Source organism: Bacillus rossius, chromosome 3 (genome assembly GCF_032445375.1).
Source record: "Bacillus rossius redtenbacheri isolate Brsri chromosome 3, Brsri_v3, whole genome shotgun sequence".
Taxonomy (NCBI): Eukaryota; Metazoa; Arthropoda; class Insecta; order Phasmatodea; family Bacillidae; genus Bacillus; species Bacillus rossius.
In genome coordinates, this window is record NC_086332.1 from 101,493,334 (window position 1) to 102,646,766 (window position 1,153,433).

The 1,153,433-nt window shown below is 37.1% G+C and overlaps 3 protein-coding genes and 2 long non-coding RNA genes across 8 annotated transcripts; 3 read left to right on the forward strand and 2 right to left on the reverse strand.

Annotated features, from left to right (window-relative positions):
• Positions 1 to 8,319: 8,319 nt before the first annotated feature.
• LOC134531353 (agrin-like) lies at positions 8,320 to 954,378 on the forward strand. The gene is made up of 35 exons (XM_063367052.1): positions 8,320 to 8,965; positions 19,410 to 19,557; positions 23,422 to 23,430; positions 26,708 to 26,868; positions 32,632 to 32,667; positions 477,181 to 477,399; positions 673,414 to 673,650; positions 763,374 to 763,589; positions 770,537 to 770,752; positions 798,277 to 798,489; positions 801,590 to 801,684; positions 820,634 to 820,748; positions 831,859 to 832,089; positions 838,653 to 838,934; positions 839,486 to 839,638; positions 852,397 to 852,519; positions 854,808 to 854,945; positions 855,315 to 855,461; positions 866,756 to 866,889; positions 867,746 to 867,854; positions 875,104 to 875,325; positions 876,013 to 876,192; positions 876,918 to 877,079; positions 880,118 to 880,295; positions 882,701 to 882,928; positions 884,454 to 884,686; positions 888,533 to 888,667; positions 900,952 to 901,198; positions 909,281 to 909,445; positions 911,787 to 912,052; positions 923,236 to 923,317; positions 925,420 to 925,608; positions 928,663 to 928,852; positions 948,156 to 948,303; positions 949,857 to 954,378. Exons 1-35 carry the CDS (start codon positions 8,320 to 8,322, stop codon positions 950,015 to 950,017), a joined length of 6,414 nt encoding a protein of 2,137 aa, XP_063223122.1. The 3' UTR covers positions 950,018 to 954,378.
• Positions 954,379 to 961,757: 7,379 nt separating this feature from the next.
• LOC134531081 (uncharacterized) lies at positions 961,758 to 967,508 on the reverse strand. 3 transcript variants are annotated; one of them, XM_063366618.1, is made up of 3 exons: positions 967,104 to 967,508; positions 965,928 to 966,007; positions 961,758 to 962,828 (listed from the first exon to the last, which is right to left on the reverse strand). In XM_063366618.1, the coding sequence occupies exons 2-3, from the start codon at positions 965,928 to 965,930 to the stop codon at positions 961,758 to 961,760; spliced, it is 1,074 nt and encodes a 357-aa protein (XP_063222688.1). In that variant the 5' UTR covers positions 965,931 to 966,007; positions 967,104 to 967,508. The 3 variants fall into 3 exon arrangements, with proteins under 3 accessions (XP_063222688.1, XP_063222686.1, XP_063222687.1); XM_063366616.1 differs by having other exon boundaries at positions 966,960 to 967,508; XM_063366617.1 differs by lacking the exon at positions 967,104 to 967,508 and having other exon boundaries at positions 965,928 to 966,207.
• A 10,997-nt stretch (positions 967,509 to 978,505) lies between these two features.
• Positions 978,506 to 981,011, forward strand: LOC134531082 (uncharacterized). The gene is made up of 2 exons (XM_063366619.1): positions 978,506 to 978,943; positions 980,031 to 981,011. Exons 1-2 carry the CDS (start codon positions 978,769 to 978,771, stop codon positions 980,801 to 980,803), a joined length of 948 nt encoding a protein of 315 aa, XP_063222689.1. The 5' UTR covers positions 978,506 to 978,768; the 3' UTR covers positions 980,804 to 981,011.
• A 75,862-nt stretch (positions 981,012 to 1,056,873) lies between these two features.
• Positions 1,056,874 to 1,058,999, reverse strand: LOC134531085 (uncharacterized). The gene is made up of 2 exons (XR_010074931.1): positions 1,058,793 to 1,058,999; positions 1,056,874 to 1,056,999 (listed from the first exon to the last, which is right to left on the reverse strand). It is a non-coding gene; the product is annotated as an uncharacterized LOC134531085 (long non-coding RNA).
• A 1,199-nt stretch (positions 1,059,000 to 1,060,198) lies between these two features.
• LOC134531084 (uncharacterized) lies at positions 1,060,199 to 1,078,630 on the forward strand. Of its 2 annotated transcripts, XR_010074930.1 has the most exons (4): positions 1,060,203 to 1,060,309; positions 1,070,444 to 1,070,533; positions 1,070,619 to 1,071,401; positions 1,071,454 to 1,078,630. It is a non-coding gene; the product is annotated as an uncharacterized LOC134531084 (long non-coding RNA). The 2 variants fall into 2 exon arrangements; XR_010074929.1 differs by having other exon boundaries at positions 1,060,199 to 1,060,309; positions 1,070,619 to 1,078,630.
• Positions 1,078,631 to 1,153,433: the final 74,803 nt, after the last annotated feature.

A 1,153,433-nucleotide genomic window follows, 5' to 3' on the forward strand; every position in this document is an offset into this window, starting at 1 on the left:
CATAACCTCAAAAGCTAATCAATAATTCTAAATGAAATTGTGATTTACTGCATCCTTGTTCCATCCGATCTGTTTGTTTATAACCTTTCTTGTAAAGTATAAAATTTTCAAACATTACTAATTCAAAAAAAAATTAAATTCTGGTGTCCTTTGAGTTACAATTAACTTTACTATTTCTTAGCTTGAAATAATTTAAGTTTTCAGAACTATTTCATTGTCTAATTCACAACACTTAAAAATCAACTCAAAACAACAAATCATCAAAATCAATAAGATCATCTGACCTACCTATCAGTACTGTGAACTTGAACTGTTCGTACACATTTATAATAAGCTATTGTATTTAAATTCCAACCTAAATAAGGTTTAAAAAAAACTACTAATCCCTCTGTAAATTAAGAAAATTAACTTTAAAAATTAAACTTAAGGTATTAGTTCTTTTTGACAGCTACCACAACTCACTAGTTCCATTACATTACTATAACCTAAAAAGTTCTGTAAATAATGTTTATAACAAAAAAAAACTCCAGTTACTGTCTTCCATAAAAAAAAATAAAGCTTTACATGACCTTATTAATCTCCACTTGTAAGTCCATGGCTGCCAGCTTTCTCTTCTCTTGAATCTTCAGTCTTGGCTCTTGTTTCAGTGATCTTGTATCTTGTCTCTCGAACTCTTGTCATCTTGTAAACTGGACTGCTGCTCAGCTCATCTTAAGGAATCTGTAACAGTTTCAAAAATACATGTTAATTTAAATTACATAATTCCTGTTCTTTGGTCCTAAAAAAAATTGTATTATTAGTACACATTACCCTGAAACAACATTATTATTCATTGTTTATTACTTAAAAAAAATGCTTTACCATAAAATCCTTTTTTGTTCTTTTCATTAGGCCTATTTATTTTCCTTCTTCTTAATTAAATTCTGCTTCAAATGTTAATCCTAACTTAAGACCTACCATCTATTTATTATTCATTACCTACATTATTTATGTTACCCTAAAATTCCCATAAGTTTCTAATACTTCCTATCAAAGACATTCTCTCTAAAAAAAAATTTACTTGTGACTCTTAACTTAACAAACTTAAAAAAAAACTTTTACACTAGACTTAACTTATTATTCATTCTTAGTTACTAAATTTCTATATGTAAACTTTAGTACTTACAAACAAAAACTGCCTATTTCTCTCTACCTCTTAATCTCTTTCAATTATTACAATAATAATGTTACCTTGCATCTTTAAACTTTCTTCTTTTCAATTAAATTAGACATCTCATAACAATAAAAATTCTGCCTATACTCTTCTTATGGGTGTACAAACCAACAACAAAATTTCAAATTCTCAAGTTTCCTTATATTTAAATTATGCAATGCACATAACCTCTGTGGTGCCTGTACCCTTTTAGGCCTACCACCTTCTCCTCTCACATCATGACAACTCTTATTCCTCGGGGTCTGTATTCACTGTTACAAATCAAATATCTCAAAAAAATTAAAAACAAATTTATTATTTTAAGAAAACAAAAATTTACATTGAATTTACTATGGAGCCTGGAAATCTTAATGTCTCACAGCAGCTAACATGACTAAATCCCATGGAACCCCAGGTTTACATAACCTGTGCCCAAAAATTTAAGCATACCAGGCTTTCTCTGCACTGGTTTTACAGCATCACACACTATTTAGGGCCCCTGATCTGCCATCAGTCCCAAGGAGTTTTCCCACAACCCCTCTCTACACAAGCGCCTACCGCATTCCTCTCAATTGGCTATCGGTTTTACGGCATTCTTTTGGGATCCGACCATCAAGTTAGGGCTAATCGAACACTAAACCTCCATACTTCCAAACTAATGTAAATCAATTAAATTTTCTCTGTAAATTCTAAAAATCAAAAAAAATTATTCCAACATGCCAAAGAAACTTCCAAAAAAAATTCATAATCTTATCTTCAAACCATTAAAATAAAAATAAATAGATTACTCTGTTTTCTCCTTAATAACTGTAAACTGTCAACAAATATCATGTCGTAAATTTTAACTATGCTTACTGACTCTTAATCATAAAATCTCATTTGTCCTAATTAATAAACAACCGATTTCCTTAAAATCTCACTGTATCTCTCACACTCAAACTTCACTGGCTGAATATCTCAATAAATTCAAAAACAATTATCTAAACTCTTAAAGAAACTCCTCCCCAATTATTCAAATTACTTCACCTTATTTTATTTCATTACTTAAAACACCTTACTCAAAAAAAATTAATTAATTATCTAGCTATCTTCCATTATTATTTATTTACCGAACAAAACTTTCTCCTAAATTAATTTAGTAAAATTCAATTTCACATTAGGCAAGTACACTAACTCTCTACAGCAATGTTTCTCATTTCCCTCCTTCCTAACTGAATCCAATCTTACTTAACCTCCAGGGAATTTACCTCACAAAATAACCAAAAATTTCACTGTAGTGCCTATCTGCTATAGGCCCACTACACAGGGGGCTCTAACCCCACCAACAAACTTCATTGAAATGGTACCCTATCCCATACAGGATAGCCACTTCGGTACTACCATGGGGAACTCCTGCCCCAAACTACTCACAACTCTCAGGATTCTCCTGACCCTTAATTCCGTAGTCAGCCCATTTCCTATGGTCTGCGCTACAATTCCCTTTCTTCCCAGGGACACAACGCCTCACCTTAGGGTCCCTCGCCCTAATGAAAACATTAATTTTGTCTCTCTGTTCTTTTGGAGTAAATTCCCTCTACACACAAAATCTAGCCTTCCCAGTTTTCTCAATGCTTATCGATTTTATAGTGTACCTCCTTAATAATGTTTACAAATCCCAAAAAAATATTTTTAAAACCGAGGTAGAATTTAACTAACAAAAACATAAACAACTTACAACGAAACACTTCTAGCCTATACATCATACACTTCTTAAATTAAATTACTTACATACTGAAAGTTCCTCTTCTCCTAAAACACACTTAAATTTAAATTTATTTAACCAATAGTCTATTTTCTTATCGCTAAGTTACCGTACAGCTGATCAAAACAAGGTCACGGCCTGTCCACGTCTCCGTATGAGCCCGTGACGTCACCGAATTCCATCAGGTGCGCCAACCCTCGCTTGCGGTTCCTCCGTTCTCCGCTAGGTCTCAGCACCTCCCCGTCACGTGTTCACTCTGCCACGTCCACTGACGTGTCGTTCTGAAACAACTCTCAACATTTTTCTAATTAAAACAAAACATCACTATAAATTCTATAACTCTCTTTTACATAAACTCTCGTTTTCTCTTTAATTCCTTTCTAACGTTTATCCTTCCCTCGACTGATTTAATTCGTACGTCTCGTCTCCTACGCGCACGAAAACAAAACCAACTTCTCTTGAAAATAATTCCTATTTACGACAAAAAACTTTATTTTAAATTATAATTCTCTTAACCTACAATCTTAAAATGAACTTCAATTAAATTAAACCACTTGCATTATCTCTAATAAGCATTTAACTTATAACGTATTCTCCTCACGTAATAATCCCCGATATAAATCTACAATAAATTCAACGACTTAAAACAACTTATCACTATAAACTTTATCCTTACAAGTATCCTCAAATAAACATCTGTTACGTCAAAAAAAAAATCTCAAAGACTTCCTCCACTATAGACTAAAATTCCGTAATCCTCTCCTCAAGTAAACTCTTAATAACCTGCTATCAGAAGCTGAAACTAACTTAATAATAAACATAAAAATCTACCTCTCTCTCTCCAGAAATAGAACCTACCCGGCGCCTCCACCATTTCTGTCACGATCCACCTTCAGAGGGGGGGGCGAGAATCGTAGCTCTTTACATAGAAACAACTCGCTTGGCATCAACTAGTCTTAACTTCATAAAATACTTTACTGTACCTAGGATCATAGGTTCGTCATCCCGTACAGGATGTCTGGTGAGAGCTGAACTAAGGAGATTTTGCAAAATAACATAATACTTAATTAAAATTATTTTATTCTTAAAGTCAAATACTCAACATCATTTTAAAGAACATTTAAATAGCGGGATTACAATTTAAAACAATAATCTCTTTACTTCCTTAACGATTGAACGACCTTACAAGAGAGAGAATGAGAGAACTTCACTAAACACTTCCCTAGTCCTTCCGAATACCTCAAATCATAATTAATACTTAAAATTAAAACAAAGATAAGTCCATACTCACATTTTCCGAAAAGCCTTTCTTGATCGATTACTTTAAAAAAATAACGTAGGGGCCTCTCCTGCCCTTGAAATCCCGAACGAACATTACATTTTAAAAACTATGACGCGTGACCCCTGACGAGGGCCATAGCCTCCGCCCGAAAGCTTGACGACTACATTATGACCTAACTTAAATTAAACGACTCGTGGCCTCTGGCGTCGACCATAGCTTCCGCCCGAAAGCTTGAATTCCTACATCACGAACGAACTAACAACTCGTGACCACAGGTGAGACGCATAGCCTCCGCCTGAGTGAGCCCCGAGTCACCACTCACTTGCGCTTAAATTCGCGCGCCCTGCCGCGCCTACCATAACAAAAGCTCGTTATTGAAGTCAAATTTACTAAACAACTAACTAGAACATCTGGGAAGACTACCCCCCCTCTACCCCAATGTGCAGGCCACACCGCGCGGCTTGTTACGACAGCGCGCCCCAGTAACTGCGGCCCGTGGCTGCGCCAGCGCGCGGCCAAACAAACAAACAAAATTCTGCAAGCCCGCAGCGCGCCGCGCCGGCCCCGTGCCCCAATTACATGGTCACGCCACTTGCGCTGACGAGTGAACAGAGCAGCCAGCCCAGAGTCCCGTCAGTAAAGTCCCTAAATTTGATTTCAACAACCCTGCAAAATTTCAACCCGCGACAATATTACCAGTCATCTCCAGTCACGAGGCCAGACAATGTCTAATGTCAGGCATATAGACCAAGCGAATCCGAACCGCGAGGCTTACTTCATCGATACTTGTTATATATTTCAAACATCCCTTAGCATATTTCAAGCAGACAAGACAAATAGTCTCCAAACTTTCAGGTCTATTTTAATTTAATAACCTATTTCAAGAAAACAGCTCAAATAACTAAGCATTTTTTATGCTTAATAGGACCAAAGTAGTGTATAAAAGGGGCTTCGAGAACAGTCTTCTAGGCTGAGGATTGAGGATGGGTTCAATGATCAACCTCTCTGACGTCACGGCGGTCATATTGGATGACCTTGACCATGACCTTTTACCCTGACCTTTGACCCTGACCTTAACCTTTGACCTTGACATTTGACCCGGCAGCAATTTGGATCCGTCATCTTTAAATCGAACGCCCCAATCACTTATGCTGCCCTTTTCGTTACGTCCGCCATATTGGACATGTATGACGTCACCATTGCACTGGTAGTCACGGCCGCCATCTTTGATTTTAGAACTTTGTAATTTTCGTTACGGCCGCAGTCATGAATTCTAATAACATGTCTGCCATGTGTGTGTATATTGTCTTCATTCCATTCCCCGTGTGTACTGTGTGTTCATTCCGTTTCCTGTGTGTACTGTGTGTTCATTCCATTTCATTTGTGTATTGTGTATTCATTCCATTTTCCTGTGTGTACTGTGTGTTCATTCCGTTTCCTGTGTGTTGATTCCCTTTAATTTTGTGTACTGTGTGTTCATTATATATCCTGTGTGTACCTACTTAGAGTACTTTGTATTCATTACATTTCCTATATGTACATAAACCCTAGCGTATGAGCAACAAGTATGTAGTTACCACATATGCAGCTGCGTTGTTGCTCAGATAGGAACTTAACTAGTGTATATAAAATGTACTTAAATTTTCATAAGTTTTTTCTTGAGATTAGATATTCTGTGTGCTTTACCATGTGAAGGGGCGAACACCCTAAACGTATATTACCTTTTCACTGAGTCACATTCCTGGGTAAATTTTCTCCGTGCCATCCCCTTGTTAATTTTATATACGTAGCCACCATGCACCAGGTAACAGGTACCTGACTCTGTACATAATTTATAAGTATAGTTTGGCAGGAGAACGTAAACTTAATTCCAACTTGTTTACCGATGTCCCAGGTGCAGTTTATCGGCTCGAGACGTGTGTACGCGTGGCGAAGGATGTGATGTCTACTGCAGTAGGGGAGTGGAGAGATCGGTCCCCCGCCGACCATTCACCCCCCCCCCCCCCCCCTCCCGAACAACTCCCAAGGAACCGTACCCGCCTGCAGTGCCTCTCCACCCCTCCTATCCACTCGTGCTCTCCGAACCTTGGCACCGGAGTTTGAACAGCTCTTGATAGCCCCCCGCCAGCCACTTCAGAGAGCCTCCAAGTTGCGTAACACCGCATTTCGCCATCACTCGCGCGACACTCAACCCCCACGACCGCCGAGCCCCCCCGCTGATCCCGCCTGCCGCTCAAACCACCCTCGCTGCTTCTCAGCAGGAGCTCCATACAGCTGTGCTTCGTACATTGACAACACCATGTACACTTTCTATGACACAGAGTTGGCAACATGTCCATCATGTACATTTTACTCTCTTTATCGCGTTATAGTCCACTATGTTCATCCATACTAATAATATTATAAATGCGAATGTGTAATTGTCTTTTGTCTTTCTTTCACACAGTAATGGATTAACATGATTTTTCACATAACATTTATGGGCCAAAGAGTGATATAGATTAAATATAATTATAAAATTCCATCTCTAATGGAGTGAAAATGAGGTAAATTCAGTTATATAATTGAAAAGCATAGGCCATATGTCATAGGCACACAAACAGTGAATTTGTGTCATTCTATACATCTGCCACACAGTCATATACTAATAGTAAGGTCTAGCAGTTAGTTTCCTTCCTTCCACTTGGCGTAACCTATTCGCTTAGTGAAGCTCGCTGCTGCTGCTAGCAAACTACAGGTGCTAGTAACAGTTTAGTTTAGAACATCGTCAATAGATGGCGTTGCCTTGAATTTGAAATGCGCTATCGTTTGGTGCACCCATCCTGTCTTACCTAGAAGTTACCTGCCTTCCCACAATATGAAGCTTAAGATTGTCGTCCCAATTTTGCTGATATGTACTCTTGATGCACCGAGACTGTGCAATCAATGGGATTTTTAAAAAAATTCCCATTTTTAAGTTAATATCTTATGAACTTGAAACTTGGTAGTAATGTTCCTATAATTATGATTTGTTTAGCACGGATAACACTGGATACTTGAGCTAGATTACCATAAATAACGAAAATAATCATGTCCTGATTCTTTAAGAGATAAATCAATATGTGAACATGACTCGTAAACTTTATTTCCTGAAAAATTACAGTGTTGCAAAATAATGTCTCGTCCATCTCCTAGGAAAACAAATATGTATAGTTGAGAATAGCTTGTTGATAGAGTTGAATTTAGCTCCAAGCCAAGCATCAAGTATTGACGCATCGTTGCATCTGTCTATACAGTATCAAGAAGTTTTGTTACTCTAATACAGTCAGTGTAAATAATGAAGTTTGTGCTTTGTGTTGACAAAATGCATTTGCCCTAATTTGCTTGCAACTGAAATAAATCCATGTATTTGCCTACATCAAGTTATTGAGTGTTTTCACTAACGAAAGTTTATGTTTTTAGAAACCATTGAAAATGAAACATTTAGAAATATTATAATCTTTATTCCTCCGAAGAAATTATCTTCCGAGTTTTGCCGGTATATATAAAGACCTATCAAATTGTGTATTTATATATGTATATATCCAAATATTAAAAATTATATGCTCATTCACTGAAAGCTTCTTTGCAATAAAAACATTGTCATAAGTTGTAAAAATTAATTTAAATATTACAAAAATAATTTTTAAAAAATAGATTTAATTTTTTTTTCTTTTTTTGTTTCAGGTAAGAAAATTTTCAAGAACACATACTTCTCATACCAGTGGGACAGTAAGACACATCATTCACCTTTGGTATGTAGAAACATATTTTTTTACTTGTCAGGCCTTAACATTCTAATAAAAAATGAGCTACTGCCACAGAGAAGGCAACAAGAGTCGAAAATTCTGGGTGAGTGACAGAAGAATATCATACTCTTGGACATGCACCAAGAACTAGCAACACGCCAAACATGATTTTTGGAATTGCCGTGGATGTATTTTACGTTTTTGCAGTTAGGTTAAAACACGTACTAGATAGACGTTCGGAGTCCAAGCACAGGTAAGGATGGTCGAGACGATGCTAGGTCGGCGATCGCGGAGGCCGTAGGTCCCTGCCAGGCAACAGGCCCGAGTCCTCCCTAGTATGGTAATCGTGCTGAAGTCGACGATGGTGATGAACACGAGCCGGAACTCGTACAAGCTGGACTCGCCGACGGACGGCAAGCCGTACGGCTACGCGCAGTACGCGCAGTACGCGCAGTACGGACAGCAGCAGCAGCAGGCGCCACAGGAGCAGCACGCCTACAACAGCTGGTACACCGAGGCGCCCACGCTGCCCCGCTACGAGGAGACGCCCGCCGCGGGCAAGGCCTCGCCCTCGCCGGCCGGTTCCTGCCTGGCGGCGGCGTGCGTGTGCTGCCGCCGCGACGCCGCCTCCTCCACCGCCGCACGCGACCAGAACAGCGGCACGCTCTCCTCCACCGCCAACGTGCTGTCGTCCTACGACGACGACGACGGCTTCGCGCCGCCGCGCTACCGCTACCACCAGAGCGTGGTGGACGCGAGCGGCGGCACGACCGTGCTGCGGGGCGGCCCGCCCGAGGCGCCGTGCTGGGGCGGATCCTGCTGCTCGCGCGCACCCCCGACCCAGGACGGCTCCCTGTCCGCCCCGCCCGCCCAGGGCGAGGCCTGCTGCAGCAGCTGGTGCCGCCCCACCATCCTGCTGCTGCTGCTCGTGCTGCTGGTGGTCGTGTTCGTGCTCATCTCCGGCATCCTGCTCTGCTTCAACTGTACGTACCGCTCTCGGCACCAGTCCTCCTACCGTCTCCAACAACACCACATGCCTGATGAAACCAAAGCCTTTCATAAATAATAATTAAACTAAACACATTTAACTATTATTAAAAATAAATTTGTAATTAGATTAGGCTTTTACTGTCCTGGAATACCTTTTACATAAGTGTTCAATGGTTATTTGTGACAGAAGGGTAAATTTTGGATTACTCAATTATGCCTACATGAATATATTGTGAAAAACTTGTTTGTTTCGCATTATAACAAAGACATTGGCTCTTTATCTGTTCATTCAACATACTCAAGCGCATGCACTTTCAATCGTCTTCCACGTATAAAGTTTTGATTCTTATCTTGAGATTATCTTTGCAGACACATCCATCCTGCCATAAACAAACCCTTCTCCTGTTCTAGTATTTTATTATGTGATACTTCGATGGCATTCCTCAGTGCCAAATGTTGGATGTTCAGTCACTATGTATTGGTTGTAGTAGAACAAACATTATGTCATGGTCTTTGGGGCGAAAATTCTGACTTTTCTTTTCACCTTTTCATTTTCATATTTCCCAATATTTCATTGAATAACCATCATAACGTTCATTTATGTCCAATTAAAAACTTGAACAATCCTCGAGGATGCTAAAAAGTAATGAATTGCACAAAACCACTTATTACATGGCGAAGTCGAGCGACTCAAGTGTGCTACCAGAATAGATGCTCATTGAGACCACGTGTTCCACAGTTGTCTCGCTGCCGTAGCTGATATATCGTTAGTCCGGAAGAACAGTGACACAACTCAAAAAAGTAAGTTTTTCAGGAAACGAAATTGAAAATTTTACCTAATTTTGATATGTTTTCTCTCACAATTTTGGAACGGTAGGTTTTCTATAACAAGCCCTATTATGAATTTAATATCTTGTATTTATTTTACAGTCGGATTTTTTCAGAAGAATTGTTTATATACTTTTTAAAATAATATTTAAAAAAATTATTTTGACTTATGTCACTTTTCTTGCGATAGGTATTGTTAAGTTTTTGAGTTAATGTATGCAAAATAAAAAAAATGCCACAAAGAATGTTTTGATAGAAATTTAAACTTAAATTGCTTTATTAGGCTTTGAAATATTATGTACTGATTGCAGACATTATTATTATCATTATTATTATGTAACTACGCATTTTCAAACTACATAAGCTGACAGTTTTGAATTACAAAAATTAACAATTAACACTTACACATCTATAGTCAAAACTTTCAAGTAGCATACACAATGAATTATACTCTAATACATTTATTTTCCCTTCTAATTAAAGTAAAGGTATGCCAAGAACAGTTTTAGCTAGAAACTAAGAATTAAGTTTTAATAAAACACTTTCAGAAATTCCACACTATCAATTCAGACTGCAGACCAAAAAATATTACTGATTATTATTTTGTTATACAAATTGAGACTTTTCATTTACAAATTAGTATAAAATGTCGCATAGCAATTTGGAATACATTTTTTCCTCAACAGAGACAATATACAATCTTTTTTTCTTTTCGGAAATCCCTTGTTTTCTTTGGTACGCTTTCTGCAACTGAATGTTTGACACCTTGTTAAGTTTATTATCTCTTCTAAACTGCAAAACATCAACTTGTTTGAATTCACTTTCTTCATAGGAAGTCTTGTAGAAGAGTTTTCCAAACTGATCCTTCTTCACCCTGAGCACTTTAACTTCCGAAATCTTGAATTTTTCTCCATCAGTATTTTTTATTATCCGAAGGCCAAGTTCAGCTGATAAAGCTTTCATATCGTTTATGTCTTCATGGCAGTTTTCATGCACTCTGCAGGGCTTTCCGGTTTTCTTTGCGCATCGTATAAGGGACACGTACTGTTCAGGAACATAAATTGGCCCTGACTTTAGGGCTCGAGTGATGTGTCTCTCTATCACCGAATGAGCACCGTCCCCTTCATTTTGACTGTGTCCGGTTATGAGAAACATATGTGTTATACTTTGTATCCACGAAAACTCTCAGTAACAAAATAAAATGCATTATTAGGAAGCCTATTACTGTCCCCTTTGAGGTACTGATATTTCAGTTTTACCTCTGACATACTAGCCAACAGGAATTCACGTTGCCTTTTCAAGTCCTTGAAGCCCCAGTAATCATTGAAAATATTCCTACGCTGATCTTCAGTGAACTTACTAAAACATTTTAGTCTGCATTTTTCGTTGCATGGTGGTTGTAATTCTCTGCTTGCAACAAACTTTTGGCTGTTAGAAAATTATGTATAACTTTCACCAGCATTTCTCGCTCTTTTAGCTAGATTCTTTTGCCACTCGTCTGGATTAAGTAACCTTTTTTTCTACCCCTCTGCTTATTTTCGCTGGGTCTCAAAACACACCTTGATGTAGCTTTTCCACTTGTTGACGTACTGGGATCAGCATTTTCAGATCCCTTTATTTGTAGTGATTTAACATTCGATGCTTCGTCAGATGTAGAGACTGTAGGATCTAAGGCATTGCAGTCTGGATCAGCCACGCTGTCATTACTTGACAAGTCTGATACAGAATCACTGCTGGAAAGTTAATTGTGGCCAGAAGCATTTGCTGGAGGGTTACACACACTGTCCCTTCCAATATTGTCCGGGAAAAAATGCACAAATTTTTTTATTTTATTGATTATAAATGCTTGTCAATAATTATAGTTAAAAAAATTACAAAAAATAATTACGTACCTAAGTTTGTATTTTTGGCGTCATAAATTTTTTCAGGATGTTTATCAGTCGTATTAATATCGGACATGCTTTCTTGTATATCACCTTTTTTGTTTATAGCGATGTGCCACATACAAACACGGCCAGATGTAGCTCTTTCCTCTTATTTGTCATTATCACGCTCTTTGCAGAGTCTGAGTATTAAATAACAGCGACTGTTACTGGACATTCTTATCTGAAATAAACAATCAAATTTAGTGTCAAGCATATCATTGCGAGTCTACAGTATGCTAATTATGATAGAAATATCTTAACACAATCATGAAATGCCATTGTTACAATTGATGAACGAACATACAATCTAGGCTCACACTCATTGCCATAAAACAAAAATTACAATAGCTACGCATCATTGGGCACATAGCTTTTTTCCGAACATTTTAACTTTAATATCATATTTTAATATATTTCATTTAATAATTGGATGATATCAGTTTAGTAATGTTATAGGACTGACACAATTAAAAATGCAGGATTATAATTTGTTCTTAAGTAGGTTTTAATAAGCTTAACTCAACAGAGTCATTGCAATAATTCTAAATTATAAAATATGAAAGTGAGATTCGAACAAGATAGAAATTGAAAACGGCTCGCTAAAAACAATCTACACATATTAAAAAGTTCTTCCATCCATGATCTTTATTTAGAATTGAGTTTCTGTTTACAGAACCACTTTAAAACAGTGAGTGATTCCGGGAGACAAATAATCTAAAATTTTCAGGAACAGTGACAACTTCTTAATACATACAAATACCGTCTTAAAAGATGCAGAAACCGTAAGGAAATTCAATCACATAAACAGACACATCTCTAATTAAAAGTATACTTTATTTAAAATAGTGTAATATTTTTACTCACTTTCAACGACCAGTGACACAAATCATAAAGTGTCACTCTTCTTGAACAAATCACAACTCCTGCACAGCACCTTTTTGAGATAAGTCGTTCTTCCTGTTTAAAACACAGTCTTACTCTGTAAACGTCGTGACTCAAAACGAAATGTGACGTTCTTCTTGCCCCGCCTGAAACTCATCTGCTCAAAAGAAAGGTGACACTACTACCATCTGGTGAGCGGTTACTGCCTGTAGTTTTGTGACGTTTTTCTCGCGAAAAGTATGAATGATAAGGAATGTGTTTCAATGCATAACTCAAAATCCGGGTTTTTTGAGTTGTGTCACTGTTCTTCCGGACTAACGATATGTTCTCTTCCGTTCAGACGTTTTTGTATATGATAACATGCTACTATCATTTAAGTCTGTTATGAATTACGAGCTAGATTCACCATGAATCCTATCAGAAATGAGAAGGTGTTAATGTCATTAGATGGTACTATAGGCATCAGTGGCATTATACTAATACTTTACTTAAATTAATTGTTTTAAATTTCTTGGCATTTTTTTAAGAATAATATTACTGAACATCAAATATTATTTAATAACTTTCAATGCATGTGGACATTTGTATCCCAATGGCTATCAATGTTGGGTTTGTAAGTGAGATTCAGTGTAAGTATGTTCTTTCAAAAGCTTACATTGTACCATTATGCTGCTGTAATTTTAACTTCAGAATGAAAAATTATTTAAATCAAACTGTTCTCAATTTCCTAAGTACATTTTCTTGACTTATTATAGCCCATTTTTTTTTTTTAGTTTTAAATTTTGTGTGAAACTTAAAAAAAAGAAACAAAATACATATGTCGTATAACAATAATTATGCTGATAATATTTCTATATACGCAATATTTTGTGAAAAATATCAAGTTCTTTAAATATGATGCTGGGCATTAGTGAACACCTTATCCTTAAAATTTATATATTTATAAATTGAAAGTATTCAATTTATAAAATAAGTTAATTTATAAATTTTCATTCTTTTATGTGATTCAATGCTATACCCCCTTATGCTGAATCATGAAATGATTAAATACTGAGCTATGTTTATTATAATGTTTTTCCTTGTATCTGAAATTTTATTGCACAGAGGTTTATAAAATTAATGGGGCATGTATTGCAGTTTTCATGAAAGTATTGCACGTGAACTTCATATTTATGTATCAGTTAAGTGAATATTTTCCTAGTGACTTTTAACTGTATAATGTGTGATTTGTTACTGAAACATATCTCTTATTTTTATATAAGCTGCATGATTACACTTATAAACATAAAAATCATTCTGCATATTCTATGCATAAAAGTATGAGTAAACGATTATTCAAAAACAAAATCTTACAAATATTGAACTGATATATTATATTGTATTTATGCTTTGTTACAGTGTTTTAAGTCAATTAAAAAATTAAAAGCCACACTGTACATAAATATAAACTTATTTTACACACAAAAATAAACAACAAATTGATAATCTTTTATTATAAATATGTGTTAAATTTTGATGTGAATTTATGTTTATTTTATAAAGAATTTTGACGAATATACACATTCCATATTACATATTTTTATGGAACTTTGGGAAACCACTGGTATACAACATGAGGATGCATTCTGTACAAATATTAGAGTTTTTCATTTGCATATTCTGAATTGGCAACGCCTTCGCGCCTTCTTTCCTATGATGTTATCTGTTATGTCAAATTGAACATCCAGTGTGACTTTCTGTTTGGTTGTAGATGGAAAGCAGTACCACCTACCCTTAAAAGTATTTTTTCCATGGCCGAGTTTCAGATACTTGATGGCAATGTATCTACGAAAATCCTTTTCGAAGATAGAATTTGGCCTATGAATCAGCATATAAAGTTCAAAAGAATTTAAGACTGCTATAAATCACTCAAGTCACACGGCAAAAAAAAAAAACACTTTTTCCTTTAATGGCGATTCCATGCTTTTCCAAAAGTAAATTATTTATCAGGAAAGGTTGAGGAACTGGTACATCTCTTTTGCTCCATGGATCCAGATTGGTTTAGATGCAATTTGTTCTATGGTGTCAAATTTGGCAGCTAATGAAACACATTCGTTGTCATTCCTGCGGAGAACTAATATTTCATTACTGATATCAAAGCTGTATTCATACGAAACTCGGGATATTTTCTCTAGTTCCTGTGTAGATTATATTTTTATTTTTTTTTATTTTATCGTAACATTCCAGTAGCTCTGAACCTTTTCTCCTGCAATCATCTCAGAAGTAAATGACTGGTAAAACATTTGTCAAAGAATACATGACTGGCAGGGTCTTTGACAGTTGATAGCATTTTCATTACATCTTTTCTGCCAAGTAAACCAATAGATGGAGATTCAGAAGGTTCTTTTCCACAGTACAGGCTTACTATATAACCGTTTCGACATTTTTCACTCATAGCTTATAAATTAAGCCATACCTAACTGGTTTGGACTTATTAAACTGTTTGAGTAAATTTTGTCCATATCTAACTATAATCTTATCAATAGACAAATATTGTAGGAAATTTTTATTGAATTAATCTGAGAGTGGATTCTTCATGAAGGATTTATCATGCTTATATTCATCAGTCTTAGAATCAGCTTGTGAGTGAATTAGATATTCAAAAAGAAGTTATGATTTCTGCTGAAAACATTTCAGACAATGCTGAACCCGAAGTCTTCATCCTAGCGCCAGTAATTACGTTCACTGAGTAATTTGTGATATCCAGGCAAAATCAGAAACCCAATAAATTTGTTTTAATTTTTGATTATAAACTGAAATCATGTTTATAATTTGTGTAGGGCCATAAAGAACTGATTTCAAGACAAAAAAAATCAAAAATATCTGCTGTAAAAAAACTCTTAAAAAATTACAACAGGAATGGCTAATAATAAATTAGTCTTTATTGATCCAAAATTTCAGAGAACAAAATTTAAATATTCAAAACATATTGTATATTCTGTAACATTCTTCTTCTAAGTGTCATGAATTTTTCTTTCCTTTTATTTTGGCTTTTGGCGCATGGTATGTGCAAGCAGGAGATATATAGTTTTCAGTTTCTTCTACTTCAGAAATAATAATTTCTACATTACTTGCTGTGGCTTGACAAGAAGTGCTTCTATACTGTCATCATTTACCTCTTCGTCTGTCACTTCAACATCTGGTGAAAGAGCGGCACGATCTTCTCCTATTTGGTCGGAATATAAATACCTCACCGCTTCTTCATTAGTGTTAAATTGATGCCGACACATAACTTTAAGGCATGTCACTGAAAAAAATCAAAATATTTAGTAAAACTTCTATAATAACATAATTATAGACATTTTTGTGCTCATCGTCCTATTGATAGGACACTTCTATTTATGATTGTATCACTCCCAATTAAAAAGTTATTACTGTATTATTTTATCTCATGAAAGAGCAAAATAATTAATAATACATTAATATTGAAAAAGTAAACGATTCTGATCTACACTAAACTAATATACATAACAGAAATAGAGTGAAAATGATGAGAAATACAACGTACTTAAAATCCATGAAACAAATAATGTTAACTGGGCTTTGCCGATATCTTTATGAGAAAGCACGATCCATAACTTGTTACTAAAGTCATTCTATAAAGCAGTGATAAAGTGTCCTACAAACAGGACGCTGGACTCTAATAGGTTGATTGTTGAAATACATGCATATTTTACTTTACAATATGCAAGATGTGGAATTTTTAAGTTATAGCAGAAATGTCTTAGTGGCAAGATCGGTTACCAATTTTAAGTGTTTCGGTTTTGAAACAATGCTTATAAATATCACATTGAAAGCTTGGCTGGGAGCATCATGTACCTATACATGTGACGAATTTCTACTTCAGTATGCATATAATTCTATTGGCATAACATACTGTTCTGGTAGATAACCTATTTGAAGTGACATTCTTTATCATTGTCTCAAAACACACCACATTGTTCATCAATCTCTTCCTATCGAATCACTTGAAATATATCACTGCTTGCGTCCCACTGAGAATTTTTTAAGTATAACTCGTGTACGAGCATTTTTGTAAGAAGATTGATCCTACTAATATTATAAACGCGAAAGTTTGTAAGTATGGATGGATGGATGTTTGTTACTCAATCACGCCCGAACGGCTGAACGGATCTATATGAAATTTGGCCTACAGCGAGCTCATAACCTGGATTAAAACATAGACCGCATATTAATATGAAATTCTATCCTTAAGGGAGTGAAAAAGTGAAAATTTCATTTTATAACAGAAAAAATCATAGGTCTTAGACATACAAATAGTGAGTGAGTGTCATTTCTGTATGTCTGCCACACGATCATACACATAATAAGGTCTTGCAAATTCATATTTCTTTCCTTGGTGAGACCAGCCCGCTTAGTGGAGCTCGTAGCGGCTAGCAAAATAAAGGCGCTAATTACAGTTTGGTTCTTAACTTTGTCAATATATAGATTGCCTTGAATTTTAAACGCACCTTCGTTCGATGCGTTTGTCATGTCTTCAATTTTCGTTTGTTTGTGCCGTATGCGTTCCTATACCATTTATCCGATTGTGATTAAATTTTGGTGAGTTGTTACGCGGATGCCCGTGAAGGTTTCTTAGACGGTATAACTATTTTGCAGTAGTTGGAGCACAAATCGTTTCAAAAATTGTATTTATTTCATATTATATAGCGGCACTTCGTCTGTTTTTGTTGTCTAAGTGCGCACGCATGAGAAAATTTATTTAAATATAAAAGAGAGACAGAGATGGAGTGATATATATGCAGAGTTAGATTGAGAGGGACAGAGAGATAAGTAGAGATAGAGCGAGGTATAGAGAATAAAATGAGTTAGATAAAGAGATATATAGATGTATAGCGCTATACAGAGATTTATATATAGAAGAGATAGAGATAGTGGGAGGTATATATGTATATATGTAGATATAAAGAGATAAATAGAGATAGATAGATACATATATATGTTTATAGAGATAAATATATATTTAAAGATATGGATGGATGATTTGTATATGTGTAACTACTTAAAACATATTACCAAATAAAACTGATTGAGGCATTGCAATGCATGCTGAGCATTAGCTAGATAATGGAATCATTTCAGTATTAGTAATCTCTTATTTTTCAGCTTTTTCTGTAGTGCTTTATAAAGTCTAGATTACATACAGACCACCAATTTTTCGATTTATACAGGTAAATAACTTTTCACTAGCAGATCAACGTCTGTCGGGATCTGAAAGTGATATAAATTATTTTGCACACTTTACATTCAAATTAAGAAGACAATTACTAACTATATCTGATTTCGAAAAGGTCCCCTTCACCCTGTTTTCAGCCCGGGCAACGCCGGGTACTGCAGATAGTTAGAAATAAATTCACATCATGCCTTTGATCACACTGCCCTTCCTAAGGTAGGGAATCATTGCTCTCCGTTGGATGCCCTTAGACTTTGGTACAGTTTAAGAGATCTTAGCTCTGCTATTGGTGTTTAATGAGCTTAAGTGACATTGTAGTTGAAATAATTGACATTGCTGCAGAAGGTGGTTATCAGTTTGAAGCATTTACCAATTTCTTTATTGATAAAATTAACCGTATACATTATTCCAGCATTCTTGTTATATTTTTTAATGATTAAAATTCGAATAAATATTGTGCAGTAGGTATTAAAAATATAGCTTGAATATATGTCGCTTATAATTTTTCTAACATCAGTTGATGTGTTGTAAAAGCCTAATAATATTTATATGATTAAATTTCCTTGGCCCTTTCAAAATATTTGTGTCCCTTGTTGATACTGAATATATGTTGGATTGACACCTGACTTTACTAGATACCCTTTAGCTTGTCACCGGGGTTAGTTTATACCAGTTTATGGCTTCTGCGACTGGCTCGATAGTCAGGAACGACAGTTTGGGGTAGTTACAATATTTTACTAACTTTTACTGACATTTTCTTTAGAACTTATCGTCATGGTCAGTATTTTGCAGTTACAGATTAAATACAGCAAATGTTTCGGATGCTGCATCTACTACGTTCTGTTACATACTCATAACAACTGCGTGTCTATAACACGTGATATTTATGGCTAAATGCTGCGCCAACTAGTGTTTAAACTTTTTTTAAATGATTCATGGGGTACTCTTTTGTCATTTTAATCCTACTGTATTCATCAGCGTTTTCGTCGTTGTGTTGTCCATTATATCTGTTCATCTTCATCGTTGTATTCGTATATTTGCTGCATTGTCCATGTTTTGTTGTCTATCTACATTTACTGTTATTGTTTAAAAATTTGTCTTTGCTAGCCCACTGTGTTCGTCTGTGCTGTTATTATTATCATGACGATATTTCTTCTCAGAATTCTTGTGATGTCTGATTTTTAAGTTTGAATGTGTTTGTCTGTACTTCCATCATTGTGTTGTCCATAATACCTGTTTAGATTCATCGTTGGGTTTATCTGATTGAATCATTTGATTTAAAATGGTTAAATGTGGGTTTATGTTTTAATTTTTATTCATTATTTTTAATTTATGAATATTTCGCATGACATGCAGTGCAAAAGAAACACAAGTCGGATTACTGCCAATAAATACATAAAACACACATGTCAAGATTGTATGAAAGACATGCTCACACATGCTAACTTGCATGAAACACAGACTGCACTTGGAAACCAATTCCTCACAGTTCTGTTTACGAGGGATGCGACATGTTGCCCACTAAGCAACATGATATCTCTGCAGCCTTGTGTAGCTGAACTGCGGGAGCCCCGGACCTCCCGCCCCAGCTTCGGGCGGACTGTGGGCGCCTGGTGTGCCCCGGCGCTAGACCAGCACGCCGCCTCGCGCGCCGCGAGTGGTTCATTGTGGCTTCACTGCCCGGCCCTGTGTCCTCGGCCACCGGCTCGCCGTGCAAGTGCGTCGTTAAACAGCCGTGGCACGCGCTCGCCCCTATAAATATCTGACCAAGCCACGCTACAGGACGTCATGCTTTCTTAAGTTTTATAGGTGCTCAACCCAGATAATGCGACCTCATGTTTTTATGTTTGTGAAACTTCAGAAACATTGCAAAAAAAACTAAAATGTTTATTTTTAAAAAGATTTGCAAATAATTAAATTATCATGGATAATATTATTAGGATTTTAATCATTGGGTGAAGTGACTAGACCAAAGCATTTCATAAGAAAAAATGAACAAATTTTTTTGAAACAGCTCCTGGGATTTCAGTGAATATAAAAGTGAAGCACCTGCTTGGCCTAGAACTTGTTTATATTTTCCAAAGGATTAAGCATTGGCTTGTGAATGGCGTGAGTAAAGCCCAGTATGTTCTAGACCGAAGCACCGGCTTGCATATTTTGAATTCTGAGGTAGGATGAGCTACGTTTCAGAGTTAGCAAAGACAAGGCGATTAAAAAAAAGCGACCATAGAATTGAGTTGGTTTTGTGGAGATTTTAGGATCAAATTCACCCACCTTAGAAATATTTTAAACTTGTATAAATATTTAAAGGAGCAACCACAAGGATTAACATAAAACAATTTTTACAGTAGAAGTAGCCAGCACGAGAAAAATAAAACATTTAACTTTCCAGGACGGTAGCGCGCATCGCAGGCGACACTAGTCAACTAGTGACCCATCGGGCAGGAACGTCGATGAAAAATATGAATGTTACCGAAGATGGTCGACGAGGTCGTGATCATAGCGATCCAGCGACGGAAACGTAGGAACATGACCGATTCCTCACGATTGCCATGCCACCACATGAAGCTACACCATTAGCTCAAAATGGCGGAAGTTATTACTATTAAAATTTTATTATATACATGTTTTTATAAATTTCTAAATTTGTTTATCATTTTATAGCTAAAAATTACGTGTATTTCAAGATGGCAGCCATAACAAACATTGAAACAATGATGCCATAATTTTAAATGGCGGAAAACAAGATGTTGGAAAAACAATATTATGGATCCACAATGGCCGCTGAGATGAAGGTCAGGTTATCCCAGATGACCGCCATGACGTCATGGTGGTCGGTCGTTGACGAGATCCTCGCTCCTCGCCGTGCACCCTATAGCAGGATTGCTATTCCTCTATTACTACTTGTATCAAATAAAAAGGCGGTGCCTGTCAAGTACGCACACAATGTGCTAGAGCTGCTACAAATCAGGGACACGTGTCTCGCGGACAGAACCTGCTGACATGAAGCTTGTCTACTGAATATTGGAAAGAAAAGGGACGGGCGGCTCAATGAAAACACAGAGAGCCAGACCCTTACATACTAACGCCTCACCAGACCACGTTTGTATCTGCGAGTGAACAGTTGATAGAAAGAGAGAGACTTTGGAGGTGACCAGACGGAATTCTGGCTGAAGACAAACGGTGTCGAAGAGAATACGATGAGTTTCAACGAGTGAACAACGCACCAAGCACCAGTACGCTTACCACAGCTCGTAGGATAAACACTTCCCAGGTGACGGTCATGCGAATCTCACTGGAACATCTCATGCATCCATTAAACTTGCAGAGAGTACAAGCTATCGTTATCCCCGCTGGAAGTAGTTCGCAAGAATGTATATTGGACAACTAACAGCTCATCGAGAATTTGGTAAATTAATTATGTTTACCTATCGATGAAGCATCCTTCGACTGTGACCGTGGGCGTTGACCCCACGGGGGGGGGGGGAGTTAAAGGGGGCCCGGACCCTCCCTGGAATTAAGAAGCCCCTCACTGAGGAGGACTTGCGTGCACTTGCAAAAGCGTGACTGTGAAACAGGTTTGATGTCAAAACAAAGTCTTATTGAAAACTTTCTGAATATTTTAAAGTTTTCTGCTTGTTGCATGCATGTAGGCCAAAATATGGGCATTATACTAGTTACAAGCACCGCACGAGCCAAACTCTCAGGCAACCCCCACCCCCTTCGAAATTTCCGTGGGCCCCCCTTGCGAATCCTACAGATTTGCGCCTATGAGACCATACATGAAATTCCCGCAATAACAGCGTTTCGGCATTGGACAATCTGCATAATAACATTGTGGCATTTACTAACAGCGGGGAATCGTCAGGATGTTTCTGTTGGCCCTTACCTGCACTAGAAGCCTGTACTGTGTCTTCCTGCAGGTGCATGGCCTGAGAGTCTCGAATAAGTTCCACAGGAGAAAAGAGAGCGGGTATGGTTCCAACACTATGAGTCCCTGCCCATCGATCATGCACCGCAGGAGAACGTCTGGATCATGATATCCCTGGGCGATGGGTAGTACAAGGAGGTCCCATTGTCTGACCGCCACGGTCGTCCGATCTCCTGCGAGGATGCGCGCGAAGTCTGGTGTGGCCTTAAGGAGATCTCCTCGTACGTATAATTACAGCTGTTGTACATATTAGAGACATGCGCTGTGTTTTAAAGTTGTTTGGCAGTCATTGCTGCTCCTGAAATATTAGTGCCAGACTGTAGAGATAGTTGTTAAACATGTTTATAACCATAAAATCTTGATTTGTGCCACTCACAAAAAATGTATAAAACACATGTGTTTATACTCAGATGACCTCATGTCATGGTACCGCAATTAAAAAGGCGCCTCTTCTGTAGGCAGTTTTTTAAGAATCAGCAAGGATCAAAAACAAAAAAAAAATATTGTTTTGTAAATTTTAGTACTAAAATTATTCTAACAATTATTAACTTATGTATTTTAATGAATTTATGTGAGACAATTTTTTGTGTGTAGCAGCTGTAGGATACTAATTTTTTTGCATTTTTCATACAGTCAGGCCTTGTATTTCTTCATTTAAAATTTTATACCCGCAATTATAAACAAGGGTGGCGTTAGGGAAACAACAGATTTTGAAATTAATAATTAGTTGTGACATGCTCATTAATAATAAACAACTAAAAAAATCATTATTCTACGTCACAAAACATTTGTAGGAAAAAATGGTATGAACTCTACAATTTAAAATGACATTTTTATGACCGAGTTTATTTTAGTGTTGGTTGTAAAACTTTGTTTAATCTACATTATCATTACCTCTAGGTATTCCGTCTTAAAAAGTATATATTATTTGAACTAAACAACATTTTTTGGTTCCAACTTTAGAACAACGTAGGAAATACTTTAGACCATATTTAGTAAAACTGTTTTCAGTTTAATTTTTTACGTGATGAACTTGTAGCTGAAGTATGCCAGACTCATCCTGTAGTAATGTGTATAGTAGTAGCCAATACCAAGAAGATATCAAAGATAACTGGCGCTGGCAGTTGTGAGCTTCGAAGGCGACACAAACTCATTCTGGTCTACAGCCACTGAGATAAATGGGAGAATTGCGACTGTGGTCGCAGACCGTAAACTATAAAGGTCAACGAGCTCTATGTTTATGCATCGTTCGTAAGATTAACTTGAAAATTCACGAAAGTATTCACAGTTCAAGCCTAAACACTCAGGCATATAATTCGTAGGGCCTTAAAGAAACAACTTAAAACACAAATGTAGGGTAACATTTCTATATTATTTTGCTAAGTTGACCGAGAATGTGCTGAAAAAAACTGCGTTAGTGGGAAACATTTTGATGGACTGCTGGTTTCTATGTAGCACACGTGGTCTACAGCACTTAACTTGAAGTATACTAATTAAAATGGCTGACTTAACAACGGTGGAAAACCAAATTCATGTTTGTACCAATTTGTTCACAGGTTTGTGCCCTTTTAGGTGTTGGTCTGGCGGGCTTAAGGCTGCAGGTCACGTGAGGAACCAGGGTTAATTGAGCGAGGGCGGGTGTGCCCGCAGATTGCTGCGGTCCGTGGGCCCCTGGCGGCTTCCCCAGCCCCCCCCCCCCCCCCCAGCCCTCCTTGACAACTCACACCAGCCGCCGAGGATCCTGCTGGCTCTGACGTGACCCGTCCCGCCCCATTAGGCCGAACTTCCCCCAACCCCCTGCAACCCACCAATGAGAGCCGACAATGCCGAGAGCAAGGGGGTCATTGTCCACCCCCCCCCTCTTTTTGGCCCTCAAGTGAAGAGTAATGGTAACAATAAAATAATGCAAATACGCTCATCACTGACTCCCTGACTGACTCTGTAACGCTGTATGAATTCTGTTTTCATGCGCTTACAATGTGACATATTCACTGCTCTTTGCTTAACCTGTTCCTCCTGGCATTGCTGCCCAGTCCTTGGCGCAAAATTAATATATGTGGGGCCATAGCGTCACATGTTGACAAGGCTGATAGTTTCAGTGGTAAAGTAGTGAGCTGTGGCTTGGCTTGCCGCGTTTCAGGCCGCGCACGTCTGTTTAATTAATACATTCCAAAAATTGTTGGCCACCACTTGCAAATATGAATCAACCAACCAAGGTTGTGTCAGTTTTCCATCCCTAATGATAGAATTAAGATGATCGCGAATAGATTTTAAAGTACATTTTAACTGTAGCATGATATTGTTGTTCCGAACTCTATTCAATTGAGCACCTTCTTACGAATCGCACTGCCAATGTGGTTACCATTCTGGTGTACTTATATTGAAAGGAATTCACAAGCAGGAACAAGAGACAATTAACACGCAATGTAGTTTTCCAAGAAATACTCAATTAAAAACAATCTGTTTTCAGATTTTTAAGTTATTTTATATATACCTATTGATGAGAAATAATTACATTTTCACAATATAATAGAAATTTAATTTTAATACATATTTCGTGCATATTAAAGCGTTTCTTATATTATATTCAGATATTTTTTACGGGTGCCTAGGTGCTTTACAAATAACGAGTATTTAATAAAATACAGAACTGTTGCACACATTTAGAACAATTTAAGCAAATCCCAACGTAAATACTGATTGTTTACCTTTTTTTTAACATCGCCATAACATTAAATTAAGCACTGATATAAATAAGTGTATCATTTTTCTTATATCTTTGACACTAAGAAGCAAAAAAAAAATCTGTTGCTGTTTATAGTTCTCTATAACTTCACTGGTTTGAACAGAATTAAATAAAAATTCACGTTATACAAAACGAACATGCAATATTTTATAAGTTGTTTGTTACGCTATTGGTTTTTCTTTTACGTTCAAGCAATGATGTAATGGTAAGTTGTTCGACCAGAGGGGCTGCTGGGGCGACTCTGCCTTCCGCAGTGTCGTGGTGAAGGGAGGAGGGATGACACAACACCCTGTGACACTCCCGGAAAGGAAACTTTCCACAAGTCAATAATCACGCCCCAGTCGAGAACACATTGGCTCCCAAGTCAGAAGACGCAACGATTTTTTTATTTTCATTTTAAATGTCTGGTTTGTTAGGAATCAAATCTAGAATACCTAACGCAGATACTGATGGGTTTTCTAAGCTTATCAAGCAATAAGTAAGATATTATATACAATTAACTACCATAAAAAAATACACACAACCACCCACCAAAAAAATTGGCACTTTCGTTTAAAAAATACTGCAATGCACATTAAAAGTATAATTTTAATGACAAATGATGGGCACTATAAAGCTTCTTCAAAGAAAAAATGTATGTTGTAGGCGTGTGGGTATCAAGATCTTTAAATGTACATGTTTAAGATGTCGTTTTAATCAATTTAATGCTAAATTGTTCAATCCCAATTATTATATTTTCATAATTTAGTTGAGACCGGCTTTGACTTGATAAAGAGATTTAGCACCGTATTTATAATACACGCTCCTTCTACACGAGACAATACTAGCAAAAACACACGTCTCCAGACTCCTAATAACTAGAGACCTGCAAATTTCGCGGATTCATTCGGTGATATGCTAGAATTCAAACACATTTACCTCTTAGATAATTTTGCTATTGGCTTACTGTTCATCTGGACGAATCTCAACCAGTTATAAACCCTCAACCAAAGAAGGATCGAATCACAGACAAACCAGCTGAGACGACTTACAAGTCGGCAGCCAATGAACTTGCGTTATTTGCCCGAGTTTACAAGGGTATGTGAAGTCTATCCTGAAGGCCATCGAAACCGCGAATTTTGCAGGTCTCTACTAATAACCTATAAACTAAATAGTGAAATTAGGAATTTTCTTAGACCCATGAACCACACTGTTTTATCAGAGGTTGTCTATAATTTTAAGTAATTTACAATGAATATAACCAAGTTTGTTGTTCGAATCAGACTGACTTAAAATATCAGCAGGCAAACAAAAATTATAACAAATAATTTGTTATGTATAAGCGAATGATAATACAGAATAACTTTGCCATATGAAAGCTTCAAGCATGCTGTTAAATACATATCCTAATATACATTGAAAGATAAACATAATCGTTCCGATGCATCCCATGCAAACTTACAGGTAATTTATTCTTCATCAGAGTAAATGTGAAACCTCGCATATTCACTTGGAATAGTTAGCTGTGTCGGGCACCCGTGCTCTTAAGGCCCCCACACACTATCAGTCCAAACTATCAGTTCGGACCTATCAGGCGGAACTGAACAGTCGGAACCGCCGCGTGTGCTCAAGGACGGTGGACTGATCAATCGGAACTGAAGTACTGACCAACTGATGGCTTCTCATCAAATGGACTGTGGGCTCGAGAAAAGAGTCACGCCAGTCCAAACTGTCATTTCATATCAGCTGTGTCGGGGATGTCATCTTTGTTTATAAGTACTTTTTGGTTACTGTGCTGTTTTTTTTTCCTTTTTCCAATTAAAAGTGCAACTGCAATTACAACATCAAAAGTTTCATCCATATTCAACGATGAAATTATATATCTAACAGCCACAACAACCACAAGACCGATCGTGTGTGGGGGGAAGGCTTCAGTTCAGTCCTGTCAGTTGTAACTGTTCGGTCCGAACTGATCACCTGGACTGTCGTGTGTGCAGAGGACCTCATTTCAGACCAAACTGTCAGTTGGAACTGCTTGGTCCGAATGGATCACATGGACTTCATGTGTGCAGAGGGCTTCAGTTCAGTCCAAACTGTCAGTTGGGACTGAGCAGTCCGAACTGGGAGTTGCCTGATCGTGTGTGAGGGCCTCTAGAGTGTGTGGGTGAAAGGACCGTCACGCGATGCAGCCACAAGTCTGTTCGGGCGCAGCTGGCTGTTGGCCCGTGTGGAGCGGTTCTCTCGCAAGGAACCACTCTGCCGAGCGCGGGGCTGGATCAGCGCTTCCAGCGGCCAGTGTGATGGATCCCGCGCGAGCCCGCAGCATGTGGTGCGGCAAGGCGCTTTAGAAACCAGGTGTGATCGAGCGACAGGTTTGGTCTCGCGCGAGAAGGGACCCGGCTCCAAATAAAATAAAATAAATAAAATATACTTTTGTCTTTATTGCATAACCAGTACCATGGGTTGTTACAATTTTCGTAAAGAAAATACCTAATAGAAACCATCTAAGTACAGAAAATCCTTTTTGCTACAGCCTACAGGCGTAGGTAGATTTCGAAGAACCTATTTCTTATGGAAATGTTTTGGAAACTTCTATAAACTCATGTGACATTTTGAGAACATAATGTAAATAACATTCTACATGTTAGCCAATATTCAGAAAATATCGAACTTACATTTTCTCATATTCCATGCTGTGTAATTATTTAGAAAGTATTTAACTCAATGCATCCAGAATTTACTGTCTTAACAAGTTTCGTATTAAACCCGCTTAAGTAGTAGTTATGCAAATATTTGTGACCTTAAAACACTATTTTTCATCCCCAGCACATATACTGGGGCGTATAAAAATTTGATTTGGACAAGACTTAGGCTAATATTAACATGATTTAAAATAAATTCGAAATAATTTTATTTTAAGTATGTTTGATTTTTTTTCAATTACAGCTCCGCTAGTTTTTAATGCAATAGTTCGTCTAATCAAAAAATTTTTCAGCCAAAGCTTTGAGAAAATGTTTAGGACTTTTACAATAAATTATAATTGATTAGATAGTTTACCTAATAAAAATATGATATGAATTGTTTTTGTCTTTAATTCCCTTTCAGTCTTACCCCTTTCAGGGTCACTCCTGGCTTTAGACCAAATTTAGGAAGTTAATTCAAATGAGAACATATTAAATAGTGTACAAGGTAAGGAAGTATTATTTATATATAAAAATGAAACCCGTTTTCCTTGGTCACGGCATCACGCGTGAACGGCTGAACCGATTTCACTAATTTTTTTTTGTTGTGTTTGCTATGGTCAGGAGAAGGTTCTTATGAAAGAAAAAATTAAGAAAATTGTGCGGAAAATTAGAAAATTTAAGAATAATGAATTCCTATTTCCCTTGGTCACGCCATCACGCGTAAATGATTGAACCGATTTCACTAATTCTTTTTTTGTTGTGTTTGTTATTGTCACGAGAAGGTTCTTATGAAAGAAAAAATCTAACGGAAAATTAGAAAATTTAAGAATACTGAACCACCATATACAAAATTATTTCCAAACTAACCCAACACTTTGTACAATATAAATATTTTTAAAGTAACCTTATGACATTCAGCTTTAAGCGTTTACAGTTTCCAGTGCGGCTTGCATTTGCAATGTCAATAAATAAATCGCAAGGGCAGTCGCTAAGTGTATGTGGCATCAACCTAGAAAATCCATGTTTTTCACATGGCCAATTATATGTCGCCTGTTCCCGTGTCGGAAAACCATCAACATTATTTATTTACGCGCCAGAACATAAAACTAAAAATATAGTTTATCAAAAAGCATTAAAGTAGAGAGAAGCAGTGAGGGGTACAGAGACTATTAGTTGATTTATAGAGCGCGCGTGGTATTGAGCTCATTGTTTACTTAAAAATGCCAAGTTGTTCAATAGCAATTTGTAAAAACATTAGTGGAATTATTGAATCCTATGGAATAAACACTATTTTGACAATATATATTTTGTTTTTTATTTAATTAAATTAGTAAGGTCCTTTTCAGTTATAGTGATACCAGGGAATTGTGGATTAATTTTTATATGGAGGATATTATAGATTCCAGTTAAAATTGAATAGGTACTCATACCTAAGATAGGTCAGCTATACAAAATAAAGTAGTGCATCATTGCTACGCTAAGGCGGTACGAAGTTCGCCGTGTCAGCTAGTTATTTATAGTTTTATTCTGACCCCTGTTTGTTTCAACCTCTTGCAATCCCTTACTAAAAAATGTTTCAGACCAAGGGTTTATATAATTTTTATAAGTTTTACAATCAATTGCTATAGATTCTATAGTTTTCACAATAATGGAGTAAGGATATTTTTTCTCCTTTAAATACTTTTTATTCCACTCTTTGAAACAATACTTGGTTGTGTCAATAAGGTTTACAAACAATTTGAACGGAAAATATATTTTGTCCACCAAAGGGAGTTGTGATTCTTTTTGTCAAGTAACCCCTGTTTTTTTTACCCCTTTCAAGAATGGTTAGTCTTATAGTAATTACTTCAAACAAAAGTTTTAGATAATATTTTAAGGTTTCATAATAAATAAAAAAAACCTAATATACACAATAAATAAATTATATTTGTTTTATTTTTACCCCTTTATTTCCAACCTTATTACTTCTCGTGTTGAAATTATCCAAAAACTTTGTTTCCAGTATTTTTTTAACGCTGAAATCCATTATTTGTTAGGAAAATACATTTGTCTTATTTAAAAATTATTTCCTAAAAATGGTTTCGATTAAAATCATAATATTTTCAAACAATGTGAACGGATTTGATTGTGTGCTTACTAAGGGGGTTAAGAATTGTTTATATTTTGAACCTAGATTATTCCACCCTTTGCAGCAATGGTTGTACCAAAAAATGTTTTTAATTATTTTTTTAAGGTTTAAAATCTATTCTTATGGATTTAATAGCAAACCTACTAATGCAGATATGAATGTTTGTCATTTAACCCCTGTTCTTTACTATAATGGTTGGTGGTTAAAAATTTATTTCAAACGAAAGTTACAGATAATATTTTAAGTTGTTACAGTAAAAATGAACGAATTTAATAATGTACATAGTACGAAAATTATAATCTTTTAACATTCTATTCCTGTTTTTTCATACATTTGTAAAATAACCAGGTTATTTTACCTTAACTTGTTATAAATAGTCTAATTTAATTGTTGTTATAGACCACTGAAACTGGGATATTCCTTTATGGACATCCTGAATTATAAAAATCGAATTTATTTTTTTGTGTTCAGGCAACACGTGAAAAATTCTTGATGAATTTCGATGTGACCAACTTATTCAATGTATTCTTATATAAAATATAAACCTTGGTGAAGGTCATTACATTGGTTTGAAGTGTATTTTACACAATATTTTATTATTTACGAAGCACAAAAAATACGCGTTAGGCTACATGACATGTAGGTATAAAGCCAAGAAAAAGGTTCGTCCAATACAGGAACATAACTCTGTGTAAAATCACGCTAGAAAACAGTCCCATAAGTTTTCCAGTACATGTGGCTAGAGTTTTCAATAAAAAGCGTATATTTAATTAAGCGTGATGTTAATATAAATCTTAGGTTTTCCAATGCCAAATTGGTACTCACAATAGTCGTGAAATAAATTCTTACAGTATTATATTGCTATCTGCAGTAGTTATTTTTTTATATGATGATATTTGAAAAGGTTTTCATTTGAAATTTTGTAGATAACAATGTGTATGAAACTCATCCTAAAGTAGAGTTGTACGTGTCCGAAGCCATGCACAAACTAATGTCTGTTTTTTTAAGTCAGCAGTGTATTATGCGTTATGTTTGTATATTTTAGTCCAGAATAACATGGCACATGGACATAATACGCCTTCAAAAACCAGGAGCGTAACGGGAATTATTTCCATGCCGCTTTTATAACTATTTCGAATTTTAAGACAGCCTTATTCAAACATTTGTTGCCACAGATACATAATCAATTTATTTTAAATTCAATGTCTCTTGAAAATTAAATTAATGATTAATATTTGCTGTGTTATGGTTTTCAAAAATATCAGAAATTAAACCAATAGAACGTTCATGCAGCATATTTGACTTGCGGTTAAGCGGAAACTCAAAGTACGATATTTTTTTGACGTGATAACGTCTTATAAATCGATGAACGTCGGCTGCACGCACAAAAAAGCATGATTCATTGTCACGTTCCACCTGAGCCGAGCATGCAATAACCGGCCAACCACCATGCGAGAATATCTTCTATAATATCAAACAGGTTAAGGCGGGATTTTTAAAAGCAGCATTTGAAAAAGTTTGATATATTTTGTCCAATTTCGTCATTTAAAATTAACAATTTATTGCAAATGATTTGATTTCGTTTATTACTATAACTAATCGTTCGTGATTACATTTAAACAAATTATTTAATTTAAATTTGCAAAAACTGTAAATAATATTTGAAAATTAAAAACTATGCAATTTTTCATCAATGTTTTCTTATGACTTTATCACGTAAAATTATCGTCCATAACTCGACTTTACAGACAACCTCCTTTTTTTGGTTGGATAGTTAAAATATATACTCTCGGATAAATGTTTGGTCTTTTGCTATACATTTATTGTAACGTTATTTAAAACATTAAATCATTTGATCCAACTAATAAAAATTTCAAATTATTCCTAAAAAAAGTACTCTTCCAGGAAGACTAAACTCAGGGAAGATGTATAATAAATATGACTGATGAATGTTTTAGTCCCAAATGAATCAAATTATATTAAATATCTTCAAAGCGAAAAAACAAAAATAATTTGTAAAACTGTTTGCAAAATCTCACCAAATTGCAAAAAAGGCAATAAAATAAACAAGTTTGAAAGCTTTTGCGTTTTGAAGTGAATTATAAATAATAATATTAAGCCTTTACGCCAAATACTTATAGCTGGATACAATAGTTTTAGCTGTTATGGATATTTTTCGAAAGTCTTTTATTTTAAATAGATAAAAGTCTATGGATTTTTTTTGCTTGTTTGAAGGCTTGTAATGTATCTATAGAATTAGGCAAGTTCTTTCAACTCAAACAGTTTTTTATTTAAAATTAAGAATTTTTTGTATAAGCATGTCATCATGCCAATATCAACTTACGTATTTGTATGTACGGTAGCTTTTCACTTGTAAGTTATGTATTATTTATATTTAAATTTTTATTTTTTTTATTTTTTTATATGTAGGATTGACAAATCATTGGTGATCTATTCTTAAGACTTCTTTGTAATATAATACAAAAATTATTTGTTTGTTAATATTTATCGGTTTAAAAACAATTATTCAGTCGTGATTTGAAAAATAATTTACCTTTTCATAATAAAAATATGAAGACAATTTTTTTTTTCGCATACAATAATTTTTAAGTTTTATTTAAAAAAACTTTCTTTGCTTACCTAATACATAGCAATGAAGTGTTTTTTTTTTGTTGTTTTTTGACAACAAATAATAATTAAGGCCAAATTATGTGAAAACATTTCATGGTAATCTCAATCACATGCGTTTTTACTACGTAGTTCAGCAAACAGAGCAAAAAAAAAACAAAAAAACGAGAAAGGCGTAGTTTGGGTCCGCGCCATAGATTTTTCGTGAAAACGTCGGGATAAAACCATAACAAGTGTTTCGTATTAATATGTTATTAATCTCTTAAATTCAACATGCGTTTTCTATAATTCCGAGCATATTTTCGAGTCATATGAAATAACATCATGAATTATTTTGTAACAAACACACATGCCCCTACACTGGTGCGATGACGTCACAGGAAAATCAAAAATTGCGTGACAAACACGTATAGACGTGATATATCCGGTGCGGACTCAAACATTGTTAACGCATTATTTGTCTGGTAATAATTAGCGATTCAAATCTGACGGTATTTTGTCACACAAGAACGTTCGACCAACTATCGCTGTATTGAGATAATAGACGTTTTCGCGTCAAAACTAATCCTAACCGTTACAATAACATTACTGTATGTTCTGTTTGTAAGCTGTAGCTATAACACGTCTTAACTATATGTTGGAATCTTATGCTGACAAATGAGTTTACTAATTAGTTTCAACATTTTTTTTTCCAGATATAGTTTACAAGCCCAGGCCTCCTATCATCGAAGGTAAGTAAAATTTATATTTTTTTATTTAGTATGTTTGTAAATTTATTAATTTCAATGTGTTGTATTAAAAAATTTTAATTAATAAATGCGAAAACTTTTAGAATACAATATAAATAAATAGTATTTTACATTATATTAAAGTACATATACAATGGTAATTATTGTAAGTTACCTATATTATAAGCTATTTAAGGGATTTACAAGGAACTGTGTATGCATTTGAGGCTTCTTAGTTTGTAGCAAAAATATATGTGATATTTCGTCCTTAAAAGCCTAACTGATCACATATATTTCATCCTTATTCATTTATATTTAAAAAATTTAGTAAACAAAATACTGAAAATATTCAAACACAAGTTCCAAAGTTATCAACACATTTTTTTCTTCCCATTTATATAGACAAGTCGTTAGCCAAAAATGGACAAGTGCTTAGGAATTTGAAATTAGTTTGTGACATTGGGTGAATGGAGCAGTAGTGAAATATATACTTTTATATGTCTCTCAGATAAAATTATAACTCATGACTACCATTGCTAGTCATAAAGTCGTGCCAAAGATAACTAATAAGGGAAGTGGTAGTACACACACAGGGCAGTAAAAAAAAAAAAACTAATTTCTAGTATCTTCAAGTACGTTGTACTATCCGCTTTAAATGTTACTAGTGAATTTTATGGGTAGAATTTATAATTTACAAGAGTGTTTTTTTTGTTTAATATTACCCGTTACGATTCCAATTTATTTTAAAAACCTTAATTTTTGGTCGGAATAAAATATACATCACAAACGATTGCAATTTAACACCTAGAAATATATGTATTCTCTATTACGTATAAGTCAAATTTTTCATATATTTTGTGAGCAATATTTTATAAAGATAAAAAACTAATAAATGATGTTATGTGAAAACTTAAAATGTAATCCTGAGAATGGTATGATAGAAGCAAAGGGGTTTCTTACATTATTTTAAGTGCACAAAATAAACATTCTTTTTTGAATAAATACTAACCTTCACTTTTTTGAGATCCTTGGAAAACCAAACTTTTTCCTTAAATAAAGAGCTTGCTTTAAATTTTGAATATTTAAGACTAAAAAATGTGTAATAATATACCCTCATTCACAATTACATTTTTAAAATAAAATGTAAAAAACTTACGTAGTAAAAGTTATTAACCTTCTTCGTTAGCTTAAAACCAAACATCAATGTAATTAATCTTCTGACATGTTTTAATACAACTAGTGAAGTATCAAATCACCACGTAATTATGATTGTCATCAATTAGGTTCTTTAATAATTAATTTTTTAAAAATATTTTTAAGGATGGAAAAAATCATTAATCTTCAAATAGTTGACATGTTATGAAAGTATTTTTTTATTCATTAAAATTTATTACAATAAAAAGGAAGGCAAAACAATCTATTTACATTTCTAAAATAAACTTCGTTGAATATTTAAGCGTTTAGTGACTTAACCGGACTGAATAAAGTACCTAGCACAAACCTTAGTTAAATTTCTTTTTTCCCCCCTCCTATACTGTAGATGGGTCAGCAGGGATAAAGTACCGCGGAATAAAAGTTTTAATGCGCACCTGGGAAACGTGTTAAGGGCGGAATAAAGCGGGGCGCGGCACGCCGTCCAAACGGTATTTTTTACCAGATAAAGAAACTCTCGCACGGTAAGCCGCAAAATCTGTATTCGGGCCGCACATATTTTCGTCTTACGCTATTTCGGTCCATCGCGAGAGGTCGGATCTGGTAACCAGCATTAAAATTTCTCTTTCTGTTCTTTTTATTATAACTCGTGCCCTCAGGAGCTACAAACAGAAAGCTTTGTAAAAAAACAAGGCAAGCGCTCTCTTTTCACCCCCACCCCCGTACTTTTATCCAGCACGGAGCACTTTCCACTGCTGTTAAATATTGAACTTGTTCTTTCTGTTGGTCCATGCTTTATCCTCTCGTTCTCCGTCCCACCTGCCTCTCACCCTCTTTATCCCCTTGTTATTTTTAATAAAAAAACAATAAAGTTTCGCAGGTGGACCCGGGGAAAGTTTCGCAGGTTCCTGGTCGATGGATGGGGCGGCAGGGGGGTGTGTTGCGAGGGTGGGTGGGTGTGCCCCGCAGGGGTAGTTCCCCCCCCCCCCTCACCGAGTCGTGCTGCTGGGGGTGGGGGGTCCGAGCGCGGGCAAGAGGCGCACAATGCATTTTAAGTGATCTGCGGGCTCCCGTTTGGATCGTAAAACGTCGGCCGTAATAATATCTCGGGGCCTCGCAAACCTCCCTCCTCGCCCGAAATTCTTCCCTAGCCTCAGAGGGACAAGTGGTGCGGCTCCAGAGCCAACCCCTCGGGCCTGGCGTTCCCCCCTTCACCAGCGCCTCCATCTGCATTCTTCTGATTTACACCCAGGTGTGATCGCCGAATTATTCCCGCCGGCCCCCGGGCAACTCGCTTCCTCCAGGAGGTAACCCTCTCCCCGCCTTCCCCTCTCTCTGCTGTTCCTTCTTGCCCGCGTCTCTTGCATGACCGTGTCGATGAAGCGCTGTCTTTCTTGCGGGAAATGTGGTTCATGTAACAAGCTTCTTGTTATTTCCTGCACCTTGATCGTTTATTATTGTGTTTGCCCCACATTCGTAAGAAGATACACTAACATATTTTATAACTAAAAGTTTTATCGTTGTGACGTTTAACTACAGAGAAAAGGGAGACTCACAGTTGAATTAATAATAATTTAACAAATAAGTCATTAAAACTAAGACAATTTTTCGTAGCAGAAACAATAAATAAATAACTACGCACAAATGTTATAAGTAAAAGAAATACTTAAATATTAAAGATTGTGTCATCGAGAATATTCAAACCTTATAAAAAACAATAACAATGACGTATTACACTTTTTAAAATAATTTACATAACGTTCCTAGTACATCTAAACAGTTTTCTTGATTATTTATAACAAATATTATTTGGAGAAACTTACTGTGATTCATATCATTGAACTACACACGAAGACATCGTAGCCACACGGTATTTTTGTTCACAAAAGAAATATTGATTATGACGAAATCTGTGCATTCTGTTACATTGAGTCTAAACTTGTAGCTTTTCAGATACATTATTCTGTAGCTAAACAGGCTGTGAATGTATATTAGAACAACTTAATTACATAACTTTTTACGTCTAAACTTTTGTTTTTATTTTGTATAGGTTAACGTTGGTACAGTTTATAACTAAAAAAACTTTTAAAAAGGATTATATTTTTTAATTATTTACTTAAGAGACATATTGTTTGCGTACTATTTAACTAAGGTGAGCGCAAACTTGATTCAATATATTTGTAAAAATTTAAAAAATTTATTATTTTCTGTGAGGAATTAAAATATAAAGTGTTTAGTTTTCCGAAAAAGCTTTCCATACAGCCTAAAACTTAACCAATACTAGTGGTATTATAATATTTTACTGTGACCAAGAACCTTACATAGTGTAAGTGACACAGAAAAGTAGTTAAAATTGCTGGTGCGACTAGTCAATTTTAAACACAAAGTTTACGAAAATACAGGAGTTTTCAAAGTGTAATATAGAAAAACATGCGTTTTACTTTATTACTAAGAAAACATTTGCGACATGACATTAATTTCACTAATCTTAATACTAAAAGAAAACATAATAAATATATTTATACTTTAATAACTAAAGTTCAGTACTGCACTAGTAACTACTCATCACTGACCCCGCCAATTGCGGAAATAGTTTCTCCAGCCGATCAGAGCTGTGAAATGTTCAGATCTGTATAAGTTACGCGCATACAGGCCCTGAAATATAAACAAATCACCCCCCATTCATTAATAGCGGCTTGTATTTTTTATTAAAAACCTCGCCATTCACAGGCCGTTAATACACTGTCAAAACTGTCTGTGTTTTGAGGTTGGTTTAGTTCCTTTCAGACACACGTCTACTGTCAGCAGACGAATCATAGTAACCCCGTGCGGAAGACAAATGTGTCCTGAATGCTCTGACCAAATAAGGCAAAGGCTTCTCCTGCGGAAGGAAGACAATTACAAGGAATAAACCATTAGAAAAGGATATACTTTAAAGCAGTGTAATGGGTTTTCAGTTTTGTTTCAGCAAAAATTCCAGCACCTCTCCATAATGCGTTACTTCAAAATAAGAACGTTTGGGAATTTATTTGACTTCGGCAATTCAACACCTTTTTGATTGAACTTATTACAATATGAAATATTTTTGGAAATGTTCTAATCATCTGTGGTTATATATATATAAATATATATATAAATATATATATAAATATATAAATATATATAAATATATATATATATATAACCACGTAGTTTTACATATATCGTTAAGTGAGATTAATCTTTAAATTTTCTGGTTATAGTACCAACATTAATCACACTTTTTCGACCACTATATTGTAAAATAGGCCATTCAACGCATGGAGGCTAGAAGTTAGGGAGTGGACTATTTTTAATATAAAAATATGCAAGTATGTAAGTGAAAATATTTTCGAGTCCTTAAACTCCCTTCCGTCTGGATTTGAATATTTTTTTTCCGCACAGAAACGTTCGGCGCTACTTGTGAATGTTAATTTTTTTTAATTCGTTAATCTGCCTAAATAATATTCTTTTTAAGATAATTTCAAACTGTTTTTTTTTTTTTTCAAATATCAAATAAACTTTTAGTATTTGTCTTTGCCGAGCTATACTTGGTATTGGAAACCAGTAGCGAACGAGTGTGAGACAACAAATGTACAAGACATTCGCTGTGTAGCTCCGAGTATAAGAACTGCGCAGCTGGAGCGCATCTAGTCCGGGCGCTCGCAGTCGCGAGGTCACTGCGCATCCCGCGCGAGAGACGTGTGTCGACGGTCCAGAGGCTGCGCCCGCCGGCCGCCAGGGCGACTGCAGGCGGCCAACCTCTCTCTCGCGAGCCTGTGTCGTACTTGGCCTGTGCCGCCGCACAGTTCCTCGGGAGTCGTGGTCGCAAAGCAACGAATATAAACAGTCGCAACTCAAAGCTGTAACATAACGCTCTTATACCTGTGCGGTATTTGTATGCAACCCAACAACCTAAAAGTCATTAAATTTTCGAAAGAGAATTATGGCTTCTCGATTTCTTCTTGGTCGTTAATTGCTGGGAATATTCACAATAAATGTTTTAGATTATCTATTTTCCTGTACGGATCAACTAAAACACTATGTTAAAGTGCTTCATCTTTTGTTTCAAAACTTAAAACACTGCATAGCCGCAAAGCATGAGCGTCGGAAATCTAAAATTCCGTTTCAATGGCCAAAAATGCACACGTGCACACGTCTGCACATGTACTCGTGACAGCCATGCTTATTTCATCGCTGCGAAGATAATTATTTCACACCATCAAAAACATTTTCTGAAGTACAATAGTTTGCAATTATTCTCAATACACCATTCCATAAATTATAAACTAACAATTCTGTAAAATCACTTTGTCATTTTGTTAGGTTAATTTCTATATTTTCTTTATATTTAAAACTTAATTCTAGATGTTGACATTGCTCAACCACGCAGTGACACTGCGTTGAAACTCGCTGTTAAAATTTTACCTTAAATTTATGCAGAATGCTGGTTACAAATTTATCCACGGATCACCACAAATTTACAGATATATTAGTAGAAACCTTTACAGTGACTTCGCGCACGGACAACCATCATGGCAGTGTTGGTGACCTTGAAGCACGCGCGGGATTGCCTCGTCTGGAGCCAGGCAGTTGGACCTGGACGTGGCTTCTGCATGGACACAATTATCTGGAGCCTTCAGTTTATTAAGGAATGCCTGTCAGGGAAAACGTTAATTTTTAGATGGTTAATAAAACTTGCCATATTGCTTTGGTTATTTTTTTTTTATAAAAGGTTGTATTATTTATTTTTACGGGATGGTAAGAAGTATTAATTTTTGATTTAATAATAGCTTCTGTGCTTACACAAAACTCACTCATTTGCTTTTTCTGTAAATATATATATATATTTTTTCATGATTAATGGTAAAGTTTTTAATTCTCTAGGATGTTATGAAGTATTCAATTTTTAGTTTCACAATACCTTCTGCGCTTAAAAATAATTCATTTTAGTTGATTTTTTTTTCATTTTGACCTCTAAATTCTCGAAACAGTTTTTTTGCAACTAATGTTATTTTTTCCTAAAAACTATCAAAAACAGTATTCTGAAAGATCGTCAATTGTTTTATTTTAAATTTTGTTACATAATAAGTAGAACTAAAAAAATATGGATAACAAAATATTTTGTGTAAAATATTAAAAAATTAAAAAAATTTTCTATTAAATTTTAATTTGTGTTTCTACTTCAGTTGATTAACTTAAATTTTCTTATTAAATTGTAAAGTTTTACCAATCCTGTGGCTATAAAGTTACAAGAACATAAATCTGATTTATTTAACCTTTACAGCAAATAAGTTAAATGACCCTTAAGGTGAAATATTGGTTGATAGTCCGCATGTTTACTGTAATTTATAATTGTGCTGAGACTGCACAAGATTTGAGTCTTTAGTGCACTGCAGGGCAAACGCCACAATCCAGCGTTGATTTCATTGTTATGATATGAGTAAACTTAATGTAACCGGCCTTTACGAAACGTAGAGAATGATGCTGTAACCCGCCTTCCGTCCAACATGGAAGGGGATTGCGTCCCCGACACACACTGGGTAAATACAATTCAAAATATGAAATACCAAAAAAATTTAAAGAGCTCAAAAAATCCACCCCTTTATCCACCCAAATTGTCGAGCCAAAAATAGAAATGTTATCAAACAAATTATAGGCTAGTCTTTGGCTAATAGTAATAAAAATGCAGAGTACAAACATGCAGAGTTTTACTGAATCATACTTCATCATGATACTTCAGATGGTAATACAGTTATAAACATATGGCAGTTACTGGATTTTAGTATGAGCATAACCATAATTTACCCTTTTAATCGCCCGTATAAACAACCACACTGAAACATTATAAGTCAGCGCTTATTAATATAAAAATTAAATAATAACACCTAATGATATAAAAAGATAAATTATATAAAATCCTAAATATATATATAGTTTATGGGTCCTACTAGGGCTGGATTTAATCGTCGCCACACGCAAATACACGATTTCTCGCCTTCCTGGTATATGATGAACAGCTGTGTCCCTGACCTTCACCAAAATAACACTGTCCAGTCAAAAGCGCCGTGTGCCGCCACAGTATATGCAAGGGGGCCGAGACAAAAATATTCAGTTCCGTTGACAAACTTATTTCCAAAGACAAAGTTCAAATTTTAAAGATTCTTGACGTAAATTTAAACTTCGTGCGAAATTGCGGGACTGCTTAACTTTGCTCAACGTAATTGTGAATAGCATAGACACAGTTATGTATTTGTGCCAAATCCAAAAAAATTACTACGTGTCGCCTCTTTACCTTATCGAAGTATTCTGTTGCGAGGCACTTCCTTTTGTACCAGCTCAAGCTACGGCCCCATCCATGCCAATCCAGGCACGGACTGCCTGGCGCTGTGTCGAAGCATTATACACCTCTGCCCGCGGCGGTTCGTCGGTGGTGACCCGTAGTCCATCACTCCCCGAGGCTAACAGCTCACTCCTCCACCCGCACTATGGCGCTGGTGACGTCACACTTCAAAGCGACGATACCGCGCCCAGTATCCAACCATAAAACCAATATCGATATACAGTATTAAAGAAACTGAATCAAACCAAACAAATGAATAATAAATAAAAGAACTTTTCACAAAAATTAAATAATTAAAAATACTGCGACTGACTTTTAAATATTAAAACGGTAATGTAAAATAGAAATAATTCAGAAAAATCAGAATAGCCAAAAATAAAAAAGTGGCTTGGTGGCGACAATATACGGGACGGACGCTGTAAATTTTTATAACTTAAAAAAATTTAAAAGACTTAATTTAAATTTCATGTGAATAATATAAAGAGCAGCGGTTGCATTAAAACATCTTGATCTTGTTTGTTTACCGGGTGGAACATTTCCATGCGTCAAAGTATTTCAAAACTTTATCCATTTTTTTAATATTTTTTTAACATACGCCATTGTTGGTTACACTGTATGTCTCAAGAAACTTAATTAATGGAGAAAACATAAAAAAAATCAGCTAAAGTAAAAAAAAATCATCAACAGTATAGAATATTTCGTCGAAGGAATAGTTCAAAACATTATTAAACTACAGATGGACACAGTGGACTAAAATGACTAGCAACAAATAATGGCCTGTGACAACATAAAGTGAAACACATGAACCCACCTAGATACTCAACAAATAAATTTGATAACACAACGACAACACAGATACGTAAAGGTGAACTGAACGATGTGACAAAACAAATATTCGGGACACCACAACGATGACAGCACAGACAAATACAGTATGCTTCCTAAGACATTTGCGTCGTTTTGGGACGGGAAGGACAAATTCATCAAATTACATTTAGATTAAAAATTTTTTTCATACATTTCAGAAAAATTTTGTATATGCATGACCTAAAAGACTAAGATCTTGGAAATAAAATATGTCGTCACAATTTTTTTTGACAAAATAGTTATAGTCCGTCATCTTACTAAGATCTTTGTGATGAAAAAAAACCGACCAGTATGTTATCAGTCTGACGGGCGTGGAATAACAGATGATAAAGTAAAGGTGTAACAAATGTCGTTTTTCACATTTCCCAAGGTTTTTTTTCCCTCTGCCGGGAGAATTCGGTTCATCGCCCAAAATCAGTCACATAAATCAAGCCGACTTTGAAATTAGTCCATTCTTATTCGGATGAAATATTAAAATCCCGCTACCTAGTCCATTCGTTTCCACTTTTCCATAAGAGAGTTTTTTTTTTTTACTTGAAAATTCCGTTCCGAGAGAAAAGAAAACTAATATCCGACGGAACGTATTCTTTTTTTTATTTTATATTTTGATTCGGAGTTCTTGGGGTTCGTTCATTCCGCCGTTTCTCTTCACTTGAAGAACCATTTCAGGCTCGAGAGACATTCTTTCCGTAAAGTTTAGAATTTAATACATTTTGTCTTTGCTCGTGTTTTAGATTCGAAGGTGGCGTTTTACGAAAAAAATAAAAAAAAAATAAAAAATGCTTTCAAGCTTTCTCTTGGTGCAACTTTTTTGTTTCGTTTTTTTTTTTTTCAATAATCGCAATTTGGTTAAAATATTTCCCCACCTTTAAAGTACGCAGAATTTGAAAAAGCACGAAAAAATTCCACGCCATCCATCCCGAAACATCTCGATCACAATCTTGGTTATTGAATTAAGTGAGAATCAATAATTACTGTACCCAATGTGCTTGGTTGATTAAAATAATTATGGAACTGTTATTTAAGCTCCATATTATTTTGTTGGATTTAAAATAAGTGGTCATGATGCCGAAAAATTATCTGAGTTTTCCTGAAAGGTCCATAATTATGATTTTTAATTTTGGTCATTCTAAAAATGTTTTTTCTTTAGTTTCAGAGCCAAAATGTTATGGAAATAAATACGTTTTGCATCTGAAATATATAAACTATAACAAATAATAAAAATATAACTTTCGATCATGATTTCACCATAAGTTATTGGTGAAAATTTTATCCATAATTATTACAAACAAAAATTAAAGACTTACAGAATGCTACAAACTTTGCACGAGAGATTAAGAAATGAAAGAATATTGTTTGTTTCTATGCCTACATGTGAATTTGTACGGGCACGCTCTTGTATCGATAAAAAATATACATGTATGTTGGTTTACGAAGCATGAATGCATGATGTATCAAAAATAAAAATAAAAATTCTGGACATTTAAATGAAACAGAACTTTCAATGGATATAATGTTCGGAAAGTTTCAGTTGATCACTAAAGCCAATACCGTGTTCAAGGGGATACACTGGATCCCTGTTTTGTGTGTGTTACATCGGCAAGATACAGTAGGCCTACTGACAGTGTGTATTGTATGTTGTTCTGTGCACGCGATTGCTTTGCCTCGTTGCGAGTTTCTGGATCCGCCGCTGTGTGTAGTAATATGCAGGGAGGGTTTATGCGTTTGTTTCGCAAATATGGACGTGTATAATTTGGTTTATATCATCGTAAAAATATGCAGGTGTGTTTTTGCGCATGTATCTCTGTCTCTGTATAGCAAATTGTGACTTTACACTGAATCTATTTGCGTGTGTTGTTATAGGGAAATGTGTCAAACTTGTGTTAACGTTTTTGTTCACATATCGATTATCGGAATTTGTTGATGTTTATGCTACGTGGATTTTCATTAAAATCATTATTAAATAACAATTAAAATACATCATTAATATTAAAACAAGTTTTTCAGTGTTTTTTGTATCTTATTGACATTATATCAAACGTACGAGAACGACAAGGGCTTTAAATTGTTGTCCAGTTACAAATAAATCTCGTAATATGTTAGTAGTGTGAATGGGAGGAGTCTGGCGCAACGTCCAGAGTGAGGAGCGAAGAGCGGGTCAATGACCTGCCACCATCTTGGATTCTGACGTAAAAGCGGCCATATTGAATGATCTTGAGCTTTGACCTGGAACTGGACACCGGTGGCATTCTTAAATGACTTTGACCCCAGCTGCCGCATTCCGCATTTTGTTTTCTATAACCTCCCGCCATTTAGTTTTATAACATTCTGCTAGTTTTAATTATGATGTCACTTCTGCCATATTGAAAGTCCGTTTTTACTATCTCAATTAATCTAAAAAAATAAAATTTATTAAAAAAATTATTTAATTACAATTAGATCAAAATTTTTGTAAAAAGAAGGACTTAGGTAATGTAACTTGGAGTCCTTACTTTGAAACCGGTGAGGGCAAAAATAAAAATTCCTTCGCCCATGGGGACAGGCAGCATACTAACCCCCACACTTGCGGCTTTCCCCCCCCCCCCCCAACGCCCCCTCCCCCTCCAAAACTATCCACACCAAACTCCATTCCAACTATAATATTATTGGCTATAACCCCCTCAATTCTAATTTATTATTTGCTGCCGCCGTACCCACTTTATTAATTTCTTGAAGTCCCCCTACAACATTAATATTATTGGTTACACCTCTGTAGCTCCTTAATTATTTTACTGTCGTCTCACCTCTCACCGCCCTGCCAACATTTTACACCAAAATTACCGACTCGCGGGCTCGGGAAATTAAGTTTACACCAGTTCACCTGCGCGTTAGCAGAATGCAGATTTCGGTAACCCATTCATTTACACATTGTCAGTTCCGTGCCGCCCACTGTCGCTCTCGTGCGGGACACTTCTTGTCCGAGACGCAGCCGCGCCCCGTGCAACAGCGCAGCACATTACACACGGTGTCCGTTAAAGAAGGTCCCAGATTCAAAGCTATATTATAACAGTTTAATTTAGACTAGTCACAACCAATTAAATATCAAATTTAAGGTAAACTAACCTAGTTTTTCTTAAATATGTTCAATTTGTGAACCTTTAGTTATACGGCAAACATCCCACCTAAAGTCCAATTCTTCCTACACTTTGGTTAATACGTCCGGAGTAATTGAAGCAATGCCCTCGTCAATTCTGGGTCTCAACTCTGAAAAATCATTAGGTAGCGGCGTAACGTAGACACGATTTTTGATAAATCATCAAAGGCGTTATGCGTGGAAGCCACCGAAAAAGAGCTCTGTCGTCTAGACCATTACAACCCATCCAACGGTCAGGGGCTTCTTAGTTCAACCACTGTCGTTCAGAGAGATTACAATGGGGGAAGCATGTTGAACTGAAATTATAGATTCAGTCTTAGCAAATTACAGAACACAAAACGCTTACGCTCGGGAGTCGGAATTTTGCGTATGGGGCGCTGCAAGCGAGAAAAAAACAAAGCATTACTCGCGCCTGCGCTTGTCTTAAACTGTTTTAGTTACTCCTTAACTTTGACTTTGAACTAACACTCTACAATGCTTAAAGCTGATACTTTTGACATTTATACCTGGGACATTGTTTTTAGGAAATACGTAACTTAAGTAGCTATCTGCAAGTGGAACTCCTGTCTGCAGTGTTGCTTCACTGCGAGATGGTCAGCTGTGCCAGATTATTCCGACTTCGCGGCCGGCATCCTCACGTTCCCCTCCCACATGGGCGCCCTAATAGGGCCGGGTGGGAGTAACATTCCAGGTCTTTTATAGTACATTCCAGAGCTTTTTAAAAGAACAGAGCTGCTAGGGATCGCTCGGTCAGCTGTGCCAGTGAGAGCGTGCATCGAGTGTCGTCGGAGGGCGCCGTGTCTGCCGCTCTCGAAGGACCCGGAGCCCCGCGGACTGCACGCTGTGTGGGGGACGTGCGACGACCCAGGGCAACTGCTGTCCCCTTCACCCGCACACCTGCCGCGGGACTTACATGTCCGCTTCTATTCAGTCGCATGGCGGTATTGCTTAGTATACATGTATCCCCCCAGATAAGCAAGCAATTTCTGAAAAGTCTGTATCGTTGTAATTATTTTGTTTATTGTTTTATGGTGATTAACCGTTTGGGTACCATCAAAGCTTTACAGCCAAAAATAAATTAATATTTGAAAACTTAGACTGTGATTTCAAATCATGTAGTAGATTATTTAACTTTAGCTTAAATAATAATCACAGAAATGATAGAACATAATTGAAAACCTACTCCATTTTGAATATCACATACGAAAATTGTCATAAATTCACAAATAACATTAAACTTAAAAACAACTTGTTATTAAAATATTCCAAAACGTATTTGCGGAACAACTACGTAAGACACAAAACTAACAAGAAACTCGAATGGACAATTATGATCGGTTAGTTTAAATGATTATTACTAAAATCAAAATTATCTCAGGGTTTGATTAAAATTAAAAATTACATTTTAACTCCAACTATAACCTACTCAGAGTTCAACATAAATCATTACTTTAAAACTTCTTAGTTTTTGAGACCAGGACACGTGTATTTAAAATTTTCAGTAAGTTATGCAGTTATTGATAATTTTCTCAAACTTTATTTCAAGAATTAGCTTTGTTCACTGGCCTCAAAATGAACTACTTGTGAGATGGGATTTACAATATCTGTACCTCAAAATAGACGGGCTTCCTTATTGATATAAAGTTACGCACCAAATGGGTTTTCAAAGTGGCCTAAAACTCTCAAGCGAAAGAGTCTTAAACATAATCTATCTTTTGCAAAAACTTTAAGATTCTTAGTTTCTTCCAAAACTACAAAAAAATAAATCCGAACTTGTATTTTTCCGGGAAATGTTGAATAATAATTCAAGAAATAAACACTAGAAAAATGCCTTGTTTTCAGATATTATCAACCTAGCCAAAAAAAAAACAATGCCATTAAGAACTAAAAATGCTTTTCTAATTCAATTGTTATCCATCCAGAAATTCAAAAATTTTAAAAATATATTTTGCTACTGCAACTAGCCAATCAAAGCTACATGTTTTCAAATGACATATGCACATTAAAAAGGTAAATATAATTTTCAAATTATACCTATTAAAAATAATAATAATTTAAATATAAGATATATTTAATAAATTACAGAGTCTAAATTTTCAAATACCAAAATAAAATTTCAAATAAAAATTCTGTAAGTCCATGTAGGTGTCCAAGGAGCAAGGCTGAATTGATAATAAATACGGTTTTGAGAAAATGAAATGAAGAAATTAAAATTTGTGGCTTAAAATATATTAACTGATACATTTTACGCATAACTGTAAGTGTGCACTCATAAAGGGACTAATTTTTAAACTTAAAATATATTAATAACTATTCACACGCTAATGTTTCCATGGTTATAACAATCATGGCGAATTCATTATTTTGTATTTTCTAATTATGTATTTTTTCAGATACAAAACTAAATATAAACGTGTAGGTTTATAATTTTTGAGGTACCTACCTCATTTTTTTGGCTCCCGAGTCAACCAAAACTTACACAAACTTTCTTTAGTTTAATGTTGTAAGGTCTTTTTCAAATGTATTGCCAGTAATAGAGTCTAAAATGTTTAAATAAGTTTGAATGCACATTATGTTAGGACATGTCTAAAAGTGACAATGTGTGTACATTTATGTGCAGAATATTGTCTACATGTATACATACGTATATGTTGGCTTAAGAACTTAGTGATCTCTATGATTGTATACATTTAAATATACGCCTTGATATAAGAAAGCTCCCAGTGTGTGAAATGTTTTAGATTCTAAGCAACTTTGATGTCTCAGAAAAACATGACTGTATTGATTATCGATATTACAGTACATTTTCTCTGATGTCAAAAAAGTATAGAAAATTAATATACTGTTTTGAGAAAAAAAAACTATTTCTTCATTTCGAAACTTGCCAGTTGAAAAAACTTATTTGAAAACATTATGGCTAGTTATATCTTAACTAATTATAAATGAATACAACCAAAAATGTTTTTCAAAATACACATAAATGAAATAATTTCGTAGGGCTTTTGTAAAATACAAATTTTGTTAAAATATGGTCAGCATTTTCAGAAAAGTGCAAAGAGTAACCGAATGTGAATCCATGCGCAAACAGCGTCGGAAAAAGCCTATTTTGCTGAACTAATAAATTTTGCTCTTTAAATAAATCACAAGCATTTTTTTTAATAAAGGAAGACATCTTGAATGTTTATAATATAAATGCAATATAAATATTGGCACAAACTTTCCTGAATTTTTTTAAACTATAATGTTTCGTTTATGTTAAAGAATTATAACTGAACAAAACGGTGCAGTGAATAAAAACTTACCTACTAGGTAACAGCGGCATTCATATTCTGGTCACTGTAATAAATAAATTAGATATGTACCATAAAGGTTTACGAACTTAATAATCAATTGCTAATGGCAAATTTGTAACCCACAAATTCACTACAGCTTCCATAGTTGTTAAGGGAGAAAAATTTACATTTCAAAGGAAATTTACCTCAACGTTATGAAAAAATCTTTCCTGCAATGAATAAGGTTGATAATTATTATTATAACATATATATATACGTTTTATAATTGCATGTTTGTGAACACTTTTTTTAACTATTTAAATTTTTATTCTCAGTTAGCATGGTCCGTAGAGGACGATCCATACAGCCTCTGGTGAGAGGAAGAAAAAATTAGTAAAATAATTTTTTTACTGCATTTTTCTAGGGTGGGGGGAGCCACAGGGCGCCGTCTGGACGTCAGACGTTTATCTCTATTACTCGCGTTTGAAAAGTACTTGATGTTGTTAATTCTTGTATGAGCAGGAAAGTAATGACAAGTACAATTGACGTCGGTCTGGTGGATTTAAGTTGCCTTGTGGGGTAATTTACATTTTCTGATCCCATCAATATGACGAAAAAAAGGCTTTTTTCAACTTAATTTTTTGTTTGGTAAAAATCTTCAGAATTTAAGGGACTTGACAGTCAGACACACCATAGACATTACGGCATTTGAACAGGCATGTCACGGCTAAATATCCCCAGTGGCAACACGACATAAATGTGTGCATCGGTGAAACCGCGCGCCGTCTAGTGGTGCCCGGTGACGGCTGCCGGCTGCTTCCCTCTCACACGCCACAAGCGGGGAGGGAGGAGCGAAGTTACCATGACAGTTACGTCTCTTCTCGCGAGCACTCACATCTAGCTAAATGTGTACAACGGCACAGCACGAATAAACGCAGCGTAACTTTTATTACCTACCTGTGTTCGCGTAATGCGTTTATGCTGCTATATTTTACCTAATTTATTCAATAGCACGTCATCTGATATTAGAGTTATTATATTGAGTGTATTTAGAGGTAATGGATTCGGAGATATGTAATTCAATAAAAGAGCACAGATGATTGAATAAAGGTGTGACGCAATCTCACGGTAAGCCGTAAGAACAGACGGAGTAAATCAAGAAAGAAAGAAAATATTAGTAAATTATTTTTTTTACTGCATTTTTCTTTTGCGTTTAGTATGAGACCAAGTACTGAACACGTGACACTGCTCTCGGATAGTCTTTCTGTGCGTGCATGTACATAAATAAAGAAACTGTGTCCACACGCGTGTCTATGAAGGGATAGCACCAGAAAAATTAAATAAAATACATAAAGCTGTGTTTTCAATGTCCCGGCAGTCCGACCACGCCACGCCTACACCGATAAAATATTTTCAAGAGTCAATAAAATCCATCGAAATTATGACGTCATCACGTCTCCGAACGGCCGACAAGATTAGAATATACTGTATTAATATTTTTGTGAAACTAGGACTGACTGGTGCGATAAGCTGAAAAAATACAAGAAAAAATGCCGCTTGTAATTTACGAGTGTGGTAACTTTTAGTCTAAAAATGCCATTATAGAATATCCGTCAGTGGATTACTAACGGAATTTTTTCTTTAAGAAATATTAATAAGCAGAAGCCAGTTGTGACCGAAATATCTAATTAATACTCAGTGTTGTTAAAATTGTATTTTTGGTTATCAATGCTGACCGCCACACACACGGCCACGCAGTTGTATGAATGCTTGCGGGGTATCTGACTTCAGGGTAGAACCAAGGGAAATTGTAAACCCAGCATAACACAAATGCGAGATCGTTCAATCAACCCGTTTTGATAATTCAATGTCATACCATAATGTAAGTCATTGAAACTATGGAATTGTTGGCAGATATGTTTACTGGTCTGTTTTGATTGTCATATGAAAGTAGATTGATTTGTGTGTAGATCAGCTGTTTCGGTCCGAAGCACCTACTTATTATGGAAATGGTCTGGAAACTTCTCTAAAATTCTTGAATATTTTAATAACTTAATGTTTACAACATTCTAAATGTTCTCGAATATTCCAAAACTATCGATTAAACATTTCCTCATATTCCATAAGGGAAAAATTATTCGAATGTTTTTAACTTAATGCATCCAGCGTTGAATAGATTAGAGCAAATTTCATATTATATCTACTATGGTAACTATGGATTGTGTTGACCTTCAAAAACAAGTTTTTATATGTTGCACTAATACATGGTTTGTAAAAATGTTTTTTTTTTGTAAGGCTTAAGATAATTGTAAGATGGTTAACAATAATTCCAAACGAATTTAATATTACGTATTTATGAAATTTTTTATGTGTAAACGTCTTAACTCTTAGTATACGGCATTTGTTAGAAGTAATTTTGTGAAAATTTAACAGAATTCGATGAACGGAAATGTGGTAAAAAGATGGGGGCTGTGCCGAACGGTTTTTTTTTCCATAAAATAGTGTCACGTTCACCAGTAAAGTTTTCCATCCCTGGTTTTTAAGGTTCTTTGCCCATGATAATCTTAATATATATAAATCTCGTGTCACAATCTTTGTCCTCAATGGACTCCTAAACCACTTAACCGATTTCGATGAAAATTGGCATTTAGGTGTAATATTTTCCAACTTGAGAGATAGGATAGTTTTTATTTCGATTAATGGTCTTAATCTTATAATTTTAGAGTTTTCTAATGTGATGTATGTATGAGTTGGCAGAAAATCACCATGGCAACGGCTGTAGCATTGTTGATGCTTCATTCGTCTCCATGGCAACGACTATTTCATTGTTAGTGTAGTCCTCATCACTCATTAAATAAAATACAGACCACCAATTTTTAGATATATACAGGTAAATAACTATACACTGGTAGAACAAAGTCGGTCGGGATTTGAAAGTGATATAAATTATTCAAATTAAGAAGACAATTACTAACTACATCTGATTTCTAAAAAGGTCCCCTTCACCAAGTCAACTGATTTCGATGAAAATGGGCATTTATGTGTAATTTTTTCCATCTTTAGAGATAGGGTAGTTTTTATTTCGATCAATGGTCTTAAAAATTTATTATTAATAATAAACTGATCATAAATGTTGATTGGTGTTTAAGCCCGGGAAACAGTGGGTACTTCGTTTCCATGACAACGTTGCGTGCTCGAGAGTCGGGAAACCATCGGTGCTATTCGTTTTTTCTTCGGTACATTACAAAGCATTGTATTAAATTTTTGTCAAAATTAATTAATTTTCATTTTATTTAATTTATTATAACTGTAAATAAGAGATTTGGTCTCATTTCCCCCTCCCCCCCCCCCCCCAATTAATACAACCGTGCGAAGCCGGATCGGGCAGCTAGTAACTGTATAAAAAGTTTTCGGAAGTCGCACAATGGTAACGGCTACCATTGGTAGTCTTTCATTGAAAAATACCTCAAATTCTATCCAAACAACAAATCAAATTCTCACAAAAGTATAACAAAAAAAAAATTAACTACACTTATGACTTGCTGAATTTACAATACCCCGACAGCTGACAGTACTACTCCGACACCGCAACACCGACAAAATATTTTAAACAGATTGTAGAATCCAAGATACTCCTGAGAATCACGTTCTTGGCAATCCTTTCTTGTGAACACAAGGACTTCGTTAGTATAATTACAATGGATGCCAATAAAATTCCACACAGGAGTTGCATTACAAATAATATATCTATATTTTTTTTTAAATAACTGTAAATTTGACCTAGTAAATATTTAGAAAACGTGTAGATTTTCGCCTTTAGATAAGATAAAACTGGTTGTTTCCAAGGTACAATATTACACTTTATCAGAATATTAGTATACTCTTGTAACAACTGACTAAAATAATTTGTGATGCATTGTTCCGACTGTGATGTAAAGGCTTGTGTGTTTACTTCTAATGAGGATGAAACAGTTTAAACTTCCAAAAAGTGGAAAAAAGTAATCCGCAGGCTATAGTTCAGTCTTGAAGAAAAGTATTTACCTGTTAGGTATATTTTTATTTTGCTACTTGAAGATTTGATGATTATTGAATCCGTATTTTGTTTTACAGAGTTATCATTCAAAAAACATTTGGTTTAATTGGTTTCAGATGACATTTTTTAGTTTTTTAACGAGTTTAAAAAGTGTACACTATTTATTCAGTAACAAACATTAGTAAATTTGAATGTGAAATCACAATCATAACCCCATAATAATGTCATAGCTACTAGTAACAAATACATGGTCAATACATTATTTCTATTCCGACGAATTACTTCCGCCTGGACAGTTGCTTGCTTGCCACTGTTGTTCATCGGCTCGCGTGTGTCTGTGTGAACTGACGGTGCCAATGGTGCAGTGCTGCTGTTTATTTCATAACTATTGTAAAGTTTGAGAATATCAGTGATTTAAATTAAGTGAAATTTCAACAGTTTGACATTTAAAATATAAAACGTTTGTAAATTAAATTGACGACTGTACTGGTTGCATCATAGAGATGTTCCAGTAGTTTTGCAGATAAACCCGCAACTTAATAAAATAATTTTTTTTTAATGTACCATGTTTTTATAACGGACTAAAAAGTATAAAATTATTTCTCTTATCCTTATGAAGGATAAAACTATATTAAGATTTCTAACTTTTTCTAAATTTCCTGAAAATTCATACTTGGCAACGTTTGATAGCTATTAAAATACTTGTTATTTAAGATTGGAAACGAAAAATATGGGGTGCATGCAGCAGATAATTGATGCATTAATAGATCAACTAAAAATTTTATTGAACCGCAAATAATGTGAACCGATAGTTAAGATTTTTTATTGATAATTACTCTCTACACTCTTTATAGTTATGTATTGCATGTGCCCCATGTTTTTCGTTTCCAATCTTACAAGTATTTTAATATCTATCAAAAGTTGCCAAGTATGAATTTTCAGGATAATTTAGAAAAAGTTATAAATCTGTATATGATGTTATCCTTCACTAGGATAAGAGAATTTTTTTCCTACTTTTTAGTCCGTTATAAAACACGGTACATTAAATTTATTTTATTTTATTATTTTTTTCTGCTTTTTAGGGTTATGTAAATGAAATTTTGGAATTGATTTTAAATACTTTGATGACGTCATTACAGAGACATGAGATAAATTTTATATTTATTTCAGTCTTTTTTTATTCTGGTTAATCTGAAAGAGAAAAATGTCATATCTGCTTACTAATAATACATCAAACATTTCAATTATTATTTTAGAAATAAAAAAAGAATCAAGCGAAAATATTTTTTTGTAAATACTATTCAAATATTAAAAACAATCAATGTCAAATCCGTTTGTCAAAATTTTAAATATATGACTCTATTCATGATGCTTGAGGTCTTAATTGTCGCATATGTTCCATTTCCTTCATTGCATTTTCATTGCACGGTGTCTTGCCTATGAGTTTCAAGCAATAGAGCTCCACTATTCTCAATCCATCCAATGATCTGATATGGCTTAAGCGACATATGCCTATCATTTAGAAAATTGTACAGGTCATAGGTTTACAACAGCATGGTCCACTGTACATCCTTGCATTTTATGAACTGTGCAGGTCCAGCACGGTATTAGTGGCAGTTGTGTTCGCTCTATTGTTCCATAGTTTCGAAGTGCTGAAAAATGTATTGATTTTGGCTTTGATTAAATGAATTCCATCTATACCAAAGTCGATACGAACAGATGGAATGTCAGTTCGTAGATCTGATCACGGCGGTATAATGGCCAAACAAATCTAAAAAATAAACAAATCAATACAAAAGCGAGTCAGAACTACATTGTATCGGGTAAACATTTAAATCGTATAATGCACGTAATTCTTCTTCTTATTTTTTTTTATTTCTGCTGTTTTTTTTTTGCTTTCGTCTTTTTCGTTTTCTTCATCTTTATCTACTCCTTTTCGTTTTTCTTTTTCTTTTTCCACATTTTCATGCATTGACATCCACTTCTGAGCTATGGTCCAAATTTCAAGTATTTAGCTCAACGGGAAGTTAGTTTAAAATCAATTGCAAAATTCCACCCGGACAGACATACAATAAAGCGAGTTAATAAAAACATGGTAAAATGAGTCACACGAAATAAAAAGCCACCCATGTATAGGATTTTCCAGAGCTTATTTAAAAAATTTTCTATGAAATACGCCATTTCTGGTTTTACTTTATGTTTTACAAAAACTTCAAGAACAGACCACAAATGTGACCACACTAGCGCACAAACAACAAGAAAAATCAGCTGATGTAAAATGTAAAAAAGCAAAGTTAGCTCAGAGAATTCCGTGGAAGGAATTAGTGCATCGCTTTGTTGTAGTTGTGCTGTCCAGATTATCTGTTCAGTGTCAACGGTGGGTTTGCCCGAAAGTCGCTGTGTTGTCTAAGTATGTTGTTTGTCTGTATTTACTGTTCTTGTTTCAACAGTCTCATCGTTGTCAGCCCAATGTATTCCTCTGTGTTGCAATAATTTTTCTTAATATTTCACTACAACTGATTTTGGTTAGTTTTCTGTGTGTCTTTCCTTAAGTTTTCTCTATGCCACACGGTTTAAACCAGCAATGGCGTATGTCCACAATGTTTTAAATCAATCTTGACCATTGTAAGAATTATTAGAAGAATGTGTGTCTAGGCCCGTGTTTCTAAAACAATGTTTCGCACGCGGTCACTGTTTTCTGTGCAACTGATGCACAGTATCGCAACACCAGACGTGCTGTGTGTAATTGGCACGCCAACTGGGGTGAACCAAGTAGCAGCACTGCAGGCAGGCGGGAGAAGGGAGGGGTGTCATCTCACGGCAAGTAGCTGGGGCTAGCAGCAGTGTCGCCACCCAGCTCCGAGCAAGACAAGCTCTTCACGCCGCAGCCAGCCCGTAAGCGCGTGCCTATTTCGCGGCTCTAACCACCGTGCAGTGGACTGTGTGGCTGCACGGGAGAGGAAGCCTTCCCCCCTCCCCTTCTCTATCCACGCCGTCAAAACCAACCTGCCGCCCCCTTGGCCGGTCGTCCGAAATAATTACCTTATTCAATCAATCATGGCCTCCGTCGCGTGTCAGGGCTGGGGGGGGGGGCAGCTGTAGGTCACGTGACGCCTGTGAGGCCGACCTGTGAGGTAATTTGCTCCCTTGTGAAGCGCCATGGGGCGTGGAGCACCCCCCCCCCCTGCCCCCTCGCCCGGCCAGACCACGCGCAGCGACCCACCTCCAGGGCTGGAGCGCCGGCTACAGTTCTCGTGCGACCCACCACTTGGGCTCAGCCGGCGACAGTTCTAAGACATGCACCGCTGCAGGTTTGCGCTGTTTGTCGTAAATGCAAAATTAGAAATAGAAAATGAAAAACAGAAATTAATCCACAGGAACAAACCTACATAAACTGATGCCAAACAGGTGGGTCCAACGATTAACATAAACAGGTATTATGGGCAACACAACGACGGCAACAAGGACAAACACATTCGATCTTAAATATCAGAGAGCACATGAATTCCATGGAAGGAATTTGAGTTTTAATGTGTTCATCTGTGCTGCCATCGTTGTGTTGTCCGTAACACCTGTTTGTGTTCATGGTTGGGTCTATCTGTTGGATATCAGCTGATGTAGGCTTGTTTTTATATGTGTTTATATTTTTAGTTTTAATTTTATATTTATGAATTTTTCCCATTAAAAACAGTGCAAAAATTAAATGAAGCATGTCCAAAAAATTGCATTAAAAATATCCGTTGCATGAATCATTTAAAGAACGTAGCGATATTGCTTTGTGCACAAATACGGGTCCGTTGTTTTTTTTTAAATTAGCTTTTGTTTTGTAAAACGATAAAACCTTGCATTAGGACATTGAGGGCATCTGATACCTCGAAGCACGGCAACGCTGGCTTGGATGTGAGTTAGTATTTGTGTAAAAAGATACGTAACTTGTCTTTATTAGTTAACTAGCGAAAAAGACAATAAATTTTGTCCAACATTAATTTGTTTTCTTAATCATTTAAGAAAAATTAAAAAAAGGATAGAATATGGATTCGCAATCAAGAGAACTTCGATTCGAACTCTGATCACCATTCTGGGTTTTAAAAATAATATATCATACAGGAAATAACGGGGTGGTTCCTTTTTATTGGTTACGATTGATTCCGTTAGTTGCCGCCTTTGAGACGTAAGATTTGGTCTGCCACTTTCCTTTGTTTGGCTAATTTTGCCTCACAAAAGACACAACAGGGAAGCTCCGAGATCTAGGCTCAATGACACTCCATCCTTCATGTGTAGAGAAAAATATCAGATTAGATAAATGCACCGACTGACTAATCACTGGGCTCATACAACAGAGTACAAACTCAACAAGTTTTTATCAAATTAATATTAAATGAACACATTTAAAGTTTGTTTTAAAAAAACATACTTCAAAGGTCATGCCAGATTTTTTTATTAATTATAATATCTATATCATCATATAGGCCTACCTTGTTATCCGTAATGAGTATTTTATATTAGGTACATACTGACTATAATACAACTTCAATAATTTAGTTTGGGGCCCCGTAGAAACCTTTAATTACTATAGTAACGAAATTATTGATAAAACACAACCAGTTACACCATTGTGGCAATTATGCTTAACAAAGGGTAACACAAAATATGGAATGAATTTATTTGTTAAAAATTATTCTTACATCAAAATGTCTTTTCTTTAAGTAAAATAATGAAATTTTCTATGCGGTGATAGATGAGTAGAGGTCAAAAAAAAAGGAAATTTCATGTGTAAACATGCTTCATGCCGAAAATAACATTTATTGAAGAGACTTTCCTGACATTGCCGGTAGAAGCTTGAGGCCATAAGAGGAGGAGGATAAGATATTAACCTGTTCTTAAAATAATGGGAAATTAATCATCCATGGGCCTGGATGTCTCACGCCACACAAGTACCACCAGAAGTTATGCCAAAAAAAATATAAAAATATAAGACATCTGTTAAAATTAAATACTTAAAATTATTTCTGGGGAAATCAAGCACAAAACTCACCAAAAAGGCGGTATGGAGCAACAATATCACCACATAATCAAGTGGATTTGAAAAAAAAAAATACTGAACTACGTTGTTTACATGATGGATGGCCACCGGAGAAGGACAACACCAAGGTCACCTTCAAAAAAGAAAACCCATTAGATATATATTCACAAGATGTCGTAACTGGTAGTAAAAAATATCACAAACACAGGGTTTGTTTCCTAACCATAATTAAATTCTACAAAGTAAACGATTAAAATAGATTTAATTATTTCAATTTTAGTTTTAAATTGTTTACTTTCCATTTGTGTTTCTGTAAATCTTGAGGCACTTCACAATAATTATTTTCATTTAAGGTTAGCGACAAAATTTAAAAATTTGCATTAATTGATATTTACATACCTATTTAAACAATCTTAAGGCAAATGCACTTTACCTTAAATACGCATATTTGAATATAAACAAATGACTAATTAAATTAAAGCCTAAATGATTTCCAGTTTGCCAACAAAATAGAACACAAAGTTAAACATGTTGAGAATGTACCACACAAAAGCTATGTAATGAAAAATGGGTTTCTTAGTAAGTGTTGGAATTATAGGTCACAGCTCGCAACTCACGGAGGCGAATATGCGGTAAAACTCTCCGGTACTAAGTCCAAGTCCTGCTAACCTGGGCGCACCTTGCTTTGCAGAGCTTCAAGTGAACACATGCGATTTTTAAAATTGATTGTGATATCCGAGAATTGTATCGTCTCGGGAAAAAAAAAATGAGGATTATATTACGATCATATCGGTATTTCTGTTTTCGACTTTTCGTCAAAATTTATTTCTGTAGGGTAAAAATAGTTATAAACAGTTGATTTTTAATTTATTATTTTTTTAGCTATGAATCTCTAGTAAGATTTTGACAACACCAAAAGTATTAGATTATTTCTTTTCATTTCTGTGCCACCAAAGGCTAGGGTAATCTCTAAAAGTTTCGAAATTTCCCTTTACACTATTTCTGAGTCTTGAGCTTAGAGACGACCCCACACTAGAAGCACTAGAAAGGTTGGCATTTATCACTCCGCTTCACTGACAATAACACATCCCTGGTGGGGCGCGGGCCCCTAAAGGCTTGGCTCTACCCTTCATGTTAGGTTATTGAAGTTCCATACCATAAATTTGTTTCTTGGGAAATTCGTATTTACAAATACGTGCTACATTTTTTATATATTTAAACCTATATATATATATGATTTCCCAACTAAAACTTCTCTTTTTAATATCTTTGTGGCTACGTGTTCAAAGTTCATGTTATGTGTTTTTGTAGCTAATTTCAGTAAAAAATTAGAATTTCTTTTAATGTTTCAATTAGCACTAAAACTCAGTCTCAGAGCAAGTTTCATTTACCTGACTTTGATATGTTTTAAAGGATTTTCCTGTCAACTTATTGCAGGATCTATCTTGCAAGTTGTTGTTTGGCCAGAAATTTCCTCACGCGATATTTACCAAGGGTTGTCTTCCAGCTGTAATGGCTGAAGCAAGAGGTGGTGGTTATGGAAACTCGCAATGGAATGGGGTGCGGCGAGTAGTTGCGTGCAGAGGGGCGAGGTGCGAGGAAGACGCGGGCCGGCCATGCTTGTCGCCGTCAGGCAGCGCTCACGGCGCCACGAGGCCACGCGGCGGGAGTGACGCGGCTTTGCGCGCCTTACCCGCGCCGCTGTAACGTGTTTTGACAAATGGCCCTTCCCCTCGGCGTCGACAGGGTCGAGAATCGCGCGTCCTCTCTCCCGAGGTCGCGGAAGCCCAAAGCCCCGGCCTTATCTGCTGACAGGTGTTGCGCGCGCAAGAGGGGTGGACCGGTTGAATGGCTGGGTGGCCGCTGGGTGACCGGAGGGTGGCCGGAGGGTGGCCGGAGGGTGGCCTTCCAGCCCCGGACAACGCGCACGCTATGCGCGGCCTGCGGCAATTTGTTGCCTTTCAGAACAGCCGGTGATAGCGATCAGCACTGGAGCCCACCCCTCCCCCCTCCAACCCACACCATTTCAAGAGAATCATTCGGCACGGAAGGACCTGCCACGACTTCCCTTCTTCTTGACGTTTGTTCAGAGCATTTGTAATTCTGGAGTGCTCCGGTCGAGTAAGGTTTACATTGTGGTAATCCTTTTAACTTAGAACTGTGACAAGGGCGTAATAATTTGGGAAAATACTTCTCTAGGCGCGTTATGAAAAAATGACGAAAGTGAATTTTTACGATTTTGTGCGCCGCATGCAACGAAATTTTCACAGGGTGACAAAAAGGCTGCATATAAAAAACAAAACTATATATGTATTTTAAATCTTATACTTTAGGGGTTGATATTGAATATGGTACGTATAATTAAGAACATATGTTTGTTGTAAATAGTTGTGATATAAATTCTTTTTTAAATTCTTTTCTAGTGTATTTATATAAGTGAGTTTATGTTCCAGTATGGAAAATTTATTTGCAGTATAAATAAATGGCCATTGCATCATTATTAAATGATTAATAAAAATTAATAACTTAGAATAAGTATTCAGAATATTCATTGATTTTATTTATTAACATAAATTTATTTTTTATTATTTTACTAAATTAAGTAATGTGAATATTGAGAATGAAAGGTTTCTTGAAGCTCAACTATTGAAATATTTATACTTTAATAAAAAAACTTAATAAATTATTTTACAAAAATAAAACCATTAACACAAAGCAAATTAAAAACAATTTACGATTTTTATTTTAATTTATGTCGATATAGTTACTCAATTATAATGAAAATAACACTACACGTTCATAAAGACAACATTATGCGTCACTTTTTCTGGTTAAAAAAAAATCTTTCTTAACCTGTGTGAGAAGATGTTCTGTTTCAAAAAAAAAAACCTGCCGAAAGCAAATAATTCACTGGGTTCTCTGTCGCAAGTTTCTTCTGACTCTTCAATCTGTTTACCTGCGTGAGATGCTCGGGAAAGCAGTAACCCTCGACCCCTCCCCCCGGCCCCACTGTCTCACAAACAACATCACTCCAGCTATATCTCCTATTCGAGAACAGTTAAAACATTCGTTATGTCCCAGGTGCGATCAATCTTGCCACCCTTTGCGAGAATGTAGAGCGTGCCTTTAGGCGCCCTCTCTGGCGGGGGGCGATTCGTCTAGACTAGGCGAACTGTTTGTACCCAACAAAATAAATCAATTTCACTCCGGAGAAGACCATCACTCTTGCATCCCTTCCCCCCTCTTAAATCTTCCCCCCCTCTCCATCGACCCGGACACCTCGCCAACCAGACCTGCTGCGAACTTCCCTGTAGGATCCGCTTTCAGGCAACTTCGGGAGGGGAGAAAGGAAGCTCGGGCAGGAATAATTTCCAGGCAGGAAAAAAGAAAAAAAAAAGGACATTCAACGGCGAAAGGGTAAGAACTTTAAGTTTTTCATCCAATTCAATCCAAGGTTTTTTTTTCTAGATGGAACTGACAACGTACATATTATTTTCCTCCGACGTAACAATAAAATTGCGTAGTACTTGTTACGATCAGCATGGAAACAAATCTGCCTGCTAAAATACAGACGAAACAACCTCTAGATCTCTTAAACTGTAATAAATGTTTAAAATGTCCCTGGAGAAACTATGGCTGTGTAATTTAAGTTTCGCTCAATTTTACCCGTATCAGCGTTAGTTTAACGTGTATTGTTTTTGTACTAATTAAAATGCATGGTTACATTTTTATTCATATTACATTTAAACGCAACAAGAACTTTCAAAAACAGTTAATTTGAGTATAACTTTTATTAAGGATAAATGGGAATATGTAAACTCCCACATGGTGTATTACTTCTGATTTATTAAATATTTTTTATTGATTTTACACACAATTTTATACATCTTCAGTACCAATATTTATAGGAGTTTACCTACCCTCCTGTCCAAAAAAAAGCTTCTGAACAGAATATCTAATTATTATCTACTATTTCACCGATTAAATATACTTATTCAGTTAAGACTAGAAGCTAAAACTTTGTTCTTACTTAAGTTAATTTATATGGAATAAGGGATGTTCCCACACATTAAAGTATTAATATCTAAATATGTGGCGTTTAAGGTAGGACTTGTGCTTGTTATATGACCGTCAGATCAGTCACACTTTACATAATTATTGTAATTTTAGCATAAATAACTATATAAAATTACATATATTCGTAAATTTGTGCATCTACAAACAATATATATCACTACAAAATAAGTGTTCTCAATAATACTTGGTTCAGATTCTTACCCGGGTGTTAATGCTTTGTGTTGTCCCAGTACCTCCTATAATTATTAAAATTATTTGTAAACCTTTTCCTGAATAGCTTTCCAGTATTAACTGCGGACATTAATAATCATATTTAATCAAAATAGAGTCAAATTGTACTACGTTCAATTAGTTTTTCCATTTTTAAAAAAAATTATGATTGAATGAAACATTAGTTAAAATATAAAATTATGAGCAAATTTTCGTAAAAAAAATAATAATTGTCGGTATTACCTCGATAAATGTGTTTCATATAGATCCGTACTCATGTCCTGTACAAAGTACAATATTTTTATTTTAGTATTACAAAATATTTCTTAGCAACTAGTTTCCAAAGGAATCTTTTGTGGTATTACAGAATTTTTTTTTCTGTCCAGTAATAAGTTACGAAGGTAGATGAAGGAAGTATAATTAATGCTGGCTTTCGCGGCTATTGCCCAGTCGGCGTTAGGAGTCGAGTCGAATTGACGTGGTTAATTATGCCAACATGTCGCTCTGCATTGCAGCATGAATCTTGAGGGTTGAGGGAACAACTGAAGGCTAGAGGTTGCCTGAGGATGCCTGCTGGAATCCAGAGGAAGTTGTTGGTGCAGTCCACCACTTCAACCTCGAGCTAAGATAGTTCATGATGTGGATGGAAAAAGTTGCCTGAAGTTGCATGGGCAAACGCGAACGACCGCACGTCGAAGAAGAGGATTTGACGCCACCGGTATTCGAACCCAGATTGTATTTATCGTCAACAGGAACCCTGACAGCAGCGTCGACGACGGTGAAACAGATCCCGTTGGCATTGTCCACAACAACCACAAAGACCACGATTGAAGTTCTACCATCGACTGCGGAGATCTCGTCAGTTAGCATGCAGATCCCAATAGAATGTGTATCATCGTCACCAACAACAAAACTAGAAGAGACTTAATAGTCGTGGTTCCACCAGCAGAAGAGACTTTAATGCCGGTAGGGATGGCTGTACAGTAAACCTCGATGAACGCTGTTTCACCTTCGATGGAGTCTTCAATGGTTGGCGAATCGTCAACAACTAACGAACATCAATGTCGTTACTGCAACAAGTTTTCTCAAACATCAGCAATGCTTGACGACACGAGAAGAGAGAATGTGCTAAGAACCTTTATCGTAATATGTTTGGCTGTTAAAAGTGTCGCAATAAATTTACAAGAAATGCTAATTTGAAGCATCACTGGGAGACATGCAAAGGCCCTGCAGTGCGGCAGAAAGTAAAGGTTTCGGTGCAACAGCGAATGATCGATGTGCATAAGAGTATGCCTGAAAATGGTACAACTGCATATGCATCTATATCTGGTTCGGGTTCGTCTTCAACTAGGCATCCTTGTTGCTACTGCGATATGATGTTTGCATTTGCACATTATGTACGGAGACATGAGAGGAGTAAATGTACAAAAAATCCTTCTCGCATGAAGTTTATATGTGATGAGTGCCATAAATGGTTTACTCGAATTGATAATTTGTGACGACATGCGAAAACCTGTAAAGGTTAAGTCCGTGTGGCTACTGATGAAATACCTTTAGAAAGTTCGACTCCTCGGATTAGATTAGAGATTCGTGAGCGTACAAGCAAAAAAAAACAGATGTGTAGCAACCGATTTCTATGACGTCTGGACATGAAACTAAACCCAAGACTGTGTTCGGTGCATTACAGGTGAATAGTCATGGCTTCTACTTGGCACAGTCTTCATTTTGTGGAACATTGAAAGACTACTATTATCTTAATACGTTAAGTGAGTCGAAGGATATTTGTACTTTTCATGATATTAGACAGGACTTAATGATGATGATGTAGCAACAAACGGTCCATTAAAATATAACTTGTGGTTGTACTGTATATATGGAAAGCTATATCCGCTCGATGACAAAGTGAAGAAGTGTGCATTCAAGACAACGGCTGCAGTAATTTACAGTTCTAACGATGTGAAGCAAACTGTTAAACACGATGTACAGAAACTCTGTCAAGAAGAGGAGGACTATAACAGTAAAGGTTCTGGCTCGTCTCTGTCTAGTACAAACCCATTGGAGCTAAGAATTAGTCATTTCATGCCTATGCAGATCTTAATGTTTGTAAGATTTCTAACCTTCGCAGTAATTAATATTAAATTTGTAAAAGAGATTGTGGTGTTTTATTTCTCGAACATGTCACTATTGTGGTATTTTAAATGATTTTATATATATTCCAGGGATCGAACCACGTTTCGAGTCAAAATGTAAATTAATGAGTTATTTTTTGATAATTTTTTAACTTTTCCCGAATTTCTAGCTAAATAATTACACAATTCCAAGATGGCACCCAAATGACAAGATGGCTGGTGTCACAGTAATAATAAATTATTACTGCACTCTAGTGGGTAAGAATTAATCTAACATTACGTCAGAGCACTCTAGCAAAAGAAAATAAGATGTCGGCCTACAGCGGACAAAGACAAGATGGCTTACAGGATATCATACCAGCTGACGATATATATCTTGGTATTGGTTGTGGGATGTTAGTCTGCCTGCGGCTACCGTGGAGGAAAGATCTAACTATGATTTTTTTTTATTTTTGCTCCTACCAGGTTCGAACCGAGGACTGCAAGGTGTAAGTGCGTTTTAAAAATATTATTTTACTTATATTTTATTAATAAATTTTTATTCTTATTTTTGTAATTTTTTCCAAATTTATAGCATAAAAATTGCTGTTTTTCAATATGGTGGCCATAACAAAACGTGAAACATTCTAGAATCCAATATGGCATAAAGTGTATCGATGATTCCATAGTCCTCCAAAATGGCGGGCATAACGATACATGTCAAATATATAGATTTCAAGATGGTGGTTGTAATTATATCCCCAATGGTGTTATTTTAATTTTTTATTAAATATTAATTAATTAATTTTTTTATATATTTTAATTTTTTTTATTAAAATTGAATAATAATTACCGATTTTTAAGACGTCGTACATAACGTCATATTAGTTTCCGATATATATACCTTGGGATAAGTGGTAGGAGGTCATTCTGCCGGTGGCTTCCATGGAGGAAGGACCTGACGTCATTTTTTTTATTTTTGAGCTCGCGGGGTTCGAAGCAAGGACTCCGAGCTCCATGGCGTAAGTGTACTTTAAAATTATTTAAACAATTTTTTTATTAAATTTTTATTATTAAATTCTATTATTTTTTTATGAATTTTAAAGTTTTCCCGATTTTATAACATAAAAATTACGGATTCCCAAGATGGCGACCATAAAGAAAATTGCAACGATATTTTATAAATATTTTTTATTGAAATTTTAATAATTTCATTCATATAAATTTTAGAGTTCTTAAAATAAAAATCAGATAATAAATAAAGATTTTCAAGATGGCGACAGTAACGGAAATTGAAACGGAACATCATAATCCATGATGACGTCAGAGGCTTATCGCAGGCTGTAGACATGGATGCTTAAGCCTATTTATATGGACATTTCTAGCCGCTGGTATTTTTATGGACTAAAAACGGGAAATTTTCCTTCGAAACGGGAATTTTGAGTCGATTGTGGCAAATTTTGTCAATTTTTGAAGGTCGAAGTCAAAGTTGGGATCAAATTCATCATCCAAATGGCCGCCGTGACGTCACAATCCATGAAGGCGGACTGGCAGCCTTCACCTTACTCCGACTCTAGTCCCCGGAAATACCTTTTTATATAACTCAGGGGAAATGTATTTATCACTCGTAATTCCATTTTATCCATTTATTTAACCATAATTTAAATAGACCTAAACACAAAAAATAGTAATATAATTTTCTAAACAATATCTTATACTTGCTGTTTGTTAGCATCGAATGGGAAAAGAAATGGTGTAGTTATGTTAATTCCTCAAAGGTACTTAGTAACCAAAAACTGTAGTCTTAAATATATATTTTATTGCAGTTGTCTTTGTTGAGTGTTGAGATTGCAAACGCCCCCCCTCCCCCCCAAAACACTTCACTTAAGTGATCAGATTTTGGTCAAGTTTGTCTGATGCTACGATTCATAAACTTTGACTAAATCGCGCTGTTACTCAGATCGTCATCAGTTAAGGAACAGCGTTGTCATAAAAACAGCAGACACTATATTAACACTGCAAACAATATTTTAACTTTAATTTTATTGTAGTTACAACAGGACATTGAGATTTAAATTATCAATTTACTTGTGCTGTAATAAGTTAAGTGAAAATACATAATGTTTCACTTATTTTCTTTTATTTATAAAAAAATTTAGTTTAGCTGGTCACTTGGCACAGATGACCAAGGTCGAGAGGAATCTTAAAGTAACCTCAGTATTTACCTCTGAGTAAGTTACTACTGTACGTGTGGTTTCTCTAATGTTTCGGAGTGCTCCATAAATATTGGGCATGAACCAACGAGGATTGTGGTAAGGAATAAGCGCGGCGAGTACGGCGAGTCCTAGTACATCAAACGGCATGCAAGAATTTTCCCTTTGGAAGATCGGGCGCGCAAGTATGGAGTGTAGGGGTGCTTCTCTCCCCAACAGGGCTAGTTGGCAGCGCGGGTCCGCACCCCTCCCCGCTGACCGAAGTCTCTGGTTAAATAATTACATTTCGGCGGGAGCGGTATCAATCACTCGCGGGCATCAGGTCGTCGCTTCACCCGGCTCCCCGCGATGTGCGCCCGGCCTATACGGGGAGGTCACCCCACCCGGGTTCACTGGCCGGCTTCCATCGAGGCGTAGGCAGCAGGATTTATAATTGTTTTCCTTTTCTCGTCTCGTGGCTTGGCTCGTCATGAAATAAATTTAAAGTAAAATTGATTATTTCTTTGTGAAATGTTTCAACTATGTTACCAGTGATTTGAAAATGACATAAAGAAAATGGTGAATTAATTTTATGTATTATTTTAAATAAATCATCCATAACAATTATATATTTGATTTATTATTGGTTAAGGTACTTAAAAATTAAGGGTTTTACGACGAAGGCACATACATACCATTAATTCGAAACTTTGTACTACACGACTACATTGATTCAGTTAATGCTATGATTAAAAAATGAATATTTTTGAGGATCTCAAACCATTGGATTAGATATATTGGAATTTTTAGAACATTCTTTTAAATTTAACAAGAATTATGGTAAAAAATCAATTTAAATCCCGGGAAAATTTACTGATGTAATATTTATCTGAACAGTATTATGAGCTCATTTTCGATAAGACGTAAAGCCCAATTAAATATTTAACATTTCTGGCAATAATAACATAGTTGCACAGTTAATCTTTCATTACAACATATTTACGGTAACCACTAGTAAATATAATTTACAAATTTAAGGTATCATCAACCTAAGGAATATAATTTTTTTTTTCCAAATTAATTTAATAATTTTATAACAAAATATGATGGCCCTCGCATTCGTTAAAAAGTTTCCATCCTGCTTTATTTGGCGACATTGCTTTTAGATATATAGCCTACATCTGAACATAACAAACATTTGTTTAAAGCTTATGCTAATGGTGATTATTTGTATTTTTAATAGGAAGTTCGATCCCTGGACAGGCAGAAAATATTAATTTGAAATTTCTTTTACCATCAAATTGTTTTAAAAAAATATTTTTTAAACTGTAGGAAAATAATTATTCTGTATAATTTTCAGTGTACATTAAAGAATTTTGAAAAAGAAACAATTTTTCATAAATTTATTGGAAGTAATATTTTGGTCCAAGTTTTACTAAACATTGAAAGCAAATATATTTAGCAAACAATAACATTAAAATTAGCAATATATGTTAGGCTTTAAAAACTTTTCGAAATAATTTGGAGATTGGACCCTAATACATGTTGTACTTACGTTTAAATATTGAAAAATTGGTTTCATATATAGTAAGGAATTTAAATAAATAAATAAATAATAATTGAACTGAACATCAGATAACTGTCAAAAATTCTGGCAATTATTTTTCCTTTGATTTTAAAGAAATAATGGAATACTTACTAAGTAGCCCTCAAAATTATTTTTTTCTTTGCAAACTATAATTAATATCTTAGCTATCTGGGCAATCAACAGTTTCGAATGCAACACTTTTCCGGGCATAATAATATTTCAATTTTTGTATACAAATGATTACTAATTCTTTGGATGAAGTATTAACTCATATTTTTAATAACAGTTTATATAAATAGTATTTTTCCCTAGGAGTTGGAAATTATTTAATGTCATTACAATCAAAACATTAACGATTTAAAAAAAAATAAATGTGTGTATCTATTTCATAGTAAAACTATTTTTTAAGCCCAAAATAATAGCAAGATTCTTTTAGGGAAACTATATGTACGAGTATTTCTAAAATATTTGTGGGTGGTGTTTGTCCAGTTGCCATATGTCAGTTTGATTTTTTTTAGCTCTGTTCTTGTGATCATTTGCATGCTATTCTATGTATCTCAACCAAAACAAGAAAACCTGGACTTACGTGCTCACAAATTCTATAGCGAATGAATATAAGTGCTAACAGCAAAGTTGCGGAGCTTCCTTCAGTTTATAACAGTATGGAAACAAAGCTCGTTCCACTCTCAGTCACGCTTCGTCCTTGCTCATCCTCACTACGTGGTAGTCTACTCCGAGAAGCTGCCAACTCAACACTTTATTATTCGCTGTCATGTTTCGTCTCCAGTTTCCACGGCGTGATTAACAAGTGCTCTCAAGTCCGACCTATCTTCCTAAAGTTCTTCTTGGTGAATTGCTTTACTTCTCTTCTCGCCTACGAACTTGCATATCTCGCCTTGCTCGTGAGACACACTTTGTATGTACCGAGGATATGGTTTTACCTGCTTATGTGTTACATTCGCTACCTTTTATAAGTACCCAAAGAAGTCAGTAATTGATTTGGTAAAACTTGTACTTGGGTTTGTATTTTACTGGAAATAAACAATTCCTTCAGGCAAATAGAGGCGCAATTTCATTTAGCAGTACCATATTTCTTTTGGAACTCTCTGGAAACTTTTTAACCTTTACAAAACATTATAAACAGAAAATTCATTATGTTCCCTAGTATTTTAAAATGATCGATTAAAATTTTTTTTCATATTCAAGGCAGCGAAAATTTCTTTAATGTTTTATATTCTAAGCATTTAGCAAGGCCTTAAACTTGAATTTGGCTTGGCATAGGTAAGACGTTCTGTACTGTGCTGTTAGTGGAAAATTCTATGTATATTACATATATAAAATTTAGTAAAGATTATAATACCGTAGAAATAATTGCATACTATTTCTAATAAAGGAAACATGAATGTATGTTTGTCCTTCAGAAGTATATGATAGTTCCACCTGGCACAGGCTCCAGGCGGAGGTGCTGAGGTGCCGACCGCCATCTTGTATTTCTGACGTAACGGTGGCCATCTGGGATGACCTTGACCTTTAACCTTGACCATGACATTTTACCTGAAAAATTTGCCAAAATTTGCCCGAAATTCCACGAAATTCGCCAAAATTTCCAGTTTTAGGAAAAAAATTCAGCTAAAAAATATCAAAAAATTTAGAAAATAAATAAATCTCTTTTCGAGGGGAAAATTCCCGTTTCGAAGGAAAATTTCCGATTTTTAGTCCATAACAATACCAGCGGTTAGAAATGTCCATATTTAGGCTTAAGCATCCATGTCTACAGCCTCCGAGTAGCCTCTGACGTCATCATGGATTATAACGTCACCGTTGCAATTTTCGTTACGGCCACCATCTAGAAAATCTATATTTATTGTTATCCAATTTTAATGCAAAAATTCTCAAATTTATAAGAACATTCAATTAAATTTTAATAAAATATATATATAAAACAAATGTTGCCATTTCCGTTACGGCCGCCATCTTGAAAATCCGTAATCTTTATTTGAGTAAATCGGGAAAATTTTTCAAATTCTTAAGAAAATTAATTAATCGAATTTAAAATAAAAAATTGAATAAAAAATATATTAAAAAAATTATAAAAATTTATGTAAACTTACGTCATGGAACTCGGAGTCATCGATTCGAACCCGACGAGATCAATAACAAATGGCGACAGTTCCTTCCTCCAAGGAAGCTATCGGCAGACTGACCTCCCACCACTTATTTCAAGGTATAGCCTAAATATCGTCAAGTAGTATGACATCATGTCCGCCATCATGGAAATATTTTTTATCCGATTTTAATAAAAAAAATTTTAAAATTATAAAAAATAAATAAATAAATTTTTAATAGGAAATCTTTGCACATATCATTACGACCACCATCTTGAATTCTAGAAATTTGGCATGTTTCGTTATGCCCACATCTTGGAGTACTATGACATTATTGTGATCCTGTATATTACGTCCGCCATATTTAATTCTAGAATGTTGAACTTTTTATTACGGCCACCATCTTGAAAAACTGCAATTTTTATGCTAGAAATTTGGTAAAAATTTCAAAATTTCAAATAAAAATTTATTAATCAAATTAAAAAATATAATATTTAAAAATGCACTTACGCCTTGCATCCTAGGTTTGTACCTGGTAAGACAAAAATAAAAAATCGTTGACAGATCCTTCTTCCATGGTAGACGCAGGCAGTCTAACCTCCAACTACAAATACCAAGGTATATGTCGTCAACTGGTATGACGTCATATCCGCCATCTTGTCTTCGTCCGCTGGAGGCCACCGTCTTGTTTTCGTCTGCTAGAGTGCGCTGACGCCATGTTAGTTTAATTCTTACCCGCTAGATTGCAGTATTCATTTATTATTGCTGTGACACCTGCCATCTTGTCATTTAGGTGCCATCTAAGAATTGTGTAATTTTTTAGCTATAAATTCGTGAAAAATTCTAAAATTCACGAAAAAAATTTTCATTCTGTTAAAAAATTGATTCGATCAGTTTATGTCCTTGGTTTGATAATTGATCGAGGCAATTATGTTTAATTTTATTTTAAAAATATCAATTTCAATTAACAATGTTGTAATTAATGAAATATGCATAGTTTCTAAGCCAATCCCCATCATTTAAGCCATTGTGACCGACATCTTGGAAATTTGTCATAATTAACCTAGAAATTCGGGAAAAGGTTCAAAATTCATTAAAAAATAAATCATTAATTTACATTTTTACAGGATACTTAGTTAGATCTCTGGACGATATAATATTAATTTAATATAACATAAATTTAGCATAATAGTGACAGGTTCGAAAACATAACACCGCAATTTCTTTTAAAAATGTAATATTAATTACTTAATTTCTATTCTACTACAGGATCACCTGCGAAGGTTAGAAATCTTACAAACATTAAAGTCTGAATTGGCATGAAATGACTAATTCTTAGCTCTAATCGGTTTATACTAGACAGAGACGAGCCAGAACCTTTACTGACATAGTCCTCCTCTTCTTGACAGAGTTTCTGGACACCGTGTTTAACAGTTTGTTTCACATCGTTAGAACTGTAAATTACTGCAGCCGATGTCTTGAATGCACACTTCTTCACTTTGTCATTAAACGGATATGGCTTTCCATATGTACAGTCCAACCACAAGTTATATTTTAATGGACCGTTTGTTGCTACATCATCAGTAAGCTGATTGATTATGTCCTGTCTGATATCATGAAAAGTACAAGTGTCCTTCGACTCAATTAACGTATTTTGATAATAGTAGTCTTTTAATTTTCCACGAAATGAAGACTGTGCCAAGTAGAAGCCATTATTATTCACCTGTAATGCACCGAACACAGTATTGAGTTTAGTTTCATGTCCAGACGTCATAACAATCGGTTGCTGCACATCTGTTTTTTTTTTTTGTTTTGCTTGTACGCTCACGAATCTCCAATCTAAACCGAGGAGTAAAATTTTCTACAGGTAGTTTATCAGTAGGCGCACGGACATCACCTTTACAGGTTTTCGCATGTTGACGCAAATTATTAATTCGAGGAAACCATTTATGGCACTCATCACAGCGAAACTTAATGCGAGAAGGATTCTTCGTACATTTACTGCTCTCATATCTCCGTACATCATGTGCAAATGCAAACGTCATATTGCAGAAGCCACAAGGATGCTTAGTTGAAGACGAACCCGATCTAGAAAGATGCAACTGCAGTTGTATCATTCTAGGCATAATCGTATGCATATCAAGCATTCGCTGTTGCACCGAAACCTTTACTTTCTGCCGCACTGCAGGGCCTTTGCATGTCTCCAAGTGATGCTTCAAACTAGCATTTCTTGTCAATTGCTTGCGACACTTTATACAGCCAACCATTTTACGCTAAAGGTTCTTAGCACATTCTCTTTTCTCGTGTCGTCGAGCATTTCTGATTTTTAAGACAATTTTGTCGCAGTAACGACATCGATATTCGTTACTTTTTGACGATTCGCCAACCATTGAAGTCTCCATCGAGGGTGAAACAGCGTTCGTCGAGGTTTACTGTGCAACCAGCACTGCCGGCATTAAAGTCTCTTCTGCTGGTGGTACCACGACTGTTGAAGTCTCCTCCAGTGTTGACGTGGTCGTTGCCAATGGATCTTCTCCATCATCATCGTCGCTGACGGCAGGGTTCCTGTAGATGATGGTACAACCTCCAGCGAGTTCGCCGTTAAAGACGGTAAAGATGCCATCGAGTTCACGAGAATAGGTAATTTTGTGACTTATGCACCAGATGAAACAAACCAGTTGTTCCTTACACCGTCGACGTCAGTAACAAACTGAGTGACCTGCTGTTTAGGTCTTGCTTATATACATTCACCCGATGGAACAATATGATGGTCAACTCAAGAACCATTTACTAAGTATAATACACGACTCAAAACAGCATTAAAAATTGAAGCCCATATGATCGAAAAAATTCGATGCGGTGTGATACATTCTCGTCTCAGTATTTCTATCTCACCAATATACGCTAGGCTCCAAGAGCTCCAATTCGCACCATCAGATCCATCTACATTTAGCTCCAATGATCCAATTGCCCATCAGCTTCAAGTGCTCCAAGAGCTCCAAAGCTCCATTTACTCCAACAAGCAATGTTCACGCAATGTACGCGCAATACACGAAATGTACGCGCAATACTCGCAATGAACACACAGTACACCCAGGAAACGCAATGAACATATAGTACACAGAGGAAACGGAATAAACACACAGTACACACAGTAAACGGAACGAACACGTAATGTTCACCAATTGACGAGTAATACACGCAATGTACACGCAATGTACGCAAAGTACATACACAAACTGCACAAAGTTTAAGCAGTTCAAGCATTTAATTAAAAGGAAGCACAATCGGAAGCACAATCTCAAAAACGAAGCACATTTGGAAGCACAATCACAAAACGTAAGCACAATCGGAAGCACATTCAACAGAAAGGAAGCTCATCTAACGAAAAATACACACATTTTCGCGAACATTCAACTCAGTAGGTTGCGTTCGTTGATTTTACATTAGGATACAATGCCTCCAACAGTCATTTGCTCCAACTGTCTTTGACTCCAACAATCAATGCCAAAAAAAGTATTTGACTCCAAATAGTCTTAGGCCTAGCTCTTTTTTACTATGTGACCGTGTATGGTCACTAGACGTTAATTTAAGATTCTACACTAACATTTAAGGACATGAAGAAACTTACCTTTCATGTTAGCGGGTAGGAATAAACAAACATCTTGTGACATCACGACTCATAGATAGCCTACGGCTGTGTGCACTTTCAAAAAAACCATAGACAAAGTGGAGACTTCATTCCAACACAACATCGAATTCAGTGTTACCAACTCCGGATTTAGCAAGAAGAAGAATAAATCCCGGAAATTGGTTATTTGTCGATTATGTAAACTGGTATGAAGATCCTTCTAGAACATTAAACCAGAGAACTGAAGGGGAAATAGGAGGAAAGGGGGGGGAGAGAAAATGGGTATATAAGCCCGCGGTTTTGACCAGTTAGGCATGGAGCAGCAGGACCACCACCATCAACATCATGAGGATTAGAGAGAGAGAGAGATTGACAGCAGGAAATGTGTTTTGGAGAGCTAAGTATGAGTAGTGTGGTAATTATTTGTTATGAAATGGCCAGTAGAGTTTGAATTTTTGATGATGATAATAACTTTGAGATTTTTGTGTAGTATCTGTTGGACTTGTGTTTTTTGTGAATATGATGCACCTGTTTAAACTGTTTAGGTGCTCATAATGTGGATTGGCACGTGTTCCTTTTTCTGCACCTCCTGTGCATTTTGTTTGGTGGCCATATTACTTTCAACAACTTGAATTTAGCACTCCAAAGACCTTGCCTTATGAGTTGTTTAATAGTTTGTTTATATTGGTAAAGATATTAAGTATTTAAATGTACCTTATAAATGTTGGCTTTTCTAGCCTAGAGCTTGAACCAAAGCATTAAAATTTAGATATAGTTTTTATTGTTTGTAATTTATAAATTTTATTTGGACTAACTAGTCATCACAGATATAACTATTTTTGTACTAGAAGTGATTTGTGAGATATGTCAAGCCATAACAGATTTAACTATTTTTTCTACTGGAAGTTTTTTATGACATGTTAAAGATTAACAATAAATGTTGGAACTAATTTTATGTGTTGGTCAATGTTCTGCCACCTTACATTTTCAGCATAGGTTTTGTCCCTTTGATTTTTTTTAAATTTAATATGCAGTTTAGGCCCCATCTGGACAAGTGTTTACCTTGTGGAAGGTAACAAGATTTTATGTTTACAGTGGGAGTTGGGACTCTGATGGGGCGCGGCCTCAAATACAAGACTAGGAGGCTACGAATAAACAAGACTACGGTACTACATGTCTACATGAGTACTTGACTACGAAGCTACAAGTCTAAATAGCTCCAATTTCTGCATGGGTCTTCGGCTGAATATTCTATTTGGCTCCAACTGCTCCAGCAGTATTATGTTACAAGATTACAAGGCTGCTTGGTTACGTAGCTACAAGTATACGCGGCTCCAAGGCATCATGACTACGCAACTACGAACCATGAGGTTCCGAGACTTCGCGACTACGAGTCTACAAGGTTACGAGACTGCGATTCTACAGGACTACGAAGCTCCCAGAACACAAGGCTATGTGGCTACGAGACTACTTGGCTCTAACTGTCTTAGACTCCATTCAGCTGCGAGAGTTAATTTATCTCATGCAATGAAACTTGTTGTAAGTAGTCCCAACTCTTGTCAACAGATGAAGCCACGTGTTGCTTGTAGGTAAATATTATTTAGTTTTTTTTATGTGGGATGCAGGATGCTCACTAACGATCGCAAAAGAAGGATGGCTTCGCTAGACACAAAGGAGAAGGAAGTTCGTTATTCCTATTAGTGTTTCTCAGATATCTCAGAGTTTATTATTTGACTGAGTAATGGGTGTTTATTTTTTGAATTCCACCTGGTAAAAATATTGCAAGTGATGATTTAGTAGCAGAAATTCACTAATTAAATGAAAGCACTTGGCGAAACCACGGGAATAATCATGAGCACACGGATAAACCATCACAATATTGACATGAATAATCGGGAGCACACGGAGAAAACCATCATAATATTGACAAGAATAATCAGGAGCACACGGAGAAAACCATTACACATTTTCTTTGATGACAGAAAAATTACAGGAAAAAATATTAAAAATAATAAAATAAAATAATAATAGAAAAATATAAATAAAAAATTACAAAAACAGGTAGGTACCACAAACACCACGTCCAACCTCCAGCGCCAGAAAAGACATTCCTATTCTACTGGCTTCCATTAACGATACTAGCTCTCTCCACTTGAGTTAGTAAACAGAGAACATCAATGTTATATTACAGAACATCTGTGATTCACCTGAATGGAACCACACGAATTAAAAAAAAATAGTCTTTCCAGATATTTGTTTTTAGATACGCCATTTAATAATTATTTTTTGAAATAAAATTTAAAATAAATTACTAAATTTTAGAACATAAAATATTTTTTTTATTTACATGCTTTTGCGGTCCGGTTGTGTTACGAAATATTGACCCTGACGTCAGCAATCCCTGGCAGCAATGTCCCCAGTAACCTTTCGGAACACGTACAGTAAATGAAGTGCTTATTTGAACACTTGAACTGAACTTTTGAAGAACATCATCGCTCACGGGAACACAGTTTTTCTTCTACATCACCAGGTGTGTACATTTGCCAGTTGACTGGATATTAAATTAGTACATTAACTTATCATCAAAACATTTAAATGATAAAAGTAAAACACGAATAATTTTAAAGAGCTGGTTCATTACTTAACTTTTAACTTACTACAAAAGTAAGTTGTAGTTGGTATCCAGATGCTTAAGCCTTAACAAAACTAACAAACTATGAATGTCATGTTTACCATCAGGAGAAATAAAAATAATTACTTTTTTAAATCATTTCTTACTGTATATCAATATATTTATTTACAAAAATTCCTATGAGATATTTTATGACTTCAATAATATATATTTTTAAAGTGGATACAAGTAAAATAAACTAAATATAAATGCTTTGTAACGTTCAAAACGAAATAAAGGTCATATATTTTTCATGAAACTGTGTGTTTAGAAATGGTAACATTGACTGTGTCTCGTGATTTATTGTCTTTTCTTCTCAATTGTATTTTTATTGTCAGCACAGGAATCACTTCTATTATGAGCAAAATAAACACCGTCCTGAATGGCCTGGCCAAACAAGTCAATGACATTTATTGCCGACGGCCGCAGATTACAAGGAACTAGTCGCTCACCTGGGTATACATTATAGATATCTTCAGTTTTTTTCCGCAATAATCACCCGCCTGTAATAACGATTGCCGTAGTTAATTTAAGACAAATAGAAATAAAAGTTGCGTTTACTAATGTACGCGCGTTAGAAGTTATAGTTAGTTCGCGTAATAAAATACTTACATTAAATTTGCATACAAATAATTTATTTAAATAAAAAAAGAAGAAATTGTGTGACCTATATAATACGTTTGATAAAGTATAAATTCAAAAGAATTTAAAAAAAAATGAAATAAAACTCAGTATTCAATACAAATAAAAACACTTGCATAAAACTAATTATTTTATTTAGTAAACTAATCGTGATAAATTTTAATTAATATAGAATAAATATTAAAAAGCTGATTATATTCCAATTTATTAATTTACATATTTATTAAATAAAAGTGTAAATTTTTATAATGTAAATAAATTATACAAACAGGAAAATAACCTCACTTATATAAAAACCCTTGAAAAAGTTTATAAACGCAATTTAGATTACTAATATTCAGAATAAATAAAAGTCTTTAATTATCTCGACAAGTGTATTACTTTCAATCACCTAATTATATGATTTAAAAGCACAGGCATAATTTTTATTTATTTTCGTGGCATGGTGCGCGCACATCGTAAAAATTCACTCTCATTATTTTTTCTTAACGCGCCTAAAGACGTATAACGTCAGAAATGTTTCGTGACTGCTGTACTGACGATAAAGATCGAATAAAATATTTTGCGGTGTATCAAAACAATTTCACAATCAGAACGGAACCGAGAATGTGACACCACGAGAATGTGACAACACGAGAATGTGACACACAACGAGAATGTGACAACACGAGAATGTGACACACAACGAGAATGTGACAACACGAGAATGTGACACACAACGAGAATGGGACAACACCACTGGTGTGTCGCTTGCGGGACTCGAATGTTACCACTGCGGGAGGTCCTGCCGACGAGGCAGCGCGTGCGGGGAAACCGACGCGCCACATAAGAGTTTGTTTGTTTGCTTTAAAGTTTTTAATTGGACGTTTGCAGGCCGCGGCTTGGATCGGTGGTCGTAAACCGTAGGGCCCTGGGTGAAGGGGGAGGGGAGAGGTTATGGTTAGGCGGATGGCCCCAAGGGAGGGCGGGCAACGCTAGAGCAGTTTTATGTGCCTGGCGAAGCGAGTTGGGAAACAGATATTAACCGAGTTTACCGACTGTCCGTGAGGGACAGGACACTACGGCAGATGTGCAGGAGGGGAGGGGGTTGTATTTGATGGCCGCTTAAGCGTGGACAAGCGAGTGGGGAACCATGAGCGGTATTTGAGTGTAAACGTTTCATGCTGGTCGCCGGGAGCCAATCACAGGCCGGAATGGAATCCCTGGCCGGTGGACGCAGATCGGGGACGAATTAAAACTAAACATTCCCTCCGCCCACATTTACAGAGCGATTCAAGGCAGAAGACAAATCCTCGCTTGGTCGGCAATGAGGGTCGGTGTGTCAAATAGTCCGGTCGGAGATTTCGAACTGAAGAAAATTTTCTAAAAATTCTCTCAAAATATGGACTTTTTAGGAATTTTAAGGAATTTGAATCATTTTTGAGGAATTTTCAGGTAATTCTACACCGAGATGGCTGCCGTGACGTTAGAATCAATGATGGTGGAATCCAAGATGGCCACCGGATCAAGGTCAATGTCAAAGGTCATGGTCCCACAATATGGCTTCTGTGACGTCGCAATAAAAGATTGCCGACTCCTTCCACAATCCACATCCACGAACCAGTTTCAGGACCGCCATTCCTATACTAGTTATGTTTATTTATTTATCAGAATGTTTCAGAAGTTTCTATAATTTCAAGAACGTTCCAGAAAATATAGGTGCTCCGTAATTTACCTTTGGGCTGTCCCGAAGGTGGTTTTTTTTTTTTTTTTCATTCTTTCTCGCCTTACTGAAGCTAGAATATTCTGAATTTTATTCTTAACTGTTCAACTGGTTTTTCTATTTGCTTAGAAATTTCTCGCCATACATCTTTCCGCCATTTATTATAACGTTTCAAGTTTTGTGAATAAGAATCACACTTCTTTCATTGCGAAATTCTATGAAATTAACTGTGTATTCTAAAGTCATCGTCATTTAGCCAAATAAAATAAAAGTTGACTTGGAAGCGCTAAAGGAAGACCAGCCCGGCTAAAGCACGGAGTTCTCTCGTGGTTTCACACTGTGCGAGTGAGAGAGCAACAGAAGAACGGCACGCTTCCTGTCCACACTGATTTTTTCGTCGAGCTGTAATTTTCTTTGATAAGGCGAAATACCGACAAATGACGGATCGATCCCGTTGCGTATCTTCGTGTCAACTTTTGTTACGTACACACTTGCACATTTCGGTAACGCATCATATGGTTACGATTATTTCCAACATAGGGATACCCGTCTTTAAACGCATAGAAAGATTAATGAAGGAGTAACTGGAATATTCTAAGCACCATGCATAAAAGTTAAAACTTAAATAGAGATTGCTTGATTATAAATGCAACAAACACACAAGAAATGTTAAAGGGGTCTGCCCCTTAAAAAACGTTAACAAGGTAATTATTTACTTAAGGTGTGGAAACAAAAAATAAATATACAATTAGTGAACACAAATACTTCCCACTTCTGCGTTGCAGACAAAATGTACTATGAAAAAACCTTACACACTAAGGATCAGATTACTACGATTAGTAGTCGACTCAGTTATGAATCCGAGCAGACGTAACAATTCTGAGCCGCAACTTAAAACACGGGAGAGCGACTCGAGAGGCGTGTCCCGGCTGGCCATGGCAGAAAATAAACAGAAGGTAGTCACATCAATAGCCACGCCAGCACAAACAACACTGAGCCGAACTGAAATGTGGGATGTGGAAATGAAACAAAAATTTTGACAAGGAACTTATAAGAACGTTTTAGGAAATTCCAGGCTGCAAACTGAGTTCAATTTAAAGGCACTGCCGTGACTCACCTTAGTGCCACCTCAACCCACACAAGTCTAGATATCAACGATAAATGAAGGCAGAGCCGCCGCCGATCCATCATCCTGCCATCCGGGGCATTTGATGTGTGCGAGGCCAGAAATCGATGTTTCTGTAACTCGCTTAGTTCATTGCTATACAGGTGTACCTCGCACTTTTGCAGAATCACTTGGATAAACGGGTGGGGTGCGTGTTCTGTGGGATAAATTGGGCACAAAGGCCTGTGTGTGCGCTGGGTTGTAGTGTAATGCTAGAGTAAAGTGACGATTACGTGGCGTCGGCAGGGGAGGGAAGCTCCTCACCAGTTAGGTCGGCTAGCTGGCGTGATCTAGTGCCGCGATGTCTGAGATGTTATAGGCTTATTGGTGTGATTTAAACAAGTAATCTAGTTCTCGGATTTGGCGTGTATTGTAAAGCTGTGTGAGCCGCTCCAATGAAACCCTTAAGACACATGCATGGGTAACTAGCCCATATGGGCATGTCACAGGTGAACCAAGCTGACACTCACGCAGGCATATCATCGTGTGGTCGTATTGGTGAACGGTAAAGTAATTTACATGGCAGAGAAAGCCGTTACCAAATACGACTAGGACTCCTATATTCCGGTAAATTCACCAAATAAATTGTGTCAATCTTAGTTAAATTATGTAATCGAAAAGTACAGTTAGTCATGTGACACTTTTGCTTAAATGAGGTGATAAATGTATATATTGATTCTTGGCTGGAAACTATTAACTACTCTGTATCTGTGATTGTAGTCTATTGTGAGTTTGAGGACTAAAATAACAAGAGACTTAAGAGCGAAATCAACCTGTGCTTCCTACGTCTCATTTACTCTACGCACACTAGGAACTTAAATATTATGCAGTCAACACTACAAGACTACAGATGAAGATTACTTAGATCTGTTTATTCCCTTACAATATTACAATATGCCGCTTTAAGGACCGAACTGTTGCGTTCCAATAAAGGTTTTGGTCAAAGGTAGGCTAAGCCATTTGCTGCTTATAGAGCCCAAAGGGCAGTTGTCTTAATTTCCTGTAGCAAAAGAATCTGTTTCGTGAATTCAGAGCAATATATATATATATATACTTAACCTAACTGAAATTAAGTCTATTTGGGAGGGATCCATGTTAGGCAAGGGCCTAAGAGCGTTTCAGGTCTAAGTCTATTTTTCTTAATTATGCAGGGTCTCAGTCATGCAGAGTTTCAGCCGTGCACGAATGGTAGCATGCATTATGTGCTAGGAGGGGATTGGCCAGCCATGGCCGCAAATGGCGCCATGACTAACTCCCCTCACTGACTAGTCTAAACTGAAACTAGATTAGTTGACCTCAGGTAAAACCTGCATAGACACAGGGAAAGCCCTGGGAACTTTCATGCGGGATGCAAAATTCATGCATTTTGCAAGCGGGTCGGTTACGGGAAACAGTGGGAAGTTTCAGGAAGAACAGCTGGACAGAGTAGAAAGCAGCTACTAAGCAAAAGGGCGGGCACTTGGACATTGATGTCCACATTTGTTTTGGGCAGTACTGGTTTTAAGGAGGCGACTTTCGTCGTTTCTCGCCAAAATGCCAGCCAGCGCATGTACTTAATACTAGAAGGGGAGAAGTGTTAAAAATTAGAGCCCCACTGGGCCAAAACACGACTGCCATTCGTGTATCACTGCAGTGAATAGGAAGGGGGCCTGGGTAAGGGTTCTTAAAATTAAATTTAAATAAATTTAAGCTATCTTAAATTATTGTAAACTGCCAGCATACATGCGTTAAGTGCGGTGTTATTTTTTTTGTAACAGGATTGAGCGTACACTGCCCTTTTCTATGCTAAAGCATACGGCAGATTTCTTCCACTAGTCCGCAACGGCTGGATTGTGGACAGGCATGGACCCCGTGCATGGTAACACCCTTGGGCCCGTCGAGCGACTGAGCTGTCTCGGGTAGCCTAACTAGTATAGAGCGGAAAAATTCACGGATTCATTTCGAGATAGGCTACAATCCAAACTAGTTTACTTTCATGCTGCTTCAGTGATTGGACCACATTTTACCTCAAGGACTCTGAGCCAATGGAAGACCCTCAAAAAAGTATCTAATCACAAGCATCCCAGTTAAAGAGGTATTTCGAGTCAGTAACCAATGAGCAGGCGTAATTTGCCCGATAAAATAGAGGATCGTGGAGTCTATCCTAGAGGTCATTGAAACAACGAATTTTTCTAGTACCTACCAATTAGTTTGTGTTGTTCGGATATAGACGTCTTGAAAAGTTTCTGAATCAGTTTCACGATGCAATGCTTCCACTGGGAAGTGTTGGGACGTCTGTAGCTATTCGAATACTCGTGTTCTGAATTTTCTGCAGTTTCACTAAGTGTGTTTGGGCTGCAGTGTCCCAGACAGGAACTGCATACGTAATTATCGGACGTATGAGAGCTTTGTAGAGCAGTAAGCAGTTTTTTACTGTGCCACCACATAGACTGCTCATGAATGGGTATAGGGAGCTCATTCTGACCTGATCCTGTGATGGCTTGGTGACTCCATGATGACACCAGAGCAGTTTTCTGTCCATGTGGCCGCCTAGGTATTTCACTATGCCTTTGTGTGGGATATGTTCGTCAAACAAACGCAGTTGTGGCCTGTTATCGACATGCGGCAGATTTTTATGTGTAAACACCATAGCTTCTGACTTAGTTGTGTTTACTTTGATTCCCCAGTCGTACACCACTTTTCAAAGTCAGTTAGTGTAGCTTGTAGGGTGTTGGTGACTAGCTAAAGGTTATAGGATCTGCTATACAGTACTGTGTCGTCTGCGTTGCATCCTAGCTTTACAATGCGATGCGCGGGGCCCGGCATGTCACGTACATACATGTTGAAGAGAACAGGTCCTAAGGACGCGACTAGTTTAATGTAGTCGTCTGTAAATTTTGCTTGGTTGAGTTTGTAGATTAACTTTGCATGAAATATTGGAAGAAGGCTATTTCTACATTTAAAAATGCCGAAACAACATAATCATGCACGTTTAATGCACCGGTAATTTCTTCAGTGATACGTAAAAGCTAGTGTACTGTCGATTGAGTGCTGCTAAAGTCGAACAGTTCATTTAGCAGTAGGTTGTGTTCGTGTATGTGTCGGTTAATTCGGTGTAATATTATACACTCGGCGACTTTCAAAACAGCAATAAGAAGCTTATTGGCATGTAATTCTGGGGCAGTGTTTTGTCCTTGCCCGGCTTGTGTAAAACTATTACTTTAGCTTCCTTCCACTACGTGGGTTAGTCTGACCATTGCGTTTGTGCATTCAGCTAAATATTCTAAGGCCTTGTCTGGGTGCTGTTTTATAAGCACAGTCTGTATGCTGTCATTCCCAGAGGCTTTTGCGGCTTGATTTACCTTATAGCTAGGCCTAACACTGACGTTTATACGCAAAACACGACACTCAGTGCGCATGCGCTTAACCAGAAGAGGGGAAGGATAAAGACAGGTGGTGGGGGAGAGGGGAAATGCCAGCGAGGAAATTTTGCCTATCTTCGGCTCTTCGCGTTCGTTGCAGATTGCACGAAGTAACGCAAACGGAAGACAGGCATTTCTCATCCATGTGCTTAAGCATCAGCATGCGTGCCATTACAGGTGCTCAGTTCTGTGAATACGTAAGCGTCTACGTGTTCCGTGTCCGCTTGCGTGTCATTTAGAACGGGCAGCGGTTGGCATTGCGACACGTGACGGCAGGCATGCGTGACTCGCGGGACTTGTCGAGCTTCATCAGCAAACTGACACCTTCATCTGAAGATGTTCTGTCATCGAGGAAACATTTGAATTCGTCTTAATAAGTTTATTTACACACTGTACCATTTACTTGGATCGAAATGTTGTCAGTAACGGTATTTATAGTATATATTTATGAATTATTTAAATGTTTGTGGTAACCACTAAAAATACATTTCTTAAATAATGTAGTTCCATTTTTTGATAGTTATTGTGAACGACATGAGCTATTTTGTACTTTCGTGAGTCATTTAGCCAACTAATGTATAGGCCAAAAAATGGCGTGTAGAAAATTACTCTAAGTATCTAAATACCTACCTTATTTACAGTTTTCAACAACTCTAACAACCAACTGTTAAAGAAATATTATTTTTATTTTGTTTTCCAAGTAAATTGTTTTCATTCGTTTCAAAATTACTAAAAATAGAATGTTTTCAAGAAAGTTTTAATTAATGCAAATTTGGTCACGAAATATTGTAAGGGAATAGACAGATCTAAGTAATCTTCATCTGTAGTCTTGTAGTGGTGACTGCATAATATTTAAGTTCCTTGTGTGCGTAGAGATAATGAGACGTAGGAAGCACAGGTTGGTTTCGCTCTTAAGTCTCTTGTTATTTTAGTCCTCAAACTCACAATAGACTACAATCACATGTACAGAGTAGTTAATAGTTTCCAGCCAAGAATCAATTTATAAATTGATCACCTCATATAAGCAAAAGTGTCACGTGACTAACTGTACGTTTCGATAACATAATTTAACTAAGAATGACACAATTTATTTGGTGAATTTACCGGAACATAGGACTACTAGTCGTATTTGGTAACGGCTTTCTCTGCCAGTATCAGCCGAAGACAATGCGATATTTAGTAGTAAGATCACGTAAAATAACTGATTCATAGTGGCGTTTCCTCAAATTTATTAGTTTAAAATATTTGTTATTAGTACCATCTGCAAATGCAGCGTGAACTTGCAATTATTTTCAGTCGACAGTTTTCAGAATGAGTTAACAGTTTCACAATACATTCAAATGGCATTATGAGTACATATGCTGCTAACAGCCAGCGAATGTAACAAAATGTTTTTATTTTACACGACTGACAAAAGTTCCAGTCACTGACCAACACCTACTAAAATACTGTAATACTCGAAAAGATACTATTCAAAGTTTTTAAAAGCGTTTTGCTGCAGTGACAGGCCAGCTATTAAAATCTAGGCTTATATATTTATTCATTTAAATTGGGCTTTATGTTTCATCAACAACATGTTGAGTATAGACGGTAGCGTACAACAATGTATACCAGTGATATTGAATAATGAATAATACGTGGCCTTAAGCGAGGAATCATCCCAGAATATGCCAGAATATTTTGTGGGAAAAACTTGAAAAAGAATAATGTAAAAGCCCGATTTGGGCTTCGAAAAATAGTCCTTTCGGATGCGAGCTCCCTTCAGTGCCTTGCTCTTGTCTAAATTGAGGCTGGGATACAGGGTGACTTTAATTCAACATACAAACTAATACTAAAACTAGCGCGTGTTGGTATCAGCACTCGTTAACTTTCCGCGAGAAAAACGGAAAACTTTTCACTTGTGAAAGGTCAATAATTTAAGTACGTTTCGTGCTCCACTTTGCTAACGAGAGACAAGCTTCCTTTCATCCGGCCTGTCAGCAGCAATAAACTCGACTCAGTAATGACCTTTTGAACTTAAAATAAAATCTACTCGCAGACTGTCAAAAATTGTTTACATTCCCTTCGACGACTAACGGTTAATATTCCAAGGGCATAAAGCAGGCCGTGAAATAGTTGTGAAAACATGGACGCTTCATCACCTAGGGAATTTCTTTCTCTAATTTCAAACAACGTTAATCGCAGGAAAAGTCTTTTGTCGTAGCCAAGATTAAAGAGCATGTGTTTGTAGACGACGCACTCACGCAAAAAGAAATTTTAGAGTCCATAATTTAACGGCTTTTTTAAACTAAAACTCAAAAACAATCTATTGTGGCGGGTTGCTGTTATAAGTATCTAGTTTATTAATCCTTTGATACTTGAAATATCAAAGTAGGATTTAAGTAGGTAATCGTTGATTGGATAAAAAGGGCTTTCGTTAATTGTTACATCACGTTCAATGATAAAAATGAGCGTAAATTAGTTTGAATAAAAAATTTTCAACAACCAACCAACTGATTTCGAGGGTTTTGATAGCAGATCGTAAGGCAATGACGTTCTCATGCGCAAAAAAAATTTTTTTTCTGTATAATAACATACGTCTATGGTCATAACAAGAATCACACGATGGTTTGCAGTGTCGTAGGACACTATTCGTACAACTTAGACAAAATCCAATTATTTCGAATATGACTGCTGCGAGCATTAGTATAAAAATTGGACTCCTGACACGGGCTTAAATATGTAGTGTCAGGTTTCGGTCCATCATCTTGGATAGTGACGTCACGGCGGCCATCTTGAATGATCTAGACCTCGATATTTGACCTTAACCTTGACCCCAGTGGTCATCTTGGATCCACCATATTGTTAACCACAATTTTTGTTTTCTGCCATCTTAATTTCTAGAATACTGATTTTGAATTATGTGGCCAATGTTGCAATTTTCGTAACAGTTGCCATCTTGGATTCTAGAAAATTTGCACTTTTAGTTACGGTGGCCATTTTGAAAATCCGAAGTTTTGTTTTGCTAGAAATACAATAAAAATTTATAAATTATAAAAATGTAATAAACAAAATTTTAATAAAAAACTTCCTCCATTTTGAAATTTGTCCGCTATATTCAAAATTCGTAAATATTAACCGACTTTAAACAAATACATTTTAAAGTGCATAAAAAAATTTAATTACAAATTATTAATAAAAATGCCATGGAGTCCTCAGTCCGAACCCGGTGAGGGCAATAGATTAAAAATGGCGACGGATCCTTCCTCAATAGAAGCCACTGGCAGACTGACCTCCAACCACTAATTCCAAGGCAGATATTACGTCAGCTAGTTTGACGTCATGGCGGATATCTTGTTTTTCTGCTGGTGGCCGCCATCTTGGATCCGACATATTGTTTTTGTCTACTAGAGGATGTTACTCCCATTTTTGTTTAATTTTTACCCATTAGAGTGCAGGAATAATTTATTACCAGGGCGTTTGCCATACTGTCGACCACCTTGGCCATCATCTTGGAAATTAGTAATAATTTACCTACAAATTCGGAAAAAATTCAAAAAATCATCAAAAAATATCTTGGTATAGTAATGATTGAATCGATCGTTTTGATCCTTAAACAATAGAAATATAAACTAAAATTACCAAAAGAAATGACAGGTTCACGAAATAAAACAACAAAATAACAAATAAAAAATCATTACATAATGTCTACTTCGAGTACAAATCAAGTAAATTACTAGCATTTCTTGATATATACAGTCTTCTTTGAGTAAAATCAATTCCTTTAAATGTCTTGATATGTTTTTTTTTTTCAGTTTGCGAGGTCGACTAACTAGTACACCACATTTTCATACAGAGAAGAATATCCGATTTCATTAAAATGACAAAGTTATACTTTAAGACGTCTTTAACTTGTAATATTCGCTAATGCTTTGTCGCAGAATACTTATTCAGTTTTATTTTGATGAATTTTTATTTAATCAGTCCTTTGTTAAACCGCATGTGCTTTTTCAAGTTTCCGTAGCGTATAAACCGACTACAACACCTGTTGAACTTATATTTAACTAGCGTCCCACCCCGACTTCGCACGGGTACAATGCTGTTACTAAATGTACTACAGAATGTATTTATATACAACGTTCACAGCTTTTTTTTGTCATTAGACAATAAAAATATGTTTTCTTTAGATGTTACTCTTGAAAGAGTGACAGATAATTGGTCATGTGAAAAACACTCAACGTCAAATCTAAGCCTGCAACGTTTACGCGTCGCCGGCCCCCGGCCGGTACCGCTACAACCGCTACGTCCCTGCATTTTAAATCTGTAATATCTTCGATAATATTCATTTAAATTAAATGCTGTAAAGGGCCATATTGATCTTTATTAAATGCACAATGTTTTTAACGTACTTTAATGGATAATGATTAAGGCTGTATTGCTAAAAATTGCTTCGTAAATAAACCATTATTTCTCGTAAAAAGTAAAGGATAAAAAATGGTTATTGTGGGTTATCCCTAAGAGATAGACATATACCATTGCGGACTTTTCTGTGATGTCATTCTCGATGTACAAAATCGTTACAAGCTATCGTTTCGTAACGAGAGGGTATGAAGCTATCGAAACAAATAAATACATCGTTACTGTCAAAATGGGCGATGCGTGGAGGCGGTATTTGTTACATGTAGCTGTCGAAATAGACGAAGGCGTAGATATGCGCAAAGAAAGGAAACTTCTTCGGGATAAAACTAATACCTTTGAAATGAAAGAAAAGGATTTTATGGGGATGTTTCGCTTGAGTCATGATTTAGTGCAAAAGTTGTGTGTGAACTTACAAGGACTATGATTTGTCTAAAAGAAAACAGATTTTACTAGCTTACTAATTACATAATAAATTATTGATTACATAATGTAATATGATTTCAACTTCTATGGCCACACATTTTCTTAAGTTTTATTATGCTTTTACCAAATTTTAATGTTCAAATAAATTGTTTTATAGTATGTTAGTTTTTTTTCATGTGTGTGCGGGTGGGGAGCCCTAAATTACATTTGCATATATCTGTGATGCATCTTTTGTAGGTTAAGAAGTTAAGGTTTGTACATTATAGCATATAGTGAGCCATTTGCACTATTTTATAATTTCATGTAGCTAAGAACCTAACCAATTTCTCACAAAATTTTACAGTAATTTTAATGAAGCAAAGTTAATCCATTCTCCAGATTTTACCTTATTTTTGTGCATTAATATTAGCAAATTGTTAAAACTGCAAAATACCATAAATATATTTAAAAATTAGTAATTAGCACTTTTTTAAAAAACTACAAAAATGTCATTAAGTAAGATAATACATTTCTGGAGATATTTGTGTCTCTTTTTTCCCCCTAATGCACCTCTCTCATCTTTAAGTACCACAAACTTCTTAAACGTAGTTGAACAACATAACCACACTTTGTACATCGGTGGCTCTGTTACCACTTTACTAGGCTATCACTAGACTTTCATTTCAATAAAATACCAACCACAACACATATAAATGTATTCCAAAACTAAGCCTACCTAATTATTTAAATATACTTTTCATAAATACTTTTATCCACTTGTCTGTCTTTTTCTCACGTCCCAAACCTTTCGAATTCAGTAAACCACTAAGTTCGCCCTAGAGTTGGTTTTTCTTGGCTGTGGTGAAAAAAGGCGAAAATTTATTTCGTAGCAGCTCTGGATGAGATTCAAAAACTCCATAATGATTTGTTGCTGTCTTTCAGAAATAAGTCATTTACGTGAACTTACTTTATTTTTGGAATCCATTTCGCGTCAGTCGTGTAGCCGTGTAGGTTATAACAACACAACATATAAACACCTCCAACCCTGAATTGTCACCACACTTGCTAACTTAAATTATTTATCGCGATAGTTTTTGTAATACTGTGTTTATTACTACAATTTATCTTTTAACTAGAAAAAATTACACCCAACATAAAATATATCACTTCCGACGTAAATATTACATACTTTGTGAATCCCATGTATAATTTTATTAAAATTAGTTAAATCAAATATAAGTCTTTTTCAATCGTTTTGTTGCCACTTTGACGCCATGCCCACTCTTGTGTCAGTAAAGAAGGGCAGGGTATCTAAAACTCCGAACTTACCCGAGCGTCTGTGTCATCGTAACGATAGCATACTTAGAATACATTTTTCTTGCTCTCGATATTTTTTGTCGCTAGAAACCCTATTGAGTGAACTCGATGTCGAGATGACTCGATGGATGTAATGATGTACTTAGAATAAGCCCCCTGGTCGCAGTTCCCTGACTGAGTCCGGCTGAGTCGAGCATCCACGAGCCTTGCCTGACAACACTGCTGCTCTTCCAAGGGCAGCCTTCAGTATGCCAGGGACTCGCCTGCGTTCGTAAAAAAATGTAATAATAATAACAAATATTGCTACACGTAGGCCAAGAAATAAAGTGAAAACTCGTCCCAACAAAAAATTAAAAGGAAGGATTATTTTAATTCTTAACCATACATTATGTATAATACATCACCCGAAATAACAAGTATAATGTCAACAAAACCAGTTTTCGGCAAGTTATTTACTCTAGAAGCAACAGCAATAAAAATTTACACCATAATGCAATTGATATACACCGGTGTCTTTGTTTATAAACACCCATAAAATAGATTAAACGTAGCCCTTTATAATACTTTTATTTATAATCAAAGCAATGTGTGACTATAATATTTTACGATTTCTCCACTATAGCCAATGTTAAGGTTTCCAGCGTAGTCATTAAATATGAGTTACTTTATTGGAAAAAAATTCCAGTTATATTTTTTCTAGGTATGAAACTTATTGATTGTGCCTTACTGCCGGACTCTTTAGCTTTTTGTTGTTTCTGTTTTATTACTCAATACTATTAATACCATTAGAAAGGATGGTAATGAAATGGCCCGTCTCTTCGGATGATTTTTTTAAAATTAAATTAATTGAAATGGAAGCAAAATAAGTTCAAAGACTCATCGTTCTCACGGTAGAGGGAATAAAAGAAATGTTTAAAGTATCCTGAAGATTATCTCCGAACGAATTTATTTCATTAAAAAAGAAATCTTGCAAGTTGCAATGAAATAGGTTTTTTTTTTTTTCAATATTGGATGTTTAATCTAGATATATATATATTTTGTAATTTGCGATGGGTAAAAAAAAAAGTAAATTTTTGGTCTCACGTTTAGAGTTTTCACTTTACTATTTCTCGCCATAGAATTTTATTCACCTGAAACATTTTGATTATTTCAAAACGGTATTAGGTAATCAATTTTTTTTTTTAATTTTCAAAGCACACTTGCGTAAAAGCATAAAATATAAGTGTTTCTACGTTATTTAAGCTTTGTAACTTAAACGAGAATTTTTATATAATAATGTTGTATAAAACACCTGAATCAATACCATAACTTATCTCAGATATAAAATTTAATTAAAATCTTAGCTTCAATTAAAATAATAGGTATATAATGTAAAAATTGCTTGTTCGCTGGTAGGCGTAGCAATAGAAAATAAATAGATCATGTGGAAAATGTATAATTGATAAATAAATGCTTTTATGGACGATTTGCTTTTGTTAATCTCATTTATTGTTTTTTGGTAAAATAAGATGTAATCGGCAATGTATAATGGGAAGGAGTTATCCCAGCATTTTCCACGAGTGATTTCAGAAAGTGAACTGAAAAAAAGAAATTATACTTAAAATTCAAAAATCGGTTCTTGCAAATGCAAGTCATTTTTTTTATAATTTTGACACTTTTATCAAAAAATATTGTAAAACAAATTAATGATTTAACTATTAGAAATGTTAAAAATTATCTATTACAAAAATTAGTGAAAGTGTGATAGAACAATAATTATTTGGGATGTGGCCGTGAAACACAATGAGATAATTACATGACGATGTTAATTGTAATTACTTTAAAGTGCGCGGCCAACTACTTCATAAAGCTTTGCGACAACTTGCTGCCGTACACGCTGAAGACCCCAGGACTCACTCGAGTTGAATCCAAGGAAAAGATCGTGATTTCTATCGCCAACTTTCCAAACTAACACAAAATGTTATGAGACATTACGCTTTTTTTTTTCCTTAAGGGTAGGATCAGAAGCCAAACACACAAGACGAGCTCGTTGAAGCAGTGGCCACAGACTATGCTGACAATTATAGTGAGGGCAAGTGTCTTGCGACCCTTCAGCGCCAAATGGGAATAGCTTTGACGAGAAGTTTTTAAAGAGAATGTAGTCAAAGAATTCGAGAAATCTCTTTGGATGCACCATTTATCTTCGAGTGTCATACCCGTTTAGATTTTATTGACCCTATCTTTAATCTTTAAAACTATTTATTATTACTAAACAGTGTAAGGTAATTTACTACTGGTATATCAGTAAGCTAGTGTGCGGCTCGGGAGACAGTTGTCTGCCTGGCCAGCAGAGAGTCAGCTAGCCCGGCCTTCCGCCCAAGTCAGCTCCCATTGTGCAGAGACGCTGAATTGCTGACCGACCATAGGTCACTCACAGAAGAGGTTGGCTTATCGTAAAGCCTGGCGGTTGGTCATGTTCTAAAGAGAGCTATAGAAGTGGTAGTTGTATTGAGAAGCGCCTAAGATTGTATTGCACGGTGAGATTATAATTATCAACGAGCATAGCGGGTTGCCTATAGTCTCGGTACGCGCTGCACTTGGGGTCGCGCATGCTGGAGGTCTCCGGTTCGATGCTCGAGAGAGCAAGGGCATCCAGCGTAAAGGGAAAATCTGTGAATATATATTAAATACGTGTTTATTGAAATGAACAAGCGTGTTTTAGTGTTTGAGCATAACTCATGACTCCCATATTAAGCAGAATCCTTGAGAGACAAATGCAATGATCCAGATATCCGAATTCCGCTTTGATTGCTCACTTTTTCCAAACTACACAATCAATTTTTATGCGGTTTTCGCCATCATTTAGAGAATTTCTTCTTGAGGGTTCATGTGCATAACGCATTTGTATTAAATTTAAACGCACTGGAGAATTATCGTTGTTCTTATATATGACTTTTACATGACTGTTTCATCAAATAATTTACAACAGAAATGAAGCCTTAAAAAAGGCTACTGAAAAGACAGCGATAGCAAATGTCTATCTTCTTAAAATGACTCACAGTTCCCATATTTATATTTCAATATTAGTTAAAAATAATGAATTTTTTACGTAATTATTTGACCGACAAAAAAAATAATATTTATTCCATTTAATTATCAAGCCTTATCCAATTTAATGTGACAGTTAACTTTGCCATTTAATTTGGAGATAATGACATTCACACCATTTAATTAGTGTTCTTTCAAACCGTGTTTATAAGCACTGTAATATTTAATAGATAGCTAATTATTTTTTGTTGGTTTATCTGTTATACCGCCCTAATTAATAACGAGAATGAGGTATATACTTGGTACTTATGAGTAATTTCTTTGTTTATTATTAAATTTAAATGACGCTGAATTTGTAGATTGCATCTGTACGAAGCTGGGCTGGGTCGCTAGTAATGTATAAGGAGCAATACGTAAAAACATGTAAAGGCATCATTGCGAATAAAGAACAGCGTATGTGTAACTGGGCCTGCACTGTAGGCACTATCCACCTACTGTCTGGCTCTGCATTCCCATCGAACTATAGAGCCCAGCTTGCCAACATTTACATATTGTTATAATAAAGATAGTTACTAAGTATATGCCACCGGTGAAAATTTTATGTTCATTAAATAATTCAATGATAAAATATAAATTTATACTAAATAGCATGTACTAACACGTTTTTATATTTTACCCAACTTAAAATCATTTCAAATATTTGTTTTAATATTAATTATACGTTTATTTTAAATTATGTAATAATGAAATAGGTAAAGCATAAATAAAAGATGGCTCAAAAATGTCATACCTACTAATCTGTAAGGAACAAAGGAAATGGATTTTAACCGAAATATCCTGTATAGTCGCTGGGCTGGTGATGACCTTGAGGCTTTGCAGATTTAGTTATAAATACTTGTAATGCTGCTGAAAGGATTTCAAACTGACCAAATCTTTGTGACAGCAAAAACAATAATTTTGTACATGATTAGACGTATGCTTAAATGTGTTTAAATGTAACATCTACTAAGCCAGCAGAGTAAACTCTTTATTTTAGCTACAAAAAGAATTTAAAATTACGGGCTGCAATTTTAACGTTAGTTATCACCTAATGCGGCACCTAAAGAGCCACCGGGTTTACAATCCCGGCAGGTTTCCTCAAAGCTCTCGGCCATTTTGTTCAGTGAAAATTTTTTTTTTATTTTTATTGTGCGTCCGGGACTTGTTTGTTCATTCCTCCATGGGCACAGGCGCCCAGGAGTGGCTCGTGACACCAGCCGATCGCACTCGGAGTCGGGGTCGGCGGGCAAACACGGCAACACGGGCGCTGCCGTCGCCAGAGAGAATAACAATTCACCGGTCACGATCACAGAGCCGGCCTGTAATCACCCGAGCGGCCGGCGCGTGCGCGGTAAACACTCTGGCAGCGCGCCACACGGGCGGGGATAAAAGTATGTTTGTAGAGGATGTGTTTGGCAGAGCCGGGGAAAAAGGCCGTGCGGACAGAGGGATCGAGGCATCGTCCTGCAGGCAAGTATTGAAGTGGTCAGCGGACGCGCAATATCGGGACGGCGTGGTCAAACGGGGTCCATGTGGGGCATCGGGGGAACGGAATGTGCCACTTCAAAAGAAATTGGGGCTCGTGTCGAATTTTTTTACGGTAAGGCCTCGTTTGGAATTCCGGGGTTGATCATACAAACCGGCAGGGTTGCAAGCGAACCATAGAGACGATGGTATACACCGGAGACTCTCCGGGGATAATGCTCTGCAGGCCGACCAAGCCAATATGCTCTCTCACCCGCCCTTGTTTAGTGTTTAATATTTATTTCCTTATTTATTACCTTGTACAGCCAATAAAACAAGGAGTTTAGTATGCACTTATGTAAAATTGATGGAACATTACATTCTTTTTGTAAGGAATCAATACGTTTCTGAAATTTACCGTATATCTAGTCAGCTACATGGTTAAAGAAGCTGTCGATTACACGTATAATGTAAAACTAGAAATGCCCACGCTCGCATTAAGTATACTAACGAAGTCTGACATGTATTAAATTAAACTTCTTTAAAAGATTCATGAAAGGCGAATTTTTATTTAATTTTTAAAACAATTTTTGGGACATATGCCATTGCAGTTTTTCACTCTTGTCACGAGAAAAATTCAAAAATACAAATTAAGAAAAAAAAAATTAAAATCTATGCTCTCAGAAAACAAGCCTAAATCATGTGATATTAAACACATAAACCTAACGATGAAGTATGGACAAAAAAAGGACGACATCACATATTAACACATTCAAACTTAAATATCAGACGGCCAAGAGGTCCGGGGAAGGAATTTCGTCATAAAAATAATAACAGCACCGACGAACCCAGTGGTCTAAAAACGACGAGATATTTTACGATAACAGTAAATGAAGGCAGAAAACCAAACATAGACAACGCACCAACTATAAGAAATCAACGATGAAGATAAAAAGATATCATAGACAATACAACGACAGAAACACTGATGAACACAGTAGGTTTCCTAAGACAAAACAGGTGCGACGTTTCGGGAACTGGCATCTGTTCCCGTCATCAGGCACAAATACACACAGTGTAAAACTGCAATGGCGTATGTCCATGATAATTTGTATTAAATCAAAATTCACGGAGCTTTCCCCTGGCGTCGGCGACCCGCGGTTCGAAAAGCACCTCGCTGTTATTGAGCCTCTGGCGTCGGCGACCTGCAGTTCGTGATGCACCTCGCTGTTATTGAGCCCCTGGCATCGGTGATCCGCAGTTCGTGATGCACCTCGCTGTTATTGAGCCTCTGGCGTCGGCGACCTGCAGTTCGTGATGCACCTCGCTGTTATTGAGCCCCTGGCATCGGTGATCCGCAGTTCGTGATGCGCCTCGCTGTTATTGAGCCCCTGGCGTCGGCGACCTGCAGTTCGTGATGCACCTCGCTGTTATTGAGCCTCTGGCGTCGGCGACCTGCAGTTCGTGATGCACCTCGCTGTTATTGAGCCCCTGGCATCGGTGATCCGCAGTTCGTGATGCACCTCGCTGTTATTGAGCCTCTGGCGTCGGCGACCTGCAGTTCGTGATGCGCCTCGCTGTTATTGAGCCCCTGGCATCGGTGATCCGCAGTTCGTGATGCACCTCGCTGTTATTGAGCCCCTGGCATCGGTGATCCGCAGTTCGTGATGCGCCTCGCTGTTATTAAGCCTCGGGCTCAGACGGGGCATGCGCTGTGCTGTGTTCCCGCCACAGCGCTCGACTCCAAGTAATGAATATTAGTGAACTTACCTAAGTCATGTTAGTTTCAGCTGCATTCACACTATTCAATTAAAGTATTATTTTTTTAAAGGGCTTGTGTGAGGTCATTAATTAACATTGAAAAAGTAATTAAACTCGAAATGAAATATTTCAGCAACCAGGCCAAAATAATTTTTTATCTTTGGTCTTAAAATTTTTCAAATCTTTTAATTTTTAACCCTAAACCTTAATGGAGTTCTCATTATTATAAAATATTTTTAATTAAATATTATGTACAATGTCATATGAGGCAGTATTTATTAACCATAACATTAAGAACTACTTCAAAAGAAAAAGGTACAATCTACAACTTACAATAGCTTCTACTTCACATAGAAGATTAGGTGTAGCGTATACATTCATGACCTTAGTGTGATGGTTATCATATGGGTAAACATCCATATAGTATATATAAGTAACTGTTTCCCGCAAAGTAGAATTACAAAAGGAATATTTAAAAAAAACTTTTTGCTACGCTACTGGATTTATTTAGAAGCCTTTACACCACTCATAATTCTAGTCTTAAGCGATGGGCTTCTAAGCTTAAAAAAATTCACAGAAATCTGCGACAGTTCAATTATCCCAGTACATAAATTAATGTTATTTTGATTCATTAGTTAAATTCTATCGATTTACTTTTATCTACAAGGCATAGTTGAATACAGAATGGAACAAAAAACTTATCGGTACGCCTCTCATGCGCCTCTTGTGTTCTCTTGAAATACAGCAGTACTACCAGGCCAGCACAACCTATCCAGTACTTACATTATTGATGGAAAGTTTGTGTATCTCACCACTAGTTGTACATGATGTCCATATATTAATGTCCTAGTTTCATGGTATATTATAACACATCATACATCAAATTGAAGGTAAGCTAACCTAGTTTGTTTTACATATGTTCAATATGTGCACTTTAAATTATGCGCACAAATCCAACCTAAGATACAATTAATTCTCCCCACACTTTAGTTAAACGTCTAAAGTAATGGATGCAAAAGCCTCTTCAATGCTGTATCTTGACTCTGGGAAATCATTAGGATCGCGGCAAAACGTAGACACGATCTATTATAAATCCCGAAAAGAAAAAATAATTCTCATGGCGTAATGTCAAGTGAACGTGGAGGCCAGCGAAAAAAAGAGCTCTGTCGTCTCGACCATTACGACCATTACGACCAATCCAACGGTCAGGGACTTCGACGTTTAACCACTCTCCCGCAAAGAAGTTCTAATGGGGAATAATGGGGAATAGATTTTGAACTTAAATTACTCACTCACTCTTATCAAATGGCAGATAACTAAACGCTTTACGCTCAGGAGTCGCCATTTTGCGTAGTTGGCGCTGCAAGCGAGAAAACAACAAACAGTACTTGTGCATGTGCTTATCTAAAACTAAGTTACTCTTGATTGTGACCAACCAACACATTACAACGCTTAAAGTTGATACTATTAACATTTTTAGCCGGGCCATTATTTTATTGACATACAAAAATATTAAATGTTCAATAATCTTTATTAAATAAAAAATTAGCTATATCTAAACGTGTAACTAAAGTACATTACTAAAGTTTACTTTAAACATTAAATGACCGCTGTTGTGAATGTATAAAGCAAGAGTTCTGTTCTTGAAATCAAATTCCGAATGGTGCATAGGTTTTATTTTCGATTTTTTTATGACTTAAGAAAAGTATTTTCGAATAATAAAAAGCACAAAAATAAAAGAATCGAAATAAATGGGTCGCAAGAATGGGAATCTTGCATGTTACAAATACATCAGGGATTCTTACATATTCTTAAATATATATTTTTTTCTTTCTCGTGTTTAGATAAATAATTAATATAATTTGTTATTTTATTGTAAGATAAATCGCTGGGCTATAAAATAAGCATCAACTGTGGAAGTGCTAGTTCATGTTGTGCTGTGTTACTTCGCCTGACACACTGCTGTATTGCAAGAGAGCATGGCATCGTGAATGGGGATCGTATGTTTACTTTATACTCTCATTGAGCAAACAACTCTGCCGTTGAAAGATGAATAAAAGACATACATCAAAACATCAGTAACACAAGTCTTGAAAGTATTTATCAGTTACAGTTTTGGCGTAGTTTTAACCACCAAGCCCGCCCGTGAAGGATATATATAATAAAACGAAATCTTGTTTAGGCGTACATTCAGCGGCATGAAATTCGTTAAAAAAATCCAAACACTGTTCCTTGTTTTGCGAGAAATAGTAGCTGACAAACCATGAGCGATAGTATATATACTTATAATATGACCATATTTAAGTAACGTCGGTTATGTATTACCTCCTCATTATCTCTTAGGTATATATGATGCAGAGTATAACTGAATAAATAATAAGACCCTGGCTTTTGAAGCAATCTTTAATAGTATAGTTATCAAAAATTTAAATACGTACAGTTATTCATATATTTTTTTGTTAAATATACTTTTAGAGGAACAATAGTTATTCTTAATCGTACAATATCGTTTTCTCCGATAATAAATAAAAGTTGTGTAAAGGTTGGAAATCAAACTATAGAACTCTCTTTGAAAGAAGTAAGAATGCTTTGACTGACTAGTGTGAATGCAGCTGGCACCAACACGACAGTGGCGGCAGCACTGCACGGCGAGTGCTCCGGCACCGCGCGACGCCGACTCAGCCCGGGGCTCAATAACTGCGAGGCGCATCACGAACCGCGGGTCACCGACGCCAGGGGAAAGTATACCGAGGCAGGACTTGTTATTGCTTTCTCTGCCACTCCATTCTGCCTCCTTTAATGTCTGTTTTTATTGAGCTCCGCACCGTGTGTCGTTTTATTCCTTGCCCGTCAAAGGTTCCTCCGCCTTTCCTCTCCCCCCCCCCCCTCCCAACCCCACCGGGTCACTGGCTGGAGGGTCTTTGCTACCGGCTCCCGACTTCATGCAATTCAAAGCAAATTATACACCGCGGAGATATATACTGCCTCCGCGATTCGGCCGGGAGGGTGGTGTCTCATTCAGCGTGGAAATATATGTCTCTCCCACCGTCTGCTCTTCTCCGTTCGTTTATTATCCTTCCTCCCTTTACGCGTCTTGCGCAACACTCCCAACCGAACCTAACAAGAAGAGCGGAATATGTCTTTCTTTCTGTAAATCTTTCCTCTGCCGCACGCTCACGCGCGATTACGTAGTTCATGCTGAATTAATGTATGTATTCATTCATTCAAAACATTGCTTGAGAGATCAATCCTCGTCTCCGTCAGGAGTAGAATATCGCACCAGTACCTCCAAAGAAGCAAGACAGTAAATGCTGGTTTTGATACAATGTATTTTTTATAGGAATACGGATGTTTCACTTGTTATCTTGTCGGCTGGCCATGCGTAGGGATTCGGCCATGTTCGGGCGTATCCGTCTCTAGATTCCTAGGTTAGGGAGCTCCTCGACCATGATCGGCTACTTTCGTCTTCTATTCCGTATTCCTGCTCGATCACGCGTATATTAGGGATTTCATTCCTCATAAAATATATTGAGGTGCGACAGTACTCGATGTAGGCAGTGTGACATTAGAATACGCATTAATTAATTACAAATAAGAATTTACAATGAAATAATTCTATGGGAGGCGATAGTCTCCCAACTTCAGCTGCCAGATGGTAGCACCTAGAGTTTGACCAAGCGTTTTGTTTACTGGATAAATAAAATACCTCTACTGCAAACACACATCGTAGTCACATTTTAATCTTTAGAAAAGGTACAAGTCTTCGCGAATATCCTTGAATTAGCCTTTAAACCTAATCTCGAATTATTTGATCTGCTATTTGATGTGGGCTATGTAAATACCTTAGAAATTATCTTAATCTGGCTTTAACTTCAAAACCTTACTTAACTATATCACAGGAAGCTAAACAGGTTATCAAGTGTTGTGATTAAACTGTTATTTATTGAAGATATTGAAGATTATTAAATTAATAATATTATGACTTTAAACATTTGAGTATTAACATGACTCTTCAACCCAGATACACAGAAACTACCAACAGTTGATAGGGATAAAATAATAAATCGATGAACATAGATTAGGTTGACAGTAAATTATATGAGTTGAACACATCAATAATAAAAAAATTTACGGATATTTATTAATACAAAACTAGCCAATTACTGCATATTTAACAAAAATATCAAATGCCTTTCCTGATTACAGGAAAAAAACGAACAAACACGTATCGCACTAACTAGAGTTGCCTTTACGATGGTACAGTATTAAAAATTTCCTCAGAATTCTTAACATTAAAAGTGCATTCACGACTAAAGTATCTGAGGGAATCTTACTTTAAAATACTTCGGTTGGTACAGTAGGCTTTGCAAAAGGTTTCAGCTGAAAACCGCTGAACCTGTTATTAATTCCGATTTGTGTATGTATTTCATCTTGTAAAATAAGGAAACGTATTTTAACGTACGTAAATTTACTATTATAATATATTTTAAAGTGTTGTCATATGATGACAACTTTTTTAATGGGCTGTTTGCGATTTTAGGCCATTAAAACTTGATGGGGTCACTGGAATTTGTAGGCCTAGCCTTTGACGGTAAAAATGTTTGTTTGTAAGTATTAACAGGTTGATTTCAGTCGTTTTAGTAAAAACAATTATACAAGCATTCATATACTAAGTACAATAATATGTGTTTTGAAATGTTTCAGGTTAATATTTTAGTAATACCATAGCTTCTATCGTGTGCGGAAACTTTAAAGTATGATTTGTTTAGTGAATTTTCAAAATATGGATACTAGGTATATTAATAAAATTCCTTGTCAAAAATTTGGTCCAAAGCCAGGGCCTTACCGTAACCGTCTCTAATAGTGGTTCCTTGCTGCTATTAAAGATGAGTAGAATTTACAATAATTGGTATATATAACTGTTATAAAACAGTAACCGTTTCGTTACGTTGCTGGGTCTCTGGTAACAGGTTATCTAAAACAGAGAATCTTATTCTTATCTATGCTTTAGCGTCCGTCGCCCAATCCAACGAGTAAATAAAATACTGTAACTTCCACTCTGTGCTGCCACTACGAATCGCGTTATGTGTATTTAATAAATTAGTGAAAGATCATTTAGTTTTATCGATAGTATCAGTTCTCAAACAGCAACAACAATTTTCCGAGCTAAATTATCTATACCATGCATTCCCTTCACACAGCTCTCGGTTATAAAATAATGGTTGAAAAGTTACCTTTTTTGAGTTTTTAAACTAATCAAGCAGTTTTTAAGTTCTTTAAGTATTAAAAAATCTTCTAAGAAAAGTCTTATACCAGAGTTCTCCGCTCGCGACCGCTGTTAACAGTTCTGTGCTCGCAAACAACATCGACAGAAACAGTTCTCTGCTTGCGATGAACATAGCCGTTATCAACATAAACAGTTCTCTGCTCGTGATCGTTATAAACCGTCCCGTGCTCGCGATCAACCTTTTAACCAATTCTCAGTTTTTCGACACATATCAGGAAAAAACATTTATTAATTTTTTCCTTTAATTTTTGGTTTTAACAGATTAACAGTTAAAGGCTATTTTATGTGAGCGTCAATAGGCTATAGCATCTTAACTTTGAAGTTAAGCGGAATATGAGCTAATTTATATAAAATGTGTCATTAATTCAGTCAGTCAGTAGAAATTTCTTAGTATTTATGCAAATAAATTATGCGCTTAGATATAATTATATATAATAACATCTGCAACCGTGACTAAATATTCTTTCCTTTTGCATGAAAACAAGAAAAATTATAATGCCAGTATTCAAATAACGGCATATTTGTAATGGCTGTAATGACTATTTTTAGTCGCTCTTTTCAACATTAATAGTGAAAGAATGAAAAAGTACCTTCATGCCCAACAACGGATAACTTACACCATATAAATAACCAATTATTCAATCGGAACCTTAACTGCCATACCTAATATTAAAAAAATACCAATTTAGCTGTTTACATATCAAAAACAGCCTAAAACCGATTGAATTCCAATTGTTTCACGTCAGTTGATTGGATTTGTTTCAATGGTGTAAGTTTTTATTCTTTGTTTCATTCGTAATCACAAACTTCGTCGATGGCAGCACTAAATCGTTTAAGTGTAAGTTCTTTTATTAATGAAAAACTTATAATTAAAGAGGTCAAAACCTGTAAATTTATATACTAAAAAGTTTAGAACCAGAATTACATGCAACACAAAAATCATTCTAAAGATAGTTTGTCATCTTGTATTATGTTCTCCTTTCAGAGAAGATCCCATTGGTTCTGAACATGCTGAAATCCATTCACCGACTGTCACTACACTCAGAAACGATTTCGTTTCTTACATTTGGCAAAAAGAAAAATAATCCTGGGACTAGGATGACAAATGCTTTCCTTTGACTGAAAACCTTGCTGGTACCAGTTAGACGATTAATTTTATCCAGTTGACAAATTGTGCCGCTTGTGTACTTACCGACCTCTGAGCTGCACTTGGAGCGATGGTAATGACATGTTCTTTGGAAACACTCTACTTCGCATGAACATGAAACGATAATAATCAAATATCTCCCTGCAAAAATGTTAATGCACTTATTTCCTGCGCTTAAGACTGCCCTTACGTGATGAATCTAAACACTTTACATTTTTATCCATATAATAAATGAAATTACTAGGAAGTAAAACTTTTTCAAATGTTTATGGTTTACACTAAATTGTGTGCGTGTGTGTTTGTGGCGAAGACAAATTTAAGTTTATGTCGTTTTTTGTTTGTATTATATGTATCCAAATATATTCATTTAGTTTGGTACTTTTTTTTTTGTTATATCTTAGGTTCACTATAATTTTTTAAATAATATTTTATCACATTCATACACAAACATTCCGAGGCGTATGCTATTTCCACGTTTTTTTTTTTTTAAGTAACTAGATATCGTCGTGTGCAATATATTTTCGAAAGGCAAAATGTGATGTATGTGCATGTTGAGGAGGCGCTGTCGTTATGTTCGTGCTTGTTCCTCTGATCAACTTATTAAATAACCACTAAACCGTTGACGAACATAAACACTGTATTACCGAATTTATATAACTCAAAAATCACAAATTTATTTAAAATAAACATAGTTGTTCTTCATTAATATCTGGACTTGCTTACAATTTAATATACTTAAAAATAATTGTTATTTAACTCTTTAAGCTCTCCTAGTTTTTCCAGCTTTGCAAAACAACTTGTATTGTGTGTAAGATAATGTTTTGTGTACTTCCGATCCGCAAATGAGATGTAAAAATATAATTCGGCAAGAAAATTTACAGAACTCAATCTGTTAACATTATTTAGTTTACATTATTATCAGTTGTTCGCCTACGAGGATTTAACAACTATTGAGAAAACTAGAATTATATTTGACAAAGATATTTTATGAAATATAACAACAATGAATGCTCTTTACAATAAACACTTCAAAATAAAGTTACAAATAATAAAATATCAAAAACATCGTGATATAATTTGTTGCAAGAGCTGGGTCAAAAGAAAAATATCGTACATATTACGCATGAGGTAATTAACAATATCCTAAATCCATCAGAGCTACCGAAAATACTTATAGTGATGTCTATACTACATTTCAAATAATTATACGCAATGGCCACAATTTATGTATAAAATAGGTTGAACTTTATGTGCACGCTTTGTATTTGCGGATGTGTTATGTGGCTATATTTCTGCAGAACGTATTACGAGATATTAAGGCTTTATAATAATCAATGGGGTTTTCAAAAAAGAATGTCCTGGATCAATGGTTTTTTAAAAAAAAATTAATTAAGACTACTTGCAACAAATCAAACATCAAATCGATGGAAACTAACCTAATTTTTCTTACAAATGTCCTATATATGCACCTTTAGTTATACGACACACATCGAATCTAAAGTCCAATTCTTCCCAAACTTTGGTTAACCCGTCTGGAGTGATGGAAGCAATACCCTAGTAAATTCTGTGTATTAACTATGGCAAATCATTAGGTAGCAGCGAAACTTAGACACGATCTTTAATAAAGCCCGGAAGGAAAAAAAATTGCTTGACGTTATGCCAGGTGAACGTGGAGGCCAGCTAAACCGAGCTCTGTCGTCTCGACCATTATGACCAATCCAACGGTCAGGGACTTCGACGTTCAACCACTCGCGCACAAAGAGATTACAATGGGGAGAGTCTCCATCCTGTTGACAAATGAGATTACTGGTTCACCCTCTACTAATTAAGGAAAGAGCCATTTTTTCGCGTTGCAAGCAAGAAAAAAATCAGTATTCGCGCATGCGTTTAACTATAATTGTTTGAGTTACTTTTTAATTGTGAGATTAAATCAACACCTTCCATAGCTTACAGTTGATAACATTAAAATTTATAAATGGGAAAATATTTTACGAACACAGTGTATAAAATCGAGCAAATGTGCCAGATCGCTTGACGCGCCGTATATAAAAAAGTCCTATCCTTAGAACCGCTGTGTTTGCTTCACGTGGGCGAGATACTGCTCTGCTGAGTGCCTCCCTCGAGAGGGCTGGCGGGTCGGCCGGAGAGAGCTGGGGTGAAAGGACGTGCTTGTCAGAAAAGGGAAGAGTTCCTCGCAAATTAATTTCACCTCGCCGGAGAGGAGCGATGTCGCAGGACTCTCGGGTGGCCGTTCGAAAAGGAGCTTCGCCCGCCATATTACCCGCCAAGTCTGCGAAGATGTGTCCACAGGCGGTATCTCTGGCGCCAGATTGTCCCTCCTACCTCGCCCATATCTGGCCCTCCCCGCCCCCACACCGCCCGCGGCACTCGAGGAGATAAGGTAATTAATTGCAGCCTGGAAGGGTCAGGGAGGGTCTCCAGAGCTCCCGGCTCGGGAGATAAGAAGCGCGAATAATTGCAGGTGGTGCCTGGGCGCGCGTGATTCAGGCTCAGCGCCACGCGCAGTAACCCGCCCTGTTTCAGCTCGTCCAGTGGTGTTCCACCTCCTCCTCCAGTTGTGATGAGCGCTGTCCGGCTCTGAGCTACCATGTATCACTAGCTAGAGGATGTTTTTCATCTCACACAATTACAAGAAATGGCGTGATAAAGCATTTAATTATAAGTACTAGCTAATGCTCGGCATGCGTTGCTATGCCTCTTAAATTGATTGTAATTTTTTTTGAGTAGGTACACATATTCAAAGCATCTATCTCTCTTTGTCTATATAGCTTTATCTCCCTTTATATGTCCCTCTAAAAATCTTACACATTTCTCTATAAACAAAATTTCTATACCTCTATCTCTCTTTTTGTATATCCATATCTCTCCTAAACATTATATCTCTATGTATCTATGCTTCGATCTATATCTTAATCTCCCAATCAATATATTTGTACATCTCTCTCGCTCTTTCTTTCTATATCACTCTATATATCTGTTTACTTCCCTCTCTATCCCTTTATACGTGTCTATACCTTCTTTTATATCTCCATCTTATATTTCTATTTATTCCTATCTATATTTTTATTTTAAAAAAACACACGAACACAAAAAAAAATTTTTACCTGTCTATATTTTTATTTATCTTTTTGCCTGTACAGTTGTGACATATGTATATAAAATATTTGCAACGTTGTGTCAAAATTTAAAAGCAATTGGTGAAAAACTTTCGGAAATTCATGATTTTGAATGTACATTTACATGTTTTATTATATAGATTATAATTACCCAGAAGCACACTGTGTAAAACAATAATGATTTTCAGAACTAACATATTAGTTCAACAACCATGTGAGAGCCTTTCAATGTATAGAACACAATAATCTGGATTGGAGGTTACTTATTACTATTCTTGCAATACAATCAATTGTAGAAAACTATGATCTCGCAAGCTATGCACACCAATAATTCTGTCGCTAGTTCTTAATTTTTTAAATTCTTTACCTTTTAAACCTATTGCAGACATGTTTAGCTACTAATTTTTCTCACGGGATCCTTTGGTGATCACATGAAAAGTTCTTGTACTCAAAACGCATAGCGATAGTATGGGACATAAAACACATAATTATTGTTCTACCACGTGATCTATGTAGCAGGAAAGTATCGTAACTACGAGGTCATTTTTTCTTTACATTAACTGTCTACTCAAACTCAGTTTTACCCATTCAGAAATAAGTAAAATGTAATGTTAAGCTGATGTTGGCAAGTATAGTTCTGACTAAAACTTGTAAATTGGCGGGTTGGTAAGTAATAAGAGTTATTTAAACGCTGATGTGCACAAAGATGGTGCTTAAATTCGTGTATTTTATGTAACAAATGTATCTTGTGAGATTAAACTTCTTGTAATTAGTTTAGTTTCAATGTTTGTTTTTTTCTGGTGAATGTAAAAATATACCTTATATAGACTTATGGTGCTGACCGAAAGTAAGCAATTGTTACAGGTTAAAGTGCGTCTCAAGGTTTATGGTTTAAATACATAAATGATAAATAACATGTTTTTTTGTTCCCCTTTCAAAATAAAAGAAATACGTGTTCTTGAAAGCCAGACACTATTTGTTTTTCAGGCACTCGTAGTCACTTTGTGAGATAGAGAAATGGGGAGATTCGGAATTCTGTCTTCCCAGCGAGGATGTAAGGCTTGTCGCGCGCGCAGCGGTGGTGTTTGAGTGGCGCTTCCCTCTGCGCCCCCGAGGCGATCCACCGCGCGACCACTCGCCTGGCAGCCCGCGCGGAGCTGGCAGCAGCTGTCATCAGCCGGCAGAGCAGCTCCGGGACCTTCATCGAGACTCCCGCTCGCCTTGCCAGCGAGCGGCGACCCGGGGCTGAAAGGCGACTGCGTCCGTTCCGGCAAAACTTCCACCCCTACGTGCCGTTTTCCTTTCATGTCGGATTAAGCGTGCCGGCGTGTATTTGAACTGCTCGTTTTACAAACCACGCCTTTCACCCCGCGCGGGTGAAATATTGGTTACTTTATTTACGACTAGATAGCGACGCCATTAACACACAATTATAAAATTGAAATAAAATGTTGGAGAATTCGAAAAACTCTAAGGCACATTTCCAAACGCTATATATATATATATATATATATATATATATATATATATAAACGACTTGTTAGGGGCTTGCAAGTACCTTCGTACTTAAATAGGTCATTATTTGGTATTTACGTTAAATAATGTTAAATTTGTTAATATTTTAGGACACTTGCCACTCATCTTAGTCAAAAATAAATTATGTTTTTATATGGTTTGCCAACAGGTTCTTGACTCAATCACATTTTCAAAATTTTTGGGACTATCATATATGGAATGCTGAATTGATTAAGTAGAAAACCAAATTATTTATTTCCTAGCTGTTTGCTACTGAATGATGATGTGAATTTTAATATATTGATAAAGAAAAATATTTTCTAAACAGGGTTTATTTACAAAGAACTCATAGCTGGTCAAATTATTTTCTTACCAACAAGTGTGATTTTAAACCACAAAAATTACCAAACTAATAGCAAAAGTGCTAATTATTGCCAGGTTTGTGAGATGTTGTATGGAGTTTATGGATTTATGTTTATATCATCTTTATTACTTTCAGTAAGTCACGTTTTGTAGTGAAAAACCCATGATTTTTTTTAATATTTATCTTAAACCTTCATTGCCACTATATTTTATTGTAACATCGATACATTTAATATGCTCAAGAACTTTTTAAATCCGTACGTTTTGAGATGTCTATTTTTACTCTTTATTAATCAGGTAGATCTTTGTTTCTTACTTAATATTAGACACTTCTAGACATTGTTAAATAATTTACGTGTCACTAATACTTGTTAGTTAAACTTAAATTAGCAAGCTTAGTGTCAATACCACATGGGGGTAAAGTAGACGCAGTCATTTAACGAGAAAATTTATAAAAATTGATATATTTAAAAACGACGAGGTGCTTTCTGTATAAAATAATTGGTCTGAGTTTTTGCTGTAACGCGATAACTTGTTACAAAAACTTAGGGGGACTGGGTTATGAAGTCCTTGATTGTGAATGGCTCACTCTCGGACCGATAAGAACATATGAAGAAAAGTCAAATACTTTAGATTCAGTTTAATGTAATAAGTTAATCGTTCTCGTAAAATGTCAGATAAACAAACTTAATTAAATATTCCATTCAACGATAAACATTTCTGTACGTTCTACCCTGCAGGTAGACACAACTTAACTAATAATAAAATAATTTTGGTGGCTATTACTATATGTCTCTCAGATACATCCTAACTAACAATTCTGCGGCGCAGTAAAGAATGTAGTGTCAACGAACTGACTTAACAGTGGCAAAAACTCAATCATTTTGTGGAAACATTTCGTGGACAGCGTGACCAGTAATCACGGAAACACTCAACATCGCAGCTGAAGGAAACTGAAGAAGGAGGAGGGCAATACCAACATTAATGTGGCCTAAAAGCTAGGCCGTCAGATGGCGAGCAGAGCTCCACCGCTAAATATTTATTTAATATATCTGATTACGAACGGATCCTAAAATCTACTTCACTTGTCTATAAACGTTTCCTTACATCGTTTCTTTTTTGACATTTTTTTTTTGGTTAGCGGAAATGACTAAACATGTGTTCAATCGGACGACTGCGAGTAATTATTTTTTTCAAACAGCATTGTAAGTAGTGTAAAGTTATATAGAGACCATTAATATTTAATATTAGCTAATGCCCGACATGCGTTGCTAAGCCTCTTTCAGTTTTTTGTTATTTGTTTAAATTAGGTAAGTACACATACACAAAGCATCTCTTTATCTCTCTGTATCTCTATATAGACCCTCTATAAATATCAATAAATTTATATACATACAACTCTGTACATCATTCTATTTATTTATATATTAATCCAAATATCCATATCGCTTCATATCTCTTCACATCAATATTTCTCTATCTTTCTATGCATATATGATTCTATCTATATCTAGAAATATCTCCCTATGTATATCTCTCTAAATCTCTCTATATATACATATATTTCACTCTATATCTCTATATCTGTACATCTACCTCTCTCTGTCTCTCTGTACCTATTCTGTATCACTATCTCTCTAGGTCTGTATATTTCTATTTATTTCTTTATCTTAAAAAAACAGAAAACAAACACACAAACATTTACTTATATATATATTTATATATTTTTTTGCCTATCTATAAATTTATCTATCTTTATAACGGCCACAAGTTTGACATAAGTAAATAAAAACACGCGCGTTTTCTAATGCAACGTCGTATCAACATTTAAAATCAACCGGTGAAGAACTTAAGATATTTGAGATTTTGAAAGAACGATCATTTACATTTTTATATAGATTTGACTACAATATTGTCACGTATTAAAGCGCGTTAAGGACGCGAATTCTGCACGCCAGTTCGGCGCTTGGCGCATAGAGGTTGTGAGGCGAGTGGTACGCGGGCCAGTGTCACCCATAGCCACTGTAGTGCTGTTGGAGGCCGCTGTGCGAACCAGGGCATGTCTGTGGAGAGCCTCCGGCCTCTGGAACCAGGACCGCGATCCTGAGCGGGAGTGCATCGTCTGGCCACTGCGCCATCAGGTCCCGTTGGAGTGAGACCAACAGTTGGCTCTTTCAGTTACTTTGTTATGACAACCAAGTTCTATTGCAGGCACAAAAATGCATTATAGGGAGCATGTCTTTAAATAGGTACTGTTGTTGTGGCGGCTCAGAACTTATTTTTTTCTTCTTCTGTGAGAGAGTCTACTTCCGTCCCTAATAATCCACCGGCAAGGAAACTTCTACTAATAAAAATCATAAATTGACTTAGTATATCGATATTATACAAAAATTATTCGTTTCGGCTAGGATTACATGCGTAGGAAGATTTCGAAGTTTATATTTATTTTCTGATTTTCTAAAACATCTCAAGAATCGTCTGAAACATTCTGGAAAATTTATTTACTAACAAACTTTATGTTCACAATTTTTTTTAAAAATATTTTGCAAAATTTTTGTTTATTCTATGCCGCCAAAATATGTTGAATGTTTTTGTTCATATTATTCAGAATTTTTGCATATTATTCCATACAATTCTAGATACGAAACACATGACCATGATAATGTCATATTACCGGCATAATACGGTAGGTTATATGCATAAATGTCACTTTCTAACATAAAAATCACAGAACTACCTATAACATTAAAAAATACCTTACGAGCCGTCCAGCATCTCTGCACAATGTATACATTAGTTGACCTGATAATATGGTTGAAAGAAAGTTTATATAATGCCAGCCTACATTAATACTGGAAAAGGAAAACTGTCATACGAATAAAAATAAAATCATATTATGTTCTTTTAATTTCAAAATTGGAAAACATACATAATTGGGAGTGTACTTAATTTATAAGTCTGAAACCAGAAATACAAATGTTCTTCAAATGATCCACAAGTTAACACAAAAATTTAATGATAAAAAATTTACTGTAAAAATAATAATGTGAAAAATTATTTTTACAAAAACAAAATTGATAACAAAAACAATACTATTCTTAGCATATATAGCGTGATTTTTAAAAACATCGTGGTAGTCAAAGAATCGGTTCTTCCAGGATGATTCTTTAAGCTATACAAAAAGTAAAAATATTTTTCTGTAATTTTTATTTATATTTATTGTGAACCAGAATAATGAAATTTTAATACAGTTTATTTGCAGCTATAAAGTAATATAAATTCCACATAATTCAGAATGTTTGGATACAGTATAATGATGTGATATATGTAAGATTATCTTGTCATCGACTTATACAAGAAAGCCTAATAAAAATACTACCTTGGTCAGATGGTACGGTGGTCAAATGGTAATATCTTCGCATACCACCAAGGTGGTCTGATTCAATTCTTTGAGGGATCGGAGCCGGAGTTTTGGTAACTCGAAAGCGTTGCGGAATCTCATGGTGCATTCGTTCCCAAACCACGCATTACGTCAATTCTTCATTACTTTTCCACTCTGAAGGTCTCTAATGGCCCTGAAGTTGCCCACTTACGCATTAAATCAATCCTCCATTAATGTCTCATGTTCTCATTGTCTCTTGGCCATGAAGATCTACACCCACGCTTACATCAATTATCAATTAACTTCGCATACCCTCATGGTATCTTCTGACCCTGAGGGTCCCCACCCAATTTCAGGGCCCTTATTGTCTCTACTGGCACTGAAGTCTAGTAGACTTCAAGCCTCAATTCTCTCATTTCTTGCCATCTTCTTAAAAGGTCGAAGAATGAATAACCATACAGTCAATAATAACCAATATTTTTATCTTAATTTTTTGGCATCGTTTAACCTATCATTGATAGCAGTAGGTAATAATATAAAAATTAAATATATGTTATCACACATATAATTTCTGAACATTTTGTCAAACTGCAAGGTACCCATACCATCCAGGTTTACCACAAATGTTTTACAAATTTATTACAATATAAATATTTTTTTTAAATGTAGCCTTATAAAATTTAGGCAAGCATTTCAAAATTACGTGACTTCACCATCACAAAGACACAAAAGACGCGGGACAGAGTAATAACAACACTTCTAGCACTTTATAAATTGTCTTCCTAACGACGCTTTTACGCTTAGCTTTGGTACCTACCATCATATTTAGTGTCTGATGAGAGATCAAGGGTGAATTGAAATTTTATACAGATAAAAGTTACTTTTCGTAAGAGATTTCAGGCTACTGCTGATTACATTCCCAGATTTCTAATTGTCAGACGTTACCTATTAGCATTTCATAGCTAAGCTTTATATTGTCATGAAGCAAAGGTATGCGAAAATAATCACAGCTTAATATTCATTTCAAGCTCGTCATCTCAACTATTTATTTTATTTTTTGGCCTTAAAACTAGTAGTATATATAAATATAAGGTAATACCTTTAACTAAAGTCCTTGAACTAAATTGTTGACAAACCTGTAATGAACTAAATCATTGGCCTTCCAGACAAAAATCTTTTGCATTGTACCACCCATAGTTGCTACCTTGACATATTAACATTCCCTCGTTAAGGTTTTTTATGTTAAACTTAAGTCAACACTTACAGTAAAAATAGAGGTATTAATCAGCAAGATACACTTTACATTTTAAACTTTGAATATTTTTATATCTCTAATACTAGAAACAGGATAATTCACATTCGGTCAATACAAATTTTAGTTGGATAATCCTGAACACATCGCTTCTAATATTTGGCGGCCAGAAGTAATTTTTTTTTACTTTGAAAAATCTCATTTTATTTAAAAATTGTTTTTAACACACGCTTATAATTTTGCAGTTCACATAAACTAAAAAGGTTAAATTTACACTCAATATTTTAAGGTTTACTCCGAGTGGATTCAGATACCCATACAGGAGAATATATTACCTAAGAGACATAAATAACATAAGCTTTATACTCAGCGTACATTTTAACAACATGCTTTCCAACTGGTGAAGTTAAGGTGGTATACTTAAATCCATTGCTATTATGAATTCCTGCATTATGCCATGATTGTAAGAAAGTATAATATAATATAAATCATATGTAGTTTTAAAATGTAGTGCAATGTTATTTATCATTTGAAGAGTAGTTTAGTTTATAATTTTTAATACAGATTAAATTTAGAGTTATCAAAACCGTAAGGGGCAAGAATGGTGTTGTTTTAAGTGGTGTTAAATTTACGATAATTCGCTCCTATCTAAGCCCGATTTAGAAAGTTTTAAAATCGATCTGTTCCAAAAATAAACGAAAATGGTCACAGAAATTTGCATGAGAAAGGTAAATACATTACAGAACCAAAATAATCAAAGTTAATAAAGCTGAATGTATAGTAAAAACATATATGTTTTCAAAAAAGTTCAAGGAGTTGATTTCTGTATACAAACACTTTTGTTAACTAGTTTTAAAATAATTGCACAACATCTGTGCTTAATTTTTTTGGTTGGCATGTTTATGTCCGATTTAGAACAAGGGTCTATGTTTGAATGAGAATTGATTTATTTCTGTTTTCTATTATTGATATAATTTTGCTCTTGTCACTACGTGGTTACAACTAAATTGTTATATTTCAAAAACATTCTATAGGTTTTATTCCCCCTTCAAAATTTACTTACCAATAAAACTTTAACAACCTTGAAAAAATTTTCATTACATTATAAAGAAAATAATATTTGCCCTCACTGTTTTATGCAAACTAGATGGTGGACAGTAAGCCGTAATGATGAGGACAGAAGGCTTGCCTAGTTTCATCCGTGTTTGCCATTATGTCTAGATGCACCAAGAGGTTAAAATCTCTGTGAAGTTAAAAATTCGTGGTCATCTGCGATGCAAGTTAAAACCAATTGGACGCATACTCATGACACACAAACCCTGTTTATCCTTTGTAAAGGAATATGTCTGTTAATTTTTTCTATGGTACACAGAAACGTTTTCTTAAAGATTGATTTAATGCATGAATGGATACATAGACTTCATGTATTGTTGACTTCAGGTTCATTATAAACGATGAAAGAGAGTTAAGTAAAAATTATGCATGTATGAAAATAGCGGGTGATGGAAACGGGAGTAACCCAAGATAGTCAACCTGCTTAACTCAACGTCCGTCACGTTTCCAACTGATAAACAAATTCCTGGCTCGGATCCGCCGGGAATCGGACATATATCACATTTAATGAAGGCGAGAAATCTGACCACTCTAATACATCACCGTCCTTCGCTGCCATTTTCTTAAGGTGAGATATCTGACCACCCAAATCCATCACCCGCTGCCTAGCCTTTTGCCGAAGGCTGGATATATAACCACTCAATTTATATCACTTTGCTACCTCGCCATTTACTGAAGGCGAGATATCTGACCACCCACTTCCATCACCCTACTGCCTCGCCATTTACTGAAGGCGAGAGACCTTACGACTCAAATTACATTACCCCACTGCCTCGCCATTTACTGAAGGCGAGAGACCTTACGACTCAAATTACATCACCCCACTGCCTCGCCATTTACCAAAGGCAAGAGATTTAACTACTTAATTTACATCTCCTCGCTATCTCACCATTAACTAAAGGCGAGAGATCTTACCACTCAACTTACAATATCCCGCTGTCTTGCCGTTTACTAAAGGTGGGCAATGTGATCACTCAACTTATATCATCCCGCTGTCTCACTTTTACCATAGGCAAAAACCTGACCACTCAATTTACATCATCCCGCTGCCTTACCATTACTTAATGCGAGATATCTGATCACGCAACTTACATCAACCCGTTACCTTGCCATTTTCTTAAGGCGAGCAATCTGATAACTCAAATTACATCACCCTGCTACCTCGCTGTTTACTGAAGGCATTAGATCTGACCACTCAAGTGATATAACTCCACTGCCTAGCCATTTATTTTAAGAGAAACTCTTGAAGTGCTTTGCTTCCTGCTTAAATTTTATCACAGCAAAGCCTGAGATAATGCAATCACGATACACATTTTAATTTTATTTTATATTGTACGAGTAAAATACACATTTTGGCGTCATTTTACAGATATTTCATTTAAATAATGAATATAAATGTGTCATTAAACACAAAAAATAAGGTTTATAATTTTGGCAAATCGGAAATATTTTCAAGGTGGAAAAATTATTTAGATTAATAGGTGAATATTCTATCTACCTAAATACTGCTTGAGGCAATTTAAACACCCACATTTGTCTAAAACATTGTGTTTTATCCCCAATATTTTGTCTGTATTAATTAGAGAAATGATATTCCAATGCCGAATTAGTATCTAAATAAAGAAATACCCATTACACATATCATTTAAATTTTTCCTTTTTTAAAATTCACTTCAAAATTGTTAGTTGAATATTTTTCTATGAATGAAGAAAAAAAATAATAGTATTATTTGTTATTCATTTTAATTTTTATTGTTTACTGCGCAAAAACTAGTTGGACTTTATTTCATAACGGAAATAAAATTTTTAAAATAGTCCAACGGTATCGTAGATTTATGGTTTAAATTACGTTAATTAAATTTTTTAAAGTAATTAGAAGTACGCAAATCGCCATCAACAAGGAGTTTTTATGTTAACATTACCAAAATAGTGACCATCAAAAATTTTATGAACCCGGCATTATATATATTTTTCAAAACTAATTTCGTCTGCAGTAAAAAAAAAATGTCATAAGTGAAGAAACATAGATTTCTAAACCTATTGAAAATAGAGAAACACTAAAACTACAGCCATTTGATGTATCGTAGCATTTAGCTTTTAGTTCTTGTATGGGTAAGCTGTTAATTAAAACCAATTAATATTTCATTAAAACTTATTAATATAGCTACTGTTTTTTTTAGGTATTTTACCAACTTTACTAAAGGTATGGTGTCATCACAGTAAGGAATGATAATAAAACGTAAAACCACAAACAATTCCGTATAAAACGTTGTTTTTCTCGGTTCAAATGGGTTTTAATTCCCATCGTTATGCTGATGTTGTTAAATGGACTACGTGAAACATATTTCTATCCTGGCGTTGTAAAGGTATCACAGTGGGAAAACATTTCAATCACCGTTGTGACTGAAACGAGTTACATGCCCTTTCAGTTTAACCTGTGGCTGCACACGCCAGACTGGGCGTAGCACCCATGTTTGTTCAGTGTGCCAACTGTAGCGTTAGTTTGCGCGTAAATAATGAAATGGTGTCATATGTCACTCTATTTCTGGTAATGTCAGGATATCGGCTTAAATTTAAATGTTTTCTTTCATGTGACAGACCGAGCACAGTAGCTTCTGATCAAGTAGATGCTTAATGGCTTTGAGTCATGTCAGGGCTTTGGCTATGTTATTTACTGAGCCAGTCTACTGACTGCGTATAAAGAAGGCGCCCGGTTACCAAGGTTGCTACATATTCGCGCTTATGTATCGAGGGTCATGGGTTCCGATCCAAGCTCCTTAAAATGACTCGACTCTATGTGTGCTGATTCAGGTTACTTCAACGGATATGAGTATACTTTTTATTGGTCTCGTCTACTTAGACCTCTGTGCATAACTTTGTGACCTAAAATCTTATAAAATCTAACCTCATGGTGGTCTCTACAATATTCCAGTAAAACCAGTTTCTTTCAGCTCGGGAATAACTATACTTGAACCACCGAGTGAGTGGCGCAACATGCAGTACGTTCTGATTACAACGTTCAGATAACAACTAGCTGTGATCACTTTTGGTCCGAGTTGAGCCAATCGTACCTGAGCGACTGCGCGATAACCTTTGCCTACAAATGCCACCAAATGCCACCAGCACGCTGTTCCCGAAGATAAGGTCATCGAGCTCGTGGTGAGAGGAGCTTAGTGCCAAGTATTTCCCGGAGGAACAAGGGCCAGACTGCAGAGAACAACTGACTCGGGTAATGTTAAATATTGCGTTTCACGATTCACGTCTATGCACAGAAGCTTGAGGTGATGGAGCCGCTAAAATAATAGTTTCTTTGAACTGGTACTTCCAGATTGGAATATGCAGAGGACATTCGGATAAAATCAGGGTCGTTATATCATATAAGTGACGCTTCAACTTTAATGAACACAGAGAGCGCATAAATGAAACAGGGCTACACCGAGATTAATTTACAGTGAAGTTACTTCCTGAATTAGCCAGTATGACCAATTTGATTAATTCTGTAATTACTTAATGATCATACATTCTTGTTTCAAAATTTTAATTAAGGATTTTTTTTGTGTACATTTATACCAATGGCTCTCGTGTATTCGTTGCTATGTCATATTTTTTTATTGAATATTGACAAACGCAAGTTTATAAATGGTTAAAGGTTATCATAAAAATTAACACTAATGCGACGTTTTACCACTATTAGTAAGTGATTAGTAAATTCTTGTTGATCAAATTTTAAATGAAATAACATAGCAATTCAAACGAGATAACGTAATAAATTTACAGAACACCCTCCAATAATAGCAATGGCATGGAGAAGGGGAAGGATGAACTGTGGCATGAGCCCCACCAGAGCTGGAACCGGAGCGGCCGTGACAATAGGCCAGGCGCAGGCCGCAAGTCCCGCCGCGCTGCGCAGTCAGGAAATTGCCTATCCACGGCGTGGCAGGGGCACGTCGCGCGGGTTGCCTGCGCGCGGACGCTGCAGGCGTAACGGCGGAGCGCGGCCAGGTGCGCGCGCGCGGGCCTAAACAGGTCATCAGTATGCAAATTGGGAGCGGGTTTGCGGCGGTGTACATTTAGCCATTGTCGTGGTTAACGCGCCGCCCGGTGGGTGGAGGGGTGGGAGGGTTGGCTGTAGTCGGTCGCGACCCCGCGGGGTGACGTAGTGGCTCCCGCCTCCCTCCCTCGCAGCAGACACACGCCCTGGATCTCATTTCCAGGGAGGGAAGTGGGACAGAAGTCCTGGGGAAGGGTGATAGCCCCCTCATCAGGGGTTGCAGGAATCGCGACCACCTCCCCCTCCACACCCTTCCTGCCCCTGGACTGGACCCTAAGTGTTACTAACATGGCAGGACCTGGCCGCCGGGGAAACGGCAAATTGGCCCCCTGAAGTATTAGTGAAAGTTTCCGGCGAGCTGAAACTGGCTGGCCTCGAAGCCCAGACCAGCACTGACTGCCTGGAAAACATAATTAATACCGAATTTTTTGATAAATATATTATTCTTGGCCATGTCTATCATTTTATACGTCATAAAAAAAATTAAATTTAATGTGCATATTTTAAAATATTTAAAATATTTAACATAGCAAAAACTAATTAATTAGAATATTAATTATTGTAATAAGACATCAATACTTTTATTAAAACACATACCAGGACTTTATTATTTTTAATAATAATATGGAACATTTAATAATACTTATATATAACGATGTTGATTCAAATAAATTTAGGAAAGATTGAATTTAAATGTAAATATTTATTTTGGACTGCATTAAAATTTTAATGCATACATCACAACGACACCACAATGATACCAAGATTTCATTTTGTATGATAATATTGCGGAAATATATCGTGGCGTTGACTGAGCTCACGCCCCCTATTGTGGAATCTACTCGCTTTACAAGTCAGAAAATACAACTTCTACACCACACTGGGAGCATAACTTACATGTTTCGAAACTAAATCATGCTGTACAAAATTACAGGAAACCACACACGTAAATTTTACCTTGATCTTCCAATGACAGGATTACCCAAATGTATAGATGTTAAGGAAACAAATATTAAGTTGACAAAGTCCATAATAACGGTCAACAGCAAATACTTCTATCAATATTTATTTACTTTTATTAACCGAACTTTAAACTTTACATATACTATTTTATAAACGAAGAAACAAGTGAAAAATCTCTGTAACAATCTAATAATCCTACAACTATCTTATTTAACTAAAATTATTATAGACCATTAATAACTTGTGGAGTCCACAAAATGACTTATTTTAAATAAACAAAGAAATTACTAATAATAATATAAAAGCTAAATACACAGCTAATGATTTTCGATGCATCTCAAAGAAGAGCAAGTAAAACTAATATAAATATTTGTATATTATTTTTAAATAAAATTCCTAAGTTACATTTCTACGCTAAAGTACATCTTATGGATACTTCATTCTTTCACATGTAGCTAAAAAATTCAGTAAAACCAAATTATTGATGGGCCGCCATCTTGGAAACCATCATCTTTGTTTTTGGTTTTTGTTCCTAGACAAGCTTCGTCCTTTCTTTACATAAGGTCGATGTTCTATTACCTACCTGAGCGGTAATGGTCGTTATTAAATTGTTAAAATAATTTTTTATACAAAATACATTGGAAGCGCTCTGATTCGAGTCATCAGACTCTGACCTCTGGGTTGGAAAATTACCATATCGAGAATTAAAAATAACACACTTTTACATACTTGTAACTTTTTTAATTTGAAGAAATAATAAATATCATCACCTGTTCGAGACCGAGCCATCATATTTGTTTTCTTAAAACATGCTACTAGGAGCGCTAGTTAACACACATCACCTGCTGGAATGTGCTGCCACCATCTCGTTTTCAGGAATCGACACAAGAAACGCTAGTGTCATGTAATACACATTCCATCTGCTAGAGGATGCTGTCACCATATTAGTTTAATTTGTTTCCCGTTAGAGCGCAGTAGTATTTATTACAGTGGTGTACACCATCTTGTCAGCCATCTTGGCTGCCATCTTGAAATGCTTTACATTTTAAGCCAGAAATTCAGAAAAAAATTCAAAAAATCATTTTAAAAAAATTACTTGTTAAAATAATGATTGATTCCATCGATAACTGTCTTTTTTCGAACCTTGTTTGGTGCAAAAACAGATCATTTAATTAAAATTCCTAAAAAAATTACAGGTTCGCGAAAAAAATTATAAATAAAAAATTTATTACAGAAATTCTACAAAATTCAATAAAATACAAGCAAATTATAAATGTTTCTCGATGTATACTGTCTTCTTAGAAGTTGATGCGAGTCCTTTTAATGCCTTGTCATGTGTTTTCAGGGCATCTACACATGACATATGATTAACCAGCCACGTCCATTTGGTGGTTAGGTACATCCAATCGGTTTGTCAGGCTAACACGTCAAGTTGGTGCAAGGTGCGCCGAATTGGTGACCATGCACACCAGTCAGTTGGCCAAACACATAAATTCAGTGACCAGTAACGCATGTCCAGTAGGTGGACAGCCACATATAGTTGCAGATAATCTGGCCAGACATGCGCGTCCATCGGTTGGTCAGGCTAACACCTCAAGTCTATGGCAAGGTTGGCCCAGTCGTTGGCCAGCCACATCCAGTTGGTAGCCAGACGCATCCAGTAGGTGGTCAAAGAAATCGAGACAGTAGCCAAGATGCATTTTTCGTCTATATTTGGCAAACATTTTAAACAGTTCATTTACAACCTCATGCGCATAGGCCAAGCGTATCCGAACTACGAGTCAAGTTCGTGTAAAATATTACGTTTATGGGCTAAGCGTCTCCGAACCAAGAGGTATAATTCGTCGATACGCCACGAACATTTTAGTCATGTTATGTTCCATGTCAGGCGTATAGACCAGTCGTCTCATATAACCACGAGCGGAATAATGTCCTGAGTAAAAACTTAAGATACACATTGAAAAAAGGAAGCACATTAAAAAATGAAAGATCATTCGTCAAAACGAAAGCACATTTAGAAGCACATTTGACAAAAAGGAAGCACATTGAACGAAAAGAACGCAGCTTTGGAATACAATTTCATCTGATGGATACGGCACAGGAATACGATATCGCCACAAGGATACGATCTTACCACAGAGGTACGATCTCTTCAGTAGGATACGATAATACAGGTTTGACTACGCGCATTTAAAGACAAGGATGTACATTTTCACGAACATTTAACTCAGTAAGAAATGATCATCAATTTACGGTAGGCTACAATGCCTCCACCTGTATTTGGCACCAAATGTCTTGTCCCCAACTATCTTTGGTTCCAAAAGTTGATTTGCTCAAAGGTAATCGGCTCCAAAAGTCTTTGGCTCCAACAGTACTTGAATCCAAATGTAATTTTCTCAAAACATTTTGACAACAGTATTTGACTTAGAAAGTCCTTGGCATTAAAAGTCAGTGGTTTTAAAAGTCATCGGCAACAAAAGACTTTGACTACAACAGTCTTTGGCTCCAAATTGCATTTGCTTGAAAATGATTTGGCTCTAAATGTCTTTCACTCTTTGGCTCAAAAATTCATCTGCTCGGAAAGTCTTTGGCTCCAACAGTTTATGGCTCCAAAAGTCATTGGCTATAATAGTATTTGGCTCCAAAAGTCATTGGCTCTGAAAATCATTGGCTCAAAATGACTTTGGCCTAACTGCTCCAGCAACATTTGGCTAAAAGGCGACTTCACTACGAAGTTACAAAACTAGAAGACTACGAGGTTTTGTGGCAACAAAGGTTATTTGGCTACGAGGCTATAATAAGACTACACGGCTCTAACTGTCTTTGACTCCATTCAGCTGCGAGAGTTAATGTATCTCATGCAAAAGATCTTGTTGCAAGTATTCCCGATTTTTGCCAACAGATGTCATCACATGTTGAGTTGATTTTTTAAAAATATATATGTGGGATCCGGGATTCTCATCACGATCGAAAGCGAAGGAGGGCTTCGCTAGACATTAAGGAGAAAAAATTCGTCTTGCATGTTAGTGTTTCTCAGCTTATCAAGGCATAGTAATAGACTGAGAAATTAATATTTTTGTCCAAATTACACCTGATAAAAATATTGTTAGTGATTATTTGTATCACAAATTCACTACTTCAAAAGAATTTTGAATAAATTTGTTTTCTTAATTACGAAAAAATTACATGCATGGTTATTTTTCTCAGGAATAACCATAATTATTCGGATTATATAGCAGAAGTCTCGCCAGAAATAACCAGGAGCACACGGATAAATGCAACAAAATATTGACACGAATAATTACGAGCACAAGGAGGAAACCAACAAATGTCTCGTCAGGAATTATCAGAAGCACTTGCCGAAACCAACAAACTATTGACAGGAATAATCAGAAGCACACGGAGAAAGCTAACACATTTTCCTAGATCATGATCAGTTAATAAGAAAAAATTGGTTGTCTGTAAAGTCGGTTTACGGACGATAGTTTAACATGACAACGTCATAACACAACATTGGTGAAATGATTGATCCAGAAGAAAAGTAAATATCATATTCAGCCTGAGACTGAGCCGTAATAGGTTTTTGCAACCAAACCATTTAGGCATTAAAAATATTATATTCTTTGAGGAATAATTTTTTTAAAAATTGTCTTATCTTTTGTATGATAAAATATACCTCTGCGTACTTTTATGAAAAAAATTAAATAACTTTTATTGAATTATCACTATTTTGTATGGATACAAAGGAGTGAAATGAAATGTATAATTTAATTAATAAATTTACTTTTATTTGCATTCATTAATTCAAATATATTTATTACTTTTGAAATGTTGCGTGCGCCGTATTTATTTTTACAAGTACAAAAAAAAATTTCGGAGCTGCCGGGATTCGAAAAGACAATCTTTGGATTGGAAGTTAGCGATGCTGACCGCACAGCCACGAGGCCATATTTGAAAAATAAGAGTTTCAGATTTTATATACATATTTATAAAAATTTTGTTCACGGTAGGGGAATAATATTATTACGATTTTATAACAAATACGCATCCCAATTACACCAAACGTATTTATAATGTCTTACAATATTTTTTAAAACGTTGTGCAAAAGATCCCGGGTTTAATTTGTATTATTATATGTAACTGTAAAACACCATTGTTGGTTCAAAACGTATTTGAATATTCAACATTACTTTTTAATAACCGTACCGATTGTGCTGAAAATCGGTGGACGATCGTTAAATTACATAATATTTATCATTCAAACGACGAAAATATGATTCAAAAGTCAAATCGATGGTTGTTCCAATCGAGTGGATGAGAGATGCCACGCATGCGTACAATGAGCATGAAGAGATATGCCACGCATGCGTACTATGAGCAAACAGGACACATCCGTTGTGGGACATCCGTAGTGGGACACTTTTTCGTGCGTGCAGCCGGCGTTCATCGATTTATTAGACGTTGTCACGTCAAAAAAATTACAAACTCCGTCAAATTGTTCTATATATTGTTCAAGAGTTTTTAAGGCGCCTAAGGCACTTATTTAAAGATAATGGATGTAAAACAAACAATTTATTAAATATACACATCACTGTTACTAAAAGTTTAGTGTATTTTGATATTATACAATTGAAACTTTTAATTTGTAGGCTATATATAATTTTAACTATTTTTCGTTTAGAGTTAAACATTTTGAGATATAATAATTTTAGTATTTATAAGCATAGTTATTCGTAAGGCGCCTTTTAATTTAATAATTACGGCTTGTTTCAAATATGTAGCTGTATTAAACACATTGCTTCGTTGCTGCACTTCCAATTTATATTTATACCCATCTTTGTGCAGTAAGCTAATATTTGTTTTTCATAATACACTCATCTCTAAGGTATACTAACCCTTTGGCGTTACAGAATCAGTTAGTCAGTGGTGAGCGTAACGATATATACGATAGTATCAATTAATTGTACGAGGCTTATACATCTTATAAAATACTTTTAATCTGAAAGTCTGTTGCTTTCATGAAAATGGTAGGTTATTATCATAAATATGCTAACATATTAACAGCCAGGTGCATTGTGCACCGCAGTGCTTAAACACTGAAAATTCAGTACGGGTACCCGGGTGATAAACTCGCTCCAGAAAATCATTCCAGGTGATTTCTAGGACGGTTCTGGGTAGTTGTGTGTTACCTTTTTTTTTGTAGAGTTAAAATGTACGTTAAAGATATTCTGGAACAAGGGGGTTATGAAATGAGTCTGGAGAGAAGGTAGTTCGGGGATACGATGCCTTTGTTTTCCCAGATGGGTATTGGGTGTTCTTAGAGCTGGACGACTCCGAGCCACCGTGTAGTGACCCGCTCCGCTTGTTTGCGAGCGCCTGTTCTGGCGCGGCCGGGGTGGTGCGGCGAGGGGCGAGAAAGGACGAGTACTAGGGGCTTCAACGAGCCCCTGTGGACATTCCTCCCCTCCTCCACCAGGATTCACTGCCCCCCAGGCAGCAACTGCTCCTCGCGACCAGCGAGGACAAGGTCACGTCTCGCAGGGACATCTGGGGACGTGCAGACGCGACAACTCTTCCAGGGAGGTCGAGACTGCCCGAGTGTGAGTCTGGAACCCCATACCCCGCACATACACAAGTATTACCAAATCTATGGTCGAGACTGCCCGAGTGTGAGTCTGGACCTCCATACCCCGCACATACACAAGTATTTCCAAATCTATGGTCGAGACTGCCCGAGTGTGAGTCTGGACCTCCATACCCCGCACATACACAAGTATTTCCACATCTATGGTCGAGACTGCCCGAGTGTGAGTCTGGACCTCCATACTCCGCAAATACACAAGTATTTCAACCTCTATGGTCGAGACTGCCCGAGTGTGAGTCTGGACCTCCATACCCCGCACATACACAAGTATTTCAACCTCTATGGTCGAGACTGCCCGAGTGTGAGTCTGGACCTCCATACCCCGCACATACACAAGTATTTCAACCTCTATGGTCGAGACTGCCCGAGTGTGAGTCTGGACCTCCATACCCCGCACATACCCAAGTATTTCAACCTCTATGGTCGAGACTGCCCGAGTGTGAGTCTGGACCTCCATACCCCGCACATACACAAGTATTTCAACCTCTATGGTCGAGACTGCCCGAGTGTGAGTCTGGACCTCCATACCCCGCACATACACAAGTATTTCAACCTCTATGGTCGAGACTGCCCGAGTGTGAGTCTGGACCTCCATACCCCGCACATACACAAGTATTTCAACCTCTATGGTCGAGACTGCCCGAGTGTGAGTCTGGACCTCCATACCCCGCACATACCCAAGTATTTCAACCTCTATGGTCGAGACTGCCCGAGTGTGAGTCTGGAACTCCATACCCCGCACATACACAAGTATTTCAACCTCTATGGTCGAGACTGCCCGAGTGTGAGTCTGGACCTCCATACCCCGCACATACACAAGTATTACCAAATCTATGGTCGAGACTGCCCGAGTGTGAGTCTGGACCTCCATACCCCGCACATACACAAGTATTTCCAAATCTATGGTCGAGACTGCCCGAGTGTGAGTCTGGACCTCCATACCCCGCACATACACAAGTATTTCCACATCTATGGTCGAGACTGCCCGAGTGTGAGTCTGGACCTCCATACTCCGCAAATACACAAGTATTTCAACCTCTATGGTCGAGACTGCCCGAGTGTGAGTCTGGACCTCCATACCCCGCACATACACAAGTATTTCAACCTCTATGGTCGAGACTGCCCGAGTGTGAGTCTGGACCTCCATACCCCGCACATACACAAGTATTTCAACCTCTATGGTCGAGACTGCCCGAGTGTGAGTCTGGACCTCCATACCCCGCACATACCCAAGTATTTCAACCTCTATGGTCGAGACTGCCCGAGTGTGAGTCTGGACCTCCATACCCCGCACATACACAAGTATTTCAACCTCTATGGTCGAGACTGCCCGAGTGTGAGTCTGGACCTCCATACCCCGCACATACACAAGTATTTCAACCTCTATGGTCGAGACTGCCCGAGTGTGAGTCTGGACCTCCATACCCCGCACATACACAAGTATTTCAACCTCTATGGTCGAGACTGCCCGAGTGTGAGTCTGGACCTCCATACCCCGCACATACCCAAGTATTTCAACCTCTATGGTCGAGACTGCCCGAGTGTGAGTCTGGAACTCCATACCCCGCACATACACAAGTATTTCAACCTCTATGGTCGAGACTGCCTGAGTGTGAGTCTGGACCTCCATACCCCGCACATACACAAGTATTTCAACCTTGATGGTCAAAACTGCCCGAGTGTGAGTCTGGACCTCCATACCCCGCACATACACAAGTATTTCAACCTCTATGGTTGTGACTGCCCGAGTGTCAGTCTGGACCTCCATACCCCGCACATACACAAGTATTTCAACCTCTATGGTTGGGACTGCCCGAGTGTGAGTCTGGACCTCCATACCCCGCACATACACAAGTATTTCAACCTCTATGGTTGGGACTGCCTGAGTGTGAGTCTGGACCTCCATACCCCACACATACACAAGTATTTCAACCTCTATGGTCGAGACTGCACGAGTGTGAGTCTGGACCTCCATACCCCGCACATACCCAAGTATTTCAACCTCTATGGTCGAGACTGCCCAAGTGTGAGTCTGGACCTCCATACCCCGCACATACCCAAGTATTTCAACCTCTATGGTCGAGACTGCCCGAGTGTGAGTCTGGACCTCCATATCCCGCACATACACAAGTATTTCAACCTCTATGGTTGGGACTGCCTGAGTGTGAGTCTGGACCTCCATACCCCACACATACACAAGTATTTCAACCTCTATGGTTGGGACTGCCCGAGTGTGAGTCTGGACCTCCATACCCCGCACATACCCAAGTATTTCAACCTCTATGGTCGAGACTGCCCGAGTGTGAGTCTGGACCTCCATACCCCGCACATCCCCAAGTATTTCAACCTCTATGGTCGAGACTGCCCGAGTGTGAGTCTGGACCTCCATACCCCACACATACCCAAGTATTTCAACCTCTATGGTCGAGACTGCCCGAGTGTGAGTCTGGACCTCCATACCCCGCACATACCCAAGTATTTCAACCTCTATGGTCGAGACTGCCCGAGTGTGAGTCTGGACCTCCATACCCCGCACATACCCAAGTATTTCAACCTCTATGGTCGAGACTGCCCGAGTGTGAGTCTGGACCTCCATATCCCGCACATACACAAGTATTTCAACCTCTATGGTCGAGAGTGCCCGAGTGTGAGTCTGGACCTCCATACCCCGCACATACACAAGTATTTCAACCTCTATGGTCGAGAGTGCCCGAGTGTGAGTCTGGACCTCCATACCCCACACATACACAAGTATTTCAACCTCTATGGTTGGGACTGCCCGAGTGTGAGTCTGGACCTCCATACCCCGCACATACCCAAGTATTTCAACCTCTATGGTCGAGAGTGCCCGAGTGTGAGTCTGGACCTCCATACCCCGCACATACCCAAGTATTTCAACCTCTATGGTCGAGAGTGCCCGAGTGTGAGTCTGGACATCCATACCCCGCACATACACAAGTATTTCAACCTCTATGGTCGAGACTGCTCGAGTGTGAGTCTGGACCTCCATACCCCGCACATACCCAAGTATTTCAACCTCTATGGTCGAGACTGCCCGAGTGTGAGTCTGGACCTCCATACCCCACACATACCCAAGTATTTCAACCTCTATGGTCGAGAGTGCCCGAGTGTGAGTCTGGACCTTCATACCCCGCACATACCCAAGTATTTCAACCTCTATGGTCGTGACTGCCTGAGTGTGAGTCTGGACCTCCATACCCCGCACATACACAAGTATTTCAACCTCTATGGTCGAGACTGCCCGAGTGTGAGTCTGGACCTTCATACCCCGCACATATCCAAGTATTTCAACCTTTATGGTCGAGACTGCCCGAGTGTGAGTCTGGACCTCCATACCCCGCACATACACAAGTATTTCAACCTCTATGGTCGTGACTGCCCGAGTGTGAGTCTGGACCTCCATACCCCGCACATACACAAGTATTTCAACCTCTATGGTTGGGACTGCCCGAGTGTGAGTCTGGACCTCCATACCCCGCACATACCCAAGTATTTCAACCTCTATGGTCGTGACTGCCCGAGTGTGAGTCTGGACCTCCATATCCCGCACATACACAAGTATTTCAACCTGTATGGTTGAGACTGCCCGAGTGTGAGTCTGCAAAATCTCACTTTTCTTAACGCGCTTTGTTTTTAAGATGATATACGTTTTGAGTATTACCACATAGTTATTGTCAAGTGATCATTGAGCTATTCTAAAAAGTATACGAGAATGACAGCTCATTTCAATGCATTAGTCTATTACAGTATTTCTGACTCGAGACCTATGGATTAATTTAGTTAAGATTTAACTATGTATTTGTTATAAGTTTTAGATTAGTTTTATCATTCAAATTAATTATAAAAATAATTTAATACACCTTAATTAAGTATTCATCTAAATTTGAAAATATACATTGTTCCATATCATGCAATATGGTGAATAAATTTCAATTTATTTATTGTAAGCATTTAAAATATTCTAAAACTTAAACATTGTCACTTTAGTTTAGATTAGATCAATAATAATTTCAATTCATCACAACAATGATCCGTAAGAAAATGTTCATCACATTTCAAATTTGAAATAAAAAAAATAACATGGAGTGTGAACGTTAGAACTAACGCATTGATTTCTGCTTAAGCTGCCTAGCCTTATGGCTGCCATCACAACTAGTGTAGGTAAATAGCAGAGAGCTGTACAAGTGTACTTTTAAATTTATTTTTGACGGTGGATATTACAGGATCTTCTTTTATATAACTTAAAATTTATTATTATAGTTTAACCATATTTCAAAAGTATTTTTCACTAATTTTCTGAAGTATTCATTCTTATTAATCTCGTAAACTGTAAACAGCCAAATCTTGTTAAACTAAAGTATACATTGTTTTACATATTTAATTCCAAATTTCAGGAGCCAGTGTAGAAACAATTTATCCGATGTTTATGTTAGCAACGTTCCCAAGAGGGTGTAGGTATAGGCCTTCTGCTACCTTTCCTTGGATATAAAAGTGAATAAAATGAATTTTGTATCTTTAAATTGAAATCAATCAATGAACTGGTTTAAACAGAACCTTATTAATCGAGTTTTACTTAAATACAGAGTCGAAACGCATAACGACATATTGGTTGAATGTTTAATCAATCATAAAAACATGATTAATTTTTACATATCATGTCTCTCAAGTAAAAATACATCTGTAAATAAAAGCTTATTAGAAAAATCTAGTAAGGGCATATTTCAAATGTTTACAACGTAAGCAACTTGCTGTGCAGACGAATCCCAGCAACAGTCGTATTCACGTGAACATGAGTGTTTTTCATGGTCTTGCCATAGTAATCAAGATATTCCGTACTTTCCTGAAATCATTCCAGACAATTGCTGGAATTGTACTTCACCAAAACTATGGCTTATATTATGTTTAATTTCTCTTAATTGTGTTCGTGTTTATCTCTTCCCCTGATAAACTTACTGTCAACAAATTGTAAAACTAACTTCGTCCATTATTTCATAATGCATATATTTGTTATAACTGTTTGTTTATAGGTGGAGTTTTGAAAGAGCTTGTCTGTTATCTTAAAACGTATTTTCTGCTCTTATTAAGAGTGGTATGGGAGGGATGGCTGACTTGGTAAAAAGCATTGCCAGGAGGCCACACCTTTTGCAAACAGATGCTTTAATTAGCTCGCACACAAGGGCAGATAAATATAAAAGAGAGAAAAAGTTTTCGCAATAACTCAAACTCCACATTCATTACGCGTAGAACACAATGGTTATTTTTTCTTTCTTTTTCTTGTTTCGTGGAAAGTAAACTACAAGGTCTTATGGGTTTGCATGTGTTTTAAATAACTCGAGACAGTGTAATTCACCTTTAATCAAGATAGTTGTAAAAAATGTAAATTACTGGTCTCCTCGCGCGCCGCGCGCTGAGCAAACGCACCGTCGCGTGAATGCGGGATATCGCCGTGAAGCAACCGGCGTTTAATTCCCCGCGCGCGCCCGGCTGAGGCGCTCAGCCGAGCCGTTGCCCTTTTATCGCGCGACAGGCCTGCCGGCATTAAAACCCGCGACCGAATTAAACCTCGACGAGGAGTAATTATTTAAGGCAGGTTTATTGCATTTTTTTTCCTACGTCATCTGCGTTATCTTGATCGGGCCTGGCTATAATGGCGCGGTGTTGTGTTTGTGGGAAGAAAACTAAAAGTATAAAAGGGCAGGGGAGGAGGGTCATTGCAGGCTCCGTAAGGAACCGGAGAGGACGACCCAAGTGTCTCAATCTCGAGATCGTAGAAAGTTTGTCACTCTAATTAAACCTTTTAAAAATATATTTCAACTAAAATTATTAAAATTTAATTTTAATGCCTACAAAAATTTATTTCGTCGAATTAAGAAATACGGTTTATTGAAGTGAAACTACTTTAGGCGCGATGGGAGTAAAACTTTGAAGGCCGAATTTTAATGCAACGTTTTCGTGATTTCTGACCCTAAAATGTTGCGGACGGTGCAGAGAACTTGGCGAGCCGCCGGATCCACGTGGCGGCGTGTGGCTGAGGTGTAACCCTGTCATGCTGCAAAAATAAACGCATCATGGCGCAGTGGTAGGGACCCGCCTGCGCTTGACGCCACCCTACTTGCTGGAATCTAGTAAGGGAGAATTTGGGCAGAGGGCAACACAACAGACTTTGAGCTTATTGTTGTGCACGCAAGAAAATTGTATTTTATTCAAGTACGTATTATTTTAATTACTTGTGTGAATCAGTATTGTTATACTGTGTTATATGAGTTTTTTTTGCAGTGTAACTAAATATTTTTGCTGGTATAATGCTTTCCAAGTTTTAGTTTGACAGGGTCATTATTTGTCACAAAGTATTTTTTTATTAAATGAATCAGGCATTGTATTATAATTATGAGCCTTCAAGCGTGTGGATATGTTAATACCAAATAATAAAATACAAGTTTAAAAACTTTAAACAATCCCGTGCTGTAATATTAATTTTTTTTTATTTTAACTTTGTGGCATTCGGGTTATATAATGTAAAGAATTACTGTGAGAAAGGTCCGTGCCGTTTATTTTACGCGTCGCGAAGCGGCGGACATGTCATTGTGCATTCATTCGACGGCAGAACATTATCAATGCCTATGAATGAATTGCAGTATGTCTATGTAGCCTATTGGCCGAATCCGTATAACTATAACTCAGTGATAAGGTGATATTTGCAGAACTACGAAATCAGTATTTTAGCATTCTCGATCAAATCTAACCTATAAACAGTTAAAATTAAATTAAATCTAATTTACTGTAATCAATCCTATCTTTAATATTTAAATATTAACTAAACAAATTTTCACTATGGTGTGAGTAATGAAACATAAGTAATATATATTGTTAATTAATTGATATTGATTGATATCCTGAACTGTTTTTTGAAGTTAGTAATAATTTCGTTAGTTCATGTTTATTTATATTTAATGAAATTCCTAGTAAAATTTAAAAGTAAGGATTCTTAAAAACTATACAAGCAAGCAAAAATCCCTTGCTGTGTTATCTAGTTATTAAATTGTATAAATGTTTTTGCTGGGTAACACTAAGTAATATTGTAAATGCGGTGGACAATAAAACTTATCGACGTTTATTTACGTTTTAAAACGTCTATAAATTGTTAAGTAATAATTTTGTTAACTCGTGTTTATTGAGAAACTTGACTTTCTCTCTCTCAATGCGGATTTACCCATTACGATATACCCACGAGTCGAGGTTTGAATTGCCTAAGAAGTTGCACTTCTATCATGTGTACTGTGTGCTGTTTATTTTTTCTGACGAAAAAGTGTCCAGTTACGCACATTGTTCCGTTACCCTGTGTCCCGTTGCGCTCATTGTTCCGTTACGCTGTGTTCCGTTACGCTGTCGGCGAGTGCAGTAATAATAAGTTATGTTACAATTGACGAAAAAATTATGGTGATTCATATAATTGATGATAGATATTTGATTACAGTTTATTTATATGAAAACTTGTTCATAATTATATTTAAACTTTATAGCTAAACGCCAGTTTTTAAAATTAATTACAAGTCATCTACACGTGAACTCTTTCGTCGACTGTTTATAAAGTGAAATGAAAAGTTAATGTGGTTTTTATTACTTATTACAGCAACAATTTCGGCAATAAAGGTTAATAATTTTTGCATTTTAAAAATCTGATTACTAGTATAATTTCAAGTATTTATTCTTTTATTATTAAAATTAAAATGATTCAATTTTATTCATAAAATTATGCAATCATTCCATCAATGTTTTGTTATGACGTTGTCACGTTAAACTATCGTCCGTAGACCGACTTTACAGACAAACAATTTTTTTTTTAAATATAGTTTTAGGTACACCCAAACCTATCAAAAAAATAATTTTGACAACATTTTGTTTAATATTTAAATTAAGATAACGATTTTTCTAGGAAAAATAAATCTTGGTAATTTTGGTGCACTGTATAAATTAAAACAAGAAAAATTTAATTCCTCTAACTTTAAATTATTCCTTTGCTAAAAAAAATCCTAACCCAACGATTGTTTACATTTTATACCTCGTAATATATTTTTACCTAAACAAACGAAATTATGAATAAAGGTTAGCACTACTATAATGACTTTCAAAATTTTTCTACTCTTTCTGGCTTTTTTACTATACTTCTAGTCTTCATATAATCAGTGCATATTTTCATTGCGAAAGAAGATTGTATTTGTCGGGGCTTATTTCGACTAAAATAACTTCGTTTAGCTTCGGAAATGTGTCAACCTCTACTTCCGAAGCTACAAGAAATACGAACAAATATAGTATTTAATTATGCAGGGAGAAAATAGGAGTATAATTAAAGTAACCTTTAAATATTTGTTCATTTGTAAAATAAATTGTAAAGGTAACTAACTCTCGAACGTAAGAGCGATACCATGGATTAAGTGAATAAGAAAAAGTAAAATCTATTGTAATAACGACCATGAGACAAAATACCAAATTATATTTTACAGTGTACCACAATGTGGTACCAAAAACCATTTAAATTTACTTTCCCCCAGTCATCAAAGATTATTAGGAGGTGAAAACCACTCAAGGAAGGGGGTACATCGTACTCAACAGGGGCTACCCAATATGGCCCTGCGTGAGTGGATGTCCCTTGCTCGCCTCATCAACACCCACGCTCCGTGGATCCCGAACATCATCCCTGCTTGACCTGCTACTGGGTCTACGTGATCCCTCCCACTGGTACTCATCTGTTAGGAAAAGGAGCCAAGGAAAGACACCGTTCTCGTCACTTGAAACTCCCTTCTCCCTGGAACCTGAGCCTTATCCCTGCTTGACCTGCTAACTGGGAGTGCGTGATCCCTCCACCTGGCACTTATCTTTTCGGGAGAGAAGCAAGCGTGTCACCTCGCTGGACTCTTGATAACCCATGCCCCCTACAAACCGACCATTATTATGCTTGACCTGCTTACTTGGTCTCCGTGATCTCTTCCGCTGTTAGGAAGAGGATAAAGGGAAATTTACCTTAGTCTCCTCTTTAACAGTCTCGCTCCCTGGAATTCAATTCTATTCCTGGGTTGACCAGCTGACTGGGTCTCTTTGATCTCTCCCCCTGGTTCTCATCTGTTAGGAAGACGAGCAAAGTAAAGTTACCTTACTTGTCAATTCAACAAACCTGCTACCTGGAACCCGAGCCTTATCTCTGTTTGACCTGCCTACTGGGTCTTCTTGATTCCTCTACCTGGTTCTCATTTGTTCGGAAGAGGAACAAGGGAATGTCTCCTTGCACGCCTCTTCAACACCTATGTACTTTAGAGCCTATACCTTATCCCTGTATTTTAGACATATATTTTCACTATGACTTGCGTCCACATAATTTATCCCAATGTTTATATTAATATCTCTGTGTAGTAATTAACTAGAATTTTTTTTACAAACATAATCCCTATCTTAAGAAATGCTGTGGTTTTCTTTTTGTTTAAGTGCGAGCATTTTACCATTTGTTTTAGGTTTGTCAAAAGTCAAGAAAGAATCTGTGAAGTAAGTTTTTTACCTGTCTAATCCCGCAGTGGCATTTAACTGAAAGTTAGTTGGCTTGTATTGCGTAAAAAGTTTCTTCTATATTCCCATCATCAACTTCATATTATTTGATTTCAAGCCCTAACTCACCAACATTATTAACATTATATTGGCAGTGATACATTTAGTTGGTCAAGCCACACAAACTATGAAAAATAGCGGGCAATGAAAACAAGCCTATTAAGATGAGCAAAAACATTTTTAACTTTAAGAAGGAAGTTAAGTAACATATGTCATCGTAAGGATGTACATTGTGACAGCTCTTAAAAAAGTGGTTTCTTTATTTATTTTACTTTGATGATTCAGTGCCTTTCTACACGATTTAAATTGAAATTACAAAATTTTTATAGTTGATTATTTGTAATTTAAGTCAATATAATTTTTTAATATGTTTTAAATGTTTACTAAGTCTTAATATGTTTTACTTATATTTTAAATATAGCACAAAATTAAAGCAATATTTATGTGTTTTTTACAGTATAAAATTAACTAATTGTCATCTTTGTAGTGAAATAGTTAATTTTAAAAATGGCATTATTAATTCCAAACAATTATTTTACTAAAACCATAAACATTAATTTTAAGACTTTTAAGTATATCAATGATAGGTTTAACGATTAATGAAATGTTTTAAAGATATTTCTAGTTTGATATCACTGGTTATTTTTTAACGATTATTTGAAAATCTATAGTTATATCGCATAAATTCATGAATTCATTTTTAGTTAATGTAGGAAATCAATTTTATTTGGAATTGAAGGTTTAAAAAAAAAAACTAGCTACTATTATTGAAAAATTAACGAAATTATTTACCAACAATGTTAGTTGTCATCTGTTTGGGATTATTCTGTAGCTGGTATTGATTTTTTGTTATTTTTACCTTGTACACAAAGTGTTAAACAACTCTCTTATTGAATAAAAATCTAAAGAATAATATTTGAATTAAAATTTTAATTGTTGACAAATGTATCAGATGCAGTGCATAAAATCTGAATATGAAATATCTTAAAAGAAATGTGAACTTTACTGCAATTCATTGCAGCTTAAAGACAAAACGGAATGACGAGTATGTGCACATAGGAGACCCTTGCTTGAAGGAACAACTTGAGAAGAAGTCTGCCAACAAGAAGGTCGCTTTCACGTTGTATTATGATCTTACTTGCTGCAAGCCGACTTGTTATTCCCTCAACACACAGACAGAAAACAGGCCCTACCAGTGATACTATTGCTGTTTTCACTAAAACTAAAATTATTTCGAATAAAACAAATCCAACCCAACTGATAATCAAGGATAATTTTGGGTAATCATATTATCATTGCTATAGTTTAAGTTATAATTATATTGGCGCGTTTTGAAAAACTGATAATACTGAAATACCATGCAACCAAATTTTCACAGGATGAAAAAAAGTCTACATACAGAAAAATTGTTGCGTGTATTTGTGTACACGCGCTAGAATTTATACTTAATTGGCGTGATGAAACACTATCATTATTTTGCAAGCAAAGAATAAATATAAATGAAATAAGAAAATATCATATAGATGTTCAATATGTGCTGTTCAATTATATAATTTAATGAATAATATTGAATACTGGTTCATACAACTAAAAACATTAATTATTGTGAATATTAGTGACAAAAATACACACGTAAAGTTTATAAATGTTCTCGTATGTGCAACGTTGTCAGGTTGCTTGTAAGCTTCCATTGTTCCTGGCAAGGAGTGTCCTTGGAAGCTTTAGTGGTCGCCTTGTCGTTTTCATCGGAGTATTTTTGAGGCTTTGTTTCTGTGTGTATAATTTATTTGCATTATAATTTACTACTGTTTTATTAAATAAATTATAAAAATTGATCAGTTGGGATACCATTTTCAGAATATTTTTTTTTGATTATCTTTATTAATAAAATTTGTTTGGATTTTTACTAAGATAAAAATTTAATTTTAAACACGTGGTTATGTAAATATTAAATATTGAGATTCTATAATTATATATTTATTGTGATTGAATGTATGCTCTACAAAGTATATTTACAATATCACTACAAGTTTTTTATTATTTTATTTCTATTAATTTTTTGTATCCAAATTTAAATTATATTTTTTACATCCAACGTAAGTATAACGTCTAACACGTGTTCCTGCTTAAGTGTTATTTATATTTGTATTATGTGTACACTAATATTTTGTATCTGATACAATAGTTTAGCGCGTAATACAGAAATACAAATAATTACTATCGTCGTCATTGATAAATTTTTAGCACTATTTTAATGATATTGCTTATGTAATTTAACTCTAAATATTTAGTTTATAATTACATTTTATCTGAAACAATGTAAACGTTGCAGTAGCTCATTAAAAAAATAACTTTATGTGCCATCGCGGATTTATAGTGTGATAACAGCACTGTTGTCTTGACATTTGTGTAATGATATTTCTGGATGCAGGTAACTAGCATCTCGCTTGGTTCGCTGAGCGAGACCACTCGCATGATAGCTCAGCCATGTGGTATCGAGTTACCGCCCTCTCCATCAGTCTCTGCAGTTGATCGATTTCATTTCACACGGGTTGGTCTTGCACTAATTATAGCTATCTGTATCTAGTACCAGCAAAACTTTGTCCAACCACCATCGATGAAAAGTAGCGCAGTTCGCTCGTTGTAATTCGAGGTGGTCGTTCATCTACGTCCGGGCGGCGTTTACGTGACACGGCTCCGCAGCGAGGCAAACGAAACTTATCGATCTCTCGATGGTTTAAGTGCCCACGTTACGCGAATGTGTGCTGATCGTGTTCATTGAAATCCACACTCATCGGGAAGCGAATCCAGAAAAAGCGAGTAATGTACATCCCGAAGAAAAAAAAATCAGTCTTTAAAGGACACTATTTGACATTTTGGGTTACTTCATGCACATGCTAGCTAACCACACGTGGTTTTTCTGAAGAAAATCAGGACGTTGCTGAAATTGCTACACTGGTTTAAAAGTAACCGTTTTATTGGAAACCTTTTTACTTGGACAATAGACACAACAAACTTTCCTATGTATCCTATTATAAGTCTTCATTCATAAGAATTCGACACAGTTTTGGAATTTATGAAGATTTAATGCCTAAGCCCGTTTGTTTTGATAATATTTATTGTATTCGGGACTGCCTTTTCACTTCATGAGCGTAAGAATTTGGAATAATTGTGTAATACACGCCAATTACATTTTATCCTAGATACTGCTTTAATCTTAATTCTGATTTTTTATAATTTCTATGCAATAAGATTAATAAAAATCATCCCCATTTATCTCGTTAGAGGTAGGTTATTTAAAGATTAATGAAACAAACTCCGTTTATTTAAAATCACGATCTTATCTTACTAAAAGGAGAATAAAAAATTTATTCTTGAACATAAGAAAACAAATTTAACATGTGAGGTTTGAAATCAAATAATTATAGGAAACTTATCACAATTTTAAATTAGAAATTTTATATGTAAACTAGCTGACCCGGCAGACTTCGTACTGCCTAATTAAATTGCAATAAAGTCCTGTCAAAATGATTTGTAATGTGACATTTTTTTTCCTACATATTTTATAGTCGGGGCAAAAAATTCTCCTGAACAGAACTGTCACCCTGGTGATAGTGTGTTGTGAATAAGAAATATAATTTAATAAAACATATAAATAAAAAGATAAATAAAAAAATAAGTAATCTCTTTATTGTTAATCATGTGAAACATAATAATTTTTATTTTCATTGTTGTGCATGATTAGATCGGTAATTAGCTTGGTTTGTAGCATTTCGGGTTCTTCTACCTAAATTGATTCGTCTAATAGGAGGCATATCTATATTATAGATTATTTTGTCACATGCAATAATTAGCGATCATAGGTAAATAAACACTGCACAAATCACTATATAGGTAAGAATTTGTTTCGTGTATAAGTTGACAAAAGCAAACTAATTAGGGTAGGTAACCTAAAATCCAAGGGAAAAAAAAACACTGACATTGACATTTTGTTGTTGTTTCAACTTTTTTTAAATTTCATATGACTTGGAGTCAAATCCTTCAAGCCGTATTTAAAATAGGGAAAAGAAATAATAAAAACTTAAACTAATGAAATACTTTTGGTAACGCTGGTTTTGTTTGACTGATGTAATGACTTGAAAACTGATGCATTATAAAGTAAAACAAATGAAATAATATCGCGAAGCCGACCAAATTGAACTACTCGATTTCGGTTTATTTATTTTTTATTTATCTGTGCTACTACGCACACTGTTTTGATAGATATGATTGAACTTGTACAGAAGTAATAAAGTGCAAATTGACTCTTTGACATTAGGAACATACCTACATTGTTTAAACAACAATGAGTGCTCGTTTTAGTTAGAAAACGTTTGTATGGGAAAAAGAAAAGGGCTGGTTTTAGGGTTTTTCCGGCCATTATTCGAATTTTTCTCGCCGTAAAAACCATATTTGAACTTCAACGAACATTAAAAAAAAATGGCCAAATAGGTCCAGGCGTTGTTGAGTTATGCGCTTACCAACACATTTTGCGATTCATTTTTATATTATAGATTGATCATATAAAGGTTACGTGGATTTCAATAGAGTTCATATGTTTATGCTTCATAAAAAACATAACCAACGCCTCTTTCACTTCGTTAAAAATGAAAATTCAGAATGGAAAAATAAAGATTATATAAATGTTGTACTATAAATTTCAATTTTTAAACTACAACTTAAAAAACCCTGAGCTATGAATTTTCGTATAATATAAAATGAACATGTTTAGCATTATTTAGAGGTAGAATTTCATAATTTTTATACAACATAAAACATTATTCAGGATATTCATGTCAATGTTTTTACTTTCCAAATTATTGAAATTATTTTTTAATTAATTTAATTCAGGTATTCCATCTTGGTTTTAAATGACGTAAATTTAGAAAATATATGAAATAATTATCATTCTAAATAATACGTATTAAAATGAAAGTTATTTTCTCTTACAAAATTTCTTTTTTTTTGACACACAAACGATGGAAGTTCGAAACCTAAAAATTAATAATAAATACATTAAAAATTGATATCCTCCTTCGGTATGAAATTTCTAAAAAAAAAAGATAAGAAAGATGTTTATGGGTTTTTCAAATGTTCATTAATGATATCTAAAATCTTAACGTCTACATTAAAAATTTTGGTAGGATATTATTTTTGATATTAAGAATTATTTTTTAATATTATATAAATTATTGTACAATGTAAAATGACTACTATGTAAATTTTGTATTAAAATCATGCAAAATTGTTTCTTCTCACTTTGTTTGATGTGGGGTTATAAATTTTGTTCATGTAACCAAGATTGGCTCTTTTACATCTCAAGTTTGTGAAATTTCGCATACTATGACAATAAATTGGTGTTTTTTTAGACCTGCGTTTGTTATTTTTTTACAAAAAAACTTCTTTATCAGCTTTGGAGATATAATATTTTTATTACATTACCCAACTTCCTACTTTTTCATTTACATCTTTTTCCAGTGAGAACAAAAAACAAATATCACGCTACGAAACACAATTTGAACTATATTCATTCTCATTTTCTTACCTAACGCTTGATTTGTTTGTGAGAAATATATTTTTATAATACTAATATAAATTCCCTTCCACTCTCTAAAAATGTATACACTATTGAACAGGGTTTTTTAAGTGTTCAGATAAGCTTGGAACCATTTACTTGGTAATCGTATATTTGAATACGTAATCTTTTAAACCTTTGGAAATAACTACACTAATTAAAAAGTCTTTTTGAGTTAAGTTTTGAGATAAATAAATTAAATATAAATTTACTACGCATACAGTCCCCTTAATACTATTTCCCACTTACGGGTTTCGTAAACAAATTTACAAATCTACGAATAAGCAAATTGATAGGGCCAAATAGCTTCTGTTATGAATGACTAACTGTAGTACTGTATGAAGAAGAACGTTTAAGCTGCATTCACATGTGGATCGAATGATCACTTAGTGTACACATAAGAAAAGAAGGGAATGTAATTTTTTATTTTATATTCAACGGTTACTATTTTCTACCTGACAGTTCTGGTCCTAGAATATTAATATTGTAAACATTGAAAAACTTTGTAAAAAAATTATAATAGATTTTTATACCAGCAAAGCGGAATATATATAAGTGGAATGACGCACAATCAAAAACCATATTTATATTATTAAAAAGTCAAGCATGCATTGGGCTACTTAATTTTTGGACATTCATTAGTCATAAAACGATTGCAACAACCATTTTCGTAAGTTTCAATTTAAATTATAGCATGAAAAAACTACATTATGTTCAAATAAAATAATGTTGCAATTAAATGCTTTTGGAGATAATACATTTTTACAAAAAAAATTACGAAAAGAGACCTATTTATAAAAACTCTTGGCAGTTCTGATTATTTGGTACATTTCATTGCTCAAGAAATACTGAGCATGTAATTGGCTTCCAAATTTGCAAACATTTGTAGAGCCGTTTGTGACACAACCAATATTTTCATCCTGGCTGCTATAAGCTGGAAGATGATGATACCATATTGTATAACTACACATGAAAAATTAAAGGAATGTTTTATTCCCTTAAAAAAATAGTTAAACCCCTCAAAATAAATGCAAAAATAAAATTAACAATTTAGCGAAAGTCCTTTTATCAGTCGTGCCCAATTTTTGACTTCATAAGCCAGTTAAAGCTTTATTATTTTAGTTCCATAATAACAAGCCCATGCAAGTTCTAAAAAATTTAATTTGTTTTAAATAATGCTACATAATATTTGCCAACAAATTATCTGCTACAAGAAAAAGTTGAGAAATGTATTTTTAAAGAAAATTTTATATATTATGGGTGATGTTAGGCATTAAAAAGGTTGAACAAAGTATTTAAATTTATATAGCGAACTGAAGGGAGCCTTCAGCTTTAATATTTCAGGGTAAAAGTACAGTGTCACTGCTTGAAGTCCCATCGAGGCAAGTTACAACGATAAAACTGCACGCCACTTATTCGCCTGGCGTGTAGAGGCGAAGTGCCGTGTGGTGACAGAGGCCAGTGTCACCCTTAGGAACCACGTGCTTTTATAGCTCGTGCACCCCGCTAGGCGATTCTCTTAAAGATATCCTGCCATTACATTTACTTTATTTTAATTCATTCACCCTTATACGTTTGTGTGTTGCTTTCACGCAGTACGGTTCTGTGTTGCAGGTTGCGGACTGTAATCGCCTAGGCGTGACGGTTTGCATGTGACTGACGCATGCAAGAACGTTTTAAAACTTATCTATGGTAATTCTTATACATGGAAAAACTGTGAACCAAAGAATGATAGTTAATCATTTAAGGTATCCTAAACGCGTTTAATTAATATAGTGTGAAATAACTATAATTTCAAGTCAATTTTTCATTGACCATGTAAACGATTTATTATACACTTATACCAAAATATTGATTTAATTCTGAATCTACTTAAGTTTTAATTCATTTGCTGAATTATGAAAGAATTTTTTATAATAAATTTAAACACTGCGTTTGAATGATAGTTTGAAAATGGATAATATGTAAATAGAGATAACTGAAGCTTGTGCTTTGATGGTCATCAAACAATAATGAAACCGATTTTTACTTAGCTTTTGCTAATCGTTGACAGTGGAACGTAGCGAGACAGACACGCAGCGAATCAGGGGAAGCAATCGGCCCAGGCACTACAGCCAGTACTGCGCGCAGGGACGACGGGGGAACCAGGATGCGAACCAGAGACCCTTCCACTGGCGCAGAAGCCGAGACAGATAGGACGCGCGGTGGAAGGATTCATTAGAAGGAGCGAAGGGCGAGATAAGGGCAGCCGCCGGGGACGCCCTAACGAGCCGTGTGGGCCTTGCGACAAACCTAGGGGAGGATTGGGGGGCCGTAAGGGGGTGTAATCAGCCCTTACCGCGAGTCCACACGTGCCCGCGAGCTCCGTGGAGACAGGTCCTACTGCGTTATGTATGTGTACATGCAAATATATGTATGCATGTATAGTGTATATGCAAATATATGTATGCATGTATAGTGTATATGCACATATATGTGAATATGAACATATTTGTGTATATGCACATATATGTGAATATGAACATATTTGTGTATATGCACATATGTGTGTGGATATATGTGTAAATGTGTATATGCACATATATTTTTGATATGGCTATGTATGCGTATGTGTGTATATGCGTATATGCACATGTACGTATTCAAGAACCAGGTGGAGTGCACAGAGGAACATTTTGTCCCTATCTGTGACTGACTATTTCGGTAACAACTCACATATGCTGCGCAGCAAGAAATATTTGAGCATTTGGTTCAGAATTGGAGAGATGAATTTTCCAGTATAATGTTAATATGTTTCGTGGAGCACGCAAATGGTACTGCCGTTAGGATGTACAACCTTTATCAATTTGTGAATCCATGCACTTCGTACAAGGTAATTGAAAATATATACTTAGTGGGAAACTTTCAACCTTTATGATTTTAACAAAATATCCGTTCAGTTTAGGGCACCTTTCTATTGTTTCATTGCGTAATAAATCATGGTCTCATTGAAAAAAAAATTGTTTTCATTATTTTATGCGTTTAGATAAAATGATTTTTCAACGGAACTTTTTTTATTCAAAATGTTGACGTAGTATTTTACGTACTCTAAGTGCTTTCATATGTTCAAAATATGCTGTTTTATTGATAAGCTATTTTTGTACGTTAGAATGCATACATATGTTTACTTCTAGTTTGAACATCAATAGAAAGCGTTTAAACTCATATGGCCACAAAAAAGTTGATCGATGTATATACTTCCACCAAATAAAAACATAAAATGTATGACGTAATAAAATATCATTCAAAATATATTCTACGTTTTCAAACCCGTGAAGAATACTAATAGTGAATTTTTTTTTCCCGGCAGTAAAATGATTTTAAAATTGTCAACGTGCTGCAATGATGTCATATGTCTGCTCAGTACACTTGATTATAAATATGTTATATTTAAAATACTCAGTTTAGTATGTGTCCATGCATATGAAAGAACAGCTTATATGGTATCCCCGTGAATAACATGAAATACACTAGTAAATATTTGTCATTATTAAAGAAGTGAAAAAATATATTTCCCTGCGACATAAGGAAAGGAAAATTTCATTAATTAATTTTAAATTTCATAAATAATATTTAATAATAGAAGAACGTTAAAATCCAAAACGTTGGCTTTATTTACTTGGTTTACTTCGCCATGGAATAGCTAAACGTATGCAGTGAAGGGCGGGCTCGATGCAACGAACCCCAACGAGGAGAGACGTCAAGCCACGCCCAGCATCCAAAGAGCGCACTCGCGTTCTCTGTCGTCTGTCGTTCCAGTGCCTTTCCAACATAAAAGCACGCCGCCTGTCAAATGAGCGTACTTTTGTTTGTTTGTGTGTGTGTACGTATAACAACATAATTATTCTATTCCGGTAGCGAGATGCGTAGAGGGAGGACCCGGGTTTTAAAACCGGGATAACGAGTTTTGAAATGAAACTTCTTTAGGCGCGATGAGAGTAAAATTTCAAGTCCGAATTTTAATGCAATGTAATCGAGAAACATTGTTGTGAAATGTTTTTGACGTGAAAAGGGCAGAGAATTGGTACTTGGCCAAAGTTCTATAAAGAGAGCACTATGATATATATATATATATATATATATATATATATATATATATCTGGGCTCGTTTTCTTTCTCCTTTTTGTACAATGATTCGTCCCCAGCCAAAAAAAAAAATATTGGACCGAGAGAGATAGATGAACGGAAGAATAAGAAAGAGAGTGTGCGCAAACATTTGTTTCAGAATATAGCTATAGTTATCCTACACAGTTAGCTGTGGATGCCTTGTAAATTATATTTTCTCTCAGCGCGCTCGAGTTTCTCCTTGTTCAACCAGCAGCGTAGAGAGTGCTAAGACAGTCCCTGCATTTCCTGCATAGAAAGCGAACACTGTTATTGAATTTCATATTTCATTCAGAGATTTAGCATGTTCGAAATGGCAGAATTGTTTGGAGAAATAGTAACACAAACAGTTTTTATTTATGGTGCAGCATTTCAACAGTGTGTAGTATTTATTTAGAAAAAGGTTTTCTTTCTTTCTCGCAGTTTTACTCCTTACGACATACCTAAGAGTCGATGTTTGAATGGCCCAATAAGTTTCACTTCTATCGCGTGTATTGAGTTACACGCGCTCCTTTTTTTCTGGTTTTATGCTTACCCGAAATCGCCCACGGAAAATTCTTCTGGCTGGTTCCTCAGTGATTACTTCCCCGAATGGCTTTGACACGAGTCACTATGTGAAACCGTTTGTGATCAGATCGTTGTTCGTCAACGAGATGCTAAACCAATTTCTTTCAGGAATACAGAGCTATTTACAAAGTTTATTCTGTGATGACGTGTGACAGGTAACATAACTACATGGGACCAGTAAAACAAACTCTGTTAAATATACACAAGCTAAATTTCAACCCTCGTTTACCAAACATTAACGTCTTTCATTCCTTGTTTCTTGCCAAGGTGAGATATTTATTCAATTATAAACTCGGTAGATAAATGATTCTTAAGCGTTTGTCTATATAATGATGGCCAAATCTGGAATAAAATGGTTAGAAAATGTTCTGTTAAGGAAATTCTCAACGATTACCAGTATTCTTAGTAATAGCTTCAGGTACAGTAATTTTTGTTGCAGAAAAAAATCATTGTTTACTTTTTAAAAAAAAACATTTCACCCTAATTATGGTTTCTGTACAAGTATTTTGTCCACTTTAAAGCCAGATATCACAGTTAAATGCAATATTTTGAAAATAAATAAAACACAATGGTTTAAGAGTTTTATTCATTAAAAGAAATTGCAGATTATTGTTTGGTCTTTCAAACGAAGAGGTCTTAATAATACCAGTAACCTGTCTTATTTAAAGCATGTAACTAACTGTACTGAAAATAACGGCTTTCTAGCAGTGTTTTAAGTTGTGAACAATGACAGTAGGCGCGTTGAAGGAAAGATCGCTTTTGATGTAGATGTAACGAGTATTTTAAGGGTAGGTACCATTAATAATCCAAGAGTTTTTTTGGGAGTAAGTTTTGAAATTGAGCGGACTCCGTAACCGGGTATTACAGATGATTGCAGTGGATTCGTAAAGCATCCAGGATTATTTGCAACCAATATTTAAACATATTTTACAGAGTGCGAATTCAAAATCTCTTCCATTGCGTGGTTCTTAATCAGTTCGTGTTTGATATTTGCGGTCTGAGTGCGATTCCAGTCTGTAATCAGGGAGACGCCGTAGTTCACGATGGGCTGGAGCGTTGCGAACAAAGGCTTTACGTTGCCAACTGCGGCGGCCAATCCGCTCAGGCCGGGACATTCCCCGGGCAGGGGGAGGGGGGGGGGTACACAGGCGAGAAGCGACTCACCCCTCCCAGCACAATTCCTCCCCTTCTTCGAGTCGTGCGGTGAATGTCGCTGCAGAAGTTAGATTTACCGCGGGCGCTAACTCATACCCCCACTCCCCCCGCTGTGCGCCCTGCGCAGTAAACGTGTTCGTTATTCGTGACGTACGACCGCAAATACTTGGCGCGCGACTAGCAGCGGAGATGTGCGAGGGGGGTGGGGGGTCGGCGGAGACGGCCGAGTTGGCCCGAAGTTCCCCGGCGCCGCTGCGGCACTTCATCGTGGCACCTGCAGGTGGTGCCCGTGAAATATAGGCCTATCCCCGACCACCCTCTGCCTAGCTCCGATACCCAGCCACCGCTCGAAGGAAATACAACCTGGCATTTTCTTTCTTTCTTTGTTTTTTTGGTTCGCTGTCCGGGTAAAGGGTTGTGGAGCATCAGATTGGGGAGGGAAAGGCTGCACCCCCTCAGGAACCAATAAAACCTCCGCGACTTTGTTCTCCCTCGGCCAACAAATAACTTTTCCCTCTCCCCTTTCCCCAAATGCTGGTGGTCCATGTGCTTTGCCTGTGCAATTTTGTATCGGGCCGGCAGGTCTGAGCGGCGCGGCAGGCTCAGCTGCTCACGTGAATATAATTCCGAGACGAGATTGAGCTCGCTGGTTGCCTCCTCCCCCCCCCCCCTCTTCCAAACACCGAGCCACGAGGGGAGGGGGGATGGTCGCCAGGCACGCGGCCAACCAGCCTGCCACTGGCGTGGAAGGAGGTTCGCTGCACGGAAATTAGGACCAGCCTGAACCCCTTCCAATAGGGCGACCACCAACACAATGATGTAAAATTGTTTGGCAGGCTGTGCTTGCTTTTTGATTATGTTATTCTTTCATTCGATATGGTGGAGCGATAAAATAGGAAAAAGTTTTATTTTTTAGAATGGGGTTTAGTAGTTATTATCAACTTTCCGTAATTTCTTTTTCCAGGCCTTGATTCTATAACAGCTGAAGTACCTTTTTGTTTCCTTGGCTAGTTTTATATATCCTGATGAAATTAATTCTTTGAGATCTTTTTCACTATATCTTAAGCATTAAACCTTTTCGAAATTCTTCACAGCCAAGCATAAGGAAAAAATAAAAATTATAAATTTCAAGTATACTCGTAGGAGTGATATTTATCTAGTTAGGCCCAGTAAAATTTAAAAAATGGTTTGAAAGTTACAAATAAATAAGTTATCAGGCAGGAGATATCATCGCAGAACCTGTAGGACCTTTTTTCAGTTAGAATTAAGTGCTAATAAATTGAGTGGTTTAAACACAAACCTATCTGTATTTTATGGCATTAAATAAAATATTTTCTAGGCTAAAGCTCCCTGCTCTGTAATACTTGTGCGATTGTATTATTCCATGAACAAAGTCGTTTCATATGTATCTAATCATTATCATCATATTTCAATTAATATTCTGGATGCTCTGCGACCTGTTACGCTGACAAACATCCAAGATACTATTCTTAATAGTTTGTTGTGGAGGGAAAATTTAAAGGTATTTTAAAATAATTCCCTTCCATAGCAAAACAAAATTTTTTTACTTTAAATAAATTTTTTTGAAACCAGTTGCCAAGAAATAGTTTGTAGATGGTAATACTACAAGAAAGATATTGTAAGTTGGTACAACACATGGATATAAGTAGTTATATATGTTATATATGCTCATACTGCGCCTGGGTCCTGGGTCTGGTACCAATGCCAGAGTCCGGCATCTTGGATTGTGACATCCAGGTAACCATATTGGATAAATTGACCTCTGACATTAACCATTGACCTTGAAGTTGACATTTGACTTTAAACTTGAACTTAGCCACCAAATTGGATTCCGCCACATTTAGTTCCGCCATTTTATAATCGAGTACCCCTCTCATGATCGTTGCACTTTATCTTACGTTAGAACCTTCCGCCATTTTTGTATCTTACATCACAGCCGCCATATTGGATCTGACAACACAACCACATTTTTTCAATTCTGACATCAAGTCTGCCTACTTGTTTTCGTCTGATGGAGGTCGCCATATAGGAAAACGTCATCGCCACCATATTCTTTTTGTTCTGCTGGAGATCACCACGTTTTATTTTGTAATGTCCGCCATCTTGTTTTCGTCTGCTGGAGATCACCATCTTGGATGTCAGGATCGCCATATTTATTTTTGTTCTGATGGAGGTCGTCATCTTGGATGGCTTAATGTCCGTATTATTTTTTCCTAGACAGCACAGGCATCGCTCTGTCTTACACACATAAGGACGATGTTCCACTACCTACCAAAGTTTTATAACCTTTATCGACACATAAAAATATTTTGTTTTATTCAAAATACATTAGACGCGAAGGGATTCAAGTCATGACAGCTCAGACTTCTGGGTTGGAAGACGTACGCCTTTAAACACACGGACATCTAGACATCTACCAGACCGAGAATTAAATAATGTGTATACAAAAAATAGCACATATTCAGATTTGTAAATTTTTTAATTTGAAGTAATAATAGCATCACCTATTGGAGGCCAAGCCGTCATATTTATTTACAGCAATTGCTACTTGGAGCGCTAGTGAACACATCGTCTGTAGGAGAGCACTGCCGCAATATTTTTTTCAGCACTTGATACAAGAAGCACTAGTCTCACATAGTATACACATCCTCTGACAGAGTATGCTACCTTCATATTAGTTTGATTTGTAGCAGCTAGAGTGCAATATAAATTATTACCAGAAAATCAACTTCCGCCACGTCCACCATCTGATCGGCCATCCCGCCCGCCACAAAATTGTCTGTTATTATCAACCTAGAATTTAACAAAAAAATAAAAATCATCAATAATATCATATCCTAATGTAATTATATATTCAATCGATTTATGTCCTTAGTTCAGTCCTTGATCGATATAAAAATATAAGTTTGGTTTAAAATTACTTATTGAATTAAATAAGGTGAAAAATTCTTAAAGACGTTAAAAGTCCTATTTCACCAGCTACCAGTTAGCCGCTGATACTATATTGGTCACCATCTTCAAAATCGGTAATTATGAACATAGAAATTGGTAAAACAAATTATAAAAATCATAAAAAATTGTGTTTTATGTAATGAATATTCGTTTGGTTTACGTCCTTGGGTCAATAAATTATTGGTCGATGCAAAAAGTAGTTTATCCTCTAAAACATTTATTTAATCAACCATCTTCACTGTAAACAAGAACTACTGTCCGTCTTAATAAATAAATGTATATGTTTCTCGTTATAACTTATTTTTTAATCAATTGCATTCTTTTCAAACACGCCATGTCCAATTCCAGTCGTATAGACCAAGTTATCCGAACCACGAGACCTTTTTTGCGAATACCTGTTATAAATTTCACACAAATCTGACATACTTCAAGCAGACAAGACAAGAGTCACCAAACTGCTAGATCGCTCGTATGGATATATTATATTTATTGTATACTATAGATGAACGTTACTTCATCATCGCGGTCTCGGCCTGTACCCACTGGACGGAGAGTCAGGCTGAACTACGTCGCTTGACGGCGCGCCTCGGATAGGAAGCTAGACTGGAATGCGGGTGGCTCAACTTTCTCTACTGAAACATGACACAGTAGTAAAATAATAATACAACCCTATAGCCAAAGGTACACATTATTATGCCATCAAAACTACGATCCAATCCGGGTGTTTTACGCCTAACAAGTTTAATCAACCACCCTTCATCTACCAAATATGCACGTAATTGTTGGCTTTCTTGAAATATAAGTACGGTGTCAGAACACCAGTCTCTCGGTTGTTAATCGTTTTTGATGATAGTGGCAGCAAGGAACTCAAAAACATCGGGTGGCACTGCTTCAACCAAATACACTGGAGACTAACACAGGACAGCTCTATACTAACAGCAAATGCGTTACTGAGAAAAATAACCTAGTGCCAAGACGTGTGACTACAGAAATGTTTTATAAATAAATCGTTATATATTATACTATGACACTACGCAACATGATTTTCTATGATTCTCTGATCTTAGGTGTTCATAAAAGTATTTATTTGGTGCTGATTCCAGATCTCCAATCCGTTTATTTTTTTATTTAAACGTTAATTTTAAAAAAGGAATTTTAATTGCAAAGGGGAAATTTTATTTTGGTAAAAGGGAAAAGTTGGCAATACTTGTTACATCCAGCTGGCTTTAGGAGGGAAACATTTATTCATTGTTTATATGCTGTAGTGTGAGGTTATATTTGAGAAATGAGTTACCGTAAGTGTTTAAATAACCCAAAATTATTCTGTTATATTTGTAGTAGTTATGTAACTGCTAAGCAAAGAAAAGACATCAGTAGTTTTGTGAGAAATGTCTATTATGCTTACTTCACCATAAAGCTTGATGATCAAGACAGAAACTGGGCACTACACAAGGTATGTCGTACGTGTGTCGAGAGACTGGACTGTGAAAAAATGGTTCATAAAATCAATGCCCTTTGAATCTCCACTGGTTTGGAGAGAGCCACAAAATAATATTAACGACTTTTATTTCTGTATGATTAACGTTCAAGGTAATAACGCAAAAACAAAAAAGGACTTACAATATCCAAACATTCATTTGGCCATACGACCAGTTATATATTGTGAATCTCTTCCTATCCTAGTTCCATCTCCCGAAAATAAATGGTCAATGATGATAATTACAAGTCCGAAGAAAAATTTGCGCCAAAATTATTGACTCAAAATGAACTCAAAGATTTAACTCATGACTTAAACCTGACAAAAAATGTTGCTGTATAACTTGGATCAAGATTGAAAGCAAAAAAATCCTACTATCTGGAGTTTTGTTCTCTTGGTATAGGACTTGAGAGGAGGAATTAATAAAATTCTTTAAATAAGAAGACTCTCTGGTTAATTGTTATGATATTGAGGGTTTATTGAATATCTTTAACGTGACTAACAATCCAAATGTGTGCAGGTTATATATAGACTCGTCCAAAAGTAGTCTCAAAGGTGTAATTTTACATTATGTAAAATTCTTTGGTTCATTACCCATTGCGCATTCTGTGCATCTCAAGGAAACATATGAATATCTGATAGTTTTCCTAAAATGCGTGAACTACGAAAAAAATTCTTCAACAATTTTCGGTGATTTAAAAGTTGTTTGTATACTAGTTGGTCTACAATTTGGCTACACAAAAATGCCGTGTTTTATTTGTGAATGGTACAGCAGAGCCAAAGACAACCACTGGAAGGAGACAGACCGACCCACAAGAAAAACCCAACATCCCGGTTAACAGAGCATAATAAATGTACCACTTGTTCAAAAAAATCCAGTAACTGTTACCTCCTCTTCACATTACACTCGGATTAATGAGGCAGTTTATTGAAGCACTTCCAAAAGGTGACTGCTTCCAGTATTTGGTAACACAATTTCCGAAAATATCTTATGCGAAACTGAAAGAAGTAGTCTTTGTAGGCTCGCAGGTCAGAAAATTAATAAAAGACAGTATCTTCTAAAATACAATGAATCCTGTAGAAAAAAATGCCTAAGATTCTTTTAAAGAAGTTGTGGCAAAATGTTTAGGTAGCAAAAACATCCAGAAGACAAAAAAATGTTTAAAGAAATATTGGAGGATTTTATGAAATTGGGAACTTACGTAAGTGTGAAACTTTGCGTCTTACATCTACATATTGATGTTTTCCCTGTGAATCTCGGCGATATCAGTGAAGAACAAGGAGAACGTTTTCACCAGGACATATAGGACATGGAAAAGAGATACCCGGGAAGGTGGGATGTAAAGATGATGGCGGACTACTGCTTCATGCTTAAAAGAGATGGCACTGCTGAAGGAAGACAATCGAGGAAGAGAAGTTTCAACCCACTTCAGAGAGATCTAAAAGTGAAATCAGCGTAGACGATGAATTAAATTTTTAGATAACGTAGTTTTTTTTTTTTTCGTAACAGTCATATAATTTTAAAGTGAGTTTTATATATTGTAATTTTGTCCACTGTAATGCAAGCGCATTGCAATTTCATACTGGGTTATAGAATATACGACTTTTAAAAAAAAATTCAAATAAATTGTTCATGACCAAAAATGTCATTTACTTAAGGGTTTTTATATACCCCTGGTCGTAAAAAGCTTTTGGAATATTAAATCGCAAATAACTTCTTTAATTCTTCGTTTATAATAAAGATTGGAGCCAATCATTTAGATAATAAAGTAAATAAATTATTAAAAGTGATACCATTCAAAATTATAATGTTACAAGTGAGAAGATTGGTGAGAACCAACTTAATATTAAGTTTTCAGCAATTTTCTCTTTTTAAACGCAACATATTTTAAAAGTTTCAATTTTTATAATTCATTTTTATTATTATCTTAATTATGTGACACAATCGTCATTATAAACAAAGTATTAAAGAAGTTATGCGCAATTTAGCATCCGAAAACGCTTGTTCAGTCCAGGGTTGTCTTAATGCCCCTTAAAAAAACTTAAAATTGAATTGTATAAAAAAACTTACGTGATACAGGAAAAGTAAAATCATATTTGACATGAGCATAAAAAAATACTTCTAAACTCACCTTACAGTATCAAAACATCGTTCCAAAATTTTTTTAAAATGTCGCACAGTGTAATTTATGTTTTCAAGCAATTCACTTCGTTTTAATAAATTTTAAACACTGGATGTTTATTTCCCCTTCAATCTGAATAAATTTCACCTAGGTTTTTCTATGAGATACCAAAGTTATTTTCGTAGTCATAATGTTGATACCATATGTACCATATGTAAACAGCTACATTGTTCATACTGGGCATACTGTGTGCCATCTATCGTACTTACGTGAAAACAACTCCAGATTTTCACATAAAAAAAGTAGCTGTCCGGTATTAGTCTCTAGCGTATTTTCTTCAACCCAAAAGTATTGAACCCATTGAAATATTTAAATTAATGCATTTTGGTTTTTGAACTGTCAGCAATGGTTTATGTTAGTTTCCCACCATAACTATTTTTTTGTTTTATAAAAATGGCACTATTCAGTTTAGTTAGTGCACAGACCCTTTACTTAGTTCAGTGATTTAAACAAAACTTAATTTTGAAAACATTTTTCTCTGTGATCCCAGCTCAGAAAAAAACATTGAATGCCAAACTTCCCTTTTTTATACATTTTATGTTCATACACAGTTTAAAGACTCCTGTTTCAGAAAGTATTAATAACTCGAAATCCACAAAAAAATATTTCACAATATTTGCGCGTTAGAGCGTCATTTAAAATCATTTAAATTTTTATTTACAGTCTTCCTATTTTGATAATATTGTTACGATTTACTGCGGGTTCGTAAAGGATAGCCCAATTAAAGATTTTTATCACACACAGTTAAATTTATTGCCACTATTTACATTACTAGCTAATGATCTAAAAATGCTAATTAATCAATTGTACTTAAAAAATGTTGCTTCCTCCAGTCACTCTTTTCTAACAATCCACACACCTCGCTGGGCCGCACCTCTGACGCAACTCTCGCCGCAGCACCCCTCGTGGTCCTCCGTCGCAGGACTCCGTCGCCACACTGCACCGCCGCCGTCGCACTTCCCCTTCGCCGAGATACCACTCGACGCCTCGCTCGGAACTTCACTCGGGACTCCGCCACACCCGCGGCTCTATCACCCAGAAACTTCGCCGCGGGAAAACTCCCGACTCCCCTCACTCACTCACTCCCTGCCCTGGAACCTTCGTCCAAGGACTTCGCCACTCTGCCGCACCCGCGGCACTATCGCGCCGGAAGCTCCGGTGCGGGAAGGCTCCCACCTGAACTCTCTCTCTGAACTCCACTGACTCTCTCGAGGCCACCGTCCTCATTTTATCTATCAGCCGCAATTCCCAGAACTCGCGAGCGCGGCCGGGGCCAGTCGCGTCATTCCGCACCGACCCGATTGTAGAAATCTCTCAAAACACGTGTAAGTGGCTCGCGTAACTCCGCAGCTGTCTGGTTTCAGTTACGTGTCAAAGGCAAAGAGCCGCGCGGGGAGTTAGGGAAGGAGGGGGGGAAACCGACAATCCTTGTTATCTTCCAGGCGCGCGCTGCGCATATCATGTTGCGGCAGCCGCCAGCCAGCTCTGCACCTGCACGTGTCCCGGCCTTGTTCACGTTCGTAACAATATTATATATGCATTTATGTTAAGCGATATTAAAGCAAGAAATTTGTACTTTGTACACCTGAAGCGCCCGCCGCGCTTCTGTGACGTCATCTCCGTGCCGCAGCCTTCCTTTCCTTCTCCCCTCTTAACCCCTCTCCGCCTCAAGGTGCCAATTTCCCCTTCCCTTTCTTTCCCCCTAGCCTCTCCTCAATTGTAGCGACTGCAACGCCATCTAGCGAATAGTATAAATGAGCGCGTATAACTTTTAATTGTCTATTTCGTGGGTCTCTCTTGGTGGAAGCAGGTCGTCTCTGGCCCGGTCGAGGGGCAGCTCGTCTAGGTAAAATTCTTCAGGAGACGGAGTTAGTGTGTGCACACGATGGCCGTGCGAGTAACGTAAATATTAAATATGCTTGCCAGCCTTGATTTTCAGGTAGCCATCCCTTTTGACTTTGACCTTCACTTAATTTATTTTCTGTGTAATATTTTCTTTTGTTTCTTCTTTCTGCTGGAAGCATTTGCTTACTCCCTCCTGCATGTGGTTTTGATTTTAGTTGCTGCGCGACTTGCATTGTCGGCAGTGGACTCTTAACTTATTTCAACGGCATCCAGACCACGCTTTGATTGCTTTTGGTTTAGAAGTAAGCACGTTAAGTGCCCGATGCCGCCCTTGTATTTTTTTTTCATAAGAGCTTTCAGCTCCGTATGACGTAATTTTACGCATCGTTTTGCCTCGATTTTGCCCTCTTTCTTTTCCTCCCAGCTGTACCCCCGACCGGAGCCATTTGGTTAAGGCATACCCCCCGTGATCTAGCATATTTTGTTTGAGCACTTCTCTGTATTACGCTTACCTAGCCTTGGCAGTGAATGTCATCATGACGAGACCCACTGAAAATTGTAGCTGTAACAAACCATGTAACCGATCCCTCGCTTCTCTACTGGGCTTGCATTTCTGTCCGCGGGACTACGCTCTCTATGAGTAATAGATATTTAATATGTTTTTTTCGAGGAGTGCACAATTAACGTTATATTAGGTGTTGGTTTATTTTGTAGTCCATAATTCCTTGCCCCTACACGTGTTTGGACCGCTCGTATAGTCTGTATGTATATTGAGTCAGTTCCTAAAGTTGTTAACAGCAACGTACGTCTTGTGAATCACGTGTGTAATGACATAATGTTCACTATGATTTTGGTCTTCGCTCGCCTCCGGGCCGTAACGTAATGCGTACGCACGTATACTTGAATATTGGTTTCTCTCCTCTCTTATAGTGTGTGGTAACTGAGTAATAATTTCGCACAGAAATTGAGAAAATGTCTATCCCCATTGTCAGAGGCGACTGTTTTATACTGCATGATCCAGGGCATGCCTAGGAAATTCAACTTGTAACGGAGAGAGAGAAAGAATATTAACTTGTTGCTTGTTGCTTGTTGTTTCGTACGATTGTAAGAGATACGCAGTAGTAGTTAGTTTGTTGAATCAGAGTACATTGGGCACAAGGTTCACCCTAGTTTTTTCCATAAGTAAGGACTCAGTAAAGACATAAGGAGTGAAAATCATTGTGAAGGGAATAAACTTCATTAAATGTATGCTAATTTGAATTTGCTACGCACATGCCTCTAGCTGGCATCGAATCCGTTGACAGTGTATGTATATGTGTTAAGTTTGCGAAATTATAACGTTGTTGAGTGCGACTCATGTTCTTTATTTGTATTTATGATTTATCACTTTCTGCTTAACTGTCTTTTCTAGCAAAGACCCCACACACGATTTTCTTGTGCCCCCATACACTTCGCTTGCATGAGTAGGATAATCAGTAGGAGTGTTTGGTGGCGCATGGATGCACCCTGGTGGTATGCTTAACTGGATACCCCCACGCTGCAAAACTGCGCTACTCTGCTGTTTAGGCAGATTATAGTATTGTTTGTTTCGGTGCACCATGGCCGTCTCCGTGAGCTGGGTTTACCAGTTGCACAAGACCGATTTGGCGCTGCATCTCGAGGAAAATGGTCTGCCCTTGGCGGACACCGATACCGTCGCCGAGATGAGGGCGCGTTTGGTTGACTACCTGCGTAAATCCGCAGGAGCCGCATCTGAAGTCACGACCAGGCAGCCCCCAGCTGATGTGAGTCCTTCCTCGTCCTCATTTAACGTAAAACTTTTTTTTGCCGCCCTTAAAACCATCCCGTTCCTGGGTGGAAGTGATCCCAGGCAGATCTTAGATTTTGTGATTAAGGCTGAGAGCATGCATAAATTAAATTTAGTTCCACTTGAGGCTTTTCTGAAAGCACTCTTAAGTAAAGTTACGGACATCCATGTACCTCTGTTAAATGAGGCCATTGCTCAGGGTACGAGCTTTGATAAGTTTAAAAAATCACTGGTATGTTCAGTGTGTCCGCCTAGGGTTCTAGATGCCTGTAAGAGGGAGCTAGTGTGGCGCTTCCAAAACCCAGATGAAACCATTATGGAATATGTCACGTCGGTTACCGCGTACGCGGGAGCCTTAGAGCTGGGTACCCCGGAAGAGGAGTTTGTCCAACTTATTTTGGGTAATTTGGCCCCCGTGGTGTGGCAGAACTGCTCGATGCTCGCTCCTCCCACCTCGCTCGCAAGCCTACGGACTTGGGCGGGCGAAGTGGAAAGTCGCCTTGTTTCTCTTGCTAAGTATCAAGCTGAGTTCCCGGCAAAGCGCCCCAGCTCGGTGAAAAGTGACTCTCGTTTTGACGGACGTATTTTTACGTCGCAGTCCGCCCCCCCCGTTCTCACTCCCCGTAGCCCGAAACTCCGTGACGTGGCAGACACCTCCACGCCTCGTGTGTTTGACAGCCTGCCTCGCGGCGAGCGTTCTGCCCATTTCACGCCTGGGCCCGAGGCGCGGGCCGCAGCTCGCGCGGCCATGAGTTTACCGCCTGAGGTAACCGCGCCCGTGGGCTCGCGGTCCGCGACCTTGACCCAGTCACGGCAGCTAGTGACCTTGGACACCCGCCGCGGAGCCGGCAGGTGTGCCAATTGTAGCGCCTTTGGACACGTCACGTATGAGTGTACTGTTCCGCGGGTGGAAATAAATCAACGTAGATGTTTTCGGTGTAAGGCAGTGGGACATTATAGGAGCGACTGCACGGGAACTGAGAGACAGCCTCGTGCGGAAAACTAATCTGGACGGGACGGAAAAGAGGTCGTATCCGTCGGCTACTCAAAAAATCCTCTGAACCCACTCATTTACATTTCCTCCCAATTAAAATTCAGAAACATTTATTTCCAGCCTTAGTCGATACCGGTGCTACCCGGTCTGTTATTAGTGAAAAATGTTTCATCACATTAGTGCAGTTGTACCCTCAACTTTCACAACGAGTTGTATCGGATGATTCCGTAAGGAATATCGTTGTCGCTAACGGGCAAGGCATACGCACATGTAAATCTATTATAATTCATTTTAAAATCCATGGATTTTCCTGGAGTTGGCCGTTTGTCGTTGTCCCCGGGATTTTGCCGAATCTAATCCTTGGCTTAGATTTTTTGGGCAAATCACGCTGTCGACTCAGTCCCGCCAACCATGAATTGCAATTTGATTTCGCTCCTGCTGTAAAAATTCGTTTGCGTCATGAGGTCCGTGAACCCATAGTTATGAGTTGCAATGATTCCGATAACGCGATGCGCGATCAAGCCATCGCCGCTCTCGTGCGGGAGTTTCCTGACGTGATAACACGTAAGATCGGCAGATGTGACATCTTGCCTTTTCGTTTTCATGTTACCGACGAAGTGCCCGTTTTTGCCAAATATTTGAAGGTTTCTCCCCCTAAGCTGCAGGCCATGCGCGCCATTATCGACAGATTACTCGCTGCCGGCGTCGTTACCCCTTCGACATCCGAGTTTTGCACCCCTACTTTTTTGGTTGCTAAGAAGGGGGGCTCTGAGTGGCGCCTTGTGCATAACTTTAAACCTCTCAACAAGAAGGTAATTCATCCAGTTTGGCCAATACCGACGGTAAAGAGCGCCTTACAACACTTGGGTAAAGCCAAAATATTTTCCATCATCGACCTCAACGACAGTTACCATCAATGCTTGCTTGATCCCGCCTGTAGAAAATACACTGCCTTTTCAACCCCTTTTGGCCACTACGAATTCAACAGAATTCCGATGGGTGTAAGTTTCGGGAGCGAAGCCATGAGCCGTGTTCTGGACCATGTGCTAAGCGACCTTAAATACAAATTTGTTTTTAACTATATCGACGACATAATTGTATATAGTAATTCACTTTCAGAACATCTTGATCACCTTAAGCAAGTCTTGGCACGTCTGAGAAACGCGCATCTTACTGTTAATCCACATAAAATTTCCTTGGCACAAGACTCAGTAAAATTTTTAGGCTATGTAATTTCAGAAGGGAAACTTCACATGGATCCGGATAAGGTCGCCCCCGTGGCTACTTTTCCGCGTCCAAAGACTTTGAAGGGAATTCAAAAATTTCTCGGCATGCTGGGGTATTATGCGCGTTTTATCCCAGATTTTGCCACGATTTGCGCGCCGTTGAATCGGTTGCGAAAGAAAAACGCTGCTTTTGTTTGGGGTGAGGAACAGGAAACGGCCTTTCAATCTCTAAGAAAATGTTTGTGTTCCGCCCCCGTGTTAATTCTCCCCGACTTCAATAAACGTTTTGCCCTGCAGGTTGATGCTTCCTCAGTAGCCCTTGGAGCCGTCCTCGGACACATGGAGAACGGAAAATTGAGACCAATTGCTTTCGCAAGTCGAACCCTCTCAGAGTCAGAGCGCCGCTTGGGCACCTATGAGAAGGAGGCCCTTGCGTGCCTTTTCGGACTCGAAAAATTCGAGTGTTACTTGGATTGTAGAGAGTTCGACCTGTATACAGACAACCAGGCCTTAAGTTGGCTGTGCAATCATCCCTCGCAGCTCGGGAAGCTTGGGCGTTGGATACTGCGGTTGTCAAAATTCCGATTTGTAATCCATCACCTAAGAGGTGCGGAGAACGTTGTGGCCGACAGTTTATCTAGAATGTTCAACCCGGATGATTTTGAAATTGATAACCCTTCCCCCCCGGATGCGGTTGAGTTTATTTCGGTGTGCAAAATCTTCCCCGAATCCTTCATAAACCTGAAAGCCTGCCAGCAGGATGATCCTGCATGTATTCGAATCCGGAACGATTTGCAATGTGGAATGGCCTTACCCTTTGCCGAGAAGGATGGGTTGTTAGTGTATGCTGGCCCGTTAGGACGAGCTCAGAAAGTTGTCGTCCCTGAAAAACTTAAGGGTATGATTATCACATATTTCCATGCCTCACTTGTGGGTGGGCACATGGGAATAGATAAAACGTATCGTAAAATTGCCCAACATTTTTTCTGGCCAGAAATGCGTCAAGACGTGCGCGATTTTGTACGCGCCTGTATTGACTGTCAGCTATCAAAGCCCCCACACAATGCTAAAGTAGGGCTTTACTGTGCCGACGCTCCCGTCGCCCCTTGGCAGGTTCTGCATATTGATATTTTCGGACCGCTGACGCGATCAAAAAAGGGCAACGTATGCTTATTAGTAATTCTAGATATTTTTACTAAATTTGTTGTTTTAACCCCCCTTAAAAACATGAAGGCGTCGTCCATAGTAAAAGTTCTTAAGGAACAGGTGTTTAAAATCTTAGGCCCGCCGTGTATTGTAGTATCAGACAACGCTAAATACTTTCAGTCGAACTTATACAAAAATTTCTTGTTTGAATTTTCTGTAAAGCCGGTGTACAGTTCACCGTATTTTCCACAGGGAAATATGAGTGAGAGAACCAACAAGGTTCTCAAGGGAATTTTCACTTCGTTCTACCGCGCCGACCAGACTCTCTGGGACGCCGATCTTGAACTTTTAAATATTGGTTTGAACGCAGCTCATCACAGTTCTACAGGGCATCCCCCCTCCGTGCCTTTCCTGGGGAGGGAACTTACCTTACCCTTGCTCAACCAGTGGGGGTTGCCACCTGTCGACTCTAGTTTGTCAAGTGTAGAGTTAGATCGTGTCTTGGAAGACGTTACTAAGAATTTAGCTAAGGCTAGGGAAAACGTGGCACGAAATTATGATGCAAAAAGGGCAGCCCATTCATTCGCTGTTGGCGACGTTGTGCTCTGCCGCTCTTACGTTTTGCCCTCATTAGCGGCTAGCCTAAACGTCAAACTTTTGCCGCCCTATGACGGGCCGTTTTTGATTACTAAGTTTTTAGCAGCTAACACTGTTCAGTTACAGCTAATGAGCAATAAACGTAAGTGGCGTAAGGCACACGTAACACAGCTAAAGCGTTTCATTCAGTGATTTAATGCAACGTTTTGGCGGCTACTTAAGTTTTTTTTTTTTTTTTTTTTTTGGTGTGTGTATTACTACTTTAGGTATGTTTTCTAATTAGATTGTAGAATTGTTAGTAACAGGATACAGTGTTCAGTCGCAGTTCAGTTGATGATTACAGTTTCCTTCAAGCGCGCGCGCCTCCTTTCTACCCCTCCCTTGGGCTGTGCGCGGACAACTCTACGAGAAGCCTGCTACGTCTCTGCTTTGCCGCTGCCCCTCCGCCCCCTACGCCGCCAGCCCTTGACTGCTGCGGGGTGAGGAGACTGTTGGACGGCGTGGAGATCTGGTGACAGACTCTCCGCTGTTCGGACGCCACCGCCGCCGCGGTTCAGCTCTAGAGGTATTCTCGGCCCGCCAGAAGACGTCTGCGGGAAGGATGCTGCAGAGTTCCGATGTCCGCCACTTAGCGCTGAGTGGCTGAGACGAGGAAAAGCGCCGAGCGCTGCCTGAACCCCTTGCAACCTTGTACCGCCAGAATAGGTCTTACGGCGCTTATCGTTTCTCTCTTTCACTTCAGAAAAAATGGAGGGGGACCTGTCAGCGACACGTCGGACGCGAGTCGCCTGTATTCTACTTGTGCAGCACCAAGGAGATCGCGGTCCCCTGTTGGAGCTGCCACCCGTCGCACCGCTGAAACGAACACGTTGCTGCCCCCTCCAGCGGCACGATCCGGCTAGTTTCAAGTCATTTCTACATCGTCTGAATCAAGGCGTTCGCAAGATACAAGAAGTTGGCTCATGTCACAAACACTGAACTTCAACACGACTTTAAGCTCGGGCTCACAGGGCAGAAGACTTCGTAAGGGGTGGGGGTTGAAGCGCCCGCCGCGCTTCTGTGACGTCATCTCCGTGCCGCAGCCTTCCTTTCCTTCTCCCCTCTTAACCCCTCTCCGCCTCAAGGTGCCAATTTCCCCTTCCCTTTCTTTCCCCCTAGCCTCTCCTCAATTGTAGCGACTGCAACGCCATCTAGCGAATAGTATAAATGAGCGCGTATAACTTTTAATTGTCTATTTCGTGGGTCTCTCTTGGTGGAAGCAGGTCGTCTCTGGCCCGGTCGAGGGGCAGCTCGTCTAGGTAAAATTCTTCAGGAGACGGAGTTAGTGTGTGCACACGATGGCCGTGCGAGTAACGTAAATATTAAATATGCTTGCCAGCCTTGATTTTCAGGTAGCCATCCCTTTTGACTTTGACCTTCACTTAATTTATTTTCTGTGTAATATTTTCTTTTGTTTCTTCTTTCTGCTGGAAGCATTTGCTTACTCCCTCCTGCATGTGGTTTTGATTTTAGTTGCTGCGCGACTTGCATTGTCGGCAGTGGACTCTTAACTTATTTCAACGGCATCCAGACCACGCTTTGATTGCTTTTGGTTTAGAAGTAAGCACGTTAAGTGCCCGATGCCGCCCTTGTATTTTTTTTTCATAAGAGCTTTCAGCTCCGTATGACGTAATTTTACGCATCGTTTTGCCTCGATTTTGCCCTCTTTCTTTTCCTCCCAGCTGTACCCCGACCGGAGCCATTTGGTTAAGGCATACCCCCCGAGATCTAGCATATTTATTTTGAGCACTTCTCTGTATTACGCTTACCTAGCCTTGGCAGTGAATGTCATCATGACGAGACCCACTGAAAATTGTAGCTGTAACAAACCATGTAACCGATCCCTCGCTTCTCTACTGGGCTTGCATTTCTGTCCGCGGGACTACGCTCTCTATGAGTAATAGATATTTAATATGTTTTTTTCGAGGAGTGCACAATTAACGTTATATTAGGTGTTGGTTTATTTTGTAGTCCATAATTCCTTGCCCCTACACGTGTTTGGACCGCTCGTATAGTCTGTATGTATATTGAGTCAGTTCCTAAAGTTGTTAACAGCAACGTACGTCTTGTGAATCACGTGTGTAATGACATAATGTTCACTATGATTTTGGTCTTCGCTCGCCTCCGGGCCGTAACGTAATGCGTACGCACGTATACTTGAATATTGGTTTCTCTCCTCTCTTATAGTGTGTGGTAACTGAGTAATAATTTCGCACAGAAATTGAGAAAATGTCTATCCCCATTGTCAGAGGCGACTGTTTTATACTGCATGATCCAGGGCATGCCTAGGAAATTCAACTTGTAACGGAGAGAGAGAAAGAATATTAACTTGTTGCTTGTTGCTTGTTGTTTCGTACGATTGTAAGAGATACGCAGTAGTAGTTTGTTTGTTGAATCAGAGTACATTGTGCACAAGGTTCACCCTAGTTTTTTCCATAAGTAAGGACTCAGTAAAGACATAAGGAGTGAAAATCATTGTGAAGGGAATAAACTTCATTAAATGTATGCTAATTTGTATTTGCTACGCACATGCCTCTAGCTGGCATCGAATCCGTTGACAGTGTATGTATATGTGTTAAGTTTGCGAAATTATAACGTTGTTGAGTGCGACTCATGTTCTTTATTTGTATTTATGATTTATCACTTTCTGCTTAACTGTCTTTTCTAGCAAAGACCCCACACACGATTTTCTTGTGCCCCCATACACTTCGCTTGCATGAGTAGGATAATCAGTAGGAGTGTTTGGTGGCGCATGGATGCACCCTGGTGGTATGCTTAACTGGATACCCCCACGCTGCACACCTAAGAAAAACATATTATTCACGCCGTTAACCTGGATCAGTGGTGTCAATCAGTGAAAACTAACATATTAATACTCAAACTGTTCATAAAAAAGTTTATGTTATGTTTGTATGGAAAATTATTTTTTACTGGCTTCCGAAGATCAAAATATAGTTTCAGTTTAAATACTAATCATTTTTATGTACCAAAACCTATAAACATAAATTTATATCAACATGTTTATTAGGAACTTTTATTTTAATTGCACAAATGTTATTTTAGAAATGCTTCCTTTCACGCAGATTTAAACATGTACTCTTTCGCAACGTTTATTTTCCCTTTAAAGAGACGAGTGCGCCACTGGTTAGCCGCAACTCGCTCCCATCAAAGGGCATACATGTGTTCCCTTGGCGGTGGCCTTGCGCCACTGTTGCTCGCAGCCCTGTATTGATCATATCCGCCCCAGTTAGCACGAGCACTCTAAGCACAACCCCTCCCCCCTCTCTGTTCTTCGTCCTTCCCGACTCGTCCCCCGTATCACAAGAACAGCGCGATCATCATATTATAAAGCAATTAAGAGAAGATGAAAAATCAGATGTCAGGCAACGTGCTGTGTCGAGATTGAGTTCTTATAATCACTCGTCCGGGAGAGAAACGGCTGCTGGCTTTGACCCAGGGGGGAGAGGGGGTTTGCTGCGTGAGTGCTTCAAGTAGTATCTTTCTCTCTCTCTCTCTCTCTCTCTCTCTCTATATATATATATATATATATATATATATATATACACACACACTCACTGTGCTCTCGCTCGCCGACTACATCACCGCTCACGCTTTCAAGTGATTCAGATGCAGTTCAATCATTTGATGCGGTGAACGCTATTTTCCTTTAGAACGAAAACCGCTTCTCCGACACTCAGTTTTCTTATCTCATGCTGATGTCATAAAGGAAAAAAACGAAACATTGACTTCAGGATGGAATAACAAAGGTACATTTTGCTGTCTGCTGGTTGAAGATGATTGGTAAATATAGTTACACTTTAAACAAATTACTATGTAATTATTTTATTATATTTAATTATTATGTTTGATGAGCCAGTGAAAATTCGTGTCATAAAAACTATGGCATATCTGAGCCAACCGTATTTGAACATTTTTATAGCCTGAAACACCGAGATTAACCAGTTTAATCAATCTTGATAACCGTAGGTCATATGGTCAACTATATTCTATTGATGTAGTGGTTTCTTCAAGTTTGTTTTAAATATATGATTTTATATTTATTTTTTGTATGACTACAATAATACATTTCTTTCATATGTACCTAACAAATTAAAAAAATTAAAACAATCAAAAAATTATTAATAGCCACTTTACACAAAAAACTAAAGTATTTCTTTAATTGTTTGAAACAAAAAGAAAATGAGTAGTTGTTAGAAGATGTGATATTAAAAAAAAACAATGACCTGAGAAAGAAAATATTAAAAATTTATCAAATAAAATATTTACAACGTAATCAAAACTATTTTCACTATAGAATAAAACTCACATAGTCAAAAATGTAAATATATATAAAAAATCTTCGCTCGTGATAAAATTTAGAACACATAAGTAAAATCCAATATTTAGGTAAAGTCTTTGGTTTTATAAAAGCTTCATTAACAATGCAGGCTCAAAATGTCTGGCATAAGTTCCCTTGCAGGCCTAATGCAAACACTTGTCGCAAGAGGTGAATAAATTCTGACAGCTTGAAGCCACCAACTAGCTTCGTGCTTCACCGATCAAAGACGCCTCAGGACACCTCGCTTTCAGTCTGACACCAGAAGTATCGTCTTTAACGCACAAGTAAAATATAATTATTGAGTAAATAATACATGATTCTTCACCCACCCCACCGGCGAAATCGTGTTTCTGTTCAAAAATAAAAGGAATCCCAAAATATTATTAGTATTCAGAAGCATCCCAAAAATAGATATTTACTTCAGATTGTAATTTCTCAAGATTGTCATAAATTCTAAGCCTTGCAAAGCTAATGGCAATTACTTAAAAATTAATTTTTGAATCGCTGTAACACTTAAGTAATAAAGCTGACTTTTTTTTAATTTATAAAGGAATCAATACATATTTGTTCTAAACCCATCGTATTTTTTTGTTATTTAAAAATTGACTGAAATCAAATTGATTGTTTAAATGATAATAAGGTAATTCCTAAACTTTTAAAATGGTCTTTGTTTCCTAGTTAGTAATAAATTACCATAAGTATGTTCTTAACTCGTCACTGCGTTTCTTTTTTATGATTGGAACAACATACATTTGCAGTAGGATCTAGAAACCTCGGAGATCGCACTACTTACTCTCTGGCCGCTGTTAGAGTAACACGCAGACTGCTGCGTTATGAACCTTATCACGCCCTGCGTTTGTTACTAGTTATCGCAACCGATAATTCAGCAAAATTTTGGTATTAATAACATGTTTTTTTATTCGTTTGTAGACAAACCTTACATGGTTCCTTGCCTGAGTTTGAGTACATATTCCTGCTAAAATTTAAATATTTAGCTATAAATATTCAAATGTTGTTGTTAAAGTATTTTGTGTGGATCCTCAGCATCTGGGTTGTACCCATGTTAAATGCGTGGATTCCACCAAACCGTCGCACATGACGAACTGCGAAGCATCTGCGGCCCAGAAGACCAGAAGATGCAGACAGTGGCACGATAACCTGCAAACTTTATTAAAGTATTTTGTCTTTGTGTAAAATACAAGGTCATTTTAAAAGTTTTAAACTCAAATATTCTCCTTTACTAAAGACGTAGATTTGTATCAAATACTTTGATATATTTAAACTTTCACTACAACTTTATTTATGACATTGCAAGCAAATATTTAAATTGTAATATATTTCCACTATTATAAAACAAGAATGTTTTATTTTTGGACACCACACTGTAAAAAAAATTTCTATACACATAATATAATTTTAAAATTTTAAAATGACATTCATATTTACTAGTAACCAAAATAACTGTTTTATTTAAAGCGCTTGTTAACAATGATTTACTCAGAACAAGTATGGAAACTGTGTTGCTGTGATTCATGCTGCGGGCCGCAGTCGCAAGTACCCGCGCGCGTGCTGGGAGTGTATAAGCCAGGAGCGGCTCGCGCCTCCTCCAGTGCCTGTTGAGACTGGCAGCGGCGCGGAAGCCGCAGGCACCAGGAGGCAGTAGCCGGGTCCCCCGCGGGCTAGGGCGATGCTCCCGTCGAGCGAGGCAGAAGTGCCTCTCCAACTGCGACAGACAGACCTGGCGGCGAGAGGGGCGCCTATACGCTCTGGATAAACCCGTATTTTACTTCCAACTCTCGGCAGCTCCCGGGCACAGGTAGGAAATAAAATAGACAACAAGAGTGTATTATCGGTCTATCGTTGTATCGGCTTCCGATTTTATTACCTCCTTTTCTCCTTCCGTTCGTAAAGTAGGGGCTGTGTGAGAGGAAGTGGTTTGTGGGAGAATGACACTTGGCGAGGAGTTGGGTAGATCTTCAAAGACCCGCTGCAAGATACAAGCGCTGGTTTGTTGGTCCACGGAGAAGAAGGTGAGAACATACTAAATCCATCGCATCTCTGAAACATTATGTAGTCCTAGTTGCCATGTTTTCTTTGATTACCCAACTGTCTCATCTCTAAACGCCTCAATGAGCTCACAGGTACATGTTGTCGCCATGTTTAAATGTTGTAAAATGCGTACCGTTCTATCAATAGAAAAATTAACCTACAACTAAAAATTTAAAAACTAGTAACGAAAAGATAAAATGTGTGAGCAGCTTAGGCATGAAACATGACATAAGCAAACTTCTAATTGTCTTTGTCACAAGAAGCACTGTATGTTTTTTTTTGTGGAAAATTTGCCATAAAATTTTAAGGGAGTAAAATAATTCAACATAAAGTTAATTTTTATGGTATTTTCCTCTGTATATCATCATCTTCTTATAAAAATTTAAATTCATAGAGAAGTAACTTCGTTTGTTTCCTACATTCCTCATACTATATTGTGTAAATTAATAAATCCCATTACAAGTTAAATATCATATGTATTTATTTTAAATATTAGCTTTGAAGAGACTAGTTGTAGACCTTTTATATTATTACTGAATTTGTTGAATAAAGCTCATTGTTATTCCAAGTAAGAAGAAAGACTGAAATAGACAACCAGTTTTTAAAAGTCTTGAAATTTTGGTGAATTTTTTTCTAAGAGCCAAAAATTTAAATACGTGTTCTTTCACGTTACTTTCATCACTGGAACAAAAATACAAATAGTGTAGAATGTCTGATTAAAATAGTTATGATGTGAAAGAAGAAATACGGTCACCCATCTAATGTGAAATAATGAGTTTATGGCTGATTTCCTTAGCGCAGTTTATTGAATATAATATAATAAAGCTAGTTGTTTTAAAACCTGGAAAATGCATGCATGTATATATTGTTTTTTAATGTAATCTAAGGTTTAATTTGTTTTTAATCTGCCTCATGATCAGCCTAAAGGCATAAACGAAAAAGCATTACCAAGCTTATGTTATCCTTATGTTTAAACGAAGTGAAACTCTAGTATGGAAAAATGTGATAGAATAATCAAGTAAGGGAAAATGATAGCACTCCTTCAAACTTACCCCTGAATTGCAACATCTGTCTAATTTCCCAAAGTTAAAAAGAGTTTCTGCAACCAAATAATTACTTACAAATTTGTTATCAGTTGGAATTTAGACAAAACTAATATATTTTACACAGTCTATTACTATGCCTTGAGACAGCTGAGAGATACTGACATGAAAAACGAACTTCCTTCTCCTTGAAGTCTAGCGAAGTTTTCCTTCTCTTGCGATCGTGAGTGAGCACCCCGCATCCTACCAAAAAAAAAAATAATTATTTACCTCAACCCAACACGTGAAGAAATCTGTTGGCAAGAATCGAGACCGGGAATCGGTACCCGAGCAGGAATAAATCTGGTTTAGGGCTTTTAAAGATTCGTAGTCATCGACTAAACATCCCGGCCACTACTATGATTTGTCTTTCAAATTTTCTAATTATGAACAAAGAAATGAATGTATTAATTGTACGAAGAATCTTTCTCGTATGAAGTTTCGCTGTGGTACGTGCCATAATTTTATCAACTAGTATTGACTGTGTGAGCAGACATGCAAAATACAGCATAGGTTAAGTTCGTATACCTTTTGTAGAACTATCTGCGGACTTCATTTCACGTTGGAAAATAATATGCGTACAATCTAGTTGTATAGTAGATGTTGAAAAACCGATTTCGTTGATGTTTGGACATAAATTAAAATCTAATACTGTGCTTGGTGCTTTACAGGTAAATTATTATGGGTTACATTTGGTGGAATCTGCATTTTGTAGAAGGTTCAAAGAATAATATTATAAAAATGTATTTAGTGACTCAAATAAATTTTTACTTTTGTGAGTGATATGAAGCGGAACAAAATCCTTTAGCTTACAGATGAAGTAGCAGTTCACGAATCTGTAAAATGTAATTTGCGGTTGGAATGTGTACGTAAACGGTAAGCCACAACCTTCGAGAACCCACCAAAGACGTGATATTTCAAGATATTGTATACTGTTACTAGCTAAACCCGGCCACGCTTTGCTGTGGCACAGTTTAATATTAATTCATTGTTTAATTTAATATTTTACTGTGCATGGCTGTGGAATGTAATAGAAGAAATAAAAATGTGTTTAGCTTAAATATTTTTATTGTAAAGCTAATGGAAGGACTACATTCCTTGTTTTCCCATTTTTTGCATAAACATATAGATCAGATGGTTTACCGACTCTGGAGCACCCGACATATAACTGTCCATGAGAGAAGCATTCATTTTCTAAATTCAAACCGCACACTTGCAAAGATTGTCCTTGTGCTTTATTGATGGTCATAGCGAACGCAAGGCGTATTGGAAATTGAAGTCGTTTGAACTCGAACGCCATATCTGTCGGAATAAGTGGCATTCGTGGAAGTAATACGTCTTCACCTTTATGAAGTCCAATCAAAATTGTTGCTTCAATAAGATTATCCATTAATTTTTTAACTACTAATCGTGTACCATTACATAATTTAGGCTGACAGATATTTCGAAGCAATATAATTGGCACACCAATTTTCAAATTCAAAATATGTGGTGGTAATCCTGGAACATCGAGTGAATTGAGAAATTCCGTTGGAAAGTTCACTGCTTCATTTTGGTGCACTACTGAATCAATAGATTTGTATGTCATTGTTTCACCTTCGATTCTGTTTATAATACTATTGTTCATATCGTGTACGTCAACATTTTTAGCCGCTAGAATGGCTCTTTCGCTCAACCATGCATGATTTTTGAATTTTGTTTCGATGTTTTGGAATACCTTGTCTACTAATTCCTCTTTTGAATCTACGATGTTGCATAAATCAGATGATAAGCTGATTTTTCCTGTTTCTGGATTTGTAGTTCTATGAATTATTATTCCTATAGAATTATGTTACGTGAAAATGAAGAAAACCATATTCTGAAATGCCGTCTGCTCTTCCACCAGTACATCGTCGACATGTACGCGAAAATAGAGTCGGAACGACTACTATTCATTAGGCTCAATCAAACAAAGCTGAGATCAGAAGAATATGTACATTTGAGAGATGCTGTTATAAATGATGGTGATATAAGTAACATAGGCAAGATGACAATATTGCCTGCAACATATACTGGTAGTCCACGACATATGCACGAATATGCGCAGGACGCTCTTACATATGTGCGAAAATATGGTCGTCCTGATCTTTTCATTACATTTACATGTAATCCAGCATGGGATGAAATAAAAGAGTTACTTTTCCCTGGACAATATAAATTAACCATAACAATTATTTTATAACTCATTCATTAGATATTCATAATTTTTAACGCTAATAAATAAACTCTAATTTTTTGGCATTTCTTAAGTAAAAATATACAATTTTTATCCCATTTTTACGTTAATATTTTTAATATTGTAATTAAAATTAATATTTTTATGTACAAAATGAGGAGTGGACGTAGTTATAAAATAATATTAATGGATTTTATTTTTTAAATCTTAAATTTTTTCTTAATACAATGAAATATTAGTTCTGTAATTATTGTTCCGTTCATAATTGTTTACACAGAATGTATTGAAAAAAAATTAAGTCAATTTATATAAAACCTTCTATGAAAGTTATACTGACTGTTTCATTGATAAAATTACTAAGAAATATATAAAAAAAATATAAGTTTTAAAAGCGAATAAAAAGTTATAATTAACCAAAATAAACTCAAAATAAACAAATGTATACTTTTAAAACATGTAATTAAATTAATTAAAATGTGAAGTTTTTATTGTAAACAAATAAATATGAAAAACACATTTCCAGTGTCACATGCTGTGCGATGCCCAGAAACATAAAACTTCTGCAATATTTTATGAGAAAAAGCAGCTAATAATAGGGTAGCTCAACTCACAACGATAGAATGTGGTTAAGTGTCGAAAAACGTGTCTTAGTTAATATATATACTTTAAGAGGATTTTTCGGCCTTGACAATTTTCGCACAACACAGAAAACACGATTTTTCATACTTTGGCACCATAAGGTTTAATGATAGTAGCCTACATAATTCATATTTCCAGTGAAAAAATAAAGTTAAATTATTTCCAAGATAAAAAAACTATATGAATACAAAATTCTGAAAATAGTGTTTCATTAAATCACAATTTTTTTATAAAACATAAGTTTAATCACTTTACAGATGAAATCCAACCAATTCCATTCTTTAATTAAACATTTATAAATGATACCATACACATAAACTGGTCACAGTGACACATTTTGTGCTTAATCAATATTTGGCTTATTAAAAAACAAAACAAAAGTGTTAAAAGATTATTGTTGGAAAAATCAACAAACACATTTTGCTATGACAACAGGGTTGATATGACAACCGGTTGGATATATCAACAATTATCATAACAACGTACGTGATTATAACAAATTATAATAGCAATATATAAGATATAAGCTATAAGATAAGAATTATTTAATTTTCAAATGTATTGTACGAAATGTATTTTTTAATTTAAACGTATTTTTATCAATAGAGTCGAAAGAATATACTTTCAAATTAAATAAAGTTTTTTTATTCTTTCTTGAAATATATATATATCCATATTTGTGTACATTATAGTCGTCAAGGCACAATGGTCGAGTAGCCTGATGTGCTTGAACTTCGACAATATGGTTCAGCATCGTCGAGCGTGGTCACAACTAAGTTGGGTGACCATGATATTTAGTTATAGAAACTTTTTTTTCCGACTTTTCCGGTGGATTTTCCCAAACTTTTATTTCATATAAACACTCTTCTGTTAAGATGCAATGTTCTGTAAAAATTTCAATCCAAACCATCGTATACTTTCCGAGTTTTGCGGCCAAATACATACGGAAGCTAAATTTTTATATATATAGATTTGTAATTCTGATGAAGTGAACCGGTCTGTTAAGCACAGCCAGAGACTGTCGGGACAAACAAGACTGTATGGGCGAAGTATCTGTCTGACTGGACATTGTCTTCGGTAAACAGACGAGCTGAAAATAATTCAGTTCTACCTGTTACCAAAGTAGATTTATATTGAGTTGCTAACTATTGTAGAGATGTGTTATTTGTTATTTTAATTGTAAATTATTTATAATGTTTGTAAAATGTTTTTTTGTACCCGAACTTTAGACGTTTCTATAAGTATTGAAATTAATTATATCTGTACTACTTGGTATCGAGCCAATTAAAGGAATTGCTCGAGTCAAACTGTATGTTGATGGGTAAATTATTTATGAATTTTTGAAATTTCCCGAAATTTTTCAGTGGTAATTGCAGATTTTCAAGATGGCAGTCAAGATTTCTGACTAAATGGTGACGCTACAATAATTAAGTGTCTGATGATTTACACTACGACATCCTATCAGGTTTTTATTAAACCTTTATTGGAGTAGTGCACACTCTAGTAAACGAAAAGAAAATGCCAGATTCAATTTGGTTGCCATGACGTCATAATTTTGAAGCCCTTTATGCCTTGGTAATAGGTGCTAGGGGTCAGTTGTAGTGTATCATTCGATGAGTGAATAAAATTATGAACGAGTACACTACTTTAATTTCAATTTACATAAAATTTATTCAATAAAAAGATTGCTCTGTAATTAAAAAGTAGTGGTTATGAATGGTATTCAGCTTGTGGCACTGATAATATTTTATATTTATATACACAGAAAATTTATATCATTACTATCAACAACTTTAATATAAAATAATATTTATTTTTCATTTAATATTTTGATTCTTAAAATTAAATAATTCCTTAGCTATCAATAAGTTTACTTTTACAATCGTCACGAGGTTTTCCCCTTACAGTGATTTTTAATCATCCCTTATTTGTGACATAACATTATATTTCAATTGTATGGCAAAATATTTTTTTTATATTAGTGTTATTTTCATCCGTTGCTTAATACAATTTATACATAAATGCTTTATTTTACAGTATACTAGGGTATTTATATAATGTTTCCTCTCTCTCTCTCTCTCTCTCTCTCTCTCTCTGTTTAACTAATCGTGAATCTCTAATGGTTGTCGATGAAAAGTTTAAACTTATTTATTTATTTATTCATTCATTCATTCAGTCATTCATCTCACGCATTATTAATAGGATCGTTGAAACGTTAGGTGTCTCACGGAAAGGAGTCCTTTCAAAGGACACAACAATGAGTGTCATTCAACGACTTAGAGATGTATAGATGTATGACACGCGAGCTTTCAGCCTCATTGACGACAGACTGAGGAACTACTTCAAAGTAGAGAGGCAGACGTACATATCGTTTCACAGCTGCATGAGCAAAACATTTTCACGTGTTACTGTTTTGGAATTTAACAAGGTAAATAATTTTTTAAAGATTCTTGTCTAATGTTTGCCATGTAAATGATTCTTAATACTCCTTTACGTTGCATTTAAATTCTCTTAAATTAAAATTTAAATCATGCAATAGTTTAGTCTGTCATATATTACTTATGCCCTGAAAACCAGTTGGTAATCTTTTTTGCCGGGTGAGTATATATATGGCCGCAACAAACATTAAAAGGTATCAAATATGACATGGAAACAGAAGTATATATGTGTGTGTGTTATTGTTCATGTCAGCCGTTCCATCCATGCTAACGCTGTTACCAGACAAATGTGGGACACGAGTTTAAATCCCACTCACAATATTCCGATTTTTGTTTCTGGCCATTTTCCTGTAAGTAAGTCACGGAAAGTTCTGGAATGTCTCCACCCAACCGGTCATGTCCGTCCTTGATTTCCTTGCATTTAGTTCGTTGTATGCATGGTTTCAGGACTTGCCAGGAGACGGCATGCTATGCTTTGACGTGTTTTAAGTCACGTTAAACCTCGCTAATGCCACAGCCAAACACTCACAACATTGTAAAGTAATGATTGTGCACGCCTGATGACGTATGAAAAGAATAAATTAGAATTTCCAACGTTAAACACCTTCACCACCATGAAAATGTATTTCTTTAAAAAAAAATTCCACAATGCAAGCATCGCACTGAGCCCAAATGTTGAGGATGTACAGCGAAAACTGCGCAGACCATCAGATTGCCAACAAGCGCATTCAAGCTTTTCTTCTTCTAGTAACGCATGTAGAGACGTAACTGTAGACAAGACCTTCTTACAATATTTACATATATACAATGTACCTTTGTTTACTGCACAGACGTGCGTGGATGCGTGGGTGGAACGAGGACCGAGTGTAGAATGATGAGGCGAGGAGAGGTGTGTGCACGCGGGCTGCATTATCGCGTGGTAATCCCGGCTCTGCGGGGATCGTTACGCTCTGGCGGCGCGGGCGATGCAGTTTCACCGCTTATTGTCGGCGGATAGCCTAGAGGGAAGGGGGGACCACGCCTCGACTGGTCGCTCGAATGTTGCGGCCGCCATGAAATCAGCCGTGGGCTGCGGTGGTGGAGGGTGGAGGGGGAAGCTAGTTTTTCACAGAGACACAGTCCATAATTGCCCCAATGGCGAGCGGGAGGTCGCCGCGACAGAGCCGGGAATGTTGTGTGCAGTTTGGGGTGTGGGTTTAGTTGAGGGCTATGGGGGAGTGGAAGTCGGGAGAAGCAGGTTCCGTGTAGTTTTAATTTACAACTCGGGAGGGCTGGCACGACGGTGTCACCCCCTTCCCGAACCGGCCGGCTCCGAATCAATATCCAGGGATAACCTGTAAAAACCGATTGAATCCGCGCTCACGCAAATTTACTTTCGTATTTGGGCCCTAGCACCGGCCAGCGACGGTACGAAGAGGGCTTAAAATTTTAATTCGCTAAGAAGGGGGGTGGGGGCAGGGATATATCGCTCACGGTGGTAGTGCGGGGAAGGGGGAGGGTGCGATGGCAAATTGACCTCTGATGCAAATCACGCGCGGGTTTGAAAATCCAATATTTTTTTTTTTTACCAAGGGGAAGTGACTTGGTAAATTAGGGTTCATCGGTCCTGCAAGAGGCAAGTTATAACCATGGCCATATCACACGGTTTCCTGAAGCTTTAGAGTCCGGCATAAGGTTTACAATATGCCGGCCAACATACTGCATAGTTTCTTAACTACTCCAGGACCTAAACGGTGAACGTTTTACGATTAGTACTTATATTAAATGGTCGCAGCTGAAAAATAATTTTGTTCTTGGGTTTAATTTTAAATAAAAAATAATGTTTGCTTGATAATTTCTTAAACAGGCAGTTTCAGAATAATATTTTAGGTGTTAAAAGTTTTGTATCGGACTTTGGAAGCGTTATCATTTTAGTCTTCAAAAAATGAATAATTTGGTTGATTTGCAAAATTGTTAACATACAGTTAGCTTCATTACTAAACCTCTTTTTCATAAATTTATTTTATAATTTTATTATTATACACTTGTAAGTTAGAGCATGCCAAAAACATTACGCAAAAGCACTCACTGCGTTTTTGATTACAAATAATTTTCCTTGGAGCCTACATGATCCACGTTTACGTTGGGATCCAAAGTGACAACCTTCCCTATAAGTTTTAATAAAACATATTTTAGATGAATATACGTTATTTATTTGCATTAAATTTCTTTAATGTGTCACTACAATTTACGGATATAAATACTTTAGCATACAAACTGCTAGGTGGGTAGATTTGTTTTTTTTTTTGTGGGGGGGGGGGGGGAATAGTTAAATTGTTCAACATGTTTACTCGATATTATGATTCACGGGTAATTGTGTATTATAGGTGATCAAGAATAGTTAGTTGTTAAAATAAGTTATTTCACCTTTTTGGGTGAAATCAGCCCTAAATCAGTGGCATGAAAACTAAGGACTCTGAAACAAGTCACAAAAAACTAAACAATATCCTAGAGTTGTTTTACTCTTGACATTCTGTCTCTTTCTTGGCTTCTTCACTGAGATAACGAAACAAATATTTTCCCAAGTATTCACAATATTTTGCTGACCTGGCCAATTCCTATGAGCAACATAATTTAATTTGTACACATAAATGAAAGTACTATAATGCTGATAAATTATTATATTTGGTTGAAACATTTTTTCTGCTACCACAGAACATTTTGTTTGAATCAACTGCACGTTGTTATTTCGCTACGTATATAGATATTTTTTTCCAGGCAAACAGACCTCGTTCTGAGAGCATGAATCAGGGATGTTTCATCAGGCCTGTCAACCTCTGGCACAGCTCACAGAGGCGCGTCTCTGGAGACAACCTCCGGCCGAGCTCCAACTCTCGTGACGGCGTACTTCGGCGAGTTTTCACGACCTGTTGTGGCGTTCAACAGCGACGCCAGGTCCACGAGTTTATTCGCTTCAAACATTTCAAATTCCCGAAACGAAAATAAAGTTCGCTGAGCAAATCCCGTTCCTGTTTGGTGAGGGACGAGGAAAACTTCTGCCGCTGGGTCGTGTGTCCGCTTTATACTTTCGCCCCGACCTTCAGCATAAGGATGTGTGTATATATGTATGCGCGTTAGAAGTTATGCTTGCTTGCCATGATAACAAACTAACCTTATTATGCATGCAAATAATTAATAAGAATAACATTATAAAAGTACTGGAGTTATATTATAAATAAAGTTGGAAAAGTATAAATTCTATTAAATTAATAACTTAAATAAATACTAAGTTTTTATTTTTAATATAAACACATGTATAAAATTAAATTTTTAGTATAGTATAACAGTCGAGGTAAATTTTAATTAATAATTATTAAAATCTATAAATATGCCAAAATTCATAAAAAACTATGTATTTCTTACTAAATCAAAAATAATATATTATTTTAATCAAAAATTAAATTAGACATACAGAAACATAACCTCGCTTATATAAATACACTGAAAATAAACTTGAAAAATTTTATATACACGATTTTTATTACTAATATCTACAATGAATAAATGATTTATTTTTTATATGAACAAGTATCCACTATCAATCACTAAATAATAATATTTAAAAGAACATATATAAATGTTATTTGCCTTTTCTTTAATTCTGGGATAGTTTCGTTGCATTGTGCGCGCGCATCGTAAAAATCCACACTCATCATTTTTTCATAACGCGCTTAAAGAAGCAAAACTTCCAGATTCACTACTTTTTTTTTTGTTTTTGTTTTTTAATATTCCCTATTGACGATACAGTTAGGCAATTCGGGTTGGAAGATGTCGCGATGAAAATGTCCACACACTCATACGCGCCACCTGGGATTCGAGCCCAGAAGCACTCGCTTTAAGTTAAGAGTTACCTCAGTTTTATTTGCAAAATTATAATGATAGTGACTTCAGTGAAGACATTTTATTTAAAGATCTTCGATTGCCGAGACCGTTGAGTGTTCGTGCTCATTTGATAAGAGTGTAACCCCAAAACGCCTCTATGTCTGCGCATCGACAGAGGGTCCTAATGGTTTTGTAATCTGCTAAAGTTTTGGAAAATCTTTGGCTTCAAGCCTCTATACGTAGCCGTGAGTCAGAATTCTCAGGGTTTTATTTCAATTTAAAATATTCAACCGAAATTTACCGAAGGCAATCCAAGCTATGGTGCCTCCAAACCTGTAGTGCCCAGGACTCCTTCGGTGACAAATGATTGCTCATAGATTTATGTAAGGGGTGGTTTCACTTTATTAACCTACGCTAAATGAGCGTACTGCTCAGTTTTTTGTAAAGTGGTCTGAAAAAAAATTCCCTGTAGTTGAACCATAATAAAATTACGTTATACATGTTTTAAAGTTTTTTTTAAATAACAAATATGCATAAAATTATTTCAGGGAGAAAACGTTCCAGTTAAATTCTGGACAATTTGTTCTCCAAATACGTATTACAAATTATCTGTGAATGAAACATAAATAAATTAGTACAATTAAAAATGATGTGTGTTGATCAAGTAAAAAGCTACCTCCGGAATAATAACGCGACTCCAACAACAATGTCGGAGTTGCCACTAATGACGTCAGAGGTGAGAACAGCAACGAGCGTTGACGCACTCGTCTGCAGCTGACAATGTCTGTTAGCAGAGCGATGGCGAACAAAGGCTCACGTCACGGGATATTATTGCACACGTGGCGAAGGATGAAAGGGCGGACGATGATTAACGGGAGTGGGAGATTGGCATAGAAATGAGTGTTTTCAAATTGTATAGCAAAATTTAAAAAAAAAAAATACATGAAAAGATGAAGCAAATGAAAATTACAGCTACACAAAGATATCGGGATCTGTTTTACCAATAAGTCCTAATATATGGAAAATATAAATTACAAACTTTGCAAGTGAAAATACTTGTTTTAATTAATTGCAAAACAATATAAAGAATACCTACATATGTGTCAGATTTTAACCAACCTTAAAACCTTATAATCACTTTCGGCATAGCCTACACGTGTAGTAGCTTTCTAAATTACCTTTTTCTTCTGGAAATGTTTTGGAATTTCCTGTAAACTCATGGAACATATTAAGAGCTTATTGTAGGCTACAGAACATCCTTTATGTTAACCAATATTAAAAAAAATGGTTACACATTTTCTTATATTCCATTAAGCGAAAATATTTTGAATATTTTTAACTCAATGCATCCGGTATTGAATAGGTTACGCAATTTCTTATCATTCATACTAAAGTAATTATAAAATAATTTTTGACTTTCAAAAACTATTTTGCATTTCTTGCTCTTAAACATAGTTGTATAAAAATTTTCTTTCGACCAAGAATTAAGATAATATTAGGATTGTTTAAAAATAATTTTTGAGCGATTTTTGATACTAAGGAAGTTTAAAGTTTTTTTTTTTAAATCTCAACCCATATTTTTACTATAACAGTTCTTTTCATCAAAAACGGTTTCAGCCAAAGATTTACGATAAAGTTTATGTGTTTTACAATAAATTATAAGGGATTTCATAGTATATGTATACAATATTAATGCTCTTTTTAACTTTCTACCCTTGTTATTTCCAACCTTTGCATTGATGAATTCTTACATAAAAATTTATTTGAGGCCAAAGTTTTAAAAAATATTTTAAAAAAATTTAAAAAATGTGCGCATGGAGTCCATGCACGACATAAGTGAAATTTCTTGCTTTTAGGTGTGGATAGAAATTTTTTTTTTTTCATTTTCGATCAAACTGTCCCCATAAGAATGAATGATAATTATAAAATCAATTGCAAAATCAATAACTCTTTTGACACGAATAAATAAATTGTAAATTCTTTAAAATAAATTAAATGAATATGACAGCGTCAATCGTCAGCCGTTACGAAAACTGAAGAATAGAAAAACACAAGAAGCGTTACGAGAATTCCGTAGCATCACTGCTGCGTCATTTATACCTCTCCCCTGCCGAATACTCTTCTGGCAGTTACAACTAGCATACAGCGTGCTCCGCTACGTACACACACCCCCTTTTCTTCTCCCTATTCCCATTCGACCGCTAGAGCATTCGCTAGAATGGCGTCGTCACCAACGCACTCTTCTACTCTACCAGTACCCCCATTACGTACTTAATTAGTCCCCTTATGTGATCGGAAATTTCGTAACGCTCGCAAATTGTGCCCCCTGAGTAAAGAAATTTTACTTCTTAATAAACAACGATTCATTAGTGTACATGACAGGAAATTTTATTTATTTTCTTATTTCAACCCCAGGCTGTTTCAATGGGGCGACTGAATTGTTGCCCATTGGAAGGGCAGCCCAACAGGATTTTTCTGACAGTGGTTTATTTGTACAGAGACTGGAAGGGCAGCCCATCCTATTTCTGAAAACACGCTCCTTTAAGAGTTTAAATAATCCTGAAAACTTGCCCCTTGGATGGGCAGCCAATCAGGATTTTTCTAAAAGTAATTTTTTTGAAAGGTTCTCTGAATTATTGCCCCTTGGAAGGGCAGCCCATCAGGATTTTTCTGACAGTGGTGTTTTTGAAAGGTTGTCTGAATTGTTGCCCCTTGGAAGGGCAGCCCATCAGGATTTTTCTGACAGTGGTGTTTTTGAAAGCTTGTCTGAATTGTTGCCCCTTGGAAGGGTAGCCCATCAGGATTTTTCTGACAGTGGTGTTTTTGAAAGGTTGTCTGAATTGTTGCCCCTTGGATGGGCAGCCCTTCAGAATTTTTCTGACAGTGGTTAGTTTGTAAAGTGACCTAACCTAACCTGACCTAACCTAACCTAACCTAACCTAAACTAGCCTAACCTAAACTAACCTAACCTAAACTAACCTTACCTAAACTAACCTAACCTAAACTAACCTTACCTAAACTAACCTAACCTAACCTTAACCTACCACTGTCAGAAAAATCCTGAAGGGTTGCCCATACAAGGGGCAAAAATTCAGACAAGCTTTCAAAAACACCACTGTCTGAAAAATCCTGATGGGCTGCCCATCCAAGGGGCAACAATTCAGACAACCTTTCAGAAACACCACTGTCAGAAAAATCCTGATGGGCTGCCCTTCCAAGGGGAAACAATTCAGACAACCTTTTAAAAACACTATTGTAAGAAAAATCCTGATGAGCTGCCCGTCCAAGGGTCAAGTTTTCAGGATTATTTAAACACTTAAAGAAACATGTTTTCAGAAATTGGATGGGCTGCCCTTCCAGTCGCTGTACAAACAAACCATTGCCAGAAAAATCCTGAAGGGCTGCCCATCCAACGGGCAACAATTCAGCTCCCCCGTTTCAACCATTTTCAGTAATGGTTGGTCTTATAAAAAATATTACAGACAAAAATAGTAGAAAATAATTTAAGGTGTTACAATAAATTAGAACGGAATTAGCCGTTTCATGATACTGAAATAATTAATTTTTAAACCTTACCCCTTTATTACTTATACCCCCTTCAATAATGGCTCGACTTATAAAAATCTGTTTTTGACAAAAGTTTTAGATAAATATTGTAAGATTTACAAACATTGAAACGAATATGATAGTGTGTCTACTAAGGGAGTTATTAATATGTTTGTCATTCAACCCCTGATTATTCCACGCCTTACAGTAATGATTGGTCGTATAAAAAAGTATTTCAGACGAATTTTTGTAGGTAGTAGTTTAAGATTTTACATTGAATCAGAACGGATTTAATAGTACATGATACGGTAACTATGAGTATATTAACACTATTTCTTTATTATTTAATCCCTTTGTCAATAGTTCGTCGTATAAAAATTGTTCTATACCAAATTTTTAGATAAAAATTATAATATTTGTAAACAAAAAAATTTTCGCCCTCGGACCCTGGTAGTTATGGTACGTCCTATCAAAAATTTAATTTGGTAAAAGTTATTGGAATTACTCTTACGAATTATAATACATTCAACAGGATGTCTTATTAGTTATACTTTGGGCTTACAGCGATTTTTAAGTTTGTGAATAAACCATGCCCATTTCTGCCCCTTTGGTCGGATATTACCTATTAACGAAATCAACTGAGTTTTTTCACTACTGTCATTTATGTAACAGTTTGGAAGTGATTTAAGTAAAATTACTGAAGTTTTCCAATCCATAAAAATTTGATTTTTTTAAAATAAATATACACTTTTTTACGATGGTTTTGGGGTATATGAACCATTAAAATTAAAACTATATAAAAAATTTCCAGTAGTCGCGCCATGTTAACGGCTCCAATTTCTATTATTTGAAATCTACCTAGTTCGAAATGTATTCGCCACAATCAAGATTTTTTTTTCTAAACTAATAATTTCTTGCACGATATTAATTTTTAAATTTGGACAAAGCTTTATTAGAATGTACAATCTATTACAATTAAATGTTGGATATTTTTTAGAACTTTCATCGCTTATAGAAATAAAAAATTATTCTTTGTTACTATTTTTTTCATTTGGTGAAATTCCAAATTAAATCTTTATAGTGTTGAACAATTGTAGTTATTTTATCAGCACTACCATTTAAGTTGGACATTCTTTAGCTTAAATAAACGCTTTTTTTAAAGAAATTTTTGCTAGCTTTGATAATATGGCAACTTCACTTATTGGTTTAAAAATTGGTAAATCAGTATATAATGCTTAACATACATGTAGACATTTATTTATATGTATTTCAATTATTTGTTGCACTTTATTCAAAAACTCCGCTTGGTTTTAAATATTCATTTAAAATTCGTTCTATTAAGAACTGTTGCAACATTTTATTACAGATATATTTTAAATCGCTGATAACAATTAACATTTGAATTTACTTTCTCAAAGCATTCGTAATTATAATATCCAAATTTATGAGCATATCACATATAGGTGTATTAAGAATTGCACTTAGCTGTTACTATAACAAACAGAATAAGATTTAAAGTTCATAAAGAAAAATTAAAACGGTATTTATATTTTATATATTAAATAACAGAACATGAAAACAAACACATGGGTAGCTTCGTAAGGTTCGTATGAATGACTAACCTTATAAAAAATGTAATTATAAACTCATTTATCTTTCAGGTTTGATTTTAAATGAATCAGTTGTGATAATACGCCTTATCACAGAGGTTCTGACACGGACACGTGTGGTTTGTCTACCTTTTTCGTTTACCGTCGCCTGGCAACGAGACGTTTGCAATAACAATCTAAAGTGTTTGTTTACCTTTACTATAAAACCGTTTTATTTACCAAAGACATTTTATATTTATTTTGATGAATTTAGAACTGATTATTTTGCATAAAACCACTTTATGAACTTTTTCTTTCGGCCGTTTCTTTGAATTTTGTACGTTAGACGCAACGGAGGCCGGGGTTTGGCCCGAGGCCGGCGGCGCCTGGCTTGAAGGACCGGCGCTAGGCATGCCGGGGAAGAGAACGTTTGGACCCATGTTGGGAAGTGCGTTTGTTCTGACGACATCTCTGGTCGTCAGGCGTTTAGTGACCGCAAAAATCCGTGTGCGAGGCTTACAAACAGTGTTAGAATAACGGCGACGTTTCACTGCAGTCACCGATGACAAATTTCCGCCGATCCGCACAATATTGCGGATTATATGAATGATTAAATTGGACCCTACGCATCACCACGTAACCATTGTAAAAATGTGATATCTCCAGGTGACGCTTTTTCGATTAAGGCCGAAATAATAATCTGAGTGAAAAAGTGTGAGAGTAACATTGTTCATTATTTGGGAACAGCTACGTTTTGAGATATAAATCTTAAAGGCCAATTTTTATTTTTATTTGTTGACATTGAGATAACACACATGACTTTACGACCGCAGGTCCAGAAGTCTTGAATATATAATTTCGAGCCCTAACGACGTGATTTAGTCGGAAGACAATATAATTACCCTGAGATAAATTTAATTTGACATTTTTTCAAACATAATTTTAATATTGGAACTTTTGTTGTGCTGTGTCTGACGTATTGGAAGCGATCAGTTTGTTTATTCTTGGGCCTCCTTTCATACTCACTGTACAACGTGCTAGGGTGGTATAACTTATGTAAACAGTAATAATCAATTCAATGCCATCTTGGTTTTTCGTTGTAATATATGTTTGTTAATATTTTTTTAGATTCTCCATTCGTCAGTCACACAATTTTTTTTCTATTTCCAGTATTTGTTTACATAATTACTCTCTCCACCGAGTAAGCAAGGTACCTTACAGAGTCACATCTGTTGTCCCCTTATTAGATAGGTATATATTAGACAGTTATAAATATATTTTATTATTCAATAATTTGTAACTATATCATTGTGAGTTTTAATTATATAATTTTATTTAATTTATGACTTTGCTTACGTACTTTTCCCAACTTTACACATGGAATTTTGAAACGACTGAAAATTCTGTATTTATTTTTATTTAGTCTTTATCTTAACGAAAATTCACATTTAAGTTTTCAAATTATATCAGACTACTTCATTCATTAACAGGCAAAAATACTAAAGAAGTTAATCTACTATATAAAAATAAGTCGGGTTTTCCTTCCTGACGCTATAACTCCAGAACGCACGAACCGATTTCCACGGTTTTGCAGTCGTTGGAAAGGTCTCGGGCTCCGTGAGGTTTATAGCAAAGAAAATTCAGGAAAAATTCAGGACAAACCAACATTTTAAGTATATGGCGCCGGTGCGTGATACATTGTTTGACAGCTACTCATTGTTCTCTGCTCAGTTAATTTCATGTGACAAACCGGTATTGTGTTCACTGTGAAATTGTGAAAAAAAATAAAAAAAATAAGTTATTCGTTTCCTAACATTTCAATTGGAAACCATCAAATCAACTACTCATTGTTCTCTGCTCAGTTAATTTCATGTGACAAACCGGTATTGTGTTTACTGTGAAATTGTGAAAAAAAAGTAAAAAAAAAACATATAACGTATATTGTGCAAATTTTTATTCAATTTCAACAGCAGGCATTTGTCTTTAAGGTCGTTAGTTGAACTGTGTAAATTATGTGGATCGTGCATTTGAGGTTAAATTCACCACTCTGTCCATAGCCCAAAATGCCTAGAGGACGATGTGCCAACATCGGCCGCCGCACAAGACATGCAAGCCAGCAACAAGTGTATTCACAGAACTTAAGCGAAGAAAGACAAAATATAATAAGAGAAAATGCCCGATTGAGACAACGCGTGAGCACACGAAGATCATTGGCATCATACAATCGCTTGGCATTCCAATATGATCCCACTGCGAACTACAGTGATGATGAAAATTTAGATATTGGACCAATGACGACTATATGCCGATATTGCAATGCGTTAAAGTTCAAAAGAGAAACGGCTGGATTGTGCTGCGCAAGTGGAAAAGTCAAACTGGATCCATTACTTACACCACCACAGCCACTGAAACCATTGTTCGATGAAAGTGATCCCGATTCCAGCCATTTTCTTCAACACATCCTTGAATACAATAACTGCTTTCGCATGACTTCCTTTGGAGCTAATATCATTCGAGAAGGCGGCTTCATGCCGACTTGCAAGGTAAAGTAACACTCACACCAACACAATGAATTGCAATACATAACAACTACATATACACCACACACTACACCATCACACGATCAGAAGTTACACCGTATTCTTAAACAAATGATTGTTTGCAATTACAGATACAAGGACAAATATATCATTTGCATGGTTCAATGGTGCCAACACCAGATGAACCGCATCAATTTCTGCAAATATATTTCATTTCGTCGATGGTGGATCAGCTGAATGTGCGGTGCAATATACAGGGAACACAACAGTTAAAGAGACGAATTATTGAACAGTTGCAAGCATTTTTTCACGCTAATAATGCTATGGTTAATATGTCCAAAACAGCATTGGAACAAAAAATGCCATCGGATACGCACAAATTTGTCATAAGAGCGGATTGTTTCCCAACAGGTGAACATGTGCGAAGATTCAATGCACCCACCGTTAATGATGTTGCTGCAATTATTGTTGGCGATCCAACTAAATCGCGAGACATTGTCGTTCAGCGAAGAAGCAATATAATGCATCGTGTAAACGAGACACATCGTTTGTACGATGCGTTACAATATCCAATCATTTATTGGCAAGGGCAAGACGGATACGACATCACGTTGAAGATGGTCGATCCAATTACAGGTACAATATTCACACACTAATCATTGCTATTATTGCTATTATTGGTTTCCATTAATTATTGCTATTATTGTTATTATTGGTTTCCATTAACAATTCATTTAATTTTGCATTTTCAGGCGTATCAACGAATAAAAATCTAAGCGCAATGAATTACTATGCGTATCGTATGATGATTCGTACACATGAGGAGAATGTCATTCTGAAGTGCCGTCGGCTATTCCAGCAATTCGCTGTCGACATGTATGTCAAAGTCGAGACAGAACGTTTAGCGTTCATCCGATTCAATCAGGCAAAGCTACGATCTGAGGACTATATACACTTGCATGATGCTATTCATTCAGATGGTGATATTCAGAATATTGGACGTCTGACGATTCTCCCATCATCTTATATCGGAAGCCCACGCCACATGCACGAATACGCTCAAGACGCTATGACGTACGTGCGAAATTATGGAACTCCGGATTTATTTATTACGTTCACATGCAATCCGAAGTGGACGGAAATTGAACGTGAGTTGGAACCGGGCCAAAAACCGCAAGATCGCCATGACATAATCGCCAGAGTATTTCAGCAAAAACTCAAGGTTATGATGGATGTGCTTACTAAGTATCGAGTTTTTGGTGACACGCGTTGTTATATGTACTCGGTGGAATGGCAGAAGCGTGGACTACCGCATGCTCATATCCTAATTTGGTTGCTGAACAAATTACATTCAAATGAAGTGGATGACATCATATCAGCTGAAATTCCTGATCCAGTCACTGATCCCCATCTACACGACATTGTGACGACACAGATGGTGCATGGACCGTGCGGTGCATTAAATCCATTATCGCCTTGCATGGCAGATGGAAAGTGCACAAAACGATATCCGCGACCGTTAGTTGCTGAAACAGTCACAGGGAACGATGGATATCCAGTGTATCGTCGGCGTTCAAAAGAAGATAATGGTCGAACTATCAAAGTTAAAGTTCAAAATCAAGAGATTGAGATCGGAAATGAATTCATTGTACCATATTGCCCGCTGCTATCACGAATTTTCGAAACACATGCAAACGTTGAGAGTTGTCATTCGGCCAAATCAATCAAATATTTGTGCAAGTACGTCACAAAAGGCAGCGACATGGCTGTGTTTGGTATTGCGTCGTAAAATGCGAATGACGAAATCAGCAACTTCCAAATGGGCAGATACGTCAGTACTAATGAAGCACTGTGGCGATTATTGTCATTTAAAATTCATGAAAGATATCCCACAGTTGTACATTTAGCAGTGCATTTGGAAAATGGCCAAAGAGTTTACTTCACTGAGGCTAATGCGGCACAACGAGCTGAGAGACCACCATCGACAACATTGACTAGCTTCTTTGCAATGTGTGAAGCAGATCCATTCGCAGCGACGCTGATGTACCTTGAAATGCCCAAGTATTATACTTGGAATCAATCAACAAAGAAATTCCAACGTCGCAAACAAGGAACCCCAGTTCCAGATTGGCCACAGGTGTTTTCCACTGATGCACTAGGTCGCATGTATACTGTTCATCCTAGAAATGATGAATGTTTTTATTTGCGACTGCTGTTGGTAAATGTACGTGGACCAAAATAATTTGCGCATTTGAAAACTGTGAATGGCCACCAATGCCAAACATATCGAGAAGCATGTCAACTATTGGGTTTGCTGGAGAACGATTCTCATTGGGATTTAACACTTGCGGATTCAGTTGTTTCATCAAATGCTTACCAAATACAAACTCTGTTCGCAATTATCATCACCAAATGTTTTCCTTCACAACCAATTCAGTTATGGAACAAATACAAAGACGACATATGTGAAGATATCTTGCATCGCTTGCGCATTCAAACGAATAATCCTGACATCCAAATAACCGATGAAATCTACAATGAAGGATTGATTCTGATTGAGGATCAATGCTTGACTATTGCAAACAAGCTACTGATTGAAGTAGGAATGATTGCGCCAAATCGATCGATGCACGATGCATTCAACCAAGAATTAAATCGAGAGCTGCAATACAATGTTGATACATTGCAGGAATTCGTTCGAAATAATGTGCCGTTGCTGAATGTACAGCAAAAACAAGTATACGAAACATTAATGCAAGTGGTGGACAATAATACTGGTGGTCTATTCTTCCTGGACGCGCCTGGAGGAACAGGGAAAACATTTGTCATTTCATTGATTTTGGCCACTATTCGATCAAGATGTGACATAGCTTTGGCGTTAGCATCATCTGCAATTGCGGCGACTCTTCTATATGGCGGTCGTACTGCACATTCTGCGCTTAAGTTGCCACTCAATTTAAACACAATTAATACTCCAACATGCAATATTTCCCGATCCAGTGCAATGGGAAAATTGTTGATGCAATGCAAGCTCATTGTTTGGGATGAGTGCACAATGGCACATAAGAAATCACTTGAAGCACTTAACTTCACACTGAAGGATCTTCGGTGAAATAACATCTTTGGCGGCTTGATGATATTGTTGGAGGCGATTTCAGGCAGACGTTGCCAGTAATTCCCCGTGAAACGCCTGCAGATGAATTGAATGCTTGCCTTAAGGCATCACCTTTATGGAATAACGTAAAAACATTATCGCTAACCACTAATATGAGAGTTCAACTTCAAAATGATCAAAGTGCTGCACAATTTTCCAAACAATTGTTAGATGTTGGAAATGGAAAAGTCCCAGTTGATGCGACATCTGGATTAATTACTGTTACCAACGACTTTTGCCGATTTGTAGACTCTCAATTAGCTCTTATTGAAAATGTTTTCCCAAACATTAGTGAGAATTATCAGAATTATGCTTGGTTAAGTCAACGAGCAATTCTTGCCGCAAAGAATAATGATGTACACGCACTGAATTTCACCATTCAATCAAAAATTTCTGGCGATTTGGTGACATACAAATCCGTTGATTCCATAACAAATCCCGATGATGTAGTAAATTATCCAACGGAGTTTTTGAACTCTCTGGAGTTACCAGGATTTCCACCACATAACTTGCTACTCAAAGTTGGTACAGTTATTATGATATTGCGTAATTTGAATCCACCGCGACTTTGCAACGGTACTCGACTTTCGGTAAAAAGACTTACGCCGAATTTGATTGAGGCAACCATTATTATTATTATGTACCTACGTTGAAATTATATTTTTTAAAACAAATTTAATTATGTGTGTGTATATAAATATAATCACGATTCCTATCACGTTAGTGTTAAGAACTACTTTAAGGCACAACCTTGTTAAAAATGATTTATTGTATTTTAAACAAATATTTTTTAATCTAATTTGCATGCACATCACTTTGAAACTAACAATAAATATTGTTCAATATAATATTTAGTGATACTAACATTTCATATCATAAATGACTAGCAGGCTGGACTCACACCAGATATATGTTTTTTCTTGTGTTTCTGATTGGGCCACAGATTTACTGGCACGCCCCACGTGACTCTGACGCAATGAGAAACATTCAATATATGAGCTGCTGAATTCCACGTAGTCGACATTCTCAACATCTCCTTCCATTAGAGGAACGTAGAGCCAACTGTTAGGCAAGTTTGCGCCTGATCGTCAAATATACCGTAAAATGGAATGAGTTAAAAAAAATTAATAGCGAGTAATAATAAGTAATTTATTGTATAAGTAATTAGTAATCTTGTTTGTCACGTATGTCATTATTTTACCCTGTAGGCTTATTTGTTTTCTATTTGCAGTAGAAAACCATTGATGAACAATTTTAATTTATTTACTCATTAATAAAAAAAGGCGTTTCATTAAATAAAAATATTATTTTATAACATATCCAAGTAACATATCTTTTTACAATGTCCTTATTAATGTCCCAGCAAGTTCCACATTGTTGGTGAAATCCCATAAATTTGTTCGTGAGTGTATATATAAATAAATAAGAATGTTATTTCGTTTTGACATTCAGGTCATTTAAGAAATATAAGTGATGAAACGGTAAAATAAAACAGCTAAGGTATGCGTTCGTGGGGGAAACGAAAGAATCTCATCCAACAAAAGTACGGCTTTGACCTCGCCGGGAATCGTGACTCCGATAATTTTGGTTAGAGACGCGTGTACTTATTTACTTTTAATATTTGACTCGTCGGTAATTTTTAATCACCAACGAGCCTACCGTCCACCGTTTATTGAGACTTCTGTACACTCCATTTCTTTTTAATTTTAAGTTTCGTTGGCCTTGACAGTGACAAACTTTAGAGGATTAAACTGTAGTCCACACACTTGTCTGGGAGTCAAAACCAGTGACCTGTCTCGATGGTAAAGGCGGAAATTTAGCCCTGGTTGGTTTTTATAACATTTTTATTAATTTAATATCTGATTCCCGGCATGCGTTGAAATACCAATGTTTTTTTTTTTTGTAATTTGTTTGAAGTAAGAAAACATATACAAAGCATCTCTATATTTCTCTCTAGTTCTCTATTTCTCTATCTATCTCTATCTTTCAAAATAACTCTGTTTACACACATATGTATATATATATATATATATATATATATACACACACCTCTCTCTAACTAACTATATATAGGTATATATATCTGTGTATCCCTCTATATTTATCTTTATCTCTACTCGATATAAATATATCTATAGATCCTTATTTCTCTACATAATTCAATCTATAGCAATGATAATATTACAAATCTATATTTTTACCTATTTCTATTTTAATCTGTCTTTTACCTTTCACAGTGATAACATATATATATATATATATATATATAAACGCGCTCACATTCGAATGCAAAGTTGTGTCAAAATTGTAAAGCAATCGGTGTAGAACTTACAGAGTTTTAAGTATTTGAACGAGGAAAAATTTAAAGTTTTATAAGTATTTATAGATTTCGGCTTTCGAGCTTCAGACACGACGAAGTGGTAGATTATACCGACGTTTTGCTCTGCACTGCAGCATACATCTTAATGGTTTAGATAGTAAATGGCTACAAAAGCCTTCAGTCTACATTATTTTTATTGTTAAAAGATATGTACAGGTGTTAGTTTTTATACACGGGCAGGGGTCCATTGCGAGGAAAATATGTGTTGGTAACCCTACGCCCTCAAGAATGTAAGTCTCGTAATTCACCTGAAGTGTGCGGTGCCCGGTGGACCTTGTGAGTGATGATCACCTGGCAGTTGGCTATGTAATTGATTTATTATTTGAAATTTCATAATATTTAGCATTGAAGTTAAATTTTCATCCTGCATTAAGTCAGCTCGTTCAAAGTAAGCAAGTGAGTAATCAGTAGGGCGTATGTACAAACATCTAATGAGAGTGTTCAGTTGTTAACGATTAGAACAGTTTTAGTATATAGTTTAAAGTCGCAATTTGGGATATCCTGCTCGGGTTTTTAATTGTTTAATGGTCTTAACTTCTTATAGGATCACGGACATTTATTTATTTGAGAATGTGAAGTTCTTTTAATTTGGGTTTATGGTGAACCTAACAATTATTTAAGTTTTAAATTTTGAGTTGTGTTTAATGGTTGCTATTGTATTTACCTATGCAGCATCTTTTTCAAGGTGTTGCCGTTCATGTGCATGAGATTTTATGGTTTCTGCGCATGCGCTAAATGATTTTAGTTTACATAATTTATTTTAGCTTGGTGACTATTGCCAATTTCTATGATGGCATTGCATATTTGACTATTGTCACTCTGCTTAGCATTAAAAAAAAGTGTTGGTTGGAAGACGTGTAGTTACTATCAGCAGTTTAACTTTAATGTAAAGAAAGCTGTTTATTTTGATATTAAACTATAAATCTTTAAGATTTTTCTCCATTTCAAGAATATCATTTGCTGAAATGAGGTTCTGAAATTTGCAAAACGTTCCGTTTGAGATCTTGAAAAATAAATTCGTCCTTTTACGCTGCAACTTCTTAGCAGCATATCCTTACATAGAACAAGTAACGACGGGCAGGAAATTAGCTGATATTATTTGTGATAAGGAAAGTTAGAAAGTCAGAGTTTAAGTGGTATATCGACAGAAAGGAGAATATTGTCTACAGCAGGAACCTTGACTCGGAAAAGAAGAGGAAATGTTCACAAGGAAGACCCCTAGATGGTTGGCTTAGTGTTAAATGTCAAAAATATACCCTTTTGGTGATGTAAATTTTCATTCAATCATTTTTATGGATAAATCGTTACGTTGTTTACTGAATTATTTTTGTATTGTGTATTTTGATTCATATATTTGTCACTACATAATATTCAACAAACCCATTATTTGCTTGCTGTTACAAATTAGCATCACTCTGTCTCAGGCATGTAAGGTTGACGTTCCATTACCTGCCAATTTTATTGTGGTCCTTATCGACATATTGAACTAAATTTTTTATACAAAATACTAGGAACCGTGGTGATTCGAACCATAACAGCTCAGACATGTGGGTTGGAAAACATACACCTTTGACAGCATGGACATCGAGACATTAATCAGATCGAGAACAAATAAGGTATATAAAAATTCAACTCACATATTCAGATATCTATTTTGTTTACTTTGAAGGAATAATAGCACAACCCGAAAGAGGGTGCTGGAACCACGCAGTATTATTTATTATCTTGACATCTGCCTTCTTGACGGCCATCTTGACCACCAGCTTCAAATTCTGTAATAATTTAACTAGAAATTTATAAAAAAAACTCAAAACCATCATAAAATAAATTACCTGTTAAAATAATGATTGATTCGATTGCATATGGTGCTTAATTCGATCCTGAATCAATACAAAAACAAATAATTTAATTAAAAATACCATAAAAGTGACAGGTTTAGGAAATAACAACAAAATAGAAAATAAAATAAAACTATTACATAATTTGTACTACAAGAACAAAAACAAACAACTCACTAGCGATTCTCAGTTATTGCATCTGCTACCAACGAATTAAAGCGAAGTGTGGAACCCCACCACTTGATATAGGATCGTCAATTTTGTCGTTTAAGAATCTTCTCCACCAAGTACGTATCGGGATACATTTTAGGCTGAATCTCTTCGGCTCAGAAGCCGCAACGAATAGGCTTGTGGTCCAATTCTTCGAGGTATTAAGTTATAGTCTCCGATTCGCGAACATGGGTCACACAGAAAAGTTCCGAACTCCATAATTAAATGTGAAACCTTTCTCGAAAATGCCTTTCTGCTTGGAGATCTGCACGATGTCACCGACATTAGCTTTACGCTTCCGCGGATCTTTATTCTTCATGTGTGTAATTGTGTGTACACTTCGTGTCTTCTGTATGTATTGTGTGTCCATAGTGTGTCCAGTGTGTGTGTGGCGTGTCCATTTCATTTGTCGAATAATGTGCTTCCTTTTTTGAGTATGCCTCCTTTATTGAATGTTTTTTGACTCGTGTACTATGATAAATGTTTCTTGTTTTGACTAGCATATTAATCGATCAGTCGTGGGTACAAAAGGATGAAAAGACTTTTGGTTTTTTACTGGCTACGACGGTGTAACGATCGTTTAATTTTACTCATCTGATACATAGTTCACGTAATTACCTATTTTTGAGACCTTGATGCTATCTTACCATCTTTAACAGTGAACACGATTAAAGTTTTGTCATCGTCAACAGCAACCATTAATACAGTGGCGAAGACGGTCAAGCAGATACCGTTGGCATCGTCGACGACGATGAAGCAGATCCATTTGGCATCGTCGACGACAACCACGAAGACTTTTATGGAAGCTGTACCATCGACTGCGTTTATCTCGTCAGCGAGTATGCAAATCCCGATGGAATTGAGAAGAATTCAACTTGTGTGGTTTTACCAGCAGAAGAGACTTTAATTCCTGCAGTGCTGGCAGCAGAGGAAACCACAACCAACAAATTTTCGCCATTCAATGGAGACTTTCATGGCTGGTGATTCGTCAAGAACTATTGAGCATCGGTGACGTTACTGTGACAAGATAATATCGAATAACAGTAATGCTCGACGACACGAGAAGCGAGAATGTGCTAATAATCGTCCCCGCAAAATGATCGGCGGTGAGAAATGTCATAAGCAGTTTTCCAGAAAAGAAAATATGAAAACGCATTTGAAGACATGCAAAGATCGCATTGCACGGCCGTAACTAAAGGTATTTGCTGCAATCATGATACATCGATGTGCCTAAGAGTACACCGGGCATTGGTACAACTGCATTCAGCAAACCAATTGCGATATTGCCTGTAATGGCCCTAAACGCATGACTGTGCTTGGCACATTATAGGTAAATGATTATGTATTATACTTGGCAAAATCAGCTTTTCATGGAACACTACTATTATCTATATAAGTTTAGAGAGTCGAAAGACAATTGTACTTTCTGGTCGATATCAGGCAGAACATTATCAATTAACTTATTGATGAAGTAGCTACATACGGACCTTTAAAATATACTGTGGTTGGACCGTGCATATGGCAAACCATATCCGTTTGTTGACAAAGTGAAGAAGTGTGTATTCAAGACCGTGAATACTCCCACTTAAAAATCCGATGATGGAAGCCGTATCTTAAATACCGTATAGAGAAACTCTGATGAGAAGAAAAACACTATGTAAGCATAGGATCTGGCTGATGTCTGTCTCCAGTAAATTGATTGGAGGTAAGATTTAGTCAGTTCAAAGCAATGCAGAAATAATTGTTGGTCATTTTGCTTACTTTAGCAAGTGTTCTTATAGTAGAGTTGAAATTAATTATTAAAAATGTTTTTTATATTTTTTTTTGGAAAATGGAATTTCATTGGTAATTTCAACTAAATAAAATTTTGCACATTGACCAAGGATTAAAGCAACTAAGAGTATCAATGGATTCAATTAATAAATTTATAATTTTTTTATATGAATTTTGGAATTGTTATCGAATTTCTAGCAAAATAACTACTAATTTACAAGATGGCGCCCAAATTTCAAGATCGCAGGCATCACAGTAATAAACTATTACTGCAATCTAGCGGGTGAAAATTAAACCTTCATGGTGGTAGCGCACTCTAGCAGACAAAAACAAAATGACGGCCTCCAGCAGACGAAAACAAGATGCCGCCTCCAGCAGACGAAGTTACGATAGTGGACGTAACGTCGTACTAGCTGGCTATATATATATATATATATATATATATATATATATTTATTTATATATATGTGTGTGTGTGCCTTTGCATTAGTGGTGGGACATCAGCCTGTCAGTGGCTTCTGTGGAGGAAGCTTCTGTCGTCATTTTATTTTTATTTTGCTCGCTCCAGGTTCAAACCGAGTACTCCGTGCTCCATGATGTAAGTGGCTTTTTTAGTTACAATTTGATTAATTAAATTTGATTAAGTTTAAATTTTTCCTCATTTTATAGCTAAATAAGAATGATATTTTAAGATTGCAGACATTACATTGTAATTAATATGCCGGATTGTTTATTATTAAAATATTCTTAATAATTTCTTTTATTATTTTAAAATTTTCCCGTATTTATAGCATAAAAATACGAATTTTCAAAATGGCGGCTCATACGTCATGATCCAATAGGTCAGAATGATTATTTATTAAAATGTTTATTAATTAATTTTTATTAATATATCTAGTTTTTCCTGATTTTCTAGCATAAAAAACACGGGATATCAAGATGGCGCCCATAAACCAAATTTGAACAATTACATAACAATTCAAAATGGCCATGGCATCCTAATTTTAAAGGTCATGATTCAGTGGCCTATCGCGGCTTGCTTTTAGGACTCTTCAGCCGCTTTTAAGAATTTCCAAGCCGTTGATATTTTTGAGAACTAAAACAGGACATTTTCCTTCATGGCATGAAATTTTCGCTCGAAATAGGAAATGTTTTATTTTTCCAACGTTTTTGAGGTTTTTGTTCAAAACAACTGGATATTTTGGGTGGGTTTTGGTGAAATGTTGGCAAATTTTGAGGAATTTTTTTAGTCATTTTTAGCAACATTGAAGATCAAGGTCAATGGTTTAAGTCAAGGTCAGCCAAGATGGCCACCGTGACCTCACAATCTAAGAGGGCAGTCTGCACATCGGCGTCTGACTCAGAACCCAGTCCTTGGACATACCTTTACATACTGAGGCTTTAAACCACCCCACAGGGTGGGCCTCAACTTAAATATTGGGTGTAGACCAGCTGTAATCTCACAAAACATCGACCAATCAAACGCGCCGTCTACACCCATGCAAACAAGCAGAGTATAACAAACATTAGCGGAGAATATTATGAGAATAATTCGCGCAGCGGTAGGCCCTGCAGGGTGTACAAACAACTTACAATGACTTGTTCTTGGATTCCGATTGCGATACATTTATTCTCAAACAATAAGCCTGACTTCATAAAAGCAGCGGTTTTATACGCCTGATCTTGCACGTCTGAATACAAAAAACAACAATAACAGAAACAAAACAGATATTACAGTACGTTCTAAGATAAGAGTCCAAGTCCGTGGGTTACACTCGTACCAAGATTTTTTTACGGAAATGCAAAGTCTGAAAGGCCTTTGATTGTCTATTGCAAGTTTACTTGTTGGGTGATATAGCGTAGGGATTTCTCCACAGCGTTTCGCAGTTGGAAAGGTGCGCAGGTTACACGTAGTGACGTCACTAAGCGTGCACAGCAACCAGTGTTAAATGGGTTGAGCTCGTTATTATCAAAAAAAGCTGAAGTGGAGAAATTATTAAAACAACACTTCCAGTCTTTAGCATTATGAGTTCTCATAATTACGTTGTTCGTGAAAGCTAATCTTGCAGCTAATCAACTCCGCAATCGTTAAAGTCAATGTAGAAATATCACTAAATCATTTAAACGTTCAACGTTCGGGGACCAAATCTTTCAGAGGCGGCGCTCAATCAGCACAGACGAGTATATAAAAAAGGTTTTTTCAAAAATCTCGGCGACTCGTAATATTGCATGGGAATGCGTTAAAGACGAGTCGAGGGGTGGGCAAATGCCGACGACCTTACTTGAATGTATCGTAGTTTGCAGTTGTCGAAAAGCCCCAGCTCAGGCCCCGTTGGGTGTGCTTGCAGCCGTCTGGGTCGCGTGCGCCTCGCACACGACTTCTTCCGCTTCGTCCTCAGCGACCACACTCGCTGTCCGGTAACTCGCTCCCGTGCTGCCGGGCATTCACTCCCGTCGCGAATCGCGGCCACGTCTTTACTGCCGCGGGTCGGCCGACACACTCGTCTCGGTGTCAGTCATTGCCGTCACAGCCGCCAGCGGCGCACTAGCGCTACGCATCACACGACACTTGCTACCAACTCTTCCAATAAGGTACTGACCATTGCCAACTGTCACTTGAGCTGACTCAGGTACTGCAACCCAGCCAAAGTCTCTTACATGTGGTACTAGTGTAATAAGTGTTTGCCCACGTCTCTGTGCAAATTGGATTACACAAATGAATATGAACACAGTAAAATAAAAACAGACTAATCACAAACTACTGCTCAGTAGGCAATACAACTAAAGGGCAACTAGAGCTAAAGAAAGAAATACGTCCTAAATGACAGTAACAGAAATATATCAAAACAAAGTTAAACTCACGCGAGGCGGGGCACACGCCTCAATACTACTATTGCTGTTTCGCAGGGAACCGAAAGGCTATTCCTACGAATATTATCAAAACTACAAAAACATCTAAGTTATAAGTAACAAATGAGCATTTTTGAGATAATGATCCAGACAGTGGCAGATATAAAGAAGAAAATCATGAATAAATCGAGATTCTCGTCAATCTCTTCAGTTAACTAGCAGTACACGGTGGATAATTGCAACAGCTGGAAAGTGGTCAAAACTTTGACAATGTTTATTGGGACGACTGAAAGAATTCGTCGATCATCTGAGACTGCTTCTGGATTTTCTTAATGCAGAAAACTATATGCACATCAACGAAATAGTCTACATACTAAAAAAAAAAACTGAGGGAAGCTGGCTACATACAATGAGACGATCCATAATCGCTCGCTGACTTTACGCTCCTGCAAGACGAAATCCCTTGGGGCAGAAGGCCTGGCAGGAATGGCCGCGGAAGGCACTGTCGCGGGGCCGTCGCAGCAGCTTGGAAGGAAGGACTGGCGAGGACGGCGGCAGTGTGGAGCAGACGTTGGTCTGAGACGGAAAGAAGGGACGTAAGGCTACTGGCGGACATCAATACCGTCGCACGCTTCGTCCCGAAGACTCATAAATGGACCGCCGGCCGTAAACGAGCGGACGGACGGGGTGGCAACCCACCGTCGATAAATTCCTGTTCGGTCACACCCTACTCCCCCCCTTCGAAGGAGGGGATACGGCGCGGGTGCCAAGGGAACGATATGGTTAGCGTGGGCCACTCCAGGTGATCAACCCCTCTCCAGGACACAGTTACGCCGCATCCTTCGCGCGAGTCCTCGCGAGTTTACGACCTCCCGGGGGAAGAGGCCGCTGCACGGCTGGCGCGGCCGTGGTTGTGAGCTGAAGCACACCGGTGCGTCCACTTGCTCGCAGCAGCAGTCAATACACCACGTGTTCGCACGGAACATTTGGCCAGCAACCCCAAGAGTTTACACATCTATGAACATTACTTCCAAGTTACGGCACTTTATCAAATTGTACAAGCCGCTAGTACTTTTATTCAGGTGCGCAAATCTATTATTCAAAAACATTCAAATGTAAAACATTACGCATACCATACATTTTCTAGACAAATGTTTATCCTCCTATGAAGTTAAAATCCATGTTTGAAACAATAGAAGATTGATGATTATGTTTGAGTTGTTGAGGAGGGTGATTAAGTGCTCGCGCACAAGGCTATATAATATTTAAAGTATTCAGACTAAGCGGGCGTATTTATGAAATGTGCAAATGTATTCCAATTATTTTTTATTGTATTTCCTTCTTTTGTAACGTAGACATAAGACTCAATTGGGGGCTGGGGGATGTAACCTCAACGAACGAGCGCGAGTATGTTGTATACTGCCGTTATGTTGGCCTACATGCATGCAATAAACAGAAAACTTAAAAATTTTCAGAAAGTTTTCCGTATTACATAGTTTTAACTTTTACATTTAGCAAACACGTTTCACAGTAATGCTTTTGCAAGTGCAAGGGGGCCCCGTCAGTAAGGGGCTTCTTAGTTCCAGAGGGGCCCGAGCATTCCTGCTTCCCTTCCCCCCTCCCCCCCAGGACAACGCATTTACTTACATTATATAATACTTTGGGAGGTGTTAACGTAAAATATTTAGACGCAGAACAAATAATTATAACTTGATTTTAAACAGTTACATAAACCCACATAGTATTTAATACGATTCAATAATTAAACTTAACATTCTTTCTATTGCGTACGAATAATTACAGCAAATAGTTACAAATACGAAAGGTCAATGACCGTGTTGGCTCGTGCCACATTTATATTTCAATTCTTTAGATTACAAAGTTATTTCATTTACGTACAGCTATTAAAAACTATCAAAATTAAATTAAAGTTACAAACAGCAGGAATAATGAAGATTGTTCCTGAAACCAAATACCATGCATCGTTAAAATACTTAACAAGCGAGTCCTGAGAATTATGTGATTTAAAAAAAAATTCTACCTTTAATGAAAATCTTACGGATATGCCAAAAAATTGGTAGCTTTATACCTGTTCATTAGAACCTCAATGTTCATCGAGTGTCTGGTGATTCGCAAACGGCTTGTAAGATGTCACTTAAAGCATTCGTGTTACATTTTAAAATATCCCAAGTAAAATGATTTATATGTACGTTTTATTGACGATATCAATTTAATATCGTTATATACAAATGATACCGTAATGTTATTCTCGAAATTGTTTAAGGATATCCATAATTATCTCTATTACCTTATTGAAAGGCCTACCTAGCGTACCTAGACATCGCATACAATAAATGGAAAATATTTTAGTTATAATGTACTGTGTGGGCAAGGGATTACCAAACAAATCACTATCACGTTTTGAATAAAATATATACATAAATGTATTTTTATAGTTTCGCTAAATTAAATAAAGCACAATTTCATGAACAAATTAATGTAGGCAAATTAAATATTTGTTGTAAAACATACTTTAGAAAATGTACTATTTTCTTTCGTGTGTTCTTTAATAACAACGGCCTTACCTAACTAAAGAGTTCTTAATTGGGAGAAAAATTATAAGATATTTAAAACTATTTAACGAAAGTTACTGAAAAAACATCCACAAATTGTTCTTAATAAACGTAGTAATTTTTTTGCAAAATTAAAATACCCTGTGATTTTAAAATAACATGAATTAAGTATGATTACACAAATCCTACTTCAAACTCTTATACTTTAGTACTGGATATTGCTGTCTCAGGTTAACTATAATGCTATGAAATATGATCAAACACATTCCCGGCACGATCCTTTTCTAAGAGCCAAAACTATATTAAACAAGCGCATATTATGAAATTGTAATTATTAATTTTACGTTGAGGAAAAAACTTTATATAACTATGATTCTGTGCCGTTAGGTCCCCAGTGGTAGAATCCAAACGGTTTTGTTTCTAATAATAGTTTTATTATTTTTATTATTTCAATTTCTGACAGGAATAATTTTAAGAAATACTGAAAATGTCTATGTTCATACTGACTATGGCAACAAACCATCGGTTGTAAGCCATTTGTGCTAATCCCTCTAGCAGCAATTGAAAATTTCGTTCCAACAATGCATTATTTGTAGCATAATGTAATATTTGGAAATATTTTTCTTAATTTTTTAATACAGTGGTTTTGCAACATGTTGATGTTATTGTTTATGTTTAACAGTTTTTACAGCGAGCAGCCAGCTAATCACATTGCAGCATTTTGATATACTGTTAATTTGAACCTTTTAAAATTAAGAAATTTCTTCTGTAATTAGACGCCATGATGCAATGATTAGACTGCCGCAGAATCAGTGGTGTAACCTAATTTACTTTATCATCCGTCATACTAATTATGGATTAAAGATTTCAAAAAATATGTTTAATTAATGGGAATAGGTCAATTCCTAAAGAAGTGCAAATAGTTGTGCAACGTAAAAAAATAACGTACACAATTAGTCTCGGAAAGCTCCAATTCTTAATATCTTATTGTTGTATACTCAAGAGACGCCAAGGACTTACTGACCACATACTGAAACATACATGTTGCCTTGACACACAATACGTAGATTTGTTAAGTTTCTCAAGTATTAATTGACTACTCGCATAGTGAACAGTTTTAATAACTGAATCTTAACAAACTATTTCATTCAAGACCTCAGAGGTCCTAAATGTTTAGCCCTCATGTCAGTCGAATGAACTATCTAGACGGTCATAACGGAACACAAACGTAAGAAAATTTTTTGTGTAAATAACCTATGCATCCCGCAAAGTCAGTGACTATTTCCCACTGAATATATATTTTATGTTTTCAAATCAACTGCAAATATTTTGTATATGAATCGTGTCCTTACTAACTCCAGTGATTTATCTAGATTTATTTCAGTACAGTTTGGATTTAATATGTTAAGTACTTGCAAGTTACTTAAATCTGTGCAAAAGAATTTATGAGCAAAAGTAAACTAAACTGAAGGTTGTATATTTTATCATACTTGAGATTATTTTAAAACACATAACTACTTTTTGTTCTTCTGATTAAAATGTAAACATAGGTAACTATTTCTCTAAAATGCTGTTTAAGTATTCATTTTGCAATCCTCAGTAATTATTTATGTTACACATTGATCAATCTGATGCAGACGCATAATAATTTTAGTAACATATGTTTTCATAGATGACTAGCTAATGCCCGGCATGCGTTGCAATGTATTTGTAATTATTTCTTGTAATTTTTTGAAGTTTGTACACACATACACTGCATCTCTCTCAATTTATATATCTCTTCATATTTCTGTAACTCTCTCTCTCTCTCTCTCTCTCTCTATATATATATATATATATATATATATATATATATATATATATATATATATCTTAATATCTCTATGTCTCTTTGTAATCATCTCTCCATATCACTCCATCTCTCTAAATCTCTATCTATACACAATAATATCTCATTATATATACATCTCTCTGTATATCTATATACGTATCTTCATATCTCTATATTTCTATATATCGATTTATGTCCTTATAAAGCTGCATAATTCTCTATATCTCTAACCATTTATTTGTATCCCTCTCTATATCTATCTCCTCTTTGTATGTAGGTTTATCCATATTTCTCTTGATCTATGTATCTTTATATAAAACTCTCTGTATATATTTTTCCGCTATACTGTTTATTTATACATAGCTACATATATCTCCATCACATTATTTTTCTCTATACCTATCTCTATCCCTCTCTATCTCACTCCATCACTCTCTGTCACTCCATCTTTATATCTTGCTATCTCGATATATATTTATCTTTATCTTTCTATATCTCTCTCGACTCGCACGCCATAATTATTATTCGGGCCATAGAAAAAAAAATGATATAAAAACTTACTGGTAGCTATCCGATACTACTGGCCCACCACCTTAATTTTTTCTATAAGGGTTGGTTTTATCGAAATATCACCTAAAAGGTACCTTCCTCGTGTTTTAAACATGGAGATAAGAAGTAAGGTAGTTAGTGTTTACACTCTTTGCCAGGTTACTACTTCAATTCAACATGAGAACAACCTCTAACTCCGCTCCCTTTTTTTTTCCTTCTGAATATAAAACAAAATTGTTGTAACGAAGTTTAACGCTAATTTCTAGCAGATGTGTTATCTTTGTGTATCAATATTCATTACATGATGGCATCTTTACGATTCTTCGCTGTGAGTTATTTTCAAACTACATATTAATCAAATTTATAGTATTTTAGCATTTATATAGCTACGATTTGTTTTCCTCCCAAATTGCTTTATAACAGACATCCACTCCATATACTAATAACTCCATGATTTCAAAGGTCAAGAAATTTCCTTCACGGTAAAGTAAATGTATAAATATTTGGAGGAATTTTTTTTCAAATAAACTGTGAGGTTTCTAGGTAGTGTTGATGTTTTCCTAAACGATTAGGTATTCTTTTTAGTTGACATTGACATTTTTCAAGCATGCAAAATTTCATAGAGATCTGATGAACGATGATATATCAATGCAGTGGAAAAATGTTATCACGAATAATTAAATCCTGCTTTAAGGATTGGTTTTTCAGAATCTCACCTAGACAAGGACCTTCGCCATGTTTCGAGGGTCATGTGTGCAAAGTTTCAACTCAAGCGGATGGACGATGCCGTTGCGCGAGCGCATAGAAGACAAACACACACACACAAACAAACATACATTTTTACCACGCTTTTATTAGCTTGACCTGTATATATGATTGAATGGACTATGTAATAAAAAAATTCCATTCAATTTTTACCCACTTTTCGACGCCCGAATGTATTGAAATTTTGCATGCATATAAAGAACCTCTGATAAAACAATATTTTGATAACTTAAGACCTTAGTGTTATAGGGTCAAAAACCCTAATTTAGAGCTATGGGTAAAAACCATAATTTTTTTGTATCCATGAGGTCGGGGCATTGTGGAAATTTGCCCCGGGGTCAACCGTGCCCCTGTCGGGGGGGGGGGGGGGATTGTTATTGACAAAATATTTTGAAAATTAAAAAAAAAAATCAATCTGTTTTAGAATTTGGAGTGATTCCGATCCAAAAGGTCAGGTTATGGTGTAAAATTTTTCCCCGGAAGGGAGGGGTACAAAGGCCCTTAAATCTCGAAAATTTATAATATATTTTCTTTTCTATTTACAGTATTTCTGAGGTCGTGTTATAGTGTAAAATGTGCCTGGCGTTCGACTTTCTCCCCCTAAAAAAATAGGGAGGGATTAATGACCTTAAATTTCGAAAATTTTAAAAATATATGCTATTTGATTTGGAGAGTTTCTGATCCAATAGTTCGGATTATGGTTGTAAATGTTCCAGGGGATTTGTTAAAGCCCTAAAATCTTTAATGCTCCTGTAACCCGCCTTGGAGGCTGATTTTAGGAAAATCCCGTGCTCAGTTAATGTGTATGTAATATCAAGAAAATCCCTGCCGAGTTTCAAGCCTGTAGACATAAACTTGAAAGACGATCAATAGCTTACATTTTACCTAGGACTCACAAATTTAGATCAGTCTTCCTTTAAATTAGTTTTTCAAAATTATAAACGTTTGTTATTCAATTTCATAATAATATTTAACTCAGAAGCTAAAATCAATGTTTTCGTAATTTTTACAATTAAATGATGTCTGCTGTTCTGTGGTAGTGCTGTAGTGCTAATGTGCTGTGGTAAACAATGAAGTACAAAATTGATAATGACAACTGTATCCAACATGGCGACAGTTTATTTTGGGACTAAAAATAATAAAATAAACTTAGAGTTCAAAAACAAAACAAGAAACAGCTTTTATCTTTGAGAGTGAACTAAAAATTAAAAAAAAAATTAAATTTAAAATTAAGTTTTATGTCCAACAGCCGAATAATACACTACAACTCTGTATAAATAAAAGCGTGGTCTGCTTGATATCATTTGTCTTAAATTTACTATGACTATTTTAAGGATGCAGTCATTACGAAAATGAATAAAAAAACTTATAACAATATGAACTTAAAAATAGTAATGGGTGCTTAATATAAATTGTCATAAAAATTTTATCAGTACTAACAGAGTGATTAGTAATAGATTTTTATCCCTAATTTTAGGATAAAGTTATAACAAAAATAACTTAATAAACTAAATAACAATAATAAACTTATAATTAGTAATGGGGTGCTGGATATAATTTGTCTTCAATTTTCTATTACTAATTTTAGGAAATAGTCATTACGAAAATTACAGGATATGGTCATTAAGGAAATAAAAGAATAGCACCCCACGCTTTTATTTATACAGTGTTGTGGTGCATTATTCGGCTGTTGAACATAAAACTTCAATATATATTTTATTTTTTAATTTTTAGTTAATTTAAAGATAGAAGCGATCTTTTAGTTTTTAAACTATAAGTTTAAAATATATGAGAAGGAAGAAAGATAATATGTTTACAATTGTTATTTGGATCATAGATAAGAGGACCATCTATGAGTTAGATTTAGTGAGCACTAAATCAATGAGAATGATAGATAGATAATACGGCAAAGGGAGATGTTTTGTATTTCACCTTTTACGTAAATCAAATGAACGCAAGCTGCAGATTTGCTGCAACTCTAATATTATGTGTAAAAATATCATAAATATAGTGTATTTCTTATCACAATAGGTGATTAGACGTCAATACAGTGAAAAATACATCATTAATAAAACCATGTCCTTAAAATTTACATTCTGTAAATTCGTTAGGAATCGCACTTTTCTAAACATTGATCTATTCTCAGTATTTCAGTAGCCTTGTGGTATACTGAAATAGTACATTTGCTATGTTTTTTTAATCTTCAAATATGTGAGGATTGTGTAATTTTACTTTATTATTTGTCTTTTGTTAAGTATTCAAGTTAGATAAACAAAAATAGTTCATTTTCATTTGCAATATAGGTTTCTGCTATAGAGTTGACACTAGTAAATATTTTATAAGAGCAGCGAAGATCTACATTAAAGCAGGAACATTTGCTTAAGCAGCTCACTGTTTAATACTTGGTTGATGATATTTAAACAGATGTTGGTAAGGTAAAACAGTCCTTTTTTCTTCCGTAAACGCGTAACAAGACATGACTGTACTGCGAATTTGTTACGAGAAACTTTCTCTCCCCCGGGTCCTTTGGGAAGCAATTTCCCTGCTCGCAAGTTTCTTCCAACGGGGCTTTTAAAAGTGTCCCCTCCCCTCACTTCCCGCGCAAAGAGTGCCGCGAAGCAATTACTTCCGCCCAGAGACATTCTGCTTTCGCCCAAATTGATTTACTCTTTTTAACACCCCCTTCCCCCCTTCTTAAAGGGTCTACGTTCGCACCCCTGGCAGCAACTACCTCACACGCCCATTTCTTAAAATGAGATTTAGCAGCCTGCTGGAATATAGATGTAGATATAGTCCGGACTCATGCAACGATTAGAAAATATGTGGTTTTATAAACCTTAAAAAACGGTTGATAGCTATGTTTATGTGATTGTTTTTGGCACAACGAACAACTCCTCACCGTAGCACGTGTTAATATTATAAACTACGGTTTCTAATGTTCCGTGTACAGATAATTCCGTTACTAGCACTCATGTTGGGAAACTGCTACCTTATGAGCATGTTACAAAAATGATTTGTTGCACTTTGTCTGATAATTTTTTGCAGAAAAAAAAACTGTTCGGACAGATGTTTGGGGCACGTGCTTCAGCCAAAGGCCACTCGCGAGCAGCGCCTTTAGCCCGGGCCACTCGCCTCACTCCGACCAAACACCGCGCGGCTGTGCACTCAAGGAAGCGGCAGATAATTCTAGCCGCATTTGTTCGGTTCCTTGAAGTGTGGGTCGTCATTTCTTAAATGTGCTAGCAGTGACGGAAGACTGCTGTCCCAAACGAAAAAAAAAAAAAAAAAATTAACAATTTTTTAGCCACAAAAAATATTTCCTATAAAAATACAACACAAAAAAAATTCTGACAGCTAGAAATTATTTCAAGCGCGGTATAAGTAAAAGTAATGTCATACGCCACGCGATAAAGTGACGTGAATTTCAAATATGTGAGTGGTATTCGAAGACTTGGTACCGACCCGGTGTCCATGAACTATGTGAACCTGGGGGCTGGGTTCAAGCGTCGCCACCTCCAGGGATGGCTGCTGTCCTGAGGACCGCAAGGTTGCGGGTACGAGCACAGGAACAAGCCGTGGTTGTGGGTCGTTTGCCGGTACCTGAACGTTTAATGAAGCGTGTAAGGCACTCTCTTCGGTATTCCTCCGGTTTGAAGGCTCTTGTGTTAGGTTTTTGTATGACTGTTTTTTTAGGAGAATATATAAAACTGTTTCGCTCCATAATTTGTTTCGTTACCTATTTTGTTGCAAAAAAATTATGTTTAAAAGCTATCTGCTGTATTCCTTCGGTCAACTACACAATGGTTGCTCATTAGAAGTCCATATTCCGTTTTCCTTGTATTGTTATGCACGCAAAGTAGCTCCTTAAGTGTGTTTTTTAATGTATTCATATTTTAGTGTCACTTGTTAATAAACTTAAACCCAATGTGGTATGTGAGGACTCCTGGCTAGGCCATCAAGTGATAAACAACGCTAAACGTGTTGATGCTAAATTCTAAATTTACTCAAGATTGCGGAAAAGTACTGCTTCTCAATAGTAAATATTTGCAGTTTATAATTTAATTTGGTTTTTTAAGTGCAATTTGTTTAGCTACTAAAAGATCTTAAATACTCTTTCCACAAATATTTTAGGTATTAAAAATTTAGCATGCAACATTGTAAGTTGAAAAAGCGTAAGTAAGGTACTTCGTTCTGGACATCACGCTATATAATTACAATATAACTACTGATAGATCTCAGAGAAAAGTTGTCATGCCAAAACACACACTTGAGCTTCAAGATGAAGATTTGTCACCCCCGCACCACTCGCACATTTTTAACCAGTTGGACCTTTCATAGCCAAGACGATTATAAACTCGAATAAACACAAATATGAAAATCAACGGTTTGCCCACGGGGGTGTTGAATCCAAGTGTACATTTTAAATTGCTAGCAAGTTTCAGGGGCTCTTTAATGTCAAACTATAATTGAAATGTAAAATTAAAAAAAAATATTGGAAACTATGACAATAATTCATGTATGTAAAATATATGTCAACACTGAGGGCTGGTACTTGTGCAGGACATGTAGATAAAGCATATATATAACACGAGCGCACCGGGAAAAAAGCCCTTGACGCGTGCCAGGTACCTGCACGAGCCTTCCAGCGGTAGTCTGGCCTGACGGCCCCACATGGCCACTGACGTCACGCGCGCATACTTTTGGAGATTATGACGGCCCAAACTCGTCACACCCTGCTCCTGCTCCACCCTTACTCGGCGCTGTAATCTAGTCCTTAGTGGCCTGGGAACTATGCGGGCTTACAGAGGCTGCCGCGTGGATTGACGTCCTATTCATGCCACTGTTCTGGATGTTTCGAGCGTCCACTCGAGTCCATTCCAGAAGGACGGCCAACTGGTTTAAAAGCAGCGACGCCAGCCTCGGTGGGAGTTTCGAAAGTTATAGTTCAGCGAAGAGGGCGAGATATTCCTCCTCGGCGAGCGAAGGGACCGTGCGTGTGTGATCGAGTGGCGCGAGACTGTGTGTGGACAGACGCGTGGTAAGGGGCGGAACACTGTTGAACCTAGCTCCAGTGAGGAGTGTGAACTGTGGACGTGGCCGATATTTGGTGATGCATGAACAGACATTAAGTGTAGTGTTTTAATAAGTAATGTAAATATTAGTAATTAATAAAACTGTATTATATTAATTAGGTTATACTTACGAACCAACTTTACCCACTCCCAACAACATACAGGTAGACATAGGTAAAGAGTATTTAGAGTTGTTATGTACAAGTAGAAGCACAGAATCCCTTACATGTGGAATGTCATATCGACAATATACATAAATGAAGGCCCTTTCACATGAACAAATCTTGCTTCAATTCATATATATTTTTTTCTGAATTGATCCCTTGAATTTCATATAGCCACGGTTATATTATCGTTGAAGATATAATGAGATTAAATTTCTTCAAATATTTTCGTTTTGGACCTATTCTAAAATGTTTAAATGTTTTTTTTAAATTAATATTTTCAAATTATTTTGTGCTTTCATGGCAATTGTGTGTGTTCTTAAAGTCAAATTTGGTCAAATGAAAGTTAAGTGTTAATTTATTTTATTTTATTTTAATATTAGTTGTATGATCCTAGGGCTAGAAAGCTGGTCGAAATCTATCTCCCACATAAAAAATACAAATAATAGAATCAAATATTTTAAGAGAACTCACGTGGTTCTAAGATTAAAATTCAATTTACTGACTTCGAGAAACATTTCATCCCATGAAAAGGCCCTAAATGTTCGTGTGGGATTTTATATACTATGCAGGCGATCGTCGATATGGTATAATGCATAGCAGGGATTCAGTGTATCTCCTTTGTACACGGCCACGGCTCTAGTATTTCCGGATATATATTTACTGACATGTTTACCTTCTCCATGTGTCATGAATATCCACCAAAAACGTTTTTACGTATGCCAACCCGTGAATGTTGCACGCGTAGCTACGCTTGTATATTGCAGTTCCTAGTATTTATATGTTTTTTGTGATGACAAAATAAGCATCGTCAAAGTAAATCACAAACATGTTTGTGGATACAAAATGTAATAGGATGGGTAAAGAAAGAATTAAATTCAAATGCGACCTACGTCTATTAGATTCAACCTGAAGATTTATTGTGCACAGTAAGCAAAACAACAAAAACGAGGTAATGGGATACAAATTTTAACAACCAAGCTTTGTACTAATGTTTAGATGCTAATAATTTACCTAAATAAAAGCAATAAAATAATGAAGCAAAGTCATTTCTTCTTTTTTACGAATACGTTCTCTTAGAGTGAAGGATAGGCAATCAAAGCATGTTGTGAATAAAATTTATGTATCACTCATTTTAAAATATCCCACTATTTAATTATTGGGAAATATTAACTTATGAGGTTCTCTTACATTTTTTGACCAGTACTTTTAAAAAAAATGTTATGCAGTTTTTAATATTTTAGCTTAAATCGGGGTTATATTGTTTATCCTAAAAACTTTTAAATTTTTCACATTAGGTAACGAATAACACTGGTTACAAATTATCCAGAGATCTTGATTGTTAACGTATATATATTCATTAACTTACGATATTTACCGTTAAACATAAACGCTCAATAATTATATTTGAGCTTTAAAAAATATTTAATAACTGGTTAAGCAACTTCATTATTCTTACTTTCACATGCATTTTTTGGCCTGTTAACAACATAAATCTGAACTCATGAGTTTAAATTCATAGTAATTTCAACGAATATCCAATTATCTTAAAGTACGAAGAATACTTGGTCTATTAAAGATGAAATTTTGAAGAAAAAAGAAGTCTGTGAACTTACTGTAGTTTTCTAACAGGGTAAACTATAACCTTGAACAAATCAACACAATTCGACCAGTATGTGAAATGCTAGTTCTCCTGTTGAAAGTAATTCGGCGCTCCAGTTCGGCCGGGAGTGGAATGATTCATTCTGCGCACTGTGCACAGAGAAAAAGGTTTGTTTGAATCAAACAAATATTTGTTTATATATGGCGAAACAAATATTTACTTGGTGGAACTAAATATCTTGTTAGTTTAACCAAACTCGGTAAGTAACAAAAATAATTTGTTACACCTAACCAAATATACATTTCAGTTGACAAAATCATTTTGTTGGGCCAACAGAATCTTTCCTACTACAAAATATTTGTTTGAATTAAAAAATGTATATATTTCGCCATATGTAATCAAATATTTTGTTGAGGCAAACAAACCTTTCTCTCAGTGGCGCTGCCAAGTGCGCTCGCACACGGCAGGGAAGCTCGGCCCCCATTGGTCCGGAGAATCCAGCTGAAGGGCACCAGAGAGAGTCGCAGCTGTCTTGGCAGGGATGGCCTTATCGATAAGTCCTGCAGGAGAGCCTGCGCGCAGATGGAGGGATGATGTCAGGGAGGACTTGAGAAGATTAGGAGTCGAAGAGAGGCGAAGCGGAAAACAAGGGCTGATGGAAGGCTTTAAGGAGTAAGCCCGTAAGGACCAACCTCGGTTAAAATGCGCCAAATAGAGAATTTTAGCGAGCAGGAAGGGGGGGGGGGGGGGAAGGATTTTTATCTCAGAAGTATAGATAGATGGTAAACAAATATATTTTATACGATCATGAATTCGCATAGATACCAAGGAAAACATTGAAGAAAACCAAACACGATTAATTATGAATTGTTAGAAAACATTTTAAATTTAAATACCGAAATATAATTTATATTGTATAAAATGCAATACAAATTACAATTGAGTTTTAATCAACACTTTTCCCTAATTCAATATTAATTTTATTTTTATCATTGGTTTTATTCTTTTATGGGCGTAATGTGTCTACTGACGAACTTCTTCGCAGATCATTAGACTACAAAAATTTTAAAAATAAGAACATATTTGGGGATGTTGTATCTTACAAAATTGAACAGTAAAAATCTATAACGCAATTCGAATATTTAAAATTCACTACCAAAACAAATTTAAATATTTTCAAAACAACAGTTTGGAAGGGATTATGTTAACATATGTTTCAAAAATATACATTCCTTCAATTTATTTTTAGTACAGGCTATGTCAAAAAAATATGAAATTTAATTATTATCTTTATGTAATTGTTTTCAATATTCAACCTTGCCTCTACTAAGGAAATAATATACCTATGTATCCTATATTTTTTATGACTTTCATTACAATATATTAGTAACTTACGGGCACGAACACGAATTGTGTATTCGTTGTTCTCTAAAAAAAGAAAGTATCACTTCTTGTGAACGTATTTCAAGGACTCGAAGCTTCGCGGCGACCTAGCTAGTGGCGCAGATGGTTTTTATTTTTTATTTTGTTCTCTAAATGGTACAACTCGCGTACACAGTGATTATTCCGTCTGTCTTCTTTGTGCTTCTATTGCGACGGAATAAATAACAAGCTTATATTCTCATTGCACTAATGAACATCATTAAATTTTTCTTCCTTTCCCCTCTTTTTTCTCTCCTTTCCGCCTTACGCAGGAAGTTAATTAAAATACTGAACAAGGAACAAGCCTAGAAAATAAGTCCCTCCTTGTGTTCTCCTTTTACATTTCATTCTTCATCTCAAGGAATTTTCATTTGGATTGATGGGACTTGGTAATCAGAACATTTGTGCCATAAAGAGACTCGCAGGCCTCTCTTGTACGCTTTGTTTTGAAATACGGAATATTATTAAGACACTTCTCCCGCTATGTATCAAGCGTAAACATTATTCATTAAAACATCTCAACGCTCACTTCGGTTACAGTATTTGAGACTAGTACTAGTTAGATTCACCAGGCTGGAATTGTGGCGAGTGCATTGAGAGAAGTTCTAGTTAAAAAATAATAATATCGGTTTACGTTTTTTTTAATTAGTTTCCAAAATAATGTTTGACTACTTAAAAAAATCCCTTCAAACAAACCGTTAGTTTAGAATTATGTGTATTTTTCTTTTACAAAAATATGTTTATTTTTGTTAGATAATTGTTTTGTTAGCAAATCAAAATAATTTTTGCGATTAGATTGATATTTCTTTATCGAAATTTTGTTATGTGAAAATCAATTTGGCATTATTTGTACCAAACCTTAGTTAATTGAGACATTTACTTATCTCGGAGGTCTTGACTGCTTACACGTCAGGCTCTTGTGGCGACGGTCGCAGAGTTCAGCTTAGATCGCAGCGTCGCTCAAGTTTCTGCGCACTGCTCTGCTTGGAGCGCGTCATAATCTTGAACAGCCCAAAACTGTATTACAAAAAATACTTCATCTTTCTTGTTACCTTAATGCAATTTCATTAGATCTAGTTTAGTTAACAACAAGGCCTTTAATCCACGATATTAACGCTATGGCTTCAAATCCTGTTTTCTCCAAGGTATCGTAAATTTTTATAATATATATATATATTAAATTTTTAATATCAATTAGTACATAAAAGTTATAAAAATGAAATGCAATTTAATTTTTTTCCCCTATTAAATTATTCATTCCTTTAATGATAGCCCTACCCATATACTTCTTGTGTGGCATGCAGATGAAAGGCTACGATTGGCATACTTATGAACTTAATAGGTCAATAACTAAACCTGAACTAGTGGATCTTTAGTAAAAAAAAAGGGGTACGTTTCTATGTAAATTAAGTGGTGCTACTCTTTCAGTGAGATACAGTGGTGACTTAAAGCTTGACAGTTAATAATGGCATTAATAATAATTTTTTGACAAAAGCAAACCTCGTGTCAACGATTATTTTCGGTAGCTATAAGGTATGCTGATTGTCTTAAAGCGTGAGAAATTTACGTACTATGCCAACCTTAACTAAGTTGAATTTAAGATCTTTATAATTAAAGTATTCTGAACTAAGGAAATTTGGAACTTATAATAATATTAAATGATAATGACTTGTAGCCTTAATTGGTAGCAAGATGGCGGTAACATTCCAATGATCATGGTGTAGTGTCTTCATTCCTTTCTTTACACGGAAAAAGAATAAAATAATATTTTCATAGTAGTTGTTATTTGTGCACCATGACACACAGCTCATTAAATTTTTTTTTTTGGTGTTGTTGGAGGGGGGGGGGGGGGGTAACAGAAATAATTCTGTCAAAAATTGAAATATTTGTATGTAATTATAAATTTCTTATGACAAAAAAAAACGCGTATAACTTAGTACATGTGATATAAGTGAAACTTCTTTGACAATTTAAACCTCGACTCGTAAGGATATCGTAATGAATAAAACCGCAAACAGAGACAAAGAGAGAAAGAAGACAATTTTCTAAATAAACTTGATTTCACAAAATTATTACTCACTTCAAAATGACCGCTCAGGATATTAATAATAATTAATTAATCAATAATGATTAACTAACGATAAATATATACTCACTGTTTAAAGAATTACACCATAAAATATTATATTAAGATTATCAGGTCCCCTATCACTGCATGTAAACAATTTATAGAGGATTTAAAAGTAATTAAACTTCGATAAATTTTATTAACATCCACCTTTATAATATTACTTCGTACTACTCAGCAAAACTATTTAAACAATTAAATAACAATATAACACAGCGCGGGGTGGGCTCACGGGCCAATCAGAACTCGACTTTCCAAACTAACGAATTTACGAATACTAAATAAAAAGGTTCTAAAATGCATATTTAAGTGGCGTCTCGACAGTACGACGTGCCACTTATTTTGGTGAAATAACTGTAAACTAGGTAGAATTTGTCTCACTATAGACTTTTTGTCAATGATAAAGGTTCCAACTATCTAAATCAATAGTTGCAGAACTCTTACGTGCCATGATTAGCTGTTATTTTCGCCGAAGCAAAGCTGTAAGAAATCGCCATACCTTTGCTACAAAATTTCATTTGCATGACCAACGCCATTGACTTTAAAACATTCATAACGTATTATTCTTAAGTGTTTTGGTTAGTAGAAACTATTAACACATATTGCAAGACATCATATATACATATATAATTTACATGCAAACATATCATAATTTTATCATCACAAGTAAACACAGTGTTGTGAAATTCAAGCTGAACTTATAATATTACGTATTGATACAGAATACTACCTACCTCCAGTTAATTAACAAGTTTGGCAATGACACAAACAACTTAACGATTTTTCATTGAATATTTTATATTCATGTTTAAAGTTTTTTTTTTTTTACTGAGCTATCCCAACTATTTATTATTCGCTGCGAACAGTGAGTTCCAGCATACATGTTTACACTGTTTTTTTCTTTTCGTGAGATATTCAAATATAAATTAATTCAAAGTGTTTATGTACATTAATTTTCATTTTGTAGTGTCAGATATCTGTCCTAATAGCTGTGTTATAGTGTTTATCATTTGGTTGCTCTGTATATGAGTAGTATAGGAATGGGCATCCGGGGACACGGGTCCTGGGTGTGGAGCCTGTGGGCACGTCCGCCATCTTGGATTGTGACGTCACGGCGGCCATTTTGGAGGAGCGTAACGGGACACAGTGTAACGGGACAAGGTTGACCTTGACCTTTGACCCTCAAAATTCGCCAAAATTGGGCAAACATTGCCCAAAATTCCTCAAAATTCGCCAAAATTTACATTTCTGTGGAAAAAAATTCCGCCAAAAAATTTCAAAAAATTCCACAATTCAAAAATCAGGATTTCGAAAATCCTCAAAAGTCGTTTTGCCCTAGAAAGAACCCAAATTCCTAAAAGCGGCTTAAAACTCTTAAGAGCTAGCCGCTCTAAGCCGCCGAGGCCATGACCTTGAAAACTAGGATGCCATGGCAGCCATATTGGATGATGACGTCACCGTTGCAATTTTCGTTACGCCCGCCATCTTTAACTTTTTTATTTATTATCCGATTTTAACGATTTTTTTTTAAATTTAAACAAAAAATCCAATAATAAAATTTTAATAAATTATTAATAATAAATATACTTTTACGACATGGAGCTCGGAGTCCTCGGTTCGAACCCGACGAGTGCAAAAAAAATAGAAATGGCGACCGATCCTTCCTCAATGGTGACTGCAGGCAGACTGACTCCCACCACTTTTTTAAAGCATATATATCGTCACCTAGTATGACGTCATGTACGCCATCTTGAAATTTGGACGCCATCTTGAAAATCTTTATTTATTATGCGATTTTAATGAAAAAAATTCCAAAATTCATCAAAAAATTAACGTATTTGAATTCTGTTTGATTATATCGATGTACGTCCTTGGTTCGATTCCCGGCGAGAGTAAACGGTCGATCCTTCCTCCATGAAAGCTACCTAGACTGATCTACCAACAACAATACCAAGGTATATATCGTCAACTGGTATGACATCATGTCCGCCATCTTGTCTTCATCCGCTGGAGACAACCATCTTGTTTTCGTCTGCTAGAGTGTGCCGATAACATGTAGTATAATTATCTGGTCACCATACTTTTGTCCTCAACTGTTGACACTGAAATTTGACCTTGACCTTGAAATTTGACTTTGTCCTTGTCGACCATCACGGACCCGACATTTTACGTTCAGTAGATGCTACCAGGAGCTACCACCTGCTGGAGTATGCCATCTTGTGTGTGTACTCGGATTATAGAGTACATTTCCATCTGGATAATTTTATTCTAACCCGCTACAGTGCAGTTATCATTTATTACTGTGACACACGCCATCTTGAAATTTGGACGCCATCTTGAAAAACCGTAATTTTAATGCTAGAGATTCGGGAAAAAGTTCAAAATTCATTAAATAATTCACTCATTAAAGTAATGATTGATTAGATCGATTCCCGTCCTTGGTTCGACCCCTGACCGATACCAAACAACTTTAATTTTAAAAAATACCACAAAAGCGACAGGTTTGAGATAATAAAAACACAGCAAGTTCTTTTAAAAAATACTTTTATTACATACATACTACACTACTACAAGTACATAAAAAACACAGAAAAAGTACTAAAGTCTTGTGGATTCCTCGATTCAAACAGTCTTCTTATTGTACGGACTAAGCCTTTTACATGACTTTAAATGTCTATCCGATCCGTTCATCACCGCAGCCAGAGACGGACTGAAGTTCATATCACCAGGGTCCCACTTATATATTCTCATTTGCTGGTACAACACACGAGTCAAAACAATAACCATGTTCATTATACTTCTCGGAGCATTTTTTATAATGAAGATGTAAGCTATCAAGACGTGAAATTAGTTTTTTGCACTTATTGCACTGAAATTGTATTCTTTTAACATTATTAGAACAACTGCTTCTTTCATGTCTGCGAGCATTTGAGGTAATAGTAAATGATGCGTCACAGTATTTGCACCGACGCAATGTACGCTTTTCATTAGCGGAAGAATCCATTGCTGACGATGAAACTTCGGATGATGGTGGTATCACATCTGTTGAAATCTCCTCCAATGTTGACGTCGTCGTTGCCAACGGGATCTGCACCTTCTCCATAGTAGCTGTCGTCAAGGTCCCCGTAGACGATGGTACAACCTCCGAGTTCAACGTTAAAGACGGTAAAGATGCCATCGAGGTCTCAAGAACAGCTAATTGACACGACTTATGCACCAGAAGAAACAAACTAGGTGATCCTTACACCGCCGACGTCAGTAACAAACTGAGCGTCCTGCTGTCTAGGACTCGCTTATATACATGCACCGTATGGAATAATACGCAAGTCAAATCAAGAACCATTTACAATAATACTAGAGTCAAATCTACAAATTAAAAAAGAGGTTCATTTGATCGAAAAAAAAATTCGATCTCTCCAATATACGCCAGGCTCCAAGAGCTACAATTCACGTCATCAGATCCATCTACATTTTGCTCCTATGCTTCAATTGACCATTAGCTACAAGTGCTCCAACAGCTCCATCAGCTCCAACACGTAATGTACGCAATGTACGCACAATACATACAATTTACATGCAATAAATGTAATGATCACACAGTACACACAGGAAACGGAACGTACACACACACAGTACACACAGGAAACGGAACGTTCACACAGTACACACAGGAAACGAAACGTACACACAGTACACACACACACAGGAAACGAAACGTACACACAGTACACACAGAAAACGGAACGTATACACACAGGAAACGGAACGTACACACAGTACACACAGGAAAAGGAACGTACACACAGTACACACAGGAAACGGAACGTACACACAGTACACACACAGGAAATTGAACGTATACACACAGTACACACAGGAAACGGAACGTACACACAGTACACACAGGAAACAGAACGTACACACAGGAAACGAAACGTACACACAGTACACACAGGAAAGGAAACTTATACACACAGTACACACAGGAAACGGAATGATCACACATACATTAGCGGAAACACACAGGCTTAGTTGGAAATCAGAATACAAGAAATAAAAACATTAAATTTTTACTTTCTATATTTAATTACTTCTCAACATTACACAAATACAAGTAAAAGAAGCCATTATTGTATGTAGCCAGCTTTCCTCAGTTCTTTGAGTATGAATGATATTTCTTTGATGCACGAATAGTTTCCTGCACAAAGCGAGCCATGTAGAAGTCTTAGCCGGTCAACCAATATGTTTGGATCTTTCCATGATGTGTAATCAATCTCTTCTACCACCATCTTACTTGCTTGTTTATTATAAATACTGTTAATATCACAATCGTCCAAGTGATCATAATAAGCATTATCAGATTTATTTATTATTACACGAAGTTTCCATCGTTTCGGTCTCAGGACATCGCCACATTCTTCGATCTTGTCAGCTCTAGGTGCTTCATCACAGTCTATGCCTTTGTCAACAGCCTCAGAGTCACTGTAACAATCACTGTAGAAGACATCCTCTTCACCCAGATTACCGTATGAATTCGCTATCGATGATGTCGAAGTTTCTTCATCGTCTTCATGCTTCCTTTTTAGGAGTCCATCATTTTTACAAAGAATGGAGGATCTACTGAATATAGGCTTTAATGTATTCTCACTTTTCACGGTGTTGTTACTGCCATTAGTTTCAGTCTCCCCGAAGCCATTAGCATCATTCAATTTATGTTCTTCCTCACGATCGGGTGAGCTAATACCATCACGCTCAGGACAAGGAAAATTATTGTCGTAATGCAGATCACTCTTCTTTAGTCTAGTGGATCCATCGGTGTCCTCTATGCCGTAAGTAGTCTTGACTTTACATGTTCTACCATGTCTTTTTAAGCTGTCAATTCGTGTTAACAACCTGCTACAACGATTACAGCTTAACATGTTGCGTAGTGGGTTTCTAGCACAATCATTCTTCTCATGACGTCTAGCATTCCTCCTCATGGCAAAATCCTTGCCACAGTATCTACAGCGGCTTTCTTCCGATTCAGCTGCAGATAACAAACCACGATCCATGGTAGCTTCTGTGACTAATGTTAGATACAAACTGTCAGGTTTCTCCAATTGGAACCATTTCTTAAATAGAGTTTTTGAAATATTTCATCAGCGAGAGTTAAGTTATCTAATGCAAAGCAAATTGATGCAAGTAGTTCTGGCTGTCGTCAACAGATGTCGCCACGTGTTGCTTGCAGGTAAATAATATCTATTTCATTAATGTGGGATGCGGAACGCTCACTATCGATCGCAAAGGGAGGTTGGCTTTGATAGTATCCAAGGAGAAAAAAGTTCGTCCTTCCTGCTAGTGCTTCTCAGATTTCTCACGGTCCGCCATCTTGGATTGCGACGTCACGGCGACCATCTTGGATGGGTGTGACCTTGACCTTTGACCGTAACCGCAGGAATGATCGCAAGCACACGGATTAACCATCAAAATATTGATAAGAATAATCAGGAGCACACGGAGAAAACCATCATAATATGGGCAAGAATAATCAGGAGCACACGGAGAAAACCGCCACAAGTTTTCTTTGATATCATTAAAATACAAAAAAAATTAATAAAAAATTAAAAATAAAAACGAAAAAAAATTCAAACATTCTGGCTTGTACTAGAACTCTATCTTTGCTCAACAATGAGAAGTTCACAAGCTAGCAGCATCGATGGCATCTTTACCGTCTTTAACGTTGAACTCGGAGGTTGTACCATCGTCTACGGGGAACTTGACGACAGCTACTATGGAGAAGGTGCAGATCCCGTTGGCAACGACGACGTCAACATTGGAGGAGATTTCAACAGATGTGATACCACCATCATCCGAAGTTTCATCGTCAGCAATGGATTCTTCCGCTAATGAAAAGCGTACATTGCGTCGGTGCAAATACTTTGACGCATCATTTACTATTACCTCAAATGCTCGCAGACATGAAAGAAGCAGTTGTTCTAATAATGTTAAAAGAATACAATTTCAGTGCAATAAGTGAAAAAAACTAATTTCACGTCTTGATAGCTTACATCTTCATTATAAAAAATGCTCCGAGAAGTATAATGAACATGGTTATTGTTTTGACTCGTGTGTTGTACCAGCAAATGAGAATATATAAGTGGGACCCTGGTGATATGAACTTCAGTCCGTCTCTGGCTGCGGTGATGAACGGATCGGATAGACATTTAAAGTCATGTAAAAGGCTTAGTCCGTACAATAAGAAGACTGTTTGAATCGAGGAATCCACAAGACTTTAGTACTTTTTCTGTGTTTTTTATGTACTTGTAGTAGTGTAGTATGTATGTAACAAAAGTATTTTTTAAAAGAACTTGCTGTGTTTTTATTATCTCAAACCTGTCACTTTTGTGGTATTTTTTAAAATTAAAGTTGTTTGGTATCGGTCAGGGGTCGAACCAAGGACGGGAATCGATCTAATCAATCATTACACTAATGAGTGAATTATTTAATGAATTTTGAACTTTTTCCCGAATCTCTAGCATTAAAATTACGGTTTTTCAAGATGGCGTCCAAATTTCAAGATAACGTGTGTCACAGTTATAAATGATAACTGCACTGTAGCGGGTTAGAATAAAATTATCCAGATGGAAATGTACTCTATAATCCGAGTACACACACAAGATGGCATACTCCAGCAGGTGGTAGCTCCTGGTAGCATCTACTGAACGTAAAATGTCGGGTCCGTGATGGTCGACAAGGACAAAGTCAAATTTCAAGGTCAAGGTCAAATTTCAGTGTCAACAGTTGAGGACAAAAGTATGGTGACCAGATAATTATACTACATGTTATCGGCACACTCTAGCAGACGAAAACAAGATGGTTGTCTCCAGCGGATGAAGACAAGATGGCGGACATGATGTCATACCAGTTAACGATATATACCTTGGTATTGTTGGTGGTAGATCAGTCTAGGTAGCTTTCATGGAGGAAGGATCGACCGTTAACTCTCGCCGGGAATCGAACCAAGGACGTACATCGATATAATCAAACTGAATTTAAATACGTTAATTTTTTGATGAATTTTGGAATTTTTTTCATTAAAATCGGATAATAAATAAAGATTTTCAAGATGGCGTCCAAATTTCAAGATGGCGTACATGACGTCATACTAGGTGACGATATATATGCTTTAAAAAAGTGGTGGGAGTCAGTCTGCCTGCAGTCACCATTGAGGAAAGATCGGTCGCCATTTCTATTTTTTTTGCACTCGTCGGGTTCGAACCGAGGACTCCGAGCTCCATGTCGTAAAAGTATATTTTTTATTAATAATTTATTAAAATTTTATTATTGGATTTTTTTTTGAATTTTAAAAAAAAATTCGTTAAAATCGGATAATAAATAAAAAAGTTAACGATGGCGGGCGTAACGAAAATTGCAACGGTGATGTCATCATCCAATATGGCTGCATGGCATCCTTGTTTTCAAGGTCATGGCCTCGGCGGCTTAGAGCGGCTAGCTCTTAGGAGTTTTAAGCCGCTTTTAGGAATTTGGATTCTTTCTAGGGCAAAACGACCTTTGAGTATTTTCGGAATCCTGAATTTTGAATTGTGGAATTTTTTGAGATTTTTTGGCGGAATTTTTTTCCACAGAAATGTAAATTTTGGCGAATTTTGAGGAATTTTGGGCAATGTTTGCCCAATTTTGGCGAATTTTGAGGGTCAAAGGTCAAGGTCAACCTTGTCCCGTTACACTGTGTCCCGTTACGCTCCTCCAAGATTGCCGCCGTGACGTCACAATCCAAGATGGCGGACGTGCCCACAGGCTCCACACCCAGGACCCGTGTCCCCGGATGCCCATTCCTATACTACTTATATGCTTCACTAATATACGCTAATTTAAGATAAAATAATTTTTATTAGTTATCACAGAAACCGGGCATTATATAGCGAATACTAGTCCTACAAGTTTAATGTGCTCATTCCAACTGTTGTAATAATCCACGCTGGAGCATAATATACAAAAAGGAGCCTCAAATGAATAAACAAGAGGTGTAGTAGCAGAACATAGTTTTTCGTTTCTTCGTTGATAGACCCCAAAACCATCATCAACTCAGATGTTTGTGTGTGTGTGTGTGTGTGTGTGTGTATATATATATATATATATATATATATATATATATATATATATATCACTTCTGTTGGCACGATAACTGTCGCAATTCCAAACTGATACATAAAATCTAGTAGTGGAAAATCTTGGTCGAGTTTGTTAATGGGCAATATCCGACCAAAGGGGTAGCAATTGGGAAGGTTTTCTGAAATAACTGAAAGAACGCTGTAACTCCTATAGTATGGAAAGTATCACATCCGTTTTAACGTATTATAACCCGTAGGTGTATTAACAAATTTTTTTGTCTTAAAAAGGTTTTTGAAGTGAATGACCATAACTACAAGCTGTTGAAGAAATGAGGGTTGGAGAACAAAAATAATCATAACTCCCTTCGTAGGAGCAACAGCGAATTCGTATAATGTATATATTCATCTTATAATTTTTTTCTGAATAATGGATGGTCTGAAAGAATTTTAATTAGAATATAAGGGGTTAAAAAATAAGGGGTAGAATATTACAAAAATCATAACTCCATTAGTAGAAACATTATCATATCCGTGGGAATTGTTTGTGTATCTTAAAATTTTTATCTTAAACTTTTGTCTGAAACAATTTTTGAATAGAAGAACCATTGCTGCAATAGGTTGAAAAAATGGGTTTTAAAATAACAAATAATTAATAAAATCCGTATCATTTACATTTTATATCCATTTATTTTTATTATAAAACCTAAAAAAATTAAAAACTTTATTCAAAAATATTTTATATATGACCAAACATTACTGCAGGGATAGAAAGTAACAGGTGTTAAAAACAAAAAAAAAATCAAAAACTACCTTAGTAAGGACAAATACACTCAAGGCCCACAAGCCCATGCTCATCTAACTCTCTCGGTTCATAATCCCGCAAGGGCATACCCAAGTAGGAGATGGATGGATATTTTACATGTCCAAATTCGGGGAAAAAAATTTTGGGCATGGGTTCCGAGAACCGGAAACAGATATGCCATTTTCAATCGCGGCTTGATTCTGACAACTGAACAGTTATGTCGAAAGTTTGAGGAGACCCATCCTAACTTCGGTGCCGCCAAACCAGCTGCCATCCCACCGTATACACAAGGTTACCGACGGTGCCTGCCCCCACCGGAGTTCCAGGTAGTACCGACACGGGCCCACACCTATCACATCCCTGGGGCCCCTCACCCAGTTGCTCGTGATCCAGCCGAGGACAACTTCCTTTACTAGCTGTTCAGGCTAGTAACTGAGTAATAAGTGGCTCACCACTTCCACTCGTCAATGGAGCAGGGACTCCTCTGAATGTGCTCCAAGCTTACGATCTATCCCTGCCATCACGGAAACCTCAGAAAGGAATTTTCACAGCAAGGGATCAGTCCCATGGTACCCTTCATATTCAGGTAGGGTGCTGTCCCGGGCAGGTGCCGGCACGGGACAGCCCCGACATGACCATGGACGTCCTCGATTGCTAACCTCGGATTATCCGCCGCCCAAAGGTTACAGCCTTGTCAGAGCCTGTGTTGGCCAGGCCAGGACGACCCCACCCCAAGAAACCACCCTTCGCTATTCCATACGCATCATGGGTTCTTCACTGTAAACCCGATGTCTTGAGACACCACCCAGGGTTTCGGGATCCAAAACCCTCCGATAGGTTTTTGAATCGTCAATGGGTGAACCACCCGTCCATATCCTACTAACCTACTAGAATACTTGTTCCGACACACCGTGGAAGTCAGAGGAGAGAGCACCCCGGGCATTGCCCTATCGACAATATTAACACTGGCGCCACGAGACGGCTATAGGTTGCCGTAAGCGGGACAGGCTATATGTTCACATCACACGTACGTTATGGAGTCCTCGCGAGAGCATCTGGATACTAGAGCCGGCTACAGCTCCGACACATCACTGGTCAGCAATCATTTTTCCGCAATGACCCACGCTCCTTAGCCAGCCTTAGTAAGGACACAGTTATTCCAGTCTATGGCCAGCTACATTTCCCCTCCCATGTGTGCGCCCTTGTAGGGTAGGATGGGAACCAGGGATCACTACCACTTTTTGATAAGGAAGGTGTTTGAGCTTCGGTTATGACAAGAGCCCAGGGATACCCGTCCGAACATAGTCACCACTTCGGCCCCCTACCTCACTCAGCTAACCAGACAGTTGGCTGTTTACTTAGCCCTTATACCTCATCAGCACTGCTGACGCTTATCCCGATCTCCCACGTCTCACTGGGACCCCTCAAAACACCCACAGAATCTGTGATCTGGTGCAGGTCCTATCCAAAGATCTCCTAGCTTTCCAGGCTAGTACCGGAGCTGTGTCGTCACTCCCCACGTCGATTCCGCATAGGGCTAGGGAACCCTTGCAGTCTGTCCAAGCGATCGGAGCACCAGGCGAGAGTCTATAAAGGCAGGATAACTTTTTGTAAGAACCTCAGTAGGTAACTGCTCCCTGATGATGGCGACTGCAACGTCGACCTTAACGTATGTGAATTATTTGCTAAGCACACGGCTACAACGTAGAATCCAAGCTACTTTAGTATATTCTTAGTTGTAAATAACATATTTACACTTTCGTATGCTCATAATTATTATACTTTGTGTGTTTTAGTTCATTATATTATAATTGGTGACAAATAACTACACTGTCAAACTAAAGCGTGAAACCATTATACCAGCAAAAACTATTTAGCTACACAGCTAAAAAAATACTCATACAACACTGCTTAACAATACTGATCCACACAAATAATTAAAACAATACGTACTTGAAAGTACATCATTTTCTTGTGTGCACAACAATAAACTCAAAGCCCGTTGTGTTGCCCTCTGCCTAAATTCTACCGTACTAGATTCCAGCAAGTCGGGTGGCGTCAAGCGCAGGCGGCTCCCTACCACTGATGCGTCTATTCTTGCAGCATGACAGGGTTACACATCAGCCACACGCCGCCACGTGGAGCCCGCGAAGCGCCCAGTTCTCTGCACCGTCCGCAACATTTTAGGGTCAGAAATCGTTTCACAACAATGTTTCACGAAAACGTCGCATTAAAATTCGGCCGCTGCCAGGAGAAGCAAGTGTAGTCCCTAATAGCGCATCACGAGGTCTCGCTCCATACGTGAGGTCACGGTGTCTTGATGCCTGAACAAGTGGCTTCCTCCAACCCTCCGCGCGCCGGGCTGCGAACCTGCCTCCTCCGTGTCTGCTGGCCAATCAGGGCCTTCCGCTGGTGTTGTCATCGCCACATTTTTGAAGTGAAACTTCTTTGGGAGTAAAATTGCAAGGACGAATTTCAATCCAACATTTTCGTGGAACATTGTTTTGATAAGTTTCTGACCCCAAAGAGATATAAAGAAAGCATTTAAGATTCAAGGTTTGAATTTTCAAAGTAAGTTTCACTTCTATCCTGTGTAGTAAGTTAAACACTCTTTTTTATATTAATATTTTTCATACATTTCTCATTAATACTTTATGAAGGATAATAGGTTAATTTGTCTTTGCAAATAACATTTTCAATGAAAATTGTAAACAAAATATAAAACTTGATAAAATATAACATAACATGAAGTTTTTGTTACTTGAAAGTAGGTTCGAGTGGCCAAGGTGTGTCCCCAATGAAGGGTATCCTATTAGGGATGTCTGTTTGTGCCTGATGATGGGAACAGATGCCAGGTTCCGAAACGTCGCAACAATTTTGTCATAGAAAACATACTTTGTTCGTTGGTGTTGTCCATAATATCTGTTTAGGTTCATCGTTTGTTTATATCTTTTTGTCATCAGCTGATATAGGCTTCTTTGATGTGGTTTTATGTTTTCATTTTTAGTTCTTAATTTGCATGTATAATTTTTTCTCATGATTACAGTGTTAAATTGCAACAGCGTATGTCCAAGAAGTTGTATTTAAACCAAATTCCCCATTGCATGAATCATTTAAAGAACGTACGCAGGAGGCCTCTCCTGCCAGTCAAGCGGCGTGAAGCGACGAAGGGCGGTAGCAATCGCCCGCTATTTAAATCACTTTCGAGTGTTTGTAATCAGTTTGTAGGGTCGGGAGGGCCGAGGACAGGGTAGTTTTGATGGGTGCGGGTGGTATGCGTGGGTATGGATTGATGGCGGAGGTGGGGGGGGGGGAGCCCCTCCCTCCATGCGTGTTTTATTTGTAATTCAAATGCGCGAGCTGACCAAGGGTGTTGAAAGTGTGACGTCAAGCGGTGCTTTGTATGCGAGCGCAGCGGTCATCCCTGAGGACCAGGAGTGGCCATGGGTGCCGGGTTGGTTGGGGGGAGGGGGATGGTAGGAGGGTTGGAGTGGCCGCGGGGTGCGGCGGTATGCTAATGCGGCGTGGTGGCGCAGGAGGTATAGTCGGGCAGGCGGCACCCAGCTGCCCCGCGCGGGGCAGGCCTGTCCCGTTCCCCCCCCCCCCCCCTCCCGGAATGACCCGACTCGAGTCACGGCACTGCGGGGGTTTTATTTTCAAATTTCCGTAAAAAAAAAATAATAATAATTGCCGTCGCGTGACACCTGTGTGGCTGGTTGTTTCAACTTGTGTTTTCCCTCGACGAACTCCAACAGCCTCTTGTTGCAAATCATTTTTACGTACACTTTGTTCCGAACGTATAAGCAACGATCAAAGCCTATGTGTTATGACACCACAGAGGTATTCATGGCATCTCATTTTAGTAAAGTGTACCTACTGGGCTAAAAATGAGTTTGAGTCTATTTAAACGTTTGCTGTGATATCACGTAAAACTGGGATATTTTAGTGGATAATGTATCAATATTTTAGCATTTTTTTAAATGCCGAATTCGAATATGTCTTTTATGTACTTTATATTTTGCTTTTTCCGTTTTATATATAGCCTTTTTTGGGTTTAAGAGATGCAACATAATAATTAAAATTAAATAAATATTTAGTTAAATTCTTCAATAATTAAAAACAAAATAATTCTTCAACTCTTAAAATATCGGGATCGATTCAAAAACTTTACGTTGACTCCAAAACATCCAAAAGTTTATTTAATGAACCAGAATTATCTGAACATTTTGCGCTATACAGATAGTTTTGGGCGAAATTATTTCAGTTAGTATAGATTTCTTTTAATTTTCCGTATGTTAATTTTTGAAACTTTAAATTGATCGACATTTCCTAGTTGATCTGACAGGTCACACTCAACTTAACAAGAAAGAAATACCAAAATGATATTGTTCAAACAAAATTTGTGTCACGGGTTGCTTCAAATTATATTTTTTTATTACGCTTCAAAATTCACTACGGGATTTAAGAAAAAGTAAACAACAAGGAATCATAAAGTTTTAAATATGAAGATAGGTTAAAAGTGTTTTGAGAGAATTAACTAATTTTAATTATTCGTACAGTATGTTTAATGTTATAAGCTAAGGAACAGGCCAAATACCTTCAATCGCGAGATAAAAAAAATATTTAAACTAAACTTAAAAATCAATAAAAATTGAATAAACGGAAAAAAATCCTTTTATCAATATATGTTAATAACTGCAAGATGGAGTTGGTTTGGAAAAACGATAGTTTAAGTAATATGTGGTTTAATTTTCGTAATCAGCGAAAGTTTTAATTCAATATTGTTAATAAAGTGACGACAAAAAGTTATGTCGGTAAATTAAACATCCGTTAAATTCCTGACTAGTTAATTTTTTCTGCCCATGTTATAAATATTCATAAGTCTTGAAACTCAAACTTTCTCCCATACGTTCTTAACTTAAATATGTCGTATTACGGTATGTATAGTTGAATGTACACTGATAAAATAAGGACCTGTTTTATCAGCAGCCAGTTCTACAAACAGTTAAAAAAACTTTCAATAAAAATTTATATTAGCTCCTACTTTTCTTACCAAATTAGGAAATAAAAACTAAAACATACTTGCTAACATTTATCAAAAAAAGAATGTTTAGCTGGAACTGAATAAACAATAGCTACTTCGTCGTTGATTATGTTGATAATTTCTCAATACTTGTGTCAGAGCGCGGTTTGGAAATCGCGGCGAACCGGGGGATTCACGGCACGGAGATTCCACGATGGTTTCACAATGCCTGCCGCAGACCTGGCGGTGAAGTAGTAACACACGCCCAGTCCTGGAACCAGGAAGCCCAGTGAAAAATCCCCGACCTAGCTGAGGATGGAGCCCTGCAATATGGCTCACTCTCGTTTCTCATTTATTTATTTTAATTTGGGAATTAGATTTAATAATAGTATTTATTAAGTTTTTATATAAACTCAATTTTTTTAGAATGGTTTAATTAGACATTTTAAATCTGCGTGGGTATATGTTATAAAAAATCCCATAGTGTTAGCATATCAGAACGAACGTCATGCAAACCATAAAGTTCTAGTGAACGGTTTGCCTGTTCAGATTCTCACAAAACTGCCTCAAACCTAACTGCCTGGCTGCTCAGAGCTACCGGTCTCGACAGCGCAGGTTCTGGCCAAGACACTGTGGGTCTGAGGGCTGCGGTAAGCAACTACGGAGGAGGTTCTGCTTCCTCGACTCTTCAGGCCGGAATGCGCGCAACTCGGGCGGAGCCTGCTCCAGCCGTCATAACCAGCATTCCCGGCATGCCAAGCGTCGGAGGGGGTGGGGGGAACTCCTCGGTGGGCGATAGATATGGCCGATTATTTCCAATTTCCTCTCAGCGGCCTTAATCCCTCGGGCAAAGCCCGCCATCTTCGCCGATGCCTAATGAGATGGTGGATGCAGACAGCGTCTCTTCTCTCCTCTTCGCCACTTCCCGAACTCCCTCCTTCTTTCAAGTAATGCTATTTTGCCGTCTCTCGTCCCAGCTTCGTTACCCGCGAAGGAGTAATCGCGATCTGAGATGCGTCAAGAGGCCCCCGATGATGTCTGCGCGAGTGGAAACCAGCGAGGAGATGCAGCACGTGTCTGATCTCCACTCTCTCATTATCTCCGCACGTCGTTCGCGTATATGGCCAATTAAAACATACCGTAGGCCAAACGGCTCCATTAGATGCGCCACTATTCTTGGAGTAAATTGAAATGTCCACATGGCTTGACCTGCCAAACAGCCTACAATTCTCTGGGTTCGGCCTCCCCTTATTGAATTTTGGGTATATTATGGTTAAATGTCTTTAAATGCGCATGCTACCGTATAAAATCTTAGCGATTAATTTCTGAAACTTTTATTGCCAGATTACATTTGTTATTTGAACAGTTCAGGCAAGGTTGCATGTTTAACAATTTGGTAAATTCATGGTATCAAAGTTACTCACTTGAAGTTCAATTAATGTTTTTCCTTCATAGCTTATGTATATTATATGTATTTTTCATTTCCATTTTTATTATGTTTTTAGATATTTTCAGAGAAAATCAAACCTTAAAGTGTATTTTGAAAGCTCATCAGTATTTTATTGAAAATTTGTTATTAAGGGGTCTGGGGGTCAGACGTAGCTCATTGCTCTAACACAAAATATACGAGTAGAGCTGTTAGGTACTAACATCCTAGCAATCCAAAATCCCCATCATGTATTGGAAGACTGGATAGTGAAAAATAAAAACTCCCTGGTAAATCAACATTCACTTTTATTTGAACTTATGAGTTAAAAATAATATTAAGCTTTCATATATTTCAGTTTTCCATACAATTTTATTCCTATAACAGTACCAAAAATAATTAATACCTTTTATTTTTCATAAATATATAAATTATGATTTCTGTCATTACAACAAAAAAAGGTAATCTTTTTTTACGATTTACTTCACTTTAGTTTTAACCTTCATGTAACATTTACTTTAACCTGCACACTTCAAATTTCTATTTAACTTTATATTTATATTAATTATAATTTTTCAAGTTTTTTCTGTTTTATAGCTTTCAAATGTTTTAGTATTTTAACATCGTTTACGACCAAAAGTTATTTTTTCTACTTAATTTTACATATTAATTAGTAAAAAAATAACTAAAATGATGAACAAATAATTTAAAATAAATAATGTGTACCTCTAAGCTTTTAACAAATTTGTCAGTAAAAAAAAAGATTGCATGTCACATAAGATAGGTTTATAGTACCATACGTACACTGCTTTTTAATCATCTTCACTTCGCCAAGCATAACTGTGATAAAAATATTGTATTGAAAACATTCGCGATAGTTTCACCAAAAAAAAAAAAAAAAGTCCGTAAAAGCAACAACCTGCCACGTGTTGTTCGATCTCCCTCAATCATAGCGCCGACGCAGTACAACTACCGCAAGCAAGGTCAGTGTTGCCAGCCATAGCACACACAATAAATTTGGGTACACGCACCACCACATTCTGGTACTTTCGGGTACAAGAAGTTCTCAGTTCGGGTGTCATCCACGTGCATACACAATATTGCTGTCTTCATTAATATAAATACCATTTACAAGGTTTTTTTTAGATTTAATATTAGCATGCGTGACAACATAAAATATTATAGTTGAAATGCAGCATTGGTTATACTGCTAAGGCTGATGCGTAGGATTTTAAAATGCGTCTTTAGGGGTTGTTGTAAGGGGGATAATGTACATAAATATTCCTACGTTGAATACTACTATTCCAGCCACATGCGAAAAATAGTACTTTCAGATAAAAGGCTCGTGTAGCGACATTGTAAACATTACCTGTAATATAAATATGACAACTTAAATTTGTGTTGTGCTTTAATAGTGTAACCGAGACAGTTTTCAATGATCGATCCCTGAACCAGTTGTCGCCACGCTACTCTTTACTTGATACTAACTGGAACTTTATCATGTGGTTCTCCAAACATCCTTACGAGTTTAGCGTAGTTGGGGCTGTTTTCAAAACTACAGGGATGTTTAATATCGGTGCGTTACGGCCAGGGAAAAGACGGTTTAACCCCATATTGGTTTTCCGTTCCAACTGAATATTGCTCAATATTTTAGACTATTGTTTTTTTTTTCCTTGAATGCTAGTGCATTTGCAAACCCGAGCGGATATTCTAAGGTAAAAAGTACAGACTTAGTAATTTGGGTGCGTGTACCCGAATTCGGATAGGTCTGGCAACTCTGCGGCACGAAGACAGTCGCCTGCGCACCGCGGCCGCACGGACTAGCAAGCTCAGCTGTCCGGACAGGGAGGTCGGTGCACGGACTGCCCGTACAGTGCTGTCAGCCAGCCACGCCACGTGTCCCGGCAGACGCGCGGAGCACCGCCTCCTCCCCAGAGCAGCAGCACCACAGCCCAGCACCCACATTACCCAACCCACACCCGCGACAAACCAAGTACCACAGTGAAAAAAAATAAATAAATAAATAATTGAACCCCGAGTTGACACAGGCTGTCCATGAAAGAATGTCCCAATACAAAAAATTGATTTCGACTATTAACAACGAATTAAAAACCAAATTGAAGGTAAACTAACCTAATTTTTCTTACAAATGCTCAATATGAACTCTTAGTTACAATTCTTCCCACACTTAACATATCTGGAGTAATGAAAGCAATAGCTTCTTGAATTGCGTGTCTCAACTCTGGTAAATCATTAAGTAGCGGCGGAACGTAGACACTATCTTTTATAAAGACCCAAATGAAATAATCGTATGGCGTTATGTCAGGTGAACGTGGAGGCCAGTGAAAAAGAGCTCTGTCGTCTCGAATCATCTGTACCATCGGCAGATGTTTTTGCCATATAAGGGATCACAATTAATCTTTAAATGAAATGCACGTTGAACTGAAATTATAGATTTATTCTTAGAAAATTGTAGAACACAAAACGCTTTACACTCAGGAGTTTCCATTTTGAGTTGGTGGCGCTACAAGCGAGAAAACAACAAAGCCGTATTCGGGCATGTGCTTATCCAAACTGTTTGAGTTACTCTTTATTTGTGCCCCTGAACCAACATTCTAAACGCTTACAGTTAATACTATTACAATTTATTACTGAAATATATTTTTTTGGACAACTGTATAATAACAAAGAACTATTAGGAATTATAATTTTTTTTTAACTTTTTCAAAATTTAGTTTAACTTCATTAAAAATCCTTAAATGATTAAAACCGCTTTCTTTGGAAGACATTTCTCACACATTGTCAAGCGATACTAATGTTAATGTATGAGTCAGTAGGGATAATGGTAATACGTTTTATCAATACCATATCTTCGTTAGCTCCTCCGGTGATAATAGTGGCCTGCACAATATGCCTTTTTGGCTCTGTGATGCGTAACCTCCTAGTGCCATGACAATCTTGGTGCATCCAGGTTACGCATCAGTATGGCAGGCACACCGACCTTCAGATTCAAATTATTAGATGGCACCCCTGATAACTGTAATGAGTTTAAAGTCTCAACAGGGTATTTAGTAACGTTATCATTTGTCATCACTGTGGTACTTGATAAAAAAAATTGTTTTGATATATCCTCTGTACTATAAACTATATCCTTATTTATATTTATTGATATAAAAAAACTTCATGGTCTATGTTGTTACAGAGTTTAATGATAATACTATCCTGCGGGAACCTTATTTTTTTCCTAGCAGAAGGGAATTAATTAGTAAAAACTGGTTATTATGAGCCTCTACATCAAATGTTAGGCAGTCATGCTTAAATGACGTTTTAGTGACGTTGATCATTCCGCAGGAACAACCAATATTTTCGTGATAAAAAGTAGCCTATGAGTTAATAGAGTGTGAATAAGTAACAAACATACACACTCACTCACAAAATTTCGCACACTATAGTCAAGACGTGATGGTCGCACCAAACGGTAGCTTGTTTAAAATTCAAGGCAACGCCATCTATAGACGAGAAATAATCTGTTATTAGCGCCGTTATTTCGCTAGCTGCCGCGAGCTCTACTAAGCGGACGGGTCTCTCCAAGGATAAGAATAGGAATTTTTCTGAATCTTACTGTATGCATGATCGTGAGGAGGAAATAGAGTAATGGCACATACTCACTGTTTGTATGTATATGACCTATGATTTTCTGTTATAAAAATGAATTTACCCATTTTTTTTCTCTAACATAGATACAATTCATAGTAATATGTGGCCTATGTGTTAATCCAGGTTATGAGCTAGCGGTAAGCCAAATATAATCCAAGTCCGATTAGCGGTTCGGGCGTCAAGGAGTAACAAACATACACACAAACTTTCGCTTTTATAATATTAGTAGTATTCACGTATGAATTGAAAAATGTTTCACAGCTTTTCCTGTATTTTTACTCCTTGATATATAAATTTAAGAACGCAATGCATGTGTAAGTTTACCACTAATTTAAGACAACTTTACTGCAAAATAAAATGAATGTATACAAATTTTTTATTACAGTTTTAATATGTTTTTTTTTTAGAATATTGATGGGTACTTTTAGGCTATTTATAAAAATTTTCTCTAGATTTTTACCAAAAAAAAACACTTATTTTAAACGGAGTTACACTGGCAGGTATATTGATTGCAAGTGTAACATTGTTAATCTTTCTTTTTTATGTTTAGCTCGTATAGTTTCATCACTTACGAACAAAGATTTTTTTTTTACATTCGTTTGTATTAGTCTCAAGTTTAATTGATTATTGTATAAACGTGACCAATTGAGACGACACATTTACAATATTATCATATCCGGGACTTAACCCCATATCTCCTTACATTGAATACCGATATGTGTTTTACTGTACTACGGAGATCTGCATTAGGCTTGTCCACTGATAGTTAACCAAATAAAGGGAATGGCGCTAGATTAACGACGTATTTAACTAGAGCTGTATAAATATGAAGAAATCCTTTTTGTAAAGCCAATAATCCTTTTATATGCATTAGTGTTTTTGAATTTAATTGGTATTTGCAAATTTACTCCGACAAATATTGTGAACTTCACCGATGACGCCAGTACATCCAATAAAATAAATTGTTGTGATAAACAAATAACAACCACTTAATATATTTTTTCCACATGGACGATACTTACAGATGGGAAAATAATCACATAAATTATCATATATTGATATGCTTATATACTTAATACAATTTAGTTTTTTTATAAAATTCATTAAAAATTCTACGAACTATATTTGTTAGTAAAATTTACACAAGAAAAAAGTAAATTATTGAAGCACATGTAGTCATGTGTGTTATTGTACGCACTATTTTAATGTGATCCTTTTACACGCCATAGATTCATCCCCATATGGTGACACTGGATTTGTAATGCACACTTAATGAGTGTCACAACTCATGACGTGTTACAAGTACGTACTGTTTTGAAGCTGTATCAGTGATCTTCATAGTAGTGTTGGTGTTCTGATAAGAAAAAAAAAGTAAACTGTCAATAAAGTTTTACGATACGCCCACAGAAACTAATGAAGGAATATAACAGTAGAAAACAAAAATAAATACTTATAACACACCAAATAAAATTTATCAACTGTACCATAATATTTTGTCAAAACTAACCATCACGAATATTATTTTTGACACAAATTTTGTGATATAGACTACACCAAATGGCTTTATAGATAAAGTTGAATTTTGCCATCTCTTATAAATGTTTTAGTCACCGCAAGATATTTAGGTAGGATCTATATTTATAAATATTTTTTTTTGTAGCCGCAAGCCTTTTTTTACGATTTATTAAGCAGTAAAATTAACAACATTGAAAAAAATTAAACTCTATTGCAACTTTTCCATACAACAACTACATTTCATTTTAATCCAGCCCCTTTACACGCTTGTCGGAGCTTAGCAGTTTACATGATGGATCTTCACGCCTTCTCCTTTCTGTAACCAATATGGCAGTTTTTAATAAATTTACTTCTTCTAGATCAAGTCCGCTGAACAACTTGACACAAGAAACGATCTAAGCAACAGGCAATTCTAACGTAAAATAAGTTTTTTGGATTACTCACAGAAGAGATGTTTGGACAAAAAAAAAAGGATGTGCAATAATAGCGGACACCCTCATTTTACATATATCTTACTTCATAACAGAAACTGCATCTTGCTTCCTCGCCTTTTAACATTGCAATTCCAACATTGCTAGGCCCCTGCAATATTCGAATTACTAGTTGGAGAAAGACTGGAATGAATACCGTTATAAACTTCAACTGCGTTCTCATTGTACCTTAGGTGTACTGTAAAAATATTGTGTAAATTTACACAAACTCTATGTGACAGCAGAGTCTCCTCGGACGTTAGTGTAATTTTACACCTATATGTGTTGGTGTATTGTTACTCTTGTGTTCAAGTAAAAATACTATCAAAATGTTTAATAATACAGTTGCCATAGCCTGATTTCTAATAGTTTCTTAGACATATGTCACTGCAGTTTTGCACTGTTTGTCATGGGAAAATTTCATAAAAGAAAAAAAAGAAAAAGAAAAACATAAACCCACAGAAAACAAGCCTAAATAAGCTGATTCCAAAACAGATAAACTCAAAAATGAACCTAAACAGGTATTATGGACTACACAACGACGATAGCACAGAATAAAACATTCAAACTTAAATATCAGAGAGCACAAGAATTCCGTGGAAGGAATTATGTCATAAAAAATATAATAACAGCACAGACGAATACATTGGGATAACATCAAACGTAACAGTTTCAACAATAACAGTAAATGTAGACGGACACTAAAATCTGGACAAGGCAGCAAATATACGAGCACAGCGATGGGACACGTCTGTGAGACAGTTGCAACAAGGTCAATTAAATACAGACAACAGACGAACCTAACGACAATACCAAACAGATCATCTTGACAACACAACGACAACGCACAGCTAAGCAAAGACGAACCCATCATTGGCATGTGTCCAAAAAAAAAATAATTGTTTTTAAAACCTAACTTCCCTGTAGCAAGAATATGTTAATGTTTGTTTGTTTGTATATGGTTTAGTTCAGAAGCCGCTCCCCTTTCCAGTTTCTCCCTCGCGGGGTATCATTGCCGACAGCTGGCGCGCCGCTGACGGCACTGCGCGGTGCGTGTCGAGACGCGCGCAGGCGGGGAAGCCAATCAGTATCCCGGCGCGGGCAAGTTGGACATTTGTTCGTCTCCGCGGGGTCTGCGGCATGCTAGCGGTGTGGCCCCGCCTGGCTGCATGATGGATGGACGACGTCTCGCCTCTGCGGTGTGCGCATGCGCCGAGAGGCCTCCCTCCCCTCCCCTTCCACCCCGGACCCGCGCGAACAAACAGATGGATTTCTGTTCGTGAGAACCCGAGGGAATGGGCGCTGGAGGTTGGGGAAAAAAAAAATTCTCTCTGTCTTTTTTTTTTTTTTGGCGTGAACTGTTTGCGGGCGTAGCGGCGACGAAAACACACCAACTGGCGAGTTAGCCCACGAGAGACGTTGGGAGAAAAAAAAAAAAACTTTTTGTTACCGCTCTCTCTAGACAGTTCTTGGCGAAACTTATTCTTGCCTTTGTTCGCCGGTCTGACAGCTATGCGGACCGGGGTGTTATGGGGTGAAGAAGGTCTAAAATATGGCGTAAACCATTTTTTACTTTAGCTACAAACTCTTATTGGCGATGATAATTGTAAAAATATATTATAAATCATTACACGTATATATAGGTAAATTTATGTTTTTATAACTTTAAACATGAAACAAACATAATAATTACTCATTTGTATTTGGTAAGAAAGGTTTTTTTATTAAATATATACTTATTTCGTATAGTATTATTTATTCGTTAATAATAAGACCACCGTTGTCAAATACAATTGTACATATTGTGTTGGGTAAATATTTATTACTTGCTTCGCTAAGGTAGCCTTCCTGCAGAACACTATTGTGCTGATTATTATAATTGCCTCTTGGGTAGGCCATTTCCAAGCCTCGAACGAAAAGCAAAACTAAATTAAAATTGTATACCTTATTATTAAAACGGTCATATTTTTGTTGGGTGAGTGTGACAATTTTTTCTGACAACACCAGATCAACTACTGAAGAATGGGTTTGAGAGTGAGAGAGGGGGAATTTAGGTGAGGGAGGTGGTGGTGAGGTCAAGATCACATTAGGCGGGATTCTGTACCTTCGCTCTTATAGATTATTTGTGCGTTGTCAGGATAGTCGTGAGGTGAACTCAAATATTAGCCCATGCGTGTTGGTGCTACGCGAACTACGACTTACGACAGACAATATCTCTCTTTTATTAATGTAGGTTTCTTTAATTTGAAAGCCTGTATTTATACACTGGTTTTACTATCTGGAAGACATTAACTGCTTTCACTAAACTGATCGAAAGAAATTCAAGAATAATATTTTTTTCTCATAATTTAAAAGTATATGCCTTGTTTCTTAAGAGTCATAAAATTACTAATTATTTTATTGTCTTGGTTTTAATTTTTTTTTACCAAATACTTCTTTGGAGCCCAATTACTTTGAAACGCTGTTTTGTTTTTTTGTTTTATTGTAATGAAATAAGTCTTAAACAGAAGCAAGAAAGCACTTAGTGTGACAGTGAGTGTGCTAACGCACACATGTTAAATTCAGACGTGTGAAACAGTTGTACTTTAAAGTGTAGCTGTTGAATATTTTCTTCGAAATTGTAAAATATTCATAATGACTTAAAAATACTCATAATTTTTGTTTTGCTGCATTAAAGCAATTAATATTTTTATTGTTATTCCTAAGATGGTTGTTTTATAATTATTTAATGTTACATTTCCTAGCAAATTTTGTTACAATATATATATTATCACTAGCCAATAACTTCCAACTTCGCTAGGCTTAAGGGGCCCGCCTACCTGGGCACACAGACGGTGCGCATAGCTTCAGGAAAAACAACGCGATTTCAAAACTACTCAAGATATCCTAGTGGGGTATGTTTACGAAAAGCATTTAAGAGTTCGCCGAGGCCCGAAAAGTACTTTTAATTTTGGATCCTGTTTTCAAACTGTATTTCTAGAAGAGTTAAAATGGCTAAAACGCATGTTTCAGAGTAATTTTTAGGCGTAAAACAACCAGTACAGATTATAAAAAGCACTTGAGGGACTTGCATTACACCTTTATCTTCATTTATCGGCCATATAATGTTGCGGTCACCGCTCAAATTTCACAGTTATCCTGTGACGACGAGAAGACTGCGCACCAGTTCAAAGCCTTGCGATTAGAGGCGACACCGCGCTAGAAATACCATCGAGCGTCACACTTATCATCCCGCCTCATTAACACACATACACCCCTGACGAGGCGGGCCCCTTAAGGATAGGTTACCGTGTACAACCTCGACTATAAAAGATTCAATTTTATAACGTATTCTTAATATATATCTTCTTACGAAGTTTTAATAAAAGTATTAAGTAGGTCTTACAGGATGTCAAAAAAGGGTTTAATATTATGCTTATTTAATGACAAAATTTATTAGTTAATAACATAATGTCAAATATGAATTATGTTTTTTGGTTATGAATTTCATCATAATTTGTCAATTGTATAAAACAAATAGCTATCACGAAAATAAAACATAATTGCAAAACAAAACTAATTTGAAGAAACAAAAATCGCAAGATTGCTATAATGTTTATGTCTGTCATATAGTTATTAGAAACTGGAGTATTTCTATCTTTGATTGTGCAACAATTACCATGAGAGTATTAACTTTGAGTATGAGAAACTTTTGTGCCAAAGTTCAAGTGTGTAGGTATTTTGTTATATAAACAGTTGACAAACGGATGTTTATTCAAACTGTCGTTAAGAAACAAAGAAAACTGATGACAATTTAAAATCATATTTTGATGTTTCCAAATGATTTATTCACATGATATATAGTCTATCATTTGCGCAACCGCATTTTCTTACTGTATTCTTAATTATAGGATGATCGGTCAAGCCATTTTTGAGTTATAAGCATACATACACACATACAGACAGACACAATTAGTAAAATTTGCAGAATTGGGATCAGTGAGTAATAAAATGATTATTCCAAGCAAATCTGGTAAAATTAGACAGACAGAAGCTACCGATTTATATATTAGTACCTATAGATATGTCTGAAATAAGTCAGGCAAACATTCACTAGTACAACTTTTTACTTTACTTATTGCACCGCGATCACCCATTAAAGTTTATTTTCTATTTTTTTTAACTGTAAAAAGAAAATAAAACTATTTTCTTTGTTCAAATATTTCTCAATAAATATTTAATTAGCAATAAAAACATAAGTTCAAAATGACCTGTAAACGCGAGCCTTGCTTCTGTGTATTAGAAATTTAAAAAAATAAGTAGAAAATCTGTTCCCAGCATAATGAATGCTAATGTAGCCAATCAAACATATATTATCTGTTTATTATTTTGATATATTTTTGGCCGTTTATTTTACAGTTTCGTTTTTATTTATTTATATGTACTGAAATTTGAAAAGTAATTATTTTCCTCTACGTTAGACTATTTGTTAGCGAGATGTGAAAAAATGATAAAACAATAATTTTATCGTATACTTGTGTATTTTAATACTTTAAAGAAATATTATTAATTTTCAATTAAGTATTTGCGTAAAGGTAGCGTAAAGCAAATCAAAACTAATGAATGCCAGTGGTTCAGCTTTGGTAAACAAATACTTGTATTTATGCCTTGGAAAGCAAACATGTGAGAAACTCTGTTCCCAACGCGTTTGCTTCCTCTTAACGTTGACAAGCGTGCCTCGTTCTGAAGATACAATGGATCCAACCTGCTTAGTGCCTTTTTGAAAGACTATTTTTCTAAATATCAGTTCTGTTGTAACGCAAGTCTCGTTTAAATTGGGGATTCCCTAGGGTGTGAACTTCTGTGAGTCCCATACTCTGCTTAGTTTTGTGAAGAATGCCTTTACGATGCTTTTATAAAAATATGCTCTTCTGTTTGCAAAATCGTTTCCGAAGGCTAAAAAAATTAGGATTTTATGTCAATACAACACAGTCAACCAATCTAAGCTAAATATTTGTTTTCTTATGCCAATATTGTAAAAAATCAGGCACTTTGAATCCCACAGTAGGCCAATGAACATAGACACACATTTCAGTTAATATTTAAAATCAGTTTTTCCTTCACCTAAAAAATGTTAATCAATTTTTATGTAGCAATTTTTAGCATTTTCTCCTGATTTTAACATTTTTACGAAACAGTATAGTGTATTATGACAAATATCAAGCTCTTTGGCATTTATTTTACTTTTCTACCTTCTTTATTGCCTGTATCAGGAGCTCTTTGTTTCAGGTCTTGAAGGAGGGTACTAGAATCGGCTTTATTTTTTCTTAAAAGTACGCATGCTGCAATAGAACTCCCCTGTCGGCACTCCACCCATTCCGAAGTGACGACATAAATGACCATCCAGAATCTGCGAAGTCTCCACAACCCCACATCCAGCAGAGATATCGAGCTCTGATCGCCGGGTGTGCCACCGGCGAGACAAAGAACTGCGTGGGTTCGAGTAGTCGAATTATGTTCTTCTTGGAGGTTTTTGGTGACGGGAATGGCAAACTCCGATGGAAGCGACCTCCGACGACAACCGTCTCTCTGGGAGTTAGTTGCCTTCTGCTGCGAGACGAGGAGTATCTCTCTCTCTCTCTTTCCGCACTCACTGCTCGGGGGGAAAAAAAAGTCCCTTCCCATCGCGCCTTAATCCATTTCCATATACGGCGCGTCTCGCCCGGCGCCCGCGGGGACAGGGGCGGGCTGATTAACTTAGCGCCCGCTGATGACAGCCCGTCCGTCTGGGGACTCTGCCCCTCCTCCAACCCTCCCCTTCCACTCTCCACGTCGTGCTCCACCTGGCAACGAGGGGTGGGGTCGCCTCCACGACGTTATTTTACACCTGCGTCACATCAGTACCATTTTGCAGGCATTTTTCAAGTTAGGTCATTTTCATTATTTGGAAAATATTTAAATGATACAGCGTGATACGCTGTCGTGCCACGTTAGTCTGCAAACCACTGAGGGTACTTATTACTCTTATTGATACAAAAAAAAATTGTTACATCGCGTAGTTATTTTGCGGCTAATCATAAACCTTCTGTAATCCAGCACGTGATTTCTCATTGGCTGAGTCAAGTGCGGAATGAGCTTATTTCAATAATAACAGCCAATGATAGAAGACATGTAAAAAATAAAGACAAAGTGCGTCTGGGCCTACCAAACAGTAACATTTTATAGCGATGAATAATCATCTCTATTTATGGGGCAAAATTAAAAAAATATCTCACAATACTACCTTCAAACTGAACTAATCCTGATTTTGACGAAGAATACGGCAAAAATACTGTGCAACCTGGGTAACGTTTGTCTTATTAATTATTTTATAACTCGTAATGCTTAAAAAATATAATTTTACACAGACATAAAATATTTCTTCAAGAAATTAGTACTGAGCCATGTTGTATTGGGATTATACTACGGAGAAAAACTGCATGAATTACTTATCAAATGGAATACAGAACTTTTTCCTAAAGAAGAGCAACAAAGCAGTTAGTCAAACATAACAGTTTGATTCAAAATGAATGCCTGGCTTTTATACATCTCGATATATTAATGAACTGCATTTAATAATTCTCTGAGGGCCCATAAGAAGTTTGGTTTCCGGATTAAATCTTTAAACTGTATTTTTGTAAGAATTAAAATGACTAAAATGCGTGTTTTTGGCAGAAAACAACCAGTACAGATACTTGAAAGCACTTAATGGATTTGCCTTGCATCTTTATCTTCATTTCTCCGCCATATAACGTTACGGTAACTCTCAAATTTTGTAGTTTTCCTATGGACGACGAGAAGACTGCGTTAACATGATAACTAATGCCGTATTTATAGCAACAAACACATATTACATGCATTTTGTAGTACAACATCAATATTATTCACAATAGGAAAATATTTTCCCATTAAAATTCCATACTTCAATAAAAGCGTTGTGGTAGAAATACGTTACATTCAATAAAACAGTCCCGAGGCCAAAATACTTGATTTAAAATTATTAAGTCCAGAAAATTTTACTTCTTTAAAACTTATATTAAATAATGAAGTTGTAAACGGTTAGCTACTACAAAAATATTCATGGAGGGTCAATATCTATTTTGGTTGTACCAATAATGATTATTATAATGTATTCATTATCAGTATGCTGTCAGTTACTTTAACACCGCATCAGAAAATCTCTAAATATGATCTCCGCCTGATTAAGGTGAATTTTCAATAATCAACGATAAAGACGTTGTTACGGGCTGAAAACCAATGGTCCAGAAGTGAAATATACAGATTTATGTATCTTCCCCTTAGAGGAACATCGCACCATGGCACACCTGTCGTGAGAAGAGCTTCAGGAGTACCCACGCAGCAGGGCACACATACCGTTTGAAGTGCTTCAGAATTACGCACGCACCAGTGCACACATACCGTTTGAAGAGCTTCAGGAGTACGCACGCACCAGGGCACACATACCGTTTGAAGAGCTTCAGGAGTACCCACGCAGCAGGGCACACATACCGTTTGAAGTGCTTCAGAATTACGCACGCACCAGGGCACACATACCGTTTGAAGAGCTTCAGGAGTACGCACGCACCAGGGCACACATACCGTTTGAAGAGCTTCAGGAGTACGCACGCACCAATGCACACCTGTCGTGTGCTGAGCTTCAGGAGTACCCATTCGCCAGGACACACTCATGCAAATGATTCATGAACTCCTTTACATATTTAAGAGCCGTGTGTTTACGAAACGTTTTTAATAATATTCTTGGTACAGAATATCTGTTCCATTTACAAAATTCGTTGTTTCAAACAGTATTTTTTGACATTTACTAATGTATTTAAAAAAAATTTTTAGGTATAAAACTTTCGGAACTGTTTCTTAACATCATAGTGCCTTGCATGATACCTTCATCTTAATTTCAATACCATTAAAATTAAGGGCCATCCCTCGAAGTGTCAAAGTTGCCCAACGCTCGACGAATGACTGCGCAACAATTCAGAGCCATGCACTTTTAGAAATTATAGTAAATTAAATTTATTTTTAACGAAGAATTAACCCTTAATAATCGAAGTACTATCCGTTATCTCAAATAATCGGATCATCATATAAACTACGTGGTTTCCCGAATTTCACGTTGTGTGTAAGGTTGTAAGCACACGCTAGAGATAAATAAAAGGTTTTTACTGCCGCAAAAAGGTTTTGAATATATTGTTAATATTAAATTATTATTATTTCCGATTTATGTTCAAAGTGAGTAATCCGAAACCAATAACTTACGAAGATAACCGCACATTAACTTAGATACCCGGATAATTTGTAATCAGCGTTATTTGTAAACTTGAGGTGAAAATTTTTAACAGTGTGCGCTCGTAGGCGATACCAAACAGGACACTCCAGTGAAGGTTGCACTATCGCTCCGCCTCACTAACACTGATACACCCCTGGCTAGGCGAGTTAGTTAAAGTGTTGTATAGTGTTTAGTATAACTGTTGATTTACGCGACACTTAGCTACCAATAATTTTCTAGACTAAACAAAATTGAATGCTGCAACCATGCGTTATACGTTTTCGACGTGGTTGACGTGATACGTAATGGTTTTAATTTTTAATAATGGTTTATAGCATCGTATTTATAATATATATATTAAAAGTATACTAATATTATTATTGTGAAAAAAATTATTTCCTAACCATAGTGTTGTGTAATAGTTACTGTACGAAAAATCAAGAGTGATTATTTTTCACTCAAGGTAGAATTATAGTGACAACTTAAGTTTTGATCTCATATTTCAAATTATTTATTTAATTTCCTTGTCATTACTTCTAATTGAGTAACTATCAATCAACGAACTTTCCTGTCGCTTGATCGTCGTGCGATCAAAGACGTATGTTTTATAACCCAGATGTCCGAGCTGACATGGTTCGATTCACCGCGCTTCCAATGTTTTTGGTATAAAAACAAAAATGTAATATGTCGATAAGGACCACAACCACATTGGCAGATAATGGAACATCTACCTTACGTTTATGAGACACAGCGATGTTGGCGCTCACTAGGAAAAATTAGCAGAAACAAAGATGTCGTTATGCAAGATGGCGGTCTCCAGCAGACCACAACAAGTTGGCGGCTGTGTCGTCAGAATCGAAAAATATTCACACAGTCACAAATTTTATCACAGGTATTTTGAAGCTATTAAATGCCACCCGTATGTTTCTTACCATGGTCTTGAGAGACTTATTACCGAAAGGAGTGGACATTTAGTAAACATGTAACGAGGAAATTTGAGACGGAACACAAAAATACAAGAGAGCTACCGGAACGAGCTGCAGGAAAAGCCATGGAATAACGAGTGACCAGGAAATGGGACAGCCTCACCGGCGCGTTAGCCCCCGCCTCGCCATCAGACGCTGGCGCTGCTGTCGCCTCTGCTCTCACGCGTCGCCTCACACTTCAGCGAGCCCCTCCCCCCTCCACGACCCCCCAGGGAGAAGCCACGAGGCAAGTCCGCGAGATGAGGCCTCGCGCCTCCGGGTCTCGGCGAATCACGGGACACACGGAGAGAACTGATTTATTTTCCCTTCCTTCGGTGTTTCCCGCCGTCTCCTGCGCACATGCCTGGGTCCCGAGGGCCAGGAAGGGCCCCCTGTCATTCGACTTGTGCATGGACTTGTTTTATGCTCACACATTGTCCATGTAATTGGAGGCCCGTCTGCAAAGAAATGCCTTTGCCCTATTTGACCAGGACATTCGGGATGCGTTTGCTTCAGTACAGTATTCAAGCAATCCGCGTATTGTCAGAAGATATGTACCAGGAATAAAATAAACTAATAATGAAACACAATGTTGATGAACAGATGATTAGGATTAATGTTTTGGAGAAAAAAAAAACAGTCCTTATTAATAGCACTTAACAAATAATTTTCAACACTATTGAAACTAGATACGAAACTAAATAATATATTTTTATCACGAAATAATACTCATGAAAATTGAAACATGCTCAAACATTGTGACCGTGTGTATTTGTCACGAGACGTTTCATGTTAATTTTCAACATTAAAAATATTAATTTAAGGATACGAAAGAAATAAAACATTGCCTGTTTACCATGTGGAATCATCATATTGTGACATCACTAGTCATAGATAGGCTACTGTTGTAACAGTTGAAAATTATTTTGATATAATTCCGTGTTATTAATAACAAAATACGTAACTTCATTTGTACTTGAAAATATAAATGAGATAAGATTGATTATTTTTGTATTGTTTATGGAAAATTAGTTTTTTTTTCAAAATTTGTTTGATATTTACACTTTAATAAGCTTAATAAAATAACTAGTTTTGTCTTGTTAATGTTCTGCAATATTCAAAATTGTTTCAACATTTTGGTTATTTCCTCTGATTTTAAGTTAATATGCAGGTTAAGCCTCATCTGGGCAAGCAAGTATTTATCTTGTGATCTGGTAAAAGAGTTGGTGCTTGCAGTGAGTGTTTGGGACCAGATGGGAGTTGCCTCAACATAAAGAGATTCAAAAGAGTGGTGCGCAAAGAAGCTACCCTGATGGGCTTTATTATACTGGCTGGCGAGACGTGGCACGAACATTCGCATACAATTTAGGTTATATGAATGAATTGCAAATTATCTAAAATAACGATCTATGCAAATAACGTACAATTAATAAATGTCTCACAAAGATTAAAGTTCATTTAAAGAACATTTTATGTTACACAGCAATAAAAACAAGGTCGATTCTAGGAGAGAAAAAAACTAGTTCCAAACAAAGTATAAGGAAAAAAATAAAAGTTTCAAAAACTAAAAACACGCTTTATATAGAAAACCAAACTTACAAATTGAAAATAAATGTTAATAAATTTCAATTAAGAATAGTGTAAAATTTTTTTATAAATATAAATTAATAATAGTGTAAATAATAAAATAATGTATGTTATTTAAAAAAAAGCGTTTCATTTCATTTTTTTCATTTCATTTATTAGCGTCCTATATTTGACAGTACATATGTCCAGGTTTTGTCAGCAACAGCGTGGGGTGCTTTTAAAGATATTATCGAAATGGTTAACCTTCTACTCATATCTGTCAATAAAATATTTATAACTATTGACACCATGCACATTGTCATCGGTCCTCGATAAATCTACAAAGTTTGAATGAAAACTGGCCGTTTAAAGTGGGTCAAAATCGCACCCAAAGGAGTCGATTACAAACATACAAACAAACAAACATACAGGTGAAGCTAATATAAAGCGTGTAAAAAGCAAAGTAATTACAAGAGTCATCCTGTTGTACAAACACTTTGCAATAGAAACTTTAACCGGATAATAAAGCCAAATTTAGAATCTTTAGTCCTTACTATGTAATAGTCCTATAGTTTATTTATGAATATGAAATCCTCATTAAGGTTTAGTTCTCAATTAAATGAAACGCCTGATATTGGGCTCATCAAATACTTTACATTACGAAATCATTTGTGTTCAGATATAATTATTTTTTGAGGCTAATATACATTTTTATCAGTATAGCTCCAAATATCCCATTAAATTAATCTATTCCAGGCTAAATTCAAATTCCTTAAAGTGATTAATTGGTCGATAAAAATGTCACATTCTTTGGCGGATTACAGTGTTATAGACTCTTGTTTCTGTCTGAGAGTTGTCTATTTCATGTCAAGAGCACTGTAATCCAATCATTGCTCGTAGCTCTAGTTATAAATATTGACTCTTTCTTAGTTTGAAATAAATTTATGAGTGTGTACTTTCTGCAATAAGGAAGGTAATTATTCACTGAAATTCTATAAACAATTCTAGGCTGCAGAGGGAGAAAATTTATATAATTTAATGTTAAAATTTTATTCGTTTTTTTAAAGCGATAGGAAACCAATGTTAATTCCACAAAATGTTTAAAGCTGACCTATATTATTAAGACTATATAAGAAGATTCTTGGTATCATGATAAGCATGCGCTTCCTGTTAGCAGACGGTTAACTTTATCTCATTTTTGCCGTTGTGTGTCATATAATTTACTTATTTTCCTTAGCAGTCTGGAAAATATCTAAGCTTAGTTGTAGAATTTTTTTTTAACTTTAATCCCTTCCCCTGAGCCTGGTGGACGGGGATTGTATACTTGCTTCCCTGCGACACGCAGTCCCCGCCGGTGTCTGGCGATGGGCTCCGACACTTCTTCACAGCGCTCTCTGCGCTCGTGAGCCGCACCACGCCGCGGTGTTTGCCGGCGGCCGGGCCACGGCTCCCCCGGGTTCACACGCGCCACGGCAATTCCAAATTAATCAGCCCCAGAGCTCGCGCCCGCCCGTCCTCCCGCCGTGCGTGTGAACACAGCCGCGGCGCTCATTAGTGGTGTGGGCCGGCCAATGTCCTGCATTGACACGTGCGCGCAGGGTCGTCGCTAGAGAGTTATTTCAAACGGCAGAGAATATTATCGTTAGAGACCGGAAAAAAAATAGCGGATTCATTTTGCGAACAGCTAAAATAAAAAAATAAACCTGTAAGCTGCTTTTCCTATTGGCTGACAGTTCATCTGGACGATCAAGGGCCGATGAGAAATCATCAACCAAAGAACTATCGAATCCCAGAAAATCCAGTTGAGATGACACACAAGTCAGCAGCTACCTAATTAACTGGCGCTGTTTGCCCGCGTATGCACAGGTCTGTGTAGTCTATCCTGAAGGTCATCGAAACCGCAATTTTTTCAAGCCCTTAATTTTCGTGTGCATTTTAAATTACCAAACAATATCCATTTATAATTGTGAAGGTAATTTTATTATTTGTTTCAAAATATTTTCTTTATTGTTTACGCAAACAAATGTTCTCTTGGTTAATGAATATTTTTCATCTATGCAGAGATACTTTTTTAAGCTAAACTTTGCGTGTGGCATGTTGTGGGACTTAAAAGGTGCTGATTGTAAAACCTTTGCTCGCCCCCACGTCTATATACACCCTTTTGTAATTTTCATTCTCAATTCCAGCCTTATTTGTGTCTTCGCGCTTACAGAAGGCAATATTTCAGATAAATAAAAAAATAATTTAATTTCAAGCTTGTTGTACAGCTTCCTTTTTTTTTTTTAAAGTTGTAAAACTTTTTTTTTTTTGCTTAAGCGTTTATTGATTGGTCGAAGATACTATCAACACTAATGTGACGAATCAAAGATCATTTATTCGATCCCAAACCACAAACTTGACGGATGTTATCATTGTGAGCACCCTATACGGATATCAATTTAATCAAGGAAATTCCATCAATTATAGGGATAATTTAGTTAAAATTGGGAATTTAGATTTATGCTATAAATTTGGGAAAATATTTGCTATTGCAGAGCACATATAGAAATATACACACATAAATATGTTTATATAAAACACAACCTTATATTCATATATTTATATTTTGAGCCAGTAAATTAGGTATAGTATAGCGAGTTTTTTTAATGACTGTCGATAATATTATATCGTTACATATTCAACCCCAATGATTTATTTTTACCTATTATGGTGACCACTGGTTGTCAGTGAGAACTCACGAGCAGCTAAAGACGGTTTACTAACATAAAATAAATATATTTGTGAACCACGAACACAATCGTTCACTTCACGCACTCTTATTGTAGAACAATGTACCGTTGTGTAGCTTCGGCAAGCTTAGTGAATTTACAGAAACAAATAAAACCTACAACACGCAGAGACTCGCCGGCTAAAGATAAGCTAATAGCTAACACAGCTGAATAAACTTGCTGATTATAACACATAAATGATTATCATGTAAGTTTCTACATAATCTCCGTCAAGACAGTCCCTGGGTGTCGAGCCAACGAACAATATCTAGAGTGAGTCTGAGTTCGACCGACAAATTTCGACTCCTTCTTCATCACGACAAAATAATTTGAAAACATTAATATGAGTAGTATATAATAGGGCATCCGAGGACAGGCCTCAGGCGGTGGTGCCGGTGCCGGCGTCCGCCATCTTGGATTGTGACGTCACGGCGGCCATCTTGGATTCTGACGTCACGGTGGCCATCTTGGATTCTGACGTCACGGCGGCCATCTTGGATGAGCGTAACGGGACACAGCGTAACGGGACACAGTGTAACGGGACACAGTGTAACGGGACATAACATAACGGGACAAGTAGATCACGGAGGCCATCTTGGATACGCCATCTTGGATGACCTCATTCTGTTCTCGAAAATTCCGGCGATGTGTTTTCCGCCATTTTGAGTGATGACGTCACCGTTGCAATTTTCGTTACGGCCGCCATCTTTAACTTTACTATCCGATTTTAATGAAATTTTATTTAAAATTTATAAAAAAATTCAATTAATAAAATTTTAATAAATTATTAATAAAAAATATACTTTTACGACATGGAGCTCGGAGTCCTCGGTTCGAACCCGACGAGTGCAAAAAAATTAAAAAATGGCGACCGATCCTTCCCTCACAGTGGACGCTGGCAGACTGACTCCCACCACTTTTTTTCAAAGCATATATATCGTCACCTAGTATGACGTCATGTCCGCCATCTTGTCTTTGATGCTGGAGACCACCATCTTGTTTTCGTCGGCGAGAGTGCGCTGACACCATGTTAGTTTAGTTCTTATCCGCTAGAGTGCAGTAATCATTTATTATTACTGTGACACCCGCCATCTTGAAAATCCGTAATTATTTAGCTAGAAATTCGGGAAAAGTTCCAAAATTCATTAAATAAATCACTCATTAATTTACATATTGATTCGATCGATTCCCGTCCTCGGTTCGATACCCGATCGATGCAATAATGTTTAATTTTATGAAAAAATAATAATTTCAATAAACCATGTTAAACTTTCGTAAAGAGACTTTAAATCCTCTACTACCATCATCCTATCAGACGTCAAGACTACCATATTGGAAATTCGTAATTTTAATGCTAGAGATTCGGGAAAAAGTTTAAAATTCATTAAATAAATTTGTAATCTATATACTGATTGATTGGATCGACTAAGGTCCTTGACACGATCCTGGACGAAGCTAAAATAAATTTAATTAAAATACCAGAAAAGTGTAAGGTTCGAGGAATAAAACACCTAAAAGTCTTTTACAAACATAATATTTATTACACAATTTCTATCCTACTACAGAATCACTTGCAAAAGACAGCAATCTTATAAAAATTTAGCCCTGCATAGACGTACGACTACTTCTTAGCTCCAAATGGCTCCAAATGCTCCAAACGGCCTCCAAATGGCTCCAAAAGCTCCAACAGCCTCCAAATGCTTAACACAGTTCAAAATGACTCCAAATGCTCCAAACGGCCTCCAAATGCTTGACAGCTCCAAATTCTTCAAAAGGCTCCAAATGCTCCAAATGCTCCAAACGGCCTCCAAATGGCTCCAACAGCTCCAACAGCCTCCAAATGCTTGACAGCTCCAAATGTTTCAAGCAGCTCCAAATGCTCCAAATGGCTCCAACAGCCTCCAAATGCTTGACAGCTCCAAATGTTTCAAGCAGCTCCAAATGCTCCAAATGGCTCCAACAGCCTCCAAATGCTTAACACAGCTCTAAATGGCTCCAAATGCTCCAAACGGCCTCCAAATGCTTGACAGCTCCAAATGTCTCCAACAGCTCCAACAGCCTCCAAATGCTTGACAGCTCCAAATGTTTCGAGCAGCTCCAAATGCTCCAAATGCTCCAAATGGCTCCAACAGCCTCCAAATGCATAACACAGCTCCAAATGGCTCCAAATGCTCCAAACGGCCTCCAAATGCTTGACAGCTCCAAATGCTCCAAATGCTCCAAACGGCCTCCAAATGGCTCCAACAGCTCCAACAGCCTCCAAATGCTTGACAGCTCCAAATGTTTCGAGCAGCTCCAAATGCTCCAAATGGCTCCAACAGCCTCCAAATGCATAACACAGCTCCAAATGGCTCCAAATGCTCCAAACGGCCTCCAAATGCTTGACAGCTCCAAATGTCTCCAGCAACTCCAAATGCTCCAACAGCTCCAAAAAAAGGCTCCAAAAGCTCCAACAGCCTCCAAATGCTTAACACAGTTCCAAATGCTCCAACAGCTCCAAAAAAAGGCTCCAAATGCTCCAACAGCCTCCAAATGCTTAACACAACTCCAAATGGCTCCAAATGCATAACACAGCTCCAAATGGCTCCAAAAGCGCCAACAGCCTCCAAATGCTTAACACAGTTCCAAATGTCTCCAAATGCTCCAAACGGCCTCCAAATGCTTGACAGCTCCAAATGCTTCAAAAGGCACCAAATGCTCCAAATGCTCCAAATGCTCCAAACGGCCTCCAAATGGCTCCAACAGCCTCCAAATGCTTGACAGCTCCAAATGTTTCAAGCAGCTCCAAATGCTCCAAATGGCTCCAACAGCCTCCAAATGCTTAACACAGCTCTAAATGGCTCCAACAGCTCCAAAAGACTCCAAATGCTTCAAAAGGCTCCAATTGCTCCAAGAGCTCCATCTTCAATTGGTTCCAACTGATTCCTATTACTTTTATCGAACTTGGCATGATTACTAACATGTCTTTATCAGTATACATTTTGACTGGCAGTGGTAACGTTTTTTACACCTTTAAGTTATAAGTTTTATTTAGAAATCAGATTTCGATAAATGATAGCTTCCATCTGGAAAGAAAAATAATATATTAATTTATCTTCAAGTTTATACACATACATTTAATTTAATCCATTATTGTATGTAGCCAGCTTCCCTCAGTTCTTTGAGTATGAAGGATATTTCTTTAATGTTCGAATAGTTTCCTGCACAAAGCGATCCATGTAGTAGTCGTAGCTTGTTAACCAATATGTTAGGATCTTCCCATGAGGTATAATCAATCTCTTCTGCTGCCTTCATCATCCTTGCATGTTTATAATAAATATTATCTCTGGTGTCTATCGTTTTAACACCAACCACAAGGTCACTTTCGTCATCGTGCCAGTGATTATCACAAGCTTGATCAGGATAATTTATTTTATTACGTCGTTTCCATCGTTTTGGTCTCAAACCACCATCACAGTCTTCGCTCTTGCATGCTTTTGGTGCTTCAGTACAGTACTCAATCATGTCAGCCTCAGATGTGTCACCACAATCTTCAATCATGCCAGCTTCTGATGTGTCACCACAGTCTTCAATCATGTCAGCACCACAAACTTGATCAGGATAATTTATTTTATTACGTCGTTTCCATCGTTTTGGTCTCAGACTGTCATCACAGTCTTCGATCTTGCCTGCTTTAGGTGTTTCAGTACAGTACTAAATCATGTCAGCCTCAGATGTGTCACCACAATCTTCAATCATTCCAGCCTCAGATGATTCATCAAAGTCTTCGACCTTGTAAGCTTCAGGTGGTTCTCCATCTTTCACATTTTCATGGAGACGACTAGATATTGGAGTAAATATATTTTCATTTCTAATGTGGTTACAACTTCCTTCGTTTGTTTAAAATTTTAAATTATTATCTTGATCTAGATCAGTAATTTTAGCATTAGCTTTTTCGCCTTCGTTCCTCTTCCGCGATGTTGTAGCCCAGTCTTCGTTATCTTTATTCATCTTAATTGTACAGGTCTTGTAATGTCTATCCAAGTAATATCTTCTACCAAAGGATTTCTGACACTGACTGCAATGAAATGGTTTTTGACAAGGACCCAAATTACACTCGCTTCTCTCATGTCGTTTAGCATTCTTTCTCAAGGTAAACACCTTGCTACAGTATCTACAGTGATGACGTTTTGATACAGCAACAAATCCCGTTTCAGGATTCATATTAGTTATTGAGACTAATGCCAGATGCAAACTAAGAGTTTTAAATTAGATATATTACTTAAATAGAATTTTTTAATTATTTCATCAGCGAGAATTAATTTATCTCATTCAAAGGTACTTGTTGCAAGTAGTTCTGCTTTTCAACAACAGATGTCGCCACATGTTACTTGCAGGTAAATAATATTTAGTTCTTTTATGCGGGATGCGGGATGCTCACTAACGATCGCAAAAGAAGGATGGCTTCGCTAGACTCCAAGGAGAAGGAAGTTCGTCCATCCTGTTAGTGCTTCTTAGATTTCTCAGAGATTATTCGACTGAGTAATGATATTTTTTTTTTTAAATTTCCACCTGATAAAAATATTACAAGTGCTGATTTATTGGCAGAATTTCAATAATTAAATGCAACCTTGAATAAAAAATGACATGACTCATTAAGTAAAAAATTCTTCATGCAGAGATCAATTCCTCATCAGTAACCAGAAGCACTCGGAGAAAACCATCAGATGTCTAGTCAGGAATAATCAGAAGCACCCAGAGAAAACCATCAAAATATTGTCAAGAATAATCAGGAGCACACGGAGAAAACTACCATAATATTGTAAAGAATAAACGGGAGCACACGGAGAAATCCACCATAATATTGACAAGAATAATCAGGAGCACACGGAGAAAACCACCGCAAGTTTTCTTTGATATCATAAAATTTCAGGAAAAAAAAATAATACTAAAAATAAAAATAAATTATAAAAAATTAAAAAAAAATAAAATTAAAAAAATACATAAAATTCTGGCTTGTACTAGAACTCTATCTTTGTTTAACAATGAGAAGTTCACAAGCTAGCAGAATATATTTATGTATTTTTTTTATTTTATTTTAATTTTTTATTAATTTATTTTTATTTTTAGTATTTTTTTTTCCTGAAATTTTATGATATCAAAGAAAACTTGCGGTGGTTTTCTCCGTGTGGTTCTGATTATTCTTGTCAATATTATGGTGGATTTCTCCGTGTGCTCCCGTTTATTCTTTACAATATTATGGTAGTTTTCTCCGTGTGCTCCTGATTATTCTTGACAATATTTTGATGGTTTTCTCTGGGTGCTTCTGATTATTCCTGACTAGACATCTGATGGTTTTCTCCGAGTGCTTCTGGTTACTGATGAGGAATTGATCTCTGCATGAAGAATTTTTTACTTAATGAGTCATGTCATTTTTTATTCAAGGTTGCATTTAATTATTGAAATTCTGCCAATAAATCAGCACTTGTAATATTTTTATCAGGTGGAAATTTAAAAAAAAAATATCATTACTCAGTCGAATAATCTCTGAGAAATCTAAGAAGCACTAACAGGATGGACGAACTTCCTTCTCCTTGGAGTCTAGCGAAGCCATCCTTCTTTTGCGATCGTTAGTGAGCATCCCGCATCCCGCATAAAAGAACTAAATATTATTTACCTGCAAGTAACATGTGGCGACATCTGTTGTTGAAAAGCAGAACTACTTGCAACAAGTACCTTTGAATGAGATAAATTAATTCTCGCTGATGAAATAATTAAAAAATTCTATTTAAGTAATATATCTAATTTAAAACTCTTAGTTTGCATCTGGCATTAGTCTCAATAACTAATATGAATCCTGAAACGGGATTTGTTGCTGTATCAAAACGTCATCACTGTAGATACTGTAGCAAGGTGTTTACCTTGAGAAAGAATGCTAAACGACATGAGAGAAGCGAGTGTAATTTGGGTCCTTGTCAAAAACCATTTCATTGCAGTCAGTGTCAGAAATCCTTTGGTAGAAGATATTACTTGGATAGACATTACAAGACATGTACAATTAAGATGAATAAAGATAACGAAGACTGGGCTACAACATCGCGGAAGAGGAACGAAGGCGAAAAAGCTAATGCTAAAATTACTGATCTAGATCAAGATAATAATTTAAAATTTTAAACAAACGAAGGAAGTTGTAACCACATTAGAAATGAAAATATATTTACTCCAATATCTAGTCGTCTCCATGAAAATGTGAAAGATGGAGAACCACCTGAAGCTTACAAGGTCGAAGACTTTGATGAATCATCTGAGGCTGGAATGATTGAAGATTGTGGTGACACATCTGAGGCTGACATGATTGAGTACTGTACTGAAACACCTAAAGCAGGCAAGATCGAAGACTGTGATGACAGTCTGAGACCAAAACGATGGAAACGACGTAATAAAATAAATTATCCTGATCAAGTTTGTGGTGCTGACATGATTGAAGACTGTGGTGACACATCAGAAGCTGGCATGATTGAAGATTGTGGTGACACATCTGAGGCTGACATGATTGAGTACTGTACTGAAGCACCAAAAGCATGCAAGAGCGAAGACTGTGATGGTGGTTTGAGACCAAAACGATGGAAACGACGTAATAAAATAAATTATCCTGATCAAGCTTGTGATAATCACTGGCAAGATGACGAAAGTGACCTTGTGGTTGGTGTTAAAACGATAGACACCAGAGATAATATTTATTATAAACATGCAAGGATGATGAAGGCAGCAGAAGAGATTGATTATACCTCATGGGAAGATCCTAACATATTGGTTAACAAGCTACGACTACTACATGGATCGCTTTGTGCAGGAAACTATTCGAACATTAAAGAAATATCCTTCATACTCAAAGAACTGAGGGAAGCTGGCTACATACAATAATGGATTAAATTAAATGTATGTGTATAAACTTGAAGATAAATTAATATATTTTCTTTCCAGATGGAAGCTATCATTTATCGAAATCTGATTTCTAAATAAAACTTATAACTTAAAGGTGTAAAAAACGTTACCACTGCCAGTCAAAATGTATACTGATAAAGACATGTTAGTAATCATGCCAAGTTCGATAAAAGTAATAGGAATCAGTTGGAACCAATTGAAGATGGAGCTCTTGGAGCAATTGGAGCCTTTTGAAGCATTTGGAGTCTTTTGGAGCTGTTGGAGCCATTTAGAGCTGTGTTAAGCATTTGGAGGCTGTTGGAGCCATTTGGAGCATTTGGAGCTGCTGGAAACATTTGGAGCTGTCAAGCATTTGGAGGCTGTTGGAGCCATTAGGAGGCCGTTTGGAGCATTTGGAGCATTTGGAGCATTTGGAGCCTTTTGAAGCATTTGGAGCTGTCAAGCATTTGGAGGCCGTTTGGAGCATTTGGAGACATTTGGAACTGTGTTAAGCATTTGGAGGCTGTTGGCGCTTTTGGAGCCATTTGGAGCTGTGTTATGCATTTGGAGCCATTTGGAGTTGTGTTAAGCATTTGGAGGCTGTTGGAGCATTTGGAGCCTTTTTTTGGAGCTGTTGGAGCATTTGGAACTGTGTTAAGCATTTGGAGGCTGTTGGAGCTTTTGGAGCCTTTTTTTGAAGCTGTTGGAGCATTTGGAGCTGCTGGAGACATTTGGAGCTGTCAAGCATTTGGAGGCCGTTTGGAGCATTTGGAGCCATTTGGAGCTGTGTTATGCATTTGGAGGCTGTTGGAGCCATTTGGAGCATTTGGAGCTGCTCGAAACATTTGGAGCTGTCAAGCATTTGGAGGCTGTTGGAGCTGTTGGAGCCATTTGGAGGCCGTTTGGAGCATTTGGAGCATTTGGAGCTGTCAAGCATTTGGAGGCCGTTTGGAGCATTTGGAGCCATTTGGAGCTGTGTTATGCATTTGGAGGCTGTTGGAGCCATTTGGAGCATTTGGAGCATTTGGAGCTGCTCGAAACATTTGGAGCTGTCAAGCATTTGGAGGCTGTTGGAGCTGTTGGAGACATTTGGAGCTGTCAAGCATTTGGAGGCCGTTTGGAGCATTTGGAGCCATTTAGAGCTGTGTTAAGCATTTGGAGGCTGTTGGAGCCATTTGGAGCATTTGGAGCTGCCTGAAACATTTGGAGCTGTCAAGCATTTGGAGGCTGTTGGAACCATTTGGAGCATTTGGAGCTGCTTGAAACATTTGGAGCTGTCAAGCATTTGGAGGCTGTTGGAGCTGTTGGAGCCATTTGGAGGCCGTTTGGAGCATTTGGAGTCATTTTGAACTGTGTTAAGCATTTGGAGGCTGTTGGAGCTTTTGGAGCCATTTGGAGGCCGTTTGGAGCATTTGGAGCCATTTGGAGCTAAGAAGTAGTCGTACGTCTATGCAGGGCTAAATTTTTATAAGATTGCTGTCTTTCGCAAGTGATTCTGTAGTAGGATAGAAATTGTGTAATAAATATTATGTTTGTAAAAGACTTTTAGGTGTTTTATTCCTCGAACCTTACACTTTTCTGGTATTTTAATTAAATTTATTTTAGCTTCGTCCAGGATCGTGTCAAGGACCTTAGTCGATCCAATCAATCAGTATATAGATTACAAATTTATTTAATGAATTTTAAACTTTTTCCCGAATCTCTAGCATTAAAATTACGAATTTCCAATATGGTAGTCTTGACGTCTGAAAGGATGATGGTAGTAGAGGATTTAAAGTTTCTTTACGAAAGTTTAACATGGTTTATTGAAATTATTATTTTTTCATAAAATTAAGTATTATTGCATCGATCGGGTATCGAACCGAGGACGGGAATCGATCGAATCAATATGTAAATTAATGAGTGATTTATTTAATGAATTTTGGAACTTTTCCCGAATTTCTAGCTAAATAATTACGGATTTTCAAGATGGCGGCCAAATTTCAAGATGGCGGGTGTCACAGTAATAATAAATGATTACTGCACTCTAGCGGATAAGAACTAAACTAACATGGTGTCAGCGCACTCTCGCCGACGAAAACAAGATGGTGGTCTCCAGCATCAAAGACAAGATGGCGGACATGACGTCATACTAGGTGACGATATATATGCTTTGAAAAAAAGTGGTGGGAGTCAGTCTGCCAGCGTCCACTGTGAGGGAAGGATCGGTCGCCAATTTTTAATTTTTTTGCACTCGTCGGGTTCGAACCGAGGACTCCGAGCTCCATGTCGTAAAAGTATATTTTTTATTAATAATTTATTAAAATTTTATTAATTGAATTTTTTTATAAATTTTAAAAAAAATTTCATTAAAATCGGATAGTAAAGTTAAAGATGGCGGCCGTAACGAAAATTGCAACGGTGACGTCATCACTCAAAATGGCGGAAAACACATCGCCGGAATTTTCGAGAACACAATGACGTCATCCAAGATGGCGGATCCAAGATGGCCTCCGTGATCTACTTGTCCCGTTACGTTATGTCCCGTTACACTGTGTCCCGTTACACTGTGTCCCGTTACGCTGTGTCCCGTTACGCTCATCCAAGATGGCCGCCGTGACGTCAGAATCCAAGATGGCCACCGTGACGTCAGAATCCAAGATGGCCGCCGTGACGTCACAATCCAAGATGGCCGCCGTGACGTCACAATCCAAGATGGCCGCCGTGACGTCACAATCCAAGATGGCGGACGCCGGCACCGGCACCACCGCCTGAGGCCTGTCCTCGGATGCCCTATTATATACTACTAATATGAATTATTGTCTAAATTGTTTCTCTAAACTGGTACATGTCTTTAACGATGGAGCTGAACAACATTTTCATTGTAAATAACATAGAACGTATTTAAGAGGAAACAATAAGCGTCTGAATTATGCTTAATTGAATGAAATTCTACATTCACAGCGAATTTTGTCTCTGTCGAAAATTTACTTCATTGATATAATTGGGTGTAACACCATTATTTTCCACTACTTTTGAAAATCCAAAAACCCCCAATTATTTTAACGAATTGTTTTGCAATAGTGACAAAATTGTCTGTGGTTGTAGAACTTCATTAAATCAAACATAATTCAGGCGCTCAATGTTTATTTTTAAATACTTCCTGAAATGTTTAAAAATGGAAATGTTTTTAAGCTCCAACTTCAAAAAACGCTTGTCAGCCTTGGGATAAGTTGTACATATTTTTTTAACTTATTTTGTCGTGAAGAACCTGTAAACAAAGTAGGTCGGCCGAATTCAGACTCAATTCGTACACCACGGTCTCTCCTCCCCCTCCCCCGCGACACTTCTTGGCCACCGGCGACAAAGCAACGGCAGGACAGGAGCGGCTCCCAATGGTCACCTCTGGAGCGTCACAACATAACGAAGCAACGTATTACTGCTATATCCACGCAATGCACTTTGTTAAGTACTGTGTATTCCCCAAGTTAATTTCATTCTTAGGTGATAGTTCTTTTGCATGTATTTACAACTAAAATATTCAACAAGACTTTGTCTCTTTTTTTCAGGAAAGATTTACGTATACATTATGACCATAAAAGTTTGCCCCAATTATAAATTTTAATAGTATCTACTGTATGAGTTGTAGAGTGTTAGTTCAGGGTCACAATTAAAAAGTAACTCAAACAGTTTTAAATAAACACATGCGCCACATACTCAAAATGGCAACTCCTGAGCGTAAAGCGTATTGTGTTCTGCAATTTGCTAAGAATTAATCTATAAATTCAGTCCAACGTGCATTTCATTTAATTTTTAAGTGTGATACCCCATGTAGCAAAAACATCCGCTGATGGTACAGGCAATTCGAGACGACAGAGCTCCTTTTCGCTGGCCTCCACGTTCAACTGACATAACGCCATGTTTTGGATCTTTATAATGGATAGTGTCTACGTTCCATCGCTACTTAATGATTTGCCAGAGTTGAAACACAGGATTGAAGAGGCTGTTGCTTCCAATACTCCGGACTTGTTAGCGAAAGTGTGGGTAGAAATGAACTTTAGATTGTATGTGTGCTGTATAACTAAAGGTACTCATATTGAACATCTGTAAGAAAAAACTAGGTTAGTTTACCTTAAATTTAATGTAAATTGTCTAAATAAAAACTACTATGATAAACAGTAGTATATAATAGGGCATCCGAGATCAGGCCTCAGGCGGTGGAGCCGAGAGCCGACTCCGCCATCTTGGATTTGTGACGTCACGGCGGCAAAAATTCCTCAAAATTCCTCAAAAATGACTCAAAATGACTCAAAATTTCCCGTTTTAAGAAAAAATTTCCCGTTTTCGAGGGAAAAATTCCCGTTTCGAGGGAAAATTTCCCGATTTAGTCCTTAAAAATCCCAACGGCTAGAAATGTCCTGATAGAGGCTTAAGCATCCTTAACTCAAGCCTCAGTTAAGCCTCTATCAGGATGTGACCTTGAACTTTGACCTTGACCCCGACGGCCATCTTGGATCCACCATCTTGGATGACGTCATTTCGTTTTCTCGAACATTCCGGCATTGTGTTATCAGCCATTTTGAATTATGACGTCACCGTTGCAATTTCCGTTACGGCCGCCATCTTTAAATTTATTATTCGATTTTAATAAAAAAAATTTAAAAATTATAAAAAAAATTAAATAATAAAATTTTTAATAAAATATTTAAAAAACAAACATTTACAACACGGAGCTCGGAGTCCTCGGTTCAAACCCGACGAGTGCAAAAAAATAAAAATGGCGACCGATCCTTCCCCCGCGGTGGCTGCAGGCATACTGACTCCCTCCACTTTTTTATTCAAAGCATATATATATCGTCAGGTAGTATTACGTCATGTCCGCCATCTTGTCCTCGTCTGCTGGAAGCCATCATCAGTGTATCGTCGGCGAGAGTGCGCTGACGTCATGTTAGTTTAATTCTTATCCGCTAGAGTGCAGTAATCATTTATTATTGCTGTGACACCCGACATATTGTCATTTGGCCGCCATCTTGAAAATCCATAATTATTTAGCTAGAAATTCGGGAAAAATTCCAAAATTCATTAAATAAATTTGTAATCTATATACTGATCGATTAGGTCGACTAAGGTCCTTGGTACGATCTAGGACGATGCAAAAAAAATTAAATATAACATCAATTTAACATAATAGTAACAGGTTCGAGGAATTAAACACCACAAGTTCTTTTACAAACATAATATTTATTACATAATTTCTATTCTACTACAGGATCATTTGCGAAAGCCAGCAATCTTATAATCATTTAGTTCCGCAGCGGTGTGAAATGACTAATTCTTAGCTCCAATCGGTTTATACTAGACAGAGTCCAGCCAGAACCTTTACAGACATAGTCCACCTCTTCTTGACAGAGTTTCTGGATACCGTTTTTAACAGTTTGCTTCACATCGTTAGAACTGTAAATTTCTGCAGCCGATGTCTTGAATGCACACTTCTTCACTTTGTCATCGAACGGATATGGCTTTCCATATATACAGTCCAACCACAAGTTATATTTCAAAGGTCCGTTTGTTGCTACATCATCAGTAAGCTGATTGATTATGTCCTCTCTGATATCATCAAGAAAATTACAAATGTCTTTCGACTCACCTAACGTATTTAAATAATAGTAGTCCTTCAATGTTCCACGAAATGCAGACTGCGCCAAGTAGAAGCCATTATCGTTCACTTGTAATGCGCCGAACACAGTCTTAGATTTATTTTCCTGTTCAGACGTCATACCAATCGGTTGCTGCACATCGGTTTTCTTGCTTGTACGCTCACGAGCCTTCAACCTAAACCGAGGAGTCGAAATTTCTGCAGGTAGTTCAGCAGTAGGCACACGGACTTCACCTTTACAGTTTTTCGCATGTCGTCGCAAATTATCAATTCGAGTAAACCATTCATGACACTCATCACATCGAAACTTCATGCGAGATGGATTCTTCGTGCATTTGCTCCGCTCATGTCTTCGTGCATCATGAGCAAATGCGAACGACGTATCACAGTAGCTGCAAGGATACCGTGGTAATGAACACGAACCTTTCAGACCCGATCCAGATACTGACGTTGCCGCAGTTGCACCATTTCCAGGCATTCTCTTATGAACATCAATGCATCGTTGTTGCGCCGAAACCTTTACTTTCTGCCGGACAGCAGGACCTTTGCATGCCTTCATGTGCGTTTTCATATTATCTTTTCTGGCAAACTGCTTATGACATTTCTCACAAACAAACATTTTACGATATAGGTTCTTGGCACATTCGCTCCTCTCGTGCCGCCGAGCATTGCTGTTGTTTGAGAAAATCTTGTCGCAGTAACAGCACCGATGTTCGTTAGTTGTTGTCGATTCGGCATCCATTGAAGTCTTCATTGAGGTCGTATCGTCGATCGTCGTGGTTTCCTGCACATCCAGCTCAGTAGTCATTAAGCTATCTTCTGCTGGCGGTACCACGTCTGTTGAAGTCTCCTCCAGTGTTGACATCGACGTTGCCAACAGGATCTGCTCCACCATCGTCGACGCTGACGTCATGGTTCCCGTAGACGATGGTACAACCTCCATCGAGTTCGGCGTTAAAGTCGGTAAAGATGCCATCGAGTTCGCAAGAACAGGTAATTACGCGACTTATGCACCAGAAGAAACAAACTAGGCGATCCTTACAACACCGACGTCAGTAACAAACTAAGCATCCTGCTGTCTAGGACTCGCTTATATACATGCACTGTATGGAATAATACGATAGTCAAATCAAGATCAATTTACTAAAATACTAGAGTCAAAACAACATTAAAAAATAGAAGCACCATCAACAAAAAAAAGAAGCACCGACAACGAAAAGGAAGCACCTTCAAAAAAGGAAAAACAAAAGGAAGCACCGACAACGAAAAGGAAGCACCATCAACGAAAAGGAAGCACATTTGGAAGCACCGACAACGAAAAGGCAGCACCGGCATCGAAAAGGAAGCACATTTGGAAGCACCGACAACGAAAAGACAGCACCGGCATCGAAAAGGCAGCACATTTAGAAGCACCGACAACGAAAAGGCAGCACATTTGGAAGCACCGACAAAGAAAAGGCAGCACCGCCAACGAAAAGGCAGCACATTTGGAAGCACCGACAAAGAAAAGGCAGCACCGCCAACGAAAAGGAAGCACATTCGGAAGCACCGACAAAGAAAAGGCAGCACCGGCATCGAAAAGGAAGCACATTTGGAAGCACCGACAACGAAAAGGCAGCACATTTGGAAGTACCGACAACGAAAAGGCAGCACATTTGGAAGCACCGACAACGAAAAGGCAGCACCGGCATCGAAAAGGAAGCACATTTGGAAGCACCGACAACGAAAAGGCAGCAACGACAACGAAAAGGAAGCACATTTGGAAGCACCGACAACGAAAAGGCAGCACATTTGGAAGCACCGACAACGAAAAGGCAGCACATTTGGAAGTACCGACAACGAAAAGGCAGCACATTTGGAAGCACCGACAACGTAAAGGCAGCACATTTGGAAGCACCGACAACGTAAAGGCAGCACATTTGGAAGCACCGACAACGTAAAGGCAGCACATTTGGAAGCACCGACAATGAAAAGGCAGCACATTTGGAAGCACCGACAACGAAAAGGCAGAACATTTGGAAGCACCGACAACGAAAAGGCAGCACATTTGGAAGCACCGTCAACGTAAAGGCAACACATTTGGAAGCACCGTCAACGTAAAGGCAACACATTTGGAAGCACCGACAACGAAAAGGCAGCACATTTGGAAGCACCGACAACGAAAAGGCAGCACATTTGGAAGCACCGACAACGAAAAGGCAGCACATTTGGAAGCACCGCGAACGAAAAGGCAGCACATTTTGGATGCATCATCGAATAAGGAAGCACATTTGGAAGCTCCATCAACTAAAAAAGGCAAAAGGAAGCACAAGTTACGAGATCTAAGTCTTAGTAAGAAATCATAATACAAGAAATAAAAACATTACATTCTTATAATTTAAATTATTTATTTTATTGCTTTACATTATACAAATGCAAGTAAAACAAGTCATTATTGTATGTAGCCAGCATTCCTCAGTTCCTTGATTATGAAGGATATTTCTTTGATGCACGAATAGTTTCCTGCACAAAGCGAACCATGTAGAAGTCTTAGCCGGTCAACCAATATGTTTGGATCTTTCCATGATGTGTAATCATTCTCTTCTACAACCATCTTCCTTGCACCTTTATAATAAATATTATGATCTCTGGTGTCTTCCGTTTTACCACCAACCGCAGGGTAACTTTCATGTTTGAGACGGTGATCATCACGAGCTTGATCAGATTTATTTAATATATCACGTCGTTTCCATCGTTTCGGTCTCAGGACACCGCCACATTCTTCGATCTTGGAAGCTTTAGGTGCTTCATCATAGTCTATGTCTTTGTCAACAGCCTCAGAGTCACTGTTACAATCACCGTAGAAGGAATCGTCTTCACCCAATTTACCGTAATAATTCGATGTTGATGATGTTGAAGTGTCTTCATCGTCTTCATGCTTCCTTTTTAGGAGTCCATCATTTTTACAAAGTAGGAAAGATCTACTTGAATTCGGCTGGAATATATTCTCACTTTTCACGTTAAGGATTCTTCCATTGTCTTCATTCTTCCGTAAATCATCAACCTTCTTCAATTTAAGTTCTTTGTCGAGATCGGAAGAACCAAGAAAATTATTGTCGTAATGCAGATCACTCTTCCTTAGGCTAGTAGATTCATCGTTGTCCTCTAGCTTGTACGCAGGCTTGGCGCTACAAGTTCTGCCATGTCTTTTTAGGCTCTCTCCGCGTAAACGACTTGCTACATCGAACACAACTTTTCATATTACGCAGGGGATTTTTAACACAGTCATTCTTCCGTGTTGTCTTTTATTCTTTCTCAAGATAAACTCTTTACTGCAAAACTTACACCTATGTTCTTTCGATACAGCGTCAGATCCCAAATCGGAATTCATATTAGTTACTGAGACTAATACCAGATACCAATTGAGTGTTTTAAATTAGATTCAATACTTAAATAGAAATTTTTTCATATTTCATCAGCGAGAATTAATATATCTCATGCAAAAGTACTTTATGCATGTAGTTCTGCTTTTCAACAACAGATGTCGCCACATGTTGCTTGCAGGTAAATAATATTTAGTTCTTTTATGCGGGATGCGGGATGCTCACTAACGATCGCAAAAGAAGGATGGCTTCGCTAGACTCCAAGGAAAAGGAAGTTCGTCTTGCATGTTGGTGCTCCACAGATGTCTCATGGCGTAATATTAATTTGACTGAGTAATGATATTTGTTAATTCCACCTGATAAAAATATTGCAAGTTTTGATTTAGTAGCAGAAATTATCGAATTAAATGTAACTCCAAATAAAATGACATGTCTCATTAGACCAAAAAAAATCCATGCAGAGAGCGGTTTCCCAGAATAGTCATAAACACTTGAAGAAACCACAGGAATGATTGCAAGAACACGGAAAAAACCATCAAAATATTGTCAAGAATAATCAGGAGCACACTGAGAAAACCACCATAATATTAACAATAATAATCGGAAGCACACGGAGAAAACCATCATATTATTGACCAGATTAATCGGAAGCACACAGAGAAAACCACCACATGTTTTCTTTGATATCATAAAATTACAAGAAAAAATATTTAAAAATAAAAATAAATTAATAAAAAAATAAAAAAAATAAAAATGCATAAACAGTTTCTGCTAGCTTGTAAACTATTTATGCATTTTTATTTTTTTTATTTTTTTATTAATTTATTTTTATTTTTAAATATTTTTTCTTGTAATTTTATGATATCAAAGAAAACATGTGGTGGTTTTCTCTGTGTGCTTCCGATTAATCTGGTCAATATTATGATGGTTTTCTCCGTGTGCTTCCGATTATTATTGTTAATATTATGGTGGTTTTCTCAGTGTGCTCCTGATTATTCTTGACAATATTTTGATGGTTTTTCCCGTGTTCTTGCAATCATTCCTGTGGTTTCTTCAAGTGTTTCTGACTATTCTGGGAAACCGCTCTCTGCATGGATTTTTTTTGGTCTAATGAGACATGTCATTTTATTTGGAGTTACATTTAATTCGATAATTTCTGCTACTAAATCAAAACTTGCAATATTTTTATCAGGTGGAATTAACAAATATCATTACTCAGTCAAATTAATATTACGCCATGAGACATCTGTGGAGCACCAACATGCAAGACGAACTTCCTTTTCCTTGGAGTCTAGCGAAGCCATCCTTCTTTTGCGATCGTTAGTGAGCATCCCGCATCCCGCATAAAAGAACTAAATATTATTTACCTGCAAGCAACATGTGGCGACATCTGTTGTTGAAAAGCAGAACTACATGCATAAAGTACTTTTGCATGAGATATATTAATTCTCGCTGATGAAATATGAAAAAATTTCTATTTAAGTATTGAATCTAATTTAAAACACTCAATTGGTATCTGGTATTAGTCTCAGTAACTAATATGAATTCCGATTTGGGATCTGACGCTGTATCGAAAGAACATAGGTGTAAGTTTTGCAGTAAAGAGTTTATTTTGAGAAAGAATAAAAGACAACACGAGAAGAATGACTGTGTTAAAAATCCCCTGCGTAATATGATAAGTTGTGTTCGATGTAGCAAGTCGTTTACGCGGAGAGAGCCTAAAAAGACATGGCAGAACTTGTAGCGCCAAGCCTGCGTACAAGCTAGAGGACAACGATGAATCTACTAGCCTAAGGAAGAGTGATCTGCATTACGACAATAATTTTCTTGGTTCTTCCGATCTCGACAAAGAACTTAAATTGAAGAAGGTTGATGATTTACGGAAGAATGAAGACAATGGAAGAATCCTAACGTGAAAAGTGAGAATATATTCCAGCCGAATTCAAGTAGATCTTTCCTACTTTGTAAAAATGATGGACTCCTAAAAAGGAAGCATGAAGACGATGAAGACACTTCAACATCATCAACATCGAATTATTACGGTAAATTGGGTGAAGACGATTCCTTCTACGGTGATTGTAACAGTGACTCTGAGGCTGTTGACAAAGACATAGACTATGATGAAGCACCTAAAGCTGCCAAGATCGAAGAATGTGGCGGTGTCCTGAGACCGAAACGATGGAAACGACGTGATATATTAAATAAATCTGATCAAGCTCGTGATGATCACCGTCTCTAACATGAAAGTTACCCTGCGGTTGGTGGTAAAACGGAAGACACCAGAGATCATAATATTTATTATAAAGGTGCAAGGAAGATGGTTGTAGAAGAGAATGATTACACATCATGGAAAGATCCAAACATATTGGTTGACCGGCTAAGACTTCTACATGGTTCGCTTTGTGCAGGAAACTATTCGTGCATCAAAGAAATATCCTTCATAATCAAGGAACTGAGGAATGCTGGCTACATACAATAATGACTTGTTTTACTTGCATTTGTATAATGTAAAGCAATAAAATAAATAATTTAAATTATAAGAATGTAATGTTTTTATTTCTTGTATTATGATTTCTTACTAAGACTTAGATCTCGTAACTTGTGCTTCCTTTTTGCCTTTTTTAGTTGATGGAGCTTCCAAATGTGCTTCCTTATACGATGATGCATCCAAAATGTGCTGCCTTTTCGTTGGCGGTGCTTCCAAATGTGCTGCCTTTTCGTTGTCGGTGCTTCCAAATGTGCTGCCTTTTCGTTGTCGGTGCTTCCAAATGTGCTGCCTTTTCGTTGTCGGTGCTTCCAAATGTGTTGCCTTTACGTTGACGGTGCTTCCAAATGTGCTGCCTTTTCGTTGTCGGTGCTTCCAAATGTGCTGCCTTTTCGTTGTCGGTGCTTCCAAATGTGCTGCCTTTTCGTTGTCGGTACTTCCAAATGTGCTGCCTTTTCGTTGTCGGTGCTTCCAAATGTGCTGCCTTTTCGTTGTCGGTGCTTCCAAATGTGCTTCCTTTTCGTTGTCGTTGCTGCCTTTTCGTTGTCGGTGCTTCCAAATGTGCTTCCTTTTCGATGCCGGTGCTGCCTTTTCGTTGTCGGTGCTTCCAAATGTGCTGCCTTTTCGTTGTCGGTACTTCCAAATGTGCTGCCTTTTCGTTGTCGGTGCTTCCAAATGTGCTTCCTTTTCGATGCCGGTGCTGCCTTTTCTTTGTCGGTGCTTCCGAATGTGCTTCCTTTTCGTTGGCGGTGCTGCCTTTTCTTTGTCGGTGCTTCCAAATGTGCTGCCTTTTCGTTGGCGGTGCTGCCTTTTCTTTGTCGGTGCTTCCAAATGTGCTGCCTTTTCGTTGTCGGTGCTTCTAAATGTGCTGCCTTTTCGATGCCGGTGCTGTCTTTTCGTTGTCGGTGCTTCCAAATGTGCTTCCTTTTCGATGCCGGTGCTGCCTTTTCGTTGTCGGTGCTTCCAAATGTGCTTCCTTTTCGTTGATGGTGCTTCCTTTTCGTTGTCGGTGCTTCCTTTTGTTTTTCCTTTTTTGAAGGTGCTTCCTTTTCGTTGTCGGTGCTTCTTTTTTTTGTTGATGGTGCTTCTATTTTTTAATGTTGTTTTGACTCTAGTATTTTAGTAAATTGATCTTGATTTGACTATCGTATTATTCCATACGGTGCATGTATATAAGCGAGTCCTAGACAGCAGGATGCTTAGTTTGTTACTGACGTCGGTGTTGTAAGGATCGCCTAGTTTGTTTCTTCTGGTGCATAAGTCGCGTAATTACCTGTTCTTGCGAACTCGATGGCATCTTTACCGACTTTAACGCCGAACTCGATGGAGGTTGTACCATCGTCTACGGGAACCATGACGTCAGCGTCGACGATGGTGGAGCAGATCCTGTTGGCAACGTCGATGTCAACACTGGAGGAGACTTCAACAGACGTGGTACCGCCAGCAGAAGATAGCTTAATGACTACTGAGCTGGATGTGCAGGAAACCACGACGATCGACGATACGACCTCAATGAAGACTTCAATGGATGCCGAATCGACAACAACTAACGAACATCGGTGCTGTTACTGCGACAAGATTTTCTCAAACAACAGCAATGCTCGGCGGCACGAGAGGAGCGAATGTGCCAAGAACCTATATCGTAAAATGTTTGTTTGTGAGAAATGTCATAAGCAGTTTGCCAGAAAAGATAATATGAAAACGCACATGAAGGCATGCAAAGGTCCTGCTGTCCGGCAGAAAGTAAAGGTTTCGGCGCAACAACGATGCATTGATGTTCATAAGAGAATGCCTGGAAATGGTGCAACTGCGGCAACGTCAGTATCTGGATCGGGTCTGAAAGGTTCGTGTTCATTACCACGGTATCCTTGCAGCTACTGTGATACGTCGTTCGCATTTGCTCATGATGCACGAAGACATGAGCGGAGCAAATGCACGAAGAATCCATCTCGCATGAAGTTTCGATGTGATGAGTGTCATGAATGGTTTACTCGAATTGATAATTTGCGACGACATGCGAAAAACTGTAAAGGTGAAGTCCGTGTGCCTACTGCTGAAATACCTGCAGAAATTTCGACTCCTCGGTTTAGGTTGAAGGCTCGTGAGCGTACAAGCAAGAAAACCGATGTGCAGCAACCGATTGGTATGACGTCTGAACAGGAAAATAAACCTAAGACTGTGTTCGGCGCATTACAAGTGAACGATAATGGCTTCTACTTGGCGCAGTCTGCATTTCGTGGAACATTGAAGGACTACTATTATTTAAATACGTTAGGTGAGTCGAAAGACATTTGTAATTTTCTTGATGATATCAGAGAGGACATAATCAATCAGCTTACTGATGATGTAGCAACAAACGGACCTTTGAAATATAACTTGTGGTTGGACTGTATATATGGAAAGCCATATCCGTTCGATGACAAAGTGAAGAAGTGTGCATTCAAGACATCGGCTGCAGAAATTTACAGTTCTAACGATGTGAAGCAAACTGTTAAAAACGGTATCCAGAAACTCTGTCAAGAAGAGGTGGACTATGTCTGTAAAGGTTCTGGCTGGACTCTGTCTAGTATAAACCGATTGGAGCTAAGAATTAGTCATTTCACACCGCTGCGGAACTAAATGATTATAAGATTGCTGGCTTTCGCAAATGATCCTGTAGTAGAATAGAAATTATGTAATAAATATTATGTTTGTAAAAGAACTTGTGGTGTTTAATTCCTCGAACCTGTTACTATTATGTTAAATTGATGTTATATTTAATTTTTTTTTTACATCGTCCTAGATCGTACCAAGGACCTTAGTCGACCTAATCGATCAGTATATAGATTACAAATTTATTTAATGAATTTTGGAATTTTTCCCGAATTTCTAGCTAAATAATTATGGATTTTCAAGATGGCGGCCAAATGACAATATGTCGGGTGTCACAGCAATAATAAATGATTACTGCACTCTAGCGGATAAGAATTAAACTAACATGACGTCAGCGCACTCTCGCCGACGATACACTGATGATGGCTTCCAGCAGACGAGGACAAGATGGCGGACATGACGTCATACTACCTGACGATATATATATGCTTTGAATAAAAAAGTGGAGGGAGTCAGTATGCCTGCAGCCACCGCGGGGGAAGGATCGGTCGCCATTTTTATTTTTTTGCACTCGTCGGGTTTGAACCGAGGACTCCGAGCTCCGTGTTGTAAATGTTTGTTTTTTAAATATTTTATTAACAATTTTACTATTTAATTTTTTTTATAATTTATAAATTTTTTTCATTAAAATCGAATAATAAATTTAAAGATGGCGGCCGTAACGGAAATTGCAACGGTGACGTCATAATTCAAAATGGCTGATAACACAATGCCGGAATGTTCGAGAAAACGAAATGACGTCATCCAAGATGGTGGATCCAAGATGGCCGTCGGGGTCAAGGTCAAAGGTCAAGGTCACATCCTGATAGAGGCTTAACTGAGGCTTGAGTTAAGGATGCTTAAGCCTCTATCAGGACATTTTTAGCCGTTGGGATTTTTAAGGACTAAATCGGGAAATTTTCCCTCGAAACGGGAATTTTTCCCTCGAAAACGGGAAATTTTTTCTTAAAACGGGAAATTTTGAGTCATTTTGAGTCATTTTTGAGGAATTTTGAGGAATTTTTGCCGCCGTGACGTCACAAATCCAAGATGGCGGAGTCGGCTCTCGGCTCCACCGCCTGAGGCCTGATCTCGGATGCCCTATTATATACTACTATAAACCATTAAAACTGGAATATGGTTTTATCAACAGACTGTTAAACAGTGGGACGAATGTAGGTCCAGCCACATCAATCAGTGAAATGTTACTGGCGTTATCGTCGATCAGCCTATGAACTGGGTTGTTTCGCAATTCCACCACGACACGAGCACACAATGCATCACGACGACGTAAACTGCTGTTGGCGGGAGATTTACAGTCGGGACGGGTGGACCCACGTCACTGAGCTCGCTCGGTTTAGGAGGTGTACAGTGTAAGGTCAGGAAATATCTTGGGTGCAAACATGTACAGGTTAGAATTAATGGTTCCGTGTTTTCTCGAAGGACAGTCATTTTTTACAAGCTGCTGTGCTCGTGAGAAGGCATGTGATTATTGACGGATATGATTGTGGTTCACTATTCAAACGCTTTTCGTTTTTTTTTTTTTTTCGGTCTCTAAGGATGTGACGATTAAAATGAAGCAAAGATAGAAACGCACCGTGGAAGTGTTTAAATTATATTTTGTAGAGTAAATGATTTTTGACATTTGACAGTGTATTTTCCCAGCAAATGTAACAGTTTTCAAGACTTAAATGTATAGAGTTACTGCTTTGTGCAGCTTGCTTTATTATTGGCTGGTGTTTTTCTGCACTCGATTGAACCATCGAGAACATTATTACTTAAATACTGATAGTTGGTGAGTCACCTGGAAAAAAAGATGACATGTTAAACTAGCGCCATAACAGAGTAAAAATCTTTAGTGTTATGAGACATACCTACCTTGTCACAAGAACTACTTTTACGAAGACCGTGTGTTTTATATAGAGTGCTATAAAATTCGCGTTATTGTTTTGGTACAGGCTAAACTGTATACAATTGTACGCTTGACTGGTATTTTAATTGCTAGTGGGTTGTTCAAAACGCCCCGGACATGAAATAAATAATAAAATACACTGTTAAGTATCCTCACATGCATGATTCCGAAACAAAAAGCTGATACGTGGCAGTAGCCAATAAAAAAAAAAATTGACTGGTGAGTTTACAAACACGTGTGTCTAGTTTTAAGAACTGGTGGTGTGTTTCGGATGATAGTTCTGATGTTGGTAGTTTTCCCGTGGGCGGTTGAATATTATTTTGTTTTCCTGGAGCTGGACGCCGTGTTACCGGGGACGAACTCGCCCAGCGCCGCCGCCGCCGAGCCGCGCGGAGGGGCGACGCTAATAATTACTGGTAATCGAACCCAGCCCGGCCGGCTTTGTCGCGCGAGAAGCAGCGGTCTTCAGAGAGCACGGCGCTGCGTGTGGGACGGAGGGGGGGGGGGGGATTATGGCGGGCTCTGGCGCGCCAGGTAGCACCGGGCTGCCGCATTATTTGCCAGCGCCGGCAGGGGAGCTGCCTCCCGCCCCGCGACAAAGAGGCGGCCAGGCCCATCAATCAATCACGAGGCGGGATGCCGGTGGAGGGGGGAGTGCGGGGAAGAGAGAGAGAGAGAGAGAGGGAGAGAGGTATAAAGTACACACGCTGTAGTTAAGGGAGGGGGGAGGGGGTGAGAGCTCGGCCGCTCTCCACCACGAAATGAAATGTGTTAATTGTTATTTGGTGCGGTGTGCATTGTGCTGCCCCCCCACACGCCCTGCGGCGAGCTGCCGACTGCGCGAGCACACACGCCCCCTGGCGCTCGACGCTGTCGCTCGTTATTCCCGAACCCCAGCAGGAAAAAAATAATAAATGTTACTAATGATCAAGCTTTCGCGGCCATTGTCCGCAGTTGCTTAGCTTGTCTTTTGTAGCCGCGTCCGAGGCGAATATATCACTGACGTTTCGGTCGACACTGCAGTCGCCATCATCAGTAGGTAAATCTACCCAGATGATAACGACTGCAATGACGACCGAAACGTCGGTGATATATTCGCCTTGTACGCGGTTTCAACCTAGAAACCAAGCTATTTTATAAATGTTATTTTAGAGGCCAGTTACAACAATGTGTTGTGACGCTAAGAGTGCGTTACTGTTATAAATAACAACATTCTACATAGAAAAAAAAATTTTTCTGTAGTTTTACAAAATATTCCTTTGGAAACCAGTTGCCGAGAAATAGTTTGTAATACCACAAAAAAAATCATGTTTATTTGTACAACACATGGCTATGGTTATTTTTAACATACGTAATAAGTTTTTTCGAGACAAAATTGACTATTTCTTATGAAAATTGGCACATTATTCATTCAAGCCAGTTCTTTTTAAAACATCGAAATGATAATGGAATATTAAATATTAAATAATATATTTTAAACAATTTAACATTATTTGATTGTATCATGCTTATTATGTGCGTAGTTAATACGGGAAAGCCATTCACTGAATGGTTTAAAATAAATCTAAACTGTTGGAGTTACTCGGACAACATAAAGCATAATGCCTGAATAAGAATCTGAACCCATTATTATTGCTAACTCTATTTTATAGCGATATTTCATTTAAATGTTAAACTTTGCAAATATCTATAATTTTCATTAATATTTCTCTTCCATTTACAAAAGAAAAATAATAGTGGAGTCAATAAAATCGGGTATTCATTGTTAGGTTTTTTTTCACTGAGCTTATTAGGGGACAGATATTAACATTTAACACGCAATATGTGATTCAATCTATGTTTTTGGGGGGAAAAAATAACTTTTTTATTTAGTTTTTGTTAATTCACAGAAAAATGTTTGACTAAATATCTTAGTTTGAAATATTTGGCTACAACAAATATTTTCCCAAGTGCAATTACTGATATTCAGAATTTTTTTATAATGTCTTATTTGTAATAATATTATCATTTTTTCTCTTTAACAGTCTCAAAAAATCAATTGAAATTATATCCCTGCCTTAGCGAAGGCTGATAATTTCTAATAAAAACTAGGGGCCAGTATTTATTCGGAAAAATATCTCTGGTTAAGTTGTGTGTTACGTATTACAATTTTTGAAACACAACTAAAACTGTCTTATGAAGCACATTAAGGTAGATTTTTTTATTTGGTAAATCCAACAAAATATCACTTGAATAGTCGTAACAACTATGAGCATTTTTTTGTTATGAACCATTCCTGACTTGTTATAATAGGTTTCCTAAATTTTATTTTTTACTGCCTAATTGTTTTTTATATGGACAAAGTTATAACTTCTTAGATATTAAAGGGAATTTACTGTCATTTGTATTTTGCAATTAATATTTGTAAGCCATATTTTTTACTGATAAAGCAGCATGTGCTCTTTTGAATTTATGTACGAAGTCTGGGACCCAATATTAGCTTTGGCTGGTTGGAAAGTGATAAATGAATTTAATTAACACTTCGGTATCTCGAGCTCGACCAAAATTAAGAGATCACAACACATGTTTTGGTACAGACGTGTTCTCGCAGATTGTCGCAAGCCGGAAGCAGTTTCAGAGAGTCAAGCGATGGGCTTCATTGAATTAGAAATTAATTAATTAGTTATTTTTATTCCCACGTACATTTTAACTACATTTGGATTTCACAGTAAATATTTTTCGAACACATTTTTAAGATAATGTGAATGTAGAAAACATTGTTTGTATAATAAAACTATAACATCGATAGGTATCATTACTAATATTAATATACGTGGTAAAAGTAATGACTCATTAGAATATTTCCTTCCATAAGACAAAAATAAAGATATTATATCATAATAAACAAGTAGTCATCGTTTCATTAGAATTACAGATAATTCAAGTATGGTTGAGATTGTACTTTTAAGGGAGATATTTTTGTAGTTTATACATTATTGAATTTTCGTGCCCTTTTAAAACTACGTTCATTTTTTTTTTTGTTTTACCGAAAAATTTTATTTAATAATCATTCCACAGTTTTTCTCGTCTATAATTGGTGACGGATACAATTCCTCGCGGCGATTGGTGAACGTGATGTGGTTATAAGTGGTTTTAAGTGTTCTCGTGTTCATCTTGCTACTCTAGTCGTTCCTACCAAATCAGGAAGACCACAAAAGTCGGGGGTTAAAGATTTAAAAAATATATTTAGAACATTCTATAAAACATATATGTTTCTACTTGTTCGTGGAAATTTTTTCTTCATAAAGATTATAAGTTAGGGGGATAAAAATATTACCATAGGATTCAGGCTCAAAGCTACAGATTATAATTATTGTCCTACAAAATTTTTCCATTCATCCCCTTGGTACTCACGTCAAAGAACCCGGAATGTGTAGTAACTATGAAAAATGGTATTATGATAACGCATTTATTGATGACTACTTTTTACATAACAAACTCGTGTCAAATTTTAACTAAGAAAAACAGCATTTTCTGTGAGTAAGATTGCTTAGTATTAAATTTAATGGTGTGTTCAGTCAATTAATTGCATTGTCATAACAATAATATTATTCATATTTTAATTTGCTTATAAAAGCATCCATTTTCATGACAGCAGCTCAACTTTAAGTAATGTAACAACTGTAACTAAATAACCTTCAATGCGTTTCCGATACCCAAAACCAGAACTCCTCGCATCATAGATAGTGCACCAACTAAAACTAGTAGTCCAGGTAAGTATAAAACATATAAAGACAAATGATAAATAATAAAAGACAACTTAAATTATGTTTTTAGATAAAATTATTTTTATATAGAACTTACGACACATTTTATGTTTACCAAAAAATATTTTATTGTGTACGGGAAATGACTTATCAGTGAAAGAAAATATTTTCTATATCTACTGCAAAATACTCGGTAGGTTTTATACAGACGGAATAATATTTTGGTGGGCATATTTCCCAGTGGATCCAGCAAAACGTTGGCTCACAAATAAAACGTAAACGTAAAACAAGAGGAGCACTGTGCCACCTGGTTCGTGGACCAACACATGCGGTGTGATGTTTCACCTGCCTCATGGACAAGCATATGCTGTGTGATGGTCCACCTGCCTCTTGGACCAACACATGGTCCTCTCCCCTCACTCTTAGCCCCTTCACCCCCGCCACGCCCCCAAGAGGCGTGGCACAGAACATGCAAGAAGTAATTGTTAATTTACAACGAGGTAAAATTTATATTTCTTAATATTCTTTTTTAAATATTCGAGAATAATAATTAACTGACAGGGTAAAAATACAAATTAACGTAGAAATGAACTCATTGTCTATATTTAACTTTTGGATTAATTTATAATTATATTTCAAACACATTTACTATACGAAATTAAAGTACTGGCAATATAGTTTTGAGAAAACTATTTCATAAAAATTTATATTGGTTTTAAAACAAGGCATTATGAGTTTTGGTTGTTTGTCGTAGAGAAACCACAATATTTGGAATGACTACACAAACACACCTTAGTAATTTTTGGCTTGTTATTCTGCGTTTGTGTTATGACCGTTCTTGACATTTCTTGTGGTTTCTCGATGTTGTTCATCAAAAACCAGCAATGGCTTATGTCCATTAAAACGTTTTTTATTTACATTGATTTTCACTCCATGTAGTCAAGTGATGCGCAATATTGCGTGCCATGACTGCTCCGTATAGTTTGACGATGGTTAAAGAACAGTAGTCACGTTACGTCCCTCCACAATCTCTGCTCGCGGCGGACAGGTGCGCTCACGCGGTCGGCCGCACTTGGTCTTGCAGTCCCCTCCCTCGGCGGATTGATTCCCGATGACACTCGCCCCTCCCTCCTTCCACCGTCACACGACCCACCCCCCAACCCCTGCATCGGCAGTCGATACGTGATGCTTGCGAGCCCCCGCAGGCGGGAGTTCCGGCGCCGGAATCACGGCTCCGGACTCCGGGCAGCGAGGGGGAGGCTCCGGTGCGCACTGTCGGCCGCCGTGCTGCCGCCTGTTCGAGGTCAGAGCCGCGTGCGCACTCAGAGGTGATCAGAGCAGCTCTGAGTGGGCGCACGATGCTCGGTGCCATCAACATAATTGTACGCATACAGGACTAGCAGTGATATAAAGGGTGAGTGCGTTCACGCCAGAACTTTAGCGACTTGTTTGGGGTCAACAATCGGGAACAATTTTTAGGGACACAGATATTTTACCCCCAATTCAACAAAACTATAGCAATACAACGCTATTTGTATATTAATACTGCTTTAGAACGAATTTTATTTGGATGCACATTTCATGACCGGAAAATTTAATTACAAATTCTATAATAATAATAAAAAAATTGAAGAAACCAGGAAAATACTTTATTGAGATTACACCTCGGTTTTACGATAACACGTTCTTCCAGCACATCATATGCATATTAATATTCAATCTATGATACACAGCATTCTTAACAACATATCCTGTTGATTTAATTACAAATTCTATAATAATAAAAAAAAATTGAAGAAACCAGGAAAATACTTTATTGAGATTACACCTCGGTTTTACGATAATGCGTTCTTCCAGCACATCATATGCATATTAATATTCAATCTATGATACACAGCATTCTTAACAACATATCCTATTGTTACAAGATCAGGTTTATGGAAAAAAATATTCAACGCGTAGCTTTTGTTATATAAAAAATACGTTCGGGTTGTGTTTACCAAAACTTCATTACCCGACAGTGATGTCAGATGCATCAGGACAAGAGATCTCTGATTGCTTGCACCGCCTGCAGCCGGCAGTGTAGGCTACGTGGTGACCACTCCCGGAATGTGGGTAGCCTATACTTCAATAACTGCAGGGGTATATCTGGCAGAGTTATGATGCCAACTGTTCGCTTTTTGGTATTTTACAACGTAATGGCACAACGGTTTAATAATCCCACTATATTTAAGTTTGGTCATATTTACGAAGATTCAGGGACGTATCTCAACTAGTTTCCACACAAGGCAAGCTCTCATCGTGGCGTTTCTCCTGCCCTCCTTTTTTTCAAACCAACTATATCGAAACACATTATTCCATTTTATCCAACCAACACCACCTACTATTCCATTATTCCAAATAGTTTTGATTTAATGGTATATAAATAGTTTTATTTGCAGTCATTTCATTTTCAATACATCGCAAATTGGAAAGTACGCAATAAATGGCAGTTCTGAAATATTTGTTGTTACATATGTATGCACATTTTAATACAAATAATTCAGGTTATCTGTCCTCCAAGTTTTTTTGTATACTAGCACTACGAAATTAAAGTAAATACATTTAGTAAAATTACTCGAACAGTAAACGCCACCCACCTAACCCTCCCCCCCCCCTCCGCCTCCCTTCCCGTCAACCAACCTGCCACATGCCACATCAGCCCCCTCTACACCCAGCCCCTTGTTGTTACTTTTCTGCGAAGATAAGCTGGTTCTTTGTAAAACCGTTTCTATAGAGTACAAAGAGTATTGCTAGAATAGCGGCTCTGTAAATAAAATTGGGAAGACGAATATTAAATAATTGATTGTGAGGCTGCCACACGTGTTAAAAAAAAAATTGACGACTTATATACAAAAATGCATAAGTATGCGAGTGAGGAAAAATGCAAGTACGCAAATTCACAAATATAAATTTGTGCAACTTGTATTTATGCAAGTGTGCAAGTATTGCAGTTCGCAAATATGCAAGAGTGTTGTTAATTAAGCATGCCCACTCCTGAATCCCCTCCCTTTCTCTACCAAGGAATGTCCCAACCTTGATCGTTACAATTTTACTGCCCTCTGAGCGCTAACATTGTAAAGAAGTTTCACTTCAAAACTTTGAACACATAACTGGCAATAAATATCCCAGTGCCGCAACAGCTGGTTCCAGGTGCAGTGTGTCTACACACGGTGATGAAGTTACAAATGTTGGTGGATTTCTGCGTGGTTTTGCAGCACAAAACGCAAACGGTAACTTGGTAAGTGTCGAAAATACTTTATCATCAATTCAACTATTTTATAACAAAGTTACACTTACATATGTACAGAGTGGAAGTAAGTTGATGTTGGACCTGCATTACCACGTCTCTTAAAATAAAGTTTCACAATAAAATTGCTAGATAAATATAATCTTGCTTAACAACTATTCCATGTTTACAATATTATGTTTTTATTTCCGGAATCTTGAAGTACTAGAAAAGTCTCTATAGGATACATTTATTTATATTCGAATAAAACATTCTGTGTTTCTTTGTTTTATCATTGGAAAACGTGTAATAATTTTCCCTACATATTCATTATAAGGAGGAGGAGGGGTGTCATATGCAATCATTTTTAAGTTGGTTTTAGATATGGGATGTGAAATTATTTCTTTTAGGTGTTAAATAATTTAAATTAAATTTTTATGATTCAAAAGATAATAGCTAAAATATACAAAACTGGTTCTTAATGCTAATCGCAAAAGGACGTCATTCAGAAATTTGAGATGTTTTATAGCGGCTCAGAATCAACTAGGGTGTAGCACATGGTATTCTTTGGGAGCGCAAGGAGGCGAAAGTAGACGTCAGCCGTCACGTGACGTGACGTACCCGGGAGTTGCTTTGCTTGTTCCAAGTCTAAAAGCTTTCGCATTCGACTCCTTGTCGCCTTCACGTGCAGGACACTGAGCTAGCGCATTACTTCCGTCGACATGTTTCACCTGTAACACATTAAGACAAGCGCGTCACTGTGAAGTCTTCAATGTGAAATGTAAAAACTTTCGAGTGAAAATGTACGGGAAAACACGCCTACGTTATGACAGGTCGCAGTCTATAATGTTACGTTACCTAGCGACCCGCCCCGGCTTTGCACTTATGCGATCTACTAATGTGATATATTCTTAGTTATTAATTAAAATTAAATGGCATAAAGAACAATTTTAATCCAAAATTATTATCTGATGTAGCTAATATGATTAATTAGAAAATTATTAATACTGCATCAATCAAAATAGCTTAGCAAGTAACGTATCGTGTTTAAATAAATTATGAAAGATAATAATAGTTACTGTGGGTCGTCCTTAAAAAATAGACATATACTATCCCTGACTTTTCTACAGGCCTTTTTGATACATACTTTCTTCAGTACATAACTTTCCTGTATCAGTTATGTTTAAGTCAGCGTAAGCCATGCAAGCATCCTAAAAACGGCTCTATGGGTTAACAAATGTAACATTATTTTATTCAATATTTGTGAAACGATTTTTTCCTAATACGGTTGATTGGATTTGAGCTGTATCAAATTATTCATTTAAAATAGGCTGCCATGCCCTATTTCTCTGTATCTTAATACCAAGGTAGTGGTCGGGCCGACGTGCCCTGAGACAAAAGTTTTTACTATAATAATTTAGCAAAATGATTCCTGATAGTGACACATATGTGGTTTTAGTTTCCACAAAGTGGAATATTAGCCACTGAAAAATATCGGTGTGATTAATAAAAGGTCAGGTTAAAACAATGCAATTATATTCTTGTCACCCGACAATTTTTGGCAAGTTCCATTTGAACTAAATATTATTTTAGATACCACGAAAACTTTTTTTTTCCTCGCGCTTGGTGGTTGCCGGTTACCCAGGGCTGCTGCGGCTCGCCCGACTCCGGCGGCTCTGCCGAGCGAGATGGTCGTGCCGAGCGAGATGGCCGTGACGAGCAAGATGGCCGTGCCGAGCGAGATGGCCGTGCCGAGCGAGATGGCCGTGCCGAGCGGGATGACCGTGCCGAGCGAGATGGCCGTGCCGAGCGAGATGGCCGTGCCGAGCGGGATGACCGTGACGAGCAAGATGGCCATGCCGAGCGAGATGGCCGTGCCGAGCGAGATGGCCGTGCCGAGCGGGATGACCGTGACGAGCAAGATGGCCATGCCGAGCGAGATGGCCGTGCCGAGCGAGATGGCCGTGCCGAGCGAGATGGCCGTGCCGAGCGGGATGACCGTGACGAGCAAGATGGCCATGCCGAGCGAGATGGCCGTGCCGAGCGAGATGGCCGTGCCGAGCGAGATGGCCGTGCCGAGCGGGATGACCGTGACGAGCAAGATGACCATGCCGAGCGAGATGGCCGTGCCGAGCGAGATGGCCGTGCCGAGCGAGATGGCCGTGACGAGCAAGATGGCCATGCCGAGCGAGATGGCCGTGCCGAGCGAGATGGCCGTGCCGAGCGAGATGGCCGTGCCGAGCGAGATGGCCGTGCCGAGCGGGATGACCGTGACGAGCAAGATGGCCATGTTATCTTTAAAAGATTTGTGCAATGGGAGTGCATGACTTGATGTAAGTTTTTGGACATACGCCATTGCTAAGAACTTTTTCTGTTGAAGAAAAACTAATAAATAAAATAAATAAATAAAAATACTCAAAAAAAGACAAATAAAAACACAAAACTAAGCAAACAATTGCTGTTGTCAACAAGGATATGAACACCACAAATGATTCCGAAACAGAAATATGGTCAGCAAACAAAGAAAAACAAAGAAAAATGTACTAAGAGAACGAAAAAATCCCCACAAATGATGACAACACAAAAATATTGAAACCCAAAATAATTCAGCACAACAGTTGAAGCGAGACAAAAAACATGACAAAACGAAAAGACAAACAAATACAATAGTTTTACCTAAACAGAAACAAGCGACGTTTCGGGAACTGCTATCTGCTCCCGTCCTCAGGCAGAGACGCACATGGTACGGAAACACAGGTGCGACTGAGAAGGGGCTGGAAAATGAGGGTATTTATCAGAGAAAGGGCTACATCTTGCTCAGCCAATGACAGACTAGCTGTCTCCCCATTGGCTGTGCACCATGTAGTTAAAGCGGATTGGTTATGGTGGGTTAAGTATTGGCTATTGTTTTGTGCTGCAGGGATGTTTCTCTCTTTATCAAAGGGATCCACATATTTTTTAATTCAATGCTCTGCTGGCTGAAAATATTTTTATTGCTAATAATGAAGGCTGATTCTTTGATTTTCCTTTTTATTTTATCGGATTCCTGTATGAGTGGTGTGGAGTCTTCCCAGAAAATTTTGTGGCTATTTTCCCATGTATGTTCAGCAAGTCTGGATTTTAGGGTTTCACTCTTCTTGCAACAACTGCAAGAAGGGTGAAACCCTAAAATCCAGACTTGCTGAACATACATGGGAAGATAGCCACAAAATTCTCTGGGAAGACTCCACACCACTCATACAGGAATCCGATAAAATAAAAAGGAAAATCAAAGAATCAGCCTTCATTATTAGCAATAAAAATATTTTCAGCCAGCAGAGCATTGAATTAAAAAATATGTGGATCCCTTTGATAAAGAGAGAAACATCCCTGCAGCACAAAACAATAGCCAATACTTAACCCACCATAACCAATCCGCTTTAACTACATGGTGCACAGCCAATGGGGAGACAGCACGTCTGTCATTGGCTGAGCAAGATGTAGCCCTTTCTCTGATAAATACCCTCATTTTCCAGCCCCTTCTCAGTCGCACCTGTGTTTCCGTACCATGTGCGTCTCTGCCTGAGGACGGGAGCAGATAGCAGTTCCCGAAACGTCGCTTGTTTCTGTTTAGGTAAAACTATTGTATTTGTTTGTCTTTTCGTTTTGTCATGTTTTTTGTCTCGCTTCAACTGTTGTGCTGAATTATTTTGGGTTTCAATATTTTTGTGTTGTCATCATTTGTGGGGATTTTTTCGTTCTCTTAGTACATTTTTCTTTGTTTTTCTTTGTTTGCTGACCATATTTCTGTTTCGGAATATTTTGTGGTGTTCATATCCTTGTTGACAACAGCAATTGTTTGCTTAGTTTTGTGTTTTTTTTTGTCTTTTTTTGAGTATTTTTATTTATTTATTTTATTTATTAGTTTTTCTTCAATAGAACAAGATGGCCATGCCGAGTGAGATGGCCGTGCCGAGCGAGATGGCCGTGCCGAGCGAGATGGCCGTGCCGAGCGGGATGACCGTGACGAGCAAGATGGCCATGCCGAGCGAGATGGCCGTGCCGAGCGAGATGGCCGTGCCGAGCGAGATGGCCGTGCCGAGCGAGATGGCCGTGCCGAGCGAGATGGCCGTGCCGAGCGAGATGGCCGTGCCGAGCGAGATGGCCGTGCCGAGCGGGATGACCGTGACGAGCAAGATGGCCATGCCGAGCGAGATGGCCGTGCCGAGCGAGATGGCCGTGCCGAGCGAGATGGCCGTGCCGAGCGGGATGACCGTGACGAGCAAGATGGCCGTGCCGAGCAAGATGGCCGTGCCGAGCAAGATGGCCGTGCCGAGCGAGATGGCCGTGCCGAGCGAGATGGCCGTGCCGAGCGGGATGACCGTGACGAGCAAGATGACCATGCCGAGCGAGATGGCCGTGCCGAGCGAGATGGCCGTGCCGAGCGAGATGGCCGTGACGAGCAAGATGGCCGTGCCGAGCGAGATGGCCGTGCCGAGCGAGATGGCCGTGCCGAGCGGGATGACCGTGACGAGCAAGATGGCCATGCCGAGCGAGATGGCCGTGCCGAGCGAGATGGCCGTGCCGAGCGAGATGGCCGTGCCGAGCGAGATGGCCGTGCCGAGCGGGATGACCGTGACGAGCAAGATGGCCGTGCCGAGCAAGATGGCCGTGCCGAGCAAGATGGCCGTACCGAGCGAGATGGCCGTGCCGAGCGAGATGGCCGTGCTGAGCGGGATGACCGTGACGAGCAAGATGGCCGTGCTGAGCGAGATGGCCGTGCCGAGCGGGATGACCGTGACGAGCAAGATGGCCATGCCGAGTGAGATGGCCGTGACGAGCAAGATGGCCGTGCTGAGCGAGATGGCCGTGCCGAGCAAGATGGCCGTGCCGAGTGAGATGGCCGTGACGAGCAAGATGGCCGTGCTGAGTGAGATGGCCGTGCCGAGCGAGATGGCCGTGCCGAGTGAGATGGCCGTGACGAGCAAGATGGCCGTGCTGAGCGGGATGACCGTGACGAGCAAGATGGCCGTGCTGAGCGAGATGGCCGTGCCGAGTGAGATGGTTGTTGGCAACTGCGCGTTACGGACGTCTGCGCGCCTTTATGTCGTCTCCGTAGACGGCGTCGCGGTGCAGACCGGTAGCTTTTCCCGCAACACCTGCGAAGGGAACTCCAGCTTCAAGCATTGAGCAGGAGGGTGGAGCAAGTGTCGGCACTGCTTCCCGCGCGTGGCGCTGTGCTTGGAGCGACCACGACCGCAGAAAGACTATACCGGCAGTGTCTGTATATGACCGGCCAACTTCAGTTGCAGGGTCTTCACGAAATTTTATGAAAACATACAATTTTTCGATATTTTTCTTGTAGTATTACATACTATTTCTTGGCATTGGGTTACCAAAGAATTTTTTTTGTAAAAGTAGGCTACATAACATGTATTTCTATGTAATGTAATTCCCTAGCAGGTTCGCAGCCCACTATTAGCTTTCCTGCTCATGTCTATTTCAAGTTAGAACCTAACTTTCTCACATCATACCTGCGACAAATATGTCTCATGTGATACATAATGCTTCAAATTCTACTCTTCGACTAGGCTCGCAACATTCCACAGCTAAACTCTTAGCTTAACTCCCTCGTCTGTCAGGTAAACGAGATAAAATATGATACACACATTGACGATGTTGGGTTGATTGATCCTAAGGTAGATATAAGTACTAAGACGTTACCATGGGAAGATTGCCATGCCGTAACTATGCCGGGTGAGACTATACTGATATCAGCAGTACTGCTTACCGCAGTACGTAAGTGATGGGACAGTTGAACACCCAGTTGACCAAGCCTGGTATTGAGCCAAGGACTTCTGCTCACGAGCCAGCTCCAACTACTGAGACATCACAGCGGACTGCAAGTTTTGCACCCGCTACCGATACGAGTAGATAAATTGCAAGTGTCTGCATATGCGTTTAGAATTATTACATTAATTACTATTCCTGAAAGCACGTAATACCTATACCTGAACTAAGCGTAAAATTTAAAAAAATTTTCTGTCAGTGTATACGAAATGATTTAACCAAAAAACTTTAAATGCCTTCAAATTCAAATTCAATTAGTTTTAAATATATACTTCATTGATTCATATCTTAGTGTTACGGAGATAAACAAAAATTATTAAACGAATAAATAACATCTTTTTTGATTAAGTTAAAAAAATTGATTAGATAATAAACAGATAAATCGTATGGGATAACTAAAAAAATATTACAATTGGTCAGTAAGTTTGATAGGTAAATACCATACAAGTAATTAGTAGTTCTAAATTTTTAATTTTTAAAAACTAGTTTTTAGCAAGTTTTAATATAAGTTAAGGGTTGTCATCTTGGAAGTTAGTAGGTAACTTATCAGGTATACGTAGGATATTTTTGAATCAGTTATTTTCCCGCACTGATTGTAATTGCTCCTGAAAGTAAAATCAAATAAAAATACTCGTAGAGTACAGGAAACCTTTAATGTAGCTTTAACTTAATGGTATATATTAATAAACTATGATATTTCATTATTTTTTATCACATGAAAATAAAGGATTATTTTGTCCACGCAGTTGATTTGTGTGTACAGCTAGTGGTAAATATTGTCCATAATTAGGCGTTGCATTTGAATAGAGCCCACAGACAATCGTGCTATAACCCGACAAGATAGAGCTGAACCTTTTACTGCGCATGCGCGAGTTCCCGAGGACCGTCGAGGGGAAGTAGGGGAAGGGAGTGACTCGGCCCTTGTCCTTGTCCGTCGCGTCGGCCCGACTTACACGAACACGGTATCGTACCCACGCAGTTGGCCAGTAGCAAAGTAAACTATGTACGAAGAAATAACTCTTCGCCGCAGCTTTGCGCGGGCAACACTCAAGTATTTAATACCTTTTTTTTGTATGTATCTGAGCTCATCTCGCTCAGTCTAAGTTGTACGCCTATTGTTAAGAATGTAAAGAGTAAGGCTAAGTATATAAACAAAAAACCATAACGACAAAAGGATGGCAAGAAAAAAACTAAGTTATTTTTAATGTAATAACTATATTGAATGAGATTATTGGGAACTAGGATTTCGTCAGCTTTTTCCAATACGCCAATCGTCTACAAAGGAAACGTAAGTTATTTAACAAGTTATTTTACAAACACGAATAACAAACTTTACTGTCAATTAATACAAACAAAGCAGACGCCCACACACAAATAAAATTAACGCAGCGAAAAAGTAAACCCAGGGCCTGAGATACACATTTTGAGCATTTTACATTATCGGAAAGGATTTGTTATGAATTAAGAAGGCGGACACTCCAGACAAAAACGCTAGAAAGTTGAGAGTTTAAAAATCGCTATGTTGCGGTCTTGCGTCGTTCTTTGTTTAGGAACCATCACATCGTTCAACTGTTGTTTAATTTCTGGAAAACATGGTTACCATCAAGAACGCCAGAGTCGGGATTCGAACCCGTTGGCAATTAGTTTTACAAAGGAATTTTTGTAAAAGTACAAAAACATTTATAACTATGTATAACAGGGAAGTACGGTTAAAATTTATTTGAACGCGACTCACCTATTCCGAGCTCGAGTCTGAGTTCAGACATTCGGCCGTTTCTGTAGTGCTAGATCCTGTGTCACCCGAAGAACTTTCGCCACATGATGAGTCAAGATTCACTATTATCTTGTCGATTTCGATGTCCACTATTGCATCGTTCTTGAAATATTCGGCTTCAATGTTTTTAACGTGATCACAGCACTTTTTCCACTGTTCCACCGTATAGGAACAAAATAATTTCTCACACAGTTTTCGTTTATCGTCCAAAGATGTAGATATTTCCTCGCAAACTTTTGCTTTGAAATCTGCCCACACTAGTTCAATCGGATTCAAATCCGGGTGGTAAGGAGGCAAACGAATAGTGTCATGGCCACACTCCTCTATTATTTGATCCACTTTGAATCTTTTTGTGCTTTGGTGGGATTTTACCAAAAGTAGCAAATCGGCTTTGGTCATGTGTGTGGAGAATTGAATGTTGTTGGCTTTTAACCAGTCTTGGATGCCAGATTTCAGAGTAGTGGTCGTAGGCTTTTTATTTATTTGGACATTGTGGTAGCTGGCATTGTCTAGAACTATGACACTATTTTCAGGTAAATTTGGAAGTAGCTTCTGTCTTACCCAGGTAGAAAAATTTTGGTAGTTCATGTCATCATGATAATCACCAGACTTTTGTTTTGATTTGAAAATTAATAAAGCATTAGAAACGAAGCCTTCTTCTCCACCAGCATGCACGATTATCAAACGTGGCCCCTTGCCAATTGATTCTGTTACACCTACTTCAGTGCTCGACTGCCAGCAGGAATTAACGCAATGTGTTGCATGTAGGTATGTTTCGTCAACATACACGATATTTCTACCTGCATTTCGATATTTACGAATTGTTTGTAGATACCTCCCCCTCCAAGCAGAAATTTCCGGTTTTTCTACCAAAATCTTTCTTTTTGATTGGCATTTCTTCCACCTAAATCCTATACGTTTTAACAAATGCCGCAAGTACTCTCTACTGCAATTTAAAACTCCGTCCTCTCGTAATGCCCTGGTCAGTTTCTTTAATGTTGGAATTGTTTTTCTAACGGTGTAAAACTCGTGAATTTTCCGCCGTATAGCGCCGCACGTAAAGTCATCTACTTCGATTCTTTTTTTTCGCTCCTTATTCTTTCCCGTGGGAGAAGAAAAACTTAAACTATTTTTGCTTTTTACTTTACCTTCTGCCAAAATTCTTTTTACAGTTGAGTGAGAAACCCTTGTTGCAGCACTTGTTGCTTCGACAATGTTGTACTTCAAATTATGTAATCGCTTTTGCTCTTTCAAATGTGTTGCCACATTGTACACAATCTCCCGTGCCTGTCCCCGCAACGGCGTGCCGCTTAAAATCCGTGACTTATGACCCGACGTTGATGCCATGGATAGCGTTGGATCGTGTAACTAGGACCGCGAGCTGACGACACCGGACCACTGTTTCCCGGAAGCGAGCGACAGCTCAACTGGCCCCCACCCCCGCCAGAAGCTTCGGTCACGTGACTGCCACCTCCCTCCCCAGCTCATCCAAGGTTCTTTTGTAACTTGTCTGATTATACTGTGGAAACTTGCTACTATACACTCCCCCAACTCAAAATGTAGCTTCAGTATGCTTCTGCATATGTCCACTATGTTAAGTGTCGTGGTAATGACATTTCGTGCCGACTGGGAGTTTGCCGGATCACGTGATAAGGTCGTCGCATGGTTGCGGCCAATGAGGGAGCAATAACAACGCTTTACTGATTGCCTCCGGTTCGTAGGAATAACGGAAATTACTTCATAGTATTTTCTGTCGCAATCATGGAACCCGATTCGTTCTGAATTGCAGCCCGCAAACGAAGCGTGAATATTTACTTTTATCGACACTATATTAGGTTTTTTTTTTAATTGTATGTGATTTTTAAAATATTTAATGTTTGTTGTATTTACCTCAATAGACGTCTAGTTTGCAGCAATAAATACGTTGACTTCAACAGAATGGCGAAAACTTGCCTATTTCAATCATCATAAGCACTAAGTATGTTTAACCTTTCGGTGGAATATAAAATTCTGTGAAACTATAACGTTGAATAAAATTTAAACAATAACACTTCGTAGGTAAACGCAAGCTTAGAATGTTTAGGTCTATAATAATACCTTTACACATATATGATCATTATTTTAAGAATAAGCAATATACAATACAATTGACTTGTTTAGGGAAAAATTCCTAATTTTACATCGGTCATAGAAAAAAAATACTGACAAAGCAATATACGTGACAATGTGTTTTTACCAGTTTCTTGGGTGTCTTGACACACTGTAACGTTTTATGTATAATTGTAAGAATTACGGAGTTTTCTGTATCATATACTACTGTAAGTGACCCGTGTCCCGAGAACGAAGACCCATGTCTCGCGAACGAAGACCCGAGGCCTGTAACCCAGTTGTTCAGCGCGAGACCCGAGTCGAATAGACTGGAAGGGACACGGTTCAGTGAAGCGTGAACTGTGACCCGTGATCCGTGTCACCCTAACTACGTGACTCCCGTCTACCTCAAGGCACATGCCAAGACCCGGTCCCGGGATCCGAATCCAATGACCTGTGATTCGGGTCAGCAAGTGGCGTGGCCGAGATCATCGGGAAAAAAGCACAGAAGGAAACCAGATCACTGAACGGTGATTCGAAAACATGAACCGGATCTTTTAGCGGCTCTTTTCGTGCTTATAAGGGGCCCGTTGGTGCCATAGATATCGTCATTCCTGAACAAGACGTTATGGGATCGCCACTGAGGCCTAGCTACAACTATGGCCCCGAGCCAGCCACCGCCCACCTATGACGTCACGCTGCTCGAGGAAGCAGCCATGCCAGGAGGGACTCCTGTAAATGCAGCGCTAAGGCACTGCGCGCCCACACTTGAAATACTTCGTCACGCGGTAAACAGTGAGAAGTACTGGCGACTGGTTTTTGTGGGGAGAATAATTGTTGATGATTATTACCGCTAGTAGTTATTGAGAGGCGTGGTGTAAGTGGCATCCTGGCGTCGCGTCGGTGACCGGCACACGATAAACGACGACGGCATACCGAAGCACAGCCGAAGTAAGTTATAAAGCCTTTTGTAAGAACCCATCCCAGGTTACGGGGAGAGCACTAGCGAATAGCTCGTTTTGGTCATATGGGAGTAAGAACCTGAGTGCTCCAGAGTGCACCACCTTGTTCAGTGGTACATTATCAGAGATTACTGTACATTTACGGAATTTATTAACGAATAATGCTGCTCAAACTAGCAAAAGGTCTTCATGGTTCCAGATAACTGGATCATTGTAGAAACTGCAGATGCCCCGACTCCTAGTCCTCCAGGCCCACCGGCGCACGGAGGGCTGTGGTGTGTTTGCTGTTGACCTAACAAGCTCCTGAGGCTGACTTGGTTATTTTGGCGAGTCCATGCTGTGTGCTAGTAAACTCAGTGCGCGTAAACTAACGAAGAGCTCCTCGCAAACTGGCTGTGTCTGTGCATCCATCTTGACGTGCAGCCAGGAGAAGGGAAGGGGCAAGACCGCGGAGCGCGTGACCTGACCGAGGGCCAGTGGCGTGCGGCGCTCATCTTCGCCGGGCGGGGAGGGGCCCAGGTGCGGCCAACTGCTAGCCCCGCGGCGCGCGTAGCGATGCGAGGCACGCCCGACCCCGCTAACTCTTCCTCGCGCGACCTCCCTCCCCCGGCTAAATGAAACCAGGCCCTTTACGAATGCTCGGCACAAGACGTGCATGCGTGATCGTCGGCAGCCGTTACACGCGCGAATCGTCGTCCGCCTGTCTGGGTGCGGGTGCAGGGGGTGGGGGGAGGACGCCCCGGGATGAAGCTCGTCCGAGGCTTAAGTTATTCCGGCCTCGTTTTAATTCCCTCTTGACGAGCCGTGCAGCGCGTCTGGGGTCGAGGAGTCTGCCGCTGGAAAAGAGAGAGAGAGAGAGTGCGTTGCTGGATATGCGAACCTTCTGTCTCAGGGAGACTGTGCTTACTTCGACCCGTCAACGCAGCAATACACTCCGTAGTAGTTTAGTCCACGAATGAACATACAGAGAATTACTTTTGTATATCATATGATAGGTTTTTATTGGGAAATAGAATCACTTGGGTAACGACCCGGTGCTCATAAGCTTGAGTCATGCCGAAGAGTCGACACACTGGTGACCATCGCCACATGATCGAGATGCTCTTAGCCATCACGGACTCAGGGGACTCACTGGGTCGCAAGTGCTGGCTTACTCAGCAAACATATCGGACCAGCGGCCAGACACCGGCCAGACCTGAGGACCCGCGTTAGTATCCCGGTATCCCTCTAGGGAAAATTCTGTACCCCATGCCCAATATCCTCCCATGGTGCCACCGCATCGAGTGACGTCATTGTCTACGAGACTTAAGCACGTTTCAAAATGAGAGGGTTACAACATAAAATGTAAAAGTCATTGTGAGTTTTATGAAATCGAAAATTGAATACAATTTTGCACTTTTTAGTTAACCAAGACACATTTTATTCATTGGCAGAATGTCTCATCATATATGCACATATTATATACGGACAAATGTATCACACGTCAGTATAACTGGAGAAGTAATCGGCCTTTTGTAAGAAACCATACCAGTTTTTACCTGGCGGGATTACAGGAAACCATGGAAAGACATATAATGGTGGGCCGGGATTCAAGCACGCGTCCTCTAAAAAGTAAATTATTATTTTTTTATTCTTTTGATTTAACCTTCATGCCAATTTTATAAGCTAAATGCAATGCAGCATTTTAATGTGGGAGAATATGAACGCCAATTACATATGCACACCAAATAACGGAGACCTTCGCAAAGTTAATTTGAGGAACAAAAAGGGACACTTGGGGTGTGTGTATTTTGTACACAGAAGAACTGCTATGGAAATGTATATTTCTGTGTAGTGCACTACTTTCTTACGATATTTTTGATAAGTTTAGTAAGAAGACGTGTTATAGTCATTCAGGGGCGAAGCCAATGGAAAAGTAAAAAAAAATAGGGGCAGGACAACATCGGAATACGTCATCCTTTGCCGGAAAATCCACAAAAGGAGAGAGATTTTGAGTGTAAAGTCATACTTTAAGTAAATTATTTGGGTGATTATTGTAGTTTATGTTCTTTTTTATGTAAAATAACACTTTTTAAGATGTCATATTTATAACCTGGGTTTAAAAAGACCACTTGCAACATTGACTGTATATACATACATCTATTTTTCATATTGATAGTCATTTATATTAACTAGCTACACACTTGCACTAGTTAAGCATGAATTTAAATATTTATTAACTCTCTTACCTACACATTTGTTGTTCCGGCCAACAGCTTGTGCCTTGTGACGTCAGCACATGCATATATTGAGCATTTACTCTAATATTCTTGATTATGTTACGGAAGTCGTAACTCTGCATACAGAGTGAACGAGTACGGTGAGCTATCCAGCCTCCTGCAGACTGTGTGACGCCTGGACGAGAACAGGTTTAAGGGGGCGGGGACGCAGAGTGAATACAGACGCAGAGCGTGGGCGAGGCTGCACGCACAGAACATCTATGGCCTGGTCTGCCTGCCTACAAACACGTGCCAAGTCGGCGTCAACTGTCAGCATAAATGATGTGTACCAAAGGAAAACCACTGTGAAAATTTTTTTTTTCTTTGGTATATATATATAAAAATAAACTGATCACAACTTGTAAATGAAAATTTCTTTAGAACCAAATTTGTAAAGAAAAGTCCAAATACAGTTTGCGCTAGCGAAAGTGATGCCAATCTAACCAGAACGTTAACAGGAAATTAGCGTCCAATTTCTCCTTTTAATATAGTTGTGCTGAAAATACACTAAATACGCAAGTGTATTTTTGATTTGACGCAACGTTTTTATGTCTTCTAACAGTTAATTTCTGTCGTCTATAATCCGGCTTTCTGATCGCCTCATTTTAAAACGTATTAAATATCTTATTTATGCATTTCTTCGCTAGAAATTATTAACAAACCTTACATAAATAAATCCAACTATTCAGAAATGCTATTATATCACATATAGTTTCGGAACTATCCACCAAGTGACGAGTTTATTTGCAGAGTACACAGTAGTGTAAACGCACTCTACGTCTACAAGCTGTGTCATAATTTGACCCACTAACTTTGCCTGCAGGCCCATCATGAAAAAATTAAGTAGAAAACATGTGAGCCACTTATGACGTAAAGTGCATCCCAAGAATTGTCTAAGCATTTGAAGTTTTAAGAAAAAAATATTTAAAATAATTTAGGGAGTATTATAAATTGAACACTTAGCGTCTAAACAGTATATATCTGAGCAAATTTCTACTACCTTCACAAATAGTTTTACTGTCATAAAAGGTTTTCATTAAAATAATTTGGGGTTGATGTAACATTCCAACATAATTATTTAAAATTACGGAAAAGAAAAACTGTAAAATTTTACTTTATCTTTTACCGCATACTTGTTGATATGGTCATTTAATACTGGAAAGCTATTCAGGGAACGGTGTACAAATACCTTTAATTATTGTAGTTTCTGGGACAACAAAAAGCACAAAAATGCCCGGGTAAGAATCCGAACCCAGTATTACTGCGAATACTTAATCTGTAGTGATCGTTTTCATGAAAATATACAAATGTACAAATATATATGTGAGTTTACATGAAAAAAAGTTGAAGTGACGGGGACTTGTGACCACTCTGCAATTAATTTTTTTCCCACATACAAAATAAATTAAAGTGTGGTAGTGAGTCCCGGCACTTCACAGTGGTGTCCTAGAGAAGCGGTTCCCAATTTACACAATTTATTTCGGCCACAGAACCCCATGATTGACTTTTCTTTTGGAGGAACCCCAACTCCTTCAAAGGAAGTTATTTGGCAGTAATTGTGCCTGTTTTATACGACATTGGTCCTTGCTCACAGAACCCCTGTGTCCTTGCCACGGAACCCCAGGGATCCGCGGAACACCTTTTGAGAACCGTACCTTCATGTCCGTTTGAACTAAAAATGTCTATGACATCGAACTGCTAATACTAACACATAGTAAACACGTGCATTCCCGACATGACTGTTTGTCAACACGCTAGGGAACCTGGCCGTTGCCGCTCGGGAACTGCAGCGAGGCAGGCTCCTGAGCAGTGTCTCGCAGTTAGCCTGTTTCACACAGCCTTTGGAGATAATCCATAGCAAGAGAAGAGCTGTAAGCGCTCCGCCGTTCCGCCAGGGTGAGCTCCCAGTTCCGCGCTTGCCTCGACTCTGTGGCTGGCTGTGTTCATAGAGTCCGTTGGCACGTTTCTGGGGAAGTTACTCACATCATCGAAAAAGTTTCTGTGTTTTTTTTTTTATTGTTTTCTCCACAAACTGAAACGTATTTGTTCTCTCGTGAAATCCACAAGTTCAAACTTATCTACTTAAATAACCGTAACTAATCCTGCTAGTTTGTGATGGTTACCAATGCAGCCGTACGATATAGCTACCTTAATTCATAATCAGTTTTATCGCTATTTTTGAAACCCATTTATTATTTTTAAAGTACGTGGGCAATGCCACATGGAAATGTAGCATGCAATCTTATTTCAGTGCTCATCTTTGGTATAAAAATGAAACCACTTATAATTTATGTTTCAATAATATGTTTTGTTCTTGAAATGTTTCTCTCTGCCGCCTCCATGTATTGTGGTGGTTAAGTTATATGTCCTTAAGTTATTTATTAAAGTGCCTGTAAACACTGGGTGTGAAGGAATTTATAGCCTACTTAAAATTTTTATTCTCTTATTTATATCCTATGTGTTCACAAATGAGATATATCGTTACCTGGTTATATCTTAACTTTTTTTAATTAGTAGATTGACTATTGGTCAATATTAATTTTACAGTATGTTTTTTTTTTTTACTTTGGCGTTTGAAATGTTGGCAGTATTTGTCGTATTTGCACTCAGTGTTTTGAGACTAGACGTGACATGACATCGTCGGTCTGTTTCACCTTGAATGGCTTCTGAATTGTGAGACGTCAAGGCTGGAATGCCAATGAGGGATTAATTTTGGGTGAGGGTTCATCATTGACTTACCTCCATACTGCGGAATGCACATCGGGCTCGTTATATTTTCATCAAACGATATGGACTGAAGACCTTACACAGCTTGTCTTACCGTCTCCCTGTGGTGCCTTGCAAAGGAGTACCGACTGAAAACCAACAGAGTAGGCTAATCATTTGTGTAATTACATTTTATTTTATCACTTGTTATTTTCAAAACCCCAACGCTTAAACCAATTGTGTTTATAAATCTATACTCATTCCAAAACAGGTTCAGTGAATACGAGAAATATTTTGCTCTTAAGGTTCTAAGATATTAAGTAAGTCTGCAGATCATGGGCTAGTTTCCAAAAAATAAAGGTTTATTAAAAAAAACTTTCTCCATAAGTGGGGAAGTGTTATCGAGAAATTATGTCTGCAAAGAGTGTAACTTATATGGGAAAAAAGTTTTACACGTAAAAGAGTGGGCGAACAATACTTTTACTAACCGACTCATAAAAATTGGTTTTGAGGGACTGAAAAATTAAAAAAAAAAAATTCTTTCACTGGGGTAGAATTCCAATTGTTGTATACAACCACGTCTCAGTTTTTTTTATTACACTCTCTACTTTATACTTTATTTTTATCTCTCTATGCTTTGCATTTAACGAGATAAGGCAGTGGTAAGTTTTACTTGTGGCGGCCAAACAAACCACCTTCAAGTGTGAAGGTATTTTTATGCATTATACATTTTCTAGCTGGTGGCCAAACAATAATGCAAACTTAACATGGCCCTTCTGACACCTAGAGACAGTTAGTTGTATTTTGTATGTTTTGTAACAATATACTTCTAAAGAAATTTAATTTGCAGACCCAAACATTTCATGGATTTATTTCGTCTTTGTTTCACAACTTAAAATTTCGTATTTCATATAATGATTGGGTTAACGTTATATTGACAAGCCTGTCTGTGGCCAAAAGTCGTTAAATACCAGCTATCACTGAAGTAAGTGATTCATATGCTTCATAAGATCATATAATATTATAAAAAACCCATTTCTGACATTGTATTTAACCATTGTATCAGCAAATATTGGTTCTGAAAACCGAATACTTTGTAAATCATCAAAACATTAAATTCATAAAATTTATATCTGAGTTTCTCAGATCTTAACAGTAGCTGAAGCTTTCTTCTGTATTTGATGAATGTATGTATTTTTCATGAATGATTTATTTTTATACAGGCCGTAGTTTTTTTTCGGCGAATCACGAACATCCACAGTGTTCTATGACTCCTGCAAACTAGCAGTAACTTGGCCTTTTTGTCACCTTAAGTAGTGCGCAAGTACTGGTGGGTGTAACTAAACATTCCACACCTGATCGAGAAGGTGGTGTAAAATATGCAATACGTAAGAATGGGCCGGAATTCAAAATTTTAATACAGGTTTCGTGAAGTTGCATTTTGACTTCCGTTGTGCAAAAACGTAAACGAGTATAACATTGATTTATCAGTGGAAAAGTAGACTTGAAACACATGTTCACACATAAGCTTTAGTTAAATGATACTAGCAACAGTTTTTATGGCCATGCCCTGGACGACATTCAACCGGTAACAAACAAGGAGATAAAGTGTTGACCCAATCAGTGGCAAGATTTGGAGACTGTGGGGACGATATTTATTTCTTATGGGACTACGTCTTCATGGCTTCCTCAATTGTGGCTTACCAATCGTCCGGTATTGGCCATGTTTCGGCGTGTCCGTCACTCGTTGATTATGATCGGGACTTCAGCGGCCTATCTTGGAATCCATCATTTTAAAAATCTGTACTTTTTAGCTAGAAAATCTGCAACAATTATAAAAATTCTTTAATTGAAATATTTATTGATTAGGTTGATTTCTGTCCGTGGTTCGATCCTTGAATGATGCAAAAAAAGTAGATTTAAATATTTAAAAAATATTTATTCAATAAAATATGGTGAAATATCCTATAAACTGCTTAAATTCATCATCCGACAGCAATCAGTAAGCTACCGATGCCTTCTTGGCTGCCATCTAAGATATTCGTAATTATTAACGTAATATTAAGGAACAATTCCAAAAATCGTTAGAAAAAAAATAATGGTTGATTTGATATATCCGTCCTTTTTTCGAACTTTAATCGATGCAAAAAAATAATATAAATTACCAAAATAAGTGAAAGATTCGAGAAATAAAACCACAAAATAACAAATAAAAAATTATGAAATAATTTCCTCAAGTACAAACAAAGAACTGAAAAGCATTTCCTGATTTCTAAAAGCTTCATAGATGGTGAAGGGAGTCCTTTGCATGCCTTGATACGTTTTTTCAGAACGCATCCACATGACAGTCGATTAACCAACCACGTAAGTTGGTAGCTAGGCATGTCTATTCAGTAGGCAGGATCTTAAACGGCGACCAGGTACATTCAGTTTGTGGCCGAGATGTCCAGCTAACTCATAGGCATGTTCAGTCAGCGACCAGGCACGTCCAGTGGTTGAAAAGTCACATAAAGCTGGTGACGAGGTACGTCCAATCGGTGGCCATAGGCACGTCTATTCAGAGACCAGGAAAACAATAACAGTAGGAGGAAAAACACATCCAGTTGGTGGCCAGGCACGTATTCTACGGCCAGGCACGGACACTAGGTGGCAAGGCACGTTCAGTAAGTGGCTAAGTATGTCTATTCAGGTCAGTGGTTAATTTTTTATGCATTTTCCCGATTTTCTAGCCTAAATATTTTGTTTTTAAATATGGCAAAGAATTTTAAAAATGTCGGAATGTTTTTGTATTATAATCTTTTTTAATAATTTTTAAAATTTTCTAATCAAAATCTGCTAATAATTATGGATTTTCAATATGGTGGCCATAACGAAAAATGCAATGGTTACCTCATCAAAAATGGCGGCTACGTCGTCATAGTCCAAGATGGCGACCGTAACGATAAGAGTAACTGTAGCTTAAAAAATTCAAGATGGTTATGTGACATCACAATCCAAGATGGCGCCTGACAATCAACAATTCGGACCCAGTACCTTGTATCATTAGCTCCTTTACTATATTAATGCTTCGCCTATGTATACATTTTGGTGCGCATTTTATTTCCTCATTGGCAATGTTGGTTGAGAAGTAACTTTTAACCTTGACCATTGAATGTGAATGAAGTTACTGAATTACTGAATGTCCATGATAGAAGTGAAACTTGTTTGGCAATTCCAATCTCGACTCGTAAGTATATCGTAAGGGGTAAAACGGCAGAGTGGGAGGAGACAGAGAGAAGAAGAAGAAGAAGAATTTTCTAAATAAATTTTACTCACTGTTGAAGTACACCAATAAATCCTGTGCAGGTTACTGTTTCTTCAAACAATTCTGCCATTTGGAACACGCAAAATCTCTGAACGAAACATTAAATTTATAACAGGTAGCACTACATATGCGGGAAATGCAGGGACATTCTAAAAAACGCTCTCTACGCTGCTGGTTCAACAAGGATGAACGCAAGCGCCCTAGTAGCAAATATAAAATTCAAGGCATCAACAGCTGAGTGCATAGGATTCCTAAAAATAGTCCCTGAAATGAGCGCATGCGCTCACTCTCTGTCTTATTGTTTCATTCATGTATTTCTATCGGTTCTGTATTTTTTTTTTACGGGGAAGAATCATTTCACAAAGAGGAGAACGAAAATGAGTCCAGCAATGTATATAGCATAGTGCTCTCATTATATATGTTTATCCAAGTACCTATTATATGTATATTATACGTTTTAAAAGTTTCACAAAAATTATGCTTAAAATTGGCTTTGAAATTTTATTCTCATCGCACCAAAAAGAAGTATCACTTCAAAAACTATATATTTTTCAGAATTATTATTACACGAAACATTTTCATGGGAAAAAACTGTTTCGTGCTGCTGGCAAGTACAGTGTTGTTGCCTCAGTTGTTGACTTTCCACTCGTTAAAAACGAGGTTCGGGAGCCGAAGTGGAGGCAGCTCGACTAGGAGTTAAACTCGTGAGATTAAATATTCTCACGTCGTTCGTGCTTCTGTTTAGCCGTGATGATAATGGACCCAGAGCCTTTCATGATGACGCAGCTACCCCCCGACCCCCCTTCCTCTAAAAAGCAACTAGCCGCACGTGGGCAGATAGCACTGGGCGAGGAGGGGGTAGCGCGCCTCCACGCCTATTCCCGTCACGGAAGCGCGCGGTGAACTAGTCAGTACATAGTTGCGTGGCGAGACGCGAATACCAATGACCGCCCTGCCACTTGAACCCTAGAATTAACCCTTTCCGTTCCCCCCCTTCACCATAGAGCATGGGCGGGACGGCGCCGCATGTCCCGGTGGCGTGATTGGTCCGGACGCCCGCCTATCGCGGCTGATCACGGTTCATTACGGCCTTTCGCTCGCGCTACAACAGTTCCGCCCGTCTCCTGTTTGTGTCCGACCACTGACCGCGTCGCGTCTGGGTGCGACACTGGCGAGAGAGTGGCTTATACCCCTTGAAGAAGGCCGCAACAAGACTTGCCGAAACGTCGGGCGCGCCGTCATCCCCAGAAAAGAGGCCTCAGCCCAGAAGCCGAGAAGTAGTTAATACATATGCCACGCGAGGCTTCAGTCAAGATTTAAAGTCAGAGTATCGGGAGGAGAACACTGCTCATGCCATACAACTGACTAAAACTGGGAAATCATTCTGGTTGGCCAGACATTCGTCGAACCATGGCCTCCCACAGGGATCAGTCACGGTGATGCTGGAATGGCGCTGTGTACACACGCTGCCAAAACACCAAGCCTTCAGTTGTTTATCACACATAACAATGGCTGCCAATGAAACATGCTAAAACGTTGTGTACATTATCTCGTCCTCAGAAGTGGGCTGAACACAAAAACCAAGAAGTATTTTAAATAACAAATGTTAAAAAACTAACCTTTTCGCGGGAAACATATGTGTTTACTTTCCTTATACGATTTATAGAGACCTGGAAATTTCGCGTAATTAATTGGCGAAAGTCTGGCTTGTAAATATAGCTATGCACGTTGAACGACCTACGTCATTAGCACAAGTTGTTTGAATGCCTCAAAGGACTAGAAAGTAATGACAAACCCCTTAAAAAATTATTATCGTGTTATGCGAGACCAGGCAAGAAAGTAAAATTAAAATGTAATACGTGACATGATTAGAAAGACAATAAAAAATGTTACTGCGGTGAGGTAGTGTGTTGTGTGCTTATTCCACCGGAGCGCCTAATACAGGATAAGGATTGAGGAGAGTGTTTATTACAGTTCGTTATATAGGTTAACGGTGGCATTAAAATGTCACTGAAATATGATTCTTAGGGTGTAATTTGACACCTTACTTCAATTTTTTTCCTAAAAATTAAAAAGATTTTAAAAAACTTTAAATTTCACAAAAATATTCAATAACTTGGAAGAAATGGGTTCAAACTTAGCAAAGCCAATTATATAATTATAAAAAAAATTTAAATTTTTAAAAAAAATATTAAAATAATTATAATATAAAAATACATATTTCGTGGATTTCGAAGTTCTTGGTTCGGTTTGCCCTAAAGAAAATTTAAAATAATTATATATTCTCATGTTTTCTCCTCATTTTTTTTAGGTGGTTGACACCATATAACTAATACCATGGAATATATTATCGATGCCATGACGTCTTCACGGCAGCAATTTTGGATATACCATCTCGGAAATTATTTTTGTCTGCTAGAGTAGGTTATCAACAAATTGTTTTATTAATTACCTGGTAGAACAAACTAACGTTAATCACCTATTTATCGTAGCATCCGCCATTTGAACAGCTATTTTGGCCGCCCTCTTTAAACTCTGAAATCATCATCCAAAAAATTCTAAAAATATTAATACATTTACATTTAAATATATTGAATGATTTGATTGATTACAAACTAAAATTTGAACCATAGTCGATAGGGAAATGTAACTTTAGAGCAAAAACATACTTACAAAAATTAATAATCCACACTACTAACAAGAACTTTATACAATATAACTGTCCCGGCTGAACAAATACCTATTTTTACATGATGTCACTATGACTACCATGAAAGCCGTATTCAAAGTACCTTATGACTACTAGAGTGCCACTCTACAAGCATATAGTCCAAGCACCACCTAACCATGAGACTTTATTCCTCGGTAGTTGTATGCCTTTCAACCTAGTCGTAGCCAATGTCAAACATATAGCATAAGAATCTCTGAACCACGATGCCTGCTGTGCGGATTTACTCACACATGCTTTACACTTACGAAAATACCTACTTCAAACATATAAGACAAGAACCCCGAAACTGCCATACATACAGTTCGTACATAAACTGATGTATTCGGCAATTTCTTTAAGATTTATTGCAAGCATGTATACCAAAAATGTTATAAATTCAGAAAAAATAGTTTATAACCAATCAATTTTGACCAAGGAGTCAAATAGTGACCATACTCAACAAACTTAAGCTTAATATAGCACCTAATAAAAACCTAAGAAGAGACTACCTATTAATAAATAATATGCATATAAATAATACATTTAATAATAGGTTTGACATATATGTATGCATAACAAATGTGCATGTGCATAAAATTTATATGCATATGCTGAGCATATTATTATATAAATTATGCAAGCATACTTATGGATGTATTCCTTGAACTGGATTTTGCAAGACCTCGTTGAATTTATCCTTGGTGCATGGTTATTATGACAGTATTTCGTTGGTATTCTCCGAGTGCTTTTGGTTATTTCTGGCAAGACTGGTTTTGGTTTTATCCATCATGTGCTTCTTGTGATTCGTGAGAAAAAATCATTTTAAAGATATTAGACATGCAACTGCAATAATTTTTTGTTAGTTGTCGAATTTCTGTTATCAAATTAAAGGTAATAGTATTTTTATCAGGTTTATTTCTAACACAAAATATTCATTACTCAGTCCATTGCTATGCATTAAAACAGCTGAGAAACACTATCATGCTAAATGATATTCCTTCCCCTCAAGGTCTAGGGAAGCCCTTCTTCTCTTGCGACCTGAAAGAGCATCCCGCATTCCAAATAAAAAATAAATAATATTTACTTCAACACAACATGTGGCGACATCTGTTAGCAAAAATCGCAACTACTACTTGGTCACGAATCCTTCGGAATGGAGATTATTAATAAGGTCAGTCTTGCTATAGGATCAGTTCGGGCGTCATGCAATTAAAATCAGTTGAAAAAAATTCAGTTGGGGCAATTGGAGCTGTTGGAGTTAAGTGCAATTGGAGCCAAACGTAGCCAGTTGGAGTAGTTGGAGCAGTTGGAGCCAGTGCAGTGGGAGCAATGGTATCCAGTTGGATCAATTGAAGCAGTTGGAGCCAAATGTAGCCAGTTGAACCCAAATGTAGCAAGTTGAAGCCAAATGTAGCCAGCTGAACCCAAATGTAACAGTTGGATCCAAGTATAGTTGGAGCAATTGGAGCAAATAGAGCCAAGTTCATTTGGAGCAATTGGAGCAATTGTAGCCAAATATAGTTGTAATAATTGGAGCTATTGTACCTGGGTCGTATCATATTATTTCGTATATTAGCGAACATGTTCTAGCGATCATATCGTACCGAGTTGAATGTGCTTCCAAATGTGCTTAATATTTTAATGTGCTTTCCTTTTTTTTTAATTCTCACACACGTGCTTCATTTTTAAAGTGCTTCTTAAATGTACTTTTATTAATGAGCTTCCAAATGGTCTTTCTTTTTTAATATGTTTTCAATGTGCTTCCTTTTTTAAATGAGTTTCCAAATATACTCCTTTTTTAATGGGCTTTCAAATGTGTTTACTTTTATAATGTTCTTCCAAATGAGCTTCTTTTTTAATGTGTTTCCAAATATGATTCCTACATTTAATGTTCTGTCAAAAGTGTTACATTTTTTAGAATGTCCTTCCAAATGTACGTTTTTTTAAAGTGCTTCAAAATATGTTTTTTTATGTGCTTCCAAACGTTCTTTCTTTTTGAATGTGCTTCCAAATGCTTCAATTTTTTAATGTGTTTCCAAATGAGCTTTCTTTTTTTTTTAATGTGCTTTTCAATTACGTTCCTTTTTTTTAATGTATGTACTTCCATATGGGGTACCTTTTTTAATATCCTTCCAAATGTGCTTTCTTTTTTTAATTTGTTTTAAAATATGCTTCATTTTTTAATGTTCTCCAAATGGGCTTCCTTTTAAAGTGCTTCTAAATGCGCTTAATTTTTGGAATGTGTTTCCAAATGCGATTCCTTTTTTTATAATGTGCGTCAGGACTAAATAACTAATGGTTCAAAACATCTTGGTTTCTGTAGGAAAAGTAAAATCTTTTTTAATTGTTCTCAGTATTATAGCATATGTAAAACAAGTTAAGTTGGCCTCTTTATACGACGATTTTTACCACATGGATGTTGTAGCCGTGAAGCCTTGTAGCCTTGTAGCCCCGTAACCATTCAAATAAACGAATTAAAATTGACTGTTTTTTTGACTTGTGTATTAATGGAAAAAAAATGTGGTTTTTTGACTCGTGTGAGAAAAATGGATGTTGTTTTGGAATCATGTCTTATAACAGTCACTGCGAGTCCAGATGACGGGACCCTCAGTCCACCTCTGGTTGTGGTGCCGTGCGGATCGGCTCTCTTCAGTAATGTTGCTGAAATTTATTTGCTGTGCCAATATTGACTTTGATGGAAGGCATACCATTGACGGTGCAGATCCTGATGGCAACGACGCCGACTCAGCGGATATACCGATGACATCTGTGCGGCGGAAGTCATGGTGGCAACTGCATCTACTGTCTCATCACTGCAAGAGACTATAGCGAGAGTGGTTTCGTCAACAATGAAGACATCGACAGGCGCGTTTTATCGGTCGAAGTTTCTCCAGTGTTGTCAGAAACCTCGGAGATTTAAACGTGTGCAGTGTCTTCAGTAGCAGGACAATTGTTGTGAACAGTTCCAGTGACAACAATAAAGTACCCAGCAACCAATGGTTCCCATCATTCAACAGTGCGTACTGTAGTAACACCAGAAACTGGAAAAATCGTGATTAATTAATACAGATTGTAACAACAGCTCTAAACGTGTTAAATTTCAGTGATAAACGTGTTGAAGTCAGTTTATAAACTACGGAAACTAGTGAAGGCACATGTGGTTTTGCAAAGAACTATTTGATAATTCATTATGGCCAAAATAACATTTGCATACATACAGCATGCAAGGTATCATGAAATACATCACAGTTCTTGTAACGAAACGGAGAAATCTAAGCTGTGTAAAAATGTGGTGATTAAACTTCATTTGGAATTGCACTGGAAAGACAAATCAAAAAAAGATCAAAATTTATGCACTAAATTTTCATTTGTAAAAAACTTGATAAGTTTTAATTCTTGATTCTGTCACTTTTATGTTAAATTTAGGTGTTATTAAAATAAATACATGTATTATACCTAAAAATAGTGATTTTTTTCAATCATTAGGAATGATTAATGGGCGATTTTTTTTGATGATTTTTGGTGTTCGTCCCATGTTTATAGGTAAATAATTACATATTTTAAGATGGCAGTCAATATGGCAAATAAGATGGCAGTTACCACGATGGTTGGTGGTTATTAATACTACTACACTCTAGCGGATAAACAATAAACCAAGATGCTGGTAGTAATATCTAGCAAACGAAAAGAATATGGATTATCCAAGATATCTGTTATGATGTAATACTGGTTGACTTAATTTATTCTTTGATATTGGCAGTTGGGTGGTCAGTATTCTAGTAGCCTCCATGGAAAAAGAACCATGTCGCAATACTAATTCGAATGGCCTCGCCTGTTTTTAACCCAGTTCTCCCAGTTCAATGACGTATGAATGTTTTGTATTTAAATTTTATAAAAATTGTAGTTAAGTAATTGTTTTCATTTTTTTTCTGACAATAATAACGAATTTTTAATATGTCAGACGTAATGTTAAATTCAAAACGGCAGAAATTAAAAAAAAACAACTAATTGGTGGTCATTATGTTATAATCCAATATGACTGACATGATTTCAAAATTAAAAACGAAGAAATGTTCTAGAAAACTAAATGGCTGGATTCAAAATGGCGTCGGTGAAGTCATCCGAGATTCCCGCCGAGGTGAAGGTCAATGTCACAAGTTCCCTCCAGAGGCTTACTGAAGGCTGGTAAATGGGGTATTTAAGTCTCTTTGAAGAATTTTCAGCCTTTGACATTTTTGTTTACTAAAATGGAAATTTTTCTTTCAAAACGGTAAGTTTTCCCCTGAAACAGGGAAAATTTTACTTTTATTTTTTCTTTTAGATACATATTGCGGAAATATTTTCATAAAAACTGGAAAAATTTTGCTAATTTCGGCAAATTTTTGGCAAATTTTTGAAGATGAAAGTTCAAAGTCATCAGAGATGGCGCACGTGACGTTACAAACCAAGATGGTGACGACAATTTACAATTCACGCACCAGCACCAGACTCTGAAGGAATTATTATACTTCTCACAACTGTTATAATTTATATTTCAATATTCTGTAAACGGTTCATTCGGTTGCAGGTACAAAAATGTGGTTACAGATCTTGTTAACCTATTACCTAACTGTTCAGTTGTCATTACTCTTATTTTCCTTTGTGTAGGTGACTGTAGAACAGTTAATTAATTATTGTCTTTTATTTATTGCTTTATATTTTTGAACAATTATTTAGACAAGTTATTAAAGTTTTTATGCAGTACTAAAAAAAAATTAATGTTTGACAGGATTTTTAAAAATGTTTTTCCCTCGGAATTCAACAAAACACTTTTCCTTTTCCTTCTATAGTAAAAAATTTTTACATCTTATCTCACAATTGCTTTAATTTTTCTCGATAGTGTAAGCTATACTTAAAAATCTCTTTTGGCACATCCTACAGGCGTTGGTATATTTCGTAGTACATATTTCTTCTGCAAATAATTTTGAAACTTCTATAGAATTCTGGAACATTTTAAAAAGTTATTGTACATAACATAGTGTACGGAAATTATGAATATAATTTATTTTATTTTACCCATTTATTTTCATCACTCTGCAATAATGGCTCATCTTATCAAAAATATTTCAGATGAAAGTTTTAGATAATAACTATAAGATTTACAAGCAATTTTAAATGACTTTATGGTGTGATTACAAAGGTATTTTATTTTAACCCCTCTTCATACCCCTTTGCAGCAATGGTTAGTTGTATCTAGATTTATTTTAGATTAAAGTTTAAAATAATATTCATAAGTTTTTTAACAAACCGAACGGATTTAATATTGTAATAACAAAGGGAGTTGTTAATTTTTTTATCCTGCCCATTTTATTTCCCACCCCTTTCAATAATAGTTGGTCGTATAAAAAATTAATCTAGACGAAAGTTGTCGGTAATAATTCAAAGTACTACAATAAAATGGAATGGATTAAATAGTGTACATGGTACAGAATTTATAAATTTCTCAATTGTACTTCTGTTTTTTTAATCTCGTTTCTGCAATGGTTGGCTTTATGAAAAATTGTTTTAGAAAAATGTTATACATTAATTATAACATTTACAAATATTTTTAACGGATTCGATGGTGTACCTACTAGGGGAGTTATGAGATTTTTCAACCTCCAACCCTTGATTTTTCCACCCCTTGCAGTTAGTTATGTTTGGTCGTATCAAAAAAGTATTTTAACAAACGTATCTGGTATTAATCATATGAGTTATAATACAGTCAAACGTATGTGATATTCTTCATATTATATAAGTTATATTGATATTTATGTTATTTAAAAAACTTTCCCCATTTTATCCCTTCGGTTGGATATTGAATATAGAAACTCAACTGAGATTTTCCATTGCTAGATTTTATGTTTTAGTTTGGAAGAGATTTGTGATTAAGCGCTGCAGTTATCGTGTCCTCAAAATTATGATATATATCTTTATATATATATTTATACATAAACCCTTGAGATGACAATAGCTTTGGGGTTATGGGCCATAAAACGAAAAACTATAAATAATAAAAACTTAAAGAAGTAATTTTATGAGTATGTTTATTCGGAAAGAATACTTTAATCATAGCCTTATAGCCAGATAACTATATCTGCCAATCAAAATGAGGGTGTAAAGGTTGCGAATCAGCGATTTATTTATGTATATATTGGTACAAATAAAGCATACAAGAAGCATTTACATGCGAGAAGGTAATAAATATCATAATTGATACCTCACTTAATTTTTTTTGAGAATATAATAATAAACACAGATGCTTTGTTTTGGTCATCGCTAACATACACTAGCAGGAATGACATGTAAAAAAAGTCCTTGGCGCACAGAGAACAATGTCCACCGCCCTCAAGGGGAGGGAACCGTGAGAAACGATGGTGTCATGAACGCACACATTTAAAAACACCGACAGGAATGTGATCCCATTTTAGGCTAAAAACACAGGCTTTGTTTATGTCGTGATGGCCAAGTGTTGACAAGCACGAAGTATCCCTGGAAAAATACGTGGACCACTCGAAAGCTGGAAGGGGAGGAAGGAAAACGTGAAAGAGGGAATATCGGCTGGATGCGTGTACACGACCGCCTGTCAGTTACACATCTCCGAGCCGCGGCACCCCGAGGGTGTTGGTTGGCTTGCTTCGGGGAGGGGTGGTTGGCACGAGGGTGATTGATGGCTCTCCGCGCAAGCACCAGCAAGCACCAGCACCCAGCGAGCCAGCGGCTACCACAGCGGAGGGGGAGGTGGAGTAGAAGAGCCTGCTGTCCGCCGACAAGTCTGTGGCGACCGCGAGAGTGTGTCGGCGTTGCACTTTGTCCGAGGCAGGACACGTTGTACAGGGTGTCGTTGTGCAGGGTGTCGTTGTGCAGGGTGTCGTTGCGTATTGTCGTTGTGCAGGGTGTCGTTGCGCATTGTCGTTGTACAGAGTGTCGTGGTCCAGGGTGTCGTTGTGCAGGGTGTCGTTGCGCATTGTCGTTGTGCAGGGTGTCGTTGCGCATTGTCGTTGTACAGAGTGTCGTTGTCCAGGGTGTCGTTGTACAGTGTGTCGTTGTGCAGGGTGTCGTTGTGCAGGGTGTCGTTGTGCAGGGTGTCGTTGTACAGAGTGCCGTTGTGCATTGTCGTTGTACAGAGTGTCGTAGTGCAGGTTGTCATTGTACAGAGTGTCGTTGTGCAGAGTGTCGTGCAGGGTGTACCGTTGTACAGACTTTCGTTGTGCAAGGTGTCGTTGCGCATTGTCTTTGTGCAGGGTGTCGTTATGCAGGGTGTCGTTGTGTAGGGTGTCGTTGCGCATAGTCGTTGTACAGAGTGTCGTAGTGCAGGGTGTCGTTGCGCATTGTCGTTGTACAGAGTGTCGTTGTGGAGGTTTGGCGTTGTACAGAGTGTCATTGTGCAGGGTGTCGTTGCGTATTTTCGTTGCGCAGGGTGTTATTCTGCAGAGTGTCGTTGTGCAGAGTTTCGTTGTTCAGTATGTAGCAGTTGCATGGTGTCGTTGTGCAGGATTTGGTTGTGCAGGGTTTGGAAGTTATATACGGTAGTTTTGCCTGGGTGTGTCATTGATACTGTATGTTGTTTGTCCATGTTTGGTACTTACTGGGGTTCTTCGTGCAAGGTGTCGTTGATGCAAAATGCGTCGGTAATAAAAAAATTGTTTACCAGAGTGTTTCTAAATGATATTCTTTTTTAAATAAATTGAATAAATATTTCACTGAAATATATAATAATATTGTAAATTAAAATTGAATTTGAATAAAAGGGGCCATCTACAAATAATAACTTAAGGGTGATTATATTTTCATCCTTTTTGTACGAGTCAGTCACAGTTACAAGACTAAACTATATGCTTATTTATTGCTTGACTGGAAGTAGTTTAATTTATTTATTTTTAAAATATATGTCTTACTTTGTTTTTAAACTGACCTGTCACTATGCATTTAGGGTCCTTGGAATGGTTAAGGTTTCTAATGGGATGTCAAGAAAAAACTACCAGGTATATCAATACAGAGCACACCTACAGTAAAGCAAGGTTGTTGAGGAAAAATGGCTTTATTACTTTACGATTGACGTCGTGTTGACAAACAAGGTGATACACAGTGACTCAAATCAAACGTATTTGTAAAAGAAATCAGCAAAGTCGTTTTAGCAACTATACTGTATTTAGCGCAAATGGTTTGGAAACAATGGGAATATATTAAGGGCGTTTGCGAAGGAATTCCAACCCGGGTCCACTGAACATACAATCCCGAGGATCCACAAAAGCTCTACATCGCTGTATTGATATTTTTTCTTAAAAAAAAAAGGCATTGAATGTATAAGTATTTTTCTCCTGTATTTCGGAAGTTATACTTCTTACGGGGCGTTGTTGAGAGTGAAATTTTAGCTTCCATCAGATTCTAGTGTTAATGTACGCCCTTTTTGTTAAAAGGCTTCCTTTTTCTGGTGTTTTTCCAAATATGCTTCATTTTTTTTGTGTGCTTCCAATCTAGTTTCCTTTCTTAAATGTGCTTCCAATTGTGCTTCCTTTGAGTGTGCTTCCAAATTAGGGTCTCTTTCGTTAAATAAACATAGCGAATGGAATTTCTGGAAAACGGAAATGCTTCCGAACGGAGTTCTTGATGCGTAGTAGCCTTCTTGTCAAAAGTGTGCCTTCCTGTAGATATGGTCATACGTAAAATTGTACAGTAATATGTATTAACCCATGCATTTGTGATTGTCTCTGACGGTAATATTGTTTTGACTATTGAATTGGATGGTGTTATGCAAAAATGAGTTAACCAACAAAAAGAAAAAAAGTTATTGAAATAATTCTGTAGGTAAAATGACACTTTTAATTGAGCTAATTTTTTTTAACCGACATTCCTTGCTACTTCTGCCATCTTGAGACCAAACATTCAACGCACTGCCACGATACCGGTTATTGTGTGTTCAACTTTGAGCTCAATTTACTGAGTTGAAAATGTTTGTGGGTTGAACCATTTTTACATAACACCGTCCAATTATAGTGTTTAATGGCCATGTAATAAATCGTTTTGTGTAAGTAGTATAAGTGACCTAAATTTTACTGAGAAAGACCCTGTGATGTCACTTTGCCAGTGGATGCACTTGTGATTTTGCCGGCGCTTAACATTGGCTAAGAAAATTTTAGCACGGTTGATAAAATACTTTCAGCGATTTTATGTTTATTTTGAAATATAGAAGCTTTCGTTCATTTACGTTTCAATTATTCCTTAATAAAATTACATTCTTCGAATGGTTTAAGCAATGGGAAAGATTGATTTTAAAAGTTATTTTGGTTTGTTTTACTATATGTCATAAGATACTTCAGTATTGGACAAAAATAAGAAAATTACTTTAAAAAGATAAACTTGCATAACACAAAAAACAGCTAAAATCACCTGATATTAAAAAAAATTCAAACAAAAACCCATGAGAAGCACCGACAATTCCGAGGAAGGAATTGTTCAAAACATTATTACAGCACAGGCGGATACAGTGGACTAAACTGACGAGACAGTTGGAACAATAAAATATAATAAAGTCTTAAAACGACCTTAGACAACACAGCGATAAACAGACAAATCCAACGATGATATTAACCAGATAATGTGAACAACACAACGACAGCATAGATAGGCACAGGAGAACAAAGTGATGTGACGAACAGTTCATCTGGACAACACAACGACGACAGCACAGCCGAGCACAGTAGGCTATCTGTTACCGTCCTAACGCATAGACATATGTTTTGGGTCTATTGATGTAAAATAATGTTTATAATGAGATAAAAATCTTAACATGTAGGTGACAACATGAAATATTCGTTTAGTGATAATATACTTTAAATGTTTATAAAATAACCTAAACAACCCGTCTCACTAATTTACAGTATTTTTTTTTTAAATTAAGCTAACCCACACGTAAAAAACCAATCGTTCAAACAATTTTACAGTATTTGGTTCAGTGTTATTTTAAGACGGAAGAGTTAAGAACTAGAAATATGAATAAGTCATGAATGCAATTCCTTTAAAACTAGCAAGGTTAATAGAAATTATATAGTGGAATGTATACTGGTATACTAGGACTGTGTGAGTTCCTGAAATGTGGGAAAGGTTTCGGGATCATTTTAGGATTTCCTTTCTGCGGGTGTTTAAAAAATCCTGGAATTTGCGGGATTTTTAAAATTATTTAAGCAAAGTTTTTTAACTTTACTGCGTTAAGCGACCTAAATTAAGAGAGAGCTAATACAAACAAAGACTGTTTAAAGGGTTGTTCAGATACATAACTAAAACCAACGTTTCAAGCTAACTATTTGTTAGCAGGAAGAGAACCAATGAAATAGTTACCAATACGTGTCTGTTAAACAGCGCACGCACAACACATTGCCTGACCGATACTAAGGTTCATTAAAAACGTGGTGAAGGAATCTTTATTAGATCATGTAGAAAAAAATTCTGCCACAAACATAAGGAAGAATGACTCGGTTATCCATGTGCTAAGACCGTTTTTTTGGTAGGTAATACACAGGATTCCACCAGGTGTACTCACCTCACCCCCTAGGGTAATACTGACGCCGACGATGGTTGACAGCTGAGGCAATCATCTTCTCCCGTGGGCTGAAGTCGCTAGAAACGTTCGCCTTCTTTATCTAAGCACGCAGCTTATACACTCGACTCATAAATATGTATTATTTAAAAGCAATTATTTTTTATTTTCTTACTTGACTCCTTTTAGCATTTTACTTAATAAACTATAAGCATGCATGCTCTCAGTTTCTTAATCATGCCAAGTAAGTATAAATTCTTACGCGTGGACATAACTAGGTACTCACACCTTTTTTTCTTATACATATTCTATACAGTATCCCTCTCTTCGATCGCAATGTCAAAGTACATTGCCAATCGTAAGGATTCGGCTATGTTCGGGCGTGCCTACCACTGATGCCGATGATCATCATTTTAAATGACGTTCGGCCATCTTGGATTCCGCTATCTTCAAAATCCGTACTTATTAAGATATAAATAGGTAAAAAACACAAATGGATAAAAATATTAATTTACTGATTGATTAAAGTGATTGTTCTCCTTGGTTCGATACTTGCTCGATGCAAGAAAGTTTATTTTTGACAAAAATTCACCATTTAATAAAATATGGTGAAAACTCTTAAAAGAGAAATAAATTCCTTATCTACCAGCCTCCAATAGTTTCAATCGATTCCTGTCCTTGGTTCAATCCTTACTTCATGCAAAAGTGTTTATTTAATTAAATTTAAGATTGAAGTAACAGATTCCAGAAGGAAAAAACCAACAAAATTACAGATAAATATTATTACAATAATTCATCTCAAGATAAATAGGAAAGTTACTATCAATTCTCGATGTCTGCAGTCTTCTTAGAAGGCAAAGCGAGTCCTTTGCAATGCATTGACATGTGTTTTCAGGGCAGTTATGCATGACATTCAATTAACCAGGCAGTCAAATCAGTGGCCAGGGACATCCAGTCTGTAGCCAGCCACATCCAGTTCATTGTCTAGGAACGTCAGACATGCATCTAGACATGCACGTCCAGTCGGTTGGTGGCAAGGCTAACACTTCAAGTTGGTGTCAAGGAACTCCCAGTCGGTAGTTCTTAACGTCTATTCAGTGGCCAGAAACGCACGTCCAGTAGGTGAAAGGCGCATTAATTTGGTAGCCAGGCATGTATATTCAGTAGCCAGTTACGTAGTCGGTGACCAGGCACACTCAGTCTGTGGCCTACATGTCCAGTTATCAGTTAGGCATGTCCAGTCAGCGACCAGACACGACTAATTGTTGGCCTGACACTTTCAGTTGGTTGTTAGACAAATCCAGTTTGTGGTCAAGCAAATATGACCAGTTAGTGGCCAATCACATCCAGTCGGTAGCCAGGCACCTTAAACTGTTGGCTAGACACCTCCAATCAGTGGCCAGACACATTCAGTCTGTGGCCAGACACGTCTAGATGTAAGTCATTCGTATTAATTTGGTGACCATGTACATCAGTCGGTTAACCAGGCACTTATGTCTAGTCAATTGGTCAGACTAACACGACCAGCTGGTGGCCAGCCCCAACCAGCCTGTGGCTAGGCACATAATGGGCGGCCAGTTACATCTAGTTGATGTCTAAGAATGTCAGATAGGTTGGCCAGTCACATATGCAGATTAGTGAGGCTAAAACGACCAGTTGGTGGATAGGCATTCCAAGTCGTTGGCTAGACACCTCCAATCAGTGACTATACACATCAGTCGGTTTGCCAGGCACACATGTCCAGTCGTTTGTTCAGGCTAATATGTCAAGTTGGTGGCAAATTTTACCCATTCGGTAGCCAGATATGTCTATTTTGGCATGTCTATGTCTATTACGCACGTTCAGTAGGTGGCAAAACGCATCCAGTTGTTAGCCAGACACATCCATTTGTTGGCCAGGCACATCCAGTCGGTGGCCAGGCACATCCAGTCGGTGGCCAGGCACATCAAGTGTCGGGCATTTCCATTTGGTGGTCAGGCACATACAGTCAGTATCCAAGCAACCTTCGGCGATACTGACGAAAATTTTAAGCATGTCATGTACAATGTCTGACATGTAGGTCAAGCAACCCCGAAACAAGAGGCCTTCTCCGTCGATTACAATACATGGTATTCCTTCCAGACAAATCATCTTGCAAGACCATCTTCGTCGAAACTTGTTATGTCCTATTTAAAACAGACAAGACAATTTTCTTTGAGACCAAAAAAGACTAATACAATAAATTAGTCCAATTAACTAAGTATGTTTAATGTTATCTATATGAGCAAAAATCCATCAATAATGCTTTACACTTACAACTGTTTGACTACGTAAATTTAACGAAAAGGACACAAAATTAGAAGCACATTAAAAAGGAAGCATAATTGAAAGCACGTTCAAGAAAGGAACTAAATTAAAAGCACACATTAAAAAACATAATCATATTTGGAAGCACACTAAAAAAAGAAGCGCATTTAATGAAAACCGGAGCACATGGAGAAAACCAAGAAAAATTTGTAGGAATAATCAGAAGCACACAGAGAAAACTAAAGCACGTTTTCCTAAATAATGATCAGTCATCCAAAATAAATAAATAAAATAAATAAAAAAGTACAAAACATACAAAAACAGCTTTTCCAAGCTTGTAAACTTCTCTTTTGTTCAGCAAGTATAGAGTTCTAGCACAAGGAAACTACTCGCACCTCAATCAAGTAGCCTTCATACTCAAAGAACTGGGGGAAGTTGGCTACATGCAATAATGACTGGTTTTACCTGCTTGAGTATAAAATTTAAAAAAAAATTTATCATTTGGCTTTCAATTATTATTATTTTATTTCTTTTAATCTGTTTTCTAACTAAGACTGAATTCTCGTAGTGTCCTACAAGTCATAACCTATCAGTCGTATCCCTCCGATGAGATCGTATCCCTGTGTCGTATCCCTGCGGCGAGATCGTATTATTGCGTTGTATCCATACGATAATATCGTATCCTACTGAGTGTCAAATGTGTGTCCTTTTCATTGCATGTGCTTCCTTTTTTAATGTACTTCCTATTAGTGAGTGTGTTTTTTTTTACGCATGTGCTTAATTTTTTTTAATATTAATCGACAAGACTGAAGTCAGGCTATGATTGATCTCGTGATTCGGAGACGTTTGGTATATACGCCTGAAATTGGACACGGCCTGTTTAAAATGTTGGTCGAAAATCGACGAACAATAACTGTTATTTCGGGGACACTTGGCCTATGCGCATTATTTTGTAAATGATGTATTTAAAATTTTCGCATCTTTGCTACTGACTGGATGTGTCTGACCACTTACTGGAAGCGCCTGGCTACCAAATGGATGTGGCTTGTCACCGACTGAATGTGCCTGTCCACTTATTGTATGTGGATGTTCCAGGATAGCCAACTGGATGTGGCTGGTCACCGACTGAATGTGCCTGTCCACTTATTGTATGTGGATGTTCCAGGATAGCCAACTGGATGTGGCTGGTCACCGATTGAATGTGCCTGTCCACTTATTGTATGTGGATGTTCCAGGATAGCCAACTGGATGTGGCTGGTCACCTACTGCCCTGAATTCACATGTCAATGCATGCAGAAGTCTCGCTTCGCCTTCTAAGATGACTGTAGAAATCTATAAACGCTCATAATTTGCTTGTTTATATTTACTTGTAGAATTTCTGTAAAACATTTTCATTTATAATAGTGCTGTTTTTTCTCGAACCTATCACTCTAATGGTAATCTTTGATTAACTGATATGTTTTTGCATAAAACAGGTATCGAAATGAGCCGAACGAGTAATTCATTTTTTGTCATGTTTTTTTTTCATGTATTTTGTATATCTTTCTGAAAATCGAGCTTAAAAATTACAGAATTTCGAATTGGCGACCAAGATGGCCAAAACGTTGGCGAAAGCCTCAGTAATAAATTATTCCTGCACTCTATGGGGTACAAATTAGACTAATTTTGTGACAGCACCCACTAGCAGACAAAACTGAGATGGCGGCCTCCACCAGACAACAAGATGGCGGACCCAAGATGGCTGCTATGACTTCACACTGGCTGGCGTAATATATGTCTTGATATTAGTGGTGTGGGTTCAGCTTGCCAGTGGTTTCCCTGGAGGAAGGATCCATCGCCATTTTTAATATAATGACCGCTTCGGATATGAAGCGAGAACTCCATAGTGCAAGTAAGTTTATTATTTAATTTATTTAAAACGAATTGTTTTATTTTTTTTCATTAAAACCAAACAATAATTACGCATTTTCAAAATGGTGGCTGCGACGAAAATTGCAACCATCTATAATTAAAGATGGCGGCAGTTACGAAAAATGCAACGATAAATTTTTACACATACAAGATGGTGACCACATCGAATAGTGTAACGTTCCAGAATCCAAGATGTCGGACGTAGCGAGAAGTTCAACCATGATGGCAGAAGTCAAGATGACAAGTTATATTAAAAATATTACTAATTAAATTTTTTATCAATTTCAATTTTTTGTTCCTATTTTCTAGCACAACAGTTTCAGATTTTCGAGGCGGCGAGCGTAACGAAAATTGCAACGTTTCTAGAATTTCAAAATGTAGGATGTAAAGTAAAAAATTATTTATTATTATTTTATTTAAATTGTCATTATGATTTTTATTTTTTTTTAATAAATTACATGTTTACACCAGCCAGTAATTGAATCGAGGACCAAAATCTATTAATAAACTAAAAATTGAAGTAATAAATTATTTTTTTTTTTAATATTTTCGGAAACTTTGGGTCGAAAATTAAAGAATTTTCAGTTTACGGTCAAGCTCAAGGTCATGGTTTTGGCAGTTTAGGGAAGCTTGTCGATGGGAAATTCAAGCCTTTATGGGAAAATTTCATTTTTGGGATTTTTTTAGGAATTTTTGGTCAAAAATTAACATTTTGGGTTTACGGTCAAGGTAAAGGTCGTGACTTCGGCGGCATAAGGAGACTTGTCGATGGTGAATTTAAGCCGTGTTTAGGAATTTGTGTTCTTTCAAAGGCATTTTCGAATTTTAAATTTTCCTGAAATGAAAATGAGAAATTTTTCCACCAAACGGGAATTTTTTCCGAAAATAGAAAAATTGTAAGGATTTTTTTTTAAATTTGACACCAAAAATGTGCGCCAGGACGACAGAGAGGTCGGTCCGAAATTGTGCTATTTTAATATATACTTTATTTAATTTTCGGTATGTTAAATGTCTCGATGGCCGTTCGGTCAAAGACGTAAGTTTCCAACCCAGTGGTCTGAGCTGTCATGGTTCAAATCACCATAGTTCCATTGCATTTTGTATAATAATTTTAATTTATAATAATAAAGACCACAACTTCATTGGCAGGTAATGGAACATCGACCTAATGTCCATGAGACAGATCGTGCTGGCGCTCTCTAGGAACAAACAGCAGAAGCAAAGACGTCGGTATCTAAAATGGCGTCCCCCAGCAGAACAGAATAAAATCAAGTTGGCTGTCGTGACATCATCTAAGATGGTGGCCTCCAGAGAAAACAAGATGGCGGCTATGTAGTCAGAATCTAAAAAAGTGTTTGTGACATCAGATCCAAGATGCCGGACGTGACAGTAGAATTCAAGATGGTGACCATAGCTAAAAGCAAATATTGTAATAGGATAATATGGGAAACAGACAAAAAAAATGCGAGACATGTTGTTCAGCGAACCTGGCGGCGTGGACTGAACCTACGCTTTGGAAACGGCGGTAAAAGGCATTGAAGTGTGTTTGGTGCTATAAGATGATGGTTCTATTTGCGAATAAATAAACACATTATTATGTGAACAGTAATTCAGAATGGCCGGAAATATTTGTGCGGTGTTTGGCTGCAAAAATTACAACGTTACTAACTGCTCAAAGTCTTTTTTCAGATTTCCAGCGGACCCAACGCAGTAAGTGTTTCGCGTTTTGCGCATTCACAATTTTAACCCCTTTGTTTTATATTTTTGTCTCTTATTATAAAGTAATTATTTATTATAATTCCTTACCATTCTTGTAACATGATTTGTTTGCAGCAGTTTCTTTCGGTTTAATTAAGGATTTTTATTTAAAATGCAGTCACATTTTCAGGTGAGAAATTAGTTTCATACATACAATTTACTTCCGTTACTAAAACTAGTTGTTCTTGTTTCCTTAAAAATAAAACAGCTGGAAAACCAATTAGATACTACATGCTACTTGTTCAGTTAATTTGATAGATTATATTTTGCACATAATTACATATCTATCTGTGACACATACCTTTAAATAAAGCCTCAGAACATCTCTGTATGAATAATAGCATTAAATTTGTTTGAATTTCTAGTTTTGGTAAAAACAGCACTTAATTGTGTAAACATGTTGCCTTTAATATGCACGTAAAATTGAATTACGCGGGGCTTTCTTCAGTCCACGCCGCTAGAATGCGCTGCAGTCTGGTGTCTCGCGCTTCGCCAATGCTAATTGGCCGGAGTTTCCCATATTATCCTATTACAATATTTGCTAAAAGTGTATCATTCGAGAATTGGGGCGCTAGGTTTCAAGATGGCGATCGTAAAGATAAGTGAAAATTTTGTGATATAGGATTTTCGATTTCAAGATGGAGACTATGGTCAAGGTCAATGTCAAGATCAAGGTTATCTAAGATAACAGCCGTGATGTTAGAAACCAAGATGGTGGACATCGGCTTCATCTATGGCTCCAGTAGCAGGACCAGTCCATGTGTACTAATAGTATGTTTTATCATGGTTTTTATCCAGTTCTCTTTACAAATGAATGGGTATGAACGGTTTTCTGTTGTAAGTTGAAGTATATAAAAATTGGGGATTTATTACAAAATTTATAAGCGCAATAGTAAAAAATATTATCAATTATTATGTGAGTTTTTTAAATGCTTTTTATGCAATAAGAATTACAATGAAACACATATTCTGGAATACGTAATATATTTTAGGTTTCGCAACAGCGCACGCCATAAGCCGTGTAGGCTACTGTCTACAATCTGACAGTGAGACGGTCTATAGTAACTTTTACTGGTTCCGCAAAACTAAATAAAGATATATGTAACGGTTTTTTTAAGGTAAACTAAGAATGCACTGCATTTCCTTTTTTTTTTTGTTGGTAATTTTTGGTTACAAATATTGAAATATCTTATGACACATTTTTAAAATTACCATTTTTATTTGGAATATTTTAGCTTTAAACAGTGAACATTTTTTTATAGTTGGTTTGATTAATTTTGGTGTTTACTTCTTTCAAACAAAGAAATCAACTCACACAACCTTTTATTATAAGTATTAGTATTTATATATTATATATATTTATATAAATAATATTACATTAATAAATCTGTGCCAGTACAGGTAAGAATGGACATGCTGTGCTCCTGTGTATAAAATTCATCAACGGTGAATCGCTGTTACGAAACTACACAAAGTTACGAGAGCCCTCCACAACTGGACTTTACCATCGCTGTGAGAACTGTGATATACACATTCATTTCGAAGGGGAAACACAGGAGCAGCGTACAAGCCAAAATCAGAGTAATCTAGACAAAAGAAATAAAAATTGGTCTGGTTTAGACGTGGTTGACGACTGAATATTTAGTGATAAATAGAGCAAGGGATTTTTCGCAAACGTGTGTAAGAATACTAGGCACAGCCATGTTTTGAACGGCTTGTAGCTAAACCAGCAGTTGAATATCTTCTTCCAGGCGACTGCATGTAAAAAGGCCATTGTGTTACCTTAGTGGGCCATTCTGACTCCGGAAACTTCGAAGAAACTTAACCGTGGTTCATGTACCAGCAGTTTATCGATCCAAATAGATATTCCCTTCGTCACGAACACTGAAAACATTTCTACAGTGAATTCGAATAAAGCTTGTTAGCTTAAATATATAGACCATAAGCACTTAACAGATTAATTAAAATGTTTTGATTATTTGGATTTTCTGTTGTTTTAGCCATATAGGTAGTTTCCGTTTACAGGGTATAATTGTTAGCTTACTCTGCTTAATGAGCATAAAGAGAACAAACAAAAGCTAATTTAAATCGGGGATTTTTATTCTTATTCTTATTAATTATTTTTTAATAATTTAACGAATAAAACACCTATAGAAAATCGAAACTTCTATCGCGAACAGATTAACTATCATATTTTAGGTTCGGGTACAAGTTCATGGACAACTGTAATTGTTCGGTGTGATTTAAAAATTTTGTCTAATTTTTATTTTTGTAATATATGCAGCAAAAACCTGCTTCTTAATATAACAAGCCAATTATCTTTATTTCAAAATATTATGTATAATTTACGAAAACCAATTTCGAAATCTTTGCTATAAATGTCAAGTTAGAAAGTAATATACAGAATGCATATACATTTTAAAAAGTATGCTCGTATTTCACTAGATTTTACAATTGTTTTCTTCAATAAAGAAGTGGCTTGTGGCATACTCATGAAGATATACAAACTATAGTCGTCGAAATCCCAAATGGTAATTACAGTGATTGTAAATAATACAAAAGGCATTCTCGTGGTTTGCGAAGAGAGTACCTAATGTCTCTTTGTCAGTATTATTTTTACAGATATATTTGAAATTAAGTATGTGCTGGCGATGAACACGCCACATCTGCACGTGTGGTGGAGCCAGACACACTTCACAACCTCACGAGGACAGGTTGTACGCTGCGGACGACGGTCTTTATGAGGTTTAATTGAAATCGTCGGATGCATTGTCATGCGAGCGAACTCTCTATCAAAAACAGGTTCTCCGTCAAAACGTCTGGTCCTGATTGGCTGAAAACCTCGAGAGCGAATGGGTAAACAACAATACTTGCCAACACAAAAAAAAACTATGAACCTTCCACTTCCTCCCCACTCCACGCGTCGGTGGTTTTACAAGTAGCGCGTGTGATTGCGATTTCAATTATTAATGTTGTTTTCTTTCTCGCGCGAATGATTTCCGCGGCCAATTTCACCTGAGAACGGTTTTTGATGTGTTTCACAACAACGTACATTGAGCGTGACCTCAATTTAATATCCTGTTAATGGCATATATTCAACGACCGGTGATGTCAGCCAACGGTGGTTTCACATTGTTCTCGTTGATGGCACCTCAAAGCTTTATTTACTTTCAAAATGAAACTCTTCAGCTTGTCTCTGCTTTCCTTGACGTTGTTTTTGTTTGTTTTTCGTTCAATTGCACAACAGCGCCCTCTCTGTTTTGTTTTTTCCTATGTACCCAAAATGTACACGTACATTTGTCATAGAAACCCTACTGTGTTCATTTGTACTCTAGTTGTTGTCTTCCAGATTATATGTTCAGTTTCATCTTTCAGTTGGTCTGTGCGTCGCTGTATCGTTCAATGTGTTATTTTTGTTTTTGTTTTTAATGTTATTGCAACTGCCTCTTCATTGTCCACTCACTGAGTTCATCAGTGCTGCAATTTCTTTCACTTAATATCCTGTACGTATATGCATGTAACTATTATTATGACATCAACTGATATCGACTTGTTCTCCGCGTGTCTATGAATTATTATTTGTTGTTCATTTTTTAAAGATTTTTAATGAAACCAACAATTTAAATGCAGTATGTCCATAAAATAATTTTAAATTTTCCATGAATCATCCAAAGAGAGGACATATGAGACTTTACCAACTATTTCAAACTTTTAATTATTATTTTTAAGTAGCTGAAGAACCCGGTGTTGCCAGGCTGAACACATTATAATGTAAGGAAATCACTGGAACATCACTAGCGAGTTTCAATTCTGTAGGACATAAACTTTGATAACGGGAAATTTTTATTTTAAAAACCCGTTGATTTCCTATCTCGGTGCATCAAGGCTACGCATACGCAAAACTGGACGCCAATCTTCAGCTTCATTTTGTGGGAAGGCAGGTAACACCTAGGCAAAACGCGACAGACGCACCAAACGATAGCACGTTACAAATTAAAGGCAACGACAACTATTGACGAAGTTATAAACTAAACTATTATTAGCGCCTTTAGTTTGCCAGCAGCCGCGACATTCACTTAGCGGATGGGTTTCGCCAAGGAGAAGGCTATGAAGTTGCCAGACCTTACTATGTCCGTGTGGCGGACACAGAGGAATTTATTTCCGTCACTGAGGTAGAAAAATTAACAGCGCTAACTAGTGGTTCTTTGGTATAAAATGCCGTTATGTTTGTGTCACTGAGATAAACATCCTAAAACTTCTGTGCGCGCCTTTTAAAAATCTAGGAACTGTACTAAGTTGAGTAAACTCCTAGAACTTAAAATTAAGATTTTTTTTCAATTAGCCGATTTTGAGAAATAAAGCCTTTATTTTGCCCTAAGGTACACTCAAGTTACCTGTGAATACCCCATGAAAATTCGTCTAGTAGTTTCAGAGATTAGTGGAGAATAGCGTGTTCTAACAAATAAAGGGACAAACTAACAGACAAGGGTTTTTAAAAAAAAAGTTTTTGTATTCCGTTACACTCCATACAACACCCGTAATAAATTTTTGCCAAATATTTTCAATGTACAGACACGACGGTTCTTTAGTTTTATAATAGTATATACGTATATACGTGGATAATAGTGTTTCTGCTTCATGTCAACCACGGTGTGGAGCGAGGTGGCGCAGTGTAAGACATCCCAGTGGAGCCGGGTTCGAAGCCTGGTTCAGCCACCCTGGTCGGGCAAGTAATGGGCTGGTCGTCTTACAGGGCGTGGCCGACTCCCGTCCCGGCGGCGAGGCGGCTAAAATGGCGCGTGGCTGTTTCACGTCACCGAGTCTCCAAGTGCGCGTGTATGACTTCGGCAGCCATCTTCAATTACGATGTCTCCATTCGACTTTTCGTTACAGTCGCCTTTTTTACCTTGACATTTGACCTTGTCGGCCATCTCGAATTTAGACGACTCGTCTGCTATCTTGGTTTATGACGTCACAGCTGCCATCTTGTTGTTGCCTGCTGGAGGCCGCCATATTGGATGACGTCAATTCTGCGCTCTAGCGTATATTCATAAACCGTCTGCGTTCATGTAATTTTTCGTTTTATGTTGATACAGTGGGATGTAAATCTGGTTTGTAAATAATTCATGTGCCTGAATCTAAATGCGTTTGGCGGTCTCTTACAGGTGTGCTCTAAACGATGTATGTTTTACATTCTTCAAACACATCAAAACACCAACTGACTGAAGGTATTGTTTTAAGTTTATAGGGTTAATTTTTCTTAAACGAATAGTGTTTAGTAATAAGAATTTGTGTGTACTGTTTTTTTGCACCTGCATTATTCTAAATTCCTGAGAAAAAAATTGTTTATAGAGTACATGTGCTACATGTACAAAATCACCACTTATATTTATATATTCTGAACTAATATAAACATTGTTTTACAAATTTTCTGAAAACTCAAGCATACTAACAGAAACAAGATTAATTAATACTTTCAACCAACTCAAAAATGTGTAAATATGTATCAGTAAGAGATGCATGTAATAGCTCTCAACATCAGAATGTGTATGAAAGTCCTTGTTTCATCACTAATGAAGGTAATAACAAAAATTCATACTGAAATTTTTGTTTCTTTACTGTACAAGTATGGTTCAAGCATGGGAACTGACCTCACAATACCACGCCTCGTTGCAGGGCAAAATCACAGAGAAACCTACGAGCCATCCGAGGAATACTATATTCGAGTTACATTCCGTTGTTGGATACCGTCATACCTGAACTGGAGCAGCGCTTCTCAAATGATGCATTATAATGTTACATCTTACGTATCTTTTGCCTCAAGGTTTAGAGCTCTTGTGTCGCAGGTGGAAGTGTCGCTATTTTTACTATTCTGTATGGTGAAGCGTGTACTTGGCAGAATAGGTGAAAAAGGGAAAGAGGGCGAGCAAACAAGGTAGCCCACTGTCTTAAAATTTGTTTCATATGATTGACTCTTGCGGTTTAAATTTATTTATAACAATTTGGTGTCTTTTGGAAATCCAACTCACTTTGCCTGTCAGTGAAGCGAACGGGGAGAGAACTTTTAGCAGGCTACAACTTGTAAATCATGGCAAAGAACATGAAATGGAGAGTAAATATTAAATTTTATGTGGCTGTCAGGTGTTCAACGTTATATAATTGTTATATTTAAAAAGTTAGCACAATATTTTTATAAATGTGGTAGATGAAGTGTCCGGGAGTTTATTGTGTAGGTATACCTTTATTGGCCTTAAATGCGTTCTAAACAGAGCAATTACTATTTAAGTTATTTTCGTTATTAAATATTATTTTATGTATCGCAGTATATCTGCAACATTAAAAACTTTAATTTGGCAGAGTGCTCGTGTTAAAAAAAAATCTTGTTGAAGTTAAAAAATGAACGTAATCCGTTTAGTTATTATCATATGTTGTATGCATAAAACATGCCAGGCATCGTGAAATATATTACTGTCGTTATAACAAAATTGAAAACTTTGTGCTGTGTGAAAAATGTGATAATCAATTATAATATGGAACTGCTTTGAAAATACATGCCAAGAAATGTAAAGGACTTGCTTTGTACTCTAAGAAGACCGTAGAGATCGAGAAATGCTAGTGATACGGGAATGCTAGTGATTGTTTTGTACTTGTAGTAAAGTATAAATTACATAAAAATTTGTTTTTTTTTTTGTAATCTTGCGGTGTATTTATATTTCGAACCTGATGGGTTTTTTGGTAATTTTATTTCAATATTTTTTTTTACTTCAATTAACTTTTTTTGCATCAGTCAAGGATCAAACCGAGATTATTGAATCAATCATTATTTTAACAAGTGATTTTTTATGAATTTTTGAATATTTCCCGAATTTCTTGCTTTATAACTACGTATTTTCAAAATGGTTACCAAGACAGTTAAAAGATGGTAGGTTCCCTGACAATAAATATTTGCTACAATCTGGCTGGTTAAAATTAAATTAATATTGCGGCAGCGCTCTCTAGCAGATGGCGTCTGTACTACTACGTGACACTAGCGCTCCTTGTATCGAATACAAGATGGTAACAGTGCTCTCTAGCATTCGTTGTGTGTTAACTAGCGCTCCTGGTAGCAAGTTTTGAAGAATTAAAGATGGTGGCAACGTCCTCTAACAGAGGATGAAATGTATTATTCCTTCAAATTAAAAATAACTCAAGTCTGAATGCGCGTGATATTTTTTATATGCCTTAATTTAATTTTCAGTCTGGTAATTTTCTCGATGGCCGTATGGTTAAAGGCGTATTTTTTCCAAACCAGAGGTTCAAGCTGTGATGGTGCGAATCACAGCACTTCCAGTGTATTTTGTACAAAATAATTAATTAAATATGTCGACAAGGACCATAATATTATTTGCATGTAAAGGAACATCGACGTTATGTGCACGAGACAGAGAGATGCTGGCGCTCTTTAGGAACAAACACCAAAACAAAGATGACAGAATCCAACATAGCGGCCTCCAGCAGACCAGAAAGAACAATACAGTGGCCGTGACATCATCCAAGATAGCGGCCTCCAGCAGATGAAACCAATATGGCGGACATGACGTCAGAACAGAAAATTTGTTTGTAGTTCAGATCCAAGATGGCAGATGTTACATTAGGATTCAATATGGTGGCCCTAACGAAGATTGTAACGTTCTAGAATCCAAAATGGCGACCGTAATGAAAAGTTTAACGATGTCGTCATAAGTATCCAAAAGTGCGTGCGTAACGAAAAATGCAACGTTATTGAGTGGGGCGCTCGGTTTCAAGATGGCGGCAATTCAATTTGACGGTTCAAAATGGCCCCCGGGGTCAAGGTCAAGCTAAAGATCATTGAAGACTTTAGAATTCAATATGGGAGATTGCCACCTCAGCACCTCAACCAGGAACCAGTGCAGGAACCCCTTTTATATATTCATTTACTAGCCTATGCATATGATTCTTCACGTTCCCTACGACGTATTTCTTTTATTTGAGTAGGTCTTGGTATTAAAGTTCCTCACTGATAAAGCTTAGAATTTCACGTGAATTGATAGGAATTCAATAACATTGGACTAAGAGTCAATATGTAAAATAAATATAGTATTAAGATTTATCAAAAATGTAAAGACTAGTCCATTAGTCGGAAGACCTGTGATAGTGATAGCAGCTACCAAAGAAATGACGGGATGATTTGAATATAGATTTGATAGTGAAGTTATGCATGTTTTTCAAAGAAATAGACGGTGTAGGTTTGACAGGGTCTGCAAGTGTCACTAAAATGTGTTTTAGTTGGGTGGGGGTAAGAGCAATATTAAATATTAGATTCGAAATGAATGTGCACAATAAAGCTTTCAGGGTATAAACATGCGCACGAGACTGCTATGTTTTCATACGTTCCCTAAAAAAAGAGAGCAAAAAGTTCAATTCCAATAATAGCAGCTTTCAAAAAGCGTTTCGTTAATTTTTATTTTCGAGAAACAATATATATATATATATATTTTTTTTTTTTACTTCTCGTGTAGTTTTCCAGGGCCCGGCAATAAAGGGTTGAGTGTGTTGGGCGGTACCTCAAGGCTGAAGCTTCGTTAATAATTTATGACATTCTCTTGTCGTGTCGAATTCACATTACGTGGCGAACTGCAGCCCATTACGTCTCCATGGCAACGCCCCGACAGGGAGTGCCTGTAGGTAGCCCGACATCGCGTCCTATATAAAGTAAAAACAACAAGAATACGCGAATTTATTTGAACAAAGTGGGCTGGATTCCAAATATCTCCGTAATGTATCTACTTAGCAGTGAGTCAGATTTCTGTGTTGGTTACGAATAAAGGAAAAAAAAATTATTTGAACCCATGTGAAGTTACGTTTTTAGAAACGGAATGTTTTACGTTATAGTACGTTTGAAATATTATAAATATAGTAAAACAACGTTTAAGTGATAAACCTATAGACAATGTAAAGTTACAGGAAATTTATTGTAATCACAAGGAAACTTTAATAGTGCAAATATATAGTAAAGAAATAAATAAATTCTGCAGATATACGATTTTTAAATATCAGTCCTAATTTATAATTTGAAAATTATTTTTATTTATTTTTAACTTAAAAGTAGCTAATAAAAATTTTCTTTGTTTCAACGAAAGGGTTTTTACAGTGCACTGGACAAAATGAGAATGATTCCGATTGTCTAAATGTAAGCTATCAGAACCAAAATCAAAGCCCAGATAAAGGCAACAGTCTTCTCAGTGTGTCTGCAGCTAAAAAAAAATAAGCAAATAACCTTATTTATACAATAATACATATAAATGCACTGTATGGATATGTAAATAATGTATGAGTAAATTTACATTTAAATTAGTAGAATTACTCATTCAAATCGTGTGAAACTACGTACAAAAGTAATTTTAATTCTTACATGTTTAAATTACCTTTCAGTGATGTGTAAATTTACATCTACTTCGTTTTTATTTTACGACAAAACTGTGTCTTTACACATACTCACACATGTGGGGTAAACATACACTTACATGAGTGTAAAATTACACTTTTATTACATAGTATGTACAAACATTGCAAATAAGTTAAGTTTTAATGATAGAGTAATTATATGATAGTTTGATATTGTCTTTCGCAGTATGGAGGTATCCAGTTCGGAAAATAGTACCATCAATCCAGTTGGTAGTGGAAACCGCGACCTATGGCATGTAGTCCAGATAGCCTGACCAATAAACCTATTAGTCAGGCAATAAAACATACTTATTCACACACTACACGCAGGCCTAGTTGGAGGGATTAGGACTAGGACATAGTTTTTATTGTATTGACAACTAAGACTTGTACCGGCTTTCACAGTCGTGACTTGAAGAAAAGCAAAATATTTCTTCGTTTGACTAACTTGCAAAGATTTTGCTTGGATTTTACTTACCTGACACTGCTAGTGGCCCTTAGTAATGTTACTATTTCCTCCTTGTGTATTACCCGACTTCAAAAAAAGGAGGAGGTTCTCAATTCGTCTATATATGTATATATATGCTCAAACATTACTTCGTTGTTTATGAACCGATTTTAATGATTATTTTGCGTTGGGTTCAGTATAGCTCCAAGGTGGTCTCATTTTAATTCCATTGTTATTTTACCTTGTACTTTAAAGGTACACCATGGAACTTCTCTAAATAAAATATGAAATGTATAGTAATTGAGGTATTGTTAGGTTTATGACCAGCCCAAAACAAGATAGGTACCTAACTACGGTCAAGAACGTGTTGGACTGGACTGGACTTGAAATACGATGGTTAAATACAAACAGCATGAATGTGTAGAATGAGTTATTATTAATATTATGTGAATACTCTAGGTAGGTATCTAACCATAAAACTAAGCAGAAACACATCGGAAATCTTTAGCAAAAAAAAATAACAGCATAAATACGGTAAATTGATTTATTGCGTATTAACTATGCAATTTGTATTATATGTTAAAGTTAAAAGGATAGATTGTAAGTGTATAATTTCCATTACAAAACGAAGTTAGACTTTGTATTCGTATCATTTCTGATAATGCTTTTTCATCGTGAGTCGTAATCAATTATTTATTTGATTCTAAATCAGACAATGCTATTTATTCCAAGGTTTTCACACGACTGAGATTTGCACACACCTGGTCTTTAGCGAAATATTTGTTTCTTAGGTAAACAACAGCTCTGTAACATATGCACCGTGACTGCACAGCTTAGAATCAAAGGTAACAATCGGTGCTCGACGTCTTCTTATCCTGTAGCCACCTGAAATGTTGCAACATATTTCATTATTCTTCCTATAGTATCATCATCAAATTCCATTAATAAACGTTCAGGTAATTTGTCTTCTTCGATTTGCTCTCTCCTAAGAGCAGGACTTTAATTTCTTGATAATTCTTATTGTTCCATTTAAAAGCTGGTCTGAGACAGGTATAGTTCACCTTAGCCTGACCCGGAATTCTTCAACCAACTTCGGCGTTGATAATAAACCTCCCGAGTCATTGACATCTTCTGGAACGACAAGGTTTGGTAGCGTCTATCCATAAACGGCTATTTCACAAGACTCACCTACAGCGTAAACTCTATGTGGTTTCGCATTTGTTGTTGTTATGGTATCGTTGCAAGCATCCACTTGTTTCACAGTGGGATATATTCGAACTGCAACTCCGTCAGGAAACTCCCCTTTTGAAGATATTCTGAGACGTTCACATAGCAATGGCATCTGATCGATAGTTAATTCACTAACTCGCAAATTAATTAACAGATTGATGAATTCACTATCGTTTCGTTCGTGCATATTTATTGTCAGCTAGTAAAATTAAAACTGATACCATACCAAAAGTTAATTTATGATGCAAAACAATGAGGTTGTAAAAACACCAGTTACCTTTGACAGGAGGAATTGCATAATGTCACCTAAGAGTATGTATGATGTTAACTGCGCCAAATAATTTCTCAGTGTTCTGAAATTCCTTTAAACATAAATGGACGGTTCTCAAATTCTCGTAAGAGACCATTGAAATTACATAAATGACTAGCCAATTTAAATGGCCCACTTGCTTCTCTCTTGTTGAAGCTTCTGTCCAGTCAAACGTTTAAATGTCATGGTGTTGTCTTTTTAGATAGGAAGTAAAAATACGGAATGAAGAGTCTCGCCAAATATAAGTCGGGCAGCAACTCCAGTTAAGGATGTAACTTCCACAAATTTTGTTTTGAGTAATACATGTGGCTAGTTCATGTGGTACAGTAGCAACTCCCATCCTATTCCAATAAGCTTGAGGCGGAACTTAACGTTTTTAATAGATCTGAGCATTAAGAAGACGTCACTATCCTAATGATAGAAACTAATTCTGGAGTCATTTTAACACGCTGTTGAAGATAAGGTAATTTTTTGCATACGACACATGATACATCCGAAAAAAATTAATGGCTGTTCGAAAAGGTATATTTATTGAACGGTGTGCTGCTTGTCTTTAATTATTTAATCAACTTCCCTTTCTTCTGAAGTTTCATTGAAAATTCTCTGTGAGGAATAATTACGTAGTGCGCTTAATTTTTGTGACCGCTGTTTATCAGATTCTTTGGCTAGCCGCTCATGAATCAAATTTAAACGACGAGAACGTTCTTCCTCTGATTCATTGCAAAATCTCTCGCGAATTTATCTAAGCTGATAAGCACATTCTTCCTCTGTTTCACTGCCAGTCGCCTGCGAATAAAACTAAGTCAATGGGCAACGGTATTCAGCATCTGTATTTGTTAAATCATCACGTATCATGGTAAAGCGTTGGTCTCGACTTTCGGGACTCTCCTTTCCTAATTTATTTAGCACATGAACTCTCACCCACGACATTCTATTTTCTCGCTCCTGTGTACTTTCATTCTTGTATGCAACTCTAAGTGTTTCCGTCTGTTATCTCCAGTTTCAACTAGCCGTCGTTTCCTCATTCGATAAATGTATTTACAAGGACTAACCATCACTTAAAATTTTAAAAATAAAATGTTTATTTAAAATAACTGTTTTAAAAATTCCCAAATTAACATAAGTTCACTAAAAAGAAAAAAAAATATATGTACACCAAATTAAGACTTAATTGTTTTTATGTTCATTGTAATTAGGAACTTACAATATATTATTACATTATTTATTTTTTTGAATTCGGGGACTAGTGCAACATTGAAAATATATACATTTTTGTATGATATTTCATCTATATAGCTTCCATTTTTATTGCAAGCACACACAAGCACACTACATAGCTAATACCGGACACTGTATGGAAACCATGGGAACCACTACGCCCGTGCTCCTAGCGACAGTTGTTTCCTAGCTGGCATTAAAGCTGATTTTCAACAGTTTGAAATTTAATGACTCTTAATAACAATTATAGTAAACTTTTGAATTGAATCTTATTTGGGCGCGATGAGATTAAAACTTCAATGCCGATATTTAATACAACATTTTCGTGAAACATTCTTGTGAAACTTTTCAAACGCGAACAGTGTAGAGAAAAGGTATTTGATCAAAGAGATATAAAGATAGCACTAGTAGACATAATTAGTTGAGATTTGAAATTCCAGGAAAGTAGCAGTCTGAAGTCATTATTATATGGTTAAATATGACTTCGGTTCTGTTTTTTTTTTAATGCAGTTATGCTTGTATATTATTAGATCAACGTTTATGCCTTATAAATGTTATATTTAAAAAATATTTTTCGAGGTAGCAAGTTGTGACTGCGCCATCCATTACGGAAGGACAAAGGTTCAAATGACAATCCATTTGTTTATAATCCGAAATTTCCGTGGTTTAATTATTCCACATTCAATATCAGACAGCTGATGGGACGGTTCTATACTGCAGGTCATTGTCTATTTCTTCTCAAATATCTTAATTTTAAATATTTCTTTGCGCAGCCAAATAATATATATTCCTCTCGATGAGGAGTTATTCTCACTAAACAAAAAAATTTTGAACGAGACTTTTAGTACTAACCAGTGATCTGTTAACATCTATCATTGGTAACGAGCAACGTGTTTTCTTGTTGTTCATGTCGCATGTATACTTATAATACAAAACTCGGACATGTAATTTATCGTAGAATTCTTTAAAATAATGCCAAGCGTAATAAATAAACTGATAAATAAAATATTTTCTTTTCTAATACGAGATTTTTTCTGGACAAGATCACGTACATAATTTCTGCGTCCGCCGCTTATAATTTGCTGCCTGAATCGTAAAAGTCGCTTGCCACAATCAATCGGAGATACCAGCTTGGGGTAACCAAAATAATTATTTTTCAATACCAGCAATGGCATATTTTATTTGGTTAATGTTATGAGTTATTGGGTACGAAGGTCTGTTTTCAATCACTCACTATTACAATTTCAAAGAGTGCCCTAAAATCCATGACAGCCATCTAAATAATGGCGTAAATTTAATGCTGGCATTGTAATTTTTTTTCTATTCAATAAAACATAATACTTTGTCGCGGTTGCGAATGTTATTATATGTAATTTGATCCAAGCGTATTAATTATTTGCATTATTATGAATAAATTTCTACTGACTGAATGATTGACACATTTGATATAATTTAGCTCATATTCCAATTAACTCTGACGTAGAGACGCTATAGCCTTTTGACGCACACATGAAACAACCGAAAACTGTTAATCTGTTAAACCAAACAATTTTGGAATAAAAAATAACTGCCACTTTCTAATAGTTGAAAAATAACTGAGAATTGTTAAAAATATCGACAGCGAGCATATAACTCTTTATGTCCATCGCGAGCACATAACTGTGTACGTCCATCGCGAGCACATAACGGTTTATGTCCATAACGAGCTGAGAAAACGGGTGTAAAACGCTTCTTTAAAGATTGGTTATTAGTTGAAGATATTAAAAACTGCTTAATCACATGAAGAACTTAGCAATTTCAACTGCTAAACTATTTTTTTTTTACCGATAACTATGTGAAGGAAAAGAAGGTAAGTAATATATAAATTACTAGCTGCAGTACCCGGCGTTTCCCGGGCTGAACACAGGGTGAAGGGGACCTTTTTCGAAATCAGATGTAGTTAGTAATTGTCTTCTTAATTTGAATGTCAAGTGTGCAAAATAATTTATATCACTTTCAGATCCCGACAGAAGTTGTTCTGCCAGTGTATAGTTATTTACCTGTATATATCTAACAATTAGTGGTCTGTATATAATCTAGACTCTATAAAGCACTATAGAAAAAAGCTAAAAAATAAGAGATTACTAACATTGAAAAGATTCCATTATCCAGCTAATTTTTGGCATTCATTGCAATACCTCATTCAGTTTTCTTTGTAATATGTTTAAAGTAGTTACACATATACAAATCATCTATCCATCTCTCTAAATATATATTTATCTCTATCTACATCTATATATATATATATGTATCTCTCTAGTTATATTTATCACTTTATATTTACATGTATACATATATACCTCCCACTATCTCTATCTCTTCTATATATAAATTTCTATATAGCTCGATATATCTATATATCTCTTTATCTTACACATTTCATTCTCTATACCTCACTCTATCTCAATTTATCTCTCTGTCACTCTCTAATTCACTCTATATATTTCACTCTATTCATGTCTCTCTTTTATATTTAAATAAATTGTGTCATGCGTGCGCACTTATACAACAAAAACAGACGAAGTGCCACTATATAATATGAAATAAACACATTTTTGAAACGATTCGTCCTCCAACTATTGCAAAATAGTTATACCATCTTAGAAACCTTTACTAGCATACGCATAACAACTCACCCAAATTGCATCGCAATCGGATGAATGTTATAGGAATGCATACGGCACAAACAAACGGAAATTAAAAACATGACAAACGCATCAAACGATGGTGCGTTTAAAATTTAAGGCAACTCTATCTATTGACGAAGTTAAGAACAAAACTGTTATTAGCGCCTTTATTTTGCTAGTCGCTGCGAGCTCCACTAAGCGGGCTGGTCTCACCAAGGAGAAAAATATGAATTTGCCAGACCTTACTATGTGTATGATCGTGTGACAGACATAGAAAAATGACACTCACTCACTATTTGTATGTATATGACCTATGATTTTTTTCTGTAATAAAATGAAATTATCACTTTTTCACTCCCTAAGGGATGGAATTTCATATTAATATGTGGTCTATGTGTTAATCCAGGTTATGAGCTTGCTGTAGGCCAAATTTCATCCAGATCTGTTCAGCCGTTCTGGCGTGATTGAGTAACAAACATCCATACATCTATCCATCCATTTATCAATCCATCCATCCATCCAAACTTTCACATTTATAATACTTGTGGGATGATGCTGGTCTAATCTTATTCTTATGGCACTATGACTAAGTGGCTTACTCAGTTTTAGCTTACCAATCGTCAGGATACGGCCATATTCTTGCGTGCCCGCCACTCTTTGACTATGATCGGAAGGTCATCGGCCATTTTAGATGATTCAACATCCACCATCTTAAAATCCACAATCTTGAAAATCTGTAATTATTTAGCTAGAAATTTGGAAAAAATTCCAAATCTCATAAAAAATTAGGTTATTAAGAAACTATCGATTCGATTGATTTTTGTCCTTGGTTCGAGCCTTGCACGATTAAAATATTGTAACTTCAGGAAAAAAATAATTATTTTATAAAATTTGGTGAAAAAATCCTAAAAGAGGTATAAATGCTTCATCTTACAACCACCAACTGATTCGATCGATTCTTGTACTTGGTTTGATTCTTGCTTGATACAAAAAAAGTAAATTTATGTAAAAAAAAAACACTTATTTTAAAAACGTGAAAAATTCTTTATCCCCTAATCCTTAACTGGTTTTATCTGTTTTCAATTACTTTGTTGTCGGCATAAAGTAAATTCAAAACAAATGGAAAAATAATTTAATTTGTAGCCAGAAATAGAAAATACAACTCTGTGTATCATTTAGGGATAAAGTTTATATCAATTAATTTATACATGTTTACAAACACACCCGCCAACCTCTACGGGTTTAGCGTACCTAACTTCTAGCCATGAATTGTAACTCTGGCACAGACCTTCTTAAACGTAGTTAATTTGTAAGCCGTTTCTCACTGGCAATAAGCTCTTAGGAAGAATGTCCACGAAATATGCTTGAAGGATTTCCTGGTATTATTTGGTCATCGGGAACAGGTTTTAATCTTAAAATGTTTCATAAAATGACCTTGTTAAGCTGTTTTATTTTTTTCTGGATAAAAATAAACCTTCATCAGACTTTCTGCGCTTTTGGGCCGGTTTTGTTCAAAGAAATCGAGTTATTAGTTTTATCACACTAGTTAAAAAGGCACGTTGATTCTAGTTTAATGTTTGCCTCCTCTACACGGCCTTAGATTTTACTTTGCCTAACGCTTTGGACCGTCTCACACTTAGATTGCAGAATTCGGCTTATGGCGCGTACGGCTGTCAATTCTCAAATACATCACGAATTTCAGGAGATGTGTATGTGTTTGTTTGGAATTCCGATTACACAAGAAAAATGTTAAGAACTCATAATATCGTAATTTATATTTTATACTATCACGCTTACAGATTATTTTATTCTAACTTACAACGATATATTGTTCACACCCATTCATTTGCAAGAATTCATACGATAATTTAAAACTGAACTTGATAAAAAATATTAATAATAACACATGTATTTAAAATCACAATCGCCACCACTGGCCAAAGTTGGCCTAAGCTTCCTTTATTGCATTTTTTACAGGTCATATTTTAATACTCAAACACTTTTAACACAGTCCTGCCGTCCCTCCCACGTAGCCTACCAAAGGAGATTTTTTTTTTGTATTCCACCTTCCATAGTTAACATTTATGTAATCCAAATAAAGACAGAAAATAAAAACACATAAGTGAATAAATAATCCGTCAAAATTGTAACTAGCGAGTCACCCTACACAGTGACACGGCACTAACAGCCAGGCTGGTATTCAGAAATGCTTGTTGTAGGTAATAGCTGAACCAAGGAAGTCTTTATGTTTGAACTTTCTCGCAGGACAAAAGCTCACTTCTCCCAACACACGACGTTATTTCCTCTTATGAAAACATTTTGGGAGCGAGCCTCCATTACAGCGCGCTCTTCGCTGATAAGATACGTCTTTACAGCTATGGACACGAGAACGTAGGAGCAATTGAGAGGGTTTTGCTTTTAAAAACAAATTCCATTTATTGTTAACATCTTTCACGCTTTTGACCCCCATCTAATTTAAGTAATAAAAAAAACTTTCTACTGATCAACTTTTTAATGTGCCAGTTTTTGAGTAAATGGACTTTAGGATTAAAAAATTTATACAACTGAAACATTAATCGTTTAGTTTTCTTAATATATTAATTCGGTGGCGTTCTGAAATATAAATTTATTCCAAAATAATCTGAATTGAATACACACGTAATTATTTTTTTTTAATGTTATACATTTTCTAATACTTAATGTTCCCAGTGAGAAAGTTAACTGTTTGAAAAACATTTCGTCCTCTTAAAATGTGATTAAGTATACAAAATAAAATCGTCTGATACTTATTTTGATGCTATACAATATGCAAAAATGCTTTGTCCAAGAAAGACAATTTTAAATTCGTATTATATATGGCAACAGCGCACGAAGAGATAATGACAGCGCTAACGGCAGTCGGCGTGTATTAGAAAGAGATATAAAGCACCCATTTACTTCCACAGAATAATTTCAGCTAGAATTCTCTATGTCTGCTGTCATGCATTATGGATTAATTATGCGACAACAGCTTCTAAGTGAAACTTTCATATGGAATCCTATAATTTAATAGTTCGAAACAGTGCGTCAAAGATCAGTTCCTGGCTTTCATTTGTATCGTTCGAAGGTATTAGGTTAAAAGTTTAAAGTTAAAGCATGTTGGAAATAGCTTTTTGGGCTGCATTCAGATGTCTTTGTGGTAAGCATCTAAAGTAATCTGAAGTATATTTTCTTTTAAGCGAGAAAACAGGTTCAGTATTTTCCCGTGCAAACGAGCGAGTGATTCAGCGCCAGGTGGGCGGGCTTAATGCGCGCGCAATTGAACAAAAACAAAGGGCGGTCGGATCCTTGTTCAATTAGGAGGCGGTACGGAACTCTTAGCAGCAGGGGGGAGGGGAGGGAGTGTTTGTAAGACTAGAGGGAGGATCGCGTTACGGGTAATCTCGTCGCGCGCGAGCAAGTGTAGTTCCCCAGCCACTCGGAGCGCTAGTGTCGCCCCGCAGATCGCCCGGCTCACACGTGACCGGTTTAGTCGAAGACGAAGAGAGACTTTCAATTAAAGCCGGTGGCTCTAACGGCGCCCTGCTACCTCCTCCTCGTGTGCGGTTTAACTGCTCTGATTCCCGCCGCCGCGATGTGACGTCACTTATCCCTCGTCGTCAGCCTAGAGAGGGGTGGGGGGGAGTTAGCAGAAGTTGAGCCGGTGTCTGCTGCGACACCGCACTGCTGTTTGTGCTCCCTGAGCGGACTGGGAGCAGTCTGCCGCGTGCAGTGGGCTGGTGCTTCTCCAGACCCCCGTGTATCTTGGTTTGGTTTCACATCGGTCAGTTGGATGACTGCTTTTCAAGTTATACTTCTTTAGGCACGTCATGAAAAAATTATGATAGCGAATTTTTTAAATGCGCGCAAACCATGCAACGAAATTTTCGCAGGATGAAAAAAAAACGCTACATACAAATAAAAATTATATTAAGTGCTTTTAAATCTCATACTTTAATGGCTTATATTCAATACTGGTCCATATAATGAAAACCAATTATTTATTGTGAATATTAGTGATTAATTGTGTTTATAAACTTTTTCAAGTGTATTTTTATAAGTGAGGTTATGTTCCCATATGTATTATATTTGTATTATAAATAATAAAATATAACATTATTTTATTAATAATAAAAATAAAGTTCTGATATATATATTTATTGATTTTTGTTATTTATTAATTATTATATATTTAGATTTATTTATTTATTTGAATAATTAAATAAATACACGTGTTAAAATTAAATATTCACTACTTATTTTTTTATTGAATTTATACTTTACCAAATTTATCACTTCATTCCATTTAATATTTTATTTATATGTATTATTTGTATGTGAATCTAAAGTGAGATTTTTATTACGCCAAGTAAGTTTAAGAATTAACGCTCACCCTTTGTTTTAGGAATATTTATTCATTTATTACAAACTGTTGTTTTAGTAAGGATTAGCAAGTAGTGTTATGAAGATGAAATTGCTTGTTTATATTTCTTTATTTTTCGCAGTAAATTAATTTTTCTATGCCCAAAAATACGGTACAACTTTTTATTTTGGTCACTGCCATATCTGGCAGAGGTTTCTGTCTCTAAAACCAGATATGATAAATAGCTTAAGTTGTTTACAGTATTATTTTAAAGATTTATTTAAGGAAGGTCACAGAAACATTAAGATGGAGTTGTTTATTTTTTCTTTGGCACATTATATATTGTCGTTTGAATTTTGTTTCATACAAAATGACCTAAATTTAAATTTTTATGGTTTTTTACCACATGATTAATAAGTAATATTTCCATTTAAAATCGTTTAAATAATGGTTCTCATTAGAAAACCAATATATTTTTGCGGAATTTGAGTTCAACAAAGGTCATTTTTTATACTGAAACAAGAAAGTATTTATTAATTATTTGCATACTAATAGCAATCTCTTTATCATTGAATAGAATCCTAAATGTGATTATTTTACTTATATTTGCACAATGAAGATTACTTACGATTATTAAATGGTATATAAAAATATTTCCAAACAATACTCTGTGTATTTAATTACGTAAGAAAAATTTCCGTAACAAGCCATTATTTCCAGTAAACTTGAAGTTTTCTAGGAGTTAAGTCCGCTTCCAGCAACCTCCAAGCTGTACTCGAAGAAGGACTAACGAAGTGAGGACTGATTATTTTAACGGTTAACGCAGGCAGTTATCTTTGTTTGTTTGTATGCTAAGTAGACAAGACGTTATAATTAAAAACACCAGTGCATTCGGGTTCAACATAATTACAAAAATAATTTTATTATATCTAAGCAGTACCAAGCAATGATTACAATGACAATCAACATACATTACACACGTATGAAGGGATAAATAGAAAAGTTGATTGACAAATTTTATGTTACGTTGCTTAAAGTGATTCTGCAGCCAGTACAAATAAGACAGAATAACAAGATAATTTTTTAACATCAAAATTGCAACATTTATTATAAATTTTCATGTTATGATGAGACGTTATCAACAAAAGTAAATGTCTCATGCAACATGAAACCTTTGAGGGCTAGTTTACCTAACAAAATTCGAAAGGTATGACGATAACGTAGTTAACATGAACACTAAACAAATCAAGGGTAATCCAGACATAGATAAATGCCATCGTCAAAACAGATGAGGTACATGACAAACAAATATAAATACATAAAAAAGTTTTGCCAAACAAACATAAACATGGCCACGTGGCCCAGGGTAATTCTGGCTCTTAAATTAGGTACCAAGTTAAGGCCAGGTTACGCTAGGAAACTGAGACAGTTGATCCACATTAAACATTCATTTAAATGACGTAGGCAAATGCAGAACAAGGCGTTAAACCCGAATACATTAAACATTAAAACTACAAAGCGTGAAACAAGAAAGAAATCCTCTCATGCGGACGCAACACGCCGACACCCGTCACTCGGTGGAAAGCATGTACAGAGAATATTAATCAAAAGCCATGCATAGTGAATACTCAAACATAATTTTGAAGTGGCAGCGGATAATGAATTTAGAAGCAGTAATATCTTTAACCAAGCTACATTACTGGCCATGACGCGCCTAACACAATACCGGCGGGAGTGAGCCTGGCCCATGTGGGCTCGAGTTGTTGCCAGATCTAGTTGTACGAGACACGACCCAACAGGCCCACGGAATGGCTGCAAGGATGCGAATACACAGCCTCTCCGCACCAATAGCCATCCTCTGTCTCCTCGTGGCGCCGCTGTTGGGGGGCGTGGTGGTGGCTATGCAGGGATGGGTATCTCCAGCCTCCGGTCATAGCCGCGTCCTTAATTAAAGAGGTCTCTGCCGGGAACACCCTTGCCTCAGGCAACCCCAACTTGTTTGGTGAGGTACCAGAAATGGTGAAAGTGCTGAATCTGCGGGCAACAACCCTGGTGACGAACCACAGTGGCCTTGTTAACTGTGAACAACCAAGGAGAATGGAAGGGAGTCTGTGTGTACCGCTGGTGGTGCCAGGGGCACCCGGGCCCAATTAATCTGTGCAGCTTCGGTACAGGTGTCGAAGGAGAGTCCAAACAACTTCGAGGACCTTCAGATAGCTCTGGTACTGGCATCAGATGTCACCCAGATTGGTAGCAGTACAGGGTGATCCTTGTACAATTGGACATCTACGTTGAGGTTTCCTCTGTCGGCCCAGGATGACAATGGGTAGGTTTCGCACTTGGTGATGGTGCTCCGATCGCTTGGAGCAGAATCTAAGTGTTCCCTAGCCCGTTATTAGTCGACAGAGTGAGCGGCGATACAGCTCCGGTTACTAGTCTGGATAGCTAGGAGAGGTTGGATAGGCCTCTACCGGACCACCGGTTCATTGGGTCAATGAGGGGTTCCAGTGCTTTTTGGTAGATCGGAGTAGGCACCAGCAGTGCTGATAAGGTCTAAGGGCTAAGGACACAGCCAACTGTCTCGTTAGCTGAGTGAGACAGGGGGCCGTAGTGGTGACCATGCTGGGATGGGTAGCCTAAGCCTCTGGTCATAGCCGGAGCTCTAACACCTCTCCCGAATCGCGTATACGGCGTATCCCTATCCACGCAAATGAGGGCCCCGGGGTGGCAGGGCCTAACGGCTAAGAGCGCCGGGTTAACAAATAAAATGGGGAGCGATCCATGAATCGGTCTAAATGTCTAAATGCACATACATACCGTCACATCAGTGGCCGGACGCGTGCGCCGCAGAGAGAAGTTACGATGACAGCCCAAGGACTACATGTAAGAAGTGAAATTTTACTAACGACGAGACCAAAGCCTGAACTATCACTGAAGTCAATTTGAAAATGAAGAAGAGGAATTAAGGCTGGTGCAGGCTCTTATTTACCTAGCCAAAACGCCAGCTTGTATGCGCAAGGAATCAAGGGGAAATGGTAAACGCAACCCTTCAAGTACATAACCCACGTGACGTAACAAAAACGGGTTGTAGTTTATTGGAGTAAGAAATCATTTGTAATCACTTTGTGTATTTTTCCTTCATACTATATATTCAAATGTTAATTTGAAATTACCTTCAGCATATGAAATCGCAGTTACATAAAAATGAAAAAAAAAATGGATAGTATATTAATGTTAGTTTTCAGCGCGAAATCGCAATGCAAGACTGTCAGTTCGTTCACGCACAACAATTGCAAATCACTGAGTAAACAGAACTGTGCGTTCGTAGTTCTTAGTGTGCAAATGTAAACACGTGTAGGTATGCAGCAATGTGTTCTTGGCGTTGCGATGTCGTTTAACGTCTCTCAAATTTTCACTGTATGAAAATGTAATACATGTCAGTGCATTTTTCATATTTATTTTGTAAAGCACACATGATGTTTTTTTTATCTACACTGACCATCATACTTATTTGTTTAAAAGAACTGTTGACAGACCACGTACTTATACCATTGGGGTACTAAATTCTGAGACACAATAACATTTACGTATGGAATTTTCTCAGGGAGTGCATGTTAATTTAGATCCACAAATGGATTGGTTTTTAGAACAAAAGTTAACTTAATAACTTCCTGTATGAAAATATTGTAACATCTGGTAGCTGCAGGGGAGCAAAGACCTCTCCGGTGTAGAAGAGGGTAAATAAGGTGGAATGGGGGAGAAGTATATGTCTTCCTGCTAGCGTCTGCGTTTTCTGTTCGTTACGCAGTGAATACTCTTACGAGAAGAACAGTGGCAAAGAGTGCGATAAGGAAGGGATTCTATTGTCATTGCAATTCACCAATTCCAACACTATTGCTTTTCCTTCCCCCCCCCCCCCCCCCCCCCCCGACCAAAAACAAAATTCATTTCATTCGCCGTTCAACTATAGGAAGAGGGGGAAGAGGTACACTTTTAGCTCACTCAGCTCACTTTAATTACATTCGTGACAAGCTTACGCGACCTGAAGCTCCCTTTCCCCTTCACAGCTACCTCACCCGCTGTTCCATCCATGTGTTGCGCCGGCTGTGACGTCACCGTTACTCATTTCGAGCGGCGCGCACATATTGGATTCCAGTGCGTCGATGACGTATACCGCTCTGCTCATTTCAAAGGAGCACCAAACCCAGCCAACTCCTGCCCTATCTTTCCCGCTCTCCAATTATGCTGTCCTCTGCCCTTTACCCGAGTCCTTTCACCACCCCCTGCGCGGCGTCTCCTTGCAGCTTCTTGTCCGTCTGTGAGAACTGCCAACCTACGAGTGCTACCATGGTCCTTCCGTCACCACGCCTGCCTGTCCCATCCATCAAGGTGCATCACAACAATCCAGTTCGCACTTACAGACCTGTATTCTTATCTTACACTGTAACCTTTTTTGTACTTTTATAAGGATAGTCCTTGGAAACTCGTAGTCAACTATGTCACTTGTAAAATTGCATGGAAGAGCTTTGTGCCATTGGCCATTTTACGAAGCTCTGCCTAGCAGATTTACATGTGATATCGTTGACAACTGAGGTTTTCAATGATTTCCCATGTTTAAAATGCAAATATATTTACAGTCTAACCGTAATGAAGTGTATACGTGTTTTTCTGTGTTTTTTTTTTCAATCGTACAGTAAACAATAGACAAAACTGTACCTTTGCTATGAACAGAAAACCTGTTATAGGACATTTTAAGCTCCATTGAGCTTTGATTTATAATATTTTATCTCTAGTTCATAGGCTTCTGTGCCCAGTCCCAGGCGCCAAGCCGTTAGTTGCCCAGACACCAGGTGCACTTCTTGGCTTCTGGTTTGAGGCCAGATCGGTGGGAATGATTGTTCAACGGTAAGGTACGACATGTTACATCCATCCTTAAGAGGCGAACAACTGTTTCAAATTTCTCTTGAAGATGGCTGCAACAAAGCATACTGATACGTTGGGCAAACCAAAACGTATTTAATTATTCTTCTCAAAAGTAATTAACAAAAAAATACTAAATATTATAATTAGAGGGGATTCATTTGCCTTAAATGTGTGTCCAATTCTTATCATCATTGTCATAAGCCAGATAACCCAAGGCATACACATCTATTACACAGTCTTACCATCTATGCTTAAAAGAAGCGAGTTGTGCAAGTTTTTTCATCGTGCTGCCTATGACTATGCCAACTCAACCGTTGATTCAGTAATTTAATGGGTGGAAAGTGAGTATTTGAACTCTTCAGAGCCATTCAGTTTTATCTTAAATTTTCGTTCAAAATTTTTCTGAAAAACAAATATCCATTATTTCTGTTATATCTTCGCTATTATATCGACAGACTTTTAATCTGAAAGCCGGTTACAAAAATAAACATTGCTTAAAACCAGAAATTTATTTGTATTTTATTTTTTGAAGTGATTCTTTAAAGAAAACATGTTCTGTTAAAAACTGTCATCTACCTGTGTGAAGCCGGGAAACCACAGCAAGTGTGGGTATAGGTGTGTGTATGTCTGTGTATATAATCCAATCTAAACACTATTTTATTACTATCACCACTCTTGCCTTGGGGCAATTTCTCAGCGCTCTATATACATGAAATACAGCCTCCTGCGAGGACAGTTAATCCTGCAAGGCTTGCCTGATGTAGCCACCGTGGGCCGACCGACCATAAAACCTTCAGAAAATAACATTACTCAAATTTCTCACTTAACAGTAACCGAGCGTGTGTGCTGATCCTGCAACACGGGGTGACACAGGCAAAAAATTGTTCGTTATCTTAAAAGATAAATATATGCTTTTGATAATAAAGGTTGTCCTACTACATAGCAACGTCTAGATGAATCCGCCAAGGAAGTCTACATAATATCCGTTTAGCTTCGGTCATACGCCAGAAAAATCCACATTCGCGCATCTTTGGAATTTGGCTTTTGAGTAATATAAATACTGTAGTACGGTATAAACTTTATTGACCAAACAAAAGCAACACTTGAGAACTAAACCGTGAATGAAATTGCAATCTTTGGTTATGTAGCTGAGAATCAGGGAATAAAAAAAAATGTTTAAGATTGATAAATTAAGAATTAAAAGGAAAAATTGGTCGTTCTCTTAAAGTATGACTTTGTATACTGTATAATGATTTATGACTGTGTTAACAACGGTTCGTGTGTTGATCTGCCGTTTGGTTAAAAATAAACCGTATTTTTTCTAGCATACATTTTTATTTAAATATCAAGAGAAGGCATCAACAAGAGATGAGTATGATTTGTTATTGGCAGGAAATGCAGTTTTATTGGGCATGCTTGGTAAAAGCAAGTTATTATATATATGTATATATAATGGAAACAAAACTATAATAATAGGGAATTATTTTTAGAATGTCAACAAACGATCAAGAAGGAAACTGCACAAAATATTAAAAGATTTAATTGGAATCTTAATTTTTATGTTCTGAGTCTACAAATTTATCATTCTGATTGGTGTCTGGTATGAAATTGCGTTATTATACCAACAGTTAGATGTGATAAAAATTAATTATTTATTCTATTTTTAGTTAAACAGAAGTTTTATAATATACTCAATATTAATGCGGCTTTCATGGCAGCATTCTCGCCCGTTTTCTTTGACGAGAATAAACGTCAAAAATTGTGCTCGTCAGCATAGAGTGATCAATTTATATTTCCCAAGTTACTCATTCGTAAGCCCGCCTTCAGGCTATCGATCGCGCTGTGTCGTTGCGCAGGCCAGCCAACGTAACGGGAATAAAACACTCGTCACTAACTCCAATCCCAGCGAGGCTTGGAGGAGGTTGTAAAACTAATCTTCAGCCAGCATATACCCGCTCTCCGCCTATTCTACGATTGGAGAGTTCCCCCGGCCCACCGCGCCGCTCCACGGTCGGTGGGCCCACGGCGGGGTTTAATTCTGCCCACCCGCGGCCACCGCCCGCCCACCTTTGCGTGCCGCTCGCATTCAGCACGCAACGCCCGCCGTCCTCTTTAATCCTTAATTACATGTGGTAATTCCCCGCCGGCGCGGAAGCCAGGCAGATGTGTGTGTGCGTCAGGCGCTCCCGCACAGCGCATGCTACTCGCCCAGCCGCGCTCGTCACTGCTCCACCAACATGGCGAGCCGCCTGTGTGGCTCACTTGCTTGTCTTAATGAGAACTGCTGGCGAAAACATCGCTCTTCTCCTACTTTAGCAGTTTTTTTTTATCACGCGGGTGTTTTCCATAAAACAACGTTCGTTTTATTAAGATGGGATGAAATAGGTTAAAATTTAAAACATATAGTTTATGTAACTTTAATATTCATACTCTTAAATAACTTCAATTAATCAGCGCGGAATTTTAATATCTCCAACCAAAACTATTTACGAAATGTTTTTAAGCGTATTTTATTTCATTAGGTACTTAATTACGAAGGCATAAATGAGAGATTCATGAAATCACATATTTGAATTTATATTTGTTTATGCACGCTATGAAAAAAATTATGAGAGTGAGTTTTTACGTTGCACTGGTCTGTGGTAGGTTAACTATCTCCTGGTCGTTTTCATGGGCGTGTTTGTGATGTTATGTTCCCGTGTTTATCATTTATTTGCATGATAAATTATTTGTTATGAATAATTAAAATTTATTTAAAATAATAAACATAGAGCATAATTATTAATTTTCATTATTGATTTCATTCCATCTAGATTATTTGACTAAATTATATAATGAATTTTATACAGGTATTTATATTAATATTGAATACTCAGTATTTATTATAATCTCCACGTATTAACCTATGCATTAAAATTGAGACAGCCTAATGCTAACCCAGAAGTAGTTTCTTTAATTCAGTCAGTAAAGGTTCATCTTAATTATTCGTAAAAACCTTTAATTTTTAATAATGTATAGTTTTGTAAAACATTATAGGGATTTACTAAATATTTCAGTGATAGTCGCATATTACACACATCGCATATTACATACTTTCTTTAGTCAGTTTCCAGGGTATAAGAAACTTAGTATTAGTAAAAACCCATCACTAACAAAAATATTCGTTGTTCCTAAATATGATCAATTTTCCTGAAATTATTAATGTGAAATTCAATTGAATTTATAACTTACCGAACGTACTTACATATAATATCCATTCCAGTAATTTTATTGTTTTATTTATATTAATAAAATGCATGAAAAATAAAAGTTGTTTTTTTATTACGCCAATTAAGTATAGGCTAATTTCTAATGTGCGCACATAAGAACACGCACCAGAATGTTTAAAAACATTTTTCAGCAAACGAATTAAGTTATACGTACATTGATTCTGGACTTTTGCGAAACCAATGAATTCCTCCAGACATTGTCCCTAGGTAATCCTTTGTATACAAGTGTTGTTTTCAGTCAAAACCATTAGGACGGGGACAATATGGCGGTGGCAGGACTCGGCTGTCGTGTTCGAGGTACAGACTATTCGGTTTCAGACAGTCTGAAGTGTTGGCGTGACGGGCTAGGCAGGGTTGGGGGGGGGGGGGGGTCCTTAGGGGAAACAGAAGTGTCTCTAGAAGACCATCGTGGCTCCAGTTCAGCTGTATCTTCTGAGAGTCGAAGAGACCGGGCAGTGACAGCTCACATCCGGCCAGTCCAGGCGCCTCTGTCCTCCATGCTTGGCGCCGTGCAGAAGTGCATTCCACAACAGTACATGCTTATAACTAAATAGTAAATTTAACAAGTCTGAGAGATCCCGTTACAGATGTTTCATTAAAGCGTTCTTTAAAACTTGTGATGACAAGTAAATATTAGCAAGTTTTTAAAGCGATTTGTTGGCTACTAAAATACCAGGTACAGCTATGGCTTACAAACTTTTAGTTGACATTTGTTGTTTACTGTTAATTTTATACATAGTTCACATATAAGGCAGGACACACATACAAGTTTACAAATAATTTTCCTAGAAAGCTGAAGAGATCTAGTACTTTCTCTAATAGATTTAAAAAATACAGAAGTGAACTAGAATAAAAAAAAAGTATGCTGCAACCAAACCCAAATAGGTTATTAGAAGCTACATTACAAGGAAATGTTGCCAAATCTTGTAAGGTACAGGAGTGTGATTATAGTGACATATCCAATTAGTAACAATTTATGCCATCTACATAGGTCACAGACAGTTGAAATTTTTTCACGTTATTAACAATTTTATTTTGAAACACTGTGCAAATTGCCTTTTATTTGCAACCACGCTTGATTACAAGATATTTATTTATACAGTCGTTAATATAATACGAGTTATAACTTTTGTGAAAAAAGCCACTCAATTTAAACAGCAAGTCATTTACCGGAGTCACGTGGTTACCCGAAATATTTGCAAGAAAATTCTGCAGCAGTACCTTCTGTAGGCCATGATCGAAACCCTTTCCCAGATATCTACGTTGTTTTGTGTTCCCGTTTCTAATGACCTCGTGTAATTCTAGGTTGTCCCTAGATAGTGGCTGAGTTGGACTGCGACTTCGCGCAAGTTCCCTTCCTGTGATGATGTTGAGAGAAGTCGTCAGACGAGGTCGGAGCTAGCACAGGTCCAAGTAGCGGAGTAAACTAACCATGTATTTGTGGGAAGCGTGTTACACACACCTCGCGTCTGCACATGTTGCCTGTCAAACTACTGTGTGTAGCGTATTTCAGAATGCACCGTTGCCTCTAAAGTTGTTGCCAGTAAAGAGTTGACTGTGCTCAACTTGGAAACACGCAACACACACAGCTTAGAAACATCATTACTTAAAAAACAGTCACTTATAAATGCATAACTTAAAACTGTCATGAATTAGAAACATGAAACCTAAAAACAAATAAGTCAAATGATACTACTTAGAAACGTCGAACCTTAGAATAATATTACTGAGAACTAACGTTATTTAGAAATACACAATTTATAATGATCACAAGCTAGAAATACACTACTTACAAATTTCACAAGTTAGTAAATATTATTTTGAAATTTGTATATTTTGTTTTTCTAAGTTATAAGGTTCTAAGATGTGTTTTTTATGTCAGGACAGCAACTTTTCAAATAAAAGGTGATCTAAGTGGCTACGGGTCGGTGTATTGTGATTCGTAATTCTGAGTCCTGAGGCTGCTGGTACCCCGAAACCTGGCGGTTCTATGCTGGTCAATTTATGTAGCGAAACGGTCGCCCTTGCGTAGTACCTGCTAGAAAAAAAAATAAATGCAATGACTTCCAAATTAAAAACACGCTTCAAATATATTATTTGGACCTTCCGTTTCTGTGTTTCGGTTTAAACGGGTAAACCAGGCATGAGAAAGTAAACATTGAAGGGTTTTTGCGGCAGACCATGATTCAAAATGTCTCAATCTTCTTAAACCGCAACAAGTTATTGAAGTTTTAGTTTGCATAGCAAAAAGTGTGTTGTGAGTTAATTTTAAAGTAAACAAATTCATAACTCTAGATTTATGAATAATCCTGGCCTTTTGCTTTTGTACTTTTCGTAAATTTTTGTAAATTAGGTATTGTCAACCGCTTTAGGTGTTACGCTCTTATCAAGTGTTTTTAATTTTTGCCTAGTGAGGAGCTAGTGGCCTTGTTTCCCGATTTGACCTTATGCATAGTGAACTAATATCATACAAGCAGAAGACAGACTTAGAAGGCCAGGACACGTTTTAGACCAAGTGACAGTTCTTCGTGACCGAATTTGCGAATAAGACTTGGTGATATGTAGTACAGGTCAATAAGTATTCATTTTTTTATTCTTCCTAAAAAAATAAACTTTTGTTGGAGTTTAGTAGGTGTAGAAGGCTTAATTTGTTATTTGCCTATTTACTTTACAATGTTCAATCTTAAGAAAATGGGAAAATATCAAGAATGCGTATAAAAATATTAGTATTTAATCTTTTTACTAATAATTTTCAGTAATTTTAATAAGATGTTAATAAATCATAAGAAATTTCCAGTGTTTTTAATCTGATGCGACCGTGTCTGACTTGAGATTTGGTCGCATTTTCGATCTTCTAATTAGCATGCCATAAAAACACCTAATAAATCATCGTACACTGCGTATAAATTTATTGTGATTTCTAAAAAATATTTATGTTAAATAATACAGTAATTCCTCCCAATAAATCGATACTTAAGACGAACATTTAAAACGTCTATCTTCGCCAAAAGAAGCATAAACTACCTAGTCGTATCGTACTTCTAGTGAGCGGCAAGATCAAAGTCCATTTTCAGGAACATGTTGCTAGAAAGGAAGTGACTTAGCTGTTAACATTATAATTTGTGTATTTGTGAACATGGTTTCCAATCAAATATATACCACATTATGGAATAAGCGTATTTTCATTGCAATAAATTTATCAACAGCACCGAGTCACAATTAATAGTAACGAAATTTGCTCGCGAAAATATTTTCCGAGTCTTCTTGTGCCAAATTTAATAAAATTTTCATCGAAATATTCATAAATTTAAGTAGAAACACGTCCTTAAAAAAATTACCAAGCAAGGTCAAATATAACCTTTCATTGTGACCAAACGAAAAATCATGATCAAGAAATTGCGCCTATCTGTATCAAGAAGTCAGTGCGAAGTCCATATTTAGTGCTTCGTTGTTTAAAAATGTGAACTTAAACTATCAAAACAGAGAATTATTTTGTTAACGACATGTTTTTTTGAAAACTATTTTGCCATTGTCACAATTCCGTCACACTAGCTTAGCGAAGTTTATTTTACATGGCCTTTGATAGTGAAGTTGATCAATATTTCATAAAAATATAAATTTCTTTCAAATGATAGGCTTTTAGGAATAAATTCATTTCACAAAAAGGCAAAAACAAAACTATGAACATGTACTTTAATAACCGTAAAACGAGCGGTGCCCGATCAACTTCGTGTCTGATTAATTATCTGAAGCAAACTAAGCGGGAGATAAGAAACTTAGAAAGAAAATTTGCATGAGTTTCATAGGTTGATATTACTATTTCTTTTTGAAATCTTACCTTAAATGGGATAGAAAACGGGTATGTTTAATTGAACACTAAAATCCAAATATTTAAAGAACTCGAGCTCGAGTTAATAAAGTGGGCACGAATTATATATATATATATATATGTATAAAGTAATTAAAATTACAGCTACAGAGCGGTTTATAAGGGTGCAGGATAAATTTAGTCATCCCATGTAATTTAATTTCCTCAAAGCAAATAAAGCGGGATGAACAGAAATTGAGCACGAAAAATGTACATAATTATTTACGTGACGTGTTTTTGCTATTTTTATTATTAGACCCCACAGGTTGTAAATATATTGTAAGTTTTTATAAAAACTAATCGTATCAGAATAATATCAAGAGGAAAGTAAGAAACTCAGAAGAATAACCTTCATAATGTGTTTGCGCAGTGTTTTTATTTCAGTTTTCGCTATTAGGCTGCAAAGGTGGAGCGAAATAGGTCAGTTGTGTTATATCATTAAAACCATGTCTCTGAAGATAATTGAGAGAGAGGTAAAGTATTCGCTATGATACACAAGCATACAAAATCTACAGAATAATATTTTTACCACTTTCCAAAACTGTATCTACTCATAATGTAGAAGAAAAGATAAAAATATATTTTGACGTAACAACGTCTAATAAATCGATGAACGCCGGCTGCACGCACGAAAAAGTGTCCCATTACGCACATTGTCCCGTTTCACTGTGTCCCGTTACGCTCATTTTATATTGCTCTTTGCTAACCCGTTCCTCCTAGCATTGCTGCAGAGTCCATGGCGCAAATATATTATTTTGACTGCATTTTGGTGTTGGGTAAGCCATTTTCCTTCACATCATCCTTGAAACACTCCCATTCGTTTCCTACTTTTCCTATCATCGTCATATCCTTAACAGAATAACACAGATTGGAAGAAGTTAAATAGCAAACATGTATAAAAGTTATAGTTAAAATAATTTCTTCATTAAAGTAATAAACATATTTGAATTAATGAGTGCAAATAAAAGTAAAATCATCAATTAAATTGTAGATATCATTTCACTCCTATGTATCCATTCAAAATAGTGATAATTCAATAAAAATGATTCAATATTATTCATAAAAGTATGCAATAATTTCATCAATGTTTAGTTATGACGTCACTTTAAACTATCGTCCGTAAACCTACTTTATAGACAAACAATTTTTTATTATACAAATAATTTTAACTAATATTATCCAAATGAATTTAAGATATAGGTATTATTTATCAATTTACCTAAAATACCTTCTCGTATTAATAGTTTTACGAAATTTCATCACTAAAGTTGTCACAGCAACAATCAGTATTTTAGAAAGAAAAATTATGGAAACATTTAAATTAGTATATTTTACATTTGCGAACGTAAATCTAAGTATTATATTAATGGTACCTGATTTTTTTATATTTTGTATTTCACGCTCGTGGTAGAAATAAAGTAACTTTAATGTATTATTTGATAAACGGATATCACCGTATTAACTAAATCTGTATTTCTGAATTGTCACGTAGGCTTTTAAGGTGGGAAACCAAAAGAGGGGTAAAATTTTGTGAATTTTGTTTCATTAAACCAAAAATAAATAATAATCTCACAATTCTAGGTATCAAAGAAGATACCTGTATTTGACATTTGAAATGTAGATGGGATTTTTTCCAATATGAAACATTTTATTCGTAATTAAGTTAAAGGGTGGAATTTTACGTTTAAAATTAAATTACAAATTAAAAAGATAGTCTTGTCAAAATTAAAAATGAATTGTATTATTTTAATCTTTTTTTTTCAATAGGCTTCTTTATGAAATGGAAATGTGGTTACTATGATATAATCAAGGCAAAATTATCTCCGAATATACTAAAAGGGTGTTATTAAAAGTATTATGTAAAAGGCGGTTCTCCGCTTGGAGCTGGGGCATAGATTGAGAATGGAGTCAATGACCGACCGCTCTGACGCAACGACGGCCAACTTGGTCTAAAAATTTCTCTATCTTCCCCGATATTCCTAGAATTTCCCTATTTTGAAGGAAAAAATCCTGTTTTAATTCCAGAAAAATTCAAAAATTTTAAATGTCCCCATTGAGGCTTAAATTCCCCATGGGCAAGCTCAATAAGCATCTGGAGGTGATCTTTTACCTTGACCTTTGACCTTTATCTTGACCGTAAACTTAATATTTTCGATCACAAATTCCCTATATATATATATATATATATATATATATATATATATATATATATATATAGGGAATTTGTGATCGAAAATATTATATATATATATATATATATATATATATATATATACACACAAAAATTGTTTACTTCTAATGGTTAGTTATCAAAACCATCTCAGTCCTTGGTTCGATTTTCGGCGGGAGTAAACATGTTCTTTATGTATAAAAAATTTAAAAATTCTTAATTAAAATTTAAATAAAATGTTAATAAAAGAATTGCTTGTGTCACACTCGCCGTCTGGGATTCTAAAAACGTTTCACTTTTCGTGACGCCCACCACCTTTACATTTCGTAATTTTTGTGCTAGAAAACTGTCAATAATTTAAAAAATTCATAAAAAAACACTTAATAAAATTTAAATAAAAAACGCACTTAGGTCATGGAGTCCTCGTTTAAAACCTGCCGAGTATATTCAATTAAAACTGGCGATGGATCCTTTCTCCACGGAATCCACGGGCAGAATGACTTCCCACCACTAATGGCAAGGCAGATATTACGTCAGTCAGTATGACGTAATAGTAGCCATCTTGTTTTCGTTCAGCTGGAGGCCGCCATTATGAATCTGCCTTTTTTGTTTAATAAATGGCACTATCTGTCATATTAGTTTAATTTTTAACCACTAGAGTGTAGGAATCATACTGAGGCGTCCACCATCTTGACTTTGGACGCTATTTTTCAATTCCATAATTTTTAAGCTATAAATTCCAAAAAAAATCAAACAATCATCAAAAAATCGACTAATAATGTAAGATTGACTCAATAGATTTCTACCCTTGGTTCGATTCTCGACCAGAGCTAAGGGTGACTGAAGCTTAAAATTAAATTGAATTCTGTTCCCATTACCTTTCGTGGAGTTCATTAATAATTATCTCTATAAAAAATACTCTATACAAGATACCTGTGCAACGAAATAAATATGCTGTTCTTGTGCCTACCACATATGTCAAAATTTCGATACATGGAATAGGGTACTATCCAAGCAGGATTTGTACAACATTAGGCGTATAAGCCAAGCGTCTCCGAGCCAAGAGGTATTTTTCAACGATACTCAACGGTTATTTTAAACAGGTAATTTCCAATGTCAGATGTTAAGACCAGTCGTCTCCGAGCCACAAGTCAATCATGGCCTGCCTACAGTCTTGTCGATGAACATTCAAAAAAATGAAGCACGTTATAAAAATAAATCATATTCGTCAAAAAAGGATCACATTTAAAAAATGGAAGAACATGAAAAAGGAATCAAATATTATATTTTGTATATGTTTTGTATTTTTTCGGAATTGTTTGGTCGGAAATATCAAGTTTACAGTCAAGGGCAAGGTCAAAGGTCATAAGATTCCCTCCAGATTCTTATTGAAGGCTTGCCCAAGAAAAATTTAAACCTCCATGGGGAAATTTAGAATTTTGGGCATTTTCTGGAATGAAAACAGGAAATTTTTCCTCAAAATGGAAATTTTCCCCATGAAATAGGGAAATTTCTAGGAATTATTCTAGTCTTTTTTTTTTTTTTTTGGGAATTCTGAGGACTTTTGGAGTTCAATTAGCTTACTTTATCTATATTTTTATTAACATCACTATTTATCACCACTTTTGAAATTAAAACCTTTTATGGTTTTGTTATGAATTAACCTGACATTTTACAGTGCCTATAGCTTAAGTTAAAACGTTTAGAAACGATTACTTACTATTATTTTAATGGTAAAATATCATCAGTTACCCGTGTTTTGTACAAACGAGGCCACAGGTAATATCTTAATATTTATTATAAAGCTATGTGCTTACCATACTAATTTTATAACAAATATAGTATGCATGTGTATACCTTAAAATAACTTCATACATGCATGTATTTAAATGTACTTGTTGTACATTGTTAAAACCGTTTCGTAGAAAAAAAATAGCAGCGCCTTTATTCTTAGGTCTCTAATGCCAATTTAATAAATTATTTTATATTTTTTTATTCCGGTGCATGCAATTATATAATTTCATCTGTGTTATACACTATGTGCCAGTTTCAGAATTTTGTTAGTGTTTATGACAAATTTGTGGACTCATTTTGTGATTGATTTTAATTGTTTGTTTCCAAACATATTACAGCAAGATGTTTATATCTATACAACGAGTTGTTGCAACATTCTGAAAGTCTGTCGATAAAAAGAGCTTCTAGTATGATTATCCATGTGCACACAACGAAGAATTTAATAAGTTCGTTATGAATCAAGCTGTTAAAGAATTAATCGAATTTTTTTTTTATTGGGATCTCTTAACAGCTCCGCAGGACTGTATAAGTGTTGGGGAAAGAAGACTCGAATCCATTAATAATCCAATCAAATTTGGGCTTCATATCGCTCCAGCCAACTTCTTTAATTATGTCCAATTTGTTTAGGTTAGAGAAAACGTGGAACTTACTAGTCTATCCTACAGTCAATAAACCCTCGAATTTTCCCATTACCAATTTAACAGTCATTTAAATGATTTCACATAGTAAATTAGCTTTCATCTCCTCATAAACGTAGGATTCGAATAATGTACATAAGTTTCTAATTCCTCGTAAATATAAAGGTCGGATTTGGCTTTGCATGGTAACATGGCTGCCCAATAGTTTTTCGCTCCTATCCTCTAAGGTACCGAATCCGTGCTCATAAATATGAGCTTTCCTGGTTGTTGAGATTGAACACGTGACTTTTGTGCCTGTGCATGACATTATTAAATTAGAGATTCCGAAAATTGGGTTATGATTTGCCAATGTTTATAATGCAAATTTTTCTTGACTTGAAAGTCACATGTTATCTGACACACCCTGGAGAACTATAAGCATATGAAAATACTGACTGGCAAGCGCCCACATCCCGCTGCGTGGGTCCCTTGTCAGGCAGTGTCAGTAGCTGTGCGCTCCGGGTCGCGGGTCGCAGCTGGCGGGCTGTCAGGCGCCGGCCCGGGCTGTCGAGGAGCACGGGACTACCAGTACCACAGAGCCGCGACAGAGCGCGTAGGAGTCCCTTGTCAGGCAGTGTCAGTAGCTGTGCGCTCCGGGTCGCGGGTCGCAGCTGGCGGGCTGTCAGGCGCCGGCCCGGGCTGTCGAGGAGCACGGGACTACCAGTACCACAGAGCCGCGACAGAGCGCGTAAGAGTCCCTTGTCAGGCAGTGTCAGTAGCTGTGCGCTCCGGGTCGCGGGTCGCAGCTGGCGGGCTGTCAGGCGCCGGCCCGGGCTGTCGAGGAGCACGGGACTACCAGTACCACAGAGCCGCGACAGAGCGCGTGGGAGTCCCTTGTCAGGCAGTGTCAGTAGCTGTGCGCTCCGGGTCGCGGGTCGCAGCTGGCGGGCTGTCAGGCGCCGGCCCGGGCTGTCGAGGAGCACGGGACTACCAGTACCACAGAGCCGCGACAGAGCGCGCAGGGAGTCCCTTGTCAGGCAGTGTCAGTAGCTGTGCGCTCCGGGTCGCGGGTCGCAGCTGGCGGGCTGTCAGGCGCCGGCCCGGGCTGTCGAGGAGCACGGGACTACCAGTACCACAGAGCCGCGACAGAGCGCGCAGGGAGTCCCTGGTCAGGCAGTGTCAGTAGCTGTGCGCTCCGGGTCGCGGGTCGCAGCTGGCGGGCTGTCAGGCGCCGGCCCGGGCTGTCGAGGAGCACGGGACTACCAGTACCACAGAGCCGCGACAGAGCGCGCAGGGAGTCCCTGGTCAGGCAGTGTCAGTAGCTGTGCGCTCCGGGTCGCGGGTCGCAGCTGGCGGGCTGTCAGGCGCCGGCCCGGGCTGTCGAGGAGCACGGGACTACCAGTACCACAGAGCCGCGACAGAGCGCGCAGGGAGTCCCTTGTCAGGCAGTGTCAGTAGCTGTGCGCTCCGGGTCGCGGGTCGCAGCTGGCGGGCTGTCAGGCGCCGGCCCGGGCTGTCGAGGAGCACGGGACTACCAGTACCACAGAGCCGCGACAGAGCGCGCAGGGAGTCCCTTGTCAGGCAGTGTCAGTAGCTGTGCGCTCCGGGTCGCGGGTCGCAGCTGGCGGGCTGTCAGGCGCCGGCCCGGGCTGTCGAGGAGCACGGGACTACCAGTACCACAGAGCCGCGACAGAGCGCGTGGGAGTCCCTTGTCAGGCAGTGTCAGTAGCTGTGCGCTCCGGGTCGCGGGTCGCAGCTGGCGGGCTGTCAGGCGCCGGCCCGGGCTGTCGAGGAGCACGGGACTACCAGTACCACAGAGCCGCGACAGAGCGCGTGGGAGTCCCTTGTCAGGCAGTGTCAGTAGCTGTGCGCTCCGGGTCGCGGGACGCAGCTGGCGGGCTGTCAGGCGCCGGCCTGGGCTGTCGAGGAGCACGGGACTACCAGTACCACAGAGCCGCGACAGAGCGCGCAGGGAGTCCCTTGTCAGGCAGTGTCAGTAGCTGTGCGCTCCGGGTCGCGGGTCGCAGCTGGCGGGCTGTCAGGCGCCGGCCCGGGCTGTCGAGGAGCACGGGACTACCAGTACCACAGAGCCGCGACAGAGCGCGTGGGTGTCCCTTGTCAGGCAGTGTCAGTAGCTGTGCGCTCCGGGTCGCGGGTCGCAGCTGGCGGGCTGTCAGGCGCCGGCCCGGGCTGTCGAGGAGCACGGGACTACCAGTACCACAGAGCCGCGACAGAGCGCGCAGGGAGTCCCTGGTCAGGCAGTGTCAGTAGCTGTGCGCTCCGGGTCGCGGGTCGCAGCTGGCGGGCTGTCAGGCGCCGGCCCGGGCTGTCGAGGAGCACGGGACTACCAGTACCACAGAGCCGCGACAGAGCGCGCAGGGAGTCCCTGGTCAGGCAGTGTCAGTAGCTGTGCGCTCCGGGTCGCGGGTCGCAGCTGGCGGGCTGTCAGGCGCCGGCCCGGGCTGTCGAGGAGCACGGGACTACCAGTACCACAGAGCCGCGACAGAGCGCGTGGGAGTCCCTTGTCAGGCAGTGTCAGTAGCTGTGCGCTCCGGGTCGCGGGTCGCAGCTGGCGGGCTGTCAGGCGCCGGCCCGGGCTGTCGAGGAGCACGGGACTACCAGTACCACAGAGCCGCGACAGAGCGCGCAGGGAGTCCCTGGTCAGGCAGTGTCAGTAGCTGTGCGCTCTGGGTCGCGGGTCGCAGCTGGCGGGCTGTCAGGCGCCGGCCCGGGCTGTCGAGGAGCACGGGACTACCAGTACCACAGAGCCGCGACAGAGCGCGCAGGGAGTCCCTTGTCAGGCAGTGTCAGTAGCTGTGCGCTCCGGGTCGCGGGTCGCAGCTGGCGGGCTGTCAGGCGCCGGCCCGGGCTGTCGAGGAGCACGGGACTACCAGTACCACAGAGCCGCGACAGAGCGCGCAGGGAGTACTACTGTAATAAGCTGCACTAAACTACAGGCCAGGGCAGGGATAAACTAGGAATTTTAAGTACGTGCCAGGGGGGCGCAACTGAACGGGCGAAATATGGTCACTTAACAGCTGTGTGGTTGAGAAATGTCATCACCAAAAAATACGTTTTAACTATAAATAAAACCGTATTTTTATAAATTAAATTAAAAGTAGTTTTACAGATATTTTTTTACTTTAAATTTATGGAATGGTGTATTAAATGAGTGGCACATTATTATAATTGCAAAATATTATACTTTGGAAAAAATTTTGACAGTGTTGAATTTTCTGGGTAGCAATGAAATAAGAATGGCTGATATGTGAAAAAGTTTATTTTTCCCAATTTACTCTGAGGTAATGATTTTCAGCACTCATACTTGGAGTTTTGCAGGTTTTTATTTCTGAAACAAAAGACAAAGCTTTTTAACATAGCGTTTTGGTTGTCCTGTAATGCAAAAAAAAAAATATCACTGTAAAAATATGGTATATTACCAGCAACGAACGACCACAAAATTAAATTCATGTTGCCGACATTTTCTTTTGAAAATTTAACGACTATTAGGTTGTAAGACTGCTTATAAATACAACACAATTCGCTGGTTTCCAAATAAAAGAGGGTGTCAGTTCTAGCATTGAGTTGCGACTCTTTTATCTTCATTGTTTGGTGTTACGTGCGTTTAGCATGTGGAGAGATCAATTATCTGTGATATGACGCCCCATTGGCTGGTGGCCCAGCTAATGGGGCGACAGCGCGGTTGTTGCACGAGAAGCGTGAGCGCCCCTGGCGGCCGCGGTGCGAACCATGCTGGCTGCCAACATGCCCGCGCGTGGGCGTGACTCTGCACTGGTCAGCAGGAAGCGGAGGGCCCGGCGTCGCTCCGTGTCCTCCATCTTCGCACTCCTTCATGCCGGTGTTCTGTTTGCAAAAACCACGGAAACTTATTTTATTCAAAGTGAACTTAAAATACAGATTTTATTTATCAACATACCTAAACTAATTTATCTTATTAGTAGTTTTCCGAAATTTCTTTTCTATATTTGTCAAAGGGGTGAGTATTATTTTAGAAAGAAAAATATATCGGATCATCGAAAGCAGTACAAGTACATTTAGCAACGTAAATTTAAATATTATTTTGTTAGTCTTTCGTATTTTGTTTGATGTCCATGGCAGAAAAAAAAATTGAATGAGTAACGTATTATTTCGTCAACGGACAACGATGTATTAAGTAAATCTGAAGTTCTGAATTTTCATGTAGGTTTCACTGGTGGGAAAACAGGAGAGCACATCGTCGTCCCGAATATCTTGCGAGAGGGTTGTGAAGCTCGCCGCTTGTACCTGCGGTGGTCCCTGGCTGTCTTCGCCCCCTAGCTCGAGCGCTGCTCAGTCCCGTTGCGCGCGCGGCGTCCCACAGGACGTTGCAAGTCGACGCTGCGAGCCTCCTCGGGCTGTCCCTCAGCTTGAAGGCCGCGAGCTGCTGCTAGCGGGGACGCGCTGGTCGCAGCAGCAGTCGGCCTGCCTCCGGGGCCCTCCAGGGTGGCTGCGGTCCGAGCGAGGAGACCACACGCGGCCCGCAGAGACAGTGCCGTGTAGCAGCAGCGACGACATCACACACGTGTTTGTCAATTCCTGCCTGCAACCAGAAGAAAAAATCGAGTTTCGCAAAACTTTAATCCTTGCACTGTAAAAAAAAAAATTGTGGGATTATAAAAGGGATAAACCCTTATAAAATTTCAAATGTTACAAATCTCTGTCTTGCAGTTGAACTGTTGATATCGTTAGCAACTTTTTTTCCAAGGACTTTCCTTATAAAGTACAAAAAAAATAATTTACAGAGTGATTAAGCCATTGAATTTGTTTGATTTAAATGCTGATTAATTGGCAATCAATCCCAACAATATTTTCACGGTAAAAAAAACCTGAATAAAACTGCAGCACACATTGGAGATCGTATGTGCTGTCGGTCTAAACAGCTCAAAAATCGGGAACATTGAATTATGTAGTTTTATTGGAAGTAATTAATTGTGTGAATACGATGCGGTCTGCGATAGCGCGTGGCAGAAACAATAATACCCTGATTCTGTTTTGATTTCAGGACAAGGATATCTGAACATTGCAGGTAATAAAAGCACACATCCTGCCCGCAAAACACTAGCAGGTGACGCCGATAAGGGACGTTATCAACCCCAAATATGAAACTGAAGCGCGCTGACACAATAACGCAATCGACGAACAGACGCGACATGACCGATTTCGCTGCATGCGGAGAACAAGTATTATTTAACGGGCTGGAAACTTAGATTTTAGATTATTTATATTTTTAAAAATAAAAAATCAATGATCATGTCATCCTCGACACAACAGCCCTATTGAAAACAAATAATTAATTTCTTCACGATAAAGAGGTTGGTTTTTTTTTCAGCGGGAAGTTTTCATGGAATTTATTTTTGAAATTGCAGAATATATGAAATTTTATTATACTTTTATCATTAACGTTTTAACACAATACAAATTTAGGCAAAGATTTCAGATGGAATTATCATTGGAATCAAATAAACTGGTTCGAAGAGCTTGTAACAGCGAAAGGTTAAACTAAGAGGAAAACCTTTAGTTTAAGTTAAAGTTAAAATATTCACGTGAGTAAGTGTCCATAAAGAAAGTAAATGTTTTTATACGTCTAAAAAGTAAATGTCATAAATATTATATAAAAAAGGCATGCGAGGATGGTGAGTATGGGTTCAATGACCGATTTCTGACGTCATGGAGGCCATTTTTGATATCTAATTTCCTCAAAATTACTCAAACATTACCCAAAAGACCTCACAATTCCTAAAAAAAAAAAAAAGTCCCTATTTCGAGGAACAAATTTGCGTTTTGAGGGAAAAAGTCCCCTTCTTTGTCAAAAAAATCAATAGGAGTCACATTTCCTCAGAGTGAGGCAATTTTTTCAGAGTGGGGTAGTTTTCCTCAGAGTGGGGCAGTTTTCCTTAGAGTGGAGCAATTTAACTCAAAATTTCCTGCAGAGGATATCGTGACCTTAACTTTAACTATAAACTCGAAATTCCCTAATTTTTAAACAAAAATTTCAGAAATATTTAAAAAATATATAAAATATTGCTTACTTCAAATATTTGTTACTTAATTTATTTTAGTCCTCACGACAGTATATAAACATGTACTTTTTTAAAAAAAATTAAAACACTTAATCCCGAAAAAAATAAATTTTTAATGTAAATTCTTGCTTACTTCACACCTGCCATGTTGGATTCAATAAACTTCCGCCATTTTTAAATTAGTCCGCCATCTTAAAAATTCGTAATTTTTTAAGCTATAAATACGGGAAAGAATATTAAAATTCACAAAAAATTAATATAATTGTTTTTTATTTAAAAACAAGTATTCCTCGGTTCGAACCCGGCGAGGTATTTAAATTAAAAATGGCGATGAATCCTCCCTCCAAGGTTGACACCGGCAGACTAATTCCAAGGAATATATTACGTCAGCCAATATGAGGTCATGGAAGCCATCTTGGATCCAACATATTGTTTTCTTCTGCTAGAGGACGCTGCCACCATATTAGTTTAATTTTTACACGATAGAGTGCAGTGGTAGCATTTATTACTAGACCATCAACTGTCGCGATATCCACCATCTTGTCAGCCGTCTTGGCAGCCATTTTAAAAATATGTATTTTTTTTTGCATTATTTAACCACACAACATATTTTATAAGGCAGGCCCAGAATGTGTGTTTTATGCTTCCCATTAAAAAATAAAAAATTAAATTTTATACCAAGAACAAAATTTAAATACTTAATATAAACTAAAATTTATAAATTAGATTCTGAATGTCTTTAGAATGCTCTGGTATTTTCGCGATAATGTTGCCAACCTAAGCATTAACGTAGATTTAAATAACCAGAATAATAAACCACAAAAAAATGTAACTTAAAAAAAAAACCTTAAATATTAGTACAAAAAGGAAAATAAAATGTTAACCAAAAGTGGCACAGGTCACATTATCTTCATTTTCTTTATGTATAACGATATATTTTTTAAGTTTCTTCGATTCTGGAAACTCATTACATTTCAATGCAGATGATGCAGATGTCTATTATGATAATTTATGCCAACTCCATATACATTCGTTAATTCGCTCCAAACAATTACTTTTTCCTTGGAATACAATAATGGATAACTTCACGGATATTGATTTTTTTTTTTTTTTTTCGTCCAAACTGAGAGCCAAAAATTTCCTAACGTAACATTTTCCGCAAAAGACTCTCTGCACAAACGCCTTTCTCACGATGTCTAGCATTAATGGTTTTTGTGAACGAAATGCTACGCTACCGACACATATATGCTGACGATGACAATACTGCTTGACCGTCCGCCATAGTTCAAACAGAAAAATGATCCAACCAGGGTCGAACACTATCACTTTCAAAAAAATCATCAATGTTATAATTCTTATATGTATGCATTTAAATAATTCGTCTGTGGGAGTTAATTTATCTCATACAAGAAACTCCTTGCAAGTAGTTCCCATTCTTGCTAAAAGATGGCGCCAAGTGCTGTGTCGAGGTAGATATTATTTATGTGGGATGCGGGACGCTCTCTCACGGGCGCAGGAGGAGGGCTTCGCATAGTCATCAAGGAGAAAGAAGTTCGTCTTGCATGGTATTGTTTCTCAGCCGTCTCAAGGCTTACTAATATACTCAGTAATGAGTCTCTTTTATATGAATTACCCAAAAAATACATATTGTAAGTTCTGATTTGATAACAGGAATCCGCCAAGTAAACGAAACTCTGAATACAATTGCATGTCTCGTTTCGAAAAGAAAAAAAAATGCATACAGTGAAAGTTTTCTCAGAAATAACCTTAAGCACACGAAGAAGCTCAACAAAATATTGTCAGGAAAATTCAGGAGCGTTCGGAGAAAACCAACAGTAGTCTTGAAAATCCGGTTCGGTGAATACATTTAGACGTATGCTTAAACATTTTATATAATAATTAATATGCCTAGCATATGTATATATGTTTTATGCATATTGGTAACAGATAAATGCTAAGGATACTATCATATCTCGTCTACTTTGTCGCGGGGGTTGTTTGTCTGCGTGCCATCACGGCCGGGGGAGGGGGGTGAAAGTGCGATCCACGGAGCGGGGAAGTGAGGAAGGGATGTAGAGGGGGAGCGGGACCGCGGCGCTGTGACCGGACTTCCGGGCGGCGCGCCACTCGACGGTAGCGTCCGGCGATGTATCTGCACAGGAATAAATCAGAGTTGCTCCCCCTCCCCCCTGGCCAGTTAGAGATCGCCACACAGCGGTGTGTCGCGTTCGTCGCGCGCGGGAAGCGAATCGTGGATTTACGTCCTTCTTTCTTCCCGGCTGAACATTGACAGCGTTTGGGTCCATTTGCTTTTAAGTCCTGTCGACTATAAAGTTATCGCAAACAAAATTATTTCAACTGAAAAGAAACTAACAGTTTTGAAGCTACAGAAAAATATTAAATATTTTTAAAAAAATATATATAATTTCCGAGAAGCTGTTACTAATAGATTTATTTAATACTGTTAGTTATAATTATTTTCTACACATTACAAAATAATATTTTAGGTTCTATATTTACAAAATATGGAATTATGATACATATCCTTCTACATTAAAAAAAAACTGAGGAATTGTGTCGACCATGGCGTATTGTAAGCAACCATCCTAGTAATTACGTGAGGAGATTTCGGGAAACCAGGGAAAGCCTAAACGAGGATAGACACACCAGGAGTCGAACCTGAGCGACCTTTAGGAACCCTCGGGGCATTGAACCACAAGAAACCACGCTGAAACTTGCAATAGTTCAAATGTATAAACTTTAGCAGAAATTGGTTTTCAAATCTGTTTAAATTGCTCAATATGCATGTGTGAATTCATATAGTTTTTTTCAGTATTATCTTTAAAAGATTTGTGCAATGGGAGTGCATGACTTGATGTAAGTTTTTAGACATACGCCATTGCTAAGAACTTTTTCTGTTGAAGAAAAACTAAAAACTAAAATAAAGAAATAAATAAATAAAAATACCCAAAAAAAAAAGACACAAAACACACAAAATTAAGCAAACAATTGCTGTTGTCAACAAGAATATGAACACCACAAAATATTCCGTAACAGGAATATGGTAAACAAACAAAGAAAACAAAGAAAAATGTACTAAGAGAACGAAAAAAAAAACACAAATGATGACAGCACAAAAATATTGAACCCAAAATAATTCAGCACAACAGTTGAAACGAGACATGTAAATGTCGCAGTAAGGGAGTCATTCCTAGAGGACTCACAATCAAATCCCCGGTCAACAGCAAACAGGCTCAACAAATAACCCGGAAAGCCAGCCAAAAGCTTCTGAGTGAAAGAATTGCCGCATATCACTGCCAAAAATCACATTTGAACAATGAAATTTCGGCACTACAGCTGGAAATTCAGTCTACTCTCAATACTAAAGACTTCCATTGCATCTATCAGTCCATCACGAATCTTGTCCAAAAGAGGTCTCTACAGTGCAAAGAGAAGCAAAAAGATAAATTAGCCAAACTGACGAGTATGGCGAATACAAAAACACATCCCAATACACAGAACTTCAACACTGTCGTTAATTCATCTTCAAGAAAGCTGTCCAATAGCGAGGAAAATGTTTTACAAAAAGGCCTCAATTTCAGCATTGCTCCACGACACATTCCTGCACTTGAGATAGTTTCATCTGTTGAGAGTGCAATATACAAACTTCCTGCCGCCAAACAAGATGAATTTCGTTGGAATGTGCGTACAGCAATCACCTCAGCTGGTCCGCTTAGACCGAATCTGCCGCCTGATGAACTCAAGGCTATCAAAACTCTGAAATCCGACCATACCATTGTAATCCTCCCAGCTGATAAGGGTCGTGCTACAGTCATACTTGACAAACCAGACTATGAGCAAAAAATTACTGATTTGATCACCACAGATCAATATACAAAACTGGTAAAAGACCCCACAGCCAGCATTGAAAGAAAAGTGTACCAAACTCTAAAAAAACATCAGAATCACATCCCAGAAAAAACAAGATCAGAACTGACACCACACAGCATTAAAGCACCCCACATTTACGGTCTTCCAAAGATTCATAAACCCGACATGCCTCTGCGCCCGATCATCAGTTGTTGTAATTCCCCATGCCAGAAACTATCAAAATATCTCCTGAAAATTGTTGAGCCACTAGCAGGACAGACAGATACACTTGTCAAAGATTCTAATCATTTTATTTCTATAGTCAAAACACTGAAAATAGAAAACAACGATACCCTGGTGAGTTTTGATGTCCAAAGCCTCTTCACTAATGTGCCAGTAGCCGAAACACTCGGCATTGTCAAGGCCAAATTGGAAGCTGATCCAACTCTAAAGGACAGAACTATAATACCAATCCCATCCATCATGGAAATGATTACCCTCTGTGTCACCACAACATATTTCCTGTTCAAGTATATTTTCTACAAACAGACCGATGGCATGGCAATGGGCTCTTCTCTTTCACCATTTATGGCCAATATATTTATGGAAAACTTTGAGCAAGAAGCACTAAGCAAAAGTAATAGCCCTCCTAAAATCTGGCTCAGTTATGTGGATGACACTTTCACTGTCTGGCAGCATGGACCTGAAACTTTGGAGGAATTTGTGAACCACCTCAACTCTCTGAGGCCATCAATAAAATTCACATATGAAAAAGAAACCAAAGGTAGCATTCCTTTCCTGGATGTACTAGTCAGCAGAAAAAACAACAGCCTGGAAACTAAAGTATACAGGAAACCTACGCACACAGGCCAATACCATAATTTTGCATCCAACCATCCCAAAACAAAAACTGGCATAATTCACACACTAACCAACCGAGGTGAGATTATTTGTTCTGATGAGAAATCTATTGTGGTTGAACACAATCATATAAAAAAAGAACTCATAGCCAATGGTTACCCTGTCAACACCATCAAACAGCATATGAAATCCAACAAAACACTCAAATCCACAGAAACTGAGAAACCTGCAGGAACCCTAGTCATTCCGTATGTTCAAGGGCTTTCAGAAAAAATAAGACGCCTGGGAAACAAATATGGACTTCAAACAGCATTCCGTTCTAAATCTACTATTAAAAGCATTGTTACCAAGGTGAAACCAGCCACAGAAAAATTACAAACTCACAACTGTGTGTATCAGATCCCCTGTGAATCTGGCCACATGTACATAGGTGAAACTGGCAGAGCTCTATCCACCCGAATAAAAGAACACAAAAACAACTGCAAGAAGGGTGAAACCCTAAAATCCAGACTTGCTGAACATACATGGGAAAATAGCCAAAAAATTCTCTGGGAAGACTCCACACCACTCATACAGGAATCCGATAAAATAAAAAGGAAAATGAAAGAATCAGCCTTCATTATTAGCAATAAAAATATTTTCAGCCAGCAGAGCATACACTTTCATGCATCAGTTAGCCAACTAACTGAGGGGAAAGGGTGACCTCCCCCCGCCTGACATCTACACTATTAAAAATAGAGCCAAGCAACATGCGACAGCTATTTTACTTCTTTCTGGACCGTGAGCCACCTTTAATCTTAAAATCGCACACTTCGCGCCCCGCCGTCGTTTCCAATGATTCGATCAAAGTGACGGGGTCGCAATATTTATATTGGCAACCACATAGCGAGTTATGGGCACGTAAGAGTTCCTGGTATCGCTGTCACACGCTCCCGGCCGAGCATATGAGCAAACGGCGGCAGCCCCTTCTCAGTCGCACCTGTGTTTCCATACCATGTGCGTCTCTGCCTGAGGACGGGAGCAGATAGCAGTTCCCGAAACGTCGCTTGTTTCTGTTTTGGTAAAACTATTGTGTTCGTTTGTCTTTTCGTTTTGTCGTGTTTTTGTCTCGTTTCAACTGTTGTGCTGAATTATTTTGGGTTCAATATTTTTGTGTTGTCATCATTTGTGGGTTTTTTTTTTTCGTTCTCTTAGTACATTTTTCTTTGTTTTCTTTGTTTGTTGACCATATTCCTGTTACGGAATATTTTGTGGTGTTCATATTCTTGTTGACAACAGCAATTGTTTGCTTAATTTTGTGTGTTTTTTTGTCTTTTTTTTTTTGGGTATTTTTATTTATTTATTTCTTTATTTTAGTTTTTAGTTTTTCTTCAACAGAAAAAGTTCTTAGCAATGGCGTATGTCCAAAAACTTACATTATGTCAGTTTTTCAGTAACTAAATTTAAATATTATTTAAGTTATTTCCAAAGATTTTTCAGTGATTACGATAAATTTACCTCAAATTATTCAAAATTTTACTGATTTTCCATAAGGCAACGTCTGACTGAAGGATTTTTCGTCTAGTACTATTTCAATTATTTAATTCTAGGTTTAGGGTAGTAAACATGTGCTCACAGACTACTTGTATCGCCTGATGAAAGAAACTAACTCCTCACTTACAAGTAAGTGCCTCAATGGCCTTGTGCACTGACGTGAAGTACTGTCGTGTACAGTCGTACTTGTCCAGGGACTGGGCCGGGTTATCTCTCCATCATGCCTTCATTTATATTAGTTTACTTTGATTGATACCAACGTCCTTTCTCATTTATAAAGGTTTACTGTATGACGGTTTACAAACGATTCCAACAAAATCAGGGTTATTTCTGAAGTGTGTTTAGATTCAAACCACTAATTACAACGTAGTCAATGAATTCAATCTTAAACATGTAATTAGGTGCCAAGCATAATCTTGGGTACGATGACTCTTTATTATTTCTGTCTAAAATAGTGTGAGTAAACTCATTGATACAAATATTATGTCATTATTGGTGGCCATATTCTATTTATTTCCTTAGTTGTAAAAATAACAGGTTAGTTACTCTGGCAACAGTCTCATTTACAACTGACGGACTTTATCCTCTAAAGATGCAAAAAGTCTTAGGAAGCAAAATTCAATAAAGCTATTTGCAACGATGGTTTCTTTCAAACGAGTGTTCTTAATTGTATGAATGTGAGAAATGTTAAATAAGAATATAAGCTATTTCGATGAATTCATCGAAATAATATACGTTACACGCCATTTCATTAATATTCTCCGGTATTAAGTTGTTAACTGAATGCGGTTGCAGGGTATGGATATTAATTTTTAAAACAATTTCTAGTACTTAACGTGAGATTTACAAAAGCTGATATTAAAATTAATAAATCTACGACTTTCTAACGAACTATAATTTTCCATCACAGTCACTATAGAGTGTTATTTGTGGTTTTTATTAACTAAAGAAAATTTTAAGTTCACTATCCTAGCAAACATATTTGATATTCACAGCTTAATCTTTATTAATAGATCAGCGGCAATCCTGCACAATAAATAAAGGCGAGCTCTTGTAAGCGGTAAAGTCAACGGATTGCTTCAGGGACAAATATTTAGAGTTATGCCTGTTCTTGCTTTCTACTTAGAGTTATCATCTAATTAGTGTATTCAGAGTTTTAAAAATTAACATGCCCTTTATCAATTAAGGTCGGTTGCTGCTTTTGCTGTTTTGAAATCATTTTCCGAGTTTTCCATCTGAGATAAAAGTGTTAATATTAACTTTCTGATTAGACTTCGCCATAAAACATTAGTTGTGAGTTTTATGTGTTAAACAAAAAAAATTTACTTAAACTTAAAAAAAAAAATTAAATTTCAGAAACATCACCTCTGTGATTTTGTTTTGTTTGCCAGCCATATTAAAAACTCTCATACGTGTCCTTCATTGTATTTATTTATTTAATGGTCACATACTTGGTCTAGTGGCTAGCGTATCTGGCTTGTGGGCCAAGAGGTCCGGGTTCGAACCCGGCTGGGTTTTAGGATGCTCCTCTCAATTCTATCCCGCGGAAGGCAAGGGAAAACATCGTGGAATCATCCTGACTTTGAAACCATGTGGAAGTCATTGATCTGGTCACCGAGTAATGGGTAATAGGACTCGTCATAATTTATTTCATATCAAATTTAACTAACTCAAACAACTAATTAATTAAGCTAATTCTTAGTACTTTCTATTAAAAGAGACTTTGTCGAATATATTTCGTTTGTTAAAACTTTAAAAACGTATATATGAAAATTACGAAATCATGTTCTCTATTAGTTACACGTTATATGAATAATTATATTTAAAAATATTGTAACGCCCCTCGTGCCTCAAAGTTGAATTATTTTAAATTAATTGAAAAAGAGCCTTGGAAACTGCTGGGTAAGAAAAATGAGACTATTAAGTTATTGACCAGAGGTGGCACGAGGTGGAGAACAAGATAATTTGGAACTCCCTGACACAAGCAACTGGGGAGCTGGTGGATCTTTTAAGGGAACAAGGTATATCATAAATAAATTAACACTACACAAGTAGCTTGGTCTATAGGTTCCCTGTTTTATTATTAAGGAATTTTGTGTTCGTATTATTCAAACCTGACAATAAAAATCTTAGTAAATAACAAAGTTAAAGGGGGCGCCCCAGGATTAATTAAAACAGTACATATTACACCTTAACAAAAAATTATTACATAACCAAAAATTTAAAAATTGCACCAAATTTGAATGTCCCAACAATTACATCGATGATTAGTTTTATTGATTCTACATATTCTTGAGGAAAGCACTGTTCGCTGGTAGGCTATTCATTCGATTAATGTAGTTCGTAGCTAGAAAGTGGGGGGGGGGGGGATGTTGATTTCACATTACCACCCGGGTCTTCAAAAAATAACGTCGGGTCGCGGAAACCTCTCTTCTAACGTGACCCGCAGTGGAGGTGCAGGACCACGAGCTGGGAGCAATTTGTCTCTCCAGCACTTCGACCCTGTCTGAAACCCAAATCAAATTCAAAACGAATTAGACTTGCTTCCAGACAGTCCTACACCGTCGGCGCAAAAGGCCAACAAACGGGAATTTGGGGAGAAGAAAAAAAGATTACTCACCAACCAGGGTGTAGAGTTTGGAGCTCACTAGGTGTCCCGCGCCGACATCAGGATGCCGCGGACCGAGAAGTCAGGATGCGCGGACGAAACCGGAATTTTTAGAATTAAATAAGAAGAAATAAAAATTTAACTACGCATGACTTTTCTAAAAACTACCTCTGCCTGGCTACTGTACAAACGGGATCACATCCCTTAAGCAAACTGACTACATTCTCGTGCACGCGAAAATCACCGTTCCCGCAAAAAGCCTCTTAGCGCAGAGGACGTAGAGGAGACGAGGTCAGTAGCCGAGGTCAGAGGGCTGAGTCCCCGCAATCGGCCAAAGCACCTAATTAAATCGGGCGGTAAGGCCCCGGGTCAAAGGAGGGGGTAGGTTCGGTTCTAAGCCGAAAATTTCCGAAGGAGTCCGAGGCGGTCGTGACAACAACACGACATGCGCGCTCTCTACCGGACCGAAACGAAACAAAGAACAATCGACTTCTCCGGGCCGCGAGAGGAAAGCATAGTGCCTTATGGCACCGCGACGCTGCCTTCTAGCGGCGTAAGGGGGAACTACTTGAGGTGGTGAGCAGACTTGCCACCAGTTGTCATGAGGGTAAGCTCTGCACGCTGGCGACCAGGCCCGCGGTTACTTTTTTTCTCCGCTAGATGTCGGGGATGAGTCTGTCGTACCCGGGAGAAGATTTTTGCATCAGGTCATCGTCCCGTCCGGTCACTGCTCCTAGCCTAATTTCTCAGAACTGAAGTGAGGAGGAGAGAGAGGAAGGGGGGCAGAAATAGCCACTAAGGTGGGAACGCAGCTCCACTGGAGACTGCTTCGTGACGAGACATGCTTTTCTCAGCAGGCCTCTACAAGGTAGCAGCTTGCAGCCCCGGAGCTGCTCAAAGTAGTTTTGGTCATGCAGGGAATTAAAATTACAAACTCGGGACGTGACTGCAGGCGAGAGAAATTTCAACCGGGCTGACCATGTCCACATTAGACAGCAAAATATCAGATTGGCCCCCTGGGAAGGGGCTTCGGTCCACTGGCACAAAGTTTAAATCCGTGGCGTACACCGGCCTAACAAAATTAAATCACCCCCATTAACAACCAGATAAATTTAAAAAAAAATAGAAACCCCAAAAAAATTTTAAAATTATAGAATAAATTAAAAAAAGTGACGAAATGCCTAATTTCCGGCACATACTCCCCCGCTTGAATGCGGAGCATATAGGGAAAATAAAAAAACAAACTTACACTTATTAGTAAATCTAGTACCAGGTTCGCCTGTATCCTACTACTTACATAAAAAAATTTACGTTCAGTTCGAAAGTGTATTATAATTTATTAAATTACCCTTAACGGTGAATGATGTCATGAGGAAAGTTGATTTTAGATGTTGGGAATGGTGTCACGTGACAAATACTCTAAACATGGGCGCTGTGAGGCGGGCCTAAAACACTGGGCCGGAACCGGAACTTGGTCCGTCGGGTGCCAGTTATGAAGGTGGGGATTTGTGTACCCCTGAAAATAATGAAAGTGGGAATGTAAACCCCTGTACAATAGTCTTTCCATAAGAAGCCGAAGGCATTGGGACTCAGCTCTGCACAGTCAGGCGATGGAGAAGACAGTCAAATTTGCTGCTTGCTCGAAGGCGAAACAGAACCTCAGTCCCAGAGTGACACCGGGCCTAAGGGTGGTATTCCCTTGGCGGAATTTTAAATGATTGGGGATGAAAACCCCAACAGATCAACAATACGTAGGAAAGAATGAATTTAAAAAAATATTAAATATTCGATAAATTAAGAAATTTCAGCGCATACCACTCTGATGTTTATTATTAATAACTAATATTTATTATTTAAAAGATTTCTGCAAACAAAACGATAAATTAACGACTCTTCGCACTCAAACTTAAATTATTTAAAGAAATGTAAAATGCAATAAACCAACACTTATAAATCAAAAAGGGATAAATTATAATGGAGCGGTTAGATCTTCCATGACTGCTGATAGGCTTCGCACTGCCTGAGAGGGGGTTTGAACATAGGCCGTCCAAAGATGAGTGGTGGGAATGTAACCCAAAGAACACTCGAAAATGGTCATGAGATTTTTCACTCAGAGGACCGGTCATGGCTCGTTGGCTCAGAGGACCCTAACTTTTGCGCCGCTCGTTGGCTAGCTTGACCTAGCTCCTATTTTAGAAAAACACATAAAAGAAACCAGTTTGCCGTCTGGAAGTCACGTAGCTCTTACTTAAATAAAGAATCTCATCGATAACGATGTAAAAGAAATACAACTTTGGGGTAGAATGCAAAAGAAAAAAGAAAAATGGCTAGATGTGACAGCTTCAGTGCTCAGACTCTAGGTACGTCACTGTACATCACATTTACGTGCAAGGGAAAATAAAGAAATAAACATGTAAAAGTATTAACGCAAAATCAGTACAAAAAAACACTACAAACATTATTCTTGCTTACTTTACGAATTATGGTTATTAAAAAAAAGAAACGTAATCAGAAATTAAATATATGAAATCGTGGAACAAGATTCATGAAGGTTCAAAAAATATCAGAGAGGTATTTCTGAGTAAAAAAATATTAAAACTATTTACGTCAAGTAGCTTCTTAAAGACTGAACTTACGTATGTAAAAATTAAAAATTAAAATATCTTAAATTACCTAGCTTGTGCTAGCCTAGAAACGGATGCGTAAACATACCTACATTAATTCAGTGGATCCCTCGTTGGGGGTTGAAAGTATTTCACCCTTCTCGGTGATTACCTTAAATATTAAAATGAGACTAGTCACCTCGTAGCTGCTTAATTTCGGGGAAAACTTTTTTTTTATATGCGTGATTATATTATTATTATTGAGCAAAAAAAAGGATGCCTGTTGCCCTACTACTTGTAATAGAAGCCGAATTAATTCCATGACCTTTGACTGTAACACTTTATAAGTCAAACACAAGGTTTATAATTAAATAGGGTCCATTTAAACTTGGTTTTAATTATTCAAAATAAATCCTTAAAATCATATAATAAATAAAAAATATTAAATTCAGAGCTTAAATTTAAAGTACCTGTATGCTTACAACTATTTATGTCTTTGCTATATTAATGAAATAAAATTCATCCCGTTGATCTCAGATTTTGGATATCGTGTAGGAACACAAAATGGGCGCTATGAGGGAGGCCGAAAAGCACTGAGGCCGAAACAAGGGAAATGCGTCCTTGAGCACTCAGTGACTAATGGGGACTGTAACCCCTGTAAATGGGTATGGTAACCCGTAACTTACAAACTAAATTTGGGAATATAACCCCTGTACATAATTGTTTCGCTGTCCATAAAAAGTCGAAGGCATTGAGTCATAGCTCTGCACAATCTGACGATGTATCAGACGAAATGATGAATTTAATACTTGCTTAAAAAGCGAAGTACACCTCGGTCCCGGATACCTACATTTATTAACTCACATAGGCTCAATATGTTCAAGCTCTGACGGTTGATCAGACCATCAGGCTGAAGCAGAGAGACCTACGAGGGAATTTCACCCCTGAGTTAGTTCGGGTTTGAAACCCGAAAGATCAACAAATTTGGATGAAAAATGGATAATGAAAAAAATTTAGATGTTTTAAATACATAGCTGTACACCACCTTATAAAAGAAATTAACACCGATCCAAAAAAAATATAAAAGTTAATAAATTGTTTACTCAAAATTCATAATTACAAAAATATTATTTATCCTTTACCTTGCATTCTTAGATTAATTGGTAATTTGCTCATAGAAAACTCGACGTTAAAAAAGTATAGTACTCTATCTTACAATAAATTCCTCACCTCATGTCTAGCGTAAAAAGTATTGGGTATTCAACCCGTGTATATAAACAATTTAATTCAGTAACCTTTCCTTAAAGGCATGAGTGATTGCACCTCTCGTTGGGTGATCACGAAATAAATCTAAACAAAACTAGGCACATGGATGTGTGTGGTGACACCATGAAATGGTACGTCGAAGTATATTCACGTAGCTTGTGAACGATGCAATAGGATTAGAGTACTAGTTAATATTACTTAAGAGCATATTCTTATTTTATATTACGTAATGAATGGACCCTTAATAAATTTATTTTATGTATTATTAAAATACTTAATCATTAATTTTAAGATACTTAGAAATAGTAAACAATGGAAGATTCTTAACGTTAGCTAAAACAAAAGGTTTATATTATCATATTATTTGTATAGTTAATATTATTATAAGGTATATATAAAATTATTATGTTATATTTTAGTAACCCTAGATTAAGAAAGTACTTTGCTGCTAGATTTAAGATAGTATAGATTATTTATACTGCCTGTTTTGTGACATAAAAATTATATTATTAGGACATACAAAGCATGGGTAGTTTGTTTACAAAAATACGTGGCCCATGAGTGGAGCACACGGGAGAGAAGAGGGGGGGTTCCGCGCGGTTGGCGGCCCTGTCATGTGGTGAAGAGATAAGTCGGCGCGCGCAAGACGCCGAGAGACAAACCAAAAATACCACGATGTCCGAAAGGACTTCGATGATCTGTTTTTTACAAAGATGGCCTGGTTTGCAGGCGGATGTGTTATAGAAAAAAAACACAGATAAAAGGAGGAATTTAGAAAAACTCAGGGCACTGTCGGCCGTGAGGAAACAAACTAGATTGCAACGTATTGTTTCGCTGCCGGACACGGGGGCAACGACATGACCTTGCCTGCTCCAGCCGGTGAGGCGTGAAGGGGAGGGGTGAAGAGGATGACAGGCAGAATGACACGCGCGCTGATAAGGCACGCTGCCTCCACGGACGTAGCGCCGACAGGGCCGCGCGGTGTCTGACCGCGCGAAAACACAGTCACAGCGGGACGTGAAACTCAAAATAAATTTTAAAATAGAAAAAGCAATATAACTACCGGGTGTACCAGCGATCAGTTCACAATGTTATTATTACAAATTTGCTATCACAAAATTTAATTAAATTGTTTTTTCTATATTTATTATTTTTTTATTTTATTTTAGGTATGCCTACTCGATTTAGGTATGCCTATAGACCAAACCATGCTCTGCTACCAATTGTAACGCCCCTCGTGCCTCAAAGTTGAATTATTTTAAATTAATTGAAAAAGAGCCTTGGAAACTGCTGGGTAAGAAAAATGAGACAATTAAGTTATTGACCAGAGGTGGCACGAGGTGGAGAACAAGATAATTTGGAACTCCCTGACACAAGCAACTGGGGAGCTGGTGGATCTTTTAAGGGAACAAGGTATATCATAAATAAATTAACACTACACAAGTAGCTTGGTCTATAGGTTCCCTGTTTTATTATTAAGGAATTTTGTGTTCGTATTATTCAAACCTGACAATAAAAATCTTAGTAAATAACAAAGTTAAAGGGGGCGCCCCAGGATTAATTAAAACAGTACATATTACACCTTAACAAAAAATTATTACATAACCAAAAATTTAAAAATTGCACCAAATTTGAATGTCCCAACAATTACATCGATGATTAGTTTTATTGATTCTACATATTCTTGAGGAAAGCACTGTTCGCTGGTAGGCTATTCATTCGATTAATGTAGTTCGTAGCTAGAAAGTGGGGGGGGGGGGATGTTGATTTCACATTACCACCCGGGTCTTCAAAAAATAACGTCGGGTCGCGGAAACCTCTCTTCTAACGTGACCCGCAGTGGAGGTGCAGGACCACGAGCTGGGAGCAATTTGTCTCTCCAGCACTTCGACCCTGTCTGAAACCCAAATCAAATTCAAAACGAATTAGACTTGCTTCCAGACAGTCCTACACCGTCGGCGCAAAAGGCCAACAAACGGGAATTTGGGGAGAAGAAAAAAAGATTACTCACCAACCAGGGTGTAGAGTTTGGAGCTCACTAGGTGTCCCGCGCCGACATCAGGATGCCGCGGACCGAGAAGTCAGGATGCGCGGACGAAACCGGAATTTTTAGAATTAAATAAGAAGAAATAAAAATTTAACTACGCATGACTTTTCTAAAAACTACCTCTGCCTGGCTACTGTACAAACGGGATCACATCCCTTAAGCAAACTGACTACATTCTCGTGCACGCGAAAATCACCGTTCCCGCAAAAAGCCTCTTAGCGCAGAGGACGTAGAGGAGACGAGGTCAGTAGCCGAGGTCAGAGGGCTGAGTCCCCGCAATCGGCCAAAGCACCTAATTAAATCGGGTGGTAAGGCCCCGGGTCAAAGGAGGGGGTAGGTTCGGTTCTAAGCCGAAAATTTCCGAAGGAGTCCGAGGCGGTCGTGACAACAACACGACATGCGCGCTCCCTACCGGACCGAAACGAAACAAAGAACAATCGACTTCTCCGGGCCGCGAGAGGAAAGCATAGTGCCTTATGGCACCGCGACGCTGCCTTCTAGCGGCGTAAGGGGGAACTACTTGAGGTGGTGAGCAGACTTGCCACCAGGTGTCATGAGGGTAAGCTCTGCACGCTGGCGACCAGGCCCGCGGTTACTTTTTTTCTCCGCTAGATGTCGGGGATGAGTCTGTCGTACCCGGGAGAAGGTTTTTGCATCAGGTCATCGTCCCGTCCGGTCACTGCTCCTAGCCTAATTTCTCAGAACTGAAGTGAGGAGGAGAGAGAGGAAGGGCGGCAGAAATAGCCACTAAGGTGGGAACGCAGCTCCACTGGAGACTGCTTCGTGACGAGACATGCTTTTCTCAGCAGGCCTCTACAAGGTAGCAGCTTGCAGCCCCGGTGCTGCTCAAAGCAGTTTTGGTCATGCAGGGAATTAAAATTACAAACTCGGGACGTGACTGCAGGCGAGAGAAATTTCAACCGGGCTGACCATGTCCACATTAGACAGCAAAATATCAGATTGGCCCCCTGGGAAGGGGCTTCGGTCCACTGGCACAAAGTTTAAATCCGTGGCGTACACCGGCCTAACAAAAGTAAATCACCCCCATTAACAACCAGATAAATTTAAAAAAAATAGAAACCCCAAAAAAAATTTAAAATTATAGAATAAATTAAAAAAAGTGACGAAATGCCTAATTTCCGGCACATAATCAAAGCTTTCTTTTTTAAAAATCTAAAATTATTTCCACTAACCTAAAAAATAACATGTTGCTTTAATGAATAAATTGGTTACTGAGCGTTCCTTGAAAAAACATTGAGATTTTTAAAATGGAAATATGTGTTAACGATTCCGATTCTCCTCTGACATGAACTGTGCCCTTCAATTTTAAGTATCGTTAAATAATATTTTCTAGATGGATTTTGTTTCAGTAAAGTTCTAATACGTTGTATTTTTAGTTTTTTACAAATCATTAATATAACTAATTCAAATTTATGGTTTAAAATGTTTTATGTGATATTTCACACGCGCTTTATAGCAAACATTTAAATCGCTTCAGCGAATTTAAACAACATAGAGGTCAGCTATATTTGATCTGTAATGCTTTACGTCACTAGAATGAATATAATCTCAAAAAAAAAGAGTATTTGCCTCGTTTATTTGATGCTCTGTTCTCCTCTGCGGAAGCCGGCTTTGATTTGAAGCGTGGATAATCAGGTTATCGTGGACGATGCGTTGACCGGACATTTAATTCTGTAAACAATTCCCCAAAGTGGGTTACAGGGACTATCCTAAATAAAATTGAAGGGAATATCATCGCAACCGATCAAAAACAATTTGACATTGGGGATTGTATTTCTTTCAATGCTTTAAAAAAATGTTAAAAATAGTTTATCCTATTAGGTGGAAATATATGCAGTTGGAAACCAAAACTATAAATAAATATCAGAAATAATATTTATACCTTTTAAAAATTAATCCACACTGCCCAGTAGTGTCTGTATTGCTTTTAGAGTCACGTTAAAAATTAAAAAATATATATATTATACTTTAAACTAAATTATTAAATGTTTTGCGGAACTTGAATTATGAGCCTGGCTTATGTGTGGATTCCTATAAACATTTTTATAAAAGCGTACAGCATAAATTTTGTTTTTCTATCACAGCAGCAGTGCTAATCAACAAAAATAATACATGAAATAATTGACTTACAACTGCATAAAACTGGTAAAAAACGTACATTCAAAATTTCCAATATAATCTTACCGTAAATGCACTAAGGCGGTAGGATAAGGCGCTGCCGCTAGAATGCGTTGCGTAATGTGTCCCGTTTTTCCGACGACTTTTCTATATTGTCATACTACAATATTTGTTGGCAGTTAAATATTTTGGAAAAGTTATTTATAATATCCTGTGAACTATAATCTTTCAATTGACTATAACAATTTATTTTTACGTAAATTTTACAATTTGTACTAGAGGACCGTATACCTACGTGTCAGGGACTACAGTAACTAAGTTTAAGAAACTTGCGAGAAAAAAACATGAGTTTCTAGTCGCAGCAAAACATTTGTTATTTTACTTGGTTTAAGTTTCATTACGAGCAATTTGATTCAATTCAACGTGTAGTATTTCAGTGGATAAATTTTTTTTAAATATATATTACATCTTTGTGTCCATAATTAATGTGTTTGTTACCTATCAAACGTAACGTTAACATATTTGTAGGGATTATTATGACTAAACAGTTACAGGTTCTATAACATATTGAATCATCACCATTTTAGTAAATTAAATTTAAGTTTTTCAAGTTTAATTGTGCATGAATATGGTGTTTATGTTTTACGAAATATTAGAGTTTTATTATTGCATTGCTGAATGTGTGACACTATACAAAATCAATATTACATTAAATTTCATATCTTTATTTAATATTAAATTATTGTATATGTTTAACACTGTCTACGCGTGTAGTAGAGTTTAGTATTGACAAGACTGAGATCAGACATTAATTACGTATATAAAATAAGTAAGGAATGTATCTAAGCTAAAGTGTATAACGTATATCTCAGCATGCGCTGTCATCGCTGGAGTCTCAATCCATCCACAACGGATCAGTTCCTGTTTGCCCGAGCCCCGGCAGAAGCGTGTGTTGAAGTTACCGAGAAATTGGAGTTCACAGTATTAGTAGTGCTCGAGCTAGCGATAAATGCAAGTAAGCTGCCATTCTTCAGTATATTCTGCTGTGGCGATTTGTGCAGAATGTATCGTACGGATTTTTAAGACAAGTTGTGAAGAAATACCTAACCCTGTTTGCGTGTGCGCGGTATATGCGAGGGAACGTGGGTCAGCGTTACAGCCGCGCTCCGGAGATATGGAGCTTTGGAGTAGGTTAAAATTCTAGTTTAAATTGAATGATCGGGCTAGTCGTTTTTGTAATGAACTGATATGGTCAATTTACTAGTAATTTTTGGTAAATGAATTAAGGTAGCCAATGTATCTAACGAATTTGTCATACGAATTTTAAGCTATTACGTTCACTTGGCGTATGTGTAAAGTAAATAAGGCTGAGTTCCCAGAAATTTGTAGCAATTTTAATATATTCTTACTAAAAATTTTTTTAAAAATAATTTATATTTTTAGCTTTTGTAGCAATCAAGTTTACAGATTGTGTAAACATAATGTGGCTTTCCTCACGAGCAATCATAAAGTTTTTGTTGATGTCTATGTCGGAGAATATTCTCGTGGTTTGCGAGAAAATAAATTTCCCTTTACAAAATCATATTTTTTTATTAATTAGTTAATTCTTGCGATATTATTACAGGTCTACGATCTCTCCTGCTGTGTTTGAAATTTAAGGTTACTTTTACCTGCATCCTGTTCCGAGAAAGTAGAGTCAAGTTAGCGCGAGTTATGCACAACTATAAGTTACTCTTTTAAATTATATTCATGTGGTGCGCGTTAGAGGCGGCTCCTTGAAGGGCGCGAAACTTTTCGGTTTTCACCCAGACTGAGGGGAGAGCCGACATAAAGTTATTGCTGTGTCAAACAGCAATATAAATGTCATTTCAGTGTTGTTCAAAGATAATTTAAGATATTCAATATAAGATAATTTAAGATATTTTACTTAATGTTTAATGACGCGTATCTTGTTTCGTTCACAGATTCAAGGAGGACAGTAAAGATACGCTTTTCAGAGGAAGAAAATTTATTGCAACCGTGTAATATTTGAATTTGATCATTTTTATAATAGCAAACAAACTTTTATTGTAGCTAGTTCTGTTCCCCTGCTGCCATTAAGATTATTTGTTGTCTAACCACAACATTACTTTTTTTTTGGGTGGGTTAAGTAAAGTTTCTCAATGTAGTAAAAATGTTTCAGTACATCTGTTACAAGAATATCACCATAAAATATGCTTTTATTTGGAACAATGTTTTTATTTCCTCTAAATGATTCATAACCATTAACGCCACAAACGATATACAGAATATAAAAACAACCAAACAAGTACCCAGGGTTTTGAATCAACCCGCAACACTGGTCTGGACACGGGCGAGGCGAGAAGGAGCCGGCTGCCAGCAACGAAACAGCGGCCGCGCCAGCTTGTCAGATAACACAGTCGGCACGTGAGCTGCATGTTCCTGGGTGACGCGGCGGAATGAGCGATGGGAACCACGAGCGACGCGGTCTCTTCAAAGCCAGGAGGGAGGTTCCCGGGGGAGGGGGCAGCTTCCTTACGTCGCGTGCTCAAGTGCACGGACTGTAGCGCCCTGCGGTGGCACGCCCCTTGTCGAGTCTGCGGTCCTGGCGGGGAGGGGCTGTGTTGCGACCCCTGCTGAGTCTCTTGATTAATATTCCAGACCGGGTGTAACGAGAAGCTCGGGCCTAGTTGCCGGGTAGGGGCTGGAGAGCTCTGAGGCCTTTGTGCCTCACTGTTTCCCCTGCGGAGGTCATCAAACAAGCCGCCCCCGTCGCGAGGTACTCGCGACCTCCTGTCCCTGTCCCCCCTCCTCCCTTCACCAGCCTCACTTCATCGACTCGCGTCAGTTGTTCGAAATTGCCAGGCCCCGCCTTCGTCAACCGTCACTGGCCGGCCTCTCGCAATCGCTCCTCCCCACCCTTGACACCCCCCCCCCCCCTCCTGCTGTTGCCCATGGCCCACAGTTATGTAGTCAACAGTTGTGTTCACAGAACATTATGGAAGTTTTGCCAAAATCCTACTCCCGGGACATTCTATGTATTGTTCTGACACATGTAAATACTTTTACGAGACTTCATTTTCATATAAGGTATGATATTACAGTGATCGTTCTCCCTTCTCGTAAAAAAAGAAAGAAATACTTCCTCGTTTTAACATTAGAAAATTATCTAACCAGCTCTTGTGTACACCCTTCCTTGACATAAATTGTATCAATGGCGTATGTCCACAAAACTGTTTTGAATCATTCTTCTCATTGCAATAAATAAGAGAGTGTTTTATACTACCGATTATCAAAATACAGTTTTCATAGGCATTTTAAATTTTCATGCGTAAAATTTTTATACCTTACCTAGTTGTACTTTTTTTTTACGTAAAATTACATTTTCATTTGTTAATAGTTTTTATCCAAAATAATTTTTTACACACAATTTCAATGATTTCGTTGAGAGGATAGATCACCAGCTGTAAGTATATTTTTAATCATTGCTGCTGGCGATATAACTTGGTCCGAAACTTCACTGTGTAATTGAAAGCTGTTGAAAACTTACATATATATGTGTGTGTTTGTGTTTTATAGGTATTAAAAGTTTAAAGTTTCTGCGGCCATTCGATACATCTACTTATTATTCCATTTGGGCCCAGTATATAACGCCTTTTTTTGTCTACTTCATTTATCATATTTTTTATTTTCAAGAAAAAAAATTGCAATTTGCAACTATTCAAACTTAAAATTGTTTTGTCCATTCCTTGTATTTCAAAAAAATATCTTTAAAACGAATTAAACAAATTTTAAAATGAAACCAATCAACAGTGATCTAATGATTCTTTTTTTTAAATCTTTTTCTATTGAAATTTGTAGTAACGAAATATCGTAATCCTGTTAAAATAAGATTGTTTAGTTATTAAAAAAATTCTCATAGCTGTACTGTGGAACTCAAAGCATTTCATGTATTTACCTTTGGAAGAAGTTGGTTTTTATAAGGCAGCCATTAACATTTGAAACTTTTTCTTCTTCCGCCCATAAAAATAAATCAAAGAACATCGTTAAATCTACGTCACTCATAAGTCCCTCCGCCTCTGGAGCAAGAAAATCTTTTTGGAATTAATTTCTCTCACAGATTTTTTTTTTGCTCTAATCCTGTGGGCTATATTATGTCTAAAAATTAACCCACGAACGAATTTCGTTAAGTTAATGTCTTCTTGCTCGTAACGTATTTATTCTCCAGTAGCTTGGAGGCTGGAAAAACTAAGGCGAGATCAAATTCCCCCTGACACAAATCCTTATTAGGTTTGTCTCTTCAGTTCGCAACTGAGTTTCCTTTCAGCCGGCCTCCGTTACAGCTCGTCGTGCTCGTTGTGCTACTGAAGCTTTCAGCGGACTCATTCATCCCACGACTGTTTGGCGTCGTAATAACATCTCGCACTTTTGTGTAGCGCATCCCGAGCATCATTACATACATTTCTCATATCTCGTATCTTGTGCTGTCTGGAGATGAAAAACAAATTATAAATTATATTTAGTTCGTTTTTAGGCTCCCTTATTACCACGATTTTATTAGTTTGACCTGTATGTATGAATGAACTATGTAATAAAATATTTCCATTCAATTTTGACCCACTATTAGTAGTCCAAATTTGTTGAAATTATGCATGCATATAAAGAACCTCTGACAATACAATATTTTGAAACTTAAGACCTCAGGTTTAAGGGGAATTGAGGGGGGAGGGGTCAGAAGGTCAAAAAACACTCATTTCAAGCTATGGATAATAACAATGATTTTTCTATATCCATGATGTGAGGGCATGGTGGGAATTTTCCCTGAGGTCGACTGTTCCCCTAGAGGGGAAAAGGTTAAAGACCAAAAATTTCTAAAATTAAAAATCAATGCTTTTTAGATTTTAAGTGTTTCCGATACATAATTTAATGGTGGAAAAAGCCCCAAAATCTTGAACGCTCCCGTAACTCGTCTTGGAGGCTGATTTTAGGAAAACCCCGGGTACATTTTCCACTATGACCCGACCTTTTGGATCGTAAACACTCCAAATCTAAAAAGCATTAATTTTAACAATTCTCCAAATGTTTGGTGTTTAACCTTCCCCTGGAGGCACAGTCGACGCCAGGGCAAATTCCCACCATACCTCGACCTTATGGATACACAATAAGATGTTTATTACCCATTGCTCGAAACTAGTGGTTTTTTGACCCTCTTAATTCACCCCACTCCCTCTTATCTCAAAGGTCTTAAGTTATCAAAATATTGTATTGTCAGAGGTTCTTTATATACAAGCAAAATTTCAACATATTTGGACGTCGAAAAGTGGGTAAAAATAATGAAAATATTTTATTACGTATTCCATTCGACATACAGGTTAAGCTAATAAAGGGTGGTAAAAAAACTAAAATAAATAAATAAAATTTTCTCTTTCAATAAACTGAAGATTATAAAATAAAATTGAAATTGAAGTTTTTTGTTCAACAGCCAAATAATGCACCAGAACTCTGTTTAACTAAAAGAGTGGGGTGCTTGTAATCATTTGTCTCTAATTTTCTGTCAAAAATAACAGTTTTATTAGTGAAAACTTTTCTATTACTAATTTTAGGATATAGTACCTATATACGACAATATTAGGATATAGTCATTTCGAAACTTTTTGGATATAGTTATTACGAAAATGATATTAGAAAACACCCCACGCTTTTGGTTATACATATTTGAGGTGACAAGAAATTTAAAATGAATTTTTTTTATATTTAGATTATTCAACGAAAAAGATTTTTTTTCAATTATCTATGTGGGCATTGTGTCTCATCGACTAGGATGTGTTAGAGATGAACGCAAACCATATAACATCGGGAAACCACTTTGAACTCCAAATCAGGATGGCCAAACAGCAAATTGGACCTGGTTATCCAGAACGTGAGTGCAGCGTTTCACTATTGAGTTTATTGGTTTGATAATATTTCTCTAATGCTCAACGCAAATTTGCGTGATGATTGACAAGTCTCAACGGTTTGATATACTGTATGTCCATAAAATAATTACCCAGTTATAAATATGCTATAGGCAGGTTACGAACGCAGATAGTACCGCGACGCGCGCCAGGTTCGAAGCTGGCTGGCGGCCTCGCACGGCCACTGACGTCACATGCCATCCATTGACGTAAGGCATGCCACACGTGCCTGGCCGGATTACAAGGATCCTTGCTATTTACCCCCCTCCGCACCCTGCCAATCATCCCACCTCGGACTATTGTCACCTTTAGCGGCCTGAGAATTCCGGTCGTACAGAGACCGCCGCGTGGATGGCGTGAATAAGCGTCACTTTTCTGGGTGTTTCGGGAGTCGGGTCAGCCCGGGATGACACATCAAAGCCACTCTCGTTCTTTCGAGAAGGATTCCACGGGTATATAGCTAAGCGACGACGTCGACCTCCAAGAGATTTACAAGAGTTCGTAGGGATCAGCGGGTGAAGTGAAGTGCAACATCGGCGAAGAGGGTGAGAGATCTCCACAAGAGTGGCGCGACGCGGAGCGACGGGATCGACAGAGCGCGACTGAGTGGCGCGAGGCTATGTGTGTGAGGACAGACGCTTGGTAAGGGGAGAATCACTGTCGAGCCTAACACCAGCGAGGAGTGCGAACTGGGAACTTGACAGACTTTGAGTGACTTGCGAATAAATATTTTTAGTGCTAGTGATTGGTGAGCAGACATTATTAGTAAATTTATTTATAAGTAATGTAAATATTAGTAATTAAACTGTAATAAATCATAGTTTAACTATCCCTTATAAACCCAATTCCCCCTTATACAATTTGGTGTCAGAAGTGGGATGGACCTAAATAATAGATTTTGTGTATAGATTTTTAACTAAAATTTAAAAAAATAAAATATTTTTACAAATTTGGTTATTAGAGAATTGAGTTAGTTTAGGAACTGTAGTTAGTTTTGAGTGTAGTAGTAGTAAAGTTAGTGTTAGTATATAGAATAGGCTTAGGTGAGCTCATAAGGGAAATCACAGCGTAGTCATAAGACAGTAATGATAGGCTAGTAGTGTATGTGGATACGAAAGATGGTGGCCGACGAACTTATAAACATAATGGTTTTCTTGGCTGAAATTAATAATAAAGTAGAGAAAATTAAGAAGGTACAGGAGGAATTGAAGAATGGCTAAGAAGAGATGATGAACAAAATGTAAAATAGGCAATAATATATGAAATATATAATTGATAATATCCAAGAAGAAATGGGGAATGAATTGAAGAACTGCCAAGAAGTGTTAAAGAATTCTAAGAAGAGAGAGCTAGAGGACTTTAAAAAGAACCAAGAAGAAATGAAGAAGACGATCGATGAAACCAGCATCCAGCTGGAAGGCAAAGTGCATAGTTTGGAGCAGCACTTATAAACCAATAATAGCAACTCGTACAACAAGAACAACAATTTGCCCGACAGGAACAACAGTTAATCCAACTTGAACAGGCAAAAACTTTTACAGTTTTATTAAAGTCACCAAAATTCTAATGGCGTAGAAATAAATAGAAAAGTAAAATTCAAATCACTAAGATATTTGCAAGAATTGGTAGTACATTTTCCTCACCAAAAAAATATTGAAAAATTAATTTGAAAAAAAGCATTATAAAATATTTAACTCGAAAATTTTTAAACACTTGAGTTCTGCTGCAGCTTCTGAGGCTTTCAAAACTGAGACCACGGGACTTTCAGCGACCAGAACTGGTCTGGGTCGAGTGTATTAGGCCAGCTTCATTCGTCAAATTTCAATTTTGGTTTATTGCTAATTACACATTATTAGAGGATATATTTTGATAATGATGCTATAGAAGAATTTTGTATGTGGTGAAGTTGCTTGGCTTGTGGTTTCTAGTTGCATCGAAGGAGAAGATTTCACCGACGTTTCGGTTGACATTTCATTCGCCATTTTCAGGGTTGCAGTTACCTATTGAGGTTTTTAAAAATTCTCCTGCCATTCCAAGACCTCAGTAGATCAATAGGTAACGCCTACCTAGAAGATGGCAACTGCAAGGTCAACCGAAACGTAGGTGAAATCTTCGTCTTTGACGTGGCTGCAACTCCAAACAAAGGCCGTTGTAACCTGCGATCCTTACAAATCCTGTATGAGTTTTCCAGATGTTATCCCGAAAAAAAACAGAGGTCTAGTTATAACAGACAAAGGAATTAGACAGGCAAAAGTTTTGTTTCCGGAATAGTTGATAGATAAAAAAAATACATAAATGGCCTTAAAATTTGCCACAGATAAAAAATATATAGCAAATCCATCGTATAAGTTATATTACATATAATAATAGAAATTTGTAAAAACCCAACATTTTTATTATTTTCAGATTTTTAAATAGAACTTCAAAACGTTTAATAGCGTGCTTACACAACTATCAAAAAAATGGAAAAAAATTTGCTAAAACTATTGCAAATTTGTCAGATATCTCAGTTACCAAATTTTAACTGATTTATGAGAAATATCATTTAGCATTAAGAATTTATCTGGTGAGAAAAATTTGCAACAGAACATAAATAATGTCAATGCTTGTGTTAGGGAACATGCATGTTAAACTAAAATAACGCCGTGTGGCACACAGTCGACGGGCAGGAAGCCGTTCCCTCGGCCCCGCCCACGAGGAGTTCGCGCGGCAAGCCACGCCCCCTCGTGGCAGGCGTCATCGGCACGCAGATCACGTAGCCGATATCGTATCTGGGGATCGCCCGCACGCTGACGTCTCCATTCTCTCGCCCGCGGACACGCAGGGTCTAATGGGGGAGTGTCTGGTCCGTGGTCGCGGGGCCGAGAGCCTTGGCCACTGCTACAACCCCCCTACTCCTCCCCTCCTCTGGCTCGCAAAGATTTGTATCTCGCGATATTGCGTGTCGGAAGCCTTTATTTATGTGCTGGCCTGACGGCGCCACCTCCGCTGTTTCCGCTACATTTATTATTCCCTCTCCCGGGCTCTCAGGCTGTTCCCCGTCCTCCCCTCCTCACCCGCCGGGGCTCTGTAACAAACCCGGCCGCCATGTCGCGCTGTAAGCTGCGCGGAATTGTCTTTCAGTGTAAACACCGGCAGCTGTTCAAACAACCCGCCCAAGAGGGAGGGAGAGGCCTTAATATATCACCGCGGTGACATTGTTCCTCGCGTTATACAGCTTGTGGTCATATTGCAGAACTCGAAAAAAAAATTAAGTTCATAGCGTCATCTAAAAGACACCCACTCCAAACGAAAATTGTCGCTGAATGAGATATCGGAGCATGTAGTACTTTTATTAAATACTTCCGTGCTTGTATTTAGGTATGTGTGTGTGTGTGTGTGTGTGAGAGTCGTTTGGTTTCAATATCAGCTACATCAAAAATACTTTTTTGTGTGTTTTATTTGTGTCCCCTGACACAGTAACATAATCTACGTAATCTAATTTTTATTCTGTATATGTCTTCGGTTTACTGGATATGGCCCGAGTACCGAGACCCGTGAGCCGTGACCGATGACCGGTGACCCGTGAAGTGACCTTGTAGAGTTCGGGTTGAGACCAAAGTGGAATCATTTGGAAGCGACCCGGATCAGAGAGCCGTGGCCCGTGACCCGTGACCCGGGTCAGCCGAACCACGATACACGCATCTCTCCCAGGAACTAGCAGTGACCCAGTTCCGTAAACCGTATCCAATGGCCCGTGATTCGGTTCAGGTAGTGCAGAACCCGCTCCAGAATAAGCCAGAAAGGAACCGGATCAACGACCTGTGAACGACGAGCCGTGACCCAGATCAATTGATGTGCCTTTTCGGGTATATTAGGGGCGCGACAGCGCTCAGCAAACAGATGACAGAACAAGAACACCAGAGAACCAGAGGGGAGAACCAGCAGAGGAAGAGGAGAGTACCAGAGGACAACGAGACCAGTCACCGCCGCGAAGCCGCCTCACCAGCCTACACGCTACGCTGCTGGAAGAAACCGAGACGCCTGGATGGACTCAGGTGGTACAGCGATAAGGAACTTTGCTCTCGAACTTAAGACTTTCATTGCCTGTGACGTACATGGAAGTTCTTGGTATTGAATTGAGACCACCGTTATCTCCACTAACCACAGCGTTAAGCGGAAAGGGAGGTAGTAGGGCAGTCTGATGGAAAGAAAGAATCCTTGGTCGAAGTAAAGTGAATTTATTACCTGTACTGGTCCACAAAATTAATACTGTACTCATCAACAATTACATTGACCGCTTCCACAGCAAATTTACACTGATCACTAAATATTAGTTGGAACATTTATAATAGTAATCAATTATTAACTTTAATACTTCCATTGCTTTTACCAAAAATAATAACGCACAAAAATATTAAGTGAAAGTATGGAGGGGTTGGAGATGGTAGTCGCAGCCCACACCACATGCATCAGACTGAGTCAATGCCAACTCACAGTTATTAATAACCAGACTCCAAATAAAGTACAGGTTATGCCAGCATAACTTTGCACTCCCCCCAAGAATACAAATATAATAAGGTGCATACATAAACAGTACAGGCTGTGTAAAATACTTGCAATAATAAATACTTCACAATATTAGTAAAACATCAAATAAAAATCACTATTACCACAAATAAGATCATGTACCAGCATGTATCTTAACATAACTAATTTTAACATTACTTCCTTCAGATAAGCAAATCTTTAGCGTGTATACATAATAGAATATTAATTAACTTTAAAAAAATTGCTTCAGGTACATGTTATAACGAACGGTTAACTGTTAATAATAAAAGGTAAGGCACTTTAAAATACACGCATACCTGCCTCATGATATAACTTCTTTTTCTCTAAAAAAAAAAAAATAGGAACACATCCAAATGCCTACCATATGCACCATCAAAAAACCCATCAACAATATGTCACTCTGATTATTTACTTTTCCTCAATAAAAAAAAATTAACTTTCTCTCTAGTAGCACTCTCAAATTAAAATATATATCTGTATCTTGCACCATATAGTCAAAGCTCACTAACAGCCAAACTTGAAAATGATAATAAATTACTAAAAATATAAATGGCCGACTGTGACACTTTTCATTTAACTTGTGGGTAGTCTTAGTAAGTTCACTCACATATTGTACTCCAAAATCGGGGAGGTGCTAAAACTAAGTGCCAAAAACTTACTTTGCTGCCCAACATCGCTCATCATGAGCAAAGGAAAACAGCTCAAATCCTCGTCGACAGTAAACGAAAACGCTTACATAAGGCAGGTCTCCAAAACATGCTTCAAAAAGGGCAACCTGGCCGAAAACGCAGCAGTGCCAGACCAAGTGGAACTTCCTGGTTAAATGCGGTAACCGCCCACCACGATGAATAACATTAAACTCGTCACGTTTGCTGTAACCGTAAATGAAGTACAACCAGGCACCAACCCGTTTCACTGCAATAGCTAGCAGCACGAACTCATCGCAAACACTATTCGTAAACTGTCATGCTTAATATTGCCATAGTATTCTCAGCAATAGCTATTAGCATGCACTCGTCGCAAACACCACTCGTAAATCGTATTGCTTAATACTGCCATAGTATACAGTGGCTCAACTCCACTCGTTGAAGTTACATCCTCGACAGACCGCCCCAAAAAAAACCGCAACATTTTCAATTACAACTCGCCATACCGACACAAACCTCACAAAAAAATTACTTCCCTAGCCCTACCAACAGCTGGCTACGGCAAACAAAAATTTCTCCATCGTGGCGCTATCAGCGCGCCGCATACAGAGACCTCCTACGACAAATCGGAGAACTACGAGGCAAGGCTAGTTCAAAACCACCTCACCAGAATGCGTAAGCATTCACATAACCAGCGCGGGCACAAAGAAAATAAATATGTGACGAGCGAAGCTAACGTCACAGAATTAAGCGGGGCGAGGCGAAAAGAAGAGTACAAGAATTCTTATCTAGTCATAAAGGGTTTTTGTAAAGGCTTGGTGTGCTAGGCGTGGCTAGGAGTGAGTTGATGTTGACATTCTCCTGAAGTGTGACGTACATCCCGACTAGACCAAAGACCGAGACTCCCGGAGTTTGCTTTCACCAAAAGTCGACTCTTGTTCATGTTTGTATCAAGTACCTATGTGTGTGGGGAGTATAAATTCGCTATTCGACTTCATGTTGCTGTGGACGAAGAGCAGATAGTTGGAGCAGCATCGGTGTTCACCAAGAGCAGCAGGAAGAGAGCAGAGTCGTCAGCCACGTTTCCGGGTGACCCGAGCTGAGGACGTCCCGACTGCAGCGAGCGATTCCAGGCGAGCCGGTCACGAGACGAAGCGGACGTTGCCGCCAGGAGTGCGTTGGCATGCGGTGCGGGGACCATCTCCGGTGAAAACATCCCATCTGGAGGACTTTGCCAGTGGCGTCGATCCAACCCGGACCTGGGTTTCAGCTCAGCGATCAACAATCAATGGCGATGCTAAGCAGGCGAGACATGTCACATAGTTCATGTCCAATGAACGGGACGGGATTTTGTGTTCTTTACGAAAACTGAAAGTTAAGAGTTTGCACGTTTTAACGATACATCGCCTTCAAGGGCCTAACATTGGTAGCTATTTTTATTTTGTGTTGTTTAGTCAGCTATAAATGTATTTAGTGGAATATTATAGTGTGATGTTAGTTTACTTAACTTGGTTCATAATTCAACAGAGTATGTTTAGTCAGCAGAGACACGCAAACATACATGTTTAATTTTAGAAATTAGCCGTGTTATAATTAAATAGTGTGCCCTGAATAATGAAGGAAAAGAGTTAATTTTCTAGCAAAGAGTAAATTCACGTACTGATTTTGTAAAGTACTAATTGCACCTGTTTGGCCACTAAAATTTAACGTCATGACGAAGCTATATTTGATTGCAAAGTTTGATGATTGTAAAATTTCAATGTAATTTTGCACTAAAACTTGATTTTCTTTGTTTACAGTGACGTAGGGGCGCCATGTGGAAATTCCCGAGCAATGGTTGCCAACCCACGAAGTAATAGCGTTCATGCAAATGACCTTCGGGGTGTCTTTAAATTGTGTTGAATAAGTTATATTGCCTTTGACACCACACACCTTGGCTAGTATTCTTAAAATTTTTGAGGTACCTCCCAATATCCCCAACATCGGAAAAACCAAAAAACCAATTTCTTACTTTCTAGACCATTTTAGATTTTCATTATTTTTTTTATTATGTTGCAGAATATTATCTTTGCTTATAAACACAATAATGGCACCTGGTTGAAGATTACAGTCTGGATGTAGCTACTCTTGAATCCAACTAATGATGTTGTTGATTTTGGTTATAAACTTACTTTAGGTTGTAAGTACAAACAACTTAGACAATATATTACTTTCAGCAAGATGTTTATTAGATTACTTCGTTTAATAAAAACTGCTGTCAAATTTTTAACTACTTTTTAAAAAAAATAATGTTTCTATACTTTTATTTTAAACATCTTTATAGGATTATTAGAATATATTTATCAAAATACAGGTAAAAATTCCATTATTTTTATCATTGAACCACTGTTGTATAGAATAGCTGTCATTTTTTGCCTAAACAATAAAATCGACATTTTCTTCGTAATTTTCACAACTCTCTCTTTCCCCCTCTTCATGTTATTGATTATTACATACATACATATCCAGTTTTAAGAGGGGCAACTTTTACGCCTGGTGGAATTCGATCGGGGTAAGGCATTTTCGATACACTTTCTCCCTGTAGCATTTCACTTCGGTTATTTCTAACATTAGTTCGATAGTGAGGTTTTCACATAACAAGCACATTATTGCCTTTGGAATCTATCTTAAAAATTAATCTTTTGCTTATTTTAAATTGAAGATGCCAGTTTTGAGGAGCTCCTCCAGCCAGGAAACTAATATTGCCCAATTCTGAAAAGGTTTTTGTACATTTTTCAGGGTGAATGATAACATTTTATTTTCTAATTTATTTTTCAACAAGCGTAAACACGTGATCTGGGGAAAAAATAATGCCCGATGACTGGGAAGATGAACTCAATCTTGTTCACACTAACCGGTGCATTACTGCACAACCAGTAGCTTAACATTCCCAACATCATCGTATTTTTATTCTGTCCCCCTCCAACCATCAGACACCAAACGCAGAACCTTTATATCGTTGGGGATGATAATATTGTTAAAAATGGTATATTGCTGAGATAATCTGTTTTGAGCTTTTCTTCTGTAAACAAAACCATTTTCTTTTGTTTGGCTGTTTGTTTAGATTTTGAATCATCAACTGCTATAGTCAGATTAAAATTGTCCAACTGTCTAAAGTAGTAAGCACTCTGGTCCGGATCTCTAGGCATAATGCTCCTTTTTTATAATTGAATGATATTATTATTAGATCATCTCAATTTTCTTTTAGTTGAGAGAAAAAATCTTTTGCTTTTAATGTGTGGTACCTGTGCTTAATAATCAAATCATTTTTCACATTCGGATCACTGCAATTCTTTAATTGTTCATTGAAAGCAATGCAAGTTGAACATTCATCCGTCCTAGGGCTTCCAAACACAAAATTTAAAAAGTTAAATATAAATATCTAAAATATGACTGTTTAAGGCCTACATATAAAGTTTTTCATTTTAAATACACCACATATTTTTAGGTTAAATTGGATGGAAACTACTGCCGTTAAATACATACAATAGTGATTTTCTATTACTTAAAATTTTTTTATAACTTCACTCACAGAACTTTATATTAATTTGCCTTCGTATCACCTCCCAGAATTTCCTTTGGCATAAGGCCACTGGTGAAATGCCTCTTAACAACCCCTTTTACTCGATTTTCGTAATACGCAATGTATCAACAAATGCAATTGGAAAAACCTGAACTAACGTTTTTTTTTATTTCTTTACTATAGACCCACCCCGGATTCGCACGGGTGCAATGCTGATACTAAATATACTACAGAATGTCTTTATATACAACGTTTACATATTTTTTGTCATTAGACGCGCTATTTATAGGCACGCGCTGCCGGCCCCCCGGCCGGTACCATCGCAACGCTATTTCCCTGCATTTTAAATCTCTAATATCTTTGAAAATATTTATTTAAATTGTATGCTGTACAGGACCATATTGATCTATATTAAACGCACAATGTATTTAAGGTACTCAATTGGATAAAGATTAATGCTGTATTGCTTAAAATCGCTTCGTAAATGAGCCATTATTTCTCGTAAAATGTAAAGGATAAATATGGGTTATCCCTAAGAAATAGACATATACCATCACGGACTTTTTTGTATACCTTTTTAAGGTGTACAATACTGTAGTAAATTGTTTTGATCTATCTCGTAGGGTTCAGCCAGCGTTTGCAATGTAAGCGCTAAATAAAAATGTGTTTAATTACATCACACTATAAACCTCTAAAATTATAATTGTTTCTATACTATATTATGCATGTATTTAACATAGAAACCTTCCTATTGAATCACTCTATCTATTAATAAAACGCATCAAAATCCGTTGCGTAGTTTTAAAGATATAAGCATACATAGGGACAGACATACAGCGGGAAGCGACTTTGTTTTATACTATGTAGTCATAATAACATATTTAAAATTCATGGACTTTTCGTCCCTTTTATCATTGCAAATGCCACTCCTTTTTGGTAAGCTTAAATCGGTTTATTTTATTATGAAACAGTTGTGACTACGTTTAAAATCTTAGGCTTTTTACAGACAAGTCGTAAAATGTCTCATAAAACGTTCTTTAATCATCGAGAGTAATTTCAAGCAACGATAAACTTTAATTTTTTTTTCAAGTTTACAGTCAGTTTTTTTTTTCGGTGGACCAAGAGGGCCACATCTAACAACCATACCACAAAACTTAGATTAGGCCTACGAAAACAAACCAAGACTTGAATAACCTAGTAGTTAACCTTTTAAAACCAAACGACTCATAGACCTATTATTCAACTCTATTTAGGCAACCTAAGTACCTATAAACCTGACGTTACAGAATAAAAGTTTTAATACTATGGGTAATCATAACCACCGTAAATTATATGTCTAAATTGCAAAGTATTACCCGATATTTATGATTCTCCATTTTGGCTAAACACCAGTTTGGTTCATGTCATCGCCTTTTTATTGCATGCCACGATTTACTGTAGGAAAACACTCCATTACTCTCACAACATTTCACAAAACGCGGGAACTACAAATTGATGACAGACGACAGAAGCTCCTCCGCGGATGGACGGATGTAGCTGCTTTTGAAGCAGATTTGGACATTTAGCTTTTTTTGAAACTAACTACCTACTTTGGCATTAAATACTTCTGGCCTTTTCATGTAAAACAATGTCATCCGGTTGTGAGTACCAGTTTAAATTCTCAGAATCTGGACTCAGTTAATTTTTCAAAAATAAAAATGGATATAGCTGATTTTTTAACTTAATTTGTTGGTGTGTGTGTTGGTGTGTGTAGGTGTGTATGTGTGGGTGTATGTGTGGGTGTGTGTGTGTATGTGTAGGTGTGTGTGGGTGTGTGTGTGTAAGTTTGAGGGACCTCGCAGTTCCCTGCACTCGCGAGCTGATGCAATTTCTCCATTATACTTTTGAAAGCAGTTTATAAATAATTGCATCGCTTCTTTGCGAGTGAATCGTTTCTTGCTGGGATCAAGTATTTTCGGTTTAATATGTAGAGACTTTTTCATATCACGTGTTTTTGGGTGGACTCCCCAGAAGGAATACCAATTTCTGTCTTTTCTATTGTGCGATTTCTGTAAAATGTCTACCTTTTATTTATATTGTCCCTAGATCCCAAACTGTCTTCAAATATAAACTTTATATCCTTATATATATATAATTTTTCTGTGCGTGTGTATGTCACTGAACTCCTCCTATACCAATTTTAATGAATTTTTTGTGTGTCTTCAGGTGGATTCGAGAATGGTTTAGATTTACAATTCAGTCCAGTGGAAAATGTTTATTTAATTGATTTTTTTTATTTATAAATTGTTTTTGATCTTTGCATGGTTTAGGATTACAGTATATTTATATATGTGTGTGTGTGTGTGTTGTGTATTTATTTGTGTGTTGTTGTTAAACTTTGGATGGATTCTATGAATTGTTGTTTTAACATTAAAATTAAAATAGAATTGCTTATTGAGAATATTATATTATTATTTATAGAAATAACATTTTAAAGTGTAATTAAAAATATACATTGTGCAAATTTGTGTGGTGCAGTATTGAAGTGAGTATTTTTCATGATTTTTCTTGATTTTAATGATGTATACACGTGCATTCAATGCCAATCAACTTAAACTCCAAATTTAAATTACCATTTCTCATTTTATTCTATGTTTTAAAATGTAATCAAAAATATACATTGTGCAAAATATGTAAGGTGCAGTATCAACGTGAGTATTTTACACGATTTTTCATTACTTTTAATTATGTATAGACGTGCATTCAATAACAATCAATTTAACCTAAAATTTTCAATTGTCAGTTCTCATTTATTTCTATGCAACTTATGACGCATTGAACGCCTCTTTGAAAATAACAATATAAGTTTGTAAAATAAAATAATAATAACTTATAGTAATTATAGTTTAAAGTATATTTAAAATTGAAGTTTTATATTTTTAATTTATAGTTTATTTAAAAAAAAATATTATTTTTTTGGATTTGCAACGTTTGAACAGGACAACGTCTGTCGGGTCCAATTTAAAGTGTGTGTTCAGGTGGATTCAGGAATGGTTTAGATTCACTATTGAATCCGATAAATAATATTATTAAATTAATTAATTTAATTAATGTTGTTGTTGAACTTTGGATGTTTTACATTGGATCCGGTAGGAAGCGCTGTGATCGCGTTATCAAATATTTAAATATATATATATATATATATATATATATATATATCAGTTCGACCCAGCAGATGGTGCTGCGATTAGATTCAGGGAAATTCCCTGAAAATTTTCGAATTTAAAACGTTTCAACATAACGTCTGTTGGGTCCGCTAGTATATTAATATAGTTGTATATGTAATTTTTATTAAGGAAACTGTTTTGCCAGCAATTTTTTATATATTATTACCAGACTGATATTTAAAATATAAAGATAAAATCTCGGTTAATTTTGTGAATGGAAAAAATCAACCGAAGGAGGTAGGAATGGAAAAGGTTTTATTGAATAACTGAAGAATTGCTATTAATTCATAATATAAGAAAAATACTGAATCTGTTTGAAAAAAATTAGTTTTGAAGTTAATTTTTAAAAAACTAAATAAAGTTATTATTGAATACAATGATTTTTTACTACAAGAACTCATGTAGGATAAATATATCCAATGTGCATTTACGTCTAGTAATTTAGTCTGACTAATTCTCAGCTCTAGTATCTTCATCGATGTCAGCATTAAGCTTTGTCCTTTTACCGTATGTCCTTATTTTCCAGGTAGAGTTTATCGATGCAGTGTTTTACTTGGCGGAAATTGTAAATTGAGTATTCGTCGTTTAAACCATGCGTGTTAATTAAGTCCTCAACGCGGCTTCAGTTTAGTGTACCTACAGTCCAACAATGGATTTTATTACAAAGATTCCTCTGTCGTCACCTCATTACTAACCGGGTATATTATATTTTAGTTAACATCACCAAGAAAAGAGAAAATATAGGAGCTATTTAGATATTAGCATTCAAATTTATAATTCCAGTTCATCAAATATATATTTCGCTTGGAATAATCCGTTATCATTTACCTGAAATGCTATGAGGGCAGTCATATTGTTAGTTACAAGGCGGCGATGTACTAGGCCGCGCATCTGTTCTGCTACCAAAGCATGTGCGCATGCGTCTCCAACCTAACAGGAGTCAAAATGGCCGCAGGTAGTTCCACAGTAGACGAAAGGACTTTGCTTTTACATTTTTTTACACATGTATTTTTAAACATGTAATGCAGGTGAACTACATATAACACCACTTATCACAGCGAAACTTCAATTTGGGATTATTTACGTATTTACTCTTCTCGTGCCATCGTGCATCATGGACAAATACAAATGACATATCGCAGTATCTGCAAGAATGTCTAGTCAATCACAACGAACCTTTCATGTCATGTGTAGGGGTGTTCTAGAAGATAATGATTTTGCAAGTAATGTACGTATTGTAAGTGTATTCTTAAGTGCATCAAAACAACAATTTTGTGGCGATATTTATACTTTCTGCCGTGCAGCATGTCCATTGCATGTCTTAAAATATATGTTCAAATTTTCATTTTTAGCAAATTGCTTGCTACATTTCTCACAGCCAAACCACATGAAATTTATTGGCAGAAAACACCTTTGAAGTGAGAAGATTGATGATTGTATTCCAGATGCATGGAAGATATCGACGATGTAGAAGTATTTACCAAAGTTAATGTCACTGTAGGCATCGAGGTGTCTCTGCTAAAGACACTGCACCCGTTGGTGTCTCCTTTACTGTTAGACGGTAGGCGTCTTGGATCTGCTATTTTCTAGGTATCAGAGGTTGTCAGCGTCGCTGCTATCGGGATCTCCGTTAATGATTCTAAACCGTCCATCGATGTCAACATTGCAACTTCTGTTTTTTTCGACCTAAAATTTATTCATTCTTGAATATGTAGCAAAGTGTTGATCCACACTCCACAAAAGCAACAGGCTGAAAATCTCACTTCATGATCCTTACTTATATACTAGCAGTCACTGTTATAATAAAAGTAAAAAAAAAAACAATATTTTAAGAAGTTTTAAATTTGAATCAATAGTTCTAACTGGCTACATACAGCACCTATAGTTTTAACCGGCATATGAATCAAATAGCTCATGAAGTGACTTATGTATAATGCAGTGCCTGTAATAAGGATATTTTTCTCTAAATTTTTTTAAAGTAGCAAAAGAAAATAGTCTTTAACCGCGAAAGTTAAACGTGTCATTCAACATAATCTCATTGCTGTTATGAATGGTTATTTGAAAAATCATGTAATCGTACAAATCTAAAAAAAATATATGTAGCCTACTTAAATTTATTTGAAATCATAAGAAAAACAAAACGGAGAAATTTTTTCATATTAAGAACTGAGGAATTAAGTTTTTGGAACAAAGTACTTTTATATAAAATTTGGCATTATTATTTTAGTGAAAATAAAATACATTTTTAGGTCTTACGTTAATGGTTAGCAAAGCTTGTTTTATCGTTTCGTAGAAGTAGCAACGACTGTGGTCCATCCAAAATCTCTAGGTGTTAGTACTGTTCTGCATACTTGACCTGATGACATTAAAATAAATAATTTTTTTTCTTTAAATGCTCGGGCTTAAGCTCTGTTCACCCCCGCGGGATCAACGAAAAGAATGTCAAAATTCCTTTGAGAAATATAAAATGAGAAAAGTAGCTTCTGTCTCGCTTGAAAAATCCTCGCTGGGTTCCACTTGCTATCCACACTCGCCGAGATAATCAGGCCTCGCCTGCAGTAACTGCCTCTCAGTCGGTCTAAGCTCGCTGCTCTGTCTGCGACAAACATGTAACATTGGTCCAGCTGTCGGCCGGGCGTATCTCCACACAACTGCCAGCATCGTCTGCCTATCTCCGTCTGCTACTCTTGCAGACTTTCTTCTGTTTACACTCTTTTCCACCTTTTCTCAGCGAATGTTCTTTATGGTCACCTTTGCTTCAAGGTAAATAATTCAGATAGACAACATTACACTCGTTGTATCTGTCGTTGAAAGGTAAATATTCTGGTTCATAACCAAGCTTTTGCACTATTTAATTTACATATGGTGTAATTATTTTTCAGTATATTTTTTTTCTTCCAGGACATTATCTTTATCCACAGTACGGCCTTTTTACAGTGTTCTTATTAGATAAAGGATTGAAAGTTTTCATATTTATAATTTTTCACGTAAAATAAATGAAAACCAAATGTTTCTTAAAACAGAATCTTTTTTTTTTTTTTCACAATTTAATAATCTACAGACTCTTGCAACTTTTTGACGTGAAAACTTCTAATAAATCGATGAACGCCGGCTGCACGCACGAAAAAGCGTCCCGTTACGCTCATTGTCCCGTTACATTGTGTCCCGTTACGCTCATTGTACGCTTGCGCCACACCGACAGAAGTGAAAACTTAAAACTTTGTTTATAAGTGTGTAATATGAAATCATTTCTACTTCAAATGTACGTAAGAAAATGAATCTGATTACTAGTATAATTTAAAGTATTTATTCTTTTATTATTAAAAACAGTAGCATCTGTCGGCGAGTGCAGTAATAATAGGTTATGTTAGATACTTTATTACAGTTTATTTATATGAAAACTTGTTCATAATTATATTTAAACTTTATAGCTAAACGCTAGTTTTTAAAATAAATTACAAGTCATCTCCACGTGAATCGTTTCGTCGACTGTTTATAAAGTGAAGTGAAATATTAATGTGGTTTTCATTGCTTATTAAAACAACAATTTCGGCAATAAAGGTTAATTATTCTTGCATTTTAAAAATCTGATTACTAGTATAATTTCAAGAATTTATTATTTTATTACTAAAATAAAAATGATTCAATTTTATTCATGAAAGTATGCAATCATTTCATCAATGTTTTGTTATGACGTTGTCACGTTCAACTATATTCCGTAAACCGACTTTACAGACAGCCATTTTTTTTTATTTTGACTTTTTTTTGTAGTGATTTTAACTCATCGTCTTGGTAAACTTTCTTATTGTGCATTTAATAAACCCTATTAGGGTTTTAAACAGTGAATCCGTTATTTTAAATTACTGTATCAAAATAATAGCGGTCTTAGTTTCATTAAAATAAACAGTTTTAATGACAAACCTCATTTTTACTTTCAAAAGACTCAAGTTAGTAATGTGCACCGTGACTTATATGTTACGCAAGATTTAAGAACGTGATCAAAAACTAGTTCGTCTTAATACCTGCATCATAACTATTTTACGAGTTACTGGTTCAAAGACATGTACAGAGACACGAAGAGAATTGTGTTCTCCAATAAAATATTTTTCTGCTTAGTGTTTATTATACTGTATATGCATAAATGGTTAGGGAAAATTGGAAAATTACAATTAATAATTTGGCTAAAACATTTTAATATACACACAATTTACGTATAAGTGCACACAGGCCTGCAGTATTTCTCATTAATTTATCAGAGTAAATCATCGAAATTTACAATTTTTTATTGTCTTATTTTCTCCTAAATACTTATGGCTTAAATTAATCATGATTTGAATAACACTTTCAATACAATTTTAACTAGTTATTTGGTACGTCTTACTCATATTTTCGCCTAACATTGCCACAAATTTTTGTTTTTGTAGTAATTGGCGTAGGTATCCAATTAAAATTTGACAGTGTTCGTGTAAAAACTGTGAAACTTCGTGAAGAAATATTATCAGTATCATGTCACATAGTCCCTACAATTTCAGTATATTTATATAGTGTGATTTTAATTTTTTTATTATATATAATAGGTTTAAACCGTTGATTATTTCCGTGATGATTTTTTGTAATATTTGGCTTTGATATCCTTACTCTTATTCAAAAAATACTTTTTAAAAAGTTTAATTAATATTTTGATGGTGCAGTCTTTATCTCGTTCAATTTTGAAGTATGAAAGTGTGAAGCAGGTATTAGATTGTAATTTGTTATTCAGCTAAACTCAGTTCATGATATAGGTACTGACACACCATAGTCCTTCCTCGAACGTACATGTAGGGCCATAATGTGTGACTCTACAAAAAATTGGTTTCTATCGCGAACTGGAGCAGTTGTCAGCTTTTCCTGAACACAAGCAAATTAATCTGTCACTAACTGATGATAAGAAAATTGCATTTCCCCCACTACTTGTCAAAAACAATCTGAGCCAGAGAGCATGTGAAAAACTCCAGCACATAATTATCAAAGTATAGGGGTATTTTTTTAATGTACTCAAAGTAATTTTAGTCAGTTTTAAAGTTTTAAAACGTTTAGAATTAAATTGTTTGGATTTGTCTGCAACACAAAAATTAAGCAATAATAAAGCCAATACAAAATAAACATTATTAACAAATAATTTTATTATTATATAACTAAGCGCTTTTTTCTTTTATATGGTTTCTGGAAAAAATAAATTCAACAAAAAGGATAAAATTGTAACTTTTAGTACTTACATTTAAAGAATGATATTTTGCAGGGTATTTTAAAAGCACATAATTTCAAGCTAAGAAGTAAATTTTTACAAAATAAATAAATCAAATCAAAAGAAATTTTCATTTTTCTACAATTTGCGAAATGTGTTTAGTATAAGTGCCAGAGAGCGATTGATAAAATTGATATTTCTCGACCACCAATAACTAGGTAACAATTATAAAGTCCATCTTGTAAAAAGTTTAACTAGTAAAATTACATCATATCTTTGTATAGATAGTTTTAAGACAGTTTAAAGTTTAAAGAATAAGGCGACTTTTTGAGGTTTTCTTTCATTGGCTTATAATTTATGGGGGGTAAGATACTTTAAAAACAAAACCATAACAAAAGAAGTAATGAATCATGGGTGACTATGTAAACTGTCACACAACCAGAAACCAATGAGATGAAGAGAAAGGTTTCAGTGTGTAGAATGTGTACTACATCCCCCAAGTCACTGAACTTGAGAATATTTCAAGGCAATACCTATATGTATCAAACAACTTCGCCACATACTTAGATACCCTACAATTTCACGGTATACTTTACTATCAGGCTGTCCATCAAACATATTCTGTGGTTGGGACAACATTAGTTTTACACATACTAGAAGATCTCGTGACAAAAGCAAACACTTAGATCTCACTTATGCGAATCCAGGGGGGTTGAAGAGTAAGAGGGAGATAGATAGCGTCTTACACGAGCTGTAGACAAAGAACAGTTCCATATTTATTGCGCGAGTGCAAAACTGTGGAGACTGATAGTCTGAAATTCCACAGAGGCAATAGTAAATGGAGGCATAAGCATTTCTTGGAATAATTTGGTGCTAAAGTAGACTTGTAAAACGTGTGCATCTGCTTCATTTAAATGATTGTACCAGAGTTTTCTTGACACGACCTGGACTAGAGATCGGAAAAATTAGTGGATTCAATTTGCAATAGGCTCAAATTCAAATGCATATACTTTTAGTCTGCTTCTGCTATTGGCTGACTGTTCATCTGAACGATTAAGGGCCAATGAGAAACCATCAACCAAAGAAGTATCAAATCCCAGACAAAACCAGATGAGACGACTCACAGGTCAATAGCCAATGAACTTGCGTTATTTTCCCGCGTATACATGGGTTTGTGTAGTCTATCCTGAAGGTCATCGAAACAACGAAGTTTCTAGTCCTTACCCTGGACGACCCTGTACCATCAATAAATCAGGAGAAGGATACTTGGCCCAATCGTGCGCACTAAGTACAGCGCGGTTGAGTCTACCTTGACGTGTAAATAATTCCACGAAAAAATAGTGTAACTAACTTAAGGGTCTCGAAACAGCCAAAATGATGTCAAGCGAGTGAGAACCATTTCGCAGTGTTCGTGTGGTACTGGCCAATGGAAAAACAGGAACTTAAACACAAGAACAACCTTTCTTGAAAGAAATATTTTTTTTGTTTCCATATTGTGTCCGACTGACGACCAGCGACCAAGCTCCAGATTCGCGAGCTAACCTGTGGCAACATTTCTCTTCGTTGAGATGCGAGAAGGCTGGCGACCTGTGTTGCTGTGCTGCTGGGAAGGCGCGGGTGTCGGGCGGGGCTAGGGGCAGACGCCGGGGAAGTAAGGGGGCGGAAACAGGGGTAGGAGTTGAAGGAGGCGCGGTGCATCAGCGCCGACGGAAATTGGCCCCTTATAGCGTCCGGCCGGCTGGTAGCTGCGATGCCTCGCGCAGGGAGGATACGAGAACTTTTTCTCACCGAGTCTAGCCTACTGACTACGACACGCTCGTAGCGAACAAACTCGCAACACGTGATCACACTGACTCGCTAGCTCGTCGCTCGGTCTGATCCAGTGAGCTAAGTATATTACTGTTATAAACTATAAACTTCTCGTTACTCGCTTGCAATTACTGTTTTTTTTAAGTGTCAATAAAGAGTAGAAGCTTCTAAAAAAATTGGGTATGTCTGTGTCGGGACACACGGCCGTTGGTTTAACGTGAGACGTCTGTGCCAGCGAGTCGCTCTGAGTGTAATGGAAGTGAACACGTGTGAGTGCTACCTTCACACGATATGTCCATTGGTACCGGTGTAGCAGCGGGAGTGGTGCTGGCGGTGCTCGCTCGGCACCGGACGTATGGCACCTGTGCGTGGTCCATAGCCTCCTCTTTCCAGCGATAGAAGTCAGTCATATTTGCGGCTGGCTCTTGAATGTGCTGAGGCTGACATACTGTATTTTAATGCTTATTTATTTGCTTACTTTACAGTTTTACATACAGATACTCTCCAGAATACAATACTTTTGGCTTAAGTCGGTCGATCTAAAAAAGCTCTACACAAATAACACGAATCTCCGCGCTATCACGTCTGAGTCATGAGCTGAGTAGAAAGGAGCGAGAGCGCCGGTTGTGACCAATCTGCGCTGTTCCACTTCCCCGCCAAACCTGCACCACGTGATGCAAACTCAAGGTCGTATCAACGAGCTCAATATATATGTTAATAATGACATCGCACTTACGCCTCTAAGACTAATATATAGGGAACTATTAAAGCAAGACGATATAGACCTTTTCATTACGATAAATATTTCTGTTCTTGTACCCGTATATTTCGGTATGATTTTAAAGGAGTTGCACGTCAAAAAAACGTTATCCGTCATGCTGTTTCATCTAGTCCTACCTGATGGCTTAGTAGTTTCATCTTCTGACTGGTGAGACAAAAATAAACAATTCATTCCCAGCCGGGTCCGAGAGTACCCACACGAGGAATATCTCCTCCCCAGGTCCTGTGCAGGCGGTCGTTCTGTCCCGTCATCTCCAAGCTACAGAAGGCAGTGACAACCCACCGCAGCGTCACACAGCCGTGACTCCCAGGGCGCAACACCACTTCCTCCACCTCCGCGTTGCTTGAAGTCACTGCACTTGGACACGAGTTCCAAGGAAACATTGTCATTTCAGAGTTGACAATTATTTGTGATAATTATAATAATATAAAACACCATATATCCAACTAATTGAAGACAATGAAAATTAACTCCATGTAAAATATTTTGAAAATTAGAAGAAGATTTACTCCTCCATTGTAATCCCGCAATTGGATCAGCGTTGCACTACATAAGTGTACATGCGCTGGTAAAATCCAGTGTTTCAAAAATAAACACTCATTAAACAACCGAGAATTGGCCACAAATTACAAGGACCAAGTGGGATCCGTTACCGAGGTCGCAAGTGCAACAATTCCTGATCGCAAATTTGCTGGCTCAATTCCAGACTAACGTAAGGCATGAATAAGTTTGCTCGTTTAATATTAAAGACTGTGTAATAAGCTCAAAATTGAATACATCTTCTGACTACTCTACCATCATAAACCGGCAGGATTTTTATAAAGGAAGAGAAAGTCGTCATGTTAAATCCAAATAAATATCTCTGAAGTTTGATTCAAAATCATAATTTGAATATTTATCAATAAACTATGGGTAACCAACTCCTACAAATATTATAAATGCTGAAATGTATTTGTCTGTTTGTCCTTCTTTAACGCTGCAATAGAGCAACGAATTGGCACCAATTTTTTGCATATAGATAGTTTATGAGCCGGAGAATGATATAGACTAAATAAAATTATGAAATTCTACCACTAAGGGAGCGAAGAAGGTGTTAAAGTAGTTTCATAATAGAAAATGATAGGCGGTAGGTTATAAACACACAAACAATGAGTTTGTGTAATTTCTCTATGTCCGCCACATGGACATATTGTATGGTTTGGCCACCTTATATTATTCTCCTTGGCGAAACCATACACCTAGTGAAGCTCGCAGCGGCTAGAGGACTAAATTCACTAATAAAATTTTAGTTCAAAACTTCGTCAATAAATGGTGTTGACTTGATTTTTAACAAGCTATCGTTTGTTGCGTCCGTCACGTTTTGCCTAGGGGTTACCTGCCTTCCCACAAAATGAAGCTGAAGATTGGCCTCCAGGTTTTGCTGATCCATAGCCTTGATACATTGAGATTTTGCAATCAATGGGACTTTAAAAACAAAACTTCCCATTTTTTAAGTGTTTGTGCTACAGACTGGAAACTCGGTAGTGATGTTCTGTGTGTTATGAATTGTTTAGCCCGGAAAACACCGGTTACTTCAGCTAGCTGTTTATAAACAGGAAATTAATAACTCCAAAATGTATTCTGACCCCTTATCCCACCTAGCATTAAAACCGTTCCTGAATAGTTTGTGACGCAAATTAGGTATTTTTCTCATCACCATGAAAATTCCTTGTTTTTAATACTTTGATCAGTGTATAAAGGGTTATACTTAAATTTTTCTAAGTCCGGTATGCAAAAGGGAACATTATTTTATAAACTTCAGCCTGATGGTCTGACCACACCACAGGGGCCAGGCTGTGTTAGCAGCGCGATGTGATCCTCCCATCCTGGCCGCCAGCAGCTCGCCTGCGACCGCCAGCACGCCCAGGTACCACAGCAACTGGGCTCTGCAATCGTCAGGTCTGCCGGAGCACGTCAGTGCCAGCACCTTCACCCCCACGGTTGTTCGGTGTGCTCCTCGCAGCCCAGATCCGGCCAACTACTGGATCCCCTCTCTAGCTTCCACGCTGGTTCCCGCCAGGCAGCGCCCTCCCCTGGACCCGTCTTCCAGCTGTATGCTATACCTAGCAGCACTGTCGCCAACTGCGGTCGGCACTACTAAGTTTGGCCACCGAGCGCCACTGGATGGACGGTCCTCCTCTAACCTCTCCCCCCACCCCTCAAACAAACATCCTTCCGGCGGGGAGACCCATGGTTCCTTCAAATCCCCCCTTCCCTTTTCGAAACACAACTTTTTCTTTTCGCGACTACCTTCCATGTAAATTTGCCTTTCCCCTTTGTTGTGTGGCCTATGTACTGGCAACGCGTGTACATTCGCCCCCAGGCGGAGTGATACACAAGGCTCGCTGTTCTTCTCGGCTCTCGGCGTGATGTCGGAGAGAATAGTCCGAGCCTTCGTCGTGTTCGCGCGTTACCCCCGCTCTCGTCTGAATTGCTGTTCGCGCATCAGTGCTCGGTGACAGGTTTCGATACGAGATGTAGTCAGAAAACTACGGGATTGTCTCCCAAAAGTTGTGTCTATTTCAACATTTAGTTTTCTTTTACGTGTCTCTGTTTATTTTTCCGTTGGGTATTCTAACCATGTACCGTGCTACGCGCTGAGCATGGACTCTCTAGTGTTTTTTTGTCTTCTCATTGTGTCTTGCTCACTCTTCGGCTACACACATAATTGGTAAGTAAAATGTTTTTTTTTTTTATAAACTTCGACACCTATCTTAATTTTGTAAAGTTTCAACCTTGAGTCGAAGCTCATTTGGTTATTGTTGTCGCTAATCACGCTGCATTGTACGTGATGCAGTGGGTCCAAGTTTCGCCCAAATTTAACGGTTTCTTCGGTATCCTGGCCTTTTGAGGTGCGGCATCGTCATGCAACTGGCATATTTTTCCTCGTGGTTTAATGCTGTTAATTTTAACGTGTTTTAAATTCTCTTGTTTTTATAAAAAAGAACTTGGTTAGCGATTTTAATTTAACTTATTTTTACCTTTAGTATTTTATTTTACCACTTTCATTGCGCCTTTGGATACCTAAGGTTGGCTATAGCGCTGTATGCGCTAAAAGATATATATTTTGTAATTTTAACTTTTGCGTGTTTATAACTATTTATAACAGTATTTTGTAATGTTTATTACATTTTTTATAATTTTCTATGTGGGGCGCAGATCACTGTTTGATTGTTTATTCTACGTGTGAGACTTTGATTCTAGTCTTCAACGTGTGACGTGCGACACTAGCGCCCGTGTGCAGCGGTGGCAAGAGAGAGAGACTGGAACTGGGAGTCGAGTCACGCCGTACGGACTGTACACTTCAGTCTCCGGGCGCGGAACCTCGCGCGGCGCGAGTAGAAACGTTTTACTGGGCGTGCCTCTTGGTTCGTCCACATGAAATGTGTCAAAACTGTTTTGGAGCTGCACGGCGCGGCGGTTCAGGATTTCACGAGTGTACGTGGAATTGTGGTGCCAGCGCATCAGCTATTCACGAGGTGCCGCGCGTATTTTTCGCTTGTGTACTGGTGATGCAGTACATGGAGGGCCACGTTGACTTCGCCACGGCTCTACTCGTGGCGATGCTAATCAAGGATTGTGAAGTGTGAGGGCGTAAGAAGAAGGGGACCATGCTGCGGTTCGTAAGTAAGCCCTACACCACGCCGACGACCCAGGACTTCAAGTAAGTGTATCGCCGTTTAAAAACCTTCCGCACTTTGCGCCGCAGCTTACCAATGCGTTTGCCCTTTCGACTTTCTGGATGCTCCGTCATTGACGTCACCTGTGCCTGAACGTCTTCGACTTGAATCGTAAAACCGTCAGCATATGCAGGACTGTGTACGAATCTTACTGTTTTCTATTGCGAGAAACTGAATTAAGTTTATTTTGTGAATCAGCTTGATGTCTCGTTTTAACTTTTTAGATTTTTAACTGCTGTTTTTTTTTGCATGTCTGCGCCCCAGGATTCTTTCAACTTATTTAAAAGTCTTTAACATATTTCTTTATGAAATTAATATTAATTGTAATGTGGTTAATTTCGTGTAGTTATTTACATACGTTTTTTTGTTTCAATACAAGGGACACCTTTCTTTATGATTGAGAGATCACGCGCGTTACAATTTTGCAGTTTTTCTAGGTAAAAAGAAAAAAATATATATATTTCTTAAACTTTGTCGTATTTAAGCTGTAATTTATTTTTATTTTTCATGTGTTTTTTTTTTACATTGCCGTGTTCGTGTATTTTTCGCGCGTTAGCACCTGGTAAAATAAATTTCATGAATTGAAATAATTTTTTGGCTTGGAATTTTTTTTCAAATCTTACTGCTAATTGCGCAGCCTTAAATTTTGATTTAATTTACTTTTTCCCACTCCCGGCATTTTGTCGGACACGTATCTTCTTCCTTGCAGAAGCGGTCTTGTCAGGGAGCGAGGACAGGGGTAGCCTAGTGCGTGGAACAGTAGAGAGATATTGTTCCCTCGGAGGGATTCCCTCGCCGCCGCGTCTTGAGGATGTATCCTCCCAGGCGGCTCCCGACACAGCTGCTGAACGGCCGGGTTTCAGGGAAGCATCTGCTATCAGTAATATGATTTCATTTTACCTTCGGAGCACTTAAAAGACCATAAGACAAATAGTTTTATGTAATCTTGTCAAAGAAACATAATGTTAAAAGGCCTTTTTAAAAATTTTTTAATATGTTTATCTTCTCGTAAGAGATGAAAAAATAAAACTCTACATACCAGTAAAGTATAGATTTAAAAATAATGTATGAAGTTTATTATCTTTAATTTTACACCCTGGTCATAACTAAGGTTCCTATCCATTGATTGTTAATAATTTTTAACAAATTAATGTTTAATAATTGTTACGTGTCTCTCAACCCTTGAAACTCAGAATGTCCTTCAACACTCTAATTGTAAATAAAATACAAATAACGAGAGACGTGGGTAGTTTAGTTCCAGAATCAGTCATTTACCTTATGCATGTTTACCAGTAGAATACTCGAATGATTACAATTATCACTTGTTTACACGGGAAAAACAATGTGGTGCCAGTAGTCTATGCTACATTTATCTAACTACATTTACTTTCAGTGGACGAGACTAAAAATTATTTTTAGACACTTGTTACTCACCAGTTATACACGATGCTGCAGTACTTTACAAATAGAATTTTATTCACTTAAAATATTTTTAAAAGTTACATAATTCAATTGATTCTAAGAACAGCTTGCTCAATATATATACATACACTATTTTCTATATATATATAGAAAATATTCTTTAATCGTGTGCGTCATTCCTGTACGCGATAAATGTAAAATAAACTAGTTTCTTTCAATTCTTTAACTCGCACTCTGCCAACATTGTAATTGTAATTAATTTTTTTAATGTTAGTTTCCAGGACTGGCACTTACACACAGAAATGCAACCAGACCACCGGAATTGATAATGGTTCCAAACTTCTTGGTAACAGGCTCAGTGCTCACCAACAGAAGTACGCACACAACCACAGACCTCACCACATGAGCTTCATGCCTCAGTTGTTTCGGACCCCGAGGTTCCGCGAAACCACATCACAGCTACTAACGTACAAATAATTTATTCTCTTTTAAATTATAAACTTTAAATTAATAACAAATATTCATTAAAATTAATACAGATCGCAGGTTTTCGCGGCCATTGTCTGAAAAATCTTGGCTTCTGGGTTGTAGCCACTTTAAGGCGAATATATCACCGACGTTTTGGTCGAAATTACAGTCGCCATCATCAGGGTAGAGTAACCTACATCAGGGTTGCAATGTCGATGTGCAATGTCAATGTCAAGGTGCAATTTCGATCGAAAAGTCGGTGATAAATTCGCCTTGGACGCGGCTACAACCCAGAAGTCAAGCTACTTCATTCATTAACACTTCTTGCTACCTAGCTAAACATAAGAGGTATACCACATGGAACAGCAATAACAATGAATTTCAAAAGCTGAGTATCTTAAAACGCAAAGGAAGGTATTTAGTAAAAAAATCCGAAATAAATATTTAGACTTCAGCTGAAATAGTTGTTAAATTACCTCATAGCATTCTGAATATTCGCATGGCTAATAGAAATGAAAAAAATTGTTGGGTCCATATAGCAATTTCAATGAATTAGTTAAGAAAATATTTCAATATATTTTCAAATAAATTTACAATTTATTTCACATTGCATGCTACAGTGTTAAAAAATCTTCAGCTACTCCCGTGAAAAGTCATTTGTCGCAAAGTTTTTCTTGTTTAACAATATTTTGTTTGACAAATGTAATAGCGCTTAGTAGCAGCTCTTTGTATGCAGTTGGTTCTTAACTGTTTCATTTGTGATTTTTGCTGCAGATTTATTATATTCTGAAAATCCTCTGATATGAGATAAAGCAAGAATGGTTTTTCGGTTATTTATTTGCATATTTTGTTATTTTAATTGACTCAATGAAAAAAATATCTTCAGTAAAGTTCTTTTAAACTTTTGATATTGAATTATAGTTTTTGAAAACAATTCTTATTTTCTCTGTGTTTTTATCAATCAAAATAGCTTACAAGTTTTGATTTCGTAGGGCTTAGTGAAACACAAACTACGTGCTTGCGTTCGATATGATTTCGAATAGTCGACGCGGTTAGTCGATAGCGGAGGGGGACGACTCCGCTCTACAGGACCTCTCTCTAGTCCTCGCATCACCTGGGCTAAGAAGAGGGGGGGGGGGGGGGTTAACTCCCTGAAGGGGTTTTGCGGTGTTTGCCCAAGCTCCCACTTGGTCGCCAGACTAAATTAAACTCGCGCTGTCCGCCCCGCGCCGCCTCCGCCGCCTCCGCCGCCCCCAACACGCCCGGCCACTCCTGGAGTGTGGACCGAGGAACGACGGTCGCATCGCGAGGAGGGGGGGGATGTTGGTGGGGGAAGCGACACCGCAAACACGACTAGTCGTCATTACGCGCCCGGCATGGCTCGGGCAAGGAGGAGAGGGATGAACGAGGGAGGGGGAGCGTATAAACACCAACCCTTACCCCTTCCTACCCCTCCACAGCCCCTGCAAAGGGCCGCTTGGCGTCCCTCTCGGCTGTCCCTTTTGACTGTTCTCCCGCCTGCCCAATTTGACGGTCGCCGTGACTCCGCTGCCGGCCTCCGGGCGTAATCCATTGGGTCCAGATGGTGCGGCGGTGAGATTTGCGTAACTTGAAACACGCGCATCTGATTCCGCCTGTGTTTTAACAACTTCCGTTGCCCGTGGTGCATTTGGACCCTTTCTTCCAAAGGAAAATTTGCTAACGAGTCCAACTCCATATCTTCGATCGGTGTTTGTGTGTGTCCCCACCTTTTAACTTTTCCCCCGCCCAACTGATTGCGATGAAACATCACACACACACACACACACACACACACACACACACCTATATATATATATATATATATATATATATATATATATATATATATAGACACATGCTTTCCAGATTATGTATTTGACTTTTTATTTTGTCTAAATTTGTTTGCAAACACAAACACTGTTCTTAGAACCAAAGTGACAAGTTCCGCAGTAACTAGCTAAGAATGCATCACATCAAAAATATTCATAAGAGAAGCCAGTATCTAAATTCTAATATTTTTAGAATACCATGAAATAATGCTTATCGGGCCACAATATTGATGCATAAATTCCACATTCTTAATTGTTTTAAATTTTAAAAAAAATATGTTGTATGTAAACTATTTCCATAAATGTACGTTGGAAAACCCTAATCTAATTTAAGCACAGGTTAAAAAAAATCACAAACCTTAAAGGTTGATTTTAGTTCCCTATTCCAGTCAAAATAAAAATAAGGATTGTAACCACTGATTTCACTTTATGAAAATATAGTACCAAAAAAATAACTAAGATATTTATAACAAGTAATAATAAATTTCAATCAAATTTTATATATATATGGATTTTAATATAACTTAATAATTAAAAGAAGTATTTACATCAGAAGTTTTTAAATATGTAATGGAATTATTTTATATAAATATCTTTAATACATAGATATTATTATTAAAGTGAATGGCATATGTAGGCTATGAATTGTAACTGTTTGAAATTAAATACTTATATTCTTTATTATTATTAAAAATAAAAGGAATTTGCAAAACAGTGATGTAAACCATCTTTTATGAATATGTTCCTCGACAGTATTAAAAATATATATCTACGTCATCGCAACTTTCAAACTTTAGTACAAGCAGCAGAATAATCTGTTACCATAACATTCTAAACTTGTGTGTTTCTTCTAGTACAATATGTTTTAACAGTCTGGCATGAGTAATTTTGTGACACTAGTTTTTATAGATTTCAATCATGTTTATTTATTAAAAACGTATGTTTTTTTTATTTGCCAAACATTTCTCGATCATCCATGCTGGACTCGCAGCCAACAGTAAATAACTTAAATTTGTAAAACTGATTATTATGACAATAATTATCATAAGATATTAGTGTGCAGTGGATAGTCCTCATAATTACAACGGAATGTGTAGAATCCTGCGTTATATCTTAGAACTCAGAATATTTCCCATTGATATCAAATTTAATACTAAAAATACACTACTAAACCAACTGAATTTTAACTTTTCTAAATTATTCCCACTTTCTAGTGATTTCATCTTCTTTATTGACAATTTTTTTTTTTCAAGTTTACTTACTTAACATTTTACTAAATGAGGCGAGATAATAATATGTGAATGGTCTGCAGAGATTATAAAAATTTTCAATTGACATAGTGAGACATGTCATTAATATTTCTAACTATTTATGGTTCTTTTTCTTTTCAACCGAGTGGTTCATTATACTTGATAAATACTTAGTGCATCGATTTAGACCTCAGTGTGTTATCAAACAATCTAAACATAATATTCATTTAAATTTTAGTTTACTCGAAGAATATAATATAGTCAGATATAGGGAGAATGTTTAGCAATATTATTTATGGCATTTTTATTACAATAAACGCGTCTTTTAATGTTTGTGTGGCGTCTTAAGTTTAGGTTTATTTATTTTAACAAGTTGTCACGCTTTTATCGTATGCATTAGGGATATTTAATTTTAAGTTTAGTCTTTATTTTACGTTTTGTTAATTACTGGTATTTTTTATGAACTATGACACTTCCAGTGTGATTCAAAAATTAAAACTGTGACTTTCCACATTAAACTACTTTTGTTGACAGTTTCATTTGTGTGATTGTTATCTTAAAAAGTTTATCTGCACGGTATTCCAGCCAATCAGGAATCCAAATAATAACTCCAAGTAATTTTTAAATAAACAATGAAAGGAACTTTAAGGCGTCTAAAATGGTCTGGACGAAATAAGTGACCTTTTACTAAAACCATCGGAGTTCAGACAGTGCTAAAGTAAATTAGCTTACTTACAACAGAACTGATATCTTTTTAAATGTTATGATATAAATGGAAATGAAATACATCCACATACACCGAAATGAGTCGGAAACCTAATACAACAAACAAAATCACTTGATTTTTCACCGATATATTCACGTGGGAAGTGATTGAGTACTTTTTTGTACTGACGTCATTCCTTACTTACATGCAGACTCGATAATATTTTGTGAAACAGAATTACGGATCATATATTTTCATTGGAGTACAAAAATATTTATTTTACGTAATTTCAAACGAACTGGTGTAATATATACACACTTTAACAAGTTGAATACGAACACTGTTAATTGATAATATTGAAGTTAGCTAATTACCATACTCAGTGGTCTTGCTTGTACCCGTCTTATTGTATACTACTGAGTAGAAGCTACCCCAAGCAAACCCCATATTTTAAAATATTGATAAAGCCTTAATAAAGTTTTGTGCTACATGGAAGGATTTTGAACTACAAATATTATAAGAACTTTTGTTTTGATGCGTGTGTCTAGCAATCGTCTGGTTTATACTTAAACTAATTGAAGTTTAAGTCATAGAATGTCCTTTATTGCTTTGTTAGGTATGTTAATATTCTATTATAATTTTATTATGTTTGAAGAATATAAAACAAATATTAAGAGAGAAACAATATAATTATGATGACATTTATAGTTATGATATTAATGGTTCATTTTTTTACAAACTGTGTAATCCAGAGTTTGTTTACATTGCAAGTTTTATATAAATTTTTTTTCCTATATTTATTTTTTCAGTTTTTCATTTAATAAGCTTGAGGATTCTCTGGATACGTGATAGTTGTCTCTGTACTACACTTGTCCTTCATAGCATATATATTTATACCTGTTTATGTTAGACTAATCATACTCTAAGTAATAATAGCTCAATAAATAACAAGTATAATACTAGAGAACACTAAATTGCTGTCGGTAGAGGCATGAGACTCTTTCTCTCACACGAAGACCTAAACCATTTGCCTTTTATACTTTCAGAAGAAAATAATGACATTCTTAAATATGATGAAAAGTCAAACAGTATTCCAAAATCAGTACGTTAAATTATGTCAATGACATTTTGTTACAGAAACAACATATGTCAAACTTGGCTGAACCAAAACACAATTGTACATCTTCATCACAGAAATTAAAACTTAAATAACAATATCCTACATGTCGTTAGACATTTAATTGTCACAAAACATTAGGGACTCGTTTGTGTAATTTATCTTGTAGGAAACTAGCTAAATATTCAACATATCGTTTATATGCTCAGAGTTATAGAGCTAAAATACACCAGGCTTTCATTTTAGCCTGCCAGATACTATTAATTTTTTATTCTTCACCCCCTTGTTCGTATTATTTTCAATCTTTTGTTCTTGACAATAATAAACAGATTTAACGTGCATTTAAATTTGGTGCCAATTAGGGGCCTTATCCAATCGATGTGCCAGTATGAACTATGGCATTAAATAATTTAAGAAAATATAAAAAAATGCAGTAATAGACAATTAAACCTAAATAATTCATTTAGTTATTCCAAATTAGTAATTTAGGCACAAAATAAAACATTTTAAGATTTCAATTTGTCCCTAAGCTCTCGTTTAAACTACCGCAAATTTTCCAAAGAGCATGCATACATATAGCATCAATGATTCGATAAAGGGATTCGTCTTTCCAGTTCGTGACCAATGATAAATAAAATTAATTTATAATAAAACCTGCAGTAGCCGGCGTTTCCCGGGCTGAACACAGGGTGATATATTGTCCGCGGGTTAAAGCAAAATGGACAGCGCTATATGACAGTGTGGTGGACATAGAGAAATGACACATAACTACTGTTTATATATCTATGACTGATTATTTTTCTGTTTGCCCATGGCGATCGGTTGAACGGTTTAGACGTTGACGCGCTGCAGAGCCATCTAGCGACGAGTAACAAAAAAAAATGGTTAACATAAAAATCTTCTCCATGAAAAAAACTTCGATGTGCCAACTTTCATGGTGAACGGTCAAATGGTGTCGGTATAAATTTCATACATACCAAAATCCTATTATATTATAATTTTTCAGCATATTTCATGTTATCGTACAGTATTTTAATAGCCTTTTTGGTTTAGGTTCATGCTCTCCTTGTAGTGAGTTTGCGTAATGAACTGTGTTGTGAGCGCGGTGCCAAGCGAGTGCACTGCGATGGGTTGCGCTAAGCCGAGCTGCGGCGGTCGGGAGTTGGCCTGGAAGCGAGTCTCACGTCGCGCGCACGGGTTGCAAACAGCCGGACTGTGGCGGTGACCGAAAGTGTTAGGACTGTGTTGTACTCTTTATGTTTCCGTGATGTACGAAACGTGTGCGTGAAGAAGAGAAAATGTGTAGCCCTTTGAACCGCATGAAAAGAGTTTGTGTGTGCGTATGTAATTTAACACAAATGTAGGTTAATGTTCAAAATAATTTATTACGATATAAATACACAGTTTCCATGTAAGTAAACGATATTTTTACTCCCAATATCTTAGTAAAATTCAATTAACATATATTAAAACGACACGTTAAGTTTCTATAATAATACACCTAAGTGTTGTGTGTAATTGTATACAAACAGTTTGCATATTAAAACACTATTAGTAAGTGTTTATTTACTCATTTTTATATATGTGTGCCTATCAGGCAAAATGCCTTGTGAAAAATTACCACAAAATCATAGGCGTGCGCAGGACTTTAGTAGTGGTGGTGCCAGATTACACAACAGCCTTATCATTCACGGACCCCGAGCCTAAAGCGGGGGGTCCGGGGGTCCTCCGCCGGAAAAATTTGGATTTGAAAGCGCAAAATGGTGCTATTTAAGGTGTTTCCGAACAAAAACATTAAACAGACACATGTAAAAATTTTAACATTTTTTATGACAAATTATGGCTTTGAACGTTATAATTGCCAGGAAAACTACTAAACTATTTATTGTTTTAAGCCATAAAGTAAATTGCACAAATTGTTTGCACGGAATTCATGCTGGTGGATTTGAAAATCCGTACTTACAGGTTTTCTGAAGACGCCAAATAAATGCTAAAAAAACATTCTCAAATGTTAAGTTTTAAAATCAACAAATCAAGGGAGTTTTTGTAACATACCTCAAATATATAAAATACTAAAATAATAAAAATATACAAATAAGAGTGGGCAAAAGTTTTAATTTTTGGAATACAACAGGAATGTTTTGTCGGCGACTGCATATAAGTCATCGAGTAATCCTTTTCAGGATCGGGCTTTTTAATTTTAATCACCCATTTATACATCATACAGACAGATATATACAGCAATTAACGAACCAAAACAACTGTCAACTCGTGAAAATAAAATGATAAATAATAATTAATGAGTGATCCACGTAACAAACACAGGCTGTACTCGTGTACTCATTAGAATAGTAAACTGATGATTAAACAGTAAGAGTAAACACTACACAGTAGTGCTACCTGGCGGACGGCGGCTATTATTCCGTGCGCCTGCCGAGTGGAGTGAACAGTGGACACCGAGCGCGCATTCTATGTAATTCGAGGAGAACTAGAAGAAGTATTTACATTTCAGAAGTTTCGTAGCCGCGGCCCGCGTGTACAACACAAGTAATTGCTCCTGGCTTGTTTCCGTGTGTATAGTTGGTTCGATTGATAATTGATATACTGATAGTGTTATGAGCACGTATCTGTAACTCGACACGATTGGAAAACATATTTTTTTGGAAATAATATGGTTTTTTTGTAAGTATGTATTATTTCTGCTTGTAAAAAATAAAATACGGTTAACCCTAATGGTGGTGCCAAGGCACCTGTGGCACCTACCGTGCGCACGCCTATGCACAAAATTACAAACAGCTGATAACTGCGACGGAGTTTAGAGCATATGTTGTCAAGCTAAGGAAAATAAATTTATGTTTGCTGTTATTCTCTAGTATTTTTTTGTGGGGATTTGTGTATAATGTTTCTTAGGGATATTAAATCCAAGTTGTGAAAAAAATATTTATTATTTTTGCGTCAGCGCGGTACCCGGGAGTGAGCGTATGTCAGCATTACAGCGGCCGCTCCCGAGATATGGAACTCTGGAGTAGGTTAAAGATTTAGTTACATTTTATGCCCGGGGTATTAATTTTTGCAATACATTTATTTTGTCAAATTAAGAGTAATTTTGTAGTGAAATGAATTTAGGTAGCCAATTAAGGCTTTCTGGTCAGTTTGCCCTATGAACTTTAAGATATTTTGTTTTCTTGGGGCATGTGAAATTTGTAGTATTTTTTATATTTTGTATTTTATTTGAAAATTTAAAAATATTTTAACATTGGTGGCATTTAAAGCTATTAAATTTGCAGGCTGTGTAAATATATTGTTGCCTTGCTCACGAGCCATTTTAAAATGATTGGTAATGTTTATGTTGGAGAATATTCTCAAAGTTTTCTAACAAATACATGGCCCTATGCAATTTTTATATATATATTTATTACTTCTGCGCTTTTTCTATAGCTTTACGATCTTTGCTGCTGTGTTTGAATTTTAAGGTTGATTTTTATTTGCATCCGGTTCCGGGAAAGTAGAGTCAAGTTTGCGCGAGAGATGCACAAAAATAATTTACTTTTAAATTACATTCATGTGCTGCGCGTTAGACCAAGCTGCTGGAAAGACGCAGAAGTTGTCGGTTTTCGCCCAGACTGAGGGTAAATCCGACATGGAGCCTGTTATATTTTTTCTAACTCGCCCTTAATACAGAAACATTTAAAACATTCTACCAAATACTTTAAACATGATTTAAATTGTTAAATTGATAATAATTTAAATCTCGTTTATAAAATAAATATTTATTTTTCAAATAAACTCAATAGAAACTTTTTTTTTTATCCAAACAGTTGCATTATTGCCGAGGATAAAGTTATCACATGCACCCCCAATTGTAAATAGTTATTTCAGTTATTGAATTTCAGTCAACAAGGGCAGATTTTTTAATAAAAATAAAGTAATTATTTGGCAGTTACGATGCAGATTATATGTATCATATTTAATTAATGTTTTGTACTATTATCCCAACATAATATCAATTTCAATTGGTTAACTATAATGACGCGTGGTTTTTGTGTTTTTTAAAGGATAAAAAGGTTTTACTTTTATTTTTACCTAATATTGAACAATGCTAATTTTCGTACAACGAAATAACTTTTTTTTATCTCTGAAGAACGGAATTTCATGAAAATTAAAAGTATTTTTAAACTAAATTATTGAGGCTTACTGTATTACTGTTTACAACTTGCAGTCCATTTGAGTTCTTGGAAGGAGAATAAATTTATATAAATTTCAACTTTGCTAATTACATAATTATACCAGCTTTGCTTTCCAAAGATATGATTTTTTTTCTTGTAAATGATTTTTCCTCTTTTACCAACTTCTAGAACAAATAACTTTTTGAATTCTCCAGGCGAAAGCACTTCTAAGGAAATTAATTTAGAACTAGGTGCATAAGATTCTCAAGAGGTATACTTCAAACAAGTAACGAAGTTCCGCTTGGCCAGCGAAACTCTGGCCTGCACGGAAAGGAGGTAAATATCAAGTTTGTCTGTACTGATAAAAGGAACAGCCCGTAAAAGCACAGTCTTTGAATAGGTTGAAAAGGAATATTTATTCTGTTTCGTGTGCATTTAAAAACGTTTGGCCAAATTACTATCGTCATATTTAATTCGGATGATTCAGTCTAGAAAAAAATATAAATATTAATCACAAAGTATTTTTCTTAATGTGTTTAAGTAAGTAAGTTTTTTTCTGGAGTATAAAAACTGCCAAAGCGAAGCTACTTAAACAAAGTTACTCCCTTAAAGTGTTTGCACCTACAGATACCGTATAAGAACATTTCGCAAGTGACATTATTAAATAGGGACATTATAGTGGCACGTGTTTCTATAAAAAATAAACTGTTAATACTACTACGAATCAGTGACAACGTACCGCTGAGAATTAAATCAGTAATAGCATTACGGAAATAGCTTTATTTGTTCACGTTTTATGTGCATAAACGTAGGGGTTACAGCCAAAGTTTGTGCTGCTAGCAATAAAAGACTTACATGAAAAGTTTATGGGATTTTAAGGTATTGAAAAGAAAACCCGTACACATGAAGTAAAGGAAACTGGCACATTTTGATATGAAAATTTTAACCAAAAAAATAACCTACATAAAAACTTGTAAATTTCGTGATTTCTTTTCATGGAAAATTTAAATTTCTCTGAAAACGGGGAACTCACTAATGAAATAAAGCGAGAACATTGTTACAAAAATAACCAGGAACGAATAAACAATACTCAAGAAGGTGTAATATGAATCCTTACTAATATTATAAATGCGAAAGTAACTCTGTCTGTCTGTTTGTCTGTTTGTCTGTTTGTTTGTTTGTTTGTTTGTTACCTTTTCCCGGCTGAACGGCTGAACGGATCGTAATGAAATTTGGCAAGGAGATAGATTATATCCTGGGGATGGACATATGCTATCCTTTGTCTAAAAAAATAAGTTTTAAACGGGTGAAAAAATATATCTTAATTTTATGTAATGTGTGTCATAGATATACAAACTGTTATTGTCATTCCTCTATGTCTGCCGAGCAATAGCTTTCAAGCCATTACGTTACGTTTTGCTATTGTAAGGAACTAAGTAGAGAGTAAGAAAAAAATAAAGATCTTGACAGTTTGTAGTGTCGCCATATTTGTTTCAATTTTCAATACCGTTTTTGTATATTACAATTTAAATTGCAGAAAAAAAAATCATGTTTCATAGACACATAAATAGTGAGTGTGTGCCATTTCTCTATGTCCACGAGGTCTCGCCGCGTCAATTTTCTCCTTCAGGCGAACCCGTCCGCTTAGTTAAATAAACAGCTTTTATCGCTGAATGATTTCATGATTTATTTCATGAAAATCTGCTCTCATAAAAAAATTAGTTTTATAGACATTCAATAGGTCTCTCTCACTCTCTCTCTCTCTCTCTCTCTCTCTGAAGATCAATCTATGAATCTTTACAAATTTATTTCCTTTATTTTTTTTAGTTTGATTTGATACAATATGATTTCATAAAAAAATCAATTTCTACCTTTTACTATTTTCATTTCCACATTACGAAGTTTCACTTCTTCCACGTGGAGAGACTCCACCAGGGGGGTGACAGTAGATAGGACAAACTGAATCCTTAAAAATTGGATCATACCATGTTTCACCAACATCGGAAAAAAAAAGATTACAAGTTTTGATCTCTTTAGTTTATTACATATCCAGTTGTTATAATTACATATTGTATGGTATTGTCTCGTGGTAATAATGGGATTTGAAAGTAAATGTATATATTTTTAAATGTCACTGAAAACTAGATGCTGCGTGGCATATTGCCGAAAACGAAAATTAGAGCACGTTGGCCTGTCGTTCTCCATATTACCTGCTACTGTTTTTGAAGTTGAAAATTAAAAATAAATAATGGAATGGAAAATAAATATAATAAAAATAAATAAAATAAATTACTTAACGGTCATCAGTTTCAATCTGGCTGTATAATTTGAACTTTACTAGTGCATAAAAATACTGAATAAGTATCTAATCTTGTAGATATAATTGTAACTTGAAATGGTGGTCGTGTGGATAAAGACGTGGTGTTTCAGTTCTATCGGTCACGGGTTCGAATCCACCTTAAATCAGATTTTTTTTTTCTATTGCGGAAATTTTTTTTTCTATTGTAGAAATATTTTAACGTCCCATTATAAGGACTAACATAAAGCAATTTTACAATATCAGTAGCCTTTATCGAAAAGATATAAAATATGGCAACTACAAAGGTGCCAACTATCGCGCGCTAAACCTTTCTCAGGTTGCATCTGGCTGTAATTTTTTCGTTGTCAAGTTGCAAAGAAATGGTATGATCGCAAGGGTTTTGTTTACAAATTTAAGCAAACAATCATTACTATGGGAGTGGCGCCTTTCCCTTTACTTACTCTATGGACTCCACGCAATATTTTTGCATCCAATTAAAAACTATTTTTTAATGATGCCAAAGAAGTATAACTTCTCATGCGCGTACTTAAGTGCACGCACCAATTTTTTTAATTTAATTTCTTCTATATATATATATTCTCCCTACCTAGGGAACTCATAATAATTCTTTTAAATTTCAAGTGTATGTTATCAATGTCATTCGAGTTGTACAATTTATTTTGTCAAATAGGTCATTATTTATACTTTGTTTCATTTTGGAAACATACGTATTTTAACTATTATGACAAATAAAAAAATTAGTTTCACTAAGATTCTTAGGTTTTTATTGTGTGGATAGTTTCTAGTTTAATATTATGTAGGTACATAAATTCTTAAACTTATAAATTTCTTCAAAATTTCTTCATAAGTTGGTAGGGCCTACTAATATTTTCTATTTGTCAATATTGTAATTTTTTTACAGTACCTACTTATTTGCAAGGAGTTTGGTTTAGTGTTTATAATTTATCTGCTGAGCGTCGAGAGTCTTAGGGCTGCTGAGACCGAAGACCAGAAATATTTATCAATTATGTAATATATTGATGAAAAATTTGAATTTTACTATTTCAGGAAAGTTGATATTTTTATTAATTAGAATAGTTACGTGTAATTGCCATCTTCCTTTATTTCATATTAAACATTATGTTTGGTTGAGTGTGAGATAATTTTATTTATGTATGTTTTAATTTCATTTAATTTCTTATATATATATATTCTTACCTACCTACTTCTATTAAATTTCAGGCGGATGTTAACATTGTCATTCCAGTTGTATAAATTTGTTTGTCAAATTAGTTGTTATTTATACTTTTTGTTTAATTTTGGACAATGTTGTTTTTACTTCATTAAAAGATTTGTTGTGTGTACAGGGAGTGATATCTTTATTAATTTCTATACTCCTTTGGATAAGCGGAATATTGCCTCCACAGTTTTACATATAAACAAATCCTACAAATGTTTTAAATATTATGACAAATAAAAAATAATTTCACAAACATCCTTGGTTTTTTTTGGTGTGTATAGTTTGAAGTTTAATATTATGTATGTAGGCCTACGTAAATTCTTAAACATACAGTTATTTATTAATTTATTTAGATAATTTTTCATAGGTAGGTAATAAGCTTTCTATTTGTCAATATTGTTATTGTGGTAGATAGGAGTACAGTAAATGCCTAAATACTTATATTCCTTTATATCTCTTTCGATTTGGAGTGTTTCCGAGCCATTCGGGGTCCTCAACATCACCCCCCCCCCCCCCCAGGTGGTTAAAGCCCCAAAATTTCGAAAGTTTAAAATTTTTTAAAAATCTGTCTCTTTCGATTTTAAGTGTTTGCGAGCCATTCAGGGTCCTCAAACCCCCCGCCCCCCGTCTGGGAACAAAGCCCCAAATTTTCGACAATTTCAGGAATTTCAAATATATATTCTTTCGAGATAGTGTTCCATACCATTCGAGGTCCTGAACATCCACTTTCCGAAAAAGTGAAAGCCCCGAAATTTCGAAATATAATAATATATATAATTGGACGTCGGCATGTATGACGTAGATAAACTCTTACACCGTTTGACCGATCGCCATGAAAGTTCGCACATCGAAGTGTTTTCATCATGGAGAAGGTTTTTATGCTAACAATTTTTTTTAACTCGCCGCTAGATGGCGCTGTAGCGCATCAACTTCTAAACCTTTCAACCGATCGCCATGGGTAAACAGAATACCATAGGTCACAGATACACAAACAGTAATTATGTGTCATTTCTTAATGTCCAACACACTGGACATATCGCTATCCATTTTGCTGTAACTCGCGGACAACATATCACCCGGTGTTCAGCCCGAGCAAAGCCGGGTGCTGCAGCTAGTGATATATATTTTAAGGATATTTTTTTACGAGAGATTGTAAAATTAAGAGTTTTTTACAGTGGGTACGGTGTATGAATCTAATATTTTTAGAGTGAGTAACCAAATCAGGCTAAAATACAGGTATTGATGAGTATATGAATTTTATGTGTGATAACTGGCGTCTCGTACAATATATTATACGCATTGTACAAATTTATGATTTTAGTTTCTTAAAATTTTAACTATACACCGTACTGTAAAAGAATTTGCACTCGAGTTAATAATATGAATAGTGTAACGCATTAGTACTCTGTAAAGTTTTGTTGCAAAATTACACATTCAATGTTAGTAAAAAAAATTACAATTTTTTTCATTATTATTCGAAAAGTTCATACAGTTTGTGAATTTTTACACATTTATTACAAAAATGTACTAAAACTATGTGTAATTTTTCACAAAGTATATGTTTGTATTTTGAAAAAAATTTATTGGTGTAAAAATGGATAGTTGCCGTGTAAAATTACAATCTTTTTAGTAGTTTTACACCACAATATCCTAGTAAAATTTGATTAACATTGGTTATAATAACATTATGTTGTGATAATAATACAACCTAAGGGTTGTGTGTAATTTTATAAAAAGAGTTTTCATTTTAAAACTGTATTAATAAGTGTATATTTACTCACTTTTATTTCTATGCGCCTATCAGGAAAAATCCCTTGCGCAAAATTACCACAAAATCGTGTAATTGTATACCAAATGTTTGTTATATTCTGAAAACTCAACATTTATGTAGATTTATACAGTTATCGTGTAAACTAAATATTATTTTAAAAATTTTACACCCATGCTGAAATATTTTGTAAAATTACTAATCTTTTGTACATGTAATTTTTCATTGTTGTAGTGAAATTTTGATAAACAAGTAAAATTGCAATTGCAACAAGTACAAGTGCAAATGTACACAAATGATTCTGGATAGCTAAATTCATTAAAGGCTTTGGTAAAAATACACAATTGTAAATATTTTATTTTAATAACTTATATGTTGAATAACACCTATGGATTGAAATGTAAAATTATGCATACAAAAACGTTTTGAATATATATATTTTTTGAAAGTACACTGAAGCGTCACACTTAAATGTCAAGGTAAACTGCATAAAATTTGTTATAGTAAATTTACAACGACCGAGGAACTACTAAACTACATCTTATACAAACGAAAATATATTTAAGATAAATTAGGTTACAAAAGAATTATTCCCATTTCTTCATGATTGGTATTGTGGTCGTGAGGTTGAGATGCTTATCTAACAAACATGAGGTTTTGGGTTCAATCATTTGAAGTAAAACCCTGACCATTAATAGGTATTAAATTTTATGTCTAAATTGTACATAATTTGATATCAGCTATAAACTGCAAAAAGTAAATACTTATATTCAGGAAGTAGTGCTGTGGATAATTCTCAACACAGAAAATTATATATATATTTTTAATTCAGCCATAGAACGCCAATATATTACTTTTCCGGTATTATTTCTTTGTAAAATCATTTTTTGTAGTGTAAAGTATTTCTCTATGAGAGTTTTTAGGTCCGTACTGAATTTATTTATATTAGGAATTTTATTAACATAAAAAAGACGATGGCCTCGAAGTTTTTGTTTGAAACATTCAGTCATTCTTGATCATTAGACATTAACAGAAACTTTTGCCGTAAGTAAGCTATACAGCGTTATAATATTTTACTGAGCTGTTAAAAACTGTCTTTGAAGTAACGGGGATAATAGCTACGCATTGCATATTGCTGCGGAATATAATATTTATGAATTTTAATGTGAAATGTGGTGAAATGACCTACGCGTCGTAATAAGGTAACATTTTAACTGACGCTGATAAGAACTGTCTGGTAAAAGTTCACCATAAACTGCATTTAAGACTGATCTCCAGTTATATGAGACATGGTTGCACGAAGGTCTGATTTTACTGGTTCAGTGTAATATTGGAATCATTGAGGTCGCTACGAATTTTGTGCTACGCTACAACGAATTGCGAAGACCCAATATCCAGCGAGACCCAGCTACTGCGGGTTTACTACACACAAGAAGAATTGAGAAATGTTTTCAACCAGCGACCAGTCGGAGAACTGTACTACTTCGGAGAATAGACGGCAGTCGCAGTACGAAGTTCAGAACCCTGGTGGTCTTCAGCTGCTGCAGAAACATACCTGCGCAGTAGTATATGAATGGGGCTCCGGAAACAGGCCTCAGGCGGTGGTGGTGGTGTCGGAGTCCGCCATCTTGGATTCTGACGTCACGGCGGCCATCTTGGATTGTGACGTCACGGCGGCCATCTTGGATAAGCGTAACGTGACACTTTTTCGTGCGTGCAGCCGGCGTAACGGGACACAGCGTAACGGGACATATCGTAACGGGACACATCGTAACGGGACAAGTAGATCACGGCGGCCATTTTGGATCCGTCATCTTGGATCCACAATTTTGGATGACGTCATTGTGTTCTCGAAAATTCCGGTGATGTGTTTTCCGCCATATTGGATGATGACGTCACCGTTGCAATTTTCGTTACGGTCGCCATCTTGAAATTTGGACGCCATCTTGAAAATCTTTATTTATTATACGATTTTAATGAAAAAAATTCCAAAATTCATCAAAAAATTAACATATTTGAATTCTGTTTGATTATATCGATGTACGTCCTCGGTTCAAACCCGGTGAGTCCAAAAAAAACTAAAAATGGCGACAGGCTCCTTCCTCAACGGTGGATGCAGGCAGACTGACTCCTAGCACTTTTTTTCAAAACATATATATCGTCAACTGGTATGACATCATGTCCGCCATCTTGTCTTCATCCGCTGGAGACCACCATCTTGTTTTCGTCTGCTAGAGTGTGCCGATATCATGTAGTATAATTATCTGGTCACCATACTTTTGTCCTCAACTGTTGACATTGAACATTGACCTTGACCTTTGTCCTTGAACTTGAACGTTGACCTTGACCTTGAACTTTGACCTTGACCTCGAAATTTAACCTTGACCTTGAAATTTGACCTTGACCTTGAAATTTGACCTTGACCTTGAAATTTGACCTTGACCTTGAAATTTGACCTTGACCTTGAAATTTGATCTTGACCTTGACCTTGAAATTTGACCTTGACCTTGAAATTTGACCTTGACCTTGAAATTTGACCTTGACCTTGAAATTTGACCAAGACCTTGAAATTTGACCTTGACCTTGAACTTTGACCTTGACCTTGAAATTTGACCTTGACTTTGAAATTTGACCTTGACCTTGAAATTTGACTTTGTCTTTGTCGACCATCATGGACCCGACATTTAATGTTCAGTACATGCTACCAGGAGCGACCAACTGCTGGAGTACGTCATCTTGTGTGTGTACTCATATTATAGAGTACATTTACATCTGGTTAATTTTATTTTAACCTGCTACAGTGCAGTAATCATTTATTACCGAGGTGCCCCCCGCCATCTTGAAATTCAGACGCCATCTTGAAATCATGTAATAATGTAGCTAGAAAAGTGGGAAAAAATCCAAAATTCATCAAAAAAATCACTCATTAACTTACAAATCGAATCGATGGATCCCTGTCCACGGTTCGATTCTTGACCAGTGACAGTTGTAACTAATTATTAAATAAATGTTAGGTTCTGTTTTCCATTACCTTTCGCGGAGTTTATTAATCATTCGCTCTACGAAAAACAACTCAAGTCAATATACCTGGCCAACGAATTAAATCAGTGCCGATTAGCCTATTATGAAAGTCTAATTTTTCAATAATCTGAATAACATATAAGCCGTTCATGTACAAAGCCACACATATAGATCAATTGTCTTCAGTCCATAAGACCGAGTCATGACATTATCAGACGTATAGGCTAGTCATTTCAGGACCACATGAACTTCGTCGTTATCTAATTATATTCTATTAATCCAACGTGACATTTTTAAACATACTAAAGGACCAAGTAACCTTGAAAAATATTTTAGTAACACCAAGAGGTTTTAAATTAGTAAATATTCAATCACTACATTTTGTACTACGCGCAATCAACAAAAGGGAAGCACTGACAACGAAAAGACAGCACCACCAACGAAAAGGCAGCACATTTGGAAGCACCGACAACGTAAAGGCAGCACATTTGGAAGCACCGACAACGAAAAGGCAGCACATTTGGAAGCACCGACAACGAAAAGGCAGCACATTTGGAAGCACCGACAACGAAAAGGCAGCACATTTGGAAGCACCGACAACGAAAAGGCAGCACATTTGGAAGCACCGACAACGAAAAGGCAGCACATTTGGAAGCACCGACAACGTAAAGGCAGCACATTTGGAAGCACCGACAACGAAAAGGCAGCACATTTGGAAGCACCGACAACGCAAAGGCAGCACATTTGGAAGCACCGACTACAAAAAGGCAGCACATTTGGAAGCACCGACAACGAAAAGGCAGCACATTTGGAAGCACCGACAACGAAAAGGCAGCACATTTGGAAGCACCGACAACGAAAAGGCAGCACATTTGGAAGCACCGACAACGAAAAGGCAGCACATTTGGAAGCACCGACAACGAAAAGGCAGCACATTTGGAAGCACCGTCATCGAAAAGGCAGCACATTTGGAAGCACCGACAACGAAAAGGCAGCACATTTGGAAGCACCGACAACGAAAAGGCAGCACATTTGGAAGCACCGACAACGATAAGGCAGCACATTTGGAAGCACCGACTACGAAAAGGCAGCACATTTGGAAGCACCGACAACGAAAAGGCAGCACATTTGGAAGCACCGACAACGAAAAGGCAGCACATTTGGAAGCACCGACAACGAAAAGGCAGCACATTTGGAAGCACCGACAACGAAAAGGCAGCACATTTGGAAGCACCGACAACGAAAAGGCAGCACATTTGGAAGCACCGACAACGAAAAGGCAGCACATTTGGAAGCACCGACTACGGAAAGGCAGCACATTTGGAAGCACCGACTACGAAAAGGCAGCACATTTGGAAGCACCGACAACGAAAAGGCAGCACATTTGGAAGCACCGACAACAAAAAGGCAGCACATTTGGAAGCACCGACAACGAAAAGGCAGCACATTTGGAAGCACCGACAACAAAAAGGCAGCACATTTGGAAGCACCGACAACGAAAAGGCAGCACATTGGAAGCACCGACAACGAAAAGGCAGCACATTTGGAAGCACCGCCAACGAAAAGGCAGCACATTTTGGATGCATCATCGAATAAGGAAGCACATTTGGAAGCTCCATCAACTAAAAAAGGCAAAAAGGAAGCACAAGTTACGAGATCTAAGTCTTAGTAAGAAATCATAATACAAGAAATAAAATCATTACATTCTTATAATTTAAATTATTTATTTTATTGCTTTACATTATACAAATGCAAGTAAAACAAGTCAATATTGTATGTAGCCAACATTCCTCAGTTCCTTGAGTATGAAGGATATTTCTTTGATGCACGAATAGTTTCCTGCACAAAGCGAACCATGTAGTAGTCTTAGCCGGTCAACCAATATGTTTGGATCTTTCCATGATGTGTAATCATTCTCTTCTACCACCATCTTCCTTGCACCTTTATAATAAATATTATGATCTCTGGTGTCTTCCGTTTTACCACCAACCTCAGGGTAACTTTCATGTTTGAGACGGTGATCATCACAAGCTTGATCAGATTTATTTAATATATCACGTCGTTTCCATCGTTTCGGTCTCAGGACACCGCCACATTCTTCGATCTTGGCAGCTTTAGGTGCTTCATCATAGTCTATGTCTTTGTCAACAGCCTCAGAGTCACTGTAACAATCACCGTAGAAGGAATCGTCTTCACCCAATTTACCGTAATAATTCGATTTTGATGATGTTGAAGTGTCTTCATCGTCTTCGTGCTTCTTTTTTAGGAGTCCATCATTTTACAAAGTAGGAAAGATCTACTTGAATTCGGCTGGAATATATTCTCACTTTTCACGTTAAGGATTCTTCCATTGTCTTCATTCTTCCGTAAATCATCAACCTTCTTCAATTTAAGTTCTTTGTCGAGATCGGAAGAGCCAAGAAAATTATTGTCGTAATGCAGATCACTCTTCCTTAGGCTAGTAGATTCATCGTTGTCCTCTAGCTTGTACGCAGGCTTGGCGCTACAAGTTCTGCCATGTCTTTTTAGGCTCTCTCTCCGTGTAAACGACTTGCTACATCGAACACAACTTATCATATTGCGCAGTGAATTTTTAACACAGTCATTCTTCTCGTGTTGTCTTTTATTCTTTCTCAAGATAAATTCTTTACTGCAAAACTTACACCTATGTTCTTTTGAAACAGCGTCAGATCCCAAATCGGAATTCATATTAGTTACTGAGACTAATGCCAGATACCAATTGAGTGTTTTAAATTAGATTCAATACTTAAATAGAAATTTTTTCATATTTCATCAGCGAGAATTAATATATGTCATGCAAAAGTACTTTATGCATGTTGTTCTGCTTTTCAACAACAGATATCGCCACATGTCGCTTGCAGGTAAATAATATTTAGTTATTTTATGCGGGATGCGGGATGCTCACTAACGATCGCAAAAGAAGGATGGCTTCGTTAGTCTCCAAGGAAAAGGAAGTTCGTCTTGCATGTTGGTGCTCCACAGATGTCTCATGGCGTAATATTAATTTGACTGAGTAATGATATTTGTTAATTCCACCTGATAAAAATATTGCAAGTTTTGATTTAGTAGCAGAAATTATCGAATTAAATGTAACTCCAAATAAAATGACATGTCTCATTAGAACAAAAAAAATCCATGCAGAGAGCGGTTTCTCAGAATAGTCAGAAACACTTGAAGAAACCACAGGAATGATTGCAAGAACACGGGAAAAACCATCAAAATATTGTCAAGAATAATCAGGAGCACACTGAGAAAACCACTATAATATTAACAATAATAATCGGAAGCACACGGAGAAAACCATCATAATATTGGCAAGAATAATCAGAAGCACACGAAGAAAACCGCCACAAGTTTTCTTTGATATCATTTAAATACAAAAAAAATTAATAAAAAATAAAAACGAAAAAAAATTCAAACATTCTGCTAGCTTGTGAACTTCTCATTGTTGAGCAAAGATAGAGTTCTAGTACAAGCCAGAATGTTTGAATTTTTTTTCGTTTTTATTTTTTATTAATTTTTTTTTTGTATTTAAATGATATCAAAGAAAACTTGTGGCGTTTTTCTTTGTGTGCTTCTGATTATTTTTGCCAATATTATGATGGTTTTCTCCGTGTGCTTCCGATTATTATTGTTAATATTATAGTGGTTTTCTCAGTGTGCTCCTGATTATTCTTGACAATATTTTGATGGTTTTTCCCGTGTTCTTGCAATCATTCCTGTGGTTTCTTCAAGTGTTTCTGACTATTCTGAGAAACCGCTCTCTGCATGGATTTTTTTTTGTTCTAATGAGACATATCATTTTATTTGGAGTTACATTTAATTCGATAATTTCTGCTACTAAATCAAAACTTGCAATATTTTTATCAGGTGGAATTAACAAATATAATTACTCAGTCAAATTAATATTACGCCATGAGACATCTGTGGAGCACCAACATGCAAGACGAACTTCCTTTTCCTTGGAGACTAACGAAGCCATCCTTCTTTTGCGATCGTTAGTGAGCATCCCGCATCCCGCATAAAATAACTAAATATTATTTACCTGCAAGCGACATGTGGCGATATCTGTTGTTGAAAAGCAGAACTACATGCATAAAGTACTTTTGCATGAGATATATTAATTCTCGCTGATGAAATATGAAAAAATTTCTATTTAAGTATTGAATCTAATTTAAAACACTCAATTGGTATCTGGCATTAGTCTCAGTAACTAATATGAATTCCGATTTGGGATCTGACGCTGTTTCAAAAGAACATAGGTGTAAGTTTTGCAGTAAAGAATTTATCTTGAGAAAGAATAAAAGACAACACGAGAAGAATGACTGTGTTAAAAATTCACTGCGCAATATGATAAGTTGTGTTCGATGTAGCAAGTCGTTTACACAGAGAGAGAGCCTAAAAAGACATGGCAGAACTTGTAGCGCCAAGCCTGCGTACAAGCTAGAGGACAACGATGAATCTACTAGCCTAAGGAAGAGTGATCTGCATTACGACAATAATTTTCTTGGCTCTTCCGATCTCGACAAAGAACTTAAATTGAAGAAGGTTGATGATTTACGGAAGAATGAAGACAATGGAAGAATCCTTAACGTGAAAAGTGAGAATATATTCCAGCCGAATTCAAGTAGATCTTTCCTACTTTGTAAAAATGATGGACTCCTAAAAAGGAAGCACGAAGACGATGAAGACACTTCAACATCATCAACATCGAATTATTACGGTAAATTGGATGAAGACGATTCCTTCTACGGTGATTGTTACAGTGACTCTGAGGCTGTTGACAAAGACATAGACTATGATGAAGCACCTAAAGCTGCCAAGATCGAAGAATGTGGCGGTGTCCTGAGACCGAAACGATGGAAACGACGTGATATATTAAATAAATCTGATCAAGCTTGTGATGAACACCGTCTCAAACATGAAAGTTACCCTGAGGTTGGTGGTAAAACGGAAGACACCAGAGATCATAATATTTATTATAAAGGTGCAAGGAAGATGGTGGTAGAAGAGAATGATTACACATCATGGAAAGATCCAAACATATTGGTTGACCGGCTAAGACTACTACATGGTTCGCTTTGTGCAGGAAACTATTCGTGCATCAAACAAATATCCTTCATACTCAAGGAACTGAGGAATGTTGGCTACATACAATATTGACTTGTTTTACTTGCATTTGTATAATGTAAAGCAATAAAATAAATAATTTAAATTATAAGAATGTAATGATTTTATTTCTTGTATTATGATTTCTTACTAAGACTTAGATCTCGTAACTTGTGCTTCCTTTTTGCCTTTTTTAGTTGATGAAGCTTCCAAATGTGCTTCCTTATTCGATGATGCATCCAAAATGTGCTGCCTTTTCGTTGGCGATGCTTCCAAATGTGCTGCCTTTTCGTTGTCGGTGCTTCCAATGTGCTGCCTTTTCGTTGTAGGTGCTTCCAAATGTGCTGCCTTTTCGTTGTCGGTGCTTCCAAATGTGCTGCCTTTTCGTTGTCGGTGCTTCCAAATGTGCTGCCTTTTCGTTGTCGGTGCTTCCAAATGTGCTGCCTTTTCGTTGTCGGTGCTTCCAAATGTGCTGCCTTTTCGTAGTCGGTGCTTCCAAATGTGCTGCCTTTTCGTAGTCGGTGCTTCCAAATGTGCTGCCTTTTCGTTGTCGGTGCTTCCAAATGTGCTGCCTTTTCGTTGTCGGTGCTTCCAAATGTGCTGCCTTTTCGTTGTCGGTGCTTCCAAATGTGCTGCCTTTTCGTTGTCGGTGCTTCCAAATGTGCTGCCTTTTCGTTGTCGGTGCTTCCAAATCTGCTGCCTTTTCGTTGTCGGTGCTTCCAAATGTGCTGCCTTTTCGATGGCGGTGCTTCCAAATGTGCTGCCTTTTCGTTGTCGGTGCTTCCAAATGTGCTGCCTTTTCGTTGTCGGTGCTTTCAAATGTGCTGCCTTTTCGTTGGCGGTGCTTCCAAATGTGCTGCCTTTTCGATGACGGTGCTTCCAAATGTGCTGCCTTTTCGTTGTCGGTGCTTCCAAATGTGCTGCCTTTTCGTTGTCGGTGCTTCCAAATGTGCTGCCTTTACGTTGTCGGTGCTTCCAAATGTGCTGCCTTTTCGTTGTCGGTGCTTCCAAATGTGCTGCCTTTTCGTTGTCGGTGCTTCCAAATGTGATGCCTTTTTGTAGTCGGTGCTTCCAAATGTGCTGCCTTTTCGTTGTCGGTGCTTCCAAATGTGCTGCCTTTTCGTTGTCGGTGCTTCCAAATGTGCTGCCTTTTCGTTGTCGGTGCTTCCAAATGTGCTGCCTTTACGTTGTCGGTGCTTCCAAATGTGCTGCCTTTTCGTTGTCGGTGCTTCCAAATGTGCTGCCTTTTCGTTGTCGTTGCTTCCAAATGTGCTGCCTTTTCGTTGTCGGTGCTTCCAAATGTGCTGCCTTTTCGTTGTCGGTGCTTCCAAATGTGCTGCCTTTTCGTTGTCGGTGCTTCCAAATGTGCTGCCTTTACGTTGTCGGTGCTTCCAAATGTGCTGCCTTTTCGTTGGTGGTGCTGTCTTTTCGTTGTCAGTGCTTCCCTTTTGTTGATTGCGCGTAGTACAAAATGTAGTGATTGAATATTTACTAATTTAAAACCTCTTGGTGTTACTAAAATATTTTTCAAGGTTACTTGGTCCTTTAGTATGTTTAAAAAATGTCAAGTTGGATTAATAGAATATAATTAGATAACGACGAAGTTCATGTTGTCCTGAAATGACTAGCCTATACGTCTGATAATGTCATGACTCGGTCTTATGGACTGAAGACAATTGATCTATATGTGTGGCTTTGTACATGAACGGCTTATATGTTATTCAGATTATTGAAAAATTAGACTTTCATAATAGGCTAATCGGCACTGATTTAATTCGTTGGCCAGGTATATTGACTTGAGTTGTTTTTCGTAGAGCGAATGATTAATAAACTCCGCGAAAGGTAATGGAAAACAGAACCTAACATTTATTTAATAATTAGTTACAACTGTCACTGGTCAAGAATCGAACCGTGGACAGGGATCCATCGATTCGATTTGTAAGTTAATGAGTGATTTTTTTGATGAATTTTGGATTTTTTCCCGCTTTTCTAGCTACATTATTACATGATTTCAAGATGGCGTCCGAATTTCAAGATGGCGGGGGGCACCTCGGTAATAAATGATTACTGCACTGTAGCAGGTTAAAATAAAATTAACCAGATGTAAATGTACTCTATAATATGAGTACACACACAAGATGACGTACTCCAGCAGTTGGTCGCTCCTGGTAGCATGTACTGAACATTAAATGTCGGGTCCATGATGGTCGACAAAGACAAAGTCAAATTTCAAGGTCAAGGTCAAATTTCAAGGTCAAGGTCAAATTTCAAGGTCTTGGTCAAATTTCAAGGTCAAGGTCAAATTTCAAGGTCAAGGTCAAGATCAAATTTCAAGGTCAAGGTCAAATTTCAAGGTCAAGGTCAAATTTCAAGGTCAAGGTCAAATTTCAAGGTCAAGGTCAAATTTCGAGGTCAAGGTCAAAGTTCAAGGTCAAGGTCAACGTTCAAGTTCAAGGACAAAGGTCAAGGTCAATGTTCAATGTCAACAGTTGAGGACAAAAGTATGGTGACCAGATAATTATACTACATGATATCGGCACACTCTAGCAGACGAAAACAAGATGGTGGTCTCCAGCGGATGAAGACAAGATGGCGGACATGATGTCATACCAGTTGACGATATATATGTTTTGAAAAAAAGTGCTAGGAGTCAGTCTGCCTGCATCCACCGTTGAGGAAGGAGCCTGTCGCCATTTTTAGTTTTTTTTGGACTCACCGGGTTTTAACCGAGGACGTACATCGATATAATCAAACAGAATTCAAATATGTTAATTTTTTGATGAATTTTGGAATTTTTTTCATTAAAATCGTATAATAAATAAAGATTTTCAAGATGGCGTCCAAATTTCAAGATGGCGACCGTAACGAAAATTGCAACGGTGACGTCATCATCCAATATGGCGGAAAACACATCACCGGAATTTTCGAGAACACAATGACGTCATCCAAAATTGCGGATCCAAGATGACGGATCCAAAATGGGCGCCGTGATCTACTTGTCCCGTTACGATGTGTCCCGTTACGATATGTCCCGTTACGCTGTGTCCCGTTACGCCGGCTGCACGCACGAAAAAGTGTCACGTTACGCTTATCCAAGATGGCCGCCGTGACGTCACAATCCAAGATGGCCGCCGTGACGTCAGAATCCAAGATGGCGGACTCCGACACCACCACCACCGCCTGAGGCCTGTTTCCGGAGCCCCATTCATATACTACTCTGCGCCTCAAGAGTAGTCAGACCCTGTCTTGAACTTCGTCAGATTCCAGTATTAGTGTCGTTGTGGTGTGAAGAAAGATCGGTCTACCAACTATCAACAAACAGCGAGGACTATCAAATTCAAAAGTATGAATTATGATGAGCCCCAAGTGTAATTGTGGATTGTAAATAAGGAAAATATATTATATTTTTATTTATGTATTGTTACAATGTGTTTTGTGAGATCTTGTATAATAAAAGAATGTTATTAGCTAGCATTCAAACGAAGCCTCACTTTTAAATTCATGTTTTATTTCCTCATATTAAATGTTCGCTTAGTTTGTAACCTAATTAAGTAATGTGATTCATTTTTTCCCCCTTTTTTCTTGATACATTCAGAAGATACCAGAGATATATATATATATATATTTTTTTTAACGTTATTACGGCTCTATCAATGTTGCTAAACCGAGTAACTTTTGGAATGCTGATTTTCATGTCTCTAATGTCAATAATTTTGCAGACTAGAGCTGAAAATCAACTAACATATTTCAACATATTTCGATTGATAATAATAACCATATTAATTGCACGACCAGCACCTTCCCACTTTTTAATGTTTGCTGTAGTTAACTGGTTCACAATTCCATAGCTTAAGCAAGTAATTTAAAACTTAATTTTCCTTTGTGTACACTATTTAAATTCTTTGCCGATTGATTTTGCAAATCACAAAGATGTTGCTTTTCTGAAAGAATTATGTTAACTTCATTTCCATCTTGAGAGAAGAAATGTTCTTAAAATTTGAACTTCTGTGTGTTTAGTTAGTACTACTAAATCCAATTTTAAGTGATGTTCAAAATTAGTGAAACGTTTAGTTTACACGATATTGGACATATTATTTTAAGACGTATATCTCATACGCAGTTATTTCTCACTTGCGGAGTATGAACGCACACTTTCGTGTGGAGAGAGACCACAAAGCAAATAAACATGTTCTCTGTTTCTTTAAATTTAGTAAATGACGCGGTAAATTAAATTAAATTCATTCATTGTAAATTTATGTAAAACAGTGTTAAATACTCCAACAGCTACGGCATATTTACCAAACCATAGCAATTTTATTTTACAATAAAGGTATGTGGCAGCAGAGACGCCACCGTAGTTAGTGTAATTTCACACCAACACGTGATGGTGTATTTTTACTCTTCCGTTTATGTAAAAAAGCACCAAGGTGTAATATTACACTCACATTATGGGAGATTCGACTTTTACATAATTTTATTGTATAATTACACAATTTTTATAGTGTAAATGTAAAGAAATTAGAGTAAATTTAATATTTCTTTAGAGATTTGACGAACACGCGTCATATATAGTTTAAAAAATTGTGCTTAGTATTTAAGATAGCAATTAATATTTTTACGAATTATTTCAATCTTAATCTAAACATATCTCCTGGTATTTTCAACAGAAAATTTGATTCGGGTCTCCGAACCTTCCATGCATACAGTATAAAGCACTAAGGAAAGGGTGCGTATCTAACCGTCAATGTATTCTCTTACCGAGACACAATAATCACATTATATATTATACAGCCAAAATTTGGTGATTTTATTTAGAAAAAGATTGAAATTGCTAACATCTCACACTTTGTAAATGCCTACGACATTACCTAGTGGACAGGAGTGTACGCAGAATTTCATTTGGGTGGTGGGGGGTTTATAGAACTCGCTGTTTGCCTTTCAATTTATTTCCTTTTGTTGGTGGGAATGATTGATATTTATAGATTTTAAAGGGAATATATCCCCATTCCTACCCCTGGCATACGCCATTGTTGGACAAACGGTCGGTTTTTGTGATAGCTAACTTTCAGGTTGTGTGATCAAGTCTAGCCTAGGAGTTTTTAGGATTTATTTGATTACAAGCCGTCCAAAACATAGCACTACGGCGCAACGCGGGGACATAAATGTGCTCTTCAATTAGAAATAATGGTGGAAGTTATTTTCCTTTCTGTTTAGGTTAACGAATGATCATTGGTTTCCCAATGATAGATTTTTCAATATTTTGTCGAATTTTTATGAAATATTTTACTTTGGATTTTTTCTGTTTCCACATTTATTATAAATAATTTTTATTAAAAAAAAACAATTCAGTTTCACACGAAAGCGCATAAATAAATAGCCTTGTCCTGAAATAACCAAATAAAAAAAATAGATTTTCCAGTTCCCCTGTAAGGATTTTAAATAATCCTCGCAGTATGTTTGTGGAAAATACCAATAATAATCTTAACAATGAAATTATATACTTTAGATGTTATAACTTAGTGTATCGTGAGTTATTTTACGTTTTAAGACCGCACTGCAAATCCAGGATGAATAGAGTAATAAAGCAGCATGCAAATACTTCAGAGCAGCCAGCCAATAAATGTTATTCATTGCTAAGCACCACCAATTTAAAGAAAATTTCAAACGGCTTGAATTTTAAAGTACAGCCGCGGTCGTTTCTAGGACTGGCGACATAACGTTTATTCCAGAGTTATTTCTTTCGCTTGAACGGAAGCCAATTCCCGCCGCATTACTCACACCTTGCAGCGACGGCGCATCAATCGTCGCCCGCGGATCTCGGCGCGCGGCTAGCCGGGCGGCAGCGCTTCATCTGGGACCCCGCTACGTGCGGAATTCAAATCCCCCGACATTCCTGCCCCACACCCCTCCTCCAATAAAAAGTATATATCTTGGTAATGGCGCCTTCAACATGGAGTCCTGGGAAAGCCCCCCTGCGCCGCTCCTCAGAAGGGAAAATCCGTCGGGGAGGAGAACAGCTTTGCAGTAAATCCTGTTCGACAAAGCCGGGAAGGTGGGCCGGCGCCGGGCCCGGACGGAGCTGTGGGCCTGAGTTACGTCTCGGCCCGCAGTTCGCGGGCCCGGCCCGTAAAACACGCCCGGGCATTAGTTGCCGGCGGGGCCCGGGGCCAGGCGGGCGGAGTTGAGAATGGGGCTAAGCCCCCTCCCCCTGGCGACTTCAGTCGGGCCGGAGAAACTTTCCCGGTCATCCCCTGCCTCCGGCCACTCCCTCTCTATTGGCTGATCAGGAACCTCCTGCGCCATGCCCTTAAGGGACCCGCCCAACCTGTTTGCTCCCCGACTCCTTCCATATTCCGCCTTCCATTCAGGCTGTATCACCCAACAGTTCTTATTCCTGATTATAATATTAAAATAATGTTTACATATACAACGAATTTTAGTAAGTGAATAATTGACTCTAAAACGGATAGATTATGAGCTACACGAGCTCAACGTTTAGTTTTGTAGCACTTCTTATAGTATGGATCTCAATACATATTTTATGAAATTTGCATTTTTTCTTGGAATAATGCAAGTCATATATGTGGACTACTAAGTGGTATAATCAAAATTTTCAAACGTTGACTAGTGGTATTTGTGCATTGTCATAAAATCAACTAATCTCACTTTAACATTAAAGCTCCAAAAATGTATTTATTAAAAACCAATATAGTCTTGCAATATCTACAACCATATACTTTTATAAGAAACAATGAAAAGTCCGAGGATCATAATGGTTATTCAGATCCAAACTACAAGATAGTCTGGTATGGTGTTTTCTTGGCGCCTGGAACTACATTATTTATCATATTATACCCGTCGCTGACTTGTCACCGTGACCTACAGGAGAGACTACACAAACCTCTGTATACGCGGGGAAATAACGCCAGTTCATTGGCTGCTGACTTGTGAGTCGCCTCAACTCGTTTGTCTGGGATTCGATACTTGTTTGGTTGATGGTTTCTCATTGGTCCATAATCGTCCAGATGAACAGTCAGTCAATACAAAAAGCAGCTTAAAGGTAGGCTATATGCGTTTGAATATTAGCCTATCGCAAAATGAACCTGCGAATTTTTCCGGTCTCTAGCACAAGATGTTCCCAAGCGAGCATGTAACAGCTTGGCTCCCTGATGCGGGGTTGCCAGACCTCGCCTGCTCTCTTTCCAGGCTGGCTTCCGTGCCTGCTTGTAGTGTCGCGTGGTGGCCGACTGTCGATACGCGGGCGGTGTGTCGGAACGAGTATTCTGGTTGGTTAGTAGGATGTGGACGGGTGGTTACGCCCATGGACGATTCGAAAACCTATCGGGGGGGGGGGGGGATCCTCAAACCCTAGGTGGTGTCTCAAGGCATCAGGCTCACAGTGAAGAACCCGTAATGCGTATGGAATAGCAAAGGGCTGTTGCTGGGCGTGAGGTCGTCCTGGCCTGGTTAACCCGGGCCCTGGCAAGCTATAACCTTCGAGCGGGGAATAATCTGAGATTTGCAAGCGAGGACGTCCACGATCATGTAGTTGGGATCTCCTTGACTGGGCCAATCTTGACCCTGGCAAGGTTGTAACCATTGGATGGGGGACAATATGATATTTGCAACCGAGGACTTCCATGGTAAAGTCGGGGCTGTCCTGTGCCGTCAACGGCCCGGGACAGCACTCTACCTGAATATGAAGGGTACCATGGGACTCTTCCCTTACTGTGAAAGTTCCCTGCTGAGGTTTCCTGTAATGGCCCTGGATCAGAACTGGAGATGGACTCGTGGTGGCAGTGGTAGCCCCTAAGCTTGGAGCACACTCAGAGGAGTCCCCGCTCCGTTGACGAGTGGAAGTGGTGAGCTACTTAATGCTCGGGTACTAGCCTGCACAGCTAGTAGAGGTAGATGTCCTCGGCTGGATCACGAGCAACTGGGTGAGGGGTCCCAGGAATGTGATAGGTAAGGGCCCATGCCGGTACTACCTGTAACCCTGGTGAGGGCAGGCACCATCGGTAACCTGGTGTATACGGCGGGATGGCAGCTGGTTTGGTGGTGGCGCCGAAGTTGGAATGGGTCTCCTCAACCTCTCGACGTAGCTGTCCAGTTGTCAGAACCATGCCGCGATTGGAAACGTCGTATCTATTTCCCGGTTCTCCAAACCCATGCGCAATATTTGGTTCTCCAAATTTGGACGTGTAAAAGATCCATCCATCTCCATGGCCGAGGGACTAAGATGAGCGGGCCAGCAGGTCTTGAGAGATATGTCGATACGCGGGGCGCTAGTTTGTTAAGAAAAAAATAGTTTTAACAGGTAAGGCATAAGTTATTCCTTCTCACATATTAATTTTAAAATTCGGTTGCTTCATCCAGTATGAAAATAAGCTAAAATATCAAACATTTGATTTCATTCACATTATATTGTTTCATATTAATTTATAACTTTAAAAATAAAATTTCAATTTCAATCATGGCTTTAGGATCTCTTAAACAGAAATAACAACTATCTATAGGCAAATACAGAATTCTCTGTATTTGTGGCACATTGTGGCAAATGTGATGGATGGCTTACATATTTCGCTTTATGCTATAACAAGACCAGGTTGTTTCGACGACCAATGCATTTGTTTGAATTCAGAGATAATAGGTAACTACATCACGATAATACCTTATCTTACAATACTACAAGAAAATTATATTTGGTAACCTAATTTACTACAAAAAATAATATGTGATGCTTGTATAGTGAAACATCGGTATGAATTGTCCCAGGACGAATTTATGGCATTAAAATACTATTAAAAAAAAGGATCGTCATCATACACAATGTTAGGTTTCTATATTTTCATGAACTAATTTCTGTTTAAGGCAATATTAAAGATTCACAATGTAAGCATGATTTTTTTGGTGAATTAGTCAGACATATAAATGCTATGTATCTATTTAATATGCTATTTGCAAGAAAATGTAGGACTTTTGTTTTAAATCTAAATTTGATTTTTGACTCACAGTGACTTAATCTCTCAAAAAAAAATATTTTGTGTCTCTCAAAAATTAGATAGCACATACTACTAAAATGTTTTTTATTCACATTTTTCAAACATTTGATTCTAAAACAAGTGAAACTAGTTAATAAAGTCAGTGTTAAGGGCGTAGGTCCTGTTCCATGTATTTTTTTATTTTTCGTTTAGCATTTTCAAACTCGTAGACATTATATATAGTGCATACTTTTGGCACAATTAGCTGGTAGAGTTGAATTTTTCATATTATTGTGTAGTGTGGTTAAGGAGAGCCAATTTGAATAAATAACAAAACAATTTTTTTTTTAAAGGCAATGCTTGTGACTAATGCGTGGTATGTTTAAAATTATTTCAGAAAATTTTTATTTATTTAATTTAGTCTATTAAAATCATAAAAATTATAATGATTTTAAAAGGACCAGTAAAATACGATAATATGTATTTGTTTTGAAAGAAATTAAGCTATATCACAGAGCAGCCAATAAATTTTACTTTAATCTTAAAACGTTCCAGTTTTATATTAAATTTCATTCTCCTTATCCGTACTGAAAAAATGTCAAAAATGCAATTTTGCCAGCTAATTAAGCGAAAGGTATGCGATGTATATTTCTGTAATGTTGTGAAAGTTCACCCACTTAAAGAAGCCGGCAAGTTCAACTGCGTGGAACGAAAATATAAATAATGGGGTGGAACGGGACATACGCCCTGAAGACGGCGAGAAGGGCGGAGTGTTGACTGCAGCTACTCATGCCCCGGCGCAGCGGGTGAGGAAGACCAGCGGAGAGCGCGGACACGCGATATTTACTGGCTCCCATCGGCGGCCGGCGACCTCATTCGTCGTGCGCCATTCCCGCGAGTCTTTTGTCCCCGGCGACGGCCGCCGACGCCTCCCTCCCTCCTGCCCCCCTCCCACTAGCAGCTCGCAGTATTTCCTAATGACGCCCGCCCCCTCTCTCCCCAGATCACGTGATGCTCGGCCTGCCCCGCGCCGTGCCCGCGACAGGAAAGAAGGATCGGGTGCGACAGATGAGACCACTGCCCGAGCACGGAACCCATTCTGTCTTTGTCCTCTCCGCCACTTCTCGGACAGCAGGTGAAAAATAAGTTCCAGAAATGAGCGCAGACCGATAGATTTTTCTTTTCTTGAGAAACAGTTCCATGCCGTGATCTCTTTCAAGAACCGGTAATAAAAGTCCCAATTTTCACCTTATTTTAATTTTTGAATTTTTGATGGACAGCTTAAATGAGTTTTCATGTCATGGAACAACATATTTTATTTTATATATTTTTATTAAACTTATATATTGGTGTACATAAGAGCATGGGTTAATAGTCAGAATTACCTGCGGAAGACATTGCCAAAACTTCTTTCAGCTCGTAAAAAAATGAAAACATGTAAACGCTATATTTTAAAACCGTTACAAACGGGTCTTAAATAGAACTCGTTCCTAGCGAGATGCAATGATAATAACGCTTTTAAATAGCCAAACCCGTGTCGTTCACTCTATACCCAAATCAATCAATCGGCCTAAAATATATATAAAAACATTTGTTTACATACAATTATTTCTATTATCAAAGCGGAACTTCATTGTAGTTTGGCAGTCAGGAAAAATGAATAGTGGTATTACAGTCATATAAAAGTCAATTATTTTGCAAATGAAATGTATAAAAATAAGTTATTACGGCCAATTAATTCAAAGGCTTATGAAAGACGCGAAAAAATAATGCAATCATCGGCCAACTTTCAATTTCTGGAGTTTCGGCTTGCGTTTTTGCCTCCCATGTTTGAAGTCAATTGTTCCGAAAACTTGTAAATACGCAAATTTTATGTCCATGGAGAGACACAATGTGGTTTTTATTGTAAACATAGGTTTCACTTTCACTTGTTAAACGTTGACACAATGAAAGAAGATAACAACATTCAATAAAATTATTGGCAATTATGATAAACATGACATTATTGGCAATTATTAGCAATTATGATAATCATGATAAACATTATTTTTCACAACACTTGCTGGAGTAAATTAGTTTTCTACTGTTTGCACATTTTCATGTTGTAGGTTTGATAAGGTCTTGCGAATTTCGGGCTTTATAAACAACAATTATTTTCTTGCGAGGGTTGCGTTTTACGTTCTTCTTTCGATACGTTCATTGCGTGGTTGTTAAAACCAGCATTGGTAAAAGAAAATATAGCAGTAAAATAAAAAGCACCTATAGTAATAAACTAATATGATTTTAACATAGAATGTGCAGTGTTATTTCACTAATTTCCCGCTCAAATTAATTTGTGATACTTGAGAAAGGATATTTCATTTTTTATTTATTTTATGAATTGTAAATATAATAAATATAAAAAAATTCTGCGTGCTAATACTTGCTACTTCATCAAAACTATTTAATGCGTTTAGCCCTTTAATTTCATTTGCAGAACTGGATTAAAATTTCTTATAGTAGATATTTAACTAAAATCCATCTAAAATTTTGTTTACTCTTATCCCTTAAACCAAAAATTGCCTGAACAATAACCATAGGTATAAAAGAAACTTGAAATTGTTTTCCAAACAGTTATTTATGTGATATGTGGTAATAATTGAATTCATTTGGGTTTTTTATTTTATGCAAGGCTAATTTTTAAGTAAATTACTGTATCCTGCAGTTACTTTTTATTTTAACAGTGAAGCATGTTATTAAACATAGTGCTACAACATTGGAGGGCAAAGTGAAATAAGAATTGGTAATTTTGCTCAAATCAAATCTCTTCGGTGATGTTATTAGATAGGAACTCGTGCACCAAGGCCATGCAGGAACTTGCATTAGGAGTCTGCCGTGGTCTTCCCAAGCAGTTGTTTTGAGTTTTCGGGAAACTGCCATAGGAAACCTCAAATAGAATGGCTAGCACTGGATATGAACCACGGTCCCTAACTAATGCCAGATTGCTGTCATCTCTCTCGATGGGGAGATTTGTGAGGAACCACCCGACCAGCAAACACTCCATAAGGTTTCAAGGATTCCTAACCATCGGACAAGGTAAATTTCAAGGTTAAAAAATAATGACGTACGAGCTTATTATGTGTTATCATATTATATTTTGGTGACATTTTTGTCGTAGTCTAGGCGTTGCTGCAGTGAGGATCGCTGTTGATAATGGGGTTGACATTGCTGTTGTAGGTGATAGGTCAGATTGGGCCGAATAACCGCCAATTACTGATAGTACAGATGTCATCGAGGTCTTGGTCGGTTAGGTTTTCAAGTCTGAGTAAGGATTATCACTGTTAAGTAACGACCAGAAGAGTCTGTCCGCACACTTCTACAAACAAAGAAGAACTGAGAGTCACACCTAAGTCAAGCTAGTTATATATTCATACGAAACTGTCATGTGACACTTTGTACCCAATTAAATTTCAGTTTGTACATAAATAGTATTTGGAATAGACAGTAAAATAGTCACGACCTCGTTATAAGACACCACACCATTCGCATAATAACGAACAAAACGACTTTTTCCTTAGACAGTTCCTGTTTTCGTGGCGTCTAGCATAATGGTTTTGCCGAAGAATTTACAAAGAGGTTCTTGCTTGCTCTTAACTGACCCAGTGCAGATTTGCATAATGCCGATTTAGACGTTCTTTTCGTGAAATTAATTTAATACATTTGATGCATTATTCTTTGTACATTATTCTGGTCATTAGCTTATTTCATGCATGCGAGCATTTGAAGTAGTAGTGAATGACCTACCACAGTATTTTCATTGGCGCATCGAACATGTCAATGAAAGTCCATCGTTCGGTCAAGTCTCCGAGGTTGCTGACAACACTGGCGAACCTTCAGTCGCGGGAGTCTCCAATGTGTCCTCTGAAGTTGGTGGCACACACATCTCTTGCAGTGATGAGACAGGAGTTGTAGCAGCCGCCGGGCCTCTGCAGTTAGCGACATCTATGACGTTGGAATCTCCACGACTGCCGGCGTCGCTGACATCAAGGTCAACATTTTAATACCAACTTAATATCAGGAAATGTACTGAAGAGAGACGATCCGCACTGCACCACTGCCAGAGGCGGACTGAGGATACCGTTATCTGGACAGCACTCATATACTCTCAGCCACTGGTAAACAACATGAGTCAAACCATCATCTAATTTAATTTTGTTTGACAAAATATATTTGATTTGGTTAAATAAACAGGTACCATAAAATTGTAGAGATAAAAACACACATTTCAAATTCTACAAATTTATTTCAAATAATACACAAATACATATTAGGTTAGGGCATTAAACCATTTCTTAAGCTAAGTCTTTAATGCAACACGGACTACCTCGTCGACAATAGCTACTGCTTCTACAGCTCCGGTTCCAAATGGCGCACTGATCTCGGGCACAGGAACACAGTAATCCGACTAGTCTTCAGCAATACCTACTCTCGGCGACGTCTGCTTCAGTAAGACATTGACGACAAAGTATGCGGCCATGGTTGCGACTAGGCCTTGACTCGTTGCTTATTGTGACATATGTCGTTTGGGTGTCTACATAGATGTATCGAAGGTCGTAACGGGTTACAACAAGTACAAGTTTGGTTTAGCATGTGAATAGAAAGCGACTACTTCTTCGATGCTGGCTGGAAGAATCGTATGCGGTCTCACGTGATAGACGGATTAGTTTCCAGATTCACAGCAATCTAGTTGCTGCTGAGTCGGTTGCGAAAACCACCAGTGCTGAGTGCCTCTATCGCAGGTTTTCTTATATGTGAGCAGATACCTGGGATTCCATTAGCTGTGCTCCACACTGCTGAAACTAGGTCTTACGCTCACATACACGTTGGCAGGATGGAACGAAACATCTTCTTGCAGATCGGACTACAACTGAAGGCACAAACCTTTACACGTATTTCGTGTATGCAGGCTCAGACAAGTCTATTCATGATGCGAGTGCCATTTCCGCACATGACACTTTCAAACTGGTTGTGTGGCTGCTTGCCATACATTGCACTAATTTGGCGTAGGGAAAGACAGCCATAGTCGGTCTCCAGGTCGATAATTTCAGCGACTCTACCACACAACTCGCTTTGCCATTATTTTCTGCTAGGCTCCGGCAACGTAAATGATGCTACGAGAATTCTGCAGTAGCAAATCTTCAAAGGGTGTTTTTCACTTTGTGGTACGTAATTTTACCTTCGTCCCACTCCAGGCCATTATAATATTTGCATTGCCATTCTTTGGACCCCTTGTATTTTTCGTCCAATAGTTTTCAAGGATACGGAGGCCGGAAGGTGCGGTTTAGAGTCCTATCATCGTAAGTTACCTCAATTTCCTTGAGAACAAAGCCGTTTTATATCTGGAAACCCATGGTTACTTTTTAAAAATTCCATTCTAGACGGTTCATTTTGGTAACCATTAACATTGTCAAACAATATACAGTATTAATTTCATAGAAACATAGGTCGGACAACTCAAAATTATGCATATATCTATAGAATATTTAAAAATATATATAAAAAAGAAGACTGCCTCATTAAACGCTTCCGAGAGTCACGAAAGAGCCATAAGAAGGTTAAAAACAGTAAATATATAAGTAATATAGGTTATGAAAGATCTACGAGAGTTGATATTACAAAAAACTAAATAAAATGATGTAAATGAAATCATCGGTTGTGATTTTTTTTAATGCTACGGCAGAAGATCAAGTAACATACTCATTACAAAAAATGATTGTGTATTATTGATACTAAAAAAGTAAGCGAGATGAGTTTATGGCTTTCAAAGGTTTTGCAGGAAGTAAAATAAGCATCTCCAACAAAGGGGTCACTTTTGTAACTCCTCCATATCTTCAAGATGTAAAATTAAGAGCTGAAGAAGTGAAAACTACTTACAGTACTGCCCGTGATTGAATTTATGTGGAGAGGTGCATGCAACTTTTAAAAATATTTTAAGTTTTACACAAATTATATACAAAACCATTCTGGCTTACACAGAGCCACGAATTATCAGTCCACAACGTACACATATCGTATATATACATATATATATATATATTATAATTCCATTTCCATGATGTCTCTTTCGTATTTCGTATTTCGTAAGACAACACCAACTAGAATATAATGAGAATCTGTCAAAAACATATTTATTACAAGTGAAAATTATCTCTGCTTGCTGAAATGTGAAGTATTCTTTTATAGAAACACTGTCTTCGCATTCCTAAACACACACAGTTTTCGTAATATGTCTGCTACTTCTTATTCAATGATATAAGGGATAATTTCGTAGTCAACAGTTGCTTTGATTCTGTAAGATTTATGTAGTTACATTTATACACATGTCTAGCAATACTTTAGTTTTCTCTGATTTTACTAAAACATTAATCACTCTTTTACTGTCACGTTCGACTATTTTTATATTTACTGCTTGCAATGTTTGACGCAAAGGACATAGCATAAAATAAATGGTTACTAATTCTAAAGTGTAAGCGGATGCAGGATACTTGAGCTCTGGTTTAGAGAATATGTAATATATTACATTTCCCTTAGAATATTTTTCTTTTACAGTCTGTACGTTTGTAGGACGGGGTTTAACCAATAATATGTTCATTGTTAACGTGGTAAAAAAAAAAAACGAAAAAAAAAATCCACAATGTGATCGTTTTCTCCGTGTGGTCCTGGATATTCCTGAGAAAACGATCACAGCATGCATTATTTTTCGATAAGAGACAGGAAATTATGTTCAGAGTTTCGTTTAACTGGTAAATTATTGCTACCAAATTGTAACTAATAAAATGTTATTTATGTGGAATTCAAACAAAAAGAATCCTTACTCATTTGATTACTCGGCCTTTAAACAACTGAGAAACACTATCATGCAAAACTATTTCCCTTCCCCTTGATGTATAGCGAAGCTCTCCTCTTTCGATCGTGAGAGAGCATCCCGCATCTAAATATAAAAGTAAATAATATTTACCTCAACACATCATGTAGCAACGTCTGTTAGTGAAACGTAGAACTACTTGGTTAATAAACTTTTAAAATGGAAAATTAACTCTCGCTGATGGATTACTGAAGTTCATACTTCATTTTTTGATTTCGAAATATAATTTAAGTATGCATCTGACCACAGTCACATAAACTGACATGTATTCTGGCTCGTTGCGTACAGGTGTAGTTACTGGAGCAAACAGTTTACTTTGATAAAAAATGCTAAGCGTCATGAGAGGACTGAGTATACTAAAAAAACATTTAAAAAAACATTAAGTGGCAGACAGTGCAAGCATCCTTCGGTCGAATATATTTCTTGAATAAATATCGCAAGGTATGTACATCCAACCTGACTACTGACAACGAGGACGGAACTACAACACCAAGTAAGAGCAATAAGGATCAAATATTAGACGACTACTGTAACGATCTCTAAGAATGTAAAAAATGCTAATGCTAACAACACTATCCCAGATCTTGCTAATTATTTAAAATTGAAACTAACGAAGAAAGAACATTTTTAATGGGAAATGAGAAAAAAATATTTATACCAAATTCAAGTCGCCTTCGCGAAATTGTGAACAGTATAGAACGACTAGAAACTGACAATATTGACGACTCCGATGAAGCATCTTAGTCTGGCAAGATCGAAGACTGTGATGAAACCTCTGAGGCTGACCAGATCATAAACTGTAATGAATTACATGAAGCTCGAATTACTGAAGACTGTGATGAAGCGCTGAGACGAAAATGTTTGATACGTCGCGTTAAATTATTCTGATCAAACTTATGATGGTCACTGGACCAATGCGGGAAGTGATTTTGAGGCCGTCGATAAAACAGAAGACTTCAGATATATGACAAATTTTTATTAACAAACAAGCCAGGAAGATGATAGCAGCAGAAGAGATTGATTACATCTTAACATATTGGCCGATCGTCCGAGACAGCTGCTGGCATAACTTAGTGCAAGAAAATATTAGCAAATCAACGAACTAGTCTTCATACTCAATGAACTGAGGGAAGCTGGCTACATACAATAATGAATTATTTTACATCAATATGTTAAAAAATCAAAAAAAAATACTTCAATTTAAAAAATAATATTGTTTTATTTCTAGTTATCTATTTATAAGACTGAGATCTCGTCAACCAACTTATATTTTAAATATGTTAAAATCTTCACTTATAGGTACAAAAAGGGAGAGTAATAATAAAGTCATTCCAGCAATCGGGGCAAGTTCGATTAGAATACAATTGAAATCAGTTAGAGTCAAATGCAGTAGGAGCAACTAGAACAGTTGGAGCCAAGTGCATCTGGAGATATTGTAGTCTGTTGGAACTAAGTCCAGTTGAAGAAATTGGAGCAGTTGGAGCGATTAGAGAACTTGGAGAAATTGTAACAGTTGGACATATTGTAGCCAGTTGGAGCAACTGTAGTGTTTGGAGAAATGTGCAGTTGGAGCAGTTGGGCTAATTGGAGCATTTGGGCCAATTGGTGCAGTTTTATCAATTGGAGTCGTTGGAAAAATTGTAACAAATGAAGCAGCTGAAACAATTGGAACAGTTAAAACAATTTGAGCAATTTCAGCAACTTGAAAAGTTGGATTAATTGGAGAAGTTGGAGCCAAGTGTAGTTGGAGTAATTGGAACAGTTGGAGCCTGATGCTTCCATATCCTACTATAATACTGGCGATTGTATCCTCCAAAGTTGTACGTCCTTTTCGTTAAATGAATGTAGTATAGTATTTAGTCAGGACTGAATATTTAATGGCTCAAAACCTCTCGGTATTAGAGTAAGCGCAAAAACATATTTAAGGGATTCTTGGTCCTTTTTAAAGCTTTAAACAGGCTTAGTTGTTTCTTGTAATTGATTCTATCCAAACCGTAGAACTGATATTTCCTAGACTTTTGACTTGTCTGATTGAATATGTCACACTTGTTTGAAATATATAACAGGTATCGCCGAAGAAGGCCTCATGGTTTGGATACTCTTGGTCTATAAACCTGGCATTGGACATGGTCTAGCCTCGTGGTTCAGAGACGTCTGGTATATATATGACTGACATTGGACATTGCTTGGTTGAAAGATATTCCAAATATCACAACAGAAGGCACTGTGGTTTGGAGACGTCTGGTATATACGCCTGACATTGGACATAACTTAGTTGAAAAGTATGCTGAATGCAGCAACGCTGATGGTGACAGAGATCCTGATGGCAACGAGCCTGACATCTCCCGAGATCTCAATTGAAGGTGTACCGTCGCGTCGTCACGGACAGCACTGGAGGAGACTTTAACGTGTGCAGTGTCTTCAGCATAAACTGGTGGTGTTCCATCACCTAACTTTGCCTATCACAAACTTTTAAATTAGCGAATATCTAATAAATACACTATTATAATAATTACTCTAAACTTGTTAAATATCAGTGTAACAGGTGTTGTAGCCAGTTTATTTACTATGGAAAATTGAAAAGACGCATTAGTAATGGTGACAGACTGGTTGCGCATTCATCAGCAACCAAATGTATCTTCTATGTTCAGATTTTTGCGCGCATATTCAGTCCAAGGCACCATCAAATATATCACTGTCCCTTTACAAAATTGAGAACTCTAAACTCTGTGCTGTATGTGGTAAACAATTGCCATGTGTAAATTCTCTGAAATTACGTGCTTAGCCATGCACAGGAATTGCTTCGCTCTCTAAGAAGACTGTAAAAATATAGAAATGCTAGTAATTTGTTTTTTCTTGTACTTTTAGAATTAATGTAATAAATATTTATTTGGGAAATGTGTTGTTTTTCAAACCTATCCCTTTAATTGTAAAATTTTAAATTGAAAATTACTTAATTAATTTTACTTTTTTTGCTTTAACCAAGTATCGAACAAAGACATATAATTGATCCAATTAAACAGTACATTAATAGGAAATTATTTTGATGAATTTAAAAATATTTCCAAAAATGTTAGGTTAATAATTACAAATTTTAATTATGGCGGGTAAGATTGTCAACAAAATGATGGACTCCATGGTAATAAATACTACTGCACTCTAGTAGTAAAATTTAAACCAATATGGTGGGAGCATCCTCTAGCAACTGTTGTGTGCACTACATGGCAATAGCGATCATGGTATCGAGTATTGAAAACAAGATGGCGGCAGTGCCATCTAGGAGACGATATGTTCAATAGCGTTCCCAGTAGCAAGTTTTGAAAAATAAAGATGGTTACAGCGCTCTCTAGCTGGTGGTGTGTTATCTATATATATAAAAATTTAGCTTCCGTATGTATTTGGCCGCAAAACTCGGAAAGTATACGATGGTTTGGATTGAAATTTTTACAGAACATTGCATCTTAACAGAAGAGTGTTTATATGAAATAAAAGTTTGGGAAAATCCACCGGAAAAGTCGGGAAAAAAAGTTTCTATAACTAAATATCATGGTCACCCAACTTAGTTGTGACCACGCTCGACGATGCTGTACCATATTGTCGAAGTTCAAGCACATCAGGCTACTCGACCATTGTGCCTTGATGACTATAATTTACACAAATATGTATATACAAATATATTTCAAGAAAGAATAAAGAACTTTATTTAATTTGAAAGTATATTCTTTCGACTCTATTGATAAAAATACGTTTAAATTAAAAAATACATTTCGTACAATACATTTGAAAATTAAATAATTCTTATCTTATAGCTTATATCTTATATATTGCTATTATAATTTGTTATAATCACGTACGTTGTTATGATAATTGTTGATATATCAAACCGGTTGTCATATCAACCCTGTTGTCATAGCAAAATGTGTTTGTTGATTTTTCCAACAATAATCTTTTAACACTTTTGTTTTGTTTTCTAATAAGCCAAATATTGATTAAGCACAAAATGTGTCACTGTGACCAGTTTATGTGTATGGTATCATTTATAAATGTTTAATTAAAGAATGGAATTGGTTGGATTTCATCTGTAAAGTGAGTAAACTTATGTTTTATAAAAAAAATGTGATTTAATGAAACACTATTTTCAGAATTTTGTATTAATATAGTTTTTTTATCTTGGAAATAATTTAACTTTATTTTTTCACTGGAAATATGAATTATGTAGGCTACTATCATTTAACCTTATGGTGCCAAAGTATGAAAAATCGTGTTTTCTGTGTTGTGCGAAAATTGTCAAGGCCGAAAAATCCTCTTAAAGTATATATATTAACTAAGACACGTTTTTCGACACTTAACCACATTCTATCGTTGTGAGTTGAGCTACCCTATTATTAGCTGCTTTTTCTCATAAAATATTGCAGAAGTTTTATGTTTCTGGGCATCGCACAGCATGTGACACTGGAAATGTGTTTTTCATATTTATTTGTTTACAATAAAAACTTCACATTTTAATTAATTTAATTACATGTTTTAAAAGTATACATTTGTTTATTTTGAGTTTATTTTGGTTAATTATAAATTTTTATTCGCTTTTAAAACTTATATTTTTTTATATATTTCTTAGTAATTTTATCAATGAAACAGTCAGTATAACTTTCATAGAAGGTTTTATATAAATTGACTTAATTTTTTTTCAATACATTCTGTGTAAACAATTATAAACGGAACAATAATTACAGAACTAATATTTCATTGTATTAAGAAAAAATTTAAGATTTAAAAAATAAAATCCATGAATATTATTTTATAACTACGTCCACTCCTCATCAGGAATGGGAAAAGTTCTTCAGACGTGCAAAATCATTGTATGGGATGAGTGTACAATGGCTCACAAAAAGTCATTAGACCATACACTGAAATATTTGCGAAATAATCCAGATCCATTTGGGGGAGTGTTGGTGTTACTATCCGGTGATTTCAGGCAAACGCTCCCAGTGATACCTCGCTCAACACCTGCTGATGAATTGCATGCCTGCTTAAAATATTCAAATTTTTGGAGCACAGTAAAAAAAATGCATTTAACCACGAATATGCGAGTTAAACTTCAGAACGATCCAACAGCAGTCATATTTTCAAGACAATTAATTGAAGTTGGTAACGGCACTGTACCTACAAATCCAGAAACAGGAAAAATCAGCTTATCATCTGATTTATGCAACATCGTAGATTCAAAAGAGGAATTAGTAGACAAGGTATTCCAAAACATCGAAACAAAATTCAAAAATCATGCATGGTTGAGCGAAAGAGCCATTCTAGCGGCTAAAAATGTTGACGTACACGATATGAACAATAGTATTATAAACAGAATCGAAGGTGAAACAATGACATACAAATCTATTGATTCAGTAGTGCACCAAAATGAAGCAGTGAACTTTCCAACGGAATTTCTCAATTCACTCGATGTTCCAGGATTACCACCACATATTTTGAATTTGAAAATTGGTGTGCCAATTATATTGCTTCGAAATATCTGTCAGCCTAAATTATGTAATGGTACACGATTAGTAGTTAAAAAATTAATGGATAATCTTATTGAAGCAACAGTTTTGATTGGACTTCATAAAGGTGAAGACGTATTACTTCCACGAATGCCACTTATTCCGACAGATATGGCGTTCGAGTTCAAACGACTTCAATTTCCAATACGCCTTGCGTTCGCTATGACCATCAATAAAGCACAAGGACAATCTTTGCAAGTGTGCGGTTTGAATTTAGAAAATGAATGCTTCTCTCATGGACAGTTATATGTCGGGTGCTCCAGAGTCGGTAAACCATCTGATCTATATGTTTATGCAAAAAATGGGAAAACAAGGAATGTAGTCCTTCCATTAGCTTTACAATAAAAATATTTAAGCTAAACACATTTTTATTTCTTCTATTACATTCCACAGCCATGCACAGTAAAATATTAAATTAAACAATGAATTAATATTAAACTGTGCCACAGCAAAGCGTGGCCGGGTTTAGCTAGTCCTTTAAATAAAAAAATACAAGTTCAAATATGCGTGATATATTTATATACACCTTATTTATTTCAGTCTGATAAATGTCTCGATGTACCTGTGGTCAAATACATACGTTTTCTAACCCAGAGGCCCAAGCGGTCATGGTTAGAATCATCTAGCTTCCTATATGTATATGTATATATATTTGAAATTTGAATCTTAATTGTCGATAAGGGTCATATCTACACTGGTAGGTAGAAGAACATCGAATTTACATGCATGATACCGAACAATGCTGGCGCACTCTAGAAACAAACATCGGAAAACAAGATAGCAGGTATTAGATCATTCGATATGACGACCATCAGCAGAACAAATAAAAATTATGGTGGCTGTGGTGTCATCCAAGGTAGCGTACTCCGGCAGACAAATACAAGATGGAGGTTGTGCCATCAGAATGGAAAACAAATTGCTGTGATATCAGTACCAGTATGGTGGGCTCTCGCACACGAAATCAAAAATGGTTCCATATAATCATCCAAGATGGCAGACGAGATTATAAAATTAATATGGTGGAAGGTTTTATCATAATGAAAAGTTCAACAATCGTGAGTGGGGTACTCGATTTCCAAATTGGTGGAATTCAAAATGGCGGAATCTAAAATGTCAAGTTCAATAGCCAGAGCTAAAGATCAATGTCATAGATCAAAGGTCAAGGTTATCCTACATGATCACCATGAAATCACAATTAAAAATGGTGGACGGCTCCTGGCTTCAGACCCAGAACCCAGAGCACAGACATACATTCATATATATTACTGTTCCTCAATCCTTGCTTCTCGGATTCGCTGAAGACTATAAGCTTATAATTATTCATCAGAAACCAGAACTCTTGCTGCTTATAGCCATCACGCATATTAATGCAATAGTCGCTACCACAGAAAACCAACAGACTGTCTCCCTGACACTACAGTCTATTGAGTGGATGTTGCCTCACTTCCAAATAAGCATAGTCAAATGTACCAAGATGTTGAACGTAGACCATGGCAAGAACATTTACGTACCAATCCGATCCTGAAGCCTGGAAACATATCGGACGACCTCAAAGTCAGCATATCAACTAAATAGTAAAAAGTCCAACTTCTCTACGAAATAAAACAAGATACATCATCATTAGGCTTCAGACTGAAAGTCAGCTCAAGCCAGCTGAGCCACTCCGTGTACTATAACTGTAAAATACATAATGTAAAAATAGTTTTAAACCGCGAAAGCTACCCGTATGTCGACAACGGAAAGATTTTAAAATAGAAGATTTATTCTCACATATCCAATTTATGCCGAGTTTCAGCAAATATTATGGCCGCTTACAACTGCCGATACTGACTCCCGACAGGTTGTAGAACAAGACTCTGTTAATGGTTTTTGACGTTTCCAAACAGGACAAACGAATAAATTCAAACATCATCATTGTAGGATCGAGATATAAACACGCAAAAATATTTCACCAATCATTTATGTTTTTTATCTGGTATTTTACAATTGACTTGCATCGTACAATTGTCGAGACCAGATTATTAAATTCTCTCTTAATACAGGTATATTAGCGAATTTAAGTTAGTTACGACCAAGCATTGTTAGAATCAAGATATACTGTAACCTGTAGGGTATTTCATAAAATACATCAACGGTCCTTTTTTAAATAGCGAATTTTTAAAATTAATAAAAAATTAATAGGTCATTACACTGTAAGAAAGTTTTTCTATGAAATGACTCAATAGTGATAGCAAAACTTTATCTTTATGTTGTATGTCGGGATGTGAAATCCGTGAAAGAAAAAAAAATGTATTTTTATAAATATTTTTGTTTACTTTCTCAAACAGATATGTTTGTTACAGCGCGAAATTTATGACTTCGCTTACGAAATTTTCAGAATATTTATTTTTCGTATTAATATGTTTTATATTTAATATCCCAGCTAAAGAAACCGTGCACGAATTTAAGTAAACTATGTGATGTCCGTGCCAGTAACATAATCTCCACATAGTTTGTACTTACTTTAACGGTCTTTTTAGCAGTGGAGATCTACATACTTTTTGAACTTTGGCATATCATACTTTATTTGTAGTGTAGGCATAGATACTTTTTCCTTGCGCTGGCCTACAGCTTAGGTCCATAAATTTAGTCGTTCCTCTTCAGTTTTCCGCTTTGGGAATAAATAAAACACAGTATTTGTTTATGTTTTTCTGTAAGCATTTCTGCACCAAATTACACAGCAATTTGAGTTATCTTCGCGATATTTATAACTATCAATATAGTTTTGACCATTTCCCTGGAGGCTGGCGAAGCGCAGTGCCTAAACTCCTGACAACCTGCAGTTAGTTACCTCGTTCGCCGCCAGAGCAGCGCGCACATCGCACTAGCATGCCAAATTGCCGGATATATTGCAGAAACATCCAAAGGATGTACAAAATAAAATTATTATTCCACTCCGTTGTGATCGGTATTCTGTCAGTGTATAATAAAAAACAACTTTTAACAAGAAAATGTACTTCTTAGATCCCTGATTCATGTCTCACATGATACTAAATTGTTCCCATTATTTTAAAAACTTTAAATAACGTAATATTTAACCACTATCAAGTTAATTAAGTTGCATTGATCTGTAAACATGCTATCGTTGAAATAAAATGTATTGGAAATCCAAGCAAGTTCCCATAGAAAATAATTTCGATTAATTTCTACAAATAATTAACAGTTAAATCTAATTATAAGTACTAATTAAATAATCCCAGATATAGATATTTTAAGCAATTTGAATTTATTATAAATTCTCTGGAAAAATGTTAAACATATCCAAAAATATTAGCAATGGAGGATAATTTTGATAAATTTTCATTCAGATTTAATTTATTCATAAAAAATGTTGACAGTTCTAATGTATAGTTATGAAAGCAAATATAAGAACCTTTGCAGTTTTAAGTACAACGGAGTAATTAATTTCAATTTTACATCATCCACAAACAACGATAAATGGTGGACTGTTCTAGGCATCAAGGACATACATCATTTCAAAATTCTAATCCCAAGATCATAGTTGACGGGTATTTAAAAGCTACAATTTATAGCCATTCATTTTACTTGTTGTGGTACAATACTGGCTTTTCTGCTGATCAGCGTAAATTACATCTATAACGAGGGTCTGATGTTCTTGCGCTCGTGATTCTCGAATAATTCGGAGGAGATTGTGCTTCAGTCCATAAATAACCTGACATAAACAGTTCACTGCAGGAGCAACTTCCAGATCTGGTTTGCAGTGTTTCCGTCCGAGCAGCACCGGCGACTTGATTTGTTGTGTGCGTGCCGTGAGCATAGCCGCAAAGTGGCGCGTGTGGGGAGTTGCGCCCACCACTCAAATTCGTTGTTTGAACAAAACATTTTATGAACACGTGAAAAAGTTTTTGACAAAGATTGGTTCAACAAGATAATGGGTTTAGGGTCAAAATTTCTTGATCTGACACCAAATTCATCAATGTAATTCAGTTAAAAATTCTTGTTTATACTTATTTTAACTAAACACTCAATTTTCTTAAGTTTTACGTACAACTTATTATTTAACTTCTTATAATAGTCAAACGTGTTATGTACATATGGTGTAGTTATATATTAAAACAACTAAAAGCTTTAAAAATAAAAGTTATTTGTATGCATTTTTATAATTGAGTAAAACATTTTTACATGGTTTCCGAGTGCAACATAAACACATCTAGTTGTTTAACGACTTCAAAGTAAATGTATCATGTTACGTTTGTTATGAAATAACAGACATCACTGTAGTTCTTGCCTACAGCACCTTGTCATGACTCGGACTGATGATGTCCGAGTGGGTGTCCAGGTGGTTGCAAGTCCCGTCGCCACCCGGCCACCACGCACGGTCGTCTGGCTGCAAGGCGGTGTGTGCTAGGGGAGGAGCTCGAACATATATAAACCCCCTGATTTCCAGAGTCCAATATCGGTCTGTTTGTTCCTGATGACGGGAACAGAGTCCAGTTCCCGAAACGTCGCAACTGTTTTGTCATGGGAAACCTACTGTGTTCGTTGGTGTTATTGTCCATAGAGTCTGTTTATTTTCATCGCTGTGTTTGTATATTTGCTTCGTTGTATAGCTTTTGTTATCTACCTGAATTCACTGTTATTGTTGAAACTGTTTCAACTTTGTTAGCCCACTGTGTTCGTCTGTGCTGTTATTATTATTTCATGACTAAATTCCTTCCACGGGATTCCTGTCGTGTCTTGATATTTAAGTTTGAATGTGTTCGTCTGTGCTGACGTAGTCGTGTTGTTCGTAATACCTGTTTTGGTTCGTCGTTGGGTTCATGTGTTTGTTATCAGCTGATTTTGGCTTGTTCTCTATGGGTTTATATTTTAATTTTTAATTCTTAGTTTGCGTTCTGTAACTTTTTCCATGACAAGCAGTGCAAAACTACGTTTGCGGATGTCCGAGAAATTGTATTAAATCACTGTTTTGCTCACTCATCATCCAAAGAGAAGGAGGGCTTCGCTAGACCTCAATGTAAAGGAAAATCTTCTTGCATGATAGTGTTTCTTATTTTCTCATGGCATTGTATGCGACTGAGTAATGAATCTATTTTTGTCTGGAATTAATTTGATAAATATATTGTATATGCTGATTTAAAAACAGAAATTCACCAATCAAACGAATCTTTGAATATAATTTAATGTCTCATATCAAAAAAAAAGATTAATGACGCGATTGTTTTTATCAGGAATAACAAGAAGCACTCGGAGAATATTAGTAGCACACTGGCGAGGAATAATCAGAAGTACACGAAGAAAACCAACAAAATATTAACAGAAATAATCAGTAGAACACGGAGAAACACAAGTAATGTTTTTTTTTGCTTAATTTAGCTCAGTGAATCGCACAAATTGTATTAATAAATCAAAATTACTAACATATTTTGGCTTGTGCAAGATCTCTATCCTTGCTGAACAAAGGAGAAGTTTACAATATGACAGAAGTATGTTTTATAATATTCATCGTCATCATCATCATAATCAAAGCATCAAATGTAGTGAACTAATTTATCGACTATATAGTCTAAATCAACAATATTAAATCTGCACTTGGTCATTTAAGTGTAAGCAGAAACCTGTTTGTAAAAATTAAACTGGCTGTTGTGGGGACTGGACGATGTGACTGTCAGTCTACCTCTGGCTGTGGTGCAGTGCGGATAGTCTTGTTTAACTAGCCTGGTGCATAAGTTACCTATTATGGTTATCTCGATGGTATTTTTATTGCCCTTGTTTAGTTAATGAAAACTTTATATAAATTTAGTTATCAAAGTTCTGGAATCTGCTTTAAGTGGGGGAAACAGTAACAACTGTATACTCAGAGGACACAGGGAGAAACATTTAAAATTTAATTAGTTCTCACAAAAGGATCTAGGAAGGTGGATCGTATTTGAAGTGAGAAACAAAATAGGTTTGCTTAAAGCTTACCCTTTTTATTGTTAATTAAAATGGTCATTATTTCCTTTTGATATTCTTTGAAATTAAAAAATTACAATTAGCCTATCAGAAAAATGTATAAGGGGAGGAACGGGCCATTAGAAGTTATCAATTACAAATATATTATACATTTTATAAATTGGATAGTCATATTTTCAAATAAAAATAATTATTAATAAATTTAATTAATAAATTAGGATATTTGTTGGTACCACTAGTGCTGGACTTTATATAATTTGATTTTACAATATTCAATCGTTGACTGTTCACTAGCTGACAGGAAGTGGGAAATATTAGCAATCTCCACTCCAGAGGGGCCGGTGTAAATTTTGTTGACTAAGTCTTGAAATCTATCTTGAAATAACTCTTGCAATACATGTTAAACCAATTCTCGAAATGACTCTTGAAATGAATCTTGAACCAAATCTTGAACCCCACTGAAACCAAAAAGGAATCCAATGGTCAAGAATAGCTAATCAATTGAGAAGTTAGGGCAAAAGGTTAACAGGGGAGGAAACTTTAGCCAAAACGGACGTTGAATTTTCCACATACCAGTCTGGGGGTGGAATGAAGAAGATAACTCCCTCGGAAGATGCAGCGCGAGTACTCGGGGTAGTTCGTCACGAGACATGATACGGAATTACTACTTGACAAAACTAATGGCAAGTAGCACACTAAAAGCATAAAAAATATAAGTTAGGGAACACTCCCGTACTTAAGAGATCACATCTCTTAATTTAGTTGCGGCGAGATAGTGGCTAAAGACGCGGGCGATCAGCTCCGACGAGATGCGACCGCGGTGACTGCAGCCGGACGAATCTCCCAATCAAAAATACGATATGTGGTTAAATTTGGGGCAAAGGCCTGGAGGCTTAAGGAGTGGGGGAACTAGTCTCTGATTGGCTGGAATAGGCTCTCGGAGAACTTGCTCCACCCACCGAAAAAAAAAAGAAGCTGACTGGTTGCCAATATTTAAGGTGCATTGGTGGTGAAAGCAGTGCGCTCTGTCGGGGAACAGGAGCAACCGACTCGGTGTTAGTATGCCGAAGTACCGCGAGGGAGAACTAGCGTAAGCATGGTCCTTATGGAACTAACTGGTGCGCGCTTTGTCGGACTAAATGGGAACTAGAGAGTGTTGATGGTAGCGGCCGGTAGAGGTGTCGTCCCAATGCCGAACTAAGGTGAGTTAGTTCACTTCGTCACCCGGAGATGGCGCAAACAGACCGTTCGCTGGCCAACGGTATGTCCTTGCGGTCTAGTGAGGTTAATTGCCCCGGTCGTTGCTCTGACCGGTGTTCCTGGAATAGGAGTGGTGGTTGGTGGATGCTAGCTTGTGAAAAAAGACATATGCTGGGCGTCGATACGTGCCCGACGGTACTGGAACATAAGAACGAGGCATTACTGGAGCGGCCAACCTCAGCCGAGGTCTGGGAACTGGGCTGCTGTGGGCAGCAGCTGAGAGGCGCCCTCCTGGTCACGAAGTAAGACTCTGTTACTGGTCGGGTTCGTGACTCGAGGTGGGGAGAAGAATGAGGCGAATTTCTAGCATAGGCGAAATCACATCTGGGTATAGGTTGAAGCGTTTGTAAAGTGTGGCGGGACATTAATAGAAAATGTTTGATCAGTGTGCACAATGGTCAAACAATGTTTATGTTAAAGAATTTAGGTGAAAAATAAATTTGTGCCAAATATTTCAAATTTACGGCACATTACCATTACAATCGTTAACGTTGACCAGGATGGAAGGCCTACCATCAACACTACAGACCCAGACGGCCGCATTGCAGACAGCTCTAGAGATCTCGATGGCGACGATGGCTGAGACGTCGACGCGGTTCTTTTTGGCAACGGTGACAAGAGTTGCACCTGCTGTTCCAGCGGAGCAGACCATTGATACTTCCGTGGTTGAAGTTCCTCCAGTATTGCCTGAAACCTCAGAGATTTTAATGCTGCAGTGTCTTCAGCAGCAGGACAATTGTTGTCAACAGTGCCAGGGACATCGATAAAGGACGCAACAACTAACGATGTTCACACACCCAACTGTGCGTATTTAAACAATATCAAATCTTGAAAGTTCGTGATTACATATTACAATTATGTTATAATAGCTGTAAACGCTTTAAATGTTAGTTCAACATTTGTTGCAGTCGGTTAATACACTACAAAAGATTACAAAGACATATCAGGAATGATGACGGATTGCGCATTCATCAGAATCAAGCTGTATATTATGTGACAACACATTTTCACACATAAAACCTGCAAGTCATCATGAAATATATCACTGTCCTTTTAACAAAACTGAGAACTCTGTGCTGTGTGAAAAATGTTGTAATCAACTATCATCTGGAACTGCCCTAGAAATAAATTTCTAGACATGTAAAGGATGTCAAATCCAAGTTGGTGGACTTGACGTCATAAATCAAAATGATGGAATGTATTACCGTATCGAAAAGTGCAACGTTTGGGGAATGGTGTCCTCGATGCCAAGATGGCTGAATTCAAGATGGTGACGGAGTTCACAGGTCAAGGACAAAGAACATGGTCAAAGGTCAAGGTAACAGATCATCTAAAATGGCGGCTGTGAAGTCAGAATTCAAGATGGCGGACGTCGTCACCGCCACCACACTCATACTCCAATGCCCTGAGGCCCCAATTCATACTACTGTTGTGTTGTCCATAGTAATTATATGTTTATATTCATCGTTATGTTCGTATATTTGCTGCGTTGTCCCGGTTTTGTTGTCTGTAGGTATTTACTCTCATAGGTGTGCCTACAGGGGGGGGGGGGCAGGTGGGCCATGGTCCCCCGTAATGTAATCACTCAGATCGGCATTTTCTCTAATGCGTTCGTTAATATTCGTATATTCCTGGCACTTTGACACTCAAACTGTGTTTCAATGTTACAGCGTGCTAATTAACAATATTTTTAAACATTTTATCTTTCTGGAAATACAGCTGCCTTAGTTTATTTAAAACATGAGGTCCTTAAAATGGCCTATAGCTTATACTTGAATTCGGTCAGACAGTTTACACGCGGGAATGTTTATTGCTCTCCTGCATCTGTGACACAAATGAGGGAAGTTATCAACATGTATAAATAGCTTCAATATCGCTGTCATAAATACGTGCAGACTGCAGCCTATGAAAAATTAGAATGCCATTGTAGCCAGTAAACACAAGATAATATTTCTTCTCTCTTTTTTTAAATCTTCTTTCTTCCTGGATTTGAAAACTATCTGCGGGATTTCTACACGATATCCGTGAGAAAACTCATCCAACCTGTCACGATTGTTGTTTCGTTTAAAACAGTGACTTCACCGACTTCGCCAGATAAGGTCAAGCACAGTAAAAAAGGTTGTGTGATGTGCCTTTAAAATGTTAATATGAATGAGTGCTTCATTTGCAGTGGTCCGTTATTATAGCGATGGATAAGTATGTATGTTTGAATTTTCTAGTTTAGATTAAACAAATATGTATTTCTTAGTTTTCAAATACTTAACAAAGATATGCACCCAAGAAAATCAATTATAAAAAAGTGCAATTAGTTTCATTCTTGTGTCGTGAGAGGATAATTTTAGAAAGTACGAAATAACGCTAGAAAAGTGTAATTTTCTACCAACCAGGTACATATCATAAACATTTTTTGTAAGTGGTAAGAGAATAAGCCTTCCACCAAGATGCTCCGAGTTCGATTTCCGGCGGAATCACTCTCAGCTTTTCGCACGTGATAGGAATCGCGCTTGGGTGATGCCACAAGTAGGCGTGTTTTCTCGGGGTTCTCCTATCTCTCTCAAAAATTATTTATTTTACTAGCAAAAACTGAATAGTTGTCAAAACTTGAAACTAAGATGAATCTGACTTCATTGAAAATGGAAACAGATTGATTTTTGTGCGTCGTTTTGTTATTACATAGTACAAAACAATAGGTATAACATGACTTATCCCCCCCCCCATTATTTTGTAATCACGTAAGGGACATTCCTAATAATATTTTTCTGTAAATCAGTGTTCGCCTGTAGCCTATATCTGTTTATCTGTAACTGGCCCCCATAGTGTAATCGTTTAGGCGCTGGTCTGTGGTGTGAGGGGTCCGGGCTTCAAATCCTAGCTTGGACATAGTGTCATTCACTTAATATCACACTTATCGGCTCTTAAGGTGTTGCTGTTAAAGGGCCGTAAAACACTCTCAACTAAACCCTCTATACATAATACACAATTAATTTAAAGGAGAATTGTACATCCTGGAATCTTTAATTCTTTATTTTGGCTTTCGTTACGTCTAATAAAAACCCACAGTCACATAATTATATGATTTTCGATTTCCAAGATATTAATCTAAGGGAAGGCTAGCCACAACTTTTCATTATGGCTGGGTGTAAACTTGAGGCGCGGTATGTATTATAACATCATACAAACGTTCGATGTGACTGTACATAATTTTGGTATTTTAATGCAGTCTGTAGTTACGTGCTGACTGTGTGTCCAATGACTGCGTGTGTGCTATTTTTGTGCTAATTCAATTGTAGGTCTGTGCCAGCCTGATCTACAAAGCAGATTAAAGATGATTATATGTGCACATTTTCATTGCTATGAGAGGCGAAGTCAAGCTGGCTACTAGCTGTGTCCGAATTCTATGCAATGAGCTCTTGTTCAAATAACAGAAATTAATAATTAAGCCACTTTGCATTTAACATTAATGCATAACTTGTACGGTAGTATTTTACTTAAGGGCGCCGTCTGCGTCGCGCAAACGGTGCTGCATAGTGTTTGTCGTACTTGTTTGTTAAAAAATTTAATTCACGTGCGTCCACGTCGTACGAAAAGAAATCACACATCAGGCTATGTCGGACTATAGTGCTTTCAAGCTCCCGCGTTTTTTGCAAACACTCTTCCAAAGGCCTTCAAATGTCCAAAAATGTTTTTTTTTCGGACTACTATATCTTGAAATATTATATGTAAAAACGAGTGAAACCACCAGAGCGACATGCGCACCTTTAAAAATCCCATGGAAAAAGCGTGGGACGAAAACGCTGCACGCAAGTTCCTTGCCTTGTGTGTAGAGGCGCCGCCGGGGCACTTGAAGCGTGTGTGTTGACCCCTATCGCTTCCCGACTTATGTGGCTCAAACGAGCATAATTCTCCAGCCAGACGGCGCCCTTAACATTAAAATATATTGAGATAATATATATTGAGAATAAACATTTAGTATTTACTTACACAATATGGTAAAATTCATTTGATCTCTTGAACGAATCTCCTTAATGAGCGTAAATAGAAAAAAAAATTAAGTGTCATGTGTTTGTAATCAATTGAATTCCCTACATACTCTCCAATTAATCTTAAACTCCCAACTTTCAGTAGTATTAATTTAAAGATATCAGAAATTTATTCTTGAGTTGTTTCGTAAAAGCCATTATCGTTTTCATAGGATATCTAATAATGAAAAACCAAAATTTTTTTCATTCGCTCAAAAAAAATAATTTTTTTCTATAATTCTTGCATAGTTTTCTCTGATACACCCTTGCACCATACCAAAATTCTAAGGCGTCACTAATGCTAATGGAATGCCTTCATCATGCGACAGCAACAGCCACTATGGTTCATAGCAATGATTATGTACAAGACACGCTTCTGAAGTGTCTGTCTGCAAAGTTAATCATGCAGTAGGGGCCGTGGTGGGCGAGGGGTCAGACCTCTCGCCTCCCAGCAAGGTGATCCGGGTTTGATTCCTGGCGGGGTCTGACCTAGGATTTTTGCATGTGGGAATCGTTCCGGACGATGTCACGTCGATAGGGATATAAATATTAACTAGTAAACATATCTCGTTGATACTGCACAAAAATATAAACAAGTCAATGAGTGAATTTATTTAGGCAATTTAACATTCTAAATTCAACTTCTGAATTAAAAATTTAGCAGGCCCCCCATAATGTAAATGTCTGGGCACGACTATGTTTACTCTTATTGTTGAAACTGTCTCTTCGTTATTTATTTTTCATGATTAATTTCCTTCCACGGAATTCTTATGCTGTTTCATAGTTTATTATGAATGCATTTGTCTGTGCTGTCGCCATTTTGTCGTCCATAATACATGTTTATCTTCATTCTTGATGATTTAGGCTTGTTCTCTGTGGGTTTATGTTTTCATTTTTTATTTTTTTTTTGTATTCATGACTTTTTACTATGGCTAATAGTGCGAAACGGCAATGGCGTATATTCAAGAAATTGTAATGAAAGAATTTTATTTTGTTTCCTGATTGGCAGCGAGAGGTAGTGAAGTGTGGGGGACGCCTGGTGACGCGGCTTCGTCCCTAACGAGCGGGCCTTGGGGGCAGGGCGGGTGGGAATCACTTATCCCCTAATCAGGAGGCTCGCCTCCTCCCTGCTGCGGTAGTTCTGCGGGCCGGATATTGCCGCTGACCCCACAACGCCGCCCCTGCTCTTGCCTGCCTCACACGGCGCTGGCTGCGGCTCGCTCAGCGCCGGCCAGTGTCCCTCCTGTGCCGGGGCACGCACCACGGGCCCGCCAGGAGTCGGGCAGGGCTGGCGCGCCTCAGGCAGCCGCTGCTACACTCACATATGAAAGAAAAAAGATCGTTCAAAGGCCCCCAGATAAGGCAAGGATGTGCATTAGCCCCACCTGAATCAAATACACTAGAGACTAGTAACGAACACCTCTATACTAACAGCACAGGCGAAACTGTGAAAAGGGTGTGACTACTGAAATATTTTATAGATAAATAGTTAATGTTGTATACTAAATTTTCTGCTGTCAAACGATTCAAATTTTTTTAAAATCAATTTAAAATCACTTGATGTTACTTTACTTCCATAAATATGTGTAATCTTATATTACATATAAAAATGAATGTTTGTGTGTTCGTCTTCTATGCGCACGCACATCGTTCACCCGATTGATTTGAAACTTTGTACACTTGACCTTCAAAACACGGAGAAAGTCACTGTGTAGGCGAGATTTTGATGAAACAAAACCTTAAAGCAGAATTTAATTGTTCTTTGTGAAATTTCGCCAATCTGCCGTCGCAGTACACAGACCAACCACGAAAAAATGCGGGCTATTAAATGTAATTCAATCGGCACGAGACAGAGCGTGCGCGTTTTATGCAATCAGCGAGCCATCGATATCGATATTGGACTATGCGAGTGCACTGTATACAGTAATCAACTTAACCAAATATGAATGCGGTGCAGATACAGACTATAAGATGGAAAACGCCTTTGAAAGAAACTTACACATCAGTAACTTCGTATTTCTAAAAATTAAATAAGTAACCGGTAATATCCTAACAAATAATTGTTTTAAACTTTAAAATACGTCGTTTTATACAGGGAAATAATTTCATGGGCAACATCTACGAGTTTTTTTTTTTACAAACAACAGTGGGGCGAATATGCGAGTGCGAAGATTATGCAATAATCCACGGGAAAATATCTCATGATGTTTCCTCTTTTCTATGGTCCAAATAATAACGGTGACGTGTGAGTTGAACAAGAGATATAGAGATATAGAAGACAGATAGAGATAGAGATAGAAAGATAGAGATACAGAGAGTTATGGAGTGAAATAGAAGGGATGGAGATAGATACAGTGAGTGATAGAGAAACATAGAGATGGAGGAAGATATAAATATATAGATATATACAGAGTGTTATAAAGATAGAGAGATGTACAGAGAGTTAAAGGAATAGAGAGATGTATAGAGAGGTATAGGAATAGATATATAGAGAGTGATATATATATATATAGTTGAAGAGAAATATACATATATACATAGATGAGATAGATATAGAGAGAGATAAACATTAAAGTTAAAAAATATATAGAATTATACAGCTATGTGTATATAGACATAGACCGATATATAGATATATGCAAATACATATGGAGATATAAAGAGATATATACAGTGATATATAGAGATATATAGTTATATTGAGAGTGATTAAGTGATGTGGAGAGGTGAATAGAAATATATATTGAGATATTAATAGATGTATAGATATATAGAGTTACAGAGAGATAAAAAGATATAGAGCTAGAGAGATTCTATGTATCTATGTGTTTACAAACTTGCAAAAAAAATTAAAAAGGGCATTGCACCTTTAGCTGGGCATTAGCTAGTTATTAAAGAAGTTTTTTTAAGACATAAGAAAATTATTTTCGTAGTCATTATGTTGGTACCATATGCATTAAACAGCTACATTATTAATACTGGGCATCTATCGGACTGATGTAAAAACAATGCCAGGTTTTCACACAATAATATTGTAGCTGTTTGATATTGGTCTCTAGCATATTTGCCTAAATACTTCACAAAATAATCAAATTAAATAAAATGTATGATAAAAAATGAAAGTGTTAAAATGTTGGCTCGCTCCTGACGAAAATGATCGACGAGATAAAACTTTTACCATAAAAAACTGTTCTTATAGCTCTTGCCCGCCACTAAAGCAATATGGGTTGAATACGACGTGATCAAAGGCAGATTTTGCGCAAGTTGTAAACGTGCAGACATTTCCGTGGACAGGCGGATTTTTTTTTTGGATACTCCCATTTAACCAGCCCATTTATTCTGTCGATTCTCTAATCTCTTTATCGTTCATCGTTCAGCACAAAATAAGCGATAAAAATATTGACAAATACTGAATATTTTTGATCATGGTTGTTGGTTGTTAAAAGACCACACAGGTTCTATTTGACATCCACTAGATTTTTTTTAAAAATATTTTATTGGCCCTTACTATTTGTGTAGGTAGCTCGTTACTTAAAGCCACAATTATTTCACGGAATCTTTTCTCTCCAGGCTGGACTCGACTCGTAAGTCAAGATGATTAAATAACTCGTTTCATGATTAAGAACTGGGCTGCACTTGGTCAGGTCAACACTCTAATTTCTTCTCTACCGCCTGCTTGAGGTCGCCTATGGCGGATCAAGAGAAACGCGGTCCAGTCACTAGAGTTAAGGAAATGCATGGCTACGTGCTTCAAAATATATTTCTCTGCCCCAAAAATTCCGAAATCCTCATGCAAAAAGGAATAGCAACTAAATACCCGCAAATTTTGCGTTATTTTCTGGAAGCTGGCTAGATTCCACATACTTGGACTCAAATTTTCATTGGTCCCATTCGGGGCGTTAAGAACAACACGTGAACAAATTATAATGACTTTATAGTCCATATTCCAATAACATTGTAATTTTTGCGTTTGTGTAACAATATTATATTAATGAATATTTAAGCGTTGATCCGTTGATATTAGTTTTGACAAGTGTGGCCATCGGAAAATGGCTGCCACCACAGACAAACAGACCTGCTGTTCCGTATGTGGATGGATGTCAGCATCAGAAAAAGGCAGTTATCTAAGTACACAAGCTGAGTACCAGATAGGAAACACTGTTGGATTCAATTCCGTATGAAGCTACCTGTGAACTTTTTTTGTTAGTTTGCTGTTTGCATTTGTGCGAAGGCATATTGCTCCATTTGACAAGATTTGTCCTGCTACTTTTCAAAAAACAGCACCGCGGAATGAATCACGGCAGTCCTGACATTTGGATTCTGTGGGTCGACCCGCGCTGCGTGGTATGTTCCACATGTTACGAGCTACGCGGAACTCCAAGCCCTACCCTAGCGTAGATAATAATGAGCACCTGAGCACTTCTTGCTCACTATATTATACAACGTCATGTCTCCATAAACGTGACATTTTTCAGGAGAGCTATTTAAAGTTTAAAAGTCGAATTAACGGTATTGAAAATAATTATTTAGCATCCGATTTAACTTTTTATTATGCAGCAGATTTTTTATTATGCAGCATATCTGATGTTTTTTTTGTCTCTCTTTTGATGAAGAGTAAGTTTAAACTGTTTTAATTTTTAAAAGGTCCTTTTGATTTATGACGTTCTTTTTCAAAATGTTGTTGATTGTACTTGGAGCATGTCAAAATGTGTCGTTATTTTCACTAAAATAATACAATTTGTAAGTCTGACATTGAAGTATCTTGTGCTATGTTCTCCTTGCAAGGATATTTTTTTTTAAATCAAAACAGTTTAAATCAAAAGAATGAATTTGTAAACGACACAGGAATTTTCTTATTAAGATATAATACGGATAGAGGCAATATAAATTTATTTTCTTAGACAAATTCTAAAACGTGTTTGGGAAAAACTACAAGTCTCATACTTGGATAATACAACAAAAAACAATAGTTATACAAATCATAATAACATATAAGTGGAAAAAAAAACAATACTAAATATGAAAAGAAAACAAAGATAATAATACAAAAAATAAAAATAAAACTGAAACATTCCGTTTCTGTACAACACAAAAGACACAGGTCCAGTTTAAATTTGAAAGACTTATCATAGAACATTTTATAAAAGTATGGTATTAAATTCTTTTCAATAAGTCGCATGAGTTCATTCTTTTTAGCATGAGAAATCTTAGGCTTTTGGTCGAAGGGAGGTTTTAACGGAATATTACCTGGCTTAGCTTTTCTTATAATTATGACCTCCATAAAGTCTCAATCACCATAAGAAAGCTTATAAAAAAAACGAACTTGGAAAATCTCTTTGAACTCGCAATACTTTGAACTATTTAAATTTAACAGGTGGATTTTGTATACTTTTTTACGATACGCAGAGGACCGATTTCAGAAGCTAAAAGTTTCAAATCGAAGAAGTCTTCATAGGAAAGTTCATTTATTGAAAATGGTCCACCCGTTCTTTTTGCTGTTCTGATCAATGAAGTGAGATCTTTTGGCGTATAAATTGGGTCACTTTTAACAGCTTGTTTCATTTTCCTTTCAGTCAAAGAGTGAATGGAATCCCTTTCATTTTGGGTATGGCCTTTGATTAGAAATTTGTGGGTGATGGAGTTAAAGATATATTTACGGAGAGCAAAGTTGTATGCGGCTAACATGAACTGATTTATTTTGCTGTCCGCTATAATTATCGGAATAAAATGTAACATACTTGTATGTTCCAATGTTTTTCTCTATATAATTTAAAACACACGAACTGAGTTCAATTGATCCACGGCGGCCGTTAGATTAATCCTAAAGATAACCTTCAGTGTTTTTTTTTTAAGAATGTTGGTAATTGTAAATTTTAGGACATTCAATTTAAACGAGCAGTAAAAAGCTGAGCAGTCGTCTTTTGACGGGGGAGCTGAATTGTTGCCCCTTGGATGGGCAGCCCTTTAGGATTTTTCTGGCAATGGTTTGTTTGTACAGCGACTGGAAGGGCAGCCCATCCAATTTCTGAAAACATGTTTCTTTAAGTGTTTAAAAAATCCTGATTTGTTTGTAAAGTGACCTAACCTAACCTAACCTAAACTAACCACTGTCAGAAAAATCCTGAAGGGCTGCCCATCCAAGGGGCAACAATTCAGACAACCTTTCAAAAACATCACTGTCAGAAAAATCCTGATGGGCTGCCCATCCAAGGGGCAAAAATTCAGACAACCTTTCAAAAACACCACTATCAGAAAAATCCTGATGGGCTGCCCTTCCAAGGGGCAAGTTTTCAGGATTATTTAAACTCTTAAAGGATCGTGTTTTCAGAAATTGGATGGGCTGCCCTTCCACTCTCTGTACAAATAAACCACTGTCAGAATAATCCTGAAGGGCTGCCCTTCCAATGGGCAACAATTCAGTCGCCCCCTTTTGACAACGGCATTTCAACTTTCAAATCGCAAACTGCTAATAATGCTTTATCCACTAGTGTCTGTTTGTCATTCTCCTTCTATTTTCTTGATGGTTCTTTTTCAACCAAATGCTGATCATAATTGGTCACCATGTTCACTTTCTGTGTCTCTGACGCATTCTCATAAGAAACACATTTTTCGCACTTTTTTTGGCTGGAAAAATTCTTTATTTCGGATAGAAGTAATTGAAGTTACTAAAGGTAACTCTTTTGCAGTCGTCGGTTCACATAATAGTTGTAAATGTCAGGTATATTTTGCACCCTTCAATGAGGTTTTTCGTGATTTTTTTGCGCGTATAACGACTCTGTTTTTGAAATTCTGTTGCTATGCTCTGTTACTCTATTCCTAACTGCCTCGGCCATCTTGGGCTGATTACAAGGCTTTTTTCTTTTATCTTCGGCCATCACGGCACCTGCCAGTTTATATTTCTTCTCAAAGACAGTGTGATATCTAACGCATTTCTGAAAAACAACTTACAAACACCAATTTAAAAAAATAGTGCAGTATTATGATTCCTTTACGGCCCTTTGTCAACATTCACGCACGTAACTATATTTAAGTTTAATTTCTGTTGTGCAGTTATGAACTCTGTCTGGCAATGTCCTCCATATTCCAATACGCATCAAAAACACTCTTCTTTTCATTTTTAATTATTTTTGAGCACTGTAATTGGGATTTACCTTTACAAGGAGGTTTAATTTTTCTTGCTTCGCTCACAAGTTTTTCAGATTTCTTTGAATGTCTTTCGTACATTTGTCCAAAATTTCTAGCTGCCCCTGCAACATGTTCCTCTTCCAGCTGGAGTCATTTATTTTCGTTTACTTTTTTTTTAACTGGACTCAGAATATCAGCGGTGGTATCAACGGAGTTTTTGGAATTACTGGTTGAGGCAGGGGTAAAAGGTAGGTTCAGTGTTTGGCTAGCAGTGTTGGCTGATTGCGCTGAATGCGTGATATCTGGAGTGCTGACAGTTGCAGTTAGTTACCTTAACAACTTTACGAGCATCACCGTTTGAAGGTGTTTGAATCATTATAACAACACTGCCAATGTTTTTCTGGAATCCACTTCACTGCTTTCTTCGTCAGGTGAAGTATTCCAGTCTTTGTCTGCATCAGTATCATCGACAACTTCAGAGTTGCATCAATAACTGGAATCACGGGAAATGCTTGACTTTGACGAAGAATAGGAGGAGCTTGACTTGTCAGACCTGGATCCAAAACGACGGATTCCTGCAGCAGCAGAAAAACCAATAAAATTTAAGTTTATTTTATTTGGATTTTATTTTCCTTAAGTTACAAGTTTTTTTAATTGGATCTTTTTTTAAATGATTTTAATTTGTTGATTTTTTTGCTATTTTGTTTTCTAGATTATTTATTTTATCATCTATTTCCAGCTATGTTACTATTTCTCACCTGTAACTTCAGGAGTTTTTTCCATCAGCCACTTGGTTCATCGTATCAGTTTTTTCCGTGGCACAGACATCCAATTAGTTGATTTTATCCTTATTAGTTGCGCTTGTATCAATAATCTTGCTAGCTCTGTTCAAGCTTTCTTCAGGTGAAAATGCAATCAAGGAAAATAAAATAATGCAATTGGGTAAGTAAGTGTTTTTGTAGTTAATTTACATTTGTAAAAGTTCATTTTAAGATATTTACTAACGATCGCACGAGCTTTTGAAGACTTGGCAACTTTAGTTCAGTCACTCTTCGCCACTAAAAAAAATTCTGAATCATCGGTTTTTTACTTTGTTGCAGCTGGTTGAAGAATATCATAATTTGAGGCATTACTAAAAGCAAGTTTCTTTTTAACTCGGTAACCAGATTTTCCTAAAACAATGACAAAATTACAATAAAACATTTCAAGAAAAAACAATGTACGGAATCAAAAGAGTTTAAGAAACAGTTATTAATAAAATAAAGTACCATTCACTAAATATTTAGTGTTCTGTACCATAAAATTGTCTTACCTCCAAAATCGGATAAATTTTGAGATGAAGCACCTTCTTGGGACTCATTTTTTAATATTTAGTGTTAACTTTATCAACATTTTCCCTCGAGACGTCATAATGATCGAACTTTGAAAGAGAAAAGTAATTACCAATTGAAGAAGTAATAGGAAAAAGGATTCTTCAACCTGTGATGACTTGTAAACATAAGATGGTTTTACTGACCGCATTTACAAATTCCAAAATGAAAATATACATTTTTCTGGTAAGGGGCTGACATTTCTTTGGAAGTGTCATAAAACAAATTGATCCAAAACATTTTTGTCTGAGGAAGAAATTTATATTGATAATAATATCATAAGTTAAAATAGTGCAATCGACGTATGTCATTTACTGTGCAAGAACGTAATATATCAAAATAAACCATATCAGCACACCTTTAATTTCCCATCAAATACTGACATAAAACCAAGTAGTACGTTCTTGATACAAAAACTAAGAATTTAAATGCTCTTACCGTGTGCTTAATACTGTTTCTGAAGAAATAATACACTCTTGCACTAAACGACACTCCTGTTTCCTGCTCAGTAGCTCAATTGCAACTAACTTTTTACACTCTTGAAAAAAAAAACACTAATGAAATATTTTAAAATGCAGAAATGACAGTTCTGGTATCTAGCGGCTAAATATTGAGTTAAAGATAAGACAATCTTGCAGGGATATACTGCTTTTTTCAGGACATTCTTAAAACAGGAATACCTAAATATCTCATATTTGTGAGATATGACGTTGAATGGAGTGAGCGTTCTGTTCGGAACCTTCGAAGGGGAGGCCGAGCGCTCTGCTGGACGCCGAGGCGACCGACTCGCTCTCTGCTCCTGGAGTCTTCCAGCTCCGCGCGGGAGTCACATAGTCACGACACACATTACAAACACGGCCTTAATATTCCAGCGACAAGCCTGCGAGTCTGCATACAGGCTGCGCTAAATACGTTCGTACCTTGGCGATAGTAAATTAGGCTTGTTTCATTCACGACCCGTGCTGGGGCGTCATTTATCCCAATGGAACTAATGATTTGAGTGATTACCTGAAGTGTCCAGCAAGGACAGTACTTCCGTGTCGGTCTCGCCTCTCGCCGCCACACCTCCAGGTCCACACTGGTGTGGGAGCGGGAGTGGCACTTCGCCCAGTTCCCGCAATGCTTCGCACACAAAGAAGCAGAAGAACACTCGTGTCCTACGAAATTGAAGCTAAATTGTATTGCGCCAAACAGAATGAATGAAGTTTGCGGTATAGTGAGAGATACGTGAGGGGTGAAACGGCGATATGGGCCAGCAAATAAATGCTTCAAGGGGGTAGGGGGCAGCAGTACTTAGAAAAACTCTCTAAACATAAATATCTGGCACGTTTTCCCAGTGTCGAAAAATCCAAGTTTGTCCCTGCTGGGTATCGAATCCAGAGTACCTTGGTGGGAGACCAATGATCATAACACCTAACGACCTCTTTACCTCTTTGGGTAGAGCCTTCAATATTTGAAAAAAAATTTAATTTATAATATTTCAACTAAATACTGACAACTTAAAATTAAGTAAAAGAGCTTTAATTGGGAAACACCCTGAGTACATTTTGTTTAGTTTATATTCTACTTTTATTAGGTATGCCACAGCTATGTAACGGGATGTATTCTTAACTTGGCTGATTTATACGAAAATGCCAAGGCTAAGAGAAACGTGGCGTGGCTCAGCTTTGTGCAGGTATGGAAGCTTGTAAAGGCTGTGCAATTGAGACAAACGAAGCTTTTTGTATTCTTGAAGGAATCTAAGGAGTTAAACAATATTTTTTTAGTAAAGAAAAAAAATAAAATAGAATTCATAAAATATTTTTTTTGGAAACAATTGGTCAAAAAGATATATATATTTTAAACAAAAACAAATGCGGTTTTGTTGGCAGTAGGTAATTCGACGAATAAGGTTTACGACAAAAAGACATTTCGTATAGAATAATCATTGTGCGTTTGTCAAGGCGATAATAATGCAATTAAGTGGAAGAACTAGGAACCCAAATACGAAAATTAGGTTTCAGCAGATTTAATACAAAACATAACGATCTTTAATCGTTTAAAATTGAAAATTTGCCTAGAACATAGCGTCCTTTGACCAAACTATTACAGTAGAAGTCATTCCCAAAAATTAATTGAATACCAAGCGCTAATGACTTTACAGGGTAAGCCATATGTATCGGCCAGTCACCGTTAGCTTTAGGCATTTTCTTCTCTTATATACTATACTTTTGTGAACTAAATTATAAACTTGAAACAATAATTAACGATATTAACTTTAAACGAAAATTGTTTCAGCTCCATTGGAGTCATTCGATTTCTATTAATATCTGAAGTTACATAGAATATAATCTATCGTAGCTCCTTTAGTTGTAAAAGCGATTTATTAAGTTATTAACTATGATACTTTGTTACCACTACTTGGCTTATTTTTCACGTACCTGTGGCTATACATTTATCACAGATTATTTAAAGCATTATGTGAGAAAGCAGAATGTGTTTGGCTCTAACGCCAATAATTTTTATGCGAGGGCTATAATTTTATAACAGTTATGCGCGGGAAATTTTCCAGACAATCATTTAATGGTTGTGAATTGAAACCGGTAGAAAGTTTTTGAAGCAGAGTGGAGCACGGAAAATTTAAGTTAAATGTTTGTATTAAGATAAATGTTTGTAACTCATTTCAAGTTACACCGTTTAGCCGAGGAATAATTTTTCACACTTTGGTTTGCGTTATAACCTCCCAAATCAACAATCTGTGACATGATATACGAACGCTCTGCCGTTGCGTGTGTGCTAGGCAGAGCGGTAACAAAACAGAAAAGTTATGTTACAATGACTTTGTTTGGTCTCTTAAACAAGAAATATATATGACGGTAATATTTTTCCCAACAATAAATTGAATACTACTACTACTACTACTACTGAAAATTCTGATTTTAATTACAATCTAAAATAAGCACGATTAGTGGGTATATAAAAATTATACTTCATTAGGTTGCAACTAGTCTAGGAAATTTAAAGTCACTAACATGGTTTGCTCAGTGTTCTGTTGTGAGTATAGTCTGCCAGGATACCAACTAAGATCATTAAACTCTTAGTTTTATATAATATTTTGGGTCACGTGATCAACATAACAATGATGTAGTGTAAGATTTCTTGGAGTGTTCCAGTTTTTCCTTTTCCTCAGTCTCTATGCTCCAACCGTACATTGTGCCCATTGTTGGGTCTCGCCCTTCTTAATGTTTTCTTTGTCTCGGGTGGAAGGAACGGTGTATTTATTATAAAAGTTAAATAAAATATTTACGAATTTTAAGTTGTGAATGATTATCAACTATACTACTTCTTGAAATGTTACTAAAACAAGGATTTTTTTTTTGGAATACAGAGTTACCGTACATTTCTGCAGCCTACTGGGTGCAAGAGAATATTTCCTATACTTATACGAGACCAGAAGTGTGTATTGCATAAATCAGCACCCAATGAGCAGAATCGTTGCAAGTTTAGCTACGAAATGAAATTTAGCTAGATTATTTTATTTTTATAGTATCCTAAGATACAATTTAATTTCACTAGCGGGAAAAAAGTAGATGAGGCAGTTTTTTTGGCCTATTTGGTGAGAAACACCGCAGTAGGGTGTCGGAAATCCACATTATAAAAGGAAATTACTCGACGTATTCTCAGTCAGGTTTTGCATGAAAAATATTTTTCAAGCTACGAATGTTTCTTACTTTTATGTTGTTGGTTTCCAACATGGTGTGTCCCAAAATATTGTAAATAAATGCATACTCAACCACTTAAGATGTGTAAATTAAAACCGTTTCACGTTTTTTTAATGATAAAATATTAGGATCACCACTTGAAGTCTTCCAAGTATCCACAGCAAGATGAATATACTACACGCCCGTTCATTACCTTTCGTGCAGGGGCGACTACGCCGTAGAAGTGCGTGGCGTTTCCACCCTTAGAGCTTACTGACATCCATGCAAATATCATCAATAATAATTTTAGGTGGGCGGCACCTTAAAAGGTTATTAACTTGATGAACTCATCCTCGCCTCTGAAGAGAAATACAGGACGACTCACTGTCATGTAATAAATTCAGTTTTGCCGGGCATGTCACAATAGAAGGGGCTGCTTATTCAAGCTCTCAGTTTGCGGCAAAAGAAAATTAGATTGGCACTTTAGAATGTGGTCGCCGGTTCTGCAGGTGGCTGTACCCCGCTGAAGTAAATCTGCGTCGGATCGGTCCACGAACCTCTCGAGCTGCAAGAGCCAAAACTAACCCCCAACCCCAAACTTTGGTGTGCGGCCCTTTTACCCCTCCCCCCAAACATTGATTCTAAACAGGACTCTGAGCTACTGCCGTCTCGGCGTCCCTCAGACAAATGTTTCCCTCCACGGGAACCTGGGGAATGCAGAGTTAAACTGCTCACAGACCTTAGCAAGTTAAGCATCATGCTAGCCAATTTATATTTATATTTATAAGCACGATTTAATAATTAAAGAACTGATTACCTTATAGAAAATTTATTTATTTTGTGTAAATATTTACAATTTTTTATGCACATACATAGTAGTTTAATTGATTCTTCCGAATGAGAGAAGTTTGTTCTTTAAGATATTTAATAGAATTTAACTCAAAAATCCTTTTATTTGTCCTTTGAAGAGCCATGAAAGTGTTGAAGCAGCTTACTTAATAATAATAAATTATAAATATTTTATTATTATTTGTAAATTTGCCTGATTATTTTAAACTTATAAGTGTTTTTAATTTTTTAAAAACACGTGTGGTTAGATGATTTAATATGTTAAAGGACAATTTAATTTTTTAAAAATGAACTTTATGGTATTAAGAAGGATTGAGAAGGTTTTTTAATACACAAATGCTTTCAGCTTTTAACTGTAAGTAAAACGTCAGTTATGTTTATAGAAATTTTGAGCGTAAAAATCTTAAAAATTTTAGAACATTAAATTTATTTACTAAATCCAAATTTGTTTGCATGTTTACACTTAAATGGCAAGTTTTTTATCTGTAAACTACTTAAATAAGACCTTTATAACAGTTAAGAGAATAATCAATCACTCACCAAAACATTAAAACTTACCTAACCATTTATAACAATTTTTTTTATTTTAGTGTGCGAATGGAAAGCAATAGATATAAGTGCTAAACAAGCACATGAACAGTCCTGTTACATATTTCATATTAACGAATTCGTGTAAACTTTTCATTAATCAAAAACTTAATTGAAAATTATTTAAATCCAGATTGTGTAGGCTATTAAAGAAATACTGCAGTGTGTGTACTTTACTTATTTTTAAAATAACATAGTTAAAGCGCAGCACGACAAATAACTACTCCTTTATTTTTCGTGTTTACAGGCCGTGGCACTTTTTACATTTCTTTACTTCTGTTGCTCAAAAGTTCAAGATATCTTCATTCAAGTGGGTGCCTTTTAAGTCTCACATGCTACCCTGAAGAAACCACACTATAACTCAAATGATAAAAAAACTGAAAAAAAAGTAAAATACAATAATCTAATAAATCATTATCACCTGTTTTTTATTAGATATATATGAAAATCTTATGTTTTATTGTCTCCAATTATTTTGTAAGAGAGCATAAATGTCTCTGTATGAATAAAATCTCTCCATTATTCAGTTAAGCTATCTTAGAGTAAAAACTGTTTTTATCTTCAACATAAATCCAAAGCTTTCGCAGATGTACCACCGAATGCCATTTAAGTCTAAATAACGTGAAAGCGTGCAGTCTTCCAGAAATAATGGTTAAAGAAGGTAGTGGAAGGCGGGAAATACGAAGGGAAAAATTGGGGTGAAGATTGGCCCCACTAAAGAGTAATGAACGTTAATCACTCTTTCCTTTTGACCTGCCCCCATAATATATCTCTCGGCACTTTCCTGAAGCCATTTCTCTCAGCAGAGTAGAAGCTGTATTGAGCTATCGACGTGATAAAGTGTTAACACAATAATTTTTACTTCGAAGTTAAGAGTTATTGCCAAGAAGCTTTACTTTTTTATATTGTGTTTCTAGGAATACAGGTCTCTATTTGGTAATATTTAACATCTTTTTAAAAAAAAAATGTTAAAGAAATTTTAGAGGTTATCTTATTAAAACATTAAATAACTTAGTATGTTCTCGCCTACGAACTTAACTTCTTAAGTGCAGCAATTACTGAGATCAGATGCTATTCAAACACTTCAGACCTGACTGTTACACTATCTATAATAGTGAAATAGAAAATTTTTCGATTTCATATGAGTTTGGTGGGAGATTAAACGTTTGTGGATATAAGTTACTATTGACAAAATAATATAATTTAACAAATAGTCTATGAGTTCTAACTGTAGCACAAGCCAACGAAGAGCGAGTGAATTACTATAAGCTAGCAACAAGTGAATAATTATTTGATTATAAAATATTCAGGCTCATGTTGTATTTAGATAACTCATTAAAATAATGAATAATATACAAGTGAGACTTCTCAAACACAGTCATCGCTGGAATGACTGTAGCAGTTGTATACTTACCCTTTCAATTTTTTTTTTTTAATTATTTAAAAATTTCTTTTTTTAAACTCCCAATCCATTGGCTACCACATCAGCCGATGAAATAAGGCTCTTTAACTAAAGTATAATTTTTCCCTTGATTTTTTTACAACTTGAACGTTTGCCATATTGTTCACCACTACTTTGCTTACTATAGAAGAGCATGCAACTTGTGAAGTACAGTATGCTCACAAAAAAATGAAAAATACATTCTTCATAAATAAAATTATGCATCACTTAAGAGTATTACACACGGAGGTGCCCACATAGACATAAAGTAGAAGTTAAAATAGGCCCTTTCTCATTGGCTGACCAGGAAGAACACCTAGCTAGATTTACTCTCGGTACTGGTTTGTCACCCTTCAAGATACTGACAGCAAGGTGCAGTGAAACGTCATTCAACTTTGTTACTAATTGTTGTTTTAAACGAAATTTCAAGAATGCAGTCTATTTATAAAGTTGCTAAATAATATGTTATAGCCTGAGATATTTTTGTCACATTAGTAATGACATCGCGTAAACATTTAACTAAGTGTGTATGAGTTATTCTGCTTAATTTAGCTTGGAACATTGGTTGAGTAAATGCTTTTACGACAAATTATTAAAATTGTAAATGCTTGTAATTCATATCACAATCATTTTTATAGTTACACACTAAATAATGTCTTCTTCAACTGTTTTGTAAATTGTCTGAAGTAAGTACACATATTAAAAGCATCTCTCGTCCCTCCCTGATACTTTCTCTATATCTCTATCCATCTATATCTGCATATAGCTAAGTGTGCAAAGTTTCATTGCATTCAGATGAATGGTTTAGGAACACATAAGGAACAAACAAATAAAGAAACAAAAAAAAACATTTATGTATAGATAATGCAGTATATAAACCTTACTTTGAGTTTCCTAACAAATATTTTGGCCTCAAAAAAATTAATTTGCCTTCGTATTATATTAAAAGAGAGCATTATTATAAAACATTTTTTATTTATACATACAAATATCTATGGACAACCAACCTATTAAAAGAATTTTTAAAAGTAAATTGTTCTATTTTCAAGTCATTAGATGCAGTTCCAAACGAATGACCAAAACTAAAATATCCAATGTTAGCCTATTTGAGAGTAAGACGCTTTTCAAACGCAAATATGTATTTTTAAGTTTTAGTAATTTTTTATTTAAATACTAATAATCTTCATAAATATGCCTATTTATATAACAAAACTACAATGGCAATAAAAACTGTTACATACATTGAACTCATAACCATAGTACCTGTTTGTTTAAAGAATTAAGAAGAACATTATATGTCTTATTATTGCGAAAAATATGCAATGTTTAGAATAAACACCACAATGGTATTATTTGAATTACAAGCCAGTTATATACTAGAAAATCTGTGTTACATGCTCGGGGTAAGGAATGTATGCGTATCACGTTTTACAGTTGTGGGTATATATTCGGTATATTTATTTACTTAAATGCACAGTTTATTTATTAAAAATCATTCCCATACTGACATCCAGGGCTTGGCTTTTCCCTAGTTTCCCGAGATCATCCAGGCAACACTTGGGCGGTTCCTTGCAGTAACCACGGCCGGTCCTTCACCCTGTCACTTTTATTGTTTTATTGTTCGTTACGTCCTTCCCTGATGGCCCACAACGTGTCCGATGGTCAAACTCACAACGAGGTCACACACTTCGTGAACAGTCCAAGCAATCACAGCGACACATCATCCCGCGTAACTTACTTGCTGGGTTCAGGGATGGTTTTTGAGTTTCCCTTCACCACCCCACTGTGGAAGACAAAGGAAAACCACCGCAGTTTCACTGTGCACTTCAGAACATTGGGCGAGTTGTGGATCTCACCACCACAGTTTCACCGTGCACTTCATAACCTTAGGCGAGTTGCGGTTCTCACTACCGCAGTTTCACCCTGCACTTCATAACCCTTGGCGAGTTGCGGCTCTCACCACCGCAATTTCAACCTGCACTTCATAACCTTGGGCGAGTTGCGGTTCTCACTACCGCAGTTTCAACCTGCACTTCATAACCCTTGGCGAGTTGCGGCTCTCACCACCGCAATTTCAACCTGCACTTCATAACCTTGGGCGAGTTGCGGTTCTCACTACCGCAGTTTCAACCTGCACTTCATAACCCTTGGTGATTTGCGGCTCTCACCACCGCAATTTCTACCTGCACTTCATAACCTTGGGCGAGTTGCGGTTCTCACTACCGCAGTTTCAACCTGCACTTCATAACCCTTGGTGATTTGCGGCTCTCACCACCGCAATTTCTACCTGCACTTCATAACCTTGGGCGAGTTGCGGTTCTCACTACCGCAGTTTCAACCTGCACTTCATAACCCTTGGCGAGTTGCGGCTCTCACCACCGCAATTTCAACCTGCACTTCATAACCTTGGGCGAGTTGCGGTTCTCACCACCGCAGTTTCAACCTGCACTTCATAACCCTTGGCGAGTTGCGGCTCTCACTATCGCAGTTTCACCCTGCACTTCATAACCTTGAGCGAGTTGCGGCTCTAATTACCACGAATCAGGTCGAGCGGAAAGAATTTGGAATCGTTGTTTTAAAATAAGAAAATGTGGTCTTATCGCATTTGCGACACTACATAAACGTTCAATAACAACGTAAAACATAGTTTTTGATTACGATTTTACTTGTTGGTTTATTTTTGTCCTAATCTGTAAGTATTATAATTCTTCCACAGAAAGAAGGCCACATAACTGTGTCCCACTTGAATATGGAGTTTAACTTGTCATTCATAAATCCGCTTAAGTTTCATGTCTTTGTTCTTTACAAAGCAGAGAACATTTTATTTTTGAGCATTGTGTATTAAAAGTAAGGCATAATTCGACCGTCCAACCTCGACTGTAGGTTCATAACGAAAAAAATGTTGAAAATATGTATATTTATGCTTTCTAAAGCTGGTATACATTTTTTGAATTTATACAAACATAACATAAATGGATCACTCCCATATATATATATATATATATATATATATATATATATATATATGTCATTTTGCGACTGAATAAGCCTTCTGGTAGTTTTATAATTCTGAGGTGTGTCAAGTGCTGGGGTGTGGAGAAATCTGGGACGTGGAGAATGCTGAGGTGTTAAGAATGGTGATAAATTGAGAATTCTGAAGTGTGTCAAGTGCTGGGGTGTGGTGAGTGCTGAGGTGAGTCGTATGCTGTGGTGTTGAGATTGCTGATGAGTGGATAATGCCGAGGCCTGAAATGTGTCATGTGCGGAGGTGTGTCTTGTGCTGATACGTGACGGGTGTTGCCGCAGAGCCGTGCGAGAAGACGTACTGCCAGTTCGGCGCGGACTGCGTGACGCGGCCGGACGGCAGTGCGCACTGCGAGTGTCCGCTGGGGTGCCCCGCCCCAGGGGCTGGCCAGGCGACTGTGTGCGGCACTGACGGGGTCAGCTACCCCAGCCACTGCGCCTTGCGGCTGGAGGCGTGTCGCCGCGGCCGGGACGTGCGCGTGCAGTACGGCGGCGAGTGTGGTGAGTGCAGCTCTGCTTCTCTAACCCGTCCCTCACACCTTCGCCTCAACTCATCTACGTTCCGCACAAGTCATAACTTGTACCGTTAGAACAAACGATAACTCCTTAGACGCGTTCCGGGTGACATTTCAGTATGCAACTCACCGCGTGTGGAAATTGAACAGGATAAAGTCCCATGTGCATGCGCGTTTCATCCGTGTTCAAACGTAAAAAATACAGCTTATCAAGTAGTTTATCTCAAAACGAATGTAAATAGTTAATAGCAGAAAAAAATAATAATATATATGATTGTTTCTATTTTTTTCTCCACTGAAAAGTATATTTACGATTATGAAGACATTGCTATTTCAATACGAACCACAGATGCTAAGTAGGCCTAGTACAGCCACTGCACTACTGTATACATGATCACTAACAGACAGTTAAATTTTCCCAGAAAACCATTGGAAGGATTATCGCAAGATTCTGCCCAGTCGAGGTTTAGTGCTTGAACCAGTGGTGTTGAACTTTTTAAAACACTCGTGGACTTCACGATCGTGGGCCACCAAACAGAACTGCTGAAGTACACATGTGATTAGAAAACTCGAGATATAGAGGAGCATCTGTCCATCAAAAGCATTTAAGACGTTAAGTTTTGGATGGTAAATTATGTTTATTAATTTCGTTATTTAAGTTTTGTTTTTTCAGAGGATGAAAGTGGCTAACAGGGTTGTTTGTAGAATAATCTTGGTGCACTCCAAATACATACTTAAAACCACCGCAGGGCTATACATTACACCTTACCCCCTTCATTTTTATGCCATAAAATGTAAGGGTAACCTCTCAAGGTCTCCTAGTAAACCTATGGATTACAAGCAAACTGTGCCAATCCAGAGCCTTGCACGTTGAGGTGATACCGCAATGAAAACACCAGCGAGTATCGTCCATATCATTAAGCCTCGTTAACACAAATTTGCTCCTTGCTAGGCGGACACCTTAAAACTGTTTGTTAACCAATACATAATGGGTTCACACGGTAACCCAGGTAAGATTCACGTTGATACGTAACAGTGAGTGAGCAGTCTCCACCCACTTTCACTCGCCAGACACCGCGTGGAGCCGGCCAGGTCCCTCCCTGCCTGTGTTACACTCGCGACCCTCGCAAGTTTCCGTTCTGACGTCCTCGATGGACCCTAATTCTTTCATTCAGGTAACTATGCAAGTGAAAATGGATGGGCCTAGCACTGAACTACTAATTTACTAATAGTCCCATGAAAAACATGTATCGTAGCTCCATTGTGTAAGGCTGTTGGCATATTTTTAATGTTTTACAATCGAATAGCTGTGTATGTGTTCTACTTTCACTGCAGAAAGTATTTCAAACTTCCTGTCCAGTACAGTACAATTAAAAACGTTATGCTTCTATTCAATGCGTCGCTTTCGCTACAATTTTACAAAGTAATGGGTCTATCCCAATATTAAATTCAAACTAAAAGTCTTATTTAAGTGTTAATATCAGCTTATTTTAACATATTTACCAGCAAATCGTATGTCAACCATCCAGCCATGCATAAAAGTCTATAAAACAGTTCATTTCAGAAATAGTCTATAACACAATTTTGATCATTCCCGTTCTGTATCTCAATATATTTAACTGCAGAATATTTCCTACTAAATGGTATGAATATGATCGCAATTAGACTCGTTTACAGTTACGAGAGAGAACAGACTGTTCTCTAAACGACAAAGCATATCCTTTTAAAGATCATATATTTGCAAGTAATTTTTGTGCATAGTATTCAGATCCAGTAGCTATGTGTTATTGTCTTAGTGTACATATAATAACAGTCATAGAAGCTAATATTGATTCCGTATCGATGCCTGCAGCGTTATGCAGCACATGTGCAGTTACTGCAGCAAGGAGTTTACCTTGAGGAAGACGTCATAAGAGGACTAAGTGTATATTGGATCCTTTCCAAAATAACTTGCATTTGCAGTCCGTGCCAGACATCAGACATCTTATGTTTGAAGATATATCTTGAATTATAATCGCTCGATTCTTAAAACTAAGATAACTAATGATAGCAAGGAAGAGGCTACAACGCTAATGAATAGTGTTGAATGCAAAATATTATACTTACATTATTATAACCAAGAATATGTTAATTCTTATTACACTCATGATTCAGTATTAAATGCTGATGAAGATATTAAAACGACACTGGTCGAGTTGCACCTCTATGGGTAACGAAAATATATTTACAAAGAATACTAGTCACCTCCGCGACCTTGAAAACAATATAGCAGAGCCTGAAACTGCAAGATCAAAGACTATAAAGAAGCTCTGAGGCCAAAACAATGGAAATGACTTTTTCAATAAATATTATTTACACATTTCATGGTTATGATAATCATTATAATTATGCCTACGAGACTGGTAATAGTAATTATAAAGACTGTAGATATTTTTAGCATTAAGTCAGTGAAGGTGTAAAGAAGATTGTAGCAGCAGACGTGATTGATTACGTGTTACGGAAATTTCCAAGCTTAGATATTTCTCGACATTATAAAGACTTGTTTAACATTATGCCAAAATTGTAACTATCATCAAAGAGTTAATACTGTTAACTTTTTTATGACCTACCTGCATATTTTGATACTTGTCATGGAGCCATTGAAGTGATTAGAGCCTAATTTATCTAGTTGAAGCAAAATATAACCAGTTGCAGTCAAATGGAGCCAGTTGTAGAGAAATGCGGGCGTCTTGGAGCAATGTTTAAATATAATTGTTTAAGCTAAAATTAAAACACAATAATCTGCCAAAAATGTATTAAAATGGTTGTTGGTTTGGAATCACCTATTAATGAATATGGTTGTTGTATTAACACGTGTATTACACTAGTCGCTGCGAGTGTATAAAAAGGGAACAAGACGGCCAGGTCTCCAGTTTACTTGTGTCTCTGAGAGAGTGAGGATCGTATGGTTTGACTGGGCTGGTACAAGAGATCAGTGACTTTTCTTGGCTGCTATGCCATATGCGTCAGTGACTTCATTGATCAAAGCGCAACATCTGCCGGTGCTCCATGACCAATCTGTGCCTACTGATATAATGTCATTAACTTGAACATGCTTAGTATTTTGATATGTGACTGTCATAACTCTGAACATGTTAGATATCTGTGCAACATGTCATATATTCAGTTTATACACATTGTAAACTCTAAAGGTTATGTTAAGAATTGTAAAGGATTGGTTACTTATGTATCAGGAATTAAATGTATCTTCTTTGTCAAGGCTTTTAGCTACGGGTACATGTTTAGTGCAAAGCGACACGAAATTTACCGCAGTATATTTATTGCTGTAAAAAAATTATCTTCTTTGTTAAAAAATTCTGTGTTACAATCTGTCATCCTGATAAATCCAAAATGCATGACAAAAAATTGTAAAACTCAAAACTGAAAAGTGATTGGCTCCGCCTTGTTTTACGACTTCTGAATGTGGATATATAAATAGGTTAACTTTAGTGTGGCTCTCAGTTCACTTCTGATTGCGGAAGTGCGAGGATAGGCACTCTTGGGAGTTATTCTATATACTTATTTATTCTGTAATTAGGACTATAACTATCGATATCTTCAGAAGCATAAACGACGAAGATAATGGAATCTGTACCATCAGCAGTCCAAGCTTCTTCAGCGAAGTCCGACCTAGAGTCTACAACACAAATGGTAATGACAACTTCTTTGTCAGATGTGTTCTCGATGGCAATGACAATGGCATCGATCTCATTATCTACCAATGGTGTTGTGATTTCATCACGTATATTTGGGTACTATTGTATCAATGGCATCGATCTCATAATCTACCAATGGTGTTGTGATTTCATCACGTACATTTGGGTTCTATTGTATCTACTATGATTAGACGTCTTAACATTGTAGCAATTTTAAGTGCCTTAAGCTGTATGGCTCGTAAAACCTGGCTCCAGTGCGGTACAATGGTGATATATTTGGTAATGAAGTGTTACGAAACGATGATCTGAAAAATGATAGCAAGACATCCAAAACACTGGTTTCATAATCATTGAAAACTGAAGGAATTATTGATGGTGATTTTGTGTTCTTTTTTATAGTGGAGTAGAACTAATGTAATTAATAATGTTTGTAAGAATGTTTTGTATGATTTTTCTTGTCTCTATAACCTAGACTTTAATAGTAAATATTATTTCAGGTGATACAAACTTAAAATTTATTTTTGGGCTAAAATTGCCTTTTTCTTTGCATCAGCCAAGGATCCAACCAAGGTCAAGAATAGATCGACTAAATCAATATATGAATAGACAATTTTTTTGATGGTTTGGAATTTTTCCCAAAATATTTATATCATACTAGCTGCAGTACCCGGCGTTGCCCGGGCTGAAAACAGGGTGAAGGGGACCTTTTTCGAAATCAGACGTAGTTAGTAATTGTATTCTTAATTTGAATGTCAAGTGTGCAAAATATTTTATATCACTTTCAGATCCCGACAGACGTTGTTCTGCTAGTGTATAGTTTTTTACCTGTATATATCGAAAAATTGGTGGGCTGTATGTAATCTAGACTTTATAAAGCACTATAGAAAGAAGCTGAAAAATAAGAGATTAGTAATATTGAAATGATTCCATCAGTGGCGTAGCGTGGGTGGGGCGGAGGGGGCGGCCCGCCCCGGGCGGCAGCCCGCGGGGGCGGGTCGCCGGTGAAGCGGGTTGAGATCTGATCTATGATTCATTCATTACATGTGTCAGACACACTATAATGTTCCATTTTTATCTAAAATTTTGCGTACCAACTATTTTTTAATATTTATTTAAAATAAAAACTGCGAAATCACTGACAGAGCTCTTTATAACGTTTGTTTGTTTCCATCGAACGGCAACATCGCATCACGCCGCGCCGCCCGGCGCGCGCGTGCCGAGTTGAGCGGCACTCCTTATTATGTTAATTACTCATACAAAATCTTTTGTTTCACGCGTCGGCCCGTGTCGATGCCTCTCTTTCGCACTCATTGAATTTAGTACTACGCATTGTACTGTAAAGTTTGACCTTAACCCAGGGCAAACCAAACAACTTCCACAAACCGGGACACAGTAAAACTCCTATATTGCCCCGTACCACGAGCGCAGGTAAACCCAAAAAAATATTAAAACCCAAATTAATAGCAGGCTTAAAAAATACTTATAAGGTTGCGAACAGTGAGAGGAGGCAGCAAGTTAAAAAGACGCAAAATTTATATGACAACATTTAATAAATAAATATATATATATATATTAAAATCGTTTCATCACAAATCGGCGCATCCATCATAAAATACATACCATATTACTACTTATAAAAAAATAGCTATATAATAATACTAAAAAAATACTTTAACAATTCCCCCCAAAAATTATAATTTGATCATATACTTCGGAGCTCCGAAAATTAAATATAATTACCAAAAAGGCATTAAAAATACATAAGAACATATTAATACAAATACAAATACAAATATAGATACGCACCGGGCGTATCACCGCTGTAAATACCAATTAACATAGGCGAAATCTAGCAAAAAATTGACACACCTTAACATGCAAATAAAACTCTGCGCTTTAAAAACCCTCTTAGTGGAAAGTAGAGACCGTTTCGTGCAAGAAGCAATTGACTTTGCTAAGACTCTCTGCGAAAAACTCGGAATCGAACTCAAAACGAGAAGAATTCGCAGGAAAAAACGCATGCATGGCGATGAATCTTCTGAAGATGCAGCTTTGTCTCACGAACAGGAAATCCGTCGAGAGATTATCTCATCATTCGACAAGATCATTCAAGAAATGACGACTCGATTCCAGCAAATTCAAGAAATATCGGACAAGTTCGGATTTTTGATGCCAGTGAAACTTTTGGACAGCAAGTTCGAGTGTGATCTTTCCCATGTATTAGAAGACATCGACAAGGACGAGTTTCAGATGGAGCGGAAGCGTCTTCAGCAGTTTGTTGTTGTTGCCTGTTCTGAATCAGAGGAAGATATAAGTGGTAAAGGACCACTGGAGCTCCTCCAGTTCATTCAAAAACTGAATCTCGTAATTTCGGTTCCAAATATAGTCATCTTGATTCGAATATATTTGACTTTGGCGATTAGTGTTGCAAGTTGTGAGAGAAAATTTTCGAAGTTGAAGCTAATAAAAAATTACCTCAGATCTACTATGAGCTCCGCTAGACTATCAAACTTGGCTATATTGTCGATTGAACAAGAATTGGCTGCTAATATTGATTTTGACAACGTTATTTCTGACTTCGCTGCTCATAAGGCCCGTAGAATCCGCTTGTAAAACCGCTCATCCTATTTTAACTTCAATAAAAGGTACCTCATTGCATGTGAAATTTAATTTTAATTAAGCACCTATAGAATGGGGGCGGCAAAATGGGTCTCCCGCCCCAGGCGCCGAGATGGCACGCTACGCCATTGGATTCCATTATCTAGCTAATGCTCAGCATGCATTGCAATGCCTCATTCAGTTTTGTTTTGTAATATGTTTAAAGTAGTTACACATATACAAATCATCCATCCATATCTCTAAATATATATTTATCTCTATTTACATCTATATATATGTATCTCTCTATCTCTATTTATTTCTTTATATCAACATATATACATCCCACTATATCTCTTCTATACATAAATTTCTATATAGCGCTATACATCCTTATATCTCTTTATCTAACCCATTTCATTCTCTATACCTCGCTCTATCTCAACTTATCTCTCTGTCCCTCTCAATCTCACTCTGTATATATATCACTCTATCTCTGTCTCTCTTTTATATTTAAATAAATTGTCTCATGCGTGCACACTTAGACAACAAAAACAGACGAAGTGCAGCTATATAATATGAAATGAACACATTTTTTAAAACTATTCGTGCTCCAACTATTGAAAAATAGTTATAACGTCTCAGAAACCATCACGGGCATCCGCAAAACAACTCACCAAAATTTAATCGCAATCGGATTAATGGTATAGGAACGCATACGGCACAAACAAACGAAAATTAAAGACATGACAAACGCATCGAACGAAGGTGCGTTTAAAATTCAAGGCAACTCTATATATTGACGAAGTTAAGAACCAAACTGTTATAAGCACCTTTAGCCTATTTTGCTAGCCGCTGCGAGCTCCACTAAGTGGGCTGGTCTCACCAAGGAGAAAAATATTAATTTGCAAGACCTTACTATGTGTATGATCGTGTGGCAGACATAGAGAAATGACACTCACTCACTATTTGTATATCTATGACCTATGATTTTTTCTGTTATACAATGAGATGTTCACTTTTTCACTCCCTGCAAGAAATATATATATATATATATCCAATTGTGAATCCTAACCATCCTCGAATCCCCGTGAACTCACACAAAAAATTTCATCAAAATCGGTCCAGCCGTCTAGGAGGAGTTCAGTGACATACACACGCACACAAGAAATTTATATATATACTAGATAATGCCCGGCATGCGTTGCAATGCCTCAATCAATTTTTTTTTGTAATTTTTTAAACATATACTAAGCATCTCTCTTTATCTCTCTAATTCTCTATCTCTCTATGTATATCTCTATAACTCTCTCTATCTTTATATTTATATCTCTATCTCTCTATATATCTTTCTAGCGGACCCGACAGACATTGTCCTGCCCAAATGTACTTTTTGTGAGATATGTATATGGCGGTAAGTATTTCTACACTGGACATTTTGTATCTTCTCATTATACATACCCCTCCTCTTGGGCACGCCACTGCCGTTACCAAAAACCTTTCCCATGGTTACGCAGATGGCAACAACAATGCAAAAGCCCGTTGCCATGGAGGCTAATTATCAACAATGCTTAGTTTTTTTTTTCTTTTAAAGCGTGTTTGTTTAGTTTTTCTTAACTCAGAATCGAGATAAAATATCCAATTGTGAATCTAAACCATCCTCGAATCCCCGTGAACTCACACACAAAATTTCATCAAAATCGCGTACAAACAGACAGACAGAAAAAGTACTGTTTTATTATAGTAAGATAGATAGATTATTCTTACATGTTCGCATCCATTCAGTATATGAAAAATCAGCATGCATAGCCCCACACCTATAACTATACGTATCTGCTGCCCACGACTTTTTCCGCATGGAATTTTGTATTATCTTGCACCATTTAGAAATTTAAACATTATAACATAACAGTTGATACAGTTGTAGTAGTTTTCTTATGTTCACAAATGATAATTTTTCTCACCTCTATTTCAGTCTTTGCAATAAAAATATGTTACTACCTAAATTTTGAGTAAATATGTTTCTACTTTCAAATGTAATCACGGGAAGACACTTCATAAAATGTCTTTGTAAACCACATTTACTGTTTTTTCCGTCTTGAGCTAGAATGTAAAGATTATCTGTATTACTGACCCGCGAGCAGGCTACATACATTTCAGAGAGAGAGAGAGAGAGAGTGAGAGAAAGACACCTATTGAATGTCTATCTAACTAATTTTTTTATGAGAGCATATTTTCATTAAATAAATCATGAAATCATTCAACGATAAAAGCTGTTTATTTAACCAAGCGGACGGGTTCGCTCCAAGGAGAAAATTGACGCGGCGAGACCTCGTGGACATAGAGAAATGACACACACTCACTATTTGTGTGGCTATGAAACATGATTTTTTTCTGCAATTTAAATTGTAATATACAAAAAGGGTATTGAAAATTGAAACAAATATTGCAACACCATAAACTGTCAGGATCTTTATTTTTTTCTTACTCTCTACTTAGTTCCTTACAATAGCAAAACTTAATGGCTTCTAATAATTCGTTGCAATTTTTGCTTTTAAAGCGTGTTTTTTTAGTTTTTCTTAACTCAGAATCGAGATAAAATATCCAATTGTGAATCCAAACCATCCTCACTATTTGTGTGGCTATGAAACATGATTATTTTCTGCAATTTAAATTGTAATATACAAAAAGGGTATTGAAAATTGAAACAAATATGGCGACACTATAAACTGTCAGGATCTTTATTTTTTTCTTACTCTCTACTTAGTTCCTTACAATAACAAAACTTAATGGCTTCTAATAATGCGTTGCAATTTTTGCTTTTAAAGCGTGTTTTTTTAGTTTTTCTTAACTCAGAATCGAGATAAAATATCCAATTGTGAATCTAAACCATCCTCACTATTTGTGTGACTATGAAACATGATTTTTTTCTGCAATTTAAATTGTAATATACAAAAAAGGGTATTGAAAATTGAAACAAATATGGCGACAATATAAACTGTCAGGATCTTTATTGTTTTCTTACTCTCTACTTAGTTCCTTACAATAGCAAAACTTAATGGCTTCTAATAATGCGTTGCAATTTTTGCTTTTAAAGCGTGTTTTTTTAGTTTTTCTTAACTCAGAATCGAGATAAAATATCCAATTGTGAATCTAAACCATCCTCGAATCCCCGTGAACTCACACACAAAATTTCATCAAAATCGGTCGAGCCGTCTAGGAGGAGTTAAGTGACATACACACGCACACAAGAAATATATATATAAAGATAAAGATTTATAAATTTCCAATATGGCCAACAAGATGGCAGACGCCACAATAGCCGAAGATTTCATGACTGCACTTAAATGGGTAAAATTCAAAGCAAATTTTTGGTAGTACACTATAGAAGACGATGTGTTCAATACACTTAACACTCCTATTAGCAAGCAATGAAAACAAAGATGCTGGCAGCGCACTCTAGTGGACAATGTGCGCAATACATGATACTAGTTATCCTAGTAGCGATTATTTGAAACAAACATGGTGTCTGGGCCTCCAACCAAATGCTGCTATATGTCCTCCTAATAAAAAAGTTATCATTATATATATTATTCAATTCTTAATCTGGCTGATGCTTCGATGACCGTGTGGTCTGTCAATGATCGAATAACCGCGTATCCAATGCATTTTTTAAAAAAAAATAATTTGCTCATTTCTATAAGGCTCATCAAAATTGGTATGAAATGGAACATAGACCTTACATGCATAAGATAGCGTGACTCTTGTGCACTCTAGGAACAAACAGCAGAAACAAAGTTGATGGCATCTGGCAGACGAATAAAATATAGCCGACTTTAATAAAAGAAAAAAAGATTGCGAAAATTTCAGAATCCAACATGGGGGAAGGTTCTAAAAAACAAAATCTCAAATGTGAAGTCATAATCTAATATGGCGGAATCCAAGATGGTGGCCGAAGTCAAGGTCATGGAAATTGGTGGCCGGGGTTAAGGTCAAAGATCAGTGTCATCCGCGATGGCGGCCGTGATGTCAAATTCAAATATGTCGGACCACAATTTCAATCCACGCACCTGCACGAGGCACAGGACCCCCTATTATATATACTACTTCTAGAGTGCTTTGAAATCAACCAGTACAATTTTCTCATTTAATATAACTGTGTCAACTAATGATGTACATTTGACACTTTGTTAACATTTCTCGTATTTAAATTTGGTTTTATGCTATGCATTTATGCACAAAGTAACAAGATAATGTAAAAAAAATCTGTAGTTTTATTGTTTTAATTTTTGTACCCTCATACATATATCAATATTTTTCGCGAAAATAATATTCTAGCACCATTAGTCTGAATTAAAGTATGCCCGTGGCAGCGGTTTCTTTCTTCTGCAAGAGAAGCCATTGCCTTATTTGGCCGGGCCATTCAGAGCGCAGGATTGCTGTGGTTCCTGTGCTGGCATTATGCGTATACCTGAAAAATAACTCAATCACGAAACACAGACGAAGATGTATCACGAAAAGATGTGTCTGCTTGTATGGCTTCTGAAGCTCTTCGATCAAGTCCGCAGCATTTCTGACTTCCAAAAAGAATCCCCCCTCTTTAAGTAAGTCACTGATATTGCATATGCTGTGTACCATTTCGCAGATCCGTTGCGCTCCAAGCTATATTCCACTGGTATGTACATAATCCAGGAACATCTATGGGCGATTAGTGTCAGAGGCTTTTATTCTTTATCACTGGGTTTCACACGACTGGGTATGCCCTTTTGGCCCGTGTTTGTTACTGGCTCAGGTTCGTCCAGGGCGTATCGAGAGAACCGTAGTTCATTTACTAAAAAAAACTATTGATTGAAAAAGCAGTGATATCGATTTAATATGCATAATTTTCATGCATATAATAATGTATGTGTCTTGTCACTTATCTCAAATTTGACAGTTTCAAAAGAAGTACCATGGGTGCCAATTTCCTAATTGTCACTTGCAAAGAAACATATTAAGTTCATTTATCAAGACTGACAACCACATGATTCACAGAAAAATAGTGGCAAAAAGATACGCAGACAAATAGCAGTTCTCTTGAAAACGGTCAAATTTGAGACGAGTTAATGACACAGATTATACTTATAAAATTTCCGGGATATACTTCAAAACTAATATACCATGTCAAAATATATATATTTTCCAACCAATTTCGATAAATAATGGAAAGGCATTTTCTGCAGTAATGATTATGATTATTCCTAGATGTTTCGAGATACATTTCACCAACAGACTGGACTTGCTGTTTTGCACGTACTTGTAAACATTCCAACGGTTCATTCACTCAATTACACAGGTAGAAGTATTGTTTTTAGAGTTCCTTTAATTCAAAAGCTTTACACAACTCCGCCAAAATTTACATTTAATTCACGTTATTAAAGATAACTTTCAACTTAATTCTTTAGTTGGGTTTTTTACAGACTATTTTCTTTAAGTGTTATGATTTTATAATTTCAAATATATAAAACTAATAATTTTATCTTACGAGAGGTATAATGACATAATTTCTTATCAGAACTGTGCACGAATATAAATCTTTATATTTACGTTGTTATAATGAATATATCATTAAATAAAAAAAATGTTTCTGAAAATAATGAAAAATAGTTGAGTGGCAAACTAAAGGTTAACTATAAACGCTGCCGTTTGATTTTTGGTTTTTAATTGAAATTGATTTACGTAGATGTAAACATATTTAAGTACTTTAGTAAACTACACGTAAGATAAACGTAATTTTGACATGTAATAAATGTTTTGAATTCTCATTTGACATTAAAAGTAATTGGTGTTTAAAATAGTTTGTCTTGCAATATTGGTTTGGACACATCAGGAAGTGGGGAGACGGTAATTTCAACTTGCTTTGTGTATAGAGGGCAACAACTTCGGACGCTCTTACAGTAGCCAGTCCGGAAATGGGTTTGAGAATTCTGCCCCTAACAAAGCGATAGTAATCGCTTCCTTAGCGATCGAGTGCCCGGCGAGGGTGGTTAACCCCGCTCCCTCCGTCCAAACCACCGAGGCCCACTCCTAACGATATTACGGCGCGCCGAGTCGGGAACCCAATCCATTAAGCGGCCAGCCGCGGCTGCGTCGATCCATTATAAAGAATAGGCGAGACGTCTAGAGGAAGCAAGATAGAGAGAGGAGGGCCACAAACGTCCCAGACACAGTCGGCCGCAAGAAAGGTGCGCTTTGATTGGAAGGGAATTACGAGGAGGCTCCGGACGGCTTGAAACGCCAGCCGGAGACAAATCACTTTCGCGGGCCAGAGATGAAAGAACCGGTGAGCTTTCTTCCTCGTGAAAAAATCTGTCCGGCTTTCGGGGAAGTTTTTCAGAGTAACGCGACTATAAAAGAACACTCTCTGAATTTATTTCCTTCAAATGTTTTATGGGGACAAATATCATATGATTTAACATTAACGAAAGATTTTATTCTTAAAAAGCGGTTTTCTTATTTGAACTTTCATTATTTTTTGAGTGCGTCAATTTTTTAATTTAATGGATATTTTATTACAACACTTGTCAGTATACTATACTTAACTAAATAGTTACCATATTATTTACTTTAGAAAATGAATTTGTGTTTACTTTACTGATCGTGGTTTTGGTAATGTAGTAATTTACGGAATGGCCGTAAAAGTTGATACAGAGTTTCTCCAGGGAGTATGTGAGCAAATGAAGTTATTTTAAAACTTGTATTAAGTTTTATTTCCATTGTTGCAGCAATTTTTGACCACATTTTTATAAATACCTCTGCTTCTATTCGTCCCTAATGACGAACTTGACGTGATTATTACACCGCGACGGCCTGAGTAAAATTAAGTCAGTTCTTAATTTCTTACGTAAATTTCCCTTTCTTTTCGAAATTTGAAATCTTTATATTAATCTTTTCCTCGCCATTTTCTCCTGAATACATTCGGTTTGCCTTCGTTTATTTCTCTTATTTACTTCACAGAAAATGACTATTAATATTCGAAAATTCCTTACAAAACAATTTCAACTTTTCCTTTTTATCAACAGCATATCTATTTTGCAATATAGTTATTAATTTCAGAGATTCTTAAAATAATTACGTTTTCTACGTTTTTGTTCACTAATGGCATCAGCTATTGCACATTCATATAATGTCATAAATATTTATGTACCATTACTTCCGAAATTCCAACCCTGAAATTTCTGTAACTTATGACATAATTTTCTCACGATGCGATGTTAGAATTTTAGCACTGTCTGGAGATTTGTCTCTGGTGGCTAGCTACCCTAAAAAAAGTGTTATTAATGGAAAAAATAACACTGAAATTTCTGTACGGTTGCCATATTAATGTAAAATATTTTAAGATGTATTTTTTGTAGAAAAACTGCTTCAAAAAAGACTCTATTAAAATCTACTCATTAATGCTTGACAGTAGTATGTGAATGACGGAGCTGGGACAGGCCTCAGGCGGTGGTGCCGGTGCCGGCGTCCGCCATCTTGGATTTGTGACGTCACGGCGGCAAAAATTCCTCAAAATTCCTCAAAAATGACTCAAAATGACTCAAAATTTCCCGTTTTAAGAAAAAAATTTCCCGTTTTCGAGGGAAAAATTCCCGTTTCGAGGGAAAATTTCCCGTTTTAGTCCTTAAAAATCCCAGCGGCTAGAAATGTCCTGATAGAGGCTTAAGCATCCTTAACTCAAGCCTCAGTTAAGCCTCTATCAGGATGTGACCTTGACCTTTGACCTTGACCCCGACGGCCATCTTGGATCCACCATCTTGGATGACGTCATTTCGTTTTCTCGAACATTCCGGCATTGTGTTATCCGCCATTTTGAATTATGATGTCACCATTGCAATTTCCGTTACGGCCGCCATCTTTAAATTTATTATCCGATTTTAATGAAAAAAATTTTAAAATTATAAAAAAATTAAATAATATTTTTAATAAAAAATATTTAATAAAAACATTTACGACACGGAGCTCGGAGTCCTCGGTTCGAACCCGACGAGTGCAAAAAAATTAAAAAATGATGACCGATCCTTCCCTCACAGTGGACGCAGGCATACTGACTCCCACCACTTTTTTTTTCAAAGCATATATATCGTCAGGTAGTATGATGTCATGTCCGCCATCTTGTCTTCGATGCTGGAAGCCATCATCATTGTATCGTCGGCTAGAGTGCGCCGATGACATGTTAGTTTAATTCGTATCCGCTAGAGTGCAGTTATAATTTATTACTGTGACACCCGCCATCTTGTCATTTGGCCGCCATCTTGAAAATCCGTAATTATTTAGCTAGAAATTCGGGAAAAAGTTCAAAATTCATTAAATAAATCACTCATTAATTTACATATTGATTCGATCGATTCCCGTCCTCGGTTCGATCTTGGATGATGCAAAAAAAATTAAATATAACATCAATTTAACATAATAGTAACAGGTTCGAGGAATTAAACACTGCAAGTTCTTTTACAAACATAATATTTATTACATAATTTCTATTCTACTACAGGATCATTTGAGAAAGCCAGCAATCTTATAATCATTTAGTTCCGCAGCGGTGTGAAACGACTAATTCTTAGCTCCAATCGGTTTATACTAGACAGAGTCCAGCCAGAACCTTTACAGACATAGTCCACCTCTTCTTGACAGAGTTTCTGGATACCGTTTTTAACAGTTTGCTTCACATCGTTAGAACTGTAAATTACTGCAGCCGATGTCTTGAATGCACACTTCTTCACTTTGTCATCGAACGGATATGGCTTTCCATATATACAGTCCAACCACAAGTTATATTTCAAAGGTCCGTTTGTTGCTACATCATCAGTAAGCTGATTGATTATGTCCTCTCTGATATCATCAAGACAATTACAAATGTCTTTCGACTCACCTAACGTATTTAAATAATAATAGTCCTTCAATGTTCCACGAAATGCAGACTGCGCCAAGTAGAAGCCATTATCGTTCACTTGTAATGCTCCGAACACAGTCTTAGGTTTATTTTCCTGTTCAGACGTCATACCAATCGGTTGCTGCACATCGGTTTTCTTGCTTGTACGCTCACGAGCCTTCAACCTAAACCGAGGAGTCGAAATTTCTGCAGGTAGTTCAGCAGTAGGCACACGGACTTCACCTTTACAGTTTTTCGCATGTCGTCGCAAATTATCAATTCGAGTAAACCATTCATGACACTCATCACATCGAAACTTCATGCGAGATGGATTCTTCGTGCATTTGCTCCGCTCATGTCTTCGTGCATCATGGGAAAATGCGAACGACGTATCACAGTAGCTGCAAGGATACCGTGGTGATGAAGACGATCCTTTCAGACCCGATCCAGATACAGGCGTTACAACAGTAGTACCATTTCCAGGCATTCTCTTATGCACATCGATGCATCGTTGTTGCGACGAAACCTTTACTTTCTGCCGAACAGCAGGGCCTTTGCATGCCTTCATGTGCGTTTTCATATTATCTTTTCTGGCAAACTGCTTATGACATTTCTCACAAACAAACATTTTACGATATAGGTTCTTGACACATTCGCTCCTCTCGTGTCGCCGAGCATTGCTGCTGTTTGAGAAAATCTTGTCGCAATAACAGCACCGATGTTCGCTAGTTGTCAAATCAGCATCCATTGAAGTCTCCATCGAGGTCGTATCGTCGATCGTCGTGGTTTCCTGCACATCCAGCTCAGTAGTCATTAAGCTATCTTCTGCTGGTGGTATCACATCTGTTGAAATCTCCTCCAGTGTTGACATCGACGTTGTCAACGGAATCTGCTCCTTCTCCGTCGTAGCTGTCGTCAAGGTTCCCGTAGACGATGGTACAACCTCCATCGAGTTCGTCGTTAAAGTCGGTAAAAATGCCATCGAGTTCGCAAAAACAGGTAATTACATGATTAATGCACCAGAAGAAACAAACTAGGTGATCCTTACACCGACGACGTCAGTAACAAAAAGAGCGTCCTGTTGTCTAGGACTCGCTTATATACATGCACCGTATGGAATAAAACGCTAGTCAAATCAAGAACCATTTACAATAATACTAGAGTCAAAACAACATTAAAATAGAAGGACCATCAACGAAAAGGCAGCACATTTGGAAGCACCGACAACGAAACGGCAGCACATTTGGAAGCACCGACAACGAAAAGACAGCACATTTGGAAGCACCGACAACGAAAAGGCAGCACATTTGGAAGCACCGAAAACGAAACGGCAGCACATTTGGAAGCACCGACAACGAAAAGGCAGCACATTTGGAAGCACCGACAACGAAAAGGCAGCACATTTGGAAGCACCGACAACGAAAAGGCAGCACATTTGGAAGCACCGACAACGAAATGGCAGCACATTTGGAAGCACCGACAACGAAAAGGCAGCACATTTGGAAGCACCGACAACGAAACGGCAGCACATTTGGAAGCACCGACAACGAAAAGGCAGCACATTTGGAAGCACCGACAACGAAACGGCAGCACATTTGGAAGCACCGACAACGAAACGGCAGCACATTTGGAAGCACCGACAACGAAACGGCAGCACATTTGGAAGCACCGACAACGAAACGGCAGCACATTTGGAAGCACCGACAACGAAACGGCAGCACATTTGGAAGCACCGACAACGAAACGGCAGCACATTTGGAAGCACCGACAACGAAAAGGCAGCACATTTGGAAGCACCGACAACGAAACGGCAGCACATTTGGAAGCACCGACAACGAAACGGCAGCACATTTGGAAGCACCGACAACGAAACGGCAGCACATTTGGAAGCACCGACAACGAAACGGCAGCACATTTGGAAGCACCGACAACGAAAAGGCAGCACATTTGGAAGCACCGAAAACGAAAAGGCAGCACATTTGGAAGCACCGACAACGAAAAGGCAGCACATTTGAAAGCACCGACAACGAAAAGGCAGCACATTTGGAAGCACCGACAACGAAACGGCAGCACATTTGGAAGCACCGGCAACGAAAAGGCAGCACATTTGGAAGCACCGACAACGAAAAGGCAGCGCATTTGGAAGCACCGACAACGAAAAGGCAGCACCATCATCAAAAAGGCCGCACATTTGTCATTGGCTCCAATATTCATTGGCTCCAATATTCATTGGCTCCATTATTCATTGATTCCATCAGTCTATTGATTCCATCAGTCTAGTGACTCCATCTGTCATTGGCTCCTACAATCATTGGCTCCTACAGTCATTGGCTCCAACAACTGTCTTTTGTCTCACCAACTCCAAATATATATTTGGCTAGAATTCTACGAGTCTAAGAGACTATGAGACCACATGGCTACGAGTCTAAAATGATCTAGCTGGTTACGAGTTATACATGGCTTGCGAGGCTACAGAGCTACGAAGTTTCTAGTACACAGGTTTACATGACTGCGAGGATACAGGACTACAAGTCTGCAAGAGTACTTGACTACGAAGGTACTCGTCTACATGACTCCAGTTACCGCATCTGTCTTCGACGGAATTTTCTCTTTTGCTCCAACTGCTCCATCAGCATTATGTTATAAGATTACAAGGCCTCTTGCTTACGTAGCTTCAAGTCTACAAGCCTCCAATACATCATGACTGCGAGACTACGATCAATGAGGTTACGAGTCTACGCGATTGCGAGTCTTCTAGGTTACATGATCGCGAGGCTATAGGACTACGAAGCTTCTAGAACGCATGGTTACGAGACTGCGAGGCTACAATTCTACGAGGTCCCAAGACATCCAGGCTACGCGACTACGAGCCATGAGGTTACGAGACTACGTGACTACGAATCTTCAAGTTTACGAGACTGCGAGGCTACAGAGCTTCGAAGCCTCTAGTACACAGGTTTACGTGACTGCGAGGATACAGGACTACGCGACTTCGAGCCATAAGGTTACGAGATTACGTGACTACGAATCTTCATGTTTACGAGACTGCGAGGCTACAGAGCTACGAAGCCTCTAGAAAACGAGTTTACGTGACTGCGTGGATACAGGAATACAAGTCTGCATGAGTTCTTGACTACGAAGCTACTCGTCTACAAGGCTCCAATTGACACATCTGTCTTCGATGGAATTTTCTCTTTTGCTACATCTACACCATCAGCATTATGTTATAAGATTACAAAGCTACTTGCTTACGTAGCTTCATGTCTACGAGGCTCCAATACATCATGACTACGAGACTACGAGCCATGAGGTTACGAGACTATGCGATTGCAAGTCTTCAAGGTTACGTCATCGCGAGGCTATAGGACTACGAAGCTTCCAGAACGCATGGTTACGAGAATGCATGACTAATTGGCCGCATGGCTACGAAACTTTATGTCTCTAACTGACTACAATAGCACTATTCAGTGGTGAGAGTTAATTTATTTCATGCAAAGGTACTTGCTGCAAGCAGTTCCACTTTTCAACATCAGATGACGTCACGTTTTGCTTGCAGGTAAAATAATATTTATTTATTTTATGCGGGATGCGGGTTGTTCACTATCGATCGCATAAGAAGAATGGCATCGATAGTCTTCAAGGAGAAGGAAGTTCGTCCTTCCAGCTAGTGCTTCTCAGATTTCTCACGGTCCGCCATCTTGGATTTCGACGTCACGGCTGCCATCTTAGATGGGTGTGACTTTGATCTTTGACCGAAACCGCAGGAATGATCGCAAGCACACGGATTAACCATCAAAATATATATAAGAATTATCAGGAGCACACGGAGAAAACCATCATAATATTGGCAAGAATAATCAGGAGCACACGGAGAAAAACGACACATGTTTTCTTTGATATCATAAAATTACAGAAAAAAAATATTTAGAAATAAAAAAAATTAATAAAAAAATTTAAAATAAAAACAAAAAATACATAAATAGATTCTGCTAGCTTGTAAACTTATCATTGCTGAGCAAAGATAGAGTTCTAGTACAAGCCAGAATATTATGTATTTTTTGTTTTTATTTTAAATTTTTTTATTAATTTTTTTTATTTCTAAATATTTTTTTTCTGTAATTTTATGATATCAAAGAAAACATGTGTCGTTTTTTTCCGTGTGCTCCTGATTATTCTTGCCAATATTATGATGGTTTTCTCCGTGTGCTCCTGATAATTCTTATATATATTTTGATGGTTAATCCGTGTGCTTGCGATCATTCCTGCGGTTTCGGTCAAAGGTCAAAGTCACACCCATCTAAGATGGCAGCCGTGACGTCGCAATCCAAGATGGCGGACCGTGAGAAATCTGAGAAGCACTAGCAGGAAGGACGAACTTCCTTCTCCTTGAAGACTATCGATGCCATTCTTCTTATGCGATCGATAGTGAACAACCCGCATCCCGCATAAAATAAATAAATATTATTTTACCTGCAAGCAAAACGTGACGTCATCTGATGTTGAAAAGTGGAACTGCTTGCAGCAAGTACCTTTGCATGAAATAAATTAACTCTCACCACTGAATAGTGCTATTGTAGTCAGTTAGAGACATAAAGTTTCGTAGCCATGCGGCCAATTAGTCATGCATTCTCGTAACCATGCGTTCTGGAAGCTTCGTAGTCCTATAGCCTCGCGATGACGTAACCTTGAAGACTTGCAATCGCATAGTCTCGTAACCTCATGGCTCGTAGTCTCGTAGTCATGATGTATTGGAGCCTCGTAGACTTGAAGCTACGTAAGCAAGTAGCTTTGTAATCTTATAACATAATGCTGATGGTGTAGATGTAGCAAAAGAGAAAATTCCATCGAAGACAGATGTGTCAATTGGAGCCTTGTAGACGAGTAGCTTCGTAGTCAAGAACTCATGCAGACTTGTATTCCTGTATCCACGCAGTCACGTAAACTCGTTTTCTAGAGGCTTCGTAGCTCTGTAGCCTCGCAGTCTCGTAAACATGAAGATTCGTAGTCACGTAATCTCGTAACCTTATGGCTCGAAGTCGCGTAGTCCTGTATCCTCGCAGTCACGTAAACCTGTGTGCTAGAGGCTTCGAAGCTCTGTAGCCTCGCAGTCTCGTAAACTTGAAGATTCGTAGTCACGTAGTCTCGTAACCTCATGGCTCGTAGTCGCGTAGCCTGGATGTCTTGGGACCTCGTAGAATTGTAGCCTCGCAGTCTCGTAACCATGCGTTCTAGAAGCTTCGTAGTCCTATAGCCTCGCGATCATGTAACCTAGAAGACTCGCAATCGCGTAGACTCGTAACCTCATTGATCGTAGTCTCGTAGTCATGATGTATTGGAGGCTTGTAGACTTGAAGCTACGTAAGCAAGAGGCCTTGTAATCTTATAACATAATGCTGATGGAGCAGTTGGAGCAAAAGAGAAAATTCCGTCGAAGACAGATGCGGTAACTGGAGTCATGTAGACGAGTACCTTCGTAGTCAAGTACTCTTGCAGACTTGTAGTCCTGTATCCTCGCAGTCATGTAAACCTGTGTACTAGAAACTTCGTAGCTCTGTAGCCTCGCAAGCCATGTATAACTCGTAACCAGCTAGATCATTTTAGACTCGTAGCCATGTGGTCTCATAGTCTCTTAGACTCGTAGAATTCTAGCCAAATATATATTTGGAGTTGGTGAGACAAAAGACAGTTGTTGGAGCCAATGACTGTAGGAGCCAATGACTGTAGGAGCCAATGACAGATGGAGTCACTAGACTGATGGAATCAATAGACTGATGGAATCAATGAATAATGGAGCCAATGAATATTGGAGCCAATGAATATTGGAGCCAATGACAAATGTGCGGCCTTTTTGATGATGGTGCTGCCTTTTCGTTGTCGGTGCTTCCAAATGCGCTGCCTTTTCGTTGTCGGTGCTTCCAAATGTGCTGCCTTTTCGTTGCCGGTGCTTCCAAATGTGCTGCCGTTTCGTTGTCGGTGCTTCCAAATGTGCTGCCTTTTCGTTGTCGGTGCTTCCAAATGTGCTGCCTTTTCGTTGTCGGTGCTTCCAAATGTGCTGCCTTTTCGTTTTCGGTGCTTCCAAATGTGCTGCCTTTTCGTTGTCGGTGCTTCCAAATGTGCTGCCGTTTCGTTGTCGGTGCTTCCAAATGTGCTGCCGTTTCGTTGTCGGTGCTTCCAAATGTGCTGCCGTTTCGTTGTCGGTGCTTCCAAATGTGCTGCCGTTTCGTTGTCGGTGCTTCCAAATGTGCTGCCGTTTCGTTGTCGGTGCTTCCAAATGTGCTGCCGTTTCGTTGTCGGTGCTTCCAAATGTGCTGCCGTTTCGTTGTCGGTGCTTCCAAATGTGCTGCCGTTTCGTTGTCGGTGCTTCCAAATGTGCTGCCGTTTCGTTGTCGGTGCTTCCAAATGTGCTGCCTTTTCGTTGTCGGTGCTTCCAAATGTGCTGCCGTTTCGTTGTCGGTGCTTCCAAATGTGCTGCCTTTTCGTTGTCGGTGCTTCCAAATGTGCTGCCATTTCGTTGTCGGTGCTTCCAAATGTGCTGCCTTTTCGTTGTCGGTGCTTCCAAATGTGCTGCCTTTTCGTTGTCGGTGCTTCCAAATGTGCTGCCTTTTCGTTGTCGGTGCTTCCAAATGTGCTGCCGTTTAGTTTTCGGTGCTTCCAAATGTGCTGCCTTTTCGTTGTCGGTGCTTCCAAATGTGCTGTCTTTTCGTTGTCGGTGCTTCCAAATGTGCTGCCGTTTCGTTGTCGGTGCTTCCAAATGTGCTGCCTTTTCGTTGATGGTCCTTCTATTTTAATGTTGTTTTGACTCTAGTATTATTTTAAATGGTTCTTGATTTGACTAGCGTTTTATTCCATACGGTGCATGTATATAAGCGAGTCCTAGACAACAGGACGCTCTTTTTGTTACTGACGTCGTCGGTGTAAGGATCACCTAGTTTGTTTCTTCTGGTGCATTAATCATGTAATTACCTGTTTTTGCGAACTCGATGGCATTTTTACCGACTTTAACGACGAACTCGATGGAGGTTGTACCATCGTCTACGGGAACCTTGACGACAGCTACGACGGAGAAGGAGCAGATTCCGTTGACAACGTCGATGTCAACACTGGAGGAGATTTCAACAGATGTGATACCACCAGCAGAAGATAGCTTAATGACTACTGAGCTGGATGTGCAGGAAACCACGACGATCGACGATACGACCTCGATGGAGACTTCAATGGATGCTGATTTGACAACTAGCGAACATCGGTGCTGTTATTGCGACAAGATTTTCTCAAACAGCAGCAATGCTCGGCGACACGAGAGGAGCGAATGTGTCAAGAACCTATATCGTAAAATGTTTGTTTGTGAGAAATGTCATAAGCAGTTTGCCAGAAAAGATAATATGAAAACGCACATGAAGGCATGCAAAGGCCCTGCTGTTCGGCAGAAAGTAAAGGTTTCGTCGCAACAACGATGCATCGATGTGCATAAGAGAATGCCTGGAAATGGTACTACTGTTGTAACGCCTGTATCTGGATCGGGTCTGAAAGGATCGTCTTCATCACCACGGTATCCTTGCAGCTACTGTGATACGTCGTTCGCATTTTCCCATGATGCACGAAGACATGAGCGGAGCAAATGCACGAAGAATCCATCTCGCATGAAGTTTCGATGTGATGAGTGTCATGAATGGTTTACTCGAATTGATAATTTGCGACGACATGCGAAAAACTGTAAAGGTGAAGTCCGTGTGCCTACTGCTGAACTACCTGCAGAAATTTCGACTCCTCGGTTTAGGTTGAAGGCTCGTGAGCGTACAAGCAAGAAAACCGATGTGCAGCAACCGATTGGTATGACGTCTGAACAGGAAAATAAACCTAAGACTGTGTTCGGAGCATTACAAGTGAACGATAATGGCTTCTACTTGGCGCAGTCTGCATTTCGTGGAACATTGAAGGACTATTATTATTTAAATACGTTAGGTGAGTCGAAAGACATTTGTAATTGTCTTGATGATATCAGAGAGGACATAATCAATCAGCTTACTGATGATGTAGCAACAAACGGACCTTTGAAATATAACTTGTGGTTGGACTGTATATATGGAAAGCCATATCCGTTCGATGACAAAGTGAAGAAGTGTGAATTCAAGACATCGGCTGCAGTAATTTACAGTTCTAACGATGTGAAGCAAACTGTTAAAAACGGTATCCAGAAACTCTGTCAAGAAGAGGTGGACTATGTCTGTAAAGGTTCTGGCTGGACTCTGTCTAGTATAAACCGATTGGAGCTAAGAATTAGTCGTTTCACACCGCTGCGGAACTAAATGATTATAAGATTGCTGGCTTTCTCAAATGATCCTGTAGTAGAATAGAAATTATGTAATAAATATTATGTTTGTAAAAGAACTTGCAGTGTTTAATTCCTCGAACCTGTTACTATTATGTTAAATTGATGTTATATTTAATTTTTTTTGCATCATCCAAGATCGAACCGAGGACGGGAATCGATCGAATCAATATGTAAATTAATGAGTGATTTATTTAATGAATTTTGAACTTTTTCCCGAATTTCTAGCTAAATAATTACGGATTTTCAAGATGGCGGCCAAATGACAAGATGGCGGGTGTCACAGTAATAAATTATAACTGCACTCTAGCGGATACGAATTAAACTAACATGTCATCGGCGCACTCTAGCCGACGATACAATGATGATGGCTTCCAGCATCGAAGACAAGATGGCGGACATGACATCATACTACCTGACGATATATATGCTTTGAAAAAAAAAGTGGTGGGAGTCAGTATGCCTGCGTCCACTGTGAGGGAAGGATCGGTCATCATTTTTTAATTTTTTTGCACTCGTCGGGTTCGAACCGAGGACTCCGAGCTCCGTGTCGTAAATGTTTTTTTTAAATATTTTTTATTAAAAATATTATTTAATTTTTTTATAATTTTAAAATTTTTTTCATTAAAATCGGATAATAAATTTAAAGATGGCGGCCGTAACGGAAATTGCAATGGTGACATCATAATTCAAAATGGCGGATAACACAATGCCGGAATGTTCGAGAAAACGAAATGACGTCATCCAAGATGGTGGATCCAAGATGGCCGTCGGGGTCAAGGTCAAAGGTCAAGGTCACATCCTGATAGAGGCTTAACTGAGGCTTGAGTTAAGGATGCTTAAGCCTCTATCAGGACATTTCTAGCCGCTGGGATTTTTAAGGACTAAAACGGGAAATTTTCCCTCGAAACGGGAATTTTTCCCTCGAAAACGGGAAATTTTTTTCTTAAAACGGGAAATTTTGAGTCATTTTGAGTCATTTTTGAGGAATTTTGAGGAATTTTTGCCGCCGTGACGTCACAAATCCAAGATGGCGGACGCCGGCACCGGCACCACCGCCTGAGGCCTGTCCCAGCTCCGTCATTCACATACTACTCTTGACAATGAATGTAGGTACATGTATTAGCAGATTCTTCAAATGTAGTAGATGTTTCTCCAGTTTGTTATTTTATGTCTTTCAAACCCCATTTATCTCTCTTATTTTGAACACTCACAAATACAGCGTTTAGAGATGTGAATTTGGCGAATTTTTTTTTACGAAAATCACCTGATTATCGTACTTTTTAAGTCATCTGGTATTACATCCTATCAATGACTAATTTTTGGGGAGTTTGTCAACCTTACCTTGGTGTTAGAGGTCAAGGCGGTGAAAAAATATTTTTAAATAAAGTTTATTTCCAGTCCTTAAATATCTGTCTGAGACAACACAGTATGAATGTGACAAAAATGTCCAAGTAGAGTGTACGGTACGATATCTGTTCGCGTCTGTTCGGTGGAGTACTTCTTCGCTAGGCAGGCCGAGAGCCCAGCTGGCGCGCCAGTTGACGGGGAACGGAGACGAAAGCGAAGGGGAAGCGGAATAAAAGAGGGATTTGTGAGTCCAATTCCTGCAAGCACCATTATACGTCATGTTTATTACGGCTGATACTAACTCTCGTCTCGCCGGCGCGGCGGTGGGAGAGCGGTGAAAGTAATACCGCGCTGTTTGGTTGTCTGCATCCGAAACCTCTTCTTCCGCCCTTCTCCCCGCCCCCTAAACGCGCGCGCTTCATCTGTCTTGATTCAAGAACATGTCCGCACTTCTCTTCCGCACTCTCTCCCCACTCTCCCCCTCCCCGACCCGCCTCCAGGAGGAGGGGGAGAGCAGACCCCTCGAACACAAGGCTCGCTAAGACTTGGGAATCAGTCAAAGTTGCCCCTGGGAAGGTCGGAGCAAGACGACAAAAAAGGCACAAAATAATAGCTGAAATGGCCTATACAGAAACGTATTATTTTTTTTAAAAATAAGGCGCGTTTGCTGTACTTGGCTCACCTAAGGTTCGCATAATTATTGACCTCAGGCAACTAAAGAATCTAAGATGAATTATGTGCAGGTACCATGTGGATACAGGTGATTGTAAAAGAGTTTGGGCTATTAGGCCATATTTTTACCAGGTCCTCATTTGGTATAAGTAGCATAGGGCTAATTAATTTTTCCCCATGTTATTTGTGATTTTATTACCTTAATAAAAGTATTTTATTACAAAGAGTTAACAATAAATAACATTTATCTACAATTACAAAATATGTCTTGTCCTGAAATCATTGCTAATAATGAACTAAACGGTTCCTTACTTTTCCAATCTCGAAACGTCTCTTGTCCGCTGACTCTTAATAAGAGCTAAGAATTTGAAAATTAATTTTCTCTTTAAGAATTTCAATAAACTATTTTGTGCAATGGTTTCACTACTCAACAAGTGGATTTTTCTAAGCTTTTACATCCTATGGGCAGTTATCTTTCCCAGTTACTTCAACAAAAATACTTTTGTCGAATGAAATTTTGCCTTTTACACCCACAAATATGATTTTAATCTTCAAACTCCCTTAAATAACAGCGACCTACTAATCACTGTTGGTATTTTAAATTTTAATGAAATTTTTTACTAGAGATTCTGGCTATTAATAAATTATTATTATGTTGAATTTAACCATCTCAGTTTCGAAACTGTACATTAAATATATCACAATTATTATTGTTTTTCTGGTGTTTTCAGATACACTTCATTTCCTGTTTATATGGCACTAGCTCGATGCTCATGGAATTTCTTGCAGTTAACTGAAGATCAACAAGAATTCAATTCTTGAAACATCCCCGTTACGATATATTGGTGGTTCATGAGATACAAGCACCCCCGTTTCTATTGTTTGTTAGTAACCAGGCTGTTAGCGTGGATTTGCCCAGAAGCTCGGGTGTTCAGGAATCTAGAACCTACGTACCGTTAATTTTCTGCTTTGTTTGCTAGTGTGAGTTTAGACTCCATGAATGTGTGTATAATCAAGACAGTTCCAAGTCACTTATTGTTTGCCATGACATTTCAATTTATCTTCGGGTCGCACGTGATTCTGAGGTACAGTATAGTCCCGTCCATCAGACCTCCGCTTATCCGATATTCTGTATTAACCGACGACCCACCCTAAAATAATGCATCATTCGACAACTACGACAGCAAGTTGCGAGGTGAACGTTGTCTATTTTTGTTGGTCCCAACTATCCTGCAACATGAATTTTTTTCTAGGTAATATTTTTTTTGGTTTGTTTTAAAACTGATTATTTGTTTCTTATGTGTCAAATCATAAAATAGTTAGGTATATGTTAGTAAACATTTTTAACGCCTCCCATTTATCAGACATTTTTGCATATCCGACGTTTTTCCGGCCAGTTTATGTCGTATAAGCAAGAATCTGTAGATTTCATTGGTTTATCGTTTTCTATTTTGGTTTATATACCCACGATCCTTTGATCAGGGACGTTCAGTTGTTCACGTTTTCTAGACTGTTGGAGTATAGAAACGCGAATTTGGTAGGTCTCTATATATATGTCAGTTATAAAGATGAATATTTCTGTAGCAAACTGCATCTTAATGGTGAATCATTGAAAATCTTAGTGCCTAGGGCAGTGTGACATGCTGCAAAGCAGCCTAAATCACAGCTGCACTTAAATACAAGTTGCATCTTCTTTGTTACAAATGAACCAGTTTTCAGTAGAGTTTGACTGCGGGAAGTTACTCAGTCACTCATAATTACTGCTTGTTCTGTGAACACAGTGTCACCTTATTTAGTTCTGCTATGTGGCCACTTTATTATAATTCTAAGTCTTTGTGTGAACTATTCATTTTCTCTGTATGCTTATGTACTTACCCCTTCCAGCACTGCATTGAAAATGTTTATGGTTGCCAAAACCTCGCTGATCTGATAACCCCGTTAGCAGAGAAAATACAATATCCCGTTGCGTATAGTAATCCTTATGCCACACATTTGGTCTCCACCTGACAGTAGAACGAAGACCAAACGTCACTTCACTGTGTATAACTACAGAGGAGAATGGTTTATTCCTGTGGTCTTGTGGCTGACAGCAGGTTAGGTGTACTAGATTAATTGTGTTCATATCTCTTCTGAAATACGAACATTTTAGTCTGATTACATTATTCGAGAATTTATATGTACGTTTGTTGAGATTACCCACCAAGCAACTCAAGCACCCCTAAAATCGTTTCTTAAGTGTTGTGTCAAGTTTTTCAAAGACGAAGTCTATTTTTGTCTTCAGGAAATATTATCACAAAGAAAATTTTAAAAAATAAAAATAAAATAAGTACTATATGTTGAAAATCAAGTTATTTAGAAATTATTCTTTATTTATTTATAATAAAATAGTTTTGACTCTTACATTCACGAATAAATTGTTTATCTTTCAATGTCCTCTGAAGTCAAGACATTGTGGAATTTTCGCTAAGTGATGATCACTATGTCATGACTAGATATTAGAGATATAAAATATTTCCTGTCGCTTCCACACTTGCACAAATTGCTGGCAACCTCGCCGGAAAGATAATTTTTGACGTGACAACGTCTAATAAATCGATGAACGCCATCGATGAATGCCGGCTGCACGCACGAAAAAGTGTTCCGTAACGCACATTGTCCCACTACGGATGTGTCTCGTTACGCTCATTGTACGCATGCGTCGTATATGTCTTCCACTCGATTGGAACAACAATCGATTTGACTTTTCAATCATGTTTTCGTCGTTTGAATCATTAATATTATATAATTTAACGATCGTCTACCGATTTTCAGCACAATAGGTACGGTCATTTAAAAGTAATGTTGAATTTTCAAATACGTTTTTAACGACCAATGGTGTTTTACAGTTACACATAATAATTCAAATTACACCCAGGATCTTTTGCACAATGTTTTAAAAAATATTGTAACACATTATAAATAAGTTTGGTGTATTTGGGATGCGTATTTGTTATAAAATCGTATTATAAAAACGAAATAATATTATTCCCCTATGATGCTGCTATCTACGGTGACGGACGCGAACCGAACGAATCGTGCTCTGTATCAGCTCTACCAGGCACTCGCTAATACATATTTTCCTTTAATTATCGCGACGGGCGTTATTATTAATGAATTATAAATAAAATTTCGTGCCCGGGGCTACAATTGCATATCATTTTGAGCACTGGAAGACATAAAAAAGTAAAATATTCTCGACGAATTTTAATCTATGGTTTGATTGCTTATTACAACAACAATTTCGGCAATAAAGGTTAATAATTATTGCATTTTAAAAATCTGATTACTAGTATAATTTCAAGTATTTATTCTTTTATTATTGAAAAAAGGAGCATCTGTGGGTGAGTGCGGTAATAATAGGTTATGTTTGATATTTGATTACAGTTTATTTATATGAAATCTTGATCATAATTATATTTAAACTTTATAGCTAAACGCCAGATTTTAAAATTAATTACAAGTCATCTACACGTTAATCGTTTCGTCGACTGTTTATAAAGTGAAGTGAAATGTTAATGTGGTTTTCATTGCTTATTACAACAATTTCGGCAATAAAATTTAATTTTTCATGCATTTTAAATATAGGATTACTAGTATAATTTCAAGTATTTATCCTTTTATTATTAAAACTAAAATGATTCAATTTTATTCATAAAATTATGCAATCATTTCATCAATGTTTTGTTATGACGCGTTGTCACGTTAAACTATCGTCCGTAAACCGACTTTACAGACAACCAATTTTTTTTTAATGTCACTAATATTGAGTTTTCAAAAAATTTATTTATCTCAAAGAAAACAAGTGAGGCCGCTCTTGATGTATTGTGGTTTTATGCCAATGATTTTTTGCCATTCAAATATCAACAGCAAAACAGAAGGTGAAATAACACTGTAAAAAATATATCCTGAGACTCATGTAATGATGTTCTTCTTTCAACGCTGAGGTTAGTAACTCCAAATAAAGCCACGACAAAGGAAACCGCATCACTCCAGAATTGCTCTTGCTCATTTGATTCGGCGGTGTTTTTTTCCTTTACATTTATTTACATGGCTTGAAGACGAAAAGGCAGTGCAGCATCCAGCTGTAATCTGTGACAAGAATCTTTCCCATTTGGAATTGTTCCGAGCCGAGAGAAATATGAATCCTTTTTTCCAGCATTGTTACCCTGTTGCGACTACTGAATCAAACGGTTGTTCGATGTGGTGTGAACGCGCCTTATTTTTAACACCTATGAAAACTATCATTGCCTATAGCTGCACACGTTTCAACATTATCACTGTCAAATAAACCAGTACCTAGCCAAGTTCGTGACGGACTATCGGCAGCGAAATAGACGGCCTTCGTGACGTGGTGGTTGGTTGCAATCTGGCTTTCATTGCGAGGGGTTTCGGGTTTGGGGCCAGTATTCATCAGCGGTACACATAGGCTCACACAAAAATACTTAGGATGAGATATAATTTGACCAACAAATTACGTCTGCATCTTCATTACATCAAAATAATTTTTAAACGTTTATGCAACTTATGTTATAAAGTGCTTCCCAAGTGTGGTTTATACATATTTTACATATTTTATGTTGGAGCTGAACAACATTTTTACGTTAAATAACTTTGAATGTAATTAAGTTGGATCACTGAGCGTCTAGATTATATTGGAGTGTATGAAGTTCTAGAACCACCTCGAATTTCGTGGTTCTAAAAAAATTACTTCATTAAAATAATTGGGGGCAGTAAACCGTCAAGAATTATGTGAAAAATAAAAGTGATAACCCAATAATTTAAATGAAAATTTTTTTGCTACAGCTATCATAATTCAATTTAACATAATTTAAACGCTCTGTTCTATTTCAAAAATATTTTCAATTTTGTATAGAAAAAAAACCGGTTATTGATTTCTTACATAAAAGACGTATTCAAACCTTTAGAAGCACTTGAAGGTTCCGTACCGTAGGCCAATGCTCATTTCTGTCCCAAATCTATGGAATTCTATTTTTACATGCTTTATATTAGCTTCACCTGTATGTTTGTCTGTCCGTCTGTAACTCTGTCTGTCCGTCTGTAACTCTTTCGACTAAGAGTGAGTGACTCATCACAGTAAAATGTCCCACCCATTTCATTACGTTCGTTAGCCGAGCGGTCTAAGGCGCGCGACTTCTGTGACGTCAGCTTTCGGATTCAAAGATCGTGGGTTCTACTCCCGGCCACGCCGAAAAAAAAATGTTTTTTTCCCCGGTAAATTCTAATATTATATCCATACATCTAACTGCAAATGATTCGTAGAGACTTTACCATTTCTTTGTGACGTTGCAACTCCAAATAGTTATCTCAGATGGTAATAGGTAGTGTCGGTAACTCATTTCCCTATGATAATTATACATAAATATAGTTTAAAAAACTAAAAAAACATGCTTTTAAAGAATATCAAACTAAAAAGTTAAAAATAAATATAGTTTAAAAAACTAAAAAACATGCTTTTAAAGAATATCAAACTAAAAAGTTAAAAATAAATATAGTTTAAAAAACTAAAGAAACATGCTTTTAAAGATTATCAAACTAAAAAGTAAAAAATAATTTTAAAATTAAATTTATGACAATAGTATATAAGCAATACTAGTATAAATGAGAAAAAAGCTTGAGGCGCTTTGTGCCATATTTTTTGAATATTAAGCTTATATACTATTGTCATAAATTTAATTTTAAAATTATTTTTTACTTTTTAGTTTGATAATCTTTAAAAGCATGTTTCTTTAGTTTTTTAAACTATATTTATTTGGTGTTCATCCGTCTGTAATAACCTTGTCGGCGGGACGTACGAACATGGTTTAGATACAGGCCAGAAAATTAGTCCAACTAAAATTTTCTATCACGTGTATTCAGTTTGGCTACCACTTAAAACATTTTATTTTTCAGTTTCCTGCATTAAATTAGAACTTTTACAATATTTTAAAACTTTTCTACCTTTTCATTTGCCCAGTACATGAATACAAGTTTCTTCTTTTATTACAAAGATAAGAAATTGATCCCTTTGTCAATGAGATAATTATTAGGAGTTTCAGAAACACTCTTTTTAATTCGCACGAACCGTAGTTAAATTTACTAAGGCTCTTATGATAAATTAAAATAAAAGAGAATTCTAAGTTCAGTTAAAGTTAACGTTATCATTATGCTTTTATATTTGTCTGGCTTTGCCAAACTGCTTGGTCAGTATTGCTAAATAATTGTGAAGATAATTTTCTACTTTTTTAATAGATCCACTTTACTTGCTCCATATCAAGATTCTAGTCAGAAAATAGCTCTAGGCTACTAGCAAACATTTAACTATAAAAAAGTAATATAATTATTTGCATTATGTTTTAACGAGAAATAAAATTATTTTTTGACTTGGTTGAGTGTCGACTTCCAAGTTAGGTATATTTGTCACCTGGTAAATGTTTTATTGAGGACCCTCAACAAAACAAAAATACTTATTTTTTGTCAATTTTGTTACTATAAAATGTCAGAAATGTGTTTGTTATTTATTTCTCTGATTATGTTAATTCACTCAAACATCACATTGAAGATCATTTCTAGTTTTTCAAATAATCTGAAACACAAAATCTTTGGTTCAGTTTTCTGAGGGAGAGGCATGTTCCAAACGCATCGCGCTCATGTGGCGCTGGTCATGACGTCATGTGCTGGAAACAATCAGCCGGCATAACTCGAGTGTACTAGCGCTGAGTAGGTAGCTTAGTGGTTAGGGACCCACTATACCCCGCACTTCCTTCGCCTCCAGCCGCCGTGCAAGGGCCGGCGACACAAAACCCGTACTACCAGTCTGCAGCTGAACTGTGAAGGATAAAATGGAGGAAACGGCAAGAGAAAAGTAACGTAAGAATACGAACTGGCAATAACGGTTTACTTGGCAAAAGAATAGATGTTAGATTACGAAGACTGTTTTCACAACGATTATAAATCAAGGGAGTGAAGAATGGAGGGATGGGAGGGAAAGCGGATAAGAGGAAAGAGAGTTATGCTATTCAGAAGAAGGAAAAATGAGATAGATAAAAGATAAAACTATAGTTTAGCAAGAAAATCTGTATGGTTTTGAAATGAAGTAGCTTGGCTTCTGGGTTGTGGCTGTGTCCTTGGCAAAATAATTCACCGACGTTTCGGTCGACATTGCAGTCGCCATCATCAGGGGGCAGTTACCTACTGTAGGTACTATAGGTAGGTAACTGCCCCTGATGATGGCGACTGCAATGTCGACTGAAATGTCGGTTTATTATTTGCCAAGGACACAGCTACAACCCGAAGCCAAGCTACTTCAGACAATGGCCGTGAAAGCCTGCGAACATTATAATTTTGAAATGATTTCAAGAATATCCTGGAAAAAAAATATGCTGTCGTTAACTACCGAAGTTAACACAATCCAATTTAATTTAAATTTTTAAAATAATTATCCAGCTTCGAGAAATATTTCATTAGTTCATAATCAATTGATATAAATAATATTTACTTTTTATCTATCATGAAACATGTGCAAATTTTCTTCCAGAATACATTGTTTATAGTTTACCTTTACTTGAATTGACAAAATTAAAAATTTAATTTTCAAAAGGTTGTCAGTTTGAATTGTAAACTTGGACCAAATATTATTAAACTTGCCTAAGTACGGTAACTATTTGGCTGAGTGGTCGTAATATATACGTTAATATTGTGATTCACAGAACAATATTATTCACTAACCTCATAAATATTATGTGTTATGTCATAAATCAAATGTGTCAGCATAATGGGCGAGATACAAACGCTTAGCTAATTCCCTTAAACAATCTTAAAATAATTTTGCTTTGATTTGAAATAAATAATAAAATATTTTAGTTTTAATTTTGTTTTGGCCATATTTTATTTTATTTTATTTCCTTTTTCTTTCGCAGGTGCCCGACTTCGTCCGAAAGGCCACAGCGATGAGTAACTACATAGGAAAAAGGCAATCAATAAAGCGTCTTTGCGACAGAAAGCCATGCAGCAGACGTGTGTTGTCATTATTGTGAATCATAAATTTCATATTAGTTCTCAGCCACCTGTTGCTTAATGCAGTGTCAAACAGCTTATTAGCTATTCATATTGCCTTCTGAAATGAAACCGCCATCAATATTGTTTCTGGTCATAGTTGTAAACCATGCACCCGAATTTCTGAACAAATTAATTAATTTTAACTTTTTTATTGGATAGTATTAAATAATTATTTGATTTAACTCAAATTATAAGTTATATTCCTCTAATAAAATAATATTTCTGATCAATTCCATGTGATGTCAATTTAATATTAAATTACGGAAATACTTAGGACTTTGGTAAATTTATTATTTTTTCAAACAGCCAGACTCTCATAAAAATAAATCCTATCGCTTCCGTCAAACGTACTCTACACAACGGACCATTAATTGAAATCAAACGCTTTTGGAAAAAAACCAACAGTAACTTGTGGAAGCAGCAATGCACGTCACTTCTTAACGGGAAGAAACATGCTACAAAGCAAATAACTTTGATCTAACTTAATCCTGTATGATAAAACATATACTTCAATTCAAATATGATTTTTAGTGGGTCCATTGCAAATTTAAATTTCTTAAGAGTGGCACTTTGGCAGCTAATGACATAACATTCAGTAACAATTGATAATCATACTAATACCAAGTTCAGGATAAAACTCACATACGCTTTAGGATGTAGAAGGTTACTAGCAACATTACCTATACAGAAAAGCGGTTGCCATTATTTCTAATAATAAACTATTTCATAAATTTTTTTCGCACGTATCGAAGTGTGTAAATAGTGTTCTAAACATAAAGTTTTAACTTTCGATTGTTTTAGAGTAAATGAAAGAATTTTTTTTGTGTTAATTGAGACATATATATTTTTTACATCACTACTGAAAAATTTAAGATATTAACAGTTTAGGTACCTAAATTAGGTACTGAAATAGTTAAACAAATTATTTTACACCATCTATTTTAGTTTTGGTTAATTTAAACACGAAAAAATTAAAGAGGTTTCAAGTTTTATTTTGTTTATTATAATAGTATCAAAATTAAAAGACTGACCTACCTAATATTTTGCTTTCTTATTGTTAAAAAAAAGTAATGCAGAATCCTTCACTTCATGTGTTTATGTGGAATCATTTCAATGTGCGATTTTCTGAGTCAGTTTTGGTCAAGTCGATAATTCACAGAGGATGTGAATATTTAGTAGATATGAAATATATACATGTGTTTGATAATATTAAATTTTTTATTAATTCGGTCATTTTAAGTATATATATTAGACAATAAGCACATTAGAATTTTTGCGGTAGAAGTTTAAGATAAACATTTTCTCGCGACATTAAGGTTTATTTGCTAAACATTTTTTTTAATCGGTACATACGTTAAATAATCATTGGCTTTGCTATTTTTAATAACTATGTAATTTTGTACGCATGAAGTTTAATGCACAAAGCAGACCTATATTGGTTGATATATTTTTTTTTTTTTTTTTTTTTTACTTTTTGAAAACTCTGGTTTTATACCACAAGGCTAATGAAGAGGCAGATTTTTGAAAAGATACAATAAAACATGAAACTAAAACCATACAATAAATTTACACCTGTACCGGTATACAAATAAAGAATCATTCAGATGCAGGTTTTGTCAAAATTTTGATCCTAAGACTTTCAGATTGTTTTTATTGTAGTTATTATCCTCGCCATTATTAACTAATATGAAGTGGAGCGCCGAATTGAATGTTTGGTTGTACTCATAAAATGTTTGGGTACCCACAAATCATACAAGTGTTACTGTTTGGAGTTATATGACTGCTGGTTGGTACTTTACAACTGCCTGCAATATAAGAAACTGATAGTACTGATGATTTAGAATATTATGCAAAAGGACCACTGCGTGGTTGGTATTGCAGTGTAGTAACTTTATATTGCTTGTAAAAATAGTACACAACTTTCCTGTTGTCCTTTCTAGGGACATATTTTCCCAGTGCGTTCACCTTTTCCAGTTATAAACAGAACTGGATTTCATTGATGCAGACATTTAGTCAGTTTTAAGCAACATGCACCCAACTAGTTTTAGGTTTTACATATTAAAATTTTAAAAGGAATTTGTTTCATTGGAATTTGTACTGACCATATATTTTGTAACTATTAAATTTTATTCAATGCTGATAATAATGTTATATATACAATATTCATGGCGAGAGTACAGGAAACTACAACTAAGTAGGCTACAGGTTTAAGGTAAACAAATGTTAATCAAATGAAATAGTTTTTGTAGATTTATAAGGAATTTACCCATAATAAAAATTATTCACTAACCAATATTTTTAGCTTTACTTATAAATATTATGGTTATTATATTAAACCAGCTGGGAAAGAAGGGCTTTGTAACACAACTACTAACACTCGTAGAAGTTTGTATAGTAAAAATGCAGATTAATAGATATACGATTGCAAATACCAAAAAAAAATTTAGAAATTTCGGTTGCAATATATAATAAATGTTTTTCGTATATTAAGAACTTAAGATTTTGAAAGGCATGATATGTCATTATTTCATTATCATTTGGTTGTAACTGTTGTAATGGGTTTTTTAATAGAATAAAATATCTTACTTTCTAGATTTTTCTTTATTTCTATATCTCCAAAAATATTAGTTAATTGAAGCCAGAATACATTAAAAAAGAACTAAAGTGATAAACTTCAGTAAACATTTATGTGGAAGTACTGCAGTTTCAGTTTGTGTTCACGTACGCTTATTGTACATGAAAACGTCTCAATTACACTTGGCCAGGTTACATGACTTTTTTTTTTTCATCAATCTATCTTGCCAGCAAAACGTATGTAAAACCATTTCCGTTATAGAGTGTTCATCAATTAATGGCAAACATTAAGGTAAGGACCTAATTATTTAGATGTTTTTTCGAGATCGCTTAGTGTAATAATTTTTCCTTAAAATCTTTGAAGTAAATTGGTTTCACTTGTTACGCACTTATGGATATGTACCTATATTTTTAAACCTCCACACAAGAGTGTGTTTCTTAAAGATAAATAAATAATAAGAGAGATTAATACACACACAGAAAAAAGAATAGATTTATTCTGTTACATTCACTCAAATCATATAAGGGAGAACAGTAAACATGATTCACGTGACAGTTTATAAAAAAGATCAAAGTTTCAGGAACATGTCACAGCTCAAAGGTGGATCATAAGCTCATAAGGTTTGACTATACATCACAGGCAAACAAATATTTTAAACTGAACCGATCACTAAATTAAAATGTAAAATTCCTGTGCTCTCCATCAGCAACAAATGAAAGGCAGTCGAGTGGATTGGTTATCAAGAACCATGTTGCACTTGAGTCTATTATAAATGTACAAACATATATAAAAAAAATAATGGTGGAGAGTACATACATCATTTCTGTGTGGTTATTTTAGTAAATGAAAATTCGAGCTCCATCACGTGGTTTTATTTTTGATTCATAATTCATGGCCACTTCTCAAAAATGTGAATATTTTCATCATTATATCTCCGTCACAGAGATGGTCATTAAACATAACATACCTCAAAATATCAGTCGAGACTCGGAGTTCAACAAAATGATTGAAAAATATAATATTAAATAACTGGTTGAAACGTCACTCCCAGAACGTCCAAGGAAAACAAAGCACGTGGAAATTTTTTACGTCACCCACATCACGCAAGCGTTATCATATTAAGGTTTTATGTCTGCTGGTGCTCATTTCTCTACAATACACACAACAATTGCATATGTCAATGAATTGGTTTTAAATTAATCTTCCTTTTCTGCAAGTATCATTGCAAGAACGATACACACAGCCTGTACTTTAGTTCTTAGAGTGGAATTTCTTGTCTTACCAGTAATGTCTATGAGCAAAGGGTTTACTGATGAATGCATTAATAAGAGGTTTGTTCTGGTGTAACGAAGGATGCATAGATATCTGTTCCATCGAAATATTATTCATTAACTTAATTTTGTTTCCCATTAAATAAAGTAATCTTATAAAATGAAATCCAAGATGTTATTGAATCCAAAATGGCAGAAAATTCTAGATTTCAAGGTGGTGGAAAAACAAAATGGTGAAAAAACAAAATGGTCGATTTAATATTGTCACCGGGGTAAAGATTAAGGTCAAAGGTCAAGGTCATCCAAGATGGCCGTTAGTTTGTCACAATCCAAGACGAATGACATCGATTCCAGCTCCGTACCCAGAACCCAGTCTTCGGAGCCATACTTATAGATTTTTTGAAAGAACACAAAAGAAAAATATTATATAAAAAATATTTTCCTGAAACTCAACATGTATTTAAATTTTTGTAAACTTAAAGAAAGGTATTTTAGACTTGTCTCTTAATGACGCATGACTTTTTGATTTACATTAAACGTACTTTTTTCATAAAAAAATTAAAAAAAAATGTTTTAATTAATAAAACCTACTTCAATTTAGCGCTGATATTAGAAAATCATTATACTTACAAGTCATAATAATTTGGTTATACCTGTTAGGTATATTGTGGGTTTTTTGTTATTGGTTAATGAAATATGCCTTGCAGCACAGACATGACTTTTCTACAATGATAAGTAGTAAATTTCAACATTAATAATGTTAAGTTTTTATGAAAAACAAAGATTCCAGTATAAGTTAAAAATTATAAAGAAATGTGTTTGCAGCAACAGAATATGTTGCTGAATTATGTTGTAATTTATTCTTTGACGTAACAAATCCTTTGCTTCGGTAAAGAAAGCGTAATAACTATTCAATGTACCCACTTTATAATAAACACTCTTCTCATTTTATTGAGTTCACTTAACTCTATGTTAAGTTACTTACGGTAAAATGAAAAGTAACGAAGGTGATTGTGGGTTGGCTTTTCACACGGTAAAGATAATGTAAATAGGAAATATGTATAGTAAATTTTTTGTTCATATCTCTTTATTCTAAAGTTTCAAATGTTTTCGACACCCAACTTCTCCGAGAACTCCCGAAATTTCAAATTGTTTTATTGTACCCATTTCCTTTCAAAGACCGTTTAATTGTTTTTTTTTTTTCAGTGTTCTTTTTTTTCTCCGCTTTGTCTTGTTCGAATCTCCGCCGCGCCTTTTGTTTTCCCCAGCGTGCACACGTGCCTTCCCGCTTCAGTGCTGCCACCCTCGCCCTCCCTAGACGAGCGGGGGGAGGGTCGCAAGGAGATACGGGACGTGATTCGACTGCCACTACCGGCCGCCGCCTTGAAATGCGACGCTTCCGCTGCGCTGCGCCGCCGCAGTTGTTCGCCGCGCCCCAGGAGACGTGACGAATAAGTCAAGAGAATTCACAACGAGGGGGCGAGGGTACAAAATTCTGCCCTGCACCAAAAATACCGTTTCCTTTAGAATTTGCGAGACTCCTGCGCCATTTCACGCACCCCGCGTCACCTCACAAATAAACAGGGAACAGGCAAAATAAGTAATACAAGAGTCACTCAACAAAGATGGCGTGGGAAAGCAGGTGGAGTGCCTTGTTTCCACATACAGCGAGGATGGGTGCGAATTTGCGCGTGTTTTATTTCACGATGAAGAAAATGGCACTGGGTTTCACAAGCGACACATTGAGAAAAATGAGCAGAAATAATTGCAAGAGTTCAGAAATATAATAGGTTCGTAGGTCGCCAGTAACAAAGCTTCAGTTCCTGCAACATAACTATTTGCATCCCGGGAAAAACAGAAGACAGAAAATAAGTGTCCGAGACAGTAGGTATAATTTTAGAGAAGCAGAAAGGCTCTCTGAAAAATTAAATTATGCAGTCACTTTCACTATCTCTAGAATCCGTAATTACTATCAGAAAAATGGGGAAATATTATTTTTAATTTATAAAAAATTATTAAAATTTTAAAAAAAAATTATAATAACTTCATAAATCATGGAGTTCTCGGTTATAACCTGGTGAGGGCATATGCTATATTGAATATCCATAAGTATTTTCAGAAAAAATTGGAAAAACCTTTAAAAACTTTTGAAAATAATTTAGTAATTTAATTAACATTTAAATAAAAAAACGCACTTACGTCATGGAGCTCAAAGTCCATTGTTAAAACTCGATGAGGGCAAAATAAAAGGCGACGGATCATTCTTCCACGGAGGTTACCAGCCGACTGACATCCCCCCCCCCCCCCCGCAAAAGTGAAAAAGCAGATATTGCATTAACTAGTATGATGTCTTGGCAAACACATTGGATCCGCCATTTTGTTTTGTTATCCTAGAGTACGCTGCTGCCATGTTAATTTATTGTTTATGTGCTAGAGTGTAGTATTATGTATCACCAGACAGTCGAATACTGTCACATCCACCATATTGTCGACTATTTTGCAATAATTTAACGTAGCTCAAGCACAGATTCCTGGTTCATCCAAATGGTTTTGCCAGACTGACACATATTGTTAAAAAAAAAAAAAACGTTCATTTATAAAAGCACCCTGTTCAGATCAATGTCCAACCAATGGGCTCAGTAGTTAGAAATTTTGGTTGGTGAACCAAGGACCCCAGGTTCGATTCCCGACAGGGCCAGGGATTTGTAACGTCCCTTTACCTCGGTCCTGTGGAAGACGACGGCGAACCACCGCAAAATCATCTCGTCTTGTCTGCCCTAGACACTACACTGTCATTTTCCCAAGTGCCAAAACCACCTCCGAGCTTGTCACCTCTCCATCGCCATTCAGATTTAGATTGTGTACCTACTTGTAAAAATATACATTTTTGCTTACCTGATCAGACCACCCAGGAAAAAAAAATTCAGTTTCGCAATTATGTGTGAGACATGGCGCGAACTACAAGATTATCCCAAATTAACTTTCATAGGAAGCACTTAGTGCCAGTTAGCACCAATTACAGGTTTTACAGCTGGGATTGTACATTTTGCCACGTAAGATAATTTTTTTTTCCTGGCCGTCTCACGATGTTTACGTGTTTTCCGAAGGCACGACTCTCGCCAGAGGAATGTCTGAGCGCCACGGGTCCGCACATGGCACTGCATCTCCTTCGGTGGGTTCCCGCCTCCTTGACCGACGCCACAAGATACCAGCACACCCCACTGCAGTGTAGCCCGCAGTCACTGGTGGCGTTCTGACGTCACAAGTCCCAGGCCTGTCCCACGCCAATGTCGTCGTCAAATATTACTTACTAGTTCACTAAAAAAAGTAAATTCAGAAAGGTGAGCGATGACAATTAAAGATTTTAAACATAAAGATTTCTGAAACAGTTTGTTCCGTTCCTAGCAGTCGCTTTTATTTTGTTAATTTTAGCATAGATTGTACCCTATTTATTTTTAGGAATAAACAATGCAGTCACATTGAAGAATACGTCTGTGAAAATCAGAAAGAAAATGGCATGTAGTAATTTTATTTAAATATACAACGCAATATCAAAAATGTAAAAAAACATTGCATGCAAGCTGTGATATTGTAAGCTTGTTAACTATTGGGCAATATATGTGTCAAATTCGTTTATTTAATCAAATATATCATCTTATTTCTTGTTACTATGGTTTTATAAATACACAGTGAAACGTCGCAGACTTATCTTTATAAAATAATTAAAACTCTCCACATCGCAAATATAGGACTAAAAAAATACATTAAATCAATGTTTTCAAATCACTACAAAGGAAGCAGTTTTAACAGTTTTCCAATCATAATTCCATGTTTCAAAGTAGCTTTCTCAGTTTCGAATTGAGTATTGAGAGCGCACTAGGCAAACACTGTGTTATTATACGCCTCAATTACCATTTAAGTAAACAATTAATTACTTTTTAAATCCACATTTTTAGTTTTATCTTTTTTCTCTGTTGTATTTGTATACATAATCGGTGTAGATATTAGCATAATTCACGTAACTACACTGAGATTCATCGTACCGATTTTAAAATATTGCCAAAGTCTTCTAGGGTAAGTTATCGGTGAAATAAAAGGCTAAGGAAAAAGTTCTGGAAACGAAGACACAAAGCCTCCGAATAGGTGTCGCCCCAACCGGAAAGGTTTCGAATCGATTCAAAACTTTTTAATTCGGAAACTTTAAACCAGGAGTTTTTCCAAGGGAGTTCCTCTCTAGCACATTCCACTTCCAGCCATTTTAATTGTTCTCTCTTTTTTCCTTCGCATTCCCCAAACCTGCTTGCGCTTTCAAATTTCATTTCCTACTGTCACTTTTTTTTTCAAACGGGCGGTCTTTATTTCCACAACTCTTTTCCGCAAGCCACAAAACATTTCCTTTCCAGCTTTCTGCCAGAGTGCTAGCCCGCTCCGATCCGTGTCGCAATGATAAGCTCTTCACTTACTCAGCGGCTGTTCAAAAATAATTTAACTACAAATCAATTCACACAATTGACAGCAACAATAACAGCAAACGTTATTTTAGCATTGCCACTGTTAACGGTTTAATTATCGTCTTCACCGTACAAAAATTTTCGTGTCCATTAATTGCGTGCAGTTAGAAGATTTTGTATCAGGTTTATATTCATTAAAGTCCTGACAGTAGTGGACTATTTTTGTGCGTTCTTCGATAAGGAGAATCGATAAAATGTTGCTGGCTGGAACTAGCTTGAAAATTTTGATTTTTTTTTTTTTAACAGCAGCTGTTCTTAATACTTTATAGTGTACACATACACATAACATTGTCGACCGCGAGGTAACTATATATTAAAAAAGATTAAAATTACACTGTACAAGGATGTTGGAGAAGTAATCGAGCGTATCCTTGTGAAAAAACCATTCCAGCATTTGCCTGCAGTGATTTAGGAAGCCATGGATGGCCGGGCTGAATTTCAAACCATGATCTCTGAATGCGAGGCCAGTACGTGTCAGCGCAAAACCTCACTTCGTGTTAAATACACGTGCCAACACATACATTATCTCCGTTCCTAGTATCTCATTAATGTTAGTTCTAAATATATACTTTTAAACAGTTACACTAGTGAAAAATATTTATATTTATCTTGTATCAAGAAAATGTTTGATACTTATTTATAATACATTTTTTATGGGTAAAATGTTATTATTTTACAAAGAGAATTGCAATATTTTTACGCTGAGATTCATCCAAAACGCCTTTCACGGTCACCGTGACGTAAGAGTAAATTTATTAATTACTAAGTACTTTCTGATTACTAATATTTACTTATAATTAAAAAGGGGGTTGTCTGTAAAGTCGGTTTACGGACGATAATTTTACGTGATAATGTCATAAGAAAACATTGATGAAAAATTGCATACTTTTTAATTTTCAATTATTATTTACAGTTTTTGCAAATTTAATTTAAAAATTTGTTTAAATATAATCACAAACAATAGTTAAAAAGCCTGCCTTAATCTGTTTGATATTATGAAAGATTTTCTCGCACGAAGGTTGGCCGGTTCTTGTACGCTCGGCTCAGGCGGAACGTGACATTGATTCATGCTTTTTCGTGCGTGCAGCCGGCGTTCATCGATTTATAAGACGTTATCACGTCAAAAACAGTAAAAAGTACCTAAAATTGTTATTACCTTTTAACATTCATTCAATGAATACTTTTAAATAAATCTTTGTTACAAGTAAATATTACTATAGGTAAAAAAAAGAATATGACATCTAAAATTTCCCAGTCTTTCCCAAAATTCTAAATTAACAGCAGTAGTATATATTGGCTGGTACTGGGGTTCTGGGTGCGGTGCCGGTGCAGACAGTCATCTTGGATGATGGCAACGTTGCACTTTTCGTTACGGTCACCATCTTGGATTATGACGTCATGACGGCCATATTAATGACCTTGACCTTGACCATCATCTTGTAATCGATTGCCCCACTCCCTAGCATTGCACCGATGCACTTTTAGTTACAGTCGCTACCTTGAAAATTCTTATTTTTATCCGATTTCAATTGGAAAAATTTCAAACTTTATAAAAAAAATGTATTCAGTAAAATTTCCATATAAAAATCTCCACCATTTTGAAATTCGTCCGCCATATTAAAAATTCAAATTTGTTATAAAATTTCACCGGAAAAATTTTAAAATTAATAAAAAAGTTACTTTTTAATATAATAATAATAGAGTTTAAAAAGTATACTAGGTTCAAAACCGGCGAGGACAAAATAAAAAATTCCGATCGTTCCTTCCTACACAGAAGCCACCGGGTGACTGACCCCTCCCTCGACTGAAGCCAAGGCAGATTTTACATCAGTCGGTAAGACGTCATAGTGGCCATCTTATTTTTGTAGGCTGGAAGCCACCATCTTGGATCTGTTAGAGGGAGCTTCCGCCATATTAGTTTAATTTTTACCAGCTAGAGTCCAGGAATAATTTATTTCCAGAGCACTCCTCATCTTGTTAATTGTCCGCCATGTTAAAAATATAAAATTTTTGAGCTAGAACTATGGAAAAATTCAATAATTAATCAAAAAATTACTTCTTAAAATAACGATTTGATTCGATAGCTTTTGTTCGATCCCTGACTGATGTAAAAATTTTCTAATGAAAATAAAAATTTCGAGAAATAAAAACACCACAAAATTACAAATAAAAACATTATGACATAATTTCTATAAGAACATAAAACAAGCAAATTAGTAGCATTTCACTATATGAACAGTCTTCTTAGAAGATGCAAGTCCTTTGCATGTCTTCGCATGTCTTTTCAGAGCAGTTACACATGACATATTTTTATATGTTTCACACAGTACAGAGTTCTCAATTTCGTTAAAAAGACAGTGATATATTTCATGATGCCTTGCCAATTTTATGCATACAAATTTAAAGCCACAAAATATAAATTTTGGTCCCGATGAATGCGCAATCAAGCCATCACAATTCCTGAGGTGCCTTTTCAGGTTTCCGTTCCAAATAAACTGGCTACAATATATGTTGCACTGATATTAATGCGTTCAAAATTATTATTACATACCTATGTGTATTACATAATCAACTATTTTCAAGTTTTTGATGCACGTACAGTCGGGTGATGGAACACCGTCAGTTGCTGCTGAAGACATTGCAGGCATTAAAATCTCCTGCTTCACTGGAACAATAGATGCAACTGCTGACGCCACTGCCAACAGGATCTGCGTCGTCACCGCCGTCGTTGTCATCGTTGATGCCAACGGGATCTGCGTCACCATCTTCGCCACTGCCTTCAGAGTTCCCCATGTCGATGGTACAGTTTACATAGAGTTCATATTTAAAGATGGTAAAGATACCACTGGGGTCTTCCACTCTCAAGTCCGAGTAACACTGTTGAATAACTGCCAGGAGAGTCTGTCCTCACACTTCCACAAACCAAGACGAACTGAGAGTCACACCCAAAGCAAGCTGATTACATATTTATACGCAAGAGTCATGTGTCACTTTGTGACCAATAAAGTTTCAGTTTTTACCTTCACAGTTTATTGAATGGACTGTCTAATAGTCCGGGCATCTGTATAACACACCACACCGTTCGCATTGTGACAATCGTAACGTTGTATTCATTGGACAGTTACAGTTTTCATGATATGCTGTGCTAGCATGAAGGTTCTGCCACAATGTTTTCAAACAGGCTCTTGCTTGCGATTAACTGGTCCCATGCAGGTTTTGTAATGGCGAGTTCGATCATCTGTCGTGAAATTAGTTTACTACATTTAAGGCAGCGAAATTGTGTTCTATATTTTTCGAGCACACGCTTCTTTCATGCCGGCAAGTATTTGATGGTTTAGTGAATGAAGCACCACAGTATTTGCACTGGCACGATAAACACCCATCGTTCGTTGAAGTCTCTGAATATGCTGGCGAAACTTCAGCCGATGGAACTGGACAAGTCGATGCCGGTATCACAGATTCCATTGAAATCTCTGCAGCTGGTATCACATATGCTTTCAGGATCTGCGTTGCTGTTGCCATCGATGCAGCGAGGTCAGGCTGTCGTTAAAGATGGTAATGGTGCCATCAAGTTCTAAAGCATTGCGAACTTATGCACCAGGCAGGTCAAACTAGCCTATCCGCACCGCACCACAGTCAGAGGTTAGGTCTCTCTTCTATACCCATGGCTGCTGGTATACTAAATGTGTCAAAATAATGACTTTTTAAAATCTACTTTTAACTAGGTTAAATTGCAGGTACCTTAAAATTCTATAAATAAAAATCACAAGCTAAAGATTTACAAATTTATAAATAAATACACAAATGTATATTATATTAAGGCATTAAGCATTTTCGTAAAAATATTCCTTAACCCTGCACGGCCTGCCTCATCGACTGAGGGAACCCTCTCATCGATTCTGGTTTTCACTGGATCGTGGGTCTTGGGTTCAGGAACACAGGTATCTGTCTGGTTATCTTGGGTGGTGACTGTTTCGGTCAGACATGGACAACAACGTCTGCGACCACGGCTGCGACATGGATTTGTCTTGGTGCATGTTGATACGGGATCACTGACTTAACGTTTGGGCATCGGCGTAGATGCATTGCAGGTTGCAACAGGTTGCAACACATCCAAGTTGGGTGTTGCACATGCAGATGAAGCGACTACTTCCTTGATGCTGGCTGTAAGTATCGTGAGTGGTCTCATGTGATAGATGGCTTAGTTTTCAGGTTTCACACCAATCTAGCAGCTGCTGATTAGGTTCGTAGGACACATGAAAGTGCGAAAACCACAAGTGCTGAGCGCCTCCATCACAGGTTTCCGTATATGTTCGCAGAAATCCGTCTCGACCCATCTGAAGCCAATTCTTACGCTCTTGTACATGTTGGCAGGATGAAAAGAATACATATTCTTGCAGGTCGGATGACAACAGAAGACATAAAAGGTTGCACGCCTTTTAATATATACTATATATATATATATATATATATATATATATATATATATATATGCAGTATTTACTCACACTGCAAGGACCATTTCCGCAATAGCTGCGAGTTTGTACAGGCACATACTCGTTCAAACTTGTCGTGTAGCTGCCCACCATACATTATACTAAGCTTGCGCAGGAAAGGATGTCTAAAATGTTGTTGACAATATTGCAAAACTTTCTCAGCCTTTTCTTCTGCTCAGTTCCGGCAACATAAATGATGCCACGCGGATTCTGCATTAGCAAATCATATAGAGTGTTTTTTACTTGGTGGTATGTAATTTTGCCTTTTTCCTGTTAGGCAATAATAATATATTTGTGTAGCCAATCATTCGGGCGTTTACATTTATAGTCCAGTAGTTTACAAGGATACGGAAGCCAAAATGTGCGGGTTGGAGTTTTGTTGTCATCCTCGTACGTGATAGCAATCTCCTTGAGAACAAATACATTTTTGCTCTGAAAACCTTGCAGGTTGCAGTACATCTTGACGCTAGGAATGTTCGACCACAACTAAATTAATCTCACAATATGCACTAATATTTATGAGAGAATTTTCTCATGATTGTCTCCGCAATTGTATGATACAACTCTATAGTGAAGTATCAAACAAATGCATAAGTGTTTGGTTGGATAGTTCCGCTTGTCAATATCTCGATCTTACAATCCATGATGTTTGAATGCATTCCATAATTCTGTTTGGAATCGTCAAACACCATTAACAGAGCTTTGTTCTTTTTTCGGGACTCAGTATCTGTGACTGTCCGCGGTCATAGTATTATTGCTGAAACGTGGCATACATTTTATATGCGATTATAAATCTTCCATTATCAAAGTCCATGTTCATGTCGACATACAGGTAGCTTTCACTATTAAAAAATATTTTCACATGATATATTTGGCAGTTATCGATCACGCAGCGGCTCACTCCTGCATTGAGCTGTCTTCCATCTGAATCCCGACAATGATGTATCATGGTTTTTCCGTAGCGAAGCTAAGATTTTACTATCCAGTTTATATGCTTACTTTGAGGGAAGACAGAATTCGTTTCCAGGCTCCAGGATCGGAATGTTACATTAATGTCCTTGCCATTTTCTACATTCTTCAGCATCTTGATACATTCGATCGTGCTTACATATATGTGAGGCATCTTCCACACGATAGACTATAGTGTTAGTGAGACATCTTGTAGGTTTTCTGCAGCAGGGACAATTGCACTAATGTGCTTGTTGGCTAGAAGCAGTACGAGCTCTTGTTTATAATTAATGATTATATGCTTTAAGTCTTCAGTGAAAATACAAAGAAGCATGAACAGAGGAACACAAACTTCAAATTTTCCTTTGGCATAAACGAGTAGCTTGTATTCATCCTCGAAACCTCAGCCTACCATCTTTGCAGTAGACAGTTCGTTCGGAATGAGCGAAAGGTAATTTTTCAGAGTGTATGTTATGCCTACATATGTTTTCTGGTCTACCTCGATGCCATTGAGTGCATATGCACTGCGCTCGATTAGGTGAAAATACCATTACTTGTTATTGTCGTCGTTGTCGGATGCGTGCCATTTGCCTTTGTCAGTGTACCTCTTCTATGTAGAAACGACTGCGAAGTTAAAATACAGATATCTTGGTGATGTACAGCAATGCGTACTTCAGAAGATAGTGCGTACGGTCCGAGCAGGAAAGGCTTATACTCGCGCAGTTACATTTTCATAATGCTGTCATAAAAAAATTACCAGGCTTTTCACGTTGAGTATTTCGTCGTCTAAATTTATTCGGCACTTGTTCAATACTAAGAATCTTAACGTTATCAGGTGTTAATCGACTTCTGGTAGAGGTCTGACCTTTTGCACGCCAATACGATTTCTTTTATAACTGTTTTTGTCACAAATATTATGCCCATCGCTTCAAGTGCAGAAGTAATGTAATTTCTTCATCTGGAAAATTCACCAAGTATCCTCGCTGATCAACGATTCTGACGACGACTTCGTGTACGCACTTCACAATGACTGGAAGGTAAATGTTACTTTGTGGCGCTTAAACCAGTTTATATCCTGGCAGGACCATTGGCGAAAGCGCGTGTAGCGTGTTGTTGAGTCTCCCGTTGAGATACGTTGCACTTTCGTAAATTGAAAATTTCACTGGATTTTAAAATGTCTTTTGGGTAGTTTGGTTTCCCATGCAGTTGAACTTCTAGATTCTGAAGTAACTTTTCCCGGATGTAATTTGCAGTGTCGTAAATTTCGTAAGATCCAACGTTTGAATAATTACAATTTCGATACACCATTTACCTCCCAGCTCCAGAGACGGGAAATAGACCGCCCAAAGCTCCAAGCTATGACCTGTCAAAATAAGTATTTTCCACATTACTGGCTTATTTTCGTACCTGTAGAAGCTTTAAATACAAACATATTTGGAAGCTAATTTTTTTTTATTAGGAAACTGTTTGGTTTCGTAATTCTAGCATAGCGTTGTCCCATGCAGGTATCATCAAGTTCTTGCAGAGGTCTCAAATTAACGAAACTATCATTGTACTCGGGCTTTTTTCCAAACTAAGAACACCACCCAGTGCGTGCCATGACCTGTCGACGCATCTAAGGAAATAATGGTACGTTCACATTTCTTTGCCTTGTTGGGTTAATTTCCTCCCATAAACACGCCTCGGAAATTTGGTATTTTCAGTTTACGAGTATACTTATTAAATCTATATTGGTGATAGGACGTTTAGCAAAGAACTTAGCATTTTTTCACTCGTTTCTTTCTCATGCCTTGACATAATTTGTGGGGTCGGAAGTAAAGTCCGGTGCCTTATTTTATCCATGAAAATGACTTCCATGCTGGTATTGTGTCTTCGTGCTTTCTCCAACAGATTGTGCTCGTTCTTAGAAGTGTTGACTGCCCATACTATATATACCACTCAGAGCACCAATGAGGCCACAGAGAACGCCCAATTCAGGTAAAAGTAGAGATATAAATCCACTAGAATTATTCTTGTCGAGAATCTGTCTTTTTTGCTTAGCTTTTTGCACGCCTGCACCAGTATTGTGTTTGATCTTGCAGGGAATGGTTTGACGAGCATCCATTCTTAATTTGTTTTTTGCGTTCATGAATTGAATACGTAACACGCCGCGATTTTTTCTCAAAGTCCTGCGTCTTATGATTTACTTACATCTTCAGCTTCTTGTGCCAATAGCTCTTCAGTTCGGTGCCTTGATTCCCGATCCTTGCTGATGGAATAGAAAATATTGTGCTGCATGCACTTTTCGTCAAGAGAATTAATGCCCACATCGCCTCGAGCTAGCCGTTTGGCTAGTTTCTATCCTGGACCACAAAACCTGTAGCCTGAAATGTGCAGCATGAAAGGTAGATTATTTATCAGCTTGTTTACGAGTCCTGCGCCAATGTTTTTCTTGTTCTTACATCTTCGAGGCATTACGCACAGCTGAGCTTAAAGTATAAATGTGTTTTCTTTTATAAAATTTTACCAATACCATGCATTTCGTCGAACAAGGTAGGCGGAGGGATATGCGCAGGAAATATATCCTGGTCACGTGGTGATTACGAGTCACGTGGTGATTCCGGGTCACGTGGCTGCTGCGTATCACGTGACACGCTCCTGGTCACGTTACATTAGCTGCGTGGGGCGTTTCCGGGAAGCCAGGCTACCTGCGATGCTTTGAAGCCCGACGGTTAGTCTACCACCAGGGGTTCCCCTCTAACCAATTTGCGAGGCTCAAAATTACACCCGCAATACCCGCAAATTACAACCGCAACTTTCTTCATGACCACTGTTTAAATAATTTTACTTCAAATATCGTTTCCTTAAAACAAGACGTTTATTATTCTTCCAATTATTAATTTTTTATTAATAATATGGTTTTCTTTTGTTTTTTAAAACCATTTCTTGCATTCATAGATTGAGGTATTCCTATTGGTGGTATAAATTTTTAATCAACTATTTTTAAAACCTAATAACTTCCTGTCAATTTTTGTACGTGTATTTTTATAAATACACTTAATTGTGCAAGCTAGGTTATGTATATTATTTTTTTATAATGCTTAGCTGGACTTGGTTTACAGTTATAGGTTTTTTTTTTCGTTTCATACGCTATATTTTTCCACGTTTTGCGTGGTTATTGTAAAGCAAAGGTGAATCGTGAATCTAACCAATAATTTATGCGTTTGTTGAGAATGACTTGTGATCGCAGAATGAATAGTGTGGCAGGTAACTGCTTAACAATATCCTTTCCTTTGAATTAATTTCATTATAACCAATATATTTACAGTTAAAAGATTTATTCTGTTATAAGAATGATAAGTCTTTCAAAATGATATTCTCGACCATAAAATACACAGTAAATAGGTGCATTAATAATAATGTTTTGCATTGTGACAGTGTGGTGTTTCTTGGATGACAAATGTTCGTCTTCGCCATCTTGTAAACAGAGAGCACACCCGCCTGACGTCTCTCCCCGCCACCGAGCTAACAAGCGTCCTCCAGACTTAAAAGTATTCCTGCCGGCGGAACGAGGTTGTGTCCATTTGGCGGCGGTCAGTGCGACCTCGCTGTTTACCTGGGCGTCCCCCCTCCCCCTTCTCGTACAAGCCATGCTGTCCCGCAGGATCCCAGGATGCGCCAATAACCGCGCGGCCAAGGAATCCGCGGGAGGCCAGGCTTTCTATTTGTTCGCTACTTGCCTGGGAGGAGTATACGTCCTTGTTACGGGAAATTGGATTTTATCGGACTCCACTGCAAGGGTCGGCGAGGGAAAACGACGGTAGGGGGAAGGGGGCAAATGAAGAGAGAGGGGGTGGGGCGAATAGGAAATGCAGGGCTTGTGTAGGGACCTGGGGGAAGTGAAGGGGAAGAGGGTGGAAAGAGGAATAATGCTGTGATGTTGTGCGTAAAAATGAAGGTAGGAAGAGGATTGTGAAGGGGAAGGCAGTAATACGGTAATCCTTTGACGTTGCTAAGCTAAGCGTACTTCTGTTTCGTGTGCTGGGACTTGCGACGTGTACTGTTGCAGAGGATCACGAAATACAGAGAATCTTAAACGGTTGGTTCGAAAAACTATTACGTTCTTCTGCTTCATTGGAATATATTGGGAAATTGTAATTATAAAAAATATGATCATTCGTGGCTCATATATTCTATATTGAAATGAGAATGACACATAACATAGGCTTCTCAATGTTTTCCCTCGTAATCAATATGAAATTGCTTATGACCTCTTAAGTGTCATCGGTGGCCATGATTGCAATAATTTCCTTAAATTCCTGCTGAAAGGTACATGTGTTCGTTTTCAGGTATCGACTGACTCTTATGTATGAACACCGAGTCACACCAAATGGTTCTTGAGGGTCTTGCAACTGTTATCCTCTGCATATAACCACCCGACGTTAAACATCCTACATTTTCTTTATAACAACTTAATTTCTTAAAGTATGAACAGTTAAATTAAATTACAGGACATTGCACTGGGAAGGAAAGTCTGGTTACAGGAACCAAATTTCTGTACCCACGACCCATATAGGGACAATAATCTGATAGGTTGTTATTACCATAAAATATTTTTTTTCAGTCTATATACCTGTTTCAAATTACCACTAACTGTGTTATTTCTCCATACAATTATGATACTGGTACAGAAGTTTTGTCAATTTTAGCGTGTAAACCTATTTCATAACGATTCTGTTGTCCTTTCTCTTTATATTTATCCCAGAGCTTTCTTGTTATTTTATTTCACTCTACTAAACAAAGGATCCATTAGTTACAAAGCACATTTGTCTTAGCAAAAACCAGATTATATTGAGGTTAACATACTTGACTAATAGTCATAGAGCTGTTAGTTCAAGACACACCTAGGCTTTTGAGTATATTTTATTATTAGTTTGTAAGATGCAGACCTCTAAAACTCATATATAATGCAGAGATATAAATAAGCTAGTAAATAAAATAAACATTTGGGAGTTAATATTTCTAGGAGACTTACAAGGAAGGATTACATCCAAATTGATTGATTTTACAGCAAGTTCAAATTGATATAACTGTATGTTTGTTTTACTGAACAACCAATATTTTGGCTCAACTTAAAATGTTTTTAGCAGTTATTAAAATAATACACCTTAAAATTTAAACTTAGTAGATTTTTATAAAGATTTTGGCATAAACTCGATATTATTATCACTATTACTCTTGTAAATTACCATTTTTATTCTGCTATTTTTAATATTACTTTGATATAACCCCAATAATAGTTTCAGAATCAATGGCCAATATGTTATATTTAAGTAATATTAATTACATCTGTTTGGATTGAAAGCAAATGAAGTTCAATGTTTAATGCTTACATATCAGTAAGGACATATTTTTTTAACGGGAAAATATGCTGTTGTCTTGACTTCAATACTACATGTTCATGATTTGCACAATTAATTTTATTATTTACTATGGTCGGTGAAATATGTGTTACCGCACATGGATGGCCCCATGATAATACTATTTATGTAACATTAAACGATCATATTTTGCCTGAAAATAGCAATGCCATGTAAAACTACAAATCATACCAGTAAAGAAAATGTAATCTATACTAATATTATAAAGCTGAAGAGTTTGTTTGTATGTTTGTTTGAACGCGCTAATCTCAGGAACCACTGGTCCGATTTGAAAAATTCTTTCAGTGTTAGTACATTTATCGAGGAAGGCTATAGGCTATGTTATATTTTCAATAACATTAGGAAACCTTACTAAAAGTCCAATTTAGAATCAAATGCGTTGGATACACATGCAGTACACGTACGAAGTGTGTGTTGACAATGCCGCAGGCGCTAGAAGTTTATTTCCTATTGCCTATTAACATTGTTGCCACGCACTAGATGCTTTATCATTCTTAATTTTCCCATACAAGTAAAAAAAACACCCGTGTGATATTAACAACGAAGCAATCAGTACCCTCATATAGAATACATAGAGATAGTGTGAGGTATATATGTAGATATAAAGAGATAAATACAGATAGAAAGATACATAGATGTATAGGACTATAGATTTAGATAGAGATTAATATATATTTAGAGGCATGGATAGATTATGTGTATATGTGTAATTACTTCAAACATATTACAAAACAAAACTGAATGAGGCATTGCAATGCATGCCGAGCATTAGCTAGATAATGGAATATTTTCAATATTAGTAATCCCTTATTTTTTTCTATTTGCTTTATAGAGTATAGTTTACATACAGACCAGGTAAATAACTATAAACTGGCAGAACAACGTCTGTCGGGATCTGAAAGTGATATAAATTATTTTGCACACTTGACATTCAAATTAAGAAGACAATTACTAACTACATCTGATCTCTTAACAGTTTCCCTTCACCCTGTGTTCAGCCCGGGCAACGCTGGGTACTGCAGCTAGTTTTTTTCATAAATATCTTGATACAAAACATCTTCACGAAAATCAAGTTGGTCTAAAAATTATAGATTTTATCCCATCAGATAATCAGGTAAAAATTGTGCTGCCGATTAGTTTGTAATCACTTCCACCACTAACTACACTTTCCTCATGCCAACCAAGGATTTACCATTTAAGAAGCTCAGTCAGCGCTGCGTTTCTGAGTTCAGAAATCACGCCACATTTGAGCTGCATGACTTTACAAGAATATCAGGAATTGTGTCCTAGGGAGGCTGAAAAACCTAGTTTTTAGTCCTTTTCCTAGCCCATGTGGATCCAGTCAGAGGACCTGGAAGAATATTTGACATCATTGGCTTGTAATCCTTGTTGCTCGTAGTATATTTCAGAATTTTTTTTTTTAGTATGAACCGTTGGTACATTTGCATATGTCACATTGTTTGAATTTTATGAAAAATGTTTTAACCAAAACTTGAAGAAAATTTGTTGCACGTTGTGAAGTTACATTATACAAAATTGGAATATATTTATTGTTTAGGCCAGTTCATAGAGTAACACTTCATTATAGTCAAATTTAATCAGTCTATTTTAAATCATCCTAGTCATATCCATGGAGGAAAGAAATATGTTGTGCCATGTCTTTGAAAACTCAAATTTTGCTATACGAAAAAAATACAGTTGTTGATTTAAGAACTTTTTGAGGTTGCAGAAAATTTTCTAAATAAAATGTTCTGATAAGTCTTGCGGAAAGGAAGTTCATATTCGATTTGGAAATGATACCACACAAGATAATTTGAATTTATTGAGTTATATAAAGAAATAACTGTTTAATCATTTTTATAATCAATATTATACTAAGAATAATTGATATAACTTCGATAAATATTATTAATATAAAAGACTTAATAATCGTACTTCGTTCCACGAACGGATGGTGTAAGACGTAAGTTTAAATTGCTTTCGTCGAGGATAATGGTTCTACAAAGAATTTCTACAGCTACAATCTCTACTATGAGAAACTTTACTACAAAGAATTTTTGCAGTTACCATCTCTACGTTGTGTTTCTGTTTTGCAAGTACTATCTACAGCTACATATTGCACGTTCGTGTGTCAACTCTGCAGCAAATATTGATTTCGAGGAATCATCGCTTCTAAGACAGTTTGTAACTCCTACCCGAGAATAATGATCTACTATCATCGTAGATATCGTCCAACGACAATTGAATGGTGTAGGTATAATTGAAAACGCTACAAATAAAATCCTTATATATGCTTGATGTAAGCATGGTCCCATCTCCAAACGGTATGTAAAATTATCGTAAAGGAATTGTGTAAAATTACTAGTAGCATTTTAATTGTAACTGATCCTACCTATTTTCAACATTACTGTAGATATAACATATTTCATAACTTCATTTCTTCTACATGATCTTAACAACAAAACTAAAATATTTACATCTGTATTAATCTACACACATGTAAGAGTAACTTGTTTTAGATAAGCGTTTTTTACACAAGCTATACTGTACTGAGCTTAGCTTTTTTGTGATTAGTAATTCTTTAATAATAGTAAATTATATTTACAATTTTCTTTTCTTTTGTGTGACTCAATAGTTTACCTGGTTGGAAATGTTTAAATATTGAGTTTAAATGGGAATAGTTATGCTAATGTCTAAAATCTTCATTAGTCATTGAGATAATAGTGAAAAATCTGTTTGTTTATTTCTTGGATAATAAATGTAATCGTCAGTGTTACATCCATATAAGTCTATTTAACAGAACACAGAGTGTTACCTTAATGATTGAGTCAGTAGCCGTTTATTATCAATCTCTATCTCAGATACATATTACAATCACAGGTAAATATATTGTAATCTCACATTGGTGCCCGAATGTTTTGTGAGGCAACTAATATATTTTTAACTTCTATGTGGGATAATTAATTTATAAGAGTAACCTTTTAACGTTAAAGCAAATGTCTGCAAGAAAATTTATCTGATTCACAGTTTAAGTGGTTATGAAATCATACACTGTACTACTATTTTTCAGTAACGCGGGAAAATTGAAATGTTTCAATAAGCGGTCACTAAATTGGAGAGTATTTTACCCAATAAAATGAACCAAGTTGCTATGATGATTAAAGGTATGTTTCTATTGGTTCGGATTAAACAGACTTCTTATTTGTTAACATGATAAGATAGAAAGTTCAGATGTCCATGGAATATGTACTGTATTTTCCCAACCCTATAAATTCCATTAATAAATTTGCTAGACCCTTTGTTTTACTAAAACATTTAAAAGATTAGTCAGTAAAGATAGTCGTTTCATCTACTTGTAAGATTAAATTGAAAATATATCTTTACGTATGGAAATATAATGCAAATTATTTATATAAGGAAATAGTACTAGTATATTTAAATTTAATTCTTTTTGTTATAAGAATACTTGTTCAGGAGCACTTGCTGCGGAAATCGAGGACAACCGTTAATTTCCCACATCAACGTTAATTTAAACGTGCGGCAGATGTTGCACAATAATTTGATACTGTGTATTAAGCATGAACAAAAAATATCTTTATTATTAACGTGAACCAATCACATATGCGAGCCACACCTTCATAAATATTTGTTGGCAAGAACAAAATATATTCTTGTTTTCGTCTAAACAAATACGTAAAAAGTTGCTCAAAAAAATTATTTTGCATTAGAAACAATATTGTTGACCCATCAAAATGACTTCGTAATCTTAACTACATATTATGTTAAGCTGCATCTAAGCAAATATTTGTATGTGTCATTCAAGCCATTTCTTTATTGTGTAGTTAAAACGCCCACGCTCAAAATATGAATCAGTGATGACGGCAGTAGAATTAAAATAATTGAATATTCTGCAAGTAAGTAGTCACAAAATAATTAGTAACAATAGGCTTCACCATTTATATATGTTCTTAAGTAGGCAAAGTTTATAGGAGATGTAAAAGAAAATATTGTTAAAAAAAAGCGTGTAACTCAGTACACGCGTTAGAAGTGAAACTTCTTTGGTAATTCAAACCTCGACTCGTAAATATATACAGTATGTTAATACAGCATATATATATATACTCGCTGCCCAACCCGGCTTCGCACGGCTATACTAATAGAAAAAAATTAAGCCACATCTCCCATTTACAGTAATGGTAAATAAAAAAATTCAGTGAAAATTTATTACAATGCTGTATAATGTACCGGAGAGAAAATGAATAGCACCGATGATTTCCCGACTCGTGCACGCAACGTACAACTGATGTACCCGTACTTCGCTACGGCAGTCTACAGGCAGATCACTCTTACGCCGCTCATTGTACATGCCCCTCCTTGTGGGTACGCCACTGCCGCGCGATGCCTGTTGCCATGGAGACGCAGAAGGCATGAACAATGCAAAATCCTGTTCTCATGCAGACAAAATACCCACCACTGTTGCCTGGTTTTAACCACCCATGGGATCTAATTTTCAGAAAATGTCATCCTGCGTAACATAAGGAACATTACTGTGAATTTTCAAGTCTGTAAAATATATATACTTAAAAAAAGGGCAATTTTTGATATTTAAAATACCCGCAAAATTTCAACGGTGATGAGGACTGCACTAACAATGAAATAGTCGTAACCGTAGAGACGAATGAAGCATCAACAAAGCAACAGCCGTTGCCATGGTGATTTCCTACCAAAAACTGGAAATTTTGATATATTACGCCCCCGAAACTCCCCTTGGGATCGGATTTCCGCAGAATCCGTTCTTAGTGAGCGTCTACATCACAAAATGAGTAACTATGCTAAATTTCAAGTCAATCGGGTGTATAGTTATAGAGATCTCGTGATGAGTGAGTCAGTGAGTGGAATTTCACTTATATATATATATATATATATGACTTCTAGCGCCTGCGGCATTGTCAACACACACTTCGTACGTGTACTGCATGTTGTATCTAACACCCTCCAACGCATTTGATTATAAATTGGACTTTTAGTAAGGATCCCTAATGTTATTTATAATATAGTTTAGCCTATAGCCTTCCTCGATAAATGTACTATCCAAAACTGAAAGAATTTTTCAAATCGGACAAGTGGTTCCTGAGAATAGCGCGTTCAAACAAACAAACAAACAAACTCTTCAGATTTATAATATTAGTGTATATATATATATATATATATATATATATATAGAGAGAGAGAGAGAGAGAGAGAGAGAGAGAGAGAGAGAAAGAGAGAAGGAAGACAGTTGTCTAAAAATCACTTATCGGAGGGTTTTTTAACATTCATTATTTTTTCAAGTATTTAAGTTTCCTAACCTATTTTGTATTTATTAGAATTTTTTTAAAATAGGTCAAATAAGTTTATAAACTTAAATTGACAAAATAACTACTCACTTCAAAATAACTACTCAGTATATCAAAAATGATTAAGGAATCAATAATGATTAAATAACAATAATTATTAATTACTGTTAGAATACTTATTCCATAAAGAAAAACTGTGCGTGTTAATGTTTCTTCAAACAATTCTGTCATTTGGAACACGCCAAATCTCTGAAAGAAATATGAAATTCATAACAGGTAGCGCTATCTATGCGGGAAATGCACGGACTATCTCAATAGCGTTCTCTACGCGGCTGGTTGAACAAGAAGGAACGTGAGCGCGCAGGTAGCAAATAAGGCATTCATAGCTGATCTAAAAAGATACATATACCTATCTCATTTTCTGGAAGAAAAAAACACTACATGCGCACACTCTCTGTCTTATTCTTTTGTTCATCTATATTTCTCGGTTTTAATTATATATATATATATATATTTTTTTTTTTTTTTGGCGGGGGACGAATCATTGCACAAAGAGGAGAGCGCATTCGAGCCCAGTAACGTATATAGCATAGTTCTATCATTATATCTCTTTGGCCAAGTATCTATTTTCTGTCCTTTTCGCGTCAGAAAGGTTTCACAACAATGTTTCACGAAAACGTTTCATCATATTTTGGCCTTGAAATTTTACTCTCATCGCGCTCGAAGAAGTTTCACTTCAAAAAGTGACGTCCATTTACCGAAACAAACTGAATGAATTAGCCTATTTGTGGTGGGGCAGTTTGAAACAAATAATCTGTATGTCAGTGGTTTCGGAAAGTTTGTAGGTGACATTCTAGTCCAGCGTGCAGCATCGTGGCGTGTGCGGGCCTAGGACGCTCGGCGTCGCGGCGCTAGTTCCTAGGCGACCTCCGCCTGGCCGTCCTAGCGCCGGTCATGGCCTTCTCTACTTACCTTCTCCGGGCTTCGTGTGTGTGCCGCCTGGTCGCTCCGCCGAGACAGTACATTGTTGAAGTGGTCGGTACCCACGGCCCCCGTAGACCTTCGTGGCTCCGAGTCGGGTGCGTGCATCTTCGATTGTTTTCCATTGCAAAAGTAAACGGTATGTTATTAGGCTGCGTTGCATAAATAATATCCTTGCAAAGTTAGTTTCTTGGGAGTTGCTTGTCTTCAAGGTTGTAGTCGCGTCGAAGTCAAAGATATCACCGACGTTTCGGTGACGTTGCACTTGCCATCATCAGGGAGCAGTTAGTTACCTGCAACCCAGAAGCCAAGCAACTCCAGAAAATGGCGCGAAGCCTGCGATCTCTAATTTTTTTTTTTTTTACGGGAGGTAGGTTTACGCTTATCTAGGTGAATTATATTTAAATAATAGTTTTCTTAGGTTAGGTTTAAGAAATTAATACTCATCAATCGTGAAAATGTAAACATTCTGGCGAATGGTGTTTCTTTTATTCCGAGGTTGCACGAGCGAGTGATGAGCTTCGTATATGATAATGGAATTGGTCGGGGTTTAGTGAATTTTAGGCTTCTTATTTGCACAGGGACAGATATTCGATTTTTTTTATTGTTGTTGAACGTAGATACACAGACAGATCTGTGTAGTGTGGTCCTAATATAAAAATTAAGGTTGTGGCCTAGCTGTAATACAGTTTTCTCAACAACTCAGCTATAGTTAATCAACAATAGAGCTCCCCGCAATGGTTTTATGTGGAAAGTAGCAAAGATTATTTAACAAACTCTATTTATTCAATAGGAACCAAAAAACTTGCTATCGTTCTAAAAAATATTTGTTAGGTTACAGTAATAAACAATGTTGCATTACATCCTCTCCCGTTGTAATTACAGAAATAGATAATTCTGATTTAAAACGTTTTTTACGAACACACCCTAATGCTGGTTTACACTGTATAGGCCTATCACATAAAAACCTCAAGATTTGACAAAAAAAGAGGGAAAATAACACACAGAAAACAAGCGAAAGCCTACTACTGTCAAATTTTAAATGTGTGGAGATCAAAGACCATTCCGTTGATAGAATTCAGTCGTACCAATTATCACAGCACGGACATACCCAGTGGGATGACGACAAGGTGTTCTGCTGCAGTTACTGCACTAGTACCACTCGGGTTCTGAAAGATACACCCCTTCTCGTTACACAGTTTGAAGTGTGTATTAGGCCTAAGAACATTTCTACGCTAGTAGTGGAGATGGTCAGTGAATTTCTTCATGCTATCTTCGCTCAGTGCAATTTAAAAATACGCAATGCAGTGAAGTAGGGAAATACATTAGCTACGGCCCATAATAAGGCCTCCGGCCCAGTACTTGCCTGGAGTATTTCGAGAGACCACACGACCGAGATTATGACGCCTGGAGGGTTTCTTCCGAGCGCAAGTCCGAATTGCAAAATTGTGCCCTTAACTTAGCGTAAATTGTGCTAATAAGATACCTGAATGACTGTCGTACATTTATATATAAAACTAAATAGTTAAATATGTAATCAGCAACATTTGCTCTATGATATCTTCCAGCACATTATGGTGTCACTCGTTATTATACATTACTAACGTTTCAATGTCCCTTAAAACGCGTACCCAAAATTTACATCGGTGTTGACGACAGTTCCTGCCACATGACGTCAGCACACGAAACTCACAAGCTCCGGTGCACGTGACGATGATACGCTATATTAGCCAGAAGTTAAACGGCGTACGTTATGCGTTCGTCCTTCTGCTGTGGTTTCGGAACTCCTCTATTTGCGTGCGATGCGCGCGAACCTAGTCACGGAACTCGCGCTCCAGTTTTACGATCCCCGCCCGCACGCGATCTCCGCTGAAGGATCACATGTGCGTACTGAGCGAAGAGGGTAGTTCAACACGACTATAACCCGGCGCGTCAGACTCCCCGCGGGCTCCGATCATCAGAAACTGCTGTCCCCCCCCCCTCCGACGAGCCCGCAAGCACTCCCTCCGCCGGAGTTAACGCCGCGTTATTGCCACGGTTACGACAGTCGTAACACGCGTATTAATCCACGTCGCAATCTGCCGGCTGCCGCCTTATTGGGCGATTCTCTCCCCACCTTCGGGCGCCGTTTTTATATAAATAACATTCCGACTTCCCCACGCACTATAAAACTCGCCAGAACTGCGGCGTTTTATGTCCTGTTATCGATCCACGCGCTTGAATTATGGAATGAACGCCTGCTGCGAGAATCTCAGGCATGGCCTCTGGAAAAACCTCTCCAAGTGTTGATATAAAAATTGGAGACTTATCATTGGAGGTGACAGGCAGTGAAACACCTTTAATTTGCTTGACAACAAGATGTTTTGTTAAACTAGGTGACTTCTAGTAGGAGCCCACTCCGAGGGTTCCATAGATGTACCTTTCATATAGACTTGTACTAATTTCAGAAACTAGTTGAATTATTCTTACTGTGTAACATTTAAGTAATTTACTTTACCCATTAAAAAACATGTTATTTCTTGTAATTAACTTTTTATTTAGGAATTATGAAAATATAAAATATTTTTTACATAATTTCTTTAAAAAAAACTACATTCTAGTAACATAGATTGACCAAAACCATAATAGCTCTTGACCCAGTTACAACTTACATAATCTGCTCTGACCTACTCCAATAACGTAAAAGGTTAACCAAAAGTATTTTAAAAGGCTCTTAACTATTTTCACAAGTTTAGTAGATGTATTTTCTATTAACGCCTTTTATATATGAATTTTAATGTATTTGGGGAAATGTTCTTTTTCTTTCTTTTTCTCAGTAAAAACAGATTGTTTGAATATTAGTTTGCCATTAGAAATCCGTAAATTATTCTCGATATCGGTCATTACTTGAATCGTAAATACAATACATACGATTAAAATTAATTATAATGATCAATCCTGTTAAATATAACATGTGAGTTTATCGAGAAAGGAGTCTTGCCGACAATGATTAGGCCAACTGACAAGTTACGTTCATGAATTGAGGAGAATTTTTAACTTTTATTTTTTTTAAATTATCACTAATTAATACAGCATTAAATTCAATCTAACCTTCATTAAAATATTTCAGTAAGGTTCGTATTAATAAATATTTTCAGTAGTCTCTCTATAAAAATTACATCCCAACCCTTGTGAGCATAACCCAACACTTTAAAACTCTATTTTTTTGAGAAAGTAAATAGTTTGAGTTAGTTTTAATTTAAAGCGTGAGAGAAGTGTGACGTGGCTAGCTGCTTTCCTAAGTTGAGCAGCCCTGCGGCTTTGGTGAAGCAGTTGTTGCTCAAACATCGAAGTAAGAAGTTGAGCACGCTCGCTGCTGGTAGAAATGTTAATGAGTGAAGCTTTTGTAATAATTTTGTTTTATTTGGATTTTACAGTATAATACGTTTCGAGACAGAACATTTGGCCCACCGGGGCGTATCGTTCCAGTTTTTCTGTGTCGCAAACAAACACACACTCGGCTCACAGAGTGTTAGTTACAGCAATCACACACTGTTTAAACTTTTAACAGTATGATTTATTTAATTTTTCAATCAGTGGCCTATGTTATTTATTTATTTATTTATGCTGTACAACCATACGTTCATTAGGAAGATTGGATTCAACATAGACATGTTTAAGTTACTTAAATTTCACACAGAATAAATGATCGATGGACGTCAAATTCAATCCGCATAGCAATTTTTATTATGACAGTAATCAGACGTGTAAGGGAATGTATAAACACATTACAACTTTACAAATAGTGTGATTAAGTGTTGATCGTAAGGACCATTTGATAGCCGATAAAGTTAGAAAACTCTCAGCACTTAAGCTCACTACAATATTTAAAACATTTAATGGCGTTCCTAAATGTGTAATGAAACGTTTAAATTTATGATAGATAATGGCAAAATATGGTATATCGGGGAACATTTTTTTTTTACATCACACTCCTGTTGTTGACATATTTCCTGTCATAAAAATTATTTTAGTAGGAGAGTCCGTAAAAGCACTAAATTAAAATTGTTTTTAAAATTTAAATTAAATTATTAACTGTCTGAAAAATACAACACATTACATCCATTCTACACCATGTGAGTTAATTATGAGCTATAGTTCCAAACCCGTGTTTTGATTTATGTTAAAATTGATGCCATACAACAGCCTAAAATGTATTATTAAGGCACTTTTATTAAAAAATTTAATTTGTTTACTAAGCAATAAAAGAATTGCATACAATCCTATCTACAAAATTTATTTGGTTAGAACCATTTTATTTTTATTTTTGCTAAATGACAGGAAACATATATGTATGCAAATTTTAAAATAACTTTATTGTAAGTAATTTAAAAATGTAAAAAAACACACACAAAATTTTTCTTTTGATCTATATCACCATCTTATTATATCATTTTACCCTAATTTACCAATACATATAACTTCTCCGTAAACAAATGTAGAATCCAAACCATGGATTCATGAAAATTAACACACTTTATGTGGAGATAAATAGCTTGGCTTACTTGTTTCGATAGGTCACTAAAGTATTTTGTACAGTGTTGTGTCTGCAGTACATTTAACGGAACGTGAAGGAACGCCTTATAAACGGCGCGAGGTCAGTGGTATGCATGTTTATCAGCACTTCATATTCCTCGTTATCTCCGCCAATTGAAAAGGCAACATAACCGCTGCAATATCTCCATAAAGGTCATTGGTTGGCGGGGGCTCGAGGGTGGGGGAGGTAAGAGAGAAAATTATATTTGAACCGCGGTGTGTGCGAAAGTGCAAACAAGCTTCATCATTATCTCGCCGGGTAATGACTTCTCACGGGAGTAAGAGGGAATATTCATCTGGAGGCTTGTTTGGCGAGGTGAAATACGCGTCAGGAGGGTGGTTCTATGCGGTGTTGAACATCCCTTGCGAGTTTAAGGGGCCCGTCTCGTCAGGGGTGTGCCTGTGTTAGTGACACGGGATGATAAGCGTGACGCGTGGTATCACCTCTAAGCGCAAGTCTCCGAACTGGCGCGCAGTCTTATCGTCGTGCGTAGGAACCTCCATGAAAATTGAGCCATGAACGAACACAAAATAAAGATAATGATGTAGTGCAAGAATCTCTACCGGTTATTTTATGACTAAATATTACTCTACAAACTCACCTTTTACACACTTCTATTCTTCTAAAATACAGTTCAAAGCTTAATCCGGATGCCAAATTACTTATCGGCCTTCAACGATCTCTTAATTTTTTTTTTTTTTTTTCGGATATCTTTAAAAGTTTTCAAATCGCGTTTTGTTCCTGAAGCTTTGCTCAACGTTTGTGTGCCCAAGTGTCGAAAACAGGAGGGGGTAGTTGTCCCGCGAGCCTACACAATCACGCAAACTTTCAAACTGTTTTAAACCAAGATGGAGAGGGGGACTGTGCACACTTCAGAGTAATGACGTGCGCCGTGACAGCTAGCTCCCGGTAGCGCGGCGAGGCAGCTGCGTGGCTCCCTCCGCCGCTAGCGCCGCCCGGGGGCTGGTGAAGAGACTACACGTCGCTCTGCTCGTGGTGGTCGCCTGCAGGTCGAGACACGTCCCTGGGCGGCTGTGGATCTCCGCGCGCCACCTGCGCCGACTTCCTCCCGCCCGCCTCGCGCTTTGTCCGCAGAGTCGCACTTGCCTACATAATCTACCGTCTCACACAAATTAAAACTATTCTCAGATTCCAGTACACTTGTTATGTTATACATTGTTTTGAAATATCTTCAACAAATTTCAAAACAACCCATTCAAACAGCGTGTTGGGGCAGTGGTAAGCCACTGCCCTTGCATTCCTGATCACGGATTCGAATCCATCCGAACATCATAATTTAGTTTGTTTTTCTTCTCTCCATAGTTTCCCAAAATTCTTGCATGAAAATACTGGCATTGTTCCTAACCAAACGCCAAGGATTCTGATTGGTGTCTCTTATCTATGAGACTCACAGCATGGGTTTAAAAAATGAAAATAGATATCCTTCCCAAACTACTTTGCCTGAAAACGTGTTTAATACTCAGACTGAAGCAATAAATTCGCTAAACTAGCATGACAGTAGGGTACTGTGAATATTTGAATCTGCGCGTAGTTAATGAATTAAGTAAATAAGTGAATTTTTACACACGCAGAATTATTTATTTAATAAAAATACATTTCTAGAATAATTTGCAAAATAATTTTCATTTATTCTTACTCAAATGGGTGTAAACATATTTCAGTGAGTGGCAATGAGTGACATGTCACTAGAGATGAATGAAGGGCTGTACGGTAATAAGAAACAGAGATGGAATACAACGATAGGGTTGAAGCAGTTCTGTGATATAATCAAACAGCATAGTTACCACACGACCGCATTCTAAGGATAAATATTTATGTCCGCATACATTAAAAACATTGCGTAGATTTATCAGAACTGTTGTACTAAAATTAATCTTTTTCTTTAGGCGATGTTTTCGTGTTAACTAAAATGGATTACAGAAGTTAGCAACAATGTCAATGTTTTAGTGCAGAAATTATCTTAATAGGCGGGTGAAAAAGGATTTGAATATATATAAATTGGAGGTTTTCGAAAGGCTAGATATATTTTAAAAGTATTTTTCTGAAAAAATACAAACCACACAAACCACACAGTAGAATTTCCTTTAACCTATAAGGTTTTGGTTATTAATTTCTCCTTATTAATATTACACAAAAACTTAAAAAAATGTTACACTGGTATTTAACTATGCAAAAATGTAGCAAAATGTATTTATTTTTATTTGTAAATGTTAAACCACTCCAAAACTCTTAAAGTTTAACAGTGGTTAACGTAAATATAAAATAATGACTAAGAACGGGAAAATATTTTAAACAAAAGATGGAGGAACAGAACTGATGATTTAAAATATAAATGTTGGGTCCAAGATGGCGTCTCTATTTTTTCATCTCCCTTCCTTAATTATCCTCGCTTGTCCACAGAGTGCGCGGCCAGCAGAACTCATCGGAATGTCGTTACACGGCTGCCCGCCGGTCGTGGAAATGAAGGGGGGGGGGGGGGGCGGATCGGACGGCTCCAGCCCCGCGAGCATGTGACTGAGTGTTGTGGGTGGCTTGAGGGGGGGGGGGGGGGGGGATGGTAATAACAAAAGAAGAGTCTCCGCGCGCAGCCCGCCAGTCGCGTGCGAGGATAAAGAAGCCAAGGAGGAGGGATGGCGCGGGGCACAGGGGCGGTAATGACGTGGACATACGGATCAGGAAACTCGTTAGCCGCGATGCTAATTGGAATTGTCCCGGCCAGACAATGGCACGAGAGGTCCGATCCTCTGGTCCAAGAGGACAGTCCTCCTGCTTCCCCCTCCCCCCCGGCGAGACCACCAGCAACCGCCGGAACAACTAATTCCGGGAGCAATGTCGGCGGGATGAGGGAGGATGGACAACTCTTCTTGATCTGGGCCTTTCAGATTTGTATCAACTCGTGGAGCGGTTCCCTCGTGAGGGCAAGGTCAAGGTCAGAGTGCATGACGCAAGACACGGAAAGGGGGGGGGGGGTAGTTCTAGGATGTACGACTGTGTGTGTTGAAGCATTGGAGAAACGCGATTCTTTAGAATTAACGCGAGCTACACGCGGTTTAGTTACTCACTTTCCGATAGTAAATAAAAATGAGAATAAATAAACAGATGGGAAATTAAATAGGCCATATGTTTTTTTTTTAAATATTTATGTTATAAACAATTGTATAGTTTAATATTGAAAATTTGCCCACGTTTAAGCTTTAGAAATGACCGAAAATGTCTTCAATAATAATTAGCAATGATCCCGCTGAGGAAACTATTTGTGACAGCCTTCGAAAATTCCATTTAAGTGTAGGTACACTATGTTTTATCAAAGTCGAACTTTTGAAAATCAAACGATAAAAAACGATGACCTAAAATACGTTTGGAACCAAGATGGCGTGTTTCGGTTCTTCTCTCTTCTGCTCCGGATCCAGCCTCTACAGATCCTCGCCTCAAGCACATGATCGCAACGCCTTAGCGATCACGGCCTCCGAGGATCCGTTGTAACGTGGCGTTCGACCGTTACTCCGTTACTCATTTCCGTAACGGTCTTTGAAGCTTATGAATTGTGGCAGGCGACTACACTCGCCTGGTGTAACCTTCGGGTCATGTGACATGGGCGGTCCGAAGGGGAACTGCGCAGCAAATAAATCAAGGTGTGACGTCATATCAGCTGAATGGATATATATATATAAAGAGAGGGGGGCTGTGCGCAAGCTCAGAATCAGACCAAATCAGGGACAATCGCAGGTTGGTGTCATGCCGCGAGACGACAGCACAACACGAGAGCCAGAGGAGACGGCAGCACACTGAAAAGGACGCCGGGTGCCGCGCTAGTATCTTCGGTGGACACAGCGAGTGCACCTGGGGGCTTGCAGCTTGCAGCCCGAGTGGTTCGCTGGTCGCTGCAGCGAGTACCGAACTACCGCGGCAGCAAGCGAGTGGGCGGGCGAGTGTCGGTCCTGTGCCCTCAGTCCCGGAGAGGCTGCACCAGGTCCAACTCTGCCTTGCTGTAAAACCTTAAATTATTTTCTACAACTTTCGTCTAAAATATTTTTTATACGACCAAACATTAATGCAAGGGGCAGAATAACCAGGGTTGGAGAACAAAAAAAAAATCATAACTCCTTTGTAGGCAAAACACTGAATTCGTACAAATTGTGTATTAATCTTATAATTTTTATCTAAAACTTTTGTCTGAAAATTTTGTTTGATAATACAAACCATTAATGCAAGGGGTGGAAATAACAAGGATAGAAAAACCAAATTTGATTACCTATTTAATAAATTTACTTTCATATCCATTATAATTAATTGTAAAATGCCTTAAATTTCTCTAAAACCTTTGGCTGGAACAATTTATGATGAAACGAAACATTGCCGTAAAAAAGGGTTTGAAATCAAAACAAAATATTAGAATCAAATTCGTCGGAATTTATTAAGAACTATCTTAAAAATACCTTAAACCTTTTTCCAAAAAAAAAAAATATATATAGTATTTGAAGATCAAAAATAACTGCATGACTACCTTATTAGGCATATTAAGAAATTATGGATGCATTAAGTTAAAAAAAAAAAACATTCAAAATATCTTCGCTTCGTAAAATATGTGAAAATTTTAAATCGATCTTTTTTGAATGTTGACGAACATATAGGATATTATGTCGGCCTTATAAATTCTGAAAATGTTACAGGAGTTTATAGAAGTTTCCAAAATATATCCAATGAAACAGATACTGCGAAATCTACCTACGCCTGTAGGCTGTGCCGAAAGTTTTTTTTTAAAGTAATTTTTCATACGTTGAGGTTTTTGTTGATGTTGTGTTAATGTCACTACGTTTAAAAGTGGTTCTTATAATTTGAACTTTCCGCCCAATCAAAAGTCAGCTTTTGATTTTAAGACCTTTTGAACTGATGGAACAAAAATCCTTCGTCTGTGATGGTGGGCCAGATGCTGCAGACGTGAAGACAGGAGTCTCGCATATATAATGTGATTCAGTTTGAAATTAGATACATCGTACCACTCAAGGATGTTCTTGACAGTGAAAGTATTGTTAATACTAGTGTGTAGGGCTGATTCTGACTAATACCGTACTTAGGAATAAAAATATATTTGAGTAATGATCCAAGTTTGGTCCTCATAACACACACGTTCAGACTTTAATATGTACCTATTGTTGCACGCAAATTTCTTTAACCTGAACTCCTAAATGTTAAAGTACAGTAAATAAGTTTTATGTTTACTTTCTGTAATTTGGAACTGATAACAGTAATTTTTGAAGACATTTGCAAACAGACTATTAAATTAACGTAATTGTTTTTGCACACCTATAAACTCTCTTACCATTGGTCTTAAGTTAAATATTGGAGTTTTACCAATGATGAAAAATCTACTTTTTAAAGAATCCGAATTTGAATTTTTTTTTTCTACAAGATAAACTATATAGAGTTGTTTTGATAGTTTTATTTTTTTACACTGGGGACTATAATTAACTTGAAAGGCACTTGTGATTATTATCTGTTTGTCCACCGTATATTCTGGATGTTAATAAAACATCTTCTAACCAAGGGTATAATTTCAACAAGTATATTAAACTCTGATACAATATTAATTGTCTGGTTCTTGTGTTCGAACTTCCTACAGAACACAGTAAGCAATGAATGTTATCGCAGTTGTGTCTCTTTTCAAGTCTTTATAAAGATAAATTTAAAAAACCTTTTTATTAAGTTCATTTGTGATTCAAGTATGTAACCTACGCAAGGTGTTACCCCCCCCCCCCTCCGCCACAACCACCGAGGGGTAACAAGAGAAAGGGTTGACTACATTGAAAACTAAAACAGTGTTGTGAAAAACACACGAAATGTTTAATTAAATCTTTACAAAGTCAAATAAACGATCACTCGTGTATTCTTGAAGATAAGTACAGCAGTGTGCAATTACTGGGAGTATTCAACAAACCCAAACTATAAACAAAGAAATGTCAAAGATAACAAAGAGTCAAACTTTGTCATGAATTCAAACAAATCATCTAACCAAATATAAAATCAAAACTACTATTGGCTCCTTATTCTAAATGTGAGACAATTGTTATTACGACAGTAAAGTGAATAAGTTAAATTGCAATTGTAAAAATAAAAAAGTAACCTCCAAATTGTCTTAATGGAGCCTTAAAGCAACTTGCTGAATGTGGCTCTGAGACAAAAAGTATTTCCACTATAAGATTATTCATAAGACAGATAAAATTAACCTAATTCCTAAATTAATCATTATTGAAATATTAAAATTCTGTGATTTCATTACACCTAACACATGTTATGATCGCCCTTTATCAAACTAGCTCGTATTAAATCTTTTTGACGTGAAAACGAAAATGACACAAAAGGAAACCCCTCGGTTAAGCGGGTGGTGACTCGTCGGACACGTTGAGAGTGAGGGTCCGCTCCAGGACCTGCAATGGGGATTGCAGCAAGTCGTCTTGTAGTCACGGTGCCTGCCGTGTAGCGCCCTCCTCCCCAACGACGCTCAACGCGGACTGCGGTGGCTCGGACCAAGTGCGGAACACCAAGTCCCGAAGATGACTTCCACAGTTGGGCGAAAGAGAAGCCACACCCTGCTCTTCACGACTCGTCGGCACTCGTTACCATAATGCAACAACTCCACATTGTTCCCATTCCGAATCTCTGACAGTGACATAAGCTTGTCGCACGTCACCAGTTTCAAGTTCGTCGAAAACTTAATACCACAGTAGTGTTTAAAAGTCAGTCGGGTTCTTATTGTACAGCCTTTTTATGTCAGTCACTGCCCGAGTCAATCTCTTAGTCCTCTTTATAGCCTCCGGAAACGTGTGCCCTTCTAGCATAAATAAACTCTTCCACTCGCTCACTCGCACTCGCTCGACGAGTAAGTCGTCGGCGAATATTTTCACAATTCCACTGAGTGGTTTTTCAGTAATTATTCCCTCAGCGAGTAGCAACTGGTTCCGTAGGTACCTTCGACGAGTCTTTGAACGAGTGACCAGTTACCTCTTCTTGCAGCTATCTCCTGTTGGCATCTTAACGCTGATCGGGCTACGTCCGAACTCGCTTGCAAAATAGTTAAATTTCAGCTTGAGGCTAAGGCCAACATGCAGCTCGGTGCGCCGGCGGGCAGAGTGACGTGATGATGGGCAGCCTGACGGCAGAGTGACGTGATGATGGGCAGCCTGACGGCAGAGTGACGTGATGATGGGCAGCCTGACGGCAGAGTGACGTGATGATGGGCAGCCTGACGGCAGAGTGACGTGATGATGGGCAGCCTGACGGCAGAGTGACGTGATGATGGGCAGCCTGACGGCAGAGTGACGTGATGATGGGCAGCCTGACGGCAGAGTGACGTGATGATGGGCAGCCTGACGGCAGGGTGACGTGATGATGGGCAGCCTGACGGCAGAGTGACGTGATGATGGGCAGCCTGACGGCAGAGTGACGTGATGATGGGCAGCCTGACGGCAGAGTGACGTGATGATGGGCAGCCTGACGGCAGGGTGACGTGATGATGGGCAGCCTGACGGCAGAGTGACGTGATGATGGGCAGCCTGACGGCAGAGTGACGTGATGATGGGCAGCCTGACGGCAGAGTGACGTGATGATGGGCAGCCTGACGGCAGAGTGACGTGATGATGGGCAGCCTGACGGCAGGGTGACGTGATGATGGGCAGCCTGACGGCAGAGTGACGTGATGATGGGCAGCCTGACGGCAGAGTGACGTGATGATGGGCAGCCTGACGGCAGGGTGACGTGATGATGGGCAGACTGACGGCAGAGTGACGTGATGATGGGCAGCCTGACGGCAGGGTGACGTGATGATGGGCAGCCTGACGGCAGAGTGACGTGATGATGGGCAGCCTGACGGCAGGGTGACGTAGTCGGGTGTGAGAGCTTCCTCTTCCGCCGCTCCGGAGACCCTGAGCGCTGCAGGCCAACCCTGGCCTTTATATACTCCTCGGGCTGTTATCCACTTCGTTGTGGAACCATCCAGAAGCATCGAGGTACTTTCCCATCCCCAGAGGTGGAAGGAGGTGTGATGAGGTCAGGGGATAATACGCATGGTTTCCCCTTCACCCACATGGCGCGGGCGAGCCTGGTAGCTGTAGCTGATGCATGACGGAGTGTTAGGCCTCCAGAGATACCTTGCTGTTCTGTCGGTAGTGTCACATCCAGGGGCTAACTTCCGAAAATATCGTTAAAATCATGATTACGTTGCGGACGGTGAAAACCAACCACAACAAATTTTAATGTGATCAGTTATTGTTGCAGGAAATCGACACCCACTTGAGAGAGGCTCTGTATTGTTACTTTAAAAACATATCACTAGTATGATTTGGTTCGTTATAAACATACCTACTCTCTTTCAATCCCCTCTTCTTACTATATCAAATACTAGTTTGTTCAGTACTGTTACAGAGTAGTAGTAAAAATATGATCAAGCATGATTCAGATTAATGAACATGTGGTTCGGAGCCTACTGTAATTCTGGATTCTACGTTATCTTATACTTGTAACAATGTGATATAAACCTACACTGCTACATTTTAGACACTCCAGGCCATCTGGTTCCTCCCAAAGACTATTTTTTCGTAGAGACGCTATCATTTCGAGAAATATTTGCCCACCTTCCACCACCCCCCCACTTCTCGTCAAAGGAAAGACTCCATTTTCCCACTGCAGGTCTTTCATTGGTCTTCACTGGTCCACGTAGCATTCGTAAGAACTGAGTGATTACTATTAGCTCGAAGAACTCCAGTGTGGTTCAGAATAACGAGGTCTGACAATACACGACGTAGAAATAGACATATATTTGTAAGATGGCTTAAATGTTAAATATACCACGACATTTCAAAGACTATAATTATTAGGGACATGCATTTTTCTAGAAAAAAAATCTGATCCGTAACTGGACGGCAAAACGGTATGCCTGTGCCAGCGGTTTCTTTTCTTAGTTGTCATCAGTTTGAAAGAGAAGCCATTGCCTTATTTTGGCCTTGCCATTTAGGACGAGTCTGCTTCATCAGGTAATTATTATAATTCGTGTGCTGACAGCAGGCATGTGACTGAAATAAACTCAAATTAGTACGAAACACAGACAGTGTACAGGGTTTTAACACATGGGTAGTCTAGAAATCTTTTGGCAAAAAATGCATGTCCATGCTAATTATTCTTAAAGCGTAGAAAAAAAATGCTGAAGCAAACCAAGTTAGCGATTGAAATTTTAAAATCCGTGGTCAGAACACACGTTGGAAAGTTCAGGGGTAGAAGTAATTATCTATTGATCTCACCATGTCACAATAGCAAACAACTGTGCGCTACAACGAAGTGTATTTTCATGTGGGCCCTGTTCTCGATTTACGATGTCATGCACAGCACCAGTTCTTTTTCGGAATTGACCGTTAAATTCACTGGCTTCATTGCTTTTTGGCTGGAAGCGCCGTTCGAAATAACCAGCGAACCTTTCCCGAACACATTCGTCTTTCTCAGGGCTTCGGGTGGCAATCGTCCGTTGTGGGGGATATCAATGGCCAGTGAAATTTCGAACGAAAAAGTAATTACAATTTTGAGCAATATACACAAATCAGCCCAGTCCATGCTTACACTAAATATCACATAAAAATCCTTAGTTGGGAATGCGAAAAGCGTAAAAAATATTATATCATTTTAATATAAAATGATCTAACTCTCCTCATTCTAGATCTATGAATACAACATGCAACTGGTTTGGTTCAACATCCATATGACAGAAAAATGCAGTCGTTAGAAGAATAAGAGAGGTATTTTTGTCAGATATACGATCATCAATGTATAAGGATTCTACATCTTGTTTTAGATTTAAAATTAATTTTATTTATGCTATCGTTATTAGAAATTTAGGCTAAGATACTAAATAAGGCAAATACTCGGCTAATAATTAGAGGCTTATTCAATTAATTCGCATCTTGTAGTTTTTTTTTTAGTTACAACACAGTGAAAATTAAATAAGAAACTATAAAAACCTATCACAATTTTTAACCAACATTTTTAAATACCTTAAAAGTACTTATTTACTGTTCATTAAAAATATGTATGAAAATAGCATGTAATATAGTAAAGCAAAGGCATATTCAAGAGATAATTACAGAAATAAGTACTGGTTGAGATATGAGTGTAGTTTATGTTCCTGACGGTGTTATTCGCCGGAACTAAGTCACTGTGGATGTATAACCATGTAAGTTTCTCGAGCCGTTAAACAAAGTAGGAGGGACTCTTGTGTTGAGTTGTTATGTGCTATGTTGAGCTGTGCTGGGCTATGTGGAGCTATGCTCCGTTGTTATGTGCTGTGCTGTGTTCAGCTGTGCTGTGCCTTGCTGTGTTGAGCTGTGATGTGCTATGTTGAGCTGTGCTGAGCTATGTTCAGCTGTGCTGTGCTGCGCTGTGCTGTGTTGAGCCGCGCGGTTCTGCACTGGTTAATGCACGCACGTGTGACGAAACGAGTCCCGATGCTTAGCGCCGCTTGCACCGTCAAGCAATAACTTTGCAGGAGAATCAAATGGAGGAGTACATAACTTTGCTTCAAGTGACGACTGTGTGAGCCGGCCCTACGAACACAGCCGATGTCGCCTGTCACTGGGCAGTCACTTGGGAGGCACGCCGTGGCAGCTTCGCCAGTTCCAGAAGCTCGCTGACAGCGCTGGCCAAGGTCGCTACTGAGATAAGTGAGACTGTGAACTTCGAATCTTGCGTCACCTACATTATTCATGAGTCACGAGTCACTTCTCATCGTGCACACGGCAATTCTATGCGTGCTAACGAAGATCTGGAAATATGCACGATGTGTTCTTTTACAATAAATATTACAAATATTTCACAGTGACGATATATTACTTACAACAATTGTATGTTCCAATAATATAATGTTAAAAATTATAGGACATTTCTGGACTTACAAACGAAGAATGCATCTGAAATAAACGAAGAATTATACAACTCAAGTGACTGTATCTTCGTTATAACTAAGCCAGAGTTCAGCTCCAGCTCTGTGTTCCGTTTGAACAGTGCGGCACGCTCATGGAAGAATAATGCTTGTAATGTAGACTCAACAAGTTTGCTAAGCTTTGTTAAAACCTGATTGTGAAATCACGTTCGCAGTTGTTAATCTTAGTACGTACCCGTATTTACTAAGATATCCATAAATTTAATATGATACCTGATAATTTGTGACCTATTTTCTTCGCAAATTTACTATCATTCCTGTATTCATTTTTATCAACAATGTTTGTAGATTTACAATGTCCCTGGTAAATTTGTGACAACAGTTTTTCGTAGATATGCTATGAAACCTGAATGATTTGTGACCTGCATTTTTCATAAATATACTGTGATCCCTAGATAATTGTTGTCCAGCAATCTTCGTAAGTTTAATAATATCGCTGGATAATTGTTGTGACCAGCATTCTTCGTAAATAGTATAATTTCTTAATAATATGTGACCAGCGTTCTTTGTAAACAAACTATGATTCCTGGATTTATTGTGACCAGCATTTTTCGTTGATTTACTATGATTCCTAAATACTGAGTTACTAGCATTCTTTGTCAATTTACTCTAACCCAGTTTAAATTTTTGCCCAGTGTACTTCGTATATTAACTATGCTCCCTTGATAATTTGTGACCGGTGTTTTTCTTAAATTTACTATGAATCCTGGATAATTTATGACTAGCATTATTCGTATACTTACCACGATCTCCAGTTAATTTGTGACCAGAATTCTTAATAATTTTAATATCATCTATAGATAATTTGTGACTAGGGTTATTTCTAAATTTACTATGAATCCTTGATAATTAGTGACACGTTTCTTCGTAAAATTACTATGATCACTGAGCAATTTGTGAACAGCGTTCGTTGTAATTTTACTCTGATCCCTGGATAATTTGTGAACATCATTCATTGTAATTTTACACTTATCCCTAGGTAATTTATGACCAGTATTATTCTTAGATTTATTTTGATCTATGAATGATTTGTGACCAATATTTTTTCAAAAATTTACTATGATCCTTGGAACATTTATTACCAGCGTTCTTCAGCGTTGTCATGAATGTTTCGAAAATTTAAGGAGGAAATTTTTTATTAGTTTTGAGTCAGCTCTGAGATGACTGGAAATTTTCTCCCACGTAGGAAAATAGGTTAATAAATTGTAGGAATCAAACTGCGATACCCTTAAACAATCCAGATTGATGAGGTGTTGTCATCTTACAACTGTTCATGCAACATATGTAACTATTTCAAATCATGTTAATGAAGTTTTATTTATTCAAATTTGTACACCTGTTACAGGATTATTCTTCTGTTTTCTTTTTTCGTTTTTGTTAACGCAAAGGTTGCAATTTCTAAAACAGTCTGAAAAACCCAACTAAATGCAGTTGTAATTAATTAAATAATATTTTAACAATATTAATTTTAGGGACTTGTATTAGTTCTTTATATATTTAAAAATAAACCCGCAAAATAGTTACGTGAAAATAACAGCCCTGTGCCATGTTTTAACTTGCAATTAATGAGTTCTAAGTTTATATCGTGAACTGCGGCCAGATATAACCAATAAACAGTGAAATAAGTACGTCTGCACTTCATTATAAGTTGTATTCAGGACTGGTACGCAGGTGTAGTAATAATTAACCTTGAACAAAACCAAACAGGGTCCTGGATTGATTCCTGCCCCCCACGAACCAACGCACCCTGAGCAGAGTACCGCTCTGCAGCGCAGGTCCTGCCTCTTGAGTCTCCGTGATGCAGCCAGCTGCTCTCAATAGCCAAGTGAGCGGACTTGCGCTAGGCTTTAAGTTGTATCGTAGCGCTCCATTTTGGACTTTCATATATGGTTAGTTTTATTGTTGAGTTATTAAAAACTGTCGTCACGAATTAGTAAATAATAGTGAAGTTTTTATTCTTTAATTAATCATATTTAGCTGTAAATAATTTTGCACATTATCTGTTTATGTATATATATATGTGTGTGTGTGATGAACTTTTTCATCTCACACTAGAAGTAGCATGCATGCTACTGTAAATGTGCTAGAGTTATTAAAGTTGTTAAAGGATTATGTGAGCCATGGAGATCTTTGATTTTTATTACATTATGCGTAAAGGGATTTACTAAAGTTTTCGAAAATGTGCAATATAAAAAAAAAATATTTTATTTGTAGCACTGTTGTTACCAATGGAGGATTTAATTCAGAAAAAGACTTAAATTATTCAAACCTTAGTCGATTAGCCAATGTAAATTGTTGAGTGAATAAATTAATTAAAATTTAACTGGGTAACGTCCCGCCGACATTGCGCCATTAGAGAAGATGAGGGCGGAAGTGATGTGGCCGGAGCAGTGCTGGATGCGTTGCTACGGAAAGCTGTATAATCCCGAGAAAACCCACTGACTCACAGCCTCCCCCTCTCGCCTTAGTCCGCCAGCGACCCTGAACCCTCGGTGGGAGACGAGTCACCTAACCACTCGACCGCCGCTGTTCTTTGTGGTGACAAGTCATCTTAGCATTTTGCTGGAGTGACATCTGGCAGACCGAGAATCAAGAAGGCCAGAACGGTGTTCGAACGCGAGACTCTTTTTGTTCCAGTTGTATTTAGTGTCACTTTTTTGTAGAAAAAATAAATCCAGCTAAATTAGTATGCAAAGCATTGCAAATTCCTTTTAATTTCTTGCGGGGAAGTAAGTTTTTTTTAACAGTAATAGTTATAATTATTAGAGATATGATTATTTCGCATATTCATTTAACTTCAGGCTGGACTCAGCTTGCCTATAAACAATCAAGCTTATTCAGAGTACCCATTGGTCGAAAATAAGGTCACATTGTTCAGCGTGTTGCACGTGACTTGTTTAGCTGGCTCAGAGTCGTCTAGGTAATGTCTCAGGCAATGTAAACAAATCACGAACTTGAAGCAGATCTAAGTGTGCTTCGCTACCCAATGAATCTGCAGAATAATCGTGGCTCTAGACACCTAACTGTGTGTTGGATTCTCACTCTGGCCAGTATAGTGCGGAGCGACATTACTTCACCAATTAGGGTCACTAACAAAGAAGTACTGCAGATGTGAACAAACTGTATTGAAGCCTATCAAAACTTTTTTCAAATTTTACTGAGAGAAATCTGTGTCTCCAGTTGTTTCATACGCAGTTACAGAATGAAATATATTTTTTCGAAGCTTGGCTTCAAAGTGTTCAATCTAGCGTGAACGTACTGGGCCATTGATTCAACCGATTTTAATATTTACAACCTCCCTCCGTCCCCTACATGTATCCGACCCCCTACCAACAACAAACCCTTGAACCCCCCTCCCCCCCCCCCAACACTTTTCTGCCGTAGTTGCCACGAAGTCGCGACTCCCGTAACGAACTTCCGTCACGTTATTTTTACGTGTCCATAAAAGCAGAGATAAAAATGTTTCTGTCAGCGGAGAACTTCCTGGAGCTCGTCAGTTGCCAGAGACAGCCTTTTGACGACCCCGGCATAATGAAGGCGTGCAGTAAATAAACAAACAAAAAAGGGATTCGTTTATTGAATGGCGCGAGTGTTCAGAAGGGGTTGCTAGGTAACACGCATTCACGGAGGGCGTAATGAGCACTTCTAGCCTCTGATGGGTTGTTTGAGGAGGGGGATGGGGGTGCAGATACGAAAATTCTTGAAGGGGAAGTGACGAACTCCACGTTTTATTTTTACATCTGAAATAAAATATTTCTTTTTTTTCTGTCGTGTAAAGGCAAGTATTCTGGTTAAGATTGAGCACTAGATAAAATAATTTTGGCGATTTTATTAAAATTTTGTACAGATATTTATTAGATAGTTTTATTTTACGGTATAAAATTGTATACTTTTCTCTCTTTATTTAATTGAACTGTTTTATTTTTAATTCGAATAATGTCAGAGTTTTTAATTAAGAACATAGAGGAAACACACGCCAGATATCCTAACCATGCATGTATTCAAAGTTATTTGTACCAAGAGAAAGTTTCATTTTCATAAGTGAAATTATATGTATAATAAGATAAAAAAAACCTGTTTAATGCCAATGTGAAGTATTCTAGGTAAATGCATCTCAAAAAGATAAATAATTCTTCACAAAATTATACATTGACAATGATACATACAAGTTATTACCGAAAAATAGAATTTCCAACATTAACATCTGCGATATCTGGGAATTATCAACTAGGCCTATGTGTAGAAAATTGCAACCAAATTTCTCTTCCAACAAGTGCAGGGTTCTGGAATATTGCTCCTTTCGGAGCTTACAGACGTGCTAGAAACCAGCTCAAACAAATGAGAAACAGATGAAACTGTACAGAATTGTTTAATACTATCGCACATCGATGCGATGTCCGGAAATATCAAACGAATCAAAGAAAAAAACGTTCAAATTCGTGTTTTGCAGACCTCTTCGCACAAACATTTGCAGAAAAAAAGCTGAAGAGTGCTGCCAGAGCGATACCTGCGGCAGGAATGTGAACTACGTCGCCACACTCGCCACTCGCCACGGTCTGGCAAGGGTGGCCGGCCCGGTGTGTTGGGGGGGGGGGGGGAAGGTGGTAGACCCAGTGCTCATCTCCTCCATACCTCATTACTGTCGCATTGCCTAGGCAGGGGTGCAGTCCCGTGGACCCGGTACTCCATAACACACTGCAAAGGGTCTCTGCGCGGCACTCAATAGAGTGCAGGCTCAGGGACGCCAGTAAACAAGGGAAAAAACCGTCGCGTCGCGCCTCTAGGAAGGACTGCACTCACCAGTCTGCCGGCTGTCGGGTCAGCGAGCGCAGGCGCGGATCCAGAGCTTTGCTCCGGAGTCTGTGCAGGGTGACGGCTGGGTGGGGGGGGGGGGGGGGGGGGAGTTCTATAATAATATCCTCTTTTCCAGGAAATTAATAATGGTTTATTGTTTGCGAGAGTGAAATTAAATGTTATGTTTTTAGACATTTGTATAGTTAGCGACTAAAAACTCAAAGTAATTATTTATACAATAAACAAAAAAAATTAATAGCTAGCCAAAAATAAAAAAGTCTAAAAAAAGAGGAAAATCCTCAAAAATAAGTTTGGCTCATGAAGCTACAGTTCTATTATTATCTTTTTAAAGCTGAAAATAGCTTTCGTTGCGTTGGTGCTGAAACCAAATAGTTACAAATCTCGGCTTGAAAAATTTGAAGATATATATTAAAATTAATTTTAAAAAATTACAAATCGATACTTTTTATAATAATTCAAACACAAGTTCCACTATAAATTATTTAAATCAAATTTTTTGGTCAATGCTGTTTATTTTTTTTAACAGACATTCGTTTATTTATTACTCTCAGTGGACTTAAATTATTTTTCTTCGTTGAAGTCTCAATTATTAATACTGATTTTTTGATGCATTATATTTTAATAATGTAGATAGTTAAAAATTCTTTCAAATTAATAATTTTTTTACTCTGCAGCTATCCAAAAAGGGTTTGAATGAAAAAAAAAAAATGTCACAACTCCCTTATCAATTCAAATTGTTTGCAAACCTTATAAATGTCATCCAATACTTTTGTCTAAAAGAATTTTTGATATAACTAACCATTGTTTCAAAAGGCTGAAAAAAAACATAAGTTCAAGGACAATTAAATGCACGACTCACTTATTAGGTAAACTATAGAATTTATAACAGATGATTGTAAATCCTCTAACAATCTTCTAAAAATTATCTAAACATTTTGTCTAAAACAATTTTTGATAAGACGAAACATTGGGTTGAAAACAAAACTGTGGTTACAATAAAAAATTAAACAAAACTTCCATACCAAGTACACTATTGAATCTGTTCTTATTTATTTGAACTTATAAAATTTTGTCTAAAACTAGGACAAAAAATTATAAATATTTTATTAGGTATACAATGAAATCCATTATAATTTATTGTAAAAATCCTTCGCACTATCTGAAGCCTTTGTTTGTACATTTAAAAAAAAAAGCAAACTTCCTTACATAAAAATGTTCTAATTTATTTTAAACTATGTGAATATTATCCTAATCCTTGGTCGAGGACAAATTTTTATTTGCCCACGCAATTGTGTTAGAGATAAAAAATATCGTGTTTGAAGGTAAAAAAAATGCACAACTACTTTAGTAGGCATGATATGAAAATCGTTGTAAGCTATTCATTGCTGGATGCATTAGGTTAAATACATTCGAAATTTTTTCGCTGCATGGAATTAAAAAAAAATGTTATATCGATCATTTTGGAGTATTATAGAACATATAGGTTGTTTATAAATGAAGTTTTGAATGTCCCAAAAGTTTATAGAAGTTTGCAGAACATTTCCAGAACAAGTAGGTACTTAGAGATCTACCTACGCCTGTAGGCTGTGCCGAAAGAGATTTTTTTTTCTTTTGCAATGGGTTCGGCTTCCGTTTCACAGACTTCCTTGCGCCGCGCTTGGCGGCAGGTTGGCTGCTGCGAATGAAGTCCTTTCAAGGGAAGTTCAACCCTGAAAAATATCAGTTCATAGTTGTTTACGATTACTCACAATGACTAATTTTCAAAATAATAAGTTCGTGTGGATATTCGATTTTGTGAAGCACTTGTTTTTTAATGTAGAGTTTTCTATAATGTCACTAGCTGCCCGACCCGGCTTCGCACGGTTGTATTAATGGGGGGGGGGGGGGAAATGAGACCAAATCTCTTATTTACAGTTATAATAAATGAAATAAAATGATAATTAATTAATTTTGACAAAAACTTAATACAATGCTTTGTAATGTACCGAAGAAAAAACGAATAGCACCGATGGTTTCCCGACTCTCGAGCACGCAACGTTGTCATGGAAACGAAGTACCCACTGTTTCCCGGGCTTAAACACAAATCAAGATTGATAATCAGTTTATTATTAATTATAATTATTAAGACCATTAATTGAAATAAAAACCATCCTATCTCTCAAGTTGGAAAAAATTACACATAAATGCCAATTTTTATCGAAATCGGTTGACTTGGTGAAGAGTTCACTGGAAACAAACACCAGGACACTGGATTTATATATATTAAGATTGACAATCGCTCATTTAACATTAAAACAGGTTGAACTACCCACAAAAGGACTTTACCATTGGAAATGTTCGTGAGACGCGCTTTTTCTGAGATGAATTTTCAGTCAGCCAAATAAAAGTTTGTGGTTGGGACGTTGGGAGGTAAGCGATGTGTGCAGTTTTATCTCTTGCTGGTCACACGAGCTGTGGCTGGCTGTCACAGACACAGTGGTAAGAGGTAATCCTCTGTGATTACCGCTACGACACTGGCCTCTGTGAGAATTTTGTGGAACCAAACGAAGCGATTATACACAGCCCCTTAAATCGCTTGCGGGTTCCTAACTAGCGAACTAGCGTTTACTCTTAAGAGAACAGTTGGCTTTTATATAAAAATTGTAAGGTGCTGTTCAATTATGATTTTTACTTTGTTTTACACCTAAAAATAATACTTGAAACTAATATAAGTAATCTGATACGTATCATTATGAGATGAGTAGTAAAGGAATGGAGATGCTGGTACAGGAGTCGGAGTGAGGTGTGAAGTGGGGTCAATGACCGAACGCTCTGACGTCACGGCAGTCATTTTCTATTTACAATTTCATTCAATTTCCCCAAAAAAAACTCAAATACCTCAAAATTTCCCTATTTCGAGAGAAAATTTATCTTTTTTTTTTTTTTTTTTTAACAAATCCCCAACCAAAATTCCTAAAATCGGCTTAGTTCCCTATCGACTAGCTGCCTTAAGCCGCAGAGGCCATGACCTTGACCTTGACCATAAACATGTAATTCTTTAATATTTGACCGAAAATTCTGAAAAAATTCCAAAAAATAATATAAAGTTGCTACTATCACACCAGCCATCTTGGATTCTAGAAACTTTGCACATTTATTTACTTCCGCTATATTAAATATTCGTAATTTTTATGTCAGATAAACGGTAAATATTTAACAATTTTAAAAAAAATTAATTTAATTTTATAACTTACGCCGTTTTGAATTAAAAATTTACCATTTTACTTTTCTTTACGGTCACCATATGAGATCCTAGAAACATTGTACTTTTTGTTACGCCCGCCATCTTGTGAACTTCTCATTTGTAGAACAAGGATAGAGTTCTAGCACAAGCCAGAATTTTTGTAATTTTTTCCATTTTTTATTTTTATTATAAATTTGTTATGTGATTTTCTGTTATGTGAAACGTGTGATGGTTTTCTCCGTGTGCTCCAGATTATTCTTGTCAATATTTTGATGGTTTTTTTCCGTGTGCTTCCGATTATTCCCGTGGTTTCTGCAAGTGCTTCTTGTTATTCTTGAGAAACCGATCTCTGCATGAAGGATTGTTTACCTAATGAGACGTGCCATTCTATCCAGAGTTACAATTAAATTGCGAATTTCTGCTACTAAATCAGCACTTGTAATATATTTATCAGGTGGAATTTTAAAAAAAAACCTTACTCAGTTCCGATGTGATAATACGGATAAGACGTATGATAAACACTATCACGAAGGACGAACTTCCTTCTCCTTGCTGTCTAGCGAAGCCATCCTTCTTTTGCGATCGTTAGTGAGCATCCCACATCCCGCACAAAATAAATAAATAAATGATATTTACCTGCAAGCAACTCGTTGCGTCATCTGTTGACAAGAGTCGGGACTTCTTGCAACAAGTTATTTTCTATGAGATAACTTAACTCTCGCTGATTAAATATTAAAATAATTCTATTTAAGTAATGGATCTAATTTAAAACTCTCATTTTGTATCTGGCATTAGTCTAAGTAACTAATATGAATCCTGATTCGGTGTCAGTCGCTGTATCGAAGGAACACAGGTGTAAATTTTGCAGCAAAGAATTTATCTTGAGAAAGAATGTAAGACAACACGAAAAGAATGACTGTGTTAAAAATCCACTACGCAATATAATAAGTTGTGTTCGATGTAGCAAGTCGTTTACGCGGAGAGAGCCTAAAAAGACATGACAGAACTTGTAGCGCCAAGCCTGCGTACAAGCTATAGGACAACGATGAATCTACTAGTCTAAAGAAGAGTGATCTGCATTACGACAATAATTTTCCTTGTCTTGGGAGAGATTATGTTCGTGGCTCTTCCGATCTTGACAAAGAACTTAAATTGAAGGACGTTGATGATTTATGGAAGAATGAAGACAATGGAAGAATCTTTAACGTGAAAAGTGAGAATACATTCAAGCCGAATTCAAGTAGATCTTTCCTACTTTGTAAAAACGATGGTCTCCTAAAAAGGAAGCATGAAGACGACGAAGAAACTTCGACGTCATCGATATCGAATTCTTACGGTAATCTGGGGAAGACGATGTCTTCTAAGGTGATTGCTACAGTGACTCTGGGGCTGTTGACAAAGGCATAGACTGTGATGAAGCACCTAAAGCTGAGAAGATCGAAGGCTATGACGGTGTCCTGAGACCGAAACGATGGAAAAGTAGCTTTATAATAAATAAATCTGATAAAGCTTATTACGATCACTGGGACGGTAGTGATATTAAAAGTATTTGAAATAAACATGCAAGGAAGATGGTAGCATAAGAGATTGATTACACATCATGGAAATATCCAAACATATTGGTTGACCGGCTAAGACTTCTAAATGGCTTGCTTTGTGCAGGAAACTATTTGTGCATCAAAGAAATATCCTTCATAATCAAAGAACTGAGGAAAGCTGGCTACATACAATAATGGCTTGTTTTATTTGCATTTGCATAATGTAGAAAAAAATAAATATTTAAAGTAAAAATTTAATGTTTCATTTCTTGTATTGTGATTTCTAACTAAGACTTAGTTCTCGCAACACAGCTTCCTTTTTTTATTGTGCTTCCAAATGAGCGTACTTTTCGTTAAATGTGCTTCCTTTGGTTGATTTTGCTTCCTTTTGTTTATTTTGCTTCCTTTTGGTTGATTGTGCTTCCACTTTATCGAATGTGCTTCCGATTGTGCTTCCAAATGTGCTGCATTTTTAATTTTGCTTCCAAATGTGCTTCCTTTTTGTTGATGGTGCTTCCAAAATGTGCTTCCTTTTTGTTATGGTACTTCCGATTGTGCTTCCCTTTTAATGATTGTGCTTCCTTTTTTCGAATGTGCTTCCTTTCTTCCTTTTTCGTTGATTGTGTGTAGTAAAATCTGTAGTGGCGGAATATTTACTAGTTAAAAACCTCCTGGTCTTGGTAAAGTATTTTTCAAGGTCTCTTGGTCCTCTAGTATGTATAAAACGTTTCACGATGGTCTACTTGACTGTAATTAGCTATCGACGAGGAATGTCATGAGGTCCGGAAATGACTAGCCTATACGACTGACATTGTTTATGACCCGGTCTCGTGGTCCAGATACGTTTGGTCTGTATGTATGTATGGCTTTGTACATGAACGTTTTAGAGGTTATTCTAAGTATCGAAAAACTAGACTTTCATGTTAGGCTTATCGGCAACGTATTTAATTCATCGGACAAGTATATTGGATTGAGTTGTTTTTCGTAGAATGAATGATTAATAAACTCCGCGAAAGGTAATATAAAACAGAATATAAAATTTATTTAATATTTAGTTACACTTGACACTGGCCAAGAATCAAACCGAGGAGAGGAATCCATCGATTCAATATCTAAATTAATGAGTGAATTTTTCGGTGGATTGTAGAATGTTTTCCCGAATTTCTAGGTCAATAAATACAAATTTTTAAGATGGTGGTCATATCGGTTCACTGGAGGCTGCTAGTAGAGTATTTTAGCCTCTTTTAGGATTTTGAACATGATTTATTGAAGTTATTATTTTTTTCATAAAATTTAATTTTTTGTATCGACCAGGGATCTAACCAAGAACAGGAATCGATCGAATCGATAAGTATATTAATTGAACATTTATTTAATTAATTTGGGAATTTTTCCTGAATCTCTAGCTAAATAATTACTAATTACAAAATCGGCACCCAAATGATATAATGGCGGTTGTCACAGTAATAATAAATGATTACTGCATTCTAGCGAGTAAAACTTAAACAAGTATGATGGTAATGCACTCTATCAGACAAGTACAAACACACGATGGAGTCCTCCAGCAGATGAAAACAAGATGGTGGAATGTTATCTAGCAGGTAATATAGTATGTTAACTATCATTCCTGGTAGCGAGTACTGAAAACAAAATGGCGGATCTAAGATGGTTGTCAAGGTCATGGTCAAATTTCAAGGGCAAGGAAAAAATTCAAGGTCAATGTCAAAGTTCAAGGTCAAGGTCAAATTTCAAGGTCAAAGTTCAAGGACAAGGTCAAAGTTTAAAGTCAAGGTCAAAGTTCAAGCTCAAGGTTAAAGATCAAGGTCAAAGTTCAAGGTCAAGGTCAAAGTTCAATGTCAACAGTCGAGATCAAAGGTATGGTGAACAGAAAAGTATACTAACATGGCGTCAGAGCACTCTAGCAGACGAAAACAAGATGGTGGCCTCCAGCGGACGAAGACAAGATGGCGTACATGACGTCATACCAGCTGACGATATATACCTGGGTATTGGTGGTGGGAGGTCAGTCTGTAGGTGGCTTCAGTGGAGGAAGGATCTGTTGTTTTTTATTTTTTGCTCTTACCAGTTTCAAACCAAGGACGGGAAACGATCTAATAAATCAATATGTTAATAAGTTATTTTTTAAATGAATTTTAAACTTTTTTCATTAAAATCGGATAGTAAATAAAAATTTTCAAGATGGAGACCATAACGATAATAGTAACAGTTACGTCTTAATACAAGATGGCCGTTTTGTCTCGAACAGATATTGCTATTATTATATGAAATTAAAAAAATTACAAGTCCGAATATGCATGTTATTTTTATACATACCATATTTAATTCTCAGTCTGGTAAATGTCTTGATGGCCGAGCGGTTAAAGATTATGTTTTCCAACCTAGAGGTCAGAGCTGCGATGTTTCGAATTACAGCGCTTCCAATGTATTTTGAATAATAAAATTTAATTAAAATTGTCGATAAGGACCATAATAGTTCTGGTAGGTAATGTAACATCGACCTTATGTGATGAGAGACAGAGCGACGCTGGCACTCTCTAGGAACAAACAGCAGAAACAAAGTCGACGGTATCCAAGATGGTGGCCTCCAGCGGAACAGAAAAAAATCAATATGGCGGCCGTGACGAAAATTTCCTCATGAGTGAGTGGGGCGCTCGATGGCGGATCCAAAATGACTGCCGAGTCAAAGGTCAAGGTCAAAGGTTAAGGTCATGACCATCCAATATTGCCGCCGTGACGTCAGAGCATTCGGTCATTGACCCGGCTCACTTCTTCAGCGCCTAGCGCCTAGCGCCTGGCGCCTGGCGCAGGACATACCAAAACATACTACTACTGAAATTAGATATGATGTCCCGTCGTTATAAATGGTTAGGAGTGTTAGAATTAATGAAACTATATTCACCACAAAACAAACACAAACAGAAAATCATAAATTTTAATCGTATTATCCGTTCGCCTTAATGTCACATGTAAAAATATATATAAGTTCTATTTTCTATAAATAATAATTATAAATGGGATTATTGTATTTTTTGGACTAGATTAGATGCATATTTAAATTTGTAAAAATAAATTTTCGATAGCCGAAGAACCATTTAATATTCCTATGTAACATTTCTGAGTAGAGGCTACAAGTGAACGGGAACATCTGATAAAAACTCGCGTAGGCCAAGGCAAAATTTTTAAATATTCACTTCGCTTGCAGTTTTAAGAATTGCACAGCAGCGTGATGTATTGGCATGTTACTTCATCGGGACCTCAGGCATATCATTTATCAGAACTGCTGTGATCACCCACTAGAAAATAACATCTTTATGACCAATGAAGAACAACCTATGGGTGTTTGGATTGTCAGGTTGTTCGCACCACACCATGGATCGGATTCAATACCCGGTGGTATTAACCAGGATTTTTTACAAGTAGGAAACCAATGCGTGCCGTCGCTGCTTTATATCACACTTCCGCCCATACGTTGACTCTTAGTTCTTCGATGTTGACGAGGTTGTAAGTCCTAGTTAAATAATAATTAGAAAAGTGTACATAAGTATTAAAGCAGCGACTATTTCTCACACTTACTGGGTAGCAAAGTATACTTCAAGCCATATATGTGGCTGCTTCATGTTAAAGATTAGTTTACAGTTCTACCCACACGCAATCGACGACCCTGAGACCATTATAAAAAAAAGAATAAGTGGTTACCCAATCACGTGAAACGTGCAAACCGATGTGACGTCATCGATACATAAGCACTCTAAAATATTCAATTATACATACATACATACATACATAGAGAATTTGAGTATCTTGGAATGGAATGATTTCGCAAAATTTTTTATGGCGGTTGTTATATATGTCAAATTATATACATTTATATATAATAGGATCTAATTTTAATCTCAGATTTTATGCGTGAACAGATTATATCTCAAAAAAATAATGTCACCTCTACCGTTGAAACATCACATTCCAGTAGTCAAACATTAGAGATTTTATTACATGTTAAGATATTGTAATAGTCTTTCAATAAGGAATCTATTACTGTATAATTTCGAAAGGCATTATTAATTGCACGGGTTGGCTGCGCAAGCCTTGAGTCATAGTCGTTACGTACTTGCGAGTCTCGAGCGATGTGACTCCACTCCCCGGGGCAGCTCTGCTCCGCGCGTCTCGAGGCAAATAGGCACAGCATGGTGGCGAGGGGAGGCGAGGCGAAGCGAGGCGAGACTTTCAAAAACTGCTAACAATTCGTTTTGTGGAGAAGTTCTCCCCAAGAAGCGGGCGTACACGCACTCACGTCCTTACTGCGAGAGCGCGCGTGTTAGCGTGAGTTCGGGTCCCCGGCAGGCGGCAAACGAGGGAAAATATCACCTACAGGTTTGCTTACACCAGAAGCAATAGATAATAAATGTTTTATATCCCTGCTGAAAATAATGGTTCGGCTCTAAAATGCTCTAATAGGTTAAAAAAAGTTTAAAATCTCGGTTTTTTTTCCATCACGAAAACCTATAAATGTTTACAGCAATGAATTTTGTTCAGTTCACAAAAAAAAAAATACGTCTCGCACTCGAGCCAGTGACCTTGAACCGTACAGAACACTCTCGGGGCTCGGAAACACGTGCCAAGTTTAATTTATTGAATTGTTCCAACTCCATGTATTTATCAAGAAACGTTTGTAAAGAATATTTCTACGCTTTTACTAGGGTTAAAGTATCGTGATATGACTTGTAGTGTGTGACCACGACGCTATTCGTCAGGTCAAATTTTTAGATATTTTTTTTTACAAATAGCAGATAACCAAACCAGAAATATGGATTTCAAAGTTTTTTGTATAACACCCGTTGAAATTATCCTAGAAGAAATAATGGCCTGTGAAGGCAATACGCCAACATGGCGGTGAAGCCGAGTCTTGAGGGACGGGACTTCAAGTGGAATCCGAACTGCTTTGTGTACCGAGTGCTGCCGTTGGCTGATACATAGAGGTGCTCTGGTGGATTAGCGAGACGTCACAGCACAGTTTATTTTAGCGACTTGTACCTTGTAAAGGCTTTCTATCGGAAGCTATTCCAAGGCAAAAAGTAAAGGGTGGATAAAGGTGTGCCTCCGAGTCCCATGTGAGGCACTGACCAGATGTGCATTTCATAATGTTGCTTGGAACTATTAGATTTTAAACTGTGACACAGAAAAAGTGTTCATAAAAAATCTGTAGATAAATTCAAACGGTGTCTCATATTTTTTTTATATATATTTTCGAAAGTTTATTTTAGATGTAGTGATCGGAAACTGCCCTTCACGATTCACTGTTACGCGTTATTATATTAATTATATGATTGAGCGTCGTACTTATTCTTTGAGTAGAATTCACCGCGTCATCCTGGTACCTATAAGATGTGGTGTGTAAAACTTCATTCAGAAAAATATATATATTGCCTGATAAAATGCAAGCAAATGGGCTATATTTATATAATATTTTACTCAATAAGGTTTCGTTAATCGCACTGGTATAGGCGGATGCCAAATATCCTAAATGCTTTACCTAATCATATATGTTTCAAACACTTAAAGCAGTTTCTAAGTCGCGTGTCGACACTTAATGACCTGGGTTTGTCTATGACCAGCCCGTTGGCAACTATAGGAAATTTTAATCGTAAATAGAAACTGGGTTACACTCGTTTCTGCCATAATTACCTGTACAGAATTCGATACGCCAAAAATATTTTCGGTTAATTTTTCAAGTGAAATTTATTTACAGAATAAGTCAAAGCGATGACGTCATCTGATCGAAACAAAAGTTAACGTTTCTGTAAGGTAACGATCAGAACGAGAGTGGTGTTGTAGCAGCATTGCTACTGGGCGACAATTTTTATTTTATTTTAACTTCTATGGCGACACCAACCAAGTGTGTGAGGTGTGGCCTTGCAGCTGAGGATACATAAATTGCGCATCACACACATTATTCTGAACATTATGTACACTACTAGAAACTGAAATTTTGTGTTTACATAAACCGAAAACACAAAGTTTTTACACAAGATGTATTTGTGCTGTACTAGCATAACACTTAAAACCCTAGAATAGAGAGTAATTGTTTAATATATGAGCTTTAATACTTCAGCTGTGCTGAAAACACAGATAGCAACAGCGGTACCGCCTGCTGCGCCGTTAGTGAACTGACATAGTAATGTATACAGTTTGTGAAGTTTAACGTGCATGGCGACCACGTAACATTGGGTGGCAGTTCATTTGAGAAGTATCTCATGTAAAATAGGCATTTGAATTTGAAGCTTACTGAGACGAATGATTCCTAAACGATTTTGTAAACGAATTTTTTTTAATGGGAAGCTGATAAACTATTGGCCGTTTTCACCAAATTATAATAAATATTCTCTCAGCAATGGAATGTTTAAGCTTAGGCGATACCCTAAGTCGATACTCACAAATAGGTTTTCACCATTGTAACATTCATTTATGTAGAAGTTGCTTAGGTAGGGACCGTCTTACCATAGAGTTTCGCTTGTACAGATAAAAGCACTAATAATATGAAGGGTGGTATTTGGACGTGTTGTCACTTGATATATACTAGCCAATAAAAAATACTTAATAAACAAAATGTATGGAATGTTTATTTTGTTCCAGGTATTTCGGCGTTGTGACAGTATTAACGTTTTTAAGAAAGTTGTGGAATTTCAATGTCGGAATGAATTAAGAAAATGTAATAAAAAATATAATAATGATGCAAAATTTTTCTTAAGATGATAAAATTAAGGTCCTGAGCTTAGTACAGAGATACAAAACTATAGTAAAAAAGTAAAAGGATGGACGCTGTTTCAAGTAAAACAACGGCGTGGGGAAAGTTGGCATTTAATTTTAATGTAGGGTCCTTTGTGTTAAAAAGTGTTAAAAAGTTAAAAAATGATGCAAAAGTGGCACATTCTCATGAAAATTGGTTCCGAACCAAGTACATGTGTAAAAATTGATCCAGTTCTTTTAAAGACATCTACTTTGATGGTGAAAAGTTTACTAGTCTGCAGAATCCCTAAGTTTATGATTTTTCATCCACTGTGACAAAAAAATTTTGTTTTTAAATATTAGTATTACAGTACAAATTTCTTGACCGACATTAGTATCTTTTTATAGAATACCTGTGCCATACTTGACTTTATGAACTAATTAATCCTTTAGTTTTCGTTCTTTTTTTGCTTTATTCCAGAAATCCCACATGCAAATAAATAACTCAAAAACGTTAAAAAAAAGTCAAAATTTTATTGTAAGTTACAATAGTACACACACACGTAAACAATTCATAAACAGAAGGCTAAAATAACAATATAAATTGATTTCAAAAACACAAATAAACTATACAAAATTGTAAGATTGAATAGAGTATATTTAACCATATTCAGTAAGTAATATTTTTAATAGTTATTTGTGTAAAATATAGTTCTTTTTTTAATATTCACCTAGTGCATAAAATTTGTTTAAAGAGTCAGGTTGTGTTTTCATTTTGTCTTCAACTATTTAGTGCTTATTTTGAGTTATCAAAATTATAGTCTACCGTATGGCACAGGAATATATCCACTAAACCAAACTAAACTGAATAATTATCTTATGTTCATAAAATTTTTTATTCAGTTTTATCTACAATATTATTAAATTTAAAAATAAGTTATAACCAGACAAATGTTTGAACCTGTAGGAAGGTAATTCCTAATAATTTTCAATGTGAAGCATAGCCCAGTCTACAGCACTTTTTATATGTGAAATGTTTCTAAGAAATCACTTTTATCTAGTTCATAATGATAATTAGGCATGTGTTGAAATATTCGTGGTCACGGCAGCAGTTCCAAAAAATTAATTTCAATAATTATGTTTACTTCTTCGGCAAGTTCTTTCTGTTTCTCCACAGAATACATTTTATTTACTTATTTAACTTGTTTGTAATCGGTGAGGACTTCTCAAGCGCTTAGGGGCCAGATTCCCGCTGCCTAAATTGAGCTCTGCTTAATGTCCCTAAGAGGTCCTTAACAATTGGTGAAACGATACAAAGTGCTTGGCAGTTCTTACACGAGTCTTAAGCAGCCGTAAAAAGTTAGGCGATATTGGTGAAACCGACAATAAGAGTATGTACACTGTACATTTACATAGATCCAATACTTATTTATCTTCAACTTAGCTAGTAGTATATAAAACGGCATAATGGCACAGGTTCCAGGTTGTGGAGTCGGTAGTGTCAGCCGCCATCTTGAATTGTTACAGCACAGTGGCCTCTTTGGTGTCAAATTCCAATCAAAATTCTTCAAAAATGACGCAATTCCTCAAAATTCCTAGAAAATTACCTATTTCGAGGGAAAAGACCCCATTTTGAGAGAAATTTTCCACTTTTATTCCTCAAAAAATAAAAAATTCAAAATTTAAAATGCCTTATAATACATTTGCCTTAGAAAAAAATTAAATTTTTTCGTAGTAGCTTAAATTCCCCGTTGTCTAGCCGCTCTAAGCCGCTAAGATCATAACCTTGATCTTGACCGCCAACTAGATATTCTTTAATTTTGGACCAAAAAATTCCGAAAAAATTCCAAAAAATATAATAATAAATGGTTTTCTTCAAACGTTGTACTTTTCATTAAGACTACCATCTTGGATTATATAACGTTGCACTTAGCGTTACGGTCGCCATCCTGCCTGTGTATGGCATCGTTTCTATTTTCATTATCGTCGCCATTTTTAATTATGATGTCATCGTTGCAATTCTCATTACTGAGGCAATCCTGAAAATCCGTAATATTATCCGATTTTACCGGGGAAAAATTTTTGATTTATCAAAAAATTAATAAAATTAAATTTTGATAATAAGATTTATAAAAAGGCACTGAGTTCAAACCCAACGAGGACATTCCATTAAAAATGTGACGGATCCTTCCTCAACTGTAAACGGGCCTTAGCTATCAAATTCTTTATTGTTTCTAATAAATATATTTAATTTGATAAGACTCGAAAGTACTTTGACTCGTTCTGGTGTATTTATATGATAAGAACAAAAGAACGAATCATTTAGTTGAATTTGTGGGCGCCAACAACTTCTACGAAGTTGTAATAATGAATAATAGTAGTATATGAATGTATGTCCTGCGCCTGGCGTCTGGCGGTGGATTGATGATTGTCGTCCGCCATCTTGGATTGTGACGTCACGGCGGCCATTTTTGACTCAAAATTGATCAAAATTCCTCAAAATTGACTCAAAATGACTCAAAATTTCCCGTTTTCGAGGGAAAATTTCCCGTTTTCGAGGGAAAAATTCCCGTTTCGAGGGAAAATTAGGATTTCGAAAAACCACAAAAGTCGTTTTGCATTAAAAACCACGAAATTCCTGATAGAGGCTTAAGCATCCTTAACTCAAGCCTCAGTTAAGCCTCTTTTAGGATTATGACGTCACCGTTGCTATTTTCGTTACGCCCGCCACCTTGAAAATCCGCATTTTTTATGTTAGAAAATCGGGAAAAGTTTAAAAATCATTAAAAAAATTATTTGATCGAATAAAAAAAATATTAAAAACCACTGTTGCAGTTATCGTTACGGTCGCCATCTTGGATTATATAAATGTTACATATTTCGTTACACCCGCCATCTTGGTTGAGTAACATGTCATTCTTACACTTTACCTTACGACCACCATATTGGATCCTATTAATGTTGCAATTATCGTTATGGACGCCATCTTGTAATTTAGACGCCATCTTGGAAATCCGTAATTTTTATGTTAGAAAATCGGGAAAAATTCCAAAATTCATCAAAAAAATTAACTTTTTAGAATTCTGATTGATTATATCGATTCCCGTCCTTGGTTCGAAACCGATGAGGGCAAAAAAAATATCACATCAGATCCTTCCTCCACAGAAGCCACCTACAGACTGACCTACCACCACCAATAACAAGGTATTTACCATCAGCTGGTATGACGTCATGTCCGCCATCTTGTCTTTGTCCGCTGGAGGCCGCCATCTTGGTTTCGTCTGCTAGAGTGTGCTGACGACATGTTAGTATAATGTTCTGTTCACCATAACTTTGATCTCTTATATTGGCATTAAACTTTGTCATTGACCTTGAACTTTGACCTTGACCTTGAACTTTGACCTTGACCTTGAACTTTGACCTTGAAATTTGACCTTGTCCTTGAACTTTGACCTGTCCTTGAACTTTGACCTTGACCTTGAAATTTGACCTTGACCTTGAAATTCGACTTTGTCCTTGTAATTTGTCTTTGTCCTTGTCTACCATCATGGATCCGTCATTTTATGTTTAGTACTTGCTAGCGGTCATTGCCATCATCATGTTTTCGTCTGCTGCTGGACACCATCTTGTGTGTACTTGTATTATAGAGTACATTTCCATCATGATAGTTTTATTCTAACCTGTTACAGTGCAGTAATCATTTATTATTACCGAGGTGCCCGCCATCTTGAAATTTGGCCGCCATCTAAAAATCATGTAATTATTTAGCTAGAAATGCGGGGAAAATACCAAAAGTCTCCGAGGAAATCAATTATTAATTTTCATATTGAATCGATGGATCCCTGTACACGGTTCGATTCTTGACCAGTGACAGTTGTAACTAATTATGAAATAAATTTTAGATTCTGTTTTCCATTACCTTTCACGGAGTTTATTAATCATTCACTCTACGAAAAAAAAAAACTCAAGTCAATATACCGGACCAACGAATTAAATCAGTGCCGATTAGCCTATTATGAAAGTCTAATTTTTCAATAATCTGAATAACATATAAACCGTTCATGTACAAAGCCACACATATAGATCAATTGTCTTCAGTCCATGAGACCGAGTCATGTCATTATCAGACGTATAGGCTAGTCATTTCAGGACCACATGACCTTCGTAATCCATCGTGACATTTTTATACATTCTAAAGGACCAAGTGACCTTGAAAAATATTTTAGTAACACCAAGAGGTGATAAACTAGTATATATTCAATCACTACATTTTGTACTACGCGCAATCAACAAAAAAGGAAGCACCAAAAACGAAAAGACAGCACCACCAACGAAAAGGAAGCACATTTGGAAGCACCAACAAAGAAAAGGCAGCACCGCCAACGAAAAGGAAGCACATTTGGAAGCACCGACAAAGAAAAGGCAGCACCGCCAACGAAAAGGAAGCACATTTGGAAGCACCGTCAACGAAAAGGCAACACCGACAACGAAAAGGAAGCACATTTGGAAGCACTGACAACGAAAAGGCAGCACCGACAACGAAAAGGAGGCACATTTGGAAGCACTGACAACGAAAAGGCAGCACCGACAACGAAAAGGAAGCACATTTGGAAGCACCGACAAAGAAAAGGCAGCTCCGCCAACGAAAAGGAAGCACATTTGGAAGCACCGACAAAGAAAAGACAGCACTGACAACGAAAAGGAAGCACATTTGGAAGCACCGTCAACGAAAAGGCAGCACCGACAACGAAAAGGAAGCACATTTGAAAGCACCGACATCGAAAAGGAAGCACTATCAACGAAAAGGCCGCACCATCAACGAAAAGGAAGCACATTTGGAAGCACAAGTTACGAGAACTTAGTCTGAGTTAGAAATCTGAATACAAGAAAAAAAAAAAACATTAAATTTTTTTAATTGCAATTATTTATTTCTTTACATTATACAAAAACAAGTAAAACAAGCCATTATTATATGTAGCCAGCTTTCCTCAGTTCTTTGAGTATGAATGATATTTCTTTGATGCACGAATAGTTTCCTGCACAAAGCGAGTCATGTAGAAGTCTTAGCCGGTCAACCAATATGTTTGGATCGTTCCATGAAGTGAAATCAGTCTCTTCTACCACCATCTTACTTGTTTGATTATTATAAATATTATTTTCTCTGGTGTCTTCCGTTTTAACACCATCCTCAGGGTAACTTTCATTATCGAGACAATGATCATCACAAGCTTTATCCGATTTATTTAATATATCACGTTGTTTCCATCGTTTCGGTCTCAGGACACCACCACAGTCTTCGATCTTGCCTGCTTTAGTTGCTTCATCACAGTCTATACCTTTGTCAACAGCCGCAGAGTCGCTGTAGCAATCACCGTAGAAGGCATCATCTTCACCCAGATTACCGTAAGAATTCGATGTCGATGATGTCGAAGCGTCTTCATCGTCTTCATGCTTCCTTTTTAGGAGTCCATCATTTTTACAAAGTAGGAAAGATCTACTTGAATTCGGCTGGAATGTATTCTCACATTTTACGTTAAAGATTCTTCCATTGTCTTCATTCTTCCATAAATCATAATCGTCCTTCAATTTAAGTTCTTTGTCGAGATCGGAAGAACCGCGATCATAATCTCTCCCAAGACAAGGAAAATTATTGTCGTAATGCAGATCACTCTTCCTTAGTCTAGTAGAGCCATCGTTGTCCTCTAGCTTGTACACAGGCTTGACGTTACAAGTTCTGTCATGTCTTTTTAAGCTCTCTCTCCGCGTAAACGACTTGATACATCGAACACAACTTATCATATTACGTAGTGGATTTTAATCACAGTCATTCTTCTCGTGTTGTCTTCCATTCTTTCTCAAGATAAATTCTTTGCTGCAAAACTTACATCTGTGTCCTTTCGTTACAGCAACAGTCACCGAATCAGGATTCATATTAGTTACTGAGACTATGGTCAGATGCAAACTGAATTAATTAAATTAGATACATTACTTAAATATAATTTTTAATATTTCATCTGCAAGAATTAAGTTACCTCATACAAAAGAAATTGATACATGTGGTCTCGATTATTAGCATGTGATGTCGCCACGTGTTGTGTTGAGTCATAATTTATTTAGTTGTTTTATGTGGTATGCGGGAAGCTCACTAACGATCGCAAAACAAGGATGGCTTCGCTAGACATCAAGGAGAAGGAAGTTCGTCTTACATGTTAGTGCTCCACGGATGTCTCATGACATATTATTTGACTGAGTAATGGTTGCTTAATTTTTATTTCCACCTGGTAAAAAAATTACAAGTGCTGATTTAGTAACAGATATTCTCGAATTAAATGTAACTCTAAATAACACGTCATGACTCATTAGGTAAAAAATCCGTCATGCAGAGAGCGGTTTCTCATAATAGACAGAAACACTTGAAGAAACCACAGGAATAATCAGGAGTACATGGAGAAATCCATCATAATATTGAAAAAATAATAGGGAGCACACGGAGAAAACCATCTCACGTTTCTTTGTTATCATATAAATACAGAAAAAATATTTAATAATAAAATAAATTAATAAAAAAATTTAAATTGAAAAAAATTAAATTGAAAGCAGGAATAATCTGGAGCACACGGAGAAAACCATCATAATATTGACATGTCTAATCAGATGCACTCGGAGAAAACCACCACACGTTTTCTTTGATATCATAAAATTACAGGAAAATTTTTTTTAAAAATAAATAAAAAAAATTCAAAAAAGGAAAAAATTACCAAAATACATAAAATTCTGGCTTGTACTAGAACTCTATCTTTGTTACACAATGAGAAGTTCACAAGCTAGCAGAATCTATTTATGTATTTTGGTAATTTTTTCCTTTTTTGAATTTTTTTTTTTTATTTTTAAAAAAAATTTTCCCTGTAATAAAAATGATATCAAAGAAAACGTGTGGTGGTTTTCTCCGAGTGCATCTGATTAGACATGTCAATATTATGATGGTTTTCTCCGTGTGCTCCTGATTATTCCTGCTTTCAATTTAATTTTTTTCAATTTAAATTTTTTTATTAATTTATTTTATTATTAAATATTTTTTCTGTATTTATATGATAACAAAGAAACGTGAGATGGTTTTCTCCGTGTGCTCCCTATTATTTTTTCAATATTATGATGGATTTCTCCATGTACTCCTGATTATTCCTGTGGTTTCTTCAAGTGTTTCTGTCTATTATGAGAAACCGCTCTCTGCATGACGGATTTTTTACCTAATGAGTCATGACGTGTTATTTAGAGTTACATTTAATTCGAGAATATCTGTTACTAAATCAGCACTTGTAATTTTTTTACCAGGTGGAAATAAAAATTAAGCAACCATTACTCAGTCAAATAATATGTCATGAGACATCCGTGGAGCACTAACATGTAAGACGAACTTCCTTCTCCTTGATGTCTAGCGAAGCCATCCTTGTTTTGCGATCGTTAGTGAGCTTCCCGCATACCACATAAAACAACTAAATAAATTATGACTCAACACAACACGTGGCGACATCACATGCTAATAATCGAGACCACATGTATCAATTTCTTTTGTATGAGGTAACTTAATTCTTGCAGATGAAATATTAAAAATTATATTTAAGTAATGTATCTAATTTAATTAATTCAGTTTGCATCTGACCATAGTCTCAGTAACTAATATGAATCCTGATTCGGTGACTGTTGCTGTAACGAAAGGACACAGATGTAAGTTTTGCAGCAAAGAATTTATCTTGAGAAAGAATGGAAGACAACACGAGAAGAATGACTGTGATTAAAATCCACTACGTAATATGATAAGTTGTGTTCGATGTATCAAGTCGTTTACGCGGAGAGAGAGCTTAAAAAGACATGACAGAACTTGTAACGTCAAGCCTGTGTACAAGCTAGAGGACAACGATGGCTCTACTAGACTAAGGAAGAGTGATCTGCATTACGACAATAATTTTCCTTGTCTTGGGAGAGATTATGATCGCGGTTCTTCCGATCTCGACAAAGAACTTAAATTGAAGGACGATTATGATTTATGGAAGAATGAAGACAATGGAAGAATCTTTAACGTAAAATGTGAGAATACATTCCAGCCGAATTCAAGTAGATCTTTCCTACTTTGTAAAAATGATGGACTCCTAAAAAGGAAGCATGAAGACGATGAAGACGCTTCGACATCATCGACATCGAATTCTTACGGTAATCTGGGTGAAGATGATGCCTTCTACGGTGATTGCTACAGCGACTCTGCGGCTGTTGACAAATGTATAGACTGTGATGAAGCAACTAAAGCAGGCAAGATCGAAGACTGTGGTGGTGTCCTGAGACCGAAACGATGGAAACAACGTGATATATTAAATAAATCGGATAAAGCTTGTGATGATCATTGTCTCGATAATGAAAGTTACCCTGAGGATGGTGTTAAAACGGAAGACACCAGAGAAAATAATATTTATAATAATCAAACAAGTAAGATGGTGGTAGAAGAGACTGATTTCACTTCATGGAACGATCCAAACATATTGGTTGACCGGCTAAGACTTCTACATGACTCGCTTTGTGCAGGAAACTATTCGTGCATCAAAGAAATATCATTCATACTCAAAGAACTGAGGAAAGCTGGCTACATATAATAATGGCTTGTTTTACTTGTATTTGTATAATGTAAAGAAATAAATAATTGCAATTATAAAAATTGAATGTTTTTTTTTTTCTTGTATTTAGATTTCTAACTAAGACTAAGTTCTCGTAACTTGTGCTTCCAAATGTGCTTCCTTTTCGTTGATGGTGCGGCCTTTTCGTTGATGGTGCTTCCTTTTCGATGTCGGTGCTTCCAAATGTGCTTCCTTTTCGTTGTCGGTGCTGCCTTTTCGTTGACGGTGCTTCCAAATGTGCTTCCTTTTCGTTGTCAGTGCTGTCTTTTCTTTGTCGGTGCTTCCAAATGTGCTTCCTTTTCGTTGTCGGTGCTGCCTTTTCTTTGTCGGTGCTTCCAAATGTGCTTCCTTTTCGTTGTCGGTGCTGCCTTTTCGTTGTCAGTGCTTCCAAATGTGCCTCCTTTTCGTTGTCGGTGCTGCCTTTTCGTTGTCAGTGCTTCCAAATGTGCTTCCTTTTCGTTGTCGGTGCTGCCTTTTCGTTGTCAGTGCTTCCAAATGTGCTTCCTTTTCGTTGTCGGTGCTGCCTTTTCGTTGACGGTGCTTCCAAATGTGCTTCCTTTTCGTTGTCAGTGCGGTCTTTTCTTTGTCGGTGCTTCCAAATTAGCTTCCTTTTCGTTGTCGGTCCTGCCTTTTCTTTGTCGGTGCTTCCAAATGTGCTTCCTTTTCGTTGTCGGTGCTGCCTTTTCGTTGTCAGTGCTTCCAAATGTGCTTCCTTTTCGTTGTCGGTGCTGCCTTTTCGTTGTCAGTGCTTCCAAATGTGCTTCCTTTTCGTTGTCGGTGCTGCCTTTTCGTTGACGGTGCTTCCAAATGTGCTTCCTTTTCGTTGGCGGTGCTGTCTTTTCTTTGTCGGTGCTTCCAAATGTGCTTCCTTTTCGTTGGCGGTGCTGCCTTTTCTTTGTTGGTGCTTCCAAATGTGCTTCCTTTTCGTTGGTGGTGCTGTCTTTTCGTTTTTGGTGCTTCCTTTTTTGTTGATTGCGCGTAGTACAAAATGTAGTGATTGAATATATACTAGTTTATCACCTCTTGGTGTTACTAAAATATTTTTCAAGGTCACTTGGTCCTTTAGAATGTATAAAAATGTCACGATGGATTACGAAGGTCATGTGGTCCTGAAATGACTAGCCTATACGTCTGATAATGACATGACTCGGTCTCATGGACTGAAGACAATTGATCTATATGTGTGGCTTTGTACATGAACGGTTTATATGTTATTCAGATTATTGAAAAATTAGACTTTCATAATAGGCTAATCGGCACTGATTTAATTCGTTGGTCCGGTATATTGACTTGAGTTTTTTTTTTTTTCGTAGAGTGAATGATTAATAAACTCCGTGAAAGGTAATGGAAAACAGAATCTAAAATTTATTTCATAATTAGTTACAACTGTCACTGGTCAAGAATCGAACCGTGTACAGGGATCCATCGATTCAATATGAAAATTAATAATTGATTTCCTCGGAGACTTTTGGTATTTTCCCCGCATTTCTAGCTATATAATTACATGATTTTAAGATGGCGGCCAAATTTCAAGATGGCGGGCACCTCGGTAATAATAAATGATTACTGCACTGTAACAGGTTAGAATAAAACTATCATGATGGAAATGTACTCTATAATACAAGTACACACAAGATGGTGTCCAGCAGCAGACGAAAACATGATGATGGCAATGACCGCTAGCAAGTACTAAACATAAAATGACGGATCCATGATGGTAGACAAGGACAAAGACAAATTACAAGGACAAAGTCGAATTTCAAGGTCAAGGTCAAATTTCAAGGTCAAGGTCAAATTTCAAGGTCAAGGTCAAAGTTCAAGGACAGGTCAAAGTTCAAGGACAAGGTCAAATTTCAAGGTCAAAGTTCAAGGTCAAGGTCAAATTTCAAGGTCAAGGTCAAAGTTCAAGGTCAATGACAAAGTTTAATGCCAATATAAGAGATCAAAGTTATGGTGAACAGAACATTATACTAACATGTCGTCAGCACACTCTAGCAGACGAAACCAAGATGGCGGCCTCCAGCGGACAAAGACAAGATGGCGGACATGACGTCATACCAGCTGATGGTAAATACCTTGTTATTGGTGGTGGTAGGTCAGTCTGTAGGTGGCTTCTGTGGAGGAAGGATCTGATGTGATATTTTTTTTGCCCTCATCGGTTTCGAACCAAGGACGGGAATCGATATAATCAATCAGAATTCTAAAAAGTTAATTTTTTTGATGAATTTTGGAATTTTTCCCGATTTTCTAACATAAAAATTACGGATTTCCAAGATGGCGTCTAAATTACAAGATGGCGTCCATAACGATAATTGCAACATTAATAGGATCCAATATGGTGGTCGTAAGGTAAAGTGTAAGAATGACATGTTACTCAACCAAGATGGCGGGTGTAACGAAATATGTAACATTTATATAATCCAAGATGGCGACCGTAACGATAACTGCAACAGTGGTTTTTAATATTTTTTTGTTATTCGATCAAATAATTTTTTTAATGATTTTTAAACTTTTCCCGATTTTCTAACATAAAAAATGCGGATTTTCAAGGTGGCGGGCGTAACGAAAATAGCAACGGTGACGTCATAATCCTAAAAGAGGCTTAACTGAGGCTTGAGTTAAGGATGCTTAAGCCTCTATCAGGAATTTCGTGGTTTTTAATGCAAAACGACTTTTGTGGTTTTTCGAAATCCTAATTTTCCCTCGAAACGGGAATTTTTCCCTCGAAAACGGGAAATTTTCCCTCGAAAACGGGAAATTTTGAGTCATTTTGAGTCAATTTTGAGGAATTTTGATCAATTTTGAGTCAAAAATGGCCGCCGTGACGTCACAATCCAAGATGGCGGACGACAATCATCAATCCACCGCCAGACGCCAGGCGCAGGACATACATTCATATACTACTAATAATCATTACAATTACTTCTATTTTAATTAATTTGTAATACACACCATTAATTAAAATATCTTTTTTATTATCCGGCTATTCAGGGGTAGAGTTGGGTATATCGTGGAAAAATTCGTAAAACCTTGGATTAGCTTGTATACAACGATTTTGTGAATTTTAACTCAAGTTGTCTCTAACTTAAGCAATCTGGTAGGGTAAAAGATTTAGTAAGGGATTTCAAGTGATATTAATTACTTCCGATTGTCAGTGTTGCAAGCTAGTAAATGTGGTGACATTCCTTCATCATTATATAACCGACCTGTTATTATAGTTCCGTGTTAACGAACTATGCGTTACTAGGTTTGCCTTCTTTCCGCCAGGACCTCAGCAATGAATCTTCTGCATCTTCATCCTTGGCACGCCCATTCGTTGTCTTGTACCTTCGTCCTGGGAACGCCTAGTATTAACGAGTAGTCTTCGTCCTGGGAACGCCTTTCGTTGTTTCAAACTTCGTCCTGGAAACGCCTCTAGATGACCATCTTCGTCCTGGGAACGCCGATAGTTGATCGTCTTCGTCCTGGAAACGACTATCGTTGATCGTCTTCGTCCTGGGAACGCCTATCGTTGATCGTCTTCGTATGTTCTCGTACAGTTGAAAATTAGAAATACTTCTTTCTTCGTTCTGGAAACGCCTTAATCTGATTTCAGTCTTCGTAGTTTATACTCGTAGTCTTCTTCCTGGTATCGACTTTTAGTACTCAAATATTCTTAAAAATAATAATTCTTCTTTATTTCTCTAACTCTCTTCAAATCATTAATATTACTACTATTTCCTATCATTTCTTGTAATTCTTCAAAATATTTCACCAATTATAAGTTCAATTTCTGCAGTAATAAAAATATCATATCTTTCCTATTCGAAGTTCCTATATCAATTTCCTTTCGTTTCCTCCATTTCTTCCAAACAAAACTTTTATTAGCTAGCAGTAATTTTTGTTAAATCTTTTCCACCAATACCAGATTGTTTTACAAATATTCGTCATATAATATTACATATGAACTGTGAAAAAAACTATTCTTATTCGTTAAACAAATATCATTACTTGAGCAAGGAAGTATTACCTTCAAAGATATAAATACAAATTACTGATTTTATGCTTCATAGAGAAATAAAATGTGTAGTGAAGTGAAATTATAAATATGCTACATTAATTTTGTTCATCCATCTTGTTATGTGAAATTAACAAGTTCAACCTTTATAACTGATGCCACCGGCAGACTAACCTCCCACCACTAATGCCATTTTATATATTACTTCAGCCAGTATAACGCCATGGCGGCCATATTGTTTTTGTATGCTGGAAGGTGCTGCTGCCATATTGTTTTCGTCTGCTAAATCACACTGCCGCCGTATAATTTTTGCCCGTAAAGTACAGTAATCATGTATTGGCCAGGACGCTCGCCATCTAGGGCCACCATCTTGAACGTCTGTAATTTTTTAGCTATAAATTTTGGGAAAATTCCAAAAATCATTTCAAAAAATCGCTTGTTAGAATAATTATTCATTCGGTAACCTTGGTTTGATCCTTGAATTATTACAAAAAAATAACTAAAATTACTACAATAAATGATAGATTCAAAAAATTATTGTAAAAATAAAATTTTTTTAGATGCTAGCTGCAGTACCCGGCTTTGCCCGGGCTGAACACCGGGTGACATATTGTCCGCGAGTTACAGCAAAATGGATAGCGATATGTCCAGTGTGGTGGACATTAAGAAATTACACATAATTACTGTTTGTGTATCTGTGACCTATGGTTTTCTGTTTACCCATGGCGATCGGTTGAAAGGTTTAGAAGTTGATGCGCTACAGCACCATCTAGCGGCGAGTTACAAAAAAAAATGGTTAGTATAAAAATCTTCTCCATGATAAAAACACTTCGATGTGCCAAATTTCATGGCGATCGGTCAAACGGTGTAAGAGTTTATCGACGTCATATATGCCAAAATCCAATTATATATATTCTTATATTTCAAAATTTTGGGGCTTTCACTTTTGCGGAAAGTGGATGTTCAGGACCTCGAATGGTTTGAAACACTCCATCTCGAAAGAATAGAATTTTGAAATTCCTGGAATTGTCGAAATTTTGGGGCTTTGTCCCCAGAGAGGGGCGGGGGGTTCGAGGACCCTGAATGGCTCGAGAACACTTAAAATCGAAAGAGATAGATTTTTAAAAATTTTTAAACTTTCGAAATTTGGGGTCTTTAACCACCTGGGGGGGGGGGGGGGTGATGTTGAGGACCCCGAATGGCTCGGAAACACTCCAAATCGAAAGATATATAAAGGAATATAAAAATGTAGGAATTTACTGTACTCCTATCTACCATAATAACAATATTTACAAATAGAAAGCTTATTACCTACCTATGAATAATTATCTAAATAAATTAATAAATAACTGTATGTTTAAGAATGTACGTACATACATAATATTAAACTTCAAACTATACACACCAAAAAAACTAAGGATGTTTGCAATATTCCGCTTATCCAAAGGAGTATAGAAATTAATAGAGATATCACTCCCTGTACACACCACAAATCTTTGAATTAAGTTAAAAAAAAGAATAGTCCAAAATGAAACAAAAAGTATAAATAACAACTAATTTGACAAAAAAAATTTATACAACTGGAATGACAATGTTAAAATACGCCTGAAATTTAATAGAAGTAGGTAGGTAATAATATATATAAGAAATTAAATGAAATTAAAACATACATAAATAAAATTATCTGACACTCAACCAAACATAATATTTAATATGAAATAAAGGAAGATGGCAATTACACGTAACTATTCTAATTAATAAAAATAATCAACTTTCCTGAAATAGTAAAATTCAAATTTTTCAACAATATATTACATAATTGATAAATATTTCTGGTATTCGGTCTCAGCAGCCCTAAGACTCTTGACGCTCAGCAGATAAATTATAAACACTAAACCAAACTCCTTGTAAATAAGTAGGTACTGCAAAGAATAACAATATTGACAAATAGAATGAATAAATTTCGAAGAAATTTATAAGTTTAAGAATGTATGTACCTACATAATATTAAACTTGAAACTATCCACACAATAAAAACCTAAGAATGTTAGTGAAACTAATTTTTTTCATTTGTCATAATACCTAAAATACGTATGTTTCCAAAATGAAACAAAGTATAAATAATGACCAATTTGACAAAAAAAATTGTACTACTCGAATGACATTGAAAACATACACGTTAAATTTAAAAGAATTATGAGTTTCCTAGGTAGGGAGAAAAAATATATATATAGAAGAAATTAAATTTAAAAAAATGGGTACGTGTACTTAGGTACGCGCATAAGAAGTTATACTTCTTTGGCATCATTAAAAAATAGTTTTTAATTGCATGCAAAAATATTGCGTGGAGTCCCTCCGCGTGGAAGAAGTGAAACTTCGTAATGTGGAAATGAAAATAGGAAGGGGTAGAAATCGATTTTTAGTGAAATCATATTGTATCAAATCAAACTAAAAAAATTAAGGAAATAAATTTGTAACGATTCATAGATTGATCTTCAGAGAGAGCGAGACACCTTTTGAATGTCTATAAAACTAACTTTTTTATGATAGCAGATTTTCATGAAATAAATCATGAAATCATTAAACGATAAAAGCTGTTTATTTAAGTAAGCGGACGGGTTCGCCCCAAGGAGAAAATTGACGCGGCGAGACCTCGTGGACATAGAGAAATGACACACACTCACTATTTATGTGTTTATGAAACATTATTTTTTTCTGCAATTTAAATTGTAATATACAAAAACGGTATTGAAAATTGAAACAAATATGGCGACTCTACAAACTGTCAAGATATTTATTTTTTTCTTACTCTCTACTTAGTTCCTTACAATAGCAAAACGTAACGTAATGGCTTGAAAGCTATTGCTCGGCAGACATAAAGGAATTACACTAACAGTTTGTATATCTATGACACACATTACATAAAATTAAGATATATTTTTTCAGCCCGTTTAAAATTTAATTTTTTATCAAAAGATAGCCTATTTCCATCCCCAGGATATAATCTATCTCCTTGCCAAATTTCATTACGATCCGTTCAGCCGTTTAGTCGGGAAAAGGTAACAAACAAACAGACAGACAGACAGACAGAATTACTTTCGCATTTATAATATTGGTAAGGGTTTTCTACTTTACGACGGGAAAACTTGTGAAAGATAGCAGTCTAATAGACATTTAGTTCTTCGATGGCTTGAAGTGACTGATTCTCAGCTCCATCAGTTTACTGAAGACAGAGACCAACCAGATAGTTTACTGACACAGTCTTCCTGTTACTGACAGAGTTACTCGGTACCATGTTTAACAGACTGATTTTACATCTTTGGAATTGTAAATGGGAGTATTCACGGTCTTGAATGCGAATTTTTTACTTTGTCCTCGATCGGATACGGTTTACCATAGACGTAGTCCAGCCACAAGTTATATTTTAAAGGCTCGTTCGTTGCTACTTCATCGGTAAGCTGGTTGATTTTAATCTCCTTGACATCGACAAGAAAAGTACGAGTATCTTTTGACTCAACAAATGTATTTAGATAATAGTAGACTTTAAAAATTCCACGAAATTCAGATTTTGCCAAATAAAATAAATTATAATTTACCTGTAATGCACCTAGCACAGTCTTGGGTTTAGTTTCATGTCCATGCGTTATCGAAATCGATTGCTGAACATCTGCTAGTGTGTTAGTCCGCATACGAGTCTCCAACCTAAACCGAGGAGTCGAAATGTCTGCAGGAGTTCCACAGTAGGCACATGGACTTCACCTTTACAGTTTTGTGCATGTCGTCTAAAACTGTCAATACGAGTAAACCAAACATGGTAATTATCGCAGCGAAACCTCATACGAGTTGGATTCTTCGTAAATTTACTTCTCTCATGTCTTCGTGCATCATGGACAAATGCAAACAACATATCGCAGTAGCCGCAAAGATCTATAGTCTTAGAAGACGAAACTTTCATACCTGAAACAGATACTGATGTTGCTGCAGTTGTACCGATTTCCGGTGTACACTTATGTTTATCGATGCATCGTTGTTGCAGCGAATCCTTTACTTTATGCCGAACAGAAGAGCATGCGCTTGCAATATATCTAAAAAGTAAAAATTAAAAAATATAAAAATTACATAATTTAATGCTAGCTTGAAAATTTCTCCTTTGTTCAGCAAGGATAGAGTTCTAGCACAAACCAGAATTTTTATTTTTTTATTTTTATTTTTTAAATAATATTTTTTAAAAAACTTTTTTTTGGAAAAAACGTGCATTAGTTTGCTCCGTTGCTCCTGATTATTTCTGTAAATATTTTGATTTTTTTCTCCCTATTCTCCTGATTATTGTAGTCAATTATTTGTGGGTTCTCCATGTGCTCCGTCATTCCTGACGAGAATTCAGTTCGTTTTCTCATGTGCTCTTGATTATTCCCGTCAATATTTTTTTTGGATTTATCCGTGTGCTGCTGGTTATTTCTGGCGTGACTTCTACTGATATTCTCTGGGTGTTTCTGGTTATTCCATTGAAAAAAAATCCCTCCATATATATATATTTTTTCGTTATGAGACAATGAATATTATACAGAGTTTTGGTAACTTAGTGAATTGGTGCTGATAATCATAATTAAATGTTTATTGGATTGCTATCTTTCACAAGTCATCCTGTAGTAGAGTATAACTTATGTAATAAATTTTTATTTGTTACAATAGCCTATTAGGTTTATTCGAACCATTATTTTTTTTTTGTAATTTTATTATTTTTTGTATGGATCAAGAATTGAACAGAGGTGATAGAATCAATCATTATTCTAACGAGCTATGCTATTTTTTTAAATGATTTTTTGGAATTTTTCCTTAATTTCCAGCTAAAAAATTATAGATGTTCAAGTGGTGGATACCCTGGCAAAAATGATTCCTGCACTCTATCAGGCACAAATTAAACTAATATGGCAGCAGTACCCAATAGCAGACGAATATAAGACGGCCGCCGTGACGTCATACTGGCTGATGTAATATCTAGCTTGGCATTACTGGTAGGAGGTCAGTCTGCCGGTGGTTTCCATGGAAAAAGGTTTCGTTTCCTTTTTAATTGAATGTTCTCGTTGGGGTTGAACCCAGTACCTTTTTTATATATTTTATTATAAAAATTTAATTATTTATTTTTTTATAAATTTGAAATATTTCCTGTTAACTTTAAATAATAATTACGGATTTTCAGGATTGCATCCGTAACGAAAAGTGAAACGATGGCGACAAACACAGCCAAGATGGCGAGCATATAGAAAAGTGAAGCTTTCTAGAATAAAAATGGTCGGAGTAACGAAAAGTGCAACGTTTGAATTAAATCTATTTTTTTTATATGTTTTGGGATTTTTTCGGAATTTTTTGGTCAAAAATTAAAGAATATCCAGTTTGCGGTCAAGACCAAGGTTATGATCTTAGCGGCTTAGAGCGGCTAGACAACGGGGAATTCAAGCCGCTATGTGAAATTTTCATTTTTTTTAGGACAAATGTATTTTGAGGCATTTCAATTAGCGAGTTTTGGAATTTTTTTAGGAATAAAACGGGAATTCTTTCCTCAAAACGGAAAATAGGGTATGGAATTTTCTAGAAATTTGGGAAAGATTCAGTCATATTTGAGGAATTTTGAGGAAATTTGACACCAAGATGGCCACAGTGATGTCACAAGCCAAGATGGCGGCTGACACCACCAACACCACAACCTGTAACCTGTGCTAGTATGCCTCTTTATATACTACTTTGTCTCTAAAACTATTTGGTTTGGTCTCACAAATTTTTTGTTGAAAAAAAAACTTATCATTATTGAATTATGTTATGTAATATTTTTCATTTTCTCTTTCCCTGTATCTATATTTATCTCTATTTATATCTTTATCTTTCAAACAGCAACCTAAGTACTTTCATCGAGTATGTTAGTTCCTTTGCCATTTTAGGCGAAGTCATTAGTGGGTAAATAAGTATAAAACTAATATATGTATAACAATGAAGTGATAATTTATTTCAGTTTATCTTTGTGTAATGATTAAATATCATTTCAATATAATGTTAACGTTTTTCGTAAAAAAAAACACCACAATTTTTATATATAAAGCTTTTTCATATGTCATGCCACTATAGATTTATCCTGTCACCTTACGGGTCATACAATAATTCATTTAAACGACGTGTGCACAGTCGTGAAACTTGTATGTGTTTTTAAGCGGGTGTGTCTGTTGATTATTGCATAAACGGATAAAATAGCCGGTATTCTCCCAACGTGCTTTAGACTTATAACGAGATCGTGTAGCAAATTGACTTGGGTGCTGTAAGTACAGTTCTGGGAATTTAATCCAGGTTCCAGGGCTAGTTGTTACTGGCAACACTATATATCAGTCCAGAAAACTGCATGATATTCGGTCAGAACTAATTTTTCTGTCATTTACTTAAAAGGTTTTTGTGAAGAATTTACTGGGAATTCGTTACCATTGAGAAATTCTGCTAGCCACTAGACCAAGTGGGCGGACTTAAGCTTCATTATTGGCTGAAAATATTAGACGGCTAGAATACCAAGCAGTACTGAACAAATTATGTAAGAATAGTATCCAGTGGTTGTTTATCATTAACTTAAATTGATTTGAGACATTTTAAATCGTTTAGAATAAAATATTTAAAGTTAAGGGTTTACTTTTAACGTTTGCACTTAGTTAAGGCCTAAGATGAGAGAGTTTTGTATTTATGAAGTAGGAACAGTTTGGGCGTGACACCAATCGTCGATTGCACGTACATCTGTCACATGTCAGACCTTTGGCTCTGTCGTGTGGATCATTTATAGCTGTTACGTGATTAACAAAAATTAGATGTACTCATTCCTCAGTAAGCACTTTTGAGGAGAAAATTAAGTAAGTAATCAAATCCACTTGTTCAACACGCTTACCCGTGTTTCCCAGGCTCAGAATGCCAGATCGATACGCCCAAAGAACAGCAGCCTCTGCCATCTAGCGACCAAACTCTGTACTACGCAGTGCTGCCAGAAGAACGCGAATTTGCGCGTGGCCAGGAGCATTTTTACGTTTACGTACGATCATGTTTGGCAAAGTTTACTAATTATCGCACTGTCTTATATTTTAGTAGTATTTGCTTTTTGCATGTAATATAGTAAAAATGCATTTTATTTTATGTTTTAATGACATTTGGAGTTATTATATTCATTAGATACAAGCTTAATTTACACAACTGTGACTATTGTCACACCGCAACAAAAAAATACGATATCTTAAAATTACTCGCACGACGTTTATAGGATAATACATTTAATAAAAAATGTATGACACAAAGAAGTACATTTCATAATTTGAGAGTATGACTCGTAATCTTAGGCTGGCTGGCAAAGGTACAGGAAACATATAGCTATATTATATGTATATGTCATTTGCAGAAGTGGTTTAGTCGAATATTCTGTAGCAAGCAATAAGGAATCAATTTTAAAATATGTTTCCTGTGTAACCAAAAATCAATCAGAAATTAACATTTTCTGAAAATAAGATTAAAATTCATATAAATATTATTACAAAGCTCTCTAGTAGCTTATTGCAAGACTATTGCCAACAATTGAATACTGATACTGAACTGTATAGATTTTAGTACCTTTGCTGCCAGTATCGCCTAAAGTACCGAATTGTGAAAATAGATAAGTCATCTTTGTACCACATTTACAAATAAAGTTGCTGGAAGAAAAACAGGAAATATTTCACTGCAATTAGCTCCGTAAAGTTAAAACATATGGCGTTTTAGATTTCACCATTCCCTATTTTCTTTGGTTACTGTTATTTTGAGTTGCATATTTCGTTGTGACAAACTTGTTTTAAAAAAACGATTGTGCTGTGTTTTTTTGCTTGAACTTAATATGTTTATTATTGGTTCAGAATCCTGCTAATTATTAAGCATAACCAAAACACAGGATAAAGATCATTCAAACAATGCTGCTACCAAAAAAAACTCAAGGAAAGATTATTTTCATATTAAAAATATCCCATTAGTCCTATTTATGTAGAGGAAGAAGATTTAAACAGACCGACAACAGAAATTTCCCGCTTTTGGGTTAATGTGAAAGTGAGTGAATTTCATACTATATCTGCAACCGGCAACGAAAAACACACACAACTTATTGTAAAAAACTGCATCAACAACTAAATTTCTTCAAAAATACTAGTTAAGTTGAATACAAGAGAACAACGTATGCAGTGGTTAAACTACAGCTAAAGTTTGTGTATGGCTACGAAATCCATGCTAAAACCTTATTTAATATCATGAATATCATAATCTGGATTTGTTTCCGTCAAGAGAGACTGTAAATCACCATAGTTATTTTATATGTAGCCATAACTTGAAATAAAATATATTTTGTTACAGTTTATAGTTTTACGTATTGCTCTATAGGCTTATTCATGACGCTAACCTTCAGGAACTAGTTTACATATTACTCCGCAAGTAGTCACCCGTGAGAAGCAATCAGGCAGTTCCAAAGTGAAGCCTGGCCACTGATATCAGAATATTTCCACGCCTGAAACCTCGGGGAGCTACTATTTATGCGCTGCCATGCCAAACTGAAATGATTTAAAGAAGTGATAAACCAGATATGGCACGCGGGATGGGTATAGACTGGGCTTTCTTATCTGAGCGCTTTTGTGCTCAATCTTCGAAGTGCAGGAGGCAGAGCGTTGCTGTATTTTGTGAATAAATTTATAGACTCTAGTTTGTTGGACATGACGCAGTTTAGTTGACAGCGAGTTGGGGAATCTGATTCCACGTCTTCGTGGCTGACACTAATTACGAAACTGTGCACTGGTAAAAAAAAATAAAAAATAAATAAATTGAACTTGTAAAGAATTCTGATTTCAATTTATTCAGGAATATGGTCAATTTACGGATATATTCGTGAATTTACGGTCACTGACGTTTCTTACCTTTAACATTAACTCATAAAAATCATCTTGGGGACTTGTTATGTCTACAGGAATAATAACTGTTAGTCCGAACGCGTTTACCCGTTTATTGCGGTATACAACAAAAAATTTAACAATCCTCAGAAAATAAATGGAATTCCATTGGAAAACTGTCAAATCTGCGCCCACTATATCATTTTAGACGACTTTAAGTTAATTATCACGATATGCAGTATATTTACACGTTTAATATCTTAAATGCATTACGTAGATGTGAATGGTTTGAATCGTTGTCTACTGAAACTCATTTATATTAAAATTATAGAAATAATTAAGGTGTTTTTTGCATATTAATGTATTTTAACCTTTTTTAAAATTCAGCGTCATCAACGCAATAATAAATGTCTCTATACGGGTTCGTCACTCAATGTTGCATTCAGTTGCAGTGACACTGCTGTTTCTAATAATTCTAAACCTTTAACAGTCTTACTATCTACTTCTGGAAGTCTTAACGACTCCCTAATTACTTTAGATAATTCGTTTACAGTTCATAATACCACACATTTAATGTTATTTGGAGATATTAATGTAAATATATGTACGACCGTTTACTTTAAATATAGAGAAAAATATTTTAATCTACTAGCTAAACACGGTTTGACATCTTGTATAAACAAATATACAAGCAAAACACGTTTCTTACAACATATATAGACTATACGTTTAAAAAAACCTATAATTATAATAAAACAGTTCGAGGTAAAAAGTCTCTACATTGGATGAAACTGTGGGGAAAAAAACTATTGGAAACGGTCATTAACATCATTAAAAACTCAAATATATAGTTTTAAATAATGTTTTTTTTTTCTGTTCATTCCGGTATCACTCACAAATTACTTGACGGATTTTAATGAATTTTTTTTATTACTAAGATCGTTGGCTAACTTAGACACTAAGTTAAAGGCTATATAATTAAATAATTCCACCCCCAACGGAGGGAAAAGGGGTGTATATGGATTAAAACAATTAATTATATCTCCTAAGATAATCAAGTGCAATAAACTGAACTGGGTACCAATAATAAACATACCAAAATAACAAAATACAATTTTACCCCTTAGAGGTGAAAAATGTGTAAATATGGTTTTAATATAAATAGTAAAATTTCCGAAGATAACCAAGCATTAAAACATATATTGGTTATTAATATTAAACATACGAAAACTAACAAAAAACAATTTTACCAAATTACAAAATTCAACACTTAAAGGTAAAACATGGGTAAAAAGTGTTTTGAGACAAAATATTATACCTCCTAAATTTATGAAGCATAAGAATATACATTGGGTACCAGTCATGAAGTTAAGAGAACTACCTAATACAATTTTACCAATTTGTGAAATTCTACCCCTAAGAGGTAAAAATGAGTAAATGTAGTTTTAAATAAGCTATTATATAAATAAATATAATCCACCATAAGAAAAGATTTTGGGTACCAATAATAAACATACGAAAACTACCAAACCGCAATTTTATCATTTTGCAAAATGCAACCGCTAAGGGATGTAAAAGAGGTAAGTATGGTTTCAAAACGAAAAAAAAAACACTTACAAATCAATAAGACTTAGAGATAATAAACTGAGAAGGATTTACTTGCATGTAGAATTCCGTAATGTATTGTAATAATTTACGGTAATTAGTTTTTGTGGTTGTAAAAAGTGGGTATGTTTTGATATACTTTAAAAAGCCGTATATCTGAAACTATTTAAAACTGACGTAAATTATTTTTATAATAATAAAAATTAATAAACCACACATTATTACCTAACTACTTTGCGAGATTCCAGCCGTAAGGCGTGTAAAAGGTTCTTAAAAAAATGCATACTTCCGAATCTACAAGATCTACAGGTTTGAAATTAAGAACGAACAAAAAGACCACAAGCATATTCATTTAGGCCTACCATTTGTTTTCTTTCATTTTTCCTGAATTTGAAATCTAAGCGTATGAAAATGGAGTGAGTATTGTTTTATCGTTTAAAAAAAAAAAAAAATCTTCGTTGCAAATAAAGATGGATGTTAAAATATAAGCATAAATAACTTCAATAAATAACTTACTGGGAATTTATTTTTTTATAAATTCTTCCCCAAAGGCAATTAAATGGGGTAAATTAATTTTAATAGTCATACATCATCTATACAAGCAAATTAAAATGGATGTAGGAACCAGTGCAAGATAACGTACATTGTATGATTTCATAGCATGTTTTTTTTTCCTTATACAATTTTTCTATATTCAAACGTAAAAGGGATAAAAATAAGGTAATGTTTTGTGTATTGAGAAAGTAATATCTCTGACGCTAATCAAACGGTAGGTATGTTAGTTGGCGGTATGATTAATAAACATGCAAAATCTAACAACTTTTTTTACTACTTGCTGAATATTCTACTTTTTAAGGCGTGAAGGATTGTAAACATGGTTTAAAAATAAATAACATATGCTTATCAAATCAAACTTAATCCAAGATATTTTCAATGAATAATAAAACATAAAAACTATCTTCTCTTAGTCAACGTTCTCCGAAATATCACCTCTTAAGTTATAATAGGGGTATATATTATTTGAAAACTAAAAAAAAAAAAAAAAAAAAAAAAAAACAATGAATCCAATAAATTATATTGCCAAATTATCTTTGTATTCATTAAAAATATAAGTTATTAAAATAGTTTCGAATTTCACAACTGCAGTAAAATATCGGAATAAGTTTTTATTTTATTTGTTTGACGGATATTGCCATATATACAATCTGTTGATCTGAAATTTCATTTAGTCATCCCCGTGGGAATATGGGAGAAGAGTGAAAAATTCTAGACTTTTGTTTAAGTGTTATTAAAAATAACTAAGAATAAACAAAAACGTTTGGAATGAAATTTTATATCTCTATTTTGTAATTCAAGGGAAGATGAGATTGTTTTAAATATCTTTGCATAATGTAGGTTTCTGTAATAAGATGAAATGGTGATATTATTAATTAATTTTAAGGATAGCTCTAACAAAAATAAATAAAATTGTAAACGATGGGATGATTTTAATTAAAAAATATAATCTGTTTTTTTTTTTTTTTTTTTAGATTTTCTACCTCATGCAAAGAAAAAAATAAAGGTGTGAATTCATCAAGACAAAATTAAAACCCTAATATACTATTATTTCTTAGAAATCTACCAACAAGTATAATGCATAACCACTTCATCAAATATAATTCTTTAACGGTTTCGTTGTGAATAAAATATTTTATACGTCTGAAAATTTATTTCGTATATTTCTTTAGTCCAAATAATTCGATTTAGTCACATTCTTTTCTTACAACGGTAAAATTTAATCAATAACTTAAAAATGCGCGAGCGAATACGCGGGTTATTTTTCAGTAAAAAATAAAAAATAATGTTTATGCTGCTGTTTTACACACTTAAATTACGGATAATTTTTCTACTGTCTTTAGCTGCAATGTTATGAGCTAAGTGTCTGTTGCAAAAAATAAGATACGTAGGTACAGATTTTTATGGAAACATTTCAACAGATTTTCTTCAATTTGAATCTTGGACTTTTGTATTAAAAGAACTAAATTTTGATATTGAAACAGATGATTTCGTCAACTTATTAGAAAATTACATAGCCAAAGCTATTTTTCTAACAGTTATTAAAATCGTAAGACATTAAGAATGTTAAAACCATGGATTACAATCACGTTGGTGAAATCGATCAGAGCAAGAAACACAATAAAAGCCAAAATAAACAACAATTTAATACGCAGTGGAGATTTAAGTATTTTAGATACAAAAACGGGCTTACGTCTCTTATGTCAATAACTATAGACAATTAATACAAAAATATTGCTAAAGCTCAAAATTATTTTTAAAAAAGTATTGATAATTATTAAAGACTGAAACGATTAATATTTAAAATGTATCAAACGATAACAACACAGCTTGCAGGGATCTTTCAGATCCCAGCCGCCTGCAATACTTCGACGAACGAGAGATTACAAAAGACTTGTTCCAATACAAGTATAGAGGCCATTAGAGGGTGTGTAGGAAGGAAACAGGTGGATTGATTTAAAAGCAGAGATGAAAACGGTGTTAAATTAAGCTCACGACAATAAAAACAAATTTTAATGTATTTTTTAAAAGATTCAACATTTATTTATATATTTAAAACCTCCGCTCATGGTTTAAGAGCATGAAACGCATATGACGTGATTCTGGTGGCTCGACGTGAAAGGCTCAGTTTCTTGCAAGACGAATTGAAAACACAAATATCACAGCAAAAAAAAAAAAGGAAATTACACACTATAAGGCAGAAACTAGAATTATTTATGCGTATCCTGTGACAGGTAAACAGACTCACAAGTTACATAAACACAACCTGAAGTTTCATCAAAGTTACAAGTAGAATCTGACATACTAACTGAGAGACATACATACCTCAGCATGTATCATGCTACTTACACAAATAAAACATGTCAATATTAAAAACCCAGCGTCTCAATGTGTGTTCACGGCATGTAGCTACGGCGTGTACATACAGATAGAGTATTAGGTACATGAAACCACTATATTAACGTAAGGGATAATCATGTACAGTATGTCGCAAATATACAAAAAAAACTAATCTTGACTGGATATTACAGAATCTTGAAGAAAACGCACCGCTGAACGTAAAATTAGAGTACTGATAGAGTACTTATACTAAAATGGAGGGCAAGAACTATTCTTAAGCAACGGCAATAAAAACGTTAGACGCCATCAGTGCGTATGTGACTCCATTGCGTCATCAAAAAACGTATCAGATGGGCACAGCACTAAGCCTTTACTAGACCTATGAATCCTGCATGAAATGTAAGAAATTATATTCAGCCGAAAATCAGAACGGCAAAAATGTCTTATTTAAAAGTTAAAGGCTGTATATGAAGTTTACGGGCACCCGGAACACGCCCACACTTCGGACGACATCGTGCATGTTTGTCACCTTCAGAAACGACTTATTTTGGTGCCTCGACATAAAAATTAAAACAAACGAATAGGTAGAAACTGAAGTTAAAAATTACTTGACAGAGGCGCAGACACCTCGCGCTCAGCACGCTACAGACGAGCAGTACTACACAGCCCAGGCCGCGCTACGTCGATGTTCCCGGCGCTGGTGGTCTCCAACCCGCCTGACACCTCACACTAGAAAACAGACATTTTCCGGGTACCGGGTTCGAATCCTGGATCCGAGATTCCACGCAGTAACTTTCAAACTGCGCTTTCAAACATTCAATAGTAAAAGAAATGAAACATCTGATCAATGAGCAGTCAAACAGTTTAGGCCCCAATTCTGTTATTAGGAATCACGCAGCCGTATAATTTGATTGTTACTAAAATAACAAACTTTCATCAATACCAAGGATATTGATTCCAATGAAAATTCTATAGTTAAAAAAAAATTGTGAGATTTCGCATCAAACACCTCGAGGTCTTTAATTGAAAATGACATCAGTCCATTTACAGCAGTCTAACAAAAATTATACACACCTATCGCAACGATTTTACAGTGGACGGATTCACTCGCGCACAAACATGTGCGGAGTACCTCAATAGAATATATATATATATATATATATATATATATATATATATATATATATATATATATATGCCAAAACTACGATGGCTTACAAAGGCTATCAAGTGGGATTACAATATTTCAATCTTATCTAAACGTCACAAAACGTAATCTTAGAATAAAAACGTCCAATACATGTGGGATAAATATTTTTAAGATTATACACAATGTCGTACAAATTTACGTCCGACATTAGTTGGAACTACAACAAAGTTCATTAAATGGCGTAAAAATAATCATAATTTTTTTCTAATCACGTTTAAGATAACAGGTACGTAATTACTTTTACAATATTATGTTTAAGCCTAGCAACAGACATCTTTATCATTATGAGGAAATGGCTCGTTCGCAAACATGACCCTATCAGAGGTCTCCAGAAACGCAAGGTAGTACACCAGAACATGCGCCCAATGAAAATATATCACAGAATAATAGAGCATTTATCTCCGTACGAAGTTAAGCGGACGCATAAAGCAAAACAACGGACACTATTAACAGTTACTAACAAAACCTCAATCTGACTTGAGTCATTACCAAGACAGACAGCCCCATCAAACGCTTACTGCGTTCTATGAGACGCGTTCTATGCGGGTTCACGCCGCAAAACGTGAACAAGAATTCAGAAACATTACGACACAGTTTATCAAAACGAGATCAAGTCAATTCAACAAAATAACAGCACCCAATTTTTTAACAAGTTAAACAGACACGGTGCAACAGCATCCCAAAAATACGAGCAAACAGGGAAGGCCAGGCTAGCGAAGGCAATACGGTACGACGAGACATAATGAACAAGCCCTCACAAAACCCGCACACAAGAAAGTTAATAAGAAAAGGGACTTTATCATGGCAGATCCAAACAACAATTTAATGACAAACTTTAAGTACTCAAAGACAGAGCCAACCTATCAGAAGGAAATCAATTACTTACATGCTATGTCCCTGTTCTAACCTAACAGAAGAAAACTATATGAAATGAAATTAATTAATGAGAACGAGCAAGGCCTCTTCAGGCCTATTTAAACATGAACCCACAAATCAATGCGCAGCGCCCAATAAAAAGAGAAGGGGTAAACAGTTAGCAGGGAAGGGGGAGGAATTACTCTACTGGGTAGTTGGAATGAGGTGAAGCAGGGGGGAGGGGGGAAAGTCTATCGTGCCGCGCCAGTTCAAAAGTTCAGAGCAGTAACACTATAACATGTCTACTGATATGAGCGACGAATGAGACCGAGGCCTAAGGAACGGCCGTACTTGTGCCTAATGGAGGCGCGACTGCGCATGCGCTAAGCACAAAAGGGGGCAGCAGGCACACACTAAATAAATACGTGAGGTCAGGACAGTAGAGAATGAGGGGAACGAGGGGAAAGGTAGAAAAGGAAAAGAGGGGAGGTTGGCGAGCGCCCGAGATGGTATCTTGCATGTGGTGTCCTCTTCAACCAGATGGTAAACGCCACGTCAAATCCCAAAGAAGCTGAAAACACTAAATAAATAATTAGCAAATGCTGTAAATGCTAAGGCTTCAGAAAGATTTCAAAAAGTCTATTCCTAAGTCCACAAATTATTCTGTCAATAAAAATGTCTTTATTTTTATCTCATATGTACGAATATGATAAACAATACGTTATTTGTGAACTGAGAATATCTGTGCGTTGGGTCCTTGTAATATAAAAGTAAACATATTAAAATATCAAAAAAAATATTATTTGTGCAAACCTATAGCTCATATAGCAAATCAAATATTAAGTTTGGGGAAATTTCCTAAACCGCTATAGGCAGTGATTTTTGTATTTTTGGATAAGATCTGCATCTTTAAATTTTAGACCCATCTCGATTATAAGTATCATCTCAAATATTTTAGAGAATGTATTAATTACTAAACACTTATTGTCATTTGTAGGTTGGAACAAAATACTGTCTGTAAATTAATATGGGTTGAAAAATGATTTAAATACAAATGATGCTTTAACAAAAGTAACCAACTTTGTGCACAAAGCCATAGAACAATATATAAAATGTGTTGGTGTAATTTTGGACTTTGCTTAGTCTTTTTAAACAGTCTAACATAAAATACTTCAAGATAAAATGGATAAATTAGAATAAGACATTTAGCAAACACTTGGTTAAAATGTTATTTGAACGGTTGGTGTCAGAGATTAAAGTAAAAAAAAATTACACAGGAAAAAAAAAGTAGTAATTTTCCAAAAGATTTCTCTACATACATTTCTGGCTAGTCTAGTATGTACTGAAACGAACAAAAAATGTAGTCTCATAAGAAAGATTACAGGTTGTAAAATAATTAGGTATAGTGCTCGTCTCTTTTCTAAAAAGCACAAACATGATTCTTATCTTACAAACAAAATTCGGAAAATTGTGTATAAATTCGTTTAGCTAAGATCTGTTTTATCTTTTGAAGAAAATTATAATGGTTAACTTTGCTATTTTTTGTGTGTTCTGCAGAAGGGCATTCTGGTTGAGGAGAAGTGAGCGAAACGTCACTGAAACCACTTATTATAACCAAAAACTCTTTTAACAAATTATTTTCAAAATAAACTGTAAGTATCCTCCCAAGGAACTTTGCTTACTTCTAAGAGTATATTATAATATAAGATTGTATATTAGAGCTGAGATAATGAGCATCTAGCTCGTAATTATCCTACGCAACATAGACAGAACATGTATTCACCTATTCCTCAATTTCATCAAACAATTTCACAGAGATCTTCAGGATTTTTTCTTCCAAAAATTGTAATTGCTCTTTCTGAAAAATTGAATCAAAAATAATAATTTTACATTAAATTACATATCAATCTTTGCCTGGATAATTTAACTGAAAAAGAGATTTATTTAATATTAAAGTAATGTTTTATATTCTGTTTTAGCTATGTACATGTATCCTTTCAATCTTAGCTTTTGAATTCTTAATTTTTTTAGGAAAAAATGTTATACTTCATTTAACTTTTAAAGCAGCTGATTTTTTTAACTTTCTAAATTAAAATAACTAATGTAAGTTCTTTATTTTTTTTATTTTTTATATTTTCATTTTTTAAATATTTTTAACATTTAGATATAATTCTAAATATCGCACGTAGATTAAAGTAACTGAAGCACTCACACATACGCTTGATTTTGTGAGTGCTAAATGTCTAGTATAATTAAATGAATTAAAATCAGAATTGTAAAAAAAGAGGAAAGTAAAATAAAAATTTTTTTTAAAATTATGTACGTGCATTATAAATTATACTTACTTGGCGTGATAAAATAAAGCTTAAAATTTACTGTAAATAATAAAGAAAATTTAAATAATAAAAGGACTGGAAGGATAGTTTAAATATGGTTAGTAAAGTACAATTTTAATCAAATAAAACCATTTAAATAAATATTCAGTATTCAATATTTATATAAACACGTGTTTAAAACTATTTAATTCAGTAAAAAGATAGAGATACATTTTAGTAAATAATGAAAATCCATAAATATACTGAATGTTTACTCTAAAATAATAATTTTAATTATTTATTAAATACTAATGTAATAAATTATAATGCAATCAAATTTTACGTTCCTAAACTTTACATCACACACACACACACGCACACACACACACACACACACACACACATATATATATATATATATATATATTTTTTTTTTTAAAATATTAACACAATTTATATCATTAATAATTACAAATATTTCATGTTTTATTCATATGAACCACTATTTAATATCAAAAACTAAGGTTTAAGTTTTAAAAGAACATGTATAAAATTTCGTTCCAAGGTGCACGCGCGTCGTAAAAATTTGTTCTCATCATGTTTTTATCAGGAGCCTTAAGAAGGCTTGGAAGGCTGTTCAGTGCGATGTGAGTAGCAGAGCTTCGGAGCTGTTGTCTCGGTTCAAGGTCTCGTCCACGTGCAAGTCGTACAGACTGACCGGGAGTCAGCCATGACACGCCGTGCGGAACCACCCCAGCAGTAGCCGGAGCTAGTTCGGCAAACCATGGCAACCAAGACTCACCGTAGTCGGCCCAGGATGGGAACCCGCGGCCTCTGGAAGTAGTTGCAGAGTCTCACCACTGTGCTAACATTTTTGTCTGACCTTTTTGTGGCACGTGGTTAATTTGCATCCCCATTGAGCAGCCAAACATTCTCCCCCTTTACACCATTTTACTGCTATTAGTTTCCTTAATTTTGACGTTTTTATTGGCTTTGACATATGTTTTGCAACTAATCTAGACGATACAATCTTTCGCCTATTCCTTACCTAGGACTCTAAACCAGAAACCCCAGCATCGAAAGCTTGCGTGCATTCAACTGCGCTACGGAGGTCGGAGGAAGCTTGTGAAGTTTAGTATAGTGTTCCAAGGTTGTACAGGTTGTCCATAAAAAATGTCCCAGCTTCATTGGTATATTATTACGTTGATTTTATTTACAACAAATCATATATCAAATTGAAAGTAAACTTATCTGGGTTTTTTTCTAACGAATTTTCAATATGTGTACCTCTAGTTATACGGCATACATCCAACTTAGAGACCAATTCTTCTCACACTATAGTTAACACGTCCTGAGTAATGGAAGCAATATCCTCGTATATCCTGTGTCTCAACCCAGGCATACCATTAGGTGGTGGCGGAACGTAGAAACGATCTTTTACTAAGCCCCAAAAGGAAAAAAAAAATATCATGACGTTATGTCAGGTGAAAATGTAGGCCAGCTAAAAAGAGATCTGTTTTCTCGTAAAACTACGACCATTCCAAAGGTCAGGGACTTCGACGTTCAACTGTGTTGTACATTGAGATATTACCATTGAGAGGAGCTCCATCCTTTTGCCATACAAAGTTTCACCCTCTATTAATTGGGGAAAGATCCATTCGTTCGCGCTACAGGGGAGAAAACAACGAAGCAGTATTCGCTCTTGCGCTCATCTAAAAGTGTTTCAGTTGCTACATAATTGTGACCTTGGACCAACACTCTACAACGCTCACAGTTGATAGTATAGAGTATTGTACTGGGACATTATTCCAGGGACACGCTGTGTTGGACGCGCAGCGACAGCAGCCACCGGCCGCTGAACCCCGCTATTAGAGGCGCGACAAACTGGCCGTGACGGCGTTCATCGCTGATTGACCTTTCCTTCGTAGAGCTCTTCACCAGCTCCATTTTGTATCATTTGGCGTGATGCTGAAAGGCTTCGTAAGAAGCTGTTACAAAATATATGTTCCCGATTTTAACACGCTATAATTCGGGAATACGGGTAACATATGCATAATTTTATTGTTACGTGTAAAAGAGAATAAAAAGAGCGCGGGTAACTCAGTACACGTGACAGAAGTGAAACGTCCTTGGCAATTCAAACCTCGACTCGGAAGGGATAAAACGGCAGACGATTCTAATAATGATTAATTAATAATAAATATTACTCACTGTTGAAATACTCGGATCACAAAGAAAAAAAATGTGCGTGATACTGTTTCTTCAAACATTTTTGCCATCTGGAACATGCCAAAACTCTAAACTAAATATTAAATTCTTAACAGGTAGCGCTATCCACGCGGGAAATGCAGGGATGTCTCAACAGCGATCTCTACGCTGCTGGTTCAACAAGGAGAAATTCGAGCGCGCTGGTAGCAAATATAATATTCAAGGCATCCACAAATGCCTGTATAGATAGGAGACCTACAGTATATATTTATTCTGTAACAAGCTTATATGTACACTCTCTGTCTTGTTCTTTCGCTCATCTATATCTCTCGGTTCTATTTTATTTTTTTTTTTTTTTTTGGGGGGGGGGGGGGAAATCAACTCACAAAAACGAGCATAGCAACGTTTACAGCATAGTGATCTAATTATATTTATTTGGCCGAGTACCTATTCTCTGTCCTTTTCACCTCAGAAACGTTTCACAACAATGTTTTAAAAAAACTTTGCATTAAATTACACAGATAATTTTTATATTGCTTTAACTGAATATTGTCAAGTCACCTCTCCCCTCAGAAATAACTTTTATTGGCATACTTTTACTAAAATATTTTATTTTACAAGTAAAATTTCCCATTGGTATTTGAATTTGCTACGGACTTAGTTTTCCCATTTTGAAAACACTATTTCATTAAGATTCATGCCGATCCCTAGACAATACATCGCTACTCAGAAAAGGACACCCATCAATGAAGGCACATTTCCTACTAGCAAATGAAGCATATACAAAACGCAAATAAGTACAAAAATTCGTACAAATTAAAACAAAATAAAATCCTCGAAAAGAGGACATGGTTGTTCAAAGGATCGTTATTGATGCTGATTGCAGTGAAACGTCTCAGAAATCTAATAATAATTCTTAAGTTGCTTGTCTTCGAGCGTTGAAACCTGTCTCTGAGTGTTAGTGACTTGCCGTTGTAGAGGAAGGCGGAAATAGGGGAAAGATGCGCAGAGAGGCGACAGACAGGGCGAAAGGGAGGACGGAGGAAATGGCGGGAGAAGGCAAAGAAGGGGGAAATAATGAGCACATTATCGCCGGGGCGGTCGACATGCGTCATTTTCGGCGAGGAGAAAGATATAAAATTGGCCGCGATAAACCGCAGCGCCCGCGGCGGCGGAGGTGTGAGGCGCGAGGGAGTGTCCGAGGCGCGGTCTCTAATGGCACCGAGCATGTGGCGGCGCCGGACCAGAACACGGACCCCTCCCCCGCCCTGATCCACTGCGGGTCCCCGCGGGCTGCGGTGGACGATTACGACCGCAGCGCCGCAAGAAGCACTCGCCCCGCACCCCTCACCCCTCCTCGGCCAGCAGACCCTCTTCACTGGCCCCTGGAGCCCTCGGCAGTCGTGCAGCAAGCTTCAAGTTTATAGCATTCTATACATTTGAACACCAAAACGAAAACCATTAAGTGCTCTAAATCGAAATATATACAAGAACATTAAAATACGGTAAATTAACCCCATAAGACTCTTAAACAATACTCTGAATTTTCATAAAAAAAAAGTATTTAATGTGACAACACCAGCACATTCCACAAGCGGGAACTGTATTAATATTTTGTTAGTTGCATTGTATCTGCGAGTTTTTGGAGTGAACATGTGGAGTGTTAATAAGGTTTTTTTTTAATATAAAATTTATTGCTCTTCGGTTTTCGACTGTATGTAGCCTACATAATATTTACTAAAAAAAAAATTACTGAAAATTTTAATGTATATTTTTAATTGAGTAATATAAATATCACAGTATAACGAAAGTGAGTATTTGACGGAGTTAACGAATGTAACGTATGTAAAAAATATTGCGCGATAGCGCGGGGTATTAATTTTTTTTTAATTGAAGCAATTGTATAGCTAGGTACAGGTGCCAACAGTGCATAATTTCGTATACATAATTCATTTTCAATACTTATGTTAAAATTTTAATATTTTTTAACACTTTGCATAATTTTGTATACTTTGTCATTCTTTGGTAAATTTTTGTATAGGTTTGCATACTTTCGTATATTTATCTATACTTCTCCATACGTTTGCATAAGTTCGCATACTTTCGCCTTCTCTCGTATACTATCACAACTTGTAATTCACAACTATAGACTCTCAACTCTGATGTTGGTTCCGGTTTTGGGATTAGAATTGTGACAATTTGTATAATCATTTCCATAAGAGTTTTAAAACATATTTTAACAATCGTTTGGATTTCATTAAAGAACTGGACATACACTAGTAAATTAAGGTCTATTTTCAACGTGTGATTATGTGTATTTCAAATATAAGAGTAACCTAAACATTTTGTATCCATCTTATCTGTGAAGTTTCACTTCTAAATCTCGTGGCCACACAGCCTTTTTTTTCAGTAAATAGTGGCCATTTTAAATTTCTGCGGGTAAAAATGTATTAATGTGTCACTATGATATCCCCCTTATTTTATTTTTTTAATTTTTTTTTAATTGCTTCTGTATACGCATTTTCTTTTTAATTTATGGTAATCATCTAAAAAAATATAACAAAATAAATATATTAACCTTTACTAGGACATTCTTGTAGGTTGCAATTATCTTATATTGTAAAAATTTCAAAATTTGAACATCACATTTCAGGGAGTGGACGAAATCCGCGAGCACAACTAACCAGCTCCTTTGGACGAAACGAGCGAGATGGCGGAACGGTAAAACGCTGGGCTCGCATTCCGAACGGGCCGTGTGCAGATGTTGATAGTCATGGTTTCTTGAGAAAACTCCAGGCCAATTCTGGCCATCTCCAATTCCGTCTTCAATCTCCTTGACTTGTAACAAATGACTTCGTATCTAATGGAGTAGTTTATGATACAAATATATACCAAATTTGAATGGCACAAAAAACTAGTCATTAAAATTTTTATTGACTTTATGTATTTCTTGTTTGGAAGTTCGATTTAATTTTTACAAAACCAAAAAAAAATGGAGGGCCTACTAATATTTCACCTTTTTACACAAATTGGCACTGGTTAAAAAAATATCAGTATATTTTAGCCATAATTAAAACAAAATTACAGCACAAATAATAGAGGACTAAATATATTTAGTGTCATCGCTACAACTAGCAATTTTTTTTTTTAATTTTCCCTAGCGAATCACTTGGTCTTTTCAGCAACATCATTTTTTTCAGTTCTCCTAGAAGGTACGGACTTCGTACCTATATGCTGTAAAAAAAAATTTGTAAGCTTAAGTAGTATGTAATAGCCAGTCCAAATCCAGGTTCAAGGTTATGAAGTGTGACGTAGGTAAATTACCGATCGCCATCTTGGATTAAGATGTCACGGGGGCTATATTGGTGGACCATGACCTTGAAATGTACATGAAATATGATACCTATTGTGTAATTCAACACCCCGATTCCATTTTTCCTAAAAACTCATAAAAATATATATTTTATAAAACAATTCTTTCATTTGTAATTTTAAAGGTATTTCATTTGCCACTGGCTTTGGAGACCTGGGTTCGATCCGAAAGAGGTCAGATAAAATAAAAATTAACATCCTTCCTCCACAATATTTACCTAAATACAGACCCCCACAACTACTACAAAGTTGTATATTACTTTCACATTATGACTTTACTGCGGCATTCTTCGATCCACCGTCTTGTTTTTTTTTCTTCTGCTAAAGTGTGCGCCCGTTATCTTGTTTTTTAACACACACACAAACACACACACACATATATATACATATATGTGTGTTTTTTACCAGATACTACCAATCACGATACAGCTGCCGTATCATTCGTCATATTGTCGGCCATTTTGGCCGCCATATTGAACATTTTAATTACTGCTCTAATTAATCAGAAAATATTCCAAAAATCATTTTAAAAATTACTTTTAATATACTAATTAATTTGGACGATTACTGTCCTTCCCTCTATCCTTTTTCGATTTCAAAAAAAGTTATTTTATGTTTAAAATGTTTAAAAAATATATTTATTATGTATTAGAAAATTTCCCCAAATTAGTTTAAAAGCTCCTTACCGCTCGCCAGAAAGCTTACGACATCATTTTGGCCGCCATTTCGAAAATCTGTATAAAGTGTCCAAACAAATTCTGAAAAAAATTATATTTAAAAATATCCCAATATAATAATTGACTAGTCTTTTCCCGTCCTCGGTCTGATCGCAGAGAGTACAGTTAGTTAAATAGACTCATTATACAACATTCTGGGTTCCAAGTACAATAAATAAATTAACATACCTATCACATAAACAGCTGGGCAGAAGAGAAAGAAGATAGTTCGCACAAAGTGACAGTAACACATGTAGCGAGGGTCGTTTGTTCGATTCCTACCTCAGACATAACAGAATACAGCTGAAAGTATTCACACATGACTATTCAGAGTGCCTCAATTGAAGCTCGTTAACCACGAAGTTTTAAAAGACTCTGAAGACAGCGGCGAGAGGCGAGCTACGCCAGCGGCGCGGGCAAATGAACGTTGACCCCGCGCGAGTTGCAAGAAGGCAGCAACGTCAGGCGACCATGCAGGCGCGAAGCACGCAGCGCGCTGGCCCGACCATCTCCCCTGCACGCTGAAACTTTGTTGAAGTCAATACCAGGCACATACGTGTAAAGAACTTGTTGGAGTTACTTATAAGTACGATAAACGGAAAGAGAATTAAAAACTAGGCTACAAATATATGACTTGTGGCCAAAACAATTCCTAGTACGCATACCAGAGTCGGAACTAGGCCAAATGCCACAAAAGAAGACAGAAACAATACATTTACAAGCCTCCTTCGTATAACAATCATGATGCTTGAGCTCAATATACCGAAGTTCCAGGTGTTATATAATCCATGCAAAAACACAAAATAAATTTTTAGCAAGATTCTTTCCATATTATTTTCGACAGCTATACTAATCATCCTCACTGCAAACAATAACTCTATACAAGATACCTGTCCGACTAAATAAATATGTTACTATCAGTATGACTACCTGCAGGACATATTCTGCGCTCCTTATGACTACTAGAGTGCCAAATAAAAGCATATAGGCCAAGCGTCTCCAAGCCATGAAATATTCTTCGTCGATACTTGACATGCCTTTTTAACAAGTCATTACCAATGCCAGGCATATACATCAAATATCTCCGAATCATGGGACCTTATTTTCCGAATCTATGATCGGTAGGATACGATAGGTTACGATTGGCATGATACATTAGAATTTGGCTCCATGTTTTTTTTTCTAACATTAACTTTTTGAAACAATGAGTTTTAACTGTAATATATATATATATATATAAGCTCGAAGAACCAGGTATGCTTATATTTCATGTACTTCATGTGTGCTTTGGGTACCAATATGTAGGATGTTTCATCTTATCTGTACAAGAATAGTTTTCTGCACTTAGAGAAGCAATAAAATATCTTAGTCTGTCAACTTAAATACATTCGGGTTGTCCTCAATGTGTAATATTTCATTTCTTTTGTTGGTTTTATTTCTTTTTCACTTTTACTGGCAATATTTAGGAATGCTCTATAGTCTTCTGTTTTATCGTCAGTCTCAAAGTCACTATCGTAATGATCATAGCTATCAGCTTCATTACCACAAGCACAGTCATTTCCATTTATTTTATCATGTCGTTTCCTCAATTTTGGTCTCAGGGCATCGTCACAGTCTTCTGTTTTGCCAGCGTCAAATTCTTCTATATTTCTCATTTTCTGTAAAGCCTTTGTTGTAATAGTTACCAGGATTATTATTTAAATCGTCATGTTACGTAAGAACAATTTTATCAATGAATTCTGTATGAAGGTCGATTGCTTCATGTTTCGTCTTAGGAAACTCGTCAACATTTTCTCCCTGTGGTACGATATCTTGTTTCCATTTCTTCGATGCTTAAATCTTATTAACATTCAATGTAGGCGATATATATGTGCAAGTGTGATGATGTATACCAATTCCACATACATTTGGCCCAAACCATGAAAATTTCAACTTGCTAGAAGAGACAGATTAGCACGTGAAATGGAAAATGAAGAGATATTTAAACCAATCAATAGTCGTCTCTACTAACTTACAAATAAAGAAGATTCAACCATTAGTATGAAGACAGAAGTTAATGACGAGATGCATACTGCGAAAAAGAGAAAATATGAACCGGCATCTGAAGATATCTTTATGAGTACAGAGTCGATGCACAAGAAAAATTACGGAAACGCGGACACCACTTTAATGCAATCATCCGGCCATCTTGAGATCTTTTGTGGTGGGTTACCCCACTCCTGATAAGCCGAAACAAGTCAGATACCCGCCTGGGAACGCCCTCCAAAATAATTAAAAAAATTACAATTAATTTTTTTAATAATTTTTTGTGTGATTATTCTCGCTATTCCTTAAAGCAGAGGCCAAGAAAAAGCAGAGCCAAACAATTAAATACACCAAATTTAAGGTAAGAATGAAATTCAATTACCTTAGAAGAAATTACGCAACTAGGAAAAATGTTCAACACTTTATTCAAAATTAACTCACAGTTTGAACATGGTTCCTGCAGCATGCAATGAATTAGCCCGCATTCAATAAGTTAAAAAACAAGTTCTACTACTGTATATTTTTATATATGTTCCGCAATTACAGTTACCGAAAATTTCTTAATACGTTTAAGCGTGGTTATCATACTTAAGCAATTAAAGCCTCTACGCGTGGAAAATACTCAAAAACCTATTTAAATACTTATTAAATTGTCCTATAAAATAAATTTTAAATTATTAAACCCGTTTCTACTAATAGTCCACGCGCCGCGGTACCACATATTTTTCTTTCGGAGGCATGTTTTCTTCTTTTACTTAAAGTAGTTCTATTGGCCATAGATTCCACTTTCTATGTCGTTAAATTCCAGTTTTCGGGCGGTCCCCTCGCGCGACCAACTGACATGAAGTCGCAACACTCGTACAGTCAAACTTTAACGCCGTGCAACATAGCAGCTGACTCCGCCCACGGGAGTGCAAGGGCTGAGGGGCCGGAGCTGAGGACTCGCTTGTTCATTGAAGACGTTGCTGCAGAAACCAGGTCTCCTGACCCAGTGCCCAAAACTGGATTTTTGGCGATCCACCAAGCAGCTACTGGAAGGTTTGCCCGGCTCGTGGACTCGCAGGTCGGGCGCACACGCACTTCTTCACCACGAATTTTGGTTGCCGAATCTTTTTCCGGTACTCTCGACTCGTTCATTCCAAATACGTAACTTTTACGTAAAGTTATTTAAGTTTAGCCATCACTCCCGAACGGCCCGGCCCGATAGCGGCTACCGCCCTTGCGGCCAGCGAACGCACACACGTGATCAGGAGACGTGCAGACAGTTTTTATTGGCGCGCAAGTTCATTAACGTATTAACTTGTCCACGTAAAATTTAGGCTTCATGTAAAATATATGTTACACTAAATTAGCCAACTATCTTAAATCAGTTTAAAATAAAAATGCATTATAACTTAATGTAATAAAAATCAGGCTGCCAACTTTAACAAAAAATGCCTAGACAGTTTTTTTAATCATAAATTACGCACCAAACATATTAACTAAAAATTAACTAAAATTTATTTACTAAAATAAACTAAAAATTACTTAAAATTTAGAACCAAGCAAAAATATAATTAACAAATTTAACCAATTAAAACATTTTTCCTAGGGGTACTGCCGTTAATATCTCTTAAGTCTTTTTGCCATAGCGAAGCTGGCCACACTTTTACAAGTCGGAATAATGACACGACCTACGAAGAGTACAAAAAACCTAATAGGTGGTTTCGTGGTACTAAGGAAATAGTCTTTTTACCAGGAAATATATGTGTAGAAGAGTACAAAACATAGGATCCTAAAGTCTATTCCCACGATGATTTGAAAGAGTACGTGCAAAAAACTAATAGAACTAAATCATGCGCATTTTTGCGATAACGATCCACACACTGGCATAAATAGAGACGACTAAGGGCCGGTTTTACCAAGCAGGTTTAATTTTGTTACAAAACGAGATTTACAAAACTAGATGAAGAATAATCGTAAGTTTAATTCCGACGTGTGTTTCACCATCGTTACATAAGTTTAAATTAATCGAGATTTCCAAAACTCGATTTATAAATGCCTTCCACATAAAAACACTCATTACCTAGCGAATATACCGTAATATCTGTCGGAGATACCCGAATATGTATTTTTTCCCCTCTTGTAGATGCAGCTTTTGGTCGAGCGTAATTTATGGTGGCCGCATCAACCAAAAAAAACTTGATTTTATTTTTTTGAAAAATTAGTAATACTGTGGAAATTGTCATATCGCATATAAACATGATTGGCAATGGTGCAGTTTCAGCTGCAATTAAAGAAAAGCGACAAAGAAGTCGAAATCTTTCGCCACATGATAATACAGTTTTATTAGATCAGGTAACGGAACACTTCTCTGTGATTGAAAATCGTCGTACAGATGCTGTCACACAAAGCAGAAGGCGAAAGAATGGGAGATTATTGCGGCCGAATTCAATTCGATTTGCAATCAATACCACCGAATGCCAGACCAGCTGAAATCGTCGTGGGAGAAACTGACGAGAAAGATACATGCCGACAGCCGAATTGAAACATTATGCACAGGTAAGGTATTTTATGGCATTCATGCTGATTGTTTTGGTTGCAGTGGCCTTTTTTTTCTTCATCCGAATCTTCTTTTTCTTCAAATATAACATTGTAAGCAGCTCGAGCCATTTGTTTACATACGTTAAGCGAGATTAGCTGCGCAAACTGGAAGAACTTGGCCAGTTAATATAAAATCTCGCTTTACTCTGGAAAATCGAGATTACGCATGTGGTGAAACGCACAATCGACTAAACGAGTTTATATTGAAACTAATCGAGATTATTTTGCTTAAACTACGTTGGTGAAACCGGCCCTAAGTGTATTGAGACTACCCAAAATAATCATCTGACAGGTTAAGACTTTTACTTACTTCATTTAGTGCAGAAAACTATTCGCACATCAAGGAAATATTTTCCATGCTCGAAGCCAGCTACATACAATGAGTCGAACCGGAATCACTCGTGAACTTCACGCTCCTGCAAGACGAAAATACCTACAGGCAAAGCGTAGTTCGTGAACTCGATGATTTATTCCAGGCGGACCTTGTTGAAATGATACCATATTTCCTAATGAATAAAGGTTTCAAGTACATGTTTACGGTCATCGATGTGTATAGCAAGTTTGCTTGGGGCAGACCTTTGAAATCGAAGACTGAAACTGACGTAGACAAGGCAATGTCCAATATTTTGCGTGATGGACGTGTACCATGGCACTGCAAACGGATCTCGGTAAATAATTCTACAATGCTACCTTCAAGGCGTTGATGATGTAATGTCAAAGCCTCCGTTGTCGAAATGTTTATCAAACCTTTGCGCACCAAGATGTAGCGACAGTTCACGGCTAACGGAAATTACAGTGGCTGGTTAACTCGCCGAAACTAATAAACGAATATGATTCTACGGTGTATTTTACCATGAAATTGAAGCCAAAAGATGTCAAGTACGATCACTTGCTTTGAACAGTGTTTTCCAACACGAAGAAGAAAGATCCACGAAAGCCTGAAGCAAACGTCGTTTACATTGTGCAGATCTCCAAGCAGAAAGGCGTCTTTGAGAAAGTTTTCGTTGCGAATTGGAGTCATGAACTTTTTCGTGTGACCCACGTTCGCGAATCGAACCTAGAACCAACTACATCCAAGATTTGGACCACAAGCCTTTTCTTAGCGGCTTCTATGCTGAAGATATTCAGCCTACGATGTAGGGCCTAACCCAATAGGTACTTGGTGGAGAAGATTGTTAAACGAAGAAATGGTCGATTCTATGTCAAATGGTGGGGCTTCCCACCTCGCTTTCATCCGTGGGTAGCAGATGCAGAACTCGACAAACGCTAGTATTTTCCTTGTTCTTTTGTTCTTGTTGAAATTATGTAATAAATGTTTATTTGTAATTTTGTGGTGTTTATATTTCTCTAACCTGTCATTTTTATTAATTTTAATTTTATTTTTTTGCATCAGTCAAGGATCAAACTAATGTGATCGAATAAATAATCTTTTTAATGCCTGAATTTTTAAAAAAAAAAAATTTTTGGTATTGTTTCCGAATTAATAGCTTAATAATTAATGATTTCAAATATGGCGGACAGCATGGTAGGGCGTCCTGGAAATTAATGAAAACTGCACTCTAACGGGTAAAAAATTGAACGAATATGGTGACATCGCCTTCTAGCACACGAAAACAAGATATCGGGAGTGACCTAAAGTTGACGAAAAAAATATGGCCACCATGACGTCATACCGACTGACAAAATATCTGCCTTGGTATTAGTGATGGGAGGTAAATCTGCCGGTGGCTTCCGAAGAGGAAGGACCCGTCACCATTTTTAATCGAATAACCTCAACGGCTTTAAAACCAATACCTTTTTATAAATTTAAATAATTAAATATAATTAATTTAATTATTATAAATTTTTAAATTTTTACCATTTAAATTGGATAATAATTAAGGATTTTCAATATGGTGGATGAATGTCAAAATCGCAGAAGTTCATTTTGTTAAATTATATTAATTAACCTCCTTATAAAATATAAATTTTGTTCGTTGAATTCGGATAATAAATACGGATTTTCAATATGGCGACCGTAACGAAAAGTGCAACAATGATGTCATACACATTCAAGGTGGCGACCGTACCGGAAAATGCAGCGGTCTAGAATCTAAGATGGCGAGTGTAACGAAAAGTACAACCGTGATGGTCCCCTCCAGTGGCTTATTTGAGGCTTGGCCATGGAGAATTTAAGATTCAATGGGGATGTTTCAAGGCTCTGGCATTTTTTGAGGACTAATATGTGAAATTTTCCTTCAAAATTTGAATTTTTCATTCTAAATAGGGAAATTTGTATTTTCCTGTTTTTTGAGATTTTTCGACCGAATGTTTTCTCTAAAATCTGGATATTTTAGCGAATTTTTTTTGCGAATTTTGGCGAAGTTTGGCAAATTTTGAGTCTTTGTTGGCAATATTTGGTCAATTTTAAGGTCATGGTAAGATCATCCGCGATGGCCGACGTGACGTCATAATCTAAGATGGCGTCGACACTACCGACACCTGTCGCAGGAGCTTCATGCTTATAATATTTATGTAGCATATAACGCGTAGGCTATGCGAGAGTAAGGGCAGTATGCCAAGACGTACGCTTAAGGTAGCGAATTATCACTTCCTTGAGGGGACACAACCGTAACCTAACTCGCTGGCCGTATTTCAGAACGTGTCCGAAACCGAATCACAGTAAAGAAACAGATCAGCAACCGTTTCAATAAACGGTGGCCTGCGTGAGGCTAGAAACGGACGTTTCGCATTTATCGATACCATTGTTACGGAAAAAATCGAAGAGATAGCAACACCATCGCACAATAATGGAACAGCCTTTATAATTTTCTCAAGTACTTTTTCAAGTTGCGATTATTTCTTGTTCTGACCATTAAAGTGTACAAAATGTATTCCAGGATAGTTTCTTTACCATAAAGTTTCATTTAGCACACCAATACACTTGGTACGTTACCCTATGTTCTAGGATGTGACTATATACTTGTTGATGGCGTCAGACGCGGATCCGCCATCTGGACTAAATTACTGGAAAAACTGAGCTTTGAGCAACGCGGAAGTTTAAAAAGCAGATGGGTCACGGATGAGACACAAAAATCCGTTCTCTGAAAGTAAGGGACTGGCCGTAACATATCTAAGTATTTGGGAACGTATTTCTGCACTTCATATTCAACACCTGAACCCTTATTTCTGAGTCTTGGAATACCGGCCTCCGTGAGAGACAGGAAGGACGAGCTGCAGCCATGCAAAGTGGGACACCAGGATCGCGGCAGTTGTTTCGCCTTGGAGCACCACCCTGTATGGCTGCGTGTATCGCGGTCTGGAAGGGACCACAGCGAGGCGACGAAGAGGTGAGAAGGGGGAGAGGGGGCGACGAAGGACCGCTGGAGAATTAATTCAGGAGCAAACAAGAAGACGAGCAAAAAAAACCTCTCCACGGTCGAATCGTTAATCATTTTCACACGCTCCGCCTGAAGACAGAGGCGCGGCGCAAAGTGTCGCGATAAATATTCCGCGCTATCAGCCCTGCGGCGTGAGAGGGGGTGGGGACTGAAAGCGCCCTCGGATGGGGGAGGGGTGTAATGCTAATGAACGACGAGGCAGCGCCCGCGAGATAACAGGCTAATGACGGGGCGCGCAAGACGACATCGCGATGCGCGCGCCCGGGAGTCGATAACATGATAAGCCCACCTCGGTCCACGATTAACAACTCGATCTGGAATTCTTCGACTGAGGCTACCTGCTGTCGGTGAAAAAAATTATAATTTCAGTGCCTGAGCACGCCATAGGTGGCAGTCGTTAGAGAGATTAGATAGCTTCGTTATTCAGAGAGCAGCGAAGTTAATGCTCAGCTTCATCCGCCGTGTGGGCTATTGTATTTTCATGTCATAGCATTGTTTAATGCAGAACGAGTGCTTCTGATGTTTTACTAAGTAAGCTTGCCTTTTTTGTCCTGTTGCCTAAAATGTACTACTTGTTTATTGGTATTTTTTAAAATATGCTATAGAGAAAAAGTGAGAATTAGATTTATCCTTCGAAATATATACGTATATACACACATACACACTAAGAGGTTTAGTTATCACATAACATTTTAAATTTTTAATATATTTTCGATATTCATTTCCTTTCGTCTTCTTTATTTTAATTTTATATCGGCCTTTGTCTTCGTGTTTTAAATTTTATCTTTTGTGTCTCGAACTTAACTATACTAATATTATAAAGCTGAAGAGTATGTTTGTTTGTTTGTTTGAACGCGCTAATCTCAGGAACCACTGGTCCGATTTGAAAAATTCTTTCAGTGTTGGATAGTATATTTATCGAGGAAGGCTATAGGCTATATTATATTATCAATAACATTAGGGGTCCTTACTAAAAGTCCAATTTAGAATCAAATGTGTTAGATACAACATGTAGTACACGTACGAAGTTTGTGTTGACAACGCCGCAGGCGCTAGAAGTTTATTAAGCGAAATACCACTCACTGAATCACTCATCATGAGATCTCTAAAACTATACACCCGATTGACTTGAAATTTAGCATAGTTACTCATTTTGTGATGTAGACGCTCACTAAGAACGGATTCTGCGGAAATCCAATCCCAAGGGGAGTTTTGGGGGCATAATATATCAAAATTTCCAGTTTTTGGTAGGAAATCACCATGGCAACGGCTGTTGCTTTGTTGATGCTTCATTCGTCTCTATGGCAACGACTAATTCATTGTTAGTGCAGTCCTCATCACCGTTGAAATTTTGCGGGTACTTTAAATATCAAAAATTGCCCTTTTTTCCAAGTATATATATTTTACAGACTTGAAACTTCACAGTAAAGTTCCTTATGTCACGCAGGATGACCTTTTCCGAAAATTAGATCACATGGGTGGTTAAAACCAGGCAACAGTGGGTACTTTGTATGCATGAGAACAGGATTTGGCATTGTTCATGCCTTCTGCGTCTCCATGGCAACGTGCATCGCGCGGCAGTGGCGTTTCCACACGGAGGGGCATGTATAATGACCGGCGCAAGAGTGATCGGCCTGTAGACTGCCGTAGAGAAGTACGGGTGCATCAGTTGTACGTTGCGTGCACGAGTCGGGAAACCATCGGTGCTATTCATTTCTCTCCGGTACATTAAACAGCATTGTAATAAATTTTCACTGAATTTTTTTTTATTTACCATTACTGTAAATGGGAGATGTGGCTTAATTTTTTATCCATTAGTATAGCCGTGCGAAGCCGGGTCGGGCAGCTTCATATTTCTATTTCAATTTCTCTTTTATAATTTTGATTTATAAAATGTGAGAATATATACAAACATATTAAAACAACAAGCAAGGTCGTGCTACTATTTAGCTATCTTGCCGTATTTCGATTGTCACATGTCTAACTTATTATTGTGCTCTTCTACCTCTGTAGGTCTTTAGTATAGTTTCCCCGTATACTCATTATTCAAATCATTATACATTCTTTCCTATTCTCTTTTCTGCATTTAGTTGTCAAGGATCATCTTCTATCTCCATTGCCACCTTCAACTCTTCTGCATGCCGTCCTCCGCATGTCTCTATCACGGAGCAAACACCTCGAGGCGCTCTTGTTTGCTGCCAGGCACATCGCCACGAGGCACTGCCTCCGCGACACACGAGTGCCACGGGAGGACTCGGACTCCTGGCTCCGATCTGCCACGTCCTCGCACGCCACTCGACATTGCTTACCCAGCATCCTTGATGTCGGCGTGTGTTTTCGTTTCGAAACACCTCGCCGTCCATGCGTACAGACATACCAATTTGCGTTATTGCTTGAACTGCGTTTTCATTGGACCACAGTTAGTTTCGACCCGCCCTGAACGACAGGAAACAATACCCAGTCACACGTAATACGGTCGGGAAATGAAATGTGCCAGCAGCCGGTGGACGGTAACTGTTTGTGTACAATTGTGTGAATCTCATCCTCATGTAAGGGAAATTAATATTGGAATTTCTATAAGGTCGCCTGCGGTGAGAGAGAGTGTGTTCACCTCGCCAGGTCGGAGTTCGCCACCCTGGCCTTGCGTTCCTAGAGGCGTGCTTGTGGCACTGTTAGAGACTTTTACCTTCAGTCTACAAAAAATACTGGTTACAAATTATCAATAAATATTTGTAAATTTAGCTACCTTAATTCCGTTCATGGACACTGAGTTCATTAAATTTAACATGACTCCAAAAGAGTATTCTTGTTGTATAGACAAAACATTTAAAAAACTGAAGTCTACAGTAAGAACACTCTTTTTTGGTCAATGTGTTTGTTAACCTTTTTTGAAAACGAAACACACAGCTAGGAAGTCTAAGAACGGTGTAGTTTACAGGAAGACTCAGTTATTTGAAATAACGAAGAAATCTTTGTTTGTTAAGAATTAAAATCTTCTTTGAAAAGTCCGTAAATTTACTGTAATTTCTGACAGTGCAGTCAGCACACACTGGCCATTGTGCTGGAATCGCTGACTTGCAGCTTGCCAGTGCCCGCGTGGTCGAACTACAAGAGGGCAGATAGTCTGAAAAAAAATATTCAAACCCCTGGAATATTTCACTGCATATCACTTATAATTATAATACCTGCTTGTGTATAAATTTTTTGTAAGAGAGAAGCTTAAAAACTAGTATAGTGTTTTGTTTTACTGTCTGCATTTTGTTAGTTTAATCGGGTTATGGTTCTGTCTCACACATCTTCCTTGCGGAGCGCGCGGCGACCGGTTGGCCGTTGCGAGTGATAAAGTCCTTTCAACTGTATAAGACATCAGTTTAAAGTTGTTTGCATTTCATCATAAGGATTTATTTTCAAAATAGTAAGTTCAGGTGAAAATTCACTTTTGTGAATCACTTGTCCATTAATGTAGAGCTTTCTATCATTTAATTGCCAATCATCCATTAATATTAAAAACAGAGGTTGAACTACCCGCGAAAGGACTTTACCAGTGGCTATGTTCGCGAGGCGCGCTTTTTCTGACAGGAACTCGCAGCCAGCCAAATAAAAGTACGTCGAGATTGTGGTCGGGAGGTGAACGAACGCGCAGTTGTATCTCTTGCGCGTCATACGAGCTGTGGCTGGCTGTCACAGACGCAGTGGCGAGGGATAATCCTCTGTGATAGACAGCTACGACACCGCACTGTAAGTATTTTGTGGAACTACGTGGATGGATAAAAAACGGCCCTTCAAATCGCTTGCGAGCACCTAACTAGCGCTTACTCTTTAGGTAACAGGACATCTAGAATGAGTGTTGACGTAGCCCCGATTATAAACTTGTAAACATTCGGTACTCATTAAAAGTAAGTGAAACAAGTTTAATACATATACAACTATATAAATGATAAATTTCTGTAACAGCAAAAATTGTATAGAGAAAATTGTTTATTGTGTATAAATTATTTAAAATCATTGTTAAAGGGTGAAAATATAAGTCATCATCCCACCTCCCTTTGGACAAAGAAAAATGCCTAAGTCAATAAGCTTGAATGTGCTTAAGCTGTGACAGCCATAACGCAATATCGATGTTCGTGTTCACACATAATCGTGTAGGCCTACGCCTACTGTTGATAAACCTGGCTTAGCGTCCATCTTCAACATGCAGACTGGCCTGGAAAACCAGCGAGGAATGCGGACTACCACAGTAACTTCCAATGGTGGTTAAGTGATGATTATGTTGTGAAAAAAAAAGTTAGAACTTCAAAAAGATTTTTTTTTAAATTTATTTGCCAAAATAAATTCTTATAAATATATCAATAAACAGCGTAAATTGCGTGAAAAATTCGCGTAGTAGGAAAATGAGTGTGTATTCTGTGGTCTTAACAAGTTCCTGTTTTGTTTATAGCAAATGAATCCTTTGGGTTTATCGTACTACCAATTGACGAAGATATTTGTAACAAATAATTAGTTTGTTTATATAAACTTACGGTGAAATATTTTAAATGTTGACGCAAATCGTGATCAGTTACGAGTATGGGCTGAGTATTTCAGAGAACGAAACGCACTATACAACTAGTTATGGTAGTTTAAAAGGGAGGAGTCGTAGTAAAACTGGGGACAGGAAATCGCCACATCGAGTGCAACATTAAAAATGTTCTCCTTACATTTAGGAAAATGTTGGTCAAAAAACATTCAGGGATTTTTGTGTATTTAAGTATATCTTCCTTAATTTACAGGTACACAGTCTACTTTCATCAAAAATGAACTCAATATAATGCTCCTAAAATGATATTAAAATTTATACTTTATAAGTATGTTGCAAAAAAAGCACTTTTCTTCCTTTACACTTATATTTATATTGTTTACAATAACCACATTACTAGCAAGTCGGAATATGTCGTAATTTCAACTGTATTCTATATAACAATTTGGAAATAATTAAAACTAATTGCTTATTAAAGATGTAAAGTTCCATAAACGTACTATTATTTCTAACCCTGAGGCTCACCTCTGGACTGACGTAACGTAGGCATGGCATGCCCGCCTCTCTAGATACCTGGACGTCACTGAGACAGAGTGTTAGCATGGTGAATGTTTGTAGGAGCCTTTAAGTCGCCTTCAGCATTGTTGCTTTCCAAAAACCATTTTTTTTTTAAGTTTACTCATGCAACTATTTGATAGATAATATTAATTATTTTGTTTAGATAACTACAAGGCTAAAAATATCTGAGTTAGCTGAGCTATGATGAGTTCAGGAGCTTTCCTGAGCAATCTCATGCGACGTATCGAGGCACAAGCTGGTATTCTTGTTCCACGCAGGGAGCTAGGGCTGGGAGGAGTCGGGGCGGGACCTGAGATGGCAAGAGTGGCGGTGGAAGACGATCACTCCTGGGAAGTGTTCGGGTGAAGAGAACCGGTGGTTTCCCTGCGCTTCACGCTCGGCTGGAGTTCAATGCGCGCCGTGCAACAGCCGCTCACTCCTGCGTGCCTCATCCCCCCCTACAGCCCCAACAAACCCTGGCCCCTCGGTTACTCTCAGAGCGGCGTTCGCATTTCAAAGACCCCTCTCTCCCCGCAGAGCAGCCAACCCTCCCACGGAAAAGTCCCAGCCGAAGGTAAATATGAAACAGGTGCTTCACGTATTGTCCCGGGTGAATGGTATCCTCGCCGAGAGGCGGCAGTCCTGTAAGCTCGCGGCTTCCAGCGAAGTGCGTGGGGAGGCCTAGCGACTCTGCCTGCGGCTTGGGTAGAACTCCCTGTACTCTGTTACACGTTTCTCTTCATATTTATTAACATGCGATTTAATTTGTTTACCTGTACAAATGAATGGGAATGTAAACACAAAAAAAAGTACGTTTTCTAGGGATATGTATTTTTTTAAACAAATGGAGTAGCGATAGCATGACTTCACAGGAAATTTCCCATGCATTTTCACAGGTTAATAAAATCCTTTACAGGTAAAGGAATGTTACCGAAAAACGTGTTTACAGTGTGCATTCAGAGTAGACCAGTCAAAATTAAATTCTACAAGCACAACACTAATAGAATAAATTTTAGTTGCGACTAATAAATATTTGGTTTTAATGTGAACCCCACAAAGTTTTTGACACTAATAGAATAAATTTTAATTGCGACAAATAAATATTTGGTTTTAAAGTGAACCCCACAAAGTTTTTGTTTCTACAATTTTTAGTTTATATTTATATTTACGCTAAAAGCAAGCATGCAGTGTCATTAAATAGTGCAACCACATTCTTAATGACGAAGTTAGCTTCTGTGTATTGCTATGAAGATAATTTTGTGTTAAGAACAAAATTATTTTTAACTATTATAAATATTTATGTCCAAATGAAGTACATTAAAAAACCATTTTAAAAGAAATAACCATATATATACATATATATATAAATATATATATATAAATATATATACATATATATACATATATATGTATATATATATACACACTTCGAAGGGCAGCCAACTCTATTTCTTTTGTTTTCATTTTTAGCTTAATATCACACTTAGTGTTAAATTACATAACTAAGACTGTCTGTACAAAAATAATTACTAATACATGGTCTCTAAGATTTACATGTGTCTCGGGTGTCTGACTCTACAGTAACACTCCGCGCACAAATGTTCCAGAACACTCTCTCACTACTACTCACTTTGCAAATCGTCAAAAACTCTGTCTCTGGTTTTACTCTTTTCTGACACGAAGCCTCCCTTAAGGAGCCTGCCTAATCAGGGGTGTCTGTGTTAGTGCGACGCTTGAAGTTGCCCTTAGTGCAGTATCGCCCTTAAGCGCAAGGCTCTGAACTGGCTGGAAGTTTTGTCGTCGTGCATAGGACAACTATGAAATTTGTGAGGTAACTTTAACTTCAGATGGCGGAGAAATACAGATAAAGGTGTAATGCAAGGCGTTGAATGATTTCAAGAATCTATACCGGGCGTTTCGTATCTAAAAATAATTCTGAAAACACGTGTTTTAACCTTTTTAACTCTCATGAAAACACTGTTTGAAAATGAAAAATACGGAAGCAGAAATTTCCATCCACCCTCAGCGTGTTCTTAAATTATTTCCGCAAACAGACACCAATCGGATAAGTTGGGCAGTTTTCAAATCGCGTGGTTTCTTCTGAAGCTATGCACATCTTGCGTGCGCCCGGATAGGCGGGGCCCTTAAGAGCAGAACGGTCGTCTCTTCACTACGCAGTAGCAGTCGTCACTATCATTCAACCGCAGGTATCACCAACCCAAAACTGTGCCTTTCGGTCAGCAGAATCTGGCTGAAGAAAGATCTCGTAGCTTCCCGACTGTGACCTGAACCAAGGTGCTCGGTCGTGGGTCCGTGAGATGCCAGAGAGTGCAGCCGAGGTTATGTTCTCTCTGAGAGTGTGGAGAAGCGCGGTGCAGATGCAGGAGCCTCGCCGGCGCCGCCCGCCCAGCCAGCACCCGAGCCGTCGAGCTGCGCCCCGCAGGCTGCCGTCTCTGGACACCTCTTCTCGAAACAACACTGCCCAATACTACATTAATACTACATTAAAAATCAAATTTTTGGATTATTTTCACTATGAAATAAAGAATTTGGGTTTAAAATTCAGACTTTTCGAATATTATACTTCGCCTGCTGCAGTACAATCTATAACTGCATAGTGAACTTTTTTTTTTGTTATTTATTGATTTGTAAACAACTTTAGCTCTCAGTATACAGCATTTGGAAGTTGTAATTTCGAGGTTGGAACGGAACTCGAATGAACGTAATTGTGTAACCACGTCAAGATGGCGGACCCACGTGTGGCAACATGAACCCGTAAATAGACACTTCCGGAAACATTAGGGGACACACCAAACGTATTGGTGTGCCAAATGAAATTTCATGCTAGTGAAACTACCCTGGAATATATTTGGTAAACTAAAATAGTCACAGTAAAAAGAAATTTCTAATTTTAAAATACGTAAGTAAACTGTCATTGCAATACTTATAATGCATATTCTCATTACAAAGTTTCAATTTGCTCTATAGCACAGCGGGATAGCGTGCGCTTGTATAGCTAAAGTAGTAATTTTTGACGGGGTTCAATGGAATTTTTTTTAAATAACATACTTATATAATAATTATTATAACATAATAATTTTTTAAATAAGTTCACTAAGGCTAAGGTTTGTTCGTAGGAAGTATTTAAACAGATTTCAATTTTTCAGGCAAAAACAAATATACAAACGTATGCTTTGTTTTATAGTTTTTTTTAAATATTTTAGTAATTAAATAGAAGTATAACTGCTTAGGTGTGTGAAAACTTTAACGTATTTACATTTATTAGAATTTTAACAAGATTAGCATTATTTTAATAAAGTTCCTTGTCAAAAATCAGGTCCATAACCGGAGTTTACAATATTTTGAAGAAAGTTTTTGCTTTTATCGGAGCCGCTTCTAATAGTTTAAAATATTAGTTTTTTTCGTGTTGCTATCTGCGTGGAATGGTGAAAAGCAACGTTTGCGATTCAGTCATCGAATTCTAGCAGCGGGCGCAGAAAGTACGTGAGTGATTCGCATCCAGAAATGTTGGTACTATAAAAACGAATATTTTATTTATCATTATAGTTATCATGCTCTGCATTTTTTAAAGGAATTCTATGTTGTTTTTCGTGTCTAAGTTTTGTATTATAAATTTATTTGCAACATAAACAACATGAGAACATATGAATTTGTTCGTTACCGAGGTTAGTTGTTAACACATCACTGGCGAGAACTGAAAGAATCACTCACAATTTTGTTTAGGTGAAACTTCTTTACAGCCTTTAGGGTGGGATGGAATATGTCATCATTATAGGGTCCTGGAAATGAGTAAAGGTAACGATGGTAACGGGGGTAACAAAAATTATTCGATGGCACGGGAGTTTAAAAAGAAGGGTGTTTTCAAAGGAAAGAAAAGGGGGTAGAGAGCAAGAAAATATGTCAAATTCTGCAGGTATTTGGTCACAAGATTTTTTACAATTGAGGACCTAAATTGTGAACGTTATTACTTACTTCCAATGTTCTAGTGAATTATTGAATATTTTTTAATGAAAATTATTTGAATCCAGTGACAGAGAAGCGTTTTTGCCCCAAGTTTATTTTGCAGGTGTCATCTTCCATGGTGTCCTTTATTATTTAGTACCTGGATAACCGAGCTTTTCTCGGTTTTCTTTTTTCTTTTTTTTTTGGCTAAAACCATCCGTGCCGGCTGGGTAAAATAATGGGTAAGTAAATGGCTCGACTCGCTAATAAACATTATTTAAAGAGACAATGTTTTTGTTGTGCTGGTGAACAATCATTTCATTTTCTGGAAAGCTTTGATCAGCATTTAGTGTAAAAACTGCACAAAGCTCATTACACGCCGGTATATTAAACCTTCTGCGATCAGCTTGATCTGGAAGTCTAAATAAAAGCTTTACTTATGGTGGGGGTAACCCGTGGGCAGAAGTTAACCGATTCATTTCGTCCTCTACTTCTCGCATCAATATATATCCCTGTACATAACGATTTTGCGCTCGAATGATGAACTCCAAATACTTCATCATTGAGATAGTAATTCCAGAATTAAGTGGATGGTTAACTCTTTCATTAACGGCTTCATCAGGGTCTAAAAAGTATAGTTGCTCGTACAGTGGCCGTTCAAAGACACCAACATCATTTTGCGTCGGGTGAGCTGTCATATTCATTTTATGATATACTTGTCCGCAAACAATAAAACTATAAATGCCATGGCTATTTATTGTTCTGTCATCTTCTACATTAAAGGATGCTAGATCAAAAGGTGAGATTCTTAATTTTTAAGAAATTCTTCCGAATGAGGGTGACGGTTTAAAAAGAGACGTACTAATTCATTTAAAAAATTTGGTTGCTCCATTAAAATTCGTCCATGCAAACAACAGTTACCCAAAGAATTTATATTTAGGCTATACGATTAGAAACGCGTTCCTCAGGGAAATGCAATGCAGCACAATGGATACACAAAATTTCAAATAGTCCTAAGGCGTGATATTGCACAGGTGCAGTAACGGCACATTTATAAGTCGGTAAATAATTATTAAGTTCTAAAGCCCTACGACGTCTTCCGTCTCGATTTCTTTGTTCTTCTTATCGGTATTCTCGTTGTTCGTAATTTTCATTAGCTACACGCTGTGCCGCACGCTGCCGCAAATCTCGCAGACGTCGCTCTCGTTGTTCGTCATTTTCAATAGCTACACGTTGTGCCGCAAACTCTCGCGAAACATCTAAATCATAAGACCTTTCTGCTCGTATAATGTTAGTCAAGTTTTGCAAGCATCTTACTTAAACAGCACGTGTGGGACGAGCGGAAACCTGATTATTTTCATGAAGGTTTTCTTGAAATGAGTCTTCACTGTGTGAAGTTTGAGAAACCTGACCAGTTTGATGACGATGTTCTTCAAGGTGTTCTTGAGACGAGTTGCGGCTTCGTGAAGTTAGATTGTTTATAAGCGTTTTTTTTTCAAAGATCGTTTAGGCATTTTTAAGTGAACACATGAGTTAAAAAGACAAAAATAATATAAGTAAACAATTGATTTTCTTGGTCTAACCTCAAACCAAACACTCATTGGCTTAGTGTTGCTTAACAACGCCATCTACTGGAGTAGCTTTAGTGTTGTTGTGTCGTTAAAGCAGTTAGTTGCTCCCAATTAAAAAATGGTATTATTACTCGCCAATAGATGTCAGGAATAGTCGTTTATGTTTAAGTTGATTATCGATAAAGTTGATTATTGAAAACACGGATAAAACGACATTTTCTAATAATGAATCCTAGCTAGATTAATTTATCGTCCCCCGAAACCCCCTACATACTAAATTTCATGAAAAATTTAGAACCGTGTCCGAGATTCAGATTATATATATATATATATATATATATATATATATATATATATACAAGAATTATTGAAAACACGGATAAAACGACATTTTCTATAAATGAATCCTAGCTAGATCGATTTATCGCCCCCGAAACCCCCTGCATACTAAATTTCATGAAAATCTTTGGAGCCGTTTCCGAGATTCATATTATATATCTACAAGAATTGCTCGTTTAAAGATATAAGATTTTTATCGTTCAAGTTATTTCCTATAATTTTGAAGTTATACTTATTTTTTGCCGATAATACAAATGGAAGAAGTGTTAAATTTAATGTGTGCCATATATGTACTCTATGAAGGTCGCTGTTAGTAACGAGCAAAGACAGGAATAATAATTATGAATCATGGCTTTGTGAATGTGAATCTTTATTTAAAAATAACTAAACCTGCTCCAAAAAAGGTATTAGGTTATCACCCAGTTAAATAGTGTAAACGGATTCTTAAGTTAGGTTAACTTCAATAAAAATAGTGGTTGGATGTTGTGAACGAGTGGTTAGGATAGATTGGATTAGGTTAGCTATATTTAGAATACGTTCAGCTTTTTTCGGGACAAGTATAACTTAAAAATACCTACAATTATTGGAATTTTCATCACGGAAGGCATTTACACAATAAAAATTACCAAATATTCTAGTATGCAGTTCCAATAGGCCAAAGTGAGTTTTTAAATTTTTTAAAGTGAAATTTCTTTACAGCCAGTGTGGTTTACCGAGGCGATGACGTCATCTGAGCATAACGAACGTGGGAGAAGGCTTAAGAGTTGGGCTCTCGATGTCATGTTTCCAGTATAGCACACTTCCATGTGCATATTTTCACACTTGCATACTCGCATACTTGTTCACTCGCATACTTGTTCACTCGCCTATTCTCACAATTAATATACATTCATATACCTCCATTTGTGAAGTTTCATTGCTAACGCGTGTGGCAGCCACGTGCAAATGTAAATTATTTTTATTGGTATGTTTATCATATTGGTAGACAGATTTGACTGTTCAATTGTTTGGTGCCTTCCAGCTCACCCATATTTCACTTTTAAGTAATTCGTTTGTAGAGTTTTCTATGTGACACGATTGTATTGCACGAAAACCATTATTTTGTTCATAGTTATAGCTGTCAGTCAGGTTTTATAATGTATTTTTGTAACAATAATCTATATATATAAAAATTTAGCTTCCGTATGTATTTGGCCGCAAAACTCGGAAAGTATACGATGGTTTGGATTGAAATTTTTACAGAACATTTCATCTTAACAGAAGAGTGTTTATATGAAATAAAAGTTTGGGAAAATCCACCGGAAAAGTCGGAAAAAAAAGTTTCTATAACTAAATATCATGGTCACCCAACTTAGTTGTGACCACGCTCGACGATGCTGTACCATATTGTCGAAGTTCAAGCACATCAGGCTACTCGACCATTGTGCCTTGACGACTTTAATTTACACAAATATGTATATATATAGATATATATATTTCAAGAAAGAATAAAAAACTTTATTTAATTTGAAAGTATATTCTTTCGACTCTATTGATAATAATACGTTTAAATTAAAAAATACATTTCGTACAATACATTTGAAAATTAAATAATTCTTATCTTATAGCTTATATCTTATATATTGCTATTATAATTTGTTATAATCACGTACGTTGTTATAATTGTTGATATATCAAACCGGTTGTCATATCAACCCTGTTGTCATAGCAAAATGTGTTTGTTGATTTTTCCAACAATAATCTTTTAACACTTTTGTTTTGTTTTCTAATAAGCCAAATATTGATTAAGCACAAAATGTGTCACTGTGACCAGTTAATGTGTATGGTATCATTTATAAATGTTTAATTAAAGAATGGAATTGGTTGGATTTCATCTGTAAAGTGAGTAAACTTATGTTTTATAAAAAAATTGTTATTAATGAAACAAAAATTTCAGAATTTTGTATTTTGTATCCAACAGCAGTCATATTTTCAAGACAATTAATTGAAGTTGGTAACGGCACTGTACCTACAAATCCAGAAACAGGAAAAATCAGCTTATCATCTGATTTATGCAACATCGTAGATTCAAAAGAGGAATTAGTAGACAAGGTATTCCAAAACATCGAAACAAAATTCAAAAATCATGCATGGTTGAGCGAAAGAGCCATTCTAGCGGCTAAAAATGTTGACGTACACGATATGAACAATAGTATTATAAACAGAATCGAAGGTGAAACAATGACATACAAATCTATTGATTCAGTAGTGCACCAAAATGAAGCAGTGAACTTTCCAACGGAATTTCTCAATTCACTCGATGTTCCAGGATTACCACCACATATTTTGAATTTGAAAATTGGTGTGCCAATTATATTGCTTCGAAATATCTGTCAGCCTAAATTATGTAATGGTACACGATTAGTAGTTAAAAAATTAATGGATAATCTTATTGAAGCAACAATTTTGATTGGACTTCATAAAGGTGAAGACGTATTACTTCCACGAATGCCACTTATTCCGACAGATATGGCGTTCGAGTTCAAACGACTTCAATTTCCAATACGCCTTGCGTTCGCTATGACCATCAATAAAGCACAAGGACATTCTTTGCAAGTGTGCGGTTTGAATTTAGAAAATGAATGCTTCTCTCATGGACAGTTATATGTCGGGTGCTCCAGAGTCGGTAAACCATCTGATCTATATGTTTATGCAAAAAATGGGAAAACAAGGAATGTAGTCCTTCCATTAGCTTTACAATAAAAATATTTAAGCTAAACACATTTTTATTTCTTCTATTACATTCCACAGCCATGCACAGTAAAATATTAAATTAAACAATGAATTAATATTAAACTGTGCCACAGCAAAGCGTGGCCGGGTTTAGCTAGTTGAGAATAGTAAAATTTCATACAAAACCGAAAATAGTAATGCTTACATTCATTTTCATTGACTACATTACGATTTAATCCAATTTTACTCCTAAAATATGTAACACACAAGTAATTTTTTCAGGTGTCAAAGTGATTGTTTATATTTTAGCAATTTAAACCTACAACTAAATTTTCATTTCTCTGAATAAATTATAATTCTATAGAAAAGATTTATTTCTGCACTCCATTTAGATCGTAGGTTAAGTGCCCAAAATGCTTAAAATTATGCAGCTAACTTTTAAAACGAAAACATTATGTTTAAGTTGATAAAAAAAGGCATTTGTAATATCGGCAAGTTTTGTTTCATCTACGTATAAAATAATGAAGTTTATGTAGAACAGGCTGAAATGAAAGTCCCATGAAGGCAAGTTGGCCTTAAAGTCATATCGTGGGTGTACAAGAAAAACTCACTTTGACCAACCTTTTTCAAAATGAGAGACGTCTATGATTAAGTTCAGTTTTATTTTCTTCTTCGCAAGGAAAATCAATTGGGTTTATATTAAAACTCTTGCGTTCAAACAGAACGAATGCGATCATCACATGGGAAGCTTATAATTACTTGAGTTTAAAGTAAGTTTAAGAATCCTTGAAAGCGCTGTAGTAAAATAGGACTTTTTATGCTAATAAATGGATGAATATTGTTTCCGTGCAGTTTAAAGTGACTGGAAAACAAATGATAATCGTAAAATGCTTAAACATGTTTGTAACAACATCTTCCTTTTTCAGAATTTTTACCCTAATGAATTAGCACGTTAAATATCCATAAACCTGGAGTTTCCATGCATGAGAGCTTTGGTTCATTTACAAATCTGAACTTAACTTTATCAAAAATATTCATCCGTTTAATCTATTCACTCATAGCCTGATTACAAATCTCTGCATTAAAATTATGGTTATTTATTGCCGTATTATTTATGTGTCAGTTAAGCGTACATTACATCATGCCATCGTAGGTTTTATATAAATATTTTGCCTATTTTGTCCATCGATTATTTTATTGAAATTTTATGATTAAAATGTTAAATAGACCGATCATAAGCATGTTATTTAATTTGTTCACTTTTATTTAACAGTTTAACAACACAAAAAATGATCGTAGTGAGATTTTGGACCCTTCTCGTCCGAATACATAAAATTCCTACAAAAAACTTAATTTTCCTACTTTATTTGAAAAACTAAATAAGTTTTTTTTAGGTCAGATATTGTTCATTAGAAAGTTTTTGGTAACATCAAAGTTATATTTTTATGGCGATATTAAATCAGACTTAATTTTAACCGAGCAACTCTATTTCTTGGTGCTATATCATCGGAGGGAATTAGAAAGTCATTTTTATTCATCTTTTTTTGGAAGAAGTTTCAGAAAACACCAAACATGGGAGTTCTTTTTTTTTTTTTTTTTTTTTTGGTAGGGGTCTTCTACTTTTAAACTTTCAGACGGGCATTTTTGTGACATTAAGCTGGGCAAAATAAAAACTCTCCCTTCGGCGGCATTACCCGCGGCCTCACCCCGCGCCCCCCTTCATCAAGGAGTTTACGACGTCCGCGTGAGGCACGTCGCGGCGGTTCCTTTCCCGTCGGCGGGCGGCGCTGGCCTGATAACTCCACCTCCTCCCTCCCTCCTTCACGTCACCCCCTCCCCCCTCAGCCCTTCCTCCCCTGCCCCCGGCCGAAACTGAATCAATATGGCACCCGGTCCGCTGCGAACGTCAGGGAAGAGGAAGATCCGCAGAGAGAGGGAAAGAGTGATAAAAAGTGTAATCCCCTCTCTCTTTCACGCCCGTGAAAAATGCAGGTTTTTGTAGTCATCCGTGGTGTCCTCTTCACAGGCGAATGTCCTTGTTTGTTTTTTCACCCCTCTCCGACTCACCCCTCCCGACAGGGGCGTGCGGGGGAGTGAAACCGCGGTAGGGGCGAGAGCGAGGAGGAAAGGAGGGGGCGAAAGAAGAGGGGTAGCGTACGCGACGCGAGCGACACCTGCTCCTCCTAGCGGTAGTCGCGGGAACTGTCGGCCGGCGGCTCGCGAGCAGCCGGGACGCGTCGTGCGGCCGCCGCAGCGCGACGCTGATTGGTCGGAGAGGGAGACGACAAAAATCCAATTAGAATGTAATTCCCCGTGAGTCATCAGCGCGCCGCGACCGTTTGAAAACCGTTGTTCAAGTCATCCACGAGGTTGTTTCCGAAGTTTTCATTTCGGTTTGGTTCTCGGGAAATGAACTCGTTCGACAGAAGGATCGCGTAAGCCGAAGAACGAGGATCTGATTCCCCTCCCCCCTCCCGGCCGCGCGGAAGGGGAAAGGGCTGCCGGAAGTGCGCGTGTGCGTGCGTGTGCGGAGAACACGTGGTGCGGAAAGTGGCCACGTGTTTTTGGCGCGGGACTGAGTCCGACTGTCGGCTGTTTCCCGCGACCGGCGCGCGGCACTCTGGTAAAACCAGCTTCCTGTCACCCCTCCTCGCTCGACCCCCGCGCGCCTGGTTCGCTACGAGGCAGCTGCTGGTGCCGCAATCATGTGGTCATCTCGTTTCAGAAAACCTTCAATATAATTTTAAAGTTAATTTTAAACTCCATTAAAGCTTAGTTTATGTACATTTTCTGGCTCTAAGTGAACCATAAAATATATACCAAGTTTTTTTTTAATATTCAATATTAAAATTAATTTTTTTCGTTTTTTTCGATGGAATTGTTAATTATATTAATGATAGGGTATTTCTGAAAATAGTTTTTTTTTACATAAAATGAAAATGTAATAAGTAAGCTGGGGCAGTTTAAACTCTACCACAAAATTGTTTTGTATTCGGATGGTTCGGCGGGAGAGTGCTCCACTCTGTAAGAAATTATATTATTCATTATACCTAACATAATTGTGAATTTTTAAATCGTGTTTTTTTTTGCAAGCCCAGAAATATCTCAGTTGCTAGGATGAGATTAGTTTATAACTTATTTTTTTAGTAATTTTTGCTAACTCAACGAATTGAATTTTGGGTTTATTTGGCTAATAGATGAAACTGGAAATAATATGGTTGTTAAAGAAGACATTAAAATATGCAGAGATTATTAGCGCGGGTAAATTTAAATTCACCTGATCTTTATTAGGAAAAAAAATTTTTGTAAACATTTTTCCGTTCAATGAAACACTTTTAATAAATGTTCGCAGTTTTGCTTGTAAGTAAAGTGGATTAAATCATTGTTTGGAGACGTGTAATCCAGGACGATTTCAGTTTTTACTAAGACATTATTTACTATTTTCAAGTCAATTTTTATTGATTTGAAATATATTCCATTCATTCAGTTCCATAGAATGGAACATACGACTTAAATATACTACCAAGTTTTTTTTTATGTGCGTCATACTTTTAAAAATATAAAGGTTCATACTTAATATGCACGGGGAACTTTACATGTATTAAGACCATTAATTCTGAATTTTGCACTAGTAATTAGTTTGGCAAAGCCAAATTTACATTTTACACTGCTTTCACATTTAAATAAAAAGTAAAATGTTATTTTTGTTTATAAATCTTAATGAATTCAAACAAGACAGGGGAAAAATATAAAAATAAAACATAGAATGTAAAAGAAAAATTATTTAATTTCAATTGCGTGCTTTCAGTCATTTTTCATTTAGTAAAAAACTAATTTTACTCTTTAAACAAAATCTTCTCAAACATTTTAATTCGTTATAACTAGCTCTTGTAAATATGTGTTTTAAAATATTTTTTGGTTCTGCTATAGAAGGTTTCAAATTATAAATTCTTATTTCAATTATTTTTGTTTATTCTTCTTCCGTTAAAACCCAACATTATTTTCAATAAAACATTGATATTTAACCTTCTGCGCATTCTTGAACTGTTATTCAAACAAAACTAGATGGTCTGTAAGAAAATACAAGCTATTTAAAATGTGCATGATAAAAGGCATTTTAAGTACTGTAAGACTTTCGATATTCGAATGCAATGGATGGTGTGTACGGTGCTTATATCCAAGCTAATATAATTTATTTCATCACAATGACAAAATAAGTTTTGGTTCTAGCGTTAAGTATTTCACTCTTAGCTGTGTTAGTAAATGGCAAAGGCTATGTAGAAAAAAATATTTACTTTCAATACTTAAATCACAAGAAACCCTCGTGGACATGTTAGTGATTCTAGCTAGGCAACTTGTGCAATAACATCGCACGCTATATACTTGAATACAGTTACAAAGTACACAGTATTAATAGCTTATATGATTGACAAAATAGTTCAATATTAAGTATAATAATAAACATTGGTTAAGTAGTTAGGCTTTTGAAGTACTTTTGGAACGTTTCCGGTAATTTTAAAATGTTACCAACGTTTACATCCACCGTCTTGTAATTTTCAGCGACATAATGAATGTACAGAGCTATGTGGTGGGATCAGGGGCAAGGGTTATTCATACCGGCTACGCTAGTTCAAAGTTAAATACCGACACGAGCGACTCTTTCATTAATGTCTGTAAAAAAATATGTGTAAAATGAATATCTCCCCATACATTTTTATCAAAACAGATAACATTACTGTCAAGTATAAATATAGTAACAATAGCTTTATATGATTAATTAAATGGGTACTAAAAACTACGATATATATTTTTTATTTTGTTGTCTTTAATAATATTTTGATGTTGTTACCTACATTTTATTCCTTTAAATTTTTCAAATTTTGATTATCAAATTTCTCGACTTATGTCGAAATGCTATTGATATCAGTTAAAATCATTGTTAATTGCTTCCCAATTCGACTATGGCTGTCACAATTCTTTTTATTATCAATTTTGAAAAACAAGTTTTTTAACGCTAATTGTAAAATAAACTGCATATTTTCCAACTCATTGCTATCGAACTTACAAAATGTAGCCTACGGTATATCTTCAGCCTTTAAATGTAAAAAATTTGGAATATTTATTACGGTAGTACAAACAAAGAAAAAAATACTCAAATACTACAGTAATGTACTGTGTACTGTAAATCTATTATTCTATCTGTAGTGACACATAGTTTGAGCAACTAGTATCAATGCAAAATAGCTCGGTGTCTTGCTGAAGTGTGACGCACATTGGAAAAGTGTCGAGAAGGTCGAGTCTGGTGTCAAGTTTTGTCGCGTCCACTGACATGTTAGAGGACATGTGTCGCCTTAAGCATCTGTTCGTATCCATTTGACAATACCCTGTTTGTAAAAATATATAATTTTTACTGGGTACAAAATATGCGTCTGATAGAACATTATATCGGTGGTCAATTTCTTAAATTCTGATTTACAAAACAATTCGTGATAGCTGATATGTTATTACGTGTATTTTAAACATAATTAAATATTTCTAAAGTTTTACTTGATGTGGCATTTTAAAGCTCTTACGAAATACCGGCTCACTTTGCCAAAATTCTCATCAATTTCCAATGTAATAGCCATGATTATAGGTGACTGGTTCGACTAGAGCCTGCTTTATAAACCAATATATCGATTACCGATGTGCAGCTCAGTATAGGAAAATACTTCCAAAAGTTACTTCTATAGACATGGTTTTATTGTTGGCACAGCCTTTGACAAGCTTTTTTGTTATTTCGAAATTAAATTTTCTAAACTATTTTATGGGAGTTTTAAATTATCGATTTTGTCTCTGTATTAATGATTTATCTTCCTTGTTTCGCCCATTTACACGCGCAGTTTAACTCAAAATCAATGCTTCAGCATACAGAATGCCACATTTCGTTAGTTTAAATGTATTTTATAGTAACTTTCCATGGCGCCCCTGCCTACGACGTAGGCAAAAATTCCTTTTGATCTGAAACAAGAGCGTGATGGGAGGGCATAAATACCGCACCACATGTATGTACAAGGCACTGTAGTGGCACCTCTTTGTAAATAGGCCACAAAAAAACTTATCGTTAAGTGCATGGCCTTGTATATACAGGATGATTTAAAGAAGGCTAGAAAAACTTAAAAGGCCGTGTTGGTGGACCCATGTATAAGACACATATTGAGCAATAATGCCCTAGGGGTAAATTTATTTGCTATATTTTTTTTTAAGTTTTACAGAAATGTTACCTCTCAACCCCCACAGCTTTTTTTTTCGCATGCATTAGATTTGTCCCCGATTCATCTCTTGTCCATGCAAGGCAGTGGTAGATTCAAAGAACGGCTAAAGAATTAGTTCTGAACTCATAAAGTCAGAAAAATGAAAACAAATAGACAAAAATGCCAACATTAACCTAATTTTAAATAATAGTCGCGTTCAACTAGTTAAAATTATATTGAAATTTTTCCTAGTTATTTTTTATTACAGCGGTGTTCTAAATTCGTATAAAACTCTTATCAGCTTGTGTAAAAAATGAGATGCAAAGGAAAAATTAAGTGCAAACAATAAGAATATAATAATAATTTATTAAAAAAATCACAAATACTGTTCAAACACATTTTCTCTGTTTCTAATACACGCTCTACACCTACGAGTCAGATTTTGAAACATTTTGATCAACAAATTAAAAAAATGCGTTTCGTAACTGAAATCCATTTCCACCTCACGTAAAATATTTTACACAAACTGATAGAGTTTTATAATAATTTAGTACAACGTTGTAACAAACAATAACTAGGGAAGTTTTTAAAAGCTTTTAAACTTTTTGAACGAGATTAGTATTTTTTAAATTAAGTTAAAAGTTGAAGTTTTTGCCTATTTGTTCCAATTTCTGAGACTAGTTCGGAACTAATTATTTAGTCGTTCGTGAATCAGAAACCAAACTTAAATAACATCAAATCTAAAACACGCAACAAAAAATGTATAGGGGTAAGGAGGTAAAATTTATGTAACTGAAGAAAAATATAAAACAATTACAACAATAAAAATTTGTACCCCTAGAGCCTTTTTTCCCAATATGTATTTTCTAAATGCGTTCACCAACACGCCCGTTCAGTTTGTCTAACCCTCTACAAATCATCGTGTATTATTAAAGTTTATCATTTATCTTTGTTCCTAAACTTTTCGGAATTTATTAAGCTATTGTTAAACAGTTAAACTACTATTTTCCAAAAGTAAACATTTTTATGTTTTTCTTACACGTGAAAATAAAAGTACGCTTTCAAATACAATCAAGAACGGTATAAAGTTAAATATTCATATATAAAGATTTTTATTGTTTCTCTATACCAAAACACATAGCAGAATTACAAGAATTGGATAAGTATAAAGCATGACCTTCTAAAGATCACTGGTACCGCAAACAGATTGTATTCTAACGCCTAACTATTACTCCTTGTTTTAAGAAAATAATTTAACCAACAATATTTATACCAGATTCTTAAGAGTAATTCAAATAATAAACTGGACAGGATATTTGAAAAAAATTGTTTATTAAAGAACTGTAAATCTAATATTTTTTTTGGAAACTTGGAATACAGTACCACGTTACTGGCACAAAATGCTAAAACCCCAAACAAGAAGATATTTCGCAGATCAGCAAGGACACGTGGCTTTCAGGAAGGCCGTGATTAGAGCAGGCCGTAAATCACCCGCCGTGCCGTGTCCACAGAGCATGAACGCGCGTGGGAACATCAGGCGCGCACCCTGCAGGGTTGCCAGATAATTCAATGTGTGCGCCTGCTCTTCCGCCGGTGGGGCAACCCGCGCAACACACCTGCGACCTCGGTTATCTATCCAGCCCCTGCGAGCCTGCCGCTCATTTGTTACCCACGCGGAACATCCACACACTCATCAATAAAGCTAATAACTACACCAGTTAATAATCTGATACTGTGCGTGTAACAAATGAGAAGTGGATAAAATAACGTGAATGTATTGTGCGCCATAAAAGCCTTTACTGTAACCAAAACAACACAAAAAAAAAAAAAACCAGCGTGATAAATGGAATCGATTTTCATCCGACTCGTTAGGTACTTTTTATCGTAAATAAGGAACTTAATGTAATTGGTACATCGTTATTTCTTTGTGTTTCAATGTGTATCAAGAGAAAAAGGACCTGTGAAATACGAAAAAGAGATCTGGCGTCCTAGCAGAATAAGTTATACGAGGATGGGGGCGTGATGACATTGGATCGCTTTCTGCGAACAGTGAAGCTGATTACTGCTTCATTTGGGAGGCTTGTTGTTTATGAAAGGATCCCATCCCGGCACGCAACTACTGCTCATGAGTAATTCATGCCGCAGTCGCCGCGCGAGTAGCCGGCGCCCCTGCAGTGCGACACACATTTCACATCGGGTGTCATGGGCTCGGCACACCTGCCAGGCGTCCGAGCTGGTCTCTTTGTTCGCAGATTCATGCGCGGATTACTCGTTAATAGCGTGGTTTGTGGGTTGCAACAAAAGGAAGCTTTATCCGTTCATTTCGAATCTTTGATTAGGATACCGTTGTTGGAGAATCATTTCAGCTCTCCCAACTTGATATTCGGGCCAGTGACAAGAACGTAGTGTGACCAAAGCCATTTTTCTGGTATTACATTATTATGTTTTATACTTAAATAATTCCTTCATTTATTAAAATATTTATTTCTTCAAAATAATTTCTTAATTAGCAAATGCATCTGCTACGAATCAATACACTACATTTCATTGCACATTATATTCATAACTATATGCAGCCAACAATCATGGAATTTCCAAAAATATTTAAGGAAACTCTCTGGTCTCTCGGTTCATACATTGTCTGCATTATATTACTCATATTTAATAATTTGAATACTTTGAATGCGTAGCTTATGTTTAAACCTTTACTTTAACACAATCCTCTACCTGACCTGCCAAATTGGGTGCAAGGTTTTAGTAAACTTAAAAAGTTTTTCTTAATTCCATTTAGAAATCACTTACAATAATCATATCAAAAATTTAACACGTCCAGATCAATTCAGTATTTCATCTATAAGCCACGCAATTTAGAAAATTTAAATAGCTGAAATGCTATTATTTTGAGGTAACGTAGGAACGTTTAATATTTTAAGTATTTTTCCTTGTGATATAAACGTTCAACTCATTCTAACCGATGACAAATACTGTGATATTGATATCGGTAAATAAGTTCATTAAAGTGGCTTCGTTGTTTGTAGATTAGTGACGTTTAGCCTGGAGATTTAAAAAATGCGCGAATAATCGGTTCTCTACCAATCTCACTTGACCTACCTAAAGTTTAAGCAGTGTGACTGCTCTAGCATGAGAAGCTGTGCTGAAAACCGTTTACTTTCTTCACAATATAATCCAAATGTTTCTTTTGTCGTGTAAATAATTTATTTGTAATGTAACTCTCAAATGATTTTTTATTTATTTACTAAAAATATTTCAAATCATTTTGATGATTTCCCTTAAAGTTATTTTAGTTGCATAATATTTCTTTCATGTCTTCTGACTGTCTAAGTTACTGAGTGTAAACTATTTAGCGAGAGTTATACTGTATTTCCCATACAGTAGCCATTTGACGGCGGTTAGTTTTGAATTTCCAGTGTCGCTTCACCAGTTGAGGAATATGATTCAGCGAAAGGAAAATGACTAGCTAGACAGATACGGGTGTTATTGAATCTATGCGATACGTACTTAGGATATTCGCCTTTCATCCAAGCGGTCCGAGTTATATTACTGGCGAAGTAAAACCTTGACGGAAAAAGTTTCGGAAGTGGCCGTTATTTGGTGGGTTTTCTCAGGAATGTTCCGTTTCTCCCACTCTTCCATCTCGAGTGGGTCCGACCTCGCCTGTTCTCCCGGTGGGCTCTTTCATAGCCCCGAGTGTCGACAAGACGCTAGCCCTTCATTCATCCATTTAGTTCTGGTCGTTCAACAAGCAAAGACGGTCTAGCGTGCCTGCAATGCGGGAGTTCAGGGGTGGTTTTGTTTTTTGTAGTTCATGCTAGTATACGTGCTACTTTGTTTTTAATAATCAGAGATATCGTCACAATAAAGCTACATGTTCTTCATCAGTTTTTTCTTAGGAATATTTAATCTTTAACTTTAAAACTGTGATACTATTGGAATTTTTTTAAATTCAGAACCGCAATTAATTGGCTTATCAACTGTTCTCGGCTTGAAGTTGTGTTCTGGGCCATTTGTATACAGCTTAATGCTGTTACCCGTGGTCTACTATTTGGACGACTTTGGAGGTAAAACTTCAAAGATAAATTGTTTTAATTTATAATTTTTTTTAAATTCAAAACTGTGTTTTCTTAGTCTGTTAACCGTTTTAGGATAAACGTTGAGTTCGGAGACACCTTTTTTTGAAATTATGTTTTATTATTTACATTTAATGTATAGTCATTTTACATAGGATTAACACGATGATACATTATAAATTCAAGTGGCCTTAAAACCATTGAAATTATCCCGGTATTTTTAATTACGAGACATAAAATTTTTTATAGTGATAAAAATATTTTGATTTTCATCTGTGATTAGTTAAGTTTGTCGAGTCAAATAAATATGCTATTGTTTTCTTTACATATTTTGATGTTTTAAATGTTGGGTTAGATGTTTTGTGTCAATTACAGGAGAGCATTTAAAAATACGATAAAAGCTAAAATCTCTAAAGGTCAACAGTATTTGCCTCTAACTGAAATGGAAAACTCCTGTAAGAAACTACCCACAGTGCATTCTGCTCCAAGCCCACCCACAACCTACTGGATCGAATCCCACGTAGACGAAGCGTAAACGGTTTCAGCCACAAGTGACATCCAGTGGGCAGATTACCACCCGTCGAGTGTGCGTGTGACTTGTGTGTTTTGTCTAGGCGAATTATGTTTCTAAATGATAACAACTGATCCTATCATTAAACTGAAGGTCACAGATCAGTTGAAAGTCGCAGGAAAGTGCTAGTTAGTTTGGTTGGTCGCCCTCTGCTGTGGTGGCCATCGAAGCCACCACATGCCGGTCCACGAGGCTAGCAGCTACACTGGCGACTCACCGGACAGCTCAACACCAACAACACAGGCAATACTGTGAAAAATAACCTAGCGGTGATGCGTGTGAATACAGAAATATTTTATAGATTAATCGTTAAATTGTATATTATATTTTTCTGGTGCCAGACGATTTACTGTTTTTTTAAAGAATTTTAAGCACTGGATGTTTCTCCCCCCTCCTCCTTTATAAATTTGTGAAATTTTTAAAAAAATATTTTCTACGAGATAATAAAGTTATTTTCTTGTTCGTGGTGTTGGTACCACTTGTATTAAACAGCTGCATCGTTCATTCTGGGCATATCGTCTGCGATCTGTCGGGCTGACGTGGATACAACGCCGGGTTCTCGCACAGAAATGTGTGCGGTGTGTTCGCCGCTGGGGCTGGGGGAGGGGAAAGACGGACCGAGCTTGTCGGGAGGGGGAAGGGGCGGAGCACGGCCGCCCCCCGCGCGATGATGGATCGCGGGGCCGATATTACCGCCGGCCGCCGGCAGGAAGTAGCTCGGGGGAGAGACGCCTCCACGGGCGCCCGGGGGGTGGCGAGCAATGAGGCTTGGAGGGAACTTCGTTAACTCAGGAGCGAAGAGTCCGTGCTGGCGGCGCCCGCGGCTCTGACCTGGCGCGCACGAGGCCGTGGCGGCATTTGGGCGCTTTACCGGGCGTTTTATGTCTAAATATTATTCTGAAAACACGATTTTTAGCCCTTTTCGCTCTGTTAAAAAATACAGCCTAAAAACGAAGTGCTAAAACACTACTACCCACCCGCCCTCAGCGCATTCTTAAATGCATTTCGTGAACAGACAACGCGTGGTTTCTTCTGAAGCTCTGGACACCGCGTGTGTGCCCGGACAGGCGGGGTTATTAAGGCTCGGCTCTACCCTCTGCATTGGGCTGTTGCGTCTACACGCCGTTGCATTGGTTTTATTGGCATTGCTACGGATTACTTCCTGGCTTCTGTGTTGGGGCCAGGACACCAGGCGTTTATTTTTTTTATTGCGCTTGAAGATGGCTGCAACAAGGCGAGCCGAAACTTTGGGCATACCATCATATCCACGGACTTGACTAAACTCAAAATGCAAGAAGTAGTTAGTGATGCGAAAGCCTTCTACCAAGATTTCCATATATATTTAATTATACATTTGGGCAATGAATATTACACTATTTTTAAACATTTTTGATATCTATATAAATACTATAGGCCTACATTATCACCTGTTTGTAGGAAGCCGGCAAATGTTATTATTCAGAACTTTTACTTGATTTATATTGTATTGGTCGCTCTCATTATGTTCTTATCTAGGTTTCCCTAACTAGAGTGTGAATAAAACCTTACTGTAATAGATATATTTTATAATTTTTTCTTTATAAATATCTGAAACCAGCAAAAATCAAATGTTGTGGATAAAGTTGAGTATTGTGTATTAGCCTAGATGTTACTCAATTTTTAACGTTCCACATAGCTAAAAGAGAAAAAAGAAAGTTTGTTAAGAATTTGGGCTTCTTTTTTCTCAGGAAAAGATAAATATCCGCTAGGGGTGTTATTTACGTTTTATAAATTGGTGTTTAAGCTATTTTTATTAATTTTTCAATCATCATTAAGTGTAAAGTAGGCATGACTATTAAATCTGAAACGATATAGCCCTTATTTATTCTAGTGTAATGAAAATGCGCGCTTATAGCACTAATGTCACATATATCTATCCAAAAGTTACCGCGCAAGATAAAAGATAATTCATATTTTAGAGCATGTTATCATAGCGGTGATTAGTACCCACATAGGACTGAAAATAATTTCAAACACTATAATGTGCCCTAAGCACTGAAAAAAGCAAAAAAATGTAATTGTAAACTAACAATATTAAGAAGGACGAAGTGTGACATTAATCGTACAAAATAAAAGGAAACACAAATAAAACAAGCACAAGCACAATAAAATGAATAAAAATTTAGTAAAAAATTGAAAATAAAACTGTAAACACTGTTACGACGCCGCTAGCGACGAGGCAGGCTGGACAGCCCGCGAGAGCTGCGCGACGCAGGTGGCGCCAGCCCGACTCTTACCGGACAGTAATCCGATTAGCGCGGCGTGTCTCTACCTACCCTATTTGTTCGGCACGTTTCCAGAGCCCCGTCTGTGTGAAGTGGCGTAACTAGGACGCCATAGTTCTTGAATATTCGAATGATAAGTCCACCCTGATGGCGCGACACTTCGAAGGGCTACGAGAACTTTCCAGAGCGCGCCTGAGAGGTATATCAATGGCAAAGGCGGCCTGCGAGGTAGTGAAGTGAATAGGGCGAATATCCCCTTGGTGAGCGATAGCGGACTACGAGAGACGGGCTTCTTGAGCGGATACTGGTGTATCGAGGACAGAAGCATCTGGGACGGTGTTGTGTGTGTGACGGACGACTGATCAGTGCGAGGTGTTGAGTCAGATGTGTGCGGTAAGAGTCTAGCAGTAGAGAGAGCTACTACCGAGCTAAGTTCCAGTGGGGAGAGTAAACTGTGGACTAATAATAACGTACTTAATTCGAGGACAGACATTTAAATTATTATAATTAATTAAAGTTTTGAATGTTAGCTGATAATTAAAATTATATTTACGTAATTGAGTGAGTTAAAGCTGTTACAAGACATAGGACTCGATCTCTAGAGATATTTACAGTTGGAGCGAGTTAGAACAGAAGAAAAACACAGGAATTGTGCTCCAGAGATATTTATGTAACAGATCGAATGGGAGAAGTAGCAAGACACTGGACTTGTGCTTTATAGTCATTAATTTACAGAGTTTGGTGAAGCTTTGGCAAGACAATAGACTCGCGTACAGTGTTATTTATGCAATGGAGTGATTTCGAGTAGTGGCAAGACAATGGACATTCGCTCCAGAGATATTTTCGCCATGGTTCGAGTTCAAGCAGTGAAAAAACACTGGACTCCCGCTCCAGAAATATTTACCTAACGGAGTGAGTTGGAGCAGTGGCAAGACACTGGACTGGTGCTCCAGATTTTTTTTATTTACATAATGGAGCTATTTGGAGTGGGGACAATACATTTGACTTGTGCTCCAGTAGCTATTATTTACGTAACGGAGTGAGGTAAAGAAGTTGCAAGACACTGGACTTGTGCTCCAGTATTATTTACATAACGGCGAGATTTGGTGTAGTGGCAAGACACTTGACTTGGCTCTAGAAATATTTTGGTTTCGTATCCAGGTCCAGCTATCATTATTTCATTTCATTTCTCGAGGGTTCTCTAAACCCTGCAGACTAAATCTGAGATGGTTCCTTACTCTAGTCTATATCCGGTCTCTTCGCCCGATGTTCCCGGTATGCATAGTTATGTGTTTAACATATCTTTTGACCTCTTTGATGGCGAGATATTAATCTAAAAATAAATAAATATTGTTACGATTTACCGCGGGTTCGTAAAGGATAGCCCAATTAAACATTTTATTACACTACACAGTTTTATTAATTGCCACTACTTATGTCACTTACAAAAATCTTCTAAAATGGCAAATAATTAATTACATTGAAAGAAAGATCTATTCCCCAGTCACTCGTTCCACACACCTCACTGGGCCGCACCTCTGGCACAACTCTCGCCGCAGCACCCCTCGTGGGTATTCGCCGCGGGACTCCATCGCCACACTCCGCCGCCGCTGACGCACTTCCCCTTCGCCGAGGATCCGCTCGACGCCTCGCTCGCAACTTCGCTCGGGACTCCGCCACGCCCACGACTCTATCGCCCGGAAACTCCGCCGCGGTAAAACTCCCGACTCCACTAAACTCACTCACTCCCTGCCCTGGAACCTTCGTCCAAGGACTTCGCCACTCTGCCGCACCCGCGGCACTATCGCCCGGAAACTCCGCCACCGGAGGAATTCCCAACTAAACACTCCGAACTGACTCCCTGCCCTAACGTCCTCGGGCATATATATAGGCCCCGGCGCAATTCCAGAACTCATGAGAGCGGCCGGGGCCAGTCGCGTCATCGCGAGCCGTCCCGACGGCAGAAATCTCTCGAAAACACGTGTCGGCGGCTCGCGTAACTCCGCAGCTGGCAGGTTTCGGATGTCAAACTAACAGTGCCGCGCGGGGGGGGGGGAGCGGAGGGCTGGAGGGAGATAAAGCGGCGACCCAGGTGCGCACGGCACATCTCATGTTACGGCGGCATGTGATGCAGCCCAGCTATCTCTGCACCTGCGCGTGATGCGGCCTTGCTAACGTTCGTAACAATATAATAGACGTGTTATATTTATCAGTTGTTTAAAATTGTCTTACCTTAAACTTTTATATCTCTAAACATTACTAACCGGACGGAGTGCCTTTGAAGTACGTTATAGCTCAATGCAGTTTCAAACGTTGATCAAGTTTTACTGGAAGTCTTAAGCAAATTGACACGTTTTAAGTTAACAGACGTTACTACAGTTCCAGTTTTTAATTATTCATATGTAAGTATTTTTAGCGGCGTTGTTCAACGTTATCCAAAGAATACTTTTTCTAATCGGGAATTTTTATGCTTAATATTGATAATAAAATGCTGACAAATCATTGAAATAAAGAGAAGTATTGTCGGAATGTTTGTTTATAAATGTAAAGAATTAGTGTATCAGTGAAACTCTGTAAATGTAACAAAGACTTTTCCTTGAGGCAGTTTTAATGACTGGTTTGTTGAAATTTTCGCTATTTTAATTTTAAAACGCAAACTTATTTTAAAGACCATTCAAAAGTTATAGGTTTGAAGCATTATTTTGGCTTTACTCGCACCCAGAATCAGATGCCACGTGCGATGGTATGGGGTTTACTTAGCTGGAAGCGTGTTGCAATGGATCGTAAGGCTTCGCCTCCAATGAGGAATGAGTGCAGGCTCAGTGGGCGGAGGGAGGGATGTCTGGTCAACTGCCGTGCTAGCTACGGCGATGCTGCTCTGGTCGTCTGAACATCATTCCACTGTCCGGGGGGGGGGGGGGGGGGGGCTCTCAGCGTGTGGCAACTCAAATGTACCCAAGGACACGATAGATAGCGCTTCTATAGCTAGCTATTTCTTTTTTAAATTCATAGCGGTCGTTTTATATTTATGTTATGATTTAATAATAATTTAAAGGTTTGAATAACAAATAGTTGTAAAAATATAAATAATTATTTATGTTATTGTTTGTCAAATATGGTTTTTTTTACGGTATTGTGTTTCCATCTGATCGCTTCTATAATAACTGAAGAAGTTGAAATTAGCGAGTATATTTAGTTCATAATTTAAAGAAGAACTGTTTTTAAAATTAAAATAAATTATTTTCAGGGTTCTAAATTTTTTTCCAGTATCCTGGCAATTTACAATTATTGATTCTTTTATTTTAATTAAAACTCTGCTATGCAAGACTGGTAGTTATCGAGTACCTCCATTTCAACTTAAAAAAAAAAACTGTTGACCATAGATTTTTTCAATACATTCTATCATCACGCGCTTTCTATCACGTTACTTCATTTGTATAGTTATAGTTGGCCCGACGTTCCGTAATTACGTATATGCCGGTACAGAAAAACAACATTGAATTTCCTGTCTTTGGGGGGGGGGGGGGCGCTTAAACGGAACTTTTACTTTTGGGAAAAATTACTGTGTTGGTTATTTTGTTGCGGATACAAGCGTACCACCTGATTTGTTCGTTCGTTTACTTGAGTGTGAAACGGTTACACTATATACTGTATGTCACGTCTCACTTCGAGAATTTTTCGCGTTCAAAATAATAATTTCGCAAATAACTTAAAATAAATCTTTGTATATTTATGTGCACAAGTTATTTTAAATATTATTTGGTTTTTGGCATTAGCAGCATCTAAAAAGAAAAATATATCCCTAAAGTCTTACAACAAGCGTAATGTTTACACTAGTATCAATTCAAAACTATTTCGTTTGGTTTTATAAACTGCACACAGAAGCATCAAAATAGTAATTTTTTTTCATAACTTCAATATTATTTTGCAGGATCGATGCATATGAGTTATTAGGCGATTGGAGGTCCCGCTGAAGTAGTGCTCAAGTCACACGCCTACTACCCAAGTAATCCTCGTTCGGTTCCCAGCGAGGCCACGCCCCAACTCCCCCACGTAGTAAAAAAGGGGGCGCTGCCATTAAAAGGTGTGTTTACTCTGGGTTCTCCTACTTCATTCACCAAACCATTCCGCCACTTCTTATTGCAGGGTCCCATTCCTTGTCACCCTTTAGGGGACTGTAGTTTAAAATGTCTGTTATTTGGAAAATATGAAGATTATTTTGTTCTACATTTAGTAGGGCATTACCAGTATATTTGCAGGAAGTCAAATAGCATTGTTTTTTAACATTTTATTCAAACGAGAATCATATCACGAAAACATTTTGAGTAGCATTAAGGCTGAAATCACTAAGGATATTGAGACAGAAATTATAGATTTGTAATAATTATTCACGGGAACAGTAACCAAACTTTGGTTCCAGTATCAGAATGATTTGTATACGGATAATTCTATACCATATTTATTGACCATTCCATGTATAACTTAGTGCGATTCCTTCATTAATATTCTATTTGTTTCTAAAACTATACATTTTTCTCACTGTTGGGGGATATTCCAGCTGTTTCCTTTCAACGTGATTGCGCGTTCTGAAAGTTACTGTGTAACTTCACCGTGGATATACATTTAAGAAAGTTTTTTTTGTTCGTACTCCTTCCCTAACCAGTGAAATAAGACAGTGACTCAAAATAGCATAGCCCCACTATTAAAAAGGTTAAATAAATGCCAAGATATTAAATAGTACCTTCCGGTAATTTGTACAACTTGTGATTTCTAAAGCCTCATAGCTGGGGAGTTACATGAACATATCAACTACGTTCTTTAATTGATTCTTCAATTAGGGAAGATACATTTAACATACGTTTTTTACATACGACGTTGACGAATTTTTTTTTAATCGAAAATAAAACTTCAGGGCATGCTTAGACAGCACCAAATTTCATTAAATTAGCTGTATTATAATCACTGAGTTCTTCTATGCATTGCTGAGTTCCCTGGGGTTGATTTTTGTTTACTATGCTTAATTGAACCGGCTCGTCGTTGTCTGACCGCTGTATTCGCCTGTACTGTCATTCTTTCTGACATGAAATAGTCTATTTTGCCTAAGCATATTCTGAGATTATATTCCATGACAGCCAAGTTTTACCGGTTTGAGAATCATTAGGAACAAAATAACGTTCTTAAAAGATTCTCCATGGAACAGTTACAACGTGTCAGGAAGAATGACTGTACAAATGAACAGTGGTCTGACAAGATGTGACAGGTACAACAATAAAAGTGAATAGAACACCAACCCCACATGTCCACTTAAAGGAGCAATGGAATTCATCCAAATATTATATTAAAATATCCCAACTGCCATGGGCGATGTGGTTTTTATTTGGGGTAGTAGGGAAAATATAGTTTATTTTTCTTGAACGTAAAAAAATTGTTAATTTTTGCGTTTCGTTAACTTCTCCCGCGGAGCAGTTTGTGCGCTCACCTGGAAGTGGACATAAGTTGTTTTAGCATAATGGCGCGTGATAGCACCGTCAGCATGAAGACGACCAGAATAAATTAACGGTATGCGTTAGCAGCGCATTGTCCACCGGGCTTACTCGACTAAGTAATTTTTAAAAAAATCCAAGTTTATTGCGGTTCTGCCTCAATTCAGGCTCAAGAAAGGAGACCACTTAGAATCAGATGTAAAGGTAACAACTGTAAATTACTGTTAGTTTCAGTAGCCTTGGCTTCGCTTGATTTCAATATACAACTATTTATTTTCGTATACTTTAGTAGATAGTATCTTTTTCGCTTTTATTATCAATATTAATTTAGTTAACAGCACATGCTTTATTCTGGTCAAATGTAAGTTAGGTGGGTGTGCTAGAGGTTGGGTCGAGACTGTAAATGTTGGAGGAGCCAGGAGGAGCCAGGGAAGTAGTTGCGGGGGACTACGGCCTGTCCCCGGGGATGCGCCAGTAATTACGAGGGCTCTGGGCCGCGCACAGCCGGGGCTAGTTGCGAAGTTTGTCCTGGCCGGCGAGCGTCGCGCTGATCCCCGGCTCCCGTCCGGTCACTGGCCCACCGAGTGTTTCACTTAGATTTAGTACAGTTTCTTAGAAACACGCCGTTGCAGTTTTTCACTTTTTGTCATGGAAAAATCCATAAACGCAAAATAAGAAATTTATAAAAAATAAACCCACAGAAAACAAGCCTAACTAATGACGAACCTAAACAGGTATTATGGACAACACAGCGACGACAGCACATACGGACAGACTCAAGATTCAATATCAGACAGCACGAAAATTCCGTGGAAGGAATTTAGTCATGAAAAATAATAACAGCACAACGAACATAGTGGGCTAACAGCTACGAGACAGTTTCCCATGACAAAAGAAAAGCAAAAATGCAATGCCGTATGTCCAATAAATACTAATATTATAAATGCGAAAGTAACTCTGTCTGTCTGTCTGTCTGTCTTATGTCTGTTTGTTTGTTTGTTTGTTACCTTTTCCCGGCTGAACGGCTGAACGGATCGTAATGAAATTTGGCAAGGAGATAGATTATATCCTGGGAATGGACATAGGCTATATTTTATCTAAAAAAATAATCTTTAAACGGGTTAAAAAAAATATATCTTAATTTTATGTAATGTGTGTCATAGATATACAAACTGTTGGTGTCATTCATCTATGCCTGCCGAGCAATAGCTTTCAAGCCATTAGGTTACGTTTTTCTATTGTAAGGAACTAAGTAGAGAGTAAGAAAAAAATAAAGATCTTGACAGTTTGTAGTGACGCCATATTTGTTTCAATTTTCTATACCGTTTTTGTATATTACAATTTAAATTGCAGGAAAAAAATCATTATTCATAGGTAGGTAATAAGTTTTTCTATTTGTCAATATTGTTATTATGGTAGATAGGAGTACAGTAAATGCCCACATTCTTATATTCCTTTATATCTCTTTCGATTTGGAGTGTTTCCGTGCCATTCGGGGTCCCCCCCCCCCCCCCCCCCCAGGTGGTTAAAGCCCCAAAATATCGAACGTTTAAAATTTTTTAAAAATCTTTCTCTTTCGATTTTAAGTGTTTTCGAGCCATTCAGGGTCCTAGAACCCCCCGCCCCCCTCTAAGAAAAAGCCCCAAAATTTCGATAATTTTAGGAATTTGAAATATAATTTCTTTCTAGATGGAGTGTTCCGAAACATTCCAGGTGCCACAAAATTTCGAAAAATTGGAGGAAATTGTATTAAAATTAAGTCATTACGAACTAAAGTGTCTGGGGCATGGTGGAACTTTTACCCAAAGTCGACTTCCCACCCAATTTTTGGGAGGGGGGAGTGCAAAACCCCAAAATTACGAATAAATTAAAAAAATTCTTAAATTTAAGTATACTTTTTTACTATTTGGAGTGTTTCCGAGCCATTCGGGGTCCTCAAACTACCCTCCCCTCACAAGGAGTCAAAGACCCAATAATAAAAAAATTTCCCAAAATTTCGAAAACCTATTCTCTTTCGATTTGGAGTGTTTACGAGCCATTCGGGGTCCTCAATATAACCCTCTACCCCCTTCTCAGGGGTCAAAGCCCCAAAATTTAGAAAATTTCAAAAATCATTCTCTTTCGATTTTTAGTGTTTCCCTGCCATTCAGGGTCCTCAAAATCACCCCTCCCCCTCTGGGGACAAAGACCCAAAATCTCGACAATTTCAGGAATTTCAAATAAATATAATTTATTTCGAGATGGAGTGTTCCAAACCATTCGAGGTCCTGAACATCCACTTTCCGCAAAAGTGAAAGCCCCAAAATTTCGAAATATAAAAATATATATAATTGTATGTTGGCATGTATGACGTCGATAAACTCTTACACCGTTTGACCGATCGCCATGAAAGTTGGCACATCGAAGTGTTTTTATCATGAAGAAGGTTTTTATGCTATCCATTTTTTTGTAACTCGCTGCTAGATGGCGCTGTAGCGCATCAACTTCTAAACCTTTCAACCGATCGCCATGGGTAAACAGAAAATCATAGGTCACAGATACACAAACAGTAATTATTTGTCATTTCTTAATGTCCAACACACTGGACATCTCGCTATCCATTTTGCTGTAACTCGCGGACAATATATCACCCGGTGTTCAGCCCGGGCAAAGCCGGGTACTGCAGCTAGTAAATTGTATAAAATGGAAATTCCCCATTGCATGAATCATTTAAAGAACGTATTTCACTATTTTATTCCATTTGAATGTACGAACTTTGTCTAATAAGTAAGCCGAATACCTTCTCTCTTGTCTACTGGCAAGGGAAGGTCGGTTACTCGTCATCACCGAATTCGTCCATATTCACAGTATTGTAGGGCTCGACTGGAAATGAACGTGAATCGCTCCAATAAGTAAATAACTCTAGAGATCAAATCTTATGTATTGTAACTACTTTAACTCGCTCCATTACGTAAATCAACCTGGATTAAGAGTTCGGAGATTTTAATGCGAGGGCTGCAGGTTCGAGTCCCGGTGTGGAAACGTTTGTGTTAAGCTTTTTTAATTGTTACGGTTATTACGCTACAAATGAACTGAAATAATGCATAATGTTTTGTATTTATTTATATTTTCACAAAAGACGAAGGGCGTAATTTTTTTAACAACCGCATAATCTTGGACAATTTGGGTTTGCGAATAACTTTCAAGAAGGAATTGTAATCAAAGCGTACACGAGGACTTCGTATCCTGTTAGTTCGATTCGACCTTAGAGTATCCCTCGGCAGCTGTACACGAATACTAGGTTCTCGGCTCAGGCAGAAAAAAAATAGTATGTACGTCTGACCATCAGCCGTTAGGGACAACCTGTGACACGAATATTGTGAGAATATAGTGAGAATATTGTTAGAATACTGTGAGAATTTGTGCAAAATATCGAGTCGACCGAAAATGCAAGATAGTAAAAGTGGGTATAGATGTGCCTGGAACACCGGTATACAAAGAACAGGAAACGCGTTAATAGTCTCCACAGAGAAGCGTCGAAGCATCGAATGAAAACCGCACTGGATCATAGTTTACATCTTTAACCGAAGAGTGGTTGATAACATCAAAAAGTGTCGCGGTAATAACTGAAGAACACATTCTAATTGGAAGTTAAATACGCTAGAAAGTAGTGGAATCGATCCAACTACTGCTTGGAAATCACGCCAAGACTTACTTATTGACCGATCCACGACAAAGACTTTATTTCCTAAACGCTTGGCCATATGGCGTTCCATTTTGTGTAACTTTCTTGTCCAGTCGAGCCCTACAATACTGTGAATACAGACTAAATGGGTGATGAAGAGTAGCCGACCTCCCCTTGTGAGTTTCTTTGTTTAAGGGTGCAGTCACACTTCCATAGCAGCCCCATACTGTTTCTGGGTGCAAGTAACACCAGAATAGCTTTTTATTTTGAGATTTATTGAACCCTTTAAATAAATTAAAAGCGAAAATATTTTTCTTCTCCCGCATAAATGAAATTTCAGTTAAAGTCTGCTGAACTTATTTAGCACTCACTGATAGTTACAGAGACAGAATTACACTGCGGTAGTAATTAATTTACGGAGTGTGCTGATAACGACTCTTTGAAGTAGGCGAAGTCTCTACTCACGAGGGTCTGTGATCTGGAGAACGTAATCAATAAAAGGTGGTGGTTCCCAGTTCTTTTTCCTTGTTTGTCAGCCCATAGCTTTTCAGCTGATCAGCTTGGAGCATCGCTACAAGTTCATAATGTCCGAGATTCGTTGGTGTCGCAATAAACTGAATTATAAGTAGGGAACTAAAGAAGTCTATAGTCTAGTCTTTGTCACCTAGGTGAATTAAAGGTGTTTTATTGATAAAAATATATTTTATTAGTTGTAAAATATACAATTTCACGTAAATAAATATAAAACACGAACAACAAACACTTCGTTATTTCGAAATTAATTTAATAAAAGCATTGAAAAAAGAAGGAACCATTTATAATTTTCGAAGTCGCTACCTCCAAAGAAAATAAACATCTCTCTCGTAGAAAAGTAGTATTTTTTTTATATGTATGTCCTTCTTGGCAAAATTTCTTTCATAGTGCATCTTGACCAAAGTCAGGTGACTCTAAATAGCTGATTGATCAAACAGTCTCTAAACTCATATCTGAGTAATAAGACTAGTACTTCCGGTTCGGTCTCAGTTTGTTACGGTCGTAGAAATTTTCATTGGCGTTTATCGTGTGTATCTATTGCCAGACAGCACCGATTTAAACGGATTTCTTATATCTGTTTTAAGATTAGTTCAAGCCTGTAGATATTTGTATACAAAAAAGTAAATGTCAAATATACACAGCTAGAAATAATCGTTTACTCACTCAGTAGATGTTTCAAATTAACTATTATTTTTAGCTTGAATGAAATTATTAATTTTTAATTTAAATTTCTACTTCATTTCCCTCATTAATACTAACTTTTTTATATTTATTTCATCCTTCCACTTTTTTTGAGACCAGTATATCCTACTAACGCTGGTTCAATAGTAGCGAGAAATTTATGTAGTTTCCAACTCTCATTTGTGAAACAAAGTGATTGTGATTGCAACGCGCGAATTGGCAGGTGAGTAGTCAGTACGGCTTTGCAATACGTCAATACATCGGTCACGATGCAAATTCTTCAAATATCTCAAATATATTAGGTTCAAAGATGAAATTAAATGCATATCGTGACAGTAACGATGCATCGCATAACATGATTTTCGTAGTATTTTCATTTACAATATTTCGAAGTATACAGTATTCGTATTTGTGCATGTCGGATTCTGATCATGCTGGTCATTCTCGATGTTTATATTTCCGGATACGTGTTACCGAAATGTGCTGTTGTAAGCAAGTTTTACAACCCTTTTTTTTAAGTCACTTAAGAAATACTGTTATTTGATATACCATTATTAAATTATCAATACTGATAGTAGTATTATTTAAGTTTTAACATGTTGTTGACAGTGAAGTCATTATACCCGGACAGATATAAGTGATACATCGCGATCAATTATCGAAATGTTAAATATCGATTAGTGACGGGTATCGCACGCTCTAGCAGTGGTTGAACTCGCGCAGTGAGGTCGACCATACTTGGGATGAGATCGACCCTGCTTGCGGTGTGCCCCAACCTCTCTCTCCTCCGGAACTCTCCTTGACGCCAGTGCGACTTGCCTGCGCAGTTGGCCGGCCTGAATATTTCATGGGCTCTCGGGGCGAGCAGGCAGGCGCGTCACTTGCAGACCCAGTGCTTGCAGCCACGCTACAAGCTACCAACCTGACAACATTCGGATTATTTAAAAAAAAAAAAATAGTCCCAAAACTTACCGAAACCCAACTAGCATTGTATCTGTTAAATTTCAGGATAAAGTTTCTGTCATATTTTTATGCTTTTTTTTCACACTGACACGCGAAATTCGTGAAAATTTATTTTTAAGTTCTATTTTCTGTCACTGTACGTAAATTTAAAAAAATGAGAACTGTAACAAATAACAACCGTAGCAGCCTTTTGAAAACGTAATTTTTAGTCTTAATACGTTTTCGGAATTCTTCATTTTGGATTGAAGAGGATGCACAAAAAATTACATTTTTCTATTGAAACTACCGTATTAAATAAAAATTCTAAAAATCTAATTATTTTATATTTCTTCAGTGTCAAACTGAAATAAACATTAACTGTATTGACTCTCAGGATTAAGCTGCGCCTAAGTGGTATATCGTATCAATGTTATAATCGGCATTACAGGAGGCCTCCTCGGGATTGAAAACAAACTTAAAAAACAGCATCTTTAAAGGCTGTAGTGACTAACTGAAATTCATTTTTAAATAGGCTTCAGCGGTAAATTGAAATACATTTCTGAAAAGGCTGTAATGATAAACTTAAAAGAGATTTGATATTCTTCAATTTAATTTATAAAGTGTCTTCCGAGATAAACTAATATGAACAGTTGGTTTCATGCTTTTTTTCTCTAAAAAGACTCCACTGAAAAACCGAACTGAACCTAGATGTTCTCTCTTTTCATATTTAAATAAGGCTCCAGTGACAGGCTGAAATTAACAGTGGTAGGCCTGTGACTTAAATATTGTAAAAACTTCTATTAAATTGCCTCTGGTATCCTAGTTTAAATGTACATCTAGTAAAAAATTATATCCTCTATTTTGATTATATGCATTTCCTTTCCTGTGTTTGTCATCCGTTCGGAAAAACCCATCAGTTCTTGAATAAAATAGGGTTTATCTTTTTACCCCATGAAATTTTTTCACGGAGCTGCTGTTAGTTAACTGGCACTGAAGTTAGACTCGTTTACAATATAATGGCTTTACTATTCTGATTGCACACGTCAAGGGTAAACAAATTCTGAATGCCAGGTTATTTCTGGCCGTAAATTGAAAGGCTGTCACGTACGAAAATATGACGTCACCTGTTATTTATTCGCACGGATTTGCGGTGAATCACGCCCCCAAATGACGGATTGAACCGATTGTCGTGTATTGTGTGGCGCATGGGAGGGAGTTAAAATGATAAAGTAGGAAAAGGGTGAGGGAAATTGTGTGGCAAATTACTGAAAGGATCAAATTTGGTGATTTGACTGGTGCAAATAATAACATTCCGGGTGTAAGGTGGCAACAAAGCACACTAGGAACAATATCCCGTGTATCTCACCTCCGAGGCGTGGAGTCGAGTGGATTGGATGTGTGTTGTATACTAATTAAATTAACAATTTAAGCATTAACAAATGTAAACAAATTAAGCAATCCAGTCACATACAAATCAGTTATGATGACACAAGATAGGAAAATTTGTGTTTGCTAACTTTATTCGCATTAATTGAAGTATCGAAACAAAACAAATTCTAAATTTAAATTAATTGCATTACAAACATGCGTTAAGTTATTTTTAAGGACATACGTAGACACATTTACCTTAACATGCACCTGAATTTCAGCAGAAAATTAACGTTTGACACAAATATTGTCTCTCTTTAACTATTACAGTATTCTATAAGTCAGAAATTGTTACATGTTTGAGAAAGTGCAAACTTTTTTTTTGTAAAAGATATAAAAAATAATTTAAGTTAAGTATGGGAGTAACTAAAATGGCAAATAAATTCCAGCTTTCAATTGAAAGTTATTGCTTTGTACTTTTTTTTCTGTGATAAACAATTACTTAACTCGGTACATACTACTCGGGTTTGCGTGTTGACATTTTTGTGGTAGTTATCGCGATGTGGAATGCTGGCTGTGCAACTCAACACTGGTTCCTCATTTCGCGTCCCGAACGAAAGTGAATTTGTCTCTCTTCGTCAGGAAACGAAGAAAACGCAATTTATGTTTTAAGGGGAGTAACGCTATCTATCCTCACGCGTCAGAAATTACTCTCCACCCTGCTGCTGACTTTCCTGAATGAAAAATAACCGTTACTTGCCCAAGTCTGAAGCTTGCAGAGGAGGCACTGCTGAACCCGAGCACCGCGAGTCCTGCTGACTGTGAACCTCTCCTCGCCAGGAGCGACATCCGCGCGACACAGGTTCGCTCTCCATCACTTTGGTTTTATTATCGAATTCACTTCGTTTGAACCTCACCTGAGGTCACGTTCCTCGTGCCGTGTTGGCTGCTGAGAAGTTATCTGGGTCTCCTAAAATATAGGTTATATTTTAATGTTAAATATGTTAATAATATAATTAAGCAAGTGAACCCTACTATATCGTTTAATGCTTAATATGGGTAGAATGGAATTTTATGAACATTTATTTTTATTCCTATTGAATTGTTTGATCTTCTTCTGTGTAGGAATAATATGTGAATTATACTTATTGCTAAACTTACGAATGGTATTAGGAAAGTTTACGTGAGAAATCGATTTAATGTTGCATTATCTACTGCAAAGGATTAAATATTCTAATTTCATTCAAAATGTTCGTTTCGGACATTTAGTTGATGGTAATTTTTTTTAGATCATTGATTAATGTAGTAGTTTTGTGACAGTTTTGTGTGTCCTGAATACGATCTTGTTTAGTTTCTGATGTATTTTCAAGCTGTATTTTTTTTTAATTAAAAGACAGACATCCTGGACAAACGTAAATTAAAAAAACTACTGAAGTGTCATCATGGGCAAAAAACCGTTCTACAGCAGTTTTGATGTTCATTGAATAAAACCTCTAACCGCGTTCGCTTGTGTGAATGAATTCAACCCAGATGGTTGGTGTGTACACAGAAGGCCATGTAGAGGCCTCGGGACGTCCAGCAGCCACCTGCGTGTCGTCTCGTGCGACCTGCGACCTGCGACCACGCTGTCCCGGCTGACGCGGGGTCATGGGGGGGTCACGTGGGGAGCCGGTCCAGCCGTGCTGGCTCGCCCCTGGCTCGACCCTGGCTCGTCCCTGGCTCGCCCCTGGTTCGTCCCTGGCTCGCCCCTGGCTCGCCCCTGGTTCGTCCCTGGCTCGCCCCTGGCTCGCCCCTGGTTCGTCCCTGGCTCGTCCCTGGCTCGCCCCTGGTTCGTCCCTGGCTCGCCCCTGGCTCGTCCCTGGCACGTCCCTGGCTCGTCCCTGCCTCGTCCCTGCCTCGTCTCTGGCTCGTCCCTGGCTCGTCCCTGGCTCGTCCCTGGCTCGTCCCTGGCTCGTCCCTGCCTCGTCTCTGGCTCGTCCCTGCCTCGTCTCTGGCTCGTCCCTGGCTCGTCCCTGGCTCGTCCCTGGCTCGCCCCTGGTTCGTCCCTGGCTCGTCCCTGGCTCGCCCCTGGCTCGTCCCTGGCTCGCCCCTGGCTCGTCTCTGCCTCGTCCCTGCCTCGTCTCTGGCTCGTCCCTGGCTCGTCCCTGGCTCGTCCCTGGCTCGCCCCTGGTTCGTAACTGGCTCGCCCCTGGCTCGCCCCTGGTTCGTCCCTGGCTCGCCCCTGGCTCGCCCCTGGCTCGTCCCTGGCTCGTCCCTGGCTCGCCCCTGGTTCGTCCCTGGCTCGTCCCTGGCTCGCCCCTGGCTCGTCCCTGGCTCGCCCCTGGCTCGTCTCTGCCTCGTCCCTGCCTCGCCCCTGGTTCGTCCCTGGCTCGTCCCTGCCTCGTCTCTGGCTCGTCCCTGGCTCGTCCCTGGCTCGTCCCTGGCTCGCCCCTGGTTCGTCCCTGGCTCGCCCCTGGCTCGTCCCTGGCTCGCCCCTGGCTCGTCTCTGCCTCGTCCCTGCCTCGTCTCTGGCTCGTCCCTGGCTCGTCCCTGGCTCGTCCCTGGCTCGCCCCTGGTTCGTCCCTGGCTCGCCCCTGGCTCGCCCCTGGTTCGTCCCTGGCTCGCCCCTGGCTCGCCCCTGGTTCGTGCCTGGCTCGTCCCTGGCTCGCCCCTGGTTCGTCCCTGGCTCGCCCCTGGCTCGTCCCTGGCTCGTCCCTGGCTCGTCCCTGGCTCGCCCCTGGCTCGTCCCTGGCTCGTCCCTGGCTCGTCCCTGGCTCGCCCCTGGCTCGTCCCTGGCTCGCCCCTGACTCGTCTCTGCCTCGTCCCTGCCTCGTCTCTGGCTCGTCCCTGGCTCGTCCCTGGCTCGTCCCTGGCTCGCCCCTGGTTCGTCCCTGGCTCGCCCCTGGCTCGCCCCTGGTTTGTCCCTGGCTCGCCCCTGGCTCGCCCCTGGTTCGTGCCTGGCTCGTCCCTGGCTCGTCCCTGGCTCGTCCCTGGCTCGTCCCTGGCTCGTCCCGCCCTTGTTCCTGCCGTCGCTGCGCGCAGAGCTGCGGTGGTTCCTTGCAGCAGGTCGTCACTGGGACAGGTTCTCCCGTGGAGTTTCAGGTCAAGTCGCTTTGGTTAGCAGTTGGTTGGCGAAACCAACCGAAGCTCAATAAAGGCTAATGCTGGAAGTTTGTCACATGGTGGTTTCATACCACATTCTAAGAACTTTTGAGAACATATGCCCATTACGAAGTACGTAAGAGTTAAGACGTTACACGCGTAACGGAGTGCAGTAGAATCATTTAGCCTGAGAGTATACTTAATAATTTATGATGAATCTAATTACACATTTACTTAAATTAAAAACTCATTTAAACATCTTATGAGTTAAACATCCAATTAACCAAAATTAATATATTTAAAAACTGAAGACGAACAAAAAGTATTTAAAAATGGCCATCACTATGCCTATTTATAATTATATTACAACTGTATTAGTACTGATCCAACTTAGCGTACGAGCTCGGTGTATCTCGGAACGATCGTTCATAAAGTTTTGATCGCGGACCAGTTTCGAACAGCCTGCCTAATTACTTCCACGATCACCGCCAATGCTAGTGAATATCCTCGCAATCAAAATATAGGCAACATTCAGTCATTTTACTGCCTGAGAAGAGCATGTAAATATAATTCTCTGGATTGCTATTCGCATGTTGGGTAGTAGTAAGTCGGCGTAGAGCACGTACCGTTGGTGTGCATACCTTGAGTTGGCCGGCGACGTCCCCAGTAGCTACAAGGCGCGTGGCGTCTTGGATTTCTCGCTGACTCCTCGGCGGTGCTCTATTGCACCGCACGGATATCCAAGTGACGCGGTGCACAGATGGATGCAGATTATTCCGACCTTACGGCCAGTTCTCACGTTGCCCTCCATGCGCCCTAATAGGGTAGGCTAGGAGTAACATTCCAGGTCTCTTTGATTAAACATTCCAGAGCTTTTAAATAAACAGAACTGTGAGGGATCGCTCCCTGTTGTTGATCGGGAGGGTATTAGAGCTTCGGCGCCGACCAGCGGCTGGGGCCACCAACCCAGCATAGTCACCGCCTCAGCCCCTTTACCGCACTCAGCTTACCAGGCAGTGGGCTGTGTCCTGAGCCCTGAGACTTTATCAGCACTGCTGGCGCCTTCCCCGATCTCCAACATCACACTGGGACCCCTCAAAACACCCAGTGAACCCGTGGTCCGGTGGAGGCCTATCCAACCTCTGTTAGCTATCCAGGCTAGTACCGTTGCTGTGTCGTCGCTCACCACGTCGACTCCGCATCAGGCTAGGGAACCCTTGGAGCCTGCTCCAAGCGATCGGAGCACCACTACCAAGTACGAGTCCTACCCAATCAGAATCCAGGGCCTTGTAGGAAACCTGAGCGGGACACCGTTCAATAATTCATGGATTCTGCCCGTACTGCTACCAACTTGGCGTTGATTCGGCAGACTGTTCGCCAGGAGCTAACCGACTGCCACTCTTCAGAGTTACTCCACAGGATGTCCTCATCTCCTCGGTTTACCATCCGACCTGCCGTACCTCGGCCCGGCAGATTTACAGCCGATTAAGGCCCAGAACTGCCTGAACTCATCCAGCGGCGATTGCAGGAAGCCCTGGCTAGAAATGACAACCACGGTGCGTGCGCAGGAGGGCCTCGGGGTTGCCTCGGTACCTCCCCCGACCACTGAACTAGGGGAACGTATCACACCTAGTCGAGCAGTTTACAGCTCTTTTTAAGCCCGGGTGCACCTGAACACAGGGGCGCTTTTCATGGTCCTTCCAATATAATAGGCCTGATCCATTCACTATGGGGCCCTTTGGGGCCGAGACGCCGGGGCTCAGCAGTCGAACCCCTCAAAAAGGTTTCAATCACATCTGCTGTTGCCCGCAGATTCAGCCAATTCACCATTTCTGGTCCCATACATGGAATTGAGGATGCACTGCGGCAGGGTTACGCCCGGCATTTTCCTCTTCAGTTAAGGCGATGCTATGACCAGAGGTTGAGGCTACCCATCCCAAGATGATCACCACGATTCGCCCCCAACAGCGGTGCCCACGTGCAGGCATAGGATTGCCACTTGGTGCGGAGAGGCTATATATTCGCATCCTTGCACCCATTCCGTAAACCTGTTGGATCATGTCTCGGATACTAGAGCCGGCAACAGCTCCGACACCTCAGGCGACAATCACCTTCCCCGCAGGGTCAGGTCCACTCCCGCCGGAGGATGGATGCAGTCACTTGTCGGTACGGCCATATCGCGACAGTACACACGATCCCAGTCGTAATTACGAATAGTAGACCGCTCGTTAGCTAGTCCCGCCGACTTCTCGCTTGTCGCTTGTTCTCCCAACAAACTCGCGACACGTTCGGTGCTTCCCATTCCGACACGCGCTCTCGCTGCCAGCGACACCCACCGACTGCAACCGGCTGTCGCTACCTGACCGACACCAACTCACTGTCTAGTTCAACACCACGCTTGGTTTACTCCTTCAGGGATGTCATATTTCTCTCCTCTTGCGCGGCGCTTAGAGGTACTATCAGGTCAGTGACCACCAAGCTCAGCAGGTAATTAGCGCTGAACTTAATTTAAAAAAATATGTTTTGTCATTATAATTTTAATTAACATGGCGTAAAATGCACACAACAGTTCCCTAACGTCCTACCGACATGTATTCCTCTGCTTGAAGCGTATTAACCCAAACGTAACAGCCTTGTTCATGAGATATTAAACCTAATACCAACCTATCTCTATTACCATGCATGACCCCTGTGATCTCAGGCTCTTAACATTGGCACCCTTGTTTCTATGCTAACCCCCCGGCAAAATGGTACATCAATGCCTTACACTATATCACATTACAGTAAGTTTAATATTGCAAAGGTCGCTTCGTGTATCCATGACGAGAATATAAATACTAATATTAGAATATTAACGACTTAGCAGAATTTTATAGGTTTTTTTCACGGTTAGATAGTTTTTTTATGGCGGAGACCTGAATGTACAGAAATAGTCAATTCAGTGTATAGTTTCAAAAAAAATAAGTGCTTGAAACCAAAAACATACGAAAATATGTTGCCTGTAAAATTATTAAAATTACATAAGAAACATCTCTATACTAACCAAAACATACAACGAAAAATATGTTACAATTTAAAGATGATTTTAACTTGTTTTTATTTTCTATTATGCAATTGTAAAACAAAATCATAGAAATATTTTTCGTTCTAAGTTTTGGCAATTATAGAGGTTTTTCTTATGTGATTTTAATCATTTTTCAGCCTAAATTATTTTATTTATATTGATTTTTTTTGTTTCCAACCTTTAATTTTATGAAAAATAATTGTAGTTTAAAAATAATATATACTTTATTGATTAATGCTTTACACTCACGTCTCCGTAATGAAATCATCTAGCTGACATAACAAACCCCATTGAATTCTGTCAAGTCGTTCAGATTCTATTATTGCTTTTATATTCTCGTTATTCATGCACGATGTGACTTTTCCAAATCCTCTTAAGAGTTTTTCCAATGAAGAGTTCTTGGTAGTCACATAGAACTGAATGATGGTAGAAGCTACTTCCTATTTCGTCTTTGGAATTCTATGAACCTTTCTGAATGGTATTAGTAGGAGCATGTATTTTTTGCGAAAAGATTTTGAGACTAGCATCGTCTGTGTTTCGTGATTGGGTTGGTTTCGTTCAGGTACATGTTTACTGCAACAACATCAACCACAGTAATTCATCGTGGAAGCAAACCGTCCTGAGTGGCTTGGTCAAATAAGGCATGGCATCTCTCGCAGACGGCCGCCTATCAAAACGAAGAAATAGCTGGCGCGGGTATACCACGTTGCAGTCTAATGCGCGTCCAGATGTTTTCGCGAAAAATAACTGCCCCTAGTAACTAGGCGCGTGCAAGAAAGAACAGTGTGTCAGCTGTGGACGTCACAAGTTTGATTTGATTTTGTTAATGTTCCGAAATAATTCTTTGAGTTCATATTTACAGTGACTGGAGATTTACAAAATTAGCAGTAAATTTACGAACTCGTTGGACAATTTGTAACCAGAAAGCTTCGTACATTTTCTGTGAGAATATACACAATAATGAGAGCTTTAGAAAATATCGAACAAGACATTCACTACATGCTTGTATATGTTCACATATAAATACAAACACATATGCATATTAAAAAACTTAGATACAGTTCATTATGCTTACATGGGTTTGGGCTATGTAAACATATTCACTGTATCTAAGTTTTTCTTACGCATAAATACACTTATACATTCTCATAGTTATGTACCGGTATTTACATTTCCACTTGCATTCATACAAACGTATACAATGACATAAATAAAAACTGGATGAAGATCATAAGACTTATTTAAGAAAAAGTATACTGCAAGGTATGTATTGAACAGAAGTACAGATGCTGCTATTTTTTGCTGTCAGACGTATGCAGCAAAAAATAACTCTGTGTTTATTAGGTTGTTAAGAAATGCTGTTTTCTAAGTTTATTTTTGTCCTAGACAGTCGTGAGATTTTATTCCTTGACTTCTAGTCTTATCCTGTATATCGCTCTGGCATTTGGGTCGTGGGGCTCTGAGGTGAGTGAGCGAGGTGCCATGTTCAATCTCCCCTCGCGTCTGCTGCCAGACGTGGATTCGCGGGCTAAATAATGCACTTCGTTCTCTTTTTCTTCGTGATACAACTTTCCAGAAACATTTTCAGACAGATAATCGGAGGTATTCTTTCCGGTACTTAGAAAGACATTCCCTTGACAATTTTTAATACATTAAGAGGCGGCCGCTGGGAACTGTGGTGCTAGGAACTTATTTTCTCTACCACAATTTAGTCTTATGCGTTTTATATCTTTTTTGCCTTTTATTAGGCTTCAAAAACTTAAAAATATAATAGTTTTGGTCGTGATTTGCTAAAAATTCTCTTTGGCTGATAGTAATTATAACACTTTGTTAAGCTATAAAAATAAGAATATATAATTTAAAATGCCACTCAAAAAAGTAATTTGTAAACTGTTATGTTATTATCTTCGTAGTATTTATATTCATGTCACTTTTAAATATAATTTTACAAGTCTTTTATATCAATTGCAATCTCAAAGTAAAAACTTGTACGAAATGGTAATATGCACAGAAATTTAATGTAATTTCGACATATTTTGCATTCAAATTAAAATCGCTTAGTAAAGAGTGCACATTTAATCCAGTACTATACATGAACGAATTATATCACTACACACTCAACCAATAAAAAAGTTAAATCAATATTATAAATACGTTTGTGTGGCTTCAAAAAAATGAATGCCACCCCATAGAGAACACAATTGATTTCCTTATCCTCTAAATGACAGTCAGGATTATTCAGAACTTTGTTATTGGCTCAAGGATTAAATTGAACACCATTAAGAAGCGCTATCCTAATGAGTTCGGTCCATTTAACTACGTCGTAAACCAAAAGCTAATTAATCCAAACTTTCTGAAAAGCGCAGAGGGAATCATTTTAATAACTCACTGCTATTAAAGCAGCGGCATTATATCCGCCATAGTTTAAAACTTTGGTATATTAATTTCTCCAGCGGGATTTTTGGGATGTACAGAAATTATTTTTGCGGGTGTTTTAAAATGATAGTGACATATGTACTGTATTCTTCAACTACAAGTACATTTTATAACCGGGATAATTTCATTTGTCTACGCTATATATTAAAAATATTAAAATGGATTTCAGTTGTTTCTTTCGTCGATCCCCACATATAAATGCAAATTTAAAGCATTTTTTATATTAAACATAAATAATTGAAAAATGTAAAGACGGGAAAGTAGCGATTTTAAATAAATTATAATAGGTTTGAAGGAAAAAACGTAACATCTTTTGCAAAAATTATTTTACAAAATTTAGTTTTAAGGGAAATGTAATATTAATGTGTTCGAAGAGAATATTATGTTAGATACTAGCTGCAGTACCCGGCGTTGCCCGAGCTGACACAGGGCGAAGGGGACCTTTTTCGAAATCAGATGTAGACAATAATTTTCTTCTTAATTTGAATGTCAAGTGTGCACTTTCAGATTCCGACAGACGTTTTTCTGCCAGTGTATATTTATTTACCTGTATATATCTAAAAATTTGTGGTTTTTTTGTAATCTAGAGACTATAAAGCTCTATAGAAAAAAGCTGAAAAATAAGAGATTACTGATATTGAAAAGATTCAATTATCTAGCTAATGCTCGGCATGCATTGCAATGCCTCATTCAGTTTTGATTTTTAATATGTTTGAAGTAGTTACACATATACAAATCATTTATCCATATACGTATATCTTTATATATATATATATATATATATATATATATATATATATGTATCTCTATATCGATTTATCTCTCTATATCTACATATATACATGTATACCTACGATTATCTCTATCTCTTCTATATACCAATCTCTAAATAGCTCTATACATCTTTATATATCTTTACCGAACTCCATTTCATTCTCTTTACCTCGCTCTATCTCAACCTATCTCTCTGTCGCTCTCTATTTCACTCTATATCTATCACTCTATCGGTCTCTCTTTTATATTTAATTAAATTGTGTCATGCGTGCGCACTTATACAACGAAAACAGACGAAGTGCCGCTATATAATATGAAATAAACACAATTGTGGATATGACTCTCGGGCTACCTATTGTTTATATCATACACGAACTGAAATGTCTCTGTATTTTATTCAGTTCAATTCTGTGAATTATCGCTGTTTCGACTGAATTAATTTCAATTCTGTAATGCGTGTGCACTCATACACTGAAAAAACACGAACTGCCACTAAACTAAATGAAACACACAAATTTTTTTAAACGAATCGTGCTCCAACTATTGCAAAATAGTTATACAAATGACACTCACTCATTATTTGTATGTCTATGACTTATGATTTTTTCTGTTATTAAATGGAATTATCACTTTTTAACTCCCTTAGGATGTGTTAATCCAGGTAATGAGCTAGCTGTATGCCAAATTTGATTCCAATCCGTTCAGCCGTTCTTGCGCGATTGAGTAACAAACAAATAAACAAACAAACAAACTCACGTTCGTATTTATAATATTAGTAAGGATTTCATATGCAAAAAAAAAATTATTTTCTAGCATAAATAAAAAAAACATGTTTTTATTTTGAAATAAATTGTTGTCAAGATTATTTAGTTGCGAGCGCAGATTCTCTCACGAGGGTGGGAGAGTGATGCAGCTGGATTTTCAAGCCAGCAGTGTTTATCAGGGTGCTCCATTTCAGCTCGCACATGCATTCGGACTTTGGTCCGTCCGTAGTATAGGAATGTATGTCCCAGCGAGGATCCAGGGTCCAGGGTCCGAAGCCGGGAGCCGGTCTGCCATCTTGGATTGTGACATCACGGCAGCCGTATTGGATGACGACTTTGACTTTGACCCTGGTGGCCACATTTGATTCCGCCTTTTTGGATTCTAGGACATTCCGCCATTTTGTATTATGACGTCACTATTCACTTTTCATTTCGTTAGCCATATTAATATCTGACTCACGGTGGCCAAAAATGGATGAATTTGACCTTTGAACTTGAGCTTGAACTTGAACTTGACCCTGACTTTTGACTTTAATCTTGACCTTTACCTTTGCCCTCAGTTACTATATTCAGTTTTGCGATCTTGAAATATAGTGCCCCAATCCCTGAATGTTGCGATTTTCGTAATGGCTGCCATCTTGAAAAACCTAATTAAATGTTATTTTAATGGGGGGAAATTTTAAATTTATAAAAATAATAATTAATAAAATTTATATAAATAATCTTTCCTCCATTTGGAAATTTTGCACCATTTTGAAATTCTGTAATATTTTAGCTAGAAATAATGACAAATACCCAAAATGAACCAAAAATCACTTGATAAAATAATGATTGATTCAATTTATTCTCGTTCTTAGTTCTATCCTTGGGCAATGCAAAAATTCTAATTTAATTTAAAATACCATAAAAGTGACAGGTTCGAGAAACAAAAGAAAAATTACACATACAAATTTATTACATAACTTCTACAAGTACAAAAAACAAGGAAATTACTACCATTCCAGAGCAGTAACGGATGACAGTTTATTACCAAATGTTTTACACAGTACAGAGTTCTCGGTTTCATTAAAATTACAGTGATATTATTTAATGATGCCTTGCATGTTTTATGCCTACAAATACATGTCTTACCGCAGATTGTACAGTTATATTCCGATGAATGCGCAACCAGGGTGTCACAATTCCTGATGTTTCTTTTTAATCTCCCGTAGTGTAAGGTACCCGCGGGTAACAAGGCCTGTCGGCTAGTACGGTCTAAGTAACAGAAATCATATTCCAAATGATGCTCGCGTCAACTGACACGCGCGCACACGCATGACATGCGGGGGAATCGCCCAGTCGCCAGGGTTCAGCCGGACTCCGTGCGGAGAGGCGCGTCGCACGAATTACAACAATCCCTGTCAAACAATCGTAAGTAGTTTACTAATTTTACAGCTAATTATGTAAACCTCTGCCCCATTCATTTACAATTGCGTGTTCTTTTGATGCTTGAAGTTTGAATTTATTATTGAAGTTTAAAAAATTGTTTATTTTGTTTTTCTGATTTACGTGGCTGACGCATATTAAGACCTATCATATTTGGTCAAATGCTTTATAATCAACTTAATTTTTGAAATTATAATACCATATATTTAAAGCTTGAATAAATTACCAATGTAAATAATAAATAATTAGTGATTTATTTTTGTGCTTTATTATGTTTCTTTTTACTTTGTGTTCAGTGTCAACGACCACGAAGCCTCCCATATGGGCATTATGGTCTGGAAAAAAACTTGGTGTCGGCTGTTATAGCCGTGGTTATATTGGCATAGCCATTAATTTTAACGTTACTTTTTTCGTCCAGTAGTTTCCAAGGGTACGGAGGCCGGAAAGTATGGGTTCAAGTCCTGCCGTCATCCTCGTAAGTGACGGCACTCTCCTTCCGCACGAATCCATTTTGGCTCTGGAAACTTTGTAGGTTGCATTAGATCTTGTCGATAGCAATTCTCGGCCATAAATAAATTAATCTCGTAAAACGCACCTGTTTTTAAGATAATTTTCACAAGCTTGTTGCAGCAGTTGCCGATGCAAGTCGATCGTGAAGTATCAGACAAAAAGCATTGTTGTTTGATGGAATATTTCTGCTCGTTGAGGTCTTGATCCTATAATAAATGATGTTGGAATTCATTCCATCGTACTGTTGGAAACGTCAAACACCATTAACGGAGCCTTCTTCTATAAACTGTTGGGCTCAGTAACAGTGACTGAATGCGGCCATAGTATGCTTGCTGAACCTTGGCATACATTTGATATGCGAGAAGAAACCTCCCATTTTCAAAGTTCATGTTCATGTCAATGTACGGATAGCTTTCGCTGTTTAAAAAATATTTTTACTTTATGTATAAACAGTTGGCTTATTTTCATCCTCTAGGCCCCAGCCGACCATCTTTGTAGCAGACAGTTTATTCGGTGTGAGCGAAAGGTAATTTTTCATTGCGTATGTTATGCCCATATCTCTCGTCTGTTCTACCTCGACGCCATTGAGTACTTATGTAATGCGCTCGATTATATAAAGAATACCACTGCAGCATATTGTTGTTGTCTTTTGCGTGCCATCTACCTTTGTTTTTTATACGTAGAAATTACTACGACGATAATGACAGATATCTTGGTGTTGTACAGCAATGCGTACTTCTGAAAGTAACGCATATAGTCCGAGCATAAAAGGCTTGTACACATGCAGTTCCATTTTCGTAATGCTGTCATCAAAAATAAGTGGGTCTTCTGCATTGAAAATTTAGAGTTCCAAATTTATGCCATGCTTGTCCAAAACTGAGAAGAGACTTTACGCTTCAAGTGTAGACAAAGTGTAATTTCTTCGTTCGAAAACTCACCAAGCATCCTCGCTGGTCAACGATTCTGACGACTTCGTGTGCGCACTTCATGAAGACTGGAACGTAAATGATACTGTACGGCGCTTCAACCAGTTTATATCCTGGCGGGACAATTGGCGAGAACTCGTGTATCATGTTGTTTAGTCTCCCATTCATATACGTTCCACTTGCCAAATTGCAGTTTATTCGTAAGACTAAAGTACTGATGAGATGCCTAATACAAAGAAGAGGAAATATGAACCTGCTCCAGAAAAAATAGGATTTTGCGAATACAAAATCTATGAACAGGAAATAATTACAAAAACGCGGACACCAAGTTAATACAATGGTCTGGATATACTCCCGACCCTAGACGCTGCGCTCGGACATATATTCCTATACTACTTCCGTCCAAAGTCCTCACTTAGTGTCAATTTCATGTTTGACTGACACATAATCCACTTCAATGGGCCTATTACTTTCCTAACATGGATTCTAACTGCAAATAATTCTCTCTGTCCAACATATGGCATCTACTTTACGAAAGGGAAAACTAAAGTTAAAATTCCTAAAGAAATTTTTTATATTAATAATTTTAATTTCATTAATGAATATTTATTTAAGAAATATCTTAAACGATTTATCACGACATAAAATATTAATACATGACTGGACGACCATATCGTTTACTACAGTGGTGATCTCTACGACATAGTTTTATTTACTTTTTTGTTTCTTACCAAGGATTTTGTTTGTACATTTGGCTGACAGAATCTTAATAATGTATTTTTGTATTACTAGTACGTACCTATGATATTATAATTCTCATTTGGTCTCCATTGTTGGCAACTATTAATCCACGCGCTTGCGACTGACGAACGTACAACTAGAATCTATTTTAAACCTTATCCCTCACCAAATCAACAGTTCAGCTGTTGTGGCATTTAAACACAGGTTCTATGCAATTCGACCCCAGTGTCTTTCCACTACGTTAAGTACTGTTAATCAAGCATCTTTTCCAGCTTGGAGCAAATGAAATCACTGACTTTATTTGTTGACTTGGCTTGTGAGTTTGAACCTCGTCAAGTTTTAAGGACAAATAATGAAGGTTTCGGTCAACACTGAAGTTGCCATCTTCAATGTAGACCTCCGAAGGCAATTTTTTTCAGGTAAAAGGATATTTTTTCAATCTTGTTGAGACCAAAACCTGCAAAACCTAAGCTAATTCAGAATGCGAACTTTACAGTAGGTCTGTTTTAAATAAATAATATCATTAATAAGTTTACAATAATCATATTTACGTTTATAAAAAAATTATGTGGATTCCAAGCGTAACAGACGTTAAACTTCTTGCTAATTAGGTATAGATCAATTATTTGTAGTTTTTTAATTGAACAAGAAATAATAATTGAGAACAGTAAGTACGCGGTTATGATCTCAAATGAAATATTATTTTTAGGCATGATGTTAAATCATAATCTCCAGCTGAATAAAATGAAAGAACAAAAAACACTCCAATAAAACATAAATTACACTTATAAACCTAAACTTTTAAGCCTATATGTCTTTAATACATTTTCAATCACACTATTCACATGAACATGAATTATGCTTATAAAGTTAATTGCACAAATCAATAACTCTTTTACACGCGATAAATAAATTGGAGTAATCATAAATAAAATGTTATAATATGATAGCGTCAATCGTTAGCCGTTACGAAAACTGAGAAGCCAAACACAAGCAGCGTTACGAGAATTCCGTAGCATCACTGCTGTGTCATTGCTACGTCTCCCCTGCCGTCTACTCATTCGGTCGTTACAACTAGCATATAGCATGCTACGCAACGTACCTATCCCCCCTTATTTTTCTATCTTCCCATTGGACCATTAGTGCATTCGCTGGAGTGGCGTCGTCGCTGACAATACGGTTGGAGGGTTAATATTGGACAGAAAATGGCATCCTATTTTCTTCATCAAATAAAGTTGGACAAATAACCTCAAATATGTTTCGAATTATTTCACGCTGTCAAAGTTTACTTTCGGCATGAGCATTCTTAGACTTTTCAATGTTATTCCATTTTGAAATTAAATAATGAATAACAGTGCTGTAAGGAATTTTTGATCATAATATGTTTTTGTAAGTTTTTAATTTTTAAAAATCCATAAATTTAACGCCAATTAATAATAGTTACATACTTTAATAAAAGTTAAGTTGTTTTTAAGAGTTGTAGACGTGTTTTTTATATAAAAAGTATTTTGTACACATTCATATTAACATTATTTCAGTCAATTCACCTTTATAGCCTTTTTAATCGCCCACGTGTTCTGCTCCATTTTGAACGTTGTAACGGGAATGGACGCTATTTCTTTTTTAGCTAGGCAGATCTTGTTGATTGCATCCAACATATTTTAGAAGCTGTCATGCGTGCAAAATATTTGATGGAAAACCAAGATATTCAAGTTTGTAAAACAATTATGGCTGCGCTAGTGAATTTTTTGGTGTAGTCAACAGAACATATAATAAGATGTAGAACCCTCGGTGCGCGACTGACGTCACAAACAGGGCCGGCGCGTCCATACAGGCGAACTAGGCAACCGCCTAGGGGGCCAAGTAGCTGGGGGCGGCGCAGCACGACACACAACAGCTGATATAATATGTTAAACGATTATTGAAACTAGATGAAAATGGATTTTTGTATCAGTTTGGAATGTTTATATTGATATAAGTAATTATTTAAAGTTCACGGTGACCTGTTTATGATTTGTAATAAGTAAAGAAGTAAAAAAAAAAAACTCAAGCCTGCTTACATTTGATTGTTGACAAAATCTTAGGCTTACGTGTTGTATTTTCAGGCAAGGAAAATATTTTTTGGGGTGCCCGGGGGGGTGGGGGGGGGGGATTAAGGTTTTTCGTATAGGGCGCCAATTTACCTTGCACCGGCCCTGGTCACAAACAGCCGCGAGCCCTCCCTCCGAGGGCGTCTGCCCCCGGGCATTGGTGCCTGCTGCGACGGCGCGCCTCCTGCCCCCAGCAGCACTCGTATCCCCGCACCGGCGAGCCTGAGTAGGCTAGGGCACACCTGGACATGTTCCTGGTTGAGGTGCCGACGTCCCGACCGCTATCTGATGTCGCGGCGTCATCTTGAATTATGATGTCGCCGTTGCAATTTCCGTTACGGTCACCATTTTGACATTGACTTTAACCTTCACCTCGTCTGCCATATCGAATTCCACCATCTTGGCATCGAGTACCCCACAGCAGAACCATCCGCAATATTTAATCCTGACTTAATAACCGCCATCTTGTTTTCGTCTACTGGAGGCCGCTATCTCGGATAACGTCACAGTCGCTATCTTGATTTATTGTTCTGCTGAAGGTTTCCATCTTGAATCCGCCATTTTGTTTTCAATACTCGATACTAGGAGTGCTAGCATACACTATGTCTGCTTGAGGTCACTGCCGCCATATTGGTTTTAATTTTACCCACTAGAGTGCAGTATTCCCTGACAGTTGTCACGCTCGCCGTCTTGTCGGCCATCTTCATGCCATCTTGAAAATATGTATTTATTATTTAGAAATTCGGAAAAATTCCAAACATAATCAAAAATTACTAATTATTTTTTAATTTTAATTTGGTAACTGGAATTCACAAATCAAATGAAACTCTGAATACAATTGATATCTCATATTGAATAAAAATGCATGCAGCGATTATTTTTTCAACATGAGACACGCATCGTGGTGGTATCTTTGTATTCCGTTTGGCTTTCGTACAATTGCGCATTTCTTTCAAAGTAATCCATTTTGGAATATTTATTTTTGAAATTTTCGACAAATTACAATTTTTTGTTAAGAAATTTTTGGAAATCTAGAGTTACTCATTCGAAATTTATCATACTTGGATATCTTTGAACTGTCGTTAATATATCGTAGGGTGATTTATTCTATTATTTGACATTCATAGTCAGAATAAGCTAACCATTTGAAATCAAATACATCCACTTAAGCACTGTTCCAGGCAAGAATAGAGTGAAACAATATTTAATCATGGCGATATTTAACTGAGCTAGAATCACTCGATTTTAACTAGTGGTTCCTCTTGACTTAGACTTAATGTAAACAAGGACTATTTTAACCTCTAAAATAAACTAATTTGTTTTTGAAACAGACATGTAAATTGTTTAATAGATTCTTAATTATGTTCACTTATTTGCATTCGCAGCATATCTTTCGCAATCTGCACATGACATATTGTTTCATTTTACCGGAAATATAACTTTAACCTATGCTCGCCTTGGCTGAAGCCATCATTATTTGCATTTTCTCCTTACTCCAGGTTATACTCAGCAGTCCTATTGGCAAACTCTTGGCCGCTGCCAAGCAAGAGGCCGTTCATCCTCTGGTTTGGGTAGCACTGCTTCTCCGTGCTCTAATAGTTATTTTCAGTCAGGGTCGTCCAGGAAGTGTCGAGATAACTGTCGGATGTGCCCGTTAATGTGCTTCAACACTATTCATTACTCTGCAACAATAAAACTCGTGCCTCAAGTTGTAACCAACCCGATGAAAAAATAACACGGGTAGTAATTAACAAAATATTAAGATTGATTCCTTCCAGAATTTGAAGTCAAATGATTATTCATACATAATTTTACTGACATAGTATTTTACCAGCATTTTTTTAATATTAAGGCGCAATAAGTTTTATGTTTGCGAAATAAAGTCCTACTGGAAACCTTTTACTTCATAAATTTAGAAGTATATTTTTTTATACATCCAATGTGTAATGATAGCTATTAAAGTTTTATTTATTGTGAACGGTTTATCAGATTTAATATAAAGCATATAAAATTACCTGAAGGTAAGATTATAAAATATTACATTTGCATCTAAAAATTAAAATTGAAAAATATACATAGCCATACATAAAAAAACCTCACAGAAAATAAGTTAATGTACAAATTTTATATGAAAAATATTCACATAAGCTCTTAAGTTCCCAAGACTGTGTGGTTGGTTGTTGATAAAGTTTTCAGAGGACGTGAACAAGCTTTATTCCAGGCACCCACCTAGGCAATACGTGGGTGGTTTGGTTCTGTATGACTGTATGAGAGTAAATACATTTTTTTTAAAATCATATTTACTCTTTACTGGAAAAGTGATTTGCAGCGAAGAGAGAAGAAAATCCTTGCTAGGCTACAAAGCGATATCTCATTTATAATTTTTTTATGTTTATCACATAAAATTTTAACAATAACTTAATTTAAGTAATTTTTACTTAAGCGTGGATTAGTATACAAATATAATTTCGCAATTATTTGTAATGAAACATTCAATGTATTTAACAAAAAAAAGGTTAGTACCACGCTAATTTCTTAGATTATCTTACCTTAAGATATATATATATATTTTTTAGATGAACTCTGATAAACTATTCTCAAAATATAAAACTTAAATAGCTATGTTTACACATTTGCAAAGGTTGTTTACCACCGCAGCCTATCAATAAAATACTTTAAAAAATAAAATTGATTTTGGACGACAATCAAACGTAGATTATTTGAAACTAACTTTAAGTTTAATTTTATTTTGTACATTTATGTCAAACGTTTACAGAAAATTATAACATCTGAAGTATTAATGTTCTTTAAAACATGATGCTTTACTATATAGGATATATATATATATATATATCTTGAATGATTAAAATATAAATAAAACACAATATTCAAAACCACCAACAGATTTGGTTTAAAGTAAGCATGTTTCATGCACAGAATAATAGGTATAATGAGGGCTGTTAAGTACCCTGTTTTCCATAAAAACCGAGATTTCATACAACGAATCTAGCAATTCTGCTAATAAAGTCAACTGGAAAACAATAGTAACAAATTTGGAGATGGTTAGCTGATTATTCATCAAATTAGTTTTTGCCTGAACATGGAAAGTGCAGAATAAAACGGACAACAAACTCACAAATTGTTACTGTAAAAATAACTAATAAGTGTTAACTTTAATAGCTAAGGTTTATTCATACATTTCATAAATACCAAAATGTATATAAACGATACTATAATTAAAAACAACGATTTTATAAAGAAAAAAAATTTTTGTCTGTAAAGTCGGTTTACGAACGATAGTTTAACGTGACAACGTCATAACAAAACATTGATTAAATTATTGCATTATTTTATGAATAAAATTGAATAATTTTTCATTTAATAATAAAAGAATAAATACTTGAAATTATACCAGTAATCAGATTTTTAAAATGCAAGAATAATTATTCTTTATTGCCGAAATTGTTGTTGTAATCAGCAATGAAAACCACATTAACTTTTCACTTCACTTTATAAACAGTCGACGAAACAGTTCACGTGTAGATGACTTGGAATTAATTTTAAAAACTGGCGTTTAGCTATAAAGTTTAAATTTAATTATGAACAAGATTTCATATAAATAAACTGTAATCAAATATCTATCATAAATTATATGATTCACTATAATTATTCTTTAGTCAATTGTAACATAACCTATTATTACTGCACTCGCCTACAGATGCTACTTTTTTTTAAATAATAAAATAATAATTACTAGAAATTATACTAGTAATAAAATTTTTAAAATGCAAAAATAATTCACCTTTATTGCCGAAATTGTTGTTGTAATAAGCACTGAAAACCAGAGATTAAAATCCGCCGAGAATATTTTTGTTTTTATGTCTTCCATTGCTCAAAATATATGCAATTGTGGCCCCGGACACGAAATTTTATTTATAATTCATTAATAATAACGCCCTTCGCGATAAACAAAGGAAAATATGTATTAAGGAGTACCTGGTTCCCGCGATAGCAGATAGATATCGCGATTCATTCGGTTCGCGTCCCTCACCGTAGATGACAGCACGGTAGGGGAATAATATTATTTCGTTTTTATAACACAATTTTATAACAAATACGCATCCCAAATACACCAAACTTATTTATAATGTGTTACAATATTTTTTAAATCATTGTGCAAAATATCCCGGGTGTAATTTGAATTGTTATGTGTAACTGTAAAACACCATTGTTCGTTAAAAAAACGTATTTGAATATTCAACATTACTTTTAAATAACCGTACCGATTGTGCTGAAAATCGGTGGACGATCATTAAATTACATAATATTAATAATTCAAACGACGAAAATATGATTGAAAAGACAAATCGATGGTTGTTCCAATCGAGTGAAAGAGAGATGCCACGCATGCGTACAATGAGCATAACAGGACACATCCGTAGTGGGACATCCGTAGTGGGACAATGTGCGTTACGGGACACTTTTTCGTGCGTGCAGCCGGCGTTCATAGATTTATTAGACGTTGTCACGTCAAAAATGTAACTTCAATCTGTGCTTACGTTCATCAGACCACCTTAGGACTAGTCAGGCAGTCTCATAAATTGTTAACCTTAATATTCTATATTCCACATCCGTAAACATGATTTATAAAGTATGTGTTAAAACTGTTTACTTTAAGGACACCTTGGAAGCTGGTTTAGAGTGCTGGGCGCGGCTGAGCAAGTGACGGAGGCGGCGGGACCTGGACTCTTGTGGTGTGCGATGACGAGATAGTGCGGAGCATGGAGCTGACGAGGCGACGGAGCGCCAGCGTGAGGGGCTGGCTCGCCCTGCTGCCGGCCCTGGCCGCGCTCACCGCCGCCTGCTACGTGTTCCCCGCAGAGCTGCCCGACCCGTGCCGCGACCGCCGCTGCCCCTACGGCGCGCGCTGCGTGCCGGCGCCCGACGGCCGCTCCGCCAGCTGCGAGTGCCCGCGCCGCTGCCCGCTGTACGGCGACCACCAGGCCTCGCGCCCCGTCTGCGGCCAGGACGGCGTCGACTACCGCGACCAGTGCGAGCTGCGGCGCGCCGCCTGCGCCGCCTCCAAGGAGGTGGCCGTGCGCTTCCACGGCAAGTGCGGTGAGTCCCGGCCTCTGCATGCTGGCCGCCCTCGTGGCAGCGGTGCTGGGCGGGTTGCATGAGACACAGGCGGGAGACAAGTGCGGTGAGTCCCGTGTGGGGAGTCCCGGTCTCTGCATGCTGGCCGCCCTCGTGGCAGCGGTGATGTGGGTTGCATGAGACACAGGCGGGAGACAAGTGTGGGGAGTCCCGGCCTCTGCATGCTGGCCGCCCTCGTGGCAGCGGTGCTGGGCGGGTTGCATGAGACACAGGCGGGAGACAAGTGCGTTGAGTCCCGTGTGGGGAGTCCCGGTCTCTGCATGCTGGCCGCCCTCGTGGCAGCGGTGATGTGTGGGTTGCATGAGACACAGGCGGGAGACAAGTGTGGGGAGTCCCGGCCTCTGCATGCTGGCCGCCCTCGTGGCAGCGGTGCTGGGCGAATTGCATTAGACACAGGCGGGAGGTCATTGTGTTGCATCCAAGCCTCTCTGCATTTCTAAATAGGTGACTTAACTAACCTGCTAACCTGCCACCTTTTCTGTGTGTAAATACCTTGTTTGCTTCGTCTGTTGCTTATGCAAACACTTTGTCGTAGTTTTTAAGAAGGTGGCCAGATAATCTGGCGCACAGCACGCTCCATAAAACAATTGTTGCCATTGCACCAAACTCCTACTCTGACAAGGAAGTCACAGTGCTAACAGTGTTTTTCTGCTCCATCTTTTGTTTGAACAGGCTTTTTTGTGAGTTTACGGCCCTTCTCGTGCAGTACTTAAACTATTAAATCAAATTTATTAAAAAAATATATAACGTTTACCATTATGAAGTAATGCAATTATTTATCTCTCTAAACAAAATATTTGCCTTACTGTTACTATACTTGTATTCGTTTTTATAAATGTTTCTTTAGTTCTGCAATAAGTAAAAATACAGTCACATGATTTAATATAATATATAAAATTAAAAATATATATTTAAATTAAAGAGGAATAATATATAACTGTTAAGTTTACTAAAATCCACGTATGTTGGTATTTTATCATGCAATAGAATAGTTTTCAATTAAAGGCATTTGTTTTGTCCTTGAGTTGTTTGTACGATTTTGCAAGTGATATTTTCTTTGTTACACATAATATGTTTAAGGTTAGATTAGAATTGATAATTATACTTTCATAGAGAGGAAGTTTGTGGGACCTCAAAAAGAGCAGTATGTGGTGTTTGTATTAAAATACTGCTCCTTTTTGTTACCGATGCTGAATTATTTGATACAATAATATAGGTTCGTATGAAATATCATAAGCTTAATTTAACATTTTAAAAGGCAAATTCGGTTTTCTCTTGAGTATACAATAAAATATATTTTATTTCTAATGCAATCTCGTCTTTTAGTTGATGATACGGGAATGCGAGCTCTTTCTTTACGCAATTTACTACCTACATCAATAAAATTATGGTATGAAAACAATCGCAATTTCCAGCTTCTGCACTGATACAGCATCATTTTTTGCTCCAGCATGCAGTGCTTCACATTATGGAAGGAAGAATATTTTCTAAATTCTAACCCTAGATTATTTTCTCCGTACTCTAAGTAGGGAATGAATGATTTTTACTTAATTTTAATGATACATTTTCTGGAATCCGTTTTTAACCATCTATCGTCTATGAACTCTTTGCAAGCAGCAACTGTTATTATAGAATGTTTTAAAATTTTATTTCCTTCGTAAATACATACTCAACATGTGATATAACAAAGTAGAATAAGTGCATTGGTAAAATATAAAACTCAGTCTGAGGAAGATTAATATTTCAAGAAAACATTTTCCGTTTCATTCTAAAAAAATATTGATAGTTTGAAAAATCCCCAAAGTGACTAAGAATTTCCTCTGCAAGCCATCCCATAATAAAACCTTTAAAATAACTTTAAAACTCTCCAAAAAAACTTTTGAAATTTATAAAACATATTTATTACGTGTACGTACGTCATAAAGTTCGTTCCAACTTGTCTAAACCAACCTAATAAAACATTTTTAACAAATTAATAAAAAATATAAAAACATTTAATTAAAATATACTCAAGCTTTGGACCCTAGGAGTTCTCGATTCAATTCACAGTGTGAAAAATCGTCCTATCATTGCAAAATTTCTCGCAGCTAAACCTCTTCCGAGGTGTATCTAGGCACATTCGTTCCAACTTTGTCGTCGAGTATTACTGTTGTTGGTGAATACCCCGTCACCTTATCCTACCAGTGTGATGTCATAGAGATATATTGGAAGCCTACCTAGATTTTTCGCACAACTATTTTATTGCGATGATCGCTTTTCAGATTTAATTTAAATTATATGTGCAAGCCAGGCTTTGCACTGTATTTATAAGAGTTATAAAGAAGTTCTAAATTTAAGCTATTTTTAGGGTTTTAACGAAACGTGGTAAATTTTTAAAGTTTTATTCACAAGCTTAGAAAATTAAATTTTTCTGTTTTACCGTAACCTATTTTAAAGACATGGCCCACCCACCTTACATTAAGTAAAGCCAAACGATGTTTTTGGGTCGTCCAAGAATGGTGACTGTTGGTTTTACCATTTAAAGGGAATTATAGTTCTACGCCCACATTAAGTAAGGTTTTTGCAATGGCCATTACCCGCGCCTTCGCGTTCGATACTCGGTGTCACCCAAGTGGTTTACTGGTGCTCTGATGTGAATTCTCCGGGAGTGCGCCAGGCTAGACTGCAACTTACCAGGCTTGCTGCAGGGGTCGTAGGCCCCACCGTGGTCCCACTAGACCCTAGGCTGAGGGTTGGTGGCTGGCGGGAATTGTAGAGTGGTAGGTGCACAGTCCCCACACAGCATCGTACACTGATCCCCGACCAGGGTAGTCTGCAAACTACTGAACGAGAATAACTCGGTTGGATAAACTTAACTATAATCGGCACGTGGCATTGACGAAAAGTTACATGGAATTGGCATGAACAGTTAGAACACTTCTCGCACTAAAACTTTTGAGTCTGACAGTGACAAATAGCGCGCTACACGTAATGAAACACTCGAGTTTGTAAGGTATCTACATTAAGCATTAATCTCCCTGGCGGCAGTCTCGCCAGGGGAGTGAGGGCTGTGATTGGAGTCGGCCAGTCCCGGGTAAGGTGTACCCCGAAGCGTGGTCACGTGGCGGAGTGAAATTTAAGGCAGCCGGATAAGCCCAGCACCGCAAAATAACGCGGAGACATGTGAAAAACTGAGCGAACAAAGGTTCAGGACGATGAATGATAATTGCCAGGATTATACTATCTACTATCAGAAGAGAATAAAGGCACGTCCGCCCCGGATGGCGGTCTCCTGGAAACTCTCAGGAGGGGGGTGGCATGAAGGGGGTTACAACGTCACCTCGCGCCAAAACCCACCAAATAAGGGCGGTAAAATGAAACTTTAACATATTACCTAAATTTACGTAGCACAACTGCCCTAAAGATTAATACTAGCTTTTTGTGGCAATTAGTTTTATAAGCATATTGTACGTCCGTCAGATAATGTGCACTTGGCATTATTCACGGGGAATTGAGAGAGGAGATGGTTGTTGCGGCCGATGGGCGCTTTCCGCAGGCAGGGTCGACTAATGGCGAGAGGCACGACGTCACAGTACAACTAACCTTATTTTGATGGCACACACGACAAAGAACACGCACACGGTAGGACAGTTGCCTACGAGGTACGTCCGCACACGACAGTTTTTAGACCAATAATGATCGTGAAGACCCTGGGGGGAGGGATCGATGTGTATCAAAGTTGCATTACAAACTCTCTCTCCCCTCTCCCCTCGTAGCAGAGGACAACCATAGTTCTCAGAACTCCGGTTGGCACACCATCTGGTTGTTCGAACGAGACCTTCGCTTGGGAACGCTGGGAGGTTCCGTGTGCTACAGTGTCACGCGCGGATTCAACCAGACATCTGGTGCCCGGACAGGTGCACACCTGCGCTCTGCGACTGTGGGAAACTATAGTTGTGAGTACACAATATACCAGTCGAGTACCGGCCTACGCTGTCGTGGGTGGTCTTCAGAACCTGCGCTCTGTGGTTTTGTGAAACTATAGTTCCCAGCTTTTAAAGATGGAATCCTAATTCCAAGATTAACCTTTATACATTTTCAGATGTTATTGAATCGATCACCCACAGGTTTGCGAGGCCACTAATTCCAAACTCGGTCGTGTACTTTCATAAACACACTTGTTGTACATTACATAAATATAAACTGAGTTATTAGTTATAGTACTTGGTTCAATAATAAAAAATGGAATAATGAACACATCACTCAGAATTTTGTGTTTTTCAAATACACGGCAATCTTATAAAAGATTCAGAATAAAATTTTAATAAAAACTTACATCACAGTATTTAGAGTCTTTGGTTATATTCCCCATGAATAAACCTTTTAATAAAAAAAACAACATAACTTCCTCAAGGACGCCCACAAGCAGACTGATCTCAATTCCTATACCAAGATTTGTATTACTCCAACCGGTGTGACATCATGGCAGCCATATTGGCCACCATCTTGTATTTCCTTCTCGTCTGCTAGTGTGGTACTAAAATAAGCCTTGATTTGTTACCTATTAGAGCACACTAGTGTCAATCAACAGATCATCTGCAATCATATCACCCTACATATTTTCATTCCCATTGACCACCATCTTGAAAAATAACCACTTAACAAAAGCAAATTCCAAATTAAATCCCTCTAAAGTATTAATTGACTCAAGCTATTCTAAACCTTGGTTCAATTCATAGACTTTGAAAAATAAGTTACATTTTATTATTATATATGAACTTTCTTTATTATAACTGATACATAACAATTAAAAAGCAAAAGCCCTGTTATCATTACACGCGAATTTACAATAAATTAAACAAGCATTTTACAAACAATATTTATAAATGTTTATTAAATATACCTATACATGCCCAATCAAGCAGGCCAAAATGCAGTTACTTAGGTAGTGAGACCAAAAAGATAATTTTCAGATGCATTCTGTTTACGGAAATCAGCATACAACCCGATCCTTTTCTCATGCAGTCTAATGTTCCAGACAGAGTAACTCGATACTGCGTTTTACATACTGATTCACATCGTCGTAATTGTAAATGACAGTATTCATTGTCTTAAAATCATGCTCATCCACTTGGTCCTCGAATGGCTCCGGTTTTCCTTATAGACAGTACAACCATAAGTTATACATAATGTCCATAAAAGAATGTCCAAGTTATAAATTTTAATACTATCGACTGTAAGCGTTGTAGAATGTTCGTTGAAGGTCACAATTAAAGAGTAACTCAAACAGTTTTAGATAAGCGCATGTGCGAGTACTGATTTTTTGTTTTCCAGCATGCAGCGCCACCTACGCAAAATGGCGACTCCTGAGCTTAAAACGTTTTTAGTTCTGCAATTAGCTAAGAGTGAATCTGTAATTTCAGTTAGATGTGCGTTTTCTTTAGATTAATTGTAATCCCTTGTATGGCAAAAACATCTTCCGATGGTACAGATGATTCGAGACGACTGAGCTCTTTTTTCGCTTGCCTCCACGTTTACCTGACATAACGCCATGCAATGTTTACCTTTGGGGCTTTATAAAAGATTGTATCTACGTTCCGCCGCTACTTAATGATTTTTCAGAGTTGAAACACAGAATTGAGGAGGCTATGATTCTATTACTCTGTAGATGTTAACGAAAGTGTGAAAAGAATTAGACAGTATGTTGGATGTGTGCCGTATAACTAAATGGGCGCATATTTAACATTTGTAGGAAAAACTACGTTAGTTTACTTCAATTGTATGTATGATTTGTTGTAAATAGTCTAAATTAAGCTATTATAATATAACATTGAAACTGCATCGTTATTTCATGGACATCCTGTATATTAATTATCCATGTGTCGCTATCCCACAGTAGCTGATTAATTATATTTATGTCGATCTCACCAAGAAGGGTGCAGCTTTATTTTGACTCACTAAAATATTTAAAAAGTAGTAATTTTTCAACACTCCGCGGAAGTACAATAGTAGAAGCCATTATAATTATTCATCCGTAATGCAGATTCATGTCCAGAGGTCAATACAATCGGATACTGCTCATCTGTCTTACTACAAAAATCTGTGCACGCGCGAGTCTCCAACCTTAACTGAGGAGAGCCAAAATATCCGCAGTAAGCAAACGGACTTTTACATGTCGTCTCCAACTGTTAATACAATTAAAACATAGATTACACTTATCACAGCAAATCTTGATACGAGAAGTATTATTCGCACATTTATTTTTTCGTGTCTTCGTGCATCATATACAAATGAGAACGACATATTACAGTACCTGCAAGGGCTGAGCCAGATGGTGATGTTGCCCCTATAACACTAATGTTATCTGTAGTAATAAACACATTAATGCATTGCTTTTTAGGTGATATCTTCACTCTCTGCTGCCCAGCACAGTCATTGCGTGTACTCAAGTGTCTTGTCAACTTATCATTTCTAACTTATCACTTGCACTATTTCTCACAGCTAAACCTCTTCCAAGGTTGATTAAAGGCACATTAGTTCCTCCTCCTATGTCTTCGAGCATTATTAGTAGTATGTAAATGTATGTCCGAGATCTGGGTTCTGGGTGTGGAGCCGAGAGCCGGCTCCGCCATCTTGGATTGTGACGTCACAGCGGCCATCTTGGATGGTTGTGACCTTGACCTTTGACCTTGACCTTGACCCCGGCGGCCATTTTGGATCCGCCATTTTGGATCCGCCATTTTGGATGACGTCAGTGTGTTCTCGAAAATTCCGGCGATGTGTTTTCCGCCATATTGGATGATGACGTCACCGTTGCAATTTTGGTTACGGCCGCCATCTTTAACTTTTTTATTTATTATCCGATTTAAATGAAATTTTTTTTAAAAAATAAAAAAAAATTAAATAATAAAATTTTAATAAAATATTTATAAAAAATATACATTAACGACACGAAGTTTGGAGTCCTCGGTTCAAACCCGACGGGTGCAAAAAATTTAAAAATGGCGACCGATCCTTCCTCAATGGTGGGTGCCAGCAGACTGACCCCCACCACTGGTACCAATGCATAAACGAACTTACACCCCCCCCCTCCACCCTCCACCCCCCTAAAAAATTATTTCTCTCGCACATGACGATCCACCCCTCCCCCTTTTTATTTTTTTTTATTTTTCATCGTAATAGCCACCCTCCCCCACCACTACTCTAGTGTTTTCCCCTCCCTCCCTCACCTTAACGTCATTCGCACCCCTACCCTCCTCCTCACCCCTATTCTACCTTTTAGCCTATAAATACCGACCGCAGGACCCGGGAGCCTTCAGTGTTTGCCGTGGCTCCCAGCCTGAAGGAAAGACGATGTTTACGTGTTGTGGGAGCGGAGCAAAGATCTTGACGGCCATCTTAGCATATGGTAAAGTGCGCACGCTTGCGGCACTGGATAAGGAGACGGAGTTACCTTATCTACCAAAGGAGTTTCTCCTGGTCTACGCCCCGTACGAGATAAGATACGTCTACAAGTTCCTGCCGGTGTACCTGCAGCTAGACCCAGACATCAAAGACTGTCTACCATGCACCGAGTGCGACAAGGATATGTCGTCCGTGTCCGACACGCCGCACATGAAATCATGGTGCAAGAAGCGACGAGATGCGTGGCAGCGGCAGCAGCAGCCTAGCTCCTGAGTGCCAGGGGTCACAGCTGCGAGCATCCAGACGTCCCGGTCTCCGTCAAGGCCAGCCTCACAGCCTTGTAGTGTCAGCTCTCCGGCCTCGCAGCGCCATCCTCGCAGAGCCAGCATCTTAGTCACGTCACTCCAGCCTCGTCGTATGCGTAACTGTGAGTAATGACAATATGACACTCTTTCTTGTCAACGTCCAGTGTCTTACGTCCCAAAAGGGGCCTGTAGTGAAGCAACTGTCCGTGACGTCCGTCATTGGAGGTGACGAAGTCAAGACTAGCGAATACATCTTTAAACCGCCGTGTGACTGGACTAAGCTAGACAGATTCTCTCAACGCGAGAACCGACGTCTGACCTATGAAGTGAACGGACTCTCGTGGAATGAAGGTGATGTGGAGTATGAAAAACTTACATCCGTGCTACGTGATCTCGTCGAGCCGGAAGACGACGCTGTCTACGTCCGTGGTAATGAACAGAAACATATTGTGAGTGATTTGTGTAGTGCCAATGTAATTGACCTACGTAAACAAGGCAACTGTCCTGGCTTCAACAAACTGTTAAAGATGTACGGAAACCAAATTGAAAAGTGCGATAAATTTTATAATGGTTTCCACTGTGCACATTGCAATAGTCAGTTACTGAAACTGTGGCTCTATGAGCATCCTTATTACTACAGTGATGTTTAATTTTTTTATTCCTTATTGCAAATGTAAATATTGTTTCCAATGTCATCTGCTGGTGAAATTATGTAAATAAAAAATATATAAACCAATGAAATTGGCTATTTTCATTTCACCTTTATTTCATTGTATTTTTTTCTGTAAAATCTAACAATTATACTCTTTCGAAAAAAAAATTAAATATAATAATCATTTTACATTATTCTCAGCAATTAAATTCCAAGCATAAATTATATTAAAAAATTAGCAATTTAAAAAACAAGGGTATTAGTAGTATAGAAATAAAACTCAAAGTTCAAAAAAATTTTTACATATATATTTTTGTTAACATATAAAATTAAATATATATATATATCTATCCATATTTTATTTAACATGTATGCATGTGTGTTTAGATTCGCAGGTCTCTCTCTCTTCCCAGCAGACCATTCTCGCCCCGACGTCTCTCTCGCCATCTCACCAGCTCTCTCTCTTCCTCACGCTGAATCTCTCTCTCTCTCCATCTCAGCAACTGCTCACCTGCTAAATACTTAAACAGCCTCCAAATGCTCCAACAGCCTCCAAATGGCTCCAACAGCTCCAAATGCTCCAACTACCTTTTCTTTCAACAGCTCCAATGATATTGGGTCACAATGCTACGAGTCTAAGAGACTACGCGGCTACAAGGCTACAAGGCTACGAGTCTAAAAGGATCTAGCTGGTTCCGAGTTATACATGGCTGAGAGACTGCATGACTAAAAGACCGCATGGCTACGAAACTATATGTCAATGAAGCTACCCGGCTCCAACACACAATGTACACACAGTACACACAGGAAAACGTAATGTACACACAGGAAAACAGAATTTACACACAGGAAAACGAAAAGTACACACAGGAAAACGAAATGTACAAACAGGAAAACGAAAAGTACACACAGGAAAACGAAATGTACAAACAGGAAAACGAAATGTACAAACAGGAAAACGAAATGTACAAACAGGAAAACGAAATGTACACACAGGAAAACGAAATGTACACACAGGAAAACGAAATGTACAAACAGGAAAACGAAATGTACAAACAGGAAAACGAAATGTACAAACAGGAAAACGAAATGTACAAACAGGAAAACGAAATGTAAAAACAGGAAAACGAAATGTACACACAGGAAAACGGAATGTACAAACAGGAAAACGAAATGTACAAACAGGAAAACGAAATGTACAAACAGGAAAACGAAATGTACACACAGGAAATCGGAACGTACACACAGGAAACGGAATGATCACACATACAGTAGCGGAAACACAGGCTTATTTGGAAATCAGGATACAAGAAATAAATCATACTTTTTTTAAAATATAAATAATTAATTTTATTTTTCATTAGTACACACATGACAGTTAATCAAATGATTATTGTATGTAGCCAGCGTTCCGATGTTCTTACAGTATGGACGATACTTCCACGATATGCGAGTAGTTTCCTCTACGAACAGATGCCACCATCAGTCTTAGCCGGTCAACCAATATTTTTGGATCTTTCCATGATGTGGAATCAATCTCTTCTGCCACCATCTTCATTGCTTGTTTATTATAAATATTATGATCTCTGGTGTCTTCCGTTTTAACACCATCCTCAGGGTTACTTTCATCATCTAGCCAGCGATCATCACAAGCTTGATCAGATTTATTTATTATAACACGACGTTTCCATCGCTTCGGTCTCAGGACACCACCACATTCTTCGATATTGTCAGCTTTAGGTTCTGCATCACAGTCTATGCCTTTGTAAACAGCCTCAGAGTCACTGTAGCAATCACCATAGAAGACAACGTCTTCACCCAGATTACTGCAAGAACTCAATATCGTTGATGTCGAAGTGTCTTCATCGCCTGTATGCTTCCTTTTCAGGAGTCCACCATTTATACAAAGTATGGAGGATCTGCTAAATATAGGCTTGAATGTATTCTCACTTTTCACAGTGTTGATACCTTCATTAGTGTCAGTCTTCCCGATACCATCAACATCCTTCAATATTTGTTTCTCGTCACGATCGGCGTGCTAAGGCTTCCATCTTTTCTATATTAATAATATTATTTGTCTTAAAATCTCCGCGTCCGTGTCACTATCACAGATGTAAATCACCATCATAGCTGTCATCAATATTGTCATGAGCTGCATCAATATCACTCATTTTATCATAGCGTCTCCACATTTCAGTTGTCAGTGATTTACCACAATCTATGATCTTGTGAGCTCCATTCTCATTTTCTGTAAAAGCCTATGAATCCAGTTTTATTATTTAATCCTTCAACCCATCATCCCAAACTCAAATAAATAATTGTAGTATATAGAAAAAAAATCATCAAAGTTCCTTTCATTTAATCTTGGAAACCGTATCATCCTTTCCACCTATAGTAGGTATAGTTTCTTGAGCCCAAGAGTCTTTCATTATATATACCATGCAGTGTTCTTCAAGAGATGTAGTATACCACCATTTCTACATACAAATCCATCCTATCATTAATTTGTTTACACATTAGAAAAACCTTCACGCTAATTCTACGTGTTTTATTAAATTACCACTTCGACTAAAATAATTACCACACATAGTAATTTCCACAAAGGATACTTTGTCCAAGACATTTTAACCATAATCTGTCTGAAAACAACCATGTCCCATCTATATCACAAAGTAAACGAGGGTTAGTGGAGATAGGTCAAACAAGTGCTAGTCACTCATAGGGTAAGAACCATGTGTTCGATACCTATCTCAGTCAATGTAGCATCTATGTATTTTTATTACCTCATGTAGAAAAATATGATCCAATGCATACGAATTTAAACTTATTCACATACGACTAGTCAAAAGTACATAAATTCAAGCACGCCAACTGCAAAAAAAAAAATTCTCAAGGATAGAGGCAGAGACTTCTCGATCGAGACACGCCTACCATCACCTGCAAATGAACATTGACCCCTCGCGCGGGAATTGCAAGCTTGCAGAATGCTGCGACACTCATATGTTTTGCTCAAGACATGCATACATCACATCACTAGCCTTCCAACTCAGTACACGTAAAACTCCAGTGAAATCATAATCCAGCATACGTAAAGTACTTGCTGGAACCACTTCAAAGTATATATCACCGAACCAGAGCAGAAAATCAGCCTACGAATGTATATCTTGCTACCTATAAAAATAAATGTGTAGCACATATACGAGAGGAGTCGAACTCCACATACCATACTCAATACTCTGATAATTATAAGCGTCAAAATATTTTTAATCAAGACCTTAGCCAGTATGCAATTTTTTTTCCATGTTATAAAAATTCATGTTAGTAATCAGCTACGAAGGAGTGAGTAACTTGGACGAAGAACCGCTTACCAAGTATCCAGAATCCTACAGATACAGCCCATCCAGTGCACCAGCTTACTCCGAAGTGTGGTCAATTGATTAACACTCATTAATTTTTTAATATCACCACCATAGTATACACCAATATATGACAGGTTACGATTTAAGACCATAAATTTCCCACAAGTCTGTTAGTTTTATTTCGGGAAGTAATAAATTATTTCTCAAAAATAATAAATCTAGTTCCTAGTCAGATTTGCTCTAATGTTGCGGTATTACCTGTACCAGCACTTTACCAAAACATCTCCCATAAAAAAAAATCTTAAGAATGCAGATGAAATACTCAGACAAAAATAATTTTAGCAAAAGAAAAAACAGACTTCATCATTATTGGTAAAACAAAATAATACACAAAAACAAGACAAAACAAACATTACAAATCCGACCTAAATTACGTGTCACATGTAGTTTATTACATTAAGATAAACGATGTAGGTTAGGGAAAAATAAATAAAAAATTCTTTAATTCTATAATTTATTTAAAATTGTACATTTATACACAATAAAATCTGACACTGTATATATTTTTTACATTTCTCAGTCCATGCGACATTCAATATTATTAAAATAAATTATTATAGTTCGTATTAAGAGTGACAAAATACAAATAATTCATACAGATCACGATACATCAGTTCAGGAGTGTATCACCTTAGAGGGCCAGAAATTATGCTGGAGACCTTCCTTTACAAAATTTATAATGTTTTTTCAAGTAAAATTTTCGTGTAACCTGTATACCGCACTTCTCACACAGAAATTTTACACGGTCAAGATTTCTTCTGCAGCCATGCTTTTCATGGATGCGTGTATTTCGTAGTCGTTCAAATCGTTTACCACAGTAGCAGCACTGATACAGATACTTATCGCAATTACCATCGCTTCCCCGATGTACAACTTACAAATGAACTTTGCTTTTACAATGCCTAATCAAATTACTTTTGTTTGTGAAATGTACACCACACGGGTCACACGGAAATGTCTCACGATTAGCGTTTCTTCTACAGACATGATTTTCATGTCTTCTTGCATGTTGACGGTATTTAAAACTTTTGTCACAGTACGTACACAGATGTCTCGTCGTTAGACCTTGAGTCACCGACGGCTCGGAAAGTATCTTACTTTCAATGTGCACTGCTGTTGTAGGCGACGAAGTCCCGTATGTTGCATGAGCTGGAGATTTCCCAGTCGACATTGACAGATCATATGTACTGGATGCCAAAGAATCTGATGTATACACAACTGATGCAGAAGCTGGGAATTGCTCACAAAATGTTTTATTTACCAAATGCGGAGTAGTTACAGGTATTGTAGTCTCCTCTTCGTTCGTTAATGCACACATTGAAGTCTCTTGGAGTGAAGAGACAGTAGATACAGCCATCATTGAGATCTCTAGAGATGGTAGGCTCGTTACCATCGGAATCTCTGGAGCTGCCCTCATCGTTGTCATAGGGATCTGCTTCGTCATCATCGCCTCCGTCGTCAGGGACCCCGGTGAAGACGCGAGACCCTCCGTCAAGATCTCTGCAGTCGGTGACCCCGTCACCATTGGGATTTGTACCGATTTCGACGTTGTTACCATTGAGTTCGGAACACATCAATATTCATGTATCGGACTTATATGCAGACAAGCAAATTCATCAGATCTGCACTGTACCACTACAAGAGGTGGACTGAGGAACCTGCTGTCTAAGACTCGCTTAAATAACAGTGTCCGCTTGTATAATACGCAAGTCAATACATCATCCATTGTTATTACTTAAAAAAATTAGGAATTTCAAGAAATGAGAATTTAAATTATATATGCAATCAACTAATCACACATTCCTACATACACGGTTAATTAAGACTTAATAGAGGAGCAAGAGTCTGTAATCAATGGAACTTTCACAACCCAAACAAAATTTAAAGTAGGTACCCAAATTTAAATATTATTATGTAGAGCTACACATAACATCCAAATGACTCCAAATGACTACAACGCATGACTAAAATAATTTATACGATACCAGGCTAGGTCCAAAGTCAATTTTTTTGTACCTCTCATCTACAGTTCAGAGGACATTCAGTGTTGATATAGCTACAGCCAAGACATGTCCAGTACCATACATTTTCAAAGCCTTCAAAGTCGATCCTTGTTAAGCCTTATGACAAAAGTCTCCGAAACAAGAGACCTACTCTACAAGATTACTAGACATTTTAAGCTTGTCATAGCACACATCGATAAAAATCTTCGTAAATAACCCTAAATATTATCAGACCACTAGCATTCGATTTATGCACATACAGTAGGTCACCAACATATTCGTCAACACATGACCATTCTACATTAAGCTCCTCACTTACTTATATCAGCCTACTCGACTACACCCAGCACACATAAACTAAAAGAAGTCAAATAACATCCTATTATTTATTTACATTCGAATATTTAACAGCATGCCGACTGCTAATTAAATAAGCCTGACAGTGAACATGTTAGCAAAGTTTACTTTTATATAGGACCAGGAATACATTGAACCTTCAGAACCTAGCTACACATACACAGTGCTGGATGCAAGGAATTCTACACTCATTTGTCATCACTGACACTCACATTCCATAATCTAATCTCAATTCGGCACTCATTTTCCATCATTAACATTCACACAAATGCAAATTAACCACCATCGACACTCAATTCAACACTCACTTTCCATAATCTAAACTCAATTCGGCACTCGTTTTCCATCATCGACACTCATATTACATCATAGGCACTTGAGTCAACACTCAATTTCCATCATTAACATTCACACAAATGCAAATTAACCACCATCGACACTCAATTCAACACTCACTTTCCATAATCTAAACTCAATTCGGCACTCATTTTCCATAGTCGTCACTCAATTCAACCCTCACTTTCCATAATCTAAACTCAATTCGGCACTCATTTTCCATAGTCGATACTCAATTCAACACTCATTTTCCATCATCGACACTCAATTCGACACTCATTTTCCATCATCGTCACTCAATTCCTCACTCATTTTCCATCATCGACACTCAATTCGACACTCAATTTCCATCATCGACACTCAATTCGGCACTCATTTTCCATCGATGACACTCAATTCAACACTCATTTTCCGTCATCGATACTTAATTCTACATACTCTTTCCTTCTTTGACACTCATTTTCCATCATCTACATACAGTAAAATGGAAACTTTCCATCATCCACACACACACACACACACACAGATACATATATAAATATATTCATACACAACTCAATTCTTTAAAGTAGCAAACACATGAACTTTATAAGGGCATGAATAACGACACATTTTAATTACAATTTTAAAAATTATATTTATATCAAAAATACAAAAGTATGAAATTGCATCAGTCAATACACATTACTAACTTATTATATATACCCTGAAATTCTAAGTTCATCAAATATAGCCCACGTTTCTTTGATAACTGATAAAATTTCGTCATCTTGCGAAACAAGTAAAAGTCGCAACCTGTTCACCAACAAGTTCGGGTCTTTCCACGATAATTAATCAATTTCACTTGATGACACCATCTTCTTCAATTGTTTGCTGAACATATTCTGAAAATCGTTGTAATAATGATTATGATAATTTTTATCATCATCATCGCTGCTGTCCACATCTTTATCAAACACACTGACATCTTCATCTTGCATATCCCAGTATTTTGAATTTTTTGACATTGGAGTACCGTCATTGGCATCAAACTTACTTGCTAATTTTCCAAATAAATATTCCAAAGTCCGTAGAAGTCTACTATAAGACGTATTGTCACTTTTTCTGGAGATGTTACTTTCATTATCTTCTACCTTACTTATATCTCCAACACCATTTAAGCTATATCCTTTCTCAAGACCTGGAGAGATTTTAACACAATCGCTTTTAAGACTAGGTCGATCAATTTCATTGTAAGACATACTGTCCCCGAGCTTGGCTTTACAAGTTTTATAGTGTCTTTTTAAATTCTCTCTTCGTGTCATCCGCCTACCACACTTGCCACAACTTAGTATTTGACGGAATGGACTTTTAACACAATCGTTCTTTTCATGTCTACGAGCATTATAGCTTTTATCAAAGTATTTGCTACAGTATGTACAATGTCCTTCAGATCGAGATCGATATTTGAGTATCGTACCTTCACTAGACTGTACGTACTCCATAATGGTTGAATAGCCACTAAAAGTATTATTTAGGTACTTCGTATTTTTATGTATGAACATTCAACAATAGTAGTATAGGAATGACGGTCCGGAAACAGGCCTTAAGGCTGTGGTGCCGGTGCCGGTGTCCGCCATCTTGGATTTGTGACGTCACGGCGGCAAAAATTCCTCAAAATTCCTCAAAAATGACTCAAAATGACTCAAAATTTCCCGTTTTAAGAAAAAAATTCCCGTTTTCGAGGGAAAAATTCCCGTTTCGAGGGAAAATTTCCCTTTTTATTCCTTAAAAATCCCAGCGGCTAGAAATGTCCTGATAGAGGCTTAAGCATCCTTAACTCAAGCCTCAGTTAAGCCTCTATCAGGATGTGACCTTGACCTTTGACCTTGACCCCGACGGCCATCTTGGATCCACCATCTTGGATGACGTCATTTCGTTTTCTCGAACATTCCGGCATTGTGATATCGGCCATTTTGAATTATGACGTCACCGTTGCAATTTCCATTACGGCCGCCATCTTTAAATTTATTATCCGATTTTAATGAAAAAAATATTTTAAAATTATAAAAAAATTAAATAAAAATTTTTTTAATAACATATTTAAAAAACAAACATTTACAACACGGAGCTCGGAGTCCTCGGTTCGAACCCGACGAGTGCAAAAAAAATAAAAATGGCGACCGATCCTTCCCTCGTGGTGGGTGCTGGCAGACTGACTCCCACCACTTTTTTTCAAAGCATATATATCGTCAGGTAGTATGACGTAATGTCCGCCATCTTGTCCTCGTCTGCTGGAAGCCATCATCAGTGTATCGTCGGCGAGAGTGCGCTGACGCCATGTTAGTTTAATTCTTATCCGCTAGAGTACAGTAATCATTTATTATTGCTGTGACACCCGACATCTTGTCATTTGGCCGCCATCTTGAAAATCCGTAATTATTTAGCTAGAAATTCGGGAAAAATTCCAAAATTCATTAAATAAATTTGTAATCTATATACTGATTGATTAGGTCGACTAAGGTCCTTGGTACGATCTAGGACGATGCAAAAAAATTAAATATAACATCAATTTAACATAATAGTAACAGGTTCGAGTAATTAAACACCACAAGTTCTTTTACAAACATAATATTTATTACATAATTTCTATTCTACTACAGGATCATTTGCGAAAGCCAGCAATCTTATAATCATTTAGTTCCGCAGCAGTGTGAAATGACTAATTCGTAGCTCCAATCGGTTTATACTAGACAGAGTCCAGCCAGAACCTTTACAGACATAGTCAACCTCTTCTTGACAGAGTTTCTGGATACCGTTTTTAACAGTTTGCTTCACATCGTTAGAACTGTAAATTACTGCAGCCGATGTCTTGAATGCACACTTCTTCACTTTGTCATCGAACGGATATGGCTTTCCATATATACAGTCCAACCACAAGTTATATTTCAAAGGTCCGTTTGTTGCTACATCATCAGTAAGCTGATTGATTATGTCCTCTCTGATATCATCAAGAAAATTACAAATGTCTTTCGACTCACCTAACGTATTTATATAATAGTAGTCCTTCAATGTTCCACGAAATGCAGACTACGCCAAGTAGAAGCCATTATCGTTCACTTGTAATGCGCCGAACACAGTCTTAGGTTTATTTTCCTGTTCAGACGTCATACCAATCGGTTGCTGCACATCGGTTTTCTTGCTTGTACGCTCACGAGCCTTCAACCTAAACCGAGGAGTCGAAATTTCTGCAGGTAGTTCAGCAGTAGGCACACGGACTTCACCTTTACAGTTTTTCGCATGCCGTCGCAAATTATCAATTCGAGTAAACCATTCATGACACTCGTCACATCGAAACTTCATGCGAGATGGATTCTTCGTGCATTTGCTCCGCTCATGTCTTCGTGCATCATGAGCAAATGCGAACGACGTATCACAGTAGCTGCAAGGATACCGTGGTGATGAAGACGAACCTTTCAGACCCGATCCAGATACTGACGCTGCCGCAGTTGCACCATCTCCAGGCATACTCTTATGAACATCAATGCATCGTTTTTGCGCTGAAACCTTTACTTTCTACCGAACAGAAGGACCTTTGCATGCCTTCATGTGCGTTTTCATATTATCTTTTCTGGCAAACTGCTTATGACATTTCTCACAATCAAACATTTTACGATATAGGTTCTTGGCACATTCTCTATTCTCATGTCGTCGAGCATTGCTGTTGTTTGAGAAAATCTTGTCGCAGTAACAGCACCGATGTTCGTTAGTTGTTGTCGATTCGGCATCCATTGAAGTCTCCATTGATGACGAACCAGCGTTCGTCGAGTTTCCTGTGCAGCCAGCACTAGCAGCATTAAAGTCTCTTCTGCTGGCGGTACCACGTCTGTTGAAGTCTCCTCCAGTGTTGACATCAACGTTGCCAACGGAATCTGCTCCACCATCGTCGACGCTGACGTCATGGTTCCCGCAGTCGATGGTACAACCTCCATCGAGTTCGTCGTTAAAGTCGGTAAAGATGCCATCGAGTTCGCAAGAACAGGTAATTACGTGATTAATGCACCAGATGAAACAAACTAGGTGATCCTTACACCGACGACGTCAGTAACAAACTGAGCGTCCTGTTGTCTAGGACTCGCTTATATACATGCACCGTATGGAATAAAACGCTAGTCAAATCAAGAACCATTTACACTAATACTAGAGTCAAAACAACATTAAAAATAGAATAACCATCAACGAAAATAAAGCACATTTGGAAGCACCGGCAACGAAAAGGCAGCACATTTGGAAGCACCGACAAAGAAAAGGCAGCACCGCCAACGAAAAGGAAGCACATTTGGAAGCACCGACAAAGAAAAGGCAGCACATTTGGACGCACCGACAACAAAAAGGCAGCACATTTTGGACGCACCGACAACGAAAAGGCAGCACATTTGGAAGCACCGACAACGAAAAGGCAGCACATTTGGAAGCACCGACTACGAAAAGGCAGCACATTTGGAAGCACCGACAACGAAAAGGCAGCACATTTGGAAGCACCGACAACGAAAAGGCAGCACATTTGGCAGCACCGACTACGAAAAGGCAGCACATTTGGAAGCACCGACAACGAAACGGCAGCACATTTGGAAGCACCGACAACGAAAAGGCAGCACATTTGGAAGCACCGACAACGAAAAGGCAGCACATTTGGAAGCACCGACAATGAAAAGGCAGCACATTTGGAAGCACCGACAACGAAAAGGCAGCACATTTTGGAGGCACCGACAATGAAAAGGCAGCACATTTGGAAGCACCGACAACGAAAAGGCAGCACATTTGGAAGCACCGACTACGAAAAGGCAGCACATTTGGAAGCACCGACAACGAAAAGGCAGCACATTTGGAAGCACCGACAACGAAAAGGCAGCACATTTGGCAGCACCGACTACGAAAAGGCAGCACATTTGGCAGCACCGACAACGAAAAGGCAGCACATTTGGAAGCACCGACAACGAAAAGGCAGCACATTTGGAAGCACCGACAACGAAAAGGCAGCATATTTGGAAGCACCATCATCGAAAAGGCAGCACATTTGGAAGCTCCATCAACAAAAAAAAGGCTAAATGGAAGCACAAGTTACGAGATCTAAGTCTTAGTTAGAAATCAGAATACAAAAATAAAAACATTAAATTCTTATAATTTAAATTATTTATTTTATTGCTTTACATTATACAAATGCAAGTAAAAAAAGGCATTATTGTATGTAGCCAGCATTCCTCAGTTCCTTGAGTATGAAGGATATTTCTTTGATGCACGAATAGTTTCCTGCACAAAGCGAACCATGTAGAAGTCTTAGCCGGTCAACTAATATGTTTGGATCTTTCCATGAAGTGTAATCATTCTCTTCTACCACCATCTTCCTTGCACCTTTATAATAAATATTATGATCTCTGATGTCTTCCGTTTTACCACCAACCTCAGGGTAACTTTCATGTTTGAGATGGTGATCATCACAAGCTTGATCAGATTTATTTAATATACCACGTCGTTTCCATCGTTTCGGTCTCAGGACACCGCCACATTCTTCGATCTTGGCAGCTTTAGGTGCTTCATCATAGTCTATGTCTTTGTCAACAGCCTCAGAGTCACTGTAACAATCACCGTAGAAGGAATCGTCTTCACCCAATTTACCGTAATAATTCGATGTTGATGATGTTGAAGTGTCTTCATCGTCTTCATGCTTCCTTTTTAGGAATCCATCATTTTTACAAAGTAGGAAAGATCTACTTGAATTCGGCTGGAATATATTCTCACTTTTCACGTTAAGGATTCTTCCATTGTCTTCATTCTTCCGTAAATCATCAACCTTCTTCAATTTAAGTTCTTTGTCGAGATCGGAAGAGCCAAGAAAATTATTGTCGTAATGCAGATCACTCTTCCTTAGGCTAGTAGATTCATCGTTGTCCTCTAGCTTGTACGCAGGCTTGGCGCTACAAGTTCTGCCATGTCTTTTTAGGCTCTCTCTCCGCGTAAACGACTTGCTACATCGAACACAACTTATCATATTGCGCAGTGGATTTTTAACACAGTCATTCTTCTCGTGTTGTCTTTTATTCTTTCTCAAGATAAACTCTTTACTGCAAAACTTACACCTATGTTCTTTCGATACAGCGTCAGATCCCAAATCGGAATTCATATTAGTTACTGAGACTAATGCCAGATACCAATTGAGTGTTTTTAAATTAGATTCAATACTTAAATAGAAATTTTTTCATATTTCATCAGCGAGAATTAATATATCTCATGCAAAAGTACTTTATGCATGTAGTTCTGCTTTTCAACAACAGATGTCGCCACATGTTGCTTGCAGGTAAATAATATTTAGTTCTTTTATGCGGGATGCGGGATGCTCACTAACGATCGCAAAAGAAGGATGGCTTCGATAGACTCCAAGGAAAAGGAATTTCGTCTTGCATGTTGGTGCTCCACAGATGTCTCATGGCGTAATATTAATTTGACTAAGTAATGATATTTGTTAATTCCACCTGATAAAAATATTGCAAGTTTTGATTTAGTAGCAGAAATTATCGAATTAAATGTAACTCCAAATAAAATGACATGTCTCATTAGACCAAAAAAAAAATCCATGCAGAGAGCGGTTTCTCAGAATAGTCAGAAACACTTGAAGAAACCACAGGAATGATTGCAAGAACACAGGAAAAACCATCAAAATATTGTCAAGAATAATCAGGAGCACACTGAGAAAACCACCATAATATCAACAACAATAATCGGAAGCACACGGAGAAAACCATCATAATATTGACCAGATTAATCGGAAGCACACAGAGAAAACCACCACATGTTTTCTTTGATATCATAAAATTACAAGAAAAAATATTTAAAAATAAAAATAAATTAATAAAAAAATAAAAAAAATAAAAAAAATGCATAAACAGTTTCTGCTAGCTTGTAAACTTATCATTGTTGAGCAAAGATAGAGTTCTTGTACAAGCCAGAAATTTATGCATTTTTTTATTTTTTTATTTTTTTATTAAATTAATTTTTATTTTTAAATATTTTTTCTTGTAATTTTATGATATCAAAGAAAACATGTGGTGGTTTTCTCTGTGTGCTTCCGATTAATCTGGTCAATATTATGATGGTTTTCTCCGTGTGCTTCCGATTATTGTTGGTGATATTATGGTGGTTTTCTCAGTGTGCTCCTGATTATTCTTGACAATATTTTGATGGTTTTTCCTGTGTTCTTGCAATCATTCCTGTGGTTTCTTCTAGTGTTTCTGACTATTCTGAGAAACCGCTCTCTGCATGGATTTTTTTTTGGTCTAATGAGACATGTCATTTTATTTGGAGTTACATTTAATTCGATAATTTCTGCTACTAAATCAAAACTTGCAATATTTTTATCAGGTGGAATTAACAAATATCATTACTTAGTCAAATTAATATTACGCCATGAGACATCTGTGGAGCACCAACATGCAAGACGAACTTCCTTTTCCTTGGAGTCTATCGAAGCCATCCTTCTTTTGCGATCGTTAGTGAGCATCCCGCATCCCGCATAAAAGAACTAAATATTATTTACCTGCAAGCAACATGTGGCGACATCTGTTGTTGAAAAGCAGAACTACATGCATAAAGTACTTTTGCATGAGATATATTAATTCTCGCTGATGAAATATGAAAAAAATTCTATTTAAGTATTGAATCTAATTTAAAACACTCAATTGGTATCTGGCATTAGTCTCAGTAACTAATATGAATTCCGATTTGGGATCTGACGCTGTATCGAAAGAACATAGGTGTAAGTTTTGCAGTAAAGAGTTTATCTTGAGAAAGAATAAAAGACAACACGAGAAGAATGACTGTGTTAAAAATCCACTGCGCAATATGATAAGTTGTGTTCGATGTAGCAAGTCGTTTACGCGGAGAGAGAGCCTAAAAAGACATGGCAGAACTTGTAGCGCCAAGCCTGCGTACAAGCTAGAGGACAACGATGAATCTACTAGCCTAAGGAAGAGTGATCTGCATTACGACAATAATTTTCTTGGCTCTTCCGATCTCGACAAAGAACTTAAATTGAAGAAGGTTGATGATTTACGGAAGAATGAAGACAATGGAAGAATCCTTAACGTGAAAAGTGAGAATATATTCCAGCCGAATTCAAGTAGATCTTTCCTACTTTGTAAAAATGATGGATTCCTAAAAAGGAAGCATGAAGACGATGAAGACACTTCAACATCATCAACATCGAATTATTACGGTAAATTGGGTGAAGACGATTCCTTCTACGGTGATTGTTACAGTGACTCTGAGGCTGTTGACAAAGACATAGACTATGATGAAGCACCTAAAGCTGCCAAGATCGAAGAATGTGGCGGTGTCCTGAGACCGAAACGATGGAAACGACGTGGTATATTAAATAAATCTGATCAAGCTTGTGATGATCACCATCTCAAACATGAAAGTTACCCTGAGGTTGGTGGTAAAACGGAAGACATCAGAGATCATAATATTTATTATAAAGGTGCAAGGAAGATGGTGGTAGAAGAGAATGATTACACTTCATGGAAAGATCCAAACATATTAGTTGACCGGCTAAGACTTCTACATGGTTCGCTTTGTGCAGGAAACTATTCGTGCATCAAAGAAATATCCTTCATACTCAAGGAACTGAGGAATGCTGGCTACATACAATAATGCCTTTTTTTACTTGCATTTGTATAATGTAAAGCAATAAAATAAATAATTTAAATTATAAGAATTTAATGTTTTTATTTTTGTATTCTGATTTCTAACTAAGACTTAGATCTCGTAACTTGTGCTTCCTTTTAGCCTTTTTTTGTTGATGGAGCTTCCAAATGTGCTGCCTTTTCGATGATGGTGCTTCCAAATATGCTGCCTTTTCGTTGTCGGTGCTTCCAAATGTGCTGCCTTTTCGTTGTCGGTGCTTCCAAATGTGCTGCCTTTTCGTTGTCGGTGCTTCCAAATGTGCTGCCTTTTCGTTGTCGGTGCTGCCAAATGTGCTGCCTTTTCGTAGTCGGTGCTGCCAAATGTGCTGCCTTTTCGTTGTCGGTGCTTCCAAATGTGCTGCCTTTTCGTTGTCGGTGCTTCCAAATGAGCTGCCTTTTCGTAGTCGGTGCTTCCAAATGTGCTGCCTTTTCGTTGTCGGTGCTTCCAAATGTGCTGCCTTTTCGTTGTCGGTGCGTCCAAAATGTGCTGCCTTTTCGTTGTCGGTGCTTCCAAATGTGCTGCCTTTTCGTTGTCGGTGCTTCCAAATGTGCTGCCTTTTCGTTGTCGGTTCTTCTAAATGTGCTGCCTTTTCGTTGTCGGTGCTTCCAAATGTGCTGCCGTTTCGTTGTCGGTGCTTCCAAATGTGCTGCCTTTTCGTAGTCGGTGCTGCCAAATGTGCTGCCTTTTCGTTGTCGGTGCTTCCAAATGTGCTGCCTTTTCGTTGTCGGTGCTTCCAAATGTGCTGCCTATTCGTAGTCGGTGCTTCCAAATGTTCTGCCTTTTCGTTGTCGGTGCTTCCAAATGTGCTGCCTTTTCGTTGTCGGTGCGTCCAAAATGTGCTGCCTTTTCGTTGTCGGTGCGTCCAAATGTGCTGCCTTTTCTTTGTCGGTGCTTCCAAATGTGCTTCCTTTTCGTTGGCGGTGCTGCCTTTTCTTTGTCGGTGCTTCCAAATGTGCTGCCTTTTCGTTGCCGGTGCTTCCAAATGTGCTTTATTTTCGTTGATGGTTCTTCTATTTTTAATGTTGTTTTGACTCTAGTATTATTGTAAATGGTTCTTGATTTGACTAGCGTATTATTCCATACGGTGCATGTATATAAGCGAGTCCTAGACAACAGGACGCTCAGTTTGTTACTGACGTCGTCGGTGTAAGGATCACCTAGTTTGTTTCATCTGGTGCATTAATCACGTAATTACCTGTTCTTGCGAACTCGATGGCATCTTTACCGACTTTAACGACGAACTCGATGGAGGTTGTACCATCGACTGCGGGAACCATGACGTCAGCGTCGACGATGGTGGAGCAGATTCCGTTGGCAACGTCGATGTCAACACTGGAGGAGACTTCAACAGACGTGGTACCGCCAGCAGAAGAGACTTTAATGCTGCTAGTGCTGGCTGCACAGGGAAACTCGACGAACGCTGGTTCGTCATCAATGGAGACTTCAATGGATGCCGAATCGACAACAACTAACGAACATCGGTGCTGTTACTGCGACAAGATTTTCTCAAACAACAGCAATGCTCGACGACATGAGAATAGAGAATGTGCCAAGAACCTATATCGTAAAATGTTTGATTGTGAGAAATGTCATAAGCAGTTTGCCAGAAAAGATAATATGAAAACGCACATGAAGGCATGCAAAGGTCCTTCTGTTCGGTAGAAAGTAAAGGTTTCAGCGCAAAAACGATGCATTGATGTTCATAAGAGTATGCCTGGAGATGGTGCAACTGCGGCAACGTCAGTATCTGGATCGGGTCTGAAAGGTTCGTCTTCATCACCACGGTATCCTTGCAGCTACTGTGATACGTCGTTCGCATTTGCTCATGATGCACGAAGACATGAGCGGAGCAAATGCACGAAGAATCCATCTCGCATGAAGTTTCGATGTGACGAGTGTCATGAATGGTTTACTCGAATTGATAATTTGCGACGGCATGCGAAAAACTGTAAAGGTGAAGTCCGTGTGCCTACTGCTGAACTACCTGCAGAAATTTCGACTCCTCGGTTTAGGTTGAAGGCTCGTGAGCGTACAAGCAAGAAAACCGATGTGCAGCAACCGATTGGTATGACGTCTGAACAGGAAAATAAACCTACGACTGTGTTCGGCGCATTACAAGTGAACGATAATGGCTTCTACTTGGCGTAGTCTGCATTTCGTGGAACATTGAAGGACTACTATTATTTAAATACGTTAGGTGAGTCGAAAGACATTTGTAATTTTCTTGATGATATCAGAGAGGACATAATCAATCAGCTTACTGATGATGTAGCAACAAACGGACCTTTGAAATATAACTTGTGGTTGGACTGTATATATGGAAAGCCATATCCGTTCGATGACAAAGTGAAGAAGTGTGCATTCAAGACATCGGCTGCAGTAATTTACAGTTCTAACGATGTGAAGCAAACTGTTAAAAACGGTATCCAGAAACTCTGTCAAGAAGAGGTTGACTATGTCTGTAAAGGTTCTGGCTGGACTCTGTCTAGTATAAACCGATTGGAGCTAAGAATTAGTCATTTCACATTGCTGCGGAACTAAATGATTATAAGATTGCTGGCTTTCGCAAATGATCCTGTAGTAGAATAGAAATTATGTAATAAATATTATGTTTGTAAAAGAACTTGTGGTGTTTAATTACTCGAACCTGTTACTATTATGTTAAATTGATGTTATATTTAATTTTTTTGCATCGTCCTAGATCGTACCAAGGACCTTAGTCGACCTAATCAATCAGTATATAGATTACAAATTTATTTAATGAATTTTGGAATTTTTCCCGAATTTCTAGCTAAATAATTACGGATTTTCAAGATGGCGGCCAAATGACAAGATGTCGGGTGTCACAGCAATAATAAATGATTACTGTACTCTAGCGGATAAGAATTAAACTAACATGGCGTCAGCGCACTCTCGCCGACGATACACTGATGATGGCTTCCAGCAGACGAGGACAAGATGGCGGACATTACGTCATACTACCTGACGATATATATTCTTTGAAAAAAAGTGGTGGGAGTCAGTCTGCCAGCACCCACCACGAGGGAAGGATCGGTCGCCATTTTTATTTTTTTTGCACTCGTCGGGTTCGAACCGAGGACTCCGAGCTCCGTGTTGTAAATGTTTGTTTTTTAAATATGTTATTAAAAAATTTTTATTTAATTTTTTTATAATTTTAAAATATTTTTTCATTAAAATCGGATAATAAATTTAAAGATGGCGGCCGTAACGGAAATTGCAACGGTGACGTCATAATTCAAAATGGCCGATAACACAATGCCGGAATGTTCGAGAAAACGAAATGACGTCATCCAAGATGGTGGATCCAAGATGGCCGTCGGGGTCAAGGTCAAAGGTCAAGGTCACATCCTGATAGAGGCTTAACTGAGGCTTGAGTTAAGGATGCTTAAGCCTCTATCAGGACATTTCTAGCCGCTGGGATTTTTAAGGAATAAAAAGGGAAATTTTCCCTCGAAACGGGAATTTTTCCCTCGAAAACGGGAAATTTTTTCTTAAAACGGGAAATTTTGAGTCATTTTGAGTCATTTTTGAGGAATTTTGAGGTATTTTTGCCGCCGTGACGTCACAAATCCAAGATGGCGGACACCGGCACCGGCACCACAGCCTTAAGGCCTGTTTCCGGACCGTCATTCCTATACTACTAACAATTATTTACGAAAAAAGATTTTTTTTCTCATTTTGACAAAAAAACTCATGTTCCACGTAGTTTTACTACCCACCTTCATATTTCCTCATATGTTATGGTGTAAAAGCAACCAAAGTTGGTTGTAGGTTACGGAATGCTCACTCACGATCTGTTGAAAAAGGTGTGCTTCCCTAGATCTCAAGAGGAAGAACATTGACCTTATTTAAAAATTTGCGAATAATATCATGGCCTAGCAAGAATCACAAGATAATCTATTCTCATATTAGCAACCATCATGTATCAGTTGTCTGTATATGCAGTCTCTGTTGTCTGTATAAGTAGACAATGTTTTGTGTGGGATGCGGGATGCTCCCTAACGATCGCAACAGAAGGAGGGCTTCGCTAGAACTCAAGGGAAAGGGAAATCTTCGTGTGCGATAGCTTTTCCCATTTGTTTCAAGACATAGTAATCGTCTTATTAATGAACTTTGGTTTTTGTGTGATTTCCACCTGTTAAAATTCTTTTTTAAGTGTTGATTTGATAATATGACTTCGGAAATTGAATGGAAGCCTTAGCACGCCGATCGTGACGAGAAACAAATATTGAAGGATGTTGATGGTATCGGGAAGACTGACACTAATGAAGGTATCAACACTGTGAAAAGTGAGAATACATTCAAGCCTATATTTAGCAGATCCTCCATACTTTGTATAAATGGTGGACTCCTGAAAAGGAAGCATACAGGCGATGAAGACACTTCGACATCAACGATATTGAGTTCTTGCAGTAATCTGGGTGAAGACGTTGTCTTCTACGGTGATTGCTACAGTGACTCTGAGGCTGTTTACAAAGGCATAGACTGTGATGCAGAACCTAAAGCTGACAATATCGAAGAATGTGGTGGTGTCCTGAGACCGAAGCGATGGAAACGTCGTGTTATAATAAATAAATCTGATCAAGCTTGTGATGATCGCTGGCTAGATGATGAAAGTAACCCTGAGGATGGTGTTAAAACGGAAGACACCAGAGATCATAATATTTATAATAAACAAGCAATGCAGATGGTGGCAGAAGAGATTGATTCCACATCATGGAAAGACCCAAAAATATTGGTTGACCGGCTAAGACTGATGGTGGCATCTGTTCGTAGAGGAAACTACTCGCATATCGTGGAAGTATCGTCCATACTGTAAGAACTTCGGAACGCTGGCTACATACAATAATCATTTGATTAACTGTCATGTGTGTACTAATGAAAAATAAAATTAATTATTTATATTTTAAAAAAAGTATGATTTAATTCTTGTATCCTGATTTCCAAATAAGCCTGTGTTTCCGCTACTGTATGTGTGATCATTCCGTTTCCTGTGTGTACGTTCCGATTTCCTGTGTGTACATTTCGTCTACCTGTTTGTACATTTCGTTTTCCTGTTTGTACATTTCGTTTTCCTGTTTGTACATTCCGTTTTCCTGTGTGTACATTTCGTTTTCCTGTTTTTACATTTCGTTTTCCTGTTTGTACATTTCGTTTTCCTGTTTGTACATTTCGTTTTCCTGTTTGTACATTTCGTTTTCCTGTTTGTACATTTCGTTTTCCTGTGTGTACATTTCGTTTTCCTGTGTGTACATTTCGTTTTCCTGTTTGTACATTTCGTTTTCCTGTTTGTACATTTCGTTTTCCTGTTTGTACATTTCGTTTTCCTGTGTGTACTTTTCGTTTTCCTGTTTGTACATTTCGTTTTCCTGTGTGTACTTTTCGTTTTCCTGTGTGTAAATTCTGTTTTCCTGTGTGTACATTACGTTTTCCTGTGTGTACTGTGTGTACATTGTGTGTTGGAGCCGGGTAGCTTCATTGACATATAGTTTCGTAGCCATGCGGTCTTTTAGTCATGCAGTCTCTCAGCCATGTATAACTCGGAACCAGCTAGATCCTTTTAGACTCGTAGCCTTGTAGCCGCGTAGTCTCTTAGACTCGTAGCATTGTGACCCAATATCATTGGAGCTGTTGAAAGAAAAGGTAGTTGGAGCATTTGGAGCTGTTGGAGCCATTTGGAGGCTGTTGGAGCATTTGGAGGCTGTTTAAGTATTTAGCAGGTGAGCAGTTGCTGAGATGGAGAGAGAGAGAGATTCAGCGTGAGGAAGAGAGAGAGCTGGTGAGATGGCGAGAGAGACGTCGGGGCGAGAATGGTCTGCTGGGAAGAGAGAGAGACCTGCGAATCTAAACACACATGCATACATGTTAAATAAAATATGGATATATATATTTAATTGTATATGTTAACGAAAATATATATGTAAAAAATTTTTTTAACTTTGAGTTTTATTTCTATACTACTAATACCCTTGTTTTTTAAATTGCTAATTTTTTAATATAATTTATGCTTGGAATTTAATTGCTGAGAATAATGTAAAATGATTATTATATTTAATTTTTTTTTCGAAAGAGTATAATTGTTAGACTTTACAGAAAAAAATACAATGAAATAAAGGTGAAATGAAAATAGACAATTTCATTGGTTTATATATTTTTTATTTACATAATTTCACCAGCAGATGACATTGGAAACAATATTTACAATTGCAATAAGGAATAAAAAAATTAAACATCACTGTAGTAATAAGGATACTCATAGAGCCACAGTTTCAGTAACTGACTATTGCAATGTGCACAGTGGAAACCATTATAAAATTTATCGCACTTTTCAATTTGGTTTCCGTACATCTTTAACAGTTTGTTGAAGCCAGGACAGTTGCCTTGTTTACGTAGGTCAATTACATTGGCACTACACAGATCACTCACAATACGTTTCTGTTCATTACCACGGACGTAGACAGCGTCGTCTTCCGGCTCGACGAGATCACGTAGCACGGATGTAAGTTTTTCATACTCCACATCACCTTCATTCCACGAGAGTCCGTTCACTTCATAGGTCAGACGTCGGTTCTCGCGTTGAGAGAATCTGTCTAGCTTAGTCCAGTCACACGGCGGTTTAAAGATGTATTCGCTAGTCTTGACTTCGTCACCTCCAATGACGGACGTCACGGACAGTTGCTTCACTACAGGCCCCTTTTGGGACGTAAGACACTGGACGTTGACAAGAAAGAGTGTCATATTGTCATTACTCACAGTTACGCATACGACGAGGCTGGAGTGACGTGACTAAGATGCTGGCTCTGCGAGGATGGCGCTGTGAGGCCGGAGAGCTGACACTACAAGGCTGTGAGGCTGGCCTTGACGGAGACCGGGACGTCTGGATGCTCGCAGCTGTGACCCCTGGCACTCAGGAGCTAGGCTGCTGCTGCCGCTGCCACGCATCTCGTCGCTTCTTGCGCCATGATTTCATGTGCGGCGTGTCGGACACGGACGACATATCCTTGTCGCACTCGGTGCATGGTAGACAGTCTTTGATGTCTGGGTCTAGCTGCAGGTACACCGGCAGGAACTTGTAGACGTATCTTATCTCGTACGGGGCGTAGACCAGGAGAAACTCCTTTGGTAGATAAGGTAACTCCGTCTCCTTATCCAGTGCCGCAAGCGTGCGCACTTTACCATATGCTAAGATGGCCGTCAAGATCTTTGCTCCGCTCCCACAACACGTAAACATCGTCTTTCCTTCAGGCTGGGAGCCACGGCAAACACTGAAGGCTCCCGGGTCCTGCGGTCGGTATTTATAGGCTAAAAGGTAGAATAGGGGTGAGGAGGAGGGTAGGGGTGCGAATGACGTTAAGGTGAGGGAGGGAGGGGAAAACACTAGAGTAGTGGTGGGGGAGGGTGGCTATTACGATGAAAAATAAAAAAAATAAAAAGGGGGAGGGGTGGATCGTCATGTGCGAGAGAAATAATTTTTTAGGGGGGTGGAGGGTGGAGGGGGGGGGGTGTAAGTTCGTATATGCATTGGTACCAGTGGTGGGGGTCAGTCTGCTAGCACCCACCATTGAGGAAGGATCGGTCGCCATTTTTAAATTTTTTGCACCCGTCGGGTTCGAACCGAGGACTCCAAACTTCGTGTCGTTAATGTATATTTTTTATAAATATTTTATTAAAATTTTATTATTTAATTTTTTTTTATTTTTTAAAAAAAAATTCATTTAAATCGGATAATAAATAAAAAAGTTAAAGATGGCGGCCGTAACCAAAATTGCAACGGTGACGTCATCATCCAATATGGCGGAAAACACATCGCCGGAATTTTCGAGAACACAATGACGTCATCCAAAATGGCGGATCCAAGATGGCGGATCCAAAATGGCCGCCGGGGTCAAGGTCAAGGTCAAACGTCAAGGTCACAACCATCCAAGATGGCCGCTGTGACGTCACAATCCAAGATGGCGGAGCCGGCTCTCGGCTCCACACCCAGAACCCAGATCTCGGACATACATTTACATACTACTATTATTGCTTTGGAAGAACACCTTGTTACAGTGATGGCATCTAAACTCGGAAGATTTCAATAAAACTTTAACGGATATCGGAAATTAATTCACCAAAGTTGAAGTAAATGTAGGAACTAAAGTCACCTCTACAGATGAAACTACGCCTATTAAATGAGTCTGTACTTTTAAGATAGCAGGTAGTGTTGAACCTGCTACCTTCGCGATCTGCAAGCTTGTTGCTGTCACTGATATTGGAATATCTGGTCACGACGTTACTCTTTCCATCGAATTCAGAATTTATATAGTTGATTTGTTAACCTCGAACAAATTTTTAGATAGTATACTGAAGAGAGTACTATTTTCAAAGCCACAGTGGAACTAAGGTCATACCATGTGGTCCTGCTTATACACGTATCCTCAGATATAAGTGAGATAAAACAACAACAAATTCATTATTTTGAATTAGTTAAGTATATTATTTACTGTTATAGCTTTCTAGAATCACCTCGTACCTCGGTGAGCCTACCCCCCTCCCGTGGACTTTCCTAGCCACTAGAGGTAATCGTTCACCTTAATGTACTAACTTCACTCACACAGTGTCCTACCATGTTCCACCTTGCCCACTGTATCATACTGTATATCACCATCACCCATTGTATACCACCATATCCAAATGTATCCCATCATATTCCCCAATGTATCATACTGTATTCCATTCCAACATGTCCCATCGTATCTCTATTCGCCATCATCGCCACATAATTTGACACACATTAACCATCATCAGTGCATAGTTCTACAAACAGTAAAACATTAACATACTTTAAACACATAATTGCTATAGTTACAAAAATAGCCATACCTTAACTAATTAACCAACTCGACACAAATTTTGAAAATTTTACACTCTTCAATGCACAATTCAATACACATTCACTTTTACCTGCACATATTTCGACACTCACTCACCATCACCAACACAAATTTAACATTTATAACTTTTTAGACGTACAATTTGACACAAATTCTTCATCGTTGAAGTGTTTGAAGGCCAAAAATAATTGCATTACTACCTTAGAAGAAGAATATAAATTTCGTTAATCTAATCAATGTAGAATGCATTTAATTGAAAACATTCAAAAAAATTAGAAAAGGACTACAATAAATGTTTAATCGATAATTTTATAATACTAAATAACATATAGGATCGCAGGCTTTCGCAGCCATTGTCTGGCGTTGCTTGGCTTCTGGGTTGAAGCCGCGTCGAAGGAGACTGCAACGTCGACCGAAACGTCGGTGATATCTTCGCCTTCAACGCGGCTAAAACCCAGAAGCCAAGCAACGCCGAACATATAGGATGTTATATACAGTAAGTTCTTAAATTCTTCTTTGTTTGTAGAAGTATCCAAAACATTTCCTGAAGTAATAGGTACTTAGAAATCTACCTACGCCTGTAGACTGTGACGAAAGGAATTTTTTCTTTGTATTCTTATTTTGGATAGATGAACTTAAACACGCACAAATTAACTAATGCTTATAAAATATAGATAAGAATCCTTAAAAATGAATAAATATCCGCAGAATTAGTATTTATTGGTTGATACATCAGGTTGTGTTAGAATTTAAAAAATCTGACAACTTTTAACGACTAGTTTCGCACTGAATATAGCATTTATATAAAAGGATACTTTGGTTACGGATGCATCAGTAGACGACGCATCATTAATATTCGAAGACAGCCTCAGTTGTGTTAAGCAAGGGATGGACACTGCGTGTAGATGCCTTTTGCCCAGCTATGATTTGTTTCATGTTGCTGGACACACTGAAACATCTAGTGACGCGTAGGATTTGCATTTTGGAAACAGTATTACAGGAATATATATTACTAGCTGCAGTACTCTGTGTTACCCGAACTGAACACAAGGTGAAGGGGACTTTCGTTTTTAAATCAGATGTAGACAGTTATCGTCTTCTTAATTTAAACGTCAAGTATGCCAAATAATTTCTAACACTGGTATTTTTTAATTGGAGTGATTGTTACTATGTCTTGTAGTTAGTGAGTGAATTTAAAATTTAATACCATTACCATCCGAAGTGCTTGACGTCGATATTATTAACCATTATTCTTTTATTTACCTATATTCAAATGACTTTTGTGTCACACATAACTACAATATCTTTGGACGTCTCATCTGTCAGTTGGAGAAGCAGTGGCATCAACGACAACATTGTTTTCGTAAGAATTACAACAAAAGCCAAGTAAAGGATAGGCAGTGGCCAAACCTTATTATATGACCGTGTGGCGGACAGAGATTATCTGTTGTAAAAAACGTTTTTACCCATGGTTATCGATTGAATGGTATAGACGTTGATGCGCTGCAGCGCCATTTTTGCATTTTTGAGAGTTAAAAAAAAAGAATACCATAAAAACCTTTTCCATAAAAAAAACACTCGATTTGCCAACTTTAATGATGAACGGTCAAACTGTGTTGGAGTTTGTCAAACTCATATATATATATATATATATATATATATATATATATATACACACACATCGACATCAATTTTTATATAATTACTAGCTAAACCCAACCACGCTTCCCTGTGACTCAGACTGATATGAAATTAATAGGAAGGTAAATCAAAATATTCTAGCGAACATAGATTCACCAATGAAACACGTCATTCAATACCCTTATTTGCGTTGCTGTGGCTATGCTGTAGAGAAAGAATTTTTTTTTCCACATAAAATTACTTTTTAATTTCAAGTTAGTGGATGGACTACATTTTTTTGTTTGTCCGTTTTCTGCACAAACAGAAAATATCAGATGGTTTACCGACTCTTGAGCATGCGACGTAAAATTGCACGTGAGAGAAGCATTCGTTTTATAAATTCAAAGCTCACACTTGCAAAGATTGTCCTTGCGCTTCATTGATAGTCACAGCGAACGCAAGGCGCATTGGAAATTGAAGCCGTTTGAACTCGAACGCTATGACGGTCGGAATAAGTGGTATTCGTGGAAGTAGTAGGTACGTCTTCACCTTTATGAGGTCCAATCATAATTGTTGCTTTAATTATATTGTTCATAATTTTTTTTACTACTTATCGTGTCCAGTTGCATAACTTAGGCTGATTGATGTTTCGTAGTAATATAATTGACACTTTAATATTCAAATTCAGAATGTGTGACGGTAATGTGGTAATATCGAGTGAATTAATATATTCCTTTGGTTTATCACGGAATCGATGGATTTGTATGGCGCTGTTACATCTGCAATTCTGTTTAGAATGATGTTGTTCAAATCGAATACGTCACATTTTTAGCATCTAGAATGGCTGTTCCACTTAACCTTGTGTTATTTCGATAATATGTTTCGATTCTTTGGAAAAACTTGTCTACTACGTCTTCTTTTGAATTAACGATATTGCAAAAATTATATGAGGTGATTTTTCCTGGTTCTGGATTTGTGCCTTTACCGAACTCGGGTAATTATCTTGAAAATATTTTAGCTGTTGGATCGGTTTGAAGCTGAACTGTCATATGTTTGTTAAATGCATTTTTTACTGTGCTCCAAAAAGTTGAATATTTCAAATAGGCATTCAATTCATGTGGTGTTTAGCGAGGTATAACAGGAAGCATTTGCCTGAAGTCAGAGAATAGTGACACCAATGCTCCACCAAACTGAACCTCATTATTTCTCAAGTCTTTCAATGTATCGTCTAATGCTTCCAATGAATTCTTGTGAGCCAACTCGTAAAACGCGTTTTATGTCAAGCAAAAGCAAAAGACTTTTTTTTTTTTTGCAAGCACATTCCGAGGAGGGTATATTCATTCCGTTAAGGAACTAATCTCCTTTCTCGCTAGACTTTCCAGAGATAATTAGGTTATAAACTACATATTAGCATAATGTGAATAAAACGTTTATAAATTATATTAAAAACTTTTTTTTTTTTCAAAAAACGCTCAGACCCGTATATGTTTAATGCTGCTAACCGAACGTTATAATTTCAACAATTCATGCTTCTTACTTTGAAAATGACAAACTTCCAGGAAAATTTGCTGATTTTTTTTTATATTATTCTACTATAAAACACTCGCGTATTGAAATGCAACGTTGATCCAATTTCAATTCAATCGATCGACTACTTTTCGAGTTTTGTGCACAAACTTACGGAGGCTGAATATATATGTGTGTGTGTGTGTGTGACTGTCTATGTGTTAAACAATGAAAATTGTGACTAATATTTATTAACTTTCAGGCGTGTTCAAGCATAAACTACGCAATGTTTAAGGTATTGCAATATGACGCCGGCGTGGTAATAAAGAGACTCGAACCACGCCGCAGGGTGCCATCTCCCGGCGGTGTGGTCGCTGGACGGACAATGATAGCTGTCACAGGCGGCTGGCACCGCATCGCAGCATCTCTCGCCGCGCAGCTGTCCACTCCCCTCGGCTGCAGTCCCTTCTTTGTCTGGAGCTCCTCGCGTGCGGCGCGGCGCCAGCGCGGGGGAAGCTTCCAGAGAGTGATGAGCTCCCCCCCCCCCCTTCTATATCACTCTCTCTTTCTCTCTGCAGCGGGGATCCGTGGGACAGATAATTACATTCATTTCCGCCGTTGGGCGGAGAAGGGAATGAAAACTGAGGAACAAACGAAAACCATACCGAGTTGTCCATTTACCACCTCCTCGCCCTCCAGCCACATTGCGAAACATTCCTAGGGTTTGCTTTTTAATTATGCACTTGCCACTCGGAGTGAAGCCAGCGTGGGTTTGAGTGGTCCAGATACAGACTGCAGACGAAGTTCCGGGTGTATTAAGTCTGCCGAACACTAGGTCCTCTATAAATGAAACAGGACATGAAATCCATCTAATTGTAAATGTTTCTAAATGCAGTTAGTCACTGATTATTCAGAGAAGTAATAGAACTAAAAACACTCCCCAAAAACATCAGCAGAGAAAATGGGAAACTGCATAGTAAGTAACACGGATAAGTATAGTAAAGAATGTCTGGGGACAGGTTCACAATTCGGGAGCTGTGTGACCTCCCGCCATCTTGTATTTCTGACATGATGGCAGCCATCTTTCATTATGAAGACACCCATACACTTTTCGTTCCGGTTGCCATTTTGATTCTTATCTTTGACCTATACCTTTTTCCTTTATCCTCGGTTGACCTTTCAACTAGACGACCTTCAAACCTTGACATTTACTTATGACCTATGACATTGCCCACCATTTCGAGTGCGCCACTCACTATCGTAGCAGTTTTAGTTTCAGTAGAACCTTCCACCATATTGAATTCTGACCTCACGTCCGCCATATTGTTTTCGCTTGCTGGAGATCACCATCTTAAATACCACCATATTTGTGTCTGCTGTTTGTTCCTAGAGAGTGCTAGGATCGCTCTGTCCCATGTACGTAAGGTCGATGTTCTTTACCTAACAATGTTGTTATAGCCCTTATATACATATTAAATTTAATTTTTATACAAAATACACTGGCAACGAGGTGATTCAAACCATGATAGCTCGAACCTCTGAGTTGGAAAACATTCACCTTTGACCATACGGCCATCGAGACGTATGCCAGTCTGAGAATTAAATAAGGTATAGGTATAAAAGTAACACACATATTCGGCTTATATATTTTTTTTAATTTGAAGTTATAATAGCATCACCTACAAGAGGACGTTGACGCGATCTTTATTTTTAAGTACTTGCTACTAGGAGTGCGTTATTGAACACATCGTCTGCTAGATGGTGCTGCTACCATTTTGTTTTCAATACTTGATACTAGGAGTGCTATCATTTACAACGACTTGTAGGGGGTGCTGTCGCCACATTGGTTTAAACTTTACCCACTATAATGCATTAGTATTTATTACTGTGACATCCACCATCTTGTTAGCCATCTTTAAATTCTGTAATTATTAACTTAAAATTTCGGAAAAAATTTCCAAAAATCATCAAAAAAAATCTTCTTTGGAAATAACGATTGATCCGAACGATTCCCGTTCTTGGTTAGATTCGTGGTCAGTGATAAGAGTTATTAAGGCTTAAAATTATTGTTTGGATTTTTTTCCATTACCTTTTGTTCAGTTTATAAATAATTTTCACTACAAGCAAGGAATCTATACGAGACTGTTGTCTGACGAAATTAATATGTTACTCTATATCATTATACCTATCATGGAGGCTGTATTCGGCGAAAATTATGTTAAGTAGAGATATATTTTTGAAGTTATATTTCAATTGTGATGAAATAATTATAAGTGAATTTAAATAAACCATTTTAAATTGCCTAACATGAGTAAAGAAATATAAGATACAAAAGGACAGAACAAATGAAAATATCCCACAAGACAAAAACAAAAAAGGCCCAATTCTAGGGATACAATTCAGATTTACGCAGAAAAAAAATTATCAGACAAATGGCAAATACGAACACCAGTACACTTAGAAATAACAAGATGAGGATGATTAATTGCCTTCAAAACAATAGCATAAAATAATACAAACAGCAACCAAACAATCGAGGATCGTCGTGAAAACAATTGGACTAACAAAAAATCAACTATAAAAATTTTCTACAAGTCATGAAGTAAAACTGACCGATTCACTATTGGAATCACTAGAAACTGTTGTTCATTCAATTCACTGTATTAATTTTATATAAGTTGGCCGCCTGGCCAGGCTTAAAGTGCCGGATGTGCGGGGGTGCTAAAGTCGAGGCCACACAGAAAGCTACGCTATGTTCACTGCGCCAGGTGGCCGCACAGGATAGTCTAGTTCGCGCTGTCGGAGAGACTCTTGCCGTGGGATTCAAGTGATGATTCCGACGATGATAATATTCTGCTGGCTCTCGCAGTATGTACACGTAAAAAATAAATAGGTTCATGAAGTCAATTCAAAAAGAAAATAATTTGGATAATTTCATTATTTGATTAAGCAGGTGCGTGTCGACGAAGCCAAATTTGTGGATTATTTCAAAATAAATACAACTCATTTTGATAGCATTTTATTTTTCATCAAAAATGAAATTGATAAAAAAAAATTACAGGGAAAGCCTTTTAGCAGAAGAACGATTGACTATTTGCTTGAGGTCAGTAAACAATAGTTTCATGACGACATAATGTTTTAACTAAATAAAAGTAAAATTAAGAACGATGGAAATTAATACCAACAATTATTTTTTTTTAATCCCCTATAAAAAAAATCCCATGCACTATCTCATATCTTGATTTATATATTCTTCTATCGATTTATTCCATAAACATGAATATTTTCGTACTTCTTTAAGGAACTTTTCCATCGACATGATACTAACTTAAAGCAAACAAGGAAGTACAGCACAATTTCTTGCGAAAACTGGAGTTTGTAATTATCTTCGCATGTGTGAAGTCAGCGACGTTTTAGAAAAATAGCCGAGAACCAAACACCTGGTTATACGTCGCCAACATAGCGAACATCGCGAACATGGCGAGCATAGCGCCCTGTGTGGCAGTAGCTTAAGGGCGACACTGCCTCGATCATCACATGATTCTTCGCCTCTAAGTGAGAGTCTCTCAATTGCTGTGCCGTTATCTTGTAGGTGACTGAGTATATCGCCTGGCTTGTGGCGAGGCTGCTATCACGTGGGAACCGCCGCCATTGAGGGAGCCTGGATGATGCGCTGATACAAGCCTTCGCGCTTCTGTTCGCACCCGTGAACAGCAAGGTTATGTTTCCGGACATACGTTCAACAACAACAATTGCTTCATTTGGCATGCCCTGCCACCCACAGCTATTTCTGTACTCCGTCCTACTTGATACTATCCTGGATGTTTTGATGTTGAAATGTATACTTAATCATGCTCGAGCCACTGAACGTATTTGGATGAAATTTGGCACACAGGTAGCTTATATCACGGATTAACACACACGCCCTACATATAATTATGAAATTCCATCCCTAAGGACGTGTTAAAAAGGTTAGTTCAGTTTTATAATATAAAATATTAGGAGGTAAATCATAAAACTACAAAGAGAGAGAGTGCGTCATTTCTCTACATCCGCCACACGGTCATATAGCATTGAAGATAAATAATACTTACATAAGTTGCCAAGCCATAACACAAAAATGTTTGCACTTTAGAACGCTAGTAGGTCTTCCCGACAATAGACGGCATTGTGCTCGCCTCGTCAAGCTGGTGGCGCCGTTGTGCGGTGGGCAGGGCAAGTAATCATCCATTCATAATTCTGTCCTTTTCTTATTGTCTTAGAAATAACTTTTGCTTGTTTTATGAATGGCCCTGGAGATAACAGACAGCGGAACAAGCTGCCCGCTTTCTCCTTTGGATATCTGAGGTTGGGTTAACTGTCATGAGTTTTGATCCATTTCATTTTGCGATTTATTTTATCTTTACAACGGGAACACATCAGTTACTTATTTTGGTTGTGTCCTGCTATTTTGTTTTTTGCTGGTTTTTTGGTACAACATTGATTTAATAGAACTAAACATTAAACTGGACAATAAAATCTTTGAGGGTTTAAGCCCCCAAAAAATTTCATCACAACATATAACAACAAGAATTTTCTACATATAAATATCACGAAATATAGAATTTCTCATTGAAATAAGTTATTGTTTCATGTCTAAATATTCTAATTATTTCGATAGTTGCTTATGTTTGACTTCTACAGATTTTGTGGCTGAAGATTGCGTTACATGTAATTCCAAACAATAAAAAGTTCACATAACAAGCGCAAACCGATATCAAACACCATTTAAATGTAATATTTGTCACAATAACGATTTTATGTATACGGCATAGTCATCAAAAAAGGCTGCCTCACCGGAAATTTGTCTTCTTTAAAGCTTCCTGGTCTAATCATTCTTGTCAGATATTGGAAGTTACAGCCAAGCAAAAAATTAAATGTAATTTGTATAAACTTGCCTGATTTTCATTAGGTTATAAAGAATGGAAATTTATTTGGTAGGAAAAAGATTTACTATATTTCGTGACGATAACAAGAGAATTTACTTTTATGAAATGTTTTAATTTTAAGTTGTTTTGAACATTTTAACGTTTTATAGATTTTTTAATACAGCAAAATATGTTTTTTTTTCCTCGAAAATACAGAGCATCAAATGTCTCCTTATACTCGTGTAATGAATGCACAAAATTACTTAGCATAGAAGTTTAACAGATTTTTAAAAGTTTTATAAAAACATAAAGATTTTTGGTATTTTCTCAAATATTCAATTCAAATCTTGCCGAATCCATTTTATACAGATTGTTTGATGATAAACTCTGAAACTGCAATTTTTTTTTCTTTGGCTTGTGATATATATTTTAGTTATTTGGGGGGGGGGGGGAAACCATGAAATAAATTATATTTCAAATAATCAAATTAAAGACGAACCATAGACTTCAATACATTCTGTCATTTGCATTATGAGCATGTAGTAAATGATATGATGTGTAGTTATAAAGCCACCACATAAGATAAATAAAGGAAAAATGCTATTTTTAATATCTTTAATAATGTTATTTTAATTTCTCGAGCATTTATAACTTTACTTAATTTAAATTAATCTTAGTTTTTTAAACGAATTTTATTATAATGTTTTATATCGCAATCGATCATTTATTTACTACCACGTCTTCAAACCTGTAAACTGTTAATCATGTTATTATTTAGCCCCTTCATATCTCTGCCATGTCATTATTTATTTGATATATTAAAATTTATTTTTGATTAAGACATTTGTTTATTTATTTTTTTGTTCTTAAAATACACAAGCGCGTGGGTGCATGACCCAAGAGTTTTGGAGCACACACTACGTGTGACGTAAAGATCTAGATTCAATTTAATTTTACGTCTAAGGTTGTCAAAAAAAACGTTTAAGTCCACCAAAAACAGGTTCGAAATTTTATTTCTTTTTTCAGTACGTAATGATTCGTTTATAATCGAATGGAGTTTGTTTTCTTTTTAATCGTGTGGTATTTTGCGGGAATGTAATGAGGTTTACATTTATTTATTTTTTTATATAAAAAAACAAATACGCTAAAGACACTTAGTTGCTTTCAATACAAAAGTTCTTAATTTTTTCCTAATTTTGCAAGGTGTAATCTACTGTAGCCTTTAATTGTGTTGACTGACGAACGTAACACAATATCAGCTAGATTCCTTTGTGAAAACTATTGCTGCTTCCTTAAGATTTTAAGTGTTACTTAAAATTATTATATTACTAGATGACCCTATGAACTTCCTACCACCTAAAATTAACTTGATTGTAACTCTTCATAGCGATTATCAATCCTTATCAACCTTCCAACTCTATATCATTGAGATCGAGAATTTAGCCGCATCATAAACGGTTTGGGTTTTGTTTGTTTATTAAATGAAATTAGTTTTTAATTTAAATGAATTCAATGTGTTTTATTTACATGAAAGATAAATGCAATTAACATTCAATGCAAAGCTTTCTGGTAAACTGCATTTTTCTTTTTGTTTTTCAGCGCATAAATAAACAATGATGATAGCTTTCCGACAGGCGAACCCGCGATATACAGTTATCCATACGTGAAACACGGAAACTCCAAGTTAATTCCGCGAACTTCCAACGACTGGCCTTGTGATTTGTTTATGGTCATCGCGAAGGCCAAAGGCACGGGGAATTGCAGCTGTTTTTAAATCGAATGGCAAGTCCGTTGGAATCATCGGGGTGCGCGAAATAAAAACATTCTCTCCTTTGTACATTCCCTTGATAATCGTCGCCTCGTCAGCTCGTCCTCTCCATGGAAATGTAATGAAAACTGTTATTGTTTTCATAGTCACTGAAATTGTAGAACTTACTTTGAGAACTTTACAACTTATTATTAACCTCAATATTATTCCTCGAGTTTTGCTAAAAACACACATGAATTAATTTGTGGTTATGTATAAGCCTGCAAAGTCAATTTACCTTAATAGAATGGCTGATCAAAAGGAATGTTCGCAAAATGTAATTAAATTCACTTCAACCAAATCATTTCTTTAAATCCACTACCTTTCTTTAACGGGAAAAAAAAACGATTTTAAACGTAATAGATTTCAATCAACCGCGCGGCATGAAAAACACATAGAGAAAAAATAGTTATGCATGGCGCAGCTGTCAAACAAAAGGTCCGCCACGTACGCCATCTATTGAATGTAATCGGAAGACACCATTCCCATTCAAAATTACCAATTTAGATTTTTTCATTATTTCAGCTGTTTCTTTGGGTTTTTCCTAATGTTTTTTTTTCTTTCCCTAAACCACCCCAGTTTTGAGGCGAACAAAAAAAAATTATTTTTCAAACCGGTCGAACCATTTTCGAGTTTTTGCAAGACTAACACACTGCAATTGATTTTTATATATAGAGACTAACTAATGCCCAGCATGCGTTGCAATGCATCTTTAATCTTTTTTCCAAATTTTTAATAGTAGGTATACATAAACATAGTGTTTGTGTGTCTCTATCCTGCTCTATCTCTATACCTCTCTGTAACTCTCTTTACCTCTCTATCTCTATCTGTATAGCTCTCCATATACCAAACTCTATCTCTCTATATATCCCTCTCCCTTCATCACCCCCTCTCCATCCCTCTACCCCTTTCTTGCTCTCTCTCTCTCTATATATATATATATATATATATATATATATATATATATCTTCCTCTGTCCCACCCTCCCTTCCACCATTATTATTCGGACTATAGCAAAGAGGAAATACTATAAAATACATACAGGTATCGATATGGCTCGCGCACCAACTTAAATTCTGCTTTAAGGGTTGATGTTATTGTAATATCACCTAGACAGTGACCTTCCTCGTGTTTCAAAGGTCAAGTGTGCGAAATTTCATCGAGATCGGATCAGTGGTCTAGGAACGCATTGAGAACAAACATAGAAACATTCAAAAGTAATTCGAAGTGGCAATTCCTACACAAAATTACCAAATTTGACTTTTTCAATTTGTTGGCTGTTCCTTTAGGGTTTTCTTAATTGTTTTTTTCCTAAACCATACCTGTAATGAGGTGAACAAAACAAAACAAAAATCATTCAAATCGGTAGAGCCGTTTTCTACTTTTAGCAAGACTAACGCAAAGCAATTGATTTTTGTATATAGAGACTAGCGACACGCCCCAGCTTCGCACGGGTGCAATGCCGATATTAAATATACTACAGAATGTTTTTATATACCGGCCCCCCGACCGGTACCGCCGCAACCGATATGTCCCTGCAATTTAAATCTGTAATATCTTTGAAAATATTGATTTAAATTGCATGCTGTAAGGGCCATGTTGATCTATATTAAATGCACAATGTATTTAAGGTACTTAATTGTATAAGGATTAATGCTGTATTGCTTAAAATAGTTTCGTAAATAAGCCTTTATTTCTCGTAAATAGTAAAGGATAAAAAATGTTAACTGTGGGTTATCACTTAGAGATAGACATATACTATCCCGGAATTTTTTGTAGACCTTTTAAATTTTACAATACTGTAGTACATTATTTTGATCTATCTCGTCGGGTTCAGCCAGCGTTTGCAATGTAAACGCAAAAAAATTGTGTTTATTTACGATATCACATTAGAAACCTCTAAAATTATCAGTGTTTCTCTACTAAAATACATATAAACCTTCCTCTTGAATCATTATATCTATTAAAAAAACCGCATCATAATCCGTTGAGTAGTTTTAAAGATCTAAGCATACATAGGGACAGACAGCGGAAGCGACTTTGTTTTATACTATGTAGTGATGTGTCGATTGTATTCCAGACAATTAATAAATTTAACAAGGAATTAGTTAGTTTATTATTCCAAACGCTGAATTAGAGCAACAGTAATAACACTTAGAAAGCGTGGCTGACCTATATTTTGATAAAGAGGAGGCCGGTTGTTCAATGGCAGTTTATTCTTGGGTAATGACTTGCGAATTGCCCTCCGCTGCTGTCCAACTCGTCTGTCTCGTTGACGTGGACAGCTGTAACTCAGGATATACAGAATGGTTTCGCTTCTGGATGCTTTGGTAATTATGAGCATGAGTTACACAAAGCGGTACCCATTTTTTTTCGCAATCGTTAAAGTTCCATAAGTTGTCTTCTAGCGTTGGGTTTTCTTGGTAAATTGTATAGTCTTGTTTTCCCCACAAATTAATTGCGTCGCCGCTTCACTTCACTGTGGTATCCTACAACCGCATCTTAAACTTGATGTCAGCGAGGCGTCATAAACATAAATCAAACCTTATTAATTCCATGAATCTGACCCCGCCCATCTCGGGGCTCCCGTCTGAAACTGCTCATGCTCTACCGCCCAGACCACATTAGAGGTTTTCTCTGGTGAGCACAGCCGTGCAGAACTTACTCCCAAGCACGTGCAGGAACACAAGTGCAGTCTTTGTACTCACATTTCTGCGTATAGCATATTTATCGACAACTATCATGTTACCAGACCCATTTGTTTAGCAGATTTTACGAGTTCATTTAATTTTTATAGTTTTAAAACTTTCTCTAGCCCTGATGCTATATATCACTTCCTATCTTTCATACAATATTTCGCAAACCTCTAGAGAAAGTATGGTTAAAATAGTAATAATTATTCTCCTTGACGTAAAAAGGCACTTACATTATTTTATTTTTAAACTTGCATGTGGTTTAGACAGAGAAAGAGCGTTATATTGACGTAATTTCCCTGCCCACCGCACAACGGCGCCAACAGCTAGACAAGGAGATTACAATGCCATCTCGTGTCGGGCAGTCGTACTAGCGTTCTAAAGATTTCAAAAAAAAAACTGGTGGCTTGGTGACTTTTATAACTATTATTTATATTCCTATCATTCTCCTAGGCGAGACCCATTCTCTTAGTGAAGCTGGCGGCGGCTAGCGAACTAACGGCGTTAATAACAGTTCAGTTTTGTACTTTGTCAATAGATGGTATTGCATTGAATTTGAAACGAGATATCTTTTACCGCGTCCGTAACTAAGTTTTAATAAACCTATTTTAAACGTGTTATCCGGCGAATCAATCATATACACTCTAATCGACACGGTGATGACCAGTGACGACAATACTGCTAACCACGTGGAATTACTGAACTTAATAGAATTAACAGGCGTACCTACCTACAAACTGGAGCTGATGCTTAAACTTGATGCACCGAGATAGTGCAACGGTGCCAGGTGGCGTATCGCAGCTGGGGAGAAACATTGTACAGGAGCAGCTAAAGAAGAGAGCGTGTTGATCCGCATCCCAATAATTCTCAATATTTGCCATTACGATTAAAAAGGCTGCGATTCCCGCTACGATTTATAAATCCTACAAATTTTGAGTCCTAGGGCCAAACATTAAGAGGCAGGAATTCATTTGGACAGTCCGTGTTTCTCTCATGGTCAGTTCTATGTTGGTGTTTCAAGGATATCGAGTGCCTAAAACAAACATACTGGCGGAAAATAATAAAACATATAATGTTGTCTACAGAAATATAGAGCATTAAATTATGATTGTCAAGAAACATCAAAAATTCTGCGATTCTATCGCGTCAATTAATCGCAAAACTGCCCTACAAATCAGGATTACCTGTATTTTTTTATAATTCATTTTCTCTCTTTGTTCGTTTTTTACTGAATCCAATTCAATTGTCCACGCAGAAGACGCAGAAAAACATGTGTTATAAATCAGATACTTATTCTATACTAAAAATTAAGTAAATAATTAACTAAATCATTTATACACCTGACAATATATTGTGTCTAATTTTTCAGTAAAAATGTTTGTAACAAATCATATATTTTTCTTACAATGATAAAATATCAGCAATACCTTGAAATTTGCGCGAGTGAAGCCGTGAGCTATTAGATAGTGTTTAATAATTTATAAAGGGAAACATATTGTACACTGCTTAAAAAATTAAAGAACAAAAGTTAAAATATCAACTTTTAATTATAATTTATTTTGTGAGGTTATCTGGAAGAAAATATTTTATATATATTTTAACCTACAGCTTTTCCTATTAAAACTTTAGAAAAAAATCATTGCAATAGTAATAATAATTACTAACATTTTTCAACTTAGGAGAACAGTTCGGAGGCCTTCTACCCATGTATATCTGTTCAGGCAGCCAACAAACTACATGAGTTTGGACTAGCAAATTATTATGAATTTTATTCCACCGTACAATACGATTAAGTGTATAGGTGATCCGTTTTTGCGTCAGAGATCTACTGTCTTTACTTTGTTGAGCGAATATTAAAATGATTTATCCTTCAAATCGCAAATGTAATTTTTTATTATTTCTCACAGGGAAGGGGAATTTCCTAACTCCTCTATAAAAACTAATAAACTACCTTTTAACCACGTCGTTAAAGCACATTACCTTTACAGACATGTAATTTCACCATGCAGGTTACGCTTTGACGAATAAGGATGACGAGTCTGCCAGTCACCACTCCCACAATTCCACACAGTTAAATGTGCAAGCCACGACTGTTTTGGCCAATCGGAAGAAAAAACTGTTCATATATGAGTTCCCTAAGGCATTAAGGGTTAGACTGTCATATAAAATGCAACTATTCTGGAATCTAAGACAACTTTTTTTATTTACTCCATACATAAAAAAACTCGTACAGAGGGGGCTTTTATTTATTTTGAGCACATGGAAAATTCTGTACGGAAATTCGCTTCCTGTAAACTTCACTGAATATCCTTAGTATGATCTGCAAACTTTCTTGGTTATGGTTCAAAAGTATTTCCAATGTTAATTGTTGTGACTAAAACTAAGAACACTCTGTTCCAAGTGTGAAACTGTGAAAAGAAAAAAAATCTGCGAACCAATGAAGTTTTGCTGTGAATCAGTGAAAATGGTCCCATGAATGAAGCGCTCCAGACAGAAGCATCTGTGATCCGCTCCAGTTGAAGAGCCGGAGCGCGACTCGCTCACATCAGACAGCACGTGGGCTGGTTGCCGAAGCACGGCCAGAGGCGACCTGCGGGCGGTAACTCATCGCCAGGGTAATCCAGCCTCTCGGCCGACACAGCTCGCAACACGGCGCGCTCGATAATTTGCAATTCAAGCAGCGGCCGGAGATGCGCGACGCGACAATGGCGACCTGCGGACCTGCTGCTGCACCATTGGGGGGGGGGGGGGGGTAGAGGCTGCCGCTCGGTGATTGGCCACCGTCACAGAGTCCTCTCTCCCCCACAGACCTCGCTATGACGAACTGGGCGGCCGAGGACAGAGACTGGAACGAACGCCAGGGGGCACTTCCGTCCAGCATCGTATATCTTCCTCCGGACACTTAGCGAGACCCTCCGAGAGGAAAATAACTCTGCTTCCTGAAAAAGTCTTGGCCGGGGGGGACGCATTCTTCCTTTTTATAGTCTATTTCCTCTCCTCGGCTCAGCCAGAAGGCCGCAACTCCATTCTCCTGGAGTGTATGCGAGCACCGAAGTGTGTCCTGATCCCATGTGCTGCAACCAAACTTCGGCTGAAAAAATACAATTCGATGCATTACAAAGGTTTCACAGTGATAATCAATTTTAATCGACTATATTTATCCATTAAGTAGTAAATTCTTAATATACTGCTTGTTGGTAGTAAATTAAATGTTCTTAGTTAACTGTGATGTCTCCCAGTTTTTATTTGAAATATGTTTAACCACCACTACTAATCCTAAATGTTTAAAAATAACAGACGCGGCTCACAGACTACTTCATCCTTATTAAAGGAGAATGGGTGAAACTCAACTTCTCGCCTCCTAGAGTAGAAGGAAGGCACACAACTCCCGCAAAACTAAGGATGGCGCGAGATCTGCTTATTCTTCATATATTATACCGCGCCGCTCGGATTAACATTGTAAAAAAAAGTTTGTACGTTTATAAAAGAAATTCTTTGTAAACATGTTGTTGAAACGTTTTCCTGTAAATCCTCAACTATGAAAAGCGTGAATTTTGCAATACATTCCTGTGTAAAAAACAAACATAAAATTTTGAAAATTATTAATTTGGCTGCTGTAGCCCCCCGAATTATAATTAACAATCATTACATATGATTCAGCATATATTGCGTTTATGTCTCGCTGAATCAGTATAAAATGCACGATATTTTAATAAAATATTTGTGCAAATATTTTCTAATGAATTTTCTTCTAAGAAACTTTTAAAATAGTTTCAATAAGAGATTAATCCAAAGTGTTTCACACTGATTAACTAGCTACGCACCATCCTTGTTGACCTAATTTTCGGCGAGGAAAGCTTACCCTGAACGGACCACGCTGCTTCGAATTTACAGGTTAACGATCGAGTGGCTCGTCACAGGGTTGAAGTTGAAATACGCGACCGCTTCTGAAAACTCCTAGTTTTGGTTTTGCACGATTCCACGCCCGCCGCACGACCTGCAGCAGATAGAACACCGCCGGCCTGGGGGCGGATTCCAGTGGTCGGCATTCCTGGACGCCAACTGTAGGGTCAAGGGTTCGGTCGCCATCTCGGGAGTTGTCTTGCACGGTCCGCGGCAATACGCTGTCGCGAGGATCCCCATCTTCGTGTTGCATCCATCCTAGTCACGCCTGTTGACTCAGTTTGAACTTTCTGGATTGCGGCTCAATGTAATTGTTTTGTAGCAATGCGACATTAAGTCAGTTTAAATATAGCTGAGTATTAGTACTTTGTTTAAAAGAGAAGTGTGTTTTTTTTTTACTTAAATTATTAAAATATGTATTGCGTACGATTACCCGTCTTGAATGGGTAATCGTACGCACTAAATTTGTGTTACCCTCTATGCCAATTCTGGTACATAAAAATTTTCCCGAATATTCCCTGAAAGGAAATATAATTTTTTCAATATGACAATGTACCTACTTAACAAAATACACTTTTTGTACTCTACTGGGGACATACATATTTATTTTATTTTCAAATTAAATAATTACATTACTTAATTTTTATATTTTTTTTTAATTTTTCATAGCCTCTATATTATATTTTTAAAATATTTATGTAGGTTCTTGGATGAAATTATATATTGTTTAGAAAGTAGCTTACTTATTGTTTGCATTTTTAATGTACAACTAGGGAAAGCTAACAAAAAACAACACACTAGCGGTACCACAGTTCTCTGTCCTTGCCAAACTCTCCACAAAACATACAGATCTCATTAGGGCCATTTTATGTTGGAAAGATGGAACCACCATATCCAAATCTTCAATTTCATCATCTTTACAAAGATCTTTTGTATTTCCTTTGTCTTCGCTAGAAGAAACGGACGAATCGCTGAAAATAATTTTCTTCGTTTTCTTCTTTTTAATTTTTTTTTTTTTTTTGGCTTCCCTATATCATGTTCAGCTTGTGTTTCCGTTTTATTTTTCCTCTTTGTTTCCACTTCTTCCAGCATAGTTTTTTCTTGGAGTGGCTATTAGGATTTCCGAATGCCTTTTTCGTCTCGGCGACTTCCTGGTCCCTGTAGTCCTTGATGTCGATGGTTTTGGAACTGGAGAAATTAGTATACATATTTGTTTCTGTTATTTTTACAATATACAAAACCACTGCTATAATCTATTAAAAAATAACAGTTACCAAATTTCGCAGGGTGAATAAAACGCAGATGGGGAATTGTCAGGCATGCCTGCGTACGAATATCCCAAACGACACCATATCAGTTTACTGACAGTCACAGTTGAAACGATCATAAAGTACAAGCCCTTGCCGCGTTAAGTTATAGCAAAAACCCCACTAATTATTTATAAACATCTAAAATTCTACAAAAGTACACAGTTTTTTCCTTATCTAGAATGCAATGAATGCAGGATCTTATTGGAAAAACCTCAGATTTAAAAAAACACAAATATCCAACACAACCTCAGCCACACGCCATCGCCACTCAACTAGAACGACGTTACTCATTTAGCTGCATAGTAGTGCTAGTACTCCTGCGTGCGTCTCCTCTTCTTTAGCCAGATACTGACCTGCGTACCATTACCCACTGCGTCCAGTATTATTGTCCCCTATTAGTGTGCCAATGTACGCTTTTTGGTAGAGAAACTATCCTGGAATACATTTTGTAAACTTGAATAGTCATAACAAGATATAATCGCAACTTAAAAAATACCTATAACTTATTAGCTAGGGAAATTGTTGGAACAAACATGGTGTCAAATATAGTTAACATTTTGTTGGTTCTCTAAAGGATTAAGAACGCGGCGCTATCGTTTAAATAGGAGAAAGCGGGGCAAGATTGGGAAGCTAACTTTAACCCCTTACAAAATAGTTAAAAATAAACAAATCAAAACCTTTTTACTTGCATTTTGTTTGCTCAAAAATGAAAACTCAATAATGCAAAAGAAACTTTAAAATTTTTATATTTAATCATATATACAACAAATTGAAAAAATAAGTACATATTTCCACATCTTGCCCCATATGCAAGGTAAGACGGGGAAAGAACATTGATACAACTTTAAATCCACTTATCACTGTATCACTGTCTTATATAATCTTATTTATGACTTTCTCATAGCACACACGTGTGAACTGCCTCGTCGTCTTCGCTTTCTGTTCCTGCACAGGAATTGTGGGCCCAACGCCCACGTCCAGTGCACCATAACTAACCTTCTTCGGAGAAGTCGTAGCAGTATAAACATCGTTCATCATCTTCTTCTGTGTCACTGGATCTTATTTTATGGTCTTTTGAGCATGAGGGCTTGCTTAATAAATCAGAACTCTCTACATTTTTCTCAGCAAAAAGTTTTTTTTGTTTCTTTGTTTTATTAGAAAACTTTGAGAATATTTTTCCTTTTGATGTAGAAGATTTCGGCGATATTTTTCTTTTAATTTCATCAACAAATTCATGCTTATAAGGCGATTAATCTAAAACAACAGTTTTTCCACGTCTGTTCCATGGTTTTATTTTGCTTTGTTTATCCCCTTTTGGAATAGGTTAAATGAATTCAGGGCTGATAAATTGAAAGTTAGAAGACTTGTTCTTTATCTGGTGATTTTTCTGGTGTTTTACACCTTGAAACATTTCTTGAATTCCATTTAATTATTCTAATGAAGCATTTGTTTTTGGATCTTCTGGAATCTGTTCTGCAGTTTCTATATCTTCTACTGTGGGGGCTGGAGGAATGTCTGTAGTTGAAGATGGGAGAAATTCACTTTCTTGAAACACATTTTTGTCTATAGGCAAATTCCTATTTTTCTAAAGCCATTCACTGCTGTTCTAATGGAAGCTGAACAGATGAAATATTTACCGAATAAACTTTGTCAGATTGGTGCGAAGCCATGTTCTTACTCATCTTCGTAAAACTTATTCAGAGGTTTCATGAATGCCACATCTAAAGGTTGAAGATAGTGTTAGCAATGTGGTAACAAACCAAGTAAGACAACCCCGTTTTCACGTGCCAAATCAGTCAATTCTAAGTTCTTTGTGTGGGTTTGTGGCCATCTAATACAAGAAGTATTGGTATTTTCTTTGACGCTCCAATAAATTTAATAAACCTTTTAAACCAAGTCAAAAATAGTTATTTTGTCATCCAGCACGTTTCTTGGACTTGTGCCCATGCACCAGGAGAAAGTCTAGTCCCAAACTCTAGTTTCATTCTTTTTCAGGGATAGATTAACATCGGTGGGTCGTAACACCCTGAAGCTGAAACACAGATCTCTGCAGTCACAGTGTGGCCTCTTTTTTCTGAGGTAACTGTCCCTACTTGTCTACGCCCTTTCAAAGCAATAACTTGTGTGTGACCTTTAGGATTAACTGCTAAACCAGTCTCATCACAATTGAAGATTCTCTACCCGGTTAACTTTCTAAAAGATAGAAAAACTTACCTACAATCAACTTGATTAAAACCCATCGCTCGTGCGACTGATGTAGGCTCCGGTTTTCTTATTGCTAAGGTGGGATCACAAGTAATAAAATCTTTTACCTAATCTCTTCCAGCAGATTTGGATGCAAAATTAAATAGAAGTTTTATGTTATTTCTTTTAGCAAGATGAAAAGCAAGCTCGTAAAGTTCTTTAATTGTTAAATCAAATAAACTGTCCTTCCATTTGCGTTAGATAGTCTTTAAGTTCTGCCTCTTTTTCCGTGGTAAATACACTAGTTGTTTGTCCTAATTTTTTCACAACAGTATATGCCCATTTATTTGCCACATGTCGTTCAATTTTAGTTTGAGGCACATTGAACTGTCACGCTGCCTTCAAAGAACCCATTTGGCCTTCTAAAACAGCATTCACAGCTCCTTTCATGGACTCCAGTGACCATTCTTGCATTTTGGTTTTCCGTTGATACCTGCGAACCATCTGAAACAAAACACATCGAACCTAGAATACAAGAGAATTACACTTAATAATCCATATTACATCTTTAAAAATGAAACTGTAATGCCTGTCTATAAGTGTGTGTGTTTGTGGAGAGCATGGTGCAGAAATCAGAAATCGGAGAAATTCCATATTTAGTACTCGGGCACCTTGGGTTATGCTTCAGTGAACCTCGAAGCGATTTTTCCGGTTTTCTATTTCGGATACATTTTATTTATTTTATTTTTGAGCTATAAATCTTTTAATTTCTTGAAAAACTGGACGGAAAATTACGATTGAAGTTGCAAATGAAAACAGGATTTTTTCTGTAACCAACCCTCTTAAAGTCGCTATTTACATTTGTTCCAATAGGTCACGTGATACTTTTCTTTTTATTTTGATAGTTAAAAATTAGAATCTTGGCAAGATTAGAATTTTTTTCGACATCAGTTGATAATTTTGTTAATTTTTTTCAACAATTATTTAGCGAAAATAAGTATTACGGAGTGAGTTGCATAATAGTGGGGGCAATACGGGGAGCTTCGCCGTTTTGCATCATCCTGTCATACCCCCAATCATGCTTTCAGGTTAGGTTAGGCCTAGATGAAAATTGTTCAGTGAAAATCGAAACTATATACACGATTTGGTTCCTAATAAGACATACGTTTCAGTGAAATGCATACAATTCGAACAATTGTCAATGTACAACATATATTAGAGCCTTAAAAGTAAAACAATATTGCAAATCAGTACAACAGTTATACATACCTTGCAAATCTCACATAATCAGCGCGGGAAAGAAGTCAGACGAAGTCGAAACTATGGATGGTACCTACTAATCATGTTGACACAGTTTCCGCCAGATGGCAGTACTGTAACTATTTTTAAAGCCCTTCCCTGTCTTACCACGCCTTACCATAATTTTCAAACTAAAAGTTGCAGTCCAATGACACGATAAAAAAATTAACCAAAAACATTTTTAAATACATATTATATTATATGTATATGTGTACATATGTATATATATATAAATATTTGTTTTGCTTAAACAAATATATATATTTGTTTTGCTTAAACAACAGAAATCAGTCTGTAAATACTTTCCACAAACAAACCATAACCTTATTGCTCTGATTGAACATTTAAGATTTGCATTGAATATTTCATCACGAAATTCTTTTATTCAACATGGGGTCAAATATATGTAGGCTAACAATTTATTGAGTCTCTACAGTATGAAGAAAGCTGTGCTATTCCTAAATGTTAATGGTAACTAATGATTGTCAAAATTTTAATGCGTATTATTTAAGTTGTCATTATTTCTCTTTGTCACTTTAAACAGAAAGTATTTTATAACATAAATTTATTAAATTACTTTAAAGATATTCAAGTTATTTATAACATAAAGTATTAAAGAATAGTTCTACTATTATAACGTTTATTTTGGCACTCCAATACGCTTAGTACATACCCCGATGCTCGCGAAAGTTGTTTTAAACGGATGAATCTGTTCGAGATTCGAGATTCGAGAATGATGTTGTCGTCGTTGTGTTGTCCATGATATCTGTTCATCTTCAGCTTTGTGTTCGTATATTTGCTGCGTTGTCCATGTTTTGTGGTCTGCCCGCATTCACTGTTATTGTTGAAACTGTCTCTTTGTTATTAGCCAACTGTGTTCATCTGTGCTGTTGTAATTTTTTTTTCCGTGGCTAAATTCCTTAAACGGAATTCTCGTAATGTCTTATAATTAGAGACATGCAAAATTCGCGAATTCATTTCGCGATAGGCTAGCATCAAAACAACTATACCTTCTTACCGCTTCTGCGATTGGCCCACATTTTATCCGGGGAACTGTGAGCCAATGGGAAACACTAAACAAAGAATGTGCCGAATTACGGACAGCCTAGTTGAGACGTCTAACGCGTCAGTAGCCAATGAACAGGTGTCATTTCCGCGAGTATTTAAAGGACTGTGGAGTCTATCCTACAGGTCAATGAATCCGCGGATTTTGCAGGCCTCTACTTATAATTAAGTTTGAAAATTTTTTTTTCTGTGCGGTCGTCTCATTGGTGTCCCTAATACCTGTCAAATTGATCACTGGGGTTATCTGATTGACTTCAGCTCATCTAGGCTTGTTCCCTGCGGGTGCCACGACACAGCGCGGAACCGGAGGACTGGGTCTCGGCTCGCGGGTTGTGCAGGCTCGGCCGTGCCGTCTCGCGAACGTGCCTGCGCGCGCCGGCGCGGGTATTTGCGGAAGCGAGAGCCACTCGGGAATCCATTTCGCTTCGAATTATGTTTCTTGCTCGCCGTAGAGGAGATTAAATATTTACCCGCCTCGAGCATGTGAACACCACGCTAAGAAATGCTTCCCCGGCTAATATCAATTTTTTTTTTACTTCCTTAGGGCGTATGCGTGTACATTTTTTTATGTGCACGATAATATATAACGCATGGCTCTTGAAATAAAACCATATTTTTTATTACGATGAAACACAAACTCTAGAGAGATCCGTATCTTTATTTAATCATTCATCGAAAGTAAATTCATAATTGAAAATAGAGAAACAGGCAGAAAATACGTTGCCAAGTACCGATTTTTGTACTACGGAAATAAACTCATAGTTTAAAAAACTAAAAACAAAAAAAATCGTTGAAAAAAATTAATAATATAAAATTAAAAATTAGGTTTTGTGTGCGGTAGGCAAATAAGGCACCACAATTATTCTGTATAACTAAAAGCGGTTGGTGATCTCTTCTTTCATTTTCGTAATGACTATATCCTAAAATTTTCGTAATGAATATATCCTAAAATCTTCGTAATGTCTTTATCCTAAAATTATTAATAGAATATTTAAGACAATTTATATCAAGATTCCCACGCTTTAGTTATACAGAGTTATGTTGCTTTATTCGGAATTTGGACATAAAAATTAATTTTAAATTTAATTTTTTTAATTTTTAGCTCATTCAAAATTAAAGTGTTTTTTATTAGTTTTTAAACTATAAGTTTATTTGTTATTTTTAGTCTCAAAATAAAATGTCGCCATGTTTGATACAGTTGTCATTACCCATTTTTTACTTCACTACCACAGAACTGCAGACATTAATTATTTAATAAAAAAGTTAGAAACAATAACTTTAGCTTGCTAGTTAAAAATTATTATGAAATTAAATAACAAACATTTATGGTTTTGAAAAACTAATTTAAAGGAAGACTGATCTAAATTTGTGAGTTCTAGCTACTTGACCGCCTTTCAAGTAGGTAGGTATATGACAACAGGCTTGAAACTCGACAAGGATATTCGTGACATTACACACACATTAACTGAGCACGGGGTTTTCCTACAATCAGTCTCCAAGGCGGGTTTCGGGAGCTTTAAAGATTTTAGGGCTTTAACACCTCCCCCGGCTCATTTTCCACCATAATCCGACCTTTTGAAACGGAAACACTCCAAATTGAAAAAACGTTTATTTTAATTTTTTCAAAATTGTTTGTCCTTAACTACCCTCCCCCCTCCCCCCTCCAATGGGCCCAGTCGACACCGGGGCAAATTCCCACCATGCCCCGACCTCATGGATGCACATAAAGCATGGTTATTACCCATAGGCCGAAATTAGTTTTTTTACCCTCTGACACGCCACCACCACTCCCTCTCAACTCTAAGGTCTTAAATTATCAAAATGTATTGTCAGAGGTTTTATTTATATGTATCCAAAATTTCAACACATTTGGACGTCGAAAAGTGGGTAAAAATTTAATGGAAATATTTTATTATATAGTTCGTTCTTTCATACATACCTACCTACAGGTCATTCTAATAAAAGCGTGGTAAAAAAAAAGGGAAAACTGTTTTTTTTCTCTAAAGATTGGGGCTATCTCCAAGGAAATTGAGGTAGGAAAATTATTTCATTGGTTATACTAGGGAAAGTAAATAAAAATCTTGTCGGCAGTGCATACTTATGTAAAGTTTTGGTATAATATCGCTAATGTATCAAAACCTACAGAAGTATTTCCGGAATTTAATAGAGCTGTAAGAGTTTTTTTTAACTAGAATATCTCGCATTCGTACCCTGGTAAGACCATGTGTGCTGTTTCAAGGTGTTAGTTTAGGTTAGTTCAATATAGAGACTTCTTATATACACCTTAAGACAGCGCTTGTAAATAAGGTGGTCAAAAAATTTAAAGCATTATCTTTTGTTCAATACCTACAAAAGTAAAGAAAATTTACTATTTTACCTACGGAATTTTAAAAACACTATAGTTTTAGGTATCTCAAATAAAATAAACTTTATCCATGTTTTTAACCACGATTTTTGTACGATTTCAGATTTAGAGTAGGGAAATTAATAATTGTAAATTAATACTTTTAATATTTTACTTTTAAAATGTTTCACAAAAACAGTTTTCAAAAGATTATTCACAAACGATTAAAAAATTAAATTGTTTTGTTTTTCCCCCCTCTCTATCTCATTTTAAAGAAATTTCAATTTTTAACTTTTTTTTTGTTTGCCCTATACTTTGTATCCACCACTAGAATAACCTGTGTTAAATATAAACCTCATTCTCTAACTGTTTAGAATCACAAGGCTCGCGATGAACCAACGAATTGGTTTTTAACGCACGAGTCCAATCAAGGATTCCGTTTGACATCACTGAGAAGCGCACATCCTTAAATTAGGCTCTCAAATGAAATTTTACCTTATTACGTTGAATTGTGTCAACCTTACAACTGAGGCACGAAGTATTATAGCACCTCGTTTATACGAATTTTAATGCAGTGGGTGTTTAATATTTGATGACTAGTTCATTTATTGCATCTAGATAGAACTTTCCTTTTAATTATTTCAACAAAGTCGTGTTTATGATACGTGCGTCATTTCAAGACATTGCTTTATACCCACTAATTTTGAAAGATCATTGTGTAACTTGTACACCAATGTTAAATCCATGAGAATGAAACAGTAATTGGTGAATGAATTGAATCTCGGCAACCTCCGCCATGTTAGCGTCACGTGGTAATCATGTCTCTGGGACGATGCCCAGTTCAGCTCGCGTTTTTTCTAATGACTTTTACGTACACCTCTTGTAACGACTGTTGATTAATAGAGAAACTAAATATTTATTTTAGTTTGGCATTCATTCTAGTAAAAAGTTTTATAGCAACTTTATAAATGAATTCTCCACAATAAATGTAGTAAAAATCATCCAGAGAAACGAATATAAGTAATAAATGGCAACAACATAAGTATTTCTAATATTGGCGATATATCTAGGAACTTCTCTTTCAAAGTATAGCACCAACAATAACATTACATTTTTGAAAACGGTTATAAAACTGTCGTTAAAATTTAAATATTTGTTAAAACATATAGTGTACCAGAATTACATACTAATAATGTTACATTTTAGTTTAAAATTAATAATTTATATGATATAGTAAAATTATGACATTTAAATAAATACATCAGTAATAGGGTTTATAACATTTTAAAGTATATAATAATAAGCTTCTTCAGGTACACATAAAAAAATATTATTAAAAAATTTAAGCTTGACGATAATCTTTTGTATAAATTATGTGACGAAACGGTTGGAGTAAAAACCAATGGTTAATAGTTCATAATAGAAATAATGGACTTAGCTGAAGATGAGAAATGTCCGTGACTGGTTCCAGTCCAAAACCTCGCGTACAGCCGCCGGGGTAGAACCATGTACCCCGAGCTGACGAGGGGCAAGATTCAACGAGACATCAGTAGATAAATGATCAAAAACTTGAACATCTGTAAACATAAGGTTGCAGACACACAAATAATGCAAAAAAAAATACACAGGCCAACAAAACTCTTTATCGCACTCTCTCTCTCTCTCTCTCTCTCTCTCTCTCTCTCTCTATCTCTCTCTTTCTATCTTTTTCTCGTGAATTACCGAAAAGGAAGACGAAGAAAACTAACCCAGAAATTAAGTTTATTTCGAAGAACCAAATCATCACCACAGCTGCGGTGAAATGACTTACAAAATCATTAAAACTTCAGAAGTGGAAATCTCGAGGAGTAGCATCCATCTTGAAGAATTCCTTGCACAACGGACAAAGCTATAATTAACATCGAAACAAGTGAGCATCGGACAGAACTGCCACCAGGTTGTGGAGGGGGTACCACGGAAGACAAAAGGGTTCAGAGGATGGATGTGTGATAGGAAATGGCGTGAAGAAGCGAGACGAAACTGCAAGGAACTGCTGGCTGTCACGTGAGCAGCACGCCGGGACGCGGCCGGCCGGCACAGAACAGCCGGCGAACAAAGTGAAGGCTCTGACTGGAACCATAATAAACAAGCTACAATTGTGCCACCAAAAAATATTGAATTCAATTTAAAAATGGTGAAACTGAGCAAAAGATGTACGAACTTAATTAAAATAAATATTCTTGCGAAAAATTTAATTTTCTAAAAACTGTGCTGGAACCAGAATTCGATAACTCAAATTTAGAAAAAAGATCTGATAAAAATACTGAAAAACAGTTCTGTAATATCTGTCCAAGTTATAGAGTACATTATAAAGCATAGTGTATAATAGTCCCATGTGCTGTACCTAGAATTAAGCTTATTGTTGTCCCTGATGGTTGTAAGTACATAACTTTGGCTCCTGCAAACATATTGTTACGAGTGAGGGAAACGGGTTTGTAAGGATAGCCCAATTCATTTTATACAGTTTTATTAGCCACTTATATTTACATTACTAATTAAATCACCACGCTTAATGTATGTTCACAAATCAATAAGTATCGGTCAAGTCCAAAGTTCACACTCCTCACTGGAGCTAGGCTCAACAGAGGTTCGCCCCTTATCTCGCGCCTGTCCGCACACACAGTCTCACCTTTGAATATATATACTGTATTGAAGTCGCCAGCCCAGGTTAAAATTTCTAATACGGTTTTGAGGTAGTTGGTTAATTCACCGCCGCAATCGCCACCATCTCTAGGGCATCGACTTGTGGTGGTCCCTAGCGGACAAGTGTCCAACTCTTCAAACACCCCTTCCCCCTCCTGTTGAACGACGTTGAGCTGCAGTGAATGATAGATGGGGGGTGCGGGGTATGACAGCAGGCGACAGCGCTGCGCTCTAACGTGTAAATAACAACTAAGACGATACAGGGCGTTACGACAGCGCACTGCAGCGGTGAAGTTCCCAAGCTGCTCATCATACGATTCTGAAAAACGTAGAGTAAATCCTATCCACTCGCGACTTCTATACAGTATATATATTCAAAGGTCTCACGCCACTCGGTCGCACTCGCATGGTCCCGTCGCTCCGCATCGCGCTGCTCGCAAACGGCCAGGGAGCGGGTGTTTCTCGTCCTCCTCGCCGAACTCTCACTTCACTCAGCTCACCTGTTAGTACTCGAGTGAAGACCGGCGTCACCGCTTTTATACTCTTGGCAGTCTTTCTGGAATGGACGGGAGTGGTTGCGACATGTCGCGTCATCCCGGGCTGACACGATGCCCGAAGCATCCAGAACAGCGTCGAAGTCGCGTCACTCCACGCGGCGACCTCCGCAAGCCCGCAGAATTACCAGGCCATTAAGGGATAGATGACAGCGCTGAGAAAGGACAGAGCGATGGTATAGGGTGGGCGAGGACAGGCCGCTGTAATCCCCAACGGTATGCGCGTGATGTCAGTCCACGTGATTTACCGGTATGCATTTGTTGGGCCTGTGTGGTTACAAGGCGGACGTTGTGCCGGCACACCACACAAAGTAAAGTTTGGCCCGAGAAGTTGGCAGGCAGGTTGCTGCAGAACACGTCGCGGAAGGAAGCGGAGAGAAAATACGACGCGGGGCCAATGTTGAACTGCGTGCGAAGAGGAGCGAGACGTGTGGAGGAAGAGGAAGTGATAAGGAGGTTGGTAGAGGGGCGGCAGGAAGACGGCTGGAATATTGAAGTTGTAATAGCTTCTGCGCATGACGGCATGACAACCACAACGTTGGGCGAAGGGGGAGGGGTGTTAAAGTGACTGACACTTGGCGAAGGGCAAGTGCGAGACGGCCTCTAGGGCAGGGTTGTTAGACGTAACATCATCATGGTACTTGTGCCATTTTTGGTCGTTCGGTTCTATGAATTATGTTCAAGTCACCATGGTACGCAAATGTGCCATTGTCTGACTTCAACGAAAATAAGCAGTGTCAAGCCGATAATTTAAAATGATGACTGTAGAAATTGTTCCTAACTAAATATGTCTTAGTGTGTATAAGGCGTATTTTATTGCGTTACATGAATTATTTGGCCCTCAAAAATAAATAAGGCAAATGAACTTTATTGAAGGTCCTGAACCGTGAAAGCACACTGATAACCTGGCGACCCTACTTGAGAGCCGTGGCTTTCTGTGGGTGAACCATGTCGTGAACAAAAGACGAGCTGCAAGGTAACTTCGTGGCTGATGGCGACGTGCTGGTTTTTTTAACGTGACCCTCGCGTCAAAGTCCGTGGAGAAAGACGCCAGCATTCACGACTTCCTGTTGCATTAGGTTCGGTACCACAACCTCCAGGTGTTTGGTCACCTACGAAGGTGCATATTCTCACCACTTTGCATATCTCCACACCAACAATTACAGTGCATTCAATCTAACTTCACGCTTTTAGAAAAAAAATCAATACGTATCAAATAAAAATAAAATAACTTATTGGGAATATAAAATTATTAAAATTAGTATTTTCCTGTCTTAGAGACACATTCATACTGCAATATAAAATTAATTTTGTCTAAATTCAGCTGGTTTTATATTCTCATATTTCTGGTAATAAGGGTAAGAAGTATTTCCCTAAAGTTTTATTGTTAATGACGGTATTAATATTAAAGCAGCTTCACTTCAAGTTTATTTTGGATTGGTCGTAAGAAAATATATGGAAAAAAATATCCATTTCTGCACAGCCTACAGGCTTAGGTAGATATCGTAGTACATACTTATTTATTTGGAAATATTTTGAATCCTTCTATAAACTCCTGGAACATTTTAAGATAACATCCTATTTGTGCGTCAATATTCATATTCTATGCTGCGAAAATATGTTAATTGTTTTTTAACTTAATACATCCAGCATTGAATGTCTCAACGAATTTCATTAAAATGCCTGGTAAGGTAGTCATGCAATTTTTTTTATATTTAAAAACTATTTTTCATCCCTTGCACTAATGCGTGGTCGTATAAACATTTTTTTGGGATAAATGTTTAAGTTTATATTAAGATTGTTATTAATAACAAATTCCAACTAATTTGATACCAAAAAGTTTTTTTTTTATTTCAACCCCTGTTTTTACGGTAATAGTTCGTTTCATCAAAAATTGTTTCAGCCAAAGGTTTTATATAAAGTTTAGGCCATTTAAAATAAATTATAAGGGAAATTAATGTAAGTTTATTAATTGCATTTTGTTTTTCCACCCATTTATTTCCACCCCTTGTACTAATGGTTTGAATTATTAAAAATTGTTTCAGACAAAAGTTTTAGGTAAATTATAAAATTTACAAACAATTTGAACATATTTTATATTGAACCTACAAAGTGAGTTACAATTTTTTTAATTCCACCCCTAGTTTTTTTTTTTTACACCTTGCACCTTCATTTAATCAATATTTATTACAGACAAAAGTTTTAGAAACATTATGAGATTAAAACACAATTTGTTCGAATTCGATGTTGTGCCTTTGAAGGGAGTTATGATTTTTGTTGTCATCCAATCTTTGTTTATTCTACCCCTTCCAGTAATAGTTGGACGTAAAAAAATTATTTTAGACAAAATTTGTAGATAATAATTTTAACTTGTATGGTTAAACAGAGTGGATTTAACAGTGTACATAGTACGTAAATTATTATTATTTAATTCTACCCTTTATTTTTCAACCCCCTGCAAAAAAATGGTTTGTCTTAACAAAAATTGTTTCAGGCACAAGTTTTAGGTAAAAAGTTGTGCCTACGAACAGAGTTATTATTTTTTTGTGCATCAACCCTTGTTTTTTCAACGTCTTGCAGTTAGTTGGTCGTATCAAAAACTTATTCAGACAAAAGAATTTTGGAATTATTCCTACGAATATAAATATTCAAACGGATGTGATATTTTTCATATTATGGGAGTTACAAACATCGTTCTGTTTTTAGAAAAAAACCTTCCCCATTTCTACCGCTTTGGTCGGACATTACCCATCAGTTTACTCTCCCGAGATGTTCCACTACTAGAGTTTATGTATCAGTTTAGAAGTGATTTGACAAAAATTGTGACAGCTATCGTGTCCACAAATACACAAATATGTGATATATATATATATATATATATATATATATATATATATATATATATAAACTTTTGCGTTGACGGTGGTTTTGGAGTCTATGAACCATGAAACGAAAAACTTTATAAAAATTTTCCGAAAGTCGCACCATGGTAACGGCTACAATAGATAGTATTTATTTGAAATCTACCTAAAATATAGTGTCATTCAGGTTTAATATGAGTGTTTATAACGAATGTATTAGCCAGTGAGTAGTATATAAAAGATGCTTCGAGGACTGTAGTCGAAGTGATGAGCGAGGAGCCAGTCAATGACCGACCATCATGTCATGGCGACCATCTTGGATGACATTGACCTTTACCTTGAACTATACCTTGAATCCGGTGACCATTTTGGAGCCTCCATCTACGATTCCGCCATGTTGGATTTCAGAACTTCCCGCCGTTTTGTTTTATCTAGGAATCGAATGCCTCATTGCACAAACGTTGTACTTTTTGTTATGGCCTCCATCTTAGGATCTGTAACTTTAGAAACTCGGAAAATAATGTAAAACTTATAAAAAATTATTAAATATAATTTTAATAAAAATTAAATTTGGTTTTTTTTAAATTACGATCTTAGCGTTAAAGTTTTCGTTACAGCCGCCATTTTGAAAACTCTTACTTTTAATGGTACACATTCTGGAAAACATTTTAAAAATTATAAAATATATATTTGAATACTCTTTATTGATAACATTGTACTTATGTCATGGAATCATCGGTTCAAAACTGGTGAGATCATTTGATTTAAAATGGCGATGGATCCTTCCTCCATGGAAGCCACCGACAGACTGACTTCCCACCACCAATACCAAGATAGATATTACGTCAGCCATTATGACGTCATGGTGACCATCTTATTTTAGTCTGCTAGAGGCCACCATTTGGATACGACATATTGATTTGGTCTGCTAGAGGTATGTGCCGCCAATTAGTTTAATTTTAGCCTGTTAGAGTGCAGTAATTATTTATTACCTTGACATCTGCCATCTTTTCGGCTATCTTGGCCGCCATATTAAAAAATTATATAATTATTTCCCTAGAATTAGGGAAAAATTCAATCATTCATAAAAAAAAAATCACTTGTTAATGTTACAATTGATTCGATCAATTACAGTGCTCGGTTCAATCCTTTATCAATAGCAAAAAGTTAATTTAAATAAAATTACCAACAAAGTGCCAGGTTTGAGAAATAAAAAACACAATTACAATTTTAAAAATTTATTTCATAATTACTGCTCTATTACAAGTACAGATAAATTACTAGGATTTCTAGATTTCTGCATCTGTTACGATTTAAATAGTGGTGGGAAGCCCAAGACACAAGATCGTCCATTTCTTCGTTTAAGAATCTTCTCCACCAAAAAAGTATCGGGATACACCGTAGGCTGAACTCCTTCGGCATAGAAGCCTCCACGAATAGGCTTGTGGTACAAGTCTTCGAGGTAGTAAGTAGGTCCCAGGATCCGATTCGCGAACGTGGTTCACAAGGAAAAGTTTGGCATTCCTATGTGAAACCTTTCTCGAAGACGCCTTTCTGCTTGGAGATTCGCACAATATCATTGACGTTAGTAATAGGCTTTCGTGGATCATTTTTCTTTGTGGTGGAAAACACTGTTCGAATGAGGTGATCGTCCTTCACGTGTTTAGGCTTCATTTTCGTGGTAGAATCCACTGTGGAATTGTATTCGCTTATTGATTTCGGCAAGATAGTATCGCCACTGGTAATTTTCGTACACAGTACAAACTGTACACACACTGGACACACAGTACATACTCTGTATACAAACACTGGACACACCGTACACACACTGGACACACCGTACACACACTGGACACACCGTACACACACTGGACACACGGACACACACAGGACACTGAATGAACGCACAGTACACAAATGAACAGACTGTACACACAGTACACACACTGGACGCACAGTACATACAGTAGGTACACACACTGAACACACAGTACACACTGGTCACACAGTACACACACCGGTCACACATAACACACTAGGCACATAGTACACACACATTACACACACTGGACACACAGTGGCCACACAATAGACACGCTGGACACACAATGGACACACACAACACACAGTACATGCAATGGACACACAGTATTCACAGGGCACGCAATCGTCACACAGTACATACACAGGACACGCAATGAAAACACAGTACACCCGCGCAATGTACCCACAATGTACACACAGTATACATACACACAGGGCATGCAATGAACAAACACTCAATACACACACTCCGAACACGTAATGAACACTCAATCTCCACACCGACCACGCAATATACACACAGGACACGCATTTGACTAAAAAGGAAATACATTTAGATGAAAATTCAACTTAGTGTAAAACGATCTCATCAGTTGGATACGATCTCGTCAGTAGCATACGTTAATACAGATTTGCCTACGGACATTAGTAGTATAGGAAAGTATTTCCGGGCGCATGGCGCTGGCGCGTGGTGTGTGGCCGGTGTCCGCCATATTGGATTGTGACGTCACGACGGCCATCTTGGATGGATGTGACCTTGACCTTTGACCTTGACCTTGAATTTTATCCTCAAAAATCGTCAAAATCCTCCAAAATTGGGCAAAATTTGCCCAAAATTCCTCAAAAATCGCCAAAATTTCCATTTCTGTGGAAAAAAGTTCCGCCAAAAATTCGCAAAAAATTCCTCAATTCGAAAATCAGGATTTCGAAAATCCTCAAAAGTCGTTTTGCCCTAGAAAGAACCCTAATTCCTAAAACTGGCTAAAAACTCCTAAGAGATAGCCGCTTATAAGCCATTTCTAGGAATAAGGATACCATGACCGCCATCTTGGATTATGTCGTCACCGATGCATTTTTCGTTACGGCCGCCATCTTTAACTTTTTTATTTATTATCCGATTTTAATAAAATATTTTTTAAAAATTATAAAAAAAATTAAATAATAAAATTTTAATAAAACATTTATAAAAAACAAACATTAACGACACGGAGTTCGGAGTCCTCGGTTCGAACCCGGTGAGGACAAAAAAAAATTAAAAATGGCGACAGGCTCCTTCATAATAGCGGCTGCAGGCAGACTGACTCCCACCACTTTTCTTAAAGCATATATATCGTCACCTAGTATGACGTCATGTCCGCCATCTTGTCTTCGATGCTGGAAGCCATCATCATCATTGTATCGTCGACGAGAGTGCGCTGACACCATGTTAGTTTAGTTCGTATCAGCTAGAGTGCAGTAATCATTTATTATTACTGTGACACCCGCCATCTTGAAATATGGCCGCCATCTTGAAAATCCGTAATTATTTAGCTAGAAATTCGGGAAAAATTCCAAAATTCATTAAATAAATCACTCATTAACTTACATATTGATTCGATCCGCTCCAGTCCTTGGTTCGATCCCTGAATGATGCAAAACATTTAATTTTATATAAAAAATAATAATTTCAATAAACCATGTTCAAAATTCTTAAAGAGACTTTAAATCCTCTACTACCATCATCCTATCAGACACCAAGACCACCATATTGGAAATTCGTAATTGTAATGCTAGAGATTCGGGAAAAAGTTCAAAATTCATTAAATAAATTTGTAATCTATATACTGATTGATTAGATCGACTAAGGTCCTTGGTTCGATCCCTGGCCGATACAAAACAACTTTAAGTTTAAAAAAGTACCAGAAAAGTGTAAGGTTCGAGAAATAAAACACCTCAAAGTCTATTACAAACATAATATTTATTACACAATTTCTATCCTACTACAGAATCACTTGCGAAAGCCAACAACAATCTTATAAACATTTAGCCCTGCATAGACGTGCAACGACTACTTCTTAGCTCCAAATGGCTCCCAAAGCTCCAACAGCCTCCAAATGCTTGACAGCTCCAAATGCTTAACACAGCTCCAAATGGCTCCAAATGCTCCAAACGGCTCCAAATGCTCCAAATGTCTCCAGCAGCTCCAAATGCTTGACAGCTCCAAATGCTTCAAAAGGCTCCAAATGCTCCAACAGCTCCAAAAAAAGGCTCCAAATGCTCCAATAGCCTCCAAACGCTTAACACAGCTCCAAATGGCTCCAAATGCTCCAAATGCTCCAATAGCCTCCAAACGCTTAACACAGCTCCAAATGGCTCCAAATGCTCCAAACGGCTCCAAATGCTCCAAACGGCCTCCAAATGCTTGACAGCCTCCAAAAAAAGGCTCCAAATGCTCCAATAGCCTCCAAATGCTTAACACAGCTCCAAATGGCTCCAAATGCTCCAAACGGCCTCCAAATGCTTGACAGCCTCCAAATGCTTAACACAGCTCTAAATGGCTCCAAATGCTCCAAACGGCCTCCAAATGCTTGACAGCTCCAAATGTCTCCAGCAGCTCCAAATGCTCCAACAGCTCCAAAAAAAGGCTCCAAATGCTCCAACAGCCTCCAAATGCTTAACGGAGCTCCAAATGGCTCCAAATGCTTGACAGCTCCAAATGCATAACACAGCTCCAAATGGCTCCAAATGCTCCAAACGGCCTCCAAATGCTTGACAGCTCCAAATGTTTCCAGCAGCTCCAAATGCTCCAAATGCTTGACAGCTCCAAATGCTTCAAAAGGCTCCAAATGCTCCAAATGCTCCAAACGGCCTCCAAATGGCTCCAACAGCTCCAACAGCCTCCAAATGCTTGACAGCTCCAAATGTTTCCAGCAGCTCCAAATGCTCCAAATGGCTCCAACAGCCTCCAAATGCTTAACACAGCTCTAAATGGCTCCAACAGCTCCAAAAGACTCCAAATGCTTCAAAAGGCTCCAATTGCTCCAAGAGCTCCATCTTCAATTGGTTCCAACTGATTCCTATTACTTTTATCGAACTTGGCATGATTACTAACATGTCTTTATCAGTATACATTTTGACTGGCAGTGGTAACGTTTTTTTACACCTTTAAGTTATAAGTTTTATTTAGAAATCAGATTTCGATAAATGATAGCTTCCATCTGGAAAGAAAATATATTAATTTATCTTCAAGTTTATACACATACATTTAATTTAATCCATTATTGTATGTAGCCAGCTTCCCTCAGTTCTTTGAGTATGAAGGATATTTCTTTAATGTTCGAATAGTTTCCTGCACAAAGCGATCCATGTAGTAGTCGTAGCCTGTTTACCAATATGTTAGGATCTTCCCATGAGGTATAATCAAACTCTTCTGCTGCCTTCATCATCCTTGCATGTTTATAATAAATATTATCTCTGGTGTTTATCGTTTTAACACCAACCACAAGGTCACTTTCGTCATCTTGCCAGTGATTATCACAAGCTTGATCAGGATAATTTATTTTATTACGCCGTTTCCATCGTTTTGGTCTCAAACCACCATCACAGTCTTCGCTCTTGCATGCTTTTGGTGCTTCAGTACAGTACTCAATCATGTCAGCCTCAGATGTGTCACCACAATCTTCAAACATGCCAGCTTCTGATGTGTCACCACAGTCTTCAATCATGTCAGCTTCAGGTGGTTCTCCATCTTTCACATTTTCATGGAGACGACTAGATATTGGAGTAAATATATTTTCATTTCTAATGTGGTTACAACTTCCTTCGTTTGTTTTAAATTTTAAATTATTATCTTGATCTAGATCAGTAATTTTAGCATTAGCTTTTTCGCCTTCGTTCCTCTTCCGCGATGTTGTAGCCCAGTCTTCGTTATCTTTATTCATCTTAATTGTACAGGTCTTGTAATGTCTATCCAAGTAATATCTTCTACCAAAGGATTTCTGACACTGACTGCAATGAAATGGTTTTTGACAAGGACCCAAATTACACTCGCTTCTCTCATGTCGTTTAGCATTCTTTCTCAAGGTAAACACCTTGCTACAGTATCTACAGTGATGACGTTTTGATACAGCAACAAATCCCGTTTCAGGATTCATATTAGTTATTGAGACTAATGCCAGATGCAAACTAAGAGTTTTAAATTAGATATATTACTTAAATAGAATTTTTTAATTATTTCATCAGCGAGAATTAATTTATCTCATTCAAAGGTACTTGTTGCAAGTAGTTCTGCTTTTCAACAACAGATGTCGCCACATGTTACTTGCAGGTAAATAATATTTAGTTATTTTATGCGGGATGCGGGATGCTCACTAACAATCGCAAAAGAAGGATGGCTTCGCTAGACTCCAAGGAGAAGGAAGTTCGTCCATCCTGTTAGTGCTTCTTAGATTTCTCAGAGATTATTTGACTGAGTAATGATATTTTTTTTTTTAAATTTCCACCTGATAAAAATATTACAAGTGCTGATTTATTGGCAGAATTTCAATAATTAAATGCGACCTTGAATAAAAAATGACATGACTCATTAAGTAAAAAAAATTCTTCATGCAGAGATCAATTCCTCATCAGTAACCAGAAGCACTCGGAGAAAACCATCAGATGTCTAGTCAGGAATAATCAGAAGCACCCAGAGAAAACCATCAAAATATTGTCAAGAATAATCAGGAGCACACGGAGAAATCCACCATAATATTGACAAGAATAATCAGGAGCACACGGAGAAAACCACCGCAAGTTTTCTTTGATATCATAAAATTTCAGGAAAAAAATAATACTAAAAATAAAAATAAATTAATAAAAAATTTAAAAAAAAAAAAAATACATAAAATTCTGGCTTGTACTAGAACTCTATCTTTGTTCAACAATGAGAAGTTCACAAGCTAGCAGAATTTTATGTATTTTTTTTTTTTTTAATTTTTTATTAATTTATTTTTATTTTTAGTATTATTTTTTTCCTGAAATTTTATGATATCAAAGAAAACTTGCGGTGGTTTTCTCCGTGTGCTCCTGATTATTCTTGTCAATATTATGGTGGATTTCTCCGTGTGCTCCTGATTATTCTTGACAATATTTTGATGGTTTTCTCTGGGTGCTTCTGATTATTCCTGACTAGACATCTGATGGTTTTCTCCGAGTGCTTCTGGTTACTGATGAGGAATTGATCTCTGCATGAAGAATTTTTTTTACTCCATGAGTCATGTCATTTTTTATTCAAGGTCGCATTTAATTATTGAAATTCTGCCAATAAATCATCACTTGTAATATTTTTATCAGGTGGAAATTTAAAAAAAAAAGTATCATTACTCAGTCAAATAATCTCTGAGAAATCTAAGAAGCACTAACAGGATAGACGAACTTCCTTCTCCTTGGAGTCTAGCGAAGCCATCCTTCTTTTGCGATCGTTAGTGAGCATCCCGCATCCCGCATAAAATAACTAAATATTATTTACCTGCAAGTAACATGTGGCGACATCTGTTGTTGAAAAGCAGAACTACTTGCAACAAGTACCTTTGAATGAGATAAATTAATTCTCGCTGATGAAATAATTAAAAAATTCTATTTAAGTAATATATCTAATTTAAAACTCTTAGTTTGCATCTGGCATTAGTCTCAATAACTAATATGAATCCTGAAACGGGATTTGTTGCTGTATCAAAACGTCATCACTGTAGATACTGTAGCAAGGTGTTTACCTTGAGAAAGAATGCTAAACGACATGAGAGAAGCGAGTGTAATTTGGGTCCTTGTCAAAAACCATTTCATTGCAGTCAGTGTCAGAAATCCTTTGGTAGAAGATATTACTTGGATAGACATTACAAGACCTGTACAATTAAGATGAATAAAGATAACGAAGACTGGGCTACAACATCGCGGAAGAGGAACGAAGGCGAAAAAGCTAATGCTAAAATTACTGATCTAGATCAAGATAATAATTTAAAATTTAAAACAAACGAAGGAAGTTGTAACCACATTAGAAATGAAAATATATTTACTCCAATATCTAGTCGTCTCCATGAAAATGTGAAAGATGGAGAACCACCTGAAGCTGACATGATTGAAGACTGTGGTGACACATCAGAAGCTGGCATGATTGAAGATTGTGGTGACACATCTGAGGCTGACATGATTGAGTACTGTACTGAAGCACCAAAAGCATGCAAGAGCGAAGACTGTGATGGTGGTTTGAGACCAAAACGATGGAAACGGCGTAATAAAATAAATTATCCTGATCAAGCTTGTGATAATCACTGGCAAGATGACGAAAGTGACCTTGTGGTTGGTGTTAAAACGATAAACACCAGAGATAATATTTATTATAAACATGCAAGGATGATGAAGGCAGCAGAAGAGTTTGATTATACCTCATGGGAAGATCCTAACATATTGGTTAACAGGCTACGACTACTACATGGATCGCTTTGTGCAGGAAACTATTCGAACATTAAAGAAATATCCTTCATACTCAAAGAACTGAGGGAAGCTGGCTACATACAATAATGGATTAAATTAAATGTATGTGTATAAACTTGAAGATAAATTAATATATTTTCTTTCCAGATGGAAGCTATCATTTATCGAAATCTGATTTCTAAATAAAACTTATAACTTAAAGGTGTAAAAAAACGTTACCACTGCCAGTCAAAATGTATACTGATAAAGACATGTTAGTAATCATGCCAAGTTCGATAAAAGTAATAGGAATCAGTTGGAACCAATTGAAGATGGAGCTCTTGGAGCAATTGGAGCCTTTTGAAGCATTTGGAGTCTTTTGGAGCTGTTGGAGCCATTTAGAGCTGTGTTAAGCATTTGGAGGCTGTTGGAGCCATTTGGAGCATTTGGAGCTGCTGGAAACATTTGGAGCTGTCAAGCATTTGGAGGCTGTTGGAGCTGTTGGAGCCATTTGGAGGCCGTTTGGAGCATTTGGAGCATTTGGAGCCTTTTGAAGCATTTGGAGCTGTCAAGCATTTGGAGCATTTGGAGCTGCTGGAAACATTTGGAGCTGTCAAGCATTTGGAGGCCGTTTGGAGCATTTGGAGCCATTTGGAACTGTGTTAAGCATTTGGAGGCTGTTGGAGCTTTTGGAGCCTTTTTTTGGAGCTGTTGGAGCATTTGGAGCTGCTGGAGACATTTGGAGCTGTCAAGCATTTGGAGCTGCTGGAGACATTTGGAGCTGTCAAGCATTTGGAGGCCGTTTGGAGCATTTGGAGCCATTTGGAGCTGTGTTATGCATTTGGAGCTGTCAAGCATTTGGAGCCATTTGGAGCTCCGTTAAGCATTTGGAGGCTGTTGGAGCATTTGGAGCCTTTTTTTGGAGCTGTTGGAGCATTTGGAGCTGCTGGAGTCATTTGGAGCTGTCAAGCATTTGGAGACCGTTTGGAGCATTTGGAGCCATTTAGAGCTGTGTTAAGCATTTGGAGGCTGTCAAGCATTTGGAGGCCGTTTGGAGCATTTGGAGCCATTTGGAGCTGTGTTAAGCGTTTGGAGGCTATTGGAGCATTTGGAGCCTTTTTTTGGAGCTGTTGGAGCATTTGGAGCCTTTTGAAGCATTTGGAGCTGTCAAGCATTTGGAGCTGCTGGAGACATTTGGAGCATTTGGAGCCGTTTGGAGCATTTGGAGCCATTTGGAGCTGTGTTAAGCATTTGGAGCTGTCAAGCATTTGGAGGCTGTTGGAGCTTTGGGAGCCATTTGGAGCTAAGAAGTAGTCGTTGCACGTCTATGCAGGGCTAAATGTTTATAAGATTGTTGTTGGCTTTCGCAAGTGATTCTGTAGTAGGATAGAAATTGTGTAATAAATATTATTTTTGTAATAGACTTTGAGGTGTTTTATTTCTCGAACCTTACACTTTTCTGGTACTTTTTTAAACTTAAAGTTGTTTTGTATCGGCCAGGGATCGAACCAAGGACCTTAGTTGATCTAATCAATCAGTATATAGATTACAAATTTATTTAATGAATTTTGAACTTTTTCCCGAATCTCTAGCATTACAATTACGAATTTCCAATATGGTGGTCTTGGTGTCTGATAGGATGATGGTAGTAGAGGATTTAAAGTCTCTTTAAGAATTTTGAACATGGTTTATTGAAATTATTATTTTTTATATAAAATTAAATGTTTTGCATCATTCAGGGATCTAACCAAGGACTGGAGCGGATCGAATCAATATGTAAGTTAATGAGTGATTTATTTAATGAATTTTGGAATTTTTCCCGAATTTCTAGCTAAATAATTACGGATTTTCAAGATGGCGGCCATATTTCAAGATGGCGGGTGTCACAGTAATAATAAATGATTACTGCACTCTAGCTGATACGAACTAAACTAACATGGTGTCAGCGCACTCTCGTCGACGATACAATGATGATGATGGCTTCCAGCATCGAAGACAAGATGGCGGACATGACCTCATACTAGGTGACGATATATATGCTTTAAGAAAAGTGGTGGGAGTCAGTCTGCCTGCAGCCGCCATTAAGGAAGGAGCCTGTCGCCATTTTATTTTTTTTTTGTCCTCACCGGGTTCGAACCGAGGACTCCGAACTCCGTGTCGTTAATGTTTGTTTTTTATAAATGTTTTATTAAAATTTTATTATTTAATTTTTTTTATAATTTTTAAAAAATATTTTATTAAAATCGGATAATAAATAAAAAAGTTAAAGATGGCGGCCGTAACGAAAAATGCATCGGTGACGACATAATCCAAGATGGCGGTCATGGTATCCTTATTCCTAGAAATGGCTTATAAGCGGCTATCTCTTAGGAGTTTTTAGCCAGTTTTAGGAATTAGGGTTCTTTCTAGGGCAAAACGACTTTTGAGGATTTTCGAAATCCTGATTTTCGAATTGAGGAATTTTTTGCGAATTTTTGGCGGAACTTTTTTCCACAGAAATGGAAATTTTGGCGATTTTTGAGGAATTTTGGGCAAATTTTGCCCAATTTTGGAGGATTTTGACGATTTTTGAGGATAAAATTCAAGGTCAAGGTCAAAGGTCAAGGTCACATCCATCCAAGATGGCCGTCGTGACGTCACAATCCAATATGGCGGACACCGGCCACACACCACGCGCCAGCGCCATGCGCCCGGAAATACTTTCCTATACTACTGACATTTAACTAAAGGGACGTACATTTACACGAACATTCAACTCACTAGGATGTAATCGCCAATTTACGATAGTACATAATGCCTTTAACAGTCCTTTGGCTCCGTCAGTCATTGGCTCCAACATTCGTTGTCCCAAACAGTCAATGGCTTCAAAAGTATTTGGCGTCAAAAAAATTATTTTGACTCCAGCAGTCTTTCGCTCCAAAAGTCAATGGCTCCAAATGTATGTGGCTCCCAAAAAAAGTATTTTGTCTCCGACAGTCATTGCCTCAAAAGTATTTGACTCCAGATGTCTTCGGCTCCAGCTGTCTTAGGCCTAGCTGCTATTTGGCTACAAAACTAATAGACTACGAAGCTTTGAGACTACAGGACTTACATATATACCCTAATTAATTCTCGGTCTGATAAATGTCTCAGTGGCCGTGCGGACAAAGTCGTATGTTTACCAACCCAGAAATCCGAGCTTTCATGGTCCGAATCACCAAGATTCCTATGTATTTTGTATAAAAAAAAGTAACATTTAATATGTCGATAAGGACCAAAACATTATTAGTAGGTAATGGAACATCGACCTTACGTTCATAAGACAGGATGCTGGTGCTCTCTAGGAACAAATAGCAGAAACATAGATGTTGGTATCCAAGATGGCGATCTCCAGGAGAACAGAAAAAAACAAGTTGGCTGTCGTAACATTATACAAGATTGCGACCTCCAGCAGACAACAAGATGGCGGCTGCATCGTCAGAATGTGACAGAATGTAGATGTGATATCACAGTCAAGATAGCGGACGTAACATTAAAATTCAAAATGGCGGGCGTAACAAACAGCGCAACGTTCAGGGATTTGGGTGCTTGGTGACAATATGGCGGCCGTGACAAAAATTGCAACGTTCGATGAGTGGTACCTTTCATTTCAATATGGCGGTATTCAGAATGGCGACTAAGGTAAAAGGACAAGGCTATGGTCAAAGGTAAAGGTCATTCAAGATGGCCGCCGTGACGTCATAATGTTCTGTCATTGAACGGCTCCTCGCTCCTCACTCTAACTGCAGTCCCCGGAGCCACTTTTATATGTTACTCCGGTGTAAAGAGTAGACATTTATACTCCTCATTTTGTGTAACTGACATACTCATTAAATGACTTAAATGTAATGAATTTTGTTACAGTGAAATCCACAGAAAGTTAGTATGAATCATAGCCCAATATTTGCATTCATTAACTGGAAAAAATGTTTACATTTTTCCAAGCGCTCTATTTCAGTAGAATCTAATATTGGGCTTTCTCACTCTAGCCAGCAATTTAAAAGTTCGTGTATGTATACTTTTTAAAATCATACATTTAAAAATTTTTCATAAATTTCTGTTGTAGTTTCTGATGAGAATCGGTTAGTATAATTAATGCACTGCGCATTATTTCTGACAGAAAACAAACACGTTATAGATATTGTCAGTGGTTGTTATAAAATGATTAAAATTAATTCCACAGAAACACGTTATTAAAAATAATCTTATGCAAATATTTATTTGCACAACTAATGTATTCAGTCTGTTTGAACGCACGCCAAGATATAATATGTAACTTGTTTGAAGTTCTCTCTCTCTCTCTCTTTTTTTTTACCTCTGTTACTACAGAATCTTACAAGATAAATAGCTTATTCAATCTTCGCGCACCAAAGTTAAAAATATAATCAAGGCCATCATGTGACACATGTTCTCCCAACTGCGGCAATGCAGCCGCTCAGGCTACCAGACTCTGGGGCCCACTCATTCCAACGCCGGAAAAGCCCCGACGCTGCTATCTTTATTAGAATATAAGTCGTGGAATCGAATTATCTGCTCGTTGGCTGGGCGATTCGCAGGCGGGTTTTAAGCCTTTGCGCCTATTACAGCGGAAGCCATGGGTACGGGGAAATTGAATTTGCCGCAGTTACGCTCCCATTCAGAGAGGTTCTGGAAAATTAGCTGCCGTTGTAACATCGTATTGGATCTAACTTAACGCTAGCAGTTCATTCCGTGTGGTTATGCGTAAAATGTAACTACTCTGTGATAAGTTTAATTAGGAATGATAATGACTTAATACTTGGTTAGTGCACTTGCACTCAAATCACTAACATTGCAATCCTAACCATGTTTTTGATAGATTTTAGATTTTACTTTCCAATCGAAATCTATAGAGTATTTTTTTTTTTGTTTATTTGGTAGTCACTCTAGCAAAGGTACATTTTGATTCCTGTAATAATGTTGAAATTTAACTTTACATTTCAGTAGTAGTTGGTAGCATTTCGTTACATTAATTACTATAAACTTGATTCGATACCCTTATATCATATCTTTTAACTTAAGCATTAAATTAAAAATGTGTAATTCGGAAATAAAACGAACTGAAAACTAATAGTGTTATGAACCTAAATATTTCAAACAAACCTAGAGGAAAACTTGATTGAATACTTATTTGTACACCTAATTCACGTTCATACTTTTATAAATGCTTCATTAAAATAAAGGTTTTTAACATCAATATTAAAGTTTTTTACTTGATTCCATCCAATTACTTATTACGAGCTCTGATCTCAACAATGCTATGGAACATTCTACCCAGTTCTGAAAGTTATGGAAGTACAATTGTCTGAATAGATCTTAGCTTTAAAAATCATCTCACTGGTTTCACTTGTCTTAGCAAAATTTGTTAGGCATGAAATCGTTCAAATACTCAGCTGTTTTGAAGCTGCCTGTGCAGTTTGTAAGTCACTTGGTGGTTCCATTGAAACTGGGCGATTGAGTTGGATCCTTTTTACTAGTCACAATTATTTCCCGGATTATTTTCTTTCCAGGATATACTCGACTGTTATATATGTAGGCTACTGAAGCCACATTACCATGCTTATTAGCCGATACCAAGATCAAATACTTGTCATCCATTGGATTGTGCGGCACATGGTTCGGTTACAACATTTCTTCCTGTTTATAATTGGCTCAGCTTGTTTCAGGGCGTGTCTAAATATTGTGGGCCAATCATCAAATTATGTCAGGTATAGATGTGGTTTAAGTGTACTTTGCTGCCGAAAAATTCCGCGTTATCCTCTTGCCTCTGCTTTTGATGAAGTTTTAGGCTAAGCTATTTCTCTCGAATAGCCACAGCTATATCGTGATGAGCCAGATTCTGAGATAAACTGTGGTATCTCTCCTTGTGACGGCAGGCATAATGAGTGGCGTTGAAGTTCTCGGAAGATATAAAGTGTGCCCCTGTGGTTTAGTTGGGGAAGGGAGACGTGGCGGACGAGTTTCCTCAGGATTTCCACATTTAAACATCACAAACATTCCACTCCTCGCGCTAGGTCCACCTCAGTTCCGACCGAGACAGGGCCGAGGTCCTCTGGCAGGGCTGTCCAGTGGCCAAGTGATGTTCGGGAGTGAGGGAGCACCAGAAGCATCGCAGTCTCGCAGCTTCGCCGGTGGCTGCTCGGACGTGTTGATTGTCCAGACATGCCGCAGACGGTCGTCGGCAGTTGCAGGCCTCGTGGTCCGACTGCCGGGTCCGAGCATCGAACCAGGCGACGATTACCGCTATTCATAATTAGGGCCATGTTATTTTCTCGAATAGTATGTCAGACGTGCCGTGTGTTAAAACTTTGTAGCAGATTCTGTTTTTTTTCTGGTTGTCGGTTTCTTTCATCTGCATATGTCTAATGTCAGCACACCAATCATAGTCTTGTAGGCGGCCTACGATTACAAGGGAACATTCGCTAGTGCAGGCGTACCTTATGAGCGATCAGATATTTTCGCGAAAAAAATATATGCCTCTATTCATTATGTATAGCATCTATAAGTAAAATTTGCGGTAACATGATGAGGAGTTTGTGAGATTATATAGTTTATTTCAGTTCACTGAGCTCTGAGTGTGTTGCAGATTGTTGGGAGAAGGGTAGTAAATAAAATGAATGAGGTTCGCGCGTGTGCTCAAGTCCCTGTGAAAACAGTTTCAGCTGTGATTGCTCTCCCGTGTCGGTGTAATCCCACGACCGCTCGCCGGCACTGTGGTGCGCGGTGTCTGAAGTGCGGGTGTGGTATGAGATGTGTGAAATGCCGGGTCCCCCAGACAGCCCTGCGTGTCGGGTGACACACACACTTGAGCCGGTGGGGCTCTCGTGGGACAGGTCTCGCGGGACCGGGCTACGAGGGAAGGGCATTACCGCGGTGTCGAGTGGCGGCGTGCTGAGCAGAGGCTCTGCCCCTCTGGGGCCTGGGCGGTCCCTGGGGAGGGGAGGCAGCAGCAGCTCCTGCACTGCCCTGCTCGCCTCAACTTCGGCTCCAACAGAAATAAAACTGCTTTGCCAACATTCTCACTACCAACCACCTCGTGGCGACGTCCCCATACGTCTAAATGAATACAACTGCTAGCAGCAGCATCATTTTAATAATTATACACGGGAGAGGCTGAAATGCATAAAACTGCATGCCGTAGCACCATAAGTAGGTAGTTATGATGCGGCCCCGAAGGACAGGAAACCAATAACTATCCTACAAAACTAAAATGACCCAATTGCCGGAAGGTAAAATGAGGCAGCAGCCATTGGAAGGAAGACACCGACTTATTTGTGTACAAGTGTGTGCAGCTCATCCCGGTGGCAGAAAATACTGTGAATTACGGTGTCTACTAATAAGATAGAAATTGTTAGTATATATATATAATATTTTGTATTGAATACTGGTACAATTATTTTCAGTGGCCAAATTTTTTTTTTTTTTTTTCAAATATTCGCTTTCTTGTTTGTATGGTTGTATGTTCGGTAGAAATATTACAATCGATTATTAAGTGTCTTCCCTATGAGCTCTGAACAAAGCTCTGAACTGGATGACATACAAACAATCAGACAATATATAATATGTATTAATAACAGTTAATAATATGAAAGAAATGTGTTTCTAATCTCTTGCAAAATTTCACACATACAAGACTAAAAAGCAAAAAAAAAAACCCAAGTCATAAAAGGTTATCTTATCATACCGCGTTTTAAAACGAACTAAAAAGAATTAAATAATTTTTCCTATCCCCATACAAGTTTATAACCCCATACAAATTCCTAACCCCATACAGTTTGTCCTGAAAAATAGCGATTGTAAATTTTTAATACCTATGATTACTTGCAAGTTTTAAAAATAAAATCGTGGGGCGCATGCAAAAAAAAAATTGATGCATGAATATTTGAGCTACGCCAATAATAATTTTATTGTACTGCAAATGATATGATATATTAAAACGGCATCCAACTACTGGGTCCTGAGTACAGATTGTTGATTGCTGACCGCCATCTTGGATTTTTATGTCACGGCGGCCATCTTTGATGATGTCACCATTGTACTTTTCGTTTCGGTTGCCATCTTTGATTGTAACGTCGTGGTGGCTATCTTGTATGATGACTTAAAAGTAGCACTTCTCGTTTCGGTTGCCATCTTGAAAATCCGTAAATATTGTCCGATTTTAATGGGAAAAATTATTTAATTTATGAAAAATTAATTTATTAAATTTTAATTTAAAAACATCAGATATTTTGAAATTCGTTCCCATCTTGAAAATACTTAATTTTTATGTTAGAAAAACGGAAAAAATTATAAAAATTATAAAAAATTATTTAAATACGATATTATTGATTTTCAACCTTGACCTTTACATTTGACCTTGACCATGACCTTGGCCCTGACATTGACATTTGACCTTAACCTTGAACTTGGACCTTTACTTAGACCAAAACCTCTACCACCATCTTGTATTATTATGCAATAACCGACATTTTGAAAATAAGATATCACTGTAGCAATTTTTTAGCTAGAAATTAGTTGGATATTCCAAAAATCATAAAAAAATCACTTGTTAAAATAAAGATGGAATTGATTACATTATTTGGTTCAGACCTTGACTTGTGGTACAAAAAAATATAATTTCAGGTTAAAAAAATCTTATTTAATAAATCATTTACAAAATACTAAAAGCGGTTTAAGTTCCTCATTTACCAGCCTCAAGTAAGCCGATGATGTCATAATTACCGCCATCTTGGAAATTCGTATTCACTCGCCTGTAAATTCGGGAAAAGCATTCCACAATTCATCAAAAACACCTATTAATGTAAATAATGATTCAATCCAAGGTTCAAATCAGTAATTAGTGTTTAAATATTTTTTATTAATTTTAAAAATTTCCCAGTTTTCTAGCATACAATTTATGGTTTTTCAAGATGTCATAAATTTTAATGGCGGAAGTTTTTCATATTAAAATTGTATTAATTATTTTTTTATAAATTTTAAAACTGTTTCCCATTAAAATCGTATTATATTTACGGATTTTCAAGATGACGACCATAACTAAAAGGCAACTGTACATCACCAAACAATTTGGCAATCTTGATGTCACAGTCCAAGACAGCGACCTTAACCAAAAGTTCAATGGTGATGTCATCATCACTTCAAAAATGATTAAAACTAATATGTTTATTTGCTGAGGGAGTTGGCATCGAAGCCGTGACCCTTACCCGCGGGTGTTCGCCACCGCCAGAGACCCGAGAGGGAGAAGGGCCGTCATGGCGGCAGCCTGCCCTTCGTGGCGAGTGACGCGCCCTCAGTCTTCTCTAACCCCGGGTTCTTCTTCTCGCTGCGTGCTCTCAGAGTGATGCTCTCTCTTCCTCCCCACGGCAGCAGGGCGCGGGCGGGAGAGGCCGAGTGATCTATTACCATAGCTCGTCTCCGGGCTGCCACGGATCAATAGCACGCGGAGCCGCACGACCCGGCAGGCCGTGCCGAGATGCCGGCACGCGAGCAACACTCCAGAGAGCAACACCCGGCAGCCCCGCGCTGGCAACACGGGCGCCGGAGGAGCCAGGACCTTCGGGACTTCGCTGAGTATCCTGAACATTCTTCACATTAATACTTTCATACTGAAGATTCCTATTGTTTTGGTAATAAGACAAATACAACTTATTACAGAATAAAATATCAACGTTTACAAATGCAAATGCTATTACAAAGATGAACTTTATAAATCACTACAATTGAAAAGAGTTAATAAATACCAAAATCTTAAAATATATCTCTGTTCGGCATAAATATTACTTTAAGTGCACTAGGTATATGAATTTAAAAAATTTTCCTGTGTTAATTTTATACAGTGAGTGTTGGAGTGAAATGTTGCAGAAAAAAATTCATTTCTGCCCCCACTGTCCTGATGTGCGTGCAAAATTATAAATATTGTATGCCTGTTTTATAATCTGACGAAGTGATTTTTTCACTCAGATATGAATTTTGAAGTTTGTTTTTGTTATTGACAGTAATTTAGGGGTTAATTAAAAAAATTCTTAGAGAAAATAACGTCAATATTTATTGCCCGATGTTGGCACCATCAAACTATATTCATACCAATAAAATAACGAAAGAGTAAAAAAAAATGTTGTGTCTAAGAAGGTAACTAGAAAGCTACTGGATCTATTTCAAACATTTTTTACTGTTATAAAGCTTAATTATTGTAAATAAAAATACACTATTTACTTTTTTTTTTTAATATTTACGTAAGATATGACCATATTAGTAACTAAACACGAAACAAACCCACAACATTCATTGGGTTATGTTGAGCAAACCATCATAGCTATAACTAACTATATTTTTTATGTTTTATAATTTTTAGCGTTATGATTATCCCATTGACTATGTTTAAAGTTTAAGTACATAATGTTTTCTTAATTTTATTGAAAATAGATAACTAATTTAATATTTTCTTTTTTTTCCCTTTAATTGTATGTTGATTATACTGTGTATGTTAGTTATTTTCTTAATGATGTATATATTTACTGAGCTGAGTTCGTCAGAATGCTTTGCGACAAACAAGCTGGGTACCGCAGCTATATTTGCAAAGCCAATGCCATGTCGGTTCTGAGCCTGTTGCCCGCCATATTCTGGCCTGATGTGAGCTAACCGCCAGTCTCAGCGCCGCGCAGAGCGGGAGAACTGTCCGACACAGACACACTCTGTTGTTCATCGAAATTTCAATACATTCCAGTCGATGGCGAAAAAAATAAATCTTTCAAAACGTTATCAAATACCAAACAATATTTTTTATCCTTTGAGCATAGGCTTTACTTAGAATCATGTTCATTATTAACAAACTTAACTCACTAAAGGTAAAAAAAAAATGGAGTGTGCGAGTGTGTTTATGTGTACGCATAACTGATTTCCAACAGTTTTAGTTACACCTTGCTCCTCAGAACTCTCGCAATGAGCTCATCCATATCTCTAGTTGATAAATAACTAGACTGCCTCGGCGGTGGTTTATTCTGTCACCAACCTTCTTCCTCCAGGATATGTCGAGTACGCTGAAGTCCATTAATGAAGAGCTCATGTAACTTCTTCACCAATCAAAAGAATCCGCATACTTGCCTAGTCGAAAAAGCTTTGTAAAGTTTGGACATCGAAAACCATAAAAACACACTACAAGCATACGTTTGACTTGCCTACAAACAAAAATTAACGAAATCTAATTACTTACTTTATTTAAATCATTACGAAAGTCTCTAGCATCATGTGAACTTTTTTCCAGAAGCCACAAAACGTTATTTTAATGTATAAATAATAAGGAATAACTTTTCAGTCAGCGAAATAAAGTTTTCTAGGACCAGAAGGCAGTCCGCTGCGACTTCGCTAACAGAATATCTAGTTGAGGCGGGCTTGTAACTGCGGGAACAGAGACTGGTTCGCGGTACTGTCGCCAGGCTGCGCTCAGCAGGGGACCCGCCCTGCCGGCAGGGTCAAACACGAACATCCAATTTCCTGCCGACGAAGAGAAATTTCTGTTCTCGCCCGCCTTCCCGGGAGACTCGTGAAGGGACGGGAGTACGATAAATTCCGACGTTTCCTCCGAGGCCCGCGAGGAAAGAATATTTAAAGAAAACTGCTGTAACGTAAAATTCTAGTCGCGGGGAACTGCGGTATCCGAAATGTCCCCCTCAGGAGTGCTTTGTGAGATCCGCGGAACATTATCCTCCCTTCCCCTACAACTCACGTTTTATGCATGTTGCTCCAGCTTTGCGGCGCTAGATTTACCTACAGGCACACTGTTAAAAATGTCACATTGAGTTTTCGAACAGACTGGCGATGAATAATCCATGGATATTCGACTATTTGCGGATATGTTCACAAGTTTAATGGTAGTATTGACTTTGCTTACTTTAAATATTATATCACAAGTATTATATTGCCGTGTTAACAAAACCTTCAAACAAACCAGTGAAACCACTTTCTATTCATGTTTACAACTCGAAAGTCGGGTTTAATACAATTTCTAGGACATATGCCATTGCAGTTTTGCAATAGGATTTTTCCCATGACAAATATTGCAAAACTCCAATGGCATATGTCAAATAAATTGTATTAAAACAAAATTCCTCATTGTATGAATAATTTAAAGAACGTATCGAAATCGTAATCTGATGTTTTTATGAACATCCACTTTTCTGAAACCACTAAGAACTTTTCGTTTTTAAGTTGAATTACTCATTGAAATTCCATAAATTAACTGTAATTTCTAACAGTGCAAGAGCATTCAAAAGCTTTTGTCTTTACGAGCTCTTCTAATAACTAAATTTGATTCATACGTACATAATTCTATGCAGCATATTTCTTCAAAGATAATAAACTTATAATTTAAAAATTAAAAATACTCGCTTTTACCGTTGACTAAACTAAAAATTTGAAAGTAAAATTTAAAATTAAGTTTTTTGTCCACTAGTCAAATAATGCACTAAAACTCGGTACAAATAAAAGTGTGGGGTGCTCTCTTCTTTCATTTTTGTAATGACTTTATCATAAAATTAATAATAGAAAATTTAATACAAATGACATCCAGCACCCCATTACTAATTTTAAGTTCATTATTGTCATTAAATTTATGTAGTCATATTCGTAATTACTATATCCTAAAATTTTCGCATACTACATCCTAAAATTGTCATATTAACTATATCCTAAAATTAGTGGTAGAAAATCTATTACAAATTATTTGGTTAGTACTTATAAAAAATTTAAGACAAATGATGTCAAGCACTCCATGACTATTTTTTTTAATTTCATATTGTTATTAATTTCATATATTTATTTTCGTAATGACAACATCCTAAATATTGTGATAGAATATTTAAGACAAATTATATCAAGCATCCCACGCTTTTAGTTATACAGAGTTGTGGTGCATTGTACGACTTTTGAACAAAAAACTTAATTTTTAATTTTATTTTTCAATGTTTAGTTCATTCGACGATAAAAAGCAGTTTTTTTTTTTGTTAAAAATCGCCTCCAAGGCGGGTTACGGGAGCGTTAAAGATTTTAGGGCTTTAACACCTCCACCAGCCATTTTCCACCATAACCCGATCTATTGGATCGGAAACACTCTAAACCAAAAAAGAATACTTTTTAAAATTTTCGAAATTTAGTCATTAAACCCTCCCCCCTCCGAGAGTGAGAAATTCGGAACCCGGGCAAATTTTCTACCATAACTCGATCTCAGAAACACTCTTAATCTTAAATAATATCTTTTTAAAATTTTCGGCATATTTTCCACCATGACCCGACCTTTTGAATCGGAAACACTCCAAATTAAAATACATGGTACAGTCGACCCCGTGGAAAATTCCCACCAGTCCCCGACCTCATGGGTACACAAAAAGCATGGGTATTACCATAGCTCGAAATTTGTTTTTTTTTTTACCCTGTGACCCCCCCCCCCCTTCCCAACTCCCCCTTAACACTAAGGTCTTAATTTATCAAAATATTGTGTTGTCAGAGGTTCTTTATATGTATGCAAAATTTCAACACATTCGAATGTCGAAAAAGGGGTAAAAATTTAATGGAAATATTTTATTACATAGTCCATTTTACATATAGGTCAAGCTAATAAAAGTGTGGTAAAAATTCAAAAGTTTGCACGAATCTCATATGCGGCGTAAATTAGCTGCCAGCGCTACATTCGTAGCTATTCACACGAAATCTGTTAGCAGTGTTTGCCGTGTTTAGTTATATGGTCGATGATGTTAAACGAATGTGAGATTTTCCTAGTCTTCAAATTGCCTTCCGGTCATAAAAACGTCAATAATGCTAGTAACAAAATGCAGTTTGGTGTTTTCTTTTTATTCAATCATTTATGATATATAAGTTTTTGTTAAAATGGACATAGATCAACTCAATGGTAAATTCCTTACAATCTTACCAAACATAAATATTATTATATATGACAGCATTTGCATATATGCACATATCGTCAAATCGTACTGGTTAAAAAGACTAATTTACGATTGTTAGTTGCACACTCATGTCACTCTCGTTATTAATACAAGCGCACGCGATTTCTCAATTTTAAACACAAATTCTATAACTATACTGTCCTGCCACATGACCTTTGAAACCAAACCATTTACGGAAACAAATAAAACGTCCAAAAACTGCTATTTATGTAAGTTTTGTATTTTTTTATCAAGTTAAAAAGAAAGCGGCTACCTACATACTCATATGTATTAAAGTCTTTTTTCAAAGGATATAAAAACATATTTCTTAAAGCCTAAAAATTGGTTTGTGTATGTACACATTAACATGCTAGAGAAAAAATTATTCAATTTGTTAATTTAAAATAGTCATTTTGCCTTAAATATTGATATATAAGTGTAATTAGATTACTGATTCGCATATTCAAGTGGTTAGGAAAACTGAGGTTTGTGTGATTTTTGTTTTTGGTGATGTCATGCAGATGAGATAGCTTTGCAAAAAAAAAAAAATTTTAATGACATAAATACATGCATTTGCAGCTGACTTCAAACTCATGGAACTATTCAAGGGTATTTCATAAGAATAAAATTTTCCACTAAACTGATAAATGTCTGGAATTATTAAAATATTGAGTTTAGTTAAATCATAGTATAAAGAACGCATTTACATCGCAACTGAAATGAATATTGTTATATTTAAATGTTGATATGAGGGCCTCTAACTATTGTCCAAGGCTCCTCCTTATTGTGTTAAAAAGTTTTATTATTAGCTGGTAAATCTTAAAACATTGGCTTCTCTTACTACATAAAACCCTGAATCACACAAAGGAGGCTTGTAAACTGGTGCAAGGGCGCTTCTTCCGAAACTCTTTTAAGGTAATCTTCCGGTGCAAAGTAGCTTCAGGGTAAGTGCCTATCTCGCACGGTCGTTGCCTCGTCTTAACTGTCGCGGCTGCTCGCCTGTTCAAGGCTGCCCTGGAGGTTACCACCCTGAGACCATTTAATCGCACTATGAAGAAACACTGGGGTAACCACTAACTTTATTTGTCAGCGATAACAACATTTATTAGGCACTTCAAATTATTTCTGCAACCAAATTTTAAATTTCGACTGGGAGATAACCACAAAATAATTTACTTCCGAACAATTTTTTTTTTCAATTGGAGATCAATCTGAATATTTCTCCCTTATTGTTTTCTCTCTGTCTCGCTCCCTCTCGCTCTCAGGCAACGGGCCAGGTTATTCGTGTTCAGTTCCCGGTTGAGTCGAACACGGAATTTCGCAAGCGGTAAATGTGGTGGATATTGTCGTGATGGGCAGGTTGGGTTTCCTGGGGGTTTTCTCGTCCCCCCTCCCCCCGGGCTAGTCATTCTGTCGATGCTACATTACCATCTCTCTCTCTATCTCTCTATCTCTCTCCCACCCCTTTACATTCCAATGCATACTGAGAGAAGTGAATGGTTGTAAGAACCAAATCACAGCACACCCATTTCCCATAATGACTGTAGAAATATTGTAATGTTATCCTATTAGTAGTTTTTACCATACAAATAGTTCTGTATTATATATAATGTTCTAAGTGCAAATAATTCTGTAGCTGGTAATGCATGCATGGTTGTAACTTCTACCTTGAAAACACATTAAGTATCTCTTCTTTTGTTCTTTCTGTGATCATTATCCTCAGATCGGATCTTCCCCTGCCACCTGTGCACTCGCTCGCTGCTGTACTCACTGTCTGGCTCATGCGCCTCCTCCGAGCTGTGGTGCCTGCGACGACCTCCGCTCAGGGTCACCTCATAGACTCATTCGGCGCACGAAGCCATCATTCGCTCGACTATCCCTAGATAACTGTCACGATCAAATGGGGTAAACATTTATATGTGCGTATGCCTACAAGTCATACTCCACCAGCCAACAGACAGCACTTTTGTTAAAATTATTGGGCATTGTTTGACGCAGAAAATATTTTTAACACCTACTGCATTGAAACTCGTGCATACAAAGTGATGCAAGACTCATAACTAGGGGCAGGCATTTTTCGTGAAAAGCTCTGAACTCTTATTAGACTGCAACAAGGTTTACCCGCACCTGTGGTTTCTTCCTTGTGATTGGCGGCCGTCTGCGAGAGAAGTCGTTGCCTTATTTGACCGAGCCACTCAGGACGCGTTTGCTTCCGCACTGAATTACTGTGATTGGTGTTGTAACAATCGATATGTACCTGGGAGAAACTCACCCAATCACGAAACACAGACGGTGCTACAGTGTTTTAACTTTCATCTAGTCTCGAAATCTTTTCGCGAAATATGCATGCCCCTACTCATAACCTCACGTAAACATTGTACCAGCTGTACCTTGCATACCACTTATCTCTACAGTTATATTGGCCAACGAGTATTAACCTATAAAACTCGCGGTTTTAATTAAAGACAGCCCTGAATAAATGTCATTATGAATTTTAATCACATTATTCTTGGATTTTGGAACGCTAGACCCGCATTGGAGGCCAAGAAACCAAAATAAGAAATGTGAGCGCGTCAGAGATGTTTAAACAACTAACCAACGAGCAGATTCGTGTGTTCTAATGTTGCAAACAAACTTATAATACGAACTCGGACACGAAATTTAACCTAGAATTCTTTAAAAACAATTATGCTAAGCGTGTAATTTTTCTATAACTGTGCCAAAGTTTATCAAAAGGAAAACACCATGTTTATAATAAAAATAACATAGTAGCATTCGATGCACATAATGTGTGAGTCTTTAAAAGTTTTCGGAGCACTTCACTTCCAGCATTGCCATCGATAAAATAGCCAAAACACAAGAACGTTGGAAGTTAAACAATACTTGCGTTACGTTACTGATCCTTATGTGGTATATAGAAAGGTACTTTAAAATTTTGATGCCATATTTCTGCTATACATTCTGCTATACGCATGGGTATAAAAGTGATCATAAAAGTTTGTTTAGCAGAAGAAATAATTTTTTTCTCCATACACACGATACCTAGATGCCAATAGAATACCAACCAACGCAGTGCTGAACAAAGAGAGCATATTGGGGTACGATAAACACGTTGCTCTCCATTTAACCAAATACTGAAAAAATATAAAAACTCCAGATTTTTATTTTGAAAATTATGTAACTTGGTGAATGATTTTTATATGATATTTTCTACACTTCACTTGCAAAAATATAAAAAATTTGGCAAAACAAATCTAAAGTGAAGGAAAAATAGTTCTCAATTTCATTTTGGCTAACAGATGTGACCTATCTATGAAGTGTTAAATTATTTATTAATAATTAATTGACATTTATTTCCTAATAAACGTGAATGATTTAGTTAAATAATTGATTTTTTTTAAATTTCTTGTGAACATATAATTTAAATATATTTTAAGTAAAAATATAGAATATAGGCCTTCGTAGAATTAAATAACAAATCCAATGAATTAACTCAGTGGCAAATTCCTTAGAATATTACCAAACATAAACTTTAAAATACACAAATAAAACATTAATAATGTTTTAGCTATAAAAAAAACAAAATGTATTTTACATATTTGCTTAGAAATAGTTTTTGTAGTCCATAATCTGTTATTAAAACAGTGAAAGCTTTAGCAGTTAATAGGTTTATAACCATGTCAAGAATTACTCCTATAACTTTTCAACCACGTGCTCTGCCACCGCGCTGCCGCTTATAATGTACAGTCATAAGTATACTATGCATTATAAATATTTAATGCCAGTTTAAAACTTGTAATTATTTTTCACTATGACTATTTCAGTTAACCAAATGTATTCCAGAGTAGTTTCACTATCACAAAGTTTTATTTGGCACACCAATACGTTTGGTATGTCCCCTGTCGATGTTGCAATCCGACCCGGAGGTAAAATTAGGCGGCAGCCTATTGACTAAATGCACGTTAATATGTGTGTACAAGTACTGGTTACGCAAAATAACTATGCACTATGCACTATGCATGTATGGTGAAAGTTCTGTAATCCAGCATTAATTAGTTCGGCACGTTCAGTTATCCGAGACTATTCGAGCCGATAGCATTCAGATATATATATATATATATATATATATATATATATATAATTTTTTTGTGGATTCCGGCATTTGACCACGGCGCTGCAGGAGTAAGTTTTTTATGTCATTACAGCGTATCCCCTGTTTCCTCGTTGGTCGCATTTAACATTTCACGGGTGCATTTCCGTAACGATTAATTGAAGGAAACTAAATTTATTTTACAGAATTATTGTGCTGTCTAATATTTAATTTTAAATGTGTTTATCTATGCTGTCATTATTGTGCTGTCTAATATTTAAGTTTGAATGTGTTTATCTTTGCTGTCATCGTTGTGTTGTCCATAATACCCGTTTACGTACATCGTTGGGTTTATCTGTTTGAAATATCTGATTTGGGCTTGTTCTCTGTGAGTTTATGTTCTCTTCTTCATTTCTTAGTTTGCATTCTTGCATTTTTTTTTCCGTGACAAACAGTGCCAAACTGCGATGGCGAATGTCCAAGAAGTCGCACAGAATGAAAATCCGCCATTGCACGAAGGACATGAAGAAGGCAGCGCGACAGAGCCCGGTGTGCTCGGCTGCTTGCAGACCCGTGCCAGGCGGTGACGTGCTCGGAGCCCGAGGTGTGCCAGCTGGACGGAGACCGCAACCCCGTGTGCCGCTGCGGCGACACCTGCTCGCTCGAGTTCACGCCCGTCTGCGGCTCCGACGGCAAGACCTACTCCAACGAGTGCGTGCTGCGCCAGGAGTCCTGCAGGTCCCGGCGCGCCCTCAGGATCATCTACCGCGGCAAGTGCAGCTCAGGTGCCTGCTTCACTTGCTCTTCCCTGGTCCCGCCTACTGCCCGCTGCCAGGGCAGCTCAGGTGCCTGCTTCACTGGCTCTTCCCTGGTCCCGCCTACTGCCCGCTGCCAGGGCAGCTCAGGTGCCTGCTTCACTTGCTCTTCCCTGGTCCCGCCTACTGCCCGCTGCCAGGGCAGCTCTGTGCTCGCGTGGTCATGCTTCATTGCAGTCCAAAGAGCGTTCGAATATACTTGCTCCATAGCATAACCCTTCCAAACAAACCCAACGAGCCCTACGGCCATAAGTCAGAAGTAGAGAAGGCGAATCACGACCAAATAATAATAGGTTCCTCACAGTGAAGCATCAATAGCAAACTACTCTCAAGTTTAACAGATCTCTAACAATGAACATCTCAAATCATGTCATCAATTTGCCGCTTCAAATAGTATTTTGTTTATTGAACTTTGCAACAGTGTTGTTGACTGGTTTGCTGTACGGACTAGGTAACTGAAGAATGTAAGATTGTGAAAAAAGGAACGTGTATTTGCCAGAAGTTACGTTAAGCTAAAGTCTATCTCCCCGGGGGGGTTATTTTCATGTAGTTTGTCTTCCTAAAAGGTTTCAAATAACATATTTGTTGCGTATCTATTTACGAATTTATCATAAGATGGATAGTTTTTTTAAAGTGATAGTTTCAGAACCACGAAGTGAACTTTAATTGAAGAAAACCATAGAAGTCTATTGAATTAATTTATATACTATGATTGGTAATTCAGCAGGTGTCTTGAGAACAAGAAACTACACCTGTTTAGTATCAGGAGAGGATGGATAATGGGTGACATAAGTATGTGAGACCGGTATTCAGCTGCCCAAGTCCAATAAACGAGTGTGTGCTCTTCAAATGGACGGGGAGTTTTAGAATGTGTTTTGCACGAGGCGGTCCTGGGAAATAAATGATGAAAGCGTTTTGTAACTTTATGTTTTGGAACGTATAAAAATGACTTTAGTCTATATGTTCTAGGAGAGCGTGGCTTGAAGGGAATTGGTATATAGATGAAAATTTATTGCAAACCATTACATGCCAAGATACGTACTTAGCAACACACAGTAGGTCTTCTTCGTACACTTATGTGTGGAATAAATTATTTTTCTATGCGTAGTCTTTCCCAGGCAAACCACGCACGTTCTGTAATCCAACAGTGCGCTCTGATTGATGCATGCAAGAGGAACGAGATGTTCTCCAAAGTTTGAGACATTATAGGGAAAATGTAACAGATGTGAAAAAAATATTTCGAAGACTGCCGTCCATTTGCGAAAAGAGCTATGTGAAAAATAACAATTGTTTTTTCGTATACAAAAATAACTTTTATTAGTGAATCTGATCGATGTAAACAAATACTTATGGTATCAAAAATAAGTAAAAAATATATCTAACCTGGTGAAGTAATTTATATTAATCATAGATGTTGTCTTTTCTATAGGATTAAATTATAAATTTGGACATACCTATCCTACTCTGAAACCTGAATTCGGCCTTGACCTGTTTTGCAACTAGAAACATATTGTTTGTCTATAAATGAGGGAGGAGACACATTAAGTACAGGTCAATTCACAAGGAAAGAAAAATATGCATGTAACAAAATATTTATGATTGCGCAATCATATTTCCTGAATAAAACAGGCATATAAAAAATTATAACAGTATTCTCAATATTCAAACACAGATGTTCGGGATACGTGAAGACAGAAAAACTATGAATAATATGATAATGCTTACAGAAAACAATTTTGTTAACAGAACCAATACACATTAACAAAACGGATTTTTTTGATGAAAAAGGCATATTCTCAAAGAATACAAAACAATATACTGTTAGAAGTATCACTTTTTGATTCATGTTCAGGATAGATGTTTGAAAATGTTTCTGCTAACATACTGAAAGATAGTGCTTGGGTCTTCTTAATTTATATCCGCAAAATCAGACTGAATGTCTTCATCATGGCCGTCATTGTATTCGGCAGGTGGGCCATCAATAACATATTTATATTTCTTTGAATGGTTCTTGCAATGCGGAAGATAGATTCAATATGTAGTTTTGGACATACGCCATTGTTGTTTACACTGTATATAATAATAAACCTTATTAACAAACAATAAAGATAAATTTAATGTAAAAACACAGAAAAAAGTCAAAATCAGGCGATGTCGTAAATTAAAAACATAGAAAACACAAAAAATTCATTTCAAGGAATTCATCAGTGGGCTAACAAAGATGACACAGAAGCAACAAGAATAGTAAATAAAAACAAAAAACGAACTAGGACAACACTACGACAAACAGAATAATTCAACGATGAAACTAAACAGATAAAATGGATAACACAACTATTCTCTACAGAACGGTATATGATATGCCATGATGTTCATATGCAACAACACAGTAGTTCGAACAAGACATTTATTAACATACTAGCTGCAGTACCCGGCTTTGCCCGGGCTGAACACCGGGTGATATATTGTCCGCGAGTTACAGCACAATGGATAGCAATATGTCCAGTGTGGTGGACATTAAGAAATTACACATAATTACTGTTTGTGTATCTGTGACCTATGGTTTTCTGTTTACCCATGGCGATCGGTTGAAAGGTTAAGAAGTTGATGCGCTACAGCGCCATCTAGCGGCGAGTTACAAAAAAAATGGTTAGCATAAAAACCTTCTCCATGATGAAAACACTTCGATGTGCCAACTTTCATGGCGATCGGTAAAACGGTGTAAGAGTTTATCGACGTCATCCATGCCAACATAAAATTATATATATTCTTATATTTCGAAATTTTAGGGCTTTCACTTTTGCGGAAAGTGGATGTTCAGGACCTCGAATGGTTTGGAACACTCCATCTCGAAAGAATAGAAAATTGAAATTCCTGAAATTGTCGAAATTTTGGGGCTTTGTTCCCAGAGGGGGGCGGGGGGTTTGAGGACCCTGAATGGCTCGAAAACACTTAAAATCGAAAGAGATAGATTTTTAAAAAATTTTAAACTTTCGAAATTTTGGGGCTTTAAGCACCTGGGGGGGAGGGGGTGATGTAGAGGACCCCGAATGGCTCGGAAACACTCCAAATCGAAAGAGATATAAAGGAATTTAAGAATGTAGGCATTTACTGTATACTCATATCTACCATAATAACAATATTGACAAATAGAAAGCTTATTACCTACCTATGAATAATTATCTAAATAAATTAATAAATAACTGTATGTTTAAGAATTTACGTACATACATAATATTAAACTTCCAACTATACACAAAAAAAACTAAGGATGTTTGTGAAACTATTTTTTATTTATCATAATGTTTAAAACATTTGTAGGATTTGTTTATATGTAAAACTGTGGTGGCCATATTCCGCTTATCCAAAGGATTATAGAAATTAATAGAGATATCACTCCCTGTACACACCACAAATCTTTGAATTAAGTATAAAAAAAAAACATAGTCCAAAATGAAACGAAAAGTATAAATAACAACTAATTTGACAAAAAAATTTATACAACTGGAATTACAATGTTAACATCCGCCTGAAATTTAATAGAAGTAAGTAGGTAAGAATATATATATATAAGAAATTAAATGAAATTAAAACATACATAAATAAAATTATCTCACACTCAACCAAACATAATGTTTAATATGAAATAAAGGAAGATGGCAATTACACGTAACTATTCTAATTAATAAAAAAATAAACTTTCCTGAAATAGTAAAATTCAGAATTTTCAACAATATATTTCATAATTGATAAATATTTCTGGTCTTCGGTCTCAGCAGCCCTAAGACTCTTGACGCTTAGCAGATAAATTATAAACACTAAACCAAACTCCTTGCAAATAAGTAGGTACTGTAAAAAAAATAACAATATTGACAAATAGAAAATATTAGTAGGCCCTACCAACCTATGAATAAATTTCGAAGAAATTTATAAGTTTAAGAATTTATGTACCTACATAATATTAAACTTGAAACTATCAACACAATAAAAACCTAAGAATGTCAGTGAAACTAATTTTTTTATTTGTCATAATACTTAAAATACGTATGTTTCCAAAATGAAACAAAGTATAAATAATGACCAATTTGACAAAAAAATTGTACAACTCGAATGACATTGAAAACTTACACGTGAAATTTAAAAGAATTATGAGTGCCCTAGGTAGGGAGAAAAATTATATATAGAAGAAATTAAATAAAAAAATAGGTGCGTGTACTTAGGTACGCGCATGAGAAGTTAACCTTCTTTGGCATCATTAAAAAATAGTTTTTAATTGCATGCAAAAATATTGCGTGGAGTCCCTCCGCGCGGAAGAAGTGAAACTTCGTAATGTGGAAATGAAAATAGGAAGGGGTAGAAATTGATTTTTAGTGAAATAATATTGTATCAAATCAAACTAAAATAATAAAGGAAATAAATTTGTAACGATTCATAGATTGATCTTCAGAGAGAGAGAGAGAGAGAGAGAGAGAGAGAGAGAGAGACCTATTGAATGTCTATAAAACTAACTTTCTTATGAGAGCAGATTTTCATTAAATAAATCATGAAATCATTCAACGATAAAAGCTGTTTATTTAACTAAGCGGACGGGTTCGCCCCAAGGAGATAATTGACGTGGCGAGACCTCGTGGACATAGAGAAATGACACACACTCACTATTTATGTGTCTATGGATCCGTTCAGCCGTTCAGCCGGGAAAAGGTAACAAACAAACAGACAAACAGACAGACAGACAGACAGACAGAGTTACTTTCGCATTTATATATAATATTAGTGAGGATTCCACGAGCTACTGAATACAAATTATGAGATTTCATTAATAATAGCTGAATAAACTTGCATTCTGGACATCATAATTTCATCCATTTAACCTTCTTTGTCAACCAGCTGTGAACACAAACAATTATGATATGAACAATATTTTATTCCTTAGTGTACTATCGCGCCCACGCAAAAATAATTTATAACGTTACTATAAGTTATATCTGTATATCTGTTAACATGTACAGTTAAAATTTTAGTGACAAATATTCAATAACTCTCAATTATAATCTATAAAATTGACTATTTAAAACTGCCATTTAGTCACAGTACAAAAACCTTCTCAAGATAACTGTATTTGACTTGCTGAGCACCGTCTCTGTTCCTCAGCTGGCGTGCTAGGGTAAACACCGCCGGGATATGCCAGCTCCAGCCGCCTCGCCCCGGGACATGTCGGTACACGCTGTCCCAGCGCGCCGCGGCTGCGGGAAGCGATCCACGAGCCGTGACTCCCCGTCCTTCGTCGAAGCTCGGCGACACCAACCTGTCGCACCGAGACATCAACCAGCCCCTCGTGATGACGCAACGACTCGTCACTTCGTAGTCGCCGACGTCTCCCACTCGGCTGGCTTCTAGCCGAGCGAGTGCCGCTCTCTGTGGACGGACTGTAACATCCCGCCGTATGTCGCTGGGCCTTGGTGCTACTCGCCGGACTACTCGCGCTCGCTGAGCGAGTGTTGCTCGTGCGTCCGGGGATTCGAACCCGTCACGTGTGTCCTCGTGCCTCGCCTCGCCATCGCTTTACTCTCACTCAGTATTTATTCATTTGATCAAATGGACTCACCGACCGAGCATTCACTCATCGACGCTTGACTCGAACCCAAGACCCTCGGACTTGGTGGCATGCCAGTGGTTCCTGCAGAAAGGGCTTATCCTCGTGGCATCGTCATCCGTCTGTCGGCGGGGCGTCGTGGATGAGGCAGAGCTTCGCTGGTTCCGTCTCGTAGTGGCGGTGTCGTCTCTTGGCGCGTCTGAACCCGTCTCTCATCCCTTCAAAAACTAGGGTGTGTATACCCTCCCAGGGGCAACGGTCATCATTAACCAGAACATTCTGCTCGCCGAAGTTGTGCAAGAAGCATGAGCAGCGGGCGATACTTCCGGACCCGCCTCTCAGACAAATGAACGAGGGTATTCCCCCACCTCGCAGATTCTCCGCAGTCGATCGCTTAGATGCCCTCACGTTTCGGAGCACAGCGGTGTGCGTCAAATCAGGGATGCAACGTTACTTTCCTCGTACGTCGCGTTGCAACACGTAACGGCACACAACAACAACGCAGATACGTACACGCAAACCCACCGATATTGCAAAACATATATTCTGAACACCACAATGACTACAGCACAGGCGACCACAAAAGCTTTCTAAGACAACTGTTGTCTTAGGACTCATACTCTACTCCTTTTTGAAGTGAAACTTCTAATGTGACTTTCAACAAGGTTGCGTTAAACGTTTAACGATACCATGGAGGGGGTATGAAAGCACTGTTGCGTTAAACGTTCAACGCTCCTGGGGAGGGGGAATAGAAAGAGACAGAGCGAGAGTGAATGCATGGCACTCGAACGCATGCGCGTAGTATACCTGTTACAGGCCAGCGCGAGCGTTAGCAACGAGTAGCGTCCAATATTCCAAGCACATGCGCGTGGTATTCTTGCTATGCAGCGAAGTAAACAGTGTGAGCGTCGTAAAATTAGCTGAAATACGTACTTGTTCTATTTTATTGTTCTATTTTAATTTATAATATTCATTATTTCATTTACTTTTTTTTTTTAGTTTGATTTGATACAATATGATTTCACTAAAAATCAATTTCTACCCCTTCCTATTTTCATTTCCACATTACGAAGTTTAACTTCTTCCGCGCGGAGGGACTCCGCGCACTATTACTTTTGTGACAGATGTTTGTCTAAACCTAAGAATTATTTAATCTTGGCTGTTCGGACATCTTGCATTTAAAGTTCAATCCGCGAAATGAACGTCGCTGTACGCGTGGCTATATCTATTGTTGCCCGGCCATAGATAAAATGGCTCCTGCTTGGTCACCACCCAGAAGTACCTGGAGGGCGGGTGCGGCAAGATGGCGGCGCGCGTGTTGCAGGCGTGAACCCGTGCAGCTCGCTGCGCTGCGCGCCGGGCCAGGAATGCGCCATCAGCAAGTACGGCATCGCGGAGTGCGCGTGCCCGCCCGACTGCGAGCCCGTGATGCGGCCCGCGTGCGGCGACGACGGCCGCACCTACGACTCGGCCTGCGAGATGCGGCGGCAGGCGTGCCTGGAGAAGCGCGAGGCCAGGGTCGCCTACAGCGGGCCCTGCGGTCAGTGCTTTCCTAACATTTATATGGGCTGGCGTGGGCCCAAAAAATAACTGAAGGGCTTCAATAATTGTATTTGTTTGCTCGCATTAAATGTTCCAACAGACGCAAAGCATTTATCAACAGTGGTAGGTAAGTATAATGATCTTAAAATAGATCAATTTTTATGTAAAAATCTAAAATAGGACATGGATAGTTCTATGAGATTTTATAACCTCAACATTGTACCAATTATGCAGGACACGACAAATGTTTCTGGCAGTCGAATGTAAAGACCACCAAGTTTGTAAATCTAAGGTTTCGTGCGTAAAATACTATTATATACAATTTACGACAACCGATAGCTACAAAGAATCTGTTTTTGTACGTTTACAAAAGAATTTTATAAGCTAGTTGCCATAAAATAGTTTATCATACTACAATACATATATGTATATATACATATATTTATATTGTAAACTTGTACAATAATTTGCTATGGTTGTTTCTGCATATATTAAATAAGTTTTTTTAATACAATATACTAAGTATTTTTTTGGCCCTTACGAAAATTGGCGTATAGTTTCAAATTTTATGGAAATTTGAACAAGCATAAATTTTCTAAACAATGGAATAGATAATCGACTATTTACACAAAAAGCAACCACCAAAACACATCGACCCTAAAACTAATCATAGGTGTGAATTAGGCAATCATTAGGCAATAATCTTTTTACCAGACCATTAATACATTGTTGTAAAGTGAATATTATAGTAGATACGCACTAAGAGTAGAAATATTTTGTTGTACCAATGCTGGATTTTCAGAAACATTTCTCGTGACCTACGCTATAGGCACATTGTTATTCAACGTGCCTGGGCAGAAAGCAAAACATTAGCAGCAGCAATATGTAGTATTCCCGAGCACAGTGTCGGCTTCAATCTTGGATTGTAACGTCACGGCGACCATCTTGGATAACCTTGACAGTGACCTTTGACATTAACCTTGTACTTGACCACAGCCACCATCTTTGATGACATTAACCTCGGCCACCATCTTAGATTCCGCTATTTTGTTTTCTAGAACTGCTTGCCATTAGGTATAACGCCATTTTGAATTATGATATCACGTCCACCATTTTTAAAACCATAATTACCATCCAAAAAATCACACAAAATTGAAGATATTAAATTTATTTAATAACAATTGTAGGTAATATAAACGCACAGCATAGACCTTGGATTTCTCGGTTCGAATCCTGGCGACCTGTCCTTCCTTATTGATGTCCTTAACCAAACTGGCCCCCGCTAAAACCAAAGCATATATTAATAGCTTGGCTAACAAGATGTTAGCCATCTTGTATCCACTATGTAGCTTACATCTGCTAGAGTGTGCACCCGCCATTTCGGTTTATTTTTTACCCGCTAGAGGGCAGTGAAATCAATCACCAGATAGTTGATTATTGTTGGTCCGCAATCTTGTTGGACTTTTGGCAGTCATACTAAAAATCTGTAATCATTAACCAAAAATCGGAAAAATTTTCAAAAATAATTAAAAATACATCCATTAACGTACAGATTAATATTAACGTAACTGTCCTTGGTCAGAACTTAAGTCGATACAAAAAACAGGAAATAACAATAAGCTCAGTAGTAGGCCCTATAGGAATACCGATCGATGCAGGCTTCAGGCTGTGGTGCCTGTGGTGCCAACCACCATCTTGGATTGTGTCGTCACGGCGACCATCTTTGATGGCGGTGACCTTGACCTTTGACCTTGACCCCGGCGATCACTTAGGATCCGCCAACTTGGATGACGTCATTTTGTTATCTCGAACATTCAGGAATTTTGTTTTCCGCAATTTTGAATTATGAAGTCACGGTTGCTTTTTCCGTTACGCCCACCATCTTGAAAATCTTTTTTTATTATACAATTTTAATGAAAAAAGTTTAAAATTTAAAAAAAATTCAATTACATAAATTTTAATATATATTTTTAAAAAAAACGTACATCTATGACATGGAGATCGCAGTTCTCGGTTCGAAACTAGTAACAGCAAAAAATAAAAAACGACAGGTCCTTCCTCCACACTAGTGATGGGCAGAACGGTTCTTTTGACCGAATCGGTTCTTTTGGATCAGTTCCGTGAAAAGATTCGTTCAGAACGATTCGTTCATCTCGGTCAATTCGTTCTTTTCTGTGTATGGGATCTGGCTCTTTTATCAGGTGTCGTAACTCGTTCATCCCTTAGAGCAGTGGTTCCCAACCTTTTTTTGATTAGGGACCACTTTAATTTCATTATCATTAGCAGGGACCACAAGGTTAAAAAATAATCTTTTCCTGGGGTAATATTTTTGCTCAAAGCTACACACACATCATCACTTACTTTCAGTCGATTCCTGGATTTGTTTTTAATGATCAGTAATGCAGAAAATCCTTGTTCGCATAAATAAGTTGTTGAAAAAAGCATAAGATAGCGCAAAGCGATTTCTCTAATTTTAGTATATAAAATTGCTTTCTTACACCAAAACGTCTCCAAAGAATCAAATTCAAACGCGTTCTTACAGTTCCTGTCATTTTGTAATTCAATAAGTTATTCTTGGATTTCTTCTGCAACTTCTCTAGCGTTAGTGCCAAAAGGGTTGCGTATCAGTTTTTGGTCCACATTAGCTTCTGTATTGTTATATTTTGGGAAGTAACGGTTGAATTCATCAACCAACATTTGCAAATGACATTTGCGATTTTTTGTATGCTTTCCCTAAACATGACATACTTTTTGTCGTCAAGGAGTGCCTTCAATGTTGCAAACGCACTTTAATTGCCCTCGCCAACTTGACTAATCCATAACTTAAGTTTGCAAATAAAAGCACGAAGTTTATCTTCAAAATTAAAAATATTTGCAACGCCTTCTAATTTTCTGTTTCCTGAACCTTGCATTTGCAAGTTAAACTTATTTAAGTGTGTAAAAATATCCACAAGATATGCCAAATACATCTGGGATGTCAAATCAGAAAACTGTACTAGTAAGTCTTCCATTTTTTTCTCACCTAGAAACAACTCAATCTTTCCTCTCAGCTCGTATAATCTTTTCAGCATATTGCCTTTCGACAATCAACGAACTTCTGTGTGAGAGAGGAGGTTCTCATGGTTTGAGTCCATTTCAGTGCACAGTTTTTTAAAAAGGCGTGAATTTAAGGCACTGCTTTTAATGGCATTTACTACTTTTATGACCAATTTCATTGTATCATTAAGGCATTTAGGAAGAGTCTTGGAAGCTAACACCTGGCGATGAAGGTTACAATGTGATGTTAATGTTGACGGATTCCTCTGTTTGATTAACGTTACTAGACCGGAATGTGATCCTAACATCGCAGGAGCACCATCCGTACAGAAACCGACTAGCTTTTCCCACATAATGCCATATTTCTGGAAATATCCAGTTCCTATTCATGACGTCGATACCTCTTGATGTCATTCCCAGTTCCTGAGAAAACAACAGTTCTTCTTTGATTATGTTGTCGTCGTCTAAAAAGCGGACAAAAACAAGTAACTGTGCACAATTAGAAATGTCAGTAGATTCATCGCACTGCAAAGCGAAGAATGGCGACATTTTAATTTTTGAAACAAGTTTCTCCTCGATATCATTTGACATGAGTTCAATTCTAGCTTACACCGTGTTGTTCGACAAAGGTATAGCTTGTATTTTTTTTTTTTTTTTTGCTTCTAACCCTAAAACTTCTTCGACGGCTTTGATCAAACAAGGTTTCACAAGAGTTTCACCTATTGTGTGAGTCTTTTTTGATTGTGCTATTAATTTAGATATATTAAACGATGCTACTAATGTTTTTTTCAGATGATGCATATCTTGTACCACTAGGCCCGAGTTTGATTTTTTTTTTTTTTAATTCTCCAATTTTCCTTGAAAGAACTCTGGTGGTCGGTCAGAAAAATTTGGATGAATCGTTTCTAGGTGACGTTTTAATTTCGCTGGCTTCAAGGCTTCGTTCGCCAGAACAGTTGCGCATATAACACATTCTGGTTATATTTCTCCATTACTTTCTATCGAAGTAAATCCAAATTTAATGTAACTATTATCATATTTTCTCTTAGGTGGCATTTTATGAAAATAAAACCAAAATGCAATAGAATGTACACTGTTATGCTTATATTATGTTTTATGCCAAGTAAAAGAATAAAAAATAATATAGCTAAATTTTTTCATAATTCATAAAATAAATCATTAAATAAATAAATAAATATAAACTGGCTTCCAAAAAATTCTAACCTCGCTATCATTTTTTTACAAACTTAAATCTTTACTACACAATTTAAAAAATAATGTTGTCTAATCGTAATTGGTAGGTAGGTACCTTAAATTTTCCTTAACCCTCTTGGTGCCAGCCTCAAATTGTCTAATTCTATGACGGTTATACTAAAAGTGCCAAGTCATTTGTAAATGAATTACATATCTGGAGTTAAATATTAATAACTTTTTTACCTTTTATAACTTTTTACCTTTAATAACTTTTTTACCTTTAATAACTTTTTTTTACCTCTAAGCATGGAAGTATACATTTTTTACATTTTATAAATAAATTATTTTTTGTAATATTTTAAGATTTAATAAAAACAAATAATGCATTTTTTATTAATTTTATTTTAAAGTTCTCGTGAAAACGTTATATTATTTTTAATGGATTGGCGTGCGAATAGGGCATGGTTATCAAAGTAATATTCTTGGCACTAAGAATGTCGTGGGAAAATATAATCACTACAACTATTACAAAATTGATTTTCAACGCACAATAAACAACAATAAAGAATAACTGGCACTTTATAATATCCACGAAACTGCTTATTATTTTTTGATAAAGCAACTTAATAATTTGTTTGCCAGAAATATATAATTTTTGTAAATATTTGCAAAATAAATTTTTATAAGCAGGAACACATACCTACTTATTAAGAAAATAATTAACACTTATAATTTCCAAAAGAATAAAAATATATTTAAAAAAAAATAAAAGTTGAATTTCTCACAACGGGAAGTTAAATTCAAAACGAAGAAATGCGCACAAACGCAGTACCAATCTGTTTCACATGCTGTTCGAAAACACAACACTGCTGAGCAAAACAAAAGAAAACGTACGATTGACTGACCGGCTTGCGCCATAATGTTTAGTCAGTTGCTGGCCCTTCCCCCGGTCGCCTGGGCGCCGCGCTCGCTTTTGTTCACCGACGCGCGTTCATTCAAAGTATGAAATCTTTCACGGACCATATTTTATCTCTCGCGGACCACTGATGGTCCGCGGACCACTGGTTGGGAACCACTGCTTTAGAGTATTAGGTACGTGTTTTTGTATTTGAATTTGAACATTGCTTTCCGTAGCCAGTGAACCACAGTTGCGTATATGAAACAAGATTATTTATATTTTATTACTTTTTAAGTTACAAATATTAATATATAGGCTATTCACACTCTAGTGACAGTAAAGTGTTTACATGTAGACCAACACATTTAGAGAAAAAAAGACAAAAATTTAATACTGCTACTGCGATTCAGTATGAAGAGAAACAAATGAAGTACATTAATTAACCCAAAAATGGTAAGTTTGAACATTTGTAGTTACTTTCCCTGTTATTTTTAATTCATAGTTTTTTTTTTTTTAGTTTTTTATTTCCAAATTTGTGTATGTCAATGTGAAAAAGCAATTTTAAACCACTACTTAACAGTTGACATTTTCAGGTATAGATACTTTTCATGTTACACTATTTTATTTGATCAGTTATCGTTTGCTCTTGTGAACATGCGCACGCTGTGATTACTAATTCTTCAGACTCCTGACGTCATGAATCATTTCACGAACGAATCAAACCGGGCGCGTAGCCGGTTCTCTCATCTCGTTCTCTCGTTCTCTCCGCGTTTTCGTTCTTCCGAATCTTTCAAGGTACCGGCTCTTAAAGAGCCGGTTCTTTACATCGCGAACGAATCGCAAGATTTCGTTCTCTCAAAGATTCGTTCTTTTTGAACGAATCGTTCACGAACGACCCATCACTACTCCACACAAGCCACCGACAGACTGGCCTCCCACCACTTATGTCAATATATATATCGTCATCTAGTATGACGTCATGTCCGCCATCTTGAAAATCCGTAATTCGTATTTTAGAAAATCAGGAAAATTTTAAAATCATTAAAAAATTATTCAATCCAATTAAATAATAAAAATTTAATAAAATATTACATAAAATCACTGTTGCACATATAATGGTTGCCATATTGAATTATATAAATGTTGCATGTTTCGTTATGCCCGTCATCTAGGTTGAGTTCGATGTCATCGTTACACTTTTCAATACGACCGCCATCTTGTATTAAGATGTAACTGTTGAAATTACTGTTGCGGACGCCATCTTGAAAATCCGTAATTTTAAGGCTAGTAATTCCGAAAAATTCCAAAAAATATTTTAAAAATTGCATACTTCAAATATTTAGTTCCTTAATTGTTATCGGTCCTCGGTTCGATTCCCGGCGAGCGTAAACCACTTATTTATTAATATATTTAAAAAATTCTAAATAAAAAGTAATAAAAACGACTTACACCACACCCATCATTTTGAATTGTCACCACTGTATCAATGATCATTACGGACGCCATCATTAAAATCTTTATTTAGGTATATATGCCAATTTTAATGAAAAAAGGTTAAAATTTATCAAAAAAAATACTTCTTAGAATACTGATTGATTAGATCGATTGCCGTCCTTGGTTCGAAACCGGTAAGAGAAAAAATATATAAATCAACCGACTCTTCCTCCACGTAAGCCACCTACAGACTGACCTCCCTCCACCAGTAACAAGGTATATATCGTCAGCTGGTATGACATCATGTCCGCCATCTTGTCTTCGTCCACCAGAGGCCACAATCTTGTTTTCGCCTGCTAGAGTGTGCCGACGCCATGCATAATTGTTAGTATAATTTTCTGTTCACCATACCTTGGACCTCAACTGTTAGCATTGAAATTTGACCTTGACCTTTAACTTTGACTTTGACCTTAAAATTTTCTTTGACCTTGAACTTGAAATTTGATCTCGATTTTGAAATTTGACTAGACCACCATCATGGATCCGATATGTTGTGTTCAGTACATGCTACCAGGAGCTATCACCTGCTGGAGGACATTACCACCATCTGTTTTCGTCTGCTGGAAGACACCATCTTGTGTGTGTACTCGTCTTATAGAATGCATTACCATATTGCTATTTTTATTCTAACCCGCTAGAGTGCAAAATCATTTATTATAACTGGGGTGCCCACCATTCGGAAAAGTGGACACCATCTTGAAATCATGTAATTATTTAGCTAGAGATTCGAGAAAATTTCCAAAAGTCACCAAAAAAAATGACTCGCTAATTTACATATTGAATCGATGGATTCGTGTCCTCGGTTCAATTCTTTACCAGTGACAGGTGTAACTAAATATTAAATATATTTAATATTCTGTTTTCATTACCTTATGTGGAATTTATTAATCATTCACTCTACGAAAAACAACTCAAAACAATATGCCTGACCAACTAAATAAATACAGTGCCGCTATGCCATAGATGAAAATCTAGTTTTTGAAACTTAGAATAACCTTTAAAATGTTCATGTACAAAACCATCCATACATATACACCAAGCCTCTTCGGACCGCGAGACCGGGTGATGAACAATGTCAGATATATAGACCATGAACACACAGTACACATAGGAAACGGAATGAACACACAGTACACATAGGAAACGGAATGAACACACAGTACACATAGTACACACATGAAACGGAATGAACGCAAAGTGCACACAGGAAACGGAATGAATACACAGTACACACAGGAAACTGTACGAACACACACAGGAAACGGAATGGACACACACAGTAGCGGGAACACATGCTTAGTTGGAAATCAGAATACAATAAATAAAACATTAAATTTTTGTGATATAAATTATTTATTTTATTTCTCAACATTATACAAATGCAGGCAAAACAAGTCATTATTGTATGTAGCCAGCCTCCTTCAGTTCCTTGAGTATGAAGGATATTTCTTTGGTGCTCGAATAGGTTCCTGCACAAAGCGAGCCATATAGAAGTCTTAGCCGGTCAACCAATATGTTTGTATCTTTCCATGATGTGTAATCAATCTTTTCTGCCTCCATCTTCCTTGCACGTTTATAATAAGTATTATGATCTCTGGTGTCTTCCGTTTTAACACCAACCACAAGGTCCCTTTCATCATCGAACCAGTGATCATCAAAAGCTTGATCAGATTTATTTAATATAACAATACGTTTCCATCGTTTACTCTCAGAACACCATCTCAGTCTTCGATCTTGCCTGCTTTAGGTGCTTCAGCACAGTCTTCGATCACGTCGTCAGCTTCAGAGTCACTGTAGCAATCACCGTAGAAGGCATCGTCTTCGCCCAGATTACCGTAAGAATTTGTAATCGTTAATGTCAAAGTGTCTTCATCGTCTTCATCGTCTTCATGCTTCCTTTTTAGGAGTCCATAATTTTTACAAAGTATGGGGGATCTACTGAATATGGGCTTGAATGTATTCTCACTTTTCACGGTGTTCATACTTCCATTAGTTTCAGTCTTCCCGAAGCCATCAGCAATCTTCAATTTATGTTCTTCGTCACGATCAGGTGAGCTAATACCATCACGCTCAGGACAAGGTAAATTATTTACATCAACCAGCACACTCTTCCTATGTGTAGTGTCTTTATCGTTGTCCTCTATGCCGTAAGTGGGCTTGGCTTTACATGTTCTACAATGTCTTTTTAAGCTTTTTAACTGTGTGTGTTCGTACCGTTTCCTATGTGTACTGTGTGTTCATTCCGTTCCCTGTGTGTACTGTGTGTACTCTTTTTTTCATTCTGTTTCCTGTGTGTGTACTGTGTGTACTGGGTATTCATTCCGTTTTCACACAGTACACACAGGAAATGGAATAAACACACAGTACACACAGGAAACGGAATGAACGCACAATACACACAGTACACACAGGAAAATGGAATGTACACACAGAACACACAAGAAAACGGAATGTACACACAGTACACACATGGCTTCGGGAAGACTGAAACTAATGGAAGTATGAACACCGTGAAAAGTGAGAATACATTCAAGCCCATAATCAGTAGATCCTCCATACTTTGTAAAAATTATGGACTCCTAAAAAGGAAGCATGAAGACGATGAAGACGATGAAGACACTTCGACATTAACGATTACAAATTCTTACGGTAATCTGGGTGAAGACGATGCCTTCTACGGTGATTGCTACAGTGACTCTGAAGCTGACGACGTGATCGAAGACTGTGCTGAAGCACCTAAAGCAGGCAAGATCGAAGACTGTGATGGTGTTCTGAGAGCAAAACGATGGAAACGTCTTGTTATATTAAATAAATCTGATCAAGCTTGTGATTATCACTGGTTCGATGATGAAAGGGACCTTGTGTTTGGTGTTAAAACGGAAGACATCAGAGATCATAATACTTATTATAAACGTGCAAGGAAGATGGAGGCAGAAGAGATTGATTACACATCATGGAAAGATACAAACATATTGGTTGACCGGCTAAGACTTCTATATGGCTCGCTTTGTGCAGGAACCTATTCGAGCACCAAAGAAATATCCTTCATACTCAAGGAACTGAAGGAGGCTGGCTACATACAATAATGACTTGTTTTACCTGCATTTGTATAATGTTGAGAAATAAAATAAATAATTTATATCACAAAAATTTAATGTTTTATTTATTGTATTCTGATTTCCAACTAAGCATGTGTTCTCGCTACTGTGTGTGTCCATTCCGTTTCCTGTGTGTGTTCGTACAGTTTCCTGTGTGTACTGTGTATTCATTCCGTTTCCTGTGTGCACTTTGCGTTCATTCCGTTTCCTGTGTGTACTATGTGTACTGTGTGTTCATTCCGTTTCCTATGTGTACTGTGTGTTCATGGTCTATATATCTGACATTGTTCATCACCCGGTCTCGCGGTCCGAAGAGGCTTGGTGTATATGTATGGATGGTTTTCTACATGAACATTTTAAAGGTTATTCTAAGTTTCAAAAACTAGATTTTCATCTATGGCATAGCGGCACTGTATTTATATAGTTGGTCAGGCATATTGTTTTGAGTTGTTTTTCGTAGAGTAAATGATTAATAAATTCCACATAAAGTAATGAATAACAGAATATTAAATATTTTTAACATTTAGTTACACTTTTCACTGGTAAAGAATCGAACCGAGGACAGGAATCCATCGATTCAATATATAAATTAGCGAGTGATTTTTTCGGTGACTTTTGGAATATTTCCCGAATCTCTAGCTAAATAATTACATGATTTCAAGATGGTGTCCACTTTTCCCAATGGTGGGCACCTCAGTAATAATAAATGATTTTGCACTCTAGCGGGTTAGAATAAAAATAGCAATATGGTAATGCATTCTATAAGACGAGTACACACACAAGATGGTGTCTTCCAGCAGACGAAAACAGATGGAGGTAATGTCCTCCAGCAGGTGATAGCTCCTGGTAGCATGTACTTAACACAACATGTCGGATCCATGATGGTGGTCTAGGTCAAATTTCAAAATCGAGATCAGATTTCAAGTTCAAGGTCAAAGTTCAAGTTCAAGGTCAAAAAAAATTTTAAGGTCAAGGTCAAAGTTAAAGGTCAAGGTCAAATTTCAATGCTAACATTCGAGGTCCAAGGTATGGTGAACAGAAAATTATACTAACAATTATGCATGGCGTCGGCACACTCTAGCAGGCGAAAACAAGATTGTGGCCTCTGGTGGACGAAGACAAGATGGCGGACATGATGTCATACCAGCTGACGATATATACCTTGTTACTGGTGGAGGGAGGTCAGTCTGTAGGTGGCTTACATGGAGGAAGAGTCGGTTGATTTATATATTTTTTCTCTTACCGGTTTCGAACCAAGGACGGCAATCGATCTAATCAATCAGTATTCTAAGAAGAATTTTTTTTGATAAATTTTAACCTTTTTTCATTAAAATTGGCATATATACCTAAATAAAGATTTTAATGATGGCGTCCGTAATAATCATTGATACAGTGGTGACAATTCAAAATGATGGGTGTGGTTTAAGTCGTTTTTATTACTTTTTATTTAGAATTTTTTAAATATATTAATAAATAAGTGGTTTACGCTCGCCGGGAATCGAACCGAGGACCGATAACAATTAAGGAACTAAATATTTGAAGTATGCAATTTTTAAAATATTTTTTGGAATTTTTCGGAATTACTAGCCTTAAAATTACGGATTTTCAAGATGGCGTCCGCAACAGTAATTTCAACAGTTACATCTTAATACAAGATGGCGGTCGTATTGAAAAGTGTAACGATGACATCGAACTCAACCTAGATGACGGGCATAACGAAACATGCAACATTTATATAATCCAATATGGCAACCATTATATGTGCAACAGTGATTTTATGTAATATTTTATTAAATTTTTATTATTTAATTGGATTGAATAATTTTTTAATGATTTTAAAATTTTCCTGATTTTCTAAAGTACGAATTACGGATTTTCAAGATGGCGGACATGACGTCATAATAGATGACGATATATATGTATATTAACATAAGTGGTGGGAGGTTAGTCTGTCGGTGGCTTGTGTGGAGGAAGGACCTGTCGTTTTTTATATTTTGCTCTTATCGGTTTCGAACTGAGGACTGCGATCTCCATGTCGTAAATGTATATTTGTTTTATAAATATTAAAATTTAAATATTTGATATTTTTATAAATTTTAAATATTATTTAATATTTATTAAAATCTAATAATAAATAAATACTTTTAATGGTCCCGTACCTTTGCGATGGTAGATACACTGACACTTAGTTGGTGTTTGGTATTTCCAATGACGACTCCGATAGATGGTGTATTATCACAAGCGGATATCCAGATGGCGACGATGCTTACAGCTGCAGTGAAAACAGTAGAGTCTTTAACATTGTCATCTTGAATTGTCTTGAATCCTCTTGACAGCGCCGTCAATGGCAGAGGAGATGTATGTTGCTGAATCACCATCAGTGGATTTGGAGACTTAACAGACACGGTTTCGCCAGTAGAGGAAACCTCTATGAATGATTTTTCGTCAGCTGAGGAAACTAACTGTGCAGTATCTTCAGCATTGTCAGTAACAGTGCCGATTCAGACGACTTCGCCCTAGAAATATTTTGGTTAACTGTGCAAAAACTGTGTAAAATCTTTCACTATAACTGCAAGTTCTCGTTGCAATGAAAAGAGTGGGTGTCCAAAAAAGACTGTACCACAATATGGATGACATGATGGCTTAAAGCGATAGTAAAAAATTCCATATGGGGCAGTAAAGTTAAAGCAAAAACCTGTTTCCAAATTCTGTAGCAGAACCGTTATGCGAGTATACTATGTTATACATCATGAGAACTGAAATTGTCCATTAAACAACTCTTAAAGTTCATCACAATGTGAAAAATGTCACTTTATATATTTCGAAGACACGAGTCTTTGGCACTACATTCCAAATCTAAACAATCTAGAGATACATCTGAGTATTAATTGGCCTTACAATGTCACATGATATTCTTCATGGATATATGAATAGCTTGCCTAGGATGTAACTGACAATTTTAGTTTGACTGTAGAAAGGCGAGGACAGTATTTAACAGTTATTGAGCAGTTTTGATCATTCCTCAAGACTAAAAATATCCGATGGCTGCAGTAGGATGAACAACGAAGACTTGATGATACCTGTACTAACAGCAATTGGCTACAAATGTAATGTCACATCCATCATCAACAAGGACTCTTAACATCTACATTTAAAGATGCAGTCATCTTGGAGGTAGAATCTCCAATTTTACCTACCATTTCAAAATTACAGGAAAATTTAACCAATACAGTTTCATCGGCAGCAGTTCCAATAACAACCTGAACACATACTGATTCGATATCTACAAACGCTGTTGTGCTATCATCATATCACATCCAATTGCTTACTGTTGCATATACTGCAATAAGACTCATTTATTGCAGGAATTGTAAGCCTCATGAATACTACTGCTACAACTACACAGCTCCAGTAAATCACAAGTGTGACAGATGTCGAAAACCACTTTCGCAAAGGGATAATCGGAAAAGATGCATCAATACTTGTTGCACAATAATGTGTAACCAAAAATTAATGGAAATATAGGGTAAATCCAGGAGAGATGGACCACCTTTTTTGAAACTGTTATAATTTTGTTATTTGTCAAGATATTGGCGAAGTAAATTTCGCTATGATATTCTGGTGAACTATGTATATGAAAAGCAAATGTATATGTAGAAAATTTACGTTAACAAAGTGAAGAAAAATTTTGAAAAAATTTTCAGTACTGGTCCATCTATACCATATACCTAGGGTTAGATGGACCAGCCTATATGGGAGAGATGGACCAGCATTGAGAAAGCTATTTAATTATTTATGACTAACTTTAAATTCAGATTTAAGCACTGAATGAAACAAAAATTGTTTCTGATGTACAAGTCTACAGTGCCTATACATTAACATGATTTACAAGGTCTTTCTTATTTCAGATGTAGTTTTTTAAAACCCGTAAAGATTTTGGTTCTTTTTTTCCACATACAACGCACTTATTTTCGTACTTTGTGCAGTTCTCGTGCAACCAACGGGAACACACTGTGCATTTAATCCAGTCTTTTGTACTTTTTGTAGCATTGTAGTCCTCATTACACCCAACACATTCATCTTCGTCCCAGTCACCATAATCACTGTCATCATAGAAAATTGGCTGAGAAAATCCTTTGGTGTTTGGTTTTTTATGTTTGGTAGGCCTAACAATCTTAGTTAGGATAGCTTCTTCTCTCCGTCTTTTTCTTTCTTCTTGTTCCTTTATTTTCTTCAGTTTGTCATGTTTTCCTTGGGTAATACGTTGTACATTATCCTTAGAATTTAGTACTTTCGAAACACTTGCACTCTTACCACGGTCTGTAGTTATTTTTTTTTGTTTAGATTTGAATAGGTGAGATGTTGTTCAAAATTTTCGTTGGCGTGGGGTTGTCGACCTCTTTGACTCCGGAGACACTGGTGGGCCCTGACGAAGTTCCAGGAGTCGCCAGGCATTCATCACTGATAGGATGTTCGAAATGTCTTATAGGTAGAGCAGATTCAAGTGGAGGGGTAGACCTATCGGTGACTATGGTTGCTTCTTGGTTTGATGTCAAACCAATGTCTGGAGAGTGTAGTTGAACTAAGTTCGTTTCAGTAGCTTCAGAAAGTGACGTTTCACTAGAACCTCTTGTGTCAAGGGTGATGATTGTTGAATCTTCGCTAGGTGTCAGGTAAACGTAGGTTGGTATAGCAGACATGTTTTGCGGAATAATTCCACATGCCTTGAAGCCGGAAACTACATTTTCTACAGTTGTTGATTTGGACCAAGCACATCCTAGCAACTTGCCAAATTGCAGTCTCGTAATCTGCCGCAATGGGTTGTTCCTCATGAACACATTACATTCTTTGTTGTAGTTAGACTTCAAAGATTTAAAAAAGCTTCTGTCAAGTGGCTGCAAGAAATGGGTCGTGTGACAAGGAAGGCTAAGCAAAATTATATCAATTTCATCAGCGAATTCAAGCATTTCCACACTGCTGCAATGGGAGGAGTGTCCGTCAAGAATCAACAGTACTTTTCCAGCAGGTTTTCTTTGCAAAAAGTGATGTTTCAACCAGTCGAAAAATAATTCAGAGGTTACGTAAGCAGATTTCACGTTCATTGCAATCATGGAACCCGGAGGCATGCCATCAATGAACTCCTGTTTCTTCTTCTTCCCTTTTAAAATGCAATAGGGAGGAATGTAGTTGCGATTATTTATATCATATTTAAAAGTGGCCGAAAGATAATAATTTGATCGAATGATAAAAGTAACTATGGCCTCAAAAGTGCTCACTTTACCGCATACAGCCTATATTGTATTTTTGTTTTTTAAGTAGGCCTAACGGAGAGAAGAATTTACCTCAAAAGTTAGGAAATTAACCTACAAATTACTTGAAAATATGTTTTGTGACTAATTTTTTTGTATAAACGACATTACAAATCTACAGCCTACTCTTAATAATATGTAGGCCCATTTAAAACGATGGTCCATCTCTCCCACGATGGTCCATCTCTCCCACTTTATTTTGGTCCATCTATCCCGATCGCTAGGGAGAGATGGACCAGGCCGCCATTACGTCCCTGTTGTGCCCAGCGTAGCTACAGAACGCTACAAAGATATGTTTAGCTTGTTTACATGTTGTAAGGAATGATGGTTCAAAAATATTGCAAAATACTGTCTCTACGACACAACTGCGTTCACATTAACAAAATTTTTGACCTACCTGTTTTCTATTTTCTTTAATATCTTCTCAATTTACTCATACAAAGGAACTAAAACAACATAGCACGCGCAATACAGTTGCCATGACACATTCCTACTAACCATGGCGCTTTCTATTAGCAGGTTCGTGAACTATGCCACCGGTCCATCTCACCCGGTGGTCCATCTCTCCTGGATTTACCCTATATATTTTTTTGTTTTTGCATGTGTTACACTCCCTTAGTGTAACGATGTGATGAACATGCAAGGGTGCGCATGTACCAGAACACGAGAGATTCTAACAATAGAAATGTACTCACAAACTCCAGATGGCAGCGCCAAAATGCAATTGAAAACCAAATTGACTATTTATGCATTGTGGATGTCTGCATGACGACTTCACAAAGTCGATTTTCGTTAAGTGGTTTGCTGAAAACATAAAATTATTGGGCATAAACACTATGAATAAAAAATTAATGAAACCTTCAAAATTAAAACAGAATTCAAGAGAGATGACAGTGCGAATCAAAAAGCTACTGGGTATCAACTCTAGTTCATATACTATCGTAACATTGTCTTTGTAAAATGCCCCATTGGGGTTATAAAAATATTATTCCTAATCACTAAAAACAACTCTGCATTACAATACAAAAGTGATTTTCTAGCAACACAAATCAAAACAGGAGCAGAGAAACATCATCAAAATAGACAGTTATTGAATGTATGGCTAGCATCTATGATCATTAGTGTAAGGTGTTGAGATAACCACCACCGACTGCGCGGCTGATGTTGGCATGGCTGCTCGCCTCTCTGGTGTGGGCGGCGCTGAAATCTTCTGCAGTCGCTGCTCGTCACGGGACACGAACAGGAGACGAACTCACGGCCGGTCACGTCCCGTCAGCACCGCCTGGATCCGTCGTCTCGTCCTCCTCGTAGCCCGCCCTCGGGTACTCTCTCAGGGATTACACTCCAGTGCGACCTCAGAACACCGCAGCCTTCCGATGTCAGCCGATGCTGCGCTGTAACTAGCCAGCCCACTGTGCTTCGCCCCGGAGCCCCTGGACCTCTGGTGAACTCGTCCACTCCCTCGTACTCGTCGGGAGTCGTCAGCTAGTCGCCAAGCGAGCGTTGCTCTGGCGTCGGGAACTCGCACCAGGCAGTTGACTACTCGCCACGCTCCTGCCGTCACCTTACTCGTCGTCGCTGTTACTCGTTCTTCAATAATACCAACTCGTTACTCACCGAGCGTGCACTCTCTCGCCGACACTGAACTTGCACCTGGAACCATAGGTACTGGTGACGTAAAAACCAACGCCTCACCAGTGGTCTGTAGTGGCAGAGCTTGTCCCTATGACGACGTCGTCCCTCCGTCAGGCAGAACCTAGCTGATTCCTGGGTAGTGGCGGTGCGGTGGCTGTCTCTGCAGCTCGCTCCCGCTGTCCTGCTCAAGCTGTTCTGTCCTCGTCGCTGCACAAGCAGTTGGTTGTATACCCACCCGGGGAAACGGTCTTTATTGTCCAGAATGTTCTTAATTCTGCTCGTCCAAGGCGCGCGTGAAGTCTGCACACCGGGCGGAAGTCCCGGTGCCACGTTGTAGTTGAATGAACGAGAAAGTTCTCATACAAACTCTCCCAATCTTCTCAGTTCCCCTTATCCACAGGCTAGAGGGGCCTTGCATTTTGAGCGGTGCGGGTTGCATCCATACAGGGATGAGTCATAACACTCATGTTATATATCTTGAACAATAAACGTGACAGGATGGTGGAAACAAACTATAACACATGTAGTAGAGTAGAATTTAATAAATAAATAGGTTTCTTTTAAATGGGTTGTTTTATTTATTTATCCTGTAAAATGTTTATTTGTTAAAATATTACATTGAAAGAGTATTTAATTAAATAAATATTTTTTAACATTAATTACTCTTTGCATATACTTAGGATTCAAGCAAAGACTGTTATGGTTCGAATCAATCGATATGTTAAAATGTAAATTTTTTAAAATAATTTTTGCAGTTGTATCTTAACTTTTCGGTTCATAATTACAGATTTTCGACGGCCTAAATTATCGACAAGATAGCGGACGCGATAATATTTGACTGTCTGGTGATTGATAGTACTGCACTCTAGTAGGTAACAAATAAACCGACATTGCAGTTGCACACTATATCAGACTAAACAATATGGCGGATCCAAGATGGCTGCCATGATATAATGTGAAAAAAATATATGCCTTGGTAGTAGTGGTGGGGGGTCAGTCTGGTCGAGGATATCAGTGAGAAAAGATCTGTCGCCTTTTTTTAAATGATTGACCACGTAGGGTTTTGAACCGAGGATTCCAAGGTCCATGACGTTTGTCAGTTTTTTAATAAAATAGTAACTAGCAATTTATCTTACAAATTTTACAATTTTTTTCAAAATTTTTTGGATAATATTTTCTTCCCAAAATGGCAAACGTGATGTAATAATTTAAATTGGCTGAATTCAAACGGCTGAAAGTTCTATTAATCCAAATGGCAGAATCAAAGATAGTGGAATTCAAAATCGCGGCTGGGGTCTAAGTCATTCAATATAACGAATATAACGAAGGGTCACGTTCAAGGTAATTAAAGATGGTCGCTGTGACTTCACAATTCAATATGGCAGTCGATTCCATCTCCCCGCCCTACGTCCTCGTGCGTTTGTTTACATACTCAACAAGTTCATAGTGGAGTATACACTACTTAGCTTTATTAAAAAACTTTTAAAGACTTGATCCTATTACTAAGTATAATTATTTTTTCATAGCAAGTTTTGTCAACGAATTTTTCATCCCAGTGTAGATACCTTCCATCATCGCTGTTTTTTTTTTCCATTGTTAATTAAGTGAGTTGATGATGTTACATCATGTCAGTTAGGTCATGTGGGTTCATCCGTGAGTGCAACTACTATGTAACATTTTATCTCACATCAAACGACATTCATAAAACAACATATAAGAACTCGTATTTCGGGATGATTCAGAAAACGTCGACTTGAGCCACTTGTAAATGTTATCTCCAGACAATAATACTACTTTTAGTCATATCTTACCCACACTTTCCAAACTGAAGAATAACACATATTATTAACACGAGATCACCGCCATCACAGGTGATTCGGATTACACTTACACTTTACCTTTACTTTACCTTTACCTTGAGTTTTTCTCACATGACTGAGTGACTTAAAACCAGTCGTTTTCTTTCCAATTATTTATGTTCACGCACATAAATCGCAACTCAGTCGCTACCAAGTTTGTGTGTAGTATATCATTTGCCTAAGAGTTTTAAAATTTCAATTTCATTCGATAAAATTAATTAGAAAATGAATACCCAAATTTTTTTAAAAAATTACGATAAATATAATGGAAAAGAAACATTATTTTATTATGAAATTTGCTGCATGACACTTTATGTATGCAAGTTGGTTAGCTGGGATTTCATGGTCCTAGAAACTGAACCCTGTTATATGTGGAATATTTATTTTCCTGGTTGAAGAGAAGGAGTCTAGCTGTTCAATAACAACGCTTTGCTGCGGAAGGCAGTAGAAACCACTGCAAGATCATCCCACCTGCTCTGTCCCACGAGCGACGATGGCCGTGTTGCCAAGCCAGCCTCCGGGCCTCTTCAGAACGTTATCAGGAATGTTAACAATCCACTTACGTCTGTATTTCGATGTAATGTATGATTTTTTTCAACAAAGTAGTCATGCAATTGAAAATCTTGGTATATAAATACAATTTTAATTTATTTCCATGGCGTTGTAATAAATCAAATCATAAAATTAACCTTATTTAGCCATTCTATCAAGATTTTCCTAATTAATTCGATATAAAAATAATTTTTTTTTTTCAACGGCGTATTTCCCCTTTTTACTCATGTAACAAAACAATAACTTTGAGCCACAAGTTTCGGAGCTGCGAAATGGAATAATAACCATTTTAGTAATAGTATAGGTAGTACAGTACAAACTATTGTTGTGCATTATAGTACTTTTGAATGTACGTCATGTATATACCACGACAGAAAAAACGTGGAATGTAGTTAAACGTAATAATGTATCCTCCCAGCTTTCATGTCGTTAGGCCAATTTCATCCCTCAAAATAAAATACTATAGGCCTATAATTTTTTATAACCTGTAATCTTCAGGGTGCATTCACCATTTGTGTTTCTCTTTCAACTGTTATTAACGAACTAATCCATCACTACGTGTCGTGACATAGCGTAGCTAATGAAATATTTCGGTGTCGTTGCTTAGCTGCGCTTCGTTTATCGCCTTTTATTACTGAAAATATTTTTGACGCCATTCCACATTTTTTTATGCAACTCCAGGAGCAGTTTTTATTAAACCCAAGTGAGCTGCTAATGGAAATCAATAAACTGCGAACATCCCCTTGGCACAAAAATGTTCGCTGCGCGGAGCTAAACATCACGTCCTTTATCATTTTTTTCGTACATGAAAGTTCGCACCGAAAAAAAAAACAGTGAATGTTACCAATGTTTGGATGGCCAAGGAATTTAAAAATATCTGTAGTTATCATTTTAACACGAAAAGTTGCTTCTGAAAAAAATTCTATTTAAAGGGAATTTATGAAAATATTTCATCCCAAGCATTTAGAGTGATGTTTTAACACTATAAATAATATTTCATTTAAATTCTAAAGACAAAATTTCTGTGTTTATGTGTTATTCTTTATCTTATTAAACAGTAACAAATTTGAATTACCGCGGAAGGTTATTTTTTTTAGTAGGTACTAAATGTGAGAGGTGTGCCTACATAATAATTTACTCCCGGCAAAATTCTCGCATTTTACATTACTACTGGTTTTAAAACAAATTTACTAAGATATAGTTTTCTAGTTTTTTTCTGAAAATAAGCTGTAGCGTTTCACAATGTGGTTTACATGGTTATCACGTACAAGTCGGTATTTGAATTCATTTATAACAGCAAAATTCATCTTGATGTGTACACTTCTTAGCTCTCGGTATTCGGCATTTGGTAGGAGTAATTTCATGAAAATGGAATGTAAGTCGATGAACAAAATGTGACACACAAAGATTGCGGACTCGTGTGTATCAACATAAACCCGTTGATAGTCATTTTCGTAAACATTAGCGTACATACCAAACGTACTGATGCCAAATGAAACTTTATTATAGTGAAACTACCCTGGAATATATTTGGTAAACTAAAATAGTCATAGTAAAAGTAATTCCAAGTTTTAGAACACCTAAAATAACTGGCATTACACTGTTCATCATAATAGTCTCATTTCCAAACATCAATTGTCCCGATAGCGTAGTTTATTTATAAGCTCAATAGATAATTTTGAATGTGATTCAAACCTCGTCCTAGGAAAAAAAACTTTTTTTTAACTTTTTTTAGTATAATATTTCTGGATTATAACAAATTTGCTTTAAGCAAATATATATGATCACTTTTAATTTGTTTATCTTATTGTTATAATATTATCTGACCATTGGATTGATTATTTCATACTATACAGGCCTAATTCCTGTGTGTTTACTTCAAATTAAATTATTTTTATTAAGAAAATAATGTCCATGAATTCGCATAGGTATTAAAAATAAAACTTTAAAATTAGTAGGTATGACTATAATTTAATACTTTGTTATAATTTATAGACATCTAATGTGAGTGGAAACATTATAGTATTATCTGTTTAATGAATTTTAACAAGATGGGCAGTATTTTAACGAAATTCCTTGTCGAAAAACAAGTACAAAGCAGGGGTTTATTATTATTTCAAGTCTTTTTTGCATTATCCGGAACCGTTTCTAATAGTTTAAAATTTCCTTCTGTTTCGTACTGTATCGTGCTGCCATCTGCGCTTGACGGTGGCAATCAACGTTTACGATTCAGGCAACGAATTCTAGCGGCGGATAGAAAAGAAAAGTAAGCAGTAACTGAGCTATGTTGCAATGAATATCAGACCTTAAAATCTCTTGGTCATTAATCGATTCTAAAACTACTTTTATCACACAAGAGCGAAAGTCTGCACCGGCAGTCACAAGGGTGAAGATGCTCTTGGTAAAAGTTTGCAGATCGATCTTATGGTCATCCTGGCCGGTTCAAGGTCACGCGAGATTGCCAGATGCGGTCGAACCCGCTACTTGCCGAATGGAATGCGAGTCATGTGCCCTGCTACACCACGTCTCCAAGCACTCCATGCACACGCAATAGGCTGCGCCTGATTTACCTCTGCTTAGCGTACCCGTTACCTGAAGGATAGTAAATTGCCTGAAATGTAATCTATACTAATAATAAAGCTGATAGCGGTAAAAAAAACCAACAGTTCATGAAATTGTGATAAAAACTTTAGGAAACAGTTGTTTGAATTATTTAGGACTCAATTTTCTTTATGTGTAACGTCTTAGCTCTTGGTATATAACATTTGGTAGGAGCAATTTCGTGAATGGAACGGACGTCGATTGGAACTAAAATGTGTAAACATGGTGCTGCCATCTTTAAAGTTCTTAGAAATCTCGAAAAGATGGCGGACCCGCGTGATTCATCAGTATATACGGCTTTTGTGAACTTTGCAATATTTACACTGTGCATAGGTAGCCTACTTAAAATAAAACTTTATAATAGTACAAATATAATTTAATACTTTATGCTATAGGTAATTTATAGTCATAAAAAAACAAAGACAACTTAAAACATTCGCTGAAATAATGGCATTACAATTTTTACAACTATTAGTTAACACTGAAATGTAAAGATAGCGCAGCGTTCACCATACTGCAGAAACACAACAAATTGTTAGCCTACATACATTCGAGGCCATGAAAAATAAAATAATTTCTTGATGAAATTTTTACTGTTGAACCTTAAATGTTGAATCGTCTCAATAAGGTTATGTTTTGTTCGTAAGAAGTATTTACAGACTGATTTCAGTTGTTTAAGCAAAAACAAATACATATATAAACTTATATTTTGCATTTAATGTGTTTTTAAAAAGATTCATGTTAATGTTTTATAAATGCCTTAAAGTAAAACTTCTAATGTATGTTCCTAAGTATACACTCCCTTTATTTTGTAAACGAAATAGTTGAACTATAACACATAATTTCAATCTTTACTTCATTCTAATGAGTAATGTACAAAATTTTGGAATATGTAACATTTGTATAGCTCAGGGACATGGCAACTATTCTGATTTGGGAGGGGGTGAGGAGTTGAACATATTGTGATAATACTGCATCTAGTGCGATTAATTTTACTCCCCTCTCTGCCTGTTGGTCCAGTCCTTTTGGAGGTTTTCTTGTATAACATCTTAGCTCTCGGTATAGGTACGCCTTTTGGTGGGTGTAATTTCATGGATGTGACGGAAGTCAAAGAACGGTAATGTGTAACAACCACGGTTCTGCCATTTTGGCAGATGGCGCGAACCAAAGTTCACAAATAAAAAAAAATTATAGTATTAACTGTTTAGTGAATTTAACAAGATGGGTGGTATTTTAATAAAATTACTTGTCAAAAATCAGGTCCAAATCCGTGGTTTGGTATTTTTTTCAAGTATTTTCGCGTTTATCAGAGACCTTTCATTATATGGTTTATATTTTCAGTCAGAAAATCAAATGATTCGATAGTCGACGTAGTTGCTCCGGCAGCGAATTCTAGCGGCGTGTGCGGAAGCACGTGAGATTTGCATCCAGTAATGCAGTTGAAAACACAGTTTTCCTAAATTTATCACGCTTCAGCATGATTTAAAAAAAATTATTACGTTAAATTTTGTGTCTAAGTATCGTATTATAAGTTTATTTGCAACATGAAAACACGAGAATTTGCTCGTTACCGATGTTAGATGTTACACTTTATTGGCAAGTATTGAAAGACTCGCTAACACATATATATATATATATATATATATATATATATATATATATATAGTCTTTATGTCTATTTAACAGTCTGTTCTTCTATTAGTACGTTAGTTATTTGTTTGTTCTAACATAATGTTAAAACTACTGAAATAATTTCGAAGAAACGTTTTGTTGGAAGTAAAAAAAATAACGAAAAATACCAACTCCTTTGTACCATTTTCAAATTCCAAGCCGAAGAGGGTAAAATAGTAGTTATAATGTTTTTTATCAAAAATGTATAAAATCGAAATAAATCAAGCAGAACTTAGGATATTGGATATGAATAATGAACAAAAAAATCTACATAGATCATCTTATTACCATTTCATGAAATTTCTCCCCTAAAGAGTGTATAATTAATTTTTATGATAAACATTATATCTCAGAAACTTGTAAGTATAAATAGTTAACATACCAAACAACTAACTCTTTGTGCCATTATTTTTTGAAATGTTATTTCTATAGGAATAAGTATTTAAATAATTTGTCAAGAAAATTATTTAAATGTGAGGTAAGGATCTGGAAATTAGTAACAGACATAAATTTTATGTAAAACTATTCTGTGTTATAACATATTATTAATTTCCATTTTCCTATTTAGTTGAAATAGGTGCTGATTTGTTTTATTTTTAAATTTGGCGTATATCGTTATAGAATATTTTTTTATTTTATTTAATACGTTAAATTAAAATTAATTTTATAGTTTGGAAATTCATATTTTTTTATTTGAAAGTGTAACATCTAATTTGGTAAAGACGTGAAATTATTGGTCTAATTATAGCAAAGATTATCACCGTTAACTACAGTGGGAGGTGAAATTTATTTTTCATTGTAAATAAAAACTGTTTTTTAGTTTTATTCTTGGAAAAAAGGAGCAATGAATTTTTTTTAGTATGTTTAGTTTAGTATTAAAATGGCTACAAATTTAATAATGCAAAAGTTAATAATAACGTTGCCAATGATTCTTTCACAATATCATTCCATTTTATTCCTAATGTGATGATTTTTATTACATTTTTTATCTGCTACTCCACTGCGGGGTGTGGGGGAAAGCTCGGCTGCTCAGTTTATCGCTCTCAACCTACCTCCGTCAGATGGCGAGTTTGGGGAGGCTCAGTTGGTTTAGCTTACCCCTTTCAACCTTCCTCTGTCAGACAGTAGTTGGGGAAAGACTCGGCTGCTCAGCTAGTCGCTCTTAAACATCTCCTGTCAGATGGCGGTTGTGAGAAGGCTCGGATGCTTAGCTAATCGCCCTTAAATTACCTCCGTCAGACGACGAGTGGGGGAAAGCTCATATGCTCAGCTTACCGCTCTCAAACTTTCTCCTTCAGACGGCAGGTGGGGTAAGTCTTGGATGCTCTTATTATTACTCTCAACCTTCCTCCGTCAGACAGCGGTTGGAGGAAGGCTCGGATGTTCAGCTAATCGCTCTTAAACTTCCTTCGTAAGACCACGGGTGGGGAAAGGCTCAGCTGCTCAGCTTATCACTCGCAACCTTTCTCCGTCAGACGGCGGTTTGGGGGAAGGCTCAGGTGCTCAGCTTATCTCATTCAACCTTCCTCCAGTAAAAAGGGTGGGTGGGGAACTACTCGGCTGCTCAGCCTATCGCTCTCAACCTTTCTCCATTCAGGCGATGTGTGGGGAATGCACGGCTGTTCAGCTTATCTCTCTCAAACTTTCTCCATAAGAAGGTGTGGGAAGTTTTGGCTGATCAGATTGTAGCCCTCAACCTTCCTCCAATAAGGGTGGTGGGGAGTTAGGCTCGGATACTCAGCATATCACTTTTAACTTCCTCCGTCAGACGGCGGTTGGCGGAAGGCTCAGCTGCTAAGCTTCTCGCACTTAACCTTCTTCCATCAGACGGCGGTTATGGGAAGACTTGGCTGCTCAGCTTAACGCTCTCTACCTTCCTTCATCAGACGGCGGGTGGGGGAAGGCTCGGCTGCTAAAACTTATCGCTCTCAACCTTCTTTCATCAGATGGCTGGTGTGGTAAGGCTTGGCTGCTTAGCTTATCTGGCTTCTCTCAGGACAGACTACTGACGACAGTCTTACTTCACATGGAAAATTTTATTGTAGAATTGAAACATACAAAGTTTCTTTGAGGTCGTTGATTCAGACATTATTATGTGTTTCTTTAAAATTAGAATTTACTGCAGTTTATAATCATCAAGTCCATGTTCTTTTGATTTTTAAAACATATTTGTTAACAACAGGTATTTCGATATATTCACCTATTTTTATGAAAACAACATGTGTGTCGTCAAATATCAGAAATAAATAAAAATATAGTAAAATATTGCTAAATATTCCAACCTGGGTTTCCATCATTTTAAAATAAGAGTTAGGCAGTAATTAGTATTTTGTTTCTAGTTTTTAACATACTTTCCTTGAAATAAAACTACTCGTTTGGATTACTCGTAATTTAATTTGTTCAAAAACCTATTTATCTCGTAAGATTCAGACACATTTCTGCAATGTGGCAAAACATTACAGTGTTCAACATTAATCAAGAAAAAGTTTTTTTTTGTTATTTATAGGAAATTAACGATGCAGTATATAAATATGTTAAATATCGCATAGAATTTACTGTTATTTGTGCTTTTATGATGTTTATAAAATTTGAAGAGTTAGGAGGATGGCCCCTTCTGCTACACGTCAATGTGGTGTGGTCGCAGTACATTAGGACACTTAGGGAACAATGTAAACACCCTCGAATTAAAGCAACGTGTGACCTTTCATTTACATTGCTTTAATATTATTTAAAACTTAAAGTTCATGCTTTCGTCAAAAAAAAACTAACCTGTAATTGCATTTGCTGTCTTAGTTCAAAAATAAACTCACACGTCTCCAGGTTTGCAATTAACGTGACCTACATTCTGGAAATGACAAGGTTAATCAGTAGTCAATAGCCCTCCCTGTGTAGTGTGTGCACTTGTATACTCAGTACGCAGTAAGCATGCACTGCGTGTGATTTCTCGGCAGAAGGCACGGGACCCTGCGCCGAACAGCGCTGCGACCACGGCGGCACGTGCGTGGAGCGGGAGGGCCAGGCGGTGTGCGAGTGCCCCTCCTGAAGCTGCCTGGTGTAGTGTCTGCACGTGTATACTCAGTGCACCGTGGTTGATGTGCTGGCAGGCGGCACGGGACCCTGCGCCGGACAGCGCTGCGACCACTGCGGCACGTGCGTGGAGCGGGAGGGCCAGGCGGTGTGCGAGTGCCCCTCCTGAAGCTGCCTGGTGTAGTGTCTGCACGTGTATACTCAGTGCACCGTGGTTGATGTGCTGGCAGGCGGCACGGGACCCTGCGCCGGACAGCGCTGCGACCACTGCGGCACGTGCGTGGAGCGGGAGGGCCAGGCGGTGTGCGAGTGCCCCTCCTGAAGCTGCCTGGTGTAGTGTCTGCACGTGTATACTCAGTGCACCGTGGTTGATGTGCTGGCAGGCGGCACGGGACCCTGCGCCGGACAGCGCTGCGACCACTGCGGCACGTGCGTGGAGCGGGAGGGCCAGGCGGTGTGCGAGTGCCCCTCCTGAAGCTGCCTGGTGTAGTGTCTGCACGTGTATACTCAGTGCACCGTGGTTGATGTGCTGGCAGGCGGCACGGGACCCTGCGCCGGACAGCGCTGCGACCACTGCGGCACGTGCGTGGAGCGGGAGGGCCAGGCGGTGTGCGAGTGCCCCTCCTGAAGCTGCCTGGTGTAGTGTCTGCACGTGTATACTCAGTGCACCGTGGTTGATGTGCTGGCAGGCGGCACGGGACCCTGCGCCGGACAGCGCTGCGACCACTGCGGCACGTGCGTGGAGCGGGAGGGCCAGGCGGTGTGCGAGTGCCCCTCCTGAAGCTGCCTGGTGTAGTGTCTGCACGTGTATACTCAGTGCACCGTGGTTGATGTGCTGGCAGGCGGCACGGGACCCTGCGCCGGACAGCGCTGCGACCACTGCGGCACGTGCGTGGAGCGGGAGGGCCAGGCGGTGTGCGAGTGCCCCTCCTGAAGCTGCCTGGTGTAGTGTCTGCACGTGTATACTCAGTGCACCGTGGTTGATGTGCTGGCAGGCGGCACGGGACCCTGCGCCGGACAGCGCTGCGACCACTGCGGCACGTGCGTGGAGCGGGAGGGCCAGGCGGTGTGCGAGTGCCCCTCCTGAAGCTGCCTGGTGTAGTGTCTGCACGTGTATACTCAGTGCACCGTGGTTGATGTGCTGGCAGGCGGCACGGGACCCTGCGCCGGACAGCGCTGCGACCACGGCGGCACGTGCGTGGAGCGGGAGGGCCAGGCGGTGTGCGAGTGCCCTTCCTGCAGCGCCGAGTTCGACCCTGTGTGCGGGTCTGACGGCATCTCCTACGGCAACGAGTGTCGCCTGCGGCTGGAGGCCTGCCAGCACTCGCGCCAGATACGGGTCCTGTACCGCGGCCTCTGCAGTCAGTATGCCCGCGCACTTCTGCGCCGCGCTCGTCCTTACAATCCAATACACTGAGGATTACATGGAATTATCAGTATTTAAATACCCGGAAATGTCCCGAACTGTTGTGTTATCGGGCGGAAACCAGAACCCTTTATGTGCTGTGCTGACATTCAGGACCGTTGATAGAAACTAAGAGCCTAAATGCAAAATAATTATGTCGCGTTCCGTCGACATTACATAATGAAAGCTATTTTTGAAAACCTACATTTTAAAAATAAATACTTCAAACATAAATTAAGACATAACTTTGTACTTAAGCTTTGCGTAATTGAGAACTTGTAAGGTTCTAAGTATATTATATGAGAAAAAAACTTGTAATTGCGTCCTTCAACCATGTTAATATTACTCTTTAAAACAAATATCTCGATACTCAACAGGGCACAGTACAGAGAATACTTTAAATATCAGCAAAACAAAAAAAAACTTTTTGACATTGCCTGCAGGCGTAGATAGAATTCGAAGTACTTATTTTTTATGTAAATGTTCTGAAAACCTTTGTAAACTTCTGTAATATCTTAAGAACTTCCCCAATTTCTTTCCCTTTGGTTGGCCCATTAACTAACTCGGCCGAGATTATCGATTACTATGTTTTATATATCAGTTTGAAAGTGATTTTTTCAAACTCACGGCAGTAATCGTGACTATAAATATGTGATTATATACACATAGATATATACATATAAAAACCTTTGAGTTGGCGATGGTTTTGGGGTCTATTGACCATGAAACTAAAATCTATGATGACAAATCCTGAATTCGCGTTATGGTATCGGCTATTATAGTCTTTCATCGAAATCTACCAAAAATTTGAGAAATTTGTGGTCCTTTGACTATTGCCCATTCCATATTATCCAAACACTTTTAAATTCTTGCCAAATGTGTTATGTCAGTAAATAAGGCATTAATGTATAAAACTACTTGTCCAGATATGTGATCAGTTGGAACAGGTTTATAACACACTAATTTCAAACTGAATTTTTCCTGAAGTTGTTAAAAGGAATGACTGTCAAGAAATCAGTTCCAAAATTTCCAAATTAGCTGGAATGGAGTGTATGCAGGAGCTGTATTAGAAAATATATGTTGGTATGAAAAAACTGCATGTTAGTCTATTATACACTTTTAAGGCATGTGTTTAAAACTATGTTCTTAAACGCATTGCTAAATAGATGCCTCGCCTCTTACAAAGACTAGGTGAGTTCGATTCTTTGAGGTTTCCTCACACGTGAGGAAAACGTGGCGGACGTTGCTGATGGGTGACGGGTTAGTGCATTCAATCACTATCGTGGGTGCGGACGCCATTAAGGCCCCAGTTGGAAGTCTGCATTTGGTGTATGCCGACTTGCCGTAGGGTTCGCCCTACATATATATTACGACATTATGATTTCACTTATTGAAATAACAGATCCAATATCGACACATCACTGAACTAGCGTACGACAGAACCTGGAATCGCATACCGCAGTCCATTCGATCTGGATCTCAATTTTCCACTGTTCCTTGAAATCAAACCAGAAGAATGCTGGGACGGACCCTTACCAAGCAATGGTGTATTCAGAAGATGTCTTTATTCAGTAACTAATTCTTTACTCAATGGTTCACTTTTAAAAAATCTATTCTTAAATTGTTTAACGTGGCAATCAGAAGAGAGGGACTTCAGCCCTCAAAGACCAACTCAAGGACGTATCCAGGAGGAGAGGGAAGCAGCTGCCCCCCCCCCCTACCGCATTGCTTAGAAGTACTGTTGGTGGAAACAGGTTAAATGGGTTAACCATTCAATCGGCATTGGGTTTAGGCAGACAAAGAGCCAGGAGCTGTAGTTAAAGCATTTATTAAAGTATTTATAAATAAATACCTCAAAAAACATTTCTATTTTTTTATGGAAACCATAATCTTGTTTTTTTATTGTTAATTTTATATCACCATTGCCTCTTTTATTTCATGAAAGGATTTTAATTCCAAAAAATGCCTCCATTGAACTGGATGCGCCCTTTTTGCTTCCCTTGGAACTACATTTGGAGCCGTAGTGACCGATCCCTTGCCCAGTACCACATGATAGTGTGGATGTCCGCGAGATGTAAGGGTTGCTCAAACCCCGGTCGTGATTGCTGCTCTCCGAGGTATTGAAATGCCAGGATGTGCCCTTGCAACAGCCCGTGACCGTCTCTAGCGCCGAGACACTACGCCACGGCTGCCCTCGGCTAGTTCTCGGGTCGTGGTCTGCTGGACCGGAAAGTGACGGCCTTGTGCGCGTTGCAGCATAGAGTTAGGGATTGTCAGGAGAGGGCATGCTGTGAAGCAGTTAAAGTCAAATTTTAACCTCGCCATCGCCATATTGTTCCGCCCAAACATTGCGGAAATGGGGCTTCATAACTTCTGATGATGGTTAGTAAGTATGAATTAGAATGTTCGTCGTTAAAACAGCCACATTCCATAAAACAGCCACATCCATAAAACACGGCGTTTAAAACTGTTTCCTAAATGTAAACACAACACTTCAGACAGTGATTTGAGCGTTTAGCAGTAGTATATTAAAGTATGTCCAGGCTCAGGGTTCAAGGTGTGGAGCCGTGAAACAGAACACCAACTTGGATTCTTACGTCACGGTGGCCATCTTGGAGTCATAGTTCCTCAAAATTCCTCAAAAATGACTCAAAAATTCTCGAAATACCTAGAAATTTCCATATTTGGTGGGGAAAATTTCCATTTTTATATCAAAAATTCTGATTTCGTAATGCCTCAAAAGAATTGTGCATTAATAAAACGTCAATTAATAAAAGTGGCTTAACTCCTAAAACCAAGCCACCCCAAGCCACAAAAAATTTCGAAAAAAATCCCCCCCCCCCCAAAAAAAAAAAAACAATTGTTTACTTCAAATGTTTAGTTACTCAACCCAACCCGGTCCTTAGTTCGGATCGATGGCTCCACATCCTGAATACTGTGCCAGGACATACTATACTATACTACTTTTAGCCAATAGTGTGCAACAAAAAACAATTTAAAATAATCTGCTTCACACACAATGTAACACCCAGCTGTGGCCACTCTCTGTATTGCAGACGGCTGTGAAAACAAGAAGTGCGACTTCTACGCCGTGTGCGAGAGCGACGGCACGGACACGGCCAAGTGCGTCTGCCCCGAGAAGTGCCCTGAGGTGAGCATAAGCTGCGTCACGACCGTCACAGGCCATAGAGTCACAAGGAGACAGACGGTGCAAACACTCATGTTTGTGGTTCCAACATCGAACAGTTTACTTTCCAGCAAAACTATCGATAACTTGTAGTAGTATATTGAATTAAGTCTGAGTGCTTGGTTCTGGGTGTGGTCATGGTGTGGTGGTGGTGGCAGCTTCTGCTGACTAGGAACCTACATCTCAGATGATGTCACGGCGGCCATCTTGTATGATTATGTCACCATTGCACTTTTCATTATGGTCGCTATATTGAATTCTAATGTCTCGAAAGCCAACTTGGATGCATTTGACCTTTGACATTTAACTTTAACATTGACCTTGACTTTGGCCTTGACCTTGACCTAAATAGTGGGACAAAATAGTAGCAGAGCGCAGTTGTTACTATTCCAGGTATTTTTAACGGTTTATATCGTTACGGTATGATCGTTAGCAAAGTAATTATGTGCTCTGGTTTCTCACTACGTAAATTATATTTTTTATGTGATACAATCTTAAACACTGTTTGTGGTTTTTGGTGAATAATAACTTAATTGTTGTTAGCTTAAAACTTTAAGCTATATATGGTATATCTGTGAGTTGCATTCCCACCTATTTTTTTTTCCTGTGACACTTGACTTAATGAGAATTTTTTTAAATTAAACATTACCTACTTACCACTCACTTGCTGCTTTAAAGGACAGTCACGTTATTCGTTATACTAATATTTAATTTGTTTTTCCTCTTTACTAGATATAAGAACCACGTTTTATTTCTGTCTGTGTGTATTTTACCGATGTATTTTTTTTTATCCTTCAAATAAAAACAACAGAGCCTTTTGTTACAATATCAGTTTCCATTTGGAATTATATTTTTGTCTGATCAGTTGTGTTAATGAGTTAGTCCCTTAGCCATTTTATGGATGAATATGGTATATTTTATCTCTTTATTGTTTTAATTGAACCTATATTTTTGTCCGCCCGTGTAAGCGTGGTAATGTTACGCCTCCTTTTCACCGTTACGTCTGTTATTCGGGTCGCCTTTGTGTCCGCGTCCGTAGTGACACGAATTTCTGTTCACTAGTATTTATTCTTCCTTTAAAATTTAATGTAGGCGTTTGTTTACATTTTGTCTGCGCCCGTGCGCACGCAGCCACTGTCAGAACTACCAACCGCTCCCTTTTACATCCCAGACGTCTGACCAGGAGTACCAACCTCTTTCCGGCCTCAGCTATACTATCCTACGTCTCACATCATTGGCAGACCTGATAAACCGCGAGCCAGCGCCTGCCCTTTACTCTGTCAATGTGTTTGTAAATACAAGTGCACTTAGTTTATGTTTCCACGGCCGATATGCGCCTTTCCTTTAAATTTTTACGTTGATATTTCACACTTGTAAATAACTGCATGCCGATCCAATAGGCCTGCATCTATAGCCTAGTCCAGCATTTATTTATAAATTTTTTTTCACGCACTCTAACTTAAATCATTTTGATATGAATGTTAACACACATTCCATTATCAGAATGGCTAATATTTGTGCGTTTCCTTCAGTGATCCTTTTTATTTACAGTGAACTAAGTGTGTCTATTATTTTCCTTTCTTTGTTTACTTCTGTTTACTGTGTCATTTCAAGGACTGTCACGGCGTGTTCGTTTTTGGTTCTCCTATCCTCCTGGCAGTCAGCTGAACATCCAGCTGTTCTGGCTGGACGGCTATATATCTTAGCTCATAAGCGCGCCACCATATTATGCTCATGGCAGGACTGCCAACCTCACGGCATTCCCCCCGTCCTTTTCGCTCCCACGTGGTCTGTCCACGTGCCTCTACTTTGTAAACAAAGCAACTCCTTCTGATCTATAATCAGCACAAAACACTGTGCATATTTGTACAACATTAAATTTTAGGAGCAAATAATTTTCGTCGTATGTGGGAACTTAAAATAAACTAATGAATGTAAACATTTTTATAGCCTCATTAAGGTACTGCAACCCATTCCCTACTCTAAGTTTATATCTCAATATACTGATTTTTAATCTATATAATAAAAAAGGCATTTAACATATTATGAGTTTAAGTTATGAGGAACATTTAAAATTTTATAAGATGCTATAATTTTTTATACCCAAGAAAAGTAATGCCAGCCTTTTGCACACTCTAAGACTCTAAGAATTTAATATACTCAGTTAACGAAACTTGCCTTAAAATATTATTCATGTTTTAAGTTTTATCTTGAAAATATAATTCTGATTTCCATGTCATGGGGTTTAGTCATTACTCTTATGAATGCAGAACATTTCAATAGTAATAACATTTCAATAGTAATAAAAATCATTAGGTATCAGGCTATTCCCAACGATTTATTTTCCTTACTATTAATGTAAAAATACTCAGCTCATTTATTCGTGTTACTATACACGATCAAAATAAGCACCCATTAATTGTGTCTAGCTCTTATTTGATTTTTTTTATCACCGAAGTGGTGCAATCAATCTCTCCTTCTGTGCAAATTTTCCTAAATTATTTCGTGTAGATGTAGGTTTTTCCCCTCACATTTCCTAAGCTGATACTGAGAATTTTCGGGGATAGAGGCCATTTATTTAAATCGACTCTTCTATCAGCAACTAAGCTGTAAATTTAAATTTTCACACAGTCTATCAAACGATTAATCAATTACTAATCTTTTCTTCTGTTGTCGATGTCCGTTTCACTAATGTTGACACAGTTTCCATGTTCCCTTTCCTCTCGGTTTTGATCCAAAGCTTTTCTGGTTTTACGGGGTTTTTTAAACAGTTCACACTGTATTATCTGTTTGATTTTCTCAGTAATTTAATCATACATGATAAAATATCACGTTAGAATCAATCCTTAACAGTAATTGCTGTTTTACTTAATACATAATTTTCAAGGTAAATATATATATTTTTTTGATGGTATTTTTTTCTCTCAAACAATTATTATTGAATTTTGATTTTAACTTTTGAAATATTGTTTTTGTAAATTATTTTGGATTTAAAATTTTTGTCAATATTAATTTTTAATAGTTGATGTACAGCTATATACACAAAATTTCAGCATGGTACCTTATACATCTAGGTACACAAAATTTTAAGATTTCATTTTTTTTTCTTTTGCACTTTTTCCAAAGTTAATAGTTGCTTTTGCCATCATAACTATGATATTATATTATATTGATTGGAGTTTTGGACTTTCAGATAGCAAAATATTTTTTTTTTGTGTGTTTCTAAAGTAGAACTGTAGTCACACTTCGCCATTGAGCAGCACTAAATCAACGGTAAAAATTTTTCCATATATCATGACCTCTTAGGAGTGTCTTTTTGGGTTCCATTCCCACCACTCATCTTTGGATGACCTCTGTTCAAATCCCCTCTCAGACCTTATGCTTGCCATGGAAGGTCCGATTGCTCACATAAAGATAGTTTTTCATCTTGATTTATAATATGATTTGTTTTGATTTTACTTTTTTAAGAATCTAAATTTTAGTGATAATATTAAATAATATGTATTTTAGTAAAAAATTCAATAATAAAATATAATATTTACAATATTAAATATTAAATTGTAAATTATAATTACCTTGCTAGCTGAAGATTCAAAATCTTGTAGTAATTCTTTCTTCAGCTTTGACTTTTTGAGATGTTGATCTTTTGGATTTTCTTGCCCAATCTAGCTTTGGGGATTTCCCCAATTGGTATCTCCTGTTCCAGCCTGTTGGATTGCGTCAAAGCGCATACAATCTGATTCTATGTTCATCTTACAAATGTAGATTGTGGGACCGAGGTTTTCCTTTGCTTTTCGAGCTAGCACCAAATTCATTATGTCTTTTTCAATTCCAGAAAGGGCAGGCTGAATCCCTAGACCTTTCTCTGTTGTTTTTTCTGGAAAGACTCATGTACAGGGGTACCATACCCGTATTTTGTACAAATAGGGGTGTACATTCCCCATTTTTCACTGAGTTTTAGGACAGAGTTTCATTTCTTCCTCAGTGTTTTTCCACCTCCCTCATAGTGCCCATTTTGCGAATCTACACCATGTCCAACATCTGAGATCAACAGTCTTTACTTTCACCTCAACACAATTGTATTACCTTATAATCTATAATTTAAATTTTCCATATGTACCATTTCAAAATTTTTAAATTTTATTCCCTGACTAATCACTTTGCTCCGCATTTCAGTGGGGGAGTATGTGCCACAAATTAGTGATTTTCTCGGCACCATATCATGTTTTTATTTATTCGTACTTTTTATCAGTGTTAAAGGACTTACATTTAATCTTTTTATTTCTAATCCAATCGGGGTCTTATTAATTACGCATTATAGAGTCGGTTTGCCCACTCCTACCGCTACCGCGCTACGCTGCCAGTAGCGCCACATTAGCAGCGTTTTGGATTTTCCCCGCCTGCCATCACATACAGCTTCAAGCACCCAGCATAGGCGCTGCGTCTTTCTTTACATCCGGGCTCCCGTTCCCGTCGCGCCATACACGCACGGCGGTGCTGTGCGTCCGACCTAAGTAAGCATGGTTATCATCCTACATCTGCCTTATCTTACCTCGCCACGACGTCGGCATCATTTCTCTCTCCTCTCCCCCCATCCTAGTCTTTCCCGCCATTTTGTCGCCAGCCCACCTTTAATTTCTTCCTGACAATACCCCTGCCATAGACCCCATGCGACACCTGTTTGGCTGTCCTTGAACTAAATTAAGGCCTCTGGTAGTCATGGTTATTGCCACCAGGGAGCACCACCTCTCGGCACCTTTATTTTCATATTTTCTGATAAATTATCCTCGGGTTGGTTTTTTAATTACCTAAGATCAAATTTCTGGTGCAATTAAGTCACTAAACGTGGCAACAAAACATTTAAACGTATTCATTGTGAAGGAAATAAGGTCATTCAAATATGGTTAATTTTCTATTAATCATGTTTTTATCTGAAATAAATATAAAGAGCGATAAGATAGATTTATGATAAGTATCTTTACCATCCATAATTTGTCAATGGTAAATGTTTGAAAACTTCCTTAGAGTGTCATTGGTACGAAACTTGTGATGGAATTCTCCAGTATGTTAAATAAAAAAGTGAAACGTTTATTAAAACAATCATGCTACATGGTTAGATTATGAGCAGAGATTTTGTAGTAAACGTTAAGTTTAAAATTTCGTCAAAATTTCAGAATGGTGTCTCGTTATATGTAGCATTTAAGTTACATTTTGAAGTTACCTCAAACGTTTTGTTTCCTCGTGCAGTTGTCGACATGGTGGGGCTCAGCGGTGTTAGTAGCATTGAGCTGGCGATACGAGTACGACAGCCCTAAAAGGAACATGCATAGTGGTTCACGAAGAGTAGGGCCTACCGCACTCACAGTGAATTGAAATAGGTATTTCCCAGCACATTAAGATAAAAGATAAAAATTTATTTTCCATTTTCTCGTTAGCTTCCCTATTTTGAACAGAACACTAGACCAACAGGATTAATAAAAATGAAAAACACCGGCGCGGGCCCTGGGCGGTTGCTCGGCTTACCCCGCCCTGAAGCCCCAGCTGCCAGCAGTGCGTGGTCCTCGCGCTTACGTTGCTTCAGCTTTCTGTGGAGTCTGCTTCGTTGTGGATAGCTAAGTGGCGCCTTTTTGGAGGTTTAATTAGCTGATCACCGTTACTTCAAGTGTTGTTATATATGTTCGTTATATGCCTCAACGTTCTCAAATTCTAACGCTGTTTTTTTTTTTTTCAATTACACCACAGAATTTTTACAGCGTGACCATGTCATAACTCTAAAAATATTTATATAAACTATATTCTACACAGAATTATTTGAATACGTTAATATTGCTTCACGTGTGTATTTGCTGCGCACTCTCACGGCCGGAACAGAACGGTAACATTAATAAATGACCTTGAATTTTTTTTTTTTCAAAAACCTTTTTGTGTGCGCAACTCACTTGTACTGAACGTGGTTTTTAGTCTTAAAATATTCGTATTTTTTGTGATGGTCTAATTTCCAAATAAACAACCCGATTTATAACACATAGGAATATTACGAAAAATTAGTTTCCCCCCCCCCCCCCCTTGAACGTGTGCTTTATGCTGACTGGAAGATCTTGTAGGTGCCGGAAATGTCTCTACCGCGCAGCCTCGCCAGCACTCCGCCTCTGTGTTCCCTCCAGAAGACAGCGGCTGTGTTGTGTTGGTAGTCGCATCGCCCCGGAGACACGAGGAGGGAGCACACCCCCCCCCCCCCCCGGGTGCAAACGACCCAGGTTGCTGGCGAACGTAAATGCTGACTGCTGACGCCGCAGCGCGCCTCGCTGAGTCGCCGTTTCCTGTCCTTATTTGTGGAGGAGGGGGGGGCGCTCTCCGAGTTCGTCTCGCGGGAAGAGACCAGGAGCAGGGCGGGGGGAGGGATTAGATGCCAGAGAGTGGAGCGCAGCAAAGACGTGGATGGGTTTCATACTTGCCCGTCAGCAAGTAAGACGGGGTTCTTGTCCCAACCGTCGACGCGCGCGGAAGTCTGCCGCTTAGTCAATATTCCGAGAGCGGTGTGCTTACACTAGACGCAACATAACTCCGAGCCTGGGTGACGGTTAGAAAATCGTTGTGTGTATGTGAGTCCCGACACTGGAGAAGGCAGACGTGGCGCGGCAGTGAGAGATAATGCGTAACTTGATAACAGGGGCTACACGCTACTGCACATAGTGAAAACTTAGTCCTTCGGTGAAATCCGACGAATATGTTGGTACTTACTAAACGTTTTCGTTTACAGTTTGGATCTGAGGTTTCTATGCATGTAGTGTATCACTTTTGTTCAGAGCCAGTGTTACATATGTAGTGCATTACTTCAGTAAAGTACAACTTTATACATAAAATGCCTCCAGTGTTGTCAAAAGTTAAGAGTAAAAAACTGCACTCGCAGGCGCGGGAAATCGTCTATAACGTTCTGCAGTTTATGGAAAATGAAGCGCGATTGCAGGAACCCTCCATTTCACTAGAGAAAGCACAGCTGAACAGCTGATGCGACTGGTGTGTCTCGCACGACTGTACAAACAATATGAAAAATGGCTCACCGAACAATTAATACAAAATCTTCCACCAAACAGTGTTGTTGTGATAGATAATGCTCCCTATCACAATGTAAAAATAAATAAAACGCCTACCTCCAACTCGACAAAAGGAAATGCAGCAGTGGTTAAGTAAGGAGAATATTTCCTTTACTAGCGACATGCTCAAACCAAACTTGTATAACCTCATAAAGAAGCACAAACCTTCGCAAGTGCAGTACTCGGCAGACAGACTATTGGTAAATAGTGGCCACACATTACTTCGTCTGCCCCCTTATCATCCGGATTTGAATCCGATAGCATATGGGCTAAAGTTAAAGGAGAAGTCGCTTCAAGAAATGTTACTTGCAATTTGGCAAATGTAAAAAAACTTTGCGAGGAAATATTTAACCGAATGGGTCCAGAAGATTGGGTACCGATTTGCAATCACGTCAAGACACTCGAGAACGAATACTGGGATAAGGATGTGCGTTTTGACATTGAAATTGATAAAGCGATTGTTCAGTTAAGTGATGAAAACAGTGACAGCAGTGACGTTTACACATCAGACTCTTCGGATGGAACAGTCAGTGGCGTTGAAGAACTGAGGTAGGGCTTGGAACGTCAGTGGTAAGTGGTCAATGTTTTCTGCTTTTCTCTACCTGCTGTGCAAGGTCGCCGTATCTGCTTATACCCCCTCCTCATCCACCCGACCCCCCACACGTGTTGCAGTCAACACTCCTCATGTGTGACGTAGCTCAAGCTCGGAGTTATATTGCGCCTAGTGTAGACATGGCTCGCACGGTTGTATTGCGCAGTGTGTTGATGACTGGAAGAAAATTATTAAGGTTTATCTGAACACTTGAAATAAATCGTGAGTGCAGTTGGCAACATGTCAAGAAAAGTGGTTATTCCTCTTAACATCGTGCTAGATATATATATATTTGAAATTTGAGATTACTAAAATTATTTATTTTATTTTTGGTAATACATTTGAATAGACAGGGAACATTTATAACTAGCAGTTTCTCCCCGCTCGATGCCTGCCTACAGATTATTAGGCTCTTGATAATGCTATGCAGACGTGTGGAGCAAAGGTACTGAAAGATGATCTTAGGCAGGTATTAGCATGAACCAGCTACAACTCTGCCAACACGAACAGTCAACGGTGAGTCCTGAAGGTCACTATTGAATTTATGTCTCCATTTTATGTAGTCTCTCACGATCTCAAACTCCTTCATTTTGAGATTTTTATTCTCCTCACGCCAAAAATTGTAATTCCTTGTTTCGTGCCCAAACTTCGATATGTCAGAGATCTACCAAATAACAAAAATAATAACTCATTATTTGTCATCGCCTGTGTTGTACCTGTGCATCTCCTTACGACGGGAATAATTTGTTACGTGTGTTATATCCGCACACCGAGCATGTTTGCTCATTGATTGATATGCACACCTGACTTCGTTCCACGAGGTCAAGGGTTCAGCCTGGCACAGAAGTTTTTCTGTCGGGGCCTGGAGTTAAAGTATATTTCAGGTTTCCACGGCCACTGTCTGACAGCTGATAATCTTGGCTAACCCGGCTGAGCCGCGTCGCACTGGTGGTTTGAACCAACGTTTCGCTCTGCATTGCAGCAGGCGTCTTCAGGATTAAGAATAAACTGAATAATGGGAGGTGGTAGGTATATATTATTTACCAGAATTTTTCTTCATGTTAACAATAGGCTTGGCATGATTGGCTACCTGAAGAAGACTCCTGGCTATTATATTTGTAATTCAACCATGTCGCAGCTCTCAGCTGATGTTCCAGCCTTGTGATGATGCCTGCTGTCATGCAGAGCGAAACACCGGTACACACTTCCACTCTGACGCGAAAGCCAAGATAGCTTATCACACTTCTTAAAGACATGGACTGTACAGATATGTGCGGCATTCTTCACATGTCGTCCGATCATGGGCGTCGCAAGGATATATTTTTTGAGGGGGACTTCAAATGATTTAGTGTTGAGGAATATCCATACCCTGGAAAAAAGCGGGGGGTCCGGGGGTCCTGCCCCGGGAAAATTTGGGGTTTGAAGGTGAAAAAAAAAATAGTTTTTAGGCATTTTTCTTTCCTAAATATTCTAATTATTATAGTTGGTTGCAATATATAATTTATTTTTTATAAAAATATTTTCATAGAACAAATTTGTAAAAGCACAGGTAACATATCTGTATTCGGTATCCGACCTGATTTTGATTTTACACAAAGATCGAATTAAAAAGTGCTCACATTACCACGATCAGAAATCATATTTGTAATATAACTATGAAACTAAATATATTATTGGAGGGGACGAAATTGAAGACTTTTATTATTTGGGGGGGGGAGAACGTTTCCCCCCCCCCCCCCGTACCCCCCGGTTGCGACGCCCATGCGTCCGATCGTCAACACAGAATACGTAGAAGAACATTTCATGTCAGTTGCTGCCCGCCTGACTGGATTACAGCCCCAGATCGCTAAAACGCTGCCATGGCTTTAATAAAACTCTAATATAATTATGTTTAGGACTCTGTCTCACACGACATGGTGGTAGTACTGAGATTGAAGGGAGGTTTAAATATAATTATGAAAAAGTTTCATATAAATAAACTGTAATCAAATATCTATCATCAATTATATTAATCACCATAATTCTTTAGTCAATTGTAACATAACCTATTATTACTACACTCGCCAACAGATACTACTTTTTTTAATAATAAAAAAATAAATACTTGAAATTATACTAGTAATCAGATTTTTAAAATGCAAGAATAATTAACCTTTATTGCTGAAATTGTTGTTGTAATAAGCAATGAAAACCAGAGATTAATATTCGTCGAGAATATTTTACGTTTTTATGTCTTCCAGTGCTCAAAATGATATGCAATTGTGGCCACGGGCACGAAATTTTATTTATAATTCATTAATAATAACGCCTCTTGCGATAAACAAAGTAAAATATGTATTAACGAGTGCCTGGTTACCGCGGAAGCGGCTAGATTGCGCGATTCGTTCGGTTCGCGTCCGTCACCGTGGATGACAGCACGGTAGGGGAATAATATTATTTCGTTTTTATAATACGATTTTATAACAAATACGCATACCAAATACACCAAACATATTTATAATGTGTTACAATATTTTTTAAAACATTGTGAAAAAGATCCCGGGTGTAATTTGAATTATTATGTGTAACTGTAAAACACCATTGTTCGTACAAAAACGTATTTGAAAATTCAACATTTCTTTAAAAAATCATGCCAATTATGCTGAAAATCGGTGGACGATCGTTGAATTATATAATATTAATAATTCAAACAACGAAAACATGATTGAAAAGTCAAATCTATGGTTGTTCCAATCCAGTGGAGGAGAGTTAGATGCGGCGCAAGCGTACAATGAGCGTAATGGGACAATGTGCGTAACGGGACAATGAGTCATCCTTTTTCGTGCGTGCAGCCGGCGTTCATCGATTTATTAGACGTCACGTCAAAAACGGCATTTGAATAAATTCACACGTTACCCTTACGGAGCTCGCCTAGTAAGGGAAGCGGGATGGTAAGAGCGACGCTCGCTGGTGCACTTCTATGCCCGTCCCACTCTTAGATTGCAGTACACGGCTTATGGCGCGCGCTGTTGCCAAATCTCTAACACATTACGAATTTCAGGAGATGCGTGTTTTTGTAATTTGGATCGAACAAGAAGCATTTTAAGAAATCATATCGTAATTTATAATATTTTATACTATTACACATATAAATTTGTAATAATGCCACTTTTATGTAAATTTCAAATAAAAACTACCTATTGTAGACGAAATTTTCTTACAGTTTTCTTTTCGGTTCTAAAAATCCATATAGGTATATATATATATATATATATATATATATATATATATATATATATATATATAGGTATATAACATTTTCATGGGCCCGATAAATGCCGTATTTTTGGACAAGTCATGTCCAAAATGATAAATAAAATACGGTAATGGAAATTCTCGGTCGAGTAAGTTATGGGAAAAATCCGAACAATTGGTTTGAAATGGGGAAGATTTTTTGAAAAACAGAAAAATCGCAACAACTCCCATAATATGAATAATATCGAATCCGTTTCAACGTATGATAACTCGGATTACCTAATGCCGAAAAATGTTTTCTAAATACATTTTTGATACGACCAGCCATAACTGCATGGGTTCGAAAAAAATTTTCACCGGACAAAAAAACGCAACTGCCTTAGTAGACACCTTATCAAATCTGTTTAAATTGTTTGTAATAATATCATAATTATTTTCCAAAACTAAGTCTAAAACAATGTTTGATAAGATGCTTGGTGAGAAGGATAGAAAAATAATTCAAAATTTTGTACCATGATCGCTATTAAATTCCTTCGTATTTATTTCATACATTTTACATATTATGTTCAAGAATCGATTATAATATTTTTTGTTGACTAAGGAAGCCATGTATTTGAAATTGCTTGTAGGACAGAACCCCACTTATCTAAACACACGATCCTGTTTCCTCTTACGACGGCAGCGCGCGCTCTTGTACTGATAAGACACATCTTTAACAGCTATTTCCACGGAAACTATAGAAGCAATTGAGATGGAGCTGCTTTTAAAAACTAATTCAATTCATTGTGAACATTTTTCTCGCTTTCGTCCCCCATCTATCTTTAATAGAAAAAATTTTTTCCGCGGGTCAACTTTTTGATGTGTCAGTTTGTGAGAAAATGCATTTCAATATATTAAAAAAATTATTTAAGTGAAACCTGTACAGTTTTTGTCTTAACATTTGTTCGGTGGCGTCCTAAGGCATTAATTTACTAATAAAAAAAATCTGAATGAAATACACATGTAGGTTTTCTTTTTTTGATGTGAAACATATCGGAATACTTCAAAACAGTTCGCAGCGAAAGAGTTATGTTTTTTAATTTTTTCGGACACTTAAAATATTGTTAAGTATTCAAAATAAGCATTGCCTGATGCGTATTTTGATTCTATACAATATGAAAATAAGCTTGGTCCAAAAATTAATATTTTAAATTTCGTTTGATATTTGGCAACAACGCACGAAGAAACAAGGACAGTGCTAACGGCAATCGGCGTGTGTTAGAGAGAGAGAGAATGCGCCCATTTTCTTCCACACTGCAATCTAAGAGTGGGATGCTCTAGCGCGGTATCGCCTCCAAGCGCAGAGCTCTGAAATGACGCGCAGTCTTCTCGTCGTGAAAAGGGCAACTATGAAATAAGAGCGGCAACCATAATATTATATGGCGAAAAAATTAATTTAAAGGTGTAATGCCTTGAGTGCTTTCAGGTATTTGTACCGGGCGTTTCAGTCTAAAAGTTATTTTGCAAACACGCATTTAAGCCATTTTCACTCTTCTAAAAATACAGTTTTCTAAAATTACAGAAACAAAACTACTCATCCACTTTCAGCGTGTACTTAAATACTATTTGTATACAGACACCGTTCGGATATCGTCAGCAGTTTTTAAATCCGTGGTTTCTTCACACGAATGTGTGTTCGTTTAGGCAGGGTCCTTAATGTTTAACTTGAATATCGAGGTCAACCAGATTTATACCCATTACTACATGTATTTGTTTGGATAACTACAGCCTAATCTGCTATCGTTTTATTTCTTAAAAGTTATTGTCTATCAAACTGCTTAAAAATGGGCGTTTTGGTGATTAAAAAAACAGTAGGCCTACAGTATGATCATGGGTACGTGGCCACCACGTGCGTTAGATATAAAATTACACAAATAGAGAGCTAGAAAATTTGAAGAGAACACAAATATTTAAAATAGTGTAAGATGTGCAAGTACACAAGCGTAAAAGCGGGTGTATAGGAATGCGAGTATTATTAATGTGTCCAAATATCCGAGTGTGGAAGTATGCGAGTCTACAAGTATGCTAAATCCCCCTTTCGTAAAAGCCCATTAACACTGAAAATCTACTTCACGCAACGTCCATTTAACTTTTTCACAATATCATTGTAAACATGCTTGCCTTTTAAATTTACCATACATATGTGACTATTGCGATACATAATGAACTACTTTCTTGTCTCAAGTGTAAACGGTAACCAACCTGAGACCTAGTGTCGGACAGAAAACTTGAACTCCTGCGATAAATGTCGAGACCTTTTTACTCTCGAGTGTAAATGCTTCTTCATATTGAGGGTCACATTTATTCCACAATATGTCAGATATTTAATGCATGCAATATGATGTCAAGTGTTAAAACATAATGAATGCAGTAGTTGTAACTCAGATATTTATAGCTTCATTTCAAGGGCTTTCAATTTCTGAGATACGTTTCAGACAATCGGTGAGCATTTGTGAGTTCAATGGCAAGGAAAAGTTAGCCAATGAGTGATGTAAAGTATTGTTACGACCTATGTGGAACTGGGTTCGTAAGGGATAGCCCAATTAAGTTTTAATTACAGTTTTATTAATTACTAATATTAACATTACTAATAAATAATTGTACTTAAAAATGTCCGATCACCAATCACTGGCACTTAATAATGTTTATCGCAAGTCACTCAATGTCTGTCAAGTTCCACAGGTCGTACTCCTCACTGGAGCTAGGCTCAACAGTGGTTCGCCCCTTACCTCGCACCTGTCCATACACAGTCACGCGCCGCTCAGTCGCACTCTCTCAATCCCGTCGCTCCGCGTCGCGCCACTCTCGAGGGGATCTCTCACCCTCTTCGCCGATGTCGCACTTGCCTTCACTCGCGGAACTTTCCGAACTCTCGGAACTCGCTCAAAACTCGCTCGAAACACTCGCAGTCCTCACGCGGCACTCCCGCGGAGGCCGGCGTCGCCGCTTAAGTACCTGTGGCGCCCTTCTTGAACCAACGAGAGCGGCTGTGACGAGTCGCGTCATCCCGGGCCGACCCGACGCCCGAAAAGTCTAGAAAGGCGGCGCACATTCACGCCATTCCGCGCGGCGGCCCACGGAATTCCCAAGGCCGCGCAGCGATAGATAACAGCGCCGAGAAAGGACGATGCGAGGGGAGCGGAGGGGGATGGGGTAGCGACGACCCTTGTAATCCGGCCAGGAGCGCGTGACATGCCTCACGTCAGTGGACCGCACGTGATACGCCGCCAGTGGCCGTGCAGGGCCGCCAGCCAGCTCCGAACCCCGTACCGTGGTCTGGTCTCGCGTTCGTAACAGTATCATGAAGCAAGCCAATGTAGAATGTTCATAATACAGAATATAGTGACAAATGCAAGAAGCATTATGCTTTGAAAGAAATAGCGAAGCAGAGAAATATGGCACAAAGCAGAACATATCTAGGTCAACACAGAATATGTGAAATCAGTTCAAAAGCGAGTAAAAATGTTAGGACAGGAAAATAGTAATAATATTTTTTCCAAATGGCGCAGTTGTGTACGTGTAAACTTTTACTGTCTATAAACTTTACCTTGTAAAATTATCAATGTAACCTGTATGAACTGAAAATTAATATATGATTGAATGAACTTATAAAAATAAATACCAACATTATATTACACTCAATTTAATGATCTTTATGAAAAAGGTAACGAATTTGAACAGTATAATGCATCCTCGAAAGTTGTATTTATAATTTAGTATTTCATGTCTTATTTAACTACTTTTTTTTTTTTTCATTTCATCGGTTCGACATTTTATCTCGTAGCTTAATTTTTGCAGCTGCTACTTATTCCAGTATCCAATATAAACATGTTAACAACAACCTGTTAAAATTTAATTCGCAGACACATTTCGCATATATATAAATATATATATATATATATCAGTCAGGTCTAAACACTGCCCATAGTTTTCTTAAACACATGGTATTTATATCATGACTTAGTGTCCAGTGTAAACGTACCTTAAGTACAAAATGTGCAACAATACTGCTGCGCAAGTATGTAAGTTTGCAAGTGTGCTATATACAAACATGCCAGTGAACGCTGCTGCTGCCATCTGTGTTTTCGGTATGTAGTTTGCTAGCTAAAATATGATAGGCTATGTAAATTCGCCTTCACCAAAGTAAGTTCACAATGGGGGTTCACACTAGTGGTTCTGCAAAGTCTTACAGTTGTTCGACTAAATCATTAGACCTACTAGCTGAGTTACCCGACAATTCCCGGGCAGACTGACAAGGCTTCATTGCGGGGAATCGGGATGGATTTTAAAATCAGGCGTAGGGTGTAATTTACCTCTTATTTTACGTCAAATGTAAAAAATTTCAAGGAGTAACAAATTTCTTATTTAAGAGGTGAGGAAGGGGATTGGGTGGTTTTTCGACATATCGTGTACATAGTAGGATAGGGATGGGTTTTTTTCTAATAGGGCTTATATATTTATGTGCCTCTTATTTTGAAGGTCAAGAATGCCAAATTTCATCGAATTTGGAATAAATCTAGATTTGTATGAAAAACAAACAGATACTTTTCTTTATGTATATTATATTATTTCCCCTCCCCTTCTTCAACCATGAGTTTCCCACTCCTAAGCGTTGCCTTTTTTCGTTTTTCGGTACGTTTTGATGAGTCATCTCTTCAACCTGTATCCTACCGGCTCTAAAGAAATGCCACTACTAAAAAAATCTGTGTTTCGAAGATTACTTTTATTTTACCTATGCAAAAAAAATACCGTCATATTGTCTATAACAATGCCATTGCGTTAATTCATCGTAAAACATTGGTAATATCGATAAACCATACGCACATAGTTACTCGAGTGATGACAGAGTACAGTATATGCGTTTCCCTTGAGAATGTCACGATACGTATCTACGTATTCAGTCGTAAACACAAGGGCACATTTTCAACTTTCACCGAAAAAATGTCATTTACATATTGCCCCTTCATGCTAGGGTCGCACCAGTATATTGGTTTTTTTCAAAAAACGTAACCGTAAGTGTGGTTACGTAAGCTACGTAAATCAACGTAGCGCCGTTGTCTCCACCGTGAAAAGTCTAACCAGGTTGAACACCGCCAACAGCCACACCGACCCTCGACAAACTCAAAGACCAGAGATCGCAATAATCACTGTAAGCCATCCACAAACTTCCCTAACTCCCCACGTAATTGCATATAATTTCACAAGTATCAAGTGGCTCTCGTTCATAATTGAAGTCCGTTCCGGACTTTGAATATTTTCCGGCTATGGCTGTAGGACTATCACCTGAAAATTTTCTATCACCTAGTCACTTTCCTTACATAAATTCTAAGTCCAGTAGTTAGTTTCGGGTTGACATACCAAGTTGCACCGATGGGTGGTCGCAAGACCAGGAAAAAAGGACTCTGGCGGGCGTAACTTCACCTCAGGTATTCTCAATTACCTGGCTGAGACCAGAGACGGTGAATGAGCTGAATCTGCGGGAAACAGCAGATGCGTTTGAAGCCTTTCTGGGGGGTTCGACTGCTGAGCCCTGGTGGTGTAGCCCAAAATGGCCAGTCTCTGCTGAGAGACATTGCCTATGGAATGGCGTCTGTCTGCCGTTGTAGGTTTGGGGTGCAACCGGGCCTTTTGGGTGTAAATCCGTAGAGGAGCGCACGGCTCGGTGGAGACATCCATGGAGGGGGGCGCCGGTCGCTTGCTTTCCTCCTGGGGCTATCCAGTGGCCTGAACTTGCACCAGTGAGTCGTAGATGACCAGTCGCAATCGGGTTGGGTAGCTGTAAATTTCCAGAGGTCATAGGGAGATCGGTATAGTGACTGAAGTATGCGCTCCCCGAAGTCCTCTCGTGGCTGACCATCACGTAAGACAGCACCACCGAAATTGGTAACAGTACGGGGTGGTCCTTCTTTTTGGAAAATGAACCCCATTGAGGTTTTCTTTACTGCCCATAACCACGATTTGTGTCGGCTTCGTACTTGGCAGTGATGCCTTATCGCTTAGGGCAAGCTTGGAGTTGTGGTTCCCTAGCCCCGTGAAAAGCTGACGCATTAAGCGGCGAAACAGCTCCGTTTACTATCCTGGTAAACTAAGAGAGGTTGGATAGGCCTCAACCGGACCACGGGTATTCTGGGTGTTTATAGGAGTCCCAAATGCTGTGGGATCGGCATGCGGCACCAGCAGTGCTGATAAGATCAAGGAGCTTTGGACACAGCCAACTGTCTGGTTAGCCAATTTCCGATTGCGTGTACGGCATGATCCGTTACCCGCGCCCATGGGGGCCCCGGGGCTTGTATGAGCGCCAAGTTATCAAATAATTTCCCCATAAATTTGATGATTTTTAATTACATCAATCTAAGTAAATCTAACTAAAAGGACACAGAAATCCCGGAGTGCTAATGCTATGAGGGGTAAAGAGACACTTTCTTTTCTATCTGACATACCAAGTATCTCGTGTTGGCGATGACGGACAGAGTGACGTTCTTGATGGTCGGATTGTTGGGGCGGCGTCGCGATGGCCTCACGAAGACTGCTCACATGCCTCTCAGGCGACCCACTCGAATTCTGCAAACCTCGAACAATCTGGAATGTTTTCGCTAAGATGACCGACTTTTGTCATGTCACTTCCTGTCACTGGAGGTGGTTTTTATACAGCTGAAAACTTATTTTGCTCCCGTACGTCCGGTGGCCTATACGTCAGCCATCAACTACAACGCCGGAAGTCTACCTCGCAGGCTTCGAAGATGCCAGGATGCATATCGCTGATACGGCGCCTGTCCACTTAAGATAAGTTATGGGGGGAATGCACTTCACTCCATAACATTATTATTTTTCATTTTTGTCCATGTTTTGTTTGATAATTTTTTCTGTGAGAGCCTTTAAATTTGTTTACAGACATTTTTTTGTAAAATTCAGTATACACAGCTAGAGTTATGGAATTTCGGCTATCCGAGCCGACCAATTTACATTAACCAACCAGGCGACCAGGCCAGCCGCCGAGACATAACGGATACTTGAATGGGAGAATGAGTTGTGACTCTTGAAGTGTGCCGGATCACGTTGTCGGTGGTCAGAACTAAAAGAACGAAATAAACGAATATTTTGAAGGAATCATTACATGACTCTTTTTTCAAATGACTCGATTCGTTCTGCCCAGTACTATTGTGCTGTGTTTGTGTGACTGGAGCGCCGGGCGCGCCCCTGGTGCGGGCCACGAAACTGAGTACTGACCGGGGTTGTCTAACGTACCCGAAGTGGGGTACACATACCCAAATTACTGTGTCTGTACTTGGTACCCGAGAAGATCCCTCGGGTACGCAAATGTACCCGAATTTGGGGAAAAAATAATAATTGTCAAAAAATATTGGAATGGAAAACCAATTAGGCTGAAAAACAGACATTGCCCTGGCAGTGACATGCTGACAAACATCGGTCCCTGTTTATTAAAAAAAAAAAGTCTCGGCGACATTATTAAAGCACAACACAAATTTATCTCGCTATATGTACATATATTACAGGTACAATTTACAAAATTTTTACACTAAAATTTAACCTGAAATTACAATTTTTCCCAATTGGCTGGAATAGTAGTAGGTACTCAAAATTAACATTATCCCCTCCCCATCCGTTTCTTTCTTCTATAAAACCATCGAACGACGCATTTTAAAATCCTACGCACGGTTCTTAGCAGTAGAGCAAATAATTAATTTAAACTATAAAATATTAAATTGTGACGGTATTATGAAATTTGACAGAACAGTGTGTAGGTATGGTATTTGTATTAAAGAAGACAGTAATATATTGTTTTCATACTTTTTTGTGTATGTATCTGTATGACTCCCGAACTGAGATATTTTTGTGTCAGAAGGAACCTGAATGTAGAGGTTAGGGTACCCAAATTGTGTGCTCTATGGCTGGTAACATTGGTACTGACTGTTGTTTGGGCGTATGCCGGCAGGCGTACGCTCCAGTGTGCGGCACAGATGGCAACACCTACAACAACGAGTGCGAACTGCGCGTGTCCTCGTGCCGCAACTCGCAGTTCGTCGTGCTGGCCTACAAGGGAGATTGCGGTACGTGTACGTTCTCTCCACCCCCCCCCCCCCCCCCTTTTTTATTTTCTATACTCAGCTGCTGTCCTCCAGTAGCATAGGCTCCAAATGGGCGGAGGGTTGAGTTGCTGAAGCAGTGGCGTAGCCATGATTTGTGTTTGGTGGGGGGGGGGGGTTAAGAAGATTGTCCCCTCCCCCCCTATTAAAACGGGGTGTCCGGGGGTCCGCCCCCGGGAAAAAAATTTGGTTTTTAAGGTGTAAAATAGCGCTATTTTAGCAGTTTTCGGTACTTAACTTTAAATATTGTAATACTAAAAATAATATTAATTTTTAATAAAAAAATTGTTTGAGTGATGAAGTAGAAATTAATTAAAGATATTTTTATCGATCCAAGTGCCTTGTTTACGTCCAATCAAAATCATAAATCATGATCGAAGCTCGACAATACAAAAAAAAAAGAGGAATAAAAAGGGTTGGGTTTCGGCAGAACAGATCTATTCCTGGAAACAATTAACTTTAGCTTGAAGAGTTACATGACACCATGTCGTCGTCTCAATTCTGTACACACACAGCGATCCTTACAGTTTTGGAAGCCCAGTCACCACCTGCTTATAATTACCTCGCTGGTTAAATACAATATGTGTAAGATATTTGAAAGCTTGGGACCCTTCACGGCGTCACACCCATATAACTTCTGCTCGCGACAGGGTTAGGGGAAGGGAAGGAGAATCGGTAGGTCTCGCTTACTCTTCCCCTCCAGTGCAGTGGCCGGTGATAGTAGTAAGACACCCAGGCTTTTAGCTAACCTTCTTTCAGATAAGAAAATATAATAATGGCTAAGGGGGGGGGGTTAGAACACCTAAACACCCCCCCTCCCCGGCAGCGCCCCTGTGCTGAAGGCCCGTCTACAATTGCAACGTCCTAAACTGAGTCCGATGTACACTGATCGCTGATTGGACCACGTGACCCTCAGGGAAATCATGCGTGATGTGGGTGAAGGTCTGAATCTTCCTGGTCAGAATACATTGGTCAGCTTGATATTTTTGTCCCAATTTGTGCCTTTTGCTAGCACAGAACAACACAACATAACACTCACAATATACCTATAAGATGTCCGGTTCCCGTTTGAAAAACACGCACGAACACAAACAAAAAACTTTTATTTTTTTAGAATTCAGGTTTGGTCATCGGACATCACAATTGAATGGTGAATTTGCAAAACAACTAAAGTCACATTTTTGGTATTTTGAGATTATTGCCTAATCGTGAAGCAATTGCAAAGGGCTACAGTTTACTAGTAAAATGACTTTAGTCCACGTCTTTGTTGCGTTTTCATCTGCTCCTGCATTTTTATGTTTATAGACAAAACAACCTAAGTCCCGGACTTAGGTCGTTTTGACTGTGAAAATTTTTTGATGTGAGAGTAAGCGTGGTTGTGTGAACACGTATGCCATCTACCTTAAATAAATGGAACTAAATGTGCTGACACTTGTATGCTGTATGTTTACAAATATGTTCAGCTCAAGTGTGAACGAAAATGTTGTTGTAATCGTGCGTGTTGTGAAATAAAACAAAAGTAAGTATCCAGCATAGAATAAAGGAAAATGGCGTGTTTTAGCAGTAGTTTGAAGAGTTAAATTGAAGAAGCTATTGACAACAATGATATACGAAAGAAGCAGTAGCGGATCCAGAGGGGGGGCTAAGGGGCTCAAGCCCCCTCCAAAAGCATCTGGGTCCACTATTGTTTTAGTGTTTGCCTTGATAAAGCCTAGCCTCAGCTGGGTCAAGCCCCTCCCAAACCAAAATCCTGGATCCGCCACTGGAAAGAAGGGTGTCAAAAGGACTGCTGAATACAAAAGAAACATTATAAAAAAGGCTAAGGTAAAAGGTTTGGAACACAAGAACCATGTAAACAAGCTTGTACCAGCTAGATGCACAGGACAAGAATGTGGGTAAGTACATAGGGCTAATAAGTTGTAAGAACGATACTATATAATACAGTAAAATGAGAAAACCAGAACACTTGCAGTCTTACAATTAGTGAGAAATGTTAGTGGTGTTGCCATCTCAGGAAAACGAACTGCAGGACATTACATTTAAATCAGTAGAATGTTTCTCTGTGAATATAGATGAAGAGAAAATAATCAGAATAATTTATTAATTGTTGTCCTGAAAATATAGTTAACAACACAAACCCCTTGTGTGTTAAATGTGTTAAAAAGGAGTAATACTTGATAATAATACAATATAAGTTAACATTTATTCCAATAATAAAAAAATAAAAGTTAGTCCTCCAGCCAATAGGTGATTTGTCACATTCTCACGAATGTTATTTATATAGAGCTATCCAGTCTTCCCCTTTTACGGCATTTAATATACATAGTTGTTGATGTGTTAGTAATGTTGGTATGTGTTGTGTGTTGGTAATGTTGATTGGACAGGGGTAATGTTGGTACAGAGGTTCGACAGTGATAAAACATTTAACATGACGAAAGGACTTAATAAATATTGTATGTACGAGATTACGGGTTGTTAGTATATTATTACATAATACAACATGGCGCAGTCGAGTGGATATGATAATAATGAACAAAATGTTCCCTAGCACATCAAGAAGGGACAAAGGCCGCAACGGGTTATATAGGCCTGCTAATACGGTAAAGTGACTAACGGCAACGGGTGTCATACTATAATGGCGTCGGCTGGAGTGCTGTTGCCGCCACCGGGACCGGTTGATATTAATGGCCCAAATTCCACTGAAAATTGGGAAATGTTTTCCCAAAATTTTCAACTGTACTTAACCGCATCTGGACAGACCACCGCGAAAGATGAAGTGAAGTGTGCATTGCTATTGAGTCTGATTGGAGAATATGCATTACACACCTTTAACACATTCAAGATTGATGGTGATAGTACTAGTCGTTATGTTCATGTAGTGGCGGCATTAAAGAAATACTGTACTCCAAAAAAGAACACAACTTACGAACGTTTTAAGTTGGCACAACAGAAATGGGAAGTAGGGGAAAAGTTTGATAATTTTTTTAATGCGTTGAAAACTTTAGCGTAGGTACTATTGTGATTACGGGGATCAAGAAGAGAGCATCATTAGGGATCACGTAATTCAAGGATACACAGATCGCGCGTTACAAGAAGTTCTGTTGAGGTTAGAGGACACTTCATTGGGAAAGGTGGCTCAACATTGCCGGGTGGTTGAAGCAAGTGTGATGCAGGCGCAGCAGATAAATGCAGCATCATCCACCAATCACGGCCAACAAGGATTAAGTGTGGATGCTGTGAAGTCGACAGCGGGAAAATATCGATCAGAGAGTCAAGTAGAAATAACTAAATCAACACATGGTAACCAGTTCAGTGGGAGCTACAAAGAAGGTAACCAACCATGTACTCGATGTAATACCAAACATAGGAGAAGGGAGTATACGACTTGGGGAAAGAAGTGCAACAAGTGTGGTATATTAAATCATTTTGCATCTAGTTGTAGAATAAAGCAGGTTCGGTCAGTGCAAGTGAATGAAGATAGTGACAGTGACTGTTTTAATATAAATCACTTAAGGGTTGTATCCTCATTGCAAACGTCAGGCCAGGTCAAGGTTAATCAGCGACATTGGAAGGAAACTCTTCACATTGAAGGCAAGGCAGTCACTCTCAAATTAGACACTGGGTCTGAGGTAAATGTAATGCCATTGGTGGTCTTTAAGAAAGTAAACAAGCAGTTCAAGGTAAAGCCAACTAATGCAATGTTAGAACCATATGGTGGGGGAAAACAAATTCAGCCAGTGGGGATAGTTACCTTACATTGTACAGTAGGTAGAAGAGAAGCCAATCCGGAATTCTACCTAGTTGATTGCAAATCAGACCCTCTGTTGGGTCTTTCAGAATGTATGGAGTTAGGATATGTGCAGGGGGTGAGGCTCAGGACCTAATCAACACTAATCCTGATCTGTTTTCCGGTTTGTGTTCCTTTCCCAGGGAGCACAATATTACAGTTGCACCCAGTGCACTCAGGTTTCAACATCCTCCTAGGAGAATTGCCAATTCAAGGCTAGGGTCTTTAGAGAAAGAATGATAGGTTAAAAAACCCTAGGTGTGATTGTTAAAGTAACAGATCCTAACCCTGAAGGTTTCATCAGTAATATAGTGATTGTAGATAAGCCCAATGGTACCGTAAGAATATGTTTAGATCCGGTAGATCTTAACAAGGTCATCTTCAAGAAACGGTATGTTATTAAATCATTGCAAGATATTCAGGATAAGCTAGACAAAAAAAGGTATTATTCAGTTTTTGATTTTAAGGAAGGATTTTCTCAAATCAGACTTAGTAAAGATGCTATGAACTATGTCATGTTCTCCATCCCTTATGGTATATGTAAGGAGGAAGAAGTGGACAAAAATTTTGGTAATATCCCAAATTGCATAGCCTACATAGATGATATTATTTGTTATGGGGAGACCGAAGAGGAACATAATATAGCTGTACAAGCAGTTTTAGACAAAAGCCAGGGAAATAAGGGTTAAGTTTAATCCTAACAAAGTTCAGTACAAACAGGCAGAAGTTAAGTATATGGTACATATTTTCTCAGTTAAGGGAATGAGTATCGATCCGGAGAGAACCAGGGCTTTGATGTAAATTAAACCACCCAAAAACCTTTAAGAGTTGCAAAGCATTCTAGGAATGTTCAATTATGTTCGACCCTTCATAAAGGACATGTCCAAACTTGAACCACCGCTGCAAACCCTCCGAAAATCAGATGTAACATGGCAATGGTTACCCTGTCATGAGATGGCTCTACGTCAGTTAAAAGAGGCAGAAGCTAAGGCGCCTTGTTTGAAGAGTTTTGATTCAGCAATACCCATCACCTTGCAATGTGATGCATCCCAGACAGGTCTAGGAGCATGCTTATTACAGGAAGGACAGCCAGTAGCTTTCGCTTCGCGAAAGTTAACAGAAACTGAATGTAGCTGGGCACAAATTGAGAAAGAGATGTTATCAATAGTTTTTGGTGTAACAAAATTTCATGAGTGGATGTTTGGGTATAGAATAAGAGTAGTCACAGATCATAAACCCCTGGTGCCCCTAATGACCAAACCAGTTAGCAAGATAGGCTCCAAATGTCTTAAACGACATAGGCTAAAAATTCTGCCGTATGACCTGTCAGTGACATATTTACCAGGCAAATAAATGTATATTGCTGACTTATTATCTCATTCCTATATAACTGATGATGTCCAAGAGATGTAGGGATGTCGCAAATGGTGCATAGCATTTCGAAAATTTGGCAATTATTCCATCTAGAAGAGCGCAGTTTGAAAGAGAAACTAATAAAGACCCACAACTTCAGATATTAATGGAGTATTGTGTTACAGTATGGCCAGAACACAAAAAGAAAATTGATCCTAGGGTTAGTTCTTTTTGGCAGATACGTAATGACATATTTGTAGAAGAGAATTTGTTGTTTTTTTCAGGATAGAATAATTAATTGTGCCCAAGAAATTACGGTCAGAAATGTTACGATTAGTGCATGAGGGACATAGTGGGGTTGAGAGGTCACGGGCGAAAGGAGGGAGCCTCCTTTACTGGCCAGGATGGGCCCATGATGTAGAAATGTATGTTAACAATTGTGAAAGTTGTGAAAAGTATGCTCCTAGATATCGGAAGCATGAATATCTGCCCAGAGAAATTCCCAAACTCCCATATGAGCGAGAATCGGCAGATATCTTGGATTTTGGGGGTAAGAGTTACTTTATTGTGATAGATGCATACTCTAAATGGTTGGACATAACGGAACTACAAGGTAAAACTGCTGAACATGTGATTGATGCTTGCAAATCCATTTTTTCAACACATGGGGATCCTCAAATATTGATTGCGGATAATGTACCATTTGGCTCCCAGGAATTCGGGAATTACGTGAGGGACAGGTTTGAACTTCAACTTAGTAGTCCTAGGTACCCCCAAAGCAATGGTTTTGCGGAGAAAGGGGTACACATCGCCAAGAAACTACTGCGCAAATCCGTTGATTCGGATATTGATTATAGGGAGGCATTACAAGCCTATCGAAATATACCAATTCCAGGTCTAGGAGTCTCCCCATCAGAATTATTAAACAGTCGCTTGGTACGAACCAAGCTACCCATCACAGTTAACAAACTCCAACCTTAAGTACACCTGGGGGTTTCTCAATGGTTAAGGAAAAGAGAGGTTCGGACAAGGAAATGGTGTAACAAAACAGCAGGCAGAAAAGATATAGATTTTAGAATTGGGCAGAATGTGGTAGAAAGAACCATCCAGGACAAAGTGTGGAAAAGGGGTCAAATCATAAGTAAATATGATACAGCACCTAGGTCCTATTGGGTTGCCAACCACAAAGGTAATGTGGTTAGGCGTACATCTTACAATCAGTATTTGCCTAGAAAAAACTACAGTGATCTGAAGTTATCTAGCACAAGCAACAACACAAGGAGGCAAGTGATGGTATTGGGTAAACAGTCCAATATGACTTAGCAACAAGTGGGGAGGAAGAGGATTGGCCAGGATGGGGCGCAAATAATGCCGAAGCTCAACCAAGTAAGGAGAGCATGGGAGGTGAAACAGAGGAACGATTAGGGGCCCAAATAAAGACCACAAACACACGGTCTCTCAGAAAACTGAAAAAGAAAACTTGTACTAATTGTCAATAAGGTGAGTTAGGTCAGGTCAGTTCGCTTGAAGTTTGAGGAGGGTTATGTACATATTTCAGTAATGTGTTAAACAAGAGGTGAATGTAAAGTGCAAACTGTAAGTGTTGTATGTAAAGAGCAAAATGTATGTGTAAGAGATGTTGCATGCTTGTTGTAAAGAAATATTATGATGAGTTAGCTGAGGCAAAGAAATAAAGTATTAAGTGGTAATAAGTAACTAGCATGATCGATTAAGAAATGGAAACACTAAATGTATGTGGAAAGGGGATGATGATGTGTTAGTAATGTTGGTATGTGCTGTGTGTTGGTAATGTTTATTGGACAGGGGTAATGTTGGTACACAGGTTCGACAGTGATAAATCATGTAACATGACGAAAGGACTTAATAAATATTGTATGTACGAGATTACAGGTTGTTAGTATATTATTACATAATACAACAGTTGTTATATGCAGATGTTGCAGAAAATGCACAAATTATTACTATAAAGTAGTTCGAATGAAGTTACAGGTTACTAAACTAGTAACTTCTATGGCATATAATAATCTTAGAGTGCTTTGCAAAACAAACTGTCATATTTTATTTTTGAATAAATAACATAATTAAGCTAAACAATAAAATTAAATTTATGTGTTCAGTTATGTACCTCGAACTCAATCACAGTATGTTTCACATATTTCCGAACGGTTATAAATAGTAGGGCGTAGACTGGTGTATTATTGCATTTTGTACTAGATACCAATTACTAACATTAACATATATTGAAGAGTGTAGAAACAAATTACAAGAGGTAATAATAATTATGTACTGTTCTTTGATTTCAGTTGCAAGAAAAAGTGCTTCAGGCTAGTTTCAGATAATACCTTCATTGAGGCAGTAAACCAAATGAATGGGTTTAATACCAAGAATGAGCAGGATGTGTTTTTTGTAAGGACTAATAATGTGTAAAGATGTTCAAAGAAGAAGGGGCAGGAAAGAAGAACCTGGCAGACGAGAAGCTATGTTTGTGTACCATGTAAGGGACTCTGGTAAACTGGTTGCTGTGTGTAAGAAAGCAATTTTGAGTATTTATTGTGTTAGTGAATCTAGTGTCAAGCGTTTATGCCAGCTGATACTACTTGGAAAATCACCAAGTGATGAGAGGGGAAAACACAAACCATCAAGTGCAAAAGATGCTACTATTCTTGCGGATATTCATAGCCATATATACTCCTTTCCAGTTCATCAAACTCATTATGGTGATGTTGATATTTATTATCTAAGTGGAGAACTAACAGTCAAGAAATTGCATGAAATATTTGTTTACAAGTATGCAGACAGGAATGTATCATATCATTACTACCACAAGTATTTCAAGAGCCATTTTAGTTTGAAGTTTGGTAGACCTAGTGTTGATACTTGTGTAATTTGTGAAGAAAAAAGTATTAAACTGAAAAGCTGTCTAAATGGCACCGCCAAATTCGTCGCATTGTCCGAACTCCTTGTGCATAAACGCAGGAGCAAGAAATTCTATTTAACATTGAAACGTGCATCTCAATTGTGCATCGAAAGAGATGATTTTATTGCATTGTCATTTGACTACATGCAAAACATATCGTTGCCAAAGATCCCAGTGCAGGATATGTATTATCTTCGTCAGCTGACTGTTCCTGTATTTTCAGTGCACAACCTTAAAACCAGCGAGGCCGTATTTTACATATACCTTGAAGGACAGGCCAAAAAGGGGACGAACGAGGTATGTAGTTTCCTACGTGACTACATGAAAAACTTTATTCCTGACTCAGCAACTGAGATATGGTTGTTTTGTGACGGATGTCAGGGCCAGAACCAAAACAACACTGTCATCAGATTTTTAATGGTATTAACTGCACAAAAACGGTTCCTCAAGAACAGACTTCTGTTTCCCATCAAAGGCCATTCATTTTTACCTTCGGACAAAGATTTTGCTGTGGTGAAAAGGTGTTTGCGTCGTTTGGACAGATTCTACACACTGAAGGATGTGTGTGAGCTAATTGTGTACTCTAGTGCAAAGAAAAAATTTACAGTGAACATTGTCGAAAGTGAAAATGTGTACAACTTTCATAGTTGGTGGCCAACTATTTACAAAAAGAATGTAAATTCTCTGGAATCATCAACCTGCAATGTACCACGAAGTCAGAAAGTCCCGTTCAGCATTTCCTCCTTCATGGAGTTCCAATTTTCTGCAGACCACTTCGGCATTGTCGTAGCCACTCACACATTTGCCCTTGGCCCAACATATCCCTACAACCCAGGTCTTCCAACTCAGAAAGCTTATCCCAATGGTTTTATCCCAATTAATGCAGACAAATTACAAGATGTACGAAAGATGCTCAAATACATTCCAGAAGAAGAAGTCGTGCAGGCATTCTACCTTGGCATTGTACAATGGGCAGCAGTAGACCATTGAACGTTTACCACATGTAGGTTGTGTCTGATGCAGAGTGAATTGTTGACACAATATTTTATGTTGACTGAACTGTTATTCTCATTGTTTGAAGTATCCTTGTAAATTGAGAAAAATAATCCTACTATCTCTACAAATTGTTTGTAACATGTGAATGTATTGTTGAAATAAATTGACATTGATCTTATATGATAAGGAGTTTCTCAGTGCCATCTGCTAAAAAATATGTTGCCTATCATACAACAATAATTACTTCGTAACTTCACCTCGTTTCTTAATAAAAATGTTAAGAGATTAATTTAAGTTTAATAATAATTATTACAAAATATATTTTGTATTGAATGTTTGTGAATTTGAAAAATGTCTTAAGTCCAGCATTTTTAATTTTTTTTTCTAAAAACATATAAACATTAAACCTTCTTTCAGAATTTGAAAAATATTCGCAATACTGATCTGTTTGCTTTATGCCATTAAAAAGTGGCACAATATGTGCCAACAGCACATTACACAGTTTTTTGTGATTTTATCAAAACTATTTGTTTGGACTTACATCATTTTGCAAATTCACCATTCAATTGTAGAGTGGACAGTTTTTTGTGCAACAATGTGACGTCCTTCACATTAAGATAAGGACACGGACCACCCACAAGTTCGGACTGTTGTAGACGGGCCTTGAAGCTTTCCGCTGCCCCAACCCTGTCTGGTTGACTTACATAACATAAAATTACGTTTTGTGGGCAAATAAAATATGATTGGGGTAGGGAAACATTAGTTACTGCCCACTGAACACTTGATTCACACTCTTCTGGATCTGCCACTGTTTGATATTGCACTGCATTGCAGCGCCAAACATTGGTGTGACTAGTTGGGAACCCAGCCTTTGGTAAGAATCGCACATAAAATTCACTCGACCGCCCGGACACATTTCCGCAGTTTATGTGCATGCTGCTTTAGTCATTGATGGCCAGCTTTCAATTATTGGGAGGGATGTAAAACGGGAGGATTTTGGGTGGAATAAAATACCTCCCAGTTAAATGGAGTGATAAATTTTGGAGGGAATGAAAGCTATACCTAACACATTTCTGACGTCACGTCAAAGTAAGCTAAATTATTAATTACGTAGCACTAAGAAAATATAAAAGGATACATTTTTTACAAAAAAAAATAGAAACAATTTTAAAGGTCACGCCAATTTCTTTTTTTCATAATGGGTTGGATCTTAAAAATTTGTAGTGTTGTCTGTGTTTCGTGGTTGTCTACATTTATTTCAGGTGTACCTATGTCTACTGTCAGCACACCAATCATAGCCATCCAGCATGGATACAAGCGTGTTATGAATGATTTGGCAAAATAGGGCTATGGCTTCTCTTGCAGATGGCTGCCAATTACATGGTAACAATCACTAGCTTAGGCATACCTTACTGCAGTCTAATTAGCAATTATATTTTTTTGCAAAAAATATATGTCCTTAGTTATGTGGTTATGGTGAGGGGGGAAGAGGATTTCCCCCATCACCCTCCCATGGGACCGTCACTGTCTTAATGATAATACTGATATAAAGTAAAAGTGTTCACAAGCATCAGTTTAAAAAAATAAGTATGAAGTTTTTGTACAATTTTAAAATATTAACTTAGGTGTTTACATGGTAAATATAATATGGCATCAGTCCAGCCTTTTTCACTATAGGTACCTAACAAAAGCTGCACTGTGTATTGCAAAGAGAACATGTCTCTAAAATAAACAATACCTACCAAACTTTTCCTGGAGTCATGTGTTTCTCAGTGTTTTTATAGTACTTACTTAATTATTCAAAACTAATACAAAACCAGGTGCTATAACATTTTCTATTTTTTATTACAGCCATGATATTGCAATGTGATGGTGCAGTTTTCATTTTAAAGTATTATTGTAAACATTAGCTGAACCACAACTAGTGACAGCTAACAGTCAACACCCTGTCCCCGCACGAAGGAGAAAGCCTAGGTTAGGGTTTGTCGCTATTGTTGCAGACCTGTGCGAGAACGTGGTGTGCAAGTTCGGTGCGCGCTGCGAGGCGGGCGAGTGCGTGTGCCCCACCAACTGCAGCACGGGCTCCAGCGAGCCGGTGTGTGCCTCCAACATGGTCACCTACCCCAGCGAGTGTGAGCTGCAGCGCGCCTCGTGTCTGCTCCCCGTTGGCGTCCCCCCACTCGCCGTCATCTTCTACGGCGAGTGCCGCGAGAAGTTCGGCGTGGCACTCAGTATGTCCGTCCCTTTATTTACAAGTCATCTTTCTTAAGAGTTGTGACTTGGTTTCACACAAAATGTTAAGCTTTTTTATTTGTTTGTCATTACTTATATTAGGGCTATTGCTTTAGATTTATCACAACCTACCTATAACTATCTTGCATTTTATGTATACTTCAAAATCTTGCCACTAGACCTAATGATGGTAAACAGTCAACCATGTAGGGGAGGGTGGGGCACAGTGAAACAGAAATTATGTTTTTCATTACATGAATTTTTTATTGAAGACTGTTAGTAACATGTATATACAGATCATACCAGAGTAGTTTTCTCTTTCACATACTATAGGTACAACATTTTTAAAATCAATTTGTATAGTCCAAAATTTAATTTTAATTATCTTCCACGTTTGCCCCAGGTATGGGGCACAGTGAAACACACCATGGGGCACACTGAAACATACTCTCTCTTTGCAGCGACATTTTACCTGCTGATGCTTTAAACTATTTCGGTATGTTGTCCACAAATGTAACTCTCATGTTTGCTGCCAGCTGAAGTTTCTTCACATAGCAGCACAGATTGGGTGATTGGCGGCAAGCGTTTATTTCATCGGCAGATGTCGATCTGGGAATGATTGGCAGTGTTTGGCGGAAATCGCCAGACAGTAAAATCATTGCACCTCCAAAACATCTCGAGTCATTCCGCAGATCTTTCAATGTTCGGTCAAGTGCTTCCAATGCGCTTTTGTGCGCTATTGTGCATTCGTTACAGATGATGATTTTAGATACTACTAAAACATTGGTAATTGCGGAGTGTTTCGCAAAGTTCCATGTCAGTTGTTCAGTAGTTTGAAGGTTTAACGACAATTTTAACGCTGAATGAGCCGTACGGCATCCTTTTAACAATTTGGCCGCTATTCCAGAAAAAGCAACTGCTACCGCAATGTCGGATCTCGCACGAACAATGGTCAAAATCAGTTACACCAGGGACATCCAGGAAAAATAAGCACCATTTCCGTCATAAATTGCCTTCATTAATGTATCATACACTTTCTTCTGTTAGGGGTTCAACAGGGGTACATTTTTTTGAACTGATTGGTTTAATTAATGTCGATCATGTTCACATTCACTTTCCAACTCTCGATTAAATGCGTCATTCATTCCACGATCTGGCGCTGGCATTCCGAACATGAATAACAAACTGCCGCACATGAGGTAACAGATGTCTTCAATCAAGAGCAAAGCCTGGTTATGCAATTCCTCATTCGCCTCATTTCTTGAACTTACACAAATTCGATGAAAAATATTATCTGACATATTATCCTTGTATTTGTTCCACAGGTCACGTGGATTCGATGTGAAGCATGTCAAAATGATGATAGCAAATAATGTGTGTATCTGACTTAGAGATGTTGTAATAATTGCTTTAGCGATTGTTGTGACCTAATGAGTATCTTTTTCAATCAAATTGAGCTCTTGACATGCAGCATGAAATGTTGTGCATACTATACTATTAACAATTCGTAGTGATTAAAATGACGTTGGCCTACGAACATTCACCAGCAACAACCAAAAATAGAAGCATTCGTCATTATTCGGATGAACTGTGTAATACGACCAAGAGCATCAGTATAACGCACACCCGAATGAACAGGAATCACATCGCCTTGCTTCCGACGTTGAAATTTCTTCGATGAAGCGTTCTAATTGTAATAATGTGGCATCTCCGAGTTAAGCAACGCTCGTGCAAATGGATCGCTTTGGCAAATCGCAAAGAAACTGGTCAATGTTGTCGCTGGAGGTGATTCAGCATGTTGAGCAAAATTCTACGCGGTAAAATTAACTCGTTGACCATCCTCCAGATGCACCGCCAAATGTTCAACAGAGGGATGGCATTTGTGAATAGAGAATGAAAATCTACGCCAAATCGCCTCATTGCAGTTCACATATCGACCAACTTGATAGCGCGTAATTTCATCGTTGGTATTGGATGTTTGGTTGCCAAAAACCGCCATAACGCTGCCTTTCGCGATGCATTTGATGAACTTCACCAAAATGCAATACTCAACATTGCAATGTGTCTTGAATGTTTTTGGAAAGAAGTGGCGGATATGGAATAATCCAACTGTTGTCGACCATGAAATTATTTCCTTTCACTTTCATGAAATTTCAAGAAATTTAATTAAATTTAATGATAAAAGTAAACAATACACCACAAAATGGGTAAAAACAATTGTCCCAAACATGGCGACGACAAACGGTATAGAGCTTTAGTAGGGATGGGTAGTTCGCGAACTACCAGTTCATTTGGAACTGTTCTGACGAACGAACTAGGTGACTAGTTCGTTGTTACCAAAAACAATCGTTCTTTCGTTCTTTGCGTGTTTCTCTTCTCCTACTATGTTTGGTCCTTACTGCGCATGCGCGAAAGATCCCTAGGTGACTAGTTCATCCTGGGACCGCTACTGCTCTGATACAAAAGTATCGGATACTTGTAACTAGGTACATTACTGTATCAGTATCAGGTTGGAACAGATACCGAAAATTGCTGTAACAACCCACCTCTACTAGTTCGCTGTTACCAAAAACAATCGTTCTTTCGTTCTTTGCGTGTTTCTCGTCTCCTACTCTGTTTGGTCCTTACTGCGCATGCGCGAAAGAAACCCCCCCCCCCTCCCATCTAACCACTGTCACCCAATATGCCACGTCTTTCTTTCTTGCTTTCTTCCCTCTCTTACGTTTGTTCTTTATTTGGTCTCGCTTCGTCAGTTCCAAGCAGAGACATTCCAAGTACTCATCTGAACTACGAAGACCGAAGAGAAAGGGAGTACATATACACACTGAACTAGCTAGTTCAAAGACATAGATAGTTCACACAGTAAGTTTATTTAATTGTGTAGTTAGGCTGTCGGTCATTATTTTCGTTTCGTTCTTTCTTGCGCAATGATGTATCGTTTGACGATCGTGAACTCTTAATTTTTATCTAATATTCTTTAGAAATTTACATTACATATTGGCATTAAAAAACGTGTCACGTAAATAAGTGTAATTACGTTAAATTTCAGATAGCCTATACAATCTGAAATTAAACTTTAATTACACATAGACCACACATTACAAAACTACACTAAAATTTAAAGAAACATAATAAAACTTACCTAATACGAAAAAAATCAGCTTAGGTTGTCACAGATGAGAAAACACTATACTATTATTTTGTTTTGTACACATGTGAAAATAAGCATTTTACTTGCAGAAAATAAATTAATACACATTCAAAAATGTAAGAAGTGTGTGAAAGAAAAACAATATGATAGTCACTCATTTGTAATGGGAGATATTGTTTACAAGCATCGGATTACTGCGTGCCTCTTTTATTTATAGAAAAAGAAATGCCCATAAAACAAAACGTCTGTAACGATTGTGTTGGTGTCATGTATGGAATATTTTGTTTAAAAACATTGGAAACCGCGATACAGTCCGCGACCGATGTAGTTCAATAGAACGGTTCTTAAAGAACTAGTCTTTGGAGTGACTAGTTCCGAACGAACTAGTTCTTTCCAAAGAACTATATTTCCCATCCCTAAGCTTTAGTTTTCCTTACTCTCTCTAATTTACTCGTTAGAATAGCTTCGCGGCAATTGCTTAGAGGACATAGAGAAATATCACTCATAGTTTGAACATCTGTAACTTTGTATGTCTATGGCCAACCTGCGTGACATGAGCTGTCAATTGCGGAATATGGCGGAGTTCCAAACCTAATTTATTTAAAAATTATTTATTTTTTCATTCTATCAATATTTTAATAGTTATTCTGCTATTCAGGCTGTGTTCCAAATAATCCGCACTCGCTCTTGCACTCGTGCTCATACTCACACCCACAATTCTTTGCGTGCAAAGTGCATGCTCCATGCGTGCTCGACATTTGGAACACAACCAAAGTAAACACACCCATGTGGTAGGCGGCGACGTGTGTTTATGTGTAGGTTTTAATTTGTGACAATGGAACACGCAGTAGGAGCAATTGCGGCCCTAATGGTAGTAAACCAACAACAGAGACGTTTACGACGGCAACGATTACGTCGCATTGTCCAGACAATAAGCAGGAGACGGGTAACATAACCTTAATTATAACACGATCCTTGCAGCAATGATTGGTACTGAAGGTACACATGAAGACATCGCGTGTTGTTTAATTACGAACAGGTACTTACAATGAAACGTGCATTGTTCATTTGCCATTGTTTTAGATCAATAGTCCAGACGTAAACGTAAACAAACAATGGTTACGAGAGTACGCAACGAGCATGCATTCAAAAGCACTCGCTATGCGCACTGGTTCTCGTGCTCGCACTCGACTATATGGAACAACACTCTCGTGACGTCACTTCCGAGAGCGAGTACGTGAGCACGCATATTTACCTATTTGGAACACAGCCTCAGGGTGTAGACGAATTCAAAAAATCATAAAACATTAAAATCGGTCCAGTTGTTCTTGAGTTATAAATGGTGTAACTAACCCGACTTCGTTTTATATATAAATGTTTTCTCCGGGAACAGGATAAAAAGTATCCTATGTCCGTCTCTTGGTTCTAAGCTACATCCCTACCAATTTTCAGCCAAATCGGTTCAGCCGCTCTTGAGTTATAAATGGTGTAACTAACACGACTTTATTTTATATATATAGATATTTTGTTTTAATAAATGACATACATTCATTTGTGCCAAGATATTAAAATTTGGTGTTGGTCTAATGTTAAAATACTACCCACGTAAGAGTCCTGCGTATCTAAGGGGAGAGGGGCCCCGAACCTTGCATCGCCTAGGGGCCTCGTCATGGCTTAATCCAGCCCTGTGTCTACTAAGGGAGTTACCTACAAATTTTTTTGTAAATCAACCCTTGTTGTTTCCACCCCTTGCAGTTATGGTGGGTGGTATCAAAAATTGTTTTGTTCCAAAGTTTAAGATAATATTTATATGGTTTACAAACTATCCAATCTGATTTAATAGTGTGCATGTTAAGGGAGTGATGAATTTTTTTGTCCTTTGTCCCTTGTTTTTTCCACCCCTTGCAGTAGTGTTTGGTTGTATAAAAATTATTCCACACGAAAGTTGTAGATAATATTTTAAGGTTTTCCAAGAAATAAAATGGATTTAGTTGTGTACATGGTACAGAAACTATGATATTTTTTAGTTCTACCCCTGTTTTTTGCAACCTCTTGCAACAATGGTTCATCTTATCAAAAATCCTTTCAAACCAAAATTTTAAATAAAAAATTATAAGATTTATAACAATCTGAATGGAATGTATTGTGTGCCTACAAAGGGAGTTTTGAATTTTTTCTGTCCTCCAATCTTTGTTTTACCCACTCCTTACAGTTATGGTGGGTCATATCAAAAATATATTTTGACAATAGTGTTTTTTATTGTTCCTATGAGTTATGATATGTTTAACGGATGTGATATTCATCATATTATAGGAGTTAGTGATTTTTTGTTTTTAAAAGAAACCTTCCCATTTCTATTCCTTTGGTAGGATTTTGCCCATTAACAAACTTGACAGAGATTTTCCATTACTACATTTTGTGCATCAGTTTGGAAGTGATTTGTGCAAAATTACGGCAGTGATCATATCCATAAAAATGTGATATATATATATATACACACACACACACACACACACACACACACATCTTTTTGAGTTGACGATGGTTTTAGGGTCTATGAATCATGAAACGAAAAACTATATAAAAATAGTAACAGCTACAATAGATAGTCTTTCTTCTAAATCTACCTCAAATGCTGGGATCTGATTTCAGAGGCAGACAGCAACACCATTAGAAAATGTATATATTAAATAAAAAACATTTTCAGTATATATTTAAGCTGTAACACCACAAAGGACAGTAGAGTAACTAATTTTATGAAGGACAATGTTCGAACACACAGCAAATGCTGTATACCATGATGCTTCCACTAAAATTTACCTATTTGTATGAATATGATTAATTAATTAAAGTTATTTCCAATTTTTTAAATAAAAAAATTAATATGAACCCATTCTAAAAATTCATAACATAAACATACTTTACTGGTTTCCAAATGTTGCCAATAGGACTAACAGACTCATTATATTCTGATCGTCATTGTGAGAATTTTAACAAATTTATCTCAATAAACATAATCAGGTTGCATACATTTTATTGTATTTGAATAAATTTATAGTCTGAACAAAAAAATTATACAGCCTACATAAACATGAATAAATCCCCAGAAAAATAAAATTAGCGAAGAAGTTATTTCCTGCAAACAGGTGCATTGTAAATTTTATCTTTTTTTTTTGTTTCATCACTGAAATATATTTGTTTTACATCTCTGTCTAGGGCTTAACTGTTGTATGTTGGATTTGAATTGCTGGGATTTGATAAATTTGTATGTAAAATGAATTGCAAGATGCATTAAAATATGTATTTAAGCCATCCTCTAGTTAGACCACTGGCAATGTAAAGGGCACGGTGATGGTCGGGGTGGAGTCAGGGCGCATGTGGTGGCGGCACTAACGCACTAACTCCCCGCAGCCACCGCCACGTCGCCGACGCTGCGGCAGACGGCGCGGCCTGGCGAAGCGCCCGAGCAGGAAGCGTGCAGAGACATCCACTGCTACTACGACGCCACCTGTGAGCTGGGGCCGGACAACTTCCCCCGCTGCTCGTGTCGCTTCAACTGCTCGCACGAGGAGGGCGAGAGCGAGGCGGTGTGCGCGTCCGACCTGCGCATGTACCCGTCTGCCTGCGCCATGAGGATGGAGGGCTGTCAGCGGCAGGAGGAGCTGCGGCTACGGCCCCTCGACCTGTGCGAAGGTCCGGCTCTCTTCTCTCGTGCTGATACCACACAGCATGCACAGTACAATTGTCCTGGAAGCCAAGGATACATATCTAAAGACATAAAAAGTAAACTAATTTTCAAGTGAAATTCCTTGTTAATCCAAGACTTGCATTGCAGCCTTTAATTTTAAATTAGTAAGTTCTTCCTCATGCAACATGTAATGCAACACTTAATTAAACACTAATGCAACAAATGCACAGAAAGTCATTATAGGTAAGAAACTTTTGATGCGTGCAGTGATAAATTATTTTCAAACCAAAATTCTGTTAACGTATAACAAAAAAAAAAAAAAGGTTTTAGTCCACCACATTGCTGTGCCACTTCTCTGTACATTATTTATCCTAGATGACTCAAACTAATTCTTATACAGCTAGACAACACACTCGAAGGCATGTAGCTCTGCATGCAGGTCGCAAGGCAGCGAGCAGTAGTCGCTTGTCGTGGCATGCAAACACACGTCGACTAACGCAACGTGCATGCGGCCCGCACTAACCCACTTGTGCACGTGGTGGTTGGTTGTTCCCAGGCATGGAAGTGAAGCCATGTAGCGGGCAGGCCCCGCTCGTCAGCCCAGACACCCGCAGGGACTACGACTGCGGCAATGGCCCCAACAGACAGGACTGCCCCGCGGGGAGCTACTGCCACCAAACGTCACACTTTGCCAAGTGTTGCAAGAAAGGTTGTTATGTGTCTGCTTTTCAAATGGGGTTATCTTAGCTGTGGATGAAACAAGCCAATATCTATTCAACAGTGTAAACTTTTGGACTACTTTTCAGTAAATAATGTACTGCAGCAGTCACAAGAGTTAAGAGCAATTACATATAAATACAACTTTCGATAATACATTAGAGGCACTGTCTTTAATTTTGGCATAGTTTTCTCTTATTCAAAACAAAGTTATGCTATAACGTGCCTTGAACTTCCTGACTACTGCATGATGCAGCACGCTCTAGCAAAAACGAATTTGCATATGCACCTTAAATTACTTTCAAACTGGGTTTAATAGTGCTAGAGAAAAAGCTTTTGAGAGAATCATGTTATTTTTCAAACGTCTGACTGTGCACTCCCCCAGACCAATTACGTATTTTTTTTTTTGAGAAGTGAAACAGTGCCCCTTATTTTTCAGACTTTCCCAGAAGAAATTGGAATGATAAGTTTACCAACCAAAGGAACTGCTTAACCTTGTTTTTAGTGCATGTTTGTAGAAATTTTGTAGAGCTTCCACTCTCTCTCAATCTATGGTAATGACAACTCAATCTCCAATTAATTGATATTTGTGACTCCAGAAATGATTTTGTCATCTTTGAGTGTAGTGCCTCCATCTTCCAGTCTTCTTAGCTTAATATGTTATCATGTTCTAAGTTAAATGGAATTGACGAAAATTAAAATGCCATTGAAAAATCACTCCTGAGAATCTCTCAGTATATGCAAACTTTTGTTAGAAAACTATTCAGGTGAACATATATAATACCAAAGCATAACCACTTATGTATTTAACTGGTTACAGTATCTTACAAAAGGGGTAATGAATATGGTAAGCAACTGGTTTTCTTTATAAAATTTGATCGGGTTAAAAACCTGAGTTAGCTTCAGTCTTCGAAAAATACTTTGCTTCTTTCAGTTGAGCAAGTTTAGTTTCTGTACTCGTGATGGGAAAACAAGGGTTGCCAACATTATGATTTAACTCCATGTTATCTCTGCAGATCAAACTGAGTCACGTTTGGGGAATACCATCATGTGTGCAACCCATTCTGTTGATTCTATCACTTGTTCAATGATGCCCAACTGCATTAATTTGACCAATTCAGTTGTGAGTTTGATAAAAGCTCGTGAAAATGATCGCACATCAAAGTTTAGTTTTCTGTTTCAAAAAATATATAATTTTCCCTTCTTTTTTTTATAGGATACTGTAAAGTTTCTTGTAACTACTTCTATGTTTATCTGAGCTGTCTACTAGTGATAAAATACAGTGTTCACCCTAGAGGCAAACTTTATCTAGCCTTTCCAAGCACTGCCTGATATCACTTATAATTCTACTAACCTTATCCTATTGTACTAATTTCAAATAACCTGCAACTGGCAGATCCCTTTCATTTCATTGATAAACTCATTTGGTAAAACCTCTAAGTGTAGTTGATAATAACAGCACAGATATTTATTTCCTTAACATATAAAGGTTGTTTACTTACTTGTACTTAATGAGTTTATAAAGAAGCTATGCAGAAAACTACCATTGTCACACAGAGCTTACTGTAGGTAACTGTACTGAAACATTACTTTACTATTCTCCTGACTTTTGATAGCTTTAAATACAGACAGGTTATCGCGGGGGGAGGGGCAGAGGGGACCGAATCCCAGAGGACCCGGTTGAGTCAAAAGATTTTTAAAGCTTAGGTTCACCCTGATATTAAAAAAATTACAAGTCTTTTGTTAATAGAATTTCTAGGAAACCTTACAAGTACAGTAGAACCTCGTTAACCCGGATCAATTGGGACCGGAGCCGATCAGAGTTAACAAAAATTCGGGTTATCCAGAGAATGAGGGAAAAACTATAAAAAAAAACATGAGTGTACTTACCAAAAACATGTAACCCTTCCCCTTGTCAGAGATTACAGGAGTGAGGCACAAGGGGGTAAAAACTAGCAGAAATTGCATGCAGTTTGTTAAGTTCTAATGACCACATTTTTATTACAAATTCTGCACAACCCTTTTATTAACTGGCAAATCTTTTGAATATATACACTATACTCTTAATGGTTTTGATATTACAAGAAGTTCTACCATCATCATAACCCCTTTCATTTGTTTCTATGAACATAACAATTTAACAAATAATTAACAGCCTTAATACATACGTAGGGATTACCCTTAATGACTTGACTGTATAATTCGCAAATCAAAGTGACATTTTAACTCGCAAATACAAAACTCAATGCTGCTGTGAAGCAACTCTCTGAAACTCATTATGACAACTTTTATAATTTCAGCCTCTAATAATCTGAGATCTATACAAAAATTAATCAATATAAACACGTATGTATTTAAAGGCACCATAGAATCTGGAGACTAGCAAGTGTATTATGATGTTTATATAAAAATATTCCTATGTAAACTCTAAAAATGTCTGAAACCAACATTATAATATAGATGTCTTTAAAATAGGAACTTACGTTGAGGCCATCATTTAAAGGAACCCTCATCATTCTTAACAGCAAAATTACAATACAGAGGTTAAATAAGCTTGCGATACTATTTACTACAATTTCTTATCATTTGTAGGCATGCATTTGAACCATGCAATAAATCTCAGGTCACTTATACATGTCTCCTATTCCGAGACAAACGGAAATTGACCACCACAAAGCTGTGATGTATGTGATGGATGTAACTCGTGTTAGGTTATTTATTGGTGTTAGTCACCTCCTCTGAAGGCATGATGTCCACTGATTACGAGGATGTCAGACCTCAAATGCCCCTCAGAACAGGAGACTGATAGTGCACACACTCGCCAGACTGGGAACTGCAACTCCGAGTGGTGGAAGGTAACGGGATGCCACGCGGACTCCAACCAGTGACCACTGCGGCAATCTTGTCAAATACTTATAAATGACAGTTATTCCTAAGTTCAATGTCACAACCACCAACTGGCACATAAGTACATGTCACCAGTATGTTGCCTTGCCAACTATTGTTTGCAGCAAATTTTCAACGTGCCTCAGTGTGTTTCTTCCACCAGTATGACGATAGGCTAAGTTCTTTTAATAGCAACACAATTCTGAGCCCATACTACTCCAACACTTTGTGTAAAATTAAGTCTGCAATAATGTGCTCATTCACCTAACACACTCGTCTGCTCCCAAAATCGCCATGTGCCAACCTCTATCAGCCTTTACTAGTTGTGGCCACAAACTACAAGCATCAATTACCACTCGTTTCTTCGACTTTCCAATCATTCTAAATCCTTGCATCAGCAGGAAAAACCAGTCCCACAGTTTATGGTGGCTACCAGTGATGAAGGAGGCTTATCACAATCCAAGTCCTACAGGCAGCACTCAAGGCGTTGACAGCGGGCGAGCTTCTTGATGGGTAGGCTGACTGCATTTGATGTCGGTCTCCCTCCATGGTCTCGCTGTGCTGCTCTCCCAGCAGTCTCTCTCTGTTTTGACGAATGGGGGTATTTATACCTAAAACTCCTCCGTCTACTACGAACTAGAAGCAACTTGACTGTGCCCGTAGGAAGGAACTATTGACAGCATTGCCAGTTCAAAGTGCGCCATTCTGATGGCAGCCAAAGGTGTCCGAGCAGCTCCAAGCAACTTGCTCGCGCGCCACGACTTCTTGCGTGCTTCTTGCATTGAGGGTGGTGTTGTCTAGCTCAGACACAGATGACCAAACAAGTCCATGATGTACATTAACTCTTGTTAACGTATCAAACACATAATATGTACTGGCACTGTACGCAATAAAGGTAAATTTTTCTGTCGCTTCAATGTCACCTGACAAGCTTGCTCCAGTGATTGTAAGTTGATGCACTTCATGCCATTTTTTTCCATATGTCCAACCACCGTGTAGGCTAGCTGTAAAACTGGGGTCTCCATGGGGCAGCTGTTTGTTCTAACTCAATGCTTTCTGTTAGATGATAGGTCCATAAATCGGCAAACCACGTTCTCTTTCAGCAAAAAACCAGACAAACAAGGCTACGTCCAGAATTTCTAGTTTAGCAGTTTTACTTTACATTGGTTATCCAAACTGTCGTTTTGAAACAAAAGTCTTCAATGTGTTTTCAGTTCTTTTTCCAATCAGATACGGTCAATGTTCCTACTCCAAATTCAGCAGCAGTGTTCTTTAACATTTCTACCTTATTAATTCTTGTCAATGCTTTCAACCTTTTTTCCATAGTCACAACAATGGTTTTACTTTTCATCGCCATCGCGAAAAACGTGCTAACTAAACAGCGTAACGATACTGTATCAGTGACACCAGGACAACACGCGAACACTACTGAGATTGCAACACAACTGTGGAAGGTTGTCTCTGGTCAGTGTCAAGTGTGCGGTGCCGAGAGGGGAAGAAGAGGGTGGAGTCACTGTTGCTGTGTAGCAACTTTAGGTGGGGTGTGTGCAGTGAACTCCCTCTGGCAAGTGAATTCGAATAATGTACCTACTGAGAATAGTGATTTATTGTCTGTAAAACAAGTCTTCATTTACTAACAATATAATTTTTTTTTTCCAAAACTGGTCCGGGTTAAAGAGGACTGGGTTATTTTGATGCCCGTGTTAAAGAGGTCCAGATTAACGAGGTTCTGCTGTAATGTGATGTTCACATATCATGTTTTCAGTTATGGTCACAGTAATGTTTACAGTCTTTAGATTTTTGTTTTAGGTATTTGTGAGATTTTAAAGTTGTTTATTTTATAATAGAAAGAGGACTTGGTTCCTCTCAATGGCCCTGTGTACAGAAGCCTAATGGCCTGATGCATCACACTTGAACTTAGCCCTTCTTGCTGGGCACTGTTAGTTAATTGTGTTAAACATCTCCCTCTACCCTTAATACACTAAAATGGTACTCTCATGAAATTTTCTTTTGAAAATTAAAGGTTTAAATGATTCAAGGTTAAACTAATGAGGACTGCAAATTGTGTGTGTTGTGAGGTGAGGTACAACTCTAGGAATTACTTATAATTTCTGTAAGTTGCAGTAATTTGTTTTTAACTGTTGCCTTGTAACTTTTCCTCTTTATGCTGGCATATTAATAGGATGGTGGCTTGTTTGTATATCTAACATAAGCTTGCATCTTTAAAAATGCCTATTTAAGGTTTTTAAAATTTGAAAGAAAGTTTTAAGGCATTTTTTGATTAGATGTTACTCTAAGTTTGAATGTACAGACATGTAAAGATTTAATTGGCATTTTAGATGGCTTATGAGTGAACTGGGGCCAGTCAGTAGCCTGTTACAGAGCATGTGGCCACATGCAGGTGTACAGTAGTGGTTGACCGTGTAGGGAGATTTTATGATGCACCAGAATTGTTGTCTACAAATGTAACATTAACACATGTTCATTGAAAATATTTTTAATAAAAGGTCATAATTTTTAGTTAACTTACCATCATTACAAAATCTCTATAGTATTCACCTTAGTCTTCGGCTACCAACATTGCTAAACAGTTTCCTTCAGGCAGTTGCCAGCCTTATCAACATACAGTTTGCATTAAGATCAAGAATGCAGTAGAAGAATCCACTGTGCAGCAACCAGGACCTCAGAGAGGCATGTAGATGAGGATGTAAATCTTATCAGATATGTCACATTATTTCTTCAAAGAAGCTAAAGAACCATTTGCTGACTTTCCTATTTTGACTTTTTCCTCTTGGTAAAACTTTATGTTACCAGAGGTTGTTGGGGTTGTCATGATTAACGTCTCCAGTTGATTATCTATGGCGCCACCAAGTGGAAAGGCATGCCGACCTGGCGGAGACTGGGTGCAAGACTCAAGTTTCTCCCCATACATCCAACCACATGACCTGGCTCGCTACTGTACTGCTTAAAAAAATATTGTACCAGTAGGCTTTTCAGGCGTCCCACAAACCTCACTCCATGCATCGTCGAAAACCTGTTAACTGTTCAGATTGGTTTTATTGGTCGCAGCTTTCGTACATGATTCAGTGATTCAGATAATTGACAATACAATTAAAACTGTTCAAAAAGGCACAAAGGCACAGAATCCTTGACTAAGTGTCCTGAACTAAGCTAAGCAGTCACGAATTAAGTTAAAAAGTCTGTAAAACGGAAATAAATTAAATAGGCTGTATGGTTTCTCACCCGAAGTAGGCCTCAAGGAAAAAAAAAAAAAGAATTATAAATCTTTAGGGAACGATGGATGCTAACAGATTTTTGATAGAAATTTTAAAAGTCCTCTTGGGGTTTTATTCTAAGTTGCTAGTTTATTCTATCGTAATTTTTTAATATCGATCCCGACATACTGCTTATTTGTTGATCGGAACAAATCAGTTTTTAAGTGTTTAAAATGCTATTCTAAGTGCACTATCGGTACGAAAGTCCACTCTCTTGGCAATGTTTGGGTCTTACGATTCCCAACACTTCTTTTCTGCCTCCCTCTCCTTGGCATTCCAGACAAACATAATGGCGACACTAAACAGCCATTAAATCTACATAATTGAGCACCACATTTTAGTTTTTTATATAAACTCTATGCTTTGAAAATGACCAGATACTGTAAAATTGTGGAACAGCGTATTTTATTTATGATACAGCATCGCAAGTGAAAGAAAAATTGTGTCTTCGTTTAGCACGAAACAAGGAAAATTTAGAGTAAAGTTTTCCGCTGCGTGCCAATATATTATTCTATGTACCCTATCTACAATTGTGCATTTGGGTTAGAGCAAAATTATATTCGTCTTAGAAAAAATCTTGTGCAGTTTACCAAGGAACGTCTTGCTAAATGAAATGTTACACAATCTGTTAATTATTATTTTTATTTGTCAGAAAGACATTAAAGTTCATCATAGTCCAGTGTTTTTTATTGCTTCTTGGCATTTTTGTACATTTTACATTAAAATACTTAAAAAGTTTATAAAAGTTTTAAGTATGATTAACCAAAAATAAATACGTGCTTACTCTCAAGCCTACACTACAGTTTTTAACTTACTTATATACATTATAGTATTTTCAACTATCAGTATATTTGGCTTTGAGTTTTGAGTGACTGCATTGTGTGGAATCCTACTAATGCGTGAGGTTATTTTTGATTCGGTTCTGCAATGAACTGAATTTTTTTTCATTCTTCAAAATGATTTAGTATTCATTTTCATTCACTAAAACAAAGACTAGAAAAATGTTCATTTGGCTTTATAATAAATGAGACTATGCAGTCTTTGGTAATACTATGAATATTCCATGCCAAAATGAAACCTTTTAAAGTATTTGTCCTGTATTTAAATAAATATGTAGTCTTCAGAGCATGGTTTAAAACGAAAATATATTAAAAAATGTAAGTCTTAAAATGTTAATTAAGATATTAAAAACAAAAATCATTAAACAGTATCTGGATATGCTGATAATGCTAATCAAGACAAGCTTTACACTTTTATTTTAGGCACCTTAAAAAATTTAGTCTAAAGTTTTTTTAAGAGCAATGAAACATACTTAATTTTGAAACAAAAAAAATACATTAGGAGAGCTTTGAACTCATTAAACTATTTCCTCAGATTTACAACTCCATGACCTAACCCATTTCACCATTTCTACCTTTCATGTTTGAGGTGAGAAAAGTGTATTATATAAATTGTATTTGAAATAATAATAGGTAGTTAAACAGAAATTTCTTAAATGAAATTTAAATTTGCTTTGAGAACAGTGTAAGAAGTGCCGAAACAGTGAATGTTTGAATATCCATTTTATACGTAACTATTGCCACCACGCTTCCAACCCACCATTTTTGAAATCGAGTCAGTGAAGTCAGGTTTCAACAGCCTAGTAGCAGTCAGGTTCTCGCTATTGGCAGTCAGTGAAAATCAAGACGCCACACGTAACTTGAATACTACACAAATTATATCGTGCGATAATCATCATTTACGATAAGGAAATCCTTTCCCAGTAACTTAGATTAGATCCCCTGGAATCGGAGCATCTTGCTTCGGTCGGCTATCTCAAGAGACTGGGTTGAGCGCAGTGCTCAGTGATCGTGGGAAGGTGTCCGAGTCAGACCGCTGAACTTTATGACTGTTTGGTTGATGTCAAAAACGAGCCAAGGGCAAACAAAAGCAAATACTTTAATAAAATCCTTATAATTAAACAGAGACCCTTTTACAATGATATGATTTAGTTAAGTTATTATTTCAATTGAACAGTTTGTAAAATAATTTAGGAACAGGGTGAATTCCGAAACCCATGATTCCAGCCTTACTGTTTTAGCAGCTGAAGTGTAAACATACACTAGCGGCATTGAATTAAAAGTTGACAGTATTAACTGCAATGAAAATAAGTAACAGAAAAGTGGCACTGACTCTACATATTTAATGAAACATACGCACACATATTGGTGGGAGATTTAAACAATTGCGGAGGCAGGATGGAAGGGTGATTATTGGTGATCACATTGGGTTCACGTCAAACTAAATTCTCATATCATATATTTTGGCATGGTACTTGTAAGTTCACAGCATTGCAGTGCAGTTGGTGTAGTTTTCCATCACCTGATCATTAAAAACACATTTTGCACGTACACGAAGATCAACCATTTAATTGTACTGGTAATCAAGATTCAAAAAAAAATTTGATGCTACTTAAAATGTGCTTACACAGCATATTCTGCACAGAAAAGCTTCTTATTTCACACACCACTTAGATGGCACCCAAACTAGTAGCATGAATGAAAAAAAAAAAAAAAAAGGCATTTAGTTTACGTGAGCTCAGAGTCTTCAAGATTTAAATGATAAAAATAATTAATATTTATATGATTATAAATTAGAATTTCCTAATAGAATCCTATCTTCATGATAACTGTTCTTAATAGAATGGGTTATTCATGTTAACACTTACTAGAAATATTTACCTATTATAGCTAACAAACCAGGAGCAGAAAATAGCTTACCTTTGTGTCTTACTTTGTTATTTCTATATTAATATGGACGATAACCATGCTCATTCATTTGATGGACATTAACTGTGTGAAGAATGTTTCAAACTATTCATGCTTTGATTTTGTTTGTACCGTAAACCGTACTTTGCACCACAGGTGGTTACTTTGCCCCAAAGACAAAAAAATTTGATTCAAAACATTACAGAAAATTAATGAACTGCAAACGTGTTGTTTTGAGTTTATCTGATAGGTAACACCACTAGTAGGGCCACACATCATTTTCAAGCCATTCCGTCATATTGGATAGTTGTTTTGTGTGGCTTGTGAAGTTGTGTGAAATGTTGCTGTTATTTTACTTCAAAAAAAGTGGTGTTTTCGACCTGTTAGCAGATATCTGAAGGTAAGCAAAGATGTTTATTTATGTAGGACAACTATTTGTTAATAAAATTACATTGCTAATCTCATCCTACTATGTGTTTTTTGCAACTTATAAATGTTTTAGTTTTATAGGTTATGTTTCTGGTGAAAATGGGGTAACTTTGCTCCAGCAACAAAAGTGGGGCAAAGTTACCCCACATTAAACTCTTGCTTATTTTCAGCAATATTAGCTCTTTTTTTTAATGATTTTACTAAATAAATGTATATAGGTATGTCTCTTATTACAGGACTGCGCGTGTCTGTAAAAGTCAGAATTTTGACGTGGAATATCTTGACCTTTTTTTTTTTTTAGATGGTTCGACACTATGCATATTATTCACCAGATCAATTAGAGGACTGCTTGCAAGCAATAAGGGATGGTTCATACAGCCATCGTCAAGCTGCAGAACACTTCAGTATACCAAGACGAACTATTTTAAATAAACTTAAACGGAAACATACTAATAAAGTAGGGAAACCTACAATATTTTCCAGAGATGAGGAAGAATCTTTTGTTTCGTACATAGAAACATTGAGTGATTTTGGTTTTCCGATAACTACAGAAGATCTCAGAAATGTCATTAAAAACTACTTAGAGAGAACTAGCCGTGTAGTTAAAGAGTTTCAAGGGAACAAGCCTGGTCTTGAGTGGCTAAAACATTTCTTGAAACGTCATCCAAGATTAAAAGAACGTATGGCATGCAACATAAAAAGAAGCCGAGCTGCAGTCACTGAAGGTATCCTGCAGGATTATGTTAAAAACTTGCAAGAAGTTATCAGAGATGAACCACCTGAAAATATTTGGAATCTAGATGAGACCAATTTGGCAGATGATCCTTCAAAGAAGAAAGTTATTTGTCGTCGTGGAACAAAATATCCTGAAAAACTCTGTAATTTTTCCAAATCAAGCACTTCTGTAATGATTTGTGGGAGCGCGGCTGGTGAAATATTGCCGCCCTTTGTTGTATACAAAGGTACCCAGATGTGGGACGTTTGGACCGAAGGTGGGCCAAAAAACACTCGCTATTTTAGCACAAAGTCTGGGTGGTTTGATGGTCCAGCTTTTAATGAATGGTTTGAGAGCTTGTGCCTGCCCCGACTTAAAATTACAGAAGGAAAAACAGTTGTGATTGCGGATAACCTATCCAGTCACCTAAATATCAGTATTTTTGAGAAGTGTAGAGAAAACACCATCAGTTTTGTATGTCTCCCTTCAAACAGCACCCATCTAAAGCAACCACTGGACGTCGCTTTTTTTAGACCCATGAAGGTCGCTTGGAGAAAGATCTTAAGTGACTGGAAAGATACCCCAAGCGGTATGAAAGCAGGGGTCTTGCCCAAACATGTCTTCCCCTCATTGCTTAAAAAACTTCTGGAAGACTTGGAGCCCAATATTAAAAAAAATCTTGAAAGCGGATTTAAAAAAAACTGGAATACATCCATGTGACATACAACCTCTATTAGACAGAATAGGCCTAAAAGCAGTTGAACCCTCAGCTGTGAGCTCAGCATTTTTAGAGCTTGTGCAAACAACCAAATCCCTGGTAGGCGATAAGTCCACAAACTCTACAAGAAGGAAGAAAGTACAACTTCCAGCTGGTAAAAGCCTGTCCAATGAAGAAATGATAGATAGCACTCTTATTTCTATCGCTAGCACAAGTAAAACCTCTAATGAAAGTGTCAGATCTAAGACTAAGAAGCCCCTCAAAAAGAAAAGCCGCAGATCTTATGAGGATAGTGATGAGGATGATGGGATTTTAAATGAATCAAATCTCAGTGAAAGTTCTGATGAAGACTGGGAATCATTCTGTAGAAATCAAATTGAAATGATGGAAGAAGAAAACAGGGAACTATGTAAACCAAACATTCAACCTATGAAAAAGGAAGTGGACACCTTCATTGTAGTGACTTATGAAGATGAATACTATCCTGGCATCATTGAAAGTTTTAATGAAGAAGGTGCTGTAGTGAGTGCTATGGTTAAGACAGCAAAAGGGAACTGGAAATGGCCAGAAAAGAAGGACTCAATCCATTACCCTTGGGAAGAGATTGTTGGGAGTATTAATGCTCCAAAAAAAATCAACAAAAGGGGCATGTTCAGCATCCCAGAACTTACAACTGACATTTAAATTTTGATGTTCGTAACAAATATAATTTATGATTTAATAAAATGTTTTTGTACTCGTTCCATTCTGACATTTCTATGGTAGGTACCTTCTAAAGAGTTTTACTACTCAAATCAAGTGTTTTACTTTGCTCCAAATCATTTTTACTATGAGAAATCATCTATTTTCCCAAGTGGGGCAAAGTTACCCGAACCCCAGGGTAACTTTGCTCCACTTTTCAGGAAATAAAAAAAAAAAAAATAGAAAAACTTGGTAAAACGTCATTTAAGTACTTAAACGTTTTCTTTGGATAGTTTTTAGTAGATCGTAAACGATCCCGAACATTTACCTCTGACAACTGTCGTAATAAATGTGATTTTGTTCAAAAAGTTCCAAAAAGTGGAGCAAAGTAGCCCCGGTTTACGGTACAGTACTTTTGTTGTGCTTTTGCACATATTATTGTTGAATTTTGAGTTTTATTACTTATATTTCATTAAATCTATTTTTATTGTGTTTGTGTCAGTGGAGCCTGTTTTTATTTTAAAATGGTTTCATTAATGCAGGTCACATTCAATACTTTCATTCAAATGTATTTTTAAAATTAAAATAAAGAAAGGTTACACAAAAACAGATACAAAAAAAGTTGGAAGGGTTAGTGGCATCTGGTTACCTATCTGTATCACAAGACGTGGTATTGGAACCTCTCTAATAAAAATAGCAGTTTGGGAGATGTCATGAGATGTGCCCAAAGTCATTAAAATAAGCCCGTGTTCACTTTCTCTTTAACCCTTCAAGACTGTTGATCCCTTGTTCCCTTAATTTTTAAATGTGCATCTTTCACTTTGAAAATCCTCACGCCCTTGTTTTTTTTTTAATTAGTCAATTTGTGATCTCAGGAAAATAGTTTGATCACAGGCCTCCATTTTTTTCTCACTTGCAATCTTTATTATCATCCTAAGATCCTAAAAAAAATAGAATAATATTTTTTTCTGCATTGGTTACATGAAGTAATTTCTTATTTATATAAATGTGAATTTTTGTAAAAGTCATGTGAGAATTTATAATGCCCGAGAAAATTAAATAAACATATTTCTTTACCGTGTATTTTGCATGTAATTAATATTCAGCTATGTTAAATTTAATGTAAAATATAAATTTTTGTGAAACAGTCCAGGGATCAAGAAGGAGATAAGACATATTTCTTTTGGCTAAAGGTGACATCGTTGGTGCCCTTTCCCGTTGTCTCGTCAGGGGGACGAATCTGGGTATGTATGGGTTTTTGAGAGTCACGTCTGTGAGTGCAGTTGTTGTGGTTGGCAGACATGAGTGCGAGCCTGAAGAGCTGCGAGGACTCGTGGTACGGCTGCTGCCCCGACAGCAAGACTCCGGCGCTCGGCTCCGACAACGCAGGCTGTCCGTCCATGTGTGGCTGCAACAAGCTAGGTACACCGCCCAGGCTGCTTTGCAAGTGTTGGTTCTACAATATGAACAATATGGGCGAAGTCATGGTGGGGATGGTTTCTTTCCCAACCCTCCCCATCACCATCACTACATAACCCAGTGGCAAGGGAGGAAGGAGAGAAGTTCTTTTGAAAAACCATTTACAAAGTGGCTTCACATTGTGCTGTTTGGAAAGTAATCCAAAGTAATAAATTATAATTCCACCCTAAAAGATTGGAAAACTAATTAAAAAAGACTATCAAAAAATGTTTCACCATTCTCACGCACATTATTCAACTCAGTTAAAAATAAATAAATAAAAAAGTTCCCTTAAAAAATTTACTACATCCAAGTATCATTTACCATATCAGCAAATATTATGACTAGTAGTTCACAAGTATTTTAATTCTTCATTCAATGACATTGAGATTTGGCCTTTGTGCAGAAATAAATTGAATGTGTTAGCACTTTAGCACTTCCAGCCAATCATAAAAATTTAAAAATATATATATATATATATATATATATAATGATCACTTTTTGTATTATGGTTAGGGACAATATTATATGGTGAATATAAATAACACTGCAGAGCATGTCAATATAAAATATATCACCAAAATGAAAAAAAGATACATCATTTAACACCAAAATGGTACTAAAAACATTAAATTAATTAGCATTTTCGCAAATATTAACTAAAATTGCAATCTTTTTACTATGGTAAATTCATTGAATGTAATTTATTTAGCATGAATTTTGTACCAAAATTGATTGGAAAAAATTAATATTAAGTTTTTTTTATCTTGCATCTCATTAGTAACATTTTTTTACAGTAATTACCTTGTTACATTTTTGAAACACATAAATATTTGCCATTTTTATTTTTCTGAGTGGTTCTGTTCTAAACATGCTTATTTCTACTGTAGTGATTTTGTAGTATAAGTGTATCATAATTCAGCCAAAATAACTACTAAGTATTAAGAAAATTAAGTTCATATTCTGTAGGTTTTTTTATTTTTTTAATTTAGAAACTTGATGTATATTACAGAGTTGATACATTTCAAACAAAGCAACATATACATCTGGTCTAGTGTTTCCACCCCTCTTGTATGCAATGCTGTACTTGTAGCAGTGAGGCACTACCACCCTGTAGCACCCCTATGTATGGGAAACGGATACGCTGTTTCATCTTGATTGAAATGTTTTGCTAACCAGTTAGTTGACTCAGCCCCAGATCCCCACTCCTGATCACTATCTGGCCCTTACCTCAGCATTTCACATCACTGTGGAACTCCTCGGCCAGCTAGAGAACGCCTGGTCCAGTGGAGTCTTGTACAAAACCCCCTAGCTCTCCAGACTAGTGCCAAATAAGTGTCGCCTCTCACTGTGTTGAGATGGGTTCTGTGATTGGCTTGCCCAAACATAAGAACCAACTACTGCCATTACCAGTCTAACGCCAGTCTGATCCAGCGCTTACCAAGGAACCTTAGCAGGGACTTCTCACTTCATGGAACTCTCACTTCATGGAACTGTCCCGTTACACTAGCAGGTTTTACCATTCTGTTAACCAACCATCTCCCTATTGACCTCACCAGGGGCAGTGGATCACCAGGACAATGGACAAATCTTGGATAGCCATAGACTCCAAGTATCCTGACCCAAGGAGTTACATACGATTAACATGTCCCGACCCTATTGCGTGGATTCCAAGTAACAATGCTTGCTATCATTGGCTAATACCGTTAGTCATAATTTCTTCACTTTGAAATCAGACTTTTGAGGCCTAATAACCTGAAGGCTCGACAGTCTGAAACCATGGTTGGAAAGCATGTGACCATCTGCTGTTTCCTGCGAAACAAGCCCGTACGCCCCATCAGATTCCTCTTTCAAAACAACTTTTGTTGCTCTGTCAGTGCCATGAGGAGGCAGAGGGTTGCCTTGAATTGTGAGAAGTTATATATGACATTACAGCCACATTTTCTGTGAGTTTTTTTTGTACTTTGTTCTGACACTAGAACCAGAGAGCTATGTTACTTTATAAGCCAGTACCTTCTCCCTCAGGTGACAAACCGACTGTTGCTGAAATTTCATCTTTAAATTTTTTTTATGTTTTGAAATATTTGATATAACTGTTTCTATTCTGCCACCCTTTCTTTTGGATTCATTATCTCAACTTCTTTGCTGCAATAGACGTTCTGATAACATTGGACAGTACTAGTGTTACACCAGTACTGACTTTCTTCGACACGAGGTGTTAAGGCACCCTGATGATGTACAATGTGTTGCAGGTTCCTTCTCCGACACGTGCGACCCCATATCGCAGCAGTGCTCTTGTAAGCCAGGCGTGGGAGGCCTCAAGTGTGACCGCTGCGAGCCGGGATTCTGGGGACTGCCGAAAATATCCGAAGGACATGAAGGCTGCATACGTAAGAACTTAATGCACACTTATATTGCTTGTAACATTACAATATTAACTTATTTTATAAATAATTATACCATTTAAATTATTCAAGAACGATATGTTTTTACCTTGGGACATATAACAAAATAAAAAGTTTTTCTTTGAAGCATTTCTCTCAAGGTGATTGTGTAAGTTTTGTGTGCTGTTTTTTTTAAACAATAACATATAATCCCATTGAACGTGATTCCCAAACTTATTTTGAGGTAAATGAAGAAATTTTAAACAAGTGATCTGGACCACATGTAAACATAGTGGAGTCCAGAACCCAACAATGTCCTCGTGAATCGAGATGATCGCTGGCTGAGTGGTGACGAGGCGTGGCGTGTGTTGACAGCTTGCGGCTGCTCGCAGTTTGGCTCGGTGAGAGACGACTGTGAGCAGATGACGGGCAGGTGCGTGTGCAAGCCCGGCGTGCACGGCCAGAAGTGCACCGTCTGCACGGGCGAGAACAAGGTGCTGGGACCAGGAGGCTGCACATCCGGTAGGTTTACTTTGTACACAGAGTTCACTTAAAAAGTTGTTTAACATGCAAATGGACCTATTGAAACTGAGTTTTGGCCTAAATAAACTAAACATACATTAAGAAAATGCTACATTAATGTATATCGTAGACACATATTGACTCAAAACTTATATTCTATTGGTGCTAAAATGCATCCGTCTTTCGATCCTCGCGTTTTTCAGAAGAAAGAGTTTACCTATAAATTTAAGCTGTGCTTTGATTTCATTAACATATTTATGTTTTGGACAAAGGCTTATCTTCTTCCTTGCACTTATATGACTGCTTCATCCTTAAATATAGAGAGGTTAGTCTTTGACATGTAAAGAGCCTAATGTCTTTCTGAAATAATCAATAATCTCACTTACAAAGCGGTGCACCTGTGATATAACTGTATTTTATCTAAATTTTTTCTTGTGACACCTCCTGAATTATTGTCTTACAAAATAAGTCTCAATTTATTCTATTTACTGTGACTTAGTCCTTTCCCACATCAGTGACTTGATAATTTTTTTACCTTTATCCTGATTTATTTATATATTAATTTTATGTAAGATATTTTTTGTAGTGATTTGTAGTTATTTAGTTTTCCTGGTTAAGCTTATGGAAATTCTTTGGTGATAGTGTGACAGTTGATATGAACTTTAAAAGACACTCTGGTTAAGTCCTAGAATATGGCAGATAACTATAAAAGCAAAGTGTCAGTTCAAAATTTTAAACAGTATTTTATTTTTATGTAATTTGAAGAGGATTTTCAATTGAGTTATAAATGGAGAATTATTATTTTTTAAGTGGGAGTAGAAATATTTAGTTCAATTAGTGGACCGATGGTGTTGTGTTTGGGCAGTAAGCGTGCACAGAGGGGAAGGCAGAAAGAGATAATGGAAATGTGTTGGACTGTCAGTCAGCTAGGATCCGGTATGGAGTGAAGGTCGCGGGAATTCACGCAGCGGCCGCAGAGTTTTAAAACATATGAAAATGTGGCCGGGCCGTGGTAAATCAATTTACATGAAACAAGCTACAAAATATTATAAGTGTTGAGTGGTGCCTGCAAAGAGTGCTATCAAGAGTGTCTACAAGGTTTTCGTTGGCAGCTACTATGAGCTGTAAATTGGTTCCCTGTTGGAGCCGGGTGACATAGATGCCAGTAGCTTTGGCTGGCTTCTCTACCGGAATTAACCTTGGGCGGATTTCTGCCTAAGTTCTGAAGAATTTTGCTTAAGGCAACCTGCTTTGCTAACACGCGTAATCTGGAGGTGAGCGCCACATCGGACCTAGTAAGTGGTCTCCCGTCACTGCGAACCAACTTCAGCACCTTGTAATTAATACGCCGTTTTTGATAAACTTTGGAAACTGTTATGAACTAACATTTTAGAACTTACAACCCAACTTGTTCATTGTTCCCCTGGTTTAAAAAAGACCATACACATAACGATTCAAATAATAAACTCCCGAGTTAAAGAATGAAAAATAAAACTGGCCAGCCATATAATTGCATTTCTTTTAAAATCATTTTTTTTCCAAGAAAATATGTTAACTGTAGTTGTGATTTTCTACAGCCCACATAAATTTAAATATTTACAAAAAGCTTAAAATGGTGTTTAATATTTTGTTACTTTTGGTATTTTTTGCTAAATCTTTAAATTGTTTTTAATAACTTGCATTCATACCGGCAAATGTACTTAGCATTTTATGTATAACTATATTTATTAATGGCCAAGATAATGTTCAGTTAAGCGTGTGATGTATGCATATTTTAAGTAGTCATATATTAAGTTTAGTTTTAAAGCATTTTTTTAAAATAATTTTGTGCCTTTTATATATTTACAGTTCACTGCCATTGTATTGCAAGAATGCTACTTATCAGTGATGTTAATTCTAATTTATGCATCTGAAGTTTACTACTGAATTTTATTGAGTTAGCCTACTGTCACTATCACATTGCTTAAATATAAAGTTGATGATAATTGTAAGATGTAATTCAAATGATTAAAGATAAATTAAACTCTGGCTCACACATCACAACACGCAATTCACACACAAAATATTGGTGACACTGGGCACGGAACAATGGCGTCTCGTCCCGTTTGTTTATTAATTTGTTATCGGTATTGATTTTATCTGTGCGAGTTTTTATACTGAACTGAATATTTCCATGTAACATGTGGTTTATCTTTCGTTGTGAATGGTGATTTTAAGTCAATTACGTGACGTAAATCACAATAAGAGATGTCGGACGTATGGGAAAATTTTGTTCTGGACAAATCCGACACCACCAAAGCTGCATGTCTTGTGGTGCAAAAATATCCCGCGGAAAGCCATATACAACAAGTGCGTTACGTAAACATCTTAAACTCCACTCGGCCCAAATCGCTGTTGATAAACGGGAGAATAGTGAATCTTCCGGTTCAGGATAAATTGCAGGGCCTAGTAGAATCTTATATGAACCTCAAAACAATGAACCATCACTCACACAGCCCACACTAGCACAATTCATGAAAAAAATTGGTTGTCTGTAAAGTCGGTTTACGGACGATAGTTTAACGTGACAACGTCATTACAAACATTAATGAAATGATTGCATACTTTTATGAATAAAATTGAATCATTTTTATTTTAATAATAAAAGAATAAATACTTGAAATTATACTAGCAATCAGATTTTTAACATTTAAGAATAATTTACCTTTATTGCCGAAATTGCTGTTGTAAAAACAATGAAACCCACATTAACTTTTCGTTTAAGTATAATTATGAACAAGTTTTCATATAAATAAACTGTAATCAAATATCTAACATATCCTATTATTACTGCACTCGCCGACAGATGCTACTTTTTTTTTAATAATAAAAGAATAAATACTTGAAATAAAATTATACTAGTAATCAGATTATTAAAATGTAAGAATAATTAACCTTTATTGCCGAAATTGTTGTTGTAATAAGCAATGAAAACCACATTAACTTTTCACTTCACTTTATAAACAGTCGACGAAACAGTTCACGTGTAGATGTAGGTTGTGTGCTGCCGCTGTCTTTCTTCTCCTCGGACGCATAGGCCAATCAAGTGGAAGAGAGATAGATGCGGCGCAAGCGTACAATGAGCGTAATGGGACACAGCGTAATGGAACAATGAGTGTTACGGGACACAGCGTAATGGAACAATGTGCGTAACGGGACACTTTTTCGTGCGTGCAGCCGGCGTTCATCTATTTATTAGACGTCACGTCAAAAAATGTTAGTATTCAAGTAAAGATGGCAAAGGAAAACACATAGGTAGGCTTATTGCCGAAATGATATGTGTAGACAATCAGCCACTGTCGGTTGTAGAAAACAAAGGCTTCCGAAAGCTTATTGTATTTCTGGAACCTCGTTATTCAATGGTTTCGAGAAAATTTCTGGCAAATACACTTATACCAGAAATGTACCAAACTACATGTGAGAAAGTCAAGGGACTTTTAGTGCAAGCAGAATACATCTCACTCACATTAGATATGTGGACATCATCTGTTAAAAGATTCGGGTTTGGGTTCGAGATTCGGCAATTCCAGTCAAGGATTTGAGTTAGGATTCGGATTCGAGGAAATCAATATTCGCCCCATCCCTAGTAGGAAGTCATCAATATTTTGAGCTGCAGCCCTTTTTTTTATCTTAAAATGAAATACATAGCAGAGTCTTGAAACCTAATAAATTAGTGACAAATATAAGTGGCCGTGAGACAGTAATGGCCACGAGTTCACCCGTGCCGGACGTGTTTGTTCGCACTCCGCATTACTTGATCAGTGGTTTTGTTCTATTCAATATTAATTCTTTAATTCTATATCAAACTGACTTCTGGGGATTTATATCACCCCAAGAAGATGAAATTGCTTTAGATTTTGTTTCATCTAATCATTTTATCTTGTGAAGAAGATGGGATCTAGCTATGTTTGTACTCTTGAATCGTCAAATCCGGATACACATAAGTTTGAAGATCATAAAATGGATGAATTAATAAAAGCTGTCTAATTACTGAGTACTAAGGTCAACAACCTTAAAGGTTAAAACTTTGTCTTGAAGACATTGCTGGCTGATTCACGTGAAGAAACTTAATGATCAAGCGTGAACTCACTCGTTTAAGAGAATATTTAAGTGAAAGTTTACTGCCTCAACATGGTTATGAAAAATCATATAATCATATACTAAAAAAAGACCACAAGCGCGAAGAAAGCTAACAGTTTGGAATCACTCGGTACCTCTGGTAACGGTACATTGTCTAATGACCCACTTATAACGCAGTGTGAAAACTGTGTTATCATGACCAGCTCTAGTTCCAACCAACGTACCGTGGATAATGACGGTTTTATCGTTGTGCAACATGCACGGAAGCCAACAACAAAGAACAACTCAGATGCAAACGACCATATTCACATGAAAACGCCCATTCAAGTGGGCATAAGAAACATCTCACTCAAAACTGTTTCAAAACCTTTAAAAAAAATAAAAACCTTTGTTTTTAACAAGATATCATCCTATAATTATGAGATTGTTGACTATACATGTCAAAGTGGCAAAACTCAAGACCAAATTTGATACTTATGGGTTCTTTGACATTTATGTCCTTGAGGAGGATTTCAACAGAATTAACAATATAGTGTTCTGGCCAAGTGGGCGCCTTACCAGCCCCTTCTACGGGAAACTTCATCCAGACCAAATAGTTGAACAATGCTTCTTCCTCCTCTCGCTAATGCTGACAATGCAACAACGTCTAGTTCCAAACCACGTTCACCAAACGACTCTGTTTTGAACCTGTCTGAGATGCCCAGAGGAGCACTTTGAAACAACTCTGTGCATTAAAACCTCAAGCAGTGTGTTTTTCTATATCAGAATGTAAGAGTTCTCAAAACTAAATACATATATTAAGTTCTTTGAAAATCTGATAAATACACATTATTGTTATTATTATGATATAATTTGTTTGACAGAAACTTGGTTAAATGAGCTTAGTATGAATTCCCACTATTTCACTGATCAATATATTGTGTACAGAAATTATAGAAATTCTTTGTTAACATTGAAAGAAAGTGGTGGCCTGACAGCAGTCAGTAAATCTAACTTTATATCAACTCAATCTATATTCAATCTTGACTGTCCTGGAATGGAGGCAGTTTGGCTCAAAATTAAAATATCATCTACAAAAACTGTTATCCTTGGCAATATTTACCTACCCTCTCAAATATATCTTAATAATTTATAGTTGTTAAAGATAAACTTGCTTCTAATCAAGAAGATCTAGTGATCCTAGGTGATTTCAATGTTCCAGGTGTCAACTGGTCCAGCAAACAAACTACTCCAGTTTCACATATGCACATAAAAAAACAAAGCTCAGGATCTTTTTAACTTCGCATCAAGTCATGTCCTAATTCAATACAATAAAACTCTAAATCCAAAAAAAAAATTCTTTCAGATCTTTGTTTTACTAACATGAATGTTCAATAAACAATGTGGATGAACCTCTTGTAAAAGAAGATTTATATCACCCTGCTTTAAATATAAAAATTTTATTTAATAGTTTTTCCTACAAGCCAAACCACTGTTTTCCGATCCTATCATACTAGTGACTATCTAGGCATCTACAATGCAATTAAAAAACATGATTGGTCTAACTTTTACCAATCTTACGATGTTAACTATCTTGTGGATCAACTAAATTCTTGTATGTTCAATAATATTAATGAGATCATTCTTGTGATAAATAAAAGAGTATAGAAATACTCTCATTAGTTTTCAAAAGAAGCAATTTAAGCATTGAAGTAAAAAAAAATCGCTATCACAAACTCTATAGACGAAATATCTTTTACTATGATTATTTTTCATTTAATCTGAAAAAATCCAAATATTTCATTAAACGTGATAAAGTTAATTGAACTAGAATGATCAACAACAAAATCAAGAAGAGTCCCAAAAAACTTTTGGAACTATGTAAATATAATGAAAAATGTTTACAATGAACAATACTTATTAGGTATTAATGGTTCCTTATCTTGTGATCCAAATTTACTAGCAAATGTTTTTGCCAAATAGTTTGCAAATGTTTGTCCCAAAATCCCTCATTGTATAGTTTTTAATGTGACAATCTTTCATGATACAATATCTGTTCCTGTTGTATCAAATCCCTTGTATTCTGGGGAATAAATGCTCTAAAATCCTTCATGTTCACTGGATGTGATGGGATTCCAAATTTCATATTGAAAGGTTGCTCACATTTACTGGTTCCTCTACTTGAACATTTGTTTAGTTAAGTCTTTAAACACATGTTGTTCCTGATAAATTAAACATTTATAAAGTAATACCCATTCATAAAGGTGGCACTAAATTAATGCTGTCAAACTATCGTTCTATATCACTTCTGAGTGGTTTTTCAAAAATAGTTGAAAAAATTATATTTTAAATTTTAAATTTCCTAGTACGAAATAGATTATCAAACTGTCAACACAGCTTTAGATTAGGAATGTCCACAACTACTAATCTAATCACTTTTCTAAATATTTATAATGAAGTTATCAGCAGAGGCCAGGTTGATGCTTGCTATTTTTTTATTGCCAAATCATTTGATACTGTGAGTCACACAGTAGGCCTACTATTAAAAAATTTGGAAAATTTTGGTCTTAAAGATAATTTTATTAGTTGGTTCGCTAGTTAACTGAATAATCGTAGTTCTTTTAGTATCCATTAGTTACTATAATTCTACATTTTTTTAAAGCCACCTATGGAGTCCCTCTGGGTGCTACTCTATCATCATTATCATTTAATATATTCATTGATGATATTTCTTCTGTTATTAAATACTCTGCTGGTGTTTCGTTCGCTGAGGATCTTCAAATTTGTCGAAATATTATTTCCCCAAATTACTGTTTATTATTCCAATCTGATATTAATGAAATTCATAATTGGTGCAAATGAAATCAAGTACGTATCATTTAACAAAGGGAAAAAAAATAATTTTTTTTCAAAAGTAAATATCTACCAATTAAGCATGATTACTTTTAAGACAACACTCCAATTCTATTATTCTCTTCTCTAAAAGACTTCAGAATTATTTTAGACTCCAAATTATTTTTTCATGAACATGTTAAATCAGTAATTTCTAGTTCTCGTAGAATGCGTGCCCTCATTAAATACATCACATATGTCGCCTGACATTATTCTGTCACTTTTATATTCATTAATTAGATCTAAACTTGAATATTCTTGTAGTTTGAAACAGTATTAATTAAACTGACATTAATAAAATTAAAAATATTCAAATGAAACTAATTAATCTTATAATTTACAAACAGTTTCCTCATCCTAATTTAGTTTCTCTTTTTGATCAAAGTGTTTACTTAGATGCATTATTTGTAAAAAAAAACTGTTATAATTCTAAAATTAATTGGAAATATTTGTTAGATAACACTGGCCTAGGAGTTTCCTCTTTTCACCGCCGTTGACTTCAACTCTATGTACAATAAAAAAAAACAATGATATTCTATTCAAACTCATAACAAATTATAATAATTATGATCTTTCTGAAACTAATAATTGAACAATAATAACTTATTTTTTTAATTTATGTTGTCTGTTGTTATCCATTTTTATTTGAATTTATTTTTGTTCTTGTCTGTTGTTCTTGTGTAGTGTTTTCATTATTCATGTTTGTATTTTTTGTCCTTTTATCTCGTGCATACCCCTGCAGCACTTAATGGTGTTTATGTGCATGCCACAAATTGTAAATTAATAAATAAATAAGATGCCATCAAATTTTATAAAAAGGTGATGAAAAACTGTGTATTATAATTGAGTTGTTTTAGTATGTACATGCCATTATTTTGTACCAAGCTATCCAAACTATAATTCTGTTTTCTGAATCCAATCGTATTGATTTCTTGAAAAATAGAATATTAGATTAACAATAAATCTTTAATGTTGTAAAAATCCAAACCTCACCAACTAGCTATTTCGTATCAGAATTTCACATACATAAACACCTGAAGAATTTTTCTGGGTGTCGAGAACAATTTCAGTTCCATAGATATTTTCTTTTTGAGGTTGTATGTTTACCTTGAAGATTCCTTTGCATAAATAAAAGAAATCATGAATAAAGTTTGACAAATAATGTTATCCTTTACCAAACACTGAACATGGCCACCATTTTACGGTCTAAAACTCAGCTCAGTATTTACTTACAGTTCAGTTAATTAAATCTCACGGTCACTTGCGACACACAGTACAAATGGCCGACAGACAATTGTACGCTCGGCCTGTGGATGAAAACTTATAGTTGCAAAATGTAAAAAAAAGAAAATGTTCAACAGCACGGCTTGGACCACAAGTGTGAAATTCTTCTCTTTGCAACATTGTTGCCCTTACAGTTGCCCAAGTGACAACTAACATAGTGACCTAGGAGTCAAGCTTCCTGCGAACTGGGAAGAAACTTCACTTGTGACACCATCAACAACCAATCAGAGAGAAGCTTACGATTACGACCAATGACATCACTTTTTGGTCGTGAAAACGGACCATGATGCTATGCAACTTCTCCCACAAGTGATCAATTTTCCCACGCATAAAATATATATTTCTCTCTATACCACTTACGCAAATGACAGAATTATTGCCTCAGCCTGTTTTCAAACCAAGAACCCTACCAAATGATACAAAACTAATTAGTGAAATCACTTAAAAACTTAAATGAGTAAGCAAAATAAAGTAAAAATCTCTTCAAATGTCTTTTTCACAATAAAGTAAACACACCATCAGAATTATTAAAAAGCATTAAATCATGTTCATAAAACATGTTACAATTGCATGAATACTTCTCAAAAGAATAAAGAACTGATATTTATAATGATGGAAATCTTAAACAAGCAATATTTCTGGTTACTTAGTAAATCTTCAATAAAGCCATTTACAAAGTGGGTAGTGCAGTAATCTGGGTTGCTACATTGCCCTCATATGAGTTTATTGATTTTTTTATGTGGTATGAATTTAATATAAGACCAAATTAAGTATATTTCTCCCATTGCCAAGACACACACATGTATATGTAAATATGCAGATGTTAGTATGTCGACAAACTGAATATCTCACTTTAGTGTTCAGTTGCTGTTGAATGTTTACCTGTTGCTCAACCTTGTCCCAAACCCTCTCACCTGCAAGAAATAGTTACCCTTTAATTTGTTCTAATAATTTGGTCGAAGATCTGCTTTCATCGAAGCAGTCAGGTGAGCAAATTGATCAGGTCCGCCCATACCAGGGACACAGCCAAGGAGGGAATCAAACTGCTAGCTACCCTCCAAAATTTTAAAAATGTAAGAAAGACCACGGTTAGCACTTTTAACTATCATTACTGAAAATAAAATAGTTTCTATTAATTACTAGGGACAAGGTTATGTGGTGAATTGCGATAAAACCAAAATAACACCGCAAAGCATGTCAACACAACATATAACAAAAAAGTGCAAATTAATACACTATTTAACACCGAAATTTAACTAGAAACATTAGATCAATCAGCCTTTAGACACAAAATCATTTAATGTAATTTAGTTAGCATGAATTTTGTACTAAAATGGATTGGAAAAAATTAATATTATATTGTTTTAAATTTCATGTCTTACATTAGTAATAATTTTTACATTAATGACAGCACATGTTTCAAACACAAATAAAAAAAAAATTATTTTTATTTTTCTGAGTATTTGTGTTCTAGACATACTTGTTAATAATGATTTTGCTGAATAAGTGCATTAGGTGTCAATCGGAATGAGATTATTTTGGTAATGTAAGTATTAAGAAATATTTTATTTTCATTTTGTTGAATAATACAATTATTTTTAATTAAGATAATCTTTAAAACTAAAAACAATAACACTAAAATATCATGTTTAAAAAATGAAATTATTTAAGAAATAAAAAACAAAAATTATGTCCCTATTAATAACATGAGTGACCTATTAGAAAATTAACTATAAAATCAACCTAGTTAAACATAAGTGAACCTATTAGAAATTTAATGTGTTTAAAATTATTTTTAAAAATTTACTTTGATAAAACTGTATAAAATAAGTTTATATAGTCATTAGAATGCTCTTGGCCTTTCACTTCTCCTCAAACATGAGTCATGTATGCTGGGTACTGGGCTACCAGACTCACTTGGGAATACACAGGTAGGAAATGAGCCAGTTTAACGTTCTCAGAAACAAGAGCTGGAATGCCATCATTATCAGAACCCTCATAGTGTAACAGCATGTAAATGTTATTGTGCTATTTTTACAAACATTTATTAATTTAAACTGGTTTGGGAAAAAACTATTTTTAAAAAAAAAAACAGTTTTTTTTGTTTAAACTATGTATGTTTTTTTTAGGTTTAAACCAGGTTTTTTTATTACTTTAATTATTTAGGTTCTCGCTGTGTTCAAATGAAAGCCAAACAACATCCCACTTTCTGCCACTCATGTTGAACCCGAAAAGTTATAACATCAAAGAACTGAAGTCCAGCAAATTTGCACATCTGACGGGGACTTAACCATAGAAAGGGTATTTCCCCACAGGAAGAGGATTCTCCATAGAATGGATTTTCCCCACAGAAAGGATATTTCCCCACAGAATAGGAATTAACTATTCAATATTTTTAATTTTAGAGTATTTATCTGGGTATGATTTACAACTTATTCAGATAATTTAATTGATAAGATCTGATTAGTATATAATTTTTTGTTACTGTAAATCACATGAAACTTTAATGACCAAACTGTCATTGTTAGAGTGGAATTAGACCTTTCAATATAACAAAATTAAGATATTCTATTTGAAAATACTTTATTTAAAAATAAAATTAAAAATATATATATATTTTTTTTTCAAACCACTTGGTTTGAACTATGGTTAAACAATCGTTTAAATCAGCCAACACTGCTTTAAAAACATGAATTTTTATGACATGCCACATGCTGTATTTGTTTTGTAGGCTTTTCACGCAGGATAAAATTTGCTAAGTATGCGTCAGGACTAAACATTTAATTCTTTAGATCAATGCAACATCATCACGTAAATTTTTTAACCACAGATTATAGTTACTGAGGGAAAAAAAAGGAAGGTTAGTTATTGTCATCAAATGAAACGAAGCATCCTGAATTTTAAAACTCAGTTAGCTCTTAGCTGCATCCGATTCAGCAATCTTTCTCTTTGATTGCCAATGTATCCTTGGTTGTTAACCGCCATCTGCATTGATAGGTTTGTTTGCTTTTTTGTGGCAGCGGACTCCACCACTCCGGTGCCGACCTCGTGCTCCGAGCTGACGTGCTACTTCGGAGCAGTCTGCGAGGAGCAGGACAGCCACGCCAAGTGTGTTTGTCGATTTGTGTGTTCGGAAGACTTCGACAGCATGCAAGTTAGTACCTCGGTGCTGTTTTCTCGCTCTTCTTTTGTTGGTTGGAACGGCAGGTATGGCCCTCAGCCCACCAGCTCGTCATTGAAGCAATCTCGGTTTGAATTGTACTTTGCCTGATGTAGAAAATGCGTGGACCTTAAGTGTAAAAATTGTATACTCCTACATTAATTCAAATATGGTCTATATTAAAGAGAGTGTGGTATTTATTAGTAGATTTGGTACTCGTTAACATTTTTTTTATTATATAATGCATTTGCAACATCACATAAACGTATTATAAATGATTTATTTTTATTATTATGAAGTATATTATGAATTATAATGATGAAATCAAATTAGAACTAAAGTATATCATTCTTTAAACAACACAATGGCGTAACATTAATTGTGATTAATAATAAAAGCCTTCTTTATTAGGGGCCTGTGAGTATTCCAAAAATATTCTATATTCATGAATAGTTTGATAATCGATTTGACATTTAAAATTTAATGATATTTTTAGAAATTATTTGTCACCAATAGATAGGTCTGCACCATACGGGACTCATTATTTAAATAAATAAAAAAATAAATTAGGTTGAGATGATTTATTGAGAAACTTACATTTGCTTTATGCAGTATTAATCATTATGCACAGATTGTTTTTATGTTCAAGAATAATTTTCAAACTTACAATTACTTTTTTAAAAAAGTATTATGAGTTTTTTTTTACATTCCTTTATTTTACACCTATTTATAATGGTTTCATGTTTATTCCTCTATTGTTTATTTCACTGTATTTTGATCAATTTATCCCGGACTCCTGTGAACTATAACTGTTGAGCATGCGTGATGGCATGCATGAACTCTCTTCCAGGCGGTCTGCGGAAACGATGGGCAGACTTACGGCTCCGAGTGCCAGCTCAAGCTATTCGCGTGCCGCTATCAGAAAGATATCGTGGTGCAAGCCCTCGGCCCTTGCAAAGGTATGTTCACAATGTAGCCGCGAAGGTTTGGGCTCGATCTAGATGCTGGTTGACGTCAGGGAGTATGGTCGGCTCAGTTTCATCCTTACCTACTCAACTCCTTGGAGGGTGTTTCAGTCCCACTCATCTATGGACTCAAAAATTTTATATGGAGATCCTGAGCTCATCACAACCATTTAATGACTGTTCACACTGATTTGAAGTAAAATTTAACTGAAGTTGCCATCTTAGTTGTATTTTATTATATTTCATTCTGTAGGATTATTAGGTCCGAGTATCAACCCCATATTTTTCACAGGTGCAAAAAATATTTGTGCTGCTTATCTACCAAACATTTTTGAATTTTATTTCTATTGCTGTAAAAAATGTAACCAGTCTCTTTATTTCCTGGTCAAAAGCATTGTCTTATTTTGATGATGATCATACTTGGTACTGGCGCAGAAGTTGGTACGCTAAAGAATTTTTTAAACATTTGCAGCATAGTTGAAAAACTGTTTACAACATAAACTTAGTAAAATAATTATTAGCATAATTTGTGCATATTCATACAGTTTTAAAACTCATAGTTGTTCAGTAAATATGTCAAATTATAGCTTACTTATGCATAAGGGGTTATGGTTAGAAGACCTATTTTCAAGGTCAATTTAATTTAAGACATGCTACCTACAATATTTTGTCACACCACCCCCTCGTAGTTGGTATCCCTACCTATCCTTAAGGGACACTGACCAGTGACCACCACAAGCAGGTGGTGTAACGATGGGACAGTTAAGTAGTTGTTAGTTGCAAATATCACAAGCAATAGTGTAGAATGAGCAAAAATTCTCACGGTCTGACAGAAAGTATTTCATTGCAATGTGCAGGAACAGCTGCAACTTTAGCATCAGCATAGATTATAATCCTAAGACACATAGGACCAATATTGATTTTCTGTTTATTAAAAGAACAGCTGGGTAACAAACAGTAATAACAAACTTTATAATTAAATATAAATATCCAACATCATCTGACCATGGGCAGGGGGTGGGCACAGGGCCGCAACTAGGGGGGGGCAAGCGGGGCATACGCCCCGGGCGCAAAGCTGTGGGGGCGCCGAAATCGCTTGCATTGTAATTCCTACTACAACTGGTAAATGGTAAAAAGTTTTTTAACTTGCATGCCAGGAATGTCTAATCTGATTTACAATATAACGTCTCAACATATTTAATGTACAAGTCTAGTTATTATACGGACTACTTTATGGACATAGTGGGTTCATGCATGGAAGGTACAGTAGCACAGAAACTGTTACATGTAGGTATGGAAAATGCTTAAATAGAACCATTTTTCCGTGGGAGGGCCCCCCGGACCCCCCGCTTTATTGGTGTGGTATGTGCATAAAAAGAAGGGGGGGGGGCGCATGAATCCATTCATGCCCCGGGTGCCAGTTGCGGCCCTGGGTGGGCACATAGCAACTAGCAGTCTCTCAAGGGTAGTGTTTAACAGGCTCGCCACTTCACATATGTGCATCATAAATAAGTACAATTGATAATTTACACTATCTATTTTCCTACAGCACAGCATTAATGGGTATACCTGAACTTGTGTTACCAATGTACCCTTCCCCATAAATTTATCAGATACATTTAAATAATAATATTACTACTAGGATCACATGTATCTCAAGTACAGTTTTATTACCAACAAAATTTGCACTTATTTCACAATTAATAATGTGATCTCCAAATTATACAGCTACCTAACACATCCATGTCACACCAAAGCCAGTATCCAAAAATGAGTGTACTATATATATTCAATATCATTCATATGTAGGAAATTGCCCAGTTTATATATATAAGAAATTATAAAGCACCATAGTTATCACTCAATAAAACACAACCAATAGCTTAAATATGTCCACAGGTCTATTACCACTTTTTTCACAAACTGTTATATCCCCAAAAACTCATCATTATGACTAACTAGAATTAATTTTATAACTGTGGAAACAGATAACTTCTCGATAATTATGTTATACAGCTTTTGCTCCAGTAAATCATAAATATAATAGACTAATTACAAAGTTTTTATCATAGACGAAAATACCTAATTCCTATCAATGTTATAAAAATAATCATCAAAGGCAAACATTGACACATTTGGCAATAAACGATCACTAGAGACCTGAAAAAAGTGGGGTTATTTTTTCTCAAAAGTGGTGTTATTTTGCCAAAAATTCGTGATATAAAAGCGAGGTTATTTTATTTAAAATTTATTTTTAATTTGACATCGTGGATGTTTCAAATGAAGTATTCTAAGTATTCTGAAGTATGTCTGATTATTTGATTAAACAAGTGTTAAGTATTTTTACTTTTGAATACATATGCTGATAACACACAATTGCATAGAAAATAACAAATTTAAATCATCATTTAACAAAGTAATACTTACTGAATACAAGAAATTTCACTAAAGGAATTTTGTCATAGAGCACTTTAAAAATGGAAAGGCTAGTAAAAGGGTAGGCCTAGACCTACGATGCTAAATCATTTTATTGCATTAGGATTTATTTTTACATTCATTCTGCATTCAAAGAAACCAAATAAGTTAGTGTCAATGTTTGTGGGGTAAAAAAAAGTAACATAACCTAAAATGCTACAGAAAAAGTAAGTTGGGCCTATTTACTCTAATACCACAGTAGAGTGGCCTATTAACATCAAGGAAATTAATTCACACACTTTTTGTAAAGAAATTGCGATGTCATATTTTTGTACTTTGAGTTTTGTCTACTTCGAAGCAGTAAAAATACTAAATAAAGTAGGCCTACAAGTTACCAACTTGCCACCATATTTTTACTAAATAGGCTTAAGTTACATTATATTACTTTACTAAACACGTGTGTATCACAAATATAATAAATATTTGGTGAGTAATTCGCCGAAATAATTTTAGGAAACACTTTTAATATTGCAGGTATGTTGTGTGCAGATCGAGGCGGTGTTTTCACACATTGCAAAATGCAAAAAAAGAAACGGAGGAGGGTGGGGAATGAGTTGTGTTATACCCAGCCTCGTGAAAGAAAAAAAAAATTATGCCTTCAGCTTATCAATGTGTATGGACATTGGCATTATTTTTATTAAAACAGCGAGTTTTACCGACTCTCCGACATGGTTAGGCCTATGCACTGTAGGATCTAACAATACGATATTTAATGACCAAGAATTAATAAAAACAGAAGAGCTTAACTCAGAATGCAACGGGGAAAAATCCTACCTTCAACGAACTCATTTAACCATGACTTTAAATGTGGGACTTCTAATTTTTCCAGCGGTAAATTTGCCTTGGCGAATGCCTCTGTCGTTTTCATTGCCATGTGTTCAATGTCGATTTTACGTTGATTTACGCTTCCGAAATTCTCGACAACAGACGTCTGGATTTTCCTTTCAGAAGAACCATTCGTGTATTTTCTTTTAGAGTTGACATGTTTTTCACTTTTTGTGTGTTTTAAAACGGAATCTTTCCTCTCAAATACCACTCTGCAGTTGCAGTATTTACACATAAGCGTTGACGCATCTGACGCATAAACACCGGCACTTTTGAATTCGTCGGCTCGTTGCCGTACACTGACTGGAAGTTTTGGCATCTTTATACTTATAATAACGGCATGAAACTTTAGATAAATCACTCGTATGCGACAATCACGTCAAAACCCAAGAAGTGAAATCTGAAATGGCGATCGTTTCGCGTCGCGTGTGGATGTTTTACTCAAAATCGATTAGTCGAACTTATTTAGATACAGCGACTTAGAGAACACGTATATCAAAGAAAACGATAAATATCGATGTATTCAATAGGAAATATCGCCAGCTCGTAAATTCGTTAAATGAATCGTGAATTGTTATTTGTTTATAACAAATTCGCGTTATTGACTCAAAACATTAAAAATTGTGTTTCTACTGTTAAATAAAGAAATTCGTGTTATTTTTCGGGTTTATCGCGATCGCGAATTTTTCAGGTCCCTACCGATCACAAATTATTAAAGTTAATAAATTATTAATCATGCTTTCTCAAAGGATGCCATGATTTCTCAGTAAGCACAATTCAAATGTTTTACCTCCATTAACTGCACTGACAAACCTGAAAATAATCAATCACAAAATATTAAAGTTAATAAATTATTAATCATGCATTCTCGCATTTGCCATGTTTTCTCAGTGCAATTTACCTGAACTTCATCCCATGCATACAATCTAGCAGGATTATGCCACAAAAAACCTGATAGAAAAAAAATTTACCATGTTTTATCACATATTCGTCGCACTGTTATTTTAGGACATCAAAATTTGGAGAAAAAAATTTCAGGCATAAACTTTGCATGATGTTTTTAGATTCCGAGCACTTTTTTGTAGGTAGTTTTCCCGTATAAAACAATGTATTTTTAAGTTGAAATCTAATGTTCATTTGGATATTACCGCTTAATTGTTTAATTAACAGAAATACGAAGTTGCCTGATGTGATGTGTAAATTTTCTTTTAGACACGTTTTCAAACGCTATAACCTTTATCTTTTCGTCTTCGTCACCACTGTGTACCACTTATAAAAATTCTAGCCAGCACTAGTATCATTTATGTTTGGGTATGTTGATTGTCATATAGACCGCGCGCACGTAGTCGAATATCTATACAGATAGCTCACCTATTGTATGCTTTTCGTGCGCTCTATCCAATGCCGAGTTAACTACATTTGATAGCCCGTGCTTTATCGTGATGTGTACTACAACGATAGTTATGCGTTCCGACTCACGTTCGCGTTACAGTTTTGGTTTTTCTTTTTAAATTTGAACAAAATGTTTTTGTTGCATGACTTATTGATTTAAATTGTCTGGCGTGCATTTGTATACTCTACTTTTTAAATAAAAGTACTTTCCATGCATAGGTTTTGTTTTTACAAATAATTTTACCTTAAACAAAATGCTTTTTTCGCATTATAGTTGCACCCTTGCTTTTCAAACTTTATTTTTATAAAATGTGCAACGATTATGCGATAAAACAGGATACTGCAGCCACCACTAAGGAAAATGAAATTTTACAACTTACTAAGAATGACGTCAACTTGTAACAAAACCAGCAAAAGGTTCCCAACCTTAAAGAATATTTCACAACTGCTACTCTCTCGAAGCCACGTACAGCCAGAAACGCTGACACCAACCACAGCAACGCCCTCAGTCAGTTGCGCCCCTCGGATGAACAGCTCGCCAGGGGCAGCTCCTTCCCATGACGTCACGAAATGGCCGCCTTCCACTGCAGTAGCCTCTTGTCATGCCGAACAGCTGCCAGGCCTTCTAATTGCAATTGCCAATTGCATCACTAAGACAGTGGTGCCCACCATCAGTGTGATAAATGCATCTCTTCTGTCAAAATGCCTCTGCTCTCTTGATAAACTACAGCAAGCATTGTGTAACTACTCTTCCAACACATGAAAATTATTCAAGAAGTCACTACCTCAACTTCCCTATTAGTTTCTCTCTTCGTTACGAAACATCGTAACGAAGAGAGAAACTAATAGGGAACCATAAATAAAAAAGTTTTAAGCAAAAATCCATAAAACTTAAAAATCTGTTTTCGATATAACATTTTTTCTAATCATTTTACAAAAAAAAATGATATCAGACCATTTTTATAGATGGTGTTTTCAGGAACAATTTTTGTTATAAACATATTTTAATTTATTTATTAGTTAAGGTTTTACAGCGCTGCAAAACAAATACTATTCTTCAGTATTCATAACTATACATAAAAATAAAAATAAATATTAATGATTTGCCATAACTTTTAATCATCTTGTTATTATTTGTATGATAATATTTAAAAATTTTGATAATGCAATTTTGTTATTAATTAATTATTGACTCTTCCCCACCACCTACGAGGTAGAGTCTGGAGGCGCGTTGTTTTTTACGTAGTATCCCTAGTTGGCACAGTGGCGTAGCCAGGATTTTTGTATGGGGGTGTTAAGAAGCATGTATTAAAGCGGGGGGTCCGGGGGGCCTCCCCCGGAAAAATTTGGATTTTAAGGTGTAAAATAGTGCTATTTTAGCAGTTTTCGGTACTTAAATTTAAATATTGTAATGGTAAAAATTTTATTAATTTTAATATGAAATTTGTTTGAGTGATGAATAAGAAATTAATTAAATATTTGGTGCTAAGGGGGGGGGGGGGGGGTTTGAAACCCTAAAACCCCCCCCTGGCTACGCCCGTGAGTAGGCATAATCCACGGTGATTTTCTAAATCACAACTACTCTGTCCTCGGTCTTTTTGATGGACCAGGCTGCGGCTCAGCATCTGGTTGGCTTTCTATTTCTATATTGAATGATTGAGGGAGAACCGGAGAAGGAACTGGCGTCAATGTCGGCGGTTCATCTTCAAAATCATTTTCTTCAATTACAGTAATTTCGAGAGCTCCATTATGTTGCTGCAAGTCTCCCCAGAACAATGGAAGCACACTGCAGCACATTTCAGGCATGCTTTTCGACATCCACACATCGCTCCACAGTTTCCTTTGCATCTGCAGAAAATTCATTTTAGAAGCTCAGGGGGTGCTGGAGGTTTAGAGCTCTGCACTCGCCTCAATATTTTTCCACATTTTTTCCAGCTCCAGTCTTCAGGATAGTTATAATTACCAAGCCATGACTGGACCTTATGGTAGACTCGGAAGCTGTGAAAGCGAGCTGTATCTTGTGTTGGAGGAAGTGAAGATTTAAATTAAATGTACTCTTTGTCACTGACTTGGCGAATTGTTTATATCTTAGGCTGTCAAGAGAATTATCATCTTTATTACCACCATATAAAGAGATATAAAAAAACTGTTCACCAATGACAGTGAGCAAAGCAGGGTCAACTCTCTTGTTGAGGAACAACTTCAAAAAATGTTATAATAATAATAATAATAGCAGGCAGATGTTATTTTATTCCCAAACGGTCACTTGGGTATTTTCTACCTGCGCATTATTCTCGGTAATGACACTCTCAATGATTTGAAATTATTTTAAAAATCAGTAATTCCAAAGTTTTGTGATGGAGTGTCAAATCAATAATAAATTAATAAAAATATTGCATTGTCAATAATTAAAAAGATTATCATAAAACAAATAACAAGATGATTAAAAATGTAGTCTTAATGAAGCATAGTGTCCAGTAAAATTCAGATTCTGTGTAGTGTACAAGGCACATGAATCACGAAGGCTGGCAATGAGATGTGATGTGGACAGAGGAAATGTTTCCCGGCACCGACTGGCCCATCAAGCGGTCGACGGCACACCGCTACACGGAGCCGGAGGACGTGAGCTCGCCCCTCTACAAGTCCACCCGACACCTGCTGGTCCCTGAGCCGCCCAGCCACCGCTTCTACTACAACAGCCGGCCCGAGGAGACCAACAGCCTCACCTCCGCTTCCCTGCATCACCTCACCCGGGGCAAGAACCTGGACAACAGTGAGTCCCTTCCAGCCGATCTCCATGTTCACAATTATTTATTTTAACGATATCAGTGCCACTGAATTATTTTTGATCCATAACATGCTTGACAGTTGAAGAGGTCACATCACAGTAGGTCTAATTCAGCCCCTGGCTGGCTTGGCAAATTCTCACCATCAACAGAGACATGACAGACAGAGTTAAGTATTCTAAGCTCTTTTAATGTCCATCATCTCGTGACACTAAACGATTAATTACTTATTTTTATGTACTTAGCACTTCTAGGGGCACCTAAAATGTGTGCTATATATTTGTGTTATCTGTTCGTATTTACTATTTGATTTGTCTTGTGACAAAGCAAAATAATTTCATGTAAATAACGACACTGTATTGTTATTCAAACAGAATTAAGATTAATGTGTATACGTAACTTGTTCATGTAGCCTTTTTTAATTGGTCAGATACTTCTCTGTTCATTATGGTTTTTAAACAGTTATTAATATTTTTTTTACAAACTATGTCTTAGGGAATGTAAATGTACTGTTAATCTAGTTTACTGTCATATCATAAACGAAGTACGTGTGAGTGATTGTTAGAATCGCTCAGGCTGTATCACACGGGTGTCATGGAAAGTAACTGTTGCGACTGTGTGCCAGCTTGCACGGCGTTGGTGTGGACTGCCTGACAGCGTGTGTCGTGCTGCAGACATCTACTATGCGGCGGGCTACCGACCGACCCCGGCCACCATCAGGGTGATTACGGCGCTGTTGGGCGACCTGTGCAAGGTGGACGCGGACTGCGAGGTCAAGTACAGTCAGTGCGTGGCCGGCAGCTGCATCTGCAAGGATGGTCACGCCGAGACTCCGGACAGGCAGGAATGCCTGGGTAAGTTCTGCCCTGGCTCACGACTCTAAGCTCGGTTCCTACAGGACTGAGGAAAGCTTCAGAAACTGAAAATTTACAATTTACAAATGAGAAAACCAACACTTGAGGTTTTTTACTTTAAAACTACATCCAAGGACTTTTTCAGCTTAACATTTTTTGTCAAAATGACTGACCATGAGTTAACAAATCTTTTACAAAACTAAGACACAAAAAATTTTTACTGTTAGGTACATATTTTAATTCTAGATATTAATAATACAAAACAATATTACTTATGATATCTCTCAATAACTTAAATAAGATTAGTAACTTAATGTCACAAGTAGTCTGATTATATCATTAATATTAAAATATCCCAAATGTGTTTATGGAGAATCTCAAGTAACACATCCCCAAGAATGGTCACTTCAAGCACAAATAATTTTTTTGGCAACAGAGGGAGCATTAACTGTCTTAATATTTTCAGTCCATAATAACCATAACAACTAATATTTTGATTTTTATTTTAGGTAAATTTTTATTAATTAATTATAAATAACTTTATTATAAATTTAGATACATAAGATTAACCGCACATATTGCTACTAGTTTTCGTAACCCTTAAAAATGTGCCAGCTAGAAGTATTTAACCTCTAACAGTGTCATTGATGAAGCCAGAATTGTGCGTGTCCAGTATTAGCCTATGGTAGGGACAGTGCAGGAACGAGGAACTGCTTGTTTCACAGCCAACACACCGCCTCTGCAGCCAACAGTGGAGTTTCAGGCGTGCGTGTCGTCACCGTGCCACCACGGCGGCAGTTGCATTGACCTGCCGCAGGGACAGTACCGGTGTCAGTGCACGCCACAGTGGACGGGTGCGCAGTGCGCAGAGCCACTTGTGCAGCGAGGTCAGTCTAATCACTGAAGATGGTAACACAGAGGAGGGATATCCAACAAAAAAATCAATGGCCTGTAATAAGAAACCATCCAAGGATATGTCAGAAGTCATTTTGGGAAACCACTGGAAACCAAAATCAGAATTGCCTTGCTGCAATTAAAACCCGAGTCCTCTGGAATGTAGGTCCAGTGTCTCACCATTAGTCACCTTCTACTGCTTGCTGGCGAGGCAAAGACTCGTAGGATGTGTAACTTTGTGGCTGTACTTAACACTGACATATCTGCATCACCAATGTTGTGCTCTCTGGAGTGCAAAGTAGTGTGTATGTTCACTGATGCATACTTCATGAGAACGACATCATGTTGCTTACTGAGCTTAGTGACATCAGGCACATGGCAGTTTGTTATGGAAACCATTATTCAGCATATCAAGGTAATTGTGAAGGGTTTTTTTGCTGTCATCTGCATCACAACACAACACTCAGTTGTGTATCCTAAATGTAAATATACATTTTTATATCCTACATTTATATGTTTAATCATAAAATGATGAATTTGTGTCAAAAATGGTAATCTTTTTCAGATATGGGCTAAATTTCACTCACTTTTTATGTTTGGCTCATCATTGTTTCGCAGAGAAAATGGTTCGTTCAAACATGCTCAATGCATGTTTTTAATAGCTTGACAGACATACAGTAGTGGAAAATGTTTTTTCACTAAATGTATTTTGAAGTGCATCTACTTTCTGCATGTAGAATAAGATTTTAAGAACCATTACACTGCCCGCAGGATAACTTGATGCTTGGGTAATGTCACAAACGTTCAGAAAGCTTGTAGGGGGAAGGGGAGTAAGCTGGCATAGTATACACAAACCAAAAACATTGAGTCTATATTATAGATTAATAAAATCACTTAAAAAAACTGAGAAATTCCCAGTTCTTCGAATGAAAAAAAAGAGTAGTGTACACAACCAAAAAAATTAACTTACAGTCTATTATTGATTAAAAATAATAAAGTCACCAATTTACTCGCTCTCCTCAAGAATTTCAATTCCTTCCATTTCATCTTCGGTAGAGTTTGAATCTTCACTGCTACTGTCTACACCGTCAAGTGTAATAATTATTTTGTCAATTTCAATGTCAAAACGAACATCCTGGCTGTAATACTCCTGCTCTAATTTTTCAGCATGATTACAAAATGGAACCTAATCTTCTCTTCCCATGCTCTCAAATTGTTCTTCGCAAAGTCTTTTCACGTCATATATTTTGAAGGACACATTTTTTGATGCAACATTACCCTTAACTTTACCCCATATACCTTCAATGGGATTCAAGTCGGGATGGTAGGGTGGAAGTCGGAGCGGTGTGTGACCAAAACTTTCAAGAATCTGGTCGACGGAATACACTATGTGCCGTGGCTTATTTATCTTAACAAGTTCGTACAATGTTGGCTTCAGCATGTCTTCAGTAAATGAAATTTTGTTTTCTCGCAGCCATTTTTTCATATCATCTTTTTATGACGAAGATGTTGGTGGTTTGTTTACGCGGACATTGTGATAGGATGCATTATTCAATACCACGACGCTGTTTGTTGGCATGTTTCGTACGAGTTTTTCCCTAATCCACTTCTCATAATTGGTCTGGTTCTTTTGGTGGTGGTAGCCACCAGTAGCTTATGTGATTTCCACATAACGAGGGCATTCTGCACGAATCCATCTTTACCGCCAGCATGTATCATAATAAGGCGTTGCCGTTTCGCTACTGGCCAAAGGACACCGTTTAATGTTTCATCTGCCCAGCTTTTTTGTTGCACATGCGAGTTTAACACATACGATTCATCTACATAGATTATATTCCTGTTTTCATTTCCGAAACGCATAATGCTCTGTATATAGTTAATTCTTTTCTGCCTGATATCATGCTTTTCGATAAGAACGAGGCGGTGAGATTTCGTTTTACGCCACTGAAAGCCTAACTTTATCAGAATTTTACGAAGGGTTCTATCGTAACCTTGAAACCCTATCTCCATCTTCAACTTCTCCCTAAGCTTTGGCACTGTTGGCGCACATTTTTCTGTGATATAAAAGTTATAAATTATCCTACGAACTACTCCTTCATCATACCCATCCAGTTCGTATTTTGAAGACTTTTTTCTTTTTTTGTTAGGTGTCTCGAACAATCCTTCACCATTTTGTTAATGAGTTGACCTTTTTTTCTTTATACGTTGTACAGTAGCACGAGAAACTCCCGTTGCTTGTGCCATGCGCAGTTGCACACGTTCAAGAGGAATAGATAACGACATCACACCATTCCGAGCTTCATTTTCCATAAAATTTAACACATTAAACACTACCTCTCGCGCCTGCGAATGAAGATTTTTCTGTTTAATTTTGGATAACGTAGGCGGCATTTTTATATTCAGAACGTGGGGTAAAAAACGTCACGAGAGAACACTTTACAAAAAATAACTAGTATTTTATACATTACAACAAAGAACCACTACTGCAAACTTGTTGATAGCTTACGTTTAATATGTATTCTGTTTACTATTCTCTGTTTAGCTATAAACATGAAACATGTCACGATAGCACGTAGCGGACTGGTCAATGTTTTCATTCAGGGTGGTATGCGAAGTGAAAGTCTCGGAATACGTTCTCTGCGCATGCGCGCTGGGCCTCCCTCCCCTATATTCCCCAACCCGCCCCTCCCAGGCAAGGCTACCGTAACGGTCACTCAGGCATCATCTTATTCTACGGGCGGTGTACTAATTCCTAGAACACACTAATAAATGTATATGTATAAAAATTATCATTACAAGGTGTTCGATGATTTAAATTTTACAACTTTTTAAACTAACTGCATATAAACTTGGACAGAAGGCTTTCATGAATAGAGTAACATATCTTAGCTCCTGTGTTAAGGGTACATCTGCAGTGCTTTAACCCAGATTCCAAGATATTAAAGGAGTGGATGTGTAAAAGTAACATTAACGAGAAAATTAATACTGATGTGTGGACATGTATTAAACAAAGATTTTAATATTTTTTCAGCTTACCAGATACCTTCGTTCGATGGTCACTCCTATGTGCAGCTTAAGAGACTGAAAGCTTACAACAAGCTGAGCCTTGAAGTCGAATTTATGACCTATGCTAATGATGGCATCATTATTTACAACCAGCAAAAGTTTGACGGGACAGGAGATTTTATATCACTTGCCATTGTAAATGGGTAAGAAAACTTCATATCAGTATTATATGCTAAAGCAATGAATTATAATGCTTACAGGCTTAAGTCATTTAGTCCTCGTTAACATAACCAAAGGCAAACACATCCTTATGCTGCAAACAGCACCAGTTTTCTGCAGCCTGATCTATGTTAATACAGTGCTACAGGTACAATCTAATGAACGACGCCCCCACTGAAGCATGTATGTGTACATGGACATTGATAATAAGATTTTGTCTTACAATTAAAGCTTACCTCCATTCTTAACATACAGGCTGTTTCCAAATATTTTTGTAATACATACCTAGCACACAGTTGCAATGAAAGTTGATTAACTTGCTAAATGTTTTCTATATTGTTATTTAGATCTCGAAAAATGGTAGCAGTTACCATGGTGCGACTTCCGGAAAAATTTTATATGGTTTTTTGTTTCATGATCTATAGACCCCAAAACCAACGTCAACTTAAAAGTTTTTATATATATTATATATATTTACATATCTATCAAATTTTTATCGACATGATAACTTTCATAAATTTGCACTAATCACTTCAAAATTAATACATAAAATCTAGTAATGGAAAATCTCGATTGAGTTTGTTATGGGCAAAATCTGATCAAAAGGATAGAAATGGGGAAGGTTTTTCGAAAAAAAGAAAAATCTCTATAACTCCCATAATATGGTGAAATTGCTTCCGCTTGAATGTATTATAACTTGTAGCAGTAATACCAAATATTTTTTTTCTAAATACATAAAAAAGGGTTGAAGGATAAAAAATTTTATAACTTCCTTAGTAGGGACACAATTGAATCCATTCAAATTATTTGTAAATTCTGTAATTTTTATCTAAATCTTTTGTCTGAAAAATTTTTGATAAGACGAACCATTGCTGCAGGGGGTTGAAAAAAAAATAGAGGGTGGAAACAAAAAAATATATATAATTTCCGACTATTAAATCCATTCTTATTTACTGTGAAACTTAATAATATCATTAACAGCTTTCGCTCAAAATAATTTTTTATATGAACAAGCAAGGGGTGGAAAATAACAAGGGTTGAGGGATCTCTTAGTAAGTAAATTAAAATTATCAAACCGTTTGTAAACCTTATAAATATTACCTAATATTTTGTCTGAAACAATTTTTGATATGATGAACCATTACTACAAGGGGTTGAAAAAAACAGGGGTTAGATTTAAAAAATAAATATAACTTTTGTACCATTTACACTATCAAATCTGTTTTTATTTATTTTAAACCTTCTAATTCTTTTCTAAAACCTTTGTCTTAAGTAAATTAAATTTTTAATTCACCAACCATTACTGCAAGGGGTGGAAATAATAAGGGTTGAAAGATTTAAAAAAATCATTACTTTATCTAAATCCTTTGGTTAAAAAATTTTTTCATGGAATGAACTAATACTATAAAAACAGGGTTTTAAATAAAAAAAATCCAATTTTCCTTACTATTAAATTTTTTCGAATATATTTTAAACCAATGTAATATTATTTAAACCTTGGTCCCAAGCAAATTTTTATACTACTAGATTTTATTGCAAGGTATAAAAATTAGTGTCAAAAAAATTCATAACTACCTTAATAGGCATAATATGAAATTTGTTGTAAGATATGCAATGCTAAATGCATTAAGTTAAAAAATTTGAAACATTTTCGCTGCATGGAGTATGACAAAATGTTTTATCAATCATTTTGGAATATAAGACAACATTAAATTCTTAAATTGTTCCAGAAGTTTATTGAAGTTTCCATAACACTTCCAGAAAAACAGGTACTTCAAAATCTACTTACTGTAGGCGTAACAAAATAAATTTTAATTTTTTTTGAGTGTGGTATGCAGTATTTAACTGATAAACACCTACACAAGAACTCCAAGTTTTATCTATGAATATTATTTGCGTAGGAAAAAAAACTCGTGATCTTCAACTTCATCTTCAGCAAAGATTTGGTTCTTCATCTTCAACTCCCATATGAATCAAAACAATGGTTTTCGCACACCTCATATAGATATACTAATCATGATAGACATTTTAGTAGCAAATGGAGCTACTATCTTCAACGGTAGCTTCTCCTGCTGCTGGAAAAGATTTACAAGAAATTTTAATAAGGTCTTCATTTCCCTGCTTCTCCTTAGGTTTTTTTTTACCAACATGTTACTTCACTAGCATATTGTCATGTGGGGCTCAAGGGAGTATAGTATTATCTGTATTTAACTCTTGCTTATTACTATAGAAAGTACAAACAGATACATAATAGAGATATTTTTAACCAAGCAGTTGTTAAGAAGTATATATAACTCAATGCACTTGATGTCAACTGTGTCAGTCAAGAAAGAAGGAGAAAGAGAAAGGGGCTGAAAGCACTCGGTGCTTGACTCTGCTGTCGCCGCAGGTACGTGGAGTTCCGCTACAACCTGGGCAACGGGCCGGTGACCATCACATCGCTGGACCGCGTGGAGATGAAGAGGTTTCACCGGGTGGTGGTGAAGCGGTACCACCGGGACGGCATGCTGAAGCTGGATGACTCGGAGGATGTGGCGGGGCAGTCCCAGGGCACGCTCAAGGCGCTGGACCTGGTGGAGGACGCCTTTGTCGGCTACGTGCCCACCAACGTGACCAGGTGGGGCGTCGCTGCAGCAGCCGTGTTCTGTCTAGTCAGTGTGTACCTCGCTAGAGTACTCACACAGGTGGGCCCAGTCATTTATCAAGGGATAGGCAGGGAAATTCAGTTCAGTATCACAGTATTAATTAGGCCTGTGAAAATATTCAAATTTTCATATATGAATAATAAACTGTTGGTATTCGATTTCAGCACATATTACTATTATGTACTTTGAAATAACTTATATTCATTTGCGTACAAATATTTGGCATAGCATACCTCGTGAGTTTGTCGTATACCAACGTTCACTTTGAGGTTGTCATTTGGTGTGATGTAAATAAATACCCTCTTTTGATGTTTTGATGTGACTTCATAATCAATAACAATATTAAAAATCAACATTTTTGACATGCAACAAGCATTGATAGTTTTTTTTTTTTTTTTTTTTTTTTTTTTCACTACCAAACAGTAATGTGTGAACGATTCAAAATATGGAATATTTGTCATATCAAACTTGAAAACAAAATATTATTTGTTTTCATTTTGTCACACACACTAGATGTGGGAGAAACCCACAAGGCATGGCATGGTGTGGCAAAGCATGGCATAGTATGGTATAGAATAGAATGGCATGGCCCGGCCCAGAGCTGCCAAAGCACTTAAAACTACTTATACCTTATCAAGCATTTACATATGAGTAGGTATTGGAAACCAGTTGTTTTCAACAGTCTCTTTTCATTCTAATATATCCTTCCAAAGCAGTTAGCTTTTAAAAGTATGCTTGTTCCAATTGCAGAGAAAGCCAAACATTCCCGCATTGTGGCTTGCATGTATACAGATATAGGTATTCACAATTGCACATATGCAATTAATTACATATACAGTTCAAATAGCACCACATGCAAAATAAAATAACACAAGCAATAATTGTGCAAGCATACACAAGTATGTGAGTAATTGCAGTAAATTCTTGAAACCAATAACACACTTATCAAATTTCAGTTATTCTGATTCAAGCTGTCAGCAAAAATATTTTATAAAAAGCCTTGTGTCCCTCTTATAAAGATGATAATGTTAACATATTGCTATATATACTACTGCACAAAAAAAATTCTACTTTAAACTAAATGTAATACTAACAGCTAGTGAATAATCATTAATGTCTGGATGATGAAATGCAGCTGCTATTCAGTTGTTTATTTTTCTAGTATTGAGGAAAAATACTTTAAAATATTAAACATATTTACAGGGTACGTGGACTACCCTAAAAATCTGCAATCCAAATTTCAGGACTTTAGGCCCCTCAGTTTCTAAGCTATCCTTTATTATGTAGATAGTGACTAATTTATCTTCCTCAATTACAATTAGCTGTAACACCATTTGCTAAACTACCTAACTGTCATCAGTGGAAAACCTTTTAGTGCAGAAATATTTGGAACATCACTTTGGCCTTGAGCCTTGACTACACCAATGCCTGGACATACTTGTTATAACTGACCATCTGTATCAGCGCCCAAGAAGGAGAGGCCGTGCTTCGCCGCAGGGTGTTCGAGAACCTGGGCACGGCGGTCGGGCTGACAGGCTGCGTGCGCAAGCTGAAGATTGGGCGACGCCAGGTGGAGCTGCACGAGGGCTACGACCTCATGGTGGAGAAGGTGGTGGGGGTGCGAGAGTGCGGCGAGAACCCCTGTGCCAGCCTGCCCTGCTTCAACTCGGGCACCTGCCACGCGCTCGACTCGGAGACCTACAAGTGCGCTTGCACCCAGGAGTTCACAGGTGAACACCTTCATTTCGTAACAGCTTAACATTTCACTGACATCAGAGTTATTGGAGAGATGAGAGAGGATGAGATAAGAATGAATTAGTGGGAGAAGTGGGGGTACCCAAGGAAACTCACCCACTCATGGCAACATCTGCTACTGTTTCTACCAGCAAAAATTTTGAGTTTCCCCTCGCAGGGGATTGAATTCTGATCGCCATTGTGGAATGCAAGTAATCTGGCCACTCGACCCCAATGACCTCCATTCAAATGGTACGTGTTGACATTGAGAATACAGATTCTTGTCCTCTGCACATGGGGCTAACATTGACTTACTGTTTGCCACCAGAACTTTTGACTTCGGCCATTATAAACAATGTATATAATGTGCATTTATTCACAAATGGTACTCCTGTGTACAAAGCATTTTTTATGCACAAAATGATAAATGTAAAGTGTATATTTGAGACCAAATTTTTCGTGTTTTATCGCATAATTGTTGCACATTTTATACTAAAATCAAGTTTGAAAAGTAGGGGTGCGACATTTATGCGAGAAAATTTTTTTTCTTAGGTCAAGTTATTCATAAAAACAAAACCCATTAATGGAAAATACGTTGACTTAAAAAGTGAAGTATAAAAGAGCACTCCAAACTATTTAAATTAATGAGTCATGCAACTAAAACCTTTCTTCAACTTTAAAATAGAAAAACAAAATCTGCGATCTAAATGTGAGCCTGAACGAACGCATAACTATCGTAGTACACACCACGAAAGAGTGTGGGCCATCAAATGGAGTTAACTTGGCACTCGACAGAGAGCATGCGTTGCATTCAATCGGCGAGATATCGATAATCGACTACGTGTGCGCGCTCTATACGGGAAGCAACATAACCAAACATGAATGATGCCAACTAGCGCTGGCTAAAATTTTGTAAGTGGCACACCGTGGCGATGCAAACGAACAGATAACGGTTATGTTTGGTACTTAGCGGTCCTCCGGGCCAGATTAACAATGTTAATGATGACAAACATATGTGGACTGTATAGAGATGGTTTTAACCGACGATGCAACATAAATTACACGATAGCATCAGCCCGCACCATTGCGACCTACCCTTATCATGCCGATGAAAACGAAGACTGTTTTTTGTTTCTCACTGCAGGGATACCACTCTCACGCTAACCCTTGCAGTGTTCCAACATGGTGCCAACTGTAAAAAGCTGGGGTGCGGGTGATTTAAAACTGTGTCTATTACTTGGCCCGGTACAAGTACCACAAAGTCAACTCACAACACAGCTCTATATACAAGAGTTCACGCTAAGTATCAAACAGGTTATAACGTTTAAAAACATCTTTAAAAGAATATTTACACATCAGACAACTTCGTGTTTCAGTTAATTAAATAAGTAAGTGGTAATGTCCGAATAAATATTAGATTTCTACTTTAAAAGACATCATTTTATATGAAAAAAATACCCACACAAAGCACTCGGAATCTAATAGCAAAACTAGAAACATCATGAGACTTTACGCATGAGGTTTTTTTATCCAAATTTTGACACCCTAAAATATAGGTGCGCAATTATGCGCGTGCAACAATTATGCGATAAAAGAGGGTATTGAAATGTGTTAGAAGAAAAATATCAAACACCTGTATTAAAACTCAGACATACAAAGTAGTATGAGATTTTATAATCTTAATACACATTTTTTGATAGTTCTGTTGGCAAATAAGCTATTTAGTTTTTGGCATCCTAGATATTTTACTGTACAGCTTGCATACGCAGTCTATATCCATCATTAGACCATGGAGCATATGCTGTCCGATAACCCGTGGTGGCTGGCGAGCAACTGCAAAAAGTGCTGACGTATGCTTCAGACTGTGCATAGCTAACTTCCTGGCCGACAAAGCAACCACTTGACAACATCTCATGTGTGAAGCTGTTGCTTTGCCACTTACTGTGTTATTGATTCCAGGGTAAATATGTAGGGTAGCGGTATTTGCGAAAAAAAAAAAAATGCTAAAAATCTGAAATTACTTTTATTATATGCTCTTTCACTTCCTCTTTTCATTAAAACCGGCGGAGATAAGAAATTCCAAATACTGTAGGAGATATTGAATTTTTTAATTTTGCAATACTATACCTGTGCAATCATTACACCGTCACAATTTTTTGTTATTTTGACGTGTTTTCGTGAATGCATAATTAATTAAAATGGTCGATTAGGTCCGGTCAGTTACATTATTAATACTTTAAAACTAAGCGGACATTAAAAATAATGTGAATTAACTTTAATGGCTGTTTAGTTTTAAAATATTTATAATGTAACTGACCTGACCAAACAAACCGGGACAAATGATGAACAGTAGGAACTAAAATGGTCGATTAGGTCAGGTCAGTTACATTATAAATACTTTCAAACTAAGCGGACATTAAAAATAATGTGAATTAATTTTAATGGCTGTTTAGTTTTAAAATATTTATAATGTAACTGACCTGACCAAACAAACCGGGACAAAGGAAGTACAGTAGGAACTCACGTAATTGTTTTTTTTTTACTTATTACTTGTGCTACAATAAATGAATAAATAATCACGTATTGGTTCATTTGAATACTGGCCAATCACGGAACTGTCACGTGATAAAATTCTCCAATAAAAAAATAATAATAGATACTCGTAAACAAGAAACTATGTGAGTGCCGCATGAATACACAGGTATTGTGATGAAAATTAAAAACAGAGAAAATGTGGGTGCTTTCCAGGGACAGATCCACAGATGAGTCTTTAGAAGAGGGGGGGGTGTGGAGGAAACGGTGCCCTTCAGCTAATCTAAAAAAAAAGTATTAGTTAACGGAAGTTGGAGAGTTATTTCCTAAAAAATAGGACAGTATTGACAAAACCCTGCTCATGGAAACCCGGACATAGGATATCCAATATAGAATAGGTATAGTGATGATAACAATCTGATAAACATAATTTTAAATTATTAACCTAAAAATTAAATATTTAAATGCTAAATTCATATTTTTAAGACAATTCAGATCAAGTAGAATGCAATTCTTGGTGTTTGAGAGATTTTGGGCAAATAAACTGAGAGTAATTTCCACTTATTCACCAAAAAAAGTTATTCTTCCCCAATAAAATTTAATTAAAAATTCTAACCATTATATGAGGCTGTAAAAATTTTTTCATTACCCTTTAAAATAAATGAACATGAAATAATGAAATAATCGAGCCAATGGTTTGAGCTATGTATGTATTTAATAATATTATAGCAATTAGATACACAAAGAAAAGTTATTAATACATGTTTGCTAAAAGCCAAATTGGAAATCCAGTAATCTGCTTTTTAAAAAAAGTTAAAAATTTTCCATGGGTGAGGTTTTAACCACATCAAAAATTACCCGTTAAATTTCACAACCGTGCGCTTTGCCGCCACTTTATACCAAGAATATTAGAACTTAGAAAAGAGAGTATGCATTATCAATAGTGTATTTTCTGTTTTCTTACATATTTAAAACCATGCTGAAGTAATTCTTGCAGTCAAACAGCTCACAAAAACATGGTTTACCGAGACAACCACGGTCCTGAAGCTTGTTTACTTTTACAGCACACGAAACTATCTCAGAACACTACAATTACTAAACAGTGTTGCCAACTTTATAATTATAAATTCCTTGAAATCATAATTATATTTTTTTTGAAAAATGTACAGGTAAATGTCTCATTAATAATACTCAAAACATTTTTCCTGTATACATTCCATTTTTTTCTGCAAGGTTTGCTCTTGGTGGGGGGAGGGGGGTGGTGGTTATCAGCCCCAGGTGCTGTAGACTAGCAGTGTGTTCATGTGCAGGTATCTACTGCGAGAGCAGGGTGAACCCGTGCATCTCAGACCCCTGTATGCTGGGGTCCACCTGCGAGGCCCTGCTTCAGGGGGGCTTCGTGTGCAAGTGCTCGCCCGGGAGGAAAGGAAAGTCCTGTCAAGATTGTGAGTATACGAGAATTTCTTACTTGCAGGGGTGGGGCCCCTAATTCCTTCATCACATTGTGTATGTACCGTATTTACTCGCATATAGGTCGCGGAAATTTTACCAGATTTGATGGGGGGGGAAATGAAGTGCGACCTATATGTGAAGAAAATTTTTTTTAAAATTTTTGATGAATTTTTTTGCAATATTTTGCTTTAAAATGCGAAAAAGAAGTTTATATAGGTCTAGGCAAATTTATTTACAATGTACACACACAGCGAAACCCCTTATTTACGTTACCGTTATTTACGTTTTCCCGTTATTTGCACTATATTCTTCAGGTCCCGTTTGGTTCCCATTTAGTCCAATACAATACTTTCACGCAAATTACGACTCAAAAATCGAATCCATCCCGCTATTTACGTCACGTAACCATAAACAACCAGAAAATACCGTGGGTACTTTAAGAGTAGATAAGATTAGCTAGTAGGCCTAAAAACATCGTGAAAAACGTAATGTTTATAGTCGGCAATGAACATTAAATTAGGGATGGGGCGACCGAATCCAATATCCGCCGAATCTGCCGAATCCTAGGGATTCGAAGGTTCGGCGGGTCTGAAATAGGATTCGTCAAAGGATTCGGTTTTTTACTATTTACGGGAAAAAAATACAGTAAAACTCGCTTACGAGGTCCCACATGGTAGGTTTTTCCGTATAAAGCGTTTAAAATGGCCCGAGGTCTCATCAGTTACGCCATTAAATGTGTGATATAAGGTTTGTTTGACTCGAGGTCTCTCGTGCTCCTCGGGAGTTGAAAGAGTTGGGAGCAAGTTGACCTAGGGCAAAAAGAGTCGGTAACTTTTAATACACGAAGAAAACGCGATTTGTTGTAAAACAATGATGGCGGAAAATATAGCAGACATCGTGAGAAATTTGTTTGGAAATGGAAGATTCATCTGAAGATGAAGTAGCTATTGATTTACCATATATTGGACTACAAATTATGAGAGAGCTTGATAAAGGTAAAAAAAATATAATTATTGCTTTTTCACTTTAAACCGCCTGTGGTATGCATAAGCTAACCTGTACTAGGAAACTATTGCAAATCTTTTGATTGTTAAATAAAGGACGCCGAATAAGTTATATTGTAATGTTTTTCCGCTTCAATGTCGTGATCTATTAAAATATTACCGTCATCACCAAATGTAGCTTGATAACATATTGACTCCATCGTCAAAGTCGCGCCAAAACAACCAGCAGACGACTTGCCCTCGCAACTCTTCCTCGAGAGGAGGAGCATCGAGAGCATGACCTGAGTGACCTGAGAGCAACTTGCCCCCGCGAGTAAAACGACCATCCGCCATACTGCTTCCGGAAAAGGGCGCCCCGAAATGGCCCACGTAAATATGAAGAAAAGACAAATGAACAACATACGAAGAAATATGGATGATGTACCATAACTACAGTACAAACCCAATAGTTATTTAAGATAATTACCATAAAAAGAACTAAAGATTCTTTGTAGAATACCATAATTACTACAGAAGCACGATAGCTACCACATTTGCACTATAGTTACCGTAACAACTGAGATGTATATTTACCGTGATAGTAATGTATTATTTATTTATGACATATTAAATTAAAGAACATTGTTGGAAAAAAAAGGATGTTAAACTTTGATATGTACGGTTGGCACATGTTGCTAAGAAATAATGCGATCTGAAAGAATGCAGTACTACTACGAAAAGTGAAAATGGTACTCGTGGATTTTTAGGTTATGGCAGTCTCTTTCGTTTTTCAGTAATATCGGCCGAAAATTAACGAGCGTACTTTATCGGAAGTCGGCAGAAATGCCGATTCAACTAAATATTGGCAAAATCGGCTTCTTCAATACAGCTCTACATTTAATGACATGAGTAAACATATTTCAGACTTCAGGATATTGAAAAAGACTTTAATTTCCATGTAGGTTTATTGTGTGTATGTTTTTTTGCAAGTGTAAATTGAATGAAGTAAAATGCTTTTATTTTTATTACTTTCAATTGATTAAACTTTAATGACCAGTTACAGATATTTATGACACTAATTTTGATGTTAAGCAATTTTACTAAAGCATTCCAGCCAAGCAGGTTGCCAGCGAGAGACGCTTCTCTTTTGCTGGAAACACTATCTCCAATCGTAGAGCTAATTTAACTCCTGAACGTGCAGAACAAATTATTGTTCTGCATGATAGATTAAAGAACAGAATTTAATACTCTGTGACAATCTCTCTCGGAATTATTGTGCTGAAAAGTGGAAATGTTGAAACAACATGATTTTTGGTGCTAAGTTTGTTGAAGCTCAGTAAGGACTCCAGAAAAATTGACAAAGATGAAATTTTTCCAAAGATATGTTACATTTACACAAACATATACTTGGTTATGTTAGTTGGATGATATCAGTTACTAATTAACCAATGGAAACAGGTAAGATTCAATGGGAAAAAAAATGTTATTTTTTTTATGGCAGTGCAAAATGTAAACACACACTGTAAATAGTTACCCAAAATTAATAAGCCCATTTCATTTTAATACTTTATTCAAACATTATACTAAGTTTAAGATAAAAATAATTTCCCAAAAGTGTAACTGTACACAAAAGCTCGAGCTAGGCTCGAAGTAAAATTCTTAGGCTCGCAGACCTCTAGCTTATTTATAGAAAAAATCCTAACCGCTAATCTGTACTAAAACTGAAATTTCTCAAGAAAAATTTTTTGTCTTTATATACACTTATACCAGAAATGTACCAAACTACATGTGATAAAGTCAAGGGACTTTTAGTGCAAGCAGAATACATCTCACTTACATTAGATATGTGGACATAATCTATTAAAAGATTCGGGTTTGGGTTCGAGATTCGGCAATTCCAGTCAAGGATTTGAGTTAGGATTCGGATTCGAGGAAATCAGGATTCGCCCCAAATATACATATTTTATAACATGAAAAGTTGCTTTTATTTCTAAACATATAATAATTTAAACCTAGGCGTGTAAAAGTCCGTGTAATTATAGCAGGAGACAATCTAAACTGCACGAGGGAAAAACGTAAACTCACGAATGTATGAACGTGGCTGATTGTTAATTTCTGATACTGTATTTATGTCACAACTTAGCCGAAATACTGGTACGAGACAAACTTCACAAGATAAAATGAGCGGAGTCTTGGTAACTGTTTTATACGTATTTTATAATTTCGGAAGTATTGTACGGTTGACGCATATTTTTTAAACTAACAATTTATTTCTGGGGATCGTAATTCATTAATTATTGGTATCAAGACATCAAGATGGACGTAAACTTGAACGTGTCACGGCAGCGAGAAAACTGGTGCGTAAACCAATAAACTGGTATTAGAACTGGTCAAAACTGGTACACGGGAGGTGGAGCTTAAATTTTTTTTCGGCTAAGCTCGCATCTATTGGCTGGCTGCTAATGCAAGGTCACGAGTCTGGGCGGAGAGTTGAGTGAGTTATACTGCGCATGCGCAGCTCAGTGAACAAAGAGAGCCAGCTGGCGGCTACGCCGCGCCGAAACAGCAGCTGATCGAGTACAATGACCTTTCTCCGCGCACGGCGCGGTAATGAATTACCGGTGCGACCTATATGGGGGGAATCTTAAATACCAAATTCAAGACCTCAAATTATGGGTGCGACCTATCTGCGATGGCGACCTATATGCGAGTAAATACGGTAATTAGGCTACACATACGAGCTACAAAAAAATATATGTGTGTGTGTGTGTGTGTGTGTGTGTGTGTATATATATATATATATATATATGTATATATATGTATATATATATATATATATATATATATATATAGAGAGAGAGAGAGAGAGAGAGAGAGAGAGAGAGAGAGAGAGAGAGAGAGAGAGACTAGCTGCAGTACCCGGCATTGCCCGGGCTGAACTCAGGGTGAAGGGGACCTTTTTTGAAAACAGATGTAGTAAGTAATTGTCTTCTTAATTTATATAGACACACACACACACACACATATAGAGTGAGATAGAGAGATAAGTTGAGATAGAGCGAGGTATAGAGAATGAAATGGGTTAGATAAAGAGATATATAGATGTATAGAGCTATACAGAGATTTATATATAGAAGAGATAGAGATAGTGGGAGGTATATATGTATATATGTAGATATAAGAGATAAATAGAGATAGAGAGATACATAGATGGAAAGATGATTTGTATATGTGTAACTACTTCAAACATAGGTATTACAAAACAAAACTGAATAAGGCATTGCAATGCTTGCCGAACATTAGCTAGATGGAATCTTTTCAATATAAGTAATCTCTTATTTTTCAGCTTTTTTCTATTGTGCTTTTATTTATATATACATATACATATACACTAGCTGCCCAACCCGGCTTTGCACGGCTATACTAATGGAAAAAAATTAAGCCACATCTCCCATTTACAGTAATGGTAAATAAAAAAAAATTCAGTGGAAATTTATTACAATGCTGTATAATGTACCGGAGAGAAAATGAATAGCATCGATGGTTTCCCGACTGGTGCACGCAACGTACAACTGATGTACCCGTACTTCGCTACGGCAGTCTATAGGCAGATCACTCTTGCGCCGCTCATTATACATGCCCCTCCGTGTGGGTACGCCACTGCCGCGCGATGCCCGTTGCCATGGAGACGCAGAAGGCATGAACAATGCAAAATCCTGTTCTCATGCAGACAAAGTACCCACTGTTGCCTGGTTTTAACCACCCATGGGATCTAATTTTCGGATAATGTCATCCTGTGTAACATAAGGAACATTACTGTGAAGTTTCAAGTCTGTAAAATATATATACTTGAAAAAAGGGGCAATTTTCGATATTTAAAGTACCCGCAAAATTTCAACGGTGATGAGGACTGCACTAACAATGAAATAGTCGTTGCCATAGAGATGAATGAAGCATCAACAAAGCAACAGCCGTTGCCATGGTGATTTCCTACCAAAAACTGGAAATTTTGATATATTACGCCCCCGAAACTCCCCTTGGGATCGGATTTCCGCAGAATCCGTTCTTAGTGAGCGTCTACATCACAAAATGAGTAACTATGCTAAATTTCAAGTCAATTGGGTGTATAGTTTTAGAGATCTCGTGATGAGTGAGTCAGTGAGTGGTATTTCGCTTAATGAACTTCTAGCGCCTGCGGCATTGTCAACACACACTTTGTACGTGTACTGCATGTTGTATCTAACACCCTCCAATGCATTTGATTCTTAATTGGACTTTTAGTAAGGATCCCTAATGTTATTGATAATATAATATAGCCTATAGCCTTCCTCGATAAATGAAAGAATTTTTCAAATCGGACCATTGGTTCCTGAGATTAGCGCGTTCAAACAAACAAACAAACAAACAAACTCTTCAGCTTAATAATATTATTATAGATATTTATATAGGGTAGGTGGGGGCAATTTTCCGCAGGGGGCAAGTGTCCGCATCGATGTTATATCAATTTTAACAATTGATTACTTAGTCAGTCTCGCCTCAGTAGGTTTTTAGTGCAACTTCCAGTTGTATCTCGAGAACTCGTGGTTAATGGTCATTCGGGAGCAGAAAAAATTAGGTAAGTCAGATATTTATATGTTTATTACAATATTTTCGTGACTTCTCTTTAAAGTTCTAGAAGAATAGAGCTACTTATTAAAACTGTAGAATTTTCTGTCAAAAAGTGTAATTATTATCTTTGAAATTAATGCTTAGTTTTTATTCTTTCTTTTGTTTACAAAAAAAAGTAGCTCATCATTTGGACATTACAAAATGGGGCAAGTCTCCTGACTTTATTTGGGGCAATTCTCTGCACTCTTCCGATTGCGGACATTTGCCCCTTGTCTGCTACATTTTTGCAAAACCTTTTTACTTTACTTTTTTTTCTAACAGTGTTATAAATATTGAAAATGAATGTAGTATTTCTACTAACTTAAAGGTTTACTTATACCCATCAAGTCTTTCACTTTAAAGTTAATATCTACCTGCACATGTAACATTCGTGTACTGACTTTAGTTAGATACATACCTATTCTAAAGATTTGTTTTGTTCCAGGAACTATGTGAGGAAGAAAACTTACAAACCCATGACAGCAGAGCAATTCAAAGTTGCTTGTTCGTTAGTTCAAAGAGGGTTCTCGGTTCGTAGAGCTGCTAAAGAAGTTGGATTCGTTGAAAAAACACTACGAAATCGACTGAAGGCAAATAAAGCAAGTGGGCAATTTGGGCGGAAGAAGACATTCACCAAGGAGCAGGAGGATGCTTTTGTTAAACATTGCATTCAACTTGACAAAAGGTACTTTTGTTTGACCCTTAAATCATTAAGTTTTCTCCTTTATCAATATGCTGAGGAAAATGAAATTTCCCACCAATTTTCAACCGAGGCGAAATTAGCGGGTAGAGACTTCACTCGAGATTTCATGAAAAGGAACAACCTGTCACTACGAGTGCCACGTAAGACAAGTGTGGCTAGAACTATGGGCTTTAATCGGGTCCAATTATCAATGTATTTTAATAATTTGGAGGCCACATTGACAAAATTTCAATTTGTTCCAAATCAAAAATACAACATGGACGAAAGTGGGGTACAAACGGTGCCAAATAAACTTTCAAAACATGTAGCACCAACAGGGAAAAGGAATGTTTCCAAAACAGTCGCAGCTGAACAAGGTCAGACTGTTACAGCTGTCTGCGCTATGAATTCCACTGGTCATTATGTACCTCCTTTTTTCATATATGCACATAAAAGAATAAATCGTTTGCTAATCAAAGGAGGGCCTACTGGATGTTACATGGGTATAACGGACAAAGGATCTATGACGACAGTTACATTTATCACATGGCTTGAGCACTTCAAAAAACATGCAAACCCAAGTGAGAACAATCCTATATTGCTGATATTGGATAACCATGTGTCTCAAACAACTCTTGAGGCTATGAATTACGCAAAAACAAACAATATTCACCTCCCGACTTTGCCACCACACAGCAGTCACAAGACACAACCACTTGATCGTAATTTTTTTGGTCCCTTGAAAAAATATTACGATGCTGCTGTTGATACTTGGGATGTCAACCACCCAGGGGAAGTTTTCAGCATATTACTGTGTTGCCAAAGCTTTCAAGATAGCTTTCGAGAAGGCAGGCACTATCGAAAATGCCGTACAAGGTTTTAGAGCTACAGGAATTTACCCCTTGGATGTAAATAAATTCACAGATGATGACTTTCTTCCTGCTGAAATAACAAACCAGGAACTACCACATGAAGAAGAAGAAGAAGAAGAAGAAGAAGAAGAAGACTTACAGGACCCAGATAACAATAGATTGATTGCATTCAATCAACCTGATAAAATCTCGGAAGCTGCTCCTGACCCAACATCCTCTGCCTCCTTAGCACATTCATCAGTTGTCGCAAGCCAAGAAGTATTTGTTGCCCAACCTCCTGCTGTTATTAATAGCACTTCAGCCAAAGACAATGCTGAACAATGTCAGCATCAAGCCAAGAGCCCATAATAAATAATTCCTCTTCCGAAAATACGTACAAGAAGGAAACGGTCAAGAAAAGAATTAAAATCTGTGTTGCTCACGTCAACTCCTCATAAAAAAAAACATGGAAAAAGAATTGCATGCAAAGAAAATCGAAGAAACTGAAAAGGAGAAACGTTTGATGTCAAGGAAGCAGGGTAGACAGCTCTTTCCTCCTGAAAAAAGGTATAAAAAACAAAAAATAAATAGACTGACACTGAGTTCTCAAGCACTTCAGAATCTGAAGGTGAAATGTCTCTTCATAACACTGACACTGACCTTGATGTGACGTCTCTGTTTTCTGAAAGTGAGGTTGATGAAGATGAAACAGAAAACTTTGAAGAGAACAAGAACAACTCTGGATCGCTATCATCGAATGACTATGCTATAGTTAAAGTTCATGGAAAAACTAAGGACTCTTTCCGACTTTATGTGGCTAAAATCCTTTCTCATAGCCACGGAGGATACGAATTATGTTTTTCAAGCAGTATCCTAATACCTACAAATTCTCAGAAACTCCAGAAGAAGCGTTCGTTGACAAAAAAGATATCATCCTGAAACTGTCAAAACCAAATGAGAGCCACAGTGCTAGATTTCATAAAATGTTAACTTTCCCAGACAATTTGACTGATTTGACTGTCTACTAGTCGAGAAATCAAAAGATTCCTAGTCTTTAAGTTGGAAGGTAGTGCCTCTTGCAAACATTGTTTTTATTATTTTTTATGTTAAGTAAACTACACTTTTTGACGTAGGTGATTTTCAATAAGTTTATGTTCTTGTAATATTAGCCTATTGTTTCATCACAATATTATGTTGAGAGATGGTAGTTAGATATTAAAAATAATAAGCCTTCCACAGTTCTTATTCTTTCTAGTGACTTATAACTACTAAAATAAAGTTTTTATGATGAGTTTTAGTAGAATTCGTATTTTTACCTCCCGTTCTCCACTATTGGGGCAAATCTCCGCAGTGCGGAACTTTGCCCCACAAAATGGGGCAAATTTCCGCACAATCATTTGTTCGAATAAAAATTAATATTTCCCAATATAATAACTATATTTGGCTGGAATTGTTATACAATGGTTAGTTACATCCTAATCTTTTAATTCTATACCAGAAACCTAATAAAATTATATAACTGCTGTCCACAAATATTTAAAACCAAAAATCGCGGACAATTGCCCCCACCTACCCTATATCACTATCTCTATCCCTCTTTTATATTTAAATAAATTGTGTCATGCGTGCGCACTTATACAACAAAAAAAGACGAAGTGCTGCTACATAATATGAAATAAACACATTTTTTGAAACGATTCGTGCTCCAACTATTGCAAATTAGTTAAACCGTCTCAGAAACGTTCACGGGCATGCGCATAACAACTAACCAAAATTTCATCGCAATCGGATGAATGGTATAGGAACGCATACGGCATAAACAAACGAAAATTAAAGACATGAAAAACGTATCAAACGATGGTGAATTTAAAATTCAAAGCAACTCTATCTATTGACGAAGTTAAGAACAAAACTGCTATTAGCGCCTTTATTCTTCAGCATAACTCTCTTGCATCATATGTATTACATTTCCTTATCGCTGTTATGAGGGGCAGATAGCAGTTTTAATTTAATTTGGGATAAAATAAATTGCATTTTAATTTTTCCTCTGTGATATTATTGTGTTAATTATTAGTTAATAAGTTCTTCCATTTTAATATTGAAAGCTAAATATTCTTCTAACCTAAAAACTATGAAATCCAAGTTGGCATCTTGTTTTTTTCCCTCTTAATCTTATATCTAACAATTTTTTTTATCTGAGGGATGGCAGTGGCAATGTATTGACGAGCAGTGTGAGAGTGTCCTGCTTTTAGACTTCCATAGCGAAGCAACGATATATCAGCTTAATAATCGGTCTAATAATTTTAATACTTTTCAAAATAGTAATGTGTTTCAATAACATAAAGTTAATATAATGTAAAATTAATGTTTTATTTGTTACTTAATAATAGCAAACATAAGATGTATAAGATGTATAAGTTTTTGGGTCCCACCGAAACATATATCTGCCTGCATCTCTGTATCACGCAGATACAAATCTAAACAAATATAGGTGTGCATTTGTATGTGCTGCATTTCAACATACAAACATCCTTCATGTGTGAAATTTAAAAGATTCCTCAGTGCTAGTGTTACAGCAACCATGCTCTGATTACCATCTTTGTTACAGCATTGCTCATAAACCAAACCTAAGCAAATAGAAAGTTAATTACGCTAAATGCTACCATTTTTGTTACTTTGAGGCAGTGTAGGTAAATCAGATTAAGTACATAAATACTACAATAAACATTATACACTGCTGTAACGGTGGATCTTTTAGTTTCACAAGGACATGAGGAATGAACAGAAACAAGGTGTGATTCCATCTGAATATAATTACTCCATATCTATTTATGGAAACTTATAACAGATATTAAAATGTGTTAAAATACAATTTCAATTACATAATTAAAAGAGCTCTCGGATATGTTTAAAAAAATATGGGCCGGCCCTAAATTAGATTATTAAAGGTTTCATTAAACATAAATAAACAAATAAAAAAATACAAAGAGGCTCAAACAATCCCAATGTATGTTCTTAAAGTCTAAAAAGAAAGTTTTATATAATTCTTATTTCCTCGAACGTAGTAATTTAAAGGTTGTTCCAAAAAAGGTTCTTAAATACTGTAGCACCGGAAGTCGGTGGCTCGCTGCCCAGAGTTCAGCAGTCAACATGGTGCCAGGGCGCCTGTTTGTTGAAGAGTAAGAGTGTGAAAATGCTAAGTCCGCATCCGGCTCTTGGACTCTGTCTGTGAACAGTCCGAATCAAACATGATCAGAACTCATACACAGACAGTTAGCAAACTGGGCAGAAAATGCCTGCAAAAAGATAAGGGGAGGTCGGGGAATAAAGCTGATAGTAACTCACCAGACAGGGAAGTTAGCGTCTAGGTTCTGAAGCGTAGCACGTCCGGATCTGAAGATCGCGAAAACGCGGGAGGCGCGGACGTTTCCATAATTTAAAAAAAAAAAATATTTAAATAAATAACTACTATGTTGTGTACTGTACAGACGGATTAAACTACTTAAAGAAATAATAGGGATAGCATCCCTTGTCTAATTGACTACATCGTCGGTTACGGACGGACAGAAGTCTTGTGGTGCGTCTCGCCGATCTGCCGATAACCTCAAACAGTCCGTCTGGAATCGCGACGCGAAGTGTCCCCGGAAGGCCGCGTCTCGTAATTAAAAGGTATACCTCAAACAAAAGGTGGGGGGGGGGGGGGGGGGGGAGACTAGGACGTTCGGACCGAAAGGTTCCAAAGTTCTCCGAGTGGGAATCACAAAAAGCTCTGACTTCGATATCTCTAAGTTAGTAGCACTGGCCGATTTTAGCGCTACCTGTTGAGGGTTGTCTGAAACAAAAAGGGGATCGACTTGCCCGAGACGTTTGCTACAGCCTGGGGCTAATGGCGCAGTCGGTGCTGCTCTCTGGCAGCCTACAGGGGAAAGAAAGAGGAAGGTTAGCAATGTCGCCACTAGGTGTCGCGGGCATTAGCTCCACCAGCTGGCGACAAGTGAAGTAGTTACTATTTCTGCCTCTAGATGTCGTGTGTGGTCCATATTTGCACATATTTTTTCTTTGGCAAATCGTCCTTGAAGTAGGCCACTGCCTGGCGAGTTCACGTTAGAGCATTGATCCTGGGCTAAATTCTGAGAACCAAAAGGGGGGGGGGGGGGGAACTGGGTGGTGAGGGTGGACAAAAAATGCAACGAGGCTGGGAAAGAACGTTCTAATGTGACTTTCTATGAGTGAACCTAAGATGTATGTGTGACGGGAAGAGCTGGTCTAAGCTCGTCTCTGAGAAGTGTAACAACTCGTCCAGAGCTGTTGTATGCAAATTTAGTCATGTAGGGAAATATTGTTACAGGCCGTGAATGTGACTGCAAGCGGGAGAAATGTCATCCAGGCTTCTAACGACGTCTTTAGACTTGCAAATGATCAGATTGGCCCCTGAGAAAAGGTGCCTCAGGCCACTGCCGCAAAGTTTAAATAAGTAGAGTACACCAGCCTAACAAAGTGTAAATCACCCAATTGTAACCAAATTATATAGAAAATCAAATTTCCAAAAATAATTTAAAATTATAATAACAATTTTAAAAACACATGCCGAAATACCTAATTTCCGGCACACTAGTAAAATGCTAGCAAAAATGCACTATGCTCCTAATGGAATACTTGCAATAGTCAGAAAATGTAACTATATATTCTTTCGAAATGATCTGTTTAGGTCTTTACTATGATACAATGGCATTTAATCATTAAATTGTCAAATTAATATTGACTTAAAAACAGTTTTAAACTTAACTTGGTAGCACATTATAAAATAATATTGACTGAGGTTAAGCATTTGCTCACAATAACTGAATCTGTTCAGTGTTCTACCTAAGATCCAGAAATCCAGCTAACTCCAAAATACTTTGCAAATTTGAAGGTAATTTTGAGAATATCTGGCAACCAAAGGGATCTGTTCAGCAAAATATTCCAAAAAGTAAGGGCTCAAACCACCCTTAAACATGTATTTTCAGGCTTTTCTTTATATCACGGAGGAAGGATCTCTCCTGATGTGACTCGTCTTCACTTCTTCATTCAGCAGGGCTGCAGTGGACACTCCACAGTCAGGTCTCGTGTTACAGTGGACGCCAGCACCCACGATGTGTTCATCCCAGAGTTCAGCGGGGAGGCATTCCTTGAACTGCCCCGCCTGGAAGGCGTGGGACGTGCCTTCTCTCTCCAGATATGGTTCATGTCTCGGGCTGAAGATGGCATCCTCTTGTACAACGGACAACTTACAAGTGGGAAAGGGGATTTCATCTCCGTCAACCTTGTGAAAGGACACGTCCAGTTCAAGTTTGATCTGGGAAGTGGAGCAGCGAATCTCACGTTAGTGATAAAGTTTTCTTCAGTAATGTCAGTCTCACAAAAAGTCTAGTTTTAATATTGTATGTCCTACTATACAGTATGTTTATATCTCGTAAGGATTGTTTCAATGTATTAGACATAATGTGTATATATTATAGTAATATAATAATAATAAAAGAGAAAGTTTGTGTATCTGTCTGTTGATCACATAGTGCAGCATATAACCTTGAAATATGTTCCTTCAAGCGGGATTTGTGTGCACCTCAAAGAGGTGTTTTTTTTTATTATTATTATTATTATTAAAAAAAGCTATACTGGGCTTCTAGCTCTTCACTATTCCCCTAAAAACTGTGGTGAATCCAATATGGCATCTTTGGCTTTGGTTTACATTTCTTCCATTTATCTTAGTTCCAACTATTTTTTTTGATATGACAACGTCTAATAAATCGATGAACGCCGGCTGCACGCACGAAAAAGTGTCCCACTACGGATGTCCCACTGCGGATGTGTTCTGTTTGCTCATTGTACGCATGCGTGGCATCTCTCTTCCACTCGATTGGAACAACCATCGATTTGACTTTTCAATCATATTTTCGTCTTTTGAATTATTAATATTATGTAATTTAACGATCGTCTACCGATTTTCAGCACAATCGGTACGGTTATTTAAAAGTAATGTTGAAAATTCAAATAAGTTTTGAACCAACAATGGTGTTTTACAGTTACACATAATAATTCAAATTACACCCGGGATCTTTTGCACAATGTTTTAAAAAATATTGTAACACATTATAAATATGTTTGGTGTATTTGGGATGCGTATTTGTTATAAAATCGTGTTAATATTATACCCCTACCGTGAACAAAGTTTTTATAAAAATATATATATATATATAACATTTGTAACTACATAACTCGTGGGCGTGTGGTTAGTGTACCTAACTCTTAAACTAAAGGTTGTCGGTTCGAAACCCGGCAGCTGCGAATTTTTTTTTGTACTTGTAAAAATAAATATGGCGCACGCAACATTTCAAAAGTAATAAATATATTTTAATTAATGAATGAAAATAAAAGTAAATTTATTAATTAAATTTAAGATTTCATTTCACTCCTTTGTATCCATACAAAATAGTGATAATTCAATAAAAATTATTCAATTTTATTCATAAAAGTATGCAGAGGAAGATTTTATCATGCAAAAGATTGAAAATTTAAAAAAAAAAATCTTCCTCAAAGAATATAATATTTTTAATGCCTAAATGGTTTGGTTGCAAAAACCTATTACGGCTCAGTCTCAGGCCGAATATGATATTTCCTTTTCTTCTGGATCAATCATTTCATCAATGTTTTGTTATGACGTTGTCACGTTAAACTATCGTCCGTAAACCGACTTTACAGACAACCAATTTTTTTTTCATATGTTTATTTTCAAAATTTGATTTTGGTTTTTTCCTTCCTTATTTGAGGTGCAGCAGTGGTGTGTATCCATGAGGAGGGGCATGTATAATGAACAGTGCTACAGCAGTCTGTCTATAGACTTCTGTAGTGAAGCAAAGTGCATCAGTACATAAAATAAACATATATTTTAAGAAAGCTTCATAAATTTTAAAATATCTTGTATGTCACACCATACTATTTCACTTTAACCAACAACTTAAAATTTAATAGTCTTCATAATTAACTACACAATTACCGTATTTACTCGTGTATAGCGCGCCCTCGTGTATAGCGCGCACCACGATTTTTGCAACAAATTCCAAAGAAAAAAAATTTTTTTCCCCATAAATAAATTTTACTAACATTTTGTGGTACCTGTACGTGTGAAACAAATGATAATTTAAATTGATGTGTGGTGATGCGTCAGGAAAATACTTAAACTCTGCTGTGTAGACGGAAGATAATGAAGCGCTGTATCGTCACAACTGGTACTTGGGCGGAGGGAGGGAGGCAGGCAGTAACAGAGACGCGCGGAGGATTAGATGACTCACCGGTAGCAGCTGGGACGAGGAAGCGAAGGAAGTGGGAGGGGGAATGGCGACAACATTCTTTCTCTCTCTTTTATTTTACTAGCTGCGTTGGCTTTGTGTAGAGGGGGAGGTCTAAAAATAAACAAGAGACGTGCGAGCTTGCGCGCGCACGTGTGTGTGTGTGTGTGTGTGTGTGTGTGTGTGTGTGTGTGCGTGCGTGCGTGCGTGCGCGCGAGAGACCAGGTTGCGTGTGTGTGTGTGTGTGTGTGAAAGAGAGGCCTTGTTGCTTGTGCGTATGTGTGGGGGGCTGGCCAGAAACGTCAACAATCACCTGGCAGTTAACGACTTCCACTCCTCCTCCCTTCCACACCCCCCCTTTTTTTTTTTTTTTCCGTGTATAGCGCGCATCCTTATTTTTTTCCCTTACTTGAGGGGAAAAAAGGGCACGCTATACACGAGTATATACGGTATATTCCTCTTTTGTCGTGTTGACAATATTTCAGCATTTTTAGGAATCAGTTATACTCATATCAGTTTCACATTTTATTTTATGTAAAACATAAAATATATATCTAACCAAACCTACCAAAAATATGTTGCGATATTTTCACTACAAGAACTCTAGGAACATGCGGTGGTCACGTAACCAGTTACACCCAAAGTTTACATCTTATTTCCATTATTATTACAATAACCATGTTGATAAGTTTCTCAAGTTATTTAGAAATTTATACTTTTCTTTTAACTTAAAAACCTTATTAAAAGAGTAAAATTGTTTGTATTTATAGGTCAAAATTTAAATTTTCTAAACTTATTATGCAGAAAATTTTCTTAAATAGGAATTTCTTAAAAGAATTTTACTGTAATAACATTATTTTTTACAAAACATCAGCTTCACATCTAACTGGTTATGCTTAACGTAATTTCACATGGCTGGTTTTATTTCTGGCTCCTACCAAGGAAGCGACATCAAAGAACAATCATTAGTGTTTAACACTTGTATCAGCATAACATAAAAAAACTCCACAGTAAACTTCCCTTTAACCAGACTCGCTGGGTTTCCCTCGAGTGGATAGCTGCTTTCCCCTCGATTCTTTATGCTGATTTTATACGTCCGCCTAATGTCCCAAACTTGCTTAGCAAGTGTCCACTTGCTCAACGAGTGGGAAGTCACTGTCTGGGAATCGCTTTTTCTTCATCAGCACTCCACCCATGGTAGATTGGACACAAATCGCTTGTCTGACACTCTGCCAGTGGTCTCTTCGTATGAGCAAGTCAGTGATGTCAGGTCGTGGTCACAGCCCGTCCCACAAGCTCTCTCCATATCTGATGGCAATCCACTTACAGATACTCAGGACAAGACTCGGGTAATCTAGCAAGAACCATTCGCCGATGCTGGATGTGAACCCACAACAAAAAAGGTCTTCGGGACCGTCTGGACATCCATGGTACTGCCTCTTCTTTATGTGAGATTCGTTGATTCATCATCTTAAATGCTGTCGAAATTGGGTTGTTGTTGCCTGTAACTCTCCATCTGCATGACAACTACTTAACTATCTGCCTAGCTCGCTCCTCCCTTATAAACTGGCTGGTCGACCTACTACTAGATTCAAAAATGTTTCCCACTGTTCTGAGCATTCACTGGCCTCCGGTCTCCCCTACCATGTGACTAGCTCTTAACAAAAGGTTCATAGAACCCTACTCCTGTTCTCAAACATTTTTGGAAGCTCGCTGCCCACAAGTCAGCTGCCATGTGTCACAGCCTAAGCATGCTGACGATTTACTGACTTCCAGGTCGGTAGCTGACAGATAACCACTGAGGAAAATATAATGTTTGTACACCCCTTTACAAAGACGTTCTGACCTATATATTTTCGATGAGGACCTTATTACTTTGGGTGACGAAATATCAAATAGGTGGCATGTGTGATTTATGCATGTTATTTTTAACTTTTGCTAAATACATATAGAAAATTAGGTGTTTAGTTATGAAAAAAGCTTGTTCTTATTCAGTTTTCTAGTTATGTCCACAATTATACTTCAATATTTGAATGTATCAAAGCACTTAAGAAAGTTAGATGTTAAATACTCAATTTTTTTTTTCTAAGTAAACAAAGCATGCATTGCTCAGATATAAATAAAAATTTGATTCTCATATTAATTCATGACCATTTGTTTGTGTGCTTTCAAATATGGTTCAGTTCAGATAAACCACTTGGTCCAATATTAGACCCTTGCTGGCAAGCCAAGGGTCATAGCTTTAATTCCTTGCTGACCTGAAAATTTTCTATGTTGAAAATGTTTTTCTCCATGGAACTAGAATCAGGGTTTTGTTGTCCCGTTACAATTTTATTTCAAAGGCAATGATAAACCATTGCAGAATCAGGGTAACCACAGGCGTGCACCACAGATAACTTTCCTTAGGAGTTTGTTAATGATACATATATGTAACAGCTTCCCTCTTTTATCGCATAATGGTCACACTCGCGTAATCGTCGCACCCATATTTTAAGGCGTCAAAATTTCGATAAAAAAAACCTCTCACGTAAACGTCGCATAATGTTTTTGGTCCCGCTGATAGATGCCGAGCGCTTTGTGTGGGTATTTTTTCCGTATAAAACAATGTATTTTAAAATAGAAATCTAATATTTATTTGGACATTACCACTTACTTATTTATTAACAGAAATACGAAGTTGTCTGATGTGTAAATTATCTTTTAAAGACTTTTTAAACGTAATTATCTTTATCTGATTGTCTGTGTCGCCGCGGTGTACCGGTGTAGATATATTTTCCGTATAAAACGATGTACAGTACACTCCCTATTTAACGCGGTTGTCGGGGGACATAACTTTTACCCGCGTTGTTGCATAACCGCGATGTTTCGATGTGACCAAGGTCAAAAGGCATAAAACACCGCCTGTGTTCTAATAGGTCGGCAAGCACGCACAGTATAGACGGCCCGCCTTTGTGCGGACTTTGCATCCGCAGTTTCCACTAAACACGGGTGAAAAAATAAAAATAATACATTTTAAAGATAAATATTAAATGTTGAATTGTTTTTATTTTTCCGCGTGCCGCGCACAGTTTGTCGCACGGCCTACGAGCGCGCCACACGCCGCCATACACACGTGCGGCACACAAGCTGCTGCTGCCAGTCTCGTGGTGTCAGCCACAGTATCTGCTTCGTCAGTGTCCGTAACAAAGTAAGTGCAGTGTGTGCGGTTACACACGATTCTGTGGTCAAAGTCTTCTAAAAAGAAAGGCCGTAGTGATACTTCAAACCGAATATGAATCGCATAGTACCGAGTTTGATTGACAAAATAAAAATTCTAGATTTACTTACATATAGCTTGTCTTTTGTAGAAGCAGGCCGCAGATACAGGAAAAAAACGATTCTAGCATTCGTACAATAAAAAATAAAGAATCGTCTATCGTGTCAAGTGGTTAAACTTTATTGTCCATGCTTACAGTAAATTATAAATGGTCACATGTGGGAAACAAAAATTGCGCCAATTTAATTTTAGCGCAATCAGTGACTCCGTATTAAAAACCGCGTTAAACTTTGTTTTTACTTATTTCACCAAACGCTGTGTCGAGTTGCTGAGTGTGTGTGGCTCGGATCGGCAAGTGTTATATTCCTCAGCCTCTGGTTAAAGGTCGGGAGACCGCTACACATAAACATTTCCGGGACTTGTTTACTACCTCACGGCAAAAGTGGTACAGTATGGTTCACGTAAATATTGGACCACTGGGAATTCCTGGGCAAAGATTAAAAATACGCTAGCCGATTTACTTTACTATTTAATGTTAAAACATTATACCAAAGTAAAAAGATGAACTTGTATAATACAATGAATTACCCAATAATATTACGTCTGTAGGTTTAAGTTGTAACAAAACATTTATATACTGATGTCCAGTAAAGTACCAATTAAGATTCTGGAGTGGAATTTTAAACACCGGACTACCTGATTTTGCCTTGTACGCAGCGACGCTGCTCAGTCAAGTGACTCATGCGCTGCCTGTGTGCTGCGTGAACACATTCCCTCCCCCACTCCCCCTGGTGTTTCTGCCCGCTCTAATCTCTACCTCTCTCCATGTTCTCGGCTTCTCGGCTAGCCTCTCCCTACCCAGCGCTTGCCGACAACCAAGCCTATCCAACATCAATCCCCAGCCGAGTCACGCTGGATAATGTCGCTGGACGGTGGGCTTTATCAGGTCCCCTGTCCGATGCTTCATTTGTGAGATAAAGCGACGTTAAGAACTAGTGTTTCAGAAAATATCACTGGGCTGGATTGGACCATAATTTGAAAACCCTACAAGATAGAGGAATAATGTACGGAGATATCTTGTTTAGAATTTTACTGCGGACATTTTCTACGCCTAGGCTTTTTTCTGCCAGATGCTTAGTTTGTTAGTTACAACGCAAAATTATCCTAATCGGCTGTCAACCATTTATTCCATTATTATTATTCATTTCTGACTGGGGGACATGGTTTGACCCGCGATATACCCGATTCCGCGATCAATCGGGGCGCGATATACCGGGAGTTTACTGTATTTTAAATTAAAAATGTAATATTTATTCGGACATTACCACTTACATATTTAATTAATGGAAATGCGAAGTTGTCTGACGTGTAAATTTTCTTTTAAATACTTTTAAAACGTTATAACCTTCATCTGTTTGTCTGTGTCGCCGCGGTTTACTGCTTACAAAAATGTAGCCAGCGCTCGTTGTAATCATTAATGTTTGGTTATGTTGCTTCCCGTATAGAGTGCGCGCACGTAGTCGAATATCGATATCTCGTCGATTGCATGCAACGTGCACTCTCTGTCAACTGCTGAGTTAACTACATTTGATGGCCCGCATTCTTTCGTGGTAAATGTGTAGGTACTACGGCAATAGTTACGTGTTGGTTCACGTCACAGATTCAAGTGGCTTGCGTTCGCGTTAGAGTTTGATTTTTCTATTTAAAGTAGAAAAATGGTTTTTGTTTAATGAATTATTATTAATATAAATTGTTTGGCGTGCCCTTGTATACTACACCTTTTTTTAAATAAACGTTCTTTCCATGAATGGGTTTTGTTTTTATGAATAACTTTACCTAACAAAAAAAAAATTTTCCGCATAATTGTCGCACCCCTACTTTTCAAACTTGATTTTAGAATAAAATGTGCGACGATTATGCGAGATAACACGGTAATCATTGTTAGAGGTATATTAAAATAGCATTTTTAAATTAATTTTTAGTAATTTGGCATTTTGTAACATTTGTGATTTTTAAAAATATGAATTCTAGCACTTTTAAGTAAAATTATTTTTTGTAGTTTGAATTTATTTGCACTGTTTCCCATATTTTTTGCATCTTCCCATTTTAATCCAGAACATTACCTAACATTGAGTGTAAGCTATTTGACTACACCTGATACTACGTATGTGACACTGTCAATGTTGGAAATGCTTTGGAATGTGTACTACATAAAAATATCTTTGGTTTGGTTTTAGCTGTAGTTCTAAACAACACTGGTGAAATGCATGTGCAGAACAATAAAAAGCACGTAACTTGAACTCTTGAATTTTTTTGGTTGCATTACCTGAAGTTTGTTTTACAATGCAGTACGTAAAATGGTAAACACACCGAAGTCTAAGTAAATAATCATCGTCTGTCCAATAAATATTATATTTATTGCTAACAAAGTCCTGAAATTTAATTGCAATTGACTATAGTTGTTACAAAACCAAAACTGTGGGTGAAAAAGTTAATGGCAATACTTTCTCATTCTAAACCAACGTTAAATTTCTTTTAAAATTATTAACGTCCACAGATAACTGTCCTTATTAGTTTGTTAATGATACATATGTGTTACAACTAATTATTGTAGCTTATAACAACTATCAGATTATTCAGCATCTAGTTTGCATTTATAGCAATTTGGATTTTTTTTTATTTTCATTTACCTTTAATTATCATCAAACCAGTTCTTTTTTACAGAATTATAACTTATAAAGTTTGCAGTTCCATTGATGAGAATAAATTTTACTTAATGTTTTGATAGGACTTGATGCCACTAGAAACTCAGTTACAGTTGAACCTGTGGCAGGAACTGCAGTTGCCCCGTGTGTCCCGCAGGACGGCCGAGGCGATCGCGCTCGGGGAGTGGCACTCTGCGAAGGTGACGAGGACCAACCAGGAGGGCACCCTGCAGCTGGACGACGGGGCGGTGGTGCGAGGCTCCTCCACGCCGCCCTTGAACGAGCTGAACCTCGAGCTGCCCCTCTACGTGGGCGGCGTCCCGTGAGTACCGGCAGTACCGGCAGAGCTGCTCCCTCAGGGCGCACTGGCAAACTTGCCATCCTTAACCTTTCTGCAGCTCCCTTGGAATTGTAAACTAAAGTAGCTCAGATTCAAAATAACCTTCGCAAGAGAAAAAAAATTATTCTTTTGTTTTCAACTTTCAATGTCGAAATGTTTCTCAGTATGAGATGAAAAAATATATCTAGTTGCATTACTAGCTACATATTATTTTCCTGCTTTTTTCCCTTGTAAGAGCATGCAGGATATTGTATAAGATGGATAATGGGAATTGCTTACAATTGTTACTCATGCGGTACAAATTTTTGTTAAAATACCCTGATAGGGATAGGATTATATGGTGATTTCCAATAAAACTAAAATATCACCGAAAAGCATGTCAGTATATCATGTACCAAAATGTAAGTTAACACAGAATATAGCACTGAAATGCAAGTTAAATCATATATTTAAACAGCATTAAACAACACTTTGCCCAAAATACATAAATTTAATAAACCAATATAAAAAAAGTAATTTATAAATTCCAGTAATAAAGAAATAATTAAAATTTTTTTTTACTATCACTAGTTGAAAGTAGTAAACTACAAAAAGTATTGTTAAAAAGTTCTAAAATATTTAAAAAATTAATTAACTAATAGAAATAGGGTTCGAGAGGATAGCTATAATAATAAACAAAAAAATTAAATTTATTATAAATACTAATATTTATTGAATTTTCTCCTAAACTGTAAACAATTTATATAATTGTATAATTATATAATTGAGAGAAATTGCAAACAATTTATTTAATATTGACTTTTTTTGTTCTTGCATTGTGTAGGAAATTGTATACAAAAACATTTGAAGTTAAGAGTAGTCATGTACTTTTGCCATTATATTAAGATATATTTTGTACCAAAATGAAAAATTAATTTACTTTGTTGGGTCATACAACTCTTTCTTATTCACTAAACGTTAAACAAATTATGTTAATAACTTCTTCAGGTAAAAAAATTTTTGGTGATATTTTATCATTGTTCAGAATTAATATGTCTTAGAAAAATTTATTACAATTATTTATTGCAAAAATTTAGCAAGTCAACATTTCACTATTTTGGCAGAATATGAAACATTTTATTATTTTTATTGTTATTTCTGCCTAAACATAAGTTACAAAATATTGAGGGCATAGCTGCTCAACCAAGGCTGTTTATAGTGGGCGCCACCACGTGAGTGGGCATGTGGACCCGGCTGAGACTCTCGGTCAGGGCGTTACGTGGTCCGTGTGAGGTGAGATATCAGGCATCTAATTAACCAAGCTTATTAAATTACATCCTAGCCCGCTCTAGGCATCGAGCACGTTACACTGATCAACACACACGAGAACTATGAGGGTTAGCGACACGTGGCCACACGTCTCCTGTGTCTCCGCGCACATCATGATGCAACTGTGCCCAATCATTATTGTTTTTGAATGAGATTTACCACACTTTCAACTGAACATACCGTGACAAAACTTCAGCCATTGCCTTTTATATTCTTCCAGCCTCGGGTAAACTGATGCTAGATTTTATAGACAGCTTGTCGCCTCTTCTCTCTCCTCAGAAAATGGACGGGTAAAAAACTAAAATACAATGGAGGAAAGGGAAACAAGGTTATAAAAAATAGCATTCTTCTCCTTTGTCATGTTAGGAAATCCAGGAATTGGATTTGGAGGGAGGAGGAGGAGGCCGGAAATGCCCCCCCTAACACCCTCCAGTAGTAAACAGACAAAGAAGAGCCGAGGGTCAATCTTATGCACTAATAAGCTGAGAAAAGGAAGACATAATTTGTATCCACGGAACTCAAGTGAAGACAGATGCATGGTGCTGCGACCCATATGCAGGGGCGACCCTTACAATAAAAATGTTGGATTTTTTCACCCAAAATTAAGGGTGCAGCCCATACGAAGGGATGACCCTTCTGCAGGTAAATAAGGACGTGTGTCGCTCCAGCGGCGATCCGACAGCGTGAGGGCGTCTATTAAAAATACCTAGAAAACACATGAAAACATGCATAAAAGTTGTTTAAAAAAATTATGGTTATGGTTGGCTTGTAAAACTTTTGTTGGTGATCACTGAAATTCAGTCACTATATGAAATTCAAAAGTCTATGAGCTTAACTGTGTGACATAAAAACTTAGATTTCACAGTAGACAGTTAACAGTGTTACAGTTTTTAAAATAGAGGTTTTATTTTTTTTAAATTTAGGTAGATATTGATTGTATTGAAGTAGTTGCAGTTGAGTGCAGTACCTAACACTTAAACAGTGCAACTGCTGAACTGGTCTGTTGTGCCGACAGGTCCCTGGCGGAGGTGAACAGGGATGCGGCCGTGGTGGGTGGCCTGAAGGGCGCGGTGCAGCGGCTGATAATCAATGGGCAGGCGTGGAGCCTCGTGGAGCAGGCAGAGAGCGGCCTAGTGGCAGAGATGGGAGTGACGCGCTACGAGGGAGGCCCATGCCCGCTCAATGCCAGCCCCTGCGCGAACGGTGGCCTTTGCCAGCCCGTCCTGGCCACATACGTCTGCAAGTGCCCCATGAAGTACATCGGCAAGCACTGCGAGGAGTGTAAGCAAGCCTGGCCTTACCAAGCCACGTGTTTCCTCGCTAACTATGTTAGCATTCCTGCTGATCTGAACACTTTTCAGTCATTCCGGTCAACAATTTCATGAAAACCAACCTGTGTTACACCTTTTTAAAAATTACAACATATAAAGTAAAGTAAAGAAAACACTACTTAAATCCATAAGTGTTCATACTAGCGGAAAATGACTGATAGTGATGGGTCGATCCCGGTTCATGGTTTTAGGATCTAGGTCCCCCCCCCCCCCCTCCTCCTCCGGAAAATTAACCAGCACTGAGAACTGTAAATATAATCCCGGTACTGGTACCATTACCATGGAAAGCATAAAAAAACCGTAAAAATACAAGAGACGTCTGTAAAACACACAGATGTATTGCCAGTGACCAACAGGCACACTCTTTCTAACTTCACTTTAAGCCCCATGTGTAAAGTTAATGGTGCTGTGGTATATTTGGCTAATTCAGGTTGCCTGCATGGCTAGCCAAGCGGATATATGAATACAATGAGCACGGCCATGATGTCTTACATAGAGTGTGAAAACATGTGCTCAAGAATGTACAGTAAAACATACCGTATTTACTTGAATAATCGTCGCCATCGCTTAATCGTCGCACCTATTGTTTGAGGTAATGTATTTGGTATTTAAGATTCTCCTCATAATCGTCGCACCCTAATTTATTGACGGCGACTGAGGCGCGAGGCGCGAATGGAACAGCCGTAAACACAATGGAACAGCCTGCTTTCATGTGGCGTGTGGTGCGATCGGAACAGCCGTAAACACAATGGAACAGCCTGCTTTCACGTGGCGTGTGGTGCGATCGGAACAGCCGTAAACACAATGGAACAGCCTGCTTTCACGTGGCGTGTGGCGCTTCTCATTGGTCCAACCTTGAGCGGCATGTCCTAATTGACCGTGTGGGAGGAAGGAATGTGTGTGGAAGATAAGATGCTGTGATGCCATTGTTTATCTCGTTTGCATTGGAGTGGAAAGTACCGGTAATTGCAGAGTTTGAGAAAGTTCATTTTGTGAAAATATGGGTAAATACAATTCGTATACTGCCGCTTTCAAGTTGCGCGTAATCACATTTGCAGAAGAGCACGGAAATCGGGCCGCGGAAAGAGAATTTTCAGTAAGTGAAAAACATGTTCGTGACTGGCGAAAACAAAAAGACAATTTGAATAACACGTGACGATAACGGCGACTAAGATGACGTTGACGTCCCGGCAAATGAATCTGATACATCAGAATTTAGTTCAGACAATGAATAGATAAACTTGTTAGTGTTCAGACTGAATGTGTTTTATAAATGTATTTTGCTTATTGATTTTTTCGCAATGTCGTGTTTATACTATATTTTTATTTTGCCAAACTTCTTGTAACCAAAAGTTGTTTTGTTTATTTTGCGCGTATTGTAAATAAATATTACGTATAGGTACCATGTACCTAGATATTAACTTTAATTTAGCATTTTCACGCGATTATCAAAAAAAATTTTACTTAAAAATTTTTTTTCCAATTTTTCCTCACTTAATGGTCTCACCTCAATTTTTCTCCTTAAAATTTGGTAAAATTGCTGTGACGATTATGCGAGTAAATATGGTAACATTGGCGACGAGGATGGGATACTTCACCGGTGTGTTTGTTTTTTGAAAAAAAGAAAACCAATAAACAGTTTTAAAATGCCCGGTTTCAAGGTGGAGAAATTCGTCCCCGAGGACTATTAATGGGACTCGTATGTTGAGAGGTTAGAACAACTCTTCATTGCCAATGGCCTTGGGAACAAAGACGAAGATCAGGTAAAACGACGGGCAGTTCTTATTTCGTCAGTCGGCAAAGAGACTTACGAGATTCTGAGAAATTTGTCGGAACCAATAAGGCCACACGAATGCAGCTACAGTGAGTTAGTGATGTTATTAACGGGACATTTTCCCCGAGACCTTCAGTGATTGCAGAGCGGCATAACTTCCTAGACGGGTCCAACAGGAACAAGAGACGGTGTCTGAGTTTGTAGTGGAGTTGCGGAAGTTAACTCGATTTTGTAATTTCGGAACATTCCTGGATGCTGCCCTGCGTGACCAATTTGTGGTTGGGCTGAAAGACAAAAACATTACACACAGATTGTACCTAGAACGAGAAAGCAGTTGCGCTGGCAGTTTCCTACGAAGCCGCGGTAGGTAATGCTTCTCTTGGGGGATCGGAGCAAGACAAGCTTGGTCTCTCACGATCGTGTGTCGTTCGTAATGAGCATGATTCTGTTCACGTTGTGAAAGTACGCACCCAAAGGGGTCGATCGAACAGGGGGCATAGCCAGTCCCGAAATCAGGGCTCTGGTCAGTCCCAGTGTCAAGGTTGTGGCAACACTAATCATGCAACAGTGCAGTGTAGGTTCAAAGGTTACAGATGTAACAACTGTAAACAAGTTGGTCATTTAAAGAGAGTTTGTCCTAATTTGAGTGGAAAAGAAAAGGGTGAAGCTGCATTTCAAAATTATGTTTTTCAGGACACTTCAGGCGGTGCTAATAGTGTTCCAGATGAAACAGAGTTCTCTGCCTTGTTTCAAGTGTTACGTACACAATACGCTAAGCCAAAGCCGTGGGTAGTGTCGGTGAATGTGGGAGACGTCCAGTTAGATATGGAGATCGATAGTGGTGCCACAATATCAGTAATCTCGGAACGAACATACAGGAACCTGTTTTCAACCTACCCCTTGCAAGCTACTAGTGTTAGCCTCAAGTCGTACACTGGGGGTGTTATTAGTCCATGCGGCACCATCAAGGTCCTCGTTAATGTACAAGGGCAGAAGAAGTCCCGGGTGCTGGATCTCTTTGTGATACCAAATGGCGGTCTCCCCTTGTTAGGCAGAGATTGATACGAGGCGTTGCAACTTTCACGGCCGGGAGTTAATCATGTAAGTGTTTTCCCTAGAGATACAGACGATGTAGAAGTGTTGAATACGTTGAAGAAGAAGTACCCTTGTCTGTTTGATAATGGGTTAGGAACATTTACGGGGGAACTTGTATCCTTGCGCATGAAGGCAAATACAGTGCCAGGATTTTACCCCCCCAAGGACTCTTGCGTTTGCTCTTGAAGCTAAAGTCGATACAGAGTTGGACAGGCTCCTGCAGCTTGGCATTCTTCGCCCAGTTATGTTAAGCTCCTGGGCAACCCCAATTGTCCCTGTTGTGAAGAACGATGGAAGTGTCAGAATTTGTGTAGATTTCAAAATAACTGTAAACCGGCACCTACTAGCAGAACACTACCCATTGTCACGGGTAGAGGAATTTTTTTCTAAGTTACGAGGGGGTCAAGAATTCTCAATAATTGATCTTTCTCAAGCCTTCCAACAGTTACAGCTTGACAAACTGTCACAAGAATTGTGTACTATAAATACCCATAGAGGGCTCTTCCAGTACACCAGACAACCATTTGGCATAACCTCGTGTCCAGCAATATTTCAAAGAACCATGGAACAAGTTCTGCAAGGATTAGATGGCATCATCTTCTTCCAGGATGACATCTTGGTCACTGGGACTTCCAAGGATCAGCACTGGGATCATTTGCATGGGGTGCTGCATGCGACTGCAAAAGCATGGATTCAAGGTAAATGAAAGGAAATGTAAGTTCTTTTGCTCATCTGTTAAATTCCTGGGCCATAAAGTTGATCAGGATGGGTTGCACATGTGCACAGACAAGGTTGAGGCTGTTGTGGAAGCACCAGTGCCCGTGAATGTTAGACAGCTGAGGGCCTGGTTAGGGTTAGTAAATTATTATGCCCGTTTTCTACCAAATTTGTCCACCGTATTGGGCCCTTTACACAAGTTGCTACAGAAAGGGTGTAAATGGTATTGGTCCCAAACTTGCCAAGATGCCTTTGTAGATTTGAAGAAGTTGATGGTGTCCTCGCGAGTGATGACACATTATGATATGACCCAAGCTTGCCCATAAAGTTAGCGTGTGATGCATCACCATACGGAGTTGGCACTGTCATTAGTCATGTATTCCCTGATGGATCGGAGAAACCCATTGCATTTGGCTCTCGTACATTGTCGACCACAGAGAAAAATTATTCACAGCTGGATAGAGAAGCTCTTGGAATTGTGTTCGGTGTTAAGAAATTTTTCCAATACCTACTTATATGGGCGTGAGTTTCTCTTGGTAACAGACCATCAACCATTGATTCACATCCTTGGAGATCATTGTGGTATTCCTCAACTAGTTGCAAACATATTACAATGTTGGGCTGTGTTATTACAAGGTTTTGATTATACAGTTCAATATGTCAAGGGAGACCACAACGGGAATGCAGATGGGCTCTCCAGGCTGCCGCTTCATAGTCTGGAAATGTCTGAACAATTTTCCTATCTGCATGTGGGCGTAAAGGAATTTCTGCCAGTGACTGCAAGAGCTATTAGGCTGTCATCAGAACGAGACATTGTTTTAAGTAAAGTAATAAGGTACGTCAGGGATGGATGGCCTAGCGACGTGGAAAACCACTTAGAGGCATTCTACATACGGAAACATGAGCTGGCATTGGAGCAAGGCTGTATTCTTTGGGGCCCCAGGGTTATCATACCACAAGCACTACGGGACAGAATGCTGAAAGAATTGCATAGCAGCCATTTCGGTATTTGTAAAATGAAGGCATTAGCACGATCCTACGTGTGGTGGCCAAAAATGGACCAAGATCTGGAAAGGATAGTTTCTCACTGTGATGCATGTCTCCAAAATAAAGCAATGCCAGAGAAATCAATCCTCTTGTCTTGCAGTTGGCCTAACAGGCCTTGGCAACGTGTACATGTGGATAGCGGGTCCTTTTATGGGAAGAAGTTTCTTGGTGATTTTGGACAATCACTCTAAATGGCCAGATGTTTTCGAATTGTCTGGCATAAGCTCAAGTGAAGTCATCAAAAAACTTTGTGGGTGGTTTGCTACATTTGGAATTCCAGAGCAGCTTGTTTCGGACAATGGAAAGCAGTTTTCGTCAGCAGAGTTCGACTAATTTTCTCAGTCTAACGCCATCAAACATACCTTCTCCCCACCATATCACTCGGCAACAAATGGGTTAGCCGAAAATATGGTGAAGACCTTCAAGAATAAATTCAAAGCACTTGTACATTCCAAAGTGCCCTTAGCAGAAGCATTACCTCGATTTATTCTCACATATCGTATCACTCCACATTGTACAACTGGTGAGTCCCCCAGTTCTTTGCTGTTTGGCCGAGTGATTCGTAATAGACTGTCCTGCTTGTTGCCATCAGTTTCTTCGAAGGTGGTGGCACGCCAAATGCCATCAACACATCAGTCTCATCGCACCATAAATTTTGATATAGGGAGTGCAGTTGGTTTCCATGCATATGCCGATGTGCATAAGAAATGGGCCAGAGGGGTCATATTTGACAAAATGGGCCCACTCTCTTACAAGGTTCAAGATGCAAGTGGAAATGTTTTTCGTAGACATCTCGATCAATTGCGCAGTGTTCCCCCATGTCCAATGACTATGGATGGATTTCTGGAAGGAGGCCAGGGAGACAGACTGGCGGGGGGGGGGGGGGGGGGGAAGGGAAGATGGAAGGTGCAAATGACGTAATGTACAATGTACGGAAGAAAGCAATGAAGATCATAGTGTGGCCAGTGCTGACAACGCAGATGATGATTGCGCTGTCAACATTGAAGAACGTGTTCAACCAGAAGTGGACAGTGGTACTGACAGTGATTTTAAAGGGTTTCCAGTGTGTAATAACACGTCAAGCAATGGGGGAAAAGAACGACGATACCCTATGAGGCTATGAGGAACAGAGTTCAGAAACGAAAGGTTGATTTGTAATGTATTTGCCATTAGAGGTTAGGTTCCTTCTTGGATTTTTGGACTTGAGAGCAAGCATATGTTGTGCAAACTATTGAAATTATATTATATTGAATTGTGTACTCCCTAATTTTAGATTTATGTTTTGTGTAAACTTAAGAGTGATGTGGCAAACTCACATCTCCCATATGGTGGGAGGAGTGTGGTATATTTGGCTAGTTCAGGTTGCCTGCATGGCTAGCCAAGCGGATATAGGAATACAATGAGCACGGCCATGATGTCTTAACATAGAGTGTGAAAACGTGTGCTAAAGAATGTACAATAAAACATAACAGGTGCCTAAATGAAGTAAAAGCGGAAGGGTCAGAACATAAACAAAAGAGTTCTTTGTGCCGAGATCCTGACCCTTTTTTTTGTCTCTCTTTACACTATCAGACAGGGCTAATCATTTCAACTAGTATTAGACCTATGGAAAATAACAGAGTCTCGATATAGGTACTTTTTAAAACTTTAACATAAACTACTATGATGTAAATTTGTCTAAAAGTCATTAACTGTTGGTATTACCTATGACTTTTGCAGCTTTACATCACTTATAACTAGACCCATAAAAATCCCGGAATAATAATTTGAAAAAATAACCAAACATTATTAAACAGTGGGAAATTAAAAATGATTTAAAGTGTTTTTGACTTGTGAATCACTCACAAATTTCTTTTTAAATTATTTTATTCCATAGTTTCATAACTATTACGATTATACACAAATTTTTAGTATTTTAATTTTTTCTTTAATATTAAAATAAATAGGTATGCCACGATAACAATTGTTTATTGAACCATAGACATGGTATATTGTCACATATTATAACACACTATTTGGAATTCAGTGTTACAAAATATAATATGCTATACCAAAAGTATGGTACATGATAGAAGATAATTACCACCACGGTGGAACGCAGTGGGTGGTAGAAATTATACACACTAGAGTCCCGTTATAGCGAGGTGTCACGGTTCCGGGTTTGATCCTCGCTATAACCGAATTGGACAGATTTTGGCCCCCAAAAAATAAAAATTAACTAAAATAGCATACAAATTGTGTTTAAACCTGTATAATTGGAAAATAACAGGTCATATTAACAAAATCTTAATTTCTGTGAGCAGATCTGTGAATTCTCTTTAAAACGATACCCCACAAGTACGGATGCGATCACCGATTGCGTCAAAATAACCAGAATATCCTACCACGCCACATAAGTATAGCATCTCAGCCCGCAATCAATTACTCGACTTGGCCCGCGGCCGACGCAGCATTGTCCTGCTATCTATTGTTGACGCGGGCTGTCTGCTGGCGGCCATGTTGGTTCGGGATGTTGCAAACAGGCAGCGCTAGTGTAGCGCGACATATTAATTCCTTACAAAAAAGCAGGAGTGCGGCAACGCACGTACGCCTCAAACGAAATAGTCGCTGGAAAGCTATACTTTTTTTTATTTAAAGAAACCTGTAAACTTTTTTTAAAAATAAATTTGGGATTAAACACAAACCATCACCACCCCCTTCCCGGACAGATACCCCAACAACTGACCGAAACAAAAGTTACAAGAAAAATGTCCTAGCGATTCAGAAATAAATACGGTAGTGCCTACTATTTGTCAGATAGTAAAATAAATAACGTGACGTGTTTGTAAACGTGCCACAACTGAAATAATTCCAAACAAGTTTATAAATATTTGAGTATTACTAACGCGATCAATTAGCAACAAGTATAAAGACGGCTCTGACTTTTTTGGCCTAACATAGTTATAAACAATGTTATTATTCGTTAATGAAAATGTCCCAACAAATTAATTAAGCATTTATATTAAAAAAGTGCACATTGTTATGTTTAATGGCGGGAAAAAATAGATTTTGTCTATTTACTAAATAATAAGAAATGCATACAAGTATATGTATATTTAAAGGCTTGGTTTAGTCGAGTCCAGCATACCTTGGCCTTGAAGCCAAGCGGAAGTTTGATAAAAGAAAGAAAAGACTGGATTCTATTATTAAAGCCACGCACTTAGGTGGCGACTGCAAGACTGAAGAATGTGACGGGTGTCAACGGCAAGATGTCTAGTGGCGAGCGAGAGGGGTGGAGAAAAAGCAGACAAATAACCAAGCACGCTTCACGCGATCACGCCGTAAATTCCTCAAAAAGACATCGTTATAGCCGTGTTCTCGCTATTACCATGCTCGCTATAACGGGATTCTCCTGTATTTATCTCGGTTTCCAACAACTAGCATTTGAAAAATTATTCATCTCACTTGTTGTTTTTTTTTTTCAAGAAAATAATTATTGTTCTTTAAACCTGTTAGAAAAACCAAGAGACATTTTAAAAGTTGATCAAAATTAACTCCCATCGCTGGTGTACGTAGAAGCGCTCTTCAAGCAGGAAGTATAGTCCAGGTATCTCGGAGGCCTGTACTGATTCAGCATTCAAAACAAAAACTTCAAAAACTTATTTTGTTCTGTCCACTCTCCCTCACTCTAAAAGCCTTCAAAGTCACAAGACCGGTACTTTACATCCGTCTCTCTCATTCCTCCAGCACTGGCTGGCCGAGTGTTTCATCACTCCCACTCCCTTCTTCAGTAGGATGTTTTCCCCTTCATATGCCAGTCTGAATGTCTGGTCACACCAGCCTCAGCACTTCCTCCCCCTCCCCCCTCAATCAACTATTTTTTTCCCAGCCACAGATTTCCAAGCTGTACGACCCAATGAAAATAATAATTCCAGTATTATGAGGACTGCGATAGTGGGGGAGGGTTTTATGTTTTTCTAGAGAAAGGGCCCTTTCATTATTTCATGGATATAAATATATACTTGAGTACTAAAAGTAGCTTCTCTGAAATTATTTTATTGAAAGTAATTTATATGTGGGATTAATTTTTTTAAATTTAATTTAGTATTTTATATTTATATAAATTTACATGTCCCTTGGTTTGTTATGTAGGACTCTCAAACCAGAGAAATTTATTATTACTCAAGAATTTTTCCAAATTTACTCAAGAATTTGGGTGTCTTGTCACCCAAAAATTTTAATAATTGCTATTCTAGAAATTTCTGTGTGTCTACTTATAATTCAACCAACATATCAAGTATTAATATACTCTTTTATCACACCTCTGTTAACTTGAAGTTCCATCCCTTATATAATTAGTAGTGTACTTAACTTCCAATTTCCATGGTTCATGGTTACTGCAGTATTAGTTTTATTGTTTATTTTTTATAAAAAAATTATCTCTTGTGAACAAACATTTACATTTTTTTAAGCAATTTTTTATTGGTATGCCTAAAAGAATACTGACCCAACAAAAAAAAAATTTATTACAGTAAAATCTTCTACAATGAACTCCTTCAAAATGAAATTCTCCTAAATGAAATTCTCCTTATAACAAAGCAGCTGTTAGGTTCTGCCAAAACGGTATACAACCTTATGTATTTGTACGTTAAAAAAATTTTTTTTTTCACAGTTCCACCATAAACACCCACTAAAGAAAAAGGAAATTGAAAAATCTTCAAAACGTTTCTGTGGAATCGTCAAAATTTTTTCCATTTGCTTCGTAAATATGTGATTTTTCTGCAAATAAACAAATACTCCCGTCATCGTACAACTGATTGACCATGGAACTGTTGACGTTCTGAAACGTATTTGAAGCTAGTGAAGAACACATTGTACCAATATTAGCAAAAAAATGCACTTCGATTAATCAATGTTCCTAACATTGCCTAGAAAAATTCTCGGCAATGTTCCGAACATTGCTTAGAAAAATTCTCACATATTCTACTAACGTACTAACAAAACTTTACATCTGTGTCCTGTGAAAATTTACGATCATTGTAATGAATGCCGATATGCTGTTTAGATTCTGTGGAAGTGTTACTTAACTAAAATTCACAGGAGTTTAAGAGTTGTTTCTAAATTGTGGTAAAATAAATGTTACTTAACATAATTTCTTGTTTGGACGTTAGTTTTGATGGATTAATTTTACTTACTTACAAATTACATTATGATTGGACAAACCATGTGTGATAGTTTATGACGAGACTTAACATTCAGTGATGAATTTTTTTTGTTTTCAGATAATGGATTTAAAAAAACTGAAAGCATTATCTTTTACCACAAAACTTAAAATTCTGTATGCTGTTGATCAGAGAGGCAAAAAGGTCGTCCTAGCTAAAAAAAATTTTGCCCTGCTTGCACAGTTGTTACTTGAAGCAAAGTAAAGTATTTCTCCATTTGATTAACCTGCGAAGATTTTGCTTAGATTTTACTTACCTCACTGCAAGTGGCCCTTGGCAACCAGAATTCAACTCTATAACTATACATCTATTTATTATTATAGTACATACCTATCACTTGTTATTTTTGAATTCACCTCGTTATTATGAAACCTCACGATAACAAACACACCCAAAATCAGTCTCTTCTAGTTCGTTATACCGAGGTTTTACAGTAATTATTACTAGATGCTGCTGCGCTACAGGATGTCGGTGTAGTGCTGCTTCAGCATCTGGTGACACGAGAAGAAACTGTGCTACCTAGGGGCTAGGTGACTTGTTTGTGGTTGAATCATGGTAAAGTGGGCCACTGATAAGCCATATGAATGCACCATTTATTAGGGCTTACTGTATCTTTGGTGTGATTTGAAATTGTGTGGAGGTTAACCTAAAACTGAGAACCATGAACTGATTTTTAAGAACGCGAATCAAATAGAAAACCGGGGAAAAAAGTATAACTGACACATCACAAGACTGTAATGTATTTATTTCTCAATCTTCAGTAAAGTGCCAGTCAAACATCTTGCAAGTTGAGCCTCTTAGTTTGATGGAAAAGTGTTTTCCCAAACAAACCGACATTGGCAAATAGCAGGCAGAGCCTAAAGAACCAAATAGTGCTAACTCAACACAGCCCAGTTACACATCAGCTGTTCTAAAAACATCAAACATTGTAATAATACTTCATACTTCTGCATGTATCTACAAGGTCAACATAGTATATTTTAAACAGGTATGACACTTAAAAAAATGTCACGCTAAAGGAGATTTTTGAACCTCCTTGGCCCTACCCGACTAACATGCTTTCCATTCCTCTAATTTCCCTTCTGCGTCAACCCCTCACGCTCTTTATTTCCTTATCCCCAAGCTGACAGCTTGCCGAACTCCTGACATGTACGATACTTGTTACCTCCAAGCTAACCAACAATAAAACTGAAAGTTGGACTTATTTCCATTAAATTTGTATCGTTGTTTTGAAATGCATAGTAACATTTTATGTTTAAATAAAACAACCAGTAACATTTTTTTTTCTTTTGTTTAAAGTTGTACAAAATAATGAGCTGCCGAGACCCATCCAGTTCACTGGAGAAACATTTTACCAGTATGCCAACAAGGTCAGCAAAAGGTTGGTATCAGTGCTGCTGCTCCTTTTAATTATTTTATTCGTACAAAAAAATTAATATTTGCATAGGGTTTTGTCTTTATCACCCAGACTTCGGCTAGCCTTTGGTGAGGATGCAGTGAAAGGTATGTGCGGGTGAAGGGTGAGACATTTGCTACCAGCTCCTGCAGGCAGCTTCTCTCTTTACAATGTTGCTCGGTGTGCCTGCATCAGATGTCTTAGCAAGGCTTCCTCAGCCCCCACTAATCTTTCTCTCTCACCACTCTAAAGTTCTCATGATCACAACATCAATGTTTTTAATACTGTGGTAATGTTTGGTTGATAAAATAGCAACCTAACCCAAGTTTTCAACAAAAATGATGAAAAACAGTGACTTAATATGTTTTAATTAATTAATAACTGTGTTTGATTACCCTCTTTCATCGCATAATCATTGCACGCGCATAATCGTCGCACTCATATTTTAGGACATCAAAATTTGGATTAAAAAATCCTCTCGCGTAATCGTCACATGATGTTTTTGGTTCTGCTATTAGATTCTGAGCTCTTTGTGTAGGTATTTTTTTTCCGTATAAAACAAAGTATTTTAAAGTATAAATCTAATATTTATTTGGACATTACCACTTACTTATTTAATTAACGGAAATATGAAGCTGTCTGTTGTGTAAATTTTCATTTAAAGACTTTTTCAAACGTTATAACCTTTATCTGATCATTGCGTTGCTGCAGTGAACCGCTTATAAAAATGTAGCCAGCACTAGTTGGCATCATTCATGTTTGGTTATGTTGCTTCCCGTATAGAGCGCGCACATGTAGTTGAATATCGATATATCGCCGACTGCATGCAACGCGCGCTATCTGTCGAGTGTCGAGTTAACTACATCTGATGGCCCGCACTCTTTCGTGGTAAGTGTGTACTATGACGACAGTTATGCGTTCGTTTAGGCTCGCATTCGGGTCACAGATTTTGTTTTTCTATTTAAAGTTGAAGAAAGGTTTTTGTTGCATGACATAATTTAAATTGTTTGGCGTGCTCTTTTATACTTAACTTATTAAATAAACATACTTTCCATAAATGGGTTTTGTTTTTATGAATAACTTTACCTAACAATTTTTTTTTTCGCGCATAAACGTTGCACCCCTACTTTTCCAACTTAATTTTAGTATAAAATGTGCGACGATTATGCGATAAAAGACGGTAGTTCATTTTCAAAGTAAGAACTGTGTGTTCTTGTGGGATAAAAATTTCAGTTTCTAATTGACTGTGGTACTTTGTATGAGCTGTATAAAAGTTATATACTGTAATTATTGAACTAACCATTCATATTACATTTTAAAATGCTATATGCAATTCATGGCATATCTAAAAACTTCACACAAGATTGTAATGGTTTAAATTATTTTTATTGATGAAAATTACTTTAATAATTGTACATAAATTGTAATGAGAGCAAATGAGTGATGCTAATTGCAACCAAACTGAAACATACAGAATCACAAAATTTGAAATTATAGGCTGGATCTTTAACTTGCCTTGCGATAAACAGTAAAACTGTGCCAACAGAGGGAAGAGTTCATTGAACGAGTTAAATAACAATGAAACTGTTAAACCAGACATAAAATATATTTATATCAAAAAACTCCTCCCATCACAATTAACTAATGAGTCATTGACTAGGTATGTTATTGTTTTAAGCCATTTTTTTTCCCAGGCTTCGAGATTAAAATGTAGACATTACACAGCAAAAGGAAATTTTCAATTTATTGTATAAAGAGAAATACAATGCATCTTTTGAAAAAACATAAAATGGTGTATGTAATCCATAAACACAGGAATAGTATGTGAAAACTGTTTGCTTTATAAGATTTTTGACATATCTTTTTTGTAAAATTTTTATTAATTGTTTATTGACCTCCACAGTTAAAGGTACCCATTTCAGTACATTGCACTTTGCCACTGTATCTTGGTATAAAAAAAAATATTGCTGACAGCATTTATAACTGTGCAAGATAAACCACTAACTACAAAAACTGCATGGGCAATTAACTTGAAACATGGCTTGTAGTGGAATTCCAACTAACACCTTAAAATTGTATTGCTTCAGTACTAACATCTCCTTTGCTACTAACGAAACAAATATAGAAGACGACGAATATGATGTAGAAGAAGAAGAAGAAGACGATGAGGAACCAGATGAAAATGATGAAACAGAGGAAGGTATTTACACAGAGTATGACATGAATGAAGAAGGGGACATGTATGATGAAGATGACATAGAATTCTTCCACAGAGGGTAAGATTTTTGATGGTAACTTTTTACCTGAAGCTTTGTAGTTTCGTTACCTCCCCCCCCCTCCTCTTTATATATATGTGTGTATGTATGTATATATATAAATCACATCATCCTTGATAACCTTGTTCTTTCTTGCATGAGATAAAGCTGCCATAGTATTTTTAAGCTGGTACTCTGTGGTGCCACTAATTACCTGCATTTTGCTATCACTGTAATGAGAAATTACAGACAATTCATTCTTTCTTGCTGATGTTAAATCTCTGTTTCCATTCAAAAAATAGGGCATATATCCTATGTCAAATTACTTGTCCTATTATAATATAGACTAGTCTTATTTAGGTCTGGCTAATAACCTGCTGTTTCACTCGCTTCAGGATATTGCTGATAATTAACTATTTTAAGAAAAGTATGTAATAAATTCCAAATGTTTTCATCAAAGAAATAGACACAGTAAAATGTCAGGGGTTTCAAGCCATCTTTTTTCTATTCTCCAAGATTAAAATGTAGGCAATAATCAGCAAAAGGAAAATTTTAAATTTGTGTAAAGAGACTACAATGCATCTTTTGAAAAAAATTTAATTCCTAACAAAACTTTTTTAAGGATGACATTTTGAAAGTGGTAAGGCGTAAGTCTACTTGAGTTTAAATATAGATTAACCATATCTATTTTATATGTGCCATTTATTCAGAAATGTGTTTTACCTGCATGAAATCACACCCTTTTATTTCATGAGGAAGCCTATTTCAAAAAATTGTGAAACACATTTACATTCAGATTTTACTATCTTTTACAATTCATTTTTTTTTAATTTTGTTGTATGCACACAATAATTAAAATCAAACTTCTCAATGTTTCACTTCATTACAGATACCTACATTATTCTAAGATTTTTGTAACAATTACATTTCTACTTAAAATTTAAAATATAGGTATTAAATATATTATCTTTCATATCCTTATATTAGTAGTTATGCTTAGTATTAATGAAAGAAAACACAAAATTTTCTTCCTCTCCTCTTTTTCCACAGGGATCTATATGTGAAGATCAAGAATTACAGATTTAGTAAAGTGACAGTATCAGCTAACCAAATAAAACCAGATCATCCCATTTTTACTCCCTTCAATGTAAAATACAATATAGATATTTATAATAAACTTACATTTATATTTAATGTAAACTTATCATATCAAATTTACCATATACTACTGATTTAGTGAATGCAATAATTTTTATTTTGTAAAATAATATTCAACCATGTTAGTATTTTAGAGGTGACATTATGTAAAACAACAAATAAGAGAAGATAGTTTAAATTATGTTCATTAAGCATTAAAATATCTTAAATTCAGTTTGGTGAGACAAGTATAGATGATTTTTTTTTTTTAGTAATAAAACCACATTCATACCCTTTTCACCACCTTGGGATAGAATTTCAAAAAGTGGTAAGAGATGTTGGTCATTTTTGTGTTTTTAAATAATACCATATATTCAACCTCCTGCTAGATAAGCTTCAGAGATATGATTTTTATAATTAAACAGAACTCACGTTTTCACCCATGAATATTTGAATATTTGAATATCAAAAAATGCTGAAAACACACTATAAAACTCATTGTATAGGTTATTCTTGCTCAGTATCTTATAGCCTGCTTGATTTGTTTCAGAGATATGGTCTATTATTATAAAAAATTTACTCCTTTTTTACCCACATAGTTTAATTGAAAAAATTGTAAAAATACTCTACATAACTAATAATGAAAATTATTCTGCACTTATATTTAACTTGATTTGCTTCAGAAAGATGATTTTTTATGACTAAAAGGACAAATTTAGAAACGTAGAAGAAATAAACACACATAAATATGGGCAAGGTATTCATTTCTAATGTATGTATTTTTCTTCTTAAAACAAAAACTTACCTTTTTTTACACCCCTTTGGGGTGCAAGTATGCAAGTATGTAAGTATGCAAGCATGCAAGTGTACAAGCATGTAAATGTGCTAGTATAATGCATTATTTCTACCTCTCTCCTTCTGTCTCCTCCTCTACCAACCACATACCTGACTATTCTCCTCCTCGCCTGGTTCCCCCACCACATACCTATTTTTAAAAGTACTTTATAATTTTTTTTAAATATGTTGTACATGAAAGCATTCTACCAAAAAATAAAACAAGTACAGAGAATCAAATCTACAGCATAGTGACAATGCAGAAAGTCATTCACCAGTCAAAACAAGTAGATGAGTTTCACTGAAACTGGCAGGATCAATAGTGAAAACCTCCCACAAAACATCAATGCCTAGAGCACCACACATTTAAGTAGTGAGTTTAGCGAGTTCCATCCTAGCAACCTGAAATGTCTTACATTTTCAAGCACTGAGTCATTATCCAAGTGCTTGGACTTTATAATCTTAGAGGTACCAATGTCTTAAGCCCTTATGAATAACAATGAAAATCCCCTCAAAACCAACGAACAACACTGCAAAATACCTAGTCATTACATACTTCGTGAGATTATTTAATCATGAATGGAAATGTTTTTATAAGTGTAACCAGAACTTTTGACATTTCATCAATTTCTAATGGTCTTAACCTCTTCAATTTGATTGGACAGTTGGATTTGTATTGGATGTTTTGCTGCTCAGTAATGAAATGCAAGTACATATTTGAAGTTTCTTACTGGATCTCTTACGACACAAATTAAGCCAAAAGGATATATAATATGTATCTTTTCAGTACAATTTTTTAGACCACAAATCATCAAATGTGAGGTTCCTAATAAACATAACCTCATTATTTTTTTTTTATTCCTACCAAACTCACTTGAATGTAGTTTTGAAATCCTCTGGAAAAATCAAATAATTGTTTCAACTTAATGTCACAACACATTGCAGTATTGTAAAAGTAAAACAGGAAAATCTATTTTATGTATATTTTTCTAATGAATGAGAAGGCTTGATCAAGTTAGGCCTTTTTGGAACCAAAATTTTAACAATTCAATGCGTGCTATGTACAAGCCAGTACTGGATCCTAATTTTTTTTTATTTCTACAGAAGAAAGGGTGAGCGTACAAACCGTTATGAGATCACCTTCCGAACCACCGAGCTTCATGGCCTGCTGCTGTGGATGAACAAAGGACGGACACTGAAGGGCAACTACATAGCCATCGCTATTGTCAATGGATACGTTGAGCTGTGCTTCAATCTTGGCCGACAGCACACGTTTCTTCTCATAAAGTCAAAGGTAAATATAAACCATCCATGTATAACTTACGTAGAACATTAACCCAGGGGTGTACGCAAGGAAGGGGGGTGGATGAGGTATGTATGTATGTGGTGTGTATGTATGTGTGTATATATGTATAGATAGATAGATAGATAGATAGATAGATAGATAGATAGATAGATAGATAGATAGATAGATAGATAGATACATCCCTCCCAAAAAATCCTATAAAAATCTTATCATTCCCACCAAAAAATGGAAAGAATGTGAGAGCAAATAAACTGCGAAGTGGTTCAATTCCCCCCCCCCCCCTTCTTTTTTTTAAATTAAATTCTGATTATGATAGACAAATTTTCTGTGCAGTTTGCCAGCTCTTCCTTAAGCTACCACACTTCCTCCAAGTTCCTCCTAGTTGCTACTGATGTAAACCCACACCACACTGCTTGCCGGACCATGGAGGAGAAGAGCGACAGACTGGCAGGGTTGAAAGCCGGCCTATAAGCCTCTCACTGTAAGAATGGGCTCATGCTAGCAGAGGAAATTTACCTTCTCTATCGCAAGTTAACATAGAGAGATATATATAGACCTGGAACCTATCCCTAGATGTAATTTTGTCAGTGATCAGTATCTCCTGTTGTGACTGAGCCAACAGTAACCTGGAGGGAAGTATGTAGTCTGTGTGTGCTAGAGAGAAGCCCTGTAGTTAATAGGGTGGATCAAGGCCTAGGTTCCTCGAAGCCACAATTTGATGGCACCTGTCGAACACACATGTTAGCAATGAGAATGGTAGATGCAATTAGTTCAGGATTCCTCGAACCTGCAATGTCAGTAGCTCAAGTAAACCGGATTAAGAGCCCCAGCTGCCAACATGACAGACAGAATTACTGTGTGTCCCCCTCCAATGTCAGGTCATAAATCACTTCGTATTATCATATAATCATGCCTGCACCCACAAATTATGTGTTTTTGGGCTCTCATTTTCACGTGCTGTACATGAATAATATAAGCTCATTTCCTTATTCTGCACGGTTTTTCCCACTCTTGGTACAGTAGCATCTGAAGGTGCAGGCTGATCGATATCACTGGTAAAGTATTGCTTGAAGGAACAAACAAAAATTTTAACAAAACGTATTTCATCTTGGTCTTTAGTGCCGAAGGATATACTTTGTAGTGCACTGTCCAAAATCAACAATTTCAAAGAAGAAACTTTCATACCAGGGACGAATATTCCATGGAACCAAAGAAACTATCGGTTTTCCTATTTTCAGGATGAATAATATGCAGTTTGAACTAGGTTCTGATTCTGTTATTCAAATACATTATTTCAGTATGATTGAAAGTTTTCAAACAGCCACTACGCTTAATTTTAAAGATAGCATTTCTTCTTCACTCAGCTCTTAAATGCTGCTATCCCTTGTCTGTTGTATGCTTGTTACACTGAAACTCACCGCTTTGCAATCTTTGCATACTCCGATTGTATCCGAAGCTAAACAGCTGGACTGGGGAATCAGACCAGCACTGTGCTTCCCTCACACCAACAATAAACCCATGTGTATTACGAACTAATCTGTTTTTAAAGACTGGCATGTTGTAAAAACATTGTCTTTATAACAACTTATTACAGCAAACCTCTTTAATATGCTCAATACATTAGATGCATTATTTAAAAGAAGTGAAAAATATAAACTAGCCCCTCGGCAGGTCTAGGCAATGCAGGTTACACACTGCAAGGGAATCGATGGCTGGCTTTGCTTCCTCAGCCATTGATTATTAAATTATTTGAAATTGTTATTGGTTGAATTTAGATAAAAGAGTATAAAATGAATTTGGGTAATTCATTCTTCTCATGTCGTCAGTTAACATGTTCGTTACACAATGTGTCCGAAAGAAAGCACTCGCTTTTGCTGATCGCTCCTACGTCCTGTACCTTAACGAAAGAATGTATCTTACAACCTTGTTATCTAGCTCAATACCAAATAAAAGGATGCTACATTCCAGTGGACCAACGGACCAACTGGGCCTGGACCTCACATCTGGAGCTTCTAAATAAATCATCATGAAATTGAAAGGAAAAAAAACTCAAATCGAAACTTATTGCAGCATGGCCCAAACACCCAGACATAAAATTCTCCCCTTTTATTCACTCAAAATGTTTTTTGGTGAGCAGGCAAATTAATTATGGGATTAGTTGGTTATTACAATATTTCTTATTTTGGCATTTTGTTATGCTGACATATTATTTGTGTGTGTATACCGTATTTACCCATACCAGCCGTGCTTTTGAATAAGCCTCGCACCCCTAATATTTTGATCACTACCAAAAATATTTGTTGTTTAGAATAACCCGCACCAAACTTCTAAAACAGAACTTGTGACCATATTTCAAGTTTCTATTTAATGTACATTCAAGATTTCAGTAATTATTTCAAGTTATAAAGTTTAACATTTTCTGTAAAATTTTGTGTGTGCTTGCACTCATTTGTGCTCATTGGCGCATATTTGTGTATGCTGGGAAGGGGAGGGGGTAAAGCGTAGGCCCTAAATGACAAATACATTAATAATTTACCAAAATATTAAGTACTTCAATAAATTTAAGTGATAACATGTCAGATTTAGATTCTGCTTCAAAATAAAAATTTATATTTTTAAACCCTTTTTCAAATTATGTTGTTTTTCGCTTTCTAGTAAATAGATTTATGATTTTAACATTTTTGAATGCATTCTCAATAAAAATAAATTTTCCAGAACATTGTTTAGAAACACTTTAATTTGGATTTAAATTGCATAACCAGCAATAGCGCAAAAAAATATGTACATAAGAATCAAAATATCATGGAAAAAATATATGACTAACATTTAACAAGAATAATTCTAAATATTTGTCGAGCAGAAAATTTTGCCCTCTTTCGATAAATAATGGAATAAAACCTAACATCGTGGCTTATTTTAATGACATAACTACTTTCAAACATGATTTCAATAAAAATGAAAGTTTTTACTCTTTACCAGAGCTAAAGGCAACAACTTCAGCACCCGGCCGGGTTTGCGTCTGATTTCCACAACATAATAAATGCAAAATTTCATTTACATAAATACCTAACATTGTGCAATTTTTCTGACATATGTAAACCTTTCACTAAGGATGCAGACAAAATTAGAAAATAGTTCCAATTTAAAATTAATAAAAAACTTTTCAATCAAAAAAAGAATGAATGATTTGAAGTAGCAGTTTAAACCAATTAAGAACTTCTTTGCAACTTTATTTTGGACTTAATTTGCTTCCAGACAAACTCTATATTCATTCAAATCTACCATTTTTAAGCACATAAAAAGTTTGTGAATCGGATATCACTCAGCTATAATTATCATTTACATAAAAATAAACTATATAAATATATATAAAATAAACTTATAACTGTACTAAATCTTATTACGTGGTATCCTTCACAAGACTTTGACACACTCAAATATAACATTAAAAAATACAATAAAATACAGTTTGTATGTGTGTGTATGTGTGTGTGTGTGCGTGTGTGCGTGGGTGCGTGCGTGCGTGCGTGTATATGAATCTTACGATTACCATTTACAGAATAAAGCTGATAGCTCCCGTATAATCTATGGCAAGACAACTTGCTACAAACCGCATTTAAAATAATCTTTAAAAAAAATTACATAAATGTATCAGACTAAAATTCATTACAGTTATTGCCCGGGCAATATATCAAAGTTGGTTGTCTACGCTATCTGCAAGTCTAAAGGGGCGTGACATTGCTAACATCGCACTTAAATTCATCAGTTCCAAAGTAAATGTAATTCTCATACCATGAGTTACACATCTTTACAATAGGCAGTTAAACTTCTTAGTGGGAGCATGTGCAAAAAATTTTCACCATTTATAATAGTGACTTGGGACTCAATTTCATCACTGCAAATTCATCTAGTTATCCATCTCATACACACCAATAGACACTAGGATCCTGCTAGACGTAGATAATAAATTTTCGTGGCCACTTACCTGTCAATATTTATTCTGCCTCTTAACTGAGCACAACAACAGCATTCTTCCTCTTTACGTCGTAGGGCTGACCGACGTAGAAACGTATTGCACGTATAACCGCATCAAAGTCTCGCTGTGTAGGCGTAAACGTTTTCTGTCACTCGAAACACCTCCAATTGATTTTCACACATACTTCTCATTGTCTCGACATAATGCTAATGTAAAATCAGTTTCAGTTAATGCACCTAAAATATAAGCCCCATTACCCGAAACAGCTAATACTCACCATGCTGTACACGCCGATGTAGTCAGTTACCCGGCCATTGCGCGACTGCCAAGCTGTGAAGCAAGCATACGTCACGCCCTCTTGTAGCACGCCCTGAACTAAAGGTCCTGCCTAAACTTACTCACTCACTAAGGCCTAACATTTAAGTCCATTTAAAATACATCCAAAGTATTAAGACTAAAATATTACAAAATAAATTTTTAAAAATTATTCCAAATCTTTTTGTATAATAAAGTCTTACACTAGACTCATTTATATAAAATAACTGCAACATTCTGGGAGCCGTAGCCTTTTGCCTGCGCTTATCAGCCAACAGGAATCTAAAAATAACCAAATTAACCAACAAGACTTAAAATTATTAAGATAAATACAAAAACGTCTTAAACAATTAAGCAACCAAATAAATTGATTGAAAAATACAAAGGTCGTTAAAACATATTAAACCTCAAAGAGAAATGTGGCGGATACATCACAATATTACCTAATTTTCAGTCGACACTCATGGTGCAATTGATAGAAACTGTAATTTCTGTGCGAGGGGGTGTAAATTAGAATTCTGAGTAGACTAAGGGTCTAGATTTAGAAGTCTTATTAGGAGACATTATCAATGAGTTACATCAAGATTTATATTTTCAATTTTAAATACAATATGCACATGGTATTTAAGGGTATTTCAAAAAAAGCCTCAGAAAATTATATCAGTCAATGTGCAATATTATTATCTTAATTTTTTTAATATAGGTAAAACACTTTGGCTGTATTTTGGTTATTTAAGAATTAGAATTGTTTTTATTATCAACTCTGTTAGAAAGAATACGTAGATTGCAAGTCTCGATCAACGGAAAAGGTTTTTTAGTTTCTCTAAATAAATTTAAAAAAATAATAGTTAATTGTACTGCATTAAAATTGCTGGTGTGGGGATGAGAACTCACAGTAGATATACCATTGTTAAATCTGTATACAGAACAATTGAACCAATTGTAGCGTGGATACAGAAATAAAGTTTTTAATAGGTAGCGTTGGTAAAATCAAATAAAGCATTTTGAATCTAACTGCCGACATTCTGTGCATTTCCGTCAGCATTAATTGCATCCCGCAGATGAATGTATTCCTCGGAACGGAGTTTTGCCTGGTTCAACCTGATATATGTCAATCGCTCTGTCTCAACATTCACGTACATATCCACAGCATATTGGTGAAATAGACGCCGACATTTTAAGATGTGGTTGTCCTCATTTTCCCGAACCATCAGTCGGTATGAATAATAATTCATTGAACTAACTTTTTTTCTAGTTTCGTAACCTGTAATTGGATTTATCATCTTCATTGAAAAATGATACCCATCTTCACCTTGCCAAAATAAGATAAGATATTGTAACGCATCATATGATATATGTGTTTCAGAGTCACGCTGCAGTTGATCGTTCCGCCGATGTAAAACAATATCTCGATTTTCTAAATTTTCACCCAAGATGACAATAGCGACTTCATCAATTGTTGGCACATTAAATCGTCTTGCGGGTTGTCCTACAGGCGTCTTATCGGCTCTGATGACAATTTTGTGGTTATCAGATGGCATGCGATCTAATGCGGTCTTGAATAATGCAACCAATTCGTTGTGTTGATGGAAAAATATTTGGAGTTGTTCCACAATTGGTCTTTTCACTGAATTATTGTGTGCACAACGCTGATCGACTTGTCTTGCTGAATCGCCATTAAAATAAATTTGCAAACATTTGTAGTCACTGTCCGGCATTGGTAATAAGGAACCTGTTTGATGATATATTTGACCCTGAATCTTGAAAGTAGGAATAAAATTATCTCGAATAATATTTGTTGCACCAAATGAGATCATTTGAAAGCAATTATTGTATTGCTGGATATGAGTCAAAAAATGTTTGGAATCTGGCCCATTTACAGAAACCAACGAATGTAGTGGGTCTGGTGGCGCTTCCAATGGCATCTATTTGACCTGGCCGCTGGCACAACACAATCCAGGGGCTTCATTTTTGAACTTCAATGCCTTGCAATGTGAACATACAACGTTCATAGGTCCAATAGCAATGATTTGCTGTGAACTGTAATCGATTGCCACGTTATAATTGAATGCAGCTCGATGTGGATCAATCAAATGCAACATTTCTATGTTCTTGATATCGATTCTGTTCAACTTCATTTCGCGCTTCGCGTTGCTCATCAGTTTGACTTGCTCTTAAATATCTATGACTTGCGGCATTGCGAGTTCTGCGACCTATGTTTGTACGTCTACTTCTTGACATTTTTAATATCAAAATTTCAACTGAAAATTATAAATGAACAAACTTAAAAGTCCATAAATTTTCCGATTCAATCGACTGTGCAGTGTGCACTAAGAAATGAAAACCATAATTCATTAACAATATGCAAAATCAAAGCAAAATGGTTTAATTTTAAAGATATCATTCAGACCAGGGAGCTGGGTAAGGGTTATAATTCGTTCTTAATGCCAACCATTTCCATGATTCCATTCCGACCCATACTACTAACTAACGCAAAGAGAATATAACGCTACGCTATAATTGTGCGATCTTTGTAAACGATATTGGCGATGTGCGATCTGTCTTATTTCAAACGTGCTTAGCAAAGAGTATATAACGCTGGGGCTAAGGTTACATTAAAAAAGTTTATAATAAAGGTAGTCGTTAAGTTTTCTTAAATTTTCTAAGTTTCTGCCCAATTTTCTTAATTTTTTTTTAATGTAAGAACATTCTACAAAGTATTAGAAAACATTTTAAAAAAAGATGAATGAAATCGGTGAAGCCGTTCTCAAGTTATAGGATGACCAGGAGAAATAGGGGTTCATTTTTATATATATAGATTTTCTGTGACATAACTAAAACACAAATTGTTGAATTCTGCCTGGATGGGGTATGGCCATGTTTTATGATTTTATTACCAAACATGGCAAAAATTGATATTTATTACCAAGTATCAAAAACAAACTACAATATACAATTTTTAAACTCCAAAATAGATTTTATTAATTAATTTATTACACTTTAACTTTTAACCAACAACATTAACAACTAAATTTTTTCAATCAGGTTAAAACATTTATTTTGTCACTGAATGAAAAAAAGGAATATACACATACATAAAATTTTAAATAACCTTTGTACTCTTAACATTAAGGTTTTTTTTTTGCATTAATTGTCGAAACAACTTTTTTTAAATTAGGAACTAACTAACATGTAACAAAATAAAAAGTAGACCATCTGAAGTACCATTTTTTTTGCAATCAGTCCATTTCAAAACAACAATTTACATTTTTTTAATAGGTATTGTGACATAAGATGAATGCCAAAAGCAAGTATGTAAACCAATATACTACATAGCATTTAAATAAATTACTTTTAGACAAATCAATAAGTAATCAACTGTCAAAATGTTACACAGCTTTCAAACAAATCTCTTATCAACAGACAAATAAAAAAAAAGTATTTATTGAAATACCACACAACTTTTACACAATTCTATCATAGGAAAATCAAGAAAAGTAACCAACATTAATCGAAAAATTTTACCAACTTTCAATTCCCCATACACAAACACTAATAAGTAATCATTATTCCCTTTTATCATATAGTAATCGTTTAATTACAATATAGTTATAAAGTAACATTTAACAAAAACATGTACACCAAAGCCAGCAATTTTCACACTGGACTGCAACTGAATGTGCTTTTTACAATTTCATAATGTTTTTTGTGTTTTTGGTTGGAAAAATATTGTAATTATTGTAGCTTTCCTTTTACCAACCTTGTCCACCAAACAGAAGACTTCCTTTTCCTTTTCTTTTCATTCCAAATTAGAGCTAATTCCAGCATCTATCATAGACTGAGCTAATTTTGCTTCCATTATATGTATCACCTTTCGCAAGTGCTTTTTTAAGTCATCAAGCAATTTCAGTGCAATTGTATCTTGTTCACCTACATCCTTCTTTATTTTTTAAGCTTATCCACCAGAATGCAAACCTTTTTCTTTTCTTGTTCAGCCTCTTTTCGTTTATCATTTTCAACAGCCTTTATACTTACTACTTTATCTGCTATCTTCTGTTTCTCTTCTTTTAAACATTTTTCATTTTCAATATGGTTCTGATAGCCCTTGTAAGTGAAGCTAGCTAAATAAATCAATTTTTTGGTGATTGATACACCCACAGGTTCATTGTTATAGTAAATTTTCAGACCAGCTGCTATATTTAGCCTTGCATTGAGCATTCTTTCTTTCATGTGAGATCTTTCTCTCCAATATTTCACCAGAAAGGGAAAATTCTCTCTCAAGATCAGCACTACCATGATACAAACAGAGAGCAACATTGATAAATTTTGCTAGAGGTGGATATTCAACTCCCCACTATAAATTTTTTTCTTCAAGAAATGTGCCCAGAATGTATCAACCCTATTTTCTTCTGGTTCATCTGCATCAAGAAGAAAAACTTTCCGCTCATCAATAAGAACATCAATTCTAATATTAACAGGCAATATAGTTCCCAGTTTGCTAACATCTCCTTCATATCTAAACTTGCTTTTTTTCACCCTAGGATTTACACATCTTAGTTAATTCAGAGTTTTGTTGCAAAGAATGTCTTTACCTAACAGATAACATCCTGCAGCCAGATAATGTTTTTGAACATCTACCACAAACAATGCTCGTTCTTTTTCAGACAATTTCAAAACTTCTTTGCGTAAATCTTCATCAATAACAACTTCTGTAGCAAGGACTAGATTATTTTTTTCTAACAGGTTTTGTTCTACATTTGAGAAAAGGCTTTAACAGCACGTTTATTGCAAATTCTACCGGCAATTAAAACTAAAAGATCTTTCACTTTATTCTATACTAGGTGTGTCAATGGCTCCTCCTTCTGAAAAAATGAAGTGAATTTTGTGAACATGTATGCACATGAAACAGTGAAAAGTATTTCACATTTCATGGTATTCCTTTTAAGATTTTATACAATTCTCTGGTAGCTTACAGAATTAATTTGGTGTTGTTCTTTTTTTGATGGATTCAATTACAGCAGGCCACTGTTCAAGTAAACGGTTTGCTGCCATTTCTAATGTAAGCCGATGGCTGGTTACATGCTTTATGAAGTGATGGGCTGGGACACCAACTTTTTCCTGAATATTTGTGTAGTCCTCCCATCTTGCTGGCCAATTTAGTTGTACACATATATTATCAAATCAGAGGAATCACTTCCTAATTCCTCGACACCCTTCAGAAAACTGTTGTGATCTGTATGAATTGTACAGGTTCCTGTGTCCACTAGCCCTATGTTTCTTGTGCTCAAGACCTCTTCATTGAGAAGACGAAAAACCTTTTTATTGACATTTGGGCCATCACTTGACACAGACACTAGACTGGATAATGGAAGATTTGCATTGTGTAATGCTTTCAAAATATTTTCTTTCGAATCTTCAGCTTTTGCATATGCCATGAACAATGTTTCCAAGTGATGAGAGACAATTCTGTCACATTGTTCTGACCAAAATCTTACTCTAACTTGCAGTTATTTTTTACCAGCATTGTTTGTTGTTTCATCATACTGTAATGAGTAAAAAGATGACCATGCTTCATGGAGCATTTCATTGTAAAAGTAAGGACACAAAGCATCAGTCTGAATGTAAATGAGTTTAGTTGGAGAAAGCAAAAAGCCTTCTGGTACAGCTCCAGGGCTGGGAAATATTTTCCTAAAAATGTCGCTACAATCACTACAAGAAGAAGCAGCGTAATTTGAGGACGCAACTTTGAGTGCCCATGTGAGTTCAGCAGCACGTGCAGAGTCTTGAACATTATAAATTTGAATTTTTTCACTAGGTTCACCACTGGAAGAGCACAGAGAAATTTTGGTTGACTGTAGCTTATCAACACAGTTCTGCTTGTGTTTTGTTCCTTCAGCATGTTGCTGTATAGAATAAAACCCTTTCTGTTTACTGACTATTTTAGAACACACAATGCACAAGAAGTCATTTTCACCACTTTTTCTGGACACCTGAGTTACAAGATATCCATTACAATCTTGTTTATTCAACCAGCCACTTTAAAAATGACACTTCCCCATGATGTTACAATTATTTACCTGAAAACAGAGGAAAAAAAAGTCAGCACACCATATGAAACTACGTAATACTAAAACACAACTGATGGCTACATATCGGGTGTCACTGTAGAATCAACATCTATGTTTTGCAAAACAATCTGTGTCAACATTACAAGTCAGATTCAGACTTCAAGATGTCAACAGCTGAAAAGAAATGCTTGAACTGCCTGTGTTACTGCTTCATTAGGGATGTAAACTTTTTTTAAGTGAAAATAGCATACAATTGTACATGGATAAGTCTACAAAAAGTTAATAAGTAAGAAGAAGTAAACATGCAGTACCTGAATTGCAAAGGTTGCCTATATTTTCAGTCATTGGCGGCAAATATACGTCACATCTATAGAAAAAATGCTTCAAAAATTAAAGAAAATTTCACACTACCACATATAAATATAAAATTTTGTTAGCGGTTTAAAAACAGATTTATTATTTTAGATGTGTTTACCTGGGATATTTAAACCAATTCTAATTGAACTGGGAAAGAAAGGAACTTTTAGGGACCATTAGTCTAAAAAAGGGACTTTTAGGAACCAAGCTCAAAAATAGGAACTTTTTGGGTAAATAGGGACCTGTTGAGACCACTGACCTTGAGGGATAACTTCTGCAAGTGTACCAACAATTTGTTAGGTTGGCAAGCTTTCTCACACCTTTACTGACATTTCATTGAGCATTTTTTTCTTCTGAGAACACAACATCTCTGCTGATAGTCACTTGTTTGGTAATGGGATTTATTAGACCACTTTACCTTTCATGTTATCACAATTACCAACAGATATCAATTTCTCAGATCTGGGGTCTCATTTCTTCCTCTTCTCTCTCGGAATTTGGCCATGCTTCACAACTGAAGATCCTGAGGTAACAGAGTGTGGGCTTCCTCGAATACCAAACTTCGAACTGTGTCTTTCCTTCAATGGCCGTTGTCGGACTCCTGTTATTGAGGTGGACAGATGTCGCTACTGCTTCGGCCCAATACATATTTGGTAGTCCTGCATCTTGTAATGGGCTCCGTGTCTTTTTGACTATTTTTTATTAGCAATGCTTCACGACCCCGTTCTGCTGCGCTGAAGTTCTTGACGATGCATTGATGTCTAATGCCCTTCATTTTCAGAGAAATGGAGCACTCACTATTTATGAACTCTATCCTATTATCTAAGTGCAAGAATTGATTGTGTTACCCATATGGTTTTCTATGAATGCACATAATTCTTTAAACACATCACAGACCTAATTCTTTGAACTCTGGATATACACATTTGTGTAGGTACCGAGAACAATCGTGTATCAGGACAAAAAAATACGCTCTGCCTCCAACAGACATTGTCTCCATGGGTCCACACAAGTCCATCTGCACCAGTTCCAAGGGATACTTTGCTCTAAACATGCTTTGTGTGAATGGAAAACAAGATTGCTTGCCTTTAACACAAACTTCATATGGGACCTTGTTTGTCTACAAGTTCTACACTCAATCTGCCATTGTTTTTAACCAGTTCATGTCTTTCTGTTTAAATGACCTAACCTGCTGAGATCTTCACTCAAGTGATAGCATACACACTATTAACACATACAGAGTGCAAAGTGTCTAACTGATAAATGCCATTCTTCAATGTTTGTGAGGCTATCAGTTCATCATTTGAGTTCAGTTTTTACCACCATTTTTATGAAAAATCTCAATGTTCCCTTTGCTTGTGATTTAACTCACAGAGAGTTGGTTAGCTGAAATATCTGGTGCATGATGCCATTCAAACATTTGTATCATTGAAATTCGTTTCAATTCAAATCTTTTTATTTCATTTCAATTGGTTATTTTGCTTTAGTTTCATATAGTTTCACTTCATTTAATTTATTTCATTACATTTAGGTACCTTTCATTTTATTTCTATTGTTACAATTCATTTAGTTTGATACATTAGGTTTCAAATTATTTCGATTCATTTGGTTGTATTTCATTTACATTTGTTTCAATTCCCACAGATTCTGTCTTGAGAGGACTGTTGTTTGCAGCAGGGATTTTCAGCTTCGATTCGGACACACAATTCCTGAACTTATTTTTTATCAAATGCACTGCTATCCATGAATCTATATACCAATCAGTTTACCTGTTTTACATTTTCGTTAGCATACATGCTAAAAATGCATTGTTAGTTTTATTGTCAAAATTACTATCCCGCGTTCTTTCGTTTGTCTTTATCTTGATATGACAATCGGCAGCCAAATGTCCTGTCCAGTTGCAGTTGTAGCATTTGCAAGGTGCTGCAGGTGGTTTAGTTTGTTGTTCCATGGTGATTGAGTAGTATGGAGTGCCGTATCTGTGTGGTTTTTCCACGGCGATCAATTACTGTAGTTTGCCGTATCAATATTCGGTGATCAAACTTTGTTTGAACTAGATTTTATATCGTGTAGAAATTTTATTTTAATTGCATCAGCTGCAATTGAAATTCCTGAACTCTCCAAGGCCATGATCATGGGTTTGTACTCTTCTGAAGTACCTGCTAGCAAAGTAGCAATAAAGTCCCAACTTATTCATCAGATATTTCAAACTTAATATCACATAGGCATTGGGCTGTTGAAGTTATTTCATTTGCATATTCTTCAGAGGATTTGCAGTTATCCAAGCAAGTCAATATTAGCTGACGCAAAGATCCCATTTTCCTAGTGAATATAGAATCTTCAAATAGAATTTGGATCTTGCTTTGATGTTTCACATTTTTAAATGTGGTGGATTAAATCCAGTAATGAAATCTTTACTAATGCCTTGTGATCTTTCTCTTTCACTTCATGTGCCTTGATGTTTCCTTGAACAACATTCCAATGGTCTTTTAAGCTTAACAAGTCTTCCATATGAAATTTCTAAGTTGCATAGTTTTTGCAGCCTTTCCATTGTTCCACAAAGGATAATGTATTCGACGTTATGATGCCAAATGTTAATAATTACAGCAATCCTGCATCAAAAAAACCTCGTTAATCCACACTGATTGACACACCTGGGTCAATAAATAATAATGCATTGGTCAGTAAGTACTGTATATATTTTACTACGCATGCATACCTGCCAACTTTCCAAACTCCTCACCAGTAAAACTTTACAATATAATAAATTTTAGCGTAAACTGGACGCGATAATTCGCTCAATTGGTTGATGTACTTCAAGCACATTTCTCCTATTGAGACCCAGAAACTCAATTAACTTATTTACAATAAATATTAAAACCCAGGTGTAAAGCAAGCAAAGTGATTAAATAGTAACACAATAATAGGTCTTACCATCCCTGCAGTTGTATCTTAAATAGGTAAGTCCTATGTAAAAAATTCTGGCTCTCTTCATTTCCTACATATTATTTACAACATAGTCACAAATGAAATTTTAAAAAATAATAGTTTAAATTATATCTGTCCCATTATTCATTAAAATTGTTATTAATTTAACACACTGTTGTTAAGTGAAGCTGCAGTTGTTTTCTTGGCTTTTTTTAAGAAAGTCAACTGAAAAATTTTCTTCAAAACAAGCTCTTTTTGAAACATTGCATTTCAGTGCACACAGACTTTCCACTGATTTGTGAGACATAGATGACCTAAATTCAGTTCTGTTCTTTTTAATTAGACTGAATATCCTCTCACATTCCACATTGCTGTGAGGGATAACAAGAACCAACATAACACTTGCTATTTTATCATATTTTAGCACCCCATCCACACCACACACTTCAGCTAACTTGGACCATTTCTTATCAATGCTGTCATCTTCTGATACAAAGCTTGAGATGTCATCTACCTGCAAGTTTGCCAACTGCTGCTGAGCTTCATCCATGGCCGTATCAAATGATTCACTTGGCTTTACGGGCAAAATGAAGGGAAACATATTTACGAAGTACCAAACTGATGTGAAGCTGGATTTTTTAATAGCGCTTAACCTGGCAACCTCTGCATGTTTAAGCACTTCATTGGAAAGTGGAAACTTATTCACAATGTAATCGCAAGCTACTACTAGGTACTTCCTAACACCAGAAAAAAACTCTCTCTTCTTGTGCTCTTCAAGGGTGTTTACCAATTGAAATGTTTTACTTCCAATGATCAAATCCTCATCATTTTTCTGATTTTGAGAAGAATGATAATCCAGGTTCTGTGCTGAGACATCACTCTTTAGAACAGTTGGTTTAACAAATTTTGTTAAAATATCTTTCAGTAAACTTTCTAGCAATTCTTTCAAAATATGTATTTGTGGTTCTGCCCTCTGAAGTAATATGTTGATTTTCTCAAAGACTGGAATAATATGAAGTACAAATAAACAAAATGCCTTATTTAAATTACAGCTTAAAAACATAAATAACTTTTCTTCTCAGCTCAAGATACTATCTTTCATTCCTACAGCCTTTGTACTCTTGGGAACAACAGTTTTACTTTTGGGAACATCTCTTTTGCTACTGAAATTCGGCCCTAAACTTGATAGTGGTTTCAATTTACTTGTTGCATTTTCTTGAGCTGTCATTTTAGAAATGGTTCCAGTATCTAGTTTAACTTTCATGACAATGGTGCTGCCTTCTTGAATATTTCTTGTGATATCTGGTTTAGAGTCAACCTTACTATTGGCAAGTTCTTGTTCTTCAGTCTTCTTTTTGATGGTCAGTTTTGGTATTAGAAAAGAAGAAAGACCAACATTATCTGAAGTCTTCTGTTGCTTTATTTCTTCTTTAAAGAAGCTAACTAAAGGCTCCCATTCTTCAACAACCCGTGATAAGCTTCTGTTCAATGACAACCATCTCGTACACACATGTTTAAGAAGCTTCTTGGCTTCTTTTCCATGAAAATGTTGCAAAGACTTCAATTTATCCTTCCTTTTTGAACTCTTTTCAAAGTAATAAAACACATCTATTAGAATATCATCAATTCTTATGGGCAAACATGATGCAGCTTTCTCAGCACTCAAATTAATCAAATGGCACAAGCAGCCAATAACAATGATATTCTCCTGTTTTTCTTTTAGTACTGCAGACATTCCATTTTTTTACTTAACATGACTGAAGCATTATCAGCCCCAAAAGCTACACAATGATCAATAGGTACTTTTAGGCGTTCAAACTCTGACAGAATTAGATTTCCGATATTTCTTCCAGTAGAATCACCTTCTAAAATAGGTACAGAAAGTACAGTACTCACAACCTTCTGCTGCAACTCATCCCATACAGTAACAACAATTGGGTATGTTTTAACATTTGAATCATTGCTACCATCTGTAGCAACAGAAAACGGCCGAGCTTGCAAACACTTAATTACATAATTTGTTTCTTGATGTGCCATTTCTTGAATGATTGCATTCGTCTTCGTACGCCCGCAACCATACTTTTTGGCGACTTCCGAATCGAGAAACATTTTTTTGAATAATGCCCCGGCGTGGTCCGCAAAGCTAATTGCGACATTGTGCTCTACAAGGAAACTTGTAAAGTAACATTCTGCTCATGTCACTTCTGCTTCAGAACTCTTTTCAAAGAAACTGTCAACTTTTGAACTGCTTGCGTTGGCTTTCACGTTTTCGATATGTTTTTCACAATTAACATGGTTATAAACATCGTTTCTGCCGCCATGAGAAATGTTTATATCACATCTACAAACACCACAAAATACTAACTTCTCTCCTTTGTTAGATTTTAAGATGCACGGAAATTCATCGGTATACTCTTTTCTGAAAGTCTGAAAATACAATTTCTTGCGTTTTCCACTCATGTTAAAAATTATTCAACGCACAACGCACGTAACATCAGAACATAACATTAACATTCCATAAAAAACTGGGAGGCAAAGACATAATGACAAAACGCAAAGATACACGTACCAAGATAAAGTGTTCAATTTATACATACTTTAGCGCCACCTACAAGCACAATGCGATTAACAGCCATCTTTTTTATCGTTCACTTGACGCATCTCTACTGCGTGATCTGTGGCCTTGTAAAAAACGTAAACAAAACATAAATGTTTCTTTGCTCAAAAATAAATTTCAAAAAACGTAACATTTGTGTCCTTTCCCGTAAGAACGTAAACATTGTGCCAAAACCATAAATTTTACAGCTAAAACGTAAAAGTTGGCAGGTATGCGCATGATGACACATTAGTCACAACAATGGCAGCGACATCCAGACTGTGTAATGGATTGCAGAATCACAGAAGTTGGGATACACAACTCGAGTCAAATTGAATTTTGACCCTTGATACACATTTTGTATGTTTACATTACCTACCTAAGGTTATTAGAATAAAATATCATTTGATAATGAAAATTAACTAAATTATTTTATAATCCTTAAAAACACTTTGCAATCCATTTTTTTTTTTGCTGGTGTAATATAGTGATTGAAGTGTTAACGACTGAATGATTGGCGGCCGTGAAACTTAATAAATAGATTATAAAATATTTTGCATAGTTTGGTTTTTGTTTGAAGTGTTAACGACTGAATGATTGGCGGCCGTGAAACTTAAGAAATAGATTATAAAATATTTTGCATAGTTTGGTTTTTGTTTGTTACTTGATAGTGATGAGTTTATTTTACCACAGTGAATGGCTTAGCAAGCGAGAAGCTAGGCTAGCAACCTCCGCGTGACATCAGCCAGACGTGATGTTGCTGAGATGTTGCCGAGATTAACAAACTTTGGAGCTTGACGGAACTTGTGCTGTGCATAGTTGCCATGCAGCGTGATCAAGTTTCGAATAAGCAGAGCACCATGCATTTCCAACACACATTTCCCGAAAAATTGTGGGCTGGTTATTCGGGTAGATACGGTAATACATAAGTAGTCCTATACTATTAGTTAAAAACACTTTCACAAATTCATATTATTGACATATTGAATTATAATAAAAATTATAATAAATAAATAAAACATCCAAACTATGTATCTTAAAAATATAAGAGCCAATCACCAGCTTGAAAATTCCTGAGCCTTTCTATTAACGAGTCTAAAAACAATTTGCCCTACTACGGTGATTGTGCACCTGAGGACCAAAACCACAATCATTAAGTTTCAAAGGTAAGAAATAATTAAACTAGTTCTATCACTCACCTGTTTTTAAATCTGAGTATGTAACTGGATATCAAGTTGCAGTTACAAAAACTGTGTTGTTACCTCCAGTCCGGAAGGGCGGGAGGACAAGGGGTGAAATCTCAGAAAGAGGTTCTAAAGTTCGAGAAACAAAAGTTCTTTTATTAACAAAACTTGTAATAACATCATCACATCCTTCAATACACGCATTTTTATATATGACAACCTTCTGATTTCTTATTTTGAAGAATACAGCAAGTGCCCACGATGTCTGTGAACAGAAAAATATAATTAACAATATCGGATCACAAATATATGTCACACACATTAAGTTAACGCCTTATTATAAGGCAAACAGCAAATTATATTAGCAGAAAAATATGAACATCAAATCAATTGGTTTTTGGGCACATTGAATATTACGTTAAATAACTGTACTAAAATGAATTTAACGTTGCCAAACAAATCAAATACGATTAAAGAATAGGAAAATATGAAAGAAAGAGAACTGACATGAAATCTCTTATAGTACAGTTTATATATACGTAACTAGTTTACATTCTCATTCTTCGTGGTCTGATTCTTTAAAGTTCAACTGTGTTTCTGGTGTAAGTATCAATGGCTACTTATGACACTTAAACTGTTCACGTTCTTACACACACGTTCTTACACTCAGCGAGTCGTATTCAACAGTCTCCTGGTTACTGACAGCGGTATGCCGTGACGCCCCGCCAATATTGCGGCGAACAGTCTTTATTATTATTCGGCTCGTAAATCGTTCAACAAAGTAGCTGCATTTTGTAGTTCTATCAGGAGTGATCGTGTAGTCCGGGAACTTATAACAGTTCAGTCGAATCCGTTACGTTAAACTACGTTGGTTATGTTACGGTAAGCCTCAACGTATTCCAAGTTGGTATACTTTACGTTATGCGGTATTCGACCTCTCCTCCGTCTCTTGCCACGCTGCCCCACTGCCGTTTTACTTTCAACACCAGTCAAACATTTACTTTACTTATCCCGTAACCTTTACGAGACAGATCCCTTCATTCTACAGACGAGGCAAATTTCCTATTTTCTCACTCTGCGAAAACTCTAAGTCCAAACTAATGCGACTTGAATTTATTCTAAGTCCCTCGTGGACTTGTAATATTTCTCCTGGGTTGAAAAATCTTCAGAGTCCCTTACGGTTTAGATTCTGATGACGGCTCTTACCGTTTTTTTCCTGAAGCGGTCACCACGTCGTCGGGCAGCGTGACGGAGGAGGCCGGTGTTGTAGATGGTAGTCATTGCAGGTTCATGCTCCTGGGCCAGTCGGAGACTGCCCGCAGAAGCGTTGGCTGGGCCGGTTTATATAGTCCGCCGGGGCCCGACCGAGGAACAGTCTGGATACCCGCCGGCGGAAGTACGTCATCGTTGGTTGTTCCGGACGAAGCCCGCGAAGCCGGGTGGACTCAAAGCGGCCCGAGCGGCCCCGATGTATTGCCGTCCGGCGCGCAGAAATCGAACATTGCGCGCCCCTGTGCTGCGGGTGGTATCCCTCAGATAGCCAGGGGCGCTGTCTGGTAGTCGTATAGTTACGCAGTGCGAAACTGCGTAACAGTGTGATCCACATGGCCAGTAGGCTATTGCTTCTACACATTTAGGCTAGTGGTTCGCTAACTTTTTCAATTGTGGCATTAATAAAATATTTTACTAGCTCAGTGACCCAAAGTAACCCCTCCCTATAGTTTCTTAGTATCCATTAGTTATATTCTGGCCTCCCCAGGTTGCAAAAGGGCTGGCCCTGCAACCCTATGTTTGGGAACCACTGACTTGGGCAAACGGCCACCACAGGAGAAATGAGCAAGGTAGATTGGTCACATCCGTGTCGTAGGTGAACGTTGCTGACGGCGCGTGGCACACGGTCGTGGCACAGCGGCGCAAGAGGCTCGGCCACCTGCAGGTTGACGATGAGCTGCCTGCCAAGGGCGTGGCGGAACGTGGCGCGACGCTCCTCAAAACCAACGGTCGCCTGTGGATAGGTGGGTGACTTGTCAGTACTTAAACACGATGGATGTCCAGGATGTTATGTTAGCGATATAAATTTTATAATTGAAATAAAAATATAGTTAAGCTTGTTTTTCATTGTTTTTATATCATGTTAGGCTACGGAAAATGTTTATTTGAATTCCTAAGATGTGGTAGCTAAGAAACATATTCTAGCTTAAAGTTTAAGGTTGTGCAGTGGTAAGCAACTCCTTGGTTCCTTAATTACTCCCGGAAAATGCTGGTTTCGTAAAATTGTTATCATCTCTAATGACTAAGAAATAAAACACAAACTCAAAACTAATTTTAATTGTTTCCAGCTCAAAAGTAACTTTAATACATACCTGTTTTAAAAATGCAATATTGTTAATGCTATGGAAATTGTAGCATTGTTTAAAAAAAACTATAAATCTGTTTTAAAATTATGCTGTTAACTGTGATAAACAATGATGCAGAATAACTAATGAAATGATGAAACTGAGTGGATGTTTTCACTCTTAGCAGTAGCAGAGGATAGAGTGAAGCCAGTAACGAGAACACACTGTACCGTATTTTTAAATAGAATATTATATTTTTTTATGAAAGGTCTGATTCCACTTTAATAGCAACAAAAGTTATCGTTTAAGTTTCTTGTGATTTACAGGAACAAAAAATTATATACTAATCAATATATTATCATCAAAATTATCTGAATAAGTTTTAAATTATACCCAGCTAAATATTCCTGTAAAATTAAATTAATTAGTCCATTGTAGACAAAGTATAAAAAATAAGTAAATAAACAAAATAATATTTTTAAAAATTCCTATTATGTGGGAAATCCCTATTCTATGGGAAACTCCCATTCTATGGAGAATACTCTTCCTGTGGGAAATACCCTTTTTGCGGTTAAGTCCCAGTCAGATGTGCAGTTTTGCTGGACTTCAGTTCTTTGATGTTATAAATTTTCTGGTTCAACATGAGTAGCAGAAAGTGGAATGTTATTTGGCTTTCATATGAACATGCTGAGAACCAAAATAACTATCAATAAAAAAAGCTGGTTTTAACAACAGCAAAAAAGCCAGGTTGTTTGGTTTTCAAAAACAAAAAACTTTTTTTTCCCAACCCTGCCTGCTAGCCTTTCAGCTCTTTCATTTCTTTTCAAATCTTCCAATCAGGGGCCACGGAGGCTGCACACCCAGGCCATCCGGGGGTTCGATTCCTGGCAGGTTTGAACCCGGATTTCATGTAGGTGGGAAATGTGGCGGACATAACTGTCGGTGGTAGGCTTTTTTTGGTGTTTTCTTTCTTCTTTTTTTTGCACTCAAACACTGTTCCATCACCTTCTTCACCTCAATATCAATGAGACATTTAATACTAATTTATTTATTGTCTTAAAATCCTGCAAAAAAATTAGAACTTGAGAATTAAATCACTCCTTTAAAAGGCCACATTTGTACACGTTTTGATAATTTACAAACTATTAGCCAAAAAAAAAGTGATTGCTAGAGCTTATCTTAATCTATCTAGGAAAATTGTTAAGAGAGTGTGTGTTTGATTGGCGAGGCAGGCGGTGCCCCTACGCTCCCATCTGGTCTCCCAGCATCCTACTACCTGGGCTTCAGTGGCTGCATAGAGAAGATAAGAGTCTCCAAGAAGCTACTAGACCTGTTTAACCGACTTGGAAATGACAGGTCCCTCATGCATTTCTGTCACGAGAACGATGTTTGATCTACAAGCGCTACAGTAGCAAACACTTCACGAGGCCTGGTGACACATTACTCAAGATTCAGCTTCTCAGGATCCGGAAGTGTGTTGTGCGGGTATAAATTTAACAGAAACACCACCTCCCTTTTATTTTTAAATATTTTGGGGGGACATATGAGCATATTTTATGGAAAACAGCAGCAAAAACGTCATGAAGCATTTGAAAATTGACTTTGCTTGAGCTGAAAGTTGCAAAGAATTTAGCCAAGAAATATCAAGCTCAAATATTTTAGGGCACTACTATTAATGCAAACTCATGAAAGTCTTGGGAAAAAAAAGAGAACCTGTAGTAAAATAATGTACATTGTCCATATCTTTCCAGTGCATTTAATAACTTGGCTTGTCCGGATCTCTGAAGTTTTTGGTAAGCATCTATGTGATGTAAAAATAGAAAGTGTACACATCTGAAAAATTTAAGCTGGTAAACAAAAAAAAATCAATTTAGGGCATTTACTTACTTTACTTGTGCTGTCAATTGAAAAAAAAAAAAGGAATTCAATTTAAAAAGTAAATAATCTGTAGTAATATAAATCTGAACTTTTTCACAATGTTAATGCTATGCAGGGTTTTTGTAAAATAAATGTATTAATATTTTAATCATATAATTTATAAAATTAAAATTTGTGTTGGTACTGTTACTTTTAAGCAAAAAAATTTTTCTTTCAGACTGCTAAAAATCAACGATGACAAAAATTTCAGTTTCTGCTGTTGGGAAAATAATATTAAATCCTCAGTAATAGCAGTTGTTAAAGCCCTTCAACTGAAGAAAAATTGTCACACAGAGAAATAGAAAATGTCTGCTTAAACCATAGCTAAAGAGTAAACAAATTAATAATATTTGTAATCCCAGTACATACCAAAAAATATGCTGTGAAATATCTTGGCTGGACTCAAAATGCTCATAATATTACAAAAATTCTACCGATTTTATTCTGGTTTGCATCCCTTGTAAAACCAAATGGAAATCTGTGACAGTAAGTTAATGCATACAAGGAAGACACTGTCTCTGAGACTGCTGATAGTGCGTGTGTAATTAGAAAAAGAATATTCTAGAATGCGTAACATGACAGTATTATACCTACATGTAATTATTGAAATGAGTTCAACGATCTTCCATATTTTAATACTAGATATGGTTAACCCAGGATTAAAATATTTTCAATGAGTTTCATGTCTAGATCAAAATGTTAAGTGGAACTGAGACATTTGATTGCCAAAAATTTTATAAATATATGTACATATGTGGTGTGATTTGTGAGAGGCGAATGAATTGAATTAAGTGTGTGTAATAGTATAAGTGTACCTCAGTGATAAATGTTTGCTTTTGATGGGGTGTAAACAGTATAAAGAAAGTAAGTTTGACTGTAAAAAAAAAAAGACCTTTGTTAATTTCTGTACATTAACTCAAAGAAGAGATGTTAAAATGTACTAGTTCTTACAACTGTGTATGTATATACTAAGAAACTTATGATTTTCTTTCAACGTTTCGAAAGAAATCACTATCATATTAATATTAACACGCTATGTGTATACCTTAAGGCAAAATTTTGCTTGCACAAGAATTGTTAACCTATTTTAAATATTAAATGAATTGTGAAACATATCAGAAAAATAAATCATAAAATAAGGCATAATCATACAGAATCAAACAAAATAATTCAGTTGCAACAAGCAACAACTCAAAATTATGCTAAGTGCAATAAATATTGAGCAAAAAAAGAACATAATTTCAAGATTGTGTTATAGCATTAGAAACTGTGTTAGTTAATGTATGAAAAGTTTATGATGAACAAAACTGCTAATTTGGGAAACTAATTGTTTTATTTTAAGAAATTGTGTAGTAGGTACCTTATTGACTCAGTTTTCAACCACCTATTTAATAACCTTTTCCAGCAAACCATCAAAATCTGAATTTATGCTCTCCAAAATATGATTACAGGAAAGCTTCACTATAATGAACATGAAGGGACCAAAAAATAGTTGAGTTTGTTATACTGAAGTTCTTTCTACTGAAACATAAGCATTGTTATAAATATGTATACCGATAAACACATGAAACACCTTAAGTGTACTAAGGTTCAGTATCTGTCATTAGTCTATGGCCGCTTGAAGAACCTGTTCACATACTCTCTGCTGATGCTTTATCTATGGTCAGGAGACACGTTGTAGGCAGAGCTGCCAACCTCAAATCACACCCATCGGTAATGACAATTATATGAAAAAAGTATGCGTAAATAATTCACGATAAATTTTTCCTGAGGAATTATGACACACACAAGATAAAACAAAGACAAGAATATCAAAAAAAAAAATTAAAAATATAGGCCTATGTATATGAATACAATGAAAATTAATGAATCAAAGAAGAAAAAAAACTATTTAAACAATACAATCATCTGAATATGTAAGATTGTCAATAATTGTACAGGAAATTTTCAACCTTGCAATTCAAAGTATTCAAAGTTATACTTTTGAACAACTGTCTTTTTATTTGCTTCTTTTGTCCTGGTTGGATAAGAACTGTCTTATAAACAAACAACAGAAGACAAATAAAATAACTTGTAAACAATAACTCTGCGTTCGTTACTTTCGTTTCTTCAGATGTAGCAAAAACACTATGATATGGATTTATTGCTCTTCATGACTATAAAAAGATCCGCATGTTTCTTTGATTCAATATGCCATCTACATTCATCCCTTCCGCAATCGAAAAGTCACATGTGCATACATTAAAATAGCGTGGTGTTCCAAAACATTTGAAGACAAGCATGGCCATTCTTTTGAATAGTTAGGTCTTAGGTCGAAAGTTTTGAAGAATTGCGTTCTTTACCCCCCCCCCATATACTTTTGTTCTGTCACACGCTTCATTTCTACAACCAGCACTTAAGAACACAACACTATTGAAAAACGTAAAAAATTTCACGTCTGTAGACACGACAAAAACACTATGATGAAAAAAAAATGACTTTCAAAAAATAAATTAAAACAACACAGGTTAGCCAAAGTACCGTACAAAAATTATCGTGATGTAAGTAGCCAACAAACGAAAAGTCCGAGAATATGTACTAGTTGTATCGTACAACGGACGTAATACCATCCCATTATTATTTCAAAACACGAGAATTAATCTACTTATTTCGACAGTACATGCTACATGCGGACACATACTAGTTCCGTTATTTGCGCAAACACGTGATGTATTCGAACTGCGTTCATGAAACAGCGCAGCAGAAACGGAATTTTTTCCGTTACCGTGCAGCACAAAGCCTTGTTTCCGTAATAAACCAGCGATGTTCTGTAATTCCGTAATTCGGTGTTAAATCTGTAATAATTACAGAAAATCCGTAATGGTTGGCAGTTCTGTAGTAAGTTATGTTTTTGTTTATGTACACGCTGTTACGTTTGAAAAAGAAAATTAAAAATAAAGTACAAGTTTTTGGATGGTAATTTTTTTCAAAATTTGCCTCAAGTTTGTTCGTTCAAGTGAATATTTTTGTTTCAGGAAGAAACAGACAGTCGTAAAATTCGTTAAGATGAAATAAAATTCAAGGTTATTATATACGTTTTTGGCGGGACCAAACAATGAGTTCGGTTAAGTGAAGTGTTTGTTTAACTGAAGTTCGCTGTACTGGTGCTTTCCTGTATTTCCATTTTAAACCACATTAAAGTGCAAATAATATTATCAACATAATTTATATTAGTTTTAAGTACCAGTCAAATGCACTGTACAAAAAAATTAACATATAAAGAAAATACACACCATTGCACGAAGGAACAGGCAACAACCCACACCCAGTCTTGAAATGAGAATTTGTTGTACTGGCATGTATCACTACAGGAGACTCGAAGCGAGGTTATATTGGTAATGTTCCACTTGTCGGTGTGTAGCTAAGCCGTCACGAGTGTCAGCTACGATGATCTGTGACGCTCCAAATACCAGTGAACAGTTAACATGTGGCACTAGCCTGGACAGTACTAGAACTTTTAAATGTGAAGGAATTCTGAAATATTTGGGGGAGCAGATTCCAAACAACCATCCACCCTCACACTAGGAATAGCTAACTTAATTAATAGCTACACACATACAGTATAAAACTTGTGGGAGATTTCTTGTGAGAGAGGAAGTAGAGGTCGGAGTGGAAAAAGAAAGATCCCAATGATTGGAATTGTGATGTGAAGTGTCCTGCTGGAAAGTGTTTCTGGGATCCCCAATTTTCACAATCATGATGGATGATGAGTATGTGGATGAAATGATGCAGGCAATATGCAAGGCTACATTCAAAACTCAGTAGGAAAATGAAATTCAAATAAAAACATTGATTTAATTTTGTAATTTTTTTTTAATCATAATTACCTAAGTCTTTGAATTATCAGTATTATAGACCCGCTGACATGCGACGTTCCGCGCACGTCTATAATCTCGAAGCCGTCAGCCTCTTCCTTCCTAAACACGTTTGCGGACCAGCACCGCCTGGCCATCGCCCATCGCCCGTTGCCAGGACGACCACGTCCTTGGTTGCCATGCCACCCCTCGCCTACCCCTCTCTCGCCAGGCCAGCCGAGTGCGCGCGCATCCTCTCCCCCTCCATCTTCTCCGGCCGCCACACCGCCTACCCCTTAGGGCCGGTTTTATGACCCCCGGCTAAACCTCCGGCTAAAATTTAACCGGAGGCTAGCTCTTATTTCAGTTTTATGACTCCCAGTTAACGTCTACCTTCCTGTTAAAGTCCCGGCTAACCTAGCGGATGGATGAACCGGCCGCTAGCTGCTCAACCTGAGGCTAAGCGACAGAAAATAAAATGGTGATGTATCAGGCGAGGTTAGTTGTTGATAGTGATGATGACTATTTGAGGAATTCTATTGAATATTTGCAGGATGCGATGGAATAATTTATTACTAAATATAAAATGCTTTGCCGTCTTCGTCAAAGTTTTATTAAAAATTACATGAAAGTGTAGTCACGCATTTCGATTCTCGTCGAGTCGTATATTATTATTTGACTTTAATTGATCATGAAGTACATAAACGTATGCAATGTATATAAACTGAAATTTCCTGCTTAAGAATATGTGTAAATTAGTGCATTTTAAAATTGCAAAACGAGGGTTATTATTACCTATAAAATGCGTGTTTTCGTGGAAGTTGTATCTGTGTATTTTTATTCGTAATACAGTGGACATATGCCGGGAATGAAATGCACTTCATACGACTTCAGACGTGGTTCTAATTCAATGAATACAATTGAAAGTGAAAATAAATGTTACCCAATTATCCCTTCCCTATCTTACAAACCTTTAGGTACTTATTATCTACCTGCTATGCAAGTGCAAAACGAAAACAGCAATGAAATTATTCTGTTTCCTGTATTCAAGTTTATCCCTTGATCCTATCGGCATGACCCTTTATATGTTGGTCTTGTTTTACATTATAATTGCTGTTTTAATTTAGAATGTTGAAAAATCCTGTACATAACACAAAATACCTAACATATCACGATACAAACAAATTATGTCAGGTCATGTAAAAATGTATTTCTTTCGTATACATTTTACAATCATAATTATTTCACCAGTGAATATGTCTAGGATCTCTCGACCTACTAAATTAAAACAGCAAGCATCCTATACCACAAACTAATTCCATCAGGATCGGATTAATTTGGATACGTGATACGAAACTATTAGTACACCTACACCAGTGAAATGAAATTCGACAAGTATTTTCCCGAAACAGGGTCTATATTATTTGATTATGAAAAAAATGTATGAAAGAAATGTGTTCTCTAGCAAAAATGTCTTATCCCTATTTATTTGTTTGTATAGAATTACTTCGTTAGTTTTGGCTTAATATATAACCAAACAAAATCATGAGTTTAAATACAAGAGTAAAGATGAAAACACACAGTTTTGAATCTTAAGTTGTAATTTTATGGTTTAATTCAAAGCAAGTTTAACGTCGAAGTAGTTTTTGTTTAGTTTAATTATATATCTGTTACAAGATAAAGTTTGCGGCATATTTCTTTTCTGCAGCTGTAAACATAACGATTCACAATACAAACAAACAGCTGACTAACATTCTACCAGGAAAAAAACTGTCTTGCAACAAAAGTTACCAAATTCTGGTTTATTTCATTACCAACACACCCATTACTACACCACACTCATTACTACACCACACTCTTCATCAGGTTCCATACACATAATTTCCATGAAATACATCAGATGTGCGCCGTTTATTGAATACTAGCTGCCCGACCCGGCTTCGCACGGCTATACTAATGGAAAAAAATTAAGCCACATCTCCCATTTACAGTAATGGTAAATAAAAAAAAAATTCAGTGAAAATTTATTACAATGCTGTATAATGTACCAGAGAGAAAATGAATAGCACCGATGGTTTCCCGACTCATACACGCAACATACAACTGATGTACCCGTACTTCACTACGGCAGTCTACAGGCAGATCACTCTTGCGCCGCTCATTATACATGCCCCTCCTTGTGGGTATGCCACTGCCGCGCGATGCCCGTTGCCATGGAGACAGAAGGCATGAACAATGCAAAATCCTGTTCTCATGCAGACAAAGTACCCACTGTTGCCTGGTTTTAACCATCCATGGGATCTAATTTTCGGAAAATGTCATCCTGCGTAACATAAGGAACATTACTGTGAAGTTTCAAGTCTGTAAAATATATATACTTGAAAAAAAGGGCAATTTTTGATATTTAAAGTACCCGCAAAATTTCAACGGTGATGAGGACTGCACTAACAATGAAATAGTCGTTAACTTCTAGCGCCTGCGGCATCGTCAACACACACTTCGTACGTGTACTACATGTTGCATCTAACCCCCTCCAACGCATCTAATTCTAAATTGGACTTTTAGTAAGGATCCCTAATGTTATTGATAATATAATATAGCCTGTAGCCTTCCTCGATAAATGTACTATCCAACACTGAAAGAATTTTTCAAATCGGACCAGTGGTTCCTGAGATTAGCGCGTTCAAACAAACTCTTCAGCTTTATAATATTACTATAGATTATTGGTCGTGAGACAAATGTTATTGTCGGAAGGTAGTGAAAGAAATGAGTTTGAGAAGCCAATTCAGCTGTTTAAAATCAATTTGTGTGGTTTATTGCATACTATGATTTTCTTTTTGTGTATAGATCAATGTTTATGAGCAAGAATTCATTGTTCATTCAACACTTTGTTATGTTAAAATGCAATTGCAGAGGCCCTTGCTAGTAAATATTTTATTGAACCATTTTGTTAAAAAAAATTGGTTGTCTCTAAAGTCGGTTTACGGATGATAGTTTAATGTGACGTCATGACAAAACATTGATAAAATGATTGCAAACTTTTATGAATCAAATTGAATCATTTTTATTGAATTATAACTATTTTGTATGGATATAAAGAAGGAGTAAAATGAAATCTACAATTTAATTGATAAATTTACTTTTATTTGCACTCATTAAATCAAATATTTTATTACTTAAACGAAGAGATTATTTTAACTATAACTTTTATACATGTTTACTATTTAACTTCTTCCAATCTGTGTTATTCTGTTAAGGATAGGACGATGATAGGAAAAGTAGGAAACGAATGGGAGTGTTCAAAGTTTAATGTGCCTCAAAAAAGTCAAATCGGTGGTTTTTCCAATCGAGTGGAAGATAGATAGATGCGGCGCAAGCGTACAATGAGCGTAACGGAACACTTTTTCGTGCGTGCAGCCGGCGTTCATTGATTTATTAGACGTCACGTCAAAAAAAATTTAACTCTTGAAGCTTGCGGGGTTGTTATATATAGTTATTATAGGTACACAGTCTAATGTTTTAATTTACACGTTTGAAGACCAAATAATATTGACAATGATAAGTTAGGAGTTTTTGAGGGCATAACCTAAGAGCCAAGCCATTGAATGCTAGCTTCTGAGATAATTGTACATTGTATTGGAGAAAAAACATTTATGTTTATTTGAACAATAATCATAATAAACTCATGGTGTACAAGTGTGTTAATCCAAGAAAAGTTTTTTATTTATTTCTTTATTTATTTATTTATTTTCAATCCACCTGCAGATCCCCACTTGAGCCAACAGCTCAATGGATATAGGCCTTGTTACATTATAAACAAAATTAAACATAGTTAAAATTACGATAAAATAATCAACTTTACAGTAGACGCAACATAACTCCGAGCCTGGGTGACGGTTAGAAAATCGTTGTTTGTTTGTGAGTCCCGACATTGGAGAAGGCAGACATGGCGCGGCAGTGAGATAATGTGTAACTTGATAACAGGGGCTACACGCTACTGCACAGAGTGAAAACTTAGTGCTTCGGTGAAATCCGACGAATACGTTCGTTAATACATCCGTGGTACTTACTAAACGTTTTCGTTTACAGTTTGGATCTGAGGTTTGTGTGCATGTAGTGTATCACTTTTGTTCAGAGCCAGTGTTGCATATGTAGTGAAATACTTCAGTAAAGTACAACTTTATACATAAAATGCCTCCAGTGTTGTCAAAAGTTAAGAGTAAAAAACTGCACTCGCAGGCGCGGGAAATCGTTTATAATGTTCTGCAGTTTATGGAAAATTAAGCGTGATTGCAGGAACCCTCCATTTCACTAAAGAAAGCACAGCTGAGAACAGCTAAGGCGACGGGTGTGTCTTGCACGACTGTACAAACAATTAAAAGGGAGGCTAAGAGGAATGAAGCTGGTGAAGGAACATCTTTCGAGACACCCAACAAGAAGCGAAAGAAAACATGTAAACGCGAACTTGACACCTTTGATGAAGCTGTGGTACGACGTACTGTGTACAATTTTTACTTACTTGAAAAACGTGTGCCGACTGTCGAAACTGTACGACGTAAACTAAAGAATGACATAAATTACCAAGGTAGCAATACAACCTTAAGGACGACTTTGAAGAAGCTAGGATTCAGTTGGCAGAAAACCAAATCGCAGCGCTTACTTTGAATAGAAAAATCAGATATTCGGCAAAAACGTATAAAATATCTCAAGAGTATGCGTCAATATAGAAACGATGAAGGCACAATTATATACATGGATGAGTCGTACATATGGTCGTCTCATGTAAAAAATAAAATGTGGAGTGACATGTCCTCAAATGATTTACTAGTGCCTGTCGCGAAGGGTCAAAGATTATTAATGATTCACACAGGTGGCGAAAAGGGTTTTATCCCAAATGCTCTTGCAATGTGGAAGTCGCACCAGGCAACAGGGGATTATCACAAAAACATTAATAAGATAATTATGAAAAATGGCTTGCCGAACAATTAATACTAAATATTCCACCAAACAGTGTTGTGATATATAATGTTCCCTATCACAATGTAAAAATAAATAAAATGCCTACCTCCAGCTCGACAAAATCGGAAATGCAGCAGTGGTTAAGTAAAGAGAATATTTCCTTTACTAGCGACATGTTTAAACCAAACTTGTATAACCTTATAAAGAAGCACAAACCTTCGCAAGTGCAGTACTCAGCAGATAGACTATTGGTAAATAGTGACCACATATTACTTCGTCTGCCCCCTTATCATCCGGATGTGAATCCGATAGAAAGCATATGGGCTAAATTTAAAGGAGAAGTCGCTTTAAGAAATGTTACTTGCATTTTGGCAAATGTAAAAAAACTTTGCGAGGAGATATTTAACCGAATGGGTCCAGAAGATTGGATACAGATTTGCAATCACGTCAAGACACTCGAGAACGAATACTGGGATAAGGATGTGCGTTTTGACATTGAAATTGATAAAGTGATTGTTCAGTTAGGTGATGCAAACAGTGACAGCAGTGACGCAGGGGCGGCTCCAGGAAGGCTTTTCGGTGGAGGCTATCGTAGCAATACAAATGAAGTTGTAAAAAATTATTTTTAACATACCACCAGTTGGCCATTAAATATTTACAAATTTATAGTCTCAAATATTGAACTTAACATACTTTTATACACATTTTCAAACAAGTAAATGTAACACAGGGCACATGAATGTAAATGTTGGTGATATGACATACTCTAAAATAAAGAATATAAAAAGGACACAAACAAATAAATATTTACAAATATCTACCTATGTGATAACATTGAAACAACAAGGAAACTGAATAAGTAATTCATTTACATTAGACAACAAAATCTAATCTTCTTTTACCTTTCTTGGCAAATCTTTCAATAATATTATCAATATTTATCGAAATGTCTCTGTGTATATGAAGAAGGCATAGTCCATTAAGTCTTTCTTCTAGAATTCTTGATCTCAGCCATGTTTTTGACCTTCGAAGTGTTGAGAACGACCTTTCTGCAGTAGCTACACTAATTGGTAATGTCACTAAAATTTTTAGTAGCTTAAATATTGTAGGAAACATTTCCTCTTCACACTTCAAAATAGCTTCCATTGCAGTTTTCGGTACTTCTACTTCGTCTGATGCCTTAAGCTCACGAAACCACTTGGCCTCCCATACACAGACTTCACCTTCAAGCTTCGCAAACAAAACACTTTCTTGATTATCCTGAATAAAAGAAAAACGAGAAGCAATAGCTTTTAGTCGCTCTCTGAAATCAACATCTTTACTTCTATTGAGAAGAATATGTGGTACCAGCAAACGAATGTCAAATGATTTCAAACAGTCTTCTGAAAAACGGGACTTCATATCGATGAGTATAAAATCCAACATGGAATTATAAATGGCTCTGTAGTAACATTCTGCATCATCAGTATCATAGTTCTCTCTATGTATCTGTTTTGCAGTTGTCCGAGGTTTTCTTATTTCTACATCGAGTTTTGAAGCCAAGGTTTTTGCTTCAGAAAACACTACATGAAAAGTATTGTCACTGTTTTCTCTCCTAGTCTTGAGAACAGATAAAGTATCCCTAACAGCATTTGAAGCTTCGTGCATATCAAGTGATTCTGCTTGAAGGAGGGTACTCAATGGAAGTGTAATCTTCAAAACATCCAGGAGAGAGAGCATTGCTAGGATAAATTCACTGGTTAGTAAGGAATTAAGTAGAGTTAATGCTTTTGAGGCCGATTTCGAGTCTTGCCATGATGTTATAGCAGAGAGTGCCTTCACAATACTAGGTAAATGCTCGCGAAACTGGAGTAACGAAGTGTGTCTTTCAACCCACCTGGTCTCACATAAGCTGGCAATATTTGAGGACGAAAATTTCCTTAAAACCTTGTGTCTTTTGGCAGATTGGTTGAAGAAAGAAATGCATGTTTTTATTATGGAAACAGTATTGCGAATTGATGACACTTTGGATGATTGGGAAATTGAGTTGTTTAGACAATGGTTTTGACACAAACATCTGGTGGCATTTTTCGTAACTCCCATTATTTCTGTAACTGCACCTGAACTTTCAGAAACCATTACACTGCAACTGTCTGTAGAAATACCAACACAAAGACGTGGATCTAGATCGCTATCTGATAGCATCTGTACGACAAGTTTTCCTATAGATTTGCCTGTTAGACGTGGTTCAAGTATAACCTCACTTTCACAATCAGAACCAATTTCTTTGTTTTCTCCTATGTGTTGACAATTTCCATCTATTGCTTTATAGGCATCAATAAACATTATAAAGTCTTCAATGATAGTCATTTCATAAAAATACCTGACACTAAGACTTAGTTGCTCAATGTGTGCTACATCTGTAGTTTCATCAAATATAATTGCTTAGAACCCAGCTTTTTTTATTCTGCCTAAAATAATTGATTGAATTTCATCACCACAACATTCTATCAGCTCATTCTGAGTATTTTTCCCAATGTAAGTTGCTCTAGATGATGCACAAGAGAGATGGTTCTCCAACTCTTTGTCACCTGATGCTACTTTGAATCTTAATAATTCCCTGAAATTACCCTCACTGTTTGCTGGTGTACAATCATCCAGTAGGACACCATCATCTCTGTGCCCTCGTAGGGGTATATTCTGGCGACCACAAAAGATTATGGTTTCAATAATAGGTCGCAATCTAGCTCGATTTTCATTTACTTGTTGAAGACGTTGAGAATTAATCAGGTTAATGACTTCAAACTCAGGATTATGGTAGGATTGTAGGAATCGTTTACCCGCAATGACATTCTGGTTATGATATTCAGTTTTATCATGAACTTCCAAATCACCATCTTTTCCAGTCAGCTTTGAAAATTTGGTAAGTGGCTCCGTCACCAACTTCCCTAGTTTCATACCGTTATTGTGACCAGCAGCATGGGCAGAGAAGAGAGAACAGTACACACAAAATAGTCCTTTCTTTGCATGTGAGAAAACCACCCAATGAAACATATCAATATGTTTTTTGGACAAATACCTCTTATATTCTCTACATTTCTCTTTTTTAACAGAAAAAGGAAATGAGTAGTCGCAAGGTGGAGTCCAATGATTTTCCAGCAACTGGCATTTTGTGTAGTCACTTATAAGGGTTCCTACCCCTATGTGTAGCCCTACATCATTTTGGTGGGAAGGATGATTAACTGAATTATAATTTACTGAACCTGATTCACTCGCACCTACATTGCAGTCAACAGCTTCAGCACAATCCACTGAAGACCCATTGAATCGTGCAATGGCTCCTTGTTGCTCTTGAGCATCCATGGCATCTCTTTGCTCACTTCCTGAATTAGCTGCTGCTTGTGTTGATAATTCTTGTGGTTGTTGACTCGTTGAAGATGAGGCTCTTGAAAAATATGACTCAATATTTTTGGTAAAGCCCAATGAGCCAAGCTTAGGCCTTTTTGGTACTTTTGCCTGTGAAAAAAATGTATAAATTAATTTAAATATTTTATGCTTTCAAAAGAAAGTTAAAACATGTTAAATACAGAACATTTGCTAATTATTGTGGGACAGAAATTTAATGGGTAGCAGGGAATGGAAATACAAGTAAATTTTCAAAGAAGAATAAAAAAGGAAATGCAACTTTACAATTTTTTAAGCGCGAATAGTAGAATGCAAACTTGATTTTCATACGAATATGGGCACTACATCTACATCATTGGCTGAGAGGGAGCGCAGACGCAGCGCAGTGACGTCACACGCTCTGCGGGAAGCACACGACAAGCGGAGTGCAGACGTTTAGAGTTAGTTAGACATGTGTACTAGCAATCAGCGGTCACTCTTCGTGGTGTGGACAGTCGCTAATGAAGCCGTATTCCTATTCGGAATACTTCTTTTGTGAAAACGCTCTTTGTAAATGCGCTGCAATATTTTTTTTTCGCCTCTACATACCTCTAGCCCATTAGCATTTCAGCCACCTCTGTGAATGAAAGTTCGCCATGTTATTACTGTTACCCGAATATGTAAGCGCAACACCGTATTCACTAACAGTCAAAACTGCGCTCTTCGCCCAAAGCCGAATGTTTAAACCTACTACGTTACTTAACAAAAACTGCTTGTTTTGGCATACCCTAACGTACATTAAATTTGTGCCCTGCATAAACCGAACACGCTATATAAGTTTTCAAAAAATATATAAATTTTCTAAAATTGAGGTTTTATGGCAGTTGTGAACTCGAAATAGATACACCAATTTTTGTAGTTTCTTAATTAATATATTACTCTTATTTTTCTCTAAGGGGAGCTTTGAGGGGTGACAATCTGGCTATTTTCACGTGTTTTATCGTCCAAGGGGTCCTATTGTTACTACTCTAAGAGCGGCGCTAAGTTTTACGTTTGTGCCTTGTGCCCGACCATGCATAACATAATGCCTTTGACGATTTGATTTATTCTGTAAGTTGATGTTCGTGCTGTGCGTTAAAATGTTCTCGAGCAGACAGTCTTCGCGCCACAGTTGCAACTCGGCAGTTGGCCGGACTGTCACTAAAAGTATTTATAAACAAACGATGTAATCAGTTATTTTGGTTTATTAAGGGGTATCCACCTACTTCATTTTTGTGGTTTAATTTACGATCTGTCATTAAATATTTGCTACCTTTTATAAGTAAATTATATAATTAATTCTTAAGAAAAGAAATAACAATAGTGTTTTCCTAAAAGTGATGATGGATATAAGTATGACCAATTTTTAAGAGCAATAAATAACAAATGTCTGAGTCGGAAAATATAATTTTCAAATATATAAAAATGCAATTGCTCAGAGAGGGAAGGGGCTAATTAATGTCACGATCCTTCCAGTTTCAAGAGGAATAAAACAACTCATTTATAATAAAATTTGAAAGACGACTTTCATGGTCGATACAGTTTGGACGTTATTATTTTCTTATCACTATTTATAGTTCTAAAGACCTGGTAATCATTGCTCATTTAGGTTTGGCTTTGAAAAAAATTACGATAAATTACAGCTACTAAAACTAGGACTTATTTACATTAAGTAGACCACAGTTATTAATGCTTGAGAAATTAAAATGGCAAAAAACACAATCTCTTTCCTGATCTTCTCGTATGTGCCGGCTTTATAACCACACACAATAAAAGTAGTCTAAATTGTTACTTTCATCTAATATTTTATTGATTATATATTTCACTAAAGAAAAGCTTTACAATTCAAGTAATTTGGTAGCTACTAATAAATAGAATTTTTCCTTTTCCAAAATTTATCTAGTCAGATATTAAAACAACATTTTCACACCACGGTGGGAAAACTTATCTTAAATTAGGAAAATATTTGTGAGTCCCTCAGCATACATACAAATGACACAAATGTCAGGAAACTGTGAATTGTCTTACATTTGATTATTTGAGTTTTTAATATTTTTTACCAAATATTTAAAATCCATATCATGCCATTAAATTATTTTCTCGAAATTATCTTTGTCGTCTTGCTTGTTTTGGTTGTACATTTTCGTCAGACTTGCATGTAAAAAGAAGGAAAAAAGGCAGCTTCTGAGCTTATCTCAAACAATGCTCAGTCTTTATAGAATATATTTAGCAAAATTTGAATTTAATATGTGGGGGGAAAAAAGCAAAAAAAACATTCAGTGTTTAAAAAACTCTTTTTTAAACCTATATTTTTATTTATTATTTATGACCTTGTTTTGCGCTTTATATTCACCTCATAATAATTGCAAATATAAATTTTGTTTTCAACGGTATTACAAACTGGAAAAAGAGTTTCCGTTTGAAACAGTGAATTCTACGAAAATATAACAGTAAACTTTAATAGATAACACGATTTTAGGTAGATTTCGAAGACAGACTACCTCTTGTAGCCGTTACCATGGTGCGAATAATAATAATAAAATAATTTTTTTTTACTTGTGTTCATGTGTAATTCGCTTACAATAAAATACACTAACCACCTCATGTTGACTTTGGATTATAATACTTACAACTGTATAGCGTTACTTCGCAGTAAAGGACAAAGTTGTCTTATGAGAGTCAATTTAAAAGTACTTGTCAAATTGTCAAAACACGAAGCAAGAATGAGGTGTGAAGCGATGAGAATGAAGAGACTTACGTCGCACAGCTATGCAGAGAGTCTTCACGACTTGGCTGCCAAAATTTTACTCATAAATTGACACATTTCGGGGGTTGGAATCGATCCCATGACCATCACCACATAAGTGTGAACTTTAACGATTACGGCAACCAAGTACGATTGGATGGAGAAGTGATAAAATAGGAGTAACTCGAGAAAACTCGTTGGCTTACGGCAATGTGAACCTTTCAAACTTGAGAAAATACGTGTTTAACCTTGTGGCAACCAAATTTAAATATTTAGGGTAAGAGGCATGTCATTTGATCACACTCAAAATCCTTGAACTCTTAACACTGAAGCCAAATGCTGTTGCTGGCAATATTTGATTTTTAACATTTACAAGATGCCACCAAACATAGTCCTGAAATTTAACACAGCAATGTTTTATAGCAGATATATAAATAAGTACTCACCATTTCGTAGAAAATATCAAATGATTAAGTGAGAGAAATTCATTGTTGTTAGTTCTTGATCGACCACAAGCACACCAGTTCTGTAAAAAAACTAGATAGTTTGTCACGGTCCGCAGCACAGCAAGGCACAGCTTGGACAATACTGAGTACTGAGAAGTTCTGGCAACAACTGAACAAAGTGTGCCACTGTAGCGAGTGCCCCTACTTCCCCTTCACGAAGGTTTGGCCCTTCCCGTGCGGGTGCAATAAAACTGTCAGCTTCAGGCCATTTATGGACCCCCCCCCCCCCTCCATTGTAGTAAATGCCTTCCCACTCCAGACCAAAATTCCACTGCATTTTCAGCTTTCTGTCACATTTCAGGGGCTCTTTGTGCCCTCTGCGACCGCGTGGGTTGAGACTTCCTGCTACCTGCTACCTACTAGGCTTGCTAGCCTACACGCTGACAGTGAAGTGGTACCCTATATTTACTAGGGTAATTCAAATTTCCAAGACCAACTTCTAGATTGGTTTGTTTTAATATATTGAGAAAGTTATAATGAAAGGGAATAAAAGTAAACACTCTTAAACAAAAATAATGTCTCGGGTCTCGGGGGGGGCTATCGCCCCCTGAGCCCCCCCTCTGGAGCCGCGCCTGCAGTGACGTTTACACATCAGACTCTTCGGATGGAACAGTCAGTGGCGTTGAAGAACTGAGGTAGTGCTTGGAACGTCAGTGGTAAGTGGTCAATGTTTTCTGCTTTTCTCTACCTGCTGTGAAAGGTCGCCGTATCTGCTTATACCCCCTCCTCACCCACCCGACCCCCCACTCGTGTTGCAGTCCCTACTCCTCATGTGTGACGTAGCTCAAGCGCAGAGTTATATTGCGCCTAGTGTACAATTATAATGAATTTTGCTAATTTACACTCTCAACAAATAATCACAAATTTTACAATTTACACAATACAACAAACAGTACATATTTATCATTTAATATACTCTGAATCATTTATAAGGTGTACTATTAATAATATAGCAAATTACATATTACTTACATAGTCATTACAAAGAGTTTATTTCACCAGCTAAATAAATATTTTTTTCCTTTGATGTAATCTCTTACAACTTTTTTGAATTCATTAAAATTTTGTAGTAATACAATTTCTTTCGGTAGTTTATTAAATAGTGTTATACCTAACCTCTATGTTGTACTCCTTTTGAAAATATAGGCTGTATCCGAATACTGGCCTAATGGATCCCTTAGCTAAGGGATCCACTAAAAGTGCATCGTAGTGGGCGCGGCCATCTTTGTGTTGAATACGAATTCTCACAAGGGATCAGTGTTGCCAGACGTACCCGAATTCGGGTACGCATACCCGAATTACTGTGTCTGTACCTGGTACCCGAGAAGACTTGCTCGGGTACGCAAATGTACCCGAATTTTAGAAAACGAAAAAATCAATAGTAATAAATTCTCAACTTTATTATTTTAATAAAATATTTCTGTTTTATAACAGTAACTTCATTTGTTAATATTAGTGAGATAACTCTAGAGTTAGGTTTGACCCAACATACTTGGAACATATTGGGGATTTACAGGTAAACGAAAAGTAAATATGAAATATTTTTGTGTGTAGAACCACTTGCTTGAGTTACGTGTTTTTATGTATTACTACTCCTGCGTTTTTAATTGTGCGTGGTTTACATGAATGAAATTATTCAATAAGTATTTTTTTTCAATTGAAATTGCCTGGTAAACGTATGTAACGTCTGAGTTATTTGGCTATTTATATTTATTTCACTTAATCGAATGACAAATGCAAATGTTTATGCAGACCTACAACCACAAACATCAAACCAACTACATGTCACTACTGAAGACGATTTCTCTTTTAGTGACTGAACGTCCCACAAATATTTCCTGAACTTTCTATAAATTGTTAAACACACGTGTCATATAAAAATTTGTGTAATTTTTTTTTTTTTGCGAAAGTCTGTCGCACTTCTAAAACCACGATTTACGAGTGTAACACTCACAAATCATTCAATCATTCTGAAAGTTTGATACATAGGTAAAGTATTATCATAAATAGTATAAACTGATATTACAAACCAATCTTAAAAAATTATAATATGCCCATTTGTTCACCAGTAATACTCATAAAAGGAAGCAGTAGCATAGCCATGCGTTAAGAGGGTCTGGTATTGTTTTAAAAAAAGAGGGCTAGTTGGGTGTGAAACACTCTTCACTGTACCAGGAAAAGTTGTACCGTCAAGCGGGGTGACTATGGTCAATTTTAATGGTTTTTTCATACCAGATTTGTTATATTTAACTATATATTTCATTAAAAATTTGTACAACACAGTACTTGATCTGGCTTTCAAAATACTATTAGCATGAATTTTTTTGAGCCTATATATTTAAGTAAAAAAATAATACATTGTGACCATAGTCACCTCACCGATTGGGGTCACTATGGTCACAACACAAAACCAATGCAAAACATTCTGAAAATGGTGAATTTTTAAAGGGGTGAACATGGTCACACAAAATAATGAATACATATCAATACACAAGAGTGAAATATATAAAATAGTCCTAAATAGGGCATCATATCTATGGTACCCATAGTTATGTTACATGCAGTTCCATAATTGTTCATTTTGCCAACCAATTTGTAAATTCTCCAACAACGTCACTAAAAAACACACGTTCGGTTGAAAAGTTTAACCAACATTAAAGCTATCAAACGTTACATGAAACATTAACCTGCCTCTTCTCTCTTCAACTGATGCAGGAAGAACTCTGATTACCTGTGCTTTGTCAATGACAGAAACATCTGGCTTGTCTGACCAAATAAAGAAACCCCCTCGAGATTTTTTAAGAAAAGTCCTAAGTCTGTAGATTCTGTTACTAATGTCTGCCATATTGTCAAAATAGTTGTTAACATCTTCAGGATTTCACTGAGAACGTTTGGGGTTGATGTTTGAGACCATGCGGGAACATATTTTTTCACTGTTGCGTTTTATGAACGACCGAGCCCACTCTACTCCTGGGGTACACCCATCAGAAAACCTTGTGATTGTTTTACCCTGCTTTTTTAAGTATGATCGCACGAGCAAACGTAACTCAAATGAGGTTATTGGGAAGCCCCATTCAGCAAGCTGGGTGGTGTAAGAACACAACAAAGATTCTTCAGCTTCCGTTAATATTGTCTGTCCCCGTGGTCTCTTCATGTCCATGTTCTTGCATCTTTTCCTCAACGCTTCCATTTTTACTTTGTATCTTTCGGCAGCTGTCATGCTCATTCCCTTTCTAACAGCAGTAATTGCTGAATCCATTTGTTATGGGCTGTAATCCATGTAGGATCGCGACCCAGGGGATCGTTGATAGGTTCTCACCATGAAGATCACCTGCAAATAAATATAAAAAGAACACAGTGATAAGTATCTGTATTCTTGTTTTTATAAATTTAAGGCCTAATTGCTAGTTAATTCTGAATAGGTTACCTATCGTAGACATTAATATTTTAAAAAATATGCATGTTTCATAGGTTATAATGAAAATTAGCAAATGACCATAGTAACCCCAAATTATTTATGTATTTACACTATTTATTAGAATTATTAATGGCATACAGCAATTTTAAAATAAATGCTTACATGTTTACTTACCTAAAATCCTGAAATCTTGGTGCAGGTTACACAAGTACTCCTTTTGCTATACCACATGACACTGATCAGCTGTGTTAAACAGTTTAGCCAACATTTATTTTGGGGTAAATTTGCTGGTACAAAAAATTTAACAAAAAATATATATATATTGGCGAAGTTTAAGTTAACATTCTCCTGTTATATTTCAATATGTTCATATATTCTGTAAAAAATATAGTTATTGCTAGTAGTGTAATTTTTTGTAGGATAGGAGCAATCTTAAAATATATCTTTGCTTTGACCATAGTCACCCCCGTGACCGTAGTCACCCCGCTTGACGGTATATACAATGCTTTTGAAGATCTTATATTCATTTTAATTTATTTTTAATCATATAATATAATTGAGCTGTTAACTAAAAATTATAATAATAGCGAAGTTTTTTGTTCCTGACCTCTAAATTATACTTTTTTTTTTATTTGAGACCTAATCTATCCCTTCCACTTCGTTCTGCCAAAACCACACATTTTAATATTCTTCACACGGGCCTTGAAACTATAAAAGTTTTTGCTATGAGATTGTGTCATATATGACAATTTTATTTAAGAAGATAGCTATTTATGTTTTAATCCTTTTTTGTGTGTGTACCGGAATGATACCCGAAATAAGAAATTCTCGCACCCGTAAGTACTCGAATTTTGAGGTAAGTGTACCCGAATTTTGTGTGCTACGCCTGGCAACACTGCAAGGGATGCTGATGCATCCCTTCACGCATCCACTAATTCGAGATTTCTAGGGATGCGACACTCGCATCCACTAACGCGTCCCTACATCCATTAGCTTCGGAATCGGGTTTTATTTTGTTTGTGTATAATATTACTTCCGATTTTCAGCATAATATTTGTTTAAAACATTATAAGCGAAAGTGATAACTTAAACAGAGACAAATGAATACGTTAATAAATATAATAAAAATACGAATTTAAACTTAAAGGATAATTCAAAACTCATAAGTATTTTTAAAGTTTACAATTTATAAAATGTATTTTATTTGGATCGCTAACATGTATAACATACACGTTACATTATTTTTTAATTCGTAGGTATTTATTATTTACGTTTTGCTGAATATTCGTAGCAATCCCTACACAAAATGGCTGCGTGAACATTAGTACGACTGACAGTCAACAGGTGGTGCTAGTAGTAAAAGTATTCGGATACTATCCATCCATTAGAAATGCGTCCTCTACATTGTGGCTGCATTTGCTAAGGGATGTAGGGATGTGTGTGCAAAGGACGCATCCCTATGTATTCGGATACAGCCATAGTTGTGTTGTGGAATTTTATAGTTTATAGTTATATCTTGTGATATATGGTCCAGTATGTTCAGATTCTACAAAAAAAAACTGAAAAAAAAAGTGATAAACTGCTCTTTTTGCAGGTGTTTGAGTAATGCTTGGGCTGTCTTTAGTCTCTTCAAACTCCGTCGGCATCTTTGGCGTGACATTTTCAACTTTTTTCTCGTTGCACTAAGTTTCTGCTTCACAACTTGCATAAAAGCCTGTGCTTTTCTTGGTGATTTTACTATTTCATCACTGTTAGTAAAATCACCATTGCTTTCCTTAACAAACATGGTTTTATCATTGGTGGTTCAGCACTGTCAGTGGATGAACTGCTGTAAACAAATAGTTTCAAAATTAAAATGTATATGTTACTGACATCGTACGGCCGAAGGCCACCCCAAAGCCCGACCTGCACCCGCCAGTACTCGGCTCCGCTAACGGAAAGCACCCCTAGCCATGGCCCACCCGAGTCAAGTGAGCGGACCGCAGCCCCAAGGTAGAGAATAGCGAACCATTTCTAATTACGCATGCAATGCACTCACCGTGCCTACAAAATTCCCCACGCAATAATAACGTAATCAAAAACAAACAAAAGCCTCTAATTAATAAAGTGCGACGTAGGAGTGCCCGGCTCACTCACGTGTAGTTTTCCGCTAAAACAGCTGTGAGTGCAACCCTTGCGGCCTTCAGCCTAATTTCAGTAGGGAAACGTGTGACGTAATTCAAACCACCCTAAATTAGCATTATCGTTCGCCACTGGAGTAGTTTTCAAGAAACAGACAGTTTCCAGCTTGACTCTAATATTCAAACTTATTTTAGACAAACTTATTAAATGTCATTTCTATAACATATATAGATATTAAATTTATCATAATGTTTTATTATGTGAATTTAGAGCCACTTAAAATTAGTTAATTATATAGATTTTTACGAATAACGGAACTTTAGAAACTCTGGCGCGACAGGGAGCTCACCCCTCCCCTCGCGCCAGGGCTGCACGCCAGTACAGCGCGACTCGCGGACCGGGACAGACGCACGTCCCACGGGGAGCCAGCATCTCTTTGTTCACCGAACTTCCATCTGGTAATTATAGTTGACGCTACCCCCGCTGCCTGTTTATGTTTTAAAATTAAATATGAATGCTTGAAAAGATCTCAGGGGTTTTAATGGGGGTTCGGCCTCGTGGCTATAGGCAGGGGTGCGCCATGGAACCGTATTCACCTGGGCTGTTCAGGCCACCCAGGACGCCTTGAAAATGATTAATAAACAGATTACCAAAACACTGCACTTTATTCAACGTTGATACACTGGATGGTCCTGTTACTGGCCGCGTCCGTTGTCGTACCGCTGTGACACACGTAAACGCCGGCGAATAATACGCGCGACCAGGATAGATTGCAAAGTGAAATCAACGGGTTGAAGCTGTGGCTACGTGTCTCTGAGTAAGATTCAGTATACAGTCACGGAATTGTGGTTGCAACAAATTATATAGAAAAATAAACGAATAGCGGAGACCCTGTGATTAGGGTGGTTTGCAGTCTAACCTGCGACAAAAACTAAAGTCTCGAAAAGTTACGTGATCACGTCAGTGTGCGACGTATACGTAAAACCTCAATGAATGGCAAGATAGTCACTTAAAACACACGTTACAAATTGCACTAAAATATAAAGACAGTTACAATACGAAAGTTAGTCAATATTTCACATGATTCTCGACGATAACAATTAGTTGGCTACTGAAGCCAAAACTGCGTGCCAATATTACGCTGTCCTTAAACTGGACATGGCCTTACGTAGTAAGTTAAAGATCCCTGTAGGGAATAAATTATTAAGTTAAGCGTCGCACGAAGTATCGTGCGACTGAAGTGGGGTCGGCGCCGAGCTGATCGAAAGGTTTGTAGAAACTTACACTATTGCTGAAATGTTGAAGAGGAACTAGAAGTGCTGGCCCGACGTTCGCGGAGCGTCCAACCCCTGAGAGCCCCTGATGACGACTGAGCGCGAGACCGCCCGGCGGCCTCGCGCCTAAACGCGTGGAACGCGGGTTAACCGACCCGACCAGTTTTGGACTTAGAAACAAATTACACAACATATGCTTATAAGACAATTAGACATAATTTCCCTTACATGAACCCTTCTTTTAAATTGTTATTAATTTGGTTGTTCTAATTAACAAAATAATCAAGTGTTTAATTAGGTACATTGCCACACCCGGTCGGGCGCTGTCGTCGTCGCGGCGTTCGTTGCGGTGCACTTTCTTACCCTTTGTGAAGATCACGCTCGGGCGTGTTCGACGCACTTCGGAGCCCGTGTTGTGGCATAACGACCTTTGCGGACCAGAGGGAGGGGGCGATGGAAAAGAACCATACTGGAAAAGTACCATACTGGTATGGTACTTTTACGTATGGCACAATTCCGCCTCTCTTCTTCGAAAAAGACGGAAAAGTACCATACTGGAAAAGTACCATACTTGGAAAAGGACGAGACGGAATTGTGCGATATTTTTTTACACACTCCATGGAATGACTACAACGCCTCTTTTCTCAGAATAGTGTGGAGAATTCGCCTGTAGACAGCGCTGTCAACTCCAACAGTTTCTTAGGTTAACTCAAATGATGCCAGATAGCAGCACGTGTCCTTTTTAAGTATGGCACTTTTCCGGTATGGTACTTTTCCGTCTGTTTCGAAGAGGCGAGGCGGAATTGTGCCATACGGAAAACTACCATATTTTACTACAAGATTCAAAAACATTTGTGGCAGCTATAAATTATATATTTAAGTATGGTACTTTTCCGTCTGTTTCGAAGAGGCGAGGCGGAATTGTGCCATACGGAAAACTACCATATTTTACTACAAGATTCAAAACATTCGTGGCAGCTATAAATTATATATTTAAGTATGGTACTTATCCAGTATGGTACTTTTCCGTCTGTTTCGAAGAGGCGAGGCGGAATTGTGCCATACGGAAAACTACCATATTTTACTACAAGATTCAAAACATTCGTGGCAGCTATAAATTATATTTTTAAGTATGGTATTTTTCCAGTATGGTACTTTTCCGTCTGTTTCGAAGAGGCGAGGCGGAATTGTGCCATACGGAAAACTACCATATTTTACTACTAGATTCAATACCATGCGTGCCATAGATAAATGAGATTTTAAAGTATGGCACCTTTCCGGTATGGTACTTTTCCGCCTGTTTCGAAGAGGCGAGGCGGAATTGTGCCATACGGAAAACTACCATATTTTAATACCCGATTCTATAACTTTCGTGCCAGCGATAAATCAGATTTAAGTTTACAATATTTTTAAATGATTTCAACTATTAACTTTTTTTAAAAATACAATAAACCAATAATAACTAAAGTAAACAAAAGCAATGTTTCAGTGTTCCTTAAATACAATACCTCCTAAGACATACTTACTACCTTCTTAAAATATTACTACTCCCGAAAAAAAATCCATTTTAAATAACTCACTGTAATTAAATAATTTATTAGGCCAATCTTACAACTCAAGCAGCGATTGCTGTAGGTATGCTTTCTTAACAAAACGCACTATCCAATTTTTCTATATGGGATGACAGATTGTTAGAATAGGCCTATGTGTTTGGCAACAATATTGTGTATCGAAAACTTGCATTAACCCGCGAGGGATCGGCTATAATTTACACTTATTTTTCAAAATTATGTTATTTATTTTAATGAAAAATTATAAACCAATATTAATTAATGTATTTCATAAACAAAATATTTTTGCAAACATGCTTCAGGATAGATGCTATAAAAGTTAAATTATTTTAATATAATAATATTTAATATAAGAATTAAATAATTGTTATAAGTTTTAGAGTGCTATTGTTGATACTCACAATTTGATAATGATTGTATTTTATAAAAAATAGTTAAGTAATGTATTGTGGATCATTGGTCTTATTTATAACTTTGTACTAAATAAATAAAATATAGCATAGCCTACCATTGGCATAAGTTAAATTCTGAGAAAATCTTCATTTTATATTATTAAATAAAGTCTTTATGAAATAAATGTAGTTAATATTAATTATCTGAAAGAATTTTAAATACTTTCAGAATTCTTGTAACGCTTATTGATACATACAAATAAAAATCCAAAGGTCTTAAAGAGTTTTATATATTGAAACTCGAAACAATAATAATCGTGGATGCGAGCATACCTACAAAGGTTTGTTTTAGATTTTTTCCTCCGAAATATTTTGTTGTTACTTACTAAATATCTAAATTACGTCAGCCAGTAAGCAATAAGTTTGTACTGGCACCGCAAATTCCAGAAATTTCCAAGACATCGAATTCAGCTGTTGCAGCTTTTAAATTTAAGTTCTTAGATTTTTTGAACATACTTTTTAAAGATTCATGTTGATATTGTCTTTACAAAAAAAAAAGCCTACAGATATCTGTTATTTGTTGGAAATGAGAGATGGTGAATGTGTAGTGAGATCATTTGTTTCTTTTATGGCAAAACTGTGTCCTTCTCGTCCATAAACCTGATATCAGCACGTATCATACTGACAGTTGTAGTTTAAAACATTGAATAATATTTGTTTATGTATTAAAAATAAATTTGAAAAATGTCAAATAAAGAAGGTGTTAATTCGTTCAATAATTGTGTAATAATCATTTTCTTGCTACATCGAATTAAATTTTATTGTTTTTGATTTAAATTTGATTAACTGTTAAACGATAACAATTACTTTCAAATAAATGTGTGAATTTCAATATAAAAATGCTACTATGGTCTTAAGTAATGAAATGCTTATCACATAGTTCGAATACTCGAAAGACATGGGTAAATTATGGCTGGTATCTGAAGAAGCTATAGAACTAAGCAGCAATCAAATGCTTGCGATTTTATTTCAAATGTTAACTCCAGGTCACTAGTTGAAATGCAATCCATTGTATTGATCTTAGTCATGTGACCGAAAATCATAACTCCCTGACAACCCATAAAAAATAAATTAAATATTGCAAGATTTAAATTATGTTTAAAATGACACGCCCTATTGTCATCCTTGAGGTATCAGTTCAATTAAGTTTTGTTTTTGGTTAATAAACTAAGTTACATAAAAAGAACGATAAAGTGAAACTCAGCGGATCATTTTACAAAACAAAATATATATTACTACTTTATTTAACCTTCTTTATGTATCTGATGGGTTGTCGGGATTCACAGTCAGTTTTCTTGGTCTGAAATCTTGTGTGGTTCTGTTTTGGTCGTGTTGGGGCTGTTTTCAGCCATGTACCGTGAAAAATACCAGAAGATTATTTTTACGTACTGGTGTAAGAAATGTAAATATGCATACAGTTTCCTCGCCTGAGGCAGGGTCTATGTGGATGAGGCTGACATTTGTTACGTTTGTGCAGTGTTGGAAAATAAGTTTAAATTACATATCAATGCTAACCTTTTATCATGCACAGCTGTAACGGTGATTCTTTTAGTTTCAAAAAGTAAAAAAAAAAAAATAGAAAAAAAGAAACGAGGTGTGATTTCGTCTAGATATAAGTATCTATATGTTTATTTGACTGGTAATGCTTATAACATGAAATTGATAACCTCTGATTGATTTACATATATATTATAATTATATTAAATTATTAAATTTACATTAAAGCTCATTAAAATTACATAATTAAAAATATGGCTTGTAAAATATCTGAAATTATAGGCCGGCCCTAAACGGAATATTAGGTTTCATTTAGCGTCGGTAACCAATAAAGAAATAAAACGTTAGAAAAAAAAACAATCCCAAAGTGATCAATAAGTGCTATAAAGTCCCAAAATAAATATTTCTGGTTTTTGATGTTGTCTACGTCGTAATGCAAAAGTGGTTAGGGAAGTAAAAAAAAAAAAAAAAAAAAAAAAAAAACTTTAGCACCGGAGGTTTGGTGCTCGCTGGCCGAAACAGATATTATATGTGTCTTCAGGGCACCCTAGTTGTCCTGATTGCTGGAGGACTCGAAGGAGGAACTGCTATGTCCGGATATGGCTCTTGGACCCTTTGACCCTGTCAGACAGGGAGGTGGCTTCTAGTGTTCGAAGCGTAGCTCGCCAGGATCCGAAGATCGCAAAATCACGGAAGTCACGGATGTTTCCATAATTAAAAAAAATATATATATGTATATGTTAAATATAACTACTGAAGCATAACTACTTCTACGATGAATGTAGATGGGATAAGAACTAATTGAAAAGACTTGTAGGGACAGCATCCCTTGCCGAGCTGACTACATCTTTAGTTACGGCCGGACAGGAGTCTTGCGGGGCGTCTCGCCGATGATATGATTCAGTCCGTAGTTTTCCGAGTGGTAAATAAACAAAACTCTGACTTCGATATCTCGAAGTTGGTAGCACTGGCCGATGTCCGCGCGACCTACTGAGAGGTGTCCGAAACGAGTAAATATCGACTCACTCAAGTTGTCTGCTACAACGTGGGGCTAATCGAGGGACAGGTACCGATCTCTGGCGACTGGCAAAAGGACTAGCGGACATAGCTTACAACAGAAGTCGCCAGGGGGCAGTGGTGTAGCGCGGCCATACGTTAGGAAGGCTGTGTCTTAGCCTTGAGTCGTCGGGGTTATTGGCCCAGGTCATTTCTCTGGCCAATGTTCCCTGTGATGCCTTTTATGAAGGGGGGGGGGGGGGGTGAAAACTCGCAACCTCAGTCGGAAAGGAGGCTCTACCGAGCCTGGGGACGTGCCGAGGGCTTGGGCAAGACGACTCGTGTTCGTGTCCGAAACTCGCTCACGTAAGGAGGGTTCTCAGGAACTGCCTGATGTGAGAGTCCGCTGGGGAAAGCACTCTTTGACACGGAGAGGAGGAGGAGAATATCAGCCAGTGAATGTGCGTTAGAAGCGGGGTTAGACGAGTACACTGCACGACATGCATTGCATTGGCAAAAATCAGATCCAGTAGAGGGAAAGATTGGGGTGACTGGTCTGACAAAGGTTAAATGGGAGTGTTTAAATATGAGCCGCTAAAATTTTTGCTGGAAATTTCGTTATCTGGAATCGTGACAACAACATGCCAATTCAGCAAAAATTCTGGAATTGGTAAAGTACTACAATCATATAGGCTCTTTATATGGGACGAATGCATATGCCTCACAAACAAAAAGATCTACAAGCTCTTTATCGCAAACTTAAAGGTTGGTGAGAAAATGAACAGCTATTTGATGGTGTACTCATTTTATTGTATTCTGATTTTCGACAAACTCTCCCCCTTATACCATGCTCTAAACTAGCTGATGAACTTAATGCATGTCTCAAATGGTCAGTGTAATGTCAACCAGTACAGAATTTGTCTTTGAAAACAATATGTATGTGCAATTTCATTTTTTCGGGGCACACTTTTGTTTAAATCTGTACCAGAACTAATACATATAACTAATTATTATAGTCATAATTCTCTAAGAACTACCACATTTGCGCTATTTACAACTAATATGTTTGGTTTGTATTTTCCTATATAAATAAGGCAAGCTTCAAGGACACGTTTGTGAATCATGGTCGCCAGTTAGCGCTTGGGAGAAGCCGAGAGCGAGAGATCGCGGACAGAGATAAGGGCCCTGACACACGAGCGACCGAGTCGCGCGACTGAGACGCGCGACTCGGTCGCCGGGAAATCGCTTGCCATAAGATAGCATGGGCGTGGGTGAGAACCTGGCACACGGGCGACTGAGCGCGTCTCCATCGCGCGTCTGTCGCCAGCAGACGCGAATCCCCGCGACAGATCGCGGCGACCAGTCGTGCGGGAGCCTTGCACACGGGCGACTTTTAGCCGCGCGTCCGAGCGACTGTCGGTCAGTATCTGGTTGTATGTGCTGGCGAGGAAGATGGCGTTCGATTGTGACCGTTTTATAATCGAAATAGAATCAAGGCCAGCTATTTGGGATTCCAGATGTGATGAGTATGCTAACAAATGCAAAAAGGGAAAGGCATGGGAAGAGGTGTGCGATATGTTCGTTGAGAACTTCAAAGCCATGGATAGCGTCCATAAAAATAAAGCAGGTAAGTGTAATTTATAAATATAAGTGGTTAGTGGTGATCTGAATATTTCGTGCAGCCCTGCATTCACTTTATTTGTTTCAAATGTATTATAAACATATAAAAGTTAAATTTCACTAGTATTGTTCACTCTTCAAAGCAAAAAATATTGCCATGGCACTGACCCTTGTTCACTAGAAAAGTAATCGGAAAACTTTTCTCGGATTGTTAAAGCTGATCGTGTATTTCCTGGTCGTGTAAGCGGCTCCCCTTCATCTAGTCCCACGACGTTCAGAGTGCTGTCAAATTCAACACCATCCCTTTCTCTAACAAAATTGTGTAAAATACAACATGCTTTCACTATAGTTTCTGCGTTTTCAATTTTCACGTCCAATGGCCTGTGAAAGATACGCCACTTATTTGTAAGTATGCCGAAAGTGCATTCGATGTAACGTCTGGCTCGTGACAGCCTGTAGTTAAATATTTTCTTTTTTTGAGTAAGATTTTTCCCACCATAAGGCCTCTGCATGTGAGTTGAAAGAGCAAATGCTTCGTCACCTACGAAGGTAAAGGGAAGTGGCTCTCCATTTTCAACTATTGGCCTATCACTTGGGATGTTCAACGTATTATCCTTCATCTTCTGAAACAGCTCACTGTTTTTATATATTGCTGAGTCTGATGATTTTCCATAAGAACCAACATCAACAAATAAAAACCTATAATTAGAGTCGCATAATGCTAACAACACCATGGAAAAATATTTCTTGTAGGAAAAATAGGTTGACCCACTTTTAGCAGGTTGAATAAGCCTTACATGCTTGCCATCTATTGCTCCTAAACAGTTTGGGAAATTTGCACGTGTTCCAAAACCGTCAGCAATCTTCAGCCAGTCCTCTTGCATTAACTGCGGGAAACATGCTTCATGTAAAAGCCGCCATATTGTTTCACACACTTCAATAACAATCTTGCGACATGTGGAAATTCCACAACGGAATGTGTAATGCAATTCTGTGAACGAACATCCTGTAGCAAGGTACCTGCAAAAAAAAAAAAAAAAAAACACACACACTAAAAATATGCACCTTACATTATTGTTTTTTTTTTTTTTCAGCTGCAGATCTGCAACGGAAATGGAAGAATCTACGTGACTGTTTCAGAAGAGAACTGGCTAAACAGAGGAATTGTAAATCAGGTTCTGCAGCAGATGGCAGGAAACAATATATATATTTCCAGCAGTTAACTTTCCTATTGCCAGTATGCGACACCAAACCTACAACAGAAGAATCTCCAGACTTGCACACGCAAGCCACACCCGCAGCAGCTACATCTACGGCACCTACTTCTCTTAAAAGAAAAAAACCGTCACCAGAAACAGAAGAACTTGAGCTACTTCAGTCGCTTAGAAGAAATATGGAAAAACGACATGCAGGTAGAGAAGAAGAAGACAGTGACAGGCATTTCTTGTTGAGTCTTTTGCCGTACTTCAAACGTCTGCCAGACGATATGAAACTTGAAGTTCAAAGCGACTTTTTAAACACCTTAAGAAGGTACAATCAGGTGTCAATTTCTGGTCATCGATGTCCTTCTCAGACTTCTGTCTACCCTCATTCTTCTCCATCAGTGATCACAGGCCCATCATTTGTTTCGCTTCCATACCCTAGTAGTAATACAAGTACCTCTGGAGTACGCAACCAACAATTTACACCCACCATCAGTCAGTCTTACAACTACGGGTCTCATTCAACTTCAGAAACATCGCAGTTAATGAGTCAACCCCAGCAGCCGCTGCAATGCCACGCCTTATCACCAATGTCACCAGCAGCTTCCTCATCAGTATCTCTCCAGTCTGATACGTCAAGTATTTGTGAAGACTATTTTAACTGATACCTAATAAATTATAAGACATGTGACCTTCATGGAAAGAGCAGTTTCAGTGAATAACAAATAAATATGTTATCTAACAATTTTCTTCTAAATTTATGAAAGAATTTATTTTCGTGTGCAAAACGATAAACATTTATGTGTTGGATCTTTGAGACAATATCGTGTCACGTAATAATAAATGTTACTTATTTGGGGTATGTTCAGAAAATGTTTTTTTTTAATAATATGATAATAAATGCTTCAACTATACCCTTAAAATACATGTAACTGTCTAATTAAATTATAATTTCAGCCGTAGCCAAACACATTTCACTCCTGTGTTCCTTGTACAACTATGAAATGAACTATTTGTCTGCTTATACAAGTGTACCCACCTTAATGTAATTGCAAGTCTCTCTTCAGCAGGGATACTTCTTCTCATACTTGTGTCAACTTTTTCAATGTGAATTTTCAGTACATCCAGAAGATCCGAGAAAGTACTCCGAGACATTCTGAAATAGTTAAAATATTTCGAATTGTCTTCTTTTAGCTCACTCATAATCGTATAAAACTGGCCCCTTGCTAAGCGGTCTGCAGTTATTGGGTGCATCCATAGTACACGTTGCCTGCGACGACGCCGGCGCCGACGGCAACGACGCCTTAGGACAATGCCAAGAACTGTTTCTTCGTCGGTGTCCATATTCACAGTGAAGAGTGTGTCGCGTGAACCTGGCACACGAGCGTCTCGGTCGCGCGGCTGAGTCGCTCTACTCGGTCGCTTGGACGCTCGACTGCAGTCGCGCGTCTCAGTCGCGCGACCGAGACGCTCGTGTGCCAGGGCCCTAAGACAGACAGCATGTATTGTTCTTGGTGAAGGGGGGGGGGGGTGGTTTACCGACGGGACCACATGGTCATCCAGTGTTGCCAGCTCTGTCTCATTCATTAAAGATAGCAGGCGCGTGCCTAGCTAGGGCTTTCAACTGTTAACAGAGCCATTAGGCTCATTGTCACCCAGCAGAGTATCAGCCCTGGAAGCCCGGGACGGTCGGAATCCATTTTGCATCCAATAGAGCAGTATTCTTATTTTATTATTGTTTATTACATCAATTGATACAGTAAGGCACTAATGACCTAACATATGTGAAGCAATAATTCTGGAACCAATTCTTAATTAAACTGGTTCTCTTCCCTACGTGTGTTTCACTCGGTAAGTACCTGCATACATATGAAGGATGATGTGGAGCTACGCGTCCTGCTACACAAGTCCTCTATCTGTGGTGGGTTCTTCTTCTTCCCAGTCGTGACATGATATATTTACAATATATTACCTTTTCATTTATTGCACTAACGTGCGTTTTCAATTATAAAATACAGTACATTCGAATCTTTCACAATCACATATAAATAACACACTTTAAAGACTATAAGCATGAATTATATTAGAATATATATGTTTTTTTTTTTTAACTTATTGAAGTTATAGGGCCTGACTTTTATTGTAATATTAAATAATATGACATTAATAGATAAATGCAAAAGTATTCTTATTAATTAAAGATATTTTAATATGTATTTTTGGAAAGAAATATAAAAAAACATTATACATGCCGAAAATTGCAAGACATTGAATATGAACTGGAATGTGAAACAGATTAAAATAGATTAATTATATAAACGTATTATTACATAAATCTATATAAAGTCCCAAGTTAATTAGAATTAGAGTGACCTATGTCGTTCATAAATGTTTGTTCATATATGTCGTACTTCTAGGAAAGATTTCTTTTAAAGCCAGTTGCCAAGAAATATTTTGTAAATTTACAAGAAGATTATTATAAATATGTACTACAACATATTATTATTATTATTGTAATTTTTTATTTTCAGAAATAATAGTGAATATTTAATGTCGCGCTAACTGGTTTAGACTGACTTTTGTACAAGCATAATTTTTTATACCACGGAAAACGTAATAGAGTACCTACTTTAAAATAAATGATGAATTATTGTCGCGGGCCATTCGCAGCTGGCGCTGCGCCGGGAGCCGAAGGGTGTCGACGGGGATCAATGAGCTGGCTGGTTTTCAAGAATTGGAATGGCTATTGTGAGAGCGACATTGTTCCCTCCTCCCCTTGTACCCCTCGACAGTAACGTGGGCTTGCCAAAAGGTGCCAGTTTACAAATATCTGTGATTTTAAATGAATATTTCAGTTACATTAGAAAAAATATCGCGCGTAACTCACTCTTACACGTGATAGAAAATAATTTTTTTTGGCAATTCTAACCTCGATTAATAAGTATAGAAGATAATTATCTAAAATAATCACACAATTAAATGTTATATTTAGATTTTCATGACCCCAACTACAGCATTAAAAATTATATTTATAATTTCTAGGCCTTTTAAAATGTACATCTTCTATAAATTGTATCCTTAACCACATTTAAAATGTTTTCTTATTACTACTTGGCAAAATCATTTATACAGTGTATCAACTAAATAACACAGTGCACATTTTATTTAATTTCATTTATTTTAAAGTATTTAATAATTCTAACATTTCAGCATTTATTACAAATGTTTTAAAGTAGGAACAATAAACATGAATTAAAATATTATGACTCATTTACAAATATACTTAAATATCTGTCACAGTTCAAATACTCAGACCATAAGTTGTTTAGTTAATATCAAAACTAAGATTAAATTAGTCGTTAATTTAATATTACAACCTTAGATTATAAACATACTGCTACAAAGTAAAAAAAGTATGTCACACACAACTTTTGTTTGAACTTTTTTAAAAATAATTTATTCTTTGTGCTTAACATATTTCCTCGTTCGTGGGGTCATAGATAATTATAATGTGGTGTATTATTTAGTAATATATTTGGTGACAGATAATTGACTTTTAAAAGACGGGTTCCTACTGTCGCTTCCTTTGAAAAGGTTAGGAAGCAAGAATATTATCAATTCAGAACAATGTTTCACAAAAACGCTGCATTAATATTCAGACTTTAAATAATACTTCCATCGCTCCTGAAGAAGTTTAATAAAATATAAAGTGGAATGCCTCAATTTTCCAGTATGCAATCCAGTTAAAGTTTCATATAGATTACAATCAAGGTAAGCATACACTGAACGAACTCCAAACAAACTAAGTACCTGTGACTTTAAAATTTTTTTGATACTTATTTCACATATACGGCATTCAAACCCTTAAAATATTTTTGCACAGTTATATAATATGCGAACATGGAAACTATATAAATATTTTCTTATAATCTATAAGCCTATGCCAGACTAGATGGCCAGATTAGACAAAACCAGTTGGATTCCAAACCTTAAATTTATTGACCTTATTTTACCTGAACCAGAAACGAAATACTAAAAAAAGGGCTTATCCAATCACAGCCAATTACATCAGACCGTACATAGGCTCGAAGACAAACGGAAATTCTGCGCATTCATTTGGTCGCAAGCTAGAATGCAAATATTTATACTTTTTCACAGTGTTAATGATTGAAAGGCAGTTATTTGGGCATGTCCCTCTGCGATTGTGAGACAATGCAGCATAGATTGGTATTTGAGTTACAAACCTGGCCAAAAATATATATTTTTTTGCTTTTCGTATGGAGATGCGTTAATTATTCAAATAAAAGCAATCACTTTCAACAAACTTGTGAAAGTTATACGTATGCATACCTGTAGCTGTTTACTCAAGCTTAACCCATATATATGTAGTAACGACTGCGTTGTGGTCCGCGGTCGGCCAGGTGGCTTGAATTGCCGACGTGTTTGACATGTTAAGAACAGTCTAGTCCGCCCTCCTCGCCACTTGTCTACGTCCCCGGCAGTGCGGAAACCCAGTTACACAGAGGGCCGGGTGGCAAGGCCTGCTTCAGAGGAGCCGCCTTGCTGACTGAAAGCGGCCCAAATTACTGACGCGCCACGCATACCAGTGCGCCCCGACGCTTGTTCTGGGCCATTAGGCAGCGGCACCCCTTCGCCCTGGCTCCTTCGTGCCACGTCATTTTTCCAGCAGCATCTCGGTACGTCGACGTCTAAAACCTTCGATAAAGCCAGAAAGGGTGACAGTGGAGGACCGTCCCTATGAAAGGGACGAGTGGCGTCGCGAGAGTCAAGAGTGGTACCGGGGCCTTCTCCCTGGTATAGGGGCGACAGCGTGCGATAGTTAGAGGCGTGCGACAGCGGTGGTGCGGAGTCGAGCGAGGGCTGCGGCAGCGGCGCGACGACTTCAGGAGCTAGCAGCGACTACTTGGAGCCGACCTCCCTCTGCGAGTGGGGACTGGGCCGGCGGCGCGGCTGGTGGCGAGAGCTGGAGTGTGTGTGAGTGAACTGCGAGACTCGATAGAGCGGAACAGACTTGTATATAGTGCGGAGAGCAAAGTGTAAATAGTGAACAATAAAACAGTATTTAAACAATTAATATTTTAATTGGGCTATTCCTCTCGAACCCACTTGGTAGGATCGTAACAATATTATACTGCCTACATACTGGATTGGATATATAACAAAAAAAAGTCGTAAAATAACTTGAAAGTACATATTTAATAAATAAATAGACACTCGTTAACAAAAGATATAACTTACATTTCATCATCATTTTAACTATCATCAAAAGAACCAGCTTGTTTTTTAAAAAAAACTCTAAGATTTTCTTTGATATTGTCTGCCTTTTTCTATTTAAGTTAGATTTCATGCCAGTGAAAATGGGTCCGAAGGTAACGCGAGCGATTTAAAATATCCTCATTGCAGTCCAACCTGGAAAATTTTCTGGAGAAGCTTTCTCTGTACTGAATAAAATGTTTATTTCTCGCTTCGGCTGCTTATTCCGACAACTGACTATTCGGAAATAAAGCATGCAATGTGATCCTCGTAACATGAGTTAGTATACTGTGGACTATTGATGACATAGGTTGATAGGCACACAATTCTACATAATATTATGCAATATTTATGGTGTACGTACCAAAATTTTCGACACTTATATCGAAACCCAAAGATATCACTTTCAATATTATTTAAAATCGGAGAATATATTCAAGATCTAGCCCTACAATGGCAGCGGCCATCCGAAACTTTGTGGTTCTGGTTGGAGACTTTGTCTGGAAGTATACTTATTAGCCATATCTGTATTGCCTGCGGCACGATGACCCAATTGCGCTGCGTAAGTTAATTCATCTACAGGAACTTTCTTTCTGAGCTCCATTTTTTTCCCGGTGCTTTGATTGATCACTCAAATCATCGAATTATTTATACGGTCGCCATTTCAATGAAGAGACTGGGGCAGCAGGTAAACCATTTCTTCATTTAACCAGTTTTCAATTTTTTTTTCAAGAAGCTTTTTTCTGTACTGTTGCACAAGGCCCATTTTAGCTTGTGAAAAATCTCCAAACTGTTAATGATGTTTGTAAGATCCGATAATATCTTAGAAGGGCACTTAATAATTTCAGCTAATGTATATATTTTTATAATTCTTAGAGCTTTACATCAAAGAACCTGTCTGCACTTCATCTTATAATAGCTTGCAATTGTTTATGATTTGTATACATCAATGAAGCCAGAGAACCTAAAAAAATTATAAATAAAAAATAAAAAATCATTATCTGATATATTACGTCATATTTATCTTCGTGATACGGGGCCCAAGGCCAATGCTTATCATTAAAGTTGAATTTTTGACTCAAATACCAGTCTGTATGATGCCAAGCTAGTAGAGAAAGTAAATGAATCAAGTTGTGTCGATTAACAAGATAAAAAAATCTGTTCTCGCTAATAAATTGAAAAGCAAACCTCGTTTTAGCACATGTCGGACTGTTAATTCCACCCAGACGCCAGATGAATCCTAAATATTTCTGGATCTCTTCATATAAGTATCTAATGTGAAGTCAGTACATGCGCACGAAGGTTAGTTTTCACTTAATTTCCTACATAATCTAAAAGTGGCAATCCAATCCTAATTAAAAAAAAAAATTACAGCATAAAGGCGTAGGTACATTTCAAAGTTCCTGATTATTCTGTAATATTCCAGAAACTTTTATAAACTTATGGCACGTTTAAAAAATTACTTTATGTAACATTATATAATATGTTATTAAATACTCCAAACCGATAGATTTAATATTTTCTCATTTTTCACAGAGTGAAAATTATTCAAATGGTTTTAATTTAATGCATCCAGCATTGAAGAACTTAGAACGATTTTACGTATTATGCATACTACCTTAGTTGTTAATTTTCTATAAATTTTTACTTTGGACTTAGGTTTGGATAATATTAACAATGTTTAAAATACATTTAATCAATTAATAGTAAGAAAACTTAAAATATTTTAGTTCCATCACTTCCCATTCTTACTCTAATAGTTCCTTACATAAAGAATATTTTAGCTCAAGTTTTTGGATCATGTTTATGATTCTTTAATAGATTATTCTGGATTTGAGAGTATTCCCACTTTTTTTTTTGTCTTTCAACCCTTGTTATTTCCACCCCTTGAAGAAATTGTTGGCAATATAAACATGAGGTAGAAAAAAAATTAAGAAAGTATTCAATCGTGTTCATAGTGCGTAATTTGTAGAAAATATTTTGAGGTTTTACAGTAACAAGAAAGTTTTTAACATGGTACAGATACTATCATTTCAATTTTTTAATTCTCTCCGTGTTTTTATCCACTAGCGGCAAATTGGTTTATAAAAAAAATTTCTGACAATAGTCTTAGATAAAAATTACATCTAAGATTTACAAACAATTCAAACGGATTCGTTGACATGCCTACTAAGAGAGTTATGAATTTCTTTTGTCATTCAAAGCTTGTTTCTCCCCCCTCCTTCCTTTTCAGTAAGGGTTGGTTGTATTAAACATTATTTTAGAACACAGTTTTTGGTATTACTCCTACGTTGAAATAGAAGCAATATTTGTCATATGTTGTAAGAAATAACCATTTTTCTGTTTTTCAAAAAACGTTGCCCATTTATAGCCGTTGGGTGGAATTAACTAATTTGACCGATATTTATCATTGCCATTTTTTATACATTGGTTTGAAAGTTATTTGTTCAAAATTACGATAGCTATCGTGTCCATAGAAAATGGAATTTATATAGCTATATAAATATATAAACTTTTCAGTTACATACGGTTTTGGGGTTATGGACAATGGAGCATAACATTATATAATAATTTTCCAGTAGTCAGACCGTGGCAACATCTAACAATGGGTAAAATAAAAATAAAAACATATATGGTTTTTATTTTTTGCATATAATATTTATGGTTTATATGCTATCTATTTCCAAGTAAATAATTATAAAGCGTTCATATGAAGAAACAATTTACGGCATAACATATTTATACAATCAGAGATATTAAAAAATAGGGCGACTGTGTTGAATGCATCAAAAAATGATTATGCACCTCACTGAAATACTGCTTTACTTTGGTAACGGTTGTTTTAGTAACGATAAGTATTTTCCGGCCAAAGAAATTTGTTAAAGTAATAATCACACATTAACGTTTTTAAATGGTTGTTGTTATTATTATCCTTTTCAACTAAGTTTAGGAGCTTCTCATATTAGACTGATTCATGTTTTATGTTCTATTGCTTGGAGAAAACTCTCATAATAAACAATAAATTATCCATAAACATCTTCGCAGCTGAAGTATTACACAAAAATTAAATGTCCAAATTCAAATACTTTTAATTAGTTTCAGTTCATTAATATGTTAGCTGAGAGTTTTTCAAACTTTTCTGAGACTATGGGTATGTGTTTGTAAAACAAAAATATATTTGCTTAATTTTCAAAACTGTATAGGTATATATTACCCATAATTTTCTTTAGTTATCTTTCTTTCTAATATATGAAAAATAAGTAATGATTCTTTCAGATTATCATAATTTCTTAGTAATAAAATATTGGCTAAAAATTTATGTATTCCGAAGACACGTGTCTAAAAAGTGTCTTATAAGATACAGCGATATGAGTAAATCTTTTGTGAAGTGTCTGAAGATATGGCTATGCACATGAAATAGATTTTGTGATAAATGTACATAAATTTAACACAAATATTTGTAGAAAACCTAGTAACTGGGTATTACTGAATTAGTTAGTTTCCATCAGTAACAAATAGTTTTTACAGAGTTAAAACTTTTTAAGTGGCTAAATGAACATTACACCTAAATGAAACACGTTGGTTTTAAAATGTAATTTTTGGCAATTTCATATAAAAAGGGCATAGCCGGATTGATATGGGAATTCTGCTCCCATGGCTTTTTTGACTCATACTTAGGGGGTCGATTTGGTGTCGAATGAAAATAATTCACACCAATTTTTAGCTCTTTAACTCAAACGGTATTCGAGAATTTAAAAAAAAAACTGTTTTTTCAAAATTATTTTTATTTTTATAGTAAAATTCGGAATTGATTAATGATGATTTTTTTCCTAATTCTTACGAGTCCAAAACATGAAAAAATCATATGATCATGATTCTCAAATAGAAAACCGATTTTTAACGGAGAAAAGAATTTTTTTTTCCAGCCATCTTGAAATATGTCACTCACCAAAATTCGTCAGAAAATGTCTTTTATACTCCTCTATACTCAAGAATTTTTTTGAATTTTTAGAAATGGTGGAACAATTCCAAAAAAATTAAAAACTCTTTTTTTTTTTTTTCAAAATCTTGCGTTTTAACAAACTTACAATTTTTTTTAGTACACATAAATACGTAGAAAATTTTATTTTTGTTTAAAATTCACAATTACATTACTTATTAAATATTCTCAATCTTTATACTAGACAACGATCACGTTAAAACTATGTTTTTCAAAATTTTGGCCAAGTTGGCACATTATAACGCCATCTATCGGGATTTTCTGTATCCATTTATTATTTCCTCTAAGGTTCCGCTTGTTTAGATAACCTAAAAACAAAGAAGCCTTTATGGTTGATGTCATTGTCTGAATAGCAGTTAACGTATTAATTAATTCAGTACTTATATTGACAATATTTTTTCGTTTCACCATAAAATTATACTGGAGTATCATTGTTGTTATATTATATCGTCTCATCTTTATGAGATACTATTTTTTGTCGTTAAATAGTGTCACAGTCGATTACAAAGACTCAAGTAAGTGAAGTTTTATATTTAATCAGTTTATATATGTCCAAATTCCTAATATATAATTTTAATATTGATTTCAGAATGGATTTTGATAAAAAAATGTATCAATTGTAACATATATTTGCGTAAAGCGGTTGGTTATAAAAAAGTTATGACAATTGATGAAGCTAATATTGCGACAGAAAAAATTGGAAAGAGAGTTCTTGTTAATGATGCCTTTTGTAGTAAGTGTCGAGTTATTTTAACAAGACCACCTATACTTAAGAACACTGAGGATTCATCTGCAGATCAAGTTAGTATCAAAAGCCAGCCAATTTTTTCTCAGTCTTCATCCACTACTGTTTCATCCGTATCATCATCTGAAGATCCTTCATATGTTATTGAAGAAAAAATGGAAGAAGAGTTAGAATTTGTGGAGTTGGGTTTTCCTCGAATCATATCGACACATAAATACTGTTGCCTTTGTGGATTATCAGCAAATATCACAATCGTTCCATTTGAAGCACGCAAACAAGTATTTTCGACAAGACGACTCTTTATTCCTGAAGGAAATCGGTGTTGTAAAGATCATATTATAAAAAAGCGGTTTTATGATGAATAAATTAACAATTTTCGAATTAATTCGAATACCAGTGTATTTGAAGTTCGTGATTTGGAAAAATTACTTGGGCAGCTGGCTATTGGCACTGATTCGTCTATAATTGATAAAATTGGTGATCACTCGTTTTCAGAAAAACAGTTGGAGGTATTTACGAGCCTTACCTGGGAAAAATTGATAAAACTTCGTGAAATGCTAACGTCGATGAGAAAATCAGTGAATCGTAATGTCATTCAAGCTCATGTTATTTTTTTATTCAAATTACGAACAGGAAATTCAAATGCAGTGATATCTTCCATTTTTGGTTTAGCTCGGGAACAAATGGTATCCGACTACTGTGATGAAGTAATATCTTCGTTTGAAAAAGATATTTTACCTCAGTATTTCGGAATCGATGCTATTAGTAGGGAGACATTACTCGCCAATACGTCAAATACTGCTAAAATGCTGTATCAAGTGAAAGATGACCAGTTGATATTCATTTGCGATGGAACATATATTCGTCATCAAAAAAGTGCAAATAACGAATACCAGAGGAAATCATATTCTGGTCAAAAGAAAGTTCCTCTGTGCAAACCATTCACGATATGTACTACAAATGGTTTCGTTATAGATATGCTTGGGCCATATACAGCTAATATGAACGATGCTGAGATTATGAGAATCATCTTAAGTGATCCCAATGGTCTGATTAAGTTGCTGAAAAAAGGTGACATTATTGTAGTTGATCGTGGCTTCCAGGATGTGATAGTATATTTAGAAGAATTGGGGTTTAAAGTGCTAATGCCTGCTCTCAAAGGAAAACGCAATCAACTGACCACAGATGAATCAAATGAATCCCGTTTTGTTACCAAAATCCGTTGGGTTGTTGAAGCAGTACATGGAGATATTAAGCAGAAGTTTAGGATTTTAGATCATAAACTAGACAATAAATTGCTTCCAAAAACTGGTGTTTTTTGTCGAATCGCTTGTTTTCTGCACAATGAATTTGGTAAGAGACTTGATTCTGATCTCGATCTTTCTGAAAAAATTATTGCCGCCATGAACTCAAAAAAGTATCAAGATAATACCTTAGCCTCAGAAGTAGAGACTAATCGTTGGGCAAGAAGAAAAGTTCCTTTTGCAACAATAACTTCAGATATATTAACTGATTTTCCTGAATTAACGGAACAAGAACTCAAAATTCTATTCACGGGATCATATCAAATGTCTCAAGCTGTATCGTATTTAGCTGAAATGATGGATGAAAACGGAACGATAATACTTTATTATTTAAAAATTACACCTAATATTATAAAATTCAAAGTCAGATCTCGACATATTAATTCGAAGACATATCATTGTTTTGTTGAATATCAGTCAGATAAGAACAATATCTCTGGAATAACTCGATATTGTTGTGATTGTGCAAATGGTAGACGTACTGTTGGATGTTGCTCACACATTGCTGCTATTATATACTATTTATCTTACGCTCGATACTTAGCGAAAATCGTAAAACCAGCTGAGATACTTAGTCGTCTGTTTATAGATGAAAAAATCAGTGTCGTTGTGAATGAAGACAGTGATGAAGACTAGCCTAATTATTATTTTGATTAAAATTTTTATTTTTTCTGTATCAAAATTCAAAATATTTCCCAATAGTATGAAAAAATATATAAGTATTACCTTTAAGTGTCTTTTGAATCAATAATAACCCTTCTAATCACTTTAACCTACTGAATCTTTCTGTTTATCTTTTGCAAAGATATGTTTTGGTAAAAAAAAATTTCTACGTATTTATGTGTACTAAAAAAAAAATGTAAGTTTGTTAAAACGCAAGATTTTGAAAAAAAAAAAAAAAAAGTTTTTAATTTTTTTTGGAATTGTTCCACCATTTCTAAAAATTCAAAAAAATTCCTGAGTATAGAGGAGTATAAAAGAAATTTTCTGACGAATTTTGGTGAGTGACATATTTTAAGATGGCTGAAAAAAAAAATCTTTTCTCCGTTAAAAATCGGTTTTCTATTTGAGAATCATGATCATATGATTTTTTCATGTTTTGGACTAGTAAGAATTAGGAAAAAAATCATCATTAATCAATTCCGAATTTTACTATAAAAATAAAAATAATTTTGAAAAAACAGTTTTTTTTGAAATTCTCGAATACCGTTTGAGTTAAAGAGCTAAAAATTGGTGTGAATTATTTTCATTCGACACCAAATCTACCCCCTAAGTATGAGTCAAAAAAGCCATGGGGGCAGAATTCCCATATTAATCCCTTTAAAATAACAGTGTTCATTGCTCAATTAATATTATACATAATACAGAATCATAAAATAACAAGAGAAACCAGACCAGTATGCTATCCTTTAACGAACTGAAGACTGTAAATTAAGAACTGTCTGCCTCGCACCTAGCCTGAGAGGTTGGCACAAGCTCACTGTGGTGTTGGCGGGGAGAGCGTGTGAGTGACCTTCCTGGAAGGAGCTGGCAACAGCAGCTTATCTCCGCCAACCCGCGCGTCATCCGCTCCCCCCTGCTCCAACCACCAACATCATGTGCTGGTAGCTCGCTTCCTCAATGTTTCCATTACAAAAAGTGATGCTGTCCAGGGGCTCCCACAGGATTTTTTCCCCGGTTGGTGGTGGGGGGGGGGGGGGGGGGGGGGGGGCAAAGTCAGTTGTTTCATAATTTTATACTCTAAATATAGAAATTAAAAATTATTCAGACAATTTTTAAGTAAATATGTCTGTTTATTAGTATTCTTCACATATTCATTAATCAGCACTAAAGTTGTTAATATGTAATGTTAATTTTTCATCAAATTGTATGTGAAACTATTTTCCTGTCAAACTCGCAGAGGGGGCAACTGCCCCTGGGTACTGCCATCCCCCTTGTTGGCACCACTGATGCTGTCGCTTTGTTTTTAGATAGAATATCATACTCGCGTACTCTTTTTAAAGAATTCAACTCAGTCAAAAGTGCAGTCGGGCCCTTTAAGTGATTAAATGAATAGCCTGAAATTTATGATATGTACTTTGAAAATTATATCTCATCATGTAACCATCTTTAAGGAAATATTTAAACGTTTGAAACCATAGCGCTGTAATACCCTAAGTGTCTTAAAGAATAATTAAATAATAAGGTTAAAAGATTTGGAAGCTTTGATTACTGGGGCCCTCAATTAATAACTATAAAAGTCAACAACAGAGGAGACACTAGGAGTAAACAAAGAAAATTTAGGGACTCCCTACAAATACTTGGAAGTAAAAGGATCGTTATTATATATTAAACAAATAAAAACAACTGTTACGTCTATAGACTTCCTTATTTTGTTAATCACTGTTCTTTTTTTTATAGATTAAATTTTCCTTAGTAAAGTCTGTTTTTCATTGATAAGTGATCTTATTTACATAACTCACAATTACACTTATTATATGATATTCCTTAACGTTATTTACGATAGGGCCGGCCCTGAATGACTAACAAAAATTAAAATATTTAAAAACAAGAAAATAAATTAACATTGGTAACTTTAAAGGTTGTACATACATATAGTCCTTCCAAAACATAATATAAATTTATTCTCCTCGAACTGCTTTTTACTGTCCGCTGTCTTAATTGGGTTACACTATTTTTGAGTTCGTGAATAAAAAGATAGAATTATGCGGGTATCACCCGGGGCTGTAGGTAGACGGTGATCGAGGTAGTAGGCCTAATGATGTTGGATTCTGCGCAGGAACCGACTCCAGTGGGTCCTGGCAGAGGATTTTGGTTGCCCCAAACTTGGAACCCTGTCTGAAACAGACGTGTTGGTCCTGGCGCTCAGGAGAGGGCGTCTCGTCTCCGCAAACTCGAACCACGATTCGCGGTAGCCACGGAAGTCATCATGATTAATTAAAAAAAATAATTTATATAAAAATACTAAGTTTCTCTACTTTCAACTAAACTACTGACTGGTTAATAATTTTAGCTAGGGACTCCATCCCTTTAGTCTGAGAAGACTACATAATATACGATGTCGATGATTCGCCGAAGATCGCAGATACAAACGGTACCAGTCAGTCAGGAGGCGCGCACCGAAGTAAGTCCAGAGCGGGATATCACCAGGATATCATAAGCGCGGGGTCTCTAGAGAATGGGAGGGGGGGTAGGCTCTGAGCCGAAAATTACCGAGCCCACCCGAAGGTGTCTGGCATAAAAAAATTAGATCTTACTGGAGTGACTGCGCGACTGAGGCGCTATCTTTTGGTGGCGAGCAGAAGTACTAATAAATCGACTTGTGGCCGACGAGTGTGTCAAGCTAGGGGGTTAATGGAGTAACCAGTGGTGCCACCTAGCGGCCTGAGACATACGGAGGGGAAAGGTTGTCGTTACCTCCGCGCGAGCGCGGTAGTGTCGGCGCTGCCGACGCCTCACAAGTGGCATTAGTTACCACAGCCGTCGCTAGGTGTCGCTAAAGACCAGAATCGTAACTGCGGCTGTCAAGCCTGAGATGGCCTTGACTTCGGTTAACGTACCCGAGCGGTCGTCACTCCTAGCCACTTCTGAGAAGAAAGGGTGGGTGAGCAGGCGGGGGATGGCTTCAAAAAACGCATGGTCTGTGGGACACAAGGCCCACGGGATCCTCCTGTCGTGTCTTGCTGCTAGTGAACCTTATACCGATTCGTGACAGAGTTAGCAGGGTTCAGCACTGCTTCACAAGCTGCTGTAGGCAAAAGAAGACCCGCGAAGAAATAACGTTACCGGCTCCGACGTGCCTGGAGGCGGGAGAAATATTAGCCAGAATGCTAGTCTAGCATGAGGCTGGGAAAGAAAATCAGCTCGCCTCTGAGAACAGAGGCTGAGGGCCTGGCCGTAAAGAAAATAAGATGAGAGAAAAAAAAATAAAAAAATATATTTTCAAAAATATTTAAGATTACAAAATTTTAAATAAAACGTGCCTAAATCCCTAATACACGGCACAGCGCCATTAAGGTCTTCAAAATCTATAATATAGTTTTTGTTTCACAATTTGATCACAAAAATTATGTAAATCGCATGAGTAAATGTATTACATTTAAATTACTATCCCACCACCTCAATGAGTTTGGCTGAAGCCCGGCCTTCATTATTTTAATACTATTTAATTTAATTTAACCGATAATATATATCCAGAATATTTCCTCTTTTTAAGTTAGATGTAAAAATATTCATAAGAACTTAAACATATTATGTTAAACTAAAAGTATCATTTTACCTTATAATTATCACAAACTGGAGTTACAACTTAATGTGACTTAATATTTTTTTAAAAAGTAAAGTTGTTCCAATCAAGACAGTATACCACGTACGTGTCAAAGTTCTCATTTAATGTTAATGTACACCTCGTAGAAAAAAATGTTCTTTGTTAAAAACAGTAGTAATATACTTAAATCTATGTCGTTTGAGCACTGTAAGTTTGACATGAATATCTTTCTTTAACAGTTACATTTATTTTAACACGTTTGGATTGGTATCACACAAGATCTCTAAATTTCTAGAGTATGCCACTGTACTTTAAGTTGACTACCACAGAAGAGTTATGAATGTTTGATTTTTTTCTCAGGTTCAGTTTTAATGTATGTGAACAAAACTTCAACCAACCTAATAACAATAATAATAATTTTAATAGTATCGTTAACCAGTGCAATTGCAAGAAGATGCTACAAAGCATAACTGAAGCTTGCTGGACATACAGTTGCATTATTTCTCAAATATTATAAATTATGGTAAAATACGTCTTCAGGGATGACATGCACATTTTTAGAAGCTTGACATATATTTCTACGAGACAAATCTGACATAATATTGAAATATTAAGTGATTTTGCAGACCAAGTAAAAAAATACGTGTTTTGCTGTCAGTCTTTTTTTTAACATGCTAATTCAATATTCCTAGCTAAATTTTTCAATACGTTAGTCAATCATAAAAGTTACTCAAATTTTAAAGATTGAAACATACTGGTTATGAATAATCACAGAATTTCTAGTCCATGGATACATATAGTATAAAAGCTAACATGAAGTTTTACACAAATTTTCAGTACAATAATATAAAATAAAAATATCTGACAAAAGTGGATATTTATTTACATGAATTGCACCTCAGTGAATTTTTCATTGTCATAAGATAATATCCGAAGAGGTATAATAAAAATAAAAAATTCTGGTGTAGATATTTCATTAATTTTCTCTTAGTTTAAGCAATATATATTAAATTTTAAATTTTAGTATGAATTCAGTAGTGATGTTGTATTATAGATTATACCTAGTAAATATTTGTACATATATTTTAAACCTTAAAAAAAAATAATGAAAAATCATAGCCAATCTATCGCTGGTCCGAATGTTATTGAATCTGGTAGTAAAATATGGTAGTTTTCCGTATGGCACAATTCCGCCTCGACTCTTTGAAACAGACGGAAAAGTACCATACTGGTAAAGTACCATACTTAAATATATAATTTATAGCTGCCACAAAAGATTTTGAATCTTGTAGTAAAATATGGTAGTTTTCCGTATGCACAATTCCGCCTCGCCTCTTCGAAACAGACGGAAAAGTACCATACTGGAAAAGTACCATACTTAAATATATAATTTATAGCTGCCACAAATGTTTTTGAATGTTGTAGTAAAATATGGTAGTTTTCCGTATGGCACAATTCCGCCTCGCCTCTTCGAAACAGACGGAAAAGTACCATACCGGAAAAGTGCCATACTTTAAAAAGGACATGTGCTGCTATCTGGCGTCATTTGAGTTAACCGAAGACACTGTTAGAGTTGACAGCGCTGTCTACAGGCGAATTCTCCACACTATTCTGAGAACAGAGGCGTTGCAGTCATTCCATGGAGTGTTAAAAAAAATATGGCACAATTCCGCCTCGTCCTTTTTCAAGTATGGTACTTTTCCAGTATGGTACTTTTCCGTCTTTTTCGAAGAAGAGAGGCGGAATTGTGCCATACGGAAAAGTACCATACCAGTATGGTACTTTTCCAGTATGGTACTTTTCCGCATCCCCAGAGGGAGCACCGGCGGTTGGCGTCAAATGCCCCCCCTCAACGAGGCCGTTATGCTCAACAACACTGCTCTTCACACGTATGGAAGAGGTACACCGATCGATGCACTGCGGGGTAGGCAAGGTGGGGACCTGGGTGCCCCTCTCAGATAACGTGTGCAGTGTAGTCGTGTACTTAAAAGCACCACAGAGTGCCGTTTTATCAAGTGTAATTGTAATCATAGTGTAATCAAAACTTCTACGTGTTCCGACGCCCTATTGGCAGTCATGTACCGCCGAGTAAACCTCGCGCCCAATGTAATGAACCAGTGTCAATCGTGAACAATAAAAAGTCCACCCCGCACCCCCCGTGCGCGACGTGCGACCCGTAGAACAACCAAAACAGTGTATGTAAATTAACTTAAACAACCCAACCCAATCAGGAAACAAATTTCACCACCGCCGACGGTTCTAGCGGACCACGCTGGGGCAACGAACCCACGACCATCACACGGTTAGACACCGAGCTAGCCTGGCGCCCTCCCGGAGCAGAAAACGCTAAGAAAGCCAGCCACAACCGCTAGGACCTGCGCCCGATCTCGAACACGAGACCACGGCTGACGGCAAATGGCGCCCCTTCGTGTGGCTAAATATTTGAACAAAATACGTGAAAGCCGAACAAACTGCAAGAAAACGGCCATTTTGGACGCGCGAGGGTCAGACAGGCTGACGCGCCAGGAGCAGCGGACAAAGGATATCTCTCCCCCTTCCTCAGCGCACGACATTCCAGCAGAACGCGCGACGCAGGCGAGTGGCCACCCCCAGCCCCTCTTCACTTCCGCACCATCCCGCTTTTTCTTTCGCGTGAAGGGCCGGACACCTCCCCCCCCCCCCCCCCCCCCCGTGTCAATCCTCCACCCGTCCGCTTTGTGCGGCTGTCCGGGCGCTCTCGGCCGTCGCCTCACACGCCCATCCGCACCCCCTCCTCCGCCGTGGACAGTTTCGACCTCCGCTTTGTGCGGCTGTCCGGGCGCTCTCGGCCATTGCCTCGCACACCCATCCGCAACCCCGCCCGCGCCGCGGCCATTCTCGGCCTCTGTTTTGTGCGGCTGTCCGGGCACCTGCCCAGCCGGCGAGCGCGACCCCGCGCGCAGACGTGCACGGCGCGCACAGAGCCACGAGTGAAAAACACGAATCGACACAGCTGAACACGCACGAGAACAAGAGATGTATGCAGACGAATGCATCGGGTGTTACCATCCCTGCCCGAGTTGGTACCCATATGGCAGGACCGCCGCGGGGTACGAGTGTGGCTATTGTCAAGAGTACCACCTATATGGAATGAACTGTGTGTGGAAACCTGTCGTGTCCTGGAGGAAGTAGCATGGGCTACCACTGCGATGAGTGTGCCGGCCTATGGCATCGTAGCTGCACCAACGAGCGTGAAGGGACTTTGAGGCGCGAGTCCTTCACATTCACGTGCGCGCGGTGTACCGCAGAACGAGCCACCCAAGTGCAGTATTCGGAAGCAACGCTAATAATTCCTCCCCTACGATACGCCGCGACGATCCACGACATCGAGACGCCACTCACGCAGACGCATGAAGTATCACGAATGCACGCCCCGACGACATCCGCACCGTCACGTACAACCGTCCCAACGCCGACGACCGTCATCCTGCCGCCAACAATCCCGCTCCCGTCGCCTCCTGTCCCGGAGCCACCAACCTCGGCATCCCTCGTAGACCTGACGCCTCCCGACCCACGTCTGGAAACACCGTCACCAGCGAGACCACGCTTCATCGACCTGACGCCACTCACGCCGACGCACTACGCCTCACCAAGGACGCCTTCCGTCCCGACGCCGACGCTCGTCACCCTCTCGCCGCCAATCCTGCTCCCTCCGCCTCCGGGCCTAAAGCCACCAGCCTCAACAACCCTCGCAGACCTGACGCTACTCAACACGACTGTGACGACGCTTGACCCGCCGAAGCCGACCGAACGACGCACGACGCCGACCGTCCCACCGCAGTCTGTCACGACGTCCCGAACCCGCCTCGTGTCGGAGGCAACTCACGACGCCGGGATGGCCTCGCCACCGCACCTGACCACCGTCACAGTGCCGCGAAGGACCATTCCGACGCAACCCGCATCGTCTCCGACACACGCCTCATCCGGTACGCCACCAGACTCGACAACGACACGTAGCGCCACACCGTCGCCACCGCCTGGCTTCAACGTCATGCAGCCGTTGTCACTGCCACACGAGTACGCGGTCTCAAAAGGGACGCTGGACAACGAAACACCCAGGGCCACGACGCCGAGACGCCTGTGCGAGACCCCGCCACCGGGATTCACCCCGCGGTGCCCGCCTGGCTTCGAGGCACAGTGGATGGAGCATGACAAAACAAGACGACGCGCACTCTGCCCTCCAGATGCACCACAATGCCGCCCCTCGGACAGCCTGCCACAGCAGCTGCCGAGGCGACGCGCACTCTGTGCTCCAGATACGCCACAACGCCCCTCGGACAGCCTGCCACAGCAGCTGCCGAGACGAAGCGTACTCTGCCCTCCAGATGCGCCACAACGCCGCCCCTCGGACAGCCTGCCACAGCAGCTGCCGAGGCGACGCGCACTCTGTGCTCCAGAGGCGCCACGACGCCGCCCCTCGGAAAGCCTGCCACAGCAGCTGCCGAGACGACGCGCACTCTGCCCTCCAGAGGCGCCACGACGCCGCCCCTCGGACAGCCTGCCACAGCAGCTGCCGAGACGACGCGCACTCTGCCCTCCAGAGGCGCCACGACGCCGCCCCTCGGCCGGCCCGCCACAGCAGCCGCCGAGGCGACGCGCACTCAAGCCGCCACAGGCGCCACGACGCCGCCCCTCAGACAGCCTGCCACAGCAGCTGCCGAGACGACGCGCACTCTGTGCTCCAGAAGCGCCACGACGCCGCCCCTCGGACAGCCTGCCACAGCAGCTGCCAAGGCGACGCGCACTCTGTGCTCCAGAGGTGCCACGACACCGCCCCTCGGACAGCCTGCCACAGCAGCTGCCGAGACGACGCGCACTCTGCCCTCCAGAGGCGCCACGCCGCCGCCCCTCGGCCGGCACGCCACAGCAGCCGCCGAGGCGACGCACACTCAAGCCGCCACAGGCGCCACGACGCCGCCCCTCGGACAGCCTGCCACAGCAGCTGCCGAGCCGACGCGCACTCTGTGCTCCAGATGCGCCACAACGCCGCCCCTCGGACAGCCTGCCAAAGCAGCTGCCGAGATGACGCGCACTCTGCCCTCCAGATGCGCAACAACGCCGCCCCTCGGACAGCCTGCCACAGCAGCTGCCGAGGCGACGCACACTCTGTGCTCCAGAGGCGCCACGACACCGCCCCTCGGACAGCCTGCCACAGCAGCTGCCGAGACGACGCGCACTCTGCTCTCCAGAGGCGCCAGGACGCCGCCCCTCGGCCGACCCGCCACAGCGGCCGCCGAGGCGACGCGCACTCAAGCCGCCACAGGCGCCACGATGCCGCCCCTCGGACAGCCTGCCACAGCAGCTGCCGAGACGACGCGCACTCTGCCCTCCAGATGCGCCACGACGCCGCCCCTCGGACAGCCTGCCACAGCAGCTGCAGAGACGACGCGCACTCTGTGCTCCAGAGGCCACGATGCCGCCCCTCGGACAGCCTGCCACCGCAGCTGCCGAGACGACGCTGTCACCCCCCGAGAACGAGTCCGGGGAGGTGCTTAGGGCACAACCGCACAACGACCACGCCGACACCACCCCATGGTGATGGAACTGGACGACGGGGACGAGGAGGCCTCTACTCCAAACCCGCCCGGCATACCGGAACGGGATAGGAGGCTGTACCCATCCACGCCGTACCAGGCGCCGAGGGACGACGTCAACAGGCCAGCACCCGGGTGTGCGACGCGGGACGACCTTTGCCCAGGACGCAGAGCCTACCAGCTGTGGCCATCACGGACACCGCTGAAGCAGTGCTGCTGCTGAAGCTAGGGGCGCCCCTCACGTGGCGGAGCCACTCGCGGCGCAAGGTCGGGCTTCTCGAGGGGGGGGGCCTTTGACATTGTACGGCCGAAGGCCACCCCAAAGCCCGACCTGCACTCGCCAGTACTCGGCTCCGCTAACGGAAAGCACCCCTAGCCATGGCCCACCCGAGTCAAGTGAGCGGACCGCAGCCCCAAGGTAGAGAATAGCGAACCATTTCTAATTACGCATGCAATGCACTCACCGTGCCTACAAAATTCCCCACGCAATAATAACGTAATCAAAAACAAACAAAAGCCCCTAATTAATAAAGTGCGACGTAGGAGTGCCCGGCTCACTCACGTGTAGTTTTCCGCTAAAACAGCTGTGAGTGCAACCCTTGCGGCCTTCAGCCTAATTTCAGTAGGGTTACGTGTGACGTAATTCAAACCACCCTAAATTAGCATTATCGTTCGCCACTGGAGTAGTTTTCAAGAAACAGACAGTCTCCAGCTTGACTCTAATATTCAAACTTATTTTAGACAAACTTATTAAATGTCATTTCTATAACATATATAGATATTAAATTAATCATTATGTTTTATTATGTGAATTTAGAGCCACTTAAAATTAGTTAATTATATAGATTTTTACGAATAACGGAACTTTAGAAACTCTGGCGCGACAGGGAGCTCACCCCTCCCCTCGCGCCAGGGCTGCACGCCAGTACAGCGCGACTCACGGACCGGGACGGACGCACGTCCCACGGGGAGCCAGCATCTCTTTGTTCACCGAACTTCCATCTGTTAATTATAGTCACCACCAAAACCTTTTTTTAATACTCCCAGTGTGCGCCCGGTCCTTTCCCGGTGTAGGGCCTAACCCAGCCGCATCGATTTAACACGCCCCACACAAAGCATTACGTGGGGCCGTGCAGTATTCGGTACGGGCCGTCTCCCGCCACCCCAGAACTTTATTTAATCGCCTAGTGCACAGGCACAGGCTACCTTCAAGATTAAATGTTGTAGCCAATTTCTGCAAGCCCCGGCGGCCCGCCAATACTTTCCCCGCCCTCCCCTTCTTAAACTTGTCCGCCCCACCTCTAGTCCAGCCATGCCGCCCCTCCTTCCCCTCTTTTCTCCTCCTTTCCCCTGTGTACCGCGATTTTAGCGCCTCTATCGGCTTAGTTTTTGCTGGTATTTAAGCCCCTGGCCTGAGGCTATTCCTCGCAGTCCTCGCTCCCTCTGAGCAAGGCTGTCCACCGACATGTGCACTACGAGCTCGTTCTGACACCGTTACTATGCCCGTCGGCTCCTTGATCGCCCTTATGGCAGTGGTTGTAGGCCGTTACTATGTTTGAACTTAGAGCCGCGTCTTTATTAGCTACGCTTTATTAGCTGCGCCTTTTTCCTTTTGTATACACAGCAATTTCGGGTATAGTACCTCCTTACGTTCTTAAATTTGCTAGGGGCTGTTAGGCTCATCTATCTTTAGTAGGAGATGCATTCTGTTTTATTCGTGTTGTGTATTAAGAGTTCTTAATTACAGATATTTATACGGGTATATTTATATTTTTTCATTATAATTTACTTAGCTACCAAGCACTTGAATGGCGTACATAAGTATGCGTTTAAGGCATGTACTGTTTGTACAAGTGCGTTGATTTGTATATGCGCTCTAACTTATCGTATTACTAACGTTATTAAGGCTACGGTCTAGAGGAAGTAAGTCAGATTTTGCAGCCATATATGTGTGTTGCATTTGTAATTCGTATGTGACTGTGCGCCCGTAATTGTAGCGCAATTCATATAGACATGGGCGTTAACATAAATTTGTTTTATATGTATGTATCTATTTCCACTATATAAATATCTTATACATTTGTTATTTGTGATGATATTGTTCTGAATTGTTATAAAATAAAATATATATTTTGGTACCTCTTGTATTAAGTCTGTTCGTTAGGGTCAGCCCCATTACGTCTTTAACTCACACTTACAGTGCTTGCCGAATTAGTGTTTCACTTGTGAAGTGTATAAGGGTGATATGTCCGCTTAGTAGTTGTAGCCGACCTGGTGTGTCCGGATCGGTTACAATTACTGCGCAACTCTGCTAGGGCAGCTCTTACAGTGTGTGTTCTGTTTTTTTGTTCCATGGCAACTTCCGGGCGTGGCGAGGGTACTGGATGGGTCTATCGTTTGCATAAACCAGACCTAATCCAGTATCTAGAAGAAAATGGGCTGCCTACAGACCCCGCCGAAACCGTGGCCGACTTACGTTCACGTTTGATTACGTATATCCGAGATTCCCTGGCGGATACTCCTGGCATCCAAGTCGGAAATCCCAGACCTACTGATATTGAAGTAAGTGTCACTTCAGACCCTTTTTCACACAAGTTATTCCTGTCCGTTCTTAAGAATGTGCCCACATTAGAGTCCAGTGACCCTAAACAAGTTTTAGACTTTTTCTTACAAGCGGATAGGTTACATAAGTTACAGCTTATTCCGCATGACTCATTTCTTAAGGCCCTATTGTCGAAATGCACTGGTGTTTACGTCAGTGCGTTAACAGATACAATTGTTAAGAAGGAATCGTATGCAGCTTTTAAAGCCGCTGTTCTTCAATTTGTGTGTCCACCCCTGGTAGTTGAACATTGTAAGCGAGATTATGTCTTGCGCCTTCAACTGTCCAACGAGACAGTTTCATAATACGTTGACAGTGTACTATCGTACGCACAGGTGTTAGATTTAAGATACGACGAAAAAGAACTCGTCGAACTTATCTTGGGGAATGTGTGGCCTGAAGCCATTAGCTTGGCAAGTATGTTACCTCTGCCGATTACGTATGAAACTTTACGTAAGTGGGCAAACGACGTGGACACACGGAATAATGCTCGACAAAGGTTTTACCAGTCTGCCTCAATCGGCGGGAACGCCCAGCTTATCAATAGTGACCGTAAAGCCAAGGCTGCGGCTATGTCTATGTACCACGATAAAACCCTGCGGCATACTGTAACTCCGACCCCGGAGCGGTGTGTCATGAGCGATCATCGCGAGCCGCGCGCCGCGGCTAGGGTAAGGGCGCCCGAAGCTGACTCCGGCGGGCGCTGCGTCACTGCTGGGGTGGCGCGGCAGGGCGGGCAACCCGACCTAGAGTTTGTACACCGTAGATGTGCCAACTGCACGCAGTTTTGTCATGCAGTTGTTAACTGTTCGGCTCCCAGGGTAGAAATAAACAACCGCACGTGTTTTAAATGTAAACAACCAGGACACTACAGGGCTTTGTGTCCGGAAAACCGGCCTTGACGGGGCGCAAAAGAGGTCGCCGCCGTCGTTTTCTCCGCAAAGCCTCTTTTCAAAATAAAAGCTATTTACATTTCCTTCAAGTCCAAATTCAGAATAAGTATTTCCCGGCCCTGGTTGACACTGGTGCCACGTGCTCCGCCATAAGTTTAAATTTTTTGAATAGTCTAAAGGCTTTATTTCCAAAATTAATAAACTCCACGTCATTTGTGCGACAACCTACAACCATATGCGTTGCTAATGGAAATTGTATATCCTCGGAAGAGTCCGTAATTTTGCACTTTAAAATCAAACACTTTTCGTGGTCGTGGTGTTTTGCTGTGGTCCCCGGGATAAATCCCGACTTCATTTTAGGCTTGGATTTCTTAAGTCATACGAGAGCCGTATTGGATATAAACAAACATGAACTTTTTTTTTATTTTGCTCAAACTTGTAAAATTCCCTTACAATTTAAACAGGATTGCGAAACTATATTTGTTTGCCCAGAGGTACACAATCTTGTACCCGCTTGTTCTCTCGAAGAAGTGGTTTCGCGTTATCCTGACGTCATTACTAAGAATATAGGCAAATGTGACGTGTTACCGTATCGATTCTACCTTATGGATGAAGTCCCGGTGCACAGTAAGGCATACCAGGCCTCACCCCCAAAGCTCCAGGCTATGCGTGAGATTATTGAAAACCTCCTTAAGGCTAAAGTAATTACAGCATCAAATTCAGATTTCAGCTCGCCCACATTTTTAGTGCGTAAAAAAGACGGGATTAGTTGGCGTTTGGCTCACAATTATATCCCATTAAATAAAAAAATTATTTACAACGACGTATATCCCCTTCCGACAGTAGAATGTGCTCTGCAACATTTGGGTAAAGCCAAAATATTTTCCATCATTGACCTTAATAATAGTTTTCATCAGCTTCTGTTAGACCCGGCTTGTAGAAAGTATACAGCGTTCTCGACCCCCTTTGGACATTATGAGTTCAATAGGATACCCATGGGGGTAACATTTGGGTCTCAGGCCATGAGTAGAGTCTTAGATCATATATTAGCCGATATCAAGTATAAATTTGTGTTTAACTACATTGATGATATAATAATATATAGCAATTCGATGCAGGAACACATTGCTCACGTGACCGAGGTCCTAGATCGTTTGCGGAGAGCTAAGTTGACCATTAATCCCAAGAAGGTGGAGTGGGGTAAGACGTCAGTCACCTTTTTAGGGTACGTTATTCATCAAGGACAATTGCTTATGAACCCAGAAAAGATTGCCCCAATAACACAATTTCATAGGCCTATAAATGTTAAGGGGATTCAACGCTTCCTAGGCTTGATAGGATATTTCGCTCGGTTCATTCCTAACTATGCCACCATTTCCGCTCCCTTAAACGAGTTACGTAAGAAAAAGGTAACGTTTAAGTGGGAACAGGCACAAGAAGAAGCCTTTAATAAATTAAAAAAGGCCATCAGCTCTCCTCCAGTCTTGATCCTTCCAGATTTTGACAAGAGATTTGCCGTACATGTGGATGCCTCAAGTATAGCTATGGGCGCTGTATTAGGACACTTGGAAGGGAATAAAATGCGACCTATTTGCTATGCGAGTAAGACCCTATCAGAATCAGAGCGCCGTTTAGGGGTATATGAGAAAGAAGCCTTAGCGTGCCTATTCGCCTTGGAAAAATTCGAGTCATACCTGGATAACCGGGAGTTCGATTTATTCACGGATAATCAGGCCCTAAGCTGGTTATTTAACCATCCGCAGCAGTTAGGCAAGTTAGGTAGATGGATTCTGAGGTTATCACGATTTAGGTTTGTAATACATCACCTGCCCGGTAATCAGAATATTGTTGCAGACACCCTTTCTCGTATGTTCAACCCTGACGAGTTCAATATAAATACAATCTCAGAAACTGATAATGTGAATAGCATTAACGCTTTTAGACTTTTTCCAGAATCCTATATAAATATCCGCCAGTATCAACAAGATGACTTATTTTGTAAGGAATTAATATGTGATATTAAGGCTAAGAAAACTAATGAATTTATAGTTGAAAATGGATTGATATATCATACAGGTAAAAATGGTAGGGCACGAAGGGCGGTGGTACCTAAGGTCCTGCGCCCTATGATCCTGCAGTATTTTCACACTTCTCTTATAGGTTGTCACCTAGGGATTGATAAAACACTTCAACGTATTTCTTCTCATTTTTTTTGGCCCGAGATGTGCCAGGATACACGAGAGTTTGTGAAAACCTGTATCGATTGTCAACTCTCTAAGCCCCCCCACAATACTAAGAAGGGTTTGTATGCGGCTGATCCACCTAAGGCTCCATGGCATTGCATTCATGTCGATATCTTTGGGCCACTGACACGGTCAAAGAAGGGCAATGTGTGCCTTTTAGTAGTTATTGATATCTTTACCAAATTTGTTATCCTGCTACCTATGCGTAACATGAAGGCTGAAACCATAGTAAGATCTTTAGCAGATTACGTTTTTAAATTTTTTGGACCTCCAAACTTGATAGTTTCAGACAACGCGCCTTACTTTCAGTCCGCTATTTATAAAGACTTTGTTTTCCAGTGGGCCATTAAACCTATTTATAGCTCTCCATACTTTCCGCAAGGGAATATGGTTGAACGGGTAAACAAGGTGATCGAAAGTATTCTTATTTCTTTTTATAGACATGATCAAACCTTGTGGGACACCGACATCCCATTCCTTAATATAGGGCTCAATTCCACTCCTCATTCTGCTACTGGGTTCCCTCCCTGCGTTCCATTCCTGGGCAGGGAGGTGTCCCACCCTCTCCTTAACCAATGGGGTCTTCCTCCCATAGATTCAAACTTGGATGCCAGGGAGCTGGAAGACATTTTAGATTCTGTTTCTTGCAACCTTACCAAGGCACGCCTAGATGTTGCCCAGGCTTATAATAAGAATAGGAGTGACCATGCTTATCAAGTAGGTGATCTTGTTTTAGTTAGGAGTTTCAAATTGCCTAGTTTAGCTTCGCAGCTCAATGTTAAGCTTATGCCCCCTTATGCAGGTCCTTTTGTTATAGATCGTTTTCTTGGTAAGAACACTGTTCTGCTTAATGATTGTAAAAATCCTAGAAAATCTCGCAAGGCCCATGTGGAGCAGATAAAGCCCTTCTATGGCAATAAAGCAGTTTAGGAGCCCCTTTTTTTTGTTTATGTAGGTATAAGAGTGTTCTCTCCATGTTGTTCGGTGCTGTGCGGGTCCCTCCCACCTCTGTTACCTGTTTTAGCCTGGTCGCGACCGCCCTTGTATTCTTCTCCGTCCTTCCCTGGCGCAGTCACGCCGGGGCTAATCTTCGTGGGATCGCCTCGTCGGGACAGTGACAGAGACGTCTGCTTGATCCCGTTCTTCTCCCTCCTGCTAGAGTGTACCTCGCCTGCGGGATGGACTTCTCGTCGAGATCAACACATCGGTCCACCCCGGAATGGGTGGCGTGAGTGGATGCAAGATTAACTAGATTCTGGCTTTCTGCGTTTCTCCGACTTCCCGAGTTTGGTGGATGTCTGGAGGCGTTTGATTCGGGTCAGCGATCGTTTTCTGTGCCTATTCTTGCAGGCCTCAAGAGGGGTACCGGTGGGATGGTTAGCCGCTCCTTGGCGCCCCCATGAGATGATTTTGGTACCTGTGCCTGATATGTGTTATGACTGACCCTGCTACTGTGAACGTTGATCCATGCTGAAATGGGTCAAGCTCAATACAACTTCAAACCTAGATGATGTGAGAAAATTCGACGTAGTCTTGCCAGTCACGCTTCAAGATTAATGATTGCACAGAGACTGGACCTTGCCGAATCTGTTTGCACTGACGTTCCCCGCAGGCTTGAGGAGCTTAAGGAGGGGGGAGTTGTAGCCAATTTCTGCAAGCCCCGGCGGCCCGCCAATACTTTCCCCGCCCTCCCCTTCTTAAACTTGTCCGCCCCACCTCTAGTCCAGCCATGCCGCCCCTCCTTCCCCTCTTTTCTCCTCCTTTCCCCTGTGTACCGCGATTTTAGCGCCTCTATCGGCTTAGTTTTTGCTGGTATTTAAGCCCCTGGCCTGAGGCTATTCCTCGCAGTCCTCGCTCCCTCTGAGCAAGGCTGTCCACCGACATGTGCACTACGAGCTCGTTCTGACACCGTTACTATGCCCGTCGGCTCCTTGATCGCCCTTATGGCAGTGGTTGTAGGCCGTTACTATGTTTGAACTTAGAGCCGCGTCTTTATTAGCTACGCTTTATTAGCTGCGCCTTTTTCCTTTTGTATACACAGCAATTTCGGGTATAGTACCTCCTTACGTTCTTAAATTTGCTAGGGGCTGTTAGGCTCATCTATCTTTAGTAGGAGATGCATTCTGTTTTATTCGTGTTGTGTATTAAGAGTTCTTAATTACAGATATTTATACGGGTATATTTATATTTTTTCATTATAATTTACTTAGCTACCAAACACTTGAATGGCGTACATAAGTATGCGTTTAAGGCATGTACTGTTTGTACAAGTGCGTTGATTTGTATATGCGCTCTAACTTATCGTATTACTAACGTTATTAAGGCTACGGTCTAGAGGAAGTAAGTCAGATTTTGCAGCCATATATGTGTGTTGCATTTGTAATTCGTATGTGACTGTGCGCCCGTAATTGTAGCGCAATTCATATAGACATGGGCGTTAACATAAATTTGTTTTATATGTATGTATCTATTTCCACTATATAAATATCTTATACATTTGTTATTTGTGATGATATTGTTCTGAATTGTTATAAAATAAAATATATATTTTGGTACCTCTTGTATTAAGTCTGTTCGTTAGGGTCAGCCCCATTACGTCTTTAACTCACACTTACAGTGCTTGCCGAATTAGTGTTTCACTTGTGAAGTGTATAAGGGTGATATGTCCGCTTAGTAGTTGTAGCCGACCTGGTGTGTCCGGATCGGTTACAATGTGTTTTAATTTAGTAGCGAGCCGCGGTCCGCACAGGTACAGAAGTGAATTAAAATCGAGAATTCTTATTACAAAAGGTAAACAGTACTCTAGCCATGCTTCAAAATTTTACAATGAACATACAGATACTAAACATAATTATTTTAGCTATATAGCATTCAAGTTTTATATTCTTATAAATGAGTAAAATTACAAGTGTATTTCAGTTTACAGCTATTTCCATGACATCATTCAATATCATTCTCTAGTTTCAACTCAGCTGAGTAATATCAATTTCATGTAATTGTACATCAACCTGTCAACTGCTATGAAACTAAATGTTTTGTCATGAAAATAACTGTAAAAATATCCACTCGTTCGTGACACAAACTTTCATATTCTGGCATTGCACTGATTGAAATGATCTTTATTGCAGGCATTGGAAGTACATTCTGCAGCCAGATGTGTCTGTCCAGGAGGCTTTGGAAATTATATTTGCTGATGCTGAAAATGAAGCTGGTACTGCAGAAATAGTAGGTATATATCGCATCACCGGATCCATCTGTTCTGACTGATGAAGACTCTGGTGATGAAGATACTGGTGGAATAGCAAAAAACTTGAATCCTCAGCAACTAAGAGCACAAGGAGAATTACGATGTAATGATGAAAGGGATGAAGACCCACAGCACTTTTCAACACCTAGCAACATCAGCAAAGAGAACATGGGTGCATGGGAACATGGAATCGTGTTTGAAAACATTTCCTGAACAGGACTGTAGTAAATATAGGGACTTTTCAATTGTAACTGTTTGAATTATACATAGATGATGATATAATTTATCATTTTGTCCGGGAATCAAACAAGTATGCTATTTTCAATAACTATGAACATCCTCGTATTACTAAGAATGAAATTAGGTGTTTCATTGGAATTTTGATTCTCAGTGGTTATAACAGTGTTCTCAATAAAAGAAATTACTGGGAACATAGTAAAAACACCAGAAATGAGTTAGTTTTCAATGCAATGAGAAGAAATAGGTTTGAGCAAATCCTAAGGTTTTTGCACTGCGCAGAAAACAATATGATTAAAAAGGAAGACAAAATGTGGAAAATTAGGCCCTTCATAGAAAAAATCCAAAAGAAATGCCTAGAACATTTCATTCCTCAACAAAATCTCTTGTATGAAGAATCAATGGTGAAATATTTTGGAAAACACTCATGCAAGCAGTTTATTCTAGGGAAACCTATACGATTTGGATATAAAGTGTGGAGTTTGACTTCTGTTCAGGGATATCTAGTTAATTTAAGAATTTATCAAGGGAAATCACCTCATTCAAACACAGACTGTGATAATTATTTTGGTAAGGCAGCTGCACCAATCATTCAAATGATCGAAGAATTTAGTGCAGAAGTAAGAGCTCTGCCTTTCCACTTCTTCTTTGACAATCTGTTGACTGGGCTAAATTTGCTATCTATTCTTAGAGATAAATGATACGGTGGTACTGGCACAATTAGAAACAATAGGATACCTAAATCGTGCCCAATTTCATCTAATAGTATTCTACTAAAGAACGAAATAGAACATTATGAATCAGCTATTGTCAAAGAAGATGGTGTCCTAGTATCCAAGTGGGTCGATAACTCAGTAGTATTCATTGCATCAAACTGTCTTGGTGTTGAACCACTTTCTACAACAAAACGATATTCCCAGAAGGAGAAACGCATCATTCAAGTGCAACGCCCCTTTCTTATTGGAGAGTATAGCCAGAAAATGGATGGAGTTGACCGTCTGGATCAAAATGTAGGCACATACAGGATAAACATCCGAAACAAAAACTGTTACTGGCCTCTGCTGGCATGGCTTATTATGTGTGTGTCCATAATGCCTGGCAGCTGGCAAGAAATTCAGGAAATAAATATGTGTTCAGGCGTGAAATTGTCCAGGTGTACCTGTCAAGGTTTGCGAATCCACCAAAAGATTTGGGAAGACCATCTGCTTCATCAAACAAATCAAGAATACCTGATGAAGTCCAATTTGACAGCTTGATTCACCTCGTGAAACGGTGCAAGAAAAAAAGATGTGCTGGAGAAGGATGCCGGTTGAAGACGTCTGCAGTTCGAACTAAGTGTGGAAAATGTGACGTGGGACTGTGTTTGGACTGCTTTGAAACATTTCACTCTAAATGAAATTGAATTGTTAAAAAAAAACTTTGTAGGTCTTACAGTGAATGAACTTTGGAGAAATAAATTGGTGAAGAAGATTATGTATGTGATATGAAAATAAGCTAAAAAGAACACCAATATATTTAATTCATGTTGATAATTTTTGCTCTCATAACTGCTTAGCGTGTCCATATGGACACAAGTATTTTTAGCCACTGTAAAAGAAATAGATTTTTTATATCATTTTTTTGTGATTATATAGTGTATTTTTAGTTTATATGTTGAAGGAAAATGAAATCATGAGAAACAAAATTAATTTGGGCAGTAAAGGGTTAACTTAAACAACCCAACCCAATCAGGAAACAAATTTCACCACCGCCGACGGTTCTAGCGGACCACGCTGGGGCAACGAACCCACGACCACCACACGGTTAGACACCGAGCTAACCTGGCGCCCTCCCGGAGCAGAAAACGCTAAGAAAGCCAGCCACCCCGCTAGGACCTGCGCCCGATCTCGAACACGAGACCGCGGCTGACGGCATTACGTCACCACACTTTTTATTATTAACAACAAAATAGTAAACAGTACTTCTAAATCTTTTAATGCAACAAATCATATGATTGAAAATTATCAATTTTTACACAAAACCTTTTCAACAGCTAACAAAACAAGTAGACATTAAAACCATAACCTAACAGCTAACAAAACAAGTAGACATGAAAACCATAACCTGAGTATTAGCATAGCTCACAAAATTATAAAACGGTCTTCACATTGACAGGCTCGAAGTGTGTTAGAAGGTGTAGTCATATATACAACAGATTTTAGTAAGATTTGGGAGAAAAAAATTATGCTGGAAATATTCAAATAGACCTATATAGTGAAATTTATTTAATACAAACCCCAAAGGACCTAAATGTTCACAGTTTGTAATAATGAGATTTGTATTAACACATACATACTAAAGAAAAAATCTCAGAATTACCAAATTCTGATTATTTGATGTAGGCCTACCAAATAGGAAAATGAAATAAATTGTGAATACCTACTAATAAAAACAAATATTACTGTAGGCCCTACTTTATATATTATCCTGATATAAGATATATTATTTAACTTATGTGATTTTAAAATGTTTAAAAATATATCAACATATTGCTCATTTGGTTATAAAATTCAAAACCTTAATTTCCTAGAATGTGAAATTTCTTTTTTTGTGCACAATTAAGCAGAAAATGCATATAACAGGCCTAACCATTTATTATGTTAAACAAATAGCTGTAATTTCAAAACTAACCAACAGAATTAGCAATCACTATGAGTTATGCACAGGCCTTTACATTATCTCGTATAGACCCCTTCAAATAGTTTTAGAATACGAAAACCACATGAAAACAAATATTCTTATTGACTGCTATTTAACTGGATACAGTAGTCACACGCCGGAAATTGATCCTTGTTAAGTTATCAGTTTTACGTAGGAAGTAAAGTTATTAGGACATTTACTGTCCTCAATTTAATAAGTTATATCCAAATTTGTTATATTTTACCATGCTATTAATAGTGCAATGCATGTTCTATGAATCATAGAAAATAACATTAGCAAACACATGCATACAATCGCAAAAATTATTAAAATTTCTTAGCATAACGGTTACTGGTTCAGTTACCTGAAAGAGTGATATCTGCTTATGAAGTATCACTTACCTTATAACATTTGAAGCTTCATGTTTGGTTCTTTCAACTGGAGGTTTCCTCTACTTTTTGTCTGAGAGTAAATGTGGAGGGAAATTATAAACTGATGGTAGGGACATTCCATGTCAGATCAACACACTTTGAATTAAAATTTTACCTCACCATTTTAGAACTTCTTCAAATTTTGTATAGTGGTAGTATGTACTAAGAATAAGAAAAATGTTAAATTTTAATTTTTTATCTCTAACGGTTTCCAAAATACAGCTATGTAAAGTTTTCAAAAAAGCGCTCAAAAACGCTGGACGAGCGTTTTTGAAATTGCTCTAGAAGCTGTTCTAATTAAGCTAGAAAGGTGGGAGTGGTGTCATTTTACTCCATTTTTAATGGGCTTTCTTATGAAATATAACACACCATAGGTTGTCGTAAAAAATATTTTTCTAAACTTAAAATCAAAATTTTGATTTTGAATAAAACAAAAAGTGCGTCCCAAAAAATTTTGAAAAAATTCTTAAAAGTAGGTTGTACTTATGGGAAGCATGTGTCAAAATTTCAAAATTGGCATGCAATGGGTTCAATAGGTAAAAAATATTTGAAATGAGAGTTGATTTCTAAAATCAGTACGGTTTATGTAGTGTATGGAAGTATTAATTGTTTGTACATGAACAAATAGGCATTCCATTTACTTACTGAGTACAAATTCACTTGTTACTTGACATTGCCTGAGTGTCTCTTCAGCTGTAAGTGTATAAATCCTTCCAGTAGGAGTTGTAGGATCAACTTTGCAGAGGACGTCCGTTACTGATATCCACAACACATCAGGCTTCCTTGGATATGAAAATGAAGCTGCCGGTCCAGGAGGGTGTAAAAATGTTACTTTTAATTCATCATCTTCTTCCTTCTTCTCCAAAACATAAGCAACCCACCACTTTTCATCATACACTGCCGTTATGTAGCCATTTACATCACTTATTTGCAATTTATCTGGTGATTTTTGAACAGCTACAGTGTCTTCAGTTTAACTTTCCGAAAAAACTTTAACTCTTCGTTTTGAGAGACTCAATGGTTCAGGTATAAAACAGTGGAATTTTTGAGTACCCTTAATAGTAATAGCCTGGTTGAAACGCTCCTCGAGAAACTTTTCAGATTCAATATGATCTTCTTGGGTTGAAAAGGTAAAATGTATTCCATTGATATTTTGTTTTGCCCATTCATAAAGTTGAATGGCTGTCAGGATTTGACTGTCATATGGCCGCTGTAGACTAGCTTTAGCGGCTAGTCTCTTGACCGTGCCACCAATCCCATCACAAGGGCCCTTTCCATGAGCCGTAGCTGAGAATTGCCATTCAGCTTCAACATCAAAATCCTCTTTATGGTAGCACAAGTTTATGAAGTTTTTTTTGTTTTTATATTGCCCAGCACACCCGTCAGAGTAATAGAAAATCTTCTTTGGTAATGCCTGGAAATGTTTTGTCAAGAATTCAATAAGTTTCTTTTGAAACATATAAACAGACACGGTATTGTGCTCCAAGCAATCTGATACCACAACAAAACTGACATGTTTGAGTTTGTCTTCACTTTTGTAATAAATTACAAAAGGGTGAAGAGTTACATGTTCATTAGCCCAGTGGTAGCTCTGAGCCTCGTCTTGTACCACAATTGTGTAGTTTTCGGAAAAGTCTAGGTTTATCACAAACTCTGATTCATTTAAATTTTCTTTTTTATCATTGATGAAAGCAGACTGCATTTTAGCAATAAAATCATGTTTTATTAGAGGTGAAAGTTTTTCCAAAAAGAAAGTGATAAAGTCTTCTGAAGATTTGTTTAAAGTCTCAAGAGTGCAACGATCTACAGACACCCATTGACGAAAGGTGACATTTTCTATCAAATTTTCTTCAAAGGCATCTTCAAGAATTGTTTGTATAGGTGTAACCCCAGGACAATCGGCACATTCACCCATGACACATGTTATTGCTGGTGGATTGCATTGCATTTTGACCATACACTGCTTGTACGACTTCAATTCACCATTAGTTAGAGTTCCTAATCGGGCATTTTCTATAATCAACTTCACATTTTGGTGGATAGTACATACGCACACTGCATGCGTGCCACTTTTGCCTGCTAAAATACATTGTTTTGGTCTTAGTTCAGCAAATTTAAAGAATCCTACTTTAATGTGGGGGGATTTCTCCTTGAACAGAGTATAAGCTTCCTTCAGATTACACAAGATAAGACGTTTTGATATTTTGGTTTTATTTCCATTTGCCTCAACAACTGATACACAATCTTTTATGCCGGGCATTGCTATGCTGATTTCATCATTTAGATAAAATGAATGAATAGTATTTACAACATCTTTTGAGAGCGTCTTACCAGGCTTGGGATTGGGAGTCTCTAATATACCTTTCTCTTTTAAAATTTTTTTTTGCTTGTCTTACCATATAGTTTTCTTCCCAAGCCATTCTGGAAGAAAATGCTTCGAGCACAGTCTGGAATGTCGACTAGGAGTAAATTTTTCTCTCTTTAAAGACAAGATCCATTGGCTCTGTCTTTTTTCATCTACAGGAAAGCTGGAAAAAATTTAATAAGAACACAATAAGATGAAAGGGGACTAGTCCACTTCGCGATACCATAACAATACTGATTACGTCACCAAGATGGCATCAATTACGTCATTACCACCCCTACAGGACACGCACGGAAAAATAGGGGTATTGGGCGGGGAACAACAAACACTGTATAAATTGCTTTTTCGGTATCGTAAACTAGACTACATTCCCCCCCTGCTCTAGTCTATTTTGCAATACCAATTATGCATTAGGTATGCATTATGTATGATATAATGCCTGGAGACTTTACGACTAAACATGGTATCGTGAAATATAACATTGTGCCCTATTTATTACAAAACGTCATTAGCTAAAAATTAAAGTTGCAGAAAAATAAGTTATTTATGAGGAATAAAATACCTGTATCGCAAATTATACTAGACTGGGTGGGACTGTATTCTACTTCATGATACCGAGATAAATTAATCACGAAAATTCTGGCTACAAATATACCCCTGTGTAACTTCCTCAATAAAGCACACGTTTCACAATACGCATCTCACCTATCACATCAAACAAAATATACATAAGAAATACGAAGAACAAACATTTAAAAGCCATAAAAACACCATTTACCTTTCATGACTATATGACAATAATCATTGTGTCAATATTTCTCTTGTGTATATTAAATTTAAGCCAAATTTTATTTGGTCATTCCTGCTTTTAATTTATTAAACACGAACCGTCTCTTAAGGGGCCCGCCTACCTGGGCACACATACGGTGTGCAGAGCTTCAGGAAAAACATTGCGATTTCAAAACTACTCAAGATATCCGAGTGGGGTCTATATACGAATTAGTGATGGGCAGAACGGATCTTTTGACCGAATCGGTTCTTTTGGATCAGTTCCGTGAGATGATTCGTTCAGAACGATTCGTTCATCTCGGTCAATTCGTTCTTTTCTGTGTATGGGATCTGGTTCTTTTATCAGGTGTCGTAACTCGTTCATCTTTTAGAGTATTACGTACGTGTTTTTGTATTTGAATTTGAACATTGCTTTCCGTAGCCAGTGAATCACAGTTGCGTATATGAAACAAGATTATTTATATTTTATTACTTTTTAAGTTACAAATATTAATATATAGGCTATTTACACTCTAGTGACAGTAAAGTGTTTACATGTAGACCAACACATTTAGAGAAAAAAGACAAAAATTTAATACTACTGCAATTCAGTATGAAGAGAAACAAATGAAGTACATTAATTAACCCAAAAATGGTAAGTGTGAACATTTGTAGTTACTTTCCCTGTTATTTTTTAATTCATACTGTTTTTTTTTTGTTTTTTTAGTTTTTTATTTCCAAATTTGTGTATGTGAATGTGAAAAAGCAATTTTAAACCACTACTTAACAGTTGACATTTTCAGGTATAGATACTTTTCATGTTACCCTATTTTATTTGATCAGTTATCGTTTGCTCTTGTGAACATGCGCACGCTGTGATTACTAATTCTTCAGACTCCTGACGTCATGAATCATTTTACGAACGAATCAGACCGGGCGCGTGACCGGTTCTCTCATCTCGTTCTCTCGTTCTCTCGTTCTCTCCGCGTTTTCGTTCTTCCGAATCTTTCAAGGTACCGGCTCTCAAAGAGCCGGTTCTTTACATCGCGAACGAATCGCAAGATTTCGTTCTCTCAAAGATTCGTTCTTTTTGAACGAATCGTTAACGAACGACCCATCACTAATACGAATAGCATTTAAGAGTTCGCTGAGGCCCGAAAAGTACTTTTAATTTCGGATTAAGTTTTTAAACTGTATTTTTAGAAGCGTTAAAATGCCTAAAACGCGTGTTTTCAGAGTAATTTTTAGGCATACAACAATCAGTACAGACTCTTGAAAGCACTTAAGGGGCTTGCATAACACCTTTATCTTCATTTCTCCGCCATATAATGTTACGGTCACCGCTCAAGTTTCACAGTTATCCTGTGACGACGAGACGAATGCGCGCCAGTTCAGAGACTTGCGCTTAGAGGCTATACCGCGCTAGAAGCACCAGCGAGCGTCGCGCTTATCATCCCGCCTCACTAACACACATACACCCCTGACGAGGCGGGCCCCTTAAGGGGCCCGCCTACCTGGGCACACATACAGTGTGCAGAGCTTCAGGAAAAACAACGCGATTTCAAAACTACTCAAGATATCCGAGTGGGGTCTATATACGAATAGCATTTAAGAGTTCGCTGAGGCCCGAAAAGTACTTTTAATTTCGGATTAAGTTTTTAAACTGTATTTTTAGAAGTGTTAAAATGCCTAAAACGCGTGTTTTCAGAGTAATTTTTAGGCATAAAACAATCAGTACAGATTCTTGAAAGCACTTAAGGGGCTTGCATAACACCTTTATCTTCATTTCTCGGCCATATAATGTTACGGTCACCGCTCAAATTTCACAGTTATCCTGTGACGAGACGAATGCGCGCCAGTCCAGAGCCTTGCGCTTAGAGGCTATACCGCGCTGGAAGCACCAGCGAGCGTCGCGCTTATCACCCCGCCTCACTAACACACATACACCCCTGACGAGGCGGGCCCCTTAAGCCCTTTTCACAATACCGCGACACGACGCGATGTGGCGTGACGTCATACCAAACCAGCCAATCACAACTACATCGCCCGCGATGCGCGACAGCTCACTTGGCGACGAGGCTGTTTCGTTGCTTCGGCGATGTCGCTAATGACGTCAGAAATAACAGCCAATCAGAAACAAGATTGTGGTAAAGAAGAAGAAGAACTGAAAACAAGAGTTAAGAAACGATGTATTGATGCATCTAAGAAATGTTAGTAAACAACACGTGGATTTTGTTCAATTGAAATGAGTTTTGAAGAGCGTCTGATTGATGAAGTTCAGAAAAAGCCGTGTTTGTACGATGTTTCTAGTAACAAATATTGTAATCAGACAGAGAAAAATAATGCTTGGTTAGAAATATATTGTGGGCTTCGCGATTCCTATCCATAATTAAATGCTTCTACCAGTCAGTCAGTGTGCAAATATAATAACAACAATCTGAATATTACCGCCAAAAACTTTTGCTTACAACCATGTTGTAAAATATCCCCAGCAGAGTGCAGGCTGGTTCGGTTTTTTCGCCAGCTGCATGGCGATCGTGTCGCGCTATTATGAAGTACACTTGCTGGCGACATATATTTACGTCGCTGCCTTCGCTACATCGCGTCGCCAGATCGCGTCGCATCGCGGTATTGTGAAAAGGCCTTTACCCGTTTACGACAACAATCACTACTACACTGTGCCATTGTATTATTTCAATAGAAATAAACACGACCTTCGTCTTCTCTCATGACTACTACACTCATTACTATCAACGTCTATGACGTCATTCATTTCTCCTACATTCGTTTTTTAACCAATTAGGAACCTGGTATCTTAAAACCGACTAGACCCGATGAAAGTTGTAAACAATAAACAATGCATCCTTGGGATTACTAGCTAGCAATAGACTTGGTCGTGTTTAATATAACTATTAGCGAGTGAAACTATATAACGTTATTACGATTAGGTATATCGTAGTTTTAAACAACTTTTAAACCAGACACCAGTCGACAGCAGCCCATCTCTAGCCAGCTCTAAAAAATAAATAAACAAATATAAAACCCTTAGGCCACGGCTGCGACCCGCGCAGGCCAGTGATGCCAACTCCTACAGAGTGTTCCCCCTAGGACCAACTTCAAATCCCCCTAGATTTCGATTAAAAACCCCTAAAGTTTTTGTCGTACACAGTGTTTGAGAGGTTATTTCTAATATGAATATAAAATACATTCAAGTAGTATAAAATAGCTGTTGTATTTACGTGGGTGCATTTTACAAACAGGCTGACCGTTGAGCTATTATTTCTGATATTATAGTTATAGCCGCGCTTGGAGTTTATATTTGGTTTAGTTTGTTGGTTGGGTTCGAGGCTTAATATAAATAGTATAGAGTCGTGCGTTTTTGTTTGTATTGAGTTCATGGGTTTTTGTGTTCACTTGAGCATTGTCTCGGTTTACAAATTATTATGTTTTGTGTGATTTTACATTCTTTTATTTTTTTTTTCAAGATTTACACTTTCTTTCACACCCTCAAAAAAAATTCTTGAATAATATGCCCCCTAAAAAATCCCCCTAAATAATTGTACCCCCTAAAAAAAAACCTGTACATCTTGATTACCCCTAAATTTGGGGGGAAAACCCCCAAGTTGGCATCACTGGCGCAGGCCCCCTTCACACGTGAACATCTGCGCTGCAGGAGTTTACCAAACACCAAGTGTCACACAGTGTTGCCAACCTTTTGAAACATATTTATGCTACAACTCAGAAAAAAATATGCTATTTTGAGAAAAATTATGCTACATTTAACCAATTTTCTTTTAAGTTCTTTATTAAGGTATAAAAACATTGCTTTTACGATGCAAAATAATAAAGCTGTAAAAATTTTGCCAAAAATTAATATTGCACTTAAATTATTATAATATGCATTATTATAAATTAATATCCATTTGCTTTTTAGTCCAAGCTGTTTTTCTTTACACACACACACACATACATATTAATAGCTAAATACAGCTAAGGAAAAGCTTCATCCTATGTACTGCTGTCGTCAGGGGAATTTAGCACATTCGCAGAAGTCAAAGTACTGGTCCTGGGATACAAAGATGTCTTTGACATGCGGCCAACCATGCTTTTGGTTGGAGTGAAGCCTGTACAACATCCAGACATCTTCACTGTTTGTCTTGCTAGAAGTGTTCCATTGATCGTGGAAGTAATCATCATTTCCCTACAAACGATACCGCTTTCAAGACGTCGCTGAAAGATAGCAGTGTGTGTGGCTGTGTAATCAGAGATCCCAGTCCTTGCCTGTAGCATCGAAACTGTGTTATCTACTCTATTTAGTTACATTTGTAGCTTTTGAACTCGATTCTTTACAGTTCATTTTTTCTTAAATAAAGAAATTATGCTACTTTTGCGTAGCATAACTGGCTTCATATGCTACATGCTACAGCAACAACAAATTCTGCTACATGTAGCATAATTATGCTACGGTTGGCAACACTGGTGTCACACCCCATTCCACGGATCTCCAGAGAGCTGCGGTTAGAGTTTCTTAAGGGTGGTTCACTCTATCAGTTTTCCACATCGGTTCTAGATATCCATGTTTTTATTGATTCTGGGAATACCTTCCAGCTGCCTAGAAAACGTGTAGGAAGTCGCTTGTGGATTTTATTAATTAAATAAGTGTCTATATACTTCGTCATTTGAATTTCTTGAGAATAAAAACCGCCCTTAACTTCATTACCATCCAGATTAGACAAAAGTAGTATGTTCTAGGGTAAGTGTGGCGTATTTTTATTACCTTAAAAATCTTGTGGGACCAATTTACGGAATAACCTTTTGTAAATAAATTATTATTTCTTAAGATCCGTACATGATCTCAAACACTAGCTTTAAGTCGTCTGTGATCAATCTTTTTCACAACATTGTAAAATGTTTTAAGAAGAGCACCTCGTTGGGGCTCATACCGATAGTCCTGCTATGAAATCTGCCATTGTATATTTCCATAACTTTTGGTAAGAGCGGTAGCCATTTATAATTTCCTTGTGTTGACATTTTCGTAAACAAAAGCGATTTTAAACTTCTAATGAAGCGTTCAACGACTGAGGCCTTCAGCTTGCTGTTGGTTGAATAATGGTTAATTCTGTGTTCTTTCATCAATGTCTGAAATCTTCTGTTATAAAATTCGGTACTGCGGTCTGAGTGCACGTGAGTGAAACCTCCAGAGTCCTTTAGAATACGTTTCATAGCTAAAGCCACAAGCTCCGCATTTTTTTTCAGTACTGTAACCGCATAAGCCCGCTTGGAGTATATATATCTGAATCTTTTATTCGCACAGTGATAAGGTTGCATTTCCACCAAATCAATTTGTAAAAATTCGCCAAGACCATGACTGATTTCACGTCTCCCAGGAAAAACTTGACGTCGTACCGACCGAAGGCCATTAGCCCGGCCTCAGCCCGCAGTACTGACTCCTGCTGGCGGAACGCACCCCTCGCCAAGTCTCCACCCAAATGAGACGAGCAGCGTAACCTTGGCGCATGGAGGGAGTGTCCCCCCTCCCCTCCGCACGCCAACCCCTGAGGCAGTTCTGATCAGCTCGCGGCCCGGAGCGGACGTGCGCGTACCGTGGGGAGCCTTCAAGTTTTGTCTCTGATTCCTCACGACTGGTAACTATAGTCATCACCAAATACCTTTTTCAACGCAACTCCCCACGCGACTCCGATCCGGGTTTTTTTTCTACGGTACAGGAATTAACCCGGCCGTCGCTACTTTCCAAGTCAAGCCACCGAGTCTAGGGGATCACTGGGGCCGATCGACCCACTCATGGTTAGACGACAGAGCTAGCCTGGCGCCCTCCCGGAAAACACCCCAATTTTCATGTACAGCTCCTTAGACTCGCCGCGGGAATCGCACCCGAAACCCCGGCTGATGGCAAATGGCGGCCCTGCGTGTGGCAAATAGTGCAAAATAAATTAGCAAGAGAAAAACTCGTCAAGCAAAACCGGACAGAAAACAAACCTGGAGAAATATCAAAACAGAATTCTTCAAGCCATTCCCAACTCAGACGACAAAGCGGGCACGAAACGGCCATTTTGCGGGCAAGAACGGATCAGGTTCAGACAGACGGAGCGTCGAGGCGAGAGGACATAAGAGTTTCTCCCCCCCCCCCCCCCCGGCAACCACCAGCTTCGCGTCCTTCGCGACGCGGAGCGCGACGCCACAGCCCGACATCCCCTCCCCTCAACGACCGTTTTTCACCTCCGCTTTGTGCAGCTGTCCGGGAGCTCTCGGCCGTCGCTTCGCATGCCCATCCGCATCCCCTCCTCCGCCTCGATAATTCTTGACCTCCGCTTTGTGCGGCTGTCCGGGCGCTCTCGGCCGCCGCTGCGCATTGCTATCCGCACTCCCCCTCCTCCATCTCGCCTGTTCGGTCCTCTGCTTTGTGCGGCAGTCCGGGTGCTCTCGGCCCCTACCTTCACACGGGTGTCCGCACCACCCCCTTCTTCCGGCCACTGGAGCGGCGCGCGCAACCAACCCGCCCTCCCAATCGTGATCTCCGCTTTGTGCGGCTGTCCGGGAACCTAGCCCGCGGACCCGCTAAGGCGCGCGCGGCACGTCAACGATAACAGCTGTCCAAAGCACCAAGAGTCGCAACACAACTATGTTTCACCAAACATCCAACGGGACATGCGCACACTGCAAGCAACCGAGAACCGCCGACTTGCTGACAGGCTCACTGCCTTGGCAAAGCATGTGCCAATGTGCAGCGCAAACCAATACCACGTCACCAACCAACCAAGCGAACCACGAACAGTGGAACATAGACTGGGAGTAGATTTGGAAGGAAAAATTAGAGACAGGGTATACAATACCACCACAACCCACACTGACAGTGCTTGTCACCGGGAACAAGCCAAACACGTGTTACGGCATGCCCCCACACCAAACCACAGCAAAACCGATTGGGCATGACATAGCAACGCGACCCACCAACACGCACATGGAGTCGGTGCGAACCGCCTCATACTCATCGAGGTTACCCGAATTCAGTGGTGCGCCTCACTAGGACCCTCGCGCATACCTCCACCAGTGCGAAATGCAACTCACGCGAAGCGGAACCCCAATCGACGAGTGGCCCGAGCGGACCAGCGAACAGCTGCAGGGAAGCGCCCTGACATGGTGGCGCCTATGGGGCCGCTTCGATATGGAGTGGCAGGAGTTCACGGAGGCCTTCAACCAACGGTTCGATGCAGGCGCGACGATGGTGCAATGCACCGCACAATTCTACGGGAACACACAGCGAGACGGCGAACCCGTTGAGAACTTCGTGGCACACAAACTACAGCTCTTCAAGCGCATATCACCACTCGCAGAGCCCACCAGAGCACTCCCCACCATCAACCTACTGTTGAGGGACGAGCTCCAGCCGTTCATGCGCATCACCCACGTAAACACTGTCATGGAATACGTGCAAATCGCGGTGGCGACGGAGCAAAATGTTCAGAGGATGTGGGGAAGGAGCGCACGTGGCCCCGAGCGAGAACGGAGCAGCCCACCCAACCGCCGACACCTGCTAGCAATCCAGGCACCACCATCCCAACCACAACAGAGGCGCCCCAACCTCAGGGAGCCAAGAACGCTACGCACCGACGGCCTGACACGGCCAGATGCCAGCGCGAGTTATCAACCGCCACAGTGCAGGTTAGGATGCTCCCAGGGCACGTACCACTGGCACAGTGACTGTCCTAGGGGGAGAAACGCCCGGCGCACGACACAACCCGCCTACCGGCCACCCACCACCACGCACGACCAAGAGCCGACGGGAAACGAGTAAGGGGGGACACAGATGGAGCCTCTTGACATGCGAACCAGGTGATGCCACGACCACGGCAAACCCACCCGCGACAAGGGCAGCACGACGTGAACCACCCACCATGACACTCACGACAGGACGTGATGACCCCAGCTCCGCACCACGCTCAACCGCCGAGTGCATGCAGTACTGACTCCTGCTGGCGGAACGCACCCCTTGCCAAGTCTCCACCCAAATGAGACGAGCAGCGTATCCTTGGCGCATGGAGGGAGTGTCCCCCCCCCCTCCGCACGCCAACCCCTGAGGCAGTTCTGATCAGCTTGCGGCCCGGAGCGGACGTGCGCGTACCGTGGGGAGCCTTCAAGTTTTGTCTCTGATTCCTCACAACTGGTAACTATAGTCATCACCAAAAACCTTTTTCAACGCAACTCCCCACGCGACTCCGGGTCGGTTTTTTTTCTACGGTGCAGGAATTAACCCGGCCGTCGCTACTTTCCAAGTCAAGCCACCGAGTCTAGGGGACACGCTGGGGCCGATCGACCCACTCACGGTTAGACGACAGAGCTAGCCTGGCGCCCTCCCGGAAAACACCCCAATTTTCACGTACAGCTCCTTAGACTCGCCGTGGGAATCGCACCCGAAACCCCGGCTGAAGGAAAACTTTGCATGCCCTTGTGAAGTTCAAGCGCAATACCGCGTCGGGCAGTCATTTGTTTTTAAGTATTTTTACTAATTTTTTTTAATGTAGCCAGAATCTAATAGTTCTTCTAGTATGGCCAATACTTCATTTGAATGGCTCGTGTTCCCGGATTGTTGCGATGCAAGTAATAATCTAAGCCGATCACATAATTCATTTACCGAGTTCCAGTAAACATATTCCTTTCGACGATTTAAATCTAGTTTTTCAACTAAACCACTGCCTTCATGGGAAGCAATGGCAGGACAAAGATCCTTAATGAGCCCGATCTTTTCATGATCAGTGTTTTTATAATGTTTGGATGACGCACCATTCATTTTAAAACACGCACTAGTAGACTGCAGCAAGCGTGTGTATTGAAGCAATGCAGCATCTGAATACACCTTAAGTTCTTTCAAAAACAATAGCTCATATAATCCAGGCGAAGGTTGTATTAGTACACCATCTATGCGAAGTAAGTTATTAGGTAGGAAAACAACTTCCTTATTTCCCAAGAACCAGCGATTGTTGCGTTTGTAAATTCCGTAGGTCCTATCATTTATCTTATAATTGAATCCGGTTATGTAGGACCGGGCCTCCTCACGCAATGGCTCACGTGACGCAGCCGAGCGTTTACCGGAATGAGTAATCAGTGGTAAATCATCTTCGTCTTCACCTTCGATAGAGAAAGCCTTAATCTGAGTTTTAGCGATAGGTGTAGCGGATTCTTTTTTCACCTCAACCGATAAATTATCTGCGGTAGCACAAGAACTCTCGAGACGTGACGTGATCGGTTTGAATACCTGTTCATTAACTGCATCCCGTGCCAGGCGCGCGCGTTTGGCTAGCAAATAATTTTCACAAACGTTTTGTATGACGTGATGGAGCTTTCTTGCTTCTGAAGCCATGACTGACTCATGCTAGGGTAAATAGAGGCTTTTATTCATTAAGAGTGCCTTTTAAGCGCAGTAGTGGTACTGGGTATAACGGGAAGCTGGACCGGTACGGTAATGCTCGGAAGCGGAGTTGAAAATGGCCTTACACCAGACAAATTCACCGATGGACCTCTTAAAACCGGAAGCGATATAGATGGTGACCGTGCTGGCTGGTTCTCAGGTCTGGCCGCTAACTTCGTTACCAACAGGTTATACAGTAGGTCTAGACGATTTCTCATTGCATTCAAGCTTTGATTAATGATATGTGGAAACTGAGAACATAAAGTAGCTCCACTAACGAGACTGTCAACTTTATCCTCAATACTCGATAGAGACTACTTAATAAATTTAGCATTATCTTCGTGTAGAGAACTCATCAAAGTATTAAATTGAAATTCCATGCCGGATACTATTTCCTTACTTACAAGCTTCGGTTGCTCGCCCACGAGTGTTAAAAGCTCTGTAAATGTCGTGCGATCAGTGGCATCAGCCTGCCTTAGGTATGCAGTCGTATCAGAATGTTTTTCGTTTTTAGAGACGAAAGCATTTTTGATTGCTTCAAAGTGTTATTTGTGTATATATAAAGCCTCGTTGTATTTAGTCAGAAAAATACTCTTTAGCTCGCTAAAGTTCCTATTGCACCAGTTGACAGAGCCTTCAACAGCTCTAGAATTTTGGCTAATGACTCGCGCGAATCATTATCCACCTGACGCAAGTAACTTCCTAATCCCCGCTGCAAGTCACGTGACGAGCTAACGAGATCCTTCACATCCGTAAAAATCATTTTCAGCTCATCACTACTTACAGATACAAGATTTTTCAACTCATGTAAAAATTCCTTCTCGGGTAAATTTTCCCGAATTTTATCGAAAACATCTGTACTCTTCTTGTCAAACTGACGTAGATACGTTACCAAATTGTTATTAAGATCCTGTGCGTAGAAGAGGCTGTTTTTTAGTAGACTCAAGTATTTTTCTAAATTATTCGCCATTGTACTAATTGCATGTGCGGTGGCACCGGCAGCTACATCTACCTAATTCTTTGTGGCAGCATCCGCCGCGTCACGAGGTTCGCCTTCACTGCGCAAACGGTTCCCGCCAACCTGATAGTGCCCATCTTCCGTAAGAGTCAGTCATGACTTTTGCTGACGTTTATTCCCGCCGCTCCCAAATTCGGAAATGCCCAGGTTCATTCTTCACGAAGGTGACACTATGAAGTGATCGAATCCACAGCTATGACCTTTTTGTAGAGGAAAATCCTTACCTATTACTAGGAAACCGTAACCATTATTGCCATTCCAACAGCGAGCACAAACATTCTTAAATTTTTCGAATGACATGTCGGTTGTGACGTGCTCGTGGTAAACATGTTGCAGATTTAGAATATCCATTTTAAATAAAATTATCAAATTATCATTATGCCGAACCAACTGTTTTTGGGTTTGACTTTACGTTTGAATTAAATAAAAACAGTCGCACGAGACATGCCGCCCCATGGAACAATACTGTTGAACTATTGCCTGTTTTTTCACACCAGATGTCATCGAAAATTATAACCGAATTTGGTAGCAATTTGCTTGGCGGCACTACCTCTTCATTTTCACGATATTGAAAAAATTTAATACCTTGCACATGAGAAAACATCTGCGCCAAATGTGTATATTTAGGTTGTTCTAGGCTCTTGATATACAAATAAATATTCTCGAAATGCACTCCGTTAGGATGCTGTACAAGCGAAAGTAAAATACATGTTTTCCTGCTATTTGAAGGTCCGGCAATTATACATCTTATGGTATTCGGTAACAGAGGTCTGTGGCATTGTTCTCGTTTGCTTATCAAAACATCATGAATAATTTTGATCTGAAGACTGGCATGTTGAAGGATTACTTCCATAGTTACAACTGAAGCGCAAAAAGTATAAAACTGTCTTATTTATACCCCCCAAAGTCATTACGCTGATATGCGTTGTGCTGGAAGGAGGGTGAAGGGTAAAGGACTTATTAACTCTGCCATAAATAAATTACCTTTCGAGCTACATTTGCCAACTTATTAGTACTGTGGGCCCAGTACAAAACTTGAAAAACGTTTAGCACGCGGAGACCCAGCCAAAAATCAATTAGATAGAGCGTGCAAAGAACACGATATTTCATACTCAAAGAGTAACGATTTGGAGAACAGACATCAAGTGGACCACATTTTAGCACTTAAAGCTAAACAAATAGCACAGAGCCCTCACACTAAGCTAGGTGAAAAGATCGCGGCTTGGAGTGTAAGTAAAATAATGGGTGTTAAGCGTAAACTAGGGTCCGGCATAAGATTCACAAAGAAAAAATAAGAAAAATAAACGTGATAAAAACGGCGGTGTTCTACCATTTCTATTTCCAGCTCTGGCAGCACTCGGTTCTTTGATCGGAGGTGCAGCCGAAATCGCAAAGAGCGTGACAACCGCTAATAATCAGGCAAAACTATTGCAACAAAATGCACAGCATCACAGACGTATTCAAGCCTTAACAAATCGTTCCAAAAATGGTGCGGGACTTATTTAAGACCCTATAAGGCCGTGGTAGGTGGCGTCCTCCGCCGCAGACGGAAAAGGAAGGGTGGTCAGTTGGGGGGGGGGGGGGGACGCTTTCAACCCTGCCAGATGGCCTCACGCGGCGGAGGGAGCATCAGGCAGCGACTAAGAAAGCAGCAAAAAAAAAAAAAATGAGGAAAGGGTGATTTTAGCCTTGCCTCACAGACCACTAACGACAACGGCCTTAGAAAATGCAGTATTCGAGTTGAAAATCAAAAATTTCCGAGGTGTTTTCATGAGAGATAACTTACCTTTAAAACCAAAACCTTACGAGTGTGGGATCATTAATCTAGACGTATCTACAGGAAAAGGAACACACTGGGTTGCATATAAAAAGTCTGGCAGCAATGTGCTGTATTATGACAGCTATGGCGACCTGGGTAACCTAAGATTCACTGAGATGGGACGACACATAAAAAAATCCAAAAAAAGTTCCGAAGATGCACGAACACATTCGAACAGACATGCGCGAAAAGCGCGGGTTTTTAATTTAACAATGTCGACGATAAGAAATAACTTACAAAATTGTGTTTTAAATGAAAGCGAGCAGACCATATCCGGATACGTGGATACAAATCAAATTATAATATTTTTTTGGATTGGTTGAAGAATTAAGGATATTCCTTTTCTAAAAGAGACAGTAGCATGCATGTCAAAGCAGGTTATAAATATTTCTGTTTTAAATGTGTTTTTTTTGATTATAGTTTATATTATGATATACTTTGTTTATGTAGTATGAGCTGGAAAAAAAATCATCTTTAGATTTTTTATGGGGCTCATCTCTAGAATGTGATACAAGGGCGTAGTAGCGTAGCTAGGATTTCTGTTTTAGGAAGGGGGGGGGGGGGGTTCACATCTAGTTGTTCACCCATCCCTTCCAATAAAGCGGGTGGTCCGGGGGCCTTCCCCCGGAAAAAATATGATTTCAAGGTCCAAATGCTATTAAGCCTTTTTCATGCCACAATTCAGAATGTATAACTGGCAGAAAATACTATATTTTTATAAGAAAATTGGTTTGTATGAACAATTTAATAATTATTTAAATGGCCTTCGAAGCTCTTATGCAAATTGCTTGCCAGTGAAACAATCAAATTGAAATGCAGTATCTTGGAATTTAATTTACTGTCAAAAAACAGAATGCTAGAACTTGACTGCTTCAAATTGCATTGTTGTAAGGACCAAACGGGTGTCGCCCTGGTCGGCCGAGGAAGGCGTTTTATGGCCATGAGTAATGGGTTTTCAGCCTGAATACCCGACCTTGAGCCCTCTGATATTGTAAGGGGAGCGAGTAGGGAAGCATCAGCCCTTTGTTTGGGTGAATCGTAGCTTAGCTTCACCGACCTTCCAGACATCTACTTCAAGAGTTTTACACGTTGCAGTGGCCAGTGTTTTTAGGTAGTGAATTCACCGAATTATTTTTCCCTTTGGGGGGGGGGGGGGGGCTCCTCTGGGCCTCCCCCCTCGCTTCACCACTGCAATGGCAGGGGAGGGCCGTGTCCCACCCCCCATCTTTCAGGAAAAGGAATAAAACTAGATATTTATGAGGATTTTTGCCAAATTTTGAGTAATTTTGGACACTTTTTGGATATTTGGGAAGGTCTTCCCCCTCCCCTTACGAACTATCATATGGTCTGCCAAGAAATATTTAAGGCTATGTATGTATGTTTACCTGCTATTTTAAGTCTACCTAGAATTTCCAGTCATCTGCCTGGCAGGAAAAAAAGAGAAGATGGTAATTATCATTACAATTGTTGATTGATGATTTAAAAGCAATATCAGTACTAATTCAATACTCTTAAGGAAATTATAAGACTTAACTAAATTTATTTGAAACATTTAAAGAGCTACTAGAACTTTAAACAACAAAGCCAAAGAAAGGTAGGTATCAAAGTTGTTTACTTATGTATGAAAAATAAATCACTCATTATATTTAAATAATTTTACTTCTGACCTTAATCCAGAGTGATCTGTTAATTTTTAATTATTAATTTTGATGATAAATGATAAAAAAAAGGGTAGAGGACCATTATTAAATTATGTTAAATGCTGTTATGTTGCTTTCTTTCAAACCATCTTAAGTTGTGGATTTCCACTGTAGACCCAGTTTTGTAAAAGTATCAGAATTTGTTACGACTTTTATAAATGATATTAGTTCAAATATATTTCTTTGTATATAGTGCACTATAATTCAAAACATAATGTACACCACAATGAGATACATTCAATAAATTAATTAATGATCAATACAGAAAAAAATATTTTGTAACTAATTTTTACCATACCTCTTAAATATCTATACTATTCTGAATAGTTACTACTCTTACTAGAGTGTGTGTATAAGGGTTTAGTTGTAGGCACTAAGAAACCACGTTGGTTAACACTCTGAATTATTACTGCTGTGTTATGAGTAGGTGCTTGCATATATCTACTCCTTAGTATGGTCCCAACTGTCCAGCAAAGACTCTTTGATTTTTAGAATTGTTTCTAGGCGCCACTCTTATGTAAAACTTAACTTCGTTATCAATATAAGACAAGTGTATTGTAATACATAAGAGAAAAAAATAATATAACACTTCAGATCTAGTATTGGTACAAGAGTGAAAACAAGTATTTTAGGGTCATTAAGAAAACATATACACTGTGAAATAATAATATAATAAAATTAAATTAAACAAATAAGCTTTAATAAGACATATATATATATATATATATAGTTACGATTTTTCGCGGGGGTTCGTAAAGGATAGCCCAATTAAAGATTTTTATCACACACAGTTTTATTTATTACCACTACTTGTCACATACAAATAATCTTCTAAATTGGCAGATAATTAATTACACGTAAAGAAATGTCAATTCCCCAGTCACTCGTTTCACACACCTCGCTGGGACGCACTTCCGGCGCAACTCTCGCCGCAGGACTCCGTCGCCGCACTCCGCCGCCGCCGTCACACCCTTCGCCGAGATCCCACACGACGACTCGCTCGCAACTTCACTCGGGACTCCGCCGCGCCCGCGACTCTATCGCCTGGGAACTCCTGACTCCACTGAACTCACTCACTCCCTGCCCTGGAACCTTCGTCCAAGGACTTCGCCACTCTGCCGCACCCGCGGCACTATCGCCCGGAAACTCCGCCACGGGAGAACTCCCGACTCCACTCACTCACTCAGACTCTGACTCGAAGGCCGGCCCTACCTCCTTATATAGCCCTTAGGTTCCCGTCCAGAACAATCGGGAATGTCTCCGAGATATCGCGCGACCTTCGCCGTCGAAATGTCCAGAAACGCGTCGTGAGTCCTATCGAAGGATGCGGCGGCTGCTCAAAGAACGCCGATAAACGCAACAAGCATCGGGTTCCCACAAAACGAGCCGATAAACATGTCTGAGTCCTTTTATTCTGCAGTGCGGCCTCTTTTAAGTAACTCGATCTGAGGCAGGTGCGCGCTGCGACGGTCAGGATTTCGCGAGATAGTATGACTCGAGATACCAGGGAGAGGATGCGGGTGGAAGGGGGAGCAGACAGGCTGAACTAGCGGGGCGACGCCAAGCACTGCAGCCAAGCGCGATTGTAACTGTATATAAATATATATATTTATATTTATATATATATTTATATTTATATATATATATAATTATTGGTTTGATCAGTGGTATACTTTTATGTTTTCAAATAAACAGGAGATATGTTGCACACATGATAAATACAACAAAAGTTCATAAATTCAATTTATCGTGTCCGTTGCTCTCACTCTTAGATCGAAGTTAGTGTGATAAATTTTATTTATTATCGTTGTCATTTAATTTAAAATAGTGTACCTCGGCTGAATTCAGTGTGTAGGGAAAGTAGAACATCATGAGAACTCTGTCTCATTTCACCTCTAGGTTAGAACTAAGAACGTGTAAGTCAGAATAGTAATTGGCTTAAAAATGTTTGTCTCTGCAGGGCTTTACTGAGTTCTACACAAAAATCAATGTTTATATACGTCTTGGCAGGATCAAATTACGTTTATTCAGAAATACTGTCCGTTTAAAATAGCATTATGAGTCGATTTTACTCACGTTAATTTCACACCTAATTACACATCATGTAGGATGTGCCCTATATAAATTACATATAATTATATTTAGACAGCAATTAAAAACATCCCTTCAACTGGATGATCTATTTAGCTCGTGGAATTATCGGATTTTCAAGGGGATTGCAACCCAGGCTGTCTAGCCAATCCAAACTTTTTTCTTAACTTTCTTAACGATGCTTAACTTAAGCAACTTGGCCTCTCATTGGCCGAGACACAAAGATCGTTGACTTAATTAACACATCAAAACAAAATACAGACATTCAACAATATATCTTAAAATACTAAAATGTCTCAAATTTAAAATGTGAACTTTCAACAATGGAAATTCTTTTATACAAATTACGTGCAAAAAGTTCAATTTGCCGTTTAAGTCATTAGTTCCCTAGAGGGGTCTTGCTAATTGAGGCATCAATGTCACTTGGGCTACGCCATAGAGTGTAGCACTCGTAGATACGTCCAATAAACAATAATAGAGCATAGACATGAAAATGTAAACAAATAATAATAATATAAAAATGTTATTTATAATAAAAACAATACACTTTCTGTGCACGGGATAGTCATGTAACGGCACAGAATTGCCGCCCTTGATAAGCATAGTGTGCTGCCGCTTTCAAATTTTTAAACATAGCACAGTATGTTTTTCAGTTGAGAACTCGCTGCTCCAGTTAAATAAAAAAGTTCGTTGCCCGGCAACGTCTCGCGCGACACAACAAAAAGTCGAAAAGAAAGAGGGGGAAAAAAACTTTGGCGCGAGAAAGGACACCTGTCCCGCACCCCTCTTCCTGACTCGTGGACGATTCCCCTCATTGCGCGGCACTCCGTTACAGAGTTCAGACCTGCGCTCGCCGTCGGTGCATTTTCGTGGGATAACTTGCAATCTTGTTGAAGTTCTTGTAGTCAGTCCTGGAACTAATTCTGATGCAGTGGCACTCGGAGGACAATACTTATGGTATGTATACGTCGCAATCACAAGGGAAATGTGATGAAATGTACATGTTGCATAACAATGGGACTTTATCCAGGTCATCACTGTAGCAGTGGATCAACCTCCATCCGCGGCGCTGACCGCATCCTGAGGAAGGTGAACCTGGGACCAACATCACCGGGTGGCGACTCTCCTGCCCTTGGACAGCCCTGCCGATCCAATCGGCGTGGGACGTCAGCTGACGTCATAGGCGCGCGGCGGCGGCGGATCAGACGGGGTCACCGTCACCTGCTCCTGCTGGGGCGGTCGTCTAGGAGAGACGAATCCTGCCGCCCTGGTCCCGGACCAGTGTGTGACGCGGCGGAGCACCACGGCGTCAGCACATCATTGCAGCACACGTAATTGTTAGGTACATTTCCGAAGGAATTCGTGTCTATGTTCACTCCTATTGCCGAGTGTAATCACTGCACTCTCGTAAATTAAATCTCTCGTTCGTAAACAATGTTTATCACTTACAACATGTGTGATCGTGCACTTGTAAGCACGAGTGTCTGCAGGCCTATCAACTTCAGTGCTTAACGTTAATATACCACTAGCCAACCAAATATATTAAGAATATTAATATACTGTAACAATGACAAAAATCTTAAATTATTCAAATAGCTCTCAGCTTTTAAATTAATAACATCCATAATAAATTAGCTTAACAAACAATAAGCTCATAAAGCATTAATAACATATTCATAATTGTTTGCAAATATTATTACAACTTTGTATTAATTAACTAGTAGATTAACACATCTCATATTGTTAAAGTGTGATCTTACATTTGTTCAATTGCAGCCTAAGGCATAGTGCTGCCTAAGTGTTTCACAATTAATTTAAAATATCAACTTCATGCATCTTGTGCATCTACATATCGTCAACAATTCACAAAAATTTTACAATTCACAATATCATCTCATAACATTTACATTACATTTATATACATTGTCCTAGGCTATTAAGATTGCCTATTCTTTACTAGCATTTTACTGCATTATTTAAACAAAATGTTTTTAGCTAGGTGACAAGGCTGTATAAAAGAAATCACACTACATGTTTCTTTACTCGTCTATTTTTGTCCGCCTCTTTTATTACTGCGGCAGGCGAATTCTCTTGTCTTTTCTTTTTTCTTTTTTCACCTTCTTTTTTCAGTCGTCTCGACGAGTGTGTCACTTGAACTCTTTTATTTTTCCTGGCGTCTTCTGATTTCACACTGTGATTATTGGAGCCGATCAGCTGTTCAGTGCTCCTTCATTTCACTCTCATCTTCATCATGTTTTATCGACCCGCAGCGGCTTCGCTGGGTTGGAAATCACGGTTATCTCTCATGAATAAATTCCTTACAGGAACTGAGCCTTGTAAAGCATCTGAGGCTCCTGGCCTCGGTCTGCTATCATATCAATGGTAAACAAAACAACATGTGTTTTAGGATAGCTTGCAACAGCTCCTGCTGAGCAGTATTTTTCCTTTCTTTCTCTTCAATGTGGATTTAATACTTTAAAAATTTATATTTTATTTTATTTTTCTCTTTTGCTTGGATAATGCAGTAGCTTGAAGTTTATTTATATGAGGCCTGTAGACACTCACTGCAAGAGCGCGTTATCTCGCGACATAGGGTTCTGCACAGTGTTTTTCAGGTCAGCCTACATGAAGACTCATCATCGCCGACAAATACACAACAACAAACTTCGAAACCCGTGTGCTTCGCATAGTGAAATTTACAAATCTTCTGTATAGGGTCCTCTTCCCAATAAAACTTTGAATAGATGTCTTCTTCAAATTTCTTGTTATCATTTCATAGCAGATTAGCATTCCCTCTCAACAATAAAATATAGGAATAAAACCTAATTAAATTCAACACCATTAATAGATTGGATTTGTATGCGAAATGGATGCATACTTTTCTAATCAGTATCCCCAAGTGATACCAACCTAAAACATCAGAAAAAGGATAACTCCTTAAAATTTTTACTAGTTTTATCATAGTCAACAAAAATAATATATCTTTTTCATTTTAAAATTGTGGTGCTTTCTGCATAAATCAGTGCTACAGTAAAGTGCAATCTCAACTGGATTAACTCATAACAAGGTAACCTAGAATATTTTTGCTTGTAGTTGCAAAGTGTTTTGTGCTTGTAGAACTGCTTTGCATGCCAGTGCTTACACATGTGTACACAGCTAGGTGGGATAACATCACACATGTATCTTGTCGAACACAGTTACACTCATGTCTTCTTGCTAGGTAATTACATAGCTCTTCACAGTAAATAGGGCGAGTCTAGTGCTTCCCAATATGTGTTAGTGTTAGTGGGTCAGTACCCAATCGAAAAATTCATCAGCCGTAAAATACTCATACACATCATAATAATATTATACCCAAAATAGCTTCACTGGCTACTCGATCCCAGTGCGGGTGGCATGTCGTCACTTCACCTCGTTACAGGACACTGGCGGGAATTACACTTCCGCTCTTACACAAGGGTACACTCGACGGCCATATTACGCCTCTCCTGGCGTACAATAAACATAACAACATAACATTATAAACACGGGGATTACATGGCTCTTGTTCTAGCCATCACATACAGACTGCTCTCAGCTGTTACTCCAGCATACTTGCTCACATGACAATGAGGTAAACATTAACTCGTGCGTCGACCAATATTTATCTTGCAGTGGTAGGGTTCTTATACTCCCTCAGCTGTGTAATATTGTAGCGGCCTATTGACTGGCCTGTTGATGGCTCGGCTAAAGCATAGCAATTTTCATGGATGATCCCTGTTATTACATATGGACCATCAAACAACAAAAACAATTTCTTGGTAACATTCTCCCAAGCTCTGCTCACTGGATTAGTTTTCTTGAGCACTAGGTCACCAATTTTGAAGGTAGATAGTTTTGATGCGGGGTGCCTTCTCCTGCGGACTGCAGCTTCAGCTGTTAGCTTCTTGCTTATGAAGTTCTCCACTTCTTCACCGGTGGGTAGATTTCTCTCATCTTGGTCTTGATTCAATCAGGGCAAATAAATAGGGTTGATCGCCTCGGACCTATCCAGACTCATGGCTTCGTGCGGGGTGACTCCTATTGATCTGTGTACCGTATGATTTATTACACATTCCACATATGGTAGCTTATCCCTCCAGGATTGCTGTGACCTGTGGCACAATATGCGTAGTAGGCCCCCAATAGTTTTCATTAATCTCTCGACGGGATTGCTTTGAGGGTGGCGTACTGAAATCGTAGTAGGGATAGCGCCTAGTTTGCGCACGCCCTGTTGCCACACTTCACTTGTAAACTATGTACCCTTATCTGAGAGTACCATCTTTGGCATACCAATTTCTTCTGTTAATAACTTCAGTTTACACATAACTGCTTTTGCAGTTGGATTTAAAATGGCATACAGCCTCATGAACTTTGTGAATATATCCTGAATCACAAAAATGTATTTTACCCCTCCTTTAGACTGGGGTAATGGGTAAGTGTGCGGAGTGGACGTTTAATCGGTTCGAACAGTTACAATTATGTTTTACACTTACACGACGTACAATGAATTACCCTACGAAATTACATTAACTTAACACTGAGTGCTCTGACGCACTGTCACTAATTTTAAACCTTAATGCCAGTCGAGGTTAAGGGGGAGGTCAATTGGAGGCGGCCAATTCTGAAAATATTGCTAATGCGGCGGTATCCGGGTCCATCTGTGTGGATCGCGGTTCGCAGTTAAATTAGTTACAAGTTCTATGTGTCGTTGTTGCCGGTGCCTGTGCACTCGACGTATAACAAAAAGTCATTGGTAGCGGGAGTCGGCCCGTGCCGTATGTTAAACTGCCCCGCGTTATGTCTAGTGCGGGGAGTTTATAGGTAAGCGGCTGGGTTAGGCCCTACACCGTAAAGGACCGGTGACGCACGGGGAGTTTATGCAACGAAAAAGGATTTGAGTTAATGACTATAGTTACCCATAGTGAATTTCAGTGGAGACAAAGGATGATGACTCCCCGTGGAATGCACGTCCGCCCCGGTCCGCGAGTCGCTCGGTACTGCATTTGCCTTTGGCGCGAGGGGAGGCCTCAGCGTTCTCTCGCGCCAAAGTTCCCAAAGTTCCGTTATTCGGAAATTATTTCAATAACAAGAGATTGAGAGTGGCTCTAAATTCGTACATTAAATATTAATGATTAATCTAATTTGCAGATACTCTCTAAGAATTAGATTTAACAAGTTTACATAAATTAAGTTTAAATAAGAGTCACACCAGAGACTGTTCGTCACTTGTTGACTGCTCCAGTGGTGAGTTATACACAAAAACGGGGAGATCATATTTACGTTACACAATACTCTAATTAATTTAGGCTGAAGGCCACAAGGGAGACACTCACAAATGTATAAAATTAATTACACAAGTGAGTGACCCGGGCACTACTGCGTCGCACTTTCCTTGAGCAGGGTTTTTAATAAAAAGTGGCATTACTATTAAATTGTGTCTGATTTCTAATGAACTGGGGTCGAGGTGGCTGATTAATTAAGACATGACCCTTGATTCTATTTGGTTCTCAGGGGCTCGCCTGACTCGAGTGGGCAATTGCTAGGGGTGCGTTCCGTTAGCGGGGTCGAATACTGGCGGTTGCAGGTCGGGCTTTGGGGTGGTCTTCGGTCGGATGATGTCATATGAAAATAATATATGTGAATATTGAACTTACCTAGATATACCTAGTTTTTGAGAAAGAAAAAAACGTTCGAAGTGTGTAGATGCAGCATACAAGACTCACACAGCACAAAACGTTTGCAAACCGAGATATATAACGTTGAAACAAATTTTCTGCTCCGAATCGTCCTACTGCTCAATACACAATTCTACAAAAATAGAAAAAAAATTGTAATAATTACAACAGTAATAACAATTTGACGCCGTCGTCGGTGCTCCCTCTGAGAGCACAGGCCGTTATGTGTCCTCAACACCTGATCAGTGCCGCGCCTCGAACGCGCCCGCACGCGCAACATAGTGCAGTGCCCCGAACGGCGTGACATTAGTCACGGCCCCCTACGTGTGCAAAGCGCCCGGCCGGGTGTGGCACTGCGCAAGGGTATTATTTATTCATGCATTTGATAAGATAAACAGAAACTAATAAGTCTAAAACCATTAATAATTAATGTTAATTTAATAATCATTTTATAAAGGGTTATCATTCACAAAACTGGCCGAAGTCATCTTCCCACGCTCCGCAGTTTTCCCGCGGAATTTCCCCCCTCCCTGGCCCCGGCGGCCAGGGAGGTTAGTCAGTCGCCATCCAGCACTCGCCCGGGCCGGCAGCCCACGCACGGGGAGCTCTCAACTTTCGCGCCAACATCACCAGTCACTACAATAGGTAATTATAGCCAAATCGTTTTAATTCAGCTCCCCGGTCGGCCCGAATCGACCGTTCGAGACTCTGCGCGGTCCTTTAATAAAATTTGCAGTCCGACACAGGACTTTTAGTATACTACGTAAATGATTAGGTGGCCCATCGTGGCACCTGCGCCTCATGCTGTAAAGTCCCACATCGGGACGTAGTTCATCGCCCACGCAGGGCGGCACTGCGCCAAATGCGAATCTAAAACTTTCAGACGAGTCATTAACTGGGACGTGCCACGGTCACGTGTGTGATATCCTGCAGGATTCCACCGCGCCCGTACCCAGCATAACGTGGCCCTCGCCACCCCGCGGAGTAGCCGCAGTTAGTTAACCAGTTGAATGGAACAATTTACCTAGACCCGAACACGGGACTAATCGCAGTGACTATTGTGTAGTGTTTGATTTTAAATAATTTCGTGTGAACAACCTCCCCACGCATTTCACGTTGCGTGCCGCAGACTTTCATACAGGTATGAACAGACTTATCGCCTGCCAGAGCATTCCACTCGCAATTCGCCGGGATTAGCCCCTATCGACGTACTTGCCACCGGGCTACCGTGTGGCCGTAAAAAGTCCGCCAATAGTGGGTGGCGTGCGTGGAGCTTAGGTCGACGATGAAGCGGCCAGTTACGTGAGCGTGTAACGTGTAAAGTGTGCAACGGAATAAACCAGCTAAAAGTACGTGTGTGTTTTTATTAATAAGGCGTCCTGGGAGGCCAAAACAGCCCGGGGAGTCCTTTGTCGACGTGTCCCTGCCTGCAGCCACGAGGCCAGGAACCCTGCCCTTGAGACCCAAAATTAATTAAACAGTTTAAATTCACGTAAAATTCAGATCAGGCAACGGGGACGGCGTCAAATTTATACACGAAACGAACACAATACGATACACGAATCCGGAGCGCCCCGTTTTTGATTGGTCACCTTGACGTCGTACCTCCTCTTTATTAAACAAAAACCCGGGTCACAGTCCTGTCCGCGGTGCGACACTCCAGCCATGGCCCTGGTAGTGCCACCACTCGTCACCAGATGGCAGTTGTAGATATAAAGAGACAATGTATTATAGTTATGTTATATATGTTATTATTGTAAATATTTAGGCAGATTATTAAGTGTATATTGTAAGTATGTTTTGTAGACGTGGAAATAATATTGTAAAATGCAAAAGATAAAAAAAGAGATAGAAATATGTAAAACTTTAACACAAATGGTTCTAGAAGAAACTTGTATAAATTGTGCGGGCTAACAAGCCTAGACAGCTCTTCTCTCCCAGCCAATCTGGGAGTAGAAATACCATTGTGAGCTCTCCTCTCTCCCAGCCAATCTGAGTGAATTAATATTAATGTAAGCAAAAGTGGTATTATTGGCTTGCCTTCCTCATTTTCCTTTCCTCAGCTAGCGACTCTTCATGAGACCGTGGGCTTCCTTCTCTCTCTCTCAATCTCCTCAGCTAGCGACTTCTAGTGAGACCACGGGCTTCCATCTCTCTCTCTCATTCTACCTCTCTCTGCCCACCCGTCCGCTAGCAACTCTTCGTGAGACCGCGGGCAATCCTCTGCTAGCGACTCTTCGCGAGACCGCGGGCATCCCTCTCTCCAACTTTCATCCCTTCCGCTAGCGACTCTTCGTGAGACCGCGGGCATCTCTCTCTTCTACACCCAATCTTCCTGCTAGCTACTCCTTGTCAGTACGTCCTCGGTCAGCTGCACTGGGCCGAACGGTCCACTCCTGCCTCAGAGTGTGAGGCTGCTCTACCCAAGAGCTGGCGCCGGGCAAACAACACCACAACTGAACGACCGAGCGACGTCCACCCTGTCTCCACATCTTCACCAGAGACGAGGCCGCGACATTTGGCGCCCGAACGTGTGGCACTTCATCATCGAGACTACCAGAGTTCATGAACAGTCAGCTGCATTCGGCGAACCGAAGTGTGTATATTCACTAAACGAGTATAGAAGAATGTGTGCAGGACAGAACATGTAGAAATTCGTGACACAATGCTACCACACAGACTGACAACCACATGCGAAACAGGTCAACCACCAAGGGACTTTGACCTAATGACAGGAGAGGAACAGTGGCACAACACATCTGAGTGCAAACCAGTGAGAGCAGAGTTAGCAATGGGTACATTGGTTTGGGATACAATAGCAACACCAAGGCCCACACAGGCACCAACACAGAAGGCAGGGGCAAACCTCATAGACTGGGAGGTACTTGCAAGCCCAGCAGTGCAACCAAACGCGCATATTGGGCGGACAGCTACCGCAACAGGACGCATAGTGCTACCAGAGTTCAGTGGGCTAGCGCAAGAGGACCCATGCGAGTTTGTGCAGTGGTGTCAGGGACGGTTGACACAATGCGGGGTGCAGATTGAAGAATGGACACAACGCACGAGTGAGCAATTACGCGGGCAAGCTCGTGAGTGGTGGAACCTGTGGGACGCTATGACATGCAGTGGCAGGAGTTCGCTACCCGCTTAACATGGCGCTTTGACGACCGCATGGCAGTCATGAGCTGTAAGGCTCGCTTCTACGGCGAGTCCCAAAAGGACTCAGAGTCAGTAGAGCAGTTCGTCGCAAACAAGCTGAAGCTGTACCGGCGCATAGCCCCAGGAAAAGACCCCGAGCAAGCTTTGCCAGAAGTTACTGCATTAATGCGAGAAGAATTGCAACCATTCCTCAGGCCATACTGCAATGGCACATTAGAGGACTATGTACGACAGGCAACAGCTACAGAAGGCACCCCCCACAGTCAGGACCAACACGACCACTCATGGGTGCAGCCGTGGGACGGACAGTTCCCGGGGAAGAACCAAGCACCAACCGTAAAGACGGAAACAGTAACTAACACCACCGTGGTGAGCACTCGCCCGACCACCTGCACGACATGCACACACGCCGCGAAAGAGGAACACCATGCACAAAAGCCAACGCCACTCGCCGACCCAAACCTCGTTACGTACAACCGCCCCCAAGGTTATCAGGGCAAGTTCACACTACCTGAATTCGGTGGCCTCACACATGAGGACCCACGAAGTTTCGTAGAAAACTGTGAAGTGCGATTGACCCGAGCAGGTATACCCGTAGACGAGTGGTCGGGACAGGCCAGCGGACAACTGCGAGGCACAGCTCACGAATGGTGGGACATATGGGGACGGTTCGGCATGCCGTGGACGGAGTTCGCTGGCGCACTAACCCGCCGATTCGACACTGAACAGGCATTAGTCGACTGCACCTCACAGTTCTATGGCGAGCGGCAGAAGGACGGCGAGACGGCCGAACAATTCGTAGCACGGAAACTACGTCTCTTCGCGCGCGTCAACCTGCACGCTCGACCCACGACAGCACTATCCACTGTTACAGCGTTACTCCACACCGGCCTCCAGCCTTTCATGCGTTGTTGTCGCCCGGAGTCGGTAGAGGAATACGTGCAACAAGCAGCGGCCATCGAACAGAACCTGCGCGACCTCTGGCAACGGGGCACACCGGGCACGAGTCGGGGACGCCTCAGTCAGGCATCACAACAGGGGGGAGCTGATACCCAGCCACCGACCTGGCGACGAGCCATCGAAAACACGCCCCAAACCAACGCCACACCCACCAGGTCGGCAACACAGGACGTACCGGGGCTACCACTGTGCCAGCGAGGTTGCCCAGATGGTACGCGCCACTGGCACAAGGACTGCCCATTACCACCTCCTCGTGCAAACAAACCGCCGGGAAACGCCAGCCCGGGGGCGGAGCATTAGAAACACCGCTCCCGGTTGCCACGGGAGGGGAAAGACCCCCCCCAACTGTACCAGCTGACCCGCCCGCGGGACAGCCTCCTGCGCATTCCCGTGGAGGTTGACGGGCGAGCCGCGGCTGCTCTAGTCGACACAGGGACGAGTCACGTATTCGTAGCCCCCCACCTGGTACCGCCCGGGAAACTTCAACCTCAACAGACGGAATTGCAATTAGCCACGAACACCCCGCCAGGCCTGACCGTAGGGCGAGCGACACTCCAGGTTAGCATAAGGGGCTACACCACCACCGTGACCGCCCTCGTAGTCAAGGACCTCCGCGAGGAGATAGTCCTGGGGCAGCCCGGGCTAGCAGAGCAGGATGCCGTAATCGAGACCAAGACCACTCGGGTACACATCGGCACACAAGAGCGGCTGGTAGTCTATGCCGTCGGGTCACTACCCGCACGGGCTCATGAAACCGTCACACTCCACCAGGTACGTCACGACGTCCCACCCGAGTACCGCGCCGCCGTAGACCGGGTACTAGCAGAGCGACAGGAAATATTCACGGCGTCCGACCCCCTCAGACGAACTACGGTCACCGAGCACCACATACCGACCACCCACAACAAACCGGTGTACGAGCCCCCCAGAGGATACGGTTTCCGGGAGCAACGTGCCATCCGGGAACAGGTCGCGGAGATGCTCCGGGATGGTGTTATTGAACCGTCGAATGGTCGCTACAACGCCTGCATTGTACTCGCGCCGAAGAAGGACGGATCACTGCGGTTCTGCGTGGACTTCCGGCCACTGAACACTATCACAGTTAGCGCCCCGCCACCCCAGATCAGCGTGGAGAACGCGGTAGCAGGACTAGGACGAGCAACGGTGTTCAGTACCCTCGATCTTAAATCAGGGTACTGGCAGGTTCCCATACGGACCGAGGACCGCGAGAAGACCGCGTTCACCATCCCCGATGGCCGCAAATTTCAATTTCGAGCGATGCCATTCGGACTGAAATGCGCCTCCGCGACGTTCCAGGGGATGATGACGCGCGTACTAGAGGGCTACGTCGATCGCTTCGCACTAGCGTACCTCGACGACGTAAATGTATTCTCGGAGACCTGTGAGGAACAAATCCGGCACATTACACTAGTCCTAGAACGCCTCGCTACCCACCACTTGACCGTCGCGCACCACAAGTGCCACATCGGGACGCAGGAGGTCGAGTTTCTGGGGCATGTCGTGAGCGCCGCGGGTAACCGGCCGTAAGCGAGCCACCTCACGAAGATCGCTGAAGCCGAGGTACCGCGTACGCGGAAACAGCTACAACGCTTCATCGGCCTAATCAACTGGCTCCGGTGCTACGTCCCTAACTTCTCGAGGACAATAGCCCCCCTGACGGACCTCCTGTCACCCTCGTCACGGTACCGGTGGAACGACCATGCCCAGCGCGCATTCGAAGAGGTTAAATTCGCCTTCACACAGTGTCACACGCTCACGCGGGTAAACCCAGAACGTCGCCTCTACCTACAGACGGACGCGAGTAACCTCGGGTGGGCGCGGTACTATACCACGTAGGCCCGGACGATGAGCGTGAGGTCACAGACTACGCTAGCGCAAAGCTCGGTTCGGCGGAGCGCCGATATCACAGCAACGAGCAGGAGTGCCTAGCCGTAGTCTGGGCCATGAAAAAGTACCGGCCACACCTCGAGGGAAAGAATTTCACACTTAGGACGGATAACCGATGCCTGACGTGGCTGCACACAATGCAGGGCAGGAAGGGCAAGCTGATTCGGTGGGCCTTGTTTCTCCAATCATTTGATTTTGAGGTAGAGCATGTCCCCGGCACCGAAAATCAGCTGCCCGACCTGTTATCACGAGAACCCGACCAGAACACCGAACTGCGGGACGACGATGACTGGGACGCCATGTTACCCCCAGACATGCCAAACCCACCCGAACACGGCGACACTATGTGTAGCCGCCTCACGGTCGAAGCCCAGGACGAGGAAGGACCGCCCAACTCTGCCGCCGACCTGTATCGACGTGTATGCCAGGCCCAGGGGACGTCACCCGACGCCGACCGCCGGCGTCGACAGATCCCCGCGGCCGAACACGGTACCTGGCGCGTGCAGGACGGCGTAGTCATGACACGGTCCCCAGGCAACCACGACGACTGGCAAACCTACGTCCCCACAGAGGCGCGAGAGGCCACGTTGCGGTTCCATCACGACCACGACCTCGCCGGACACCCCGGGACGGACCAGACCCGCCGCGAAGTGGGGCGACACTACCAGTGGCCAGGGCTGACCCACGACGTCCGTGAATACGTACGCGAGTGCGAGGTCTGTCAGAGACGAAAGGCACGCCGACGGGTTGGGGAGGAGCAACAACGACCTAGGGAGCCCACCACCGCCTTCCAGACCATCGCGCTGGACGTGATGGGCCCCTACCCCCACATGCCCCGCGGGAAACGCTACCTGCTTGTCGTGACAGACTTGTTCACGCGGTGGACCGAAGCGTACCTGTGCAGCAACATCAGGACCACCACTCTACTTCACATCCTGACCAACGAGTTTCTGTCACGTTGGGGCTACCCCCAGTCCATATTAACAGACAATGCCAGCCAGTTCCTGGGCCGTCAGTGGAAGACCTGGTGCACCGACCATGAGGTCGAACACCACACGACGCCAGCCTACCACCCGAGGGCAAACCCCACCGAACGACGGAACCAGGAGCTGAAGGCACAACTGCGCATACGACTGGGGGCGGACCACACTCAGTGGGATACCCACATGCCAGACGCACTGTTCTGCGTCCGGAGACGCACCAACGCCGCCACCGGCCGCACACCGGCAGAGATGGTGCAGGGGCACAACCTGCCACTGCCAGGGGAATGGACCACACACAGACCACCCCACCCGGCAGAAGACACAGCCGACCGCGATCAACGGCGCACCGTCGAACACGACGAGGCTCGACAACGTCAGAGACGATACGCCCAGGAAATAACACCCACGACCGAACACCCCCCGCCCGCGGTGCGGGTAGGCGACCAGGTGTCTGTCCGCGTGCACCCCCTCTCCAACGCGCCCCGCAACTATTGCGCTGGACTCGCCCCAAGGTGGAGCGGTCCCCACCCCGTACGCCGATGGCTCGGGAGGACCACTTTCCTGATACGCACCAGCGGGAGACGGGACAGGAAGGTACACCGCGACGATCTGCGGCTGGCCCACCTACCCGGGGAGAACCCCCCCGACGAGGAGGTAGCACCCACACCAGACACCGAGGGAGCGCCTGAGGGGGACACGCCCGCCGAGACCACCCCGGCACGAAAGCCAACTGGTCAGGGCCGACCACAGACGCTCGTGTATGAGGACACGACTGCCACACCGGCACCAGAGGTAGCCGACGAGCCCAGCGGGACACCTACCCTCGAAGACGAGCCCCAAGGACCCCTCATCGAGTGGCCTCCGGACACGGACGAACCCACGACTACACCGAGACCGCCAGAGGACGGCATCGAGACACTCTCGATCACCGATCTCTCGGACCCCCTCAGCACCCCGACAGAGGACGGCGAGGCTGAGACCATCCCCGTGGTGACGGAACCAGACGATGAGGCCACTGACCTGGGACCGCCTGGCATCCCAGAGCGGGAGAGACGCCCGTACCACACTACGCCGCGTTCAGCCCCGGACGACCTACGGCCAGACGCCACCACATCGCCACACGAGCCCCCGGGCCCGGGAGACGCCCCAGGGAACCTCCCCCCGAGGAATCGCCGACCACCCAGGTACCTGGATGACTACGTACGGGGGAAGGCGCCACGGGCCTCCGCCAACGTCCCACCACCCGGACCCCCGACGCGGGACCACCCAGGTCTAGAGCGCGGGTCCTACCAGCTGCCGGACCACCTCAGACACTCGACGCGGGACACCCCAGGTCCAGAGCGCGGGCCCTACCAGCTGCCGGACCACCTCGGACACTCGACGCGGGATGCCCCTGGTCCAGAGCGCGGGCCCTACCAGCTGCCGGCCCACCCCGGACATCCGACGCGGGACCACCCAGGTCCAGAGCGCGGGCCCTACCAGCTGCCGGACCACCTCGGACACTCGACGCGGGACGCCCCAGGTCCAGAGCGCGGGCCCTACCAGCTGCCGGACCACCTCGGACACTCGACGCGGGACGCCCCAGGTCCAGAGCGCGGGCCCTACCAGCTGCCGGCCCACCCCGGACATCCAACGCGGGACCACCCAGGTCCAGAGCGCGGGCCCTACCAGCTGCCGGACCACGTCGACGAACCGACACCCGGCTGTTCGACGTGGGACGACCTGGACACAGCACGAAGGCCCTACCAGCTGCGGCCGCCGAAAGCACCACCTGGCTGGAGCTGCTGCCGAAGCTAGGGGCGCCCCCACGTAGCGGGGTCACTAGCAGTGCAAGGTCGGGCTTCTCGAGGGGGGGCGTTTGACGTCGTCCGACCGAAGGCCACCCTAAAGCACGACCTGCAACCGCCAGTATGCAACCCTGCTAATGGAACGCGCCCCTAGCCATGGCCCACCCGAGTCAGGCGAGCCACCAGCAACCAAGGTAGAACCCGGCCCCCCCAAAATAAACAGACCATCATTAAAACCAACCACGTTAAAAAACAAACATAGATTATTAAACAGTGTTACGTATTTATTTGAAGTTGGTCAACGAAAGTGCGACGTAGGAGTGCCCGGGCACTCACGTGTGTAACTACAGCAATACGCGTGTGAGTGTTCCCCTGGCGGCCTTCTGCCTGAATCAGTCAATCAGACCTTATGACATAATTATTCAAACATTGTGTTGCGTCATTAACCCCACCAGAGCAATCCGACAAGAGACGAACAGTCGCTGGTGTGACGTAAAAATTCAAACATAATAATTCTTAAATATAATAACTTTCATTTGTAGAAGGGACGAATGACCTTGATTCAGCTTTTATAATTAATGTAAGAATTTAACATCATTAAATTCTCTTATTAACATATCATATCAGAAACTAACGTAATGAGGTCAACCCTGGCGCGAGGGCCACCGAGCCTCGGCCGGACGCCATGACATGACGCCAGTACAGCGCAACTCGTGGACCGGGGCGGACGCACGTCCCACGGAGAGACATCATCCTTTGTCCACACCGAGTTCATTTCTGGTAAATATAGTCATTCTTAAAACCCCTTTTTAATAATCTCTCCGTGTGTACCCAGTCCAGTTTTTCGGTCCAGGACCTAATCCGGCCGCATAAATCTAACCCCCCCCCCCCCCCCACCCCTGCACCACACTTGGTCCGCGGGGTAGGTTCAGTATCCGGTACGGGCCGTCTCCCGAGGACAGAACATTGGTTAAACTCAGTCGCTCCGGCACTGACACTCCCCGTAAGGGAACTTTTGAGCGAATTTAGCTGCGGTCCGCGCTCCACTGCCATGGACGCGAGCACCGCCTCGATACGCAGATTTACGGGATTGGCCGCCTCCAATCACCCTCACCCCTCGTTGAGCAGCCAGGCTCAGAATTGCCTAGGGACACGATAATTCGGAACAATTAGTGACTTTGTAACATTTCTTTGTAAACTTGTGCAACGCAACCTCGTGTAACATTTTTTTTGTAAACTTGTGCGATGCATCTCTCCACGTAACATTCGTAAACTTGTGTAACGCAACCTCGTGTAACATTTCTTTTGTAAACTTGTGCGACGCATCTCTCCACGTAACATTCGTAAACTTGTGTAACGCAACCTCGTGTAACATTCCTTTTGTAAACTTGTGCCACGTTAATTAAGTAACTTTCAGACTTAGTTGCGTGTAATTGTATAGTTTTTGTATCTTGTGACGTCACCTGTTGTACGACGTGGTGTGTAACCAACAAAGTTACACCAGAGCCACCGTCGCCTGAATAAATGACGCCCGTCATTTATTACCTCATTTCAGCGTATGCTTCTTTAAACCTGCTATCCCTAATCACCGCCGAGTAGGGAATTCCTTAAACCCACGCAACATCGCCGACGGTCCTAGTGGGCCACGCAGGGCAATCGACCCCACGACCCAACTATCGACTAGTACCAGAGCTAGTCTGGCGCCCACCCGGACTCATTACATTTGCAACAGCCACTCCCGCTAGGAACCGCACCGGGACTCGAACCAGAGACCCCGGACGACGGCAAGTGTGTAATGTATAAATTATTTAAAACGAAAAATATATATGTAAGATATTATGTATAATCGAATATTTTTTATTCCTCAAGCCGGAACAAGAAATATTTTTCTTGCAATTGTGTATTGTCACACACTTGTCACAGACAGAACAATTGTAGTGTGTTTTTTCTTTGGCGATGGTGATTTATGTGAGGCAGACTGTGGCCCCCTGGGAGGCGAGGCCCCCGGCGGCCGCCGGGTGCGCCTATACGTTAATACGGCACTGGTCGGAACACGTAGTAGTTTTGGTTACACTATTACACGATTACACTTGAAAAAACTGCACACTGTGGTGCTCTTACGTACACGATTACACTCCACACATTATCTAAGAGGGACACCTGCGTGCCTCTAAGTGTGTTTACTTATTAAGCCCTCACGCCAGTCGAGGGAGGGGGGGGGGGGAAGCTTGATTGTTTGTCGGCCAAGCCCGTAAATCGTCTCTACGTTGCGGGCCGGGCCACTTGTGTGGACCGCGGTCCGTAGGCTAAATTAGGTTCACAAGCGAAGTGTCGTTTTGGCCGGTGCCGGTGCACAGGGCTTTTAGTTAAAGTTCTGCGGTGGCGGGAGTCGGCCCGTGCCGTACGTTGAACTGCCCCGCGTAACCACTGGTGCGGGGAGTTTTATTAATGAGCGGCTGGGTTAGTCCCTACACCGGAAAAGGACCGGGGACACATGGGGAGTTTAATTGTAAGAGAAAAGGTTGATGTTTTAAATGACTATATTTACCAGAAGTGCTCGGTCGGTGAACAAAGGGTGATGACTCCCTGTGGAACGCACGTCCGCCCCGGCCCGCGAGCTGCTCTCAACTGGCGTGTGACCCTGGCGCGAGGGAAGGGCTCGGCCGTTCTCTCGCGCCAAAGTTTCCCAAGTTCCGTTATTCGGAAATTACTATGTTTACAAAAGGCTGAAGGCCGCTTAAAATTCCTTATATTACTACTAATGACAAGTTCTGACAAAATACTCTCTTAAATAATTGCAATTTAGTGTTTCACGTAATAAAGTTTGGATTTGTTACGTCACACCAGAGACTGTCTGTCTCTTGTTAACCGCTCTGGGGCTAATCAAATATGTAAGCACTGGGTTGCACACTGATGTTAATTAGTTGCTGTTTTTAAGTTAGGCTGAAGGCCGCAAGGGGGGCACTCACACACGTATTGTTTACTTAATACGTGTGAGTGACCCGGGCACTCCTACGTCGCACTCTATTAGTTAGGGGCTTTTGTTTGTTTCTGATTAATTAATTATTGTGTGGGGAATTTTTTAGGCACAGGGAGTGTGTTGCATGTGTAATTAAAATGGTTCGCTATTCTCTACCTTGGGCTGCAGTTCGCTCACTTGACTCAGGTGGGCCATGGCTAGGGGTGCTTTCCGTTAGCGGAGCCGAGTACTGGCGGGTGCAGGTCGGGCTTTGGGGTGGCCTTCGGCCGTACGATGTCAATATTGTATTTACAACAGCATTACATTTACATCATTTTAATACAGCATTGACTTACAAAATTTGAAGTACCGGTAGTTTATACTTTTCCTTTGAACTTACTTTCCTTAAGCACTAAAATATAACAATAGTAATATAAACATATGGCATTTACAAATTTAATTAAATTTTTTATCTTTTCCTTTGACAGAACTTTCTTTGAGCATCACTATATACATCTTGACTTGAAAATAATCTGAACAATTCACTGTAAAATGAGCTGAACAATTCATTTCGCCTAAAAATGAAGTTGAACAATTTACGAACTCTGGTTTTAACAACACAGGAAAACATAATGTGAGGATATTATTTAGAATATTATTGAAATTGAAATGCTTAAGTGCAGTTCTTATAAAATAAATATATCCTTCTATGTTTATTAGAAGAAAATAATTCAATGACCATGTCATTAAAATTTGATATTTTGTTTATCATGTTTTTTTTCTTCTATTGAAAGCATGGCTAACGCACTGAGTCCGTCTTCACACATTGTACTTCTTAAAAATGTTTTTATCCTCTTCAGGGTTGAGAAACATCGTTCAGCTTCAGCTGTAGTCATAGGAACAGTTGAAATAATAAGTAAAAATTTGTGTGTTTCCGTAAACGTGGTCTGTAAATTGTTTTCAAGGACAAACTGCAGAAGACTAGCTAATCCATCCATAACTCTGAAACCGTGTCGCTTGTAAATTACTGCTAGCTCAGTTTTCAAACGAGCCTTATCTAAGAAAGGATACGTTTTGGTTGTTTGTTCAAGAAGATGAACAGGAAATTTCTTATCATATTCCTGGAAGTTTTCGGAATCAAAAAAGGCATACCGCAGAATAATATGTTGTGAAAGAAAACCTCTACTTTACTTGATTAGTAATCACATCACATACTTCCTTGGCTGCAACAGTTCTATTTACATGAACATCTTCCACTTTCCTTTTTTTAGAATGCTGCTCTGGCACCTACATTTCATTTTGCATTCTCACTTTATCCATATTCTCTCTTTCTTTCTTAAATGAAAGTTGAAAACTGTCAACATGTTTCCTGACTTCATCGGCATCAATGCTCCTTTTTTGTAGCTGATTAAACAAAATGTCTACGTGCGGCATTATATTGTAAAAAACTGTCAGCCAAAATACAAACACTGGATCATTCAACATGCGCCGAATAGCTCCCGACTGGTTGATTGTTGTTGACTGCTTGCATGACGACAAAATTTCGTTCATGCATTCAATCAGTTGTTTTCTATACTCGTACACCGTGTTAACAGTACGACTCATAAAATTCCATCTTGTAGAAGAAGCACGAGGAATTCTCCTGCCAACAACGCCATCAAGAACAGCAATTCTCTGTGGTGAGTGGCTAAAGAAGTTAGTTATATCACTCAAATTGGAAAAGAATACACGGACTTGTTGATTTTGGCTTGTAGATTGTGCCACAATTAAATTCAACTGATGCGCATAACAATGCACGTAATGTGAATAATGGCCTGTACCCAATTGTGATGCCCACTCATTACATTAGCCCCATCATAACTCTGAGATATCAATTTCTCGGGTTTGTCAACAATACTTTCCAAAACAATGCGAATACATTCTGCGATTGACGCAGCATCATGTCCTGAAGAATTTACAAACTGCCAGAATCGTTCTACTGCTTGCCCGTTAGGTAACACATAGCGAAAAACTATAACCAATTGGAATAAATATGATATGTCTGTAGTTTTGTCTGCAATCACTGAAACAAAACTTGCACATGAAATTGCTTTTTTTTGCACATGAAATTTCTTTTTTGATGTATTCTTGGCAGACTTTAAGCATACAATCTAGCAAATCGTTTTGGATTTCTTTACAAATCTCTTTGAAAACAGTTGCATTTGCAAGGTGGTCTTTCAAAGATTTGTCTAACTCTGCTGAAAAATTAACTAACCCTCCCAAAATTCCAGAATTATCAGATTCTTGTGTCTCGTCGTGACCTCGCAGCGCGAGTTCAATCGCCCCGCAAAAGTTTATACAATCTTTAATTTTAGACAATACATAACGATTTTTTGTAACTTGCTCGTTATGTTGTTTAATGTTCAAACGGTAGGCACAATCAAGTTGTTGGCGAAAATCTAATTTACCCAAAAGATGAAACTCCAGGATGGAATTCAAATGTGTTTCTGCACTCTCATGCTTTCTTTATTTTTTGACTTAAGTGAGACAAATTTGAGACGCCAAAACTTACCCAACTAGATTCACCACTTCGTTTCGCGAAGAGCAGGCAGGAAAAACAATATAGCCGGTTGGTTTCTTCGCATCCACAGATCCACGAGTTTTTCTCGTAAATGTCCTGCTTAAATTCTCTCCTGAACTCCCTATATTTTGACTTAGTCACTTGCACTATAGTAAGTTTAGGCATTGGTCTGCCTGCTTAATTTATTTCCATTTTTCCTTTCCAATAACAAATAAGAGAACACCTGTGTTTTTATGTCCGAGACTGTTAACTTACTCAAGGCCATAACGAGTAACTTAACTTAGTAGTTAAAACAAACTTTTTAAACGTTGCACTAAACACACTAAAGTAGAACAATAACACGTGACAAACAGAGCCGTCATCATTCTCGAAGAGCGAGCAAAAATGGGAGAAACAGGACAAGAAATGTCGCGCCGCGCACAGGATAGTGTTGCGCACGCCTGGACTGTGCTCCTAGGCTGGCTTATGGGGAGCTACCCCTACCACGTCGCTCCGAGCCAAGCGGCGCGCCGACGCCCGCCTAGCCACCATCGCAAGTGCGATCCCAGCAAGCAAAGCTGCGCAAGCTGCGCTTACTCTATAGCGGCGGTTTTGGAAATTATTGCTAATGGTTATAAGACCAAATGGGTTGCATTTATTTATTATTCGATGAGTATGATATTTAAGTATTACAGTAGGCGCGTATTTAAATGAGGCGAGGGGGTTCACGTGCGAGTGTGCTCTAATGCAATAACCGCCACTGCTGATGCTATCATTAAATTATGTTGAATTTATAATGCACAGGGATAGTGGTGGCTGGTTAATTAGGGTGTGGATTTTTATGCTACCTGTTGTTCCGGCGCTCGCCTGACTCGGGTGGGCCTTGGCTAGGGGTGCGTTTCGTTAGCGGGGTCAGATACTGGCGGTTGCAGTTGCAGATCGGGCTTTAGAGTTGCCTTCGGTCGGACGACGTCAAACTTGCCATGGAAAGCTCTTTGGACACTTACTACCGATTCGCTATGGGCATATTCAAGCACACAAAAGGCTTTCTCTGCCTGGTTCGCAGCCATTTTCAGCAATTACATGCACTAGCGCCCCTGTCGGTTGTTTATGACATGACAACGTATAATAAATCGTTGAACGCCGGCTGCACGCATGAAAAAGTTTCCCGTAACGCACATTGTCCCGTTACGCTGTGTCCTATTACGCTTATTGTACGCTTACGCCGCATCTATCTCTCTTCCACTCGATTGGAACAACCATCGATTTGACTTTTTCGAGGCACATTAAACTTGAACCACTCCCATTCGTTTCCTACTTTTCCTATCATCGTCCTATCCTTAACAGAATAACACAGATTGGAAGAAGTTATATCCCATACAGCACAGTGACGTAGAAAAAACGTGAAATATACGTTGTATAGGAAACCTGCTGACGTTAAATCATCATCTATTACACGTATATTCAACGTTTTATCAACGTAGAAAGAACATCGAAATGTCCGCGACAGGCGACGTCGCCAGATGGACGTTAATTCTACGTCGATCGGAGGACGTGGATACCACGTTGGTTGGGCGACGTTGATGAAACGTCTATCGGAAGTCGTAGAATCTACGTGGCCATGTGGACGTGAATTCAATGTCAGTTGGTGGAGGTTGATTGTACGTTTGGTTGAGGCCGTGGATACCACGTCGGCTAGGCGACGTTGATGCTATGTCTATCGGAAGTCGTAGAATCTACGTGGCCATGGGAACATGGATTCAATATCAGTTGGTGGAGGTTGATTATGTACAACAAACATACCAATTTTCTCAGGGAAAAAATATTTTTTTTCCTGCCAGTGATATTCTCTACATTGAGGCATGAAAATTGCTTAAAAAGCACATATTGTAAGTGTTCTTACAGTGCCTAAGAATGACATCTCAAAAATTGATACTCATTAAAAATAGTTATACACTGATTTTAACAACCCCCCCCCCCCCCCCCAAACCAATACAGTTGCATTTAATTACATTTTCCATATTTAGTCAGCTGTAAGCATCAGTAATTGCAAAATGCGTGGTTTTTTTAAAATTAAATACCATTTCAATTAAATTGGCAAACGTCAAAAAAAAATTTCACACTGAAACTTAAAGTATTAGTACACTCCATGACACAAATTAATTGAAAACATTGGGTGCTAAGTAACCTTAAAAAGTGTGAAGGTAACATGATAATTAAATATTTTCACAAATATAACTTTTTCATTATTTTTTTTTACAAATTACAACTCAAAATCACTTAAACAAGTAACGCAAGGACAGATCAGAGGATGTCGTCGGTATTTTTCTTGATCTGTCCAAAGATTTTGACACAGTAGATCATAAATTACTTATTGATAAATTATATAATTTGGGAATTAGAGGTGTAGTCAATAAATTGTTGAAGTCTTATCTCACAAACAGAATGCAGATAGTTCAAGTTACTAGAGTCAATAGTAACAATATATTAGAGTCTTATAATTCCCTACCTAAACTTATGAATGTAGGAGTTCCTCAAGGTAGCATTTTAGGGCCACTTCTTCTTCTGGTCTATGTAAATGATCTAAGTTATCATTTTACTGATATTCCTATCATTTCTTTTGCAGATGATACTAATGTACTGGTTAAAGCCAATCCAGCTTCTAAACTTGATGCTCTGGTTATGAATACACTACATACATTAAACTCTTGGTTTACAAATAATAAACTGCTACTGAATTATGGTAAAACAAATTTTATTTTTTTCCCTCTAAATTAAATCAAATAAACCAAATACTCTGTTAAAAAATACTAACTTGAGATTGATGAATTTTTCTCATGGAACAAACATACGTTTGGTTTGCTAAATAAATTAAACAGTACCTATGTGTTATATGTTTATTGTACTTTCTCATATAACTACCAAACAATGCCTATGGTCTGCCTACTTTGGCTATGTTTATTCTTTAATCAGCTATGGAATTATGTATTGGGGGAGTAATAGACATCATCTACAATCAGTTTTTATTATACAAAAAAAATTAATCAGAATTATACTCCACATGAAACGTTTGGACAGTTGTCGTAATATTTATAAATCCTTAGGTCTTCTTACTGTGCCCTGTATTTATATTTACATTTATATTTACAAAGTATTATTGTTTATTCATAAAAACAAATTAATTTATATAAAAAATACTAATATTCATGAGCATTTCACGCGAATTAATGCAGATTTTCATCTGCAAAGGGTTGATAAGAAAAAAAACTTTACAGTCAGTTAGAAATGTTGGTATTAGATTATTCAATATATTACCATCAGTTCTAAAAAATATGGACCAATATAATTTATCTAAAAAGGAATTATTTATTTATTTATCTATCACATAAGGCTTTTTATAATATAGATGATTATGAACAGGGGGTAGCTTTTGTTTTTATTTATTACTTTTTATATATAATATTATCTAAATAGTAGGTGCTTATTCATGGAATTGCAGCTGTTATATTATATTATTTTAATATTGTAATGCTTTTAATACTGTTCTTGTACCTGTTTATGTGTTTGTATTTATGTTTATTTGTAATTTTATTTTGACATATTCTATACCATTATGTACGGTCTATTGAATGAAATTAAAAAAAGTGGATATTATTTACATAGTATTCAAAGCAGTTGAAAACAAATTAATATAATTCAAAATATCAAAAATTGGCAGCATGTTGACATTTCACAATTTTTCTAACGACACGTATTTGAGGGTACAAGCCCAAGCCATAATTTAACTTATAATGATGACTGGAGGCCCATATCACAAATAAACACTAAACAAAATATATTACTTATTAGAGTGCTACATGTAGAGTTTATAAAAAAAATGCATTTTTTCTATAAAAAAACCTGTTTTATTTCACAAAAACAAAAAAAAAGTATTTTTTTCACAATAAAGATTAACTGTAAAGTATGAGCTACAGTATATAAAATAATAAACAAACCTGAAAAGTGGGGGGAAAAAAACTAGGGACAAAGTTTTTTTCAAAAAAAAAAAAAAAAAAAAAGAGAGAAAAAAACACATGCTTTTTTTTATTTACAACACTAGCTACATCTCTTCTTCGCATGTTTTAACCAATTAGAAATAATGATGAACACTTCAGTCTCGGTAGCAGACGGATAATGGAAACGAACCACCCCTGAAACAAATTTTTGAAGGTAAATGAGTTCCACATGAAGTAAATATTGTTTTGTTACAGGGAATCAGTGCCTATACTACAAACATTTATTTTGGTATTTTGTTGCTTTTACGTTATATTTTAAGGCCTGATATCACACGGGATGCATTATGACAAATTTTCTAAACTCACTATTACAATAATTATAAATGCAGATGAATTTACTCAGTATGTGAATGGCCAAAGAAAAAATTGAAATTACAAGGGGTTTAGCATATCTAAAAACTTCGGAAACATCAGGTCACAGATTTACCATTCTTGGACGTGGCAGAGGAGGAACAGATCCAAAAGGAGTGGCAAAAATAGAGTGATAACTGTAATTGAAATCTTCTGCTAATACCAACTCTCGCTTGCTTCATAATTTACTGCACAACAATAATTCCCATGGCAGCAAAATCAAGCTACACATGAAATTGTTCCTCAGCTGTACACAAATACACATCTGTTTATACTTGACTAAGACACTGCAATTATTAATTTTTTAACTAATTGAAAAATTTTTTTGGCTAACCAAATTAATACTGGCTACTCACTCATAACATGTGAAAGTTCCAATTTTCTGAAATTTTTCTTCCCTTTTGCTCCCCACCAACTGTACTCTGCAGCCAGTTGATTTGTCAACATTCTTTTGAACAAATTTGCGACACTTCCTTGTAAGTGATTTCCTCTAATTACCTTCAGCGATAATACGCCGTTTTTAGTCAGCATGTAAAAGTAATTCCGTACAATTCATTTTGTATGTCATGATCAGAATATTAATATCACGGTAAAAGTTTCGTATTGCGTATCCAAGGAGATACCTTCATTATGATGGCATGTTATTCAAGTATACTTAATGCAGCTGTACTAACCTAACAAAACGTGCTAAATCACAACAGCAAGCATCATGTACCACAGCATCAATATTTACAGGATCGTGTCCTCAGGATCAAGTGATCTCCTTGGATACGCAATACGAAACTTTTACCAATATTACAAATAAATGTGTGACATCATAAGAATAATAGTTTATATGAATTTACAGTACCTACGTGCATTAAAATATGGTAAAACTGGAGAGTAACGACATCTGTTAAAAAAAAATATATTAAAAATCCCAAATTAGTGTCATTTTGAGTTCCTTGACTTCCTCTTTTCATTAAAGGCGGCGGAGATAAGAAATTCCAAATATTTAGGAGATATCGCCGTTTTTGTAAAACTGGAGAGTAACATTGTGTTTTTTTAAGGAAATACAGCTAATCTACATATTTACCCAAATATTACCCACAATTCTTGTATTGATACTGCAATGGGATTTTTTAATGGTAGCACATCAGAACTTCAAAGTATAATTTCAGTAGGTTAAAGTGAGCTACTGCCCCTATTTTACCTGTAACCGTTTACCACTGCAACAGGAATCATAAACATGCATTATTCCGATTTCCTACGTAACAACACGCAACGTAACGTACCCAACCTAACTTAACCTTTGTTTGTTTGTTTGTTTGGTATCGTATTCTACAATACGCCTGCAAATGCTTTTAAAAACTAACAAAATAAGTCCTCAATATATTATTCACAAAAAGTGACGGGAACTTTTGTGTACACAAGTCCAACATTTATATTCGAAAACGGCCGCACGTGAAGTGTGTCTATGGAGGTTATGTATAGAACATGGGATTCGCGAAACCACAATATAAAATACACTTCATCATTCTAAACATAACAAACAAAACTGCATTAAATAGTACATAGCGTTACAAATCTAAACTTACCAAACTAGTCCAGAACCACAGAATTCAGAACAACGCCAATAATATTCCAAAAACACGCCATTAACCGTTAATGACCAACTGCGCAGAAACAATTCAAACATCCGTTTAAATCTAATTTTAAAAAATACTTATTACATTTAGTAAAAAGGACAATGAACATTTATTAATGTTATATTATTATAATTTTACATTAATTAATTATACAGTTATTACTTTCTAAAACGGAACATGATGGTCGAAAGATAGACGTCATGCCGACGTCTTGTAGGCGACTCGAACCTCAGGGAAACTGAAAAACACGTCGCTCCGACGTGGACAACGTACACTTACTTCATGGTTTCAAAGACCACGTCGATTCGACGTCGGTTTTAGTGACGTGACCACATTTCGACATTACCACGTCGATGCGACGTTTCTTACACCAAGTGTGCTGTATGGGATAGCAAACATGTACAAAAGTTATAGTTAAAATAATATCTTTTTTAAAGTAATAAACATATTTGAATTAATGAGTGCAAATAAAAAGTAAATTTATCAATTAAATTGTAGATTTCATTTCACTCCTTCTTTGTACCCATACAAAATAGTGATAATTCAATGATTCAATTTTGTTATAAAAGTATGCAATCATTTCATCAATGTTTTGTTATGACGTCACGTTAAACTATTGTCCGTAAACCGACTTTACAGATAACCAATTTTTTTTAAAATAGCTTTTTAGTACTACATTCAAAAAAACTTTGAGTTCTGCTTTCACGCGGTATATAATTTGTTACGTTATTCTTTTCCATTTCGTTGTACCCATTTTTATGAAATGTTTCACAGACTTTATAATTACCCTGTAGTAGTCTAATCTAGATATATCTGGAAGACATAATGATAAAAAGAAGGCCAATGGCAAAATATGTCGCATTAATTGCTACACCATATGAATAAATTATATTTTTATTCAGTAGCTAAACGTTTAGAAATTTACCTCATTTACATACAGGATTGTATTTATTTATCAATAAAAATATATTTAGTAAAGCATTAAAAAGTGATTACTGCAATGTGAATAACTAGAAAATCTTTTTTTTTTCTCTACGCGAATATACAAAATAGACTCATTCTAGAATCGCCCAGAAACTTTCCAAGCATTGATTATCTGGGAGACGCAATGCCTTTTCACAAACTGCTAAAGGTGAGCATCCGATAACGTTTACTCTTCACTAAAATATAACATCAAAAGTTAAAATTATTTAGGATGTAGTCAATTGATCATAGGTTTAAAAAATGGACTAGTAATACAAATAATGTCATTTAATAACTAAAAAAATGACAACATTTCCAGTAGACTCTATTTAATCACGCCCTATTTCTTTAGTTCTTGGCGTAGAGTTACATTTCGGTCGGCAACTGATACTATTTAAACGGTAGAAGTACGTACTTTCGATTGTAGCGGCACGATCACTGACGGCGTCTGCGTTTGGTTGATGCAGGGAATGATTGGGTGGAAGACCGAAATCGTAATGCAGGTAATGCCGTACTGCACGCTTATCTTTTATGTATTTTTTTGTTTGCTTGTCCGTATCACGTATTCAAGTTTATTTTTTAATCCTAATGGCATGATTTTGTACAATTTGATCGTGTGGTATATTATGTTTGCTGCTTTAATTTAGTACGTCAAAATATCCTGGACGAAACAAGAACTTGTGATTATAAAAATAATGACCAACTTACGATCCTCTCTATTCATAGTTATGTTTTGTATGACAAGTTTTATGTGCAGGATCTTTCGACAAAGAAGCATACTGTGAAACAGAATCAATATTTACATGATCATATCAGGAACAAATGATGAACTTGGATAGGTGATCCGGAAAAATTACCTCGCCGTTTTTCTGTCAATATTTTTTTTTAAATTACCCCACTTTTGCAGCAGGTATATTGGTATATGGAGTCCAGATTGTAAGTTCCCTGTAATGTTTGGGACTATTTTCCTTCTGAATACAAATCACACTTTAGAATCCATTAGAAATTTTCAAACGTTTTTATATAGAGTAAGGTACCTATGTAGTGTTACGCACTACAAATATTTTACAACTTGAAAGCCTTGACTCTAGAAATTCGAAGTATGAAAGATTTGTTGGTAATTTTTTGATTGGCTTTTTTTTTTTTTTGAAGATAATCTAAAAGTATTATTTTTGGGCAATACAGATGTTGCTTTTTCTCCAATTAACTGCATTGTCAAGAGCCTGGATTCTGAGTAAATTGCAAGTGGGCAGGGCCATGAAATTGTGGGGTTAAAGCAATTTTAGGAAAAAAATTGGAAAACTCAAGTTGCTGTAAGTTCCTACAGTGAATGTAAAAAAATTTGTTTTACACTTTTTAAACTAGCTGATACACAATTTTCCCAAACTTCCAGAACTTTTTCAGTAGTTCTGATGCACTATTTTCCCAAACTTCCAGAACTTTTTCAGTAGTTCTGATGCACTATTTTCCCAGACTTCCAGGACTTTTTCAGTAGTTCTGATGCACTATTTTCCCAGACTTCCAGAACTTTTTCAGTAGTTCTGATGCACTATTTTCCCAGACTTCCAGAACTTTTTCAGTAGTTCTGATGCACTATTTTCCCAGACTTCCAGAACTTTTTCAGTAGTTCTGATGCACTATTTTCCCAGACTTCCAGAACTTTTTCAGTAGTTCTGATGCACTATTTTCCCAGACTTCCAGAACTTTTTCAGTAGTTCTGATGCACTATTTTCCCAGACTTTCAGAACTGTTTGATAGTTGTGAAAGGGTAGCTTTTGTGAAGAAAATTATAAATTTCATGATGATTTTTTCATTCCATAGCATCATTTAATAATTTATAAGAGTTTTTTGATACAAGAATGAACCAGTATGGTTTGGTTGGTTAGATAAGATACATTTAAAAAATGCTTTAAAATTTTGTGGACAATAGGTTTGGTAAAGTTGGGTAAACAAAAGTTAAGTCAGACGTAACAGTGCAACATTTTATTTAGTAGTAATTGACTAAGTATTGATAATTAAAAATATGTAAATACTTCTGTTGCATGTATTGGTTTATTCCTTGATCCTGAATGCTTTATCCTGTTGACTTGATCCTGTGGTACATGATGCTTGCTGTCCTAATTAGGTACATTCAAAGATCCTCATGTCATCGGGATATTCAAACATACTGAATTAAAACAGCAAGCATCATGTACCACAGGATCAAGCCATCAGGATCAAGTGTTCAGGATTCGGGGATGAACTTGGACAGATGAAACACCAGAAATATCAAAAACAATATACAATGGATGTAATAAAAGAATTCATGGGAAAGACAATAAAATATTCCTAGCAGAAAATGAAAGTTAACAATTCAATAAAACTTTTGGTTTCCCATTTGTAAAAAACCCACATAAGTAAACATGGACAATTTGTGTCTGTGATTGGGTGAATATATAGGTATTGTAGTTTAAGCTGTAAACTGTACAAACCAGTAGGATTAGAGAAACTTTCTTTGCAGGGTTCAGGTATGTCTGTAGTATATGTAAAACATATTCCTTTTTATTGTAGGTAAGTAATGAATGGTGGCGGCAAGCACGGGTATTGTAATGTAAGATATATTAAAATTTTCTATTTTCACAAACAATTAGGAATTGCCATACTTTTGGAGTTAATTTAGGGACATGTGTATTGTGTGTTTTATATTTTCTTTCCGTTCTAAAAAGCTGTGATGTCTGATGGAAGACGAGGTACCTGCCCTCTTACACGTCACTCACATACCTAATCCACGAGAGGGGATAAACTGTGAGAAAGCTAGCAGACGCTGCCTATACTACATATGGCTGCAAGGAAGCATTTAATATTTTTCCATTCAAGTGTTCAAATAATGGTAAACATTTGTTTCTTTGTCTTGAAATAGAAATTTACACCTTAAAAAGTTTAAATGATGCAAGTTAAAGTTTGCAGTGACAAAAGTACAATTCTCAGCACATGTGTGTGTACTTTAAAGATTAATTGCTGCAGATTACAGAATCTTTGATTGCTATGTTAAATTCTTAAAGAAGAATAAATGCTATTCCCAGTGCTTTCACATTCACATAACCTAGGAAACTAATTTCCCCCATGCAGAAAACTTTTAAGATCAAATGTAAGTTGGTCTAGAACATAAGTGCTCATGTCAGAACTATTTACTAAACACATAGTTTCATGTTTTTACGGGCTATTATCATTTAGATAAAAAAATAATACTCTGTTGGATTATAACAATTTGTTCATACGGGCAGCATAGAGGGCCTGCCACATTTGTGCAGTTGCGTCTGTGCCCATGTTATGTTTAGTGTTGTTATGTGTCAGTTGGCACCCGGCAATTGTGGAGACAGGTTGGCACGTGTGTGCAGAAAAAAGGACGAGCATCATATAATAGGACTCTGTGTGTGTAAACAAGGTGATGTAATGAATGTGATGTGAGTGAGATAGTGATGTATTAGGTTGTAGAGCAATAATGTGAGAATATATTAGCCCACTATCTTAAAAAATAAACTGCAATGAACAAAACCAGTGTAACAAGTAAGTTTGCAAGGATCGTAGGTATTCATTTGACACCTGCAGCGCGGCCTAGAAATGGCAATGGAGGGTAGTGGCTTTACTGTTAATCTAGAGATGAGTGGGAAAATGATATTCTGAGTTTAACGTGATTGTAACTATTATATTAATATTTTTCTTGTTTTTAATGGTTATACCTCACCATTTCCCTGTACTTTATTGCTCTCCACACAATTTAGAATTTCAGAATCCATTAGGAATTTAAAAAAAAAAAAATTGGGGGTGGGAAATCAGATAGAACTCAAATATTTCTACTTTTGTATTTCTTTCATGGAAAGGCAGTGACTCTTAAATTACCTTATCAAATTATGAGTGACTGTGAATCACAATTTACAGTGGGTATAAAAGTCAATATTGTGTAGTAACATCTAAACAAAATTAAAGCAGGCAACAGCTTAGTTATCTGAAAACTCTATGCAAGTGAAGAAGGAAATGCCTATGTCAAACGTATGCGAGTTAAAATTAGTCAAATATAAATGTAGGATGGAATTCACAAACTGCTACAAACAAGATTTTGGCTATAATTATTTGTACTTAGAATAAATTATATGTTTTAGTTTTAAGTATAACTTCATTTTAGAAGGAATAAGGGTTTTCTGAAGTATGTACTTTTGATTTATTTTGCAGTAGAGTATTTTTTTTTAATCTGCCAATAGTTTTTCCATATAATTAACGCACACTTCAACATTTCCCACAAAAATCAAAACTATATGCCATGTTAGAGTTTGGTATGCTTGAGGGATTTTAAAACCATTAGTTTTTTCCTCTCCACAAAAATAAATAAATCTTGTATTTTTGTTTACTTTAACTATAGAAAAGACTTTGATATTGGCTTTCACAAACATGTCCTTCTTGCTATTGGCTTTCACAAACATGTCCTTCTTGCTATTGGCTTTCACAAACATGTCCTTCTTGCGTGCCGCTATCCACACATCATTATGTCATGGTTGCTACAGGACTAGAAAACCGGGAAATGTCAGGGAAATTAAAATGGTCAGGGAATTCCGGGAAATGTCAGGGAAAATTCTACGAATTCTGGAAATTTTAAAGTTGCTTATAATTCAAACAAAGCTTTGTTTTGATGCGCTCGTACCGCTACCGAACAACTCCGCTAAAAGGCTGCTGCTTAAGGCACACGGCAACTGCAACTTTTTTTATACTTGGTCTACGATTGTCCGTTGCAATAGGCTGTTACAACCACCCACCATAACTTCTGGCCAATCCAGGCACTCGTTTGTTCACTAGCGAACCCGGCCTTCATTTGTTCGTGTTTTGATCCTTTTTAATTTGCCCTTGAGACTTTGTGTTTTGTTCAGTTCCATGCAGTGAACTACAGAACGGGCATGGCGTCGTTTATCTTTTGAAGGCTATTTTCACGTGGAATAAGATGAGTACAAAGCTTATTACGTGAATTTAAAGGCGTTGTTTCAGGTGAAGTTACTTTTTGATGCGATCATAAGAAAATAAAGTGCATTTTGATAAAGAAGCAATACCAATACTCATTTTGAAAACTACCAAGCTGATACGAAAACACGTGGATTTTGTGCGCGGTTATGTTTTTGCATTTTTTTAAATTACTTTTTTTTCAACCGTTATAATCCGTGAGTTCTGTTGCGTGACACATTGTGTGTAAAAAAATATGCATAACTGAACATGTTTTTCCCCAGAATCGTTAGTTAACATTGTAAGAATGTAAGAGTATTGCATGTTGTAATGCTGCTATTGTAATTCTCTAAGTAGGCCCGTTATGTTCCTAGGTGTGAATTTGTAATAGTTTTTGTATTTGTGTAGTAATATATTTTTAAGAATTCATAAACAATAATTTTTAACCTAACCTGAAAATATTAAGATGTACTTTTTTTTTTTTTTTTTAGCTTAGAGATGTTGAATAAAACTACTTTTAAGGCGAATTGGCTCAAGGAGTCACAGTTTAAGCATATCAAACCCTCCGCTAAAAACATAAATTCTGCGTACTGCACTTTGTGCTACAAAAGTATTCAACTCAGCAATATGGGCCGAAGAGCTCTCACCAGCCATGTCGAAGGAAAAAAAAAGATTCACAATTCTGCCGTCAAAATAACTCAATAAAAAAAACCTTATTTTACCTCATGTTGAAATTTTTATATTACATTTAATCATATGCACGTTAATATTTATGGTATGTATTTCATAAGAAAGTCAGGGAATTTTTCTCTTAAATTTCTGGAAAACAGGGAAAAGTCAGGGAATTCTAAGATTTTATTTCTGTAGCAACCATGTATGTGTAAAAACATGAAAACTTTACGCCTTTTAAAAGCCTCTTGCTTCCCAAGTCTTCAATAAAAGCTAAATCCTTAAACAAACTTCGATTGAATTCACATTATTAATGGTTTGTCGACAACTCTTTTAACGTAGCTTATTCAATTATATTTGGCTGTTAACGTAGCTTATTCAAATATATTTGGCTGTAAATTTACATTCTGTCCCACAGTTGACTGTGCATCACCCGGCTGTTTGAATTGCTTGGCTATGCCCCATTTCAAGTTGTCCATTACCAAAATACTGTTCATGTGAATAATTTTTTTTTAAGTAGGTTAGCTATAAGGTTAAAATAATAAGGGCAATTTATTTTAATGTAGCTACATTTAAAATTAGTAATTCCTAACCAGAGTTGAAAATTTGGGTAATTTATTCCCAAAAACTGTTCCTTTTAAAAAAATTTAGTAAATATTGTTGCAAAAATATTAGATTAATCAATTAGGGTAATATTGAGGGCAAGGGTTCATCAAAAGAAAAGCAAACAACCAGTTCACACAAGTCCATTCCGAGGTCTGAATATTTCCAGTCCTCTGAAGGTTACTGTAGTTCAATGCTCGCACAAGCAATTCAGTAGCACATTTAGTATAAATATGTGCATGAAAGGTGTCCATAATGTTTTCATGGATTACATAAGAAAATAGTCAATTTATGTAATGTTTTTCGGTACTTTGTGTCAAGTGTGGTTTGAATTTATAAGGAAAATAATCCTATGTAATCCGTGTTTTCGTGATTGTAACTAAAAAAATTAATTAGATATGACTGCAGTAGAATGGCTGTGCTTGCTATAGTGATGTAAATTTATGTTGTGATTTAGTTGTGCAGCCGATACTTTCCTATGGTGGTCACCCCCCCTACTGTTTTGTTGATACTAGCAACCTTATGTGGTACTCCAGTGATCCTCAAGAATACAGTGGAGCTCAGAATTTTCTAAAAGATGGGGATTGTCAATATTATTTACTAAATAAAGTATTCATGTAAGAAGGTCGTATGGCTTTAAGCTTTGATTGGCTGAAAAGTAACCTGGGGCAAACTTTACTTAATATTATTAATACAGTTCTTGTTTAATTGTACTATTGTAGATGGATGAATTTTCAAGTTAACCTGAATGTTGTCAAGGCCAGGTTGTTACTTGTTTAGTTGTAACTTGTTATAATGAAGTTTCGTAAAAAAAATTACATATGTGCAAGGTCACGTCACTGAAGTTATTCATGGCCGTATGCTTCATCATGGCAGCTAGCCACTTGTTTTGTTCCGACAAGCTGCATTCTTTATATATAAATGCAAAAAAGGATTTATCAACGCAAAATGTATGTCTAATGAATTTTCACTTTAATGTCTACCAAAATTATTTTTACATTTGTTTGGCCTCCTGAAACTGCAGGTCGCCTTATATTCAGGGTTGCCTTATATTAGTGCCAATACGGTATAACAATAATAAAAAGAGAGAACTCATAAATAGCAACAGCAAATTGATTTTGTGGTAATTATAATGCTTTAAGTAACCCAACATTTTTCTTTACATAAGTGTCATTTTTGGTGCAGTGTAGTTTTCCTAATTTGATTCTAGACTGTTCAATCAATATGTTAGTGATATAACCTTGAACCTTGCATACCACCTCTTTCAATTAGTGTTAGCGTACTATAGGGTGCATTCAGTGGGTATTGCAATTTGTTACACCGCAAGCATACTTACAAAGAACATTATTGTCTGTAATGGCTTATTATTTATAAAAATCTGTAAATGATATTAAGTTTAAAAAGTTTGGTGAAAGAGGCATTTATCAATATGGCTGGGTAGGTTAGTGTTTTTTCATGTATAGAAATGATTGGGAATCCAAAACTGGGAACTACACTTGGAAAATGGTTTGTAGAGATTTTAGCACTAATTGCTCTGATAATGCTTAAAGCTATGATACTGTCACAATTACCAATATCTCCACTGTAATTCTTTAGTTTGGCATGGCTGTGTGGCTCCTGGGCTAGCTCAAAATTCAATCTGAAGTGGACACACTTAACCACTTGCACAAATAAATTAGGCACTTAAAAATCAAGTTAATTCCAAACTGTTGTCATTTCGTTAACTGAAATAATGTCAGACACAAGCTTGTAGAAATATGTCATGGAAGCCATCTTGTGACCACCCAAACAAGTTCATGTAGGATTTACAAATGCCTATATAACCTCTTCTCCGATTTCAGAATTGTACTGTTCAGATACTGAAGTTGAAGAAAGCTGTGATCACTTGAGCCTTGTATTGGGGATTTTCACGACTGGTCAAAAATTTCTATATTCCAAGTTCCAAACACGAAAACAGATTTATGTGCAATAGTTTCCGTACCACAGCTGCAAAATTCTCTCTTAAGTACTTTGCTTCTGTGAGCCCTCGCTCTACTGCGACCTACTGGTACCTCGTTAAGACTGCTTGAGGCTACTTGCAGCTGCGTACCACCCGAAGGATGGAGCAGGTGCACAGCCTCTCAGCCAATTGCAGCACAGGATTCACTCATAAAACAATAATAGGATACATTTTCTGACCCCTTGCAGCAAGGCATTTTTTTGACAAAGATTACACAAAAAAAATTGCATGATCTAATGACCTCACTTTTAACCATTGCAAAATTGCACAAAATTGTTTAGTACATTTATCTAAGAACCTACTCTTTATGTTGCCCTAAGTAGACAACTGTTTACATTACCTGTAAAATTTAAACATAATTTCTTATCCTTTGACCACAGTCCTTCTGTAACCTCTTAACTCTGTTTCTGTGCTTGTGCTTACCTTAAAATTTTTCAGAACATTGTCCACCATTGTTTACACCTTTACTTAGTTAACACTCAGCTCTTGACATATCACTGACTGCATCAGCCCACCCACACAACTCTCAGTTGCCACTGTGCTGGCAAGTTGTTTTGTAAACTGTTTATACTCATTTAAATTGAACCCATATTACTTACTCTAACCTTCCATTTGTTCACATTACTTTTACTCATACAAATCCACATTGTTCCATATAAACATCTGATAGGTTCTGCAGAATCATCAGGCTGTAGCACTGCCTGCATCTTCTGTACAATCTCAAATACATGTAGTTGTTAAATTTACAGTTTTTTGTACTATCAGCTAAAAATTCAACATCACTGTTTTTGCACATCATCACAAAGCTATCCTTTCTTTGTCTATTTTTGCCCCTCACCTTTTTCTCCCTTGTTTGCCATTTGCATTACAATACGATCTGTATCTCTGTGCTTACTTCTAACACCTAACACTCCTGTTTAGGTTTCATATTTCCTATTTTGGTTTGCCGCCGGACACTCCCTCATCTTAAAATTCTTAGACTCTTGGAAACTTCTGTCTGTATATGTTGGAAATTTTTTTTTAAATTGAATTTTTACTTTGATTTTTCCTGTACCTCCTGCCCAACAAATCTAATGTTTTTCTTCAAAATACTGACCTACCTTTCCCGAAGATCGTTCTGTCCGTGTTAAAATCTTTGTAAAAGTTTATTTGCCCCAGTTTATTCCTCAAATTTTTGGGTCTTTGTGAGAAACATTCCATAAGCCTTTCCATCTTGTGATGTGCCTCCCCCCCATCCTGATCTCTTCTTGCTTACTGCTTGCAGTATTTCATGTTGCCAGACATGTTTTGGAGACCTGTAAAATCCTGACTTTCCTTTTGACTGTGATCCTGCAACATCTGTACTACATTTCAGTTGTCTAAAAATGTTATTACACTTGGTGTATTCAAAGAAATTGTTACTATTTTTTTATTCATTACTGAAATAATGTCTGACATAATCTGATATTAACATATTTTTATTTATAATCATAGAAATTGTTCATATCATAATGGAAGCCAGTACATGTAGGATGTACACATAACCTCTTAACAAATTTCTGAACCAACATGTTTACTGTTTGCAGGTACTGAAGGATGAATGTTTAAGTATAGTACGTAATTAATTGTGTGGTTACACACTGACTTGCGGTACGAAGCAAAGGACTTTGTCCTCGGAACAAAGCCGCATTCACCCGAGCTTTGTATGAGGTTGTTAGTGACAACTGTAGTCGAAAATTTATATATTCAAAGATCGAAACACACAACAGGTTTATTAAATGCGGTAGTACCCGTATCACAGCTGCAAAATTTTCTCTAAACTTCCATACTTATTTGCTTGTGAGACCTCGCCAGACTGTGATCTACCGGTACCTTGTCCAAAGAATGCCTGAGGCAGGACAAAGTACTAAAAAAAATATGTGAAGTTACATACATAAGTAAATTTACAACTAAACAAGTAAAAACAGCCTAGGGGCTTATTTATTACAAAGCATGCAAATCGAAATAACTTGACAAGCATGAAATGTAAATTGTGATTTTAAAGCGTATAGCAAGCACAGTATACTTCTTAAAATAAATTAAAATAAATTATATCAGGATAATTAAACTATAGTATTAAGTATGACAACATAAATCATTAATTTAACCATTTAATATATGGGGAGGGCCAGGTCTTGTATCATTACATGTCTGCTGGCCTCTTGAATTGTTTTTTTTTTGGTTGTATTTTCAATGAGATTTTGTCTACTGAGATTCTTATCAAGGGATGGTACATAGATGTCTTTTAAAAGCATTTAACTGATGTAACGAAATTGTGAAGTTCAGGATTCATTGAATTTTATGAAATGTCACATCAATGGGTTCCCCATTGTAGAAAATGTGCCCATTGTGGGTGTTTGTAAGGAACCAACTTGTGTTCCAGATTTGCGGTGGCCTCATATTTGCAAACACAAGCAATGGATATGGATGACCGACCTAGGACCTGTGCCAAATGGGAAGCAATGCATTTATGGTTTGTAATAGTGATTGTCATTTATTGTTGCCATTTGATTGAAACTGATGCTGTATTGATTTTTGTCCATTTAATATGGTTGCAGGTTAAACTTAATCATGTTACGATGTGGTTCAGGTTCCGTCACGAGTTTCGCGCTGCATGATGCAGTTAAGATTGCGTCCAGTGAATTTGCGATCGCAATTTGAGGTGTTATTGCGTGAGAAAATTGTGAAGGTCATTTCCTTGACTGGGATTTGTCGGGAATAAGCAGGTTTGTCCCTAAATGTTTGCGAGAAGGCAACTTGTGGAAGAAGTGGTACATTTTTTAACGAACTTTATGTATGCAGGTATTTGTGGTTAAATGCAAAAGTATGTTTTTATTCTGCATTTGAATGTTCAAAAAGTGTTAAGAGGCATTTTAATTTGGCTTGGTTAATGTTACACTTGGTGCATTTTAAGAGTATTTATTTTTAATGGTATTGATCTCGGTCTGATTCTTATAATTATAAATATACATAAACTTGTATAAATGGGTTTTAGTTTAATTTTTGGCTGTAATTACCTAATTTACAGAGAAGTTAATGTACATTATGAAAGTGAAAATGTTTTGAAATTAATATAAAGATGACAAAAAATTACCAGTAAAATATTGTAAGATGTCATTTATTATGATACCTTCAGTTCCTTCAGAATTTAAATGGAAATGACTATTTATTGAAAGTCCAGCTGCCCAGTTTAATATGCGTACATGTTATTTTCATCTAGTGTAAATTCTGCTTCTTAAAAGGTCTGAATGGCCATTCACGGGAAACTGGTTGTAGAAGTTATTAGCTCACTTTTAAACTGTTAACTGGTAGTTACTCCAAGAAAGTAAGAAAGTTAATAGGTAGACTGCAGGGTGTCTATTAGCAACTCCAAGAAAGTAAGAAAGTTAATAGGTAGACTGCAGGGTGTCTATTAGCAATGTGGGTGATACAGGTTTTTTGTTTTGATATTTCACTGTCTGAGCTACTGATACTTAACAATTCAGGATGCAAGTTTAAGTTGCATACACTGGTTTATTTTGAGTATATGTACTTAATCTCAGACTTGCAAACCATGCATTGTGTAATGACAAATGCAGGTCAATGGCGGGATTAGTTAATGGAATACCATAGATAATGGAACACAAAGATTTGATATTTAATGTTGCCCTTTTACAATGTAAATTCAGTTTTTATTGTCAATATAGGACTTTACAAAGAAATATGCCTGTGTGCATATGCTGATTAAATGACTTAGTGTAAAACTAATTAAGAAACTTTTGCCATTGTCTTCTGAAAATTTTTAATCAATTGACCACTGAAAATTTTTAATCAATTGACCACATGTTGGAATGTTGAGCAAGTGGTGTGTTATGACTTAATGCATTAATTGGTACATTTCATAGTTATTGGTGATAACACTAAGACACCTTTAAATTTCATGTCATATGGAATCTTGGTGCCTTATGGTGAGTTAACATAATATAACTGACTGCTGCTCATTGAAGTAATTATATTATGCAAATTGACCTTTTCTCTCCCAAGACAATTGGAATGGTAGCAATGTGTGTATGGTTTAAGCTTTTATGGCATTTTTCTTGATTTTATGTATATGGTTTTTGAATTTAAGAAAGCATAGTTTGATTAGTGTTTATTAAGTATTTATATTAGTAGACACCCTGGTTTTAATATCTGTATTGTGTGGTTTAGTATAACAGTGATGCAAGGAGGATAACAATATGGGAGGGTGTACTCTCTCCTGTTGGTTTTACTGGGCAGTGTTGGCATTTTAGACATTTCCATGGCATCCCTTACACTCTTACCAGGTTTATTGGCTTCAATTCTAGTGGCTGGCAACATGAGTTTAGCTTTAATTGGTGAAATACATATTTAGGGTTTTACTTAGATAATTGCTCATTGTTAAAGGTTGATATATTTTGTTAGGTGGTAGTATTTTTATATCAAGAATACACTTAGTTTTTTGCCAAGTTAAACAGTGTAGTTTGGTACACACAAAGTTTTGAAGTCATCTTAACCTGGTATAAATTATATATACATGTAATAACATAAACACAATAAAAGATATTTTTTGGTAAGTAGTCTTTGAAGATCAACTGCAGTTTCCAGTGTTACCAGTCACCTGTGTAGGTGTTAAGAGCACCTCAGCTTTGCAAGTAATTTAAGGTAAACTCTTATTTGAATACCCACAGTAAAATTTTTTAAGATAGAATTGACACCATTTTTATTATATTTAATACATTGTTTAGATTCTTTGGTCATAAAAATCTAAATCCTCAATGTCAAAGTGTTCTAAATTTTGCGTATACATTTGAGAAGCTTTGCTGGTAGGTAGGATTTTTTGAAGGAATTTCAAAAGTACAGTACTTATTGTAAAATGGCTAAGGTAATGAATATTTTAGTTTTGATATCTACATGACCACGATGGTTATCAAACATTTTTCATATACATAATAGCTCATTTTACATGTGTAAGTGAAAAGGTTAGAGTAATTTTTTTTACCATCTTTTTTTTTTTTAGCCTTAATACTTGATGGTATCATAAACACTTTACAGAGCGATATAATGGCAATAATAGCAACAAGTTCCAAAGAAATTACATTTTGTTCTGAACCTAATGTTTTGGTTCTGTCATGGATATAAAAATATATCAATTTTAATTGTAAATGGACTGCAAATGTATGTAGGGTTATAAAATGGGATAAATAATTGAAAACATACTTAAAATCTTTACCATGAGAAGATTTTTGTGCTAAGTAATATAATTTAGTGCAAAAACATTTTTTTTAATTTGTGCTGTTTGTGTGCATTTTCAAAAATTCTTAAAATTTTTTTTTTTTGAATTTTACACTAATGAGTTGAACAATTTAAAGGATTAAATTTAACTGTCTAAGTTTTAAGTTTTTAAAGCATTTTATTGAATATATTCTGTGCATAATGATTTTAAGTTTTTCAAGTTCAGTTTATTTTAGTGGATATATGCTTGCTAGGGAATGCTTCTTGCCAATTCATTGGTGGTAAAAACTAAACATAATACCAGTGTTCAGTAACAACACAAATGCTGCTGAAAGATTTAGGTTTAAAAAATTCAAATGTTGAATTCATGTTCAACAATTTCAATACTACAGCAACAAGGAAACATTTACTTGTGATTTTTTTTTTATCCTACAAGTGTGTTAAGTGATCAGCAATTTTAATATATATGCTGCCAGTTTTAAGCAAGTTTATATATGTTTGAAATTTTTTTTAAAATAGAAGTAACTACATGTCACTGTATGCCATAAGTTACGAAATTTACTTCAAAACGGTAAGAATTACCAATGTTTTATAAATTTCAAGTGCAAAAACTTGTAAATAGTAATGTCCTTCAGAAGTTGTGAAACTGTTACAAATGATACCATTGTTTAGTTTTGGAAAGTTATGCTGTTAATAGTAGGTCTCATGACCTTGACGTCTTTCTATGGTCAAAGCCGACAAAAATTCCCCACTTGCAGGCTGTAGAGTGTCGCACAGCTGCCCGAAACAAGCTGTTTACACTTGCTTCCCCAAAAACAGATTCCCTCCTTCCCCCTTAAGCATGCATTGTGAGATTCCAGAAATTTATCCAACATGTTATTAAAAATTCTTTCCGAAAAGCAACCAACCACTTAAACTTAACTTTCTGCAGTTTAGTAAATTCAATTGCAATCATAAAACAGACTATGGCTGTTGTGAGAAATTTGAACATGCCTTATACACATTTGAAACCTTTCTGAAGTCCATATGCTTCCTAACAATTATTTAAAAAATATATTTTATACTTACGAATATTCTTAAAAATGCTGATTACGTTACCAGGCCAAATAATAAAAAATAGTGTAACACCATATAAAATACTACAATTTTAATGATGCTCTTGCATCAGTAAGGCCTCAATTATAAATTTCAAGTTCAATTTTAAGCACTTTCTTGCACCTTCCTGAACTTATTTTATTTGCAATTTGTAATAGTTTTGTTAATTCAAAGTTTGTGCATCAGCCATTCCAAAGTAACGGACGTGACAATCACATACTAAATATTTGAAATATTCATTAAACTTCTTTATTAAATGACATTAACACATTCATGCAATATTTTTTTTCAAGATTTAACTACCTATTCTTAAAATGTTAAAACTTAAACAGTCTGTTGTGCCACAATATTTAATTACAGATGGTAACAGATGAAACTTTACACCTTGGACTGCTTAAAGTGTGATCTCTGTGATTCTATTCAAAACAGGCAAACCTAAATTTTGTTACATATTGAAGATTTAGGCAAGCAACTGTTACAATTCTATTAAGAAAATATCCGAGTAACTGATGTGACGGCATAGTAAGGGATGTGACTCATATTCTCTTCATGCTTTACTTTTTGTAATAAAATTCTTAATATTTATCAAATTAAATGAAATTAATATATTAAAGAATAAAAATGTATTCTAAAGAAATACACACTTTCTTAACTACACTAGCAGATATATACACTATTAGACACAAACTCTTATTAATCCATTTAAAACTTACATTCAGCTAACACACAACATTTACTTTTCATATATATCTAACAAAGGTACTTGAAAGTGGTATAGGATACAATTTCCGACAGCCTTCATTTGTGGTGGAGGAACAATTTTTTTTATCTGTTCAAATTGTATTTATTTGACATGTTCATCCATTGTAAACAATGTTTTGTCAGTTCCATACGTTTTCATGAACATAATTATAACTTCACCATCCTCTTCACAAACATTGCTTTGACAAACCCCTAGGTATGTGTAGGACACTCTTTTTCGGTCACTTAATAATTCCACAACATATGCATCAGGTTTAATGTTCACTGATGTCACATCATAAACAGATCACCTGGGATGTACAGTAAACTCTCGATTATCCGGGCCTGGATTATCCGGTTTTCGGGTTATCCGTGCTTGATTTTTTTTGAAGTTGTAAAAAAAATGACGGGTGTAGCTTTTTTTTTTTTTTTTTACTGCTGTCAGAAAGCTATTTACCTGACCCTTCAGACCCTCGTTCCCCGCCACCTTCACCCATCAATTTGTCACACTTTAAACAAAAAGGAATGCCTTGACTGCTGCTTCCGGCTCAACTCCCCCCCCCCCCCCCCCCTTTTTTTTTCATTTTATTTTCAAGCGTTCTTTTCACAGTGCCCTGCCACGCTAAAAAAAAAAAGTCCCTCTACCTCTTTTACCTTCCCACACTCCTGACCGCTGGAAGAGGCATTTTTCACGCAGTTATTTACATCAGTTCTCCCAGGCACATTTGTTTTTTGTAATCATGTATGGTAAAAGGAAACGTAAAGTGCTGACAATAGCAGAGAAGTTAGAAGTTGTGGACAGGTTAAAAAAAAGGAGAAACTGCCACGAAATTAGCACAGGAATATGAAATTGGAATCCAAACCGTGCGAGACATTAATAAAAGTGAAGAAAAACTTTTGCAGTTTGCTAGTAGATCAGACAGTGTGGCAGGGCCTTCTAAACGTAAAAGCATGAAAACATCTACCCACCCAGATGTTCACAATGCTTTGTATGTTTGGTTTAGGTCGTTAAAATGGTGGAGGGAGTTACTGAGTTGGGACTGCCGCTCTCCCTCCCCCCTCCCGTAGCAATAAAGGGGACGGGAGAAGGGGGAGAAGGATGGCGGCAACACAGTGCCTGTATTGTTTACGGTCCAATAAGCTGGGACACGGTATAGAAGCCTTTGCTTGTACTCATAGAATTCTACTGAAGAGAGACTTTTTTGCCAGTAAATACACCATTTTTAAGTGGTGAAACGGATTATCCAGTTTTTTTTTATGGGCATTCAATTATCGGGGCATCGGAAGGTCCCAATTAACACGGATAATCAAGAGTTTACTGTACTTGCCTGCTGTTTTTCATCTTCAGAATCACTATATACATCTTCAACTTGTAGTTTTACACATTTTTCCACACCTTCAAAAACTTAAGTTCTTAACAGTTCAGACTTAGCTGTAGGGCTCACAAAAATATGGTTACTGTCTCATGGTTTGAAGTGATGCATTGAATGCAAGCCTTTCACGTCTAAAACAGTTGACCATCACTCATCCAAAAGCTTTCTGTTTTCTTAATTGTCATCCATTGTTGCATAAAAACTGTACTTTTTTTTTGCTTTCTTTGGCTCTCGGGTAATATTGGAATGCAGAATTGATATTTACGTCCTTCGACAACACCATTCTCCAAATTACCTAATGCCCCTCCAACACCATCCACCGCACCTTTGCTATGGTATGCAGCAAATGTGTTCCACTCGACTGTAAAACCTAAATCTTCTTCCAGGAAAGTTAAATATGACATGGTGTATTTACTGCGGGATTATGATTTTGCATTATCAGAAATTATGACCAAATTTTTCACATTAGGAAATTCTAATTTCACTGCATTACTAATTACTTAAAGGAAGGTCCATACTGATATTTTGAATGTCTTAAATCATCACTAATTACAACAAACGATTTCACTTCAGTACCTTTCCATACACAACGTGTAAACAATGTCACTTGTCATTGTTTCCAATGGGCACTTTGTATTTGATTTTGGGCAGTCAGTGTTGCACTGCAAAATCAATTGCACCACAGCATCACTTACACTACCTCACACCTTACTTTCTTCAAAGTATTCATTTTGCAACACTTTCACAAGACAATGAGTTTTGAGAAGAGGCAACTGGTGATTCAATTCTGCTAGTATGTCCTTCACACTGTTTTCTTTCTCTGTTACTTGAAGAAAACCTCAAACATTTTCCCACTTCTTTGTTTTCAATTTTACATTTAAGTCTATGCCTGGCTGCAGTAATCTTGTCACATCATATTCACAACTCTCACATTTATGAAACATGCAGTCTTCATTTCTTTCATTGCAACACACTGCATTCAGTAGGGTTTTGTAAGTGACAGGAAAATTTGGTAAGTGTGAAACAGACTGTACCAAAAATGAAAAATTTAAATGCTTCTTGCATACACAGAATGTGGTGTCTTGCTAGCAGGGAGAATAAACTTTGGTCTGAGGAGAAAAAATTTGGTCCTTGATATCTTCACATTGGGATATTTCTCTGTGAAGTCTGCATAAGCTTCACTAATATTCATCAACATGTGACGGATTGGTATTTGTTGTCTGAATCCTGTAACCTTGTCTTTGATTTGACATCTCTTTTCCCAGGAGCTTGTCTGCTTATTTCATCATGGCTGTAGAATTCGTTTAGTCTCAATATTTTCATCTGATGTTCTTCTTTCCCTCACATCTTTTTTGAAAAGTTTTTCACAAATTTCGAGTTTAAAAGTAGCTTTTACAATTTCTTGAATTACTTGCCTTCGTTTCTTGGGACTTCTGGGCAAGGCCTGAAATGCCTTCTTGACCGCTTTTCCTAGTGTTGAGGACAACTGTATGTGCCCAATCGTGACTTAACAGGGGAACATAAATGTGGAACCAACACTGACTGCTTGCTTAACTGTTTCCAATTTTCAGATTTAGTACAGGCAGAAAATATAATTTACTATAATCGCTCTGACTTTTCCAATTCGTAAGACAAGTTATTCATCACATTTAGTCAGCAAGGAAAATGTAGGAAAATACGGGAACCATTCTACACATGTTGAAACTCTTAGATTTAAGTTATTGGGAATGGAAAATACAGAAATGGATGGATTTTAGCATTACTAAGTATCTTTCTGTGAAAGGGACAGCTATGTTGAGTAATCAACTTTACTTGACTCCATCATGTAAGTTTCCAGAGGCATCCCCATGCACGTGTACGTTACTCATCGTAATAGTTTACCGCAGACAATTCGGACCTCTCTCTGCTCTCTAAGCCGGCAAAATTACAAGTCACAAGTCCATGATAGTTAACCTACAGAAAACTCTGCCGCTGCTTGTTTGTTACTTGTCAGTCTTCGGACTCATCGGCTCGTTCTGGAAACAACTGAATTGGGAATAATTAGCAAACGTGCAGGGCAAGTCATATTAAAGTAAAACAATAGAAAATATTTAAAAATTGCAATAAAGAATCATTAACCAAAAAAAAAATTAACATTACTAAAATTATTAAATAGTAATAAAAAGCTACTAAAAGGTGTTTCAATTCTAATTACATAGGTAGGGAAAAAGTTACCTGGCAACTGTTAACAAGAGAATAGTTAAAATAACAGAATTGTTTAAATTTCCAAAGATTACAGTTTTATAATCATAATATTGCAATTACTATAAATTTCATTTATACAATTATTAGTGGTAATGATCTGTTGCAGTGGTTTTTGATAATCTAATAGAAAGTTTTTTTTTTCAAATGCAGAATGCTGTCTGCTCTTGTTTATTCAGAAAAAGTGCTTCATGTGTTCTGCATTACAAGACAAATGCTACTGGTGTTCAGCAATAAAAAAAGCTTAAAAATCCAACATCAATATGAATGCTGACTTGAATAGGAACAGTCTTTACATTGGTAATGTTGACACTGGTATGTATATAAAATGTTTATGCTGCTATTATTGGGTGAAAAATGAAATTTACGTTTTTAAACAGGAAAAACAATACAAATGCTGCATTATTTGTATTTTAATAAAAATCTGCCTATGTTTAGAAAATACATTATAAATGTTGCCAGATTTCTGCTATATCTACAAAAATATATCTACACAAATGCTGTGCCTGTTTAGCAATTAATACAAATTTTACAATTGTATTTAGAAAGTAGCAGTGCAAATGCAGCTGTTTAACAATTAGCATAACATATGCTGCCTGTGTTTGGCAATCTATTCTAATGCTGCCTGTGTTTGGCAATCTATTCTAATGCTGCCTGTGTTTGGCAATCTATTCTAATGCTGCCTGTGTTTGGCAATCTATTCTAATGCTGCCTATGTTCAGTAATTATATAAATACTGTATGTTTACAGAAATTACCAACAATTACCGTACTGTTGGCAAAATGCAAATGCTCCCTTTATTCATATATGAACAGATTAAATATATACCCTTGTTCAGCAATTAAGAAAATACAAATATTTCCCTTCAAAGACTATCAATTTTAAATTTTTACCATGTTGAACAATTAACAATACATATGCTGCTAGGTTTTAGTAATTTACTTCAAAATGCTGTTAGTATTCAGCAGCAAAAGAAAAACAATGCCACCAGTGTTCAGCAGCCAGAATACAATGCTACCAGTGTTCAGCAGTTACACTAAAATTGCTGCTCATTGCCCATGTTCAACAGTTACAATATGAATGGTGCCTGTGTTCACAAAATACAAATGTGTGATTTCGGCAATTGTATATAGTTAGATTTCAGCTTTTCCAATTGCTAAGTCATGTTTAGAAGATCAATAGTATTAACTTGGATTAAGCAGTTACTTTCCCTCCCCCTCCTCATTAATCAAGATATCGTGGCTTATTATAAACCGGCGCGTCCGTGAATAGTTCAGCAATTTAAGGGCGTATGTCCTGTTCCAGTTCATTATTTTATATTTACGTTCAAACTACGAAGGTTGCCTGTATTCAAAAGATGAAATTCCCCTCTTAGCACTAAGGGCGGGATTCATAGTCGAAGGTATGTTTGGTGAATAAGTAATACTTTAAAAATTAGTGCTTATACTTCAAGTAGTACTTATTCCAGCAATGAATTCATAAACCTATACTTGACGAAGTAATACTTGAACAAGCATTAGGACTTGTATTGGCCATGCTGTACATGATGAAGTATCTTAAAAAGTAAAAGACGAATTTTGTGTCAACGTAACGCAAGCAAATATACCGCTGTAAATACATAGTTTACCTGTTTGAAAATAAAAATGCCCACGTTTTAAACCATATATGCGATTAAATTAATGAAATTAATATGTAAGATTATATTTATACTTTATTTGATAGTATACTTGAATAACATAAATGTGAACATGTATTAAAAACGAATTTACATCTACATAAATATGTTTTGAATGTTCTTGTTAAATTATGTTGGCCATCTTTTGTCTGTGATTTATAAGCAGGTGAAGTTAACCACGTGGTAGTGAAACAACTTTCGTGATTAGTGATGGCTTGCTGAATCTGAAACGTTGCTTGAACTCAGAATCACTATACCTTCGAAAGGGTTTAATGCATCTCGTATGTAGTGCTTTGGTGTCTGTACATTGACATGGTCCTCGTAAACTTCATCCGCAAGTTGTTCAAAATCGTCCCACTCACCAAAATCCATCACGCTAGCTGCAGAAGTTATGTATGCAGCCTACAAAACTAAGCAGCAACAATTTATTTCGCTTTTCCCCAAATTGAATTTGTTTACTCTCTCAATTTTAATTTAATATACGGGAATTAATACCTTGCATAACCTATTCCTTACAATAAACAAATTCGTACCGGTACTTCAGTCACCTAGATAACCGACCTCATTAAGTATTACTTATATCAATGAATAAGCATGGCTTATTTGATTATTAATACTTGTGAAACAAGGCAAACTTATTTCATGACTGAATTCGTATTGAGCAGTACGTATTTGACGCAGTGCTTCGTGAAGTATTACTTGAAGTAGTCCTAATAAGCAGTGCCCTTTTTGTTCGCTATGAATTTAATGCCTTGCATATAAGCAGTACTTTTTTCAAGTATTGCTTATATCACCACTATGAATTCCGCCCTAAGAATACATATAATGCCTATGGTCAACGTTTAGAATACAATCTCAGCATTGTTAGATATTTGCAATTAAATACTGCCTGCATTCAGCAACAACATAAATGTTGCTATTTCTGTTTATCAATTAAAACACATTACCAATTTTTACCAATTACTAAATATAAAAGGGCAATATCCTATGTTCAGAAATTTCAACTCAAATACTGCTGACAACAAAATTACTGTTTCCCTTGTAAGCAATTTCTGCTTAGTAGGGTCATGTTCAACAATTTCTATATGTATACTGCCCATGGCTTTAAATTAGAAAACTTTGCTACTAATGATGCACATAATTTGTTGGGTGAGGGTTACTCAGTGATGATATTATGATTTAAGGATTACTCGCACTCTGTATCTCAAGTCCTTACATATCACACACCTCGCTGGGCCACACCCATCGTGCAACTCTCGTCGCAGCGTGGACCTTCGTTGCCGAACTCTCGTCGCACTTTCCTTCAACGAGCCACTCGTGGAGGCCGGCGTCCAGGCTTATATAGACCCTAACGCTGTTGTGGAAGTAACGAGCGCTGCTGGGGCCAATCGCGTCATCCTGTGCGGACCCGACATCCTAAGTGTCGAAGGGCATTGTTGGCTCACGCGACTGTCTGGGATGATGAGTAAAACATCCCGCCGCAACCAGATGCCAGAAGCATCAAGAAGGGCATTGACCGCTTGCGCGTGGAGCGGTGAGGAGGGGGTAGCGATGACCCTTGTAATCCGGGCAGGCACGTGTGGCATGTCTTACGTCAATGGATGGCGCATGACGTCAGTGACCGTGTGGGGCTGCCAGCCAGCTCCGAACCTGGCATTGTGGCCCGGTCTCTCGTGTTTGTAACAATATTATAGAGTTCAGTTTAAATTTAAAATACAGTGATTAAGTATTTTCTCAAAAAATAAATTATTCAGAATATTGGGTAAATCATTACATACAAAAATTACTAAACAATTTAAGTTAATTTGTTGTCATTTACAATTGTATATATTTTAAAGTTAAAAGGATAATTGTTTGAAATTTGTTTTTTGTAAACATGAGTGAATACCGTCTTTTTATGGCATAATGGTCGCACATTTGATTCTAAAATCAAGTTTTAAAAGTAGGGGTGCAACAATTATGCGGAAATTTTGTTTTTGTTAGATAAAGTTATTCATAAAAACAAAACCCATTCATGGAAAGTAAGTTTATTTAAAAAGGGAAGTAGAAAAAAGCATGCCAAACAATTTGAATTAATAATTCATACAACTAAAACCTTTATTCAACTTTAATTAGAAAAACATCTGTGATCCAGATGCAAGCCGAACGAACGTGTAACTACCGTAGTACACAACACAAAAGAATGCGGGCTATCAAATGTAGTTAACTCAGCACCTGATAGCGCGCGTTGTATGCATTCGGCGAGAGATCGATATTCAGGTACGTGCGCGCGCCCTATACGGAAAGCAAAATAACCAAACATTAGTGATTGCAACGAGCGCTGGCTACAGTTTTGTACAGTATACACCGCTTCGACGCTGACGAACAGTTGAAGGTTATAATGTTAAAAAAGTCTTTGAAAGATAATTTACACGTCAGACAACTCCGCATTTCCGTTAATTAAATAAGTGGTAATGACCTAATTAAATTTTAGATTTTTACTTGAAAATTCATTGTTTCTTACGGGAAAGTTACCTACACAAAGCGCTCGGAATCTAACAGCGAGACCAAAAATATTGTGCAACGTTTAGGCGAGAGGTTTTTTTTTTTTAAATCCAAATTTTGACCCCCTAAAATATGGCTGCGACAATTACACGCGTGCGACCATAATGCGATAAAAGACTGTAGATACAATAATGTTGTTTAAGATAGTTGTAAATGTTATATATATTTTTTATCATATTATAAAATATTCCCCTTAATTGCTTATTAATTTATACACTGTTTTTGTATAGTGATCCAATATGTTTGAACAGATCAGCAAATACAGTATATAAGCTAAGTTTTAAGAATGTTTACTAGACATACTGCTTTTTCTTAAATTTAAATATAAGTACTGCCCTTATTCAAAAAATACAAAAATTTCTTTGGATGCTATGGTTGTTATTAACTATAACTACATTATATTTTAAAAAGTCATGCTGTTAATTTCAGCTATAAGGAGTACAAAATGCAAATATTCCAAAATAAGTTTTTATCTTAATAAATGTGATAATTAATTTTCATTTATATTATTTGTGGTGATTAACTATAGCAGGGTTTCTGATAGTAAAATATGTATAGGAAAACCAGCAGTATGACTGCTCTTTTAAAGCTAATTAATAGAAATGATTCCTTTCTTTGCCACTGCATGACAAAAGCTACAGGAGTTCAGCAGTTAAAAAAAAAAAAAAAACTTCATTCAACATCAACACAAATCTGAAGTGTTTATAGGTTACAATAAAGAGATCAGGTTTAGTGTTTATAATAGTATAACACTTATGTAGATTTAATGTAAATTTTGCTAGTATTATAAAATATAGTAAAATTATTTAACTATTGCAATGAATATCTCCCTTAGTTCAGCAATAATGTCTGTTCAGTAAAAACATGACAATTCTATATATTCTTTGGTATTTAAAAAAACACCCAAGTTAGGCAGCTACAATTTAAATGCTGCAACTATTCAACTATAATCTATGCAAGTAATGCCAGTATGAAAAAAATTAATGTGAAAATTGCCCTTCTTAAACTACATTTGTGCCAAAGCTGCCCATGTACAGCTACATCCTCGCAAACGCTGCCCGTGTTCAGCCACATTCATACAAAGGCTGCCCGTGTTCAGCCACATTCATACAAAGGCTGCCCGTGTTCAGCCACATTCATACGAAGGCTGCCCGTGTTCAGCCACATTCATACGAAGGCTGCCCGTGTTCAGCCACATTCATACGAAGGCTGCCCGTGTTCAGCCACATTCATACAAAGGCTGCCCGTGTTCAGCCACATTCATACAAAGGCTGCCCGTGTTCAGCCACATTCATACAAAGGCTGCCCGTGTTCAGCCACATTCATACAAAGGCTGCCCGTGTTCAGCCACATTCATACAAAGGCTGCCCGTGTTCAGCCACATTCATACAAAGGCTGCCCGTGTTCAGCCACATTCATACAAAGGCTGCCCGTGTTCAGCCACATTCATACAAAGGCTGTCCGTGTTCAGCCACATTCATACAAAGGCTGCCAGTGTTCAGCTATATCTAAACAATAGTTACAACGTTTTAAGCAATTATAAACCATTATCTTGCCCATGATCATCAGTTATCAATGCAAATGCTGCCCTATGTCAGTAATTAACAAATATTCTGCTTGAATTCAGCAATTAGAAATGCAAATGCTGCCCGTGTCAGCATCCTTAAGTGTAAATGCTGCCCGTGTGAGCATCCTTAAGTGTAAATGCTGCCCGTGTCAGCATCCTTAAGTGTAAATGCTGCCCGTGTCAGCATCCTTAAGTGTAAATGCTGCCCGTGTCAGCATCCTTAAGTGTAAATGCTGCCTGTGCTCAGCTATATTGTAAATGCTTAATTTGTTCAAGTGTCAGTTAATTACCTACGAATATTCAGCGATTAAAATCTCAAAAGTTTCAGTGTTCAGCAATCATCAATGCATGAGCTGTACTTATTTAGCAATTAATGCGAATGCTGCACATAATATATTAACCCTTCCACTGCTATTGACGAGGGTAGGAGCTCACTATGGTGTTGCTAAGCTGTGTCTGTAGGTGTTGCACCCTCTGTGCTGAACTAATTTTTTATGAAATCATAAAATTCAGATCCTTCTGTTTGATCGCACTGGCGAAGTTAACATTTTATATATATAATTTTTATTTTTGGAATTTTATTATTTTCAGTTACATTTTTTAAAATTTTTAATTTTGTAAAATATTTTTATTTTAATTATGTTTTATGTTCTTATGGTATCTTTTATATAGGGGCAAAATAAACCACAAATCTTCATAAGTTTGCTTTTGTGTGGTATATCTCAAAGCAAGGCACAATACATAGTGAAGCATCACAGGTCTTGCAGCAGTAGCGAGTTTCCTTACGTTTCTTGTTCTTTGTGCATACTATACATTTCCTTGTTGGATTTTTCTTAGACGTCATCTCTAATACTGATGGGAAATGTTATCTTTAAAAGATTTGTGCAATGGGAGCGCATGACTTGATGTAAGTTTTTGGACATACGCCATTGCTAAGAACTTTTTCTGTTGAAGAAAAACTAATAAATAAAATAAATAAAAATACACAAGAAAGACAAAAAACACACAAAATTAAGCAAACAATTGCTGTTGTCAACAACTGATGGGAAATGTCTTCCGACTAGTCTGGTTGGATGTTCTTTGTTTGATCGCCTGCCACTTTGAACAGTTTTGCTCCCTTTTGAATGTTTTTCGAGAATTTCTCTTATTAGAGCAAGCTGGAATTGGGCTATTGGTACATTTTTCCCTGTCACCGTTTTGTACAGAACATAAGAATTCAGTACTGCAATGTCTAGGAAGTGAAAGAAAACCTTCTTGTACCATTTTACAGATTTAGTACACTCTTGATACAGGTGATGATTATGTCAGAACTATCAACTGCTCCCATGTTTTCGTTGTAGTCCACGATGCACTTTGGTTTCATTACTTTTTCTCCATTTTTGAGCGAAGTCTCCCACTATGGCATGTTGTCAACATGTGAACCTCTCGTCGATCACACCACTTTAGCGCTAATAATTTTTCAGACGACCTGAAAGTAGCTTCTCCTTTCTTCAGCTTTTCGTCAATTTTGGGCATTTGCTTCCTTGTTTTTCTGACTGTGCCACATGCATTTGTACCATTGCTATGTAGCCATTATAAAAGGGTAGGACTTGAGTACCAATTATCGAGATAAACAGTGTGTCCTTTTTGCAGGTATGGTTTCAGTAATGTTGCCACAACATTGCCAGATTTTCCTAGGTTCAATCCTGACTCTTCAATGTCAGACTAGAGGTGAGTCGCAGAGTATCTACCTGCTACTTTGTGACTGATACGTGCCTGTATCAGGAACGGCAAACGAGTACACTATTCAAGTATCAAGTACTTTAGTATCAGTGTAGAATTCGCCTTGAACAACACCACGGCCAATGTGCGCAGAACCCGATCGCAGATGACAGTCACTTGGGCGGAGCTTGTAAAAAGGGGAGGGAGCGGCATGACGAATAAGGGATAAAGAAGGGAAAGAATGTAGGGGAGGAAGCGCAGGGGAAGGCGTTGAAGGAGAGGCGCAGAGCGAAATTGTTACAAGTCGTTTTGTTTATTGTCCTACTTCAAAGTATGCTCAGTGCGCAGTGCGTGCTTCTTGCGAAGACTGAAGACTCTAGTTAGTACGCATATAGCGATACAAGACCAAGGACACTGGTTCTAGATCCATCATCCTTAGGTGATAGATATGTGGATCCACGATCTAGGGAGCAAAGCTAAAACACCGTCTCGTTCAATAATAAAACTAATGAAATTTTAATATTAAAAAGTACATTAATAAAAGATATAATATTTATATTTGTGCACTTAACTATGAAAATGCAAATAAATTCTCCATTGACCCTAATAACAGATGTAATCAACATATGGACTTTCTTTTTTTGAAAAACAATTAGTAAATAGTGTTTTCATACATTAAAAATTTACGATTTTATCAAAAATTAAAAATAAAAAAAACAGATAGGTACATTAGTAAGCATACTATATCAATAGATATTTGAATTACATCAGGCAGATAGCAGTGCCAATATCGATTAAAAAAAAAAAACACTTTGCAAGTTCAGTCACTATTTAACAAATAGTATTGCATTATAACTCAGTTTTTGTTTACACAAATTACACTTAGCAAACTCATTATTTTCCGTGAAAAAATTCCACACAAATGAAGTCTTTTTCCTGCACTTATCCATTCCTTATTTCACTATAAAGATACTAACTACAAAGCATGACAGCCCGCAACAATGAACGTGGTAATAGACGGCCAGGAAGAACTGCAGTGAATGTTGAACTGATTGATACTGGCTGTATGTAACAGAGGTAGAGAATTACCGGACGTGATAAATAATGTATCAGAGACACCGATACCTTTTTATGCTGGTGATGACGGTAAGGAGGATGTGTAACCTGTAACGAAAATGCTGATACCTTGTTGCTTCCTGGGACCGCTACTGCTCTATCTGATACAGAAGTATCAGATAATTGTAACTAGCACATTACTGTATCAGTATCAGGTGGTCTCGGGACATGATTTCTGGGAAAGCTGGTGTTTTTAGAAGAGCGTCTCGGGACCAATACTTGTTTATCCTGATTTTTTTTGTTCTTGGCATAAGCATGCAGACAGCTAAAAATGTGTACATTTCCTCCCAGTTGGTCTTTGCCCATTTACTGAGGTGGGAATGCTCAGAGGAGAGGTTTTTTCAACAATGAAATCAAAGTACCTATTAGTTTCTGTAGCAATATGCTCCATGACTGACTTTGAAAAAAAATGGTAAAAAAATCACTAACTTTTTCAGCTTCAGTCAAACAAGTTTGATTACCAGAACTTGTGTCTTCAAAATAATGAATATGAGGCACAAATTCGCCCTGTGTCCAAGCTATTTCTTCCGGTCTTCTTTTTTTTTTTTTTTTGTGCCGTTGGTTCGTATTCCTGCTCTTCATCGCTCGTTTCACTTTCTGACTGTGAACTAGGGAATCTTTGCTTCGCTGGTGATTGTCGTCAACGTGGAAGGTCCTGGTTGTGATTTATCCGATTCCCAACCATCGTCCCTGCTTGAAATGCTACTCACATCATCGCCATCACTATCTGTAAGCATTGCTAGCAGCTCCTTATTTGTGTATTTTTTTCGAGCCATGGGTAAATACTACAAAGAACTAAATCAAAATTTTACATACCGTTATACAGAACCACTAAAAATATAATCCTCTTCAAAGAACCAAAAACATGATCAACTGGTAATAAACAACTATGAATAACAAGTAGGCCTTCAGTTTACTCGTAAACAACTCAAAACAGCGCAAGTTTTGTAATTTCTGCGACCAAACAAGGCATACACAAAAAGGTGTGAAAATATTTCCCGCGCTCGAAAAAACTAGTGATGTAAGCGCTATCTATGTGTGAACATAAAAAATAACTGTCAGAGTTGTAAAGTACAAACACAACACAATCGACTACAGTTCTCTCGAGCATGCACACGCGATGCGACACATACACTCTGTTGGGAAAGAAAACAGTTACCTTATCTATACTCTCAAACCTCGAATGCAGGACACAAAGATCGTTAAACACGACATAAGTTACAGAAACGGCCACTAGATACTGTTAATTTATAGACGTACTTACAGGTCTGTAGCAGTGAAAGCGAAAGTAGCGAGACGAATATAGTCGTCCTTAGCACACACAGGAGACAATTTACATTCGAATATATTCGTCTGTAGCAGTGAAAGGGTTAACTCATATACCCTCCTTGAGTCACTAACGGATTTTAAATTTTTACCATGTAAGAAAAAAACAAAGTTAAAGCTGCTGGTATGGAAGAATTTTGGTGGCAATGGTATTAATATTTGAAGTATGATAATTTCCCCATTGATTGCTAAGCAGTAACCAAAAAAAAAATTACTGTAGCTTTAGGAAAAAAAGACCACCTCCACTGGTATAATTGCTACTTACTTTTTGCTGTTAGAATAAGAATGGTGCCTATGTTCACAGCTTGGATACAAATAATGAATGATTGTTTTTTTATAAATATTGTATATATTGTATGGTTCAGCTTTTCCTAATGATAAGTTATGTTCCACAAGTTTTAAAAGAATCGTATCTTGGGTTAAACAGTTATGCAGTGATGATTACCGGTATTATTTCCATAAAATATAATTCACCTTGACAGCAGTTGAAACTCATCTAATACCTGCGGTTATTTATTAGAATATGATCTTAGTATTAGATATTTTCAAAATAAAAAAACCTCTGCAATAGGAAACTACAACACGAATGTTGGATTTTTTTGTTTAGCTATTACAACACACATACTGCTGCCAATTATCAGCAGTTATGAAATAATTGCTGTTTTACGTTTTCAACAATTTACACACATCCTGCTGCCCTTTTTCATTTTTCATGCTGTTTCAACAATATTGCTCTCTTATTCAGCGATTTAAACTAGAGGTGTTTTCTGTTTTAGCAATCAATTGCTTCTCATGATCTGCAATTGCAATGTTGCCTAAGTGGGGCCAAAATTTTTTATTTTTATTCATATTTAAATATTTCTATATGAATGCTTGCCCATGGTTTTGAATCAGGAAACTTAACTATTTAAGAAAATTTATAGAAATGTTTTTTTCTCCTAATATAGCACTTTATTTGTAGTGAAAAGTTTACTCAGTATTGTTTTAACTTGCATTAGTTTTAATTTAAACAGCAAATACTGTACATTTTATACTTCCTATTAAGACTCGTTGGATATTTGCAACAGACTTTTATTGAAAAAAAATGACTGTCATACATTCTTAAGTTACAAATTTACTCACTAGATGACATTAGCAGTAACTAAATTAGAATTGTAAACAGGTTAGTATTTTATTTTGATATCATTACTAACACTCCCACTTATCAAAATAAGCAAAACATTATTTACTTTCAATACCTAACATGTGCATGAACTTATAATGCTTTATATGACAAGCCCTTATTCAGAATTTCAGCAAGCATTTCTCCAGTAGGATAATATTTAATTTTAATTATGTCATCATTAATGACATTTTTAATATAATGATAATGCACATGTGTTTTGACCTGTTATGACACTGTTGACTAGATACCAATTTCATGGCACTTCAATTATCACAGTGTTAATGAATTATATATCAATTCCCAATAATCTCATGAATTAAATTCCTTAAATAAACAGCTTCTCTGGAATCTTCGGACATAGCTACATACTCATTCAGTACTAGACAGACTGACTTCTGTTACGGCTTTGCCAGGAAACTGCTAACCCTGACATAAAACAATCCTGTATAGGATCTCTATCTAATCAGATGCCCAATCACTCTACAAAACTTGTAAATCCATGTCATTACTGGTATACTCTAAACAATTTTTAGTACATTGTAAGTATCTTAATATTCTTTTTGCATAATTATAACAATAATCAGACATCTGGAATCTTTCAACAAATATTTCAGTGTACTGTGTTTGGTCAATAGTTATAACATATTTATCTTTGTTTACATTTCTCATTCCTAGATACTGTTTAACATGACCCAAATCCTTTAACTTGAACTCTGAAGCTAATAATTTTTTAATTTTTCAGTTTCTGTCATTGTTTGAAAAAATCAAGAAATCGTCTACATACAACCCAATTATTATTTTTACATCACCCTTAGTTTTTGCAAACTAACATGGTTCATATTGACTGTTATTAAAACCTAATTTATAAAGACAATCTTTTACTTTCTGATACCATGCTAGAGATGACTGCTTTAACCCTACAACTCTGTCTGCTCAATTTATCTTAATACTCTGGGGTCATATTTGACCCCATCCTATAATCCATTAAGAATATTTTACTGAACTGCCAATATGTATCGGAAATATTTTATCAGAATATGATCCAGTTATTTCCATAGGTATTGCACGGTTTAATGTTTCTTAGTGTTTGCTATACAGTATTACACGACATTTGCAGCATTTTGAAAAGTTTCTTTCACTTAACTGCAAACATTCAATCACCTCCATCAGAATTTGTTCTAGACTCGTCTTCACAGTTTTTGCATGTAGTAAATGTTTTAGAATGTTCCTTGCACACAAATATCTTATATCGTTTGCAGATTGAACTGTATTTGATGTCCTTTGACTGGGGGCAAATGAAGCATCTTCCTCGCTTTCTCATTTGATTGGGGTTGGTTCTGGATGGTTTTTTTTCTAGAATATCACCAAATCCACACATTTTGATGCTACTAACAATAGCCATGTTTCTTGCTTGTGGTAAACTGACACGGTGCTCTACTTGAGGCTTTGCCATTTCTTTAGCCAACTTCATTAGAAACAAACGTCTCTCTTGTTTTCTCCAAGCCTACGCAGAACAGTCTGTAGACGTTGAGTGCAGCAAGATCGAGATCATAAAATATAGCAAACTGCCAACATTTTTTTCCCTTTTTTTACAGAATGACGTCTCACTTGGTCAAGTGTGTCAAAGCCTGATTTTGTGGAGTTTTAAAACAATACAACTTCCGGTTTTCTTTTCAAGTTGTTTTCTACCGGTACTGAGAATAACTGATGTTGAGTAGACAAGAGAATCATTAGCCTTTTTTTTTTTTGGAACATAAACTAATAGTGTTTTGCCACTGCATGCAAATTTTGTGGTGTTTTCTTATCAAGTTTTTGAAGGTAGCATCTCATTTGGGATTTCTTTATGTGAAGAGCGTAGAGTGCCTACATTTTCAACAATTCTTGGCCTAAGTCAAAGCTTGTGAAAAAATTGTCAGTGCTAATGTTTCTGCCACTCTGAGCTAAATGTTTCACTAAATCTGTGATCACTCTCTTGCCTTGATTCACTTCCCTTCCATCACACGATTTTCCAGTGTAAATCTGAAGATTCACCAAATAACCATTTTCACAGTCTACAGCACACCAAATCTTAATGCCATACTTTCCTGGCTTGGAAGGAATGTAGACCTTGAAACTACATCGACCTCTGTATACACGAAGATGTTCGTCTACAGTAATGTTACTAGAAGGTATAAAATATGTTTTACACTGCACAACAAACTTAAATCAAATAGTTCTTGTATAGATTCAGCCTTATTTCCAGTCCTTTCTTTTCTTTCAAGTCTTGTGTTGCAATCATCGAAACGAAGGGAACGCAAGGTTGCCTGAAATCGTACCCGTGACATAGTAGCATGGAAAAGATTGCCTGAAATCGTACCCGTGACATAGTAGCATGGAAAAGAGGAATGCCGTATTCACAATCCCAAAATTCTTAAATAGGTTTCCCACGACCCTTTTGCACACCATACTTAATCAGCAAACCTAAGAATGAAATTAGCTCGCGCCTGTCTATATTGCTTCAATGTCTAGCTGAATGTCTTCGTGGATGTGCAGCAATGCGAGACCAGTAATTCTTTCTTCTTTCTTCCCCCATTGTTGATCTGAGCCATGTTTTGAGGTGAGGGTTGAGAATGAACGCTCTGCTGTTGCTACAGAAACAGGTAGCGTAGTTTGTTGATAGAAGGGTACATTACTGTGTCGCACAAATCAATGATATGAGGCAGAGCACTTGGAATTTCAATAACACACCCAGATTCGCGCTTCCATTTGGTGACCCAAAGTTTGAACTCTTCCAGGACTGTGGAGACCGGCACATTTAGGAGCTGCTTATACATCTCTGCTACTTTCCGCACAACTTCCAGATGTTCCTCAGTGTAGGTTGTGCGAGGCAAGAGTATTCCCAGACTGAAGATATCCATGACATCAGGACTGAGCCTCTTCTTCAAATCACTTATGATATTGTCCAACAAGAAAGTATAAACTACTCTTAGATAGTATTCCTCAGGGGATTGAGCTACATTTGTTTGAGAAAAATAATTCTCACTATATATCTGCCGTGAAAAAATACGTGGTGTTTTCAGTTCCACATCCATCTCGTGCAAGATCTGCTTCAGCAAATAATTGCCGAAAAACTAAATAGGCTTCCTGTCTCTTCTTCTCCAGGACACTAATGGTGTCTGTTACAGCATCCCTAGCCCTCTTCAAATCCAAGGTGTGTGTTTGAAGTAAACAGCTTAGTGACACAGTTGTTCCTGTACAAAGACAAAGAAAAAAACTTGCAAAATTGAAATCACACCCGAATAAAATATGGCACCAGAAAGAGGGGAATGAAGTGATTTTAAACTTACCTAATACATCACTCAGGCATATGGAAGAAACAATGAACCCTTGACTGATTAGAACATGATGAAGGCACTGGGCATCAGATGCAGTTTTGCTGTCCTTCCAATGTGAAATCTTGTACAGAGCATCACAAATTTTTACCAGTGTGTCACCCTGGAACTGCAAGTGGCTTTCGTGCCTTTCCACCCAACGTGTCTCGCAAATACCCTGCAGTGAGGTCCCACCTAGAACTTTCAAAGAGTTCATGTCTCTTTGCTGAGGCATTAGCAAATAACACAATTTTCTTCATTGTCGCTGAAGTGTTGCGGCAAGGTACGACATTAGACGATCGTGCAAGTGAATTGTTCAACAAATGGTTATTACAAGGACAATGTTTGGCATGAATGACTGCTTTGGCAATTTCATGAACTGCACCCTTCATTCCAGAAACCATAACTGAGCAACTATCGGTGCCTATTCCAACACAGTTTGTCATATCTACATTAAACTTTTTGCAGAGATCAAGAACTATGTGTGCTAGGGCAATGCCAGTTAGACGAGTCTCCCCATCAACATCTTCGGAGCGAATCATATCATATGCATTACAGAATGTGATGAAGTCCTCTCTAACCGATCCATTGTGAAGGTAACGAAAGGAGATACAGTATAACCCGGTTATAATATCATTTTCCCGCCTATAACACCATAATTTCATGGTCCCGTCATTTCTCCATTTATCACAATGCTTTAATTTCCTGCCAGTAACAATATTACAATTTCTACATTCCCGCCTTTAACGTTCAAATTTGCTTTGATAACTGCCACAATTTTCAGTATCCCTTCCTTCAAAGTCATAATTTAGAGCAAAACCATAGCTAGAAAATACAGTAAGCATATACAAACATCAGATGTTGACATTTGTGTAGTTCACCATAGACGTGGTACACACGCACTCCACAACTTGCACCGGATCGACTATCAATATGGCGTCATGTTCGCGCTCGTTAGCCTATGACTTGTTCCGTTATACTTATGATGCACATTTTGTGCACTGATACATGGTTGGAAACAGTGCTACTGTATTCTATGGTGCTGGTTTTTGTTTATATGGTTAAATTTTCTATGGATATATCACAGCTTTTGTTTGTGGTTAATCTAAACTGTAATTTTTTTTTTTACTTATTGTAGTCACTGTCGTATTTAATTAAAATACGCCGTATTGAAATTTTATTCAGGTTATGTACGACTATGATGGCCGATAAATATAAGCGAAAATCATATTCTGTACCTAAAAATTCAGTTTATTAACCAAGTGGACAGGAACCCCAAGAAAACGCGTGATGCGATTGCAAAAGAGTTGAATATTTCTGTTTCGACTCTGAACTGTATTGTACAAAAGATTTTTTTCTTTAGCATATTATTAGGTATTATCTATAAATAAAATTAACCAATTTTCCACTCTATTGCTGTACTTAGTGTATTACTCCTGTACTTTGTGTTGTTTTACCTACACTCTTTAATTTAATCAATCCACGTGTAATTTTATGATTTCCTGCTTATAACATTTTTTTAAGTTGGTCCCTTGGAGAATGTTATAACAGGGTTGTACTGTACTTAGCTGTTCAATGTGTGACTCATTGGTTGTTTCTTCAAATAAAAAAAAAAGTTTTGCTTCTTTCACTGTGGCCAAAATCAAGTCATGTATTTCTTCTTTGCATATATCAATAAGTTTATTCTGTGTTGTTTTGCTTATGTATGTAGCATTAGCTGAAGTAGTTTCCAAGTGGCGGCGTAGGTTTGAGTCATAAGAGTCAACTCTGAAGCGCAAGAGAGCTCTAAAGTTCCCATCATCTTTCACAGTGCCTATGTTCACAGTGCCTATGTTCACAGTGCCCATGTTCACAGTGCCCATGTTCACAGTGCCCATGTTCACAGTTTGGATACAAATAATAAATGAATGGTTTTTTATGAATATTTTCATGAATCTGCTTTATCCTATTGACAAGTTATGTTCCGAACTTTAATAAGTAATGTATCTTGGGTTTACAATATTTATTGCCTGTAATGGTTATTTCCATGAATTATAATTCACTTTTACAGCATTTGAAAATCATCTAATACCTGTAGTTATTTTTTAGAATACAATCTCAGTATTGTTGAATTATTAAAAAAAAAAAAAATTCTGCATTCAGAAACTACAACACAAATGCATTTTTTTTGTTTAGCTATTACAACACAAATAATGCCGCCAATTATCAGCATTAATGAAATAATTCATAGTATACATTTTGAACAATTTAAACAAATTTTGCATCCCTTTTTTGGGCAGTTTGAACAAAATTGCTAGTTCCCTTATTCAGAAATTTCAACTAGAGGTGTTCCCTGTTCAAGCAATTAATTGGTCCTCATGATCTGATATTGCAACATTGCCTAAGTGTGGCCAAAATTATATTTTTATTTTCATTCAATTTCAACTTTTTCTATATGAATACTGGTTATGGTATTGAATCAGGAAAGTTTAACTGAAATATTTAAGAAAATAATTTAAAGAATTTTTTTGCTCCTAATAAAAGAGTGGAATGAAATTACTCTTAGTTAAAATATTCACTAAAATGGGTAAATCATTATTTATTTAAAATTTTAATTCTATGATTTTAGTTATATTCTTGCAAAAACTTATATAGTTTTGATAAACATTTTTTTTACAATATTTAGGATATATTTCATTACGTTTAATAATATATTGCTAACTAAATTATTAGATGTATTATTATTTTTTTAGTATTTAGCTGAAATACTACATACAACTATTTATGGTATATTTACAATTACATCTGTTGACTATTTTAAATGATAAATTATTTATTTTTCTAAAAATAAAAGAAGTGTTCAGAATAATCCACATAAAAGTATCCTGTTCAAAATATATCCATAAAAAGCCTCCCTGTGGTCAGCTTTAACCATACAAAAACTGCCTGTTGACAGTTATATTCACACAAATGATGCCCATGTTTTAGTTATGTCCTCACAAAGGTTGCCCGTGTTCTTGTATATCCAAAAGAAGGCTGCTTGTGTTTAACTATATCCACATAATGGTTGCCTTTGTTTCAGCTATAACCACACAAATCGTTCAGTGGTCAGCTATATCCACACAAATCGTTCAGTGTTCAGCTATATCCACACAAAGGCTGCACGTGTTCAGCCATACATTCACATAGGCTGCTCGTGTTCAGCCATATTTTTCACAAAGGCTGCTCGTGTTAAGCCGTATTTACTCGAAGGCTGCTCGTGTTCAGCTATATCAACATAAAGGCTGCCCGTGTTCAGCCATATCCAAAAAATGGCTGCGCGTGTTCAGCCATTTCCACAAAAGATCTGCCTGTGTTAGCCATTTCCACAAATAGGCTGCTTGTGTTAGCCATTTCCACAAAAAGGCTGTCCGTGTTAGCCAATTCCACAAAAAGGCTGCCCGTGTTCAGCTATATTATATTAAATGCTGATTGTTTTCAGTCTTATCTAGTTTATGGTTGGTAGTATTCAGCTATATGTAAAGATCAGCTGCCCGTTTGCACCATTTATAAACACTTATCTTGCCCACGTTCATTAGTTATCAATGCAAATGCTGTTTGAGGTCAGTAATTATTAACATATATTTTACATGAATTCGGCTATTTAAAATACAAATGCTGCTCGTGCTCTTATCAAGTAAATGCTGCTTGTTTAAGCAATATTGTAATTGCCTAATTTGTTCATTAAATATCAGGTCATTACCTACGATTTTTGAGGAATTCAAATCTAAAAAGGTTCAGTGCTGAGCAATCATCAATGTATGAGCTTTATTTTTTTTTTAGCAATTAATACTAAAGCTGCTTATTATAATATTTTAACTAAAAACATATAAACCCTTCTTCAGGAACTAAAAAATTCTCATATAAACATTTCTTGAGTCACTAACAGTTTTTAAATTTTTACCATGTTTGTAATAAACATGGTAATAGCTGCTAGTATGGATGAATTTTGAGGGCAATGGTGCTAGTTTTCATAAATTTGCTAATTTTTCAAGTGCTTAGCAAAAACAGAAAAAAAATTATCAATCTTGAGGTAAAAAAAAGGACCTCCTCTGCCTGTATACCGTAATTACAAAAAATTTTACTTAATTAATTCTGATAGAATAAGAATGGTGCTTATGTTCACAGTTTGGATACAAATAATGAATGATTGGTTTTTTATAAATATTATTAGGATCTGCTTTATACTATTGACAAGTTATGTTCCGAAGTTTTATAAGTAATGTATCTTGGGTTGAGCAGTTAGTATACAATATTTATTGCCTGTTATGTTTATTTCCATAAATTATAATTAAATTTACAGCATTTGAAACACATCTAATACCTGTAGTTATTTTTTAGAATATAATCTCAGTATTGTTGTTTGTTTTTAAAAAAAAAAACTTCTGCATTAAGAAACTACAACACAAATGCATTTTTTTTGTTTAGCTATTACAACACAAATAATGCAGCTAAAAATCAGTGGTAGAAATAATTCATTGTATACATTTTGGTCAATTTAAACAAATTCTGCTGCCCTTTTTCGGGCACTTTCAACAAAATTTAAGTTTCCTTATTCAGAAATTTTAACTAGAGGTGTTTCCTGTTTAAGCAAGTAATTGCTTCTCATGATCTGTAATTGCATAATTTGCCTAAGTGTGACCAAAATATTTAATTTTATTTTCATTCAATTTCGACCTTTTCTATATGAATGCTGGCCATAGTATTACATCAGGAAAGTTTAACTGAAATATTTAAGAAAATAATTTAAAGAATTTTTTCGCTCCTAATAAAGAATTTATGTGTAGGGAAATGGTTACTCAGTATTGCTTTAACTTAGGTTAATTTAAATATAGTGGCATGAATTTACTCATATTTTAAATATTCACTAAAATGGGTAAATAGTGTTTTATTTAAAATATTATTCTATTATTTTAGTTATATTCATGCCAAAACGTATTTAGTTTTAATAACATTTTTTTGACAATATTTAATATATATTTCAGTACGTTTAATAATATATTGCTAAATAAATTAATATGTGTATAATTATTTTTTTAGTATTTAGCTGAAATACTACATATAACTATTTAAGGTATATTTACAGTTACATCTGTTGACTATTTTTGAAAATAAATTTTTTAATATATTTTTTCTTCAAAAAATAAGAAAACAATTTGTAGTGCTACTATTCTATATAAAGGTAAAACTAAAAAATTTTTTACAATTATTTATTATAACACATTACTCTATCTTGGTTATATATTTATATTGCACTCTTTTTGTTTATTGTTACAATAATTGTGTTGACAAAACAGCAAATACTGTACATATACTTCCTGTTTATAAAACATGTTTAATACATGTACTGCATTTTAGAATTTTAAACAATAATACTTCCCTTATTCAAACATTTAAATTCTTGTATAATTACTGTAAAGAAAAAAAATTAAATATTTGATTTATTACAGTTGTTGCAATAAAATGATGATTTTGACCATTAAAAAATGAAAATAACCTCTGAAATTGACTGCATACTATACGTTACAGAAAAATTTTATTGGCTTAATTCAGTTTCCTCAAATACAACACTAAAACAATAAAAAGTACTAATATTATTTATCTTGAAACTACCACTAAAATTTAGATTTTTTAGTATAAAGCACTTAAAATATACATGATCACCTTCCAATGCTATACAATTGTTATAAAATTTTTTTTGTTTAGATTTGAAAAGTCAGGGTGTTATTTTTTTTTCAAGAAATTACATTATAGTTAAAAACTCCTAAAATAATTTCTTTATCTTTTTAAATAATGTTAATACTGATGATTATAATTTTTTTATACTATAAGTGCTATTGGTATATTGCAGTGTTTGTTGTTATTCTAATGCATTTAATTGTTATCAAAACTTCTATGATGACTGGCATTTTCATGACAATGACACAAAAGTTTGGAGTACTTAGCATTACAAGACAAATGGTACTGTTGATTAGCAGTTAAAATAAAAAAAAAAAGATTTTATTTAGCATCCATATGAATACTGACAGTAATTATTTGTTACAATAGTTATATTAAAAATTTCTAAATATATAATGCTTACGTTCCTAGTATTATATGTAAAAAATTTATTAACATTTTTTAAAATTACACAGAATATTTGCCAGGTTTCAGCAATGATACTGGTTCCAGTTAAACCGATAAAACCGTGGGTATTTTACAATTAAATAATATATATCCCGTGTTAAGAAGATTAAATTTAAATAATTCCAGTTGTTATATATTATCAAAGAAAAAAATGCCAATTTTCATCACTTAACAATGAATGGGATGCCCACGTTTAGCTATATTAATACAACAGCTGTCCATGTTCAGCTATATTTACACAAAAGTTGGCTGTGTTTAGCTGTATTTACACAAAAGATAATTATGTAAACTTACTCAAAGCAGTACCGTACAGATACACAAAAGCTGCTCATGTTCAATTATATATTATGAAAAGCTACTTATGTTAAATATATATTTTGAAATACTGCCTGTTTTCAGCTTTATCTACACATAAGAAACCTGTGTTAAGAATTATCCACATTAAAGTATCCTGTTCTAAATATATTCACAAAAAGCCTTCCTGTGGTCAGCTGTAATCATTCAAAAACTGCATGTAGACAGTTTTTTTCATACAAATGATTCCCATGTTATATCCTTACAAAGGATGCCCGTGTTCTGATATATATCCAAACAAAGGCTGCATGTGTTTAACTATATCCACATAATGGTAGCCTTTGTTTCAGCTATAACCACACAAATCATTCAGTGTTCAGCTATATCAACATAAAGGCTGCTCGTGTTCAGCTATATCAACATAAAGGCTGCCCGTGTTCAGCCATATCCACAAAATGGCTGTGCGTGTTCAGCCATTTCCACAAAAGATCTGCCTTTGTTAACCATTTCCACAAAAAGGCTGCTTGTGTTCATCAGTTATCAATGCAAATGCTGTTTGAGGTCAGTAATTATTAACATATATTTTACATGAATTCAGCTATTTGAAATACAAATGCTGCTCGTGCTCTATCAAGTAAATACTGCTTGTTTAAGCAATATTGTAATTGCCTAATTTGTTCATTAAGTATCAGGTCATTACCTACGATTTTTCAGGAATTCAAATCTAAAAAGGTTCAGTGCTAAGCAATCATCAATGTATGAGCTTTATTTATTTTTTTTTTTTAGCAATTAATACTAAAGCTGCTTATTATAATATTTTAAATGAAAACATATAAACCCTTCTTCAGGAACTAATAAATTCTCATGTAAACATTTCTTGAGTCACTAACAGTTTTTAAATTTTTACCATGTTTGTAATAAACATGGTAGTAGCTGCTAGTATGGATGAATTTTGAGGGCAATGGTGCTAGTTTTCATAAATATGCTAATTTTCCAAGTGCTAAGCAAAAACTGAAAAAAAAAAGATCATTCTTGAGGTAAAAAAAAAAAGACCTCATCTGCCTGTATACCGTAATTACAAAAATTGTTACTTAATTAATTCTGATAGAATAAGAATGGTGCTTATATTCACAGTGTGGATACAAATAATGAATGATTGGTTTTTTATAAATATTTTCATGATCTGCTTTATGCTATTGACAAGTTATATTCCATAGTTTTATAAGTAATGTATCTTGAGTTGAGCAGTTAGTATACAATATTTATTGCCCGTAAATTTTATTTCCATAAATTATAATTAAATTTACAGCATTTGAAACACATCTAATACCTGTAGTTATTTTTTAGAATACAATCTCAGTATTGTAGTTTGTTTTTAAAAAAAAAACTGCATTAAGAAACTACAGCCAAAATGCATTTTTTTGTTTAGCTATTAAAACACAAACAAAGCCGCAAAAAATCAGCGGTTATGAAAAAATTCATTGTATACATTTTGGACAATTTAAACAAATTCTGCTGCCCTTTTCCGGGTACTTTCAACAAAATTTAAGTTTCCTTATTCAGAAATTTTAACTAGAGGTGTTTAAGCAATTAATTGCTTCTCATGATCTGCAATTGCAACATTGCCTTAGTGTGACCAAAATATTTAATTTTATTTTCATTCAATTTCGACCTTTTCTATATGAATGCTGGCCATGGTATTGAATCAGGAAAGTTTAACTGAAATATTTAAGAAAATAATTTAAAGAATTTTTTCGCTTCTAATAAAGCACTTTATGTGTAGGGAAATGGCTGCTCAGTATTGCTTTAACTTAGGTTAATTTAAATATAGTGGAATGAATTTACTCATATTTAATATATTTACTAAAATGGGTAAATCATTATTTATTTAAAATATTAACTCTATTATTTTAGTTATATTCTTGCCAAAACGTATTTAGTTTTAATAATATTTTTTTGACAATATTTATGATATATTTCAGTACGTTTAATAATATATTGCTAAATAAATTAATATGTGTATAAATATTTTTTTAGTATTTAGCTGAAATACTACATACAACTATTTAAGGTATATTTACAATTACATCTGTTTACTATTTTTGAAAATAAATTTTTTTATATTTTTTTCTTCAAAACATAAAAAAATTTGTAGTGCTACTATTCTATATAAAGGTAAAAATAAAAATATTTTGACAATTATTTATTATAACACATTACTCTTTCTTGGTTATATATTTATATTGCACTCTTTTTGTTTATTGTTACTATAATTGTGTTGACAAAACAGCAAATACTGTACATATACTTCCTGTTTATAAAAAATGTTTAATACATGTACTGCATTTTAGAATTTTAAACAATAATACTTCCCTTATTCAAACATTTAAATTCTTGTATCATTACTGTAAAGAAAAAAAAATTAAATATTTGATTTATAACCGTTGTTGCAATAAAATGATGATTTTGACCATTAAAAAATGAAAATAACCTCTGAAATTGACTGCATACTATACATTACAGAAAAAATTTATTGGCTTAATTCAGTTTCCTCAAATACAACACTAAAACAATAAATAGTACTTATATTATTTATCTTGATACTACCACTAAAAAATAGACTTTTTTAGTATAAAGCTCTTAAAATATACATGATCACCTTCAAATGCCATCGAATTGTTATAAAATTACTTTGCTTAGCTTTGAAAAGTCAGGGTGTTATTTTTATTTCTAAAAATTACATTATAGTTAAAAACTCCAAAAATAATTTCTTTATCTTTTTAAACAATGTTAATACTGATGATTATTATTTTTTTATACTATTCATGCTATTGGTCTATTGCAGTGTTTATTGTTAGTCTAGTGCATTCAATTGTTATCAAAATCTCTCTGATGACTGGCGTTCTCATGAGTATGTCACAACAATTTGGTGTACTTAGCATTACAAGACAAATGGTACTGTTGATTAGTAGTTAAAAGAAAAACTATTTTATTTAGCATCCATCTGAATACTGACAGTGATTATTTGTTACAAAAGTTATATTAAAAATTTCTAAATATTTAATGCTTATGCTGCTAATATTCTGTTAAAAAAATTATTAAAATTTTTTAAAATTACACAGAATATCTGCTAGGTTTCAGCAATGATAGTAGTTCCAGTACAACCGATAAAACCGTGGGTATTTTACAATTAAATAATATATATCCCGTGGTAAGCAGATTCAATTTAAATAATTCCAGTTGTTATATATTATCAAAGGAACAAAATGCCATTGTTCGTCAATTAACAATGAATGAGATGCCCACGTTTTGCTATATTAATACAACAGCTGTCCATGTTCAGCTATATTTACACAAAAGCTGGCTGTGTTTAGCTGTATTTACACAAAAGATAATTGTGTAAACTTGCTCAAAGCAGTACCGTACAGATACAAAAAAGCTGCTCATGTTCAATTATATATTCTGAAAAGCTACCCATGTTAAATATATATTCTGAAAAGCTGCCTGTTTTCAGCTTTATCTACACATAAGAAACCTGTGTTAAGAATTTTCCACATTGAAGTATCCTGTTCGAAATATATCCACAAAAAGCCTCCCTGTGGTCAGCTTTAACCATACAAAAACTGCATGTTGACAGTTTTATTCATACAAATGATTCCCATGTTATATCCTCACAAAGGTTGCCCGTGTTCTGGTATATCCAAAAAAAGGCTGCATGTGTTTAACTATATCTACATAATGGTAGCCTTTGTTTCAGCTATAACCACACAAATCGTTCAGTATTCAGCTATATCCACACAAAGGCTGCACGTGTTCAGCCATACATTCACATAGGCTGCTCGTGTTCAGCCATATTTTTTTCACAAAGGCTGCTCGTGTTAAGCCGTATTTACTCGAAGGCTGCTCGTGTTCAGCTATATCAAAGGCTTCCCGTGTACAGCCATATCCACAAAAAAACTGCGCGTGTTCAGATATTTCCACAAAAGAGCTGCCTTGTGTTAGCCATTTCCACAAAAAGGCTGCCCGTGTTCAGCTATATTATATTAAATGCTGATTGTTTTCAGTCTTATCATTATTAAGGTTGCTAGTATTCAGCTATAGCTGCCCGTTTGCAGCATTTATAAACACTTATCTTGCCCATGTTCATCAGTTATCAATGCAAATGCTGCTTGAGGTCAGTAATTATTAAGATATATTTTGCATGAATTCGGCTATTTGAAATAATAATGCTGCCCGTGTCAAAATCTCTCAAGTAAATGCTGCTTGTTTAAGCAATATTGTAATTGCCTAATTTGTTTATTAGGTATCAGGTCATTGCCTACTTTTTTTTCAGGAATTCAAATCTAAAAAGCTTCAGTGTTAAGCAATCATCAACACGAACTTCATTTATTTTTTTAGCTATTAATACTAAAGCTTGATATATTATAATATATTAACTGAAAACGTATAAACCCTTCTTCAGGAACTAAAAAATTCTCATATAAACATTTCTTGAGTCAGTAACAGTTCTTAAATTTTTGCAATGTTTGTAATAAACATGGTAATAGCTGCTAGTATGGAGGAAATGCCATCGAATTGTTATAAAATTACTTTGCTTAGATTTGAAAAGTCAGGGTGTTATTTTTATTTCTAAAAATTACATTATAGTTAAAAACTCCAAAAATAATTTCTTTATCTTTTTAAACAATGTAAATACTGATGATTATTATTTTTTTATACTATTCGTGCTATTGGTCTATTGCAGTGTTTGTTGTTATTCTAATGCATTCAATTGTTATCAAAATCTCTCTGATGACTGGTGTTTTCCTGAAAATGTCACATCAGTTTGGTGTACTTAGCATTACAAGACAAAAAGTACTGTTGATTAGCAGTTAAAAAAAAAAAGATTTTATTTAGCATCCATATAAATACTGACAGTGATTTTTTTGTTACAATAGTTATATTAAAAATATCTAAATATATAATGCTTATGCTGCTAGTATTATCTGTAAAAAAATTATTAACATTTTTTTAAATTACACAGAATATCTGCTAGGTTTTAGCAATGATACTGGTTCCAGTAAAACCGATAAAACAGTGGGTATTTTAGCATTAATTAATATATATCCCGTGGTAAGCAGATTCAATTTAAATAATTCTAGTTGTTATATATTATCAAAGGAAAAAAATGCCAATTTTCGTCAATTAACAATAAATGGGATGCCCATGTTTTTCTATATTAATACAACAGCTGCCCATGTTCAGCTATATTTACACAAAAGTTGGCTGTTTTAACTGTATTTACACAAAAGATAATTATGTAAACTTACTCAAAGCAGTACCGTACAGATACACAAAAGCTACCCATGTTAAATATATATTCTGAAATACTGCCTGTTTTTTAGCTTTATCTACACATAAGAAACCTGTGTTAAGAATTATCCACATTAAAGTATCCTCTTCTAAATATATTCACAAAAAGCCTCCCTGTGGTTAGCTTTAACCATTCAAAAACTGCATGTAGACAGTTTTATTCATACAAATGATTCCCATGTTATATCCTTACAAAGGTTGCCCGTGTTCTGGTACATCCAAACAAGGCTGCATGTGTTTAACTATATCCACATAATGGTTGCCTTTGTTTCAGCTATAACCACACAAATCGTTCAGTGTTCAGCTATATCCACACAAAGGCTGCACGTGTTCAGCCATACATTCACATAGGCTGCTCGTGTTCAGCCATACATTCACATAGGCTGCTCGTGTTAAGCCGTATTTACTCGAAGGCTGCTCGTGTTCAGCTATATCAACATAAAGGCTGCCCGTGTTCAGCCATTTCCACAAAAGATCTGCCTGTGTTAGCCATTTCCACAAAAAGGCTGCTTGTGTTAGCCATTACCACAAAAAGGCTGTCCGTGTTAGCCAATTCCACAAAAAGGCTGCCCGTGTTCAGCTATATTATATTAAATGCTGATTGTTTTCAGTCTTATCATTATTATGGTTGGTAGTACACAGCTATATGTAAAGATCAGCTGCCCGTTTGCAGCATTTATAAACACTTATCTTGCCCACGTTCATTAGTTATCAATGCTAATGCTGTCTGAGGTCAGTAATTATTAACATATATTTTACATGAATTCGGCTATTTGAAATACAAATGCTGCTCGTGCTCTATCAAGTAAATGCTGCTTGTTTAAGCAATATTGTAATTGCCTTATTGTTCATTAAGTATCAGGTCATTACCTACGATTTTTGAGGAATTCAAATCTAAAAAGCTTCAGTGTTAAGCAATCATCAACGCATGAGCTTTATTTTTTTTTTTTTAGCAATTAATACTAAAGCTTCATATTATAAAATATTAACTGAAACCATATAAACCCTTCTTCAGGAACTAAAAAATTCTCATATAAACATTTCTTGAGTCAGTAACAGTTTTTAAATTTTTGCAATGTTTGTAATAAACATGGTAATAGCTGCTAGTATGGAGGAATTTTGTGGGCAATGGTGCTAGTTTTCATAAATTTGCTCATTTTCCAAGTGCTTAGCAAAAACAGAAAAAAAATTATCAATCTTGAGGTAAAAAAAAAAGGACCTCCTCTGCCTGTATACCGTAACTACAAAAAATTTTTACTTAATTAATTCTGATAGAATACGAATGGTGCTTATGTTCACAGTTTGGATACAAATAATGAATGATTGGTTTTTTATAAATATTATTAGTATCTGCTTTATACTATTGACAAGTTATGTTCCGAAGTTTTATAAGTAATGTATCTTGGGTTGAGCAGTTAGTATACAATATTTATTGCCTGTAATGTTTATTTCCATAAATTATACTTAAATTTACAGCATTTGAAACACATCTAATACCTGTAGATATTTTTTAGAATACAATCTCAGTATTTTTGTTTGTTTTTAAAAAAAAATTTCTGCATTAAGAAACTACAACACAAATGATTTTTTTTGTTTAGCTATTACAACACAAATAAAGCTGCTAAAAATCAGTGGTTATGAAATAATTCATTGTATACATTTTGGACAATTAAAACAAATTCTGCTGCCCTTTTCGGGCACTTTCAACAAAGTTTAAGTTTCCTTATTCATAAATTTTAACTAGAGGTGTTTCCTGTTTAAGCAATTAATTGCTTCTCATGATCTGTAATTGCATAATTTGCCTAAGTGTGACAAAAAAATTTTATTTTTATTTTCATTCAATTTCGACCTTTTCTATATGAATGCTGGCCATGGTATTGAATCAGGAAAGTTTAACTGAAATATTTAAGAAAATAATTTAAAGGATTTTGTTTTGCTCTTAGAAAGCATCTTATGTGTAGGGAAATGGTAACTCAGTATTGCTTTAACTTGGATTAATTTAAATATAGTGGAATGAATTTACTCATATTTATGTTATTCACTAAAATGGGTAAATCATTATTTATTTAAAATATTAATTCTATCATTTTAGTTATATTCTTGCCAAAAACGTTTTTAGTTTTAATAAGATTTTTTTGACAATATTTAATATATATTTTATTACGTTTAATAATATATTGCTAACCAAATTAATAGATGTATTATTAATTTTTTTAGTATTTAGCTGAAATACTACATACAACTACTATTTAAGGTATATTTACCATTACATCTGTTGACTATTTTTGAAAATAAATATTTTAATATACTTTTTCTTCAAAACATAAGAAAAAAATTTGTAGTGCTACAATTCTATATAAAGGTAAAAAAAAAATATTTAGACAATTATTTATTATAACACATTACTCTATCTTGGTTATATATTTATATTGCACTCTTTTTGTTTATTGTTACAATAATTGTGTTGACAAAACAGCAAATACTGTACATATACTTCCTGTTTATAAAACATGTTTAATACATGTACTGCATTTTAGAATTTTAAACAATAATACTTCCCTTATTCAAACATTTAAATTCTTGTATAATTACTGTAAAGAAAAAAAATTAAATATTTGATTTATTACAGTTGTTGCAATAAAATGATGATTTTGACCATTAAAAAATGAAAATAACCTCTGAAATTGACTGCATACTATACGTTACAGAAAAATTTTATTGGCTTAATTCAGTTTCCTCAAATACAACACTAAAACAATAAAAAGTACTAATATTATTTATCTTGAAACTACCACTAAAATTTAGATTTTTTAGTATAAAGCACTTAAAATATACATGATCACCTTCCAATGCTATACAATTGTTATAAAATTTTTTTTGTTTAGATTTGTAAAGTCAGGGTGTTATTTTTTTTTCAAGAAATTACATTATAGTTAAAAACTCCTAAAATAATTTCTTTATCTTTTTAAATAATGTTAATACTGATCATTATAATTTTTTTATACTATAAGTGCTATTGGTATATTGCAGTGTTTGTTGTTATTCTAATGCATTTAATTGTTATCAAAACTTCTATGATGACTGGCATTTTCATGACAATGACACAAAAGTTTGGAGTACTTAGCATTACAAGACAAATGGTACTGTTGATTAGCAGTTAAAATAAAAAAAAAAAGATTTTATTTAGCATCCATATGAATACTGACAGTAATTATTTGTTACAATAGTTATATTAAAAATTTCTAAATATATAATGCTTACGTTCCTAGTATTATATGTAAAAAATTTATTAACATTTTTTAAAATTACACAGAATATTTGCCAGGTTTCAGCAATGATACTGGTTCCAGTTAAACCGATAAAACCGTGGGTATTTTACAATTAAATAATATATATCCCGTGTTAAGAAGATTAAATTTAAATAATTCCAGTTGTTATATATTATCAAAGAAAAAAATGCCAATTTTCATCACTTAACAATGAATGGGATGCCCACGTTTAGCTATATTAATACAACAGCTGTCCATGTTCAGCTATATTTACACAAAAGTTGGCTGTGTTTAGCTGTATTTACACAAAAGATAATTATGTAAACTTACTCAAAGCAGTACCGTACAGATACACAAAAGCTGCTCATGTTCAATTATATATTATGAAAAGCTACTTATGTTAAATATATATTTTGAAATACTGCCTGTTTTCAGCTTTATCTACACATAAGAAACCTGTGTTAAGAATTATCCACATTAAAGTATCCTGTTCTAAATATATTCACAAAAAGCCTTCCTGTGGTCAGCTGTAATCATTCAAAAACTGCATGTAGACAGTTTTTTTCATACAAATGATTCCCATGTTATATCCTTACAAAGGATGCCCGTGTTCTGATATATATCCAAACAAAGGCTGCATGTGTTTAACTATATCCACATAATGGTAGCCTTTGTTTCAGCTATAACCACACAAATCATTCAGTGTTCAGCTATATCAACATAAAGGCTGCTCGTGTTCAGCTATATCAACATAAAGGCTTCCCGTGTTCAGCCATATCCACAAAATGGCTGTGCGTGTTCAGCCATTTCCACAAAAGATCTGCCTTTGTTAGCCATTTCCACAAAAAGGCTGCTTGTGTTCATCAGTTATCAATGCAAATGCTGTTTGAGGTCAGTAATTATTAACATATATTTTACATGAATTCAGCTATTTGAAATACAAATGCTGCTCGTGCTCTATCAAGTAAATACTGCTTGTTTAAGCAATATTGTAATTGCCTAATTTGTTCATTAAGTATCAGGTCATTACCTACGATTTTTCAGGAATTCAAATCTAAAAAGGTTCAGTGCTAAGCAATCATCAATGTATGAGCTTTATTTTTTTTTTTTTTTTTAGCAATTAATACTAAAGCTGCTTATTATAATATTTTAACTGAAAACATATAAACCCTTCTTCAGGAACTAATAAATTCTCATGTAAACATTTCTTGAGTCACTAACAGTTTTTAAATTTTTACCATGTTTGTAATAAACATGGTAGTAGCTGCTAGTATGGATGAATTTTGAGGGCAATGGTGCTAGTTTTCATAAATATGCTAATTTTCCAAGTGCTAAGCAAAAACTGAAAAAAAAAAGATCATTCTTGAGATAAAAAAAAAAAGACCTCATCTGCCTGTATACCGTAATTACAAAAATTGTTACTTAATTAATTCTGATAGAATAAGAATGGTGCTTATATTCACAGTGTGGATACAAATAATGAATGATTAGTTTTTTATAAATATTTTCATGATCTGCTTTATGCTATTGACAAGTTATATTCCATAGTTTTATAAGTAATGTATCTTGAGTTGAGCAGTTAGTATACAATATTTATTGCCCGTAAATTTTATTTCCATAAATTATAATTAAATTTACAGCATTTGAAACACATCTAATACCTGTAGTTATTTTTTAGAATACAATCTCAGTATTGTAGTTTGTTTTTAAAAAAAAAAACTTCTGCATTAAGAATCTACAACCAAAATGCATTTTTTTGTTTAGCTATTAAAACACAAACAAAGCCGCAAAAAATCAGCGGTTATGAAAAAATTCATTGTATACATTTTGGACAATTTAAACAAATTCTGCTGCCCTTTTCCGGGTTCTTTCAACAAAATTTAAGTTTCCTTATTCAGAAATTTTAACTAGAGGTGTTTCCTGTTTAAGCAATTAATTGCTTCTCATGATCTGCAATTGCAACATTGCCTAAGTGTGACCAAAATATTTAATTTTATTTTCATTCAATTTCGACCTTTTCTATATGAATGCTGGCCATGGTATTGAATCAGGAAAGTTTAACTGAAATATTTAAGAAAATAATTTAAAGAATTTTTTCGCTTCTAATAAAGCACTTTATGTGTAGGGAAATGGCTGCTCAGTATTGCTTTAACTTAGGTTAATTTAAATATAGTGGAATGAATTTACTCATATTTAATATATTCACTAAAATGTGTAAATCATTACTTATTTAAAATATTAACTCTATTATTTTAGTTATATTCTTTCCAAAACGTATTTAGTTTTAATAATATTTTTTTGACAATATTTATGATATATTTCAGTACGTAAATAATATATTGCTAAATAAATTAATATGTGTATATTTATTTTTTTAGTATTTAGCTGAAATACTACATACAACTATTTAAGGAATTTTTACAATTACATCTGTTGAATATTTTTGAAAATAAATATTTTAATATATTTTTTCTTCAAAACATAAGAAAAAAATTTGTAGTGCTACTATTCTATATAAAGGTAAAAATAAAAATATTTTGACAATTATTTATTATAACACATTACTCTTTCTTGGTTATATATTTATATTGCACTCTTTTTGTTTATTGTTACTATAATTGTGTTGACAAAACAGCAAATACTGTACATATACTTCCTGTTTATAAAACATGTTTAATACATGTACTGCATTTTAGAATTTTAAACAATTATACTTCCCTTATTCAAACATTTAAATTCTTGTATCATTACTGTAAAGAAAAAAAAATTAAATATTTGATTTATTACAGTTGTTACAATAAAATGATGATTTTGACCATTAAAAAATGAAAATAACCTCTGAAATTGACTGCATACTATACGTTACAGAAAAATTTTATTGGCTTAATTCAGTTTCCTCAAATACAACACTAAAACAGTAAATAGTACTAATATTATTTATCTTGATAGTACTACTAAAAATTAGACTTTTTTAGTATAAAGCTCTTAAAGTATACATGATCACCTTCAAATGCCATCGAATTTTTATAAAATTTCTTTGCTTAGCTTTGAAAAGTCAGGGTGTTATTTTTATTTCTAAAAGTTACATTATAGTTAAAAACTCCAAAAATAATTTCTTTATCTTTCTAAACAATGTTAATACTGATGATTATTATTTTTTTATACTATTCATGCTATTGGTTATTGCAGTGTTTGTTGTTATTCTAGTGCATTCAATTGTTATCAAAATCTCTCTGATGACTGGCGTTCTCATGAGAATGTCACAACAATTTGGTGTACTTAGCATTACAAGACAAATGGTACTGTTGATTAGCAGTTAAAAGAAAAACTATTTTATTTAGCATCCATCTGAATACTGACAGTGATTATTTGTTACAAAAGTTATATTAAAAATTTTTAAATATATAATGCTTATGCTGCTAATATTATGTTAAAAAAATTATTAAAATTTTTTAAAATTACACAGAATATCTGCTAGGTTTCAGCAATGATAGTAGTTCCAGTACAACCGATAAAACCGTGGGTATTTTACAATTAAATAATATATATCCCGTGGTAAGCAGATTCAATTTAAATAATTCCAGTTGTTATATATTATCAAAGGAACAAAATGCCATTGTTCGTTAATTAACAATGAATGAGATGCCCACGTTTTGCTATATTAATACAACAGCTGTCCATGTTCAGCTATATTTACAAAAAAGGTGGCTGTGTTTAGCTGTATTTACACAAAAGATAATTGTGTAAACTTGCTCAAAGCAGTACCGTACAGATACAAAAAGCTGCTCATGTTCAATTATATATTCTGAAAAGCTACCCATGTTAAATATATATTCTGAAAAGCTGCCTGTTTTCAGCTTTATCTACACATAAGAAACCTGTGTTAAAAATTACCACATTGAAGTATCCTGTTCGAAATATATCCACAAAAAGCCTCCCTGTGGTCAGCTTTAACCATACAAAAACTGCATGTTGACAGTTTTATTCATACAAATTATTCCCATGTTATATCCTCACAAAGGTTGCCCGTGTTCTGGTATATCCAAAAAAAGGCTGCATGTGTTTAACTATATCCACATAATGGTTGCCTTTGTTTCAGCTATAACCACACAAATCGTTCAGTATTCAGCTATATCCACACAAAGGCTGCACGTGTTCAGCCATACATTCACATAGGCTGCTCGTGTTCAGCCATATTTTTTTCACAAAGGCTGCTCTTGTTAAGCCGTATTTACTCTAAGGCTGCTCGTGTTCAGCTATATCAAAGGCTTCCCGTGTACAGCCATATCCACAAAAAAACTGCGCGTGTTCAGATATTTCCACAAAAGAGCTGCCTGTGTTAGCCATTTCCACAAAAAGGCTGCTTGTGTTAGCCATTTCCACAAAATGGCTGCTTGTGTTAGCCATTTCCACAAAAAGGCTGCCCGTTTTCAGCTATATTATATTAAATGCTGATTGTTTTTAATCTTATCATTATTAAGGTTGCTAGTATTCAGCTATAGCTGCCCGTTTGCAGCATTTAGAAACACTTATCTTTCCCATGTTCATCAGTTTTCAATGCAAATGCTGCTTGAGGTCAGTAATTATTAAGATATATTTTGCATGAATTCAGCTATTTGAAATAATAATGCTGCCCGTGTCAGTATCTCTCAAGTAAATGCTGCTTGTTTAAGCATTATTGTAATTGCCTAATTTGTTTATTAGGTATCAGGTCATTGCCTACTTTTTTTTCAGGAATTCAAATCTAAAAAGCTTCAGTGTTAAGCAATCATCAACGCATGAGCTTTATTTTTTTTTTTTTTAGCAATTAATACTAAAGCTTCATATTATAATATATTAACTGAAAACATATAAACCCTTCTTCAGGGACTAAAAAATTCTCATATAAACATTTCTTGAGTCAGTAACAGTTTTTAAATTTTTGCAATGTTTGTAATAAACATGGTAATAGCTGCTAGTATGGAGGAATTTTGTGGGCATTGGTGCTAGTTTTCATTAATTTGCTCATTTTCCAAGTGCTTAGCAAAAACAGAAAGAAAATTATCAATCTTGAGGTAAAAAAAAAGGACCTCCTCTGCCTGTATACCGTAATTACAAAAAATTTTACTTAATTAATTCTGATAGAATACGAATGGTGCTTATGTTCACAGTTTGGATACAAATATTGAATGATTGGTTTTTTATAAATATTATTAGGATCTGCTTTGTACTATTGACAAGTTATGTTCCGAAGTTTTATAAGTAATTGATCTTGGGTTGAGCAGTTAGTATACAATATTTATTGCCTGTAATGTTTATTTCCATAAATTATAATTAAATTTACAGCATTTGAAACACATCTAATACCTGTAGTTATTTTTTAGAATACAATCTCAGTATTCTTGGATGTTTAAAAAAAAAAAAACTTCTGCATTCAGAAACTACAATACAAATGCATTTTTTTGTTTAGCTATTACAACACAAATAATGCCGCTAAAATTTGCTGTTATGAGTTAATTCATTGCATACATTTTGGACAATTTAAAAAAAATTCTGCTGTCTTTTTTCGGACACTTTAAACAAAATTTAAGTTCCCTTATTCTGAAATTTCAACTAGAAGTGTTTCTTGTTTAAGCAATTAATTGCTTCTCATGATCTGTAATTGCAACATTGCCTAAGTGTGACCAAAATATTCAATTATATTTTCATTCAATTTCAACCTTTTCTATATGAATGCTGACCATGGTATTGAATCAGGAAAGTTTAACTGAATTATTTAAGAAAATAATATAAGAATATGTTCGCTCCTTTAAAGCACTTTATGTGTAGGGAAATGGTTACTCAGTATTGCTTTATCTTAGGTTAATTTAAATATAGTGGAATGAATTTACTTATATTTAAAATATTCACTAATTTAGGTAAATCATTATTTATTTAAAATATTAATTATATTATTTTAGTTATATTCTTGCCAAAACGTATTGAGTTATTAACATTGTTTTCACAATATTTATGATATTTTTCAGTACGTTTAATAATATATTGCAAACCAAATTAATAGATGTATTATTATTTTTTTAGTATTTAGTTGAAATACTACATACAACTATTTAAGGTATATTTACAATTACATCTGTAAACTATTTTAAATGATAAATTTTTTAATTTTTTTACCTTCTAAAAATAAGAAATTTTGATGTGGTATGTACTATTCTATATGAAGGTAAAAATGAAAATATTTTTACAATTATTTATTATAACACATTACTCTATCTTGGTTATATATTTATATTGCACTCTTTTAGTTTATTGTTACTATAATTTTGTTGACAAAACAGCAAATACTGTACATATAAATCCTGTTTATAAAACATGTTTAATACATGTACTGCATATTAGAATTTTAAACAATAATACTTCCCTTATTCAAACATTTAAATTTGTTGTATCACTACTGTAAAGAAAAACAAAATATTTGATTTATTACAGTTGTTGCAATGAAATGATGATTTTACCCATTAAAAAATGAAATTAACCTCTGAAAATTGACTGCATACTATAGGTTACAGAAAAATTTTATTTGGATTAAATCAATTTTTTTCAAATAAACCATTTAAAATATAGGAAGTACTAATATTATTTACCTTTGAACTATCACTAAAATTTAGATTTTTTTATTATATAAGCTCTTAAAATATACATGATCACCTTCAAATTCTATCCAATTGTTATAAAAAATACTTTGCATGGATTTGAAAAGTCAGGGTATTTCTAAAAATTACATTATAGTTAAAACTCCTTAAATAATTTCTTTATCTTTTTAAATAATGTTAATACTGATTATTATTTTTTTATATTATTAGTGCTATTGGTATATTGCAGTGTTTGTTGTTATTTTAATGCATTCAATTGTTATCAAAACTTCTATGATGACTGGCATTTTCGTGACAATGACACAAAAGTTTGGAGTACTTAGCATTACAAGACCAATGGTACTGTTGGTTAGCAGTTAAAATAAAAAAAAATAAAAGATTTTATTTAGAATCCATATGAATACTGACAGTAATTATTTGTTACAATAGTTATATTAAAAATTTCTAAATATATAATGCTTATGTTCCTAGTATTATATATAAAAAATATTAGCATTTTTTAACATTACACAGAATATCGTCAGGTTTCAGCAATGATACTGGTTCCAGTTAAACCGATAAAACCGTGGGTATTTTACAATTAAATAATATATATCCCGTGTTAAGAAGATTAAATTTAAATAATTCCAGTTGTTATATATTATCAAAGAAAAAAAATGCCAATTTTCGTCACTTAACAATGAATGGGATGCCCACATTTAGCTATATTAATACAACAGCTGCCCATGTTCAGCTATATTTACACAAAAGTTGGCTGTGTTTAGCTGTATTTACACAAAAGATAATTATGTAAACTTACTCAAAGCAGTACCGTACAGATACACAAAAGCTGTTCATGTACAATTATATTCTGAAAAGCTACCCATGTTAAATATATATTCTGAAAAGCTGCCTGTTTTCAGCTTTATCTACACATAAGAAACCTGTGTTAAGAATTATCCACATTAAAGTATCCTGTTCGAAATATATTCACAAAAAGCCTCCCTGTGGTCAGCTGTAACCATTCAAAAACTGCATGTAGACAGTTTTATTCATACAAATGATTCCCATGTTATATCTTTATAAAGTTTGCCCGTGTTATGGTATATCCAAACAAAGGCTGCATGTGTTTAACTATATCCACATAATGGTTGCCTTTGTTTTAGCTATAACCACACAAATCGTTCAGTGTTCAGCTATATCCACACAAAGGATGCACGTGTTCAGCCATACATTCACATAGGCTGCTCGTGTTCAGCCATATTTTTCACAAAGGCTGCTTGTGTTAAGCCTTATTTACTTGAAGGCTGCTCGTGTTCAGCTATATCAACATAAAGGCTGCTCGTGTTCAGCTATACAACATACAACATAAAGGCTGCCCGTGTTCAGCCATATCCACAAAATGGCTGCGCGTGTTCAGGTATTTCCACAAAAGATCTGACTTTGTTAGCCATTTCCACAAAAAGGCTGCTTGTGTTCATTAGTTATCAATGCAAATGCTGTTTGAGATCAGTAATTATTAATATATATTTTACATGAATTCGGCTATTTGAAATACAAATGCTGCTCGTGCTCTGTCAAGTAAATGCTGCTTGTTTAAGCAATATTGTAATTGCCTAATTTGTTCATTAAGTATCAGGTCATTATCTACGATTTTTGAAGAATTCAAATCTATAAAGCTTTAGTGTTAAGCAATCATCAACGCATGAGCTTTTTTTTTTTTTTTTTAGCAATTAATACTAAAGCTTCATATTATAATATATTAACTGAATACATATAAACCCTTCTTCAGGAACTAAAAAATTCTCTTATAAACATTTCTTGAGTCAGTAACAGTTTTTAAATTTTTGCAATGTTTGTAATAAACATAGTAATAGCTGCTATTATGGAGGAATTTTGTGGGCAATGGTGCTAGTTTTCATAAATTTGCTAATTTTCCAAGTGCTTAGCAAAAACAGAAAAAAAAATTATCAATCTAGAGGTAAAAAAAAAGGACCTCCTCTGCCTGTATACCGTAATTACAAAAATTTTACTTAATTAAATAGGATAGAATAAGAATGGTGCTTATGTTCGCAGTTTGGATACAAATAATGATTGATTGGTTTTTAAAAATATTATTAGGATCTGCTTTATACTATTGACAAGTTATGTTCCGAAGTTTTATAAGTAATGTATCTTGGGTTGAGCAGTTAGTATACAATATTGCCTGTAATGTTTTTATAAAACATGTTTAATACATATACTGCATTTTAGAATTTTAAACAATAATACTTCCCTTATTCAAACATTTAAATTCTTGTATCATTACTGTAAAGAAAATAATATTAAATATTTGATTTATTACAGTTGTTAAAATAAAATGATGATTTTGACCATTAAAAAATGAAAATAACCTCTCAAATTGACTGCATACTATACGTTACAGAAAAATTTTATTGGCTTAATTAAGTTTCCTCAAATACAACACTAAAACAATAAAAAGTACTAATATTATTTATCTTGATACTACCACTAAAAATTAGACTATTTTAGTATAAAGCTCTTAAAATATACATGGTCACCTTCAAATGCCATCGAATTGTTATAAAATTACTTTGCTTAGATATGAAAAGTCAGGGTGTTATTTTTATTTCTAAAAATTACATTATAGTTAAAAACTCCAAAAATAATTTCTTTATTTTTTTAAACAATGTAAATACTGATGATTATTATTTTTTTATACTATTCGTGCTATTGGTCTATTGCAGTGTTTGTTGTTATTCTAATGCATTCAATTGTTATCAAAATCTCTCTGATGACTGGTGTTTTCCTGAAAATGTCACAACAGTTTGGTGTACTTAGCATTACAAGACAAATGGTACTGTTGATTAGCAGTTAAAAAAAAGGATTTTATTTAGCATCCATTTGAATACTGACAGTGATTTTTTTGTTACAATAGTTATATTAAAAATTTCTAAATATATAATGTTTATGCTGCTAGTATTATCTGTAAAAAAATTCTTAACATTTTTTTAAAATTACACAGAATATCTGCTAGGTTTCAGCAATGATACTGGTTCCAGTAAAACCGATAAAACAGTGGGTATTTTAGCATTAATTAATATATATCCCGTGGTAAGCAGATTCAATTTAAATAATTCTAGTTGTTATATATTATCAAAAGAAAAAAATGCCAATTTTCGTCAATTAACAATGAATGGGATGCCCATGTTTTTCTATATTAATACAACAGCTGCCCATGTTCAGCTATATTTACACAAAAGTTGGCTGTTTTAACTGTATTTACACAAAAGATAATTATGTAAACTTACTCAAAGCAGTACCGTACAGATACACAAAAGCTACCCATGTTAAATATATATTCTGAAATACTGTCTGTTTTTTAGCTTTATCTACACATAATAAACCTGTGTTAAGAATTATCCACATTAAAGTTACCTGTTCGAAATATATTCACAAAAAGCCTCCCTGTGGTTAGCTTTAACCATTCAAAAACTGCATGTAGACAGTTTTATTCATACAAATGATTCCCATGTTATATCCTTACAAAGGTTGCCCGTGTTCTGGTACATCCAAACAAGGCTGCATGTCAAGGGCGCCCATACCCGGGGGCAGGGGGGGGCCGTGGCCCCCCCCTAGCTTTCAGGGAAGGAAAAAAATATATAGTGTAGTCAGGTGTTTTACTTTAAAGAAAATTATTTAAATTCGGTATTATGTATAAGTGGTTCAACAGGAAGATATTATTGAATATTGTTTTTTACATGTCTACTTCATTTTTTATGTTAGTCCAAGCATTAGTTTCTGCTGCTGCGATACAAGGTGTTGTGTACAGGGAGAAAACGCTGTTCAAGCGCAATGCCCGTGGCGAGTCATTCCCCTCCGTAATGCTACCCAAGCTCACGCGATAACACAACACAACAGATTTAGACCAGTCAGTGTTAGACGACGCGACAGTTGACATGTGCTTGTAGACGGCGAAATGTTTTGCTACTTTTTCGTCATAATAATGTGTATGTTCACAAATAACATCTCAAAACAGAGATTTTTAAATAGCCTTTAGGTCTACAGTTTTATGCATCTGGTCTAGATTTAGTTTAGTGTATTCAGTCAGTATAAATAACTTAGGTGTAAATAAATCAGTGAAAAGTGTAAAGATAAAAACCATTGTTATTATGTAGTGTTTCTTAGTTTTCCTCATTTGTCACATCCGCTCAGAATATTCACAATTTTTAAGGTAAGCTTTCACCTTTAAAGTTACTCAAATAAGAATTATTGTTCAGAAAAATCTACAACGTAAAATTTATGTTGGAATTTTGAATTTAGAGGAAAATCACTTTTTCCCTTCAAAAGTGTTTAAAGGGATAAGGATCCCACTACCTTCAGTAGACTCGGAAGCAATTTACACTGGAATCCCGATTTTACGTACGCTCACGGTCGCTTGGATTGCATTCGTAAAATCGTTATCTTCATAAAATTTTAAACACCCCACCCCCTGAAGATACATGTTATAATTTATTGAACGGAATGAATATATATATAATATTAAATAGTAAAAACAATGACTGCCATCTGCCCTCTGCCCACCCCTGCGTTCCCCTTATTTTTTTAACATTCCACAACTTGCCTCATTGCACGAGTGATATAAAAGTGACATCTCAGCGACTAAACACAATTGCACCACGCATTGCATCATGTTAACTTTTGTGTGGTGACAGTAGGTTGTCTGACATGCCTTTCTTGGATATCTTTCCTTTTCGTAAGACGCGTGCTACTAAAATAAATTTATATTTGAATTTGCAAACTTGTCCACTCCTTGCCAGAGACGACTGAACACAGACGAGACTTTCCAGGGTCGGGTTGATGAGCTGGAAGAATTCCCTGCCTTGCATTTTTTTGGACTTCACCTTATCATATTTATCAGTTAATCTTTAACAGATCGGCTTGAACTCTTAATTCTAAAGTTAAGTACTGAACATGTTATTTAAGGGTTTATCAGGGCCGTATTTACGCACAGGCTATCTAGGCTGTAGCCTATGGGCCCGCACCACACGACACGAAAAAAAAAAAAAAAAATGCTGTGATTTGGATCTTCTTATATTATTAAAATACGCGTCGACATAGTGTCCAGCTGTTTTGTGTGGATTAATTGCGCCGAACTAAACTCTTCTGTGGAAAGCTGATATATGAGTTGTGTCAGCATTTAGAAATTTTCGATTATTTTCATTGGTTTTGTTGTCACTTAATTCCTTAACCTCTAAATACTGTTTGAGTGTTTGGTTAAATTTTCTAGTTTAGTAATAAACTATTTTTTTCTGCGCTTTACTATCACTAAATAAACTTATAGTCATCAACTACTGAATCCATCTGTGCTAATTCTAAATGATAAGCAATTATGATTCATATCGAAACATAGTAATATTCATTTAATTGTGAAACAATTTTTGACTATAATTATAAGCGTAGTTCAGGTGTTACATTTAAAAACAACTATTTTCTGACTGTGATAACATATTAAAATTGTTTCTCTCCCAAAGTTAAAACTTTTGACCAACACGTTTTAAACTTTATAATCATTTTAATTTAATTTGTATGCGACATTTATTTAGGGGTAAAGAGAGCAATTAGTTGAAGGACTGTATTCTTGATATTCGTGTACCCCAGACGCTGCAAAAATATAAGGACTGTATTCCTGCATTTGTGTTGCTAAAAATGCATTTGTTTCAATAAAATAGTTAATATTAATTAATAAAGTAGCCAATAGTTTTTGTTATGGCGAATGAGTACTGTGGTCTAGTATTTTAGTAACAGGACAAAAATTTTTAACAGGGTCAGAACTGGAACTATTTTATGGCTAGTAACAAGCCGCAGTTAGTCTTCCAAAATATTAAAAATACTTAATACCCCTAAGTCTGGCCCCCCCCTACAAATTATCATATGGGCGCCCTTGCTGCATGTGTTTTACTATATCTACATAATGGTTGCCTTTGTTTCAGCTATGACCACACAAATCGTTCAGTGTTCAGCTATATCCACACAAAGGCTGCACGTGTTCAGCCATACATTCACATAGGCTGCTCGTGTTCAGCCATACATTCACATAGGCTGCTCGTGTTCAGCCATATTTTTCACAAAGGCTGCTCGTGTTAAGCCGTATTTACTCGAAGGCTGCTCGTGTTCAGCTATATCAACATAAAGGCTGCCCGTGTTCAGCCATATCCACAAAATGGCTGCGCGTGTTCAGCAATTTCCACAAAAGATCTGCCTGTGTTAGCCATTTCCACAAAAAGGCTGTCCGTGTTAGCCAATTCCACAAAAAGGCTGCCGGTGTTCAGCTATATTATATTAAATACTGATTGTTTTCAGTCTTATCATTATTATGGTTGGTAGTACACAGCTATATGTAAAGATCAGCTGCCCGTTTGCAGTATTTATAAACACTTATCTTGCCCACGTTCATTAGTTATCAATGCAAATGCTGTTTGAGGTCAGTAATTATTAACATATATTTTACATGAATTCGGCTATTTGAAATACAAATGCTGCTCGTGCTCTATCAAGTAAATGCTGCTTGTTTAAGGATTATTGTAATTGCCTTATTTGTTCATTAAGTATCAGGTCATTACCTACGATTTTTGAGGAATTCAAATCTAAAAAGCTTCAGTGTTAAGCAATCATCAACGCATGAGCTTTATTTTTTTTTTTTTTAGCAATTAATACTAAAGCTTCATATTATAATATATTAACTGAAAACATATAAACCCTTCTTCAGGAACTAAAAAATTCTCATATAAACATTTCTTGAGTCAGTAACAGTTTTTAAATTTTTGCAATGTTTGTAATAAACATGGTAATAGCTGCTAGTATGGAGGAATTTTGTGGGCATTGGTGCTAGTTTTCATAAATTTGCTCATTTTCCAAGTGCTTAGCAAAAACAGAAAAAAAATTATCAATCTTGAGGTAAAAAAAAAGGACCTCCTCTGCCTGTATACTGTAACTACAAAAAATTTTACTTAATTAATTCTGATAGAATACGAATGGTGCTTATGTTCACAGTTTGGATACAAATAATGAATGATTGGTTTTTTATAAATATTATTAGGATCTGCTTTGTACTATTGACAAGTTATGTTCCGAAGTTTTATAAGTAATTGATCTTGGGTTGAGCAGTTAGTATACAATATTTATTGCCTGTAATGTTTATTTCCATAAATTATAATTAAATTTATAGCAGCATTTGAAACACATCTAATACCTGTAGTTATTTTTTAGAATACAATATCAGTATTCTTGGATGTTTAAAAAAAAAAAAACTTCTGCATTCAGAAACTACAATACAAATGCATTTTTTTGTTTAGCTATTACAACACAAATAATGCCGCTAAAATTTGCTGTTATGAGTTAATTCATTGCATACATTTTGGACAATTTAAAAAAAATTCTGCTGTCTTTTTTCGGACACTTTAAACAAAATTTAAGTTCCCTTATTCTGAAATTTCAACTAGAAGTGTTTCTTGTTTAAGCAATTAATTGCTTCTCATGATCTGTAATTGCAACATTGCCTAAGTGTGACCAAAATATTCAATTATATTTTCATTCAATTTCAACCTTTTCTATATGAATGCTGGCCATGGTATTGAATCAGGAAAGTTTAACTGAATTATTTAAGAAAATAATATAAGAATATGTTCGCTCCTTTAAAGCACTTTATGTGTAGGGAAATGGTTACTCAGTATTGCTTTATCTTAGGTTAATTTAAATATAGTGGAATGAATTTACTTATATTTAAAATATTCACTAATTTAGGTAAATCATTATTTATTTAAAATATTAATTATATTATTTTAGTTATATTCTTGCCAAAACGTATTGAGTTATTAACATTGTTTTCACAATATTTATGATATTTTTCAGTACGTTTAATAATATATTGCAAACCAAATTAATAGATGTATTATTATTTTTTTAGTATTTAGTTGAAATACTACATACAACTATTTAAGGTATATTTACAATTACATCTGTAAACTATTTTAAATGATAAATTTTTTAATTTTTTTACCTTCTAAAAATAAGAAATTTTGATGTGGTATGTACTATTCTATATGAAGGTAAAAATGAAAATATTTTTACAATTATTTATTATAACACATTACTCTATCTTGGTTATATATTTATATTGCACTCTTTTAGTTTATTGTTACTATAATTTTGTTGACAAAACAGCAAATACTGTACATATAAATCCTGTTTATAAAACATGTTTAATACATGTACTGCATATTAGAATTTTAAACAATAATACTTCCCTTATTCAAACATTTAAATTTGTTGTATCACTACTGTAAAGAAAAACAAAATATTTGATTTATTACAGTTGTTGCAATGAAATGATGATTTTGACCATTAAAAAATGAAATTAACCTCTGAAAATTGACTGCATACTATAGGTTACAGAAAAATTTTATTTGGATTAAATCAATTTTTTTCAAATAAACCATTTAAAATATAGGAAGTACTAATATTATTTACCTTTGAACTATCACTAAAATTTAGATTTTTTTATTATATAAGCTCTTAAAATATACATGATCACCTTCAAATTCTATCCAATTGTTATAAAAAATACTTTGCATGGATTTGAAAAGTCAGGGTATTTCTAAAAATTACATTATAGTTAAAACTCCTTAAATAATTTCTTTATCTTTTTAAATAATGTTAATACTGATTATTATTTTTTTATATTATTAGTGCTATTGGTATATTGCAGTGTTTGTTGTTATTCTAATGCATTCAATTGTTATCAAAACTTCTATGATGACTGGCATTTTCGTGACAATGACACAAAAGTTTGGAGTACTTAGCATTACAAGACCAATGGTACTGTTGGTTAGCAGTTAAAATAAAAAAAAATAAAAGATTTTATTTAGAATCCATATGAATACTGACAGTAATTATTTGTTACAATAGTTATATTAAAAATTTCTAAATATATAATGCTTATGTTCCTAGTATTATATATAAAAAATATTAGCATTTTTTAACATTACACAGAATATCGTCAGGTTTCAGCAATGGTACTGGTTCCAGTTGAACCGATAAAACCGTGGGTATTTTACAATTAAATAATATAAATCCCGTGTTAAGAAGATTAAATTTAAATAATTCCAGTTGTTATATATTATCAAAGAAAAAAAATGCCAATTTTCGTCACTTAACAATGAATGGGATGCCCACATTTAGCTATATTAATACAACAGCTGCCCATGTTCAGCTATATTTACACAAAAGTTGGCTGTGTTGAGCTGTATTTACATAAAAAATAATTATGTAAACTTACTCAAAGCAGTACCGTACAGATACACAAAAGCTGTTCATGTACAATTATATTCTGAAAAGCTACCCATGTTAAATATATATTCTGAAAAGCTGCCTGTTTTCAGCTTTATCTACACATAAGAAACCTGTGTTAAGAATTATCCACATTAAAGTATCCTGTTCGAAATATATTCACAAAAAGCCTCCCTGTGGTCAGCTGTAACCATTCAAAAACTGCATGTAGACAGTTTTATTCATACAAATGATTCCCATGTTATATCTTTATAAAGGTTGCCCGTGTTATGGTATATCCAAACAAAGGCTGCATGTGTTTAACTATATCCACATAATGGTTGCCTTTGTTTTAGCTATAACAGGGTGGCCACTCACCGGGAAAACCGGGAAAACCGGGATTTATCAGGGAAATCACGTTGATCGGGAATTATCAGGGAAATGTCAGGGAATTTTTTTAATAACCGGGAATTTTTTGTGTCATGTATATTTCCCTGTCAACCATTACGGATTTTCCGTAATTATTACGGATTTAACACAATATTACGGAATTACGGAACATCGCTGGTTTATTACGGAAACGAGGCTTTGTGCTGCTGGGTAACGGAAAAAAAAATTCCGTTTCTGGTGTGCGTGTTTCGTGAACGCAGTTCTCAAATACATCACGTGGTTGCGCAGATAACGGAACTGATAAATGTGCGCATGTACTGTCTAAATAAGTAGATTAATTTTTGTGTTTTGTAATAGAAATGGTACGGTATTACGTCCGTTGTACGATACAACTAGTACATATTCTCGGACTTTTCGTCTGTTAGCTACTTACATCACGATAATTTTTGTACGGTACTTTGGCTAACCTGTCTTGTGTTATTTACTTTGTTGAAAGCCATTTTTTTTACAAAGTGTTTTTGTCGTGTGTACAGACGTGAAACCTTTTTATGTCGTTTGATAGTGTTGTGTTCTTCAGTGCCGGTTGTAGAAATGAAGCGTGTGACAGAACAATGTGTATCTGAGTCAAAAAAAGAACGTTATTCTTCAGAACTTTCGACCAAACTATATAAAAGAATGGCCATGCTTGTCATCATAAATGTTGTGGAACGCCACGCTTTTTGTAATGTATGCACGTGTGACTTTTCGATTGCGCATGGTGGAAGGGATGACTGAGGACGGCATATTGAATCAAAGAAACATGCAGAACATTTTAAAGCCGTGACGAGCAATAAATCTATATGGTCGTTTTTCGCTACATCTGAAGAAACGAAAGTAACAAACGCAGAGTTATTGTTTACAAGTTTTTTGGTAGAACACAATTTACCGATAGCAGTAGCCGATCATTCGGGTAATTTGTATAGAGCTATGTTTCCGGACTCAAAAATTGCACAGAAATACAGCTGTGCGAGAGCAAAAACATCTGCCTTAGTGGAGTATATGGCTGGTGAAACTAAATTGAAACTGTTGAATCTTTAGTAAGTTGACCATTTGCTTTAGCTACAGATGGGAGTACTGATTGTAATGCAGTGAAGATTTATCCATTAGTTGTTTCACAACTAGAAATGTTACACTTCAAAAATGAATTAAAGAACAGTTATCAAAAGTTGTGTGAAAAAAATGTTTGAGCACTCGCCACTGAAATACCCCATTACATAAAACAAAACACAGACTGCATGTCATTGAACGGGACGCTATAATGTAAAGTGACATATTTAAAATGTATTTGTTATTTAACGAACTTCCGTATGTATATAATGAAGAAAATACAGCAGGGTGCTAAAATATGAGTAATCTCTTTCTATAATATATTTTTTCATCAAAAGTATGTTTTTTTTTGGTAATTGTAAATATCAGGGAAATTTTGAATTTTTAATCAGGGAAATCAGGGAAAAATCAGGGAATATTTTTGGTGACTTTGAGTGGCCACCATGTATAACCACACAAATCGTTCAGTGTTCAGCTATATCCACACAAAGGATGCACGTGTTCAGCCATACATTCACATAGGCTGCTCGTGTTCAGCCATATTTTTCACAAAGGCTGCTTGTGTTAAGCCTTATTTACTCGAAGGCTGCTCGTGTTCAGCTATATCAACATAAAGGCTGCTCCTGTTCAGCTATACAACATAAAGGCTGCCCGTGTTCAGCCATATCCACAAAATGGCTGCGCGTGTTCAGGTATTTCCACAAAAGATCTGACTTTGTTAGCCATTTCCACAAAAAGGCTGCTTGTGTTCATTAGTTATCAATGCAAATGCTGTTTGAGATCAGTAATTATTAATATATATTTTACATGAATTCGGCTATTTGAAATACAAATGCTGCTCGTGCTCTGTCAAGTAAATGCTGCTTGTTTAAGCAATATTGTAATTGCCTAATTTGTTCATTAAGTATCAGGTCATTACCTACGATTTTTGAGGAATTCAAATCTATAAAGCTTTAGTGTTAAGCAATCATCAACGCATGAGCTTTATTTTTTTTTTTAGCAATTAATACTAAAGCTTCATATTATAATATATTAACTGAATACATATAAACCCTTCTTCAGGAACTAAAAAATTCTCTTATACACATTTCTTGAGTCAGTAACAGTTTTTAAATTTTTGCAATGTTTGTAATAAACATGGTAATAGCTGCTATTATGGAGGAATTTTGTGGGCAATGGTGCTAGTTTTCATAAATTTGCTAATTTTCCAAGTGCTTAGCAAAAACAGAAAAAAAAATTATCAATCTAGAGGTAAAAAAAAAGGACCTCCTCTGCCTGTATACCGTAATTACAAAAATTTTACTTAATTAAATCTGATAGAATAAGAATGGTGCTTATGTTCGCAGTTTGGATACAAATAATGATTGATTGGTTTTTAAAAATATTATTAGGATCTGCTTTATACTATTGACAAGTTATGTTCCGAAGTTTTATAAGTAATGTATCTTGGGTTGAGCAGTTAGTATACAATATTTATTGCCTGTAATGTTTTTATAAAACATGTTTAATACATATACTGCATTTTAGAATTTTAAACAATAATACTTCCCTTATTCAAACATTTAAATTCTTGTATCATTACTGTAAAGAAAATAATATTAAATATTTGATTTATTACAGTTGTTAAAATAAAATGATGATTTTGACCATTAAAAAATGAAAATAACCTCTCAAATTGACTGCATACTATACGTTACAGAAAAATTTTATTGGCTTAATTAAGTTTCCTCAAATACAACACTAAAACAATAAAAAGTACTAATATTATTTATCTTGATACTACCACTAAAAATTAGACTATTTTAGTATAAAGCTCTTAAAATATACATGGTCACCTTCAAATGCCATCGAATTGTTATAAAATTACTTTGCTTAGATATGAAAAGTCAGGGTGTTATTTTTATTTCTAAAAATTACATTATAGTTAAAAACTCCAAAAATAATTTCTTTATTTTTTTAAACAATGTAAATACTGATGATTATTATTTTTTTATACTATTCGTGCTATTGGTCTATTGCAGTGTTTGTTGTTATTCTAATGCATTCAATTGTTATCAAAATCTCTCTGATGACTGGTGTTTTCCTGAAAATGTCACAACAGTTTGGTGTACTTAGCATTACAAGACAAATGGTACTGTTGATTAGCAGTTAAAAAAAAAGAATTTTATTTAGCATCCATATGAATACTGACAGTGATTTTTTTGTTACAATAGTTATATTAAAAATTTCTAAATATATAATGCTTATGCTGCTAGTATTATCTGTAAAAAAATTCTTAACATTTTTTTAAAATTACACAGAATATCTGCTAGGTTTCAGCAATGATACTGGTTCCAGTAAAACCGATAAAACAGTGGGTATTTTAGCATTAATTAATATATATCCCGTGGTAAACAGATTCAATTTAAATAATTCTAGTTGTTATATATTATCAAAAGAAAAAAATGCCAATTTTCGTCAATTAACAATGAATGGGATGCCCATGTTTTTCTATATTAATACAACAGCTGCCCATGTTCAGCTATATTTACACAAAAGTTGGCTGTTTTAACTGTATTTACACAAAAGATAATTATGTAAACTTACTCAAAGCAGTACCGTACAGATACACAAAAGCTACCCATGAAAAAATATATATTCTGAAATACTGCCTGTTTTTTAGCTTTATCTACACATAATAAACCTGTGTTAAGAATTATCCACATTAAAGTTACCTGTTCGAAATATATTCACAAAAAGCCTCCCTGTGGTTAGCTTTAACCATTCAAAAACTGCATGTAGACAGTTTTATTCATACAAATGATTCCCATGTTATATCCTTACAAAGGTTGCCCGTGTTCTGGTACATCCAAACAAGGCTGCATGTGTTTTACTATATCCACATAATGGTTGCCTTTGTTTCAGCTATAACCACACAAATCGTTCAGTGTTCAGCTATATCCACACAAAGGCTGCACGTGTTAAGCCATACATTCACATAGGCTGCTCGTGTTCAGCCATACATTCACATAGGCTGCTCGTGTTCAGCCATATTTTTCACAAAGGCTGCTCGTGTTTAGCCATATTTTTCACAAAGGCTGCTCGTGTTAAGCCGTATTTACTCGAAGGCTGCTCGTGTTCAGCTATATCAACATAAAGGCTGCCCGTGTTCAGCCATATCCACAAAATGGCTGCGCGTGTTCAGCCATTTCCACAAAAGATCTGTCTGTGTTAGCCATTTCCACAAAAAGGCTGTCCGTGTTAGCCAATTCCACAAAAAGGCTGCCGGTGTTCAGCTATATTATATTAAATACTGATTGTTTTCAGTCTTATCATTATTATGGTTGGTAGTACACAGCTATATGTAAAGATCAGCTGCCCGTTTGCAGCATTTATAAACACTTATCTTGCCCACGTTCATTAGTTATCAATGCAAATGCTGTTTGAGGTCAGTAATTATTAACATATATTTTACATGAATTCGGCTATTTGAAATACAAATGCTGCTCGTGCTCTATCAAGTAAATGCTGCTTGTTTAAGCAATATTGTAATTGCCTTATTTGTTCATTAAGTATCAGGTCATTACCTACGATTTTTGAGGAATTCAAATCTAAAAAGCTTCAGTGTTAAGCAATCATCAACGCATGAGCTTTATTTTTTGTTTTTTTAGCAATTAATACTAAAGCTTCATATTATAATATATTAACTGAAAACATATAAACCCTTCTTCAGGAACTAAAAAATTCTCATATAAACATTTCTTGAGTCAGTAACAGTTTTTAAATTTTTGCAATGTTTGTAATAAACATGGTAATAGCTGCTAGTATGGAGGAATTTTGTGGGCATTGGTGCTAGTTTTCATAAATTTGCTCATTTTCCAAGTGCTTAGCAAAAACAGAAAAAAAATTATCAATCTTGAGGTAAAAAAAAAGGACCTCCTCTGCCTGTATACCGTAACTACAAAAAATTTTACTTAATTAATTCTGATAGAATACGAATGGTGCTTATGTTCACAGTTTGGATACAAATAATGAATGATTGGTTTTTTATAAATATTATTAGGATCTGCTTTGTACTATTGACAAGTTATGTTCCGAAGTTTTATAAGTAATTGATCTTGGGTTGAGCAGTTAGTATACAATATTTATTGCCTGTAATGTTTATTTCCATAAATTATACTTAAATTTATAGCATTTGAAACACATCTAATACCTGTAGATATTTTTTAGAATACAATCTCAGTATTTTTGTTTGTTTTTAAAAAAAACTTTTGCATTAAGAAACTACAACACAAATGAATTTTTTTGTTTAGCTATTACAACACAAATAAAGCTGCTAAAAATCAGTGGTTATGAAATAATTCATTGTATACATTTTGGACAATTTAAACAAATTCTGCTGCCCTTTTCGGGCACTTTCAACAAAGTTTAAGTTTCCTTATTCATAAATTTTAACTAGAAGTGTTTCCTGTTTAAGCAATTAATTGCTTCTCATGATCTGTAATTGCATAATTTGCCTAAGTGTGACAAAAAAATTTTATTTTTATTTTCATTCAATTTCGACCTTTTCTATATGAATGCTGGCCATGGTATTGAATCAGGAAAGTTTAACTGAAATATTTAAGAAAATAATTTAAAGGATTTTTTTTTGCTCCTAGAAAGCATCTTATGTGTAGGGAAATTGTATCTCAGAATTGCTTTAACTTGGATTAATTTAAATATAGTGGAATGAATTTACTCATATTTATGTTATTCACTAAAATGGGTAAATCATTATTTATTTAAAATATTAATTCTATTATTTTAGTTATATTCTTGCCAAAACGTATTTAGTTATAATAACATTTTTTGACAATATTTAATATATATTTTATTACGTTTAATAATATATTGCTAACCAAATTAATAGATGTATTATTATTTTTTTAGTATTTAGCTGAAATACTACATACAACTATTTAAGGTATATTTACAATTACATCTGTTGACTATTTTTGAAAATAAATATTTTAATATACTTTTTCTTCAAAACATAAGAAAAAAATTTGTAGTGCTACAATTCTATATAAAGGTAAAAAAAAAAATATTTAGACAATTATTTATTATAACACATTACTCTATCTTGGTTATATATTTATATTGCACTCTTTTTGTTTATTGTTACTATAATTGTGTTGACAAAACAGCAAATCCTGTACATATACTTCCTGTTTATAAAACATGTTTAATACATGTACTGCATTTTAGAATTTTAAACAATAATACTTCCCTTATTCAAACATTTAAATTCTTGTATAATTACTGTAAAGAAAAAAAAATTAAATATTTGATTTATTACAGTTGTTGCATAAAATGATGATTTTGACCATTGAAAAATGAAAATAACCTCTGAAATTGACTGCATACTGTACGTTACAGAAAAATTTTATTGGCTTAATTCAGTTTCCTCAAATTCAACACTAAAACAATAAAAAGTACTAATGTTATTTATCTTGAAACTACCACTAAAATTTATATTTTTTAGTATAAAGCTCTTAAAATATACATGATCACCTTCCAATGCTATACAATTGTTATAAAAATTTTTTTGTTTAGATTTGAAAAGTCAGGGTGTTATTTTTATTTCAAGATATTACATTATAGATAAAAACTCCTAAAATAATTTCTTTATCTTTTTAAATAATGTTAATACTGATCATTATAATTTTTTTATACTATAAGTGCTATTGGTCTATTGCAGTGTTTGTTGTTATTCTAATGCATTCAATTGTTATCAAAACTTCTATGATGACTGGCATTTTCGTGACAATGACATAAAAGTTGGGATACTTAGCATTACAAGACCAATGGTACTGTTGGTTAGCAGTTAAAATAAAAAAAAATAGATTTTATTTAGCATCCATATGAATACTGACAGTAATTATTTGTTACAATAGTTATATTAAAAATTTCTAAATATATAATGCTTACGTTCCTAGTATTATATGTAAAAAAATTATTAACATTTTTTAAAATTACACAGAATATCTGCCAGGTTTCAGCAATGATACTGGTTCCAGTTAAACCGATAAAACCGTGGGTATTTTACAATTCAATAATATATATCCCGTGTTAAGAAGATTAAATTTAAATAATTCCAGTTGTTATATATTATCAAAGAAAAAAAATGCCTATTTTCATCACTTAACAATGAATGGGATGCCCACGTTTAGCTATATTAATACAACAGCTGTCCATGTTCAGCTATATTTACACAAAAGTTGGCTGTGTTTAGCTGTATTTACACAAAAGATAATTATGTAAACTTACTCAAAGCAGTACCGTACAGATACACAAAAGCTGCTCATGTTCAATTATATATTCTGAAAAGTTACCCATGTTAAATATATATTTTGAAATACTGCCTGTTTTCAGCTTTATCTACACATAAGAAACCTGTGTTAAGAATTATCCACATTAAAGTATCCTGTTCGAAATATATTCACAAAAAGCCTTCCTGTGGTCAGCTGTAATCATTCAAAAACTGCATGTAGACAGTTTTTTTCATACAAATGATTCCCATGTTATATCCTTACAAAGGATGCCCGTGTTCTGATATGTATCCAAACAAAGGCTGCATGTGTTTAACTATATCCACATAATGGTAGCCTTTGTTTCAGCTATAACCACACAAATCATTCAGTGTTCAGCTATATCCACACAAAGGCTGCAAGTGTTCAGCCATACATTCACATAGGCTGCTCGTGTTCAGCCATATTTTTCACAAAGGCTGCTTGTGTTAAGCCTTATTTACTCGAAGGCTGCTCGTGTTCAGCTATATCAACATAAAGGCTGCTCGTGTTCAGCTATATAAACATAAAGGCTGCCAGTGTTCAGCCATATCCACAAAATGGCTGTGCGTGTTCAGCCATTTCCACAAAAGATCTGCCTTTGTTAGCCATTTCCACAAAAAGGCTGCTTGTGTTCATCAGTTATCAATGCAAATGCTGTTTGAGGTCAGTAATTATTAACATATATTTTACATGAATTCGGCTATTTGAAATACAAATGCTTCTCATGCTCTATCAAGTAAATACTGCTTGTTTAAGCAATATTGTAATTGCCTAATTTGTTCATTAAGTATCAGGTCATCAGTGGCGTAGCGTGCCATCTCGGCGCCTGGGGCGGGAGACCAATTTTGCCGCCCCCATTCTATAGGTGCTTAATTAAAATTAAATTTCACATGCAATGAGGTACCTTTTATTGAAGTTAAAATAGGATGAGCGGTTTTACAAGCGGATTCTACGGGCCTTATGAACAGCGAAGTCAGAAATAAGTTTGTCAAAATCAATATTAGCAGCCAATTCTTGTTCAATCGACAATATAGCCAAGTTTGATAGTCTAGCGGAGCTAATAGTAGATCTGAGGTAATTTTTGATTAGCTTCAACTTCGAAAAACTTCTCTCACAACTTGCAACTCTAATCGCCAAAGTGAAATACTTATATACGAATCAAGATGACTATATTTGGAACCGAAATTCCGAGATTTAGTTTTTGAATGAACTGGCGGAGCTCCAGTGGTCCTTTACCACTTATATCTTCCTCTGATTCAGAACAGGCAAAAACAACAAACTGCTGAAGACGCTTCCGCTCCATCTGAAACTCGTCCTTGTCGATGTCTTCTAATACATGGGAAATATCACACTCGAACTTGCTGTCCAAAAGTTTCGCTGGCATCAAAAATCCGAACTTGTCCGATATTTCTTGAATTTGCTTGAATCGAGTCGTCATTTCTTGAATGATCTTGTCGAATGATGCGATAATCTCTCGACGGATTTCCTGTTCGTGAGACAAAGCTGTATCTTCAGAAGATTCATCGCCATGCATGCGTTTTTTCCTGGGAATTCTCGTTTTGAGTTCGATTCAGAGTTTTTCGCAGAGATTCTTAGCAAAGTCAATTGCTTCTTGCACGAAACTGTCTCTACTTTCCACTAAGAGGGTTTTCAAAGCGCAGAGTTTCTGAGCACACTTATCCACACTTAGTCCTCGTTGCTGCAGGTAAATCTGTGCGTCATCTACTTCAGGTAGCACTGCAGCCCAAAAGCCAAGAAAAGTTAGGAAGTTAAATGACTGCATGGCTGTCAGGAGAAGACTGGCTACCGATTCTGTTTTGGAAGTTTCAGATGAATCTGTTAATTGTTCCAGTACCTCAAGAACTACCTCAAACTTATTTTTAAGCATCTTGACAGCTACATGTCTAGCGCTCCAGCGCGTTTCAGTGACTCGTTTTACTGCTTGACCTGTGATGGCAACCAAAGCGTTCCATCGAACAGTTGATGCGGAAAAGAAGGCAAACAGCTTCTCCAGAGTTACAAAAAACGTCACGGAATCCACTGATTCAGAAGCAGTGTGTACCGCAGCCAAGTTTAGTGAGTGGTTTGTGCATGCAACGAATATAGCTTTCGGATTCAGTGTTTTAGTCCGGGCTTGAACTCCATTGTGGATCCCTGACATTGTGGCAGCATTGTCATAAGCCTGTCCTCTCAGATTCTGTATGTCCAGTCCGTCTGATGTTATCTTCGCGATTATATCGTTGCTGAGATCTTCTGCATTTTTTCCTTTTGGTTCGAAGAAGTCAATGAAAGATTCTACCACTGCGACTTTTCCTCCTTCGATATGTACATATCGCAGAACTTGGCTCATTTGGTCATTGTGGGAGATGTCTGGTGTACTGTCGAAGATTACGCAATAATATTTAGCTTCTTGAATACGACGGATGATGGTGGATCGAACTTGCTGTCCCAGTAAGTTTATAAATTCATTCTGGGTTTCTGGAGATAGATACGAAACTGAGACTCTTGCTCCCAGCTTTATCTTTGTCAGGTGTTCCATTAGAAGAGGGTCGTATTTAGCTAGGAGGTGCACTAACTCCAGAAAGTTCCCGCGATTGCCACTATCATCTCCTCGAATGTCTTCTCGATGTCCTCTGAAGGCCAGATTCTGTTTGGCTAAGAACTGGATAATATTCAGCAACCTGTACAGTACATCCCTTCACTTCTTCTCCTCACTTTCGAAAACTTCTTGTTGTTTCTGATCGATGGTTGCTTTACAGTTCAGGCGAACTTCCAACTCCTTCCATTTCAAGAAGCTCTGTTCATGGCCCAGGCTATTTTCATGGTCTCCTATTCTTGGATTTAGCTTCTACCATTTGTTGAATCCTTCTTCAGATGTGAAGTTAGAGCCGGAATTGCCAAACAGCTTGCAAGAAAAACAATACAAGGATTGCTTCAAAGGCGAGTACACCATCCATGTTCGGAGAACCTTTTCGCCGTTAGATAATGGTTTGTAGAACCACTCTTTGGTTAGTTTTCGGGTACTGCCTTTCGTTGAAGTCCCTGAGCTAACAACATCGGCAAATTTGGAATCGATGTGCTGTACTGAGTCAGATCCGCGACGTACTAGAAGCGTTCTTACTTCGTCGGTCATAGGAGAAGGCCAGCAACCTACATCGTCGAGATTCACATCTTTGATTTCGGCAGGAGCAGAAGGCACGATTTCAATTATGTCTTCTTTGGCAACATTCACTTTTTATGCAGGCTTATGACTAGATGCTTGAGGTACTTTTGATGAGTCGACTTCGTCTTGACCCTGCTCTGTGGTGGAACCAGAACTACTTCCAACTGCGACGGCAGGTACGTCTTCTTCTTGTACCTGTAAAATAAGTTATGTATTCCCATGAATATTGGCTGGAGGACACGTTAGAATTTCAAATAAGTATTTTATCTATCACAAAACAAAAGTGGTTTTGGTGACGGCGCGGTTTGCCGGGCTTATAGGAAAATTTACAAACAAAATTGATTTTGTATGGCAGCTACCTTTTTTAGAGTTTCCCGGTAAAAACTGACTGAGTAAGCCATGTTAAAGATGTTATTAAAAGATAAAATGACGAGAAATTTGAGAAAAATTGTTGGCGCCATTTTTGAGCTAAATGAAAAATTATGTTTTCTTTGTGACAGGTACCATAAATAATCAAGTTATCCAAAAACAAAAAAAAAATTCCTAGACTACTACTAGATTTACAAAACATCCCCTATTGAAGTTTTAAATTCAAGTAGCAGGACAAAATTCAGTCGTAAACTTAAAAAGATGTACCTTAACTCAATGTAATTTATGTTAATATACTCCATACTTTTTAAACAATAATCAATGTTCAAACAGCTATTAGAGCAATTTTAAGTGTATTATAAAATAAGATTTAATGAACGAGTGTGACTCCGTACTCGCAGACAAACCTAGGTGAATAGGTTTTGCGAGACTAATGTAAGAAATATTGTAACTTTTGTAAACAATAAATAAATAATAATAATAAATAACTGGAGTAATTCTAGGCCATGCATGATTCTAGATGGAGGAATCATATACCTACTTACACTGAAATCACTTCCGCTGCTGCAGGATGCCACCGAAGACGTTAACGTGGCTTTCGAACCAGAACTGGAACTAAAATATTTCAGTAATGCACCTTGAGACTTCTTCGCATTTGATTCTTTCTTAGCCTTTTTTTTTTTTGCGGAATTCCGCACCGCTTTCTTTGACTCCTTTTCATTTTCAAAAACTAGTTCAAAGATTGGGTAAAGTTCTAAATGTTTAGTTTTAGAAGATTCAACAGTATTTAAAAGATCGAAACACAATCAAAATGACTTTCGTTCCGTATCCGAAACTCTCGCGAAACAAACATACGAGTAAAGCATGATTGCGTAACGGTACTTCACGATGCACTAAAACAAACAAAGATCAGTACTGTAGCATGTGTGCTACAGCTGCTACCTTTGATAATGTCAAACTTTACAGTACAATGCGTAGTACTAAATTCAATGAGTGCGAAAGAGAGGCATTGACACGGGCCGACGCGTGAAACAAAAGATTTTGTATGAGTAATTAACATAATAAGGAGTGCCGCTCAACTCAGCTCGCGAGCGCCGGGCGGCTCGGCGTGATGCGATGTTGCCGTTCGTATGTAAACAAACAAACGTTATAAAAAGCTCTGTCAGTGATTTCGTAGTTTTTCTTTTAAATAAATATTAAAAAATAGTTGGTGCGCAAAATTTTAGATAAAAATGGAACATTATAGTGTGTCTGACACATGTAATGAATGAATCATAGATCAGGTCACAACCCGCTTCACCGGCGACCCGCCCTCGCGGGCTGCCGCCCGGGGCGGGCCGCCCCCTCCGCCCCACCCACGCTATGCCACTGCAGGTCATTACCTACGATTTTTCAGGAATTCAAATCTAAAAAGGTTCAGTGCTAAGCATTCATCAATGTATGAGCTTTATTTTTTTTTTTTTTACCAATAATACTAAAGCTGCTTATTATAATATTTTAACTGAAAACATATAAACCCTTCTTCAGGAACTAAAAAATTCTCATGTAAACATTTCTTGAGTCACTAACAGTTTTTAAATTTTTACCATGTTTGTAATAAACATGGTAATAGCTGCTAGTATGGATGAATTTTGAGGGCAATGGTGCTAGTTTTCATAAATATGCTAATTTTCCAAGTGCTAAGCAAAAACAGAAAAAAAAAGATCATTCTTGAGGTAAAAAAAAAAAGGACCTCATCTGCCTGTATACCGTAATTACAAAAATTGTTACTTAATTAATTCTGATAGAATAAGAATGGTGCTTATATTCACAGTGTGGATACAAATAATGAATGATTGGTTTTTTATAAATATTTTCATGATCTGCTTTATGCTATTGACAAGTTATATTCCATAGTTTTATAAGTAATGTATCTTGAGTTGAGCAGTTAGTATACAATATTTATTGCCCGTAATGTTTATTTCCATAAATTATAATTAAATTTACAGCATTTGAAACACATCTAATACCTGTAGTTATTTTTTAGAATACAATCTCAGTATTGTAGTTTGTTTTTAAAAAAAAAACTTCTGCATTAAGAAACTACAACCAAAATGCATTTTTTTGTTTAGCTATTAAAACACAAACAAAGCCGCAAAAAATCAGCGGTTATGAAAAAATTCATTGTATACATTTTGGACAATTTAAACAAATTCTGCTGCCCTTTTTCGGGCACTTTTCAACAAAATTTAAGTTTCCTTATTCAGAAATTTTAACTAGAGGTGTTTCCTGTTTAAGCAATTAATTGCTTCTCATGATCTGCAATTGCAACATTGCCTAAGTGTGACCAAAATATTTAATTTTATTTTCATTCAATTTCGACCTTTTCTATATGAATGCTGGCCATGGTATTGAATCAGGAAAGTTTAACTGAAATATTTAAGAAAATAATTTAAAGACTTTTTTCGCTTCTAACAAAGCACTTTATGTGTAGGGAAATGGTTACTCAGTATTGCTTTAACCTAGGTTAATTTAAATATAGTGGAATGAATTTACTCATATTTAATATATTCACTAAAATGGGTAAATCATTATTTATTTAAAATATTAACTCTATTATTTTAGTTAGATTCTTGCCAAAATGTATTTAGTTTTAATAACATTTTTTTGACAATATTTAGGATATATTTCAGTACATTTAATAATATATTGCTAAATAAATTAATATGTGTATAATTATTTTTTTAGTATTTAGCTGAAATACTACATAGAACTATTTAAGGAATTTTTACAATTACATCTGTTGACTATTTTTGAAAATAAATATTTTAATATATTTTTTCTTCAAAACATAAGAAAAAAATTTGTAGTGCTACTATTCTATATAAAGGTAAAAATAAAAATATTTTGACAATTATTTATTATAACACATTACGTTTTCTTGGTTATATATTTATATTGCACTCTTTTTGTTTATTGTTACTATAATTGTGTTGACAAAACAGCAAATACTGTACATATACTTCCTGTTTATAAAACATGTTTAATACATGTACTGCATTTTAGAATTTTAAACAATTATACTTCCCTTATTCAAACATTTAAATTCTTGTATCATTACTGTAAAGAAAAAAAAATTAAATATTTGATTTATTACAGTTGTTACAATAAAATGATGATTTTGACCATTAAAAAATGAAAATAACCTCTGAAATTGACTGCATACTATACGTTACAGAAAAATTTTATTGGCTTAATTCAGTTTCCTCAAATACAACACTAAAACAGTAAATAGTACTAATATTATTTATCTTGATAGTACCACTAAAAATTAGACTTTTTTAGTATAAAGCTCTTAAAGTATACATGATCACCTTCAAATGCCATCGAATTTTTATAAAATTTCTTTGCTTAGCTTTGAAAAGTCAGGGTGTTATTTTTATTTCTAAAAATTACATTATAGTTAAAAACTCCAAAAATAATTTCTTTATCTTTCTAAACAATGTTAATACTGATGATTATTATTTTTTTATACTATTCATGCTATTGGTTATTGCAGTGTTTGTTGTTATTCTAGTGCATTCAATTGTTATCAAAATCTCTCTGATGACTGGCGTTCTCATGAGAATGTCACAACAATTTGGTGTACTTAGCATTACAAGACAAATGGTACTGTTGATTAGCAGTTAAAAGAAAAACTATTTTATTTAGCATCCATCTGAATACTGACAGTGATTATTTGTTACAAAAGTTATATTAAAAATTTTTAAATATATAATTCTTATGCTGCTAATATTATGTTAAAAAAATTATTAAAATTTTTTAAAATTACACAGAATATATGCTAGGTTTCAGCAATGATAGTAGTTCCAGTACAACCGATAAAACCGTGGGTATTTTACAATTAAATAATATATATCCCGTGGTAAGCAGATTCAATTTAAATAATTCCAGTTGTTATATATTATCAAAGGAACAAAATGCCATTGTTCGTTAATTAACAATGAATGAGATGCCCACGTTTTGCTATATTAATACAACAGCTGTCCATGTTCAGCTATATTTACACAAAAGGTGGCTGTGTTTAGCTGTATTTACACAAAAGATAATTGTGTAAACTTGCTCAAAGCAGTACCGTACAGATACAAAAAAGCTGCTCATGTTCAATTATATATTCTGAAAAGCTACCCATGTTAAATATATATTCTGAAAAGCTGCCTGTTTTCAGCTTTATCTACACATAAGAAACCTGTGTTAAAAATTATCCACATTGAAGTATCCTGTTCGAAATATATCCACAAAAAGCCTCCCTGTGGTCAGCTTTAACCATACAAAAACTGCATGTTGACAGTTTTATTCATACAAATTATTCCCATGTTATATCCTCACAAAGGTTGCCCGTGTTCTGGTATATCCAAAAAAAGGCTGCATGTGTTTAACTATATCCACATAATGGTTGCCTTTGTTTCAGCTATAACCACACAAATCGTTCAGTATTCACCTATATCCACACAAAGGCTGCACGTGTTCAGCCATACATTCACATAGGCTGCTCGTGTTCAGCCATATTTTTTTCACAAAGGCTGCTCTTGTTAAGCCGTATTTACTCTAAGGCTGCTCGTGTTCAGCTATATCAAAGGCTTCCCGTGTACATCCATATCCACAAAAAAACTGCGCGTGTTCAGATATTTCCACAAAAGAGCTGCCTGTGTTAGCCATTTCCACAAAAAGGCTGCTTGTGTTAGCCATTTCCACAAAATGGCTGCTTGTGTTAGCCATTTCCACAAAAAGGCTGCCCGTTTTCAGCTATATTATATTAAATGCTGATTGTTTTTAATCTTATCATTATTAAGGTTGCTAGTATTCAGCTATAGCTGCCCGTTTGCAGCATTTAGAAACACTTATCTTTCCCATGTTCATCAGTTTTCAATGCAAATGCTGCTTGAGGTCAGTAATTATTAAGATATATTTTGCATGAATTCAGCTATTTGAAATAATAATGCTGCCCGTGTCAGTATCTCTCAAGTAAATGCTGCTTGTTTAAGCATTATTGTAATTGCCTAATTTGTTTATTAGGTATCAGGTCATTGCCTACTTTTTTTTCAGGAATTCAAATCTAAAAAGCTTCAGTGTTAAGCAATCATCAACGCATGAGCTTTATTTTTTTTTTTTTAGCAATTAATACTAAAGCTTCATATTATAATATATTAACTGAAAACATATAAACCCTTCTTCAGGGACTAAAAAATTCTCATATAAACATTTCTTGAGTCAGTAACAGTTTTTAAATTTTTGCAATGTTTGTAATAAACATGGTAATAGCTGCTAGTATGGAGGAATTTTGTGGGCATTGGTGCTAGTTTTCATAAATTTGCTCATTTTCCAAGTGCTTAGCAAAAACAGAAAAAAAATTATCAATCTTGAGGTAAAAAAAAAAGGACCTCCTCTGCCTGTATACCGTAACTACAAAAAATTTTACTTAATTAATTCTGATAGAATACGAATGGTGCTTATGTTCACAGTTTGGATACAAATATTGAATGATTGGTTTTTTATAAATATTATTAGGATCTGCTTTGTACTATTGACAAGTTATGTTCCGAAGTTTTATAAGTAATTGATCTTGGGTTGAGCAGTTAGTATACAATATTTATTGCCTGTAATGTTTATTTCCATAAATTATAATTAAATTTACAGCATTTGAAACACATCTAATACCTGTAGTTATTTTTTAGAATACAATCTCAGTATTCTTGGATGTTTAAAAAAAAAAACTTCTGCATTCAGAAACTACAATACAAATGCATTTTTTTGTTTAGCTATTACAACACAAATAATGCCGCTAAAATTTGCTGTTATGAGTTAATTCATTGCATACATTTTGGACAATTTAAAAAAAATTCTGCTGTCTTTTTTCGGACACTTTAAACAAAATTTAAGTTCCCTTATTCTGAAATTTCAACTAGAAGTGTTTCTTGTTTAAGCAATTAATTGCTTCTCATGATCTGTAATTGCAACATTGCCTAAGTGTGACCAAAATATTCAATTTTATTTTCATTCAATTTTAACCTTTTCTATATGAATGCTGGCCATGGTATTGAATCAGGAATGTTTAACTGAATTATTTAAGAAAATAATATAAGAATATGTTCGCTCCTTTAAAGCACTTTATGTGTAGGGAAATGGTTACTCAGTATTGCTTTATCTTAGGTTAATTTAAATATAGTGGAATGAATTTACATATATTTTAAATATTCACTAATTTAGGTAAATCATTATTTATTTAAAATATTAATTATATTATTTTAGTTATTTTCTTGCCAAAACGTATTGAGTTATTAACATTGTTTTCACAATATTTATGATATTTTTCAGTACGTTTAATAATATATTGCAAACCAAATTAATAGATGTATTATTATTTTTTTAGTATTTAGTTGAAATACTACATACAACTATTTAAGGTATATTTACAATTACATCTGTAAACTATTTTAAATGATAAATTTTTTTATTTTTTTACCTTCTAAAAATAAGAAATTTTGATGTGGTATGTACTATTCTATATGAAGGTAAAAATGAAAATATTTTTACAATTATTTATTATAACACATTACTCTATCTTGGTTATATATTTATATTGCACTCTTTTAGTTTATTGTTACTATAATTTTGTTGACAAAACAGCAAATACTGTACATATACTTCCTGTTTATAAAACATGTTTAATACATGTACTGCATATTAGAATTTTAAACAATAATACTTCCCTTATTCAAACATTTAAATTTGTTGTATCACTACTGTAAAGAAAAACAAAATATTTGATTTATTACAGTTGTTGCAATGAAATGATGATTTTGACCATTAAAAAATGAAATTAACCTCTGAAAATTGACTGCATACTATAGGTTACAGAAAAATTTTATTTGGATTAAATCAATTTTTTTCAAATAAACCATTTAAAATATAGGAAGTACTAATATTATTTACCTTTGAACTATCACTAAAATTTAGATTTTTTTATTATATAAGCTCTTAAAATATACATGATCACCTTCAAATTCTATCCAATTGTTATAAAAAATACTTTGCATGGATTTGAAAAGTCAGGGTATTTCTAAAAATTACATTATAGTTAAAACTCCTTAAATAATTTCTTTATCTTTTTAAATAATGTTAATACTGATTATTATTTTTTTATATTATTAGTGCTATTGGTATATTGCAGTGTTTGTTGTTATTCTAATGCATTCAATTGTTATCAAAACTTCTATGATGACTGGCATTTTCGTGACAATGACACAAAAGTTTGGAGTACTTAGCATTACAAGACCAATGGTACTGTTGGTTAGCAGTTAAAATAAAAAAAAATAAAAGATTTTATTTAGAATCCATATGAATACTGACAGTAATTATTTGTTACAATAGTTATATTAAAAATTTCTAAATATATAATGCTTATGTTCCTAGTATTATATATAAAAAATATTAGCATTTTTTAACATTACACAGAATATCGTCAGGTTTCAGCAATGATACTGGTTCCAGTTAAACCGATAAAACCGTGGGTATTTTACAATTAAATAATATATATCCCGTGTTAAGAAGATTAAATTTAAATAATTCCAGTTGTTATATATTATCAAAGAAAAAAAATGCCAATTTTCGTCACTTAACAATGAATGGGATGCCCACATTTAGCTATATTAATACAACAGCTGCCCATGTTCAGCTATATTTACACAAAAGTTGGCTGTGTTTAGCTGTATTTACACAAAAGATAATTATGTAAACTTACTTAAAGCAGTACCGTACAGATACACAAAAACTGTTCATGTACAATTATATTCTGAAAAGCTACCCATGTTAAATATATATTCTGAAAAGCTGCCTGTTTTCAGCTTTATCTACACATAAGAAACCTGTGTTAAGAATTATCCACATTAAAGTATCCTGTTCGAAATATATTCACAAAAAGCCTCCCTGTGGTCAGCTGTAACCATTCAAAAACTGCATGTAGACAGTTTTATTCATACAAATGATTCCCATGTTATATCTTTATAAAGTTTGCCCGTGTTATGGTATATCCAAACAAAGGCTGCATGTGTTTAACTATATCCACATAATGGTTGCCTTTGTTTTAGCTATAACCACACAAATCGTTCAGTGTTCAGCTATATCCACACAAAGGATGCACGTGTTCAGCCATACATTCACATAGGCTGCTCGTGTTCAGCCATTGTTTTCACAAAGGCTGCTTGTGTTAAGCCTTATTTACTCGAAGGCTGCTCGTGTTCAGCTATATCAACATAAAGGCTGCTCGTGTTCAGCTATACAACATACAACATAAAGGCTGCCCGTGTTCAGCCATATCCACAAAATGGCTGCGCGTGTTCAGGTATTTCCACAAAAGATCTGACTTTGTTAGCCATTTCCACAAAAAGGCTGCTTGTGTTCATTAGTTATCAATGCAAATGCTGTTTGAGATCAGTAATTATTAATATATATTTTACATGAATTCGGCTATTTGAAATACAAATGCTGCTCGTGCTCTGTCAAGTAAATGCTGCTTGTTTAAGCAATATTGTAATTGCCTAATTTGTTCATTAAGTATCAGGTCATTACCTACGATTTTTGAGGAATTCAAATCTATAAAGCTTTAGTGTTAAGCAATCATCAACGCATGAGCTTTATTTTTTTTTTTTAGCAATTAATACTAAAGCTTCATATTATAATATATTAACTGAATACATATAAACCCTTCTTCAGGAACTAAAAAATTCTCTTATAAACATTTCTTGAGTCAGTAACAGTTTTTAAATTTTTGCAATGTTTGTAATAAACATAGTAATAGCTGCTATTATGGAGGAATTTTGTGGGCAATGGTGCTAGTTTTCATAAATTTGCTAATTTTCCAAGTGCTTAGCAAAAACAGAAAAAAAAATTATCAATCTAGAGGTAAAAAAAAAGGACCTCCTCTGCCTGTATACCGTAATTACAAAAATTTTACTTAATTAAATCTGATAGAATAAGAATGGTGCTTATGTTCGCAGTTTGGATACAAATAATGATTGATTGGTTTTTAAAAATATTATTAGGATCTGCTTTATACTATTGACAAGTTATGTTCCGAAGTTTTATAAGTAATGTATCTTGGGTTGAGCAGTTAGTATACAATATTTATTGCCTGATTTGTTTTTATAAAACATGTTTAATACATATACTGCATTTTAGAATTTTAAACAATAATACTTCCCTATTCAAACATTGAAATTCTTGTATCATTACTGTAAAGAAAATAATATTAAATATTTGATTTATTACAGTTGTTAAAATAAAATGATGATTTTGACCATTAAAAAATGAAAATAACCTCTCAAATTGACTGCATACTATACGTTACAGAAAAATTTTATTGGCTTAATTAAGTTTCCTCAAATACAACACTAAAACAATAAAAAGTACTAATATTATTTATCTTGATACTACCACTAAAAATTAGACTATTTTAGTATAAAGCTCTTAAAATATACATGGTCACCTTCAAATGCCATCGAATTGTTATAAAATTACTTTGCTTAGATATGAAAAGTCAGGGTGTTATTTTTATTTCTAAAAATTACATTATAGTTAAAAACTCCAAAAATAATTTCTTTATTTTTTTAAACAATGTAAATACTGATGATTATTATTTTTTTATACTATTCGTGCTATTGGTCTATTGCAGTGTTTGTTGTTATTCTAATGCATTCAATTGTTATCAAAATCTCTCTGATGACTGGTGTTTTCCTGAAAATGTCACAACAGTTTGGTGTACTTAGCATTACAAGACAAATGGTACTGTTGATTAGCAGTTAAAAAAAAGGATTTTATTTAGCATCCATTTGAATACTGACAGTGATTTTTTTGTTACAATAGTTATATTAAAAATTTCTAAATATATAATGCTTATGCTGCTAGTATTATCTGTAAAAAAATTCTTAACATTTTTTTAAAATTACACAGAATATCTGCTAGGTTTCAGCAATGATACTGGTTCCAGTAAAACCGATAAAACAGTGGGTATTTTAGCATTAATTAATATATATCCCGTGGTAAGCAGATTCAATTTAAATAATTCTAGTTGTTATATATTATCAAAAGAAAAAAATGCCAATTTTCGTCAATTAACAATGAATGGGATGCCCATGTTTTTCTATATTAATACAACAGCTGCCCATGTTCAGCTATATTTACACAAAAGTTGGCTGTTTTAACTGTATTTACACAAAAGATAATTATGTAAACTTACTCAAAGCAGTACCGTACAGATACACAAAAGCTACCCATGTTAAATATATATTCTGAAATACTGTCTGTTTTTTAGCTTTATCTACACATAATAAACCTGTGTTAAGAATTATCCACATTAAAGTTACCTGTTCGAAATATATTCACAAAAAGCCTCCCTGTGGTTAGCTTTAACCATTCAAAAACTGCATGTAGACAGTTTTATTCATACAAATGATTCCCATGTTATATCCTTACAAAGGTTGCCCGTGTTCTGGTACATCCAAACAAGGCTGCATGTGTTTTACTATATCCACATAATGGTTGCCTTTGTTTCAGCTATAACCACACAAATCGTTCAGTGTTCAGCTATATCCACACAAAGGCTGCACGTGTTCAGCCATACATTCACATAGGCTGCTCGTGTTCAGCCATACATTCACATAGGCTGCTCGTGTTCAGCCATATTTTTCACAAAGGCTGCTCGTGTTAAGCCGTATTTACTCGAAGGCTGCTCGTGTTCAGCTATATCAATATAAAGGCTGCCCGTGTTCAGCCAAATCCACAAAAAGGCTGTCCGTGTTAGCCAATTCCACAAAAAGGCTGCCGGTGTTCAGCTATATTATATTAAATACTGATTGTTTTCAGTCTTATCATTATTATGGTTGGTAGTACACAGCTATATGTAAAGATCAGCTGCCCGTTTGCAGCATTTATAAACACTTATCTTGCCCACGTTCATTAGTTATCAATGCAAATGCTGTTTGAGGTCAGTAATTATTAACATATATTTTACATGAATTCGGCTATTTGAAATACAAATGCTGCTCGTGCTCTATCAAGTAAATGCTGCTTGTTTAAGCAATATTGTAATTGCCTTATTTGTTCATTAAGTATCAGGTCATTACCTACGATTTTTGAGGAATTCAAATCTAAAAAGCTTCAGTGTTAAGCAATCATCAACGCATGAGCTTTATTTTTTTTTTTTTTAGCAATTAATACTAAAGCTTCATATTATAATATATTAACTGAAAACATATAAACCCTTCTTCAGGAACTAAAAAATTCTCATATAAACATTTCTTGAGTCAGTAACAGTTTTTAAATTTTTGCAATGTTTGTAATAAACATGGTAATAGCTGCTAGTATGGAGGAATTTTGTGGGCATTGGTGCTAGTTTTCATAAATTTGCTCATTTTCCAAGTGCTTAGCAAAAACAGAAAAAAAATTATCAATCTTGAGGTAAAAAAAAAGGACCTCCTCTGCCTGTATACCGTAACTACAAAAAATTTTACTTAATTAATTCTGATAGAATACGAATGGTGCTTATGTTCACAGTTTGGATACAAATAATGAATGATTGGTTTTTTATAAATATTATTAGGATCTGCTTTGTACTATTGACAAGTTATGTTCCGAAGTTTTATAAGTAATTGATCTTGGGTTGAGCAGTTAGTATACAATATTTATTGCCTGTAATGTTTATTTCCATTAATTATAATTAAATTTATAGCAGCATTTGAAACACATCTAATACCTGTAGTTATTTTTTAGAATACAATCTCAGTATTCTTGGATGTTTAAAAAAAAAAAAAAACTTCTGCATTCAGAAACTACAATACAAATGAATTTTTTTGTTTAGCTATTACAACACAAATAATGCCGCTAAAATTTGCTGTTATGAGTTAATTCATTGCATACATTTTGGACAATTTAAAAAAAATTCTGCTGTCTTTTTTCGGACACTTTAAACAAAATTTAAGTTCCCTTATTCTGAAATTTCAACTAGAAGTGTTTCTTGTTTAAGCAATTAATTGCTTCTCATGATCTGTAATTGCAACATTGCCTAAGTGTGACCAAAATATTCAATTTTATTTTCATTCAATTTCAACCTTTTCTATATGAATGCTGGCCATGGTATTGAATCAGGAAAGTTTAACTGAATTATTTAAGAAAATAATATAAGAATATGTTCGCTCCTTTAAAGCACTTTATGTGTAGGGAAATGGTTACTCAGTATTGCTTTATCTTAGGTTAATTTAAATATAGTGGAATGAATTTACTTATATTTAAAATATTCACTAATTTAGGTAAATCATTATTTATTTAAAATATTAATTATATTATTTTAGTTATATTCTTGCCAAAACGTATTGAGTTATTAACATTGTTTTCACAATATTTATGATATTTTTCAGTACGTTTAATAATATATTGCAAACCAAATTAATAGATGTATTATTATTTTTTTAGTATTTAGTTGAAATACTACATACAACTATTTAAGGTATATTTACAATTACATCTGTAAACTATTTTAAATGATAAATTTTTTTATTTTTTTACCTTCTAAAAATAAGAAATTTTGATGTGGTATGTACTATTCTATATGAAGGTAAAAATGAAAATATTTTTACAATTATTTATTATAACACATTACTCTATCTTGGTTATATATTTATATTGCACTCTTTTAGTTTATTGTTACTATAATTTTGTTGACAAAACAGCAAATACTGTACATATACTTCCTGTTTATAAAACATGTTTAATACATGTACTGCATATTAGAATTTTAAACAATAATACTTCCCTTATTCAAACATTTAAATTTGTTGTATCACTACTGTAAAGAAAAACAAAATATTTTATTTATTACAGTTGTTGCAATGAAATGATGATTTTGACCATTAAAAAATGAAATTAACCTCTGAAAATTGACTGCATACTATAGGTTACAGAAAAATTTTATTTGGATTAAATCAATTTTTTTCAAATAAACCATTTAAAATATAGGAAGTACTAATATTATTTACCTTTGAACTATCACTAAAATTTAGATTTTTTTATTATATAAGCTCTTAAAATATACATGATCACCTTCAAATTCTATCCAATTGTTATAAAAAATACTTTGCATGGATTTGAAAAGTCAGGGTATTTCTAAAAATTACATTATAGTTAAAACTCCTTAAATAATTTCTTTATCTTTTTAAATAATGTTAATACTGATTATTATTTTTTTATATTATTAGTGCTATTGGTATATTGCAGTGTTTGTTGTTATTTAATGCATTCAATTGTTATCAAAACTTCTATGATGACTGGCATTTTCGTGACAATACAAAAGTTTGGAGTACTTAGCATTACAAGACCAATGGTACTGTTGGTTAGCAGTTAAAATAAAAAAAAATAAAAGATTTTATTTAGAATCCCATATGAATACTGACAGTAATTATTTGTTACAATAGGTTATATTAAAAATTTCTAATATATAATGCTTATGTTCCTAGTATTATATATAAAAAATATTAGCATTTTTTAACATTACACAGAATATCGTCAGGTTTCAGCAATGATACTGGTTCCAGTTAAACCGATAAAAACCGTGGGGTATTTTACAATTAAATAATATAAATCCCGTGTTAAGAAGATTAAATTTAAATAATTCCAGTTGATATATATTATCAAAGAAAAAAAATGCCAATTTTCGTCACTTAACAATGAATGGGATGCCCACATTTAGCTATATTAATACAACAGCTGCCCATGTTCAGCTATATTTACACAAAAGTTGGCTGTGTTTAGCTGTATTTACACAAAAGATAATTATGTAAACTTACTCAAAGCAGTACCGTACAGATACACAAAAGCTGTTCATGTACAATTATATTCTGAAAAGCTACCCATGTTAAATATATATTCTGAAAAGCTGCCTGTTTTCAGCTTCATCTACACATAAGAAACCTGTGTTAAGAATTATCCACATTAAAGTATCGTGTTCGAAATATATTCACAAAAAGCCTCCCTGTGGTCAGCTGTAACCATTCAAAAACTGCATGTAGACAGTTTTATTCATACAAATGATTCCCATGTTATATCTTTATAAAGGTTGCCCGTGTTATGGTATATCCAAACAAAGGCTGCATGTGTTTAACTATATCCACATAATGGTTGCCTTTGTTTTAGCTATAACAGGGTGGCCACTTACCGGGAAAACCGGGAAAACCGGGATTTATCAGGGAAATCACGTTGATCGGGAATTATCAGGGAAATGTCAGGGAATTTTTTTAATAACCGGGAATTTTTTGTGTCATGTATATTTCCCTGCCAACCATTACGGATTTTCCGTAATTATTACGGATTTAACACAATATTACGGAATTACGGAACATCGCTGGTTTATTACGGAAACGAGGCTTTGTGCTGCTGGGTAACGAAAAAAAAAATTCCGTTTCTGGTGTGCGTGTTTCGTGAACGCAGTTCTCAAATACATCACGTGGTTGCGCAGATAACGGAACTGATAAATGTGCGCATGTACTGTCTAAATAAGTAGATTAATTTTTGTGTTTTGTAATAGAAATGGTATGGTATTACGTCCGTTGTACGATACAACTAGTACATATTCTCGGACTTTTCGTCTGTTAGCTACTTACATCACGATAATTTTTGTACGGTACTTTGGCTAACCTGTCTTGTGTTATTTACTTTGTTGAAAGCCATTTTTTTTACAAAGTGTTTTTGTCGTGTGTACAGACGTGAAACCTTTTTATGTCGTTTGATAGTGTTGTGTTCTTCAGTGCCGGTTGTAGAAATGAAGCGTGTGACAGAACAATGTGTATCTGAGTCAAAAAAAGAACGTTATTCTTCAGAACTTTCGACCAAACTATATAAAAGAATGGCCATGCTTGTCATCATAAATGTTGTGGAACGCCACGCTTTTTGTAATGTATGCACGTGTGACTTTTCGATTGCGCATGGTGGAAGGGATGACTGAGGACGGCATATTGAATCAAAGAAACATGCAGAACATTTTAAAGCCGTGACGAGCAATAAATCTATATCGTCGTTTTTCGCTACATCTGAAGAAACGAAAGTAACAAACGCAGAGTTATTGTTTACAAGTTTTTTGGTAGAACACAATTTACCGATAGCAGTAGCCGATCATTCGGGTAATTTGTATAGAGCTATGTTTCCGGACTCAAAAATTGCACAGAAATACAGCTGTGCGAGAGCAAAAACATCTGCCTTAGTGGAGTATATGGCTGGTGAAACTAAATTGAAACTGTTGAATCTTTAGTAAGTTGACCATTTGCTTTAGCTACAGATGGGAGTACTGATTGTAATGCAGTGAAGATTTATCCATTAGTTGTTTCACAACTAGAAATGTTACACTTCAAAAATGAATTAAAGAACAGTTATCAAAAGTTGTGTGAAAAAAATGTTTGAGCACTCGCCACTGAAATACCCCATTACATAAAACAAAACACAGACTGCATGTCATTGAACGGGACGCTATAATGTAAAGTGACATATTTAAAATGTATTTGTTATTTAACGAACTTCCGTATGTATATAATGAAGAAAATACAGCAGGGTGCTAAAATATGAGTAATCTCTTTCTATAATATATTTTTTCATCAAAAGTATGTTTTTTTTTGGTAATTGTAAATATCAGGGAAATTTTGAATTTTTAATCAGGGAAATCAGGGAAAAATCAGGGAATATTTTTGGTGACTGTGAGTGGCCACCATGTATAACCACACAAATCGTTCAGTGTTCAGCTATATCCACACAAAGGATGCACGTGTTCAGCCATACATTCACATAGGCTGCTCGTGTTCAGCCATATTTTTCACAAAGGCTGCTTGTGTTAAGCCTTATTTACTCGAAGGCTGCTCGTGTTCAGCTATATCAACATAAAGGCTGCTCCTGTTCAGCTATACAACATAAAGGCTGCCCGTGTTCAGCCATATCCACAAAATGGCTGCGCGTGTTCAGGTATTTCCACAAAAGATCTGACTTTGTTAGCCATTTCCACAAAAAGGCTGCTTGTGTTCATTAGTTATCAATGCAAATGCTGTTTGAGATCAGTAATTATTAATATATATTTTACATGAATTCGGCTATTTGAAATACAAATGCTGCTCGTGCTCTGTCAAGTAAATGCTGCTTGTTTAAGCAATATTGTAATTGCCTAATTTGTTCATTAAGTATCAGGTCATTACCTACGATTTTTGAGGAATTCAAATCTATAAAGCTTTAGTGTTAAGCAATCATCAACGCATGAGCTTTATTTTTTTTTTTAGCAATTAATACTAAAGCTTCATATTATAATATATTAACTGAATACATATAAACCCTTCTTCAGGAACTAAAAAATTCTCTTATACACATTTCTTGAGTCAGTAACAGTTTTTAAATTTTTGCAATGTTTGTAATAAACATGGTAATAGCTGCTATTATGGAGGAATTTTGTGGGCAATGGTGCTAGTTTTCATAAATTTGCTAATTTTCCAAGTGCTTAGCAAAAACAGAAAAAAAAATTATCAATCTAGAGGTAAAAAAAAAGGACCTCCTCTGCCTGTATACCGTAATTACAAAAATTTTACTTAATTAAATCTGATAGAATAAGAATGGTGCTTATGTTCGCAGTTTGGATACAAATAATGATTGATTGGTTTTTAAAAATATTATTAGGATCTGCTTTATACTATTGACAAGTTATGTTCCGAAGTTTTATAAGTAATGTATCTTGGGTTGAGCAGTTAGTATACAATATTTATTGCCTGTAATGTTTTTATAAAACATGTTTAATACATATACTGCATTTTAGAATTTTAAACAATAATACTTCCCTTATTCAAACATTTAAATTCTTGTATCATTACTGTAAAGAAAATAATATTAAATATTTGATTTATTACAGTTGTTAAAATAAAATGATGATTTTGACCATTAAAAAATGAAAATAACCTCTCAAATTGACTGCATACTATACGTTACAGAAAAATTTTATTGGCTTAATTAAGTTTCCTCAAATACAACACTAAAACAATAAAAAGTACTAATATTATTTATCTTGATACTACCACTAAAAATTAGACTTTTTTAGTATAAAGCTCTTAAAATATACATGGTCACCTTCAAATGCCATCGAATTGTTATAAAATTACTTTGCTTAGATATGAAAAGTCAGGGTGTTATTTTTATTTCTAAAAATTACATTATAGTTAAAAACTCCAAAAATAATTTCTTTATTTTTTTAAACAATGTAAATACTGATGATTATTATTTTTTTATACTATTCGTGCTATTGGTCTATTGCAGTGTTTGTTGTTATTCTAATGCATTCAATTGTTATCAAAATCTCTCTGATGACTGGTGTTTTCCTGAAAATGTCACAACAGTTTGGTGTACTTAGCATTACAAGACAAATGGTACTGTTGATTAGCAGTTAAAAAAAAAGAATTTTATTTAGCATCCATATGAATACTGACAGTGATTTTTTTGTTACAATAGTTATATTAAAAATTTCTAAATATATAATGCTTATGCTGCTAATATTATCTGTAAAAAAATTCTTAACATTTTTTTAAAATTACACAGAATATCTGCTAGGTTTCAGCAATGATACTGGTTCCAGTAAAACCGATAAAACAGTGGGTATTTTAGCATTAATTAATATATATCCCGTGGTAAGCAGATTCAATTTAAATAATTCTAGTTGTTATATATTATCAAAGGAAAAAAATGCCAATTTTCGTCAATTAACAATGAATGGGATGCCCATGTTTTTCTATATTAATACAACAGCTGCCCATGTTCAGCTATATTTACACAAAAGTTGGCTGTTTTAACTGTATTTACACAAAAGATAATTATGTAAACTTACTCAAA

Bases quoted from the DNA above. Each gene is read 5' to 3' on its own strand.
- LOC134531353 (XM_063367052.1), top strand. From the start codon at position 8,320: ATGGTAATCGTGCTGAAGTCGACGATGGTGATGAACACGAGCCGGAAC. The intron at 838,935-839,485 runs GTCCGGCTCTCT...GGTTGTTCCCAG, and splicing joins GCCCCTCGACCTGTGCGAAG to GCATGGAAGTGAAGCCATGT. The intron at 884,687-888,532 runs GTGAACACCTTC...GTTCATGTGCAG, and splicing joins TTGCACCCAGGAGTTCACAG to GTATCTACTGCGAGAGCAGG.
- LOC134531082 (XM_063366619.1), top strand. From the start codon at position 978,769: ATGGCGTTCGATTGTGACCGTTTTATAATCGAAATAGAATCAAGGCCA. The intron at 978,944-980,030 runs GTAAGTGTAATT...TTTTTTTTTCAG, and splicing joins CGTCCATAAAAATAAAGCAG to CTGCAGATCTGCAACGGAAA.